The 1,072,832-nt window shown below is 45.9% G+C and overlaps 8 protein-coding genes, 3 long non-coding RNA genes and 1 pseudogene across 33 annotated transcripts; 6 read left to right on the top strand and 6 right to left on the bottom strand.

Annotated features, from left to right (window-relative positions):
- Window positions 1–57,725: 57,725 nt before the first annotated feature.
- LOC144319013 (uncharacterized) lies at window positions 57,726–64,196 on the bottom strand. The gene is made up of 4 exons (XR_013384934.1): window positions 63,674–64,196; window positions 62,823–62,900; window positions 59,042–59,136; window positions 57,726–58,389 (listed from the first exon to the last, which is right to left on the bottom strand). It is a non-coding gene; the product is annotated as an uncharacterized LOC144319013 (long non-coding RNA).
- On the top strand, window positions 63,921–162,158 carry CPPED1 (calcineurin like phosphoesterase domain containing 1). Of its 2 annotated transcripts, none has more exons than XM_077906672.1 (4): window positions 63,921–64,126; window positions 81,716–81,934; window positions 130,311–130,733; window positions 161,668–162,158. In XM_077906672.1, exons 1-4 carry the CDS (start codon window positions 64,057–64,059, stop codon window positions 161,895–161,897), a joined length of 942 nt encoding a protein of 313 aa, XP_077762798.1. In that variant the 5' UTR covers window positions 63,921–64,056; the 3' UTR covers window positions 161,898–162,158. The 2 variants fall into 2 exon arrangements, with proteins under 2 accessions (XP_077762798.1, XP_077762797.1); XM_077906671.1 differs by lacking the exon at window positions 63,921–64,126 and adding an exon at window positions 64,774–64,878 and having other exon boundaries at window positions 81,721–81,934.
- Window positions 162,159–185,061: 22,903 nt separating this feature from the next.
- LOC144319011 (histone H3.3A-like) lies at window positions 185,062–185,572 on the bottom strand (annotated as a pseudogene).
- Window positions 185,573–227,854: 42,282 nt separating this feature from the next.
- On the bottom strand, window positions 227,855–759,435 carry SNX29 (sorting nexin 29). 7 transcript variants are annotated; one of them, XM_077906677.1, is made up of 21 exons: window positions 759,354–759,435; window positions 741,099–741,163; window positions 738,997–739,049; window positions 710,664–710,788; window positions 693,196–693,376; window positions 690,315–690,385; window positions 688,923–689,171; window positions 686,586–686,961; window positions 679,880–679,998; window positions 673,735–673,810; window positions 671,314–671,396; window positions 633,583–633,646; window positions 631,317–631,445; window positions 555,570–555,652; window positions 490,850–490,956; window positions 421,713–421,829; window positions 391,741–391,796; window positions 387,585–387,666; window positions 330,948–331,088; window positions 285,461–285,600; window positions 227,855–232,633 (listed from the first exon to the last, which is right to left on the bottom strand). In XM_077906677.1, exons 1-21 carry the CDS (start codon window positions 759,358–759,360, stop codon window positions 232,504–232,506), a joined length of 2,454 nt encoding a protein of 817 aa, XP_077762803.1. In that variant the 5' UTR covers window positions 759,361–759,435; the 3' UTR covers window positions 227,855–232,503. The 7 variants fall into 7 exon arrangements, with proteins under 7 accessions (XP_077762803.1, XP_077762801.1, XP_077762800.1 ...); XM_077906675.1 differs by lacking the exon at window positions 227,855–232,633 and adding an exon at window positions 283,377–284,228 and having other exon boundaries at window positions 555,585–555,652; XM_077906674.1 differs by lacking the exon at window positions 227,855–232,633 and adding an exon at window positions 283,381–284,228.
- LOC144319016 (uncharacterized) lies at window positions 608,196–609,982 on the top strand. The gene is made up of 2 exons (XR_013384935.1): window positions 608,196–608,368; window positions 608,789–609,982. It is a non-coding gene; the product is annotated as an uncharacterized LOC144319016 (long non-coding RNA).
- A 4,783-nt stretch (window positions 759,436–764,218) lies between the features above and the next one.
- On the bottom strand, window positions 764,219–768,066 carry TNFRSF17 (TNF receptor superfamily member 17). Its single transcript, XM_077904927.1, has 3 exons — window positions 767,716–768,066; window positions 767,225–767,356; window positions 764,219–764,711 (listed from the first exon to the last, which is right to left on the bottom strand). Exons 1-3 carry the CDS (start codon window positions 767,831–767,833, stop codon window positions 764,434–764,436), a joined length of 528 nt encoding a protein of 175 aa, XP_077761053.1. The 5' UTR covers window positions 767,834–768,066; the 3' UTR covers window positions 764,219–764,433.
- An 82,138-nt stretch (window positions 768,067–850,204) lies between these two features.
- On the bottom strand, window positions 850,205–853,618 carry LOC144319010 (uncharacterized). The gene is made up of 2 exons (XR_013384933.1): window positions 853,143–853,618; window positions 850,205–850,444 (listed from the first exon to the last, which is right to left on the bottom strand). It is a non-coding gene; the product is annotated as an uncharacterized LOC144319010 (long non-coding RNA).
- On the top strand, window positions 853,445–893,496 carry GSPT1 (G1 to S phase transition 1). 6 transcript variants are annotated; one of them, XM_077906670.1, is made up of 15 exons: window positions 853,445–853,542; window positions 868,444–868,488; window positions 868,600–868,641; window positions 869,354–869,581; window positions 870,611–870,644; window positions 873,336–873,413; window positions 875,842–876,022; window positions 876,635–876,789; window positions 876,988–877,128; window positions 878,685–878,778; window positions 879,613–879,693; window positions 885,316–885,489; window positions 886,611–886,700; window positions 886,884–887,052; window positions 888,784–893,496. In XM_077906670.1, the coding sequence occupies exons 3-15, from the start codon at window positions 868,620–868,622 to the stop codon at window positions 888,834–888,836; spliced, it is 1,500 nt and encodes a 499-aa protein (XP_077762796.1). In that variant the 5' UTR covers window positions 853,445–853,542; window positions 868,444–868,488; window positions 868,600–868,619; the 3' UTR covers window positions 888,837–893,496. The 6 variants fall into 6 exon arrangements, with proteins under 6 accessions (XP_077762796.1, XP_077762794.1, XP_077762791.1 ...); XM_077906668.1 differs by lacking the exon at window positions 853,445–853,542 and adding an exon at window positions 853,899–853,965; XM_077906665.1 differs by lacking the exon at window positions 853,445–853,542 and adding an exon at window positions 854,145–854,645 and having other exon boundaries at window positions 869,357–869,581.
- Window positions 893,497–904,078: 10,582 nt separating this feature from the next.
- Window positions 904,079–917,657, top strand: RSL1D1 (ribosomal L1 domain containing 1). 2 transcript variants are annotated; one of them, XM_077906662.1, is made up of 9 exons: window positions 904,079–904,241; window positions 905,156–905,295; window positions 907,496–907,634; window positions 908,792–908,940; window positions 909,030–909,131; window positions 911,675–911,768; window positions 912,071–912,196; window positions 914,664–914,960; window positions 916,216–917,657. In XM_077906662.1, the coding sequence occupies exons 1-9, from the start codon at window positions 904,143–904,145 to the stop codon at window positions 916,540–916,542; spliced, it is 1,473 nt and encodes a 490-aa protein (XP_077762788.1). In that variant the 5' UTR covers window positions 904,079–904,142; the 3' UTR covers window positions 916,543–917,657. The 2 variants fall into 2 exon arrangements, with proteins under 2 accessions (XP_077762788.1, XP_077762789.1); XM_077906663.1 differs by lacking the exons at window positions 904,079–904,241; window positions 905,156–905,295 and adding an exon at window positions 905,296–905,407.
- A 35,408-nt stretch (window positions 917,658–953,065) lies between these two features.
- Window positions 953,066–992,208, top strand: ZC3H7A (zinc finger CCCH-type containing 7A). The gene is made up of 23 exons (XM_077906661.1): window positions 953,066–953,124; window positions 965,083–965,184; window positions 966,932–966,971; window positions 968,757–968,954; window positions 970,747–970,905; window positions 971,160–971,240; window positions 971,349–971,387; window positions 972,076–972,109; window positions 972,598–972,881; window positions 975,294–975,498; window positions 976,623–976,687; window positions 977,242–977,428; window positions 978,796–978,957; window positions 979,684–979,880; window positions 980,153–980,253; window positions 980,692–980,873; window positions 981,509–981,585; window positions 982,652–982,785; window positions 983,225–983,330; window positions 985,800–985,908; window positions 987,663–987,796; window positions 989,526–989,689; window positions 991,292–992,208. The coding sequence occupies exons 2-23, from the start codon at window positions 965,117–965,119 to the stop codon at window positions 991,479–991,481; spliced, it is 2,916 nt and encodes a 971-aa protein (XP_077762787.1). The 5' UTR covers window positions 953,066–953,124; window positions 965,083–965,116; the 3' UTR covers window positions 991,482–992,208.
- A 3,959-nt stretch (window positions 992,209–996,167) lies between these two features.
- On the top strand, window positions 996,168–1,060,322 carry TXNDC11 (thioredoxin domain containing 11). 8 transcript variants are annotated; one of them, XM_077906650.1, is made up of 12 exons: window positions 996,169–996,540; window positions 1,003,215–1,003,431; window positions 1,007,854–1,007,951; window positions 1,011,627–1,011,756; window positions 1,024,237–1,024,330; window positions 1,040,378–1,040,490; window positions 1,042,614–1,042,814; window positions 1,048,038–1,048,830; window positions 1,051,581–1,051,723; window positions 1,052,050–1,052,159; window positions 1,055,387–1,055,467; window positions 1,059,564–1,060,322. In XM_077906650.1, exons 1-12 carry the CDS (start codon window positions 996,278–996,280, stop codon window positions 1,060,204–1,060,206), a joined length of 2,886 nt encoding a protein of 961 aa, XP_077762776.1. In that variant the 5' UTR covers window positions 996,169–996,277; the 3' UTR covers window positions 1,060,207–1,060,322. The 8 variants fall into 8 exon arrangements, with proteins under 8 accessions (XP_077762779.1, XP_077762776.1, XP_077762778.1 ...); XM_077906652.1 differs by lacking the exon at window positions 996,169–996,540 and adding an exon at window positions 996,743–996,952; XM_077906651.1 differs by lacking the exon at window positions 996,169–996,540 and adding an exon at window positions 998,142–998,248.
- A 2,164-nt stretch (window positions 1,060,323–1,062,486) lies between these two features.
- On the bottom strand, window positions 1,062,487–1,070,128 carry SNN (stannin). 3 transcript variants are annotated; one of them, XM_077906658.1, is made up of 2 exons: window positions 1,070,036–1,070,128; window positions 1,062,487–1,063,258 (listed from the first exon to the last, which is right to left on the bottom strand). In XM_077906658.1, exon 2 carries the CDS (start codon window positions 1,063,169–1,063,171, stop codon window positions 1,062,908–1,062,910), a length of 264 nt encoding a protein of 87 aa, XP_077762784.1. In that variant the 5' UTR covers window positions 1,063,172–1,063,258; window positions 1,070,036–1,070,128; the 3' UTR covers window positions 1,062,487–1,062,907. The 3 variants fall into 3 exon arrangements, with proteins under 3 accessions (XP_077762784.1, XP_077762786.1, XP_077762785.1); XM_077906660.1 differs by lacking the exon at window positions 1,070,036–1,070,128 and adding an exon at window positions 1,069,561–1,069,580; XM_077906659.1 differs by lacking the exon at window positions 1,070,036–1,070,128 and adding an exon at window positions 1,069,347–1,069,457.
- Window positions 1,070,129–1,072,832: the final 2,704 nt, after the last annotated feature.

Below are 1,072,832 nucleotides of genomic sequence, written 5' to 3'. Positions count from 1 at the left end.
TAAATTTGATTTAAAAACAAAAACAAACGTTAGCAAAAAGAGACAAAATCGAGACAGAAAAGCCCATTTTAGAATCTGCCTCCAATCTCTGTAAAATATTGCCTGTCACCAGGACATTTGAGTCCCGTCCTCAGAGGAGACTCACTCTGGCTGCTGTTCCCCGCTTTAATTAACAGAGACTGCCCCCTGTTTGTGACAAGGAGAGTGCAGGGATCCTGCCTGGGAAAGAAGCAATCTATGGGGCATGGCTTGTTCGCCAGACCCCAAACCTGAAGCCTGCTATCCCTGTGCGCTTCACCCAAACCAAATTCCCTCGCTGCTCCTGCCTGCCAAGGCTGCCGCTGGCCCTCTGGAATATTCCCCACACCTGTTTCCCAAGCCTCTGAGACACATTTACAAGAGGGAGGAACCACCTAGGTACATCTTTCTCTTTAAAGGAAGAAAGTCCCCTCCTTCTGGGTATGTCAACTCAGTCAATAGATTCACTACCTCCTAATAGATGTGTGATTACTGAGGACGTGTCCCCATTTAGAACGTGCGATTGAGAAAGTCTCTCTTTCAGGGCTCCTAGGGGGAGGGGGACGGTTTATAAACTTCCTAATTGAAACACCTGGCAAGTTCATGGAAGATGAAATATCATCAAATACCACCCCCCACCACCAGCCAAATGAATTCATGCAAATGCGTTGAAATTAAAATGCAGCTCTTAATGAAAGCACTTTCTATGAAAGAGATGATGACATTATTATTTACAACACAGGCACTTTTAATATCTAAAGAAGAATCTCGTTTGCTCTGGGCTTAATTATGTCAGACTGCAGTACAGCTTGCCACAAGACTGCAAAGGTACTCCCCAACAATTAGGGGAAGGCACAGACTTACAAACAACTTTCGCTTACCAGGACTTGCAGCCAGTGTCCATAAGCAACTCAGCAAATTAGATTATGTGTGCTGCGGGCCCTCACTTGAAGGCGTTGTTTGTTAATAAGTCCTCATCAGGTGGCTTTTAGGGTTTCAAAAAGGTTTCTTAGCAACTGTTAGCCTTGAGACCAAAAAAAGAGTGAGAGAGAGAGAGAGAGAGAGACAGAGATAACACAGAAGCTGTTGGTTTGAAACCTTAGGAGTCCCCCCCACCCCGGGGTGAAAATCAAAACTGGATGCCCATATGCAGAGGACAAGAAGAGACCAAAGAAAGGGAGCAGAACTCTCCAGATGGACAGGTGGCAGGGGTGATAAGCAAGGGAATTTACACAGCTTGTCCTGCGCCCTGCAAGACAAGTGGTTCTCTGCACCTGTCTACCAGAATCTTACAAGTTTATATTATAGGGAGGCTTCGACGAGGGTCAGTAGCATATGGTCCAGATGGTCTTATCAGCACTTTGCTCTCTCAAGGCTGCATCCTTGAAACAGACTCCTAGTGCCAGAACAGTGGGGGGAATACACATTTCAAGGACAGGGGAGAGGTGAGGAGCCTCCGATTGCCCATGTCCAGCTCAAGGGTCAGCCAGAGGTCGTGTCCCCTCCATGCCTTCCTCCCACAGAAGCCAAAATGGGGCGAACACCTTGCCATGCTCAAGCAACACACTGATTTGATAATATCTTATTCTCTTGTCTGAAAAGATCAAGGATACTTTACCGAAGAAATGAAGTGGATCTGAAGTATGGTTTCCCCAGACTACAAGAAGTACATGAGATGATTTTGGTGGTACCCCAACAAAGAGTTTTTTTAAATAGTTTTATATTTATTTCAATGTGTAACAGAAAAAAAAAATAGTGGCACATCAGACACATGACTTCGTGGGCATAGATATTTAAGGTGTACGTCAATTTAAAGGCAATGGAAGTAAAATAATACATTTTAGTATTTATTAATAAAATACAAAAAAGGAAAATATGAAGTGTCTGATGTTTAGGAAACATGAGTTTTGGTATTAGGGCAGGATGTCTCAGCTTCGGTGCTACTGAGATTTTAGAGCGGGTCATTCTGTGTTGGGGAGGGGGCGTCCTGTGCATTGTAGAAGGCTTAGCAGCATCCCTGGACTCTACCCACTAAATGCCAGTAGCACCTCCCAGACATAGCAAAATTGATTGAGAGCCAGTGATTCTTGCCTATGTTTAAATCCTGGTTCTTTCTCATCTGAGGTTTATGACTTTAAATGAGTCACATCACTTCTCTAAGCCCCAGTTTTCACATCTATAAGATGGGGATAAGGATCGTTCCTTTCTCCAGGAATATTACAGACACTCCATATCTTGTGCAGTGTGCTTAGCACAGTGAATGGAACCTTGGCAGTGCTTAGTAAAGGATCACGCTTATCACCCCGAAGGGGCCTCCTAGGTGTCAGGCACTACACTGAGTGCTGGGGAGACAGAGGGCTAAGCCAAGATCCTTAGGATCTCGAAATCTCCAGGGCAAGATAGAACACAGAGGCAGGGCCAGCTTCCTGGGCAGCCTTATAGCATCTCTCCCATTGGCCCCAGAGGGCTCCAGACTCACCAACTGCTCTGCAGTTGCCTTGAGATTCTCAATGATTTCTGAACATGGGGCCCAACAAGTTATGCAGAAGGTCCTTTCTGGAGGGAATGCAACTCAAGCAGAAAGAGAGGTCAAGCTTATGGGAACTTGGAGAGGATATGTAGCTCCACCTTCCCTCACAAAGACTTTTCAGAGTAGCGACATTCAGGCAGTCCTAAATCAAATGTATGCAACCATTCTCAGCAACAGAGCAGAAAGAAATTTGGTAGATTCTCCTGAAAAATTGCTCTCAAATGTCAGTCCAGAGAACCATACTAAAGCTGTCAGCAGTTAAGTTTCCACTGGCCCATAGAAAGTGGAGAAAAATTCTGGCTGATGAAATAGGCATTTAATAAACACCCTCTTTTAATGGTTGCGGACTCTATTTGTATAAAAAAATGACTTCCTGAAATTATGTTAGCCTTATATGTATTATCTCTTATTGATATTAGTCATATTTATCATCATGTGTATGTATATGTGTGTGTGGTATTTTTAAAATATGTCTTAACCAGGGAAAAATTGGTAAGTTTATCCTCCCCAATTTTTGGTCATTTTACTATAGATGAAATCCCAGAGTCTGGGTTGACCAATTTAAGAACCTCCCTTTTGTTCACAAGTAAAGTGGTGGTTTGAAGCAATTATCTGAATAATTTAAGTCCCTCCAACTGAGGTTCCTCAAAGAGTTAAAAATAAAGCTACGCTACGACCCAGCAATTGCACTACTTGGGATTTACCCCAAAGATACAGATGTAGGGAAAAACCGAGACACCTGCACCCCAATGTTCATAGCAGCAACGTCCACAATAGCCAAACTGTGGAAGGAGCCTCGGTGTCCATGGAAAGATGAATGGATAGAGAAGCTGTGGTCTATATATAAATGGAATATTACTCAGCCATTAGAAACGACAAATACCCACCATTTGCTTCGACATGGATGGAACTGGAGGGTATTATGCTGAGTCAATCGGAGTAAGTTGATCGGAGAAGGACAAACATTATATGGTTTCATTCATTTGGGGAATATAAAAAATAGTGAAAGGGATTAAAGGGGGAAAGGAGAGAAAATGAGTGGGGAATATCAGAGAGGGTGACAAAACATGAGAGACTCCTAACTCTGGGAAATTAACAAGAGGTAGTAGAAGGCGAGGTGGGCAGGGGGACAGGGGGACTGGGTGACGGGCACTGAGGGGGGCACTTGACAGGATGAGCACTGGGTGTTATACTATATGTTGGCAAATGGAACTCCAATTTAAAAATATACAAAAAAAATAAAAAGCAAAAAGAAGAAATGATGAAAAAAAAAAGTCCCTCAAACTGTACTGGGAAACCAAAATAGGTTTTAGGGTCATGAATTTTCCAGCTAGCTGCTTTGGGTAAAATTGCAAGGTGTATCCCCAGGAATCAACTAAAGCTAGACAGAAACCATCCAGTTCCCCAGACCTGTGTCTCTGTGCTCCTACTAAGCCTACAAATTCAGATTGTATCAGTTCGTTTTTGCCATGTAACAGATCATTCCAAAACTTAGTGGCTTAAAATAATAACTATTTTATTTAGGTAACAGTTCTGTGGATTGGCAACTTAGGTTGGCATCAACTGCATGGTTCTTCTGGTCTTAGTTGGACTCACTCATCCATGCTGCTAACTGCCAGGTCACCAGGGTACTGGTTGGTCTGGGACAGCCTTCAGTTGGGACAGCTCCTGTTTGCTCCATGAGATTTCTTGTAAGCCATCAGGCTAGCTTTTTCACATGGTGCCTCAGCAGGGGTTCTTAAATACTAAAATAAAGCATGCAAGACTTATGGAGACCCCAGGTCAGAACAGCCACACCACATTCTGTTGGCACAAAGCAAGCCACAAAGCCAGTTCATATTCAAGTCGGAGGGAAAAAGACTTAATTGGCAGAGTGGCAAAATTGTGTTGAAAAGGGACATGCATACAGGGGTATGTGAACGATGCCATATCAATTGTCATTAGTCCATTTGGGCTGCAATAACAAAACACCAAACATTGGGTAAGGTTTGTGAGTAGTAGAAATTTATTTCTCACAGTTCTGGAAGCTGGCAGGTTTTAAGATCAAGACACAAGTATGGTGGGGCACCTGGATAGCTCAGTCAGTTAAGCATCCTACTCTTGATTTTGGCTCGGGTCATGATCTCATGGTCGTGAGATCAAGCCCCATGTCGGGCTCCACACTGGGCATGAAACCTGCTTAAGATTCTCTCTCTCCCTCTCCATCTGCCTCTCCCCCATTCATGTCCTCATGCTCCCTTTCTTTCTCTTTCTTTCTCTCTTAAAAAAAAGACATGGTCACATGGTCACATTCTGGTGACAACTCTCTTCCTAATTCAGAGCTACCACCTTTTGCTGTGTTCTCACATGGTGGAAGGGGTGATGGCTCTCTATGGGGTCTCTTTTAAGAGAGTGATTCCATTCATGAGAAGGCTACCATTTCCCACAGGTGCCACCTTCTAATACCATCACTCTGGGCATTAGGATATTAAGATACGAATTTTGAGGGGACACAAACAGATGCACAAATATCCGTCGACTAACCACACAGTTCAAATCCCATTACTACCAACCCCAGCAGAATGAAAACCTCCAGATCACCAAGACTGCCGAACCAACAGTATTCCAGGAGAAACTTCTACACATGAATCGTACTGCAGCCAGAGAAGCAACAGTCACATAGACCTATAGAAGCTGTGTTTTCACCTACATTTTCAGAACAACACCCCCAGGTTTGAAAATTCAGTGCACCAATAGCCAGCCATGTATCCAAATCAGTAAACTCAGAGGTCCTTGGCACCATCCTTTGTCTCCACTTCCCTATTCTATTGGTCATCAGGTTGTCAATTCTCCCTCCTGAATAAGCATCAGATCCTTCCTTTCTGTCATCCCCATTGTTCCTGCTTCAGATCAGCCCTCATCATCTTGCACAGTGACAATGACACGGCTCCCTAGTTTCACCTACCCACACCATGCCCTCATCCTGAATCCTGCATGCCCTTCATTCACTTAGCAAGCCTTTACAGAATATTTGCTTTGTGCCAAGCACTGGGCTAGTGGCAAGGGATACAATAGGAAATCAGATAGAGCCTATAGTTTGGTAAAGCAAAGAAACAAAAAAGACATATTTATCAGTCAGGATAGGTCATCTGCTATACTATAGAACCACACAATCTCCATGGCTTAACACAGTAAACGGTAACTTAGGAATCCAAGTCCCTCCCGTCATGTAGCTCCACCATCATGAAATCATTTACTTTTAGCCATGTAGAGGGCACATGGAGGCCTATACGGAGCCAGAGAGGAAAGAGCAGAAGGATGGGGTGAGGCAGTTTATGGCCATGCCAAGAAAGGGCATACATCATTCCCACCATATTCTATTAGCTGAACTCGGTCACATGGTCTCAACTCAAGCACAGAGGAGCCTGGGAAATGTAGTGTTCCTATGTGCCAGAGGAGGAAAGAACTGGTGAATATATAACCAGCCCTTTCTTTAATAGATGATTGTAATGCATATAATAGATGCTCTGGTTGGAAAAATATGGCATCTTGTGGGAACTAGCCTGGGGGAGGGGGAGGGGGGTAGCGGGGTTAATGTATCTAATATATCCTGGGATGAACTCAGGAAGGTAGGGTGGTGGGCTGAAAGAATGGCCCCCAAAGATATCCAAGTCCCAATCCCTGAAACCTCAAATCTAGTTCCCAGCTAAAAGGACTTTGCAGGTGTGATTAAGGATCTTGAGATAACTTATCCTGGGTTATTCAAGGGGGCCTTCACTATAACCATGAGTGTTCCTAGAAGAGGGAGCTTGAGGGAGATTTGGCCCGGGAAGAGGACAAGGAGATGGGGTGGCAGAAGCAGAGGCTGGAATGATGCTCTCAGAAGATGGAGGAAGGGTTCCACAAGCCCAAGAGGCTGAAGAAGGCAAAAAAGAGGTTCTCTCCTGGAGCCACCAGAAGGAATCAACCAGCTGATGCCTTGATTTTAGCCAGTTAAGACTCAATTTGGACTTCTGGTCTCCACAAGTATAAGAGAATACATTTTCATTGCTTTAAAACAGTGAATTTGTGGTAATTTTGACAACAGCAAGAGAAAACTGATACAAGCAATAATGCCCATGCCTGGTTCCAGATTAAGGATCACAGTCATCAGTGAGCTAGGCAAAAAGACAGGAGGATGGGGCTGGAGGTGGGGGTTGAGGCTGAGGGGTAGCAAGGTTCAGATTAAACAGGTTTTTTTTTTTTTTTTTGGAGGGGGGGTGGCAGTAGAGAGGGACTAAATTTAAACCTGAGAGCACCCGGAAGGCATTGAAGCAGGAGTCACTTGACCAAGATTTGCATTTTTGCAGGATAACTGTGCCTGCTCTGTGCAGAACAGACCAGGGGAACCAATGCTGGAGGTAGAGGGCAGTCATTGGCTTTATTCCAGGTGAAAAGTAGAAAGGTAGAATTCGGGATCATGGCAAATGGGAGGGGACTCAACAGGACTTGGGGATGACCTGCCTCTGACAAGACACATCCACTCCATTCCCAACATAGCTGCCATGGTCAATGGTACCTTCAGATGACATAACCTGCTTAAGCCACCTCTCCTGATTAGAGACAAAACAGGGAGGTCTAAAAGAACAGGGCAGGTGCCTGTGAAGCCCAGGTGCTATCCATTGGATGTCTTCTTCCAAATCCTATAGTTGCCAAGCCCGTCATGTCCTTTGCAAATTGAGTAAAATCATGAAAACACCATCCCCATGTAAAGGGAAATCCAGCATGAACTTTCATCGCCACCCATGCCATGATCAAGGGATTTGTATTTCTCCTAATCTCTTCTGACTCTGACTTCTTGCTTCTGCTGGTACAGCCATGGTGATGTGCGCTCCACATCAGGTGGAGGTGCCCAGCCAATGGGTGAGCTGGGGTTAAAACCCAATCTGCGCTGTCCTGGCCAAGTCATGCATTCTTGGTATAAACAGAAAATGATTTGATATCTGGCATGGCCAGAACTTGGAGCTTTTGAGCAGAAAAGACTGGAAATGAAGGTCAAGTAGGGGGTCAGCTTTCAAGTGTTTCAATGGCTCGCTCACAAAGGCGCTCAGGACTATCTCCTACAGTGATGGTACCTCGTCTAACAATGTAAAGGAAAGAGAGCTGCATGTGTTCAGATTTGCATCTTATATAGATCATTTTGCCAGCTAGTCTGGTCTTCATCACCCATCTGGGACCGAGAAAAAAACAATCAGTCTGGGCTGAAAACCTCTGTACTGAGTCCTGTGCGGAATCCCCATGGCCTCCATGCACAGACCGGAGCAAACAGGGTGGGCAAACAGAAGGGGAAACGGGCCTGATTCCAGAGAGCAGCAGAAACAAGACAAAAGGAGATGTAACTACCTTGTTGATGGTTTTCTGGATCCTGAGATTTGGGGGATCTGTGTGATACTCCTGAATCTTCCAATAAAATCCTCCTACCTTCCTCCTGTTTTTGCCTAAATTAACTCAAGTTGGTTCCTGTTATAATTCTGACCGAGATACTCTGTCTCCAGTTTCTCTCTTCAGGCCTTCATCACATCACCACCAAGTGTTACATTCTGTGTCTCTCCTCCCTGATGCCATGAGCTGGCCAGATGGAGAGGAGGAGGAGAGATCAGGAGAGGGCAGGGGCAGGGAGAGGAGGCAAGAAGAGGACAGGAGGTGAGGGCAGGAGAGAGAAAGGAGTCATTGCACACAAACACAAAGATATAGAAGAGTGTTCTTTATGACATTGTTTGTAAGAGCAAAGCGTGGAGAACAACCTCCATTTGTGAGACGACTGATGACCACCAGGAGAGATCTCTCCATCATTGAGAGATCGGCTAAATAATTCTCCATACTTACGTATCAGAATACTATATAGCAGTTAAAAAGAATGAGCAGTTAAGGGGCGCCTGAGTGGCTCATTCAGTTAAGTGTCCTGCTCTTGATTTTGGCACAAGTCGTGATCTCATGGGTCGTGATCTCAGGGTCATTAAATGAAGCCACACGGCCTCCAGGCTGAGCGGGAGCCTACTTAAGATTCTCTCCCTCTGCCCCACTCCAAGATCAAGTTCTCTCTTTCTCTCTCAAAAAAATAGAATGAGCAATTCAAATTTTCAAAAAAATTTGAAACTCAGTTTAGGTGTTACTACCTTACTTATATATTTAATATACAAATAAATGTATTTATATTCTAAACATATTATAAATTATAGCAAATCATAATTTATACTATTACATTTATAAATGTTTTTATAAAAATAAGTAATATAGGGATGCTTGGATGGCTCAGTGGTTGAGCGCCTGCCTTTGGCTCCCAGCATCTCGGGATCGAGTCCCCACATCAGGGTCCCTGCATGGAGCCTGCTTCTCCCTCTGTCTATGTCTCTGCCTCTCTCTCTCTGTGTCTCTCATGAATAAATAAATAAAATCTTTTAAAAATATAGATAATATACTATCATTTATTTATAAAAATATATACCAAATATAAATATATTTAATATATGAATATATTTATATAAACACAAATATTAAACCTAGAAATAAATTTATACTTCTAAAAGCTATAATGCACATATAATATATAAAATCCTCTGTATGTGTATGTACATATATATATACCTATATACATATATCAAATGATCTTCAGTCAAAATATAACTTTTTTTAAAATCAAAGCAGAAATAAAAAGCACACTTATGCTTAGAATGTACAGACTTTTTCTGAGAAGTTGTACTGGAAGCAGTTGTGGCCCTCAAGGACAGGAAGTGGAGGAGGGGGCATTAGTCTTCCCTGTAGGCTTTTGCATGCTGTTTTTTTTTTTTTTAAATCTTCTGTATACTTTACCTATTCAAGGACAGTACTTGATTAAAAGGTTTATAAAAACAGAAAAAAGAAAAAAGAAAGAGGAACGGATGAAGGGCAGATGAAACAGAAAACAAGAGCCGCCACAGCCACTCCCTGAGTTCCATCCCCAGTGCTTCCATGATGGATCTTTGACTTTGACTAAATCGCTTCCCTTCTTTGGGCCTCGGTTTTTTCATCTGGAAAACAGGTCAGCAGAATTCGATGCTCTCAAAGGTCCCAGCTCCAAAAACCGTCTGCAATATTCGCTGACAGAGCTAATTGCTTGGGCAGAACTTTCTTTCAAATTAAAGCAGTAATTGTCCTGGCTTCCCACAGCAGCATAGGGTGTTACCATCATAATATGAAATGGCTTTTTCTTTATTAGAGTTATCTTTGGAATCTGGCGCCTTAAAGGATATAAAATGAATCATAAATAACATATTTGCAAATCACATAAAATAGGATGATTTCTTTTTTGCAAGAGGCACATTTGGGTGCCTGACAGGCCTGCATGCTCTTTAGAGAAAAGTCCTTCAATGCCTGGCCAGAGATGGATCCAGAGGGCTGACCCAGGAGGGTGCAGTTGATTATAATATTCCCCAAAGCAGTTAGATTTCTCCTTAAGAACTTGAGCTAAGAGGGCAGCCTGGGTGGCTCAGCGGTTTAGGGCCACCTTCAGCCCAGGGCCTGATTCTGGAGAACTGGGATCGAATCCTGGAGACCTGGGATCGAGTCCCACATCAGGCTCCCTGCATGGAGCCTGCTTCTCCCTGTGCCCGTGTCTCTGCCTCTCTCTCTCTCTCTCTCTGTCTCTCTCATGAATAAATAAATAAAAACTTAAAAAAAAAAAAAAAGAACTTGAGCTAAGAAACACAGATGAGTATGGGGGGAGAAGTATCCCCATTACATTAATGCTTAGGAACCAGACTGCAAATTGCATGAGGGTAGGAATTGTGGCAATACTCTTCATACTGTATGCCCAGTGCTCACCACCATTCTGGCACATAGGAAGTGCTCAATAAAGATTAGTTGAAAGAAAAACATCACCAGAGGGATGGTCTGTAAACACTGACAGCTGTAGATCCTTGGTACCACCCAGCTCCTTTCCTTTGAGAGAACCAGATTTCTAGCTTTTCTTGGGATTTTTGTAAGTTGTTAATCTTTCATTAAAATCCCACTTACAAAAAAATTAAAAATTAAAAAAATAAAAACCCACTTACGCCTAAGCTAATTTGAACAGATTTTGGTTTCTTTATCCATAGAAAACCTAAAACAGGTATTCTTGGTTTTTTTTTTTTTTTTGAATACAAATCATTTTTTCCCTGAGATTACCTTCTTTTAATTAAATACTATAAAAACTCATAGTAACGTGTTCCGTGGTCCAATTCACTTCAGCAGACACGTATTGAGCTAGAAACTATGTGACAGCTGAAAAATGAATAGAGCAATGTCCCTGCCATGGGGCCATCACCTTCAGATGGAGAGAGATAGGCATACAGTTAAGTCATTCAAATAGCAGATCATCTGAAAGAGAAGGTTTAAACAATGCACCATGGGTATAAATGGAAGAAAGAAATCAATATTGGGGAAGACCTCACAGAGGAGATGACCCTAAAGATGGACTTTGAAGAATGAGCAGGAAGTCCCAGGGAAAGGGTATTTGAGGCAGGGAGAACACTGAATAAAGGCACAGAACCTGGGAACTCTGGTACTTAGTGTGGCTGAGGAATGAGCTACATGGTAGAAAGAAGTGGAAGACCGGCACAATGAGAATAGAAGAGCGAGCCACATTGTTTTTTTTAAACCAAGATCCCAGCTCAGTGTCTTGAATTATTCAGGACAATAGAGTTTTGCCTTTTTTTTTTTAAGAGTACCACATTTGGCAAGTCTCCGAGCCCTGAAATGAACCTTTGATGTTCTAGAGACTCTACAACACAAAAAAGATGATCAGAACTCTAATCTCAGTGATGAGTACCTTTTCTACTTGAAATGTGTGTTGTTCCTCTTCCAAACATTCCGTAACAGTGCTCACTTGATACAAAGATCATTAAAAATGATTATCTTTTTTAGGTGATGGGAATGTTCTGGAACCAGATAGGGGTGATGGTTGCACAACACCGTGAATGTACTTCAAGCCGTGAATTATTCGCTTTAAAGTGGCTGGGGTAAAAATGACCCAAGCCTTAGCTTGAGCAAGGTCATATTCTAATACAGATTGTATCTACAGGGATAAGTCTTGGTGATTGAGTACCATTTTATATACAGGTGCCAAGCCAAGAAATATCATTTTATTTATATATATAAATATATTTATATTACATATAAATAATAAATTTACACATATTTGATATTATTTATAATTATATATTTATACATACATATGTATATATGTGTATATAATATGTATAAACATATAACAGGTATATATAACATGTATTTGCATATGATATATAATATACATACATATATTCTTCTATATATGAAGAGAGAGAGGGATACAACCTTTTTTTTTTAAGATGAAAATAACCGAGGAAATGGGCTTTAATCACTGTTGATGAGAGTATATATTAGTATAACCATTTGTGGGGCTGGAGTGTGGGGTGAACATTTGACTCCATCTTTCAAAATTTTCAATGCATGAAACTTGGTATCAGCAATTCTCCTTCAAGGGGTCTACATGCCTGTGCACAAAATGCTCATAACCTACACAAGACTGTAGACCAAAACAAAACAAAAAATGTGTTGCAACATTGTATTAGTGAAAAATTGGAAGCAACCTAGATGTCCATAGAATACTAGCTAAATAATAGGAAGAGGAACTAAACAGGATAAACCACTAGAATGTGGTCACCTCTAGTCAGTGTTATTGAAAAGAGAGATTTTTTTTCACTTTATTTTTTTGTGCCTTATTTGATTTCTGCTGGCATGCCCTATTTTTATAATTTTAATAAATCCGCAAGTTTTCTTTAATCAAACATGGCTTTATTGAGTCCCAGGGAAAATATTTGTATTCTTCAACTAGAAGACTACTCACTTTTATTGAATAGAACAATACTAAAAAAAAAAAGTCTATGCCTAGTTTATGGACATTTGGGGCACAAAAAATGTTATAAGCTGAGCACGTTTGAGAGATGGCAACCTGAAGGATACTGCCTAATCTTGCATTCTGAAATTAGATTGGAACTGTGCTAAAAAAAAAAAAAAAAAAAAAAAAAAACCAACGTCTGTCACCCACTAGCTGTCCATTGGTGAATTCATCAAATACATGCAAATTATTAGATTTGTCTAGTCGGCAACAAATCAGTGTTGGCCCCGTATCCAGGTTCCCTTGGATTCCTTTGGCCATCTCTTGTGTGCCTTGCCTGATTTGATGCACTTTCACTTCTATGAGCATTCACAAGCAAGTCTTTGAAGGGAGGAACTGTCTTGGGCCAGTGGAGCAAATTTGCTTGGATGCTCTGAGCCAGAAGTGCTCAGGGGTTTTATGTCCCTCCAAGGAGACTTTGGTCAATGACATATGGGTGCAAGAGTATGAAATTCCAGCTCTCTTGCTCGAGTTGGAACAAAGTCAGAGGCATACCTTACCCTCCAGAGTCCCCGGCTGAAGTTACCGGCTGTGGAGCATTGACTAAATCACACTTGCTTGGCTTCTTATCCTTCTCCTACGGGTTTCTCCTGCAAGAGCTTCCTTAATAAATTAATTACACATGAAGCCTCATCTCAGCATCTCCTGAAGAACTCAGTCTCGGTCAATCTTTTTTTGCAAGTTTAAACTCAAAACCAGAGACAGAAAGCACAAACATCATTGACCCCAGACTGGCTTCAGAAAAGCCCAGGGTCAGGTTTCTACAAAACAGGATGATTCAAATCATGGCTGATGTAATGACAGTTTCTCAAAGCTTCAGCTCTAGTATTTACTACTCAGACTCTGTAACAGGCTAATGATTCTGCCTATTGTAAGATGCTCTATCTTCTTGTGTACAAGACCAGAAGGTTTTATTTAAGAGATTGATTAACTTTCCCTAATTATATATATCCTTGGACTTGGTAACTTCTGGAAAATCAATGAAAACTTCATAGGTTCTTTTATTTTTTGCATCTCTCTCTCTCTGTCTCTCTCTCTGCCTGGATTAAAAGAGTAGAATTGCTGTTGTGCTTCTGCGCAAAGTCATTTTGCCAATCTAATGGGAGATATTTTATTTCTCTTTTTTTGGGACCTCAGGAGGTTGTTCTGGAGATGAAATAAGTATAGAACCTAGCCCAGGGGTATGGCTCATGGCAGGCATCCAATCAGTCACTTTGTTCATTCTGAAGCTGTGGCCCATGAGGATATTCTAATTTTGTAATTCTCAAAGTGTGATCCTATGTCAGAAGCACCTGGAGTGTTCACCAAATGCAGATTTCTGGGCTGCATCCTTCTGAACCAGAACTTTTGGGGAAGACCCATATGAAAGCCCTCTGTTTGAATTTTATGGCATTCTAAAGTTTAAATATCAGTATCTCGGGGATCCCTGGGTGGCGCAGCAGTTTGGCGCCTGCCTTTGGCCCAGGGCACGATCCTGGAGACCCGGGATCGAATCCCACGTCGGGCTCCCAGTGCATGGAGCCTGCTTCTCCCTCTGCCTGTGTCTCTGCCTCTCTCTCTCTCTGTGTGACTATCATAAATAAATAAAAATAAATAAATAAATAAATAAATAAATAAATAAATATCAGTATCTTTGACTCCGTGGTTTCCAACTAGAGAGATCATGAGAATATGAGTGTGTTCACAGGTATAGTCTTATCTGAAAACGATAGAAACTCAAGTGAAATAAACATAAGCTAAGGTAAAAAGAAGTGGACAGATTTATGAGTTCACAAAACTAAAAACAGTCCAGGATTAGATTTAGGATTCCCTAGATCTAGGGACTCAAGTGCTGCCTTCTAAGTTCTCTCTTTCCTCTATCTCCTGGCTCTCATCATCTCAGTGGCTTTCCTTCATGAGCTCCTCGATGATAAAACGAGAGCCACCAACAGCTCTATGCTGACAATCTTTCTGCTAGTGATCCCCAAAGACATGAATGCATCTCTTTCTCGGTAGTTTCAGCAAAAGTCCCTGGGAGACCTCCGATTGGTCTAGCTTAGGTCATATGCCCATCTTTGAACCAATCAGTAGCCCGAAGAATATAGGCTCTGATAGGTGAGGCCTGAGTCATATGTCTGTTCCTGGAGCAGAGCTAACAGTGTCAACTCCACCTAAATCATGTAAATTAGTTTCCTACCCCCAAAGTACGTACCCTATTGTCAGAAGTCTTGCCAGAGGACTGATATTATGTTCACTAAAACCAGAATCTGTATTTTTAAAAAAATCTTCTAAATGATTGCACTAAGCACACACATTTGGTGGTGATGAACCTCGGGGATGCATTTACCTTAAAAGGACTTGGAAAGTCTCAAAACCACTGATCTGTCCTCACTGGGGAGTTCAAGTCTTGCCTCTCCTGCCTAGGGAGATTCAAATGTGAGGGATGAGGATGGCGAGCTGGTCCCTCTGCTTCTGTAATCTTCTGGGGGTTAATCTTCTGTAAACCATGTTAGCCAGAGAATGTGAGCCCAAACTGTCACCACTTAGCGGAGAGCAAAAAGGTTGGCATTAGAAGGAGCTTTTGGAAAGACATCTCTGCTTATCCTCCAGGGAGACAACAGGTTAGTGTAACATCTACCAAGCAGATGTGCTGACAGGAACAGGGACCAAATGGCAGACTTGTTGAAAAGCGAAAAATCCATTGTAATATAGATGATTTCTTGATGAGAAAGTAGTGTACTTCAATTGTTACAGTCAGACTTCTCCCTTGATATCTGTCAACAGGGGAATATCTTTTTCTTGAACTGAAATAAAGAAAATCTAGTCCATCTGTATGAGCTTGTTTATATCAATCCCAGGGAGGGGTGGGAGGAAGATGAGTCCAGGAAATATCCTCGGTGTCATCTTGGGCAACTAGCTTGCCCAGAATCGTGATGCTCCTATTGCTGGAGAAAAAAAAAAAATGAGGCAAGACCCAAAAGGACCTGGAGTCTAATTTGAAAAGTACATCAAGACATTGGGAGAAGATGGGGGGAAAATTGCTGAGAAAGGTCCTGGCTGTGTCTTTTGTGTCTTTTGCTCGCATCAGCATGTCATATGTAAAGAGCAAAACACCATCCTGTTTTAATAACACACTTAACTGCCTGCATATACACGGGAGATCATGGTGTACACCAATTAAAAAAAAAAAACTCAATCTCAAGTGCAGGTAGAGCAAGCCAATATTTTTTAGGCCAGACGGCTAGAAGAAATCTGTAGTTCTTAACACAGCATGTGAACTGTTAAAATAGTGTTGCAACAAAGATGACAATGATTTGGATATGGAAGCCATGTTTCTGGGAGGGGTGTGAGGGTTGGGTGCTTAAAAGGGGACAACTCAGCATCCTATTGGGAAGTGCAGGAGACAGCAGGAAATCAGTGACTGTGTGTGTGTGTGTGTGTGTGTGTGTGTGTGTGAGCTCCACCCACACACTTCCTCCACCTAACAGCTAACTGGCCTCTTTACTGGTGGTTTTATGAATTTCATCTTGTGCAAGATTTAAATTCTCACCAGATGGGAGTTTATTATTCTGACTTGCTTTGATCTACCCTTACTACTCTTAAAGTGTCCCACTCCATATAAGAATGCCCTTCCATGATGGATGTTAAATCAACTTATTGTGGTTATCATTTCACATAGTATATATATATATACATATATATGTATATACACACACACACACACACATATATTTATGTCAAGTCATTCATTATTCATTATGCTGTCCACCTCAAACTTAGAGAATGTTTTATGTCAATTATATTTCAATAGACCTAGGGGAAAAAAATGAGTGTCCTTCCTCTCTCCTACAAATAGATTTTGTCATTCATTAAATGATTTATCTAAAAATGTTTGTTAAGGGTAACAATGTGCTATGCGTGGTATTAGGCACTGAAGATGCAGCAATGTAAAAAAACAGACAAGAATTCCTACTGTCTTGGAGCTTATGTTCTAGAAATATACTGTCCAATATGGCATCCATGGGCCACATGAGCTGTTAAGAACTTGAAAGGTAGCTAATCTATATATTTTTTAAAGTAATCCTTGTCCCCAGTGTGGGGCTTGAACTCATGATCTGAGATCAAGAGTTGCATTCTCTACCAACTGAGCCAGCTAGGTGCCCTGAAAAGTGGTTAGTCTAAGTTGAGTTGTGCCATAAGTATAAAATGTGGGATTTCAAAGATTTAGTGTTGAAAATAGAGTGGAAAGTGCATCAGTTTTTTTATATTGATTACATATTGACATAATATTTTTGGATATTGAGACAAGCAAAATATATTTCACCTGTTTCTCTTAATTTTTTTAGTGTAGCTACAAGAAAATTTTAAATGATTTATGTGGCTTTAAGTATCATTTAATTGAATAGCACTGTTCTAAAGCAGTGGTTCTGAAGTGGGGGGTGATTTTGCACCTGCTCCCAAGACATGGAGCAAACAAAAAATGAGTCTTCCTTTTATAGCTCTGAATCTATTATCATTTCAGAAGCTCAAACTTTCTAGACCAACCTTTGAGAGGTTCACCTTGGAATTTATGGAGCTGCCCCCAGGTGGTGTCCATATTTCTCTGCATAGTGGAAACAGCTGAGATCCTGTTGGAGGCGGTTGCGGAGAAGACATGACCTCCAGCTGACCCACGAGCTGGACCCAGGCAATCAGAGGTTCCCTACCTGCCCCGCTGAACTTGCCGTGTACATTCTGGCCACCATTCCCACACTAGCAGCTGGTCCAAGGACAGAGCCTTGAGTGAGCAATGAGTTGTGGAGACCTTCTAGGTAATATACACAAATGAACCTCATTAAAGCCTCTATTTAAACTTTTAAGATTCTCATAGGCAGATGCCGAGATCTACTGTCTTGGCTGTCCCTAAGTTCCCTTGCTTATTAACCCTGCCACCTACCCATCTGGAGCTGTCTGCCCCTTCGACTCTCCTTGTCCTCTATGTGCGGGGCCAGTTTGCCAACCAACACTCCCCCAGGATTTTGAGGTAAGCATTTCTTGCCTTCCTTTGTATTTTACAAAGTATAGATAGATACGTCCCTTAACAATATAGTTTCATTCTGCCTAATTTCAAACCTTATAGAAATGGAATCATATGTATGCATTCTTTGTGTCTTCTTTTGCTCAGTATTATGTTCTTTAGATTCATCCTTATAGTTTCATTAGCTCTTACGTTTATTTGCATCACTATATTCATGTATAACACCATATGCATGTAACATAGTACCTACTATATTATTACATGGACATACAATCAAATCCAGTCTCCTGATGAGGCACATTTAGGCTGTTTCCATTTTGGATCTGTCTTGAGCAATGTGCTTATGAACATCCTAAAACATGAACATCGAGCTCATGTGCATAGGTTTTTCTATGGTCGGCTCTCACCAAATTTTAATTCAAAAATCTCTGCAGAATCTAACTCTGGTTCTATGCCTGAAGTTGAGTAAAAACAACTCTTCTGAATCTCTTACCAGAATGTTAAGGAACAAAATTCAGATGAGTAAATTTGAAGATCTAATTGGCTTTATTAAGCAACTCATGAATTGGGCAACATCCCATCTAGCAAGCAGAGAGGAGCTCCAAGGAGTTGTACAAAATGGAAGGTTTTTTATAGGAAAGAGCATGGGGCAAGGAAGTTATTAGCAGGGGGAAAAAAAGAGGATTTTTCCAGTCAAGGTCACCGTTCCCTAGGGAGATGGCAGGGGATCTTATTAGATGGATTATCTCATCTTCCTATTGGGAAGCAGATAGAGAGGGTCCTGGTGACAGATTAACCTCATTGGTGCTGACCAGGAAGTTCCTGACGCTTCCCAAGGAGGTTGGACCTGCAATAAAGTTAGGTATTAAGCCCAGGTTTGGTCACGTAGCCTAAGTGGCTCCATTTTGGTCCTGTGGTTTTCATAAAGACTCTCAAAGTTACCTAAACTTTGTTCTAGCTCCAAGTTTTAGCATTCTGTGCTAGTTGAGATCAAAGCTCTAGGGACTCTCTCCTGAACTTTTCCATTCTTCCCCTTCTCTTTGCACAAGGGAGGAAAGAGGCCTTTTGTTTCATGTCTATTCTTGCACTTCCTTCACACTGTTCACCAGAGTGACTTTGCTAAAGGAAAATCTGACCCCTGTTTGAAGCTTTTCATTGAGTCCCTGGTACCCTCAGTAAAAAGTCCCAAAAGCTTAGTATAGCATCAGTGTCCTCTCTGAGCTCCTTGTCCGAGTGCCAGCCACACATAATCCTACACCCACCTTTGGGAGCAATACCAAATGGTTTAGTGTTCACACCATGTGACTGTTCACATGTCCATGCCTTTGGCCACACTTTTTTTTTTTCCTGCCTGGAGCAACGTTCCCAAATCCTGTTTTCCGTGGAAGCTCCTACTCATACTTTAAGATTCAACTCAAACATCATCTCTTCTAGAAAGCCCTACTCCTTGTTGCTCCCTTATCCTTGGCCAGGCTGAGTGCCCTTTGCCTGTACCCCCATATCACCAGGCACTTCTCTTTGTACTAATGATCATTGAGCTGTCTTATCATTATCAGTCTTCCTCTCCACTGTGCTGAAAGCTCCTCCAGATGAGAGACCCTTCCTTATCTACCTCTGTATTCTCAGTGTTAAACGTAATGGTGTGATGGTTAATACTATGTATCAACTTGACCAGGGATGCTCAGATATTTGGCTAAACATTATTTCTGGATGTGTCTGTGAGAGTGTTTCTGGATGAGATTAACATCTGAGATAAAAAAGATAGAAGAAGAGAGAATTTGCTTCCGGGGCCTGACTCCTAGACCTGAGGTTGATCATCCCCTGAGCTTGGACTGTAGGTATTCCTGGTTCGCAGGCCTTCAGATTAGAACTATATCAATGGCCCTTGGGTTTCTCCACGGCTCAGCCTCCAAAATCAAGTCAGTCAGTTTTTTTTTTAATTTTATTTATCTATTCACGAGAGGTACAGAGAAAGAGGCAGAGACACAGGCAGAGGGAGAAGTAGGCTCCCTATAGGGAGCCTGATTCGAGATTTGATCCCAGGACCCCGGGATTACAACCTGAGCTGAAAGCAGATGTTCAACCACTGAGCCACCCAGGTGCCTCAGTCAGTTCTTTTTAATCAACCCATCATATATATATATCCTATTGTTTTTTTAAATATACTTGGTAAATGCTGAATAAATATTTGTTGGGCTAAACTGAAATTGGCGTTTAAACTTGAACGTGGCTTATATGGAATGCCAGAAAATCCCATTGGCTGTGTTGCAAATAACTGTTACAAATGGCGTCTCCCAGAGTTGTGCAGTATGGAGTGCTACTAACCTCCACCCCATTCTTCTTGCTATTGTTGTTGTCTAATCAAGAAGAAATTGCCTCCTTGTGACCCACTTCTCTTCTTGATTTCTATCCTCAAAACACAGAGTTGCTATCCAACATTAATTAGAACCAAACACTTTCAGAATCACCTAATACCACTGCAGCAAGTAACTACATCCTTAAATGAGTGTTTCTTAATGCAAACAGGCTTTCATCTAAGAACACATGTTTTTAACAGAACACAGCTTGGTGTTTATACAAATAGTTTATCCTTAATAATCCAGGACTTTTTTTATACCTCACCGTCATCTTTCAGCATATAATACTCTAAATAATACCCTAAATGAAGAACAAGATATCAGTTTAAAATTTAACTAGCTGAACAGAAAGGAAGCTTTGAAGATTCTTTTCAAATATTTGATATGTTTGATTTTTCTTATGTGCCTCTCTGTCCGAAAAGTCAAAGGCAAGGTATGAAGTCCAGTTAGTTAAAGATTTCAGGTAGTTGAGCCTTTGAAAACAGTTATGTTTTAGTCTAATCCCCAGAGAAAAGTGTGGGAGCGTGTGGGAGAGAGAAGTCGTATATGTAGAACATTCCCCCTGGCTCCTTCCACACCTGGGGCAGACATCACCAATTGATTCCAGCACTCATTCCTCTGCAGCTGGCAAGAGACTCAAAATCCTTTAAAAGATGGCACTCCAAGCAGAACCAATCCAAGAGGTGACACACATTCACTACTTGAGATCGGAAAAGTGCCAAGAAACTTTTAAAAAGGCAAAGGGTTACCTCTTGTTTATCTAAATCGGGTAAGAGTAGCTTCTAGTTGATTCTAAGGATGGCCCTGACATACTAAATATTGTACTGAACTTTCCTTCCACATCAGTACTGGCTTCTCCCGGAAGGTCTTCCTGGTTTCTCCAACCTACACTGATTTTTCTCTGCTCTCACCGGAAATAATCCTTAGAATCTGCGCCAAACAGTGTCCTGTCCAGTTAGATTGCTCAATTTCTTGGGAACAGGGGCAGCATCTTCACATGACAGAATGCTGATCACAATAGTAGATGCTCACTTAAATATTCCCTCTTTTGATATGTCGATATGTAAACGCAGGAAAGCAGAAGGAGAGTGGTCTTACTCTCTCAATAAGTTTCTGGGTTGGGGGGAACCTATATAAAGCAATGTGGGCAAGAGATCACACTAAAGCAAGGATAAAAATTTGTTCCTACCCTTTCAAGTCCAACACCTTTCCACCATGTAGAGTCAAACGGTGGAGGGAAACCAATTCAGAGACTGCGCTACCCAGAATTCAGAAGGCATCCAGTCAATGCCGAGTTCAATAATTTAATATTTCAAATAACCTTTCCACACCTCGTGTCCAACAAGATTATTAATGCTGGATCTTTGTAAGTCTCTGAATTGCTCATTCTGCTGCAGTCCCTCCCTGGAACACTCCCTCCTGCCAACGAAATGACTGTGTCTTCCTAAGGCTTGCCTGTTCCCTCACCTTTGCCCAAGCTGCTCCCCCATCTGAAATTCTTCTTCTCTTCGGTCTGGCCTTTGAGGTCAACCCAGGCACTCCCTCTGCCATAAATCCCCTCTTGACTCCACTGTGGAATGGCAAGGCTCTCCCTCTGGATGTTCACAGCATGATTGCTGCAGTGTATGTGGGTCTGGATCCTACAACACCCAGGAGCATGGCCTCCAGAATCTGGCACATACCTAGATGGAATCTCTTTCTGCCATTGGCTGGTTCAGTGACTTCAGGCGTAGCTCTTATCTTCTCTAGGCCTCAGTCTCTTCATTGATAAAATGGACATAAGCATAGCACCAACCTCAAAGAGTTCCTATGAGGGATTAGTAAAATAATGAATGCAAAGCGCTTCACAGCCAGGCACCTAGTAAGCCTTCACATAAATACTAGTTCTCGGGGGCAACTGGCTGGTTTAGTCGGTGGAGCATGCAACTCTTGATATCAGGGTTGTGAGTTCGAACCCCACATTGGGTGTAGAGATTGCTTAAAAATAAAAAATAAAAAAAAACTTTAAATAAATATGAGTGCTCATTGTCATCATGCAATCTAATATTGGTTTATGATTTTATTTATTTTTATTTTTTAAAAGATTTTATTTATTTATTTATTTATTTATTTATTTATTTATTTATTTATTTATTTATGAGAGACACAGAGAGAGAGGCAGAGACTTGGGCAGAGGGAGAAGCAGGCTCCCTGTGGGAATCCTGATGTGAGACTGGATCCCAGGACCCTGGGATCATGCCCTGAGCCGAAGGCAGTAGCTCATCCATTGAGCCACCCAGGCGTCCCAAGATATTGGTTTATAATTTTAACATCGGGCCCCCTACACTGCACACATTTTATGTTTAAAAATGTGTTATCTCCCCTAATGAAATTTAAGCATCTGAAGAGCATGGGTGAGTTTCTCTTTTACATCTCTATCAGTTAACCTCTTTAGGTTAGTGGCTTAAAATAACACATAACATACTTAGTATAGTGTGTCTTCAAATTTTAGCTTGTTCCACAATCACCCGGGGGGGGGGGTGCTTTTTTTTAACAAGGAGGTCACTCGGCTCTACTCCCAGAGAGCATGATCCACCAGTTCTAAGGTGAGTCTGAACATCTGCACCTCTAACAGGTGCCCCAAAGATGCTGAAGTGGCTGGGCTGGAGACTTCACTTTGAGAGATGCTGAGTGTACTCACGATCACGATCACGTGGTTGGCATTTGGGGCTGGGTTCAGGTGGGTAGTTCTCTGCTCTCACCTGTGCTCCCCTCACACATCCACAGTCAGCTGCTGGGCAGCCACACTGCTGTTTCTGGGAGGTGGTTGGCTGCCAGCTGAGGTCACCTCTCTCTCCTAGATGCAAGGGGCAGGGCTTTGGCCTCTACCCCCTAATGGGGGAAGGGCAATCACACTGCAAAGGGCCCTAGCTAAAGAGAAAGCAGTGTGAGGTCATATTTGCTATCTACTGCACCACCACTGAGTCTGATAGCCACCTACTGTGCAGGAAATCCTCACTGCATAAGTAAATGTTTCTCCTAGCAACTGAATTTTAAAATTTCACAAATGGTATTAGTTTATTTGTGCACAACATCCTAGCCTAGCATACACTGGGGACTGCTGCCCAGCCCTGGGTTTCCTACTTCTCTGCTGTGGGGTCTTTACCCTGAGCCTCAGGATTTTCTTGAATAAAATGGAGATTAGAATCTTCACCTCACAGAGTTGTCATTTGAGAAGCTGTACAACTTGACCCCTCTACACTTCAGTTTTCTCCTCTAAAAAATGGGCACAAATCATACCCATCTCACAAGAGCTTCGGGGAGCATCCCCATGAGACGGTGTGTGCAAAGTGCTTGCCTGATGAAGTGATCATGATTACTCCTACCTGGATCACATTGCTTACTTGGCACAGTGGTGGTAGCTCTCAGTAAATATGGGGTGCCACGTAGCACTCTGGCTATAGAAATCCCAGCTTCTGTTCAACTTGCTGCCAAAGAGGTGCCCTAAAATGCTCCAGATGCGTGAATGCTGCACAGAGGAGCCAGGCTTCGAAAATGTGCACCTGCAAGCAGCCTCCACCAGCCCCACCAGACAACTGGTAGGGCCCACAATTCCCACCTGCTGGACACCTCTGCCGTTCATCTAGCCACAGCTCCATGGCCTCTACCTACAAAGTGAAAGTAGGTCATCTTGATATTTCAGATTTTCCAGGCAGGCCAGATGCAGGAGAAAGGGGTGCAGTGGGTGGAGCCAATTGCCAGGGATCAGAGGTAGAAAGGGGGGAATTCAGAGAACCTTTGTAACAACCTTAGGGCAGGGGAGAGGGAAGGAAAGTTGGAAGGAGAGGGAGAAGGAGGAAAGGAGGGAAGAGAAGGGGGTAGAAGAGGAAAGAAAGAGAGGAAGGAGGAGGGATGGGAGGAAGAAAGAAAAGAAGGAAGGGAGGGAGGAGGGAGAGGAAGAGGGAGAAGGAAGGAGGGAGAAGAGGTAGAGGAGGAAGAAGGGAGGAAAGAGAGATGGAGGGAGGGTGGAAAGGAGCCTGGGAGGCAGATGGTTGATTTGCAGGCAGCGGGGCAGACGGTCCCTAGCGGCCTCTGAGACCAGAGGCTGGAGATGCTAAATGAGCAATCCTGTCCGCTGCCCATTTGATTGCCTGGGGAAGCCACTGTGACAGAGGAGGCCCCACCTCTGCCAAAGCTATCAGAGTGGTCCCTGGGGCTTCAGTCCCTCTAGGTGACTCCCTCTTAGGTCAGTGTTAATGGGTCCCCTGCCAAGAAGCCCTTGGACTGTGCAGTTAAAAATGCCTCATTCAAATAATCACCATCAGAACCAAAAAGGCCTCTGGGCTGGAAAGGTGAGCTCAGGCTGCTGTTCTGGGCAAGCCCCGAGCAAGGCAGCTTCTCACCCTCCCTTCTCCAGGCAGAAGGCAGGGCTGTGCACGCTCCCAGCTCTGGCACAGCCAGGAATGCTCACAGAGGGGCAGGGCCCCTGGTACAAACCCAGGATCAGATTTCAGATCAGGCCCTGAGAGCAGAAGCGGGGAGGCAATGCGAGGCATCTGGAATTTCGCCCCAGGAAGGCTTGAGGCAAGTGGGTAGGGTTCCCTTACTGGGTACCAGCCACCCTGGTGGGCTCTGGGGCTGCTGCAGTGGGCGGTGAGCCCAAGGGACAAGGGACCAGGCGTTGCTCCCAGGGAGTGCAGGTTCTCAGGAAGGGACCAATGAGCAGTGACATAAACCAGTGAGTAATTAAAATGACTTTAGGGGCACCTGGGTGGCTCAGTGGTTGAGCATTTGCCTTTGGCTCAGTGCCTGATCCTGGGGTCCTGGGATCAAGTCCCAATCGGGCTCCCCGCAGGGAGCCTCTTTTTCCCTCTGCCTGTGTCTCTGTCTCTCTCTCTGTGTCTCTCATGAATAAATAAAATCTTTAAAAAATAATAAAAATAAAATTACTTTAGAAAATGGCCCCCAGGAATAAGAAGGTTGAGGTGCTAATGCTTGGCCTGGGGTGGGGACCACGGAGAAGGGTGACATTAGACAAAATGACTGGGGAAGGCCTCTCTAAGAATAGGACCCTCCAGCCAAACCCTGAATGTTGTAACCTAACTCTGCTGCGTGGATATCAAATGGAATACAACCCATGTAAGAGTCGGAAGCAAAAACACTTTTCATTACTTGTTATAAATCAGGAAGGAGACAGGGAACTAACTCTATCGAGGCACTGTCTCCCCCTGGGGTTAGCTTTTATCCAGTGCATGGGGGTGGGGCGAGGCAGGGGGCTTGCAGAGGCAATTGTGGTTCAATAGCAAATGCCTAGGGTGTCAGCCTGCAAGCGCATACATCATATGTTCAAAAAATTGGCAGAAAATTCTGCCCATAGGAGGAGATCTTAGTATTGTAACGAGCTAACGGTAACTTCAGGTCAGCTGGGGGTGCCAGGGGCGTGCTCTGCACTAGCCCTCAGCTCCAGGCTGGCCCAAACCCACTCAGGTAAGGAGCAATCTGGTGAGACATCTAGCTGGGCGTCTTCTTGGCTGGATCCAAGGGTGTGTTGGTTCTGCAAAACAACACATTCCATTTCTTTTCTGCTTTTGTCCCTTGCCTTTCTCCCTTCTGCCAATAGCATTCAGCCCCTTATTTGAGTGATTTCCCCTGGCATCCTAGCTAACACAATGAATGATGCAGCTAAGAGATGGGGATAGGACATCCCAGAGGGAGGGAAGAGCAGGCAAAAGGCCTGAGTTCGGAACCAGCTTGGCACATTACCAGAACAAGACAGAAGGCCAGTGTGATGAGACCAGGTTTCTCAAGCTTGAAAGTAGCCATACTGTGTAAATCACCACACTGTTCCTGAAATTTTTAAAAAATATTTTATTTATTCATGAGAGACACAGAGAGAGGCAGAGACACAGGCAGAGGGAGAAGCAGGCTCCCTGCTTGGAGCCCCATGCGGGACTCGATCCTGGGTCTCCAGGATCACGCCCTGGGCCGAAGGCAGATGCTCAACTGCTGAGCCACCCAGGCGCCCCAATGCATTTCACTTTCTAAGTAAGGTGAAGGGAATAAAATGATGCATTAAATTAATTAATGCATCTCGGAATATCAGCCACAGTACGTCAGGACTATGGCTCTGGAGCCTGAGCACCTGGTTCACATCCTGGGTCTTGTCTTTGCTTGTCTTGACCCTTTGCAAACAACGTGACTACTCTGTGTCTCAGTTTTCTCATCTGTGTCCTGGAGGTATTGACAGCAGCTACCTCATTAGATTGTTCTCAGAATCCAGTGGGGGGAGGGGGGTAGAAGAAAGCACTTAGAACAGTGTTTGGAATACATTCAATAGATGCTAGCTCTTGTTATTTAAATGTGCTACAGTACCTGAGACACAATAACTAGCACTAGATAAACAGTAGCCAGCATGGTAGAAACACCCAGCCAACAAACAGGAAGCTTCAAGCTTAACAGTTTCTGGTGAGTTCTCTAGTGTTGCCTCCACACTGAGCCCTGAGGCATGGATTGAATGCAGTGAATATCCTGAAACTTGCACAAAAGCATTACCCTCACCTGGAGGCTTGTGACAGCACAGATTGCTCGGCCTCAACCCCAGGCTTTTCTGATTCAGTTGGTCTGGGGTGGGGGCCTGATAGCTCACATCTGTAATGAGTCCCAGGCAAAGCTGGTTCTGAGAAGGGGGATGTCCTGGTCTAATCCTTAAGGAGCTGTCTTGTTTCCAAGCTGGTTCCCTGAGCCATCCATTAACCACGGCCCCACCTCATGGCTCCACACAGACTTCTCAATATGGCAGTCTACCTGAAAGGGGCGACCAAAATCCCTTCTCACACGCTCTCTTTTGGTGCTTACTCTTGTCCTGTCCCGGCAGGCAATCACCTGAGAGCCGGGGAATTAATCTAAAAAGACTCAACCCCCCCCAAAAATAAATAAATAAATAAATAAATAAATAAATAAATAAATAAATAAATAAACAAACTCAACCCTCCCCCCTCTTCCCATAAGCCTAGACATAGGCTTTTCCAGTAATACTTTATTTTTTTAAGATCTTATTTATTTATTAATGAAAGACACAGAGAGAGGCAGAGACACAGGCAGAGGGAGAAGCTGGCTCCCTGCAGGGAGCCTGATGTGGGACTCAATCCTGAGACTCCAGGATCACAGCCTGAGCTAAAGTCAAACTCTTAACCGCTGGGCCACCAAGGCATCCAGTAATACTTTAGCAGCCATTCAGCCTCTGGCCAGTTCTGGTTCAGAAAGTGTTAAGATTTTTTTTGGTTTTGATGGACCCCAAATGTAAAGGGGTAGCAGTTCCTCTGGTTCCTACCCTACAATTAAATCAGTCTTTCTAGGGAACAGGACTAAAAGATTAAGAGCTATGTTTTGTTATTCATTTTTTTAAAAATCCCCCTCCATTCTGAATTTCATTAGCTTTGTGTTAATATTGTGACCAAAATTAATTTTAGACCAAAGTCAAAACCATTATTTTCCATTTTCCTTAAAATATATTTTACCTTCTGGAACTTGGCAAGTGGGAAAATGCAATTCACTATTAAAATGGTCCTTGCTAATTTGCAGTATTATCTTCAGAGAATTGTTGGAGGAAAACAAGAAATAACATGCAGAGTGATAGGAAGAATTTGGAAAAGAAAACGTGAGACTAGCACAGAAGAAAAAATAGTACCTCAGACCTGAAGGAATGGTGGGATTCCATATCTTGGTTATAAGGGGAGTGCATATCTTTTCGAATTAGTGCTTTCCTTTTCTTTGGGTAAATTTTACCCAGTAGTGCAATTGCTGGATCATAGGGTAGCTCTGTTTTTAACTTCTTGCGGAACCTCCCTACTGTTTCCCCAGGGTGGCTGCACCAGTTTTTGTTCCCACCAGCAGTGTGAGAGGGTTCCCCTTTTCTCTGCATCTTCTCCATTACCTCTTGTTTCTTGTGTTTTTGATTTTAGCTATTCTGATAGGAGTGAGTGGTATCTCATTGTGGTTTGATTTGCATTTCCCTGATAATGAGCGATGTTGAGCATCTTTTCATATGTCTGTTGGCCATCTGTCTGTCTTCTTTGGTAAAATGTTTATTCAGATGCTCTAACCATTTTTTTAAAGATCTTATTTATTTATTTTAGAAAAATACAGAGAGAGTGTGCTTGAGCAGGGGGAGGGGCAGAGAGAGGGAGAGAGAGAATCCCAAGCAGACTCCAAGAAGGGCTCAATCCCAGGACCCTGAGATCATGACCTGAGCAGAAAGCAAGAGTCAGATGATCAACTTGACTGAGCTACCCAGGTGCTCCTGACCATTTTTAATTAAGAGAGGATTGAGTATCCATCCATAGATGAATGGATAAAGAATATGTGAGATACACACAAACACATATACACAAAATGGAATATTACTCAGCCATAAAAAAGGAAATATTGTCATTCCCAATGATATGGATAGATTCAGCTGGTGTAATGTTAAGTGAAATGAGTCAGAGAAAGATAAATTCTGGATGATTTTACTCATATGTGGAATTTAAGGAACAAAACAAATGAACAAAGTAAAAAAGTGACAAACGAGAAATAAACACAACAATAGAGAATACACTATATCATGATGAGCACTGAGAAATGTACAGAATTGTTGAGTCATATTGTACATCTGGAACTAATATAGCAGTATATTCATTATACTTTAATAAAAAGTAAATGAAGAAACAGTGAAAAAAATATTTTCTGCAAAAAGCCTGATGGTAAATAGGTTCCACTTTTTGGGCCATACAGTTTCCGTGGCAGCCACTCCACTCCACTCTTATTTTATAAAGAGGAGCCACTGACAACATGTGAATGATGAGTGTGGCTGGGTTCTGGCAAAACTCTACTTTACCGGCATCAATTTTGAATTTCATATCATTTTTCTGCATCACTGAAATTCCTTGTCTTTCCCCCCCACCCAACTACTTAAAATCATTAAGAACCATTCTTAGCTCAAGGATGGTACAGAAAGGGATGGTAGCGGGGGTTTGGCCCACAGGTTGTAGCTTGCTCACCACTGACCTAAAGAAAATAGTCTGCTTGAAGCATCATCTCTGCTTTCAGAAATGCTATCAGTATAGCAGGGAGATAGTAGTCAGGCTTGTTTTTCTCTCACCTACATGAGAGTGGTCATTCAGTGGTAATAAAACAACCTGCTGAGCTGCTGGGGGAAAGAAGTATATGGGGATGTGGACACTGAAAATGGGAAGGACTCTATATCTCTGCCCCATCTTTTTAGTCCAGACACCAATAAGGGAATAGTGAACAAAAGATGTCTAAATGGCTTCTTTTGGCATTTTGTCAGTTGGTGTTCCACTGCCAAGTGAGCAGATCCTTGGACCAGATGACCTAATTTCTAGGACATTCCCCCACAGATGTAAGCAAAAATATTTGCACACAGACATTCCTGGCAACATTATTGGTCATAGAGAAAAAACAGACACAGAAGGAACATCCACATTCAGGTACTACTCAAGAAATGTATGGAACAGCCTCACTGCGGAGTACTATACAGCAGTCAAAAGAATGAGGTCAGCTTTTATAAACTGGTGTGGATCAATGTCCAAGATGTACTGTTAAGGAAAAAAAAAAAGTTGCAGAATCATGTGTTTAGTCTTATCCCTGTGTTTGTTTGAATATAGATAGCAAGAAAAAAAAAAGGGAAGGAAAAATCCTATACTACACACCAGTTATCTTGGGGGATGAAGACAATGATGGGCTTTAATATTTTATTTTAACTCTTTCTGTACTCTGGATTGTTTGCAACCAAAATTTTGTTGTTGTTGCTCCTTTGTATGATGGTTAACTTCAGGTGTCAGTTTGACTGGGATGTGGAAGGGGTCCAGGTATCTGGTTAAACATTATTTCTGGATGTGTCTGCAAGAGTGTTTCCAGAGGAGGTTAGCATTTGAACCAGTGAACTGAGCGAAGCGGGTAGCCCACTTAATATGGGTGGTGTCATCCAATCCATTCCTGGACCAAATAGAACAAAAAAACAAAAAACAAAAACAAAAACAAACAAACAAACAAACAAACAAACAAACACAGGGGAAAGGGGAATTTACTCCCTGCCTGACTGTTCTCAAGTCAAAGGTCCCTGGGGACCTTTGGTTCTCAGTTCTTCAGACTCAGAATGGATTCTACATCATTGACTCTCCTGACCTCGGGTCTTTGAACTATTCTACTAGCTTTCCTGAGTCTGTAGCTTGCAGATGGCAAATTGTGGGATTTCTCAATCTTCATAGTCTCATGAGCCAATTCCTTATCATAAATTTAATTTTATATATAGATGTAGATGTAAATATAAAGATTTCTGTATCTATATAAAGAGACATGTTTTTAATCTCTATCTATCTCATATTGATTCTCTCCTGGAGAACCCTAACAAATATACTTTCATAATAAAAAATTAATTTTTAAATGGTTTTATTTATTTATTCATGACACACAGAGAGAGGCAGAGACATAGGCAGAGGGAGAAGCAGGCTCCCTGTGGAAAGCCTGATGGGAACTCGATCCCAGGACCTTGGATCATGACCTGAGCTGAAGGCAGACACAACCACTGAGCCACCCAGGTGGCCCTAAAAAATTAATTTTAAAAAAAGTCCCTCTCTTCACAATAGGAGTGGAATCAGGGAAGGGCTACCCCCAAAGCCTGCATAATTTCACTTAAAATTATTGTTGAAGTAAATAACCTGAGTAGTTCATTTTTTCTTTCACTTTCCATCTAGTCAATATTTATTATACAGTTGTATAATGGGGTTCATGGGAATAGTCTTCAAATGTATTTATTCTTTCAGTCCACATTTGCTGTACAAACACGCTGTGTTAAGCAGTGCATTCTAATTTAATGAGATTTATGTGACTTTGAAGGAAGGTTTTCAAAGAGTTGTTTCCAAAGATGATTGAATGTGTTGGAAGATACAGTATAAGGTGCACATATCAAGAGTCAGAGTTTTACTATTTTGGAGATATACGTCATGGAAATTAGGAAGGCAGGCCATAATAACCATAAGAACAGGTGATATCATCCTTGTCTTAGGATTTAAAATGGAAACTTACTTGTGTCACTTTCACAAGGCCACATAATTAATAAGTGCTAGATTGACAATCTAGATATGACTGCCTTCAAAGACCATGCTCTTTCTTCCAGTGTCTTTCAGGATCTTCCAGAAGATCCCTTTTCCTCTTTTGCCACTGTAATAAAATCTCAAAAAAATTTTTTTCATTTTTTAAGGATTTATTTATTTATTTTAGAGAGAGAGAGAGAGAATACATGAATAGGAGGGGCAGAGGGAGAGGGAGAGAGAATCTCAAGGAGCTCTGAGCCTGACATGGGGCTCAGTCCCATGACCCTATAATCAGGGCCTGAGCCAAACCAGAGTTATATGCTTAACTGACTGCACTGCCCAGGCATCCCAAAATCTCAAATTTTTAACTAGATATAGAGCCACCCAGACTCCCCTTTAATTAGGTAGGGACATAGAACTAAATTCCAGGTGGGAGAGGAAGTAATGTTTTGCTTTCTAGGAAACCTTCCTAAGAGGTTGCTACCATGTACCTTTGGCCTCTTCTTCCTTCCTTTGTTCTTCCTGCTGGCTGAACCACCAGCAACTGTCTTGGACAATGAAGTAAAAATCATGTATTAAATATGGAAAGAGCATGAATCCCAAGAACTATGGAGCTTCCATATAGTCTCAGACTGCCTGCCTCTAGATGCTATTTATATGAAAAAGAAATACATTTCTATTAAGTCAATGTCATTAGGATTTTATTGCAGTTGAACTTAATCCTATTCAACTGTTAGAACATAATGCCTTCCAAACTTGTCATCACTTTCGGGGGAAAATGTCCTAAAATTACTATCAAAAACCATTTCATCTCAAAAAATCTTGAGGGAATCAGGTGGCATAAGGCAATACCCATAAATATATATAGCTTAAAGGGAATGCATGATGGGGGTGCCTGGGTGGCTCAGCCAGTTAGGTGTCTCTTAATTTTGGCTCTCTCTCTCAGAAAGAGAGAGAGAGATATATATATATAGATCTGTATCTAGATAGATAGATAGATAGATAGATAGATAGATAGATGATAGATAGATAGATAGATAGATAGATAGATAGATAGATAGATAGATTCAATGGTCCCCAAATTGTCTGATGACTTCTCCTTCAGTCTTCTCCATATTCAGACTCAAAGTAATAAACTAAGATAGAATGTGGGGAAGAGGAACTGCTCTACCTACGTCTCCCTAAGTACAGTGTGAGGGCTAGTTTTTAATAAACCTATTTAAAAATATTAGGATTGAAGCAAGGGTAAATAGTTTCGGATTATAAATGTATTGAGGACACATGAAACATCCTCTATAAGCACTAGTTCAAGTGTATTTTATTTATATAATATTCACTTAAAACTGTATTTTTTCCTCTTGAACTGTCAAGGGACTTTACCAAAAATATTCTTTTGTCCACTTTCAGTAAAGATAAACTTATTCTCAGGAATTTTTCAAGTAAGACTAACTTGGAGAAATAACAAGAGAAAAGCTGAGGCTTACAGCCTTTCTGCCTCATTCAGAATCCCCAAAAAAGTACCCTACATGGCATTTAGGAAACAGAAATATAATACTGTAACATAAATGGACAGTTCCTACTAAAACGTTTTAAAGCAAGATACAGAATTTCATTATTTTTGCTTTTGTGCTGATTTTTTAAAATTATATTTTCATTATCATTTTTTGTGCTATAGGGATTAGTACCCTGAAATATGGAATTAACATTTAACTTGAAAATTTCCTTTTTAAAAAATTAAATAAAAAGATTTACAAAAAAACAAAACAAAAAAGAGATTTACAAAAGCCAATAACTATCTACTGTCAGCTCTACATTCATTTATTAAGTATGTTTCATCCAACAATTCCTAATTAGTGGTAACCTCAAAATGAGTCATTTTGGCTTAAATATAATCTCAATTATTTTCCCTTTATGAACCTTGACTTGTTAATTTTCAATATAACTATGGGGAAAAGAGAGTGATTTTTCAACAGCAGATAATAAATATAAACTAACTCTGACCCTATTTCAGAGGGTCCTTAAACCATGTACCCTTGGATGAGATCTAAATACTAGATCACATGAAAGCTGTTCAGTCCATTTCTGCCCTAATGGCTCTTGAAAAGTATGCTACTGTTTGGACAACTACTTATATATACATACATATATTCCTTTGCGTGGAGCGTGGAGCGTGGAGTCTCCAGTGTTTTTTCCCCAAAACGCATTGAATACTCATGCTATGAGAAGTGATAGTTTGACATGGTTTCGGGCAAAGACACACTCTCCAATTTACCCAACACAACAGTTGCAAGTCAGAAAATATCAAGTGGAACAAATTTGAATTGCAAGCCCTATTTGGATGAACCCAAAAGATTACCCCGTATGTACACACCAAGATAAAGGAATAAGGAGGCAGTGTCTTCTACAGGGTTCGGTATGTTCTGCACATGCACTATTTCCATGAGTGTTCTCATATTTAGGTTTGTTTTGTCCTAAAGGTGTTTATATGAGCTCTACCTTTTTTTCTCAAGTAGTTTGAGTGTGAGATAACCTACTCACCAGCCCCCAAAATGGTTCAGAAATTACTAAGGAAAATGGCATAGAAAGAAAAATGCACCTTTCAAAGAAAGGATTACCTTACACACCTCCATAATTAAGTCTTATCTTCCTCTTTTGCCAAGTACATTAAGCCTTCTTTGCATTATATCTTATGTGCACACTTTATTGGCTTTCTATTTTTTACTTAGTACTTAAGTAAACTTGCTTTCATTGTTCATTTAATGTATTTTTCTATCTTTGAAAAGTGTAAGGATGTTTTGGTTGAGATGGAAGGCATCATAATTTTCCCTTTAAAAATAATGGAATTTTTTTCCCCATTCAATGGCTTTTTATTTAGTAGAATAGTCGTTATATAACTTTAACGAGTTGAAGTTGTTAGATAAGACCTAGGTGTATAGATTCTTCCCCATGCAAAAATAGACCAACAAAGAGTCTTACTCATTGATTGTATGTTAGATAGAATCTTAATATAGACAACAGGAGGGGTGCCTGGGTGGTGCAGTCAGTAAATTATTGGACTCTTTGTTTCAGCTCAGGTTGTGATCTCAGAGTAGTGCGATCAAGCCCCATGTTGGGGCTCCATGCTCAGTGTGGAGTCTGTTTGAGATTCTCTCTCCCTCTCCTTCTGCCCCTCCTGCTTGTGCTCTCTCTCTCAATCTTTCTCTCTCTAAGATAAATAAATAAATCTTTAAAAAAATATATGGACCCCAAGATTTTCAGCCCCTTTGGTGTAAATTGTCCTGCATAATCTCCAGGACTATAAAGATGACGGATTTTATTCTCATGATTAGGTTGTGTTATGTGCCATAGTTGACCTTAAGATAATATTATCCCAGTGAGGATGATCTAATCACCTGAGACTTTAAAAAGCAGAGAGTTTTCTCTAACTGGTCATAGAAAGGGGCATTGGAGAGACTTAAGCATGAGAGGGATTGTTTCAGGGAGATTCTTTGCTGGTGAAGGAGAGGCCACAGGGCAAGAACCTGAGATCAGCCTCTAGAAGCCGAGAATGGTCCCAGACCAACGAGTAGTAAGACAATGAGATCCTCAGTCTACAACCCCAAGGATATGAATAAGGCCAACAACTCAAGGTTTTCTCAGAAATAGAACTTTCCAAAATTGAACCTCTAGATTAGGATACAGATCAATGTATACCCTGATTTCAGCCTTGAGGCATCCAGACTCTGGACCTGTAGAAATGTGGACAAATAGAAGAGTGTTATTTTAAGCTGCTAAATTCATGATAATTTGTTGCACAGCAATAGAAAATGAATATACCCCCATATTATGATAAACCAAAATATACTACAGTTAAAACATTCTTTTAAAAACCACCAACTCTCAGAATCATACAATAACCAACATTTATTTCTCACTCTCACTAGTATCTGAGACATGTCCCTTCAGCACACAACCCATTGACCTTGACTAGTTGCATGGTTTGCCCAATGCCAAGGAAGCTAAGAAGTATGATCCCCTTATATAGGCAAACAATATTCATCTCAGCCATGACCATCTGAGTCTGCTGTCCTCCTTTATCCCTGTACTTCCAGACCTTGGCAGATTCTACTGACACCATCCACATGGGGTTTGTTTGAAGAGCACATCCATTCATACGTCTCAGACTAGCCATTCATGGGATGAATCAAACCCACAGGTGTATTCAGTTAAGGCTTCACACTATTCTTTACATTTTAAAATTAGTTTTGGATGTTTAAAAAATTGGAACTCCTCCCATAAAAATCTCAATCTCTGGCTTCTCTCAAAACATTCGGAAGATGTTACAGTGATCTACTTCAAAGTAAGGGTGGAATTATATGGCCTGACCTACAGTGTTTTCTTTTTCTTTTAAAGATGTATTTATTTTAGAGAGAGAAAGATGGAGAGTGTGAGTAGGGGGAGAGGCAGAAGGAGAGGGAGAGAGAATCCTTAAGCAAACTCCCCGCTGAGCAGAGAGCCCACCTCTGGCCTCCATCCCAGGACCCTGAGATTATGACCTGAGTTGAAATCATGAGTCAGATGCTTGACCAACTGAGCCACCCTGGAACCCCTGGCCTGACCTACAGTATTATCTAAAGAGCATTGTTCCTTGAGAAAAAAATCAAGTGAAACTTTTGTAGAGTTTGTTTCTAAATAGAATGTATACAAAAAGAGGTAGAAGAATATAGACACTAAACTATAAATCATAGTTCCCTATTAGAAATAGAGTGAGATGGGGGTATTCCACAGCAATACAGAATTTAAATGAAGCATTTTATCTAACCACGAAAATTCACCAAGTTAGGTTTCCATCTTAATAGGGATGAGAATAAGTGTCTGCCTTAAATGGAGAATAAGTCTTACTAACCATTTATTTTTAAGATGCTTTATTTTCTTTAATACAGCAGAACAAGATTTCAATGCACTGGTGCCCTCACATAATCATTTTTATGAATTCCACATTTCACTTTTATAAGAAAAGGACAAACAACAAAACAACGTAGGCAGGAATTTTATAACAAGAAAGCAAAACTTCAGAATACTTTCCAAACCAGTACAAATCCACCTTCACTTGTATTTCCTATGTAGGTCTGTGTCCAACTGGTGGTAGTCATAAGACTGATCTTGAGACATTGAGAAAGCATGAATCATCAAAGAGGGATTTACTTGCAATATTGGTTTATAGTAGATAACTATGGTTGTTCCCACTCAGCAGCCCCTCGATTCTCTGAAATGACTGACCTCTCTCCATCAGTTGAGGACTTTTGTCACTCTGGGTCACTCACAAATTATCCCTCCCCACCTTCCGACATTCCAATTTCCCTTTGAAAATTCATCTCTCACCCATGGTATTCAGAATTGTTGGTTAGTAAATCCAGGTGTATGCCCTTTTATGGCAGGCAGGGTAATAATGATGGTCCTCCAAAGATGTTCATGCCCTAATCCTCAGAAACCTTGGATATATTACAGAATATGACAAAGGAGAATCAAGATTTTTTATAAAGATTGTATTTATTTATTTGAGAGAGAGAGCACAAGCAAGGGGTTGGAGGGGCATAGGGAGGAGGAGGCTCAGTCCCAGGGTCCTGAGATCACAACCTGAGCCAAAGGCAGATGCTTAACTGAGATTCTCCCAGGCACCCCAAGAATCAAGGTTTTAGATGGAATTAAGGTTGCTCATTATACAACCTTAAAATATGGAGATTATCCTGGATTGTGGGGCAGGAGACAATATAATTATAAGGATTCCTAAGAATGGAAGAAGGCAGGCAGGACAGGAGAGGTAGAGGAAGGTGTGAGAAACAGAAGAACATTCTGCGAGAGGTACAGCATTGCAGACTTTGAAGATGGATGGAGGGTCCATAAGCCAAGGAAAGCAGGCAGCCTCTAGACACTGGGAAATACAAGGAAATGGATTTTCCCTCAGACCTTCCAGAAACGACTGCAGCCTTGTTAACATCTTGATTTCAGCCCAGTGAGGCCAGACTTCTGACCTCCAGAACTGTAAGACAATAGATCTGTGTGGTCTTAAGCCCCTAAGTCTGGGGTCGCGTGCTACAGCAGCTCTAGAACACGAATATTGTCCCCTGCGGCTGGAGAAGCCAGTTTTTCTGGCAGATTCTGCTTCTTGTCATCCTCACATGGAAGCTCTGCTTTCTTCCAGTTTGATTCCATCTTTTTCTTCTTTGCATGACTCTCAAGTGTCCTTTTAATAAATGCATCCTTTTGTTTAAGCTGGTTGGAATGAGGCTCCTGTTATTTGCAATGAAGAGTCCTGATCATATTTGCTCAATCAGGCAGAGGACCATTTTTTTAAACAGGCTTTTCATCCCAGGGCTTATAATGAAAAGAATTGAAGTATTCATTAATCCATAGTTAACCCATGAGTGACAGTAGTTGGAATCCCGTACAGGTAACCAAGATTTGAGTGGATGAAACTTGTTTTTGTAGGATGTCCCTGTTATCCCATTATTTCTCTAAAAAAAGAGGAAGACCATGGACAGGACAGTGTGGTGGAGTCGATTCTGCTTTGGAGCCACACAGAATAGGGTTCAAATCCCACCTCCTCTGCTTTCAAGCTGTGTGAACTTGGACATCTGACACTTGGGGGAGGGATCTTCATTCCCTTGGCCTCTGGTCTTCCACACAGTGTTTTGATCTTCATGTTTCTGACTCCTGTCTCTCATTTCTCAACTTGTTCCAAGGAACCTTATCAATGTATCAATGGCTCCCCTAAGACTATAAAAGTTTGAACAGATTCTAGTCTCAGTTTCTTTCTCTGAGAAAGATGGTTGATGCCACACCGATTTTGAAGATTAAGTGAAATAATACACATAAACAAATTCTCCAGGTCCTGGCATATGATGAGCAATCAGTCAGTGCTAGTTGACGATGTAAAACCAAGGACAAATGAGCCTCATTTATAAATGGGATTGGCATCTTTCCCACATACATTTAGGATTTAAAAAGATGAAAGATTTCAAGTGTTTGTTTAGCACAAAAATTTTAGTTTCCTTTGGTTTTCCTCAGAGAAAGATATATGAAGTAGCATCAACATGAACTGGTTCTTTTCTTCCTTGTGGCCTGGCATCATCATATTGTATTTCTGAGAACATGGCAAGACCTGAGTGAGGGCTGTGTTCATTTCTGAAGCTATTTGTCAAGTACATGATCTACTAATGGTTAATCCTATCTGTCTACAATTCAGGAAGCTGAGCCAATGATCACTTTTGGATCTTTCCAGAAAAGTACCTCCTCAGACCTGCATCTCTTAATGTAGCCTTCAAAAAATAGGTCATATGCCTGTATATCTAGATTGACTCCTCATCTGAGTGGGAGGGGTGATGATGGGATAAGTAACATGTTTACCAGTCAGCTTTTTCCTGAAATTCATGTAAATAAACACTGACTCGGAATTAAAGGGCAAGATGATTTAAAAGAAAAAACAGAAGATTCCCCATTGAGACATAAATATAAAACCCCCAGTTTTTCCGTGTTTCTACCATTTTTGCTGGCACATAACCTGTGGAGATATATAAAATATACCCCAACTCTATATTACATTTTTGGGGGGACAAAGTATAATTTTTTTCCTCATACATGTATTGAAGGTGATTTTAAAGTACTTTTTGTTTGAGGGAACACATTACTTTTGGTTGCTTTAAGGACATTTTATTATGCATTAAAATTCAGCAGAAAATTATTAGCTCTAGACATGCAATAATATTGTACTAACCTAGAAAACAAAGATATAAAATCATCTAAGAGAAATATTTTGGTATCAATGATTAATGTTCCATGGCAGTCAGTGTAATCATAAATTTCAATCTAGGGGCTCCTAGGTGACTCCGTTGGTTAATCATCTGCCTTCAGCTCAGGTCATGATCTCAGGGTCCTGGGATCAAGCCCCAGCTCAGGCTCCCTGCTCCGTGGGGATTCTGATTCTCCCTCTGCCTCCACCTCCCCCCTACTCATGCTCTCTTTCTCTCTCTCAAATAAATAAAGAAAATCTTTTAAAAACCCTTAAATCTAATATGTTAAGGAATTTACTTTGCCTCTGATAAGCTGTATGGTCTGTGGTTTATTATCTTTATTAAGAAATTTACTTTAAAAAATATCTGTGTGGCGATAGCTTTCATCACAAAGTTCTGCCAGTAGTGGCAGCATCATTTATTATTTTAGGTTGATTGCTGGGTAACTTAGGGTGCACATTTTCTGCATGGAGAAAAACACTGTAGTGTGCTTTGTGACTTTGGGAAATCACTGCCTGTTGGGCCTCCTTTTCCTCAACGAGGCTTTGGACTAGATGAGCTCTAAGACCCTGACAGAATTCTGGAGCTCAATGGTGAGTATTTTGGTTGTGATTAGGATGGAGAGGAGGGAGGAGGACTGAGTTATAATTCCACTGCTTTCACTCTGTGACTTAGAGCAAGTCAACTCCTCTCACTGGTTCTTAGTCTTCCTAATTGTGAGATGAGATGAAGTTAGTAGTTCCCGAGTGCTCATTCCTCTTTCTACGTGCACATGCTAGTTTCTGGTCAAACAGTTTGGAAATACAAGACAAAGAGAGTTGATTTGGCTTCCTTTTATGGAACTTCATGGAGTCTTTTAAATGATAATATGATAGATACTGAGATACTAGGCATAAAACGGTTGACCCATGATGATGATGATTGTTTTAGTTTCCTAGGGCCACCATGACAAATTATCATAAATCGGGTGGCTTTAAAACACAGGGTTTGTCATCTTAGAGTCCTAGACACAAGAACCCTGAAATCAAGATGCTGAGGGAGGCGGGGGGCCATGCTTCCTCTGAAGGCCCTAGGGAAGAATCCTACCTTACCTCTACTACTCTTCATGATTGCTGGCAGCCCTCGGTATTCCTTAGTTTGTGTCAACATAATTCCCAATTTGTCTCCATATTCAGATGGCCTTCTTCCCCATGTGACTCCAGGGTCTCTGTTTCCAGATCTCCTTCCTCTTTCTCTCATAAAGACACAAGTCACTGGGTCAGGGCCCATCTCTATCCAGCATGACCTCATCTTAACTCGGTTATATCTACAAAGACCCCATCTCCAAATAAGGTCACATTCATAGGTACCAGAGGTTAGGACTTGAATACATCATTTGGGGGGAGGTATACAATTCAACTCATGATGATGAGGATGAGGATGAGGATGATGATGATAGGAAGAAGAGCAAGAATAAGGGAAAGAAGATGATAAGACAGAAATAAATACTAAGTGCCATGCAGTATGCTAAGGGCTTTCCCTAAGTTATTTTATATAAGCCTTTCAGAAATCCTATGATAAAGGTGCCATACACTTGTCCTTATTTTTCAGCTAAAAAAACACAGGCTCTGAGAGGTTGACAATTGTCCAAAGTCTCTCTACCGGTAGGGTGAACATGAGATTCATTCCAGTTCTGACAGGAACCCCAAGCCTAAGCTCCTACCTCAATGCTAGCTTTCTTCTTTCATTACTACATGCCTAAATCTCTCAAGGGCTTCAAAGTCTGAAATATGCATCTTCTTCTTAGATTTCACCTCCACAACATGATAAACCAATTCTTGCTCAGAGCAGGACATGTGACAGCAAGTGGTGCACATGTTTTCTTAAGTGACACACACATGCAAGCCATGTAAGGGAAGAGGTGGTCCTTTTTTTTTTTTTTAAAAATATTTTGAAATAATTGTGGGCTCACAGGAGGTGGCTGCAAAAATAGAACATAGAATCCCATGGACTCTTCCCTTGGCTTCCCCCAGTGGTGACATGTCAGATAGTCAGAGTGCCATGTCAAAGCCTAGAAACTGACACTGATACAGTATTGCCAATCAGACTATAGATTCTATTCAGATTTCACCAGTTTTGGCGTGTGTGTGTGTGTGTGTGTGTGCATGCAGTTAAAACCCCTGTAAGCTTCATGCAACCACCGCACAATCCTGGTACAGAAGAGATCCCCACAAAGCAGCTCCCCCATCTGAGTCACTTCAGGGAGAACAGTCCCCACCTGCAGTCTCTGCTCCTCCAACACCAACATCAATCCTTTCTACTCTCCCTTTTCTTTCTTTCTTTCTTTCTTTCTTTCTTTCTTTCTTTCTTTCTTTCTTTCTTTCTTTCTTTCTGATAGTCACAGAGAGAGAGAAAGAGAGAGGCAGAGACACAGGCAGAGGGAGAAGCAGGCTCCATGCACCGGGAGCCCGATGTGGGATTCGATCCTGAGTCTCCAGGATCGCGCCCTAGGCCAAAGGCAGGCGCCAAACCGCTGCGCCACCTAGGGATCCCTACTCTCCCTTTTCATCTGAGACCTCACACATTGCAGCCTCAGAGTCCTTTGCCGGCAGATGGAGTTGTCTTATGTGTATTAATGTTATTTTATTTTCCCCTCCAATTTTATACGCATCTATTGTGCTAGGAGATGCTGGCTTAACCAGAATCATGAGGTGTGAGATTAGGAAAAAAAATTTTTATTTCTTCTGAGCAAAGATATTTGAGCAGCAAAGATGAGTTACAGTAAAGAAAACCAGGAGGTGGTCCACAGACACAGCAAAGAAAGTGAGAGAAATGGTGTGGGAATGCTTGACATTTACAGAATGCTGCGTTAAGAAAGAACTTTGAACCTAACTAAGATTCAGAGGAGTTTTATGATATCCAACGGGAGGAAGAAAACACAGGTGTTGTCCCTGGCCATGCATAATATGCCCATTAAAAGTGGAAATTAAAAGAATGTGTTTTATTCCTGCATTTCAAGTCCTTTTTGTTAAAGGAGATTTCAATTTGGCTGGTCACTCACAACAGTGACTCATCCAGCTGGGCTTGTGTTATCAAATACTGCTCCCGCAGGGGTGGGTGGCACACCAGGGCCAGGACGGAGGCAGTGGCTTTCTGGAGGGTCTGGCAAGGCCCCTGACAAAGCCTCCCAACCTGAGAGGAGATGATATCACCCAAGGGCACATCTGCAGTTTTCTCCAACGAGCTGGAAGGGAAAACTCACTGAATCTGTCCCCAGAAGAACCAAATACTGCAACCAGCAGGACAGAGGTGATAGTGAGACCAGTGAAGGCAAGAAGCTAATAAAGATAGCTCAGTTAAGTGTTTAACTCATTAGTTCAGCTTTTGTGTCTCTTATGGTTAGACTAATTCAAAGAATATATTGCGGCACTTTCAGATAAATGCTTTAAACTCACACTAAGTGAGTCAGAAAAATCAATTAATTTGTAAAACCGTACTGCTGGAAGTAATGTCAGGTCTGCCCTTTACCGGGCAGCAGATTTTTCAAGGTGATTTGGCTTATGGTCCTTGAAGTTTCACCTTGTATATGAAATAGTAGAGTTGGTTTGTCTGCTGACATCATACATTCACCTACTAATGTACTCTGCAAGTATTTATTGGGCCCCTACAGCATTCCAGACACAGTTCTAGGCACTAGAGATAGAGAGATTGAATGAATGCAGGCTCTTACCTTCTTGGAGCTTACGTTTCCTGGGAAAGGTGGAAAGTGAATAGGTAAACACATCACCACTTGCACATAGTGATTGATACGTGACCGTGACGCAAACAAACAAATGTATTTTGGAAGAGCTGGGGGAGAAATGAGGATAGCCTAAGTGGTGAACCAGTCAGTGTTTACTGAACACCTACTACGTGCTAGGCATTTGGTGGGTACTTGGGGGAGCAGTAGAGGGAATAGAAAGGTTCCTGGGCGCCCACCTTGTGGACAATGTATAAATCACAAAAATCAGGGACGCCTGGGTGGCTCAGTGTTGAGCATCTGCCTTTGGCTTGGGGCGTGATCCTGTGGTCCCAGGATTGAGTTCCGCATCGGGCTCCCTGCGTGGAGCCTGCTTCTCCCTCGGCCTATGTCTCTGCCTCTTTCTCTCTGTGTCTCTCATGAATGAATGGATAAAATCTTTAAAAAAGAAATAAATCACAAAAATCATGATTATCAGGAATCAGGCATGGCATTTCCCCCGACCGCCCTCCAAAATGGGTGTTAACCTCACCTCATAGGGAAGATTCAGGGATACTGAAAATTTTAATTACTCTTCACAGCAGAAAAGTTCTAGCACTAAAATATAATTCAGATATTTGGTTCTGAAGGTGTTTCACTCATGCCCTCTTCCCTTCTCTGTACAGACAATTGGAGAAGGAGACTCAAAAACAAATAGTCCTGGTGGTATGCAACCACACATGCTGCAAGAGGTATCAAGCTGTCAAGTATAAACTAACTCAAAAGGTCCTCTCAACTTGATTTTATTATTCCACTGATGAATCAGAAGGTTATTTGAGGGTCTTATGGGTCTTGGGTTCAGCATTCAGAACATCAAATATTATTGACGATAGATACGTGGAAGTACTGACAAACCCAAACAAACAACAAAAAAGTGGTTAATAGTGATTTTTGCATCAATAGAATTTTGACACATAAAAAATAGACCAAAAAAAATTTAAGCACTTGGGGCACCTCAGTGGCTCAGTTGGTTGAGCATCCAACTCTTGATCTTGGCTCAGTTCTTGATGTCAGGGTTTTGAGTCTGAGCCCTGTGTTGGGCTCCATGCTGGGTGTGGAGCAGACTTAAAACAAAAGAAAAGTTTAGTACTTGCCAGTATCAAACCTAGACTCTCTCCTGTATTCTAGATGCGTCTATCCAATTGCCTACTAACAACTATACCTGCATGTCTAGCAGGCATCTCAAACTCGACATGCCCCAAAATAAACTCCTGGTTCCCTCACCTTCTGAAATCTGTTTCTCCCACCAATGCTCCCAGACTCTGTCTGTACAAATCCACCCTTCCAGTAGTTTGGGATGAAGTCTCTGAAGTATTCGTGGCCTTCTCTTCTCTTCCAAGCCCTCAGAAAATCAGGCTGACTTCATTATCAATGCATTCAGAGTCCAACCATTGCTCTCTGTCTTGTCCTCTGGTATCTGGTCCTGATGTCGAGTCTGGCTTGGGTAGGACCCCTAGCTTCCCTCTGGTCAATTCTCAACATAGCAGACAGAGTGATCCTTTAAAACCGTAAGTTGAATCATGTCACACCTCTGCTCAAAATCTTGCAGTGGCTTCCATTCTGCTCAAAGTAAAGCCAAAGCTCTTACTGTGGTATAAAAGGACTTCACGTGCTGCGCTCCCATCACCTCCCAGACCGCTTCCCCTACTGCAGTCCTCTTGTTCATCTACTCCTGGCACAGTGGGCATCTTTGCTGCTCCTTGATATTCCAGGCACCACTTCCCATCTCCTTGGGAACTTGCTCTCACTTGTTTCTCCACTGGGACACTCTTCCCCGGATACCCACTTGGCTAACTCCCTTGCCTCCTTCAGATCTTTGCTGACATTTTACCTTCTCTATGAAGGCCACCCTGACCACTCTACATGATGATGCAAACTGTCCTCTCTCCTACTCTGGCAAGCTCAGACTTCTTTGCTTGGTTTTTGTTTTGTTTTGATTTGTTTGTTTTTATGTAATGTGAATATCAACTTCTATCACATTCTATCATCTGTCTATTATATGTATCATCTTAACTCCCCTCCTGGAATGTAAGCTTCATGAATATTGATATCTTTGTTTTATTTACTCATGTATCCCAAGCCCCAAAATTGGTGCCTGGCACAGAGAAGACATGTAATACATATTTGTAGAACAAATGAATGGAAGTCCCAAAGAAGAGACACTCCCCCTGCCCATCAACCTAACTTGGAGTTCTGCATATTTCTTTGTTTAACTGGGAAAAACTGTAACTGTACTGGATAAAGAGCTCAAGAATTTCATTTTTTCCAGTTAGTCTGCTCGGCTCATGGCATGCATGCTATGATCCTGAATGTCATTCCACCAACAGCTCTGGGGGGTGGTAATACAGTAGCCCTGAGCAGTTAAAAATTCACAGCTTGTCTGGGCCAATCTGCAGTGTGGGCAGCAGCTGGTTTGTCCCACAGGCAAATCCTTCAGGACAGGACAGTTGCAGTCCACATCATTTTCAGAGGACTTCTGATTTGGTGAGAAAACCTGACAAGATATTGCCCTTTGCAGCTTGTTTGTATTCCCTTTCAAGAGAGGAAAAGCAGGCACTTTTGTGGCTAAACTTGTGCTGTAACAAAAATCTACATGCCATTCTGAGCTAAAATGAATGATAAAGTAGCAAAAGGGAGCATTTCTATCTCCTGGGCAGGTAAGGGGATAGGACACTATGCACAAGACAACAGGGTGTCTTTTGTGGGTATCATAGTGTGTCCCTTTGTGATCATTGGAAGGAGGGAGGTGCGAAAGTGATACAGCCACAGGGAGGGGGTAGGTGTGTCAGTGGGAAGATAAGGCGAAAAGATATGAGTCATTGTCTTGGAGAGTAGAAAAGGGAGTTCACAGTGAAGCCCAGGAGGTGTGCCCTACTGGGTTCAAGGTTGATGCTGGTGTGAAGTCCTCTGTGTAAAGTGTCTATTACAGCAACTTTGTTTAAAAACAAAGAAATACAGTAATGCCTAGAAAAGAAAATAAAGATGCTAATGGCTTAAAACATAGTCTTAATAAAAATAGTCCACCAATATTAATTATTTTTCATTCCTGGCTTGATTTTTCTTAGTGTCTCAGATGTCCTTGAGAAGGAATGGTTGATGATGGGCAGTTCACATCTCTTACTTCCTATGTGTGAAATAATCCCAGAGGCCAGGACAATTCCCGCTGAACTAGGAAGTCTATACAAGAGAATCATGCCGTGTGTGCTGACATGTATCAGCAGCCTAAGAAGTGCCCAAAGTCTAATCCATTCATACTTCCCCCAAATCTCCAAATGGACAGATGTTAACCCTAAAACCACACTGCATGGCCAATAATAACCCCAAATTGAAAATGGTTCCCGAGTCCAGTTGTGAAAGAATGGTTAAGTGAACTAAGGTGCACTCACAATTGTGGGTGTCATACCCAGGGATGTGTGTGACACATGTGTATGTGGGTATTTACAGTAACCTTGTTTTCCAAGAATAGACAAATTGGGAATAACCTAAATATTTGCAAGTAGGAGTTTGCTTAATGAATTTGGTACAGCCTTACAGTAGAATGATAGGCAACTGTTAAGAATAATAAGGTCAAAAAAAAAAAGAATAATAAGGTCAGTATATATGTACAAACATGGAAAGATACCCATGTACTTACATTCCATTGAGGGTATAAGCTTTTTTATTTTTCTTGTTTTGTTCACTGATATAAGATCTAGAATAGCATCAAGACATAGTAGATATTCAGTGAACAGCTTTTGAATAATTAATATATTTCTTAGCATAAAAACCCAAACCAGGCTGCAAAAGAATGCATACATTATAGCCAATTTGTGGTGTGTGTGTGTGCATGTGTGTGTGCACATATATAAATACAACCACTCTACTAGTGAGGATAGGGTAGCTACACTGCTCTATGCTGTTATCCTGCTGTAACAGATAACCTCTGTGTTGTTTCTCACTTACTGTTCCTGCCCACTCTGAGTTGTCTGGGAGCTCTGCTCTGGGTTACCTCTCTCCACTACTTGGTTGATACAGCAGCTACTAACTGGAACATTGGCAGTTGATAAGAGGAAACAAAGGCCCTGGGGGATCTTACCAGAAATTATTATTAAATACTCACAACCCATTGGCCAGAACTAGTCATAGGATCTAATTAGAACATAAACTAGCTGGCAGGTGGGATCAGACTCTGTGCCTGAGAAAATGGCTGGAACTCTTGGGCAGCAGACAGCCCTACTGACTGCCACAAGCAGTGTCTTGGAAATATACATGGAATTGTTTAAAATAGCTCCAAATGAAAAAAAGAGAATTTGAGGAGGATGAAGGGGTTGATTTTTTTAAGATTTTATTTATTTATTTATTTATTTATTTATTTATTTATTTATTTGACAGAGAGAGAGAGAGCAAGAGAGAGAGCACGAGAGCACAAGCAGAGCAGAGGGAGAAGGAGAGGAAGAAGCAGACGCCCCACTGAGCAGGGAGTCCCAAGCAGGGCTCAATCCTAGGACCCTGGGATCATGACCTGAGCTGAAGGCAGAGGCCTAACTGGCTCAGCCACCTAGGTGCCCCTAGGAGTGGTTAATTTTTCATTTTCATTTTGTATACTGTACTTTTTTTGTGTGACATTTTGCAACTAATTCGTTCCATAATGAAATATTTTTATAAGTGGGTAATACATTTTTAAAGTGTACATTATTATGATAAAATATGCTATAGCCCTAGAAATGTTTAGGACATATTTTTATAACATGCAGAAATTTTTATGCTGTGATGTTAAGTGGGGAAGGTAAGATAAAACTTCTTAATGCGGTTTCATTTCAATTGTCTAAAGAAATGCTCAGAAAAAGAATGCTAGGAAGAAATATGCCAAAATACTAGTAGTACTTCCTTTGGGTGTGTCTGGGTATATTTGGGTAATAAGATTATGTCTGTTTTCTTCTCCTTCTTCTCTATAATACTTCTTAAGACTGTGCAAGTTTGCCACAATGATTAAGTGTTGCTACTATTAAAAAAAAAAAAGCATACCCTAAAAAAAGGCTGATCTCTAGGGAATGGATGACCTGATATGTCAACTTTAACTCCTAAAACATAAATGGACAAATATACCCATAACCATAACGTTTCAGAAAAAAAATAGTAATAAGTGGACAGTGCCTGTCCCAGAAAAACCTTGAGTTCTTATAAAAGCCCCGCAAATAGGCATGAGATTATGTAGCACAAATACTTTCTCTCTGAGGCTGTTCTTTTAATATAAGATGGGGAGGAAAACTTATAATGCCTGCATTCAACTTGTGTTCTAAAGTAAGATTTCTACAAAACGTCAAATAACAAAGATAAATTTTTTATTTTGCCAGCATAGATGGTTGTTTTCGATGGGTCTTGATGAGAACAGTCAGAAACAAGTTTTGTGTCCTACTTGTGTATATAGTTATTTCACAAATGTTAGAATCAGAGAATTTTAGAACTGACAGGGCTCCCAGAAGCAATGTGTTAATTGAAATGGAAGCTCAAAGAGATAGGAAATCAGACTAGCTAGCATGTATTGGGTCCTTGCTCTTTGCGACATGCCCATACAACAGGATGCATCACCCTCAGAACTATTGATATTGGAGGCCAGATATTTCTTTGTTGTGGAGGCTGTGCTCTGCACAGTAGGTATTTAGTAGCATCCTTGGCCTCTACCCACTAGATGCCAGTGGTATCCCCACTCTGTCATGACAACCAAAATGTCTCCAGACATTGCCAAATGTCTGCTTGATGACATTTGAGAACCACTGCCATACAGCCTTTCAAAAAATCCCTGATGACAAAGGAGATGTCATGATGCCCATTTTACAGAGAGGGTAATTACGTGCTTCTAGATGTCGAGGAAATAAGTAGCAGAACCAGGGTTTAAATCCAGATTCCCACAACTCCATGTGGTAGTAACCGCCCACAAGTAAACATGCGCCCATGTCAGGCCTGGTGCTAAACTCTTTACGTGTACAAATAGTCCCTGACTTAGGATGGTTTGACTTAACAGTTTTTTTTTTTTTTTGACTTTGCAATGGTGTGAAAGTGAGATGCATTCAGTAGAAAGTGTACTTGGAGTTTTGAATTTGGATCTTTTCCCAGGGTAGGGCCATACTGTAGCATCCTCTCTTGTGATCCTGGGCAATGGCAGCAGTCACAGCTCCCAGGCTCTCACGTGATCAGGAGGGTAAACACTGACAAGCTGACAACCATTTGTCTGTACCCCTATGACCACTCTGTTTCTCACTTTAGGTTCTGTATACAATAAATTGCATGTCATATTTAACACTTTATTATAAAATAGGCTTTGTGTTAGATGATTTTGCCCAACTGTAGGTAGGTAAGTGTTCCGAGCATGTGTTTATGGAGGGTGGAGAGGCGAAGCTACGATGTTCAGTGGGTTACATGTATTAAATGCATTTTTGACTTAATATTTTCAAATTATGATGCATCTATCCAGATGTCACCCCATCATAAGTTGACAAAGATCTATATACATATATCCCTGTAGATATGGATATTTACTGGAAGAAGTAGATGCACATAGGACTCTCATTTTGTTGTGGAGCAAAGCAGACTCAGCAAGGTTATACAATTTGGCCAAGATCACTTAGCTAAAAAGCTGCAAGTCTGAATTGGAATAAAGCATTGCTTGACATCATAGGGCACACTCTTTACCTTCTGCGAGAGGTTTAGAACACGTGTTCCAAGGGAGGGTGGGAAGTTGAAAAAATATGATTTTTATTTGTTTTTTTAAGATTTATTTATTTATTTTAGGGGAGAGAAGGGGCAGAGCGAGAGGGAGAGAATCACCAGCAGATTCCCTGCTGAGCATGGAGCCCCAGGCAGGGCTCGATCTTGTGCTTATGACCTGAGCCAAAACTAACAGTTGGATACCTAACTGATGGAGCCACCTACATGCCCTGAGAAAATATGATTTTTAAAGTAAGGCTTGATGTAATTAAGCTCACTGGTCATTTATTCTTTCACTTATTCATCCATTGTATATGCCAAACCCTGGGGTGCCAGCATCACATAATTCCAAAGAGCACAGTCTCAAATCCTGCTCCACCAATTCCTAACTGTGTGGCCTTGGGCATTTTGCTAAAATTTTCTGAGTCCTCTGAGTTGCAAACCTCATATTCCTCTTTTGTAAAATTAGGATAAGTGCTTACTTTTTAAGGATTATTATGAAGAGAGAATGAAGCATGCATGGAAAATGCAGAGCCTGGTATGAAACACTACGGATGGGTATAATTTTTTAATAAACAGTATTACTGTTGTTGTTACTTCCCAGAAGGGATTGAGCTGGCTAAGTTCTAAATGCGTGCAGGGTTGAATAATATGAAAACAGCCAAAGAAAAATCATCATGCAAGGGAAAGGCATTTGAAATACCAAAGCAGTCCTGAAGCGGTCTAATATAATAGCATTTACCTGCTGTTGTATAAGTTAGCTTTTGAAAAAAAAAAAAATCCACAGTAAGCCAAGTTTGACATTAAAATGAAAAAAAAAAGGGATCCCTGGGTGGCGCAGCGGTTTGGCGCCTGCCTTTGCCCCAGGGCGTGATCCTGGAGACCCGGGATCAAATCCCACATCGGGCTCCCGGTGCATGGAGCCTGCTTCTCCCTCTGCCTGTGTCTCTGCCTCTCTCTCTCTCTGTATCTGTCATAAATAAATAAATTATTTAAAAAATAATAATAAAATGAAAAAAAAGATTCTGACTTTATGTTAGCCAATGCAATGAGATATCCTTATAACACAATTACACTCTAAAGAAATTAAAATAAATCTATAATTTTCTAGATTTCTTATCATCATTTTGCCTGTTTCTAGTTTGAGAATTTGGAGGCGAAAAAGAAAACAAACTTCTGTTGCTAGGAACATTTCAATAAATGAAGATATTTCTCTGCCCACATAGATGCCCCCATGAACCAGTTCTCCTGTTCTCCCCCAAACCAAATTACACACAGATGTATGGCTATGTCTGAGGATGTTTATTAAAGCTAGTCATTTCAATTCTGAATTTAGTTACAGATTCAAGACACAAATGGGAGGTAAAAAAGGATTGGACAAGGAATGTAAGTTATTTCTCCCAAGGAAACATCATTTTATCTGCTTTGAATCTAATCATCTGCCCTACTTGTATTTATCCTCATGTAAATTGGTTGGATGTTCTAAAAGTTATATGAGAAGGCTAGGTCTAATATTTAGGAGTCAAGGATTTAACATTAGAAGTCTTGTGGTCATTAGTTTTTCTTTCTAAAGTTAATCCTAACTAAAATCCATGGAACTAGTTAATTTACCCACCCTAGATGGAACTTTCTGCTTCCCACTTAGGAGGTTAAATTTTAAAAGATAATACATTAAAAAAAAACATTTTAAAAAACCCTGTTAGAATCCATGTTAGAATAATCAGATTAATCTTTCTGAGATGTAATGGGGTTAATTTGTCTGGGAAGGCAATAACCATAGTGGTTAACTATGGAGATCTTTGCAGTTTGAAACGACCAACTTCAGATCCTACTTCTGCTATTTAATTGCTTTGGCAGGCAGGGTCTATAATGTCCTACAGGGAGTCTTACCACTTGGTATTCGTGTCCCTGTATAACCTCTTCTTGTAGGTATGGGCTGTTCTGGTGACTTGCTTCTAGCCAATAGAATATAGCAAAATGACAGGATGCCACTTCTGTAATGAGGCTATGAACAATGAGTTATGTCTCACTAGAAGATTTTCTCTTTTACTGGTTTTGATGGAGCAAGCTTCCATGTTGTGAGCTGCTATGCTGGAAGGGATATGTGCCAAAGAACTGAGGGTAGGCTCCAGCCAGGTGCCAGAAGGGAACTGAGGCCCTTGGGCCAACAAACAACCACATAAGAGGTTGGCAACAGACCTTCCCCAGTCAAGTCTTCAGATGAGACCCCAGTCCTGGCTGGCACCTGGTGGCAGTCTGGGATAGTCTATGTGCAGAATTCCTAACTAAGCTATGCCCAGACTTCTGACCCACAGCAACTGTAAAATAATAAATAGTTGTTGTTTTAAGCTGCTAAGCATGTAGTAATTTGTTATGTAGCAATAGGTAACTAATACAGGGGCTATGTCACCTTGGAGGAGCTACTAAACCTCTCTGAGCCCAAGTCCTTTAACTGTAGACTGGGGATACCAATACCAATTTCCCAGGTTGGCTGTGAAGATTCCATAAGCTGAACATTAATATTATAACTGGTACCTTGCAGAGTGAGAGTGAGGGGAGAGCCAGAAGGAGAGCAAGAGACAGAATCTAAAGCTACCCTGTGCTCAGTGTGGGGCCCGACAGGGAGCTTGATCTCATGCCCCCGAGATCATGACCTGAGCTGAGATCAAGAGTTGGACACTAAACCAACTGAGCCACCCAGGCGCCCCTATTGACAACATTTTATATTCACCATTTGCACCAATCTCAGAAGTTAAGTAATACAACATACAGGACATTAAAATAGATAAGTGCATTTTTTTCATAGAAATCACACTTCAAGAAATTCTGTTACAGTTGACGTGGAAGAAAGCACAGTTCAGATTTCTTCTTCCTGATTCTTGGGCAGTGAGGGGTGGAGGAAGCAGTTGGATACCTCTATGCCAAAGGAAAAAAAGACCCCAAAGGAAGGCAACTGGAAACAAAAGTTCCACAGAAAAATCTAACAAAAAGGAGTGCATACGTACTTGGTAACAAGTGAATTGATCTACCCATGGCTTCATTTGCAATTGCTGGGGGAGCTGGGGAGTCTCATGCACATTGGTGGAACAGAAGGCACTCTGAGAAACCACATCAACATTTCACATATGTATACTCTTTAGCCTAATGGCTCCATTTCTAGGAATTTATCCTGAAGAGATTACTGGAAAAGTGCACCAATATGTTGAAACTGTTCATTGCGGCATTGCTCATAAATATTAGATTGAAACATAAAGTTGCTGACATTTGACCATTTTGATTATGAAAACAACAATTTCTCATAGTTCTATTGAGAAGAAGAGAATTTGAAGCAACCCCAGAATAGAACCCAAATCAAATTGTGGATCAAATTGTGAGTTTTACACACATGCATACATACACAGAGTGTATGAATAACGTCAACACGTTAAGAAAGCAGTTTGCAAAACAGCAGATTCCCCTTCTATCCTCCTGAGCATTTTTGTGGAGCTCTGAGGGTAGTGAAAAAGGCTTGAAAATAAACATAGGAATTCTAATATTTTGTGCCCTCACTCCCCACTCCATTGTGCTTCCCTGTGGAAGGACCTCCCGACTCTTCTCCATCCCATCCCTCACAACACACCAGGGGAGGAGGGAGGGCTTCTCTCACTGGTCACTTGTCTAGGATGAACTGGGCATGCGCACTTCCTCTTACTGGGTCAGCATGGTTCCAGAACTGGCCTCCTGTTATCTGCTCCCCCCTAGACTGGATAAGTTTAGAGGAGCTGGTTCTACCCCTGCTGGGAGATGCGGATCGTTGTCCAGCTGAGCAATGTTTGGGCGAGTAAATACAACTAATTCAGAGGCAGAAAGCATTAAAAAGCCCACTTGGTTACCTACATCAGCCATGTCCTTCAAATTTGCCTTTTCTTTAAATTGGAGTTCAATTTGCCAACATATAGCATAACACCCAGTGCTCATCCCGTCAAGCCAAATTTGCTTTTATCAGTGACCAGAGACACATTGATCTCCTTATATATCCAATAAAATATCCTTACATAGCTAATAAAGAAGATATTTCTTGGAACCCCTCCCCCAAATCTCTAATACACACAGACATGCACACACTTGTGTGCACATAGACACTTGTATGGGCATCATGAAGTTGAGCTATATCTATATTGATAAAAATATCTGAATCTCTAACGCTCTTTGCTGTAGAGATGGCTGGGAAGGTAGGATTACAGAAACTCTCATCTTCTCTTCATTGCTTTGGCATTTTGTAAAGACTCTAGTTGAATCAGGTAGTTGGACTTTTGCTGGGAAAATAAAGAGGTGCCTTCAATCTCGCAGCTTACCACCTCCGTCTTCCATGATACTGGACTACCCGGGTGGCAGACAAAACATATGAATAGAACACCAGAAAAAAAAAAAAAAAAAGGAGGGGGGTCATAAAAGGAGAAAAACTTTCCTCAAATTCCGCTTATTCCAAAACTAACTCATTATCTCCCTGACTGCCCCCCAAATCGGCTCTTGCTCCCAACTAATCTGTTTCTAAGAGCAGAATCATTTTTTCTCCCATTATCTCAGGCTAGAAACCCAAACCTTTGATTCCTACCTTAGAGTCCCTGTATTCATTCTGTCACCAGGCCCTGTTTCATAGCATCTCTGTCCTACTTTTCTTTTTTCTTTTCCATTCTGACTGCCAGAACTTTCCGCCTAGCCATTGCAGATTTCTATTGCTCACTTCACATCGAGTTCCTTCCAACTCAAACCAAAGTCTGTCTTTTTTTTCTTTTTCTTTATTTATTTGGGAGAAAGTGAGCAAAAGAGAGAGCACACATACGTAGTGGAGGGGCAAGGGAGAGAGGGTGGAGAGAGAGAAACAGACTCTCCACTGAGCAGGGATCCCAATGTGGGGCTGGATCCCAGTGTTCTGGTATCATGACCTTAACGGAAGGCAGATGCTTAACCAACTGAGCCACCCAGGCGCCCCCCACCATCTGTCTGCCTTAAAGCTACTCCTCTGCCTAGTGTTCAAGGTTTTCCCCAATTTGTCCACCTAACCAGTCTTTCTCCTTTTACTTCCAACAGATCTATCTCTGTCCTTCCCTTCCTCTCCTCACTTGGTGTTTGTAACCCATGCTCACCTCTAGGGGGAGCTCAAGACCCTCCTCCCTCATCTCGGGTTGATTTTGTTGACCAAAGCCAATTATATAAGGCCACATTAAAGGGTGAAGATTTAGCATAAAATCAGAAGTAAATTCTGATTCCTCCTTCTTTTGGAAGCATCCTGGCCAGCTTCATCTGTTATTAATGTTGACCATATGGACAATAGCGACAGGTACCATTTTTTGGAGAGCCCATCATGTACCAGTCGAGGTGTCTTTCCCACAGTTTCTCACCTCATCTTCTCCAAAATTCTATGAAATATTCCACTGTGAAAGTGAGGACACCATGGCTCGGTGGACACTAGGGGGCTTGCCTGAGGTCAGATGGCAAGTAAGTGATGGAGCTGAGATGCTTCCCAGGTCTGTCTCCTCCAGAGCCCAAGCTCTCCGTATGCACATGGTGCTTCCCTACAGTCCCCGGGAGAGATTTCAGGGATAGAGCCCACGTCTAACTTCTCTGCATCATTCACACTGCCTCTGTTTCCTCATCTGCCAAATGGCAATTATACAAATCTGTATTTGTTTTCTAGAGCTACCATAACAAATTACCACCAACTGGGTGGCTTAAAATAACAGAAATAGAAGGGTGCTTGGGTGGCTCAGTTGTTTGAGCATCTGGCTCTTGATTTCAGCTCAGGTCACGAACTCAGGATCCTGCGATGGAGACTCACCTCTGGCTCAGCACTCAGCACGGAGTCTGCTTGTCCCTCTCCCTTTGCTCCTCCCCCTGCTCATGCTCTATCTCACAAGTAAATAAATAAAATCTTAAATCTTAAAAAAAAAATAATAGAAATAGAGTCTGTCTCAACTCTGGAGCCAGGAAGTCAAAACTCAAAGTGTCAGCAGGATTGTGCTTCCTCAGAAGGTTCTAGAGGAGAATCCTTCCTTGTTCTCCAAGCTGCAGGTACTGGTTGTAATCCTTGGTGTTCCTTGGCTTGTAGATGTGTCACTCCAATGTCTGCATCTCTCATCACATGGCTTTCTTCTCTGGGTGTCTCCAGGTGTCCTCTTCCCTTCTTATAAGGACACCAGTCATCAGATCAGGCTCATCCTACTCCAGAATGATCTCATCTTAACTTAGTTGCATCTTCAAAGACCCTATCTCCAAATAAGGTCACAGACACAGGTTCTGGATAGATATGAATCTAGGGAGACACTTCAACATACAAGCTCTCAAGATTGTGTTGAAACTTAAATGAGATCCCATTTAAAAGGCACATATCAGGGCAGCCCGGGTGGCGCAGCAGTTTAGCACTGCCTTCAGCCCAGGGCGTGATCCTGGAGACCTGGGATTGAGTCCCATGTCAGGCTCCCTGCATGGAGCCTGCTTCTTCCTCTGCCTGTGTCTCTGTCTCTGTCTCTCTCTCCTCTCTGTGTTTCTAATGAATAAATAAATAAATAAAAAATAAAAGGCACATATCCCAGTGCCCAGTGATGCAGCAAATGTCACTGCACTTCTCTTAGCAGACCTGCTACAGCCACAGGCTATAATGTTTCCTAGCTGTTCACCTGACTCAGATAGTTGGCCTCATCTTAAGAGTATAGACAAGCAGTCTTTCACCCCAGCAGCATACCAGAATCACCTGGGATATGTTTTTTTTTTAATATTTTATTTATTTATTTGAGAGAGAGAGAGAGAGCATGGACAGGGGGAGAGACAGAGGGACAAGCAGACTCCCTGCTGAGTGCAGAGCCCCGCATGTGCTCCATCCCAGGATCCCAAGATCATGACCCAAGCTAAAATCAAGAGTCAGATATTTAATCAACTGAGCCACCCAGGCACTCCACCTGGGACATTTTTAAAACCAATTCGCAGGCCTCACTCAAGACTTATCCAATCAGACACTCCAGGGTAAAGTCTGGGAATGCGTGCTTAACCCCCCACCCCCTCAAGTGATTGATGATGACACACAATTGGGTTGAGAACCTCTTGCTGAGACTAATGTGGTCAGAGTCCCAAGAGAGAAAACTCAGACTTATGCTGTTGGAGTGCTGCTGGATACAGCCCTTACTTCTCCAGAACATTAGGTGAGCAAAGAACGAGGCCAGTGCTTTGGAAAAACAAAACCCAGTAAGACCTGTCAGATTCAGACCCATGTATATATTCCTTTTTGTGGGAAACAAAGTATTGTTATAACATTACCACACACAGGATCTGATCCACTCAAACAGTGCCCAGCAGGATGAAGGCCAACAAATGAAATGAAAACAGAAGAAGGGACAGGTGTCTACAGTGTTTTCTGACAACTTTCAATTTGGTCCTGAGCCCCCAGTGGCAGAAATGTTCTCCAGAGAGGGCCAGGAGCCAACTGCAATCACTTGGCATGGACACATGACAAATGAAAGAAAAGCACGAGTGGGAGAGACTCACTCAGTGGGGCTGAAGTAGGTAGGATTTTGTTATTGTTGTCATTCACTGTAAACCGATCCTATATGAAGGCACATGCAGAAATAACAGAATTTGAAATGTGCCTTTGGGACTGTCAACATAGGTAAGTTTAATTGAGAAGCAAATTTGATTGAATTCAACATGTATTGATTGAGGCCTTCCTATGGGTCAGGTCCTATTCTGGGCACTTGGTTTATGGCACTGGAGATACACACGTGCCTTGGGGAGTTGAGCTCTGTGTTGGTTCATAATCCTCTTGGGAGCATCCCGGGTGTAAAATGAAACTGGCCCCTGTTCTCAGAGGGCAAGGAGAGATGGGGAGAAGAATAGGGAGGCCACTCCAGGTCAGAACGTGGAGATTTTCATAAGCAAAGGGAACTTATGTTGAAAGCCTGTCTTGGGTGGCAAGATGGATGGATCCCTGCACCCACTTGCCAAATTTTGAAAGTGTTAACAGGCCCTAAGTGGGGCCATTCATGTGTACGGTGCTGGTGTTCTCAACACCACATCACTATCTCAAGTCTATGTTGCAAGGTTTAGAGCTTTCAGGAGAATGCTAATTCTTGTTCAGAATGGGGGAAAAGAGGATTTTTCATGGCACTGAGTAACTGCAAAATATTTAAACAGTTGGGGTGGCTGAGTTCACGATACAGATGAATAAAATAAAGATTGGAAAGTAAGAGTAAGGGAAGCCCAGGTGGCCCAGCGGTTTAGCACCACCTTCGGCCCAGGGTATGATCCTGGAGACCTGGGATCGAGTCTCACGTTGGGCTCCCTGCATGGAGCCTGTGTCTGTGTGTCCCCTCTGCCTGCGTCTCTTCCTGTCTCTCTCTCTCTCTGTGTCTCTCATAAATAAATAAATAAAATCTTAAAAAAAAAAAGGAAAGAATAAGCCCCTATACAATCATGCCAGAAATGATTTACAAGGGGTGCTAAGCACTGTAGGGCAGTTAAAAAAAAAAAAGAAAGAAAAAGAAAGAAAGAACAAAAAGAAAGAAAGAAAGAAAGAAAAGAAAAAGAAAGAAAGGAGGAACAAAAGCCTAAATGAGGAAATTAAAGTGTTTTGGATGAAAAAGAACTTGAGTAATTAGTATGAACTGCTTCAAAGGCCAAGAAGTTTATTATAGTAGTCCGGGACACTTCCAGCTGTTCATGCTCTGAGTGCCCATCATACAGTTGGACAGAAGGACACAAGTAACAGGGTTCATTGACTTCAAGTGGCTCACTGAGGTTCGGAAGCAGTGCTGTCCAATAAAAATTTCTATAATGATGGGAATGCTCCACATCTCTGATGTCCAGCATAGAAGCCCCAGCCAGAGAAAATATGATGCCCAGTTAAATGTGAATTCAGATAAACAACATGTGACTTTTTTTTCTTGTATGTTGGGACATACTTTATCTGGAGTTCTGATTTAACTGAGTGTCCTGGCTCTTCTTCCCCTAAACTCTGGTCATCCTAGCCACGTGTGGCTATTGCACAATTGAAATGTGCCTGGTGTACCTGGAGAACTGTCATTTAACTTTTATTTAATTTTGATTGGTGGAAGTAGTCGTGTGTGGCTGGTGGCTACCGTCATGGTCAGATCAATCTGGAGAAACAGGGACACGTGAGAGGACTTCTGACAGCGTGAGGTTTCGCTGGGAATGGTTTTCAAGCTCAAATTCTTCTGTCCAGGTTCTAAATGTCCAGAAGCCACCGTCTCTGTAAACAAGAAGTCTGAAGGCCCTGCCATGCTGGAAGGTGTTCAGGAGCTTGGCTGAGAGAGTAATGACCACAAAAAGAACAAGCCATTTACTGAGCAATTATTATGTGCTGTGAGACCTACTTTAAATATGCCACTTCACCGAATCCTGCCCCAAACTCTGCAGGTGGACATGGTCATGCTCACTCTGCGGCTGAGGAAAACATAGCCTGGAGAGGTTACGTGACTTGCCCAAGGTCACAGAGCTGGTATGTAGAATGAGCTTACATTTAGGTCATGTGACAGAACAGTGTAAGTGCTTTGCACCCAATGGGACACGTTTTCAAAGACTTAAACTCTTTTTTTTTTTTTTTTTTTAAGACTTAAACTCTTTAAGCCAAATGGTGGGCAGCAAGGAGGACTGGCGCCAAACAGACATGGAAATTGAACGTGAGAGGCAGAAACAGGGTAAAAAGAGGGCCGTAGGCTTCGCTATTTTGGCAAGTGGTGGGATGACTCCGGGCACATTACTTGGCTTCCTCTGTGGCTCCATAGTCTCATTTTTAAAATGAGGTGAGACTTTCTTTTGTTTGAGGGCTAACAGGAGAGACTGTGCACATAAAGACCTGGCAGGCACTCATAAACGATAATTACACATAGTAGCTCACCTAATGGTTATATTTTCTTTCTAACGATGAAAACACAATCTATGAGCTCTGTGGCTTACCCGAGAGAGTTGCAATGACATCTAAAAGGTCTCAGGGACAGGATTTAACTTTGAACGTAGGTACATCTCAAACATTTCAGAAATCCTCTAACACCCTGAAAAGGGGAGAAATCGTGGAAGTCCTGTTAATGCCAACACTGTGACGATATCAGTGAAGTCAATAAATTTTTAAAAAATACACAAAAAACACCAACTTTTGGGGTCTGAAGTACACACAGCATGTAAACCTGGTCCAATCTATTTATTTACAATTTAAAAAAAACAATCAAGTGTATAAAATTGACATCCTCATGGGCTGCCCTTCGCCTTGACCCCATCGCATTCCCTATTCCCTGATTTCTGAGTGTCAGCTGAAAAAGTGCAGGTCACGAGTGGGTAATGGTGAGGGGCGTCTGGTGCCCCGGGGACAAATTGGTGCCCACATTGCTGAGTCATTGTCTTGTGTCTCACATTTCCACCTAGTTCAAATGTGCTGTATCAGAATACTATCCTTCCTTCCAGAATGATACCAACCTGAATTAAAGCCTCACTCTGGGACTTTAACACTTCCAAAAAAGACCTCTGAACAATCTGTGTGAGTCAGGGTTCTTTAGAGGAGCAGAAGCAAAAATGTGTAGACATATAGAAAGAGATTTATTTTAAGGAATTGGCTCACACAGCTATGGAGGCTGGCAAGTCCAAAATCTGCAAAGTGAGCCAGGAGGCTGGAGAACCAGGAAGAGCCAATGCTGCAGTTGAAATCCAAAGGCCATCTGCTGGCTGAATACCCTCATGCTTGAGGAATCACTCTTTTGTTCTATTCAGGTCTTCAACTGATTGGACGAGGCCCACCCACATTGTGGAGGCCAACATGCTCTTCTCAAAGTCCACCAACTGAAAGGTAAATCTCATCTTAAGACCACTCTGGCAGAGACATCCAGAATAATGCTTGACCAAATATCTTGGCACTGGGGGCCAGCCAATTTGACATAAAACTTAACATCACACAGTCCACCTGGGAATGACTACATCCACTAAAGTCAAGCCTAAGCACTTTCCTTTAAATGAGGCTTTGAACTCATATGCCAGGCCTCCTGGCTCAAATCTGTAAACCAACCTGGCTCATAATCCTAACAACCTTTGTCATCTGGTTTCACAAACATGGGCAGACAAGAAACCAGAGAAAGAGGTAGAGTGAGGACTTGCTACGGGGAGATTCCAGAAATGGTGAGAAGCAGAAGTTCACAGCCTGACAGTGAGAAGGAGACGGAAGATCTCTAAGGAGTAGATGGAAGAACTAAAACACCTCAGCAACATAGGGGCCTTTGAGTATTAAGACAGATTGTTCTGTTGGCTTCATGGAGTGAAGCTATAATAGAGTCCAGTACAGCAACTAGTGTTCTTAATTATATACCTGGGTTTCTAAGTAACAACACAATTGGACCTGCTGTTACAAGGGGTGGGTGGAGAAAAAGGACAGTTTCTAAAGGGTGGCGAGGAGGCATGGTAGTCGCTGGCTGATATGCTCTCCCTCCCCTCACTCCAACCCTCACTTGTGCATGGGGAGGGAATACAGTGGATTCTCTGTCGGTTCTTTTTTTTTTTTTTTTTAAATTAGCCATTCCCCCCTTTCTCAGGGCAATCAGGGTATCCATGTGTCATTTTAAGAGAACTAGGCTCTTCATCTTCAGGCAGGTGGTTTGAGTGATATCGATACCACTCCTCCAGGGGTGGCCCTTATAGCTTAAGCCAGTCTAAACATGCTATTTATCTTCTGACCTTACTTCAGAAAGAAGCACATATTCCAAGTGGCATTGCGGTGATGAAACCGAATGTTTGCTGGGGGTTTTGAGAAAAAGAGACCTTTTTTCCTTCTCCTCCCTAGGTGGTGTCTCATGAGGGTGCGGTCTAGAACTGTGGTAGCCATTCTGCTCCTAGAAGGGGGAGCCTGGAACTTTCAAGTGGTGGGAAGGAGTTCTCTACATGGAGACTGAGGATAAAGCCAAAATGACTAAAGGCAGGGAGGATAAATGGAGAGAAGTTGGGTTCTTATAATGTCATACGAGCAACTTGATCAAACCTCACCTGAAGCTGCATGGGGTTTTTTGTTTATGTCAATGGATTCCTTTTCTTATTAAACCAATTTGAAGTGATTTTTGGTTATTTGCTGTGACACGATGCCTGACTGATATAAGAGATGACCCCTGAACACCTAATCTTGAAAAAAGGAGACTTTTGACTAGAAAAGAATGGGTTGAAGGGATAGTCTAACAATAATAGTAACAGTTTTGACTCAGAAAAAAACGTATGAGGCACCTGGTATGTTTTGGAAACTGCTCAGAGCTTCACTGATTTATCACAAAAGCAAATGAGGTTGGTGTTACAATTATCTAATTTTATTTATTTTTAAATATTTTATTTATTTATTCATGAGAGACACACAGAGAGAGGAACAGAGACACAGGCAGAGGGAGAAGCAGGCTCCATGCAGGGACCCCGATGTGGGACTTGATCCCAGGACTCCAGGATCACACCCTGGGCCAAAGGCGGACGCTCAACCACTGAGCGACCCAGGCGTCCCCCGATTATCTCATTTTAAATGAAGATGCTGAAGCTCAGAAGGATGATGTGAATTGCTCAGGGTTGCACAGCTGGGAAATGGACTGGACAGGCCCAGCTGCCCAGGAATACCCTCTTCTCATGCTGCCAGGCAGACAGCTGAACAGAAAAGGGTATGAACTGGAAGACCACGGTCAGAGGAGAGTGGGACCACCCACCTATACAGTGATGAGGCGAAGATGGGCAGGCAATGAGGCTAAGCAGCTGCTGGGACCCAGTGGCAGACAAGGTTTGGTTGCACCCATTATTAGCATTCAATGGTTCCTGTGTCGTTCTGAGGTTCCTCATCATCACTACCAATAGAGCTATGCCCAACCACTGCCCAGGTTCAAATCAGGCTATACTGTCAAGATATTCATAATCTATTTATTCATGCAGCAGCACTGGAGTGTCTATGCCTCAAGCACCCTTCCTGGTGAGCAAGGCAGTTGAGGTAACCACCCATGTGGACTTTAACAGTTGAGTTGGGAAAGACATTGGGGACAAATAATAACACCTGAAACAAATGAGTACATCTGTAAATAATTATCACGTGTGGCAATAGCGCCAACTGTGCAAAGGGCTATCTCTAAGAGACAAGAACAGAGAGTTACAAAAATAACAAGGAGGAAACCTGCTTTCGATAGGAAGGGTGTGTGCAAGTGTGTGGGGAGCTAAAGCCTCTCCTTGGAAGTGTGATTTAAGCAGAGGCCTTGAAGTTTAAATGCGCAGGTGCATTCTATATTTTTTTAAGATTTTATTTATTTATTCATGAAGATAGAGAGAGACTGAGGGGCAGAGACACAGGCAGAGGGAGAAGCAGGCCCCATGCAGGGAGCCTGACGTGGGACTCGATCCCAGGTCTCCAGGGTCACACCCTGGGCCAAAGGCGGTGCTAAAGCACTGAGCTACCCAGGCAGGTGCATTCTAAGCAGAAGGAACCGCATGTGCAAAAATAGGGAACTGGATTTGCATGTTTAAGGAACTGAAAGAGGACAGTTACCGGGTGAGAGGCGGGCCGGAGCTGGAACTTGCAGGGTCTTGAGGTCCCCATTGGGATTTTTTAGTTTTCATTTTGTCATTCCCTCTTGAATGTTTCCTGACAGTCCTCCTGGGGAGGAGGGGGGCAGACCACACGCAGGGAATAGCGATACGGTGACTAGTGATGATGAGAGTGAACGCCTAATACTTACCCAGGACTTACCATTTACTATTAGAACTCTTGTCCAAGATTGGAGGACGAGTCTCTTGGATGTAGGCAGCTAGTTGAGAAGTTCCCAACCTGATGGATCAAAAGAACCTCATAAGGAGTTAAAGCCAGACCCTTGGGGATCCTTGGGTGGCTCAGTGGTTTAGCACCTGCCTTAGGCCCAGGGCATCATCCTGGAGACCCGGGATTGAGTCCCACGTCAGGCTCCCTGCATGGGGCCTGCTTCTCCCTCTGCCTGTGTCTCTGCCTCTCTCTCTTTCTATCATGAATAAATAAATAATTTTTTTTTTTTTTAAAGCCAGACCCTTCTCCTAGAGATTCGGCTTCGGCAGGTGCCACCCCTCCCGGAATTTGTTTTTAACCACGTTGACAAACACCAGCCTACAGCAGCGTGGTGCAAGAGCTTTTTTTTCCCCCTTCTTTTTCCTAGACAGGTCCTGGTTTGGGTCGGTGGCCGCTTCACTGCTTTTGCAGGTGTGTCACCTCGTGCAAACTGCGCCACCTCTCTGGGCGTCAGTCTCCCCTTCTGACACACGCAGCTCACGACAGCCCTGGCGCTCATGTGCAGCGGAGGTGAGCTACGATTCCAAGGGAGCGATGATGACAGTAACAAGGTGATGGTGAAGATGCCTCATGATCAGGGCTCCTGGGTCACAGTGGAGGGGGGGGGGTGGAGCTTGGAGGACTGTCCTGAGACAGGGCCCAGCGCTTCGGACCTCCCCCCCTACCCCGCCTAAGGTAGGGTTGTTGGATGTAATGCAGGAGCTCCAGTTAAAGTGGAATCTCAGATCACGAAAACAATTTTAGGGTAAGTATATCCCAAATGCCGCGTGGGCTATACTTACGCTGAACCATCATTCATCGTGCGTCTCAAATTCCAACTTAACTGGGCGCCCCGTGTTTGCACCTGTGAAACCAGGGCGGCCGCCTCCGGGGGAGCTGGAGGGGGGGAGGAGGGAAACCCCGCGGTCGCCCCCCGCCGCCTGAGCCGCAGAGCATCCCCCGCACGCCTGCATCCAGGCCCAGGTCCAGGCGCCGCAGTCGATCCCAGAGGGGCCGCTCGCGCTTCCGCCTCGCCCAGGCAGCACCAGCGGCGCCCCGAGCGGCCCCGCCCCGAGCAGAGGGCGTCGCCCGGCCACACGGGCCCGGCGGTTGGGACTGTAGCGGCGTCCTGCCGTTCCCTCCCGCGCCACTGTGTCCTCAGGGGGAGCCGGGAAACTCGCTCGCCATGTCGGCTGCGGAGGCGGGGGGTGTTTTCCGCAGAGCCCGGGGCAGGACCCTGGACGCGTTTCCCTCAGGTACGGCCGGCCTTCCGCCGGGGGAGGGGAGGAGCGGGGACTTCAGGCTGCGGCACCTTCCGTCGGCGGAACCGTCGGTGCGGCCGCGCGCGCCTCCAGCCGGACGGCTTCGAGGGCTGCACCTGCCCCGCGGGCGGGAGCCGGGGACCGCAATAGCTGCCGCGCCGCCCGCGCCCGGGGCTTCGAGGGGCGCGGCCGGGGAGCAGGTGTGCGGGCGGCGCGGCCTCGCCGGCCTCCGCATCCCAGAGAGAGACCGAGACAGGAGGCGATGCACTGAGGCAGCAAAGCGTGCTTCCCGGGCGCGCGGGCAGTGCACTTCGCTTGCTGGAGGCCCTGCCTTGCACGCGTGCCCCAGCAGGGCGGCTCGGCCTCAGTTTCCCCACCTGCAAACCGGGAAGAGCATCCTCGCTGTTGTTGCGCGCGGCTGTGCCCCTGCAGGCCCCCAGCCTGTATCTTAGGCTCCCGTCGTCCCGCTGGCTTCCTGCAGCATGTGGAGGGCGGGGCAGGGTGCAGGGTGCAGGAGCTCCGGAGGGGGTCTGCATTTACTCGGGCTCCTTGTAAAATGCAAAAATGTTACGTCGTTTTGCTTTTTTTTTTTTTTTTTAGGTGCATGTATTTTCTTTTTATTTATTTTAAAGATTTAAAAAAATTTTTGTTTATTCATGAGACACAACACAGGCAGAGGGAGAAGCAGGCTCCATGCAGGGAGCCCGATCCCAGGACCCCGGGATCACGCCCAGAGCCAAAGACAGGTGCGCAACCGCTGAGCCACTCAGGTGCCTCTTTCTTTTTAGCTAAATTCAATTTATGAGCATACTTTCCGATGAAGGGTATTCTTGTAATCCAACCTCTGGACCCGCTGTGTGCTTATGCAGGTGAGGTGCTAAGTGGATGTTAGCCCTGGGGGCCCAAGGCAGGAAGCTGGCACATTGCTTGTTGCTTGGTCCTCTTAGGTTTTTTGCTGCCAGAAGTCAGGCTCCCCTCCCATGCACTCACCAGTTTTGTGAGCCGCTGCTCCCTCCCCCCCACCCCATGGTGCCCTGCATGGTCTGGTGGGTGCGCTCACCTTTCTTGCTTCATGCATGACGTCCTGACCTCTGCCCAGTTCTGCTGCCACACGGTTTTTCTCCCAAGGGCTTTCTTTTCTCCAGCTCCCATAGCTAGTAGCTGGGCTGGTGGAGCCTGGCCCTCTCTTTCTGAGCTTCCAAACTGTATATAAAGTTCAGTCACTTTCTCAGGGTCAGGTTTTCCCTTGGCTAGCCTATTTTTTTCTTCTTTTCCAAAGGCTTTATTAGAGAGAGGAGAGAGAGAGAGAGAGAGGCAGAGGGAGAAGCAGGCTCCATGCAGGGACCCCGATGGGGGACTTGCCAGGACCCCGAGGTCACACCCTGAGCCAAAGGCAGATGGTCAACTGCTGAGCCACCCAGGTGCTCTTGGCTAGCCTATTTAAAATACGTTTCTCCTCAAGATTTCCGCCCTAAAACCTTGTTCTTTTCTTCTTTGCAGCTCTTGGTGAGGAGTAGCAAGGTTCTGGAAGACTGTGTCGGGGCCAGAAATGTAGCTGTGGCAGGTTTTAGAAAACATAGTTGGCCGTAGTGCCCATCTTCAAAATAGTTTGATAGGACTTTTTTGCCCAACGTGAGGTTTGGGATTTATCCATATTGATGTCAGAAGCTCTAGTTCATGCACTTTCCTCCTGGGCAGTAGTCCATTGTACACGTATCTACTGTATACATTCCGTTGCTGAGTATCTTCCCTGAGGAAGGGGTGTGTTACCTGATTGCAGGAGGATGACTATAAAGGGAGGAAAGAGCATCGTGGACGGTGGATGGAGCAGGTGTAAAAATCTGCGGCCTGGCGGGATGCGAAAGGGAAGACTGGGGGCTGTGGTGTTCTATGAGAAGGAGGATGGTGGTGGGCAGGGTGGGGGGATAAGTAATTGAGGACTTTGGTCTTTACCTAAAGCATCAGAGTTTGAAGCTGCATGTGTGAGGAAACAAGGACACTGATCAGATTCCCTTATAACCCTCATACACTCGCTCCTCAAAGCCCCCTTCAGAATTAGCGAAAGCGCCTGGCAGGGGAACCGAAGAGTGCTGTCTTAGTCCATTCAGGCTGTCGTAACCAAGCACTGTGGACTGGGTGGCGTATAAACAACAGATGCTTCTCACAGTTCTGGAGGCTGGAAGTCCAGGATGAAGGTGCCAGCGAGATGCGAATGGGCGCAAACCTTCCTGGTTCACAGACGACCATCTTCTTGCTGTGCCCTCGGGGGAATCGGGGAATGAGCACCCTGGGGTCTCTTCCAAAAGGCATTAATCTCATCACTCAGCCCTCCTGACCTCATCACCTCCCACACACACCCTCCCCCCTGCCTCCCATGAGGCCCCGCCTCCATATATCATCATGTTGGGGTTTGGGTTTCAACATGAAACTTTGGGGGGCATACAACAGTCTGTGGTAAGCACTTTAAGACTGTTTCCCCCCTGGTAATTTATAGGAGTGGCAGTACGACGTGCACTTCTTCCGGGAGTATTGTACGTGAAGCTTGGCCTCAGGTATCCGTTCCTTGTTAACACAGTCTGCGAGGCTCCATCAACAGATGTTTATAAAAAGTAAATTGTACACCTCTCATTTGAGAAAGGTGCACATTCCTCAGGCATGTTCAAATATTCATTTTAATTAGGCAAATTGATAATTATATTTCCTCGACACATACACCCTAATCAAGGCTACACTTTATCCTAGCAAATAATTGTTTTTCTGAAAAGTTCATGACATCAGTTTTGAAGAAATTCTAAAAAGGAGAACTATCAAGGTAAAATTGGTTTTAAAAATTACCCATGTTTATTTGTTTTTAGGTCCTAAGCTGTTCTTTTTTCCAGTTTTATTTTTACCACCAGAATGTTCCCCCTGCCCCCTTAGAGGATAGGGCTCTTTGGTGGTTTTCTTAAAAAGATGATTTCCCTGGACATTTTAAATCTCTGCAGCTGTTTCAGAGGAGCTGAAACAGCTCCTCACCAGTCCTGAATATTTCTCGGTCGCCTCTGGAAACCCTCTCACGTGGCAGAATATAAGTGGAACACCCAAAAAAAATAACTTGCCCCATCTCTTCCAGGTATCACCTAAGGCCTCTTCTAGAACTACTAGACCTGAAAATGTTTATTGAGGTCTGAATGGGGTCTTGAAAATATTGTATTGGAAAAATTCTAACAGATCAGTGAAGATAATGAAATAAATGCTTTTAATTATGTCATACGTCCAGGCCAAACCAGTTATCTCTTATTTAAGAAGGGCTCCTGTGCATAAGACAAGAATTTTGATTATTTATCCCCTCATTATTATCATCATCATCATCAATCAAAATTAGTGTGTAAAAAAAAAAATTAGTGTGTAAAACATTCTCATCATAACAAGTCTAAGAGAAAAAATGAGCTCTTATTTTTGAGTGTCTTTTTTTTATTTATTTTTTTTGCTTTTCTATATTTTAGTGACTTTATTGAGATACCATAACATTGACTCATTTTAAGTTCACAGTTCAGTGATTTTTAATAAATTTACAGTGGTACAGTGTCAGGGTTTTAGAACCTTTCTGTTTCCCAAAAAAAGAAACTTTGTGCCCATTTATAGTCTGTTCCTGTTTCCACTCCTCACACAGGCAACTACTAATTTACCTCCATAGCTTTGCCTTTTCTGGACATTTCATATAAATGGAATTACAATCTGTGTTCTTTTGTGACTGGCTTCTTAGCATAATCCTCAAGATTCTCTTATGTTGGGCAGATATCAGCACTCTGTTCCTTTTTACTGAATTGACATTCCGTTATGTGGGAAATCATGTCTTGTTTATCCAAGTACGTATTGATGTACATTTGGACGTTGGCAGACGTTTCCCAAATGAACACTGGCTGTTAGGAATAAAGCTGATGTGAACATCCACATACAGATCTTTGTATGGACATATGTTTCATTTCTCTTGAGTATATGCCTAAGATTGGAATTGCTGGGTCATATAAGTATATTTGACGTTTTGAGGAACTTCCAAACTGTTTTCCAAAGGAGCTGCACTATTTTACGTTCACATCACCAAGATATATGGATCCACACCTCCTTATATCCCTGCCAACGCACTTATCACTTGTCGTATCTCTCTTTTTTTATTATAATCAACCATATGGGTGTGAATTGATATCTCATTGTGGTATTTTCTTAAAGACTAATGATGTTGAACATCTTTTCCTGTGCTGACTGGCCATTTGTATATTTTTGAAGAAATATCTTTTCAGGTCTTTTGCCCCATTTATAATTGGGTTGTGTTTTCATTGAGTTGTTACAATTCTTTATATATGTTGAATATAGATCCCTTATCAAATCAATGGTTTGCAAATATCTTCTCCAATTCTGTGGATTCTCCTTTCCCTTGCTTGATGATAACCTATGCAGCATCAGAATTTTTAATTTTGATGAAGTTCCAAATTATCACCTTTTTCTTTTATCATTTGTGCTTTTGATGTCCTAAGAGACCTTTGCCTAACCCCAAATCGTGAAGATTGACTTCTGTGTTTCTTCTAAGAGTATTCTAGTTTAAACTACTACATTTAGGTGTAGGTCCATATTGAATTAATTTTTATGAATGGTGTGGGGTAAGGGTCTAATTATTAGAAAAAAAAGATTTTTTTTTTTTTTAACTACAGTAGAAACCTAGCAGTTGGTCAAAAGAAAAAATGAGCTGAAGAGGGGAATTTAAAAAAATACACATTCTTTTAACATTTATTTTTAATGTAATCTATAAATGCACATTCATTTACCATTCTTTTGAGGTCGGGCCAAGGACTTGTCTTAGAGTATTGGGTTTACAGATGGGCCTGCCATGGAGTCTTTCTTGCATAAACAACACCCATAATGAATCTTTTCCAGTTTGGGTTTTTTCCAGTGGAGTAGTCAGTTAAAAATCACTTGGAAAGCACTCCAAGTAAAGGATTCTAGGTTTATACTTTCTTTTTCCTCTAATCTTTTACACTTGTCTCCACAACACCTAATTCAATAGTACTTTATTTTGGCCAGCCTGCCTTTTATTGAGTGTTCCCGAAACATCTGTCTTAGTTTTATTGGAAGCGGCCCTTTTTACAATTCATATTTCTCTGGTTTACATGTTTAATTAAGTGATTTAAAAGTAAGTGCTAGCTTGAACACTTTCGGGGACAACTGATGGATGTGCAGAGCTGAACCCTTGAGGGACTTTGGGCAACAGTCAGTGCCTTTGCGGAGGGCATGGAGAGTGTTGGTAAATCTGTGGGTTTGGTAAGAGAGCATCTCTTTCACAGAGAGGACTAACTGGCAGCTTTTTATATTTGTGAAGCATGTGATTTTTAACTTTGCCAAACCCTCCCAATTAGTTACTGGCGATAGCATGGGGCCCTGGCAGCTGGAGACTCCAGGAGCCCAAGAACTGCTGTCAGCCACTCTTAGGACTGAGTCCATTATGTAGCCAGACAGTCAGGAAATATTTGTTGAGTGAAAGAATGCCCAAAGTTGCCATGTACCATTGTTTAAAAGAAAAAGAAAAAAACCCTAATCATTGCTAATGCTGTAGGTCCTCATTTGTAAAACGGAGGCAGAGTGTTGGCTACAGCTGTCTTAAGATGAGCTGTGGTGATGGATGCAGTGGCTTCATTTACCCGAGGGTGCTGAGATGCTTCAGGATTTCAGGTCCTAAATCAGGAGGTGGGAGGGCCAGGAAGGGAGCACAGCTCTCCTGGCATCCAGCCCTTTGACCTGGCCACCAGCACATACTGGAATAGGACAGAACTCTTCGTTTGCTCCCCAGAATGCTCCTTCTCCTGTCTTGCCCTCCCACTCCTGTTCAGTCAGGAGCCCAGGAGTCAATCCTGATCTCTCCTCCTCCCATTCTCTCCACAGCCCCATCCCTCCAGCCTCCAGAGCTTGCCTTGGCTTTGTCCACCTGTTCCCTTCCCAGCTCCCACTATGACCCCCAGCCCTGCATCTCTCACCTGGACTGTTCCAGTAGCCTTCTGTGTCCACTCTTGCCCCGCCAGTCTACTCCCTGTACGGCATTCAGAGCCATCTCTTTGAAACAAAAATTGGGCCTGTCATCCCTTGCCATAGCTTTCCTCTGTCCCTCTCCTTCTCTCTCTAGGGTCTGTCATTCTTCTGGTATCACTTTATTTTATTTTTTATTGATTTTTATTTTTTAAAAATATTTTATTTATTCATGAGAGACAGAGGGGTAGAGACATGGGCAGAGGGAGAAGCAGACTAGCATTTTAGAAGAAACGCGTGCTCATTCTCCCACTCTCAGGGTCCTGTTATTCCCCTTTGCTCATTCTTTTCCTTTACAACACTTATTACAGTTTACATTTGTCTATTTATTCCTGTGACTTTCATGCCTTTTCATGCCCCTAGACTATAAATTCCTGGAGGGCAGGGAGCCCAGACTTAGGACAGTGTCGGGCAGTGGAGGCCACTCGGTGGCCATTTATCATATAAGTAAACGAGTAAATACAATCACATTTCTCTGTATTTGCCTGACCAATTGCTTACACCATGAGTCCTCTGGACAAAACAAAACAAAAACCAAGATATTGAGTCAATTAATGGGATTCCTTGCAAACCACCCCAGGTGGTGCTGAGGTCATGCATTCAAAGATACCTGTTTTTTTTTTGTTTTGTTTTGTTTTGTTTTGTTTTCCCAAAGGTACCTGTTAAAGCAGCTTCATGTTATCAGGTGAGCCCTCTCTGGGCCACATCTGCCCTGAGGAAGGGGTGCCTTCTCCTTATACCCAGGGCCTCTTTGCCCAGCCTTGCCCCCGCAGGGCACCTCTGCCCAGAGAGAGCGTCTTTTTCCACTTCTCCCCAAAGTACCACCCAGGGCACCAGCCACCTGCTTTCTTGGTATAGCAGCATGGGTAATGGAGGGAAATAAGTCCTAGCAAACATCTACCCCAAAAAGGCAAACCCCAAATGGAGTTCTGCTTTGGAAAAGTGAGAGAGGTTCAGGAAATGTCTTTTCCCCCCTGTAGCTGTTGTCTAGAACAGCATCAGGCAAAGCCAGTTAGGCTGAAAGCCACCTGGCCGAGGAGCCCGAGCCTGTCTACCTTTTACTTCTCTGAAGGGTTGCAGATAAAGATTTTGGCAGGTCCTTTATCCCCGAATGGCAAGTTTGGCAGCCAAGCTATGACTCAGAAGCTTTTGTGTGTCTCAAAAACCACCTTTGGTGCATTTAGGCAAAGAAAAGAGAGATTGGATAAATTTGCTTTGCTACTTAGGAAAAGTAATATGGAAACTCTGAGGATAGTGCTGTCACAGTTAATTATTTCAGGGGAAGGGGGGCCTCAGAGGGCACTATTTACTTTAAATAGCTGGCACTTAGTCCGTTCACAGAGTTGTGCGACCGTCACCGCAGTTGATTTTAGAACATTTTCATTACCCTAGAAGGAAACCCAGCACCCATCAGCCATCACCCCATCCGCCACTCCAGCCCTGGGCAGCCACTAAGGAATGGCACTATTATATGGAACATAAGTTCTGGCAGTTTTACAGTCGGGACACTTGGATCGTTAAACCAGAAAGAGTCCCAAGGTGGTGAAGATTGTTTTGCCACTGCTGTGGTTTTGTTGTTGTTGTTGTTGTTGCTTTTCACTACTAAGATAAGATTAGTCCCTGGAGAAGATGAGGGGTATTACTGCAGACATTTAGATTGTGATTCACTGTGCAGATGGCTACTGTGAGAAACTGCAAAAATTGCATCTCGTTGGCATTTGCTCTTTAGCCAGAAAGCCTCCACACAGCTGTAAAGCTACCCATCTTTGCTGTTTTATAACTGACACAATATTCCCAGTATGTGAAGGGAAGAATGTTAAGATCAAAGCACGTAATTTGTACGTGTGTGTGCTTGCATTCATATCTGTATCACCAAGTATATTCTGCGCCCCACCATGTACTATGGGGAATAAAGAAATGGGTACGGTTTGGGTGGCTTTGTCTCTGCTAAGAGAAGGGAAAGAGTTACTGTAAGTAACAGTCAGGATCACAGAAGCTCACACTTGGTGTGAGCTTTGGCTACTATGCACCAAGTGCAAATGCTTTATGTGTATTCACTCAGTCACTGTTCATGACAACCCTTCTGAGGTAGGGTTTACTTTATGGCTGAGGACACTAAGACTCAGATTAAGATCTTGTGTTATGTCGCATGGTTGGTAAAGGGTGGAACTGGGACTTGAACCTGGCATGCAAGCCTCAGAGTCTAGGCTATACTAGGGCCCGGTGAGGGCTTTGGGTGACATGCCTTGGCATGATCTACCCCCTACCTTACATTCAAATTTGCCTCCAGTGTCAGGGTCTGGTCTTTGCTGTGCCCTCTGCCTGGGGTGCGTCCCCACAGCCACCCTGTGCCTGGCTCTCATGTTGCCTCACTGCTCCATCCAGCCTCAGCTCCCACCCACCAGTCACTCTGTCCACGATCACTGTGATTCCCTCTGCAGTAATGATGAGCACAGTGTGTAGTCAGCTTAGTTGTTGATCTGTTTGTCATCCATCTCCCCACTATGGTGTAAGGTCTTAAGGAATGGGACCTGTGGTTTTGCTCACTGTTGAATGTCCAGTGACTAAAGTGTAGTGCCTGTCACATAGCAGGTACTCAGAACAAACTTGCTGAAAGAGGGAAGAAGGAAGAGCTCCATCTCCTTGCAGGGGAGGGAGGTAGGTGCTGGGCTGGACTAGGAAGGGTAGGTGGAGTCTCAGCAGGAAGAGTTAGGAGAGTGGGGAGCATCCTCTAGAGGAAGCAGTGGGAAAGGTTGCATGTGTTGAGGAGCAGATAAGGGTCCCTTTGGAGGGATCCTGTGGCATGTTTTGGGGAGAGTTTCTCAATCTCTGCATTGACATTATGGGCTAGACTGTTGGCTGTGGGGCCACCCTGTATACTCTGGGATGTTGAGCAGCATCCTTAGCCTCTATCCACTGAATGCCAGAAGCACTGTGACCCTCCCAGCGTGACATCAAAAAATGTCTCCAGACATCAAATGTCCCCTGGGGGTCACAATCATCCCTGGTCAAGAGAGCCACCAATCTAATGGGAACAGTAATCAGTATAGCTAGAAAAATTTTGCACTACATTTTAGACCCAAGTGCCAGAATGAACAAGGATCCGTCGACATCTTGGTTTATCCCTTCACCAAATGTTTACTGAATGCCTCTCCCATGCCAGTGACCCAGTGATACATGCTGACAATATACTGGAAAGGAAACGTGAACATGGGTCTTTACTTATGGAAATTAGAGTGTAATGACCCTTCAGCAAGGGAGTTTGATGATCAGGACAAGGGTTGTAGGAAGTCACAGCGGCAGTGATTGCTTGCAGTGGATCAGAGTAGGGAGCATTGCGTGGAGCTGCTCTGGTAGCCCTGGGTGGGAGTGGTGGAGCACTGACCCAAGGTGATGGGGCTGTGGAGGTGAAGGAGGTACTGTAGAGCACGTGCATCCACCTGGTAGGCTAAATGGACCCAGTGACACACAATCCTGTCATCTGTAGACTGGTGAACTGGGGACCTTGTTGGCAGACTCAGGGCCATCAGGAAAAAGAGGCCAGTATTAAAGTATTTGCTTGTGGGAGTGTTGTAAGGTGCAGATGGGATGAGCTGGGACCTTGGACATACTCAGGAAAGCAAAACCACTACTCTGCTCACTTTTTTAGTTAATTCTGCAGCTTTCTAGTCAAATGGAGAAATGTGGCCCCTGTGGTCCCAGTTCATGTATGATTTTGATTCGGAGAAGTTAACAGGAGTGCAAACATTGAACTTTTAAATATTCTCACAGTGTAGTGATACACTGTTGTAATGATTGCGGCCTTGTTCACCAGCCTGCTCATCAGACTTCTTAATAAATATCTTCCCAAAAGCAAAAGAGATTTGGGAAATGAGACTTAGCTTTATTAGAATTAAACTGAGAGCTATTTATCATTGTATTCCACCTTGAACCATTTGAAGTTGCCTGTACAGTAGCAAGTTTGGCACATCGAGAGAGCACATGCTGTTAGTGTATTAGGTGTTAATTAATGGCATGACTGATTCCTATAGGCCTTTTCCTAGCTGAGTGATGAAAATAGTAATTCATTTGCTTTTGGGGGTGCATTTATTATAATTAGTCATTGATGAGCTAGTAATAGCGAAAGGATCAATGAAATTTCTAATTCTTGGTATATGTTAAAGTCAGCTTTCAATACGAGTTGACATACATGCCTGAAAGGTATAATAAAAATGAGGGAGAGGAAATGTATTGACAGAGACAGATTTAAGAAAACATTTAGTTCCTGATATTAACGGCAAAGAGTCCTTGCAATCTGAATATTTGTCTTTCAGGCAGGATATTGGCACGTAAACAGTTGCATAGGAAGGATTAGCGGTAAGGCATTGTGTGAGTTTTTAAAGGTTTTTAAGATTCTTCTATGCGTGCAGTCGCTTTGTACCCAGTAATGCTTAAAGAAGATTCACAGGCCTTTACTGTCTATAGTTTAATACCACACAAATCCACAGTCCTGTTATTCCTCAGTTTTGAAAGATGGTGGTTTCTATGACAGTCTCTATCAGCTAAAATCTGTAAGTGGCCAAATCCTGATACTCTCTGTACAATGGATGAATCAGATTTCTCTCTAAGGCCAATATTTCCTTTATAAAAATATTTTTTAATTAATTAAAGATTTTAAGAAATTTTAAAATTAATTCGATTCAGGCTGTGGTACCTTAATAAATTATGGTAATTTATTATGGTAACACAGAGCTTGTTTTTTTCTGACATACCATTTGGACAGATTTTGGCACTCCCAGCTAGCTAGGTCTTCTCTATAATCTCACCTGTGTGACCCCTTGCCCTGAAGTCAGGGCTTTGTGGCATAATAGGCCTGGTTCGGCCTCTCAGCCCTTTGTTAGACCTTGAGCAAGTTATGTGACCTTGACCTTGCTGAGTTTCTTCTTCTGCACCTCTGAGCAGAATGGAAGAGTTATCATAGATTTGGGCTTGTCACTGCCCATGTGCACAAGGGCCAGCTGGTGAATGGGACCAAGTGTGGACCATGGTGAATTTGAGACCACACGTCCCCTTTGAGGAGCAGCCACTGCTTAGCCCAGCCAGTCAGCATATTCCAGTTGGGCCTGATTTGGCTAGATTTTCCAAGAGCATCTAGAAAATCAGGTATCTGTATGAAACTCATGAATTTAAAATGTCGGCAACAGATTCAAAATTTTATAACTACTATGTGGGCCAAACAAAACACACCTGCTAGGCAGACCGCATCCAGAGACCTGGAGTTTGTAATTCCTGGAGAAGATCACCAATTAGCATCCCGTAGAAGATAGATGTTCTGGGCTCTAGCCTATACCCTGAATCAGCCCTGTGCTATTGGCAGGGACTGTGAGCATCACAGCCTACTGGGGAAAAGCTCTGGGCCTTGCCAGCATTATCTTTGTGTACACTTTTCTTATTTACCAAGATGTTCCTTTCAAAGGAAACTTTTTGGAGATAAAAATGTTTTTATGGAGGTGGATAACTTGCAGGCAGCCCAAGGCACATTCCATCTCCTTTATGGCTCTCCCCTCTGCAGGCCAGCCCAGCAGCACTGAGATTCTGAACAGTGGAAGCCACTGCTCATTAACTGTGTGATCTTGAACTTGAGCCATAACTAAGATCCCTAGCCAGGCCTCAGTATCCCTCGTTGGTTAAATAAGGGGTTAAGTAATTCTGCAAATCCCTCCCACACTGAAAATTTCCATTGCTGTAGTGGGAAAAGGTTGGCTTCTGTGAGGTAACCTTTCAGCCGCCCTGGGATAGGGCTGCAATAAATGGGCCCACTCAGCTCTGTACAGGAGGGTCAGGTCTAAGTGGTGTGGTTAAGTATGTGAGGCTAGGCTTTAATAGTCCCCCCTGTGGCAGAGACTCTCCGTTGGTTCCAGGGGTCCCCGCCTCCGAGTATTTATAGCCTGTGTGATCCTCTGCTCTGTAGTCTGGGCTGGCCTAGCAACTTGATTATAATGAATTGAATACAGCAAAGTGATGGGATCTCACTTCCATCGCCATATTACCTAAGATTATAACTGCTCTTTGCTAGCAGACCCTCTCCCTCACCGTCTTTGATGAAGCCAGTTTCCATGTTACGAGCTGCCATGCTGGAGGGGCCCACATGGCGAGGAACTGAGGGTAGCTTCTGGACCACAGCCGGCTAGGAACCTAGTCAACCCCGTAAGTGAGCTTGGAAGCAGATTCTGTCCCATGTGAGTCTTCATTTGAGACCTCAGCACTGGCAGACACTTTCATTGTGGCTTGTGAGAGACCGTGAGCAGAGAACCCTGCTCTAAGCCGTGCCCAGATCCCCAACCCACAGAAACTGAGATAGTACATGTGTAGTGTTTCAAGCTACTACCTTTGTGTTCCTTTGTTACCGTAGCAGTAGATTGCTAATACACCATCTCTGTGAATTTGTTACAAAAATTATATTGAAAAAGTTCAATTCATGGTGGAATTCTTATTTATAGAAGACTTAGGTGTTTTAGTCAAATACCTGCATACTTCATGGTGTATTAACAGTAAGCACCCTGTAGACATTATCAGAAGTTTGTGTCAAATGTTTCAAGATTGTAGTCTTGTTTTGGTACCACCTATGTCAGAAATGAGGTCTTAATTTAATCAGCCTCACGTTATCCTCTAATGCATTTATTCTTCAAGTACTTAGTTTATCTCAAAATTTGACCTTGGCTTTATCATCGTCCCTAATTAGGGTCCCTGACTGCATTCTTTTATCAATTTTGGAAATTACCTGGGCTGGACGCAGACAGGGACCTAAAAATGAAAAGGAAAATATGCAAGAGAAAACTAAAAGCAAACCAAAAAAAAAAAAAAAAAAAAAACCCATCAGTAGGAAAATATGCAAAATAACAACCAATCCTCTAAGCCATTATTTCAATTTAGGGAAACAAAAATCACTTTGCACCTGTTTCTGATCAAACACGTTTAGGCAGTTCCTTGATTAGTTACAGGTCAGTGCTTTTCAAACTTGAATTTGCATACGGATCATGTGGGGATCTGTTAAAATGCAGACTGTGCCTCAGTAGGTCTGGGCTGGGCTTGAGATGCTGCCTTTCGAACAAGCTCACATGTGGTGATGCTGATGCTGGTTCAGGGGTCACACCGTGAGGCCCAAAGTGTAGGCCCAGCCCTGCTTTTCACGCCCAGGGCAGCATGCTTCATTGGTGCCCTCCTATCATATGCACCACCCCCCCTCCCTCAACTTTCACTTCCAGCAATTCTCCTTTTTTTTGAGGGGAGGGGGTGGTTTTCAGGCATTTACCATTTAACTAAGCAGTCCCACAGTTAAATTCTTTGACTAGGAAAATAAAAACAAAAACAAAAAGCTCCCTGGATGCCAAAGTGGTGGGTTTTTTTTTTTTTTCTTCAATAATAAACAGTGCTCTGATTCTTTATTGAGGTGCTTTAGGAGTGAACCTTGGTATATCTGAACTTCTGGGGCTCGAACTGCCAGAACAGTGTTTTTTAGGGAATCTAAAGAGAGCAGCTGGACTGTGCCGAGTTCAGACACGTGCTCTGCCTGGCAGGAGATGGCATGGCAAGCTCTCCCTGGCTCTTGTAGATGTTAACTAATACCTGTGTCCTGCCCTGGGCGTGACTTTGGACTTTGGCAAAATAGTTTAAGGCAAGCATTGTTAAGTATTCACTTTCTCAGTGTTTTGAAGGATGGGGGAGGTATAAATTTACAAAAGATTCCTCCCTCTGCAACTAAGCATCATAAGTCTCAAATTCAGCCTTAATTAAGATGAGACTGAAGACCACAAGCTTCTGTAGCAGAACTTTAAGAGGACCCAGGTGCTTTTGAGAAGGCAGAGGTTGAAGTCAAATTGTTCTTATTATATATATAAGGCAGGTGGAATAGTGATATGTGAGCTGTCATTCATTTCAGGTCAAATCTATTTATTTTGTACCTTGTCATCATAAAATTGAGATTCCATCTAAGATTTTACTAAGTAAACAAATAATAATGAAAGATTTATTTTAATACCTCCAAGGACTATTGACTTTTTGAGATGATGACTATTTGTTGTAGGAAACTATATTGGTTAAAATGTTTGCTGTAGAAAACTGTTTATAAATTCTGTTTGTTATAGAAGATTGATTTATGCGCCAACCTTGGGATGACGATCACCTCCCTGATCTGATTCTGATTAATTTGCCCAGTTTAAACAGCTCTGCAAACTGCCTCAGAAACAGGAATGTCGTTAAAAGCATTCAATGTAGAAAGGTTATTATTCAAGTAAAATAAATGAATGATGCCAACAATTAATTTTAAAACACAAATTGGAATCTCATTTTTCTTTTTTTTTTTTTTAAACGACACCAGCCTTCAACCCTTGAAGAAGTCTTGCTGACTCTGTATCTTTAATGCCTGATCCCTCAGTATCTATTATCACTTTATAGCAGAGCATCCTGAAATTTGGCAGCTCTTGAAACAACAAACCTGTGCTGTGTCACAGTTTCTTTCTGCTGCAGAGTCTCCCACAGGGTTTAGGCACCATGTCAGCTGGGGCCATGGTCTCATCTGACAGTCCAGCTAATAAGGGAGAGTCCTTTTCCGAGTTTACTCATGTCATTGTTGGCAGGATTTCACTCCTTTTGGGTTGTTGCATGGAGGGTCTCCACTCTTCACGGGCTTTTGCCTCCATTCCTTATCATGTTGGCCTCTCCAATAGGTGGGTCACAGTACGGCAACCTTTTACCTGCAGAGGGAGGGCTGTGTGTGTGTGAGAAAGAGATGAAAATCATGGTCTTTTTCTAGCTTAATCTCTCTCTTTTTCTTTCTTTTTTTTAAAATATTTTGGACACATCTGCATTTTATTTATTTATTTTTAAAGATTTTATTTATTTATTCATGAGAGAGGCAGAGACACAGGCAGAGGGAGAAGCAGGCTCCATGCAGGGAGCCGATCCCATGGGACTCGATCCCGGGTCTCCAGGATCACACCCTGGGATGAAGGCGGCGCTAAACCACTGAGCCACCCGGGCTGCCCTTTTTCTTTCTTTTTGACCATTTTTATTGAGGCATGATTAACATGTAAAAAGCTGTATATATTTAATGTGTATAACTCCATCAGGAGTTTGGGGATAAGTAAACACCTGTGAAACCATCACTACCATCAAGGTCATAAACATACCCATCTCTTTCCAGGGGTTCCTGTCACCCCTTTATCATCATCATCATCATCATTATTTATGTGTGTGGTAGGAGCACTTGACATAGATTCTATCTTCTCAGCAAATTGCAAGTATACAATACAGTATTGTTAGCTGTGGGCATTCTGCTGTATAGTAAATCTCCAGAACTTCTTGTAGAACCAAATCTTGTAGAACTAAATCTTTGTACCCTTTGACCAAGGGATCTTTGGGACCTTTTTGGTATTCTTTCTGCCACACGTAGTAAGGGCTCAATAAATACAAGTTCACGTCTGTTATTGTGCTAGACAGCTGTCCTTAACACTGAGATGCATATTTCAGAGTTTCATGCACTCCTTGTTCAGATTGAGTTCAGGGCAGCCCTGGTGATGCAGCAGTTTAGCGCTGCCTGCAGCCCAGGGTGTGATCCTGGAGACCCAGGATCGAGTCCCACGTCGGGCTCCCTGCATGGAGCCCGCTTCTCCCTCTGCCTGTGTCTCTGCCTATCTCTCTGTGTTTCTATGAATAAATAAATCTTAAAAAAAAAAAAAATATGGAGTTCAAGTTGGTTGTGATTTGATTGAGCAGCTAACAGTCTCTGAGCTGTGGGTCAAGAACTGGTGGAGTAACTTGCATATGCAATTTGTTCAGTAAAGTATGTGCAGGTAGTTCGCACACTTGCATTTGTAAATTCTGAAAAAGCACTTGAGAAGGAAGGGAGTCCTAAAGCCAGAGGTCCGCTCTAAGAAGACAGTAAGCAAGGCATGGTGGGCAGAAGGGTGGTGACCATATTTAGAAAGGTTAGCCTGGCTCCTTGCCAGTAAGCTCTCACCATAGATGATTCACCTCAGAGAGAGGCCTTCCCTGTGCATCCAGTTGAAATTAGCCATCACTTCTCACTTCACCCTCCTAGACCTGCTGCTCCAGCTCCATTCCCTGCTCATTTCCTTGTTCCAGGTCTTTCTCCGCCATGAGGACTAAGCCCCAGGAAAGCTGGGCCTTGTCTGTCTAGGTCCAGCTGTGTATGGTCAGCACCACGTATGGGGGCTGGCAGATGGTAGGCTCTCAGTGAATACTTATCAATTCAATAAATGAATTGAACACAGAGACATGAAATGACTCCAAGGAGCTTTTTGGAAATCGTAATATCTTCATGACTTCCAAAGGAAATTCCACTTACTCAGTTAACATGCAAAATATACTAATTTGTTAAAAAGAAGAAGAAAACAGTCTCAAGATTGATTGTGGGCTGGTTTTCTTCCTGCCAGTGATTGCTGGTGGCCGTTAGGCCAGTCATGTTCCTTTTTTGGGCCTCAGTTCTCATTGGGTAAATGTAGGGGCTGTAAATTGGGGGTCTTCAGACTGCCCTGTCCTCAGATCCAGCTTAGGCAGAGGAGGCTCTCTTTTTCAATGTTGGTCTACCACACAAGATTTTGTTTGAGGGGAAGATGCTGTCCCCATGAAAAAAAAGTTTGACACCCACAGGGCTTCCATGCTCACTAATGGCCATTCCAGCTCTGCAAAAGCAAGTACTGGTTGCAGTCCTTCTGGCTAATACGGGTAGAGACCTGTGGCCCACCAAGCTTAGGATTATTGGAACTGATAGGAAGGACAAGCCTAATAATCCTGGTTCAAGTGACCCTTTGGTGCTTGGCCCTTTCCAAGACCATAAAGAATCCCCTCTCCCTTCCTTCTCCCTTACTGCCCCACCCCCCAGCCTCATGCCTTGCTTAAGCCCACATTATGCTGCCTTTGAAATGTTAGCATTGATTTTTTTTTTTTCTTCTCGTTGACTAACTCCTTTCAAGATTTCATTTCTGGCACTGCATTTCCTACCAGATAGCCGGAGCTTCCAGGCTCCAAGTTTTATAATTAAAATGCTGTCACATCCCCCGAAACAGTGCAAATTGTGCCATTAAGCCTGGCATAAAAGATTTGAAAGCACTTCACCTAGTAATTTAAATATAATACTTCTGGCAGCTTTCAATTTCTGGTATTTTTAATTCTAATTAAAAAAACTATTATTGAACATTAATATCCTCTATACAGCGTGCTGTTGTGCCTCTGCGCTCCATTCTGGCCGGCTAGTTTTAAACAAACAGCTTGGCTGCGTGGCTGTTGCAGCCCACGTGGTTTTTCCTGGCCTTTGGGAACCACCAGGTCCCAGGCATAATTAGTATAAATCAAAATCCTCTAGACTATGACAGGAAAATGGTATGTTTGAACAGCAGCTTATTAAAATGACCTACTTAATTTAAGAAAAATATTGTATCCACTTGCACGATAACCTGGATGCTTTCCCTGACAGATTTTATAATATTTCTTCCCTCTCCGTTTTGTTTTGTTCTGTTTTGTTTTTATAAGAAAAGGAAAGGGAATGGAAAGGCCCATTCTACTTCATCCAAGGAGCAGACCCACAGTTTGGACTAATGAAGGCCTGGTCCACTGGGGACAGCGACAGTGGTGGTGACGAGTGGGGCCAGGAGATCCGTCTAACTGAGCAAGCTGTGCAGGCCATCAACAAGTTGAAGCCCAAACCCAGATTCTTTGTTCTTTGCGGGGACCTCATCCATGCCATGCCAGGTAAGACTTGTGCTGTTGATGTGACCTTCTCTCCTCCCAATCATGGCTGCATTTGGGCAGAAAAAAGAAGAAAAAAAAAAAAAATAGGAGACGTCTGTATTCAGTAATGGTGCATTCCTTCTCTCTATGGCTATTGGAGTATCCTTGAACATCAGAAAATGCACGCTCATTTTATATTTAGAATTTGGTGAGATTAATCACAGTAATTAGGCAGAGCTACAGTTCTGATGATCTGAACTTACTATGAAAAATGGAACAGATTCCCACATGTCACCTTTATTTCCAGGGGACAAACTTGAACTGCTTCCAGATAACCATATCTATAAGTGCTATCTTCTCTTATTTCCTCTCTTCTTGCACTTTAATTTCTCCTGTATTTTTACTTTTTCATTTGCAAGCGACAGAAATCTAACTTAAACCAATTTTTTTTTTTTTTTAATTAAAGGTGCATATTCCTTTATGGGACTATAAAGTCCAGTGGCAGATCTGGGCTTCAGATATGGCTGGATCCAGAGGCTTAGGTTGTTATCAGGACTTGGTCTCTTTCACTCAGCCCTGCTTTCCTCTGGGTTGACTTCATTCTTATGCAGGCTCTCTCTAGGTTTCTGGGTTTACATCTTTGTCACAGAAACCACAACATATAGTGCCTTATTCTAGGTGGTCCAATCAAAGTCCTTGACTGACTACTGTCTAGCTCACGTGGTCCCTTGTAGCCAGGGTGTGGGGTCATCTCTGCTGCAGCAGTGTGGTCTGAAGAGCAGGATGGTTCCCTTCAAGATAAGAGAAGTAGAATGTAAAAATAACAGACACCTTCTAGAACTCTTGTATTTTGATTTCCTCCTCTGATACCTTCTCCCCCAGGCAAGATAAACCCTGGTGAGCAAATATAAGCTGGTGGAACTGCGCCTGCCCATCAGAGAGGTGGAGCAGACACCCCATTGCAGAAAACCTGAAGACCATTGCAGAAAACACTGCAGTGGCCATGCACATTTGGCTAATACTATCTTGTAAACCTGGGCTCTGAGTCCTTAATTTCCAGTGCCTTTAGAAGCTGAGGCACTCTATGGTAAGCTGGGGTGCATTCATTCTCCCCCCTCAGGGTTCACTTGTCTGGCTGCCTACCTATCCAAAACAATCCCAAAATGAAGATGTGAGAAAGGGGCTGCCCAGAATCACTCTTTCCAGAATCCAGTGAGTATAATGAGCAGGAGGACTTCATTCTCTGTTTATACATATTTAATGCAAAGTTATGAATGTGGACATTCCCATGTCATTTGTTGGGTCCCACTGGGTAGAATCCAGAGTGGTTGTCCTTGGAGAAGCAGCCTTTCCTACTGTTGGGCTTGTACAAATGCAGCAAGGTAGGGAAGAAGAAAAATAAGGCAGTGCACAGAGACCCAAAATAGGCAGATGCCAGCTCCACACCTGCCACTGATGTGCTGGGTAAACTGGGACAGACCCCTTACCTTCTCAGAACCTCCATTTCTGAGCCAAGAGCCCATTGATGCAGGAAACATTCAAAACCCCAATAGCCTGGGGCTTCACAAGAAAGGGTCAGTGAGCTCTGTTTCTCTGGGCAAGTGGTGGATGTCTCAGCAGCTTGGTACAGAAGCACATTCGCAGGATGTTGCTAAGTTTTGTAGAGAGGTAAAACCTTAGCTGCATGTGAACTGGGCCATCCTTGGTGACCAAGGGTTTCCTGGTGCTGATATTGTACATTGCTAAAGTGACCACAGGATGCTCCAGTTTCTAATGGAGTTAGAAATCATAGCAGGACTCAGTCTTGGTTTATCAGGTAAAACCAAGGTAAGATGCTAGTTGACCAGATTAATGCTGCTTCCAGATGCTCTGATTTTGCTGTTAGCTAGGTTCTTTGGAATCATTTGGTGTAATATGCACTGTAGCATCAGCTAGATGTCTCACTCTGGACCATCCAGTGAGCAAACTTCTGCTTTTATTGGATAGTTGAAGGTTAGATTCCAGGTTTACAGTTTTTATGACCAGTGGCTTCTTTTCTTTGAAAACAGAAATGTTTTAAGACTGACTAAAATTATGTAACATGTTTTTGTAGATGTTTACTGACTTATTCTGAATTACGTTAATGTAATCAGTCATGTTTCTTTTTTTTTAATCAGTCATATTTCAAAATAAAATTTAAAATAAAAGCTCTCTATGCAATTTCAGTGCTTCTTGCATAAAATATACTGAGCTTAGTAAATTAGAAGATACGGTTTTTATGATTAACTTTTTCCATTGGTCGGAAGACCTTGTAAATGTGAACCGTCAGTCTTTTGAACACATATTTTATATTCAGTGTGACCCGAGCAGAATTCGTATCTGTTCTGAAGAGTTGGACTGTTTTGTGGGATTGTAACTGAGCCAGTGAAGGACTGTAACTATTTTGAATATTGTGGTCTGAGATTAAACAGAATGTTTTAAAGCTAGTTACCATTTTTTAATATGCAATTAGTGGCTTCCTCCTCATTTAGCTCATATGCTGGGGCAGCCACTAGAAAAGTAATTATTTGCTTTGACTGCTTAGCACATTGTTAATTATCAGATGCATGTATTAATAGGCAAATAAAATCAGAAAGCATACTTTTAATTCTACCATAAATAATATCTTGGGCCAAGTAGTTTTGAGTTCAAACTGGAGAAAAAGAACTTTATGAATAATGCTGTTTCTAATGAAAGTTGTAACACACTTTTCCATTATACATATTCATCACAATATTTGTTCATCTACACATTCTTACTGTGTACACACTGAGTGCCAGTTAAGGCACTACGTGCTCTGGATATAGTGGTTGGAAATGAACAACCAACCCTCCCATGGATCTTAAAATCTGGTAAGGGAAGTGTAAAACCAGGAATGGTGAGGGGCCTTCATGGTACCAGGCTCTGCAGAGAAAGCCCAAGAAATGTAGGACAAAGTCTAGTTAGTTTTAAAATACGTGTTTTCATTCTGCAGATGTTTTTTTGGTTACCTGGTTGTTTGTTTGGTTTTTTTTCCCTTATTTTATAAAGCTTCTCTATAGAATAAACCACATTATAAATAGCAAGTGGAGATTTGTACAAATATTGAGACCATTGATTTTCAGTCCTTCATGTTGAAGCCTAGGGTTATTACTTTGTTTGGTCACCCTGACATGGAGGCATTGACTGGTGCTGTCCCCAGGAACCTTCTGAGCTTTCCCCAGATCACGTGGAGAACTTGACAGATCGGAATGTGGTGATGCAATTAGAGTACAAGAGATCCTTTCAGCCTGTAGAACAGCTCGTTATTAATATGCGTGTCTGGCCCATCAACTAAAAATTGCCACAACCAAACAAAACGGAGAGCTGGAGAGCAAATTCTTCCCTGGTTATAAAGGCTTCTTGACCAGCTCTTTGTTCATTGACCTCCACCCAGGCAACTGTTACATGATTTCATTTCAGTTCATGATTCAGCCTCTGGAAGAACCCTCTATTACCTGAAGTGAGACAAGCCTGTGTTAGCATTTTTTTAGTAATGGTGTATGAGTATCCTATAGCTGCTATAACAAATTAGTACAAACCTAGTGGCTTAAAACAAACACAGATTTATTCTTTCACAGTCCTGGAAGTCAGAAGTCTAGAGTGAGTGTGCAGGGTTGCCTTCCTTCTAGAAGTTCCTACTTAAGAGGCAGCCAATATTTCTTGAGTCATGGTCTCTTCCTCCCATGTTCAAAGCTTCTTCTCTCTCCTTTGACCTTTGATTCATCTTCTCATGTTCTCTCTATTGAACCTACCCTCCTGCCTCTTTCTTATGAACAGCCTTGTGATTATCAGCCCACGCAGATAACCCTGGATAACCTCTCCATCTCAAGATCTTTAACTTTATCACATCTGCAAATTCCCCTTTTGCCATGTAAGATAACATAGTCACTGCCTTCTGGGGATTGGGGTGAGGACGTCTTTGCGAGCCCTTTTCAGCCTACCACAGATGGCATGGGATGCACTTCAGGGTGTGTATCTGCTAGGACTGCTGCTGCTAGCTCACCGACTCATTAGACTCATGAAAAGGGGGTGTCCTTGCTGTTTCCCTTTTAACTAATGGTAGAAACTGGCTCAGAGCAGTTACATACATTTCCCATGGTTCCTCAGCTTATAAGTGGTGGAGTCAGGATCTAACTCAGGTCCAGCTGTTTTCAGACCTCATATAGTTTACGTGGCAACCTCCCTACTCAAAGGGTGGACCCCAGAGCATCAGTGAAGAGCTTATTCAAAATGTAAAATTTTTGCAACACCCAGGTCTGATGAGATAGAATTAGCTTTTTAATGAGATTCCCAGGTGAACTTATGGACAATTAAGTTTGAGATGCACTTGCCAGATAAAAATGTACCAGGCTTTGCTTTTTTTGCACCAGGCCCTGTGTTTTCTGCATTAGGTACAATTTTGGTGTGTACACTAGTGGTTTGTGGACATTCCCTCCAACTGTTAAAGATAATGATGCCTAATTTTGGTGTGTACACTAGTGGTTTGTGGACATTCCCTCCAACTGTTAAAGATAATGATGCCTAACAAGAGAACTATTATTACTTTTGGATTTTTCATGCTGCGCTCTCACAGGGAAATGTTTTAAGTTTGTGGCCTTTGTTTTGCTTTCTAAACAGTTTGAACAATTAAAGCAGAGTGACCTCTGCCATGCAGAGTCAAAACAGAACTTTTCCAGAATATTCAGGAAAACAATCACACACGCATGCTATAAAAGGATCTTATGTGGGGGATCCCTGGGTGGCGCAGTGGTTTAGCGCCTGCCTTTGGCCCAGGGCGCGATCCTGGAGACCCGGGATCGAATCCCACGTCGGGCTCCCGGTGCATGGAGCCTGCTTCTCCCTCTGCCTATGTCTCTGCCTCTCTCTCTCTCTCTCTCTCTCTCTGTGACTATCATAAATAAATAAAAATTAAAAAAAAAAAGAATATAAAAAAAAATAAAAGGATCTTATGTGGGATGTTTGGGAGATCTAGAACTGGTTCTTTGATTTGGGTCGTGTACGTGTGCATGATCCCTTAATGTGCTATTCCAAAATCCAGAAAGCTCTGAAAGCTAAGAGTTTTTCTCAAGTTTGAAAACTAACTCAGTTGGCAGCAAAACTCACCTGAACTGACATGAGGTTGTTTATAGTCTCCCTTCATTCCTACTTAGTGAGAATATTCATATGTTTTGCTAGCAAAATGCTACTGTGTCCACAATGGGATGTCGCCCAAGACCCAGTTCCAGGTGTGAGTTCATATGTGCCCCATGCACAGTATTGCTGTTTTCGAGTCTGAAAAACTCCAACAAATTTCAAAGCAGGTGTGGCCACTTTGATTCAGGATAAGAACATATGAATTTGCAGTATTGATAATTTTGGATTTATGGATGAAGAAGCCCTTCATCACTAGAAGCAGAAGGCTTTTTCCTCCCTCTGATATAACTTTTCCCCTAAGGTAACCACACCATTGCAAGGGAACCATGATTTAGTTTCAAAGTTAAAATGGATTTTGGGTTGGGACCTTGTTCGGACCAAAGGGACAGGATATGAAAATGTACTTGAATTCCGAAAGGACTCTGACAAGTCTAAGGAGAGGATATGTGCACCAGGGTGATGTTTGCTATAGATAAGTGCAGAATAATCCACTTAGGTGGAAAAGTCTTAAGTTCCATGCAGAAAAGGGCTGGGTGTCTGCAGATGTGACTGAGAAGGGCTAAAAGTAAAGGGATCAGCAGAGTGGTGATTAGGAATTGGGAGATGCTGCGGAAATGCAAAGTAGAATTACTAATAAGCGGGATTGAGGTGGCTTTCTTTCTTTCTTTCTTTCTTTCTTTCTTTCTTTCTTTCTTTCTTTCTTTCTCTTTCTTTTCTTTTGCAATTCACTCCTTAGTTGCACTCTCAATTCTTTTTTTTTTTTTTTTTAATATTTTATTGAAAAGACTCAAGCGAAACCTGAAAAATCCTATTTCATGCAGTGTGGTAGCCTTTTGCCTTAAATTAGATGTGAACGACTGGGTTAAGGTCCAGATAGGAGTAGCCATGGCCAAATGACCATCAAGATGCCTTTCTCACTTGGAGTTTTCTAATTCTAGGATGAAGGAATAGAGTCGAGAAATGAAGCCATTGAGCAAAGATGGAGTGCTTTGGCGATCTGGGCTTTGGGCAGAGAGTAAGCCATTTGTCCTTCCAGCATACACATAATCGGGGAGGGTTGGTGTTCATTTTCCCCAGCTGGGCAGGCACCAAACATATGAACGTAATTCTGGTATAAGACAGACTATGATAAGCAAAGCCTCAGAGGCATTGAAAAACAAAGCCAGAATTAAGGTTCTAGCCAGGAAAAGGCCTTATTTCATCCCTGCAACCTCTACAAGTTCACCTTCCACCAAGCTTAATTCAAGTTCCTACGGGGCAGTGAGGGGGTGTATGTGCTTGTATTGATGTGTTTTCATCTAGCGCCCGACACAGTTGGACACGGGGAGGGTGTTCCCTGAATGCAAGTCAAATGAATCATTCTGTGTTTCCCGTGATGTGCAGCAAGTGGCCCATACACCGGGAGGCACCCAGTACGCATTTCTGGATTAAATGAACAGTCGATTCATTTATTTACGAGATCTCTGCTGAGTGCCTACTTTGTGCCAGGCAGTGTTCTGGGTGCTTGTGCTACATCAGTGAATAAAACAGACAAAAGTCCTTGCTTGACCTAGAAAAAAGGAACGTGGACACACAGAAACAGGAAGTTCTTTTTTTTTTTTTCCATTCTGATCTTTTGTAATGTTCAAACTCGGGTTGATAAGGATCAGTTTTATTATTATTTTATTAGATTTTAAATTACATAAACATGTGAATATGTTCCCTTTTTAAAAATTTAGAATCTACGTCTAGAATAAACTGTAACCTCACCCAAGTCATTCTCTTGGGGTCACCATATGTGAGCAACCTTGTCTTGTATAAATGTCATTATTCTGGGATCCCTGGGTGGCGCAGCGGTTTAGCGCCTGCCTTTGGCCCAGGGCGCGATCCTGGAGACCCGGGATCGAATCCCACGTCGGGCTTCCGGTGCATGGAGCCTGCTTTTCCCTCTGCCTGTGTCTCTGCCTCTCTCTCTCTCTCTCTCTGTGACTATCATAAATAAATTTAAAAAAAATTAAAAAAAATATCATTATTCTGTGCATATTGTTCTGTGACTTAGTTTTTCCCTTTCCATCTACCTGGGAAATCCTGTTATGTTGATACATAGAGGTTTATGTCAGGCTTTTAGTAAGTGCATTGCATTCCATGGATTGGATCTCATAATTGGTTAATCCTCTCCTCAGGCCATAACGAGGAGTGATAATCTCCTCATGTTGGAGCTAATCTAAACAATGCTGCTGTAAGACATTCTTGGGTACACCAGTTAGTTTTACTTGAAGTCAAATGGGTTGTCTGGGCTTGGGATCTGCTCTAGCATTTGCTTGACGTGAACTGTAGTCAATTTGTTGTGTGGTTCCCCAGAGGATATGTTTCAGGGATTGACCTGCTCTTCCATATTACCTCTTTTTTGCCACCAGCACCTCAGTCCCTGTCGTACGAGTGCTGAATGTCTGCACTGCCCACTACACCATAGCTACTCAAAAGTTTCCGTTGAACAGAAATCCTCTTGTCCCCATCACAGTAGGATTTGTAGCTCTTGGGTTTTGGTTTTTTTTTCTTCTAAAAGCTCAGTTAACGTATGTTCATTTCCTCACCTTGTGATTGATTAGCCTTGAGTTTTTCTAAGTGCCTACTCCAGGTTTCAAGAAATGCCAAGATTTGAAGACACTTTACCATATTGCTCAACATACTGAAACATAAAAGGGGTCTTGTGAGTGCTGGAAAGTGACGTGCCTGGGTTCAGATACCACCAGGCCCTGGAATGGGCAGGGCTGTCAGCCTCAGCTCTTCCCACAGGTTGTGTATGGCTGAATGCTGAGCAGTGGTAACCTGGAGCAATCAGCCAGCCCCATGGCTCCTTAGATCCTTCACATCCATTATAAGTCTGTTAAAACATCCAGGCAATCAGCAACAATACCTTCCTTCTGCTGAGACTGATTGAAAGTGGTTTGAACTAATTTACCTAATATTACTAATTAGGGAGCTTGGAGAATTACTTGAAAAGTTGTTTTTGATTAGGTGTGTGATCAGAAGCAGTGTTGTTGGCAGCTGTGATCATCCTTGCCTGCACCCCTCCCCCTAGCCCCCCAACACTTTCAGCGTGGCATCTTGGCAAAGGGACTATGCTCGCTGCTGGGCTGTGTCAGCTCTCTGTCCTCCATTAGGGCGTCTTAACCTGTTTTATGCCTTGGACCCCTCTGGCAGGCTGACATACCACCTCTGTACCACCTCTCAGAGTAATCTATTTAAATGCATAAAATAAAATGCACAGGATTTCAGAGGAAACCAAGCATAATGAAATACACTTATCAAAATATTTTAAAATTATTTGATAGAATAAAATACATACTTCTTTGTTGATCTATTATACAACACAGTCTAACAGCAGGACTAAATAACTACTATAATTTCAAAGTGGTGCTGAGCTTAATATGGTGAGGTGTCTACAACTCTAATAGTATATGAAAAGTCCTCGTAGTTTCTGTTGGTGGCAAAGTCCCAGGAGCCTTAATAATACCTCTGTGATTTTCCGCTTAATAGTAGGAGGAAATACTAAATACCAAACGTTAGTGAAAACATAGTTTTTCCCCATATGGGTTCACTGGTTCCTGTAGGCCCCAGATGGAGAGCCCTTCCCTGTGTGCATATACGGACGTACTCCGTCTGCCATTCAGAGCTGTCCCATCCTAGTCAATGTGTGGATTTTATGATTGACCAAAGTATAACCTCAAAGGTGGAAACTCTACCTTCAAGTAAAGGCTCAAAGTATTCTTAATTGTGGCTAGGAAAATGTGGATGTTTGATTATTCAGTGAAAAGAAATGACCGGAGCTGAATAACAGGAGGTTGTGAATAATTGCCTTTTGATTAAGGAAAAAAAGAAGAAAAAACCAGCCCTTCTGTATTCTTTTTCTTTGGTTTCTGCTGTTTGGATCAAACATAGAAAATTGAGAAAGCCTTGTCCCATTGGTTTGTTTGTTCCATGAAGTGTTTGAGAGGCTAAAAATAGAAGCGCACAATAAAAAAATATAAGTAAGGAATGACTAATCAGGACCAAAGAAAATACAAGTTTATATATGAAGTCATGACCCAAGGGAGGGAGGCAGAAACAGAGAAACCTCTCTGTGGTTGGCCAGAGAAATGGTAGATTAGCCAGAGAGAAAAAAAGACAGTCGTCAAAGAAACAAAATCAAACCCATCTCTAAGACGGGCACAGCTTTTTCTAGAATCTTAGATTTGAAAGGAAGTTTTTATGGGGGTTTCTTTCTGGGGCACTAAGTAACATAATATCCAATAAGGGGACTTCTCAAGTAGTTTTTTGCCCTGGGTGTGAAGTCCATTAATAGGCTTTGTCCAGCCGGTGAGCCCCATAAAACTGGACAAAATCCAGTGTCTTTGCATAGATGCCTTGGGGAGTGGTGAGGGGAGAGGGTCTTTAGCTTTCATCAGACCCTTCGTGGGCTCCATGACTCAAAAGATGGTTTAAGGAACCTCGATGCTGAGTGCTCCTACTTTTGAATTCCATCTGAGGACACTTTCCCTATGGTCAGCCAAGATCATAGATGCTGTTTGGCAAAGAAACTGTGGTGGTCTGCTCTGGAGCCCACTTCTACCCTCTGACCTGCCCTGAGAGTTTTCCAGAGATGGCAGATGGATGCTGCAGAAACTTGCAGCAGAATTCCCCAGCAAGTAGATAGCAAATCGACAAAACCAGTGTCTTCCTAGCTTGTGCTAAGCTGATGGGAATATTTATATCTTTCATTGTTTTTTGCTGTAAACACTCATTTCCTGGAATTGGGACATTTCACCGCTTTGATGGGCCTATTTTCTGCAACTAAATGAAATACTAAAAAGGAGCATGATCCCAAAGAAGTTCAATTATCAGGTAATTGGTCAAGTGATTAGAATGTGGAATGAAAAAAATAATGAGAGATTGGAAACGTGGCACCTTTAAGTGCCAGAACTGCTGAGGGGCACCTATTTTCTAACCCTCAGAATTTAGAAATTCACCTGCATGTTTGGAATTCTAGATTGTTGAATATTTATATCCAACTCTATTTCCTGAATAGTTTATTGTAAAACCATGTAAGTTCTTTTCAATATATATTATTTGGGTTGTATAAAAAATTTATTATTCCTTCCTTCCTTTATGTATTATTTGGGTGAAATACTGCTGCCATAATCTGTAAATATCCCTGTGAAGAAATTTTGTATTGATCTGTAAGGTAGCAATTTTAGAAATTTCATATGGATAATATACCTTCGTTCATCTTTTTTTTTCCCCAAAAGCACATTAAGGCATATTCCACATCATACCAAAACCTCCCATTATGTCCAACATTTTATTAATTGTATCCTAAGTTGGCTTATAGTACATATTCAACAGTGAGTTGCAGTAAATGTCTGGGAGCAGCCAGTGTAATAAGCTGTAGCTGTTAGATGCAAAATTAAATGAATTTTGTCTAATAACATGTATAATTTAAAAAGCGGTGGAACCTGATTAAGCTTGATCTGTTGGCAGCATGGTTCCAGATCACTACATGAGTAATTCTTAGGCTTGCAAAGTTTTAGATCAATGAATTTACATACCTCAATTAATTAGGAAAAGATAATGGAAAGGATTCGAGATGGAAAGGTTTATGGCTCTATAAATTCTCTGGCACTAGATGAAACTAAATGTTTTTAATTGAAGGAATAAATCATTTTCTTAAGTTCCACTCACGGCTGCTTGTGCTGTCGAGTCCCCAGTCCTGGTACGCCCCAGAGCAGCATCCTGCTCCACCGGTCTGCTCTGGCTTTGACCGTAGGCTGTTGAAGTCAGGTCATTGGACTGTAGGTCATTTACTCATTTGTCCCATCAGTCATAGCAGGTAAGTATGGAGGGCTTGCGTGTGTGCGTGGTCCACATTAGCAAGAAACAGGCCCCATTCCTTTCCTCAGGAGGCGCCCACGCTGGTCAAGGAGAGAGGCTGGCAGAAAGAGGCCACACAAAGGGAATAATCTGGTGGCCTTAGCAAGTGTGAAGCTGTTCTGAGAGGGAGGGTGGCATGTGGGCCCTGGTCTGGCGTGCTGGGTCAGAGCAGCTTCCTCAAAACTGGAGTGGTCTTGGGTGGCCCCACCAGTGCATGGTTTCAGCAGTCAGATCAAATTCAGCAGTGCCAAAAGGTAAACAGGAAAAAAGTCTGCATTCCTGCCCCCACTGATACACTTCTCAGAGAAAACACAGTTACTAGGTTTTCGTGAAAAAAAATAATAGAATCATCAAGCTTATATATGCTTGCACATGTTGCGTTGAAAAAGCAACATGAAAAAGCAGAATGGGAGCCAGAAGGACACAGCATTTATTTGTGACATTTCTGTTCTCTTCCCGAGCAGCACATACAGGTGCCCGTCACTGTTTTCAATGCATAGATAGCAGAGTATACATCTTCTGTCCCTGGCTGGTGGGCATTTCGTTGTGTCCCTTCTTATGTTATGATGAGTACTGTAGGGCCCCTGCTTGAACCCACACCTCTTTGTATATGTGCTGCCGTTAGAAATACAGCTGTGAAGTCAGCTTGCTTACACCCAAATCATGGACTCTTTTCTACCAGCTGGATAATGTTGGGTGAGTTCCCTCTGTGTGTGGTTGAGTTTCCTTATCTGTAAAATGCCAAAGATCATGGTACTTCATAGACTTCTCATAAAACTTAAAAAAAAAAGTGCTTAGAATGCTATCTGGAATTTAATACCATACAATAATCACAATTCTAGTTGAGTTTTTTAAATGAGATCTTTTTATTGAGATACAATTCCCATACCATATAATTCACCCACTTAAAGTGGATACTTACTGGTTTCATTATATTTACAGAGCTGTGCAGCCATCACCACCATCTATTTCAGGACATTTTTATCACCCCCAAAAGAAGCTTTTTACCCATTAGCAGTCATTTCCTATTTCCCTCCAACCCCTCCTCGCCCCCAGCCCTATGCAGCCATTAGCACACTTTGTGTCTCTGTGGACTTGCCTTTTCTGGACATTTTCTATGAATGGCTTCTTTCACTGAGCATCGTACTTTCAAGGTTCATCCATGTCCTAGCAGGTGTTGGTGCCTGTCATTCCTGTCCACGTCCAAATAATATTCCACTGTGTGGATCTACCACATTTGATTTTGTTGTTAGTCTGTGAGATAAATTCTTAGAAGTAGATCGTTGAATCACTGGTAATACTAAGAAAAGGGGAAATTGGGCCTTTGTCCTAATACATGGCATAACTAGTACATTCTATATTTTTTTATCCGATTACTAAATAATATCTCTAGTGGCCCAAAAGATCAAATTTACTATCTTCTGTGTGTGAACTCCACCCCACCCCCCAAAAAAAGTAAAAATAGAAAAGAAAGTGTTTTTAATGTGAAAGTGAAGGTCTTGGGTACTCAACACATTGGAGGGAGTGGAGTGGCCCATCTCTCTGACTCAGGTTAATCCTAGTTTGCCATCTTGAAAAGATGAGAATCTATTTATTGTAAGACTAACTATTCTCTACAGTTTTCATTAAGGATAGTTTTGTCTGAAAATGAAACCCAAACTTTTAGAAACTGAATAGCAAGTTCACTAAGTTGAGTTGCTGGTATCTGTAGCTTGCTTGTCTTTCTTTCTTTCTTTCTTTCTTTCTTTCTTTCTTTCTTTCTTTCTTTCTCTCTCTCTCTCTTCCTTCCTTCCTTTTTTCTTTCTTTCTTTCTTTCTTTCTTTCTTTCTTTCTTTCTTTCTTTCTCTCTCTCTCTCTCTCTCTCTCTTCTCTCTTTCTTTCTTTCTTTCTTTCTTTCTTTCTTTCTTTCTTTCTTTCTTTCTTTCTTCTTTCATCACTTCAAAAATAGTCTTTACGGTTTCATTCCTTATCATTAGGTAAACTGAAGTAGCCACAGAAATTGGGAAGAGCTTGTTACCATAAATAGTCTTACTCAGGGTGGTGGGGAGCCACCGAGGTAGCTGTGTTATTATCCCTTCTTCCAGATGAGCAAACTGTCAGGTCTGACAGCTTTCCCAGCATTGCCCAGCTGGCGTGGGGTACTGTGGCTGGGCCCAGCTCTGGAATTCAGAGGGCAGTCTCCTTTTACTGAACCCTCACAAGGCATCCTGAAGTGAGTCCTAGAGGGAGTCCTTCTACCTGCCACCCTCCAACAGGCCAAGGCTGCAAAAAAACTAGGGGAAAGGGTGAAGGCGGAGGTAGGTTGGGGTGGGGGACAGGTGTTCCCGACTTGAGTTTGATGATAGCCACCCCTGCAAGCTCTTTTGGATCTAAATCTGCAGAATACAAAATGATCTGTCTCTGTCCACATAAGGATGAGGCCATGCAGGTGCATGCAAGTAGAAACAGGTACAGTCTAGTTGCAATTTAGGCCATCCTGCCAGCCCTGGGCCACATCAACATTATCAGCATTAGGTTAATAGGATGATATTGTCATGGGAGTTGCTTTTCTTTGTTTAATAGACCAGGGTAGCGGTACTCAAAGATGTCACATTTTAAAATTTCACTTATCGGTAAATTAAAAATGGTCCCCAGAGCCTGTAACCCAGGGACCTCCAAACCCTGGGCACATGCTGTGGGAGATTTGCAGCAATTCTGAACAGAAGACAGCTTTCTCATTCCCAGTGAACCGGCCTCCTGACAGCCTGCCCTGGGACCACTGGGCCCCCAGCACCCCCAGCATCAGGAAAAGCCGACCAGATCATTATAGTAGCCTCTGACTCACCAAAGGTGAATGTAGCCATCTTCTTCAAAATCTTAGTACCACCACATTAAACTCTCTGTTCTGAGACATGTAAAGGTTTTTCTACCGGTGAAGGGCAAACCTAACATTCAGTTATGTAGAAGAGACAGAACCAGATGGATGTTAGAACACCAGTGGGTGTTTATGCCTGGCCTCCCTGTACCTTTGAACTTCTCTTTCCTTCCTTGAGGGAGGCAGAAACCACTTGCTGTGATCGAAGCCAGATACCCAGAAGCCCTCTTATTCTCTTCAGCTTCCCTTGCAGCTAGGACTCCGGCACGTGGCCCAGTTTCAAAGACTCAGACTCCCCTAAAGTGGATTTTGAATCTTCAGCTGTAGACACCGAAGAGACAGGATCTGTCCTGGTGAGGGGTTGGCAGCTACACCCACTTGCCAAGGGCAACAGTGGGCAGGGTCCTAATGTTACCAACATCTATCATGACCATTGGCAGTGTCACTGGGCAGGCCGGGGTGCTGGGGGCTGTGCACTTCTTCCTGGAAGCAGTTTCACGTGTGATTTGAGGTGTTGCTTCTCCCCTCTTAGCTCTGAAACCTGGTTCTCCAGCTTTCTTTGATTTGCAGCTACCTGGTATCCATTAGTAAATTGCTTCTCTGCTTAAATTAGTCGGAATCACTGGTTTTACTCACCCACCACCAGGCCAGATTCCACTCTGTGCTTCTCCCTGGGCATCTGCCTGGTCGTTCCACTCATACCTCACTTCCATCGTGGGAAAACCAAACTCGCTCTTCTTAGAGCTTCCTTTCCATTTGGTGGTGTCTCGTTCCTTCATTTATAAGGATGTGAACTTTTGAGATTCATTCTTGAGCCATCTTTCCTCCCCACCTCACCCCTACCCAGTGCAGCCCACCCTGCTTGCAGCCTTGACTCACCTCTGTTGTATTAGCCCCACTCATACCAGGGCTTTTGCAGCTGCCTGATTGAATTCTTTGCCAACAGCGTGGTCCCTCATCAAATTGTCCCTTCCACTGGTCACCTGGTCTACCTCCACCGTGTCATGTGCTCAGCCCATCACCCCTGTGGTATACTTATTACAGATGGCCTCCATTCTGCAACCCTCCATGCATCCCATCCTGCAGTGTGACTTTGCAGCTCTTCCATTGGGAGGTGGAATGGGTCTCTTGTATTTCTTTAACCTCTGGTTGCAGAGGGGCAGTGATTAAGAGCTTGGGCTGCGGCATCTGTCTTCCCTGCCTGGGTACCAGTCCCAGCTGAATCCTGTCATGGCCATGTGACCTTGGGCCTCCTTCTCTGGAAAATGAAGCTAATGTACCTACTTTCAGAGGCTTGTTGTGGAAATGAGGCAAGATAGAAAACATAGAAGGGCTGGCACAAAATATGCATCGAATAAATGGTGGCTGAGCCATCCTCCTCCTCCATCCTCTTCCATCTTGTTACTGTTGTCATTATCCTTGTCCTCTTTTGCAGTTCAGCTCCATTTCCAGTATTCTTGAGGACTTCTTCAGAAATACCAGTTTCTAATGATTCTTTCTACTTCTAAAGCTAGTAGTCGGTTTCATTAATGCAGTGCCAAGCTCAGTCTGCATTTTTCTGACACACATGGTCTAGTTAAGAGTCTGGGTTTCGGAGTCAGAGAACATGACTAATCAACCCTGTGACATTGGGCTAGTTAACATCTGTAAAACAAAACAAAACAAAACAAAAAACATCTGTAAGCCTCAGACTCTGTACAACTGTGGAAAATAATAAAAATGGGAGGCAATATCTGTACCAGGACTGGCTGATACAGTAACCAGGGAACATTTTGCATAATCTCTGGCACCTGATGAGCACTTGGTAAGTGTACCACCTGCTATGGTGCAATTGCACCCAGCTTGGGAACTTATTAAGGATAGGTTTTCTGCCAGTATTCCACTTGCATCCCAGCACCTACCCTGGTATTGGAAACATAGTAGGTGTTTAAAGTATACACACCTTGTGCAGACAGAGGAACCTGAGTCCTAAACTGAGTCATTTAGGAGCTGTTCCTAGACCTTGCTGAGCATCTGCTTTCTTATCTGGAAGTCAGGGGTGGTGACATCTCTGTTCTTGGGTTGTCTGGAGGATTAAACAAGATTATAAATTACCAGAGCCTATGACAGACCTTGGTGGTGGCCGTGATGGAGCAATGTCCTTGCTCGTTTTCCTTTATCCTCACTTGACACCATGCTGGACCTAAGTGACTGGCTCTTCCTCTGCCTTTCGTTGCCATACATTTTGCTCTGTTTTAGAGCAACCCTAACTTTCTAGCAAATTTATTTGGAAAGATGGTATTTTCAGTCAAATGCTCTGACACAATACCATTTCCTGTAAATAATTACACAGTGTTTTAATCGGGTATCATTTGAGAGCATGCTGGGAAGACCTTTTATCCTTTTTTAAAAGGTTGCCATTAGGATTGGTTTGGTAGATGATCTGGAAGGAATGAAGCCTGTCATGGATACAAACTGTTACCTACCCCTGGTACCTCTGCTTCTAAGACCCCTGTGTGGAATATCAGTGCCAAGGATCTGAGGGTCTGTCCATAAAATACCAAGTGCTCAAAGGGAAACCAGCCAGTGCATTCAGTTTTATGGGTTTTATTTGTAAACATGTTAAGGCCCTTCTGTACAGTTCAGGTAGGCGCACCCTTTAGGCTGACTGCATTGCATGGGGCTCTTCGCATCTGTGGTAATGTTTATAGCTAGACTTTGGAGTTCTGTGTTATTCCAGATTAGGGCGGCTGCCCAGCCTGCTTTGCCTGTCCTGGTTACAGCACTAACAAGTCTCATATCCTGGGAAACCCCTTAGTTCTGGCAAACCAAGATGGTTGGTCCCCCTCAGTGTGCCATCGTATAGTCCTCCTATACCCAGATTGTTGTTTTGAAGATAAACACTTTTCAGGGCATTGTAACCAAAATTATAGAAGCTAAACATGGAAAATTGTCGATACGTGCATTTCATATAAATGCTCACCGCTCTGTAGGAAGAAACAACCCATCGGGGATATATTTTGGGAGAGCATTGTAGTCAAGGTCTACAACCTTGGTCTCAAGGGTTAAAGTTGTACCCTAAATTTCACTAAGCAGCCTTTAATTGCTTACTTCTGTCTGATTTATTATTTTGCTGCTTGGCTTTCCTGGTATCACTAAGGAGAAGCACTAACTGTTGCTAAATAAACATTCCCACTGCTACTTCCCCTGCAGCAGCTCGCAGGGGGCTGCTGTGTGCAACGCCACTCTCACAAATCACCCCTCTTATTTGTGGTCTCCGCCCTTGGGACTTCCCGTTCAGGGGCTCCTGTTTAAAACCACAGCTGCATGTGTCCACAGACTGTCGGTATGGACAAGCATGCTCTTCCAGCCGCCCATCTCGTGGATGTACCATCATGCCTGTTTTAGAGGCTCTGCAGCTGAACCAACTTCTGCTTCTTTGAGGCACCCTGCAGAGCCCGCGATGCAATTTAAATATGTCACTTAACCTGGATTTTATGTCATACCGCCCCAAACATATCTCCCAAATTTGCTGAATGTGTCTAGCTATTTTCATACGACGATACAACAGAGAATGAATTATCATCATCATACGGATGTGAGCCTTCTTGAAAGTATTGATATCTATGGTAAGAATGATCTAACGTCTTCTGAGCTAGTCTTCTGAGCTTATCTATGGTAAGAATGATCTAACGTCTTCTGAGCTAGTAGATGCATAAAGCTAGTAGATGCATAAAGATGCTAGTAGACTGAAATGCTTGCAAACGGGTCACCCTGAGAGAACCTTCAGTGGTTAACCCATGAGGGTCACTGTGACAGTCATATAAACGATGCAGTTCTTTTGCCAAGAGACACCCCTCAGAGACGTTTGACCCCATTTTTTGCTGCCTCCCACCCGAGAGAGAGAGAGAGACAGAGACAGAGAGAGAGAGAGAGAGAGGACTGTTCACTTGCCCTGCAGCTTCCTGGGCATAGGACACACCCCACCCCCACTTTTCCTGCTGTATGTTAACATTTTCTCTAATTTGATCCACTGTAAGGTACAAGAAAAGCTGATATTCTCCCTGTTGGCCTCTTCCTCCCAGCAGTAGAGAAGGTCCTGTGCAAATTAGATTTTTATAAATAGACTATGTGCAGCAGAGGGTCTTAGAGGTCTCTACAGTTTGTCTTTTAGTAGGACGAGGAATCCACATGTATGTGCACTCATCCCCTCAGTTTGTTTAATCAGATGCCTGTGAATCAGATTGAGAAATTGTGTGCCCCCTCTGCCCCTGCAGCATATAGAGACCAATGGCTGTTAGTCGGGGGAGGCGGGGAGGGTGGTTCTTTCCTCGGGGGGAGGAGGAGCGGCCCCTGTGTGTGTGTGTGTGTGTGTGTTTTTGTGTGCACGTGTTTATGGACATGCACACATATCACAGGAGATCAGTTGCCTTGGCTTCCTCTGGTTTGGGTCTGGCTTGAAAACATCCCGTTGAAATGATTGAGGGACAGAGCTGGTTTTAAAACCAATATTTGTCATTTCACTTGTCCTCCTCCAGAGCCTGTGAATGCTCACATGGGTGGGTTCAGAGGCCACCACGTACCTGGCTATGGCTCTTTGTTACTGAGATGCACTTTGAAGACCAGATATCTCTCTGTCGTCTGACAGAACTGTGCCACACAAGGAAATAAAAGGCCAGAGCCGAGACTGATGGGCAGCCAGGGGGAAAGCTGTGAGGACCCCTGGGAGGTTGTGTGCATCGTAGGGAAATGAGCACGATGAAGTATTCAGTAACCCAGAGCCTCGTTTGTGGCCATCTTGGTTCATCCTTGTCCATCTTCTTCATAGCCCACATGGGAGGAATGGCTGCATTTCTTCTTTTCCTGGGTCACTGAATAGGGTTGGATTTCCAGAAGGCTAGACTCTGCAGGAGTAACCACAGATGGATGGGGGAGCTCCCACCAGGAGCATGATCCAGGTAAAAGGAAGGACCCACAGACTTCTTGTGAAAAATAGGAATTGTATTCAAATCAGCCTATACAGCAGGGGAGGGTCTTGAAGAAAGGTGTTTCTCTTGTAGGAAACGGAAATCTACTCAAAGTAGCTTAAGGAAAAAAAAAAGTGTCTCTGGGCGGTGGGACTCAGGAGGATTTCGGTGAATGGGAGGGCAGGAGTATACTGAGGCCCAAGGAGGGAGGGGACACGTGGGCACAGAAACAGGAAAGGCAAGGGCCACCGACTTCTGCCTCTCCTGGGTCCCAGGGGCCTTCCCCACTCTATTTTTCCCGTCTCTGAAGACCAACGTTCTGGATTCGGGCACAAATACAGGATGATCCCTGCCCTGCCTTCATGTCGTCTCATAGCATCTCTCCTCAGTGAGATGCATAGATATCCAAAGGTCCAGTTTTCAATGCCGAGAAGAGAGTGTGTGATTGGCTCAGGCAGGATCGGATGTCTCCTGAGACTGGCCAGCCATTGCCAGGGCTAGGGTCACACTGTACAGACGTGGCTGCAGGCGCTTGTCCCCGTCCGTGTGTACAGGGGCAGGAGGAGCAGGGATCTTCCAGATAAATCTCTCCTGGAGGGGAGGAGAGGGTCCTTTGGATGCAAGCAGCAGAAACCCTTGGCCAATTTAAGGGGGAAAATGGGTTAATTGAAAAGATTAGAGGTCGTTCAAGGATTGAAGGGAGAGGCTGAAAACAGGCATCTGGAAAGCTCTGGGGCGTTGGGAAGCAGAGCTTAACGCAAGATCTTCCCACAGCACTGCAGGCCAGGTGCACCTGCCGCTGCCATGCTCCATCCTCCTGTAGCCCCACTCGAGAATAGTGCCAGGGAAAGGGAGTCTGATGGGCCCAGTCCATGTACACACCCATGCCTCAGCCAGGAAGAGCACATTGACCTAAATGACTATCCCCGCCGAGTCACTGAACAGCTGGCAAAGGTAGTTCTTCAAGTCAGAATGTGGTACAGTTGTCAGAAAGCAGAGAAACTGAATGCGGGGCGGGTAAAACCAACAGACTCCACCGCAGAGAGGACCGTTCTGACACAAGACCCATGGGCAGGATGGCCCTGAGGTTGGGGGACATGCAAAGACCCACTTGGCTGGATCGGAAGGGAAGGGCAGGCGGAGAAGGTGCAGGAACATCGTCTGCCTTTCCCAGGCAGTGACACCCCTCTACCTCCTGGAACCGGTTTCCCCAATCCCCCAGAGGGATGTTAGGGAATCCGGCAGCCGAGGGAAGACACCTGGAAGCTGTGGCTGTGTACTGGCCGTTCTGAAGACTCATCGTCCTTTAGTTCTTCCTGCCCACACCTACCAAGGTCACCCTGTGCCAGGCGCCAGCGCCCCCATGGCTGCCAGCCCGGGGCCCTTGGACACGCATGGTTAGGGAGCAACAGTCCTCCCGCTCTGACTCAGTGGGTTGGTGGTAAGCAGAGGCATGGAGGGGAGAAAGCCCAGAACAAAACAGAAGTAAAAGCTATCCTAGAGAGATGGATTTCAGTAGATGATGCTCACCAGATCCAAATGTTTTCCTTTGTTGGTGCTTAACTCTAGTGGAATTTTTGAAAGCACTGCGTTTGTAACATGTGTATTAGTCTGCTCAGGCTGCTATAACAGATTGCCACAGGCTGGGCAGCTTTAACAATACCACATTTATTTCTCAGGGGAAGCCCAAGATTAAGGGGCCGGCAGATCTGGTGTCTGGCGAGGGCCCCTTCCTGGTTTGCAGATGGCCGGCTTCTCGCTGTGTCCTCACACGGAGGAGGGCAGAGAGAGGAAGCGGGCTCGTTCGTCAGTCCGAAGGGCGGGAGAGTTTGGAGTTGACATTGCCACACAGGCAGAATGACCTACACACAGACACAGGTTTTCATGCCATTACATACGCGCTCTCTGCTTATTCATTAGTTTACCTGCCAGGATAGCCCTCAAGTAACCGATTTTCAGAGTTTAATAAATTTGATCTACTTGGAACTGACAAAATTGATAAATTCCCACCCCTCCGAAGACAAGTTGACCGGAAGGCAGTTAGGGAGAATTAAGTGAGGGCTGTGAGGATTGAACAGAGCTGCGCCGTTTGTGTGGTAGAGCGATGGATGGCGTGTGAGTCTCTCCCACACGGCAGCCCCTCCACACCTGAGCAGCGATTCAGGTGCACACCTGAGTGTTCTAAACGAACACCAGGTCGGTCTCTTAAATTCTTTTTTTTTTTTTTTTTTTATTTATTTATTTATTTATGATAGTCACAGAGAGAGAGAGAGAGAGAGAGAGAGAGAGGCAGAGACACAGGCAGAGGGAGAAGCAGGCTCCATGCACCGGGAGCCTGACGTGGGATTCGATCCCGGGTCTCCAGGATCGCGCCCTGGGCCAAAGGCAGGCACCAAACCACTGCGCCACCCAGGGATCCCCGGTCTCTTAAGACCTACGGAGCACTGCCCACCAAAATCCAGTTCCAGCCCGTGATGTTCTTCTCACAGGGTTTTCTTAGAGAGCCTTTTCATAACAGCACTTGGCCTTTGCCCTACTCCTGTTGCACTGGATTTCATGAGCCAGAACCCCTTTATTAGGGGGAAGCCTTTATCTTCAAGGCAAAGCTGTGGGGTGGGAAGCACTCAGACCTTGGACTCTGGCGCTGCTGTCTGCAGGCTTGGTGACTCTAGGCAGCCTCCTTTTTATTTCTGATTCAGTGTTCTTTACTGAGTTGCCTCGAAAGACATTGCTCATTCTCACCGAGTCTTCAAATCTTTCTGAGGATTAGATATCGGGCTCCATATTTTTTAAAGTTTCAGATGTTTCAGCATTAAAAAAAAAAAAACTGAAAAGCATAAAGAATGCCTGAAGTAGTGTAAAGATGACTATAATGAGTACACATGTCTCTACCAGCCAGCTTCTTTTTTTCTTTTTTTTAATAATAAATTTATTTTTTATTGGTGTTCAATTTGCCAACATACAGAATAACACCCAGTGCTCATCCCATCAAGTGCCCCACTCAGTGCCCGCCATCCAGTCACCCCCACCCCCCGCCCTCCTCCCCTTCCACCACCCCTAGTTCGTCTCCCAGAGTTAGGAGTCTTTATGTTCTGTCTCCCTTTCTGATATTTCCTACCCATTTCTTCTCCCTTACCCTCTATTCCCTTTCACTATTATTTATATTCCCAAAATGAATGAGACCATATAATGTTTGTCCTTCTCCGATTGACTTATTTCACTCAGCATAATTACCCCCCAGTTCCATCCACGTCAAAGCAAATGGTGGGTATTTGTCATTGAGAAAATGCTCTGCATCACTTGCCATCAGGGAAATACAAATCAAAACCACAATGAGATCCCACCTCACACCCGTGAGAATGGGGAAAATTAACAAGACAGGCAACAACAAATGTTGGAGAGGATGTGGAGAAAGGGGAACCCTCTTGCACTGTTGGTGGGAATGTGAACTGGTGCAGCCACTCTGGAAAACTGTGTGGAGGTTCCTCAAAGAATTAAAAATAGATCTGCCCTACGACCCAGCAATTGCACTGCTGGGGATTTACCCCAAAGATACAGATGCAGTGAAACGCCAGGACACCTGCACCCCGATGTTTATAGCAGCAATGTCCACAATAGCCAAACTGTGGAAGGAGCCTCGGTGTCCATCGAAAGATGAATGGATGAAGAAGATGTGGTTTATGTATACAGTGGAATACCAGCCAGCTTCTGAAGTAAACCATGCGGTTGAAGCCACCCGTGTGCCACTTCTGTGAGGGATCAAGGGCACGTGACAGAAAGTCCCAAACGAGAAGTTTGGGGGTAGGCCTTCCTGGGACCCAGGCTTCTCTGGCTCTGTGCTCCTTCATCGCCTGGGTAGGCCCTAATTCCTGACCCCAGCAGCCCTAACGTCACCTGTCTGTGAAGGAGGTAAGGCCAGTGGTGGAAGGGCTTTTCAGGGTGGGCCCTCTTAACAGCTTCCACTCTGAGACTAGACTCAGACTGGAAAATACAGTTTTTAAGAAGGAAGGAGAGAAGGGTGATCAGGTGGGCAGCTAGCAGCTTCTCCCGTTGAGACAAATGCTGTCCTGAGGTAAGAGGGTTTTTTTTATTATTATTAAAGATTTTATTCATGAGAGACAGAGAGAGGCAGAGACACAGGCAGAGGGAGAAGCAGGCTCCATTCAGGGAGCCCGATGCTGGACTCGATCCCGGGACACCAGGATCATGTCCCGGGCTAAAGGCAGACGCCAAACCACTGAGCCACACAGGCTGCCCAATAAGAGGGTTTTAAGTTGGGATCTCCTTGTGTTTTTACTCTGTGTGTACGTCCCCCCCAGGAATACATGGGCTTATTTTACATGTTTTCAAGGATTTTCTGTAGAGGGTAGCATGACCTGGGCGTGCTCTTCCACCATGAGCGTTTTTCCTCATTCGGTCGTACGTTGGCGGCCTCTAGGTTGCCGTGAAGCGTGCTGGCTCGGCTCTCTCTGCTGTTGGAGAGTGCAGCGGCGTCTGCGTACACCACAGCTTGCTCACCCCCTTGCCCGCTGTGCTGTCGTCCAGCTGGTAAGGTGTTTGCAGTTTGTTGCTGCTGCATTTACGCTCTCCCGTTCCATTAGCCATTCAGTCCATCTTTCTCCTCGTTGTGGGTGTTATTTTCCTACTTCTTTGCATTTTTGGACATTTTGGGTTGGACAGCAGACATAGTGAATTTTACCTTGTTGGATGCTGGATATTTCTGCCTTCCTATTAATATTTTTGGGCCATTCCGGGGCACGGTTGTTTGGAACAGTTCATCCTTTCAGTCTTGCTTTTAAGTTTATGGGCAGGATGAGTTTGGTGGTGGGGGGGTGGGCTGCGTGCTAGTTTTTCCCCACTTCTGAAGCAAAGCCTTCCGAGTATTTCTCCTGACAGCCCCTGAATTATGAGGCTATTCCCCGTGGCTGGTGGGAATGGGAATCATTCCCAGCCGGGTGTGGACACTGAGGACTGCTCCCTCCGCATCTTTCAGATGTTTCCTTCCTTGGCCTGGGGCGGGCGGTTCCCTCACCTGAGTTGGCCCCACTTCTGGCCCCACTTCTGGCCCCAAGGCTTCTCTCTCCTAGCAGCTCTGTCCTTGCTCATTCTCTACCCTCAGACTCTTGGTGTCCGATGCCCGCACTGCACGCTCCTGTCTCAGCTCAGTGGCGGCTGGCTCCCGGCCTGGGGCTGCTCTCCCTGCAGCGCCGCCTGGAGACTCCGCACGCAGTTTCTGGGCAGTTGCCTGGCTCCCCTCACCTGTGTCTGCCTCTAGGTCAGAGCCCCGAGCGCCAGGGGTTCGCTAGTTTTCCAGTGTTTCCCTTGTCCTTGTCCCAGGCAGGAGCGCAAATCCCGCGTGTGATCCTTCTTGCCTGGAAGCAGAAGTCAGTCCCTGTGTGCCTGTTAATTTCCTTTTTGTAATTGCTGGATTGGTTAGGCATCTATTCAGGGTTTTGGATCACGTGGGTTTCTTCCTCTCTGAATTGTCTGGTCTTCTTTGCCTGTTTTTTTTTTTTTTTCCCCATTGACATATATGTCTTTTTCTTAGTAACTTAGAATAGCCTTTATATATTTCACAGATTAATCATTTGTCAGTATATATCGATTGTTGCTATCTTTTCTTAGATTGAATTGTCTTTTCACTTTTAAAATTATGCAATTTTTGATGAACCAAAGTTTTAAGCTTTAATATAGTTCAGTTTGCCAGTTTCCTTTATGGTCAGTGCACTTTCTGTTGTTTAAGTAAGAAGTCATTCTTTACCTTGGAGTCATGGAGATAATTCTACTACATTTTCTTCTAAAATCTTAAAAAGGTCCTTTAATTTTGGTCTTTAATTCACTTGGAATTGATTTTCGCATGTGCTGGGATAGGGATCCAATTATATTTTATTTTTTTCTAGCTGTGATTGCCAGTTGCCGCAGCCCCCTTAACGATCTGTCTGTGCAGACAAGAGTTAGCGTGGCAGGCTTGAGACTTGCCCATAGGAAGGTCTGTCCACATGGTTGGCTGGCATCTGAGAACCTTCACTTTGGGGTGGAAGTTGGTTTCCCAGAGCTGACGATGGAGGACCTCACTGCACCTCAACTGTGTAGACAAAGTGGCTTATGTGGAACACCCCCTCCTCTTCTGAGTCTGGAATGTTGTATGTGCCAGGTAGAGGTTGTCTACATGACTAGCTCTAAAAGGCCTGACACAGGCTCTCTACTGTGTTTTCTTGATAGCATGTTACATGTGTTGTCATAGCTCGCTGCCGGAAGACTTAAGCATGTCCTCTGTGCCTCCCCTGGGAGAGGACTCAGAAACTGGTGGCTGATTTCCTACGTCCTTGGCTCTTCTGCTTTGCTGTGTATCCTCTGCGATAAATCACAGCCGTAAGCGTGATGTGTGCTGACTTCTATCCTGAGAGCTCTCCTAGAGTCGTCAAACCTGGGAGCCGCCTTGGGGGTCTCACAGAAGTAGATATTGGGCAGTGTTTTTAACTCCTCTTGAACATTAGTTTCTTCATTGAATTATCTAAGGCCTCTTCCCTTTTGGGTGGTTTATACAATACCTGGCACATACCCTGTGCCACTCAATAAATGATCATTAATAACCCTAAGAAAGGAGCAGGTAAAGCGCAATGGTAGTTTGGCGGAAGGTGTTAAATATTCAGCAGTAAATCTCCCAGGCGGGTAGATTTTATGTTTTTGCAATTAGTGAAATAAATTATGACTGCCAACTTTAAATAGATATGGGTAAAAAGGTTTTTATTTTAAAATCATCTTGGGATATTTATAATGCCTCTGATATCTTCAGTTAAGAATTTTCTACTTCCCTAATTCATGTCTGAGAATTTAAAATCCCAAGGTCATTTAACACACTTGACATTCCCACCTTTGTGTCATCCTATGGCCTGAATGTTTGTGTCTCCTGCAAAACTCTTATTTTGAAGTCCTAACCCCCAGTGAGTTGTATTAGGAGGTGGGGCCTGTGGGAGGTGGTTAGATCCCATTTGGGAAGTGAGTAAGATTAGTGCTTTATAGAAGGGACCCCAAAGAGTTCCCTGGCCCTTCTTAATGCCATGTGAGGACACAGCAAGAAGTCAGTCACCTTCAACCCAGAACCTGGCCTTGCGGGCGCACTTGACCTTGGAGTTTCAGTCTCCAGAACGCGAAATAAATTCGTGCTATGTGTAAGTCACCCCGTGTGTGACACTGTGCTACAAGCAGCCCGGGCTGAGACCTGTCATTGTGTGATTTCTAACATAGCGAGACAACTTCAACCAGTTGCTTTTATCCATACTCTTTCCTTAGGTAGCAGTTTATTATTGGTTAAGCACTTCAATCACAAGTGATTACATGTTTTGTAATGTCTGAAAGACTTGTCTACAGTAATTTAAAATATGTTTTTCTACAAGTATTATTTCTATATATTTCTCTATTCATGTGTTTCTCAGAATGTCTCTATGTGTCATGTCTTAAATGCTTCTGACATTTGTTGACCATAGACACAAGGCAAGCACACACATAAACGATTGGCAGTATGTGCTAGAAGTTGTAAGCTGCAGCACAGTTAACTGTGAATCCTCCCCTAAAATTCTGACCATTGTCTGATTTGTCTATTCAGTGTCTTCTGTCCCATAGAAATTCACATATCTGACCAGCTTTTTGATAGTGAATTTTTCTAGTGGCTTGTGTGAATAGATCAATAGTGCCCGACCAACTTTTTTCCCTAATGAAAGGAAGCAGATAATCATGCCCATTTCAAAAGCTGCTCTAAACTGAGTGTAATGTCTTTAACCATACCCCCAGTGAGCGGAGATCCCTTTATCACTCGTAATGATTGTCATCTTTCTCCACTCACATATAATTCTCCACAGCTCGCCATAAACAGGTCTGTCTCGATTCACTTTGTCTACAAAAAAGGCATTTATTTTTCTGCTCATTTTTTGAAGTCTTATACAAAACTATTCAGAAAGTTGCTGGTGCCAGCCATGGTTTACCCTGCCTGCTGTCCTGCCCACTTTATTATAAGTATCATCCAGCCGCTTGGCCTGAAGTTATTGTAATGTTTTGTCATAATTGGGTCCCATTATATTCCCATATTAGGCAGTTCTCCTGGTTTGGAAGCAGGGAATGTTACCTAATACAGTGCTGCCTTCTTAGACTGATGAAGCAAATTACTTACCAAGCATGTTAAATAGATGTGGGCTCTTAGCCTTTTCTCTGTAGATATCAGGTACATCACTTAGGAAGGTGTTCGGCTACAGGGAACAGCCACCCCAGTGTCAGCAGCTTGAACAAGTAGCCCTGGAGTCCAGCAGGGTCCCAGGGTCTTTCTGACAATAAGCCCCATCATCCTTAGCATGCCGGCTTTCATTTTCCTGCTAGTTACCATGTGGTCTCACCAGAGCTGGATTGGCCCCATAGGGTTCCCCTCTTACTAGGAAAGCAGGATTATGCCCTCTGTTCACAAGTCCACCCCACCCCACCCCACCCTCACCAGCAGATGGACTGCTGCTGAGGTCCCCTCAGTCAGATTAGGGCTATATGTCCATTCCTGGACTCCAAGGAATCATAGGAAACAGGAAAGAAGAAAGTACTTATTGGCATGGACCAATCAGAGTCTGTCAGCAGGACACAGCACATGACCTGGTTTCTGTCGGCAAAGGAGAAGGGAGAATGGATCCTCATACACGGTATGCCACAGATAGGGATTTTCAGTCTCTGTCTCTCGGGTACCACACCACACCCGCAGATAGATATCAGTTAGCCACCAGAATTCAATCTGAACATGCCCCCCCCCGCCCCACCCCCTGCCAAACTCACTTACATGGCTTCTCCTTGCTCCTGGGTTGGGGGGGGACCCTATATACTTATAAGAAATACAAAGTCCAAAGAGGTGTAGCCCTCCCCATCTCCCATGGCCTGATCTTACACTGTGCTCTCTGCACTCTTTGCACTAGTCACCATCTTGTTTAGCATCCTCTTGGTTGGCCTTCCTTTCCTGCCATGGGGCTGTGCACCTGCTGTTTGCCCCGCTGGGAACTCTGTCCTCCAGTCCCCCTCACCCCTGACCTTCTCTAGTGGCTCAAAACCCTTCATATACAAAGGACAGAATTTCAAGTACCCCCTTCTTCATAACTCTAATAGTATGTTCTCATTCTACATTTATATGTGAGCCCCCTTTATTGTCCATATCATAAAGACAGTAAGCTCCATTGAGAGCAAGAACCAGATAGAATTATATTCATGATTTGTATTCCCTAAGAATGCTTTTGACTGCGGGTTTTAGGAAAAAGTGGCTTCAATAAAGTAGGGCTTATTTTTCTCACGTAATAACGAGTCTGAAAGTTGGCAGCTACTGGCATTACCTTGGCTAACACTGTCATGATCAGCATCTTGTGACTCTTCTCATGATTGCAGGGTGGCTGCTGTAGCCCAGCCATCCCCTCCGTGTTGAAGAGAAGAAGGAAGGGAGGAAGGCAGTACCGCTGACACATGACTCTGTCATCAAGAACACAAACATTTCCCTGGAATCCCCCCAGCCACTCTGTTCTTGTGTCACTTTGTCACTTTGCCACTTCTAACTAGAAGGGAGCCCAGAAACCATGTGTGTAGCTCTTTCCAGCCTGCACACTGGAGGTGAACAAGAGAGCAGAAGGGAAGAAATGGGAGTTAGGCCAGCCCACTAGTAGTGCTCTGCGCCCCCCCCCCCCCCCCCCCCCGGCATTTACCTGAACACGGACTTTGGTGTTAGTGGACAAGAAAGAAGAACTCACTTGCTTTGATTATTTGTATGTTCATTCATCCATTGTCCGATGTGAGCCAGTCTCTAGTCGTACCATACACACACACACACACACACACACACACTTTCTTTTTTGTCATGGCAATTCTGGCAAAGTAGACATCATTATCCTTACTTTGCAATTAGAAACAGAATCTCGGGAAGAATAAATGACTTGCCAAAGATTATGCAGCTCAGTAAGGGGCGGAAGCAAGACTCAAAGCCAAACCTCGCTCCCTCCAGAGCCCTCTCCTTCTACACTGACACACTACCTGCTGGAGTGATTATAGCAGATCTCCTGTACTTGACCTTTTCCAAGGGGTGGGGGGCAGTGACTACTGCCTGCCACAGTTTAGCTTCTACATTAGACATGTATTGGCAGAAACAGTTTGCTAGTAATTTTGCAACGATAATTTGGGATGATTGTATCTTTAGGGTCTATAAAATGACTCTGATTCCCTGAGCAGGGCTGTAATTTTTAGCACGGGACCTGGGATGGTAGTCTACTGAATAAGCTTTTACCCAGCAGTTAGTCTGCAGTCTTCAATTCTAAATCATTTGTATAATCTTCTGCTGTTTGAGTAGGTAAGATACTTTGCCAGGAGCTTTTACCCTTCATTATTCCCGAAAATCCCAGCATTCTTGTTTCAGAATAAATGAAACAGTGATCATCTATATTCATGCCCTCAGCTTACAGCTATGCATTTATGAACTAAAATATTCAGAGACATTTCATCCCTGCAACATGCTTTTTAATAGTGTGTTTGGTTTTTGTGTGTGATTATAAAAGTAATAGATGCTCAATTGAGAGAAATTAGGGAAGAAGAATAATGAAAAAATTACTCATAATTCTATACCACCCAGAGGCAATAACTATTAACATTTCTGGCATATTTCCTTCCTAATCTTAAAAATTTTTTTTTTTTTTGCTTAGTCAAGTTCATACATTATTTGCAGTTTTCTGTACTAAGATTTTTCATGTAACGTAAATCAGCCTCTTTGTTATTACAAGCATCATTGTGAATGACTGCATAATGTCCCCTCATTAAGAACACACCATCTTTCTTATTTTTTAAATGCGCATTAAAATAAAACAGAGCCCCTTAAGTAATAAATAATAAGTAAATAAAATAGAGCCCCTTAAGTAAAAATAATTTCAACATTCTTTACATGCCTTAAGACAAACATTTTCTTGATAGATATGCTTCAGGATTGGTCTCTTGATTTTAAGAAAATCTTGTAAATGCATTTTGTGGTGTCACATACCAAACAAAGTACATTCCCCATTTTGTTTATCTCTCCTTTACTCTGGCAGTGTTCTCTTTCTAAATGTCCAATGTCTTCCTCGTTTTATGGTTCATATGATTGGTTCCTGTTTCTCTGGCCCGTCTTATATGTCTTAATTTCCTCCTGCCCGGCAAGCATTTAGGGTGCTGACCTGAAATCCATATTGATCAAGACAACAGTGTGAAAGTGTGTTCTGTTCGCCTTCCACCCCCATTCCTTCTGTCTCCCTCCCAGCCCTCTGCTCATATGGCCTCCAAATAGAGTGACTCACACACACCTGAACCAGGGCTCTGAGAGATGCAGAGTGCCAAGCTGTCATCTGGAAGTATGAGCCACAGAGACACATGTTTGGGAGAGGGATTACTGTAATTTCTTCTGTGGCCGGGTCTAATGCTCAAGTGTATACACAGACAGTATTTTGTGTCATGTTTGTTTGGGTTTTGCATTTCAAGGACTGGAAAAAAATTATTCTACTCTCTCAAGTAACGTATGCTGCAAATATGAGAACCCATCAGAGCAGCGAATTTTTAATTTTTAGGAAAAAATATTTTGCATATTTTTTTCAGAAGACATCATCTCCTCTTAAGTCAAATGCATAATTTAAGGAGTGTTTTTTTTTTTTTTAGCACATCTGCAGGGTGTATTCCTTTTTTTTTTTTTTTTTAAGATTTTATTTATTCATGAGAGACACACAGAGAGAGGCAGACACACGGGCAGAGGGAGAAACAGGCTCCTCATGGGGAGCCCGATGTGAGACTCGATCCTGGAACCCCGGGATCATACCCTGAGCTGAAGGTAGACGCTCAACTGCTGTGCCACTCTGGGGTCCCAGTCTGAGGCTGTTCTTACTGAGAGTGAGCACAGCCTTTTACTTGCTCAGTCCTTTATCCTGCTGCTTTTGGTTCTACATCTGGCTTTTGATAGAAAATGATTTATAGGGGCGGCCCCAGTGGCCGAGCAGTTTAGCGCCGCCTTCAGTGCAAGGCGTGATCCTGGAGTCCCAGGATCGAGTCCCATGTCAGGCTCCTTGCGTGCAGCCTGCTTCTCCCTCTGTCTGTGTCTCTGCCATTCTCTCTCTCTCTCTCTCTTTCTCTCTGTGTCTCTCATGAATAAATAAATAAAATCTTTAAAAAAAAAAGATTTATAATGAAAGAGTGCCATTCCATATCCATGGCTTAAAGAACCACCTCCCACCAGCTCCATCCTTTATTGATGTATGTTTGGATTACTTATGAGTACCATGATGTGAGCCTTGGATTGTTAACATTTTCTAAAGGAAGGATCATTCAAGTCCTGACATATCTGCTCAAAGCCTTCTTTTTTTTTTTTTTTTTTTTTAGCTCACAGGCCTTCTACTTGCATCAAAGTCCATATTAACAGTTTATCATCGATGAGCATCAGTCATTCTTATTGTCATGATGATTTCTTGGTAGAACAAGATGCCAGCAATTTTTATATTTTAAAAAATGACCAAATCCTTCAGTCTTTTTTTTTTTTTTTTTTTCAAATCCTTCAGTCTTGCAGCAGGTGTGCCCTGATGCTGAGAGGATGAACACCAGGAAGACAGAGAGACCATAACGCATGTGCTCCCTTAAGCTTTCCCCTTCCTCTGGTCCATATCTGGCCACCACTCTGGTAGCTTTGAGCCCCTTTGCTGCCCAGCTCCAGTGTCCCTTTTCTTCTCATGGTTCAGCCAGCCATCTGGCCTCTGCAGCTCTATATGGTTAATAGAAATTTTGGGGGAAAGCCCTGGTGGCTTAGCGGTTTAGCGCTGCCTTTGGCCTGGGGCGTGATCCTGGAGACCTGGGATCGAGTCCCACATTGGGCTCCCTGCATGGAGCCTGCTTGTGTCTCTGCCTCTCTCTCATTCTCTCTCTCTCTCTCTGCGTGTGTCTCCATGAGTGGATAAATAAAATCTTAAAAAAAAAAATAGAAAAGAAATCTTTGGTAAGGCAGGGGGAAACTCCACAGATCCCACCTGTTTACTTCTCATTCTTCAAAAGAGTTATGGCCAATACAAACCTAGCAGCCAGCGGGGTTGGCTAAACCTCAGTTCTGACCATGCCCATCCCTGCTCAGAATCCTGCAGGGGCTGCCCATTGCTCTTAGAGTCCAGGCAGGCCCCTGGACCTATAGAGTCCATAGGCCCCTATGGTGGGCCATAGGGCTTTGCCTGGTCTGGGCCTGCCTGCCACGTCTCCTGTTACTTTCCTCCGAGTGCTCTGGTCCCTGGTCATCCTGACTGCTTTCACAGTTCCCTCATGGGCTATGCCCCCTTGACATTCTGTCCTCATACATACTATTCCTCTTCCTGGAAACTGTTCCCACTGCTTCCTCTCCTTTCTTCCCATACCTGAACTACTGCTTGTCCTCCATACTCAATATCTTTGCTTGTGTGTCACCTTGTCACTGAACTTGTCTCTGATCGTAAAATTGTAGTTCCTCCCATCCCCACCTGCTCTCCCTAATACTCCTTGCGGTATTTTTCTTCATAACACTTGGTGCCAGGTATCATCTGGCATATGGTACGTACTCACTGTACTGAGAGTCTTTCTCCACTGGTGGGTGAGCTCCACTAGGGCAGGAAGTTCCATTTTTCATCTGTGCTCTTACAGTCCAGCACAGTGCCCAGGACAGAATGGGTGTTACATAGACATTTGTTAAGCCAAAGGGAAGAATACAAAATCTAAGCTACTCCCCTATTCTCTCTGGGTTAGAATTCACTTTCTTCTAATTCAGTAGCAGGAAATTTCTAGACATCAAGAGCCAAGATCTAAAGGTATTTAAACCTTCTCCTCATAGGTGGATAGTGCAAAGCGGTATTTGGTTGTGCTGCACCCAGCTTTCAGATCATTGCTGGCATTGGGGTTGGCTTTCTGACGGTCCAAGCCACTCCAGACTTAACAGGGACCCCCCCACAGCCTATGTGCCCGGCTCACTGCAACAAAGTGAATTGCTCACTGCAACGGCAGCAAGCTCAGCTGCACTCTAAGGGCCCAGGGTTCCCTGTGTCTCACCTAGCAGGTGGTCTGATCTATTACACCTCCCCCAAGGCCAAAACCCTGGCCCATAATGATATCCAAGACCTAGGCCTCTCCCACCATTGGGGTCCAGTTTAATCTAAATAGAACTTTCTTTCCTTACTGAGACCACAAGCGGAGGCAGGCAACCTTTTAAATCTGTTGTAGGACACCTTCCTCAGCACATGAGCACAACTTCTGGATAGAGAGAGACTTGCCACTGTGCCTTTGCAAACACGACATGCCCTCTTCCCTTAGTTTATTAAGATAACTAGTATTTATATAGGACTTGCTGTGGGCCAGGCATCATTCTAAGTGCTTTGTAAAGATGAAGGTGCTTAATCTTCATAACAACCCTATAAAGCAGGCAGTATAATTGTACATATTGTTACTCTGTTTGTAATTCATCTTTGGGGAAAGGGCACCTGGATCTTGGTGCAGATTGTTTTACAGGCATGGCCTGCTCATTATGTATGAGCCCAAGGGATGGAAAGGGAAAAATGATAATTGTTTAATGGAGTGTGTCAGAGGGGCAGATTTTCAGGCCCTGAAAAGGAAGTACACCCAGGGTCCCCCGAATATCTGTATACTTGTGATGGCAGTGACCTAAGTCTTCCCAGCTGACCCTCCAGACAACATTCCCCACTTCTCTGCCTGTCACCAGGGCTTTCACCCCATTTCCTGTCCTGTATCTTCCTGCCTTGCATGGCGTCTGAAGTCTGCTGGCCAGCAGGGGAGAGCAGTTGAGTACGAGGTAGGAAAGAGGAGCCTATTAGCCCCTGGCGCTGGCCAGTCTTTGCTGTGAGGCTGTCCCTTGCTTAGTGGTCTTTGTGGGGGTGCATGCCACGGTTTGTAATCTGTGTTCAGCCCCACTACCTCCTCCTCATCTGCTCTGATGAGGGGTCTCATGAGAACCCTGTTGCCACTAAGGAGCTGAAATACATCCTAGACATTTAAATACCCTTGGGATAAGAAAGTGATTTTCTTAATTACAAAAATTATCATGTAATAGTTTACATAGCTTATGGAATTGCCATTTTACAGTAACCAAAAACAGTGTTATGATTTAAAGTCTTGCTTCTTTGATTTGGTTTTTCATCTTTGTCAACATTATCTAGGCTTGCAGATTAATGAGTCAAATCATCATACACAGGCTGTTATGAGAAGAGGCAGTTTATGACCCTTCACCTGGCTGTGGCTCCCTTCCCAGCGGCAGCCCCTGTCAGTGATTTTGGCTAACAATGTTGATAATCACTTCTGTAGTTGTAAGTAACATGCTTATGTTGCCATTTCTGGATTTGCTCATTGTTATTTATCTTATCTGCATCTTCATTGAATTTTAATTTTAGTTATATCAGAATTCAGTATTTATAGTAGTTCATTTATGTATACATTATCTTAAACATTCACAACTGAGCAATGTTTGTATGCTATGATTATATTCCCTGCAGCTTCTTTTCATGTTTTAAAATAAAATGTCTTAATTTTTGTTTTAAAGATTTTATTTTATTTTTTTAAGTAACCGCTACGCCCAACATGGGGCTCAGACTTTCAACCCTGAGATGAAGAGTTGCATGCTTTACCAACTGAGCCAGCCAGCTGCCCCAAAATGTCTTAATTTTTTAAATGTACTAATACAACCTGATTCTCTTCTTCCAAAGGCATAAGTGCACAGATTTCCTGTTGATAAATTTAAAAATATTGGGCATCTGTCAGATTCAGCTTTTTGAGCTTTGTCTAGGAGAAAGTTCTCTGTCCTGCTTGGTAACTCTAAGCCTGCTAACAACAGTAGTTGTTATTGAGATTGAGATTTCCATCCCCATTCTAGGAACTGACTACCTTTACCTCTCATGTTGAATCCTGTTTCCTTCCTTTTTAGATGGATGACATGCTCTTGTAGCTTCTGGAAAAGAATTTATATTTGAAATATCCTCATTCTAGCCTCACATTCCATTGAGATTGTGGTAGTTCAGCTGGGTATAGAATCTTAGATAAGGAGTCATTTTTGCCTTGGCATTTTGAAAGTTCAGCTTCCTTGCCTTTGTCCATCCAGTAGAGATTTTGAAGATGTTCAATTCCCCTCTGAAAATTGATGCTTTATCTGATAGTGGAAACATGTAGAATCTTCCCTTTGTATCCAAGGTACTAAAGTAACATTGTGTGTGATATACTGTGGTGTGAATCTGCTTTTTTAAAATTATTTAAAGTTGTGGCTATCAGTTCTGAAATACTGTCAGATTATTTCAGTGATGATTTCCCCCCAGTGATTTTTTTTTCTATACTTTCTGGTACTTCAGATGTTGGACTTCCAATACTGGCCCTCAAATATTGTCTCCTTCCCCCCTCCCCCCAATTTCCTTGCTTATTCTACTTTCTGAGATATTTCTTCAATTTTATCTTTTAAGCCTTCTGCTGAGATTTTCCTTCTGCTATTTCTGCTACCATAGTTTTAATTTTCAAGATTTGTTTTGCTTATTATTCCTGTAATTGTTTGATGGGTGCAATATTTTCTTTTCCTTCCCTGACAATATTGAAGATAGTTTTTTTTTCCTCCAAATTGTCTGTTTCCCCTCTTTTTTTGATTGTTTGGGTGTGTTGTTCATATTGGTTGTATATAATGATCCCTGGCTGCTCATGCCTGTATGAGTATGTCACCCGTACATAATGCAGCATTGACCATTTGGGGTTGGGCTTGTATCCTATGATATTTACCATAAAGTGGTGAAGGCTCCCCTTCTTCCCCAAAACCAGTGTCTGTAGGTCTTTTCTCTTTGTCTCTCAGATGCCCCATGGTAGTTTCTTCCTGCCTCTTGCTCAGGCTGGGGGTGGGGTGGGTAGGGGAGGTGCAAGGGGCGGGGGTGGAGGGGAGGCACCTGGCTGCTCTCATTCTCAGAGCATATACAGGGAAAAGGCTGTGCTCACAAAATTAGGGTCAAACCTTTTATCTTAATGTTCCTGCCTTCACTATGATTACCCCTACCGTAGTTGTACCTGCTGACTCTCAGAATCGTTTACTCACTACAAAAGCTGAAGTCCCCATCTACCAAAGTATGAAGGACAGTGGTCCAGCTCTGTGGGATTTCAGGGCATCTTTCCATTTTGGCTGTCTTTTACCTCATTTCCAAGAACACCTGTCACTGCACATTCTTTAGCCTTTAAAGTATATGTAATACAGATCAGATGTTTTCGCCCTTTCATTCATTTTCTTCTTTTAAGTTCAATTGAACTTAAAATTGAAGTTCAATATTAAAAAAGTAAAATGCATTTAATCTGAGGTGAAGAGCTTGAACAGGCATGTCCACCCCTGCCACTCACATCACGATAGAGAACATTTGCCACCTGCCAGAAAGCTCCCTCGCGCTTCTTCTCCATCAGTAATCTTTCTGTCTCTATCAGTTGGTTTTGCCTCTTCTTGAAATTCTTAACAATGGGATCATACAGGATGTGCTCTTCTGGCCCAGTGTGCTGTGTGTAATATCTGAGATTCCTCCACCTTACTGCATGCAACAGTAGTTCCTTCTTTGTTACTGCAACACAGTATCGGTGTGATGATTATATCATAATTTACCCACCCATCCTACTACTGATGGAGATCCAGGTCATCTGTTTGGGGACTCTTGTGAATAAGGCTGCTATGAGCATTCTTACTAGTGTCTTTTATTAGACCTGTGCACTCCCTTCTTTGGGGATAGCCCTGGAAGTGAAATTGTTGGGTCATCAGGAAGGTGGAGGTTGATCTTTGGTAAATCTCTCCAGGGGGTTTTCCAGATGAGTTACACCAAGCCAGTTGCTTCATAACTTTTCCCACTTCCAGCTGATTATTTAACTTTGAGTGAACTAGGCCCACTTGTCCACCTGCTCTCCGGTTTGCACATTTCTGTGCCTGTTCTCTCCTCTCGTCTTTGTCCTGGAGCATTTACTATCTTTGCAGGGCAGTATGTGGAAGGAATAGAGCTAAGTGTGTGTTTCCAATCTGCCATCTTTAGCTGGAAGCCTCTTAGGACTTGAAGATGGCTTTTAGCTCTCAATCTCACCAAACGTGATCACACTTGTGTTTTCTCTGAGTCCTTTCTGCTTAAAGGTTTGATAAAAACAAGGTTTTATTGCTTCAGCCTTTCTAGCTTCTCCAGATATTGTTTTCTATATTCCTCATTTCCAGCAAGATGACAAGATGATTCTGATTCCATGTCTTTATCAGACATAAAAGTCAATAAGGAACACAGACTGAAGGTTTAGTTTGTGGGGTTCATTCCCTTAATTTTTGTTTTCCTGAGCTTGCAGTGTTCGAGTCTAGGCAAATCCCAATACCCTAACATTTAGCCTTGCAGTATCCCAAGCATGTGTTCCAGGTAATTAACTTGGCCCTGGGACTTCAGCACTTTGGTTTGGGTACACGAGGACTAGGAGGCATGAAAGAACTCCTACAGCCCGAATTGGAAATCCATGTTTTTCCCCCAAAGAACTGAGTGTGCACGTTGGCTCCCACCCATCCCTTGGGCACCTTCTGGAGCTTCCTTCAAGTGCACAGATGGCAATAGGTGGGGTGGGGATGACAGTGAGGAATCCCAGATACATTCTTTGCTCACGGTTGTGGTGACCATGCCAGCAGAAAAGATGACAGGCACTAGAAGATGGTCCTGAACTCCCAGACTCTGAATGTCCCATCCATTTACCACTCAGGCCCTTCCCAGGAGAGCTGATCCTTTGTCCTCAACCTAACCCTCTTTACCCATCCTTCTTGCATCACAGAACCAGCAAGACCACGTTTCTTTTTCCCTGGCCAGTAGTTCACTTCATTTGATGTGGTTTTACTCATTAGAATGATGTTAGCATGAGAAGGGGCCCCCGGTCACCTGACCAGCCAGGTTGACCTGGTCATGTAGCATGGGATCAGTAGAGTAACAGATGCCTCAGGATGCAGTAATGCCAGTGCTTAGCACGTGGTAAGAATTCCATAAGTGATAGCTGACATCATATTTATTACTTCTTCTCATAGAATGAGCTTCTGAATATCCTAGGAGAGTTACTTGCTTCACTTGGTCAAACTCAAACTGACCTTGGCTCACCTCACTCTTTCTTTGGGCTCCCAAGAATATATTCAACCTGAAGACGCTTCATCTTTATTTCCCCTGACATATTTCATATATCGAGATATGTTACCCTAAAATCCCTAATTTTAGTACATTTTCCTTCTATTAATGTAATAAATAATATTTCTAAGTATAGATAACCACATAATTGTACCTTTACCAAACCTCTAGTCAGATGCATTTAGTGTACTCATTACTTCACATAATACATTTCTCACTTCTAGTATATTAAAACCCCTTGTAATCGTTATTATCTATGGGTATAAATAATGGTTAGGTTCTTATGCTAACTGGTAAGAGCATTTTTGAAAGAAAGGTAAGACGCAGAATCTGGCAACACAAACAGAAATCTCAAATATTTTGCTGGGAAGGTAAACAGTGCAGCTGGGAAGAGAAGCATGATTATAACTCTTATGTAGTTCAGTGAGTACATTCATCTGTGTTGTAGATTAGGTTATTGTGAGTGAGCCTGAGAGCTCATCAACAGTTATGATGTTACATCTGTGACAGATCCTAGTTGCATTCCAGGCAGCCGTTTATGAACAAACTTTTGCACACAATACATTTGCAAAGTGAAAACCATTCTAAGAGGTTTAAAGATTTTTATAATTCTAGTATCTTTCCCCTTTAAAAAGAAAATACTGCTGGATGCTACAAGGGGGATAATATACCAAGCAACAAACCTTTGATACATCTGTATTATAATGTTTTTAAGTACAGAATTATGATGAACTCAAAGTATGGAGCATCATCTATAATTATTGAAGAACTGACCATAGCTTGCTCAAATGAAAGGCTTAAATAAAAATGGCTTTGGTATCTAGAATCTCCCCCACAATTCCAGTGACTTACCTTATGATTTTGGCAGATTTGATGATTTCATCAAAGAATTTGCTTCTGTGTATTTGCTATTACCACTGGCTGGAATGCCAGTCTGCCTGATTGAACTGGATACATTTCAACGAGTCTAGAATTCCCCTATATTTGAGACACTTTTGGATGTACTGATGACCATACCTCCTAAACCCAGGGGTCAAGTTGTTGTGGAAAGGCTGTGAGAGTTATTTCCTGCTTATTGTCAGTCAGTAGTTCCCTGGCGGGTCTTGTGAGGATGGTCCTTAGCATCAAGTGAGTGTCCTCCTTTGCCCCACACCAGCAGAAGCCTGGTGTACGTATTTGAAAATCCATGAAGGAGGGACCCTGTTTGTCTCCTTCAGTGTACTGCGCCAGGTACCTGGCCCCATACATGTTACATCACAGATATAGTGAGTTTCCATTGCTACTTTATACCTGGGCAAAATAAGGCAGCACACTGTTAAATAAGAAGTGTCATGGTGACAGGACAGTGGTGGTCATGTTGCAGTTCCTTCTTTCGTGCCCTGGCAGACGGTAACTCATTCATGATAGCAAGAGGCATGTTCATAACTGTTGCCAAAAAAGAGCACAGTTGGTTGGTCACAGAGTGAGGTTTAGGATGCCTGTCTCCTCATTCCCCGAATCCTATGAACCCCACCCCCCTAGACGAGCCAGTTCTCAGGCTAGCCCACCATGGCTGAGCCCTGGGTTCCATGCAGCTTGGCTGGCTCTGGGTCCCCATCTCTGCCCCCCACCCCATTCCCTTCCCTTTGGCTGCAGTAAGCCCTGGTTTGCTCATCTGTAAACCATGGTAATAGAACAATGGATTGATGCTATGTGAATCCAAAATAGCATTATACTTTTAAAAAAAAAAAAAAAAGGAAAGAAAGAAAAGCCTCTTTATGTTTTAGCTTTGAAGTAATACAGATCCTTTCAAATTAAACATTTGTTAAGAATTGTGTCATTTTAGAGCTGGTGAAGCTGGTGATGAGTAAATGCAAAATTTTTCATGCTCTTGCAAAACGTCCGGGACACTTCATCTAGTAAGCAAATAACCCACCATTCTGTTTCAGGAGTACTTTGGAAACAAGCAAGTTTTATATTGGGCGGTGTTTTCAAAATGTGTCTCTTACATAAGATGCTACACGGAGATCCATCCATTGCACCATCACAGGGATGACGGGAGGGTCAGATGGGCCAGGGTATAAGAAGATGAGGTTAAGTATCTGAAGCTTGGAGTAGTTTGTGATTGGGTGAGGTGAGCAATTTGACAGGCTGGTGACCTGGCTGGAAAACCTCTTGACCTGGCTGTGAGGACGGGTCGCAGGTCACCCATAGGAGCCAGGGGCCGGCCTGGAGGCCATTGTAGGCAGTAAGCTATAACCAGGGGAGAAGAAACGTGGTCTTACCTTTGCTGTGATACAGGAAGGGTAGGTGAAAAGAATTCGAGAGGAAGACCAAGGGTCAGCTCTCTTGGGAAGGGTATGTATACTGTATGCAGTTATTGGGGGTTAGGGTTTCAACATATGAATTTGGGAGGAAGCATTTTAGCCCAGAGCAGGTGCAACTTCACAGAGTAAATGAAAAGCCCTGCCTTCACTTAACTCAAGTTTCGCTACAGCTCTCTTAGGAAAAGAGACTTTAGAGACAGAGGGATGGTGTGTGTATGTAAGTGTGTAGAAGTTGGATTGCACCTGGAGGGAGAAGCTGCTGAACCTTCTTTTCTTCTCAGAAAGCCTGGACTGAGGAACAAGAGTTCTGAGGTTGCCCAGCTGAGAACCCACTGCTGATATTAGGGAGAGGAGAAACAAGAGGGGGCTGTTTTGTACATGTCCCAGTGTCTTCCCTGCCATTTCTACACTAATCTGATCCCAAATTAGACCAAATCCATACATACCTACCAGGTACCTTCACCATGCAGAGAAGATGCTCCTGGAGACCGCTGCTCAGTGCACAGCCCAGCCTTGAGGCCATGTGAGATCCTAGGCCGGAGCAAGCCTCTGGGAGTCAGGGGCAGGCCAAGAAGACTGTGCAGGTGTGAAGGGATCTGAGCACCTACAGCCGCCGTCTTCCACACAGGAAGTCCTTCCTCAGCACACACCGATTCATCTGCCTCCCCTGCCCCAGCCTTGGCTGGGGAAAAAATTTGGTTTGCAAGTATCTGCTCAGCGTGTGCTTACTCAACGCTGGACTGATTGTGTTCCGTTCACTGCAGCCCATGTCCAGCCAGGAAGTACTCCCTAAATCCCCCTGAATAAACAGCCGTTACATTACTGGATAGGTTCTGTGCTTGCTAAGGTTGTCCCGCTATTTAATTTAAATTGTCCTGACAGTGGTTGAGTGTATTATCATCGGCTCTCATTTGAGTTCTTGTGCCTCCAGGGACTAGGAAAGATAGAAGTCTTCTTAAAGCAACATCCTTCCTTGTTGGTTTGCTTGTTAAAAAAAGAAGAAAATCTTACTGAAACAGTAAATAGATTCATAACACTGTTGAAGTCTATTCACAGCATCTGTTATTTGGATAGCCTCCGCGGAGAAAGAAAATGTGAAAGTCTCAGAGGTGGATGGTTTCGTCAGTAGTTTCCAGGTGGAATTCTGCTGTCACTGCATTCTGCTGGCCAGGATGGTGATGATTGAAGGGGAATAGAAACATGTGGGTTTGCTGTTTGTTTCTTGTTCTGTTTTTTTTGTTTTTTGTTTTTTTCTGTAGCTAGGTTATACTCTTGGAAGCTTGGAAGCAGCTTCTGTTCTCCTTAATCCCCAAAGGGAAAACAAAATATGTTTATCGTGGTGTTTTGTGCTTGGCAGGTATGCACTCAGGTTTTTTGGTGTCTGCCTGCACTTCTGGCTGAGACGTACTCTAAGTGAAGCACCATGTTATTTTCCCTTCAGAAGATGGAGCCCTAATCTGTTGTTGAATTTTAAGAGTTCTTTATATATTGTGGATATTAATGCCTTACCTGATATATGATTTGCAAATATTTTCTCCTATCCTGTGGTTGATACTCACATCTTACAATGTACAAAAGCTTTTAATTGTCATGAAGTCCATTTGTCTGCTTTTTCCTTTTGTTGCCTGTATCTATATCAGTAGGGCAAGTTTTATATTGAAACAGAGCTTTCGATTTTTACCTCTAACCTATTTCTTCCCCAGTCTTTTCCTGTAAGTAAATGAATGACTGATCTCCCAGCTGTTGAGACATCGAGAATTATTTTCGAGTCCTTCCTCTCCTTCTTGTAACGAATACAAGGACTCCTATTGTTTCTACCCCCTAAGTATCTTTCAAATATTTATCTTTAAAAAAAAATTATCTTTATACTTCCAATTCTTCATTGTAGTCTATAGAAATACAGTTTATTTTTATACATTGACCTTGCATCCAGCAACCAAGCCAATCCTCCCTTGTTAGTCTAGATACTGAAAAAAAAAAAAAAAAAAAAAAAGATTCTTTGGGATTTTCTACAGAGATAGTCATGTCTTCTGAGAACAGGCAGTTTTATTTTCTCTTTTCCTGTCTGTATGCTTCTTATTTCTTTTTTCTTGCCTTACTGCACTAGCCACAACTTCTAGTGTGATGCTGAATGGAAATAGTAAGAACAGACATCTTTGCTTTGTCCTCAGTCCTCTGGGGACTATTAAAAATTCAGTGTTAACGAATGATATACATAACTATTTTGTAATTATCTTTTTATAATATTTTTTTACCTCCTGGTTTTATTTTAAACTCCTCACATTTAAAAATTTTTTTTAAATGTGTATTCTGAGTACATCACAGCTTTCCACACTGCCCCATCTGTCCTTCCAGAGTTCTTCTCATCAGTCAAGTGTGTGCTGACTTCGGGATCCTTGTCCTCTCAGTACCCACTTTTTGGCAGATGCCCTTCCTCCACCTTGGAGACCTGCCCAGAGCAGTCCTCTTCTTCTCATCTTTTTGGTTTTTATTCAAGTATAGCTAACATGCAATGTTAAATTAGTTTCAGGTGTACAATATAGTGATTCAACAATTCTATACATTTCTTAGTACTCATCACAGTAAGTGTGTTCATAATCCCTTTAATCTGTTACATGCTTTTCCTATCAGCCTCCCCTTAGCAACCACCAATTCTCTGTATTTAAGAGTCTGATTTTCTGCTTGTCTCTTTTTCCTTTGTTTACTTGTTTTCTTAAATTCCACATGTGGGTGAAATCATATGGTATTTGTCTTTCATTGTTTGATTAATTTCACTTAGCCTAATACCCTCCAGGCCTATCCATGTTGTTGCAAATGCCAAGATTTCATTCTTTTTTATGGCTCAGTAATATTCGTGTATGTGTGTGTGTGTGTGTGATTATGTGTGAGTGAGGGAGTGTGTGAGTGCATGTATACCACATCTTCTTTACCCATTCATCAGTTGGTGGACACTTAGGTTGCTTTTATATCTTGGCTATTGTAAATAATGCTACAGTAAAGCTAGCGGTGCATATATCTTTTTGAATTAGTATTTCAGATTCCTTTGGATGAATTCCCAGTAGTAGAATTACTAGATCATGTAGTATTTCTATTTTTAATTTTTTGAGGAACCTCCATACTGTTTTCCAGAGTGGCTGCAACAGTTTGCATTCCTACCAACAGCGCAAGAGAGTTTCTTTTTCTCCATATCCTTGCCAATACTTGTTATCTCTTGTCTTTTTGACTTGAGCCATTCCGACAGATGTGAGGTGGTAGCTCTTTGTGGTTTTGATTTTCATTTCCCTGATAATTCGTGATACCAAGCATTTTTTTCATGTGTTTGTTGGCCATGTGGATGTGTTCTTTGGAAGAATGTCTGTTCAGGTTATCTGCTCATTTTGAATTGGATTTTTTAGTGTTTTTTGGTGTTGTATAAGTTCTTTATGTAATTTTAATCTTAACCCCTTATTAGATCTATCATTTGCAAATATCTTCTTCCCACATAGTAGGTCGCCTTTTTTTTTGTTGTTGTTGATGACTTCCTTTTTAAATTTTGCTTTCTGTTTCGCTTGCCTCAGGAGACATATCTAGAAAAATGCTTCTATGGCCAATGTCAAAACTATTACTGCTTGTGTTCTCTTCTGGGATTTTTATGGTTTCAAGTCTCACATTTAGGTCTTTAATCCATTTGGTGTTTATTTTTATGTACTGTTTAGGAAAGTGGTCCAGTTTCATTCTTTTGCATGTAGCTGTCCAGTTCTCCCAGCACCATTTGTTGAAGGGACTTTTTCCTCACTGCATATTCTTGCCTCCTTTGCCATAGATTAATTGAACATAGAAGTGTGAGTTTATTTCTGGGTTTTGTTTTCTGTTCTATTAATCTTATGTCTGTTTTTGTGCTAGTTCCATACTGTTTTGATTACTATAGCTCTGTAATAAAACTTGAAGTCTGGGATTGTGATTGATGCCTCCAGCTTTGTTCTTACTTCTCAAGATTGCTTTGGCTATGCAGGGTATTTTATGAATCCACACAAGTTTTAGGCTTATTTGTTCTAGTTCTGTGAAGTTCACACAAACAAATGGAAAGATATTCCATGCTCATGGATCAGAAGAACCAATATTGTTAAAATGTTCACTCTTCAAAGCAATCTACAGATTTAATGCAATCCATATAAAAATACCAACATTTTTCACAGAACTAGAATAAATAATCCTTAAATTTTAATGGAATTTCCTCTCTCCTGAGTCATTTCTTGCAGTTTTTCTTCCTTCACAAAAGTCTTGTTTCTTCTTTCTGTGCCTCTATTTCTATCCTTCCTGTGAAGTGGAAAGCCCCATTTGATCTATAAGGGACTCTTGGAAGTTCTATATCCTTGGCCAAGTTAACATTTTTTCTATTCCTGATGCTAGTTAAGGTTTGGCTTTGGCCTTTGCTGTAATCTTATGACTTCTTTAGGAAGCTGTGCTAGAATGTACTCTTAGCTATGCTAATAATACTAAGCATTCAATATTCTGACGCTAAAGAAATTCTGATCTGCACAAACAAAAGTGTGTTGAAAATAAATGCAATGTTTTCCTTAAACTTGGCTTTTTGTAATCAAGAAGTTACTTGCTCACTTTTAAATTCTTACCTAAAAATTATTTATATCCCTGGGGAATGTTTTCTTTCCTTCAGAAATGATTTATTGATTGCTATGTGCACACTCTGAGTCACCGGTCAAAAAAGGGAGAATTCAGTACATTCGGGTGTGGGGGTGGAAGGAAGAGACAGCTAACATTTTTACATTCCTGTTCATACTGAACTCTAGAAATCATTATTTTGGTATGAATCTTGACAGTTGCCCTCTGAGGTATGGAGCCTATCATCCTCCTCTCACACACGATGAGACCAAGGCTCAGGAACCAAGTGACTCACCGACACCACAAGGCTTGTGAGGGGCAAGAGCCAAGGACCAAACCCAGGTGTCCTAGACTCCACCTCCACGCCATGCCTCTACATGAGGGGTATAGAAAGTTCTGGAAAAGCCTCACAAGAGAGGCTCATATTTGACAAAGGGGGTGTAGAGAAGATGAGCGTCATGTCTTTTTTTAACAGGTTATTGGGGGCTAATTGTGACTTCCCCTAAAGCAGGATCCCTCTAAAGTTTGGAAACAAACATCCTATTTCCATGTGTAAGTCACAGCTCTTCCTTGTAGATTGCTTGGAGACAGGGTCTCCTTTTCAAAGTTTTGAGTAAGCCGTTCTTTGAAGGTACTTTTTTGTATATGGTCATTAGCTAATTGAACATTCTTTGTGTCTGACTCAATCAGAGCATCATGATGAATGCCCTTTGAATATAAGGAATGAGGAACACTGTGTACCCCAGTGTATTATAAACCCATGTCCTGTGGATCAGGATGGCCGAGAGAAGTCACGCAGGAAGCCAGGATCCTAGTTTGTGACCAGGACACTGTAATGAGAGGCAGCCCTCTTAGCTGGAACACTGAGTTCAATTCCTGACACCCCCACTGGCTGTCAAATCAAGTTAATATGAGTACAGCTCTTAGAACAGTGCCTGCGCGTAGTAAGTACCAGGTAAGTACTGGCTATTGTCGAGTATCACAATATCCCCCAAGTCAATATGAATGGAAAGAAGGGAACATTAGTGGCAACGTTGGGGTTTTTAGAAAACTGGTTAAGGAAAGTAGTGGTGATTTAGCCTTGGTCTGTGGAGTTCCTTTGAAATGGTTTATCATGTTCAAGGCCATAAAGGATTCATCTTCCCTATTTGTTGACATGGGAGCGGAGTCTTAGGGAGGATTATGTAAGTCAACATAGATGCCCACAGTGTCGGTTCAGCTAAAGAAGCAATATCAGTCATGGGCCCTTTAAACCAGGAACCCCAAGGTCAGCCCAGACCAGCGAGGAGGCAGACATTAGAGGTGGGCAAATGCCCAGCACCACCAAGGGAGGAGCTTCCTGGTCCCTGGTGCCAGGAGGGACCTGCTTCTCCCCTCAGGAGCTTCTGCAGAGGTCAACTGACTGACACCCTTCTCCAAGCAAATGCCACTCATCCTAGAAATTGGGGTTGCTTGGAAATGCAGCTGCCTGACTGGCCTCTCCTGAATTTTATTGAAACCTTAAGGTTATGGGGCTAAAAGCCCCTTAAAAAAAAAAAAAAAAAAAACCCAAACAAACAAAAAACAAAAACCAAGAAAACAATTTCTTTAAAAAAAAAAAACTATGTGTATAAAGGGTTAAAACCGAATTGTGGAAGTCCCTGTCCATCCCTACTGTTTGCCATGTTTAACCATAGTTAATAGTTCTCCTTGTGTCTTTGGAGAACTTTTATCCTTAATATGTGAATATGCATAAGCCTTTTAAAAATTTACATGTGCTTTTTCCTCCATGTCTTACCTTTATAACTTTAATTATTTTTCTATTGCATCAATGTAGAGCTACCTCTTCTTTTTATTTAGAATGAATTATAAAGCTATTTCAGTAAGATATGGAAATCCTGACCTCTTACGCAATAACAGAGCTAAAAGTAAAGGATACTTAGCATAATTACGAGGAGAAATGGATCAGTTCACAATTATAGTGGAGGTTTAACCAAGGCTCTCAGAATCAGACACTGCCAAAAGCAAGGAGTGATGAATGGCACAGGAGGCTTGAATCACACCATGAACAGGTTTGATTGAGGGGAGATACAAGGAGCTCTGTAGTCAACACTTAGAGAATGCATGTTCTTTATAAGCTCACATGGGATATTTAGAAAAACGGGCATATACTTGGCTATAAAAGAGATCTTGCCACTGCTAATTTCTTGTAGTCATAAATTCCGAAATGGTTATGTCTCTTGTCTCTATTTCTTTCCTGTGTTAGTTCTACTCCAGCTTCACACCCACCTATTTTATGACCATCTAGGCTGAATTCCTCTCTGCATTAGGTCTTCCTTCTTAGCTGTAATTGCTCCATAAAGACCTTTTTGCCTTTTAAATTCATGATGGACGAGGACTGTTGGGTATAATTTTCATCTGTTTCTGGCAAGGTGTTTCAGGTGAGTTGTCATCATCCCTCGGGAAGCTGGGCTGCTCTTCTCCCTCATCCTTTTCGCCATGTTGAGCATGTTCCTCTGGATCAGCATGGTACAGGAATCGTCATGTCCCCCCACCTTGCTTTTCTCAACAACGCTTCATTAGCATCTGAGACGGACCGTGTGCATCCATCATTTGCTGGCCCAGTTATCTGACTCCCCAGTTGGGAGGGAAGGATTTGTGTCTTTGGCTCACAGCTTGCCCCAGTAACTAAATCAGTGCCTTAGACATAGCCAGTACTCAATATTTTTTGAATAAATTAGCACAGAGTAGCTCAAAAAACAAAGCAAAACAAAGACAACAAAAAACAGGTCTGGAGTTGAAATGATCTAGAGTTGAAATGGTCATTTCAAATCCCATTCTTTAGTTTTAAATACATCATCTCCATACTGAATAATCTTGTGTGCCTGGGATGAGGGCTAGGACAGGGAGACACGCGAAGACTTTGAGCCCTTGCATTTTTACACACCGGTGGTGGAATATAAAGTACCTCTTCCCCTGTGTGGGCAGGGGATAGTGGGATTTGGCAAAATGCATGTGCCAGTTGACGTGGCCATTTGGATTCTAAGAATTTTTCTTATAGAGGTGCTCACGCAGTGTGCAAGACCACGGATATGGTAAGAATAACTTCAAATAGCAGTTGGTTTCAGACTAGTGTTCAGAGCTGGGTCCACACACGATAGGGGCGCACATTATGACCCATTTTTTATCTGAATAGAAGAAATGAAGCCTCATTAACATTTAATATTAAAATAACTCCGTATCATCACCCAATCTCAATGTTGGGTCAGATGGCCACTTGGGACACTGAATTTCCAGTGCATTCTAAGGGAAGAGGGGGCGGACAGAGGTTCCCACCTAACTTACTGACTTGCTTTTAACACACAGCTGCTGTTTGCAGTTTCCACATGCCAGATTTAGTGTACTTCTAGATTGTGCTCTCTTACCTGATGTTAGTAAACCCATAAATAGCCACAGCCATCTCAGACGTGACCCTTACTCTTGCAGGGATGCCTTGGCGGAAAGAGCAGACAGCAGACCTGCAGAGAGTGCTCACACAGGTGGACAGTGACATCCCACTGGTGCTGGTCAGCGGCAACCACGACGTGGGCAACACCCCCACACCTGAGACTGTGGCAGAGTTCCAGCAGACCTGGGGGGACGACTATTTCAGCTTCTGGGTTGGGGGTGTCCTGTGCCTCGTCCTCAACTCCCAGTTCTGGTACGATGCTTCCCGGTGCCCCGCTTTGAAGCAGGCACAGGACCAATGGCTGGATCAGCAGCTGAGCATCGTGGGGCAGCACAAGTGCCAGCATGCCATTGTCTTCCAGCACATCCCATTGTTCCTGCGGAGCATCGATGAGGACGATGACTACTTCAACCTCACCAAGTCCGTGCGGAAGGAGATAGCCAACAAACTCGCTGGAGCAGGTACCTCTGGGGACCCTCATGGCTGGCTAGGAGGGCCATCTAGAGAGAAAGCTTCCAGATCCTTCTGCCTCCCTGCAGCCTAGCAAGGGAGGGAAGAGGATGGGGCTCTGGAGAGAACCAGGTTTTGACCCCAACTCACCCCTCACTAGCCGTGTGGCTTCACAGCCCTTTCAGTGGCTGTATACTGCCTAGCCCTTTCACCCTCACTGTGGAGTAGCAGAAGGAGCTATCTCATAGAGGGATTGTGAGGATCAAAGGAGAGAGGATCTGTAAACCATTACAGTAGCCCTTGGCCTACCAAGTAATGAAACTGTGACAGTTGCTGGCAGCTGAGGACAGGGTCCTGTGGGTACACAGTTATTGGGGGGAAAAGGGGTCTGAGTGTGGCTGTCACAACCCTGGGAGAAGGAGTGATGCCAGGGGCATCTTTTCTCATATTCTTGGGAAGCAGGGACTTGCCCAATGGCAGATGCTTTTTAAGAGCCGGGCTTCCTACCAGGGTTAAATTAATCCTGGCAAGTCCTGGGGCTTCCTCATTAGGTTCCCCAGAAAGAGGAGTGAATTCTTCTCTAGAACCAGGGAAGAGAAATGTATTTAGTCTGATTTAACCTGCTGTAAATTATTAGCTAATCACATATTTGACACGTGTGTGCACACACACATACACATGTAACATGAAGCACTCTGATGGCATCCTGGCCTGCACACATCCGTCTCTCCTGGCAGCACCTGTAGCGTTGCTCTCATGAGAAAAGGGTAGTTCTAAGCCAATTCCCTGTGTGGCCAGAGATTTGGCAGGATTCCAGTTCTGACAACTGTTGTGTCTCTTGTTTTGATTTTAATGCCTCCTTTCAGATCTTTCCAGACTGTACTTCATCAAATGCATCTAACATTTAAATACATCCATTTGTTTGTTAGGGGGTAGAGAGAGGGAGGTGGTGTCCTGACCCAGTAGCAAGCATTTGTTTAAAAAAAAAAAAAAAAAAAAAGTCTTGACACTCTTCTTTTCATCTTTGAGCATTAAATGTGTTCGCATTTACTTGTGAAATGTACAATAGGCCCTTCTGTATTTTTGAGACATTTTACAAAAAGCTTGCATAATTGGAGACATTTTCCAACTGTTCCATGGAGATGAAGTTGGAAAACTTCTATTGAGGTCTTTGAAATTTCATGCCATGCTCGAGTTGGTGCAGAAAACCATTTTGATGACAAGGAAATGAAGTGTCAAGATGGCATCAGCACCACCATGGAGACTATTTTGTAACAGAGAATAATGCCAGAGAGAACATTTAATGCCAGGGAAATGATTCCTTTCATATCAAATGTTAAATGATGCAAATGCCGTCCCTGTGACTGCTCTTTGTTCTCCTCTCCTGTCAGCCACATTCTTGAGTGGCATGTGGTTCTGGGTTTCCCATTGTAGGAGGAATACATGTGGCCCACAGGCACCCCCAGATATTGAGACCTGTAGACACTTAACAGAGAGAGCCCACAGCTCTAATGGGGCAGCCTCGAGGGAAGCCTGCTGCCCGCCCACCAGGAACCCAGTGTTGGATTCAGGATACGCCAGCCACCTCCCCGCCATCGGGCCCACAGCCCTGCAAGGAAGGATTTATCAGCACACTCAGAGCCAGTCTGTGTCTTGGAGGTGGGCTCCCGTTGCCCCAGCTCACAGATGGATATCTCCCCCAGAATGCCAATTGATTGATGTAGAACAAGACTGAATCCCTTCCCTAAGCCCCAGCGGCACAATCTCTTCCCGTAGGCAGAGCAACATGGGAAGCCAAGTTATCAGCAGAAGCTCGCTTGCTCAGCATGAGGCAGAGCAGAGCAGCGAGTAGTCTTCTTCCACTCTCAGTGGCGTCAGGCTCCGGAACTCTGACAGAGCCATCTCCAGTAGGGCCTCCTTGCCCAGAATCCACTAGTGGTGCTAGAGCCTTTAATATCTCATCAGACTGTCCACTTCTTGAGGCTACCATTTGGATCATAGCAGCTCCACAAAACCCCTCCTTCTAGGGTCCCTCACCCCCAGGACAAGGCCAGCTCCACCTCTTCCCTATGGTCTCTGCCTCTTCCATTTCACCTGGCTGGCTACTCAACTTTGTTACCTTCTGTATGAGGTGCCCCCAGCCCCACCTGGGTTCTTCCTCAGCTTTCCTCGATCCCTGAGGACTTGTATGTGCTGACTTGTCTCTACTGTCCACTAGATTCAGTTCCTTGAGTGTGGGGATGCTGCTGCGGTCATCTCTGCATTCAGAATGCCTGGCTCGGGTCTTAGCTCATAATTAGTGCTTGATCAGTATTTGTGGAGTGAGTGAAGGACTGACATGGCCCTTTTATTTGTCCACTGGATGCTGGGTACAGAGCAGACCAGGTTCACACTCTCACGTTGCTCCTGGGCCAAGCTTTTCCCTGGGTATGTCCCAAGAGCCAAGCATACATCCCACAGCATCCAAGCCCTTCGTTCTTGGGTAAAGTAACTGTGTGCCTCCACCCTGATCCATGTGTTACCTTTCCAGGTTCACATAGCAGTCAAATTCTCTCTTCCCATATGGTCCCCCCACTATACCCATCATGCACCTTCACACATGAGAAGGATTCTCTTGGCCCTTGGCCTTAGGATCTTCACCTAAGTCTGCTTAACCAGGCAAAAGCAGAGAGATGGAGCCCTTCCTGCTGTCACCTGTCAGTTTTAGTGGCTTACCAAACCAGGACCTTTGCTTTATGGCCTGTCAGACACAGAACAAACCAAAGGCAACATTGGAAAGAGATCCAGGCCATGTATGGACCCAGCTTGTGGCAGGTGACCTGCTTGGTTGGAAGCATAGTTAGGTAGGCTTTCATGCGGAATGTATGCACTTAGGACTCAATAACGCAGAAGATTGCTCGGGTCACAGAATGTAATTCTTGGATTCATATGGGAAAGCCAGAAGTTCAAGTGACATTTTGTAAGAATTCATTAACTTAAGGACCATGATAAAATTGGGGGTGATGCTGCTGTATAACGCTGCCTCCAGCTTTTCCCCCACAGCAATATTATTCCCTAGTACTGTTCCAGTCTCATTTATCTCCTTGTGTTAAAATGCCAGTACTCAAAAATATGTCAAAAGCTCATCAGAATATCAGGGTAGCTTTTAATTATGATAATTGTGTTGTTATAAAATATCCTTTTAAAGAGCACATCCCTCCTCAAACCACCATGGAGGTAAAACCCAGCTTCCTTCCAGCAAGCTTAATGAATAATTCTGAATCATTGTGTGGGATGAATAAATGATTTAATAACGAGCATCAACAATCATCTCTCATTGTTGCATTAATTTTTCAGATGGGATGAGGTAAATGAGGAGGAGGGGTATTACTGTACAAATGGGCCACTGTGTGTATGGGGACGCATTTTGTGAACTGAAGCCTAAGAGCTTCCCCAGTCAGGTTTCCCTAGAAACGGTAGCATTCTGTATCCACTTGTGAAGCTCAGTGAAAAACCTTCTTTGTGTGCTACAAAGGCGTCAGTGGCCAGTGAACATAAATAGTTATCAGGGCAGGACAGGTGCACAGATGCGAAGCAGTACCTCTTATTATTGATCTTCCTTTGCTCTGCCCAAGGATAATCAGTGTCATCACATCCAGAGGATGTAGAAATTGGTTCTCCCCTTAATTCACCTGATACCTAGTTGAGTTGCAAAGACAGATAGTAGATAATGAAATCGTGGCTGAGCCCGGCCACTGTCTGTCCCTTGTGCCTTTTTCAGCAAAAGGTTCATATGTGACCCAGTTAATATGGATTCCAATTTAAAAACTCAGTCTGAAAAAACAAAAGTCTGGCTCTTTCACTGACCCCGTCTCCCTTGATGTCTCCATACCTTTGCCTTTTTCCATTCTCAGCATAGAGATGAGAACTGGGTAGTCAGGGGCCCAGAGAGAATTTGGCAATTACAAAAACTTCCAGAAGTTGATCTTTCCTGCAAAAGTTAATGAGTAATTTCACAGAAAGAGTTTCATCTCTATTATTTATGCTTAAAAAAAATGGGGAGAAAGAGATCTTAGCCCATGGTTACAGTTTTAGAATTTCAACATTTAAAAGAACAAAAGAGGTCAGTTTTCCAGGATCCATATTATAGGACAAATAAAACATCAGATCCTCCTCTAATGTCTTACTGAGTTACATTGAAATTTTTTGTTCATATCCTGCTTCCTCCAAGAAATGGAGTCCCAGCTTTGTTTGCCTCTGTAAGCGCAGCCCGTCACCAAGACTTGTCATGTAGTAGCCCCATCAATAAATAAATATTGGTTAAGTGGAGTGGAATTAGACTTGATTCACATACTTATCAGAATCATAAGTAATGTCCGTATCACCTCTGGATTGGTGTTTGCCAGCTGACTTTTGGATGGGATATGTATGACTTAGAGCAACTGTTGGTAAACTGTTTCTGCAAAGGGTCCCACAGCAAACATTTTGGGCTGTGCTCTCTATAGACTGCTGAGCTCTGCTTTATAGGTGGGAGCAGACATACGTAAGCAAACAGGATGGCTGTGTTCCAGCAAAACTCTATTTACGGAAGCGGGTGCGGGGTGCAGGCCATATACTTTTCCCACCCTTAGCTTAGAGAACTCTTCCCCTTAGCACATGACACCCTGCCCTCCCTCGAGGCCGTGTCCACACTGTGCATGTATCTAACCCCAGCGTGCTTCTGGTGACTGCAGTGTGGCAGCTACCTCAGGCTCCTCGGTAGGGGGCACACCTGGATGAGGCCCATTCCTTTGGAGGCCCATGATGTGATGGGGGGTGGGGTGGGAGGTGACATGAAAGCGCTTAAAATCTAATACCTGGGTGTTTATTTTTAACACGTTAGAAAAAATATAACAAGCTCTTCAAGTCAGTGAAAAATATTCAGTAAATAAGAGTACAGGTAGCACATGGTTATAAGACAGAGCTTGCAGAGGGAGTGCAGGGGTGATGTGTGTGGGTGGGAGGGGTAAGGCCACACATCACAGAGTAGCAGGCAGGCTTTGGCTTCAGACAGACCTGGATTCAAATCCTTTGGCGCCACGCCCTGAGCCAAGAGGCCTCATATAAGCTACTGAACATCTTTCCACCTTAGTTTTCTCACTTAATAAGTGGGGCCTCTCATCCCAACCTCATAGGGTTGGTGTGAGAAGTAGATAAAGTGAGGCAAGGACGTGCGGGGCTTGTGCTCCAGGGAGGGTTGTTCATTGTTAGATGACCCAGTTGTTAGATCGCGAGCTCACAGCCGGCAAATATGTTTTGCACAGGCTCTGGGTTGACCCTGACCTCAGTGCTTCTCACCCTGGGGCGCCAGCAGGAAGGGCAGGATCTTCTCACAAGGGGGGCGTAGGAGCATCTCCAAGCAAAGAGAGGCATGTTCGCTAATGTGACTTTGTAAGTTGAGAAAGAAAGGAATTAGCAAGTCTTCATAATACAAACAGGAAGGGAAGGTAGACTGTCTCCTAGCTCCTGAGAGGTGCAGGAAGACAGACTGTGTCTCAGTCTCAAGGAACCTGAGATTTTTCAAGGTGGATGAGGAATGTGTGTTATTTTTAGTTGTATCAAAAGCGAGTAATAGTTTAAAAGGGAGGGAAGCGGTCAACTAGATGGAAGATCTCTGTGGAATCTGGTGATAGATTTTGACTCCTCATTACTTGTTCTTAAGCACATACCATGCCAGTGAACGTGTTGGTAAACACACCTGTGAGTGCATAATTTCATAGGTTTTTCGGAATCTAGCTGATATGTGATCATCCTACGATGTCCTCTGTTTAAAGGTTCTTTTTTTTAAGATTTTATTTATTTATTCACGAGAGACACAGAGAAGCAGAGACAGAAGCAGGCTCCCTCTGGGGAGCCCCATGTGGGACTAGATCCCAGGACCCCGGGATCACACCCTGAGCTGAAGGCAGACACTCAGACACTGAGCCACCCAGGTGCTCCCTGTTTAAAGATTTTATTTATTTATTTATTTATTTATTGAGAGAGAGAGAGAAGTGAGCGAGCACGCATGCCTGCGGGCAGCAGGAGAGGCAAAGGCAGGAAGAGAAAGAGAGAATCCCAAGCAGACTTCTGCGCTGAGCACAGAGCCCAACACAGAACTCAGTGTAACAACTGTGAGATCATGACCTGAGCCAAAATCAAGAGTCAGATGTCTGCTCAACGACCAAGCCACCCAGGTGCCCCACAATGCCCCTCTGTTTAAAATGCATTTAAAAAAAGCTAGTGGTTGGTTTTCTTTAACCAACTTTCATGTGAGACCTCATAAGGCATCCTTTCTTAAGCATCTATAGAATCCAGAGTTTCTGGGGGCCTATCAGCTTGAGGAATTTGACCCTCCTTAATTCATATTTGGTCCTGAATTCATGTTCCCAGGTTGGATCTGTTTTCTGTTTTGATCAGTCCACCATAAAATATCCTACTCTAGTCATTTGACGTCTGTGCTTCATTCACTACAAACCCAGATAAAAGACCAACTGCCGAAGCTGCATCTGGCGGGAAGTGATGGATTACATTTCTCACTTTGGAGGTATCCTTAACAGTTGGGCTCATTAAAATCGAAATCAAGTCCTGATTGTAAATATTTATAAACCGAGAATCTGGCGCGTGTCAGTATGTGCTTTCTGGTTCCCAGAGTTAAGTCAACATTGATTCGTTCGACAAGTAGTATGGGCCCTGGGCTAGGCACTGAGCGTAGGCAGGAGCAGCAGACAGAGGTCCCTCCTCTGGTATCATAGATACCAGTCTCAAACTGAAAATTAGAAATCTTGTTGAAAAATCCCATTGCACCATTTCAGAAAGGAGGCACAAGTGCACAGGAAACCATAGTGACTACTTAAGTTTACGAAATCAAAATATTATATCTTCTCTTTGTAGGTCACAGTTTAAAAATAGCAATTAGTGTCACTTCCAAATGAGCGGTGGGATTCCTTTGTAAATTGAAATATCCCTAGCTTAGCTAAACACCCTGACTTACTTCCTATACTAGTTCAAGTATTTTTAGTTACTGGATCTGCTCGCATTTAAAAGACCTGTGCACCCACTATGGCCACCAATACAAGTGAAAATTTAGAATACTGTTATTTAAAATAAGCTAGAGATCACTTTAGTTTTGTAGTTGTTGGGTTGTGTTTTTTTTTATTTTACTTAACAGAAATGTTTGCATACTGATGATTCCTTTAGAAGTGAAAGAACGGCACCCCTTTAGATCAAGCCTTCTAGCACAGAGATAGCGCTTCATGGGCCCTCGTCATGGTGCTTCATGGGCCCTTGTCATAGCGCTGAGGAGGCCGTGCGCCTATCTGCAGTGCAGGTGAGGAGACCACACAGAGGCTCTCTGGCTTCCCAGTCCATCCTAAACTTAAGTCATAGACACATCAGAGGAAAGGAAAAAACTTCTCTCAGATGTTTCTTTTACATGAGGCGCTGTTCTGTGCACCGTGGGAGCCCAGGTGTGGAGCTCCCTGCGGTCACATTGCCCAGGTGGGAGGGGTCATGTCCAGGGCAGGTGGCCATGCCACCTTGCCCATGAGCCTCCAGCTGGGCTGCCCTTCCCCAGGTGGGGCCTCATGATCTGCACTTGTGTCTCCCTCAAGGTTGTAGCCTCACTCCCTCCCAGATGTCACTTCACAGACACCAAACAGAGCAGCTTCTCTCCTGGAAAAGGGAAGCGGTGAACAAGCTTTTTGAGAGCCGTGGCTCATGTTCAGTTTTACCATTACGTATGGCATGTCAGTGGCCATGCGCTTTGTCAGCCTGGGCTATGCAGGGAATGCTACAAGACATTGGTGTTCTGTCCATGTCACTGACAGCGGACTGGAGCCCTGGAGGCAGAGTCACTTGTTCAGGTTACGGAGCTGGGAAACTAGCATAGTAATACCTCAGGTTTTCATGAGGATCAGATAAGATAACCCAGTACCATGACACGGGGTCTGGCTCCTGGCAAGTGTTCAGTAAAAACAGTGCTATTAGTATTATCTGTCTTCCTGCCACTGTCATTAATATCCTAAAATTCTGAAAATATTATGAGTGACTTAACCTTAGGTAAATGGATGTGTAGGGAACAGATCTTCTCCTTTCTGCAAGTTCCCACCTCTGACCTGCGGCTGGGTGGTGGAGTATTGCCAGAGGTGGGACCCCAGTCTCTCTGACCATGTTGTTCTGGTCCTCTGCCCACCAGACAGAGTCCTGTGTCCCTGAAACCGCCCCATCGTGTGCCCCCCAGTGGGTGCTCGAAACCACAGGGTCACCGACTTCTCGGCATCAGTTTTACTTCCTAAACCATTTAAAATCAATGAACATTACTGTCATGTAATCACAATGACCACTTATTAAAGATTACAGTACAGTATTATTAGACTAATAAACAGTACAGGTACTATTTCTCTGATTTTACAGACAAAGGAGAGAGAGACACCCAGCTGGGAAGTGGCCAAGCTGGGCTCTCATCCTAGGGCTCTGACCTCTTAGCCAAGCTGTTGTCAGGGTAACGAGTAGAATGCACCTTGGGCACAGGTGTTGATTCAAGATGCAGGCTGCCAGGACTGGACCCCACCTGCTCACCCACACATCCACTCTGCTGCACCTTCTCCCGGGGCCACCTTGCCAAGGAGGCTTAGAGCCATCATGTCTGAGGGTGTGTAGAGTGAGGCTCCAGGGAGTGCACGTAGGGTGAGGAAGGCCCCTCTGGCCTCAGCAAGCAACTTTTTCTTTCAAAGTGAGTTCCTAGACCACCCTTTGAACTTCAGTGTGTGAATTACGCCTCCTGCAGACAGAGATAATGTTGGAAACAGGGAGGGAAGGATCTGTACCATCCTGTAGACTCTGGCTGGCTTCCTTGGGGTATGAGTCAAGGGTGGCTGTAAGTTGAGGATAATGGTGAAACTTAAAACAGGGACTGCAGCTCTTAGAGAAGAGTGATGAAATAAAAATAAAGGTTGGCTTGGGGTGTCTGGGTCTGACGGTTGGGTGTCCAACTCTGGATTTCAGCTCAGGTCATGATCCCAGGGTCATGGGATTGAGCCCCACATCGGCCCCAAGCTGGGCGTAGAACCTACTTGAGATTCTCTCTCTTTCTCCCTCTGCCCCTTTCCCCACCCCCCACCAATAAATAAATCTTTATATAAAAAAAAAAGCTGTTGTGAACTTCTTTGGGCACAAACAGGTGTGAATCATAAACTAAAAATGCTCACACATTTTTTTATTATAAAACGCATGCCTGAAGTTGGTCTTGGTAAAGCTAGCTGTAACCTCCCAGCATGTTTTGATGAGAGGTTCATTGTTCTGATTGGAAGCGTTACTGGAGCTCTTGACACTGGGGTTGGATGCTTTGCCTGATGTCACATTCATCTTTATGTGTTGAACCCTTAGTGCTCACATTCTCTGCCTGCAGGAAGTGTATATAGTAAGCATCAGTCCTACCATCAAGAAGCTCAGTTTAGGAGGAAAAGCTAGAGAATGAACCAGAGAATTATAGTCAACATAGATGTCTTAGAGGGGACTTCATGACACATTAGATGTCTGTTTCTGTTACTTAGATTCCTCTCTCCAGTAAGTCACATTTGAAACTGTGCCAGTACTTTGCTTGCTACCTGTTTGATAGGAGCGTGGTTTCCCATAAGAACGTGAGAATTGCGTCATACCTGTTGCTGTGGATAGTCTTCATGTCAGGGACATTTCCTCCCTTCTTCCTGTGTCCTTTTCTTTTTCTTCTTCCTTTTCATTCATAACCACCTTTATTTGACGGCTGCATCTTCATGAAATCACCCATCAGACATTTGCTTTGATGGGGGCACCCATTCAATTCAATAGATTGGGCTCTCGGCCAAGCCCATATATCATGACAGAGACTGCTTTCAAGGGAAAGAAGCCTCTTTTTTGTATAAATGATCCATCAATACACAGAAGCACTGTGATCAGTGTCCCCATTTCCTGTCTTCTGATCAAGGCGAAGGAACAGCTGTCTTAACCTTGTCGAGGTCGCAGACCCCCTGGCCAAAGCTCTACCTGTCCTTAAAGGTAAAAGCTGGGCGCTTCTGGTATAGCAGGTGGCAGTCAAAGGGGACTTGGGCTACAATTGCATAAAAACCATGTAACTAAAATTTTTTTATTCTTAAAACCTGTGAAAGCAGATCTTACAAGATGTTAATATCTGTTATCTATGGATGGTTGGAATGTAAATGTTAACATTTTTTGTACTCATCTGAATCTTTTAAGTTTTTCCAAAAAATGAAAAAATAACAAAAAGAATTCCCTACAATGATACCTAGATCAGGGTTGGCAGACTGTTTTTCTGTAAATGTCCAGATAGTACATATTTTAGGCTTTGTGGGCCAAGAGGCAAAATTAAAGGTACTGCATAGGTGCTTCTATAAACCTACCTATGGCTATTTAAAAAGCTAAGAAACATTCTTAACTCACACACCTTATAAGAAAACAGTGGGCTATATAGATAGCTTCCCAGCCCCTGGTCCAGATACTTAAGATCAATCACCACTGACACTTATATTTAAGGATAATAGTTATAGAGCCATCAGTTCATTTCAAAAAAATATGCCACTTACCGTTTTCCTCATTTAATATTAAATATGAAAAAGCTTAAATTCTAAGGGAGGAGATTTCCCTTTTTGTTTTTCATTGACTGTATTTTTGGGTCTTGTAATGACATACTCTGCCTCCAACGTGTGTTGTCTGTTTCTCACTTCCAAATTGCCTCCTGAGTTGTCATGGCCTGAGGTGACCGAGCCAACTTGGCCCCCTGTATGTGCTTTTACAGTGCCTTGGGTCCATGCCTCGGTCACACTGAGTGCGTGTTGCTTGGGAGAGCAATTTCACGAGCTGGAAAATGGATGTCGAGAAGGTCACCCTATCGAGGGACCATCGTGGGTCCTGTTGGAGAACAAGTGAAGTCCATTATTTCATAAGAGCTTCTAAAAGCCAATTTATGTAGTGTTTAAAAGTTTATTGGTCACCCCAAAAGGAGAGTCACTGTTCTAAAAAGCGTAAGGTAGTATTAGTTCCTCTTGGCTGTACCAGGAAACTCCAACTCGCCCAGTGCACAGAATAAGGAAGTTTATCATCCTGTGTAATAGAAGAGTAGGCATGGTTCAGGCTCTCAGCCAGGCCGACTCGGGAATCAGGATCTTGCTGTGATGCTGCTCGTTGCCCCTACCTGCCAGTCCATGTGGAGCTTCTCAGATGGCTGCCGGAGTTCTGGACTTGATGTTCAGAACGGACAGTGGGCTTTTTAAAAAGAAACGAAACCTTTCTCAGGATCCCAGCAGATATATCCTCCCGCAGCTCCATACCCAGACCTGGGCCTCGTCCTGGCCTATAATGCAGGTGGCCATAAGAGGAGAGTTGCCAATCCTGGCTCTGGGGATGGAGCCCATGACCTCCCAGAGCCAGGCATTTCCCAGAACAGAATTGGGAATTTTTTTCAGCAAAGACAAAAAGGAAGAGCATGGGATTGGAAGGCAGCCAGCATTGTCTACTGGGGCCAGGAAGAAAGAACCCACGTTCACACCTTATTTCAGAAACAGTGCCAAAAGGCATTCTGTTCCGTGGTGCTCTGAGCCTGTGCTGGGGGGTTAGATACATCATCTCTGAAACAGCAACTCCATGAGGGATCTATCATCATCTTCTTTTTGAAATCAAAGAAACAACATTCAAGGAGGTGAAGTAGTGCCTCATGTGGCATTTAATTAACAGACAAGGTTCAGAATCAGTGCTCATTTCTCTGTGTCTCCCACCCTCGTGTTAGTAATAATCAGGCTTTCCCTGACAAGGAACATGGTGATTCTTTTGTAGTGTCAGAAAATACTGGAACCCTACTTTTCCTTGGATAATATTGACAAAATGGAGAGATCGGAGTTTCTCTTCCCTGACACCTACTAACATAGAGCTTACGAGTTACCTCAAGTTTCATATACTTATTCACCATCCATCTATCCCTCTGTCTGTCCATCCGTCTGCCAGCAGTCATTTATGGAGCAGCAGCTCTATTCTCTTCATTCTGAGGATGGATATCCAGTTCAATAGATTTGCTCTCGGCCCTCACAGACCAGTAGGGGACACCAAGGTGGAAAGCAAGAAACAGCAGAACAAAAGCAGAGGAATGTGGAAGAATCAGGAGGAAGGGGCGCCTGATGGCTCAGCAGTTGAGCGCCTGCCTTTGGCTCAGGGCATGATCCCAGAGTCCTGGATTCGAGTCCCACATGGGGCTCCCTACGTGGAGCTTGCTTCTCCCTCTGCCTATGTCTCTGCCTCTCTCTCTGTCTCTCTCATGAATAAATAACTAAAATCTTTAAAAAAAAAAAAAAAAAGAATCAAGAGAAAGGATAATCAGCTTGGTTCAGCTGGGCCAGGGATGATTTCTTCAGGCGAGGAGCAGGCAGGGTCTTGAAGGATGAATAAGAGTGCACCAGGTGGATGTGGGCAGGAAGAGGGCATTCAAGACCCTAGGCAGAGTATGAGCTGAGGCCAGAGCCACAGACAGCCCAGTCTGTGTCAGAGCTGGCCTTGAACCATTCATGAGAAGAACAGGACTCGGGTCACTTTATGGCAGGGAACAGGAGCCAGATCTTAGGCATTAAAGAAGCATGAGAAGGATTTTCTGTCAATCAAAGTATGCATTTTAGAAAGAACAACCTTGCTCAGTCTGCCCAGGATGCATTTTGTCTTTCCCTACCAGATTTCGTGCAGGATGTCACGAAATGTCATGAAAACCCTACTTTCCAGACTCCCTTACCCCTGGTGTGGCCACTTGTCCCAGTCCTGGAATTCAGCAAGCGGGCCTTCCTGGAAAGCTTTCTGTTGGCCCTTTTCTCTTCTTGGAACCTGGACACAGTGCCCGGAAGCCCTGCAGCCATCTTGCAGTCTTGAGGACAAAGCCACAAGCTGAGGATGGCAGAGCAGAAAAACAGAAGGAACCAGCATTCTTAGTGAAATCCTTGAGCAAAACCGTACCCACCCTGACCACCCACCTCCTTTCTTTATATGGGGTGGATAAAGACATCGTAGATAAATACAAATGCGGCTTTTACTTATTTAAGCCACTGACAGCTGACTGTCGTCCTGACACATCTGGGGGCAGAAAGGAGAGGCATTCGGGAAGGCAGGCAGTCTCAAAGACTGTCCTGAGGGTAGAGAGCTGCGAAGGCTGTGAGCAGGCCCTAGCCAGAAACAGTAGGCGTACGGCCTGCATCCCTGGAGCAGGTGACTGTGCGTGCTGGCCCGGGGAAGCCCATAAGAGGAGGAGCAGGCAATGGGGGGTGAAAGAAGTGCGTGAGTCATGTCTGCTGGCAGGGAGATGGCTGGGAAGTGGCTGGGAGTCGTCAGCGTCAGCGAGTGGGGTGGCCGAGGTCAGAGAGGCAGTGCTCACCCCGGGGGACGACAAGGGTGTGGACAGAGCCCAGGGAAGACCACCGTCAAAGGACTCTTGGAAAAGGACACTCATTCGGCACATGCCGCGCTCCAATCTACCCTCTTGTCATCAGTCTTTCTCCAGTTATCGAAATGGAGGCTGACTTTTCTAAGGTCCTGATGTTTCAGCAGCTGCAGCTCTGCTCCGAGACCTCCCTGGCTCAAGTCCAAGCTGGAGCGCTTTCTCCCCAGCACATTTCATCCTCGACACCCTGCAAAACATCTCCCTCCCGCAGCGTCCTGCCACCTCTGTCTGCCTCCCTCGAGTATTTTTGGATGGATTTCCAGTTTGATGCATGAACATGCCGTCAGTCAAAATAATCTTTTTAATGAGCCTCTTGTCCTGACAGCTGTGTTTAAGATAGGGCATGGAAGCCGGGTAATGGAAATCTAGAAAATTGTCCGTTCTGGATTGAAACCCTAATGTGTGCCCCGCACTGCATCTCACACACAAGCCCGCCATCTTCTTTTAAAAATAAAGAGGAAATTATGAATAGTGAAAAAAGATGTAATTTGTGCAAAAGAAAAAAAAAAGATCTTCAGATACTCAGAGAAGGATGAGAGGAAGGTGTAATTATTGAACGCTCCCTGAATACCACATGCGGCTTCCTGCCGTGCAACCTTGGGCATGGCTCTGAGTGTCACTTGATCTTCCAAGTGACCCTGGGGGGTGGGGGGTGGCCGATATTAGCCCTGCCTTCCAAAAGGGGGAACTGAGGCTCAGGGAGGTTGATGGAGATGCTACACTCACACAGCTTGGTTGTAGCAGACTGAGGTTCAGGCCCTCATTCTCCTGACCCCTACCTCAAGCTGCCACTACTCTTTTGGTCTCCAAACACTAGTATGAGTAAAATGCAGCCCTCCTCTTGCATATTCCACACAGGTTTTGAATTTCTGCGTCATCAGGAAGGGGAAAAATTCAATTAAAAAGTTGAGCATAGCCTCCCCTGTAGATAAATACGAAGTGAGTTTGAATTTTGTAGAAGACTAATTAATTCTCGAGTCCAGAGTGGGAAGTGGGGCTCTGGTGCAGCCTATACTCCCCAAGCTTTGGATGTGAAGGCAGCCAGGCACTGGCAGGCCTCGGAAAGGAATGATTTCCCAGCAGTGCTGCTCTGTGCCCTGGATTGTAAAAGCTCACGTGCTCCCAAAGTCAGGGGAGGCTTGTGTCCTATTTAAGTGTAAGTAGGTCCAGTGGGTAGAAGTGGAAACATCATGTTATAAACAGGACCTGAGCCCCTCTCCACCCCTCTGGGTGTTGGTGTGAGGACTCCGACCAGCAGCTCTCTCCCTATCTGCTCTTTGGGGCTTTTGTGGCAGAACCACTTCTAACCTGATTAAGCTGGAAATGCACAGCCTTTGGTACTCTCTGGACCACTTCTGTGCCATCAAGAGTTATAGTTTCACACACACCCCCCACCACCTTCTTGTGGTTTCAATTAAGAGGAGCCTGGAACAGGGAATAATATAATTTTTGTTGATTATTATTGAGTTGAGGCAAGAAAAGTTTAATTTCTTGAGAGGAGGAAATTAAAAAAAAAAAAAAAGCTCTTGTGGTTTTAGAGTATGAATGAATTGACCTTGGGTGAAGGTCATAGGTCATTTCAGCAACTGGGCCATTAACTGCTACCCAATCAAAGAAAGAAAACGTAAGAATCCCAAGAGGAGGCTGTGTCCTTAAGACAAGCCAGATGTTTCATGTTATGTAAATCAGACATCTGGGCAAATGCCTGAGGTAACCAGATGTTTGTGAGTTCTGTGGTGCCCACAGGAGAAGGAGAGGCACGACCCCAGGCCCCAGCAATGGCCCAGCCCAGGAACGCCTGGTGACACGGTAATGAAGTTGTCACCAGCCATCTGTGGCTGCTCACCCCCCATCAGCAGGCTGGGTCCCAGCTCCTGGAGGAGATGATGCAGCCTTCCCCTGAGGTCAGATTGTGCAGAGGCAGGGCCTCTCAGCTTAGGTGGTCCATACACTGGGAGTCTTTCCTTTTGCTAATAATCCTACAGCAAACAGGTACAGATGGACTCCTCCCCTGAGACCCACCAGAATGATGGCTACAAGACTCCTCCCTCCCAGGAGTGGTTTGCTCCAGGTCCCCAGGGATCCCTGAGAAGCTGTGCTAACTCTGAGTTTCTGCATGTGCCTGAGCAGTCTGCAGAGCTGAAAGGAGCTGAACCCCACCTGGCCTCCCAGTTTAGAATGATCATCTAACAGCCTAGATGTTTATGTACTAGAAATACAGTTTTCAGGATTTTATAGAGTGGGTCTGAGATAGAGCTGTATATCCTGGGTGGTACAGTTGAAAGATAGACTATTGAGTGAATAAAGGCAAGTTGCATGTCTATAGATAGCATATCCCATTTTTGTGAAGTTGTGTCTATTTGTATAAACGTGTATTGCTGTAGATCTATATCTAATACCTGTATTACCAGTATAGACATTTAAATTATGTGGGAAGAGAAAGTTAAAGAGATTTTCCTGCCCCTCCTTTTTTTCATGCTCTATATTTTTACAACATTTGATTTTTATTTTAGCAAGTATGTATTGCTTTTTTTTCTTGTTTTTATTCAGAAATATTTTAAAGCTTACAGAAAAGTTGCAAGTAAAAAGAACACCTATATTCCTTTCACCCAGATTTATCTAGCATTTTTACCCCCAGTTGCTTTATTTTTTTTATTTGTGAGAGATATTGCAAATATATATATATATATTTTTTTCTGATCTATTTGAGGGTAAGCTGCATGCATCATATGTGTTTGTTTTATTATCCCTTCTTACACAAAAAGAAGGCTACTGTATATGCTTTTTGCACTTTATTCACATAATTTTTCTTGGTTGTCATTCCATATCAGTTCATGGAGATCTTCCTAACTCTTCCTTACAGCTGCACAGCGTGTGTACCAAAGCTTATTCAACTGCTCTCTTCTCCTAAGGCATGCATTATTTTTGAAGGCAGAAACACAATAAAGATAAATAGTGGAAGGGAAATTTTAAAACCACTGAAGAGAGCAAGCTGAAGCTCTTAATAGAAAGTCTTTGTTATTTGTAAAGTGGGTGGGGCTGTCAGAGAAATTAGGGGGCCAGGAGAGGAACCCTTGGGCAGAGAGAGTAATAGAGGCATCAGAAGGTCCAGCTGACCTCCTATACGTCAGTGTCCTAGGTCAGTGTCCAGTGTCCAGTGTCCTAGGTCAGTGTCCAAGCAGAGCCTGAGGTTGGCAGACATGTGAGGGAGGCTCCCTGAAGCAGGGAAGTGAGGACCCAGGACAGGGCAAGGAGCAAAGTCAGCAAGGGTGTGTGCTCAGGATTTCAGCCTGATCCAGCCAGAGCTCCAGAGCAGGAATCACACCACTACAGAGATGGATGCTCCCCCTCCCCCCAGCTTGAGGCAGGGGGACCATGTCCCCCAGCTCCCACATACAGTAATCCTTTATAGGGATGGAGAAAAATGTAAAATAATACAGTGAGGCTTGTTTACACTGCCTGGCCCATAGCAGGTCTTCAAAAAATGATAGCTATGACTGTTATGGTCATATTCCCTGTCTTTCTCTCCCCCACCACACCATAAGAGCTTTATTGACATGCCATACCATCAGCATACCATATAATTCACATATTAAATTGTACAATTCAGCAGTTTCAATCTATTCACAGAGTTGTTCATTCATCACTACAATGAATTGTAGAACATTTGCAGGACCCTATAAAGAAACCCTGCACCCTTCTGCAGCCACTCCCCTTTCCTCCCTCTCTGCCCTAGAAATCTACTTTCTCTCACCACAGATGTGTCCATCTATTCTGAATATTTCATATAAAAGGAGTCCCATGCCACATGGTCTGGGGGCTGGCCTTTTGTACTCTCATATCAGTCATTCATTGGCTGTGCCCCCCACCACAGCTTTGGTTCAGTCATTCAGGTCTCGGGAAGGGCCGCTGTGAGCAGTTAGCAGCCAACCCTCCCAGCACCAGCTGGACACACCAGCTTGGGAAGGGGCTTGGTAGGGACACTGACAGGATCTGCCAGAGTAAATCGTGTGAAAGGCTTAGTTAAGAGTAAGAGGACAGGAATTATCCAGCATGATAAAACCAGGGAGGATAGCAGTTACTCAAAATATCTTGATAAATGTGTGTTGGACAGTCTCCCTTTTAGTCTTTGAAAGGCTCTGCCTCATAAGATCCCCAAGGAATGAAATCTCAGTGACCAAACTCTCACATCCTTGGTGGGAATTTAAGTTGCTTTCTTTCCTTATGGATCATTTGACAGTCATGTCAAAAGTCTAAGCTATGGGAATATGGAAGACTAAATTTTCCCCCTGAGATCAGGAATAAGGAAAGCTTGCCTATTTTCATCATTCCTATGTAACAGCATATTGGAGGTTCCAGTCATTACAAAGAGCAGGGAAAAGCATAACAATCAGAAAAGAAGAAATAAAACTGTCCCTGTTTGCAGATGATATGATTATTTAGAGAATCCCTAGAATCTACAAAACAATTACTAGAATAAATGAATTTAGCAAGATCTCAGGGTATGAGGTTAATAGACACAAATGAAGTGTATTTTTACATACCACCAGCAAACACTTGTCAAATGAAATTACAAAAATAATTCAATTTGCAATAGCAGCAAAAAACATAAAATACCCAGGAATAACAAAGGACATGTAAGACCTCTGCCCTTTGTTGACATTAATTAAAGAAGACTTAAGTAAATAGAAAGATAGACCATGTTCATGGATTGGAAGACTGTTGTTAATAGGAGAGTTTCCCCAAATTGATCTCTAGATTCAACATAATACCAATAAAAATTCCTGAAGGTTAAGGTAGAATCTGCAAGCTGATTCTAAAATTCCTGTGGAAATGCAAGTTACTTATAGTAGCAAAATGATTTTGGAAAAGAAGAACAACGTTGAAAGACCTACCCTACGTGATCTCAAGACAAACCGTAAACCCATGGACCAAAGCTGGCAGTTGGCATTAAAAGATAAACAGATTAATGGAACAGAAAAGTGAGTTTAGAAATAAACCCAAACATATATATGGTTCATCACTTTTCATCAAGTGTGCTGAGGCAGTTCTGGAAATAACCACAGGGTCCGTCAGAAGTTGAATGGTAAACAAATTATAGGACATGAAATATTACAATGAAATATTACTTGGCAATAAAAAGGATGAACTCTTGCCACATACAGTAGTATGGAGGAGTCTTTCAAAATCATGCCTTCATGATTCTTTTCATGAAATATATCAAAGTTTTCAAAATCAGGCTATGTGAAAGAAGCCAGACCAAAAAAGAGTGTGTATTAAATGATCCCATTATATAAAATCCATATCAATCTATAGAAACAGAAAGCAAGTCGGACATTGCCTGGGCCAGGCTGGAGGGAAGGAGTGACTCCAGAGGAGCACAAGGCAACTTTTGGGAGTGGTGGACATGTTCATGATCTTGATCTTGGTGATGATTTCCATGAGTGTACGTGTGTTAAAACTGATCAAGTATATGAGGTTTACGGTTCTTCAATGATAACCTGACGCTGTGCCAAAAAAGTGGAGGTATTCTTTGACCTAGCGGTTCAACTTACTTGTAAACTTTGGAAACTGTTGATCCTAGGGCTACTTTTTTATTTTATTTTATTTTATTTTGGTCTCTTTCTATATGTGGTGTAGTTATTCTCGCTCTGCCGAAGGGCCTTGTGTTTGTTATATGGCATTGATAATTCAGTGCTTCTATTAAAGAAATATTCAGTCATTTAATAATTGATATTAAAATGACTCTCATTCATTAGGAGCCTACTGTGTACAAGGCACAGTGAAAGCTATTTCTCATAGCGGCAGCCTTACAGGGCAGCTGTGATTATCTCCATTTTTCAGGTAATGGAACTAAGGCCATTCAGTTAAAAAGAGCCAACACTAGAATTGGATTTCTACATCTGCCCCACCCCAAAATGGTGCTGCTTAATATAGTAGCCACATGTGGCTGGTCCAAAATGAGGTGGGCTCTAAGTGTAAAATACACACTGGATTTCCCAGACTTGGTATGAAAATAATGTAAAATTGGTAATATTTTAAATATTGATTATATGTTGAAACATTTTAAATATAGTCTTTAAAACATATCATTAAAATTAATTTTACCTGTTACTGTTTACTTTTTTAAAAGCAGCTACTAGAAAATTTAAAATTACATGAGAGGCTCACATTATGTTTCTCTTGAGCAGGGCCACCCAGAGCTCTTTCCACTTCACATTGTCCATATAAAGGACAACTATAAAGTTAATTCAGCAGCATAGATTTGTGTTTATTGAGTATAAACTGTAAGCTGGTTGAATTTTGTAATTTCTCTTATTGGTACATGCATTTCCTCTATAAGCCCATTAGACATTTAATTTCAAGCAAAGATTATCAGCACACAATTTTTTAAATGTTTTTGGATCTTAATGTTTGAGTTACTTTTTTTAGATGAAGGACATGGACACTCTTACGTTCCAAGTAAATATAGAAATCTCTTTCTGACCATTCGTACAAATGCTCTTGTTTATTATATAATTGAGTAATTGTTTATAGAATAATTTTGTGTTCATGAAAGCAGTGTTCTCTGTTGGGCAAGTACACTTGTCTCCCCTGGTCAGAATGGCATTCATAGTTTTACAAACCACAAATTACTGTTCTCTTTGTTGTTTTCTTTATTTGTGAGAAGTACAGAAAGTTCTAATTTTTTGAAGAACTGAGAAACTGTGGCTGAACCTTATCACCCAAATATATTTTTTTAAGATAGTATGCTTTTTTTTTTCTCCCATTACTGGGGGTGATCCTCCTTTTGTTTTTGTTAATAAAGTTTTATTGGATCATACCCATGCCCACATGTTTACATAACTGTGAATAGTGGCTGCTTTCAAGCTATGAAGGAAGGCAGATTGAATAGTTCCACACAGATTGCATGGCCTTAAAATATATATTTTATGATCCATTACAGAAAAAAATGTTTGTGGACCTCAGGTCAATCAAGTTACAAGCAATCCTCAAAAGAAGTTCCACGAGAATATCTTTAAGATCTCACTTTAGTTAATGGGAATTTGGGGATGGGAACATTTGAACTTATGTGATGACATGCTCTGATGCTCTCACCGCGAGGAGGAGGAGGATGCAGACTTGAGCTTGGCACCTCACTTGTCTCCATTCTAGCCAGTTGTCAGTCTGGGCCTACAGCCTCATGCCCCTGCCCTCCAGCAGAGCCGGATTCTGACCTGGAATCCTGGTACCACCACTCACTCCCCTGGAGAACGCACATAAGAATTTCTCCCATATTGCAAATCTGGTGAGGATTCAAAAGCACAGAGAAGGAACAAGGGGTTCCTGTAGGTGGTGGGTCAGCAGGAGTTGTGGGGTGACAACCTACCTAGCTCCTGCTACCTCCTCACATGCCCCATCTCTCATGTGCTTTTAGTTTCCCTCAACTTGGCAGGTGTTTGGTTAACAGCGCCAACTCTGGAGCCGGACCCCTGGGCTCTGATCCCAGCCCTGCCGGACACTGGCCAAGTGGGGCAAACTGTGGTATGTGTCCACATCTGTTTTCTTCACCTGCCAAACTGGGATAATAACTATGCCTTCTTTATAGGGAGACTGTGGGGCTCACACGATTTAAAAACATATGTAGTGCTCTTCAGAACAATGTCTGATAGCGCTCCATAAATATCACTTATTATCATTATTATTACCACCAGAATCATTATCCTAGGAGCAGATGTGAACAAAGAACTGGCCAAAGAGGAGGACATGGGCCTGCAGTGTCACAATCCTTGGTACTTCGTACCTCTAAAGTAAAGGACAGAGAGAGCATCTGCTTCTGAGTCAGCCTTGATCCAGATACAAATCCTAGCCGTGTGACCCCAGGCAAGTCCCTTAATCTCTCTGTGCTTCCTTACTTTTCTCACCTGCAAAAGAGAGTTAATATCTTCATGGGGATCCTTATGAAACTTACCTGAAATGACACATATGCAAAGTTCTCAGTTCAGGATGGGCATACAGTAAATAAGAACTACCAAACCCGGCTGTTATCACTTGCTACCTTTTATTAGGAATAGCTATTTATATTACTACCCAGCTGTAGGGCTTAAGTGCTCGGCTGCTAGGCATGATCAGTCTGGGTGCCCCCCTACACTCCAACATCAGCGGAGAGCTCCACCAGTGTTTATGCCTCACCCACAGAATGTGGAGCTAGCCTTTTCCTTTCTCCATGTTCCCAGGGGAACACTGGAGGGGAGATACCTGCCCAGGGGAACTTTGGAGGGGAGATACCTGCCCGTGGAACCTAAGGAGAGTGATTATACTGGAATCTAGAATTCCCAGATTGGCAACTCAAAACCCTAACCCAGTAGTGAAGAACCTTTTATTTATCTTATTTATTTATTTTTTAAGATTTTATTTATTCAGTCTTGAGAGAGAGAGATAGAGAGGCAGAGACACAGGCAGAGGGAGGAGCAGGCTCCACGCCAGGAGCCCGATGCAGGACCCGATCCTGGGTCTCCAGGATCATGCCCTGGGCTGAAGGCAGGCACCAAACCGCTGAGCCACCCGGGCTGCCCTAAAGAACCTTTTAATGAGGTTTAATGAGGCAGTTGGGCCAGACCCTGATTTTGGATTAACAGCTGTGTCTCCCAGCCCTGCTTAAGAAACATCTGTCTGTGCCCCTTTGCCATGTGGCCACCCCAGGCTCAAGGGCCCACCTCTCAGCTACCTGCTAATGAAATTCTTTACCTGCAGCACAGATCATCTGTACCTGTTTTCTGTCCGTTCATACCATTTTTTTTTACTTTCCTTTTTTGTTTGTTTTTTTGTTGTTGTTGTTTTTAGTGAGTCACGTTTCTTTTTCCTTACCACCAAGGCAGAATAAATTGAGTGACTAATGATTTGCAACACAGTTTTCACTGTCACAGCTGGCGATGTAAAGATACATAGCATTTTCATAAATGTGTACTCAGGATAAAAACAAAAGTGGTCCAATTCAAATTTGTTTGCACTTTCCAGGCTTAAGTAACACTAAAGCATTAAGGAAGCAAGTTTTTAATATTAAAATTGTGCTGGGGTACATCGCAATCTCCTGATTGATTTGAGGCAAGCTTCCAGTATTAGAATATTAAATTATATGGAGATTGCATTCCCATCCTCTGATTGATTTGAAATGAATTTGAATCAAGACAGCTTAAAAATAGCTTTTATAGCGTCTTTATGACTTGATACCACCGAGAAATAAATACCAGGCTCATGCCACAGAAGTTGTCCTCTGTTGATGTACAGGGGGCTGTCTTTTGCTTGGGAATTCTTCTGGCGGTAATTTGAAAAGATGCTTGTCATCTCCTTACGGCAGTTCATTATTCAGAAACAATCTATACGTAATACTCAATTAAGGAACCATAGAGGCATGTCGGCCACAGATGACTAATGAACAGCCAGGATGGAAATTCTGCACAACTCTTGAAAACACGGCTAAAATCAATCCCCCGTCAAGGAAACTGTGATTTATTAATGCATTCTTTACCTCCATTGAGTTGTGAATCAATGTGTCCCCACCAAAAGCTAATAGAAAGCAGAGACAGGTCCTCATGGCCTGTCAGCACAAAAGGGACAGGATTGTAACTCAGGCAGGAGACTGTACATTGCAGGGCCAGCACCAGGTGTCTGAGCCTCTGGCCCTGCCAGAGAGGGAGCCCCAGGAGTTTCTGAGCACCTGCTGGGTGCTTGTTGCCTGTTTCCATGCTCTCCTTCAGACCTCTGTGCCACCCACGAGACCGGTGTTCATCGTGATTCATCTCACAAGGGAGGAGGTGGAGGCCTGCGAAGGTCAGCAGCCTACCCAAGGTCCCTAAAGAACAGAGCCAGAGTCTGCAGGGCCCGTTCAGCACTTGGGCTCTGACATGAGTTTTCTAGCTGCATAACTTTGTCCTTGTTTCTTCTCCTGGCTTAGCATCCTGCTCTGTCCTCCCTTCCAAGCCATCCTCTTTCCACTCCACCTCCATACTGTCCTGACTCGAGGGAGGATTTGGAGAACCTAGTCAGGCTTCAGAACTGCGGGACTTCCCAGGACGTGGGAAATAGAAACTCCCTCTGTCAGCCACCAGGCACCTTCTGGCTCTGGTTCCATTCCGGGAGGAGGCTTGCTCATGTCCCTCCCCACGTCTCATTCCTTGTGTTTTGGTTGTCACTGGGCCCACCAGGAATAGCCCAGAGCCTTGAACTCAGCCTGAGAACTCGGCAGGATGGAGAGTTAACTCGTACCCTCCTCTGTTCGACACAGACTCCAGCTTCCTGCCTGACCATCCCTTTGCACACTTGTTCATTGGCCACTCCACGGTTTCTGATTTAGGATTCCAAGATGTGAAGTTTCTAATTGTAATGGTGGGAGTGGGGTAGATCTCTTGCCAGGGGGGAGGACGTTCTGAACAGAATGGCCCTGCTCACTGACAGTCTCTTTCATCTTTATTGCTAGTCCTCTTAGGTGTCCTTGCTAATGCCACAATCCTCATTTGGTCACATATGCTGTGACTTGGGACATTAACAACAAACGGTGAGCCTGAAGGGCTCGCAGTGGGAAGATGGATAGCACACACGTAGCAGACCAGCACAGCTGTCCCGGGTCCGCTGAGATCTGCTCTGGAAGTTCTGAGGGTCACTTGAACATCCCCGTTAATGCTCCTGTCTCTGTGGACGCCAATAAATACAGCGTGAAACTTGAACAGAAATGAGTTTTTACAGCTAATTACGGCTAATGCAAGCCACATTGAAAATTGCCAAACATTCCTTCCAGAATATTGCCGTTTGCAACTGTGAATTAGGCATAAAGACCCAAATTCCATGCACATAATCTAGTACACCACAAAATAATAATAACACTAAGTGGTTTCCGTCTGGCCGTGAGGAACTCCCCGAGGCCCGTCTAACAGCACAGGCTCCCATTGGGCCTCTGGCAGCACAAGCCATGAAGCTTTGAAACCCCAGGAAGGCCGTGGAGGAAGCAGTCACTTTCAAGGTCCTCCAGTCTGTGTGGTCAGGACTGTTCAATTCTCCAGTTGTGGCGAGGACCCTCTGGGCACCCTACCCGGGGCTTGGGCACCTCCATTCCATGCCTTCTGCCCCCCACCCCGTCCATCTGGCACGCCACTTTCACGCTGTTCACAGCACCTTGATTCTTGTGTCCATGATCCCTGATAACATCATACTACGGTACTAAAGAGTAGAAAGGGATGCCCCTTGCTAACCCCAGTCCCCCACCCTCCCTGAGAAGTCACCAGTGTGAGCAGTGGGAACGTATCCCACTTCAGCTGGGGGCTGCAAACATATGTGCACACAGCCTCTCATGCATATACTGTCTTTGTTTCACAAAACCAGGATCACACAGTACTTTTCTTTAACATCTTGTTCATACTTAATAACATATTCCATGCCTTTCAGTGCCAGCACATGTAAGTCTACTTCTGTTTAAAAATATACCTATGAGGGATTCCTGGGTGGCCCAGCAGTGGAGTGGCTGCCTTTGGTTCAGGGTGTGATCCTGGGATTCTGAGATCGAGTCCCACATGGGCTTCTTGCAGGGAGCCTGCTTCTCCCTTTGCCTATGTCTCTGCGCCTCTCTCTCTCTCTCTCTCTCTCTCTGTCATGAGTAAATAAATAAAATCTTAAAAAAAATACACCTTTGATCATTTACCCAGTCTCCCATAAATGAACTTCACAATCAGTGCCCCAGTGAACACAATACTGTGTATTTATGCTCCCAGAGACAACACACCTTCTCTGGTTATGTCTGAAGGATAAATTTCTACGAAAGTGGTGGTGGTGGGTCAATTGGAACACACGATGAAATGTGAGAGAATAGCACCTAATTACTCTCTGAAATGAGCTGTAGCTGTTTATATCCTCATAGCAGTAAATGGAAGTAGCTGTTTCCTGCCACCCTTCACTGCTCTGAGTAGAGAAACCTGGGTGCCCTTTTTTCCCATCCCTAGGTGTGGACCTCAGCCAGCAGATGGCCACACCTGCCCACAGGTGTGTCCCTGTTCCTGCTGCAGGCCCCCTGCAGGGCCCTGGCGGCTGTCGTCACAGTGCTCTGTTGAGTCTCCCAGAAGCAGCTGCTGTAAATATTTTGAACACATTTCCTTCAGACCTTTTTGAATCCTTGTCAAATGCAAACAGTTCCATCACCACGAGGATCCTTCCTGCCCCACTTCCATAGCCACTCCCGCTCCCAACTCCCTCTCCACCTCTGTGCCTAACTCCTAGCAACTATTATCTATAATTTCGTCACTTCAGGAGTACTACATAATGGGATCAAAAGGATGGAACCTTTTGGGTTTGGCTTTTTTAGATGAGTAAGATTTCCTTGAAGTATATTCCAGTTTGGTGTATCAATCATTCATTCCTTTTTTTATTGCTGGGTGGTATTCCATGGTGTTGATGTACCACAGTGCAACCTTTGAAGGACATTTATGTTGGCTATTACAAAATAAAGCTACTGTATACGTCCGTGTGCAGATATTTGAACATAAGTTTTCATTTCTCTGGGATAAATGTCCAGGAGTTCTGTTGCTGGGTCATACGGCAAATGCAAGTTTTGTAAGAAACTGCCAGACTATTTCCCAGAGTTGCTGTACCACTTTGCTTTCCCACCAGCACTGTAGGAGTGATCCAGTTTCTAGAGCCAGCATTTGGTGTTGGGAACATTTTAAAATTTGGTGTTTGATGCTTTTGGTTTTTATAGTCCTTGCAATTTTTTCCCTCTGCCTCTTTGTTGATTGAAATCTACATATTCCATTTATGTTATTTTGGAAATTATCCGTATGTTTTTTTAAATAAACTTTTTAATTTCAGTATAATTTCAAATTTACATAAAAATTACAAAGATAATAGAGACTTCCCATATACCCTGTCCCTGCCTTCCCTCATTATTAATATCTTACGCTAGTATGGTGCATTTGCTACAATTAATGAATGGATATTGCCACAGTTTTATTATTGAAAGTCCATATCAGGTTCCCTTACTCTTTACCTAATGTCCTCTTTCTGCTCCAGGATCCCATCTGGCATAGCACTCCTCACTTAGGCATCACATCTCCTTAGTCTCCTCTGGGCTGTGACAGTTTCTCAGACTTCCCTGGTTTTTGATGCCCTTGACAGTTTCGAGAAGTACTGGTCAGGTATTTTGTAGAATGTCTCTCTATGGGGATTGGTTTGATGGTTTTCTCATGCTGGGAGTCATGGATTGGGGGTAGGGAGAGAAGACCACACAGGTGTAAAGTGCCGTTTTCATCACAATCATCAAAGTGCATCAAGGGTGCGTTCTAGCAACCTGACTTTCCATCCCTGTTGATGTTTAGCCTGTGTCTCCACTGTGAAGTTACTCTTGGAAGGAAGTCGGTATGCATAGTCCACACTGATGGGAGGGTGGAGTTCTCCACCTCCTTGAGGGCAGAATATTGACGTAAATTATTTGTTCTTATGTACAGGAGATTGGTCTCTTTTTCCCTTATTTATTTATTTTATGGACTCATAGATTTATTTGTTACACTTTATGTTATAATTCAGCACCAATTTATTTTATTGCCCAAATTGTTAAGCTTTGGCTGTGGGGAGCTCTTTACTGTGTTCCTCTGACATATCCATGTGAGTTTTTGAGTACCTCCTTACTTTCCAGCCCAGAAAGATCCTCTAGGCTCATTTTGTAGATTTCCTGCCCCAGCCCTACAGGCAGCCATTTCTCCAAGGATCTGTAGCTCCTTTTGTTGGAGAATGGTACTAGAAACCAAGATCTGGACACTAGGTGTGTTCATGACCAATATGTGCCCTTGTTTCTAGGCACTGACAGCTGACAGAGCAGGGGAATATGTGTCTGTATACAATCCTGCATGTGTACACATCTATAAATGTGTCTCTGTGTCATTATGTTTTTAACATGATATTAAGGCAAACATGAGTTCATACTGATTCTCCACCTCTGATCACTACCACATGGGTCATTCTGGCCTCTGCCTCTTCCCATACATTGTTTTGCATTTTTTTTATCGAGGCATATAATTTACATCACCCTTTTAAAGTCTAAAATTTGGCGGTTTTAATATATTCACAGGGTTATGCAGCCATCACCAGTGTTTGATTTCAGACTGTGCCATTCCACAAAGAAACGCTGTGCCCATTAGCAGTCACTCCCCCTTCGCCATGTCCCCCATCCCGTGGCAAACAAAGATGTCTGTCTCTGTGGATTTACCTGTTCTGGACATTTCATATAAATGGAATCCTAGAGTGTGAGGCCTTTTGTATCCAACTTCTTTCGCTGAGCATGATGTTTTCGGGGTCAGTCTATGTTGGAGCCTATGTCAGCACTCTCCAGTCCTATAGATAGCTGAGTAATCTTCCATCATATGGATGTGCCACATTTTGTTTTTCCATCAGTTCAAATGGACATTTAAGTTGCTTCTGCTCTTTGGGCTACTATGAATAATGCCGTTAAGAACATTCATGTACAAGTTATTACATGGGTGTGTGTTTTCATTTCCACCTAGGAGTGGAACCGCTGGGTCACATGATAGCTGTAGGTTTAACATTTGAAGGAACTGCCAAAATGGTTTCCAGAATGGCTGCACCACTGTACATTTCCACCAGCACTCTACAAAGGTTCTAATGTCTCCAAATCTCTGTGAACACTTGTTATTTTCCATCTTTTTGATGATAGCCATCCTAGTGGATGTGAAGTGAAATCCCATTATGGTTTTGATTTGTGTTGCGCTAATGATTAGTGACATTGACCCTTTTTTCATATTTTTCATATTCATCTCTTCATATTTTATGGATATTAGATCTTTATCAAATAGATGATTTGCAAATATTCTCTCCCACTCCACAGGCTATCTTTTCATGTTGTTGATAATGTTCTTTAACACACAAAAGTTTAAAATTTTGATGAAGTACAGTGTGCCTGTTTTTAATTTGGTTGCTTGTGCCCAAATGTTTTTAAGAGGCATGTTAATTAGGCATTTTTTCCTAGCAGAATATAAAGTTACTCATTGTTTTCGTCTTCCTTCCAAACATGATAATAGCTTTTATGTTATTTAATTATCCATTGAACTTCCTATCATGACATTCTTGAGTTTTAGTTTTACTTTTGCATTAAAAAAGGAGTTTTTCAAAGAAAATCAGTAGTTAATTAAATTAACCAAATATTTTTGTGTTTGCTCATCACTGTTTTTTAATATTTCATCCCTTCCTTGCTAAAATGTATCTCCTAATAATTCTTCCAGTGAAGGTTTGGAAGTGGTAAACTCTTCATCTTCATATTCCCCAGCATGTATTTATTTTGCCCTTTAACTTGAACGATGGTTTAGCTGGGCATAAAATTTGAGGTTCATAGTTACTTGCCCTTAGCACTGGAAGGCATTACACTTTGATTCTCTTATGGCTGGGGTGCCTGCTATCTAATCACCATTCTTTTGTAGTATTTTTACCATGATATCTTTTTAGGGTTTTTTGTTGTTGTTGTTGGATGTTCCACAGTATCAGCATGATATATATCAGTATGAATCAACTTTTATTTTCCTACCTAGTACTTTGTATCTGAAGACCCGTATGTTTCTATTTTGGAAGATCCTCAACAATCGTTTCTTCATTTGTAGGTAGCTCTTACTGTTATTTACTCCTTTCTCTTGTTCCACTGCCTCTTAAGCATCCATTGATACCTCTTAGTCCATTCTTTGGGTTCCTTAAACTGTGTATTCTTATTGCTTGTGTCTGAGTCTCTGTGTTGTCTTTTGATTCAGTGCCTCCATTCTGTCTTTTAGTTCACTGGCTTCCTTTTTGATTAATGTCCAGTTTAGATTTATCTCATTTATTGAGAATTGTTTTGTGTTCTGTCTTTAATGGCCACTGTCTCTAAGCTTTCATTACCATTTATTCTCATTGAATTCATCCCAGTTTCATTTGATAACATCTGGTTCTTTTTTATAGATATCAGTCCTTTATTAAGGACTTTTTGATGCCCTAAATATATTCATTTTAAATATTTTTCAGGCAGTTTTATATCATTCATTTCACCTGGAGTGCATTCATATTCCTGATTAAGGAGTCTATAGACTGCCCTAGTTAGCATGAAATTTCTTCACAGGTGGTGAGATTTTTTTTTTTTTAATTTCAGATTCAATTTGAGCAAGAGGTCAGCTTTGGTTTTTCCTTCACTTTCCCTCTTGAGTAGCTTCTCCTTGTCTAGTGGTTTGGGTTACCTCCACCCCAGCCCTCACCTGGAGCCAGGTCTTACAGTCAAGCCTGAGGGCCCTTTCCCACTGTAGCACTGAGAAAACATGTCTCATTTCCTAGACTTGAGCCTGTGCCTGTCCTTCCTTCCTAGATCCACAGATTGCTACAAGCCCTAGCCCGTGCTTTTCTGGAGACAGCTCCAACCCAGCTCACGAAAACCAGTTATTAAATTTTAAGGAACTTTGTGAGCTTGTTGCTAAACAACCATTATTAAAAATTAAATTCTACAAACTCACTGTCAAATTATATTAAAAAGCAAAGGTAATAAATACTCAAAACTGATTATTTTCTAATTATCTTGCTACATGTTATTATTACCATGCAGCCAAGGTTGCTCACAGCTTTTGTGTCCATGTAGAAGAAGCACCATTAATAATGTACAACCAGGCATCTCTTCCCACGTCTGGGCAGTGACATCACATTGGTAATTTGAAATCAGCCTGATCAGGGTATTTACACCATAGAAATTAGTAAACATCACAAGTTGGTTCTCTTTTGTTTCCTGGAGTACTTGTTAAAAAACGCCTGCACACCACTGCAGCGATGGTTTTCTGCATTCTTCTTCCATAAAGAGAGGTTTTCATGCCAACCCTCTTTCAAACAGGGGTCATGGCATAGAAACTCCTTGCAGTCTCTTACACTATAGGAGCTTAACTCCCAGTAACACCATAACCCTGCTCATTACTCTGCCTTTCTGCCTTGTTTCTCATCCGCAGAGCTATATATTTTTATTTTGAGGCTACTTCTGTCCTTTGGTTTTCTTTTTTAGATTTTTATCCATCATGGCTCTTGAGTGTGGAGCGGAGGAGGTACATTAAATGTTGAGCATGCTGTGCTATCTTGATTAGAACTCCATAAACATTACTTTTTGTAGACATTTAACTTCCATCATATGGCTGTTTATACAGGCCTCAAAATATTTCCTTCCGCTTCCTGTATCTCTCCCAAAGGGATTCACTTTATCTTCTCTCTTCTTGCTCCCTAGCACTTTCTTGTACTCATTATGACAAATGTGTTCATATGTTGTATCGATGAATTATCCTGGAGAGGATTCTGGATGTCACATATGTGGTCTTCTCATTTATTATGCACTGAGTAATATTATGCATTTAATTTCATAACATACTGCGTTGCTCCCAGAAGGAAACCATGGGGTCCCCAGGTTCCCTAAATGGAAATCCTCGGCCCCCTAATGTCTTCTTCCCTCCCCCTCCCCGCAGGTGTCACCGCTGTGTTCTCAGGCCACTACCACCGGAATGCCGGGGGCACCTACCAGAACCTTGACATGGTAGTGTCATCTGCCATCGGATGCCAGCTGGGCCAGGACACCCACGGGCTCCGAGTCGTGGTGGTCACCGCCAAGAAAATTGTTCATCGGTACTACAGTTTGGATGAGCTGAGTGAGAAGGGCATAGAAGACGATCTCATGGGCCTGATGAAGGAAAAGTGACTGCCCCTGACAGTCTGTTCATAGTTCACTTTCACTGGTTTTTCACTTTGCTAGAAACCACACCTGTGTACCACCCCCTGTTGAAATAGAAAAGTACTCCAGGCAGATTTGTGGATTTATGTCCTTTTGCATAAACCAGAGGGCTGGGTTCTATCCTCCTATCCTAAATTACATACAATATAGAGCTGCCCTCCCTTAAATAAAAAAGAGAGGCATGAGGGAAGCCTGAAATTAAAGGAATAAACAATATTAGAATCTCGATGCCTGGGTGTTTGAGTGAATCCTCCTCAACGTGGCTTGTGAAATAGATTGTTTCCTGGTAGCATTTTGGTAAATGTCTACCTGTCGACCTCCATCCCACCTGGATATCCAAGTATGGTCTTTGATAATTCCACAAACAAACTGCATCTGATTGTATTAAATTGTGTTCTTGACTCCCAAAATACATAGCGAAAGAAAGGTCATCACCTTTCCTTCCTAACAAAACAAATAATTGTGTCCCATTAGCAGAGCCACGCAGGAGGCTCTTTACAAGGAACTGACTGAGCAGACATTTGCCATTGAATTTTTAGACTTCTGGTATTGTCGATGATGCAGTCGACACTAGTCAAAGTTGAATTCGCCTTTTGGGTGATGAGAAAAGCTTCATTGGCACATAAATCGGCCATCTCCAAAAACCTCATGCCAGAGACCAGAACTGAAGCCCCAAAGACCCACATCTCAGTTCACCAGCAGCACGTTTTGAGTTTGCTCCCATTCACATCCGATTGGCGCTGGAGCTCCACAGAATGGCCTTCTTGTGTGATGGGAATGGCCCTCCACATATGAGGCTCTTCACTGCATCTACTTTGACAGAACAAGTGGGACTTGCTGCGAAGTTCTCTAAAGAAACAAAGCAGAAACTCTGGCAGGGCAAGAATGGTGCTTTCATTTCAGCCTTGTTACCTAAATAGGCACCAACTTGGTTAAATGAATGGGAGTACCCCTTGACAAAAGAGCGTGGGTGGTTTAAAATCAGCATCGTTTTTATGTGCTCTCCTTCACTGCTGCTTCTCTGCAGCTGCTTGCTGACCACAGTGTGATCTCATCTGTTGCCCTGGCGGGCAGGAAACCTAGGCACTCCGTCCTGCCGGGAAGATTTCACACGCCAGGCCAGAGCAGGCAATCGTACCCCAATGACTGGTTACAAATTAACTGAAAAGTCCATTAAATCAAAAAAGATTTTCATATTAAAAAGTTTTAGTCACTGTAGCAAAACCATGAGAAATTAAATAGAAGGATAATTGGATACGTAAATTCATAAGCAACAAAAGCCAAGAAGTTAATTATACTACAGATCGGTGATGCATCGTAGCTCATTGTTATGTGGCACAAGAAAATTAAAGATTTTCAAAATTAGAACACTCTTGTTTTAATTTGCCACAGTCTTGCTTTGTGTTCATTTCTCTTGACAATAGGTGTGGATTTAAGGGGTCAGGAACAGGAGTTCAGTAAAAGGTAATAAGCCACGTGTCCGAGGCATGGGATGTGCTGACTTTCAGAATCAGATGCCAGGATTGTAAATACAGGTGTGGGGCTGCTGGGGGCCCAGGGAAGAGGAGTCCCAACAGACCAACAAAGCCTTCTGTGTTATGGGACATGTGCAAGATGCTCTCAGTAGGCTGTGGCACTTGGGTTGGGGGGGAGGATCTGGAGATCATTAAAAGTAATGGAACTGAGACTTCTAGGTCTCCTTCCGCACAAACCTAATATGTAAAAGAACTGTTTCAAAACACAGCAAAGATATGCTAAGAATAGGGAATCATAGGAAGTTCTCACCATTTTTTTAAGTACCCAGCAGTATTCCTTAAAGCTGGTTGGTTCAGAAAGAAATGATTTTGTAGATGAGCATGTATCATTCTGAGAATAGCTAATTACCAATACATTCACTTATGATTGCTTTTTCTTTTAAAAAAACACATTAAAAAATAAGTGCCTTATGCTGTTGAAAATAATAAAATACTCCATGATCATAAGTACTATGGTTTTGAATGTTTATTATGTGCTAAGTACACTGTAAGTGCTTTGGCTCAGAGAGGTGGGGCCACTAGGCCAAGATCACAGCTCATCAGTGGGAAAGGAAGGAATGAGATGCAAGCAGTCCAGCTGTCCAGCCCATGCTCCTTAACACCATCCTCTCTTTCCTAGAAGACATTTTTCATGAATGAGAGGGTTTGTACCAACTCCACCTGTGGTAATACTACAATATGAAGCACCTTTGACCACGTTTGCCGGCCAACAATGCAGTATTAGCTGGAAACCTTGAGACTTTTTTTTTTTAATTTTAAAGATTTTATTTATTTATTCATGAGAGACACACACAGAGAGAGGCAGAAACATAGGCAGAGGGTGAAGCAGGCTCCCCGCAGGGAGCCCGATGCGGGACTTGATCCCCAGACCAGGATCACGCCCTGAGCCAAAAGCAGACGCTCAACCACGAGCTACCCAGGCATCCCACTGGAACTTGATCCCAGGGTTTGCAAAGCCCAGATGCCTCTTCTCTGATTGCACTAGATCCAGGGTGGCAAAGCTTGTCCAGATTGTTCAAGGCAGAGAATTTTCGCCAGAGAAGACTGGAAGACTAAAGTGGACTTCTAGGGCATAGCTCTGCCCACACCAGTAAATGTTTCATCAGATGATGCTGGCCCCTTGCTTATACATCCCGCCCCTGGGGGTAGGAAACCCTCAATGCAAGCATTGCCACCAATGCTCCCCTTCCAATCCATCATTTTATTTTATTTTTAAAAAGCTTTCATTTTTATTTACTTATTTGGGAAACCTAGAGGGAGAGAGTATGAGCAGGGGGGAGGGGCAGAGGGAGAAGGAGGAGCAGACTCCCCACTGAGCAGGGAGCAACATGGGCCTCCATCCCAGGACCCTGAGATCACAACCCAAGCCCAAAGCAGACACTTAACCGACTGAGCCACCCAGGTGCCCTAATTCATCATTTTAATTGGGGAGGGAAATGGGGGTGGGGGTGCTGCTAAAGGGAGATTATTGAGTTGTCAAGACTCAACTGGGTTTGTGGACAGGGGTGGGGAGACACCTCACTGCATTCACCTTTTACAAGAAGTAAGTTTATCTATAGAATTCAGTCATGTTTCCCCTGAGGTTGGAGAAAGGGGTGGGGGGAGTCTAGAGTAAACTCTTTGAAGCTGAGCAAACAGAATATTTCATAATATCTTGTGATTTCCAGCATTACAAAATTGTCAGTCCGTGATAGAGACTTACAAGGCAAACCCTAGTTTTGAGCCTGAATAATAGCACCAGGACCATTTCCCTTATGTACTGCAAAAAGAACCAAGTTACATATAACTGTAGAAACTATATATGCATAATACAGCTTAATAGTCTAGTCTGTATTCTCATGGAAATCTTTTGAGGAAAGGTACCAAAAACATCATTTGCATTTACTTGAACTCTTAACACTTACTTCCCAAGTACTGCCTAAAAACAGCTCTGCACAGTCGTGAAATTAAGCAGCAATCTTGTATTGAGCTGGGGGGAAAAGGAAGATATAGGAATAAATTGTCAAGGCAAGTTCTGTTAAAAGCTTTCTGTAATAGACACCAGGGATTTCTTGATTTCTTGTTCACATAACCTTAGCAGTTTGGGCTGCACATGCAAGAGATAGTACTTGGCAGGTAATATTGATTTTTTTTATATAATTTCATAAAATACTATCTTATGTCATTGGAGAGCCCTTAGGGATATATATTTTATATGTTTTATATGTAGGTATATTTTATATATATATAAAATGGAGGATTCTTGGAATAATAATGACTTCTAACCTCTTTCTAGAAGAGATTTTACTGACTAAATTCTCTTTTTCCTTCAATGGATTTTTATTGCCATTATTATTTTTTTTTTTACCATTAGTGGACTACACACACATACACAAATATATACAGGTTGGATTTTTCCTTTAGATAAAACATAAAGGACCTATGTAGATTTTTTTAAACCCTATGTAAGTAAAGTTGAAAATGAATAATCAACAAGTCACCTGTCATTTTTCTGTTCTGATACTTGTCTTTAAAAAGTCATTTTCTACACCAAAGGAACTTTGTACCTCACGTAAAATCAAGTTCAGACTTCTCACTGTAGCTCCCCAGAGCCCCCACTTGCTCTGCTCCAAGCCTCCCAGGTGCACCCAGAGAGGGCACAGTAGCTCCACACCCCTTTCCACATATCTTGCCTATGCATCTCTTCATCCTGGCTGTTCCCGAATTATATCCTCTTATAATAAACTGGTAATCTAGTAAGTGAAATATTTCTCTGAGTTCTATGAGCAACTTGAGCAAATTAACCAAACCCAACAAGGGGGTTATGGGAAGCTCTAGTTTACAACTGACCAGTCAGAAGCACAGGGGACAACGTGGACTTGCAGCTGAAGGGGGAAGGGGGACAGTCTTGTGGAACTGAGCCCTCAGCTTGTGAGATCTAGCACCATCTTCAGGTAGATCGTGTCAGAATTGAGTTAACTTGTAGGACCCCCAGCTGGTGCTATAGAATTGCTTGGTTGCAGGTGGTGGTAAGGGGGGCGGGGGCACACATTTTGACAGAAGTGTCAGGAGTGAAGTGTTCCGTGAGTAGTAAATAAAGGAAGAGTTTCTCCTGCACCTGTATTCATATACATTCTTGTTGAGAATAGTAAATGGTACAACCATGTTAGAAAGTAGTGTGGCAGTTTCTTTAAAAATCCATTTCCACCTGTGTTGCAGCCATTCCACTCCTGGGGGTTTGCCCAAGAAAACTGTAAATATATTTCCACATAGAAACTTGAGCCTAACAGCTTACTCGTAATAAGAACCCCAAACTAGAAACAACCCAACTGCCCATCAGTAACTGAATGAACAAGCAAAACGTGGTACATTCACACAATGGGATATTGCTCCTACTCCACACAAAAAGGATGGAATTACGGATACATGCAATAACATGGGTGAATCTCAAAATTACCATGCTGAGTAAAAGAAGTCACACTTTTTCCATACATTTACGTCAGTTCCACTTAACATCAAAGTCTAGAAAATGCAGACTAACCTGTAGTGACAGAAAGCAGATCAGCAGTTGCCTGGAAACAGGGATGGAAGAAGAGATGGCCTGGAAAGGGGGCCCAAGGAAAAGTTTTGTAGGGATGCAAATATTCTGTATCCTTTTGTGTAGTTGTTTCACAGGCGTACGTATAATCTGCCAGAAGTCATTGAAGATGTTAAATGTGTGCAGCTTAGTAGTTTATTTTACAAAAACTATGTCTCAGTAGAGTTGAGGCGTTTTGGCATGCGAGGTGCTTGCTTCCAGAGCCCCTGTGCCTCTGAAGACAGACCCAGGTCTGAATCCGGGCTCTTAGGTTTTACTGTGAACATGGGTTCTCTCACAAGAGTCACGAACCTCCACGTACCTCAGCTTCCTCATCAGTAAAAGCACATACTTCATCAGTTGGAACCCTTCTAGCCACTGGTAACAGTATCAGAAGGGGCTTGATAAGTAAGGAGGGTGTTTTTTCTCACACAACGTCAGTCCTGACTCCTAATGTTGGCAGTTCCAGGATGCTCGAACACCTCAGTAGGTTAGCTCAGTGTTGACAGGTCCATGATTCCTACTGAGAAGACGGCGGCCCAGCTGCAAGCATCATGTCCACATGGAACTGTGTTCCAGGATGGGAAGAAAGGGCTGATGAGGTGGGTCTCTACCTCCAGAGTCACTTTTTCTGTCAAGAGGAATTATCACCCAGAGGCCCCCAATTGATTCTCCATTGTAAGTCCCATTGGCCAGGACCAGAAATGCCAACAATACAACCCAACAGCCATTGCAGTCACAAAAAAAGACCCTAGGATATGGGTTCAGGCTCACCAGTAATTGTGAAAGAGCAACTCGCTGTGCACGTGAAAGCCACTTTAAGTTGCTTAAAAAAAAAAAAAAAAAAAAATGAGTAGTGGGAAAGAAATGGGAATCAGCAGAGACTCATCTTTCCAGGAAAGTCGGGATGGGAGTAGTCTGAGAGCACATGGAGAAAGGTGTGGGTTGAACAATCTCGAGTGAGAATAGGGCTGAACATGGAATTGGAAAAGGACACTGGAAGGGGAAACAAAGGGCCTTGGGACCACAGCCGTGGCCATGAGATAAGAATGAAGAGGACAGAATGGGTGGTAAGCCTGAGAGCGTGGACAGAGCCATGGGGTCACTGACTGGTTGACTGACCGGCGGGCACATCCCACTTCCTGCTGATGCATTTCTCAGAGGGCCTCCTCATCTGTGCCTCACTGAGAAGCAGGTGAGAGGATGCACAGTTGGCCTTCATCTTGTCAGGCAAAAGCCACCATCTGTAGAGAACTGGTCATCCGGCGGTCACTGAAGCTCTGCCTCCAGGTGGACCCTACGGTGTGTGTTTTAGACGTGGAAGGAGAGAGCAAGTGCAGGGTGTGGCTTACTACTGTGCTGTAGAAAAGCCTCTCTTTGGGTTTTGAAACCGTTCTTTCAAGCTTTCACAAAGAAATTAAATGACTTCATCTCTTATAACATCTTTGAAAGACTCTCTGGATTTGCTTTTTTTAAAACTACCAAACTGGAACACTGTGTCCCTTAAGCACATAGTTTAGCTGTCACAGATTTTGAAAAGTCATTTAAATGAAATTGTACTGTACTTTTCATGTAGTCCTGTACTTTCCTGATCTCCAGTGTGTGTCAGACAAGATCACGAGTTCCTGAGGACAGGAACAGTGTCTTGTCGGCCACTGTGTTCTCGTCGCCTGGCCCAGGACCTGGTACTCCCGATAGATATCTGTTGACATGCACCGCTCAGCAACCCTCTGTACCATGAACCTTCCCTCCAATTATTCATCCATCCCAAAGACATTTGCCAAGTAGGCACCAAGCCCTGTGCCCAGCCCCCGTGACAGAAAGTGGCCTTCAACTTCAGCGAGACAATTTAAATATTGATGTTTCCTACAGCTTGGATAGCACCCCCCTGCTCCCTCCTGTCCTTGGGAAGCATCAGTACCACCAGCACAACCTTAATTACCACGTTTGTGATGACAATCCCCACACAGACCATTTTAAAGATGAGATGAACGTCTAAGGCCTCCAAATTATGTACTGCGAAGGCCAACTGGACAGCGAAACAGTGTCCCCAAGACGACTCAGATCCATTTCCAAAATCAAACTCATCTTCCTTCTAAAAACGCTTTCTATTGTTCCTTATCTTGGCGAGTGGCAACATTCCCCAGCCATCTGCCTGGAATCAGAAACCCAGCCTCTAGCTCTCCCTCTGCCCCATGCACCATGTCCAGTCTCTCACAACTGCTAATACCTCAGTCCCCCGGGATCCTTGGCACCCTTGGTTGACAGCAGAGGTTCCCAAGATAGACTCTGGACCCAGATCCCATCTGGGCCTCCAGTGGCATCCTGCCTTTGGGCGTTTTTAACCTCTGCAAACCTCATCCACACTCTCATCTGTCTGAGGAGGACAGTAATGGTGCTTGGGTGTGGATTAATTGAAATAGTGTGCGCTGAGCTGTCAGCCTACGGCCAGGCATGCAGTGAGCCATCAGTAAATGCCATCCCCACTGCCACAGCTGCCACTCAGGTCACCGAGTCATTGTCATGGCCTCCTGCCTGTCTCCTCACTTCTAAAACGTCCCTCCCCTTCCAGGCCCGGGAGGAAAAGTTGTGCAATAACCCTGAGGCCTTGGGCAGGTCATATCCTGTTTAGGGGACTTAGTTTCTTGATCTATAAAATGGGTACAAAACCTTCCCTGTAAGGTTTAAATGCGCTTACTGCTTCATGCATTGGCCTACTCATGGGTACAGAATATGCACACAGTAGGTAATAACGACCGTGCTGATCACCAGCAAGCACCACACATTTGATTCCCCACCCCTACCGCCTACACAGATCCCACCAGTGCATCACAAGGGACCCACTGCTCCCCCACCCCTTATGTGTTTTACTTCCCAGATTTAAATTTTCAAATTTCTAGAAGAACACGGTTGCTGATGATTACAACAGGTGGTGAGAATGGGTTGGCAGCGGGAGCAGGAAAGAGGAAGGCAGGTGTGATGTGAGTAGCAGATCAGTGGTTGGTGTTTTCATCCTCAGAAGGAAACAAGAAACTGCCCTCTGGTCAGCCATGGGGCGGAGTGGGGTGGGAGGAGGTAGCTGAGGCACAAGGGACGCCGGCTACCGGGCCAGCCACTCCACACGCACAAACTCACTGAATGCTGCCAACTGCCGCACCAGGATAAGTCCTTTTATTATCCCCATTTTACGGAGGAGGAAACTGAAGTGCAGAGACAGTGAGGAACTTGCCCAGGATCACACAACTGGAAAGTGGCAGGGCTAAGTCAAACCCAAGCCGCACGATGGGAGCCCAGGACCCCTACACTGCATCAAGCCTCAAAGTGGCCTGCGGGGCCTGCCGCGGGGGGAAGGCCGCAGCCCCCTGTGCTGGAAGGGGTGGAAACAACACACGCACCCGCTTAGCTGCACACGGTCGACCATCCAGTGTGGAGGCCCCTGCCCCTCTCGGAGTCACAGACTGGAAAGCAAATTCTTTCCGTCCCAAAATTACGTCTCCTCCGACAAATGGAATGCAGTTTATCTATTTAATTATTCAATCAAGCTTTCTCTCCCCTCCCCCCCTCCCCCTCTCTCCAAGGAATTCTGGCAATAAAGTCACACATCCCCTACAGGATCTCCAGCAGAGGGGTTTCTGGACCAATCTCCCCTACTGAGACTCTAGCTCTTGGCACAGATGAAAAGAAAGTTTCATTAGCTTTATTTACTTCTCCTGACATAATTGGCCAGTGGAGTATAAATGCTGATGTCATGTCTAATTAGCGGCAGCCTCTGCCCCCCTGGTCGCAGTACCCCGTCTGGCTTGTTTGTGTGGATGGAGGAATTTCACAGGGAGCATCTTTATGAACTAGCCCTCCCATGGAGATGTTCTAATTATCATTCAAGAAAACAAGCTTTCTGATGTTGTGTAGACAGTTCAGCAACATCTTCCCAACAGGGCTGATAATTCTAACACCCTTTTTGGTGCATGATGGGTACTTCTGAAGGTGATAACACCGGATCCCAGGGAGCTAGAAATTTGGAACTCAGCTCTGTTGCTCTCTGTCCTGGACACCTTGCCATTCTTGGCTCCAGTTGGGTTCTTGGAGGGCTCTAGGGCTAATTGTTTGCATTGGGATGAATTTTGCCATGCATCAGAAATTCCGATTAAATCGCTAGCTCAGTCATCGTGCCCCTGGGTACCATTTATTGTCATGAAATCAAACCCAGCAGAAAGGAAGATGGCTCAATACCTAAAGGATTAGAGCGGATACAAATATTAATTGATTCTGATAAATTTCACAATATGCTTTTGTTTCAAAAGGAAAAAGAGTAGGGGAATAATTTGATCTCCCCAGTGGCAGGATTCCATTGAGCTTTGGAGAAGTAAAGATTTTTAACACAACTAATTACAGTCTGAAAACGTCAGTCTGGCAACAATGCTGTCTTCCTGCTGCACATCATTCAGCTCCAGGAAATCTGTGCGGAGAAGCCATGCATCGTCAGAGGACTAAAGAGACTCATTCCAAGTTTTCTTCTTAATTGCAGTAACGTCATTGCCTTTTTGACTCTCGTCTTTGCCACCTGCTCCTCCTGCCATTCTCTGCACCTCCTCTCCCTCTCCCTCATCGTCTCCCTCTCTGTGTGTCAAAATTTTCAGACAAAGCCCCTGGAGCTCCCATTTCTCTTAAAGAAAAACGCCTATATTTTCAACCACTTGTCTGGGCTCAGACCATCCACCTCCGCTCCAGGTCTAATGGCCACAATTCCCACAAGTGAGACTGGTGTGCCCCCAGTTATCCACTTTGTATTCCAAACCTCTGCTCCTACCCTTCCTTCCCCTCATTGGTGTATTCATCCCACGAATTCTTGACCACATGCTCTGTGCCGGGGATGCACCTCATGGCTCACTGTCATTGAAATCATCTCTGGATCTTCTCTCTTTTATGGAAGGCTTTCCTTCCATAACAGGTCTTCCTGTCCACTCCAAGTCTAACCTTCATCCGGGATGATTTAGCGGCCATGTGAGCCACCCACTTGCCACTAGCATCTGTTGCTTTCCCTGTACAGCATCCACTGCCCCCTCTGATTTTACTTTGTGGGGCCTCCTCTTCCCCCATTTAGTCTATGTCATTCAGGTGGGGTTGGTCCCATTCCTGGGCTTTGCCTATGTTGGAAGCAGGAGTGCCTGTGACATATTAGTGCCATGGTTCTGGTGCCAGTGTGCCAGAGAAGGCCACATGACTCAGGTCAGATCAAGGAGATACAATCTCAGGACTGTTGCTGGAATTATTGAGAGGAGAAGCTCTCTTTCTGCTGAAGGTTTCACCCGTAACAGAACCTACCAGGAATGAAACATTATAAAGGAAACTAGGGCAGAGAAATGGGGGGAAGGGTAGAAAGAAGACCCAATAAACCAAAATGAGCTCCTGGGCCCAGCCATGCCTAAAGCCAGGCAACGCCAGGCAGCTCAGTTAAATGAGCCAGAAACCTTCCCTCTTTGCTTAAGTCAATTTTCTGTTCTTTACAAACCAAAAAAGACCTGACCAAGATACCATCCCACATGTACTGACATCAACTCCCATTGTCTTCTTCATCCTAACTCTGTAACTTATTCCCACTAACCAGAGCTGGAGGCTAAAGGATGGGATATAGGCATGGCAAAAGAGTAATGCAACCTGACTGGTCAGAAGGCAACACAGACTCATAGGACAGTTACCAGAAATTCAGGAACAACCTATTTGGGAGGATGAGTCAGCATTTCATAGCTGCACATTTGTGGTGCTCAATTAATCCTGCAAATATTTATTGATCACCCACTACTCTCCAGGCCCACTTCCAGGTCTAGGGATCTAGCAGTGGAAAAGTGAGATGGAATCCTTGCCCTGAATGTTAAGTAAAGTCCACTGGCTTGTATGTCTGATTAAAACCCTCATGTCATGTAACAGTTGTCAAGAGCCTCCCTGCCCTACTCAAGCATTTAAAAAAAGAGGAAAAATCCTATTTTTATTATGCCATGAAGTTGCTACTTGGATGGCCTTTATCCTGCCAAATACAACAGTCACTCATATTTCTCAAAATCTATGCCATTTACAGCTTATGAATTATTGCCCTGGTTCATAATAAGTTATTTGATAGCACAGCAGTATTCCTCTTTATTGACGTCTTTCATCTGAGGAGAGCTGGTTGGATTAGCTTGGCAGTTGAGTTTCAAGAGATATCTAAATATGGAAAGGAAAAACCTTGGCATTGCGCTATTGCCTTAATGTCTGTATCTCCCCCAAAATTCACATGTCGAAGCCCCAACAACCAACGTGGTGGCATTTGGAGGTGGGGCCTTTGGTAGATGATCAGGACAGGATGAGAACAGTCATCTGTGAGTCAGCAAGAAGAGAACCCTCACCAGGAACCCAACCATGCTGGCACCCTGATCTCAGACTCCCAGCCTCCAGAACTATAAGGAACTAAATTTGTTGTTTGAGTCACTCACTGCATGGTGTTTTGTATGGCAGCCCAAGCTGACCAATATGTGCTCTGATAAAGAAATTATTGATATGAATCCCAAAAGCATTGTGTCGAGTGAATGCATTAGCCTTGCACAAAGGAGTATGTGCTGTGCATATATTATTGTATTATTCCCTGTGTATGAAATTGTAGAATAGGGAAAACTAACCTAGAATGAAGAATATCAAAAAAATAGTTGCTTCCGGGGCTGGGGCCAGCAATTGTCTGGGATGAGGCATGAGAGAATTTTCTGGAGATAATAATATTCTGTGTCTTGACAGGGATTTAGATCACGCAGGTGCGTATGCATCTGTCAGAACTCAGTGAACATATAATCAAGATCTATGCATTTCAGTGTATGTAGATTGTGCATCAAAAGAGGGAAAGGCTGCAAACAAACAGTGGACTCTAGTTAATGACAGGCATGCCGAAGTATTTAAGGGTCAAATATATGAAGTAGGTAATGCCCCAAATTCACTTTAAAATATAACAAAAATCAGATGTATCACTGGGTGGATAAATGGATGGGTGGACAGAGAGGTAACAGCAAATACAGCAAAACATTAATGATAGAATGTAGGTGGCGGGTATGTTTACAACCTCTCATTATATTTTAAATTTGTCATTTATAAATATTAGGAAAAAGATCCAGAATTCAGCACTTTCACCCCAATTAAGGAGCTGACCAGCCATCAGTAGACACATGTGGAGCCGCAGGCTCTGTTCTCTGAGCTTTACATCCACATCTTATTTCATTTTCCCTAGAACGCAATGAACTCATTGTTTTATACTCAGGGCCCAGGGGCAGAAACAGGTTGTGGATGACAGTGGGTCCGGAGTCTACAGAGGGCGTGTGTCAGAGCGAGTATTTAAACCCCAAAGTCCAGTTTTCTTCCCACACTGTCCTCCCGCTGTGGACAGCACTGAGAACTGGCCAAACTGGAGGAGGACCAGCCGTCTCACTGTCAGAGGCTGGGGCTTAAACAACAAACGATTTGTTTCCTGCGTCTCTGGAGGCCAAGACGTCCAAAGTCAAGGTGCTCTCAGATCTGGTGTCTGCTGAAGGTCCCCTTCCTGGTCCACAGTTGGCGCCTCTCATGGAAAGAACACAGGGAGGAAGCAAGCTTTCTCCCATCTCTTCATAGGGTGCTAACCCCATTCATGAGGGCGCCACCCTGGTGACCTAACCACCTCCCAGTTTACATGTTGGAAAGATCACTCCAGCTCAGGTGGGAGAACAGATTGCAGGGGAGCCCAGTGCCTGTGGGGATGGCCCTTCAGTGTGTTAGGACCATGGTCCTAAGTTTGAAAGAGCACAAGGGCTCAGACTGAGGCAGTGATAACGGGAAGTGATAGAAACATGGTGAGCTGGGTCAAGAGTTGTGCGTCACCAGTTCTTCCGATGCCATGGAAATATTTCCCAAACAGGAAACTGAGGTCAGGAAGTGACGGAGCTTGTTCAAGGTAATACAATCACAGCAAAAAGCAGAAGGAAGGAGAACCAAGTTGGCCCTAACAGCGCAGTCTTGTGGTCCAAATAATAAAGAAGGCCAGAGAGGGGGCATCTGGGTTGCTTGGTTGGTTTAGTGTCCGACTCTTGATATTGGCTCAGATCATGATCTCAGGGTCATGAGATCAAGACACCCATTGGGCTCTGCTTGAGATCCTCTCTCTTTTTCTCTTCCCCCACCCCCGCCCTCCCCTTATTCATGCTCACTCACACTCTCTTTATCTCTCTTTCTCTCAAATAGATAAAATCTTAAAAAAAAAAAAAAGCCAGAGAGGAAAGGAAAAGAAAATGATTAGAATATCAGGCTAAGATAAAAGACACATCTAAAACACACATGCATTCAAACAAGATCAGAAGGTCCCTGGTAAGCTGAAGAATAGATAGGGTAATTATAAAGCTGTCTGAAATGCCAGCTGGGGTCAGTCTGGTGACCCATCCCTCCAGGCCTGCCAGGGATGCTGGGGATGGCTCTAGAAGAACTGCCAGTCTCCCCGACTCTCAGCGTCTGCTCCACACCCCTGCCTCCCTTCTCTGCAGCAGAACCTGTGGATTCCTCTCCAAGACAACCAAAGCCTGTTGACAGCCTGTCCCACCTCTGCGGTCACATGGTGAAAGGTTATTTCCAGCGTCCCACTTTTAGCCACACATTAAGCAGAAGGGGTCCTTCCCTTTTCCGTTGGTAATGACCCCTTGCCTCCAAAGAGGTGGCTTTTCAATGTCTTTCTTGAGAAAAAGAGAAGGTGACTCACATCTCACAAGCCTGAAATCATTAGTTTCAGGGCAAATGCATGTAGATATGGGTAAGTACTTTCAAGTTAATCCCTCTAATCAATAGTCTCTACATTTATCGAGAAAGGAGCAGATGGTAGGAGGTTTTAAAAGGAACACGGAGACCAGAGAGAAATACTTCCACTACATCGTGGGTTAGACAGATCATTAAGGGGGTACTAAATGCTACGGGAGGTTTAGGGAAGGATATATAATTCTGGAATGTTAGAGCTAGAAAGACCCTCTAAGAAAATTAAGTATAGCAAAGACCAGTAAGTGGCACACTCACCTTCACATGCCTCTCACACCCATCCCAGCCATCAGTAACAATCATAGCACTCTTGCCTTCTGAATTCCCCTTGAGACACGTTGCCAGCATTCATTGTCAATCTTGGCTGTCACCCTAGCTCTGCATTGTCTTATGTTGTAAAATTTAAAATTAAATTTAAAATACAGTTCTTAATCACCCTAGGCACCTTTCAAGTGCTCAGTAGCTACACATGGCTAGTGGCTACCATATTGGACCACACAGGATACATTTCAATAGTTGCAGAAAGTTCCACTGGACAACACGGCCCTAGATCAGTTTCCCAAATGTCAAGTGTTCACATATCTTTACACTTTTTGCCTCAATGACTCATTTTTTAGAAAGGTACTTATTTAGGGGCGCCTGGGTGGTGCAGTCAGTTAAGTGAGCTACTCTTGCTTTCAGCTCAGGTCATGATCTCGAGATCATGAGATAGAGCCCTGCATTGGGCTTTCTGCTCAGCAGGGAGTCTGCTTCCCCTCTCCCTCTGCCCTTCCACCCTGCACTCTCTCTTTCTCTCAAACCTTTAAGATAAATAAATAAATTCATTCATTCATTCATTCATTCATTCATTCATTAAAAAGGTATTTATTTAATATGGAAACTTCATATTACCAACTGAAATGGAAAGCCAGCATTGCTCACCGCAAAGAGAAGGTAACAGTAGACAGAGCCACCCTGAAAGCCCCAAACAGTGTAACTTCATAGTACTGAGATCCTGTTGCTTCCAGAATGCTCGGGCCCTGAGGACTAGCAAGCATGCCAGTGACTTGCTAATGATCCACCAGTATCTGCGTTCTCTCTCTTTGGTTCACTGTTAGGCCCTCCTTCCCAGTCCCCTTGCTTCTAGGTGAGATCCCATGGCAGTTTTGGCCAAGAAAATATGGGAATATTCTTTTTCTATGTTAAGGTGTTTTTCTTTTAAGATAGATTTATTTGTTTGTTTATTTATTTATTTATTTATGATAGACACAGAGAGAGAGAGAGGCAGAGACACAGGCAGAGGGAAAAGCAGGCTCCACGCCGGGAGCCCAACGCCGGACTTGATCCCAGGACCCCACAATCATGCCCCGGGCCAACGGCAGGTGCCAAACCGCCGAGCCACCCAGGGATCCCCCTTATTTTAAGTTTTAATTTAATTTCCAGTATAGTCGGGGGGTGGGAGTGAATGGGTGACGGGCACTGGGTGTTATTCTGTATGTTAGTAAATTGAACACCAATAAAAAATAAATTAAAAAAATAAATAAATAAAAATTAAAAAAATAAAAAAAATAAAAAAAAATTTCCAGTATAGTTAACATACAGGGTAATATTAGTTTCAGGTGTACAACATAATGATTCAACCCTTGCATACGATACCCCGTGCTCATCACAAGTGCGCTCCTTCATCCCCATCGCCCGTTTCCCCATCCCCCACTCACCTCTCCTGTGGTGACCATCAGTGTGTTCTCTACAGTTTGGAGTCCGTTTCTTGCCTTGTCTCGGTCTTTTCCTTTGCTCATTTGTTTTGTTTCTTAAATTCCACATATGAGTGAGATCATATGGTATTTGTCTTTCTCTGATTTACTTAGCTTAGCAAAGTACTCTCTAGCTCCATCCACGTGGTTGCAAATGGCAAGATTTCATTTTTCATGGCTAATATTCCAACTGTAGATCTCCACCACACCTTCTTTATCCATTCATCTAGCCAGGACACTTGGGCTGCTTCCATACTTGGCTCTTGTAAATAATGCTGCTGTAAACATAGGGGGTGTATGTATCCCTTTGAATTAATGTTTTTGTATTTGGGGGATAAATACCAGTAGTCTGGTTGCTGGATCCTAAGGTGATTCTATTTTTAACCTTTTGAGGAACCTCCATACTGTTCTCCAGAGTGGCCGCACCAGTTTGTGTTCCCACCAACAGTGCAAGAAGGTTCCTCTTTCTCCACATCCTCGCCAACACCTGTTGTTTCCTGAGTTGTTGATGTTAGCCATTCTGACAGGTGTGTGAGGATAGCTCACTGTGGTTTTGATTTGCATTTCCCTAATGATGAGTGATGTTGAGCATCTATCCATGTCTGTTGGCCATCTGGATGTAGGACAGTAAGATTCTGGAGTTGTTGGGGGAGCACCTGCTTGGCTCAGTGTCTGCCTTTGGCTCAGGTTGTGATCCTGGGGTCAAGTTCCGCATCAAGCTCCCTTTGGGGAACCTGCTTCTCCCTCTGCCTATGTCTCTACCTCTCTGTGTCTCCCATGAATTAATATTTTTTTAAATATTTAAAAAAAAGATCCTGGAGTTGTTACAGCAGCTCATCTTACTTATCCTGATTACTCCACCGTGCCTTAGAGGTTGATGACATGCCATACCTTGGTGTGAGCAGAAGGACTGAAAAAGAATTTGTGACCAAGTAACTATCTCAGTAAGTAAGGATATTGTTCCATGCCCTGTGGGTGTGCCACCTAAAGTCATGAGATATGTGCCAAGAGATTATTTTCTGCCCCTCTGTTGGGCAGGCTTATTGTGGGAAAAGCTGCCATAAAGGAAACCTATTTCCATCCTTTATGTAGTTCTATCCTTCTCATTTTCCTAGAGGAACAGCTTGTGCCCAGACAGGGGAAGAGATTTCCCAAAGCCTAGGCTACTTACTTGCCAAATTGGTATTATAATCTACAGCTCCTGACTTGTGTTCCAGTGCTCTTTCCCTATCATTGCTGTGTCTCGAGATCCCCTGCACCCAAAAAAAGAGACATTCTTCCCACAAAAAAGAGAGAAAAATAAGTTTTTTGAGTAAGATCTTAGATGTTGAGCCCTTGTGAAAAAGGTTATTATTTTAGCTGTCTTCCTCTACAAGGTGGGCTTTGGGGGAACAGACCATTTGTCTAGGGTTAGAGGCAATGCGACTTTAGCAGACTTATTCATTTGGCTGAGTGTGTCTTGCAATGGCAATGACTTAAAGGACTATTTTTCATCTGTTGTGGAAACTACTGGATAGGTGGCCTATTAAAATGGTATGGTATCTAGTCTTCAAAGATAACTCCCAGTGACCCATGCTTCTCAGTGTTCAGACCCTGTAGAGACCCCCTCTCCTCGAGTTTGGGGTGGTCCTTTGACTCATTTTAACCATTCTGAAATATGGAAGACATGACACCATGCTAGCTCTGAACCCAAAAACCTTCAGAAGACCTGGAACCTTCCACTGTTGTGCTTTTGGGATCTGGCCGCCATGTAAAGAAGCCCAAGTCCTGTGAGGAGACTGCATGAGCCCCCCGCTTTCAGCTGCCCCTCCAGGGCACCAGCCACATGAGTGAAGCCATCTTGGTCACAACTGCCACAGCCGCCATCTAGCAGCGGCTGCATGTCACCCCACGTGAGACCAAAGAACTGCCCAATCGAGCAATCTCATACAAATGTGAAAGATGAGTAAGTAATAGGAATGCATTTTGCTAAGGAGGAAAGTAAGGCAGAGGGGTTTAGTAAATTCTTTTTAAAACCTAACCGAGACAGATGCCTGGGTGGCTCAGCGGTTGAGCGTCTGCCTTTGGCCCAAAGTGTGATCCTGGAGTCCTAGGATTGAGTCCCGCATCAGGCTCCCTGCATGGAGCATGCCTCTTCCTCTGCCTATGTCTCTGCCTCTCTCTGTCTCTCATGAATAAATGAATAAAATCTTAAAAAAAAAAAAAAAAAAAACCCTAACCGAGATAGGAAGGGTGCATTGGCGTTAACAGGGGACACCAGGAGGGAACCATGTCATTCAGGGAACTGAAGGGAGCTCTGTGGGGACAGGGCCTCTGCTGAGGCTGGCCAGGGTGGCTGCACCCAGACCTTGTAGAACCTTCTAGATCACATTGGTGATTGGTGTAGGCATGGGACCCAGCTCTGGCCACTGAGAGGATATCTAGGGAAAGATTCCCTCCCCTCCCCCTGCCCTGGTTCTAAGCGAGACACATCCTCAGAGAAAACCCCTTCCTCCTGCTTTAGGGCATCATGAAGTTATGGTGTCTGTGCAGCCCTAGGAGGAAAGTTAAAAAAAAAATGCAGAGAAGCTGTCCCAGAGCCCATATGGACACCGTCAAGGGCTGAATTAGGCATCTTGGAGCCGCCTACCCTCAGGCCGCTTATCCAAACACATAATAAATGTCCTTGTTGTCTGGGCCACTTTTAGCCAGGCGTTTGGATACAGCCACAAGCTGCCGCAGCATTTTTCAGAAGAGAATTCGAGGATCAGCCAGGGGGAAACAAGCTGCCCAAAGGGACACAGCTGGGGTGCCCTCAGCAGCCCCCGAGCTTGGGAGGGGCCCTGCCTCTGAACCTGCTCCAGGGAGAGCGACGGTTCCGTGGGGGCCACAGGGACACCTCTCGGGCTGCCGAGGGCCCAGGCTCCTCGTGCCACTCCCCACCCATGGCTTGAGGTATGTGAACTGTTCTGGCGAAGGAAAGCGAATCCCAGGAGAGGGCTGTGGGAACCTTCCAGCCGTCGCCACGTCGGACCGCAGTGGTGAGTACCTGGCGACCTATTCCTTGTGGTTGGTACCCGCAGTAGGGGACAGTCTTGTGGGACAGAGACCTCAACCTGTGGGGCCCACAGTAGATCTGGGGAGAGCCGGACCTGAACTGATGGACGCCCACCTGCTGTGGCAGAGAGCTGTGAGAGCCACGTGAGGGCCACACACCCAACGTCAGACGGGGTCAGAAAGAAGCCCGGTGTCCTTTTGCCCCCAGCCCACTGCTCTGTCTTCCAGGAACCTTAATGTCATCATCTATAAAATCTGAGCAGTAATCGCTACCTCACAGGCTTACAATAAAAACTGAAGAAGATAATGAATGTGGTAGCATTTTGAAGAACAACTATTAAATATTGTGTAGTAGTACCCTTTTCCTGTTGGACTCTGAGTCACTTAAAAAGAAAGACTATTTCACCTTAAAAGGCATGTTTAATCCCCAGCTCTTAGCAAAGGATTTAGCATTGACTAGGAGGCATGATAAATATTTGTTAAGGAAATAAATCGCTGTGGGCACCTGGGTAGCTCAGTGGTTGAGCATCTGCCTTTGGCTCAGGGCATGATCCCAGGGTCCCGGGATCGAGTCCCGCATAGGGCTCCCCATATGGAGCCTGCTTCTCCCTCTGCATATGTCTTTGCCTCTCTCTGTGCCTCTCATGAATAAATAAAATCTTAAAAACAAGCAAACAAACAAACAGCTGACATCTGATGAGCTCTTACTACAGACTCTCCATTAACACAGCCCCATGACATACATAGATATGGTTATTAACCCCATCTTACCGATGAGGAAAGGAAGGCTCGGAGAAGTTGAGCAAGTTCCCCAAGGCCACACAGTAAGCAGGGGAAGCAGGCCTTGAACCCTGCTCTAAGCCCTCTGCATGCCACTCCCAGCCACCGTGCTCCAGTGGCCATGGGCTGGGCTTCTAGCCCGAGGAGCCACCTTGTAAACCTAGAAGGAGGAGGCCACACGGAAGCGGTGGGAAAAGAAGCCTAGAGGCCCAGGAGCAGATCTGGAAACCTGTGGATTGGACTCGAGCTTCCCAGCCGGCAGGACAGGGGCCTCGCATTGCACATGCTCAGCACGCAGAGCTCCTGCTGCAGTGGGGACGGGTGACAGATGCGTCTCAGAGCGGCCAGCCCACTGCAATTAGGAGGAGGTGTAAGGACCCATTAGCATCACCAGGAAGTACCAGGGCACGTGCCACATCCATCACACCCCAAACCACTGCTGCCACCAGCCCCCCCGCCCCCTCCCGCAGGTAACATTTCCTTAATGTTTATCTATTTTTACTAGATTTTTTTTTTTAAGATTTTATTTATTCAGGAGAGACACACAGAGAGAAGCAGGCTCCACGCAGGGAGGCTGACATGGGATTTGATTCCGGGTCTCCAGGATCAGGCCCTGGGCCGAAGGCAGTGCTAAACTGCTGAGCCACCCAGGCTGCCCTTTGTTTTTTTAACAAAGCAGATAATACATCCACGAGGTAAAATTTCCAAACAGCACAAGAAGATAATACGATAAAAAAAAAGAAAAGAAAAGAAATCCAGATCTCCTTTGTGGCCCACACCTCTGAGGCCACCTCCCCACAAGCCACGATGGTTTTAACAGTCTCTCTGTGTCTTTCCAGAAGCGTTTCCTGCATAGACACACCTGCGAGTGGACAGTTATCTCTCATACTTAAAAACGTGTACATGCACAGTTTGGGTCCGTTAATGAGGCTCTTGGGCCAGCTCCTCCTGTCACTATGTGTGGAACTGGCACATTCCCTTTATGGCCACCAGCCCTCCATGGCACAGTCTCCGTCTCCTATTGATGGAGACCTGTTTGTGTCCTGCCCCGTCCTCTGCTATTCCGGGCAATGCTGCAGTGAGCTCTGCAGATCATATGTCTGCTCTCTGTGCAGAACATCCCCGGGAACCCAATTCCTGCACGTGGAAACGCTGGGCCACTGGCTCCTCAGAGTTTTGCTTTCAGCAGATGCTGCTACCCAGCGTGATGGCACCAGCTCAGCCTTGCCCTCGGAGTGTGAGTCACGGGGCCAGACCCTGCTTCATTCCGTTGCTTGATGTGAAGGTCCCACGTGTCTCACTGAGATTCCACAGACGCTCTCTCAGCCCGTTCCGTGTGTGCCCACCTTGACTTAGACTCTCTCTTCAAATACAGGTCACAAACCCGAATTGTGAGGATGGCTGGCCTTTAGAAGATTTTTCAAAAACCACTTGGATGATATAACCAATACATGGTCATGTAAGTGATAGAAAAGGCCTCCTCATGGCGAAGGGAGGTGTTTCTGATGGAATATTAAATGTCACAGATACAGAACGCAACGATGATTGTCTTTCTTCAAAAGATTTTTTATTTACATATTTGAGGGAGAGAGAGGAGAGCCCCAGCAGTGGGGAGGAGCAGAGGGAGAGGGGGAAACAGACTCACCCCCTGAGCACGGAGCCCCATCCCAGGGCCCCAAGATCATGACCTGAGCGGAAGGCCGATGCTTACCTGACTGGGTCACCCAGGTGCCCCACAAAGATTCCTAAATTGTATCAGCATCCCTGGGAACCAGCTAAAAATGCAGATGCCAACTCAGTGGACTTGGTGTAGAACAAGGACAAAAATCTGTACTCCCGGCAAGCTCACCCAGAGATGCCATGTGCCCCTGGAATGTTATACGGTCACTCTAATCTCAAACATGGTCAAGAAAAAAAATGGAGAATTCATCCAAGAGTGAACAATGCCTGTCTGGGTGGAGTGAATCTGAAAGTAGTTTCTCTCCTGCACGCTTTGCTGTTTCCCAGATGTTCCTACTCAGAAACTTTGACGCTGGGAAACCAAAGGGTCCTCTAAAAATCTAAACCAACCCTCCCTCCAGCCCTCTCTTCCTCCTTCCCTCTGTCCTTCCTAATCCAGCCCAGACTGAAGGAGACCGGGGAGACATAAACTTGGTCACAAGGCATCATCACAGACTGGGCATTTTCTGCTAAAGACTATCATCGGGCAATCATTAAAACTTGAATATGGTCCCTGGGTAAGAAGCCTATGGGAGGTCTTTGTTGTCATTTGCAACTTCCCTGGAAATTGGAAACTTCAAGACTTCATGGAAGCATCTCCCCGTCACCGTGGGGAGATAATAAGGCTTTTCTGAGGCTCGAATCCTAAGGCATCATAATATGCCTCTTAGCACTCAACAAAAAAATCTAATATCAGGCGTCTCCGGAATACCTTACAGATAGAAGTCCACACTGCCTCCTCCTATATATATAAATATTTTTATATATAAATATATATATATATTTTTCAAAGTCAGGAAATTAACATTGATACTATCATCTGATCTATGGATCTATGGATCAATTTTCCCAATAATGCCTTTTGCATGAATTCTTCCCCCCCAAAAATTCTTTTTTTTAACAGTTCAGGATCCAAGCCAGGATTATATATATTGTATTTGGCAGTCATGTCTCGTTAATCTCCTTTCATCTAGAACATTCTTCAGCTTCCCTTTGCCTTCCATGACCTTGACATTTTTGCAGGGTACAGCCAACTATGGTGTAGACTGTTCCTCAGTTTGGGTTTGCCTGAAGTTTTCTTGTGATTACATTTAGGTAATGCGTCTCTGGCAGGAATGTAACAGATGGATCTTGTGGTTTTCTTTGCATGGCAGATGACGCTCGGGTATTGGCCTGTGTCATTCTGACGTCTTTGACTCCCACCTCTCAAATAAGATGGTGCCTGCCGGGTTTCTCCACTTCGAGTGGCTACTCTTTCCTTTGTAATCAAGGAGTAATATGTAGGGAGTTATTTCAAGACCATGTGAATTTCCCGTTTCTCATCAAACCTTCACGCTATAATTTTAGCTTCCACTAATGATTCTGGGCTGAAATGAAGTATCATCACAATTGCCAAATCCTACTGCCTTCTCGAGAAGACTAGGAGCAAGTATATATTAGGGGACTTTGACCTACTGGTTATATCTCAAGGAAAATAATCTTATGTGTCGATTACATCTCAATAGACCAGGAGGAGGGGGAGAAAAAAAATCCCAAGGAAACAATACAAGATGCGAACAAAGATTTAGCTGCAGAGAATTTCTTTCTTTCTTTCTTTCTTTCTTTCTTTCTTTCTTTCTTTCTTTCTTTCTTCTTTCTTTTTTTTTTTTTTGACATCAATAAGAAATTTCCTTGTTTTAAAAAAATCCAAATGCTGGCATTGTCCAGAAAAATTTAACAGGTTTATTTATAATTGTTATAAAGTTGAACTGCTGAAACGTGTTCACTGAAACATTTTGACTTGCATTAATGCTTTATGTCCCCATATTTATATTAAAAATTCACACACAAATGAAAATGGAAAAACTGCCAATACCTGATTTCTGTCCCCTATTTTTCCACTTGCAGTCATATACTTAAGTACCTTTTGACCCCATGGAAAAAAAAAAAACATCTAACGTTCAGAGAACTACCAACAGGAAGAAGAGAAAAAAAAATTTTTTTTTTTTTAAAAATGAAATGTTTTCCATCATAGTGGATTCTTAAGCACGTTCTCCACGTATGCGGCATGCTAGCTGGATGTCTTTTGGCATAATTGTGACACGTTTGGCATGGATAGCACACAGGTTGGTGTCTACAAAGAGGCCTGCCTCTTTGCCTCCTGCAAAGCACCAATAGCTGCACTCTGGAAGCGCAGATCTGTTTTGAAGTCCTGAGCAATTTCTCGCACCAGACGCTGGAAAGGAAGTTTGCGGATCAGAAGGTCAGTGGACTTCTGATAACGTCTAATTTCACGGAGTGCCACAGTACCAGGCCTGTAACGATGAGGTTTCTTCACCCCTCCAGTAGAGGACGCACTCTTGCGAGCGGCTTTTGTAGCCAGTTGCTTCCCCGGTGCTTTACCACCGGTCGATTTGCGGCCAGTCTGCTTTGTACGAGGCATGGTACAGAGACCTCCTTACTTACCCCCCTTCTCCTTCGGCTGGAGCTCGGCGAGCGACGGCGGCGCAGCGGTGGCTGCGAACACCAGCTGCAGAGAGTTTCATGGCAACATCACTTACAAGAGCAAACCTTAGAAATCACTGAAGTCGAGCAATATGATAAATTGGTATAAAAAAATATGAAGCATCTAAAGCAGTGTTTTTGAAGGGTTTATGGTTTCTAGAGGGATAATGTTAAGTAACAAAAGATAAGCTATAAAACTACATTTGGCCAAACGCAGCTCAGCATCCTGGATTGGATCCTAGAACAGAAAAGAGGGCACCATGAAAAAATCCGTGGTGAAGTTCAAGTGAAGTCTGTAGTTGAATTAATAGTGACGTACCAACATTTAAGTCTTGGTTTTAATGAACGTACATGGTATGTGAGGGTAAACTGGGTAAACTGGGATTTACACCCAGGATTGTGCCAGAACTCTCTTTGCAACTTCTCTGTAAATCCAGAATTACTCCAAAATAAAAACTCCACTTAAAAAAATTGGACTTGGGGGGACACCTGGGTGGCTCAGTCAGTTAAGCATCTGCCTTCAGCTCAGGTCACGATCCTGGGGTCTTGGGATGGAGCCCCAGTCGGGCTCTGGCTCAGCAGAGTCTGCTTCTCCCTCTGCCCCTCACCCCGCTCGTGCTCTCCCTCTCACTATGTCAAATAAATAAAACCTTTTTAAACAATTGACTTGGGAGTGATAGATATGTTCATCATCCTGGCTGTGGTGATGTTTCACGAGTGTGTATGTGTCAAAACATATTAAATTAATATGTACAGCTTCTTGTATGTCAATTATACCTTAATTGAGCTGCTTTAAAAAAAAAAAAGAAAGAAAAAGTAGGGGCATCTGGGTGGCTCAATCAGTTAAGCGTCCAACTCTTAATTTCGATCAGATCAGGGATCTCAGGGTCCTGGGATCGAGCCCCATGTTGGGCTCTGCACTCGGCGGGGAGTCTGCTTGCCATTCTCCTCTCCCTCTGCCCCTCCTCCCGTTCATGCTCTCTCTCTCTCTCTCAAATAAATAAATCTTTTTAAAAAACTATTTGATCCACTCCCAATTATCTTAAATATACATATAGAAAAAGTACTGGATGGAAATGTACCACAGTGTCAATGGGTGTTGGTATCTGTCGCTGGTGGGATAACAGGTGATTATCATTTTTATGTTTATAATTCATCATATATTTTTGTAGTTTCTCAATGTCCTAAAATGGCCATGTAAGACTTGAATAAGCAGTGGGGGCACTGGCATTTTTTAATGGGGTGATTTGTTATCATAAAATCTAAAGTGTCTGGTTCATAGTGAGAGCCGAGGGCTGTGAGCGCCTTGGCTCATTAAGAGAAGCAAGTAAACAAAACCTGAAGAGAGAAGCAGACCCCTCACAGCTGAGGCCCCTCAGATGCCCTGATCATAAGGAAACCTTGAAAATACAAGGTCTGCAAACTTTCCTCCCTGCATGTGTATGCGTGCCTGTGTGCATACGTGCGTGCACCTGCTGGAGGTTACTCATGAAAAGCAGATCCCAGGCTTCAGCTGTGACTCATGGGTCTCGGGTAGGGTGGCTTTGGGTGATCTGAGCAGGTGCTGGGGATCAAGCCTCCCCCGGGGGCCTAAGGGGCAAGTCTGCACGAGGCTCCTCCCAGGGTCATCAGCTGTGGCCCCTGTTAATCCACCCACAGCATTAAAGCCCAGCTGCACCCCCTTCGCTCTTCCCGGCTCTCCTGTGGGTGTGGGAGGATGTCCCTGGAAGCCACAGAGGTGGGTGGCGTTTTACTTTTCTCTTCTGTTAACCTCAGGCCAGGCATCTGAGGCTTGCCTCAACTCTGGGGGGGTCCCCTGGTTGCTGGGGCTCAGGGCAGGAGGGAGGGGCTTGGCTGGGAGAGGCTGAGCGTTGTGGGGCAGGGGTGGGGGCAGAAGGGCCGCGGGGACCGGGCAGTGTGAGCGGCAGCCCCGGCTCCATGACGGCTGCAGGGACGGGCAGCACCCCTGGGTGACGGGGGAGGGACCGAAGGCCAAGCGCTGGATGAGGCCTTCCTGAAGTCGCCAGCTGCCCGTCCCGCGCGCATCCATGGGGAGGACAGAGGCTTGTGCCAGGAGCAGCCGCAGGGCCCCGTCCTAACCCGGCCCAGGAGACTCAGGCCCGTGCCCTGGCTCTGGTGGCACCCGGGTTAGCCCCGGGCTCCTCTCGTGGAGGGGTGCTCTTCTCCCCAGGGGGTCTTATCTGCCTGCCGGACGTCCTCCTGGGGGGACCCGAGGACGGACGGGGCCTCAACCCCCGTGGAGGAGCCCAGCCCGGGAAGGGAGCTGGGCAGGACACAACCTCGTGGCTTGACATGGAGCAGGGGCTTCCTAGGCGCCTGCCGATGTGGGGAAGTGTGGGAAACCTTGGGTGGAGGTGGTTTTCTGTGACCTGGCGGGGCAGCCATGAGGTGACTGGCCGTTACCCTCCAGCTGGGCCACAAAGGAAGGCTTAGGGCCGCCCGCGGAGGTTGGCCCCAGCCTGGGAGGCCAGGGAGGGCTTCCTGGAGGGGGTGGACAAGCAGACCTCAGCCCTGTGGAGGGCCTTCCGGGGCCGAGGGAATTCGTGCAGCTGGTGAAGTCAGGGAATACGGGGCAGGTGGAGGTGGGCAGGTGGAGGGGGCGCGCGCAGAGCAGCGGTTCTCGGATAGTGATGCTGCAGCAGTGGCATCCGCATCACCTGGGAGCCTTGGGGAACAGTCATCCTCCGGCCCCACCCGGGCCTGCCTCCAACCCCAGCTGGTGGATTTCCATCAACCAGGTTTCTAGTAAACCCTCCTGGGGATGCTGGGGCACCGGGGAGTCTGAGCAGTCCCGGTGTGGCTCTGCAGTGACAGAAATGTCAGTGCTCAGGTAAGGTCACCTGCCCATCATAGACCACGGCAGGTGGAGGCGCTTCTGGGCCTGAGTGGACCCAACTGGCTGGGTCTCCTAAAGAAATCATTGGGACTTAAATACGCTGGAAAACCACCACCTCAGTTACCGGGCCTTGGGAGAGGCCCTTGCAGGTGAGAGGTGACCTCGGCTCCGGCCAGCCCTCCGTGGTGTTGGCAGGTGCTGGAAGCAGCAGGTGCAGGGCTGTCTGTCCCACACCTGCCCTCGGGGTGGCCCGTGGCTGTGCCCAAATAGGGGACCTTCTAGTGCCATATGTAGGTTGCTGGGAAGCTGTCACCTGCCCCATGGGCAGGTGTCACCCCGGGCAGCCTACATCCGGCCTTTTAAACCCAGCTGGCCGTACCCCACCCCCCCCCCCCCCCCCGCCCGTCTTGGCTTCAGTCCGACACTAAAGCTTCTATGTCCCTGTCGAGCAGACCCTGAACCCAGGGAGTAGTTGCTGTGTTGCACCTTGTAGAGGAGAGCAGAGAGTCAGCCAAACCCAAGGAGCTGTTTGAGCCTGCAGGGAGGCCCGGCCTGGAGGTCCTGGCTCTAGCGACACAGGTGTACTGATCGCTTCCCTCCAAACGCCTTCTGGCCTCAAATTTATTAATTGAAAGTGGCTGGGCGGGGCACACACCTGCTGCTGGAACCTCCACCCCACAGGTGATCCTGCTAACTTCCTGGGCACCTGCTATGGGCCTGGCACGCTGCACGCTTCCAACTAAGTGGCGGCTGCTATTAGCTTTCCTCTTTTTACATCAGAGCTGGGGGATGGGCTGGTAGGGTCAAGATTCTAAGGGGAGTCCCCCTGGTGTAACTCCTGGGGTGTCCCACGAAAGCCCCGTGGCTGTTGGAATTCAGGATTGACAGGTGTCTGGTGGCCAGGACCCAACACCCAGGCCACTGGCCGCCTTCTGAGCCACGTCCAGCAGGGTGCTTTGCAGCTGGGGATAGTCGCTAAACGGTACCATGTGATCCCAGCAAGGGTGCTGAGGAGGTCCGGGTTCCCCTGGTGGCTCAGGGCCCCGGCCCAGCTGTCAGGATCTTATTAGGTTCTGCAAGCTCCTCTGATTCCCAGGTTCGGGGGCCGATGCAGCATCCCCTCTCCTGACATCTGTGCAGCTCCCCAGGTGTCTCCTCTCTTCCTGGACGCCCCCTTGGTCCCTTCTTCCGTGGCAGCTTTGGCACCCTGAAGAGGGAAGCCCTCAAATGGCAGCCGGCTGCACCGAAAATGAAATCGGAACTCCTGTGGCCGCAGGATCTTGGTTTCTGCACCTCTTCCTTCCCATCCAGTGGCAGCTTCCTCTCGTTCCGTTACTCCAGCCACACTGCTCTTCCTGCAGCTCTGCGAACACGTGCACATTCCTGCCTCGGGGCCTTTGCATCCATGGTCTCCCCGGCCTGGCAGGTCTTTACCCCAGATCTGGCCGAGTGGAGTTCAGATGTCTGTTCCCTGAAGAAATTCCCCAGCTACGCTTGATCGAGTTAAATTGCAATAAGAGGGCTTATTGCTACCAAAAAGGACTTCTTGTTGGCTTCTCTACCAGTTTTCTTCCCACTCCATAGTAGGCCTCAGTGGGGGCAGGGATATTTTTTTTTAAGATTTTATTCATGAGAGAGAAGTAGAGACACAGGCAGAGGGAGAAGCAGGCTCCCTGCAGGGAGCCCGACGGTGGGACTCGATCCCGGGACCCTGGAATCACACCCTGAGCCGAAGGCAGACGCTCAACCGCGGAGCCACCCAGGCACCTCAGGGCACATACTAGGTGCTCAAGGAACACTTCTATGTAGAAATGCCTCTTTGATTGCTCGGGCTCTCGACCCTGGTGTTGACCTTAGCTTCTCCAGAAATGCTGTCAGCGGTTCCTTCTAAGAGCATCGAAGTCTTGCCATCCCGACCCAGGCCTCCTGGGAGCTCCTGCTCCGGCTCCGCGGCCACCTCCCTCGGGAGCCCTGACCCGCTGGGGACCGGATTGTCCCCTGCTGCGGGGCTGCCCTGTGCACCGTGGGACGTGGAGTGGGACCCCCGGAGTCCAGAGCCCCCAGCCGCTGCCTGATGTCCTGGGGCCTTGCCGGGAAGCCCTGCCACCAGAGCCACCCGAAGCCTGAGATGCATGACGCCCCTCCGCTGCACGGGACTCTCTGCCCCCCCTCACCCCCCCACCCCGTGGCCTCCCGAGCCTGCCTCGGACTGGACTCCCTCTGCTCACTCCCCCCTGCCCGTCCGGGGTCATGCAGCTCCCCCTGAATGTTCTCTGCTGGCTGTCCCTGTGCCCAGAGATGCCCCACGGCCCTTCAGGGCTCCCCCAGCTCCGTATGTGCCCCCCTGGGTGCCTCCACCTGGACCTGGTGCTTCCAGGCCACGACCAGGGACCCCGTCCCGGCCACCTAACTCTGGAGGGGCCGGGGAACAGCAGGTGAGGGAGGTGGCCCGAGGGAAGACCATCCCCCGCTGGGGGCTGCGCCTAGGACCCTGCACAAGGCCTGTCCTGTCCGGTAGCTGCTTGCCCGAAGGCTGCCCCTCCGAGGGAGCCCCCAGGGGTGGGGAGGAGGAAGCTTCATACCCCGACTCTGCTGTTCGCTTGCTTGGTCCTCCTAGGTGCAGCTTCCCGTGGGCGGGTGATGGCACCTTGCCTGTAGGTGCAAGAGGCGGCGATGCCCGGGCAGCGAGGTAGGTGCACGAGGGCCCAGGCCCAGGCGCTGGCCTTGGAGATGTGCCACTGAGGTAGGATGCCCAGAACCCCCCAGAACGCTCCTGTCTGCCGTGCTCTGGGGCTTAGGTGGCCCTGTGGCCTACCGAGGCCGGCATTAGATCAGCCCGGAGACGGGGACAGAGGTATGGGGAGCCCCTGTCCCTGGTCGTCCTCCCCACACAGCACCTTCCATCCGGGGAGCGTGTGGGGTGTGTGCCCCGGTGAAATCCTGACACCCCCACCCAACCCCCCTGCTTGCGTGACCATTGCCCTGTCATGAGTGGCCATGGGCGTTCTCTGCGAGGGCCTGTCCCAGGGCCCAGCGCAGGGGGCTTCTCATGCTGCCCTTGCCTTCATGTGGGCCCGGTGCTCGGGGGGAAGAGGCTGTGCCCTGGGGATCCCAACACCAGGTCCTATGGAAAGAGTCAGGAGCCCCTGCCAGGGATGGGGCGGGGGGGCACGTGGGGAAGAGCCTGGAAGGGTTTAGGGGCCGTTAGCTCTGGCTCCAACAAGGAGCAGCTCTGCTAAGGGTCTTGGACAGTGTGACCCGAGCCCGGTCCTTCCAGGCTGGGAAACTGGAGGCGCCCAGAAAGCCTTTGGTCCCTGGGGGGCCCCGTGGGTGGAGCCTGCTGCTGTGTAGCATTGGCTTGCTCGTTCGTTCTCCCCGCTGGTCCTCTGCAGCCTGGGAGCTTAAGATGTGCCACCACTTAGGGACCCAGGGCGGGGGGCCTCCCAGGAAACCCGGGAAAAGGGGATGGATGCATCCTGTCCGGGGGGGGGGGGGGGGGGGGGAAGGTCCCCGTGTAGCAGGGCAGGACGGGGAGTGCCCAAATACGGGTGGTGATTGGAGCCCTTGTGCCAGGTTTCAGGAGGCTGAGGGACGGGATGCTAGCCGGGCTTATTCTAGAACCAGGCCGCCCAGGATGGCAGCCACCAGCTGTGCCAGGCCCTCGAGGTGTGCCAAGCGAGGCGAGGGGACAGTTGGAATTTCGATTCCTCTAGAATGAACTTTAAAGCCTGGTACTGGATTCAGTTATGGGAAGACTGAAATACGTTCGGGACAAAATGGGTACGTGAGTCTCCTTGAACGGAAAATCCTGGGAAACCGAAGGCCCTTCCAACCAAAGCTTAGCATCTGGATTGAGACGCTGGAAGTCGAAAATATCAAACTTCAAAGGAGGACTACTTTTCCAAGGATAGGTACTTACGTATCTTAGTGTTCCAGCGAGTTAAAAATAACACTTCGGATATATTGGGTTAAAGGTATTAAAATTTCACTTGGTTATTTTTGCTTTTAACGCAGATCCTGGAAAGTGTTAAATCTCCTGGCTGGCAGGGGATCTCCTCCAATGGCATTGCTCTAGGGGCTCCGTCCTCCTGGATTTTTGGCAGCAGTGAGTAGAGCTGGTATTTTGATTTTTGGCCAATATGGTAGCCAAGAAAGAAACCCACCCTCATTTGTGGGGTTTTTTTTCCCTCCTTGACTTTTTTTTTTTTTCATTTTCTTGGGGTTTATTGGCTTAGAATTCTGGCAACTATTTCCCTGTTAAAGAATTTGTTTTTCACCCTGGTTTGTGGAAGATCTTTCTGTACTAAATGTGTCCTCCCTTGCTTTCGAGGTTTGTTGTCAGCCTTCTTTTTCCTTCTATTACTTGATGTAAAGAAGTTAAAAATTCTTGTGTGATCAAATATTGTGTGATCAAGCCCTTCTCTGGGTATGATATGGTTTGGATTTGGGTCTCTTTATGGTTTCATTTTGATTTCATCTGGGCTTTATTGTAGAATGTGGTGCGAGGTATTGAACGGAGGAGAAATTCGGAGGGGAAAACTATTTTAACTGTGTCTCCACTCAGTGGATACGTACATTATCCTGATTGTGCCCTTAGAGCACTTCTGCTTCTGGTCTTTTTTGCTTCTGTTATCTTGTGTCTGACTCAGTCACTGGGAGGGAGACTAGGAGCACAGCATGTCCTTCCGTGTACAGGAATCAGACTCGGTGGTAGCAAGCGGCTCACCCAAAAGTCGCCAGTTTACCAAGTAGGGATGGGGCTTGAATATGGAAATGCTGTTTTTTCTTTTTTTAACTGAACATATGCGGTGTCACTGGGGACCAGAAGAAATGCCACTTCCTTAGATCATAAATTTGAACAAGCAGAACCTTCTACTTCTGACATCCCTTAACTGGAGTTAGACCCAACCTCATCCATCTCCGTCATATTCCCTGCTCCCTCCCCTTGCCCATTCTCTTAGGATGTGAGTAGAGATTTGAGGATCCTTGTCAAGGTCTCCAATTTACTGACCAAGTGGGAGTTCTCCATCCTCCTGGGCAACTATGTTCTTCACAACCTGGATGTTACAAAGTTCTGACCACTAGCCCATCCAGACCTCCCTCCTCTGTCCCCGGTGAAATGTGTGCCTTTCCAGACCGTTTTCTGTGCTTGAATATCTACCCCCTTTAGGACTGTTTCTGGTTTTGGTGTCAATACTATCGTGAATGTACTGTTCAAATCTTTTTTTTTTTCCTTACCACTTGTATCAGAGGTATACTAGTACACTTCCTCTTTCCAAATGCTACACATCAGATTATGGTACAGATACCCCACGGCTTATCCAGCCACTCACCCGGCACTGGGAAGTTGGGGTTGTCTTCTGATTTTTTTTTTTTTTTTTTCCTCTTACAAGGCTATGAACACCGTGTTCAGGCTGTCTTGCCAACACGGGCAAATGCTTTTCCCGGGGGAAGGACGGTGAAAAGTAGAACTGCTCCATCCTAGGTAGGCTCATACCTTACTGCCAAGCCTCCAGAATGGTTTGGCAATTGGTGACCAGCCATGCATGAAAGTACTGTTATTTCAGGTTTTGGCAATTGACTAGGTAGAAATATTTAATTCAATTGGCATTTCTCTGGCTAAGTAGGTTGGAGACTTTTTCATATGATCATTGGGTACTTGTATTTCCTCTCCGGATTGCACACTGATCACTAATACCCACTTTCCTTCTGGCTAATTTTTTAACATAAAGGCTTTTGGCCTCTCAAGTGAATATATTTACGATAATTTTAGATAACTTGTCACGTGTGTTAATATCTTCTGGAAAGTCGCTTGCCTTTGAACTTTGCCTTTTTTTCTTTAAGATTAGAAGATTTTATTAGAGCAAATATGAGTTAGGGGCAAGGGAGGTAAGGAGGGGAGAGGGAGAAACAGACTCTGCTGAGCAGAGAGCCTGATGTGGGCTCGATCCTAGGACCCCAGGGATCATGAGCTGAAGGCAGATGCTTAACTGACTGAGCCCCCTGCCCAGGTGCCTTTTAAGTAAAGTCTATACCCAATGTGGGGCTTAAACTCCCAACCCCAAGATCCAGAGTTATATGCTCTGACTGAGCCACCCAGGCACCCCTGAACTTCCCTTTTTTTAGGAAGGGGGAGAAGTGGGGAAGGGGCAGGACCGACACAGGTGGGGGAGGAGGGACTGTATCCCGGTCATGAGATCATGACCTCAGCTGAAATCGAGAGTGGCACTCTCTGGACTGAGCCACCCAGGTGCCCTGAACTTTGTTTTTCTTATGTGGAACCCTAATGCCTTACTATACCCCTATTGACCAGTCATCTTTCATGGCTTTTAAAACCGTATCTGTAAAGGTCTTTAAAGCCCTTAAGCCAAACATTTGCTCATGTTTTATTGTAATATTTTAATAGTTTTGGTTTTTACTAAAACTTACTTTTGCAGGTCATGAGGTAGGGTTCCAACCTCTAGGGTTTGTTTTCGTTTCTTGTAGATGTGCAGCCAGTTGTCTCGATACCAACTGTGGAGGAGTCTGTTTATGGGAAGTCTCCCATAGAACACCATAAACCCCTCTCTATCTGGGTCTGTATTGTCCTTCATAGGTGTGCACATCTCTGTTCTGGTGTCCCATGGCTTCCTCCTCTATTTTTGGTATCTGGTGAGACAGGTCTCCCTTTGTTTTCCCAAAATGGTCCCAGCTCTTGTTCTGAACTTCAAAATCTTGTCATACTATGGGAAAAAATCTTACTGGAGCTTACATGGGGAGTATATTACCTTCATAAAGTATTTAACTTGGGAAGAGGTGACTTAGACTTTTATCCTAGTCCTCTCCTTCACCCATTGAGTCTCTTGTTAATCAGGCAAGATTTATCCTTGCTCTCCAACCTCCTTTTTGTCTTATAAAGTTTTGTTACTATCCAATTTTTAAATTTCCTATTACATTTTTTTATGTAGGTCTCTGTCCACCCACTTTGCTCACTTATAAATGGTATTTTCTTAGAACACAAAGGATTTCCTAGAAAGCCTCTATGATCTATACTTTCGTATCTGTTTAGTTCTTGTTAATATGCTACAACCTCTAGGGCAAGTCTGAAGAATAGCGATACCAGAAATCTGTGCATTGGTCCTAACTTCTACTGGAGCCCATTTTAAAGCTATTAATTCATTGATTAGAGGGTTATTCTTAGGTTGATCTCACACTGCTCTAAATACATTGCAGCTTTATAGTGTGTCTTAGGATGGCTTAGACCTCATCCATCACTAATGGCTTTGGGCATAAATTTTTCAGTCATGACTTTTCCTCACAAAATCTTAGACTTTCTAATTTTCAAGAAAATCCTGTGGCCTACTGTGGTTAACCTTTATTGTATCTTTCAGGAGGTCTTGGATTTAGCCTTCTAACCATAGAAACTTTAAGAATAAGTTATTTGACTTTCAATGCCAAATAACTGCCTCAACTAGGATTCCATTTTTTAGTTTGTTGATAAAAACATCTTAGACCCTCCTTTTTTTTCCCCCCCTCTTGTTAATCTCCTTTGCTTTCTGGCCTTTGGCCCCTTGTTCTTTGTGCGACAAATGAACTGTCCAACCCCGCTGGTAATCACCATGTGGTGAATTCAGAAACTCCTCAATTCCCCTCTGCTGAAATGAGGGATTCTCCAGGCCTGGCTCTCTTGAGGCAAGAAAGCTTTTAAGGTCCTCTTCAGTGTCAAGAACTTCTAAAAACTAAGATGAAGGATTGGATGTGGAATCCATTTGCATGTCTCTTAGGATTTGAGAGCTCAGCTCTGCATCCCCCGATTTGCCAGGCCGCTGGAGACATACCCTCCCTGTGTACGGATGAGGCGAACTGAGGATGCTCTGTTATAGCTACCCAAGATGTGACCCCTCTAAGGTGAAGGCATAGCCTGTGTGTCTAAACGCCTGGTTCTCCTCTCAGCAGATGACTTAGGAAGGTGCCTGGACAACTCAAAGTATTCTTGGGATGACATTCCTCCAGTGCACTTACAGGAAGCATGCTGGTATTGGGGGAAGCAGGAATCCTCCTCGTGCCCCTGCCCCCATAGTCAAGTACAGGCTCTGGACCCCAAGTGCCTACCCCAGGCCTCAAGTTCCACACCTGCAAAATGTAAAATACTAGTCCCTCCCTGTAAGATAGTTCGGTCCATAGCACAGGGATTAATCTTCTATCTCCTTACCCCCCAAACACCCCAACACAAACTCCTGTGTGGAAGCCCTAACCCCCAATGTGACTGTATTTGGAGATAAGCCTGTAAGGAGATCATTCTGGTTACATGAAGTCATGTGGGGGTGGCCCCAATCAGGACAACTGGTGTCCTAAGAGCAACCAGGAGAGTGGCTTCACCAGTAAGTCCTTGACCTTGGACTTCCCATCCTCCAGGACAAGGAGAGATTTCTGATGTTAAGCCACATGGCCTGTGGCATTTTCTGGCAGCCCTAGTGGACATCCCTCTGGTCCCAACACCTAGCATACTGTATGTGCTCAACACATTTGGGCTTCATTTAGTTATTTTAGCTATTGCCCTTACCCATCGTCCTGCAGGCCAGAAACATACCCATCACATTTGGACCACTTGGCACTTTTTGCCAGTTCCACCCTGTTGAGTATCTCCCATTGAATAACCTCTCATGTTGGTTGTCAAGCTATTTATGTGCTTTGCGTGACTTACCCATATTGCTGGAGACTAAGACCATGGTCACTGGTCATTGTCTACATGAAGGAAGTGAAGTTGGCCACGAAACGTGAGCTACGCCCCTGGGCATCCGGAGCTCACACAGCTGGAGGTACTAGTCCCTACAGTGACATAGGCACAAGCTGTTGGAATCCGGCTTTTCGCTGATCTCAAGCTGCAAACGGGTATTTGACCACCCAGCTACCACCCACGTGTGTGCCCTGGAAGAAAACCAGTAAGCGTGCTCGCAGTTTGCTCCTGAGGCACCACACAGCTTTGAGGTCTCCTTGGACAGTTGGCACTGAACACAGTGGCCGTAGGAAGGTTCCTGGGGCAGCAAGTGGTGGTGCAGGTTGAGAACGTAGCTCCTGTCTGTCCTCGAGGGCATGGGTGCAGGCACCCAAGTACCTGTTGGGTTACGGAGCTAAGCTCTCCTCACCTACACTGGTCCCCTCAGGAGCTTGATCTTCAGGTTTCCTGCCTCTCTTGGCTTCACCAGATCTTAGAACACTAAGAAGTGATCCTGCCTCTGCCTTGAGGGTGACTTTCATCTAAGGTGTAACTTGTATTCTAATGGTCCTATCTCAAGGTTAAAAGATGTGAACCCCAACCACCATCTGGCCACTGAGTTATAGGGGAGCTTCCCAGGTCTGTCCCCTCCCATTTCCATCACAGCAGCCCCCTTAGCATCTTCAAATATTCTGGTGTAGACCCGGAAGTCAGCTGGAAGGCTCTGCCCCTTAAGATCAAGGTAAGCGTGCTTTTCAACCCCTAGTCCGTGTTTGGAAGTTCAGAGTACCTTACAACCCTACAAAACGTCCCTTAATCTCCAGACCCTTCATAGCAGCTCATCATGATGTCTTCTGACTTTTGATTCCTCCGTCCCTTTCTTCCCGGGATGATGTGGTCGACAGGCACCCTGGAGCCACCTCGAGTCTCCTGCCCTGCGGGGTCTGTGCTCGGAGTGGCCAGCAGGGACCTCACAGGGTTGTCTCATTGCTGCAGGATCATGGGCACCTTCCTTCCGAGCCTTTTTTTTTAATCTGGAAAATGGGGCTAAAACCTTCTTGAGTGACACATTTGTCAGCAGCCATATATAAGGTACCAGACAAGCAGGAGACCCCAAATTAAAGGTGTAGATATCCTTATTCTCTTCAGACTTTAATCCTGATCTTACAGGAAGGAGAAAGCATGTGAACCTCCTCCTCTGGGCTCTAAGGTCCACCCCCAAGCCTCCATGGTGATCTTCTAGTGAACTTAGTATGTGGCCCTCAGCGAACTTGAACCCGTGGCCTAAATCCGGCCTGCCTCCAGTTCTGTACGCTGATTTGAATGCAGCCAGGCCCGGGCACCTGAAGTGAGTTGTTGACATGAAGATCTGTGCCGTGACACTAGAATGTTCATTCACTGTCTCGTCCAGAAAAAGCTTGCCAACCCCTGGCTTGAGACGATTTCTTCCTGAGCTGGGATTTCTGCTACTGGCTCCTTCAATCAGAGCTGGGACCATTTCAGTGGACAGATATCGGCCGAGGCTGAAGTGCAGTGGCCTTGGTGTTTGGGGAGAGGATGCACAGGTGGGGGATCATAGCACCGTCACCCCAGGGCCTGCTCCCAGGAAGGTGGGGGACAAGGCATGATGGGCCAGGGACCAGAATTTGAATTTAGGCTTCACACAGACTAGCCTTGACCTCTTGATCAAGCCTCAGCTTCCCTACGTACCAAATGGTTGTAATAGAACTTCTCCCTTCATGGGATTATTACAAAGACTAAATGAGTTAGAAAAGTTACCCGGTAACTGAGATACATGAGCCCCTTCCTCCTCTCTGCTCCCAGCTGTGCCTGGATAGAGGGTCCATCTTTCTTAGACGGTGAAGGCTCCCCACCCCAGTCCGCGTGTCCTGGAGCCAGCTCGTTCACCTCCGCTCTTCCCCAGGGGTAGCCCCTCAGCTGGCAGCCCCCTCCTCGCACCCCGACAGCCCTGCTGCCCAGGTCCCAGGGCCCTCCCCACAGCCGCCCTACTCGGGGAGAAGGCCCAGGGCCACTCCCTAGGTGGGGACCAGACGGTCCACCCAGGGCATCGCCAAGGACACCTGGGTCCCTTAGTCCCCAAGCCCGGGACTGCTATCCTTGGAACTAAATTGGGATTGCCACCTCGTGTCCGTGTCCATGTCCTCGTCCCTCTGCTCCCCCAGGCACCAGAGCAGATGGTGCCCATTTTGTCCCTGTCCCGGGTCCCTCCCGAGTACTGGGCTGCCTCTTCTGCGGGTGCCTCTCTGGGCAGATGGTGACTGACCACCCTGGTCCCCGTTCAACAGCCCCCCTGGGGATAGGGGCGGGCAGCCGCTATAAGAGTGGAGCAGCTCTTGGAGCTCGGGGTGGGACAGGGTGAAGGAGGGATGCCCGGGACGTGCTGGGGTCTCAGACTGCCCCCCCCCAGGTGTGCGGTCCTTCCTGCTCGAATGCTGCAGCTGCCTGCCCCGGGGCCCCTCTGTGCGCTCCCACGCGTGGCCTACCCCAGAGCCACCCTCCCCTACCCCCCTGCCTGGGAACCCAGCCCCTTCCTGGGCGCTGCTGCACCAGGCCTGCTGCCTGTTGGGCTGCTCTCCTGGGGTCCCCCACAGCCCCTGTGCCCCTTGAGCCTCAGACTTCAGCCGGGCTGAGCTTCTTCCCCAGGGGTAGCCCCTCAGCCAGCCCCCTCCCCCACCAGTTCCCTAGTGTGGGCACCCCCCTGGGTCACCCTAGCAGCTTAGCACCTTACAGCTGGTACAGAAACTTGAACTGCGGTTCCCCTGGGCTAAGGCTCGAGGTGCTGGAGAGCTGCCGCCTTAAGGGGGCCGGAGGGGTTCCCTTTCCCTGCCTCTAGAAGCCACCTGTGTTCCTCAGCTGGTGGCTCCCTCTCCCAAAGCTCCGCAGTCCTCAGGGGGCTCCTCTGTCCCCTTTTGGCACCCCCAGCGCCGAAGGCCCAGCTCCTGTCAGCTTTAATTCCATCTGCAAGTTCCCTCCCTTGCAGGGGTGGCAGGGCCTACCCCCACGTTCAGGGGTTACCACGTGGAGATCTTTAGGGCTCCATTTCTGCCTATCACGATCTATTAGGCTTCTTATTTTTTTTCCAGGCTGGCGTGAATAAAGTGGGTAATTATTTTAACTTGAATTCACTGGAGGCATGTTTTGGTCTTGGAGGCAGCAATACCATGCTCTTAAGTGGTGTCGACATTCAGGGCCCTTGCTGGCTTGGATCCCATGCGTGGTGAGCCCGTGGGAAGGGCACCAGATGTGCAGGGGACAACCCTGAGTTTGAATTCAGAGCTATTAGCCGTGTGACCCCGGACACCTACTTCTGGAGTCTCGCTCGTCTTCCTGTAGAGTGTGGCTTTAAAAAACACGCACAGCCCTGTGTGTTTTGAAATGAGTCAGTTGAACCGGGGTAGATGAGCAGGATTGAGCTAGAATCTTGTGGGTAACAATGAGGGCCGAGGGTCCCTATCTCAGCCACCGCACCACAGAGGCCAGCTCCTCCATCTGGGCTTGGTGGTACCTTGATTCTTCACACAAAGGGATGAAGTGCTGGGTCAGCTGGAGGCAGACAGGTTCCGTGTCACTGTCATCCCCACAGCCACCCCTTAGCCAAAGAGGGGATTCTTCGTCTAAACAGGGCTCCTATTTGAAATGCGGTTCCAAAGAGGCTTGCTCGCCATGGCCAAGCTCTGGATGGAACACCGAGTTCTGACCTCTTGTGTTAGCTCCCCTTGGGTGGGAATCCAGGGCCGCCCTGTGTGGCTGGGGAGAGGTCACAGCCCCAGGGTGCCTTGTTGGTGTGGCAGGGGGGACAAGGAACCCAACCTGTGCCTGCTGGCCAAGCTTGTGCATGTGTGGGGGCTGCCACCTCCCAAGGGAAAGAAATCTTCCTCCTCGTTGGTACAAAGGCATGTTATGGAACCTGAAGCTCTCTGTGCGTGTGGGGTAGTGAGATGGGTTTTTTCCCCCAATCTGATAGAAACGCGGATTTGCCCTGCATCTACACAGTGACCCTAAATCCCTGTGGTTCATGCTTTTGTCCACGTGTAGCACTGGACACGGACACTGATGTAACGTGCCTAAAAACGTCTCTGTTCATAATCTTTTTTCTGAGAGAGCTGGAAAAGTTACATATCGATGTCCTTAGACTTGAGGGTTCTCCTAACTGCCTTCTGGCTAGAGTTTGTCCTTCATGGGCAGGGAGGGTTGTGGAAAGACTCCGCAGGCCCCCCCAGCATGGCCCCTGAGGGCCCCAAGCAGGAAGGATGCTTCCTTACCGAGCAGGGAGCCCTGAGCTGTCCCTCTCCCCCAGGGTGCGCATAGCCTGGGCTCCAGAAGACCTGTATCTCCCTAGACCTGATCAGCTGTCAGTCTGTGGCCTTCACAAGTGAACTTGATCCGAAACATGACATCACCTTGCCGGCAGCAAAGCCGTGTCACCAGGAAGCCGTATCCCCATCACTAACTGAAACGCCTTCGTTAAGGGCCTCCTCGGGGAGGCCGGGAGTGTGAACGTGCGGGTCAGCCTTCTCCATAAGAGGAGAGTGAATATCATAAAGACCACTCGAGAACACTGGGTAGTTAGTCTCCCTAAAAGGGCTTAGAGTAGTGCCTGGTGCACAGCGAGTGCTCGGGACGGGCACGGCCAGTGTGGCCTGCTGTGATGAGGACGAGCAGCCCAGCATCTGGCACACTCCGCCCAGGAAGCTGTGCTCACGATGACCTGGAACCTTAGGAGTGGCAATAACATTTTAACTGAAAAGTCTTTAAAATCGAGATACTTTCAAGGAGATAGACGCACAGATCTCTAGGCGTCTGGCCCAGGGATGCACGCATGCTTCTGCAGGAGCCACACTGGCCGAGCTCCAGAACGTCTTCATCCCTCAAAACTGGCTCGTGTCCTTTGTCCACTCGCTTCCCACTCCTGCCCAAGTGGCTGCCACCATCACGATGCCTTCCTCCCTGGGTTGGTTTTGCCTGCCCTGGAATTGCACGTGGTGCATCACCCAGCAGTTCTCTGAGATCTTATCGTGTCAGACTCAGGCCAGCCCAATGCTCTCAGTGCTGAGCAGTATGCAGTGTGCGAGCGCGACGTACTTACCGGCCATGGCACGCTCTGGTGGTTCTTGGGTGTGGGCGGTTACCAGGGAAGTTGCTGCGACCGTTCTCGTAAAAGACTGGCTTTGGAGACCCACTTGCATTTCTGGAGCGGCTCTCTGGTCCCAGGAAAGGCTTCTGCTTGGATCATTCCCCGCCCCCCCCCGCCCCCCCCCCCCCCCCCCGCCTTAGGAGCGCTCCCTGCCAGTGCGGGATGTTGCCCACCTAGAGTTTAGCTGTCAGGGGGGGTGCACGGTGGTAGCTCGTGGACAAAATTACACGTCCCTGGTAGGTAATTACACTGAGCGCTGCTCCATGCGTTGCTTGGATAGCAGTGGGTCTTCCTTTGTAAAGGGGCCTTCGGGTCTGTTGTCCATTCCTTTTTTGGCTTTTTATTCAGAGGTAACATTTGCTTAGAAAGCACAGATGTAAGTCTTCCGTCAGGTCCATGTATTAGGACTTGCTATTCCAGGTAGTGGCTTACCCTATCCTTCCTGATGTCCTTTGACATATGGATGTTTTTTACTTTGATTTAGGATATTTTAACATCTTAAAACTCTAGTGATTATTTCTACCCTTTGTCTAAAACTTTGCCTATTTCAATTAAGATCCTGAAGGCATGTCCCTACGTTTCCTAGAATCCCTATAGTCTTTTTTTTTTTTTTTTTTTTTGTCTTTGATTCATCTTACTCTAACTTCTGTGTGTGAAATGATGAATCAAAGTTCAGTTTTGGAAAAAAAAAAAAGTTCATTTTTGTTCTATAGAAATATCTACTCTTCCAGCGAGCATTGTTTGTTAATTTTCCTTTTTATTTTTTAATTTTCCTTTCCACATTAAATTGGTAACTTTTTTTTTTTTTTTGGAAACTTTATTTTGTAAGTGTTGTTCTACTTTGCGACTGGCTATCCTATTCCATTGATCTGTTGGTCCTTCTGTCAAAAATCACACTTTCCAAAACTGTTTGGGCTGGATGTCCTCTGCCTGTAAAAAAGCTTATATTCATCTTCCCGGTTTCCACAATAGAGTCTTGCTGAGGTTTTTGAGATTGTTTTAAGTCTGCAGGTGAATTTGAGAAGGAACTGGCATCTTAACATTGAATCCTCTAGTCCACCAGTATAACAGATCTCTTCATTTAGATTTTCTCTGGTCCTGTACCTTAAGAAACCAGTGACGTTTCTTATACTTACAGAAATTCACCTGAGCATTTTGGCTTTTGATGCTGTTGTAAATGGTATTCAGTTTCATTTTTCACCTTTTTGCTGCTGAGATAATGGAAGTTAAATGGATTTTTGTATGTTGACCTCCTCTCCTGAAACAATCCTAAATTTGCTTATTAGATCTAGTCAGGCTTTGTTTTTAGTAGATTGCTTGGCATTTTTTCCACGTACAGTGTTGTAACCGACAGAGTTTTGGCTCTTGCTAATTTTTGTGACTTTGCTGTATTTCTCACTTAATTGCATTGGCCAGGGTCTCCAGTAAAATTTTAAATTCAAGTGGCCAGAGCAGACCTCTCCTCCTTGTTCCACATTTTAGGGGGAACTGTCTTTCACTGTTAAGATAGTAGCTGTAGGGTTTTTGTGGGAAGGCTCCATGAGGTTTTCTGAGAGTTGTCATAAGTATGTATTGACTATTTTAAAAGCTTGTTCTGTCTACTGACATTATGTGGTTTTACTGCTTTATCTCAATGTAGTGAATTGTGTTACTTTTCAGATATTAAACAATATTGGATTCCAGAGTCAAACTTCACCTGGTTGCTCGATTTGATTTTCTGAACATTTTGTTGAGAATGTTTGTGTCTGTGTTTATGAGCAGTAGTGGTCTGTAGTTTGTTTCTTATGATGTCTTCTCTCTCTTTTTTTTTTAAGATTTTATTTATTCATGAGAGACACAGAGAGGCAGAGATACAGGCAGAGGGAGAAGCAGGCTCCATGCAGGGAGCCCAATGCAGGACTCAATTCCAGGACCCCGGAATCATGCCCTGAGCCACCCAGGCATCCCTCTTCTCTTGGTTTTGTGTTGGAATGATGCCTCTTAAAAAGAGTTGGAAATATTCTTTTTTGAAAGAGCTGGTGTAGAGTTCCTTCGGTGTGATAAAACTTCTTTATATAACACAATTTTCCAGTGAAGGCCTCTCTGAATGGATTTTTCTTTGTGGGGTGCTTTTAACTTAAGAATTCAATCATATAGGGATCCCTGGGTGGCGCAGCGGTTTGGCGCCTGCCTTTGACCCAGGGCACTATCCTGGAGACCTGGGATCAAATCCCACATCGGGCTCCCGGTGCATGGAGCCTGCTTGTCCCTCTGCCTGTATCTCTGCCTCTCTCTCCCTCTCTGTGTGTGTGACTATCATAAATAAATAAAAATTAAAAAAAATAATTCAATCATGTAATAGATTCAAAACTCTTCAGAGTTCACATTTCCTCCTGGTCAGTTATGGTAATTCGTTTCATCCCAGGGATTTATTGACTTTTAAAAACTTGTCAAACGTAGTGAAATAACGGTTCATAAAGTTCTTTTTAATGTCGGTAAGACCGTAGTGATGTCTTTTCATTTGTAATGTTAGTCCCTATAGACTTTCAATCCTAAGCTAGTGACATATCAACGTGAACTTTTCAAAAAATCAACTTCAAAACTTGTTTCCATTACTAGGTTTCCTGTTTCATGGATTTCCATTCTTGTTTCCTTCTTTCTGCTGGCTTTGGGTTTACCTTCCTCGTCGAAACTTAAGACACTCATCTCACAGATTTCCTCGAGTATGTCTGCATTTCAGTCTGAGCACTGCCTTAGAGCGGAAGCCCTGCCTGCGTCTGTGTTGTCCTGACACTCCCACTGCACGCATTAGACTGGATGGATCACCATGGATCACCATGGTGGCTTTTGTTTTGGATCATTTCTTTTATTCAAGTGTAATTCATGTACAGTGGTAGATTAATTTCAGGTGTACAATGTGATTCAACAATTCTATACATTTCTCAGTGCTCATCACAAGTGTATTCTTCATCCCATTCGCCCTTGTGCCTGCCGCCCACCCACCTCCCCTCTGGTAACCTCCAGTTGTCTGTATTTAAGAGTCTGTTTTTTGTTTCTCTTCTTCCCTGTGTTCATTTGTTTTGTTAAATTCCACATAGGAGTGAAGCCCTTAGAGTTATTTCTTTCTGACTTATTTCACTTAACATTACACCCTATAGGGCCATCCGTATCGCAAATGGCAAGATTTCATTTTCTTATGGCTGAGAAATACTCTTCGTTCATCCGTGGATGGATATTGGGTTGCTTCCATATCTTGGCTATTATAATAATGCTGCAATAAACATAAGGGTGCAGATATCTTTTTGAATTCATGATTTTGTTTTCTTCGGATACCCTATAGTGGGATTACTGGATCATATGGTGATTCTATTTTAACTTTTTGTGGAGCCTCCATCCTGTTGGCCACAGTGGCTGTACCAGCTTGCATTCCTACCAACAGTGCAACAGTGTTTTTTTTTTTCTTTTTCTCCACGTCCTTCCTGACAATTAGTTGTCTTTTTGATTCCAGCCATTCTGACAGGTGTGAGGTAGCAGCTCATTGTGGTTTTGATTTGCATTTCCCTGAAAATTAGTCATGTTGAGCATCTTTTCATGTGTCTGTTGGCCATCTGGATGTGTTTTTTGGAAAAATGTCTACTCGGGTCCTCTGCCCATTTTTTTTTTTTTTAACTTCTTGGTGTTGAGTTGTGTAATTTCTTTGCGTACTTTGGCAATTAACCCCTTACTGGATAGATCACTTAAAATGTCTCCTGCCATTCAGTAGGTTGCCTTGTTCTGTTGAAGGCTTCCTTCACTAAGCAAAACCTTTTCATTTTGGTCCCAACAGTTTAATTTTCCTTTGTTTCCTTTGCCTGAAAAGATCTAGCTAGAAAATTGCATCTGTGACTAATGTCAAATTATTGCCGATGTTTTCTTCCGTGGGTTTTATGGTTTCATCTCTCCCATTTAGGTTCATAACCCATTTTGGGTTCATTTCTGTGCCTGGTGGGAGAAAGTGGTCCAGCTTCATTTTTCTGCATGTAGCTGTCTAGTTTTCCCAGCACCATTTGCTGAAGAACTTTCCTATTGTATGTTCTTACCTCTTTTGTCATAGATTGTCCATATAACCTCAGATTTATTTCTGAGCTCTCTGTTATGTTCTACCGATCTGTGTGTCTATTCTCATGCAAGTACCATACTGTTTTTTTGTTTTTTTACCATACTGTTTCAATTACTGTAGCTTTGTAATATAACTTTAAGTCTGAAATTGGGATATCTCCAGATTTGTTTTTAAGATTCCTTTGGCTTCTCAGGGTCTTCTGTGGTTCCACAGGAATTTTAGGATGGTTTGTTCCAGTTCTGTGAAAAATATTGGTGATATTTCAATAGAGATTGCATTAAATCCATAGTTTGCTTTGGGAGTATGGATGTTTTAACAATAGTCTCCTAATCCATGAGCATGGTATGTCTTTCCGTTTGTTTGGGTTTTCATCAATTTCTTTCATTAATGTTACTTTTCAGAGTACAAGTCTTTCACCTCAGTTTATTCCTGGGTATTGAATCTTTTTGGTACATTTTTCTTTCTCTGTTACTTCATTAATGGTGCATAGAAGTGTAACAGATTTCCGTATATTGGCTTTGTATCCTTCAACTTCACTGAATTCATTTGTCAGTTGTAATTTTTTGGTGGAGTCTTTATGGTTCTCTATGATGTTTGCATATAGTGAAAGATTTACTTCTTTACTAACTTGGATGCCTTTTTCTTGTCTGATGTGGCTAGGACCTCTAGTACTATATTTAATAAAAGTGGTGAGAGGTGAGAGACATCTGAGTGGCTCAGTGGTTGAGCATCTTCGGCTCAGGGAGTGATCCTGGGAGTCTCACATCAGGCGCCCCATGAGGAGCCTGCTTCTCCCTCTGCCTGTGTCTCTGCCTCTCTGTCTCATGAATAAATAAATAAAAAAAGTGGTGAGAGTGGACATCCTTGTCTTGTTCCAGATGTTAAGGGATAAGCTCTGTTTTTACTACTGAGTATGTTAGCTGTAGGTTTTTCATAAAAGGACTGTATCATGTTGAGGTATATTCCCTCTACATCTGCTTTGTTGAGAGTTTTGCATGAATGGATGTTGTCAAAAGCTTTTTCTGCATCTATTGAAATAAGGTTATTTATCCTTTCTCTTATTGATGTGATATATCACATTGATTTGTAAATAATGAACCCCCTTGCAGGTCTGGAAGAAACCCCACATGATCAGGGTGAATGATTTTTTAAAATGTATTGTTGGTCGGGACACCTTGGTGGCTCAGTGGTTGAGCGTCTGTCTTTGGCTCAGGGCATGATCTCAGGGTTCTGGGATTGAGTCCCGCATCAGGCTCCCTTCAGGGAGCCTGCTTCTCCCTCTGCCTCTCCGTGTCTCGTGAATAAATTAAAAAAAAAAAAAAGAGTATTGTTGGATTTGATTTGCTAATATTTTGTGGGTTTTCCCATATATATTCATCAGATACTGGTTTATAGTTTTGTGTGTAGTGTCTTTATCTGATTTTGTTATAAGGGCAATGCTGGCCTCCTACAATGAATTTGGAAAACAGTAGCTTTCATTTTGCGTCTGTTTGCATGATGGATGTGTTTCTGTCCCTTTATTTTCAATCTGCATGTGTCTTTAGGCCTGAGGGGAGTCTCCTGTAGGCAGCACATAGGTGGGTCATGCTTTTTTATCCATTCAGTCACCCTGTGGCTTTTGGTTAGAGCATTCAGCCCCCTTACCTTTAAAGTCATTATGGATAGGAATGTACTTATTTCTATCTTGTTACTTGTTTTACAGTTGTTTTGGTATTTCTTCTGTTCTTTTCCTCTCTTGCCTCCTTCCCTCTTGGTTCAGTGGCTTGCTTTAGCACAATACTCGGACCCTTTTCTATTTTCTGTGTCACTATTAGAGGTTTTTGACTTGTGGTTACCATTAGGTTGACATGCAACATCTTGTGCATGTAGCAATCTATGCTAAGTTGATGGTTGCCTAAGTTTGAACCCATTCTACAAGCACTAAATTTTTACCACCACCCCCACTGCACCTTTAATGTATACAGGGTCCTACTTCATTTGCATCCTTTATTTAGTAAATCCTGTGATTTTTATAGATTGAATTGCTTTTGTGCTTTAACCTCCCTTACTGGTTTGATGAGCGATTAGGCTCATGTTTGTGTTTACCTGTGAGACTTTTCCCTCTAGTTTTCTTACTCCTTCATTAGGCCTTCTCTTTCCACACAAAGAATTCCTTTGGACATTTCTTGTAGGGCTGGTTTAATGATGAACTCCTTTAACTATTGTCTGGGAAACTGTTTCTCTCTCCCCCTGTCCCCTGCGGGGTAGGCTTCCTGCGGAGAGCATTCTTGGTTACAGGTGCTTCCCATTCAGCACTCTCCATCCTGCTGCTCCCTTCTCAGCCACAGTCCTCTGACAGCCCTATGGGATTTCCATTATATGTAACTGTTTTTGCTGCTTTTAAAATTCTCTTTATCACTACTTATTTACCATTTTAATGTTTCTTGCTATGAGTGTTCTTGGGTTGATTTTGTTGGGGGCTCCTGTGCCTCCTGGATCTTCATGTTGGTTTCCTTCCCCAGGTTAGAGAAGATTTCAGCTATTTCTTCACGTTTTCTTCCCACTTTTCCTCTCCTCTGGGACCTCTATGTTGTGAGTGGGATTCCCTTTGAGGTGTTCACAGAGTTCTCGTCATCTCTTTATTACTGTTTTTGCTGTTCAGCTTGGTTACTTTCATTCTGTCTACCTTGCTGATCCATTGTTCTGCTTTTTCTAGTCTGTTGATTGCCTTTACCATATTTTTAATTTCATTTACTGAGTTCTTCATTTCTGGTTCTTTTTCATATTTTGTTTTTGTTGAAGGTCTCACTGAGATCCTCCCTGCTCTCAAGTCTGTTATATTTAGGACCAGAAGCTTGAATTCTTCATCCAGTGTATTGATCCATTTCACTTAGTCCTCTTGATGTGTGTTTGCCATCTTCTGTCATTTGGGACACATTCCTCTGTCTCCTCAATTTGTAGAGCTGCTTCTCTGTGGTAGGAAAGTCAACTGCCAACTACATCTCCTTGAGGGTAGAGGCCTTGGGAAGAAGAACTGCTGTAGTGTCCTTTAGCACAATGGCCCCTGTTCACCAGAAGCAGGTGCTTCAGATGCTGCGTGTGCCCTCTGCCTTCAGGCCAGTCATCTGCAGTGGCCCACTTGGCTGATACATCAGACAGATGTTGGTCCCTGTGCTGTTAAGGAGCCAGTCCGGGCAGCTGTGGGCTTGTAGGTGGGTGGTGCCAGCCATCAGACCAGATGCCTGCCCACCCCTGTCGGTCTGCTGGGGCCCTAGTCCCTAATCACCAACTTTCTGTGCTGCTGGCTCTCAGGTGCGGCTGCCAGGACTGTGGGTGCACTGGTGCCCGTGGCTATCTTCCCCTTTCCCTGGGGCAGGAGTCTCTCTAGAGTGGTGATGTTCCCTGCCAAGGCTGCTTGCAGGACAGGATGTGATGCAGAAGGGGCCACGTGAGAGGGACTCCTGCTGAGTGGCATGGGTTGGATGGGGCAGATCTGTAGGGAAGGTAGGGATGGGGTGCATGTGGTCTGTTAGCAAGGTTGGTAGAGAGTGTTCATGCTGGTTCCTGCAAGTGTCAGGCGATCTAGGTTGGGGCGGGGGAGTAGAAATGGGCCTGTCAGCTCTCTTGTTCTTGGAGAAATCTAAAGATACCTGTCCCTCCACACATTCTGAGATCAATAAGTAAATCTCCTTCCCATATACCCCGGCACAAATTCCTGCTTCTATGCTATATCCCAGCCCAGTTATTTGTTATGCTGTTTTTTTATGGATGGGGACTCAAAAAAAAAAAAAAAGGCACCTGGATGGCCCAGTCGGTTGAGCATCTGACTCTTGATTTTGGCTCATGTCATGATCTCAGGGTCATGGGATCAAGCTCCACATCTGGCTCCATGCTCAGCATGGAATCAGCTTGAGATCCTTTCTCCCCCTCTGCCCCTCTCCTCACTCAAGCACATTCTCTCCAAATAAATAATAGAAGATGGCATCCCTTTCCTTTTTTTTCTATTATTTTCCAGCTCACGCAGAGATGAGCCCACTGATTTTTAAAGTACCCAGAGGTAAGCCCCCTTGATTGTAAAAACTCAGTTAAGTCCCACTGGTTTTCAAAGCCGAGTGTAACGGGGACTGGCCTTCCCAGTGTAGCTCCCGCTATGTCTGGGATGCCTGGTGTTGAGTCTGTTCCTCTCCCTTCTCTGTGCTGGTGGTGTCCCTCCCATTTATGGTTAGTCTCACTGGGATTTGGTTCCCATTTGTGTCATCTGCCCCTTCTATCCGGTCCTCACGTCGTTTTCTGGATTAGTTGCACTGACGTGAGTGTTGTCTCAGTGTGTGGGCCGAAGTGAGCTTAAGACCCTCTATTTTTCTGTCTTTCCAGAAGTCTATAAAAATTTCCTTCAAGTGGCTTTAAAGGAACATATTAAGTCAATAATAGTGCACACGGATATAGCATTAGGCAACAGGGCTGCTAAAGGATTTTTTTTAAAAAGCTTTATTGAGATAAGCATTTAATCTATAGATCACCTCTTTAAATATTTCAATAGCTGGCCACCTTATCTTTGTGAATACTATCATCACGATCTAATTTTAAAATGTTTTCATTAGTCACAGAAGACACCTGATGCTCACCAGTGGCCATTCCGCATTCCCCTCCTCCGCCCCTTCCCCTGGCACCCAGCCATCAGTTTTGTTTTTAAAGTGCTGCTTGTGGATGTTCCCAATAGATGGAATTCTGCCATATTCATCCTTTTTGCATCTGGCTGCTTCCATATAGCTTGTTTTCAAGGCTCACCCACATCGTACCATGTGTCCGTGCTTCCCTCCTCCTCATGGCTGAATATTGTGCTCTGTTGTAGGGATAAACCACATTTTGTTGACATGTTCGTCAGTTTATGGACATGTAGGTTGTTTCTACTTTTTGTTTTGGCTTGTATGAGTAACGCTATGTGTGTTTGTGTGCAAAGTTTGTATGAGCATATATTTTCGGTTCTCCTAGGCGTATTCCTAGGTGGTAATAGTTGGGTTATACACAAACTGTTTAACCTTGTGAGGAATAGGCAGACTGTTTTCTAAGCAGCGCTCTTCGCAGTCCCACTGGTAATGCATGAGCATTTTTTTAAAATAAATTTATTTTTTATTGATGTTCAATTTGCCAACATACAGAATAACACCCAGTGCTCATCCCGTCAAGTGCCCGCCACCCGGTCACCCCCACCCCCCGTGCATGAGCATTTCTATTTCTCCAAATCCTTGTCGACATGTGCTGTTGTCTCCTGTACTTTAGCCATCCTCGTAAGTATGGAGTGGTATTTCATTATGGCTTCAATTTGCATTTTGCTAATGATGAATGATGTTGAGAATTTTCTCATGTGCTTATTGACCATTTGTCTACTCTGTCTACTTTAGAGAAGTGGAGAAGGATTTTAAGTTGTACATGGTGAATGCATTTTGTACTTGGGAATTCACACTGGATGGGATGGCCTGGCAAGCAGGATGCTGAGCACTCAATTCTGTGCCTGACATACAGTAGCTCCTCAACTAAACATTACTTTCTTCTCATTCATCCCTATTAACCCCAATTGTTCAAAAGGATCTTTACTTTTAGAACCAAAATATGCCTTCCTGAAGCTTCCACACATCAAGTCTTAGCTATTCATTAACCAACCCAACAAATACTCTGGGGCAACTAGAGTCAGACCACCCTTTTCCTGGGGACAGGCTTTTGGGTGTCTGAAGCTCGTTGCCATGTTTTGCCTTCATCTTCTCTTCCCTGGGTGGTTAAACGTCTGTTAGACCTTCTAGCATTGTTTTGAAGACACAAGCCCATTATCTGGTGGGCCTTTCTAGGATTTTCTTTTATGTGTTACCTTGTTACATAATTCCAGCAGTAAACAAGAGACTGAATAACAGCCTGAACGAGACCAGACCTCTGCTCTGCAAAGTTGTCAAGCCCCTCCCTTTGTATCTTGTTGCTCGGCTGTCCCTAGGGTTGCTCTTGCCCGTGTGGCCCAAGATGGCACCCCCTCATGGCCACACTTTGGCCAGCAGGAAGGGGGAAAGGGGAGGGCAAGCATCTTCCCTTTAAAGAAACTGAACTTGACTGATGCTTACATCCTATTGGCTAGAACTTTAGAAAGCTCCAGAAGGGGGTGGAAGAAAAGGCCAAGGAGGTTCAGATGAAAATAAAAGATGGACACAGTCCCAGATGCCCTCTGCCACGTTCTCTTCATTCCAAAGTCCCTGTCAAGATTGAGTGTGGCTGGTGACGACTGTGAGGTCAACAACCCTCTCAGGACAACACACTCCTCAAGCCCCACATCGTCCCCTCTGATTGCTCTGACGGAGCCCGTGGAGGAGAATTTCCTCTACGCAGTAGCTGCCAACATGGAGTCCACGTCCCCAGATGGCAATTAAGACCATTCGTTGGTAAGAACAACGATCAGAAATAAAAGTCCCGCTTCCAAAAATCTCATTCTCGTGAAAACCCTTCTGGTGGGCTGTGTATTAGAAATAGCATAGTATGTTAGGACACGTTGCATCATTTCCAAATTTAAGAAACTTGCAAGCTCATGCTCGGAGACACTCAGACAAGTCATGTAACGAAGAACATTTGAGAGGCCTACACTGGAGAAGCGGACATCCTAGCTGTGTCCCCGAGCCCGAGGCCCCTCAGAGCCAGCCTCAGCTTTCACAGAGCCCCCCTACAGCTCTCCGGGCCCCAGGATCACGGGGCAGGGGTGTTTATCTTTCATCTGAATGCCAACGTGGCTGCTATAGGTGTTCAGGATGAAGAGCCTCAGGAAGAGAAGCACTGGTGTGGTCAGGGCACGCCATCCTGCATGCGGTTGCCCTCTTGGGCCATCGTAGGTTTTCTGTCCAGTGTCATGATCTGCTTCCAGAACACGTGTGGCCTTTGCCTCTGCTTTTCCCTTTCCTCCCGACCCTGCCCCGAGTTTGTTGATGGACAAGAAGAACCAGCTGCCTGGAACAAAAGGTACAGCCTGATTTTAGCAGGGAAGCACTAGACCTTGAGAGCAACCTTCGCAACTCAAGTAGACCATAGGCAGAGGAGAAGCCTTTCTTCCAGAGACTTCTGTGTGGTCCCTGGGGTCTTCACAGTTGCCTGCATACCTTCCCATGTAACATCCCCCGTTGGTGTAGGAGAGCAGATGGAATTGCTGCGCACGTGGTAAAGTTTGGGGCTTCTCCCTCCTTTCCTCTGCTCTCCGGCCACCCGGCAAATGTTGATGGTGGCTTGGAACGTAGGGAACCAACCAGCTGGGACCTCTGTCTTGTGGAAGTGGACATTCTCCCAGGTGGCGAGAGACTGGAACAAGTAAAAGAGAACAGTGACAACCCCTAGTGAAGTGTCATTCAAGACATTAAATGTGGTGGCTTGGGAAGGCCTCCTGGGGAGGCGGAGTGGCGTTCCAGCAGACTTCAGGGAGATTGGGGGCTGGGCCGTAGTGACACATAGGGTGGCCTCCCTCAGCACTGTGGACCTTCTGTGGACGCTGGACGGTTCTGCTATGGGGTGGGGGGACCCTGTGTATCACAGGATGTGCAGTAGCATCTGTGGTCCCTCTTCATGAGATGATCGTGGCAGCCCCCCAGGTGTGGGGCTCCAAGCTAGTTCCAGACCATTTCCAAATGTCCCCCTTAGGGCTCAAGCCACACCAGCATTGGGAACTGCTCTAGGACAGAAGATGCTCCCATAGAGGGGAGCTGGGGGGGACTAGGTAAGGTCAGCGCTTGGAGAGCCAGGCCGTCGTGAGCCACTACAGATGGCACAAGGGAGTGCGCTTGTGCCAACTACTTATTTCCGTGAAGCAGGTCCATCCAGTTACGTAGGTTCAAGGTCAGTGGATAGGTGCGTCTTCAAAGGGTGTGTTTGCCAATTTGCTCTTTACCAGCATCTAGTTCTACTGCCTTCGGGCCAATACTTGGTATTTCTTGTCTCTTTCAATTTTGGAATTTTGGTGGATACAGAGTACTGGCTCATTTTGGTTTTGTCTTTTCCTGATGACTAATATTTTTTCATGTTTATTAGCCACTTGGGTATCCCCTTTTATTAAGAATCTACTCAGGTATTTTGCTCACTTTTCTATTGAGTTGCCCGTATTTTTCTTTTCTCTGCAAGGTTTCTTTATATTCTTGATCTGAGCTTTGGGGATATGTGAATGGAAAATCCCTTTTCTCACTCTAGGAGTCTGAAGGTGGTTACCTGTACTTTGTTTCTCTGGCTACGTAGAAAATGATCACAAACACGGTCACTTAGAACAATGCGCATGTATCCGCCCAGTTTGGTGGACTGGAAGTCTAGCACAGTCTGGCCAAGTTGTCTGCTCAAGGCACCTCAAAGCTAAGTCAAGGGGTCCCCTCGGTTCTCGTCTGGAAGATGCGGGTTGGGGGGGCATCTCTTTCCAAGCTCATCCTTGTCATCGGCAGAATGCAGTGCCTCGTGGGCGGCAGGACTGACTCGGAAGCTGCTCTGTTCCTTCCCACGTGGCACGTCACATCCTGCTTAGGCTGGGTTTTGGTCTTCCTCCGTCCTTTACCGGTAGAGCCAGATTTGAAAGGTTTACCTGATGAGGCCAGGCCCACCAGATCTGCTCCTTTTTAATTAACTCAAAGTCAACTAATCAGTAACCTTAATTATACCTAAAAATCCCTTTCTGGCTTCATGTAAGGTAATATGGGAATGATGGCCCTTCATATCTTGTCCCTCCCCTGTAGGAGGTCCCTGGGGTCTTCGAGTCCTCCCCAACCATGTTACTTAGATTGGCCAGAATGGGACTTCCGGAGGTGACATCTGCGTAAAGACGTGGGGCCAGAGTGACCTGAGCCAAAGACAGAACAACTGCAAAGGCTCTAAGGCAAGAGTGTCCCCCACTCCTCTTCCCCGAGAGTGACAGTCACTGGAGGAACCAGGGGGAGAGTCTTGGGAGATGAGCCTGGGGACTGTTGGGCTGGATGCTTCCTGCCTGATGGGTTAAGGATTTTGGATTTTACTCAGAGAAACGGGTAACAGTAGAAGAGATTTAAAAGTGACATTTTCTGATAGACTTTTTTTTTTTTAGGCTGCTGGGTTGAGAACGGTCATTATGGGGCAAGGGTGGAAGCAGGGCCGGCCCTGAGGCTAAGGCACGAATCCAGGGGGCTTGGCTCAAGCAGGTAAGGAGACGGTGAGAAATGATGGGTATACAGCTTGACAGGATCGCTGGTAAATGGGATGTGGAGGCAGGAAAGGAAGGAATGGAAGAGCACTCCAGAGCCTCTGACCTCTGCTCTCCTAGTCCCTCGGGGACACAGGACAGATCGGGATGGCGGGGGCTCAAGGGGAATGTCAGGAGCCCTGTTTGGGTGTGTCACCAGCACGTGGCTGCTACCAAACACCCGGAGCCTGAGGAAGCCACTAAGCAGCGGGGAGGAGTGGTGTGGGACCAAGCCCCGGGGGGCTCTGCATTAGGTCGGGGCGGGGGGAGGAACCAGCAGGAGAGTCCGGACCCAGAGTGTGCAGAGCAGGAGGGAGGAAGCCGGGAGGACACGGGGTCCCATAACCCAAGTGACGGAAGGGGCGCGAGGAGACAGGGTGAGATGCCCTCCCAGATACACCGACGCTCAGGTCACATGGGGATCAAGACTTGGACATTGGGTTTCACCCTGTGACCTTCACAAAGCACATTTTGGGGCCGGCAGCCGGGCAGGCGCCAGATCAGGGGTTCCAGAACCAGTGGGAGGAGGGAAACGTGGAGATGCTGACGAAGAGAACGTGACATAGTCAGGATCGGACAGGCGGTGCCATGGTGACAAGCAGCCCCTGGGTGTCCCTGTCTCCCACAGTGTTTGTCGTTCATGGTACGTGTTTGGTAGAGGTCAGCTGGAGGCTCTGGTTACTGGAGTCATGCTGGGACCCCGGGCTGGTAGGGGGGCTCCGTAACCTGCGTGGTCACCCCTTTGGGGGGAAAGGGAGGTGAATGGGACTCGACTCAGCTCACGGGCGATGCAGGATACTTGGCTGTGCCTGACGTCAGAGTGGCCAAGGACCCAGGGACGTGGCGGGATGGGACTGACGGGGGACCCAAAAGCATAAACTGGCCGAACTGTCTTGCAGATCACTTCATTTGTGCAAATATGGCCGAGGATGTTCTACCCGGTGGGCCGGGCCGGAACCCCTCGCCGAGCTCTTGGGGTGCTGTGCGCGTGCACAGCGGGATAACAGAACAACAAGGCAGGGTGGGTGTGAGGCTGTGGTAGGCGGCCTGGGCTGGGGCCTGAGAACAGAGGCGGTGGCAGGAGCAGGAGGCCATGTGGGTCACCGGGGGCGGGGTGGTCACGGGAATCAGGGGCCGCGCTGGGTTGCATTCGTCCCCTTGGTGATTGAGTGACCGGCTTCATAGGCTCCTGTGTGTGTCCCAGGGACAAGGATGCAGCGTGCAGAGTCCCAGCCCGCTCTTAGGCACCTGTACGCGTGGTTCAGTGTGCAAGCTGCCCAGGAAATCCCCCAGGCTGTTGTGGGGAGAAGGGCTCGGGGGGGATGGCACGGAGACCAGCGCCAGGCTGGTGTGGGTCATTCCGGGTGAGGGCTGACGGGAGTCCCGAGGACAATGCTGGCAGGAGTAGATGGGTTTGGACGGCACGCTCCTCTCTCCGGAGGGCTGCTGGTAACCCATTGCCACAAACCCGATGGCTCCAAACGAGTTGCTGCTCCAACTGTCCTGGAGGCTGGATGTCCCAAATGGAACCATCTGCAAGCCCTATGCTCCCTCTGAGGGCTCTGGGGAAGACTCCCTCCCAGGCTCTCTAGCTTCCACTGGTTGCTGGCGATCCTCGGTGCTCCTTGGCACGTGGCTGCATCCTCCTGACCTCCGCCTCTGTTCCCCATGCCTTCTTGGCCTGTCCTCTTCTAAGGCCACCACCCACTGGATTTAGACCACCCTAATCCAGTGTGGATCCATCTTAATAATCATACCTGCAAAAACCCTATTTCCAAATGAGCCTGTTTTCTCAGCTTTGGATGGACCCGAACTTTAGATTGCTAATCAACCCAGTATGGCTAGATTTTAGGAGCTAGAGCAGAAGGGACTTCTTGCTGATGTGTTGAATATAGTGGAAGAGAAGTCGAGCCAGGACTCGGTGTAGCTTGGACAACTGGGGGAAGATGCCCTTGTCCATATGAGGCAAGTGAAGGAGGAGTGAGTCTGGGGTGGGGGGCGTCCTCCAGGGTTCTGTTTGGGGCACGTTGACTTTGAGATGCCTCTCAGACATTCCCATGGGAGACTCCAAACAAGCCAATGGGGCAGTCAGAGCAGTGTAGACAGCATCCCAAGCACTGGATGAGCTCCCCTGGGCAAGGGGCGGCCACCCATCTGTGGGTTCCTAACACCGGGAGCTGCGGGAGAAGTACGAGCAGCATTTGTGAACCTTCAGAGCCAGAAGCAGACATGCGAGCTAGAGTAACAACATCAAGTGAATGTGAAGCCTTTGCATTTGCGCGGAGGAGATAAATCAGAATTATGTTCTACGCGTTCATGTAATTTGACAAATCAATCCACTTAAATTCATCTAATTCATTTCAAGTGGGACCAAGAAACACTTCTGTTTTCCCGAGAATGAAAAAGCTGTTCTGTTAGCATCAGAAAATTTCCAGCCTCGGTTTATGAAGGTTTTGTGTTCCTCATCCAGGATCAATAACCACCCGAGAACTTTCCTGGTGACCCCCTCTGCCGGGGACACAGAATGCTCCCGGGACGGAGCACAGGGAGCCCGCCGGAGGGCTCTGGGCGCGAAGGTGAAGGAGGGCTCACGGTCCCCGTGATGCTGTTCGGGGGCCCAGATGCACCTCGGCCGTGGATCGGGGGTGGTGACCACCCAGACAAGGGACTGAAAGCTGACAAGGGAGCCTGTGAAAATCACAGGACTCCCCCCACCCCTTTCACAGAGTGCCAGCTGGGAGCTGCACGGAGCAGTGGCAAGATCTAGGAGCCTTCACTTGCCTGTTTGCAACTTGGGATGGGGGCGGGGTGGGGTGGGGGGCATCTTGTTGGCCAGGTTTTCGGAGAAATCTCCTGGAAGGAGGTAAGTAATTGTGCCTCCTCCTGGGAGAGGTGGAGTCGGGAGGGGAGAGGAGTGTCACTCACCTAACGAGCAGCACCTCAGTGCTATGGTCTAGCAGTGCGGATGCAAACTGGTGTATAACCCCAGCGTGGTCCCCTTCCTCAGAGCAGTGGCAGCTGCCACCATAAGCAAACTTCGAGATCTCAAAGTATCCAAAACAGGCTTACGGGGCTTGTGAGCGTGATGGAGAGGGACTGGGAGGTGGGGGACAGCTTCTTCGGGAAAGCAGTGTTAAAGGTGGACTCAAAGCGCTGAGTCGGCCACAGCAGGCAGGAAGAGAAATTCAGGCGGTGGGGCTGGCAGGTGCAAAGGGACTGGGGTAGCTGAGGGCTTGAGGTGTCTGGGTAAGGAGGAGGAGGAAGTCCGTCTGGAAAACTCGTCTTGGGCCAGAGTATGAACACAGCAGACCGAGGTTGTGGCACGTGCCAGGGAGATTCAGGCCGCCGGTCTACCTAGGGACCCCCTGCACTTGCATCCAGGGTTCCCAGGATGCGAACACAGCTCTGGAGCCTCCAAGCCCAGGCTTCAGTCCTGGCCTCAGCCCTTGCCTCAGCCCTTGTGGGCGGGGTGACCGTGAGCAAGCCCCCTACCCTGTGTGATCGCAGGAAACCTGCCCGTGGGGGTGTGGAGGGATTTGGGGGTCGCGAACATGAAGTCCACAGCCTGGGCCCAGGACTGGCAGGGGAGTGACTGCTCTATCCTCCTGTCACCTGGGGCACGGCCGGGTTCCCCCCCGCCCCACCTCTCTGAAAGGGAGGGGCAAGGGCAGAGGGTGCTACTCACCCAGGCCCTGAAGCCCCAGCTTCAGTGGCTTCGGATCCTGGCTCCCCGGCCACAGGCTTACGCGCCCTCCAATCCAGGTGACGGACGTTTCCCCGACAGCCTCCGGGCTCCCTGGGCTCTGATGTGGGGCTTCTGCTCCGCCCTGGTCCCAAGCGGCCCCTGACCCGGATCCAGCCGCCCTCCCACAGTCCACCGGAGGAGTAGCTACCAGCTGCCTTGTCGACCGAGCTCGCTGGTCTCCAGCGGCCTCCCCTGCAGGCTCACCTGCGGCCTCCTCGGCCTGGCTGCCTCCGTTCAGGGCTCTCCGCTCCCTGCAGGTGGGTGGAGGGTTGAGGAGCCCCTGTGACCGCATAAGGAAAATTCTTTAATCCAGAACCTTGGGATAATACAAGGACCCCTAAGCCTGCACCCTTAAGCCTGCACCCCTGTGGTGTCATCTTCCTGGGCGTGATTTGGCTTTTGTTGAGCAGTATGATCCCCACCTTGCATTACGCGGGATGATGAGGAGGAAGCGGGGCAGGGGGCTGGGATGGAGACAGAGCCCCTGCCCGCTGGTAAGGGGGGGGGTCACAGCGGGGCTACGGTGCTCCTAGGATCAAGAGTCCCAGATCCCTCCCTTGCCAGCTGTGCGAAGAGTGGGGTTGGCACGTAGCACTGAATCTAATATGACTGGAGCGAGCTAGACAGAGGCCGACATCTTCGGAAACCCTGGTGACCTCAAAGCTGGGAGGAAAAACTCGCAGACGTGGCTCTTGATGAATTCTCTGCCTCCGATTGTGCACGTGCGTTCTCTCGGCCTGATGCTGTTCCCTTCATTTTTACTGGGCCAACTCCTTCCCCCTTGGGTCTTAGGTCTTGCCATCACAGAGCCTTTCCGCGGCCTGGCTCAGGTCCTCTCTGTCACGAGGATGCAGGGCAAGTGTGCGCCCGCCATGCACTAATCCTCATCCTACTGTGTGGCTCCATTCCTGGGGGCCTCCCCGCCGAAGCACTTGGCCTTGGGGTGTTTCTCACACCCGCCCCCACTTCCCCAGAGCTGAGCTCAGATGAATGGGGCTTGGAAGGAGGAGCTCAGGTTCAAGACCAAATAGACCCTCCGTCCCCTAACCCCCAACCCGGGCCCCAGCTGTCTTGCAACTGACAGGCCCCTGAGCCAGAAGGGCCTGTGAACAGGGAGGAGAAACACGCAAGGACTTAAAGACCCTACTCTGGGGAAGGCCTTGGAACAGGTGTCTACGGAGAAGGAATCATGTGTTCCCCCCTGCCCCCCTCCAAGTCCCTCTCCCTGCTGGTTGGGAAAGTCTGAAGTCCCTGATGCAAATATTCTTAGACTCTGCAGCAATGCCACTTGTGTGGCCTTAATCTCCCCGTGCCTCGGTTTGCTCATCTGTGAGCTGGGAATCGTGATGGCACCTGCCTTTCAGGGGTGTGGTCTACGCAAGAGCTCAGGACATGCGGGGTGAATGCTGGCACCGAAAGTGGCTGCTGCTTCCGTAACCTCTGCTGCCCGGGTTGTCCAGCATGTGCCCAGGTCTGGAGAAGGGGCCTGGTGGGAGCTGGCCGGGGGCGACAGCCCTATTCCCTGAGACATGGAGGGGCCGTGGTGATCTGAGCTTGTCCTCGTTTACCCCGCTGCTGGGAGGACACCAGGGCCACCCTCTGAGGGGCTGGTCTCCTCTGGGCAGTCGTGGTGGCATTGGCTCAGCCTCGAGGGGCAGCTACCAGAAGGATGGGTGACCCGGAGCAGGAGGGCAGCGATGTGGTCCCCACAGGCCCGGGTGCCTCATTTACCTGTCACAGCCTGGAGCAGATCCGAGCCCGGGTGTCCCTTTCACAGATGAGGAAACCGAGGCTGGGGGCGCCCTGATCAAAGGGTCCATGGCAAATCTGCAAATTCAAGACTCTGACTTTAAAGCTCTTCTCTATCTTCAGTGTATCTATTTTTCACTGTGGTGAAGCACATAATGAAACAGTATTTTTGAGTACACTCGGGTATTAAGTAAATCCATCACCTGCAAGCAGCACCACCGCCCATTCTCAGAACTGTCCTCATCCTGCAAAGCCCTGCGCCCACTGAATGTCCTCTCCTGTGCTCTCTGCCCACCCCTGCCCTTGGCAACCCCTGTGCTTTGTGATTCTACGTCTCTCTTGTAGGTGCAATTGTATTTGTCCTTCTGTGTTTGTCTTACTGCCCTTGACGTAACTGTAGCGTGATTAGACCTTCCTTTCTAAAGCTCTGTAATACTCCCTTGTGTGGACAGACCACGTTGTGCTTATCTGTTCATCCATCAGTGGACACCTAGGTTGCTTCTGTATTTTTTAACTATTGTAAATGATGCTGTTTTGAACATGGGCGTATGAATATCTTTTCCAGACCCTGCTTTTAATTCTTTGGGGTATATGCCCAGGGGGAGAATTGCTGGGTTATACGGTAATGCTGTGTTTAATTTTCTGAGGCACCACCATACTGTTTTCCCTAGTGGCTGCACTAATTTCCATTCTCATCAACCACGTATGAGGGTTCTGATTGCTCCACATACTCACCACCACTTAAGTTCTTTTTGTTTTCAGTTTTGTTTTAACTTTTTAAAAAGTAGGCTCCAGGCCCAGCATGGAGCCCAACACAGAGCTTGAACCCATAACTGCAAGATCAAGACCTGAGCTGAGACCAAGAGTCAGATGCGCACCTGAATTAGACACCCAGGCAACCGTGTTTTTAATAGTGAGCATCCTAAAGGAAATGAGGTGGTGTTTCATTGTAGGTTTGATTTCCTTAATGATTAGCGATGTTAAGGATCTTTTCATGTGTGTTTTGGCTGCTTGTGTATCTTCTTGGGAGAACTGTCTATTTGAGTCCTTTGCCCCTTTTTCAATCAGATGACTTGGTTTCTGGCTGAGTTTTAAGAGTTTTGTGTATTTTCTGGATACTAATCTGTTATTAGATACAAGATCTACAAATATGCTATTTTGTGTGTCAGTTTTATTCTGGAAATACCATCTTTTGGTGCTTAACTTCTTATTTTCGTGAATCCAATAGGTCTATTTTTGCTTTTGTTATTTGTGACTTTGGAGTCATAGCCAAGAAACCATTGTCAAGTCCAATGTCTTGAAAGTTTCACCTGTTTTTCTTCTAAAAGTTCTATGGTTTTAGGTCTTACAGTTAAGTCTTTGGTAAACTTTGAGTTTATTTTTTGTACATGGTGTGGGGGTAAGGGTTGAACGTCTCTTTCGCAGGTGGATATCCAGTTTCCCCAGCACCATTTGTTGAAAAAACTATCCTTTCCCCATGGAAGGGCTTGGCACCCTTGTCAAAAATTAGTTGGCCATATACACGTGAGCGTTTTTCTAGGTTCTACCTTCTATTCTTTTTGTGTGCCTGTCTTTATCCCAGGGCATAAAGGCTTGATGAGTGTAGCTTTATAGTAAGTGTTGAAATCAGGAACTTTGTTCTTTCCGAACGTGGCTGTAGCTACTCGGGTTCTCTTGAGGATCCATATGAACTTTAGGATGGGTTTTTTTTCTATTTCTGCAAAAAGAGATCACTGGGATTTGAATAGGGATTGCATTGAATTGGTGGATTGCTCTGGGTAGTGCTAAATAATAAACTTCAAGTACATCTGAAGATCTAACTGGATGTACTAAATGATGAGTCAGGAGGCACCCCATGCAGCAAGCAGAGAGGTGCTCCAGGGAGTTGTACAAAAGGGAAGGTTTCTGTAGGAGGAGGAGGAGGGGCAAGAAAGTCACTGGCAAAAGAAAACGATTATTCCAGATAAGGCCACTTTTTAGGGCAAAGAGCAAGATGTCTTAGGCAGATTACTTCCTTTTTCTCTGGGGGATGGAGAGGGCTCCAGTGGCAGACTCACTGGTATGGACTGAAAAATCCCTAGCTGACCGGCCAAGGCGACATTTCTGGGAGGTGTTGAATCTGCAATTAGAGGATATATTCACCAGTTTAGGAATTCTATGTCACACCATTTGGGGCCTGGGCTTTCTTTTTTCTTAATTGTACTATTGATGTAACTACATTGTCTTCTAACCTATGAACATGGTATTTCCATTTATCTTCAAGTCTTTCACTTCTTTGGTTAGGTTAATTCTAAGTATTTTATTCTTTTTTGATGCTTTTGTACAGGGGATTGCTTTCATAATTTCTCTTTCAGGTTGTTCATGGTTGGTGTGTAGAAATGCAACTGCCTTATGGGTTGACTTCGTATCCTGCCCTTTGCCAAAGTTGTTCATCAGTTCTAATAGGTGTGTGTGTGCATGCGCACGTGCCTGCACGTGTGAAATCCTTAGGGTTTTCTACATATGATATTCTATTATCTGTGAACAGGTTTAATTTTACTTTCTTTCCAGTTTGGATGCTCTTCTTTTTCTTGCCTAGTTGCTCTGGCAAGCACTTCTGGTACCATGTCAAATAGAAGCGTAAAGGTGGGCACCCTTGTCTGGTTTCTGATCTTAGAGGAAAAGCTTTCAGTCTTTCATCATTCAGTAAATAGGAGGTTTGCTGTGGACTTTTCACATATGGCCTTTATTTTGTGGAGGCAGTTTCCTTTATTCTTTACGGAGTGTTTTTATCATAAGAGGGAGGTTGAATTTTGTCAAATGCTATTTCTGCACCTATTGAGATGATCCAGTGGTTTTTCCCTTTGTTCTGCTGATGTGCACATTATACTGATCAGTTTTCATGTCGAACCATTCTTGCATTCCAGAAATAATTCCCTCTTGGTTGTGGTGTATAGTTCTCTTTTACTATGCATCCGAATGTTTGCTAGAATTTTGTTGAGGAATTTTACATCAACACTTATCCAGGGATATTCGTCTGTAGGTCTCTTGTTTTCAGGGAAGTGCTGTTCTCATAGAATGAGTTAGAAAGTGCCCCCCCCCTTTCAATTTTTGGGAAAAGGTCATGGTTTGGCATTAGTTCCTTAAATGTCTGGGAGAATTCACCAGTGAAGCCATTGAGTCTAAGCCTTTCATCGATTCAGTTATAGGTTGCTCCAAATTTTCTATTTTTGGATTCAGTTTTGGTAGGCTTTGTGCACATTTTCTTTTTCTTCTGTTTATTTAAATTCCATGTAGCATACAGTGTAATATTAGTTTCAGGTGCAGAATTTAGTGATTCAAGGTTTTGTGTTTCTAGGTATTTTTCATGTAGGTTATTCAACTATGGCATGCAGGTCACGGTGTGTTCATAATCCTTTTTATTACTGAGGAATAGTAATAACATCTCCATTTTTCATTTCTGATTTTAATAATTTGAGTCTTTTTCTTTAACTAGAAGTTGGTCAATTTTCTTGATCTTTTCAAAGAACCAACTTTTGTTTTCATTAGTTTTCTCTTTTCTCTATTTCTGTTCTAACCTGTATTTTCCTCCTCCTCACTCTGGGTTCAATTTGTCTTTCTAGTTCCTCAAGGTGTAAAGTTAGGTGGTTGATTTTAGATCTTATTTTTTTTAATATGAGCATTTATAGTTATACACATCTCCCTTGGCACTGGTTTCACTGGATCTTATAAGTTTCAGTATTTTATATTTTCATTTTCATTCATCTTGAAGTATTTTCTCATGTCCTCTGTGACTTCTTTGATCCACTGTTTGGTTATGAGTGTGTTCATTTCCAGAAAAAGGTGAATTTTCCAGTTTTCCTTCCGCTAATGATCTCCAACTTCATCCTATTGTGGTTGGAGAAGGTGTTTTATATGCTATCAGTATTTTTAAATACGAGACTAGTTTTGTGTCCTAACATATGGCGTCCTGGAGAATGTCCCTTGTGCGCTTGAGAATTGTGCGTGTGGTGTCCCTGGGTAGAGTTTCTATGCATGTGTTACATCTGCTTGGTTTATTGTGTTTACGTCCTCTTTCCTTCTGGTTGTGGCTCTATACATTATCAAGAAGAGGTATGGAAGTTTCCATCTATAATTGTAGAACTGACTTTCTCCCTTAAATTCTTAGTTTTTACTCCCTAGAACTTGATGGTCCATCATGAAGTGTGCATTTAGATATTAATATAAAGATACTGAGTCTTATATTGCTGTACTATTGCTATACTGAGTCTCGTATTATATAATTGTCTCATGCAACCTTTATTTAAAGTCTATTTTGATATCAGCATAGCTGCTCCTCCCTTTTGGTTACTCTTGGCATAGAATATCGTCCCATGTTTTCACTGTCTTGTTTTGGGTCCAAATGAGTCATTGTAGACAGCATATAGTTGGATCATGTGTTCTTATCCATTCTGCCAATCTCTGTCCTGATTGGAGAGTTTAATCCATTTACACTTAAGAAATGACTGATAAGGAGGGAATTTTGTCATTTTGCCTTTTGTTTTCAATATGGCTTACAGCCTTCTATTTCTCATTTCTTGCTTTCCTGTCTTCTGTTAATTTCTTTTCCTTTAGTGAAATGTTTAAATTCCTTTGTCATTTCTTTTTGTGTGTATGTAGTGATCTGCTGTTCCTGTGGAGGTTACACTGAACATCTTCAACTTCTAGCACTCCAACTGGTTTTTATTTATCCAGCTCACCTTCAGTAACCTACAAAATGCTATAGCTCTGTCCCCACCCCTTTCAGTTGCTGATGTTACAAAATTCTCTCTTTATGCATTGTGTGCCCCCAACACAAACTAAGAATTCTTCCAAATGCATTTGTCTCAAACTACATGGAAAACAAAGTGTGGAGTCCCAAAGCAAAGTTGCAGTAATACTGGCTTGTTGGTTGGGCTTGACCAAGGCTGTGTTTCTGCTGGCCAAGTAGAAAGATGGGCAAGAGAACCGATGCCTGGAAGGGAGCGCTGATCGTCATGCCTGTAGAACCAATGCCGGGAAGGAGGGGGCTTAGCAAGAAAGTGAGGACAGGCTTTACAGAATGACAGGTTGCAGGTCTTAGAGTATTTGAAGAGTTGTTGTCTTGGGGACATTGGAGTAACATACTGGGAGGACAGACCAGTCAGAGCAGAGAACCTAAAGTCAAGCTCTAGAAGTGGCAGGGTTATGGCTGCTGTGTGGATCTGGAGGAGGTGCAAGTGGCCAAGAGGAAAAGCCTTCAGGGAGGGAGAAGCTGGGGAGTGAGATATGGGGCATCAGCTGGGGTGCTAATGACCAGGGAATGAGAAGAAGTTGCAGGGAGTCAGGTAGAGGCTGTGACCAGTAGCTGGCCTGAGCTCCACAGGGACTAATGCTTTTGAGGAGGCAAAGTAGTCTGGAATAGGGAAACTGAGAATGAGCCTCTAGTTGGGAGGGCTCAGGGGAATACTGTTGGGGGTGGGTGGGGGGGTGGGTGGGTGGTGAGCTGTGCTTGGAGGCAGCCAGGCAGCTGAGACCTCCCTGATGAGAGGTTGCACATGTCAGGGTTGGTTCAGGACACACATGGATGTGAGGCAGAGGTGACTGGGACACGCTGGAGTGTGGCCAAGGCTGATTGGAGCTGGGACCAACACACAGCCTGAGCTTAGTTTTCTTATCTGTTCAAATACATGGGAAGGCACATGCTTCACGGGCCTAGGGATGGGGGTGGGGGGCACAGGGTTGAGAAAGCTGGAGGCCACAGTGGGTGTGCTGAGTGCCGTACACACACGTCCTTAATGGCCAGCATTTGTGTCCCCCCCCCCCAACCCCCAGCCCACCCTGCGTGGCCTTCCCACAGCACTGGGCTCTGGAGCTGTGGCGCCACCCTCCTTGGAGCCCTGGTCAGATCCCCCCCAGGTTTGATGGTAGGAGTTGCACAGAATGACCCCATGCCTGGGCACTTCTTAGAGAACCTTTCTCTTCTCCGTTCCCATAACTAGGTTAGGAAGGCCAAGTCCCTGGCTCTGGGCATGGGTTTTCAAGCCAATGTAACTTGGGGGCTTGGAGGGGTGGTGGGAGGAAGGGAAGGACAGTGTTCCATTTCTTTCTCATCTTCCAGTTAAATCTTAAATGTCACTTCTGCCAAAAGAAGCCCTTGGCCTCGCCCCACAGTTCTCAACCGGGGGCCGTCTGCACTTGGGAGATAGGTGGCCAGGTCTGGAGACATTTCTGGTTGTCACAGCTGCACAGTGCTACAGGTCTAGTGGGTCGAGACCAGGGATGCTGTAAACATCCTATATGTGGTCACCCTGCTCAGCCTTACTCCCCAGGGTCAGTGCCACAGTGCGACACCCTGGCCTACATGGGTCAGAGTCAGTCCTGGCCCTGTTCTTGGCTTCCCGAGCCCAGCTGATTTCTTGGTGGCACCTAATGCAGTCAGTAACTGCAGGGATGGCTGACTTAAATCATCCACCTGGCTCACCTGGAACTCAAGTACAAGATGGCAGGGGTGCTTCTGTCCTGTTTCCTGCTCTATGCCCATGCCTGGTATACGGTAGGTGCCAAATAACAATCTGGATGACTAGGAAACTGTAATGAGGGCTTTTTCTGTATGGCATTTTGATGGTCTCTAAGCTCTGCAGGGCTAACAGCTCACAGTGGGATTTCTGCTCCACTTAAGCTCAAATAAAAACAGGTTGGTCTAAGTGAATGCTGTTTCCTAGGTTCTCCTATGAAATGGTGGATGAGCTTTCTGGAAATCTTTAAAATGTGTATATTGAAAGTTTAGCGAATCCCCCCATTGCTGAAAGAGAACTCAAAGAAACAGACCTTCAATGGACGGTCTAATTTATAAAATGTGACCGTTTTTATTTTCATTGTAAAGAGGTGTATCTGAACCAGATTGTAACAAAATTACCACAGCTTATTCCAAAAGAAAAGTTTAATACAAGAGATTTTAGAAAATTAAACACATTTGTTTAAAAATCCTATTGTGTAAACCTTAACATAAGAGGGTAGTTAACATAATACTACACGTTTCGGAGCAAATCTGCAGACTGTTAGGCCCCACGTGCATCCAGACAGTGGACTCGACTCCCAATATGTGGCCATATTCCTCCCAGCAGAGGGCTCACAGGGACCCGGTCAGCGGTGGGAGACCCTTCGGGATAGACGGCCTCCCCGCTGGGCCCCCTGCTCCTGCATTCACAAGTCTCCCTCCTCCAGGAAGTCCGTACCTGCTAAGGTGAGCAAAGTGATCTCTACCAAACGATGCCAGCGATGGTGAAGCTGAGGCTGCAGACGTAGACATTCTTTCTAGGCTGAATCCTAGATAAGAAAACATCCTAACGAGCTCCACTCCCCGCTCCCTCGGAAATGCATGTTGTCCAGGTTCCTCTCAGCGATCCTGGGTGCAAATATCCTTCCGTGGCCTCCGTCCCAATTTTTTGCAAGCGCCTTTCCCCTCCATGGTTGTCTATTGATGGTGGGAAGAACCTCTAAAGGTGAACGGGTGGCCTCTCTGCCTGCAGTTTGGGAAGGCAGGAAGCTAGACCTGATCAGGCTCTGAGGGGGGCAGGTCAGCTAGTGGTTTTCCGGTCGTGATGGAGAAGCATTCATGTGCCCATAAGAACAGAACCCCTGGACCTCCAAACACTAGTGAACTCGGCATTTTCTACCAATGAGGTACTCATCCGTGCCATAGGCTCAGCCATCCTTTAGAGAAATCAGATTTTTGTTTTCTCCTAAAGAAACTCATTAGGTACATAAAGAAGCCCATGCGACGTGTTGTGAAGATTTTGCTGCAAGAGTAGAGGCTCCTTGCCCAAGAGTGTCACAAGCAGGCCCGTACACCACAGTGCTTCCTGGCTGGGGGGCAGGTGCATCTGGGCAGCGGCAGGAGGAGCCCAGAGCTGGTGGGGTCTGAGCGCACCTCTACCCTCATCCCTGCTGATCCAGTAGCTGAAATTTTATTTTAGAAACCTAATCAAAACCACGTATTACAGAAACATGAAGACGAACTTTTTGGCACATAAACGTTAGATAAAATATACAGTGCTACAATTGTGCAAAATTAGCACAGAAGCCAAACCCAACAGCAAATATTTAATGTTAGCTTTAATGAAACAATGCAAAATATTTTGAAAAATGATCGTTGTCCAAGACCCTGCTCACGAGCAGATGCCTGCCTGCCGGAAGCACCCTCTGTCTACCGCGTCCCCAGCTGGGGGCAGAGCCCAATGTGTGGCGTGGTCCTGAGTCAAGCACTGGGGAAAGGTCAAGACGATTATTGCCTTTGGGGTTGAAACTGAGGTGGAGGTGCTCCCCTTCCGGGGCTGCCTGCTGGCCGGTCTGCTGTTTCTGGGCAGGCAGGGCCTTGCCGGGTCTTCCACTGGCAGCTGCAGGCTGTAAGAGGGCCCCTCGGGAGTGGAGTGCCCCACGGGGGATGGGTTCTGGTGCCGATACGAGGGAGCTGGGCTGAGGCATGAGGAGATTGATGGGGAGGGAGCCTGCTGGGACCCCGGAGGACCAGGCCTGGCCGGTACCCTGGCTGAAAGCGGGCAGCTGGGGGGCGGTTGGGGCCCAGAGCCTTGTGCCTGGGGCCTCAGGTGAGTGAATGGTCCCCTGTGGAGCTGAGAAAAAGAGGAAACTAGTGTGTTCCAGCCAGAGACCCGGTTCTGGGGGCTGGGAAGTAAGCAGGGCAGCTTCTGATCCGCGGGGCTGGCTGGGACCTCTCTGTTCCTGGTCCTGACCCTGAGGCCTCCCCTGACGGTGGCCGCTGGGCAGGAGCTGCAGCTGTGCTTGGCTGCGAATGTCAACAGCTGTGATTGCCTCTGGTTTTCAAAGGCATGACCCACACCCTGCTACTGCTGACAACGGAGCGGTCAGCCGGGAGCTCAGGGGCGTCGCTGTGGAGCAGAGCGTGTGCCCGCAGACCTCATCCGCGTCCCTCCCTCTCTTGCTAGGGATGACTCAGAAGATGGTTTTGTCTTGACAACCAGGTGATCCCTTTGTAGCCAGAAAGCCCTGGAGGTGGTGGCTCTTGGTGCTACAGGTGACTGCCAGGTGCCTGCCGGGGGATGTGATGCGCTATCCCGGGTGGGCCCCGCAGGTGCTAACTTTGGAGGCACCAATGGGTCCTCTTCCTGGATCCAGGAGACAGGAGGAACGTCTGCGGGTTCTCTCCGTAGCACTGTCTTTCCCTCTGACGGGTCATGGGGCTGAGTGGGTGGTGTGCAGGGCAGGGGCCAGCCAGCCCTCTGAACTGGGTCAGATGGAAGGGCAGCAGACGACACGGCGTGGGGGGGCTGGGGGAGGGCATTTTGTGCATCAGATCGTAGTCTGCACCCGGCTGGACCTGGGTCTGGTTCTTCCCCTGCTGTGTCCATCCCACCACACTAGGGAGCGGTGGTATCTGAGCAGCTGGATGGATGTACCACCGCAGAACATTCTATGACTCCAGAGTTAAGGCTTTAAGGAGTTAGTGTCATGTGTGTGTCACATGCATATCTGAGCTGAAATTGGGGAGGTGGCCCGTGTGCTGAACGTGGTTCTAAGATTCCCACCACATCACGAGAAGGGGGTGCACAGAGCAAGCAGCCCGGATGGTTCACGTGTGGTCCCAGGAACATGCTCTTCCGTCTGATTTCAGGAGAGCAGGGCAAGTTTTCCATGAACAATTAAGCTTTAAAAAATAGGCAGTTTCTCCTTTTGTAAATACAGGCTGAGTGTGTCATTATTTCTCAAGGCTTAGCATCTGTCCCTTACTCTGGGCACTTTTTTTTTTTTTTTTTTTTTTTTTTAACCTCCGTAGAATGTCGAAGGTTCCTGGTGGGGATTTTGGAGAAGGTGAAGCTAGATTCACACTCAGGGTGTTGTGGGTCCAGTGCTCAAACAGGCTGGTTGAGCAGAACCCTCAGCCCCAGGGGACGTGAGCCACAGAGGCTCCCCTCTGTCTCCAAGGGGAACACAGGGGACAGGCAGTGCAGGGGCAGTCTCCCAGCTGGCGTCGCGGGGAGCAGTAAACCACCCTCGGGAAGCAGGACTCGGGGCAGCTCGAGCCTTCAGGGTTGGCTCTGTCCAGGACAACTGTGCTCCCGCAGCCTGGGAGGGGACCAACCGGCCCCATGGGACCCGGAGCTCAGAGGAAACGCAGGTGCAGTGGGGACCTTGGCGAGTGAGGAAGCGACCCTGTATTGCCTTTCAGGGACACGGTGTCTCAGGTCCCCTCGACCCACCGGCTGACGACAGTCCCCTCCTGCCTCGGCCCACAGAGGACAGCGGGTTCATCCTGCTCACGTGGCCTCTGGTCCCAACGTCACCTCAGCTTCCTGTGACTGCCCTGAATCCTTTCTGGTTCCTTCTGGCCGCTGGGGATGCACAGCAGAAACCTTTCAGGTGAGGCTTTCCAGAGGTTTCCTCGGTCCCGGGTGGGAGCTGAAACTGTTCTGGGGAGTGTCCATGCATGCCTCGCCCTCTCCACCTGCCTCAGGCTGCTGTTGCACCCACGGGGCTGCTCGGTCCTTCCCTGGAACCCGAGTTCCCGGTTGCACTCTGCGGCTGAGCACATGCTCCGGGATGCTGCCATCTACGGAGCCAGCTGCCGGGCAGCACCGGGGCAGGGGCTGGGCAGGGCTGTGTGGGTTGGGGTGGCGGCACGGAGTGCAGGGACACATCTGTCAGCAAGGACCGTGATCTGTTCCAAGCTCACGGGGGGCTGCACCGAGGGCCCCAAGCCTCTCCCACGACCTCGAGACCTCGTGGCTTGTGAGGTCAGGCCCCAGAGTTCTGGACAACCCAGGGCTCTCCAACCTGGGGTCACCAGGCTGCCACTGCGGGCTGGCCCCTCCAGAGCCCACCTGGGGAGGTCGGGGGCAGTGCTCTAAGCACCCCAGTTCAGCGTCACTCGTGGCTCCTTCACGAGAAGGTCACGGGGCTGTCTCCCTCGAGGAGGCCACGTGAGCTGCCGCCGGCCACGATTTCTACAACCAGGGCATCTTCGGGCCACTGGTAGAGAGTAAAACGGGGAGGCACAGGACCTCCCCGCTCTAACCGCACGCGTCCATAGGTTAAGTAGGCAGTTACATGAAAAGAAGAAGAAGGGTAACAGTCATCCTGATTCCCACGGGGGAAGGAGTCAAGAGGCGGCTGCTGACCAACCTCAGTTGTGCATCTCCACCCAGGGGCTCCGAGCTCCACGGGGCGCCCACCCTCCTGCTGGCCCCTGAGCTGGAGGGAGGGAACGGGCCGACCCCGGGAGGGTGCCCGTGCGTCCGAGTCTGTCCGGCGAGGAGCCTCCTTGCCCTCTGAGACTGACCAGTTTAATCAGCGTCAAGGACTGCTGGGGAAGGTGTGCTCTCCGGGGGATCGCCAGGTGGACGTGGTGGTCACTCCAGGGCGGAGGGGCCAGCTGCGGTGGCCAGGTCAGACGCGGAGGGGCTAGGCAGAGGCAGCTGGCGCAGCACAGAGGGCCCAAGTCTGGGGTTCGGCTGAGGTCAGAGGTCGCCGCTCTGGGGCTCCACGTTGCGTGTCTCTCTGGGGTGACCTCGGGACAGCTTGGGGAAGCGGGAAGCCACTTTGGGGCGGCTGTTCTTGGTCAGTGGTTCTCCAGGAGGGGTAATGTCACTGTAAGACAGAGCAGGGGAGAATCTGATTAAGTCAGGGTGTCCCGCGGGCTGTGGGAATGGCAGCAGTGGTCTCGGGGGGCATCTGTGACCCAGGTCTGACTGGCGAGGACAAGGGGGGAACCCAGTTAGGCAACTCATCTGTCTTCCGACGTGCCCAAGCACAGCTGCGCGTCCCAGCTAGCTTTGGGGCTGTTCGTCCTGGACTCGATTTTCAGGCTGTAAGGTAAGGTGCTGGTCATGGCTTCCTTCCCTTCCTTCCCCCGGTGCCACTGAAATGTGCCCTTGCTGGAAGATCAAAGTGCCTTGGAGAACATGGCATTTGAAGTCAAAAGAGGTGTAGCAAAAACGGGGGAACTTCTTGTGGAATTCGTCCTACGAGAATAACCAGGACGTAGGCCAACGTCTAATTATAAGGACGTTCCTCGTATAAAAGAGCCAAGAACAGCAAAACCACTCCCCGGTCCGACCGAGGGGCTTCCCCATCTCGGTTTTAAACGGTCTACACGATGGGACCGTGGGAGCGCTCCAGCCGTGGTGGAGGTGGCACTGACCCACGGGGAGGCCGAACGGGGGAACCCGAGATAAAACGGCGTGTGACCCTGCAGGATGGAGCGGCGGGTCCCTTCGTGCTAGGACTTTCTGGAGCACCATGTGGGCTGAGCCTCGTTGGAGCCACTGGAGCCAGAGCAGTGATCAAGACGGGTTCTCCCAGGCCTGGGGGAGACTCTGGGCCTCCGGGGATGTCGTTAGTCACAGGCTACAAGGGCAGCCGGCGCATCCCTGGGCAGAAGCCTGAGGCCGCCACCTCCAGGAGGGCAGGAGCGAGGCCATGGCCCGGCCACCCTGTGAAGTGACCCCTGCCTGCGTGTGGAGAGAGGCTGCTGGGGTCCGGGCTGTGGCCGTGCATGCAGAGGTGGTGAGCTCTTAACTCTCTGTGGTTCTCGTAACAAATGACCCCAGACCTCATGGCTTTAATGCAAAATGTACTGTCTTATGGTTGCAGAGGCCGTAAGTCCAAAATGGGTCCAAGGAGCCTATTGGCGGGGCTCCTAGTTCCTTCTGGAGGCTCCCGTGGAGAATGTTTCCCTGCCTTCCTCATCACGGTCCCCGTGTCCCTCTTGCAAGGCCGTCTGTGGTCACACTGGGCCCACCTGCGCCATCTGCCTTTTCGAGTCTCTAACCACAGCTGCAGAGCCGCTGCCCCATGTCGGGGACACGGGCGTGGACATTCTTGGGGCCCCTGTGTGTGGTAAGACTCGGACCTTAGTGGAACCAACAAGACTTGGTATTGGAATAACGGTGGGCTCTACGGCTGGCAGGAGAGGTGAGAAATAAGTACCTTCTCCAGTAGATACCTCGTGGTACAAAACGCTTTTGGAAACCCAAGCGGAGACCGAACTCCTCAGCAGGTCTCGAGTGTGCCTGTCCTGCTGCCTTGCTGATGTGGGGCCCCCAGACCCTGCGAGGGAGGACAGTCCACCTACCGACGAGCACTGGGGCTCCGTAGGGAGTAGTGGCAGATCAGAATCCTCCAAGCCCCCTCCGGAGGAGCCTGGCTCCAGGGGTCCTCGGGGGTGCTGTGAAATGCCCCCCATCCTTCCCGTGGCTCCGCAGAGGCTCTGCTTACAAGGATCCGATCTCATGCCGCTTCTGAGGCGTGGCCGTGGGGCACGGTGAGATGCCCCTTGTTTGGGGTTCGGGATGGCAGTTCAATGACAAAATGCCGAATTCCTCTAGGGACTGCTTTCTGCCTCCGCAGTTGGGGGGGGGGGGGGGGGCTTTGCTTCATGTGCCTGGAGCCCGGCCAGCTGCTCCCACACGGGCCTCCCTCGGGATGACAGCTGGCCGTAGGCCAGCCTGTTGTCCTCTTCTCTGGAAACTAGCCAAGTTACCAGAAGCCTCCGGACCCTGAAGGCCCGTGACAGGATGGGCGGAAGATACTGGAAGGCCTCTTAGCTCATGCTGTGCAGGAGGGCTTGAGTATAAATGTCACTTGAAACCCACTGCCCCCCTTCCCTGTTGAGGACCCAGAGGTACCTGCAAGGTGGGTGTGAGTCCTGCCACAGCCTGGTGGCCCCAAGGGAACTGGCTGCTGGGAGGCAGAGTCCAAGTCAGTCGGGACCTTGTGTTTCTCCCAAAGGGCCCCTACTGCGGAGGAGGCAGCAGAGCTGTGGTAGTAGGGCAGGGGCTCTGAATCAGGGCACAGTCCTGCCACCCTGAGCCTTGTCACACGGAGGTGACAAGCATGTGGCCCTCACGATGCCGCGGTGAGGAATGGGGAGTTACCCCCACGTGAAGTCACCCACCAGCTGCATTCCAGGCAAGTGCCTTGTTCTCCTTGAGCCTTGGCTTCCAGGCCAGAGGAAAAGCGGGGCTGTTTTGAGAGTTCTGGGGACAGATGGCCACTTGGACCATGTGAGCTATGTTGGCAGAGAGGGGCCCACAGTCTCAGTGGGGATGGGCGGTAGAGGCCTTGACAGGTAAACCCAGGGTGTTCTGAGCAGGGCACCAGACTGGGCCAACACAGTGGTTAGAGGGCTTCCCAGAGGAAGAGCTGGGGAAGAGGAAGAGGAGAGTATCAAGTGGTTTCCCGTGTGAAGGGCTCTGTGCTGGGAAGTGTCGGCTTGGAGCCTGGCAGGCCCTGACGGCGGCTTCACCTCCTGGAAGGCAGGACTTGCCGCATGGATGGAGAAGTCACAGACATGAGGCTTGGGGACTCGGAGCGTCACTGCTGGGGCTGAGGGCCTGATGGTAAAAGCAGCTGGTGCATGGGGTGGGACAGCTCTGTCCTCAAGGCCCCAGCCCCCAGCGACCGTGAAGCTGGCTGCAGTGCCGGGTAAGAGGAGCAGAACCTGTTGCAGTAACTCCCTGGGTCCCATCACTGGACACAGGAGAGTGGGGGTGTCAGGGAGCCAAAGGAGGAAGTTAGCTGGTGGCCTATGGCGTGTGTGACGTCTGTAGAAGGTTCGGGGGGAGCAGGAAGCCGTAATAATGACTGGGTAGATGCTGAGGCAGCTGGATAAAGAGCTGCCAGTCCCAGGCATGTGTAAGGCCACACACCCCAAGGAAGTACTGTTTACCCAGCACTGGCCATCTGCATATTGTCTTTGGAGAAATGTCTGCTGCAGTCCTTAGACCACTCTTCAATTGGGAAAACACAAATCCAAACCACAGTGAGTCTCCCCTCAAACTGGCCGGGATGGTGATTCTCAAAAGACACCTTTTGGGGAGGAAGTTTGAGCTTGGAAGCCTTGTACGCTGTTGGTGGGAGTGCAAAATGCTACAGCTGCAGTGGGACACAGTACGGAGCTTCCTCAACCAACCACAGAGAACTGTACGATGCAGCCGTCCCACCTCTGGGTGTTTACCCGAAAGAACTGAAACGAGGATCCTGAAAAGGTACCTGCAGCCACATGTTCACTGCAGCATGATTTACAACAGCCAGGCCACGGCCACAAGCCACGAGTCCGGGGATGGGCGAATGGAGAGAGGAAACGTGGTGTGTACACGCAATGGAATCTTAGCCTTCAAGGAAATTCTGGCCTATGTGACCCCGTGGATGAACCTGGAGCAGATTATGCTAAGACAGCGAGTCCACAGAAGCTAAAATTCCATGAGATTCCACCTACAGGCCACGTCTAACATCATCAAAACCCCAGAATCCAGAGTGGAACTCTGGTTATTAAAGCGAGGAGTTACGAGTCAGCAGGCACGAAGCTGCAGTTACACATGAATCGCTTTGAGAGCCCTGCCTTACGACAGTCTCCCTGTCGTCTCCAAGAAGGTCACATATGCCTAAGACGTAACCGCGTAGATCTCACGTTCTCACCGCCGTGTAATTTTTGTCTGTGTCTAATACAAATGAACAGTAGCGGAAGGTGTGAGACACTGGGTACGTGTCACCTGGGAGCAGAGAAGGGGTAGCGTGTTGGAACAGGAGCGCTGCCCCCTCCCTGGGTCCTTCCCCTGAGAGCACTGGGGTCAAGGTCACTGGTGCCCCAAGGCTGTGCACAGGCCATTCCAGGGTAGAGGATTTTGCAAATGACAGAACTGTAGTGACTTCACCACCTCCCATCCTCCACTCCCTCTCTGTCCAACCTGGAGGGAAGGGGCTGGGAAGCAGGGGAGGGAACCTTCTCTCATGTGACCATCCTTGCGTTTCTGGAAAGATCAGCCTCTTGGATGGCAGACCATAAGCTGGCTGGTCTCAACACAGCGGAGGGCAGTCAGTCTTGTGTCTCAGGCGCCCTGAGGACAAGGACGTGGCAGGGCCCTGTAGACTCTACTTGAGGTGGTGGTTCAGCCTCCCAATATCAGGGAACCAGGGCCAAAGGCCTAGCCACTGTAGACCAAGGGCCCAGCCTCTGGGAGATCATCACTGTCTCTCTCTCTCGGAAGGGCCGCAACCTTGCGGGCTTCTGGGGAAATGAAGGTAAGACTTGGTTTCTACCTTGAGGTTGCTCAGACCAGGGGGGTGGGAGTGTGGTAACCGACTGAACCGATGCCATATACCATGCTGGGTGGGGGTGGGGGGTGAGCTGGGGAGGGTCCTGGGGGAGGAGTGAGGCCCAGGGACATACGAGGAAGAGAAGAACAGCGAGAGAGTCTCCAAGAAGGGGACAAACTCCGTGCCCCAAGCTGCCCAGAGAGGCAGGGTGTCACGGGGAGAGGGGGGCCTGGCAGGCTGCGAGGTGGCAGAGATCTTGCTGTCCTGGAGCTGCACTAACCTGGCTGTCTGCGGATCTCCAGCCAGTGGTGAGTGAAGGCTTGGCTTTTCAAAAAGACAAGCCTCTTCTGGATCTGGGCAGTGCTTTCCCCATCACGGACCACGGACGGCTAACATCACCAGCCCTAGCACGTTGCTGACCTCAACTAAGGATGTAATGCTCTCTGGGCACTGGCCTCGACATGAACAATCATGCAGATAAAGGTGCTGAGGCAAGGGGAGGTCTTCCCTCTTTCTCACGTGGAGAATGTGCTCGGGGCCTGGCTGCAGACCGCACACAGACTTGGCCACGGGTCTATATGACCGTGCAGCGTCTCTGGTCCCCAGGCTCAGTGGTGAAGGGGGAGGATCCTTGAAGTCACAGCATCTTTATCAGAGGTGGTTACAGTCACAGAGGCCCGGGGTTGCCCTGCCCAGAGCTGTGATTAGAATATGCAGCAATGTTTCCCAGATTCCATCTTCCTCCCCATTTATACCTTCCCCATTTCCCTCCTTGCTGCATAGCTCCGCTATGAAACAAGATTTTTCTTTACCTCTATTTTTAGGTTACTTTAACCTATAAGACAATACCTGTAAAATAGATTCAAGGCATATTAAAACTTTTTTTTTTAAGTTTTCCCCTATGTTGCCAGAGGTTTTTGTTTGCACCCCCAAATCCTAGGTGAATGTTCTTTTCTTCAAAATGCATGTTCTTGGCATGTCAGATAATCTCCTAGGCCTTACACTACAAGAAAGAAGCCGGTCTCAAAGGCTATACCCAGATGCCTTTCATAGGACATTCTGGAAAAGGACAACTCTAGGGACAGGTCCTGGGGTTCCAGGGGATGCTGGGGAGGGGGGGGAGATTGCTCTTCTGTGTCTTGGTGGTGGTTGCTCTAGGACTCCATGCTTTTTTTGTCAGAGCTCCTAGAACAATGCAATAAAAAGGGCAAGTTTCAATAAACTTGGCTGAGAAAGACTGTCTTTCTAGATCTACTTCAGCATGAATGGGCATCTCTACTCTGAGTCTCCAAGGAGACTATGACCTTGTCCCCTTCTCTGGGTAGAAAGGGCAGGGGCCCTGGGAACAGAAATCTTCAATTCTATCGTTTACCAGCCGGGCTACCTGTACAGGTCACTGAGGCGCCCAGTCCGCCCAGTACCTCCCCTGTAAGATGGATCACAGTAAAAAGACAACCGAATTTAAAAGGTCAAGAATCTGAACGGACGTTTCTCAGAGAACATACAAATGACCAGCAACCATGTGGAAAGATGCTCAGCATCATTAGCGAGGGGGAAATGCACCTCGAAGCCATAAAGATCACCCTCCCCAGATGGCTAATCTAGAGTATAACAAATATTGGGGGTACGTGGAGAAACCAGAACCCGACCACCCTGCTGGGGGGAAATGCTGAATTGTTGAGGCTGCTTTGAAAGACAGTCGGACAGTTCCTCAAATGACAAAACGTAGGGACCGTAGGACCCGACAGTTCCAGACACACACCTAAGGAAAATGAAAACGCCTCCAGCACAGAAACTTGGATGTCAAAAGAAAGCTGCGTTAGTTGTAATGGGCAGAAAGCATCGGCACCCCAGATGTCTACGAGCTGAATGGGTAACGTGGTCTGTCTATACAACTGAGGCGGGGCAGTCACTGTGGAAGTGCTGAAGCCCGGGTTCCAGTCCCGGAGGCGGAACCCGCCCCCCTGAGACACCGCTGTGCCTACTGGCCACACGGGGTGAGAGGCAGCTGGAAAGCGGCAAACCCCAGGAAAGGACTGTGACCTTCCCTCTCCTTAAAAGCAGAAAATTTAAAACCCCCGTGAGAAAGACACCCTTCCTGTACCAGAAGCAAAGTAACTGTCTCACCAGGGAGGGGAACCTGAGGCCATGTGCCTTCTATACAAGCAGATCTCTGAAAATAATCCTTTCCCACGGGCCACCCCCTACAACACGGTTTACTCTTCCACGCTGGCTTTGGTTCTCCCTGACCTGAAAGCAGGTAGGTTTGGCCAGTTTTGGGGTCTTTGTAACTCCCACATCACAGAACACCGAGGAATCTGTCCTTGGCCCTGTCTGGCACAGGCTACTTAACGGTCAGGCCAGCGGAAACCCCTGGGAGAGGGGACGCCACGTGCCACAGAGGGGGTAAACCTTGCAAACACCGAGCTGGCGGAAAGATTCCAGGCTCCAAAGTCCCCATGTTCTGTAACTTTGTTCATGCGAAGGTCTGAAACCAGGTAATCTGGAGAAATAGCAAGTGTGGGGTCGCTGGGGTCAGGGGGGATGCGGGGTTCTTGCCTGCTGTGGTGAACATACACTAACGTGAGGACGCGTGCACACGCTTTACAGGGTGAGCCCTGGCTTAGGGCTACTTAAAAGGCACGAGCTTAAAGAACCGAGAAAGGACGTTGCAGGGTCTTCTCTGGCAGGTCCGTGTGGCGGAGCGTGGCACCATCCTGGGTGCTCGGTAAGCATCCTTGCCCTGCTGCCCACCTTGGCTTTGGTTACTTCCAGTGTGGCTCACACGTCCTCTGAGAACACGGTTCCCAAGTCGTAAGAGTCTTATCCTGGTCCTGGTGGTGCCATCGCGGAGTCCACATGGGGCTGGCCTTGGAGTTTTAACGAGGCAGCAGGAAGCAAGGGCTGGAGGGAAGCAGAGGCCTCCCTCCCACCGTGCGTGAGATGTGGACTTCCTGGGCTCCAGGGACTCACGGCTTGGGGGCATCAGCCCTGTGACCGACGCCTCGTACCTGGCTCTCTGCTCAGCGGGAGCCTGGGCTCCCAGCCAGCAGGCAGGGGGGCAGCAGCACCCTGAGCACGGCTGCTCACCCAGGACACAGCCCGGCATCCCCTGCGTACCTTATCCTCGGGTCTTCAGTCCCTGTCAGTTTGGCAGCCCCTTCAGAAACCCCTCCTCCCTCCTGCTGGCGCTCGTCGGGGCCAGAGGAATCCAGGTCTGTGTAAGCATCACCTGCCAGAAGCCCCAGGGGTGGCTGTTCTTTTTAATAAGCCTCTGGGGTGCACTCTTGCGGCATCCCAGTCCCCAGCAGGTGGGTGACATCAATTTGATGGTGTCAGTCACTCATCAGTGAAAAATGGCCACGGGGAGAGATGTACTCTTCATTTTGCTTATAAACTAGGTGTAGAGAGCCGGTCAATATTCCATTTGCTGGGAGCTGCCTTCCGTAGCTTGGAGGGTGGCTTCGCATGGGTGGTGCCTGAGGCCGGGGTGGCCCCTGGCGCAAGGATAGGACTCAGCTGTTGTCTACCGAGGCTGGGGCCGCTGTCCTCCAGGACCCGGCTCCTGGGGGAGGTCTGTGCATGCGGGGGGGGGGGGGGGTGCGTTCCACCTCCATGGTGTGCAAACCACGGGAAAGGGCTGTGCTCCTAGCATGTGGTGTCCTCCAGGGTGTGGGTTGGGGGAGGCCTCCTACCCCAACAGTGAGGGCCTCATGGGCTGCCAGCGGCTGTCAGTCCAGGCGCACTGGGCTACACCGCCTGTGAACTGGCTTGGGGGCACGCTGGCAGGCTCAGGACCCCACGAAGGGGGACCCAAAGGACCCGGCCCCAATGTGCAGCCCCCTCCGCTACCATCGTGATGGTTTCTCTTGGGGAGTGCCCGCTCTGAGGATTTGTGGGAGGTGACCTCCTGGCTCTTCCTCGGCTTCCTGCCCCCCCCTCCCCGGTTAGATCTGGGGCCTAGGACTTCTGCCCTCACACGTGACCAATGGATGGTTCTTGCAGTTCTTGAGAACCCCACAGTTCCTGACCCTTAAGACTCAAACAGGCCACTGCTTAAATCTTGGGGCTGAAAGTCCCACCGTTTGCTATATGCTCACCGCCTCGGCTTCAAACGCGGGCCCGAGGCCTGAGACGAGGAGCTGTGGGCACTGGGGGCTGCGAGGGAGGAGCAGGGCCTGGTCCTGAGCACGCAGTCTGACCACAACCCCCGACCAGACAACACAGCGGGGCCCTGCAGTCAGGAGGGGCCGTGGGATGCAGGAGCCAGACCGCTGGCACCCAGGGCTGAGCGGGACAGACGGACACCCCCCCGCCCCGACCTCTGGGACTTACAGAGAGGCAGTGGGTGCGCCCCTGAGCAGGGCTTCAATCAAGGGAACTCCGTGACAAGAGCCGGGGGCAGGGTCAGGGGGAGCCGGAGCAGGGGTGAGTATGGAAGACCCTAAGGACGGGGCAGGGAACAGGGTGCCTTCCCAGACGCCCAGCCGTTCAAGCCGCAGAGGGTGCATGCTGCCCGGCTGGATGCAGATCCCATCTCAGGACTCAGGAGAGCCACTGGTATTTTCTCAGGATCCTTCGAGAGGGCCTCCAGCTGTGCTCAGGTGAAATTCCTGTTAGTTGTGGAGTCCTAGTACTGCGGCGTTGGCTCTCGCGATCCACACTCCGGCCAGGTGTTTGTTTTGTACGCCTGAGTCGAAGGGTGGCACACGGGGAGAGTGGCAGGAATGTGGAGAATCCTCTCATCGTTTAAAATAAGGGGGGGGCGACCCAGGGTGGTGGCAAACAAAAGTCCACGGAGGAAGGGGGCCCGTGTGGCCGTCAGCCTGCCCCACGCACAGGACCGCAGCTTGTCCGGCTGGCTTTTCCCCATTTACTGTGTTTCATAGTGAACCTCGCAAAGAGAATGGTTCCTTCCTAGATAAAGATGCTTCGAGATCGGACATCCTCTCGGATCCAGGCATTCTGTGCTTGGGATGCCAAGTCATGGGGGATGTGGCCGGGAAAGCTGCGGTGCCGCTGTCGATGAGCAGAGGTTATAGGTGACAGTCACGGGGTGCCTGCCAGAGGGCAGGAGGCCTGAGCACTGTTCTTCATTGGTTTCCCCCTCCCACCCACCTGGGAGGTGGGGGCTCTGCTGCATGCACGAAGTCTAGAGCATCGAGTGTGGCACGCAGAGGTGCGATGTCATGTGTTTCCTAAGTGACAGCAGGAAAGCCTGGACCTGCCTGACTAGAACCAGTTCTTCTCATCCTCTGGGCTAAGGAGCAGATGACAGGGAGATATGTGCAGAGAAAAGCCCTCAAGGGTTCTGGGAAGACAGTATGGTGTGGGCTCTGAGGCTGGAAGGGGGGCTGGACCATGGACTGCCATGGGAGCCCCCTGAGGATCATGAGGAGCCCCATTAGCATAACCCGCTTCAGCTGTATAGCCTCTAAGTCTTACTAGAGGGCCGGGAGTGACAAGGACAGAGATGAGCCCCAGAGCCAGGGTGCCCTGTGGGGCTGTAGGGCCCCCAGGAGGAGGATCCTGACGTCAGAACCCAGATGGGGGCAGTAGGAACAGAGCCGGAGAGGGGGCGCCAGTATGAGGGTGCTGGAGAGTGAGCCCCCACGGGCACAGTGACTGATCAGAGGGGGAGTGAACACAGGTCTCATTTCTGTTTGGAGGCTGGACTGGGGGCGGGTGCAGCTGAGCTGAAGGGGAAGGCACACAAGGTGACGGCGGAGAGGGCCCCCAAAGCGAAGGCATGTGTGTGGGTCCCCGGGATAAATTCTGCTATTGGAAAAAGTAATGCATTTGGCCTCATTTGCCTAGAAGGATGGCGGGAGCCCATAAAAGCACCATCCCGCCTACTGTGGCACCCGGAGGTGTCGGATTAAGTATCTGATGGCCGGGAGCTGTGCTGGAGGGGCTTCTGATGGTTACAGATGTCCTGATGCCGAGGAGGCCGCACTGGGCACCTGGCCAGGAGCCTCTTCAATTAGAACTCGTTACCCAAGTGGGCGTCTCACAAGTTCCTGAGCAGACTGAGGCTGACCTTGCAGGAGCTCTGCACCCCTGCCACGCTGAGACCTCCCCCCGAAAAGCTGTTTTGGAAAGGGGCTGGGTGGTCCTCCTCACTGCCTTAGTCCTAACTTTCCTCCTTCCTGGCGGAGGAGGTGGTAACCACTGCCCGTGTCCCTATCTTGAACTTGACCCGCAAAGAAATTCTCAGTGCTCCCTCTGGTCCTCTCAGCTTTGCTAAATGGTACAACGATCTACCTCCTGGCTGCATCCCTGCCTTACGACCTTGGTCTGTCTGCCCTTCATACTCCATGCCTAATTCACTCCATGCCTAATACCCCTTGGTGTCTCCCTCTGGATCTGCGTGCCACATGTGCACTTCTCTCCATGCCCCCTGATGGCCATTGGAGGGCCAAGCACTACGGCCTCTGGCCCGGACTCTCTACAGATTTCCAAATGGTCTCCCTGTGTTCACAGATTCCTCTGCACCCCGTCCAGAGTTATCCTGCCACCTCCCTCCTCTGTAGCTTCTGGCTGCCCTTGGGTCCAGCCCTCCCCAATTGTCCTTGAGCAGCAGGTCTTACTCAAAGTCCCCTCCAATCATGTGCTACCAAGTCATGGTTTCCTAGTTTCCTTATGCACCTGCCACACCGTCGTCTTCACCATTGTATGGCCAGGGCCTAGAATCACATCTGATACACTTGGAACAGCAAGTCTCTGCGTACTGAACCTTGTCCTCCTGTCTGGACGGAACCCAGGACATGCGCCTTGGAATCGGAAAGCCATGAACGCCTTTGAGCATCGCCCAGATTTGTTCCAACAGGTAAGAGCTCAGAGATTATAACAGTGCGGGAGCAGAGAACAAAAAGCAACGAGAGGAGATGTCCCTCCTCTTGCAGGAGGCAGGTCATGGAAGGCCCAGAGCGTATAGGGGCTCCTACGAACCACCGAGACTGGGCAGCCCAAGAAACGCACAGGGAAGGATACAGTGAGCACTTCGGGGCAGGGGTGGGGGATAAGCGGGTTTGTGGGTAGCTCTGCTACTATCTGTTGAAGCCTGGGGAGGTGAGTTGGCTGCAGCCATCCAGCTGAAACAAGCCAGCTCATGACGCTCCGTGGCTCCTAACACTGTGATCTCCCCGCCTTCTCCAAGCAAATCCCTCCCTTACTCAGCAACAGCCCTCCCGGATGTGATCCTGCGCCTCTCCTCCTATCCTCCCTGTCCGCCAGCCCTCAGGCCCCCAGTGGGCACAGGGCACAGTCCTGCCCTGGCGCCTCTGCAGTCCCTGGTCCCCATCTCGTCTGGCGTGCCTCGTCCCCGTCTGTCCTCTTGTTCAGGCCTCCGCCCCCTCCCCTGCACCAGCCTCCGGCGTGTGCTCCCGCGGTCAGTATGGTTCACAGATACAAACCGGGCACAAAGAGGGTGGGTGACACAGGACAGGCCCTGCGCAAAGGTGCATGGAATGAGTAGGCCTGGGGGGAGGGGGCCCACGGCACAGCCACACACCGTTCTCACGTAGCAGAGACGCAAGCTGGCGGAAGGTGCTGTTGGCAAGCACTGGGCCGCTGGTCCTACATAGCTGCTGGACGTGCGAACAGGTGACACCTCTTAGGAAAAGGGAGGGAGCTGTGTGTGAAGGTGCACACCGCCCCCCCCCCCCCCATACAAATCCTGACTCGGGAGCTCCACATCCAGGTGTCCCTTTGACACAATACACACTGCACAATATACACAAACACGGGAGTGTTTTCACAAAGGCGGGTGTGAGGATGTTCAACCCAGCATGGCTTCTGATCTGGAAGCTGGGAAACAAGCTACCTACCTGTAGGTCAGGATATTATTAATCACACAATGACATACTTGTAATAAGCGCTGCCACCTGCCATCACAGAGGGTGATACACCAACATGCAGTGACACATCTGGCAAATGCAATTACATGAAGACAACAGGGTTGAGAAGACCGTGCAGGATCCTAACTTTATTAAAGACAAAACTGCAAATGAGAAAAGGTGCACATGCACCCAAATGGAGAGACAAGGAGGAAACGCAGGGCAGTGTGTTTGTTCTATATATTCACGCGGATTAAATTTTTATAACTAGACCTTACACGTTACTCATTTCATAAAGAAAATGTTGCAGGAAGGAGCCCCCTATGCTGCTGCTAGAGGTCCTTGTGCAGTTTCCCTCCATCCCTCTCCGCTGTCCTGTGAGAGGTACACACCAGCGTGTCCTGCAGGACGCCTCCTAGGCTGGGTCTGAGCACGCCTGGTGCAGGCTCTGGGTCCAGCTGTCACACCTGCTCAGAGCCATTGCCCTGGGGAAAGGGCCACGTTTATGTACAGACTATGGATTTAGAAAGTGCCAGAAAGATTGTGGAGCTGAAAGCCCGGTGTCCTAGGCTCCCCAACCTTCAGCCACCACCTCCTCCACCAAGCCTGAGCTACTCATCAGTGGTTCTAAGTACTATGGTGTTAGGTTATTTTAAAATATAAAGCTGACCCTACCACGGCGCCCTGATCAGAGCCCCCCAGAGGCTGCTGCCACACAATGAATAAATTTTGTGCTCCCTATGACCTGTGGACAAGGCTATGCTCCTTCCACTAAGAAGACGCTCTCCATGTGGCCAAAATCTGTCCCTCATGAGTTCACCTCTCTGGAGAGACTGTCCCTTATACCTAGCGAGCTCTCTTACTTGCAAATGTGCTTCGTGGCGTGTATCTCCCATTGCAGTAATTCCAGCTGTTTGAGGTTTGGTTGGTTGTTCCCTGGCCTCCCCCACGAGACTGCATGCTCCCTGAGCCTGGTGCACAGGAACACCTGGTAAGTGGCTGAAAAACGAGCAGCTGCTCAACTGGTCATTCTGAGCAAGATCCCTGGGCCACTGTCGGGTGTGATCAGATGGACAGAGGTGTATCATTTCTCCACTTGAACTGTACCAGCTGACCTTTATGTTGTGCTTGCTGTGTGCCCGGCCCTGCCCTCGCTGCCCTGCACGTATTCAACAAAGCACAGCCAGAAGCCAGTGAGGGGGAGCCCATTCGTACTCCCTTTTCAGGGAGCTGAGGCACAGACAGGTTCAGTGGCCCAGGGTTAAGAGCATGTAGATGACAGGTTCCCAGCTGCCAAATCCCGGGGCCCCCTCCCTCCCTCCTGACGCACTGTACTTTCCCCAACTTGGAGTTCTTTCCCTTTCCATAAAATCTGGCAAGAACATTCTGGCCCTAGCTTGTGAGGCTGAAGCTAAAGAGAGAAGTTCGTGGATCACACACAGCAGGGGCCTGCCCGTCATGTATGGGGCTCCTGCGCCAGGAGGGCAGAGCTGAGTACCTGCAGGGATGAGCGGCCCGAGTTCAAAGCTGAAAGCATTCCACTCTTCAGTCCGTGACCCCGGCCTTCACTGGAGCAACAGACCTGGGGCGGGAGCTTAGGGCGCCAGGAGCTGCCGGCCCTGGCCACTTCGTCTGCTGTGGGGGCAGCCGTCCGTGCACTGACTCCTCAGCGTCCTCTGCACGCCTGGGTAGGAAGGTCCCAGCGGCTCAGGAAGGGCGAATGGTTTCTCCTGTAGGGCCCAAGCGGGGATGAGGACCCGCTGTTGTGACTCCGAAGTGTGCGCTATCCCACAGCAGACCCAGAACTCAGGGTCCCTGGCTGTGTGTGAGAAGTGGCGAGGAAGCTTCTGGAGCCAGCTTCTCCCCCCCACCCCCAGGCGGTCGCTGACTCAGCCTCTGTAAAGCAAGGGCTGGCAGGTGGCAGACCCTCCTGTCACACCAGAGTGGAGACGGAGGCTCAGAGACAGCAACTGGACCCACGTGGCACTGTAGGTGGCGGAGGAGGTGATCAGACCCAGGTCTGAGTCCCCGACATTGGTTTTAAAATTTTACGTCCAGTGTAGTTAACATACGGTGTGTTCTCAGTTTCGAGTCTTCCCGAACAAGGCTTCCATCCATCACCTGGTGCTCGTCACACGTGCGCTCCTTCATCCCCACCACCTGTTCCTCCCATCCCCCCGCCCTCCCTCTGGAAACCATCAGTGTGTTCTCTGTAGTTAAGCTGTTTTTTGGTTTGCCTTCACCCCCCCCCCCACACACACATCTGTTTTGTTTAAATTCCACATGAGTGAAATGACCTGGTATTTTTCTCTAATTTAGCTTGCTTGCTTAGCATTATACTCTCCAGATCCAGAGGCATTGCAAGTGGCCAGATTTTGCTTGCTCCTATGGCTCAGTAATATTCTATTGTGTGTGTACACCCCCCCCCCCATTTTTCCATCTGTCTACGGCTGCTTCCATACTTACTAATGCTGCTATAGACACGGGGGGGGGGGGAGGCTGTATCCTTTCGCACTCGTTTTTGTATTTGGGGGATAAATACCTGGTAGTGTGACTACTGGATCATAGGGTAATTCTATTTTTAATTTTTCAAGGACCCTCTACTGTTTTCCAGGGTGGCTGAACCAGTTTGCATTCCCACCAACAGTGCACGAGGGTTCCTTCCTTTTCTCCACATCCTTGCCAACATCTTTCTTGTGTCGATGGTTTTAGCCATTCTGATAGGCGTGAGGGTGTGGTTTTGATTTGCATTTCCCTGATGAGTCACGTTGAACATCTTTTTCACGTGTCTCTTGGCCAATTGGAGGTTGTCTTTGAACAAATGTCTGTTCATGTCTTCTGCCCTTTTTAAAGTTGGATTATGTGTGTTTTTGGTGTTGAGTTTACTAAGGTCTTCTGGATTTTGGATACTAACCCTTTATCAGATATGTCATTTGCAAGTATCTTCTACTCAATAGGCTGTCCTCTAGTTTTGTTGATTTTTTTCCTTTGCTCTGCAGCAGCTTTTTAGTTTGATGTAGTTCCAACAGTTTGTTTCCCTTGCCTCAGGAGACTTATCTAGAAAGAAGTGGCTATGACTGATGTCAAAGAAATCACTGCCTGTGTTCTAGGATTTTTATGGTTTCAGGTCTCACATGTAGGTCTTCAATCTGTTTTGAATTTATTTTTGTGTGTGGTATGAGAAAGTGGTCCAGTTTCATTTTTCTGCATGTAGCTGTCCAGTTTTCTCAACACCATTTGGAGGGACTTTTTCCTGTTGCATCTTCTTTTCTCCTTTGTCAAAGATTGACTATGTAGTTGTAGGTCTGTCTGTGGGCTTTCTGTTGATTGACCTGTGTGTCTACTTTTTGTGCCAGTATCCTACTGTTTTGATTACCACAGCTTTGTAATATAACTTGAAAGCTGGAATTGTGATACTTCCAGTTTTTGCTTTTTCAAAACTGTTTTGGCTATGCAGGGTCTTCTGTGGCTCCATTAAAATTTTAGGATTGTTTGTTCTACTTCTGTGAAAAATGCTATTGGTATTTTGACAGAGATTGCATTAAATCTGTAGATTGCTTTGGGTTTTTAACAATATTTGTTCTAATCCATGAGTGCGGAATGTCTTTTCAGTTCTTCATGTCATCTTCAATTTCTTTCATCAGTGCTTCATAGTTTTCAGAGTACAGGTCTTGTACCTCCTCAGTTAAGTGTATTCCTAGGTAATTTATTCTTTTTTGGTGCCATCGGAAATGGGATTGTTTTCTTAATTTCTCTTTCTGCTGCTTCATTATTAGCATGAGGAATGCAAGAGATTTCTGTATATTGTGTATCCTACAACCTTACTGAATTAACATATCAGTTCTAGCAGGTTTTTTGGCGGTCTTTCAGGTTTTCTATATATAGTATCATGTCATCTGCACATAGAGCTTGATTTCTTCCTTACCAATGTGGATGCCTTTTATTTCTGTGTTTGATTGCCGTGGCTAGGACTCACAGTACTATGTTGAATAAAAGCGTTGAGTGGACATCCTTGTCTTATTCCTGACCTTAGGGGAAAAGCTCTCAGTTCTGTCCCACTGTGCATTTTTCATATATGGTCTTCAGACCTACTTTGTTGAGGGTTTTTATCACGAATAGATGTTATACTTTGTCAAATGCTTTTTCTCAATTTACTGAGATGATCATATGGTTCTTAGCCTTTCTCTTATTGACGTGATGTTTTGTGTTGATTAGTTTGTGAATACTGAACCACCTTTGCATTCTAGGAATAAATTCCACTTGATTGTGGTTAATGATTTATTGTATTGTGGGATTTGGTTTGCTAATATTTTGTTGAGGAATTTTGCATCTATGTTTATCAGAGATATTGGCCTGTAGTTCTTTTCTATGTGTGGTATCTTTAGGTATTAATTTTTCTTTAGAAGTGTGGTAGAATTCACCTGTGAAGCCATCTGGTCCTGGACTTTTTTTTTGTTGTTGGGAGTTTTTTTGGGGGGTTTAATTTTTTTTTATTTATTTATGAGAGACAGAGAGAGGCAGAGACATAGGCATAGAGAGAAGCAGGCTCCCTGTGTGGACCCCGATGTGGAACTCGATCCCAGGTCACCGGGATCACCACCTAACCCAAAGGCAGACACTCAACTACTGAGCCACTGAGGTGCCCCTTGTTGGCAGTTTTTGATTGCTGATCTAATTTCACTGCTGATTATTGGTCTGATCCAATTTTCTATTTCTTCCTCCTTCAGTTTTCGTCGGTTATGTTTCTAGAAATTCATTTCATCTGGATTGTCCAATTTGTTGGCATATAATTTTTGTTTGAGTGAGAGAGTATGAGCAGTTTTCGTCGGTTATGTTTCTAGAAATTCATCCATTTCATCTGGATTGTCCAATTTGTTGGCATATAATTTTTGTTTGAGTGAGAGAGTATGAGGAGGGGTGGGGGGGTAGAGAGAGAGAATCTTAAGCAGACTCCATGCCCAGCATGGAGCCCCATTTGGGACTTGATCTCATGATCTGAGATCATGACCTAAACTGAAATCAAGAATCGGACACTTAACTGACTAAGCCACCCAGGTGTGCCTGGCATATAATTTTTATTACACTGATTGGATTTGTGGTGTTATTTCTCCTTTTGCATTTGTGATTTTGAGTTCTCTTTTTTATTTAATGAAACTGAAAAGATCAACAAAATTGATAAACCTCTAGCCAAAGAACCATCTCCTGGTTTCAATGATGTACACTAATCTTTATTATTTCCTTCCTTCTGCTGGTTTTGGGTTTTCTATTTTCTAGCTCCTTGAGGTGTAAGGTTAGGTTGAGATTTTTCTTGCTTCTTGAGGTAGGTATGTATTGCTATTAACTTCCCTCTTAAAATTGCTTTTGCTGCATCCCAAAGATTTGGGAATGTTCATATAATTTTTTATTTCTTCCTTGATTTTCTGGTTGACCCAGTCATTGTTTAGTAGTATGTTATTTAACTTTCATGTATTTGTGGTCAGAAAGATTCATGGTAGGACTTCAATCTTTTTTAGTTTGATACTTGTTTTGTGGCCTACTATGTGATCTATTCTGGAGAATGTTCCATGTGCACTTGAAAAAAAATGTGCATTGTTTTAGGATGGAATGTATCTGTTAAATCCATCTGGTTCAGTGTGTTCATTCAAAGCCAGCGTTTCCTTATTGTTACTCTGTACTCTGTTTGGATGATCTGTCTGTGGATGTAACTAGAGGGTTCAAGATCCTAATGTTACTGTATCACTATCAATCATATTCCTTTATGTTTGTTATTAACTATTTTATGTGTTCAGGTGTCCCATGTTGGACGCATAAATATTTCGTTTTATCTTCCGTTGTCTCTTAGGTATAGTCTTTGTTTTAAAGTCTGTTCTGTCCAATGTAAGTATTGCCACCCCAGCTTTCTTTTGACATCTATGTGCATGATAAATATTTCTCCACATCCCCTCAATCTGCAGGTGTCTTAAGGTCTGATATGAGTCTCTTGTGGGCAGCATATAGAAAGATCTTTTTGTAATCCATTCTGTTGGCTATATCTTCTGATTAGGATGCTTAATCCATTGACAAAGTACTTATGGTAAGTATTTATTGCCATTTCATTACTTTTTTTTGTGGTTGTTTTACAGTTTTTCTCTGATCCTTCTCTTGTATGGTTTGCTGGCTTTCTTTAGTGATGTACTTGGATTCCTTTCTCTTTGTTGTTTGCCTGTTACCATGAGGTTTATCTACATATCTTCTGCATATATTAAGTTAATGGTTGCTTAAGTTTGAACCTACTCTTCATTCCTCTCCCCACCACGTTTTAGGTATATGGCATCATATTCTACATCCTTTTATTTTGTGAGTCCCTGAACAGATTTTTACAGATATATTTATTTTTACTATTTTTGAGTTTCTTTTCATGTTTATGGTCTTCTCCACTGAGGGAGTCCCCCTTTAACATTCCTTGTAGGATTGGGTTAGTAGTTATGAACTCCTTCAGCTTTTGGTTGAGATACCCTTTCACTTTCCTATTTTGAATGGCAGTCTTGCTGGATAGAGTATTCTTGACTGCACATTTTTTTTTCCTTTTAGCATTTTGAATATATTGTGCCACCTTTTTCTGGCCTGCGAAGTTTCTGCTAAAAAATCTGATAGCCTATGGGGTTTCCCCCTTGAATATAACTGTCTTTACTCCTGTTGATTTTTAAAATTCCCTAAAGACAGCTGATTATCACTACTTTTCCCCCATTTTAATTACTATATGTCTTTGTGTGGACCTCCTTCGGTTGGTTTTGTTGAGATCTCTGTGCCTCCTGTAACTGGGTAGTTTTCAGCATTTTTTTTTTTTCAAATTTTCTGCCCCCTTTTCTCGCTTTTCTTCTTCTGGGATCCCTACATGCTATTGTAATACAATGAATGTTATTACATCTGATGAAGTCACAGAGTCCTGTAACTATTTTCCCTCACTCTGTCCTCTGGTTGCTAATTCGTTCCTCTGCTTCCTCTAGCCTGCTATTCTTTCCACCTAGTGTGTTTTTAATTTCATTTTATTATGTTATCTGTGATAAATTCTTTTTTATCTCCTTGTTAAGGTCTCACTGATGTCCTCCACTGTTTTTTGCAAGTCTAGTGAGTACCTTTGTGATCGTTAAATTCTCTACAGACATATTACTTGTATCCACTTTGCCTAGGTCTCTTGCTGTGATTTTGTCTTGTGCTTTCATTTAGGACATATTCTTCTGTCTCATTTTGTCTGAAAGTCAGCTACATCTCCTGCTCTTGACAGTAATGGCCTGATGAAGAGGTACTGTAGTGCCCTGCAGGGCAGTGTCCTTGGTTTCCCAGAACCTGGCACTGCAGGGGGTGTCTCCTATGTGTGTTGCACACACCCTGCTGCTTTGTCCTGGCTGCTTTTTCCTTCAGTCACCCACAGAGGCTCTCTTTGCCTGTTGTGGGCAGTGTTTGGTCCCTAGGTGGAGCGTGCAATTTTAACTAAGTGTGCCTCTGGTTTCCACAGGGCCTGCCACCACTGCTGCCAGGATGAGGCCCCGCTAAAGGTATGGGGGAAGATGTGTTGGCAAGGTTTTCACTGGTCTTCTGGGGGAGGGGACCTGTAGCACAGGGAGTGAGGCCAATGTGACTGCTGGGGGTGGGGGTTGGCGCAAGCGAGGAAGGCAGTGAATGCTGGCATCGTACTGGTTCCAGCAGGAGGCCCTGAGTTAGGGAGATGGCACCTGCCAACTGCTTTATTCCTAGAGGAGTCCCCTGGGACGCGCTTTGAGATGAGTAAATAACTCTCCCTCCAGTATGCCCCAGGCATTTTTCAAACTGCTGCTTTTACACTGTATCTCCATGGATTGTGTGTCCTGCTGTCTCTTCTGGATGGGGATTCAGCTTCTTATTTCCTGGAGCTGAGTTTGAGAGTTTTCAAATTCTGGGCTGTTAAGTCCCTCTGGTTTTAAGAATTCATGAAATTTGGCCCCTCTCATTTTTAAGGCCAAATGTTTTGGGAATTTGTCTTGCTCCTGCAGCCTTCCCAGAGTAAATGTCTATTTTTTGCCCTTCTCTGCAGCCGCCACTCCCTTCTGACTACAGATGGCCATGATGGTCCCTTTCATTCCCCACCACATCTCCGCCCTTCCCAACTTCTTTCATGTAACCTCTTCTCTGCCAGTCTTCAGGTCGTTTTCTGGATTATTTATGCTGATGCGAGTGTTCCCTAGTTCTATCCAGGATCTGAGCTTAGGGTCCCCTTACTCTGCCATCTTCCCAGACTCTCCTCCAACAACTTTTTAAAGCTGGAGTTCTCAACCCTGGGTATACTTTAGAATCACCACTGGGACTTAGACTCATGCCAGGTGCTCCAATGTGCAGACCAGGGCTGAGGGCCAAAAACTTAAAGCAACCGTATCACTTGGGAGCAGTTCTGCAAATTTGAAGACCAGTTAAAAGGAGAATGGTTCCATTTATCTTTGAGCTCAAAGGCAGGTATTTTGGTGGAGTGGTGAACTGGGTGAACATTGGATTGCATCAGGCCTTCTGCAGAAAGAATTTTATTATGTTTTTAGAGAAGGAGAGAGGGGTGGGAGCGGCAGAGGGAGAGGAGAGTGAGAATCTTAAGCAGACTCCATGCTCAATGCAGAGACTGACCTGGGGCTTGATCTCATGACCATGACATCATGACCTGAGCCAAAACCAAGTCAGACACTAAACAGACCAAGCCACCCAGGTGCCCCTAGAGAAGTAATTTTAAACCCTCCTTGGAAGAGGGCAGATCTGAGCAGTCTGTGAAGGTCAGCAGCTGTGAGATCTGCATGGATGACAGTGAAGATTTTTCTCATATTTTCCTGGCAGATGTGTGCCCTGGTTTGACCATTCCAGACTAGATCAGGCCTCATCCAAGAAAAAGACGATGATCAGAAGATTTAAAGGCACTGCTCCCCTCGCTAGGATAGCACCTTGCTTAGAAGCATGGCTCACTCCACTCAGATGAAGACAGGCTAACTAATTCTCCACAGGGCCCCAAGCCTCTCTACCTCTAGGGTTCCACTGAAAATTTATTTCCATTTCAAGATCATTGGCAATTCTGAGTTCTTGCAGCTTTCCCCCAAGTAATTCTTATGAAGATACCATTCAAATAAGAAAAGTCCCAGGTATAAAAAGACAGTAGTTCCATCTTCCTGAAAAAGCTAAATAAGGCAAAAGCTATTCCCTTCTCTGTCTTCCTTTTCTCTACTCTTCAGCCTTAATATACTTTTTGAACTAAATTATTTCCTTCAATAAGAAACAAAGTGGTGCAAAATAAAAAACATGCAGAGAAAAATGTATGAAGGGAGTCTCCCTACCTCCACTCTCCAGGCAACCATGGTGATTTTTTTATGTTTCTTTCTAGAGCTATCCATTGCACACAAAGCATATCCATAAACACAGGTGTGCTCATGTCCACATCTATACTATTCGCTATTTCTAAAAGTGGAAATTTAGGCACTGTGCTGCATATTGCTTTTTCCTCTTAAAGATGTGTCATGGAGAGTCGTCTATCCCACTACAGGCAGGTCGGCTCCAGTATTCTATATACTAGTCTAGGGACCAAACTTCTGAAGGGGTCAAGAGTATACAGAGGCCCTTGCAACATGAAGACACCACAGACAGAACGTGAATGTGTGTGGCTGTGTCCCAACACAATTTATAAAATGCAAAAAAAAAAAAAAACAATTTATAAAATGCAATGGGTGGGATCTGGCCTGTGGACCACAGTTTGCTAATAATCTCTGTTCTAGCCTAATCTCTCTGGCACTTTATCAGTTGTATCTGTCAGTGGCTGTGTGATACCAAGACAGCATGGCCTGCTGGCCCCAAGCACAGGGACCAGGAATGGGCTGTCCCCTTTACAAGTGTTTGCACATAAAAATCATCCATCTGTTTATTACCCAACACATCTCAAGCTAAATGCTGGAACGGATTTTGCCTGGTGACTCTCCTGGCCCCCTGAGCAGCATCCAGGACACCAGGACACCAAAATGCCAGGCCCTGGGACCATTTCAAACTGATTTAAGCAGCATTGTTTACGTTTTAGGGATGTGTGTGGAGGTCAAGAGCTCTGCAGCTGCAGGAGGCGGGGGACAGTAGAGGCACAGGCCTTATGGCTGGGGTCCTGCAGCAAAGAGTGAAGCCCTGTTCCAACCCCTCACCAGCTGTGTGGGGCTCAGAAGACACAAATGTAAAGTAGCTTGAGGGCGCTGGGCCCGTAGACACTCAAATGGTAAATATGATGACAAAAATCATTAAAAAACAAGGTCCAAATTCTACTCCAGGATTTTCCATCTGATATATCCTCAAGAAACCATCATTTAACATAAAGCCAAATGCTATGATTAATACCCAGCTACAAGCATGGCTGTCAGTTCCAAGACTGTTCTGTGACCTGTCCATGCTCGCTCCTCTGGGCCCACCTCTCCTTGCCCTATCCACTCTCAGCTCCAGGTTGGGATGCCTGCCTAGGCGCCCTTACATGGCCTACTTCCTTCTTCAGAGAACTCTGCCCTGGCCCCTGCCTACAGTTAGATTCACATGCTCAAACATAAACCACCAGGGGAACAGGGCTTCCCCTGTCCTAGAGCCTGCTGAGCCTAAGCACATGCTTGCAGAACAGCGCTGCTAGAACGAGTGCTGGCACCACCAGGATACACCTCGAGGGCCATGGCTGGAGAACTTGAGGAACAGAGAAAGAGCTGGACACACCCAAGCCCAATTCGGGCAGAGATGATACAGGTCCATCCCCTACCCAGAGTCCCCAGGGGTTGAGCTGAGAGCAAGTCTTATCACAGTGCAGTGGAGTCCAGGAATGCCCCCTCCACCCCAGAGGGTCCCTGTGGTGCTTGGACCAGATTGCCCTGGGCCAAGCCCACTGTCCTGGCAAAGTCATGGGGCGTGGGGAGGTGGGTGGGGAAGATTCAATTCAAGCCACCTTACAGCAGGTACCAGACAGAGGTATTCCCAGAGGGCTCAACCTGAAGGCACACAGGTCAGAGGGGAGAAAAGCTGCAACCAACTGCCTCTATACTCCCGTAGGGCCCAGACGTGAGTCTGATGACAGCCTCATCAATGGAAGTGCCTCACCTGCCACACAGATGCAGCACGATGAGGAGGCAGGCGGATGCTGGCCAGGCCCAGGCCATGGGGCAAGACCGCAAGGGACAGAAGTGTCATGGGGACAAGACCACTCCTGGAGACAGACCTGGGCCATGGACGGGCCACCCCGCTCTCCCACCCTGGCCTGGAGGCACTTCCTCAGAGCACTCACTGAAGAGAAGCCAACTTACAATGGAGTCCCTACTGTGTGGCTGGCAATACGCCTGGTCCTTAGATCTTGCTTAACTGAGAAAGTGGATAGACAGCAACTGGCCTGCTCTGAGCAGGCTCTGACCCTTTGAGGTAGGACAGTAATAAGCCCATTTTACAGATGAGGATAGTGAGGGTGAGAGAGGGCTCCCAACGAGGAGGAGCAGAGCTGAAATTCACGCCAGGTCCACCCGCGTGCAGCGTCTGCACTCCCCACCTGGTCTCCCCTGTTTAGACAGTTCTGGATGCGCCAAGTCTATGGAGCCAGGCAGTCACAGCTCAAGGAAGAGGGGCCACGGCCCTGGGTTCAAATCCTGGACTGGACACCTGCTGAGGGACCCTGAGGGAGTCCCTCCTGCAACCTGAGTGTCAGGTTCCTCATTTCCTAGATGGGGATTTAAGAGCCTAACTCCATCCATGAGAGCCAGCACTGAGTGGCCCCAGCAGGTGCACACCAGCCATCTTCCCTGTAGAGCAGCAGCCCCAGGCCCAGCTTCCGCCCTTTCCACGCTGGCACCCTGAGAACAGTGCACTTTCTAGATCAGGCATAAAAGAAGACTTCTCTGTGCTAGGACAGCTCTGCCACCCTCCTCCTCCAGAGGCGGATCCCGCTGCTGCCACGATGCTACTCTGAGCCCTGATGCAGCATGCCAGCCCTCGCCTCCCCTCGGTGTACCCTGTGAGGAGGGGCGGCAGGGAACGGGAAGGCCTCCACAGCCGGGGGTCTGGCTGGGCATCTCAGGTGAGTCACTTCATCTCTGGATCCACAACCTGCTCACCTGTCCAACAGCAACGACAGTGCTGCCTTACAGGGGCGAGGACCGGAGCTGAAAGGCCTGCAATGTGTTTCCCATGGTTTCAGATCGAGCCCCACCCCTGCTCAACAGCAGGGGCTGCCCTGAGCCTGGGCCTGAAGAGTGGGCCACGGTTCCCCCCAGCTGGCCGGGAAGGGGCAGCCAGACAGCATAGGGGGCGTGCAGCTGGCCCCTGATGGATGAGCACTTGGGTGCTCCATCAACATGGCCAAGGGGAAGCCGCCTCCCCCAGGGAGCCCGCCAAACCGGTCAATCACCCCATGTGTGGCCATTTCCTCCCACCTACCACAAGGCCTACACCTGCTCCAGGTGGGGGTGTGGGGAGGGTCCTGGAGCTCCTGAGTACAGCACACCCATTCTGGAGGTGAGGAACTGAGGCTCAGGGTGGGGACATGGGGCTCAGTCTCCTTCCTGCTAAGGGCCAGCCCTCTCTTCACCTAGCGAGCCGTCTGCCTGCTGCTGCCTGGACTCCACCAAGCCCAGAGCTCCCCCTCCCCCCCCAGACATCAGACGGCCTTTGGAAGCACAATGACCTTGGCAGATGTGCCAGTGGCCCGGTGTGGGGAGGGACATTTAATGTCTTAGAGGTTGGAGACACGCCGCGTGGCCTCGGAGAGCCAGTGCTGGTGACAATATCTAACGTCACCGATACCTCTGCCGGGTACCATTCTGAAAAGAACGAGGGGCAGACCCCAGGCCAAGGCAGAGAAAGCTGCTGGCAGGGGTGACAAAACGAGGAAGCAGCTGTGTGGAAGGAGCCCCGCCGGGCCTGGGGCTTTGCCAGCCGTGCACAGCCCTCATGCCACACTTCAAACACTTGGGGAAGGGCCTGCTGGAGGCTGCCAGCTACGCAAGAGGGTCAGAGAGGGTGCTGCCGGGGGTCCTGGCGAGCAACAGCTGTGGGCATGGTCGCAGAGGTCCTGGGAAGTAAGGATGGTTGCCAGAGTCCCTGAGAAGGCTGTGGGCATCCTGGTCCAGAAGAGGCTCTCAGAGGGGGAGGAAGTGCCCCGGGACTCCCCACAGCTGGCAGGGGCTGCCCGACTCGCAGATGCAGCCCTCCCATGCTTGGCTGCCTCCTGGACAAAGTCCAGAGGATGGTCCCCCGATGTCCTGCCTGGCACACGTTCTCCTGGGCCTTCCACACTGGGCTTCATGGTGCTGGAATCCCCGCTCTCTTCCTCCATTCTCTCCGCTGCTCCCTCTCAGGGGCCAACTTCTCCAAGGTGGGTGGGCCGGGCCCTGTCTCCTCCTCTGCCCTCACGTCCCAGGCACCTGACCTGGGCTCACAGCACTCGGTGCCACCAACATGCGGTGACTCCTCCAAGCCCGCTCCAGCCTGAAGGCCGGACTCTAAGGCTCAGTGCCCTTCACGCTTTCTACCTGGATGTCAGACCAGCAGCTCGATGCAACATGTCCAAGGCCACCTCTTCCTTCCACCACTGCCCCTGGCCATCCCCACTTTAAAAACGGCAACTGTCTCCTTCCTGGGCCTCACACCATCCTGACTGCTCTCATGTCCATGCCAAACGTGTGGCAAATCCTGTCTGTCCCTATTTCCAGAGTACATCCAGACTCAGAGTGCTGTTCACCATCTCCTCCCACCCGGGGAAAATCATCCTCCACCTGGCCTCTCTGCTTCCTTCCCGGTCCCATATCCTCATTCACAACAGAGCTCTATCCCTCTGGTGGCTCCCATGTCACTCCAAGTGGCAGCCCGAATCTTCCCTTGGCTACACTGCCCTCTGTGATGGGGCCATTCTCCTTGCTGCCTCTGCTCCTGCTATCCTGGCTTTCTGCTCTTTCTCAAGTGGGCTGAGCAAGCTCTACCTCAGGACCTTTGCACGTGCTGCTTCTACTATCTGACACATCTCTCCATCTCCACACACTGTATCTGACACCCCTGGTGGCCTTTCCTAGCTGTAAACAGCACATCCCCATAGGGTGTCATTTGCTATTCTAGTTTTCTTTATGGCAACTACCATCTGCCACACACACATTTACTTGTTCATTTAATGTCTATTCACTCCCCTAGAAGGTCCAGAGGGCAGGGACTGGACTCACTGCTGAATAAAATACGATCAGTAGCTGAAATGGTGTGTAGCACATAGTAGGTGCACAGTTAAGTACCTGCTGAGGGGTGGGAGGATGGACTGAGGAAGTTCCTCCATCCCTGCCCACGTCCTCCTAGGACTTCGGTGGGCGCTCCTGGCCCGTCCCTGGCACAGCCTGAGCCTGATCAGACCTTTGTGTGTTTAGACTAATTTTAATCTCTGTATTTTTATGTATTTTGAAAGCATTCCTAATCGTTTATGTGTAAAATGTCCTTTAAAAAATGTACATGCGTAGAAGGTAGGTGCTCAGATGTCTCTAATTTTCTCATCATGTTTTCTTAGTTCTCCAGTCAAAACAACATCTTTAATTGCAGGGGTTCTATATGGATTAGGAAATAAAGATTCTCCCTTCTTTGTTCTAATTGTTTATAATGATCCATCTATATTCATACTCTTCTCAGGTTATGCTGCCTGAGGATGGAAAGGGGAAATTCGTTTCTGCTCCATGGAGCGAAGCACCTACTATGTGCCTGCTGGCTTTCTGTTCCCCGGATCCCTTCCTCTGCCCTGTTGTGGGCTCAGGCTGATTAGCTCCTGTCTGTGGCTGAAAAAAATCAGAGGTGCAGAGAGGAGAACATACTGTCCAAGGTCACGGAGCTAAGAGATGGCCAGGGAACCAGATCCCAGGGCGTCCTGCTTGCCATTGTGCACGCTGGGACGGAAATATTGGGAGGTCAAAACTAAACCATAGTCCCCACCAAAGCTCAGGTCCTGCCCCTAGATGTCAAACTCCTCCAAACACCCGGGTTGCTCAGGCTGTCCTGAGACTCACGCCTTCCTCATACCCTAGGGTGACCACACGCCTCCAGGCACCCCGAGCCTGGAGAGCCAGACCCGAGGACCCCCGGATCCTGCCGAGGCTGAAAGAGCAGAAAGTGGCGACTCAGGAAGCAGGATGGGGCAGCCAGGTCAAGGGAGATGACCCGCCCTGGTGTCTGCAGGACCTTGCTGCCTCAGTGGATGGTGGTGTCCCTTGCCAGCTGCCACCGGCACAGGGTGGTAGCCCCGTCTGATGGGAAAATCAGCCAAACAGGCTCTATGTGCTGAATACAAAAGACAGCCTGCCCTTCCCTGGGGAGGGGGCTAGTGGTTTGCACTCTGTGATACTGGCTGTGCCAGGGGTTGGTGGCACCCCCAAAACACCCAGGCCCAGTGGTGTAACAGCATTAGGCAGGGAGACCCCTGACACAGGCCTCCAGGCTGACCTGGAAGCTCCCGGAGGCCAGAGACCGCAGGTTTTGTCTTCCCAACGCCTAGCACGGTGCCTGGGGCCTGAAAGGGGAGAGGAGATGCAACCAGTGCTTTTTAGATGAAGAATAGAGAATCCAGAAATGGGCCCTCAACTCTATGGTCAACTAATATTTGACAAAGCAGGAAAGACTACCCACCAGAAAAAAGAGTCTCTTCAACAAATGGTGCTGGGAAAACTGGACATCCACATGCAGAAGAATGAAACTGGACCATTCTCTTTCACCATACACAAAGATAAGCTCAAATGGATGAAAGATCTAAATGTGAGACAAGATTCCATCAAAATCCTAGAGGAGGACACAGGCAACACCCTTTTTGAACTTGGTCACAGCAACTTCTTGCAAGATACATCCACGAAGGCAAGAAAAACAAAAGCAAAATTGAATTATTGGGACCTCATCAAGATAAGAAGCTTCTGCACAGCAAAAGAAACAGTCAACAAAACTAAAAGACAACCTACAGAATGGGAGAAGATATTTACATATCAGATAAAGGACTAGTATCCAAGATGCATAAAGAACTTATTAAACTCAGCAGCAATGAAACAATCCAATCGTGAAATGGCAAAAAACATGAACAGAAATCTCATGGAGGAAGACACAGACACGGCCAACATGCACATGAGAAAATGCTCCGTATCACTGGCCATCAGGGAAATACAAATCAAAACCACAATGAGATACCACCTCACACCAGTGAGAATGGGGCAAATTAACAAGGCAGGAAACCACAAATGTTGGAGAGGATGTGGAGAAAGGGGAACCCTCTTGCCCTGTTGGTGGGAATGTGAACTGGTGCAGCCACTCTGGAAAACTGTGTGGAGGTTCCTCAAAGAGTTAAAAATAGACCTGCCCTACGACCCAGCAATTGCACTGCTGGGATTTACCCCAAAGATTCAGATGCAATGAAATGCCGGGACACCTGCACCCCGATGTTTATAGCAGCAATGTCCACAATAGCCAAACTGTGGAAGGAGCCTCGGTGTCCATCAAAAGATGAATAGATAAAGGAGATGTGGTTTATGTACACAATGGGATATTACTCAGCCATTAGAAATGACCAATACCTACCATTTGCTTCAACGTGGATGGAACTGGAGGGTATTATGCTGAGCGAAGTAAGTCAATAGGAGAAGGACAAACATTATATGGGTTCACTCTTAATAGGGAATATAAAAAATAGTGGAAGGGACTATAGGGGAAAGGAGAGAAAATGAGTGGGAAAAATCAGAGAGGGTGACACAACATGAGAGACTCCTAAGTCTGGGAAACAAACAAGGGGTGGTGGAAGGGGAAGTGGGAGGGGGGATGGGGTGACTGGGTGATGGGCACTGAGAGGGGCACTTAATGGCATGAGCACTGGGTGATATGCTATATGTTGGCAAATCAAACTCCAATTTAAAAATTTACAAAAAACATAAATAAAAGAATGAATCCCAAAGCAGGGGGAGTAACAAGTCTCATTTTCACCCTGGTCCCCCTGGCATGGCTCTACTAACATACGGTAAGAAAGACTTCAAATCAAAAGAAGTTACAAGAGATAAAAAAAATGTCATATATTAATAAAAGGTTCAATATAGCAAAAAGATAGAACAATTATAAACATTTATCCACCCCTAACCACCCATCAAAATACAGGACGCAAACATGGACAGAATCAGAAGGACAACAGCTGTAGGATCATAGCTGAAGACCTCGATACCTCCTCCTAGCAACACACAGAACCAGCAGACAGAAGGGAATAGGGGACGTAACACACCAGACACACACACCACTCGACCCGACGACAGAGTGCACGTGACTGTCAAGTGCCCGAGGGACACTTTCCAGGAGCAGCCGTGTGTCAGGACACCAAACAGGTCTCAACAGATTTCAAAAGTATCCTTTCTGACTGCAACAGGATGAAGTTAGAAACCGTGAGCAGAAGGAAGACTGGAAAATTCACCCCTTTGTGGAAATTAACACACTCTTCAACTACCAGTGGGTCAAATAAGAAACCACAGGGGAAATTAGAAAATACTTTGAGCCAAAAGAAGATGAACACACACCCTACCATAGCAAATGGGATCCAGTGAAACCAGTGCTAAGGGGGAAATTTCCAGCTGTAACTGCTTACCTTACACAAACACACACACACACACACACACACACCTGAAACTGACAACCTAACTTCACAACCTAAGGAACTAGAAAAAGAACAAACTTCACCTAAAGTGAGGAGGAAGGCAATGATAAAGATGAGAGCAGAGATAAACAAAATAGAGAACAGAAAAGCGAAAGAGAAAATGAATGGAACCAAAACACTGGCTCTTTGAAAAGATCAGCAAAGTTGGCAAACTCTTAGCTAGATGGACTAAGGAACGCAAGACCCAAATCACTCAGATCAGAAGTGAAAATGGAGACGTTATTTCTGATTCTACAGAAATAAAAAGGGTCAGGAGAGTGCTGTGAACCGCCCATGCCACAAGTCGGATAACGCCACAGGACCTACTGAGGCCGAATCCGAGAAAGAGAAAATCTGAAGAGACCCGTAACGAGTCAGGGGAATGAACGGTGACCAACTTTCCTCCTGACGAAGGAAAGGCCTGGGCCCGATGGCCTCGCCCATAAATGCTGCCAGACTTTTAAAGAACAATCCTTCTCAAACTTTTCTCAAAAACCAAAGTGGAGGGAATACTCCCTAACTCCTGTGGGGCCAGCACTGCCCAGGTACCAAGCCAGAGACGCTACAAGGAAACCACAAGCCCATCTCCCTGATGGCCACTGATGCCCAACCCCTCACCACAGTACTGGCCAGCCAGATCCTGGGGCACGTGAAGAGGATCCTGCCCCAAGGCCACGTGGGATTTATCCCTGGACTGCAAGGACAGTTTCGCATACAGAGATCACTCAATGTGACGTACCACACATTACCAGAATGAAGGAGGAAACAAGTGATCATCTCACTAGATGCTGAAAAAGGACTTGACAGTAAAAACACCCTTGGCACCCCTGATTTCTGGAGCACAACCCCGTGCCTGGCCATGAGGGAAGCACCTTACAGCATCTGTCCCACATAATCCTCCAGACAACCCCAACAGGGAGGAATGAGAGTTATGCCCATTATAGAGGAGGAGGCAGCTGAGACCCCAAGTAAGGTCCCCATGTTCGCACCCTTGTCAAGCAACAGACCCAAGGCTTGGACACCATGCTCATGCAGCAGATAATAATAACCAGAGAAGCAGCCACAGAGATGGCACACGTGTGGATCACGTTTAGTGGGCAGGCACTGGTCTTGGGGCAACCCTCACGACCACCCCACAAGGCATGTGCTACTGTTAGATTCCTTGTGTATAAGATGCAGTAGGGATGAGAAAAGTGAAGTAACTGGTTCAAGGTCTGACGGCCAGTGAGGGGCAGGGTCCGCAAGCCCTCGTGTTAGAGGTTAACTGGACACTTAGGTGGTCAGGGCCAGGGTCCCCAGCAAGACAGCAAAAAAAGCCGGGACAGCTAAGATGAAAACACACTAGCATCCCGTTTTACAGCTGAGACAGGACCACAGTAGCATCCTGTCTAGCAGCCTCTGCAGAAGTGACTTTTGCAGAACACCTGAAACAATGCAGTCATGGAACATGGGTCACCACCACAAGCTGAGCCAGTTCGTCTCTAGCTGTCAGCCCTAAAGACAGCCTGTGCACAAGAACCTGATAGGGAGAGCGGCGCAGGGACAAAGCCCTGACTGGCACACCTCGGCGGCCAACCCACAGGGGCCCACCTTCAGGATGCTCAAGGTAGTTCCACGGAAGAGCTTATATAAAAACCTCTAGACTTAAATGCCAAAAGGGCACCCCTCTTGGGTCCCCTCACTCTCCAGAAGCTTTATCCTGTCACTCCATAAACTTTGCTTTGCTGCCCACCACTCTCCGTCTGGTCTACCTCTCCATTCTTCACAGTGGCGTGACCGAGAACTGTGGGCGCTCAGGCGACAAGAATCCTGGGATGCTTAGTCACTGTCCTATACTGTCAGCCGAGGTGGGATCCAACCTCCCTCTAACTTACAGCCCGAATCATGGCATGGTCCTTCCCTACACTGACCACACCGGAGGGCATGTTGCAAACTGCTTCGCGCAGAGGTGGTCGGCAAGGTGCTTCTGTAAAGGGCCAGACGGTAAAGAGTTGAGGCCCTAAGAATCCTCCAGGCTCTGCAGCTACTCCCCTCTGCCACTGCAAAGGCAAAGCAGGTACAGACTGCAGGTAATGGATGGGCATGGCTGGGTTCCAATCAAGCTTCATTTAAATAAGGAGCGAGCCGGCTCTCCCCTGCTCCCCTGCCATAATCTGTGGATCCCTTGTTTAGACCATAATGGGGCCACTTTCGAACCATCCAGGTCTCCTTTATTTGGAGACTACAAGCTGGGTAAGGGCCAGTCTGGCTCAGAGAACAGAAGAAAAGAAGAGCCCGATCTTTGCTTTCTGTATGTATGGATTCTAGAGGAGAGGGGCACTTCAGTCTGTTTCAAACTAGCTTCTCCAAAAATCCCCTGCTGGCCAAGGCCCTCATCAGCTGCTCTCTCAAAACCCAGTCTACAGGAGGGCGAGGTCTCGCTCAAGGTTGGGGATCAGTCCACCAGCCCCAGCAGGAAAAATCCCAGCGGGAAGAAGCCAGGCGGGGCGGGAGGGTGACTGCACACCTGCCGCCACCTGCATGCAGTGGGAGTCCACGTCGCCCCGCCTCAGGGGGCTGCAGGTCCTCCGTGTTTAAAGGGACCTGCATGGCAAGCCGGTTACTCAACAGAACTCCGTGAAGCTACCTGAGAGCAGGGCCTACCTCCTTGTCATCCCTCCCTTTTCTATTTTTTATTTCTCGGGAAGGCTACCAGAGTGTCTGCACTTGGTGACTTTTGAGGGAGGTGGAGTGTGTGTGTGTCTGGGCCCTGGAGTCTCGCAGAGCTGGCTACTAAAACCCAGTTCTGATGCTTCCTAGCTGTGTGAGCCTGGCACATGGCTCGACTTCTCTGAGCCTGCCTCACCTGTAATAACATCCCCAGAGGATGGATGGCAGTGGTGATAGCGAACAGCTGTTGACTGATGGGACAGGGACTATCTGTACAAGTTGTCACCAGGATTATTCCCTGAGGAATGACCTGTTGTGACGTTCCTCAGTATCTGGATTTCTGAGCCTGATCGATACCCCTTGCTACAGCTAATCCTTGGGATGTGCGTAGCCCTGAAATTCTTCACAAGGAGTGAAAATGGGTTAATTACCACCTTTCCCCCAGAAGCTGTGGGCATCTCATCGAGGAGGCCCTGCTCAATTCCCTGGCATGAGGCCCCCGGCGTGGTGAAGAGCCTGAGCTCTGGACTCCTGGCTCTGCCACTCATCAGCTGTGCGACCCAGAGCAAGTCATTACACTTCCCTGGGCTTAATTTTCCTGGCACCATTGAAAGGGTATTAAGTGAAGATCATTATAGCCGGAGCTCTCTTAAGAGCTGTAGTGACAAATAAGTGGACTCTCTCGTGAGCCACTGACCCCAGGGTCTGACACGGAATGAGGAATGGGAACAGATTAACAAAAGCCCGCTGAACCAAGGAATCCCTTAACGGAATTTCCTGGGATGATGTTTCTGTGCCATATAACTCTGCACATTAAAACTCCATCAAGTGCCCCAGATGGGAATCAGCCTCTGCAGAGTGAGGTAGAGAGATGGAAGTTTACAGCCTCCACAGCTGACAGATCCTTCAAGCTTTACCAGACAAGCCCCGTGACCGCTTCCCACCCTGACATTCAGCTCTCTGTTCCAGCAGTCTGGACACTGGCCACCTCATGTTGATGGGTCCCCCTTTCCTGACCCTGCCTGAACCAGCAGAGGCTGCTGGTTCCCTGCTGGCGCGCCCTGCATGTGTGAAGGAATGGGGAGGTGATGGCTCCTGGCCTCTGATCCACACACATCCTTCCCCCGACTCTTATAAACGACAGAACCTTAGAACGTAGGACTGTGAACTTCTTTCCCAGGATCCCCCTTGGCTGTTGAGTGCAAACCTGCTTAAAGAACTTTGCCTCTGCTGAGGTGAGCAACAGTCACTGCTGTGGTGTTGGAACATGACGAGTCAGTTGAGCCCAGAGGTCGGGCCTCTGCTGTGAACTCTGGTGTGACGGGGCTCAGCCCCTTCCCTCCTGTCCCGGCTCCCACCACTGGATCTGTTCCTCCTCTGCAATGAGAGCACACCGGTTCTACCTCGGGCCCAGGACGAAGGGATGGGAGAGCCCTGATGGGTGGCAAGAGGACCTTCATCCTGGACTTCTGCATACGGAGTCCCTCCAGCCCCCAGCCTGGGAGAAAACTCTACAGCAGCAGACACACCTGGGAACCTACTCTACAAGCCCTGAGTTCATGAATTCATTCTGGTGAATATGACAAGATTGCTTTGCCAGGCAGAGGCTGGAGCACAACTGGAGATAGAGACGCCTGCTAGAGAGCGTTCAGGTATGCTTCCTGCTCCATTTGGAGTGACAAGCTGGGGATGTGCCCAGACACAGGATCCCATGGCTCAGGGGGGCGTGCAAGGCTGGCACCAAGCTGTCACAAGCTTCTTACACAAACACTTGACACAGTAGTTGGCTGTGGTTCCACCCACAGCTGGGTGACAGACCCACAGGATGGACGTGTCTGTCCACTCACCTTCCTCCTTCAGGGGACTGCCCCCTAACCATCAGGTTTGGTCCCTAAGTGGAGGTGGCTGACTGCCCCCCCTCCTTCAGCCCAGATCTGGCACATTCGGCTAATGGGATTCTATCCTCGAGGCCAGTCACTGGCTCAGAGACGAGACGACGATGCAAAGGTTGGCCCATCAGGATCGGCCCTAGAATTTCTGCTGGGCAGGATGTGCTAAGTGGCTGGAGCCAGTGAGAGGATGCGTATTCTCAGGACCTGTACCTGTAGGATCCATACGGGTCTGCAGCTTTTAGGGGCCATCGCTCCACCAGACAGAGAAAACCTGCTTGAAAACGAAGCCAACGCACAGGGCTGCTGCCAGCATTTGAACCCCTGGATCCAGCCACTGGAGCTATAGTCTCCCTGGGCTTTAGAGTTCCATGAACAAATGCTTCTTTTCAGCTTACGTGGATTCAAGGTGGGTTTCTGAAATTTTGCTAACCAGAGTCCCTTGTGACATATACCATGCTTCTGACACCTTCAGAGACTCAGTTAGCTCTGAGTGCCGATCGGGTGTTCGGACAGCTTACTAGACGCCTTTACTGCATCTTACCATTCGGCTGCTAACTTATTTTTTAAAGGAGCAGGGGATAGTACAGTGCTTACAAACACTGGCTTTAGTCAGAGCAACCTGGACCAGCGCGAGGGCTGTCCTCCCAACACTGTGCCTTCAGACAGCTCAAGCATATGCCTCAGGCCTGCATCCCAGTGCCAGCCGTGAAACCCACCGGCTGTGCCATTCTGGGCAAATCCTTCACTTGGTCTAGGTTCAAAGTCTTCCTCTAGGAAGTGGGAACAAGGACAGATCCCACGTCTCTTAGAGGTGCCGACTCAACGAGCTCTGTGTGCAAAATGCTAGCAAAGAGGCTAGTGAAAGACACACAGAAGGAGCACCAGGTAACACAGCTGAACCTAAAATGGTGGCTTAGGTTAGGAAGCGTCTGGGAGGAGATAGTACTGCAGGATTTGAGCTAACTGGTGATTAGGTCTATCTGTGCTTTGTTAATTAAAGAAAAAAGGTAAAGAAAACCAAAGTGGAAGTGCACACAGGAGCCCTTTCGGATTTATCAGACAAGCCAAGTCTCCGTAAATGGATCAAAAGGCATCCTGTTGGGGGAGCTCCCTACTGTGGGGAATCTGTGGAAAACAGCTTTGGTTCATTACAGTAAATATTCACCGGGCAACCATCATTTCCCAGCGCTGTGCTTCACGTAGGGACAAAGGAAAAGAGACAGAGCTCCTGCCCCCTGGACATTCACGTTAGAGGGGGCAAGAAATACTCATCACAAGTCAAGTCAGCACAAGGCCCTGGGTTCCATCATGGAGGGAAGCACGTATGGTGACCAGATTCAAGACAGGGACCCACACTCCCACCTGATGGCAGTGGTAATGGGTGTCAGGACAGCCAAAGGAGACTCCATGAATCCAGAGACGTGGTCAGACTTGGTCTGCACTCAGGAGGGTGGTTAAAAACAGCCTGACCGAGTAGTTGTGGCCTGGGGCCCTCCCGAGTCATACCAATCTAGGTCTGAGATGCAGGCACCAACACTCACTCACTAAGTATGAATCCCTGGCCAAGTTCATTAGCCTCTCTGAGCCTCAGTTTCTTAATCTGTTAAAATGTGCCTAAAAATGGTAATTACCCTCATAGGGAGTATTATAAAAATTAATGAGGTAATTCTGGCAAACAGAAAGGGGCTCAATAAATGCTGACCCTTATAGTGACTAGCAACATCCCTGTTATTGAGTGTTCACTCCCTGACATAGTATGAGTTCACACAGCATATCCCTCCTTTGCATGCACAACTCTTCCATAATACTTTGGAGTAGAAAACACTAAAGAAGGGATTACAGATCTGAGTAAGAAAGCATAAGTGCCACCAAATCAGCTATGCAACATGTGGAGAATCATGAGGCAGCTATGGGCAAGGGGGGAGGGGTCTGTCTGGAAAGGAAATAATTGGGGGGTTGGGGAAGAAAATCAGAACTTGATGCACCATCAAAGCTGCAGTGAGTTCACCACCGTCCCCTCCAGGACCCTCCAAGCCTGGAGTCAAGGCAGCCTGACACTCAGAAATGGGTGTCATGGCATGGACAGGGCTCCAGTCCATTCAAAGAGCAGGACAGTGGCACTGAATCCTGGGCGCAGTGGTGGGGAAGGGGAGCCCAGGTCTCTCTCTTTTTCTTCTCGGGTCTCTCGTGCCTCAGTCTGCAGCCATCCTCAAGCACCCAGCACTCTGAGAGGGTGTGGTGGGAGGAACAATCGCTCCCCAAAGATGCCCGTGTCCTAATCCCAGTTATTCTTAAGAGGAACTTTGTAGATGTAATTAATTTAAAGATTCGAGATGAGGAGATGGTTCCAGATTTTCTGGATGGGTCCGCGGTGGTCACAAGGTCTCCGTGAGAGGGAGGCAGGAGGGTGGTCACAGGACAGATAGAAGTGGGCGTCACCGTGACACGAGGGGCCCCAATGTGACAGCTCTAGAAGCTGGAAGGGGTGATGAAAGAGATTCTGGCCTGGAGCCCTGGGGAGGAGCCAGCCCTGCCGACACCTTGACTTCAGTCTCATGAGACTGACCTTGGACTCCTGACCTCCAGGACGGTAAGAGAAACAACTCCAGAGTTTGTGTTGATTGGTTTCAGTGGACACAGGAAACGGGCACAGGGGGAAATCTTCCTCTCGCATCAGAAGAGCTGTGGTCCCGAGACAGCAGGCCAGACCCTCAGTGCTTCTTTCCTCTCTGTGTCCCCTCCCCTTGGCTCTGAACACGGGAGTCTGTTACCTTTGACACCTTTACTCCTTACACAAAAGTTTACTCAAAATGAACCACAGATCTAACCGTAAGATTGTAAAATGTTTAGAAGGAAACCTGAGAGAAATATCTTTGTGACCCTGGTTTAGACAAAGAGTTCTTAGGGCACCAAGAGCATAATGGAAAAAAACCAAGAAACTGGATTTCATCAAAATCAAAACGTTTTGTTGCCCACCAGATACTGTTAAGAAATATGAAAAGACAAGCTACAGGCTGGGAGGAATTATGTGCAAATTACCTATGTGACAAAGGGTTTACACACAGAATATATAAAGAACCGTCAAAACTCAACAGAAAAAAAAAACCCACAACTAATTTTTAAAAAATGGGCACAAAACTTGAAGAGACCTTCCCCAGAGAAAAGATATGGAAGCCAAATTAGCACATGAAAAGGTGCTCACTATCAGCAGGCGGTAGGGAAATGGCATCTAGGGCCACGGGAGACCTACCACACGTCCTTCAGGACCAGGACGGCCAAGCTAGAACACCGGGATGGGAGGGGTGCCCCCACATGCGCAGCACCTGAAGCCCTCAGCCGCCCGGGGACCGGCTGCCACTTTCTTACACTTACATAGGAGCTCGCCATCCCACTCTTGGGTATTTGCCCTAAAGAAATGGAAACTGTAGTCCATGTAAAAAGCACACTAATGTTTGTATTAGCTGGAAACTGTCAACACCTGGAAGCAACACGAGTCTAGTGAATGCATACAGTGTGGCATTTCCACGTAACGGAATACTCCTCAGCACAAAAGGACCAGGCCCCTGGCACGCCTAACCTGCGTGCATCTCAAAGGGAGGGCGATGAGTGAAAGCAGCCAGTCTCCAGAGGTTACTGTGTGAGTCCATGGAGGTGATGTTCTTGAAAAGACAAAGCCATAGTGACAGAGGAGAGATGATGGGTGGTTGGCAGGGCTTAGGGCCAGGGAGAGTGCGACCACAGAGGCACAACACGAGGGAGAGTTTTGGGGTGACGCAACTGTCTGTATCCTGAATGGGATGCTGCCGGTCGCTCAAACCTATACATGCATTAAGATGCACAGACCTCCACTCCAGACAAAAAAAAAAAAAAAAAGCTACTTTTACTGTATGCCGATTTAAAAAAAGAGATATTTTGCAAAGGCAAGGCAAACAGGACTCAGGGCAGTACATCAAAGGTGCTAATGCGGCCCTCCCTGGAGCACAGTGTGGAGTAAGTCCCACTCTTGATTCGTGGGCGGCCAGGGAGGTAATCACTGGCCTCCTTCCGCCTTCTTGAAATCTCATTCACCCTATAAATCTCACAATTGTGCACCCTCTACCCACTCTTCCAACCCTCGCTCGCACACTTCCACCTCCTACTTAGAACAAGTTACTCATCTGTGCTAGTTGCAGAAATGGTCCCTATCGCCCACCGCTCTGCGCCTTGTCCCTTGCGCTGTGACTTTGCGGGGCCCTCCCTCTCTGGCCCGGGCCTCTGCCTGGAGATTGCTGCAGCTGATGGCATGTCAGCAAACACGATGTAGTCGAGGTCAGAAAGTGCCACCGGGGCTGGGCTTTCCCTGCTCTCGCTCTGCCGCATGTACCCTGGCAACCTCCCCGGCTCCCGCAGGCCCACTATTCCCAGGCAAGGCCATCCTGGAGCAGCAGCCAGCAAGCCGATCCCCAAGCGTGGAAGCTGGCCTCCCAGCCCATCGCCCAGTACGCCGCGGCCACTGAGTGCCACAGGTAAACCCCCACAGTCCTGACGTGGCAGGTAGGTGCCGATACCTAACCCAATGGTCACCATTCCCAGTTATCACGGGTCTTGCCTAATGGGTGCGTGGAAGTGCCATGTGGGTGCCCTGGCCCACTGAGAACGAAGCGATGGCATATGGATCACACTATGTGGGACAAGACAACTTGGCCGGCAGAGTGCCAACTTCCTGTGTGCTGCAGTCTCACCTCCTCAGTATCAGAGAACTTTTATTACCATTATTTCTTTACTAACCCCAAAATAGGATGGAGGTTATTGTGCCCAAAATAACCTAATCTGCTTCCCGGGCTCCACACTGAATTTTCAGATGCTCCGATGTTTAAAAATAAAAGACAGGAAGTAGGACAAGCAACTGTAATACTATTTAAGCTGCCAACTCAAATCATTTTGGGACTAAGTGAGAGTCTGAACAAAGGATTAAGTGAAATGCAACCAGAGCTAAAATAAGACCCCTTGGAGAAGCTCCTACTGGGTGACGCTGCCTTTAATCTTCTCGCCAAACCAAAGAGGTCTGTGCTACTGGCCCTGTTTTATAGACAGGGAAACTGAGGCACAGAGCGGTCAAGGTCACATGCCTGCTAGGTAGTACAGCTGACATGTGAACTGATCCAAGGTCTTGCTCTTTCAGTTCGGTACCAAACTGCCATTGTTCATCCTATGAGAAACTCAAAATAGAGCTTGGGTTTATCTATTAAAAGGAAATCTGACCATCTGTCAGATAGAATAGTCTACTGATAGTCTACTGGGGTGCAGAGAAGGTCTGCTGTTCTGGGGAATCTGGCACTTGGCAGCCTGGTCTCAGCAATTCTGGGCTTGGCCACTGGGATGCCCTCTTCGAGGTGCTAAGATCACAGAGCCTCAGCTCCCCGGATCAACTTTACTGATAATTTGGAAATAAGAGAGTAACTGTGGTGGGGAGACTCAGGAAGATTCATGTCTCCCCAAATTCCTCAGTGAGTGGGCTTGCTGGGTGTTGCTCTGAAAGCCCCGGAGCTCCAAGGTCTGTGCTGGTTCTAGGGAACGCAGGCGTGAGCGGTCTAGACTCTGCCAACAGCTGAATCAGTGATGATTTTTCCTGCAGCCACAGCCAAGTGCCTACCATGCACTCAGCATTCAGTGCTTCGGCACCGTTTTGTTAAATCTCTGAACCAGCCTTCCGAGGGAGGGGCTATTATCAGTCCCGTTTTACAGATGGGGAAATCAAGGCACAGAGTCCTTAAAACGTCTAATGTAAGATCACCAAACTGGGAGATGGCCTGGCCTTGGAACCCAGGCCTGTGGGACTGCAGCCCTTTCTCTTAATGACAATGCCACTCTGTTCATACCTTTCATGTGAAAGTCCTAAAATGAGCTGCATCCCAAACTCTGACAGAATGGCTTGTTTGCTGTTGCATTAATAATTTCTCAACCTGCCTTCCCATAACGAGCTAGTGAGAAAAACATCCAGAAGTCCGTCACACCAAGTTCTCATGTGTAAAAAAGAGAAATCAAAATGAGGAATTCACTTGATGGGATGAGCACTGGGTATTATACTATATGTTGGCAAATCGAACTCCAATAAAAAAATATACAAAAAAAAAGCAAAAAAACAAAATGAGGAATTCTTTTTTCTCAGTCCACGACCTGCTTTACCTTCTGAGCGATGCTTGCTAAGCCAGCTGATGGTGTGCTCAAAGGACAGTGTTCCCAGGGCCGACGCAGGTTCTCCTTCCCACTTAAACATCCTGGGTATATTAGATTTGTGCAGGAAAAAAAGGGGCCGCTGCCCATGAGCAGACCAGGGAGGAAGGAGATGGCTAGGAAGTGTGTGGTGGGCAGGTAGCTAAGACCGCTTTCGTCACCTGGGTTGAAGCCCCCGTTCGTGCTTTAACCTCTGGGCCCCATCTCTAGGTCTTTCTGCAATATTTACTTGGGGAGTTAACCCCAAAGAGGGGGAAATGGATAGGACCTTGGGCAGCACCAACCAGTGGCCCCATCACCAACACTTGCAATGAGACCACAGCGGGGGCAGGTTTAAAGCCAAGGACCGGAGGGGGACCCCCTCCGGAGGGGAGGCAAGGTGACCGAGCCCAGGCTTCCTTTCCTAGGGACACTAGCACCCATAACTGGCAACTTGGAAACCCCTTGTCATGAAGATGGTTATGAACACTCTTAGCATGTGCTCCATTCTGACATAATGGTGACCAAGAAGAGAGGCTGCAGAGCCCATGACTCTGTTCACGTCCCAGTTGCGAGACTACAGCCAGGTCCCATCACTGGTGGAAGCTCCGATTCCTTGTCTGACGGCAGGGACAGGAACGCTACCCTCAAAGGGGAGATGTCAGAAGAGCTCCTGGCCTCACGTCTGCTTTCTTCCTGGCCGTGGAGCCACAGAGATTTACAGCTAGTCTCGTAAGAGTCGATGACAGACCAGCTTCTTGAACAGGATCAGGGGCTCACCATGTGGGCACTACGGCCACCATGGGTCAGAAAACTCTGTTTTGAGCGGCTGTCCTGGGCACGGGAGCAGGTTTAGCAACACCCCTGACCTGCACCCGGCTAGATTTTAGTAGCATGCCCCCCACCTTGTGACACCCAAAGCTGTCTTCATTCACTGTCAGCAGTCCCTGGGGTTGGGAGGCAACAGAGCCCCCATCTGAGAACCTTAGGGGCACAAGGAAACCCAGCAGGGCTCAGCAGGGCAGGGTACTGAGTAGGAAAATCTGGCGATACCAATAGAAACATAAGAGAAGGGACGACTATGGCTGCTCTGCATGAAACCCCTTGAGGCAAATTTTACTTGTGAACAAGAGCTGTTTCTTGGACTTAATAAGGGAAAGTACCAGACTTCCTTTTCAACCCTAATAACCTGTGACCAATTCCCCAGAATAGACACAACTGCCCTCCAACGTCCCACAGTTCTTGGTGAGCATCTAGAAAGCAAGCCCCAGCATGACTGTGCTCCTTTTCTGTAGGTAAACAAGTGCTGCCTCCAGGCACACAAAGAACTGCCATAGAGAAGGTGGGGAGGACTCGGGCAGGCGGCTGGCCCGCAAGAGCCAACAGACGGCTGGTTGCAGAGCCCTCTCTGGGGATCCAGGGCCTGCCACACAGGCTGAGGGCAGGTGGACGGGCTGCACTGGGATCCCCAGCAGGCATCTCCCACCTCTGGACTGACCCGATGACCCATCACCGGTCGGGGCCCGTGCTCAGGCAAGCTCCGTCAGGACTCCCGGGGCTGCTCGGTCTTGAGGGCTGGTTGGTGGTCAGAGCTGCCCTGGCCAGTATCTGGTGGTCAGTGTCCCCTGGGATCAAAGGGGTTACTACCCCCTGCCCCCTGCATTTCTTCATGTGCTGAACAGGTGCATCTAATGCAGGTCCTGTCTGCCCTGGAAGCCTTCTGATACATATAGTGGCCTGCACGCACACCCCACCCCGCCCCCCACACAAGTGAGTTGACAGCTAATTTTAAAATCAGAGTTTATAAGGAGATAAGGGTTTCTACCATCTGGAGAATTCGAAGATCTGGCCACCTGCAGATCGGCATACTAATAACCTACTGGGGAGAGTAGCTGCCCACCTCTCAGCTAGGATCCACACCCCTCCCTGAGGTCACACCTTACTCACACAGGGTTGAAAAGGAAGTCTGGTACTTTCCCTTATTAAGTCCAAGAAACAGCTCTTGTTCACAAGTAAAATTTGCCTCAAGGGGTTTCATGCAGAGCAGCCACAGTCGTCCCTTCTCTTAGGTTTCTATTGGTATCGCCACTCACACTTACACACATTACTCACTTAAATGACCTGCCTGGGCCTACGGGCATCTGGGTTTGCCACCATCCCCCAGTTGAGGTAAACTTGAGGGGTAAACTTCCTTCTGCTCTGTGATGGAGGGGAAGGTGCCATCAACAAGCAAGATGCTGAGAGATCACAGGAGGGGACCCCCCCCCCCCCGCCCTGGCATTTACTTCCCAAGGTGGCACACTGCCCCTTCCCCCAATAATAATAACGGGGTCAGGTGTGGAGGTGAAGAACAGTGACAAAGGCTGCAGTGGGAGAGGTTCTCCTCCATACAAGCCTGGTTGTGGTCCCTGTGAACTTGGGGTGACACGTTAGCGCTTCACCCCCACTGCGCTGGGGCTTTGTTTGGACACATCAGAAAGGGGCCAAAGGCTCCGCGAGCCCAAATGGCCTGTGTCTAGGTTATTCTAGAAGCAAAGGGCATGGTTCCAGAAGAGGGGCTGCAGCACTGAATTTCCAGGCGGAGGCTGTGAACTATGTCAAGTGCTTTGCAAATGTAAAGCGCTTCTCCCTCGGGCAGGACAGCTGCCAAGGGTCCTCCTCAGCCTCAGGCAGCCGCTGGTTCCAGGTTCCAGGTTCCAGCTCCCAGCTCCCAGAGAGAGGCCACCTGTCGGAGGTGCCACACGTCTAAGCAGGGCTGTGGAACTGAGTCCCATCCCCACCCGGAGGCGTGACAGGCGGGCTGGGGCTGGCGAGGGCGCTGGTTCCCTGTCGCTGCCCTGGATGACTTGTTCACAGCGCTCTTCCCGATGAGGGTGACGGGGATGCCACCACAGTTGTACCGCACCACCTGCTCCGTGGGTCCTTCGCCAACTTGGCAGCCGACGAAGAGGACGGCTTGCTATTCTTACTGCTCTGGGCCGGGGTGCTAATTTTGCAGCTCCCGCGTGCAGAGGGAGGCTTCTTTGGGAAACACCCCATCCTCACGACCCTGACCCCACCTTTGTCCGAGTTTCCTGCCTCCCCCTCTTGCTGCTTCGCTGGCTCCGCAGGGCCTGCCCCTGTCCCCCACGTTCGTTCATCCTTCGTGGTCCCCTCCTCTGCTCTCCTGTTTTGCTGTGCATCCTTCCCCACATCCGTGGGCACCAGTGCCAAGTGTGTGTCAGCAGACTGCATCCCAAGGAGCGTTCCCTGATTCCTGCAAGAGAGGACTTGCTGGGGTTGGAGAGCCAGAAAAGCAGGATTCCCGGGGCATTCTTGGCAATTTCCCAAATCACAACTTGTTCTTCCCATACTCCTAACGTGCTTTGTACTATTTATTACTGTGGAAATCTAAAAAGATTTGTTTCCCTAAATAAGAAACGGTGAGTTTGGGGATATTTACGGAGAACTGCAGCCTCGAGTGAGCACCCCAACACTGGCCAACACCGGCGCGCACTCCTGGGGCTGCTCCTGTGATAATGCAGCGGGTCCCTACCAAGGTCAGCAGCACCACACAGAGGTGTGGGTCGAAATCACTTACTGTGCTTCCAAAACTTACTTCTGGGAATACCATTCACATCAAGTACTATGCACACAAGCTTATTAGTATTTATTTTATTTGCAGAAATGACTCATTGTTTGCAGCAGACGGAGCCAGGAACACACACTTAAAGTGTGGCGGCAGCTAAAAGCAAGCCGACTAATTAGACCGTGACCACTTCTCTCCTACCAGTTCCCGCCTTGGTTCCTAGAAATGTCGACCTTAACCACCTCCTCGTGTCAGCTCTCCCTGCTTTTCCTTTTGCCTCCTCAGCCGGCATGGATTCCTTCAAACCACGAATGCTGATTGCCGCACTTTAATTTCCAGAAGAGAACTGCAATACTTTCTCCCGATTTCCTGACGGATTTTTCTTGAGATTGGAATATATATGTTTCCTGAGAAATGCCAGGAAGGAATTTCTAGCTGATGTGAAGCTCAGAAAGTGCAATCCTTGGAGACGCTCATCCCTTTCTCTTCCTGGCTCCCAACTCCCCTTCAGGACCAAACGGAGACCAGTTTCTAAACCTAATGCTTTGTTTTCACCTTGTCTGCTCCCAAACCAGCTTCTCTTCTGTCCCCTTGGCCATCAGTTGCCCAGACATTCATCCTGAAACACTTGGCATCATCCAGTTCAGGCTGGCTGCACTGTTTCTCTGGGTTACCGTGAAAGCACCCTGCCATTCCTCACCGATCCACTCTTCCCCTGCTTCCAGTGCCCCCCACTACCCGCAGGCTGCCAGCATGATCCTCCTAAAGCTGACCTGAGCCCAAAGGGGCCAAAGGCTCCGCGAGCCCAAATGGCCTGTGTCTAGGTTATTCTAGAAGCACAGGCATCCCTTTTGGAGACCAGGACAGAAGCTCCCTCAAGACCTTCTACCTCAGGTCCCAGCCTTGCTTTCTAGGGCATCCTGACCACAGGGGCCAACCCCCTGTTCTTTGGCTACAGTAAAAAGAACATCTTTTCTGCCTATCAAAACTCTGCATATCGAATTGCCATAAGAGGGTGGGGTTTAGTGACATCTATCAACATTTTTAAATGCACCTGCCCTCTGAGCCAGAAGGGCTTCTAAAAATCAATCCTACGGACCTAGGTGTCAAAATGTATACCTACTGCAACATTCCTGGCAACACTGTTTGACGGAGAAAAATCTGGAAGCCTCTTAAATGTTCCAAGAGAGCAAGGGTAGATAGAATACGTTATGAAACAGACATTGCAGTGGATACTGTGTGGCTTTCACCAGGAACTAGCCAGCTTTAGTCAATGAAAAAGGCAAACTACAGAACACGGTCGAGTCTGGCTTTGACTTACATAAGTATTAATGATTTCTACAGGATTACATAAGCAGCTTGACAGTGATCACGGGGGTCGGGGGGTGGTGAGGGCACAATACTCAGTAGAGTGACATTTCCTTCTTAATCTCCTATCTTTCTGTGGGGTTTCATTTTTTTTTTTAATACCTTAAGTTTATCACTTCCTCCAAAACGTCTGCTCCCCAGACTCTCCTTCCCCCGTGCTTCCTTTCTGCTGGTAAAAATAGTTACGCCCGTACATGCTTACTATGGGCGAGGCGCTATTCTAAGGGCCTAACATATAGGCCCTCACAGAACCCTCAGGCCCCCCCCCCACGAGGTAGATGCCACTAACACCTCCACTGTATAGGTGAAGACACTGAGGCCTGGGAGAGCTTGTGACTTGCTCAAGCCCATGCAGACCATCAGTTGCAGAGCTGGGATACAAACTCAGCAGGGTGACACATAATGAGGCACTCTGCAAGCTCTTATTGAATGAATGAATGAATGAATGAATGAATGAATGACATGTGGCCTTATAATATCATGTCCCACACATATGCTGGCCCCCAAGACCAGGTCCAAGTCTCAGTCATCTGGGTAATACTCCTGCCAACCTCTCTACCAGCCCAGGGGCCTGCACAGAGTCGGTGCTCAATAAATGTGTACTGACTTGGGGCATCTCCACCTCCGCCTGGCCTGGCAGGATGCTGGGCATATTATAAAGTACCCTCATGCCCCACAGCCAGCCCTCAAACACATCGGGGGCCAGTCATTCCTCTCCTGCCCTTCTCATCACCTTGGCCAAGATGCCAACTCCTACCTGGAGCCTCTGAAAGCCTCCCTACCCGCTCCTCTCCAATTTCACTCTCTATCTCACATCCGGAGTGAAGTTTTAAAAATGCAAACTAGGTCATTATCACCCTCCTGCTCCAAACCATTCAATGTCTTCCCAACTCTTTTAGAATAAAGCCCAAAGTCCCTGTTATGCCCCTCCCTCCCTGCCCCCTTCCACTCCCAGGCCTCATAAGATCTGGCTCTAGGTGAGCTCTCCAGCCTCACTCCCTTGCACTCTCTGTTTGGCCACTCTGGCCTTAATCTGACACACCAGATTTCCTCCTGCCCCAGGACCTTTGCACTTACTCTTCCCTCTAACTGCACACCCTTCCCCCAGAAGTTTGCAAGATCATCCCTCAGAGAAGCTGATGAGGTCCTGATCATCTGATGGAAAACACCGCCATGTGACTCCAGCCTCTGACTCTGCATTAACTTTCTTCAAAGATCTTATTTGGCAGCATGTATATTTATCTTTTTTTTTTTTAACCTACTCCATAAAGGCAGAGGTTTCTTTCTTTTTATTTTCTTAATCTGTCTTCTGTTTTGCTCTCTACTATAACCCCAGTGCTTACTGAGTGAGTACTTAGTAGGTACTCTGTTTCAGTGACTGGATGAAAATGTTTGCTGACTGCAAGCATTCATTGAGGGGGATGTTCTATGCATCCACTCAAGCAGAGTGTCTGTCCTAGAAGTATCCCAGCATCTCCCACTTCTTCTGGAACCTGTTAATGCCATACCATCCTCTCCCCGCTCCCTCTTCTCCTTCTCCTGTGAAAGTGACCTCTCCCCACTCCCCACCAAACAGAAAGAGGTGGCAAGTGGAACACGATTACTGAGTGGTGGGATGTCTGCAGGACAGAGAGGCCATCTCAGTAGTAGAGAAGAGTAGCTGGTGCCCCTGTCACTTTCAAACAGAGGGACCCATTCCCATCTCTTTGGGCCGGAGCTTTGGAGGATCTGGAGGGCCAGCACCTCCTCCACATCTCTTAACAGCAGCCCCGGAAGTCACTTGGCTGGGCTGGAGGTGATTAGATGGCATTTAACGATCATCTCTCCCCAGGTGAGCGACACATCAGCAGGTTCCCCAGGGCAGGCCCGGAGTCACTGTCCGGAGCTCGAGTCCCCAGCAGGAGAAGGAGGGATGGAGATGCTGGCTTTAGGAATAATTCAGAACAACTCTGGGCAAATCACTTAAATTTTCTGGGCCTCTAGTTTTACACTCGTAGGGACAGATGGATGTTTGGCTGAATGAAGAGACAAAAAGAGAAGTGTCCATGGGGTTTTCATAAGGATTCTCTCTCACTCTTTCTCACGAGTCTCATGATTAACAGCAGCCATCACAGAGAAGACACTGTGCTGGGCTCTCTCACCTGCCCTCACTTAATACCCTAACTGATCAGTGGCCCTGGTGCTGCTACTCTTCCCCTTTTACACTTTATAACATGAGACACAGAGGCCAAATCCTTGCCCAGGGTCACCTTCCTCCTCAGTGGTAGAGCTGGGGAGTATCGCGGATTCCAAATTCCCCATCCTTTCTATTTGGCTACCAGGGATCTCAAACTCACCTGCCTTTGAGGGCCTGGTAGCTGATGTACATCAGTGAAGCAAGCCGAAGGGAGATGCAAGACAGGGTGGTCAGAAAGGCACCAAGCTGGGGCATGCTCATCTCATCATTGGTCACTCACATTTATATTTTACTTTTTAAAGTGCTGTCCACACCTAGCCAGTCTGCTGAGTTTGGCCACACGTTAGAGATTTCTCGAATAGGGTCTGTACTCCTTTCTGGCACCCGGACCATGCTGAGGACTGTTGAGCTTGGAAGGTTGGGGTTAGTCCGCGAATGCAGTGTGAGTTAAAAGTCCCCGGGAAGGAGCTAAGTGATTTCTGTTAGCGGCAACTTGCAAAGTGAAAGTTCTCAACTTAGGATGCGGGTTCTCCCTGGTGCACAGGCTGGGGGCAAATCATCCCTGAGCTAAACCTCTGCCCACAGGGAGAACACGGCACCTCCAATATCAGCAAAAAATATATCCAGCAGCTTTAAGAGTAAATGCAGCAGCAGATGGGGGTGAAGGGGTGGTGCAAATATCGACCACATCTTTTTTTTGTTTGTTTTGTATCTTATCTTTCCATTTTATTTATTTTTAAAATTTTTTTTATTGGAATTCAATTTGCCAACATATAGCATAACACCCAGTGCTCATCCTGCCAAGTGCCCCATCTTCTGCTGCAAATTCAATGGGGAATTTGTGCTGTGACCTACATTACCCCAGCCCCTGCCCCCGTAACTTCCTCTCCCCTTCAAGAACAGCAGAACACGATGTATTTCCCAAGGATGAATTACGGTGTAGAAAACATTTTAATAATATGCTAAATGACAGCACAACAAATCATTGAAGCCTTCACCGACTTGTGGTCCAGTTCCGCGGAATGAATTCTTAGATGCCAAGCCTCTCTCATTAACGCACTTTCAAAAGAGCACCTGACACCCCCACCCCCCAGGGTCTGCTAACATCTGTCCCGCGCTACGTCTTCGCGCCCACCTTTCCCTGAAATGCTGGGAGGATGCGAACATTGAGCTCCCAAGGAGGAGGCTGTTGGGGAGCACTCGTCATCAGCTCCCAATTTTGGGGACATACTAAGGTCCCCACCTGACGCGCAGAGTTCAAAATGGAGAAGAAATGGCCTGCGTCCTACTGTCCTGCTGTCAAACTCGGACGGCTGCGGGCATTACCAAGGAAGGCAATGGGAGGCGGGGAGATTGGGAGAATGAATTCAATCAGCTGATTCTTCGACTCTCAGGTTGTGCAGGTGTGCAGAATGCCTGGAAGTCATGGTGCCCCTTGCAAAACAGGTGAAATACTGACACACTGAAGAGAAAAAAGCCAGAAATGTGCATGCAAAAGCAGGTCCTGTTGGATATGGATTCCAGGCTGCAGAAGCCCCAAGGTTTTAAGGAAGATGGATGAAGGAAAATGAGCAAATTCTACCCACTTGCTTTGATTCCCCTGCCCACATTCCCTCTCCTGCCCCAGGCTGGCAGGTACCACCTTTAGGAAGTTCAACAGTGGGTCAGCTCATAGAAGAGTCTGGTGTCCCATCCCCCCTATATGGAGAAGCTGTCTGAGCAGTGGGTGAGACGCAGCAAACTCAAGCACCTAGTGGGGGCCACACAGGTAATGCAGGGGAGTGTGTGAGAAAAGAGCCAGATGCCAACTGCAAATGGCTGGGAAGGCTCGCTCAGAGTCCAGAAGACGACAGGAGTGGGGGGTCCCAGTGAGGGCAGGGCAGCGCTGTCCGATGGCAGCCAAGTGTGGCTGAGTGGGAGGGGATGGGCCTCCACTGCTGTCACAGAACACCAGTGACTGGGTGGCTTAGGCAACAGACATTTATTTCCCACTCTGGCTCTGGAGGCTAAAAGTCCAAGATCACAGTGCTGGCAGATTTGGTTCCAGGTGAAGGCTCCCTTCTTGGCTTGCAGATGGCTGAGTTTCACTGTGTCCTCATGTGGCAGAGAGAGAGACAGAGAGACAGAGACAGGGAGAACTCTGGTGCCTCTTCCCCTCTACTTATAAGGGCACTAATCCCATTACATCACCCTTGTAACTTCCTCTAGACCTAATGACTTCCCCAAAGCCCTATTTCCAAATACCATCAGATCAGGGTCAGGGCTTCCACACATAAATTTTGGGAGGACACAGTGTTCAGTCTATAACAGGACATGACCCATTCTGATACTTGATTTTTTTTTTTTGGACACTAATATTTTGATGTTGCCATCACTTCAATTAAGATAAATAAATAACAAGACCCCATCGGACTGGTCAAATAAAACAGGGCAGAGAGGCAGGCTCAATCCATAGGCCGCAGGTTTGTCCTGAAACACGGGATATGGCACCAAACAGCCTGGGCTCACCACGTGCTGGCTGGGTAAACCTGGGGTCAGCAGGTAACCTCTCTGGGCCTCACCCTCCTCGGCAGCTTTGAGGAGAACCTTATGAAATTGCCATTTTACTGGCAACTTTCTAAGGTTCCACCTAATAGGTTCTCAGGAAGGAGAAACACTCAGCCAGTGCCTGTAGCAAGTACTCAACAAATGGAAGGGGACAGGCAGTGCCATCCTTAGTGAACACATCCACTCCTGGCCAGTAGCTAAAGGGGGTTTTTAGAATCCTGAATCAGCATTTGAAAGAACTGAGGGGGAAAAAAAAAAAAGAGGAAAAAATATGAAAGAACTGAGGAAATCTGTCAAGGTTTATAGGAATAATTATGCTTTGTGAAGTTTATTTCCTTAGCCGAGAAAGATTTTTTTTTTTTTAACTAGAAATTTCTCAGGGTGAGCTTCTGAGCTGAAGGCCAGGCACGCTGTTTCCTGTGGGCACATGCAACTAGGAAATTACCACGTGGAGATTCACCAGCAGCGACACACTGGGCCCCAGAATGAACCATCTGCAAACTCCAACCTGGAGTCCCACCTCACTCAAAGACAGAAGAGGACAGGGCAGCAGCATAATTTGGACTGGGGGGAAAGCCAAGGGGGAGAGTGGTTAAATCCCAACCGGGGTCTAGACTAGTGCTTACTCAGAAGTCTGGTGTCAATAGTCTGTCATCTGCCACAGACTCTTATTGAAATTCTTTGTATTTTTTTTTTAAGCCTGTGGCATCAAACCCTACGTTCTCCATGCTAATCAGGCACAAAAGGTTTCTCCCTCAGCTCTGATGAATGGCAACCAGCCTGGCCGAGCTCACCGCACACACTGAGATGCTCAGTGGATGCACCATTTCCACCAACCACCCTGCAGGCCGATGTTTACTCAGCCAGAGACCCCTGGGCTGCCCGGACCCAGCGGGAACGACACCAGCCTGCCTGTGAGCAGTCCTTCCTCCTCAGACTCAGAGGCAGGCAGCCTTGCTTAGCCTCATGGTCTTAGGACTGACTCTCTAACTTGGTTTTGATCAGAAAATTTAGCTCAAACTCACAGGACTCAGTGACAGGTTAATTTCCAACACGCATGACAGCCAGAGGTCTGCCTTTCAGGGAACGGGAAGTCCCCCGCCCCGTGAACTCTTACAGCACTTGTGGAACAGTGGAGCCGAGGCCCTGGCATCACAAGGGAATGAAAGAAAAGTGCAGTTTTCCATCTGGAGCATTTGGGAAAAAAGGTGCCTTTTACCCGAGGCCAAATACAGAGTTTGTCTTCTCACAAAAGCCCTGAAACAATCAGAAAAACAGACGCAAGCTGGCAGCAGTTAGAGGGGCAGTCCAGCCAGTGGCTGGCTGGTTGGAAGTTCAACCCAGAAATCCCGGGAAGTGTGACCCAAAGGCACCCTCCCCAACCAGACACAAGCAGAGTAAGCTCCGTGTCTGAAGCTAGAGCACCGCTGTTAACGAGGACAGTCCCCCAAACCCTCAGGGTACCGTCTTCAAGAACTAGACTGAAAAGAAACTCCTATTTTGCCCCAACACATCACGCAGACCCAGACCAATGCTTCTCAATTAACGAGTCCCAATCCCATTTTTTGGGATCCACAGGTTTGCCATATGAGAGTTTACATCTTGTGTTTTCACATGATGGTAATGTTCTAGAAGTGATATAATTATGTTCTATAGCATCTGAAAGCTCTACAAAAAACCAACTGCTGCTCCATCACCTCGGTCCCGATTTCAGGCTATAAATGGGTCAGGCTAATAACAGACTATATAGAACAGAGCAGACTCATCAGTGATCGAGTAGTGACACCAAGTGACGACCACCTGCCCCAAGGTGCTGCACAAATGTTCCCCGGCAATGTGACCGGGAAAGGGGCGGCAGGGAGTCAGCATGGAGACACACAGGCGCCGCCCGCACATGGCAAACAGAAAGAACGTGCTGCATGCCAATGTGAGCAAAGCTCCAGTTTCAGAAAAACAGCCACATCCATTGTGTTGACAGTTTTGAATTGTAATGATTTTGTAAGTGCTTGACATGTCAACAAACGCCTTTCATTTTCTTTTCACTTTTATGACATTCAAGAGTAAGAAATTGATACCTAATTTTAAGTTAGCTCACACTTAAAGTATTTTCATATTTATGTTACTTCAGTCAGGAGCAGCGGGAGTCAGAGGATTTTTCCTTGCGTCCATTACCCGCTGAAGCAACAGTGATGGACCCATTTGGTTCTGGAACATTCTGCGAGCTGCAGGGAATATTAAGCTCTCCTGTGATCAGAAGGTATGAAGTAGAAAACCTCATGGGCCTGCGCTTATTTGCAAATCTCAGCTCAACGCTCATCTGCAGACTTGCGGTCTCGAAGCCCTTTTCAGAAGTCAGCAGTGCCGCGGCTCCAGCTCCGGAACACCTGGGCCCCAGCGTGTCGGGGACACACACACACATGTTGCGGGCCAACCTCGGAGGAGGGGACGGAGGAAGTGCGGGGCAGATGGCCCTTGTGAGCAGTACTTACACAAAGAAGGGCATCAGCTGCACAAGGGTCTCCTTCTTGGGGCTGGCTGCAAACTCAGGAGCCACCTGGATGACCTTGTTCATGACGCTGCGCAGGTAGTTCTGGAGCTGCTTCCTCCGCTCCTCCACAAACTTGGCATCCTGGGGAAACAGACACACGGGGGCTGCTCAGGTGTGCACTCCTCGCCTGACCCAAAACCACCCACAGAAGACACAGCAATCAATCATCGCCAGGCAGAAAGCTAAAGGGTACTGAGTGATCACCACATGCAAATGGTGCCTGAGGCTTTCCGTTGCAGTCATGCTGAGTAGCAGGGAGGATGCTCATGATGTTCTTACTAAGAGGGGCACAGCGGGTCCCTAAAACCACCCACAGTGCTTTCCCACGAATGAACGAAGTCTCAGCCACTGTGGCCATTCTGCATGGAGCACCTACAATGTGCCAAGTGCAGCGACGGGGTCTGGGGATTGAACAGCGAACACACATGCTCGCTGCTGGGTCACTGGTGGAGGTTGCAGGCGGCGTGGGACACACCAATAAACCCAGTGACCACACAGCTCAGTGTCTAATTATGAATCACACTAAACGCTACCTTCCAGAGGTGGTGCTTAATCTGCTAACATAGGAATTTTCCAAGATATGAGTCAGTCCTCACTATTTAAGAAAGGTTTTATTGATAAACAAATAACACCTTCTCTTAAATAACTAGGATATGTGGCAGCAGGCGGCCGCGGCAGGGGCAGCACGGTTCCCACGGAGGGCACAGCACCTCGGGTCCATGCGGTCTCCACCCTCTCTGGGCTCCGGTGCTTCTGGCCCTCTGCACTCACACTTACCCCCGCCCTCGCTCACTGCTCCACCCCTGTGTCTGCTTGGCCCTCGGCAGCAGTGCAGGCCTCCCAAGGGTGCCTGGCGGGCACAGAATGTGGACCTGTGTGGTGGCCTGCTGTCTCCGTGTCGACACCCTTAATCATGTTGAAATAAGGGGCCCCCACAGATCCTGCAGCCGATTGTGCTCACACACATCTGCATGGGGGGCCCTGGCCAGCATGGGCGGGGATGGGGGGCATGGGAAACTCTGAGAACCACGTTGGGTGAGGGAAGAGTAGAGAGAGGGCAGGCGGAGGAATGGAGTCATCCATCCTCACAAGAACACGAGAGGAGATGGACTCTGACTAATAGCACATGACAGATGAGCAAGTGGCGGCATGGAGGGGGTCTGGGGAGCCTGAGCAGGCACGAGGTCCCATAGGGGGAGTGGGGCACTCCTCCCTGCCCCCCTGCCCCGGGCCAGCACAGAGCCGACCCCAGGAGGGGCTCAGCGACAGTCCGCTGAACACCGCTGCACCCAGAGCCCACCCTGCGCTCAGGACAAGAGTCCCCACAAAGCCCAGCAGCCAAGGACTGGAATATAGCAGGGAGGTTCTTTCAGTGTCGCCCGATTTAGCAAATAAAAATACAGGATGCTGGGTGATATGTGAATTTCAGATAAACAATGTGTAATTTCTCAGTATTCATAGCTCAATATTCAATAATTCATGAGTCAATAATGTCTCCGTATTCGACTACGCACTACACAATGAAACCTTCCCATGCGGTATTTGGGATACACTTGGACTAGGAAATTATTCATTTATCTGAAATTCAAATTTCACCCTTTATTGCATCTGGCAGCCCTCCCGGAGCACCAGGTGGGAGGAAGGGTCACTGAGCTGGGGGGGGGGGGGGGCGGCAAGCCCCCACCCCCGGGCCCTCTCTGGGTCACAGCAAGGTCTTCTTGTCCAGAGCCACCCCTGCGGGAGCCACCCCATCACAACCCTCCCTCCAGAGGGTGGGAGCACTGCACGCTGATGGGCCGCTCCAGCTCCAGGCGGGGCCTTGGGTCTCCCACAGCCCGGGATGGGGGCGCTGGGTGGGGAGAGCATCAGGTCCTCGGCACGAGTGGGAGCCGCTTGCACTGCATCCCTGGTCTGAACACCAGCTGCTGCCCTGTGGCCCCAAGCAGTGAGACGTTCGTCCTTCGGAAGGTGGTTAAGGTGCCAGGTCAGTGCCAAATGGAGCTCGTGAGGCCTGAGTTTGGATCGGCACACAAGCCTGCGAGGCCCGCCTGGGGCTGCAGACAGACCACGAAGGAGCCCATGGGCCCCAGAGGGGCGCATGCAGGTCTCCCCGTCTGTGCAGCAGGGATACTGGGCACACTCTGCAGCAACAAGCAGGGGCGGGAGATGGCTCCTCAGGCCACCTGCAGGAGGGCACCAGGATCCCAGGGAGTGGTGGGAGCATGCCACCCAGGGGTCAAAAACACTTTCCACTGGTCTCAGAGCCTGCTCTCACCCCAGTCCCGGGGGCGGCCGTGACGGGGCAGAGGGGTCATCACCCTAGAAGAATCCCCTGTCCTTCCAAGGACTCATCCCTCCAGAGACTGGTGCCTGGAAGGCCGGCCCGCCCCTGAGAAAACCCAGCGCGGAGGCAATCTGAAGCTGACACGGGGGGGCAAGTTTTGGCGGAGCTTGTTCGGAATAAGCCAAGGTATTTGTGGAATCTTTACTCATGCTCTGCACTCTGCGCTCTCCTCGCCTGACCTGCTTACCACCCATTGGAAGCTCAGGAACGGGAAGGACCAGGCCTGCAGGCTCAGCATCCGGAGGCAGGCGGAGGCGGGCAGCAGGGTCCCAGGACTTCAGCCGGGGCAGAGTCAGACCTGCCCTCCATCCAGGAGTCGCTCTCCAACTTACAGGTGAGAGAGCTACGATCCTCCACACCACAGGCTGCCCCAAACCAGAAATTCCACTTGGGGGTCAGCTCCAGCAGCCGCTGACCATGGGAAGAGACCCCTGCCCGGGACATCGCTCCCAGGTCTCAGTCAGGTTTGGAGGCACCGACACCCCGAGTCCCCGCACAGATCGCAGCGGGGCAGGCAAGATCTCGGAACTGTGGAAGACTGCATGGCTCCCTACGTCTGTCATTTCATCCTGACTTTGTTACGGAAACTTCAAAGTACGGCAAACAGCAGAGCAAAGCCTATCACAAACCCCCATAACCCTTTATCTAATAAGCCTTAACCCTTTTCTGTATTTGCTTCATCGCTGCTACCATTTGCTGAGGTGTTTTAGAGGAAATTATAGTCATCACGACGTTTCACCGCGGGGTGCTTCGGCATGCTTCCTAAAACATGAAGAACATTCTCCTGTTTAACTGCAATACCATTAGTACCTCTAAGACGTGAATCAGGAATTGCTGGTGTTATACACAGTCCGTGTTTAAACATTTCAGTTTTCAAATGTGCCTGCTGCTTCTGGAATTTTTTGAAAAGGGGGCTGTTGCACGTTCCGGGAGGAAGCTGGTGGCTTCAGTGGACTGAACGCAATGCTGTCCGGAACAGACTCCCCTGTCGGGGATCAGCTGGGTTCCCATCTACTGATGAAGATGGTCCTACCTTTTCCGCCATGAGGTGCTAGTGGCTTGTATGGCCTAACACTAAAACCAGGATATTTGTGTATAAAATGCAGATTCCTGGCCTCCCTTGAAAACCGTGCAGCCCCGCCCTCATTAGCTACAAGCACAGTGCCACCACCCTCCCAGGCTGTCCCCTTGGTCCTATCCTTGCCTGGCCTCCTTGGGCCCCTTAAAACCATCCGAGATCACACTGTGGGATGATTGCACCTGACGACATTCCCTCAGGCAGGCGGAGCGACCTGCGTTGCCATTTACCAGCTCTACTGTCAGGTGGCTAGACCACGGGGAGCCTCAGGCTTCTCGTCCGTAAAACGGGGATGAGGAGGGAGCCTACCTCATTCATGATAACCCAGGCTAAGCCCTTGGTGACCAACGCCGTCTGCCAGGCTGCGATAGAGGATGATTCGTGGACGCTCCACCAGAATGTTTCCCTCAAGGTGTTTCTATGTGGACGGCGTGGGGGCGGGGGTTGGGGTGTTGGGGGGAGTGTCGAGGCCGGGGAAGGGGGCAAGTGCTACGGGGCTGTGATCCACAGGTGCTCAGGGAGGCTCGGAGGAAGTTCACGTGAGGAACGGAGAGAGGGTTTCAATCAGAGGAAGTTGCTCCTGAAAGTACTGCTTCAGCATCTCGGGGAGGAAACACAGGGGCCGTGGGCAGGGAACAGACGTGCCGAGGTGAGGGAAGAGCAGACGCAAAGGACAGAGGCAGAGGGCAGGCCCCGAGAGCTGGGCTCGGCCGCCTGAGCGAGACAAGACGAGTGGCAGCCGGAGTCTGTCCTGCCCAGCCTCCCAGACCACGGGAGGAAGCCGGCAGCGGGGGCTGCAGGAGATGTGTGGTCCCACTGCCCGGGGAAGCGGGCTGCAGGCAGCCTCGGACACAGAGACCTCTCAAAATTCTGTCACGACACCATCCGAGCTCAGAATTCTTCAGTGGCTCCCTGGGAACTCTATCCACCCCCGACACGCACGTCTAAACCCTTAGCACGGCTCACGGGGACCTGCACACTGTGGCCACAGCGCACCCTGCCAATGTCTGCCTCCCTGCCCTCCGCTCAGCACCCACCCAACACTGTCAGCATGTCTGCCCTCTCTGCCCATGTCACACGCACACTCTCCTGGGGCCTTCTGGCCTTTCCCAAACCATTCCCTTGGCCTGGAGGTCTCTGCTCTTGTGCCTCCACCTCCGAGAGGCCCTCCAGGATGTACCAGCTAACATCGCCCTGTTCTCTCTTCTTCATGGTCCTCACTGCTGCCTGGAATGGTCTTGCTGGCTCATCATGTGCCTCTTGCTTCCCCACCTCCACTAATCAATTCCAAGTCCCAGAGAGGCTGGGACATTATCTGTCTTGTTCTCCCCTGTACCACCAGAGCCTAGAGATGATGAGAAGCCCCATAAACACTTACTGCAAAAACGCATAATTGTGGGGCGTGAATTCAGGGGAGGAAAGGCAGGCCACCAGGCAGAAGGGTTGGAAGGCTGTGGCAAAGTCCAACGGGAGAGGACAAAGACCTGTGAGGGGAGTGGGATGGAGGAAAGAAGGTTGGCCTCCAAATGGCCTCGGGCAGCAAGCAGAAGGCAGGTAGTAAGTGCACGAAGACGGGGTCCTTCAGAGACCTTACTTGTCACACAGGGTGCCTGGAAGGGGACGGATGTCCTGTCGGAGCCTGCCCACAGGGTCAGGTCCAGCACTGACAGGGCCAGGAGGTATTTCTGAGTTCACTGGTGGGGCCCCCTAGGCCGCAGCCTAATCGTGGCACAAGAAGTGGTGGCAGTGGATGAGAGCCCAGCTCACAGAACCTGCCAGACCCATCTGGGGGCCGCTCCCGAGCCCTCACAGCCATGGCCCTGCCGTCATTCCCATGGCATTCCCATCACAATGCTATGTCACTTAAGAGTCCAGAGCCATCAGTAGGGCTGGGGGTCAGTCCTTGCTTCAGAAAAAGAAACGAGGGCTGTATGGATGCAAGTATTTTCTTCCCTCCAGAAGAGGGTAATTTTGTTTTGAGCCTCAAGAAAATAAAGATGCCATCACATTAAGAACAGCAATTCTGAGGGGGTACCTGGGTGGGTCAGCTGGCTGAGCAGCCAACTCTTGATTTTGGCTCAGGTCATGATACGGAGCCAGGCTCCATGCTCAGTGAGGAGTCTGCTTGTCCCTCTGCCTCTACTCTTTTCCTTGCTCATGTTTGCTCCTTAAAATAAGAATCTTAAAACAAAAACAAAAAGAGTAATTCTGAAAACGACGGAATGCTGTAAACCAGACCATGAGCGGCGCTTCCTAGAACAGACACTCGGCCCCATGGCAACCTGCCACGTCTGACACTGTCTCCCCGGGGCCACCTTTCCGGCAGTGGCTGAGGGGACTATAACCCACAGTTCCTTTCTGCCTAAGAACATCGTGGTGCTGTATAAAGTGCATTAGGGGCCTGGCTTCATCAGGAGCAGTGAGCAGCTCAGGCCCCATTGAGAGACGGCTTCTCCAGAGTCAGCTGATCTGACACATGGTCCACTGGCTGGAGAATTCTGGACCATTGATTGGACGCCCAGGGAGCCCAGCTCGAGGATTCTGCGGCCACGGGATCCCCTTCTATGTCCAATTCTGAGGATCCCGTCCCACCTGCCCCATTTCTTCTCCCTGGGAACATAGGAGACAAGCTTCCCAGCATCCCTGTGGTGAGGCGAGAGCCACAGGCCAGGCTGGTGGATGCCAGAGGAGGCAACCAGGTCCAGGCCTTGCCAGAAAAAGGCCAAGAGCCTGCAACCCTCTCCTCTGGGAGTGTGGAGGCCACGTGGGATGGGGTAGAGCCACTTGCAAGGAAGCCACCCTGTCTGCACGGGGCGTGACCTGAGCAGGAAGTTAACCTCTCTGCGGTGTGACTTCAATGGATGTACGCGGGGTAACAGGGTGGCCCCTGTCCTCGAGGAGCTCCGAGGCCTTAGGAGAAGGAGACAGAAAGTGGAGACGTGAATATGTCGCGGGAAGCACTATGGGAGGGAGTGGCGTGGGCTGGACAGGACAAAGGGAGCCGGGCTGGCCGGGGTGGTAGCGGAAGGAAGGCCCCTCGGGAGGGGTACCCTCAGGAGGGGTGCCCTCGGAGGCGAGACTGGAGGAGGGAGGGGGGCAGGCATAGAGGCAGGGAGACCCGGCACAGCCCGCTGCAGTCACCCAGCCAAGAGGTGCTAGTGGCACGGCCCAGGCTGCCAACCTCGAGGGGAAGCAAGGGCACTCGAGTTCTCGGCCAGACTTCAGGGGTTGGACTCATTCGCTTGCTCATTCACTGATCTGGTCACTTACTGGTTCATTCAACAGATGAGCCTTGGGGCCCCCTGGGAGCCACGCGGCCTGGGTCCTGACTTCCTGGAGCTTCCGGTTGGGCTGGAGTCACCGTGAACGTCACGGTCAGGCCACGGAGCCTGGTGACAAAGGTGCGTGCGCGGCCCGCCAGGCGCCGGGGCTCCCCCGAAGCTGGCGGCCCCCACCGCCCTTCGCAGCAGCCGCACAGGGGCTGGTCCCTTAGCTGTGTGGCCCGGGCTGAGTGCTCCTCGCACTGCCTCACTGGGTTCTCAGCAAGCAGCGCTTCGGCCGAGGCACCAGCGCCCCCGCGCTCCCCGCGCCGCGCCTGCCTCCTGGGCCTGTGCCCGCATCCCCTGCTCGGAGCGTTGGAGGGGAAGGTGCTGGTCCGGGAACAGCCAGGATGTGGGGACCCGACGCGGGGACGGAGCTGGTGGGGGGCAGCGGCGGGCCTGCGGGGTCCCCAGCCAGAAGGCAGGCTCCCCTTCAGGGCTAAGGGTATTTTCTCTTTTTCTTTAATTTTTTTTTTACATATATATTTTTTTAATTGGAGTTCAATTTGCCAACATATGGCATAACACCCAGTGCTCATCCCACCAAGTGTCCCCCTTAGTGGCTATTTTCAAGCCAGAGAGCGACAGTCCGCGATTCCTTCCGTGACAGGGAGAAGTCCCGACTCTTGAGTTCTGGAGGGCTCACTGTCCCTCTGTTTAGTCTTGGGGTACCGAACACCTGCCCGCCCCCCTCCAGGGTGGGTCAGCTGGGAGGTGCTGGCGCTGGCCCGGCCGCCCTCCTGGCCGCGCTGCAGACTGTGAGCTCCAGAGCTCGCAGCTCGGGTGAGAAGCCTGAGCAGAGTCTCCAGGGAGATGTTATGTAACCGAATTGCAAGGCCAGGAGAGAAAATCCTCGCGACTGCGCTGCCAACACTCTCCACGCTCTCCACGGAGGCATCTGGGAGCAGTGAATTGTAGGGCAGGCGAGAGGGACCTTTGTGCGCTTCCCAAACGCGGCTAAGCCCCTTGTACAAGCTTCTGATGGGGTAATTCTGGCAAAGCTGCACAAAGCATCTTCATTTGATTAACTCAGGGAAATAATAAAGGTGTGCACTTAGAAAGGAAACTAGTCCTAATCTTCAGGCTGAGAACGGGCTCCAAGTGGCCGTGAGCAGGGGGGTCCCGGGGCTCACACCAGAGCCGGACCGCAGGATGAGTGACCTGGCTGGTCTAAACAAGTCTCATTTAACAAGCCTTTCTCCGGAGTGCTCACCAGCTGGAATGCACCAGATGTGAAGGGAAGAGGGAAGGAGAAGGCTGTATCTGGAGAGTTTGGGGAGGGGAGGGAGAGGAAGGCCGGGGTGTGTCTCAAAGGCCCCCTCGGTGAGAATTTCACACCCTGTCTCTACAGACACCCCCGAGTTCAGGAGCCAGAGTCACTGTCCTTCTGAAGGGACAAGAGAAGTCCTGCTAATTACTTCACTCCAGCAGCTCAACCCTTCACCAAGCAAGTAGTCAGTAATCACCTGGGAAGGACAGAGCCAGCCAAGAAACAGGTGTAACCCCATGGAGGTCATGGTCTTCCTCTCTGACATTCACGGAGCCCACAAGATAATATAGGTTACATGTGTCATTCATGCAGCCAAGTAGCCAGTAGGCACCAGGGTACAGCTTCCCTTCACCATCCTCACTCCCCGGACGCCAGGCTGCACCGGGACCCGTGGTGAGCAGGTGCCAGAGCAGGGCACCATGACGGCTGCCCTAGAGGTGGCCATCTAGAAGCTCTCCATTCTTCTAACAATGTTTATGGAATGCTGAGGACCCAGGTGACAAGTCACAGCGCCAGTCACTCTCGGGCCAGGGGTAGACAATGGGCAGACGCATCATTAACAAAACTCTGCAGCAGAACATGAGAAGAGCTTCTCGTGGAAGTGGCGTTCCCTTCCAGCCAGGCTGGTGTAGGAGAGTTTGGGAAGCAGGAGGCACTACGGGCCTTGGTCCAAGGAGAAGGCACGGCGAGTAGGACTGCCAGGAAATTGTGGGGGCACTGGGATGGAGTGCACGGGCGGGTGGCAAGCAGGGCTGAGGGAGCCGGACGGAGGGATGGATAGACTGAAGCAGGGGCTGAGCCAGGCTGTGGGGAGAGTCCCAGGTTAAGGCCAGAAGTCACCAGGAGCTGCTGAGGAGAGGGCAGGTGCACACACACGGGTCAGACACCTGGTCAGAGAAGATGTGGGAGGGACAATGTGATGCTCACCACCTCACATGGACCACTCCGACAGCTTCAGGTCAATTTATCACTCCTTGCGGCCTCTGGTGGGGCTAGAATTACCACCCTACCTCACAGCTGGACAAACAGGCCCAGAAGGATGAAGCCACTTGCTTGGCTCAGAAAGAGCAAGTGGCAGAGCGAGGATCTGAACCTGGATGGTTGGCTGTGGAGCTCTCATCTCCCTGGCCAGGCCATGCTGCCCCCAAGAGTGTTAACTTCTTAGTCCCATGGGGTGAGAAGGGGCCAGATCCGAAATAGACCCATTGTAAAAACGCTCTCGGCCTTCCAGGACAAACGTCACAGTGACTGGACAGGGATCTTCAGGACTCCTGTGCAAGGGGTCACCTTCAAGCTCTGCTCCCATCCACTTCCCAGGCAGAAACCCCCTGGGGCTTCGGGATCAATTTCAAGTTTCTTCTCATGGCAGCAAAGGCCGTTGTCACCCGGCTGCCTCGGGCCTGTGGGCTTCACCCTCTCACCTGGGCAGGGCTCCAGGCCCACATCCCCAGGGAGATGCTCTCAGCTCCGTCCTCAGCCTTTGGTGTTGAACATAAGGGCTCCTGGAAGCCTCCCAGGACAGTTGGCTCCCTTTCCAGCCAGGAGCCCAGACCCAAGCGCCCAGTGGCCTCACTTCATGACACACATGAAACTCTCCCCTGGGCTACAAGTCTCTCCAGGCAGGGACCAGTTTGGCTCACTCTCGTCTCCATCTGCAGGTTCCTGGCAGATGCTCCCAAGTGAGTGCTCACAGCCAGCATTTACCAAGCTGCTTCCAAGGGGCCCGAAGCATTTCCTGCCCCACCCAACACCCTCCATCTAGACCATCTCCACGTCCTCAGTGTGGCACCAAGGCCACCTTGCCCTGACTCCTCCCATCCTCTTCCATCCCATGTCCTCCACTGTCCTCCTCGTTATTTGAGAGCCATGTGCACCTCCTGGGACGTGCCAAGCCTGCTTCTGTCTCTGAGCCTTTGCACTTGCTGCTTCGGTCTGGAATACCCTCCTTCCAGATACCTGCTTGACTCACGTCACTCACTATGTTCCCCATCTCTGCCGGAAGTCCCTTCTGTTCAAAAAACAAACACTCTGGGTCCCCTCTGCCTATCTGCCCCATCCCTTTATTTTTCTATGGTGATGACCATCCATGTCCCTGGTGCCTGGTGACAGTATCTGGCATCTAGCAGGTGCTTGCTAAGTGTTTACTGGCTAAATAGAGTCCGCTGAACATTTTATCTGCCTATGCTGTTCCCTCCATGGTCCTTTCTGCTCCTCTCCTATTTCACAGTTAGGGAAACTGAGGCACGGAGACACTAAGGACTTTGCCTGAGCTCACAGAGCTAGTAAGTGAGCAGTCTGGAAGTGGAATCTAGGCCTATCTCACGGCTCAATCTAGAGGCCACACCCCAATCACTCGGCTGGGGTTTCTGAGTTCTTGTTAAAATGCAAATCTACTCCTGGAAGAGTAACCTGTTATCAACTCCCAGGCAGCGGCCATTAATGAAAGCTCCAACCCTAGGTTACCTGGAAGAACAGGTTCCTGGGGCCCTGGTGGGGATGTCGCCAGATGCAACTGTATCCATGCGTAGAGGTGTCCCTGGCTCTACTCTCCTAGGTTTCTGGATTCCCTTTTGGGTAAGCTCTGGTCTACCTCTTCTCCAGCCTGCATTTCTGAATGGATTTGTCCTGCAGATCCAGTTGGTTCTCAGAGAAGATCCCTCCGATCTACCTCCCATCCCCATCCTATCCCTGTCCTCCCATGGCACGTAGTTGGAATGAGCTCTAGGGGAAGGTGCTTGGCAAACCCTCCAAGACAACGGGCATAAGAAACAAGTGTCTAGACCTCTCCGATTATGAGGGGACACCAGACAGATCAATTTCCCCACCTCAAGCCTAGGGCCACCCAACACCACCTGTGCTCTGCTATAGGGGAGGGGTCCCAGGCTGGGAGGCTGGGAAAGCCAGGTCCCTCCTGAGTCTCTGTTCTCTCCTTGCAAAGGGAATGGGCAGGTCCAAGGACTCCTCAGCTACCTTCCTGTGTGGACGTGTTAGAGCCCTTGCTCTAGTTAGGCTGTAGCTCCTCCTGTCATTCCAAGAATCAAGACTAATTAAAGAAGAAAGAGACTTCCCCAGGTAATCTCATCCCACATAGTCTCACCAGTTGACAGGGCTTCTCCACAGCATGGCAGACAATGTACACCCAGCCACAAATGGAAGCGACTCAGCTCGTGTGTTAAGGGAAAATGCACCCCAAAATCAGTAAGGCAAAGACCTGAAGAATCCTCTATTACTGCAGATCTTTCAATAATTCGGACAGCTATAGCGGCGGCCACCCTTAGAGATGAGAAAGCACAAACTCGAGTCCACCAGTCCATTACCTTCTTTGACCCTTAAATCTACCAGTGCCTTCTCATTATTTGGGTTATTGTGGTATTGGGGCCCAGGAGCCCCTTCTGTACTTAGTATCCATCCCACGTTATTATCGCCAGCTTACAGAGCAATCGGTCACCGCTGCTGTTGCCTGGGGAAGGGAGGACATGGAAGGCTGAGCGAGAATAAGGAGCCTGGGTCATCAGACTGTGGCTGATGCCGCAGAGCTTGTGGGGAGCACCGGGCCCAGGACGAGGTGGGGTTATCACCATCATCATCACCTCTTACAAAGACAATGAAACTGAGGCCAGAGACGTCATTCATCATGTTCCAAGACAACTGGAAAGTAGTGGTACTGAGATTTGGACCCGGGTGTCCAACACCAGAGCCCTGCTCCTAATCACTTGGCAGTATTTTCAACCAGGTTTACATAAAGGAGAAAGAAGAGCATCAGGTGTCAGAGGCAGGAAGCTGGGAGCATTTGCAGCTGGGAGCTGGCAGAGTTTATCAGGCCTCGCGGCAGCGGTGCTCACACAAGACCTACAGGGTTCCCTCCTTTCCAAAGCCATGCAAAACGTGGAAGGCTGGAATCTAACACCTGGACCTTCAGACCCAAACCATACCCCTGTCTCTGCACTAAATTGCTGACCTACCCTAAAGTGCCTCCTCTCTATTCAGTGTATGCAGAACTTGCGTGTGGAGAAGGCAAAGGAAACCATGATCCCTGCCTAACGGGTGACAGGAGCTCCCAAGAAACTACAAACATGCACACCGCAGATGCACACAGACCAGCCTCAAGGATAATCATCCCAGCTAACACCTCAGGGCTTACTACATGCTGCACTGGGTTAAGTCCTTTGTACCTATTATCTGGTTCACCCTCAAAATGAGCTTCCGAGGTAGGCTCTATTATGCACCCATCTCACAAATAAGGAATCAGAGGTGCAGGGGGAGGAGGCGCCGTGCCCACGCTCCTGGATCCAGTCGATTACATGGCCAGGCTTCAAACCAGTTCCTCTGACCCCATCAATAGTGTATCCTGCCACCACCACCCCCGCCACGGATAGGCCAAGGGGTTACGACATCCCCACTGCCTCCCCCATGCCATGTGAATTAGGAGTTTCTGCATGATGGGCAGGCGGATTCAGGGCTCTGTCAACAGCCCAAGACTGGGTGGAAGAAAAGGGCAGACTCCAAAAGGACCTTTCAGACCCGATCCTGTCCATGCTTCGTTTATGGAAAAGGCCATGGGCTTGGTGCCCACATCAAATACGAGCTTGCTCTTCCCCTTGTTCCCACCCACCTCGCCTGCTCACACTGCTAAGGGGGTGCTGTGGTGAGCCCCACTGCTGGTGAGATCTTACTGTAAATGGGAGGGGCAGATGAGACCCGCCAGGGCTGGGCAGCTTGAGGGGAGTACAGGAGGTGCAGTTCGGAGGCTGTCAATCAGCACTCACATGCTACAGGGCCTGACACCAAGCGTCAGAACAGAGAGCAAACCCTGACCCCACCTGCAGTGAGGCGTACCTGCACCAGACCCTGACTGCAAATTCAGGAAAGAAAGCAATTCTCTCTTTCAGATAAAGAACAGAAAACCCACACAGGCTCAAGCTACATCGATGCCCTCCTCCCAGAAGCTTCTCATAGCAACAGTAACAACGATAACTATGACACCTTTACTGTGGGCTTACTGTATGCCAAGCCTCAGCTGAAGCATCTACTTGCGTTATCTAACTAGGCCCCTGCAAGGACTTTATGAACTGGACCCTCAAACCCCCACTGGGCAGATCTGAAAACTGAGGCTCCAAGAGACGAAGTGCCTTCTCTCTGTGACCCGCTGGTGAGGGACGGAGCTGGGATTCACAGCCACCTGTGCCTGAGTTCAGCTCATAGCCAGGATGCTGTCCCTGCCTGTCAGGATCAATGTATCCACAACCACAGGAGACCTACAGCTTTGCTAAAAACGGAAATCCAAAACAAACTCATCCTACGGTTCGTACAGAGTGAACCAAACACCATCATTCTCAACACTCTCCCCCTGGCACAGTATCTGAGGTTGATAAATTCTCACCTTTCTATCAACGGAACCCCTGTCTGTGGGAGGGTGAACTAGTACAGCGGCGTCACTGTCACTGTACGGTGGCCTGTCTCCTGCCCCCTACGATGCCAGGCGTGGGCTGGGCCCTTGGTAGGACACAGCAAATGAGCTCATGGTGGGCAAGCAGCAGGCTCTTCCGCAGCTAAAGCCTATAAGGGAGACTGCAGGCCCAACCGCTGGGGGCAGGGGGCAAGGCCAGTTCATGCATCGAATGGAAGAACTCAGAGGGGAAAGAAGGGCACTGCCCACACACAAAAATGCCTCTTCCAGGAATCACGAGCTTTGGCGCCATCGGGGCCACAGGAACAGTAGCCACTGGAGGCTAGTGTGCACGGGGCCAGCCCGCCTAGATTTTCAAGTGAAATCTCACATTTTAAAATGCTGAAGGGTAATCATGAAGATACTTAAAGAGCAAGAGGATTACACAAAACATGAAGCGCAGGCCATGCAAAGCCACCAGCATGAGACACATGATCTCATTGGCTGTTCCTCGGCTCAGGGCACTCTCCTCAGATGCACAGCAGCCAGCTTGTGGACCTGGGATTCTGTAGGCAAGGGCATGACGTATCCATGAGAGTCACTGAGAACCACTCGGCTCCAACCACTGCTCAGCGGAAGGGTCGTGAGGGAGTCCTGAGCTAGCTCTGGACCACAGCTTCCTCAGCTGCACGCTAGAGGTATCAAGAGTGGCAGAGTCAGGGGATCATCGTGTGACCCAACGACATAATGCCTGGAAAGCAAAAACTGGGGCTGCTTTCAGGACACAGTGGACGGACGGACGCTCAACACACAATGGATTTCCTTTTTAGGACGGAGCTCAATTCAGCTTCCTTCTGCCTGTGAAATGGCTGTATGTTTGAGCAACGTGGCAGTATTTGGTCAAATTATAGAGAGTGGACTACATGAGCAAGCAATTCCATCCTGAGCACCTATCCCAGAGAAATGCTTACGTAGGACCACAAGGGTCACAGAGAGGCAGAGTCAGCACCGCACGGTCCTGGAGTCAGGAGCCACTTGGTGGCCCCTCTGGGAGATGGGATGAGCGAGATGTGGCGGATGCACACCTGAAATTACAATCACCGGTTACAGAAGATTAGGAAGAGATGGCCCCATGAATGGAGCTGCAACAGGACGTCAAGGACGCAAAGTAAAGGAACAGAGATTAGAGCCCAGCATCATGTAAGTATATATACAAGACACACACACAGCAACGCCACACAGTCTAGAAAAAAACAAACATATCTGCAACTCCAGCCAAGCCCTCTGGAGCAGCTGTCCGCAGCAGGCGAACAGGGAACAGGAGGCGGACAGGATGAGAGATGAGAAACGGCTGGAGGCTTCAGAGCAACCAACAGGATCAGGTTATCGGAGCTGAAGAACAGCACTAACTTGCTTTTTTTGCACCTGAGGTCCAGGGAGAGAAGAGAGACAGGAGCGTGGCAATATTTTCTCATGCACCTGTCTACCACCAGGACCTCCCTCCATCAGACCCGAAGACCCAAGCAGGACCTTGGGTGCATACGTGTTCTGCCCTGAAGAACGGAGCTGTCACATTCCAACTGGAAATTCAGAGTGCTCGCCTGTATTTTGTCCCAGGCTTCCCACGGGAAGGGCAGACTGGAACATAAAATACATAAAATACAGGAAAGCACCCCCATGGGGCCCCTCTCTCTTTCCGTCCCTGCTCGTCCATGCACCCTTTGGCTGTGCTGGCCCCGGACTGGCACGGTGACAGTCCGGCTGACAGATGGCGCGCACACAGCCATTCCCTGGTGACCGGCAAGCGAGTTCCCTCACAACGCCCTGGATCATGTCACAGTCTGTTGCAAGTGTGATGGTCACAAGGGGCTTGGTTTAGAGATTCTCAGAGGTTTTAACAGCAGTGGTGGCTGCATTGTGCAGGACCATCTCTGTCTTCATTGTAGCCTCCATGAGGAGTATCAATCCTTAACTGCTAGTGCCATGGGCTGAAATGGCTGGATGGGCCAAGAAAGGCATAATGAAGGCAAAATCTCTCAATGATCTCAAATCAGCTGGTGGCTAATTCAAATGCTTGAATATCAGGAAGCAGACCAAAGAAAATATATCTGCAAGCCCTCCAGAAACAAGAGAAAAAATCGATAGGTCATCAAAAACAGATCTCTGCAAGACTGGACCCCCACTTCCCCCCATCAGAGCCCATCAAGCTAGGCTGGTGCGAGGGGCCACATCCAGGCTTCTGCAGACCCAGTGCCTTCCTGCAGAAACACTCCAGACACCATGGGAGGGGATGGGGCCCAGCTGGACCACCAGAGCATGACTGGGGCTCTAACCAGGCACCCCTTTCAGGGACTCCTGCCCTTGACTGTAACTGTTAAAGACTCAACAGTAAGCACACCCCTGAGGTCAGGTGTTCAGAACATGGCACATCACTTAACCCTCACAAACCCACTTCTCAGCCAGGGGATGGATCTCCCTTTTACAGATAAGCCTGTAAAATGGGAAATGGTCCATCCAATTTCCAGGCCCAGCTACTCTGCTGTCCCACATTGTCCCCCTGTTTACAAAGGACACATTTACAAAAATTCCATTCCATTCCATTCAGAAAGCTTCTGCAATGTGCCTGGTGCCATACTGGGCATCGGAGGGATGAGACAAGTAGAGGACAGGAGACCTACATTACAGGACATCTGAGTTTAATGCAAGCCTGAATTGTGTTTATCTACAATACTTCCAATACCAAGTGTGAAGGGTTTTCTTTTTTTTGTTTCCATACCGAAAACTAATCCTCCAACTTTCCAGACACTACTTAGTTGCCTAAAAATTCGGCTTAATTCCGACACTAACTGCCTGACGTCAGCATCAGACCATATAAGTTAAGGGCTCTGTCCCATGTGTCTGCCCCCACATCTAAAGCCAATCAGAAGTATAGACTGCTGACCAACTGGCTATACGTAAGGGGGAGTCCCATGATCCGTTCCTTGGGTTCCATAATTTGCTAAAATGGCTCAAAGAATTCAGAAAACCAGTTTACTTAATATTTCCTGGTTTATTATGAAGCATACAACTCAAAAAAAGCCAAATGGAAGACACACATAAGGCAAGGTATGAGGGGGAGGGGTGCAGAGCATCCCTGCACTTCCCCCTACTCCCCCCTCCACTCTCCCAGGACCTCATCATGTTCATCCACCTAGAAGCCCTATGAACCTTACAGTTTAGGATTTTTAGGGAGATTCTATTACACAGGCACAGCTGATTAAATCACGGGCTGTTGGTGACCAAACTTAACCTCCAGCCCTTCTCCCTCCTCACAGGTCAGGGGTTAGGGCTGAATGTTCCAACCCTCTAATCATGTCTTGGACCTTCTGGAGGACAGCTCCCTCCTGAAGCCATCTCGGGGCCCCAGCCACCACTCAGCTCATTAGCCTCAGGAGATTTCAAGGGTCTTAGAAGCTCTTGGGTCAGGACCCAAAACTAAGTCCAATAGTCTATCAAAAGATGCCCCCCTCACCCCATCAGGAAACCCCAAGGGCTTTAGGGGCTCTGTGCCAGGATCCAGGGATAAAGGCTAAGCCTATATTTGTTATTATATCACAGTATCAAGAAACCAAATAGATAAAATAAAGCAAGAAGGATAAAGGGATTATTTTCAAGTTTTACTTGGAAGCTTTATTTACCCTAGATGAGGACCCTGGAGTTTTTCTGTAAGACGTAAAAATAAAATCAGAGCCCAATAAGGATCCAATCTAGCTAGAGTCAAGACATGTGCCAACTGGGGGTCTTGGCTTCTTTATCTGTAAGAGAGTGGCAGCCATCATCATGCATTTATCCAACCAATATGATATGCCAAGCGTGTGCTAGGAGCTGGGATACAATGGTTCATGAGACTACAGCACAGAAGATGGTGCTCAAAAAACATCTATAAACTCCACTCCCAGTTCCCAGTAAACTGCAGAGAGGCTGGAGTCAGAGAGCTAGCTCTGGCCAATGGCCAGCATTTGGAAGTGGTATGTATATATGGAAGTGGTATATATGGTTGGCTGGTTGGGGCACAGTTCGGGGCCAGTATCTCTCTCTCCTCTCTCTCTCTGCAAAGCGTGCTGCAGAGACCTGGGAGCATTACTGTCCCTTCTCCCTGCTGCTCTCAAAGCTCCTCCAAAAGGGGACCTCCCACCTCCCAGCCTTAAATGACCTGCTGGCAGCAAGATAGCTACTGCCAACCCTACTGCACACATGTGGCCCCTGAAGCACAGACCTGTCTGGCAGGCAAGTTTGAACACAGGTTCCTTGACCTCGTTTCTCAGAACCAGAGACTTCTGACCTTATGTTGTTCAGGAGTTTTCAAAGAAGGTTCCTGCAAGGGTGCCTGGCTAGGTTTGTCGGTTGATCATGGGATTCTCAATCTCAGGGTTGGGAGTTCAAGCCTCATGTTGGGTTTAAGATTACTTAAAGAATCATTTCAAAGGAGGCTCCTGCAGAATTTCCTGGAAGTGTCTTGGGTGGGGGCTCTATCTGGGAGATAAAAGGAAGGGCTAATTCAACAAAGTAGCCCCCCTTTCTCTGTTCAAGTACTGCAGATGGTGACTGATGACAGCAATGGTGGTCATTTATGGAGATCTTACTTGGTGCTAGGCTTGGTGTTAAACAGTTATTCCATTTGTTTAATCCTCGTATCTTGGGTGGTGGGTGCTACTACTAAACCCATTTTACAGATGGGGAAATAGAATGTTGAGGTGAGGGCAGCCCGTGTGGCTCAGTGGTTTAGCGCCACCTTCAGCCCAGGGTGTGATCCTGAAGTCTGGGATCGAGTCCCATGTCAGGCTCCCTGCATGGAGCCTGCTTCTTCCTCTGCCTGTGTCTCTACATCTCTCTCTCTTCTCTTTGTCTCTTATGAATAAATAAATAAAATCTTAAAAAAAAAAAAAAGAAAGAAAGAAACGTCAAGGTGAAAAACTTGCCCAAGGTCAAACATCCTTTGGATGATGGAGCCAGAAGTCAAACTTTGGCCCCTCTGACTTCAGAATCCACCTATCCAACCATGCTCTCCAGTCCCATAGGGGTACTACTGTCAAAATTAAGTAAGTTAAAATAAATAAAACTATGATGCCCACCCCTGGTCTTACAGAGGAGGAACCCAGCATGGTTACTCCTTCCCATCCCCAACCTGGAATTTCTTCCACAAGATCACACTGAACACACCTCAGTTGCTGAGTCAGCTTAAGTCCAAGGAGCCATTCTACGAAAAGAGCTTTTACTTCCAGTCAGCAAGTGAGTAGGTGATGAAAATAAACTTAAAAGAATTCAAGCTATTTGATGAAAATAGGCAAACCTCAAACCTGGGGCCAGAGTCTACTCACTGCACCACAGAAGGCTACCTCCTGGGCTTGCGGCAGAGACACCAGCAGGCTGACACCCAAACACATGCTCTCCTCCCAGAGGGCAGGCATGTTTCTGGAAAGCAGTGGTCCAGCCAAAGGCTCGGTTCCCCAGACTCTCCTGCATACAGGTAAGGCTGCAGGACTAGTTCTTGTGAAATTTAAGAGGTGATGCTCCATTTCCAGTCTGAGGCATTTAAGAAGTGGATATGTCTTTTCCACACTCTCTCATTCCCTCTCGTCCCTTGGTGAGCAGTATGTTCCAATTCCTAGGGGACAAATCTGACCCAACATCTGTTTTTGTGGATAAAGTTTTATTGAAACTCGTCACACCCATTTGTTTCTGGGTCATCTGGCTGCTTTCATACTGCAACAAACAGAATGGAGTAGTTGCCACTGAGACCATATGGTCTCAAGCCAAAAATATTTACTACCAGGTACTTTACGTAAAAATTTGCTGACCCCTGCCCTAAAGGATTGTGAAAGCTCAGGACATAACGAGCTTGGGCCATGCTTAAGCCACTTACTAATCACAAACATCAACAGGGAACAAACTGAAAGTCTGAGGTTTCAATTTGTTGCAGCAGCTAGCTCCACCCCAACTAACATGTGGGGGAACAGAGGGGGTAACAGACTCCATTCTGCACTGGTCAGTGGTTATCCAGATTGGGATGATGGGGCTACATATCAGTTACTCTGCATAGTAAAGATTCTTCTTCTCTGACTGCAAAGAGCAGCTAACCTTTATTGAGGGCTTGCTGTGTACAGACACTGCTCAACACTTTGATATGCTGGCAAAGAGACTGAGCTGGAGACTCAGACCGTGTGGGTTTGAATCCCAGGTCTGCCACTTACTAGAGCTATGGCCTTGAAAAATACAGTCTCTACAAGAGGGAGCACAACAGTAGCTGTGGCGCCGGCATAGAGTAATCACTCAGTACATGTTACTAGTCCTATCATTGTCATCACTTTGCCAGGTAATTTCTTTCTCAAAATAACCTGTATGCTTCGGATAGTCATCATCTCCATGAGCTGATAATGATAAGCACACAAGGCCAAGTCTTTGCTGTTCCAAAGCTTTGTCAGACAAAAGAATGCAAAGCTGAAGATGAGAAGGAACGACATGTGTTGGGCTAAGGATAAGCCCCAGGAAAGGCATCTGAGGAATGAGGTTACAGTGAATATGATGGGTTGGTTGGGAGGGGGCATGGTCAGTCCAGGCAGGGAGATCCCACCTCCCCAGCTAAGTCTTCACTACCTCCTTTTACTGACCAGACTTGCTGTTCCCAAACCTGCCTTGCCTTAAATCCCTCGTGTACAGCCTTTGGTAAACGTAAGATTCCAAAATCTCACTTCTGTATCCTGAGATGCTATAGACTACAAGGATTTCCTTTTATCTTTTCTTTAATGAGACACCAAGTGGACAATAGCCTTTTAAACCCTGGCTCCAGGGCCTCTATATCCCTTTAGATGCCTTTACTGAAGCCTTGATTTTAAGATACAATGACAATTTCTTCTTTCTTATTTTTGCCTGTCCAGTAGCCATCTCCTCTATACCACTGTTAAGAGCACTATAATAATCCCTTCAAAGATCTCCTGTTCCCCGTTTTAAGTCCATATAGTTAGGTAGAGGATAAGCCCTGTAGGTGTAGAAGCAGAAACATGAGTCAAGTCCAGCTACTGGCATGTTTCATCCCCCTGGTCACAGAGATTGGCTCAAGAATGGGCATATAAACAAAGAAAGCACAAAACTCATACTCTAAAAACTACTAAATGTTGTTGAAAAATTAAAGATGATCTACATAAATGGAAAAATATCCCATGTTCCCAAGTGGGAAGGTATTATAAAAATAACAATATTCCTCAAATTGATCTACAGATGCAATGTAATACCTTACCAAAATCTCAGTTGCTGGTACGGTTTTGTTTGTTTTTTAACAGAATTTCCAAGCTTACCCCAAAACATATAGAAATTTAAGGGATCCAGAGTAGCCAAACTAACCTTGAAAAAAGAACCAATATGGAAGACTCACTTCCCATTTCCAAAACCTACCACAAAAGCTACAGTAACTAAGACAGAATGGCACTGGCATACGAATAGATCTTTAGATCAGTGGGAAAGAACTTCAAGTCCAGAAATAGGCTCTCACGTTGATCGTCAATTGATTTTCCACCAGGATGCCAGGACAATTCTAACAGGGCAAGAGCAGTCTTTTCGACAATGTTGGGACAACTGGATATTCACACGTAAAAAGTGAAGTTGGACCTCTTCCTTCATAACATACAGAAAAACTATCTCTAAATGAGTCCCAGAACTAAATCTAAGCACTGAAACTGTGTAACTGTTAGAAGAAAACAGGAATAAATCTTAGTAACCCTGTATTAGGTAAAGCTTTCTCACATTCAACATCAGAAAGCTTAAGGACCAAAAGGAAAAAAAAAAACATACACTGGACTTTATCAATATTTAAAATACAGGTTCTACAAAGGACACCATCATGTAAGTGAAAAGGAAACTCAAGGAATGAGAAAAAATATTTGTTAATCATATATTTGATAAGGGACTTGTGTTATATCCAGAATATATGGAAAAGATTACAATTCAACAATAAGACAACCCAGTCTTAAAATAGGGAAAGGAGCTGAACAGACATTTCTCCAAAGACATATAGGTGGCCAATCAACACATGAAAAGATGTTCAATCAGCATCATTCGTCATTAGGGAAACAAAAATGAAAACCACCATGTGACATAACTTCACACCCACTATGATGGTGCATGTGTGCGCACTCTCTCTCTCTCATACACACACACACACACACACACACACACACACACACACAAACACACACAGAAACAAGCATTGATAAGAATGTGGTGAAATTCGAATCCTCATACCCAGCTGCTGGAAATATAAAATGGCCCAGCTACTGTGGAAAACCGACGGTACTTCAAAATGCTAAACACAGAGTGACCACATGACCCAGCACTCCACTCCTACATGGAATGAAATCAAATGCAAGAATGAAATCAGAGAAAAAGAGATGGGTGCAACCACATGGAAGACTGCACACAAATGTCCATGGCGAATGACGTGAAAGGGTGGCAAAAACCCAAAGGCTCATCAACAGACCAATGGGTAAACAACATGTGGTCTACCTATATAATGGAATAGTATTTGGCAATAAAAAGGAACACAGTTCGGATATACGCTATAACAATGGATGAACCTTGGAAATAGCCTGCTTTTGTGAGATCACAAAAGACTACATCGTGTACAAAGCTATTTACATGAGATTTTTCAGAAAAGGCCAATCTGGAGGTACAAAAAGTAAATTACGGCTGTTTAAAGCAGCAACAAAAGGGCACATGACCCAGACAGAACAGTGAAATCCACGCCCAGACTTTGGCTGGAACTACTGGGAAAGGCAGTGCTTTCTTCTGGAGCTGCCATCAGGGTGATCGAAGCCTGGAACTGCCAGAGGCTCCATCTTGTTAGAGAAAGCCTGTCTGAGAAAGCAGCCAGCAGGACTAAAGCAAAGGAGAAAGAGATCAAGTCCTGACGAGATTGTGAGCCCTGGAGCCAGCTCTGCCTGAAGCTGCAATCCATTCCTGCTCTTTTCAATCACATAAATCAAATTCCTCTCATAATTTTGCCCGTGTGAGAGGATTTTATTCAGGTCTTCATTGAAATTTTGATTCTTCCTTGGCATCCTTCACTCACTGTTCAGGTCACAGACCCTCCCTCACCACTTCCCTGGGCTTCCCACCCAGGAGACCCCTACCCCAAAACCCACCTTTCCCAATGCACGAACTTTTCTGAAAATCCTCTCCCTCCTGCTGGCAGTGGCCTCCCATCAACCTCCCAGCATCTCCTTTTAGCCAGAGACACTTTCCCCACCTGGAACACACCTGGAGCAGGGCTCTATAACTCAGCTGCTTAAAAATAAACATGCGCTGTGTTATTTCCAACAAGTTTTCCCACCCTATTAATTATTTATCTAGCACCTGCCTCACAAAAACAGAACTCGTCAGAATAGGAACAGGGAGAAAAGTCTGGAAAGAGCAAGGCAGCCAGAAAGAGTGGTGGCACACGGTGGCTCCCAGCCGGGGCAGGGAGCCATGTGATGTGGGGAGGGAGGGGCCTCTGGGGAGGGGCTCTGGCAGGGTTCTCTGCGTGGCCTTGCTAAAGCCTACCATCCCCTAATCGAAGCTGTGTTTTTTTTTTTAATTTTATTAAAGATTTATTCATTCATTCATTCATTTATTTATGATAGACTCAGAGAGAGAGAGAGAGAGAGGCAGAGACACAGGCAGAGGGAGAAGCAGGCTCCATGCCGGGAGCCCAGTGCAGGACTCGATCCCGGGACTCCAGGATTGGGCCCTGGGCCAAAGGCAGGCGCCAAACCGCTGAGCCACCCAGGGATCCCCCAGAGCTGTGTTTTTTAAATGCATGAAACCAGCTACACAGGATCAGAAAGAAAAGCACTTACATTTAAACAGTTATCAAAACGATGATAAAGCAATACAAGCGTTTCTTTGCTGAGGCTTTAGATAACAAATCTAGTGACAGGTCTTATAACTACTGTAATTTCAAGGTAGGGATGAGCTTGGAGGATATTTATAGCCATTGGTGGCAACTGTCATGTGATACGAAAACAGGGAGACTCATTCCTACTGTAGACAAAGTTACAGATACTAGGACTACTGTGAATAGCTTGTGGCCTAAGTTCATGTGTGAAGTTCATGTTTTAATTGGATGTTAGTGATATGAAAAGCGCATTTCTTGCTCATCAATCATCTGGACAATCAGACCCTAGAGTAAGACCCTGTGGGCTGAATCAGGCTAAGCCCTCAAGCAGGCCCCTCTGGGTTGTAAAATGGGACCGAGAATGGCATAAGGCCCACTGTGGGAAGGGGAGGACAGTGGAGGGGGAGGAGGATGGCATCGACAGGGCAGTGTGGCGAGGAGACCCAGGGAACGGCCTCATCACCACCACCAGTGGCTTTTGAGCACTCACTATAGATCAGGCTGTGTTGTCAGCCTGTCCTCTGAATTTCTTCACTAGATCCTTACAGCAACCTCAAGCAGGAGATGCCAGGATATTCACGTAGGAGGGCACCGAGGTGCAAACATGACAGGCTGCTATACACTGGTGTCAGGATTCACCAGGACCCCAGGACCCATGCCCTCCTCCACTGACTCTCACTCCCTGCCCCCCCCCAGAGTCCCAAGGGAGGTAAATGCCCAGAGGAGGCAAAGAAAAACTGAGTCAGACTGGATTTTGAGCTAGAGGCCTCCATTCTGAACCTTGTACATCTGCATGGAACACATGTTCTGCCTGGGTCAGAGGCAGTCCTGAGCCCAGAGACAAAGCAGACTCTGAGTTTGCAACAAGAATTAGCATCTTTCCATTTGAACAAGATGAAAGGCCCTCTTAGCCAGGGAGAGGGGGGAGGGGGAGGGGGGACGGGGAGGGGGAGAGAGAGCGCGCAAGTGAGCAAGCATGTGTCTGGCCCAATATCCATTGTGGAGCTGCCCGAAGGCTGCTTTTGCCTGGAACACGCCTCTAGGTTGTTTGCTAGCCAGTTACTGCACAGCTTCCATATTTCAGTTTAAATGTCCCTACTTAGGGATGCCTGGGTGGCTTAGCGGTTGGGCACCTGCCTTTGGCTCAGGGCATGATCCCCCGGTCCTGGGATTGAGTCCCGCGTCAGGCTCCCCGCAGCGGGCCTGCTTCTCCCTCTGCCTGTGTCTCTGCTTCTCTCTCTGTCTCTCTCACGAATAAATAAATAAAATCTTTAAAAATAAATAAATAAATGTCCCTACTTGGATTCCTTTCACTACAGCAGGTCCTCTGTGTTACAGCTTCTTGTACTGTCATAGAAACCTGGCCCCATTTGAAGGTGATATATGATTTATTTGTATAATGTCTGCCTCTGCTAAACCAAAGTTCCATGAGGGCAGGACCCACATCTGTTTTTCCTCACCATCTTAAACATAACTGTGTGAACTGAATAAATATAAATAAAATCACTTAGGAAGAAAAGAAAGCAACAAGGGTCTGAGCCAGCTGGCTGCTGGCGGGGCTTCCTCCTGTTTCAGCCTGGGAGGCAGAGACTGGACACAGGCACATCCTCATGTAACAATTTAACACACAGTGACTCTGTCCATCAACAGGTATAGCTCGAAGTCTGACTACCTGACAAACTGAGCATCAATCTTCACCCCTGGAGAGGATCAGGGTGAGCAAGACAAGGAGATGAGGAAGTGTGTTGTTTCAAGGGTCCAGTCGGATACGAACACAAAAATAACACAGAGCAGTGCTTCTTGAAATTTCAGGCATCTACAACTCACCTGCATGGTTAAACATGCAGATTCTTATTCAGAAGAACTAGGGTGAAGCCTGAGATTCTGCATTTTCAACAAGGTCTCAGGTGAGGGTCATGTTGCCCATCCAAACCACACTTTAAAGGGCAAGGCCTTTGGAAAGAATAGGTATGAGACAGAAATCTAAGAGCTTTCTATGAGGTCCTATTTTATATTGTTAATCTCAAACCAGATTTGGGCTGGAAAGCCTAGCACCAACTCATAAAACCATCCACCCCTGTGTTCTTTGCTTTTCTGCCTAACAGCACAAAACTGAGAGCAAATGTGCCTATGGAGATCATGAAGAAGTGGTCTCATCAGATTTCCAGTTCTGGCTCTCGGAATACCTCACCATGTAATCCTAGGCAAGTCATTTCCTTCTCTTGGGCCTCTGGTCAGTGCCACCAATCACTGGTCTGCAGACCAGCTGTGTCAGCATTATCCAAGAATTTTTCAAAAATACAGATTCTGGGGATTCACCCACAGAGATCTTAGCTTGCCAGGTGGTCTGGAGTGTGGTCTGAGCATCTCAATTTGTTTAAACCCAACTATTCCCAACTGCATCCACGGTGGGAAGACAGCAGACAAATGGCCGCCATGGTGGAACTGTCCGTGGTGCTGGCCGGTGACTTGTAATGTGGCCTAAATACACACTTAGGGGATCCCTGGGTGGCAATAATTCACCACATTGTTTGAGAATCTGGAAAAGATGCAGACACTTTTGTTCTGCTTAAGTGCCGGCATTATTGGCATACCCATCAGTCACCTGCAGCATACCAGTGAAGCTTAACACACTGGCAAAGGGAAAACAGTTATGTCCAATTATTTCCAAAATCAATGCATCTGAGGCATCTGCAAGAGTCCCTGAAGCGGATGGTGAAAGGCCTGATTTACAGCTCTCCAGACCTGCTTGAACACTAATGGTATTACTGAGGGGAAGGCCCCAGATAGCAACACCACTTCTTATTTGTTGCTCTAGTTTGAAGAATGCCTATGCCAAACTCTGGTTTGTGCTTTCTGTGGGGATTTCCCACTGTAGGAGGGAGGAAGGGTGTAGGAGAGGGCAAGGGTGGGGGAGGAGATAAAAGGTGGAAATGAAGATGAAGCAGAATGCCAGGTCTGCCTGGCCGGCTCATTTTTCTAGCTTCCCAAAAAGATTTATGCACCTGTCCAAAACAAACTACAGATCCATTACCCAGCACACAGAGCCACTTTGAACATCAAGTGGCAGGAGGTCAAGCACAAATGATGGTTCGTTACTAGCTGAAAACACACCACCTCTCTATCTTTACCCTTGTCTTTCAAATGGAGCTGAATAATTTTACTTTGGTTGGCAGCAATGAGAAAAAAAAACTTTTAATTTGGACATCAAAGAAAGTCCATACTGTTCACTTCATAACTTGAAACCTCCTGTGGCTTGGGTAACCCTTCAAGGACAGGTCTAGAGTCAAATCTCTTACCTAGTTCATACACCTAGACATTGTTAGAAATTGGGTGTATGCACCAGTGAGAATGGGGAAAATTGACAAGACAGGAAACAACAAATGTTGGAGAGGATGCGGAGAAAAGGGAACCCTCTTGCCCTGTTGGTGGGAATGTGAACTGGTGCAGCCACTCTGGAAAACTGTGTGGAGGTTCCTCAAAGAGTTAAAAATAGATCTGCCCTATGACCCATCAATTGCACTGTTGGGGATTTACCCCAAAGATACAGATGCAATAAAACTCCGGGACACCTGCACCCTGATGTTTCTAGTAATGTCCACAATAGCCAAACTGTGGAAGGAGCCTCGGTGTCCATCGAAAGATGAATGGATAAAGAAGATGTGGTTTATGTATACAATGGAATATTCCTCAGCCATTAGAAATGACAAATACCCACCATTTGCTTCGACGTGGGTGGAACTGAAGGGTATTATGCTGAGTGAAATAAGTCAATCGGAGAAGGACAAACATTATATGGTCTCATTCATTTGGGGAATATAAATAATAGTGAAAGGGAATATAAGGGAAGGGAGAAGAAATGTGTGGGAAATATCAGAAAGGGCGACAGAACATGGAAGACTCCTAACTCTGGGAAACGAACTAGGTGGAAGGGGAGGAGGGCGAGGGGTGGGGGTGACTGGGTGGCGGGCACTGAGGGGGGCACTTGACAGGGTGAGCACTGGGTGTTATTCTGTATGTTGGCAAATTGAACACCAATAAAAAATAAATTTATTATTTAAAAAATGAAAAAAAAAAAGAAATTGGGTGTATGCTTGCAGGACCATATCTGCTCAGCTCCCTGCTGTTTTCTCAGTGGCTGGCACATGGTAGGTGTTCAAGGAAGACTTGAGGAATGAGCAGATGAGAGAATGAATGATGCCCCTCTTGGTATGCATGTAGCCCTCTGGGCCAGTCTCTCCTGATACTTATCCTCCATACTGCTTCCCAAGTAAGTTTTAAAAAAGAATATGCAAAACTATTTTTGAAAACCAAGTAATTTGCTTTTGGGATGAAAATCCAAACTGCTCAGCTAAACATGTGAGCTAACTGTCCCTCCCTGGCTCTTCTGCGTGATCTCCTCCCATGCCACACACCCCATGTCACGTGCACCCAGGGCATGCAGGACCTGCCATCTGCTCAGGAAGCATCATGGGCCTGAGGTGGTAGAGCTGTTCCATCGATTCTGGCCCCCAAAGTACTATTTCCTTTGCCTGCATTTCCCCATCTCCCTCAAGACCTAGATCCTGCTCCGCCTTCAATTTAGGTATTACTTCCATCCTGAAGTTTCTCTGGAGTCTCTCCTTCCTTTCTCCTCCTTGCCCCACCCCAGGCTGGCTGCCCTTGTTTCTCCTACTCAGCACCCATGCCCCGTTCTCCTGCTGGCAGCACTAGCATTTTCCCCTGGGCAATCAGCCTTTCTCACTCTCAGACCATGTGGCTGAGATAGGACCAATTCCATCCCCTGATCAAGGGCTCAGCACATGACCCGGCCAATCACAGTCACTATTAGTGGTCCTAAGATAGGCACAGGCCTCAAGCTGGGCCAGTGAGTGTCAGCACAGAGAACGGAACTACGGGGAAGAGATGAACCCTTTCCTCCAGAGCTGCTAAGGTGATAGGGAAAGTCTGCAAGTATGTGGCCATCTTTGCCATGCCTGCCTGAGAACGTAGCCAGCTCAGGAAAAAAGCTAAGAGGAGAAACAGACAGAGGCAGATAAAAAGCAAGAGAGTAAGTGATCAATGGAGAAAAAGAGACTGGCTGAGATGACATATGATGTCACTGAACTCCTAGATCCAGCCATACTCCAGCTTAGGTCTCCCGATCTCAACTTCTCAGTCACACAAGCCAACTAATTCTCTTTTTAGAGTAAAAATAATTTGATTCCGGTTTTTGTCATCTGTAGTGGAAAGCATCCTAGATGATACACTCTTCCCTGTGCTCCCACAGAACCCTGATTTAACTCCTTGCAAGCACCTAATAGGGGGTGATCTGCCAACTGCCCTTCTAGATTGTGCACTTCCTGAGGGCAAGAAACACATCTCACTTGCCTCAGTAGCCCCAAGACTTCTTGTACCGTAAATACCCAAAAGGATTTGTGAAATAAAAAAATAAATAAAGGTATGTCTATCTGGAAAAGAATGTTTACCTGGGAATTAATGAAGCTTTCCATTTTTATCTCAGTATACTTTAAGGGCCTCTTTCTCCTAAGAACTCTCACTCCTCAGGTTCTTGGCCATTGCTCTATTCCTCTGAATACTGGTTTTTCAGTTCTCCAAAGCTGGAAATCCTAAAGGTAACAAGGAAGGGGCAGGTCCAAGGTGTTGAGAACGCACAGGACCCTGGGTCCAACTACGGCTGTACCCTGCTCACCTGGACCTCAACTGAGGCCAAAGTCATTGCTGGAACCTGATGCTGCCCAGGTGAGGGGGGGGGGAAGCACTGGGACATAAAGAATCCAACACACGCCTGAACCTGTTAACTTGTCATGCTTCTGTACCTCTGTTGGTGCTTGCTGCCTAACTGGAATGACCTTCCCTTTATTCTCTACTTAATTCTTCAAAGCTCAAATGAAAAATCACCCCCTCTGGGGAGTCTACCCTCAACTCTAGGGGTGACAAATTAGAAAGGCATCAGGGACTAGGAAATGAGAAAAGGAGGGCAGGCTGGTGACCTGGAGCGCACATGTCCCATGTAAGGGCCAGCCTCCATTCGGCTCCTGCCAGCTGTTGCCACAAGGAAATCTGAGAGAAAGATAAAGACCAGCCTCCCCTTGCTGGGGAGTTGTGTGGATTCCAAGCTGCAGACATGGGTTTTATTATTATTATTATTGTCACTGTGATTGTCATCATCACCAAACACCTATCTCAGGTGGAATGTGGTCTCTGGACTGGACTGCCTGCTGACCACCTCTGGGCTGGGGCTTTGCCCATGGCAAGATTACAGGACCATCACACCACAGAGTACAGTCACCTATGTACTGTCTGTCTCTCATGGAAGACCCTGTCTCTGGTCAGAACCCACGTCTCCAGGTCCACTATGGACTGTCTCACAGTCCTCAATAGTGCTGCCCTAATCTGAACTTGTTGGCACCAGCTACAGACAATGTCCTGGCAAGGCAAGGGTCTTCCTGCTCATCCCCTTATCAATCCATCCTCTGCATGACAGCAATGTCTCTGGAACACAAATCAAAGCTTGGCATTGCTTGCTTAAAATCCTTCAATGGCTCCCCCTCCTCCTGTCAGGTTTCAACAAGTAACTAGAGCTGATGCCGCAAAATGAAAAGCCCAAAATGGGGGTAGGGGGGTTGTCATTTATGCTGAGCAGTTGGGAAAGGGTTCTTTCAGGAGGTATGATTTAAGGTGAGGTTGGACAGATGAGAAAGACCCCACCACAAGACAGATGGAGGATGCAGTATTCTAGGAGGAACTGTGTGAGCAAAGCCCCAAGGCAAGAAAGAGCCTGAGGGTTCAAGATCTAAGAGGGTGGGACAGGCACAGTGGCAGGGAGTGAGACAGGGATAATAATTCCCTGGCCACCAGGATGCTGGGGATGAAATGAGCGCACAGGCAAAGTCCTTGGCACCTCGCCTGGCATGTAGTTAGCACTCACTAAACAGCAACTATTCTTAGTAAGATGGCAGTACTGATGTGAAGAAGGGCTTGTTTACTTCCTGCTGCTAGGAAGAAGGCTGCCCAGCTCACGAGGGAGAGCTAAAAGCCAGTATCAAGGGCTCCTTTATAATACAAAACAGTTCCATTTTCATGAGCTTATGAGGATCAGGCACTTAACTGAAAAAAAAAAAAAACTTCCAAACTCATTACAAAAAAGAACTTCGCTTTCCCTCCGAAGGCAGAAGAGCTGAGAAATTAAACAGTGACAAAGTTCCAAGGGGGCAGCTAAGCTTAATGTGGTGGGTAAGTGGCAGGGAAGAGCAGCTCTCCAAGGCAGGGCTCAACGCTCTTGGGACCCCCGCTCAGAGAGAGGAGCCCCGGGATGGGTGTACTCTGGGGCCTTCTGTTCTCTCCTGCAAACAATCACTGATTGGGCCTTTGCTGACACATACCACCATGCCATCCTCTTGCTGTGTATAGCACGATGAGTGGTTTTGCTCCTCTGGAAAATCGGTCCAGCAAGGAAAGCTGGCATTTAGTGTATGCACTGAAGCCTTGTGGGGGCTGTGAAGGGAATTGGAAGCACATGGAAGGAGACAGGGCAGGAAGAGGGGTTCTTTGGAGCGGGAGGCAAAAGTTATGCCCTTTTAAAAGGAATGCACGAAGGTGAGCATCAGGAGAAGATGACGAGATCCTCAAACCAGTAAGATAAAAACTGGTGTAATAAAGCCCACAAAATACAAACAGGCAAGAAAGGGAAGGGGAAATCTGAATGGCCAAAAACCACGAGCAGATCATCGACCTCGCCTGTAATTAGGCAAACAGGAATTAAAACTGTGATGAGTTGACACTTGGTACACATCGTGCTAGCAAAACATAAAGAAGTTGTAAGTCTAATGATGCTGCGTGTTGCTGAAGACGTACGATAACAGGAATCCCGCATCCACGGGGCTGGGAGGGAACAAGTAGTGCCCTCTGCTTAGAGTGTGATTGGCAAAAGGCAGGAGAGGTGAAGGCAAGCAGACCCCAGGAGTCGGGAGCCGCCTTCACCTGTTCTCAGCCTGGAGAAATGGAGCCCAAACAGGCAAGGCCAGCAGCCAGGTACAGGGTATTCACTGCAACACCGTCTGCAGAAGAACTGTGAGCGGTCTGACTGCCCACCAGGGGAGAATAAATAAATACAACCTGAATTTATATAGTAAGAAAGTATAGTCAGTAAGTATAGCAGTTAATGAATTAGAATGCGATGCACCCAAATGTATCAATCTCAGAAAGGTAATATTGGTAAATACAAGGCATGTATTTTTTAGACAGGAAGGATCCCCAACTCCACAGAATGGTTCCCTCTTGGGGGGAGGGAAGAAGATTCAGCTCGATCTGTCATGTTTCATTTCTAAACACTATATTAGATGAGGATGATGTGCGTTCACTGTACTTTTCTATGTATTCTGGGACACACTTGAAATGTTTTAAGATATACTTTTAAGAACTTAAAGGTATATATGAACAGCTGTTAATTCTAGGTGGTAGGGATATGGGTGCCTGTTACCTTACTCTTTCTACTTTTCCCCTACCCTTTAAGAAATCATCACCTGTGACCTCTTTGGGAAACTCTTTAGCACTCTCTGAAGTGGAACATATGCACACCCTGTGATCCGGCAATGCCGTTCCCACATAGGGACCCACAGGAACCAGCGAATACAGCCACAAGAAGACATATACAAACATGTTAATTATGCAATGTATGTAATGGAGCCAACCTGGAAGCCACCCAACATCCATCAATGGAAAAGATAAACTGTGATATAGCCCTACGATGGAATACTACATGGTGATGAAAAAGACCAGAATGATTTGCTACTTGGGACAACATGGTTGACTCTCACAGATGTAATGTTGAGGGAAACAAGCCACACACAGGAGGCCATACTCTATGATCCTATTTTCATAAAGTCCTATAATGGGCAAAAGTAATGCATGGATTAGATAGGAAGAAGGTGGCCACCTGCCCGCAAAAGGAGGATTGGAGGCCGGCCAAGAACGTATTTCCTACTGTCTGTGCTGTTGGCATAGGTGCACTCTTTTAGTGCAATCCATCATGTTATACATGTATGATTAGAGGCATTTATTTTTTTTTAATTTATTTTTTATTGGTGTTCAATTTACTAACATACAGAATAACACCCAGTGCCCGTCACCCATTCGCTCCCACCCCCCGCCCTCCTCCCCTTCTACCACCCCTAGTTCGTTTCCCAGAGTTAGCAGTCTTTACGTTCTGTCTCCCTTTCTGATATTTCCCACACATTTCTTCTCCCTTCCCTTATATTCCCTTTCACTATTATTTATATTCCCCAAATGAATGAGAACATATAATGTTTGTCCTTCTCCGACTGGCTTACTTCACTCAGCATAATACCCTCCAGTTCCATCCACGTTGAAGCAAATGGTGGGTATTTGTCATATCTAATAGCTGAGTAATATTCCATTGTATACATAAACCACATCTTCTTTATCCATTCATCTTTCGTTGGACACCAAGGCTCCTTCCACAGTTTGGCTATCGTGGCCATTGCTGCTAGAAACATCGGGGTGCAGGTGTCCCGGCGTTTCATTGCATTTGTATCTTTGGGGTAAATCCCCAACAGTGCAATTGCTGGGTCATAGGGCAGGTCTATTTTTAACTGTTTGAGGAACCTCCACACAGTTTTCCAGAGTGGCTGCACCAGTTCACATTCCCACCAACAGTGTAAGAGGGTTCCCTTTTCTCCGCATCCTCTCCAACATTTGTTGTTTCCTGCCTTGTTAATTTTCCCCATTCTCACTGGTGTGAGGTGGTATCTCATTGTAGTTTTGATTTGTATTTCCCTGATGGCAAGTGATGCAGAACATTTTCTCATGTGCATGTTGGCCATGTCTATGTCTTCCTCTGTGAGATTTCTGTTCATGTCTTTTGCCCATTTCATGATTGGATTGTTTGTTTCTTTGGTGTTGAGTTTAATAAGTTCTTTATAGATCTTGGAAACTAGCCCTTTATCTGATAGGTCATTTGCAAATATCTTCTCCCATTCTGTAGGTTGTCTTTGAGTTTTGTTGACTGTATCCTTTGCTGTGCAAAAGCTTCTTATCTTGATGAAGTCCCAATAGTTCATTTTTGCTTTTGTTTCTTTTGCCTTCGTGGATGTATCTTGCAAGAAGTTACTATGGCCGAGTTCAAAAAGGGTGTTGCCTGTGTTCTCCTCTAGGATTTTGATGGAATCTTGTCTCACATTTAGATCTTTCATCCATTTTGAGTTTATCTTTGTGTATGGTGAAAGAGAGTGGTCTAGTTTCATTCTTCTGCATGTGGATGTCCAATTTTTCCAGCACCATTTATTGAAGAGACTGTCTTTCTTCCAATGGATAGTCTTTCCTCCTTTATCGAATATTAGTTGCCCATAAAGTTCAGGGTCCACTTCTGGATTCTCTATTCTGTTCCACTGATCTATGTGTCTGTTTTTGTGCCAGTACCACACTGTCTTGATGACCACAGCTTTGTAGTACAACCTGAAATCTGGCATTGTGATGCCCCCAGCTATCGTTTTCTTTTTTAAAATTCCCCTGGCTATTCAGGGTCTTTTCTGATTCCACACAAATCTTAAAATAATTTGTTCTAACTCTCTGAAGAAAGTCCATGGTATTTTGATAGGGATTGCATTAAACGTGTATATTGCCCTGGGTAATATTGACATTTTCACAATATTAATTCTGCCAATCCATGAGCATGGAATATTTTTCCATCTCTTTGTGTCTTCCTCAATTTCTTTCAGAAGTGTTCTATAGTTTTGAGGGTAAAGATCCTTTACATCTTTGGTTAGGTTTATTCCTAGGTATCTTATGCTTTTGGGTGCAATTGTAAATGGGATTGACTCCTTAATTTCTCTTTCTTCAGTCTCATTGTTAGTGTATAGAAATGCCACTGACTTCTGGGCATTGATTTTGTATCCTGCCATGCTACCGAATTGCTGTATGAGTTCTAGCAATCTTGGGGTGGAGACTTTTGGGTTTTCTATGTAGAGTATCATGTCATCGGCGAAGAGGGAGAGTTTGACTTCTTCTTTGCCAATTTGAATGCCTTTAATGTCTTTTTGTTGTCTGATTGCTGAGGCTAGGACTTCCAGTACTATGTTGAACAGCAGTGGTGAGAGTGGACATCCCTGTCTTGTTCCTGATCTTAGGGGAAAGGCTCCCAGTGCTTCCCCATTGAGAATGATATTTGCTGTGGGCTTTTCATAGATGGCTTTTAAGATGTCGAGGAATGTTCCCTCTATCCCTACACTCTGAAGAGTTTTGATCAGGAATGGATGCTGTATTTTGTCAAATGCTTTCTCTGCATCCAATGAGAGGATCATATGGTTCTTTGTTTTTCTCTTGCTGATATGATGAATCACATTGATTGTTTTACGGGTGTTGAACCAGCCTTGTGTCCCAGGGATAAATCCTACTTGGTCATGGTGAATAATTTTCTTAATGTACTGTTGGATCCTATTGGCCAGTATCTTGTTGAGAATTTTTGCATCCATGTTCATCAGGGATATTGGTCTGTAATTCTCCTTTTTGGTGGGGTCTTTGTCTGGCTTTGGAATTAAGGTGATGCTGGCTTCATAGAACGAATTTGGAAGTACTCCATCTCTTTCTATCTTTCCAAACAGCTTTAGGAGAATAGGTATGATTTCTTCTTTAAACGTTTGATAAAATTCCCCTGGGAAGCCATCTGGCCCTGGACTCTTGTGTCTTGGGAGGTTTTTGATGACTGCTTCAATTTCCTCCCTGGTTATTGGCCTGTTCAGGTTTTCTATTTCTTCCTGTTCCAGTTTTGGTAGTTTGTGGCTTTCCAGGAATGCGTCCATTTCTTCTAGATTGCCTAATTTATTGGCGTATAGCTGTTCATAATATGTTTTTAAAATCGTTTGTATTTCCTTGGTGTTGGTAGTGATCTCTCCTTTCTCATTCATGATTTTATTAATTTGAGTCTTCTCTCTCTTCTTTTTAATAAGGCTGGCTAATGGTTTATCTATCTTATTAATTCTTTCAAAGAACCAACTCCTGGTTCTGTTGATCTGTTCCACAGTTCTTCTGGTCTCGATTTCGTTGAGTTCTGCTCGAATCTTTATTAACTCCCTTCTTCTCTTGGGTGTAGGATCTATTTGCTGTTTTTTCTCTAGCTCCTTTATGTGTAAGGTTAGCTTTTGTATTTGATTTCTTTCCAGTTTTTGAATGGATGCTTGTATTGCGATGTATTTCCCCCTTAGGACTGCTTTTGCTGCATCCCAAAGATTTTGAACGGTTGTATCTTCATTCTCATTAGTTTCCATGAATCTTTTTAATTCTTCCTTAATTTCCTGGTTGACCCTTTTATCTTTTAGCAGGATGGTCCTTAACCTCCACGTGTTTGAGGTCCTTCCAAACTTCTTGTTGTGATTTAGTTCTAATTTCAAGGCATTATGGTCCGAGAATATGCAGGGGACAATCCCAATCCTTTGGTTATGATTAGAGGCATTTAGAATCCAATTTAAAAAGATTTAAAAAGGGGGAGAACACAAACACACACACCATACCGTATCAAGGAGGATGAAGAGGGGAGGAAGGAGAAGGGAAGAAAAGAGCCAAGCATGCTTATGTCTGAGTTATCACAAATTATAGAAGAATGGAAACCAAATTGATGAGCCTCCTCTGAAGACCTATTTCTTTTTTTTAAAGCTACCAATTGAGGGTTCAGGATATGTCGGGTGGATTATCATGAGACCTCACGATGCAAGCACCCTCAACCCACATGACTGCTGCAACAGCTGAGCATCATGAGGACCAGTTGACACACGGAGGTCACGCAGCCAGTGTGTACCAGAGACAGGGTCTGAAGTGAGGCCAGTGCGATGCTGAAGTCCAAAGTCTTAACCTTCTAAAAATCCAAATGGCCTGTGAGGACGTCAAGGGGAAGGGGACAGCTTCCTTCATACACAAAGGATTCTGGAACCCTAAGGTGGCAACTTAGGGAACTAAAAATGTTTTTCTCTAGTGTGCTTAAGATGAACCAAGACTGCAATATGCAGTTCTCACATATTAATGGCAGTACTGAAGGGGGAGGTAGCAATTATTCTCAATCATTCAAGAAGAGAGTAAGAGCTGACAAGTACTCTTCTGGGTTGTGATTTTAATCAGTTGTCCAAAAATGTGAGGGGGAAAAAACAGATATAACATGAGTTAAGTATAATCAGAAGGCCCTCAGAGCTAGAAGGAGGGATGAAATAATGACATACAAATAATTTAACAGCCCCAGAAATATTTTGGATGACATTTCATGCCCAGCAGAGTCAAGTGTAGTGTAATTTGTGCCAGTTTCCAAACCAATGGATTCACCATTGCTGCATCAGAGGCCTTGAGACGGGTGAAGGACAGGAGCCGGCCCAGTCTGGCTGGTGAACCGGGAAGGCCAGATCCCGACGGGTCAAATAACTCCTCTTTATCACCAGGCATGGCAAATGGGAAGTCTCTGCAGAGCCTCATGCAAATATTCACCGTGCTGTGTCAATCTTCCTCTGAACAATTACCAAAGCCTTGCAGGCTAAAGGGAGGAAGGGAACGGACAAGAAAGGGAACCCAGGAACTGCACAACTCTGCTGTCACACACCAGCTTTTAGGTGGCTTGAGTTCTCGGGTTCATCAAACATGTTTCACTCAGCACCCACCATGTGCCAGGCACGTGTGAGATGCTGAGAAGACAGAGACTCTATAAGCCAGGTGCTGCTCTAATTCCACAGGGTGGGTGGGTTGAGAGAGAGAAGGCTGCATTAGGCTAACTCCGAGTTTGGGGACAGTGGGGGCACCTGCAAGGTCCGTAGCCTGAGATCACCAAGATGATTGTCTTAGATTCAACCTCTCCACGTGCTACTTGCAGAGAACACGCAGGATGCGAACAGTGAACTGATAACACTTCTCATTGCTGGCTCTGGATTATTTGTTCATAAAATGACCTTGACTTTTTTTTATTGGATTTTAATTTGATATTACAAAGAAGTACTCCCAAGGAACCCCTCCCTTATTAAATACATGCACTCATTTGCATATGTATGCATATACACGGTCCAAGTCTGAGGCTCCTCAAAGTCTCTCTCCTGAGACCATTTCTCTGGCAAGATGGCTTTAGCAACTGCTCTCCTGGAAAATATCTTAAGAGGCTTTTACTGTATTAAAGAGAAACACAAATGTGTGATGTATAATGAGCCCAATTTCACTCTTCTTCTCGCTTAATACATTAAGTATCAGGACTATTTACACAGTGGTTGGCAGAGTGTCAAACGAGAAACAAGCATGAGTTTACGGCTTCATTCAGTTGGAGCTTCTTTTTTTTCTCCCAAATTTGCATTGTCTTCTGGATTCTCTTTCACATGATGGAATTTTTGGTAGAATCTCCAGAGACTTTGCATCTCCCCTGAGAGAGCTATCGTCGCAGGTTCCTTTGTGCATTACCACCTCCCAGATTTGGGTGTGTCTTTCTGGGGCTGGGTGACCAGGGTGCAGGGGGCACAGGGGCATCAGCAGCCATGTGACTCCGTCCCTGATGGGAGCTACAGGACCTTGGGCAGGATGTTTACAGCCTCTGCGCCCGGCTTCCCCATCTCGAAGATATTTTATATGGGACCCGACAAGAATACCACGGTGCAAGAATGAATACAAAGCCCCCACTGTGCACACGCCTGGCACATGGTTGGTATTCCTGTGCACAGAAACGCAGACGTGGAGGGTTCTGGAAGGGCCACCTGTGTCAGGCTCGTCTGCTGCATCCTCTGTGAGGAGGACGTGCTCCTGCTGGCTTGCTCTGCCTCACTGCCAGCCTAGGCACCCCCTTAACAAACACGTCCGCAGCACTGATCCAATGCGGATGCTGTTGTGAGTACTTTACAGATGCTACCACTGTAAGTCCTTCTATAACAACACTAGAGGGAAGTGGTATCTGGAGGAGAAACTGAGGCAGAGAACTATCAAATAACTTGCCCGAGGCCATACAGTTAGTGAAGCAAGAGGAACCTTTTTCTTTCTAGGTTTGATTCTCAGAGTTGGCAAAGTCTTGTTGAATAAATAAATGGGCAGGAGTGACTACCCCTCCATCCATGTAGGTTTACAAGGAAAGTTCCTATAAGCCTCCCGGTTGACCATGAGGGCATCATCCCCTAGCTGTGTAAGTGGTACCTCAGTCAGCATGGGGTGGGTGGGGATGGTGGGTCAGCAGTGGAGAGGCAGAGTTCTACACCACCGAGGTCGAGGAAGGGCCTTACGGCAGTCAAAGTCCACCATAGGGCAAGGGTTAAGTCATCTACATTCATCCGCCCTCCGTGGTACTCCACAGCAGATCCCCGTGTGCTGGGGGAAGGTGAGGGCTTTGGCACTGTCTGCCTGGGCCCACATATCACCTTGACACTGCCTAGCAAGATGGCCTTGGTCAAGTCACTTGGCCTCCCTGTGCCTCCCTCCCCCCATTTACAAAGTCACAGTAATAGTTCCCTTATTGCAGGCAAGGAAAGAGAGGTGTGAGGCAGGCAGAAACAGCCCCCTCTCTCGTTTTCCACCCCCCAATCCCTGTGAATACGCTGTCTCACAGGGCAAAGGAGACTCTGCAGAGCTGATTCAGTTAAGGGTCCTCAGATGGGAAGGTCACCCTGGGTTACCTGAGTACGCCCCATCCAATCCCATTCCTTCAGACAAGATTGGACGGGTCAGGGTGGTATGGCTGTAGACTAATCCCACCCCTTCAAAGCGGAGAATCTTTCCCCACTGGTCAGAGATGTGACCAGGCAAGGACGGTCACAGAGTTACAACACTGAAGAGGAAGGAAGAGCCAAGGGATGTGGGAAGCCTCCAGAAGCTGGAAAAGGCAAGGAAAGGAATTCTCCCTGAGAGCCTCAAGAAAGAAATGCAGCCCTTGCTGACACCTTGACTTCAACCCCGTGATGATGATGTTGACTTCTGGCCTCCTCAACTGTAACTTAATAAATGTGTATTGCTTAAAGTCACTAGGTTTGTGGTTATTTCCTAAGGCAACCACACAAAGCTAACACAGGGCACACTGAAGGAAAGGCCGGCCCCTGAATTGACCTGCCGGCCTGCTGAGCACTTCGCCCCCTGCCCAAGGCGGCGGCGCTCACGGCCCCCTCCAGAGCGCACTAGGAACCCTCGGTTCCCCAAGATCACAGGACTCTTCCATGAGAACTGACACAATGGGCTTTGCCCCACGAGGCCGTGAACTTCGTGAGGGTAGAGACCTTCCGTTAAGCCCCCTAACATCTAACATGACATCCTGGCGTTCCAGAAGTGTTTCTAAATGGAAAAAATTAAGCGGCTCCTACACTCTTCCAAATCGCTGCTTGTTCCCAACATTGCAAGTACCTTCTGCTGGGGGCCTGGTGCCCCCACGGCTGCATCTAAATCTGTGCCTCTCCAGCCGCAAAGGTGCTTTCCATGGCTCAGTGAGCACCGGTGGGCTCCTCTGGCACTGGTGTATGTGTTTTTAATGAGGATTTTAATGCATAATTTCCCCAACAAGTTGAATTATCTGCGGCTCCAGGGAAAGTGATTTGCCTTGCCTTAATGCCAAATGAACTTTCAGAGACTGACTCCATTATCCTAAGAAGAAATGACAGCCTCTCAAATCTCTCACTGAGCAATAATGCAGACTTGGGAGTAGCGTCATCAAAAACAAGTTTTTCTCCTAACCCCTCATGCTGGCGAAGTCCATTTGGACGGGGAGCTTGCCAGGTGACTCCCCCCAGATTGCTAGAGGGCCACCTTTCCCATCTGTAAAGGTTTGCCAGCCTCTGGCCCATTCTACAAAAAACACATTCATTCCAAGTGGAGTGAGAGCAACCTCCCAAGTCACCCTCAAAATTATTCCACCCACTTTGGGAATTCAGATTTTTTGAATTTGTGCCGAGACCCAGTGATGTGAAGAAGAAAGTAACAGGGAAATTTTCCCAGTTAATGCTTGTTCACTTATTCCTTAATTCAGGCCATGAGTCTCTCTGGGGTGCCAGGTGCTATTCTAGGAGCTGGGGAGAGAGCAGGGAACAGGCCAAGACCCTGCTATCATGAGCTTCCATTCCAGGGCAGAGACAACACTACTCAAGGTCACAACCCAATCACTTGAATTAATGGTACATGGCGGGAGAGAATTCATGCAGACAAAGGATCAGAGGTTGGAAGGTGACCAAAGGGGCAGCACTGACGAGGGTGGTCGGGAAAGGCTGCCCTAGGGGTGGAATTCGAGCTGAGGTCTGATGAACCAGAGGAGCCGTCCACACAGAGATGAGGGGGAAGCCAATCCAGACAGAGGGAACAGCAGGAGCAAAGTCCACAAGGTAAGAACAGCATGGAAGCCTTAGGTCGTCAGTGTACTAGGTGTAAGGGGGAAGAGGGTGGGGCAGGAGATAAGGTAGGAGAGGAAGCGGGGGACAGATCAGGGGACATCTGGAAGGCCATAAAGAGTCTCGAATTTAACTGCCATGGGCACCACTGGCGTGGGGGGGCGGGCTTCATCAACAATGACGCCATGTAATCTATGTTGTATAAACCTCATTGTGGCTATACCATAGGGAATGGAGGAGTGGGCAAGCAAGAGTGGAAAAGGTGCAGATGCCCACACCAGGAAGGACCAGGCGTGGGCTGGGAAAACTGAAACAGGATGAAGGGAAGCACCTGAACTGGGACTCATGGAGGGAAACCACAGGACTCAGTGTGCCAGTCTTGAACTGGTAGAGCTGTGCTCTCCTGTTATCCACACCCTGCTCAGAAATGTGGCTCAAGAGAAGTGCCACCCCTGGGGGGGTCAAGGGAGCAGACTGAAAAAATTCTAGTTCTCCAGGGCACATGGTAGCAGTGGACTCCTTTGCTCCCCTGGCATTAAGCACAGCTCAGTAACTGGCTTTGGCCAATGAAAGAGGAGTGGAATTAACATGTTTCACATCTGGGCAGAAGATTTAAGAGCCAGTGTGTCTGATTTGCCCCTATCCTTGGTCTCCTGAGGAGAGCCAAAAATACACCTTGGTTGGCTAAGACTGTCAAGATCATGGATTTGTTACTCCAGCTTAACCAAGACTATCTTGATAGATACAAGCGCCATGGCTGTGCTATTTCAAATTTAATAAGTAACTTTAATATACAACTATTGTGGCTTGCTTGACTCAGCTACCAAGGAATACACTTCATCAAGTGGTAGACTGATAATCAGGAAACTACCTTAACATGATTTAGGCCTGATGTGGCACCTGAAGGCATGTGGAGCTCTAGTGAGTGCTCTGGGTATGAACAGCTGCACATACGCATGGCATACTAAGACCAAAGAAATTCCTTGCTAAAGACAAATGCTGTATCCACGACTATTCAACATGCTATTTATCAATTAAAGTTCAAACTTGGAGGTGCCTGAGTATATCAGTCAGTTAAGCATCTCACTCTTGGTTGTGGCTCAGGTCATGATTTCACGGGTTGTGAAAATTAACCCTGTGTCGGGCTCAGTGGGGAGACTGCCTGAGATTCTCTCCCTCAGCCCCTCTCACGTACTTACTTGCTCACTCTCTTCTCTCTCAAATATATAAATAAAATGTTTAAGTCAGAACTATCATCATAAAGATGATATTTTAATTCTACAACTGGCAGATAACCAACAACGGTGGCAGTGTTAGGCAAATACCTAGAAATTCAGGCTAGAAAGATACTCATATGACAAATTTGAAAAAAATAAACTGTGGCTAGTATTTTCTTGAATAGTGTCCAGGTCTGTGGATTCTGGATTGAATCATTTAATGGATCCAAGGCTTACAGGAGTAAGGGACATGTAACTCAATCCACAAAGAAGTCATGTCTTCGTACTTTAATGGTGTTAAGTGGTAAGTGAGACATTCTCGAAGTGATCCAATCAAGGAAAAGATGCTGACACAGTTGATTTTTCTGGACCAATTTAGAATGAAAATGAACTAGAAAACTTGCCCTCGGGGTATGAAGGCAGGTATCTTGAGCCTGTAGGCCCATTTGGGACCAGTGCAGACTTTGTCTCTTGACAGACATCATCAGTAGCCTTTGCTGGATGCTGCAATCCTGCATGCTGATTTAATCTGCCCTTGAAAATCCGATAAACCCTCCAACCTGTTCTGGGCAGCAGCCAAAGTATACTTAAGGGAAGGGAGTATGTCTTAGCCAAACGCACAGGGAGAGAGGGAATCAAAGTAAAGTCATGGCCAACCAGCCAATTCGAAGGCCAAGACAAGAGATGGAGGCCCCATGACTGCTCAGGAGCTGTCAGGTTCCTGAGCAACAGAGGAAACTATCAGGCCTGCCCTGACCATGGGGAAAAGGACCCACAATCTAGTGAAGAACCAGCCATCCAGGGCATCTGTACAACTCCATCACTGGGCCAGGCCCACCAAGATGTTACCTTTAATTCCCAAGCCCTTTTATTCCCAACAGGATTGCACTGGGTATGGGGGCAGGGGGGTCGGGGACAGTGCCCTATTGACACATATTTCACAGGGCAAAAGCCCACTGCTGCTCAGAGTCAGTCCCAAGATTGACAAGGATAGGAGAATGTGACGCAGGACTGGGGATGACCCACCTCAGAGGGGGAAGTCAGGGCAGTCCCTGCTCCTGGGAAGTGGTGTCAGTAGGTTTGTCTTGTCTTAAATAAGTTTGGAATAACTTCAAGGCTTGCCCTGAGATCCAAGGTGGGGAGGGTGTCGGTTTGGTCTGCAGAGAAAGAATGTGGCAACATGAGGCCCCCAACGATGCCTAATCCCAGAACCTGAGAATATTTTACCTTACATGGCAAAAGTGACTTTGCAGATGTGTTAAGAATCCTGAGACAGAATATTGTTGTGGATTATCGGGGTGAGCCCACTGTCATCGTGAGGGTCCTTATAAGAGGGAGAGAAGTCACAGAAGGAGATGGGACCATGTGACAGAAGGTGAGGTCACAGTCACGTGATTCCTGGCTCTGGAGACACAGGAGGCCACATGCTAAGGAAAGGATTCTCCTCTGGAGCCTCCATAAAGAACTAACCTTGCTGACACCTTGATTTCAGCCCAGCCAGACGGATGGATTCTGGATTTCCAACCTCCAGAACTCTAAGATAATCAATTTGTGTGTTTAGACCATTAAATGGGTGCCAGTGTGGTAGGGCAGCTGCAGGAAGCAAACACACAACAGATTTCACCACGTGAATACCCCTGATTCAGCTTTGTGCTCACTTCCCGTAGTGACATACAGACAAGCCGAGCTCCCAGAAGGTGTCATGGAAAGGCTGCTTCTGTATAATGCTTGCTGCAAATGAGAGTATCTTATAATGGTAATACGTTAGTTAGGCAGAATTTTGCTTTATGACATTTTAAGACATTCTGGATGGGTCCCAAGATTTGTATGAGCTTGCAAGTCATTAGATTAAATCAGTATATAATTTTTCCCCTCTTTTCATAAGAATTATTGTCCTTCTTGCTATGAGCAAGTGTAGAATTTCTCAGTCTTCCATTTTTATGGGTTCAACTCCACTTATCTTCAGAAAAAAATGGAATGACACATTTATTTGAGGCCTCAGATAAACCTGCTTTGTAACTGTTTAAATTAAGATCTAACAGACCCTGACGTGATCAGGTTTCTAATCTGGTTGAAGCACAAAAATCCATGAACATGTAAACAGAACAGTCAGTAATAGTTTTCCCTGCGGAACTCCCAAGGGTTGGGAATGGTTATGGAAACCCTTGCACCAGTTTTCTGCGAGGAAGATCCAAGAAGACCCTAACTAGGGGCCTCTTTCAAGGGAGAGACTAGGACTCACCATATATGGAATCTGCCACACAACCCTGTCAATGTGATAGCACTGTGGTCATCACGCTTCCTCGTGCATCAGCACCACACAAACTGAAACCCAGGTTTCTGGGCCCCAGCCCCAGAGCAGATACTTCCGTAGGTCTGAGGTGGGGCCTGGGAATTGGGATTTCTAACGAGTTCCAGGTGATGCTGCTACTGCTGTCAGGGACCACACTCTGAGAACCACGGGAGTAGAGGGATCCTCCTTCTAACAAGGCCCAGCTTCTGACCTGTCCTCAATAGGGTCATGACCTTACCTCCTCCAGCTGAACTGTCCCTGCCAAGCTAGTTGATATACTGTAATCATGCACCTGTCACCGTTTCCTACCAGAGTGGAAGCCAGGGGTTCTCCAGCTTGGCTGCATGCCGGAGCCACCTGGAGACGTCTGAAATTCCTCAGGACCCCTGACTCACTCCAGACCTTAAACCCTAAGGGGAGTGGGGACTACAGGTCTCAGAAGCTTTTAAAGCTCCCCATGTGATTCTAAGTGTAGCCAAGACAGAGAACTGCTGCTCTAAGCTAATGTGAGGGATGACAAAATGAGGCCAATGGGCTGAGGCAGATGATGCGAAGCCCCACACGAGGCCCAGGCCTGTCCTCCTGGCCCTGGGCTCCAATCCCCCGCCCCACGATACATAATGGTGTTCAGTAAACACCTGCTGGATGAACACCAGCAACCTCATGGAGGGTTAGCACCTCCTTTCTCCAACGTGCCTGGATGAATACCTGGAAACAAATTATGTCATTATCAGTTCTTAGCCTTCAAAAGGGAAGTAACCCTATACCAAAAGAAGCTCCTCCGAGAAAGCTTTATTGGGAATATGCCCCACATTCATGAGTCCAAATAAGCATCATGACAACTATGGATAAAAACCAGAAATCATTTTTTTGGGTCCAGAACAGGGGTCAGCAAACTATGACGCATCAGCCAAATTGAGCTGCCATCTATTCTTATGAATAAAGTTTTATTGGCACACGGCCATGCCCATCTGTGCTCACACCGTCTGTGGCTGCTTTCACACGACAATGACACAGTTGAGTATTTTCAGCTAAGGTCATATGCTCCACAAAGTCAAAAATAGTTCCTCTCTGGCCCTTTAATGGAACGCGTTTGCCGACCTCTGCCCTAGAGAATGAAGAGGACGTACACAAAACAGAACATGTTTGTCTTTAAGGGATGGAATTATGAGTGTTTTCTTGGTTCCTCTTTTTCCTTACATAAGCCAACTTCTGAGTCCTACATCTACAGAAGCGTGTGTGCATCAGGCACTCCTGTGTGAGCTGCCTGGTCCCCGCGGTGACAGTACCTTGTTTCCAATGGCCTTTTTGGGTGGGAAGCTGTAGCCCCTCACTTGAGGGTATTTGTTCTGCAACTTGTGGTGCAAACTCCTAAACTCTGTGTACCGCCGATAGACATTCCATTCATCGTCTTTTATCCGGATGTAGACCTGACAAGGAAGGGGAAAGAGAAAGAAAATGTAAATCTCTCTTCAAGCTCTTGTTACAGGGGCACCTGGGTGGCTCAGCTGGTTAGGAGTCTTGATTTCAGCTCAGGTCGTGATCTCGGGGTCATGGGATCCAGCCCCATGTCGGGCTCTGCACTCAGCATGGAGTCTGCTGGGGATTTACTCTCCTTCTGCCTCTGCCCCTTTCTAGAATCAATCAATCTTAAAAAACAAACAAACAAACAAACATCTCTGATTACAAAGGGGTGGGACTGTGGTTATGCTCCACCCACAAGAGCCAGCCTTGTAAGAGCAGGGGCCACATCTATCTCCCAAGCCACCGGATGCCCAGGGCTCAACAGAGAAGGGCTTCTATGGTACTGAGTCAACAAAGAGGCACATGAAAGAATAAATCAGGCAGGTTATGGGAACACCACACTACATATCATTTCCCAGTATCAGCAGAGATAAACAGGCCAACTGATCGCAAAGACGGTCATCAGACTTCCGTCACATGCATACTGTAGCAGTGACAGATTGCTGGCTATGCATTTCCTCATCTGTAAGATGGAGCTGATTAATGGCACCTCCTACCAAGGAACATTTGGGCACGTGAGCAGCGCAGCTATGCCTGGGATCACACGGACCACCACACAGAGGAAGTGGAAATCAATCTGGGGAAGGAGGGACAGGCTGGAGTGAACATCAACCTAACTGGATGGAAGGTCATGTCCAGATGGGATAAGGACCAGCATAAAACTTATTTACTTTGAATCAAGATGGGACTTCTAGAGACCATTCTGGGGGAACACAAGGTAAGAACCATTTCTTTAGGTTTTTAAAGGCCCCCAACACCCTCCACAGCAATTACATCTCAGGGGAAAACAGAAGTGGGAGAGAGATCGATGCGTTTTAAAAAATTATACAAGAACAGCCCAGAGAGTAAAGTTCTCAATGATAAATAGCTACTATAATCTGCAATCAGTAAATGCCAATACGTATCTTAAAAACCTCTGACATAATAAAAATAGGCATCTATGAAATGAGTGATAATTCTGCCTCTATGTGAAAACCACCCAGTATTCCCAAATGCAGACGTCATATACCTGAACTTTGGTAAAACAGCCATCAAAGTCTCTTGTAATATTCTTGTGAACAAGATCAAGGACAGATGATTTAAACAATAGAGCTGCAATTAACGGCCAGAACTTTCCAAGGGAATAGGATAGAGAAACAGAGACCTGTCTAGTTTGAAGCCTCCAAGCTAGAAGAGATGGTAAATATACTGGATGACACATATCAAGTGATCTCAACTGGCATGAGGAATGAATCTAATCCAATATGATGAAATTCAAAAAGATCAGTGTCAGGTTTTACAATAAAATCCAGAAAACCAACACCAAAAGTTAAGAGATGGGGAGATACGGCACAGGGGTGGCCTGTGGGACAAAGACTTATAGACTTTAGTAAATATGAGCTAAGGAAATAACATGGGAGAGCCACCAAAAAAAAAAAAAAAAAAAAAAAAAGCCCTATGTCGTCTTCAGACCTCATGAAAATGTGTATGTTAACTTCTGGGATAAATGAGTTGAAAACTTGCTCTTGCTCTATTCTAAATTGACCATCCCAACACAGTTGGGTTTTGGTTGCCATCTACTAAAAGGATGACCTGCAATATGTTCAGAAAGGCCCAGATCACTTGCTACTCAAAGGGCTTTCCATGGACCAGCACCAGGTGGAAAGATGTTAGAAAGGCATCGTCTCAGGCTCCACCCTCAATGATCTGCTCAGAACAAGAACCCGAGTGGTTCCACACGCTGTAAATCTGAGAACCACGGGCCCCATGAGAGGATCTGCAGCCAAATTATCACAAAGAAGGCAGGCAATGAAGGGGTGACCATGTGAGCCTCAGGTAGAGAGGGAAGAGACCTTGGAGAAAAGACCAAGGTGATGTGTTCTGAATAACCTCAGGAAGCAGACTTCCAGCAGATACACAGTAGAGGAAGACAAAAGAGGAAAAAAACTGCCGAGAGGGAAAGGTTTATCTCAAAAGGCTGCTTGGCACTGGGTGTCCAAGCAGTGGCATGATGATTGATAGGACTATTATCCTGATGATATAAGTATTTGATTTGTAAGAGTGACACATACATTAGACCCCAGAAGATCTGGAAGAGCCTGGCTAGTTGTAGAGAAAAGGGACTTCAGGCTTTCTTAATCTCTATAAATTGAGACATGATCAATCAACAAATAAACCCAGTGGGGCTCAGGGGCACTTTAATGCAGTGCATTTGGGGCATTCATTGGGTCCTCCTGGGTCACAATAAGTGCTCATTGCCCACCCAGTCTCCATTTCCTCCTAGTATTTCTGGGGACAGCAATATGTTCAGGAAAAAACAACAGCAACAAAAAACAACTACATTTTCCTGTCTGCCTTGCAGGAAAGAGTAGCTAATGGGATGTAAGCAAAAACTTCACTGGGGCTTCTAAGGAAGCCCTTAGGAGAGATCTGACTCTACCAACAGTACCTTTTTACCCTTCTCCCTCCCTCCCTCCTTCCTTCCTTTCTCAAAGACATAACTGGAGCTCCAGCAGTCATTTTGTGATCCTGAGATAACCTTGATTATGAAGAAGATAGACGGGACTAAGGGTCTCTGATGTCATTATGAAGCCACCACACCAATTACTAGACTTTCTATTGTAAAAAAAAATTTTTTTTCACAAAAGAGAAATATTTGTCTTGAATTTATTCAAGCTTACTGTTTTAGAGGTCTTTGTCCTGGTGGCTGAATGCAGCTTCAACCTGCCACATCCCAAATGGACTGTCTGCCTGTAGTGTATTGTTTCACAAATCCAAGTACCCCCTGGAGAACGGCAAGTTCAACTGCTTGTCTGATCATCATGCATGAGGTTAATTACCTAGCTCAGGAGAGGTACACTACACCCCATGAGCCAAATCCAACCACATCTATTTGTTTACCTATTGTTTATAGCTGCTTTTGAAATATAATGGCAGAACTGAGCAGTTCCAACAAAGACCATATGGCCTGCAAAGCTGAAAATATTTATTTTCTGGCCCTTTACAAAAAACACTTTGCCAACCCCTGATCTAGATACTCAATACTCATTACTGTTACTTTCCCACAGACATATCCAAGATCTGGTGTGGAAAGGAGCAGTGCTTTCCAAATATTACCAGCCTCTGGCTAGGATGCATTAACCATCTGGGACCCAGGAATCTGTAGTGTTTCAAAGCTTCCCTACCTAGTGATTCTTTTTTTTTTTTTTTTAAATGATTCTGATAGGTAGATGTTGTGGTCTGAATATTTATGTTCCCCTAGATTTTGTATGTTGAAATCCTAACCCCTGACATGACGGTGTGAGGAGATGGGCCTTTTGGAGGTCATTAGGTCATGGGAGTGGAGCCCTCATGAATGGGATTAGCGCCCTTAGAAAAGAGACCCCCCCCCCCCAGAGCTCCTTGGCCCCTTCTGACATGTGAGGACACAGTGAGAAGATGATGTTTACGGGCACCTGGGTGGCTCAGCCAGTTAGGCGTCTACCTTTGGCTAAGGTCATAATCCCTGGGTCCTGGGATGAAGTCCCACATGAGGCTCCCTGCTCAGTGGTGAGCTTGCTTCTCCTTCTCCTCCCTTCTTGTGCTCTCTTATTTCTTTCTCTCAAATAAATAAATAAAACCTTTAAACAAACAAACAAACAAGATCTGTCTGTGGATCGGAGAGTGGGTTCTCACCACTGCTGATGCTTTCATCCTGATACCCAGGCTCCAGACTGTGAGGCATAAACCCCTCAGTCTACAGTGGCTTGTTACAGCAGAATGAACGGACTAAGAGTGGGCCATTTGGGAACCCCTGAGGTAAAGCCCAGACTGAGGGTGTCAGACAAACGATGCCTCCTCTCTGACTATAGGTTTCCTCACCTATAATATGGAACTGATTGATAGCACCTCCTCCTAAGGTGGTGCCGGGGCACTTGGACACACAAGCAGTGTGCCCGGGATGACACAGGCCACCACAGAGAGGAAGTGGAAATCAATCTGGGGAAGGAGGGAGGAGTCAGAGTTGGCATCAAGCCAACTGGATGGAAGGTCACATCCAGATGGGATAAGCACAACTGGAGCACAAAACTTTAGTTTCATCAAGATGGGACTGGAGAGACCATTCTGGAGGTACACAATCTAAGGGTTGTTTTGTCAGCTTTTTACAGGCCCCAACACCTTCCAGAAATACACAGCAACTACACAGCAAGGGAGAACAGGAAGAGATCAGTGCATTTTTAAAAATCGCATGAGTCAAGAAGAGCCTAAAAGAGTAAAATCTCCAATGACTGACAGCTAGTATGATCTGCAAGCAGTGAGTGTCAATGCACATCTTAAAAGCCTCTAACATAATGACAAAACAGGCATCTCTAACGTGAGAGAGAAACTGTGACTGTGTTCTTCCTAACATAGTCAAGAGCCAATGGCTTCATTCCACGAAAGTGCAGAGTCCCTGTTTCTCTGACAACTCCTTCTTGGTCTTCCACGTGGGCATCTCCTCTTCCCCCCATGCCAGAGATGGAGGTTCTCACTCGCTGTCCTCTTCTTCCCTACATGAGCAACCAACTTTGGTCTGTGCACTTCATTTTTAGGTCAAATCTGTATCTCTAGTTTGGACCGCTCCTATGAACTCCAGACCCAGACTTGATAAGGCTCATCATGTCTGCATCTGAACCCATGATCTGCACTACAAATCTGTTCCTCTCTCTTCCTGGGACCTTGCTCCCTTGGTGAATGGACCAGAGTTGTTTGAGCCAGAAACCTGGGTCTCACCCTTGACCAGTCCTGTTCTTTCATCCACAGGGCCAAGTACTGAACAACAGGCCTGCCAACCCATCCCCAGAGTTAACCCTGCCTCTGCTTGGGCCACAGCAACAGGACTCTAGTTGCTCCTCTGGCCACCCATTTTCCCCTATGCAATTTATTTCCATCTTCCTATTCAAATTCCTTCAGTGGCTGTCCATGCAGGATGCGCATACACCAAAGATAGTTTTAGAGTAGGTACGGCGGGCAGCCTGCGTGGGCTTGGACAACTCTTACACCGTTGCACTATCTTACTGTAGACTCCACCACATGCTCTGGCAAAGCAGGATGGTGCCAATTTGCCTGCATTTCTTTTAAAGATTTCATTTATTTCAGAGAGAGAGAGAGCCAGAGAGAGAGTGAGTGTGCACCATGAGCAGAGGGGAGGGGCAGAGGAAGAGGGAGAACCAGACTCCTCCCTGAGCAGGAAGCTCAATGTGGGGCTTGATCCCAGGATCCTGAGATCATGACCTGAGCCAAAGGCAGATGTTTAATTGGACTGAGCCACCCAGGCACTCCTTGCCTCCATTCTTTAAAATATTCTAAGAAATATGTGATTAGACCAAACATCCTATGTTAAAGCCTCTCCTGACCTTCCAACCTTCTCCTTCTCCTTGTTGTATCTCCTGCTCAGGAGGAACAGTAGGCATTCAACAACTCAGGAGGAAGGGTCTCAGAAATCATTAGTTCAACCCTTCTTTGTACAAGTCATAGGATTTATCTGACAAATACCCCCATGCCATCCAGTGGCTTGTGGGGAACCACATGCACTGAAGAAAAGAGTAGACCCCTGACAACAGGCAAAACCCCAGGCATGAGGACTGGGCCGGGCACAGGATCTGACATCATTGTCATCGTCCTCCTCCTCATCATCATCATTTGATCACTGAGGATGTGCAGTGCCTGAGGGTGGTGAAGAGCAGACTGCAACCAAGCTCCCTGAACCACATCCTGGCTCTGCCACATACTTGCTGTGTGTCTTTGAGAAAGTCACCAAATGCCTCTGTGCCCTGCTTCCTCCTTTGAGAAATGAGGACAGTAACATTATGGCCCTCAGTGGGTCTCAGCAGAATTGAGTTCACACATGTCACAGGCCTGATACACAGAAGACGCCAAGTGCATATTCATAAATAAACGAAAATATAAACCTATTGGCGAGGTTTCCAGTAGGAAAGTGACAAAGGTTTGGATGTTGGAAGTCTCTGCTCTTCCAATCAGCTGTAACATTCACCCTCTCCAGTGGTCTGCCTGGTGGAGACTGGGCTGTGCTGAGACGTCAGCACATCCACACCCAGCCCGGAAACTGCAGTGGCATCCCGGAAGTCCCATACCTCCTCCACCCACCAGCTAACTGCTTCTTTCCAGGTCTCAGTTTATTCAACTGAGAAGTGGGTATCAAATAGTAATAAAAAGACGCCGAAAAGCATGCATAAAAAATGCCTGGCATCCCTAGTCAACTGCTGCTCCTGTCATTATCATCATCACCAAAACCATGACATTCTGCAAGCTTTAAGCAGCACTGGCATCAAAGTCTCGTCTGTCTTGGCTTTATAATCTTTAAGGTTCTTGCTTGGTAAAGAATAGTTATGTGAATTACCACTCAGTCTTAGACCTAGAGCTTAGAACAAATTATGGTATAGGTCGCTGAAAATTTTAAACAGAAATACAGAATTTAGTGCTTCTCCCCTAAAGAGCTCCACAAATACGTATTTCCTGGGAGCACAACAGAGACTGGATGACATGGCCCCTCCTGGCCATTGTGTGTGCTCCCTGCTTCTTCTGGGCCTCATTTCCTTGTGTGTAAAATGCAGGGGTAGGACAAGATGGCCTCTTCACAGTCCTCAAGTTTCTTTCCTCTGAGTTGTCAGGTGATTTATAAACTCTTCCCAGCCACGTCCCACTACCATCTCACTCTGGAGACCAAGGGCTTCATGGAACCAGGCAGGAGGCCTGACCTGAACTCAACCTTGGATGGTCTCATATTCAAGGGGAAAACCAACAGCAGAACCATCCTTGTGGCCTCTTTCTTCAAAGCTCAGTTGTCTGAGAGTCACCTCATTAGGCTGAGAGTGTGCCTCCCATGAACACTGGGGTGTGAGAACAGACACTGGGGAGCTACCTGTGGAGAGGATTCTAGATGCTTCCATCAAGATTGGTGACTGTACTCACCCCTGCCTCTGCCAGCATCATTAGACAAAGGTGGAAAGTGGCCAATGGGTACTTCTGGCACCACCTTTACTATCTGGAGGCCACTGGATCATGAAGGGGGAGGAGACAGCCATGGAGCCTGTAGGTCATGCACCCATTCTCCATTTCTGCTGTTGTCTGGACATTGGTCAAATCCTACTGTCCTCGGTTGGCAGTCAAAGTTATGAGGCTCTAGGAGAAATTCAGCAAGAGTGGAAGACCAGACCCAAGGGAGTAAAATTTTTTTTCAGAACTCCAATAAAATATAATTAACTCCAAGGCTACCACTCGCCATCTCTGAAGCACCTACTATGCAGTGGGTCCTGTGCCAGGCGCTCCACAGGACTCACCCTCCATCCTCATCTGGATCCTCAAGGCAGATGGTGAACATGCCCCTTGTACAGACGTGGACATGGGCTCAGTGAAGGTGTGTCACTTGCCTGGGAGAATGCCACTAAGGCCTGGCACTCTCTACCACAGCACAAGGCCCCCCAGGATCCCAGGAACTCTGAGCAGCAGTGCTGGCAGCTGGGAATAGTAGCTGTAAGGAAGGCCCCTGCTTAATACCTCTGTGGCCTAAACGCCCCTTTCCTGGAAAGATCATATGTCCTCAGACAGTCCCTTTGGTACCACATGCTCTAATCACGTGTCTTCTCACATCCCCTCCTTTGGGAATCTAGTGCCATCCGAATTGCCAGAACTACCTCAACGGTCCATCATCAATAGCAGTGCTTTTAGCATCCACAATCGGAAAACTTTCTCTGTAAATTAAGTTGTCCTTGAATTACACTTAACCAAATTGTGCATTTATTTCTCTGAAGAATTAAAAGCGCTTATGTCCAAAATTGTTAGGATTTTCATTTTTATTTTAAGGGCTCCCCCCTCCCAAATTAAGTTTGATAGGCTTCAATTCCTTCTGCTCGAGCCATAAAGATAATAATTCCTTGGAGAAATAACAAGAATTGACCTCTTCCAGCAAAAGCAAGCTCCCTTCTAAAACAAGCAATAAAAAGCCACTTCAAGCGCAATCTCCTCGACTCAGCAAAAGAAAAATAAAATAGGAAGGTAATATCTGCAGTTGGGAATCAGGACAAACCCTCTCTTCTCTGTTTTGAGAGGAAGTTTGAATCTGGAGATTTCTTTTCCACTGGGAAGAATTACCCTCGCAGTGCCTGTAACGACACGGAGTAAGGAGGGGGTAGGGGGACCTTAGGCCCTCAGTGAAGTAAATCTACAACAAACTCTTGTGTAGACAGGGCCTCCAGAAACACTTCCATCTGAAAGATTAGCAACATCTGCTGGAGCATGCGCATGCCTACCTGCCCCCTCGTGCCCCCTGCCTCCTCTGCTGAGCACTCTCCTTACCAGCTCCCCCACCCCGTTTCTTAACCAGTTTTTGAACTTTATCTAACTGGACTCATACAGAGTGTGCTCCTTTGTGTCTGGTTTCTCTCCCTCTATGCAGCGTGTGTGGTAGCACCCATGTGTTGTTCAGGGTCACACAGTACATTCCCCTGTAGGAACACACACCCCATTTGTTAACCTGTTCTGCTGGGGTGGGCATTCGGGTTGTTTGCAGTTGGGGCTGCTATGGCAGAGGGGGCTACAGACCTTCATGTGCTTGGCTTCTGCACTCATGTCTTTTGGGATCAGAGATCTCTATGTGAAAGGTAAAATTATAAAGCTACGAGGAGAGAACATAGAAGAGGATCTTCATGACCTTACGGGTGAAGGCAAGGATTCTTACACAGAGCCCAAAAAAGGCACAAAGAACCTTCTGGGTGTTGGAAATGCCTTGTATCTCTGGGCAGTAGCTACACAGGTATATACAAAAGTAAAGATTCATTGAACTATAAACTCTAAATTTATGCACCTGATATTTATGTTAAGCCTGGAATTAAAAGCAGAAGCTCTCCCACCCAAAGCCATGGAGACTGAACTTTCACCCGCACTTCTGTCCCAGGATGTCTCAATGAGAATGTAGTGGGTGAGCATCCGTGAGGACCTGACATGCAATCAGACCTGAGTGCTGAGGGAAGGGGGTCCAGAGACTAGACTCCGGCCTTAGGCAGATAAGGGTTTGGGTTCTAGCTCCACCTCTTGAAAGCCTAGTGATCCTGAGTAAGTTAATTCACCTCTTCAAGTCTCAATTATACAGAAAGAGTCTTAAACACATACACACAACATATGTACCCACTGATGTGTGAATAAATACACACACATACACATATGTAAAGGAAAACTGGGGGGGAGATGAAGAATGAAGATTTAAAAGCTGCTTTTAAGTGGCCTGAATTCCGAATCTACTTTGCAGCTCTGCCAGCAAAGGCACACGCTGACCTTAGGGATACCCGGGGCCTCCCCTGCAGAGGCAGAATGGCACAGTGAAAGGGCCCAGGCTCTGCAGGGAGAGGGGCCTGCACTCAAATCCACCTCCTCTCCTTGCTAGCTGTGCCCCTGGGCAGGATCCTCCACCTGGGGACTCGGCTTCTCAATCTGTAAAATGGGGACAAGAGCGATTTTGCTGGGTGGCTGTGAGATGCTGTGCCTGGCCTGGGCCTGGCAGGCAGTGAGCAGTGGCAGCTGTTCATACTGTGACAACCATCACCTTCATCGTTGTCTGCCTTTGTGTACATGAACCTCCCTATTACAGAATTAGGGGTAATTATAGGATGTGCAATCACAAAATTACAGCAGGTAATTACCATGCCTAATTAATTGTCAAATGCTAGGCAGGCGAGGAAACGCAAACATAATGCAGAGTCTGTGGGTTGGGCAGTTAAGCCGCTCCTTTGCTTCCAAAAAACTGTCAACAGAAACAGCAGAGTTTGGTGCGTGACCTCCTTGGGTGGGTTTTCAAGCACTGCAACACAACCTGGAAGTGTTCTTGGGGCTGCTCATGCAAGAGGGGCTCGCTACACAGTCTCTCTGTGGGCTGCAGACAGGCCTGGCATTTACCCAGCCCCTGTTACACCAGCACTGAGGGTCCTGGACAAGAGTCCTATTTTAGGAGGAGGACCTCACAGGAGATACTTGATGGTTACCGTGAAAATCAGACCCTCCAGAGAAACTGCTGATGGGAATGCAGCAAGAGCTCAGAGATGAATGCTCATTTACACACAGCTGGTTTACAAACAAAACGCCAGGCTGCCCTTTCTTCAGCATAAGCTAAATGCATGCCTCTCCATTTCAAACTTCAGGCCACTTTTTAATGATCCAAACTCCTCCCCAGGGCAGCAAAAACTTCTTTATGTGTGATATTCAAGACTGAAGGCTGGCATTAAGGGAGAGAAGTTCCTTGGACTTACAGGGGATGATGTAATATTTAGTGGCACCTGGCCGGTGCCAGATACTTTACCTACAATTTTTACCAAAGCCCTGCAACTTTAAATGACCTAAAACAGAGACTCGGAATAACCAAGAAACATGCCCAATATGACCCAAGAGGGGAAGAGAAGAACAGGTCCTGGCGTTGATGCTACACCCAAGAGCCACATCATCTGTCACCGAGAGGAAGAACATGCTATGAACTTTGAGCCACAATGTCCTTTCTGCACATGGTTAAATGCAAAGACAGAGGATATTAGGATAACAAAGCTTATTCTAAAAATGGCTTTAGGTTCCTAATTCATTTGGCTTCCTTAATATCCAAGGAATGGAATGATTTGTGTTTTGGTTGGTGGCCTGTGTTAATGTGTCCTAATAAAATTCCGCTTTTAATGAAATGGCTTCATGTGTTATTAACTGTAAGTGTCCTCACTGCTAGAACCAAATGCCTGAATTACCATACGACCATGCTGATGGAGTGATATTACGGCAGCCCAATGCCAAGAACAAGATAAATAACATAGCTGGAGAAAAATGACTTTTTAGCTCATAGGGTTATGTAAACACGGCAGGCTAGTAAAGCGGGAAATGCAGTATTTACTTAGGATTGGCAGCACAATTCCCCGGCCGCCGCCCCACCCCAACACACACATACCTTTCAAAGAAGGAAAGAGAAAGGGCACTTTTGATATGCAACAGACCCAGGCCAGACTCTGCAGTACCCGGAGCAGAAACACCACAGTCGTGGACACTGGCTGACCAGCAGACGGCTTCTCTCAGGGACAGAAGATCATGCCACACAGACCGCGGTCAGTATGCTCCAGCCCAAGCTCTGTTGTCTCGGACACTGCAGAGCAGCCTCGACACTTCCACGGGCGGCACTGGCCAGGGGTACCCAAAGATCAGCCTTCTCCCCAGACTGCAGATGAGCGCTTTCTGCGCTAATGAGAATTGGACCCAGGGTTCTGGGCATCTTACTCTGCCTTTGAGAACCTGCCTCACCCTCAAGACCAAGGGACGCTAGTGGAAAAGGTGGGGGCTCTGGTCCCCTTGACTCTAAGTTCCTGACCCCGCCAACTCACAACTTTGTCTCAAAATAAAGCCTGGCACTAGATAAAATAGTGGGCAGGACCACTTCCAGTGAAGGGCAGAGGCAGACGGGCTCTCCCAGAGGACTCAGGGGCCTGGTGTCCACTTCACGGCACATCCACTAAGTTAACAGACCTTCCAATCTCCTCAGAGCCCACCAAGGACCCTCTGCTCAGCAAGACGGCCCCTGCAGCTCCCTGCAGCTCCCACTACTGCTAAACGCAGCCTCTGCCAGAGAGTTAAGGAGGAGATTGGTGTGAGGCTGTGAGCTCAAGGTTGCAGGCCTCGGGCTCCCACAGTGGGGCGGTAAGCCAACCCTCTAAAGGAAGCTGGACACCAGAAGCAAGGCAGGAAGACAGGCTTCCAACACCCCCAAAGATGGGCCTGGAATTGAGACCTACGTCCAGGAGTGGTAACAGAGTTCTCCTCGTGTCAGATTTCTTGGCCATGATCCCTACACTGCTGGCATGGTTTTATTAAAATTTCTAGCCTGGTCTTGGTTCTGCTGAAGGAACATAAGGAATAGCCCCACTGTCATATTTGGGTTTGAATAGCAGGGCAGAGAAAGCACTGAACTACCCCCCACCCCACCCTACGCCGGAGCGGCCGTGACCATTGGTGGGCAGCTGGGAGTGGGAGCATGGCTGCCTAAGGATGGTCATCTTCAGCATGGACAGCGACACCACGGGCCACAGAGAAAATCACAGGGGCAAGTCCCCAAGTGCACATGAGACAGTCCCTGGGGAACTCAGAAATAGCTGGAGCCATTTTGATGGGAGCTAATTTCCGGCAATCAAGCTGCTGGGGGCCCCAGTGATCATATTCAGGGAATTTAAAAAGGAACTATGACTTCATCTGCTGGTCACATGTTCCAGTCTAGATATTTGAGTCATGCACATTATACCCCCTTAGCCATGTGCCCTGTGAGACACCTTCTCTTGCTGAAGGCTGGTTGCTCTGGAGCAATGAAATTATCAAATAGCATTTTAGATCCATTCAGAAAATAGAAAAGTCTTCTGCTTCTTTCTTCCCAGATACTAATACTAATCAAGTCTTCCTGGGGTAGGAGAAAGGGAGAAACAGAAGCTGGATATCTGTTTATTCTGAAATAAGTTAATTTAGGGCCTACTTATGATATGTTGAAAAATAAGATTTCAATCACATGTATGAATGTGTGCAATTATACCCCTGAAAATAAGACCAGAAGGATTCAAATCAAAACATTTGCCGTGGTTATTTCTTAACATTGATGGATTTTTATTATCTTTACGGTTTCTTTAGCATTTTCTGTTTTCCAAATTTCTTTCCTCTACTGAACACTGACTTTGGTAATAGGAAAATTAAGTCACATTTTTCAAGTAAGCGGGACTTCTGGTGGATGCCGAAGACAATGCAGAGCTGACCCTCCTTTTCTCCAAATACAGAGACATCCTGAAATGCATGGCCACATCCAGAATTGAAAGGACTATCTCTGTCATTTAGGAAGAAAAGAGGAAACCTCCCTGAGGGCACAGGCTGGGGAAGGGGCCCAGAGCTGGGCTACAGAGCCAGGCCGGGAGAGTTCAGAGAAGACTGGGGAGTGGGCACCGGCTCTGGGGCAGGAGACCAAGCAGCGCAGCCTGCGTGAAGCCAGAGCCTACGGGAGGCTTGCCAGTGCTCATCTCCATCCACGCCTGAATTCAATACAGGGCAACTGAAGGTAAAACCCCCTTGTAAGAGCTGAGGCTCCCAACTTTGTTTTGGCCCTAACAGCTGTGAGATATTGCTGGGATAGATAGGAAGTTGTTTCTCACTCTGTGCGCCTTTAGAGAAAGCTGCTGGTGTGGGGAAGAAGTTTTAAAAACATTAAAAAAAATAAAATAAAAAATAAAAACATTGAGTCCCTTTTGCCTTGAGGAGGGGAAGGGCTGTGGTGAGAACGTGCTCTCCGTCTGCGTGCCTCTACTTAAGTGGGCACCCAACCTGCCTCTCTCAGTAATAAAAGCAGCAAAACCCCCTCAGGCAGTGTCCTTCCATCCTGAGCAGTGCATTCGTTGCACATCCAGCTCCATGCACTCCCATCTCCTCAGGGTCACTCACTCACCCTTTGTTTACTGAGCACCTACTACATGCCAGGACCTGTGCCAGCTGCAAACACAGAGACAGAGGCAGACCAACAGTTGGAGCAATGAATATGAGCACAGTCTGGGGACAAGGACTGCCTTGGATTCAAACACTGCCTCCACCTTCTCTACTTAGCTGTGTGACTGTAAGTAATTTAGTAAGGCTCTCTGTACCCTACTTTCTTAATGCAAAGTGAGGACAATTCTAGCACCCTCCTTCTAGGATTGCGTCCAAGATCAACCACTCTGCTTGGCATATAAATATTTAATGGAAGTTAGCGCTTATTAGCAAAAGCTAGGTGCCTGCTCTCAAGGAGATCACATGTTTGTGAGGCAGACAGAGAAACGGACAAAAACTATAGGCCAGGGACACCTGGGTGGCTCAGCGGCTGAGCACCTACATTCGGCTCAGGTCATGATCTCGGAATCCAGGATCGAGTCCCACATTGGGCTCTCTGTGAGGAGCCTGCTTCTCCCTCTGCCTATGTCTCGTCCCCCCACCCCCCGTGTCTCTCATGAATAAATAAATAAATCTTAAAAAAAACTATAGGCCAGTAGAATAAGTGTTGTAACAGAGGGAAGCACATGAGGCCAGGAAACAAGAAGTGGTATATAATTGTGGCAGGCATCAAGGAAGTGGTATATAAGTGTGGCAGGCATTAAGGAAGGCTTCCTGGAGGAGGCGGTAATGTCTAAACAAAGCCTTGAAGGAGGAGGAAGAGCTGGCCCAAGAGAGAGGGAGGTGGGAGGAGCTGTCCATGACAAAGCTGCAGGAGGAGTTTCCTACTTGACTTGACCACACCAAGACCTTTCCCCATTACGCATTCTTGAGAAGAGGCTAGTAAGAATGAAAGTGTCATGGAAGAATCTGGCATGTGAACAAGCACATACTCAACTCTGAAGGAAGCAAAGAAATGACAACTCCTCAAAGATGATTCCAGGGCTTCTGAATGAAGAGCTTCAGCTACACTGGGACTATCCTACCTCATCTGGCCTCCATGATGTGGGCTGAGTGACCAAGTATCACACGGGCAAGCAGCTCTTATATAAACGAATGGGATACGGAGGCCATAAATCAGCAAGGAAATGATTCAGCAAGGAAAGTATGTCCCTTTCTAATGTGATTAAGGATCACCCTCCTTCTCCTACTGCTGCTAATTGTCCTTTAAGGAACTGATAGCTTCCTTCAGTACATACTCATCCTAGTCCCTGCCTCATCGTGCTCTGCTCTGGGCGCTTCAACCCCCACCTACACCAGGAGTCGGGTACCCCCTCTCTCCTGCAGACAAAAATCCGTGAGCTGGTCTGATGTCTCTGGCCCTTGTCTTCCTAGTCATGGACCCCTTCATCATCAGGAAGAGAAACTGATTCATGATGCCTTTGAGGAAATGCAGACCTACTAGAAGGACACGAGGTGTCTCAGAGGGCCAAACGCTAGACATGCTCCTGGGCCCTCTGCAGAGCTGGACCAGGAGCCGCAAAGCCATGTGGACGAGGGCAGGTGGTTGTACAGCCCATGCTCTGCTACTGTGTGTGCACACTAAATGCTGCTTGGTCGCCCCACCACTTGCTTTCTCTTCTTCTGAGCTTAGGTCCAAATAGGACACCTCTCAAACCCAGCCCCACAACATTCAGACCAGCCCGGTCAAGCCTGTTCAATCCCAAATGTTCCAGGAGAACACGCCCACGGCAAACATGGCTGTTCCTCTCTGCCTAGCATTAACAACTCAGTTCCCCTCCAGAGACCCACTTCTCCATCCAAGCTCGGTCTCTGTGCTTCCTTTGAATCTCAAGCCAGCTCTGACCCTACAGGCAGGCGTGACATCAAGGTCTGGCTGGTCAAGACCCTGCATGCACCACAGTATAGGCACTTGGCCCAAGCCAGGCCAATCTGGAGTTTGTGTGACTGGGGAAGAGCTGAGAGGTTTTTTTTTTGTTTTTTTTTTTAGTTATTCTCAGCCTGAGAGGACATAAGCTCAGAACTGCTGATGACCACAAGAAGGGGAACGTACCAGAGAATAAAGCCATTAAGAGGGAAGTAGAATTGGGGGAAAGGGGAGGAGAGGCACACAGCCCCTGGATGAAGCCGTACCTAAACTCTTCGGCTACAGAAGCCCATAAACTGTTGTGTTTAAGCCACTTTAAGATGAAGTTTTTGCCACCTATACTCCAAAGAACTCAGACCAAAAGAGAATGTGATTAGGCCACTATGCAGATAGCTTTCCCCTAGTTTGGTGTCCCCCATGGACCAATGAGTTGATGAGTATCTGTCTCTGTACATCTGCTCAATGCAAGTGAAGTGCAAGGAAGGGGTGATTCTCAGAGGAACAGAAAGGATACCTCCTCCTTTTCCCCCAAAGTATTCCCCTTTCTCAGTTTAATGAACTCCTTAGCTCATTTGCACAACAATGCAAAACCTTCCCTGTACCCTTTCCAGTGATCCTGGGACAACCTTGCAGCCAACACCAGGAGTACAAATACTTCCCTCCTCACTCAAGAATCAAGATGGGTAGGGGCTTTCTAACCACCACCAACATACGTGGATAATGAGTACTAGACTCTCTAATTAGAATGGATCCTCTCAGGCAGTTGCTGAAGCAAAAGTGCAACTTGGTACCCTGAGGACCCGTCCCCCACTGAAATGTGTTTGGGAGGCTTAGGTACATAATGCCAAAAGGATGGCTGGTGAAGAAATGCCATCAAATACCAACTTAGCTCCATTCAGGGCTGTGGAAGGAGCAGGACAGAGGCACCCTGGGTCCCCACTGAGAGCCCAAGGTAAAGCTGCCAAACTCCACCCTAAGTGTCCCTGGGCAACACAGATGCATGCTCCGTTTTACACAGCTGCAAGCCTCCGCTTATGGTCTTTAATCTTCTTCTTTGAAAAGCATCCAATTTAAGAATTTTTGCAGTAATCGTTTCGGAGTAATGAAAAACAAACAAAACAATAGAATATTTCTGACATCATGCAAGAACTCTGTGCACCTCTCTCTAAAGTCGTATAAGAAGACATAGTAGTCATTAGGAGGAACCCTCTTTTATCTCTCCACACAACCAAATTTTGCCCGCATGCCGACCACAAACATTGCAGCACAGTTCATTTGCTCCATGTACTCATTTCTGCCTCATAATGACACCCAGTAGACAGCATTTAAAAAAGAAAAAAGCTCCTGCTGTCCAAGATGGGGCTGGGATGTACATTTCTTCACATCTCAGGAGAGAACAACACTGGGTAAGCACTGCCTGGCCACCCCGAGTGGGGAGGGAACAAAGGTTAAGCCCCCAGGGGCTCCATCCAGCTCTAGCTGGGTGGCATGGGCCAAGCTGCTTAACCCTTCTGAGCCTTAGTTTCAGCACCTGTACAAGGGGGATACACTAGCACCTCCTCACTGGTTGTTGTCACTGTACATGACACATCTATCATATTATTAACATCCCAAGGAGGAGCTGAATTCTTGTTGAATGTGAGACGGACACAGGCAAGACCTGACTCTCCATGGCTGCACTGCTACCTAGGGAGGCATGAAGAGGGGAAGAGCATTTTCTAGAGGCCCTTGTCAGGTTTGATGAAGAAGGTGCCCTGCCTTGAGAGGTCTGCATGTAGAGGAGCTCCTGAGCAGCTCTCCTATCCTGCCACGAGTTCCAGCAGCTAGCATTCCAAATCCTCCCACATTTCCCGGGGACAGATCACCCCCCAAAACACTCATTACGGCCTATGGATTCTCTTCTGAAAAAGACAATTACACACATATCTCCACTAGGTGTGCACGTGCACACATTCGCCCCCACCAGGCACACACACACACGTACAAATCGTTTCAGAGGGCAGCCCGGGTGGCTCAGCAGTTTAAGCGCCGCCTTCGCCCCAGGGCATGATCCTGGAGACCCGAGATCGAGATCGAGTCCCACATCTGGCTCCCTGCATGGAGCCTGCTTCTCCCTCTGTGTCTCTGCATCTCTCTCTCTCTCTCTCTCTCTCTCTCTCTCTCTCTCTCTCTCTCGGTTTCTCTCATGAATAAATGAATAAAATCTTTAAAAAAAATCAGAACCTGAGCTCTCGGCCACAGTGCTCTACTGACTTTCCTTCGGCCTCCATCATGTGCACTGTGAAAGAGGAATGGAAGGATGGTCTCTCTGGTCACCATGGGACCCTGGGAGGGAAGCATGAGCAATGACAACAGGAATATTCTGAGAACTTCGAGAAGCCCTGGAGAGGCAGTTGGAGAGAGCACACGGGAGAATCACCAATTCTGACAATGACGAGTGAGCACTTCCTGAGCAGTGACCGTGCCACAGGACTAGGGCCAAGCACCTTCCTGTATACCACACTCACTCCTCCTGAGAACTCCAGGAGGCAGCACTACTGTTAGCCCTCTTCCCCAGACGAACTGAGGCTTAGCAAGCAGATGTGGGAGCAGAAGCCCGGATGGCTAACAACTACACTTGCTTTAGAAACCTTCCAATGTTCCTCCCCGCTCCCACGGCTGGTTTGCAAGTATCCCTAAATCTGAAAAAGGGATTTGGTAGCGGGGCCACCACCCTCCTAAGCTGTCCCTGGAGGCCCCCGAACACTCTCCCCCATGCAGGCTTTTCTACGGCAGGCCCTTGCCTGCAATGCCTTTCCCTCTCCAGTCGGCCCAGCAAACCCCACACATCTCCCAAGACTCCGTTCACCCAACTCAACCCTCCACTGGACTCTGCAGGAGGACTCCACGCCCCTAACTGATTGTCTACTGTATTACTTTTTCTTCCTAGCACGTGGCTTAATTAGCAGTCATTTCACGTATGTATTTATTGACCGCTCTCTGTCTCCTCTCAATGACAAAGGAAGCTCCCAAGACTCCTCACTATGCCCCAGTACCCAGACCAGTGCCCGGAGAACAGACATCCAGTAAACTCTGTACAGTGATGGAAAGAACAAATGAACACCACCTGAACGTTTACCGGCACTTGGACCTTTTAAGTCTTTTATCTCTAGCAGGTGATATGCTTTTTAAGGGCAGCAATCCATGACTGAGACGCTCCCAGGAACCCTCAGGGCCCCTGAGGTGCTCAAAGGGTGTAGGAGTGAATGGACAGAGGACTGGATGATTGGATGGATGGATGGACGGACGGACGGATGAACAGAAGGAAAAGGAGACAATGAGAAAAGGAGAAAGAGGGTGGGCAGCCAGACGCATTGTTCACCCTGTGTATCCAGTCGCCTACCTACACATCATCATGCCCATCCTCGTTGGCCTGACAGCGAGGAACTGACCAAGGTCTTCTACGGGCAGGACCAAAGTCTATGCAAAGTGATGCCCCATCCAGCTCTCCTGATGAATAAAGACTTTGTGAAGACGATACATGGCATTAACTGTGAAGTCAAAAGGACAGCATGAAGACAGAGAGAAATAGGTGTCTGGATTCAAAATTCAGGGAGGAAAGAGACAAGAAACACTGGCTAAAGGGGAGGAAAGAGGACTTCCGGTGACCATGGCCCCGAGAGCCAGAGCAGCAGCAGGCAGCCACCGCCACCTAGAGGTCACTTACAGACAAAGCGGATGCGACAGCGGCTGACCAGGAACCGATGAGGGTCTCAATTAAAAGGCCTTTGACAGGGCCAGACCCAGGATCAAGAAGGCCCAGCCCACAATATCCAGAGCTGTGGGTGTTTTAGAGAATGCCAGAAATAAACCAAGGTCTGACTGAGCAGTCAAGTAAGACTCGGGGCTCTGGTACGGAAAACGGGGGGTGGGGGCGATCCTCATAGATGGCTGACAGGTTCAGGCCTTCTGGGAGGGAGAAGCAACCCTCGTTGCACACATCAAGTCAGCTCTCTCCCTCCCTGCCCCTTCTCCACACCACGGCTAGAAAGGTGGTTCCAAAGCCACACCTAAGTCCTCCCACGGCACTCAAGAGTGAGTCTAAATTCCTGTACGTGTCTTCAAGGGCACAGCATGATCTTCCCTTGCTCAGCTCTCTTCTTAGATTCTTCTGTTTTCCCTCTTAAACCCAGCAGTGAGCCATGCTGCCCAGCAACACCTTGTACACATGGGAAATCATAAGTAGCTGTCAAATTAATTAAACTCCAATGTCCCAAAATATCACATGTCTAGCAGCTCTAGGGTTCTGGGCATGCAATTCTCTCAACCTCTTTTGAAGAAATCTTGGTAGCTGTTAGGAACTGCATTTGGTTTCAAAACAGCAGGGGCATATCATTTGGGGCTTATTTTCTCATGCCCAGAAGGAGGTAGTCTAGGATTGGTATGGCCAATCCACAAAGTCCCTGACCAAGTACGTCTTCCATCCTGCTGCCCTGCCCCCTGCGAGGACATCTCATGGGCCAATATGGCTGCTGCAGCTCCAGCTATCATGCCTGAGTTCTAATCAGCAGGAAGGAGGAAGAGGATAGGGGCAAGGCATGTACCACCCAGATGAGGTTCCTCCCTTTGAGCAAGTCTCCTGGGAAGCCAAACCCAACATGTCTGTCTGTATCTGGTTGGCCAGATTTCAATCACATGGCCAGCTATAGCTGCAAGAGAAGCAGAGAAATGTAGTTTTTTCCACTTGGGCACATTGCCCAGGGCTCTCTTACTAAGAGATAAGTGAGGAACGAATATTTTGGATAAACAAATAGCAGTCTCTGCCATATTCTTAGACATTTCAATTACCACATCTTGATGGAAGGCCAGAAGACAAGAAGAATCCTAAGACACAGATATCTGGGTGGCTCAGCAGTTGAGCATCTGCCATTGGCTCAGGGCGTGATCCTGGGGTCCTGGGATCGAGTTCCACATCGGGCTCCTTGCAGGGAGTCTGCTTCTCCTTCTGCCTGCCTCTGTCTATCCCTCATGAATAAATAAAATATATATATAAAGAATCCTAAGACACCAGCCCTGCTCTGTAAATGCCCACAGTCTGACCAAAGACTAAAAAAAATACAGCTGAAAAGATAAATGGCAATTATCAGGTGAGAATAAAATGGACCCCAAGTTCTGTTGCCATCTGTGAAGGGCAAGTTTGATGCACAGAGGAAGGCAGTTAACAATTATTGAGCACCTACTGTATACTAGAGGGGCTATGCGAGGCACTTTCATCTATCTTTACCTCTCTAGGGTTCATAACAACCACGCAAATTAGGTAATACCATCAACATTTTGGAGGGGTCCTATGATGTACCCAGGGCTGCACGGCCAGTAAGGACCTAGAATGAGAATGGCAGACCTGCCAGGTCTAGACCTGTTGCCCACTCTAATCCATTAGCGTGGCTGCCCGAGGAAGGGAGTGACTACGTGGAGGAGGATTCTGAGAAGAGGACTGAGTGAGTCACTGAAGAAGGTGGTGATTGATTAGCTATGTCTGCCATGGACACAGTCATGGAGTACTGTGTGTGTGTGTGTGTGTGTGTGTGTGTGTGTGTGTGGCGTGGGGTGCTGTGGGCTTAAGGCTCCAGCTAGAGGGGCTACTGGTGCTGGGTTTGTCCGTGGAAACACTGCAGTTGAACTCTGGTGTCTCCATCTGCAGAGGGTGGGAGGGGAGGCACATGCTGCCATTAGGTGAGATGACCCTGGGTCTTGCTAAGAGCTTTGTGCATCTAGGGCCCCTGCACCTCGAGAAAGCAGGTGCTCAGTGACTTGTCAAAATGAAGGCCACTTCCAAGCCCTAAATTACATCTCTTACTAACGAATAGCCTCAAAATTAACAAAAGTGACAGCTACAGTCTGAACAAGAGATTATTTTAAAACCCAACTTTAAAAGTACAGAGCCACGATCTTAGACTAGAAGTGAGGTGACACTTCCTATCCTGGAGTGACATGCCAACACCCTTGTCACCTGGCCTCTATTTTCACTCCCATAGGTCCATGGGACAGACACTAGGAGGGATCCAAGAGTTACACGGCCAGGCCACCTGTCCCTACACCCCAGTGCCTAGGGCTGGTGCCCCTCCTCTGACATCAGCTAGGCCAAATGGAGGAGAAAAGAGAAAAGGACTAATGCCAAGTTCAAGACTCGGCTCAAGTGCCTTTCCTCCAAGAAGTAGTCCCCGAGCCCCTTCTCTGCCCCAGTTGGTTTAGATGAGTCTCCTCTGAGCTCTGGTACTTTTATCACCACCATCCAATGGACGTCCATCTTTGATCTCTGGCTGTCTAAATTTAGCAGGCACTTAGCACCCACCACTGGTTAGTTACCCACTATTGAAATACTTGGAGCCATGTACTATACTAAATATTCTGTTTTTTACATCAGAGCTTCTCAACCCCAGCCTTGTTGACACTTGAGGCCAGATGACTCTTTGCTGTGGGAAGAGCACTGTGCACTGCAGGATATGCACCATCTCAGGCCGCCACCCACTGGGGGCCAGCAGTAGCCCTCAAGCTGTGACACCCAAAGGTGCCTCCAGGCATTGCCAGATGTTGCCTTAAGATTTCATTTCCTCTTAAGGGAAGATCATTCCTGGCTGGGAATCATTGAAGGACGTCTCAGACAAGTCCACCAACTTGCCCAGAGTCATACAACTGGTGCCTGTGCTAAGCTCCTGACAACTGTTCTTAGAGCTCATTTATGCCTCCCAATAATTTGATGCAGTAGGTATGGGTATCCTTAAAAGACAGATGACAAAAGCGAGGTTCAGAGAGGCTCAAGAGCTTGCCCACATAGCCGGGAACTGCCCTTTCCCAGAATTGGATCCATAAGACCTGGATGGCTGAAGCTGATAGGACAGGGTGGGGGCGGGAGGGTTGGTGCTCAGCAACATCATTTTGGTTGGAAACCATCTGTTCCTTGATGCGAGGCCATCGCTGCAGGGTGGCCTTTGCTAGGTCTCCTAGTACCAAAAGGCTGCTGCATGGGATAGCTTTTGTGGGTACAAAGATACAGAGGGTCGTGGGCTGTCCTGCTCACTGGACCATCGCCACATAGTTAAATGATGGATTACAGGAGGCAGCTACCACTCGGTGATTAGTTTACTAATACTTCTAACCCAAGGGTGCCTTTCTGCCCCCCACCAAGAATACTGTCATCAGAGGAAATGAAATCTAAGCCCACAGAGCTGGCAGGGAAGCCAATTTTCTGTTACAGTGCATCCCCTTCTTCTCACAGAGCCCTGAAATTGTGTTTATGAACCTAATGTGTACTTTAGAGCAATGTGGTGAGGAGTAATGAGAACATAAATCTCAAGAGTTTGGGGGCCACTGGGTAGAGGATTGTTGAATAAATAAAAATAGCATGAAGTATCTCAGGAGATCTTTGATGCAAGGAGAAAGCGGCCACTGTTGCCGCAGCGCATGGACTCTCGCCGTCGCCTGCGTAAGATAAGCATTCAGTTTAAATTCACCATCAAGAGCCTTCCTTCCCAGGGTAGGTGTGCGTGTGACCGCTCAGGGCAGCTCACCCCGTATTCTCCCTGGACAAAAAGTGCCCCAAGTGTAGCCCATTTTACCTCCTGGTGTGTTTTGGATTTACTACCTACCTCATCTCCACTCCTCCATCTGTCATCATCCCCTGCCAGGACCCCCAAATGGCAATCAACCCCACTTCTCTGCCGCCACAGTGACCAGCTCTGATCACCCATCATGTGGGTCACTCCCCTCCTAAAATACTTCCCAGGGGGACACCTGGGTGGCTCAGAGATGAGTGTTTGCCTTCGGCTCAGGGCGTGATCCTGGGGGCCTGGCATCGAGTCCTGCATCGGGCTCCTCATGGGGAGCCCGCTTCTCCCACTGCTGTGTCTGTGTCTCTCATGAATAAATAAACTCTTTTAAAATACTTCCCAGGGCCCTCATTGCATGCTGGGTAATGCCCAAACTGCCCGCCCACCTGTACTGGACGTGGGCTGCGTTAGGCCACCTGGTTCATATGGCTCCCCCTGCCTGGTGTCAGCCTGCCGGCTCTTTGCGAAGCTGCCATCCTCCCTTCTCATGCTGCACGCTCTGGATGGCATCTGTGACCCTGGCATAAGCCCATCAGCTCCGACCGTCAGTCCCCCAGCCACAGCAACTGGTTCAAGCATGGGCATAGGACCACCTAGGATCTGCTGAAGCTTTTGCTGAGAATGATGGGGGAGAGCTTCGTTTTCTGTTCTCACTGACATGAAGTAGAGTGTATTTAGAGTTGCCACAGTTGACTTTTCCTGTGAGAAGAAAGCCTATTTGAGAACCACGCAAAACAAAACAAAACAAAACAAAACAAAACAAAAACAAAAACAAAACAAAACAAAAACAAAAAAACAAAAACAAACAAACAAAAAAGAGAACCACGCCACGGAGAACATGGGAGACACTGAGAGCAAACAGACCTTGTCCGAGCCCTAGATCAACCTGTGCCTGAAGCCAGCCCTACACCAAGGCTATTCACTTATAGGGATTAATAAATTCCCTTTTTGCTTAAGCCAATTTGGGTTGAGCTTTCTGTCATTTTCAAGTGAAACTGCAGATATAAACCTTGTTACCCACTCTGCACTGCATAATCTAGCTGAACCAACTGATTCCAAGCTCCCCATGTGGGTGGGCCATGTTCCCTTTCTTTTTTTTTTTTTTTTTTTCATGTTCCCTTTCCTCACCCTGTGCTCTCTACCTGTCCCCACCCTGCCTTCATTGCCTGATAAGGTCCTACTCATCTTGTAAGGTTTGCCCACAAGCATCTTCTCCTTGGAGCAACCTGCCCTGCTCTCTCCTCCTGCTCTCAAGGGTATCCTATTCTCATTTCCCATGGTGCTCTAAGCTACACTATATCACTGTCCCTCTCCACTCCCCACCTGCTACTGGGCCTGTGTCCTGTCTTCCCGGCTGGACTGGAATGGTCTTTTCTCATCTCTCTCTCTACCCCTTGTTTTGAGCATCACACTCAGCAGTAAGTAGGTCACTCAGACAATGTCTTTTGAACTGGAACAGGGTTTTGCTCCACTGGAAACCTCCAGGCAGCCAGTGGGCATTTCAATACCTTGGGTTACTGATCACAGGGAGTCAAACTCTAGGTAGTGTCCAGTGAAAACCAAGCAAATCACTACTGTCTGAAAGGGAAAGGAAGATAGTTAATTAGAAGTGAGGTGATGGACAGGGTTGGATACAAGAGGCTAAATTCAAAGCACCTCATCAGAATGGCCTACCATGTTGAAGACAGACAGACACACATGACTCCGAACCAGATACTTGATGAGTCTCAGCTATGTCTCTGGGCACGAGGCAGCCACTGCTATAATTAGCACCATGTACCAATGTCTGAATGAATGGGATGAGGTCCTATGATGGAAGTCAGGCTTTTTGAGGCAGCAACATGGGCCAGAGGATTATCTGGAAAAATCATCTGCTTTCTCATCATTGACTTACTTAAGTATGTTGCAGATGTCAAGCTGCAACACAAACAGGAGATGTCACAGTAAAAGATGATCGTAAGCCAAGTGGGATCACTGACTGCTGGTTTAAGAAAAAAGTGCCCAATCACCTTGAACAATTCTAATTTTAATAATCTGTGCTTGAAGAAAGATATTCTGCAGCAATTAAAGAATCACATAAAAACATGGTCAAATGCTCAGCTGGTGTCTGCCACAGTCACTGTCACCTTGACCATGACAGGATCTCACCAACAGGAACTGGGGTGGCTCGTTGGATTTGGGGTGGGAGGGTGGTTTGCAGGAAATGCTCCAGCTTTGAAGTACGACAGACTGGATTCAAGCCTTGTTTGTCTGTGTGGCTTTTGCTCAGCTCACTTAACCTCTCTAAAGTTGTCTTCTCTGAAACAGAGATAATGATGTTCTTACTGCCGGGGCCCTACAGGGCTATTGCAAAGCAAATGGAACATATATGCACGATGACCAGCACATTCTCAGGAATAACATCTTGTCGTCCTTGTGTCTCCCAAGCTTCAATCTTTGGGCTTCCCTGGGATACCTGAGAGCAGCCTCAGCAATTATCACAGAATTTGAGGGGTTTTCAATCTTAGGTAACCATGTGAGGCACAGTCTCTGGAAGCCCTCCCCTACCTAGTCTCTTCCTGACAACTGTGACACCGATGGAGACTCTGAAGTCTGTCGAGTGGGGCAGGGAAGGCAGGGCTCTGTGAGTGGCAGGGCTATTTTAGCTTTTGTTCAGTAAAATGAAGCATTGTAATTAGTCACATCACAAAAACAATCTCCGGAGTGAACTCTGAAAAACAATGCATGAGGGATCCCTGGGTGGTGCAGCGGTTTATCGCCTGCCTTTGGCCCAGGGCGCGATCCTGGAGACCCGGGATCGGGTCCCACGTCGGGCTCCCGGTGCATGGAGCCTGCTTCTCCCTCTGCCTGTGTCTCTGCCTCTCTCTCTCTCTCTCTGTGTGACTATCATAAATAAATAAAAATTAAAAAAAAAAAAACAATGCATGAGTTGACAGCCTTGTCTACTAACCTGCATTTCAACTGAGAATGGAGAATTTCCAAAACACATCCAATTAGGCCTCCTGACCAACTGGTTTCCACGAATCTGCTATAACACTACCGGAAAATAGATTTTCCTTTAAAAGTGAGGAGAGTGGGCTGCTGGTTTAAACCATCTCTTCCCCATTTATGAAATCTCTGTCTTGTCCAAGTGGCTTCTCTAGACTTTTGTTTTTATATGTTAAAAATGAAGTTTGATAGGAGATAAAAAACTGATCCATAAGGTATCGATTGAGAGCCTTCAGGGTATCCAGGACCAGGCTGGGCACCAGGAATGTTTTAATTTTTGTATTTTTAGAATTCTCTAGCAACGAATAGCCAATAATGTATACTTCTGTCTATTTATAGAAAAAGGCCCCATAGAAAGGTACCTGAGGTTCATGCTGATGCCCCTAATGGGCCTTCTTCACCTACCTACTTTAAGAATCACAGTTGTTATTTGAAGGAACAGTTCTAGTCTGTGGTACTTAAAATGTTTATATCCTGCCCTATTAAAATAAACAATGTAAGACAAGTAGAAAGCAAGATATGAGAAAAAGCCATTTCATGCTGAAAGCTTAGGACATACCAGCGCTGATTGGAAGTGCCTTCCATAGGTTAATCATCACGGCACATACAGGTGAAATCACTTGTCCAAGGTTATACAGCTAGTGGACCCAGGCAGTCAGGCCCCAAAGCCTGAACTCTTGGCCCAGCATACATACCCAAATCAGTGCCATTTAGTACTGATTCTGGGTAATGCTATGAGATAAGTCCAAACAAGGCCCATGGAGATGAAGGGGGCAAGGTGACATCTAGCCAGGCAAGAAGATTCCAGTTGAGTCTTAGAGGGCAGGGGGAAGACAGAGAACGAGGAGGAGGAAGAAAATGCAGGCAAAGTGAACATCTGAATTCTAAAGAGACCAAAGAGGTGAGAGGAACTGTATGAAGAACAGTTTGGCTAAAATGCAGAGGAATGAAGCACTGACCCTTCAGATATAATTTGGGGAGAACGAGTCCCGTGTTCTGGTTCACAACAAGTACATGAGATCACTGTGAATACCTGGCCTATCAAATGTCAATGAAGTTGTCATTGGTTGGTGGGTGATGGTAACATGAGATATTTCTCCCCAGGAATCTGGAGAGTTGGAGGAGGTGGCTGTCCTCAGAAGCCCAAGGGCACAAGCCTCACGTAATGGATCTGAGCATGGGACACCTCCAAGGAAGGGAGGTGCCAAACAGCTTGTAAGATCAGCCTGGAGCCTGAACAGAGGCCTATACTAAGGTTGGGCCACATTTTGTAAGTGTGACACAAAAAGAGAATTTTCATGTAATTCAACCTAATACTTTCCTAAGAAGTACTATGTGGAGCATCAGGAAGCAGGTAATGGCACTGCCCACCTCACCAGGGTCCCAGACAGACAGAATTTCGGCCAATAGATTCCCTACTTCCTTCCCTACTAGGAAATGGACACATCCAGCCATCCTAGCTTAGCCTCACCACTGCATAAGTCATCTAATGGTACCTGTGGCCTGGAATATGTAGCAGCCTTCTAACTAGCATCCAACTTCCTGGGTTACCGCTAGGTTTCCCATATGAGTCAAGGATGGGGGTCTTTTGCTCATTATTGTATACTCAACACCAACATGGCGCTCAGCCGATTTACTGAATGAGTGAAAGAATGAATTAACAAAAGAGTAAGGCTGCCAGCATGTGTGCGCACACGCACACCCACCCACCCTCCCTCGTGTGTACACACACCCTACGGTAGTTCAGTTCCTATTCCAGTAACAAAAAACAGGAACCAGTTTTCTTATTTGTTTGGCTTTCCTTTTTCCTCCCAGTGTGTCCACGTTCTTATGGTCACAGCATCCTGATCTTGTATTAAGGGTCGCTTCCCTTAACCGTCCTTTCAGCCAAACTACTACTACACCTCCAGAAAGGGAAAATCGGAGCTCTTCAAGAAGTCATAGGAGCTCCACCACCATGAAACCCTTCAAGGAACCTCCTCCACAGAGCCAGCTCCTTCAGATGAAAGCATTTAACTGCTAGCTCCTCTTTGGAGAAATGTTCTTGACAAGCTCTTTCAACTCTCTTTTCTGTTCATCGAGCACACAATGGGTGCCTTTTGGAGTGCTAGATCAATCCTGAATTACTCATTCAATTAAAGAAGGTTAATGCATTAAATATGCCACCAGATGATGAAGAACAATTACCAACTGTGTTATGCTTTTAAGATCTGAAGGGGAGAAGCTGAAAGGAGCTCCCTGTTTTAAAACAAATGGAACAAGAAGCTACTGTTTCAACTGCATATCCCGGCACAGTAGAGGCAGGATGTGTACTGCACAGAGCGTGTACTCGAGCCCCACCACGTGGGTTGGAACGCAGCCTCCTCCCGTCACACACGCATTTACTAGCTGGCTACCCTGGAGAAGCTGCTCTGCCTCCCCCGTGTGCGATTTCCTCGTCGTGGAACAGAAGTAGTAACAGTACCTCCTTCCTAGGACTGTCCTGAGTTAGTATCCATGAGGCTCTCAGGATAGGGCCAGGCATACAGCAGGTACCATGTTGAGTGTCAGCCACTTTGATCAGTGACGCCTACTCGTTGTGTGAGTTGGGAAAGGAGCTGATGGACAGCAGATGGAGAATTCCTGGGCCAAGCCTACACGGAGGCCACGTTTCCACAGATGAGGATCCTGAGCTTCGGTTCACCCAGGATGAACTTCATCTTAGTCACCTGTTTACTTAGCGTGTTTCATTCACTCATCCTTCAGCCAGGCCTCTGTCCATCTCAGAGTCACAGAGCACCTGCTGTGTGTCTGTGATGAGAGACAGGGTCTGGAAAGAAAGAGCCGCTGCTCTCAAGGAGCTCCCCCGTGAACGGGGCACAGACACAGAATTGTACCATCAGCGCGCAGTGTGGACAGTGCAGAATGGAGAAAGCTCTGGTGTATGAGTGCCCTGAGGGAGGGAAAGGCAGGTATTTTCCCTAGAGCAGGGAAAGGCAGGTATTTTCTGTAAGGGGCCAAATAGTAAATATTTTAAGGCTTTTTTACAAATATGGACTCCATCACAAAGACTTGATTCTGCCATTGTAGCAGAAAAGTATCTGCAATGTATGAAATAAGTAGGAATTTCACCATCACATGCCTCCCTCTCCTGCATCCTGCTCCTCTGGACGAACTTCAGAGAGTCCCCATTGGTGGCACAGGTCTCAGGAAGGGACTGCATGAAGGTTTCTAGAAAACATGCTTCGAATGGTTAACTAAGATAAACACCACAGACTAGCGCCATTCCCTCAAATCTCAGATTCTCAAAGCATTTTCAGGTAGTTCAAGGAGGCCCACAGGGCATCAGCATGAGCTTCAGGTACCTTTCTACCTGGCTTTTTGTAAATGGACAGAAGTATGCATTACTGGGTACTTGCTGTTAGTGGAATTCTAAAAATCCAGAACAAAAGCTTTCCTGGTGCCTAGCCTCATCCTAGATACCCTGAAGACTCAATCAATACTTTATGGATTAATTCTTACCTACATGAACAACAAAAGAAAAAAACAGATAAATTGGACATTGTCAAAATTAAGAAATTTTGGACTTCAAAGGACACCATCAGCAAGGTGAAAAGACAACCACAGAATGGAGAAAACGTTTGCAAAATGTGTATCTGATAAGGGCCTTGCATGCAGAATACAGAAGAGATCTCTTACAACTCAAAAATAAAATTAGAAAAATAACCCAATTTAAAAATGAGCAAAGGACTGAAACAGGCATTCCTCTAAAGGAGTTACACAAATTGCCAATATGCACATGAAAAGATGCTCAACACCGTCAGCCATTAGGGAAACGAAAATCGAAAGTGCAATGAGAGGCTCCTTTATACCACTAGGCTACAACCAATGAGAGTGACCCGGGGCCCAGTGACTCCAGCCCTAGGTAGAGACCCAAGAGAAATGAAACCCAGCACCCACAGAAAACTTGTACACAAACACAGTTCCATTATTCATAGCAGCCAAAAAGGAGAAACCCAGAACTCCATCAGTGGATGAATGGATAAATAAAACATGTTACTATCTACACAGTGTTTTCAGCTATAAAAAGAAATGAAGCACTGACAGGCTACGATGTTGGTGAACCCTGGAAGTTTTGTGCTGAAAGAGGCACGTGCCACGAAAGGCACGTGATGTAGGATTTACATGATTCTATGTATGTGAAATGTCACAAAAAAAGAGAAACCTAAAAGGAAAAGTATGGGGCGCCTGGGTAGCCTCAGTCGGTTAAGCATCCAACTCTTCATTTGGGCTCAGGTCGTGATCTCAGGGTTGTGATGTCAAGCCCCACGTTGGGCTCTGCACTCAGACTGGAGCCTGCTTGGGATTCTCTCCCTCTGTCCTCCCCCTGCTTTCTCATGCACTTCTCTCTCTAAAAAGAAATAAAATCTTTTAAAAAAAGTAAGGTAGGAAGGCAAACAGGCTGACTTGTGGCTTCCAAGGGTTTCCAAACCTTCCAAGGGTTTGGGGAAGGGGTTGTCAGTGATGGGGAGTGACTGCTAACGTGCCCGAGGTTTCTTTTGAGGCTGATGAAAATGTTCTGAGATCAGATATTGGGACAGTTTTGCACAGTCTTGTGAATCTACTACAAAGTGATCGTACACTTCAAAAAGGTGACTGATACCTTCCTTTTACATATTCTTAGAGGTCACCCTGGGCCAATTCTCAAGTTCACAGACAAGAAAAGCAAAGTAAGGCCCAGAGAAGTGAAAGGGCCAGGCCAAGATCACCCAGGCAGAAAGCAGCCTGGGCCAATAGCCACACCACAGCAGCCAGGGGCCAAGGACCCACTAGAGTCCCTCCAGCCCAACAGGAGCTCAGAGAAGCCCCCTCAGCCTCGCCGAATCCTCAGCCGGGTCAGCGTCTGAGCAGTCGGGGGTGTGAACGCCTGTCTGAGCAACACAGGCGCTTTCCCGAAATGGCATCTGGCAGGGAGGCAAGCAGCCAGGTGCTCGCTCCCCACTTCACCAGGCAGCAGCGCACCTCATACACGGAGATGTCACGCATCGTGCTGATGCCAAGCTGTCACGTCTCCTTGTACTAAAAATGGTGCCATGTTCCTGTCTTCATTCCTTTCCCGCTCTCTGAATAGAAACGTTCGTCTGTGAGCTCCTTAACTCACTGCCTCTGGTACCGAGCCTGACGCTTGGGCCTAGGCAGGAGATGGGCCCTCAACTGTGCCAAGGCTACTCACGGAGAGCTTGAGCTGAGAATGGTGGTGCTCTCAGCCACCTCCCAGCAAATAGCCTTGACACCTCTGGAAAGCCTATACAGAGGGAGGGCTGCATCTCAATATAAAACTCTTGGGGTGATGTGTGAACCCTGGTTGAGCACCATGGACCCCTTTTTCATCTGATCCTAGTAGCTGCCCAATGAATGAGGCTGATGTGAAACCCCAAGACCAGCCCAGGGGCCTTGATTGCCATGTCCTCACCACAAGGTAGCTGGTTCCATGCAGGGAGCCCCAGGAGCAGGTGACAGCAGCCACCAAGGGTCGGTCCTCTGCCCTTTCATCCAGAGCCTCCGTGGAACAAAGCAAGAGAGAAACTCACGGCAGAGGACCCATGGCGAGGTGGTAAGTAGAAAACTAAATTTCTCAGCTTCCTTGGCTCCTTGATGCAGCCACTATAAAGAACTGTGTTTATTAAAGGGGGTGGGGGAACTGTACCTCAACCAGTGTCTTCTCAACAGTGCCCTGAGTCAGCTGTGTCACAGATGTTGACAGGTACTCACAAAAATGGAAGGGATGCAAGTCATGCTCAGGGTCTCTGGTCTCTAGAGTCTCCTCAAGGGTCATCTAGGAAAGGGCAGTTCCCAAATTTACTAGATTGAGTAAACTCCCTATCATCTTGCCAGTCCATCAGTTTAGTAAATGGGATCTTTCTCAAAACTAGAGAGAAAACAGTTCAGAATTTTAAGAATCAGATAATAAGGCAGGCTACCTCATGCAAAGTCCCTTTATTCTAGGCACCAGCTAACACAAGGTGAGTCTCATCAGGTGTTACCTGAGCTGATCTCAAGGCAGAGAGGCTGGCATGGTGACCGAGGAGTTGCCTAGGGCAAGGTGAGCTGGTGCTCAAATTGCACCCAGTTACACACAGCCTGTCTCCCTTGAAAGGATCTCCCCTATCCCCTTTTTACAGCCAATAGGACTGATAGCAAACATGCCCAGGAATATCTTCTCTGGGGGACCACCAGGGCCTGACCTAATTCTCCAACAAAGATGTCACAAAGTAGCAGCAGGGACAAACGTCCCTAGTACAATAGAAAAGTCAAGCCTGGAGAACATCGTGTTCTAGCCCTTCCTTACAGCTTAATATAAATGTTCTCGTTGGTTTGGGTGGGGTCAGGTCAGCAGGTCCCCTAGTGCCAGATAGAGAGAGCACAGTCACAGAAAGCCCCCAGCATGTTGTGGAGCTGTTCAAGGGCACGCAATTGGGGGGGGGGGGAGCAGCTTTGTGGGGGTCATCCAAAGACCTGAGGTAGGGGACACATCAGGGCACGCTGCTCTAGCTCAGACACAGGACACGAAAGAATAAGCAAATAAGAGCAGTAACCCCCCCCCCCCCCGCCCTGGTCCAACCCCCTCCTACCACCAAACACCCTGCTCTGCAGTTCAGGGTACAGGGCAGTCCCCAGGGCCTAGGTCTCTGGTCTTGGGGCTCACCAATTCTTAGTTTGGACAAAAAAATAAAGGCAGTCCCTGAGAGCTGCTACACATTGTAGCAGCCATGTTACACGTTATCTTAAGGAACACTTTATACTATCTTGCAAAGTTGTCCTTATCACAAAAATGGAAGGAACCAAAGCCATGTCTCATTTTACAGAGAAGGAAACTGAGGCCCAGGGCAGTCAAGTAAGCTGCCCAAGGCCACTCAGGGCTGGAAAGCAGATGTTTGCTTCTAGGGCTTGCAGTCTTGCTGCCCCAGCATCTGAAAGCACACTAAGGGAATGGTGCCTAGAAGACCTGCCCAGCACCCCTGACCTGGGGAATGAATATAAGGACACCCAACAAGAAAACCTCAAAATAGAGGGTTGCGGACACACCCAGGCAGGCGAGCCAAGCAGAGGAGACAAGCCTCAGCAACGAAGCAGCTGTGCTTGGAATTAAAGTCTCGGAGAGGGTAGTAGGGGTTGCTAAACGTTGGTTTCTGTTCCAGGATCCGAGAATGTTTCCATGCAAACGCCAGCAAGTTGGATGAGGCCTGTGAGCTCTACACTCATTACTTTCCTGCTAGAAGACCCCACTAAGGGATGTACTCCAACTAGTGGTCACGACAGCAGAGGGAGGAGGCTCATTTTGTAGACTGCCATTTCCCCTCAAGACATCCCATCCCACACCATTTATTTTTCCTTTTTCTTTAAACTGACAAGAGCCGCCCAGAAGCGTGGCTAACGGGGATGGGACACCTGCCGTCCTCCATGGCGGGAGCAGATCTCTGCAACAGTCCAAAAGGAACGGGGCGAACGTGCTTTTCCAAAGAGTACGGTGGGCTCTGTCCACTTGGCGCCCCTTGCTCCAAGAAGCCCCTCGGCACCATCCCATGTCATCCTGTGGCCCTGCCAGAGTCTGCTCCACTCACACCTTGGCCTCCAGGACAGGGCCCCAGGCCCAGCCTACACCCCATGCCCTGTGTCCAAGGCCGGCCGAGTTCATCCGAGAGGAGCCCCTCTAAGTCCTTCCCTAAAGTGATACACAGTCACAACGTAGTACAAAGTTCTCTGCCCGCTGGCCTTGCTAACCTAGACGAAGGAATACAAACAACAACACACGAGAAGCTGTTCCTAACAATATTTCTGCTGAATTTCTAAGTGGGGAGGAACAAGTCACTCTGTTGCCAATAAGCTTAAGGACGTACTCTCTGCCAACCAATGAAGGAGGCCTTCTGGGCAGACCCCATGGGCAGCAGCCTCTACCTGTATACACCCCAGTCCCCTCCCTAAAGCACCCCTTTTATCTGCTTCCTAGCACTAACTACTGAATAGAACTACAGTGCTTGCTTATTGGCTAATTGAGCCTCTTCCTAGAATGTGTGCCCTGAGGCCACAGGTATCTTACCTGGTTGGGCTTGTTAGTACATCCCCAGGGCATAGGAAACAGTCTAGCCGGGAAGGTGCTCAATAAATACTGTTGATGGATTCCTTGGTTAATTCAAGGCATGAATGAACAAACAGATGAACAAATGAACAGAAAAACTTCCAGAAAGGAGTTTATGATGAGCCTCGGCTATGCCTCTGGCCTCTAGAATCTCCTCAAGGGTCATCTAGGAATGGGCAGTTGCCAAATTTACTTGATTAGAGGACAGTGGCCACAGAATTCTCAACACTCTGAAGCAGAAAATGTTTATACTGTTATTTTGTGACTTGGTTCAACTGAGGTTTCGAGAAAGTAAGAGGGTGCTTTACATAACACAGATGAGATTTGTTTTCTGAAACTTTGCAAACCATCAGATTTCTTTTTAAGGAGGGCAGGAGTATTTCACTTTCCAAATGTGTTGCATCGAAGCTGAGTTTTTTTCATTATAGCACAGAGCTGGAGAGCATCACTCATATACTGCAGATCAATAACAGCAATGTAAGAACCAGAGAAAGGCTCCAGCCCTTAAAAATAAAATCTTAAGAATACTCTCCTCTTCCTCCCAGGCCCTCTTGGACCTCAGGGTCTGCACAGATCTGACACTTGTATGGGGGTCCTGGCCATCTGCCTGTGGACCCCTTCTCCCAGCCATCCCCCTGCCTGTCCTCATCTGGGAGCTGGGAGCCTCTCTCACACACGTAGCTTGTCCCAGCTCAGCAGGACTGGTTTGGAAGCTTCTATGACCTCCCACCACCCTTTGCAAAGAGTGAGGGGTATCCTTACTCTTCCACGGCAGTTTCTGTAGATCTCACTCCCAACACTGAAAGGAACGAGGATGAGGGAAGAGTCATAATGGCCGTCGTGCACCGAGCATGAGCCAAGCACTGTACACGATGTACACATCATCTCCTTTTGTCAGTTCCGTGTAATCTTCATAAGCCCTCTGTGAGCTGTGTACCACTATTCCCACTTTACAAATAAACCAACTGAGCGGGGGCGCCTGGTGGCTCGACTGGTGAAGCATCCAACTCTTGATCAGGTCATGATCTCAGGGTTGTGAGACTGACTCCCACAATGGGCTCTGTGCTCAGCAGGGAGTCTGCTGGAGATGCTCTCTCCCCCTGTTCCCCCATCTCTCTCTCAAATTAAAAAATAAAATCTTTAAAAAAACAAACTGAGCCTTGGGAACGTTCCATAACTCGTCCAAGGTTACAGCTCCCTCAGGGCAGAACTGAGATGTAAACTTAGGAATGACCTGACTCCAAAGCCAATGTGTCTGATTTCAAGGTTATGGCCAATCAGGTCTCCCGTTCCTTGTGGCCGATAGCACATCAAGTTACCTAAGGGTCCCTCAGGTGCCGGGGGCCTCACAGTCATTATTCTCAACTTCATGATGACCCTGCAAGTTGCTTGGTGATACTGCCTACACTGAGCAGTTGACAGAGTTACTGTGGTCCCAGAGCAAGAAAACAGTAGGGTCAGATTGCAATCTGTACCCACCTAACTACTCCCGAAGTGCTGTACCCCTCTTCCGACTACAGACCTATTTAGAAAAAAGAATCTAAAACATCTAACAGGACTGAAGGGTAACTGCTTCTCTGCAATTGTTTAGGACAGTGAGAAACTCGAAAAATCCTGAATGTTGAACAAGAGGGATTGTTAAATTAACGAAACAAGGAGACCAGGAGACTGAAGTGGCCATAAGGCCTTGGTAGCCTGTGTAAGGAAACCCAAACCTAGGCCAGAGTCAAACCCTGAAAATGCTTCGAGGTTAAGAACAACTGATCTCAAACAGCCAACGAGGCTTTCCCAAATAATGCAACCACCTAAGTTACAGCCAATCAAGTCATTTCCCTGCATCTTTTGAAGATGCCTCTGCATCTTCTCCCATAGAAACTCTGCCCCAAATCCTGTCTGTGGAATGCTCCTAACCTCTCTTGGTGCTGCTCAACTGGCACCCACGTTTGCTCCAATAAACTCTTGAAACTTTTTACAGGACACAGTTTCTCCTTTGATGGAGAGATCCAAGGAAATGTATTACATCACTGTGTTGGAATCTTACACAGCTGTCAGAGAGGATTTTGACATCCAGTGTGGAGTAACATGGACAAAACTTACGTCAAATTAAAAAACAGGACGCAGAACTTCACACATGGGACATTTCCATTTAGAGAGAAAATACAGAGCACAAAGAGTTGAAAGAAGTATTAATTGTAATCTTATCTACATATTAGCACTGAGTCATTTGTTTTTCTTCCTTTTATTTTCCAATTTTTCTATAATCAGCATGTACTACTTTAAGCATTTTTTTAAAGTTCTTTTTTTCTTTTTAAAAAACTGGCTATTATCAAGTAAGGGCTGAGTCTTAGCTTATTTTAATTCTTGGAATAGATGCCATTCTGAGTTCTGATTAAGGGTAATTCAATCCTTTCAAATGTCCAAATTGTCTCTGTTGATTTTTTTTTTTGGAGGCGAATAATCGCATTTTATACTAAACTTATTTGCAGCTCGAATACAGCTCAAAACGTTGTTTTGATTACTTGTTTAGGGAAAGAGTAACAGAAAATGCACAAGAATCACATTTGCATGATGGGTGGTGAGGCAGGGAATTACAGTTGGGGGAAGAGAGAAATGAAAACCACTCCTGAATATTCAGCAGCCTGAACCTCCAGCCTATTCCCGCAGTCACATCCACACCCAGCCAATCTCCTTTGTGGGGGCAGTGGGGGCAGCAGGAGACACTGTACTTGAAACCCCTGCCAAGCAAGAGTTCAAGAGTTTCACCAACTTTCTTCAACAACTGCTCTGGGAGCTGGCCCTCACAGCAGCTCTTCTTCCTCCCACTGAGACAGCTGGCATCTTCCTGGGTCTCCCCAAAGTCGGTGTTACTTTCAGCGGGACCCGCAGGATGGCGTCACTAGAAGCCAGCACAGAGAATCCTGACACTAGATGGACCCCAAGCTTTCTTCCCTGTGACCTCGTCCCGGGGTTTGGCTTTTCCTGATCATACACACAGGTCCTCAGCAGTTTTAAGTAAAATTGAGCCCCAAGGATGGTCCATGCTTTATGTCGTTTTTGTTTTTGTTTTTTGATTAACCACCAACTTTCAGCTGAATAGAGAGATACAAAGTCAAGAGCAATTCCTGCAGCTAAATCGTATTTTTCCTTCTATTAATTATTTTGTTTTCCCATGATTTGTCACAAAGAAATGCCCAGGTTTGGGGTAAAGTTAGAAAACAGATAAGGAAAAAGGGGAAAAAAATATGCAAAGCCCCACCAGGGTGCCTGGGTTGGTCAGTGGTTAAGTGCCTTCTTTTGGCTCAGGGTGTGATCCTGGAGTCCCAGGATCAAATCCCACATCGGGCTCCCTGCATGCAGACTGCCTCTCTCTCTCTGTGTCTCTCATGAATAAATAAATAAAATCTTGAGGGAGGGGGGGGAACCACCACCCAGAGAAAATTATTTTTGGTTCATATTGGGAACTGCAAAACTGGTAAGCCATATAGGATAAAAACTTTCATTACTATCATTACTTGCCAACATTTAAAAATGAGAGTTTTTTTTAACATTTAACTCTAGGTTTCTATTTAAAATAAAAAGCCTGGAAGATGGGGGAGAAACAAAGCCCTAATTCCTGTGTAGTGACAATGAGCTGGCACGGAGAAGCAGCTGACACGATTCACTTCCTGCTTGGGCTCTGCAAACGCCTAGGTTTGCTACAGTTGGTCTAGATCTTTCCACTTTATATTCCTAAGCACACGTTTTCCAAGTTTTTATGCTTTTAGTGGCACTATACGTTCTATTTACTTATTTTTGCCCGTTTTATCATATGAGAAATAACCTTCCAAGCTGAGATATAAAATCTACAGTATCATTTTTAATGGCTGTATCACAATGATCTACCTTTCCAGATCTTTCCATAATGAGGGAGCATGACTTCTTGAGCTATATCATATTACTCCTCCACCAGAAAGTCCAGTTGTCCTATCTTCAAGGCCCACTGTTCTATGTTTAATGTGGAGGATTATTCTCCCCGTCCTGTCCTGTGTCTTGTGGAAGTGATGCCTGCCACTTCTGAGCACAAGCTTTCAGAAGCAAGTATGGTCTGCTATTCTCACTTCTCCTCTGCCATGAGAATAGGATGCCCCAGCTCAGGGCTGCTTCTTTGGTTTGGATCCACAACATGGAGCATAACCATGGCTGACCTACAGACACGCAACACAAATGAGAAATGCAGATCCTCCTCGACTTATGAGAGTTATGCCCCAATAAACCCATTTCTAAGTTGAAAATATTTCAAGTGGAAAATGTATATAATGTACCTCACCTACTGGACATCAGTTTAGGTTAGCCTACACTAAACATAGAACAGTTATATTAGGAGCACCTGGGTGGCTCAGTGGTTGAGCGTCTGCCTTCAGCTCAGGGTGTGATCCTGGGGTACTGGGATCGAGTCCTGCATCGAGCTCCCCACAGGGAGCCTGCTTCTCCCTCTGCCTGTGTCTCTCCCTCTCTCTCTGTGTGTCTCTCGTGAATAAATAAATAAAATCTTAAAAAAAAAAAAAAAAGAACGGATATATCATCCCACGGTTGGGCAAAATCATCTAACACAAAGCCTGTTTTACAATCAAGTGCTGTGTAATTTATTGAATACCACACTGGAAGTGACAAACAGGACAGTTATATGGCTACAGAATGATTTTTAGTGTATTGATAGCTTACCCTCATGATTGTATGGCTGACTGGGAGCTGTAGCTAGGCTCTGCTCCCTGCATCCTGAGAGAAGATCACACTACCTATCACCAGCCCAAGAAAAGATCCAAGTACAAAATGCAAAGTATGGTTTCTACCGAATGCCTATCATTTTCACGTCATCACAAAGTTGAAAAATCCTAAGTCAAACTATCATAAATCAGGCACCCTCCATAAACATGTAATAAACTTAGTACTCTAAACTGCTGAGATTTGGGGATCGTTTGTTACAACAGCATAAGTTAGCCTCAGCAGACTGATATGCTTAAGTATTAAAATATTCTTTAAAATAACTTCAGATAAACCATTTACAAAGGTCTCTGGCCAGTTGCCCAAGCCTTGCCCTGAGAGTCTTGGCAGGATGTGGCCGGGAGCAGTGGCTGTGTGTGCCTGCTGGCTGCATACAGGAGGCTCCAACTGGCCCCACAAAGAACATGCCCAGTTTCATGGCTAAGACAGAGACGGCTATTTGTGTCAATGGAAATTGGTTATTGTGTCCAAGGGTCCAAGAAAGCAATACCAAAAACAAGTGCCTTTAAACAGGTGCTTAAGATGTGAAAAGAACTTAGAAAGGAGGACTGACCAAGGAAAGGGCAGGTGCCTGCCCCCCGTGTGGTTCTCATTCCAGGACAAATGCTCTTAGAGGAGAGGAATAGCCCTCTCTTGGATTCAAAGTAGGCCAGGCATCTGTCTCTCCCTCCACTGTATACCAGCTTACATTTTCCATCCCCAACCTCTTTTTTTTCTAAACAGTTTTGGTCAGTGAAGTAGAATTAACTTCATCTAACTGAAACTGTGCATCAGGGTGCACTAAGGCTCCTGGTTCTCCTCCTCCTTCATGGGCCCTGTGGTCTCAGAGCCAAAATGATTTGCTGCTCCCTTGACTAAACAATAAATATATACGGTGATAATCTAGAGGCTGGAGTCCTGAAGGAGACTCCATAACCTTACGACATCTGTTGAGCTAATGATGCTGCTTATCCTCTCTAAAATCTGACACATCCAGGTTTTGGTCCTGGTCTCTGGGAATGTGCTTGGTGATCCAGCTTTTTCCTCTCTCCTAGGACCTCCCGTCCCTTGCCACACTTTCACCCTGAGCCCTACTAACCTAAGTGGCCCACATCAGCCACACTAGGACCCCAAAGGCCCTGCTCTATTTTGTGTTTAATGGTTAAAGACGTTGTATTTAAAATTAGCCAGCTGGACTCAGTTTAGATGATCCTAATTTTGTTGGCAACATCCAAAGCATCACAGTCAGGAACAAGTGGAACATAGGCCTTCTTCTCTCCATCAGGCCTGATCAGAGCGCTGACCTCAGCCAGGTCAGTGTCACAGAGCTTCCTCACAGCCTGTTTGATCTGGTGTTTGCTGGTCTCGACATCCACAGCAAACGTAAGCATGGTGTTGTCTTCTATCCTCTGCAGAGCTGACTGCAGCACAGGATGGATAGCACAGTGGTCAAGCTTGTTCTCCTGTTACCCACTGCACCTCCAACACCATGGATTAATCTTGCCTGAGTTTGTATTCATATAAATGCAATCACCTGATATACACTTCTTTTATTCTTTGGCATCTAGCATCTTTCATTCAACAGTGTTGGAGGGAGTCCTCTGTACTACTGCACGCAGAGATCTTCTTTCTTCCTCTCCAGTGTTTTACTGTGTGAATATGCCACAGCTTATTTATCCATTCTTCTGTGGATGGACAGGCCATGCTTGTTATTTTGCACTTACTCACGGGGTTAATATTTGTTTTCCGCTCACTAGACTATAATTCCATGATGACAAGAAGCCATTCTACACCTTCTCATTACTGTAATTCAGTCCTTAACACAGTCAGTCCTGATCCATACTAGGAGAGGAAGGAAGGTAGGAAAGAAGGGATAGAGGGAGGGAGAGAAGTCGATGGAGGGGAATACAAATTACAAGTGTGCCCAGAGATAGGATGCCAATCCCAAACACAAGGTCGGCTTCAACCATCAAATAATTTCCCAGTTCCTGCTTGCTGTAAAAGTCTTCTCTCCCTACATATTTCACATTAAATTAAGCCCCTAGGCTCTCACATGATCCCTGCCTCTTACTGCCAATGAAGATCTTTAGTTGTTATTAGTAATAATTTACAGATACCAGAAGAGTCTGGCTCTTAAAATAGGGTGCTTATCAAGATTCTACTTGCCTGAGGTTGGGCCCTAAGAGAGAACATTATCTTCATGTTATCAGCATGTTCAAGAGATAAAACCATTCACTATTCAATTATCTCTTCAGTTTTCTTTGTAAAATAGACACTGGTAGGAAAATAAAAACACAAAACTCCTTTATCAGGTAGAGAACAGAAAGCACTAGGTGGGCCTCCTGGCCAGGGACTCAAGCCTCGGGCAGTGACCATACCCTGAATGGACTCCACACTCCAGGCTTCAAGGGCTCTGGCTTTTACCTCTGATTGAGGTTGACAGGAGGAAGTCACTGCTCTGCCAAATGGGAACAGAAATTGGCTTCCAGGATCCAAAAAGTGCATGTCCTTTCCTTTAAAATCAAACTCAGAGGGCTCTAGCTCAGATACAGGCAAGACTGGGGCAGCCTGTGTGGTCCTTCTCCCTGACCAACTGGTCTAGCAAAACATCTAATAACTTCACTTTGTGGAGCTCACACTCTATCGTGAAAATTATGAACAGCCTGGACACAAGCCTGTGTCCACCTCACTAGCTTCATCTTTCAACTCCTTGCCTTGACTCTTCATGTGAATACTTGTTTCCCCAATGCATATGCACGTACGTTTGCCTCTTCACTCGTGTTATAAATACTTCTCGACAGGCATTGGTCTAGGCACCAGGATAGAGCAGAAAATAAAGATAGCACTCGTGCAGAAAGCGGGAGAGACAACAAGCAAGTGCATAAATGAAGATGAGCACCGTCCTTGGACAGCAAGATGGGGAAAGAGACACGGATCTCTCAAGCATCCACTGGATGCCAAGTACGGTGCTTATCACTTTTCCTATATAATCTCACTTACTTCTCATGTCAATCCTACACATGAGGGGCTCACTAGCTACATTTTATAGATGAGGAACAGAGCTGTAAATGCACACAGCTGCTGAATAACAGAGGGGGGCAAATCACATTCTGATCCTCAGGGCTCCAGAGGCCAAGGTGTTTGAAAAACAAACTGATGGAAGCCAAGCCAGCCACAACTTTGTTGTTGTGGGAAGAGCCAAAAGTCTGAAGTATTAGGTGCCAGTCCTAAAAGCCCAGGGGATGAAGATCAGGAGTAGCTTACTTGATGCTTTCAGCAAGTCCAGGCAAAAATCTGGTCAGGGAGGTGTGGAGACTAACCGGGGCTTTCAGTCCCCCAGGCGCAGCTAGGTCCTGAATGAAGAATAATTGAAACCCAGCTATAATGTGTAGAAAAACTTCTCTCAGTGGTGAAAAGATTCCAGAATCTTTCTTAACATGCTTTTCCTTAACACGAATGGGGTATTCAAGCAAAACATGGCCCTCTTCTTATTTCTACAGCTATAATTAGAACTTTCCCATCAGAGTGTTGTGAGAGTTTAAGGAGACAAAACATGGAGAGACTTGGCACAATGTCTAGTGCATGGGAAACACAGCTGCTGCCATCACCAACCATCCTCCTCTTCCTCCTCACCAACCATCTTCCTCCTCACCAATCATCCAACTTCCTCCACCTCACCCGTCACCTTCCTCCTTACCAACCATCCATCCTCCTCCTCACCAACCACTATCTTCCTCCTCACCAACTATCATCCTCCAACTCACCATCATCCCCCATAACCATCTTCCTCCTAACCAACATCCTTTGCAGCCACCATTCTTCTCCTCGCCAACCAATATCCTCACAACCATCTTCCTCCTCACAATCACCACCCTTCTCCTCCCCAATACCATCCTCACCAAGTACCATCATCCTCCTTACCAACCTTCCTCATCAACCATCATCATCATTCACCTCACGACCACCCTTCTCACCATCCTCATCCTCATCAACCACCAACTATCCTAACACCATTACCACTATCTTCATTGTCATCATCTTTATTTCACATTCTCCCTCTTTGTTTGGGAAACCCAGTTAACAAGAATAAAGCAGCGCTGTTCTCTGAAAGAACACAGAGCGGGAAGGTCATTTAGACCTGGGTTTGCAGGGCACCCCTGATACCCCCCAGCTGTGCTACCATGGGCAGTTTACTTCACTTCTCTGATCTTGATGTAGCCGTCTCTCAACAGAGGTGAAAATACTTCCTCTCAGATCAGAACTGAATCTGGGAAAGGCTTAATAAGTACCAGTGCTCACTAGTCACAGTGGCCTTACATCGGTTTCCCGTATTTGGTGTCTCATAAATAGACTCAAGTAAAAGCAGGCAGGGGAGGGGCAGGCTTGGCGACATGACTCACTGACTTCCACAGTCTAGCATGTGGCTTCTTCTCTATCACATGCTGCCAAGTGCAGCTTGTTTTCCCTTCTGCGACTCTGGCAACTGAGGCGTCAGAATCTCGTGAACCTGTAAATCTTCTAGGGGCCTCCGCCTCCAGCCCGGCCTCCTATCATCTGGGCCATGGTCACCCAGTGGCAATGTATCCTGTAACCCAAGGGAAGCTTCCTCCTCACCATCACCCCCATGATGTGCTCACCGTCCTAACACAGCCCTTTGGGACCTCCTGAGACCCCAACCAGCGCCCTACCGCTTTCCTCGTACTCCTCTCTCCACTGGCCCTGAAAAGCCGCCTCCACGCGGCCGCCAACTTGCGCTGCTTCTCGCAACTGCAGACAGCCAGGGCAGTCTGGCAGAAATTCGCTCTGCTGGCAAGTCTGGCGGAGCTGGAATTCACAGTCTCTCGGGATGAGTCTGCCAGCGGCACAAGGAGATAACCTTTAAAGGTTGGATTCAAAATGCTTTTCAGTATCTGCAAGGGGTAGGAAAAAAAATCCAAGCTTAAAGAAACAGCCCCACCCTTCCTACTTCATTATGAGCCCCAGGCTTCTGAAGGCCCAACTCTGGGCAAAAACCAACAGCCCCAGCGGGGTCAGGTGCATCCCCTTGGATGAACGCTTAAGGGGATGTGAAAGCCCTCCCACACCAACCCAATTCAAGTCCTAGAGATCTTAAGAGGGCTCACCAGCACCAGGAAAGGCATATACTTGCCAATGCACAGAGTTGGGCTCCCGCCTGCCCCAAGTTATTTTTTTAAACACAGAAGTAAAAGAGTTATTATTCCCATGCCCTAGGTCCTGGGAAAACATTCATCACATAAACATAAGTCATGAGAGCTGACCCTTGAGCAGCTGCCTAATTGTCATAGTGTTTCCACGTCCTACTTCCCCTTCAACCCCAGTGTGTGCGTGGAGGGCAGGGGCAAGGGCAGCACTGACACGTCATTTCCCAGTGAGGAGCCCGCAGCACCGCATCACCCAGTGTAGAAGCTCCAGGCTGCAGTTTGGGTCTTCTAGTCTCAGCAAAGTAGGGACCAGCAGACCCTGTGTCCAAATACTCGATCGGGTGGAATGAAGAAGAGGGTGATATGGATTCTGGATTCCACTGCAGAGGAACAGAGTTCTAAGGCTATGGGCCACTGTGTGCCTAGGAGCACCTCTTTGTGGGTGTAGAGACTCACACCACATGCATGTATTTCAAATCACAGGCACACTCGGGTGCCCGAGGTGCACACCTGTTTGGCTGAGCAAACGGTAATAAGAGTGGTCCTTCCCATTCACCGAGTAGGCCAGGCACCACCTTAAGTATTTAGGAGACATGCCTTCATGTAGAGCTCTCAACCTTATGAAGGAAGCAACATCGCTAAAGGTGAGAATATTGGGACTTCAAAGGAATGATAAAGACTCCACCATAAAAGGCCATCCAACTAGGAACCCAGGGGCAGATGGGGGATTTAAACCTGGACCGACTCAAGAGTCCACACGGGAAGTGCTAGCTATTCCGAGTACCTGAAATCCTGATGAACTCATACCTCAGACACATCACCTGTTCTGCTCTCCTGGGCTTTCTGCATATCTCAACTATCATTTCCTATCACCTAGTCTCCTCCAACAGTGACTCAGTAGGCAGGGGGGTAGGTGGATGAGTGGGTGGAAGGATGGATGGACGGACAGATGGGTCAGTGGATGGATAGGCAAACTAGCAGGCACGTAGGCATCACTAGAAAGCCTTGGAAGATCCAGCTGGCTCTAGACCCTGAGCCTCTCTGCCTTCTCTCTTTCTCTCTCACTCCACCCCAGCCATAGCAGCTATACCAGCCTTCTAGCTCCTCTAATGCACCATGCTCTTTCCTATCTCAAGGAAATTCCCTCAACCTGGACTGTTCCTCTTGTTTTACTTTAGTAACTCTAAATTGTCCTTCAGTCAACATCGTTTGGTCCAAAAAGATAGGTGAAGTTATAGTCAACCACTTTTCCCCCTGAAATTTCAAGATAATGCTGGATGTTAATTTTTGTAGCTCTGGCTTATCATACACTGTTCTAAAATTATTTGAATTTACTGAGAAGATAATCTCTATCATTAATGAAAATAAACTACTGAAATAAAAAAAAATAAATTGTCCTTCAGGAATGAGCAGATGTTCTCGAAGAATGCCATTCTTAGCCCCAGTTTAACTGGGGCCCCTTCTTATAATCTCTGGAACCCTGTGTAGTATTCATTCATAGCACATCCACAGTTTGTAACTACATATTTATCTGTGTGTTATACATACATTAACATGGTTAATGTCTCTTTTCTGGTAGAATTGTAAACTCCAATGGAGGGGCACAAGGTCCACAGTGTTCACTGATCTATCTCCAGGGCATAGTACAGTGCCTGATTCACAAGAATTCAATTAAACCTTATTTTCTGACCTTCATAAAGCCCCCTCTTGCCAATCCTGAACTCTAACTCCCAGTACCTAAAATGTTGGGGCAGGTGCTGGGACTGGGCCCTGAGTGTGTACAGGTGATTATGCAAAAATCTAGAGATTATAAGTGAAGGTACAGGTTGTCCTTGAACACTGAACACCAGAGAAACTGAACCACTACACCATAAAACAGCATGTTACCTGGGGCAGGTATAACTTCCTGAACCAGGGCTGGGCCTGAGGACAGTTGTTTCAATCAGTGAGAAAACTGAAGCAGGATCAAAATGAATGACAAGAGAAATCATCCAGGAGGACCAGGGAGTTTAGGGAAGAGTCTGATAAAATCGTTCTCCACAGTGAGAACTGTGCGAAGAGGAGCCTATCAGAATATACTATGGGTAGAGATCTAGAGTCAGGATGGTCCAATGGTCTGTCCGTCCATCCATCCACCCATCTATCTATCCATCCATCCATCGTGGAATGAGCCTGCTTCTCTATTCTAAGCACTGGAAATACAGCAGCAAGCCAAAATGGCATGCAGCTGTGGCTTTGTGGAGCTGACCTTTCACCGGGTGAACAGCAGGTTTAGGGTGAGCAGGGCCTCACAGAGCTGCAGGTCACAGCCTGCACAGAGTGGGACACTATGGGCCTGGGTCTAAACCTCAGGAGCTCGGTCCAGACTACAAACAACATAGCCATGGCCATGATGACCACATGAAAACCCTGGCAAGAACCAAAGCCTCTGGCTTCTGCTGAGCCACCATGGAGGAATGTGGCTATGGCACACCCATGCTCTGCAGCACCCTGCTCCAGGAAGGAGTCTTAGTCTATCATCCTAACTCTGCTGGCTGTGAGGGGCCCATATGGAACTTCCTTCAAGAAATACACGGCTCAAAAAAAAAAAAAAAAAAAGAAATACACGGCTGGGGGCAGTTAGTATGTTGGCTGCTTCTTGCACTTGGGTTGGTCTCAAGATGGATGAGTAACAGTGTATCCACTTTTCATACTGTGACAGTAAAATAAGAAAAAAATTCCCTTTTGCCCACGTGGACCAGTAAAGTTCAGTATCTGTCAGTAAAGTTCTTATAACCTTGGCAAGAGGCCCAGAGATCTGGTCCCTCCTTCGTAGAACAAGGTCAAATGTGGCAGGGGGTGGGGGTATGTCAAGATCAGTATTGGTAAGACCACTCTGCCTAGTTAAAAAAAAAAAAAAAAAAAAAAAAAAAAAAAAAAAAAAGATCACTCTGCCTTTGAATAGTTCTCCACATTCAATCTTCCTTATATCAAGTAGCCAATGACCAAGACTGTGTGTCTATCATTCACAATATCCCCAGCACCCAGCCAACTGCAGGATGGCTAGATAGGGAGATGAATTGACAGTTGGAGAGATCAACAGATGAGCCAAAACCTATTTCTCTCCAACTTCCACTACTCATTGGTCTCTATTCTATCTTCTGGAGGCAACTGGGAATTCAGGTAAAAACTATAGACTTGGAGTAGAGAGACCAGTAGTGAACCTAGCTCTGATGCTTTTATGCTGAGACCTTAGATGAGTTATTTACTCACCATTCTAAACAGGTCTTTACCCACCTCTAAAATGGAAAGAACATCTGGGGATCCCTGGGTGGCTCAGCGGTTTAGCGCCTGCCTTTGGCCCAGGGCGTGATCCTGGAGTCTCAGGATCAAGTCCCATGTTGGGCTCCCTGCATGGAGCCTGCTTCTCCCTATGCCTGTATCTCTGCCTCTCTATCATGAATAAATAAAAAGTCTTTTTTAAAAAACTGGAAAGAACATCTATAAGACCTCAGGGCTACTGTAACAACAAAGAGAATAAGGTATAGTACCTCAGCAAGTCAAGCAAGAAACTCCTCGCTTCCCAAGATTTGAAGACCAGAAAATAGAAGAACACTCAGTAATTCTCATAAATCAAGCTAAATGCCAGGCCACAGACTGAAACACACAGTACAAAGGATTACTAACCAAAGCACTCTTACACGTGGGTAATAAAGTGATGAACGGTGTCATAAAACAATAGGGAAAGACACCAACAAACAATTCACACACACACAATACAAAGGGCAAATTAAAGCACATACATATGATCACCCTCCCAAGGAATAAGGAAAATGCAAATTTAAACCTCAGTGAAATGTAATTTTTCCCCCTCTATCAGAATGGTGAAATTTTAAAGATTGATAATACCCAATGATTGCTAGGACATGAGGACAAAATATTCTTTCACCTTGTTGGTATGACTGAAAATTGGTTCAGCCTCTGGACGAGCAATTCGGCGAGGCCTATTAAAATAAAATATGTATACAGTCTTCCCTTCAGCAAATACACTTCTAGCTATTTATCCTCAAGACATACCTACATTATGTACAAAGAGGTCTGTACGAGAACAATCTGGCAGTTTTGTTTGCAAGGCCCAGGAAATGAAAACAATCTAAATGTCCATCATCAGAATAGTAAGTAATGGTTCTCTCATTCTAGGAAATAATGCACAGAAGTTTAAAAAGAGGAAGGAAGAGAGAGGTCTGTATACTCAGGAGGAAGGTATAGATTATGGGATCCCATTTACATTCAACAAAATCAAACCTTAACAGCTTTCAACGGATCCGTGTAGAGCAGTAGTTGTCAACCGAGAGCAATTATGGCCCCAGGGCATGTTTGGCAATGTCTGGAGATATCCTGGGTTGTCATAACAGGAAAGACCATATGAGTAGTGAGGAGGTAGTGTCCAGGGATGCTGCTCTACATCCTTCAATACACAGGTGAACCCCCCGCCCCCACAAAAAATTATCCCATCCACAATGTCAATTGTGCTTTCGTGGAGAAACTCTGTGTACAGGTGTCTTCCACCAAACTGCTCCTAAGGCAAGTGTGGGCTGTGCACAGCCTGAAGGCTTCAGAGGACATGTGTTGGCACCAGTCCCGCTTCTGCTGGTGAGAGCACCCTCATTTTCCTTGGATGAAACACCCCTAATTCTACCAACAGAAGATACAGGAATAGGCATATAACCTGAAAGCATGCCATCCACTGGGACGTAGCAATCAGCTGACAGGGATACGGCCCACACCATGAGAGTGAACATCAGTTCCAGGACTGTTGCCAGCCTTGGGAGAAACAGAGATCTCTCCTGCTGGGGTCAGCTGAGCTGAGGAGCTATCAGCCCATAGGTGCCTACAGACATCCTGCCACTGCAGCCTGGCCGTAACAGAGCCAACACAGGGGAAAAGCTACTTTCTCAAAAGATGGGGGACTGAGTCCTCATGACATTGAGTCTCTGAAATCCAAGTTGTGTCTGCCCTTGGTGTTTTCCATTAGGCAAGCCAATGAATATCCTTTGTTAAGTTTTGTTAGTTAGGACTCAATACAGAGTTACCTGGAAGACTGAAAGCTATCAGGAGGGAGGAACGGACGAAAGCGTAAAAAGAACGTGGCTGTTTTTGCAGAAACAGCAGCTCCGCCTGAGGAGGCAGACCAAGCGTTCTGCTGAAAACCCCCTTGTGAGAGACTATCTGAGCTGGAATGGAGCTGAGGGCCTGCAAAGAAGCCCTCCAAGCTGCCCCCCCGCCCCAGTTACCTTTAGCCACGATACTAAGATCTCCTTCTATGGGTGGGGTTGGCCACCACTGTCTTGAACATATGATGTATGCACTAGCCTGCTGACATGCTAAGCGTGTATGTAAGCAAAGTGCCTAAGTAACAGAAAACGTATAGATGGCTCATGTATCAAGCTCTCTGCCCCCACCCTCTGCTGTGCCAGATAAAAGCTTCTAGCACTAACCCCAAGGAGATGCAGTGCTTTGAGAGGTATCTCCCTGCCTCCTTACTTGTGACAAGTAATATAAGTTCTTTGCTTTCAATACCTCCTTAGGTTGTGTTCCATTTAAGGTACCCCAGGTAGTGAACCCCTCAAGTTCTGGTACAGTTTGGGCTGATTTCCCTCTCATACAACCAGAAGAGGGCAGGTGTATCATGGGAATTAGTATCCTAGTCAGAAGAAGGGTGGTCAGCTTGTCTCCCAACGGTCCCAAATTGAGGAGCCTTGGCCTGGATGTGACCAGGATCACATGAGAGGATCAGGCTGGGTCCGGCTGAGGCGATGGCTGCATCCTGAGGACAGTGGCACCATCCAGGTCTCTGGGACTGCTCAGATTCAACTTCCACCGCCCTTGACCAAGACACGGTTCCCCATGTAAACATGCCCATGAGGGAACAAGCCTAGGGACCAGCAAACAGAAGGCTCTGAAAGGAGGGGCGGGGCCCACCCAGAGTCTAGCCCCAACTTAATTCCAGCAGCAACAGAAACCGAGAACATAGGTATGTTTAGGTCATCCAGACTGCACACTAGCCATGCTCATGGCTCCTGACAGAGAGGTAGTGTCAAACTGTAATGCTACCCCAGGAAACCTCCCCAAGGAGGGCAGAGGTGGTGGCGATGCTGGGGAATCACGAACAGGCACCGTGGAGACACCGGTGAATAATATACTGGTCCAACTCAGTAAGTTATTTAAATTCAAAATAAGACCAAACCCAGCACCCAACTGGGCAGTTCCCACTTGGCCAAATTCTCATGTACTGGGGCCTGTGAATTAGATACTTCAGGCCTTTGTGGAGTCCCCCTCAAACATTTCCTGTATTAGATTGTTATCTTCTGAGCTCTGCCCACCTGTACCTCCCCCACCCCCAGGTGGAAGAGTTCACCCTCTGCAAAGCCTCAAGGAGTCTTGCACAGAACCCGCCTTCCATTTCCGGGTCCTGAGTAGTGGTCCCACCTCCTCGGTAGACCCAGAAACATTGAGGACAAAGGTACCTTGCTGCGTGTGACCCCTGAGGCAGCTGACATGGAGCCCGACCAAGGAGAGGACAAAGAAAGGCTGTTTTGAACATATGAGCATGTCTAGAGACATTCAGTTAAACAGGGGTTCTTTTTACGTTTGCTTCCAGGTGTAATAGCCAGCTTATCACAAGTGCTTACACGTCACTAAAGGTAGCACGCTCAGGCACTGCGCCAACACTTTATCTCATCTGTTGTTCTGCAAGGTGAGTGGCCTTCCATCCCTCCCGCCCGCACCTCTCTCTCCAGCCCTTCCCATGAGAGGATGCTACGTTCACTCGACAGCATCTGTGTCCCCACCAGACTGTAGGCAGGAGGTAACCTCAGTGTACTATTCTGCCCACAAGCCTGGCATATAGTAGGCCCTCAATAAACACCTTTGGGGTGAATAAAGGAATTACACTGTGAAAGAAAGAATTAGTTCCTCCTGCATGGGAAGACAGATGTAGTAACAGAATAATAGTGACATGTTCGTCCAAAGGGAGGAAAATAGCCTGTTTGGTTTTTTTGTTTTGTTTTCACTCATGTTGGGCTCTCACAAGCCCTGAACACCCCAGAAACAGCTGTAGGTTAATGTCCTGTGAGCCTCAGGAGGTGCTCAGGTGCTGGACTTGGCGGGATGCTAAGTTCTCAAAGATAGAGATGGCAAGAACCAAGGCCAGCGTCCCAGGGTTTCACCCGTCGGGCAGCACAGATGCCACCGGTGGCTTGGAGGACACCAGGCACCACAGGGCCACGGGGCCCAGCTGCCGTTCCTGCCTGCCCCGGCACAACGGCTGTGGCAGGAGGGATGGGGGGGGGGGGGGGGGCGGAGACAGTCCCGTCCGCCTTCGAACCCGTCCCCGTTTCCCCAGTCCTAGCTGCCAGGGCGGGGGCTCTCCGAACCCACGACTCTGCGGCTGTGGGTCCGGCTTCCGCTTCAGCCTCCTCTCCCCACCGACTCTCTCGCGCTCTGCAGAGCTCCACGCCGAGCGGCCAAAGGACGGAGCTGCACGGACCGAGAAGCGGAGGCCCCGCGGGCTAAGCCCCCAGGACCGGGGGTGAGAGCCAAGGCTGGGAAGCCCTCAGCCTCGGTACAAACCCGTCGCCATCCTCCTCACCCCTGCTGCCCCACGCAGCCCACCCAGATCCCGTGATCTATTACTGACGGGGCAAGCAGTGGGCTCCCTGCGCCACGTGTGAAAATAGGCTCCGCTGGAGAAAACCTTCAGAGTGGCTGTGCAGGTGACACGGCTTCCCCCTGGGGGGGGACCGTCTCCTGGGGCACTGCCCTTTCTTTAAGCCAAGAGGACACGCTGTGGCCTCTAGGAAAGGGGACTTACTCGAGAAGGGAAGAGCTTTGCTGAAACAAAGCAATGTTTTTTTGTTTTGTTTTGTTTTTTAATACAAAGGAGACCTAATTAATTGGGCTGGGCAGATGGACTACTGTACGGAGCCAGTATTTCCGGTGGCGAAGTTCAAAGGCTGAAATTAATCCCCCACAGAAGACTGATTTCAGCTGTACTTACACTAACAGAACTTTTCAAAGGCAAGGACTTGAGGGCTCAGAAAATAACTGTATTGACAGATTATTTCATACCAGTGTAGGGGCTGGAATAGCTGCTTAAGAAAAAAATAGGTTTTGGGGGGTTTGTTTGTTTATTTGAAGGTCTAACGTCCCTTTATAAATACTACAGCAGGATATTAAAGACAGTGGACCTCACTCATGCTTGGAAGTGGGGGCGTATGGGGAATAAGATCAAACCACTGCAAAGGTATAAACCAGAAACTAAATGATCAACAACAAACGTAACTATCATGCACAAGTGACAGACCACAGAGTTCTCAAGCACAACGGTGTATTAACACACAGAAAAAGGGAGAAACATTCAGCAAGACCAGTTAGTAAAATAGTGTTTCCCATTTTATCTGTTGCTGTTCAGTCGTCTTGTCCCTAGTCAGTGTCTGCTGGCAGCCAAGCACGCGCAGAGGCCCGGAGCGTCAGAAATATCCATGGATGAAAACCTTAAGTTGGGAAAGGTCTGGACACCAATTTTACTTGTGTTCTCAGAACTGTCCAAATGTTGCCATGTCCCGTAAGCGCCAGAGCACCTGGTCCCCATCTCAGATGTGAGGGCTGAGTGTGGAAAACACAGCATTCGAAGGCACAAACTGTTTTTTTTTTTTTTTTTAAAGACCCGCACTCAATCCTGTCTGGGGATGGCATCTCTTGCCAGGATCCCTTGAGTGACACAGAATCCTGGACCTCTTCCCACAGTACAGAGAGCGAGAGCCCAAGCACTGCATGCAGCAGGTGAGCTATCCGAGTTCCTCCGGCATCTAGGAGCACAGTTTTCCAAACCTTGGGGCAGGCTCTCCAGACCCTGACACCACTGCTCCAGGGAGACGCTCTCAAGGAGCACCCCTGAAACCCATCTCCAGCCAGAGTAGCCACCACGAGCCAGCACCTGCTCTGACAATTACCCAAAGCAAGACCACCTCAGCCTGACTTTTGGATTTGGAGGGCTTGGTGGGTCACGAGTCTGTGCCATGCCCTTTGGCCCATTAACCCTGGGTTGCAGGTGGCCGCCTGTGCAGGCTGGGCCCTTCCCTTCAGAAGGAAGGCACCTGTCCCACTCTTGGATTTGGGAAGAGCTCCACACTCACTCTCAGAACTGCTGCAAACTGGTACCCTGGAAGAAAATATGACCTGGGCTTAAAAAAAAAAAAAATTCACTGAATGTTTCTGTCTCTGTTCTCTCTGTGGTAAAATGGGGCTAAGCAGAGTGTGTTCCCAGAGTGGCCATGTGGACCAAATGGGCTACAGAAGGCACACAGACCAGTGAGAGGCTACTGCCGCTGTGGCTTCTTGTAGGATCACTGTTCCTTGCGGTATCATGCACTGTCCATTCCCTCAGCTCAGCATTTCCCAGATTATTACTTCTCACATTGTGCTGTCCCAAATTACTGTTGCTTGCGCGATCATTTATTTCATGTTTTTTTTTTTTTAAAGCAGGCTCACTTTCTTTCTTAACTTTATTTTAAAAGGAAAATGCATCACCATGGTGGGTGGAAAACAGGATCCTGTGCCATAACTAGAAGGCAAATGTATAAATAAACACAATGAAACCAAAACAACGTGTGTGATCAAGCTCAAGTCTGCTCCTGCCAAAGATGCTTGTCCTGAGCCTTCCTGTCTCTGCTGAACAGAAAGATTTGAGGGTGAAGGTGACGCAGGGGTAACACGCAGGGACTAGCTCCCCGCCGGTAATCCCAAGCCAGGGGAGAGCTGAAGAGTGAGTGGCTTTCTCCCTGCAGGATTTGTTGGTTCATGACCAGCCGTGGTCTTTCTAAAACCTGACTCGGCACACATAAAATTAGCCTGCTTTCCCATACTCCTGGCATGCTGCTCTAGCTCACCACCACCAAGAGAACTTTGGGCAGTGACATCTCCCACACGATGGTCACTAGCTGCCTGTGGCTGTTAAGCACTTGAAACGTGGCTAGTGGGCTGAGGAACTGAATTTTAAATTTTCTTCTATTTTAGTTAATGTACATACAAATGGCTACACATGGCTTGTAGGTGTTTTATTGGAAAGCCCATACATCTATGGAGGGAACTACATGTGTAGGACCTCTCCTCTTGGCTCTTCAAATGAACTACTTCCATTTGGAGATTATTCCCTTGACTTCCTTTGAGGGAGATTGGATGAAGTCTGACAGCAATGCGTCTCCGGGATGTAATGGGGATTTTCTACTATATCCCTCAATACTGTTTAATCTAAAGCCCAAGGTGGAAACTTCTCTTAGAGCTCCCTTTGAGGAACTGATGTACTTTCTTCTCATTAGCCATGATACTATCCAGAAGAGCCACATTTCCATTTTCACCCTGGCTGCTAGGAAGCCCAGAAGAAATTCACAAACCGATGAGAACAGTTGTACAGGAACTCATGACAGGTAGGTGTGATTTCCACGGTTCCCTTAATGTCAGTTCTCCTCGTTTATGTTTTCCCAGATCCCAATATTTCACTTTTCACTTCTCCTTTATCATTCCTTTATAGGAGTTTCCTAGAAATTATTTCATACCTTTTGGGGGAAACATATAGAATGTATTTTTTCAATTAGGAAAAATAATGTCCAATGGTACCAGCATTTTAAATGAGTCACCTTCTATCCGATGTCATTCATGATAAGAACACTGTAAAACAAAAGCTTTCTCCAACATTTCCAAACACATGCTTAGATTTCGTTCTTGAGGGACCGACCAGAAGCACTATTAGCTAAAAGGAGAAAGAGTTGCATTCCAGAGGTGCAACACCAGGAAAGGTTTTGGAGAACCCACAGGATGAGACGAAGCTGCTCTAGTTGATGTGGTGACTCCAGGCCCCCTCCTCCGGGCGCTGACTGGACCGCACCAAGGAAAGCTCCAAAGACATGAAGGACAGGGACCGAGGGGCACAGATGCCACCATGACCACTGTGGAAACAATCTCCTAGGCAACAGCACATGGGCTGTGTCTGTCTCATTCCATAACTGATTTCTAGACGCTACAACCTGCCATATCGCATCCTGGGCTGGGGGAGGGGGTGGCAGGGGAGAGAGTCAGAAACGAAAGGTCAAGGAAACCTCTCAAGTGATAGCACATTTCAATTTCACTCTAAAATAAAGCTGTCTGCTTCACTTTTTTCATCCGCCAGGCAACACCTCCCAGCCTTCTGATGACCACAAAGCAGAACTCGAAGGACAGTCAAGTAAGAGGGATTTTGTTGGTTTGGCCTAAGAAGAGAAAGAGAACAAAGGGGAGATACAGAAAGCCATCATGTCTGATTCTCTTTTTAAGCCCAAGCAGGGAGCATCATGGATACTCAGACTCTCCAATGCTTACTAAATGAGACCAGGCTCCTATTTTCAAGTCCACTGTACTTTTTTCACCACCCCAGTCTCTGGGAAAATATCTTAAGAGCTGAGGTGTCTTCAATGGCCCATTTCCTACCCAAAAGGCGGGGGGGGGGGGGGGGGGGGCGGTGGCCAGCAAAACTCAAGGCTTTTCACAGAGCCGACAGGGAGTAGGAACAAAACCTAATGAAAGTTGTCGTGATGTAAGATGACCGACCCACGGAGCAGCTAAGAGTCAGACTTGAAAACAAAGCGGTCCAGGACAGGGGAACACCAACGGCTGGAGATCAGGATCCAAGGTAAGCAAAGCCAAGAAAAAGATGACAAGATGGTAAGAAGGCCAGGCTCAAAGAAGCATCAGAAAATCAAAGAAAATATGGAAAAATGGAGTCCCCGGTGTGGGAGACAAACCACCTCCAAAGAAGACAAAGGCCCCATGGCCCTCAGCACCCCACCCCCAGCCAGGGAATGACCCTTCCCAAGGAGGAAGAAGAGACATCCACAGTTTTGGTTTTGTCAAGTAACTGCTATCCCTTCTCTTGAGAAGAGTAGCCTGGTTTCCGTTTGGAGAACTCCTCTCCCCTCTCCCGGACACACCCCAGCACCAGCAGTGGTCACATCCAAACCTGGCCAATCAGAGAAATGCATCACCCAGAGGGCCAGGAATGGGCTCCTGATCTAAGACAAGCTGGGGAGACACACTGAAACAACCCAGACAGGCTGAGAGCCTCCCATCAACCCACAGAGAGCACCAGCCTGAAAAGGACACCTGAGCTGTAGATCTGGGCCATGCCTGAGGCCACACCAACACCTGGACTTGGTGGCTGCAACACAAGCCAACAAATCCCATTTTGGCTCCAGCTGTCCAAGCTGAGACCTGCAGTAGCCACACCAAGAGGCATGACTGGCATGAAGCAGCTCCACCCTGGTCTCTCCTGCCTGAACGAGGGAGGAGCACCTCCTCAGGGAGGTGGGGCAGCTGGAACCTCAGTGCTGGGAGGCTGTGGCCCCCAGTACAGTGCTCCATCACCAAGAGGCAGCAGGACCAGAAGGCAACAAACAGCTGTCGGTCCCACCTGAGCAGGGACATCCAACTGAAAACCAGGGACTCACCTGATAGACGTGAAAGGCATTCGCTGCTTTGCCCCGGAGAAACACTGACGGGATCCACACGTTGATCAGTGCCCGGTTTGATCTGAGCAAGAGGATTGATCAACATTAGTCATTTCAATTTACCAAGAGAAAGAGAGGAAACCATCCTCTCTAAGAGGCATTACACACAAGCACTTTATGACAACATCCAGCAGGCACAGGAGTAAGCCAGAGGACCAGTGCAAGCCTGTCACCCAGCCTCTGGGATTATCCTTACGGGACTTGGTCTCATAGATGTGTATTTGTTATTTACATACACATTCTGTACTTTGCTGTGAGAAAGGGCTGCCCTTCAGTTCTTATAAGGAGTCACCGTGACTCATAATTTATCTCGACCTGTTTCCTCATCTGAAAAACAGGATAATAATTTGAAGCCCCCCCATGCCATGGAGGATTACATGTGCTGACGACCATGGGGTACCTGGAGCACCTAGAGTCGCCATGCTGCCTCCTTGCCGTGCCCACTCTAGACCACGGCCCCCGCTGTAAGATCAGACTCCACAGAAAGGGTCAGAAGGCTTTCTGAGGCTCAGGACATCCATGGCTACGCAGGCAACATCTGCTTGGGGTGGGGAAGGGGAAACCAGGAAGTCAGACACAAACACCTCTCTTGCAACTTTCCAGAAGCACTATGTTTGGCTCCAATAAACCAAGACTTAAATTCAAGTGCAAATCATTTACTGAGTGCTAAAAGCATGGGACTCCATGCTTTCACCTACAGTGTCCCAGTTAATCCTCACAGGGTATTTAAGGGGTCTTCAAGGGTCACCTTGGTTCTGTGAGTTTTGTCTTACGGGATGACTTTCACCTAACTGTGAGTCGCTGGGTACACGCACCTACCACCACACCCTCCACCAGGCTGAATTCAAGACACGTTGGACAGATACGCTGACTGTCGCTGTCACCTAAAGATCAATCCTGGTGGTTATCAAAACAGCACTGCACAACTCTGGAAGGACTGGGACGTTCCAGCCCTGGCCTCTACTTAGAGTTGTTCCAGAGCTAAACGCTTTCTCTTGAACTCTCCTTTTCTCTCAAGAGCAGCTCATAACCATGTGCCAGCCTCCTGTGCTTAGAACACAGCTTGAGACAATGGTGGAAGATTCCATGACTCAGTGGCCTCCTCATCTCCGGGTGGAGAGCAGTTTAGTTTCACAAAGAAATGGCTCTCTCCTGAAACAGCATTTCTTCTAAGCTCTGAGATGAGGTGCTGACCTCTTTCATGGGGCAAAATAATTCATCACTTCCTCAGAGCTCCAAGTAAAAATTGCAATTCTGAGCCATCAAGTTGGTTTGTACAGCTAATGGCGTTTCTCCTATAAAGGTCCCCCAAATCGTACTAGCACCTAAAGTGCTCCCCTTTCATTTCTATCAAGGGAGTGGGTGCAGTGCAGAAATGTACCTGACACTCTGCTTTTCATTAACCTTCCTGATTGGTAAGGACCAGGCACCCCTGACTGGCTTAGGCACTTCTCCCTTTCAGAGCATTTTCCATACAGTGTTAAAATTGTTAGCATGACTGGGGCGCTGGGTAGCACAGTTGATTAAGCATCTGACTCTCAGTTTCAGCTCAAGTCCTGATCTCAGGGTCATGGGATCGAGCCTTACATCTGGCTCTGGGCTCAGTGCAGAGTCTGCTTGAGGTTTTCTCTCCTTCTCCCTCTGCCTCAACTGCTGTGCTCTCTCTAAAATAAATAAGTAAATCTTTAAAAAAAAAAACGATTATGTGTCAGTCACTACTTTAAGGTCCTGGAGACAGAGCAAGGAGGCAAGCAGAGACTCCTGGCCTCAGTGAGTAAGAGAGAGACAAATCCCTTAACGGTTATTCCACTGTGGTCTAAGAAGATACTGTGTGTAATTTCCATCTTTTTAAGTTTACTGAGACTTGTGGCCTGATGTATGGTCTGTCCTGGAGAATGTGCCCCTACACTTCAAAGAAAGTGTACTCTGCTGAGAGATCTCTGCATGCCTGTTGGATCGAACTGGTTTACAGTGTTGTTCGCGTCTCTGCTTCCCTGCTGGTCTTCTCCCTAGGTGTTCTACCCAATATGGAAAGAGCGGTATTAAAGTTTCCAACTACTACTGCAGAGCTACTTATTCCTCCTTCATTTCTGCCAATTCTCACATCCTAAGTTTTGGGGCTCGGTTGTTAGGGACATACACATTCACAATTGTGAATAGAAACTATTTAGTTACCGTTGTTGTTTGTGCCACCAAGGAATACTGGATCTAAGGACAGTGAAAGCTGCTCGTGGGGGGTCAGGGAGGGGGGTGAGGTGCTGCTTCAGTCTGAGGCATCACAGGGGCTGGAGGAAACAGTGTTTGGAGTTGGCCAAGTTGGGGAGGGTAGGCTGTGACTGGGAAAGATGCTTCAGGCTGGGGTACTAATGTCTGTGAAGGACACAGAGCCCAGATGAAGACTGCCTAGGTCTGAATCCTGCCTTCACTGTGTCATATGGAGGATGACACCCATGTCACAGCGTTGTCAAAGGGACTCTGTGAGGGAGAACTGTGCCTGGCACAGAGGAAATGGTCTGGAAGGAATGATCCCGAGCAGGGAAGACCAGGTGACTTAGAGGAGTCGAGGTGGCTAGGGTGGCTGTGTGCAGGGAAGAGACAGGGGAGGGCTGAGGACAAATTCAGAGGTCAGCAAACCTTCTGTGCAAACTACATGAGGGCTTTGGGGTTCCATCTGCAGAGAGGAAAATGGTGCTTCCCTCTGACTTTAGTGGAGATGCACAAACCTGTGGGAGGGGCTGCACGTCTGCGGGAGAGAGATGATGGAGCTGGACCAGGCAGTGGCTCCTTGAGGACAGGGGCTGTGCCTTACTCATGCCCTCCATCAAGGACCTGGCATGCCACCCCCCCCCCCCCCACAGAAGGTGCCTGGTAAGTCTGTGCTGTGGCAGTCAGCCTTCTGCCTCACGAATGTCTCTGAGACACCCCCCCACCTCTATGCTCTCACCTCTCTGCCAGGTTGTCCTGACCGTTGCCCCCAACTAGGCTGCCATCCCATAATCCTCCTCAGCCTGTACCCCGCCCCCTGCCACTGGCCCATGGGAGGCAAGCTCACCCCTGAATTCCATCCTTCATGACTTCACCTCACACTGACCCCCCTCAGCCTACCAGCCTGACAGCCACTCAAGCACCGAGCGGCCTCCTGAACCCTCTGCCTTTTTCATAACCTGTCATTGCCACGGCTGCCCTGTGACGTTGGCATCACAACCTCACTGTGTGAGTGAGGAACTCGGGCCAGCAAGGTCTAGAGGCTTGCCCGAGGTCATAGCAGGGGGAGTCCTGTAGACAGGACTCAGGATGGGTCAGCCTGGCCCTGCTAAGTGCTCTTTCTGATGTCCCGCCCTATCTCTCCAGAGGCGAGCTTTGCCCAGCTGACACCTTCCCTCAGGGAGGCTGGGCCTTCTTGCTCCGAAGAGCTGAATGAGAGCAGGGAGGCTCTGCTGGGTCCTAACTTGGCACTCGCTCTGCTGCCTTCACCAACCCAAGGGGGTTACCCATCCAAACCCCAAAGCAACATGATCTCAAGAAGTCTGAAGACCATCTCAGGTCTTCCGGGGTTTACCATCAGAGGCACCAGAGAGAACCACAGCCAGTAACCAATGAGACCCAGCCTCAGAAACTCTAACTCAGGAGTTACAAGCTCAAATTCCTCCAGGAGACACACAGATAATGAAAGCAGAGAAGCAGGCCAGAGCCAGGAGCCAGGGACAAGTGGGGACCGTGGTCAGCAGAAGAGCACACACCCCGTGTGAGGGAGGCGGCTGGTACTCAAGCTCTGTGGCCTGGTAGGGAATTTGAGTCTTTTTTTTTTTTTTTTTTTTTAAAGCAAAATTTACTTTCTTTATGTGATAGCTTCCAAGTCTTAAATGTCAACCAAAAAAAAATTAATTGTTTTCCAGTACCCAACAAGAGAAATAAAATATGTATGAAGGCCAGACTCGGGCTGCAGGAGAACAACTTCTCACCTCTAGGATAACCAAATCAGCCCATGCAGATTTCCACCTAATTTTTGTTTTCCCCTGTGCTCCTCTGGGACACAAACCTCACAACAGAGTCCTATTTCTAAAGGGCCCCTCGTGAGCAGATGCTGTGGACTTACATTTCAAAATCCGACAAACTCTGGTCTTCGGATGTTTGACTCAAATCTCCAGGCACCTGCCATCAGGAGAGGGGGAAGGGAGAGAGAAAATGCATCTTGGTTACTGTAGTTTGCATAACCACGCAAGAATTTTGCCACTCAATGATCCCTGAACATTTCCTGTTCAGAATGAGGTGAAAAAGCAGTTACTGGGAAACAATAAGAGATTTTGTGGAAGGATGGTTAGAGACAGTGTTATGGTAATAAAAACATGCCACCATGAGGGATCTCCATTATCTTCACGGAGAAAGGACTGTTAATCCTATTGAGATAATAGCAGGCCTGTAAAATCATGTAATTTTGGATCTATAAAGGCCTAATTAGGATATGAGATGTGACATATCAAATGAGCAGTGGAAAAAATATTCACTGTCATCGGGATGAACATCACACACACAGACACACCTAGTACGTAAACCCAAAAGGCCAACGTTTGCCCCCAAACGGCTCTATCCTTCCCCCCTCGTGATGCATGAGCAATTTAAGGCAGAACACAGCTGCTGCTTCTGACTCACAAGGGCCCCATGGGAACACAACTGGGTGAAAGAAACTGTGCTGCCTGGCACGATGGCACGTACTACGTAAAGTGGATCCCAAAATGGTCAGCAGTAGTAGATGCTCCGTAAGTGGTGACATTACGGTCACACTCAGAGAATGTCAAGTGGCCAGAATTTCAGAATGTTGATGGAAACCGGGAGGAACAAGGGCAACGGGGGAGGGTGTGGGCCAGTCAGGGGAAGAGCATTTACTTCATGCTCTGCACCTGTCAGAGCTCTGGTGTTACCGGCAGTGGTCATCAATCTTCCTAACCATTGCTGTCCGCCCCAGGCCCCCTCAGCCTTCATGGATAAGGGAACAGGCTCAGGGAGGCTGGGACCTTGCCCAAGGCCACACTTGCAGGAACTGGATCTAAATTCCGGGCTGCCCAACTTCAAAGGCGCTTCTGCCACAAACCCTCAGCAAACACACGGAAAACCAGCTATGAGGTGGAAGAAAGCAAGACTTGAAGTCTTTCCAGGGAGCCGGAGATGCCAGAAGGTAATTCCATGGTTCTGGAGACAGTGCTCTGGGGCCACATGGCTCAGGGTCAACTCTGGCTCCATCTGCTCCTGACCCTGCAGCTATGAGCAAATCATGTGCCTCTGCTGTGCCACACTGTCCTCACAGGTAAAACAGGTGTGGCAGTCTTGTAACTCCCAAGGTGGTTCTGAAGACCCACAGAGTATGCCCAATCGTGCCTGGCAGGTAGGAAGGTCACAATACCTGTGAACTGTGCTAATAATATGGCAAGTGTTGAGGAAAGCAGTATGTTAGCCTTAATACCAATACAGAATCTGTCCTGCCACCCCAAGGGGTAAGCTCTCACCCCACATATGGCAGCCCAGAGGGAGAACCACCCAACCTGAGCACTTGACAGATGTGTGGAGCTAAGCAATTATAATGGGCTCCAGGATCAGGTTTTGCTAAGAAGCTGCTATTGAGAGATTCCTTCAAACCCAACAAGGAGAAACCTGCCTACCCCCAAGTTGAGAAATCCTCAGTTTCAAAAAACCAGGGTGGGAGGGACGGGGGTGTCATTGTGGCCCTGCTATTGAGTGAGCATCATTTTTCCTATGGATGGCTGGGAGGAGAGAGGATAGAATCTATTAGGGAAGCCATGAGGCTGGCCCACAATCCCTGAGAACATCCACATCCTTTGATCCAGATAGCTCACTCTCAGGACTTATCCAGACGAAATCATCAAAGACCTGGACCAGAATTCACATCAAAGATCATTCCTCTTTCAATTGCTTAGACAAGTTGAAAAACATTTTTCAAACAATCTAAAGGTCCAACTATAGAGAAAATGATTCAGGAGATTATGGCATGTCTGTATGAGATGACCAGATTTTTTTTAATGAGTTACATATGCACAGTCATGAGGGTACAAACACAATGATAATTGTGGAGAAATATATGAGGAAATTAACAGGGGCTTTCATTGATTATACAGAAGTGGGAATGGAGAGAAGGGCTGAATTTTCATTTGCTCTATTAAGATGAAAAAAAGTATTTATCTTTTGAATAAACTGTTTTAGAAAAAAAAATTAAATGCACTTTTGAAGAACAAAATAGCTTTCCATGTGCTATAATGAAAAGATCTCCAGGACAGATTAAGTGAGAGCATAAGCAGGGTGCAGGTGGTAGGTCTAATACACTACACCTGGGGTGCAAAAGTAGAGAATTAGGACTATCAAGTTGGTTTTGCTTTTGCTTCAAGAAGCATCAGCGGTGAACTTTAAGACATCTAGAAAAGAGGCACCTTTTCCTGTGGGCACTGGGGGCGGGGGGGGGGGTGGGGGGGTGGTGAGGGCTTGGACAATTGGCAGAGAATATGGAAAAGGGTTTTTTTTTTTATTAAACACTTTTTTTTTACATTGTTTGAGCTCTGAAATAATGCACTACCAATTAAACATTTAAATAAAAACGTATTATCCCACCAAAAGAGTGCTTCTGATAAAATGTTAATGGCACAGCAAACAGCTCTGGGTTTAATAAAAAAGCTACTGGGAGCTGCAAATGCTCAGTCTGGCTCCTCAGCGTGACTTAGGACATCCACATATCAGTGAGGTCAGAACGAAGCAGATCGGAGATGACCCTGGCACAGCTCGGGAGTGACAGAGGGCAGGTGGATTTGCAGTATGCATGTGAACTTCCTTGTACTGCCTCCAATGAAGGTGCATTACTTATGCAACCAGAAACAGACACATAATACATATTAAGTGTCTCTCTTATTACTGTGTAAAGTAAGAAAGATGCTCTTTTCAATCTACCCCACCATAAAAATGCACTTGGCTAATATACAGAAAGCCAGAAATGAGAGATTTTGTCTTCAAATGCTCTCATGTGTATGGGAAGGAAAAGGACAAGGCAGAAGGCACACCACCGTGCAGACACCTCTCCCCTTCACTCTTCCACACAGAGCCCTGTGGCCACAGCCAGGAGTCTAGCACCGTCTCTGGTGGGCCTGTGGGGTGGCTCTCAGCTTCTCTTCTCTGAGCCTGATCTGGGGAAGGTTCTTCTGGCAATATGGGAGAAGCAGGCAAGGAAACTGCGGGAGGGGCTCCCAGGCTGTGAAGACACCTGCCGCACATTACATGCATCAGGATGCCGCCTTTAAATCAACCTCATTTCAGAAGGAAGTGAACAGATCTTGGACCCAGGGAACCAGGTGAAGGAACAGGAAAGGTTCTGACTGGGTCAACCCCACAGAGCTAAAGGGAAAGGTGGCCAGAAGGACTTATGTAAAAGAAAAGGTAAGGGTTTTAAGGACAGACATCACTTTACAATTTTAAAAACAAAAAAGCTTCTTCTAAAACAATTCTCAGAAGAAGGCATTTTCTTCACAGATCAGTTAACCCTTGGGGGTCTGACTTGTAGGGAACATTTTGGACAATGGATCTAGGTAGCTGGGAGGTGTTAAGCCCTTTTGAATTGGGAGCTTTTCTTCTAATTATGTGGCATTATTGGTACCAGCAAGCCAGGAGACATTTTCGTGTCTGTGAGTTCCGGAGAGACTGACTGGAAAAGAATCTGTCAACTTTCCGACCTCTGTGGAATGTATCTTGCAAATCAGGCCCAGTTCGACAGTACCTGCATACTGATAACTGATGCCCAAAACCTACCCAATCCTTTAACATTTTGTCTTTTCATGCTGTCTATCCAGACTGGTACCAGATATCATCTAGGGTTTACAGTCATCATCCAGAAAGATGATTTTACTCCAGTCTGGAAAAGGTTGGGGGTGGGGGGCAGACAGTATTTTCTAAGAAAAATCAACTTTCTAATGTCACTGGCCACAAGCATCCCTTGTAATACCTCCTGAAGCTGCAGGGAATCCTGGAGGACAGATCTCTGGAACATAGCCTGTGTTTGGTTCACCCTCAACAGCGGGCATAAAAAAGTCATCAGCAGCATGGAGCCCTCATGGACTTCTCCCTGGCCCTGCGGAGAAGGGAAGTCCCCATCCCTCCTGTCGTCTGGGAACTCGCACAGCAATACGCAGGTACGGGAAAGGCCGGACCCATTACCGTAGAAACACAGCACCCAGGATTCCCGGTTCCTCCTGGACAAACACCCCAGGGGCTGCACGCGCATGGGTAGGGACAGAGTGTGCACAGAGAATCTGCTTCTGGGGCACGTCAGCAAAGATGCTTCCCCCGTCTCTCCTGACTCAGGATTTCCTGGATTGCTGGCAGGCTGGAATGCCCACATGGAATTCAGACACTGGTTCACCCTGGTGCTCTGCCTGGGAATTCCTCAAACCTAGGACTGGGGCTCAGATAACAGAGATTCTGCCAAAAAGAGAAACAAATGTGCTGAGTAGATGCTTATTTAAATAGAAAGGGAAGGACAGAAGAAAAGAGGAAAGAGCTAATCAGGCAACCGCCAGAGCCACAGGAAAAACTCTACCTCCTTCTACTTCCAGGATCAGGATCCTGGCAGGAGCAAGCAAAGATGGACAAAGAGCCCTCCCCGTCCTTGGAGCTGCCCTTACTTGCAGTCCTGAGGTGCTGCAAACATAGACACACCACCACCAGGTATCGTCAAAGGCTTTCTGCTCTTCAAAGTGCTTTCACATCACAACTCGTCCCATATACCCTCCTCCTCACAGCCCTGTGGGCACACACAGACGTCACCCCCATTTCACAGGCAAGGACAAGAGGACTTGGTTTAAAATAAACAAAAGAAACAGAGATGCCACGAGGCCAGCACCAACTGCCAGAAGAATGAATGCACCATCTTGGATGTCCAGCTCAGCTGAGTCTCAGATGACTGGAGCCCCAAGCAACAGCATAAGATGGAGCAAAATCACTCAGTCAAACCACAGAATCATGAAACAAAGAAAAAGGTTGTGTTTTTAAGTCATTAGGTTTTGGGGTGGTTTGATACACAGCAAGAGGTAGCTCAAAAAGTAACTTTCTCAGGGTCGTTCAGCTAGTAAGTGACAGAGGTAGGAGTCAAATGCAGGTCATTTGGCTCCAGAAACTACATTTTTTACCACCAAGCTATGCAGCCTCCTACTAAGTCCCCAAGCTTTGCATTTTGCTTCTGCACATTGACAAGCCCAGAAGATAAAGTAACCTAGGTCCACAATGAAGAAGCTCCACTGGTATAAAGAGCTCTGATTGGAGAGACGAACACTCAACCCCTTAAGAGTAGGTGTGCACAGGTATACGTATGGGTCTAAAACCCTAAGCCTTTCTTCAAGCCTGTTTTCTCTGATGCCACAGGGTGCTTTCTGGGCAGGCACCTGGCCTGGAGGAACAAGGCACAGGCCCAACCCAGTCCATGGTGACTGCCTTTCTCCCCAGGAAATCCCAGGACCTTTCCCATCTTTGGATACACACATTAGCCTACAGACTCCGAGCAGAACACATCAAGTCCCAATGGACTGGCGGAAAATTGTCCACTCTGATCATTAGAGAAGGCTCCCGCTGATTGTTAGAGAAGTCACCCGGTTTCAACAAACCTGGTTTCTTCCTCACCTACCCTGTGACACCTGTCTCTGAGTGCTCTATTAGAAAGAATCAACAAAGACAAGGGGACCCCCACCCAACAATGTGTTCAATACCTACTATGTGCCCATGTATTAGCACATTTGATCCCCCAAATAATGTGTGACACAAGAATTATCTCAAGTCATGTTCATTTCCTCTCTTCCTCCAACTTGTTAATACAGCTGGCCCTTTTCTCACCTTTCAAAACTCAGCTAAAATATGCATTCCTAGAGACCTCTGCCCTGACTGCCAAAACTCAGTGGCACTCCATTGCTCTCTCTAGGGTTCGCGGGCAGCTGGCCATTACTCCATTCTGATCAGTCTGCGCACCAGTCCCTCCCTGTGAGCTGGACGACACATGCAACTGTGACACATGACAGCCCCGCCCTGCGTCGACACTGAATTAGTATTTGTGACTGATGAAATAAATGATAATATAAGCTGTATTTCCACACTGAAATGTCAATCTATTTTGAAACTGCTTTGTAGCAAATTCGCAATCTTCACACATGATAAGGATGACTTGGTCTGGAGATAAGAAAAACCAAAGGAAGAGAATTGTATTCTCTCTCTTCTAATTACACAGCTTTCAGATTTACCGCTCAGAAGAAAAGGCAAAAGGCAGATATGACGGAGCAGCAAATCTTTGTCCCAATCACGAAATGACACCCATGATTTATGTTTTCCAGAGTCACTTTCTCCTTCATCGATCTTTTCAAATAGCCTTCCCTTAAGCAATTAGCTCTCACTTTGCAGTGCCAAAAACGACAACTATTTCCTGGCCCCCCTACAGCCTTGCTTTCTCATCTCATTTCTTTAATAAGGAACAAAATGTGCAATGGCACAGCTGTCTTCCAGCGTGGTTAGACAAGCCAGAGGATAGGCAGGCCCAGGCCTGCCCTTTGAGTATGAAGTCAGCCTTAGCCTCTGGGCCTACCAGGGGCAGCCAGCCCGGGTCTGAACCACTTTCAGGCTTCTGGGCTTTATTTTTTTTTAAGTTTTTATTTATTTATTCATGAGACACAGAGAGAGAGAGAGAGAGAGAGGCAGAGACATAGACAGAGGGAGAAGCAGGCTCCTTGTGGGGAGCCCAATGTGAAACTCTCGAAACTCTCTATCCCTGGGCCCTGGGATCATGCCCTGAGCCAAAGGCAGACAGACAGACACTCAACTACTGAGCCACCCAGGCATCCCTGGGTTTATCTTTTCATCTGTTCTTTTGTTTTACAAACAATTAGAGGCATTCCTGTGGTTTAAAAATCAGCTGAGGACAAAGACTCCATTGGGAATAAAGAACTGGCAACAAAGAGCTTTCAAGAGTTCCTTACATTACCCTCCAGGAAGTTCCAGAAGCTTGAAGAAATGAGACTACTACACTTCTGTGAATTACATTTTGATGTGTCTGCTTCCCAGAAAAGACTAGGAGGGTCTCAATGACAATATTCCCAGAGGCCTCAGTGGTATAAGGCGCGTGCTAATTGCTCAATGAATGTCCCCACTGGATGGAAAGATGAATACACAGAGAAAGGAAGAAAAGGAATTTCAGGGAAGAGGCATGAGGAAAGTATCCAGTCAACTCAGAGTAAATATCAAGTTTCTTTCTAAGGAATGAAGATGCACAGACAACATAGGTATACCCAGCTCTACAAGGACATACACTGCAATGCCATTTCTGACAGTTAGAGCTGGGTAACTAGTAATGAAATGGCTCCATAAAATAATGGTTCAGTCAGAGCCCACCTGCACCAGTGAGGACTAGAATAGCATGGGCCTCCTCTGCTAACAATAAAAATGGCCTCCAGGATATAATGTCAAGTGACAAACACAAGACACAAAACAACAGGTCAGGTCAAGTACTATTTGATCGAGAAGCTGGAAGATAGATATGCGTGTGTGCTTGCATCTCCATTAACTGTTTCTAGAAAGACACAGGAAACTGCCAACTGTGGATGTCTTCACAGGGAGGGCAATGAAAAGGAAGGGTGGGAGGAAGATACAGTTTTTTTTGTTTTTTTAAGAAATGTTTCTCTTTTTTAAGATTTTATTTATTTACTCATGAGCGACACAGCAAGAGAGAGAGAGAGAGAGAGAGAGAGGCAGAGACACAGGAAGAGGGAGAAGCAGGCCCCATGCAGGGAGCCCGACGTGGGACTGGATCCCGGGTCCCCTGGATCATGCCCTGGGCTGCAGGCGGTGCTAAACCACTGCGCCACCCAGGGTACCCACAGAGTTATTTTTTACTATACAACTTTATACCTTATCAAGTTTTACGAAAATAAATAAATAAAATAAATAAATAAATAAATAAAAGTTTTTACGACACGAGAGAGTAGTCAGTCACCCTTTCAAAAAATAAATATAATGACTTGTAATTTTAAATTAAAGGGGAAAAGTAAAAAAATTAAAGATTAAAAAAATAAAGGGAAAAAGTATTATGTCTATGATGGGGAGAAGCAGGAAAGTGCTCTAAAAGGAAGGGAGTGGGGACTGACAGGGAAGGGGCATCAAGGAACATTCTGGGGTGACAGCAAAGTTCTGGGTCTTGTGCTACACAGGTGCATGCACTTATCAGAACTCCCCGAGCATACAGTGAAGATGTCATCATATCTGCAATTTGCTTTGAAATGCATTTTTAAAAAAGATGAATTGATGGAGTATAAAGGAAGGGAGAGAGAGGGATGGATGGAGGGATGGAAGATAAAGCAAGCACAATAAACTGTTAATAGCAGGATCTATGTGGTGGCTATACGGTGTTCACGGTGAAATTCTTTAACACAGTTTTTTAAAATTTTTCAGATAGAATGTTGGAAAAAATAAGTTTTGATCAACCATGAAGAATAACCAAATTACCTTTCTATTCTCTGCACAGAAAATGACATAATATCACTGTCTTATAAAGAGGCCATCAGAGTAGACAGCTTAAAAATGTAGGAGAGAAAGTGTTATAGAATTGTGTCAGATGGTTAATATAACTACTTTGTTTTTCTGGATTCTGAGATATTAGTGGCATTTATCAGCTTTTTGAAAATGAAAACATGGGGCTCCTGGGTGGCATCAGCTCAGGTCATGGTCTTGGGGTCCTGGGATAGAACATGCATTGGGCTCCCTGCTCAGCAGAGAGTCTGCTTCTCTTCTCCCTCTTCCTCTGTTCATGCTCTCTCTCTCTCTTGCTCACTCTCTAAAATAAAATCTTTAAAAATAAAAATAAAATAAAAGTGAAAACATGTTATTTCTTCATCAATAAATAATATTTTAAGAAGGACCAGACTCGGACTTTGGTCAGCTGGGACTGAATTCTGACTTTGCTGTGTGGTCTAAAATAAGCCACCACCCTTTTCTGTGACTCCTTCCCTCCAGTACAATGGGGCAACAGAAGCTGCCTTGTGGGACAGGCCAGTGCCTGGCTGAGAACAGGTGCCTGCTAGGTGGCAGCCAGGCCCACCTTCCTGGGTAGAGTTCAAGGGTACTGCACAGACTGAAGACTGGGGCTGGGCAGCCCTCACCCACCAGTGAGGGGCCAACTGCTCCACTCCACAGATGCAAACACCTGCCAGCCATTCAGACACTGCGTCCACAAATTCATACTAAACTCCTCTTAAGGTCCAGGCACCCTGGTGCCAGGGAGGTGGCAACAAACTGAGATACAAAGCCCTGGGGCTCACGTAGCATATAATCCAGCAGGAGAGACCATCTTCAGCCAAGCTATAAACACCATTACAGTGGGCAAGTCTGCAGAAAAGAAAAGGGACAGCAGAGGCGTCTGGGAGGGGGACAGGGCAGAGTGGTGTGGAGGGAGGGCGGCTGGAGAGGAGGCTGAGGGATGAAGGTAAAACAGCAAGACTCTGGTCCTTGATTAGACAGTGAGAGGCCCCCAAGGGAGTAAGCAAGGGAGAGCCTGGGCTCGCTGGCATTTTGCTAATCTCTCTGGCTGTAGAGTAGTTCCCAGGAGGCAGGCAAAAGGGCAGCCAGGAGGTGCATGGTTCTAATGCACACACCCCACCTCAACTGTGAGCACGAGAGGATTTGCCAAGCTCTCTGCCCATCGCCCTCCCACCCATGGATTTAAGGCTCACCTGTAAGAAAGTGCACATTAACAACCGTCTCCAGTTTCTCTAGGCTTAACTTAACTAAGGCATGAAGCAATTCTCAAATATCCTCAGCCCATCTCCAGTGAAAAGACCTAGGCTCATCATAACAAGCTGGAAGTGCCAACTAGTCCAAGCTCACTCCTGCGACACATGAGGACCATGAGGCCCAAGAAGGGAGGACATGGCCTCACAGGGGCTGCACCACCTACCGCCTCACACCATACAGGGCATTCCTACCTGCTCCTGGCAAGTGCCCTGGATTTTAGTAGCTGCCCCCAGAGCTCCGTGGCCACAGCTCCTCCTCCCCCCACACTCTTCAGCAGAAACAGGATACACTTGGATCTGATGCCCATTTTGAGTTTCCAAGGAAGGGCTCTGCTCAAAGGGTTACACGGGCCAGATTTATTTGAAAAGAAATAGTTTAGAATAAAACACTGAACAAACTGCTTCATTCATTCTCATTTCACCCTTAATTCCCACTCAACAGCCAGAAAAAAAGAGGCACAGAGCAACCAATAGACACCAAAGGAAAGTACAGGGTTTGTGCAAAGCCTAGCGCCCAAAGCCAGCCACTCTCGCTAGGACTCCACACAGTGGAGCGCATGTGTAGGATTTCCCAAAGTGCCTGCCAGTACATCTGAAACGGCCACTTAGAACCTAGCCAGGGGCCACCAAGCAGCATTCAATAACCATAGAAGATATAACAGATGTTTAAGCAACGGGTCTCAGCAGTTCATTATTGCCGACAGGAGTAGGTGTGGGTGCATTTGGGCTGACCTGCTGGAGATGTCAAACTGCAAAGAAAACCAGAAGGTACTTACCAGGTCTGTCTCCTTGCCAACAGCACACTCTGTGAGCGTGCAAGGGTAGGTGCGTCACTGAGAAACCCTCCGCACTGGTACTTCCAGCCCTGAACCCAGCACCTCCCCATACTCCAGGATAAGGGGCGGGCAAACCATGGCCCATGGACCAAATCCAGGCTGCTTTTGTAAATAAGTTTTCACTGGAACACAGGGACGCGTGTACAACATTCATCACCTGTGGCTGTTTTCCCATTACATCAACAAAGCTGAGTAAATGTGACAGCGACAGTATGGACCCCTTCTTAAAACACGTACTAAAACACGTTCTGTAATCTGGGCATTTACAGAAGAATTTTGCTACCTCCTGCTCCAATTGATGGCAGAGCAGCTACAGGAAAATGGTTGGTAATTTCAGAGCAACACTTAATTTTTCTTGGTGGGTGGGGAGGAAGAAATGTTTGAGTTCCACAGCTTCATGATAGGAATCTGAGAGGCTGAAGAATAAAAGGAGGCCCGGATTGTGATGGAGAAGGAATGATAAGGAACAGCACTGGAAGATCCAGGCCTTTATTTACATTTATCCATGAGACGCAGAGCAACTGTTTAGTAGGAGCCTGTGTCCCGTACTCTGCAAGAGGCTCAGGGAGGCTAAGTGATGTGCCCACCGACACAGCAAGATTCAAAGCCAGGCCTGGCTGAATCACCGGCTGCCTCTCCACCAAGAAAAGTGGGTCCCAAAACAAGAATCCAGGCTCCTCTCTGAAGCTTCCTCTCTGAGCCCACAAAACTGAGCGCCTCTGGAAGGCTGCTTCCTGTAATGAGGGATGAAGACACGCGGGTCAGAGAGCACGGGTATGCCCGGGCTGGCTGCTGCTAACATCACGCAAGGGCTGTATTTTTACCATTACAAGTGCAATGATTACATCTGCAGATGAGCAGGCACTGCTCATTTTTGAACCAAAGCGAAATGGCTCTGGAATGTTTCCTCCCAGGATTCTTCCCAGGGGTTTAATTTCTACTGCTCACCAATAAGACAGCCATGTCCTGGATGATGCTTAAGGCACCCGGGGTAGGCGGGGAGGGGTTTGCTTCTCAAGAAGCTCCACATTAATTAGTTTTGGCTGTGGAGGTCCTCAAGAAAAGACACAGGGTCTGATATCTTAAGATCAGGAGGACTTGGGTCTCGCCACTTACTTACGGTGACTTCTTAGGCCTCGGTTTTCCTCATCTTTAAGATGGGGCCAGCGCCCGAGACTTCATCATGTTTGCAAGCTGCCCAGCATACTGCCCACTCTGCCTTAGTAGGCGCTCGGGCACTGCCGTTCCTCACCCTCCTGCCCCATGCTGCCCTCCTCAGCCCCTCCCTGCACAACAGGAAGGCAAATCCGGCAGCTTCAAACTTTATAGTCCTCCCTCAGCTCATGTTTGATCAGACCCATTTCCCACTTGCAGGAATCCAGCCTGTCCCCTCCTCTCCCGGGCATCCTGATGCCTGCGGCCCCTGTGGGGGGTCAGGATGCTACAGCAAGCGCCAGCTTTCTCCCAGGTTCCTGCAAGTTCTAGAGCCCCTCAGCCCTGCCGTGAGGAGCGGAGAACCGACACAGCCTGGCTTGCCCCCTGGTGCCAGGGCACCGAGGACTGTGTTCTGTCTCTGTGTGTCAGAATGAAGACCTGCTGCTCCCTTCCTTTTCTTTGACCTGTCCTCACTTCTGGAACAAAGGCTTTTTATTTTCTTTCTCACCCTTTATCTCTGTTCTTATTTACACTGAGCTGCCATCTGCATTTGCCACATGTTTGGGAATGATTTATCCTAGGCTACAAATGCACCCGTGCATTTTCCATTCCTTGTAGTTTCAAGGTTTCCATCTGTTTTAAAGCAGACCCCACTTCCTGAATGGTGTTTTTTTTTTTTTTAAAGATTTAGAGATTTAAAGATTGAAGAGAGAGAGAAAGAAAGAAAGCGAGCAGGAAGAGAGGTAGAGGGAGAAATAAAATCCCAAGCAGATTCCATGCTGAGCACAGAGCCTGACACAAGGCTCCACCTCACCACCTTGAGATCACAACCTGAGCCGAAACCAAGAGCCGAAGGTTTAACTGATTGTGCCCCCAGGTGCCCCCTGAACAGCATCTTACCAAGAACCCCAACATTAGTGGCAGTGCCACAGCTGCTTGACCAGACAGCAATCGGGTGACTATGGGCTAAGGGGCTCAGTGCTATGGAATGAAGAGCGGGATGGGGAGCCAGTTGCCCACCAGACAAATCAGGGAAGCATCCTCCCCTAGCTCCTCCAGATAGAGCAAGGCCCTGTCGGTGCCAGCACCTTGCTTTCAGTGTGTCATTTTAAGCCACCAGATTTGTGCTCATCTGTTACACGTACTGACCTCTTGCTCCATGCCAGGCCCTGTTAGCCACTCCATGTACAGATGGGGAAGCAGATTCCCAGAGTTGACCTGACTTAAGGGCACAGGGTTGTAAGTGGCAGAGCTGGGAGTGGAACCAGGTGGTGGGGTCCAGAGTCCACAGCAGGATAGGACACCATCTTGAAAGAGCATGGCTTTGGGGTTAGACAGGTCCAAGCTTGCACTGAGACCCTGCTATCCTGGCCAAAGCCCCGGGCTCTCCAGCCTTGCATTTCTCCGTGATGAAACAGGCAGATACTACTTCCCAGGCCGGCCTCACTACAGATTAAGTGAAAGAAACTGAGTACTGCTGTGTTGTATCCCAGGGCCCAACAGAGAGGAAGCATTCCAGAAGTATTTCCTAAAGGAATAAGCAGGGGACGGCCATGGTGTCATCTGCTGGTAGGGACAGTCGTTTCAAATTCTGAGGATAGGGGCTGGCCAGAAGACACGTTCCTCTGTGAAGAACACGATGACTATAGGGGCAAATCATTTCCTAAACTCACTCACCCAACCTGTCCCACTGTGCTAACAGCTCTTGGAAATGCCAGATGGGTGGGGGGATGGGGGTGGGGGTGGTTAATGAAGCCCACAGAATGGTTTAAGCATTTGATAGGAGTTAGGATAGCCTTAGGAGTTCCAGGCTGCAGGACTCCAGGACTAGGGCACTGAGAGCAGCTAGTGAGAAAGAATGCCTAAAACTGAGCTGTCTTCAAACACCAAAATGGCACATTCCAGAACCTGCCTCCTGGACAACTTGTGTGATGTTTAACACTGGAGACTAGCAAGAACTCCAAAACAGCACCTTCCAGAAATACCCATAAGAGTAACTGCCCCCCTCCCCCCCAGCACACACACCAGTGCCTCTCATGACCAACTACACAATGGCCTCATCACCACTGGGCAGCACCCACTTGCTGGCATTGATGACTGAGGAAGCCAATCAGCAAAACCCTCAATTAGAGCCCCAAACTGTCACCACAGAGATTGGACATAAGAAACAGTCCTGCCAGGGAGAAATCTGCCTGATTTCCAATCTGTCTTCTATCAATAAGCAGTAAATAATGAAGTTTTGCTAATGAACAAGACACCAGGCACAGGGCCATTTAAAATCCATTTCATGATCACAGCTCCCAACGTGCGATGTTTCCCCAACACCCTTTGAAATGGACCTGGAGATGTGTTTGGAACAAAGTCAAAGCAGCAAGAGTGCACAGTCCTGGACCCTGCTCCCCTCTCTGTTTCTCACAGGCTGAGCAGCAGCAGGCAAGTCATCTCCCTGCTCTGAGCTTTGTTTCTTCCCCAAGGAAAGAAAGGGACAAGATAAAGGGGTAGACTGGAGCTGTTTGCTGCCTAGAATCGGCTCACCTTCTGGAAAATCCGCTACCGAGAGATCTGTGTGGACTACACCGTGCGCCTCGACCCTGGATGAGCACAGAGTCACCTGTGGTTATCCTGTCCTTGTGGTCCCAGGGACAGGTTCAACATCAGCCCATGAACAAAGCCAGTTTGATCCGAGAGAATGTGGGGGATCTGGGGGGCCGTGTTGGATGGAGTTGCATTCTTTCTCTTGATGACGACTGGGAGGATAAGCAGCCTGGCACCACTACTCACCAAGCTCTACACTTTTCAGTTACTCAACAAAACAAACTCTTTGCTTTGCTGACCTTGGTTTGGCTCCAGTTCTGTGCTTCTGCCACTGAAAGCATCCTGATACGGAATCAATGGGTCCTTCCAGCTCCAGCATTTACTTGTTTCTATGGGACTTTCTAGGAAGGTCAAAGTCCTAAAAACAACAACCCAAAGGAAATCCCTCCATCCCTGCTGCCAAGGAACGACCGGGAGTATTTGGGGACACATACCATGTCGGGCCTACCTCTGATCCCCAGTTCAAAGCACAGTACCCGGAACTCAGGAACCCCAGATCCTCCCAACACATGCACTGAAGGAACAGATCACTAAGACAGAGACTTGCCAACCGTGGGCCCCTGGATAAGCCGGACTTCTCTGATCGGCATCATTACCGTGGCCCAAACCACTTCCAGCATCACTGCTCATGAGTGGTTACTAGATGCCAGGCTTTAGAGCTCCACACAGATCATTTGACGGAATCCTCATGACCACCCTGAGAAGTAAGGTGCCACCTCTGGGGGTCAGCAAGGCTATCCACAAATAACCCTCTTTCCAGGTGCCTGGCAAGAACACATTTCCCCTCCCAGCTGCACTGAGATGCATCTGTGGGACTCGATTTGCCAATGAAATAAGAGAGAAGTGATGTGTGTCCTATCTGGGCAGCAGCTTTGGGAAAGAGTGTGCGTGGCCAGGATCTCCTGTCCCTCTCCCACGGCCCGGATCTGGGTGTGAAGATGGTGAGGAGATGGTGCAGAAGCCCAGCCACTCTGTGCTGTGATGACCCTGCAAACCAGCTGGCTCGGGGCTTTCCATGCCAGCCTTGCCCACATGTCCCTGGCTGGAAACCCCAGGCACCAGGAGAACGGAGGTGCTGGTCACCTCTGCGTCTCAGAAGCTAAGAGTCCACCCCAAAGCAGGGCACAATCACAGATACCTAACGCCCCCAACCTCAAGACACGTGAAGTTACAGACTTGTGAGAATACTTCCTATGGGGTAGAATAAAGCAAGCAATGAGGATGGAGGGAAGAGATGATGACAGCAATAGGACTTAAGGACCGGGCCTGGGAGCCCCGCCCCCCCCCCCCCCCCGCCACAGAAGCTCTGTATTAGACATTTCTATATAATCAATTGCTTTTTTCTATACAATCAACTAAAGAGAAGCAGTAATTTTAGCTCAGACGCCTTCTGACCAAAGAGTGAAATAAAACTAGTTACAAGATCCTCTTTGTCCATAAAATAGCCCATGATTGCTCAGAAGCAGCACAGCTTCTCCTGGCGTTAGGACCTGAGAACTCTCACCCACAGGTGCCCCTAAAGGGGACAGGGGTGTGAAGGAGCACGTGTGTTCAGTCAGTTGCCTGTGCTAAGCAGCCTTCTCACACACATCCTCGTGGTCCCCATCTCCTGGCATTCTTACCCTGGCACGGCCCCCTTTCCTGGAATGTGGGTGGCACCAGTGACTTGCTTGTAGGGCCTAAGTGCTGAGGTGCCACTCCTGAGACTCGACGGGAGCCAAAATACTGGGGCCTCACACACTGATACTGCAGTCAATTCAAGGGGTACTCCCCACCATCAGCCCATCTCCAGGCACCAGCATGACTGGGCTCCATTCGAATACCACTTATACTGGGGCTTACTAATGTTATCTCTTAAATAAACTTACCCTTTTTACTTATAAAATTTACTTAAAAATGGGGGTACCTGGGTGGCTCAGTCAGTTAAGCGTCCACTTCAGCTCAGGTCATGATCTCAGGGTCCTGGGATCGAGCCCCAGGTTGGGCTTCCTGCTCAGCAGAGAGCCCGCTTCTCCCTCTCCTCCCCCACTTGTGCAATCTCAATTGCTATCTCTGTTTCTCTCTCAAATAAATAAGATTTTTTAAAAAGTACTTAAAAATGGAATCACTCTAGCAAATAGCAAACCAACTTTACTTGCTATACATACAAAGCAAAACAGATTCGATGAATGCAAAACTTGAACTCGAAGTGTTAGTGGTTCTGAACCCTGCCTATGTTAGAATCACCCGGGGCAACTGGGGATGTCCTGGCCCCACTCCAGAGACTCCCCTTCAGCTGACCTGGGGGTTCAGCCCCAGCATCTAGACTTCTAGATACCATGGTTGACCAGCACCCTGACGCCTACCCCCACTTTGTCAGGGAATCAGAAGCGATACAGTGAAGCTACACCAGCACTGCTGAACTGTCCCCCCAGCAAAAGAAAACACCTTCCCCTCCCTTGTGGGGTCCATGTTGCTTAACACCTGACACCTGAACAACCTGAAATTATCCTGCCAAAGAGCAGGACCAGAGGCCTCAGGCCATGGGAAGCATGGACCTGAGGAGCAAGCAGGGGCACCTCCCTGCGCATTCCTCCACAGTGTGCTCTCTCACAACACAGAGATTCTAGGTCATGGGGGGGGCGGGGGGTTGGTGGTCTCATGTGGCTGTCCCCTCTACAATGCAGACTAAGGATCCAGGGGACACTCCAGGGCCTGTTGTTGCCGGTGCTCAGGTCAGTACCTGACACACAGAGGACATGAATACACATCCGGTGAATAAATCAACAAGGTGTCATCCACACTGGATTGAGGGGTGATGGGTGGACAATATTATCATCCAGGAGAGAGGTGATGTTCTACATGGGGGCACAGAACAGAAGGAGCATGACTTCTCTAGCCAGCCCTTATTCTTCCAACAACCATTCCTCCAATTAAGCTCTGGCTTGTTCTAACAGCCACAAAGGAAAGCAGGCGTTCTCTCTGTGACTGATGGGTAATTTCATACTCAAATTGGAAACTGTTTAAATCGAGACATCAGGAAAAACAGAGGCGGGAGACATATGATAGCTCCTTACACATGACAGCAAATAAAAAAGGAAAACAGCCAATGTTGATCGTCTTGTGACACATACACTTGTGGTCCCTCACTGGTGTGTGGAATGGGTACAGAATGTTTAGCAACGGTCACGTTCACCCAGTATTTTCTGGGCACCCACAATCAGGACGCTCCGGTGAGAAGTACAAACTAATAGTCGTTCATTCAGCAAATATTTCATAGTCTCCACCTGGCCCTGGGGACACAGCCATGTATAAAAGGATGAAGGGGAGAGACGGTAAATAAACAACGCTATGCCAACTAGCCGTCAGTGCTGTGAAGAAAAATAAAGCACGGGGTGCTATTTTACTAAGGGTTAGGATAAAGTAATATGTGACCCACTACTTTGAATCATTTAGAAGCAGTATTTTATTTAATTCAAACCTTGTACAACTCTCTCTGGTGGGCAGTGCCAGTCCTATTTAAAGATGAACATATGAAGACTGAAAGAGTAGGATACTTACCGGCTCCATCACTTACTGGCTACAAGGACTTGGGGACAGTCCCTACTGTGCCTCTGCCTTAGTTCCCTAGTCCCTGAAGTGGAAACCAGGGTACTTACTCCATGCACTTGCTGCTGCACATAAAACACTTGGGAAAGAATCTGGTATACAGTGAGTGCTCAAATAAATGTAATCTGTTGCTATAAGTTGAAGTATAAATGCCACTCCCATGGTTTTTTTTTTTTTTTTTTTTTTAAGGATTTCATTATCTGATGCCAAAGCAAAACGATACTTGCCAAACCAGTGGATAATGTCGGTAAAGGAACCATGCTGACTGACACCACCATTCCCTCAGTCTTGCAGGCCCGTCCTCCTGACTGATCTCTACTCATCCTCAAAACCCAACTCCAGCATTTCCTCTCTGAAGCCCTCCCTGCCAATCCCATCATTCACTCAACCCACCACTGTGCTACCATTACACCCATCCCACACAATTCCATCTCTTGTTTGTTAATGCATTTACTCAACAAATGTGTCTCGAGAACCAACCATCACACATAATCCTCCTCCATCACAATTATGTGTGAACATATCTCTGCGTCCCCTCCACTGCAGAATGAATGGGTGTCCAGCAGAAAGACTTAACTAGGTAGAGCTCAACAGAACAAATTCATAAACAAAGGATGGCATAAGAAAAGCAGACAAAATGGGTAGCCCAGTGAGGAAAGGAGGATTATAGGAATGCAGAGGAAGTCACAAATAAAAATAACTCAGTACTGACAGGGCCACAAGGGGCTGGGAAACAAGCTGGACTTCGAGGGCTAGGAAAGATGCGGAAGAGCAGGAGGGAAGGAGATGCCAACTCATGCTTATGAATGGAGAAAGCCAAGACTCAACCAGCTGTTAAAAATCATAAAGTAGGGATGCCTGGGTGGCTCAGTGGTTAAGCATCTGCCTTTGGCTCAGGTTGTGATCCCAGGGTCCTGGGATCAAGTCCCGTGTTGAGTTCCCCATGGGGAGCCTGCCTCTCCCTCCACCTGTGTATCTGCTCTGAATGTCTCTCATGAATACATAAATAAATCTCTCTAAAAAAAAAAAAAAGTGAAGTTTATGGGAACACAAGAGTGTATGGGAAGGATAGATACCAAACCTCTTCGTAGGAGCAATCTCTAGGGGAGGGACGTGTATTTTTTTACTCTGTTCAATATACAGTTTATATATAATTAATTCCAAAAATGTATTTTTGTTTACACAACTTAGAAAAAAGCTTGAAACATGTCTCCTGAAAGACAAAAGGCAGAGAAGCAAGGCACTGCCCACAGTATGAAGAGCAACAGCAAATGGAAGGGGCAGCAGAACCTTGTGACCCCAGAGCCAGCAGTAAGAGGTTAGCAAGACGGTGTGAGTCAGGTGCTGCTCCAGCATCTGCCCGATTCTCTTTCCAACAAGCCTAGAAGAAACACCGGCACTGTATCAAGGCACTGGGGGCAACAGATGGCTGTGGGCCTTGCAGTAGTGGGAGGGAGTGATTTCCTACAGAGGTGACACACTCATCCTGCCAAAGGCCGTGATGCTCCAGGAAAGCAAAAGGAGAGCCTCTTTCCCAGGAGAAAGGGGACCTAGGTTTTTCCAATTTTATTATCAGAAACCTTGGTCAAGTCAGATCCCAACTGCCCAGCTGACACCACTAGGCATACCTCAAAGCACAATCACCCATCTTGGTATGGACAAACTCCCCAGTTTTTGAGTATCTGGTAGATAACAATCTGAATCTTAGTCAATAAAATAATTTTCCTCAAAAATAGGAGCAGCCACTCTGCAGTTACCATGGGCAAAAGGGCCAAGAACCTGATGGGCAATTCCAAGATGGCACCCATCCTTCAGGAAGAGGTCATTTCCAAAAGAACAGATCAAGGGAACCAATAGTTTGGTTTTATCAAATTAATCAGGGATCCCTTTACCAAGATGCATCTGTTCCAATCTAACCACAACATATCTAGGCATAATCTACTCTGGATCCCATAAACCAACCGGCCAGGGACTCAACATCCATGAAACACAGAACAAAAACAGCATTTTTCCTTTTTACTGGAAAAAACATAAATGCACTTAAAGAGGATGGGGAAAGCTTCCAGAGCAAACTGCTAGGTTATTTTGAGGTCTACATGCCATTCTGCTAAAACTGCTCACTGCCCAACACAGCAGCCCTCAGTTTATGACAGGCCAGAAGAGGAGAAGTAGAGATAGGCCTTAAAAAAAAAAAAAGATTATAAATACTAGGAAGAAACCTAACAAACATGAAGAAAGTTATATGCAATTAGTAGGAAAGATAGAACTAATCAGAAGGGAGCTCTATTATCACAGAGAAAAATTTATTAAATTAAGGAATAAGTACATATAATGTATCTAGTTATAGAGTTTGTATAAGTACTACCATGTGGTCATGTATACTTAGAAATACTGGGTTAATTTAGCAGAAACAGAATAAGTTGGCATTTAATGGATGTGTCTTGGTCAGAAAGGCTTAGAAGACATGGTGGTGACAGAATGGAGCAGGTTGGGACTATCCACATTTTGAAGATGACAAAAATGAGTCCAGACAGCACTGCAGTCTGACCATGTGGGGCACAGGTCCTAGCCCAGAGCAACCTTTACAGTATCCTAATCACAGGAACCCCTCTACCAAGCTAATGACATCCCTATGTAGGGAAACCTACATGCCAATAAAACACACAATGGTCAGGAGCAAAGCAACCCAGGGTCTTGAGGTTGCTACCCTTGGGGGAGGCAGGGGTGTAGTGTGGGAGCAGCTTCCACAGAAGGCAGAGTGAGATCATAGCTACCTTATTGCATAAATAACAGTGGGCCTTGCTGGCACCAATAATGTGTGTGTGTTGAGCATGGGATTTTGGTTCATGCGAATGTGAGCATCTGGGTCAGATGAAAACAAACAAACAATAGGCTCATTTCAGGAAGGACTTGGTGGCACATAAAAGGGGGCACAGGGGCTCTGAGCACAAGAGCATCTTGGCTGCCACTGCTTGCCAATTTGGCTGGTGGGGCTGGTGGCACTGTGGGCAGCCAACTCAAAGGAGCCGTTCACGAAGCTATGCTGGGGAAGAGAGAATCGGTAAGATGGGTGGTCAAAAGCCGCCTCGTGATCTTGGCTTCTATTTCTTCAGAATCAGTGGCAGGACAGGTGTCAGAGTTACCCCCATGTAGACCTTTATATCTCCAACCAAATTACAAAGCAGCCAAACCAGAGAGATGCAAGCCACATCAAGCCACATAAAACAGATTCTAGTCTTTGACCTCTGCAAGGGCAGAGCCCACACCTTCCACATCCACCACATCCCCACAATGTGCCCAAGCGCTGCATGAGACAGTCACACAAAACATGAGAGACCGATAGGCAGTCGCAGCCAGTGCAGCAAATTCCTTGCTCAATGCACAGCTGAAATCATTACGGAGCACCAGGTGTATAAATCTGGACTATTCCGTACCTTGCCAGTGTTTCCTATTTGCATCAATATGAGACTCGCTTTGGGGCAAAGCTTGCACATGCTGCATTTGCCAGCAGACACAAAGCTCTCATCCTCATGAAAATGTATTTTCAAAGTTCTGCACCCATAATAAGCCCTGGGTAGCCAGGCGCTGCCCACTCGAGCCGTAAACTGTAGCCCCTCGGGGCTCTCCCATGAAACCCACCTACCCATGGTAAGGAGCAAGCCAGGCATAAACCAGGGACAAGAGTTTAACCCAGGCACAGTGGGGAGGCAGACTGGCAATTTGGAGAACGCTCTGCTTTACCAGCAAAGTGCATGTGATCACTCAGGGTATTTGCCTCTGGACAGAATAAGATGCTGGACTCCAGAGGGGCTTTTATTCTGGGACACAGAGAGGTCTAAAGCGGGTTCTGCAAGCATCTTTCTGGATGATTTTGTGTCAAAAACTAACATTTCTAAGCTAAGCCTCTATGTGAGACATATTTTTAGTAGCCTCTCTTAAATGGCACTTTTAAAAATAATCTCCTTCAAGACGGTAGACGATTAAAACACTGATGGTCCAAGTACTGAATTTAAAAGCCTCTTATAATTTGGAACACGATGTTTAGAGCTGCTGTGGGGCCGCAGACAATTTGGTACTTGATCATTAGATATTCTGCAAGTGTCACCCAGCTGAAAAATATATTTCTTATTAAGCTTCTCTACTTAAATAGCATCAGCCCCCAAATGAGATCACTCCCTCTGAAGGCTTTAACGATACCAAGAAAGTCCCAGGAAGCATTTCATTTCAAAGTGAGCCATATTAAAAAAAACTTGGGATGAGGTTCTTTTTCCTCCTTCCACCTCACCCCTGAATTTTAAATTACTTGTCTTCCTCTCCCACCACTAGCTCAGTCATTTCAACAGTAGAAGAAGGTATCCCGTGGAAACACCAAGCAGCTTAGAGCAAGGATTAACAGCAAATCTGTTATCTGGTAGAAACCAGGAAGGCACCTTAATGGATAATCAAGTATCCTGGTTAACAGAGTGTTACCATGGATACCGCATCAGAGGCTCCATGAGGGACACTGTGGGCCCGGCCCAAGAAGAGGGACATGAACATGGAGCCCCGTCTCAGGGAAGTGATCAGTCTGCAAGGGAAACAAAGTTCAACACAAAAGTGTTAAGACAGTGAGACAAAGGCCGCAGCACCAAGTGCTGTGGAAAGCCAGACTAGGGCGCAGGGCTCAGGAGGGGAGTGGCCAAGAGGGGAGAGTCCACAAAGGCATTCAGGGAACTGGATCCTAAGCCACTTCATGGGGGCCTGGTGCAAAACACACCAGTCAGACGAGGAAGAGGAAATAGAAGGGATGTGAGTTTGTCGAACAGTGAGCATCTTCACGCCACATAGCAACGCAAATGCTCACGGAAGGAGAGAAGGTGGGAAGGAGCGGGGAGGAGAGAGACAGGGCCAGCTGCAGAGAAAGGCTCAGGCACGGGCAAGAGACAGGCAGGCAGCTGGAGACCAAGGCACACGCAGGAAGTGGCAGAGAAAGAGAGCCACAGATGAAGACGGGTAGAGGCCGAGGGACAAAGGAAGGAGCAGAGAAGGAGCTAGAGGAGCAGGAAGGGAGGTAGATACAGGGGAGAGGACAAGCGAGAAGCACAAGGGACAGGAGGAGAAACAGAGACTGAAGAACAAACCAAACAGAGCAGGAGAGAAGCGAACACATGAGAGGAGGACCACCTGCTCTCTGGCAGCCACTGGGTAAGAGGCCCGAGTGCCCGGGGCACAGTGCTGCCCAGATGACCGAGGCCCCAGCGAGCTGGGGCCAAGCAGAAGGCCAGTCGGAGCCAGCCCGCTGCACCCCGCAGCCACACGGCCTCACCCCCTGCCCCCTCCAGCTCCCGCGGATGGTGTGCCAGGGCAGGCCCAGGAGACAAATGAGGCTTCCGTGAGCTCCCTGCCAGCCAGTGCGTGGGTAACTTGGCCCTAAGTTTCCCAAATGCGTTCCTCCAAAAACATCTTAGAAAAGATGCTCCTTGGGGAATTAATTTTAGGAAATAATGCGTATATTGCATGGTTCTCTCTACCTCGTTTGGAGAGCTACGAGGCAAAAGTGAGAAGTGCTACAGCAAAGGAGAGCTTGTCGAACACACTCTGGTCTAATGATTTTCCAGATTATTCCATCACCATGCTTCCCCTTTTCTAGAGACACCACCTTTACACACCCTTTGAATCACTGTTCTGCTTTTTGGGAAACTGCCTTCTCCAGATTTGGAGTTTCCAAAAGAGCCCTTTTGCTATCAGGAAGAACTGATTAGTATGCTTAAAAAAAGAAACCACTCTGATGTACAAAGTGAGATGGGGAGACAAGAAAGGGAGAGATTCATTTTGCAGGTAGGGAGTGGGAAGGTGTGAGAGCTTCACCACAGAGGAATGGGAGTCTTTGAAACCACCCAGTGTGTTGGCCTAGAGCACAATAGACACTACATTTGGCTTGAAATGAAAAAAAGAAAAAAAGTTAAAAAAAAAATGAAAGCATAAGCGGCATGGTATTTAAAAAATGAGAAAGGACTCGGTCCACATTTGTTGCTACCGTGAAGCTGCATGCCCTGGGCTGAGTCACAAAATCTCTCTGCACCTCCGTTAGCTCAGCCGAAACCTGGATCTAATCAATCCATCACATAGGGCTGTGCTCAGAGGGGGGAAGATAGGAACGGACACCAACATCAAGCACCAACTGACCATGGCTAATGGGGCGGGAAGGTTGGGGGGCAAGTAAGAGTGCAGTGATGCTGTGGGCAAGCAAGCCACAGGGGCAAATGCTGAGTCAGGGCAGGGCAGTGATTTTACAGGCCTCGAGTCAGACCCTCCTCAGGAGAGGGGATCTAATTAAAGGGTGCTTGGGACAGAAACAGAGACCCACCACAGGGGCAGAAAAAAAGAGGAATCCAGATTCAATTATGTAAAGTGAGACCAAGTTTGCTTCCCGAGAGCGGAACAAACTCGCAGGTAATGAGTCGCTTAGCCTTCAGCTCTCCCCACTGGGGACTTTAATTGACCTCCACGCCTTACAGTCTTACAAGGTTCTATTTCTCTGTCTCCATTTATTATTCAAAACAGGAGCTGTTCTCCCAGAGAATTCTCAGGGCTGTAATCAAATCCCCGCTAAAGGAAAAAAAAGAAAGAAAGAAAAAACTCCGGCATTCATTCACATCTTATACCAGAGGGGGACAAAGAATAATGAGCAGAGTCCTAAAAATACTTACATTCAAAAAAAAGAAAATGAAAAAACTTCAACCCCTAATCCCAAACTCATTCTTAAAATAAGTGACTTGGCTTAAAAGTCTGTCACCGAGAGCAAACAATGTCCCTGCTCTTATCTTAAAAAAAAAAAAAAAAAAAAAAAAAAAATTATTTGGTCCATGCACTCCTCCCAGGCTCTGTGCAAATGAAGTTGTCGCACAGCGAACCTTTACAGAGTACCTACTATGTGCGCTGTGGTGCCAGGCACTGGGAATTCAGAGATGAAAATGCTCAGGCCCCTGCCACATTCCCACCACTGAGTGGTTTTACTGGCAAGTCTCTCGCTAAGCGGCCCAGAGATGCCATGTTACTCCCCACTTGGAAGAGCAAATTGGGATGGTTTCCAGATAAAGCAAAAACCGGTGCCCTTGAGGCCCTAGAACACTGCAGTGGTGTGGGAGGCAGTCTAATCCAGGGGCAGCAGGGAGCCAGGCCCACTGGAAACGAAGAGAGAAGAGGCAGAGATTCCATAAACAGATGCTTCTCACAAAGGAAGAGAAGCCTCCAGAACTGAAACTGAGCTTCAGATTTCCTCCTTCCTTTGGCCCTTGCTGTCTGACTCTGGAGCAGGCCTGAGGCAATGATAACAAGGCCAAAGTGTCCTCTGGGGGGTCACTGCCCAAATGGCCAGCCGTTCCCACAGCCTGCAGGCCCCTTAACACCCACTTTCCTCTCCCCCATCTCTGGCCATCACAACCTGCACACACACACACCCCAGGAAAGCACCCCCTGACAGTCAGGGTCTCCTCTGTGAGAACGGATGTCACTGCCCCATGGGGCATTCAGATTTGAAACAAAAAGGAGCATGTCCTGGCACAGAGAAGGGGGGCGTGCATGTCAAAGGGGCCCGAAGACAGTCTGGACTCCACCATCTCCTACCTGTGATTTTCACTCATTTGCCCATTTCTTCACTCAGTAAGCCACCCCACATTAACTTGACACCTACCACAGGAATCACTACGCCTCAAAGACAGCAGCAACAATACTCAATAAATAAATATTATCTTATTAAAATCAGAATTGACTTAGACCAGCTGGCTCATTGTTTTCATCATCCATAAAGAGAATAATACACTGAAGGCACTCTCGGAAAATGTACCTGCAGTGACAGGAGTGACTTATCTTTCCTTCAGCATTGAGGACACACAGGCATTCCTCTGGGATCCAAAATGAACCCATTCTAAGGAATGGGACCACTCCTTGGTCCTCATCTGCTATCAAGTCCTGTTCTAGTAAGGTGGGCCTTGAAGTATGCCAGGATGCAGGGACATGGGAGCCACTTGTCTGCTCCCCACACCAGTTCTGCTCACACTCTGAAATACAAGTCAGCACAGGGAGTTCCCCATTCCTGCAACCCCACTGTCCTTTCTCAGCTATGGGGCCACAGATAGCAATAAAATGAGAAGCTATGCTGCCCAAGTCTTTAATGTGGGACACAACCAGGAAGTACACACAAAGGGACCCATGGAACTTTGCTTGGAAGGGCAATGGGTAACACAAGGGAACCCATCCACATCTGTTCTTCCTAACTCCCCAAAGTTGGAGCATGAGAAAGAAAACAGACTTTGTGGATTAAGTCAGAGTTTGAATCTAGGTCCATGATATAGAAAGATTTGGGGACCTCGCTGAGCCTCAGTCAACCTATAAAACAAAGATGAAATCACCTCCCACAAAGGGCTCTTTAATACACAATAGGTACCTACTAAATGTGTTTCTCGCTTAGGAAAACATGTATCTCCCTAATGAAAGAAATCCACAAAGACCTTGTACACATCTTGGACATGCAAGGAGTGAGGAAAACCAACCCAATCAAGGACTGCTCTACGGGGCTTTAAGCACAGGAGGTAACATTCACATGCTGGCATCATATAAATAAACAGGGTCTGGTGTCCAGTGGCACCTCCAGCAGCACCTTTCCAGATCAATGCTCAAGTGCCCTCAGATGGAAGTACTATACCACCACCTGTAAGGGCAAGGTGTCAAAAAAAAAAAAAAAAAAAAAGCTGAAATTCATTCAGACTTTACAACTAAGGACCAATTCAAAGGAAAGGCAGGGGACAGAGGAACATGGTAAGGATCACCATGGGGCTGCAATCAACAAAATCATAAATAGGAGACGGTTAAAAATGCCAGGCTTTTCAATAATAACAACAAAAGGCAGGGGTGGAGTAGGGGAGGGGAGAGAAATACTGAACTAAAAATATCTATCCCCCAACTGCAATGTTTGTACCACACTGGGATTCGGTTAAAGCAAATAAATTTTAAAAATATATCTAAGGTTAACTGGAGAACACTGAACACTGACTGGACATTTGAGGAATTATCATTAATTTTTTTAGGTATGATGATGGTATTGTAAATATCTTTTAGTGATAAATACTGAATTATTTGTGACTGAAGTAATATCATGACTTGGATATGCATCCAAATAATCTGAGTTGGGAAGGGGCTGAATTGAGTAAGAATGAGTTGAGAACAACCCTGAGTTGATTATTGCCAGAGCTGAGTGATGGAGTCTCATTAAATGATTCTCCCTTTTCCAGAGACTTAAAATTTTCCACTTTTATTAAAAGCTCATGAGTAAACCATAGGCCAGGAGGGAATATTCACAACATGTGTAACTGAAAAGACACAAGAACTGCTAGAAATTAGCAAGAAAACACACACAACCCAACAGGAAATGGGCACGGGCTCCAAGTCACAGAAATGGAAACAATATATGAGCTAGTCAATAGCAAGATGGTCCACTTCACTCACGATCAGAAAAACACCAGTTGGGGATCCCTGGGTGGCTCAGCAGTTTAGCGCCTGCCTTCGGCCCAGGGCCTGATCCTGGAGTCTCAGGATCGAGTCCCACATCAGGCTCCCTGCATGGAGCCTGCTTCTCCCTCTGCCTGTGTCTTTGTCTCTCTCTTTCTGTATGTCTCTCATGAATAAATAAATTTTAAAAAGAAAAACACCAGTTAAAACCCACCTCAGGCCCGGGAGTGTTGGTAGAGATGTCAAAGTGTCAGCACACTCCTGCACACTCACAGAGGGATTGTAAACAGGTATTTAAAAAAAAAAAAAAAAAAAAGTAAAACTCATTGGTGTTTAAAGTACCACCCAACTCAGCAAGTTTGCCCTGAGGCACGGGTCTCAGGGAAACACTGCTATGTATAGTGGACGTAGGAAGTGCTAATAAAGGTCCACCAGGATCGAAGAGAGACAGGCAGACTATGTGTGTCTCCTGACCAAACACATGGCCCCAGTGACAGCAATGTTTGCAGAAAAATTACACCTACATCCCAGCCCCCAGACCCAAGTGCCAATTCAAGAAAATATAAGCAACAGAGAGGCACAGAGAAGATCATGGCAGAGGTGCCATCAGCCAGTTTCAAGTGGTGACACGACTCAGGGTCTTCCACAAATACAGGTTAAGGAAGAGAAAGGAAAGAGAGGTGAAGGAAGATTCATCAGCAAGAAGTTCAATTTAAGGACAAAGAGAGTGGGATGGTGGTAGGCGGGGGCTGGAGGAGGGAGCAATGGGGCACCAAGGTTTAACGGGACAGAGCTTCAGCTGGGGAAGAGGACAAGTCTCAGGAGATGGGTGGCAGTGAGGGTTACACAACAATGTCCACATACCTACACCACACCAGCCATGCTGAAAACTAGCTAAGATGGTACATTTCAGCTTATATTTCACTAAAGTCAAAACAACTACATTAAAAGAATAATAAATAAACACACAGATGTAACCAATGACAACACAGAGATCTCATGTGGATCCTAGTGTCTATACAGAAATCAAGGGTTATGGAGGGATGACAATATTATATTTATGGTTTCCTTTTTTTTTTTTTAAAAGATCTATACAAAGAGGTCTAGAGATGAAGTAACACCTAGTATCTGATTCAAAATAATAGAGAAGGGAGATGGGTGCGGCTAACTTTAAACAAGACCGAGTACCACTGAGGACAGTTCTACTTGATGAGGATACAAGAGATTCTTTAATCTGTGAGCATCTAACATTGGACACGATAAAGCTTTGAAATGAAGATGCTATTACAAACATGTACTAAAGGAAGAAATGCTCTCAGCATCGCAGTTTATGATAGCAAAATAATGCAAACAACCTAACTATGCATTAAAGTGAAACTGGATTAAAATTATCATGGTACTTCGTGCAAGAGAGAACTCAAGAGTCAAGGAAGTGAATGAACCCGACCAGGGCCCCTCAACCAAGGTGGTTTGGCCCCCACCCCTCAGGGAATGTCTGGCAATGTCTGGAGGCATTCTTGGATATTGTGATGGGGTGGGGTGCTACTGGCCCCTAGTGGGTAGAAATCAGGGGTGCTGCTAAACATCCTATGATGCACAGGACGGTCCCCAGAACAAGTAATTATAATCATCCCCCTTATCTGTGGGGGATATATTCCAAGATGCTCACACTGGATGTCTGAGCTGTGGACAGTACTAAACCCTACATATACTCTGCTTTTCCCTGTGACACCTATGACAAAGTTTAATTTACAAATTCTGCATCTAAGAGATTAGCAACAACAGCATGTAACAGAACAATTTTAACAATACCCTATAATAGAAGATTTGAGTGCAGCCTCTCTCTCAAAATATCTTATTGGCCTCTATTCTCCCTTCTTCCTCATGATGACGTGAAGATGAAACAATGCCTACGTGATGAGATGAAGGAGGTGAGTGATGGAGGTGTTGTATGTAGCATCCAGCTACCAATGACCTTCTGACAACTCATCAGAAAGAGGGTCATCTGCTTCCAGATCCTGGCAGGTGGAACCACAGCTATGTGGGGACCACCCTAAGTGGCCCAAAGTATCAAGAGGGTCACAGTTTTAAATTCCTATACTAGATCTGTGTGAGATACGCCCCAAACCACAATATTGAATTAAAGACAAACAAAAAACAAGGGGCAAAGAGATACATACAGGTAACATCACGTAGGTAAAAGTTACACAAAACCCACGACTGTTTGTTGCTCATGTAAATTTACGTGGCAAAGTGTAAAAACAGGAAAGACAGGGCTATACACCAATTGCAGAATATTGATTATGGGGTGTGGGGGCAGAAAATGTTGCAAAGGGGAGACTTCAAATAGACTCGGTATCGTGTGTTTATTCCACCCCTTCCCACCCGAAGCAAACCCAAGTGTAGGAAAGGTCAATGCACATGAAAGCTGGACGGTGGGTACACGAGCACTCGCTCTCTCAGTCCCTGTACTCTTCTATACCCTCGCCATTGCCAAGGATGAACAAACTGAACAAGGTGGCTGTGGGCAGCAGAGGCTGCGAGACAGACAAGGCAAGCAGAAGAGCGAGGCTGAGACCTTCCCAGGTGGGAGCACTCACCGGTCCCCGCAGGTCAATGAGTTCCTGCCTCATCTGGGACACGAGGGCATCCTTGGCCACCAGAGCCCTGTGCAGGCGTTCGTTGAATTCAATCAGCTCACCGTGCATCTCCGCCACCTGGAACACACAAGCACCCAAGGGTGAGGCTCAGAGGGCAGACCCATGCTCCACCCCCAGTCCCTGGTCCCACCTTTTCTGGGGCTGCCACTTGCTGGCAAGGCAACCGGGAGGTTGTGGGGGTGGGAGACAGAACACCACTTACCTATGAACTGTGCAAATGCACCTGTAAGTCAAACGCACCTGTGACCTAGTTGATGTCAATGCTACAGAAGCAATAGTCCACAGTTTACAGGCACGAAAGTGCTCTATCAGGGCCTTAGGTTTTTATCCTTCATGGACACTTTCTTCCTCATCTAGAGCTGTGCCTGCCAAGAATGACCCCGCTTAGGGCACAGTTGAAATAACTGACCACTTCTGTTCATCAGGGTCTTGGTTCTGAAAACCAAGAAAACAGAACCAAAGTCTTATGGCGATGGTGACAGTGACAGTGACTGACACCACAGCAGAGACACCACTACCTCTCAGTCACCACTTGACTTATGCTAGGGAAATCCTTTCCGTGAGCTCCTTGCATCTTCGTGATGCTGGCTCTGTGAGGCAGGTATTATTTCTGCCTCTCAGAAGGGCAACGATGTCACAGAGGAGCAGCAGCTCAAGGTCATACCGCTAACAAAGGACTGACTCTGGGGCCCTGGCTCTTGACCACTGGGCCACGTGCCACCATTCCACCATGTACACTGTGCCCACATGCAGCCCATTCAGGCCTGCCATGAGCCCCTGAACTTGTGCATGTTTATTCAATACCCTTGGCTCATTCCCAAAAAATAAAAAGAGGTTCCCCTAAAGTAGTCTATGACTGATGTACAGAATGAACCACGTGTCTTTCCAGCTATTAACTTACAAAAAGCACAATGATATCCTGTGGTCAAAACAGAGAGTAATTTTTCTGATTACTGAGCGATCATATTGGGGCTTAAAATCAAATTCAACTACAATTATTTGAGCAGTTCAGGGAAATGTGAGATGTCATGCTCTTTAGGAACCTTCAGAGAAGAATCTTACAACCATCTTAAAGAGAATCCCTCGAGAATTCAGAGGTCAATAGACCCTCCCCCATCCCCATCCCCCTGATTTTCCCAAGATCACCCGTCCTGTACACCACAGATTTCAGCCAGGCACAAAGCATGTTCTATTTAAGACAAAAAATATCAGACCGTTGATACTATACGTAATATAGTATACGTAAATACTATACGTAAAATGTAAAACATACTGTCAGAATCAAGAAGGGATATAGGGAGACGTTTTGTGGGAAAAGAAAAGATCATTTACCTAAGTCTCAATGTCTCAGGAGAACTAAAAAGAGGGGCCATCCTCTTTTCTTTCATTCTTTTTTTTTGGGGGGGGGGGGATATGTTGTTATATAAAAGGTAAAAGGCTAAAAAGCATAAAAGGAAATAAACAAGACATTAACATTAGTCAAGGGGCATATTTTCTTCCCATTATTTCTATTTTCCCTTACTTTTTAGTTTGCTGATAATGAACACTCTTCCATTAATCAGTGGGTATAACCACTTGGGCTCTGTAAAAGAATTAAAATTCTTCACCTGAAACTAAAGGCAGTCAACATAAAATGCACCGGGCTCCCAATCAAATCCTGATGCTTCCTTCAACTTGCTCCGTGAATCCCCAACCCTGTTCGTGGCAACTCCCTGTCACTTAAGTGCCCACCTTCTTTCAAACCAGGGTGAGATGCGAAGTGAGAATGACACAAAAGACATTGCAAGTACCATGCAATTAACACCGGGAGATAAGTCAGGGAGCCTTTAACCAGCTTCTTTTTGTACAGACCTAAAATGAATATTTCCCAGTTGCGTTATTCCTTTTGTATAGAAAAAGCTTAAGACGATCTTCTTTTGGCCTTTCACAAACAAATAACCAATTGCTAATAATGCCTGTGCGGATCCTCCACACAAGAAATCACATAAATCCTCCATGAGCTTCCTCAGGGCGGAGGATCCATTTACCACACAGTAAGCAGGAAACACACAGCTTGCCAATATTACTGCTAAATACCTGCTAACATGCCCCCACAAAACAGAGCTTTAAATAAATGCCACCGGCATTTCCAGAGCAAAACGGGGTTTTACTTTGTCTTTGTTTTGCTTTGTTTTACAGGGGGAGCCAGAGTGTTAAAAACAATTTTCCATAAATGCATAAAACATCGAAACATCCCAGCTCGCAACAGTATTTATCACGAGCTGTCAAAACCCCGGTTCTCTCTTGCAGCCAGAAGAGTGACTTGACCACGTCAGACAAAGCTTTCATTTCACGAGGGAAGGGGGGTGAGGGTGTAGGGGTGGAGGAGATCCAGTAGAACTGAGGAGACAAACCGATAAAATAATTTTGACCAATCATTAAAACTGCAATGTTCATTGTTACTAAGCTAAGCTCTGAAACTCCGAATTTCTAGATTAGATATCCCCACATGCAGCCACTGAGACCAACAGCTTTGATCTTACATAAACCATGCTGAGCTTACTGTTCCTTGAATAACTCTTTCCAAGTCTAGTGCGACTAGAAATGGATTCAAGACTCCGAGAGCCTCAGAAAAGCAGCGGAGATCATAGAAACAAAAGACAGCAGCACAGCCACCGCCTGCTGGAGTTTCTATGAGGCTCTGAGGGCACTTCTGGTCTTGCCTGCCCAGTCTTTATTTTCAGCAGCCATGGACTTGCAGGGGATGGGACAGACACTAGCTGCCCTTCAGTCCCTTCTTGGCTAAGCAGACCAGAATGCTCTTCCCAAAGCAACATCGGATTTTCTCACCTGATGATGTTTAAAACCTTCCTGGCTTCCCACTGCCCAAAGGATGAATAAAACCCTCAGGCTCAGGATCAGCCTTTCTCTAACCCCATCACCTGCTCACCCCCTAGCATCTAAAATTACGCAGACTTGTAGGTCTTCTATGTCCCATAGATGTGCTGAGCTCTAGGAGGTCACCCGGAGACAGGGAGGAGAAAAGCATATCCAGCAGAGGAAACTGCAGGTGCAAAGGCCCAGAGGTTACTGGAGCTGGGGCCGGGGGTTGGGGACCAGCTGAGACAGGCAGTTAAGGGCTCAGATTCTGGTGCCAGACAGGCTTGCACCTGATCACTTAGAGTGTGCTCTGGTGCCAGGCTCAACTGTGAGGAGCCTAAAGCCGCTCACCTACAAAACGGGGATTCAATGCCCTCTCTACTGCCTGGGGCCACTGTGCCACCGACAGGAGCAGCCCCACCTAACAAGCTCTGCGCTGCTCAGGAGGAGAGCTCGTTGTACAGGATGGCTGATCACATAACAGTGGAATGGAGGACAGGGCTGTCTGCAGAAGCCAGGTGCAAAGGGGCCACACGTGCTTTACCAAGGAACTCAGCTGTGGAGAGAGGCTCGCCACCCCCCAGTGAGGAAATGTCACCAACACAACTGCTGACCATGTGCCGGGCCTTATTATGGGGGAAGGGGCAGGAAGGTCCTGGGGTTCACACCCCAGAGATCAGATAAACAGAGCTCGCCAAGAGAGGACGGCTGGGAAAGAGGACGGGGCATGAGGGAAGGGCTCCCCCAGAGAGAACATGCAGGACTCGCTCACTTCTCCCACCAGCCTTGGCACATGCCGGGCAGCCTCCCACCCCCCACCGCTCACTATGCCCAGGGCCATTTTGAGAGGTACCTCATGGATTAACAAGGTGCATGGGCTCATCAGTTACCCTTTGGGTTTTGCCCTTCAGGTTGGAGAGAAGATGGTAGAAAGATTCAAGAAGTCTAAGTCACAGGCTGTTTGGCGACATCTATCAAACCTTTAAAACCACACCCTGGTGACTTGGCAAATCTGTTGCAGAGTTATCCAGCCCCTATACTTGCACCTGTGCCCAGAGCACCAGTTTAGCTCCAAATGGCTGGAACCTAAATGCCCAAGCACATGGGCTCACCTCCTCTTCCCCACCTCTGGCCCCTTGGCAGACATCACTAGTCGCCTGCTGCACTCCTTCCCCACGGGAGCACCCAGGCAGCCCCTACCGATCAGACACTTGGCCTGTGGATGACACCTACTTGGTATCTCTGGCATAAGGGATGGGGGAAAGCGTCATCAGGAAGGTGACATTTGAGTTGGGCTTTGGAAGACGATAGCTTTGGAACTTCGGGAGACTGAGCAATCCACTCCAGCTGGAGCATCAGAGAAGACGATTTCCAAAAATAAGGTGGCTGTGAAAAAGCTTTTAAGTCTGTGAAAATCCCAGGAATTATCATAATTACCTGCCAAATCACGAAAGAATTATAAATTAAAAAAAAAATACCTCTGGCATTTCCTTTGATATCGGAATGTTTTATCTAATCACATTCAAGCCAATCCTGCTTCTCCCTCCCCTCGGCTACCTAATTAGACACTTCCCTGATTAACCGGGCCAAGACAGGCCCCCAGTTTTAACAGCAATGGAGGCTCTTCTGGTCACATACCCCAAATTATGTGAGAACATTCACTTAGAGGTCTCCGCACCGTAAGTCTTATAAGATGCACATGCTGTTCTTTGGTCCCCCCAACACAGACTGCGGGGAGGGATCCAGGCCCTCTCTCTGTGATGAGGACACTGCACCTGCATCTAGGTAGAGAGGAGCACCTTGCCAGTGCCCATCTGTCTTAACCTGCTTTTGAGCCTTTTCCAGGCAATTCCATCGATCCGCTCACGTGACCCTCGCTCACATCCCTCCTGCAGGCTGGGCCTGTCTTCCTCAAGGCTCAGAGATGCCAGGCTGTGAGACTAAGGTGTGGGAATCAGGAGATGACAGGGTGGGATGGCCACCGTCCTCTGTGCTCTCCGCACTCCACCTTGGGCTACAGGACACAGCCAAGCCCTCCGGGGGTTAAGGAGAAGAGTGTGCCCCACAGGGTGAAGGGAAGTAGTGCAGTGTAGCCCAGCGGCTCCCAGAGCAAGTCGATCATCAGCCAATTCAAGGGCTTTTGAAAAATAGAGATTTGTGGCCCTCACCCTCAGGAACTGACGGGGGTGGGGGGTGAGGGGAAACCCAAGGAACTACTTTTTAAAGATTCCACTGGAAAAAAAAAAAAAAAAAAAAAAGATTCCACTGGCCATCCAGATTTGGGAGCCACCAGCAAAGACAAAAGGGAAGCATTTTACACCCTGAGCTATGAATTGCAGTTGGGCTAGTCCCTCATTGTAGAAAAACTAGTGTTTCAACCTGTATTTGCAAAAACAGCGATGTCACAGAAGCTTTTCCACGTGTCAGCTGTTTACTTCCAACTTCTCACTAAGGTGAGCAAAGCCCCAAGCCCGAGAAAAACTAGTTCAAGCCACATGCAGTATAGTGCATGCAGTAGTGTGCTCGGTCTGTAGCCCTGCTGCCCAGAGGGGCCCAGGAACTGGGGCTGAGACGTGGACTGTGGGATCTGGCTACCAGTCTGGAACAAGGGAAGAACAGGAGTTGACAGTACAGGTCTACAAATATTTAACACAATTTCATATGGCTATGAAATCCAGGAGTTCCATGGTTTTTCTAGGTTTTATTGTATTGTACACAGGTGTCAGTCCGCAATGAATTGGCAATTTTCTTAAAAAAAATAAAAATAAAAAACCCAGATCTTCACTCCAAATAGGCTGAAAGGCACCTATCTACATACAACACATATGCTAAATTTAACAATGTCTTCTACTAATTATCAGAAATAATTATGAATAATGATGAAAAAAGTCAAAATATAATCCCTTTTAGATAAGAGTCGTTATATATATACATATAAAACAGAACCAATGCCATCAATACCTGTCCTTCTTTCAGATGGATATACGTTATGTTCTTGTCCAGTGTCCATCTGGGCTTGAAAACTAAGAAAATTACCAACGTTAACTAAAATAATGAGTATCCACAGCCAGCCCAGAAACAGGTCTGGAAAAGTTATAGCTGCCATCAACCTCTCTGACCCTTTCCTATAGATGCCTGAGTGGGTTCACTTCCCAGGGGAGGAAGGTGAGGCTCAGGGGCTGAGGAAGTCTCAGGCCACAGAGTCCACGAGTGACAGCTGAGATCTGAACCCAATTATCATGGCTCCAAAGCCTGTATTCTTTCCATCACTCAACCCTTCAGGTGATGGTAAATCACCCAGCAAGGGAAATGCTGTGATTGTTTGGGGTGAGAGGAAGCCCAGGCTGACAGAGGCCAAGAGCACTGTGTAAGGCCGACAGCTAATGCCCTGCCAGGGCCACGACTCTAGACCGGATCTCCAACTTCTAAACCCAGGCTGCTCCTTTGCTGGGGGCAGGAGACTCCCAAGGATGAGAAATAGTGGGGGTAGGGGGGTTGCACAGTGATTGTGGGGAGGAAGAGTCAGGGTCACAGTTCACTTACCCTGCACTAGGGCTGCTCCAGCATCTCTTCGGGAAGTACCTCATGGGATGCTAGGGCTCCTTAGGAGGAGAATGCTCTTACTTTTCCTCATCTTAGAGCTGAGGGAACAGTCACAGAAAGGGTGAGCGTCTTGCCCACTGCCACGTAGGGAGCCAGCAGCACCGGAACCGAGATTCAGTTCTGAGCCTATGTTTTAGACGCTCTACCCTGCCCTCTCCACCCACCATCACCAGGATGCTGAGCCGCTGTCTCAACAGCATGGGGCCTGCCCAGGGGTGACGAGGCTGGGCTTGTGGACTCAGAGCACTGCCCCCAGGCAAGCAACACCGGCACACTTACCCTCCCACCCCAGACAATGCACTGTCACATGCACACAGGTGTACACATTACTGTACACACGTGTCAGGAAAGGTACTGACACACACACGGGGGCACACAGCCTAGGAAAGGGCACCATCGAACATACATGGGTGCGCACGCGAGCACACATGCACACACTCCGAAGGAAAGGCACCATCGGACACACATGGTGGGTGCACGCACATGCACACACACACCCAAGAAAAGGCAGCATCCACTCTACAGAGCACAGCTGTCATCGGCAGGCGGCAGAAGACAGCCATGTGGGCTCTGGCTGCTTCCACTGCCCTCTGGGCCTCCAGAGGCCCAGCCTCAGGCCGTTCCACAGACATCCACCCCCAGGAGGCGCTGGCGGTCCAGGAGGGAGCACCCAGGGTAGGCAAGAACCTCTGCTAGGGCAGGCCCTAACTGTGGAATGCAGAGTCCCCAGGAGAACCGCAGAGGACATTCTGGGAGCATGCAGGCCGCCCCAGGATGAGGCTTCTGCAAGGTGGTTTTTGCTTCATGTGAAGACATCTTGGAAACCAGGTTCCAACATGAAGACAGTCCAAGGGCCTATTAGGTATTACTTGAAGATGTTCAAAATCAGGATGGGGCACAAAAAACAAGAGAGCATGGAGGTCAAATCCAGGCCGTGTCCACCCACTGCTGTGTGACCGTAATTTCACATCTCTGATTCATACTACCTTCTTTGCCAAAAGAGGACACTATCCCTTATCGTTCAGGTATGTCATGAGGAGCCAAGAGAGAGAGTCCGGTAGCTACCCGGTGCTCATCCTGGTGAATGAGCAGTAATCATGATGAGCACTTTCTAGAGGCGGGCAGCGGTCCAGGCACTTTACACATTAGCACATACAACAAGCCTGGGAAGTACAGCTCTCTGCCCATTTTACAGAAGATGAAACCAAGGTTCAGAAAAGGCAAGCAATTGTCCAAAGTCACAGTCTGCGGGGCGGGGGGGGGGGGGGGCAGTAACCCCAAAGCTCACAGCCCTACATCTCCTGTCTTCCAAGTCTCTCTGGTTTCCTCCTTCCTCCCGGGCTACCTTTCGCTGTGATCCTGCTGAGCTGGTGGGGGGCTCGGGTGGGGTGAGTGCCTACTGTTGCTGAGCCCAGGAGCTGTTCAGGCTCCCTCCAATGAGGCAGCAGCTCTGCAATCTCAGGATTGGTCCTCCTCGACATCACATCATAAAGCTGTCAAGTGACACACTCAACCGAAGCCTGAGACGGACCCATCCTCAAGTGCCACCGAGATAGGGCTGTGTGGGCTCTGCACGGTCACCCAGGTAAGTAGAAGCTTGTAAGGAAACCCTAGCGATAAGAAGTTCAATCTGAAAAAGCCTCCCTTAATCGCCTCTGTAGCGAGCCCCTCCGTGTTCAGAACCGCCAGGCTCGAGAGAAGTAACACTTGATAACATTTGGCTGGGATTACGACTTAATGGGGGAAAAGAAACACCCAGAACTAACAACAGCTCAATTAATAATGGGATGCCTCTGAGAAACAGATGTTTCAGTAACTATGACAGCCCCGGCGCAGCGCTGCTGGGGCCTGGGCCCCAGTGTTGGTCCTCATGTCTCCTGATGCGTGACCTTTCGGAGAATACACAAGGCGAGCCGTAGAGAAAGGTCACACGGAGCAGCAGCTGCGAACAGCACAGATAACACCTTTTCTTTGCTGCCTTTGCTAATGGCCCTTAAAGAGCAAAGGAAGCATATATAGAAACCGTGATAATAAAGTAGCAGCCAACACCTTCCCAGCAGTTGAGACAAATGAGCAACGGGGGGGGGAGGACAAAACCGTGAGTTCCAGCCCTCTGCTGAAAGATGCATTCACACAAGAACAACACAGAGACACTATGCAGCTGCAAAGCTCTCCAACAGGTCCCCTCGTCTATCACCCTCCTGTTGGAGCATCAGCAGAGAGGCTGCCTGGAGTGGTGGCCAAGGTGTGCGCCTGGAGTCACCAGACCACCCTCCCACCCCCATCCCCGTCCTAGCAGAGGCTTCGGCCAAATTGCTTTTACCTCTCTGGGCCTCAGTTTCTCCTCCGTAAAATGACGTTGGTAACCGTGTAAAGGTCACAGGGCTTTTTAGAGATTTAAATGAGTTAACACATAAGAAGTGTTTAGCTTAGAGCTTGGCACGCACTAAGCACTCCGTACTAATAGCCATTATTTGCTATTAACCAGGTGCCAACAAAAGCAGCCGGTGCCACAGGCCCTGTACAATCGAGAGCTTTAACCTCTCTCGGATCCACTCCCTCTCCTCCCGCCAGTCACCTGAGCCTTGGGTCAGAAGCACCCCCATCTCCCACCTGGACAAACACGACAGCCCTGCTCCCTGTTCTTGCTCTTCACCGCAATCCCAAACTAATGCTCAAACAGCCCCCCCCCCCCAAAACCCAAACCAGATCGCACCCTTCTCAGCCTAACACCTGTCAAATAGTGACATGATATCTGCAACTAACCTCTAGATGATACGGAGGAGGGGGCCAAGGAGAGCTAGCACGCGTTAGGCCTGGTCTTGGAGGGGAACAGCGTGGGGCCTGTAATGGGCACGGGGAGATACGGGACACCATTTTGTCTACACTGAAATTTGTCCAGAACCCAAAACTTAAGAACAGCATTCAGTGGCATCCCGTTATTTTCCTTGGCATGGCATTCAAGCAGTGGAAGGAGGGGTGAGGGTGATGGACGGGTGAGGTAGGAAGGGGAGGGGAGGAAACATTTCAAGAGAGACTGACGCTCACCAAATGAGACTAGCAGCTCTTCCTCCAACCCTCTCCCACACACACCTCCTAAAAACTCTATCTACCCTTCAAAGCTTAACTCAAATCTCACTTTACGTCTTTCCCCAACTACTCTGATCCATTCGTGCATCGTCTCCATGAAGGATACATCAGCAGCTGCTGTTTTCTGAACACTTGATACAGATCAAGCATGTGCAGGGCCATTGATAGAGGATCTGTTGGACAAAAAAAGGTGCACATTCTAGGTAGCCACAGCCTAAGCTCAGTGAGTGGGGCATGGGCTGGATACAGCTCCTGCTGGACTCTGAGCACATGCTCTTGTGCAGTGTACAACCTACACAACTGTACACAGTAGCCGTCAACATTCTACCAGCTGCTATTGTTGCTCCCATTTCATAGGGGAGGAGAATGAGGTCCAAAGAGTTTCAAACACTTGCCCACGATCATCAAGACGTTATCGCAATAGCTAACATCTAAATCCACATTCTTTTTGCTACACAAAACTCCTGCATGAGGTATGGCAATGCCGTGGCCAGCCTCTACGCACCCAGCAGACACTGCTGTCTCCCACACAGTTCACAGTCCTGAATGGAGCACAGGATCTCATCCTCTCCACACACCGCAGCTGGGATCCCTACCACAGCCAGCAACAAAACCAGACACTTCCGGGGCTTATTTCTGCTGGATCAATTATGGGAGGGTCAGTGGTGGAGAAGAGGACAAAGACTCCTTTCTGTTAACACAGGAGATGATGCAGTTTACCTGGCATCATACAATGGCTGTAATTATAACCTATTACAAGTACAAAATACTGTGTTTGGCTGAGCTTGTGAAAATGGGTCAGGAATTACTTTAAAAAGCTCTGCTGGCCTCTCCTTTCAAAAGCATTGCTTACAGGCTGGCTCACGGAGGACGACTATTGATTCCCAAGGATCCTGGAGTTAGGAGGCATCTCCACAGGGGCCTCATCCACCTCCCAGCCCGGGAAGCCTTCTCCTGCCTGCAGAGCAGGGACTAAAGGCAGTGGAGGAGAGGAGGAGGAGGGGGGGGCTAAGAGCATCACTAAGAGCAAACATTTACTGAGCACGTACTCTGTGCCAGACCCGGGTCTCAGCAGGACCCACACGTGAGCTCAGGCTCAGCTAACCTGTGAGGTCCGGCCACAACATATTCCCTTCTTTGGAGGCATCTCTGCAAGAGCTGAGAATGTTCAGACTCATCCATTCAACAAGTTTCTGTGGAGCACCCACCATCCACCAAGCCCTGTACTTCAGCACTGTAAATACAGCAGCCAAGAAAAGAGATAAAACCCCTGCCCTGGTGGTTTCTGCATGCTAGCTACCATCTCCATGGAACAGGTGAGCACACGGAAGCTTACAGAGGTTAAGTCCTAATCAAGACTTACCAACAGAGAGCTTGGGATCTGAACTCAGAGCCCATGCTCCTAACTACCATGGGGTATGATCTCTTGCAGTTCCGGAGTCATTATTTTATAAAGTTCTTCCTGCGGCCAAAGGTGCCTCCCTGCACACGTCCAGAACTACTACCTCATTTGCTTATTTGGCCCTTCGCTGGTGTGCCAGGCACTGTCCTGGGTGCTGGGCATCCATGGTGACCCTCAGGGAGCTTCCTGTCTCCTTGGGATTCAGACTCTGATGGTCCCCACATAGTGTGGCCAGTGGTACAGGAGGAACATAGAGAGGCCCCGACTCAGCCTAGGTCAGGGGAGGGTTCCAGAAGTTATACCAAGTTGAAGTTTGCAGGGCAGGAGGAGGTTAGGCAGCATCAGGCAGGGGAACAAGTTAAAACCCAGGCCCCCACCTCCAAGCCTGCATTCTGAGCTCTGTCTCCTTGGCTGTCAAGTAGGGATCCGTCACACAGAACAGGCTGCTGTTCCCAGGGCTGCTGGGAGAACCAAGCAGGACAGGAACAGACTTCAGAGCACCCAGGGTGGCACCCAGGAGGGGCTCACAAGGGGACAGCTTCTTCTTACCCCCCAGAACTGGTTGCCAGACCAAGGAAGTTATATAATGTCACGTATCCAACACTCACTCCCCATTCCAGAGGTTTCTTCAAAAAATATTTCACCCTGGAGTGTTGTTTTTACATTTATTGTGCAGGGTGCTAGAAAGCACAGAATTTCATATAAAGATGTAAATTCTGAAATTATATGGCTCTTTGTCATATTCCAATGTCTTCTAGAAATGAGGGGAGGCCAGCATGCATTCTTAATCACCTTCCACCAGAAGGAATACAGAGACCTCCTGAATATTTCAAACACAGCTCAATCTATTACACCCAAGTTTCAAAGAGAAGAAAGTAAATGAAAAACATTAAATTTTATGAGCATCAAAAAAAATGTTTTCCTCCCTGGAGAGTCCCCCTTCCTGTACCGCACAGCACCCGCCTCAAGCTGAGAGGGCCCCTTCTGGGATGGGGTACACCATCGTTGCCAAGTGGTGAGCTGGGGACACAGACGCCCGCCCGTACAGAGGGAAGGTCATGCTCAAGTCGAAGCGGACAGTGTGGGGCAGTGATTTGGAAGATGAACTTGGGAGAGCTGGACAGCCAGGATGAGGAATCCCACCGGCCAGTGACTTGCTTGGTGACCTTGGACAAGCTGTTCAGCCTCTCTGGGCCTCAGCTTCTCCATCTATAAAGCAGTGGCCACAGAAGCACTTATATCACAGGGTCACTACTGGGATTAACTGAGTCCATACCCAGGGAGGGCTCAATCAACGGTGCCGCAACTATGACTCTGATTCTCACAGCTCCTGGTGACACAAGAAAACGTGTACCCTTGTAACATTTCTTGAAGCCCCAGGGTCGTCAGGATGAAAAGACAGGATAGAATGGTTTAGAAAACAAAAATTGAGAGGTAGACAGACTGGGTCTGATCCTGGGGCCACGCTTGGTGGGTTGCATCCCATGACCAGGAGTAATTATCATTTCTCCCCAGATCTGACCATTTCCAAGTCCCGACATTGAGACCATACCCTCTTCCCTGCAGGGACACTGTGCCATTTAACTAAGATCCTATATGTACATCAGCACTGAGAATACAGCCTGGCCTGCAGCAAGCACTCCACAAACATCACTCACGTCTCTTCCTTCCATGGAGGGCCATGGAAATAACTTTTTCCCTGGGCCACTGGAGAGCCAAGACATGTAATGAAGATAAATATAACAGTATCACAGTGGTTCCCCATGACCGACCCCTACAGAGGGGCTCATCAAATGGGACTTTCCACTGTCTTCTAGCACTTGAGCAATCAATTGCCCAGTGAGACCATGCCCACACCCCCCAAATCTGGTAGAAGTAAAAGGGAGTTCACTTGTTCAGCAGCATGTATCAAGCTGGGGGCAGAGGGTGGATAAGGCTAAATTTCTCTCCCTACTGGCAGAAAGCACCGGTCTAGAGGTGGACTGAAATCACAAGCCCAGGGCCGCTCTAGCCCTAAAGTGGGAAGGACACAGGCACAAAGGAGTCCGTGTGGCCGAGAGACCAGCGCTTGCCTTTCTACTCCCTCATGTCTCCCAGGCCCCTACTCAGCAGGGCACAGGCACCTGGCTACTCTGGCCCATGGGCTCCAGGTAAAAACATGTCACTTCCAAGTCTCAGCAAAGGGCTGCTGCTCGGGGACTCTGCAGCTGTCCCCGCCCCTGCCAAGTGAGAAGGCCATGTCCTCCAGACAGTGTGGCTGCGAAACAGGGGAGCCTCTGTCGGCCCCAATTCTTGAGTGACTGCATGGAGCAGGCCACCTCCACCCTTGGCCCTGGACAGCTCAGGCTGGACAGTGTGCACAGGAAATCAACTTTTATTCTTGTAAACCACTGCAACTAGGGAGTGCTTGTTACTGCAGTACAGCCAAGCCTATCCTGAATAACAGAATCCTTCAATGAAACAACTTTCTATCTCCTGGACTCCCTGACGATGGGCCTGGAAATCTGCAGAATGGCACTGAGCCCAAAGAAGGTTGTGAGAGCTGCTCTGAGCTCAAGCAGCTTTGGGGGGCTGACCATACACCCTTGGTCCCAGTCAGCATGTGCCCTGACCTCACCAATCAGTACATACCACCCCCTTGGCCACAGGGATTGGTTCAGGGATGGCAGGAGGCTCAATTCCTCAATTCCAAGAATCTTGATGGAGAAAAAAGCCCTCTCTCATCACCAAAATTGCTCAGCTCATAGGATGTAAGCTGGACCTGCTAAAAACCAACAGAGAGCGAGCAAGTGAGCCTGCCTAAGAATGAAGACCATAAAGAAAACAGAAACAAGCAAAAGAAGAGCACACCCCCATTTTATCATTTGACCCCTGCATACTGGCTGGCCCAAGGTCAGTGTAATGAACCCTGGGTGGGTACCCAAGGTTCAAGGAACCACAAGACTTCATTTTGTGCTGAAACCCACGTTGCACTGGGTCTTCTGTCCTTTAGCTTAGAGTCCTGAATACCAGAGCCACCAGGTAATGTCTAGTCTCTGCTTGAACACCCTTAATTACAAGCAATTCACTACCATTCATCTTTATATTGTGATGACAGCAGGTTCCTCCTTTTGTGACTAGAGTCTGAGGACTGACCCATGACCATCGGGTTTGAAACAAATGCCCTCCCCTCCCCCAACATCCTTTTATATTTAAGGGGACTCACTAAGCTGCAGCGCAGCATCACGAACTCTCTCCTGGGAAATGCTCTATGGTCTTGGGCCACATATATGGGCCCCCCATCTGTAAGGTGAAGGATCTGGGGAAACAGAGAATTAGATGCAGTCCCATCTCCCAGACCCTTGCCACTGGGTAAATCAAGAGGTTTAGGACGATGTCCCTTGTTCAGACAGACAGCCATGAGGGTAGTGCGGGCTGGGGGTTCAGGCAGACCTCATACTATGAGACCCCACACAAATTACATGGCCTCTCTGAGCCCTGGTTTTTCCATCTGTCAAATGGGAAGTCAAGGATACTGATGTTCCAGAGCTGTTAAGAGAATGCGGAACCCAATGCACAGCACCAGATACATAACAACTGTGTAAAAACAGAGTGAGTGTCGTCATTATCCGGAACATGTCACAGTGGGAAGGCTGGCAAGACGGGATGGCTCCTCTGCTGCCCTGGTTCTGGGAATGACAAAACAGCTCAGGACTTACGAGCAAGCTGCTAAAGAGGGCTCACCTCCTCCTCTGTAACCCAGGACCCCAAGTGCCCCTCTGCCCTGGTTAAGGACGCTGACTGCACACCGACACTCTCCTTTTCAAAGAGAACAGACACTTCACCATCAGCATGTCAAAAAGGCAACGTCTGGCCCGAACAACTCATCACCCTCCGACCCTCGCAATGACTCAGCCCCTGAAAACACTTCTCAGACATTTAGGTGGAACTCTGCCTCTGCCAAGAAGGAAAACCCATCTCGCAACACACGGGAGGTTCTCCAGGGGGCAGGTGCCTCACAGGCCGCCCGCGAAGCACTGCAGAGAGCACGGGACTTTGGCTCAAGGACGCAACACATCCCAGCTGACGCAGCCAGCCGAGGGCAGCCCAGAGAGCATGACTCAGCACGCACTCAGCCCCTGAAACGTCCCCTGTGTACCGGCTTCGGGGCAAGCTCTGTGTGCTCACTCGGTGCTCTCCTTCCCAGGATGGGAGGGCAGCGGGCCAGACCCAGGGTGGTGGGGGAAGGTGCTGAACACCGCAGCTAGTGAGGAGCTCAACCCCTCCATTCAACATCTGGCCAATGGGTGAGAGGATGCTTGCGAGCTTTCTTCTCAGACTGACATCTTTAAATCCTCTTTAGGGGCCCTCGGCCAGTCCTGGGGTATTCAACACCACGTGTGCGTGGAGCACCAATAGATTTATACCTCCTTCTGGGAACCCCAGACACACTTATTCAACTGCTCACTCATTTACTTCAAAGTAAATGGCCTGAAAAGCAAACTTGATTTTCCTCCCCTTGCAGCTGTCCCCATTACACCAGATGACAACTCACTGCCTTCCATTTGCTCAGGCCAGAAATTCTGGAATCCTCCCAGACTCTTCCTTCTCTCGTAGCCCGCATGCAACCCGCAGTAAAATCCAATGGCTCTCCTTCCACAGCAAGTCTAGAACCCAGCCACCCTCTCACTGCTTCCCATCAGCACGCTGGTCCAAGCCACCATGTTGTTTCACCTGGATTCCTACAAGAGTACCTAGGTAGTCTTGCCACGCCCTGCCCTCCCACTTTCAACCGAGTGGCCAGTGCACCTGCCATCACTGCTCAAAATCTGCCAGTGGCTCCCCTATCACTCACAGTCAAAGTCATGTCCCTAAGAAGGGCCTACGAGGCCCGATCTGACCAGGCCCTTATGTCTCTGCCATTGTCTCTTACCATGGCCCTTGACCCCATATCCAGCCTTACCAGCCTCATTTCTGTTCTTTAAACAAAAGGGCCTATGCACTTGCTATGTCCTTTGCATAGGACTTTCCTCCCCCAGATAACTAATCACCAGGCCCATTCCCTCTTCCACCAGTGGGCCTCTATTCCTGGCTGCGTAAGTATGAACTTGCAGGTCCACACTATACAAACCCTTTCTCCCTACTCCCGTTGCTCCCCATCCTTGTGCTGATTTCAGTATAACCTTTCCTGACTACAGACTACTTTTCTTCATATTCATTTCATCCCCACAAGAAGCAAGCAACAGGATGGCAGCGATCTTTGTCTTGTGTCCACTGCCATACCCCCATTGACCCTAACAGTGGCTCACATAAAGTACAGAGAGTGTGGGGGAAGAAGAATATATATCATCTCTAAGCATTTTTTAAATGCTATGTTAAATGCTTAAATGTTGGAAAAGCAAGCATTAGAACCCCAGGACATATTTCCACAGTGAGTGACCTACACCTGCAACCTCTGGCTGCGATGTAAATTAGTGCAGTCTACCCGTAACGTGATGAGATTAGGAGAATGGGCCTTCAGGAGGTTATTAGAACACAAGGGTGAAGCCCCCATGAATGGGATTACAGCCTACCTTGGTCTCTTCACTGTGCACTGGGGTCTCATGCTCTAACAAATTATGAAAAATAAATGTATTTCTCAACTGTTCGGGAGGCTAGAAGTCCCAGATCAGGGTGACAGCATGGTTGGGCTCTGGTGATGGCCCTCCTCCAGAGGCAGACCATCTGCTTCTCGCTGCATGCTTGCATGGTGGAAGGAGCCAGGGGCTGCTTCCAGCTCCTATGACTAGGGCACTAATCCCACACCTGAGGACTCTTCCTTATGACCCAACCATCCCCATAAGCCCCACTTCCTAACACTATCACCTTGAGTACTGGGTTTTCAACACAAAAATTTGGTGGGGACACAAATATCCAGACCACAGCAGGGCCCTTAGAAGAGGAGACCAGAATGCTTCCTCTCTCTCACCACCATGTGAGGGTACAGGAAGAAGACAGCCATCTGCAAATCAGGAGGTGGGCCCTCACCAAGACATGGATCTGCTGGAGTCTGGATCTGGGGCTTTCCAGCCCCTGGTGTCTGCTGCCCACCTTTCAGCAGCCTGCAGAGACCAAGACAGACCTCTCACTCAGAGGTAGAGGACAACAATCTTACCATGGGGGATGGGTACCATGAGCCTCAGGCCATGGTCCATGCCATGGTGCTGGGACTCCTGGGTCCTGTCCTGAGGGCAAAATGTCAGCTCGGCTCACTGCATCCCCAGCGGGAATGCAGAGGGTGGCCCTGTTCCACTGTCCTGGATCGCAGCCCTAAGCCTACGACCTTACCTCTTCTTGTGCACTGGGGTCTCATGCTCAACCAGAGATGGTGCAGTTTGGGTAGACTGTGGTCATGTTCAACTGTTGGATCTCTAGGACAAATCATGTGCCTGACACAGTTCATGCTCACAAATCACCAATAAAGTGACTGCTGAGACACTGAAACAACCCAGAGGATAGAATCATCCAGAAGAGGTGAGGGAAAAGCCTGCCCTCATTCCTTTCTGCTTACAGGGTGTGCTTCCACATAAACTTTAAGCCCCCATCTATGCCTGCTTCATAGATTCCAGCGTTTTCTTTGGGGATGTTTAACACGAACACCATCACCATGTTAAGTGATGCTTTCTCGCCCAAGACTTTTGAAAAGGGAAAAGTGTGTGGCCAGAAGAAAGGAGGCAGGCTTGGAGGCAGGGGGCCTCAGCGGACCCACCTCTATGATCATAACTGTGAGTTGGGGCAGGCAGCCCGAGCTTCTGGGCCTTGGGTCCCACACTAAGAAAGGGCTCTCGTACCTGCTCACTGGCAGTGTAAAGAGCCAAACTGCGTACAGAAAGCTCCAGGGACAGTGCTTAGGATACAGCAAGCATACATCTGATAGGAGTGAAGAAGGAAGAAGGAAACACCACAGAGACCACTAGCCCCTGACCGCTGGCTTCCCCAAGGGCACACATGCTAAGAAAGGCTAGTTCAGAAGCTAAAGGAAAGCTCTGGGGCCTTTTCAACAGAGGCAACCATTCTGAATGTGATATCATCTCAGAAGCATCCCCCACAGCTGAGAAATCTCCATCACACTCGAGATCACTGACTGGAGCCTACAGACATGAACTACACCCAACTCCATCCCCCTCTGTACCAACGGTCAGTGCACCGCTTTTCTGAGGTCACGGTTCACTCCTTTCACAGACAGGACCTCCCTGCAGCACCCTGGGTGCCAGACGCCTTCAGAGCACTTTCCTCCAGAAGCCTCTCCCCCATACCCCCTATCCCCACCCACAGGCCTGATCAGTCTGCCTTCAACCCTCAGCAGGTCCTGTGTCTCCTACAGAACTGCTTCAAGCCCAGGCCATTCTCTCCAGCTCAGGGATGCTGTGACGCTGACCCCAGTCTAAACCCCAGGATCCCCAGCCCCCTGCACCACACACAGGAGGCCCACTGAGTTCAGGAAGTATCACGGCTCAAGTACGAGAACTAGGACCAGGACCTGCAGCCAGTGTAAGAGGACCAGTCCAGGCTCAACATATGAGCAGAACTCCTGATGCTGACATTTGACCCTCAACAGGACAGGATGAGCCTCTGTAAGGTGGTGAACTCCTCATAAGCACAGATCTCAACAGGCAAAGGCTGGTCCCAGCCAACCCTTCCAGCTTAATTTCACTTTTTTTTTTTTTAACTCCCTATGTCCTGATACAGTGGTCTCCTGGTTCCTCTGATGAGCCCTGCCCCATTTCAGAGTCTCCATAGACCTTCCCTTTCTCTTCTTTCTCACCACTCAGAACTCAGCTCAAACATTACCTCCTCCAGGGGGTGATCCCTGGCCACCCTGACCACAGAGGCTCTTCCTAGCACCCGCTTTTGTTCGCCTCGTGCCTGTCTGTGGGCCAGACCCCATGACTACTTCCGAACAAAGTGGCAGAAGTACGGAAACGCCATTGCTAAAATGAGATGACGGGAGACTGAACCCTCACTCCTGCTCTCGCCCTCTCTGTTTCTCCCTGGTTCCCTCAGAGGGGCCACTGCCATGTGTGAGCTGTCCTTAGGAGAGGCCCCGGCCAGTGGGGGCCTGAGGCCCAGAGGGGATGTGGCCTGTGATACGGTGTTGACAGACCAGCACATCCACTTGTTGGATGGCAATTTTTGCCACAAATCCTCAAAATGTTGTTTCAAACCCCTATGTCGGGGAGTCTTTTTTTTTTTTTTTTTTAATGCAGAAACCACAACCAATACACCTAGACTAACTCTTCACTGACAGCTTGTTTTTAGTCTGTTCCCTTTGCTAGAACTTAAGCTCCACAAAGGCAATGCCAAGTGCATCTCGCATGCTCGTGGGCACATCGGCACACACGCCCGTGTCTGGCAATGACACTGTGTCTGTGAAATAAAAAACACAGCATCAACAAATTTCCATAAATCTCCATCCAGAGCAGGATGTCTCTGGATCCCACTCCCTCCAGCGTTAGGGTTCTGTGACATCAGCTACACTGGAAATGGTCCCTTGGGACAGTCACCCTGGGAGGGGCTCCACACACTGAAGAGGACACTCAGAGGTTATGAGCCAGAGGGACCAGTTGACACTGGTAGAAATATGCCTACCTTCCAGGAGCTGTCTCACCTCAACCTGTCACCATCAGGTTGGCCTCACTTCCCCTCATTTTACGGATGAGAAGACAAGAACCACGCTGCTGAAGTAACTGGCCAAAGCCACTCGGCTGCTCAGATTCAAAGCCAGGTCCATTGGATTCCCAAAGCGGGGTGCTTCCCTCCACACTACCGTGAATGTCAAACTAGTGCTTTGGCAAAATGAGTCTGAAAAGTCAGAGCAACTCTGCAGATGTGCCCTCGCTTTCAGCAGTTTATTCTGGAGAAGGAACTGGCATGTGATCTCAGTAGTGACAGACTAATATCATGCATATGTTGCTTTGTAAATTTAGTCACAAATCAATAATAAAACATGTCTTTAAAAATAACTTGTTGCTCCACCAGGGGCATTAACACACAAACTTTCACTGCCTTTAGTACAGAAAAAAGAAATCATCACAAGAAGAGACTGGGGATGGGCTGGGTGTGAGGATGTGGCTGCAGAAGCCCTCGCCTGGATCCCCACATCCTGGGGGCTGGGGCAGGCTGAGCAGGTGATGGAGGAGGTATGGGACACACTGTTCCTCACTTTCTATTGGGGGCCTGTCTGAAGGGAAGGAATTTTAAGAGACCAGGAACGTTCTGGGATGTGCTGAGCCAGGCTAGCTATCTACTTTCTCAGTTGCATAGGAGGTAGGAGCTTCTCTCCACTAAAAGGATGAAGAGTCTCAACTAAAAAGAACAGACTGCAGTCAAAGAAAATACTTACTGGCCAAGGACCAAGCCTTCGGGTGGTGGGATGATATTCAACTGAAATAGGCACATCTGAGCTAATATGGTGGCAGGAGCCAACATCCCTGGGTCTCACCCATTCTTTGACAACACCTTACACCTCCACATACACCATCTCCAACCTTCCAAAGGAATCTCCTTGCTATGGACTCTGCTACTTATTACCTAGCACAGACTCCTCCCTCCTTACAAGAGAACCTGGAGCCGCCTTTGCAAAACCCAGAAATTAAAATAAAAGGTGACCATGTTTAACTTTACATGGAAATGACCATGTAACAAGGTCAAGAATCTAGGCTAGCCTCATGAGTAACATGACCAGTGTGGTCACACAGACCGGTGCTCAGAAGGGGCGGGCCATCTTGAAATCCTTAATAATTTTACCTTCGAACTGGTGCTTTGCAAGTGAAGTTGGATGGGCAATAGTGAGTGTGCATGAGCAGAGGACACACAGGTCCTTGGCTGCCTGCTTCCCTGCCTGCCTGCACCTAGGAAGCACTGCCACGCTCCACTCCTGACAAGGGCCCGGGTATGGCGCATGCCTGCATAGGTCAGGTCATAGCACAGGGCCTGTGGGGGTATGCAAGTATCCCCATGCCCAAGGGATCACGGTGTTAAAGAGCGAATAAAAAGTTTTTAAAACACCCTGACAGGATAAGAGAGAGACTGTGGAAGGGAGGAAGACACTGTCATCCTATTTTTTCAACAAAGCCCAGCACTTTCATTTTGCATTAGGCCCTGCAAATTATGTAGCCAGCCATGCGACAGGCAAATGACAGGTCTAAGGGAAATATTTCTATAACACACATGACGACAAGCTCTTAGAAATTATCAGATGAAAGGGTCCCCTCTCCCATTTCTCACCACAGGCATTTGGCAGGATTGATGCCACCCGCATTCCAAGTGATTGGTTCAGGGACAGCCACATCGGAGTGTACAAGAAGGGAAGAGATGCCTGCAGAGGCTTCTGGAAAGAGAGGTTGGCTCTGCCTCCTTGTGGGTGGTATGAACAGAGGCTGGGAGCTCTGGAGCTGCTGAGGGGGTGCCTAACAGAGATGGAGGTGCACACAGCTTCGATGGACAGGAAGGAGGGATGTGGTCCTTCATGACCACTTCTGAGCTGCTGGGCCATGCCTCATCTGCAGCTGCCTTTTCCAGGACTGTGACAAAAGCAGAGAGTCAAACTGGTGCCTTGGGAAAGGTGACCTTCAGTGGGTACCTTAAAAGATCTCCATTTAGCAGCTTTGGGAACACCGTGGCACTGTGACATGAACAGGGCTTTTAGGGACAAATCTAGATCTGTATCCCAGCTGGATCACCTACTAGCTGACCCTGAAAAGGTTACATAACTTAGGATCAATATCACATACTCAGTGTCCTCGTCTGTAAAACAGTCCACTGCTACCTGCTGCTTAGGATGATTATGAAGGCAAAACTGGGGGGTGGGGGTAGGGGGCCTGGGTGGCTCAGTTGGTTAAGTGTCTATCTCTTGATTTTGATTCAGGTCATGATCTCAGGGTGGTGAGATCAAGCCCCACATCATTCTCCATGCTGGCTACAGAACCTGCTTAGGATTCTCTCTCTCCTCTTCTTCCCCATTTGCATCTCCCCCTAAATGTTCACATGGTCTCCTTTTTTTTAAAAAAAAAAAAAAAAGGAGGAGGAGGAGGTAAAATTGAGAAAAAAAAATTTCTCAAGAGCCTGGCCAATGCTGGAATTCAATTAATGTTCAGCCCCTTTGCCTCCTATGGCTTCCTCTAGTGCCAGATTCAGGGGACAGCTATGGGGAACCAGACTTGCTCGTCCCTTGGTCTTTCATCTTTAAAATGGAGAATCAAGATCTGTCTCTTGCCACCTCTCCAAAATAACCAAAGAAGTACAAAGGTCACCAGTTTTCATGCAAACTCTAGACAAAGAGAAACCACCGTATCCCTATCACTTTCCCATAAGAGAACTCTTAAGGTGTTAAAGTCACCACAACACAATGAGCAGCCAGTGAGATGAGCCAACCTACCAGACCCATCCGAACAGTGCCACAACAGATATAGGGCAGTGCGAACAGAGCCTTATGTCACCCACCAGAAGCTGGTTTGGGTTTTTTTGTGGCCTTTTTTTTTTTTTTCTTTTAAATCTCTGCCAAGAACGACTCTGCAGTCAAATTTATTTATGGCTCCCATGCCGTCGTGGGATGCTAAGCAGAGGCTCTGTTCTGAATATCTCATCTCTACCTGTGTTATGGTGAGCTCTAAATCAAAATCTTCTCCCTAAAAGCTGCAAGACTGCAACATTAAGTAATCTCAACCTTCTGCTACCTATTCTAGGAACACTCAATGCCTCTGGGTCTCATTGAACTTGATCTGAAATGTACATATTATGTTTTTCTACCTTCCTAAATGCCAACTGGTTCCTCTTTGAATATAATGGTTCAACAAAGAACCTTGACCACTATTACCCAGGCAGACCCAGAGCTAAGGTGTTCACAGATATACCCTGACCCTTGGGCGGCAGGAGAGGGTGGAGGTGGCAGGTCTGACTATGGGGCTAAAATCCTGATCCTGCCAGTTGCAAGCTATATGAGCTTGAGCACCACCCATCCTTGCTAGGCCCTGACATCCTCACTAGTAAAACCTAGATAATCATGGTACCCATTGTATGGGGTTGTAAATAGTAACAGATACAATCTGGGTAAGGCACTTAACATGCTGCCTGGCACACAGGGCAAATGCAAGCAGCATTAGCTACTACTGAACACCACTGCATGGAGCCTTTTTCAACTGATGAAGTGAATTCTATTCCACACAGCAACAGTTTCAAGTAAAATTAGAGATTCTTCTCCACCTCTGGAAGCACCTTCCTGCCACATCCCAGCCCTGCCTGGAGTCCAAGGCTCTCAGAGGTCTAGGACCTATGGCCCATCCATGTAAGACAACAGACAAACATGACTGCACACGGAGACACCCACAGACGCACTTTTCACAAGACATCACCACAGGAAGTGCTGCTGAGGGTCCCATTGGCCTCTCCCCTCCCCATTGCAATTTAAGTCATTTCCCCCACAGAAAAAGTCAGGTAGCAACAGTCCATCTCCTCCTATATGCATCTTGACAGATTATGTTTTCTGGCACATAGTTGGCTGAATGAATGTTGAATGAACAACACACCTCAAAGTCTGTATATGAAATCAAATCTGAGAAACTGTTGCTTTAAAAGGACTTGGAAAGCAGATCATTTAAAGCAGAGGGGCCAACACAAATGCCCATAGGGCCCAGGAAGGTAGAAAGTGAAAGAGACAAGATAGGCAGGGACACATCTGGAAAAGGGGCACTGCCACCCAGCCCCCGACAAGCACAGACCTACTGTTGATAGATCTTTCTTTTTTTTTTTTTTTCCCCAAGACAAACCGGAAATAAAAATTTTATGGGAGATAGGTCTTGGTGGTTGAACATGGTCAATAAAATCAATTTTAAAAATTTATCAGTCAAATGAAACCAATCTGTGGGCCAAATGCAGACGACTTTGCCAGATTTGAATCTCTAATCAAAGGGAGTCCCGCAAATGAGTTCCTCTTGAAGGGGAAGAACCCTTTGTCATCACAGTTATGGCTCCTTTAGCCGTCTGCTTTACCAATCAAGGTGCAATAGATAATCCACACACAGGGGGCTACATGGTGCCCAGCACACAGTGACAATCCACTCCAGGCTAGTCCTGTCTGTCCCTGAAATGGGACTCTCAACGGAAGACAACAGAGCCTCCTGGAAGAAAGCCCCAGACCTCGGTCTGCAACATCTCTCGAGACATCAAAAGGCCCATCAATAGGCACTTACAACTGAAGATGCCCTAAGGGAAGAGGGTTCATCCGGGTTGTACTTCATTTTAAAACATCCCATCCATGTTCCGTCTCCCTTTCTGATACGGAACATGGTTGGGATGTTTTAAAATGAAGTACAACTCGGATGAACCCTCTTCCCTTAAAGACTCCTAACTCTGGGAAACGAACTAGGGGTGGAAGGGGAGGTGGGTGGGGGGTGGGGGTGACTGGGTGATGGGCACTGAGGTGGGCACTTGACGGGATGAGCACTGGGTGTTATTCTATACGTTGGCAAATTGAACACCAATAAAACTATTCCTTTAAATTAAAAAAAAATCCCATCCAAAATAGCTCCAGACTGAGGGTTGTAAATCAACATTTATCATCTCATCACACTGGTTTCCAGCCATAACTCAAAAATCTGCAAAGAATGGTTTCAGAATAGACACTGCCTTTGAAGTGTGATTTTTGTCCTTATTTCCTTTTATCTAAAAGGGACAATCTTTTGTTCTCCAAAAAAATGAACCTCCCAAATGTTTACAAATGGACCCACTGGCTCCAGGAGGAAACGAGCATTCCCATGAGGGCACATGAAGTGCAGTGAAATGACAAAGCAAATGATGGGACACAGGACGGCTGGACACAGCCAGGAGAGCGGCTGCTGTCAAGATGCTCAGCCAGGTCTCTGAGGACCAGACTGGACTTGGCTAACCATGCTCTTTCCCCAGACTGTCAAGCAACAATATGAAAGCTCCCCAAATGTAGGCTCCATGGGGGATGTAGACAGTGGTCCAAGTAGGACCTTACCACTTGCTTGGGAGGAAATCCTCATCAGATGACATGGTGAGAGAAACATACAGACATGGCATCAGACCGACCTGGGTCTGGATCTGGACTGTGAGCCACAAGCCCAGCACCTGCAGCATGATCAGACCCACAGCAGGGGCGTGATGAAAAGCTGCACATTAATGAGTGAACAAAGCTTGAATTCAACACTTCATCCTCTCCCATCACTGGCCTCATAACATCATCTCCCTGAGCTTCAGGTGTCTTATCTCTCCAAAGGGGAAAACACTGCCACTGTACTGAGAGTCATTGTAAAGTTTGGTGACTATGAACCATGGCACCGAGTCCTTCACGGGGGTTACAGATTCCCATGCCTCCTTCCTTCCATTCCCTCCCGGCAGCCACCGGCAGCACAAGTAGCATAAGCACCCACTAACAACAGGAGCAAGGCTGCCAGGAGGGTCTCAGAGCTGGCCCGGAGAGGAGCTCCGCTGGGTGGAGCTGAAGCTTGAAGGACCAGAGCAGACATGGTGAGGAGGGAAGGAGGATAATCGAGGCCAATGGAAAAATCACGGAGAAGCAGACAGGACTGGGAGGGCTGAGGACGAGTCTGCAGAAAAAAGCGTGGCAAGAAGGAAGTGACACAGGTCTGGCCAGGCAAGTGCAGATGAACCCCGAAGGTGAACCTCATGACGGGTTCTCGTGAGCCAGAAGCATCTGCTGAAGGATCCTGGGGGAGCCCACAGACATCCCACCAAGCACCAGGTCTTTCTCAAGCTTTTTGACCATGGCCTTAAACATGATCAGGATGGGAGAGGATTTGAAGGCATCATTCCAACAGGCAAAAGGGATACATGAAGATTTACATGCATATTTAAAGTATCACACCAATAAAGCTGCTTTAATCAGACATTCCTAACAGGCATGACTACTAATGAGCTCCCTCGGCTACAGGCAAAAGTTAAATGTTACTCAGAATCCATGGAAAATGATGGCACTTCATGCAAGGAAAAAACAGAAGCAACCATTTGGCAATGAGGTTGGGACACACACACATGCGCACACAGGTACACAAGCACATACATGCACACACACACCCCTTGTTCTGAGCCAGACTAAAAGTTCATCTTCCTGGACTATCATCTTTTTCCCCTGAGGTGAACAGTAATAATGACGGCAACAACAATAGAAATAACGTTTATGCTATAAATTATGTAATTCTCAGAACATCCTGCAATAGGTGTTGTGTTGTTCCCATTTCACAGATGGGACTGGGGTCTAGGAGGCTGGGTGACACAGCTGCAAGACAGTAAAAGACAGCCCCAACGTTTACCTGCATGTCTTCAAAACAGAATCTACCTTCTTCTAACTATAGCACGCACTGACAATAAGAAAGGCCACATACCACCCCTTAGAACAGGATCAGCAAACTACACCTCCCAGGCCAAATCCGGCCCATGGCCTGTTTCTCTACACCAAGGTTTACTGGAACATGGCCACGGCCACTTGTCTACACAGTTTGTGGCTGCTTCTACATCACAATGACAGCGACCAGAGGGCCTCAAATACTTCCTATCTGGCTCCTCACAGGAAGAAGTTTATCAAGCTCTGGCTTAGAATAACGGGGAGGTGGTGGCTGTAGGCTTCACTACTGCACCCAGGCCAGCTCAGTGAGAGAGAGCAGTTCGGCCACCAGGCAAACCCCGAGCCCAGGCTGGGTTCCGCCACTCCGCTGCTTGACCTGAGGTAAATGACTCACCATCTCACCGTCCTGTGCTGTTTCTTCGCATGTGCAACAGGGTAAGCCCAGCCAAGGGTGTCCCAGCCTCAGTACCACTGACATTTGGGACTTGGCACTTCCTTGCTGCGGGGTGTCTTACATATTGCGGGATGTCAGGAGCATCTCTGGCTTCCACTCATGTAGCCAAGAGCATCCCCTCCTAGTTGTGACAACCAAAAGTGTGTCCCAACAATGCCCAATGTCCCCTGGGAGTACAAGAACCACTTCCACCCCACCCTACCCCACCCCACCCCATGGAGATTCCCCAGACTGCCCTGTCGCAGGTATGGAGATTAGCTACATCATGCACACACAGCGCTCAGCACAGGCCCTGACCCCGGAGCCCCTCTGCTGCAGTAGCGGGCGACAAGGAAGGTTTAGCAAGGTGGCATCTGAGGACAAGAACCCAGTGCCACTGGATGCATTCACTGGCGGTGTTTTTGTCCCTATAATTAAGAGACAGAGTAGATATACATTCCCCAAGTTTTGTTAGTGCTTCTCAGTGAAATCTCCTTGGGTCAAAAGGGTGACAAGGGCCAGCCTGGGACCCAGACCACACATTCAGATCTGTCTGTGGGAAAAGGCACCGCCTCCACACTAGCCCACAAACCCACCTCAGGACAACACCTGACTCACAATCCATCCTCCACCTGCAGTCCCTCTGTCCACACAGACATACACACAATTGCAAACACTGCAATCCCTTTGGGAGGACAGTCCTTCATCAAAGCATAAGAAGGACAAAGGAATTTGTCTGAAAAACCCCAGCTAAGTCATCTATTGTTGGCTGAACAGAGAAGGGCCACTTCACATGTGTACAAAACATCCCTATTCCGCCCTCTCAAGGGACATAAAGCAGGACTCGGCACCAATGAACCGTGAACTTGAGAAGGCCAACACGTGGCCGGGAAATGTGCTCCACATTTGGCAAGTGAAGACACTAAAATAATACACATTCTCATTTACTGCACAGGCCCATACATGGTACAAATCACTCTCGGGTCATTTATGTTACCAAAACACAAAATCATAAGAGCCATTGGGAGAGGGAGGTCCAATTGAGAATCCAAATTATCTTCATGTGACAGATCTGTTCACTGCCTTAGATTCACTTGTCAGGCACTCTGCAAGGGGCTCAGACAGCAAAATCCAGGAGCCAGAGTTCCCTGCTCCTGAGGTTGGAGAGGACACCCACTGCTGTGGCAGCCCAGCATCTTCTTCCCATCCATGGTAACAGAACAATGGCTTTGTTCAGGTAAACAATTATTTGTACACCTCTGAGGAGTAGGACGCCAGGGGCTGACACCCGTGTCAGGCCCTCACCAGTCAACTCAGCCCCCACCCCCACTGCGGCCGCCACCACCAAGTGGCCACCGAGACTCCACCCCAGGCCTTCAGCTGGAGTTGCTGAGCTTCCAGGATGGAGGCCCACAGAGAATGAAGCCAGCAGGAGAAGCAAGGAGGTGGAGTCCTCATCCATCACCTCAGCGCCTATATCCAGCCATCACCCTTCCACAAGTCTGTTACATCGGCCAATCAATGTGGCTTAAATGATGCCCAAATCATGTTACGATGGGTCTCTGGCAATCTTAACAGAAGGAAGCCTAACAAGTGAGATGAGTCTGTAAAGAGTAAGATACAAGCACAGTCAGCTGAGCTGTGATACAAAGGGATTCTGATTCAGAGGATGCCCAAGGAAAAGGATCAACAATCCTTCTCAAGAGGGGCTTGAACGCGGCAAGACAAAGGAGGGTGACTGATGCGTCAGAGAGCTGGGTCCTCTGGGGACAGAGAACCACAAATCCTGGGCACAAGAGCATCAGTCACGCTCCACAAAGCCATGCTGTCTGCCATCTCCCCTTGGCCAAGAGTGAAGAGCTTTGGGGCCAAGCCCGTGCTCTGTTTCCTGAGAGCTGTTGCTAGCACAGAAGATACAGTCACTGGGGATGTGAGGCAGTCGAGAGCCTGCCATTTCCCTTCTAGAAGGGCTTTCTTTACGTTTGCTAAAATACTTGGAATCATCACTGAGTCCATTTTAGGATTAGCTGCTTTAATAAACACTTTATCTGAAAGACCAAGGTTATGCCAACAGGCTGGAAATGTCTTTGGTTGAGAGAAATAATAATAGGAGTGAAACAGCAAAAGCAGTACTTACAACAGAATAGCTAACGTTCATGGAGGAGTTCTCTATGGGAGGCATGGAGGTACACGGTTCCTATGGAGATTTTCGCTCCATCTCCCAAGTAGTGTAAGGTCGGGGCAGGGGGAAGGGGAGGAGTTGGAGGCTCCGCCAAGTGGTGGCCTGCCCCAGAACACGCAGCAAGCTACAGCCCAGCTGACCTACTATGTGACAGGGTCTGAATATGGACCCTGGGTGGTGCTGCGCTCCACAGGGAGGTCCTGAGGAAACCAGGAGGATGAGGCCGTGATCCAGGCTGGGGACCAGAAGGGCACGGTCTTGCTGGCATTCTGTGAGGGTTGCTCAGACCTAATCCCAAATGGTCACCTCACTGGAGTGAGCCTAGCAGGTGGCCCAGCGGAGGAGCCTTCCTCCTCATCCCTCCCCGCACGCATGAACGGGCCTGCATTCTCAGATTCCTGGGCGCTTTCTCTCCTATGCTCCGTTTTCGTGCACTCAGAGATTCCACCTGCTGCGGGCTGGATTGTGTGCTCTCAGCTCAAATCATATGTTGAAATTCTAGCCCCATAACTGCAGAATGTGTGTGTGTTTGCAGACACTATATTTTAAAGAGGTGGATTAAGGTGAAAAAAAAAATCACTGGGATAGGCCCTAATCTGCTATGACTGGTGTCCTCATGTGAGATCATAACACACACAACATGCACAAAGGGACGACCATGAGGAGAAGGTGGCCGTCTACGAGCCAAGGGAAGAGGCCCTGGAGGAAAGCAGCTTGGCTGGCACCCTGATCTTGGACTTCCTAGCCTCCAGAACTGGTGGAAAATAAATGTCTGTCGTTTAAACCACCCGGTCTGTGGTACTTTGTCATGGCAGCCTGGGCAAACAAATCCATCATCCTACCTCCTCAGCTGGAGGAACGTCTATTCAGCTTTGAAGACCCCAGGTCTATAAAGTTGTTCTGTCATCAACACCAAGGGAAATCGCAACCGACACAGGAGCCTTGAACTCCTGCCCCCAGGAGCTGCTGTGCCAACCTGCCTGGGACAGGCCTACAGGATCAGCCCTCCCGCTCTCTAACGCAGCGGCCCAGTGCCCCGTCAGCTAAGCAGGGGGCTGCAAGGCTTTCCTCCCCAGTCTCAGCGGCCATCGCCACCCCCAGTCCAGCATCTCCCCAACATCCCTGACAACGGCTCACAGCGACAAACACACTGGGCTCCACCTACATGGGGCTGCCCCGCGGACCCCTGCCACCCGGCACAATCACCCACACATGCACACCCCTGCCCCCCGACTGCATCATTCAGACCTCTGGGCCTCCTTCTCTGCCCCCTCCCCACGACACTAGGTACTACTATTATCCCCATTTCCCCCAAGAAACCTACAGCACTGCTCAAGGGGCGCAGACTGGGAAGTGATCTAGGTTCTAACCCAGGCCGCCAGAGTCCAGACTCTCTGGCTGGGGTCGGTGAACCAAATCTGGCCCCGCTGCCTATTGCTGCATATCAAGTTTTACTGGAACACAGCCCTGCCCGTTTGTTTCTGTGTTTAGTTAGGAGACTGCGACAGAGACCCTTTGTCCATGAAGCTGAACTTATTTATTATCTGCCCCTTTTCAGAAAGTCTGCTGACCTCGTTCTAGACAACTGACCCCACAGCACACCCACCTGATTCAATGTTTCCGGGACTCTCCCAAATCTGACTGCCCCTCACACCCAGACAGATGGGAGCGGGGGGGGACAAAAATTCTATTTAAATCTAATCCTACGGATGAAACAAAGAGCAAACCAATTTCTCTGCGGATTCTTTTGTTCTCAGAAATTGCCAAGATGTCAACCTCACACAAGATAATAAATAAGAAGAACCAGCAAAGTGCCTCCCAAATATTTAATTAAAGCATTTTATCTGCTTCACCACCTGGGAACAATGGGCCACAGGTTGGAAGATCAAGTCTAAACCTTAATGTTGAATTCTTGGTTTTATAAAATGCTTGTCACAACCTTAATATTACTTAAATGTAGTTTTTTTCCTGTTATTATTAATTAGGTTTTCCCTAACAGTCAGTATCACAATTACCCTTCAGAGAAGACCTGCCAGGATGCATGTAACTAATTTTTGCAAAGCAAACCTTTTCTGAATCACCCCGAGCTGGCTTTCCAATCCCTCCTGGCAGCCACAGCCTCCTTGCCAGATTGAAATCTGCTACGAAACTGCAAATACATGCCCTGCGGCCTTCCAATAGTGCAGCTCCTTCTTGCGAACCCCTTTCAGAGGGGGCAGACGGGAATGGCTACAGTCAAAATGTAGACATCTCGGATTTTCACTCCCTTCTTCCCATCAGAGGGGCCCACAGAGACGTAGAAATGGGACAAGCCGCCCGTGCAAGCCAAGATCCAGCAAGGGAGATGCAGTCACGACTTTGGAGTCGTTGCATGTTTTTAGTACCTCTTGCAAGGTTACTGCAATGGTGCTGTAACCTGCCTACCATTATGGGGGATCATTTTTTTTTAAAGATTTATTTTTTTTATTTATTCATGACAGACATAGAGAGAGAGAGGCAGAGACATAGGCAGAGGGAGAAGCAGGCTCCATGCAGGGAGCCTGACGCGGGACTCGATCCCGGGACTCGAGGATCACGCCCTGGGCCAAAGGCAGGCGCTAAACCGCCGAGCCACCCAGGGATCCCCTGGGGGATTATATAAAGGGCCAGGAGTAGGTGAGGAAAAGAGCGTTCTGGGTGAAGTCGCTAAGAGCTTGTGTCCTGGATGAGGCTCTGCTGTTTCTGCTGCTCGAATTCCCTTCATTATCTTTCATTACCTGACAGTTACTGGAGCTTTAGTAAAGGCTGTCTAGTTGGCTGCAGGGAGTGGGAGTGGGGGTGGGGGTGGGGGTGGGTCAGTCATTTCCAGATAAGTCCCTAAATCAAGAGGACCATCTGCCAGCTGAGCTGTGCTCATGGCAGAGGTTACCATCAAAGAGGCTCTGAGATGGGCAAGGAGCCAGATGTGAACTTCAAGGTCAACATGTGGGGAGCAAGAAGGAGGACAGAGCCCAGACCAGTAGAGGGACCCAGGCCAGAGACTGCCAATAGCTTTTGCTTCGCCACTCTAGCTTAAAGAAAGAGAACATGAGCCAGGTGCCAGAGTGAAATGCCAAAGGTATCCCCACAGAACAAAAGTCAGATGTTGCTGAGGGAGGGCCACCCTCTTGAAACATTCCTAACTCCCTCTCCTCTATCCCTCCTGAATGCTGCCAACCTGGACCCCCTGCACCACTGGGGTCTGCTTTCCCAGCACCCCTCGAATGGCTGGTGAGGGGCTGCTTTGTTTCCCAAGGTTCCAAGGATATCTCTCTCAGGTCAACCAAGGACACCCCCAAGAGCCCATGGAATGCCAGTTTAATCATGAGAAAGTTCTTCTCACATGGGAAAAAAAACAAAAACAAAAACAAAGACATTGGTGATAGGTTGACTCGGGTCACTGAAGACCAATGTGATCTCAAGCCCCACGGGGAAACTGAGGAAGTTTGACGTATTCTTCGCAGGGTCAGTTTGCTCACAAAGCACTCAAAATTGATCTCTATTTTAATATTTTTTAAAGATTTATTTATTTATTTATTCATGATAGAGAGAGAGAGAGGCAGAGATACAGAAGGAGGGAGAAGCAGGCTCCATGCCGGGAGTGGGACTCATCGAAGTGGGACTCGATCCCAGAACTCCAGGATCATACCCTAGGCCAAAGGCAGGCGCTAAACCACTGAGCCACCCAGGGATCCCATTTTAATATTTTTAACTTAAAAGTCACTCTTTAAAAAAACACAGGACAGGGGCACTTGGGTGGCTCAGTGATTGAGCATCTGCCTTTGGCTCAGGGAGTGATCCTGGGATCAAGTCCTGCATCAGGCTTCTCCCTCTGCCTATGTCTCTGCCTCTCTGTCTCTCTCATGAATAAACAAAATCTTAAAAAAAAAAAAAAAAAAAAAAAAGGAAAAAGAAAAAAGCAGGGGACAACTCAAATAATTCAAACCAATAATAATAAGCTTACATTTATCAGCTGCATACCAATGAAAGAGATTTCAAAATAAGATTCCATTCAATCCAATCACTCTGTGAAAGATACTATTACAGATGTAGAAACTGAGGCACAGCAGTGAAGTGATACTGTACTCAAACTCATGCCCATCCCTCCTCTTCAGAGCCCCAGCTCTTCACCACCCCACAGGTGTTTACCAGCCCCCAGCATGGATCTCAGCAAGGAGGACCGCTGGCTGTGGTCCTGGACACCACAGAGGCCCAGGCTAACAGCCCTTCTCTTCTTTATACATCCCCAGTCTCTCTGAGAACTCAGGACCACCTCTGGCCTGGTGCTTTGCTCCTTTTTTCACCCTGGGGCAGCCGGTGGCTTTAGGTTGGAAACTATACATTGTTGTGTATTCACCACGGTGCGTCTGCTGGTATTTTCTTCCAGTGGCAAACAAAACTGCTTTTTCTTTACAAATAAATTGGCTTTAGGTAAGTAAAAAAAAAAAAAAAAGAAAAGAAAGAAAGCCAACTTAGGGTAAATATTCCATCAGCACTGGTGGGCAGACACCATGAAAGTTCTGACATGGGAAGGTCTCAAGGGAAAGGCTCAGCTCTAATAACTGCATCACGACGGGGTCCCACAGAACAGCATGGTTCTCCGGGGCACTGAAAAGTGGGAGAGCTCTAATTTAGAGTTGTTTACTCATCATGTTTTTCTGCTTTTTGCTTTGAGGGTTATACATAATCAACAAGATATACACTGCAAACAAATACATATACTATGGATTCTTGTTCTCAAGTGGGATCTGTGATCAAGGAAACCTGTCCACCCCAGGACAAGACTCCCTGTATTTTCCCATGGGCCAGAACCCCAGCAGACCTATAGTGATCACTTGATGGCCTCTACAGTATCCATGCCTTGCCCTTCCTTGGGATGGTCTCTGATTTCCAGCAGGGACCCTGTGGAATTCTGGGCTAGTAACCTCACCCAGGTCTGGGGTGGAATGTAGGATTAGATGGGTTACTGGTGAGGGTTTTGTAATAGAACCAAAAGAGATACCAAGAGAAGCGATGAGGGGATGGTAGAGAGGGTGCTCCATGAGCTCAGGGGGCAGGACCCCAAGATGGGAAAGTAGGGGGAGCCCCACATACCAAGGGCCTGTGGTAATGTCCCTGTGGCCCAGTGGCCTGGAGAAAGTAGCAGTGCCCAGCAGAGGCTCCTGCCTGCAAATGGCCTGTGCATGGAGTGCTGGAGCAACCATCTCCATGCTGCAGATGGGAAGACTGTCTGCCCATGCCCTCTCTAGAGTGGCCCTGGGTTCCTGCAAAATGCTAAGGTGGAAAGACAAACTTCCAGGCAGTAGGGAGGATCCCACAAAAATGACTGATTAGATTTCCTCTAACATGGCAGGTAGGAAGTAAGCTGAACAAGAGGAGTATAAGTCAAATTTCTTCAATTAAAAAAAAAATCAAATCAGGTGTCATTTCTAACCGCAGGGACATGGGGCTTCAGGCCCTAGCCACCACTCCATGGTCAGTTTTCAATCCAACAGCCAAAATGAGCCTCTTAAAACCTGCCTCTGCTGAAAAACTCCAATGAGTTCCCACATGACCTCAAAGACCTCACTTTCTGCCATCTTCCCAGCTTACTGGGCACAAGGCCCGCCCTTACTGTTCTATCCCACGAGGGCTGTAGGAAAGAGCCAGGAGGGAAAGGCACGCAGAGCAACAGGGAGAAGGAAGGAGTGAAAGGCAGAGGAGGTGCACCCATTCTGAGCCCACGGGGGAACAGGACAGACCTTGAGGTGGGAACTGGGGCTGCAGCAGTGAGGCACCTCGGGGTACAGAGAGTAACGAGTAAACTCAGGTAGGCAGGGATGGCCCAAGGTGACCAAGAATACCACCTGGATTCTGGTAAAAGGGGTCACCTTTCACATGTGACACTAGCCTAGGTGCAGGTCAGCCCCATCGCTACGGGAGCTCCCCCAAGTCCTTCCACCTGTGAGGCTACTGCCAGGCCCTCCAACTTACCAAGCTTGTTCCTGCCTCTGGCCTTTGACCTTTGCTGCTTCTCTGCCTAGGACACTCTACTACTAGGACTTTGCACTTCAAGCATCACCTCCTCAGAGACCAGGGACCATCCTCCCTCCACCCTCATCTCCTAGCAGTCACCTATCACATCACCCACTTTCTTCGGAGTTGCTGGCTCCATCTGAAATTGGCTTGGCTTTATTTTTGTGCTTTTGTTGGGCTGTCGGTCTCCCCCATGAGAACATCCACTCCATTCCAGCAGAGTACTTGTCGTTAATTCATTACCCCCTTAGGCCCCCAGCACCTTGCTCAGAACATGTGCTCAAAATCTTCTTTAGTGTTGACAGTCCTCTAGACCAAGGTCAACCAACTACAGATGGTAAGCCAAATCCAGCCCACCGTCTGTTTTTGTAAAGTTTTCCCAGAAGTGCTACAGATTGGGTGACTTAAAACCACAAATATACTGCTCCTGGCTCCGGGGGCTAGAAGCCCAAGATGGAAATGTTAGCAGGGTTGGTTTCTCTTTGGATTACAGATGGCTACCATCTTGCTGGATCCTCGTGTAGCCTTTCCTCTGCGAGCACATAGCCCTGATGTGCTCTGTATGCAAATGTCCCCTACACTCACCAGTCTTACCGACTTAGGACCCCACTCTCATGACCTCATGTAATCTAAATTCCTGTCTTCAAGGCCCGAACTCCACATTCCACATACAGTCACACTGGGGGTTAGGGATCCAATATAAGAAATGGGGGGGGGGGGGGGGGGCAGATACACAACTGAGTCCATAAAGACCGCAGCCACACACATTTGTTTACATACGGTCTCTGGCTGCCGTCATGCTATAGCAACAGACCTGAGTGTCACACAGAGCATCAAATATGCAAAGCATGAAAAATTTACTACCCAGTCTTTCACAGAAGCTTGTGGATTTCTGGTCTAGAACAATGCCCTGTTACATTTAACATGTAACAACGATCCTCATTTTTCCCCAGGATTCCTGATCAGAGGATACAATCTAAAGCCCCGTCTGCAGCACCTGGGTACTGTCACTTTGCTTCACCATCACCGGTAGTTTTGTCCCTCCCAAGTCAGCCACCAAGGCTCCCGAGATTCGGGAATATGAAGCCAGAGATTATAAATTCAAGCCCACAAACTCAGAATGGAGGTACACCCGGGGAATTAAACTGAATCACCTACCAGATGTCAGCCCCAGAGCAATTTGGCAGGACGCAGGTTTGCTGACACTACTTCCATAATTTAGGAACCACTCAAGGGCTGTTCTCATGACAAGGGACTTTGGTGTTCAAGGCCTTCTGGTATGAGACAGAGTGATGTCGTATGTGTCACTTTTTATCTACCAAGATCTATTAAGGGCCAGAGATATGACTGTCTTCCAGTCCTCTTGTGGCTTTTTTTTTCTTTCTACTGAAACACAATTTCAATTAGAGTCAAAGAGCCTTGGTTTCAAAAGCTCACAGGGAAGTTGCTGAATACCTGATTTCAGGTTGTTTAAAAAAAAAAAAAACACTTAAAAAGTACTTCCCAGGCACCAGGCACTGCTCTAAATCTCTTCATGTCCATTAACTCATCCAGTGCTAGCTGAGACAGGCACTATTATGATCCTCATTTTACAGGTGAGCAAAGGGAGACTCAGACAAGCTAAGTAGCTCAGCAAAGGTCACATAGCTACGATTTCAGGGAGCAAAGATACCAACCCAGGCTGTCTGAATCTAGCATCTGTTCCCCACCATTACTCCCTTCTTCCCTGTCAGGGGCAACTGATAGGGACAGGTCACATGAGTGGTCCATTCATCTAAGACCTATTTCTAGAATTACTACAGCGAGGAGATGTAAAAGAACAGGGTTGACTTAGACACCAAAGAGGTGGCTTGAGTCCAGGCTCTGCCATTAATGGCCTGTGAGCCTCAGCTGTCATAAAGTAAGATCATAAACACTCTAGTTATTCGAGTGGCTCCAATTTACTGAGCACCTATTATATATGGACTCATTCTCTCAACCAATAGTAATGGGGTGCTCAGTGAGGTGGGGCTTGCAGCCAAGCGGTAAAACACCAAAAAACCAAATGCTCAAGCAAACAATCAGAGATTAAGGCCTGAGATAATGCCCCAGGGGAAAGGACATGGCACAAGAGGTATGCCAGGCACTGTCCCAGTGTACACCCTGGGTCACGGGAGGCCATCAGGAGACACCCCCTGAGCCTTCGACTCCTGTCCCCCTCATAACAGAACTTGTGGACGACACCATGACATGTGTCCAGCAACCTCTGGGAGGACACCCACTGAGGAGCGGGAAGGAAGGGGCTTCACCCAGAAGGATTTTGAAAAAACAACTCCTCCAAGTCCCCAACAGCATTTCTGAGGAACAGCCTGATGGTGTAGCCGTGGGCCTCAGCTCCAAAGTGGTGATTATTAACGGGCAGCCCGGACAACTTTCTAAAGGAAGCCTTCTTTACTTTCTTTTTACTGCAGCGCGTAACTAGGTTACAGTCCTCCCAGGGATGCCTCATCCCATTATCTACCTCCTTCTTCCCTCCTTGCACAGTGATTATTTAATAACGGGCTTTCCTCTGGGGAAATGTGCTGCTGGCTCGCTGTGACATCTCACTGAACGGGGGCCTTTTAGGAAGGCACTCCTGCAGTGGGCCACCACTCCTCCACATGCTAGGACAGCCTTGCTTGTTCTAACCTCACCCTTTTTTCCCCCTACAACAGCTTCTCTGAGGTCTATGGACATACAATAAACTCAGAATCCAAGCGTGTAGTAGGGGAATTCTGACATGGGTTTACATCCATGAAATCATCGTCACAGTCCAGGTAGTGAACGTACCCATCATCCCCAAAAGTCCCCTTTGGTAATCCATCCCTTCTACTCCTTGCCATCTCCTAACCTCAAGCAACCACACTCATTTGCCTTCTCTATATACATAGATTAGTTGGCCTTTTCTTGAGTTTTCCATAAATGAAATCATAAAGTAAACTCGTTTTGGTCTGATTTTTTTCCCTCCTCAGTGTAACTGAGATTCATCCATACTATTGTGTATCCACTAGTTCTTTCCCCTTTACTGTATAGGCATACCACGTTGCGTATCTACCTATGAGTGATGGCTACTTGGGGGTTTGTAGCTTTGGGCTATCACAAATGAAGGTGCTCTGAGCATTTGTGCACCATCTCTGTAGGGACATGTATTTCCTTTTCTCATGGATGAAAACCTCAGAGTGGTAGGACAATCTTGTCCTCGAAGGTGGAACATTATCCTTTTGGTGCATCTTTCTTTTCAGGCTCAAATACTGGGATCAGCATTTAGCTGAGTCTCTCCAAATGCAGCACAACTATGATCTTGGACAGAAGAGGGAACCTGGATCTGAAAGAGCGTGAAGGTAAATGTTTTCATTCTGTTCTTACTATTAACATCTTGAGCACTTAATGTGTATCTCAGGCTGTGATAAGCACTTTCCAGTTTTTCCGTGAATTGATCCTCTCAAAGTCCTATGAAGAGGTGTTATTCTCATCACCACATTGAGGACAAGGGGCCAGACCGAAGGGACCTGCCCTGGTGACAGATACCGCAGGTGCGTGGGAGAGGCAGGATCCTAACCCACCACCTGGCTTGTGGCGCCACATTCCCCATCAGTTTGCTCAACTGCCTCTCACGGCTTCATTTTATTTTAATATTATGCATTTTGTGTACATACCCCGCAAGCACTCCACCTTCAATCTACTCCTATGTTTACCTCCTTGAGGAAGAAGGGGCTGGCTGTTTCAGGATGCCCACAGCAGCAAGGGGAAGGCAAGGAGAACTGGCCTGGGCTTTGGCTACTGGGTGGCTCCCCAGCTGCTCTCGCGTCCCTGCCCTCCATCCCTCTCCCCTCCCTGACAACCTGCCCTGAGGACTTCACACTCCAGCATCAGATGGAAAGACAATGGCCCCACAGGGTCTGCTTCACTGGCTCCCACAGCGTGTGAGGCCAAGTTCCTCTATCAAATTCCTTAATATATAACGTGGACCGATCTCTTGGTGGTTCTGCTTCTCCGATTAAACCCTGACTCTTGCACATTTAGCTCAAGCAGGATGAAGACAAAGCGCCCACCAGCACTGAGCTGTGACTTAAGCCATATAGTTGAAGGGGATGCACATCAATTTCAGGCAGATGGCAGAGACGGTCAGAGGTACTGGGTGACACCTACAGGGCGCCTTCAACTCCCCTGCCCTTTCTAAGGGCAATCTTCCAGCCTTCTCCAAACCACACAACACCTCCAACCCCATAAAGACTGGCAAGAGAGAGTGGAGTCACAAATTCATTCTCCCAGGGGTCCTGGGTGTTGCTGAAGCCAGTGGAACCCACCCCTGGGAGTCTCTGTGAGCATTCATTCAGTACACGTCTACCAGGTACCTACTATGTGCCGGGAACTGCAGTGGGCTTGGGGATCATGCAGGGAACAAAGCGGGCACCACACACACCAAGCAGACAGGTGAGCTGATGAGGACAGATAGGGCACAAGTCAATGTAAATGTCAGGCGTGGAGAAGAAGGAAGAGTGTGTGGCAGGGGTAGGGGGACAAGAGGACAATGGGAGGAGGCAGGTTATTTTACAGAGGAGGACCCAGAAGGATGTCCTGAGAGGCAGGTTTCTGAGCAGAGATCACACAATGCCTGTCAACACCATGAACACTCACGACCTGTAGGCTACTGTTATTTCACCAGCTAGAAATGTGTGTAGGGGTATGTGGATGGCTGGACTTTAGTTAGTAGCTGTGCATCTCCCCCATCTGAGCATCTTGGGGTCCAGAGGAGTCTCTCTGCTCAGGGGCTAATACACCCTTTGTTCAAACTGAAGGGCCTGCAAACTGAATCCGACTCCAGTGGCCTCTCAACTCTTGGGGGAAGTACTCATCTTCAAACCCCATCTCAGGATACATAGAATTCCAGCAGAGCCTCCAAAAACAAGATCACTTGGTGGATAATCTTAGAACAGTTTCTGTCCATGTTAAGGCCCCAGAGATGGACTACCTTTCCATCACAATAAGGCTTCCTTTTAAATAGTCTGCCATAAGCATTTATGTTCCCATTATCCCCAGCCAACCATGACCTGCATTTCCCAGATTGTCCTCTCCTCTCTACATGCAACAGGTTTCCTAGGTTCCTAATGTATCCTGACATCATTGACAGCTTACATAATCAGGCTTAGGATTGCTATACCTTGTAGGCATTTTTATTGCTTTTGCTCATTAGGGTAAATAAATCCTTATGCATTGTCAAGATTCTCCAGCTGAGAAATTGATGGAATGGTCTATAATTTGTACCCATCCAGAACATCATTTATGTGTAAATAGCAATAGGGAGTATTATACATGCATTGCCACAATCTGCCTTCGACCTATTTGCTCAGTTTATCCCTGACACCCAGAGCTGGCTGGCACACCATAAACATTAAGTATTTGTACAGTAAGTCAGCAAATACAAAGTAGACTCGATGATGGTACCCAACCCAGGGGAGTTTGAGATTAAGAATATCCTCTATACAGGGCCCAGGTATAGTGCCAGGCCATAGCAATTACCTAGCACCTGGATAATACATAACCTGAAGCCTGTAGTAAACCTGGAACCTTCCCAGGCCTTGTGGGGAACAATCAGTATGAGACAGAGCAGAGGCTGCAGGTCCAAAAGCCACTGTGAAAGGAAACAGGGTAGAATGCCAGCTGGTGGGACAGATGAACCCCGGGCATTTGCCTGTCAGAGGCCAGCATAGCCAGTGACGGGTCACCTCTGCTGCTGAGTGTAAAAAGCCCTGAGAGCAGAGGCAGCTGGTAGGCCAAGAGTCCAGACAGTCAAGGTCACTGTGGAAGTGAAGGATGACACGGGGAGCTCATGGCAGCACTTTGCCAACAGGTGGAGGACATATTTCACCATTTTAAAGAGTAGCACGGCCACATCAGTGCTAAACTGGAGCCCTGCCAAAATGCAGCCGGGCACAGACTAGCGTGCAGACAGACCTCCAGGATTCCCAGACCTCCTCCAGGGTCAAGACCACTCAGGAGAGCCCAAGCAGCCTCCACAGATCCCACCACTGATGGCTTCTTGTCTCCTCTTGGCCTAGATGTGCATCTGGCAAAGGTACATACCTATTAAGCTGCCCCACTCTGTGCCAGACACATGTGATAAAACAGAGTGGATAAAAACAGACCCAAATCAGCACTTCACAAGGCAGGAGCTTCATGCATCCATGACCACATCCAACATTCATGCAACGTGTGTGTGGTGGTAACTCCATGTGCCTGGCACTGCTCTTCACACTGCTCGTGACATCACCCCACGTAGTGACAGGAAATGCAGTCTTGTTGCCTCCAAGAGCAAACAGTTCCCTAAGTCCCAAGTCCCAACAACAGACCACAACTGTCCACACCACATCCTGCCTGCCCGGCACGTGACACATATGCACTTGGCATCACTACTCCACTTGATGGAGGAGAAGATTCAGACTCCTGGTAGTTAAGAATACCCAGAATTTGAATCTCTAGCTTTTGGTTACCGCTTAGAGAGCGCCCTTCTGCAATCTATTTTTAGAAGAGCCTATTCATCAACCACTTAAGGATGATGAAACCGGTGTAGAGAAGAGAGGGAGCCTGATTCCGGTCACCTGTACACCCACCCCTGAAAGGGCCAGGGCTGAGAAGCCAGCCTGGGTTCCTCCAAACGTCACACTATCTCTAGGACACCACTCTGCTTCCCCCACACCACTCCCCGGTGGGCAAAGGTGGCCCATAGGGCATTTTCCCCATGATGCTGTCTCAAAGTTTTGAAGAGCAGTGATTCCAGCTACCTGCAACCAAGACAAAGATTCATGCCTTGACCAGGGGCTTCCACTCCGGTGAGTTCAACAGGACAGCTCACCTGACAAGTCTGTCCTTTGCTGTCAGACTCGAAGAATTTTCCAAGAATTTCCAAAATGCTAGGGAAGCAAAATCGAACATTCTGCCGTCGTCCCCAAAGGCCAGGCCACTGCAGCAGGAGCTCTACCATTAGCAGTGCGCTAACTCGTAGCAATCATCATTAAAACACAGAGGTTGCCTTCAATTTCAGCTGGAGGGAACATGGTCGTAAAGGCAGCAAAATATGTGTTCAAAGACATTCACACTCAGCCTCTGCCAGGACAAAGATTTCAAATGCTCCGTAATAATCTAATTCTCCAAAGATTTTGCTATTCCAACGAATCACAAGATGTATTTAAAGGCCTACTGTAAATCTGGACAGGTCATAGAGCCTGTTGGTACTCCACCTTGCCACATCAAAAGACAAGCAAGTTGACAAAATTCTAGGTAGAAATGCTGTCTCTTCCTCTTCAAAGCCCAGAGAGCCATAATTAGAAAACTCTAATTGTACTATGTCAGAGGTTTTGGAGCCCAGATGGGCCCTAACGTCAAAAGCAATCTGCTTTTGCTTTTTGGGGTAGGGCTGGGGTGATGAGGGGCCAGGTGCAAAATTTAAGGGGTGCCAAAAAATTCACTCATCATGATAAATAATGTTTTCATGCAAAATTCTGAAAAGCCAAAATTAATGCCAAAAAAATCTCTAACGAACAAAATAGCAAAATTATAAATACAGACAGGATCAGTATTACTGTTTTCCCCTCTGGCCTCAGGCTCTGATGCCGCTGGGCTCTGCATGGCTACTCTTTCCCAAAAGAAGGAAGTGACTTGCTATAGTCACAGTGTCACTGGTCCCTAAAATGCCCAGGTCTTGAGGCCCTCCACACTATGCTGTCGGGAGCCCTGTGACCCGGGGTGGGGTTACTGCACCAGCCTCTCGGTCCCTACTTGAGTCCTGACATCACAATGCTGCCAGCTTCTAGTCAGCAGGTGCTTCTCCCAGACTCACAGAAGGGGCAAGTGTGCAGCCAGCAAGGAAAATTCAGCTAGCGACTGGATTTTGTGGGACTCCCTGGCTGTTTCCAATTAAAATCACCTGCCAACATTTTGAAATTAAGATTTCAGGAGAACCCAGATGTGTTTGAGTCCTCTCAAAGAAGTGTTTTTTGTGACCCTGGGCCCACCTTCCCTGAGGAAGTGGGGGAAAGCCAGAGCTCTCAGCAAGTGTCAGGCCTACCACCCGTGCACACTCTTTAAGGCAGTGGGCACACAGCAGTGAACAAAAGGAACCATGCATCATATCCTAGCTCATGTTCCAGTGGGAAAACGCAGGGAACAGAGTAGGGGAGACCTAGAGTAGACCAGAAGATAGCGGATACGGAAGAAAGCAAAGCAGGGGTAAGAGATAGGAATAGTTGTCTGTGGGGGAGAGGAAAGCAGTTTTAAATAGGGTGGTCAGAAAAAGAAGGAAATCCTGCCATGTGTGACGACATGGATATACCTTGCGAGCTTTATGCTAAGTGAAATGACTCAGCGAAGACAGATACCACATGGTCTCACTTATATGTGGAATCTCCAAGAGCTGAACTCGTAGAAACAAGAAGTAAAGGTTGCCAGGGGCTCGGGGAAATGGGGACAAGCTGATCAAAGCATACAAACTTCTAGCTGTAAGACGAGTTTCTCAAGATTGATGGATAAAATGGTGACTATAATTAACGATACTGTATTACAAATGTGAGAGTTGCTACCAGAGTAGATCTTAAAAGTTCACACACACACACACACACACTACACACAGCAATTATGTGAGGGGATGGAGGTGTTAACTAAACTTATTGTACTGATGATTTCACAATACACACGTGTATCGAATGATCACTTTGTATGTCCTCTTAAGCACATCTAAGGTATATGTCAGTAGGACCTCAATGAAGCCAGAACAGCAGGGTGTTGCAAGAGGAACTCTGTAAATAGTGGATGCCTGAGTGAAAATCCAAAGGAGAGGAGGAAATGAGGCCCTATCCACCCCCTGGCTTACTCCCATCTCCTGAGGAATGGCCTTAGCTTCTTCACCTCCAAAGTGGAGAATACAAAAATACCTACCATCGCAGGGTTGCCATGCGGGCTGAATGAGACAGTAGGTGTAGAGCACACAGCACAGTGCCCGGCACAGCAGTGCTCAATCAGCGCTGAAAAGCACCCTCTTGTGTCCCTCACCATCCCCTCCATCAGTAACCCCTCTACCACTTTCTTCTCACCATAGGATAAGTATGAAAAAAGAAATAAGCCCCTTGAACAACTAGGTTGCTTTAGGCTTTCTGAGAGCCTTCCACACCCCAATCTACCCACACTCTGCCTCCCAGTGGACATGCTACTTCCTGGGGTAGGGACTCCTTTCACTACTTCCTCCATGCTCAGATAAGAGACCAATCTATGCCACCAAGGCAGTCACCACTTCTGGCAAATATATCTATTTACATTCTTATATATTATATCGAACCAAAAGGCAAAGATTTTCCCAGCTCTCAGGCAGGCACTACCTAGTAGGTGTTTGGAGAACTGAACCCCTTCCACTGTGACCCACGTGCCTCCCCTTTTCTAATAATCATCATGAAATCACGTAGGAACTATTCCCAGGTGGGTGCTCGAAAGACCTATATATACACTGCACACAGGATTCTCAACTCTAGTTCCTACAGATTTCAAATAATCTGAAAGCTCAAAGAACCAGATTTTTTTTATAGTGTCACACTATGATAACTGATGTTTGTAATTATGGCCTTGAGGCAAGGCAAGTTCCTTAACTGCCTTCTAAATTATCGAAGATCAAATTATGTTCAGTTGCATTTTAGCGTTAAGTGTATTTTAATTATATTCTCATTCTTAGAAAATTAGTAACCCACACGGCTGAAATACATCATCAAGGCAGCTTTGTGAATAAAACATTCTGGATAAAGCTCAGATTTCCAGAATGTTCTCACAAACCCATATTTTGCCATCATTCTAAGGGAGACTTTATAATTTTTTTTAAGATTTTATTTATTTATTCATGAGAGACACAGAGACAGAGAGGCAGAGACACAGGCAGACGGAGAAGCAGGCCCCATGCAGGGAGCCCGACGTGGGACTTGATCCCCGGGTCTCCAGTATCACACCCCAGGCTGAAGGCAGGGCTAAACCACTGAGCCACCCAGGGCTGCCTGACTTTATAATTTATATTACCTTTTTTTCCCAAAAAGAATATGGCCACTTATGAACAGGTATACCTGGAATAGTATTTTTATATTAAGTGAGAAGATAAAGGAAGCAGGAAAACAGGCAAAGCCAATAAGGTTAGAATCAAAAACGTGCCTCAGTGCTTTCATTTCAACTACGGATGAACCCACATTTGCCTGTGAGCTTCCTAGAAGCCAAGGCAAAGAAGGAAACATCAGTGACAATATTCACAGGGCCCAAAAGAACCACTTAGTCAAGAAAATCATTCCTGGTACCTTCTACCTAAGAGCAATTTATCTCACAAATTACATATAATGTGAGCAACCCATGACATCCTTACCTACATGTCACAGAAGAAAAAAAAAAAAAAAAGGATTTTCAGCTGGCTATTTTCTCCCAAGCAAGCCCAGAGATCAAAATTCAAGTGCCACAGAAAATGGGTGGGGTGTGCTGGGCCAGAGGAATACTAAGGACTATGTGCTGGAAGTCTGTGTAGCATCTGAAAAAGGAAGCTCTAACTTGGCTCCAGCTGACTGCTGCTGTATAAGAATAAAGGCCCAGAGCTTCCAGATAATCCAATTTTTTAATTACCGAAACTTTCAGGCACACATGAAACTTTATTGCCTAGGTCCAGGAAATAGAAGCTTTAAAAAAGCAAACACCTAAAAAATAGAAGAAAAAAAAAAAAAAAAGCAAACATCTATGTACCTATTCCCTGCTTTTATCATTTAGGATACAAAACCTTCTGGTACTTTTGAAACCTAATCTTCTGTTATCACTGCCCTGGTTTTTAAATGTGTCCTCCCTTTGGCTTTCTGTATAGTTTACCACAAGTGTGAATTCCTAACCGATCTACTGTTCCATTCCACACTTTTCTGATCTTTAGTGTAACATGTCCTGCAGCAACTTGCCTCCTTCAAGCCACAAAATATTCATGAGACCCACCTTGATGATGTACACAACTGAGGATCATCCATTTTCATTGCTACCTTGATTTTTAAAAGGGAGGCTACATCACCTTTTTAAATCTGTTCTCTTATTGATGGATATTTAAGTTGTTTTGAATGTCTTACCATTATAAAAGCACAACAATGGACAGGTCTGTGTGTGTCTTTCCTGGTGCACTGGGCTAAGTGCTTCTTTAGGGTGGAGCTGAAATCTAGATTTTAATGATGGCCAAACTAATCTCAATCAAAAAAGAACGTTATGTAGACTGACTCTCTACAGGCTGGACACTGTCTTCAGTTGCTCGCCTGTAGCATTCAACTCAGGCCAACAGTTCCATGGTGAACTGTGAGATAATTCTCTAAGCAGTAAAGCAATTCAGACCACATTTGCTCCTGCCCATGATCTAGCTTAACTCAAGGACAAAACGGTCTCACATGGATAGACCCTATAACCTTCGGGCAGGTGTTCGTGAATACCACTCCTTAAAAATGCACATTTGAAGACTTTTAGACAGCAGAAAGTTTGACCTCATACTCCTTCCCACAAACCCAGAGGGAAGACATATGTGCTACTGACCAAGGACAGATCCCTATACCCTTTCAAAGCCAAATGAGAGTTGGAGGGAATTCTGACAGTGTGTTAGGAGGTCACATTATGCCTCAGAAATGGCACTATTAAACCACCAACTACTGACAACGCCTCCAGAGAGGGGATTTGATTTCCATGATAAAAGTTATATAACTCTGCAGAGAGTAGGACTCCAAGTTCGAAAAATTCAATACATTCCAGTCAAAAGTAAGTATATTATGTGACAGAGAATACCTCTATTTATAGGTCTATATAAACAGATACAGACAACTGGATCTATACATGGAAATAAAATGTTGTCGTAACAAGCTCCCAAGTGTCTACAGGGACTATCTCTGGGATGAACTGCAAGTGAATTTTGTCTTTTAAAGTTTTACTCATAGGATGCCTGAGTGGCTCAGCAGCTAAGCATCTGCTCAGGGCATGAACCCGGGTCCTGGGATTGAGTTCCGCATCGGGAACCTGCTTCTCCCTCTGCCTATGTCTCTATCTCTCTCTGTGTGTCTCTTATGAATAAATAAATAAATAAAATCTTTTAAAAAAATAAAGTTTTACTCATCTGTTTTTGCAATGATGATGTTAATTCTCTTCCTAGTGGCATGAGAATGTGATTAATCATATTACCCTTCATTTGCAATGGCTCTTCTCAAGATGGATCCTTTCCAACTAGAAATGCTTTTCAGAAAATATGGTGAGACACCTTTCAAAATGTATTCACACCCTGAATATGCATCTCCAAGATAGTCCACTGTGCTTGGCAAAAGGTATTACACTGAACAAAGTTCCCAGGATGACAGCAAACAACACAATCAACACCAACAGAAAATTATAGTGTCTGTGCACAATATACACAAAAGAGTAGGTCTCTGAACTGCAGAGGTAGATTTTTATTTTTTTGTTGTTCTAATAAAGTTTTATTAGAGCAAAGCTGAGCCTCAATGTATTACTCTATAAAGTGGCAATAATCACACCCTTCCTTCAAGCATTTATGAGCATTAAATATGCCTACTGCCTGGCCCATGACAGCAGCCCATTCTAACGCATGATGCTCCGCATCACCACTGCCACCGCTGCCATCAAGAAAGAGAACTATCTAGATCAGGGACTGGCACACTGCCACGTGACTTGGTAAATAAAATCTCACTGGTACAGCCACACCCACTCGCTTATATACTGTGTAGGGCTGCTCTGGTGCCACAATGCAGGGCTGAGAAGCTTCAAGAGAGATTATGTGGTCCACAATGCCTAAAACACTTATTATTATCCAGCCCTTTATAGAAAAAGCATATAGACTCAGGATCCAGAAGTTGTCAAGTGCTACACACACACAGTTATAATTCTAATGTGGAAAAAAAAAAAAAAAACTGTGGGAAACTTACATTTCTTTCCATACCTACATAAAGGCTATTGGTACAAAGTTTCAGGCGCAAAATGGCATTTTAATGGTTGACAGCCAATTTAATCCAATCAATTTTTATCATTTTTCATCCAAATTGACCACCACCTTGCTTTAAAATATATGCCGTCAAAGCAATTCAAACCTCAAATGCCAGGAAAGCAGTTCTTATGTTATTTACAGAGAAGCCAGTATCTTGCTCTCCTCATGCGCTGCAGGAAAGGGAGGGAAGAATTTTCCATTAATTCTAAAAGCATTTCCAACTGAAGGCAGAAAAGATCTTCCAAGAAAACAAAAAGGTAATGTTTTAGCATTTAAATCTAGTTTCCTCGCAAAGAGAAAATAATTTCTACATATTATATAGTAGAAACTGGGCCATTCCCACCAAACACATTCCATTTAGAGGAGAACTGAATTTTAAAGGTGCCTTTTCAGAAGCATTAATCTCAGGCACCGGGAAATCAAAGAGCTGGTGCATAGAAGCTATTCTTTGTAGAAAACATGTTTAAGTTTCCAGAAGACTAATCTCCACTCACTTCACTGTTAAAAGTGCATTTTTTTAAAAAAAAAACACCTGAGAAAGGGAGGGGGAGGGGAAATCAACAGAACCCAATTTCAATCTCCTTTGCTCAAGTATTGTTTGCCCAAAGTGGGCAAGAGTTGCATGCATGGCCCAGGGAAGTAAGTGAACTGGGGCCGTGTGAAGGCTCTGAAGGGTGAGAAGACTTTCAAGAAGGACTTGTGGCTGTGCAAAAGCGGCTGTCAGTCCGCCCCAGCAAAGTAGAGTTCACGGCCCTGTAAGCAGGGCTGTGGCTCACAGGGAGGAAGACAGGAGGCAAAGCACACTCTGCTCCTCGCTGCACCCTTGGCAGAGGTAACTGGTGCCTTCATCATCGGGAGCTGCAGAGAAAGCGGGGTGCCGGCAGAAACCATCAGCCACCAGAGAAGCCGTGAGACAGAGTTGGGTGAAAAGCAGAACTCAGAGCAGCAGGCAACTTGGCAAGTGAAGGCACTTAGGTTGGTAGGAAGAGAAGGAACAGTCGGCCACTGGGGCAGCCAGCCCTGGAACAAGCCTGGTGATGGGTCTGAAAAATGCAGGCTCTGGGAAAGCTCACCAGTGGACAGTGTAGGAAGAGAAGCAGGAGGCTCTGCTGCCTGTGGCAGGCGAGTGTTTCCCTGCAGGGAACCGATGACACCACCGCTCTTCATCCTGGTCAAGTCCATCCCCAGACAGGCAGAGGCAAAGAACCGAGGAGGTGGGAACAGAGGGACATCTTCTCCCTGGGGCTCCACCTGCTCTGGGCCTGGATTCGAGGGCCCAGAGAGGCTCAGAGCAGGTCCAGTGATGGAACAAGTGGCCCTCAGCCAAGTGACAGCAAGCCAGGAGGGAGGTAGGAGCCAGCCTGGAGGCCAGCCATGAAAGGGTTGCACTCCCAGAAGAGGATGGGGCAGGATCCAGGACCAGAGACGGTGGGTGGCTGCAGCAGGAGCCCAAAGCCATCCGGATTCCCGCACAGACTGCAGAGAGGTGAAACCTGTGGATGCCCCTGGCCCCAGGTGGAAGGATGCATTCTCAGAAACCAGCAATGGCTCACTGTCCCTGAGTAAGCACATCGGGCGAGTCTCAACTACTCGGCAGAGACAGGCCCAAGAGAAGACTAGACTCACAGCTACTCCCTGACTGGTGGGGCTCAAGACTGTTCAACTCAGAAAGGTCAGGGAGCTGAGTCCTTCGTGCCACCCATGGAGAAGAGGAATAGCAGGAAGCGATGCCGACCATTCCTAGTTCAATGTAGAAACATGACATATCAAACAGGATTATTCCCAGGCCATAGAGGAGGACCGCCAAGGCTCACAGAGGCCAGGTGAGAGGGCCAGGGCATACAGCTAAGGCCATGCTGGAGCCCTCACACTCTGGCCGACCTGGGGACAGACCCCCTCCACCATCACCTGCAGTTTAGATTCAAGAATGATTCGTTCCAGCAGGGATTGGTTACGAGCTTCAGGTCTCGTATTTAACTCCCAACCCTGCCACCAAGTATCCATGTAACCTTAAACATAGGTTATTTCACTATGCCTCAGTTTCCGGCTCTGTAAAACAGGGGTAAGAGTAATACTGTCACAAAGAGTGACTTTAAGGGTCAAATGAGATAAGGTGCTCAGAAAAACACCTGCACGGTATAAACACTGGACACACGTAAGCTAGCCAACCCGACAAAGATCATAACAATTATGAAGACAGACACCCGCTCAAAAGAACAAAAAGGCTCAAAATTAATGGATAAAAAGGATTCTTTGTGCTTTTAATTTTTTAATCCATTCAACTAATGCCCCCAAAGTGAATTAAATAAAAATGTTCAACTCATTGTTTCTCAGAGGTATTGGATCAAAGCAAGTTATTAGCTGAGCTACATAACTCATTTGATTAATTTGCATTGTAATGAGCAAGGATTGGCCAGCAAACCTAAGAACCGCTCCCAGTCCAATTTGGGGTGTATTTCAAGTTTTAGAAATGCATTCCAATAGAAGACTGTCATAAGAAGGGGAGGGGCAAGATGGCGGAAGAGTAGGGTCCCCAAATCACCTGTGCCCACCAAATTACCTAGATAACCTTCAAATTATCCTGAAAATCTACGAATTAGGCCTGAGATTTAAAGAGAGAACAGCTGGAATGCTACAGTGAGAAGAGTTCGCACTTCTATCAACGTAGGAAGAGGGGGGCGGGGGGAGGGAGGAAGAAATAAAGAAACAAAAGGCCTCCAAGGGGGAGGGGCCCCGCGAGGAGCCGGGCTGAGGCCGGGCCGAGTGTCCCCAGGACAGGAAAGCCCCGTCCCGGAGAAGCAGGAGCTACACCAATCTTCCCAGGTGGAAAGGAGCCCGCAGGGAGTTGGAGCAGGACCCCAGGAGGGCGGGGATGCCCTCGGGCTCCCAGGGACACTAACAGACACCTGCGCCCCGGGGAGAGTAAGCCGAGCTCCCTAAGGGCTGCAGCGCAGGACCCGGAGCAGCTCGGAGGGGCTCGGACAAAGGAAGGGGCTCCTTGCGGAGGGGGCTGCATGGCTCCGGGAGCAACTCAGTGGGGCTCGGGTGGCGGCTCCGCGGAGGGGGCTGCGGGGCGGGAGCGCGAATCCAACAGCGCAGACCGGGAGCACAGGGCGCCGGGACACAGCCCAGGATCCGGCCTCCCCGGGGGACAGGCAGAGGCCGGAGGGCCCAGGACCGCAAGGATGCTCCTGCCCCGAGCTGAGCAGATCAGCGGCCCCGCCCGGAGCCTCCAGGCCCCGCAGACGGAGAGCTCCGGAGTTCCTGCGGGGGCTGACTCCAGGGCTGCAGAGCTGGCCCAGCCACTGCGGTTGTTCCTCCTGGGGCCTCACGGGGTAAACAACCCCCACTGAGCCCTGCTCCAGGCTGGGGCACAGCAGCTCCCCCAAGTGCTAACACCTGAAAATCAGCACAGCGGGCCCCTCCCCCAGAACACCAGCTAGACGGACAAGTTCCAGGGGAAGTCAAGGGACTTAAAGTATACAGAATCAGAAGATACTCCTCCGTAGTTTTTTTTTTGTTGTTTTTTGTTTTGTTTTGTTTTGTTTTTCCTTTTTGATTTGTTTGCTTCCCACACCCCTTTTTTTCCTTTCTTTCTTTTTCTTTCTCTTTTTCTTTTCTTTTTTCCTTCCTTTTTTCTTTTTTCTTTTTCTCTTTTCTTTCCTTCTTTCTCTCCTCTCTTTTTCTCCTTTTCCCAATACAACTTGCTTTTGGCCACTCTGCACTGAGCAAAATGACTAGAAGGAAAACCTCACCTCAAAAGAAAGAATCAGAAACAGTCCTCTCTCCCACAGAGTTACAAAATCTGGATTACAATTCAATGTCAGAAAGCCAGTTCAGAAGCACTATTATACAGCTACTGGTGGCTCTAGAAAAAAGCATAAAGGACTCAAGAGACTTCATGACTGCAGAATTTAGATCCAATCAGGCAGAAATTAAAAATCAATTGAATGAGATGCAATCCAAACTAGAAGTCCTAACGACGAGGGTTAACGAGGTGGAAGAACGAGTGAGTGACATAGAAGACCTGTTGATGGCAAAGAGGGAAACTGAGGAAAAAAGAGACAAACAATTAAAAAACCATGAAGACAGATTAGGGGAAATAAACGACAGCCTGAGGAAGAAAAACCTACGTTTAACTGGGGTGGAAAGGGCGCCGAAAGGGACAGAGGGCCAGAATATGTATTTGAACAAATCCTAGCTGAAAACTTTCCTAATCTGGGAAGGGAAACAGGCATTCAGATCCAGGAAATAGAGAGATCCCACCCCCCAAAGTCAATAAAAACCGTTCAACACCTCGACATTTAATAGTGAAGCTTGCAAATTCCAAAGATAAAGAGAAGATCCTTAAAGCAGCAAGAGACAAGAAATCCCTGACTTTTATGGGGAGGAGTATTAGGGTAACAGCAGACCTCTCCACAGAGACCTGGCAGGCCAGATAGGGCTGGCAGGATATATTCAGGGTCCTAAATGAGAAGAACATGCAACCAAGAATACTTTATCCAGCAAGGCTCTCATTCAAAATGGAAGGAGAGATAAAGAGCTTCCAAGAGAGGCAGGAACTGAAAGAATATGTGACCTCCAAACCAGCTCTGCAAGAAATTTTAAGGGGGACTCTTCAAATTCCCCTTTAAGAAGAAGTTCAGTGGAACAATCCACAAAAACAAGGACTGAATAGATATGATGACACTAAACTCATACCTTTCAATAGTAACTCTGAACGTGAACCAGCTTAATGACCCCATCAAAAGTCACAGGGTTTCAGACTGGATAAAAAAGCAGGACCCATCTATCTGCTGTCTACAAGAGACTCATTTTAGACAGAAGTACACCTAAAGCCTGAAAATAAAAGGCTGGAGAACCATTTACCATTCGAATGGTCCTCAAAAGAAAGCAGGGGTAGCCATCCTTATATCAGATAAACTAAAGTGAGAGATGAAGAGGGACACTATCTCATACTTAAAGGATCTATCCAACAAGAGGACTTAACAATCCTCAATATATATGCCCCAAATGTGGGAGCTGCCAAATATATCAATCAATTAATAACCAAAATGAAGAAATACTTAGATAATAATACACTTATACTTGGTGACTTCAATCTGGCTCTTTTTGTACTCGATAGGTCTTCTAAGCACAACATCTCCAAAGAAACGAGAGCTTTAAATGATACACTGGACCAGATGGATTCCACTGATATCTACAGAACTTTACATCCAAACTCAACTGAATACACATTCTTCTCAAGTGCACATGGAACTTTCTCCAGAATAGACCACATACTGGGTCACAAATCGGGTCTGAACTGAAACCAAAAGATTGGGATCGTCCCCTGCATATTCTCAGACCATAATGCCCTGAAATTAGAACTAAATCACAACAAGAAGTTTGGAAGGACCTCAAACACGTGGAGGTTAAGGACCATCCTGCTAAAAGATGAAAGGGTCAACCAGGAAGAATTAAAAATAATTAAAAAGATTCATGGAAACTAATGAGAATGAAGATACAACCGTTCAAAATCTTTGGGATGCAGCAAAAGCAGTCCTGAGGGGGAAATACATCACAATACAAGCATCCATTCAAAAACTGGAAAGAACTCAAATACAAAAGCTCACCTTACACATAAAGGAGCTAGAGAAAAAACAGCAAATAGATCCTACACCCAGCAGAAGAAGAGAGTTAATAAAGATTCGAGCAAAACTCAACGAAATTGAGACCAGAAGGACTGTGGAACAGATCAACAGAACCAGGAGTTGGTTCTTTGAAAGAATTAATAAGATAGATAAACCATTAGCCAGCCTTATTAAAAAGAAGAGAGAGAAGACTCAAATTAATAAAATCATTAATGAGAAAGGAGAGATCACTACCAACACCAAGGAAATACAAACGATTTTAAAAACATATTATGAACAGCTATACACCAATAAATTAGGCAATCTAGAAGAAATGGACGCATTCCTGGAAAGCCACAAACTACCAAAACTGGAACAGGAAGAAATAGAAAACCTGAACAGGCCAATAACCAGGGGGGAAATTGAAGCAGTCATCAAAAACCTCCCAAGACACAGAAGTCCAGGGCCAGATGGCTTCCCAGGGGAATTCTATCAAATGTTTAAAGAAGAAACCATACCTATTCTACTAAAGCTGTTTGGAAAGATAGAAAGAGATGGAGTACTTCCAAATTCGTTCTATGGGGCCAGCATCACCTTAATTCCAAAACCAGACAAAGACCCCACCAAAAAGGAGAGTTACAGACCAATATCCCTGATGAACATGGATGCAAAAATTCTCAACAAGATACTAGCCAATAGGATCCAACAGTACATTAAGAAAATTATTCACCATGAATCAAGTAGGATTTATCCCCAGGACACAAGGCTGGTTCAACACTCATAAAACAATCAATGTGATTCATCATATCAGCAAGAGAAAAACCAAGAACCATATGATCCTCTCATTAGATGCAGAGAAAGCATTTGACAAAATACAGCATCCATTCCTGATCAAAACTCTTCAGAGTGTAGGGATAGAGGGAACATTCCTGAACATCTTAAAAGCCATCTACGAAAAGCCCACAGCAAATATCATTCTCAATGGGGAAGCACTGGGAGGCTTTCCCCTAAGATCAGGAACAAGACAGGGATGTCCACTCTCACCACTGCTGTTCAACATAGTACTGGAAGTCCTAGCCTCAGCAATCAGACAACAAAACGACATTAAAGGCATTCAAATTGGCAAAGAAGAAGTCAAACTCTCCCTCTTCACAGATGACATGATACTCTACATAGAAAACCCAAAAGCCTCCACCCCAAGATTGCTAGAACTCATACATCAATTTGGTAGCGTGGCAGGATACAAAATCAATGCCCAGAAATCAGTGGCATTTCTATACACTGAGACTGAAGAAAGAGAAATTAAGGAGTCAATCCCATTTACAACTGCACCCAAAAGCATAAGATACATAGGAATAAACCTAACCAAAGAGGTAAAGGATCTATACCCTAAAAACTATAAAACACTGCTGAAAGAAATTGAGGAAGACACAAAGAGATGGAAAAATATTCCATGCTCTTGGATTGGCAGAACTAATATTGTGAAAATGTCAATGTTACCCAGGGCAATTTACACGTTTAATGCAATCCCTATCAAAATACCATGGACTTTCTTCAGAGAGTTAGAACAAATTATTTTAAGATTTGTATGGAATCAGAAAAGACCCCGAATAGCCAGAGGAATTTTAAAAAAGAAAACCATAGCTGGGGGCATCACAATGCCAGATTTCAGGTTGTACTACAAAGCTGTGGTCATCAAGACAGTGTGGTGCTGGCACAAAAACAGACACATAGATCAATGGAACAGAATAGAGAATCCAGAAGTGGACCCTCAACTTTATGGTCAACTAATATTCGATAAAGGAGGAAAGACTATCCATTGGAAGAAAGACAGTCTCTTCAATAAATGGTGCTGGGAAAATTGGACATCGACATGCAGAAGAATGAAACTAGACCACTCTCTTTCACCATACACAAAGATAAACTCAAAATGGATGAAAGATCTAAATGTGAGACAAGATTCCATCAAAATCCTAGAGGAGAACACAGGCAACACCCTTTTTGAACTCAGCCACAGTAACTTCTTGCAAGATACATCCATGAAGGCAAAAGAAACAAAAGCAAAAATGAACTATTGGGACTTCATCAAGATAAGAAGCTTTTGCACAGCAAAGGATACAGTCAACAAAACTAAAAGACAACCTACAGAATGGGAGAAGATATTTGCAAATGACGTATCAGATAAAGGGCTAGTTTCCAAGATCTATAAAGAACTTCTTAAACTCAACACCAAAGAAACAAACAATCCAATCATGAAATGGGCAAAAGACATGAACAGAAATCTCACAGAGGAAGACATAGACATGGCCAACATGCACATGAGAAAATGCTCCGCATCACTTGCCATCAGGGAAATACAAATCAAAACCACAATGAGATACCACCTCACACCAGTGAGAATGGGGCAAATTAACAAGGCAGGAAACCACAAATGTTGGAGAGGATGTGGAGAAAAGGGAACCCTCTTGCACTATTGGTGGGAATGTGAACTAGTGCAGCCACTCTGGAAAACTGTGTGGAGGTTCCTCAAAGAGTTAAAAATAGACCTGCCCTACGACCCAGCCAATTCCACTGTTGGGGTTTTTACCCCAAAGATTCAGATGCAGTGAAACGCCAGGACACCTGCACCCCGGTGTTTCTAGCAGCAATGGTCACAATAGCCAAGCTGTGGAAGGAGCCTCGGTGTCCATCGAAAGATGAATGGATAAAGAAGATGTGGTTTATGTATACAATGGAATATTCCTCAGCTATTAGAAATGACAAATACCCACCATTTGCTTCAACGTGGATGGAACTGGGGGGTATTATGCTGAGTGAAGTAAGTCAATCGGAGAAGGACAAACATTATATGTTCTCATTCATTTGGGGAATATAAATAATAGTGAAAGGGAAAATAAGGGAAGGGAGAAGAAATGGGTAGGAAATATCAGGAAGGGAGACAGAACATAAAGACTCCTAACTCTGGGAAACAAACTAGGGGTGGTGGAAGGGGAGGGGGGTGGGGGTGAATGGGTGACGGGCACTGAGGGGGGCACTTGACGGGATGAGCACTGGGTGTCATTCTGTATGTTGATAAGTTGAACACCAATAAAAAATAAATTTATTTTTTAAAAAAAGAAGACTGTCATAAAATGTGTCAGGAAACAAATGGCAAGCTAAACCTCCAACAAGGGGACACCTTCACACACAAAGGCACCTGTGTCTCAGCAGCAAGGCAGGGGGTTCCAGTCCCTCCTGGTTGTGGACTGGAGTGTCATTTCAGCCACTTCCCAAGAGGTGTGACTCAGGACACTCTGCTCAACCTTTCTGAGCCTCAGTTTCCTGAGCTGTTGTTGTACTAATTAAAGAGAGGATGCATGTAATGTCCCAGTCCAGTTTTTGACACATAATAGGTGTTCATTAAGTGGCATCAATTGTATTATTTTGTATTTAACCATCCATTCATTTACTCCTCCGTTTCTAGGTGAGGGAGTCCCTCTGGGGAAAACTTCTACTTCTTCCACATGGAAAAGTTGCTCATATGGACATTAGCAGCACTTTTTACATACAAGCCAAGAGGGCTGAACCTCCACCTTTTACAAACCTATCACCAGAGCCACCGTGCTGTGTCAGCCTCTTGGTGCAAGAGAACAGGCAGGTGATAGGAGGCTTTAGTTCCTTTAAATAAAACAAACAAGAACATCAAGCCATTAGAAGCTGAGTCCCACTTCTAAAATGACAGGGCACCCTCAGGCAATGCTTTTCACAAAATATTTCACAATTACACCTGAGCCAGACTGCTCCAAACTGTTCAAGCTAGAAGCTTTCAGGGGTGGTCCCTTAGGACCAAATTACAGGGCGTTTTTAAGACACAGAAGTCTCTCGACACCTGACTTGAGCCATAAAACTGTTATGTATGTTCCTGAACAGGTCAGAAAGGCTAGCTAGGCTTCACAAGGGGCTTTCTATCAAAGGGCCAAGAGCAGCAAGAGGCTGGGAGGCGTGGCAGCCCATGGACGCCTGTGTCGGGGGAAGCAGATCGAAGACGACCAAGGAAAGAGAATGTTTTCCAATTTTACCACTTTTGGAAAAATAGACATTAATCGTAGCAACTAAGCTAAAAGACTCAGAGAGATAGTACTAATAAATTCTGACAATGTTCTGCCTCTGCCCCCATCACCTGTTACTCAGTGTCATCCTGACAACCTGGTCAGACCTCTGTACCTGCTGTTCAGATTGCCCCGGACTGCCTTTCCTCTGTCTCAGTATCTCTGGCAAATTCCTGTTCTGCCTTCAAAGCCCAGCTTAGAAATGAAGAGTTCTGGAGTCTCTTCTCTAGGATAAGCCAAACCACATCCCCTCCACTATCAGATCTCACAGCCAACCGCCCCCCACACACACACCTCATTTCTGTACTGCTTCCTTGCTGCTAGAAAGTTCTGGTTCACTAACCCCTTGCTGCTAGAAAGTACTGTTTTACTCCTCAGTAAGCTGTGAACCCCCTAGGGCAAGGACGAAGGTTTAGTCATCAATGTGCTGACTCGTCTGGCACTCAGTCATTCATTCTTTCATTTATTCATTCAAACATTCAGTGAGCACTGACGTGGGTGCTGGCACCGCCTCTCTGGCACCCATTTCCTGTCTAGCAATGGTCTCAGTTTTCATTCCTCCCCACCCCCACCCCACCTTCCTTTCGCATGTGTGAATGGGGCCCCTCCCCTCAGCCTAGTGCATGAGCAAGAGCTACAGTTGGCTGAAAAGGGAGATTGGGATCTAAGACATCTCTATCAGAGTCAGCTCAAGGCTCTTGCCAGGAATGGAAAAGACTCTTGCTTTGTCCTCTGAACTCAAACCTAGAAGAACATTCATCCAGGCATTATCACAGCCACATGTGACCATCACGAGTGGTCACGGGGCAGCACTAAAGAGAGGTCAACCCAAAAATGGTAGAGGCAGGGGCCAGAGAGAGTGCAACAGGGGCCTGATAACACAGTGCATGTCACACGATTCAGTCAACCGAAAGCCAGACTATCCCTTGGATTAAGGAATTCTCTTCCTGGGGACAGTCAGGGTGGGCTGCTGCATGATGCAGTAACAACCAAACCCAGACAGCTCAGGGTCTGAACACATCTCAGCCTGCTCCTGCTCTCACCGGGTCTGTAGTGGGCTAGTGTTGTCTTATAGCAAGGCCACATGGAATATACTGCTTCCAAGGTCACTATGGCAGGAGAAACGAGAAGAAAATTCACAACACCTCTTCTGTGCTTCAATCTTGGATGACACGCACACCTTCTGCTGACAGCCTGAGAGCCAGCAGCAGTCACAAGGTCCTGACCAGACCACAAGGGAGATGGGAAAACACCCCCATCCTCTTGGTCCCGGCAGAGAGCAGTGAGAAAGACCCGATAAGCACACAGCAATGTCCCCACCACCCACAACCGACAGACTCCTGCATGACCTAAGCACCAGCCAGGTGCAGGGATCAGGGCACACAACAGAACAGGGGAAAGGAAGGAAACGAAGACACAGGCAGGCCAGGAAGTACACAGCATAGTACTGATGGGACAAAGAGGGCAGACACTGGCTCCAACAAGACGCCTCAGGAACTGAATCTGGCCTTCAGTGGGGCAGTGAGGTGACTCGGGAGAGCTTGTGTGAGGCAATCTGAAGGATCAAAGGCAGCAGCCAGGGAAAACAGGGAGTGAACATAGATCCAGGTCAAAACCAGCCCGTGGGCAGGCCTGGAGAGAATACACACATCTCGGAATGAAAACCAGCTCGGAGGGAAGGTAGACCTAGGTCTCAAGAGAAAGGCAAGAGAGCTAGAACATGTAGCGTCTTATGGTAATATATAAAAAAACTTATCACATTTCGGTGTACCTGAGTGCAAAAGGGAGCCATTTGAGTTTTATGCAGGACAAAGGCCTGGACCAATTAGGCCTGGAGCGGTTTTTCACTATGTGGTCCTCGAGCAATCGAGTCAAGGCCTCCTTCCTCCTGGTCTTGGCCTTCGGCCCCCACTGCCATAGCACCTGCTAGTGGCATTGCCTACATGTTACTGGTGGGCTGGGACACCCCTGTGCCTTCACCTGGCATAGTCACAACACTGAGCCCAGCCCCAAGAAGACCTCATGCTATAGAGACCAGACAATTCCTTCTGATGACCCAGAAGTAGCTTCAAGAAGCCAATTAAAAAAAAAAAAAAAGATAAAACTGATTAGGAAAATTACAGTATCATGGTTAAGAAAATAATAATTATGGGAAGCTATATGTTTGTAAATTACAGAAAACATTAAAAATTAAGTATCTAACAAAAAAAAAAAAAAAAAAAAAGGAAGAAGAAGAAGCAACAGCAGCACCAGCAGCAGCCACTTTCCACTCAAGGAGGAAAGCAAGTATCAAACAGGCCCAGAACAGTGTGGGTCTGAAAAGCTAAAAACCAGATACCCTAATTACAGCTGTTTTTATCTACTGCCCAGAAAGGACTAGGGGATCATTTTTTGTGGCGTTTAAGGAAGTTCATGTGTTCATTGTCAAGTCTTCCAGGCTCCCAGATCAGAGAGACACAACCGGAAATGAGACTTTAACAGAACTGGGAGCCTAATGGCACACATGGCATGGAGACACTGAGCCAGCAGCAGGGTCTGTAGCACCATCAACAGAGGGTGGCAACTCCACCATGGAATGGGAAAGGAGAGGCCCAAAGGTCTACAAAAGAGATCGGAAGACGGGCCAAGACACTCGCCAAGAGGCCTGGAGCACACACATGCCACACAGGGGTAAGGGCGTCACCTATACTGGGCATGCCCCACCTGGAGCAATGTGTAACCGAAAGACCAGGGAGATAGAGGGAAGAAAGAAGACCTGCCAGGTGGGAAGGGATGCAGACAAGAGTGGAATTTCTCCTTTGTTGCACCGGGTAGATAACCTACGCATCTAGGAGCAGACTCAAGACATCTGATGAGCACAACACATACCCGAACAGGCCTGCCACGTGAGCAAGCACTCCAGTTTGTTTATGTTGCTAAGGCTTGTATCAGGTACTGTGTGTGTCAGAATTAATTTCTATTATCCCTCCTTATCCCTTCCATAACTCCCCCAGGATCTGACAAGCTAATGGCTGGTGTGCTTGTCACTGCCTTCATCACCTCAGCTCCTGCTTGGAGCTAAGTGAGAGCCAAGCAGCCAGGAAGGCCTGGTCCCAGTTTCTAGCCAGGCAGCAGGAGGCATCACGGCGAGCGTGCTGGTACAGGAGTCAGACGCCAGGGCCGCATGCCAACTCTACACACACAAGCCATGTGACCTCAGAGAGGGGTCTTCGCTCCAAGCCCCCAGTTTCCTCACCTGTGAGGATGTACCAAACATGAGATGACCCAATGTACTGCCATTGGTACACAGCCTAGAAACAAGAGTAAGCCCTTCATTTATGCTAACTGCAGTCACCATCGTGATCACTGTTTGCTGGTTGCGTTTCTGTACATAAATGTCACCAAAAGCCCAGATCACAGAGTGCTTTTACCAGCTTCATGCTTGAGCTTACTTCCCATTAATAGTAACCTGCCATCATAATGAGAATAAATGTTGCTAAGATGCCATTTATTTCACCCATGAGCAAAAATTCAGGGAGTTACTATACTCATACAGTAAATGATAAATATCCTATAATTTGAAAAATCAGGGTACATTATAATCCTCAAAAAACAGTGGTGGGAGAAATTTTCCAGTTTCTTCAACTAATAAATTACAAGTAAAGAAGGAAGAGGGCTGGGGAAGATACAGGTGGGAAACCTGTAAATTGAGAGAGACTATGAACCAATCACAGTGTGAGGATGGACCCCACTTGGGCCTTACTCAAACATCTGTCTGGACTGGAAATCTGAACACTGAGCAGACATTTGATGGCATTAAGGAGTTATTTCTGACTTGCAGGTATAATAGTGATATTATAGGGTGCTTTCCTTTAAAAAAAATAAGGAACCCCTCTATTAGAAATATGTCCCAAAATACTTTGAGATGAAATCCAGTTCATCCTTTGGACTGGCTTCCAATACCATGAGAAGCTGGGAAAGTAGAAAGAGGTATGGATGAAGCAAGATTGGCCAGTGAGTTCACGGTGGTTGGGGGATGGGTTCATGAAAGCTCATACCTTCTGTCCACTCTTACATAGGTTTGAAGTATCCAGAGTAAAAATATCCTTTGGGGGGTATAAAAGAAACACTGATGGAGCTGCCTGTGGGAGACAGCCTGTCTCTTCTGAGACCATCATCAGGGAATGAGTTCACTCATAAACAAAGACACACTGGAGGCCTGGAAACCCATGGCACCAGTGAAAACTTGTGATCCGTGGTCACTCCTCCACATCTCCAAATTCCTCAACCCTCAAGGGCCAGCAACAGCTGTGCTGGTGACATGTGTATGGTTAAGGCGAACTGGAATCCGTGTAGGAGTCAAGCAAAGGGCAGGAAAGAGGAAGAGATAACCTGGGTAGGGCCACCTGGCATGACCCAGAGGCTAAGGTTTCTTTCTCAGGTTCCCTATCCCCTGGGGAGGGCGATCTGTAAGCAAGAGGCCTTTAGTGAGAACTGCACCTAACCCACTTGCTTACCAATTTTCGCTCCTACCTAACAAGCACTTCAACGGTTTTGCTTCATGAGAAAAACTTTTTTTTCCCTTCTCCCAAGAAGTGAGAGCCTGATCTCCATCACTCAGCATCTTGTGACTACAATAATAAAAGCAAAGTCACACCACGCTTTTCATTTTGAGCATCAGTTTAATGTGGATCTCAGCTCAGAGTTCTTTATCCTGAGTCCTTACATGGGATCTAATCCTTTATTTAAAAACTCATCCTTCTTTTGTATAAAAATGACTCTCAGATACATCAAGAGCGCTGGATACCACTGGTGCCAATTTATGAAGCAAGCACTGGTGGTACTACTGCTCCCAAGGTCCCGGCTGTCTCAGGAACTTTTGTGTTTTATTGAAATGATGATCACATTCACAGTTATCTACAGCATGTGATTATGAATGTGTTTTTTACCGGCTTCAGCTTACTTTTCCATTAATAGTAACCTGCCATTATAATGAGAATAAATGTTGCTAATATACCATTTATTTCACCCATGAGCAAAAATTCACGGACTAACTACACTCATACAGTAAATGATAAGTATCCTATAATTTGAAAAATCAATCAACAGCTAGCTGAGTCCTGACACAGGAGAGGAAATAAAGATCTGTTTGCAGAGGATGGACTGGTAGTATTGAAGCATGAGACCCATAGACAACTGACAGGGATGTGGGGCTTTAAGTTAAAACTTAGGTACAAAAAAGACAGGTATAAAGGAGCTCTGGTAAGCAGAGGGTGGAAGGGGAAATGACATTGTTTACTGATCATATTCATACACACAGTTGTCCCTGCTGAACCCTGAGGTTAGGGGTGCTACCTCTACACAAAAATCTGCATGTAATTTTTGACTCCCCCAAGACTCAACTAATAGCCTACTGTTGACCAGAAGCCTCATCAAGAACACATTCAAGGGATCCCTGGGTGGCGCAGCGGTTTGGCGCCTGCCTTTGGCCCGGGGCACAATCCTGGAGACCCGGGATCGAATCCCACATCGGTTCCCGGTGCACAGAGCCTGCTTCTCCCTCTGCCTATGTCTCTGCCTCTCTCTCTCTCTCTGTGACTGTCATAAGTAAATAAAAAAATTAAAAAAAAAAGAACACATTCAACTAACACCAATTGTGTATGTTGTACATACCATATACTTCAAGTAAGGTAAAGAAAATGTTAAGAGAAAAATACCTTTACAGTATTATACTGCATTTGTCAGAAAAATTCCCAAGTAAGTGGACCCACACAGCTCAAACCCATGTTGTTCAAGCTCCAACTGTATATATAAAAGTTTCCTATGAGCTAGGCTACTTTAGAGGTAACAGAAACAGATTCTAACCTAATGAAAAACTAATTACTGTAAAGAGGAAAGTGGGAGAAACTGGCTCACAGAAGGGACAGAACAGAGCTCCAGAACAGCTCTGGCAAGTTCAACGGGAGCCACAAGAGTAAGCAGGACACTGCTACTGAATCAACAGCCTCCCATATACTGTTGTTGTTGCTTTGGCTCCGGCACACTCCTGCCCCTGGGTCAAATAAAGGCAGAGGACTTGGATTTACTCCCCACAGAGAGCAAGTTGTGGTGAGGGATCATTAAAAAATAATAATAATCTGAAGGGAGAAAAGAAAGCACAAAGATACCTCCTGTCTACTACAGGCACTGAACTGGATTCTTTATATTCAATCCTCAAAGTGACCGAGCTAGCATGTACATTGGCTGCATTCTACTGATGGGGGAACGAACGCTTAGAGAGGATAGGAGCGCCCCCAGGAACACATGGCAGGGAGTGACAAATCTGTACACAGTCCATCTTGACGGGGACAGGTGTGCTCTGCAAGCCACAAGGCTGTAGAAGGTAGGGCTGAAAAGATGCAGGATCCAAGTCCAAATGCCATTGCCATCTTACATTTTTTTCTTGACAACTGCTGGAGAAGAATGGGAAAATCTCTACAGAAGAGTCTAAACCAAAGCTATTGTACTTAAAAGAGATAAAGAAGAATCTTAGAACACATCCTTCTTGGACATGTCCATTATCTTTTACCTCCAAAGCCCTTGGTGACAACACATACATTTCCCCTGGTGTCCACATCTTCAAGATAGATGGGAAGTTTACAGAAGAAATTCCAAGCTTCATTATTAACAGTCCCAATGAAAAGGGGAGGAACAGATTCCAGAAGCTCCTATAAAGTACCTGAGCTCTGCAGAACTGTTGGTAAGGACATGGCTCTAGGACCCCATGAGGCATAACTCTACATCTGCATTTCAACTCTGCTCCCTGATGATCCTAACAGAGGCATCTGCCTCACCTCCTGGGCTGAGAGCTCCTCAAACACAGGCACTGCATCTTACCCATCTTGGTGACCTCGGACCAGCCTGGGGGTAATGAATAGCTAGTATTACCTATCGAGGAAACAGCAATGACATTGCCATTAAAACAGAAGAAAAAGTCAATCTAGGTAAGCAAATGCCATTTCAGAACCTGCTTCAACCCATATCTTCCATGAATCACCTGTTGGAACCATCAGTGCTACTGCTCCTAGGGGTGGCAAAGCCATGAAAGGAGGAGGAAGGAAGGTAAAGCCTGGCCACTTAGAAAGTCCTCAATGAATACATGATAAAGCAGTTCAAACTGTCCATCTGTCCCTCCATGTCCTCTCTAGACTCCCCAGGCTACAACTCCTCCTGAAATTGAGTGTGAGAAGAGTCTGCCCCCCACCCCCCAAAGAACTCATGTTAACTCTCCTTAGATATCTATCCTGAGCTACAGTGGTGCCTCGAACTACGCCCTCTCAATCCGTGACTTGCAAAGTCACATCTACCACTTTTCATAAACCTTACACTGAACAGCTGAATCCATTCAACAGATTTGTCATTCTGTTCAATATTTATGCAGCTCCTACTGTATGCTGGAACCGTGCTAGGCAATTAATATACAATTAAAAAGGTATCATCTACAGTTCCCTCGAGGAGCTCCCAGCCTGGTGTTCCATTCCATTTGCTTCAGAAGCAGGTTATTTATTCCTGCACAGACAAGCTCACTCCCTCCTGCTGTACGCCAGAGTGTGGGGTGTCCCCTCCTAGCACTGCTGCAAACTGCTGGTGCTGCACTATCCCTCTTCTCTGCTGCCTGTCTTCCTCCTTCCACTTCCACTCCTTCTCTCCAACATGGCCAGTGACCGTCCCTTCCCTTCTGGCAGGTCTCCCTTTTGTTTCTTTCTGTGAGCGTGGCCTTCCAGAACAGGCAGACAGAAGACAGGTTTGTGCTCTGGTGCTAGACAGCCTGGGTGATTTGAATCCAGCCCTGCTTTCTACCAAGCAGAGAAATCTTGGGCATGTTACTCAATTTCTCAAAGCTCCATCTGTGAACAGCATCCTCCTTGAGAAAGTCTGCTGAGGATCACAGGAGTTTATAGACATAAAAGCCTTAGCACAGTGCACGGAAATAAGTGTGCAGCCAACAGCTAGCTGCCAGTATCACAGTGGCTGTTGGGTAATTCATGCTTTCATATTCGTATTTCTCCCCTGCCAGATGAACCTACACCTGCATTTTGCTCTTCTCTTGTTTTCAGAAGTTAACCATCATAGGATGTCAAGGACAATCTCTCCATCTCCAATCCTTGGTCCCTGATGCTCTCCCAGCCATTAAAAGATGCCTTACAATGCTGAATTTGGGTACTGAGCTATCGGGGGTGCAGGTGTCAGGCCACCAAGCACTGATGTGTAGTGTGCAGTGTATGTGTGTGCAGGTGGACAAGGTGGTGTTAGTGCTCTCAGAGACATCTAAAGAAAGAATATTCAAGAATCTTTTTCCATTGGGATGAATCACAAAAGAGTCATTCAACCACTGGGGTTCTTTGAACAGTCCTATAACATAAAATGTCTCTTCTTCTGCCCTTCTGCAATGGAAGAAGTGCATCAACTCTTCCTCCCCATGCTCATTACTGGACATGTGTTTAGAACCCCTTGGTAAAAACTAACCATTGGTAATATGACAAATGAGCATCACAAAGAATGTTGTAAAGAGCTTGATTACTGCTAACCTAAGTTTAGCCAAAGTCTTGGTATAATGAGATACTAATAATATTCACAGAGGAAAGATCACTGGCCACTCACTCTGCCATCAGAAAATAATGAAAAAAATCAGCCTGGGGGAGTAAATGCCAACGGAGAACATCTCTGCTTCAAGCTCCATCTCTCTCAGCTCCTTGACTATAGCCACTAATCCTACTACTAGGTAAGGAGGTCACAGGGAACTAGACGAGAAGTTAAGGCTGACCAGAGAAGCCCTTACACTCCAATCACCACTCCCTCTGATGTAGCAGCTAACAAGCACAACACCACACACAGATCAGACAGTAACTTTGCATCACACTGTCACCTTCTCTGCACATCACTCAAGTCTGTGCAGTGAGATGGTGAGACTCCATCACCATCAAAGCAGGTGGCAGCATGGCCATGACACGGCCTCCAAGGCACCATCATCTGGCCCGCCAACTTCAGCAGCCACAATGCCACCACTGTCCCTGTCTGCTCCATTCCAGACCTGAGGGTCTCCTTTCTGGTCCTCAAACCTAAACTCTTTCCCCATGCAGGACCTTTGTCCTTGCCATTCCCTATATAGAAAGCAGGAACTCAAAAAATACCAGATCAACCTCCCAACTTCCCATCCAACCAATGAACAGTGCTTTGCTCAGTGGATCAAATGGCCAGTCACTGTCTTTGCAAGTCCTTCAGAGCAAGAGTTACTGATGAGTAGGTCAGCTTTCTGGCCGAAGGAACCCACATGTGGATCACTGCCTTCCTGCCCCCCACCCAGAGCTCAGCACACTCAAAGGAGCCCTGGGACATGAGCACCAGTCTCTAAAATATGTGGCTGGTCTGACAAAGTCCTTACAACTGAACACCTTGCCCGGATTTTCCTGAAAGAACACAAGCTACCAACCTACTTTCACTCTGATAAGAACCCTGCCACCTTTCCTAGCTCATCAGCTCTTCATTAATTCAATAAACTGGAGATACCCCTGTCCTAGGACAACTTAAAAATATTTGCAATTCAAGGATTATTTAGCATTTACCATTTGCCAAGAAATGGTATCTGAGTATATTTCAGAGGGAAAAGACAGTCTCTGCCTTCCAGGGACTTGAGGTCCTAGAGGAGACAAACACACAGGCTAACACAATCCTGAGGGTACAAGGCCCATTCCCTTACCCATCCAGGCTTTCTGAGAATGGAATGATGCACCAGAACCTGGCACCATCACCAGCCAACTCTGGTCAATGACCCCACTGAATGAGGCTGCAAAGATGGGCACTGGGGTGAGGACATGCCTTAAGGGGACAGTTGTCCCCCTCAATCCCCAGGCCCTTCCATCCTGGTTTGTAATTCTTCCCCTGTTAGCCCATTATGCTAAGACCCCAGCTCATCCCCTCTTTTAGCTCCCTTGAGTTAGAATTCAAATTGTTTCTCACCTCCCTTCTTTGGAGGTCATTAGGAACCAGGTCAAACAGACCTATAATAAGACTGTCAGCCTGAACCAAGAAGGAGCACTGGGGGCTCCTCCTCAAAGGGCCTGCCTCTAAAACTTACCCCTAAGTCAGGCATGTCTCCATGGCAATGGCAGGCCTTTTTCTGATTCCAAAAATAAAATTTACTGTAGAATGGTCACAAAGCACCACAAGTATAGTTATACACTTACATGCATGTATCTAGACAAACATACATGACTTGTAATGGATATCACCAGTATGTGACCACAACATATACACACACCTATACATATATTTTTCACCTATTAGTTGCCTAACTGAAAACTTAGCCTTCCGGCCTACCACTAAATATGGTGATAAAAAACACTTTATCCTATCAAATAAGTACCCTTCTCCTTTATCAAGAATATTTTTATCATAGAGTTGTCAAATTACTATGTTGTCTACTAAAAGCTAACATAACACTGTGTATCAACTCTATTTCAATAAAAAAAAAAGCATTTTGCTAGACATGGATGATGAATGCTATGAAAGGACTCTTTGATATCAGGCAAAATCTGTATCTGGTGTTTAGCCTTTAATCTATTAATAAGCTGACTTGATGAATTTCCTAATATTAAGCTATCCTTGAAATTCTAAATAAATCCTACTTTCACATGGACTGGTCCTTTCATATAGAACTGGGTTTGACTGGGTAATACCTTTCCAGAATTTTTATGCATTTATGCAGAAATAAGACTAGTCTATAGTTTCTTTTTTAGGCTATCTTTGTCAGTTTTTGTTATATTAGAGTGATGCGCACTGGAACCAAGATTCAGAAATACAGACGTACATAGAGACAATGCTTTAAGGAAGTACAAAGAGCAACGGGCTGTTTGTACATACCTCGAAAGGTTGCCTAGAAACCTCTATGAAACCATCTAGGTTTGCTACCTCCAAGGGCACTCCTTTATTTTTAGAACTTTCTGTCAGGTTTTTGGTGCCCTCTAGGTAAGTAGGCTGCATCATCAATTAATTTTGATAATCAACAATAAATAATTATCTTGGGAAAGAGTCCACATTTGCACATTTATCAGCACAAAGTTGTGTATGATAATCTGTCCTGCTTTTAATCTCCTCCAAATCCAAGAATACATTTGTTTTCATATTTTTAACATGACATATTTGTGTTTTCTCCATTTCCTTGTCATAGGCACCAAAAGTGCCTCATTAGTATTTCTGAAGAACCAGCTCTTCTTAGTTTTCTTCATCAAGTACGATGCTTTTACTATTTTGTGTTTTGTTGATAGTGCAAGGGGAGCAGTGTCTGATTATGCTAACATCAGCACAACAGGCTGGACCTGTTTCTGCAAAGTCCCCAAAGCAGCCTACACTGGGAGTGAATGCACAGAGGCCACCAGCCTTACCTCAATGAGTTTTCTTTCATAGGAACTCGCCAGCTCCTCGGCCACTTCGCCCGGCTTCTGCTCAGTGACTGTAACTTCTCCATCAACGTTCCAAAGATTTGGTACAACTTTAGGGAAAGAAAGAAAGCCCATAAATAGCAGTAATCAGAGTTATTCTCCCATTTAAAAAAAAAAATCTTTTCTTCTTTGCCAAATATCTTCTCCATAAAGAAAGCTGTTTTTTAAGGTGGGGCGGGGGTGGGAATCATAATTACTAATTACTTCAACACTGTAACATTTTCACATGAGTACAATGATGTGAACAATAAGCTACGTTTAAAAATGTAAGAATGGTCACAGAGACAGAGGCGTGCGACCCTGGGGAATAATCTTATCACTACTCCCCATTCCAATGAAATACAGGCAACATACTGGCAAGACTAAAGAACCTCCATCTTTATAGTGGTCAAATTTCTCTTTCTCCAACAAAGAAGTTCCCCCAATGCAGCACTCACCTGCCTATAGCTCGACATCAATGGCAGAGGGGGGATCAGAGTCCACATAGAGCCACTAAGAATTGCCATTTATAAAACGTACTTAGAGCAGAAGCCAGGCAGCTTCAGGAAAAACTCTAAAATCAATGCCTAATGACAATTCAAGGACATCCTAACAAGAGACTGGCCCCCAGATCAATGCAAGAATTATTAGCACAGCAGACACCAGTGGGTGGTGTTGTTCCTCCTTTCAGGGACACATCCATAAATGCTCACTTTGTGGAGAAGAGCAGCAAGTTAAGACCGGAACAAGCAGGCTAATTCCAAGAACACCAGGGGAGCATGGGCAGGAAGGAAGTCCCTCAAGAATATGGATTCACCCCAAGTCCAAAAACAAACATCCACTAAGCAGATCCCATTCCCTGTGTGTTCCAGAAGAGCTAAGTCCTAGATGCCCTACAGAGTGGGAAGAGATGGTCATGAAGGCCAGTCCTCTGGCAACTGGGATTTGGAAGCTTGGGGAGAATGGCCAAGTGGGCAAAGGCTGAGCAAAAATGGGGGTCCTGCACCTGCTCTGCCTACAGCTCTGCTATCAGCCCCCTCCCTAAGCCTCCATCGGCCACAGTGACCTAGGGCCCCAGAGGCAACATGGCCCTGAGTGATGGCACCCAACATGCTGGAATGAACCCAAAGATGCTCCCGTCCCAGCAGTGACCATGGCTCCAGCCACTGTTGCGAACAGTGACCCAAGTAACCCTATTCAATCTAAAATAGGTTTTAAGAGAAAATTTCAAGGGCTTCCAGTTATAGGTGATAGGCTGAACACATTCATTTACATTCACATCCTCTCAGAGTCCCATTAAAACATCCATTTCTGAAATTCCAGTGCAGATCACTGGTAAGGTGCATTGCAGGCCTGGGAACGCTTCCTTCTCAGCTGCAAGGTGGCAACACTGACATTCAACCCGATGACCATGGGACAACTTGTGAACGGCTAATAGACTGCTAATATGAGACACTTTTAGAAGTGGGGGGTAAACATGGGGCTGAAAGTGAAAAGAAGAAACACAAGATCTGTTTAGGAAGCAATTTGCAGAAAACTAGGGTTTTATTCTCTGGAATAATCAGAGAATTATTATTTCCAGAGAATCTGGAAAATCACAGCTCTGGGTCAAGCTGAAGGTCAGGGTACCCTATGGAAAAGAGAGAACATAATACTGCTGGGCTTCTTCCATTCTTCTTCACCCATTCCCAGAGCATCCTGCAGCCAACATATACCTACCTCTAGGCAAGGAATAGAAAGTTTGGTCTTGGGAATCTAACATGCTGAAGACCCTGATGTGAGGGGCTCTCTAGTGAAATGGCACAGCCTGCTTGCATGCCAGGAGATGAGCCCAGCTTTTTAGCACCCCACTCCTACCTCAGAGGGGCTGACTAGAACACACCTCACACCTGACACAAGCACCTATGATGGAAGATGAGGACCAGAATCAACAGAGAAAAACAACTTATAAGCAAGAGACCCAAATTAGGGGAAAAGAACACCCAAGAAGCAAATGCTCAGTAATATTCCCGGAGAGAGAAGAAGATGGTATGGTTGAAAACAGGAGCAAGGAGGTATTTAAAAAGAAGAAAAGGCAGCACAGAGAGATTAAAAAAAAAAAAAAACTCTTTTGCAAAAACAAAACTGTGATAGAAGAAATGAACAGCAGATACAAAGAAAAGAAGGTAAGAAAATCTCCAGAAAACAAAGGCCAAAGGATAACAAGAGGGAAAACAAAAAGTGAAATGGAGACTTGCCATTTAAGAATCCAAGAAAGGGGGAAGGAAGTGGGGAGGGGAACAGAGACAAGGAAGTCGAAGACTTAATGCAAGAAAATGCCCCAGAACCGAGAGGCAGGCCTATGGAGACAGAAGAGCTCACGGAGCACACAGCACAATGGGGAAGCCATGCTCGGGCACCTCTCAGGGGAGTTTCAGAATGTGAGCGACCAGGAGAGGACACTAACTCACAGAGTGGAGGCAGAACTTGTCCAAAGGACAGAAAATTAGAAACAGCATAGCATTTCTGAACAGCAACACTGTAAGCCAGAAAGCAATGAAGTGATACTGTCAGCATCCTGAGGGGAATTATTTCCAACCGAGAATTATGGACCAAGCCAAGCCCCGTGACAAGAATTATGGACCAAGCCAAGCCCCATGACAAGAAGGTGAAAACATCCTCAGACACACAACCATTCAAAAATTTTAACCAAAACAGGAGAAGAAATCTAAGAACAAACAGGCTTCCTAGGAAAGAGGATACAACACAAAAGTGGGAAGATTATTAACAATTACAAGTGGCCACAACTCACATGGCCATCACAGATAACTGATGGATAACCATGCTATGGTCTATCCCTACAATGGAACACCATTCAGCCATAAAAAGGAAGGAAAAATGACATCTGCCACAACACAGATGAGCCCCTGAAAGGAGCCTGCAAAGGGAAAGACGCCAGAACTGACACCAAAGGGCCACATACAGCAGGATCCCATTTATAGGAAATGTCAAGTATTGGTTTCGGGGACTGGAAGGAAGGAGGGATGGGGGTCACTGCTAATGGGTTTAGGACACCTTTTTGGAGGTGATAAAACAGTCTAGATCTGGAGAGAGGTGATGAAGGTACTAGAAAGAATTGGATTGTACACTTCATAAGTATGGCATGTGAATTTTCTCTAAATAAAGGAGCACCAAGCGGGAGCAGTGAACTGGACAGAACAGGCCCACTTGAGCAGCCAGGCTTCCTCTGGCCACAGTGGGTCCCAGAACTGCAGGATAGATGGTCCCAGGATGAAACTAATAGATGCCCTGTTTTTAACATATAGAGATTTCCAGAAGTAAGAGAGTACTAGCATTTGGGTTAGTTATGAGTTCACGCAACACCCGCCAAATTTTTTTTGCAAGTATTAACTCAAAAGAAATTCAAAACTTGCATGAAGATAATGATCAAGTACCTCACAGCTCAGCTGCAGAGCATTTTTAGAGTCCTAATAATGTATTCACAGCCCAGGGACCAAACCAAAAAGATGGTGTGTCTGTGCTGGAGGATGGGGGAAGGGAGACCATGGGGGGGTGGGGATGGAAGAGCTACCCTTCACCCTCTGAGGTGAGGTATCAATGGAGAAATCAACAAGTAGCAGTGGACATGCACTGCTCAGAAACATCAAGGTAACACCCAGAACAATCAGTTCAAGGTTTGAAGCAGTTGCTTGTGGGGAGTAGGAAATGGGGGAGGGTGTGGAGGCCAGAAGTGCCAGGTCTTCTATGGCCAGGCTACATGCAAATGCTGGATTTAAACAACAAAACACCGAATTTGATTTTAAACAAGGAAACAGAATCCAAGAGAAGTCTGCACTTAAAAAAGTTAGACCAGATAGTAGCAGCGCCCGCCACAGCAGGGCAGCCACCCCCAGCAGGAAGCTGCCCGTGCCCCATTAGTGAAGGCTGGTGCTAGTACACATCTGAGGTGTGACAGGTATGTGAACAGCACGGCCTGCTGGTGCCCTCCTAACGACCCAATCTTTGCCTAAGCGAGGTTGCTTTTCCTCCACAAGGAGATCCTGCTGATCAGAAAGACACGGCCATCCAACCTGCTTGATGTCTGCACATCTCTTTAGAAATCCAGCCACTGGCCTTCCCCTCCTCAGATACTAGGTCCTCTGTTGGAACATCTAAGAGGAAGCCACAATCTTCTGCACTGAAGGAGGCAGATGCATGAATAAGCTTTTTAACCTTCAAGACGAGGGAACAGACCTTGGGCACTCATGAATTTATAAAAGGTCTCTTAGAAACTAACCAGCCAACCTTCCCCTGCAACGACCTGACCTCCTGTTGCCCTGGTTCCATTCCTACAGCTTTAACAAGCATATCAGAAACTTCTATCCCAGGTATAAAATAATAAATGACGAATCCCAGCTATACCATGCTTTTCTCACTGGCAGGAAGCCTCTAAGATGGCTCCTGGTGATCCCTCCCTCCCTGGGGATTCCCACTGTTCAATCGTCTCCTCCCCTGAGGATGGGCTGACTTACTGACTCCCCTCGAATAAGCACAAAGTGGCAGAACTGATGGCATGTCACTCCTGAGGTTGACTTTTAAAAGACTGTGGCTTCTGCCTTGGGTGCCCACATCCACTCACTGAGGAAAGCCAGTTGCCATCTTGTGAGCTGCCTTCTGGAGAAACCCATGATGTATCCACCCACAGCCAGGGGTCTGCCAGCAGCCAGGTGAATGGACATGGATCCTCCTCCCGTCAAGCTCTAAGACGACAACCGCAGCTGTGTCACAGAGCCTGAGCACATAGCTGAGCCACACCTGGATTCCTCCTCTACACAAACTAAAGTCATCAATGTTTGTTGTTTTAAGCTGCTGAATTTTGGGGTCATTTGTTACACAGCAATAGATTAACAATACAGTACCTCTAGTCATTCAACAGGTACTTCCTCAGAGAGCACTGTGGGTAAAACTGAGTTAGGCCCTGGAGACATAAGGACAATGGTATGGTTCCACATGGGTGACATATATAAAAGGACAACATAGCAGTGGAGTTGGCCCGTCTATCTCTATGGCTTATTAGGAAAGTGAAGGGAGCCATTTAATTGGTCACTTTCCATCTCTCCACTTGCAAAGTGAACACATGGTGAGGCATGAAAGTCCAGTCATTCCATTAGTTTAAATTTTACAAGCACCACATCTCATTTGTTTATTTTCAAGCCAGAAAGACTTCATCTGCCTTAGGAGCAGGGTAACATTTGGGTGTTCAAGGAAGGCAGCATAATCAAAGCTGGAGTAACATCAAGTCATTTGAGAGCCAAAAACAGCACATTGCACCCTCAACTCCTTACTTTCTGTACATCCCCCAATAAACCAATCAACGTGGCAAGGATCAACTGTGATTGACCTCCACAAGTCAAATCTACACCACAAACACAAACATTTGTGATGGATCCAACTAAAGATTGGTGATGGGTTTTTTTTTTTAAAGATGCACATCTCCTCAGAGCGATTTTTGAGTCTGAAATGGAAAGAAAGCCCAAGAGGAACACATGGTTCTCTATTTCTATCAACTACAGCTCCTTCTGAATTCAACAACACAAGGCTCGATAACTGATTAAACTGATAGTCTTCAGTCTATAGTTTCATTGTTAACGCTCCCAGCCCATAATCTGAGTTACGGGACAGTGTTCGGACCCTAACAGCCTGCCCTCATCAAGGACTATGAGCCAAGTGTCGCTGCTGGGACCTAACAAGACTAGTTAGTTAGGACTAACATTTCCTAACAAGAAATGCCCACCTACAGGGTTGGATATTTCCTTCTTGGATAAGGAACTTAAGTTGTACTGAAAAAGCCAAAGCACAGAGATAGGCCCAAAGGCAAAAGGAAGAACCGTATTTAACATGCTAAGAAAAATTTGAGAGCTGTATCCACATGCAGTGGATCCACATGCAGTGGATACTCATAAAAATGCAACGGTAATAGTGCTTCATGTGATGTGGTGCTTTAGAATTTACAATGCATCTTCAGATGCACCCTCTCACTGCAGCCTCCTTTGCAACTCCATCTGACCACCTCAAGCCTGGGCCAAAGGGGAAGAGGTCTAGGTCTTTTGTGTAGCACCTGATAACCTACCAGCCCAGTCAACCTGCTTAACATCCACAGTATTCAGAGGAAATCCTACACTTTGTTTACTTGCATGTACTCTGAGTGGTCAGCAATTTTCTCTTATATTTCCATAACGGCCTGATTATAGAAGTTGGACTCCAAATAGAAAACTTTGGCCCCAAAGAGTGAGCCTTCTCCTTTTAAATGCAAACAATCAGACACTGCAACTACGTTTGGTAGGAGCACAGAAACACTTTCAATCAGAACTATTTTTCTTGTTTCAGAGAAGGTGTGGGTTTGTTAGTACTGTTAGCAGGTCATTTAAACTTAGCAAACATGACACAGTTTTTTTACCTCCTCACAGCCTGCCATTACTGTTTGGAGGTGTCTGTGGTAAGTCATCTAAAAGCAGCAGACACTATGCTGGTCTCGTTAGCAGGCACCAGAGAATGCATGGGGTTTTCTGCCTAAATTAGTTTAAGCAAAACTTCAAAGACCATGGAGAGCAACATGGCAAACAGTATGATAAGGTTACTGTTTTGCTTTCAATTTCAACAAGCTTAGCACGATCCCAGATGCAAACAGTGTCAGACGCTGGTGGCAAAAGAGGATAAAGAACCACTTTAAATTCAGAGATGGCTCCCTTGAACATCCTGATGGACACAAGGAAGTGTGCCAGTCCCGGAATAGCAAGCCTGGTTTGGTGTGATGGGAAATCTGGGACATCCGAAGGTTCTAAAGAAGAAAGGTCCCTCCTGGGTGAGTGACAATGATCCCTACAAAGCAGCAGAAGAAACAGTCTTCATAATAATAGCATCCATCGCTTTCCATGTGCTGGCTGTGGCAAGCAGAAAGCATACTGAAGACAGTGTGGTCTCTGCAATCAGACCAACGGCCAAGTCTGGTTCCACCACTTCCCAGTGAGAGACCTTGAGCACGTCTTTTATTTATTCATGCAACAACTAGCTACTGAAGATTCGTTCTGTGTCAGGCACTAGGCACCAGGCATAGAGGGATGTGCTAAGGAGGGAGACTGTGAATGCCAATGCAAAGCTTAAACTTGAGTGGAGGGACTCAGAAAATAAAGAAGTAACTCTTTAATATATCAGGTTGTCAGAAGTGCTGAGGTGGTGAAACATGAGCACTGATGGTGGTGAATGTTAATTAAGTCAAGTGCAAGGAAAGGTTCACTTAGGAGATGCCAGCTGAGCAGAGACTGCACTACAGTGGAGAACATGAGCCATGCAAGCCCTGTGGGACAGCATTCTTGGCAAGAGCAAGTACAAAGGCCCTGGGGGTGCTCCAGGAACAGCCAGGGTACCAGCATGGTACCCTGGATAATGGACGGGAGAGAGAACAGGATGTGAGGTCATAGAGAAGGTGGCGGGGCAGGGGGGAGGGGTGTATAGGCTACGATATTTTATTCTGAGCAAAACAGGAAGACCCTAAAAGGTTCAGAACAAAGGGGGGATGGCCAGACCTTTTTTTAAAGATCATTCTTCCAGCCATGTGAAGAGGTTAGAGGGGAAGCTCAGGATACAGGTGTAGTGGCTGGGACCAGGAGGCACAGTTCAGATCTCCCTTCAAGGAAGAACTTACCATTCTTTGCAAGCAGTGCAGTTAGTGGACACTTTCCAGCTACAGCACTCCCCAGATGTATAAGTAAGATACCGATAGATCCGACGTGGGGTCAGGGTGAAGATAAAAGTCACGCTAATGCCAACATTTTTGGTCTCAGAAAAATCAAAGAATGGAGCTATCATTTTACTGAGCTAGGGAAGGGTGAGTGTGACAGGGAAGAGTGAGTGACCACCAGGAGTCCAGTTTTCAGACAAGTCAGGTTGGACACAGCCCACCTGAGAAAAGCAGTGTGAACACAGTAGCGTGTGAATCTGGAGTTCCAGGGAGAGGAGAGGTTGGAGATGTCAAGTTAGAAGTCAATGGCATAGAGATGATAAAACTGGATGGATGAGATTACCTATCCTTTGGAAGCTGAGGCTCCTCCTGCTGTAAAATAGTAATAGGCCAACCCCAAGGAGCCACAGGATGGGCCACCCATCCCAGCACAGGTTGGCTGGGAGGAAAGACACTCTTAGTGTTGGCACTCATCAGTAAACCATGATGCTTAAGAGCCAGGCACACTACTGAACGCTTTCCTGTTCTCACAGTCAACATGCAAGATAGAGAGTAACAGCTGCCAAAAATCAGTTTCCAGGGGAATCTCAGGACTCACTCAAGGTCAGATATCTTTCAAGTGACAGAGACAGAAAAACCCCAACCTGTGTTCCTACCCCATCAGCAGCTGAGTAACAGAGAATCTCTCTCTCTCATTCAGACTTTGGTCCAATAGGTGTTCATGAGGCCCAAAAGCTAAGGAGAACTCGAGAAAGGGGGTGGCAGGGGGCCCAATGGTTCTCTCTCTGCCCCGGGACTGTGACACAGGTGGAGGACACTGCCACTGCCACCAGCCCCTGCATGGCTGCAGCTTTGCCACAGCCGGTGCCGCTTGGGCAGTGAGTCCCTGGAATCTCTCAGGAGAGCTTCTGTGGAGGGCTTGCTCCATTCAGCACTCGACATCTTATGATTTTCCAGCGATGGGGCAACAGATGAACTGTGGCTGCTATTCAGCTACTTTTGATCTTCGGGAAGAAAGTCCCCCAACACCAAGAAATCCTCATCCAAGCTAGAATCTCTTGTGAGAAACCAGACCACAGTACTCGGGGAAGGTGTATCAGACAGGAGACGTCGCGGTGAAAGGGGACGGTTGCTCCCTACTGATGCAGGAGCGTGTCTACCACGTGGACGTGGGCACAGGCTCCAGCATAGAGCACCTACAGGCAGCAATAAAGAGCCCATCAGGCTCTCCTGAGCCCTGACACATCCCACCTCCCAGATGAGGGGTTATCTTCTCACTTAAGGCTCACAATACCATTGCACAAAATTTCCATTTCAGAGATGAGAAAATAGAGGTTTGGGTGTGTTGTGGTGTTTTTGTTTTTGCGCTATTTCTTTTTGAACACTGTAAATGATGGCCCCAGTTATACAAACTGCAGTCTGCCTGGTTTCAAAGTCCCACACTTGTTCCTCACTCACCACACTGTCTCCTAGCCATCCAGAGCCTACCCACAAGGGTGGTACCAATTTCCTACAATGTCAGATTTCCAAGGCCATCTTCCAAAACTCCAAAGGAGACCTACTTTCCTATATGCAAACACACACACCCTGACATTTTTGGTTGCTTCATGGTGTAAGAATACCATAGATTCCCAGCTCTCCAGAAAGTTGAAATCAAATTCTTCAAAAACATGATATAAACCCATTCACCTCACAGATCATTCTCCAGGTTGGTTTTTTTGTTGTTGGTTTTTTTTTAAGGCAAGGGGCTTATATGATAGTCAAGCCAAGAGAATGTTATCCAAAGAATGCCCTAGTAGGGGATATCCATGCCAATGAGACCTATCCCAAGACTACAGACTCATCTGTATCCCTCAAGATCAGGACCAGGAACCAAGGGATTGACAGGGATATTGTTTCTAGTACCAGACGAGGAATTATGTGTGATCAGAAGTGTCAATAGACACACACAAGGCATTCCGAGGTTCACATCTTGGCTCTGCCACCAAGTAGAATGAGACCTCATCACCTCATTTCCTCCTCTGTAAAATGGGGAGGGTACTTCTTACGAGGATTCCATAAGGCAAGATTCTCAAGCATTTTATATCCTCACTCCAAGTGTTAAAGACAGGATAACTTTTTAAGAAGAATGTAAAGCAAGAGCCTGCCTTCTTTTTCAAAACAGAAAGCCTCTTCATCAGAAGCTCCATCTCACATAGGTCTTTCTAGAGAAAGATGCTCACCTGTTCAGATGCCACATCCCTCTTCTGAGAGATCACCTAAATATAAAACATACGTACTGGGACAGCTGGGAATGATGGTGGCATAAACCAGAACTGTCTTCACACCCTCTGCTGAGCACATTTTCACCTGCTCGTGTGATGTAGCCTAGCAGAGCCTCTGATAGACACCTGAGAGTTGTGTTTTTTCCCCCTTAAGTGAAAAACAGTTTGACAGTGAAAACCACTTCTTTTGCTGGAAAGAAACAGGCAGCTAGGCATGCCAGACACAGGGATCTTTTGCCCTGAACAGAACAGATCTTTGCCCTAAACAGAACTTTTGGGCCAGACCGTACTCTGTAGAAGTTCATAAAGGGTTACCTTGTCAACAATGGGAAAAGGGGACATGGATGGCTGCAAATGTTTTTTAAACTTCATTTCAAAATGCAAATGTATTGACGTTCAAGAATTAAATTAGTAACAGAAATGTGTGTGGTTCTATTTTGGTAGAAGGGAGGATGGAAGCAACGGTGAGGAAGGACCCACCTAAGTGTGCACCTGGTCGTCCGAGCAAGGACAAAGGGCACACGAAGCTGTCAACCTTGGAAACCTGGGGTGCAGGAGCAGGAGAGAGCAATCAGTATTTTCATTCGAAGCCTTTAAATCATTTTATATCAAACCACCACGTGTGACTTCTGCAATTTGTTCTTAAAACAGCACAGCTATGTATATGAGAGGCAGAACTGGGTTATCTATAAAGCCCAAGTTTTGAGAACTAAAACCTTACTTGGGTAATCACTGTACAATCTGCTCTTCAGAGGAGACCCCTTGAATTTCAAACACCCATGTGGACAATTTCTCTGAACTGCCTCCCTCCTAGGACTTGCTGCCACACCATAAGCCAGTCCATGTCATCCAGTTAAAAAAGGAAACACATCAATACAGTAAGAGAGATGTAACTGCACCAAAGGCACAGGAGCTGGAGTCAGATGCACCTGGCTTCCAACCCCAGCTTGGCCACTTTCTGCAAAGTGCTTCCTGACCCAAACCCAGCCTTCTGGTTGGCAAAGAGAGGATCATCACACCCATCTTGCAGGACCCCCCGCTAGAGGACCCAAGGAAGCAGGTGAAGCAACAAGCAGGGTCCTGTTGCAGAAGGCAAGCTCTCCATGTGGCAAGGGTGTGTGAGCTTATCTGTCTGCCTGGACTATAAGCTCCCTAAAGGTTCCATCTTGTTTCTCTCAACTCACATGGTGTTCACAATTAGATGGGGCACAAGTAAGATTCTCAGTACTTCCTTCCTGGCTGACCAACACTTCTTTGAATCTGAATGTACCAACCTATCAAGACTTTTGATCAACAGACACTAGCCACTCTTAACTGAAGATGCCATCTAACTGACAGGCTAATGTTTATCATGGCTCTAAGGTCTTGTTCTGTGTTTTCTCTGCATTTCTTCAATAAGTTTATTTTCTCAAATTATCAAAGCAACACATGTTCGCTACAGGAAAAAAAAATCCATTTTTGTATTTTCACGCCCCTCTTGTACATACATGAGACCTCAGCCAATTAAGGAACAGGAACATGGTAGAAATTCCAACCCAGCCAAGAGGTCAAAGGATAAGCCACTGTACTTCTAAACAGTTTATATTCTCTCCAAGGAGTGCACATACCCACTCCCACTTGACCCATACAACTACTCAAGGGCTGGCAACTATCCCAGAAGAGAAGCCACAATAGTAACTTGGTGGCAGTTAATCATCTGTGGATTCTTACTGAGTACCCAGCATGATTGTAAGCACTAACATACTTCCTCCTCCTCCCCAATCTGCAAGTGATGGGGGCACAGTCCTAACCCCAGTGTTATACCATTCCACAGGAACTCCCATCATTCTGGCCTGGCAGAGACGGACAGGATTCTTGATTCCAGAGGGAAGGCCTCAGCGAGCTTCAGACAAATTGACGATGCTCCTCCCCTGGATGGTTTTCTCCCCTTGTGCCAGCACCCCAAACCAGAAAAAAACATTCAGAATCCAGAAACCTTTCAATTCTAGATGTGACCACTTACCTTCTATTTCCCATTTCATCCTAAGTTCAAAAGTAATACATGAGCACAAGCATGTTATTTAAAAAAGTTTAATCCTAAGAGACTTCGCATGTTTTATTGTAGCATTATTCACCATCACCAAAACGTGAAAGCAACCCCAGTGTCTATCAGTAGATGAATGGATAAGCAAAACACAGTCTACACATCCAACAGAATATTCTTTAGTCTTTAAAAAGGAAGTGAGTCATAACATCCCACAGCATGGATGAACCCAGGGGACATTAGGCTCATTGAAGTCAACCAGTCAAAAAAGATCAATACTGTGTGAGTCTACTTATAGGAGGTACTTAGAGTAGTCAGACTCCTTGAGACAGCAAGTAGAAAGGTGGTCTCCAGGGACTAGGGGAGGAAGAGCAGGGAGCTATGCTCAAAGCGTACAGAGTTAACTCTGCAGGACAGAAACAGTCTGTGGAGATGTCTGGTGGGAAGAGGTGGCACCACAGTGAAATGTACTTATTAATACCCCTCAGCTATGCATTTCAAAATGCTTAAGATAAATTTTGTTCTATATACTTTACCACAGTTAAAAATAATTTTTAAAGGAATTAAGTACTGGTACACACAACAGGGATAAACCTTGAAAATATTCAACTCAACAGCAAAGAAACAAACAATCCAATCATGAAATGGGCAAAAGACATGAACAGAAATCTCACAGAGGAAGACATAGACATGGCCAACACGTACATGAGAAAATGCTCCGCATCACTTGCCATCAGGGAAATACAAATCAAAACCACAATGAGATCCCACCTCACGCCAGTGAAAATGGGGAAAATTAACAAGGCAGGAAACCACAAATGTTGGAGAGGATGCGGAGAAAAGGGAACCCTCTTACACTGTTGGTGGGAATGTGAACTGGTGCAGCCACTCTGGAAAACTGTGTGGAGGTTCCTCAAAGAGTTAAAAATAGACCTGCCCTATGACCCAGCAATTGCACTGCTGGGGATTTACCCCAAAGATACAGATGCAATGAAACACCAGGACACCTGCACCCCAATGTTTATAGCAGCAATGTCCACAATAGCCAAACTGTGGAAGGAGCCTCGGTGTCCATCGAAAGATGAATGGATAAAGAAGATGTGGTCTATGTATACAATGGAATATTCCTCAGCCATTAGAAATGACAAATACCCACCATTTGCTTCGACATGGATGGAACTGGAGGGTATTATGCTGAGTGAAATAAGTCAATCGGAGAAGGACAAACATGATATGGTCTCATTCATTTGGGGAATATAAATAATAGTGAAAGGGAATATAAGGGAAGGAGGAAGAAATGTGTGGGAAATATCAGAAAGGGAGACAGAACATAAAGACTCCTAACTCTGGGAAACGAACTAGGGGTGGTGGAAGGGGAGGAGGGCAGGGGGTGGGGGTGAATGGGTGACGGGCACTGAGGGGGGCACTTGACGGGATGAGCACTGGGTGTTATTCTGTATGTTGATAAGTTGAACACCAATAAAAAATAAATTTATTATAAAAAATATTACACCAGGAGAAGAAAACCAGATGCCTGAGGACACATACAGTATGGTTCTGTTTACAGGTTATCTCCCACTTGCCACAAGTTTGCATTACACCACTTCACTTCTACAGAAGACCTCCATTACTACCCGTTTTTGCTAACCAAAAGAAATCAAAAGGTCTTCCCTTTTCAAAAAAGGGGAGGGAAGGGCAGCCCTGGTGGCGCAGTGGTTTAGCACCGCCTACAGCCCGGGGTGTGATCCTGGAGACACCACCTCCCACATGGAGCCTGCTTCTCCCTCTGCCTGTGTCTCTGCCTCTGTCTCTCTCTGAATCAATCAATCTATCTATCTATCTATCTATCTATCTATCTATCTATCTATCTATCTTTAAAAAGTGGGGAAGGGAATGCTCTTCACCTGACACCACGTCAGCTCACGAAGGTTTCAAAGGAACATCCTGCTTTCAGACAGCAGGGGATGTATGAAATGTCCAGAAGTGGCAAATCCACAGAACCAGAAAGTAGTTTCATAGATGCCAAAGGCTGGGGGGTGGGGGCACATGGGTGGGAAACGACTGGCTGCTAATAGGTTCAGGATTTGTTTTCAGAGTAATGAGAATGTTGTGGAGTTACAGTGTAGTGATGGTCACACATCTTGGTGAATATACTGAAAAACACTGAATTCTGCACTTAAAAATAGGTGAAAGGCATGTGATGTGAATTTTATCTGAATAAAAAAACTCAGATGCTTAAGTATACAGCATAGCAAGTGTCCTGCACCCCTCCCCAAAGCCTCACCCTCCCACCCCACGCCCACTCCCCTCACTGTTGTTACTGGACTGTATGCACAGCTACATAAGTACTTATGTACTCTTACAGGTTTGGGTTTTTACGACCTAAATGGCATACACAGCATAGCCACCTGTCACTCTACAACCAGCCTGGGTGACTGACTATACCTCGCCAGCACAGGCAGACTGGCTTCCTTCCTCATCACAGCACCACCACAGGACACAACCACCATCTCTCCCACCAGTCTCTGGAACTGATCCCAACTCAAGCAAGGCCACAATCCACAGCCTGGTGCCTGTCTTTGTGCATGTGCATAATTCTTTCTTTGAACGACTGGAAACAGAGCGGCTGGGTCAAAGGGTATGCACAGTTTAAACTGTTAATGCTAACAAAGGCTTCCTGCCCCACCACCACCACCACCCCCAGATTCCCAGTGTTCTGTGATCTTGAACTGCCATCTAACCACTATGGGCCTCAATGTTCTCATGGATGAAACCAAGCAGAAGACCGAGTCAGTTTTAGCACTAACATTGATCTTGTAAGCCCACAAGACCCAGAGGATGAAGGATGGAAAAGGAGAGGCTCTGGAGCAAATGGCAAACCTGAGCTCACAGTACACTCACAGCCACTACAGCCGGACACCTGACCGAGAAAGGCCAAGGCAGGCAAGCAGAAGGACAAAGATGCTAGAGAGCTGAAAAGTATGTACTCTGTGAAACAGGACCTCAAGCTGCCAGGCTGGCAAGCTGCAGGGCAGGGCGGGGCCCTATACCCCCAAGGTGAGGGGCCTACAGCTAGGCTCTGAGGAGTGACTCATCCAGACCACAGGTGATGCCAGCAGGTACCTTGAGCAGTAATCAACAAGGATGCTCACCACACCTGAAGCTGGAAGAACAAAATTGGTCAATAAAAGCCAGTAATAGCAAAAGATTTAAGGAAGAGAATTTTGGAAAGGGGAGGTTTATTTTTTTTGTTTGTTTGTTTTTTTAAGGCTCACACAATTAATGTTGAAAACTCAGTATCTGTCTCTGCTCCAGGCACCTACAGCAGAGTAAAGTCAAAGCTGAAACAGGGACGCCCGGAACACTGGCATGAAATGAAAATCCTCATCCCCGAGTCTCAAGGTCATGGCTGAGGTTTCAAACTGGGGCGTGAGAAGTGGAGAGACTGATTGGTTTAGAAAAGAAATCACATTGAAAGCTCACATCCCTTATGAATTCTAAAGAATGCCATAAGGTCAAGTCACCATGGAAAGAAAAAAGAGGTCACAGAGAAACATAGGAAAAGCCTCGATGTGGCAGCTGCCTCCCAAGGGGACAGAAGAACATGGAAAGTGGATGTTTGTGGGGAAGAGCAAAGGCCCAAGCAGGACACGGGCAAATGCAGCAGGGACAGGAGAGGGAGGAGGGAGGGGAAACTCATGGACATTGCAGTGACCCCACAGGGAGGGCTACCAGGACAGCAAGACTCTAAGGGTGGACCATGGCCCACCCTCAACAGCATCACCTGCACAGGAATGTGATGGGAATAGAAAGTGTTAAAATGGAGGTTCTACGGAGGTTCTATGGCCCCATTCCCAGAATTAATTCAACTAGGGTCTGAAGGGAAGGTCAGAAAGCTGCATTTTAGTAAATACTTAGGTGATTTCAACACACACACTAAGTGTGAGAACCACTGCATCAAGCAAGGAGAAGACATCCTACAGAGGGTAAGTAGGAAAGGGGGAGAAGGAGCACATTCAAGTGCTCACCCCCCAGGAGCCACACGTGACCCCCAGGGTTAGCCCTGATCCTCCCGCTCCCCAGGGCTCCACAGAGCTCAGCAGGCAGGGGGCCTTCGGTCATGGCTCTTAGCAAGGCTGCTGGGTGAGGGAAGCTAGAGACCCACCTGGCACGGCCCACACACAGCCATAACTGGAGCTTGTGCAAGCTGAAGGCAGGCAGAAAGAGGGCGGGCGTCATGTCCACCAGTAACCCCCCTGCAACCCAGCCCATGCTAGGAGGGAGAGTCCACACTGCCTCCCCTCAGACGGGGCAGAAGGACCTGGTGGCCTGGCCATGATCTCTCTGGGCTCTGGACAATTCCCTGGATACCTAGAAGTGATGTAGGCTTCCTATGCACGTGAGAAACAGACTCTGACATATTTGGAGCAACATGATAATATATGACAAACCAGGAGGCTATTTCAAAAGGCCCACAGAGATGTTCTGCGATCCTGACAACTTCCCAGAAAATCTTAATTATATCTAAGAACCCAAAGCAAGGAAGATTTGGAGGAAGCAGAGGACAGAAGGGAGAGGAGAAGGAAGCTGGGTAAGGGTTTGGAACATTCCAGGCCAGAAGGCTGAATCCATCTCTCTCTGTACCAATGGGATGTTTCTGGTCTGTTTATGGTCGTCTCTTTGTACTTGATTGACTACTACAATCAGATCATGACATAAGAATGAAGTCCTCCTCTTACCAAGAGTCAAGGAAATTCCCCAAGGGAGCCTAGAAGTCCTCTAGGGTGTTTGTGTATTAAATGAAAAAATAACCACTCTCTCCACACATGGCACCCCTGAGATGCTGGATGCGTGAACTAACTCCCAAACCATTACAAGTGCCATGCAACATCAGCAGATAAAAAGTATTTCTTCCTCTTAACTAGTAAGGTGGAAAGGCAGATAAACTGCATAATAAGGAATGCAATGAAACGCCGGGACACCTGCACCCCGATGTTTATAGCAGCAATGGCCACGATAGCCAAACTGTGGAAGGAGCCTCGGTGTCCAACGAAAGATGAATGGATAAAGAAGATGTGGTTTATGTATACAATGGAATATTACTCAGCTATTAGAAATGACAAATACCCACCATTTGCTTCAACGTGGATGGAACTGGAGGGTATTATGCTGAGTGAAGTAAGTCAGTCGGAGAAGGACAAACATTATATGTTCTCATTCATTTGGGGAATATAAATAATAGTGAAAGGGAATAGAGGGGAAGGGAGAAGAAATGTGTGGGAAATATCAGAAAGGGAGACAGAACGTAAAGACTGCTAACTCTGGGAAACGAACTAGGGGTGGTAGAAGGGGAGGAGGGTGGGGGGTGGGGGTGAATGGGTGACGGGCACTGGGGGTTATTCTGTATGTTAGTAAATTGAACACCAATAAAAAATAAATTAAAAAAAAAAAACAAAAAAAAAATAAGGAATGCAGGGCGCCTGGGCTCAGTCAGTGTCTGCCTTTGGCTCAGGTCGTGATCCTGGGGTCCTGGGATGGAGCCTTGCACATCAGGCTCCCTGCTCAGTAGGGAGTCCACTTCTCCCTCTCCCTAAGCCCCTTCTCTGACTCAGGCTCTCAAAAATAACATCTTTAGAAATATATGGGTATGTATATTTATATATATATTTAAACACATATATTACATAACACTATATTATATGTAAATATAAAATAACTTAAATACATACCTATACTTAAATATTTATATATATAAATATAAAATACGCACACACCTATACACACAGAGGTCTTGGACCCTAGTTCCTGACACATGGCTCCCAAGTTCTTTGGAATTTCCGGATGGAAATATCTTTTGTTTTCATGAGGTGACTCTTGGTGGGCTGTGGGATGGGGACTGGCCACCAAAGAGACCAAGCTGTGATTAGAAGCTTGAAACCTTCAGTCCCACTCCCTAATCTTGACGGAGGGGAGAGGGGTTAGAGACTAAGTTTATGATCCATCTTGCCTAGGTGGTCTAACCATCCATAAAAATCCCTGACCTATAGGGTTCGGAGAGCTCCAGGGTTGGTGAGCATACTCACATACCAGCAGGGGCAAGCACCCCAACTCCACAAGGCAGAAGCTCCTGTGCTCGGGACTCCAGCAGACCACACTTTGTGTACCCTCTTCATCTGACTCTTCACTGTAGCCTTTGTAATATTTTTTATAATGAAACCAGTAAATGTGAAGAAGTATTTCCCTGAGTCCTATGAGCCATTCTAGCAAATTGCCGAACCTGAAGAAGGGGTGGTGGGAACTCCAATCTATAGTCGGTTTGCTCAGAAGCACAGGTGGAAACCCAGGGCTTGAGACTGACGTCGGAAAAGGAGGCCATCTTCTGGGACTGTGCCCTGAGACTGTGTTGTCTGCACTAACTCCAGTTTATCAGAAATGAATTGCACTGTAGGACACCCAGTTGGTGTCCCTAAATTTGAGGATTGGCTGGTACAGAAAAAAGCCCCACACATTTGGCATTAGTGTTGTGAGTAGAAGAAAGCATTTTTTTCTTTTAGAGATACACTCATCCCACAAAAGCATTTTAGAATTCTAATGCTGCACCCTCATGTTTTCACCCAGTACATGCATGCTGAGTGGTGGCCATGGGTCAGATGCTCTGGATCCCATGGGGAGCAGAACATGCTAGGCTACTGCCGTCCAAGAACTTACATCTGGTTTGTGGCAAATGAACAAATAAAGGAGATAATTCCTGATGGTAACAAATGCCATGCAAATATAATAAGCAGGAGGCAGTGCAGGAGTGGGGATAGCTCTTTAGACAAGGGGAGATTAGGCTCTTTGAGAAGAGCAGTTAGGAACTACGACGACGGGAGAACATTCTGGCAAAGGAGTGGTGAATGCTATGGCACGGGATAGAGAGGCTTCTCTGAGGACAGAAGGCAGGCCGGTGTGGCTGACGCATGATAAACAAGGAGCACAGTGACTGAGTAGCAGAGAAAGCAGGTGTCGGTTGAATCCCACAGGGCCCTCTGGGGCCATGGGAAGAATTTTCAGGCAAAGCCAATGAAGGGTTCCGAGCAGGGAAGTCATACAATGGCATTTGTTTGATTATTTTTAAGTCATTCTACCATGTGAATTATGGATGGCAAAAGAATACAATGGAAGAGACCAGTTAGGAACTACTGCAACATTGCAGGCAGCAGATGGTGGCGGCCTGAGCCAGGCTCACGGCCGTGAGACCAGAAACAACGGCTATCTTTGGTGTATTTTGGAGCAGACAAGACCTCTGGATGGAAATGGGAGGTAAAGTATGCAGAGAAACTAAGGCTGACTCCTGAGATCGCTGGTCTGAGCAACCATTGATAGCACTTATTGAGACAAGCGTGGCAGGCAGACCCTGAAGTGGGGACACTACCTTGGATTACCTAGGAGGGCTCCCTTTAATCACAGAGATTCTTACAAAAAGAGAACTTTCTCTGGCTGAAAGACAGAGGAGATGCAGTAGAAGGAGAAGTCAGGTTCCAAGTATGACATGCAGTCAGTGACCCGCTGCTGGTTCAGAGATGTAAGAACCATATGTAGGGCCTGGAAGAGGGCTGCAGAGCTAGGGGGTACCCCAATTGTCAGCCAGCAAAGCAACAGGGACCTCAGTTCTATAATCACTTGGAAATTATTTCTGCAACATCAAAGGAACAAGGAAATGGGTTCACCCCTATTTGTCCACACCTTTCAAGTCTGTACTTCCAGCCCACAAAAGACATGCCTCCTTCCTGTCTCCTCTAATATGTCCTGCGATCTCTAACTCAGCACCTCTGCACCAGAACTCCCTAGAGTTTCTGGAAAAGAACACAATCCTGCCAAAATCTCAAATTCAGTCCAGAAAGACCACATCAAATTTCTGATCTCCAGAACTGTAATATAACACACGTGCATGGTTTTAAACCACTAAGGTCCTAACCATTTGTTACCACAGTAAGAGGAAACTAATACACGTAAGAAGACAGAGGAGGAATCGAAGGCCAGGTGGAAAGAGCAAGTACTCTGGCTCAGACCTTAGAAATCCAGCGGAGCAGGCCAGAAGGCAGGTGGTCACACACACACACACAGAACTAATGGAGAGGCCAAGAGTCACACCTGCCTCCTCCATCCTCAACTCCAGCAGGTGGAAAGCCCACGTACTCAGGAACTGGGTCCTGCTCCCCACTCTAAGTCAGACAGCAGCACAGCATGTGGAGCTTAACAACAGTGGGGTAAATGTTGGTTGTCCTATTAAAAAAAAAAAAATCTCAAGGTGCCTGAGTGACTCTGTCCATTGAGCATCTGACTCTTGATCTCAGCTCAGGCCTTGATCTTAGGGTCATGAGTTTAAGGTCATGAGTCTAAGCCCTGCCCAGCGTGGAGCTTACTAAAAAAATTCTCATTCCACATCCCCACCCTCATTGTCACAACCCCTTGCTCTCAACCGTGGCCAACCTCCTCCAGAGAGCTGCCTACACTAGCTGTTCCCAGTTCTCGTCCACGCTCTCCCAGCACACTCTCCTGACCTGGCCTACTGACCTGCTCTTATCAATGTCACCACTGGCTGCTGCTAGATTATTCCAAATGCCATTAGATTATTCCAATCCACTAGATTATTCCCAACTTGTTTGACCATCAGCAGCACATGACACTGTTGTTCAGTCTCCAACTTCAAGCATGTTCTTCACTGGGCTTCCAGGACACCCCATTCTCTCAGTATCCCCCTTCCTCCGCAGACACTCCCTCAAAATCACCTGTGCTGGTCCCTCCTCCTCCTGTCGACAAGCTCCTAATGTGGGAGGCCCCAAGGTCCTGACCCATCTACACTTACTGTTTCAGGGATCTCATCCAGTCTTGGGGCTTTAAGTATGTTTATTTGTCCACACCTTTCAAGTCTGTACTTCCAGCCCACAAAAGACATGCCTCCTTCCTGTCTCCTCTAATATGTCCTGCGATCTCTAACTCAGCACCTCTGCACCAGAACTCCTGCTGGACCCTCACATTCCTCCTCTGCCCAAAGCTGGCCGCATCCTGGTTAGTGGCAATGGCATCCTTCTGGTTGCTCAGGCCTTCCCTGTTCCCACTCATACATCACAGCCAAAGTCGCACCGTAAATGCCCAGCCAGTTCTCACCACTGTGACCACCCACCCTGCTTTCAGCCATCACTTCCCATCTAGATTCTTGTGATAATCCCTTTGGCTCTCCCCCCTGCTTCCACCCTTGCTCCCCTATACTCTCATCTCTAGGCAGCAGCCAAAGTGGTCCTCAAAAACCTAGGTCAGATGATACTCCTTTCTCAAAATCCTCCAAGTGACTCCCCATTCCACACAGGGGAAAAAAAATTAAAAACCTAACCTTCTCACTGCAACTCATAAGGCCCTGCAGGATCTAACCCACCAGAAGCTTCTATGACGTCACCTCCTCCTAGTCACCCCTCGCTGCCCCTGGCATGTGCCAGGCACACCCTCACCCTATGCTTACCAGGCTACCCCCTCTGCCTCAAGCGTTCTCCTACCAGATGACCACTCCTCCCCCCTTCAAGCCGGTGCTCCAAAACTACCTTCTCAATGACGCTCATCCTCACCTGTTTAACATCAGACTCTCCCACACCCCTGGTCTCCGTTAGCCTGCTCTATTTTTACTTTGCTTCCAGCAATTATCACGTTCTGACATACCTATTTTATCCTATCTGGGGATGACTGTGTGTCTCCCCCAGACTAAAATGTAACTCTGCAAGAGCAGGGTCTGGATCTGTTTGGTTCAATGTTAGCCAAAATTCCAAGAAGCCTATGATAGCCAGCTAATGAATGTTTATTTTTAAAAGGAATACATGAACAAAAGAATAAATGAGTACTTCTAGGTGAATGCCTGGTCACCAAAGGCTCATGACCCAAATGACTGTCCCGCCATCTCTGTATCTCAGCTCATGACTTGCCCAGCACGTGGCAAGGTTAACAGGCACCAGCTGAATGAACACATGACCATTTCCTTGGGATCACTGGACCCAGAGACCCCAATACCACCAGCTTCTCCATCTGGGCCTCAAGAATTCCTCAAACCCAACACACAAACCCTCCTCCCACCCTCATCCCCAGCTGGCAGTCCAGATCCTGAGAAAGATGGCTGGGAATGAAGGAGTAAGATTTGTTATGCTGGTGCTCAAGTGGATCTGATGAGCAATTAGACAGCTGGAAGAGGCAGCTGCGCCCCTGCTGCGGGCACCATGCCACTTGGAGAAGCAGCTGGTGGTCCAAAGTCTCTGTGTGGCTGGGCGCCCAGAGCCCCTCAAGTGGCTGCTGCCTCTCAGAGGTGGGAGCCAGGGAAGCAAAGAGCCTTTCCCAAAGATGTGGAAGGACTGAGGCATGGCTGCCAGCACCCGAGGGCGGGTGTGAGGCAGGTATGGGAAGTCGCCCTCTGGGACAGGTATGACAAACAAACAGTACCGGTGGAACAAGAGTCGAGCCCATGTTCACAGTCGATAAGGACAAATCATAATGTGATTATATCACCTGACTGAATTCTCTCATCACTCCTAGAAAGTACACATATACCCTTGGAGTTGGGAAGACCGAATTCCTGAGAAGTCAAGAAGCCAGTGGGTAGGGAAGCGGGCCAGGTATGGCTCAGACTTCCAGAGGACACCAGAGGATGCTGCCAAGTAGGAACCCCACTCCAGACATTCTTGGCAGTTCCCAGTTTTCCAGCTTACAGCCCAGTAGTTCAAATGCTTTGGGACCTGGTGCGAGTGGGAGTGCAGAAGTTTCCTTCACATCATTACCATGAGGTTTGAGGATGGGGCTTGTGGACAGTTTTCTGTGTCATTAAACTCTGTTTCTAGAAATCCTTATTGATCATTTGTAAGGACAAGTGGGACCTGGGAGAGTGCTACAATCTTCTTTCCAAATATTTGCTCAATGGCTTCTGCATCATCAAGTTTAGGCATGAAAAAAGCTAAAAAGCAATCTCCTGAGGATCTGTAATCTCAACGGCCATAATAACAACTATATTAAGTTCTTACTGCTGTTCCAAGTCCTTGCCATACGTTATTCCATTTAAACCTGAGCAAAGCTCCTTGAGCCAGGAACTATTACTGCTGCCACTTTATAGATGAGCAAGGTCGTGGAGGTCAGGTGAGGGACGTGGGAGCTCTGAGGAGCAGCAGGCGAACCCTCCACTATGCCATCTTCCCAGCACCCTGTGGTCTCTCTGCATACCTGCAGTTCCCCAGGTCAGCTGTCTATGCCCCAAGCCAAGCACAACCCTGATTTCTTGTGGAAGAGAACCTCCCACCCCCTCACTGGATGCAGACTGGACCTCCCAGATGTCAGCTCTTCCAGGAAGCCTGCCTTGAACCACCCAAAACAGCCCATCACTCTACCCTCTCCACCTCTCATGCGCTACAACTGGGTCAACTGCAACCCAATGGTTCCACCATCTGTACACAGATCTGCTTTTATCCCTAGTGAGGATTTACAGAATGGAAACAAATAACCTGTTGCCAAAATATAGCCCCAGGACATGTGGCAGGCCCTGTGCTGCTCCTTTAAGAGCCTGTACACAGTAGAGCAAGGAAGCAGGTGGTGCATTTAAGGCACAAGCCAGCAGGCACAGGGAGCTGCAGAATGAGCTCTCCCCAACCACCTGATCTGATCCTTCAGGCTAGCTCTTGGTTGGCTGACATCTACTTCCACCCATTCTAGAAACCCTCTTTGCTGCCAGGCTTGAGGCCCAACTGACTACAGCAGCTTCTCTCCTGGGGCTCTCACCAACACGTCGTCTTCTGATACCTCACCTCTATGGACTGAGAAGAAGTAACGAACCACAGGTGTATGTCGGGGATGGGGGGATGTTGACCCCTCCTGCCCCAATTCCTTCAGTTCCTGTCTACCCCACTTCCTCCTCCTGTCTCTGGGCCTTTGCATATGCCCTTCCACCAACCTGAACCTTCTGCCCACAATGTCCATCTTATCTTTCAAGGACTGTTTGATGTGATTTCCCACAGGAAGCCTACCCTGCCCATCCCCACCACAACCCAGGTGAGTGTCTCCCACTCTGGCCTCCCCCAGCTCTGGAGCTCTCCCATCTGGCTTACCTCACTCTTGTAGAAGGCTTCTTGACCTCTTCTTCTGCCCTCCCCACCCTCCTACAAGCTCCACGAGGGATCTCCTGCATCCCAGAGCCCAAGCACTGAGCTGCTACCCAGCAGGCACTTAACAAACATTTGATACATACAATGAAGAGTGAGCCAAGAAATGAACAGGGAAATGGAGCATGGAATAGTCCAGCACACAGATGCTGGGCACCCAATGGCTAATCTAGTGTTTACTACGGGCCAGGAGACATTCTCAGAACTTTAACGCAGATTATTCACCAAACTCAGTAACAGCCCTGTGAAGTAGCCTTGCCCTGTTTTAAATTTTTTTTTTTTTATTTTACTTATTAATGATAGGCACACAGTGAGAGAGAGAGAGGCAGAGACACAGGCAGAGGGAGAAGCAGGCTCCATGCACTGGGAGCCCGATGTGGGATTCGATCCCGGGTCTCCAGGATCGCGCCCTGGGCCAAAGGCAGGCGCTAAACTGCTGCGCCACCCAGGGATCCCTGCCCTGTTTTATAGAGGAGAAAAACAGGCACGGAAAAATCAGGTGACTTACCTAAAGTCCTGCCATTGGAGAGAAGATAAATACAGACACAAACCCAGCAGGCTGGTTCTAAATCTGTCCGCTCAGCTACACACGATGCTGCCAGTGGCAGACTTTGTACGGAGACCCCACACGAACCACACCTCCCAATATCCCTGTGCTCGTGCGGTCACTTTCCACGCTGACTCGGACGGGCTCCAGCCAATGGGGCATTAGCAGGCGTGAGACAAGTAGAGGCCTGACAGCCTTGCACACGGGGCTGTCCCCTGGGACGGCTCCCCGAGAACTTGGAGACGACCAGGTGTGCCTAAGCCCAAGCGAGGCATGTGGAGCCTTCACTTGAAGGAGGACCAAGGGACGCAGCCACCAGCCAGAACACAGCGCCAATGCAGCAGCCCTAGCTGGACTGGCCCAGACGCCCCCACCCACCCACTCTCCATCCCCCAGGCCCCTGAGGAACTTCAGCCGTGGCCTCGCAACAGGCAGCACAGAGGAGCCATCCTGGCCGCGCCCCACCTCAATCTCTGCCTCGCAGCCATGTGAGCAAATAAAATGGTGGTTGTTTTAAGCCACTAACTTTTGGGGTGGTTCGTTAAGCAAAAATAACTAACAGAGACACTGCCTTCCTTTCACCGACAGGATCATGCAGTGATCACGCAGCACCCAGTGGGGTACTTCTCAAGTGCTTACTCATTCGGCAGTATTCACAGGGCATACTGTGCGCCAGGCACTGTCTGGGCCTGGGATCCGGCACAGAAGAAAAGAGAGAAAGCCTCAGTTCCCAGAGAGTCTATATTCCAGTGGGGGAGCCAGACAAGCCAACAAATAAATTAATTTTTACATCAAGCAGTGCCAAGAGCTACAGAGAAAAATGCAGCCGTGTCAGGGGTGCCCAGGACAGATAGAAGGGCCTCCTGGTAAAGTGATATTTAAGTGAAAACCTTAAGAAGGGGAGACGGGTGCACACAGATCTCAGGGTAGGACATTCCAGGCCAAAGGGCATGAACAAGGGTCTTAAGAGTGAAATATGGCAGATGGGAAGGAGGGAAGGTGTCCGGGGCAGGATGGTGGAAGGCAAGAGAGGAAGAGGAGGGCAGGGCCAGATCATGTCCAAGTATGAAGGGAAGCCCAAGAGGGCAGAGGGGACAGGACCCAACCTCTATTCTCAAAGGCTCCTCCTCGAGGCAACAAAGGTGCAACAGTAGGGAAGGGGCGGCCCATGTAGAAGCAGAAGCCGAGGCCTCTGACTGCTCTGACCAGGGAGGCAGGCAGGCTCAGAGCTGCCGGTCTCACCCCCATCTACCTTCCTTAGAGATGAAAATTAGATTGTCACTCTTACACAACCACAAGGTGGGAACAGGAAACGCATGTGGCTGCCGTCACAGGTGGTTTTCTTTTTTAAGACACACTCTAATGGCACCTCCTGAGCCTGCCACCTAAGGAACCCCATCTAAAGAAAAGCAAACCTAGTCCGGAGACCGTTTGGAAGGGGGACTTTTTCAGCCTTAATTGAGTCTTCAAATAAACTAAACAATATTGTAATGCTCTGCTGGGTAAAGCCACTACAGAACACAGGCCCTGCTGTGCGTCTGGTAAATGGGACGTGGGACCGGCGGCTCTCCGGGAGGAAATGCTGCACCTGCGTCAATCACGGACCACTGGTTCCTTTCTCATCACAAATCACTGCGCATTTCAGTCTCTCATTTATTCGCTTCATCTGGAAGAGGAGCTGCTCAAAGTTGGAAGATATTTATTTTTACCCACAGAATCATTTTCAGGGAAAAGCAGAAGGAAATGGACTGCACAGGCCACAGGAAAACGAAGCAAAGGCAGAAAGACTAAAGAAAGAATATAATCTGATAGGAGAGAGCTCTACCTAAAACTGCAGTATGAAAAAAAAATTAAAAAATAAAATAAAAAACTGCAGCATGGACTCCTGGTCCTGTCCATTTCATCTCCCAAATCCTTTGATGTTCCTTTAATTCCCATCATCCCCAACCCCAGTGCCAACTCCAGTAGCTGGTGTGGCTGAGGCTGGCTGCGGGGGCCAACAGCTCACCCCACACAGCCCTTTGCCCTGGTCAATTCTCTCTCCACAGTGGGAGGGTGTGACAAATTTAAAATGCAGATCTGATCTCTATTTGGGACTCTTCAAAGACATTCCATTTTTCTTAAAGATTAAACCCTTTCCTGAGATGTAGGTGGCCCTGGGGACTCTGAGGCAGCCCACCCCCATTCCCCTCTCTGGGGTCCAGCATCGGCCTCTCCTTAGTTCTTCTGACACCTGTTCTTCCTCCTGCCTCAGGCTTTCTCCACCTATGAGGCAACTAGATAAACCTGGTGTGGGAAGGGGACAGCCTTCCTCTCCTTCAGTCCTGAGCTCCCACATCTCTTCCTCATAGGAGTCAGGTCTGTGGTTTACTATTTAGGGGACACCTGGGTGGCTCAGTGGTTGAGTATCTGCCTTTGGCTCAAGTCGTGATCCTGGGGTTCTAGGATCGAGTCCCACATCAGGCTCCCCATGAAGGAGAGACAGGCTCCCTCTGCCTATATCTCTGCTTCTCTCTCGGTCTCTCATGAATAAATAAATAAATGACATCTTTGAAGAAAAAAAAAAGTTTACGATTTAGGAGCAATTTTTATTGGGGGAAAAAAAATCAATGTTCTATATCATTATAAGAAAAACCTGCTCTCTTTCAGGCTTATTTTTAAATCAGTGCTATTACCACTTAGGTGGGTCCTCACCTGAGGCCTCACCAAACAAACATAATTAGATCCACTAATAAATTGCCACAACAAATCTGGAAGGAGAAACGTGACTGCTCTTTCGAGAACACAAAACTGTCATTTCAAATTAAGTAACAGTAACAAATGGTGAGACATGGGGCTCCGGGAGCTAGGCACATCTGTGTTTGAACATTAACCAGCCACCCTCCGTGTTAACCCATCCGCTTCACTCCCGCCAGCCACAGCCACTTCTCAGAGACGGGAAATGGTTTCTCAAAAATGGTAAACCATCTTCCATTTACATCAGACTAGGCCTATCAGTACTGAGAAGATGATTTTGCTTCTAGGAAGCCTAAGAAATTGTTTAGCATGTGTGATTTATATGATTATATGAAGGAAAAAACAGAATCTTCTTCCATTCTCAGAATTCTAGACCGACTTTATCCCCCTGACGGGGCAGGAGTAACCGCCAGGATCTCGTTCAAGCTTCCCCAACCCCTCGTACCCTATGAAACCCTCAGCCCGATATGCTCTCCTTTACCCATTAATAAACTCGTCACAAGGCATCAGAATATATTACCAACTGCAAAAGGAGATGCCAGGCAGGTGAGAAAGAAACAGCCAGGTGGCAGAGCAGGAGAAGCAGGGTGCTCAGAGGTCAGCCGGGGCCAGACAGGAAACCTGCCCCCAGTATTCACTTCACAGAGCTGCATGACCACGTGGGTGAGGGGACCAGGCTTTCGTTCTAGGATACACAGCACATGTCCTAGAGTGGCATCAAATGGACATTTAGTCCATCCAGGTTCAGCTAGGTGCCTAGACCAGGACTGGACATGAGACACCAGGCCTGCACTGAAAGAGGAGAAAACAAGCCCCGTACTGGATGCCACCCCCCACGATCCCGCTCACCGAGTCTATGCACCAGGACACATGCCCAGCAGACATGCAGACTGCAGCTCCCCAGGAGTGTCAGCAACCACGTGCTTCTCCCAGTCCGAGGCTCCTACCAAACTCAGAGGATGTAGGGCTTAACAAAGAGTTTGAGAGAGTGTGGGTGTTTATAAACAACCTCACTCTTAAACACCCACCAGCCTCTTCGTGCGAGGTTTTATTTCACAAGCAACAATCTGTTCCACTTCTGAAAGCAGGAGCATCCACGATGTGATACCTTCCCCAAAGGATTTTCCAAAATAATTCTAACTATTGGGGATTCTCACCATCCATCCTGGTTGGAACCCAGCCTCTCCAAGAGCCACAAAGGAATCTGTGACATTAGGTAACAGACACAGATGTGCTGGACTTCTACAGAGATACAAAGTCCTAACATTAGCCTACTTCACCCACATGACTCACACATGCATCTGTAACCAGTGGCTCTTCTGTTTGAGCAGAGCAACAAGTAGTACTTATGGATACTTGAAAGCCCAACCAGATTCCATGAGGACATAACCAACCCTGCAATCAAGGCCTTTGGTGTCTTCCAAATGGACAGACCCCAAAACCCAACACAACTATTTAACTCAATTAAATGTCCAGCAGGTGTCCAAGCCAGGATGAAGGCCCAAATAGGGTTATCAGCATTCTTGAACAGACAAGAGGTATCTCTTGAGCCTACCAACTCAGTTACAGAGCCACTTACTGAGAAGGTTGGTAGGACCTCTCATAGGAACACAAAGGCCATGGAATGATGTATTAGAGAAACATGAATGACAAGAAAAGAACCATAAAAATTGACTTTGCTTTTTGACAATGTGACACATTTCTCTTAAACTTCTTGCCTTAGCTTATGCTGCCTGCCTTCTTCAAAGCACCTGTTTTTTGTCCTCTTGCATACACCCATAAGGTCCTCATGGGATTTCATGCTGACCAACCAGCAGCACCTTGCTTTGCAGCAACACCACCGTTCATGTATGCTCTGCTTCACCCCTACATGAAATAGGCTGTTGGAGAATGACAGAATTGCCAAGAGTGTCTTCACTTTCTGGTGGGCTACCTGTGATTTGAATTATCTGATGATAATAGAAGGCAGCCAAAGCAGACCTAAGTGAACTCCTGGGATCAATGCTCTTCTCCATGAAAGTCAGCAGCCTAATACTCTCCTCCAACCAGGGACAGGACAAGAGATGGCAGCTTTCCAGAGAGAAGATGAGAGGGCTGCAAACATCACTGCTCACAGGATTTGGGGTCAGGACTGAAAAGTGACCTCCTCTCTTAAAGTCAGGGCGCTGCTAGCTTCCTCCAACTGGCCCTTTCCAGCCATTAGCTCTCTCAAGGTGTGCTGGTTGGTTTCTGCCCCACCACTCACAAGAAATTACTGTAGACACGCACTACCTATTGGAAGCCTGGACTCCACTTCCCTCAACTTCTGGGAAAGAGCATCCAACTTTTGTTTGGGAAGCCAGTCCTCCCCAAATTTCATCCACCACTGACTCCACCCAAGGGCTGACCCCAGGGCTGGTATGTGATTAGGGCTGGGCCAACCAGAGCCTTGCAATCTTCCTCACCAGCTACTGGTTCTGAGCTGGGCATGCTGGAGTCAGTGCAACCCCAGGAAGTATGTGCACAGTTCCACTACACAGAAGCAGAGGCTCTCCCCCATCTTCCACACTGGACTCAAACTAGAAAGGATCCAGGTCCCGAAGCTGCTGTAATCATCCTACAATCATGTGGGAAGCCTGATCTGTCTGATGATGGAACCAACATGAGCAGGGAAAGGCTGAGACAGAGAGAGACTGGGAAGTAAGGACAAACAAAGCAAGAAACAGACACAAGAGCACAGACAGATTAGGCCCTAATAATATCAAGTCCTTGACCAAGCATTGCCTAAAGCCACTATAAGTCTTTACATAAATCAATAAACTCCCTCTTAATATAAAAAAGGGATTTGTTATTTTCAGGATTCCTTGAGTCAATACCGAGTCAATCATTCTTTCCTCTTCCCCCTACCTTTTGTTTACAACAGTGACTTCTACAGAAAGACCAGGCCAAGCCCAGATGAGAATTTTAGTCAATTTTCATTAATCCTCTTAAAAGCCACCTAATACATAAATGTTACTAAACAATGCAGAAGTAACTGCTTAACTAGTGAGTGGGGGGAGATACTGGGGGCAAAGTCAGAACCTCTCTCTGCATGTTATGCTAAAATAAACTCCAAAATGTATTTAAAAGACTTAAAAATTTAAAGTAAGTCAAAGAGGTAAAAACTAGTTCTCAGGAGCTATAAGAACTTTCCAAATCAATGGACAAAACCACAAAGAAATTTCAACCAATTTTATTAGGTAAAAAAAATTTTAAATGCTACAAGTCAAAAAACATTACACAGAAAAATGGAAGAAAAACAAGTATTTGCCACAAAAATGGCCAAGAATAAGCAGCAAATACAGATCAAAAATGGAAAGCCTAAAAATCTAATAGGAAAAAAATAAAATCAAGATTGACAACAAATAGACTCTTCATAGCAACAAGCAAACTACAAATGGTTATTAACACCTGGGAAAAATCCCACCACTACAGACACTTAACACTTGTCATCAAATTAGCAGAGAGCAAAGATGCTCAACAGGCACACCCACAAAGCCAGTGTGGATGCGTTCCTGCTGGAAAGTGTGTTGGCTGCCTTTGTCAAGGGCCTCCAATGGCCTAGTGATTCCCTTTGCAGGAATCACTGACCTAGAGAAATCATAGAATCACATACGTACATGCATGTAAAGATGGTCATCACAGCAGTGGTAACAATGAAACACAACTCTTGTGCCCAGCCATAGCAAGGAGGGGGATGTGATGTGGCCACAAAGACAGAGGGGGAAGAGTGTTTAATGACATGCAAAAATGCTCATGATGTAATCCCAAGTGAAATGGGAGAATGCAAAATGATATTCATAGAATGATCCAAATTTGTTTTACATAGACACACAAAGATAAAAGGCTGCAAATAAGTACTTTGAAAATTTTAACAGTGGCTCCATCTGAATGAGGACATTGTCGTTTTTTCCTTTCTCCATCCTAGTGCCTGCTTTTATAATTCATCTCTAATAAACGTAAAGCTCTTTATAATCAGAAAATGTACATGCACACTTCAGTGGAAATATACACACACACCAAGTACCTTGGTTCAGTATGTCGACATTTGGGGGACATTTCCTAGGTACATAGCACTGAGCTAGGTGTGCTTTGGGAAACAAATGCAAGTATTCCTGTCCTCAAGGCGTTTTAGTCCAGTGAGCTACCTACAACCCAGGAAATGGTGCTAAACAATTAAAAAGTCTACTAGCCAACCAAACGCTAAATGCAGAGGCAGATGTAGGCTCCATCTGGTTACCCACATGCCCCACATTTAATGTGCCTGGTGTACTTCTTGGCATATAGCATGGCTCAATGAACATGAACTACTGCCAACATGACCTTTACAGCCAGGGCAGGGTAGCCTGCCTGGCATCCACTGCCTACCTCCTCTCTCATAGCAGAAGCCCAGTCTTATTCTGAAAAGCCATGCTCCAGGCTAAAAGACCACATCACACCTCCTTTACCTAAGACCAGCCAGTAATCTGTAAACCCAAGTTGTTAGATGGGGCCTCCAGGAAAGCTTCTTAACCAAAGGACAGACAGTAGGCCATCAGCCCTGTTCGTGCAGACATGCATTCAAATGAAGACTTTTAAAATAAATACCCACAGACTGAAACAGACTGCCTTTCTTTCTTCAATCTAGTCTTTTGGTTAAACCAACAGCACATAGTAATTGCTGGAACACAGCTGATGGACATTTATTTAATGAGATTTGTGTTGGATTGATGTGAAGAAGCTAAAGATATAAAATCAAAACCTACAGTACTGGGAAATATATATGTAAAGCAGTTCTGGGTTATCTATGCAACCAGAGGTAGCATATATTAAAAAGAGGAATCAAGTTTTAAGTCACACATATCCTCTCTCAACTTACCCCCCAGAGCAGAAACAAGTCCTACAGTAATAGAAAACTGTACTTTTCCAATAACCCCTAAATTGTTATTTATTTTCAAATCCTTCCCTGCTTCTCTTCAGTTCCCTAAGGCCTCTATGCACTGCCAAAAAGAACTGTGATTATAAATCAGAATTTATACTCCGAACATATACGTATACACCCAGATCAAATTTACAACTTAGGTCTTAATCCACCTTTTATTGTGTTTACATTTTTCTGTTCCAAACACTGATTAATTTTCCTTTCAATAAGAGAAGCATGGAGTGCAAATCTGATTTACCCAGAGGTTTTTCCATTTCTTTCCCCTGTGTTATTTTGAGGCTTGCCACTCAATCAGAAAGTAAGAAAACCCTGAAGACTATCCCAACATTGAGCAGGTGAAAATACACCAACAGAGGAGAGGAACTTGGGAGAATGAAAAGGCAGAAATAGTGATTTCCATAATAAAGCTCCCAACGCTGGCAATGGTGCACAGGGAAATATTTGACTGTACTGCTCCCATCCGACATGCCTAAGATGTCCCAATGTGCAAGTGCTTCACTGCGGCTTCCTAATCAAACTCCAAATGAAGTACTGTAGGCCTAGGGGACAGGATTGTACATGGCATGCTGCAAACCTGAGCACTGTGCCAGCTGGTTCCGCAGCAGCTCCTGCCAACCCAGGGTATAGGCATGACAAGGGGTTTAACAGTTTGTGGCTACGTTCCCCCCCAAACTTATTAAACACTAGAGACAAAGAAAGGGAGAGAGGTCTGCTTCTGATCACCTGCCAAGACCGTAGGATGGGGTCAACTGGAAGAAAAAGCAAAGAAGAGAGGAGAGAAAGAGAGAGACTGGAGGAAAATAAAGACACCAAACCAGAGGGACTTAAAGAGAGTGGAAGACAAGCTAAGGGAAGAAAGAGGGGAGAAATGAGAGACAGAGACATCCATCCACACACTCATACAGAGAGAGAGGAGAAAAGAAAAACACAACCTGAGGAAGAGAGAAGGGAGACACACAGGCCGGGCGGGTGGAGGGGGGGGACCCAGAACCAGAGTAAGCAGATCATCAAGTCACACATTCAGCAGGCTTTTTCTGGGCACCCGCTACACTGTTGAGGAGAGACACAGCTGTGCCCAAAAGAGTTTCAGTCCCAAGCGCAAGTATGTCAATATAGCACAGTGGGGAGTTCAGAGAGGAATTCAGAATAACCCCAAGACCTTTGGGCCAGAGCCAAACAATATTTAATCCTAAATAATACATCATTTTGAGGGATGAAATGGACAGAAAACACAAATCATCAAAATAAACTCAATTAGGTAGGACACCCAAAATGCATGTGCTCCAACAACAAAAATAACAACTTTAGCAAAATTAACAACAGCTGTGCTTCAGTGACACCAGCAAGAAAGTGAAAGGCCACCCAGAGAGTGGGAAAAAGTATTTGCATATCACATAATAAGGGCCTCGTGTCCAGAACATACAAATGACACACACATAATAAAAAAGGACAATCAATTCAATACAGGGAAAGGGTCGGAAGAGAGAGCTCTCTGAAGAGGATACACAAATGGCCAGGGGACCCATGAAAAATCATCAACGTCACCAGTCAGCAGGAAAATGCAAATCAAAATTATGAAAGTTATTATTTCACTTCCACGAGGACCCCTATAATAAGGGGGACAGGCGATCGATTCTGGCCAAGATGGGGAGTAACTGGAATCCTAGTTCGCTGCTAGTGGGAGGTGCCCTTTGGAAAACATCCTGGCAGTTCCTCAAAAAGTTAGTTACCATTTGACCCAGCAATGCCACTCCTAAGAACATACCCAAGCAAAATGGCATGTCCACAAAACAACTGGCACCTGAACATTCAAAGCAGCATTATTCACAACAGCCAAAGACAGCACCAGTAATCTATCCACAGAAGACTGGATAAGCAGAATGTGGTCCATGCATACAATGGAAAATTATTCAGCCCTAAAAGGAATGAAGTACTGATACATGCTACAATTTCAATTAATCTTGGAAACATGATGATGCTAAATGAAAGAAGCCAGACACCCATCACACCATTCACTTCATAGGGCATAGCCAGAACAGGCAAATCTAGAGAGGCAGACAATACAGAGAGGCAGACAATACATCAGGGATTGCTGGGGGCCGGGGAAAGGGGAAGGAGTGGCCACTTCAGGTGATCTGGTGAGGAAGACGGAACTGGAGCACAGAATTACATCAATAGCATAACTGCAATCCAGCTAAGGGTAATCACCAACCAGCCCGCATGCTGGAGAAATAATCTGTCCCCATGCCTTCTGACTGCCCAGCCCTGCACCCTTTAGGCCTATACCCAGCCCTGCACCCTTGGCCTATACCCTATGCCCTTTAGGCCTATACCCTATACCTAAAGGCCAATCAAAAAGGTGAAGTAGTTGACAGTTTTTTATTTTGGGGGGGTGGGAGGGATTCAAGCAAAGAAAATATCAGTGCTGAGGCCCTAGGAGGAAAAGAGATACCCTCCTGGAACAGACAAGCCCAGGTGGCCAGAGCACAGAGAGAAGGTGCAGAAGTGCATGGATGGGGAGAAGCGGCTGCGGTGACCACAGGCTGGCCTATGCTGAAGAGAGGCAACATCATCCTGACATGATGGTCTACTTCTATCTGCATGTGAAAAAGACCAGAACCCATGAAGTTATTTGAACGATCTGAATAGGTCATAGATGTGAAAGCACCTGATAAGCTCTAGGCACATCAGTACGAGATGGAGAACCAAGGAAGGAAACTTAAGGGCAGAGTCCCTCCAGGGGCACAGGGCTGGATCTTCATAAGGATAGTTCTCAGGGAACCATTACCATGCCCACTCTGCAGATGAGGAATATAAAGCTCAGAACTGTGACTTGCCTAAGGCATGCAGCTCAAAAAAGGGTTATTGGCTGGGGTACCTGGGTGGCTCCATCAGTTGGGCATCCAACTATTTTTTTCTAATATTCTATTTATTCCTTTGAGAGAGAGAGAGAAAACACACACACACACACACAAGTGGCAGGGAGGAGCAGAGGAAGAGGGAGAAGCAGACACCCTGCTGAGCTGGAGCCCAATGTGGGGCTCGATCCCAAGACCAGGAGATTACAACCTGAGCTGAAGGCAGATGCTTAACCAACTGAGCCACCTAGGCGACCTGAGTGTCCAACTGTTGATTTCAGTTCAGGTGGTTATCTTGAGGTCATGAGATGGAGCCCTACATTGGGCTCTGCGCTAGGTATGGAGCCTGCTTGGGATTCTGTGTCTCACTCTCCCCCCTCCCCGCTCTATCCCACCGCCCTCTCCAGTTCACACATTCATTCTCTTGCTCTCTTTAACGAAAGAAAGAAAGGAAAAGAAAGGAAAAGGAAAAGGAAAAGGAAAAGGAAAAGGAAAAGGAAAAGGAAAAGGAAGGAAGGAAGGAAGGAAGGAAGGAAGGAAGAAAGAAAGAAAGAAAGAAAGAAAGAAAGAAAGAAAGAAAAGAAAGAAGAGAAAAGAAAGAAAAGAAAAGAAAAGAAAAGAAAAGAAAAGAAAAGAAAAGAAAAGAAAAGAAAAGAAAAGAAAAGAAAAGAAAGGAGAAGGTGGTATGGCCAGGACCCACTGGGCAGTCAGCCTGATCCCAGAGCCTCTTCCCCAGCACTTCCAGGGCTCACACGGCAAGTGCTCACCAAAGGGTGTCAGGCACCTGCACTCCTCCTGCACAGGCTGCTCAAAGCCCTGCTTTGTTCCTAGGGTAATGGGTTCCACACAGTAATGGAGTATCAGAATCCTCATAGCTTAGGGAGAAGGACATCCTTGTTAACAGCCAAGTTTCCTGAAGTTTCAGCTACCCACTGTGAGGCTCATTGGGAGACTAAGAACCAGAGCTGTTCTTTCTTTTACCAAAGGAAAAGCAAGCCCAGGATTGTTTTTAAACCACATCTACTACCAAAGCAATTATACCATGGGAAAGACGGCAGGGGGGATTTCAACATGGCTTTACAGATGTTTCCCCCCCTTAATGACCATAAGGTTTCATAAGTACCTTCAAACAAAGGCTTGAAGGTTTCATTCTCAAACTATGGACTGTCAGATTGCCTACACTAGGCCAACTGCTGAACACCCAAACTGGGGACACTTGTGAAGGGGAGGAGAATTTAGAACTATGCCCAGACGTTTGAACTGGAAACCCGCTACAACAAAGCCAGCTACTATTGTGCTGTAGGCTTAAATTAACAAAAGAGGCACAGCTCGTTAAAAAAAACAGAGCCAGCGTCTTTATTGATGCCAAGCCCTCAGATAACCCTAGGAAAATTCTTATACATGCCAAAAAAATGAGCTGATAATTCGCCGAAAGGAAATTCAATTTATAAATATAGAAAAAAAGTATTCCATCTCCATAGCAACTCAGGAAATACAAATCAGATACAATCAGCTAGATTTTGTGCCTAGTGGTGTTTAAATGGTAACCATTCATTCATGCTGGAGAGTGGCCAATCAGCCCTATTTGGTGCAGACACCATCAAATGGACACAACCCTGAGCAGTAACATGGTAATCTATCACAGAAGTCAGAAAAAAACATAGCATTTCATCCCACAACAGTACTGATGGCACTACATTCTCTGAAGTAACTAGAAACATGGAAAATTGTATATACGAAAGACATTACTCGCAGCAGTTTTCAGTAAAACATTAAAAAAAAAAAAAAGGTCTAATACAACAGGAAATTGACTAAATAAACTCTGGTCTATGTCCTAAATGCAGTATGGCACAGTTGTTGCAAATTGGAGTTATCAGTCTTTTTTAGATTTTAAAAAGTCTTGAGGTGGATGATGACAGGGAAAAGCCAGGTACAAAAATGCATACACAGCATGAGTTCAACTTTTTTTTTTTTTTTTAAATGCCAGCAGGGGGAAATAATCTTTTGAAGGGAGCCCTGTTTTATTTTCTCTAGTCAACTGGCATTTGGAGCCCAAGAGTCAACTTTGTACCCTATTTAATGAACCTGGCTAAATAGTGTCCTCCTTGGACAGTTTGACCTTTAAATGACTTGTTACAAGGCACAGTAAACCCTTATTCTAAAAAACACAAACAAGACCTCACTGTTACTTCCAGCCCAAATCATCTCTAGGGGAAGGAGTAATATTAATTTTCACTTTGGGTTTGATGATGTAGCTTTCTCCAGTCTCACTCAAAGATAAGCATTTGGGGCAGTCAAGGGTTATCGCCTGCTCATTAGTCAAAAACAAATGCTGACATTTGTCCGCATGCAGCTTTTTTGAATCTATCTCAAAGGAGACTGGCATTTCCATCGTGTTGAATGGGCTCTCCCAGCATTTGGGCAAGGATGATGGGCCCATGTGCAAAGCAGTCCAGCTCCCAAAACAGGACTGTCACTCAAGAATGAGGTTTAGATGTATTATGCGATCCCGCTCCCTACCGTGTTGATGAAGCAATCTTTCTCTACGCTGCTGATGGCCCAGCAGATGGGTTACTAATGAGGAGAATGAGATTGTTTATTTGAAAAATAAAAACTATTTTTGCAACTGATAAATCACTGCTTGACTCTTTGCCCAAACAGAAAGCCAAAAACAACGGTTTCTCAAGTTTCAGAACCTGTTCCTGATCCAAAGAACAGCAGCCTCAAAGCCATCTCTCAAGGTACTTCACAAACTTGAAAAAAATGAAAGCTAACTTTCAAAGTTCTTTGGTTTTAATATGTAATTTGGACATCCTAGGACAGAGGTCTGCAAACTATGGCCCTCACACCAGATCTGGGCTCACACTATTTTTGCAAATAAAGTTTTATTGATCTACAACTATGACCACACATTTGTAGAATGTCTAGGGCTGCTTCAGTGCTACAACAGCAGGGGTGAGAAGTTTCCACAGAGGTTCACGCAGCCAACAAAGTTGAAAATATGTACTAACTGGCCCTTTACAGAAAAAGTTTGCTGAACCTTATCCTACAAAGAAGGCAGGCAATTCATGTGACTGACTTTTTGAGTCCAAAGAGATTTCGTATGACACACAACTTAGCTACCTGTCAAGATCTCAGCATGACACAGGCATGGCTACAGAAGTCAGAGGCAGCACAGTTCTTCCCTTCTGATTTGCCTCAGGGCACCACCCCATGGAGACTGTCTGTTCATCCAAGAAAAGCAAACCGCCTACTTCAAATACCACGTAGTTTGCTCTGATGGAACATCAACATCTCTGCACAACATAGAAAGTATCTTACTTGATTAGGAAAAAGGTCATGTAAGAGTCAAAAAGACACCGTTCTTCAAAGGAAATAAGGTAAAAAGGGTACAGGGGTGCCTGGGTGGCACAGTTCATTGAGCGTCCCACTCTCGGTTTGGGCTCAGGTCGTAATCTCGGGGTAGTGGGATCAAGCCCTGTTTCAGGCTCTGTGCTCAGCGTGGTGTCTACTTGAATTTCTCTCTCCCTTGCCCTCTGCCTCTGCCTGTGCCTCTCCTGCTCATGTGCTCACTCTCGAGCTCTCACTCTCTTCCTCTCAAATAAATAAATATTTTTTTAAAGGGTATGAAGAATAAGATACTTTTATTTAGGGCTGTTATGGTCTGCTGGGAGTATGTAACTTTAAAAAGAATCCTTGTATTTAAATAAAATCATGCTGGATCTGATTAGCTCAGATCCACTTGACTTCAGGAAGGTCACATCTGTTTCTCAGCTTTATCATCTGCATAATGTAGACAGTGGGCAAGACATACTCTTGGGTCCAAACCAAGACTAAAATTTTAGGACTATCCTCCCACTTCTGTAATTCATTCAAGGCTAAGCCCAAATTATATTTACTGAATATTGACTATGTGCCAGACACTGTGCTTCAGGTGTGGGGTCAATAATGCTAACAGGATTCCTGCCACCATGAAGCTTAGACTCAAGAAGAGAGACTAAAAACAAGCCAATCCACAGATAAATAAAACTACTCATGAATTTTAACAAGTGCTCTGGAGAACATGACTGGGATGCTGAGACTTAACAGTGGCAGCTGTTTGACTAGCAAAGCCAAAGAAGGCATCTCTGGGAAGGTGACAGACCCAAGACCAGCCTTAACAGACAAGGAGCAGCCAGGCGTTGAGGAGGGAGAGAGGAGCATTCTTGACACTGTAGACACAAGAAGCACTGAACACTCAGAGGACTTGCTGACAGCTCCCCGGTGTGGACCACTGAGGGTGGTTCACTTCCACAAGCAGCTCAGGCCTTGAAATGAGCCTTCTAGGGCTCTGACTGGCTATGTGGCCTCACGCAGATCAAAGAACTTTGCTCCTTAGCTTTCTCACATGGACAATGTGGACAGTCAAGGGAGACAGTGACTTCCCAATATCCCAGCCCGGCCGTGCAAAGAGTGGGGCATGCTACAAAAACAGATACGAGGGCAGAGAGGCAGTGAACAAACAGCAGGCAATGGGGGAGAAGAGACACAGGACAGGGCCAGAGGGCCTAGTCAGGCAGGGTTTTATTTTAACTGCACCAGGAAGTCACTAAGGAGTTTTAAGCAAGACAGTTTTGTATTTTTAAAAAGCCACTCTGGAAAACTGTGTGGAAGCTCCTCAAAGAGTTAAAAATAGACCTGCCCTACGACCCAGCAATTGCACTGCTGGGGATTTACCCCAAAGATACAGATGCAATGAAATGCCGGGACACCTGCACCCCGATGTTTCTAGCAGCAATGTCCACAATAGCCAAACTGTGGAAGGAGCCTCGGTGTCCATCGAAAGATGATGGATAAAGAAAATGTGGTTTATGTATACAATGGAATATTCCTCAGCCATTAGAAACGATGAATACCCACCATTTGCTTCAACGTGGATGGAACTGGAAGGTATTATGCTGAGTGAAGTAAGTCAATCGGAGAAGGACAAACATTGTATGTTCTCATTCATTTGGGGAATATAGATAATAGTGAAAGGGAATATAAGGGAAGGGAGAAGAAGTATGTGGGAAATATCAGAAAGGGAGACAGAACATAAAGACTCCTAACTCTGGGAAATGAACTAGGGGTGATGGAAGGGGAGGAGGGCGGGGGGTGGGGGTGACTGGGTGGCGGGCACTGAGGGGGGCACTTGATGGGATGAGCACTGGGTGTTATTCTGTATGCTGGCAAATTGAACACCAATAAAATATAAATTTATTATTAAAAAAAAAAACGACTCTGTGATGTGAAAAGGAGGGAAAGAGGGCAAGAGCAGAAGCAGGGGGAACAGCATGTTACTGTTGTCCTTGAGCAAGAGATCACCATGGACTGGGTGGAGGTGGCATAAAGCAGCACAGCTTGATCTCCATGCCTGCTCTGAGCAGCTGAAGTGGCTGCCGGGACCACCGTGTTGAGAAAGAACATGGAGTGTAGACAGGTTTCACCAGGAAGAAGCATCCAGTTTGATTAGTGATGCCTGCCCCAGGCATAGAGTAAGCAGTAACACCAACACTTGTCAGGGTCTGTCCTCCATTTACAGAAACAGGAGCAGTGCTTCTCCCATTCGGACATGTGGGCAGCTCACCTAGAGATCTCTAGGTGCAAGTGCAAGTGCAGATTCTGAAAGAATGAGGCTGGGGGAGGGACTGTGCATCTGCATTTCTAACATGCTCCCAGAGGATGCCAGTACTGCTGGTCCAGAGGCCTCACTCTGAATAGTAAGGATCTGGAGAATTTACCGTCTTTTGTCCCCAGAGATTTATAGAGTGAGCACTGGTTCCCAAGACTTGACACACAAAGATACTCGAGAAATGTTGGTTGAATTGAGTTGGATTTTGTGTATATGTGTGTGGGGTGTGTGTGTGACTGTGTGTGTGTGTTTCAGCCCTCAGCTGCTACAAAAAGAATTCCCAAGATAACAGGGATACCTCAGCAAAAAAAAAAAAAAAGAAAAAGAAAATAGAAAAAAGAGAAAAAAAAGATCCCCCTAGAATATGGCAAACATTGCATGTATATAGCATCCATCTTCTGTGAGGCCAATGCGTCCTGACCAAGTTAAAGATCATTTGGTTGGGGTGGGGGGGAGAAGGGCCCAAAAAAAGCAGCAATGAAAATGCAAGGCTAGAAAACTGCCTCACAGGAATGATTCTAACCACAGGGTTATTCTTGGAACTCTAAGCACCGTGAATGACTGGAAATACAGTGAGGCAAGAAAGAGGAACAGCACCGCGCCCCCTGCTGGACCGCCAGCTACACTGCATGGTGAGAGCAATGCTGGCTCCTACAGAAGCCCCAAAAGGGTAGCTTGCATCCTGTTTCTGGATCCCACCACACTCCTGGTCCATAATCCTAACTGTTATGAACCTCAGCAGAGTCCAAATTTCCCTCCCCAAAACAGATCTAAATCAGCTCAGAACCAGGGGCTGTAGCCAGACCCCGCTGCCTGCAGATGGAATCAGCTGGCCAGTTGACTTGGTGTTAAATAAATACTCCCAAAACCTAGAGTCCAAGGCATTCAGCTTCCCTGGAAACCAAAGCCCCTTTTAAAAATAAACAGAGCCCCCTACAGCTCCATGTGGTCCCAGGCAGCCCCAAGAGCTGTCTCTCATGCATCATACAGTCAACAGACTCAGATTTTCTCTATGTTTTAAACTCACAGAATTACAAAAGCCTTAATTTTTAAAGAGTTTACCTTAATAGTGCACATTCATTTTCGGAAGATCATTAAAAAATCATGAGAACATTCTCCTGTTGCGGAGAAGTGATTCATGCTTTCTACCCGTACACACCTCACTTCTGGGCCTCTGCTGGGTACAGCAGCCCAAACTCCCAGACAATATCAATCCCATTTATTCTGCACCTTTCTGAGTGGCTGCATATTAACATTAAACCCAAAATCCATAGAGCACTCTTCAGGTCTCCAGAACGCCGAACAAGACTACTTGTTAGATAACATGACAGTGAAAAGAATTAATCACTACCAGAATTATAGTAAGGGGTGACACAACCAAGAAGTCATTTGTATGCAAGGGATTTCATACCATGGATGAAGTTGCCTCTTGCCAGGATGCTGGAGGAGGAGGGCTGGACGCTGGCTAGCTTCCAAGAGTAAAACACAGGGCTCGATTGCTTCATCTGTCTAACTAGTGTTAGTTAAAAGGCAGGTGGGGCCTCTTCATTAGCGCCTGTGTATTCCTGTAGGCTTAACTAAAATGAGGACGGCAAAGTAGATGTGGGGCTAGATGCTAGGGAGTCATCGTTTTTAATAGATCAAAGAAAGCTTGCTGAGCTCAGACCTAAGAACAAGACTTGTTTAGGTTTTGCTGAGATCTGGGCAGAACCTATATCAGCTCCTCAAATCCTCAAATAACTTGAGGGAAGGAACATAAGCTTTCCATGCTGCCTCTGCTTGGCATCCAGGGCCAGGCCCTAGGTAGACCCAGACGCCTACTGCAATTTTACAATCCTCCACAACCAAGTATGAAAGATCCCTTTTAAAGATAGGCATATTAAGATTTAGGCCATCTTTATCTCTGACCACCACCAAAGGCTTTGTGAATTAGATTAACAGGTGTCTGTAAAGATTTTTCAATGAAGGAAGTGGACGATCAAGGTCTACAGATTAGCTAGAAATGTACATACGATTCTGTCCTTACTTGATTAGAGAAGAACATCCAGGAAACCCGACAGCATTCACCCATCGGGATTCTAAACTGGCCTGGTGTACAGCCCCCGATCTGAATCCCTAGTTAACGTTAACAGATCCTGCCCCTAGAATACAGTCTCTTGCCCTGGACTCTTTCATAAAGTGCCATGGAAGCATCTAGGGGGACACAGAGCTAGGATGCCATCCAGCTGGTCTGGTTGTCTGCTGGTTGGCCATATTAAAAATATATACAGATCTATCTCTTGGCTAAAGATCATTTGGGAAGTTCCAATAATCCTCCCACTTTTGCACACACAGTTTCTTCAAAATTCCTCATCCATCCTTTTTCCACGTGGACAATTCCTATTCAAACTTCAACCCTCAAAATAGCATTTTCTCCATGAACCCTTCTGGTTACACTTGGCCTTTCTTCAGGGCCAGCTGAGGGGATGTGGCCTCCCGTACTGTGACCTTCCCACTCGTCTGTCTGCCCTTCTTATCTGTCAGCTCTGAGGACAGCGAACATGGCTCATGTCCTCATCCCAGCACCTGCACCAGGCCTGGTCTGTGGCAGGCCCTCCCTACACATGTCAGAGAGCTCGATGATGTGAGGAAAGGGGCCCAGAAAGGACGGCAGCGAGGGAGGAGATAGGGAAAGGCACTACTCGCCACCTACTCCACCCACTCCAGTCTTCAAGTCTGACGCATGTGCCCTGATCACCTGCAACTCAATCGGACTGGTATTTCATGTGCTGAGGAAAAAATCTCCCCACAGCTCTCCAGTAACAACAGATTGGACAGGGATGAGAAGCCACCCAAAGCAAAGCCACTCCCCTGGGTGAGGGTGAGGAGCTCTGGCTCTGCAGTCGTCCCAGGCTTCCCTGTCAGCCACAGGACCAGAAAAAAACTGCCCGGGCCCTTTGAAAGGCCGTTTCTTCAGAAGCAAAGACATGCTGGAAAGTGCTGTGCGAGGACTTGTGCCAGACACTGGACCATGAAGGGCTTAGCCCACAGCCTGGTGAAGAGCAGGCCCTCAATAAATGGAAGCACCATGACAGCTGGGGAGGAAGAGGCCACTGCCTCACCCCAAAGCACAACCACTGTGCACAGATATCAGTGCTGTTTTCATTTCCATCAAGGGCATGCGATTCTCACTGTTAGTTTTTTGGGGTTTTTTTTAAGCACAGAAAGAAAAATAAAAATAAGAAAATAAGCAGAGCAAGGACCTGGGTGAAGAAGGGAATGGGGAGTTGTTTAATGGGTATCCCGAGATGGGATACAGGATGAAGTCAAAGAGGTAACAGAGAAAAGAGAAATCCTGAAGACACATCTCTGTGAATAAACCTAAGCCTGACTATAAATCTCTCGGGTGGGCACATCAGGTGTTTCTCCCAGTGCCTCCAGCCCCAATCAATGGAGGTTCATCAGCCTTGCTTCACCTTCCCGATTTGCTGTGTGATCTTGAGCTAGTGACTTAAGCTCTCTGTTTATTTTCCTTATTTACAGAATGAGGATGGTCATAGCATCTACCATCTAAGATATGCGGATTAAGCAAGCAGACTGTTCTTTAAACAGTGGCTAAGAGACTGAGCATTACTTAATTGTGTGTGTTTTAAGATTTTATTTATTTATTCTCAAGGGACAGAGAGAGAGAGAGAGAGAGAGAGAGGCAGAGACATAGGCAGAGGGAGAAGCAGGCTCCTCACAAGCAGCCCGATGCAGGACTCAATCCCAGGACCTCAGGATCACGACCTGAGCCAAATGCAGACATTCAACCTCTGAGCCACCCAGGCGTCCCTAAATGTGTTTAAATCCACTCTCTCTCCCTGATGTTTTGCTGAATGGTCCAATTCAAAGATGAGGAATTAAGAGTTCACCCCAACAGCTTTCCTTGTGAGTTGGACAGGGATCATACAGTGTGATGGTGCCCTGCAAACCATCCCCTCTCCCAGCGGCTCTTCCATAAAACCCTCAACAAGGGTTGGGCCCACCCACGTAAGAGGTAGAAAGGTAGCATTACCAACAGAGTCCTCAGAGAGGCAGGCTGGGCCAGGTCACGCGGGGCGCTGGGCACTGTGGTTTTAACACACACAACGGGCCACTCAGTGCTCTCCCCTTCTGGCCTTTCCCTACAAAGTTGCCATGGTCAGTTCCAAGAAGCAGGTGGGCCCCTATAAAAGCCACGCACATCCCACCGGGCCATGCTCACGACCTGAAGTAGAGGAGGTCCTGACTTCCCAGGCTCAGTCAGCCAGAGGGCCATCCTGGGATCAAGACTTGCTGCCCTGCCTGCCCATCTCTCCCCTCCCTGTTCCGCTCTCAGTCTCAGCGACAAGCTTCTCCTCAGAGCCGTCAGACTACTACAGCATGCCTTCAGAAAATGCTGAGTGGAAGGAAGGGGGGAAAAAAATTCTGCTTCATGCGATTCATATATGGGCAGGAGCTACAAACAATTCAGGACGCTAAAATTAATTTGCTCCCTCGCCGATGAGGAAAGGGTAAGCATGGAGGCAGACTGTAATAAAAACGTACTTTATGTGTACAGCACATATTTATTCCTTTTTAGAAAATTTGCAAAGCTGCCACCCCCACCCCAACCGGCTCCCATAAAATCTGACCATCCTACTCAGCTTCTATTCTTAGCTCTTGCTCATTTGCGTAATTTTAACACTGCAGAATATAGCTAGCCTAAGAATATTTTTTTATAATTACACCCATCACAGGACCTGTCAGTATCTAATGAAGGATAATTTCAGCTATTATAAGAAGCTTAAAAGATCATTTTCATGAATAATTCGTAATATGAATCATTAAATTCAAACAATGTCAGAAATTTCAAAAAAAAAAAAAAAAAGAAAAGAAAAATATTTTAGGTGTCTAAAAGTAACCAGCCCTCTAAAGGCAGAATCATTTCTGTCATGCACAGAAACAACACAACACATGGGGCAGATCTTCGTCTGAGGGGAGGAAACAGGCAAATGTCACTTCCTACTTCTAAGTTTTCACCAGCCACCACCCCCCAACCTGAGGATAAAATCAACACCTTCTCAGCAAGCCACATGGGTGTTCCTTACTCTAACCCCTGTTTATCTCTTACCTCTTCCTCCCTCCAGGAAAGAACACCTGTCTGAACCTGAAACAACCCTACACTGGAAGCAGAACCAAGGGGCAGAGAGACACATGCCCCTGGTAAACTGTTTGCATACCTGGGTCCAGCCATACCTGCACCCCAGGCCTACTTCTATGTGATAATACACTTTCTTGCTGGCTTCAGTTGGTTTCTATTGTTTGCCAAAGGCTCTAGCCTAATAATATCAGGCTAGAGGCCTCCACAGACCCTGAGGGAAAAACAGAATCATGGGGCTCAAGGCCAGTCCTGGTCAAACTCAGAGTACTGGGCAGGCAGCACAGAGGGAGCTGAGGTGGGGGATGGGGTGGGGGTAGAACCAGCAGGTGGTAAATCTATGTGTGTGAATGCTGGGGTCAGAGGGTGCTCGGGATCTATGTAGGAAGGACTGGGTGAAATCCAAGAAAGGAGGTGGCCTGATTCACAGGTAATGACAGCAAACACATGGCAGCAAAGCCCTGAAGTCCACTCTCTTCAGGGAACCATCAACATCAAAGGACAATTCCCATTTCCAAAGGAAACTTGTATGTGCCTGCCTTGAAACTAAAGACGTTATGCACTAAAGTATGTAGGGGTTTTCAGTAAGATAAATGATGTTTATGCCTTAAATAAGGGAAGGAGGGAGGAATGGCCTTAATACAGAAAACACTGAACATATTAACTCAATTTCTAGATTCTGGAGTATTACCCTCTTCTGTAAAATAATGTTTCTCAAACTACAGATTGCATCCCCTCAGTGGGGTGGGGAAGGTAACTCAGTGAGTCACAACTATTTATTAAGATGGAATAGAACAGGATATAAAACATAAGAAAGGTTTGCACATAGTAAAGGTAAGTACTACTCTAGGAAGGTAATGTCTCAATTCCTTAATACACGAATGTGTGAGCCTTTAAGCATCTCTCTTATCGTGTGCTGTAGTCAAAAAGGACTGAAAAACCACTTTTGTTATTGGTTTTAACCAAAAGGCAACTGACAAGCATAGAACTCATGCTTATACTGAGTGACTGTACTTCTATAAATCTTTCCCATCAACATGAAGCCCCTGGATTATAAGGACACCTATGTGGAGTTCATTTCAACACTGTTTATGGTGGCAAAAATCTGGAAATAAGCTAAATGCTACCTATAGGAAAATGATCTTCAAAATTCTACCACAGCTGGGGCATCTGGGTGGCAGAGTCTGTTGAGCATCTGACTCTTGGTGTCAGCTCAGGTCATGATCTCAGGGTCCTGGCATCAAGCCCTGCATTCGGCTCCATGCTCAGGGTGGAGCCTGCTTCAGAGACTCTCTCTCTCTCTCTCTCTCCTCCTCCTCCCAGCTCGTGTGCTCTCTCAAATCTTTAAAAAAATAAAAATTACAGCTGCATGATGGACGCTAATAAAAAAGATTAAGAAGACTAATCTAGATCTGCATCTATTGATCTGGAGCAAGATTTGTAACTGTTGAGTGATATACTATTATCTGAGAAAGGCTAAATATTTCAAGGGTCAGCAATTTTTTCTTTAGAAGGCCAGATAGTTATAGTTCTGTTGCACTACCAATGTTCTGTTGTACTGAGAAAGCATACACAGACAATACTCAAATACTGGGTGTGGCTGTGTTTCAATAAAACTTTATTTACACAAACATATATAGCAGGCTCACAGACCATGGTTTGCCAACTACTGATGGAGACTGTAATCCCACTCCTGCCAGGTGGGGGGATACACGTTTGTCAAGATCTATGGTAAGGTGATACATATCAACATTAATTCCGGTTGTCTAAAACGGGTAGCATTAGGTGAGATTAACTTTTTCATACATCTGTATATTGTTGAGTCTGTTACAAAAAGTATATATAACTCAATGTTAAGATTTCAACAAAATATTCAATTATTAAAAAACAAGGTATGAAAATACAAGCTGTGTAGTGACTGACTTCACTAAAAATCAATTCTCTAATACATTTAACCCTTTTTTATTATTGCAAATAACAGAAAGTACCTTCTATAATTCCTATTTAATTGGATGCCAAGTGTCATACAAAGAACTCTCCAGCTAGAAGTTGCAAAAAAAAAAAAAAAAAAGTGGGAAGAGTAATACCAAGTCATGAGAAGCCAAGCAGATTAATTTTATCCTCTCTCAATGAGACACAAAATGATATTGAAGGAGTTTAAAACTTAAGTTTGTGAAACTGCTCATTGTACCAGGTAGTTACTATCCTCATCTTACAGATGGAGTGGCTGAGCACATGCCCTCCCAAAATGACACCAGCTGAGCATGAGGTCAGGATTCATACATGGGTCTCAATTCTAGTTTAGTACAATTTTCATGGCACTGACAACAGCTGATCAACAGGCCATTTGTCCATGGTAAATGCAATCTTGCATGCTAAAGGACACCCTAGATTCACAGTAGAAGCAAGCACAGGATGCAAAGAAATTGACAACTTACTGCTTAAACAGAAAGAGAAGGTCTATTGTTTCTTGTTTCACTCAAATGGGGACAGTTTCAAAAGGATTCAGCAGAAATCATGTTTCACATTTTACGCCACTGAAACTGCCCCCATTACTGCTGCTGCTAGCAAAGCCAGCACCACCAACTCCCTTGTGCAAACACAGAGTAGCTGCTGGTTCAGAAGTGTGGCAGAAATGGCTCCCGTACCCTAATACCCCTTCTTTCTTTTTTAGCAAGAAAAACACCTTTTGGGCCTGGCACCTGACCATCAGGACAGAAAACCAAGACTATTATTTCCAAGCATCCCCAGCAGCTCAGTGTGGCCCCATGAATGTGTCATGGGCAAACTGCAGAAGAAAAGGTTCCTGAACTTGAAGACTTAGGAAAAGAAACTTCCCAAAATGAAACCCAATGACAGAAAAATAAAGGGCAGGTAATCTGCCCAAGGTCATGTTGCTAGAAAAGGGCAAAGCTAGGGCTTTCTGGGCCAAATCCATGACCTCACCCTCACTTTCCAGGCCAGCCTGCTGTCATGAATGCTGCCCCACTCTACTCTGGAAAAGAGGTGAAAAAGGAGGAACAAGAGCAAGTAGCACCCAGCCTGCATCCCACCAAACCGTGTTCCCTGGCACTCGGCACACAAGTGATTGGTCGGTGACAAGACATTGGATGTAATTCACAGTCGTATTGTACTCCTGCCTGACTTTACTATTAAATTCTTTATTGTGTGTGTTTATGCCACCAGCTCTTCTCTCAGCCCATAAAGTCCATGTGTAATGTAAATGGGGTAAGAAATCACTAACCTCTTCAGGCGGGGGTGCTTCTCCTGTAAAAGGTCATTTCTACCTATAAGGATACGTTCCAGATTATCAGTGACACCTGAGCTTTGTGCTTTTCTTTTCCCCCCTTTCTGCTTATCTTTGTTTAACAAGAAAACACGAACTGCTGTTCGACCTTAAAGTTGTTGAAAAACCACTTTTAGGCAAGCTACCAGTTCAGCAGACTGCTTCTGGCCCATCGGTATATGTTTGCTTACTGTCTACTCCTCAGAAGGAAGCCAAGCCCACAGAAGCAAGGCCCCAAACTGTGCAGGCACTGTTCCTGGTTGCCCAGCAGTGGGACCCCTGCACTCTGCTAACGGCAAGATAATGAGACAAACCAGAGGCAAACCAAGGACCAGTAATTAAAGACAGCTGAGTTTGGCCTAATTGGCTCCACCAGGGGGGAAGGAGGGTGTACTTTTGGAGGGATTGGGTCCCAGGGGAAGGGAGATTACAAGTCAGAGAGAAATGAAAAAGTAATAAGGAGTGTGGCAAGGTAAGAAATTTCAGGTACAGCACATACCCAGAATTCCTACCAATCACTCTGGTTGAGGGCACCCAGGAAGCCCAACTCATGGCTCCGTGTCCAAGTCCTGTCCTGTTCCGCCCTCTGGCATGGCTGGCTGGGAGATCCTTAGGTGCTCCCTCTCTGGGAACCCACCCAGTGTACCCTCCCAGTCACCCCAGTCTGTGGGCTCCAGAGGGGTGCACACTGCAGGTCATTCACTTCTGTGTCAGGACACCCATGATCCGGTCCCACCATCTACCTGCTGTGTACCCAGGACAAAGCACCTGACCATGCTGATGACAGGAGCAACCAAATCAAATACACAGAGAATGGCAGGGGTTTTCACCAAGTTCGGCCCCAGTGTATGCCCTGACCTTTTAAAGTTTTGGTCTCCTCCACCTGTGCTGCGGGGAGGTAACAGTACTGGCCTCACAGGAGGGTTGCCTATCAAGCCGTTAGAGCAGGGCCAGTCAGACGATGCCGGATCCTCACTATTATTGTAAGGTGCTTAACTACATTCATGACTTCACTCATTCATCAACCAGCTGCCTGCCACCTACCAGGGGTCAGGCATTGGCTCCAGAAGGTGGCTGCCCAACAGTATCAAAACCAAGTCCACCCCTATTCTCAGGGAGTATGCATCCTGGCATCAATGTTTATTAGTTAGGTCACTAAAGAAAGAAAAAGAAAAACTGTAAAGTACAAAATAGGCAACAATACTACAGAGCTGGGGGCATTGACGGTGGGGCAGGGATGTCTCTGCATGGGGCTGTGTTGGGCAGCAGGGAGGTTCTAGACACTGAATAGAAGGCATTCCTCGGAGGCCTGGGGGAAGGAGTATTTCTACTGAAACGCAGAGTGAAACTGAGGCCGTTAACAGTGAAATAACCCCAGATCGAGAGAACAGCTTTATCTTTTTACAGGATGTCTATTTTTCTATTTGGTCCAAGAAAAAACATTTAGACAAGTCACGCTCATCTGAGGTACAAGGCATCATTACCCACTCAACCAAAGCACAGTGACCAGATGCCTGATGAAAGCTATAATTAGAAACTTAGAGCATCTTTCAGAACCAAAGTGGCATTTAACAAAACCAGCCACCTGTCAGCTTCCTGGAAGGAGAGGACGCGGACACCAAACAAGACACTGACTGACAAACTGCACAACAATCACAACACCAAGGCAGCCCTAAAACGGGGCAGTGGCAATGACAAATATATGTCTGCCCTGGGTCTCCGCCTCTGAGTGCTCCTGCTTTCTTTCTGGGCCTTCATTTCTCACGGAAAAATGAACAAAAATCATGAATCGATACTTGGTATTTCCAGGCAATTGCTCTTGCAATGATTTAGGAGGGGAAAGCATCCTGCAGAGGATGCAATCAGGTTGAACAAATAAAGCATTATCTTTTATGGCAGGCCCCAGAGAGACACGGGCACTTCTAGAACCAGGGACCAGACCCTCTTGCTTGCTGTGATGACCCCTGTACCTTTGATGAAGCTATTCTCAATAGTGAAGGCACAAAGGGCTGGTCTGAGGAGTGGGAGGAGCTTTGGCAGCCCCCCTCCCCCCCACAGTTTCCACCCTCCCCAAAGCCACTTGAGGACAGCCAGCTGTCTACCCAATATCAATTACCCCTTCTTTTATGCCAATTAAACAATCACATTTCCCAATCTTCCTTTCAATTAGGGAGCCGAAGAGCTGTAAGTCGAAGTCATGTTGGGGGGCCTGAAAAGCTCCTTAAAGATAGATTATTCTTAAAGCTTTAAATCCTCATAGAATTCAGGTGTGAAGTGCCTGCTCTGTCCTTCCCCACTTCCTGCTTCTACCTGCCTGAAATACAGATGTAATGGCCGGAACACCACCACCATCTGGGTACCATGAGGCAATCAAGAAGATAAAAAGCCATGCACTGAAGATGGTTGAGCAAAATCAAAAAAGCAGCCCGAATTCCTGATGATCTTTTATAAGCATCACACTAGCCCGAAACAAGGCAATTTCCAGATTCATGTTAGATAAGAGAAAAATCTTGTGGAAGTCACTGTTGTTTGAGGTTTTTTTTTTTTTTATGCACCCAAACCTAGTTTACCTGATAGACTAGCCCAAATGAACATACCAATTCAGCGAAAACAGAGTGCATGTTATGTAGATACAGCATCAAAACAACATCTCCAAACCCCTACCCAATAAAACCACCAAACCCCTCCTAAGTAAAACTTTTGGAGATGCTACATTTTCCATGTCACTCCAGCTGCATGGCTATCTGTTTTTTTCCTCCCCAACGTCCTCTCTTTATCAGGACCCACCCTTATTTTCAAGGGTATTGCCCCTTCCTGTTCTCAATCCAGTGTATTTGGTGGAGCTGCTCACACCTTACCCCCTTCTAGGTATGGGCACGTGAGGAGCCTGGCTTGGGCCATCCAAGTTCTAACCTAACCCTCCCCTTAAAGCCTCTGGAATAGCTTAAGAGGGGCATTCCACCCATGCTGAGCCACCAGCGTACATCTGGAAACACATGGATGTCATCAGTGAGGACATTCTAGATGACACTTAAAGCTTAATTCTTTTTACTGATCCAAAATAAGTCTGGAAAACTATATGTTAAATCTGAATGGTGAATACATTGAGTATTAGGTACCTTACTCCCCAGACTTTTCAAGTAAGTTCCCATTAAAAAAAAAAAAAATGTGTGTGTGTGTGTGTGTGTGTGGTGTGTGTGTGTGTCAGAGTTTGGGCCACTGTCCCAGGAATGGCTCCCTGGGTGCTGCTGTACTGAGCACTGTATAGGGGGCCAGGTACTGAGCTACCAGTTCAGAAATTTAAAGGTCAGTAAACTAGCCAATCACACAAATGTTTTACCAGGAATGCAAAGCTTTCAAGGAGATTCACTCTATGATTACCACAATTACCCACTTTCAGAAATTAGTGTACAGGTGTTCTGCTAATGTGCCTTGACCTTCTATAGCCTAGACGCCCTCCAAAATGCATCTCCAATCCAAAATACCATCAAGAGTTGCCTGGTACTTTACATATGTCATCTCCCTGAAACTTCAAATGCTTTATCAAATCAAATTATCATCTCTGCTCCTCAAATGAACACACCAAAGCTCTGAGTTAAGAACTCATTCCAAGAATATGGAACTAGTCAAAGAGCACAGAGATTCAACCCAGATCCTACCAGCTACAGAACCTGAGCCAGCCTTCACCTCCATGTACTACGGTGCCTCCCTCCCTGCACCTGCACCTCCTCCTCTCCTTTCACTGTGGAAGAAGGAGCCTTCGTGAAATGCCAGTAGCCTGCCTGGTCTCCACCACTCCCGAGAAGTGGTTTCTCCCCGAGTCTAACTGCCAGTTCTCCACGTGGCTGACGGCACACCATCAGGTTTCAGTCATCCAGGGAGAAGAGGGGAAGGGAGTGGATCTTTCCCTGGATACAGGTAAGGGGTGGATGCTACCAGCTGAGCCATCGTGCCCTGGGCAGCCCCACACAGGCAGGCAGCTCCTGATCAGCAGCTACACACCATCATTGGGGCCCAGGGCGATGCAACAGATCTTACCAGCTAGGACACTGCTGGGAGAATAGAGGTAGAGGAGCACCGGGGAAAGCACGCACTCAGCCTAGACCGGGCCAGAACCTTGGCTTGGCTCTTTCTAGACAGAGGACTGTCCGGATTCATTTCACATGTCCACGTGCCCAGGCCATGGCACCCAAGTACTTGGCCAAACACTCATCTAAATACTACTATGAAGGGTTTGTTTTTTTTTTTTTAAGAGGAGATTTTAACCAACTTTGAGTGAAGCAAATTCCTCTCCATAATGTAGGTGCACCTCATTCAATCAATGGAAGGGGAGTAGACCTTAAGCTGAAGACCTTAAGAAAAAAGGCTGAGCTCCCCAGAAGGAATCCTGCTTCCAGATAGCCTGAGACTCGTCAACTCCTCCCTGGATCTCCAGCCGGCCAGCCTACTCTGCAGATTTTTGTGTTTCCAGCCTCTACAATAGCATGAGCCAATTCCTTAAAATCAGTCAATCCAATCTAGACAGATAAAGATGGACATATAGGCAAGTACGTGTACAAAGGTGTATATATATACACACACATGTACATCTCTACACGTTTGTATACAACATATATATACACACACACACACACACACACACACACACACACATGTGCTTACATAAGTGGGTGTGTATGATCAGTTTCTCTGGAGACTCCTAATATGGTGACCTGGAGCACATCCATCTCTCAGAGCCTTGGTGCTCCACATCTATAGAATGGCAATGACAACACCACCAACCTCACAGAGACACTGTAGTTAAGAACCTGGCAAAGGGTCTAGCACCAATGGACAGGACCTTTTCTCCCCACTGTCAACCAAAGATTGCTCTAGGCAATTCCTAGAGAATCACTTATAATGATCTATTTGTCTACCTTCTTACTGTCCATCTCCCCTAAAATAAACTATCAGCTCAAGGGTAGCGCTTGTACCTATCATTCACTCAAGTACTCCCAGAACTATGCCTGGCACATGGGCAGTGTTCAATTAACAACTTCTGAGTGAATCCAAGGGCACCCTTTCTTACCGTCCACAAGTCAAGATGTGCAGGGGATCCCAGAAACATCTTTCAACAAAGGGTAGTACAACATGGTCTCTTCATCCCAATTAATAACTAATAAAGGAATCAGTACTTCTTACAGACACATCTTTCCCACATTATTGGACACTCTAAGATTTGAGAGAGAGCATGCATACACAAGTGAGAAAGCACAAGCAGGGGGAGGGAGAAGGAGGCTCCCCGCTGAGCAGAACCCTGGGATCATGACCTGAGTCGAAGGCAGGGGCTTCACCGACTGAGCCACCCAGGCGCCCCTGGACACTTTTTCTACTGCAGACCCTTACAAATTACCAAGCATTCCTTCTAAGATTCTAAAGAGTGCAAGCCCCAAAATAAGCATATTGGGTGTGAGGTCTCTTCCTAAGGAGCCATGTAACTGGTTTCAAAGACAGACACCACATGCATCAAAGTGAGTACCTAGCATGACTGGTACAGTCCTTATTCCCCCCATTCCTTTGTACAGAACTCCTACTGGGAAGGAGCCACCCAGCCAGAAAGGACACTTCCCAGACCCCTCTCTGCATCTAGGTGGGACCACCCATGGGCTATGGGCAGAGCAGTGTGGGTCACTCCTGGAAGTAGTGAGAACAATTCTTCTCTTCCTCTTTATTAAGTACCATCGCTTCCCCAAACTTTCTTCTTTCTCAGATAAGCTGTTCTCATCTATACCAACTTGCCTAGTACTCTAAAGTCACTGCTAAGATTACTTGGATGCAATCTGGCAAGTTTTATCACATATCTATCATCCACTTGGTCAACACACAGAAAAACAAAATTAAGTCTCTAAGTCTCAGATGATCCTCCGTGTAGTCAGAGAGACTACATACCCGAAAGATAGGATTACACTCACCAGAGTGAGCAATCGCATGCCAGACCTTGGCTGCTGCTCCTAAGTGAAACAGGAGTTTAGCAAACTCAAAGATCAGTGGGATTACATTTCTTTATGATGACAGGAGAAGAGCTGGCTCTTACAATAAATGTAACGTCTGGCCTGAACAAGGAGAAGGGAAATGACACCTCCAGAAGAGGAAACTGGATGAGCAAAGAGAAGGGATCAGGAACTGGTCAGGATGGGGACACATGGCAAAACTGCACTGAAGCCTCGTGAGCAGTGCCCAGAGAGAGAACATACTAGACACAATGGAGAAGAGCCAAGCTTGCAGAGGAAGGGAAAAGCTAGAGAAAGATGTGCTTGAAACCCACCATGGATCCCTGAAGGGGGGGCAAGGGTGGGTACAAGTACAGATTTAACTTGACAGTGGTGAACACCTTCCACTGCACCCCCCCCCCCACTGTCTTCTTAATTGGTGGAACTTATGTGGAGACAGGTTCTGAGACCAAACCTGGATGGAAGATGAAAGACATAACCTCGATTGATCTCAGACATCTCCTGCTGGCCAGGAATCAGACTGTTGGCACATTTGTAGCATACCGGCTGGCCTTGAACTTCATTAATTTGAAAGAAGTATCCTCCAAGGCAGTGGTTCCCAGTGGCCAAGCATGGGAGGTTTTCCGACTCCCCGGGTAATCCAATGCAGAGCCAGGACTAAGAACCCCAGCTCTGCTCTAAGTGGGGGAAGAGGGTAGAGCTATTCATAAGGAAGCTGGTGGGAAAGAGAAGTGTGCTCTTCTGGTTTGCTGAGTTGTTTTTGTTTTGTTTTGTTTTGAGAGAGCGAGCATGGGGAAGGAGATGTGCAGAGAGAGCAATGGACTCCCCCATGAGCAGGGAGCCCACTACAGGGCTCAATCCTGGGACTTTGAGATCATGACCTGAGCCAAAGGCAGATACTCAAGCGACTGAGCCACCCAGGTGCCCCTGCTGAGAAGATTCAACCTAGAATTTCAGACAGCCTCTTGCCAGCATGAGAACGCCTGCCTGAGAAGAGAGCAGGCACCCAGTGGGGCACAGTGGCTGGGGTACAACAGTTCACAGGAGTCCAGTGTGTGTATCCCTCCCAACACAGCCCTCAGGAACACAGGGCTGGCAGCCAGGAATCAGCCAGTGGGAGCATTTACACTATGAAAATCAATGAGCACCCGAAATCATGCCCTTCCCCCTCAGAGGCCTGGTGGTTAAACCAATACCAGTATACACTGCCAACTCTGTGGAGAGAAAAGAAAGGGGGTGGGGAGCACCACAGACTTAAGAAACACGGGGGTTGGGGAGGGACTCCTGTTATTGTTTAAATCCCTGGATCAAGACATCCTTGAAGACAGGCACTGTTAAACTTTTTTTTTTTTTTTTAGGCCAGATAAAATTGGATTTTATGACTCTTGTAATCAAGAGCTCTGAATGATGAAACCATAGGAGAGTCGAAGTCATATGCAAACTGTGGTTACAAAATACAAAACTATGCATGATGAGAAAGAAGACTCTGATTCAAGGCACGAGCCTAAGAAGGGTTATATGGGGTCCAGCACATTGCTGGTGTGGTCCTAGAACGAAGACCCATCAACTCGCCCACGGCTGCACTGTCTGGAGCTACCTTAGGTCTTCCATCACCTACATGCCAGAAGGCTGGGTTCCCAACAGCTCTGAAATTTTTATTCTTCACATTCTGAACATTTGTGGGTCAAGCTCTGCTCAAGGCACTTTGACCACAGCCGAGAAAAAAAAAAAAAAAACAGGCAAGGTCCCTGCTCTTGTAGATAGTACAGACAGCAAACAGAGAAGGGGATGAACCACCAAGATGGTCCAAGGTACCAGTAAGCCCTGTGATGAAGATTAAGTAACACAATAAAAGGCAAGTGGGAAGATACAACGTGGCAGAGGAGCTGACTGCTGAAACAGAGACCTGCCTGCCACCGTGGGATCAGTCGTGGAGACACAGGGAAAGAACATTCCAGCAGAGGGACACCTGCAGAGGCACTGAGGCAGGAACAAGGCTGGTGCATCTGAGGAAGAGCCTGATGGCCAGGGTGGCTGCAGGAGAGCGCAAGGGGGGAGCAGGGCAGGAGGAGGCAGGGCTGGAACATGAAAAGAGCCAGACCACAGCCAACACTGGAGGCCATCATCAGAAGGTCTGGAGCAGAGTGATGGGATCTGACATATGTTTCCATGAGGCTTCACGTTTATCCAACTGCAACCAGACAGGAGGACATGCACAGAGTCAGGAACTAGCTTTACTCGAAACCCAAGAAGCCTGCCTCAGACCAAGACATCTTTACCTCTGTGCACACCCAGGGCAGGAACGCAAGGCCACCCAAGTGGAGATGGCCCAAACCCGCGACAGTTTAGACTGCAAGATACAAAGTTATGCCCCACATGCGTGCAGGCTCCAGGAATCCCCTCGCCCGTGGCCATCCACCTCCACAGAATCAAAGGGTCTCAACTGCCCTGCCCTATCTCCTGCGAGCCCAGGGAAACAGAAGCCTGGTGAGAACATGAAGCACAAGCACTGAATAGGGAATCTGTGAGCAGGCCACCTGCAGGCAGAGACACAACATATCAGGGAGGTTGAGGACTTCCTTTTTTTTTTTTTTTTTTTTTTAAACTTCTGTTTCTTAGAGTAAACTTTTTAAATTGCTACCATGCCTCCCTCATCTGTCAAGTTCCTCCCACTGTACCTCCTGCCTCGCCGCCGATTACTCTGATTGCCACCAGCAATAGGCCATTTCTTCTCTGTCCCTGAACTCATGACAGATTAATTAAACTGAGCTACCGACAAGAACATGCAGCCTTAAATCCATCACTAGGGAATAAGATACGGTGGCCAAGGCAAAAGGACAGCGGAAAGTACCTAATGAGGGGAAGGCGGGAGCAAGAGCCTCATGATGCCCCAGACACTATCATCTAGAAAGACAGACTCCAAGAAATAAGAGCCCCTCACAAGCACATGATGGACTCCATTTCCAGTAAAGAGCTGATAGTTTGCCACGAGCCTATGAACTACAGAAACTGAACTCAAGCTTGAGGACAGGCAGGGGAGATAGGTGGAATTATTGCTCTTATTAACACAAAGCTCAGGGCTAAACTGTCCTGTCAAGCACGGCTGGATTCAGGGGCTCAAAGGATACGATCACAGCTCAGCTATGATCCCAGCTCCTCTCAGCCAACCTGGCTCAGCCCCTCCATCTGTGTGACAGCCTCACATGGACACAAGAGAGCTACAATGGCCCCAGCCTTCCCAGTCCAACAGGAAAGAACCATGCTTCTGGCAGGCAGACCATCTGTCTTCCACAGTCTGGAAAGCCAGTTCCAATTCACAAGCAAATGCTCCTCGGACAAACCCAAAAGAAAGCTAACACCAAGCAAGGTTCTGCTGAGCAGCAGGCATGGTGAGAACATCCTCCTGTGGGACACTGAGAAACTGGCCTCATCAGCTGCACATACAACCACTGACCACACCCAAAGGGTAAAACCAAGGGTCCATGGGACAAGCAAGGTCCCGAATGTACGGTGTAGAGGCTTCACCTCCAGTGTCTGGAGCAGGCAGGGACAGCAATCACCCACAAGAGCTGACACAGCAACCCCAGAGTGGGGCAAGTGTGTACCTGGGGCAAGGGCTTCCCTTGCTTGGCTAGACAAGCATGCCATGCATAGGCACAGGCCAGGGACAGTGGGCTTTCCTGCCCCATGTGTGCTGCCAGTCAAAGGCCACAGATCCCCTCTCAGGTCCCATTTTGTCCACCAGGGGAGCGCTGACCAAAAACCCAACTTTCAAAACCTCAACTTCCCACTACAAGCTGAGTAAGACATTGATGACGATGGTCCCTATGCCCACGGGGGGTCAAGTTAATACCTCAGTACACCTCACAACCAGTGTTCATTTCCTATGGCTGCTCTAACAACCACAAACTTGGCGGCTTACAGCAACTGAAGTTTACTACCTTAGAGCTTGGGAGGCCTGAAGTCTCAAATGTCTCACAGGCTATACTCAGGCCATCAGTAGGGCTGTGCTCCTTCTAGGGGAGAAGCCAGTTCCCAGTCTTTTCCAGTTTCTGGAGGATGCCCACACTCCTTGACTTGGGGCCCTGTATTCCAGCTACTGCTGTTTCTGTTGTCACATCTTCTCCCTCCCTGGCCCTCCTCCTCCCTTCTCTAAGGACCCTCATGATTACACTGGGGGCATCCGGATAAAGCAGGATCATCTCCCCTTATCACAATCCTTAACTCCCATCTGGATAGTCCCTTTTGCCACGTAAGGCAGTATATTCACAGGTCCTAGGCATCAGGACATGGACATTCTTGAGGGCCATCCTCCTGTCTACCACAGTACCTTCTACGTCCCAGACTTGGACACGAGCATGTTCTCCCAACTACCTCATTTAATTACTATTTATCCTCACAAAAGTCCATGAAGTACATACTATTTTCATTCTAATTTTAGGACCATACAAAAGGGCTGAGAGAGGTAGAGGTACTGACTATAGGATCAGTGGCCAGTATGTACTGACTGGCTCATGTCAGCAGGATGCTAAGTGCTTTACACATACTAACCCACCTCCATCTTACCCAAAACCCCATGAGGAAGTCATTACTGCAATTCCCATTTTAAAGAGGAAGAAACAGAGTCACAGAATGGTCATATGGCCCCATCAGTTGTGCATGGGAGTCCTCAGTGTCCTTACACAGAAGTTATCCATCCACCCAAGGCCATGGTGAGATGCTAGGACCATGTGGCATGCTGGGTTTCCCCAATGTTGAGACCGTGAGCATCTTGTTCATGGGCCATGCCCAGGGCCCCATGTGCAGGATGAAGTGACACCTTGGACAAAGACACAGGGGCCCTGATAGAATAAGCCATCCTTCTTTCTCCATGTGGTCGATGCAAGGGAGGAGGAGTCTTAAATCCATACCACAGCCATGCTCCTGGACCAGTCCTGACGGATCTCCCTCAGGACACCTCTCCCCAGTGGCATTCCTCACAGCTCTCGGCAGAGGGCCTCCATCTGGGAGCTGTGCTTCCCCATGGAGACTTCTACCAGCCAAATGCTCTCACCCTCGCTCCCCATACCTCAAGGGCTGGTTGGGGAGATTCTCAAATTGTGTGGAGTTGATTAAAAAGTCACCTACTAACCCCCACGGACATTCTTCCCTCTTGGTCCCTGTTGGGTGAGAAATAAGTCTGCAGACTCGACACTCAACTCACCAGGAGAGTCCCTGGGTCTACACCTGGGTGGCAGTGTGTGACCACAGCTACTCAAGCTGGAGTTTCCTAGAGAGTCCTGTGTCTAGGTCTTACAGGGAACTAGAGAGGAAAGAGGAAGAGCCAGGATTAATTATCATCTCTAGTGGAAAGAAAATTATCTGTTGACCACCGGTTGTGAGGCAAGTACAAAATATCTCTCTTACAGAAGAGCTGCACATGCACATTCTCTCTCTCACCATCAACTACCATCTGACAGAATCAGCACAGGATCCTGTTAAACCAAAAGCCCCACCCCCCAACCAAAAAGGACCATGTAAAGAGCCAGTAGGTGACAGCATCTCTACAAGTAAGGGCTTGTCTGGGTCCCATCAAGACACTAAAGAAGCACCCAACTAGTTACCCCCTTTCTGACTCCACAAGCCACCATCAGAGGAGACTCAAAAGGAACAATGTGCCTGAGCAACAGATTTGGGCTTCTGGTTTACTCACTACGAATGGATGAACTCCTCTTCTGACTACACATCATCCTCTGCATGCTTGGCTAATGTGAGTCCATTCTTGAGAAAATGAGCCATCTTGTCGACAAAACCCAGCAGGTATCTGAGGGGGTTCGCCGCTCCTCAGGTCCCTCAGTGAGCTGCCAGAAGGCCTTCTCCAGGCAAGAAGCCAACTTGACATACTAGGTTTCATACTTCAGTGAATTCATAGATGAAAACAGGAGTCTGGAGAGCCATCTCCTGCTCTCCCTCTCTAAGTGAAACTCCCCTGCACTGGAGAAATGTCTGAATTCCTTAACAGAACTGATTAAGCATCCAATAGGAGTCACACTGCAAGCTTAACTGTCAGGCCAGTTCACTGTGGACACAGCTCTAAAGCTGGAAGGAGAGCAGACAATCCACGTCAGGATGAAAGAGATCCAAAAATTCAAGTGAAGGCATAAGCTTTTGGGAAATCAGGTCTCAGGAAGGAAAACTAGCACTCGAGTGGTGAATAACCCAACCTCACACTCCTGGACCATATTAAGGAGAAAAAATTGCTTCAGTTAATATTGAGGTCACCCAAAATCCTAAATCCATATTTACTGATGAAATCTTCATTTATTTTAGAGGGAACCGTTCTTTTAGAAAAGGGAGACAATAGGAATCTGAAATCTACAAAATTAAAGGTTGTCAACAATCTATTCTAAGGCCCCGTTTTAAATGTTTTTTGTTGTTGTTGTTTTAAATCTTAGGAGGCATTTTTCCACAACAATGAAGCTGGGGGTCCCAACACAGCCCTAAGCAATCTATTCAACCCTGAGTATTTGGGGCTTAGAATGATTTCTCAACTCTTTTCCCCTACTGATGAGGGGAATAACAACTTCATAAATAAGTTGTTGCCAAAAGATAAAGAGAATCTTTAGGTCCTCAAACTAAAAGGCTTATAACTGTAGAAAATGCATTCCGAATTCCCACCTAGAATATGGGAAGCTGGTATACATCTCTACGTCCACCCATAACCCCAAGGGAATCAGAGATCAGGAAGGACTCTCTCCCCCTCCCACCTCTCCCTGCCCCTACTCTTTCAACTCCCCAGACACCCCAAGCCATCCTAGCCTGGCTGAGACACCCCGAGCTACTATAGCCTGACAAGGGCACACACTGTATTTGAACATGAGTCAGCAACTAGCTGGGGTTGAGGACTGAGCCTCGATTCACTTGACCAATAGAGGGCATCACTTGAAAATTAGGTCAAAGCTCTTTGAAAGCACACCTTTTAATAAGGCTGCTTCCTGGTGCCTGGCACATTACAGGTGCTCACTAGGATTTCTGAGTGAGAGGCATAAACTACATGGCCTAAGGCACCACAACAGAGCACTGACCTGTGCACGCCCACACTAGAGGACTTTCATAAAAACCTTTCACTGACCAATGACCTGCAGAGAAGGCAGATGGTCTTACATTTCACAATAATGAACAGCAGTAAGGACTGCTGCCACACAGAGTACAAGACACGCCACACGGTCTCTACTGATCCACTCAAGGGCCATCTCAACATCCTGAAGGCACATACTCAACTTTGGCTCAGGGCATCCAGGCTGTGCCTAAGGACCGGCAATGGTAAAGGAAACAATTCTGTACACTGTGGGTTCTGTGTACTTGAGTGCCAGAGGAAGGACTCCAATGATGCTCACATTCCACCATGTGTTTTATAAAGTTGAGGTTTTAAATCACAAGCCCAGAAATGCTTCTTTCTTCCTAGGTTTAATTTTCTTACTGCACCGATTCCTAGTTCTGAGCAGGCAGGGCACAGATTTCTCAAAAGGCAGTCAGGTATAGTCCATGAGTCATGTGCATTAGAGTCACATTATCTAGACATGCCAATGTGGGGCCCATCCTAGATGAAACCACCCATGACAAAAACAGCATTCTCCCCCCCCGCCCGGAAAGAGGCATATTTAATAAGTTCCCCAGGTAATGCCCTCTGCACACTATAGTTCAAGAACTTTGGAAGGCAAAGAACCCAGGATTTGGAAGAAAATGACCTGACTTTGTTTCCACCCTCGATACACATACAAAACCCTTAAACTCCCATAAGCCTCTAATAATGAACTTTCTAAAATACAAGAAAGAAAAACCAAAAAAATTAAAAATTACAACAGAACAGAGGAAAAATATCCTCTCTTCACAGGGTGACAAAGTCCAAAGGAAACAGAGGTGAAGCTGCCTGGAAAGGGGAAGATAAATACCACTCACTCAAAATGCATCATGGATGGAACGAGCAACTACAAAAGCAAGGTGCTGGGGAAACGAAGATGGGGAGTGAAAGTCAAAAGACCAACATCCACAGAACACATGGTCAAATAAATTCAGAGCCATAATAGCAACGTCTGTTTGAAAAAGTGAAGAGCCCACAGGAAAATATGATTAATTCTGCAATGATAACCCCTAGACTAATGATGAACAAAGCAAAGCATGTGATAAAAATCATAAGAGTAATCATCAACATGTTGAAGCCAAACAGAGACCATAATCAACACAAAAGCTTCAAACAAAATTCAAGACTTTTTGTTATTCTGTTATTCTGTTATTCCTATGCAAACCATATCCAGATTCCAAGTCAGTCTCCTTCTAGCACACAGAAAAATAACAACCACTTACTGAACACCAATTACAGACCAGGTGCCATACCGGAAACTTCGTGTTCATTGTTTCAGTAAATCCCCACAACTATCTCCATGATGTTGGAGGGATGTTTCCACTTACAGGTGGCAAAATAACTCCAAGACATCAAGTTATACCTGGTGAGTCTAGATTCAAATGCAGGTCAAGCTGACTCCCAGGACCTGTAAGCCTGGAGGGTCCACCCCTTTGTTAAAATGTCTACACTAAAAAAATAAATAAATAAATAAATAAAATGTCTACACTCCAAGAGTTCATTTGTGTTTAAGGAAACCTTTTAATGGTAAACTGGCTGAAGGCTGCAAGACATTTCAGCCAAAGTTAAATATCCTTTCTTCCAGCTGACCGGAGAAATATTTGAGTTGATTCAGGACAGTTAAAGTGTAGCCAAAATGCAGAGAGAAGCAGCATATGGTATCACCTCCTTTGGTGCAATCTTGGTCAAGAGATCTTTTTTTTTTTTTAACCTGCATTTCTGACTAATATTAACAACTAAAATTTATTCAGTACTTACGCTAGAATAGGCATTATACTGAGATATCTAGAGGATTTACCTCATAAGGTAGGGACCCCATTTTACAGATGAGGAAACTAAGGTACATAGAGATGAAGAAGCTTAGCCAGAACTGGGGTTGAAACCAGGTCAGCCTAATTCCAGCTCTGGTTCTTCACCACTGGCCTGATGGAACTTTATCATGTTGCAAGGTTCTCTACCTAGCAAGTACCTCAAGATCCCAGACATAAAACTGCCTAAGTACACAAATTAATACAACTGTTGCTAGTGATCCAGCAATTAAGTCTTACAATATTAGTTATGCATTTAGCAAGAATACACAATGGGATGTTCCATCTAATTTGTTTTCCAAATTCCTGATCAGCACTGTTTCTCTAATTCATCTGCATAAGCAGTCATCACACTTTGAGGGTCTCCTACACTACAGGTACAAGGACTGTTGAGATTTAAAAGTTTGGACCCCTTCCCAACCAGGCTCAGTCTCCCCCTCACCTTCAGCTGTCTGACCTTCTCTTTTCAGCATCTGGACAGCTCCAACGTATTTCTTCAGTTGGACTTTGAGCACCTCGTTTTCTCTGCAGGTACAAGAACGTTAAAAAAAATACATTTTTAAAAACTGGAGATTTAGATATAAATGGGGGGGGCAATCTGTATAAAAAAATAACATAGGGCTCATGATATAAATATTAATACATTTTCTGTATAAGAGATTGTTGTTGGAGGAGACATTAGCAAGGGCACATTCGCAAAAAGCCTGCAAAAACTGTAAATTAAGTGCTAACTGGTTCCAGTCCCCACAAAGTCAGGATACAGACATAAGTTGTGCTTGGATTATCTGAGTCTGTCAAGCTGTTAGGTGCCTGTTCGGAATCAGGCACTCGGTGATATTCTGTTAACAGTAGCACGTCCTAAATACCATGTATTCGACCTGGGGAAAAATCACTTTTTATTAACTGCTACAATGCACTGAACATGTATTATTTGCCAGGCATCACGTGAAATCTTTGTCATCTCATTAATCTTTCCAATATCTCATCACACCTATTTTACAGGTGAGTAAATGGAGTCATAAAGAGAAGCAGCAGCTTAGTCCACACCCATCTCCATACAAGACTCTATATTATGCAACACAGAACTCAGGCTCCATCGAGACCCTACTCTACCAAATTCATTCCCCAGGTACATGGCTAAGGAAAAGAACATGAGGATCAGAAGGCGAAAACTACCATTTACTGAGTATCACACAGCTCACACTTTACCTACATGACTTCATTCATTCTTCATTCATTAGGAAAATGTTTAAATGCCTATCGTGTATTAGGCACAATGACCCAATAGTATTCTCCTCAATTTACAGAGGAGGAATTGAGGCACAGATAAGGTCTGTGACTAAGGTCACATGGCCAAGGTCAAGGTCATAAGCAAGGCTCACTGCCAAGACATAAACCCAGGTCGCTCTGTCCCAAGGCCCAGAAGAGCTTTTCTCAGTCTCCTTTTGGGATTTGGACTTGGTATCTCATCAGTGCCCCCAGAGAGAGTTGCTTTTTCCACACTTTCTGATTCTACTCCTCCCACCCAAAGGTCTTGAGCCTGAGTGCCTTTAAGCATCAGAGAACATTTCCTCAATATGAAAACAGCTTTAAGACTAGGTTTCTTTTTATAAATATAAAAATGTAAATGCACATCACAAAATACTCAATCAGAGCACATTTCAGCAGGAATGTAAAAGTCAGTTGAAAGCCGAACACCTTGAAATCAACCCAGTGACATTTTTATAGCTATGCTATCATACTTCTCTCTAGGTATGCATGCACGTGCTCATACACGCAGTTAATCTATTTCTCTTGGATGAAACATTTTTCACACTCTTTTCTTTTTTTTGCTTAAAGTCTTTTTTTCCTTTGTTCACCACTCAAGTCACCCCCCTTCCTCCTGGTATCCAGAACTGAAAATCCAGCATATACATTTCAGGCCTTCCTCAACACTCAACAACACCCATACACTCAACTATGGCTTACTTCGTAAAACCAGGTATTTTAAGTTTTTCTGCAACTAGGTTGTCTCCTTTAACAATTCACCACATAGGCCATTTCTAACTCCATCCATTTATGGATGCAAATGCCATTCCTTGGCATGGGCGTGCGCCACACACTTATTCAGGGTAAAAGCTTCAGACTTCCCATCATCAGTACTATCTTCCAAGTATCTGACTACACCTCAGCCCTGTGTTTGCTATTTTGCTTTTCTGCACTTTTGACAGAAAAAAAAAAAAATCACCAACTGCAGATTCTACCATATACTTAGGTGTCACCTGAGAACACTACGTTCATCTCAGAAGCTCTAGAGAGTAAACCACAGAGGAGTCCGTTATATCCCCCTCCCTCCTCCTAGACAGCCTCTAACGGATGTTCATAAAGATGTCTGCAACTTTCTCCATCTGTGATGTGAATAGCAAATGTCTGAGGCTAAGCAACTACAAGTCCTGGAAAGGTTTTGGGGAGGGAAATGTTCCCCGATACACGTGGATTGTCCAGCCTGTTTTCTTGGACTGCCTCGGCAGAGTCTTGTCACTCATTCCAACCTCCTCCTCATCACCACATGTGAATTCAAGTCACGTAGGACCTGAAGACCAGGGAAAGCAATTGATCTGCATTTCTATATGGCATCATTTAACAAGGGTTCGAGGCACAGCATCTTCCATGTGGCGGAATCTGCAGGCTCATTTAGGCGGACAGACAGGTGAACCGTGTCAACGTCTGCTGCTTGGGCTCTCATTTGCTCACGGCACACAGGCCAATCCTTAGCTTCCCTGTTCCTCTGCTGTGCTGCAGCCAGCACAGAAAGGTTTCAAGTGGCTGCTTCTTTTCTGGGTTGGATCTTTTAATAGTGTCTTACAATCCTATTTAAAAATTAGATGCAACAGATTAAAACTGAAGTTTTTAATATAAACTGATATGCATCAAATTGGTGGGAAACTGCAGAGTACATCAAACCACTGGGTGAGCACCTCTGGGAGCCAGAAATTCATCCCAGACTATTTTGTACCAATGAACTTTTTGCCTTTTGTGGGAAGTTAACACTTTCAGGTCACTGGAACTGTTTATGGAGGAAATTCAAACACCTGTATGAGGCCCTTTTTGGTTTTTTTTTGTTTTTTTTGTTTGTTTGTTTTTTCAAGTAATTAGATTCACATGTAGTTGCAAAGATAGTATCAAGAGATCCTATGCCCTTGGCCCAGTCTCCCCAATGGTTACAGCCTACCTAACTATGGAACAAGAGCAAAACCAGAGTTTCCTATGAGCATAATGTGTGTGTGCACGTGTACGCATGCATGCATGCACGCAGTTCCATATAGCCCACTGTTTTCACTGATGCTTCTAAGCATCCTCCCCCACAGTGTGTCTCTTGAGATGGAATACAAACTTAAATGGCCACTGGAGTCACACAGACTAGGCCAAGGAGCAGAGCAAACCAGGACAAAGAGGGAGTAGGTGGCAGGTGATTATGAAAACCAGAGAGCTCCTGCTCCACCAAAAAAATTTTCTTAAAACCTAACACATTACTAGAGTGCCTGGCTGGCTCAATCAGAAGAGTATGTGACTCTTGATCTCAGGGTCATGAGTTCAAGCTCCACACTGGGTACAGAGATCGCCAACAAAAATAAATTAAAAAAAAAAAAAAAAAGCGCACATTACCAGGCCAAGAAAATAATTCCCAGGCTCTGAACAACTAATTTGCAACCAGCCAACAGAACTTTAATTTGTAGCTAGAAGAGCCATAGAGAGTCCATCATTCTTATTACACAGGTCTATTATGATTAGCAAATTAAAAATGCCTTTTTGTTTGGCACCTCATGAGACAATAGAATGGATTAGTTAACTAAATGAATACTAACTATGAAAAGGCTCTGAGTGAGTGAAAGACGTGGGGAGGATGGTGTAGGCTCACTCATTCCTCCAAAGGCCTACAAACCACCACAGGTCCCACCACCACAAGCTGGTCAGCCTCAATAGGTAAAGGCCAAGGTGAGCAAGGAAGACCAAAGCCTGAGCGGGGCTCTGGGCACATCAGTTCATAGGCAGGGTGTCTCCTGCCAGGGGGCCTCACCTCTTTGCTACACCCCACCCCACATGTGCATGCACAAGAGGGAGCATGAGTGCCACACAGCCCTGACGGCTAGACATGCAGGCAGTATCCCAACAGACTCCTTTGAGCGATGAGCTCATAGGGCTATTACTTTTAGCCTTTTTCTCTTTTGGTTGCTCAGCTGTATTCCCTAATCTTCTATAGGGAAGTTATGTTTGCAGACAAAAACATTAAAGAAAATCCTCAAGAGGAAAGATGGTAGTACTATGGATCAGGCCACCCCTTCACCTATATGGGGGGAAGCACCTCCACCCTGTCTACACTGACAACACATGCATGGTGAGCCTGTGAGGCAGAGAGCTCAGATCAAGGAGGCATAGGTATTTGTCACCGTGTCCATTAATACCTTAGAGCAACTCCCTCTTCTCCACTTCATAGGATTTTCCCCTTCTTTGGTTCTAGGATGTATACTGCTCAGCTGAAGATTGCCCTACCACATCTAGTTGTTTTTATAACCAACAGAGTTGATTTAATATCAAACCCTGACATGCCATCTAAAAAAACATCTGTTGTTTTTGCTGGGATGTTGTTGTTACTAAGAACCACCTGCGCTCAGACCTTCCAGTGACACGAGACACTAGGAAGTCCTAAGGGTCCAACCACTTCCCTGTCCACCCAAGTGTAGTCACTGCTGCTCCAGGTGCAGCTGAGGGCTTCTCATCCCATTTAGGACCAGTCAGTGATCCACCTGTCAATGCTAGGCCCTCTCCAAGGATCTGGTCTTTCAACTCTAACTCACCCATCTGCCTCAAATGAGGAGGTGTGGTTGGGGGAGATTGGGGGAAGACGGGTATCATCAGTCATCACAATGTCCACAATGAGCAAACCACAGAACAAGGAGGAGTAGGGGTAAAGCTTCTGTCAGGCAGACCCAGCCCTGTCATGGCCCAAGCAACTGCAGTGGGAAACCAACCTCACAAAGATAAACTTGCAGAGAAATCCCCCATTCCCTGACTGCCCTCGAGTACTTACCCAGTTCTCTCCACTCCCAATGGCAGTGGGACCTAACTCCCTCAAGTTCCACCAAAGAGGAGAAACAGCATGAACTAAAACAGAATCTTCCAAATGCGGTACATTGCCAAGATCATTTTAGAGGTATACCAATCTTTTATATATATATATATAAAAAAAACAGAGATATTCCTCTAGTAGATTTTTTAAAAACTGATTTTCCAAATATTGCTCTGATATAAAGAATCCTTTCAAAAGAAGTTCAAAGGTTTTCAAAGGTGGACTGAAAGAACACTAAAGAGAGAATAATGCAGGTAGGACACAGGCGTGGCCCAAACCACAAAGCTGGTGCACCATGACCACAATCTGGGGCAGAGAACCTTTGCCTTAAAATAAAATAAAGGTATACAGAGAAGGTATTTTAAAGTGCTTCCTGAACTGCATTAGAGGGGGTGACAAAAGATCGTGGAAAGAGGAGGAAGGGGATCACAGGTAAGCACAATCAGGGAGAGATGCACTGAACAACTTCATTCTCTCCCCCCACCCCTATTGCCCCAGAGCTTCTCAGAGCCTTCAAAGTGAAGTATTCGTGCACACTGGCTACCCTACAGTTTGCCAAATGCTGTTTTAGATTGGACATAGTCCCCTAAAACTGGGAGACCAATTTTAGTGGCAAAGAACTGAGTTTCTGCTAGAAAAATGTGGCCCACATGGACTGTGGCAGAGGTAGGCACTTGAAAGCTTTAGATTTTCCTTGAAATTCCTCCATGGTAGCTAAGAAGGGAAAAGCAGCTCAAGGCCAAGACATCCTATAGGTAAAAGCTGCATTTCACTCAAAGGATCTGTATAACATCTATGATGAATCACAGTTTGCCCCCGCGTGGGGCACTCTATGTCAGAGACGATGCACACAGGCTCTTGTGTAGTCTGTACCACACCCCTGCAAGAAGGGTTGGGATTATCCCCAAATTTTATTACCTTCACTTTACAGATGAAGAAACAGTCTGGAAAAAAAAAAAAAAAAAGAAACAGTCTGCAAGAGGTTAAACAGGCCATAAAATAAAAACAAATTTTAAAAAATCAGAGTTCAATGTGTGGCCACAATTCACATGTCAACATCTCCAACTCCTGGTTCTTTCACTCTGCACCCACATGATCTCATTAGAGCACCAGTACATCAGGAGGTTGGTTTCACTGTGCCTGTTTTGCAGAATGGAAAGCAGTGGCACAGGGAGTCAAACCTGAGATTCAAACCCATGTCCCTTAGGCTCTAAAGTTTTGTGTTGTTCAACATATATTTAGAGAAGTATATGTAAAAAAATCAAAAATTCAAAGCCCTAAAAGATTCCACTGAACAAGGAGGGCTGATGATGAGCATGGGTCTGCAGATTCCCTTGGCTGGTTAGGCTCCTGGGCAAATGTGAATACAACTCTCCCGACTGGCTAGCTTTGTTCAGGGGGAAATGACTTTCCAGAAGTTGCACAGTATGAGCCTCTGCCACCCATTATCACCCATCTCATGAGTGGAAGTGGCTGGTCAGAGGTGAGCTTAGCAAACAGGAATCAAGAGCCTCAGTAACAGTACACCCTCTGACCCATCAACTCCACTTCCAGGAAGCCACAGTCCATAAACGAGAAGTCTCAGAACACATACATGAGGGTGTTGTGAATATATCCAAAAGAAACTGGTTACAGGGATCCCTGGGTAGCGCAGCGGTTTGGCGCCTGCCTTTGGCCCAGGGCGCGATCCTGGAGACCCAGGATCGAATCCCACATCGGGCTCCCGGTGCATGGAGCCTGCTTCTCCCTCTGCTTGTGTCTCTGCCTCTCTCTCTCTCTGTGACTATCATGAATAAATAAATAAAATCTTTAAAAAAAAATAAAGTGTAAAGTCATTACTGTTAAACAATCTGATATTAACATAGACTTTAAAAAAAAAAAAAAAGAAACTGGTTACAAATTAAATGTCAGATGACAGGGGAGTGGATAGATTATGGTGTATCTCCCTACAACAAGATACTATGGAGCTGTCACAGTTGTGAGGAATCTATGTTTAACACGAAGGAACATCTGTAACATACCATCACATTAACATAGCAGAGGACAAAAGTAGCAGACCTCCTACAGCCCCTTATGTATGGTTTGCTATGTATTTATGGTAGAAATATATAAACCATGATGCTAACAGCATTCATTTCTACACGATGGAATTAGGAGATATTTGTAAGTTATCCATCAATATACTTCGGTAGTGAACTAGGAAAAAAAAACTTTAAAAGTTAGGTTAGATCTAACCTGAGATGGGGGAAAAGGGGTGGGGGAAGAACACCTCCATCTAGCATCACACATAGTAATAAAATGAATGGTTTCTCAGAAGTTGGAGAACTCAAAGAAGTCACTCTCACCACTCCTACTGAGCACAGCACTGGAGGGTCTAACCAGTAAACTAAGGTGAAAAAAGAAGGCATCCAGATTGGAAAGGAGGAACTAAAATGGCCCCTACTGGAGTAGGTGACATGATCCTCTACACGGAAAATCGTGAGTACCTACAAAAATCTCCAAGAATGAGTTTTTCAAGGTCAGATGTAAAAATTGTATCTCTACACATTAGAAATGAATAGTTAGAATGCAAAATTTTAAGAGTCATCATAGCTCCAGAATGTGAAATGCATAGGTGTAAATCCAATAAAAAATGTGCAGGATAGGTATGCTGGAAACTATAAAACCCTGACAAGAGAAATCAAAACATAACTACATAGACAAGAATTATCAGGCTCATGGGTTGACAGACTCAAAACACCTAGGGTGTCAATTAAACTGATCCACAGATTTCATACAAGCCCAATCAAAATCCCAGATTTTTTTATAGATATGCACTAGCTGACTCTAAAATGTATATGGAAAGCCAAAGAAACTGTAATAATCAAAATCATTAGGAAATAGAAGCACAGTTTTGGAGAACTCATACTACCCAATTTTAAGACTTTTTATAAAGGTACAGCAGTTAAGGAATGGGGCATAGCAAAATGCCACAGAACCAGGAGTCAGAAATAAACTCACAAATCTGGCCAAGTAATTTTTTAAGATTTTTAATAATCTCTACACCCCAACATGGGGCTCAAATTTATAACCCCGAGACCAAGACTCTTATGCTCCATCAACTGAGCCAGCCAGGCACCCCTGGCCAGGTAATTTCTGACTACAGTACAAAGGCAACTCAGGACAAAGTACAGTCTTTTCAATACTTGGTTTTGGAACAGCTGCACACCCATAAGCAGATAAGTCAACTTCAACTAATACCTCACATCTTATACAAATATTAACCAAACTGTACCACAGATAAATCCAGAACATACAACTCTAAAACGTTTGAGAAAATCTGCATGCCTAAGCTGGGTTAGGCACACAGTTCTTAGATTTAACACCAAAAGCATGATTTGTGATAGGAAAAAAAAAAAAGTCAAAGCAGATTTACTCTGCATGGAACATTGTTAAGAGCATGAAAAGACAAGCTGCAGATTGGGAGAAAATACTTATAAATCATATAAACAACAGAAGACTCTTATCTAAAATACATAGAGAATATCCAAACTCAAGAAAACACCACCACTTGATAAGAGGGGAGAGGGAAAGCTGGCTGAACAGACATTTCACCAAAGATGATATATAGACAGTAAACAAGCACAAGGAAAATGCTAAACATCATTCATCATTAAGGAAATACAAATCAAACCCACTGAGATAGCACTAGAGACTTCTTAAAATGATGATATTAAGTGCTGGGGATAATGTGGAGCAACTGAATCTCTCTGGTATTGCTGGTGGGATGCAGAAACACTCAGGGACTCTGGGGAATAGCACAGCAGCCTTTCATCAGGTTTAACATATTTGTCAAATGACCCAGCAACTTATTTTCATTTTCCTATAAAAATGAAAATGTATTGTTCATACAAAATGTCTACATGAATATTTATCAGTACTATTCATGATCCTCCAAAACTGAGAACAAGTGTCCTTCAGTGGGTAAAGGGTTGAACACATCCAGACGAAGGAATGCTATTTACCAATACAAAGGTGATGCCCTATGGATATGTAACAAGTTGGATGAAGCTCAGAAACACTTGCTAAATGGAAGAAACCATCTTCAAAAAGCTACATACCCCAGGATTATCATGTATATGACATCCTAGGAAAGTCCCAACTATGATGAATAGATTATCAGTAGGGAAACATTAGATGTTGGGGGAAAGTCTGACTGCAAAGGGGAAGCAGGTGACCATTTCCAGAGATGACGAAACTATTTTACATCCTAACTGTAGGGTTACATTCGTGTATGCAGGTCTTAAAACTCGTAAGTATACGTCCTTAAAAAAGTGAGTTTTACTGTATGTACACCAAAACCAAAAGACAATTTAAAAAGTATAAGTTAAAGAGGAGAAGAAGATAAGGCCACATTTCCCACTGCACCCACCTAGAAGGCATCTCCCACTAACGGGAGTCCACAATATGGGCACCTAAGAAAGATACCATAAAACCAAAGACTGCCAACTGCAGGCAGGAGGCCGGAAAAAAACCCTCAGAGTAACAAAGTCACCTCTTGCCACTGCATCTCTGTACTTTTCTTCATCTTTTTCTCAATTTTTTAAATAAAATACATGTGAGATTTACTGCCTTCATCATTTCTAAGTATACAGGTCAGCAGCATTAAGTACATTTACATTGTCGGGATGCCTGGGTGGCTCAGTGGTTGACTGTCTGCCTTTGGCTCAGCGCATGATCCCAGGCTCCCCTGCAGGGAGCCTGCCTCTCCCTCTACCTAGATCTCCGCCTCTGTGTGTCTCTCATGAATAAATTTTTTTTTTTAAAAGTACATTTACATTGTTGTGTAGCCATTTCCAGAACTTTCTTCATCTTGAATGGTGGAAACTGTACCCATTAAACAACTCCCCTTTCCCACCCCTACTGCACACCCTGTCAGCCCCTGACAACTACATTCCACTTTGTCTCTGTGATTAATACCCTCTTAACTTTTAAGAAAAAGGATGAGGCAAATGTATCAAGAGTGGTACATCATTGAACAGATCTTTGGGGAATAAAGTGGCCTGTTGCCAATTCAAAACTTGGGTTTGTAATGTGGCTCCAAAGACTCAGTGACCCATGAACAAGAGTCATTTAGGACCTCTCAGTAAGAGAAGCCCAGCCGAGACTGGCTTGCTCAGGCTTCCATCACACCGAGGTCCACATTCTCACCCAAGTGCAGTACCATCAGAATTGCTGGGTGGGGTAGAAAGCTAGGTCTCCTTCTGAGATCCTGACTTTAGAATCCAAGAAAAAGTTCAATTCTAGATTCGACTATTTTATTGTCACCTTTCAGTTCTTTGAAAATTGCTCACATTCAGAGCACCATATGCCTTAAATTCCATACAGCACAAAGCAGGGCATGAATATAACAAGACAATTGGATTTAACCTCTACTGAACACTGCACTGGGTTAACCACAACACTGGCCAATCCCTTCAGGTGGGGGCTAGAGTGTTTGCCACAAAAAGCTGTCATTTTGTTCTCATTCATTCATCAGGAATTCACGGACTGCCAGGTATGAGGTAAGGGAAGGGAATCCATCAGAAAAAAAAAAAAAAAAAAAAGACTATTCTCTTGACCTCTTGGAGCTTCCTTCATTTCTCAACTTTATTTTTCCATTTGATTAGGTAAAGGGTGCAACACTGGTTCTATTAACAAGGTTATCATAAAGCATCTATTCACCAAGGGCTGGGTGCAGAAGGCAGGAGGTTGCACAAAATAGACAAGGACTCTATACCCTCCTAGAGTCCACATTCCAGTGAGACAAAGAAGATTAGCCTCAGCAACCATGCTGCAAAGCAGAAAAGTCAGTAGGCAGTATAGGAAACTGGAAATATCTAGATTCAGACCAACTCTCAGCTCCAGTTCTTACCAGCTCTTTGACAACACCTGAAGAGGGATGGGGGTAGCAGTGGTAGGTGACAGTGGCGGCAGCAGTTAGTGGTGGTAGCAACAGTGGTGGTAGTAATAGTAGTAGGTGGTAGTGGCAGGGGTGGTAGCAAGCATCACCACCTAAACTCCTATAGTGCTCACTGGGTATCAAGTTATTTCTGACAACTCCTGGGATAGGCAATCTCTATAACAGCAGTGTGGAGAGGCCCACCTGGTGAGGGATGAGGTCTGCCAGCAACCAAGTGAGAGAGCTTGGAAGGCCAAGCTTGAAATGACAGCTTTCCGAGCCTTGAAATGACAGCAGCACCACCCAACACGTGACCACAACCTCCTGACAGCCTGAGCCAGAGGCACCCAGCTAAGTCGTGTCCAGACTCCTGACCCATAGAAACTATGAGACAAGAATGTGTTGTTTTCATCTACTATATTTTGGGATCATTTATTAACAATTGAGAACTAACGCAGCTTTACATACATTAATTCATTTAATCCTAATAATTCTATGAGATACTTTTATCCTCAATTTCAGGTCTAGAAACAGACTTAAGAATAACAGAGAGGGCAAATAACATGTCCAAAGTGACAAATTCCTCTGACCCATCACTCATCTGTAAAGGGAGAGTCTCACAGTAATTTCTAACCAAATGTGTGCAGCGTGAACATCCCTGTCTGCACTTCACTCACCTCAATAATGGAAGAATCCCGAGGACTTAAGCAGAACATTGTAGAAAGTACATCATTTACTCAACACGTTCCCACAGACCTGCTTGTGTACTGAGTATCATTTTGGCAACAGAAATGGAGTAGTAACAGGACTAGGTCTCTCCCCTCTTGAAAGCAACTTTCAAGGTGCACAAACCAGTCACCAAACAGACTTCAGATACAATGAGACCTATAAAAGCTCAAGCAAGCCACACCCGTTGGAATGGCAGAAATCCAGAACCCTGACAACACCAAATGCTTGCGAGGACACAGAGCAACAGGAATGCTCATGCGTTGCTGATGGGAACACAAAATGGGACAGCCACTCCCGAACAGTCTGGCAGTTTCTCACAACACTAAACGTACTCCTACCATATGATCCTGCCATCACACGCCTTGGTATTTACACAAAGGAGTTGAAATTTATGTCTACACAAAACCTTGCATATAATATTTATAGCAGTTTTGTTCCTTACTGTCACAACATGGAAGGAATCAAGACAACTTTCCATAAATGAATGAATCAACAAACCGGTAAATCCAGACAAGGAGTATTATTCAGTGATGAAAAGAAATGAGCTACAAAAGCCATGTAAAGATAGAGGCAACTGAAATGCATATTGCTAAGTGAAGGAAGTCAATCTGAAAAGGCTACAGACTATGATTCCAATGGTAAGATAATTAGGAAAAGTCACAATGATGAAGACAAAGCAATCTGAGGCTAGGAGGAAGGAGGTCAACAGGCAGAGCACAGGGGTTTTTTAGGGCAGTGAGATCACTCTGTAGGATGCTACAGTGGTGGACATATGTCCCTCTACCTTTGTTCAAACCCATAGAATGTACATAATGTACATTACATACTAATGTAAACTATGTACCTGATTTAATAACATATCAACATTGGTTCATCAACTATAACCAATGTCACAGGAACGCCAGATGTTAACCGGGGAAGTTGGGGAGGAAGGCTGTGAAGGGATATGTGGAAACTCAGTATTTCTGATCACAGTTCTATAAATCTGAAACTGTTCCCAAAGGTCTATCGATTAATAAAGCAAGGAAGGAAGGGAAAAGGATATAGGATAAGTAAGTGGGTATTTCACATGGGGTAGTCTAAGAAAGCCTTTCTGAAAGGTGACAAAGAGGCAACACCAATAGGAAGCAAGGAAGGGCATGGTATGAACATGCAGGACAGGTCAAGTAGAGGTCTTGGTAACATGCAGGTTCTGATTCAGTGTCTCGATGGAACCTGAGATTCGGCCTATCTATCAAGCCCCCAGGGGATGCCCACATTGCCAGACTTTGGAGCACACTCATAGGAGGTTCCAGGCAGAGGAACCAGCCAGGGGAGGCAGGGAGCCCCCAGGCCAGACTTGGGGCAGACAAGGAGGCTAGAGCAGCTAAGGAATCATAAGGGACCCCAAATTATGGACTTCATTCAGCCAATCCAATGTGTTACACAGGGGAGTGACAAGCTATGTGAAAAAAAAAACAAGGGACAAAAACAAATACACAGACCAGAAGGAAGCTAGGCTGACAACTCACCCAGGTGAGAAAGGATAATGGCTGGGACAAGGAAGACTGGGTGGTGACAGAGGAGACCGACGTAATCAGGTATTCTTCAAGAGTCCAAAAAGCCTTGCCAACTCCCACCCCAGCCCCAATTACTCCCGCCCCAGCCCCAATTACACCAGGCCACCCTGTCATCTTTAAAAACATCAGTAAAGGAAGCCAATGGTGGAGGAGGTGGTAAGTACCTCTCAAACAGCTTCCAATGACTGCGATAATTAATGTTTGTAAGTGAAAGCAATTATGCCCGCCCCAATGTCAGAATCAATAACCAGCAACCCCAGACAGCACTACTCAAAGGATAATTACTCACAACAAAACCAATGAACTTGGTAAGTGCATTTGGTAATTCACAGGCATCAAAACATCACTGTACAACACACCTACAGGAACTGCGCTTTCCCCAGCCCGAGGCTGGAGCAAGGCCACCTCAGAGTGATGGTCTAGTGGGTGTCAAGTAGGCACTAACCACAGCCACACCTCAATACCAGAAAAACGTAGCTCAGTGATCAGGCTATCCAAAATGGTGATCACAGTCCCAAGCAGCCACCAACAAAAGGCAGGAAGGGAAGCATCAATTGCTGGACTCTGTAGTGTTCATAGTCAGTTCTAGCATTCAAGGTCAAGTTCACTGAAAAAACAAAGTGGAAAAAATCACTTTTCCTCAACTGTGTGTGCTCCCCCGTAAGTCTCCTCTGCAACTCCAGCCGCATCACCTTACGGGGGTATTATAATCTCTCAGGCCTGTTGCTAGTGAAGGGGTAAGGAAAATTTCTGCTCCCCACCTCCCCCACCCCACCACACACACACACACACACAATGTACCACTTTCACATGTAGACTGTCTTGAGTTGAAGGTAATCGAGACCTTGTAACCGCAAGAGATGTGTTCACACCTCCCTTCACTACCTGGAAGGGTCTAAATTGGAGGGTCTTTGCAGAGTAAGGGGTTACTGGCCCTTTTATCTCATGACCCACATCTGTATGGCAGGGCAAACATCTAATTACCAATCATCCACTCTTCTCATCACCCTGTGCATTACATTCCTTTCCTCTTAAGCCCTAGATCCCTACACCCCCGTTCTCCTTAGTTCAGCATGATATATATACCTGACTTTGCCATCTTTGACCTTTCCAGTCTGTGTGGACACCTTGTATGTGCACTATTAAATTTGATTTTCTCCTGTTAATCTGTCTCATGCCAATTTTATTAGTCTTTAATTAAATTATCCCTTAATTCTGGGAAGGAATTCTTGCTCCCCGGCACTAGGATAAGCACATGTATTTCTGCACTGTTTTCACAGACACCCTCTTCAATCTTCACCATGACTTTGACATCAGAAGCTAATACTTGTCCAGCACTGACTAGGGCAGCAGACAAGGGGACTAGGGTCAGCTAGGGATTTCAGATCTACAGGGAGACTCAGTAATTCTACTTGTAGGTAACAAGCTGGCAAGCAGCAGAACCAGGACCCAGAACTGGGCAGTGTGGCTCCATGCTACCTTTCTAAGGCCTCTATGCTCCTCTATGCTACCTTTCTAAGGCCATCAACAAGCCAAAGAGGTCCATGGGATTAGACCCAGCCAGCCAGCCAGCCAGCATCTCAGCAATGAGGGGGTTAGAGAGGAAAGGAGGTCTTTCAGAGAATTCTTCCTTGAGGCCACCATGGGGGGCCTACTCTAGGATTCCATGCGGGCTTTTGACCCCCTGCAACACATAGTGCTCTTCAGGACGGATCTGTCCCCCTCCTCTCTTCTTGCAGCTGCCCAGGGCTCCCTGAGTAGCTCAGATGAGCAGCCACACAGAACTCACTCCGACTCTGGGATTTGGCAATCCGCTCATCACTGTCACTCCCACCTGCCAGGCTCCTCCTAACACCTGTGCCTTCCCAAGGCTGGTCTCACGCTGTCTACAACTCTCCCAACTGTCCCAGTTCCCTGGTGAACACTCCAGGTTTTCTAAGAGTCTCTTCCAAGGCATGCTCTTTCTGAAGCCACTCCTCCACCACCAGGACTTTGTGACCAACCACCTCTTCTGTCCCTACCATACCCGAGAAGCTTACCTCTCAACTAGTAAAACATGTTAATGTGGCCTGTGCTCATCACCACCATTTCACCTGTAAGACCCTAAGGAAAGTGGTCAGATCCGATTTCTCTTATTTTAGTCCTTGTAAAACATTGAGTATTACTACCGTCCAAACTTGACCAAATGCGTTAAAGGGAAGCTCAGCAGGTTGGAGACTAGCCAAGATCACCCATGAATGTAGAGGATTGATATCTAGTCAACTCCAAAGTCCACACCCTGCAACAGGCCAGGTTCTTCCAAGGTGGTCAGAGGATGGAGGATCCCCTCTAAGAGATTCAGCTGGAGGAGCTTAGTCAGAAAGTAGATATCTCCTAGCCCTTCTCTTCCTGAGCCAATCCCGCCAAAGCCACTGGGAACCAGTTACATTCAGGGGAAATGATATAGTAACCAAAAATAGCCTGATATCCTAAGATGGTAGAGTAGGAGGACCCTGAGCTCACCCCGTCCCACGTTTTCAATTAGGTATCCTCCACATCCAAGTCAATAAGCTGGAGAATGATCAGGAGACTGGCAGGATGAACTCCATAAGTCAATATAGACAACAAGCTGCATCTGAAAGGTCAGAACATGGAGGGAGGGTGCCTGCAGGAAGGAGGGAGCTGCATGTGCAGAGTGAGCAGAGAAATGGGCCCCCACAGGGGGAAGACTAATCCCCTGCAACGTTTGGCTTTAAAAACCAGAGAGGCTGAATTCCTTGAGTTTATAAAACCAGTGGGGCTTGGAACCTGGAGCTTTGGAGGTCAGCTGATTCAGCACTGGGTGAGCCTGGAGGGGAGGGATAGCCAGGACACTGCCCTTAAAGAGACAGAAGCTTGGGCAGAGAAGCAACAGAAAAACAGCAGTTTATCCAACACCAGGGCAAAGAGGAGACATTAGTTCATACTGATTTCTGAACCTGTCGGGGGACTACTCTGAAAATGAGGGAGCTAGCAGGTGCCATTTTCTCCCCTTACCTGCCAACAAAGGCACAGAGACACCTGCAGGAGATGGGGCTGCACATATACCTGCTGTCTAACCCCTAGCCATGCACCACACCCACAGGTTCTCCAAAGACTCATCCACCTCAAGCCTGTTGGACTTACCTGGGCTCAGGGAAAGTTTTGTTAAAACCACCCAGGTGTTCCACCAAGCCAGCCAGGTGCACAGCTGCCACCATGCACACCTGCTGCATTACACCCAGTTGTGTGCCTCTAGCCACACACCCCAGGCAGAGGAACAAATTAATAACCTAGAAGACCAAGTCATGGAAAGTAATCAAGTCGAACAAAAGGGAAAAAAAAGAATTATGCAAAACAAGAATAGACTTAGAGAACTCAGTGATTCCATCAAATGTAATAACATTTGTATTAGCAGAGCCCCGAGAAGAAAAGAGTGAAAGGGGGGACAGAAGATTTATTTGAAGAAACAATAGCTGAAAACTTCTCTCATCTGGGGAAGGAAATGGATATGCAGATTGGGGTGGCACAGATAATGCCCAACAGAGGTGACCAAAACCACAACAAGCCTATTATAAGCCTACTGAATAAGCCTATTGAATTATATTTCAAAATAGTGATAAAAAAATCTTAAAACCAGTAAGACAAGTTACTAACAAGGGGAAAACCCATAAAGCTAGCAGGAGATCCCTCAACAGAAACTTGGCAGGTCAGAAGACAGCAGCATGTTATATGCAAGGTGCTGAATGGGAAAAATCTGCAGCCAAGAATACTCTGTCTAGCAAGGCTATCATTTAGAATAGGAGGAGAGATGAAGAGCTTCCCAGATGAAAACTAAAGGAGTTCGTGACCACTAAACCAGCCCTGCAAGAAGTATTATAAGGGACCCTTTGGAAAGAAGAGACGAAAAGTGACAGTAGAGGTAGGAAACACAAAAGCAGTAAAAATGAATATTTCACTCAAAAAAAAAAAAAAACCACAATTAGTCAAGGAACTCAAAGATAGAAAATAAAACATACCTAAAATGTGGGGAAGAGAGGAGAAAAGAATGGATTCAAATACAAACAACCATCAACTTAATACAGACTGCTTAAAGCAGAACACTATATACAAACCTAATGGTAACCACACATCAAAAACCACTAATAAATATGCAAAGAATGAAGAGAAAGAAATCCAAATATATCACTAAAGAAAATCAGCAAACCATGAAAGAGAGACAAGAAAGGATCAAAGAAAATCTTCAGGAACAAACACAAAACAAGTAATAAAATAGCAATATATACCTAGCTATCAATACTACCTTTGAATGTAAATGGACTAAATGCTCCAATCAAAAGAAGGAGAGGGACAGAATGTGCCACCTAAAAGAGACCCATTTTAGACTTTAACACGCCTGCAGGTTGAAAGGGAGAGGACAGAAAAATATCTATCATGCAAATGAATGTCAAAAGAAAGCCAGAGTAGCAATGCTCCTATCAGAGGAAATAGACTTTAAAACAAAGACAAGAATGAGACAAAGAAGGACACTGTATAAAAGGGACAATCCAACAAGAAGATAACAGCTATAAATATTTATGCACCCAACACAGGAGCTCCTAAATACTTAAAATAGTTAAACATAATGGAATTGATAATAACACAATAATAGTAGGGGACTTTAACACCGTACTCCGTAATGGACAGATCCTATAACCAGAACATCAACAAGGAAACAGTGGCTTTGAATGATATGCTGGAACAGATGGATATAGCAAACATCTTCTAAACATTCCATCCTAAAATAGCAAAATACACATTTTTTCCAAGTATACATGGAATATTCTCCAGAAGAGATCACATATTAGCCCACAAAATAAACCTCAACAAATTCAAGAAGGCTGTAATCACTATGCCTATTTCCTGACCACAATGCTATGAAACTAGAAGACAACCACAAGAAAAAAATAAGATCAGAAATACATGGAGTTTAAAAAAACATGCTAATTAAACAATGAATGGATCAACCAGGAAATTAGAAAATAAAAAACAGATAAACACGTGAAAATTAAAATAAAAATCCAAAATCTATGGGATGCAGCAAAAGTGATTATGAGAAATATAGAGCAATACAAGCCTACCTCAGGGACGCCTGGGTGGCTCAGCAGTTGAGCGTCTGCCCTCGGCCCAAGGCATCGTGATCCCAGAGTTTCAGGATCGAGTCCCACATTGGGTTCCCTGCGAGGAGCCTACTTCTCCCTCTGCCTATGTCTCTGCCTTCTCTCTGTGTCTCTCATGAATAAATAAATGAAATCTTTAAAAAATCTTAAAAAAAAAAAAGCCTACCTCAAGCAAGAAAAATCTAACAACTTAACCTTATACCTTAGAGGAACTTGAAAAGAACAAAACATAAAACCAGCAGAAGGAAGGAGTAATAATAAAGACTAGAGCAGAAATAAACAATTAAAAAAAAAAAAAAACCACCAATAGAACAGATCAATGAAACCAAGAGCTGGCTCATGCAGGGGGTGGGGGGGACAGAATTGATAAACATTTAGCCAGACTAATCAAGAGGAAAACAAGACTCAAAATCACCAGAGAGAAGAAACAACCCCACAGGAATACAATCATAAGAGAATATTATAAATAACCATACGCCAACAAATCGAATAAGCTGGAAGAAATGGATAAATTCCTAGAAACAAACTATCCAAACTGAAACTGGAAGAAATAGAAATTTTGAACAGGCCAATAACCAGCAAAGTAACGAGTCAGTAATATAAACTCACAAAAAAACAAAAGTTCAGGACCAGGTGGCTTCACAGGTGAATTCTACCAATCTTTTAAAGAATACCTATTCTTTTTATATTATTCCAAAATATAAAAAAGGTAAACTTCCAAATTCATTCTATGAATAGAACCAGATAAAGACACCACTAAAACAACACCACAGACCAATATCCCTGGTGAACATAGATGCAAAAGTTCAATAAAATACCAGCAAACCAAAGTCAACAATACATTAAAAAAATCATTCACCACCATCAAGTGGGATCTATGCAAAGGTGGTTCAATATTTGCAAATCAACGGGATACATGCCATCAATAGGAAAAAGGCTAAGAACCATAGGATCTTTTCAATAGATGCAAAAAAAAAAAAAAAAAAGCATTTGACAAAATATAATACCCATTCATGTTAAAAATCCTCAATAAAGGGCCGCCTGGGTGACTCAGTGGTTGAGCATCTGCCTTTGGCTCAGGTCAGGATCCCAGAGTTCCACATTAGGCTCCCCACAGGGAGCCTGCTTCTTCCTCTGCCTAGGTCTCTGCCTCTCTCTGTGTGTCTCTCATGAATAAATGTAAAAAAAAAAAAAAAAACCCTCAATAAAATAGGTTTAGAGGGAACATACCTCAACATAATAACCATCTGTTAAAAAAAAAAACAAAAAACTGAAGCTAACATCATCCTTAATAGGGAAAAACAGAGCTTTTCCTCTAAGGTGAGGAATAAGAAAGGAATATCTGCTGTTAGCACTTTTATTCAACATGGTACTATAAGTCCTAGCCACAGCAATCAGACAACAAAAAGAAATGAAAGGAATCCAAATCAGTAAGAAAGAAGTAAAACTTTCACTACTTGCAGATGACATGATATTAAATACAGAAAATGCTGAAGACTCCACTAAAAACTGCTAGAACCAATAAACAAATTCGGTAAAGTCACAGGATACAGAATCAATCGACAGAAATCTATTATATGTTTTATATACCAATAATGAAGCAGCAGAAAGAGAAATTAATAATCCCATTTACAACTACATCCAAAATTAATTATCTAGCAATAACCTGACCAAAGAGGTCAAAGATCTTACTCTGAAAAACTGTAAAACATTGATGAAAGAAACTGAAGAAACGGGAAGACATTCCATTTCATGGATTACAGGAATATTATTAAATTGTCCATGCTACCCAAATCAATCTACACATTTAATGGAATTCCTATAGAAATACCAACAGTATTTTTCAAAGAACTTGAACAAATAATCCTAAATTCATATGAACCACACAAGACCCCAAATAGCCAAAGCAACCTTGAAAAAGAAAAGCAATAGCTGGAGGCATCACAATTCTGGACTTCATCTTACAAAGCTGTAATCATCAAGACAGTATAGTACTGGCACAAAAATAGATACACATCAATGGAACAGAAGCGAGAACCTAGAAGTCCACAATTGTATGATCAATTAATCTTCAACAAAGCAGGAAAGAATACCCAATGGGAAAAAGACAGCCTCTGCAACAAATAGTGCTGGGAACACTGGACAGCAACATGCAGAAGAGTAACCACTTTCTTCCACCACACACAAAAACGAACTGAAAATGGATGAAACACCTCAATGTGAGACCTGAAACAATAAAAATCCTAGAAGGGAACACAGGCAGTAACTTCTTTGACATTGGCCTTAGGAACTTCTTACTAGATAGGTCTCTGAAGAGAAACCAAGGCAAAACTACACTACTGGGACTACGTCAAAATAAAAGCTTCTATGCAGCAAAGGAAATAATCAACAAAACTAAAAGGCAACCTATGAAATGGGAAATCCCTGTAAATGACTTATGTGATAAAGGGTTAGTACCCAAAAAACAGAAAGAACTTATTCAACACCCAAAAACATAATCCAATTTAAAAATAAGCAGCTCCCAAAGAAGTACCCAGATGACCAACAGACACATGAAAAGATAATCATCACTTATCAAGGAAATGCAAATCAAAACCACAATGGGAAAGCCCCTCACACCTGCTGAATGGCTAAATCAATGACACAAGAAACAAGGGGTGTTAGCAAGGATACAGAGAAAAAGGAATCCTCATGCACTGTTGGTGGGAATGCAAACTGGTGCAGCCACTGTGGAAAACACTATGGAGGTTTCTCAAAAAGTTAAAAATAGAACAATCTTAAGATCCATCAATCACCCTATGAGATATTTACCCCAAGAATATAAAAGCACTAATTCAAAGGGATACGTCCACCCCTATAGCAGCATTATTTACAATAGCCAAGATATGGAAGCAGCCCAAGTGTCCAACAATTGATGGATAATGATGATGTGGTATAGAATATTATTCAACCATAATAAAGAATGAAATCTTGCCATTTGCAATGAAGGCAATGGAGCCAGAGAGTATAATACTAAGCAAAAGAAGTCAGAGAAAGACAAATACCATATTATTTCACTCATATGTGGAATTTAAGAAACAAAGGGTAACAAATGAGACTCAAAAGAAACTTTTTTTTATTTTGGAGAGAGTGCACAAGCATGAGCTGGGGGGAGGGGCAGAGGGAGAGGCAAAGTCAGAATCACCAAGGAGCAGAGAGCCAGACATAGGGCTCAATCCCAGGACCCTGGATCATGATCTGAACAGAAGGCAGATGCTTAACCAACTGGCCCCCCACAAACAGTCTTAATTATAGAAAAATGATAGGTACCAGAGGGAAAGTGGGGGTGGGGTGGGGAATGGCTAAAACAGGTGATGGGCATTAAGGGTTGCACTTATGAGCACAGGGTGATGTATGGAACTGCTGAATCTCTATATTGGACACCTGCAAGTAATTATTACACTGACAGTCTGATCCAGGGCTCTTGCTTCAAAGAAGGGAGCAAAAAATATATAAAGTGAGAAGTTTGAAGGTCAACAGTGTGGCGTTGAATTGGAATTCAGAGTGTCCATCTAAACTTACAGAGTCATTTCAAAAGGACACCGAAGCCCACTCATCAGGGTTGCCACAGGACAAATCCAAGACAGTCTGACCATCAAAATAATGATAGTAATGGATGAGCTACTGAAGAGAAATCCATGAACCCATAAGTGAATGAGGAGAAAATTTAATGTATAATAGGATATTCACATAGACTCCAACTACCTCTCCAAAAAATACTGAACCACAAAGGAGGGAAAATGTTCCCAGCAGAGAAGAGTGGCAGATACTATCATGATCAAGGGATCAGAATTACTGTGATCAGTAATGGGACAAATTGAAGCCGGGCACCACCTGCTAGGATGTTCAGAGAAGAGCACGCATCACTTCAGTGATTCAAGTAACCAAGACGCATAAATGAAAGCTAATATTCCAAACGACAACCAACTGAGCAGCATTCTGCAAAATAAGCTGGCTGGTAATCTTCAAAAATGTCAAAGTTATGGAAATCCAGGGGAAAAAAACTGTTCCAGATCGAAGGAATCACATCCAACAAGCCATCCTGGACTCAAATTATTTTGCAAGAAAGGCCATTAGTGAGACAACAGGTGAAGGCTGAACATGAAGAAAGGACTAGATGGTAAAAATGTAATGTTAATTGTCTGATTGGGATGATTGTACACATTATGAAGAAGAATGCTCTGTTCATAGCAAATACTAATAATATTCAGGAATTCAAAAATTAAGTCAAAACAGATTCCCAGGCCCTGCTGCAGAATTCAACATTCACAATCTGGAGTAGGCCTGGAATCTGCATTTTAACCAGCCTCCGGGTCACTTCCGGGCCACACCTGAGCCCAAGAACTACTCACTGCCCTGCGCCGTCCCAGCACACCCCAATCAGAGCAAGAGTCCACAGAGATACAACGATGCTCCCCCTACTGCAGGTCAGGAAGCAATGGTCCCTCAGTGTGCATAAGAAATCTGACTACTTCTGTCTTTTCTAGCCATTTTCTCTAAAAAGACAGGGCAAGGGCTGCTAGGGGGCCCAAATTCCAAGAAGTCTGCATTTCTCCTTGACTGTTCTGACTTGAGCTGTGTAGTGTCTCATCTGCCAGCTGGAGGGGGGAGGGGAGTCGTAAAAAGCTTGTTTGATTTTTAGTACTCACTCCCTGTTGCCACCATTTCACTATTTCTTTTATAAACCCCATCTCATTAGCCACCTGGTAAATTCCACTCAGAATGGCACGCTGGCCCCACATTTCATACCCAGAGCCAGGGAAACAGCCCAGACAACTCGAGCAACTCATGAAGGTAATTAATTGCAGATGATACACACCCGAAATATCCTGAGCACAACAGGAAAATCACTGGGTTCCAAACTTAATAGCCGGAATCATACTTGACTGTCATTTACACTCATTCAAAACTCTTTCGAGTTACTTCTTTAGGGCACTGACTAATGACATAAAGGATAGAAGTGAGCAGTAAGCTGCCTTAAAAGTGTTTTGAGGTCCAACAGGCCTAATATGAATGCTGACTCTACCTGTGTGTGACCTTAGGCAAGTCACTTGACCTCTCTGGGCCCTGGTTTTACCACCTATAAAATGGGAGAATAGAAGTGCCTACTTCAGAAACTACAGAAATAATTAAAGTGTGTGTGTGTGTGTGTGTGTGTGTGTGTGAGAGAGAGAGAGAGAGAGAGAGAGAGAGAGAGACAGAGAGAGAAAATTTAAGTATCTATCGAGTGTCTGGAAAATAATAAATACTAAGTATATGTTTGCTATTTCCTATTCTCATTATTCATAAATTATTAACAGGAGCTCCATCATCATCTGGTAACCCAAAAAAGGTTTTCTCCACAAAAGTAAAAAGCTAGGGAAGACAACCCAGCAATTGCACTGCTGGGGATTTACCCCAAAGATCCAGATGCAGTGAAACGCTGGGACACCTGCACCCCGATGTTTCTAGCAGCAATGTCCACAATAGCCAAACTGTGGGAGGAGCCTCGGTGTCCATCGAAAGATGAATGGATAAAGAAGATGTGGTTTATGTATACAATGGAATATTACTCAGCCATTAGAAATGACAAATACCCACCTTTTGCTTCGACGTGGATGGAACTGGAGGGTATTATGCTGAGTGAAATAAGTCAATCGGAGAAGGACAAACATTATATGGTCTCATTCATTTGGGGAATATAAAAAATAGTGAAATGGAATATAGGGGAAAGGAGAAAAAATGAGTGGGAAATATCAGAGAGGGTGACACAACATGAGAGACTCCTAACCTGGGAAACGAACAAGGGGTGGTGGAAGGGGAGGTGGGAGGGGTTGGGGTGACTAGGTGACGGGCACTGAGGGGGGCACTTGATGGGATGAGCACTGGGTGTTATGCTATATGTTGGTAAATGGAACTCCAATAAAAAGAAATTAAAAAAAAAAAAAAAGCTAGGGAACCTGCAATAATGCTCAAGTCATCCTCTGGGTATGTTGAGGTCAGGCATCCATATAGAGTCCTCTTCCCTCAAGCTAACTGGATGAGTCACTGATTCAACCTCACCTCCTCCAAAAATACTTGCCTGATCTCCCCAGGCTGGTGTAGGCCCCTTCAGGGATGGAACCTTTCTCACAGTAACTGGAGCTGAAGGAGGCGCACATGGAGTTGGGCTTCCCCGGGAGCCAGTTTGGGACACCCTAAGGTCCTCCATGTGAGAATCTACCTTTAGGAAGAGTAAATGCAAACAGCATCCCACAGGAGGATAACAACATAGCCAAATAAACCAACCGCCCAAAAGAGGAAGAACAAGCAAATGGAGCAGCTATAAAATGGCCAACTGTTCCCTAAAGAAGGTCCCAAGAAGAATGCATGACTGTACAAGAACAGAATACAGAGAGCTCAACTGCAAGCCTATTCTGGAGGTCTTCGAGTCACAGACCCACAGGAACAAGACCAGTAGCATGAGAGAGAGTGAAGCAGGCAGGGGTGACACGCATCACGCCTCGTGTGAGGGCAGGGCTCACAGGAGAGCACACGTGCCCATCTGCAGGGGTCATCCATAACTCTACAACAGGCACCTGGAACTGGAGCCCCAGTGTCACCAGACCTTCAAGCCCTCCAACCAGCAGCTGGCAGTCTGGATTTCTCTGCGAAGTTTTAAGGTCTTAAAACACTGAATCATAATTTAAAAAAAAAAAAAAAAGTTCCCCTGCCAAAGAAGACCCACCTGTGAGCCAAGTTCTGGCTGGGGCCCTAGTGCTCCCTTTGCTCTTCACACTCACCTCTCAGTATCAAGCTCTGCCCTCCATCAGACCACAAGTCTAAGCGCCACTTAGTGTCCCCATCTTAGACCAAGAGGAAATGGATTTAAAACCCTTCAGTTCCTGTCAAAAATGCATAACCTGATTCTAATCGTGAGCAAACAGCTAACAAATCCAGAGTGAGGGATGGTCTACAAAGCAACTGGCCAGAAAATAGATACACAAATCAAGGTCACGAAAAACAAAGACAGTATGGAAGGGCTCCAGATTAAGAGAGATTTAACAAATACAAGAGTTCAATGCAATGCCAGATTCTGGACTGGGCAAAGAAAATGGCCATAAAAGGCTTAGTTGGCCTCACTAGTAAAATAAAAATACGAGTTTCACATACTATCACATCAGTATTACATTTCCTAAATTTTATCATCACACAATGGGTATCAAAGACAATGCCCTTGTTCTTAGAAAACATAAGTACTTAAAGGTTAAAGGTCATGATGTTTACAACTCAAATGATCAGAAAAAAAAGTTTTTGTTTTTGTTTTTTAATTTTTATTTATTTATGATAGTCACACAGAGAGAGACAGAGGCAGAGACACAGGCAGAGGGAGAAGCAGGCTCCATGCACCGGGAGCCCAACGTGGGACTTGATCCAGGGTCTCCAGGATCGCGCCCTGGGCCAAAGGCAGGCGCCAAACTGCTGCGCCACCCAGGGATCCCAGAAAAGAGTTTTTATAGGTAAAGAGAAAACTACCTCAAACGTGGTAAAATGCTAATGACTAGATAATATAGCTGAAAGGTACATGAGAGTCCTTTCACTATTGTAATTCTTCAGCCATTTTTAAATTTTTCAAAGTAAGAAGACAAAAAAAAACAGGCTTGCAACCAACAAAAACATGGGTTTATAGTAAAAACCCACACAGTTGGGTTCAAAGGGTTGAACAGCTCCTAAATGACACTGAAAAGCCAAGAAGTTTTGCCTCGTAAATATAAATACAGCACACTAAATAGGATTTGAGAACATGGCCCAGCCAGTGCTGTCACTCTGATAAACATCACCATTCAGAGAGGTGCAGAGTTCCGGAAACCTGTTCACCTCCTTTGTGCCGATGCCAACAGGACCACTGAGCCAGAACCTAGCCAACACTTCCAAATGCATTTGGGCATCAGGGGACATGCTCACCATTACTGTGCAGCCTGCCTATGAGGAAGGGGCCAGGGTAAGGGGAGGCCTAGAACGATACCCTTTCCTCCAGAGAAGTGGTATGGCGTCTGGGATTTTGATGGGCTGTGGAGAAGCTGTTGTCACTGCCAGAGCCTTGGGAGGCACACATGTCTTGCATCTGAATACAAAGGTGGAAAACTCAAGTTTGGCTCTTGAATAAGTCACAATAGTCTCATCAAATCCTAGTCTCTTGAGACCACAGGAGGGAAATGTAGACTATGAATAAAGCAAAATTTTAAAGGTAACAACAAAATACAACAATGGAGGCTAAGAAGCAGAGAAAGAGAGAGAAAGATAAAAGTCTAGCTGGTAGACCTGCTCTGTTGACCCTCAGGGGATTAGGGGTAGGGATGGATGGGGTCTCTGTGTATGTGCAAACATGTTCAATGCAGTTTTATTAGATACAAGTCATTTAAAAAAACAAATCAAAGTATCTTCCTGTAAGATCCAGGAGTTTTTTTTATAAATTTATTTTCTATTGGTGTTCAATTTGCCAACATATAGAATAACACCCAGTGCTCATCCCATCATGTTCCCCCCCTCAGTGCCCAGCACCCAGTCACCCCCTCCCACCTCCCCTTCCACCACCCTAGTTCGTTTCCTAGAGTTAGGAGTCTCTCATGTTGTGTCACCCTCTCTGATATTTCCCACTCATTTTTTCTCCTTTCCCCTATATTCCATTTCACTATTTTTTATATTCCCCAAATGAATGAGACCATATAATGTTTGTCCTTCTCCGATTGACTTATTTCACTCAGCATAATACCCTCCAGTTCCATCCATGTCGAAGCAAAAGGTGGGTATTTGTCATTTCTAATAGCTGAGTAATATTCCATTGTGTACATAAACCACATCTTCTTTATCCATTCATCTTTCGATGGACACCGAGGCTCCTCCCACAGTTTGGCTATTGTGGACATTGCTGCTAGAAACATCGGGGTGCAGGTGTCCCAGCGTTTCACTGCATCTGGATCTTTGGGGTAAATCCCCAGCAGTGCAATTGCTGGGTCGTAGGGCAGGTCTATTTTTAACTCTTTGAGGAACCTCCACACAGTTTTCCAGAGTGGCTGCACCAGTTCACATTCCTACCAACAGTGCAGGAGGGTTCCCCTTTCTCCACATCCTCTCCAACATTTGTGGTTTCCTGCCTTGTTAATTTTCCCCATTCTCACTGGTGTGAGGTGGTATCTCATTGTGGTTTTGATTTGTATTTCCCTGATGGCAAATGATGCGGAGCATTTTCTCATGTGCTTGTTGGCCATGTCTATGAAGATCCAGGTTTTTAACTTCTCTTGAAAAAGCCAGTGTGTGATCATAGAAGGCCTGCAAGCCCTCATGGCCATTCGTGGGTGGCAATGTGTAGTTGGCAACTCCTTCAGGCAGGACAAATGCTTCCAGTATCCCAAAGGCTCCCCTACTCCCTATTCTCTCCTGTGGCCAGCCTTACTCATTCCATAATCCACCTGGCCCAGGCAGGAAGTCCAATTTGAGACAACCTCCCCCCCAGCCCCACTGCACATAAACACTGGCACTCTGATCAATTTCAGAGACAGCTGCGGGATGGAAATTTCCAGGTCAACGCAAAGATGGGATATAAAACTTAAGAGACCACAGAGTTTTAAGTCCAGGCAGTTCATACCAACAGCCCTCCCTCCAGGATGGCTTATGGTTCAGGGACTACAGCAGAACTTTCACTGGCCTGCTCAAAAAGGCTCATTCACTTTGAAGCAAAATCAGTCCTGCAGGAGGTACCAATGAAAACACATCTCTGAGGAAATCATTACTTTCCCCCAAACAGCTAATACTGCAAGTTGACAGAGCAAAAAAGAAACGATAGATAGATGATAGATGATAGATAGATAGATAGATAGATAGCCCAGCTCGTTCAAGCTGCCTGTCACTACTGCTTCACTTATCTTCACTTAATGAAGATATGTTTCTACTCTATTCAATTCCACCCCACACCTTGAGGATGAAAGACTGAGAAACTACAGAAGACACTACTACTATTTATAAGAAGTGTCTGTTCTCTGGCCTCCGGGTTCCAGGGGAATTCCAGAGGGCCAGACCACTGAATGAAATCTCACACATCCCAGCCAGCTGATGAGACACCGTGATCTCAAAGTCCAGGAGGGAACTGGATGCCTTTTGTTATAAGGGGGTTGAGCTCGGGAATACAGTGACCAGCAGGAAGCTCTAGGATGTCCAACACTTCACTGCTTTTATTTGTAACATGGGGCTGCTGCTAGGCAGGCATGCCGCAGAAGCAGGAACTTGGCCTTGCAGCACATGCCGCATGCACCACAGAATTCAGCCTCAAAGACGTCCTGACAACATGACAACCCAAAGTAATAAATGCATAAACTTCATTTAAGTCCTGAATCTAGGGGGGGGGGGGGTAATTACTTTTAAAAAATTAGGAACAATACGAGAATTATAACTATGGGCTGTGATGTTGTTTTGGAGTGCTATTGGAGAGTCCAGAGCTGATGGCCAAGAAAAAATCTTGAGAGATCTTTGGTGGGGGGGAAAAAAAAAACGATTTTATTAATAAACCACAAGGACAGGACCCATGGGCAGAAAGAGCTGCCTGGGGGTCATGAGGTGTGGCCAATTACATCCTTTCAATTTGGGAGGGTTAGGGAAAGCCTAACTCTCTAAGGAATTTTGGAAGTAACATTTCCAGGACCTTGAGGGGGCTAGCTGTTATTCACAAAAGGTCATTTATTACTGTCTAATAAAACCTTAGTCATGAGACCCTTCAGATGTATATCAGTGGGTCATACGCTTGGAGGATGACAACCAACATTTATCTTGGGGATTAGAGATAAAAAGAATTTTTTTATGTTAAAGCAGACTCACAGATCCTGGGGGTTGAGCTAAGATTGCCTCTTGGCCTTAGCAAAGTATTAACATTGAGGCAGCAGAGTTCCTAAATAAATAAATAAACAAACAAATAAAAAATCACTCCTCCTGTTTCAAGGACTTGTTGATAGGTTCTAGGAAATAAGAAAATTTAATTTTTTGTCTTTTTCCCACATCAGGCTGGATGTTAAATACGGTGGAATTACCTTCTCAGGCATCATAATATTATGATAATATAAAAGATTGTCTTTATTCTTGGGGAGTAAACCTAGAAAGAGGGGTAAAAAAAATCATGTCTGAAACCATTTTTTCCAATAGCTCAGAAAAACTATATATGCACAACATATGTGTGTGTTCATTCATTTATTACAAAGAATGGATAGGGCAATTCCACCTGAGAATCAGAGCAGCAGGCCCCACCCCTAGAAGAACAGCACAAACCCCACACCCATATTAAGTCCACTGATCATACAGTGATGCAAAGCTTCAGCTATAGGCAAAGCAGGATCTAATATCTTTTGGGATTTTGGGGGAGGTTGTTTTTATTGAATACAGAAAGAGCAATTTCATTTTATAGTTTTTTTCTTTTCCTTTTTATTTCTACTTTTTTATCAAGCTTCTTCTAACAAGCAGACCAAACCACAACTAGGATCTAGCTTCCTTTATGTATTTTTTCATTTTTTATTTTTTTAATTTTGCCTTTCCCACTCCCCTCCAAAATGACAAGACAGAGGGATACACCCTAAAGAAAGAAAAGGAAGAAATGACAACCAGAGATTTAATCTGGTTTAATCTCTGCAGATTTAAGATGCCTGAACTAGAATTTAGAATAACAATTATAAGGATACTAGCTGGGCTTGAAGAAAGCATAGTAGACACTAGAGAAGCCCTTACTGCAGAGATAAGAGAACTAAAATCTAGTCACATCAAAATTAAAAATGCTATAACTGAGATGCAGATCCAAATGGATGTCATAGAAACAAGATTACAAAACAGAGGAATGAACCAATGATAAAGAAGATAAAACCATGAAAAATAATGAAGGTGAAAAGAGGAGGGAAACAAAGGTATGGATCACAAAGGCAGACTTAGGGGACTTAGCAACTTATTAAAACAGAGTAACATTCATATCATAGCAGTCCCAAAAGATGAAGAAAGAAGGGCAAAAGGTTTATTTGAGCAGATTGCAGCTAAAACTTGTCTCATCTTGGTAAGCATACAGGTAGCAAAATCCAAGAAGCACAGAGAACTTCCATTAATTCAACAAAAGCCAACCATCACCAAGGCTTATCACAGTCAAATTTACAAAATACATAGACAAGGAAAAAATCCTGAAAGCACCCAAGTGGAAAAAAAAATCCTTAACCTACAAGGGAAGACAGATCAGGTTTGCAGCCAACCTGTCCACAGAAACTTGGCAGGCTGGTAAAAAGTGAAAGAAGATATCCAACATGCTCAATAGGAAAAATATGCAGCCAAGAATTTTTTATCCAGCTGTCATTCAGAATAGAAGGAGAGTTTCCCAAACAAACAAAAACACAACGAAAGGAGTTTGTGATCACTAAACCAGCCCCGCAATAAATATTAAGGGGGACTCTAAATGGGGGGGGGGGGGGACCCAAAGCAACAAAGACTAGAGAGGACCAGAGAACATCACCAGAAACACCAACTCTATAGGCAACACAGTAACACTAAATTCATATCTTTCAATAACACTCTGAATGTAAATGTACTAAATGCTCCAATCTAAGACACAGGGTATCAGAATGAATTTTGTTTGAAAAAAATAAGTAACACAAACACACACAGACACACACACACACACACACACAAAAGCAACCAAGATTGGGACACCTGGGTGACTCAGTGGTTGAACATCTACCTTCGGCTCAAGGTATGCTTCTCCCTCTGTCTAGCTCTCTGCCTCTCTGTGCATCTCTCATGAATAAATAAAAATCTTAAAAATATATAAAATTAAAAATTAAAAAAAAACAAGTTCTATGTGCAGACAGACTACAAGACACCGATTTGAGACCTAAAGACACCTGAAGATTGAAAGTGAGGGGATGGAGATCTATCATGCTAATGGATGACAAAAGAAAGTTGGAGTAGACCTATTTATAACAGACAGACTAGATCTTAAACCAAAGACTGTATGTAACAAGAGATGAAGAAGGGCATTATCTCATGATTAAGGGGTCTCCCCATCAAGAAGATCTAAAAAACTGTAAATATTTATGCCTCCAACTTGAAAACACAAATATATAAATTTAAAAAAGAAGCTCATAGATAATAATAGTAGGGGATTTTAACATCCCACTTACAGCAATGGACAGATAATCAAAGCAGAAAATCAACAAAGAAACTAGCTGTGAATGACACACTGGGCCAGATGTATTTAACAGATACATTCAGAACATTTCATCCTAAAGCAAAACACATGTTCTTTTTGAGTGAACGCTGTCCATACTGGGTCACAAATCAGCCCTTAACAAGTACAAAAAGATTCAGATCACACCATGCATATTTTCAGACCACAGCACTGTGAAACTTGAAGTCAACCACAAGAAAAAGCTTGGAAAGACCTCAAATATATAGAAGCTAAAGAACATCCTACTAAACAATGAACAGTGTAGCACCTAGGTGGCTCAGTCAGTTGAGCATCTGCCTCTTGATATCAGTTCAGGTCATGATCTCTGGGTTATGTGACTGAGCCCCATGTCCAGCCCTAAACTCAGTATGGAGCCTGCTTAAGATAATCTCTCTCCTTCTCCCTCTGTCCCTCCTTTACCACTTGGCACACAAGCTCTCCCTCTCTCACTCTAAAAAACAAAACAAAAAAAGAATGAATAGATTAACCAGGTTATCAGTTTAAAAGAAAATACATGAATGAAAATGAAAACACCAGTCCAAAACTTTTGGGATGCAGCAAAGACAGCCCTATGAGGGAAGTATATTATAAACCCTACCTAAAGAAGCAAGAAAGGTCTTAAAAACAAAACCTAACTCTACATCTAAAGGAGCTAGAAAAGGAACAGCTAAAAAGCACAAAGCCAACAGATGAAAGAAAATAAAGATTATAGCAGAAATAAATTATATAGAAACAAAAAAATAAACACAGTAGAACAGATCAATAAAACTAAGAGCTAGTTCTTTGGAAGAATTAATAAAATTGATAAAACCCCTAGCGAGACTTATCAAAAAGAAAAATGACCCAAATAGATAAAAATCACAAATGAAAGATAGATCACAACCAACACCATAGAAATGCAAACAATTTTAAGAGAATACTATGAAAAATTACATGCCAACAAGTTGGGCAATCAGGAAGAAATGGACAAATTCCTAGAAACTAAGAAACAGCCAAACCTGAAAAAAGAAGAAATAGAAAATGTGAACAGACTCATAACCAACAAAGAAATTAAATAGGTAATCAAAAAAACCTCCCAACAGAGGCACCTAGGTGGCTCAGTCTATGAAGCATCCAACTCCTGGTTTCAGCTCAGGTCATGGTCTCAAAGGTCAGGATATCAAGCTCCACACTGGACTTTGTGCTCAGCATGGAGTCTGCTTCAGATTCTCTCTCCCTCTCCGCTCCCTCAGCCCTGCTTGCTCATGCTCCCTCTCTCAAACCTCTCTCAAAATCTTGAAATAGAGAGAGAGAGAGAGAGAGAGAGATCTATAGATCTCCCAACATACAAAAGTCTTGGGCCAGATAGCATTCCAGGGTAATTCTACCAGACATTTCAAGAAGAGTTAATACCTACACTCTTCCCAAGGTGTTCCAAGAAACAGAAACGGAAGGAAAACCTCCAAACTCATCTTATGAAACCAGCACTACCTTGATTCCAAAACCAAAAACCCCACCAAAAAGGTGAATTACAGACCAATATCCCTGATGAAGATGTATGCCAAAATTCTCAATAAAATACTAGCAAATTGAATTCAATAGTATATTTAAAAAATTATTCACCATGATCAAGTGGGATTTTTTCCTGGGTTGCAGGGGTGGTTCATTATCTGCAAATCAATCAATGGGATACACCACATTAACAAAAGAAAAGGTAAGAACTGTATGATCTTGTCAAAAGATGCAGAAAATTCATTTGACAAAATACAGCATCCTTTCTTGATAAGGACACTCAACAAAGTAGTGATAGATATCTCAAAAATCATATAGGTCATAAACAAAGACCTGTAGCTAATATCATCCTCCAGGGGGAAAAATGGAAAGTTTTCTTCTATAGTCAGGAACAAGACAAGGAAGTCCACTCTCACCATTACTATTTAACATAGTACTGAAAGTCTTAGCCTCAGCAATTAGACAACAACAACAAAAAAAAGTAAAAGGCATCTGACTCAGCAAGAAAGAAGTCAAACTTTCAACTATTTGCAAATGAAATATTCTATGTAAAAAACCTGAAAGACTCCACCAAAAAACTGGTAGAACTCATACATGAATTCAGCAAAGTTGCAAGATATAAAATCAAGGAGCTGAAATCTGTTTCATTTCTATACCCCAAGAACAAAGCAGAAGACGAAGGAGGCAAGGAACCAATCTAATTTGCAACTGCACCAAAACCAGTAAGATCCCTAGGAATAAACCTAACTAAAGAGGTAAAAAATCTGTACTCTGAAAACCACAGAATACTTCTGAAAGAAATTGAAATATGACATAAATGGAAAAACAACCCATGCTCATGGATTGAAAGAATACTGTTAAAATGCTTATGCTACCTAAATCAAACTATGCAATCCCTATCAGAATACCATCAGCATTTTTCACAGAGCTAGAACAAACAATTCTAAAATTGTAGGGAACCACAGAAGATCCTGAACAGCCAAAACAATCCTGAAAGAGAAAAAACTAGAGGCATCATGATTCCAGATTTCAGGCTATATTACAAAACTGTAGTCATAAGACAGTATGGTACTGGCACAAAAACAGACACATAGACCAATGAAACAGAAAAGAGAAGCCAGAACTGGACCCACAACTATATGGTCAACTAATCTTCAACAAAGCAGGAAAGAATATCCAATGGGAAAGACAGTCTCTTCAACAAATGGAGTTGGGAAAACTCGACAGCCACATGAGGAATGCAACCATGCCACTTTCTTACACTATACACAAAAATAAATGCAAAATGAATCAAGACCTCAATGTGAGACAGGAAACTATCAAAATCCTAGAGGAGAACAGAACACAGGCAGAAACCTCTAACCTTGGCCATAGAAACTTCTTACTAGACACGTCACCTGAGGCAAGGAAAACAAAAGCAAAAATATGCTATTGGGATTTTATCAAGATAAAAAGCTTCTACACAGTGAAGGAAATAACCAGCAAAACCAAAATGCAGCCTACAAAATATTTTTTGTAGAAGATATTTGCAAACAATAAATCTGATAAAGGGTTAGATTCCAAAATACATTAAGAACCTATCAAACTCAACCCCCAAAAAATAAATAATCCAGTTAAGAAATGGGAAGAAGACATGAAGATATTTTTTTCCGAAAAAGACATCCAGATGGCTAACAGACACAGGAAAAGATGCTCAACATCACTCATCATCAGGGAACTACAAATCAAAACCCCAGTGAAATACCACCTCACACCAATCAGAATGGCTAAAATGAACAAGTCAAGAAGCAGATGTTGGTGAGGATGTTGAGAAACCTTCTTGCACTGTTAGTGGGAATGCAAACTGGTGCAGCTACTCTGGACAACACACTGGTGCAGCCACTCTGGACAACTTTTTAAACAGAAAGTTAAAAATAGAACTACCCTATGATCCAGCAATTGCACTACTAGGTATTTACCCAAAGGATACAAAAATACAGATTCAAAGGGATATGTGCACCCTGATATTTAGAGCAGCATTATTTACAATAATAGCCAAACTATGGAGAGAGCCCAAGTGTCCATCAATTGATAGAGATGTGGTGTATATATACAATGGAATATTACCTGGCCATCAAAACAATGATGAATGGAGCCAGAGCATACTATGCTAAGTGAATTAAGTCTGAGAAAGATAAATGCCATATAATCTCTCCCGTATGTGGAATTTAAGAAAGGAAACAGATGAACATATGGGAATGGGGAAAAGAAAAAAAAGGGAAACAAGTCATAAGAGACTCTTAACTACAGAGAAATGAGGGTTAAGGGAGGGATATGGGTGGGGGACAGGCTACCTGGGAGCCAGGCAATAAAGAATGCACTTGTTACAATGAGCACTAGGTATTGTATATAAGTGATGAATCACTGAAATCTATCCCAGAAACCAATACTGCACTGTATTTTAACTAACCAGAATTTAAATTAAAAAAAAAAAAAAAAAAGAGTGGAAACAAAGACAAACGTGCCAAGTGTTGACCACTAGTCAATCTAGGAGCAGGGTATGTGTACTCAAATTCATTGTACCATTTTTTTTTAAGATTTTATTTATTTATTCATGAGAGACACAGAGAGAGAGAGGCACACACACACAGGCAGAGGGAAAAGCAGGCTCCATGCAGGGAGCCCGACATGGGACTCTATCCCAGGACTCCAGGATCATGTCCTAGGCCGAAGGCAATGGCGCTAAACCACTGAGCCACCCAGGCTGCCCTCATTGTACTATTCTTGCACATTTTGGGGTTTTTGGAAATTTTTTGAAATTTTGAAAATTATTTTGGGTTTTTAGAAAAATTTTGAAATTTTGAGAAATATTTTGAAAAATTTCAAACCAAAAACTTAGGTAATGTTTTGTTTTGTTTTAAATAAGGAGTGCTTGATGGAAAAAAAAAAACATAAGCAGGACTCAAAATGACATTTCTATACCCCACTGAAGGTGAACAGATGAAGCCGCCCAGGCTGAAAGTGACTGGCCAGGAGCTCCTGGCACCTTGGTCCCTCTGGCAACATCATGGGCTGAAGGATCCACAGTCTCAGCCACTTGGAGCCCCGTGCAGCAGGGGGAATGGGAAGCACTGCTAGGAATGAATGAAGGTGTGCAGGAGACAACAGAATCATTAGTTTTGTGAAGGAAATGAACTCTGGTCCACTGTGATCAATCAGCCTGTTACAATTCATTCACCTTCAATCTTACATTCATTGGTAACTTCCCTCTTTTGTGCTTTGTCTGGTAGAATCATTAAAGAGGAGGAGATGTATTTGTAGTATTTTTAAAAGGTCTACTCAGGAAGGGATTCTGGAAAACAGTGACAGAAGCAAAAATTTTTTGTCTCTATAAATATATAAATAACAACTAAATACCAAAACCACCAGCCTGTGGATAAAGTAAAGCTGGAGGACTAATAAGCATGAAAGGACAAACCATCAGCCACAGTGGCATCAGCTTCTGTGCAGAGGGAAGCAATGAGGACATCTGGTAAGATATCCTGCAGAAAGAACCCTCTCAACCACCAATGGTTACTCCCCTGGAAAGGAAACATGCTGAGCCATCAAGTACAGAAACACTTCAGGAGTTTCCCTCCTCCCCACAGCAGGTGACTACAAGGAACCTACAGGGTGGCTGAAGGTGCTCACACAGGCTGGCCTCCACTCAGCCTGGAAACTGGCCCACTAGGACTCCCTTCCAGGGCAGGGCACCAGATGAAGACACCAACCACTAGAACACAATCATAATGGAGGAGACAGACACCAGAGGTGAGAGAAGATGACCAAAGTAAAGGCTGGGAAGCAGGACAAAGCAGAAAGCTTCAGGGAAAAGGCTGCCACACACCTGACCCTGCCATCGAAACAGAAGAGGGAGCTCTTGCCAAGCTGGAAAAAGCAGCCTCCCCTCCCCTTACTGCCCTCCAGAAGTTTCCTTTCCTAACTACACATGAAGAGCAACAGAGAAGGATCCAGATAAAGTCCCAAAGTTTTAAGGAATGAGTAACAACTGGAACATATCTACAGGTAATGAAGGCATGCCAGAAATACCCATGTAACTGCAACCTTCTATTTCAAACTATGCTCAAAGACCCATGGAAATGATGGAACACAGGAAAAAACAACATGAAGCAGAATTTGACTCAGTCATGAGGTGACAAAACTCAGGCTATTAAAGCGAACATTGCAGAAAAAGACCAACCTAGAAGGTATAAAAAAACAAAACCACAAACCTAAAAGGAAAGAAAGGGATAAAAAAGATTTGAGAGAAAGTGACAAATACTCAAGACAAGTTAAGATCAAACATAGAGAAAACAGAAGCCCCTAGAAAGGGGGGGAAAAAACAACCTTGTTCAAAGAAATTTGGTATTATATATTGTAAGAGCACACCACGTATCTAGGAATACGAATTCTGAGTGACTAACCCCAAGATGCAATCTAGCAGAATTACTGACTGCAGGAGAAACAGAAGACATCCCCCACCACCACCACTGCCGCCCCAGGGCAAGTGCCTTCTAAGGGAAAGAAAATCAGGTTATCACCCATCTGCCAAAAGCAATGCTTCCCAAATAGATAGTAACCAATTTAAGATAATCAAGAAAACGAGATCTAAGACTTTTCCGATCCACCAAGTACGAAGAACACCAACTATTAACAACGTGCAAGAAGTTCAAGCATGTTGTTCCTGAAAACACCACCGCACCCCACCTGACCCCGAGCAAAACAGAACAAGCTTACAAAAACCCAAATGACTAGCCACCCAGCCCAAGACCTGGAGGGGAAACTTGCAGAATTTACATCAACTGACAGAACTAAGATTAAGCAAGTATTAAAGTGAAATAATAGGTTATTGGCTACAGATTCAGGTAATGTAGATGCAGAAGGATTTTTTCCCCCAAGAAGGGGAAAGCATATGTAAAAAATTTTATGTGTTCTCAATTCTTACACCAAAGCATTGGTACTGGTGTTATTCTGAGCTTTCACAAATTATCTACACGTGGGAATGTATACCTAGATATACACATAAACATTTTTAAGATAAAACACCTCATGATTCATATTGCTAGTTCCAATTCAATACAAATTTTATTTGTGAAGAACTTATTTAACTTCTAGATTTGTACATCCTTTTCTCTTCATACCAAGTACGGCAAGGATCCACAGGATGATGGAATCAGGAGAGACCATATTAGTTCATGCACTTCATACCACACCAGTCTCAGAGTAACACCACCACCACCAGAGTAAGGACTAAAGCAGCCCCTGTGTCCATTTAGCCAAATACAGTCCTTCTAGGTCACACATAGCTCATACAATTGTACAAAGAAAACAAACACCATTCAAGCTCCTCTGAACTTTTTGAATTCTGAGGTCTTGGATATTATTTCATGAGCCATAAAGACAAGTGTCCGTGGACACAAAGCAGAGGGTAAAAAAGAGAAGTGCCCGTGGTCTGTAATGGAAAGCTCGGTTTTGACCCATGTCTGATGAATCTGATTACCTACCATTCCCCTCTCCAAAATCAAACAACAAAACAGCCTATTAAACGAGTTTCCTGATTGTTGAGGGTTCCATATAGCTTCCAGGACAAGGGCTTTTTCTGCAGGAGTTTGGCCCTTTGCAGTCCTGGGTTGACTTGAAAGAGGAGAAGAGCCAGGATGGTTTGTGGAATCTCAGACCAGTGGATGTCCCGATTGAGCTCTATGTTCCATAGCACCAAGGGCAATGACTATCTCTAGCTTTGCTCTCAAATGAGCAAACTCAAGCCCTCCACCACCTCCCACTGTAGTAACAGCTTACTGCAGCCCCCTTCCAAAACAACCACAGATCATGGCAAAACAGATCATGGAAGAGAACATTATAAGATACCAGAGCAGTCAATGCACCACCAAAGCCATGCCCTGTAATCAGGTGTTCATCCTGGGAGGTCCCTTCAGGTCTCATCCTCTGAAGCTCCCAGCAGCATGGAACCTGGTATTTCCTGATCTCGGTCCCTTCCCCCACATCCAGTGAATACTGATGAGATGAAAACTACAATGACATACAGGCCACATTAGCAACTTCTGGAATGGAAGACAGATGAAGCCCAAGGCCAAGTAGATGGGAGTTATCGTTGGCAGGTTCGTTCACAGTAGCTAGCCCGCAGCTACATGAGAGAGGGAAGGCCAACCACTACCAAATCCTGGAGTTCACAAGACTGTGAACTCCACGAAGGCACACAATTTTATCTGCCTAGAATACTGCTGGATCCCCAGGGCTGAAACTAGGTGAAAATAGCACCTTACCTTGTAAATAGCAGGCACCCAGCAAATACTGACTGAATGAATGAATACTACCAATGAAGCACCTGATCATTCATTCATTCTGTTCAGAAATTGAGAAAATAATTCAACACTGCCTGTAATACACTAGCCACCACTACACTGCATTCTTGGGGTAGATGAATTCTATGATATGTGCATTATCTATCAGTAAAACTTAAAAATAACTGAGCCTCTGCTTTATACCAGGCACTGAGGATGTGTGAGAATGTAACCAACAAGGTCTGCCTCTAAGATCAATAAGACTTTTATTAAGACTCTCCACAGGGGCACCTGGGTAGCTCAGAAGGTTAAGTGTCTGCCTTCAGCTCAGGTCATGATCCTAGGGTCATGGGATTGAGCCCTGCGTTGGGCTTCCTGCTCAGTGGGGAGTCTTCTTTCTCCCTCTGCTCCTCTTCCCACTTATGTTCTCACTTTCTCTTTCAAATAAATAAAATCTTTAAAAAAAAAAAAAAAAAAAGACCCTCCACAGACTAGTTTCCCCCCACCCCCACCCCACCTGACACCCTGGAAGAAAAACCACAAAGACAGCCATGAGGGATATAGTCCCAAGTGGATTAAAATGGTGTCACAGTATCCTAGCGAGAATGCCAGTCCAAGTCCATGCTGTCCCCATTATACAGCTGAGCCGACTGCGGCATTAAGTAGGAAAGCAGCCAGCCAGTGGCCCCACCCAAAACAGGCAACACAGACGTGAAAAATCCATGCAGCCTGACCCTAGGACCAGTTCATTTTCCCTGTATACCACACCACTTTAGACATAAATCCTAGGGAAAGGTATGTCTCCATCACTGACAACCAGTAAAAACCCCCAGGAACACTGAACACCAGCATGCAAGTTACCACCAGGTAGCAAGGCTCAGATGGAGTCAAACCCTTCTACCAGTCACACTATAGCACACAAGCACAGAATACACCATTTCTGGGACATACACTATCCCTAGTTTACAGAAAAAGAGATACAGGAAGGTTCAGCAGTCTGGCCCAAGTACTCACAGCTAATAAGCATGGACCCCGGATTTGAACTGCCCCCTGTCAGAAGCTGGGACCAGACACACCAGTGGAGTGTATCTTAGTCTGCTAGAGTTGCCACTGCCCAGTACCGCAGACTGGGTGGCTTACACAACCCACATCTATTTCATAGCATTACAGAGGCTGGAAGCCCAAGACCAAGGTGTAGGAGGTTAGGTTTACTCCCAAGGCCTCTCTCCTCGACTTCCAGATGGCTGCCAGATGGGATACTTGTCCTAGTGTCCTCACACGGTCCTTCCTCTGTGTGCCTGCTTTTCTGCTAGCTCTTCCTCTTCCCCAAAGAGCCTAAGACCTCCCCTATCACTTTGGATCAGGGCCCCACCCTGACAACCTCATTTATTCTTTATTACTTCTTGAAGACCCTGTCTCCAAATACAGTCCCATTAAGGGTGAGGGCTTTGAACATATGAATTTTGGGAGGACATAACTCAGCCTGTAACAAATAATGACCCACTTCTGATGGAGCCAATGCCATGGCAAGTTTGTAAGTGAGTATAAGCAGTGAGTAACATGCAGCCGAGTAAGATTAGTAACAATTCAGATAATCCCCAAACAGCCCTAAAAATAGAATAATCCCCAAGTAATTATTCCCAAATCCAGTCTCCCTTTGGAAGTTACCTAAGCAGTAAACGAAATATAATTAATGTTTTTTGTTAGGCTTCTCAGGAGAGGACACTAAGCTAGGTCCCTCCTAGCTCAGGGACAAAAGAATTAAGATTTCCAACAGATTAATGATATTTGCAATTTATAGAACCATTTTCCTCCTCCAAAAATCCAAAGAGCAAAACCGCCAAGCACACAATCTCCTTCAGCTTGCTGTTTATTACTAAGAGGGAAAACTTAGCCACTTTCCAACAAGCCACCCAGCACAGATTCCATTTTCATCTTGTTGTGTCACCTCCTAAACTTTGTATAATTTGTTATTAATAAAGCACCAACAGTGTTATCACGTGGAAAATACACATATTCCTTCGGTTTTTAAAGGAGCTTTGAGGCTTCTTTTGTGCTGGTTCCCAGACTGCCTCGATGGTGGTGAACACCACATGAGGTGGTATGTAGTCACCACTCCATCCTGCACCCACCTGGCCCAGGTCACCTGGCACGAACCTGGCAGGAGTCCGACGACAGGAGTCCAACGACAAACCCCTCCGCTGCCTGTCTGCCCACAACAGACACTGGCAGCAGCAACTGGATTCTTTCAGCCTTTGCTCTGAGCAGAGGTCAAGGCTGAACAACTTCAATAACTTTTTCTTGCTCTTTGAGCAGAGCGGTCACAGGATTGCTCTCCCGAGGGGTCTCACTCTGCCACCCCTCCCCACCTGGCTCTTCCAGCAGCTCAGGAGCACAAAGCCGATGACTTAGTTCCATCCCAGGAGAGGCCACTGGTGGCTGCTATGCAGCAGTGATGAGACACTAGGGAGGTGCTGACCTGTCGTCTGAGGCCCTTGTAGTCTCAGGGACAAACTAGCAGGAGCCTGCCATTCCAGACAAAACCTTCCAATCAATCACATTCACTTTTGCTGAATCATCAACAAACAGCAGCAGGGTGGCAAAACCGAAGCAAACACTAAAGGAATTAAAATACATTAAGCCCTAAAGAGAGAAAACATCTTTGCCATCACCTCACAAAGTGGGAGATGAAGTCCTTCCCCTCCCAAAGCAGGTGTTTGGCTCCTGGTTGGCAGACAAGCTCCTCCTGATGTGCACGTAGAGGAAGCTGCATATCACAGTGGGACAGGGCTAGATTTTGAAGCCTGAAGCCCCAGATGCAAGTAGCTAACTCAGCAGTTGGCAACTTACCATGATGGGGTAGGGGCAGGGTGGGCAAAATGATGGCCTCAGGCCAAAAGCAGCCACAACCATTGTAAATAAAGTTTTGTTGGTAACAGCACACAGTCACAACTAATTGTTGACGTGTCATACGTGGCAGTTTTTACACTACAGTGGCAGAGTTCAGTAGTTCCAACAGAGACTGTGTAGCTAACAGATCCAAAAGTATTTACTATCTGGTCCTTTACAAATGCAGTTTGCCGCCTCAAAAGCCACGGGAGGGAATCCTTGGGTGCCTCAGCACTTTAGTGCCTGCCTTGGGCCTGGGGCGTGATCCTGGGGTCCCGGTATCAAGTCCCGTGTCGGGCTCCCTGCGTAGAGCCTGCTTCTCCCTCTGCCTAGGTCTTTGCCTCTCTCACTGTCTCTCATGAATAAATAAATAAAAATAAAATAAAAATAAAAAAATAAAAGGCCATGGGATACCTCACATAAATTACTTTCTTTGAATCTCAGGGTCCATTATCCCTGAAGTGAGAATTACAGGGCCAGGGCCAATTGTCCTTCCTATTTAAAGATTACATTCATTCGTTATAACATTATACTCTTTTTTTTTAAATTTATTAATGATAGTCACACAGAGAGAGTTTTAAAAAGTAAAATTTTAAAACACACAGACACATAAGTTCTCAGAGTGTAATACTTCCAGAATAAAAATTCAAAGTTTTTGGTGTTAAGTTAGGTAGGGAGGAAAAAGAAAACAACAACAACACGTGTGCACCAAAACATCAGCAAGCATCAGCAGTGGGAAAGTCTGCAACTTCCCAGTTCACCAAGTCAAGGTTCTCATCCGGTTCTCACAAAAGCACAAAAGATCAGGTAGGTAGACTTGGCATTCACTGGAAACGAGGCACAGAGAGAGCAAGAGACTTGCCTGCAGGTACAAAGCCTATAAGGAGCAGAGCTGAGAATTAAAATGAACCTCAACCAGATTTAATAATTGGCCACCCATGATGCCACAAGCAGCAGACATAGGAGACAGCAGAGGCTGAGGTCAACATTGAGCATCTGTAACAAATATTAGACAATGTGAATCTGACCTAAATGCTGTATTAAGCCTCAAAGTAGGGCTCGCTACCCTCTAACCAAGAGAAGTTCCTCTACACTTCAAAGACCTGAAATCCAGGATCCTGGATTTGCCAAGCTTTCCAGGTGGAAGAAACTCTTCTGATTTTGGGGGTCATCCCATTCCCTTCCTTCTGGGGACACTCAATTCCATAGCTCTACCTTCCCTACCTACCAGGAATGGGCATCTGGCCCTAGCTAGTCAGACCCTCTGAAACTGAGGACCAAGCCAGGGGAGGCCCTAGTGACCCATGCAGACCAAGCCAGGGTTCTTTTGTGTGTGGTGGGGGGGTGGGGAGGAGACGGTGTTCCTCACTCTACAGAGATCCTTCAAGAAGAATAAAAGCCTAATGCTGCTCAAGGTCATGTTAACCACCTCTCAGAATCCCCACCTGAATAAGATGTCAACCCATAAAGAAAGCTCAGAGGTAAGATTCACAGGTCAGGAACTTCATTACTATTCTGGATCCAGATCAGAAGCAGACACCATCCTATTGGGCTTCCCTTTTACATTAACCAATAAATAAGTTCCTCGTTTTTTTGGCTTTATGTAAACTTATTAGAGTTCAATGGTTTTTTTTTTTTGAACTGCAACCCCCAAAATCCTCACAAACAGGGCTTCCTCTCCATTTGCCATTCCTAGAGAGTGCACCCATAGTTTACCACCTATAAGCTCATCTTTGGCAAAGACAATGACGTGGACTTTGGAACATGGCCACAGCCAGAACTGGGGGACTCCTGCCTTTTCTCCCTCAGCAGACAGTTTTAAACAGCACAGGCTCAAAATAAGAGACTCTACCAAAAGCACTTAAAAAATAAAAACAAAAACCCATATTCCAGCAAAGAGCTATCAAAAGTATACATTTACTGCTGACTCAAAATGATCACAAGGTGGAAGTAACTGAGTGCTTTTTAATCCTCCATTTTTTGTTTTGTTAAATAAATTTCAGCCTTTCAGTGAGGCTTTAGCAAAACAACAGCAGACTCCAGTCCAGGATCAATTTGGTGCTCTTAGTTATAACGTGATGATGGTGTGGGCAGCTTTGTGAAACCCCCAATTTCCTACTACAAGGTCTATCAGGAGTTAGAGAAGAAATCACAGACCACCAGCATACACCCTGGCCCTAGTGAAAGGTCTTCCCAGCTCTCCTCCAAACCACCAGAGACATCTCAGATACAAAAATCACATTTCCCCAAGACTCTGAAAGCACCTACAAGTCATGATTTTTTCTCCTGAGCCCCAGAGCTGTAAGTAAACCCTACCACCACCATCTCCCTGGAAATCAAGGTTTCCCAGGAAAGTCCTGGGCTGGCATCACACACACACACCCCATAGGGACGTGTGCATGCACTCACACATGTTCAGGCACATACACCTCCTACAGAGCCCCATCATCCTCTACCACCCCTTTGATGTAATCGATCCATCTCACGGAGCCTACCCCCCCCTCCCAAGCTCCTCTCCCAGTACCCTTCTGTACTCCACCAGTGCCTGTTAAGGGCAACTCATCAGACCCCCCTGGATCACCAGCACCGTCTCCTCACTGGACTCCCTCCCTCCACTCTGCTGCCACGTCAGCCCTCACTCCCCGCCTCACAGAGTAGGCCCACCTCACTCACACGGGGCCAGAAGCGCTTGCTCCAAGCCACTGTCGTCCCTCTGGGCTCAGGCACTCCTCATGTGATCCACGTACCTGAGAGGCCTCCCCCCCACACCCCGTTCTACCCAGCAGGCAGGGGCGTACATACACATATACACACACCCCTGCACAGAAGTATATACCACTCGTTCATGATCCCTCAAGACTGTCATCCATCAAAGGTCACGTCCTCCTAAGACACCCCCAGCCCCTGGGCCTGCTCTGAGCTCCCCCAACACCGCATATGCCCTGTCATTCCAGGTGCCACCATCACGACAGGACACAGGCAGGCATCCTGAGTGCCACATGCTCCCAGCCCTTTTCCTTCCCACGGCAGCACAGCAGAAGCCTCACCTCCACGTCACAGCAGAGACTGGCTCCCAGGGCACCAGAGAGCAGGGGGAGTCAGGCTTTGCCCGAGTACCCCCAGCCCCTCACACCCCATGCCCACTTTCCCAGTGGCCACCTTGAGTGCTGGGTGCCAGAGCTCACCGAGCCCCTACTGCTCTTCACCCATGGGCTCTCCTCCCTCCCTGGCTGCCTCCCTCCCCCACATGCTGCTGTGCTTCCTCCAGCGCAGAGACTTGGCACAAGCTGTCTCCCACCTCCCACCCCGTCCACAGAGCTATTCCTCAATGGGGGCCAACTTCAATCCCCGGGACAGCAGACCATGTCCGAAGAGATTCTTGGTTGTTATGATTGAGGAGAGAATGCTACTGGCATCTGGTGGATAGAGCCCAAAGATGCTAAATATCCTACAGGGCAGGAGACAGCCCCCAACAAAGAATGACCGTCCCTAATGTCAGCAGGGCTGAGGGTGAGAAACCCCACTCTGGACTCCGCTCCACTGGGGGGAGAGTCTTTCTACCTCCCTGGAGCACAGGAGTACTTGCATACTGAAAGTGAATCCCTCAATGTTTGCTGGGCCTTCCCACTCAGGGCATGTCCTACCCAAGGGGAAAGGACTGCACCACAATCCATCAGGTAGGAGTCAGGAAAAGCCTGACCCCAGCCCAGGGCCACCACGCCTGTGCGCCCCCTGACAAGCCCCACAAGGTATCCGAGACTCCTTCCTGGGAAGAAATCCCCCAAGTGTTCCACACGTGGCAGGTGCCTTCTAGTGTATCTGATGTCTGAGTAGGGCCTCGCAAGGGCTGTGTACACAGCAGTCGGCCTTGTGCTGAGCCCACCCTAGGTGCCTGTTGAGCCCTCTCTGCAACGGGGGCTCCATCACAACCACAGACAAGATTAGTGTTCTCAAACTAGAAATCTCTTAAAGCTTCTAATAGATCACCTTGCATGCCCCTCACTCATTTTTTTGAGCCTGAATGAGCTGAAGGGGGTTTTCACCGACCCTTCCAGTCCCTTTTTTTTAAGATTTTATTTATTTATTCATGAGAGACACACAGAGAGAGAGAGAGAGAGAGAGAGAGAGAGAGAGAGGCAGAGACACAGGCAGAGGGAGAAGCGGGCTCCATGCAGGGAGCCTGACATGGGACTCAATCCCAGGACTCCGGAATCACGCCCTGAGCCGAAGGCAGACGCTCAACTGCTGAGCCACCCAGGCATCCCACCCCTCCAGTCCCTTTTTTTAAACTAACAGGTTAAGATATAATTCACCAACCGCACAATCCGCCTATTGCACACATACAATAAATGATTTTTAGTGCAACCAACACCACAGTCCATCTTCGGACATTTCATCACCCCCCAAACCCACCCCCCAGCAGCAGGCTGAAGTGCTGCGGTCACCTCTAAGGGCCTGCTCCAGTTAGGGCACGGTCCCACCAGATGCACACCCTGGTGTGAATGCTTCATGAATGCCTGCCCCCACTGGTGCTGGTCAGGAGTGGAACGGCACCTCCCGCCCAGCCCCCAGCTGCCATGCTCAGCCTCTTCCAGCACGGATTTGGCGCAAGAGGAAACCAGCATTCAGGTAACTGGAATTCATTCACATCCGTTTTCTATGAATTGCTGTTATCTTCCTAAAAGATCTCCTCAGAGGGTAACCTACCAGAATGCACTGATAAGAATTTATGTAACACTCTAATAATAACTCAAGATGGATCATTAAAAAAATTCTAGCAACAAAGATGAACTTGGCAATGTGTTCCAATTGCCTCACTATGATAAGGGATTAAAAGAAGCCCCAAGAAGTCGCTCCTAACGAGGCCAGGAACATATAATGGATCAGGCTCTAAATGGCACACCAGGGTCTTAAGGCCCCAGTTCACCTGTGTGGCTGCCCACTAAGTGTCCAGGCTTCTTCCCAGAATTACTGGAACATACCCCTTGGCTTACCCCATTCTGAGAAGAAGATGCCAGCCAGGATAAGGCACGTAAGGTAATGGACTCTTCGTGTGGAAAAACACAGAAGGAACTACATGGGGTTAAGAAAGTAGGTTCAGTTGCCTGCATGACCTTGCTGTGTGACCTTGGACAAGGGTTACTTCTCCTGCTGAGCTTCGGTTTCTTATCTCAAAGATGAGTTATTCTCCATCCCCCCCCCCCCCCAATCTCCTGTTGTTCACCTCCAGGCCTTTGCACATCCTGCTGCCTCCTCCTGAGGACTCCTCTGACCTCTGACTTCATGTGCTCAAGCATCCCTGCCCCAAGAACACCTCTGATCCACACCCTCCATCGTCTCTGTACTAGTACTAAGCATTTCTTTACTGCCTTCCCACGGCCTGCCCTTTTCCTTCAGAGCACGACTCTGCTTGCAAACATACCCTAGGGTAAGTGCCTGTTACCATAACCCACCGCCCACCAGGACAAGAGACATGTGTGCCAGCCTCTCATGGTGTCCCAGTGCTCTTGGCACAGCACCTGGCACTCCGTAGGAACTCAGGGATTTTATTTTTCAAATTAAGAGGCAATACTGCATGGTGGCTCAGAGCCTGGACTCTAGAACAGGGGTCAGCACATTTTTTCCGTCAAGGATAAGACCATAAGTACCTCAGCTTCGCAAGCCAGGCAGTCTGTGTTGTCACCACTGAACCGTGCTGCGGTGACACCAATGCTGCCTTGGACAATCCACCAACGGAGGGGTGTGGCTGCTACAGGAGGACTGTACGTAAAACTGCAGGCCACAGTTTGCCGACCCCTGCTCCACAGTCACGATCTGAATTCCAATCCTGGCTTGGCACCTCCCCAGCAAGGACACCCCAGGCAGGTCACTTCATCTCTCTGTGCCTCAGTCTCCTGTCAAATGGCACAGACACTGGTACTAACCTCTCTGAGCTCTGGGGGGATTCAAGGAGTGTCCGGAATACAGTAAGCACTCAGTAAATGTGAGCTACCATAATCATAAAAGCCATCATTAATGGTGGTATTGATGACACAATCAATGATAGCACCTCCCACCCTAGGCAGCTACTAAAGGGTGGCTGCCATGATGCTGGCCCTATTAACGATGAGGGTCATGAAGCCAACCCTGGCAAGGAACGAGGCAACCAGGTGAGCTCAGGGAAGAAAAGGGATTCCAAGACTTCTACTTGGAGACACAGAGGCTCCATGACAGCCTGGCCAGACAGGTGACTCACCACAGTCACCTCGGTGCAACTGATCCACCGGCTTTCCTGGCAGAGCTCAGACAAGCTCCTGGGGGGCCTCCAGCTCTGGGCCAGGCAATCAGCTGGTACAGTCCTAGGCCACTGCAATCTGATTTCTCAAGAGGCAGGGACACAAGGAAAACGGACACGGTGTTTCATTTCCAAATGAGAACAATGATGTCATGAACTGAGAGCTGGCCAGGAAGTCCCGTTTTCCTAGTCCAGGCTACAAAGCTAAGACTTTACCACAGGGTCCCCACAAAGTCAAAAAATCCTTGGGATGCAAAGGAGACCAGCACAGTGCTAAGGAGCCATGTGGGAAGTGGTACCCAAATGTCCCTGCTTTACCACCATTGCACAGACTCCTGGTGGACCCCACATACAGGGGGAGACCCAAAATCCAAAGCAAGGATGGAAACATTTTCATTGTTCAAAGCAGGGCCTTTGGGGCACCTAAGTCGTATAGTTGGTTAAGCGCCCAACACTGGATTTCAGCTCAGGTCATGATTTCAGTGTTGTCAGATCCAGCACCACATTGGGCTCCACACTCAGCTGGAGAGTCTGCTTGACATTCTCTCACACAATGCTCCCAACCCCCCACACTCACACACAAGCACTCACTCTCTCTAAACAAAATCTTTAAAACAAAAAGTAGGGCTTCAGTTCTGTTTTGCAAAATAAATATATATGTAGCCCAAACAGACCAATCACTACAGTTAATAAACTCACAACACAAAGCTGGACCAGGGATTCCCTGTATTTGTTCAATAAAGCTGTATCCTGTCCTCCTGATTTTGAATGCATGACATATTTTCATATGTACATATACACCACATTCTGTATGTTTGAAGCCATTGGTGGCAATTCTTAAAGAAAGAGAGGGTATCCAAGGGAGGAAGGGCACACAGAATCTTGTGAGTTTCTGTGAGTTGTGGCTATGCAACAATTTGCCACCTTTCTAGGCCCCCAACAGAGAGCAGTCACCCAGGAAGTAGGTGGGAAAGAATGTGATGAAGAAATCACCCAAAATGTCATAGCTCCAAATACACTGAGTGCCACACTGCTCTGCTCCCCAACCCCCGGCACTTCGAGTCTTGCCCGCACACCATGAGATCTAGCTGTCGATGCCCCATGCCTTGGCACACACCAGCCCCCTGGGGTAGAGTGTCCTCCCTCCACCATCTTTCCCTGGCTGACTCCTCTCATTTCAAGGCAGAGATTGGAGGCCTTCTCCAGCCCTTGCACTCTGGGCAGACATCGTCCTCTGTGCTAGCACAGCATCTTCCCCTTACTGCCCTCTGAGCACTCCCAGCAGGCTTCTCTGTTGGTCTCTCCCACTAAGCTGGATGCCTTCAAAAGCAAGGGCCCTGCCTATTCACTTTGCATCCCAAGCACTCTGCTCAGGGCCTGGCACACAGTAGGTGCCCAATGAACATTTATTAATGTTTGTACTTCACTGAACCCCCAAAAACACATTTTTAACCTTGAGCCATGCCTATCCTACCACCACTAACAATAGCTGCTATAAACTCAACATTGACCCTGTGCTAAACACTGTGATAAGCACTTTATGGGATTCTCCTCCACTTCTTCCACCAACCCTCCAGGGCAGCCCCAATTCACAGGGGGAAAGGGGCCCCAGGGAGGTGAGGCAATGGAACCCAAGGTCACAGGGCCAGTGTGTGGCACAGCTCGCTGACTCTGGATCCCAGCTCTTAACCCTTACTGTGCCAGGCTTGCACACCCATGAGTCATCCATGGGCAAATAACTTTTTACCATGTCCTATGGCAACTATACTAATGTCTCCTTAATATTTTTAAGTTAATCCACATTTTAACAGAACCCTGTCCTAAGCAATAGAATCTGAAATATCACACATTTGATGGGTTATACTTCCTAAACATAATTTTAGGGGGGGGGGGAGCATTTATTTGTACAGCAAGAAAATCTACCCTAGTTTGCCAACTGGAGAACATGGCCAAGTGCCACAGCGCCCCCTCTGGCCAGCCTGAGCTCCATCTAACTTGCAGTCTCTCAGGTGTAGAATTGGATTCTGAGGACATTCACTGAATGTTGGGGCACTATGCTGGGCACTTAGGGGCTGTGGAGGAGGGATACACATATGAACAGGATACCTCTTGCAGGGAAGCTCTTGTTTTTGCTCACAGCAAGAGCGTTACTTCCCCAGCTCTTCCCCCTACCCCTGTGCTCACGTGGAAGCTGAGCCTAACTCACCTTCACAGGTAGATAATTCAGAGCTAGCTCATCAGGACTTCACTTCACTCTTCCCAGTCACAGGGGCTGACTCAAGAATGAGCACACATTTAGCCTCAGTAGGAGCCAACCAGCGTCCAACCAAAGACTTCTGTTTGACCACTAAGACCTAAGCAGCACTATCCTGCCCATCGGACATGAAACTAAGAACGCAGGAGGTCTGGAGCTGCTACAACCATCCCATGCCTGTCAGTGAAAGCAGTGTTTAGGAAGAAGGCCCACAAAGAGAGGGGACAGAGGTGGACCCTGAATCCAGCCATGCCTGAAGACAAAAATCTAACTGGGTGATAGGAGCCCATGAATCCCCTTTCTGCTTTGGTCAATTTGCATTAGAGTTCCTGACATTCCCCATCAAGAGCCCTAAATGATGCATGACCCCTCAGAAGTGCTCAGGGAATCAAAGTTCCTTCTTATTTGAATGATAAAAATAGGTCTATAAAGTAGGCTTACAAAAAACATTTAGCTGAGTAAGCCTTCAGAAACTGAAGGATCGACAATTTTTACTACACACATCACTTCTCCCCTCTGCTTAGGTGTAAGGGAGCTGACCCAAGACAGAAGAGGACGGGCAAATTATCTTTTCATGCCACTCAATTGCTGAATGGCTTGACAAGCCACGTATTTGCCACCAAACAGCTAGCAAGCACTGGGCAGTAAGGGAAAAGATGTTTGCAGATGGGGTGCCACTCAAGCTTCTCTATCCTTCAGGATGATTACCTAGAGAACCATGTTTGCAAGGCAGACTCCCAGACCATGACCCTCAAGCCAAAAATGGAGGCCTGCTCAGTTATATTCATTTCCCTGCCACACTGTGTACTTTGACTTAGTAAAAAGTTCCCAAAAGTTCTGGTAAATGTTCCTCATTTTTTCCCCTCAAAAGCCTGAACATGACAAATTCTTGATTTATTCCTACGGTGGCAATGCAAATTCACCAAGAGCCGTGGGAGAAGTCAGTCAAGAAAGCATGAATAAACACATTCCATACGAATCTCACTGCCCAAATAAGAAAATCCCAGGATTAAAAACAAGCCAAATGCTCAGACTGCTCGTACAGCTTTCCAATGCCAGCCCATTTTCAAGTGAGAAGTTTAAAAAAGTATTATCAACCAGAAAGGAACACAGTCGTAAACAGTACTAAATCTTCTCAAAGTTGTCACACTGGGCCAGAAGGGAAAATATAGTGGCTAAACTCTTCAAAGCCTCCAACCTACATAGCTAAGGATTCCCAAGCACATCTTATAAATCTGTTACACAACAATTCACTACTGCATGGGTTTCCTGAAACTGGCCTAAAATCACAAGTCTCAATTGACTATAAATTCTATTTCCCAAACTGCTCACAGTGGCCTCTGTGATGGGACTCCTGGTGGCGTCTCCAGCCTCATTCCGTAGCTCACGCCCCTCTGCTCCAGTCACACACACCTTCTCTACATTCCCTGTACATGTCCTGTGCATTATCACCTCAGGACCTTTGCATATGCTCTTTGTCTAACTGGAACAGTCTGCCCCCAGATCTGGGCAAACTGGCTCCTCCTCATCCTTCCAAACTCAGCTCCTGTGTGCCCTGCCCTCCAATCACCAAGAGGCTTTCCTTAACCAGGAAAGTGGTAGCTTCTCCCCTAGACATTCCCAGCAGCTTTATCTCAACCATCTCTTATTGGTCTTCTTGATACTTACACTACCCAAGATCTTATATTTTATGTCTTTCTTGTCGCTCACCTCCCCATCCCAACCACTGTCCAAACTCTGAATACATCCTGGCTTCATCCACACCTGCTCCCCCTCCTCGATCAGGGAGCAGCACCAACATCCATTGAGCCAAGAACAGAGTCTGCATTAGCCTTCCATCCGTTCCCTCCCACACCATGTCGAAAGGCAGAGACCAGTCACCAGACCAGGCAAGCATCAGCTTCAGCTTTAAGAAATCCACATCCTCCTGAAACCCTACCCCAGACAATACCCACTCTCAGGGAAGAAATTTCTCCACAATCCCCTTGCTACCAGCCCCTGACACCCAGCATCCATGCCACTCTCAATGGATGACTATTCTAATCACAGTAATTCTTCAGTCCAGCCTCATCCAGGGGCCCTCCAAGGCTATAGAACAATGACCAAATGACAGCACAATGGACCTGGGCTCTGCCCGGTTGCTAAGCACACCACACCCTGTCTACCTGCCAACCCTTCCATCATCCTTCCAGGTACACTTGGAGGGCTCCTCCACACAGAGGCCAGTCCCTGACCTCTCCAGCAGAGTGAGCAGATTCACCAGCAGGCCCCAGGGGACATTTCCATCTATCAGCACCAACAGGTACATTGCACAACACACACGTCTGTCTCCCAGGGTCCCCAAGGTCAAGGACCATCTTCCTTCACCATCGGTCCCACTGTCCAGAACAATGACATACCCAGAGCAGGCCACTCAGTGAACATTTGCTACTCAGGTTCCAGTGTTCATGGAGACTTCAGTCTACTTGATGGTTTTCAAACTATGGGCCATGGGCCAAACCCATCATGCTGCTTATTATGCTGTTGCTCTGTTATAGCTGTATTAAGATGTCCTTTACCTACTGCAAGTTTCTAGTCTGTTTTTAGTAAGTTTTCCAAGAACATAGACATGCTTGTTCATTTCATCTTTGTGGCTGCTTTCCTGCTAGGACAGCAGACTCTAGCGGTTGCAGCAGAGACCATCTAGGCTGCTAAACCAAAAATACTTTCTGGTCCTTTATAGGAAAAGTTTGCTTATCCCTCATCTACCTGGGAAAGCCGGGGATACTCAGGACAAGACCAACCAGCCAACCAAGTAAAAGAGGATTTAAGGGCTCCAAGTGCCAAAAAATATATAACCATAGCTCTTGAATAGAATGGGTAAGAGGTAGACAGAGGAAGCTCCCCCTGAGGTGGTAACATGTGCACCGAGCCTGGGGATCTGCCACGATCCAGGAAAAAGCATATTCCAGGAGAGGAACCATCAAGCACAAAGCCATGAAGCAAGATCAAGCCCGGCATTTCAGTCACAGCCCAGAAGAAAAAAGCACCGTCAGAAGGGGGAGAAATGGGGTTTAATGAAAGAACTCTTTACCAGCAAGGGATGGTGACTGATGAGGACCTGGCACTACTGGGAAGCCCCCATGCCACACTCCTATGGGACCAACAATCAAAGGGAGGCAATAGTATCTGGAACTGAGACTGACATGGTCAGGCAACTAAGGACCTGTGGTCTCCAGGACAGGAATACAGCCACCACCAAGCTGAGGCCTGGTAAGGGGGGAGCCAGAGAAATAAATGCCCCCACTTTGCCTTCCTCATGCCCCCACCTCCCATCCACCAAGCACCCCAACCCCCCACTGGAAGGGGAGGGGCAGAGGAGCCCAGGTGCCCTTCCTGAAGTACAGAACAAGGTAGAAAAGAATGGACATTAAATCTAGAGGGGAAGACGATATCTATATGGCAACCTCTATACATCTGATGGTAAAAATGTAGCTCCACAGGCCATCAGTGGAGAGAATTTGAACCACGTGGGATGATTAGAGGTACCAGGTAGATGTACTCTTAGAGAGAAAAAAAGGTTATGGGAATGGAAGGTGAAGTTCTTACTGCTGCTCTATCAAAAAAGCAATCAGGATGTACCTCGATCAGCTGTAATGTGTCAACATTCCTGAGAAGAACCAGGAAAGGAAAATTTGGGTATCTCAAAATCACACACACATTAACTGCTCCCTCTGCATGGTCAGAAATAAAAGCATTCAGGAGCACCTGGGTGGCTCAGGGTGTTAATCGTCTGTCTTCTGCTCAGGTCCTGATCCCAGGGGGTCCAGAGATCGAGCCCCACATCATGTTGCCTGCTCAGCTAGGAGCTGCTCCCCCCTCTGCCTCTGCTCCACACTCGTGCTTGCTCCACTAATAAATATTTTTTTTAAAAGCATCCAAGTTTCTTTTTTTTTTTTTTTTTTATGATAGTCACACAGAGAGAGAGAGAAAGGCAGAGACATAGGCAGAGGGAGAAGGAGGCTCCATGCACCGGGAGCCTGACGTGGGATTCGATCCCGGGTCTCCAGGATCGAGCCCTGGGCCAAAGGCAGGTGCTAAACCACTGTGCCACCCAGGGATCCCAGCATCCAAGTTTCTACTACCTGTGACCCCAAAGAGAAAGCCTACCATCTTCCTTTCCCCAGTGATGTTGTAGAAAGAACTAAGGAATAGCACAGCACTTTTATCACTAAGTTATTATTTTAAGTGCTCAATAAATAGTAGCTGTTAGTAAAATTTGACTGTTTTGCTTAAAACCCCCATGTACTTTTCCCAGTTTTTCATTAAGATACAATTCACAATTCATTCTTTGAAAGCATTTAGTGCCAAAGTTCATAAATACGCCCAAGTATAATGAGCCATCAGCACTCATTCCAGAACATTTTCATCCCCTCAAAAAGAAACCGCATATCCATGAGCAATCATTCCCAACTGCTCCCCCCACCCACCAGCCATCTACTATCTGTCTCCACAAATTTGCCTGTTCTGGATACAACCTGTACATGGAATCATAATAGCTCAGAGTTCCTATTACATATTTTGTTTGCAACATTTTTCTGACTAGGACTTCAAAGTTGGTGGGCTGGGCTGGTCAGCAGGACACCTAAGCTGTGTAACTGCTATGTAACTCAGGAGGCAGAAGCAGAGGCTGAAATGGGTTGTGAATCCAAACCAGGTGAAGGTCAAGTATTCTCCTACCAAGCAAGTTTCTTCATGTTAAGACTTGACACTCACTCCTGGGATGGCCACCTACAGCATGAACACGGTGAAGAAGGGACATGAGGTGATCTTTAGGGGGTGGCAGGACGGTCAACTCAACCAATGCCTCACGAGCAGGCCTGCCCATCAGGACAAGTTCGGTGCTCCTCCTGGTTCTCACCAGGCTCGTAATCCCCACATGGCCTTAGAACCATTTGTTAGGATGTTTGGCTGCTCTACCTTTTCTGGAAAGGGCCTTCCTTAGGGTTCAAATAGGCAGGAAAGGTAAAGAACAGATCTTTCCTGAAGAACCAACTCTGATTAGAAGTGGAAGCCTAGACATGGGATTGAGAAGATTCTGTATCTATGTCAAAGTGTGCAGGGACTGAAGACTCCCGTCTGCCACGAGCGAGGGATGCCAGAGCAGCAACAAGCTACTTGTTCCTTCATCCCTCCTAAGACGTGCGTCCAGGGCAATGAGGCTAGTACCTTTGAGGTGTGAGCACCCTGGTCAGTAGGGTCTCTTATCCTCCTACTGGTGAAGTTACTTACCTTCTTGAATTAACATTTCACTGTGGTTCTGAGGAGATGCAGTTTCCAGTTGGGGAAAATTCATCATCTTTATAAGGATACAAGTTTAGTCAGAAACATCTGAAGCCAAAGCCTAGCACATGAAGTGGCTGGGGTTCTCGAAATCCTCTTATATCTGCTCCATGCTGGGCCCTCGGATCACTAGGAATTAATTAGCTCTCACCTCTGTTCAGAAAAGTGGTCAAACCCACAGTGAGCTGAGCCACTGTCTCTGGACAGGTGGGGAATGCCATCAGCTCCCTTTAATACTCTACAGGCTCTGCCAGGACCTGGGAATTAGGCACAATTGGGGATTAACTTGGCATGGAGTCATCAGCGCACTTATAGAGATGCCAACCACACTTGGAAGCCAAAGCAGCCCTGTTGGACCTGGCAGAGGTCATCTGGCCACTTTGTTCTAACTGCTAAGATAACGAACAAGAGGTGCTCTCTACTGACACCCCCAAGAGTCTCCCTGCCAGGAGGGCTACTCTGAACAAGCAGCACGTGTGGCCAATCCCATCCTCTACCCATTCAACTGAACTCTACAAACGAAGATTTTTGTTTGGAGTTGGGGGTCAATGTCAAAGACAACTTCCTGGGCATTCACTGGTGGAGATCACAATATCATGGCCAAAAGCCATGCATGGAGCATGAGGCTAAGGGCTCAGTTCATTTCATCCTCACACCCCCACGTTACAGATGAAGGAACAGGCTCAAAGGTACCCCAGGTCACACAGCACAAAGTAAAGGACCAGGACTCCACCAGGTCAGTCAGACTTGAGCACACATGACATCATGCCTATGGGCACAGGTCCCTTCCTTGCATCACTGTCACCAGCACAACAGGGAAGGCCACAGGGCTTGTGACCCCTTACTCTCTCTCTCCATGCCGGTGTGGCCTCTCCAGCAGGGCAACCCAGGTTCTGGGTCTTCTCCCCGCCAGGGATCTTAGCACCCAACCAGTCCAGTCGACCCTTTTCTTTTCCACCAAAGCATAGCACCAATCTCCAGGCAAAGGCCACTGGAGGGGTCTGGTGTCCCACACCAGATCTTCCACTGTACCTGTTAGGGACGTACCTGGGCTCACCTCGTTCTTGGGCTCTCAGAAAGATGAACATTCAGGAGCTCTTAGCTGTTCCTCCCAAAGGCTTAGCTAAATTGTGTGTTCTGCTGAATTCACCAACTTAACATAATATTTTTCCGTCAACATGATGTACAGAATATTTCCAAGCAGTCACAGGCACATAATTACACTGTCACCAGCTTCCCACCAAATCTACTTCCTCCTGGGATAGTTTTCTCTTCTGATCGGCACAGGTGTAATAGGCACCAGAGTGGCCTTGCAGTGGGAAGGGGTTGTCAGGTGGCACCAGCAGGATGGGGACATCCAGCAGAGTGTGTCACAGGTGCAAGGAGAGGGGTGGAGGGGAGTGCAGGGAGAAAGAGACCAAGTTTTACTCAAGATACACTTACTCCTCAAATACTCCAGATTCCTAACATCTATTGTGTTAGGTGCAGGGTTCAGGCCTGAACAGCCAGACAATACAAACACCATGTCCCCCCTCTCTCATGGAAGTCCAAGTCCAGTAGGAGACAGACTATCATCAGAGAGGCCCCCAAATATGTAATTATAAACCAGAGTCAGGGCTATGAAGAAAACCCTGCTAGAATCTACAAAAGAATACCCTGACCCATCTCAAGGATCTCCGAGGATGGGAGAGCATAGCTCCCCCCATCAAAGCCCTCAGGCCTAGAGGATCAGATTCCACTTCTAAAAGTAAACGTTTTCTCTCCTTCTGAAGGACTACAGTAAGCCTGCTGCCAAATCCCCCCCACCCTAAAATCTATATCATTCCAGTGTTCTCTAAATTTTAAAGAAGAGCAAAAGAGAGAGCCAAGCTCCCAATAACTTAGATGTCAAAATCTGCAAAAAATAAAAAAGGACTCCACGTCTAATTGTTCTTAATGCTTTAATAGAACATTCCCCGATAAAACAGCTCCCAGCAGTTTAACCTTCAAAGCGAGAGGAAACTGTCTCCATAACTCAGACTGGAAGAAGGTAAAAGAACAGAACTAGAACACATCAGACAAATTGCCTCCTGTTTTTCTTCAATTTAAAGCTCCACAATTTGTCTTCCTGTCACAATGTCTTGCTACATAAAACTTTCTGAGAAAGCTGCATTCTCAAGTTCCCCGTGAAGATTCGGGGAAAAACGGTACAGGGAGATAGGCAACAGAGGCTCTTGGCCTGCGTCGTACATCCCAGGAGACTGGCCGAGAGACTTAGACGGGCAACAAGATGAAGGTTCAGGACCAGAGGCTATTATGGAACTGAGACAATGTGGGAGGCAGCCCGTTTTAAACCACCGTTAGTGTGGACCATGAGCAGCCAGGGCCGGGACAAAAACACAGCACCTAAGAGACCCACTGCGACCATGACACAGGGGTAACGCCATCCTGATGGCCGTGAAAAGGGAAATCAAGGGGACTCGACAACAGAGTCAGGTGGCAGACAGAGGTTCAAACCCCAGCCCCACCCACTGCATAGATGTGGGACCTTGGGCAACCTGCCTCCCCCAGCACATCCCCCTTTAAACTGGGAGCTGCAGGACCCAACTCACTGACCGCTGTGAGGAATAACTGAGCTGGTAGGAGACCAAACAATCCATGGTGCAGAGAGAACACTTCTAAAATGGGTAAAAGTTATTCAGCCACGTTCCACCCCTAATTAACAGGCAGCACGTGTTCAGGGACCTATGGGTGCACACCACACTCATTCACCTCCCAGGCAGACACAGTCCTCAGTAATGCTGCTGCAAACAGACCTCAGCCTGTGTGCAAGCGACTAAAGAGCCCAAAGAAGGCCTTGCTGCCTGCTGCTTTGGAGAAGCCGGTTCACCCTATTTGATGCATGAGTAACTTGAGGCTCAGGGAAGGGATGCACTCAGGGTTGCACAGCACAGACAAGAAAGGATTTCCAGATAGCTCTACTCAGAACCCTAGGGCCCAACCCATCAGGCTACAGTCTCCTCTCCAGATACTATGAGGCAAAACCTTGAGATGACCGCCTGCAGGGGTCCTGACCTGCCATCTATAAACCAGTTTCCTGCACTGTATGTGGGGGCTGAGGACTCAAATATGCATTTGGGACCTCCTCTTAACAGGAAAGAGTTACAGAAACCAAAGAGTCTACATGGGTTATCTACAAAGTATTATTATGTAAGCAGTAACCATCACAAGGCATAGCTGCTTCTGAGAGCCTTAACCACCTGTGCCAGTATTATGATTACAAAAGGAGGGGGGTGTCCTGGGTGGCTCAGTGGTTCAGCATCTGCCTTTGGCTAAGGTCATGATCTCGGGATCCTGGGATGACTCCTGCATCGGGCTCCCTGCCAGGGGCCTGCGTTTCCCTCTGCCTGTGTCTCTGCCTCTCTGGAAAATAGATAAAGCCTTTAAAAGAGGGGGAAAGGCTTCTCCCTACAAGAGGGGTGTGCTCCAGGCACCCCGGCCACACAGTGCAGACAAGCTGTACTGTATAACCATCCACTCACATAACAAGAACTAGAAGGGATTAATAGAATAGGTCTGGAGGAGAGGGTGGGGGAAGCATGCTGAGACAAGGCTGCCCTCTCTTCAGAGATCAGGAGGGGGAGCAGCCGTGCCAAGTCCCAAGGGTATGATGCCCCAGGCAGAAGAAACAAAGATCCCCACAGGGAAGCAAGGAGGCACAGGTCAGATCGTGCAGGGCCTGCAGGCCATGGTCAAGAGTGAAGATCCCCTCCCAATGCAGAGCATCTTAATCATGAGGAGGACATGAGCAGATTTCTACTTCTAAAAGTAAAATCCAAACAGATTCAACTGAAGCCACTGTAAGAACTTGAAACAAAGATCTGTGATAATAGATGATACCAAGAGATCACTGCTAATTGTATTAAAGGGGATAACAGCATTGCATACTGTTCGGTTTTTCACGAGTCCTTACCTGTAAGAGATTCATATAAAACCAATTTCACAGGTGATCTAATACCTAGCATTTGAAGCATTCCAGTGAAACACCAAGCAGTTAGTGTGAAGGGACAGGCAAAACAAGACTGACAAAATGTTAGGAACTGCTAAGGCTGGGTGGTGGGTTAGATTATTTCTATATATTTGGAAAATACCATAATAAAACAATTAAATAAGAAACATGGGCAAACAGATATTAAGTTTCACTCTGTAGCCAGGTGGCAGAGAAGGACAGAGCCATCTTGGTCTCATTAGGTCCTTGGAAAGCCAAGGTCACAACCTAATTAGCAACCAACCTGGGCAGAAAACCCAGGTCACACCCCCCTGATGCCCACCATCCCTGTGCATCTGTCTGCTAGAAGACCACATCTCTTGCCCAGTTGAGCAATTTTCAAGTCAGATAAAGGAGTCAAAAGATTAGCCTCAATCTGTACAGATGAACCCAAATCACATGCTGTGATCACCCCAGTGACCCAGGGACAACCTCCTCCCTAGTGGACTGGGGGCCTACTCATGTTCTGACACAGCAATTACAAAGAGATACAGGTTCATACACCCAACATGGAGATGTGATCACTGGGCAGTAGCAAGCTCGTTAGCTGAGGTTTCAGGCTATCATCGCCACAGGGCTTCATGGTTTCCATGCTGCTTCACTTGCCAAAAGCCCTGCCACTAGGAAGGATGCTCAGGCCTGAAGAAAACCTCACAGTGAAAACACTGGTGGCAGCAAGGACCCAGGTGGGGTATGGTCTTCTGCTCTAGGAGCTATTCAAGTACCTCCACTTACAGCCTGTTTATCCTCCCCTCACCCCAGGGAACCAAGGCTGCTGGGCAGACAGAGCCTAATCCAAGTGTGGAGCAACCAGCATCACACCCCTCAGTGTTGATCCCACCATGGTCTCACGGCACCATCTTCTCTCTGGAATCACCACCCTACTTAGATGCAGCAGCCACCACCTCTTACCTGAATGGCTCCGGCTTACACTCAGTCCTCCGGTCTGGGAGAGGGAATGGTCCACAGAACAGACCTGATTAAGTACTCTCCTGCCTAAGGGGCTTTGCTAGCTCTCCACCATTTACAGAACCAGGGCCAAACTCATTGGAGCCTTTGGAATTATCCTCAGGCCTTTCTTCCGGACCCTTCCTCAGTCATGCCCCAAATACACCCTGGACTCCAGGGCTCTGGATTGCAGCCATGTCGAGCTACCTGAATCTTCCTCAACATACCATCCAAATGGTCCTCTCTCGCCCTTGCACAGACTCTTCTCTCTGCCTACCATACCCTTCTGTGAGCTTCTGGAACTCAGAAACCACATTTTTGTCAGCCTTGGATCCCTGGGCATCTGGAAACCATAACTGATTAAGATGGTGATCAAGACATGGGAAGATATAAAACACCCTCCAGCCATCAACTTGCTATTCCACACCCTGCCACGTTTCTTTACCTGCATTACGTCCTTCAATCCTCACCATCACCAATGAAAAAGCTCTTTATTACCCCCTTTTATGGATTATTTTTAATTAAAGTTCACAGAAGTAAAGTTAAAGTGTGATGCCCAACATCACACAGCTAGCGTAGCAAGCAAATGCTTAGGACAGGGATTTGAACCAAGATCTTCCTGACTCAAAAGCCATTCTGGGGCACCTGAGTGGCTCAGTCAGATGAACGTCTAACTCCTGGTGTCAGCTCAGCTCATGATCTCAGGGTCCTGAGATCAAACCCCACATTAGGCTCCCAGCTCAGCAGGGGATCTGCTTCCCCTCTCTCTCCCTCTGCCCCTTCCCACCACCTGCATGCACAGCACTCTCTCAATCTCTAAAATAAATCTTTAAGAAGAAAGAAAAAAAAGGGCACCTGAGTGCTCAGTCCATTAAGCAACTGCCTTTTTGTCAAATAAATAAAAATCTTAAAAAAAAAAAAAAAAAGCCACTCTGCTCATCACCATGGGGGTAAGTGAATCTACCAATGACCACAAAATACAACCTCATCTTTCTCATAACAAAAGTGACTTTTCCCTCTGAGAGTGGACTATGCTCAAGGCATCGAACACAGACCACTTTGTGCCTTTCAAAATACCAAAATACCAATTCTTCCCTTCTGCTGTCCTGTTTGGGATGATGAGATACCCAACTAAAAACAAAAAAAATCTCAGCATTCCTAACAGAGTAAATTCAGGCCACATAAGTGAAAAACTGTTTTGAGAGAGTGGGGATAATCTCCTTAAAAGAGGTCAGCACAGGGGCACCTGGGTGGCTTGGTCAGTTAAGTAACTGACTCTCGATTTCAGCTCAGGTAATGATCTCAGGGTCATGGTACAGAGCCCCACATCAAACTCTGCACACAGCAAAGAGTCTACTTGGGACTCTGTCTCTCCCTCTGCCCCTCCCCACCCCATGCTCTCTATATAAAATCTTTTAAAACTTAAAAAAAGTCAGCACAAACTGTTTTTTACTCCTCCTCTGCTTCATCCTTCCTGCTGCTTAGAATGCAGATGTGATAGCTGGGTAGCTTTCTTAGACCACAAAAGGACATTAGAAAGATAAGCTCAATGCAGCAGAGCAACAACGTAGACGTGACTGACCAATACACATTTGTTCCTTCAAGACCCCTCCAGGCTTTGATACATGTCAGGCATTGCACAGGTCCCTGAAACAGACCTGAGAGCAATGCAGCCCTGTAAGGTTTGTGATCTAAGAAAAAAAAGTCAGCAACAGCTAACATAGTAACATGCTAGAAGCAGCCAAATGTCATGGGGTGGGAGGGCGGTGAGGGAGGAGAAAAAGAGCAAATAAGGGAGACCGAGAACACAGGGAAGAGAGATGGCACTAGGAAACCGCACAGACAGGGGAGTCAATGAAGAGAAAAACAAGACCTAAAGACGCCATTAACTTGACTCCTGGTGAACACCCCCTGGGCAACAGCCCCAGAGAGTGGGGAAGAGATGCAGAGGCCTGGTGTGGATTCAGATCCATGGAACAGAAACAAGGCACAACTGGACTCAAAAGCAAACCTCTTACCCCCCCCACCCCCCCCACCCCCCCCACCCCCCCACCCCCACCCCGTGAACATTTTCAAATGGCCTCTTTGGATGGCGTGGTTCACAAGGGGTTTTACTACAGCTCAGTAGGTGGCGTTCCAGGATCCCCACCCCACACAGCTCCACTCTCAGGAAGGCTGCATTTGAAGAAAGGGTTCTTGGGCTTAAAAGGTTTTCATGATACTGGTTAGGCCATAGGAACCATGTGATGGCAAGTAAGCATCTCATGCATCTGTGCAGTGTGTTTGGCACCCAGTATAAACTCTGAACTTTCATTTGTTCATCGAGCAAATAAACTTCGCAAACTTCCCAAATCCCTCAGTTTGACAGTTGTCTCTCCTGAAACTGCATTTCTGCTGCTGCCAAGAATATCTCCCCTCCACTGAGCTTCCTGTTGCTCCCCCCCTCCCCGGCTCCAGAATAACAAGAAGTTGCTTGGTGGTGATGTCACTGCCACTGTCACCGCCTGCAGGGCATTCACATGCTGGCTATATTTAAGACCCAGGCTTCATGTTCAGTGACATGGAAATTGCCACCTTGCAAACCATACCGGAAAGGCAAGGTTCGAAAATTTTTCTACGAATAACCAGCTTACAAAATCTGCCTCTCCCAGGGCCAAGGGGAAAAGCCAAGGTGTTAAACTGAGCAATGGGTTCCAGCTTCTGGGATCAGCCAGGTCCAAATGGTTCATCTCAACCACTTCTCTCAAGTAGCACAAATGCTCACTCCAGATAGCGTGCTCTCTCTTCCAAATGTTCTTTCCCCAGCTCTCCAGTCTTTAGTTTGCCCTCAAAACTGTTATTTACTCCTCCAGACTGCTCTACCCACTTCTCATTAGGAAGGAAGAAAAAAAAAAAAAAACAGCAAATGGAGCATTAATGAATGGTACACACACCATAACCCTCCCCCTACCGGGGATAATTATCATAACCTTTTAATCAGAGTTGTATCGTATTTATTGGTTTGGGTAATTTTTTTTGGGGGGGGGGTAATTTTTTTTATCTCCTGCTCCTGTGCTCTGATGGGGAAAGTGATGAGCTGCAACAATATTTCAGATACAACCTTCTCCCTGTTCCCTCAGCAGCTGCAGATTTTTCGCATCTTGATGAACCACCCAAATCCATGTTTGGTGCACATTTTGCAGGGAACATCTGGCAGTGACTACTAATGGCTCTAACGCTTAACCATTCAACGTGGGCACGTGTTTCAAAACGCAGATGTTCGCGCAAATATACCTTGCTGCTTACTCCCCCTAAAAATTTTAGTCCATCAACAAAACCTGAGTCTTTGATTGGATTCTGGAAACAGAGAAAACAAACAAGCACACGGCTTTCTCCCTTGTATGTGACTGCTGTAACAGATGCCATGATGCTCCTGATCTTCTCTTCCTGTTCATGGTATTCATACAAAAAAATATCTAGGAAACTCACATGGATCACATAATTCTAGAAGGGGCAGGAAGGAACTTATATGGCTCTCCACTTTTCATGGTGTCTGAGAAGGTACTTCCATAATTTGAGGTTCAAATGTTAACACATTTGGCTTTTCCATTTTTCTGTCTGAGGGAGAGAGGATCCCCAGGTCTCTACTCCCTAAAGTAAAAATCATCCAGGAAATCATCCATATTAAGGACACCTTCACTTTCCACACTCGCAAAAGCAGGAGTCAAGGGGTGATGAAGGGTGGAGAAACCTGCTCCAATGCTGTTGGGTGGGTCCTTCTGCCTCACCCTGGAGCCAGAGCAACCCCTAAGTTGGGCCGTTAAAAGATTCATATCCTTTGCCCTGTGATCCTGCTCTAGCCAGGATGTACAGAGGAAAGAAGTTCACAGAGGGGAAAATGAGTGACAGACACAAGGATAACATCTCAGCCTGCATCCACCATGTCAGAAAACTAGCCCAAAACCAAACCCATGTGGAAACCACGAAGTCACCCGTGAGGTCCTTCTCCTCCTTCAGAACGGACAGAGGAAGGCCCTCCACATACCACCATGGGGCTATCAGGTGACACCTCTTTCTTGGAAAGAATTTTGGCAATATGGATCAAGAGCTTTTACAGATCTAGAATTTTTTTAAGTCCTTAATCTAAAGAGCTTTACCAAAAAATGTTCATGGAAATCCTGCCCCCAAAGGGGGGTGGGGAGTGGAGAGAAAAGGTTAAGGAAAGGATGTGAGAAACAAGGACACAGCCCAACACAAAATCCCACATGACCTTTGAAAAGGATATCCACAGATGGGAATAACGAGAGGAAATGTTCATGGTGGGATGCTAATTGCTTTTCAAAGCAGATAAACTTACAGATTCAGAGTGATCTGAATTATGTAAAATGAATGTATACATAAAATGAACTGGAATAAAATACCTCATAAATAATAAATATAACACATCAATGGTAATTGTGTCCAGGGGATTTTCTTCTTTAAACTACTCTTATTCTCAGACTTAAGGACTGCAATTTGTACATTTTATATTCCCGGGGGAAGGCTCTCTAAACATAATTTGAAAACTACATAGAAACACAAGAAAACATCATTAAAAAATTGCATGCACACACTGATATAAAAACTGTACTTAAATGGACTAAGGGGAAATAATCATACTAGGGTTGGGAGATTGGGATGCTCTGTTCCATTGCAGGTTACTTTTACAACATAAAGGTCTTTAAAAAAAAAAAAAAAAAGAAAAGAAAAGAAAAGAAAAAGCACAGAAAGACGAGCTTTCTCCAAAACTCTCCAGCTGACTGCCCTGGAATTCCACATGCATACATCTGAACATGAGAGCATCCAATTCAATGTCAGGTGAGCAAATCAACCTGCAAGATGGGCACGTGCTAATACCTCATATGCAGACCATTCAAGACCCATCAAAAATAAGTCTGCATGGTTTTCCTTGTTAGCTTAAAAGTATCATCAAAAGGGGCGCCTGTGTGGTGCAATCAGACAGGTGTCAGACTCTTGATTTTGGCTCAGATGGGGATCTCAGGGTCATGAGATCAAGCCCTATGTTGGGTTCCATGCTCAATGTGGAGTCTGCTTAAGACATGTTCTCTTCCTCTGCCCCTCCCCCACCCCATCTCTCTAAAATAAAATCAGTCTTTGAAAAAAATATATTGGGGTGCCTGGATGTGTACCATCAGTTAATAAGCACCTGACTCCTGATTTCAGTTCAGATCTGATCTCAGGGTCATGGGATGGAGCCCCATATCAGACTCCATGCTCAGCACTGAGTCTGCTTGAGTTTCTCCCTGTCCTTCTTCCCCTTGTGCTATATCTCAAGTAAATAAATAAATCTTTAAAAAAAATAAATAAAGCAAAAGCAAAAATGACAAATGTTAATGGTGCTAGTTCTCATAGTGGATCATAGTATTCGTTTTTTCAAACTAGCAAACAAAACTAATTCCCAACTTGACTAAGAAAAAAAAAAATAAGTGCCTTCAAACTTTCTATAAGCTCAGGGGGTCTCAGAGAACTTCACCTTTTCAGATCCTTGCTACTCAGTGTGGGTCAGGAAGCCGACGCATCAGCATCACCAGAGCTAGCAAGAAACACCTGCTATTGGCCCTGCCCAGCCCTGCTGAAACAGTTTGAGGTCCCCATGACCACCAGGTGCACTTGGTGGAGACATTCAAGTTTGAGGAGTGCTGCTCTAAACCACCGAATCTCAGCCTTGGCTGCACACTCGAATTACTGGAGCAGTTGGGGTTTCACTTCCAGGGATTCTGATTTAATTGGTCTAGAGGGGCAGCCTGCACAGTTGGTGTGCGGTTGGGTTTTTTTGGTGGGGGGGGGGGGGGCGGAGGAGTTGGACACAGTTTCAAAAGCTCCCCTGGTAAATGTAATATATATCGAAGTCTAAGTGAGGCATTTAGCTCTTCAACCCAAAGAATTCTTTATTAGAAAGTTAGTTACATCTGAGCAACAGCAGGCTAGATTAACTCCAGAAAATGACTCTTTGCAAGCTTGGATGGAAGAATAATTTACTTCCACGAAACCAGTAACAAGCACGGCTGGCTTTTACTAAGTACTTACTCAGGGCACTCACTGTGCTTAGCACTTTTCATGCATTATCTCTTCGACAGCATCTATAAGGGAGAGATGATTATCCCAGTTTTCTAGATGAAAGGCATTAGGGGTACAATTACCACCAGAATCTCTCATCTCAAAGTGGCAGAAGCACTTGGATGGCCCTCAGAGTGACCTTCTCCTTCACCTCACCCTAGTCCTGACCTTAAGAGGCAGAGCTCAAATCCAAGGCTTACCCCATATAGCATTACATAATACTTTCTTCCAAGAAGGGCCAACTAGAGCATAAGGAATGGCCAGCCAAAAGGTTAAAATCTTTGTTTATATATAGCTCACCCCTCTCGATTTTCATACCTATGGGTCAGAGTCAGCTCTGTCTTGACTCTGTCTCTGATTGACTAAGCTTAACACAGAGTAGATGTTTGATGAGTGACTCAACAAATGAGCCCATGAGTACTAACCATCCTTCACTGACTGTGGGTAGCATTCAACTTCAGGAACTGGGCTCCCTCTAAGCCATCCTGTCTCCCGCCCTGACACATATGTTTTCTACTCCTCCTTGTCCCACAACATGCACTCCCCTCTCCGTGGCTGCTCTGGTATAAGTCATAAAGGACCTGTCAGCTGCTGACAAAGACCCACTGAAGAATGACGAAGAACATAACTCATTCGGCTAATGAGACTCAGTCCAAGAGCCAATGACCTTGGGGAAAGCAAGTGTCGTGTCCAAGGGGAAGTGAGGGGCCAGGAGTACCAGAGTAGGCTGGGACACACAGTGGGAGCTCTCAACAGAGAAATCTTTGTGGTCAGGGTTTAGTCCTTAGCCAAACCCTCTCAGAGACCAAAGCAACTGAAAATGGGCCAGAAGGCTCCTGAATACCCAATTCTGATGGCCTAGTTCTCAAATCTTGTTGAAAATGAGAATTAGTGGGGAAGAGCAAAGGCAAGGACTCTCACTGGGAAACATCACTGCCTCCTAGAGGTGTGAACATAGGCATTTCAAAAGCTCCCAGGGGACTCATGTTTGGCAAAGTCTAAGCAATGCAAAAGTATGGAGATGCTTTTGGCCATCATCGGGATGACAGGGTGCTGCTAGCATTTATCCAGTCGGGCCAAGGCAGGCCTGGATCCCCCATCATACTTTCAATCGTCATAGGACCCTTCGTGTAGGTGCCAAGTTTGTTTCTAGTCTGACTACAATCTAGTTCATTTAAAATACACACAACATACTGGTTTTTTACCCTAGAATTCACCCACGCTCTACTTTCATTTTCTGTTCTTATAATCAAGGCCTTTAAGATCTTCTTACTGCCTTTAATCCAAACTCATGCATTATAAGTAGGTGCAAGCACTTAACCGCATCATGTTTTCCAGCAAAGCCATACCTGGCCAATATATATTGAAATCTACTTTTTATTATAAATTACTTTCCTTTTTTTTCTCCTTCATAGCAGTTAGGGTGTTACACTCATTATTTTGCTTTTTTTTTTTTTCATTATTTTAATAATTAGTTCTATAGGTAAGTTATAGCAGCTACGCATTTCATTTCAGTATAGTAAAGGGGACCTTATCCAAATTCCACCCCCAAATATTTTTATTATCCTAAAAAAGGAATACAGACTCCTTTAGAGCCTGAGAACTACACATCCACATGATTCAGTGCTTATCAATGAGGTCCAATTATTATTGGACATTAAGACCCAAACAAGGCAAGACAGAAACGAGGACATACAGCCCATGTTTGACCTTCTCACCTCTGACCATTGGACTCAGGATGAAAACCATCATCAATGCCTTTAGATGGAAACTTAAGAGATTTACTGTCCTTTTTCACTAGAAGCATACTCCTCCTTTTTCTCTAATTTAAAAATAGGGATCCCTGGGTGGCGCAGCGGTTTGGCGCCTGCCTTTGGCCCAGGGCGCGATCCTGGAGACCCGGGATCGAATCCCACATCGGGCTCCCGGTGCATGGAGCCTGCTTCTCCCTCTGCCTGTGTCTCTGCCTCTCTCTCTCTCTCTCTGTGACTATCATAAAAAAAAAAAATTAAAAAAAAATAAAATAAAAGGCAGACACTGAGATTTAAAGCTTTCATGGAAAGTCAGTAAAGGTCTCCAGGGGTCCAGATGGAATGATGGGAGTGGGGCACCTAGCACCTTACCCAACCTTCCCTTACTGATTGTGCAGTACAGTTCTGTCTCACATGCAGGACAGAAAGAACACTGGGAGGAACTGAAGGTCAAGTGAAGGCCAGTGACCAAAGGCTCTAAGATGCTCACTGCAAGAGAAAGCTAGGACAACGGAGAGACCTACATGCTCTTGTCTGGCCTCAGCATCAGGCACCCACAGCCAATGTACCAGCTAAGAAATCAGGGGACAGCCACTGAACATTTATGATGAGCCTGGAGATCTCCTGAAGGCTTTAGGAGCATTAGCTCCTATAATCTTCCCCACAAACCTAAGAGAAGTATAACAGACATGATTTATCTGCCTGCCTCGGAGACCTGGCGAGATAGCCAATCATGGCCTTCTGCTCACTCCCGGCCACAATATGCCCAGTGAAGAGTCTAAGAGACTATATATGGACAACATCAGGAGAAAGTCTCCTCTCTTTGGATCTTACACAAGGCTCGGTGCCATCAGAGGTCACTTTGCTGCTAGGTGCAGAGGCCCTACCCAAGAAGGACACAAAGAGCCAAGAGCAGAGGAGAGGGAGCACTGACCTCACTGGAGAGCCCAGGTCCAGGAACACCTGAATAGAGTGACCAGTCCCACCAACACCAAATTGCCCTGTTGACCACAGCTAATTTGGATTGGGTTTCTACAGCCAAAAGCTTATTAACATTAGTTCAGATTATTATGCACCAGTGCACAACCAGGGAAAGGAAGATGTAAGAAATTGCTAGGTGACCCAGCCAGGACCAGAGTCACTGTGCTGCTTCCTTAGCCAAGGGTTAGACACAGCCCTTGCAAGCCAGCACTCAGGACACACCACACAACATCCTTTTTGTCCTCTCACAGGAAGTATGGGGAGGAGTCCATGCTACCCACTGTCTTTTAAATTTTCAACAGAGGAGAAACCAGAGGCTCAGAAGGACGAAAGAAATGGCACCATCATACAACCAACATATTCTTGTTTGCACACTAAAGTGCCTCAACAGGAGATAAAATTGTGACCAAGAGTATTAGTAAGGCCAGTCCCAACAGGCGACAGGAAACAAAGCCCTTTAGCTGGGCTCTGTGGAACCACCCACTGGGTGCTCTTCAGGACAGGCTCTTCACTCTTCATGAATCACGGCCAGCCACACGTCTATTTGTGAACCTAACAGGTTGATGGTTGAGGGAGCAATGTTGCCTAGGCACAAAGGAAACAACTTGCTCCAACCCCCTATTATCCAAACAAAGAAGTCTGGTTAGTTAGGACTCAGGATTGTAACAGAGAACATCAGTCACAAACTGATTCAAATAACTGAAGGAAGTAATTAGTTCATACAACTGGTAAGTCTAGATAAATAACAGCTTCAGGAAAAACTAGATCCAAGAGCTTAAGGTGTATCATTAGAACCTGCCTGTTTCTCTCTCCCTCCATCTCTCCATGGTGTTACCATTTGGGGTCAGGATCTTCCCACATAGCAGCAAAGACTGATGCCAACAATGCCTGTCTTACATCCTATCCTCTCAAGAATGCCATAACTGGCTCTTAACAAATCAACTTGGCCACATGACCTTCTGTGATCCAATCACAGTGACCAAGAAATAGAACAAGCTGACTATCCAGACCTGATTACCTGCCCTACTCTGGAGACCAGTTAGGCAGTGGTAGGGTCAGTCCCACCAAATCACACAGAACAGGAAGGAAGAACCACTCACCAAGAAAGACTGGGATAGTGTCTGCCCCAGGAAGAAAGAATCCTGGTGGTGATGGTGGGCAGGCTCCAAACTGACCCCCAATGATCCCTGCCACTTGGTAAGCACATCCATGTGTAGATCCCTCCTACACTAAATCAGGGTTGATCTGTGGGACAACAGGAAACAGGGAAAGTAATAGGTTTTCATTCCCAAGATTAGGTTGTAAAAGAATGACACCATGTCTTGCATGTTGAGTGTGTTCTCTTGCTCTTAAATTACTCACACTCCAGGAAACCTGCTACTGTGCTGTGAGCCACCCTACTGGTAGAGGCCCATATGGCAGGGAATGGAGACCTCTTACAAGAGCCTTAGGAGTAAGCTTGTAAGTAGACCCTCCACAGGGGCACATGGTGACTCAAGTCAGTTAAGCATCGTACTCTTGATTTCAGCTGGGGTTGTGGAATTGTACCCCACATCACGCTACACACTCAGCAGGGAGTCTGCTTGGGATTCTCTCATTCTTCCTCTGCTCCTCTTGTGCACACAGGTGTGCTCTCTCAAATACATTAAAAAAAAAGATCGTCCAGGCCTAATCAAGCCTTCAAATGACTACACCCTCATGGTCAACTCTGAGAAACACCCAGCTGAGCCACTCCCTGATTTCTAAGCCCCAGAATTGTGGAGGATCATGAACATGTATTTTCAACTACCAGACTTTGAAATAAATTTGTTACAAAGCAAAAGCTAAGTAATAAAATCAACAAAAAACAGGGGAACCCTGGGTGGCGCAGCAGTTTGGCACCTGCCTTTGGCCCAGGGCACGATCCTGGAGACCCAGGATCGAATCCCATATCGGGCTCCCGGTGCATGGAGCCTGCTTCTCCCTCTGCCTATGTCTCTGCCTCTCTCTCTCTCTCTCTATCATAAATAAATAAAAATTAAAAAAAAGAAAAAAACAAAAACAAACAAAAAAAAAAACAGAAAACATCCTAGCAATAATCCAATTACCCTGCTCACTTGCTTCTCTCAAAGGTAGTTCGCATGTAAAGGCCTTCTTTCTGTGAACACCTGACTCCTAGCTTCAGTTTTCTTAATTCAGTAGGAAATAATCCTTTAGGGAGGGAGACTCACAGGCCTAGAATTGCTATGGACACTAATGCCTCCACCCTGGGACTGAGCAGCCAGTTAGGGCCATGAAAGCACTGAGCTGGTTACACAATTTTGTTCTTGCCTGAGCCAAGACAGCACCAAAAGAAAGCCATCAATTTTGAGCAAAAAGGAAGGTGATAAAAAGCTGATTTTTTCCTACAGTGTTTCAGTTTTACAACATTCAGAGCCAGTATAGCACACACGTACAAACACACACAGCATATTCCCATACTCACTGCAAAAAATAATTTCACTTTTTAGGGTCTGAAATAGCCTAGCATTTAATTGTTTCTGCACCATTGCCAAATTAAAATTCAGGTTTTGATTAGATAAGGTTTCTTAGTAATATAATTATTGTACTCAGGAAAAAAAAGATTATGATAATTAACATTTATTGAGCACTTATGAAGCACATTGACTGAGCCAACACACAGTCTCTCACTTTATCCTGCAACAACTGTGAGGTCCAGGATTTTTTTTAACCTCCTCTTACAGTTAAGGAAACAAGGAAGTCACTTGCTCAAGCTCATACAATAATGCAGCAGCAAAGCCATGATTCAACTCCCACAGGCCAACGCTGGAATCCGTGCCACCAACTACTAGACTAAACCACCTCCATTGTGACACCTGCCACCTGAACACAAGAGGACATGAGAACAGAACAGCCCCAGTGCAGGCACGTAGTCAACCGCACCCCAGGCTCACAAGCAACAACTGACCACACACCTCTACCATCCGGCAACACTGATAGCTCTCCTTCTGGGGCAAGGAGCAGTAAGAGAGTTCCAACAACTAACAGAGGAACTCTCTGGAACAGGTCAGCAGTTGGGCTGTATCAAAACACACATCCTGGGGATCCCTGGGTGGCTCAGCAGTTTAGTGCCTGCCTTCAGCCCAGGACATGATCCTGGAGCCTCAGGATCGAGTCCTGAATCGGGCTCCCTGCATGGAGCCTGCTTCTCCCTCTGCCTCTCTCTCTCTCTCTCTGTCTCTCATGAAAAAATAAAATCTTTAAAAAAAAAAAAAAAAAAAAAAAAACCTCACACATCCAGCTGTTCCATTTGCGTCCTTGTTGTCTCCTGCTTAACTGTGTGCAATTTCATAGGTGTTCCTTCTGCAAACTTTCAGGCACCTTCAACTCTTAGCTACCCACTGTTCAAATGGGGTTAAACCACCCGGGTTGCCCAGCGGTTTAGCACTGCCTTCGGCCCAGGGTGTGATCCTGGAGACCCGGGATCGAGTATAGAGCCTGCTTCTCCTCTGCCTGTGACTCTGCCCCCCCCCACCCTCCCCCCCCCCCTCTCTCTCTCTGTGTGTGTGTGTGTGTCTCATGAATAAATAAATAAAATCTTTAAAATAAAGACTGCTTAGGAAATTAGGTTCATCTATTCCATTCATGATCTACAATTCCCCCAGAATTATCCTATATTAAACACACTAACTATAAAATACACTCAACTGCTCATGTCCAGAGCCTCACGCCCTTTTGAATTTTGTCCTTTCTGGTGCAGATCATCATCCTATTTCCTCAACAAGGAAATGAACACTTGCTGATGTTCAATCACCCAGAGATGCATAATCTGCCAGCAACAGAGTGGAGACTCAAAGCTAAGCAGACCCCTAATACAACCCCCAGATGACCATGAATAGCAGAACCAGAGTGTTTACAGACTTCAGCCTTTATCATAAACACAATTATATGACAGAACCCTGGCATGGCCAAGGCAAAATGGTGGTCCAGTGGAGAAAATGCCAAGTACTGTGCCTGTCATTGTCCTTCAACTGCCTGATGCATTGAGATGCATCATGAGGTCTTGAGAGGTTATTTTCAAGTATGAAGAAAGCAGAGTTCTAATTAAAAATAGATCATTGTGCCAACTTTCGAGAACATATACGTAACAATTCCATTAGTGCCACACACATCACAGGGCAGAACCAGGGCAGTAATGCTGCTATGAATGACAGGACTCTGGACTCCCTGCACATCCACAGGACATCATCTCCTGGCCTTTCCCCAAGATTTATTCTTTCCAGAGGGTGAGCAGAGGCACAAGCAGGAGGAGGGGCAGAAGGAGTGAGCATCTCAAGCAGGCTGTCTCCTGAGCGCAGAGACCAACACAGGCTGAGATCAAGAGTTGGCTGCGTAACTGACTGAGACCCAGGAGCCCCATCCTGGTCTCATTTTAAAGTAGCTTTAGGGGAGGCTGGGTGGCTCAGTGGTTGAGCATCTGCCTTTGGCTCAGGGCATGATCCAGTCCCACATCAGGCCCCCTACAGGTAGCCTGCTTCTCCCTCTGCCTAGGTCTTTGCCTCTGTCTCTCACGAATGAATAAATAAATAAAACCTTTAAAAATAAGTAAATATGGGACGCCTGGGTGGCTCAGGGATTGAGCGTCTGCTTTCAGCTCAGGGAGTGATCCTGGAGTTCCAGGATGGAGTCCCACATTGGGCTCCCTACCTGAAGCCTGCTTCTTGCTCTCCCTGTGTCTCTGCTTCTCTCTGGGTGTCTCTCATGAATTAATAAGTATAATCTTAAAAAATAAATAAATAAATAAATAAATAAATAATAAAGCAGCTTTAAAGAACCACTGATAAACTGTTTATCCTACCTAACAGGAAAGAACTCAAATGTCCAACAAATGGGAATTATTTTAATGTGGTACATTAGCTCAATGCAATGCCATATCTGGGCATATAAAAGCCACTAACATAAAATGTAAGTGCTTCAGAGAAGCAGACTAAGAAATGACAGTTATAGATTTTAAGTGCAGTACATAAAAATGTTTGCATGTGAACAAATTCAGGAAAATCCACATTTTTATGGGACTTGAGATTGTGAGCTTTCCTTAATAAGATATAAACTAAATCACAGGAAAGGAAATAAAATGGCTTTTCACTAAGAACACACTCAACTGTACTCTTCATTAGGAAGTTGCAGATGCAAACCATTATGCCAATGCCACTTTTCACCTTACCAGGTTACATTACCAGGGACCCAGAAATGGGGCCTGACCTCTGTAGGCACAGCTGAGTAGAAGCAGGCCTTCCCACCTGCTCCTGCTGGGACAGTTAGCTCAGCCTCAGAGGTTGGGGATGTGGGGCAGAGGAGGTGTTGACCTCTATCTACCTTAGAAAACTACTGCACTTTGACCCAGCAATTCTACCTCAAGGAATTTTTCTAACAAATATAGAACAGAGTGACAAACACAAAGGTTATGCACTGTGGCATCATTACAAACAGTATTAGGAAATGATCACAAGCCACTTCCAATGCCTGGCTGTCAGCATCCTGGTCAGATCAACTCTAGTGTAGATGAGAGATCAGAAACTATTGGAAAGGCAGTGGCCCCAGTACAGCAGTACAGAAGCATCTGTATGATGTCCAGTGAGTGGGGGTGGAATAAAGGACCATGTTTCACAGAGGTCAAAGGAAGGCAGGAGAGGTAAGTGAAAAGACAAAACAAAGGACATGCGTGGAACATCTCTGCACTGACCACTGCCCGCTCGAGGGGGACTGCATCATTTAATGCTGTGTACTTTTTATAGTTTGAACCATATGTATGTATATCATTCAGTAATTGTAAGTTAAAATTTCAAATGAATAGTTTTCCTTTGGTCTTTTTTGCTGATTAAAGTGCCAGGGAAGGGACACCTGGGTGGCTCAGCAGTTGAGCATCTGCCTTCAATTCAGGTCATGATCCCAGAGTTCCAGAATTGAGTTCCACATGGGGCTCCCTGCATGGAGCCTGCTTCTCCCTCTGCCTGTGTCTCTGCCTCTGTCTCTCAGAAATAAATAAATCTTAAAAAAAAAAAAAATAGTGCCAGGGAAGGGTGTGCTTGAGGTTTGCACAAACTTCTGCTGCCACACCCACTTGTCAGGCCCTCTGCACCCCCTACCTTGCCAGCGCCTGGATCTTCAGGACGTGCCTCTCTTCCTGCTCAGCCACCTTCTTTTTCAAGGTGTCCACTTCCTGCCGCAGGGCCGCAGAGTGCTCCATCTCACCGTCAAGCAGGTTCCGCAAAGACCTGGGCAGAGGGGCCATCTGTTCAGACATGGCCAGTGGAGACGGCCGCACCAAAACACACCCCTTCATTTTCCACAAAGGGTCTGTTTGAACCTGTGTTCCAGTCTATCTCATGTGAAGTGATTTACAGATATACCCAAGTCTGCTCATGTGCCTCTGAGGAAGAACCAGGATGTGGCCCAGGCTCTGTGGCGCACGCCCCCCCGCCGCCCCCCCCCCCCACACCATAGCAGTGGCCAGCAAAATTAAAGGCAAAGAGTGGAGAGACCCCCAGGCAAGCTCCTTTCAAGGCATGCCACCCAGAAAGGCCACACATGAAATGAAGACCATTTTGTCACAGCTGAATCAGAGAAGAGATTTAACCAGGGAAGAGATTCCAGGACAGGCCCCAAGTGTCCCGTGAGCTGAAAGAGTAGAATACGGACAGAGGCCTCTTCTCACTTCCCCTTCTACCCACAAAGCACACTGGCATCCTGTCTACCATCTCCAGGTGACACGGGCAGACCTAGTGTTTTATAGTGTTACCTGGGTTCACACTGCAGGGATCCTGCTCTGTACTATGCTTGAGAGTTAATACTCCAAATAACATTCACTTCTCGGTCATCCTTGGTCTTGTAAAGCAGACAAGACAAAAGCTGTTCCAGAAAGAGCCATGATTAGCCACCGAGAAGTGAGCCAAACAAGGTTCTGACTATACTTCACTGGACCTCGAATGGATCTTTTCAGAGAGCACTTACTGACTTTGGGGCCCCTACATCCCAAACCTAGTGTACAGGTGACATCAGGATATAAGCAGAAGTGGGACTGGGAGTTTTGCGCGCGCGCGCGCACACACACACACACACACACACACACCCCATTCCATCACTCACTCAACTCTGAAGTCTGCAGTTCCTTTAGGGCTTTGAAAATATTCCCTTCTTGGGGCCTGCAACCCCCCGACACAAACATGGTGTGACTGTTTTTCCCCCACTGGAAGGAGAAATTGACTATAACTATTGTTCTTCACAAGGTAAGACAAAACCTACAGTTTCTTCCAAGAGAACAGCTCCAGCTAGAGCAAAGAAAAAGAATCCTGTAGTATCTACAAGCCCTTCATTTAACGTTTCTTAGTTGGAAAATTGTGCTGTCTCGAGATTCCTTTTTTTAAAAATTATCTTTTGTTTTAGAAATCATGCTTGTTTTTCTTTTATGTGTTTTTGTAGAGGAGGAGGAAGAAGCTTGTCGAGCAGGGCCCACAGTAAGGTTTACGAAGGACAATCATGATTGCCTGTCACCGTGGACACTTAATTCCTGCTTGCTGCTCGGAGTAGGAGAACAAGGAAGCAACAGGAATGCACACACGCAGGCCCAAGGGCGCATGTCCCCTGACCCCCGGGGAGACAAACAATGGCTCGGGAAGCCTAACCTACAACTGCAGGCAAATCCCTCCACCAACTGCCCTGAGGCCAAGACAAGGTCACAGTTGAGAAGCTCATAGTCAAGGCCACCAGATGGGAGCAGCAGAGCTCACACAGGGCAAGCAGCTACCATTGTTTTCAACAGGGAACCCAAAACAATTAAAGTCTTTACCTTCTCACTATCTGCAATTGGGCTTGTTTGTTCTGAACAAGCCAAAAAGAAGTCAAATACCATCTTGCCCTAGGTATCCCTGATTTGAGAAAACTAAGTATCTGAGTGCTCAGGACATGGGAAGACAGGCCTTCAAATAAAAGGTTACTCAAAAGCCTGCTTTGTGTTGGGGGGCGAGGGGCAGAGGAAGACAGCCAACAGGTATGGGGTGCTTTTGAGGTGAACACATTCTAGAAGTGGACCTTGGAGACGGCTGCACATGCGTGCAAACACTGAACTGTACCCTTTAAATAGGCTGATTACATAATATGTGAATTGTATCTCAGAGTCTCCTTTAAAAAAAAAAGTTCAGGAAGATTGCTTTACCAAATCCTTAGTTTGTTCTAAGGTAGAGCCATGATTGGAAGGCTTTCATCCCCTCCCAATGCTAAAGTGGTACATCCTACACAAAAGGAGATCGCTGGTCACAATATTGTCAAAGCAAGATTTCCTTCATCTGTAATATTCTTCGTCCCGGAGGTTTAATGTCAAAGAGACTATTCCTCAAGCCTGAAAAATCAGGATACCTGTTCTCCTCTTCCAGCTCGTCTTTCCTGTTCATCATGGCCACGATGGCTTGTCGAAGTTCACCTAAGGGAAGAAAGCACAGTCGAGATTACTCAGCAGACCCCGCCCATTTCACCATTCCTTCATCGAGCTGGATTATGTGCTATTTAGGGCAAGCTGTCTAGACAAGTTCCATTTTCCCTTTCAAAATTAATTCCTGTTCAGTCTGAAAGACCCAATGAGCACAGCTGATCACTTATTAGCCACACAAAACGGGAGGGGAGGGCACAGTGAGGTGTGAGGAGGGCTCTCTTCAGGGAGCATACTCTGCACTGCTACGGGAAAAAGACAGTCTTGCAGCTTCTACACACTTTTCTGAACCCCTACTACTGGACCATATCTGCTTTGAACAACAATCTATTCCAGGTACAGCTGTTTATCAACAGAAGAGAGAGCTGATCAAGTGCCATTTGGCTCCACATGGACATAGAAACACTTAGTAAACCTTAGAAACACTTAGTAAAACCTAAGAGCTCTGGTTTTCCTACATGGACTTCTCTCATTAGTACAGGTGACACTAGAAAGGGGTGGGGCCTCCCCAATACACAGTCTTGACCTACAGGTGCTACTCCTGTGGGGATCTTCAACTTAGGAAAGCATTCACTGATAGGAAACCATGCTTTTAAATAAGCATGCAACTTTCCTACCTCCAAACTTAACTGTTGTCACAATCCATCCACGTATTAAAGATGCTGTTTAGCGTTATCACTCAGATCTCAAGACATAGAACTTCTGGATTTCTCCAAGAGACCCAGTTTTATTTTTTCCCTCCCTAACAAATCCTGTGACATTTTGTTTCCCTCTTGGGATTGGCTGCTGGAAAGCTCACAGCCAAAATTACACATCCAGTGAATACACAGAGCCATGTGGCAACCACGATAGGCCGTTTTATAGGTGTGCTAATGAGCTCAAACAGATTAAATACTGACAGCACTAAAATTTGAATCCAAATCTCCCCAATCCTAAACTCTGCGCTGGACCCCAGGAGACAGTAACTGCTACCAGTCACATGTGCAGATGGAAGAACTTGGATTTTACAGAGGCCTCACAGGGACATTAGTCCATAACCGGATCAAAACCGAGTTCTCAGACTCCAGGGGGACACTGCCATGAAGACACCAGCACTGGCAGAAGGTGGGAGGGCCAGGGAGGAGACCCAGGTCACACGTGTGCAAGGTCCAGAAACAAGGCGTGTCCAGAAATGAGGCCACAGCCAGGACCAGAGGGGCACAGCTCCTGCCACACGTAAGATCCAAGTCACACATGATCCTTCCAACCTTTCAACATTTGAAAAATTAGAAAAATAAATAAGCAGAAAAAGCAGTTACCTTAAAAGGGTAAGAGTAAGGGTGGTGGCAAGATCAAGAAGGAGGGAAGTAAGGTTAGGAAGAGTTTGAGGCCTAATGAGACCAAAGGGGCTGAGCTGCCCCACAGCCCCCCGAGAGACAGGAACCAGCTCACGAAGCAGATAAAGCTGCAGAGTGCGTGCTCCTTAAACACCCACTGAGCACCTACAAGGTACCTTCCCAAGTTAAGGTGAGGTACCTTAACTCACTTAAGGAAGGTCTTTAAAGGAACAATACCCATTCCCATATGCCTATCATGAAACAGGGTCTATAGGACTTTGCCTTCCAAACTTGACCAGGTAACTGGGTCCTGGCTCTCAGGCTCATCCCAGTCTCTCATTCTCCCTCAGGTATGAGAAGCAAAATCAGCACCCACCTTCCCAACTCCCTGGGGTGCCAGAAGGTTCCGAGGACAGAGGGGATGGGATGGCGCTATGGTAAAGCACTGCCTCTTACACACTGCAGCAGGGAGCATTATCACCTTAGAAGAACATCAACGTATGCAGTTTAAACTGAAAAATGGGTGGGGCAGTTGGGAGCCACACACAAACCACCCAGTAATCTGTTCTATGACACCATGGCCATGAAAGGGGAAAAATAAAGACCAAGGACAGGCTAAGATCTATTTGGTTTTTCTCTTCAAGAAACCCAGCACCAGAGGCCAGCGACCTGAAATCGCTCCTGTACTCCAAGGACTGCTTGAATCCAGAGTTTTCCTACCAAGCCACCTCCCCACTGGGGTTCTCTATCAGTCCAAACTTCACATAAGGATGGAAGAAGAGGATATGCACTTACAGTAAGAGTTGCTCCATGAGGCTGGAAGAGGTGAAATTTTTTTTTCTTCAATAGACTTATTTTTTTAAAGCCATTTTTGGTCCATGGCTGATCTGAACGTATGGAGCTTTTCCATGCACCCTCCCTGTACATTGGTTATGAATGATGAGCCTGCACAGACACACTGTAACCAGCCCCAGGTTAACATCACAGCTTGCCCTTGGCACAGAGTACTCTCGGAGTTTGGACAATGGTACTGATGTGTGTCTGCCATTATAGTAGCACATAAAATAGTCTTGCTGTCCCTAAAACCCCCTGTGCTCCACTTGTCTATCCTCCCTCCCCCAACCCCAGAGAAATCCTCTGGAGAAACTACACTATCTGTAAGCCTTCTGTTCTGTGGCAACACGTGACACGCATGTCTGATTTATACTAATGAGCCATGTGCACTGGATCCAAGCAGCAGGAGCACCCTGCAGAGCACATGTGCACAGCAGGGCACCTCCGCCGCCACAGCACAGCATGGGGTGCCCCGGACTGCTCAGTCCCCCTGTGCCTCTGACAAGCCTCTGCTGGAGGGAGCACTTCACCACCCACACACTGGAGCCTTATGCTGAGATGTCTGCGTCATGCCCCCTCCTGGTGTCACCAGGTATCGCCAGCCTCTTTACTGGGGGCTGCAGCCTCTGACCAGAGGCCTTCCTGAGAGGCTCTCTGGGATGATTTTAACTGCACCATTTTGACCCTATCCACAAGTTGCTGGGATTCATGGTCAGAATTGGTTTTTTCTAATGTTCATGTCCAACTTGCAGTCTTATAAAACCCAGCCCCCTTCTTCAGGCCCAGATGAAAAGGCATGTCATCCAGGAAGCCCTCCAGGATTTGCCCACCCCTCAATAAGTTGCAGAATGTGTACAATTAACCACCTATCTCTCGCAATTGGCTTACAAATCCTTAAAGATGCACAACACATCACACACCTTGGGTCCCCAGAGGTCCAACCCATTAGATGCTTAGTCAAGGTTCATGGACAATGAATGGTCTAGACACACTATTCATACCCAACTACAATACCATGGAAACTAACAAGAGTAACAGCTGCCACGTGATAACCACTTTCTGCGTGTAAAGTATCCGCATCTGGCAAGTCTGGTCTCAATTTTCACAACCACCTAAAGAGGGCACTCAGTAAAGAGAAGAAACCCACACTGGGACAAGGCTAGGGGGTCTGAAAGTCACCTTCCACACCCGAAGGCCAAGAATTGGTCCTGCCAAAGGCATTTTCCACTATAGGTAGAGAGAATTTGCTTTAGTGGGGATCTGGGAAGGGCAAGGTGGTCCGGTATGGGTTCAAGAACCTTCCACGCCAATGACAGGAGCACAACCCATGAAGCACTGCCATCAACAGGCTCCTGGGCTGGGCAGATCCTACTTCAAACCCCAGCTCAGCCACTTAACGCCTGGTGGCACTATAGCAATGGTTACCTATCACCATACTTAGTACGTTTTCCTTCAACAGCAGGGGAAAGACAGGGATAAGGTACAAGTGACTGCCAAAGTAGGAGTTGGTTCAACTGAGCACATTTTCAGGAGTTATGAGATTTTACAGAGTTCCTATGCACCTCAACCTTGGGAAATAAGATTTTTTTTTTAAGTGGTCTAAGCCCTAGAGCAGCAGACTAGATACTAGAATTTTCTGATGTGTCAAACAAGATCACCATGGGAAACGTGGGAAATCAGACCTACAGAATGAGGTGTCACTTAGAGGAGACAGAGTGTCTAGGTTCTGGGGGCATGGCACACAGGGATCCCAGATACTGCCTCTCAGACTTTGCAGCTAAAACCTGCATATTCCACAGGTGAAAGACAGCCTGGAGGAAGCAACAGTCCCCAGCAAGTCCCAGAAAGTTCCAGAAAACATGAATGCTCTTCTAGCAAAGAAGAGCCATGTAGCTGGAATGAGAGAGCCTGGCCACAGGCTCACCTTGAAGGGGCCCCAACCACACCACGCAGGAGTCACCTGTGAGAAACAGTGGGATGACCAAGGCCGAGCTCATCATCCTCAGATACCAGCATCAGAAGTAAAAACAAGGCTGTCAGACAATCCCTCCCACCCTCCCCATGCCACCATCACAGCACATTCATTCATGGTCCCCACAAAGAAGGAAATGTCCCAAGTTAGCGGCTCTCTGCTAACAAATGCTGGGGACAGACTTTACTTTCATACACCTCCACCCTGCTGACTTTTCTGAAACAGCAAAGCCAGTGAGTAACGCTGGGGTTGGTTTTCACAGACCATGTAAATATGGTATTTGCCCGAGCACTAGTGACACACGCCAGCAGAGGTGCTCCCTACCTTATAATTTTCTCTCTTCTCCCCCAGCAACGCACATCCCATTACTGGTTTAGTCTCTAGTATTGCGGTTTTCTTCCTTTTTATTACCTGCCACAACACACGTTTCAAGTGCCCACGGACCAGCCTCTCTGCTCTGCAGCCTCCACAGAGTCTGAGGGTCTCCCTCACCCGAGGCTGAGGGCAGAGGACCAACCACCTCAAAAATTGATTCCTTGCCTGGCTTCAGAGAACTGACTAGCAAATCCGGCCCAGTACACAGGAGAAGGTTCGCTTTAACCCCAAGAAACTGATCTGAGATAAAGAGCAGCATTTCAAATCACTGTGGAAAGATGGATTCGTCCATAAATGTTACCAGGGCAAGGAACCATTTTAGGAGCAAGAAACAAGACTTACATCTCTGCTTCTGTTATGTATCCACATTTCAAATGGAATCATTTAAATGTGAAGTGTGGCCATAAAACACTTAGAAATATGTGAACAAACATTTATGCCATCTTGCAACAACAGAGGCCTTAACACGAAAGCAAACAAATCCATGAAAAAAATTACATTTTTTTTTTTTAAAAACTCTTCCCATCAAAAAAAAGGCGGGGGGGGGGGGTGGAGTGGGGCGGGGAATCCCTGGGTGGCTCAGTGGTTTAGCACCTGCCTTCGGCCCAGGGTGTGATCCTGGAAATCCAGGATCCAGTCCCACGTCAGGCTCCCTGCATGGGGCCTGCTTCTCCCTCTGCCTCTGTGTGTGTGTGTGTGTCATTAATAAATAAATAAAATCTTAAAAAAAAAAAAACCTCTGCCCATCAAGGGCCCGTCTAACAAAAAACTGATCCATTATGGAAACTTGACACTGTTAGAAGGCAGCCAACAGGCAAAGCAGGGGAAAAACAAACAGGTTTTCTCATGAAATCCCAGATCCCTCAAGTCCTCATTCTGGGACCCCAGGCAACCCCCCTTGGCTGAACACTGCTGCTCATACTGCCAGCCTCACAGGATAGAGCAGGGGACGGCAGAAGTTTTAGTAGAATTTAGCCACACTCACCCGTTCTCAAATAGTCTCTGGCTGCCTTTGTGCAACAAAAGCAAAGCTGAATTGTTGGGACAGGAAGGGAGGGTCCTGTGTGCCTGAAATAGGTACCATCTGGCCCTTTATAGGAAAAGTTTATTTTTTTTTATTTTATTTTTTTTTAGGAAAAGTTTATTGGTCTTAGGAGAACTGTCCAGAAACTCTAGTCTCTACTCCTCCATGGCCAACCATCTGATTCAGGCCTGGAGGTAGTGGGGCCTGCCAGACATTCATGCCCGGCAGTGGAGCTGACAGGCTGGACCCCACTAAGCCTGTCGACCAAGCTGAAATAGATGTGAGCCGGCTGGGTAACTGCTGCCTCAGACCCTATGGACCCCTCCCCCCAAGCCCTTCAGAGGTCTCCTCAGCTATGCTGCTGGTCCCTCCAGCTGTCCATTCAGCCTCCTGCCCTGGATCGTCTTTGTTGGGCTTCATGGTCTTTGTTGGTTCCCCAGAGGCAGCTGTGCCTACACCTAGGGCTCAACCATTGCCTGCATCCCATACATGTCCGAAGCCCCAGCAAGCATGGACCATAGTCCCCAAGGTGGTTCGCACCTTGCCCATCTCCTGTACTCCTCCCTGCTCAGTCTCACAGAACAGACCCATTCCCCTTCTCTCATGCTTCTGGGTCTTGGCGCAGGCTGTCCTAAAGGACTTGGAACCTCCTTTGGGTTTCAGGCAGGGATCACCTCTTCTGTGAGGTCCTCGCCCACAGGCAGTAGCAGTCAAGGAGCCAGGATAGGTACCTGGCAGTCAAGGAGCCAGTCTTATTCACACCCCTCCTCAAGACTCTGACCTCACAGGCCTCCAGCTACAGGCAGGGAGATATAGGACAGCTGGTTACTTCAAACAGAGCCAATCAGAGGGGGTCCTCTAGGAGTTTAGGATGGGCCAGTCTCTGACTAGAGATAAAGGAATGGTGGAAGAAGATACATCTGGCCAAGAACAAATGGTTCGAAGGTGTTCTACCAAGATTCATGTGCTGAAAGCTGAGCTGAGGACAGCTGGCCAAGCCAGGGACCAAGGAGCTGACAAATACAGGAGCTCAAGTATGCCAAAGAGGAGCCAGTAAAACCCCTCCAGGCAAACCCAGCACAGAGAAAATACAGAGTTTCCCAAAGGGGCTGGCGTCTGAAGTGTCAAACATAAGCCATAAAGCCCTGCTGCCTGACACTGGGGCAAAGACAGAGAGAAACCCAAATTGTGAGAAGAATCCCTATGGATCTGGTAAACTCACCGTTGGCTGACTTGGTCTGTAAGTGCACAAATGTAGCAGCCAACATAGCTCTCTGAGGGTGACTTGCAGAGACCGGAACCACAGGAGTAACACAGGCACAAGGAATTGCCACCCCAGCTCCTGCCTGACTCCTCCCAACACCCAGGCCCCTGGGAGCTCCTACTATCATGCTCTTGTGTTCCAAACCTCAACCATTCCAAGTCCTCACAGCCAACGGAGTCAACAAGACCCCTTTCCCTAAGGCCCTGTCACACCTTGTCTATACTAGCATGAAAGAATCTATACAAGCCTTCCACCCCCATAGAACTGGGGGCCCCCCACCTGCTCCAGCCCCTGTCCACAGTACACCCAAGACCTGAAGAATGCATGAAGGGCGAGATGAATTAATGAGCGATTGGTGCCCACTGCTGAAGTCTGCTCATCTCCAGGAACAGAGAAGCATGGGATGGGCCAGACAGAAACATCAACTGTGCTTAATAGTACGTTCAAGGCCTATCCGGAAAACACTAACCACCGCATGCACAGCTGTAATTTCCTGCCCCAGGGACAGAGACTCAGGCTCAAACCCAGCTTTTTCCAATGGGTCTTGGGAATGGAAGGGAAGGCAAATTCTTCTATCATCACCAGGCCATAAAACTGGACCATTCCCCTCCTCCTCGGCACATGAATCCACCCACGCGGATCTCAAATTTCCAACAGATCATCAGAGCAGGAACCAGCACAGATGCAGACACACACTACAGATAACACCCTTCGTCAAGGGATGACGGGTGTCGGAGGCGGCTATGTGAAGTACTGGGCCAGTGACAGCGGCCGGAGAAGGAGTGCCTGCCCATATATTCAGCCACTGAAGGCCCTCTAGGCAGGGGAAATGATCTGGAGATTAATTTTTAAAAAGGAGTTCAAAGATCACTTTAAGAGGGAGAAAAACGTAAGGACTAAGATAACTGGATGTAGTCTATCGGGACGTATGGGTGCACGCGCATGCACACTCTCACATATACATAGATCTGTATAATAATTCTTTGCCTTTATATAGCATCTCTTCCCAAAGACCTCAAAGAGCCTTTACAAATGCTCCCCTGGGGCCCATACTCCGTTATATTTAAAGAGAGAGCTCACGAGGGCACAGGCACAGAAATAAATAATATGCTTCTACGGCTATATACTTAACCTACACCGTCATTTTTCAAACTTAACTTACTGCTTTTTATATCTTTTCCTGCCTACCCACTCCCGCTCATCTCCAGGAGAAAGGATAAACTATATCGAGCTCCACTTTAACTTCAAAAATCCATCAGGCCCTTGCTGCCTTTTGTTCTGTTTCCGGCCTCCTCCTGACAACTCAGGGTTTCTACTTTGTGATTTGTTAAGATTGTGGGGGGGAGGTGCCCCCCCATACGTGTTGCCAATGCTCCAAGGGCCAGCGGCAACCCTGCTGCATTTCCTGTGTGCCCAGCCAGGAAAGAGCACGCTCTGGCCACAGTCTCCTTGGATTCCTACTACCTCCAGAGAAGCAAGGCCTACTACACCAATTCTATGAATGGGGAAGCAAAGACCCAAAAAAAGGTACCTGCTGCAGGCCATGGAGCCGGGAGTTGGTAGGACAAGGCCCTACCCTGGTCAGCCTCCCTGGGAAGCTTGCCCCTGACCTGCACTGGCAGGGTCAGCTGGAACCAGACCCCGGGATGGGGCACACTCAAGACTCAAATCCCCAGCATAGAGCCTCCACTCCCCCAACCTCTGCCTACTATGGGGGAAAAAAGAAAAAAATCAGGAATCTAATTAAAATCTCCACCTCACCTCACCCTTAAAACTGTTTCTACATAATCCAGAAGAAAAGGTTTGAGGAGCCCATGGGGACAAAATGAGGTGGGGGGGGGGGGGGGAAAAATCACAAGGTAAAGAAAAATACAAGAATGATCAAGTTCTAAATCTTTATCACCTTCTGCACATGTGAAATTTTGGGGTTCGCGCTCATTTGTATACATACTCATGTACTTACAGCAGTGTATTTACAGCAACTTTAATACAAACTTTAAGGCAAGTGTCCCAAAAGCAAAAGCAGATAAGTCCCACAAGTTATGGCAGTGAACATAGTGAAGTCCTCAAAGGGATGTGGGGCCAGCTGGAAGAAGGGAGAAGGTGGCCCCACCACAGCAGCAGCCCCTGTCTCCAGTCCACTGTCCCAGGCTACCACCAGTTCTGATTGGTCAAGAGAAGCCAGCAACCACGTTTTTTATGCAAATCTGATGTTAAATACAGTTGACAAGGCTCTCATCAGGCAGGCTCAGCACATCATGGCTATGGGCCACCATTCTGAGATCTGCTCTGAAGCTGGAGTTCTTGATCACCATGCCATCAGCTTGCAAATGGCAGGGTAAGTAGGGCACATAGGTATAGCCATTTAAAAAAAAAAAAAAAAAAAAAAAGGTCTCACAGAGAATGTCACAAGTATGGAATTGGAAGGGGCTGGAAGCAGAGACTGGAAACCCCAGGAAACTCCCCAGGAACCTCAAAGTAATGGACTTGGGAATCAACAAAAATCCCAGTGCCCCACTCCACTGAGAAATACCTAGAAAAGCGGTGCCTGGGGGGGCTCAGTCAGTGAAGTGTCTGCCTTCAGCTCAGGTCATGATCCCAGGGTCCTGGGATTAAACCACACATTGGGCTCCCTGCTCAGTGGGGAGCCTGCTTCTCCCTCTGCCCCTCCCCCCACTCCTGCTCTCAAAAATCTTTTAAAAAATGAAAGACCTAGAAAAGACAACAGCAGAATACATACCAACTGTCAGGTTAGGAGTGACTCGGGGGCTAGGGTCTCAAGTTCATACCCCCTTACACTTTTTCAGATGTCAAGAACAATCTGTACATTTATTCTCCAAAGTTAAAAAGAAAAATCCATCAGCACATCATTCAGTTTTAAAGAAGTATCTGCCTTAAGAACTAAAAACAGTTGTAAAGGTTGCTTCAAGGAGAAGAAATAGAATGGAGGAACTTATGAGAATGAAGATAGAGGGAGTATAGTCATGGCTTTTGTTAATAAAGTATGGAGATGAACGTCCCATAATGTGAAACCAACCTTAAAGTGACCAACTGAGCCATGCTCAGCACACTCAGCATCACACAGCCAGCACCTTGTTCTAGTTGTGAAACTAGACCCCTCCAAAGTAAAACCCTTCACCCAAGAAGCAATTTCTCCCACACTACCTGCCACCCTGGTGTCCCCAGCACCTGCTCATCTGCATTCTGGTTCTGTGCAATTTCCTCTCCCAGAATGTCCACACTTCCAGTCCTACAACAGGTAACCTTCTGTTCCTGGTCTAGTCCACTTAGGTTTCCGAGGTCCACCCACATCGGAGCACGTACCGGGGCTCATTCCTTTTTATGGCCTCACACCCTTCCATGGTAGGGATAAGCACATTTGGTCCATCTTTCATCCTTTGATGGACATGTGAGCCACTTCTACCCTTGGTGACTGTCACTAGTGCCGCATGAACATTTGTGTACACATACTTGTTAGAGTCTTCATGATCAACTCTTCACATTAGGCACCTGGGAGAACTGCGGGGTCACAGGGTAATTCTGCACTTTCTGGAGAACTGCAGAGCCTTTTCCCCCCTGCAGGGAGGCAGTAGAGTTGTTTACGCTCACTGCATCTCACAGGAGATTCAGATGTGTGTAGTAGAGAGCCAGGCCCTCAGCACCCAGCACAGTCAACTCTTATTCTTACTTTCATCGTTATTCACTGCAAGTATACTTTAAAGCAAGAAATCACTACAGATACAGTTAAAATTGATTCTGGAGAAGGAGTCGGGCAGTGGAGATGGAAGGAGCAGAAGACAGCTGCTCACCTAAGAGGTAATCATTGCAGGAGGCAGCAGGTGGTTTACTTCACCGGCCTACAGACCTCGCCCTCTCTCCTTCCATTTGTAGGAAGCACTAGTTATGGGCTGGAGCATTTTATTAAAAAGGCCCAGTGAGAGTAGAAACCAGTCCAGTGTCTGGTTTTAAGGCAACAAGTGGAATTCAGGTGTTAATTAGATGGTGTCAGACAAATGCAAAGCTGTACAAAGCAGGGCCTACCTGCTTTTCACTGCAAAACAGCTAGATCAGCAGGTCCCATAAGGAGGTGGACATTCTACCAAGGTACTCCTGCTAGCACCACTGAGAACTTGGGCCATCTTACTGCTGTGCCTGTGAGATTCCACATACCCACCTGCCCTGTGGGTATGTGGAATCCCTGTGTTGTGCAGTACAGCCCAGCAAAAACTACATCAGAAGCTCTTGGGACAGATACATCTTACCTGCTGGGCCCCATACCTGCCTGAGGTTTTATTGGCCTGACTCCTAAGCCACACGGGTCCATAAGCCCTGGGTAAATGGAGAAACCAGGCTCCTCCTCTGCGGTGGTGGTAAGCACAATCCTTACTATAGAAAGATTTCTGACCATAAGGAACACAAAGATGGTAGCACCATGCCCTCCCCACTACTCCAGAGATACCACTGCCAGAATTCTCAGCTCCCACAATGTCACAAACGTGACACCATGAGGAGGTCCTTCCTGGAGATGGTCTCTTGGGACTGACCAAGAGCCTGTCAGCATCCATGACATTCACATACCACCGTAAATCAAGGGGCAAGAGGACCCCCCCACCCTGTTCTGTCCAGCACAGCTTTTTTAGGAGTCCAATAAAGGCTGAGAGAGACTAAGTCACTCACTCAGAATCACACAACTGGGAAACCGGGAAGTCTGCTGTGCAGGGAGCCTGTGTTCCCCATCACTACACTGCAGAACCGGATGGGGGAGACACAGTCCTTTGTCCTGAAGGATCGCCACGGTTTCTCTGGGGAACTTGTGGAGCTTTCCCCCTTCAGGGAAAGGGGACAAAGCAGGTATCCTAACACTCAAAGAAGTCTGATTAACCACTCCAGCCTGCTCTCAGGTGTTTACGTTGGGGCTAGAACATTAAAGGGGACACAGCACCCCCAGAGGCGGCTCGGGGTCAGTGTGACTGGGAGCAAGCCAAAAGGGAACAGCTGATGCCGAGGAGACTGCCCCAGGTCTAGCAGTCTCCTGCATGCAACAACTTTGCATCTACTGCTAACTTTGGAGCAACGGTCAGGGCTTGGCTGCATTAAAGGAACCAAAGAGTTCCTTACTTCATGGGGCTGATGCGGTCATGCCCCATTTTACAGATGGAAAAACCACAAAGGGCTCTGCCAGTAACAGTAGTTAGCAGGATACAGGCCTCCTCATACCAGACATCAGGTGAAACATTCCAAAAGTGATCTCATTAAGCCCTCTCAGCAGTCTCATGAAACAGGTTCTATAATCAAACCCATTTCATCAATAAGGAAACAGACCAGAACCCAGACCACCTACATTGAGACCCACAACTACCATGTGATACCTACAGTCTCCCCAACCCCACAGTGGCATCTCAGAAAGAGGCCAGGGCTCCATACCAGCTGTATTCTGCATTCCCCCCCACTCACACTCCCCCCAAAAGATTAACATTCTCGATTTTCATCAGACTCAAAGCCTCAGCAGGTTCTAGGCAGAGTCAGCTGGGCCAGAGGTCAAGGACGTGCTTTCCCTAGCTCATTACTCCTCTACTAACAGAGGAGGAGGGAGGCCGGACTGCCTGACCCAAGGCTGCCAGTGCCATCTAAATGCAATGATGTGGGATCCCTGGGTGGCGCAGCAGTTTAGCACCTGCCTTTGGCCCAGGGCGCGATCCTGGAGACCTGGGATCGAATCCCACGTCGGGCTCCCGGTGCATGGAGCCTGCTTCTCCCTCTGCCTGTGTCTCTGCCTCTCTCTCTCTCTCTCTCTCTCTCTCTCTCTCTGTGTGTGTGTGTGACTATCATAAATAAATTAAAAAATTAAAATAAATAAATAAATAAATAAATAAATGCATGCATGCAATGATGTTCCCACGTGCTAGAGGCAGGAGAAGGAATACTCCCTTACTTGACTAGAGCTCGTTCCTATCACCTGCAACCAACAGAGTCCTACCCCAGAAGCCACATCCTGGAACCTACAGTGAGCTGGCACTGGAGTCAGTAGCCAGCAGGCTGGGAGACTCATGGGACGAGAAGAGGATGGAAGCAAAGATGAGAGATGAGACCGGTAACAAGTAAGGATTCCAGGTCCTTGGCTGGTTCAGCTGCTAAGCAGCCAGGTCCTTGAGGTATTTCATGGCCACTCGGCATCTCAGGTTTCCCATCTATCAAATGAGCTGTTTAGACAAGCTGGTCCTCTAGACTCCTAGCTCTGCAATGCCAAGCTTCTTCGGAAACAGCAGAGGGACCTTTCCAGTTTCTGACTCCTGCAAGCTAATCTAGAGCATCAGACATCCCCATCATCTGCTCCTTCCCTGCCGGCTAGCTGCATTTGGCTGGACGGCCCCAGGCAACCAGCATAAATGTGACCCGGACCTGTCTAAAGCACCAGGCCTGCTACGGCCCCGAGGGTGGCCACACCGACATCTGCTGCAATTGGCCTCACGCACAGTGGAGTGGTGGGGTTAAGTGACGCAAGGAAGATTAATTGCACGTGAAATACCCATAAATAATTAAGACATCAGCTGCACAGCTTCCTTCCGCCCTCAGGCTGTGATATCCTATGTGTGGCCAATTCTCAGACAGATTCACACACATAATCTGCAATTAATTAGAAGCACACAGCTACGGAGGACATAGGCCAATCTCACACCAGACGGAGTCAAGCGGTTATCTGCTGTCCTGCTCTACACTTTGACACGTGGAGGTCGGGTCTGTGTCACCAGTCCCAGCTCCACTACTTCCCTCCCATGCAGCCGTGGGTATGTCACATGCCCAGACTGTTTCCCTACCTCCAAAGTAAAGCGATTTGATGGGAGAGAGGACAGGGAAGTGCTCTGTAAACAAAAAAAAAAAAAGGGGGGAGGCTAATGGCTAAATAGCCACCCACAAGCTGCCACCTCAGTCATGGATGGCAGGGAGGACAGGCACAATGATGCTCCCAAGTCTTACTGTTAAGGCAGGGGAGGCCCAAACAGGTAGAGTGACAAGAGTCACTCAGAACACAAGAGGCCAACAAGCAATGGCAAGCATTGGATTCTCCGGACACCCAGCATACCACGTTGTCCCCGAGTACGGTTTTTCCACTGCTGCTGCTGTGTGCAGTGAAGCAGTCCTCCAGCACCCTGGGGACTCAGAGAGGGGGCCATCTCGAACATGAGGCAGAAAATCTGGGTGGGAGGAAGAAGAAAGCAGGTACAGACCTAGGAAGGAGGTGGGAGGTACAGACCAAGCTGCCCCTGGGGCCGGTGACAGAGACTCCTGAGCTAAGAGCAGAAGGACTTTCAGGACTAGCCAGATTGAAGGAAGAGAGCAACTGGATACTGAACAGTCAGTGGCCTCGAACATTCATGAAGGGAGGGCTCTTTCACCCCTAGTTCACCTTTACACCCTCTTCTGCAGGAAGCCTTCGGGACTCTAGAAGATGAAGCCAATACTTCACCTTGGGGCAGCCTGAGGACCACCACCCCCCTCCACTGGCTCAAGGGGGAGAACTGTAGGAGCAGGAGCAAGCCTATCCTCCCTGAATGTCCAGACTAGCACAGCGCCTGACAGCTTTCCTTAAGGCTGGAGGGGACTATATGGCTCAGTCCTGGCCAGCAAGATAGAAAACCAAGCCTACTAAGTGGACTAGGGCGGAGGACCTTTTATTTTCCTAGTAAGAAATAGCAGGAGCTACCCTTTCTCCCTTGTTTCCTGCTTGAAAATGGGTATGGTATCTAGAACAGCAGCAACCAGCTTGCAAACACGAGGCGGCAAACAGTAGGATGGAAACACACAACTGAAGAAGTTTAGGGAAGCTTCCATGTCTCAGTGGTTATAAATAATCCTGCAGTCAACACAGGGGTGCATGTGTCTTTTCCAATTAAGGTCTTTATTTTCTGTGTAAACACTTAGTAGCATAGAGGATCAAGTGGTATTTAAGTTTTTTGAAGAACCCCCTCCCCAAACTGTTTTCCATGGTGCTGTACCAATTTGCAGGTAGAATTTAAGAAACAAGAAAGACAGAAACAGACTCTCACGGAAAGCTGGTGGTTGCCAAAGAGGTGGGGGGTAAACAGAGGATTAGGATAACAATTATCTCAAGATGGTTGAATGTTATACACCTGAAACTAACAGAATATTCTAGTGCAGTTCAAAAGTAAGGAAGTTGGGGAAGAAAGAACCCAAATCAGAGGCACGGAGCACCTGAACCATGCCAGCAACTACCCACCTCCCAACCGGTTCTAGAAAGGAAAGAGGTTTACTTAAACCACAGTGAAAAGGGCTCTCAAGTGCTTGCAGCTGAGAACGCTCCTCCCTGCATGCCCCCCCCCTCGCACCCAGCACCCCAGCTGAACACAGGCCCTCTCGGCTGCTGAAGCCATCTCTGGAAGCAGCCCCACACAGAGCCCACAAATCCCGCTCAGAACCAAGTTAGTGGTGCTCCCTCTGGGCCTTCCAGGTGCCCTGTTAAGAAGGGGATCGCATGACCCAGGCCACAGGCTGGCCTCGGGGATTAAGTGAGACAAAATACTCAGTAGGATGGGACGGAGGACATTGTCATTGAGACAGTGGGAGAAAACTTGATGGTCCAATGAGTTTAGGTCAGTTACTGGCTGTTTTACCTCAGGCGATCGATTTAACCTCTCAACCCATTTCCTCACCTGTAAAACAGCAAGACCCATATTCCCCTCCTGCAGCCATTATGGGAATTAAAGGAGATTATTGGAGAACACCAGGTGGTAGTAAGAGCTGAAAGAGGCCAATCCTAACACCTATTCATGCTCCCCCCCCACCCCCCCAAGGGCAAAATCACCCCACATTAAATCTTCTAAAGGAGAAGAGACCACCACCTTCCTTAGATGCGGCCAAATATGGGCAGCTAAGTGTCTTTTGGCTCCCTTCCCAGACAGGAGCAGAAAGAAGGAAAAAAAGCAACTGGAAGAAACAAACAGGCGGGGAAAACCTCCTCCTGGCAGAAACAATCCCCCCAAACTGGGCAGAGGATTTTGTACATAAGATAAAAGGCAACCCCAGAGAATGCTCTCCCTTCTTTCATGCTGAATCCCCATTCCCAAGACCTAAGAACCCAAAGAGGAAGGCCTTCCCACTCTCAGATGGTGCAGCCGGCCCTGGGATCCCGGCCCCCGAGGCCTAGCAGAAAGAGAGCATGAGGACCACGGCCCCCATCACCTATTTCCTCCAAAGGCTGAAGGACTCCTCCTGGCCGCAGTTCCCTTCCATCTGAACCCGCAGTCTGGGCGTTCTTCCCATCAGGTGCTACAAATGCTAACCCCATCCCTTACTCACAGTGATTCCTGCAGGGGAATGCCACACCACCAAGAAAACCCGCAGAAGAGACCAGGGTGCACCATAACAGCCAACGGAGCACTCAGGCTGCAGACCAGAAGAGCCACGATCTCCCGGCTTAAGAATGCATGAGGACGGGACCAGATGTTGTGGGTGACCCACAAGCATGAGGCGGCTCGCTCACTAACCCCAGCTGCACCACACCCAGGGGCAGGGGATGCTGCCCCAACGCACATACCCAGGCCCTGCAGCTGGCCCAAGGTCATATGGTGAGCACAACACAGAACTGAGCTGCACCCGGAGCCCCAATCCAGGCTTCTTCCAAGCACCCCTCGAAATTTGGATAAAACCCCCTGTTAAAAGAAAGGTGTTGGGAGGTAGGGGGGCATCCATGGAAAAGGAAGGCACCAGGCAAGCACATACTCTGTGTGACTAAGGAACTGCCTGAAGGTCAGTGTGGCTGCTAAGTGACAGGCACAGGACAGGGGACAAAAGGGCCGGGTTTTACAGGCCTCGGTAGGAATCTGACTTTTGCCCCAAGTACATAAAAGGCCCCTGCAGGATTCAGAGGGGAAGCGAGCCAACGCATGAGGGTCTGGATGCACACGTCCTACCTGCCCAGAGAAACCACCACCTTGTAAAGAGGATAAGGGTGCAGTGGTCTGTCTTTCTAGGAGTCCTCGTGCTCAGCCCATTTTACTAAAACCCTGGGCCTCTAGAGAAAACGCCACCTCGTGTTAATCGTTAATCGTCTGCTTCCTAGGCCACCAGCCTGTCTTAAAGGGGCTGGAACCACAGGCTCTAGAGAGGTGGCTGACGGGTCTGCCAGGCAGCACAGTAGTGGCCTCCAGACACCTTGGCCTCCTCAGAAGCAACAGCGGTCAGCTCGGGCTGCATGTTTTTTAAAGTCTGGGCCATAGGCGTGCTGGGAGCTCCTAAGCCTTCTGGAAACCAGGGGTGTGTCAAGCAGCCCAACCTCTCACATGAAATGCCCTCCTGTCCCAGTCGCTGGGCCTGGCAGGCAGGTGCTAATACTGAACGCTGCCTTTGTATTAATCCTGGCCCACAGTCTGGAGCACCTGTGCAAAGCCCACTCATCTAGAGAAATCTGTGCCAAGTTTCACCTGAGCAGCTGAAAAATTAGTCCTTAATGAAATTAATGCTCGACACTAAGATGGGCAACAAGAGACATGAGATGGGGCGCTGGCTGCTGGACCCTATAAGGGCTGAGACTGGCTGAGCACAAGTGACCAGTAGCACTGCCACCTCTATCCTGCCACAGGACCTGCTGGGGGGGACAGGCCTCCAAGCAGGGAGGTGGGAAGAGGGTCACCTGACACCTACTGTGTTGCAGACACTTGAGCCTGAGGCTCTGACAACCTCCCACCCAGCTCAGCACTTGAGGCAGATTCTGGCTTTTAGGGCGGCGGCAGTCCGTCATCCTCAAAGCGCCTGAAACTTTACACTGACGGTGAAGAAACCAAACAGCTGGGATTGCTCCCATTTCAGAAATGAAGAAACAAGGCTGAAGAGGTTAAAGCCTGGGCCCTGTAAGAATGTTTGTGTCACTCCCAGGAACCTCCTAGCGTCTGTAGTGCTGGGCTTCTCCGCTAGAAAACAGGACAGCTTCCTAACTGCTGTGTCCTCGCTGTGCTCTGGCTGACGGCAGCTCCTGGGTATGGGCATGCGCACCTGCACATAGACGGTTAAGGCCGGTGTAGCAGTGAGGCCACCAAGAGACTGTGAGGACACCTTGGCACGGTGGATGGAGCAGAGGCTTCGGGTTGAGCCTGGGTTCATGTCCTCATGCCAGTAATCACCAGCTGGGTCACTGAATAGCAAACTGAACCTCCCTGGGCATAGGAATAATACCACCCACCTCACAGGGTTGCTGGGGGGAATTGAAGTAAAGCTAAACTCGCATGCTCCTGCCAGCATAGTGACATAGTAGGTCCCCAACAAGCTTGGACACCTCTTATTCCTCTCCTGAAAGAAGGGACAACATGATACTTCCAAGACCCCCAAAGGGTTGAGGGGTTGGAGCCAGAACTAACAGCCAAGTGCTTCTAGCACACCTGCCGCCTTAATCTCCCATGGTCAAGTCCAGCCCAGTCATCTTTACTGATGGAAGCCACTAACCAAGCGTCCCTGTGGTTTGGCATGGCATCTCCCTTGAAAAGGGCATCAGCACTGGCATCCCAGCCCCAAGAGCCAAGTGGTATTCTCCTCAAGCCTCAGCCTGACCCCTTCCTCATTTTCATCAGTGCTTCAAAGAGTGTCAGATACGGTCAGTAAAAGTCAACTTTCCCTGCCACCAAGATCCTAAGGATGGTCCAGGAAGATCCTGGTCTTCCAATGCCAAGCCCATCTGCCACCTGGGCCAGAGTGCCACAATTATCCTCTTTGGGACAACAAATAGCCAATGATTAATTAATAGGAAAAATCTCTATGGTTCAACATTTCCCTTTTTCCTGTCATTTTCTAACAATTTCTAATACATTTCTACATCTCCTCCAGGGGCCATCAATCAATCCTTGGTCTTAAAAAATATCCATGGCAGAAGTCCTCCCATACCTTCTCGGTACCAAGTGCTATCACTGCACCCAAGCTCTTTCATCTTTCTGCGCCTCCGTTCCTTCATTACTAAGATGGATGAAAGAACAGCTTCCTATGGAGTCACAGTGAGGACGCATGAGGGTGACAGTCAAGGCCCAGCAGAGGCCTGGCACACAGTAAGCGGTGAGCACATCAGCACCTGATGGTGGCCTTGATTCTGCTGTGCTCACTCGACCAACACTACTAATCACTCATGAGGTGCCAGACACAGTACGAGGTGTTGGGGACACGCAGATGAATGACAGCAGAGACACGATCCCTGATCCTGGCCCCTCGCCCTCAAAGAGTGTGCAGACTTGGCCCAGAGGCTGACAGGCAAGCAGTGAAGTGGGGAGCGGCATGATGGAGAGAACAGAGAGGAGACGTTACCAATCCTGTAGGGTGGGAGGGCCATTAAGTGCTTCCTTAGAGGGAAATGCTTGCACAAAGGCTGGAAGGATGAGTAGCTGGCCCCCCAAATTTGGATAAGGCCCCCTGTTGAGAGAGAAAACTGCTTCTGTTAAGGAATCGGACTTGCACCTGCCAGGGGGCCAGGCAGGAAGCACACGTGAGCAGAGTTGGCAGGTGGGACTAGGAGGGACTGCTATTAGGCAGCCAGTAGCCACCACTGGCTACAGCTGAACGCTATGCAAAAATACCTAGTGGTCACAAGATGTTCTGATTTTTCCACTGAGGTTAAGTGGTTTGGTTTGTTGTTGGTTTTTTTTTTTTTTTTTAACATGAAAATCACCCAATGCTTAAATGTTGGCAACTAATTAAAAAGCTATTTTCAACACTGTGCAGCCCCAAATGAAACCCCTCTGTGGATGGCCAGTTTGAAACCCATAGGCATAAGCAGGGGCAGGAAGTTAAGGAACCTCACAGTAAACAAGCAAACCACCAGCTGTTTATATTTCAAGATCAAGGAATGGCAGGATGAAGCTCAATCTTGGGCAGGGACCCATGGCTCGTGCAGTCCTGGACTGGATCCTAGGGGGTGGGCAACTAGTAAACACCATTTGCATGGTAGCTACGCAAATCCACATGGGTGATAGCTTTTCTCAGTGCTACACACACACACACCAATGCATATAAAAACGGGTGAAATCACGTAAGGCCTGTAGAGCATCGCTTCTCTGGTTTTTACAACATACTCTGGTTCTGTAAGATGGTACCACTAGGGGAAAGAGGGAGGAAGGGTACATGGAAATCTATTTTTTTCACCATTTCTTGTGTAAATTCTTTCAAAACAAAAAGTTTAATGCTAAAAAAAACAAAAGCTCCACGGTCAGATTGACCATGTGATCTTCCACCAGGAGTGGGCACCAACTGTCCCAAATCCCATTTTCTTCTTCTGTAACTGGCCACATGACCACTCAGAATGACCACATCCCTCACCTTCTCTTTCAGTTAGATATGGCCACAGGATGCATGTGAGCCGAAGTGAGGGGAGTAGGAAGCCACTCTGGGAGTGTGAGGCCATGTCTCCTTTCTGGCAGAAAGGTCAATGTCATGGGCATGTGGAACAAGGGCAACATCTGAGAGATGATGGCGTAGCCACACAAGGGAAAAACCAGGTCCCAAGCTATTATGGGGGAAGAGAAAATTCCACCTTGTTTAAACCAGCGTCACCACAGGTCTTTGTTAGCCAGAGTGACTTCCTGCCTAATACGCTACCATATGCATTTCTTGATGAAGCAACCAGTGCATTAGCAAGGTGGCTCCTCAGTGCCATCCCATAGCCCCCACGAGCTGGGGATGAGCAAAGGAAATTTACAGAAACCAAACTTCTCAGGTCCCTGGTGAAAGCATTGCGTATTAAGCTGTGACAAGCTTGCTTCACTGTCTCTCCCTCCTCCGCAATGTGATTTAGATGGAGACGTACTCCCTGCCCCTCTAGAGGAGCCATCTTAGTGAAGATGGATGGTGGAGGGCCGCCTCTGGAAAGCAATCACTCCTTATCTCCTCCCACGCTAGACCAAGCAGCACACCCACTGAGGAGCTCTCTATTAAATATGGTTGGGGTCCCTTGGTTCCAGCTTCTCAACTCAATCACCTGAACTTAATATCCACACAGAACTCTGCAAAACTCTCCTCTCCAGAGTGATCTCTCCACTTCAGGGACAGTGACTCATCTGTGTGACAGGACCATATTGATGAATCTGAAGGCTTCTGGGAGGAGAGAGAAGGGACAGGAATCCCCAGACAGACAACCCTTGTCATCAGTTTTTGAGTTTTCCATGGCTCACGTGTTACCTGGAAAAAAAAGAAATCTGCCGCTCTAAGTTATCAGTGTGACTCAGAAGAGAAAAAATTCTACTGTAGACTAAAGGGTCAAACTTCATTAAAGATAAGCTGGTGGATAATTTCCCCCAAAATAGTCTTTTTAAATCAAATTCTTAGAGCAGTCTGGCTTCGTATGTGAGTTAACTGTGGCCCTGACTGTGGAAAATCCTGCACATTGTGTTGTTCCTAACACTCTTGGGGAGTGAGGCTGACTTCCCCGAACCCTCAACCTCCCCCCCTGCAGTGATCAGCCAGGAAACTGGCAAAAAGAAGCACTGTTCGGACGCGAGTGGGTCTGAGTTCAGAGCCAACGCATCCCACCTGCAGGAGCTGGGCCTCACCACATCACCGGCAGATACCCAGATGCAGCTGAAGGCGAGTCTCTGGCACTCTTCCCGGTTTCTTTTCCTCACATACTTTGCTGTTTGGACCGATCTCTAGAAGGCAGAGAACGCTCTGAATACAGTATCCAGCAATACAGACAAGGGTCAGCAACTATTTTTAACAAAGACTGGCACAGAAAAATGCAGATTTCCAGGACTCGCGGTGATCAGTGAGGCAATCTTATTTTGACTACAGCACATGACAGTGACGGCCTCCACCCAAAGCTAATCCTGGAGCCATCCTGAGAGAAGCCATGCCACCAGGTAAACGTGGTGGTGAGAACTTTTTAGAAAGAACTTGCCCCAGAGAATTCTAGCCAGGGCGATGTCTGCGTCTGGTTTCCCTTGAAAAGATTCTCCTGGCGTCCAAGTGCCCACACGCCCCAAACCACACCTAGATTTTCCAAACAGGGCACCTAACGGTCAGATGGTCCGAGACCACATCGTAGGCACAGTTCAAGGAAACACATTCTGCTTTTTTGCAGCCTCATCCTGAACAACTGTCTTAGATGTGGGTTTCCGATTCCGGGAAAGGAAAGGAAAGGAAAGGAAAGAGGCTGCTGGTTTTTTCAAATATAGTTCATCTTTTTTATCAGTGAATTTCGGAAGGGCCCCAATCACACAGGCCTCTGGGGATAAACCAATAAAGTAATGATCACGAGAACACCATGGAGAGATGATAAATGGAATCAAGGACACGTTAAGAAGACACTTTCCTTTCTCGTTATTATGAAGGAGCAGCTGTGACTAACCAAAGTTGCCAATACAGAATGATTAAAATTAATCAGGGGGTCAATAAACTGTGGTGGTTGGAGGAACACAACAGGAGGGAAATGAAGGCTCGGAAGGCAACATGAACCAGAAAGCTACCTTAGGGCAACTGGATTTAGAGGAGGAAAAAAAACAACAACAACAAAAAAAAGAGCCTTGAGGATGAAGAGCAGAAAAGGCTGCTGCTTCCTCAGCCCAGTAAGGTGTTCCCCTTTCTCCAGGAAGCTAATTGATCTTTCCTAAAAATGCTGAATCAAGAAATGAGGTCAAAGAAGAGGCCTGAGCTGCAGAAGGCACAGCTCAAAGATTAAGAGGCACATGATCAGTCCTGAGAGAGACGGGACTCCAGGTGAGCAGAGGTGGGCCAGGGTTTTCAATCTAGAGCGAAAACGGCATTGATCATATGAATTTCAAAAGAGACCATAGGTCATCCTCTTAAACGGAGAGCCCAGAGCCTCCTCCAGTGGCTGGCTCTGCTGCCAGGACGCTGATCAGTTGTTCTCCTTTGCCCCCCAGCCCGCGCACTGCCAACTCTCCACCCAGTGGCCAGCATGGCCCTCCACTGCTCCAGAGTCCCCAGTGGTTCCCATCCCACACAGAGTGACAGCTAAAGCCACCCCCACCCTCCCTACCCACTCTCCTGCTGCCCCAGCCACACTCAGCACCCTCCCACCCCAAGGCCTGTGCACGGCTGTCCCCTCTGCTGGGAACTCTTCCTCCACAAAGCTCACAGCTCCCTTCCTCATGGCATCAGGCCTCTCCTCAAGAGGCCCCTCGTCAGAAGGGCCTTCGCAGACAGCAGGCCACAGCAGCCCCTCCAGAGTAGCTGACTCTCCATCTGTGCTCGTGTTCTGCTTCATTTTCCTTCAGAAGACGAAGCATCCCCTGATACATTTATTTGTGTGTGTGGTCTCTGAAATTCTCCAACAAAACGTAAGCTCTTGGTTTCCTGCTATCCCCCTAGAGCAGTGGTTTTTACCTGAGGGGGGGTTGCCCACCCCACAGAACATCTGGCACCGTCTGGAGACATTTCTGACTGTCAGAACTGGAGAGGAGGTGCTTCTGGCATCGAGTGGGAGAGGCCAGGGATGTGGATAAATGCCCGACGGTGCACAGGACGGCCCCCACGGCAGAGAATGGGCCAACCCAAATGCTAATAGTGCAGAGGTTGAGGGAACCTGCCCCAGAGCCCAGGGCAGTGCCTGACATATAGTAGGGCCCCTGTATTTGTTGAATGAATGCCCAGCCAGAGGGACCCCTGTCAAGCACTCACTACCTGTGTGAGGGTCATCGAGCAGTTTCATCACCAGGACCCAGCTCTTGCTCACCAATAAGACAGGATGATAACACACAGGGCTGGCAGAGCTGCTGGGAAGACGGGCGGGGGGGGGGGGGGACATGGAACACACTTAGAGCAGAGCCTGGCGCCTAGAATACACTGAGTGCGCACTTCCTCTTGCTGCATCCCTGCGGCCCAGCCTTCATGTCCCTAAAGCACTCCGGAGTAACGGCTTTGCATCCAGGAGCGTCCGCTCGGAACCCCTAGCAGAACCAGCCACGTACGAGGGTCTTCGGTCACAGGGAGGCACGGACACATCTGGGCATTCTGCTTTCTCCCTCGGTAGGCATTCCCCGAATCGGAAGGGCACAGAACGTTGGCGCCATTCTCCCAAACCCCCATGGAAGTGGGGGAACAAGAGGGCAGTCGGTGGCTGGCAGAACCCAGCTCCCTTCCCCAAGCCAGCAGGGCTCCACCTGTGCTGGACGCAGCTGAGGGAACCCAGAGGCAAGGGGAGACCCACGCAAGACAGGCTACAACTGTTCCTGTGCCCTGAGGCCTCCTCATTTCCCCTAAGCTCTGGATTCTTGGCTAACTGAATTGGAAAACTCAGCAGGAGAGTGTGTCCATACCGGGAGGGAGAGAGCTCAAAACCCACCTGGGCCACAGCACTCCCCCCCACCCCACGACCATGCCCCCCACAAACACCCAGCCTGTGTGCAGCAGCAGAGGGGAGGTACCGACTCAGGGGTCACCACTGCTGAGCTACAGCCTGCCACCTGATGCCCCCGGGGCTGCACCTGACCTCCCTGCTAGATTTGTGGCCCACTTCTGTAGCTGCTTCCCGTTTCCCTGCTTCAGGGAGAACAGGAGATGTGCGTTTGGAGATGGATCAGGGAAAATGAAGGCCGGCTACCAGTGAAAGGAGTCATGGATTCCACACTCAGCCAGTCAGCTGACTCAGGCACCATTCCTTACGTGCTCTATTTTATCAGAGGTTGCTGGCAAATCTGTCAGGGAGAGATCATTGATCCCATTTTGCAGGAGAGAAAACAGAGCCTCAGGAGAGTCACCTACCCACAACCATATACCTAAAAACAGCCTGAATTCTAAGTCTCTTCTCAAGTGAGGTGCTCTGGGTGGGAGAGACGCCACCAGGTCTCTCACTGTCCATCTCTACGGGGAAGAAGTGCCCCCAACTTCCCACTCCGAGTTCTCTGCCCTCATGACTGCTCCCCGGAGGAACAGGTGACATCCCACTCTGGAGCCCAGGAGGAGGAACTGTGCATGCCCAGCCCAACCCCTGTGGGTTCCCTCTCTTGGGGCCCACGGGCTGCTCACCCACCCATGGGGTACACTCAGGACCTGCCCCTGGGGGGACCTCGCCTGACTAATGAACTCAGGGCTGACATTTTTTCATCTTTGCCAGCTCACAGCTTTAAAGCGATTTTCCAGGCAGCATTATTGATTACAAGACTGCTACTGTTTTAGAGGCACCACCTAAACTAAGCCCTAAAGATGAATAAGCGCTCTGCAGGCCACAAGGAGGGCGGAGGGGGGCACAGCTGGGGGCGGGGGAGGTGGTTCAAGCAGAAGGACCAGAAGGGACAATAAGCTGACGGTGCAGGGGCCGAGGCAGCCTAGAGCTGCTGAAAAGCAACCTGACAGCCTGTCAGAGGACGAGCGCAGATCTCGTGCCAGCCCTGTCAGTCTGGCAGCTGTTGTCCTTCCGGAGGCTGAACTCCACAAAGGTTCGGGTCCCGAGGCTGGGGGGCAGCTAAAGTGGCTGGGACGAGGGGGATAGGCAAACTCTTTACTGAGATCCATGAGTATCTTCTGGGCTTTTTCCATGCAGACGTATTCACACAGAGAATACAGATTTTAATAGTAACCTTGAGAGTTAGTACTTAAGATCCAGGAGAGGAGGGGGAAGAGGTGCAGGTAAAGGAAGAAACGCCAGAACCAAAACACAAGCACCCCTCCTCTTCACTGATCAGGCCCTCTCACAGGTGGGTGCTGCTCACCCCTTTTTAGGATGGGAGCCCCTGGGGCATCCTCTGGACCTCACTGCTCCAGTGACCTACCACCTCCACGGGATGTCCGGCCCAGCCAGCTACCTCCACCCCGAATTCAAACCTGGTAATTGCCCCCTTGACACAACTCTACAAACTGAGCTGCCCCAGCTCTTCTGATGGCACATTTCGAACAGAGCTGATATTTCAAGCAAGTCTGACGGGTGCTTCCCCCTGAGCAAGAAGTCTGCTCTGGATCAGCTCTGAATTACAACAAACTGTTACATAAGCCGCTGCAAGGCCTAGCCAAGAGCCCACTAAAGAGCTCAAGACCAAAAATTATTCCTGGCTGGGGGATCAATGAGCACCCACCCCAGAATGTCTGTCAACAAATATGGAGACTGCATTGTTAAGGGGGCCGGCAAGAACTCAACTGACCTGAGACTAGACGGATGAAATCCCCAAAGGCGGGGGGGGGGGGGAGTCATATTTGGCTCAGAAGCACCAGGAATCCAGACAGGATCCTGAAACCCGGAGAGTTCACGGTAGTTCATCCATAGTAGCCCATGGTTACAAAGGTCAAGGGAAAGCTTCCCAGGGGAGTGACCCCAGACTAAAGCAGGAGGTCGCCCTGAGACACTCCTGGCAATGCCCTGGGGGACAGGCCAGCTAAAACACAGCCTTCCTGGGCTATGCACACACAGTGAGTCCCACAGGCTGGACCATCACTTCCTCTGGAAGAGCCCCTCCAGGCCCGCAGCATGTCTGGCAGCGTTCAGCAGGGCTCAGAGGTGGGGCTCCTGGGCTCCTCATTCAGGAACCTTTGCACACAGCTGCCCCCTCCGTGGAGTGCCCCCCCCCCTCATCAAGGCTGCCCCAACCCCCCCACACACACCGGCCCCCTCAGCCATTTCCCCTCCTCTGTCCTCCTGGACAGCAGCCCCCAACCCTCAGCAGCAGCAAGGAAACAGCCATCTCTGTCAGGCAGCTGGAGGCCTCTCTGGTTCCATGTCGGGGGAAGCTGGACAGCCTGATCTCAAACTCCAGTTACAATTTCCTGCTCCGGGGCACCTGGGTGGCTCAGTGGTTGAGCGTCTGCCTTTGGCTTAGAGCGTGATCCCAGGGTCCTGGGGTCGAGTCCTGCAGCAGGCTCCCCACAAAGAGCCTGCTTCTCCCTCTGCCTGTGTCTCTGCCTCTCTCTGTGTCTCTCATGAATAAACAAATAAAATCTAAAAAAAAAAAAAAAAAAAAAAGGATCTCCTGCTCGGCGGGGGACTCCTTCCAGGTCAGGGTAAGGAAAGAACATGACGGCGGTCACTCAGTGCCCATAAGCAACAAAGAATACATCCGCCCTGCATGACCCAACTGCCTTCCTTTGCCCCATGCAACCATTCTTCTCTTATTTCTGGGTCTTCTCATCATGGTTACTTCCAAGAGATTCTGAACTTCAGGTGGGCAGGGACCATGTAACAAGAACTCACACATGCCAGATGTATTGGCATAAGCACTTTATGTTAAGTTCTTCAGTCCTCACAACAACACAGGGTGCTGCTACTCTTATAACCTGCATTTTCAGGATGGGGAAACTGAGGCACAGAGTTCCTGAGTAGAACTGGATCTCCTTCACCTTTGACTCCCCGGCACCTAGAATAGCACCCAGCATGTGAGAGATGCTCAGTAAATGTCTGTGGACTGAATAAACAAATCAGTAAAGAACTGAAGCATGTCTGAATTCCATCTGGAACATTCTAACTACCAAGACAATGACTGAAAGTCTAGTAGATAACACTCAGTGGGACATTTCCCCTTTATTTTTTTTTAAAGATTGTATTTATTTATTTGAGGGAGAGGGAGAGAGAGCACGAGCGCAAGAGCAGGGGGAGGGAAAAGCAAACTCCTCACTGAGCAAGGAGCCCAATGCGGGGCTCCATCCCTGGACGCTGGGATCATGACCTGAGCAGAAAGCAGATGCCTAAACAACTAAGCCACCCAGGCACCCCGAGAAGTTTCGCCTTTAAAGAAACTTGCCCAACTAGAGGACCTGTGTTGGCCATTATCAACTAGAGTCACTCCCTGGACTCAAGGGGGCAGGGGGCTCAGAGTAGAGGCAGTGCAGCGGCCTGCTGGCCCACCCTGCCCGCCAAGCAACCAGCCGGCCGTGGGACCTCGCCTCCTCCTCTAAACCATTACTAGAGCATCTTCAAGCTGCAGAACGTTTGGAACCGTGTTGCCAGGCAATGAGCCAGACCTCCTCACTAGTACTGAGACTCCCTTCCAATAATAGCTAGGACAAAAAAGGACCCGGTCAACAAGGCCTATTGACAACCAAGGATGTTTCTCTTGCCCTCTGCCCTGGCTCAATATCAAAAGTGAGGAGAAATCAAAAGGAAACAGTCATGGTGATTATCCGGGCTTACCTCTATTATCTATCACTCCTCACCCAACCCCCAACCCCGCAAGAAAGGAAAAAGGTGGCAATGACTAGGACTGCAATGATGAACAAACCTCCACGGATAATTAATTCCATCTTGTGGAAAGCGATGACAAAGCAGAAATATTTTCTAATTAGCTTTTATTCCACCTTTACCTCCTCAGAAAGCCATCAGCAACAATACAACCACAGTTACACTCGTGGCAAATACGATGTTCTGTGCATGCTCAATGTTCCTCAACTAGAAAAGACCGTCGCTGCCACTGCCATCACCACCCCACCTCACAGTTAAAATAGGGCACAAGCGCTGGACATCAAAATTGAGTCCGCAACACCCCCCAGCTGCAGGAGGAAAGCTTGGGCGAGCAAGACAGAGAAAGGGCCGGAGCGCCACCTGGTGGCCGCAGGGCTGCCCTCCGCAGCCCGCAGGAAGAAAGGCTGAGCCGCCTGCCTGCAACTTCCCGCTCCCAAATGACCATATAGTCAAACAAAGATTTCAGTTCAGGAGTAGAAACTCTTTTTTTTTTTTTTTTTTTTTTTTTTTACTGAGGGAGTGAAGGAATGTACAGCCGACGTGAATACCAATAAGTATCAACTGAAGGAATTCTCAATGAGTTGAGCCCCAAGGAGCTACACATGCTGAATGCGAAAGTCTCTACAGCTATCAGATCCAGCTGTGATTTATGCTGGTACATGCCACAGGTGTTTATGCTTATGCATCTACAGCCCCCCTAAATTATCTTCACTGCAATGATGGGACGAAGCAGCTCCCAAAGACAGGCCCAAGAACAAAGGCTCTATGGGATGTATCATTTTGTTTGGGTCCATTTGAGGTTCCTGTTTCTCTGGAGTCTCATTCCCTGAGCACGCAAGTGATTATAAAACAAGAAAAAGGTCTAAAACAAAACACGGTTCCTGGAGAATAGTCCCAGTGCCTCCCCCTCCTACTGTGGACTTTCTCATCCTCTGCACTACTGACAACTGCTGGATCATCCTCTGCTGTGGGGCGGTCCTGTGCACCGAAGGGTGTTAGCAGTGTCCCAGGCCACTACCCCACAAATGCCACAGCATCCCCATCCCGCTGTGCCACCCAAAATGTCTCCAGGTGTCACCCACTGACCTCTGGGGGCTGGAAGCACCCCTAATTGAGAACCACTGTCCTGACTATCGCTTCCATTACAACCACATGGAGTACACAAGGCACCTGGGTGGCTCAGTCGGTTAAGTATCTGCCTTCAGCTCAGGTCATGATCCTGAGCTCCAAATCGGGCTCTTTGCTCAGCAGAGAGCCTGCTTCTCCCACTCCTTCTGTCCCCATCCCATCCCTCTACTCATGCTCACTTGTGCATTCTCTCTCTCAAATGAATAAATAAAATCTTAAAAAAAAAAAGTATACATGTTAATCTCCTTTTAACTAGGAGGAAAAATTAAGAAGTAAAAGCCAGGTAAAGGGAACCACAGTGACCTGTGCAGCAGGGATGGTGTCAGTAAAACAGGAATTGGGTCTATTTGCAGCTCAATAAATATCATCCTGAAGGATGATTAGCCGGCAGTGTACCCTTCGAGGATCTTAATAATAGCACGTATAATATGCCAGGCACTCTCCAGAGTATGTTTTTCCAATCTTTCTTACCGAGGTATGATTTGCATGAAGTATCTTCAGTATTTCTCACATATTAATTCATTACAAAAAGTACTAGGCTATATGCAACTCCTCACAACCCTATTAGGTGAATACTACTATTCATCCCATTTTACAGGTGAGAATATTGAAGCACAGACAGGCTAAATAACTTGCCTGGGCTCCCACTGCTCATCTGTGGAAGAACACGGTTAGGAACATAGCAAGTCTACCTGGTAGTGACTTCAGAGCAAAATGTACTGGTTCATCCTTCAGAGCAAGGATGAACAGCACCTGACCTACTGGGGGGCTACACACACTATGTGCAATTATCGCAAACTGAGCAGCTACGTGGTCCTTTTTTCCAAGGTCTGGAAACCTCTGAGGGAGAATGGTGAAAGCAAAGGAATTCCCCCCAGGGAAAATCCACATATGAGCACAAACACACCAAAAGAATTTTGCACACAATCACGAGGGCTTCCACAGTCTCTGAAACCGTCCCTGCACTTCCAGCTAAGCACCAGACACAAGACACTCTAGGCTCCATGCTAGACACTGCATATACCTCGTGAAGAATCCTGGAAGCCGGTAATATTTCACTTCCTTTCGGGGGGAAGGCAAAAGCATTTGCCCAGAGTCACAGAGCTCTTGAACAGTGGTACTTTGGCCGGCCTGACCCCCAGTGTTCTTTCCACTCCAAAAGGCTGCCTTCTCAACTCAATTCATCTGCAACCACTTGGGCCAGAATGCTATAGAAATATAAAGGATGCATAAAGGCTTTATACATCTAATCCTCCAGCAGCCCTGGTGAGGAAACTCGGCAGGGACAGTGTAAAGGAGGGCTGCTTGCCACTCAGAATTAAAACCTGAAGGTGACATTTGTCTTTCCCAAAGGTTAATTCGCCTTTCCCAACTCTGTAAGACAGCGTCTCCTGCGAGCAGTCCACAGGCGTCTGGGCACTCACACAAACACCACCCTGCCTCTCTCCAAACGGCCGTGCCTCCTACATCGGCCAACACTTGGCCTGGAAAACAAGTTACGGGCCAAATGTCAACGCCAGCAGGTTTGCATTTACCAGCTTCCCTAGCAACCAAAGGTCATTCAAGGTCAGCCCAACAGTCAAGACATATGCAAAGGAGACAGCACAGGGAGAATGAAGAGGCCTGTGATGGCAGAGCAACAAGCCAGAGCCAGCAAGACACCAGAAACACCCAGACTTCCACGACTTGGCTCCTTCATGGTCATAAAGGAGAATGCAGGGATCATAAGTCCTCTCCCAGAACAGATGGTTAGAAGTGCAAGGAATCCTGGAGTGCAGGCTCCTCCACTTTAAAGCTGGGGAAACTGAGGCACAGAGTGGCTGAGGGACCCACTGCTATCAGAGCCAGTTTGAGCACCAACTTTTTCTGATCCTCAAGCTAGTGCTCCTTCTGCGAGCACCAGCGGCCTCCTGTCCCATGCGGGACGGGTGGAAAATCACTCATTCCCCCCAACCCCGTGTAACCCACACTCCTGGGCTTGTGCTGCAGACCAAGCTGGAGACCCACCAGTGACCCGGGAACTGACCCTCGGGTCATTCCTGCAGAGCACTTGGATGTTTTCAGGCTTGTTAGAACTTGCATCAACATCAGTTCATTCCTTCACCCCCTAAACTAAGGTTTCTTGAGTCACAACGCCATGGCAGGAGGCCTTGAGGTGCTGGGGTGCAGGCAGTGAAGGAGCAGGCAAAGCACCTGTGTTCAGGGAGCTCACAGACCGGGGAGGACACAGCAACAGTATGCCCAGGTCAGGAGGGCTTCGAAAACCTGGGATCAGCAGCCGTGGAGGGAGAGAGTGGGCGGTGCAGGCGAGCTCTCTGGACGAGTGGTCAGGGGAGGGAAGAACTCGCCGGCAGATCTGCTATCAGAAGTGACTGGCCAAGAGCACCTGGAAAGACCAGGATGGAAATGTCAGGGGCCAGGCTCCGCAGTCCTAGGGGTTTGGGCTCTAACTAGGGTTTGGAGCTTGAACCCCTGGGGCTACTGAATGAGCTCCAAACTGACCCCCCAGGGGATTTCGAGAAGTCATTTCAGAAAGAACCGACATCCCTAAGACAATGCCGCCACCTGACACCTAAATACCAGGAGAGGACACAACAGTGACTCGTCCTCAGTCTCCGCCTGGTCCCCCCGAGCATTGCTGGGCAAGGACCGAACTCTGAGGAACTCAGAACAGCAGCGCTCAGCGCTCAGCACATGTGGAAGCTTACAGGCACTCGCCAGGGCTCCCATCCCGCGTGAGGCCCACTTCAGCACTCAGGCCTCCCGAGAATGCGTTCATCTCTCAGAACGGCCCTGAGAAGCCAGCGTCAGTCTCTTCACTTCACATATGAGGAAAGAGAGTTTGGGGGTGGGGGGAAGAGAAGGAAGAGAAGAAAGAGAAAGGGAAATCTCCCCAGGAAGCACTGGGGCTGGGCCGGACCCCAGGATGGTGGCTCCAGGTCGCCGGCATCCCCCTAGCCCCCCGCGCTCTTGCAGCACTTAGCGTGCTCCAGCATTAAGGGTGTCAGTGCCCAATACTCAGGACATTGACTGGGGGCCGCTGGAAGCTTCAAACAGTGAGGACACCCTCGTCAACGCAGGAGGTCCCACCCAGGGAAGGCCTTCAAGGACCCTGAGCAAGCAAGGGCAATCAGGGACCCCCAGCTCCTGACGTTGCTTCAGGTAGCAGACACGCTGCACAACTGCCATTTGCAAGAGCAAGTGAGAAGGGTCGCATGATTCCGGCTTGAGACCCCCCCTACCGGCTTCCCACTGCCCTAGGGATGAAATCCGACTGAGAGGGATGCCTGGGTGGCTCAGAGGTTAAGTGTCTGCCTTTGGCCCAGGGCCTGATCCTGGAGTCCTGAGATCGAGTCCCACATCGGGCTCCCTGCATGGAGCCTGCTTCTCTCTCTGCCTATGTCTCTGCCTCTCTCTCTGTGTGTCTCTCATGAATAAATAAATAAAATATTTAAACAAATAATAAAATAAAATAAATAAAATAAAATAAAATAAAATAAAATAAAATAAAATAAAATAAAATAAAATAAAATAAAATAAAATAAAATAAAATAAAATAAAAATAAAAATAAAATCCGACTGAGAGCACCCTCGGCTCAGCTCGCCCCTCTGCCCAGCCCCACTGCCACCGTCACCACCCACCACCAAAACTACACAGTCCCTCTCACCCCGAAGGCCTCAGCTCCGCAGCTACCTGAGCCCGACTGCGCTCAATAGCACCACCTAAAACAGCCCCCCTGTGCTCACCCTCCTAGCACTTGAGACACATGGGAAGTTCATGAGTCTGTTCATGTCATGGCCGTCTGTCCTCCCCTCTGTCCTGGCAAGTCCTCAGGGCGGCCTTTGCCTTCTGGCTCCCTGATATACAGGCTAATAAGCAGGAGCACAGGGAGGTGGGGGTCCTGCCGGCCTGTCCCCTTGGCCTCCTCCCCAAGCCACGTGGCCAGTGCCAGGAACGGCAAATAGCACTCTGGGCCCCCATCCCCATTTCAGCTCCACATCAGGCAGAAGGGCCAATGGGAGGACCAGAGACCCCAAAATAAAGAAAGGATCACACAAACAACGCGTGCAGTGGGGCAGGGGTCACAAATGTCAGACAAAGGCCTGGAGGGGGACTGCCCCTCCAGGGAACGCATGGCCACCCAGCCTCTAAGGGCCAGTTCTCCAGCTCTGAAAATGGCAGATGCATTAAAACGTCAGCAATTACGGTCGGTGGAGGGGGAAAGAAACTAGCAGCTGTCCCCACTGGCAACATGTTCACTCCAAACACAAAATGGCTACTGATAACAAGCCCACAAACACGGGACTCACCTTTGGCCCACCCGCCCCATAGTCCAAGAATTTACCACAAAGAAACACACAGCAGACAAAAATAATTTACTCCAAGCCTGGCACTTCTCGGTTTGTTTTTTTTACAATGAGTGAAGAGACTCAGTGCAAAAGCAAAAATCACAAACAAACAAACAAACCTGGCTGGTGTGCCCTCCTCCCCTGGCTCAAATAATCTAAATTGGAATATTACACAGTCATTCAGCAGCATGACCTGGAAGATGTAAAGAGGAAAATGCTAGAAAATAATGCTAAGAAAGCAGAATGCAAATAAGCAGATTGGTCATAGCTGCTATTTACTGACACTCAGCTCTGACCCACATACTCTTCTAGGCAAATGATGGGTGTTTGTGGCATCCCTATGTTTGGACATGGAAACAGGCCTTGAGAGGTTCAAGACCACCCAGGGCAGGGGGACCTGGGGAACAAGGCAGCCTGGCCTCAGGGCGAGCCCTCCTGGGTGGGACAACACATCACCCACCAAAACAACAGGTGGACTGCTGTCATCCGGCCCTGCACACCCCAAACACACTCACCTGCCGGAAAGGGAAGTGCCTGGAGGCAGAAGTAGGAGTGTTCTGATGTGCTCCAACCGTCTTTACCACTTCGCTAAATAATTAATTTTTGCTAACAGGCTCTGTGGGTTCTTAAGTACCAAATGGCCTCGTAGGAAAAGCAGGAATGTGGGCCTGGCCACACGGTCCTCTCTTGGGCACCTCATAACAAGAAATATACACCCAAAAAGTCCAGGATAAAAACCCTTTGCCACTTCAGAGGCATCCAGAAGGGGAAGGCTGCTTGGCAGGGACTTGTCAGTCATCCCCAATCACTGAGGATGAAGTGCACCACTGTGCCGAGGCAGCCACCGATATCCATGATTACATGAAGCCAGGGAAGCCACTTGGCAGGATGTGAGAGAATGTTCCCTGCATCACAGAGAAGAGTTGGGGCTCCTCTGCCAGGCTCCTCAGGGTCTTTGAGAGTCAAGCATCTCCTGAGTAGAATCCCCTGTGCTTCACGTGCTGGGATGGAATTCTTAATCTGGACAGCTCTCAGGACACTATTCTTGGGACTCCCTGGGACTGAATGAGTCCTCTCCACCCCAGCCAAAATTCCTATGTGAAACCCTAACCTCCAGTGGGACCGTATTTGGAGGTAGGACCTTTAAGAAGGTAATTAAGGTTAAATGAGGTCCTACGGGTGGGGCCCTAAGTCAGTAGGGCTGGGGTCCTTATAAGCAGAGGAAGAGACACCAGGAATGCAGAGGCAGCCAGAAAAGGCCATCTGCAAGCCAAGGGCAGCGGCCTCACCAGGGACCAACACTGTGGTCACCTGGACCCCCAGCCTCCTAAACTGCAAAAAAGATCTGCTGTTTGGGCCACTCAGCCTGTGGTACTTTGTCAAGGCCACCCCAGCTGATGCCCCAGGCACCCAAGCAGGCTCGCTCTTCTTATTTTTCTCGGATGTCACAGTGGCACAGGCAGGATGAGGGGGACACATATCAAAACCACCTTCTACCCAAAATTTCTAAAGAATCCTGAGCTCTCATCCAGAACATATACAAGTGTGTGTGTCCAGAAGGCTCACTAAAATTTGCAGCCACTTCAGCAAACAGGGAGCCACCACCCTCTGCCCCAAAAGCACAGCATCACGCCCCAACACACAAAGGACATCGATATAAAGTATCAAGAGTCAGGATCCCTGAGTGGCTCAGCTGCTGAGCATCCGCCTTCAACTCAGGGTGTGATCATGGAGTCCCGGGATGGGGTCCCACATCGGGCTCCTTCCACGGAGAGCCTGCTTCTCCCTCTGACTGTCTCTGCCTCTCTCTCTTTCTCTCTCTGTGCCTCTCATGGATAAATTAAAAAAATCTTTTAAAAAAATTAAAAAATAAAGTATCAAGAGTCAAGCTGTGGGTGTGATGACACATCTGCTCAGAGATTCAAGTTATACCGTGCATAGGTCCCTACTTGCCAAAGATACCAAATAAGAAAACTAGATTGACATTTTTGGAAGATCGTATAAGACAAGAAAAAGAACCAAAATCTCAGCCATCGGCATGATAACAGATGACCGTGGTGTCAACGCACAAGTAGGGCCGGCTGCTTCCTCTGGCAGAAAGTGGCCCGGGGAGACCCACAGAGGTGCCGACAAAGCAGACTGTGGTCACCTGTCAGGAAGGGACCTCACCCCAGGAAGCAGGGAACTGCCTGGAAGCATAATGCCGGGTACCCGCTGGGGCGCACGAAGATGCCTATGCTCTGACAAGTGGCAAGGCCTGGTGTTCATGCCCACAATCTCGAGGTTGCTGTTCTTTCCAAGACAAACGTAAGGCAGGCACCAGTGTTCTCTGAGACACACCTCAGAGCCGGAATAAAGCCTCAGCCCTCTATACAAGATGTAACCCACGTGGAGAGAGAGCTTTGCAGATGCAGAAAGACAAGGAGTAAAGGAGCAGAGACTCAGACAAGAGGCCGTCTGTCCCTTCTCACCCCCTCTGGTTTCTTCCAGGACAAAGACATCCCCACCACCCTCCTGCTGCTGCTCACTCACTGGCCTCTCCTCACAACAATGGGAAGGGGTCCCAGACAGAAGCTGGGCCAGGCAGTGACATCCAGGCCGACTTAACATCGGTTCCTTTCCAGTGTCTTTATTTTCAGTTACCTGCTATTTCAGGCAACTAACAGCGGTTCTGCACTCACTGTACTCATGCAAAGCTCCCTTCTTAAGTAAAGGCATTTAGGTTTTCTTAAGTGCACCAATTTAAAAAGAAAAAAATTACAGGGTTAAGTACTGGTATGGCAGTAAATAAATAACTGAGCTTTGAGAGCCAGCGACTTCAGGGTTCTCCTGCCCCGTGTACAGACCTACAGGTATCCACTTGGCTGACTCCACCTAAGGAGCACCATAATGAACTGCACACTTTCATTACACAGAGTAAGACTGGTCCTTCCCACGGTGCCTCCCTTACAGAGTCTGCCCATTTCCTCCTTCATCCCCAACTCAGGAGAATGCCAGCTGTCTCCCAAACTCTGTTTTTCCTCCCCTATCAATGAACACCCTAATAGGGCAGTGGGGTCACTGCCTCCCTAGCAGCCAGCAGAGACTGTGGGACTAATGTTGGCAGGGCCAATGGGATAATGAGTGTGCCTTCTAGGAGAGGGCCTTAGAGCTGTGGCAGGGGGTCACCTGTTTAGTACCACGGACCCACTCTACAGCCTGGTGAAGCCCCTGGGCCTCTTCTCAGAAACATAGTTTAAGATACATAAGACACACAAGACTACAAAGGAAACTGAATATATTGAAAGTGAATTATCAAAATGTAAAAAAAAAAAAAAGTGACCTAATGCATAAAATTATTTAATATTACATTAAAAGCTGTTTTCCAGCAGAAACAACATTCTGAGATTTTTCTCATGTTGGGGTTCTCGAGGGTGCCTGTGGACTTCCATCAGTGACAAAGTCACCCATTTTGCTGACACTGCTGTGGTTTCTAGGGTTTGCTGCTACTTTCATAATTGAGGGAAATGTAAATTTCAGGCAGAGAAACCAGTTGCAGAGAAAAAAGTTGTAATTTCTTACCCTCTGCAAGTTCAGACTCTGAATCCTACCTATGGAAATGGAAAACATCTCTCCTTTACTCCCTCCCCCTTCTGCTGCCTGGGAGGAGAATGGGATGGCTTGAGCTAAAACAGCCGTTTTGGGCGATGAGGCAAAATGGAAGGAGTCCCAGTCTCTGAAGAACATGGAGCCACATACCAGCCTCAGCCTGTCTGCTCTGGAAAAAGAGATGAACTTCTACCTCTGAAGGTACAGTTAGTTTATTCTTTATTATATAAAGCCACATGAACCTAATCTCTAATACTTTTTCTCAGTAGAAAGGTCAGAAACTATCTGAACCTAATCTTCAACAACCTTCATTCTTCGAGAGAGACACTCTTCCTTGCTTCCAAAAATGATTCCTCCAGGGCTAAAGGAAATCCAACTAGCACAGTTCCTCTGTAGCTGACGACCTTACAGGAGGCAAGTCCCTAAACCTTGAACAACAGAAGTTTCCCTCTAACTCAGTGCTGTTCCATCTCGGCAGCGTGTCCTTTACAGCGTGCACACGTCCAAGCACCACGTTATTCACCACAGCTCAGGAAGCTTAGAACCGCACACACACTTCAATTCCATGACCAGGTACACACATGCCTGGTTTTACCCCACATTTCGTGAAGTCCACAGTGCAACAGCAAGCACAAAGCCACTCCACTGATATGCAGCCCCAAAAGCCACCCAGTATGGGTGGAGGACATGCAGAAAGTACTTACTAATTGTCATCGACTCTGGCACGGAGGCAGAAGGTAACAGGCTGCTCAGAGGGCTTCCCTGGCTGGGAGGACTGGCTTCCACACTGGGAGAAGGCAGACAGAAGGAAGTTAGACTCGGCCACTGGAAATACACAACCTCATCATTCAAAAAACTAGCAGGTGCTGAGTGTACTCAGGTGTACCCACCAGAAGCCGGGGAGGCAGCCCTTCAAAATCACAGGCAACCCTCATCATATGCAGATTGCAGATTCCCTATTCACAAATTTGCCTTCTCACTGAGGTTATTTGTGTCCTCGAAATCAATACCTAGTATTTTTCTAACACAATCAGCAAACATGGCACCCAGGGTGGCTCAGTGGTTGAGCGTCTGCCTTTGGCTCAGGTCGTGATCCCGGAGTCCTGGGATCAAGTCCCTGCATCGGGCTCCCCGAAGGGAGCCTGCTTCTCCTTCTGCCTGTGTCTCTGCCTCTCTCTGTGTGTTTCTCATGAACAAATAAAACCCTTAAAAAAATAAATAAATAAATAAAATAATAAAAAATCAATGAAACAAAATAAAATAAAATAAATAATAAAATAAAATAAAGCATAAAGGGCTCTGCATCCTGGATGGAGCTGGTGACACCAATCCTCCCTGACAGTGTACTCCCTGTACAGAGACCTACAGGTGGTGTCACCATCGGACAGCAAGGTCCTATAGACTCAGGGAGAGAGCATAACATCAAGCATACTTTGAGGTAAAAAGTGACTCCCATCCTGGAGCTAAGGCTGAAAATGCAGATGGGATCTATCCCCACTCACTGAAGTTTGCACCAAATTTAAAACATGAAGACAGAAGAAAACAACTGGAAAAGCACCGAAGATCCTGGCAGTACCCGAGAGACTTCAGTGTCCATCCTAGCTCTGTCACCCAACATGCGATGACTTTGAGCAACTCAGTTTCCCTTTGAGATACTTTCACTTGAAAATCAGAAAACAATACGGGGCTTACTGCCATATGCCAGACTAAGCACATCTCAAATAGAGGAGAACTAAGTGGCTCCAACAGTATCTAATATTAAAATCGTGCGTTAAATGTCCACAATAGCCAAACTGTGGAAGGAGCCTCGGTGTCCATCGAAAGATGAATGGATAAAGAAGATGTGGTCTATGTATACAATGGAATATTACTCAGCCATTAGAAACGACAAATACCCACCTTTTGCTTCAACGTAGATGAAACTGGAGGGTATTATGCTGAGCGAAGAAAGTCAATCGGAGAAGGACAAACATTATATGTTCTCATTCATTTGGGGAATATAAATAATAGTGAAAGGGAATATAAGGGAAGGGAGAAGAAGTATGTGGGAAATATCAGAAAGGGAGACAGAACATAAAGACTCCTAACTCTGGGAAACGAACTAGGGGTGGTGGAAGGGGAGGAGGCGGGGGGTGGGGGTAAATGGGTGACGGGCACTGAGGGGGGCACTTGACGAGATGAGCACTGGGTGTTATTCTGTATGTTGACAAATTGAACACCAATAAAAAATAAATTTATTATAAAAAAAAATAAAAATAAATAAATAAATAAAATAAAATAAAATAATAAAATAATAAAATAAAATAATAAAATAAAATAAATAAAATAAAAAAATAAAATAAAATAAATAAAATAATAATAAAATAAAATAAAATAAAATAAAATAAAATAAAATAAAATAAAATAAAATAAAATAAAATAAAATAAATCATGCGTTAGGGCAGCCCGGGGGGCTCAGCGGTTTAGCACCGCCTTCAGCCCAGGGCGTGATCCCGGGGTCCCAGGATCAAGTCCCATGTTGGGCTCCCTGCATGGAGCCTGCTTCTCCCTCTGCCTGTGTCTCTGCCTCTCTCTGCCTCTCTGCCTCTCTCTCTCTCATGAATAAATAAAATATTTTTTAAAAATTGTGCATTACTGTGACTGAATGCTAAAATCAGGCATAACACTAGAGGCAGCACCCAGGCATGACCCTCACCCCATAAAAGTAAAGGTGGTATGCAAATGAAGTTTGATAAACACTGTCTCTCATGCTCTGACACCCTTGGCAACTTCACATTATATGATGCAAGCTACACCTGAACATTAGTGTGAACTAAGGCCTTGACCTTGAATCCCAAAAGGTGTGCTCCTACCTTTAAAAGAGAACAAGGGATCCCTGGGTGGCGCAGCGGTTTGGCGCCTGCCTTTGGCCCAGGGCGCAATCCTGGAGATCCGGGATCGAATCCCACATCAGGCTCCCGGTGCATGGAGCCTGCTTCTCCCTCTGCCTATGTCTCTGCCCCTCTCTCTCTCTCTCTCTGTGACTATCATAAATGAATAAAAAATAAAAAAAAAAAAAGAATAAAAAGCACAGTTGTGAACAGGACAACTCAATCTCAAAAACAATTTGGCTTCCGAATACTAACCTGTACCGGGGGCTGGGCTCCGGGAGAATGTGATCCTCTGGTCCTGTCCCATTCTCCAGGCTTCCGAGGGGGGCATCTGTGCACAGAGAGCAATTGCAGAGAGAAAGTCAGCTGTCTGTTTTCATTTCATTTTCTCCATGAGGCAAGGACACAGTGCAGACACTGGCTCTGCTAAATCAGTCCACTTACAGATGTTTCCTCACCTGCTCACCAGATTTTAATCTGCTGCTTGTTTCATTCTTTGGGCCATAATCTCAGATTTGGGACCAATCACTGATGGGAGGCCCCATCCTCCCACTTAACCTTTTTGACCTTGAGCCACCTGGAATTATGCATGAAGTCCACATTCAGAGCCAGCCTCAGGATCAGGGAATACTAATCAGCTGTTAGATAAAAACGCTCTCGCTGCAGGGGCTTCTGACAGACACAAGGGGGCAGCACAGCCTAATCACTGACAGCACCTGCCTGCATCAAAACCAAGTGCCCTGCTGCTTTCTAGAAAGCCACCTCCCTGCTCAGAGAAGGGTGGTGTGGGAAAGGCATTCGGAAGAAGTGAGGCCACAGATAATCTCCAGAGGCACTGAAGATTTTCATAAATGTATTAGCTGCTGTTTGAGTCGCTTTCCAGAAAAAAGTGCCAATGCATGGCCCTCAGGCTGGCCGGGGACACAAAGACTGGGACCAGCCATGGTGGCACGTGCCCCTTGGAGAAACTCCTGGCTTCGCTCACTGCAGAGCCAGGCCCAGATGGAGGATGGGACACACAGGTGGAAGGGACCACCCCTCACTGCCCTCAGCCCCACGGCCGCCTCCCTGTCATTCCATTTCTGCCTGACTCTCTTCCTGCTTGAGGCTCCCCAGCTCTTACGGCGTTGTACTCAGGGGATCCTAATGAGAAAATTATTCTTCACTGTTTCTTCCACCCTGCTGTCCCCATTAAGCTATTCCACTCACTCCTGGAATTTTTTAAGAAGTTTGAAGGGGAAACAGCGAATGTCTACCCCTCAGCTTCCCTCCCTACCATTGTGGTTCATTTAAGGTTGCAGGCTTGGCCTCCAATTTTACATCAGCAAGTCACCTAGCATCTTTGCGACATGGTATCCTCAACTATGAAAGGGGTAACACCGGTGACTACCATATGGGCATTTTAATAACACCAACCGTATGTATGATCAAACTCCTATTTTAATACACGTCTGCTTTGGTGAGAATAGTCACTGAGTGGCTGCTAGTGCAGCTCGCTCTAGAACCCAGCCCGCCTACCACAGCTCCCACCATCACCTTCATCATTGCCCCCACCCCCTCTGTCCCCCTCGGCAAACCCAACAAGGTGCCAGCTACAGCTCCCCCTTCATGAAGAGGACAGCTCCAGAGTACGCACCTCTGGCTGGGACCTCAAGCCTGAATCCTCATCCCACAGGGCTCACTGTCTGCCTGAAAGCTCTACTGGAATACCCTGCAGGGCCCACCACCTGACCATGACCATGCAAACCAGCCTCTTCTGCCACCCTCTCCACTGGACCACGGCCTCTCAGAGTGTAGCACCCCTGCCCCCATCATGGCACTTAAGGGTACCCCAGACCTGCCGGTTCCACTTCATTCCACTCCTCATCCACTGCCACCATAGTGCTAAGGCTCCATGCCTTCTACGAGTCTCCTGCAGGGGGTCCCCACAGTTCTGTTTCACCCCTGCTAATCCAACTCATGGCTGTTGGATTCCTCTCCCTGAAGCGAAAACAGAGACTCTGACATGCACCACGGAAATCCACGGCAGGAGCAATGGCCAGCACAGCCTACCAGCATTCCAGATACCATGCCTCCTCAGCCCAGGTGATCTGTGATCTCCCCCAGTAACCTACCACCTTGAGCAGTGATGCTGCAGGGGGTCTGACACTCCGGGGTGCAGAGCTACCTCTCAGTATGTGCCACTCATCCACAAGGTACCCTGTGAGGTTCACTACTATTAGTTTAATTTTATAAATGTGGAGACGGCCAGGGAAGATTTCAGGGACCTGTCCCAGACCGCCAGCACATGAGAGTCTGAACCTCACTCTGCCCAGGGGCAGAGCTGAGCCCTTACCCACTTCATGATCTCTCTGCACAGCTGATCTGAGCTGCATACCCCTCCCTCTACAGGTCCTTGGACGCCCTGCCCCATTCCTTTGTCTACACTGTGTCCCCACCTGGATATCATTTTTCCAACTGCCAGGTGTCCACTCCCTTTGGCATGCCCCATCCCCACATGCCTGGTCCACCCACTCACTCTTCACCCACTCTGCAAAGGATTCCTGAGCCCCCCACTGTGGGCCTGACTCTAGCCAGGGCCAGAGTCATACTGGAACCAGACAGACATGAGTCTGTCCTCAGAGACCTCAAAGACCAGCAGGGGGAGAGGAATTACCAGGTGATTATACAAACACACGGTTACAAGCTGAGGTCAGGGTGCTGGGGACGTAAGAGGTGTATGGCAGTGTGAACATGAGGCCTGGCCCGCCTAGAGAGTGGGCAGAGGAGCCCTTTATAAGCCAGCACCACGTGGGCTGCCCCCCGCCCCCCCCAAGGATGCACACAGGGTGCAGGAGGCAGGAGGAGAAAACCTGGAAGTGGAAGCAGGCTGGTGTGCCCAGGGGCGTGGAGCTAAGGAGAAATGGGAGAAGATCAGGCTGTGCAGCGAGCTGGGGCCTGGGGGGTACAGGGCGGCCACAGTGAGGATTCTGGATTTTATCCTCAGTGCGCACTGAAAGGGTTTGGAGAATGATGCAACCTGACTTATGTTCTAAGAAATCACTCCGGTTGCTAAAAGAAGAATGGCCAGGGTAGGGGTAGGGGTAGCAGAGAGAGCTGTTGGTGTCCCTTGTCCCCTCCTTACATGCAAAACTGCAGGGGGGAGGGGTCACCTCTGGATCTCCCCGGAGCCTAGCATGGTGCTGGCACAGAGCAGGACCACCCAGTAGTTGCATAAAGAAAACCATGAGCCCTGAGTGGCACATGACCCCCATGAGTGGGGGTGGAGACCACACACAATACAGGCTTGGGGGGTGGGGCACCACAGTATCCTGACTCTCCAAAAGTAACATTACCCCCTGGGAGTCCAGCTCCCAGGCCAACCGTCTCAGATCGGAGCAGCGCTGCAAAAGAGCCTCTTCAACCTCAACCAGCAACCCCAAAGACCCACTGGTAGGACAACACGTTGAATATTCTACCCAATGGGGAAATGAAAGTTCGAGGACCCAAGGTCTGAAATGAACAAACAAGCCCTCAGAAACTGACTGAATTTACTACAACGCAACACTAAACCCAGGACCCTCGGTGAGGAGGCGAGCAGTAATGTTCCAGGTGTGCAGTGGGTAGAAAAATGGGTTTTTGTTCACCTCCATTGAGTATTCGTAGTTGAAACAAACTTCGGGGGTTCTCTCTCCCTTGCAGCTTCAAAGAGATGTTGGTAAACGCGCTTTGCTCAGTTGCAGGTAATAGATGTGCCCAGAGGAATGACTGTATCTAATCCTCCTTCCGGGCCTTGTGGGACCCTGGCTGGTATCTTCCTTCTCTGAGCCTCTAATCCCAGAAATGCAGCTCCAAAGCACAGCTCCCTAATCCACAAGGCCTCCTTGTCCAAGAATCAGAGGATAATACTTCTGTGTTCAGAGTCCCCTTCTCTGCCATCCTCTCCCTCCTCAGATTTAGCTACCGAAAACATTCATCTTTCTTCACCATGTGCCTCCCCACCTCTTCCTCTAAATGCCCTCAAGGGCACTAGAGGCACTAGAGGCAGTAACACTTTCAAAGATGATGAGAAGGTCTCTTAAGGGTAGAGTCCTCTGTGTGCAAAGCTGTCATTAAGGACACAAAACAGCTCCCAGTCACGATGAGAAGGAATAATTTAACTTTCCTTTGTAGGAAGATGTCAATTTGAAGGGACACCGGTCAGAAATGAGCAAAAGAAAAGGAGCTGGGAGAGACATGCTGACATCGTGCACCCAGAGCCACCCAAGGAAAGGCCTCTCTGGCAGGCAGGCCAGACCCAGCACCTCTGGACCAAGTGCCACCCAAGGGAATGGGCATCGGGCCAGGAGGGACTTGAAGCAGCCTGGCATTCCCATCAGGTAGCAGATTCCTCCAGTTCTGATTCTAGTATCTTCTGCAGCCCGAGCATAATTTGTCTTCCTATGCAACTCCTACCCAGTGACTTTGCCCCTGAGGCTGTCACAAGCTTCCAGGACGCCTGGCAGCTTCGTTACTAGAGTAAATTAAAAAGTTGGCAGCCCAGCTCATACACAGCATTTCTGATGAGGATAATCACGATAAGCTGGACCTCGGGGTCCACTAAAGGGACCAGATGAAGCCTCTGGGTCAGGAAGGCTGGAAGGTAAGCAGTGGGACCCTGGGAAAGCTGAAAGGGGGATGCCTTCACACCAGGATGCTGGAGGCCAGCCAGAAGCCTCTCCCTGGAGACACTGCAGGAAAGCCCAGAGGGAGGAAGAGCAGGGAGTTCTCTAAGACTAAACCCCAACACAAACGGCAGGCAGCAGTGCCCCAGCCCTCAGCCCTCAGTCCCCAGGCCCAGATGGGTGAGAGGAACCCAGCTAAAAAAGGAAGGAGCCACTGAAACAAAACAGAGCACCAAGGGCACCTGACAGCCCAGCGACCATTACAACCCAACACAAAGGCCCCCTTGGTAGGGAGGGAGACAAGGTGAGTGGGAGGGACACTGGCTCATCAGGCGGACGCCATATGGTCCCAGATAGGTGTCAGGACCACCTGCTCTCTGCAAGCTAAAAGCTTCTGGCTGAGGACAAAAGGGGAGGGAGTGAGAGAGGGCAAAGACTCTCAAAGGAAAGAGGAGAAGGGCAGACCCCATAGGGAAGTGTGGGGCACAGAATGGGGGAGACACAGGAGCACCCTCCATTCCAACCATCAGCTCCCGGCCCACACACATCCTACACGAGGTGCCCCGCCACGCCACTGCTGCGGTGCCACAGCAAGCTTTCACGAGGCCTTAGCTGGGGCCTGGCACCTTGCCCCACGTTCACATGGGGAGCCTTCACTACAAATCTGAGAGAAAGGAAGGGTAACAGTGACCAGCCTTTCCTCACAGGCTGTGGTGGAGAGGGATGTACTCATCGGATGGGCCACCTTATGGTCCTGGGCTCACTCCAGGACAAGGGCTGGCTGCTGTTACCACCGTCGGTTGCACCTTCCAGAGAGGAGACCCGCTGGTGGACTGAGTCACCCACCACACACACTCAGCAGCCCCAGTTCCCTGCTGCTCAGAGGGGAACCCACCCTGCCGGTGTGGCTCCTGGGGCTGGGCCATCTGATCCCCACCCCAGACGGCTGCCAGCTGGCGTCCCACCCGCCCCTGCGTGCCAGCTACTTTGGGTGGGTTTCTGTGCCCGCCAGTGACAAGGAACAACAGTCTATCATCTGGTTCAGACTGTAGGCAGCTTCCTGAGCAGTTGGTGGGCCTCCGTTATGATTTCTTAAAGCTGGCCTTGGAAGGGTGAGAAGGTGCCTGTGGGGAGGTCAGGGGGGCACTAGGGCCTTACTCACCCAGTGGTGCTGTGGGCAGTGACGGCCACCTGGCACTGCACTGAGCTGCTCCCTGCACAAGGGGCCCCTCCTCCCCCTCCCACCATTCCCCCAGGACCTGCTTTAGCTCAAGAAAACAGTAACAAACCACAGGAGAGCACACTCAACCAAATGAAAGGAGTCAGGATCACTTATCTTCTCCCTGTACAGGCAGGTCTGAAGCAAGCTGCTCTCTGACCCCCACGTGCTTTGCTGCAAAGGGTGCTGGAGACTTTAGAGCTAAGTGTTCTCTAACTTTCTCCCTCAAAGGCAAAATTAAGGGTCACCATTTGTGGTCAGTTTGTACATGACCAAGTTCCCAAAAAATCACTAGTAAGGAAAAAAAAACAGGCTTCGGGGCTCCTTCTTGACTTGTCAGCTGCTCTGGCCCAACACACCCGCTCTGGTTAGGAACAACTCAAACACTCCGGTTCAGCAAGAAGAGAAGCCAAACCCTTATTCCCTTCCAGTCTCCCGCTCTGAGCCCCATGCCTCTTTGCTCCCTCATGCCTACAGAGAACTGGTTCTCCAGCCAAAGCACAGGAGTGGAGGGAAGGAGGAGTCAGGAAACACCCACCTGCAGGGCTGTAGGAGCCCACTCCGCTGACCGGAAAGAGGACTTCGGCATCACCGTGCAGCACCTGCAGAGGAGCCCAGCTGTGCATCTGGGAGAGGTGGGTGTTCCCATCCAGCGGCCTAAGGTGAGAGAATACAGCTGCGTGACAGACCGAAGAGCCTCTGAGGGCTCAGACCACCACAAGCATCGGTGGGCCTCCCTCAAGTTCCCTCTTGGGAACCAACCAGACCGTGACAGGGCTAAAGATAGGAGGCCCATGCAGTCCAGATCCAGACCTCATGCATCCATTCTTCCAACCAGTATTTACTGAGCACCTACTGTATTCCAGGCTCTGTGCTCACACAGATTTTGTGCTGGCCAAAGAGCCAGCCAACAGTGTTCATCTTGCCCTCGAGGAGCCTACAGTCTGGTAGGGCACCAGGACATGAATCCCACAATCCCACAAGAAGATGTAAGACAGCAGCTCAGATTTGCAGAGCTGGTCAGGAAGGCCATGGAAAGTTTCCCTGAAGAAGGGAGGTTAGAGGTGAGAGCCAAAGGCGAGAGCCACAGTAAACGGAGCAAAGAGGACAGAGGGGAGAATGCAGGAGAGGGAATGGCACGTGCAAAGTTCTGAAGCAAGAGGAAGCACGGAGTCCCAAGCTCTGAAATGATGTCAGCCAGGTGACCTGGGGCTAGCGTCCCTTCGCTTCACTGGTTCTCAAACACTCATTAGTAAAAGTGCAGAATCAGACCTAATTGCATCTGGGTCCCTCCCAAGAAAAGGGGTCAGCTTAAAGATTAACCGGGCTCATATGACCAGTTATGTCGTCACCTTATCCACAAAGTACAAAAGCAACTTGGACCATCTTTGTCACACCAGCTGGTTCAGTTGAATTTGTTTGGGGAAGGATTTGCCCACAGGAGCATTTGCCTCTGGGCAATTAGGAAACAGTAATAAATGCCAGGCTGTATTTGCAGGGGACTTTAAAGTTTATAAAATCACTCTGTAACTCAGTTGTAAAGGAGCCTAAAACTTCTTTAGAGGAAGGATGGGAGGAGGGAAGGAAGGGGAGAAAAAGGGGACACAAGGTCCAGGAGATGCCATGACTCATTCAAGTTCAGCATCCTGGACAGAACAGAGGCTTCAGGGGTCTGAGCCCCCATCTTTCAAACCCCAGTACAATGGGCCTTGTGGCTGCTGCCGACATGATATAGGTAGGTTTTTTTCTTTTGATTTAGAGCAGAGATCAACACAATTTTTTTTGTAAAGGACCAGACTGGAAATATAGGGTTTGTGCCCATAAGTATCCTTCTCTTTTAAAAAGTAACCACCAGGGATCCCTGGGTGGCGCAGCGGTTTGGCGCCTGCCTTTGGCCCAGGGCGCGATCCTGGAGACCCGGGATCGAATCCCACGTCGGGCTCTTGGTGCATGGAGCCTGCTTCTCCCTCTGCCTATGTCCCTGCCTCTCTCTCTCTGTGTGACTGTCATAAATAAAAATGTTCAAAAATAAAAAAATAAATAAATAAAAAGTAACCACCATTCTCAGTTTGGGGGAGAATCTTGGCCTATAGGCTACTTTGTCCCTGCTTTCAGAGGCCTGCCACTTAGAGATTTTCCTTTCAGCCCTCTCTAGCTTTTAGTCAGACATTTGGCTATGAGCAAGAAATGGGAAACAATCCTAACAGAACTGTGCAGAATCCATTATTTTATCCTGCAGGTCACACCCACAATGAGCCCCTCAGGAGCCAAAGCCATACTGGGATGGGGCTGTGGGGTGAACTGGGCTGTACCTCTAGAATCAGCAGAGAACTGCCCTCCCGGGGCTCTGATCCAGCAGCTGGTGACAAGGGGGCTCCCAGACACCCAGGGGCGCTCCAGGGCGCCCCTCAGGAGAAAGCAGCAAAACCACCAGCCCTTTCTGGGCCACTGCACTGGCTCCAGGCGGGTGGGATTTTCCGCTGTTTATTCTAAGGGGAAATTTTGCAGCTTCACTTCCCAGCAACATACCCAGAGTGCAGGTGAGGACAGGCTCCATCAGGTGAGGTTTTAGAACCCAAGCAAAAGTGCCCAAGGGCCACCACCCCCAATGTGATTTACACTGAAGTGAGTGCTAAGGCGGAGACCAATTCAGAGTATGTGCCATCATTGGCTTACTAACTCAATAACAGGTGCTGCTTTTCATTAGAAAAACCAAACGCTTATTTTAAAACCTAGAAAGTGCCAAAAAGAGGAGGGGGGCGGGGAATACACCAAAAGCCACACTCCCAAAAACAAAACTGACTTAGACACTCTTCCCTTGGTGTTTCTTTCTACACATACTTTTCTTTAGGACGTTGTAATGAAACTAATGCAGGACTCATAGTTTGCTTTTTTCATTCAATATTCATTCCAAAGTTGGTCTCCACACTATTGGCACCCTCTTAAATGTCATTTAAGAAGTTCAAGATCCTACCAGGTCATGGACAGAACAGCTGAATCACTATAGCCAACACCTGGAATTAATAAAATACTATATTAACTGTATTGGAATTAAAATGAAAAACTTAATTAAAAAAAAAAAAAGATGTTTGAGCCCTGAGACGCTAGGATGTTAAAGTGTAAGCTACAGAATAGTCAGCTGTTAACGGAGGTCAGCTCATGTTCTGCTTCTCTAAGTGCGGACTTTGGTATATATCTCTCCTCGGGGTAGAGTCCCAGCGAAGGAATGCTTAATCGAGTGGGATAAACATTTCTAAGGCTCCTGACATCGCGTCAGACTGTCTTCCCAGGGGGCTGTCAACACAGGGGGTGGCCATCTGTGAGGACGCCCAAGTGCACCAGTCATCCATCCCTCGGTTGGTGCCTTCTGTGTGCCTCGAACACACCAAGCGCTGAGGACATGCTGAGCAAGCCCTCCCCCAGGGCGCTAACCCAGAGCTCGCCCTTTATCCAGTTATAAATCATGGCAAAATAGGGTGTCTACCGGCATTCTGTATTTGCTTAATTGCTAGTGAGGTATAACATTTGTCCCTATGTTTGAAATTCTTTTTGAATTATGTTTTCACCCCACGTCCCTACTGGTATCAGAGGTCACATACGAAATGGCAGAAAAATCCCTTCCTGTAATAAACATACGATCCTCTTTTAAGAAAAAAAACAAAAAGCAAACTGAATACATACAAATTTTGAGGTGGGAGGGACAAGATTTTTCCTCTGTCATCAAAGCAGTGGTTTAATTGCTAAGCAAACAGAAATGTAAACCCAACTTTTGGCCAACAGGGCATTTTGGAGGCAATCACAGCCCTTCTCCGGGATGGGCCACCTTTCCCTCACAAACTTGGCTGTGCTGTTCAACTGCTCAGGCCCCTCTAGGCTCCTAGACCTTTCATGTGAACATTAGTTTAAGATCAAAATGCAAGTATTACTCAGTAGGCCATGTCATCATTCCTCTGCTCTTCCCCAAGATGCTCTGCAGAACGTTCGATCAAGATCCCCCCCTTACGCCAGGGAGAGGCTGTCCATAACCTGTAGGAGGCCCAGTGGCCTCAAAGGGCCTGGACCCCTGGAAAGGTCACCCTGCACTGTTTTGTGTTTTACACATCACAATGCTGGAGGCACCTACCTTGGCTCACAAGCTGGCCTCCCCCCTCAGGCTTCCCTCAATGGCACAGTCTGGGGTAGGAAGAGAGATCACTGTGCCTGAGGCCAAAAACACAGAGTGAATCAACTCAGGGATGCACTCACCATGGACACACAGAAGGACACGGCACTTCCTGAAAGGCCCAGGTGAAGAACAAAAAGGGGAGGCTGCGGTAGCCTACTGTCAACTCAGCTAGGCCATGGTACCAGGGTATCTGATCAAACATTATCCCAGTTGTCTCTGTGAAGGTATTTTTAGGTGAGATTCACACTTCAGTCACTAGACTCTGAGTAGATCAGATCACCCTCCCCACTTTGGCTGGGCCTCATGCAATCAGTGTAAGGTCTTAACAGGAAAAGGCTAAGGTCCCCCAGAGAAGAAGAAATTCTACCAACAGCCTGCCTCTGGACTCAAACTGCAACTCTTCCCAGGGCCTCCAGCGTGCTGACCCACCCTACAGATTTGGGACCTGTCAAGCTTCCACAGTCACATGAGCCAATTCCTTAAAATAGATCTAGACAGACAGACATAGATGGACAGGCAGTAGTTCCCCCTCATCATCCATGGGATATGTTCCAAGATCCCCAGGGGAGTCCTAAAACTGCACATGGTACTGAACCCTATATATACACTATGTTTTTCCTATCCATACACACCTGGAATAACGTTTAATTTATAAATAAGGCACATTAAGAGAGTAACAACACTAATAATAAAATAGAACAATTATAATAATAATCCGCGATAAAAGTTATGTAAACGTGGTCTTTCTCACTCTCTCTCAAAATATCATACTGTATTACAGTCACCCTTCTTGTGATGACAGGAACTGACAAACTGCCTGCGTGATGATGAGATAGGGAAACTGAAGGACTCCATAAAAATCTGCTTTCTGCTCCTTTTCTTGCTTCTTTTCTTGATTAGACCCATACTTCCACTTTACACCTACCTCCTGATGCATAAAGCGTCTGTCCTCCTTGTAAGGGACAAGGAGTTAATGACTTCATTAGAACAGGTAACGTCTGAGGAGGGACCAGGTAAGAATGACTGGAGGAAGTCACCATCTACATATTCTCATCGATGTGTTCTCCACTACAGGCACTAGACATCTCAACACCAAGATCTCCTGGCTCCAAGGAATAACACCTGGATCCTCATGTTTGTTCTAACCAGTTCCTGGAAGCCTGAGAGGTTCCAGGAACCCCCAGACCCAGAACAAGGATGAGACTCCCTCCTTTCCTTCCTGGGTCTCCCAGACACTCTGTACCTGCCCTCTCTCTATGCCTTCCATAAACTTTGCTTTCACCTCTTGCTGGCTCACATTGGATTTCTAACCTGCATGCACTCAGGGACTCCCTTGGCTGGTCCTGTGGGACCCCCCTCTAGGTCCTTAGACCTGGCCAGCCAGCGTCAATGAGATGAAGTGGGATGAAGGCGCTGTGTAGTGTAGGCATAAGCCAGTTCACTACCAACCTTGTAATGATCCATGAGGAGGAGGAGTATTTGCTTCAGGACCATGATTGGCTACAGGAAACTGAAACCACAGAAAGGTAACTGTGGCAAGTGAACTCACAGGTAAGGGGGGATCCCCTCCCCTTGGTTCTGCTTCTCTGGAGATCGACTCACACAGCAGGTCGCAACATGCAGTTCCCAGGTAGAAAGCACTCACCCCATGACCAAGAGCAACAAACGCTTCAGGGAGGTGACCCTGACCAACCCGTCAGGAGTAGAAAAAAGGCTTGTACATGAAAACATTCATTTCAGAATGGCTGATAACAAAAAAGCAAAAACAAGAACAACAGCAAAAGCCAAAGACCTAAATACTGAACATCCAGGGGCAACATCAGCAAATCGTGATGTGTTGATCTGTCAACCAACTGATAGTCCTAATTATGTAGAAATGTGGGAAATATCTGACAGTAGAAGCTTGTGAGCACAGCACAACTGACCCTTCATCCCTGCTCTACCCACTGCTCTGACAAATCTCCACTCTCTGAGGAATCCCATCCTTCCATCCGTGAAGATGGTGACGCGCATTAGCCTCCCACGGGAGCTCCTGGTGTTGTAGCAGGGATGCTTGGGGCCTGCCCGGGCCCGGCCCACCGCAGAAGAACAACAAAGTGATGCTGCTAATACAGGTACCCATGTGAATGAAGATGAGAGCAGAGATCAGAAATAGGTATCATCTCATGAGTAAGAAAAAGACTCCTATTAGAATAGACGGGACTTGAGAAGCCTAGGGCCAGAGCGGCCATGCCCCACATCTCACACCTCAGGGTCTTGGCATCTCCATGTTCCTCACTCACCAGCTGGGTTTGAAGCCGGGGGTGGTGGATGGCACCAGGCACTGCCATGCCCAAGCGAAAAGGCAAGCTAGTTCACTTGGCATTTGGAGTAAGACCAAGCACAGGAATTCTCACAGAGCAGCCAGAGAGGCAGCAGTTGACCAAAGGCCTCCGTGCAATATCCCATTAACTCAGCAATCACTCTGAAAAGCAGGTGCTGTTTTTCTCCCAGGTTTCAGATGAGGTTCTGGGAGGTAAACTCATCCAACCTAAGCCATGCAGCTAGTAAGTGAGAACCCAGGCTGTCTCGATTCCAAGATCCACACTCTTAACTAGGCTCTTCTGCTTGATGCCTTCTCGTGCATCAAGGCTCTTCCATAAACACTCATCTACTGCAACACCACCGTTAAAGCAGCAAGCTCAGGCAAAGTCCTGTTCACACCCCTGTAGATAAACACAGAAACTGCCAGCGGGTGACTCTTGTCTAGAACAACGCTGCCTCTCTCCTGAGCTTCCTGTGCTAGGAGCAAGTTAGAGATACAAGGAATATCCAAGCAACAAAAACAAAAAACACATACATAAGGCAGGAATTTCAGAGCACCCATCTTGACATCAACTTTATAGTAAATACCTTCAAATATACTCCCTTCTGTTCATTCTCAGAAGGACAGTAAGCGCATGCTCCTTCTTCTTCAATCAAGATGAGAAAAGTGAATGATGCTCTTTACACACATAGTGTGCTTGGATTTCACCCAATACTGCCAAAAGAGAAAGCCATTAATGCACCACCCTTCATTAAAAGCTCAAGTGGCACTTACTTCTCAGGTGACCCTGAATGGCCCAGGCACTTCCTTCCTGACATGTTCCCATACACATCATCCTCGTTGTCATCCACATCTTCATCATCAATGCTTTTCACATCGAGCTTCTGGTACCCAAACTCCCCATTCAGAGATAGAGAATCGATTTTCCATGAGCTGCTGCTCTGACTTCCGTTGGAATTTGGCCCAAAGGGGCTTTCAAAGGCAGACATGATATTGATGGAGGAGCGGTCTGAGTTCTCTTCTGAGCTCTCCCCTGCCCCGGGTATCTTTTTAAAAACATCACCAGAGTTCTGCTCCTCTTCCTCATCATCAAATGAGATAATGTTGGTCACCTTCTTTTTCTTCTTCCGCTCCTTTTTACATTTGGCATCTGGCAAAAGAAGATATGGTATGAGGAAGCAGCAGGCAAGATTAAGCCATGATTGAGCCATTTTACCTCTATATTGTAGAAAATCCTCTACTATTCTCCTGAAAAATAAGATAAATTCAGATTTTCTTTTTTAAATCCTTGAGAAAAAAAAAAGTCTGTCTACAGGAGACTGAGCAAAATAGATGTGGGGCTCTACTTGTGATTTAAACAAACACTCCATAGAGCATACATAACAATCGTCCCTTGTAAGTACTTCAAGTCAGAGAGATGAAAGGACTATCATTGTTTCACTTTGGAAAATACTCCTAGCTGATTAATGAGACCAAGAATATCAGTTTTGGGTGGTGGTCAACTGTTCAGCAGCCACCATTCATCCATCTCTGTAATGAGACTTCGCTGCTGCATGCATTGAGGGTGGCAACTACTTCTCCACCCCCTTGGGTGTGGGCTGGCTCAGTGCTGATTTTACCAATAGCATGCAGCAGAGATAACGGTGAGTTCTACAGCCCAGGAACCAGGATGTGCTGCACCCTCCTGGAACGCTGCCCTGAAACTCCCAGGGAAGGAAGCCAGTCTAGTTCATTAGAGCATGAGAGGCCACCTGTAGAAAACCAGATGCCCCAGCTAACAGTGAGCACTACTTCTAGGCACATAAGTGGGACCATCTTAGATCTTCCAGCTCAGCCACCAGTTCAGTGCAGCCCTATGAGGGAGCCCAGGTGAAATCAGTGGAACCATCTTGCCAACCCACAGATTCATTAAAAAATAATAAATCGTGGCTCTTTCAAGCCACTGCATTTTGGAGCTGTTTGTTACACAGCAAAGACTAAGTGAAACTGAAATCAAGGCTGCCTTTGTAACCAGTACTTACAGAAGTCAGTCTCTTCACCCATCTGAATCATCAAACTTGGCTGTGAGACACTTTGAACTGACTCTAGAAATTCCATCCCATCTAAACCAAGGTGTGACATGGTGATGCTTCACCAGTGTATCAAACACTGAGACAATGTCAAAAGCAGTGAAAATGACACTCTTTGGGGTATACAAATTCCAGCGTCTTTGTCACACAAAGCCCTCAACAGTCCTCTTTCCTATGTCATTCACCTAGGGTCTCTACTGGATAAGGAGCAGACAAGACAGATAAATCCAGCATATATACCAAAACCCCAGAAGATTCTGAGTTTTCACCATCATTAATAATTCCAAAAAGATGACCATGATTACTGCCTTGTTTAAAGGAATTTGAGAATATTAGGACTACATCCTTAAACCCAAAATTCCCTGTTTTGCTATAGCAACACTTTGAATGTCCCAGAAGGCTCAAGGCATATTACAAAGTTCTCACAAAATGGATCTTAATTCAATCAATTTTCTTTCCCCCCCACCCCACAGCCTAGAGTCAAAGCTGACTAACTCTCCCTTTCTCCTTGGCATCCACTTAAACATCACCCTCCCCAATAGTGCACATTCTCCGTAGCACCCATGCATTGCTTCCATCCCATTTATCAGAAGGATCATTACTTACTTGTAGAATTCGTCATTAAGTATCTATCCTTACCCAACCCAAGAGCCTGCAGATAAAATGCTAGAGATCTTCCTGGTTCACTGCCAAGCACACAGAATGCAGTGAATGAACCCATGAATGAAGGGAATGAAGGAATAAATGAGTGAAGATCAAGCTCATCTGGCTTCATGAGACCAACACACCCTCACAGTCTTTTTGCTGTCATTGAGCCGAATGCTCTCCCACCCTATGGTCTTCACATCTCAACAAGGGTCTCAGTCCCTTCCAGAGGAAACAGGGGGAAGAAAAATATACATGAGTATGAACTGAAAATGCAAGTGCGTGAGACTTCATTCCCCTTGGCACTCTCAGACCACAAGTTGTGTCCCCCTCGGCCATGGTCAGCCATCCTCTGACCCGACCCCGCTGTTCAAGGTCCCACCCCCTTCTCACTCACCAGCACTGACGTGCTTGGACACGACAGGCAGGGGGTCTGTGTCCTGTTCAGGTTTGATGAGGATGGAGACAGCAGAGGATGCTGTGATCTCCCTGAAAAGGCTGCTCACTCCTTGTGTGGATTCCTTCAGCAAGGAGGTCACATTCTGTGTTGACTCCTTTAAGAGGTCTGAGACGGTGGGAGCAAACTTACTCTGCCCATTCAAATCCTTGTTGTCGATGTTAATTGCAAAGAGGATAGAGTTCAGACCTGCCCAAAAAAGGGAAAAGTCTGGAGTGTCTACCACAGGTAAGTCACACCTCCAACACAATAAATGAGTGGCAAACAATATAGTACACAAGAGGGGACACCCTGATTTTAAGCACGAATTTAAAAACCTCCCACAATATGGGGTCAGTAGAGATCAGCTATCACAGGAGCTAAGTCTTTCCAAATAGTCTCCCTGTTAGTCAAAAATAAATAAGAGATCAACCCCAGGCTGATAAGACATAAGTTCTGAGGTCAGACAGCCTGGGTTAGATCCCACCACTGCCACTTTCTAGAGACCTTGGTCAAGCCACATACAACCTGAGCTTCAGTTTCCTTAGCTGGAAAATGGGGATGAGAATATCTCTTTCACAGGGTATTAAAGACAATCACCCACTAAAAACAGTTCAGCAAACAATCAAAAATGTGCACCAATAGCATTACTAGTATCACTTCAGGCAAAAGCTTGCACTGGCCTACACAGGAAATCACAGTCAAAGCCTGACTTTTCCTCATCAATGGGACAAGACGAATGTAACTCTCTCTCAGTACTTGGGACTTAGCATAAACCTTCAAGAAAGAAAAAAAAATAGAGGTAAGGAAAGATTTGAAAGAAGCAAGTTACCCATTTCTGTTGGGCTCACCCTTTGAATGAGAGTCAAAAGATAAACAATCTAACAATTTGCCAACTAACATCAATCCAGCCTTTCCATATTGACAAATCATGTACATGACTCTTCACCACAATTGATTTTCTCACTGTCCTATGAAAGCAATTCCCATGCTAACAGGATCCCCACCTCACAGAGGAGGGAAGTAAAGTTAACAGAGCTCACAGGACCTGTCCCAGGTCAGGAGCCAGGAAAGGGTAGAGCCAGGTGTCAAAGCCAGGTCTTCTGCCTCCAATTCCCCAGGCCGTTCAAGGCCACAGCCAAAACCCCCAACCCTATGCTTTCCCTGCCAGGATATCCAACTCAAGATAAATGGACTCAATGACCAATGCCACTAAATAAAGGACAGTGACAAGTAACTCATTAAGTAGGGGAGGAGTAAGGAAAATCACAGCCTCCTTTGGAGTTATAAATTCCCAGCCGACTGCTCACCAAGCTTCAAGGACCCATCACTCCTGGCCTGAGCCAGGCTTACCTGCTGCCATGGTAGGAAGCATGCTAGATCTTTCTTCATCCATCACAAAAGACCAGTCTTCATAAAAAGTGCTGCAAGTTGAAAGAGAAAGGGAAAAAGTTCTGAACAGTGGTTCTCTGCATCCATCAGCCCAACAACTCCCTTACATGGTTCCCTAAAAATCTGTGCCTGGTCATCCAAGGTCTCTGCCAGGCTGAAGCTTCTGGTTATAAACAAAGGATTGAACGTATGATGAATTCCTCATTCATCCCCTGAGCTTGAGTATACTGAAATAGGCATGAGATGGAAACTTGGTTATTTATGAAGCAGCAAAGAAGGGCACAAATGGAGGGGTGACATCCAGTCAAGCAATCTCTCTAAGACATAGGCAGGAAATCCAAGCTGGCTCCCTAGGTGCCATGACCGGGCTACCACAAGAGACAAATTCAGAACTAGAGTTCCATGGCTCCATCAACCAGAGGGTTTGTATGTAATAACTGCTTGGGCTGCAGACCCGAAAGTCCAAGTTAGCCCTGGAAAGGGCTGGGAAGACCAACGGGCCCCACAACCTCAACCGGCAGAAGGAGAGAGGTCAGCAAGGCATCCAGGGCTTGTCCAAGCTCATCTGGCAATAATGGGACAGTCAGGGCTCTGAAGCAGGTGCCCCAGTCCAGCTCCCTAGCTCTTTACCTGACCCCTGCTAAGCAGTTACAAGCGAATGCCCTCAATCCCTGACTTCCCTACGAGGTCAGAGAACTTTCAATTAGTGGAGACAAAGCTCACAGGCTAAAGCAGGGTCAGCGGCGAGGGACCTACAGTGCAGCATGAGATGGGACGTATTCACCGCCGAAGGGACTGAGTACAACAGACAGAACAAAGGAACGCCCCACTTCTGATACACTTACCCAGCAGTGTCGGTGCAAGCGCAAACTACATGTTCAACCTGGCACTGCCACTCTACCTCCAATTCCCAACACTGTGATTCTTTAATAATCTGGGCCAGTTTCCGTGCATGTAAAAGAATTTGGTTTTCCCACATCTAGTTAGATAAGTGGCTAGAGATTCAGCTACGTTCAACTGTGATTCTAACAGCTGGATTCACTCTAATTGCTCATCATTACAGTCGACCTTGATAATGAGTTGTACAACTCTGAACTACTTGCAAATGATTTGCTGGAAAAAGCTTCGTGGAAATTCGTTTTAAGAAAGAGGAGTATGTTCTCCTCAACTAAAACTGCTTAATGCTCAGGGTAGGGTGGCACCCAGACATTCATAGCTTCTGGGCTCATACCTAAGCGTCACACAGGTGCAGTCAGCACAGTGGCCCCACAGCCCGAGCATACAGCCAGACAAGGCACTACAGGCAATGTCAGTGGGAGAACTTCAGGAGTATTTGTCAGAATCTTTGTGCACAATCCAGAACACCAAATGAATTGCTGGTAGACAGGTGACCACGAGCAGCGCACACACACAAACAGATGAGGAGACAAGCCAGGGAACACAGGGCAGCATATAAAACCATGGGAATGCATCACGGCATGAATGAAATACCAGCTTATTGAATTAAATGAAATTAATTCACTCAAATTAAATCCTCACTGTTGAGGATCCAGACACTGCTAATGTGGAAGCTATTCAAGGAACCAGCGCAGGACTGATCACTGTCCCTCTGCACCAGCAGGTGACAAAACACATGTCTAGTCCACCATTCTCAGACAGTAAATAACAGCCACTGACATAGAGTCATTGTTAACATCATGAGTACAGGAAAATGTCAGCACTGTCACATGTTTCTAAGAGGAACATGGCTGACAGTACTACAGTTGATGCATATTCAGTACCCTCCCCCCAGTGCTATGAGACAGCACATGCCTCACCTTGCTGAGCCAGGCTATGGCCATGTGATTTGTTGGCCAATGAAGTGTGAGTGGAAGTGAAGTATCTCTCTGGGCAGAAGCTTCAAAAGCCAGTGTTCAGTTCAACCACAGCCCCTTTTCCTACCTTGACAATCACAAAAGCATTTGTCAAGATGGAGCCTATGTCAGCCTGGGACCCTGGGATGGGAAACCCCGACTCATCCATGACAGACATGCAGCAGGGGGAAGAAGTAAACCTGGCTGTCTCAAGCCACTGAGGGTTTTGTGATGTTTGTTAGAGCAACATAAACTGACCTATACTGATAGAGTGAACTGTAGGTTTACGATCAAGGGGGGAAAAAAAGAAAACATCATAAAATAGTTTTTTGGGTTTTTTCCTTTTATTTTTTAAGATTTTATTTATTTATTCATGACAGAGAGAGAGAGAGAGAGAGAGAAGCAGGCTCCGTGCAAGGGATCCCGGGTCTCCAGGATCACACCCCACCCCAAGGCAGCGCTAAACCGCTGGGCCACGGGGGCTGCCCTGTTTTTTTGTTTTTTAAATAACAATTGACTTTTCTGCCCAGCACAAAACTTCCTTATTTCTTTCAGTCAGTTTGGGATTAACCTCAAAAACAAATAAACAAACAAACCAGAAGGAATTGCAAAGAACCCAGCACAAAGGAAAAGCAAACACAAAACAGCACTAAATCCCCAATTTAGTCTGAAAGCAGCCCAAATTAAAATTTCACCAAGTGAAGAGCAGGCTGTGCCCTGGGACAACAACTCTCTCCACATCCCACACCTAAATAACAATAAGCCTTTATGGAGTACTTGCTGGATGCAGGTGTCATGCAAGTCCTTTATGAGCATTCATTCTCTTGCTTATTCTCAGATCATCTGTGCACAGCGAATAAACTGGGACCATAAAAGGGGAACCTGGGTGCCCCCAACGGGGAGACCAGGATGCAAACCCAGGAGGTCAGTTTCTGCAATTCCAACCTGTCAGTTATGGTTATGCCTCCCCCGAAGCCCATCCCACGTACCTGAGCCTGCTACGGTCGGCCAGGAGCATGTGCAGGTAGCGCTCCAGAGAGTGTTCATTGAGGGCACAGCGCAGCCAGGCCCGGCCGCGGCCCACATCCGAGGCAATGTGGTGCAGGGAGTAGAAGCGAGGCAGCTCGTGCTTGCTGAGGACCTCCTTCACATAGAACCAGAACACCGGCTCTGCAGAGACAGGGATGAGTATGGTAGCACTTGGCCTGGGACGCACATCGTTCTAGAGTGACGTTCCCTAGGCATTTTTCAGGACTTTGAGTTCTTTCCTTAGCACAGAAAAGGAAGATACCATAGAGTATTTTGCACCTGGGTTTGTTTCTTTACTTGTCTAGATCATGAACGTTTTCCTGTCACATTCAAAGATCTTTGAAAACATGATTTTTGATGACTTCCCAGCCAAACATATTTAAGTATTTCTATACTTCTGGGAACATGATATATTGCCCATTTTCCCTACATACTGCTTTGAACATCGTTGTCCATAACTGTCCTCATTTCAAGTTCCTTAGAAAAGATTTCCATATGTCTGAGAATAGGAACAGATTTAAGGCTTTAATGGAAAGCTAGGAAAGTTTGTTTTTATCCACAATGTAGTTACTGGATCTCCTTACATCCCACCTTTTTCATCCACATGCACACAGATTTATTCATAATTTTCACTCTAGTATATACCTCATGTTGTGATCAACTTTCATCACATAAGCTCATCAAGCCTTTTCCATGCTGTCAATAATAACCAGTAACATCAGCAAGGGCTGCTCCTGTGTGCAGAGCACCAGCAAAGTACCAGCCACTGCACTGAGGCCTTGACAGCCGTCCGCACTCCTCATAAGCAGTTATGTCATCTCTATGTCAAAGACAAGGTCCAAGGCCTGGCCAAAGGGTCAGTAAGCGGTGTGGCAGAAGGAGGCCTCGGAGCTACATGACTGCAAAGCACTAACTCTGACAGCCTTGTGTGGGGACGGAGGGCTCTACCCTCTTCAAGATAATCGTGTTCACACCTGCTCAGTATCCCACGGGAGAAAATGCTGAGTCTTTGCGGGCAGATGGGAATTCTCATCCAGAAGCTAAATAAGCTAAAAGACCCCTCTGAGAATGAAACAAGATCTTTCAACATTCCTTCTAAAAGAATGTAAATACACATATCTCCATTAAATGGACACTGGCTTAAGTTCACTCAAATGATTCAGTTCAGCTCAGGTAGCATGGACTACATTCGTAATGGGAGCCACGGACCGGCCACAGCTGTTGGATGAACAGGCCACAACAAGGGTTCATCCTTAACAAAGCTTCCAGTCTAGCAGGCTGGGCGACTGGGAAGAGATCCATCAACAGAATGACCTTGGCAGCTCACTCAGCCATGCCACCCTTCGGATTCCTCTCCCATAAAGTAAGCCCCAAAGTATAGAATCATCCAGAGATACTAGGGTGACTGGAGAAAAGGGAAGTAGAGGCTGAGCACGCTGGTCAGACCATGATGACCAACCACCATCTGCTTAGTGACTACTTTCTCAAATGAGAGCGACTGCATCGTTTCCTCTTCTCCTTTTCCTGATAATGGCAAATAAATGCACATGTATGCATATCTGTGGATGAAGCCAACCTCTGAATCAGTTTGAATAAATATCTCAGGAATGACTGGGGAAACCAACAGTGCGGCTCATTTAGGACTACGTTCTGTTTCAACCCCTAAATGCCACTCACAAATCCCCTTCCCGAACCCATGAGATCAGTCATGTGTAACAGCCTTTTTTCCACTCAAGGCTTCTCTCAGAAACCAGGACGGGGGAATGGTGAGAGCAATACCGTGGGCCAGCAGGCCAAGAACTTGTTTTGAAACATGCCAAACAACCATCTGGATCTCTATCATGATTCAAATCAGGTGACTCTCACCTGCATCTGGTCTTTCTGGAGAACTGCCGTGACCTCCCTCTGACCTTGAATGCACACGAGACACTTAACGTGTGTTTTCACCTTTCAATTTTGCAAATTGCTTAGTGCTACAGAATCCGTCTAAAGCCTGCCAAAGCGATGCCAACGATGATAAGAATTATCCCAGCAGGGCTCCACTTCCACTGCCAGCATTAATACGGTCTATTTCAAGTGCAGCTCACCTGCCACTTAACGCTTGCAGTGTCCGTAATTTAATTTGGGGCTATATACTGATCTCTTATTGCTCTGAAACCAGGGGGTAACTCCAGAAGTGGGTGAGGGTTTCTGGTTCTCCGAACACCTGAACACCATTTGCCCACAAGAACAAGAGCCTCGGAGAGGCAGTTGAGGCAAGCCACCTCCAGGGACACTTGTCAACAGAGGGGGACTCTAACATTACAGGTCTGCTGGTAAATTTTCTTGCAGGCCTAGACTGTAAGAGATGCTGAGATATTCTGGAGGACAAAAACCCGGACACAAATTCTAATTCAGGCACTGTATGACCTTGGGCAACTTTTTTTGTCCTTCATCTGTAAAATGGGGATCGCAGTACCTACCTTTAATTTATGATGAGGGGGGAAAAATGAGAAAATAAAGCATATGTGTAAAGTGCTTCATGCCAAGGCAGCACAGAAAGCAAAAAGCACCCCTTCCCTTTACCCCCAGTAGTTGCATCCCCCTTTCCTAGGAGAACAGCACCCCACCTGGTTCCCTGTGAAGTTGCCTTCAGCACTATGCACCTCTCCTCCCACAGTGCTGGACAAATAACCCAGACTGGACAATCACTCGGCCAAGCAGAATGTGTGCTGCAACTGGCCTCATTCAACCCACCCTTCTCCTGCCCTGGTTTGTTATTTTGAGCACCGTGATTTTTTTTTTGTATTAATTTTGACTTTTTAAAAATATTGCATGAAAATGTTATGCCTCTCAATTGCTGAGTTTTTTGGTGCTGGGACCTGGACCACAGTGTTCTCCTCACAACTTCTACCTGAACCACCAGAGGAGAGACCTTGTCTCCTTAGAGAACTGAAGACAGGAAACAATGGTCTAACGGCCAAACCTGGCCTACTACTTGTCTTTGTAAGTGAAGTTTTATTGGAACAGTCATGCCCATTTGTAGACATAGTGTCTGTGGCTGCTTTCCAGCTACACAGTCATAGCTGGGAAGTTGCTACAGACACCTAAGGCCCACAGAGTCCAAAATACCTACTATCTCATCCCTTAAGGAAGAAGTTTGCCATCCACTATTTTAGAAGTAGGTGCTCTAATAATCATGTAAACCTGGAACCACCTTCCCTCCCTTTCATGTAGAGTATGCCCACCTGGGAAAGACACCTACCCAGACAGAAGCAGGGCTGAGAGGCAGAGACCAGATGTGGGGGATGCTGAGCCCCTAAACCCAGTTCTCCCTCCAGTCTTCTTAGTTCCTTGAGGTAGTAATGCCCTTTTTTGCTGAAGTTGTCTAAGTGGCTTGCTGTCACCTACAACCAAAAGCCTGATGCAATGAGAGAGGGTATTCTTCAGTCATCTGATAATCATTTACAGAGGAGGGGCAACCCTCCAGGCACTAAGCAGGGCCTACGTGCATACAAGTGACAAATGCATCCCTCAAAAATAAAAAATAAAAAATTTTAAAAAATACCATGGCTCAATGAGAAACAGAAAACCAACTACAAGGAACTAGGCTCTTAATAAACAAAGGCTTAATTTTCTCACAGATTTAGTCTGGAGGTAGACAGCTGATTCAAAGGCTCTGTCATGGGCAGAATTTCCGACCTCTTGACCTTCACCTCACTGTCACAGAGAACTGCCACCACCCTGGGTATCCCATCGACAATCGGAGCAGAAAGAAAGAGGACAAGATAAAGCCAGCTCTATCACCCCTTTTTTATGAAAAGGATAAGTAATCTGAGAAAACCAAAAGGAACAGAGATCTAGAATGTCAAGACTGGCTGAATCACTCATGATCCATCACCCAGGGGATATCCCATGGCCCCGAGCAAAATCAAGGTTCTGTTAAGCCAAAGAAGAAATGGGGAAAACTAACAGAATCACCCATATGTGCCATCAAGGATTCCAGGAACATAAGGCAACCAAGTGCTCCCTTCTAAACCAGCCTCAGGCTTAGGTAACCCCAAGGGCCCCTCAAACCCCAGTCACATCCAAATCTGGAGGAGCCTGACTACAAGACACAAAAAGATCAGCAAAGCAGAGTTCCTGACTAGAGGCCGCAGCTTTGTCACTCAGCCATCTCCTAACCAGCCACAGGACTGCCTTCTGAAACTAGAACTCAGGAAGTGTGGTTTAAACATCACATAGTAAAGACTTCTTAAAAGTCTGTAAACGTGATACTTTTTTTTTTTTTTTTTTGCTTTCTAAAAATTGTGGTAAAATATACATAATAAAATTTAGCACTTTAACCATTTTTAAGTGCATAATCCAGGGGAATTAAGTACATTCGTGGTGTTGTGCGACCATCACACTATCCATTTCCAGAACTCTTCCATCATCCCAAACAGAAACTCCATACCCAGGAAATGATAACTCCCTCATTCTCCCCTCCTCCCAGCCCCTAAGGCTCTCTATTCTCCTTTCTGTCTCTATGATTCTGACAATTCTAGATAGTTTGTATCAGTAGAATCATACACTATGGGACCTTTCACGTCTGGCTACTTTCACCTATCAGAATGTTTTCAAGGCACATCCACGTTCTAGTATTTCTCAGTATTTAATTTCTTTCTATGACTGAATAATACCCTACTATGCATATATACCACCTTTTTATTCATCCATTCATCTGCCAAAAGACATTTGGGTTTTTCTATCATTTGGTTCTTAGAATAATGCTTCTAGGTACATTCATGTATAAGTATGTTTGAGTCCTTGCTTTCAATTCTTTTAAGTCTGTATTTAGGAGTAGAATTGCTGGATCATACAGTAATTCTAGGTTTACCTTTTTGAGGAACCACCAAACTATTGTCAATGGTGGTTACACCATTTTACATTGATGTATCTTTTGTTTGTTTTTGAGATGAGATTGTCTTTATTTCTCTGCCACTGAAATTAAGTCCACTATTAATTCCCTTTCAGTTAGAAAAAAACTGGGATCCCTGGGTGGCACAGCGGTTTGGCGTCTGCCTTTGGCCCAGGGCGCGATCCCGGAGACCCAGGATCGAATCCCACATCAGGCTCCCGGCGCATGGAGCCTGCTTCTCCCTCTGCCTCTCTCTCTCTCTGTGACTATCATAAATAAATAAAAATTAAAAAAAAAATTTAAAAAAAACTAAACTTCCCAATTAAAGGTTAACATAGCCACTTCCAGGTTTATTTTTTAATTGTGGTAAAATTCACTGAATATAAAATTTACCATTTTTAAAGTTTATAATTCAGAACTTGATACATTTTTTAAAGAACAAATAAATGCACAATAATCTGAGATATTGAATTAATTTTGAAGACTCCAGTCTATTTAAATCTAAAAACTAAACATCGGGCAGCCCAGGTGGCTCAGTGGTTTAGCACCGCCTTCAGTCCAGGGTGTGATCCTGGAGTCCGGGATCGAATCCCACATCGGGCTCCCTGCATGGAGCCTGTTTCTCCCTCTGCCTATGTTCCCTCCTTCCCTTCTTTTCTCTCTCTCTCTCTGTTTCTCTGTCTCTCATGAATAAATAAAATCTTTTTAAAAATAAAAACTAAACATCCCTACTGACTCCACAGAACAAGGGCCAATTAGCTTGGTGGAGGTAGGTGGAGATCAGAAGAACAGACAAGACAAGGAGGATGATGAACTGCCACTCACTGCCCATCCATGGCTTGGCTCCTCTCCCGCCTCTGGGCTTCCATCCTGTTCCACTCTCCACCTTACTCACCCTGCTACAGCCTCACCCATCCCCTTGATGCTCCTCTGACACGCCAAGCATGCTCCATCTGACACCTGCTCAGTCATGAACAGAAACCACACCAGGTAGTCCACTGAAGGAATTTAACACAGGGCATCTGTTACAAAGACTCTGGCAGGGCTACAAAGCCAAATAGGAGATAATGAGGCCACCTAAAGACTACTGATGCCAGAAAGCCAATCCATCCCTGAAGCCAGAGGAACAGAAGGAAGAGGTAGTATAAAGAGTATAAGAACTACATGAAAGGGGATTTAATAGCAGAGTTAATTTCAGTTGCAGAGAAATAAAGGCAATTCCATCTCTACTCAAAAAAAAAAAAAATTACCAATGTAAAATGGTACAGTCACTGTTGACAACAGTTTGGTGGTTCCTCAAAAAGGTCAACACAGAGTTACTGTACAATCCAGCAATTCCAGGCATACATACAGACCCATCAGGCAACAGCTGGACTGTGGCAGAGGCACCAGGAGGGCAGGGAAACAAGAACACCATGGCCTGACCCAGGGGGCCACATGGGACATCCATGGACCACAGAGGAAGCACAGCACTGCTAGACATGCCTCCTGAAGCTGGGAAGAAATGCTCTAGCCTCCCTCTTCCTCTCACCTTCTAAACCCATCACCATCTCCCTCTGGCCGAACAGGAAGACAGTGAGCAAGGGGGCCTGGGAAACAGACTCTGCAGGGAAAGGCAAAGAATAAATGTGAGAGCAGAGGCAAGTGACTGTAAGCTTTCAACTTGTTGAACTGCAAAGGATTCCTTCCCCAGGTAACAGCAGAGCTACTCCCCTTATTCCCTGATGTCTCTACTGAAAAGTCCCATAAAGAAGGCTGCTGACCACTCCATGCAAAGGAGTGAACGCCCACACCCTCGCAAGCTACTAGTTGCTCATCAAAATCTCTCTTCCTGAACCCCTAGACACTTCCCAGCCTGCCTGTGGCGGCCAGGTGACTCACAGTCTCCACCAACCCAGGTGCTTTTCGCAGGCTTGACTCATTCATTCCTGTCCTCTGCCTGGCCCCCGAAGTTGGCAGTCCTGAGCTCTAACAACTCAGCAGAGCACACCTGGCATTCACCCACGGTATACAAGAGTCTACAGCACCTCCTTTATTACAAAGTGGGAACCTTCTCTAGTGCCAAACGAAGGACTTCTAAAGCTTGTGTCTTGTCTCTTTTTAGGGATGTTCCCCATCCTTTGCTGAAGGTCATTTTCATGCCGACAGAAACAAAGCAAAGGATCCACAGATCCAACAAGCCAGATAATTATGGACTAAAAATTGACAACTCTGAGGCCAAATTTACCAGAGTTTTAATTTACTAGACCTTAGGATCAAACATCTTTAAAACAGCCAGAGGTCACTCTTGGCCAAAAGGCATCAGTCTGCCTATATGAGATCCTAAACTGCTGGGACAGTTTCATGCCTCTGGGTAAGTAGCCCAAGCCCTCGGCCACCCCAGCTGTCACAGACCCTCCCCAGGACTCTACGGACAACCCCATAATCTAGGAACTCGCTGATTAATACCTAGCCGGGAGGCGGGTAGCGCCCTGGCTATGGCTCTCTCCCTAAGCCAGTGGTTCCCAACCAGCTGTTAAACATTCTCATCAGCACCCCTGGACAGAGCACAGTATTTTCTTTCTACCTTCCACTGACATCCTTCCCAAGTCTCTTGCACCAGAGCTAGCTGATTTGCAAGTTCATGAATACAGCAGAGAGACAAAGAGAGGGAACTGAAAGCTGTGCAGGGATGGAAGGGCGGTGGAGTGGACTTCCCCTCACAATCAAAAGGATGGGCCCAGGCTTCTCCTGGCCCATGAAGCTTCTCCAAAAATACTTTTCTACAGAAATGAAATTGTTACCCAAGGTGACCCAATGAAGCAAAATATAAATTCTGCTCTGAGTTAAAATGCAATCAACCATTTTCAAAAATCCCCACTGAGGATTAAGGAAGTCCAGTTCTCTAATTTTACAGTTGGGTATGTATTAATACCACCTGCTTTCAGCTGATTATAAAAGAAGATGTGCACACAGCAGAGGGTGGGGTCTGGCTTCCAGGGACAAGAAAGCAGCAGGACCAGTCCTCAAGTCTGGGTCCTGGAGTCATTATTTTGAACATCCGTTTTGGTGGCCAGGGACCTTGCAATACATTGGAGCTATGAGGAAGAGTGATAACAGATCTGGTCCTTGACCGTCAAGAGAGACAGTCACAAAAACAGATAGTGCCATAAATAGGTTTGATAAGAGGAGGACTCAAGACTAATGAGGGCTGGGGAGGGGGGAGGCAGAAAGGAGACATGCAGAGGAGGGGCACAGGCCAGCTGAACTGGGTAAGGAGCTCATGAATGACTTCTTGGGAGGAAATCTGAGATTTCAAGAAAGAAGAGATCAAAATCACATTCACCTCCATTTGAATGGCTAGTATCAAGAAATAAATACATGAAAACAACAAATGTTGGCAAGGATGTGGAGAACTTGGAACCCTCGCACACTGCTGGTGGGGACGTACAACGGCATAGTCACTACAGAAAACAGTATAGCAGGTCTTCAGAAAGTGAAACACAGAATTACTATCTGATCCAGCAATTCCACTTCTGGGTACTTATTCAAAAGAACTGAAAGCAAGGATTTGAATAGTTATTTGTACAACCTGTATTCATGGTAGCATTATTTAGCAGCCAATAAATGGATGTCCATTCACAGATAAGGAAATAAAGTGGTGTGTGGGTGTGCATACACACAATAGAATATTATTCAGCCTTAAAAAGGAAGGAGGGGATCCCTGGGTGGCTCAGCGGTTTGGCACCTGCCTTCGGCCCAGGGCGTGGTCCCAGAGCCCCAGGATCGAGTCCCGTGCCAGGCTCCCTCCCAGCCTGCTTCTCCCTCTGCCTGTGTCTCTGTCTCTCTCTCTCACTCTGTATCTCTCATGAATAAATAAATACTTTTTTAAAAAAGGAAAGAAATTCTGCCATACTACATGAACCTTGAAGACATTATGCTAAACAACATCAGCCTTAGGTACATGGAGTATAAGTGAGCCTCACTCACATGAAGCACTTAAGATAAATCATAGAGTACGAAAGCCAGGGGCTTGGGGCAGAGAGAATGAGGAGTCAGTGTTTAATGGGGATGGACTTTCAACATGGGAAGATGAAACGGTTTGAGAGATGGAAGGTGGGGATGGTCATACAATGTGTACACTTAGAATGATTTAAATGGTCACTTTCATATCATGTACACTTTGCCACAATTTAAAAGAGAAAACAGAAGTTTGAGTTGGTAATATGTGAACAAGAATTGGGGAGGGAGGAGGGAGTGGAAGAGTAAAAGCAATGAACACGTCCAGATTTGATAGCTTCAAATGTAGAAACCAAGCATGCTGTTCAAAATGTAGGATTTAAACACCTAAACTGGTCCCTGACAATGAAGAGACAGTGGTACTGAACACCTTCTCCCCTAGACTGTCTAGTATTAACACTTTAATTGCTCAATTATGAAGAGGTCCCAGGGGTTCCCCGGGCAAGGGCTCTGGCAGTAGGGCAACATGGAGGACTCAGGTCACGGTTTCTTTACCACCTGGTTGGAAGTGTTGCAATGCCCTACCTGCAAGCTGCATGTTAGTCCTGGGTGTGGGGTAGAGTTTAGAGAAAGAGCAGAAACAGACAAAGCTGGTAGAGGACAGATCTTGGGAGCCAGGTCAAGGAGTGTGTCCCCTGCCCCATCTCTGAAGAGAAACATGACAGAGCTTTAAGTAGAGGGCGGGGAACAGGTTGGTCACTGAAGAATCCCCAACCCTCAGCCTGGCACAATGTGCAGAGTGGATCAGGGAGGATGGAGATGGAAGGCAGAAAGACAAAATATGGCAGAGGGAAAGGACAAAGAGGCTGTAAGGAAAACCAAGGGCTGTCCAGGAAAGCCGAGGAAAGGGTAGAGCCATAGGTTAAGCCATAGGTTAACACAGGAACCAATGGAGCTGAAGATGAGGATTCAGTTGTGAAACCTGCAATAAGCCTATGGTGCATCCAAATAGACATGGAAGAGAAAGGGCCCCAGGAAATGATGTGGACTGCAGGTAGAACTTCGAGTCATCTGCACATGGAGAGCAATTTTCACCAAGGAATTCAGACAGGATGTGTATGCACAGAAATGAGAGGCAACAAAAGAATCCGCAGATGAATGATATTTACTATTTGAGGGTGTAGAAATGATATATAAGAAGGATGAACAAAGAAGCAGCAAGTATCCCAGGAGGTCGTGGCACTGCAGAAGAGAGGGGGGATCGGTGGGTCAACATCGGAGGGTCCTTGGTGCCAAGGGCTGCTGAACAGGCAAGGAATATTAGACTTAAATTTTACAGGACAGACAGCTAGCTCAATGATAGCAGGTGTGTCTCTGGTATGTTCTGAACCAGGCCTACGACCTTGTAACGGACTGCCACCACATAACCTCATGATGATCCATCAGTCATTAACAAGAACATCAAATTACAAGGTTTTGCCATGAAATGGCAGTACTCTGGTCTGAATGTGTCCCTCCAAAATTCCTATGTCAAAATCCTAAAGATGATGGTGTTAGGATGTGGGGCCTTTTAGAGGACCCTGACATCATGAAGATGGTCTTCATGGAATGGGATTAGTGCTCTTATAGAAGAGGCTCCAGAGGGATCCCTTGTCCCCTTCCATCATGTGAGGACACAGTGAGGAGGCAGGGGCTGTGGACCAGGAAGAGGGTCCTCACTCAACCGTGCTGACACCTTGATCTTAGACTTCCCAGCCCCCAGAAATATGAGAGGTAAACTGCTGTTGTTGATAAGCTCCTAACTCTGTGGTATTTTGTTATGGCAGCCCAAACAGACTACAACAGGCACTAACTGCAATGTTTCGTTCTCCTTTCTCCAATAGAAGGAAAAATACTTTGCTTTTCCATACTGCATTCTGCATTGGTGACTCTAGGCATCCAACATCTGCAAAACCCTCCAATTCCAAGTCACGCCTATGTAAGTCTCAGTCACTTTTAATTCATTTTCATCAAATCTAAAAATCAATCTTTGTTCTTTTCCTTCAAATTTAATCACTTCCTTTGTAGACCTCTGCTGGTATAAGGTATCTTGGCAATCATGAAATACAGTACTGTGCAAACTAAAATAATAAAATATGAATATATTTTGATTGAAATACTGATATATTTCCAGATGCTATGCTAGGAGATAGGAAGTCAGAGGAAGTAAAACAGACATGATGCCCTGGGGTCCCAAAGTTTACCATCTAGTCATCTAGGTAAAGAGACAACAGACAAGTGAATATAGTGTGATAAAGTGGAATCCCCTGTCCTTGTTCCATAAGACAGGGATTACCAAACTTCTCTAGAGGGCTGAATATTAGGTACTTCATACCTTATGGGACAGATGATCAGTTACAACTGCCTAAAAGCTGCCATGTAGAGTAAGTAGATGAATATGTGTTGCTGTGTTCCAATAAAACTTTATTTATAAAAATCCATGGCAGAAAAAAAAAAATCCATGGCAGGACACAGTTTATCCACCTCTGCTCTAAGTGATTATAACTTACAATACTTGCTGCTTCATTTACTCATGAATTCAAACTGGGGAAGAACATGATCTTTCAGAGAGTCCCCTCCTGGAAACAATATGCCATTATGAATAAAATAGTAGGAGCTTCAGAATCACAATCACTAAGACCTAAGGCCAAACCCTGGCTCTGCCATACTTATTACATCTGGAGTATTAAGAAAATTCTTAGAGCCTCATTTTCTTCATCTATCATTCACTATGCATAGTCATTTCAGAAATAAAATGGAACAATAACAAATCCCCTGGCTCACAGGAGCTGCTCAGTATGTCAAGAAATGTTTGCTTGACATTGTCTATGTTTGCTGCTCAGCAAACAAGAAAGCCAGGCCTATGGTCAGCCAATTCATCAAAACAGAGAAACACCCAGGTTTCATTTCCAAGATTAACTTAAGTCTAAAGACATAGGTATAGAGGTGGTTAATTCAGAAGACCCTACCAAGGTACATCTTTCTGAGCTGCCGTACTGGCTTTTGTCCTCAGATTTGTCCCCCTTCAAAATCTCAAGACCATTGCTATAGCTTCAAATGTCACAGTCTCATGCAACAACCCAACACCATAAAATAAGTCTTAGGCCTCCATTCAAAAAGCAAAAATAGGGAAGCCTGGATGGCTCAGCAGTTAAGACTCTGCCTTTGGCTCAGGGCGTGATCCTGGAGTCCTGGGATCGAGTCCCACATCGGGCTTCCTGCATGGAGCCTGCTTCTCCCTCTGCCTGTGTCTCTGCCTCTCTCTTCACTCTCTCTGAATGAATAAATAAATAAATCTTTAAATAAATCTTTAAATAAATAAATAAAAATAAATAAAAATAAATAAAAATAAAAAAATAAAAGCAAAAATATTTCCCAGATGGCCCTCAGCAGACTCCTTCCTTCCCCTTGGTCAGAATTATGTCCCATGTCTATTCCAAAAGCAACTACTGGCAAGCTGATAATTATTAAGGTTGGCCTGATCTGATCTAGATTCACTCCCCCTGGAGCTAGCTTCAGGCTTGAAGCTCTTGAAAACCCAACATGTGAACAAAATCAGAATTCTATTAGCAAGAAAGAAGGGGGAGAGCAGTTTCTGCTATAATTATTCACACTAACCTGCGTAACTGAAGAGAGAGTTACACAAACTGCAGGACCAGACTCTAAAATGCAGATTCCCGTTGTATCACCACCAAATCAATGATTTGTGTTGATAAATCCAGCCACTTGTCAAAGCAAGAGAAAACAGCTCCCCCGGACACAGCAGACTTTCACTTCTGGGGTTTGAATCCCAAAGGAGACACACTGGGTAACCCCACCCCCCAAGCCTCTCTGGGTCCTGCATAACCCACCTGCCAGAACCATTCAAGGGGATCTCAGCTAGGGATGGACACTGCTTCCCACACCTGCCAACAGTGCTTGACAAGACAAAACTGAGTTGATGGCATAACACTTAGTAATCATGTCCACCCTACCAACATTTCATAACTCAGGAACGTTTGGGTAAAACTCTCTAAGTCAAAAAACACATACACAAAAAAAAAAAAAAAACAACACATACACAAACAAAACCTGAATGCTAAGCCAAAAACAAAGACAAAACAAAAGCGCCAAACAAGCAAACTAGGGAATGGGGAATGGATGCAGGCACTAGCTAAAAACTTCACAGAACCGGAGGAAATTCACCTGCAAACTCCTTTTCCCAGGCTACAGTTTATCACAGAAGGAATGCCTGGCACCTGACTTCTAGACAGGCCACTGACATGGCCATTCACGAAGATGGCAAGCCAGCAAGAGGAAAAGGCCTCGCAGTGTGGCCGCAAGGGGCCACGTCCAGCTTTGGAAGAGGAGTCCAGATCAGACCACTTCTCCCAGAAACACAACTGAGAAAGCGAGGCGGCTATTTAAAGTTATTAAAACAAAACAGAGGACCCCAGAGCACTACAAAGGCAAGGAACAAAGAACCCAGATCCCCCAGAGAAGGGAAGTCCACAGACCAGAGGCCTACACTCAGGCCTTTACTTGGCCCTTGAGGCTTCTGCCAGCAACAGAGTTTCTCTGATGAGAAGCTATGAGGGGCTTTCAGAATTCCCACAAGGTCTGATAGGGAAAGAATCCGAGCTCAGAACCAGTGGAGGAGGACAGAAACTGGTAAACAGCTCAGGGTAACAGAAGAGCATCCCTCGAACATTCATGCCTGCCTGAAACCACACAATGTGACTTTATTTGAGAAAAGGCTCTCTGCAGATGTAATTAGTTAAGTTGAGGTAATAGTGGAGGAGGGTGGGCCAAAATCCAATAGGGCTACTGTTCTTTAATGAGAGGACACGGAAACAGAGGCCCAGAAGGAACGGGCCATGGGAAGAGAGTGGCCCAGGCTGGAGCAAAGCAGGCATAAGCAAGGGGTGCCAAGGATGGCGGGCGCCAGGGACGGCTGACAACCACCAGAGGCTGGGAATGCGATCTCCCTCAGAGCATCCAGATGGAATAGGCTCTGCCAACACCTAGGTTTTGGACTCTGGGCCTCTAGAAATGTGAGAGAATAAATTTCTTGCTGCTGTTTTAAGCCACTTGGGGTGTGCACATTTGTTATGGCAGGTCTAGGAAACAAATACATGCTGGAAACCCCAAATAAGTACGTCCTAGCAATAGGCAAAAGCAGAAATATATCTTCACCAAATGCTGAAGCCCAGGCATGAAATGCTCAACCCCTGACGGAAGTAAACTGATCTTCGTCTACCCTACTTGCTTAAGCAGCAAGAATGAGTCCTCCTGAAGAAAGATAACATCCCAAGCTTCACACAATTCTTCATACACAACACTCAGTTGAAACTACCAGGCACATGACAAAGACAAGGATGGATTCAAAAATCAAAACTAAAAAAAACAAAATAAAATAAGGGACTTCGGGCTATAGCCAAATGAGAAGTTAACAAATCCTCTCCCCAAAAAGCGACTACAAAACTGGACAAAAGTGACAACCATATTGGCACTCTGGAAACTGACTTCAAAGGCTTATCATCTGAGAGGTGTTTATGCTTGAAAACTGCTAAATTTCAGATAAGGACATTGGCAATAACAACAGTGGGACAGTATATGACAACAACACTCATCTCAGTATATAACAACAACACTCATCTCAGGGGCAAGAAGAAGAGGGGGAGAGTGTGGGGAACCAGAGTACTCGGGCCCCTCTACAGATGGCAGGGGTGGTGAGCAGAATGTGGGCCCAGAGCCACAGATCCTCCAGCTGAACAAAAGCTAGAAATCTGTATTTCAACATGAAATCTCATAATCTGTAAATGTGGACAACTTTTTTAAAGCATTTTTTTAAGTACACCATAAAGGGCACCTGTTCCCAAACTCAGCCTTGTAGGTACCCTAACCCCAGATGACCAAATGCCGTCCTGCCGCAGCAGACTCTCAGTATTATCTACTGTATGGTGATTTTCAACAATATCATTTTGTTTGGTCATTACTTTGGATTCAGTTCTTCTCTCTTCAAAAGGTAATGTTTCCCATCTGTAAACAGAGCTACTACAACAGCCTTATGGATTAATTCACCATTACTTATTGTCTCCTGTCACTTCCAATTCAGTTAATTGAGCTAGAGTGGTCTACAGAGGAGCAGTAATGGGCATCCAGCCACTGCCAGAGGAGGGGGAAGCTGAGAAGAGCCAGGAATTTGACATCAGTCTCCCTGGGTTGGAATCCTCAGCATTGCTGTTTACTACTATGGGAACTTGAACAACTTCTGAACTTATTTGAGCCTCAGTGGCATCATCCAAAAAATAAGCACATCACCTTGGAAATATGGAAAGTTGTGGCCATGTTATCAAGCACCAGCTCCGACAGCTCTGCACTGAGGCCTGGCGTGGCAGGCACTGTCTCATTGAGCCCCCACCACAGAACTGTGAAGCCAGTCCTGTGAGTGACCTTATTTTACACAAGAGGAAACAGAAGTTCAGAGAGGGGATGTCCCAAAGAGTTCGTGTGTGACGAGCCACAAAGCCAGGATTTCAACCCCGTCACCTGACTCTAGGGTCTAGCAATAACTGCCATGCTACAGAAAGGGCCCAGGCCAGCAGCCAGCAGGGACTAGGGAGCACAGGGATTCTCATTTCCATCCAACCCTCCTCTTCAGATTTCATTTTCTCCATTTTGGCTGCCAGTGGATGAGAAGATGGCCCTTGCAGGTAAAAACCACCAAGGCTCAGTGCAGCATTTCCCCGGGGTCATCTCATGGTCCAACTCCAAAGCCAAGGTTGCCTCTCCCATGCTATCAGCTGCCCTTGTCGCATGGAAGCTGACCCAGAGCCTAGTGGTCTACTCCACCCTCATTTCTCTACGGTAGCTGCTGCACACACAGAAACGATGGAAATGGGAAGAAGACAAGGGACATGATGATGTTGAGGACAACTCTGGGCAAAGTTATGTCCTTGAGCAGTTCATCACGCAGCCCGCAGCATTGAGCCACCCCCATGCAGAGGCCACGAGAGGCCACCGAGACAAGAGAGGCTAACAGCCCAGGTGACCAAGGCAGGAGGCAGTGGTTTCCACAGGGAGTGACTGAAAGGTGGCTCCACTCTGACTCAGCCCCTGGGTCCCTGACTTTTAGAGAAGGGACCCAAGAGCACAGAAGAAAAATCAATAGTGGGCAGCCCGGGTGGCTCAGCAGTTTAGTGCTGCCTTCAGCCCAGGGCCTGATCCTGGAGACCCAGGATCAAGTCCCACATCAGGCTCCTAGCATGGAGTCTGCTTCTCCCTCTGCCTGTGGCTCTACCTGTCTCTCTCTCTGTCTCTCATGAATAAATAAATAAAATCTTAAAAAAAAAAAAATAAAGAAAAACTGATAGTGACAGGAATCCCTCTGGCAGCTGTCCCCTACCCCAAAGGGGACTATATTCTTCTGAGAACGAGCGCCTGGTGAAATGAACGACAGCAATCAAAAATCTGTTGAAGGACTGAGAGCAAAAGGAAGAGAAATGCACCAACACAAGGGAGCAGGAAAGGCACAGGGCTCATTTGGCAGACACCTCTGCCAGACACGGCGAGAGATGACGGTCTGCTGTGAACGAGGGGCAGCAGCAGTGACACAGATGTCGTTACACTAATGAGATTCAGTAATTTGGGGCAGCAGCCACAAGTTGAGGGTCTGAAAGAATCTGCTCTTTAAAATGTTGGGTAAGAGGGCACCTGGAGGCTCAGTAGGTTAAGCGCCGACTCTTGGTTTCTGCTCGGGTCATGATCTCAGGGTCCTGGGATTGAGCCCTGTGCCCAGCTCTGCACTGGGTGTGGAGCCTGCTTGAAATTCTTTCTCTTTCTCCTCTGCCCCTCCTCCCACCCTCACCCCCCTGCTCATGATCTCTCTCTCAAAAAAAAAAAAAAAAAAAAGTTGGGGAAGAAGGACATAGGATGTTTCTCATTTGACATGACATACTTTTAGGTCCAGATCCAAAACAAATCATTTTAAAGTTTCCTCATCTGTACAATGGAGAAAATAAAGGTCCCTACTATTCATTAGACTGTCATAAGAACTGAGTGAGTTAGTGTATATAAAGGACTAACGAAGTTCCAGGCTTGTACAAAATGCTCCCTACCTGTTGGTAGTGATTATTAGCATTATCCCTGTCATTCAGACACACAGGAGCATGGCATGCAAGAAGTGCTTTGACAGTACTAAAATGGATGGTAACAGGGCTGTAAGCTCAGAGACCTATTGTTTCTGTTGCTGGTGTCGAAAGCAGATTTAATTACAAAATGTCATGCTATTCCCATGCACAAAATTAAAACATATCTTCGATTTCCCAACAACTGCCACACCACACTGGTGACAAAAGCACCTGGGCTGCAGGACCCTTAGCCCCCAGAGATTGCAACATGTGGTTCTGAGGATTCAACAAAGTACAACACCATTACTGACTAGAGGTAAGACGTTCTCACACGTGGATTTCTGCACCAACATGCTGCCCCCATTCCAGCCCCACACAATGCCTGCCTTAACCACCAATAAAAAATAAAAACTTTTTAGAAAAGACTACATCCTCTGTGCTCCATTAGAGTGAGCAGTACCTGTTTCAGTCTTGCTGGCAAAGCCTGCTGCCTGTTTGATCGCAGCCGCCGTTAGTGCTAATCCCCGGCTCCTCTTCAGGCCATGCTGCAGGACGGCCTCAAACTGGGCACACAGACAGGTTACCCTGCAAGAGAACCAGTTATTCATCAGTCCACCTGTGTAAGAAGAGAGACACCCAAAATAGCCCCAGTACCTCCAAGAAGCGGGTGAGTTATCAGTTATAAACCTCAGGGAAGGTACACACTTGACACCTGGATTTATGGGCAGGTAATTGATATGGAATTGACTTGGGTCCCTCAGCACACCTCTCCCCATTTATGTTCCTTTCACATACCTCCAGGAAGCCCCACACAGTCTAGCCATATTCATCAGGCTCTTGAAAGCAGAGTAACAATTCACAAGAAAGGTGGGAAAATGGAATTGGTGCCAGCCAGCAGAGGAGAAAAAATTAAAGCCAATTTAAAAACAAATCAGTCTGGTGTGGGAGGGGTGGACAGCTAATTGTATCCAATTCACAAGTTCCAACTCTAATTCATATCACATATAGTTTAAGGAATTACATTATCTTTGAAGGGATTGAATGTGCCAGCCTCCCAAATTGGAAACATTGTATAATTTCATGGCCTGTTACATACACTAAAAAAATAATAATATGAATTCTGATACTTATCCTTTATGTTGCTGTAAGAGATTACATTATGAAGTCAGATCCAGAGTTGATGGGATGAATTTTCAATTAAGTTACTATTGTGGATTCCATTAAATTCATTTCTCAATAACCAAAAAAAGAGGACCTTCAAGAACATGTTGGCAAAGAGATGAGGTCACAGCTACTACCTTCTATTCTTTACCAACCTCATAGGGCTCCTGGGCACCCAGGCCCGCTGAGTCTGTGGACTTTAAGGCCCTTCCATTCACTCATGCAACCTATGTCAAGAAATCCTTGGGATGCCTGGGTGGCTCAGTCGGTTAAGTGTCCAACTCTTGATTTTGGCTCGGGTCATGGTCTCAGAGTCCTAGGATCAAGCCCAACATCAGGCTCCACACACTGAGTGTGGAATCTGCTTAAGATTCTCTCTCTTCCTCTCCCTCTGGCCCTCCTACCCCACTCGTGCTCGTGTTCTCCCATGCCCCCTCACCTCAAAAAAACAATAATAAATCCCGAACTCCCCCTATGTGCCAGGCACTACTATTCTAGGCTCTGAGGATACAAAGAGATAGCAAGGTCTCTGCCTCACCACATTTGCACAGTTCTAGCAAAGGGAGATACACAAAACTAACCAGACCATTTCAGTTAATGAAAACTCTGAAGAAAATCAAACCAAACAAGGTGGTAGATGAAGACCCAGCAGGAACAGGCTTAGATTCTAGGGCCTAAATGGAGGTAACCTTGGAGTTATGACCTGGATGTGACAAACACAGCAGACTGGGCAGAGGGACCCAGTGCAAAGGTCCTGAGACCATCACTATCCTGTTCAATCTTGCCTAACTTCAGGCATTTCCTGTTCTACTCACCTTCACACCTGTAGTAATAATACTCTAAGAGTTTATTGCTCTGTGGGTGGTAAACTATTTTCATACCTATTATTTCATTAGCTCCTCCCATCAACATTATTATATAGGTGAGGCAGGTATTATCTCCGTCTTATACCTAAAGAAACAGGCTAAAGACATTTAAGAGACAGTACATGAGTACATAATAAATAGCATTATAAGACTACATAAATAACAACATCCATACTCCAGCCCTACCAAACCCCAAACTGATCCAAAGTAGATTCCATATACACCCCATGCTTATTCTGAGACAAATGTCTCAAGGCAAGCATGCTTATTCTGAGACAAATGTCCTCTCTTTTCCATACCCCACCTTTATTCAAGCCATCCATCTACACCAGAAAACCCTAACATGGTGTCAGCAAATACATAGCAATTGTACATTTACTCTCTGTCTGTGCTCATGACAGACATCAGTAATCCATCCCAGGATTCTGGGCAACCACTGCTAAAGATTAAAGTTGGCCCTCCACTGGAAGGAACCCCAACTGGCATCCCAAATGTAACATCTGTCCTCAATGACACTATTTAGAAACCTACCTTGACTACCCTGCATCTAACTGAATGTCTAGTACATAGTGTGTGCTCCATAAACACTTTTTCAACAGGTAAGTAAATAAGTAATTAATCTTGAGCCATAAGTCCCAGAATATTCCCCCACATTGAAACAACCCTCTTTGCTAGGCAGATGTCACTCTTAAACATGAGATATGTATATGCTAGTCCTCTACAATTTCATGCAGGTACACATTTAAGGGCTTCCTGAAAGCTGGGACACCTAACAAAACCATCTAAATTCCACAGGAATCAAAACAAGCATGGCAAAAATGGAGCCCAATGAAAGTCCTACCTCAGGGGAAAAAAACAAAAACGCTGGGCTATGTTTAGAGTACTCCATACTAAACCACAGCTTGGGGGCGCCTGGGTGGCTCAATAGGTTAGGCATCTGCCTTCAGCTCAGGTTGTGGTCCCAGGATCTAAGCCCCACATCTGGCTCCCTGCTAAGCAGGGCATCTGCTTCTATCTCTCCCTCTGTCTGCCACTCCCCCTGCTTGCACACTCGCTTACTCGCATGCGCTCTCTCTCTCTAATAAATAAAATCTTTTAAAAAATAAAAATACTTAAAAAAATAAACCACAGCCTGCACCTTTAAACAAATCATCTGCAAATATAATAATTAAATCAACAATCCCTGTTAGTTTACTTGGCTCTAACATACAAGTCAGTAACTACCTCGCCAACTCTAGATAATATCTGGCCCCTAAAGGGAATGGAATGCAGGTGAACAGCACAAACCCAGTCACCAAGGTTTGGGTTACATCATCAGTATTACCTTCCAGATGAAGACAGGTCACAATCAACTTGATACAGCAGAAAACCCAGAGGGAGTACTAAAGGGAGTATTAACCCTAAAATTAATTCACTATGATGACTACGTTGCCAAAGGCCATGCTATTTATTACCCTCCCTATGTCCCCTTTGCATTTCCACACTGGGCCTGAGTTTATACCTACTAATCACTCAAGACTTAGCTTCTTCTTACTTAACTTCTACTGTAAGTCAATGAACTGGGCATGTTTGTAATTAAGTAGGAGAACTTAATAGCAAATGAGGTGTTTTGTTTTGTTTTTTTAAGCACCAGTCAAGAAAATCACTTCAGGCTTTTATGCATACAACTACTGACCAGATGAATGGATAAATAAAATGTGGTGTCTTGATACAATGAAATACTATTCAGCAATACTAAGGAATAAAGTACTGAGATATGCTACAACAAAGATGAGCCTTGAAAATATTATGCTAAAGAAGTCAGACCCAAAAAACCACAAAGTGTAGGATTCCATGAAATTTTGAGAAAAGGTAAATATATAGAAACCAAAATTAGTAGTCAATTAGTGGTTGCCTAAGGCTGGAATCAGGGATTAACTATAAACTGACACAACAGAAATTTGGCATAATGAAAATGTTCTAAACTTGGTTGAGTTAATGGTTGTACCACTCTATACATTTACTTCTAAAAATCACTGCAAGGGGCGCCTGGGTGGCGGCAGCTGGTTAAGCAAATGACTCTTGGTTTCCATTCAGGTAGTGATCTCAGGGTCATGAGATCAAACTCCACACTGGGAGTCTGCTTAAGATTCCCTCCCTCTTGATCTGCCCCTCCCCAAACCCCACATGAACCCTTGCTCGCTCGCTCTAAAATAATTAATTAATTAACTTTAAAAATTACTGCACTGTACGCTTACAAGAGGTCAGTTTTTATGGTATGCAAATTAGATATCAATAATGCTGTTAAAAATCAAAAAAAAATTGGGGGTGCCTCAGTGGCAGAGTTGGTTAAGCATCCAACTCTTGGTTTCCAATCAGGTGGTAATCTCAGGGTCCTGAGATCAAGCTGCATGTTGGGCTCCACACTCAGCAAGGAATCTGCTTAGGATTCTTTCTCCCTCTCTCTCTCCCCTTCCCCATCGTGCTCCATCATGCACATGCGCTCTCTCTCTCTCTCTCTCTCTCAAATAAATAATCTTTTTTAAAAATGGCCCTCAAGATGTTTAGTAAAGCCTGATAAAGGAATGAAAGAATGGAAAATTAATGGCCTTGCTCCTGCTGAATTTAAAACTACCTACCAATACCAGCACAGCTGGACACCACATGAGCTTGACAAGTTTACTGCTGAAATTCTGCAAGTGGTTTTCCTGAGCTTTGACCTATATTTCAAGACTCCTTATCCTGCCACATGAATCTATAATAAGATTCTTAAGAATCCTGTACTTTTTAATGGCAAATGCTAGAAAAAATGACAGGATCAGCAATAAAAGCCACATTTTTACAAATGACATCAAATTAACTTTATGAAAGAGGGCATATTTCAAAGTGCTCTTTCACTGTGTTATAGGAACCTCTGGAAGAAAACCCAAGTACAATCATGAAAACAGACTGGATTATCCTCCTGTGGATGTCACCTGGAATGGAGTCAACTGTATCCATAAAAATCAGTCAATCAACAGCATTAGCCATATCTCAGACTTAGGACAGTAGAATCACCACTAGCCTTGCTACCATATGGCATTCATGTGCAATGGGCCATGCTCTACATTTATGTATAAAGAATAGTTTTCCAAAGGTTCACACCCTTTAGCCTGTGAATTTTCCTGGCAGATATCAATCCTTGGCTGAAATCTACAAGTCACATAAAGATTTAAGAATGAAGATACTCAAAACAACATCATCTATACCTGGGGAAAATTAAAAACCACCTAAAGATCTCACATTTGGGCAATTGGTTAAACATAATTGAATGCTATTTACTCCTTAAAACTCATACCAAGAGTTGATAATGAAAACCCACAGGTTTGTAATATAAAATGAAAAATCAGCACAATGTGAAATTATATATTGTCTGCTCTCAACTATGCTAAAAAAGAATCCTAAAAGGAATTATGTGAAAACATTAATAGCCACTTGATAAAAGAATTACTGGTGATGTCTTTCCTGCCTTTACGCTTTTCTGAACTTAGCTTCTTTCCAAAACAAGCATTAAAGAAGTATTGACATCTCAAGAGCCAGAAATATTGCTACATTGAGCTATAACAAATGAAGAAATACAACTTGAAAGTTATGGTGAGGAAAGGAGTATAACTATTTTAAATGCTTATAGAGAACTTCAAATGGCATTTTTAAAAAGCTTAGATTACAAAATAAATAAACTTTTCAAAACAAATAAAGAGCTTAGATTATAATGTTTAAGCCAAAAAAAGCAGATCTACAAAGATATAAAAGTGTTTCTAACCCACAAATAAAAAATGCTGGAATAAATGAAACTATAACATTAAAATTTGATTTTTTTTTTTTTAGGTAAGCAAAATGGGACAAGGGAATTCCATTTACAATAGTAACAAAAGTAAAATAAATCATATTTTTAAACAAGAAGGATAAAAATCCTATATGAAGAAAAGAATAATATTTTCTTAAAAGGTATAAAAATCAATATAAATAGAAATACCATTTTCTTGAATAAGATTTATTAAAATTAAAATGTCATTAATGTCTAAATTAATTATGTATATATCAATTGATGTATAAATTGAATACAATTTCAGTAATAATCCCAGGAAGGACTTGGCACAGTATGGTTCTGAGTGTAGGAATAAACAAATTGATGGAGTGTAAAGAAACCCCTCATAGAAAATCCAAATAAGGGGTGCCTGGTGGCTCAATTGGTTAAACATCTGCCTTTGGCTCAGGTCATGATCTTGGGGTCTTGGGATCAAGCCCCACATCGGGCTCCCTGCTCAGTGGGGAGTTTGCTTCTCCCTCTGCCTCTGCCCCTCCTCCTGCTCGTGCTCTGTCCCTTGCTTTCTCTCTCTAATAAATAAATAAAATTATTTTTAAAAAACCATCCAAATAAATATGGAAACATGTGAGATATAATAACGGCAGTGCTTCAATTCAGATGCACAAGAATGGACTATTTAAACCAGGGGCACTGACAAAAAGCACCCAGCTACAGGGCTAGAAGGAAAGAATAAACTTCTGCCTCCAATTCCAGATAGAACAAAATTCCAGATGGATCAAAATAAATAAAACTATAAATGGGAAAAAATAAAACTGTAAGAACAATAGAGAAAAATACAGAAGAACCTCAGGACAGGATACTCTAAAAGCAAAATTTTAAAGGTTCATTCAGAGGAATGCCTGGGTGGCTCAGCAGTTGAGTGTCTGCCTTCGGCTCAGGGCGTGATCCTGGGATCTGGGATCGAGTCCAGCAACAGGCTCCTTGCGGGGAGCCTGCTTCTTCCTCTGCCTATCTCTACCTCTCTCTGTGTGTCTCTCATGAATAAATGAAGAAAATCTTTAAAAAATAAATATAAATAAATAAAGGTTCATTTGGGGTGCCAGGGTGGCTCAGTTGGTTAAGTGTCTGACTCTTGGTCTCAACTCAGGTCTTGATCTCAGGGTCAAGGATTCAAGCCCCACATTGGGTTCCATAGTAAGCATGGAGACTACTTTAAAAAAAAAGCCTCATATAATTAATTTCATAAAATTTTTAAATTTCTATATGGCAAAAGATACCATAAACATGGTAAAACAATAATGAGATACTGGAGAAAATACTTACAAAATACATATGGTTGAAAAAGGATCAAAAGCCATATTATATGGAGAGCTTCTATAAATGGATAAGAGAAAGACAAGCAACTCAAATAATAATAAACTTTTCAACAAGGTCAATAAACACATCATGAAAGGAGGAAATGTTGACCAGTAAATGGATGAAAATACATTCAGTCTCACCAGTGGCCAGGAAAGTGTCATAATACTAAGACACCAATTCAGGAGTATCAACTTTAAAACCAATCACAGACCGACTAATTTAGTTTCTTATAAAACTAAATATGCAAATATCATCCACCCAACAATTACACTCTTGGTGACTATCTCAGAAAAAGGAAAAGCATTATGTTCCCATGAAAAACCTGCACGTAAATGTTTACAGCAACATTATTTGCAATAGCCAAAAACTGAAACAACCCAGATGTCCCTCAGCGAGTTAATTAAAAAACAGAGTTTGGTCCCTACATACCATGGAATACAAGTCAGCAACAAAAAGGCACACACACTACTGATACATGCAAAGACATGGGTCAATCTCCTGGGAATCACACTGAGTGGGGGGAAAAAAACCCAATTCCAAAAGATTATATACTGTATTATTCCACTAATATAATGTTCGTGAAGTAACAAAATTATACAACCAGAGGACAGATTGGTGGTTGCCAGGAGTTAGGGATGGAGAGGGAGGGAACAGGAGGGAGGTACATGTGGTATAAAAGGTCAAGGAGAGGGATCCTGTGACAATGAAACTACTCCATTATCTTGACTGTGGTGATGAGCAGGTGTCCCTATGCAGTGATAAAACTGCACAGAACTAAACACACACACAAACACACACAAGCACATACACACAAATAAGTGTAAGCAAAACTAGGGAAATCTGAAATGCTGTCCTAAAGTGTTTTTTTTTTAAATTTTTATTTATTTATGATAGTCACACAGAGAGAGAGAGAGAGAGGCAGAGACACAGGCAGAGAAAGAAGCAGGCTCCATGCACCGGGAGCCCGACGTGGGATTCGATCCTGGGTCTCCAGGATCGTGCCCTGGGCCAAAGGCAGGCGCTAAACCGCTGCGCCACCCAGGGATCCCTGTCCTAAAGTTTTATAAGTTGTTACTACTAAGAAAAACTGGGGAAAGGGAAAGCTGGATCTTTCTATATTACTTCTTAACAAATGCATGTGAATCTAAAACAAAAAAACAAAAACAAATGCATGTGAGTCTACAATTATCTCAAAATTAAAAATTTAAATAAACAAATACAAAAAATTGGAGGCAAAGATATATAAATAAATATATACACAAATATTTTTATTGTAGCACTGTTTACAATAGCAAAAGCAGAAACAAAATTAGAAACAACTTGCACATCCATTAACAGGAAAATAGTAAATAAGTTATACCACCTTCAGACTGTAAAATATTACACAGAAACTAAAAAATAATGAGATGCCATATCTAATCAACCCGAAGAAGCACCAACTTTTTTTCACACATCTTTGAAATCCAGTTGTGCCTCATAATTGATAAAATTAGACAAATTGGCATTAGTCATAAAGATGCCATTGACAGTAAGCTGCACCATTATGTTACCTACTGACCTGGAAAAATTTCCATAATACACAGCCAGGTCTAAAAACAAAACAAAAAATAGGGAAAGAGGCAAGATGGTAGAAGAGTAGGGAACGTTGTTGTTTCAACTAGTCCCTTGAATTTAGCTAGATATCTATCAAATCATTCTGAACACCTGTGAATACAACCTGAGATGTAAGAAAATAATTGCCAGAATTCTACAAATAGAAAAGCAACCACTTTTTGCAAGGTAGGAGGTTCAGAGAAGTGAATCTCAGGGGATATATGGGAGGATAAATGGTGGGCCAAGGGAGCCTCTGTAAGTCCGCTACCCGAACGTGATATAGTCCTGCAGTGCAAAATGGGCTTTTAGAAGTCTGTTCCAGTGAGGGACACCCCTACCTGCAAGGTGCTCAGGTGGCGAAGGGGGGCAGAATCATAGTGGGACAGTCTGGTCTCAGGATCCCCGGGGTCACAGAAAGAACGGGGATGCCTGAGCCAACATAGTTCTCAAGCACTGGAGCCAGGAAACTGGCTACAGTCAGCGAGCCCCGGAGTGGGCTCTCAGCTCAGTTTGCCATAAATGTGAACCATGGCACCATCTGGTGACCCCTCTCTGTGCGGGGGCCCTGCAACAGGCAAAAATGTAGTAACTCTCCTCTTTCCCCAGGAAGATTGGAGAAGATCAGCAATGCCATAAAGCAAAACAATATTAAATTGATTGGAGTCCCAGAGGAAGAAGAGCAAGAAAGAGGGACAGAAGGTATATTTGAACAAATCATAGCTGAGAACTTCCCTAATCTCAAAGGAAACAGGCATTCAAATATAAGAGGCATACAGAACCCCCCTCAAAATCAACAAAAACAGATCAACACCCTGACATAATGGTGAAGTTTGTAAATTTCAGAAATAAAGAGAAAATCCTGAAAGCAGCTCAAGACAAGAAGTCCTTAACCTACAAAGGTAGAAACATTAGACTGGCAGCAGACCTATCTACAGAGACCTGGCAGGCCAGAAAGGGCTGGCATGATATAGTCAGGGTACTAAACAAGAAAAATATGCAGCCAATAATACCTTATCCAGCAAGGCTGTCATTCAAAATGGAAGGTGAGATAAAGAGCTTCCAGGATAAACAGAAACTAAAGAATTTATGATCATTAAACCAGCCCTGCAAGAAATATTAAAGGGGATCCTGTATGCAAAGAGATACTCCCAAAGTAACATAGATGAGAAAGGAATAAAGACAATATACAGAAGCAGTGACTTCACAGGTAATACAATGGCACTAAATTCATATCTTTCAATAGTTACTCTGAATGTAAATGGACTAAATGCTAAAATCAAAAGACACAGGGTATTGGATTGGATAAAAAAAGCAAGACCTATCCATATGCTATCTATAAGACACTCATTTTAGACCAAAAGACACCTCCAAATTGAAAGTAAGAGGGTGGAGAACCATGTAACATGCTAATGGACATCAAAAGAAAGCTGGGATAGCAATCCTTGTATCAGACAAATTGGATTTTAAGCCAAAGATTGTAGTAAAAGATGAAGAGGAACACTATATCACACTTAAAGAGTCTAGCCAATAAGAAGGTCTAACAATTGTCAACATTTATGCTCCTAACTTGGGAGCAGCCAATTATACAAACCAAGTAATAATAAAAATTAAAGAAACACACTGATAATAATACAATAACAGTAGAGGATTTTAACACCCCACTCACAGCAACTGACGTATCACCTAAGCAGAAGATCAACAAGGAAACAAGGACTTTGAATGACACACTGGACAAGATGGACTTCACAGATACATAACAGACCATTCTATCCTAAAGCAACAGAATACACACTCTTTTTAACTGCACATGGAACTTTCTCCAGAAGAGATCACATACCAGGTTGTAACTCACATATCAACCTGTACCAAAAGAAAGGGATTATTCCCTGCATATTTTCAGACCACAATGCTTTGAAACTGGAACTCAATCACAAGAGGAAATTTGGAAGGAACTCAAACACTTGGAGGCTAAAGAGCATCCTACTAAAGAATGAATGGATCAACCAGGAAATTAAAAAAGAATTGAAAAAATTCATGGAAACAAATGAAAATGAAAACACAACTGTTCAAAACCTTTGAGATGCAGCAAAGGTGATCCTAACAGGGAAGTACATAGGAATATAAGCCTTTCTCAAGAAACCAGAAAAGTCTCAAATACACAAGCTAATCTTACACCTAAGGAAGCTAGAGAAAGAACAGCAAATAGAGAGTAATCCAAGCAGGAGACAAGAAATAAAGATTAGAGCAGAAATCAATGAAACTGAAACCAAAAGAATAGTGGAAGAGATCAACGAAACTAGAAGCTGGTCCTTTGAAAGAATTAGTAAAATCAATAAACCCCTAGCCAGACTTCTCAAAAAGAAAAGAGAAAGGACCCAAGTTAATAAAAGCATGAATGAAAAAGGAGAGATTACAACCAACACCAAGGAAATACAATTTTAAGAACATACTATAAGCAACTACATGAGAACAAATTAAGCAATCTGGAAGAAATGGATGCATTCGTAGAAACTTATAAACTACCAAAGTTAAAACAGGAAGAAATAGAAAACCTGAACCAGCAAGGAAACTGAAGCAGTAATAAAAAATCTCCCAAATAACAAGACCAAGGCCCGATGGCTTCCCAGGGGAATGCTACCAAGCACTTAAAGAACAAGTAACAGAACACCTCGGTGGCTCAGTCAGTTGAGCCACTGCCTTCAGCTCAGGTCATGATCCCGGGGTCCTGGTATCAAGCCCCATATCCAGGCCCCTGCTCAGCTGGGAGCCTGCCTCCTCTTCCCCCTCTGCTACTGCCCCCTACTCATGCACTTGCTCCAATAAATAAAATCTTCTTTAAAATAAAGAAGAACTAATACCTATTCTTCTGAAGTTGTTTCAAAAAATAGAAAAGGAAGGAAACCTTCCAAATTCTTTCTATGAAGCCAGGATCACCTTGATCCCAAACCAGACAAAGATCCCACCAAAATGGATAATTACAGGGGCAGCCCGGGTGGCTCAGCCATTTAGCGCTGCCTTCAGCCCAGGGCCTGGTCCTGGTCCTGGAAACCCAGGATCGAGTCCTACGTCGGGCTCCCTGCATGAAGCCTGCTTCTCCCTCTGCCTGTGTCTCTGCATCTGTGTGTGTGTGTGTGTGTGTGTGTCTCATGAATAAATGAACAAAATCTTAAAAAAAAAAAAAATTGGGCAGCCCTGGTGGCTCAGCGGTTTAGCGCCTGCCTTTGGCCCAGGGCGAGATCCTGGAGTCCCGGGATCGAGTCCCACATCAGGCTCCCTGCATGGAGCCTGCTTCTCCCTCTGCCTGTGTCTCTGCCTCTCTCTCTCTCTCTCTCTGTCTATCATAAATAAATAAATAAATAAATAAATAAATAAATAAATAAATAAATAAATCTTTAAAAATATAAATAAATAAATAAATAAATAAATAAATAAATAAATAAATAAATAACCAACCCACAGCAAGTATCATTCTCAATGGGGAGAGACTGAAAGCTTTTTCCTTAGGTCAGGAACACATCAGGGATGTCCACTCTTACCACTACTGTTCGACATAGTACTGAAGTCCTAGCCTCAGCAATCAGAAAGAAAGAAAAGGCATTCAAGTTGGCAAAGAAGTGAAACTCTCACTCTTCACAAATGACTTGATATTTTAAGTGGAAAAGCCAAAAGACTCCACCTCAAAATTGCTAGAACTCATACAGGACAATTCAGCAACATGGCAGGTTATAAAACCAATGCAAAGAAATCAGTTGTATTTCTATACACTAACAATGAGAGAGAAGAAAGAGAAATTAAGGAATTGATCTCATTTACAACTGCACCAAAAACCATAAGATATCTAGGAACAAACCTAACCAAAAAGGTAGAGGATCTCTGCTCTAAAAACTACAGAATACTTAGGAAAGAAATTGAGCCAGACACAAAGAAATGAAAAAACATTCCATGATCATGGCTTAGAAGAATAAATATTGTGAAAATGTCCATGCTACCCAAAGCATCTACATATTCAATCCAATCCCTATTAAAATACCATCAACATTTTTCACAGAGCTGGAATAATTCTAAAATTTGCATGGAACCAGAAAAAAAACCCAAATAGCCAAAGGAATTTTGAAAAAGACAACCAAAGCTGGGGGCATCACAATGCCAGATTTCAGGCTGTACTACAAAGCTGTGATCATCAAGACAGTATGGTACTGGCACAAAAACAGACACATAGATCAAGGGAACAGATTAGGGAACCCAGAAATGGACCCTCAACTCTATAGTAAACTAATCTTTAACAAAGCAGGGGAGAAGATCCAATAGAAAAAAGACAGTCTCTTCAACACATGCTGTTAGGAAAATTGGACAGCCACATGCAGAAGAATAAAACTGGACAATTCTCTTAGACCATACACAAAGATAAACTCAAAATGGTGAAAGACCTAAACATGAGACAGGAATCCATAAAAATCCTAGAGAAGAACACAAACAGCAACCTCTTTGACCTTGACTGCAGCAACTTCTTGCTAGACACATCTCTAAAGGCAAAGGAAACAAAAGCAAAAATAAACTACTGGGACTTCATCAACATAAAAAGCTTCTGCACAGCAAAGGAAAAACAGTCAACCAAATGAAAAGGCAACCTATAGGATGAGAGAAGATAATATTTGCAAATGACATATCAGATAAAGGGCTAGTATCCAAGATCTTTAACGAAGATTATCAAACTCAACACCCAAAAACAAATAATCCAGTCAAGAAATGGGCAGAAGACATGAACAGACATTCTTCCAAAGAAGACCAACAGAACACATGATAAAATGCTTAACATCACTTGGCATCAGAGAAATACAAATCAAATTCATAATGAGATACCACCTCATTGATACCAGTCAGAATGGCTAAAATTAACAAGTCAGGAAACAAGTGTTGGTGAGGGCATGGAGAAAGGGGAACCTTCTTACACTGCTAGTGGGAATGCAAACTGGTACAGCCACTCTGGAAAATGGTATGGAGGTTCCTCAAGAAGTTAAAGATAGAACTACCCTATGATCCAGCAATTCCACTACTAGGGTCTTTACCCCAAAGATATAAATGTAGTGATATGAAGGGACATGTGTACCCTAATGTTTATAGCAACAATGTCCACAATAACCAAAGTATGGAAAGAGCCAAGATGTCCATTGACAAATGAATGGATAAAGAAGATATATATATAGATACACACACACACACACACACACACACACACTGTTATTACTCAGCCATCAGAAAGGATGGGTACTTACACTATTTACCTAGACGTGGATAGAACTGGAGGGTATTATGCTGAACTAAATAAGTCAATCAGAGAAAGACAAATTATCATGTGGTCTCACTCCTATGTGGAAAATAAGAAATAGCAAAAAGGATCATAGGGAAAGGGAGGGAAACCTGAATGGGAAGAAATCAGAAAGAGAGATAACACCATAAGAGACTTTTATCTATGGGAAATAAACTGATGATTGCTGGAGGGCATGTAGGTGAGAAGAGGGGGTAACTGGATGATGGGCATTAAGGAGGGTAGATGATGTGATGAGCTTACTGGGTGTTATATGCAACTGATGACTTACTAAACTCTGTATCTGAAACTAAATTTGAATTTGAATTGAATTTGAATTTGAATGAATGAATGAATGAATACATACATACATACATACATACATACCAAAACAATGGGGTGCCTGGATGGCTCAGTCAGTTGACTATTGATTTTGGCTCAGTCATGATCTCAGGGTCATGAAATTAAGCTCCATATCAGGCTCTGTGCAGGGTGTGGAGCCTGCTTAAGATTCTCTCTCTCTCTTTCTCGCTCTCGCTCTGTCTCTCTCTCTCTCTGCCCTGCCCCCCCTGCAAGCCCCCTCTCTTTCTCTCTCTCTTGCTTGCGCAGTTTCTCTAAAAAAAAAAAAAAAAAAAAAGCAAGTTGTAGAGTAATATAAATTGTATGGTTCTTATTTGTGAGGGAGTAGGAGAAAGTGGAGTGGGTTTCAATGATGTTCTCTCAATTATTTGCACCTTCTACCATCATTTGAGCAGATTTCAGTATCTCTGAAAATTCATGCAAACTCTTCTTAAGCAAGAATCATGAGGGGTGAGGCCCCTCATCCCAGTGTGGCAGTACAAGCATGTGAGGGCCCTCCTCCCACGCTGACTCCTTGCTGTGCCAGGCGTCCCAGGACCTGAGAGTCAAGCCAGCCTCGTACTCTCAATTAGTCCTCATGCTGTGAATCAGAGCATGCTCACTCTGTGCTAAATAAATGAAATGAATGTAAACTGTAGCCCAGAAATAAAGGGCCAAAAAGATCTGTGAAAAAAATAGCAATCATCTAGAAGAAACTAAAATTGGCTTTAGTTTTATCCCACAGGCCATAAAAAAAAATAAATTATAGGTGGATTAAAAGTTTAACTGCAAACAATAAAAATCTTACAAGAAAATTTTAAAACACTGCATGCACAATCTACGGTTGGGAAGATGTTTTTAAAACACTGAAAACCTTAAAACTGGTAGGTAGGCATATGGGTCCATAAATAGATATTTAATTGTGTAAAAAAATTTTAATGTGGTAGTATAATAGATACTGTTATCTGTGTTTCCAACAATAATGGACAGATTTGAAAAAAAATGTTGCAAAGCAGAAAGGCTTTAGATGAAAGGCTAACTAATTACAATAATGTATAAAAAGCTCTCACAAACTGATAAGGGGACAAATAATCCAATAATAAAATGGGCAAATAATATCAAGGAGCTTCACACAAAACAGTGCAGCCAAATAGCCAAAACATATTTAAGAAAAAAAAAAAAAAAAACAAGAAAGATACTGATATTCACTAGCAATCAAGGAAATGCAAATTAAAATGATGGTGAGCCACCACCTTTTCTTTATGTTGTGTTTTTTTAAGGTTTATTTATTTATTTGAGAGAATATGTGTACAAGAAAGGGGTTGGGGCAGAGGGAGAGACAAAATCTCAAGCAGACTCCACACAGAGCCTGACCCGAGGCTAAATCTCACAATTCTGAGATCAGGATCTGAGCTGAAAGCAAGAGGTAAATGCTTAACTGACTGCCACCCAGGCCCCAAGGGACCACCTTTCACCCATCAGACCTATAAAACTTCAAAACAACATTCACAACTACTGTTACCTGGAAAGAGAAGGGTAGTCTCATGCACAGCCAGTAGAAATTTTTAGAAAGATACCTGATCATAATTATTAAAAATAAACACATATTGGGGAACCTGGGTGGCTCAGTGGGTTAAGCATCTGATTTTGGCTCAGGCTATGATCTCAGAGTCCTGGGATCAAGCCCCATGTCAGGCTCTGCACTTAGCAAGGAGTCTGCTTGTCCCTCTCTCTTTCCCTCTGCCTCTCCCTGGGCTCATGCTCTGTCTCTCTGTCTCTCAAATAAAATCTTTTTTTTAAAATCAAATAAAAAATAAACACATTTTGAGGCCCCTGGGTGGGTCAGTCAGGTAAGCATCTGACTCTTGATCTCCACTTAGGGATGTCTTAATTTCAGAGTTGTGAGTTCAAGCCTCACACTGGGCTTCACACTGGATGTGGAGCTTACTTAAAAAAAATAAATAAAATAAAATCACGTATTCTCTTTGACCCAGCAACCCAACTACTGAAAAATCTATGCCAAGGAAATAAAATCCTCAGTACAAAAGTAAAGATGTTCAAGGGTATCTGTTGTTTCACTGTCCACAGTAGTGAATACTAGACATGAAGTCATTATTACCTCATAGGCAACTATTTGCACATATGCATCATGCGATATAATGCAACATCTTAAAAACAATGATTAGATTTACAAAATTAAAAATAATTAAAACTATTAAAACCTTAACTTAGAAAGGTTTTGACAGGATAGTGCCAAGAGAGAAAACAGATACAGAACATTACATATAATTCAATTTTTGAAAAACAAGGGCAATAAAACCTGTGTGTGTGTACATGTACACACATGTGTGTTTTACTTATAAAAATTATATGAACTTGGAGAAAACCACAGAACAAATAATTTTTTGTCATAAACAAGAAGAGGATGTAATAGAGAAAAAAAAAAGAGACCAAAAAAAAAAGTTGACAAAGAACCAGAAAAAATGCAAGCCTGGTAGCAGTGAAAACTCACAAGGCAGTAGTTTTCAAGACGCTTTAAGTGTGAAGGTTTGAGGGTGGCAGACAGGCATGCAAGAAGAAATCAAATAAGTGTCCTACCAGAGGAGCCAGAAACTAAAAAGAATAACCAATTCTTCAATGAGTTAAATCGCACAGTTTCTGACCATTTTCAAATTACTAATATCAACAGAGTAACTGCCTTCTTGTGGGAAGACTGACCTCCAGCTCTTCGACTAGCCACAAATACTGCCTAGGATTCTCCTGGCAGATGAGGAGCTTCAAAGTCAGGAACAGGAGCTGGCAGTCGGGAAGGAAGCAGCTGAAGGAGCTGGTTCCCAGGGGAAAAGAGAATGGAGGAAACAAGAGTCCCTAGACGCTGAAGGAGTGAATAAATGGGAAACAAGGAAACACAGAAGTGACACTAAGCCAGAGGACCCAGGGCTCTTCAAGCATAGTTGGTGCCCACAGCATGGAAGAAAGGAAACTCCACACCAAAGCTTGCCTTAAAACAAAATTAAAGACAACACACAACTGCTCTGATTTCTGGCCACACCTTACACCAAAGAACTGGTGTCTCATTTCCCAAGTCCCGGCAGCCCCTTGGGCTTCTCAAGGCTCAGTCACAAGGCTTTTCCAATCCTCTGGCTCTCCTTTCAAGAGCCACGTCTCCACTCAGCCCTCTGGCCCGGTGCACAGACTCACCCCTCCCTGCCTCCCAGACCCCATCTCATCCCACCCCCCTGCACTTCTTCCAGAAATGCAACTCTATGTTGTTGTCTTTCTTTGTTTTTTCCCACCCATACCACACTTTGCCATGGCATACAGGACAAGATGTGATTTTAGGAGGAACACAGATGAACATTTTTATGTTAATTATTTCAATGCATCAAGAAAGACTATAACCAGCATCAGTCTTGGATTTCACTGATGGTATTACTTATGATAAGACCAGAGTATATACGGCCTTCAAATTCCACCACAAGCGAATATCTGACTCAGACAGTATACAGAAATGGCAAAAATTATGAAAATGGCACTCAAGTAGCCATAATCTAAGAAATGATACCCTAGTGGATCAAGTTCAAACACCTCCCCAAGACAGTAAGAGAGGAACCTCCTGACTTTGCAGACCATCTCCCAACACATCCAACACATCCACGATCTCATCATTTTCTCACGCCTCCCTAGACCACCCCACTTGCTACTCCTACTGCCTGGAATTCCCATCCTACCCATCTGGACCACTAAAGATCCTGCACTCACCTCTTATATCTGTACCTTATAACTACAGGCCACCATGACTATCCACAAATTACATGCTCATCTCCTGGACTCAGTTCTAAGTTCCCTGAGGACAGCAAACAACTCATCCGGTTTATATCCCCAATGCTAACATAGCAATCTACAAACAGAGATCTGTTGAATAGAGGAATTAATGAGCAATAGTCTAGCCTTTAGTTTCCAATTCCGCCAAAATACTGATATGTCTATAGTCAAAGAATGACAACATATTGAGTTTTAGTAAGTTCCTACTGGTTATGCCAAGCAAACAGTTCTACAGCTAAGGAAGTAGGGACTGTGATCATCTTCTGACTTTCCAGAGATACCACAGAGGCCTAGAAAAGCTAAGTTAAGTCTGAAATTAACAGCTGGTAACTGGTGATCTGTGGCTGGGGTGGGCACCTGACATCAAAGTTCACAGGTCAGGACACCTGGGTGGCTCAGTGGTTGAGCATCTGCCTTTGGCTCAGGGCATGATCCCGAAATCCGAGGATCGAGTCCTACATTGGGCTCCCTGCATGAAGCCCGCTTCTCTTCCCTCTGCCTATGTCTCTGCCTCTCTCTCTCTCTCTCTCTCTCCCATCTCTTGTGAATAAATAAATAAAATCTTAAAAAAAAAAAAGCTCATAAGTCATGCTCATGGTCTCTCTCCACCATCAGGGCGGTGATGACAAGGATGATGGCGATGATAGTTTTTACACATTGCTTCCTATGGGCCAATGTGATAGCTATTTTCAATAGCTATCAATATAAATATGTATTAGAATTCAGAATGGAAATGTGCTCAAATTAGCTAAATGCCCTAGGGCTCTGCATTAGCTAAAAATAATTTTTTTTCCAAAAAGAAATCAAGTCATTTGATTGATAGAGTAAAATAAAAGAAAATGCAATGTGAAACTATCTACTACAGATCCTGAAAGTGGAAATGAAGTGTTCAGGATAGGGAGGACAGAGAATCCAATTACCGAACCCCAAGATCCTCTGCAAGATGAGAAGCATTGTCCTCAGGGAACTTAGAACTGAGTCCAGGAGATGAGCATGTAACTTGTGGATAGTCATGGTGGCCTGTAGTTATAAGGTACAGATATAAGAGGTGAGTGCGGGATCTTTAGTGGTCCAGATGGGTAGAATGGGAATTCCAGGCAGTAGGAGTAGCAAGTGGGGTGGTCTAGGGAGGCGTGAGAAAATGATGAGATCGTGGATGTGTTGGATGTGTTGGCAGATGGTCTGCAAAGTCAGGAGGTTCCTCTCTTACTGTCTTGGGGAGGTGTTTGAACTTGATCCACTAGGGTATCATTTCTTAGATTATGGCTACTTGAGTGCCATATCATATCTAGTCAACGTCTCAGACTAATGGGCTGGTAGGAAACCAGTGAAAAACTAAAGACAAAAATCACATGATGAACATCCAAAGACATGTAAAAGAGGAAAAGGAATGCCTGAAAAAGCCATTTGGTTTCATAAGTGTCCAGAGGAAATACATATGACAGTTTTCAACTATGCTAAGAATAACACTAGGGAACAGCAAAGTGCAGCTGGTTTAATTTTGAAGCTCTCTGAAAAGTTCAGAAATGTTTCTAATTCCTCATAGGTAAAGAAAAGTCATCAAAACAAATCACTCTTCCCTGGTAAGCTTGGAAAGGAGAAGAAAGCTCCTCTCTGGCTTCTTCTGACATAGTCACTAAAGGGTCACAAAAATGTACAATTCCTAAATGTTCTGAGACACAACCCGAAGCCAATTCATTGTCCCCCGCTCCCCGCCATAATGGCAAAGAGACCCATTGTGCAGAGAATATTTACCAAGTGTCAGGACACTTTACATAAAATTATAGTGACAATAACAATAGCTAACAATTTCTGGAAACTTACTAGCTGCTAAGGCCCTATTCAAAAGGCTACACATAAACTAACTCACAGCTCTACCAAGTGATTACAACTGTACCCACTTACAGATGAAGATATCAGGGCACAAGAAAGTCAAAACCTGTCCACAGACCAACATGATTCGGGACTGACAACACCATGATTCAAACTCTGAGCTCCAAGTCCCATGCACATCCTGCCACCCCGAAGTTTGGGCTGCTGTTTATAATTCCAAGGGAAAGCTTCCAGATTGTGTGCTGTAATTTCACGTGGAAGAAGATGCTTTTGTGGAAGAATAACGTATCTACTCCTTGAGGTAACCTCCAGTGCCTGCTGAGTTCTTGAGCCACTATTTCTAGTAGGCAAATTATTCAAAAATATGTTATGGTCTCTCCATAGGCCAGCGTGACTGACAGTACGCAGAATAATTTTAATGAAGCACAAGAAACGGTCATTGTTCTTAGGGAAACACAGAGCAGAGGATTCCAACAGAGAGGGGTGAGGAGAAACACATGCATTTCAGAGCCCAGTGGCTGCCCCCACTTCCTCCTGGGGAGGTTTCTAAGGACAGAATCTGTTGAAACAAGCTCTGCCTCTAATTTCCCGGTGTGTGACACTTCACACAAGGACTGTTGCATCTTGCTGTGTAATCTCAAAATATCAAACAAATCTCCCTCCCACACTCTCACATTTTGCATTCATTTCTGGTATTAGTTGAACAGTGTTATGTATCATATAGACCCAAACGCCACACACCAGCTTCACACTGGACCAGCCAGAGCTCCTTCCCAGACTTCATCTGCCATAAAGAGCTGGGCAACTTTTGTTACATCTGAGGATGGGTACCCTTCCTGACCTGTCCTGAGTTTGGCTCACATTTTCCACGTAAAGAAGTCTGTTTTTGCAAAAGCTTCTTATCTCGATGAAGTCCCAATAGTTCATTTTTGTTTTTGTTTCTCTTGCCTTCATGGATGTATCTTGCAAGAAGTTGCTGTGGCCAAGTTCAAAAAGGGTGTTGCCTGTGTTCTCCTCTAGGATTTTGATGGACTCTTGTCTCACATTTAGATCTTTCATCCATTTTGAGTTCATCTTTGTGTATGGTGTAAGAGAATGGTCCAGTTTCATTCTTCTGCATGTGGATGTCCAATTTTCCCAGCACCATTTATTGAAGAGACTGTCTTTTTTTCCAATGGGTAGTCTTTCCTCCTTTGTCAAATATTAGTTGACCATAAAGTTGAGGGTCCACTTCCGGATTCTCTATTCTGTTCCATTGATCTATGTGTCTGTTTTTGTGCCAGCACCACACTGTCTTGATGACCAAAGCTTTGTAGTACAACCTGAAATCTGGCATTGTGATGCCCCCAGCTATGGTTTTCTTTTTTAATATTCCCCTGGCTATTCGGGGTCTTTTCTGATTCCACACAAATTTTAAGATGATTTGTTCCAACTCTCTGAAGAAAGTCCATGGTATTTTGATAGGGATTGCCTTAAATGTGTAAATTGCCCTGGGTACCATGGACATTTTCACAATATTAATTCTTCCAATCCATAAGCATGGAATATTTTTCCATCTCTTTGTGTCTTCCTCAATTTCTTTCGGAAGTGTTCTATAGTTTTTAGGGTATAGATCCTTTACCTCTTTGGTTAGGTTTATTCCTAGGTATCTTATGCTTTTGGGTGCAATTGTAAATGGGATTGACTCCTTAATTTCTCTTTCTTCAGCCTCATTGTTAGTGTATAGAAATGCCACTGACTTCTGGGCATTGATTTTGTATCCTGCCACACTGCCAAATTGCTATATGAGTTCTAGCAATCTTGGGGTGGAATCTTTTGGGTTTTCTATGCACAGTATCATGTCATCTGCAAAGAGGAAGAGTTTGACTTCTTCTTTGCCAATTTTAATGCCTTTTCTTTTTGTTGCCTGATTGCTGAGGCTAGGACTTCTAGTACTATGTTGAATAACAGTGGTGAGAGTGGACATCCCTGTCTTGTTCCTGATCTTAGGGGAAAGGCTCCCAGTGTTTCCCCATTGAGAATGATATTTGCACAGCAAAAGAAACAGTCAACAAAACTAAAAGGCAGCCTACAAAATGGGAGAAGACATTTGCAAATGACATATCAGAGAAAGGGCTAGTATCCAAGATCTATAAAGAACTTATTAAACTCAACAGCAAAGAAACAATCCAATCATGAAATGGGCAAAAGACACGAACAGAAATCTCACAGAGGAAGACATAGACATGGCCAACATGCACATGAGGAAATGCTCCGCATCACTTGCCATCAGAGAAATACAAATCAAAACCACAATGAGATACCACCTCACACCAGTGAGAATGGGGAAAATTAACAAGGCAGGAAACAACAAATGTTAGAAAGGATGTGGAGAAAGGGGAACCCTCTTGCACTGTTGGTGGGAATTTGAACTGGTGCAGCCCCTCTGGAAAACTGTGTGGAGGTTCCTCAAAGAGTTAAAAATAGATCTGCCCTATGACCCAGCAATTGCACTGCTGGGGATTTACCCCCCAGATACAGATGCAATGAAACGCCGGGACACCTGCACCCCAATGTTTCTGGCAGCAATGTCCACAATAGCCAAACTGTGGAAGGAGCCTCGGTGTCCATCAAAAGATGAGTGGATAAAGAAGATGTGGTTTATGTACACAATGGAATATTACTCAGCCATTAGAAATGACAAATACCTACCATTTGCTTCGACGTGGATGGAACTGGAGGGTATTATGCTGAATGAAATAAGTCAATCGGAGAAGGACAAACATTATATGGTCTCATTCATTTGGGGAATATAAAAAATAGTGAAACGGAATAACGGGGAAAGGAGAAAAAATGAGTGGGAAATATCAGAGAAGGAGACAGAACATGAGAGACTCCTAACTCTGGGAAATGAACAAGGGGTGGTGGAAGGGGAGGTGGGCGGGGGGTGGGGATGACTGGGTGATGGGCACTGAGGGGGGCACTTGATGGGATGAGCACTGGGTGTTATGCTATATGTTGGCAAATTGAACTCCAATAAAATAAATTTTAAAAATTAAATTAAATTAATAAAATAAAATAATAAAATGAAGTCTTTTTTATTTATTTAAGATTTTATTTATTTATTCCTGAGAGAGAGAGAGAGAGAAAGGTAGAGACATAGGCAGAGGGAGGAGCAGGCTCCATGCAGGGAGCCCAATACGGGACTTGATCCCGGGACTCGAGGATCATACCCCGGGCCGAAGGCAGGCACTAAGCCACTGAGCCACCCAGGCTGCCCAAAGAAGTCTGTTTTAAAAGGGAAAACTATTGCTATTGCAAATGGAAAGCCAGCATCATGGGCCCTACAGAGTAAATGAAAATGTAATTAAAATAAAGTATTAAATCCTGGCTCAGCCCCTCAGCCAGAGGGAGACAGAGACTAAAGCCTCTGTTTCAAGAGGAGGAGGTGGTTGGAGACAGACCACTTTGAACCATAGGATGTTATTGTTTTTGTAGGTCAAAAGGATCAAATATCAGCAATTTCATTTAATTCAACCTCACATTAAGGCTAAACCAAGTCTCACCACCAGTATCATTGAGATTGAAAAAGGAAGGGTGAACCACTGAGCCACTGGGCAACTGAAAGGAATCTAATGCCATGACATTTAATATTAAAAATAATGTCAAGCACTTGCAGTGATAGAAATTTCTCATTTGGGGAAATTGTGTTAGAAAAACAAGAGGAGTTATAATGTCAGATAATGAGGACCACTCCAGGAATATGAAGTCTGACTCCAGTCCTGCTCCACTACCCATAAACCACGTGACCCACCCAACCAAAATCTGTGCCCCTAGCACCAATGTGTACTAGATACTAAATTAATGCTGCATAAATGGCCAGCCTCCAAGTTTCTACACCAGTAAAAGTGAAAAATCATTCCCCTTTCTGCTGGTCTACACCTCAGGGTCATTACAAGGATCAAATGAGGCTGTTGACATAGACCCGAACATTTTTAGACCACATAGTACTGTCCCAAGAAAGATGGTCACTACAGTACAGCAGCAACAAGTGGCAAATGTTGGGCACTGTGGCCAGCCTGTGTTCGTAATAGCCACCTTCATCACAGCACTCAGATTTCATCTGAAGGTTTATTTCTTCCTCATTGGATCTTGTCTTGGGATGGTGAACCCAAGTAGACTTCTTGCACTACACAAGCCAGTGTGGTCCCAGGAAGCTCCTTCTGCTGGTGGCCAGGAAATGGCCATGTGACCTGAGATTGGCCAATCCGGTGTTTCTCCCTGGAATGTCAATCTTGAACAGAATGAGAGAGTCACTCCCGCTGCAGAACCTTAACTAGACCTCCATTCTTGCTAGAAGACCATTTCTGAGCCCCCATTTCCAGCTTAGATTTCTAAAGTTGTCTTGACCCCTTCCTGTTTCCAAACCTGGCCTGCCATCAACTCTATAAGATCACAACATCCTAAACTGGAGTAGATTTCTATTGCTTGTTACCAAACAGCCTTGGCAGAAACACCTGTGGACTACCCTTTCAAAGGCTCCTACTAATGTTCATCCAACCATCTAGAATCTAGTTGTGACCATAGGCCAACACTTCCAGTCATGACTAGAAGTTTGCCTAAGGCAGTAAATTTAAAATGGCATTCAGGGCAGCCTGGGTGGCTCAGCGGTTTAGCGCCACCTTCAGTCCAGGGTGTAATCCTGGAGACCCAAGATCAAGTACCACATCCGGCTCCCTGCATGGAGCCTGCTTCTCCCTCTGCCTGTGTCTCTGCCTCTCTCTCTCTCTCTCTCTCTCTCTCTCTCTGTGACTATCATAAATAAATAAAAATTTTTTAAAAACCCTTCCAAATATTCATTGTGTCTTAGTAGACACTGGTTCTTAACTTCCTGCAGGAGAATGATGGGGGAAGAGACACATCTAAAGAGCTCCATTTTCCAAATGGGACCGAGAACTATACCCGGAGTTACATGGAAAGAAATCTTCCATCTTCAGTTCCTCCGAGAGCAAAAGAGAACATTGACAAGGCTCACTAATTCACTTTTGCCCTTCTATTTGCAGACTACTACCTCCATCAGTAGGCAGCATGGGCAGGAGTCACAGCTGAGTGATGACTGTCCCCGCCAGATATCGGTCCCTGTGGAGTGAAATTAACACCTACATGTCTGGCACTTTCACACACAGTATCTGATTTAATTCTCCCAACTGGCAAGGTAGATCTCATTCTGATCACCTATTCAGATGTGTGGGTTTTCCCCACACCACCAAGCAATTTTCTCTGACACCAACTGGGTGTCCTGGGTGTCTTACAACTCAACTCAATTCTGACACTACCTACCTGGAGACAGCATTAGACCCCACAGGTTAAGATCTCAGTTCTACACGACTACACACATCCCACACCGCTTCAGATGCTGGTGGCAAGCTCAGGTTATCACCTGTACTTCTGATTGACTGGCTACATATCTCAAAGATTCCTACAACCTCCTCTGTGGGTTAATTTGCCAGAGTGGCTCACAGAACTCAAAGAAGTATTTTACATACTAGATTACAGGTTTCTTATAAAAGGATGTAACTCAGGAACAGCCAGATGGAAGAAATGCATAGGGCTAGGTAAGGTAAAAGAACATGGAGCTTCCATGCCCTTCCCAGGAACACCTCTCTCCCTGTGCCTCCACAGGTACACCAACCTGGAAGCTTTCGGAACCCCATCGTTTTAGGTTTTTACGGAGGCTTCATTACATAGGCAGAATTGATTAAATCATTGGCCTTTAGCAATTGAACTCCATCTCCATCCCTCTCCTTGGAGTGGGGGGTGCTGGGAAGGAAAGTTCCAACCCTCTAATCACAGGGCTGGTTCTCCTGGTAACCGGCCCCCAACCTTTGGGACTTTCTAAAAGTCACTGCATTAGCATAACAGAATACACCTTTATGGCTTTTATGACTTTGGGAATTTCAGGGGCTTTAGAGCTCAGTGCCAAGAATGACAAGGAACAAATATAAATATTTGCTGATCCATGGTATAGAGCAAGGAAAACAGTCCCAGAGGTCTTGGGGGTAGGGGAATAATTGGTGTCAGGGGTCTTAAGATTTCCCTGAAAATTATTAAAAGACTTTAAAAACTAGAAAAGAAAAACAGAAAAGGCCAGACCACGGTAGCTGGAGCAAAGAGAGAGAGAGGCTGTTAGGGATGTGAGTCTTTTTCCACAGAGCAAAGGGAAGAAAGGGAAGGCTCTCCGTGGGAGAGAGACAGGAAGGCATCCACATTCTGCAGAAGTCTCTGTGTGCAGAGGAAGCAGGACCAGAAGGAAAACAGCCTATGGTAGCCGTCCTGAGAGAGATGTGGTGACTGGGACAAGGTGATAGCAGAAGAGCTGGAGAGAAGAGAATACATTTGAGATCACTTCTGGTGCGGGGCCATTTGTCAGGGGTGGAGGAGACCCACTATGTGTTCAGACCCCACAACAAAACATTCACAGACATTCCCTCTTGAGGTTAAGCTTTCTCAAGGAATAAGGACAATGATGTGGCCTTTGCTATATATATGAAGGTGGTGCCACATTTACCCAAACATATTTCAAAGATAAGACCAAGACTCTGTTACTGAGAAGGAACCCTCAAAGTTAGGGAAAAGCTATGTTTCTTAAACCTAGCTTCAAAACCAACAAAATCACTAAATGTAGTATAACATGGGAAGAATAGACATTGAAGCCCTAGAAACTAGGGTCCCACTTGCAAGTCTAACTTTCTCACATGTCTAACCTACGCTGAGTTATCCAACTTCTCTGAGTCTGTTTTCTCATCTGTAAAGACGGAATAATACCACCACTTCTCTCGGAGCTATCCTGAAGTGTCAACATGAATAATGAGGGACAGAAGCCTTAAGAAGCAGTAACTATGATTATTAATATGAAGCAGCACACTCCTTTTAGCCATAAACTACATTTCTCATTGAAGGAATTACCTTTTTAACTTCTACAATAAAACATAATATTACACCTAATAAAAATCTTAGTAGTAAATTCTATTATATAAGAACACATTAATCTAACATTTAGAGATGGATTCCCTCTCTCAGGAAAAGAACCAGACAATTATGAAAAAAAAAAAAAAAGTGAGGAAGAAGTCCTGAATCCACATACTCATACACATGCACACACACACACACCTGCACATGCTCATGTGCACCCACGCAGGAAGTCAGAAGGGGATGGAGAACTGCATTATTGATTAGTAAGCCTCTCAGATGATTCTGATGCAGGTGGACCTTGCATCCCCAAATCAGGACCCCTGTGCTGACCAGGGCCAGGTCCCATAGTAGAGCCTCATGAAAAACTAATGCAGTAAATCAGTCTAATGATCTGATGCCACAAGCATATGTTCAGAAGCAAATGTGTGACAGGAAGGAAATGTTTGTGCAAAACCCTAAGAAATACAAACTAGAGGAGTGACCCCTCTGCCCTCAAGGCTCACAAGCCTCATGGTGACACAGATATTTAAACACCTGACTATAGCACAGTGCAATGCACATGCTCACCCAGACACCTTCTCCATGCTTTCAGACACGGGGGTACATCAGTGAATAAGACAGCAAACACCCCTGCCTGCACATTATGACACATGGAGACAGAAATCAACAAAATAAAAAAGCTTAACGTATAGTCTGTTAGTTGGTGCTAAGTGTTAGGGAGAAAAACCAGGTAAAAAAGAGATAGAATAAGGGAAGAGTAATGTTTTAAATCTGCACCAGTTTCAAACAGTCCCTGAAGCTCTATTAAAACGTAGCACTACATGCTTTGCTGATAGCTGGTAAAGAATCGCAGACATGGGTCTGAAAGGACAGACAAGGGACTGGCTCTACTGGGAGGGGTGGGGTGAGAGGGTGGGGGCCGCAGCCAGTCTCCAGGATGAGATGAATGCTGAGCAAGTGAGTTCCCTTTCCTTCCCTTCCTTTGCTGGAACGTTCCTCCTGCCACCATGAATCAGCCCTGAATGACTTCACAAAGTAAATGCCTGTGTGTCTCTTACCTTTGCCAAAACATTTTCGTCTCCTCCCAGTCAATGTGAGAAGCTTATGCAATTACATCAGCCCTTCCTGGGTCATGGAGGTCAATGGCAATTTTTAGACTTTTTTTTAATTATAAAAGAAACACACAATCACAGTATAAAATATGAAAAATATCAGAAAGTGTAAGGATTCCCAATATTCTCAACCCCAGGATTACATCTGTTCACATTCTGGTACATTTTCCACCAGAGTGGTGGTTTAACATAGCTAGCATCATTCTGCATCCACATACTTTTGTATCTTGCTCTTTTTATTTTAACTAAAAATGTAATTTATAAATTACTACATGCGCATTTCTCTGCTTAAAACAAATGCTGTATGGACATCAATTTTAATGGCTACATAACATTCCATTCTACTAAGGCACTGAACTTTTTTAAGCATTTCCCACCTGTTGAGCATTTCAATTTCTGAGTTGCCATCATTATCAATTACCCTGAAAATAACTTATGCAGAAACATATTTCAGGTAATTCCTTCAGAATGGACTACTAGAAGGAGGGAGTATTACAGGAAGCTGCAAATACTCTAAACATGTAGTCACTGCATAGGTGGTCTACAATCACCCAAACTGAATCACCGCACCACTTGGCTGCAGAGACAGAATGCAGAAGCTAGTCATCTCTGGCCACCTTTTCCACCTTGACAGTAAATGGTTTTAGAAGCAATGTCTTTACCTGCTGTCAGAATCTGAGGCGATCTCCTTTCTCCCTCCAAAGCGGATCTGGCACTGCATGGAAAAAGAAGCCACTGAGATCATCAGGATGGGACACTCAAACATCACAAACAGCCCACACAGGATTTCAGGATCATGAGACACACAGGGCCAAGAACTCCAGGTGCCGAGTCAGGGTGTCCCCGTACCATGGTGTCAAGCCAAGACATGAGATAGTAGACACCCTGGCCTTCCAGCCACCACTTACAGGAAGCCCTTATCTCCCCCTTGTACAGTGGAGCTAGTGGGAAAACAACACCAAGAGGAAAACAAAAGCACACAGCCTTGTGTACATCGTCTAGGAAGCTGCTTCTGTATGTCAGCAGCTGACTGTCTGAACAAGAGCTCCACAAGGCACAATTAAAACTTCCACAAATCTGATGATGGGTGCCTCTGGAAAGGGCCCCAAAGTTGTTATGACTGGCGATAAAATTATGGCAGCATGACTCAGGCTTCAACCATGTCATCTGGTTGTGCCAAATGACGTTTCATCCAGGGTGGATACAAATAAAAGCAAACCATCATTTTTTCTTTAATTGTGGAAAAAAAATAGAATATGAGAAGTTTACCATTTTCACCATTTTTAGTTATATATCATTCAATTCAGAATACCGTGCTGCCATCAGCAGTAGCCACTACTCTCTTTTAAAGGTGTGGAATCTCCACTGTGGGTAGCAGGCTTGCAAGATTCCAGAGCGTATTCTCCAATGAATGAATGAATGAATGATTATAAATGATATATTTGTCAAAACTCATAGAACTGCACACTTAAAATTAGTGTATTTTATTGCATGCCTCCATTATACCTCAATAAAATTGACCTTAAAAAGGTCTACGTACAACGCTTTCATCCCCCCAAGTCATAACAACAACAACAATAGTAATAGCAGCTCTGGGCATAGGCTCCAATTTATTTCTGTTCAACAGCTATGCTGAAAGTGGCTCCACATCTACTTTATGTTCCCACTGTATTTCCCCACTTCCAGGACAAAGAAACAAATAACGTGGGCTCTGTATTTACTGCTGAGCCCTTTACCTACTTTAACAAATGCAACCCTCTCAACAGCCCTCTAGAGGCAGTGACCCAATGACAGAGAAGAGGGAGGCTCAGAGAGGCTAGGTGGAGTTGCCTCAACACACACAGCCTTGAAGAGGTGAAGCTGGTATTGGACTCCAGCTTCGCCTGAGTCTATGTCTTCTCCACCACATACCCTACCAGGATGCCTAGAGGCTTGGGAGATACCAAGTTCTCTGGGTTCACTTTAACACTTGACACATATCCCTATGAAAGTATTTATCTCCCCATATTGGGACTGCATGCATATGATTGGCAGTTACACCTTCCAAAATGTGAGCTACCTAGAATTCCCAGCATTGGGTCCTAGCTTTGCTACTCATGACTTATAGCTCCTTAAGTGAATTACTGGACCTTTCTGAGCTTCTGTTTCTTTGTCGATAAAATGGAAACCATCACAGGAACCATCTCATTGGGGGGTCAGAAGGATAAAATGAGAAGTTTCGCAGGGAGCTGAGCTCGTGGCTGACACATGCATACTACACGATGCACATCTGGTAGGCACGGGCAAGCGCACCCAAGCCGGGCTCACGCCAAAGCCTGCATTCACACCTGCTAAAAACTGGATATCAAGAACAGCATGAAGCAACCGGAGCAGAGCCCACCTGGAGGACCCACGCGACCCTGGGCATGGCTTCATTCGTCCCGTCTCTGTTCTAGTGCCCACAGGGTGCCAACTCCAGCCACCACCTCAGCACCCGGAAGACTTGCCCTAAAACACAACTGCTTGGAAGTGAGACTTTGAAACCAACAGCAATGCCTTTCTCAAAGGGACATCATGAAGGATGGGGTCCTCCAAAGGCATTAGAAAGTCACTACTTCCAACTGCCCTCCCTGCTCTGTCACTCTCTGGGGAACACCGTGAGCCTCACTGCTCCCAGATGGAAAGAGGGAGTAAGTCATGCACATGAAAGGGCAGAGATGACTTGGACATGGATGGCCTGACACTGTTTCCTGACCTCAAAGTCAAATGAGAGCTTTCTTCTTACCTGTTTCACTGCATCCAGCAGACGCTCCAGCAGAAACTGTCTTTTCAGGTCATTGTTCTGTGGTCCTAAAATGCAATGAGGCTTCATTAGTTCTTTGTGGCAAGAGCCCTCTACCAAGACTCTGCCACATAATATGTGGCTGTCCCCAACTGGCATCAGCCTCCTCTGTAATGAAATCAACAAGAACAGACACCAGTAATCTACATCATTACAGTGAAGTTTGGCCAGTTGCCTGTTGCTACATCACAGGAAAGCAGCTAAATTCATGTTCCCCACACCTGAAGAATGTGTCTGGAATGGTCTAATTCAGGTTTCTCAATCTTGGCGCTATTGACATTTGGGCCAGATAATTCTCTGTGGTGGGGCTGCCCTGTGAACTGCAGGACGTTTAGTCGCATCCCTGGGCTCTACACACCAGATACCATTAGCACATACACACACCCAAGATGTGGCAACAAAAAATGTCTCCAGATACTACCAAATGTCCTATGGGGGACAAAACACCCCCCAGTTGAGAACCAACAGTCTAACTTACAATACAGGTTCCCCTAGTATGGCAGGCAATACCCATTGGCTGACCTCACCATCAGCTCCAACATCTTTTCCCCATGCCACCTCCTGTGCTACAAGCTGAAAAGTTTAATTACTCCTTTTCTCAGCCTCTTTTGGAAGGGTGACCTTAAGAAGTTCTAGCTAACAAGATGTAAGCAGAAGGACACTGGGAGGGCTCTGGGGAAACCATGCCTTCCTGATAAAAGAATACATGTTAATGGTTTCATTCTTTCTTCCATCCTTCACGCCTTCATTATAAACACACTGGGGTTAGCCAGAGTAGCACCATGCAGCCACAAAGCAACAAGCCAGGAGGGAAGGCCAAGAGACTCAAAGAGACACCAGCCCTGATGTCATTTCACTGCTGAACCAATACTAGAAATCTCCCACCTCTCATACAGCAAATAACCCCCTTTGCTTCAACCACTATACACCAGGCTGTTACTTGCAACCAAAAGCATTCCTAACTGATACACATGGTATATGCTTAACTTCCATTTAAAAATGTCCAAGGGAGGGGATCCCTGGGTGGCTCAGCAGTTTAGCACCTGCCTCTGGCCCAGAGCATGTTCCTGGAGTCCCAGGATCATGTCCCGCATAAGGTTCCCAGCATGGAGCATGCTTCTCCCTCTGCCTGTGTCTCTGCCTCTCTCTCTCTGTGTCTCTCATGAGTAAATAAATAAATAATCTTTTTTAAAAATGTCTGAGGGGGATGCCTGGGTGGCTCAGTGGTTGAGCATCTGCCTTTGGCTCAGGGTGTGATTCTGGGGCCCTAGGATCGAGTCCCACATTAGGCTCCCTGCATGGAGCCTGCTTCTCCCTCTGCCTGTGTCTCTGCCTCTTTCTCTGTGTCTCTCATGAATTAATAAATAAATAAAATCTTTAAAATAAATAAATAAAATGAAAATGTCTGAGGCAGGGACACTTCAAAGCACCAAGCAGACTGCTAGAGAGCTACATCTGATGCCCCAGAGGAGACCTGGGGATTCCAATCAACAGAGACACAGCTATGTATTATGATGCTCCAGACAGAGAACATAGTTATTTCAAGGGAGAATCAAATTAAAAAAAAAAAAAGAATCAAATTCAGAGGTACAAGAACAGATGCCCCACACCACAGGCCTTAAAGTGCCACCAAGCTGCTTTTCTCTTGGGCAATTTACCATGGGCTTTGCCAGGGAGTCCCAGCAAGGCATCACATCAGAGATGGTCAGTGATTCATCCAAATTATGTCAGGGCCACTCAGTTGATAACAACTGTGACCACGTGTTGAGCACTTCCTGCACACCAGACACAAAATAGTACTCTGCATGTGTTACATCCTGTAATTCCTACAACCACCCTATAAGTATTAGGATCTTCACACTGCAGATGGGGAAAATGAAGTCCACAGAGCACAGCAAGCATGTGCACTGACCCACTCGGTACTTATTTAACTTCAACTGTGTCCTAGGCAATGTGCTAAGTGCTCAGGACACAGGAGTGAAGTCATATAGAAGAAACATTCTCTCATGGAGAAAAGATCCTCTTAGGGAAGAAAGAAATTGCACTTAAGTAAACCTAAACCGAGATGATGTCAGAGTCATACTGAGAAGAAAAACCAAATGGGGTGATGAGACAGGGAGGAAGCAAGAGGGTCCTGTTCACCAGAGCAGTGATAGAAGGCCTCTCTGCAGGTGACGTGTGGGCTGGGCCCTTTATAAAGAGAAGGAGGAACCCCGGAAAGACATGGGATCCCAGCGTTCCAGGCAGGGTATATAGCCAGGGTGGATGCCCAGAGGCAGGAACAAGCTTGGCTTCTAGTCTTCCAGGACCAGAAGGAAGAAGTCTGCTACAACTTGAGCAAAGAGCAAAAAAGAGGAAGGAAAGATCAGACAGGCAGGCAGAGGCCAGTCACAAAGGGCCTTGTGAACCAAAACAACAGGTTTTGTTCTAATTTGAATACTAATTGGTAGAATCGTGATCCTTACTCAAGACCATGTCCCTCAAAAGTCTGTGTTGGGGTCACCACACAAGGCTCCTGCTTCACCCCAGGCCCACAGAAAAAAAAAAAAACACAGAATAGACACTCCACGGACACACGGTGATAAGCGTCTTCCTAAATGGTGTCATGGTTATTTTTCTCTGGAGGGGTTTTGAGTAAGGATGTACTACACATCATTCCCACCACACAAGTATGCCAAAGTGTCATTCAGGATGGTTGAAAACACCCCCCCTCCCGCACCCAAAGCCCCCAAACATCTCTCTTGATACTTATGTCTAGCTGTCAATCCTACTTTTTTGTTTAGCAGAAGGTATGGCTTCTGCTCTTCTCTAACACCGGGATGGACAAGTGAGGCTTTCTCTCTTCCTTCTTCCAAGTCCTGCATCCAACAACCCTACCTGCCCTTGGGCAATGCTAGCTGGAAACCTGACAAAGTTTTCCACTCTGAAATGCCTTTGTTATCTTTTTTATCGTGAAAGTAATTTATGTGATCAAATGACCATATGACCCAGCAATTCCACATCTAGGTAGACACCTAAAAGAATTTAAAGCAGGATCTTGAAGAGACATTGTACACCCATGTTCGCAGCATCAGCATCAGTGGTAGCTAAGATGTGAAAGCAACCCAAGTGTAATGGACAGACAGCTAAGCAAAACGGGGTCTAGCCACACAATGCACTATTATTCAGCTTAAAAAGGAAGGAAATTCTGAACTATGCTACATGGAATGAAACTTAAGGACAATAGGCTAACTGAAATAAGTCAGTCCCCCAAAAGATAAATACTGCATGATTCTACTTATAAGAAGTAATCAAAATTACAGAAAGGGAAAGTATGGTGGTGGTTTCCAGGAACTGGGAAGAGAGGAAGATGGGGAATTAGTGTTAATGGGGACAGAATTTCAGTTTTACAAAATGGAAAGAGTCAAGAGGATGGATGGTGCTGATGGCTGCACAAAAGTTGAATATATTTAATACCACTGCACTGTACACCTAAAAGTGGTTAAGATGGTGAATTTTCTTACCTGTATTTTACCATGATAAAAAAATTCATGTAAAAAAATAATTATAAATCAGGAAAACCTGCACAAAGAAAATAAAAATCTCCATCATCTCATTACTGATCATTTTTAGTGCAGTGATTCTCAAGCTTCCATGTTCACACAAAATCTCCCAGGCTCTTGTTATAGACAGGTTCTGATTCCGCAGGTCTGGGTGGAGCCTGAGATTCAGTGTTTCTCACTAGCTCCCGGATGCTGCTGATGCTGCTGGTTCAGGGAGGATGTGGCACCCTACCCTTCCTGATATGCATGATGATCCTGGATCTTCCCTATATTATCTTGACCCACTGCTCAGAGAAGGTACTGGCAGCCTCCTCTGCTTTACCTCGCAAAGCCTCTCTTTGTGGTGGGAAGAAAAGCCCATTCATCACAGAGAAACAATCTGAGGTTGCGCAGGCCTCACGCGGGCCTCAGCCCTCCACTCACCCTCCCTGGCTGCAATTGCTCTGCAGGCGAGAAGGACACTTGAGTGAGACCATCCTGGCCCTAACTGGGGATTCAGAGAAGCGGGGTGGGGGGAAGCAGGGGTGGAGGGAGTACAGGCAGCCTTGGGAGCACGTATGCACTGCAGGAGGTGCCCAGGGGGCCATGGCCATAAAGAGCAGTGGAAGGAGAACCAGTTGGAAGTCACAAGACATCATGAGTTCTCATCCCGGCAGAGCTGCTTGCTGGCCATGTGACAGGGACAGTCACTTCCCTTCTCTAGGCACCAGTTTCTGCATGAGATGGTGCTGTCCTAGCTCTGCAGTCTGGAACATGGGGCCCCCATGAAGACAGGCAAACAGAGCAATCTACGCTACCAGTGTCTTTCCTGCCTTCTTCCTGCCTTCTTCCAGTGACCAAGAGGAGAATAAGCACCCCTGCCCTGGTCAAGAAGATTCTCTGTCCCCTCTGTCTCAAATGCTGTAACCACCGGAGGGGAGCAAGGAGGCAATGCCCACCTACTGGTCTTCAACTGTGGGGAAAGCCATTAAGTGACTGACAATCCTTAGTGTCATGGGAAAGGTAGCTCCATTCACCAGAGCACTGAGGCTCAGCGTGGAGCACGCAAGGCTACTCCCATGGAAAGTACTCAAGGAAGGATTCCATTTCAAGTCCACTAGCTCCAGCGTTGGCCGTTTGCTAAATCTTGCTGGCTCTCCAGCTTTGCAACAAATCTGCAATCACAGCCCCACTGATTTTTCTGTGATTTTCTGTGAAGGAAGCCCCAGTCTTCCTGCCCTCTTCCTTTTCCAAGGGCAGCCCTGAGTCCACACTACTAACCAGATGAGCCTGAAGAGGCTTCTTTTGCATTCCTTGTTAGGGCACCATCAAAATGAAAATAGAAAATAGAAAGCTAAAAACAAAAGAAAATATAAAGCTACCCCAGGGAGTACCCCCAGGGGGCTACAAACCCATCAAAGAAATGCAGTGATCCCCTGCGGCTCTAACTCAGAAGACACAAGTGCGTGTGAAAAATCAATCATGAGCATCCCTGTTGTCTTTAATGTTTAGAATCCTTAGGATCCTACATTACTTTTCAGCACAAACCTCCAGCCTTCCGTCACCTCCTAGGGAGACAGACAAGACTTAAGAATGGGATAGTCCAGATTCAAATCCTCACCCTGGGCTATGTGACCATGGGCAAGTAAGTTACTCACCCCCTTTGCACCTCCTAAGTGTCTTAAATGTCGATTGTGCACCTAGAATAGTGCCTAGCTTATATGAGGCACGTCTTGTTGTTGTTGTTGTTGTTGTTGTTGTTGGCAACCCTATATCCCAGAGGGTAAGACCTCTGGCTCTAAGACATGCTTTCAATTGGCTTTCTCTCTAAAGCACAAGGAAGCTACCCAGTCCAGGACTCTGTGCTTGCTGCACTGGGCGGAATAAAAGTAAAAAAGGGTCCATGGCATCTGGGGTGGGGGTAAGGTGGGGGAAACAAGCAAGAGGCATTAGGAACTCCATGTTTATTCCTCCTCTAATCCTTGCAACCCTGGAGGTCAAGGTAAATGTGGTTGCCACCCACAGAGGACGTTAGGTCATCTGATTAAGGTCACATACACACTTCAACAGTGGTATTTCCCTACCTCTCTATGCAGTGGCAGGAGTAAAGTCATGCCAGGTATTTCTCTGGTTGATGGCTAATCCTTGCAATGTACGAAGCAGGTTCAAGGAAGGAAAGAAAAAGGCAATATTCTTTGGGTGCCACTGCATGCCAGGAATTCTGCTCAAGGTCATACAGCTAAGCAAGCAGTACATCAAAGGTTAAGACCATGGTCTGCCTGACTCTTAGGCCAGTGCTCCCTCTACCATGCTCCACACTGCCATTCTGCTGGGGCCAGGGAGGCTCACTGAAAAAGCAGGAACTTGAGCTGTGCTTTAAAAAAAATGGGAAAGACCAGAAGAGGTAAATCCACACAGATACAACACAATGACTTAATGGGAACAGGGTCTCCCTTTGGGGGGATGAAATCTTTTGGAACTAGACAGAGATGGTGGTCACAGGACATCATGAATGTACTAAATGCCACTGAAATGTTCACCTTAAGACGGTTGTTATAATAACTGTTAGTCCTACAATTGAGCAATGATCCGTGGTTTTTAACGGCATTAAAAACATAAATGCTTTTATGTTATATTAATTTCAGTGCAATAAAAAATGTTTTTATGGGAAGGGCTGACACAGACAGATATTGGCCCAGAGCACATTCCAAACCAAAAAGAGACAGGATTTGCCCTGGGGAGGGAGCAGAGTGGAGACAAGAGGACTCCAGATAGTACCCAGCCCCCAGGCTCACTTCTCTTCCATATTTCTGTTTACACTGAGGGGGGTCCCTAACTTCTGCATCATGGGGCTACTAACAGGGAACAACAGGCACATTCAAATAACGGGAGTTCAGGAAGATGTAGTTATGAGAAGCCCTACGAGGGGTGGGTATAGATAAGTGATCTCAACCAGGGTGATTTTGCCCCCACCAATGGGACATTTGGCAACGTCTGCAGGTATTTCTGGCATGGAGTGGGTGGAGGCCAGGGATGCTGCTACACCTTCTCCAGTGCACAAGACAGTCCCGGCAACAGAGGATTATCTGGTCCAAAACGTCAAGTAGTGCTGCAATTAGGAAATTCTGCCCTAAAGTACATGTGATTGTCTCATTTCAGAGACGATGAACTAAGGCTTTTAGAAGCTAAATAACTTGAACCTCCACTCATGCTCTGAATCCCGTCTCCTCTCTTCTGCTCAAGGACACACTCCAGCAACTGTCCCTCAGTTAGTTTGTTCTTCTCATGTAAGCAATCCTTACAGCACACGAGGATGTCGTAATACCTCCCCCAAGTTTACTAAAAGCCATGCCTGTACCCACATGCCCTTCCAGCTGCAACCCCATTTCTCTGCTGCCCTGGCCAGCTCTGCCTTCACTGGGGCCGCCAGGCTATCCGGGAGAGCCACCCCTGCCATGACTACCTTTCTGGGCTCTGGCCTGGCGCCCTTCTGCCCGCATCACCTTCACCCTGCATTGATTATCTACACAGCAGCCATAACATCTGGAAGCACAGGTGGCAGCAAATGACTTACTGATATTATGTAACAAATATATGATACACTCAATGATATTCTGTGATTTGTTCCCTCAAAACATCCTGCAGAACTGTAGTTAACACTGTGTTTCTATCAAGTCCTAAGCATGCAGTGGGTTGTATCAGATGATCTATATTTCTGGTTTTCCCTGACTAAACCTGTACCTTTAACATGCCCTAGGCCAGGGGTCAGCAAATGTTTTCTGTAAAGAGCCAGATAATAAATATTTTAGGCCTTGCGGGTCATATGGCCCCAACTAATCAAGTCTGCTCTTATATCTCAAAAGCAGCCACAGACAACACATTAATGAATGAGCATAGCTGTTTACAAAAACAGGCCTTGGGCTGGATTTACTCTATGGGCCCCAGTTTGCCAACCACTGCCCTAGCAGAATTAATCAGACAGAGGTTTTGAACATTAAAACAATAGTATCTCTGTTTGCAGACTTTATGGCCACCCAGTAAGCAGTAAGATGGTTACCTGTTAGGGGTCCCCAGGAGACTGTAGCCCAGACCCACACCTCAATCATGTTCCTACCTTCCCTCACCCTATACCAAGAGCCCACACCTTGCAAGAGCCTTGCATGAGACAGGTACACCATAACTTGTGCTCACTGCTAGAATTCATGCTCTGTCACATCTGCAGGCATACAAGATGCTTGGAGCTCTCGGCCCAATGGTGAGTTTAGTGCTGTTGTTTTGTTGTTTAATTTCTACCATCCCCAAAACCCCACCACCAGTCCAAAACAGAAACGAAGGGAGTAGGCAGGAAAGGTGGCCTTGTATAGGCCAGAGGCATGTACACAACCAAGATCCGATCTCCTCCTGCCCCTACACATGCACACACACCCTCACTCCCACTCTAGCAGGGTCAGGAAGAGAATGGAAATGAGTGCTGTGGGCAGAAGTAGGGACTGAGGGAGCTGAGGGGGATGTCTCTGTAGAAACAGAAGCTGCTACTAGGCTCAAGCAGATCACACCTCATAGCAACCCCAGCTAGCGGTTGTCCCATCTTCTGGTTTTTCAAGAAAAGACAGAAACTTAGATTTTCATATTAACTGGCACCTAATTATACTTTTTGGAGCACTGCTTCATCCAACTCTGCGTGAATCAAACACAATACACTAGAGGCCATATCGGCTACCAATTTTCTGAGACACACATAAAACCTTTATATCTAACTGTAAGATGGGTGATGGCAGCAGCATCATAACAGATAAAGGAACTGAGGTTTGGAGACACAGATCACTTGCCCCAGGAACAGTGCCCCAACACTTTACCACAATGCCTAGGCCTGCCAATGCCCGAAAGGCTAGTAGGCTAACCTCAGGCAGCTCAACTTCCATGCAGGGATCCCTTTGCAAAGGGCCCAGGAAGACAAACCAACTTCTCAGTGGCTGGCCCAAGCGTCACTTTCCATGAGAAACCTTCCTGTCACAGGCAAAATAAACTGTTCTCTATGGAGTGCTCCTGTGACCCTCCAACCATACCACACCCCTAGTATAATCCGTACAGAAAGGATTATGGGGAATCATAAACCTGCTCCTCATTCCTATCCAAGATTGAGTGGAACCAGCGATAATACACCCCTGCTTACAGAAGGAACTCAACAATTGCTGAATCAAGGCTCTGGAGTTAGATTCTGTGGCTCCCCAAAGTGTCCGCTTTAAATGGAGAGGACCAGAATGAGCCAGGACACAGAAGCAGCCTCAGCCTTGTGGGTATGTGTAATGGGCTGAGGGAAGCAGCAGCTTTGTCTGCTCAGCATTTGTACATAAACAAATAATACAGACTTTATTCTTCCCCAAAGTCAAGGCACTAGTTCTCTGTACTGTGGGGTCAAGTGGCACAGCTGGGCCAGGACAAAAAGACAGACTGTCCACCACCACACAATGGAAAGAAGCAGGCTCTGCTTTAAAGGAGATAGATAGCCTCATTGGCCTTGTGAGGTCTAAGATCAAAGACCAAGTCAACAGCATATTCATCAATGGGCAAAGCATTTACTCTGGAGCAGGGCTCAGCAAACATTTGCTGTACATAACAAATGGTAAATACTTTAGGCTTTGCAAACCATAAGATCTCTGTCACGGCCACTCAATTCTGCCACTGTAGAGTGTATGCAGCCATAAACAACAGTCAATGAATGGATGTGCCTGTATTCCAATAAAACTTTATTCACAAAACAGGTGGCCAGCACAGTTCGCCAATCTCTGCTTAGAAAAACACTAAAATGGCACTGTGCAAGCATTTTGAAGGAAAAGTGTATCTTCCCTCATGGCTGGAGAAATGCAAATTATAAACCCACTAAATTAGCTGCCACATGTTACCATTATATAACTACTCAATTCACCAAGAAACATTTAATGCTGGTAAACCTGTAGGGAAATAGGCACACACTGCTGCTAACAACATACCAGTGCAGTGGATTCTGAAAGGCAACATGGCAACACATACAAAAAGTTACCAAAATATCAAAATACCTTCCTGACACCTTGGCCACTAAACTGAAGGGGAGGAAGGGGAGGATGAAAAAAGGAATAAGGGACTATTTCACCAGGCCCTCCAACCTCCAGGTTCTCTGTAAGGCACTATATGTTCATCATTTGCTTTTATTTCCATTTTCTGATGAGGGAATCCAGAGCCAAAGAAGCTCAATAACATGCTCAGGCTCTTCCATGGGGAGTTAAATCCAGGGTTGTCTGAGTCTAAACTTTTTTCCACTACACCCCAATGACTGCCGAAACACAGTATCACGGGCACACAGATTTTTCCGGTAGTGTTCTGGAACGGGGGGCAGCACACAAACCAAATCCAGCTGCTGCCTCTTCTTCTAAATAAAGTTTTATTGGAACACAGCCACATCTTTTCTTTATTGATTGCATGTGCTACTTTATGCTACAACAATGGGGATGAGTGGTTGGGACAGAGACCAGATGGCCCACGAAGGAGAAATTATTTACTATCTGGGTCTTTACAGAAAACGTATGCCAATTCCAACCTAGAACATTGTAAATGGAATTTACTTTCTTTTCCTACAACGGTATATCCATTTGGTGGAACGTTATGCAGGCTTTTTAAATAATTTTGACAGGAAGGCAAATGGATAAATGCTGTAACTAAGTGAAAACACTAATTGAGATGTAGACTCAAGGCAATTATGTAAAATGCATATGCGCTGAGCAAAGACAGAAGTGGAATACCTAAAAATCTAAATATTTAATGTTCTAGGGAGGTATATTGATAGGGATATTCCATGTTTTCACAATAATCTTTAATGTCGTTTTGGGATTTGGGGTTTGTGTGCTTTTTTTTTTTTTTTTTTTAAGATGGAGGAAGAAAGGGCGGATCCCAAAACATGCAGATGCAAGCAAGGAAAAATAAGATTTGGTGGGCAAGGTTCCCTCCAAGTAGGAAGCCTGGGAGCATGGGCCCAGCAGAGTGGGGCAGTGAGAACAGAGAAGGCACCACCGCCAGGCCTCTAAAGAGCTCCAGGATGGGCATGCAGAAGTTAGGGCCTGGGAAAGAGTCCTCACTCCCCTGAGGGCCTCAAACTGCTACACCCCACACCCAACACTGATGTTCCACAGACTTTCCCACCTCAGTGAGGGGCAATTCTTACCCTTTTCAGCTGCTCAGTTGAAAGACCCAAGAGTCACCCTTCCTTCCCTCAGGTCTCTGCTCACACCTCACCTTCCCTGTGAGGCCTTCCCTGACTGTTCCATTCAAAATTATAACAGCCCTCCCCATTCAGTTCATCCTCTATCCAGACAACAAGTCAGACACCACCCTTGGGCTCTGGACTGGGCATGCGATCCAGACTTGGCTGACCAGAGCCACATTGACGGGTTCCAGGATGACCACACAGCCGGCCAGACTGCTGTGAGTCAGCCTCAGGACTTTTGCTGGAGCAACTGGGAAAGAGGCCCACTCTTGGCTCAGGTGTTGCTACATTGTAGGATGAGACCCAAAGCTGCTGGTAGCCATCTTGCCTCCATGGAGCACAGGCTGCTGGAGGACGGAGCTAACAGAAAGGAAAGCAGAGTTTCAAATTGACCAAAAAGGTAGTCCTTATGACTCACTAAGCACCTGGATGCAACTGAGCCTGAAGACAGCACTATCCCTAGACATTCGATTACAAGATGCTTTAAACTCCAATTTTTCGAAATCAGCTTCTACTCTGCCACATGCAACTGAAGAGTCCTGGCTAACTCATTCATTACTCCAACTAAACATTTTTTGGTACGTTCATTCAATGTGCTTTGACAGACGCCAACACTACAGCCCTCTGCTAAGTGATAGAAGAAACACCAAACCATCATTCAGTAAATGTCTGAATGTTGAATCCTGAATTTATAGCCAGGCTCTGTTGCCACTAGAGTCCTCTCTCCTACCAGCAGCACTGTAACTACTACAACCACTTCGAAAGCCAGAACAATCAAGAACTATCAACACTTTCATGTTACAGCTACTTTAGAAAAATCATCCTAAAGACATATCAATCTAAAGGAAGGAAACCTACCTTAAACAAAAACATTCACTAAAAAGGAAAGGGGTAAAATAAGCTCAGTTTCCACAAATAGAATCAAACAATTTAAAAATTATACTACATGTAAAACAATGGATTAATGATGGATTATGAAGTCTATAAAAGCGATCAATACGAAGACCACATAGCAATGTGGCATTACCCTAAAATGCTAAGGATGAAAGCAAAATGCAAGTTTATATGGTAATGGCAAAATTACTTCAGCTCATACCACTGTTTCTCAACCTTTTCCTCATTACCTTCCCCTTAGGATCCTTTTCAGACTTTTTTTTTTTTAATCATCCTCTCCGTGAAATTTTAACATCACAAGTATATTGCCTGTTTACATACTGCATGTGTATCTGTGCTTTACACACAAGATTAAAATTTCTTTCTCCCTCAAGAACCAATTTTCACTCCCATTGAGAATTCATGGCCTACATATAGACAAGATGGTGGCAGGATGGAAGGTGCTTTATCTGGAATTATGTTCACATTGCCAGAATTCAGAGAAGTCCATAAAATGTCAGATTTGGGTTTCACATTTTAAGAGCTCTAAAAACCATACTCCTTACTGGTTATAACAAGAAAGTAGGAGAAGTGATGTCAATGAGATTCAGTCCACTGCCACTTAACTAGCATTGGACATGGTCAAATATTTGCTGACGGTAGAACACTTTCTTCTTACAATCTGCCACAACAGATCAACACAGTGCCTTCATTAGGAGGAAAAAAAAAAGTTGATATCATCACTTTTTCTGCTTTGAATGAAAACCACAAACATCCTTTTTTCCATTTACTCGCTTCAGCTGATTCTTTATCCCAAACACAAGCTACTGCTGGAAAGGACCCAGTCAATGCCAAAGAGAAAACCATGACCCTCAACATTCCAGAAAAATAAGATAAAGCTGCTAAAATACACACAAACATCAGGCAAGAAACAGCAGTAAATTACCCACTAAGCCCCAAACTCTGGTCTATAAGGCCGCTAGAGCTTGACTGTTCTTAAAAATTATTTGACCTCTCTGGGTCAAGCTTTCCCCACTCCTGAAACAGGGTTTTTAACTTAAAGGTTCCTGACAGACTAGTTACTGATGGAAATGAGCATCAAGGACCTTCAAATATAAAGTCTTAGGAAAGACAGTGCCTGAGAATGCTAATGACTTTCCAACCCTTCAAGTTCTACCTTCTAAGTAAGAGCAAAAGCATTAACTGAAATTCATAATTCCTTAGCTTGTAGAGGCTGGTAGTCAAGTATTCCTACCTACTGGATTCTTTAAAAAGAAACAAATCGTGACTGCTATCATCCTAAGACGACTGCTCACCTTCAGCAAGTATCCTTCCTCCAATTTGTTTGCTTCTACACACATATGTGAATCTGCAAACATTGTTTCACATGCATGTTTTAATGTGCATCAAGGTATGTATTTTAGCATAATTCTGTGCACTGCTTTTTAGAGGTTAATGTTGAGATACAGCCACTGTGATGTGCAGAAATCCATTTTATTCCTTTTAACATTTGAGGTTTTCCATCATGTGACCATACCACATATGCGCATCATCTCCCCTGTTAATGGTCATCTGAGTTGTTTCTGGCCTCAGGATACTCATTTATCTTGTGTATGCATTACCTAGGCATTCCACTTCCTGGTTATTTGCACTTAATGTGCTTGGCCTTGAAACCATCTGACCTCTGACTCTACTCAAACATTTTCAACTACAAAATACAGCAGACTCTAATTGACACTTTATAGGAAATACAAGAGACTGAGAAACATGTCAAACCACACCAGAAGGTTGCAGTCAGCAAAATCCCACAAATTGTCTATCCTGTAACAGGATGAACTATTTCCTTCAACAAAAACTGTAAGTGGTAAAAAGAGAGAGATAAAAGGGGAACTCATTCCTTTAAAAAAAAAAAAATGTTTTGTCTTCAAAGAATACAATTGAGAAAGTAAAAAAAAAAAAAAATGGAAAATTTTTGTCAACGATATATCTAAGAGATTTGTATCCAGAAATTTTTTTTATCCAGAAATTATACAGAATTCTTACAGCTCAACAAAACCCAATTTAAAAATGGACAAAGGATCTGAACAAACATTTCTCCAAAGATATACACAAATAGCCAATAAGCACATGGAAAGATGCTGAACATCACAGACCATTAAGGAAATGCAAGTCAAAACCACATAAAGATACCACTTCACACCCACTACAATGGCCATAATCAAAAAGACTGTTGGCAAGGATGTGAAGAAACCAGAACCTTCATACAGAGATGGTGGGAATGGAAATTGGTGCAGCCACTTTGGAAAACAGTCTGACAGCTCCTCAAATGAAGCCAGCAATTCTACTCTTAGATATCAACCCCAGAGAAATGAAAACACATGCCCACACAGAAATTTGTAGGTGAATGTTCACAGCAGCAATATGCAGAGGAGCCAGAAAGTGGAAACAAGTCAAATGTCCATCAACTGACAAATGGTTAAATAAAATGTAGAATATCTATACAATGAAATATTATTCAAATACAAAATGTAATAAGTATAGTTACATGCTACAATATGATGAAGCTTAGAAGCAAGATACTTAGTGAAAAGAGCCAGATGCAAAAAAGCTACATATTATATGATTCAATCTATATGAAATATCCCAAATAAATAAATCCAAGATAGGGTAGATTGATGGTTGCCTGGGGCTAAGGGGAGGGAGAATGAGAAACCACTGCTAACAGGTACAGGGTTTCTTTTTGGACTAAAGAAAATGTTCTAAAACTGATTATGATGATGTGTGCACAGCTTTGTGAATATACAAAGCACTAAAAGAATAACAATTAAGGTTAAAAAAAGAACTAAAAGACCAAAAAAATTGCACTGTTTAAACCTTATTTAGATCCTGAGTCTAAAAAATACACTATAAAATTATAAGGCAATTATGGGAACTTGAATGTTGAATATCTGATGATATAAATTACTGCTAATTTCGTATAGCTATGATAATGAAATTGAGCTATGTTTTTTAAAAAAAGAGTCCCTATATTTTTAGAGATACATATTAAAATATTTATGGATGAAAGGATACAGTGTCTGGGATTTGCTTCAAAATAAACTGGGGACATGGGACGCCTGGGTGGCTCAGCGGTTGAGCAGCCGCCTTCAGCTCCAGGCGTGATCCCGGAGTCCTGGGATGGGGTCCTATATTGGGCTCCTTGCATGGAGCCTACTTCTCCTCTCTCTGCCTCTTTCTGTGTCTCTCATGAATAAGTAAATAAAATCTTTAAATAAATAAATAAACAAACAAACTGGGGACAGAGGTAAGAAAGAAATAAGTATATAGGGGATGGTCATGAGATGATGAATGCTCACTACACTGAGATGTTTGAGATTTTCTATTTAAAAGGACAGAGGAAAGAGAGGAAATATTTCCAAGCAACACTATTTTATTGTATGCTGATCATCAATCCCAAGGGTGGGAAGACTATTTCAATTGTTTTCTCAAGAAATGTGAAGGCGGCAATAGGAGGAAAGGGTTCAAAAGGTACAAATTTCCAAGTTATAAGATAAATAAGGACTCGAGATGTCATGTACAACATGATGACTAATACTGCTGTGCAACATATAGGAAGACATCAAGAGAGTATAGCCTAAGAGGTCTCATAAGGAAAAAAAATTATTCTTTTCTTCTTTCTTTTCATCATATCCATAGAGGATGGATGTTAGCTGAGCCTATTATGGTAATCACTTCACAATATATGTCAATCATGCTGTTTGCCTTAAACTTATACAGTGATGTATTTCAATTAGTTCTATGGGGGGAAAGAAGAAATTGAAAACACCTTGCAATTTCCTTCTGTCCCCAGCAACCACTTTTTCTGCCTCAGTTACAATCTTTCCAAAAGAAGGCTTTCATCCTGAACTTTTTCCTTAAAAAAGCCATCTGTTGGTTTCCTTTTGTAATGATTTTTTAAATTAAATTTTAAAGCCTCCTTATCTTTGATATTAAGTGGCTTCTTGAAGGACACATTGATCAATTTCCCTTGGCTTGTCAATTTCACTTGCTCTTGTGATCGAAGGAAGAGAATGGTCCAGAACCCTAAGCTTGAGACAGAGTCTCTTTAGTCATATGAAAAGCAAGAGGTTTTCTGTAAAAGATTCTTAACTATAGGAAACAAACTGAGGGTTGCTGGAGGAGATGTGGGTGGGGGGATGCAGTAACTGGGTGATGGACATTAAGGAAGGCATGCGATGGAATGAGCACTGGGTGTTATATGCAATCTCTAAACTCTACATCTGAAACTAATAATACACTATATATTAATTAATTGAACTTAAATAAAATTTTAAAAATGTTTTAAAAAATCAAAGCAAGAGATTTTTCAAGGCGTACTTAGCCCCAGCCCCTTGTCTCAGAGCTGGGTCAGAAAACAACCCCACCTGAACCTCAGAGGGTCCTTATGAAAACCACGACGGGTCCAAGTTCCTGCACACATACCATGTGAGAAGCACAGTACCAAGCTGTATAAAGTTACTTAGCCACTGCAACAAGCCTTGATGACAGGTGATATGACTTATCCCCGTTTGGCTGGGACTTCCAGAATGGTCAAGTAACTTACTCTACATCACACAGCTTTATGTGGCAGAGTCAGGATTTGAACTCAGGCCGCTGGGCTCCAGGGCCTACGCTTAAACCAGGCTTTACTATCTCCTGGGTGGAAACCAGCTCACCACCTCTTTGTTGCAGTTATCACTAATGTTCAAGGACCCAGAAATCCAATTAGGCCAAAAAATCATTTGCTTTGACAACATAAGCTGGACGGACTATCTTCCAGGAAGCCCCCTTCCCAGCTCCCTCATCAGGACCAACAATTTCACAAATCTTGCTCTTGAACACCAGCAAAACAGAAGGTGCGTGGCTTGTTTAAAAATCATCATCATCATCATCCTCGGGGGGATCCCTGGGTGGCCCAGCGGTTTAGCACCTGCTTTAGGCCCAGGGCGTGACCCTAGAGACCCGGGATGGAGTCCCGCATCGGGCTCCCTGTAGGAGCCTGCTTCTCCCTCTGCCTGTGTCTCTGCCTCTCTCTCTCTCTCTCTGTTTCTAATGAATAAATAAAATCTTAAAAAATAAAATCCATGGAGATAACTCAAAAGTTAAAACTTCAGAGAGACACAGCCCCTTCGCCCTGGCTCCCCCCCCCCCCGCCCCCTCCAGACAGCCGGGGTGGAAGGCTAGGGCCAAGGGAGCCGGAGCTGGATGCGGGGACTCCCGAGGCCGGTCCACGTTACGGGGCCGGCGGGCGGCCTGAGGGGAGGCGGGTCCTCCCGAGCAAACCCAGATCCCGGGCGGGGCGGGCTGCGCGGCTTCCCGGAGCCGCTCTCCGCGCTCAAACACCCAGGAATGACTTAGCACCAAAACGCCAATAGATCGCTTCGGAGGACGGCTGGGAATCCACGGCCAAGTCTAGGGACTAAACTTCAGCAACACGGAGCACAAGCTGTCCACACCCACCTGCCTCCCGCTCCCGGCCTCCGCACCGTAACCACGCCCCTCCCCTGCGGGCGGGGTGGGGAGGGGGCGGCTGGGGGGGCGGGGAGGGGGGCTGCTGGGGGGCTGCTGGGGGGCGGGGAGGGGGGGCGCTGCTGCTGGGGGGCGGGGAGGGGGCTGCTGGGGGACTGCTGGGGGGCGGGGAGGGGGGCTGCTGGGGGGCGGGGAGGGGGCTGCTGGGGGGCTGCTGGGGGACTGCTGGGGGGCTGCTGGAGGGCGGGGAGGGGGCTGCTGGGGGGCGGGGAGGGGGGCTGCTGGGGGGGCTGGGGGGCTGCTGGAGGGCGGGGAGGGGGGCTGCTGGGGGGGCTGGGGGGCTGCTGGGGGGCGGGGAGGGGGGCGCTGCTGGGAAAGTGCCACCGGGGAAGGGGCCACCCGGATGGGTTCAGTAGGGGACAAGGACGGCAGGGGTGCAGGGCAGGGCGGAGAGACCTCAAAGAACTGCAAAGGAGCGGGAGTATGGAGAGAAAAAGAAAAAAAAAAAAAAAAAAGGCGAAAATGTAAGGAGCCCGGACCAGAGAGGGACAGCCGGGGGCTGACCAGCAAAGCGGCGGGGGACAGGGCGCGAGGGGACGGGAGGGGCGAGGAAGACAAAGGGGCTGGAGAAGTCGGTCCTCCGGGGGCGGGGGCCCGGGGCCCCGGGGGGCGCAAACGAAGAGTCCGGGGCCGGCACCCTGCCCCGGGGGCACCGGGGCGAAGGCAGGGGGGCCCGGGGAACGGGAATGGCTGGCGGGCAGGGGCCCCGGGGCTGGGCTGGGCTGGGCTGGGCTGGGGGTCGGGGCAGCCCGAGGTCGGAGGGCGCGGGCCGGGGGGCTGCAGGGCCGGGGTCTGCGCACCGGCGCCCCGGCGCTGGCCGCGAGCGGCGGACCGCAGGCGGGGACCGGAGCCCGGGCTCGGGACGCCGGGGCAGCGCAGGTGCCCGGGGCGGGGGGTCTGCGAGCCGGCGGGACGCGGGGCTCGGCGCCGGAGCGTGCAGCTGCAGCGGCGGGAGCCGGGGCGGCCCGGCCGGGTGACAGCCGCCAAGCCGCCACTCACCGCTCATGGTGCCGCTCCCGGTGCCTGCGCCGCCGCCGCTGCCGCCGCCGCCGCCGCCGCCGCCGCCGCCGGGCTCCAGACAGGCCGGGAGACAGCGCGCCGCCCCGCCCGCCGGCCCCGCCCCGCCCCGCCCCGGAAGTGGAGCGCCGCCGCCGCCGCGGGCCCGCCCCCGACCCGGAAGGTAAACACGGCCGGCCGGGGGGCGTCGGGGGAGCCCGCAGGTGGGAGACCCGCCGCGCTGCGACCGTCGCGGGGCGCGCCTGGACCGAGCCGCCGGGGAGGCCGCGCACCCGCCACGAGGAGACCGAGCCCGCACTGTCCCGGGGAGCGGGAGGGGCTAGGAGGGAAGTGAAATCGGGTAACGGGCCAAGCCGTGGGAACCGGGCATCTCCGGGGGCGGGGCGGGGGGGGGCGCCTCAGGAGCCGACCTTTGAGCGGAGACCTGACCGATGGCTGCGAGGCGGCCGTGGAAGATGCACAGGACAGGTGTCCCAGGAAGGAGCAGCGGGTGCAAAGGTCCCGCCTCGAGGGGTTGGCTGGAGCCAGGGGGTGGGTGAGAGACAGGTCGGAGAGCTGGATGGAGGGCCTTGTGGGTCTCGGATTTTTCCGCTTTAAGTAGGTAAGGGAATGGGGAGCCGTTGGAAGAATGTAAGCAGAGGAGTGACGCGATCTGAAATCGTTTTTAAGATTTTATTTATTTATTTATTTGTTTATTTATTTATTCATGAGAGACACACACAGAGAGAGAGAGAGAGAGGCAGAGACACAGGCAGAGGGAGAAGCAGGCTCCATGCGGGGAGCCCGATATGGGACTCGATCCCAGGATCCCGGGATCACAACCTGAACCAAAGGCAGACACTCAACCGCTGAGCCACCCAAAAGAAAACAAAAAGAATGAATTGTAGTGGGGCAGGGTGGAGAAGGGGCACCTGGTTAGAAAGCCACTGCAGTCGGTTGCCCAACAAGAAATAGTATGCCTGGGGTACGGTGGCGTTGGAGATGAAGGTGGATGGATGCTGCTGGGCCAACATGTGTTCATAACATGAAGCTCAGGTTACTGCCCCGTTTTGAACATGGAGGAGATAGGTTAAAAGGGCATTTTTCCAACTGGTTTTGCCCAAAACCTGGAGTAAACAAATACATTTTACATTCCAACCCAGTGTACACATGCATACATTTAAGGAGATGTTTAACAAAATAATTACATGGGTAATGTATTTTCTTCTATTTTTCTTTCTTTTTTATGCTAATGGAGACAGTTGAATGATCCACTAATAAATACTGATCCACGTTGAATACACTGAATTGAGGACTAGGCCCTGCAGGTAAGTGGAGGCAGAATTCCAGCCAAGTTCTGTGTGACCTACAACTCCACGGTCTTCCTACTACACTGTCTCAACACAAAACCTCTGGCCGCTGGCAGTTTATCTTTTGGATTCAGGAGAAGTCAAGAGCTCTTTGGAGAAGGCTGTCACGCAGCATTATTTATGACAGTGAAAGAGTGGAAAGTACCAAACCCCAACTGTGGAAGAATAACTAAGCAAATCATAGCCCACTTCATGAGGAATCTCTTGCAGTAGTTGAAAATGCGAATTCTAAGATGGAAGTATGGGGAAAAGCTCACGATAATGCATTAAGTAAAAAAAAAAAAAAAAAAAGTCCCATGCAAAGTGTTCTGTATGCCATGATTAACAATTATGTCGAAATAGCACATGTAGCAGGTACTGAGAGAATGGAGAGATGAAAATTTTTGTGTGTTTGATTGGTGGGGTTGTCTTTGCCATTTTCAAAATTATACTTTACAGTTGTTAATTTGTAATCCTCAAGAATCTACGTGCCTATATCCACCCTCCAACTTCCCCACCCCCAAAAGCTTAGTTTAGGTCCTCCAGCCTCAGTAACCCCCAGGAAGGCATCACATACCTGCTTCATGGAGTTGTGGGGAGGATAACGTGATTTACCTTCTCAGAGCGCCCCCTACCTTACCTTCATGGCACTTGAGGCTGGATAAGTTAGTGACCTCATAGCTTGTGCTGTAATGTTTTCTACCTCCAACCACTCCCTTTAAACGTTGTAACTCCTAATGGCTGAGTAACATTCCATTGTATATATAGGCCACATCCTCTTTATCCATTCATCTGTCAGAGGACATAGTGGCACCTTCCACAGCTTGACTGTTGTGGACATTGCTGCTGTAAACATTGGGGTGCAGGTGCCCTGGCGTTTCACTACATCTGTATCTTTGGGGTAAATTACTCAGCTATCAGAAAAGATGAATAACCACCATTTGCTTCGACGTGGATGGATCTGGAGGGTATTATGCTGAGTGAAATAAGTCAGTTGGAGAAGGACAATCATCTATGGTTTCACTCATACATGGAATATAAGAAATAGTGAAAGGGATTATAAGGGAAAGGAGGGGAACTGAGTGGGAAAAATTAGAGAGAGACAAACCATGAGAGACTCCTAACTCTGGGAAACAGAGGAAGGGGGTGAGTGGGAGATGGGATAACTGGGTGACAGGCACTAAGGAGGGCACTTGATGGGATGAGCACTGGGTGTTTATACCATATGTTGGCAAATTGAATTTAAATTTTTTTAAAAAATCATTCCAGCAATGTAACTCAAAGTATTTATTATGAACCAAATACTTTCATGGAAAAAAAGTAAATATATATACACACATGTATATGTGCAAATGAATGTGTCTATGTGTTTTTATTTAATCCTTAAAACAACTTTATAAGTAGATTCTATTATTATTCCCATTGTATAGGTAGGGAAACTGAGGCACAAGTGGTTGAGTAACTCTCACAGTCACCTAAAGTCTATAACTTCTAGTAACAGAGCCAACATTCAAGCCCAGGCAATCTGGCTCTAAGAGCCAGTGCCTGGGATCCCTGGGTGGCGCAGAGGTTTAGCTCCTGCCTTTGGCCCAGGGCGCGATCCTGGAGACCCGGGATCAAATCCCACGTCGGGCTCCCGGTGCATGGAACCTGCTTCTCCCTCTGCCTATGTCTCTGCCCCTCTGTGTGTGTGTGTGTGTGTGTGTGTGTGTGTGTGTGACTATCATAAATAAATGAAAATTTAAAAAAAAAGAAAAAGAGCCAGTGCCAAACCATTGTACTATATTGTCTCCTGTAGCCCTCAAGGGCCTGGAATGGAACCATTATGGGCCCCCAATGGGCAAAAAGGGCTCACCAAGTTTCCCCATATCCTAAACCCAACACAGAACCCACACAGCCCCAGGACACCTGGATGGCTCAGCGGTTGAGCACCTTCCTTCGCCCCAGGGTGTGATCCTAGAGTCCGGGGATCAAGTCCCATATCAGTCTCCCTGCATGGAGCCTGCTTCTCTCTCTGCCTGTGTCTCTGCCTCTCTCTCTGTGTCTCTCATGAATAAATAAATAAAAATATTTTTAAAAAAGAAGAAGAAGCCACACAGCCCCAAGACTTTGAAGTCTATGCTATGGTGCCAGCGGACATCTTAACAACAATCAAATTCAACATATTATCAGAGGCCATCATCACCTGTTGCATAACCTTTCCATAACACCTCAGGATCTATGCACAACCCCAGAAAGGGAATCCCTCCTTCCCACTTATGACTAAGATTATAGCCCAAAGAGATGAGGAACTCAAATGGACTTCAACTGATGTGAAAAGAAAAAAAAAATCATGATGTTTGGGTTTAAATCTTGGCTGTGCCATTTACTGGTTATGTTACCTTGCTCTGACTCAGTTTCTGCCATTGTCTGAAATGGAGGTAATAATTGTCCACCTATCTTGTGGTTTATTGTATGCATTAAATTAGTTAGTACAGATGAAGCATGAACAATCCTGGCACATAAGTAAGGCTAAGTTTTTTGTTGGGTTTTTTTTTTTAAGATTTATTTATTAGAGAAAGAACGTGAGAGGTGGGGGGAGAGGGGACAGAGGGAGAGAGAGGTAGAGAATCTCAGGTAGACTCCCTCCTGAACACAGAGCCTGAGTCACAGGGCTTGATCCCACGACCCATGAGATCATGACCTGAGCTGAAATCAAGAGTCCAACGCTTAACCAACTGAGCCACCCAGGGGGCCCTAGGAAGGCTAGGTTTTAGCTATCATTATTACTACCTGCATTGGGGTCTTAAAATGATACCTGCTATACCCTTATCACAGTTTGCAGTTACACATTTATTTATGGGATTGTAATAATGCCTGATGTCTCCATTAAGCTGAAAGCTCACAAGTGATTGAGCCTTGCACTCATGCACTGCACACTAAATTAGTGTGGCTGACTCTAGGCTTCTTCTGTCTCCAGGAATACATAGATAACCTTGCTTTTCTTTTTTTTTTTTTTTTTTAAAGGGGACTTGGGTTTATTTATTTATTTTAAGGATTTTTTTTATTTATTTATTCATAGAGATACAGAGAGAGAGAGAGAGGCAGAGGGCGAAGCAGGCTCCATGCAGGGAGCCCGACGCGGGACGCGGGACTCGATCCCGGGCTGCCAGGATCACACCCCAGGCTGCAGGCGGCGCTAAACCGCTGCGCCACAGGGGCTGCCCTGCTTTTCTTTAATAATAAAAATCAGGGATGCCTGGGTGGCTCAGCGGTTGAGCGTCTGCCTTTGGCCCAGGGCATGATCCTGGGGTCCTGGGATGGAGTCCCACATCGGGCTTCCTAAAGGGAGCCTGCTTCTCCCTCTGCCTATGTCTCTGTCTTTCTCGCTGTGTCTCTCATGGATAAATAAATAAAATCTTTAAAAACAATAATAATAATAATCAAATCTGGCCTGAAACGTATGCATGTATGTGTGTATAGGAGAGAAAGGGGCTAGCCACAGAAATGTGGGACTATGGGATCTACACACTGCAGTGCTTTGTTTCAGTAAGTCAAGAATTTAATCATGAAACCAAGGAAATTTCCACAGGTAAGCTCCCAACAATAAGGTAGGGAAGTACATCTAACATAAAGATTTTCTAGAATTAGGACAAAAAGCTCTATCCGCAACTGATAAGTACAATCATCCTAAAGAGATTACTCCTTCTGACGTTAAGATTCTCAAAGCAGCTCTGACCAGTTGAAATGGTTAATCATCTGGTAAAAATGGATTTCTCCATCTCTGTGACACTGGCCAGCAGGCTATTACAGTAGTCACTTGTTTTCGTGGTGACAAGAATGGTTGCACCTTCCTCCATAGCTGGGAGTGGAAAGAAATGGTCAGAATCCACCTTTGATTTGCTCTTGACACAGTCTTCACAGGTACATTCTTCTACTGTGTACTCCAGGCCCCTCGAGAGAACTTCCTCGCTGGTCCTGCTATCACGGCCCTTCTCCTGGTCAGCATCCGCCTCGTTCTGGTGAGCCGATCCTGATTGTGTAGAAACAGAACGATCAACCTCAACTTCCCAGATGGTGCCGTCCTGGCAGTCTTAGCAGGACACCTTAGGGCCCAAAGCAATGGAGACAGATCTCCTACAAAACAAATGTCCTGCACTGGGAGTCAGGAACTGACCATAGGCCACATTGGACTTTGTTTAGGCCCATACAGTGTTTTTAAGTGTTTGCTTATATGCTGTGTTGGCCTCCGTTTGTTTGTTTATTTATTTATTTATTTATTTATTTATTTATTTATTTATTTATTATTTATTTATTTTAAAGATTTTATTTATTTATTCATGAGAGACACAGAGAGAGAGAGAAGCAGAGACAGAGGCAGACAGAGGAGCACGCTTCATGCCGGGAGCCCGACGTAGGACTCGATCCCGGAACTCTAGGATCACGCCCTGGACCGAAGGCAGGCACTAAACCTCTGAGCCACCCAGGGATCCCTTATTATTTATTTATTAAGATTTTATTTATTTATTCATGAGAGACACAAGGAGGGAGGCAGAGATACAGGCAGAGGAAGAAGCAGGCTCCCTCCCTACAGGGAGCCCAATGCGGGACTGGATCCCAGGACCCAGAGATCACAACCTGAGCCAAAGGCAGATCCTCAAACACTGAGCCACCCAGGTGCCCCCTGTTGGTCCACGTTTAAAAATCAAGAGATTTAGGGATCCCTGGGTGGTTCAGCGGTTTAGCGCCTGCCTTTGGCCTGGGGCACGATCCTGGAGTCCAAGGATCGAGTCCCGCATCGGTTCCCCGCATGGAGCCTGCTTCTCCCTCTGCCTCTCTCTCTCTCTCTCTCTCTCTCTCTCTGTCTATCATGAATGAATGGATGAATAAATAAATAAATAAATAAATAAATAAATCTTTAAAAAAAATAAAAATCAAGAGATTAAAAAAAAAAGCCTTCAAGGGATTTGATGTGCAAATCTAGGTAATTGGTCTCTTTCAAAAAAACAACAAATAGCTAACCTTCCTCCATGGAAACAATTGCCTGAAGTCAATAGCCGCTGTCTCCTTGAGGAAGGGCCCTGGCTATTCAACTGTTGAAACCTCCACCTGGCCCGCTACATTCACTGGTTACCCACTTGGCCCTTGAAGGCATTAAGTTATGGGCTCTATTTTATACTTGTGGAAATGACAGATTACCGTATGTTACACACAAAATGAGCCTTTGGGGGACACTTTAGAATTCAAAGTAAGGATACTTCTCTTACAGACCATTTGGTATCATATCAAAAATTTTTTATATTGGGCAGCCCCCACGGCTCAGCGGTTTAGCGCTGCCTTCAGCCCAGGGTGTGATCCTGGGGACCTGGGATCAAGTCCAGCATGGGGTTCCCTGCATGGGGCCTGCTTCTCCCTCTGCCTGTGTGTGTGTGTGTGTGTGTGTGTGTGTGTGTGTGTGTGTCTATGTCTCTAATAAATAAGTAAAATCTTTTTTAAAGAAATTTTAGAATGAATTTTTTTGTGATCATGTATGGAAGGAGTCTCTGTTATGTCCCCATTTATATGTCAGTGAAGGTAAGTTTTACTACTTCCCCAACCTGCCACAGAATAACTCCATCTTCCAAAATGTCACACTTAAAGTCATTCCCCACCTGTTTCTCAGACCCCAGGCAAAAATAAAGAGAAGAAAAAAAAGAAGAAAGAAAGAAAAAGAAAGAAAGAAAGAAAGAAAGAAAGAAAGAAAGAAAGAAAGAAAGGAAGGAAGGAAGGAAGAAAGAAAGAAAATGAGAAAAGAAAAATGAGTAAATTATGTGGAACAGCCATCTACCTCCCTTTTCTGCAAATGAGAAGACAAATGAGGGGGGTGCTTTACAGATTATACATGGAAAATAAATGCATCAGAAATAGGCCAAAGGCTGCAAAGCATTTGGGAAATCAGATCATGGGCAAAGGTGCTGCTGAAATATTTTTATCTTAAAAAGCCCTTAAGTAGAACATTCACTTCTCTCAGACTGGTTCTCTGCTGCTTAATAAAGATAATGATCTTTAAAATGACTGCTCAAATAATCCAGGAACAACTGATTCTATTCATTTCTAGCATTTTGGGGGCAGTAAAATATTCACCAAGCAAAAAATGTTTACATTTGTATTAAAAATAAGGCCATGGATCTTGCCAAATACATTTTTCCTGATAGTAGCAGACCGAGCTTGCAGTTTCTTGAGAGTAAGTAAACGTTTAATCAATGTGCTAACTTTGGTCAAAGAGATGGATGTTTGCCAAGGAAGCCCAGTACCTCAGAAGAGTAATTACTGAGGGAAAACTATAGGGGAAGGCTAACTCTGTGGGGCACCTATAAAGAAGAGACAAACACCAAAAAGAAGACAGCTCGCTCCTGCCCCAAAGTTCATTTAATACAACTGTCCTCTAACATGCTCGAAAGGGCTCTAACCAAAGAAATAACTCAACAGGAAAAAAGAAGAGAAGGAACTCAAATCACAATAGCCACCTCTTGGAAATAGATTCCAAAGTCTGACCATTCAACCAACCTGTGTTTTTACATTCGTCCTTTGATGGTTCAGAATTCATCTTCCTTAGCAAGAACATAAACACGAAAATGGTCAAAGAAACTATCAAGCTCAGGCCCAAACAGGTCCAGAGAATTGCATTTGTTCCTTTCACTGAATTAAAAGAATATCAGAGAGATAATGAACTGACAACATAATATCCACATCAAGTAAAGATTATTTGCCATCCAATTCCCCTAATTCATCAGCACTGACTCGTAAATCCTAAATAACACTTAATTAGAAGAGTTGATAAAAATCCATGTTGCTAACAGCACTGCATCAAATTGAGCTCAATTCTGAGTAATTACTTTGGTCCCATTGGCATTCAAATACTTGCCTTGTTTCCTTTCTCTTTTTGATACAGAAGACCTCACCATCTTCCCCGCAATGTTTTTACTCTTTGAATAAGTAGTCAAAGTAGAGAAAATAGGTTACACCAACAAATGAGTTGTTCAAGCAGGATTACTTACTTGCATTACAATAATGCTGACATGGTACCGGAGGGGTATTAGAGCATCGAAGGTGACATGGTTTGCAAGCATTAAGCAATCTGTCAAAATATTCATTTTGGAAGCACTGCTGAGCCATCTGGAACTTGATCACAAAGAAAAACAAGAAAGCCCCAGAAAGAACAGCATGGAAGGACAAGTAAAATCTCGTCAGGAATTCCCCAGCAAATGTAGTGACAGCAGTTAGAATGTCGATGCGAAAAAAAAAAAAAGAAAAAGAACTTCACAACTATGATTTAGTTCTTCTGGGCGCTCTTTGTACTTCGACTAAGGATTTGAATACCAGCTCCAATTCCGGTTTCTAAGTTTGAGGCCCGGGGAGGGTAAGAGATCAAAGCGTAAATATCAAGAGCAAACCATACCTGAAACAGAAACTGTCTATTTATAGAGGAAATTTCTATAAATAATCCAGGTGACAGTTGCAAGGTGTAGACTAGCCCGAAGCCTCAGGCAGGAAGGTTCGATAACCGCTTTGGGACCATCTGTTCACGAGCTGTGCAGTGTGATAGGCCCCCAGGGAGACACATAAGGTCTGAACCCCCTTAAGAACTTAAAATCTAACGGGGGCAATAGAAATCCACTCAACCACTGAAGGAATGAGAAAGAGAGAAAGGGGCATCAAGCATGCCTGCCAGGTTTCACACCTATGAAGAACTATGGAATTCCAACAGAAATAAGGACTTCTGGGGTTAAAGCTCAGTTGGTAAGAGGGTTTCAGGGAAGATAGGTTTGGGGCATTCATAGTCAAGTCATCCATGCTCCACTGTTGAAAATTTAGAAACAAGGGCGGGCACCTGGGTGGCTCAGTAGATGAGCGTCTGCATTTGGCTCAGGGCATGATTCCGGGGTCCTAGGTTTGAGTCCTACATCAGGCTTCCCACAGGGAGCCTGCTTCTCCCTCTGCCTGTGTCTCTGCCTCTGTGTGTGTCTCTCATGAATAAATAAATAAATAAAATCTTTTTTAAAATTTAGAAAACACAAATGAGCAGATAGGTAAACTATATTTGGATGTATCACAGAAGTGTGAAAAAAGGCCTGCTGCCATGTTCTGTTTGGTCAACCCCAATATAGATATTTCTGGAAGGATTTCTAAGGATAGATGATAGGTAGATGTATAGAGCACATTTTCCTTTTTATATAAATGGAATCACTTGCATTTGCTTTTCACCATACTGAATGGGATCCCCATAGAGAGATATCCAGAGAGGTCAGCCAGAAATTCAGGACTCAGTTAAAATGTGAGAGAATGACAAACACCGCATTCAGTACAGTGATTATCTCTGAGGTGCAGGGAGGGTACAAAAGAGCCTCCAGTTGTGTTGGTCATATTTTATGAAACCAAATGGTGGATACATTGGTATTTGTTGTGTTATTCTTTTGTTGTATTCTTTGTTATTATTGACACTTTTTTAAAAGATTTTATTTAAAAAATAAAGGGAGAGGCAGAGACACTGGCAGAGGGAGAAGCAGGCTTCCTGAGGGGAGCATGGTGCGGACTTGAACCCAGGACCCCGGGATCACACGACCTGAGCCAAAGGTAGATGCTCAACCAGTAAGCCACCCAGGCACCCAACACCTTTTTTTTAGTAGGCCCTGCACCCAGCCTGGAGCCCAACAGAGAGCTTAAACTCACAACCCTGAGATAGAGACCTGAACCAATATCAAGAGTCAGATGTTAAATCGACTGAGCCACCCAGGTGTCCCTACACTTTTTCATATTTTTTAAATGGTATATAATAAATATTAAAATAGTGATGATAATAACATAAAATGCGGGAGTTAAATACAACACTTTTTTGGTTTGTTTTTAAGTGAAGGGTTTGAGCCTAAGAGAGAGTGTGGATTCAGATATTGATCAAAACCTCCCATTCCTCTGGGGTCCAGGCACTGAGGTCAGTGGGTACAGCCCAAGGGCTGCCCCAGCAGCTTCCACTCCCACGAGCTCTTGCCAGACATTGAGGCTGCCAAAGGTCATAGGAAAAGCGTGCTTAGAGAAATGGGAAGACAAAGATAACCAAGCGAGGAGAGTTTCAGGATGGGATGGGCAGTGAGGTCAAATTCTACAGAAAAGTCAGAGGCGATGCCCTAAGGAAGGAGGTCACCAGTGCCCTTTAGGTATGTTTGTGGGAAGAAGCCATACTGTAAGTACTTATGGAGTCGAGAGAAAGAGAAGCAGGCAATGTGGGCCATGCTTGGGAAGACGGGTAGAAACTAGAACAGAGCTTTGACAACTCTTAGGAAAGGAAGCACAATTGCTTCTGACAGATGAGCTTGCTCAGGTGCCTGATGTCAGGTGCCCAAGGATGTTTGCTGCTACATCATTTGTATTCACAAAAGCCTGTCCATCAATGGGGCCTCGCGGTGGAATACTACACCGCCATCAAAAAGAATGTGCCAGATGTGTTCTGATATGAACCATACATAACTGAGTGGAAAATGCAAGTTACTGAGCAAGTATGTAATCTGTTCTGCTGTGTTGATAAATAAAATAGTAAGTAAGGACACCTGGGTGGCTCAGTGGGTTAAGCATCCAACTCTTGGTCTCAACTCAGGTCTTGATCTCATCTTCTACTCTTGGGTCCTCCCCTTCCTGGTCACAAGAGAGCTGCAGCACCTCCGGACTTCACGCACCTCTTCCTTCCAAACCGTCTCCCAAATAATCTCTTCTCTGTCTCTGGTTTTGTTTTTTGGTTTTTGGGGGTTTTTTATTTTATTTATTTATTGATGAGAGACACAGAGAGAGAGAGAGAGAGGCAGAGACACAGGCAGAGAGAGAGAAGCAGGCTCCATGCAGGGAGCCCAACATGGGACTCGATTCTGGGACTTGATCAAGCCCCAGGCCGAAGGCAGGCACCAAACCGCTGAGCCACCCAGGCGTCCCTCTGTTTGTGGTTTTAAATGTGTTAACTTCCAAACCTATGTGTGCAACTCCAACCTTGTCCCTGAAATCCACACCCAACTACCAATTGTCTACTTGATGTCTCTACTTCCAAGTCAGGAGGCCCCTCAAACCTCATCGAACTACATTTGGATTCTCCAAAAAGGAGAGAGTGTATGCTGTCTCCACCAAACCTACGTTGTCATGGAATCCCATTTTCTTCAGGGACCACCGATGAACATTTAGGAATGTATGTTTCATAGACACAATTTGAGAAGGATGAAGCCAGATTAGCTCCATGATTCCCCCCAGGACTGTGATTTGGGGACTTAGCAGAGCAACATTTAAAATAAGAATATTTTAAAGTTTCATGACAGAGTTTGTTGATGTAATAACATCACCAAAACATTGCTAGGTCTGACTTCACTCTACACAGGAAAACAAACCAAAACAAAACAAAAACAAAAACCCCAAACAGGAGGAAAAACCATGCCTGAGTCAGCCCCAAGCTTCTGCACCCACTTAAAGCTCTGAAGAAGCCGAGACATTGCCTGAGACTTCCAAAGCCATTAGCCTGCTCTGCAAGGAAGATTCCATCTCCCCACATTATTAAACTACGATCAAGTCTTCACAGCAGAACACTTTGACCATTGGCTCTTAACTTCAAATCAAAAGTACACAGTTTCTTCCAAGGGCTTTAATAGATTTTTCACTTGGGAAGAGAAATCTAGGTCTGTATTAGTTCATGGGGAGCCTGCTTCTCTCTCTCCCTCTGCCTCTCCCTCCTGCAAGTGCTCTCTCTCTCTCTCTCTCTCTCTGTCAAGTTAATAAATAAAATATTTTTTAAAAAATGAGGGCAGCCCGGGTGGCTCAGTGGTTTAGCGCCACCTTCAGCTCAGGGCGTGATCCTGGAGTCCTGGAATCGAGTCCCACGTCGGGCTCCCTGCATGGGGCCTGCTTCTCCCTCTGCCTGTGTCTCTTCTTCTCTCTCTCTCATAAATAAATAAATAAATAAATAAATAAATAAATAAATAAATAAATAAAATATTTTTTAAAAATGAAAGAAAGAAAGAAACTGACTCACACAATGATGAAGCTGAGAAGCCCTAAAGTCTACCATTGTCAAGCTGGAGATGCAGGAGAATCAATAGTGTTGGTGTAAATCCCAGTCAAAGAACTGGCAGGCTTGAGACCCAAAAAGAGCTAAGAGAGGTAGATATTTTAAAGAATTGGCTCACACAGTTATAGGGGCTAGCAAGTCTGAAATCTACAGGACAGGCCAGCAGACTGAAAATCCAGGAAAAGCTTGGTGTTGTTACAGCCTTGAGTCCAAAATCCAGAGGGAAAGCCAAGCAGTCTGGAAACCTAAGCAGGGTTCCTATGTCACAGTTTTGAAGGCAAATTCTTTCTTTCAGAAACCTTGGTCTTAAGACCTTCGACTGATTAGATGAGGCCCACCCACATTATGGAGGATGATCTGCTCCATTAAAGTGCGCTAATTTAAATGTCAGTCACATATAAAAAAACACATTCACAGCAACACCTAGACTGTGTCACTCTAGTGATCATTAGAGCTGTTGCCGATAGTACAGTTTTTCCTTCTGAGTACAAGGCCGGACGGTACTCTCCATATCCCTCTAGAAGTTACACATGTAACTTGCTTTTGATCAAGGAAGTGTGAGCAGAAGAAACGTGCCACTTGAAGGCAGAGGCTGTACTTAATTCATCACATTCCCTTCCCTCTGCACCACCAAATGGCAAAACCTCAGTGAGCCCAAATTTATTTGTAGAAGCCTTAGCTCCCAATGTGATGGTATTTGGAGGTGGGGTCTTTGGGAGGTGGTTAATTTTAGATGAGGTCACGAGGAGGAGGCCCTCATGGTGGAATTAATGCCCCTAAAAGAAGAGACAGCAGAGAACTCACTCTCTCAAGCAATCTCATGCCATAGGAGCACACAGCTGCAAGACAGAAGGAGAACTATCATCAGACATCAAGTCTGTCGGCCCCTTGATCTCGGACTCCCCAGCCTCCAGAACCATTTCCGTTGCTTAAGCCACCTAGCCTATGATATTTTGGTACAGCAGCCGGAGCTAAGCCAGACCCATGGCATGAATGAGACCTGGGTGCTATTTGTTACTGCAACATGGCTTCATCTCTCCTGACTGATACACAGTCGAAAGCCATGATATTAACCACTGTGCAATTCGCTGCCACTATAAATTTCTTCGGGAGACCTACTATTCCCCACAACCCCTTCCTAGTATAGTGCAGCCCAAACTGAATGAAACCCCAAAGAGCACAAAACTATCAAGAACACAAAGGAACGGCAAACCCTAAGCCAGAATCATTGGCTCCTTACAGCACCCATAAGCTCCTGATGGTTTCAGGTCTTCTTCAAGTTGAAACAGAGGGATCCCTGGGTGGCGCAGCGGTTTGGCGCCTGCCTTTGGCCCAGGGCGCGATCCTGGAGACCTGAGATCGAATCCCACATCGGGCTCCCGGTGCATGGAGCCTCTTCTCCCTCTGCCTGTGTCTCTGCCTCTCTCTCTCTCTGTGACTCTCATAAATAAATAAAAATTAAAAAAAAAAAAGTTGAAACAGAGCCTGGGGGAAGCTGGCCTTCGTGGAAGGGAGTGGGAGGAGGTACAAGTGCTCAGAGCCAAGATCTAACGAAGCAGAGCCCGGAAGCCCCACTGAACGAGCCCTGCACCAGAAAGATTCCCATGCAAAGATGCTCCTCCCTCCTTCTCTTCTTCTCACTTAGATCTCTGCACATCACTCAGAAGCCTTGTTTGCTTGTGGACATGAAAAGGCTAATTTGATTTGGGGCCAAGGCTGGAGGCCTGCTGCTCCTTCTCAGTGAAGATTCCCTTTGAAGACGAGAGCCTCTGAACTCCTGCTCCCCCACACACACTAGCAGAAGTGCCACCTCCTATAAGCTCTTTAGAACTCTTCAAAGTGGCTTCACTCTGATTTCCAGAGCCTCCTGACTGCTTGCAATTCTAAGGCACACGGGGTCAGGGAACGGTGGTTTCTTGTTTTTCAAATCCCTAACTTCTCCCTGTGAGGCTTTTTTGTCCCTACTTCACATCCCAACGACCACAAGACCCTGAGCAGGCTGACAGTGGCGTCGCATCATTAAGAATGGAGAAGCAGAGGAAGTCCTCTCATCAGATGGACCATGTGCCCACCGCATGCGAGGCTCTGTGCCAGGCACCCGGTGCAAGGGTGAGATCCATTTAGATGGGGTTCCTGACCTAACAGAGGTTGTAGTCTGGTGGGGAAAACAGAGCAAAAATTAATAATGGAGCGGCACCTGGGGGGCTCAGTCAGTTAAGCATCCGACTCTTGATTTCAGCTCAGGAAGTGGCCTCAGGGTCATGGGATCGAGCCACATTGGGATCTGCCCTGGGTGTGGAGCTTGCCTGGGATTCTCTCTCTCCTGCTGCCCTTATTCAGCTCACTTTCTCTCTCTCTCAAAAAAAAAAAAAAAAAAAAAGTATATATATACACCCTTGCCAGGCTCAGGCCTGAGCATGAGGTCCTTGCATGAGGCCTCCCGTACCTCTTCCTGCAGACCAGGCCAATTACCTCCACTAGTGTGGTGATACTCCTTCTCTCCTGCCATTCTGGGCACAGGTGTCCGAAGTGTCCTAGCACAGCTTGTGCTTGCACAGGACCTTTGCTGTGTTCCCAGGTAACAGTGCATCTCCTGTGGGGACAGGGACCTATAATGTTGCAGAGGCAAGAGGCAGAAAATCCTCCAGTGGCTCATGTTGAGTAACGCAGGTAGAAGTACTCTGGCTTCCCTCCCTTTGGTTTCTGGACCAGCTTAAGCTTCCCGTCAGAGACATAGCACCCTCGAAGGGTCTCGGATTTAATGCCTTCTGAGAGATGAAAGCCCATCTTTCAGAGCCCTGCACATAAGCTGGCATTTCAGCTATGCCTGTAGGTGAGCCTTCCAACTGTGTAATGACCAACTGCTCTGGATGGTACAGAATTTAATATGACCGGTGGTCATGAGCCCCCTCCTGGGCCTTCTTCACTGTGAAACAGGTCCCCTGGTTGAATGCCATGTTGTGTGGGAATCCATGGCTGCGGACTGGGCATTCCACGGGCCTCCAGGTAGCAGTACTGACTGAGCACCTGCCAGTAAGAAAGGCAAACCATAGCTAGGCTCACCCAGGACAGATATGGATCCCTGTGAAAATAAACCACTGGCGGCAGCTGGGGCCATTCAACCATGCTCCCCATAGTGGGGGAGATCTGAGAAGCACATGGCTTACACAGCCCCTTAGAGTTGAAGGAACAAGGTTTTGTAGGACTTACGTTCAGAGGAACTGTGCTAAGGGGGTGTTCTGGGCTGAACTGCGTCCCCTAAAAAGACACATGGAAATCCTAACCTCTGGGAACTGTCAATGTGACCTTACTTGCAAATAAAGTCTTTGCAGATAGAATCAAGTTGAGATAAGGTCATATCAGGGATGCCTGAGTGGCTCAGCAGTGGAGTGTTTGCCTTTGGCTCAGGGTGTGATCCCGGGGTCCCAGGATCAAGTCCCACATCAGGCTCCCTGCATGGAGCCTGCTTCTCCCTCTGCCTGTGTCTCTGCCTCTCTCTCTCTCTCTCTCTCTCTCTCTCTCTGTCTCTCATGAGTAAATAAATAAAATCTTTTTTTAAAAAGATAAGATCATATCAGATTAGGGTGAGCACTAAATCCAATAACCTGTGTCCTTATAAGGTGAGAGAGCTATAGACACAAAGGAATGAGGCCAGATTGGACAACTGTGTCTACAAACCAAGGAATGCCGAGCATCGCTGACAGAGGCAAGGGAGCAGCTGCCCCTAGAGCCTCCAGAGGGAGCCTGGCCCTGCCAGCACCTCGATTTTGGACTTCTGGCCCCCAGAACTATGAGAAAACCAACTTCTGCTGTATTGAGCAATCAAGTTTGTGGCACTTTGTTACAGCAACCCTAAGAAACAAATATAAAAGGTAATATTTAGTTTGAGACCCACCAGTCAAGAGAAGGCAGCTCTGTGAGCCATCTGGGGAGTCACAGCATTCCTGGGAAAGGAAAGCAATGCCTCTTAGGCCAGGAAGGATGCAGGTAAGCTGGAGCACCTGCAAAAGGGCACAGGTTGGAGTTGAGAATGGGGAGGTGAGCAGAGCATAGACCAGGCAAGGCTCTGCAGGAGTGAAAGTGGAGGTTTTAGACCAAGTGCATTGGAAAGCCACTGGTGCATTTTACCCAGGGTGGGGGTTATGATACAGTTTGGCATAGAAACCACTTCACTGGGGCACCTGGGTGGCTCAGTGGCTGAGCATCTACCTTTGGCTCAGGACATGATCCAGGGTCCTGAGATGGAGTCCCACATCGGGCTCCCCGCAGGGAGCCTGCTTCTCCCTCTGCCTATGTCCCTGCCTCTCTCTCCATATCTCTCATGAATAAATAAACAAAATCTTAAGTGAAGTAGTTTGTTTTTTTTAATTCCACTGTGACAAGGAACATAGATTTGGTGCAAAACTGCAGGACTTCATCTTCTTCCCTAGAGATGCTGTATTAGCCTAAGTTCCGTGGAAAACAGAACTTGAGGCAAGGATAAACAGTGCTACTGCTGAACTAGGGATGTGCAAACGAGGCCAGTGAGGGTGAGAAGAAAGGGGAGCAAAGCAAAGGAGGTGTGAAGCAATGTGAGTCATCAGTGTCATGGGCTGAAGGGAGTCCCTCCGGATCCATCCATATGTTCAAGCCCTAACCCCTCCACCCTGGTACCTCAGATTGCAACTGTATTTGGAGACGGGGTCTTTAAAGAGGTGATTCTGTTCAAATGAGGCCATTGGGGTAGGGCCCTCATCCCATCTGAATGGTGTCCATATAAAAAGAGCCTCAAAGGGCAGCGAGTGCACACACAGAGGAAAGGCCCCATAAGAACACATAGGAAGGTCATTGTCTGCCAGCCAAGGAGAGAGGCCTCCAGAGAAACCAAACCTGTGGTGCTTTGGGCTTGGGCTTGCCATCTCCAAAACTGTGAGAAGGTTAGTTTCTGTTGTTTGAGCCCCTGGTCTATAATATGTATTACAGCACCCCGCACAGACCAATACACACGTCACCTCAACAGCTGCTGATTCAGAGTGAGCCGTGGAGAGACAGAGCAGATGCAGGACATCTCCAGGTAGGCTATATAATTAGTTGAGTTGTGTCCCCTCAAATCCATGTCCCCCTGGAACTCCAGAAGTGACCTCATTTGGAAATAGGATCTTTGCAGGTGTGATTAGTTCAGGACCTCCCAAATCCAATGACCAGTGTCTAAGAGAAAGGAGGAGATGATTTGGACACATGCACAGAGAAGAGGCCACAGAAAGACGACAGAGGCGCATAGGAGGGACACAGTCACAAGCCAAGGAATGCCTGGGGCTGCCAGAAGCTGGAAGAGGCAAGGCAGGATTTTCCCCATCAGCCTTCAGAGGGAGTGCAGCCCTGTCAACACCTCGATTTAAGACATCAGGCCTCCAAGAGTGTGAGAGAATGAACTTCCCACTGTTTTAGGCCACTTCGCTTGTGGTAAGTTGTCACAGCAGCCACGGGAAACTAATACAGTCTACAAGGAGAATAGTCCATGAGGTCACAAGGGAGAAAAGAGACCGAAAATGTCAAACTTCCTCCCATCTCCCATTTCTCAGAAGGCAAAGTGTTCTCCACTGGGCACTAACTAGCCTGAGCTGGTTTGCATCCTGTACCTGCTTTGGCAGCTGCATGGGATGGTGGTACTTCATCCGGGTCTGAAAATTACAGGAAGAGCCAGAAACTCCATACCTCTAGCTCACTGACCTGGCTGCAGGGCAGATCCAGGACTCCTAGGGCAAGTGACTAGTCAGATTCAAGTTGGGGAAGCTACTGAGGGTTCAAGAGAAGGATGTGGAGGTCCCCTGACCAGGACATAAGATGAGTCTGGGGGATCCCTGGGTGGCTCAGCGGTTTAGTGCCTGCCTTTGGCCCAGGGCTCGATCCTGGAGTCCCGGGATCGAGTCCCACATCAGACTCCCTGCATGGAGCCTGCTTCTCCCTCCTCCTGTGTCTCTGCCTCTCTCTCTCTCTCTCTCTCTCTATGTCTATCATAAATAAATAAATAAATCTTAAAAAAAAAAAGATGAGTCTGTTATAGATATGTGTCTCTTGGGAGGCCTGTTGCAAGAATTAAATAAAAGTATGACAGCAATGGATGAACACAATGTGGTCTATCCATGCACTGAAATATCAGTCAGCCTGAAGAAAGGAAGGAAAGTTTGACACATGCTGCAACATGGATGAAACTGGAGAATGTCGTGCCAAGTGAAAGAAGTCAGCCACAAAGAGATAAATTTATGGGGCACCCAGATGGCTCAGTGGTTGAGCATCTGCCTTCAGCTCAGGTCACGATCCCAGGGTCCTGGGATCGAGTCCCACATTGGGCTCACTGAACAGAGCCTGCTTCTTTCTCTGGCTCTCTCTCTGTGTCTCATGAATAAATTAATAAAATCTTTTTAAAAATAAAAATTTTAAAAAGATATAAATTTACTGTATGAATCCTCCTAGGTAAGGTACTTACAGTCATCAAATTCACATAGTCAGAAAGTAGAGGATGGTTGCCAAGGGCTGGGGGAAGGGGCAATGGGGAGTTAGTGTTCAATGTCACTGTTTGTACACTTAAAAACCATCAGGATGGTACATTTTACATTAGGTTCGTTTTACCACAATTTTTAAAAATTAAAAAGCTTTTTAACAACTGCAAAGCATTTGACACAATCTGGCATATGGTAATCACTGGGAAAAAATAGTAGCTTTCATTGTTCTCATTCTTATGAAAGTAACTCACACAGTATCTGACATATGATAGGCAGGCAATATATATTTGTTGAATTGAATTAAAGAATATTAGGTATTAAAAAGTAGAATCTGGTATTCTTCTTGTATTGAGAACACAGCATCCCTTTGTTTAGAAGGGAAATTTCTTTCTGAAAGAAAAGAAATTGATCATTATTCATCTTTGTATCACCCTCTTCTCCATCACCTAGCAAATGCTTTGAACATGGTGAGCATCTGACAGATGCTTATTAAGTAAGTATATATCCTGTTGTAGGGTATTAGTCTGAAACACTACTATAGAGTGGACATTATAGCTGGTCATATCCTGCCCTCTTCCTTCTCCAGCAACCACACATACTTCTTTTTACAGTAACTGTGTGGAATCCATTCCTACCTCATTCCATTTAAATCATCCAATCCTTTAGACATCATATTTCTGTTGAGTGCTAGCTATTTGCTAAATACTGTGCAAAGCTCTAGAGATAGAGCAGTGAACAAAATGGTCATAGTCCTTGCCCTCATGGAGCTCAGTATTGCAGAAAAGGAAAGCACTAAACAAATCATTAACTGCAAATAGTTCTTCATAGGTGATGGGGTAATCTATGTAGGTGTTGTAAAAGGTTCTTTTCAATCTACTGTCCATCCAGCAGTGGAAAGATGTGTCAATATTCTCTTTATATTGGAAACAGTAATGTTTGTTTGTTTGTGTGTTTTATTGGAGTTCAATTTGCCCATCAAGTGCCCGCCCCCCCAGTGCCCGTCAGCCAGTCACCAGTAATGTTTTTACACCAGAATTGTTAGGTACCTTTAACCATCTCAGACCTGTGACTATTCTCATTTAGTCCACATTACATTGAGCAAGACCTCATTAAAATGTGATTTAGAGACATAAAGTTCATTAGGAAGATGATTATACATCAGAATGCCAAGAGGAATGATTTAATTTCTTCTCTAGATCATCCCACTTAGGATTTTTTTTTAATCCAGTAAAACCAGTATTTGACACAACATTTTTAAAAACAAGGAATGGAAATGTCTCTGAATAATAACCAAAGCTCTGATTTAAGTTCCTCAAAATGTTTTCTAAAATTACATGAGGGGTTCCAGTGTCTAAATGAGATGAAGTAAGCATACTCCTCTTTGTCTCTCCTAATGATTATTGCTATAAAAATAGGTAGAATGGAGCTACTTGAGGACTCTGAAAAGTATATAATGACATTAAATGGAGATGAAGGAGAGAATATTAGGTATTAGCAAATCAGAGATGAGTCCTCCAATTCTCTAACTGCTTAGCCCAAATGTGAGTGCATCCACAGAAATGCATAGCAGTATGGGATAACTCAAACCTTATATCTGGGCTGTAATATCAAAAAGGGGATCTCCAGAGTACTAAAAGGATACCCAGGATATTGTAGAAAGGGAAAAGCCTAGGAAAGTGACCCCATAAAGTCATTTATGACCTCCTGAGCTTCTCTACACAGGAAAGACTTGGAGGACCTTGAAACAGACTACTGCCTAGTCCAGATCCCACACTGGCCATTTGGTGGCACACACAGAAGACATATCTGACTGGCGCTGCAAAGCTTTAAAGAGTGAACAGATACTGGAACCACAATCTGCAGAAAATGGATAAGGATGTTTAATCTAAGCCTAACTAGCTTGATTGCCTGCTAAAGTAATATCATCTTGCAGTCCATTTACATTTTATTGAGATACTAAGAAAATGTTTAACGTAAGCTGGAAAGGGAAAACAGAGGAGTTAAAAACAAAGTCACAAATAGAAAACAAATAATAAGGGGTGCCCAGGTAGCTCAATAAGGGGCACCCAGGTAGCTCAGTCGATTAAACGTCCAACTGGATCTCCACATAGGTCTTGACCTCAGGGTGGTCAGTTCTTGAGAAAAAAGAAAGAAAGCAAATAGTAAATGGTAGACCTACATCTAAACATATTAATAATTACATTAAATGTAAATGGTCTAAACAAATCAGTTAAAGACAGATTGTGGAAATGGGGGATATAGTGGTGGAGCATGGCCCAATTATGCACTATCTACAAGAAAGTTACTTCAAATATAATAATATAAGTACCTTAGGAAAGATTGGCAAGACAAATAAATAACAGGCATAATATACATTGGACAGGAAGAAATGAAGCTCTCTCTATTCACACATATCATGATTGCCTACAGAAAAAAAAATCCCAAGAAAATTACAAAAAAAAAAACCTTCTAGAACTAATAATAAGTCAGTTTAGCATGAGACACAAGGTCAACATACAAAAATCCATTATACTTCTATGTACTGAAACTATGTAATTAGAAACTGAAATTCAAAAAATGATACATTAACAATAGCTTCCCACCATGAAAATGAAATCATTATATATAAAACTAACAGAGCATATACAGATATGAATGCTGAAAACCACAAAACACTAATGAGAGAAACCAAAGAAGACCTAAATAAATGAAGAGATAAACTATGTAGTGATTGATTCACATAGCAAATATGTCAATCCTCTCCAAATTAATCTATCCATTTAATGCAATTCCAATCAAAATCTCAGTAGAATTTCTGGTAGGTACAAACAAGCTGATTCTAAAATTTATATGGAAATGCAAAGGAAATAGAATAGCTAAAATAATCTTGAAAAAGAAAAAGTTGATATCAAGCCATCCCATTTTTTTCTTTTTTCTTTTTTTTGCCATCCCATTTTAAGACCTACAATAACACTACAATAATTAAGACAGTGGAAAGATAGACATATGTGTTAAGAAAACAGAATAGACAATCCAGAAATAAATTCATACAAATGTAACCCATTGTTGTTGTTTTTTTAATTTTTAAAAAGATTTTATTTATCCATTTGAGAGAGAGAGAGTGAGAGAGAGAGAGCACAAGGGGAGAGGCAGGGCAAGGGAGAATCAGGCTGCCCTCAGAGCAGGGAGCCCGAAGTGGGGGCTGGACCCCAAGATCCCAGGGTCATGACCTGAAATGAAAGCAGACACTCAACTGACTGAGCCCGAAATGGATCATAGATTTAGATGTAAAACGTGGGACACCTGGGTGGCTCAGTAGTTGAGCATCTGCCTTTGGCTCAGGGCTTGATCCCTGGGGTCCTGGGATCGAGTTCCGCATTGGCTCCCCGCAGGGAGCCTGCTTCTCCCTCTGCCTGTGTCTCAGCCTCTCTCTCTATATCTCTCATAAATAAATACAATTTTTATTTTAAACGTGTAAAACATAAATCTACAGAAGTTGTGCAGGAAAAAATGGGAGAAAATCTTTGTGATCTAAGGCTACATAAGGAATTCTTAGGCTGGATACTAAAAGAATAATCCATAAAAATAAATATTGATAAACTGGACCTCATTCCAATTAAAACTTTTGCTGTGCAAGAGACACATTTAGAGAATAAATACACATTGGAATTTTGCTATCATATATCTGACAAAGAACTTGTATTTAAAATATGTAAGTAATTTTCAAAACTCATTAGTAACAAATGGAATGGATAATAAAACATGCAACCCAATTTAAAAATGGACAGACTTAGAGCGCCCAGGTGGCCCAGTCAGTTCAGGGGCCAACTCTTGATCAAGCCCTGCTCCCTGGATGTGGAGCCTGCTTAAGATTCTCTCTCTCTCCCTCTCCTTCAGCCCCTCTCCCCGCTCTCTAAAATGGGCAAAGACTTGAAAAGACACTTCATCTAAGTGAAAAGGCAAATAAGCACATGGAGAATTACTTGAGATCATCAGCCATCAGGGCAATGCAAATGAAAACCACAGCAAGCTATCATTACGAACATATTAGAATGGAGATATATATATATAATCTCAGCAATACCAAGTACTGGTGAGCTAGTTAAATAAACAAAATTCTTATATATTGCTAGTGGGAATGCAAAATTGTACAGCCACTCTGGAAAACAGTTTGGTAGTTTCTTTTTTTTTTTTTTTGGTAGTTTCTTATAAAATTAAACACAGAGGCGCCTGGCTGGCTCAGTCAGTGGAGTACATGACTCTTGATCTTATGGGCGTGAGTTCAAGCCCCACATTGGTTGTAGAGATTACCAAAAAAATAAATAAATAAAATTCTAAAAATAAGCTTTCCTCAGATATGAATAACTTTAAAACATCCACATTTGTGATCTGATGAATTGATTTGAAGAATGAGACTATTTTCCTCAATTCCTTTTTTTTAAATTATCTTCTTCAATTCTCGTTGTAAAACCATTCAAAGATCTGAAGCAAGAGCATTTTTCACACTTGTTTCACTTTGCTTTCTTCATGATGGAGCTTTACGTGAACAAAACAATTCATTTAGGCAATTGATTTAGAGAGGGTGCCAAGCCCTGAGCAGTGACTGTGTACTGTGATACGATACACACTGCTGTTTTATTACGACCTTCTTCCATGAAGCCTCCTCTTGGAGGCACAGAAAGCCACAGAATCGATGCCTCTGATGAAGTGTGACATCCTGGAATGATTCAAGGTGTCATGAGATACAGAATGCAAAGGTGTCATGGGACACACAATGCAAAGTTGCATGTCATGCTTCTTTTGCTTCACCTTCCAATGCATTTCTTTTCCTGGCCATTGCCCTCAGTGAGACACAAGAGCAATTTCAACCATAGAAACATTCCTGCATGGAGTCATCCCATCCTGGAACCAGACTATGTGATTTGAGATCCTGGCAAATTGCCTGTGACTGGTCATGTGGCTTAGGTCAAATTTCTTTAACTGGTCAGAGCTTAGACTACTTCCTCTGTAAAAGAGAGATGATAAGGATAATACCTATCACCTGAGTTGCAGTGAAGATCAAATAAGATAATACTGAAGACCCCACTACTGGGGACTGGGAGGTGGGCGTGGTGCACCCGGAGGGCAAGTTTCACCCACTGTAGAATTGGCTTGGAACACTACTGCAGCTCAATACCTGGCATTCAGTAAGGACTCAATAAATGGTCTTGTATAATAATTAGATTTTTAAAATGTGAGCATGTATAACTTAGAATCTTTAAAAATGCAAATTAGAAATCACACATTATATTTTTCCATATGTACACGTGTGTTTGCAAATGCAGAGAAAATATCTAGAACGAGAAAACATCAAAATAATAACATGCCCGTTGACCTTGGAATGAGAGGAGGTAGGTCCCTGGTGGAGAGGGGGAGAGGGAGGAGTCGAGGAACACTAACACTTCATCTGTATTATTTCCATTGTATACTACATGAAGGTATGATGGTATAAAGAACATTTTAGAAGATTTGACTTTTAATAGAATGAAACAGGGGAGAGAGAGCTCTTCTCCTACTGGGTATGGGCCAGGTAGTTATTCAATTCTCATGGTCTGGAATGTTCCCCAGAGTTTGTAGAATCTCTGAAGATTCCTCCTGTCAAACAGTCTATATCTCCTTTAAACTCTCACACACCCATACTTTGGCCAAAAGGCTCCCTGTTTCTCCTACCTTTAGGAGAATTTCTAATATTAACAAATAATAAATAACAACACACTTATTTTGCTGGGAGTTCCCTGGGGCTAACTATACTATCAAGGCAGGTTAGTATTTCTTTTTTTTTTTAAGATTTTATTTATTTATCCATGAGAGACACACAGAGAGAGAGAGAGGCGAGACACAGGCAGGCCCCATGCAGGGAGCCCGACATGGGACTCACTCAATCCGGGGTCTCCAGGATCACGCCCTGGGCTGCAGGCGGCGCTAAACCGCTGAGCCACCCCGGCTGCCAGTATTTCTATTTTCAATCATTCATTCCCTATGTTTAAAGCTGAGCACCTGAGTGGCTCAGTCAGTTAAGTGTCTGACTCTTGATTTCAGCTTGGGTCATGATCTCAGAGACCTGGGATTGTCCGCTCCACACAATCTCTCTCTCTCAAATAAATAAATAAAAACCCAGGGGTACTTGGGTGTTACAGTTGGTTGAGCATCAGACTTCTGGTTTAGGCTTAGGTCATGATCTCAGGGTCATGAGATCGAGCCCCCTGTCAGGATCCCTGACGCTGACCAAAGCGGCTGACCACATCAGCTTGGTTCAATTCTACAGAAAGCCTGACTTCTTGATAAGAAAGATTCTCACCAATTTAGCCTTTCAAATCAATGAGAAGTTCCAGCCTTATTAAATGGCTAGTGCTTTGGGGCGAGCTCTGAGCCAATAGGAAAGTAGTTTCAATATTTAAATTCATTTCACTTTAAGGGTCTTTTTTTTTTTTTTTAGCAACTAATGGATATTCTCTTTACCCTGCACTTGATTCCCCAAATCTGATGTGCTATAATAAAATTATGAATATATGAATAATTTGCACACATTGAATTTTGGAATTGCTCTGAAATGTGTTTCCATGCATTTTAAACATTTTTTTTTTGAAATTTCCTGATTAAGAGGTTTTTCAGAAATGAAGAACATCAATTCTGAGCCATGATTAAAATGAATCCCTTTATTTCTATATTTAAGATGATGTCTATGGTGCAAATTATAGGATTTTAATATAAACGTGAGCCTATTTTAAGTTTTTCACTTTTTGTATTTGTATTGTGTGTGTAATGATATGCAGACTCACGCTTTCAAACTTCTCCAAACTTCAACAGGCCAAAATGCTAGGCAAACTGCTTCTTCATCATTTTTAACAGTTAGTTGTTGGACCAGCCAGCTTTGAACATGTGATTTTTCTCATCTCAACAAAGGACTCATTTTACATAGCCTTGGGCCTCTAGCCTCAATCCAAAACACATGCTGACATTAATCCTGAAAGCTAGCATTTGGAGGGGTTCTCTGTGCTGGGCACTGTGCTCCAAGCTTTGCACTGATTTTCAGCTAATCTTCATATCCACCTGCTCAGGTAGGCACAATTATTACCCCCATTCCACAGATGGGAAGACTAAGACTGAGGCTGAGAGTTTATGGAGCAGGCCCAAGGTCCAAGAGCTGGCATAGAGTAATAGCGAAAGAACAAAAGGTTTAAGTAGAAAGGTTAGATCAGGGGCAGCTGGGTGGCTTAGTTAGCTGGGCATATGGCTTTGGCTCAGGTCAGGATCCCAGGGTTCTGGAATAGAGCCCCGTGTCGGGCTCCCCGCTCAGCAAGGAGCGTGCTTCTGCCCTTCCCCCTGCTCGTGCTTTCTATCTCTCAAATAAATTTTTTAAATGTTTTTTTAATTGTTTTTTAAAAGGAAAAGTAAGATCAGATTTGTGTTAAAAAGAAGGTAAAAAGGGACAGCTGGGTGGCTCAGGGATTGAGCATCTGCTTTTGGCTCAGGGCATGATCCTGCGGTCCCAAGATCGAGTTTCCCACATTGGGGCTCCCTGCAGGGAGCCTGCTTCTCCCTCTGCCTGTGTCTCTGCCTCTCTCTGTGTCTCTCATGAATAAATAAATAAAATATTTTTTAAAAAAAGAAAAAGAAGGTAAAAAGTTAAGTAGCAAGGAGAACTGATAGAAGATTCTTGCAATAACGGAGAGGGAGAGGATGAGCCAGAGCCGGAACAATAGACATGGTACAGAGCAGTAAACACAAGATGAGCTGAAGTTGGTAAGATGTTGCGGCTGATTGTGTGGGGGAATCATCTCATCTGAAACTGCATGGTGGGTGTTTGTGTTGGACACACAGCTGGACACTAGAGACACCAGAGAGAATAAAGAAATACAAGTCTTCTCAAGTGGCAGAAAAATCATAAACAAATAAGCCAACAAAAGAATTACCGACAATTCATACCTAGGGAACAGGTTGCCACCACAACTTGGTGGCTTAAAACAACAGAAAGTGGGGTTTTCACAGTTCCAGAGGTAGAAGTCTGCAGTCGAGGTGTCGGTAGGGCCACGCTCCTTCTACAGGCTCCAGGGGAGAATCCTTAATCCCTTCCAGCTTCTGGTGGCTCCCAGCAAAGCTTGGCGTTCTTTGGTTCGTACACACATCACTCCAGTCTCTGCCTCTGTCTTCAATATGGTGTTCTCCATGTGTCTGCATGCAAATTTCCCTCTTCTAAGGACACCAGTCAATGGATCAGGGCCCACCTTAATCCAGGATGACTCATCTCATCAGGAATGCTATCATTTAAAAGGCGGGGTGTAAAAAAATTTAAAAAAAAATAAAAAAATAAAAAAATAAAAAATAAATTAAAAAAAATAAAAGGCAGGGTGTGCGTGTGTGTGTGTGTGTGTGTGATCTGCTCAGATGATACGGAAGGCTCTCCGAGGGACTGTCACTTCAGCAGAGTCCTTAAGGATGAGAAGGACGGGGTTCATAGTACTCCAAGGAGAGGAAGCCACAAGTGCAAATGGCCTGGGGCTGGATAGACGGTGCTAATGATGGGAGATGAAAGAAAGCAAGAGTGCCTGCAACAAAGTGTAGCTGAGGGGCACCCGGGTGGCTCAGTCAGTTAAGCATCTGCCTTCAACTCAGGCCATGATCTCAGGGTCCTGGGATCTAGCCCCAAGTCAGGCTCCCTGTTTAGAAGCAGGTGAGTCTGCTTCTCCCTCCACCCCCCTGCTGCTCTTCCTGCTTGTGCTTTCTCACGCATTCTCTCTCTCTCTGTCAAATACATAAAATCTTTTAAAAAAAAATTAAAGGGCAGCCCAGGTGGCTCAGCAGTTTAGTGCCGCCTTCAGCCCAGGGCATGGTCCTGGAGACCCAGGATGGAATCCCACATCGTGCTCTCTGCACGGAGCCTGCTTCTCCCTCTGCCTGTGTCTCTGCCTCTCTCTCTCTCTCTCTCTCATGAATACATAAATAAAATCTTAAAAAAAAAAAAAAGTGCAGCTGAGACAGGTGGGCAGGCAGGGACCAGTCCCTGGGGTCTTGGAGGCCAAGGGGAGGAGTTTGCATTATTGGGTTTTAAACTCTCATTCTTCCTTGTGTTGTGAGAACAGGCTGCAGTGGAGAAAGAGGAGAACCCACAGACTATTAAGAGGGGATTTTCACACCCACCCCACATTCAAGTAAAAGAGGCTGGTGTGGTATAAACAGACATGCAGAAGAGCTGAAAAATGTGAAATGTGTTTGGAGGGCTCATGCAAGGTTTGAAATGTTCAAAAGAGAGAATAAGTGAGCGAGGACAGTGATGAATGCTCGGCTGTGGGAAGAGTGGGAGAGTAAAGATGAGCCTGTTTTTCATTTGAGAGCCTGGATGAAGGGCGATGTCACAAATTCACTGAAGGGACTGGGGTGGGGAGGATTCATGCAAAATGATGACTGGGCCCCAACTATGTCAAAGCTCTCATTTGGAAATCTCCGCAACATGCACCTTCATTGAATGGGGCTGAGCAGTGTAGGGGAGGAAAAATAATTTTCCCTCTGCTCTTCTAGGTTCTTGGCTGGGACTTCCTGTCATCAAAGACAGATGAACAGGAGACAAACTAATTTAATTACGTACATACATATGGAAGCCCCACAAGGATACGAGACTCCAAGAAGTGACCAGAGCAGGAAGCTTTTATACCTTTTAGACAAAGAAACCATACATTTGTGAAAGATTGACAAGGCAGAGAGCTAGAGGTAGTAAATGGTGAAGAATTAGCAAGGCTTGTTTATACAGTCTTCTTGGCTCTGAGCTCCCTGGGTCTGGTATTAAGGATGCCTTCTACTTTCACATGGGAGATCCTTCTTCTGTTTTCAGGGGGACAGAGGAGGGTCAGCGTGTCCTTTTTGCATTGGCTGTTACTCAAGTAGCTCTTATTCAAAATAATCAATATGCCAAAGTGGCATATTTTGGGGTGACATTCTGAACCCCTACAGTGGGAACAATGAAATCCTGTCCCTGGTTGTTATGTCCCATTTAAGATTTGGCAGAAGAAATTCCTTTCTACCACATTGGCATCCCATAGCTCCCTGGTGGCCGGAAGTCCTGGTGATGCAGCCAGAGTAGATGCCAGCCCCAGGACCCTCACTTGGGCTAAGTACTCAACTTTGCACGATTGCACAAGGCTCTCTGTTAATTGTGAGGTGAAAAAATTCCAGAGGCCCCAACACTGCCCGTCACTGGGATAGAAAGTCCCACAGTGGAGATCCAGCTCTCTCATTGCTAGATAAGACCCCAAAGAAGCCAGAAGTCATAGCTCACAGACTTCCCACCAGAAAGCTCCACTACCTGAACCCCAACTATACCTGGAGGAGTGTCATTGGCCAACATTCATGTTACCTTCTACATAACATTATTTCTCTTGAATTCCCCGGGTTGGGCCTCAGAGGTGGGTTTTATCAGGTGGCCTCTCTACTATGGCCTCTTATTCTGACTTATTGGTTCTGAAAAAAAAAAAAAAATGAATCAAGAGGAAAGAACAAGAGCTTTGAGATAAGAATTCCAGCTTGAGGACCTGGATTCAAAATCCCAGTTCATAGGTTGATCATCATGTAACTTTCAAGGAGTTGCTTACTCTCTGAGAGCTTCCTATCCCTCTTGAGTAAAAAGAGAATAATTAAATGCCCACATGTAGGGTACAGAGGCTTCAGTGGGCCAGTGTGGATGAGGGCCCACCCCACGGTGCCTTGCTCAGAGTTCAGAATTCAGGTTCGTATCCTTTGTGCAGAGAGAGTTGGGCTGTGGCTCATGTTTCCAGACAGACAGCCACAACAATCTCCAGGCTGAGAAACACCCTTGGATATGCCTGTGGGCTCCCTGCTTCTCAAATCCTGAGGACTAGCAGCCCCCTTGGCAATAATTGGTGCTGCATGGAAGAGGACGCAGGCTGGTGAAGCCCTCCTAGGGACCTGGCTGGCCAGGTGTCTGCCCTGCCTCCCTCAGTGCCTGGTACCCTTGGAGTGAAGCCAACCACGAATGGAGACTAGGAATGTGGCAGGAGCAAGTTTTCAGAAACCGGCCTGGAGAGTCCTGGGAAGCAGTTCCCTGGGCAACACCAACGGAAGATGCAGTCCCTCAGCCCTTTACCCTCTTGAAGACTGTATTGGACATCATTTCCCATCCAGGTGGCTCCTGGGAGCCACTCCCCAGAGGAGCTGTTTTTGGGATGCCACGTGCATGAGTGGAAAGAGCCCACAAAGCCAGGCGCAGCCCCTGGCTCTCCTGCTTGTAGGGCCGGGTGACTATTCCCTTCCCGAGCCTCAGTGGCTCGGCAGGGACATAGCCCCCTGCCAGCCAGACGTCAGTGCCCACCCAGATGAGATGGCATGGGGGCGTGCCCATCAACAGGGTCGGGGTGTTGTTCAAAGAAGCAACATAGAAATGAGAGGAGGCAGAGGAAAGACTCCGTGATTCATGCTCCGCCAGCAATTTCCTGCCCGTCTGGGATGGGATGAATCAAAAGTAAGTGAAAACTTCTGGTGGAAGCAAAGCCTTTGGGTGTGTGGGGATCCTGCAGGGCACCCAGGTGGCCTGGGGCTGGCTGAGTCATCACGTGGGCGATTGTTTTTTCCCCTCATCTGCAAAAGCAGAGTGGGGCTCCAGGGAACGGGAGCAGGGGGTGGGATTACACGGTCACCCCTTGAACAGCCCCCCTGTGGAAGGCTTCCAAACAGCAGCGCTGGGTTAACTCCATTGCCACTATCTGGAGGAACTCGGAGGAGAGCTGAGGAGCCTCTCATCCAACGATAGATTCTCCCTAAATCCTTCACTCTTTGTAGATGATTTGCTCTACTACCACTGGAAGGAAGCGGAAGTGGGTGGGAGTATAGATTAGACCAGCCAGTCTAGGTGAATGGGTGATTGATAGGTGGGTTGTTTTTTGTTTTTTTTTTAAACCAATGAACATTTGTTGTTTTTTTTGTTTTTTTGTTTTTTTTTTAATTTTTATTTATTTATGATAGCCACAGAGAGAGAGAGAGACATAGGCAGAGGGAGAAGCAGGCTCCATGCACCGGGAGCCCGATGTGGGATTCGATCCTGGGTCTCCAGGATCGCGCCCTGGGCCAAAGGCAGGTGCCAAACCGCTGCGCCACCCAGGGATCCCCCACATTTGTTGTTTTTACATAATAATACAGGGGCATCTGGGTGGCTCAATCAGTTAAGCATCTGCTTGGACTCTGGTCATGATCCCAGGGTCCTGGGGTGGAGCCCCCCCTTCTGGCTCCCTGCTCAGCGGGGAGCCTGCTTCTCCTTCTCCCTCTGTTGCTGCCCCTGCTTGTGCTCTCTCTCTCTCTCTCTCTCTCTCTCTCTGTGTCAAATAAATAAAATCTTTTTAAAAAATAATAAAATTTGGGATCCCTGGGTGGCGCAGCGGTTTGGCGCCTGCCTTTGGCCCAGGGCGCGATCCTGGAGACCTGGGATCGAACCCCACGTCGGGCTCCCGGTGCATGGAGCCTGCTTCTCCCTCTGCCTATGTCTCTGCCTCTCTCTCTCTCTCTCTCTGTGACTATCATAAATAAATAAAAATTTAAAAAAATAAAAAATAAAAAAAATAAAAAATAAAAAATAATAAAATTTAAGAATTAAAAAAGTAATAATACAAAAAAATTTTAACGTGATATCCAAAACCCAATACATATCAAAAAGCTTTTTTAAGTTAATAGTCTTCAACTAAGCAATTGCACTTTTAGAAATTTAGCCTAGGGATGCCTATGGCTCAGCAGTTGAGCGTCTGCCTTTCAGCTCAGGACATGATCCCAGGATCCAGAATCGAGTCCTACATCAGGCTCCTTGCAGGAAGTCTGCTTCTTTCTCTGCCTTTGTCTCTGCCTCTCTGTGTGTGTGTCTCTCATGAATAAATAAACAAAATCTTTATTAAAAAAAAAAGGAATTTACTCTAGATTTAGAGACCCAATGCAGATTGGTGGAGAAAGATGTGTAGTTTATGATAGCAAGCAGTTGGGGGGGCACCCGGCTGGCTCAGTCTGCCATGTGACTCTTGATTATGGGGTTGGAGTCCCACATTGGGTGGAGTGTTTACTCAAAGAAAGAAAGAAAATCTTTATAATAGGAAAAAGTTGGAAACAACCAAATAGAAAGGCCCATTTAATAGAACCCTAGCCAGCTGTTAAAAAGAAAATGACGTGAAAACAAATAATAAACTAAGAAAAAATATCTTTATTTCAAATTACAAAGGGATAATTTCCCTAACATGTGTAATGTTCCTTCCCATCAACAATTCACAGGGAAAAAAATGGCAAAGAATATGAAAAACACTGTGTGTGTGTGTGTGTGTGTTTGCACAGATAAGCGAAGATCACGATTTGCTAACACATCCTATCATGAATGAAAATCAGTACCATCACTGTAAAGAGAATTTAGCCATAGGAGTACATACTGCTGTATCTGCATCTACAGCAGTATCTATTGCTAAATTGACCCAGCAATACTTGTAGCAATTTATTCCATATGCATAAAACAAAGGATGAACAAATTTATTCAGCAGCATTTATAAGAGCAAAAGATTGGAAACAACCTAAATGTCCATCAGTTGGAAACTAGTTAAGGACATCGGATGGAATAAACTTAGCAGAAGCATGGACAAGGGACCAGGGGGGACCAGGAGAACGAACATAAGCCATCCTAACCTGACCCTGAGAATCTCCAGGGAACAGACTTGAGGTTCAAGCCAGTCTTTTCTAGATTCCAAGGGGCAAAAAGACCCCAAATAGCATTTGGGAACATGTAAACACTGAAGTAGATTTTTAAAAAGCTTTTATTTATGTATTTTTGTATTTATTTATTTGAGAGAGAGAGAGCATGAGCAGCGGGGAGGAGGCAGAGGGGGAGGGAGAAGGAGAAAAAGACACCCCACTGAGCAGAAAGCCCAGCATGGGGCTGGATCCCAGGACCCTGGGATCGTGACCTGAGCTGCAGGCAGACACTTAATTGACTGCACCACCCAGGCATCCAACAGAAGTCGATTTTTATGTTCTAAAATAGAAAGATAGCCAAAATATACTATTAAGTAGGGAAAAAAAGTCACAGAGTAGCATTAAGAAGTAATCTCTTGGGCAGCCCTGGTGGCTCAGCGGTTTAGCGCCGCCTGCAGCTCAGGGCGTGATCCTGTCGACCCTGGATCGAGTCCCACATCCGGCTCCCTGCATGGAGCCTGCTCCTCCCTCTGCCTGTGTCTCTGCCTCTCTCTCTAGCTGTGTCTCTATGAATAAATAAATAAAATCTTTAAAAAAAAAAAAGAAGTAATCTCTTTTCCATCTAAAATTTAAATATCACGTATATGTGTTAGTATATGGATAGGAGGGGCACCTGGCTGGCTCAGTCGGTTAAGCGTCTAACTTCGGCTCAGGTCATGGTCCCAGCGTCCTGAGACCAAGCCCCTTGTTGGGCTCCCTCCTCAGCGGGGAATCTGTTTCTCCTTCTCCCCCTCCCTCTGCTTCTCCTTCCATTCGTGCTCTCTCTCTCTCTCTCTCTCTCTCCAATAAGTAAATAAAATCTTAAAAAAGAAAAGCATATGCATAGGAAAAAACTGGCAGAGAAGTGTATATGCCAAGCCAGTAAAGCAATTATTAAGTACCTACTGTGTGCTAGGTGCTGGGAACATGCAGATAATGAAGAAATTAGAATGTCAGTTCCATGAAGAAAAAGAACTTGGCTGCTTTGCCCCAGTGCCTGGCACATAATATATACTCAGTGAACGGGTGGAATGGAAGGAACAAAGGAAAGGAGGCACAGAGGCAAAGAGAGAGGGAGGGATAGAGTTGCCCCGCGATGCTCATAGTTACAGCCTAGCACAGACACAGGTGTGTGAGCAGATGAGTTGTTCTGGGAAGGGGCAGTGGAGAGAACTCTGGGAGCAAAGGCCTGAGCTACTGGGCTTCCATAAACGGTCCCTCACCATCCCCCCATGAACGGAAGAGAAGCCAGCTGCAAAGTCATGACCATGGGGCCCATTTTCATGCTCAAAGCTTATCCAGCCGCAGTGAGACTTCTTTCAGGACAACACTTGGCCCCACAAAGGAAAACCGGATTACCCAGGATGATTTGGGGGCAGGAGTACTGGTGATGAACACCTCCTCACTGGGTCCTCCAGAGCCAGAAACTCTTGAAAAAGAACGCATTTTGTCAATTTCCAAGGATGACTGGCCTCAGACAACTCAAAGGTGACACCCAATGTCGCCAAGGGGAACTACACATCAGTCGTAAATGGTGGTTGGGGAGGTGAGGAGAGGGGCCGGTGCAGCAATGCTGGACTCTTGTCTTTCACAGTTTTCCTATTAGCTCCTTTGCCAAACAAGGAAAGCTTGCCAGGACTTTGTAGAAAAAATTCCTTGACTCAGAAGCCAGCCTAGGGCGAGATGAGCACATTCTTCTCGGGGTTGCTGCAGCTTTTCTCTGCCTGAATAAGCTGGTGACGATTTCATTACATTACGGGGTTCTTCTCTGATTCCTTTCTGATGGCATTTGCTTAATTACAGTTGCATTTGAACACCAGAAGCCCCAAGAGGATACACCGGCAGCCAGCCGATTGCAGGCTAAAAACTTTCCCAGGACTAACACTTGGAGGGCCCTGGGGTCAGCCGAATCTGGGTCAGAATCTCTGTCCTGCCTCTTACCGAGGGTGTAGCCCTGCACACATTCCCTTCATCTCCTTGAGCTCCCATTTTCTCACTTATTAAATGGAGGCGATGATACCTATTTTGCAAAATTGCCATGTAAATTAAATAAGATCACCTATGTGTATGTAATAAAATAGAAAAAAACTTAGTTAAGTGTTGATGTCGTTTCTATGACGGATAACATTCAAGTCCTTGCTAAACCTTTGACCCATACTGCCTCTTTTGATCCACACAACAACCCTGTGAATGAGCTAATTCTTCTATCTCCGTTGTGTCCACAGGAAACAGAAAGAATGGTCAATGTCATGTACTAGTAGGTGGCCAAGCTGGGATTCAAATCCAGGCTATCATCTTCAGAGTGTCCACTATGGCTCGTGTTTCTATAGTGTGTAATTGTTATGGAGACTGTTTAGGATCCATGCACTCGATGACAAAACGAGCAAAAGATCTGAATAGATGCTTCCCCAAGGAAAATACACAAATGGCCAATAAACACATGATAAGATGCTCAGCATCATTAACTATCAGGGAACTACAAATCAAAACCATAATGAGGTAGCACTTCAGATCCACCCGGCACAGCCATACCAACAATCAAATAACCACCACCACAACCACAAAATGGAAAATGATGGGTGCTGGGGAGGATGTGGAGAAATTAGAGTGCTCATACATTGCTGGTGAGAATGTTAAACGGTGCAGCTGCTTTGGAAGACAACTGGCTGTTCCTCACAGTTAGACATAGAGTAACCATATGACCTAGCATTCCTACTCATAGGTGTAGACCCAAGAGAACTGAAAACATTTGCTCATACAAGAAGTTGTCCACAAATGCTCATAGCTGCTTTACCCTCTATATCCACATTACTGTCTGCCCACAGCCAAAAAAATGGAAATAACCCGAATGTCCATCAACCAATGAGTGGATGAACAGAATGTGGTGTATCCATGCCATGGAATACTATTCAGCCATGTAAAGGAATGAAGTGCTCATGGGCTGCTACATGAGGGGGGGCCATGAAAACATAATGCTGAGTGAAAAAGCCAGTAATAGAGGACATGCTGTGTATGATTCCATTTATGTGAAATGTCCAGAACAGGTGAACCCATGGAAACAGAACGTGAATTAGGTATTGCCTGGGGCTGGGGAGTAGGTATGGAAGGGAATGGGGCTGCCAATGAGTATGGGGTTCATTGAGGGGAAGAAGAAAATGTTCTAAATTTGATCAAGGTAATGGTTGCCCAACTCCGAATATACCCCCAAAATTGAGTTATTTATTTTTAACTTTTATTTTAATTAATTAATTGATTTTATTTTTTCATTTATTTTATTTTATTATTTTTTAAAGATTTATTTATTTATTTTAGAGAGAGCAAGAGTGAGAGGACAGAGGGAGAGTGAGAGAGAGAGAATCTCAAGCCGACTTCATGCTGAGCACAGAGCCCAACACCGGCCCGAACCCACGACCGGAAGCTCATGATCTGAGCCAAAACCAAGAATCAGACACCTAACCAACTGCACCACGCAGATGCCCCTTAATTACTAACTTTAAATGGGTGAATTATATGCTGTGCGAATTATATCTCAATGAAGCTATTTTTATATTTTTTAATATTTTATTTATTTATCTGAGAGAGATTGCACAGAGGGAGAGGGGGAAGCAGACTCCCTGATGAGCAGAGAGCCTGACCCAGGGCTGGATCCCAAGATCTGAGATCATGACCTGAGCCGGCAACAGACATTTAACCAACGGAGCTATCCAGGTGCCCCCCACCCCCCCCCCCCCGCTTTCTTTAAGTTTTTCTTCCTAGATAATCTCTCCATCCAGTATAGAGCTCAAACTCACAATCCTGGGATCAAGAGTCTCATTCTCCACTGACTGACTCAGTCAGGTGCCCCTCAATAAAGCTATTTTTTTTTTAACATTTTATCTATTTATTCATGAGAGACACAAGACGCAGAGGGAGAAGCAGGCTCCCTGCAGTGAACCTGATGCAGGACTCAATCCCAAGACCCTGAGATCACAATGTGAGCCAGAGACGGACGCTCAACCACTGAGTCACCCAGGTGTCCCGATAAAGCTATTTTTAAAGAAACAAATCAACGTATAAGTAAATTTTAAGACTTTTGTTTTTGTCACATAGCTCACACACATCAAATCATCCTTCCTAAGGCACACATCACAATTTTTAGTCTGAGAAAGTAGAGTTTCAGAGACCAGGTCCCGGGACAGTATCCAGGACAGGATACCAGTTGAAAAAGTATACCCACCGATGAATGATCCAGCTCATTCTAGATACAAGCCAAACCAGAATCAGTTACCTGGAGACCGGACACATGTTGGTAGGTCTCCCTTCCAGGTAACTCAGTTAAATTGCTCACAGCCTGTCTTTATTGCTGTCGGCAGTGATGTTTTACTATCTTGATGAAAGATCTGCAAGGTGGGGATCCCTGGGTGGCTCAGCGGTTGAGCATCTGCCTTTGGCTCAGAGTGTAATCCTAGAATCCCAGGATTGAATCCCACATCAGGCTCTCTGCAGGGACCCTGCTTCTCCCTCTGCCTGTGTCTCTGTGTGTCTTGAATGAATGAATAAAATCTAAAATATATATATATATATATATATATATATATATATATATATATATATATCTGCAAGGTTCATGCTTCCTGGGACAGCTCGCACAGTGTATAATGTGGTAACTGATTTCCTGTTCTTTGGACCATCCTGCTGTGCTTCTCTCTCTCTCTCTCTCTTTTTTATCCTGCCATGCTTCTAACTGATACAATTTCTCCAGAGCTCTGGAAAGTTAGAGGAGGGAGACATGCCCTCGCCCTTACCACAGCCCGGGTTACCATCAATTTACCTTCCGGACCCTAAACCAGCTTAACACTGAGAACCTTCTCCGGAGACTCCAAATGAACAAAGCATCCGTGTGTTAGTCTGTGTGGGCTACTCTAACAAGATACCACAGACCCGGCAGCTTGTACACAACAGGAATCTGTCACTCCGCAGTTCTGGAAGCTGGAAGCCTGAGATCAGGATGCAGAGGTGTCCAGGTGAGGGTCCCTTCCTGGATTGCAGATTTCTCATTGCATCCTCAGTGGCAGAGGAAGGGAGGCTCTGAAGCCTCTTTTGCGAAGCACTAATCCCATTCACAGGGACTCAGCCTCATGACTTAAGGACCTCCCAGTTACCCCCAACCTCCTATTATCATCCCCTTTGGGGATTAGGATTTCCACGAAGAAATTTTGGGAAGGGGGTGGACATAAGTATTCAGATCATAGCAATCAATAAAAGGATAAAGCAAAGGCCTCTGCTCACTTCGTATGAGAAGGCAGGGATGCTGCGTCACACACCTCTAAGGGACAGCTCCCCCTCTAAGGAACTATGGCTTTTGGAGGAGATGGACCCTGGATTAGGGAGGGGGGCACAAGTCGCAGCTCGCAGCTCAGAGAAGGGGAGATATGGAAAGAAAGAAGGGGATCCAGGCATTTGTCTTCATCTTGTCAACGTATCATACAGCTGCCACCACAGCACTGGCCACTCTGCCTGGGGCTCTGAGGACTGTCTTCGTAAATCAAAAATATTCTCTCTCCCCAGCAGGATTTGAAGCAATTGGAAAGCAGGAAAGATCATTTCTCTATCTTGGAATCTTCTACATAAATGGTTATAAACCGAAATCTGGGCACAGAGCGTGGTAGGTTATATAACAACCCTCCAAAGGTGTCCACATCCTCACCCCCAGAACCCGCAAGTATGTCACCTTACACAGCAAAAGGGACTTCACAGGTGATTTTGCAGATTGGGCAAAGAATCTTGAGACTGGGAGGTGGTCATGAGTTATCCAGATGGGCCCAACACAATCACAAGGGTCCTTATCAGCAGGAGGCAGGAGGGTGAGAATGGGAGGTGACAACCATAGCAGAGGTTGGAATGAGGCGTGGCCAAGGAATGCGGGCAGCCTTTTGAAGCTAAAAGAGCCCCCTAAAAATGTATTTTTCCCTGGACCCTCTGGAAATGATGTAGCCCTGCTGATGCATTTTGGACTCTGACATCCAGAGTATTAAGAGAATAAATGTGGTTGTTTAAAGCTATTAAATTTGTGATGTTTTGTTATAGCAGCAACAGAAAATATACACGATCCCAACGTCCCCTTCTTTCCTCTCCTCTTCCTTGTCCTCATTGTAGTGAAAGGTAACTCAGTTCACTGATGTAATCCTTAGGAAAATGAATAAATGGAAGGTGCTATTATACCCTCCCTTTACTGATGAGGAAGCTGAGGCTCAGAGAGGTTACATCATGGAAGGGTTTTTTGATTGCAAACAGCAGAAACTGGCTCTGGATAACGCAAGCCAGAAAGGGAGAGTGACCCCCAGCAGGATAAATCATCAAGGAAGTACCATCTGGGCAATATGGTGGGGGCTGACCATGAGGCCCCCACACACACACTTTAATCTGCCAGTAGGTCTGTCTTATGAACTTCAAGTTCATATCTGTTGAAAGCCTACTATGTGCCAGGTCCCAGGCTATGCGCTGGGGATATAACGTTGAACCAAAAACCAGGCACAATCTTTGCTCACAGGATGCCGTGATGCTCACAGAACACACATGAATCAGATCATCACCCCGAAGGATGACACAACTCCCCCGAGCACCGTGAAGGAGACGGAGAGGGCAAGGGAGAGGGAGCCACGAGGTGGAGGCGTGAGGCCCTAGCACGAGTTGCCATGTATTGCAAGTTGGAAGGGAAGCATCACGCACCCTCTCCCTGGGGTCTTCAGTGACTATGGAACTTTTTAAACATTTTGATAACATTTTTCTATTATTTCTTTTACTGTGCCAAAGCATCTAAAGTGTGCCATTTTTACCCTTTAAAAAAAAAAAGATTTTATTTATTTGAGAGCGAGAGAAAGAGAGAACATGAGGGGAGGAGCAGAGGGAGAGAGATAAGCAGGCTCTGAGCAGAGCATGGAGCCTGATGTGGAGCTGGATCTCAGGACCCAGAGACCATGACCTGAGTCAAAACCAAGAGTTACTCAACCGACAGAGCCACCCGGGGGGCCCCCATGTAAATCCTTTTTAATTGAACAGTTCAGTGACATTAGTTACATTCAGGGTATTATGCAAGGATCATCACTACTTCCAAAATTTTTCATCACCCCCGACAGAAGCCCTGTACTGGGAGGAGGGGCAAGATGGCAGAAGAGTAGGGTCCCCAAATCACCTGTCCCCACCAAATTACCTAGAAAACCTTCAAACCATCCCGAAAATCTACGAATTCCGCCTGAGATTTAGAGAGACCAGCTGAAATGCTACAGTGAGAAGAGTTCGCGCATCTATCAAGGTAGAAGACGGGGGAAAAAGAAATAAAGAAACAAAGGCCTCCAAGGGGGAGGGGCCCCGCGAGGAGCCGGGCTGAGGCCGGGGCGAGTGTCCCCAGGACAGGAGAGCCCCGTCCCGGAGACGCAGGAGCTGCACCGACCTTCCCGGGCGGAAAGGGGCTCGCAGGGGGGTGGAGCAGGACCCAGGAGGGCGGGGATGCCCTCGGGCTCCCCGGGACAGTAACAGACACCTGCGCCCCGGGGAGAGCCCCACACCCCGCGGCCAAGCTCCCTAAGGGCTGCAGCGCGCACGGCGGGGCCCGGAGCAGCTCGGAGGGGCTCGGGCGGAGGAAGAGGCTCCGTGCGGAGGGGGCTGCGCGGTTCCAGGAGCAGCTCGGGGGAGGGGGGCTCGGGTGGCGGCTCCGCGGAGGGGGCTGCGGGCCGGGAGCGCGAATCCAACAGCGCAGCCCGGAGCACAGGGCGCCGGGACACAGCCCGGGATCCGGCCTCCCCCGGGACAGGCAGAGGCCGGGAGGGCCCAGGACAGCAAGGACGCTCCTGCCCCAGCTGAGCAGATCAGCGGCCCCGCCCGGAGCCTCCAGGCCTTGCAGACGGAGAGCTCCGGAGCTACTGCGGGGGCTGAATCCAGGGCTCTAGAGCTGGCCTCCGCCACTGTGGATGTTCCTCCTGGGGCCTCGCGGGGTAAACAACCCCCACTGAGCCCTGCACCAGGCAGGGGCAGAGCAGCTCCCCCAAGTGCTAACACCTGAAAATCAGCACAGCGGGCCCCTCCCCCAGAAGACCAGCTAGACGGACAAGTTCCAGGGGAAGTCAAGGGACTTCAAGTATACAGAATCAGAAGATACTCCCCCGGGGTTTGTTGTTGTTGTTGTTGTTGTTGTTGTTGTTGTTGTTTTTGCTTTTTGATTTGTTTCCTTCCCCCACCCTTTTTTCCTTTCTTTCTTTTTTCTTCTCTTCCTTTTTTCCTTTTTCTTTTTCTCTTTTCTTTCCTTCTTTCTCTCCTCTCTTTTTCTCCTTTTCCCAATACAACTTGCTTTTGGCCACTCTGCACTGAGCAAAATGACTAGAAGGAAAACCTCACCTCAAAAGAAAGAATCAGAAACAGTCCTCTCTCCCACAGAGTTACAAAATCTGGATTACAATTCAATGTCAGAAAGCCAGTTCAGAAGCACTATTATACAGCTACTGGTGGCTCTAGAAAAAAGCATAAAGGACTCAAGAGACTTCATGACTGCAGAATTTAGAGCTAATCAGGCAGAAATTAAAAATCAATTGAATGAGATGCAATCCAAACTAGAAGTCCTAACGACGAGGGTAACGAGGTGGAAGAACGAGTGAGTGAAATAGAAGACAACTTGATGGCAAAGAGGGAAACTGAGGAAAAAAGAGACAAACAATTAAAAGACCATGAAGATAGATTAAGGGAAATAAACGACGGCCTGAGGAAGAAAAACCTACATTTAATTGGGGTTCCCAAGGGCGCCGAAAGGGACAGAGGGCCAGAATATGTATTTGAACAAATCCTAGCTGAAAACTTTCCTAATCTGGGAAGGGAAACAGGCATTCAGATCCAGGAAATAGAGAGATCCCACCCCCCAAAGTCAATAAAAACCGTTCAACACCTCGACATTTAATAGTGAAGCTTGCAAATTCCAAAGATAAAGAGAAGATCCTTAAAGCAGCAAGAGACAAGAAATCCCTGGCTTTTATGGGGAGGAGTATTAGGGTAACAGCAGACCTCTCCACAGAGACCTGGCAGGCCAGAAAGGGCTGGCAGGATATATTCAGGGTCCTAAATGAGAAGAACATGCAACCAAGAATACTTTATCCAGCAAGGCTCTCATTCAAAATGGAAGGAGAGATAAAGAGCTTCCAAGAGAGGCAGGAACTGAAAGAATATGTGACCTCCAAACCAGCTCTGCAAGAAATTTTAAGGGGGACTCTTCAAATTCCCCTTTAAGAAGAAGTTCAGTGGAATAATCCACAAAAACAAGGACTGAACAGATATCATGTTGACACTAAACTCATATCTCTCAATAGTAACTCTGAACGTGAACGGGCTTAATGACCCCATCAAAAGGTGTAGGGTTTCAGACTGGATAAAAAAGCAGAACCCATCTATTTGCTGTCTACAAGAGACTCATTTTAGACAGAAGGACACCTAAAGCCTGAAAATAAAAGGTTGGAGAGCCATTTACCATTCGAATGGTCCTCAAAAGAAAGCAGGGGTAGCCATCCTTATATCAGATAAACTAAAATTAACCCCGAAGACTGTAGTGAGAGATGAAGAGGGACACTATCTCATACTTAAAGGATCTATCCAACAAGAGGACTTAACAATCCTCAATATATATGCCCCAAATGTGGGAGCTGCCAAATATTTCAATCAACAACCAAAGTGAAGAAATACTTAGATAATAATACACTTATACTTGGTGACTTCAATCTAGCTCTTTCTGTACTCGATAGGTCTTCTAAGCACAACATCTCCAAAGAAACGAGAGCTTTAAATGATACACTGGACCAGATGGATTTCACTGATATCTACAGAACTTTACATCCAAACTCAACTGAATACACATTCTTCTAAAGTGCACATGGAACTTTCTCCAGAATAGACCACATACTGGGTCACAAATCGGGTCTGAACTGAAACCAAAAGATTGGGATCGTCCCCTGCATATTCTCAGACCATAATGCCCTGAAATTAGAACTAAATCACAACAAGAAGTTTGGAAGGACCTCAAACACGTGGAGGTTAAGGACCATCCTGCTAAAAGATGAAAGGGTCAACCAGGAAGAATTAAAAAGAATTAAAAGATTCATGGAAACTAATGAGAATGAAGATACAACCGTTCAAAATCTTTGGGATGAAGCAAAAGCAGTCCTAAGGGGGAAATACATCGTAATACAAGCATCCATTCAAAAACTGGAAAGAACTCAAATACAAAAGCTAACCTTACACATAAAGGAGCTAGAGAAAAAACAGCAAATAGATCCTACACCCAGCAGAAAAGAGTTAATAAAGATTCGAGCAGAACTCAACGAAATCGAGACCAGAAGAACTGTGGAACAGATCAACAGAACCAGGAGTTGGTTCTTTGAAAGAATTAATAAGATAGATAAACCATTAGCCAGCCTTATTAAAAAGAAGAGAGAGGGGCAGCCCCGGTAGTGCAGCGGTTTAGCGCCGCCTGCAGCCCGGGGCGTGATCTGGAGACCCTGGATCGAGTCCCACGTCAGGCTCTCTGCATGGAGCCTGCTTCTCCCTCTGCCTGTGTCTCTGCTCTCTCTCTCTCTCTGCATCTCTATGAATAAATAAATAAAATCTTTTAAAAAAAAAAAAAGAAGAGAGAGAAGACTCAAATTAATAAAATCATGAATGAGAAAGGAGAGATCACTACCAACACCAAGGAAATACAAACGATTTTAAAAACGTATTATGAGCAGCTATACCCCAATAAATTAGGCAATCTAGAAGAAATGGACGCATTCCTGGAAAGCCACAAACTACCAAAACTGGAACAGGAAGAAATAGAAAACCTGAACAGGCCCATAACCAGGGAGAAAATTGAAGCAGTCATCAAAAACCTCCCAAGACACAAAACCAGGGCCAGATGGCTTCCCTGGGGAATTCTATCAAACGTTTAAAGAAGAAACCATACCTATTCTCCTAAAGCTGTTTGGAAAGATAGAAAGAGATGGAGTACTTCCAAATTCGTTCTATGAGGCCAGCATCACCTTAATTCCAAAACCAGACAAAGACCCCACCAAAAAGGAGAATTACAGACCAATATCCCTGATGAACATGGATGCAAAAATTCTCAACAAGATACTAGCCAATAGGATCCAACAGTACATTAAGAAAATTATTCACCATGACCAAGTAGGATTTATCCCTGGGACACAAGGCTGGTTCAACACCCATAAAACAATCAATGTGATTCATCATATCAGCGAGAGAAAAACCAAGAACCATATGATCCTCTCATTAGATGCAGAGAAAGCATTTGACAAAATACAGCATCCATTCCTGATCAAAACTCTTCAGAGTGTAGGGATAGAGGGAACATTTCTCAACATCTTAAAGCCATCTATGAAAAGCCCACAGCAAATATCATTCTCAATGGGGAAGCACTGGGAGCCTTTCCCCTAAGATCAGGAACAAGACTGGGATGTCCACTCTTACCACTGCTATTCAACATAGCACTGGAAGTCCTAGCCTCAGCAATCAGGCAACAAAAAGACATTAAAGGCATTCAAATTGGCAAAGAAGAAGTCAGACTCTCCCTCTTTGCCGATGACATGATACTCTACATAGAAAACCCAAAAGCCTCCACCCCAAGATTGCTAGAACTCATATAGCAATTCGGTAGCGTGGCAGGATACAAAATCAATGCCCAGAAATCAGTGGCATTTCTATACACTAACAATGAGACTGAAGAAAGAGAAATTAAGGAGTCAATCCCATTTACAATTGCACCCAAAAGCATAAGATACCTAGGAATAAACCTAACCAAAGAGGTAAAGGATCTATACCCTAAAAACTATAGAACACTTCCGAAAGAAATTGAGGAAGACACAAAGAGATGGAAAAATATTCCATGCTCATGGATTGGCAGAATTAATATTGTGAAAATGTCAATGTTACCCAGGGCAATGTACACGTTTAATGCAATCCCTATCAAAATACCATGGACTTTCTTCAGAGAGTTAGAACAAATTATTTTAAGATTTGTGTGGAATCAGAAAAGACCCCGAATAGCCAGGGGAATTTTAAAAAAGAAAACCATATCTGGGGGCATCACAATGCCAGATTTCAGGTTGTACTACAAAGCTGTGGTCATCAAGACAGTGTGGTACTGGCACAAAAACAGACACATAGATCAATGGAACAGAACAGAGAACCCAGAAGTGGACCCTCAACTTTATGGTCAACTAATATTCGATAAAGGAGGAAAGACTATCCATTGGAAGAAAGACAGTCTCTTCAATAAATGGTGCTGGGAAAATTGGACATCCACATGCAGAAGAATGAAACTAGACCGCTCCCTTTCACCATACACAAAGATAAACTCAAAATGGATGAAAGATCTAAATGTGAGACAAGAGTCCATCAAAATCCTAGAGAAGAACACAGGCAACACCCTTTTTGAACTCAGCCACAGTAACTTCTTGCAAGATACATCCACGAAGGCAAAAGACACAAAAGCAAAAATGAACTATTGGGACTTAATCAAGATAAGAAGCTTTTGCACAGCAAAGGATACAGTCAACAAAACTCAAAGACAACCTACAGAATGGGAGAAGATATTTGCAAATGACATATCAGATAAAGGGCTAGTTTCCAAGATCTATAAAGAACTTCTTAAACTCAACACCAAAGAAACAAACAATCCAATCATGAAATGGGCAAAAGACATGAAGAGAAATCTCACAGAGGAAGACATAGACATGGCCAACAAGCACATGAGGAAATGCTCCGCATCACTTGCCATCAGGGAAATACAAATCAAAACCACAATGAGATACCACCTCACACCAGTGAGAATGGGGAAAATTAACAAGGCAGGAAACCACAAATGTTGGAGAGGATGCGGAGAAAAGGGAACCCTCCTGCACTGTTGGTGGGAATGTGAACTGGTGCAGCCACTCTGGAAAACTGTGTGGAGGTTCCTCAAAGAGTTAAAAATAGATCTGCCCCACGACCCAGCAATTGCACTGCTGGGGATTTACCCCAAAGATACAGATGCAATGAAATGCTGGGACACCTGCACCCCGATGTTTATAGCAGCAATGTCCACAATAGACAAACTGTGGAAGGAGCCTCGGTGTCCATCGAAAGATGAGTGGATAAAGAAGATGTGGTTTATGTATACAATGGAATATTCCTCAGCCATTAGAAATGACCAATACCCACCATTTGCTTCAACGTGGATGGAACTGGAGGGTATTATGCTGAGTGAAGTAAGTCAATCAGAGAAGGACAAATAAATAAAAATAAATTTATTAAAAAAAAAAAAAAAGAAGCCCTGTACTCCTACAACGTGAACTCCCCACGCCCCACTCCTCCAGGCCCTCCTCTTTTTATTTTTATTTTATTTTATTTTATTTTTATTTTTTTATTGGAGCTCAATTTGCCAACATATAGCATAACACCCAGGGCTCATCCTGTCAAGTGCCCCCCTCAGTGCCCTTCACCCAGTCACCCCCACCCCCTGCCCACCTCCCTTCCCACCACCCCTTGTTCATTTCCCAGAGTTAGGAGTCTCTCATGTTCTGTCTCCCTTTCTGATATTTCCCACTCATTTTCTCTCCTTTCCCCTTTATTCATTTTCTCTCCTTTCCCCTTTATTCTCTCCAGGCCCCCCTAACCTCAATTTTACCTCCTGTCTCTGAATTTGCCTCTCCCAGGCACTTCGCATGAGTCATACATGATGTGCCCTTTTGTGACCGATTGCTCTCACTTAGCAAAATGTTTCAAGGTCCATCCACATTGTGGCATGTATCAGAGCTTTATTCCTTTTTACCGCTGAATATATTCCATTGCATGGAGACGCCCCCGTACCCCCGCATCCTCTTGGACACACTGCTAGGTTCCAAGCAAGCTTCCTCTTTGTATGCATCCCTATGCTTGGTTCCCCTGTAGCTTCTCCAGCTGTAAAATGGGGAAAGTTCTTAAAGGCAAGGATCGCAGAGAAGCAGATCCTAGAGCCAGAGCCAGCCCACGCTATCTCGGGGCCACAGTGTAGGTGGAGCAGAAAAGGCTCAGACACACACCAGCTCCAGGTGCATGTACCCCACTCTGCCACTGAAATGCCACCCAGGAAAAATGTGCAGTGACCTCCGTTTTCCAGCCCAGGGCCAAAGCAGGGTGTCAATCCTTAGGAAGCAGGCAATTGAAATGAATAAAGCAGGGGAGCATTAGAAAAACAACTCAGGGGGATCCCTGGGTGGCTCAGTGGTTTGGCGCCTGCCTTCAGCCCAGGGCGTGGTCCTGGAGTCCTGGGATAGAGTCCCACATTGGGCTCCCTGCATGGAGCCTGCTTCTCCCTCTGCCTGTGTCTCTGCCTCTCTCTGTCTCTCATGAATAAATAAATAAAATCTTTAAAAAAAGAAAAAGTAAAACAACTCAGGGACACCTGGGTGGCTCAGCGGTTGAGCATCTGCCTTTGGCTCAGGGTGTGATCCTGGGGTCCTGGGATTGAGTCCCACGTCAGGCTTCCTGCATGGGGCCTGCTTCTCCCTCTGCCTGTGTCTCTGCCTCTCTCTGTGTGTCTCTCAGGAATAAATAAATACAATAAGAAAGAAAGAAAGAAAGAAAGAAAGAAAGAAAGAAAGAAAGAAAGAAAGAAAGAAAGAAAGAAAGAAAGAAAAGAAAGAAAGAAAGAAAGAAAGAAGGAAGGAAGGAAGGAAGGAAGGAAGGAAGGAAGGAAGGAAGGAAGGAAGGAAGGAAGAAAAGAAAAGAAAAGAAAAGAAAAGAAAAGAAAAGAAAAGAAAAGAAAAGAAAGAAAAGAAAAGAAAAAAAGAAAAGAAAAAAAGAAAAGAAAAGAAAAGAAAAGAAAAGAAAAGAAAAGAAAAGAAAAGAAAAGAAAAGAAGGGATCCCTGGGTGGCGCAGCAGTTTGGCGCCTGCCTTTGGCCCAGGGCGTGATCCTGGAAACCCGGGATCAAATCCCACGTTGGGCTCCCGGTGCATGGAGCCTGCTTCTCCCTCTGCCTGTGTCTCTGCCTCTGTGTGTGTGTGTGTGTGTGTGTGTGTGTGTGTGACTATCATAAATAAATTTAAAAAATAAAAAAATAAAAAGAAAGTTAATGAGACATAAAAAATTAAAAAAGGAAGAAAGAAAGAAAGAAAGAAAGAAAGAAAGAAAAGAAAGAAGAAAGAAAGAAAGAAAGAAAGAAAGAAAAGAAAGAAAGAAAGAAAGAAAGAAAGAAAGAAAGAAAGAAAGAAAGAAAGAAAGAAAAGAAAGAAAGAAAGAAGGAAAGAAAGAAAGAAGGAAGGAAGGAAGGAAAGAAAGAAAGAAAGAAAGAAAGAAAGAAAGAAAGAAAGAAAGAAAGAAAGAAAGAAAGACAACACAGGCCTGAGGATAAGTGGGAGCCAGAGGGGAGTAGTGGGGAGTGTGGAGAACTGGAGCAAACACGTCCTATCAGCTCCCACCATGGCCATATGGGAATGTGGGTTCAATGCTGCCATTTATTCTGCTTGTTAAAAGATACCAGAAATCTGCATTTTTATGTAAATTTGCCCAATTTTAAGCACTGGCAATTAATCTGAGAATACTAAACACAGTGAGGGCAAACGAAACATGTCTGGTACCTGCTTGTGAACTGAGGGGGGCCAGGCCCATTGGCAAGAATCCATTACTATGAAAGGAGACAAGGCTCATGCCACTCCCTCATCAGGACCAAAAGTTCATGGCAGGGGGTGAAATTCAACACGTGGAGTCCTGCCCCACCTCTGCCTAATATGAGGTGTATCCTTGAGCACACTCCCTCCCCATGTGGACCTCAGGACGCTCACCTATGAAATGAGAGGTGAACCATATTCGACCTCCTTTAGGACTTTGCCCCAAGGAGAACCTAGGGAACAGTCTGTTTATTTTTTTAATTTTGCTAAGATACACATGACATAATTTACTACTAGTGGCATTTACTATATTCATAACATTGCGCAATCTAGTTCCTATCTGGTTCCAGAACATTTTCATCACCTCGCATGATCTCTCTCTCGTGTCCCTGAGTTGCCAGGCTCATATCTGATCCTGAAATACGTGACCTTAAGAGAAACATCGAAAGGGGCACCTGGGTGGCTCAGTGGTTGAGCGTCTGCCTTTGGCTCAGGGCATGATCCCAGGGTTCTGGGATCGAGTCCTGCATCAGGCTCCCTGCTTAGGGCCTGCTTCTCTCTCTGCCGTGTCTCTGCCTCTCTCTGTGTCTCTCATGAATAAATAAATAAAATCTTAAAAAAAAAAAAACTTAGGAGTAGATAAAAGAGAGCCTCAGAAAGGGAGACTGGGCCCACAACGAGTACTGGGGGACCCTGTGGGGGGGGACACTGACCTGCACCCCATGAGCAGCTCTGGGTTTGAGGCCTTGTAGCATCCAAGTCCTTCCCTCACTAGAAAAGGGAAGTGAGAGCAGCCAGGCCCGTGATCTTCCTTCCTCTCCCCCAGGCTGTTTGTGCAGCCAGTTTCGGGGTGAGCTGAGAAAATAGGGTCACCAAAGCCAGCTTGCCTGTGACGCTGACCGTGCCCAGTTGAAAAGCTGGCTGGCTCTTTTCTGACATGTTATTGGAACTCATATGCTCTTGATTTTAGGAAGCAGTGCTGAGTGAGGATGGCAGTGGGGTTTTTGTTTTGTTTTGTTTTTTTAAAGATTTTGTTTATTTATTCATGAGAGACACAGAGAGAGAGAGAGAGAGAGAGGCAGAGACGCAGGCAGAGAGAGAAGCAGGCTCCATGCAGGGAGCCCAACGTGGGACTCGATCCCAGGACCCTGGGATCACGCCCCGGGCTGAAGGCGGCGCTAAACTGCTGAGCCACCCAGGCTGCCCGGCAGTGTTTTGTTTTTTAAGAATTTATTTATTTATTTGAAAGCGAGCACAAGCTGGGGGAGAGGCAAGGGAGAGGGAGAAGCAGGCTCCCTGCTAGGCAGGGAGCCTGATGCGGGGCTCCATCCCAGGACCTGAGATCATGACCTGAGCTGAAGGCAGACACTTCACCAACTGAGCCACCCAGGTGCCCAGGCAGTGTTTTGTTTTAATTTGACAAAACGAAAAGTCAACTTCACGCTTCACCAAAAATTTTGGAAAATTTACAGATGTGTGACATTCTAAATTCTGTTGAGACACTGGCCTACTTGTGACTAAGGACAGCCCCCCCTCCCCATCCTGATCAGGGAAGGTTGGGACACAAGAAAGAGGAGAACACCATGCGTCTTCTTTTCATTGTCCTGATTAGGGAACATGTCAAGTTTCAAACAGTAAGGAGAATAGTATAATAAACCCTGTATACCATCACTTGTCTTCAAAAATTATCACCAAAGGGGGCAGCCCGGGTAGCTCAGTGGTTTAGCACCGCCTTCAGCCCAGGCCCTGATCCTGGAGACCCAGGATCAAGTCCCACATCGGGCTCCTGCAGGGAGCCTGCTTCTCCCTCTGCCCCTGTCCATGCCTCTCTCTCTCTGTGTCTCTCATGAATAAATAAATAAAATCTTTAAAAAAAAATTATCACCAAAGACCAAGATTGCTTTATCTTTACCCTCACTTCTTTCCCTTTGGATTATTTTGAAGCAAACCTAGACATCATATCATTTCAACTGCAGATATTTCAGTATGTGTGTCTAAAAAGTAAGAACTCTTCCTGAGAAAACATAACTACAATATGTTATTATACCAACAACTTTTTTTTTAATATTTATTTATTTATTTATTTGAGAGAGAGAGAGTGCATGAGCAGAAGGGGCAAAGGAAAGGGAGAGAGAGAGAGAGAATTTCAGGCAGACTCCCTGCTGAGTGTGGAGCCTGACTTGGGGCTCGATCTCAGGATCCTGAGATCATGACTCAAACTGAAACCAAGAGTCAGACACCCAACCAACTATGCCACCTAGTAGACGCCTCTATGCCAGCAACTTCTTATCATCACCGAATATCCTATTAGAGTTCAAATTTCTCTAATTTGTCCAATTCAGGATCCAAATAAGATCTGCACATTGCAATCTGTTGATATGTTTAAGTGTCTTGTCATCTATAGGTTCCCTTACATCTCTGTGTTTACCCATTTCTAATTTTTTGTTGTTGTTGAAGAACTAGGTCATTTGTCAGGGAGCATGGCTGGCTCAGTCAGTAGAGCATGCAACTCTTGATCTAGGGTTCATGAGTTCAAGCCCCACGTTCGGTGCAGAGATTACTAAAATGAATAAATAAAATATTTTTTTTCAAAAGTGGTGTTGAGGGCAGCCCCGGTGGCACAGTGGTTTAGCGCCGCCTGCAGCCCGAGGTGTGATCCTGGAGACCCAGGATCAAGTCCTGCGTCCGGCCCCCTGTGTGGAGCCTGCTTCTCCCTCTGCCTCTCTCTCTCTCTCTCTCTCTCTCTCTCTCTATGAATACATTTAAAAAAAAATTTTTTTTTAAGTGGTGTTGAGTGTGCTTTCATGGAGAGGCACACAATGACTGGTTGTCTTTCTATGGTGGTAACAGCCAATGACATCAGAATTCACCAATTAGCTAGGAGTGCTTCTATATTTCTATTCGGTGGGTCATTGGGTGACCAGCCCCTGCCATTTTGCCTGGGACTTCCCCAATGTTAGCACTTTCATTCCTACATCCCAGGAAACCACTCCAGCCCAGGCATCTGAAAAACACTTGTTCATCCTTTTTTTTTCTTTAACATAACATTAACCATCTCAAGCACACAATTCAGTGATTTTTTTTAATTTACTCAGTTGTGAAACCATCATCACAATATAGTTTTTTTTTTGGGGGGGGGGTGTTTTTATCTAAGATTTTATTTATTTATTCATGAGAGACACAGAGAGAGAGGCAGAGACACAGGCAGAGGGAGAAACAGGCTCCATGTAGGGAGCCCGATGTGGGACTCAACCCCAGGACCCTGGGATCACGACCTGAGCCGAAGGCAGATGCTCAACCACTGAGCCACCCAGGAAGCCCAACACTACAGTTTTAGATTATTTTCATCATCTTGGTAGGATCCCTCATGCCCATTTACTGTCATCTCCATTCCCACTCCAAGCCCCAAGCAACTACTAACCTACTTTCCACCTCAAAGGATTTGCCTTTTCAGAACATTTAGTATGGATGGAATCATATAATACATGGTCTTTTGTGACTAGCTTCTTTTCTTAGCATGTTTTTAAGCTTTACCATGTTGTAGTATGTGTCAGTACTTTATTCCTTTTTATTGTTCAACATTGCTTATCTGTTCATCAGTCTTAGATATTTGTGCTGTTTCTACCTTTGGCTACTATGAATAATATGGCTATGAACATTCCTGTACAAGTCTTTATATGGACACATGTCTTCATTTCTCTCAGTTATAAATAACTAGGAAGTTGATGGATCATATGGTAAATTTCTGTTTACACTTCTAATAAACTGCCAAACTATTTTTTCAAAGTGGCTGCACTACCAGAAATGTGTGAGGGTTCCTGTTTATCCACATCCTTACCATTTGTTATTTGTCTTTTTTTGAAAAAAAGAAAGATATTTATTTTACTTGAGAGAGAACACAAGTGGGGGTCAGGGAGAGGCAGAGGGAGAGGCAGACACCTCACTGAGCAGGGACCCCGATGTGGGGCTCGGTCCTAAGACCCTGGGATCATGACCTGAGCTGAAGTCAGATGCTTAACTGACTGAGCCACCCAGGCACCCCTTATTATTCTGTCTTTTTGATTATGGGCATCTGGGTGGATATGAAGTGGTTTCTCATTGTGATTTTAATTTGCATTTATGTAATGATGAATGTTGTTTAGCATCTTTTCATGAACATTTCCTCACTCTTAAGAGCAAGGCATGAAGAAACAGCAGTCTTGCTTCTTCAGATAAGTGGTCTGGGACCTTTTCACCATCCCAGGATGAGTGACCCAGAGGAGGGGGGAACTTAGAAAGCTGCAAAGGAACAGCATCAGAGCACCAACAAAACAGAACCCAAAGTCTTGGAATCACCAGACTTCTTCAGTCACAGGAGCCAATAAATCCTTTGTATGATTGAAGCCAGATTGAATTGGATTTTCTGTTACTTGCACTTTGTTGAGTATAATGGAGAGAGGCAGTTTCCTTCCCAATTCTGGTGCAGAAGCTTAGCATTTGGAATGAGCTTGCATTTGCTAAGATGAAGACTAAGAACTCAGGTCAAGGGGCGACTGGGTGGCTCAGTCAGTTAAGGGTCTGACTCAGGTCATGGTTTTGGGGTCCTGGTTTTAGGGACTCCACATTGGGCTCCCCACTCAGCTGGAAGTCTGCTTGTCCCTCTACCCCTTCCCTTGTTTGTGCACTCTCTTTCTCTCTCTCTCCAAAAAAAATAAATAAAATCCTAAAAAAAAAAAAAAAAAAAAAAAGCTCAGTACAGCAAAGGAGTTGACACAGAGAGGCAACTGTTCCAACCTAGACATCCAGGAAAAAGAATGGAGGAAGGTAGACAGAAGAGAATCAGCTGGGGATCCCTGGATGGCTCAGCGGTTTAGTGCCTGCCTTTGGCCCAGGGTGCGATCCTGGAGTCCCGAGATTGAGTCCCATGTCAGGCCCCCTGCGTGGAGCCTGCTTCTCTCTCCTCCTGTCTCTCTCTCTCTCTCTCTCTCTCTCTGTCTCTCTCTATCATAAATAAATAAATCTTAAAAAAAAAAAAGAAGAGAATCAGCTAAAAGTGCCAGAGGACACCAAACTGAATGGCAGCACAGAGTATTATTTTAGTTCAAACTAAGAAATTTGTAATGGCTCCTTTGTGAGAAAGTACAAGAAATTAGTATCAGACTGCATCCTGTTGTATAGGATATGTAATCCATTATATGCCTTTCTCTTCAAGTTATTAACATTACAGAGTCTTTGTGGGTTCAATCATTCACTCTTCACTTCTCTTTTTCTCATCTCGATAAAGCCCCAAGAGCACAGATACTGGATAGATACTGGATAGATGATATCCAATAGTTGGATAGATAGAATATGATGGGGAAAATTATGTGGCTTTACCAGGAGCATAAGAGTTTCTTCTGGGGTGGGAATCGTCTTTGTCAGTCAAGATCACTCAATAAGTGCTTGAGTTGGAAAGTAAGCCTCCTCTTCTTCCGCGGGCTTTTAGGGTCCTACAGTACCCAGGCTTCAGAAAAGGGGAAGCCACCCAGATAAGGAGAAGGAGAAGCAGCTGAGCTCCCAGAGAGAATTCCTAGTAGGAGAAGACAAGGAGCAGATATAGGAGGAGGAGAGGAGATGAGAAACCAGTGGGACAGTGGAAAGCCATGCACTATTTCCTAAAATCTCCACTTGACCTGCTGTTGTAGAAACTGAAGAAGCTGAATTCACACTGGGCTTGGCGTGCTGTGAGAAACAGACAGCGTACAAACAAAGCAGAACCCAAGTGGCAAGGAAGGCCAGGAAAACACAAACCAACCAGGAAGAGGCAGAGGTCAAGGGTGGGACTTTGGATTTCTGTGGGTTCTGGGGCATAGGATGGAAGGTTTTTTTTTTTAAGATTTTACTTATTTATTCATGAGACACACACACACACACACACACAGAGGCAGAGACACAGGAGAGGCAGAAGCAAGCTCCATGCTGGGAGCCCAATGTGGGACTAGATCCCAGGTCTCCAGGATCATGCCCTGGACTGAAGGCAGGCGCTAAAACACTGAGCCACCTAGGCTGCCCCATGGAAGGTGATTCTAAGCCAGTTTCAGCTTTTGCCTTTAGTGGCAGGAAAGCCTCCAGCTGGTATCTGAGTTACACACATGTATCTGAACTAGATGCATTCTTATTCAACCATTAAAATCAATGGCTAGGGAAATAGATGAATTCACACAGATAGACATGAAGAAAAAGAGTGCTAAAATAAACTAATGAGTATTAAAAAACTGAAGTTACCAAGATCTCCATTGCCCCAAAATTCCATGTCCACACATTTTTAAGTTTTTATTTAAATTCCAGTTAGTTGGGACACCTGGGTGGCTCAGTGGGTTAAGCATCTGCCTTCAGCTCAGGTCATGAGCCTCAAGTTCCCCTCTCCCTCTGCCTGCCACTCCCCCTGCCTGTGTCCTTATGTTCACTTTCATGCTCTCTCTCTCGCTCTCTCTCTGTCAAATAAAAAAAATTTTCAAAAAAAAATTCGAGTTAGTTAATATATAGTGTAATACTAGTTTCAGGTGTTCAATATAGTGATTCAACACTTTCATACAACACCCAGTGCTCACCACAGTGCTATTTCACCCATCCTGCCACCCCTTCCCCTCAGGTACCATCAATGTGTTCTGTGTAGTTAGGAGTCTGTTTCTTGGCTTTATAAGTGGGTTCTACCAAACTTTCAAGAAATAATTTGAAACAGACAGAAAGAGAAAATTTCCCAGATAACATGAGACTGGTGTGATCTTGATTCTAAATCCAAAGATCAGGGATGTCTGGGTGGCTCAGCAGTTGAGCGTCTGCCTTTGGTTCAGGGCGTGATCCCAGTCCAGAGATTGAGTCCTGCATCAGGCTCCCTGCAGGGAACCTGCTTCTCCATCTGCCTATGTCTCTGTCTCTCATGAATAAATAAATAAAATCTTTAAAAAGAAAAATAAAACCAAAGATCAACACAGGAAAATTAAAGGCCCATTTCACTTATGAATGTAGATGCCAAAATCCTACCTAATGTGTTGAACTATCCTTGCATTCCAGGGATAAATCCTGCTTGGCCATGGTATGTGATCCTCTTAATGTGCCGGTAAATGTGGCTTGCTAGTATTTTATTGAGGATTTTTGCGCCTATGATCATCAGGAATAGTGACCTACAATTTTATTTTCTTGCAGTGTCTTTGGTTTTGGTATCAGGTGATGGTGGTTTCCTAAAATGAGATTAGAGGGTTTGGAGGTGTTCCCTCTTCTACTTTTGGAAGAGTTTAAGAAGGATTTGTATTAATTCTTGGAATGTTTGGTAGAATTCAGCCATGAAACCATCTGGTTCTGAGCTTTTCTTTATTGAAAGGTTTTATTTTTTTTAAGATTTTATTTATTTATTCATGAGAAACAGAGAGAGAGAGAGGCAGAGACACAGGCAGAGGGAGAAGCAGGCTCCATGCAGGGAGCCAGACCTGGGACCCGGCCCCGGGACTCCAGGATCACTCCCTGGGCTGAAGGCAGGCGTCAAACCACTGAGCCACCTGGGCTTCCCCTTGAAAGGTTTTTGATTACTGATCAATCTCCCTATTTGTTACTGATCTAGTAAGGCTTTCTATTTCTTCTTAATTCAGAAAACGGCATAGGGGTGCCTAGCTAGCTCAGCCAGTAGAGCATACAAGTCCTGATCTCGAGGTTGTGAGCTCAAGCCCACATTGGGTGTAGAGATGACTCAGAAATAAAATCTTTAAACAAAAATGTGGTATATATCTATACAATGGAATACTTTTCAGCCTTAGAAAAGAAGTATTGCCATCTGCAACGATATGAATAAACCTGGAGCAATTTATAATAAGTGAAATAAGCCAGTTATAGAAAGACACATACTGCATAATCTCACTTATGTGTGGAATCTAAAATGGTCAAATTCATAGAAGCAGACAGTAGAATGGTGCTTGGCAGGGGCTCAGGGGAGGGAGAAGTGGGGAGATCCTGGTCAAGGAGTACAAGCTTTCAATTATGCAACGTGAATAAGTTCTGGAGATCTAACTAATGTATGACACTGATCACACTTAACAAAATATGTATTGAATACTTGAAGTATGCTAAGAGAGTAGATCTTAAGTGTCCTTACCCTCCTACACACACACACATACAAGAAGATAATAAATATATTAATTAGCTTAGCTGTGGTGATTTACAATGTATACCTATATCCAATCATCAAGTTGTACAACTTAAGTATATACAATTTCTAATTGTCAATTATACCTCAATAAAGCTAGACAGAAAAAAGGGAAAAGCTTACCTAGGAAATTAGCCAACCAAACCCAACAATATATTAAGAAAACAGCATACTGTGACCAAATAGGGTTTATCTCAGGAATGCAAGGATAGCTCAAAATAAGAAAACCTATCATTGTGGAACACTACTCAGTCATTAAAAAAAAAAAAAAAAAGAAAAAAATGCCATTTGCAATGATGTGGATGGAACTGGAAAATATTATGCTAAGTGAAACAAGTCAATCAGAGTAAGATAATTATCATATGATCTCACTCAGATGTGGAATTTAAAAAACAAAACAGAGGATGACAAGGGAAGAGAGGAAAAAATAAAACAAGATGAAATCAGAGAGGGAGACAAACCATAAGAGACACTTATTCATAAGAAACAAACTGAGGGTTGCTGGAGGAGACGGGGGTGGGAGGATGGGATAACTGGGTGATGGGCATTAAGAAGGGCATGTGATGCGGGACGGCTGGGTGGCTCAATGGTTGAGCATCTGCCTTTGGCTCAGGGCATGATCCCAGGATCCAGGATCGAGTCCCACATAAGGCTCCCTACATGGAGCCTGCTTCTCCCTCTGCCTGTGTCTCTGCCTCTCTGTGTCTTTCATGAATAAATAAATAAAATCTTTAAAAAAAAAAAAAAAGAAGAAGAAGGGCATGTGATGTAATGAGCACTGGGTGTTATATAAGACTGATGAGGGATCCCTGGGTGGCGCAGCGGTTTGGTGCCTGCCTTTGGCCCAGGGCATGATCCTGGAGACCCGGGATCGAATCCCACGTCAGGCTCCCAGTGCATGGAGCCTGCTTCTCCCTCTGCCTGTGTCTCTGCCTCTCTCTCTCTCTCTGTATCTGTCATAAATAAATAAAATATTAAAAAAAAGACTGATGAGTCAATGAACTCTACCTCTGAAATCAATAATACATTATATGAAATTAATTTAATTTAAATTTTTAAAAAAGGAATAAAACCTATCACTGTAATTCATCCCATTGTTAGGCTAAAGGGAGTAAATCATATGATTATCACACTTCATTTTTTTTTAAGATTTTATTTATTTATTCATGAGAGACACACAGAGAGAGGCAGAGACACAGGCAGAGGGAGAAGCAGGCTCTATGCAGGGAGCCCGATGTGGGACTCGATTCCGGGACTCCAGGATCACGCCCTGGGCCAAAGGCAGGTGCTAAACCACTGAGCCACCCAGAGATCCCCTGATTATCATACTTCACATAGAGAAAGCATCTAATATCATTCAATCAAAAATGCTATACAGATAAGTCAAATAATGAAGTAGTGCCCCTTCTAGAACTATAAGAGGAGGCATATTCATTCAATGCTTACCAAGTGAGTACCATGTACCAACCACGGTGCTAGATGAGCTTCTTATGTGGCATCTTTAGCCCTTATTACCCCCATATGCAGAGGGTCCTATTATGATCCCCATTTTATGGATGTGTACCATATGATATGCTTCTCCGCTGTGAGTCATTTGGCCCTGGAGCCAGTGTCCCTCCTCTCAGAGAAGCAAGAGCCCCAGCTCTGCCAGGGGCCACAGGCAGTTTGCTGATCTTTGTTGGAGGCCCCCTGAAGGCCATCACTCCTATTCACTGTGCCAAGATACACGGATCAGCAGAAACCAAGCCTGGAAGTCAGCAAAGAGGAAGAGTAACAGACGTTGGCCATCACCAGCGTCCTCCTCCCATGAGACTCTGGTTCCAGGCGGAACCCCAAGTTTACTATTTATAGCTCTCCTTTCCCCCACTGGAGGGGGAGCTGTGTCTGTGTATTTAGCTGCCGGATGATTCGTCCAGAGACTGAAAAGCCAACTGAGCCCCGTGAACTGTCAGGAAGAACTGAAACTGGTGACCTCAACTGTTCTAGAAACCAGTGAAGCCCATGAATCTATATGCTGGGAGAGACCCCAGCAAACTGGGTCCTGCTCTTGGAAATGCTTATTCCTGGGAGGTTCTATTCTTTTCAGAGACACTGTACATTCCTCCCAACTCTTCACGGCAAGACTCTACTACTTCTTGGCTTCCAGGCTATGCCAATGATTGCAGAGGCCTGGGTTCAAATCTCAGCTCTGAAAGTTCCTAGTTATGTGACCTCCAGAAAGTTACTAAACCCCTTTCTAAGCTTCATTTCCTCATCTACAAAATGGAATCCATAAAAGTAGCTACCTCATAGGGTTGTTATGAGGAAGAATTAAGATGAAACATGTAAGTGGCCTAGTAATGTGTCTCACCTACCAGGCACCATCACATGTTAATTGCATGTCAGCAGCTACGGTGGCAGCGGTGGTGATTGTTAATACTATTATTAGTACATGGGGGGAGCCCGGATGGCTCAGAGGTTTAGCATCGCCTTCAGCTCAGGACATGATCCTGGAGATCTGGGATCGAGTTCCACATCGGGCTCCCTGCATGAAGCCTGCTTCTCCCTCTGCCTGTGTGAGTCTCTGCCTCTCTCTCTCTCTCTCTCTGTGTCTCTCATGAATAAATAAAATCTTTTAAAAATATATTATTGTTATTATCATTACTACTACTACCATTATTATGACTGTTGTCCCATCTAAGGATAAAGCAGAAGGGCAGTAGGTGGCAGTAGCTTTCACAGGATCACTTACTCTTTTGATGTCCTTGGTAAAGGACTTGAATGGTTGTCACAGTCTCCCAGGTGACGCCTGACCCCCACTCGGGTGTCTATAACACCATGCGCTTCCATCCAGTGGCTCATTCCATCTTTGATAAATATGAATATGAACCACATCAACACTAGTTCATCATTGTCCTCTTGCTCATAGTTGGGGTCAGCCAAGTGGGAGATGCCAGCAGGACAGTAGCACCAGAGGAAAGAGGCTGGGGTATTAATACCCCCAGCTCCCTCTTATCCAGACACAGCATGTTGGTGCCACTCCTCCAACCAAAGGCCACAGACTTTGCCAGGAAGTCTTCTCCTAAAACTAGAGTTACTCTGGGTTCTGGTAACTGGTCTCTCTGCTTGCAGATTCAAGCAGGAAGATAAGTGCTGTGATCAGGGAAGTAGACAGTGCAGATGGAGCAAGGAGAAAGGCATCCAACCCAGACTGGGTAGGGGGATAAGACAGTCAGCAAAATGTTTCCCTATAGGCTCCCAAATCTGCAAGCTTCAGTTTGTGATCAAGACTGTCAATTGTCCTTATGTTCGGGCTAGACGCATCTGGGGCTGGTAAACTGGTCTGGCTTCCAGCACTTTGCAACAGGCCAACATGAGCCCCTGAGGGCAGGAGGTGGTCACATTTGTTCAGTGTTGTGTCCCCAGAATCCAGCACACAGCTATGACCTAACATAGAGGCACAAGGTTGCCAAGCCATACAACCCCAGGGGCCCCTGTGTCCTGTGCATTCTCTGTACATCACACCTCACCCCCAAGAAGTGCACAACAGAAGGCACTGTATCTGTCTACACACATCTGCTAATTAAAGGAATGAATGAATTGGCTCTACTCCCCAAATTAAGCCAGCCACAGACTCATTTCATTTGGAAGATTTCTCTGTGGATTGTGACAGGTGTAAAGGGGGGAAATTTTCAATTATGGGAAACTGGTTGCATTAGTCAGGGTTCCCCAGAGAAACAAAAAACAACAGGAGACACACAAACCGGAAACTGTAACACACAAACTAAGGAATTGGCTCACTTGCTTATGGGAGCTGAGAAGTCCCAATGTCTGCAGTTGGCGAACTGGAAACCCAAGAGAGATGATGGCATAAATTCCTCCATGAGTCCAAGTCAAAAAGCAGGAAAAGACAGATGACCTAACTCAAAAAACGTCTCCCTTACGTCTTTCGTTCTACTCGGTTTTCCAATGGATTGGAAGAGCCTACCCACCCTGGGGAGGACAATCCAATGGACTCAGGTTCATATGTTTATCTCCTCTAGAAACATTCTCACAGACACATTCAGAGTAATGTTTAACCAACTATCTGGGTGCCCTGTGCCCTCTCAAGTTGACAAATGCAGTTGACCCTGTCAGTGATAAAGTTTTCAAAGGTGTTAGAGCCCAGAGTACCTAATGCCTGAAAAGCACTTAAGTCCAAATTCCTGTCACTTTTGTGGTTGGGTCTCTGTGTTCCTCTTCTCACACCCCGGAGTCCCACTTAGCAACAGAACACACACACACACACACACACACACACACACACACACACCACCTGGCTGGCTCAGTTGAGCATCTGCCTTTGGCTCAGGTCATGATCCTCGAGTCTTGGGATCAAGCCCCACATCAGGCTCCTGGCTCAGCAGGGAGTCTGCTTCTGCCCCTCCTCCTGCTTCTTCTCTGTCTCAATCACTCTCTCTTTCAAATAAATAAATAAAATCTTAAAAAAAAAAAAAAAGAACACACACACACACACACATACCTATACTTGCAGGAGGCCTGGAGTCATCCAGATAGGAGAGCAGGAGAGACTGGCACCCATCCTGTGATCTCCCACCCTCCCCACCCAGGAATGGTAGGTTTTCACCTGCCTGCTAGGTAGACCTGCTGGGACCACTGCCAGTTCTCGAGGAAACAAGGTGAGCGCCTGGGAACTGCTGAGAATCCCCCCAGCAGCCTCTGCCCAGAGTGCCAGGCCCCCTTGGTGGTACCTCTGTGCCCTTGTGAGGGCCCGGAATGCTGAGGAGTCCCCCACGGTTGGGCTGGGTGGGATTGTGTGCAGAGGAGAGGGCCGAGGATCATAAGAACTGGCTTTTATTTAACCACTTATGATGAGCCAGACACTGGATCTTCCTTAATCCTCACAACGGCTGCCCTGCCCCCTGCCACACTCATTCATTCTTGAGAGCAGAACCTGAAGCCCAAGGAAGTTGAGGGACTTGCCCTCCCCTCCCAGGAGGAAACAGAGGTACAGAGAAGCTGGATTGCTTAACCCTAGAGCACAGGGTTGGTGAGCGGGGATGCTGGAAAAGATGCCAGACTTGCAAAGAGAAAAAGAGAGCAAAGGAGACCCCTGGGGGGGAGGGGCACCTCGGGCCATATTTTTGACTTGTCCTTTATTTTTTATTCTATTTAGCATCCAAAACCTTCTTTGAGATGCCTTCCCCAACTCCCCTCCCTCCTCCCACTCCATCCTGCAAACAGCCTCCAGTGAATTTTATTTCAACGTGAATTTATCATTAACATTTAGAACTTGGGAGATTTGGGGTCCCTGGGTGGCTTCAGTTGGTGAGGCGTCTGCTTTTGGCTCAGGTCATGATCTTGGGGTCCTGGGATGGAGCCTCGTGTCTGGGCTCCCTGCTCAGGAGGAAGCCGGCTTCTCTCTCTCCCTCTGTTCCTCCTCCCAGCTTGTGCATGCTCTCTCGCTCTCGCTCTCGCTCTGCACTGTCTCTCGAATAAAAAAATAATAAAATCTTTTTAAAAAATTAAATAGTGGCACCTGAGTGGCTCAGCAGTTGAGCCTCTGCCTTCGGCTCAGGTTGTGATCCTGGGGTCCCTGGATGAGTCCCACATAGGGCTCCCCGTGGGAAGCCTGCTTCTCCCTCTGCCTATGTCTCTGCCTCTCTGTGTGTATCTCTCATGAATACATAAATAAAATATAAATTAATTAATAATTTAATTAATTTTAAAAAATAAAAATTGGGAGATTTCGCATTTCAAAATTCTAGATATCGGGATCCCTGGGTGGCGCAGCGGTTTGGCGCCTGCCTTTGGCCCAGGGCGCGATCCTGGAGACCCGGGATCGAATCCCACGTCGGGCTCCCGGTGCATGGAGCCTGCTTCTCCCTCTGCCTGTGTCTCTGCCTCTCTCTCTCTCTGACTATGATAAATAAATAAAAATGTTTAAAAAAAAAAAAAAAGATCAAAATTCTAGATATCTAGCCTCCGTTTAAAAAAATTGGGCACCTGGGCCAGTGCTGCCCCATGGCATGAAGATGAGGACGTAAGGGGAAGAGTCTACACTATCAGGGAGGCCTGAGCCCCTCCACCAGGGTCCCTCGCCCCACAGCCTATTTGAATTCTGTTCCTTCTCAAAGTCAGCTCCAGCCACACTGTCTCTCGGCTGTTTCTCAGACACACCCAGCTCCCTCCTACTGAAGACACCAGCCCCGTCTTACACTCAATATGCTCTTCTTCAGAATCAGCTCAGGACTGGAGCCCTCCTTTCCTGGTCTCAACCAATTGTCCCCCACAGAGCAGCTGACCCCAAAGAGCAGCACACACAACCCCTCACTAGGGATTGAATTGTGCCCCCCTGGAATAAAAGAAGTTGAAGCCCTAACCCCCCACCTCAGTACCTGTAATATGACTTCAATTTGGAATTAGGGTCTTTGCAGATGTAATAGGGCTAATCCAATCTTCTGTGGCAAGGAGTGGAATAAACTAGTGCAAATATGACCACCTAGAGCCACCACTTCAGAAACATAGTGGGGTACATCTGAAGAAGGGGGAAGTTACCCAAAACAGAGAGGAAGAAGGGAAGACATGAAATGGTAATGGTGCAACCCGCAAAGCCCGGATGGCTAAGTCCCTGGGCAGCAGTTAACAGGTGTTTACTGAACACCCACTCCATGAACACACCAGAGTGTAAACTCAGTGCCAACTACTCAGATGTTCTTCTACTTTAATCCACAGAAAGACTATGAGGGGTAAGGGGCACCCCTTGCAAGAATTGAGAGCCCTAGGGGTGCCTGGGTGGCTCAGTGGTTGAGCATCTGCCTTTGGTTCAGGCCGTGATCCTGGGCTCCCTGCGGGGAGCCTGCTTCTCCCCCTGCCTGTGTCTCTGCCTCTTGCTCTCTCTCCTTTATGAATAAATAAATAAAATATTTTTTAAAAAGTAAAAAAGTAAAAAGAAAAAGAATTGAGAGTCCTGATTTTGCTGAAAACAAATTCAGTGGTCCCTCACCTAGGAAAGCTAGAACCCAAAATAGCACTAACAAGACTGAAATGAAAGTTATCACTATGAATATAGTTCTTGTTAAAAAGCTTCATTCTCAGATGTTCCACTGCAAATTTCCACACGAAATCCTGAAGGTGGCAAAACCTACAGTGGCGATAATGATATTGCATGTTTACTGAGGGGCTAGTCTTATATTTTTGGTACATGCTAAGCATTTTTACATTCATTTTCCCATTTAGAGGGGGCTGTTATTATTTTTATGCCTCTTTAGAGAAGAGCCTGATGCACAGAGAGATTCAATTATTTTCTGAAGTCACACAGCTGGTACATGATGGAGCCAAATGTCACTGAGTCTCAGGCTTTAGATTACTGTTTTGTTTTGGGGGCTTGGGGTGTTATTTATTTATTTATTCATTTATTCATGAGAGACATAGAGAAGCAGAGACACAGGCAGAGGGAGAAGCAGGCTCCATGCGGGGAACCTGATGCGGGACTCGATCCCAGGAACCCTAGGATCACGACCTGAGCCAAAGGCAGACACTCAACCACTGAGCCATCCAGGTGTTCCTAGATCTCTGTTTTTCATGCTATTTTCCTAGAACTGGACCATCCATTCACAACAGGTGATGCGATAGAATAATATAAATGTCATGTAGATATAAGAAAAGTGAGAGCTGAGGCGCCTGGGTGGCTCAGTTGGTTAAGTGTGCAACTCTTGATTTCGGCTCAGGTCATGACCTTAGGGTCATGAGATCGAGCCCCACAGCAGGCTCTGTGATGGGTGTGGAGCCTGCTTAAAATTCTCTCTCTTGGGGCACGTGGGTGGCTCAGCAGTTGAACATCTGCCTTCAGCTCAGGTTGTGACCCCGGGGTCTTGGGATCAAGTCCCACATCGGGCTTCCCACAGGGAGCCAGCTTCTCCCTTTGCCTGTGTCTCTGCGTCTCTCTCTCTATATATATATGTATATATCATAAATAAATAAATAAAAACCTTTAAAAAATAAATAATTTTTTTTAATTTTTTTTTATTTATTTTATGATAGTCACAGAGAGAGAGAGAGAGGCAGAGACACAGGTAGAGGGAGAAGCAGGCTCCATGCACCGGTAGCCCGATGTGGGATTCGATCCCGGGTCTCCAGGATCGCGCCCTGGGCCAAAGGCAGACGCTAAACCGCTGCACCACCCAGGGATACCCAAAAAATAAATAAAATTTTAAAAAAGATTCTCTTTTTCCCTTTCCCTCTGCCTCGCCCCTCAAAATGAAAAAAGAAAAGTGAAAGCCAGTGCACTGTAACAAATCCATTTTCATTTGAACATCATTTTCTAGATCAGAGTTTTGTGTCCCCGCTATATCTAACACTTCAAGCCTGAAAAACTATGGGCAAGTGAGGACAAAAATCAAATGCATTTTGAGGAACAATCATTAAATAACAAGGGTGCAAATATTTATCCAGGAAGTATCAGAAAATAGCAAGCACATTATCATACTCTGACTTTATATTAAATTAGAAAGTCAATTATGGACACACTACATTTGTACACAAAGAAAAATTTCAAATGAATATTATTTGTCTGGTTTGCTAACTGGAAATCAGCCAGTCTCTCCACCAAGCAATTATAAACAGACTCTAATCGCCTGGCTGGAAATGAAAAGCAAACCTGTTCTAAGTCTAAGGCTTGCCGCTCTTACTAGTTTAGTAATAGCCATGAGGATTAGTACCCACCAGCCGGGCTAATCTGACAAAGGCAATTTAAACCCCCAAAGAAACAGGACCTAATTGTAATTTATAACGGATAAGGGCTTAAAATGTGTTTCTGAATACCAAACAAATGCAATATGTATCTCTCTCTTACAATGTGGGTGACAGTATAGACACTCCTCTTGCTCCAAGGGACTTTGGGCAATGTGGATTAAAAGGCTCTAAAATATAAATATAAATATAAATATAAATATAAATATAAATATAAATATATATTCTTTGATCCAGAAGCTCATTTCTAGGAATTTATTTTTATGAAATTAAGGAAGCCTTCAAAGACTTGGTTATAAGAATGCTATCATCTTGGTATCTAAAATAATGAGGGGGCATCTATCTGGGTGGTGCAGTTGGTTAAGCATCTCACTCTTGGTTTTGGCTCAGGTCGTGATCTTGGGGTCTTGGGATCCAGCCTTGCATCCGGCTCTGCACTCAACATGGAGTCTACTGGAGATTCTCTCTCTCTCTCTCTCTCTCTTTCTCTCCTTCTGCTCCTTCCTCTGCAGGCTCTAGCTCTCAAAATAAATGAATAAAATATTTAAAAATAAATAAATAAATGGGGCACCCTGAGTGGCTCAGTGGTTTAGCACCACCTTCAGTCCAGGGTATGATCCTGGAGACCCAGGATCAAGTCCCACATCAGGCTCCCTCATGGAGCCTGCTCCTCCCTCTGCCTGTGTCTCTGCCTCTCTCTCTTTCTCTCTCTCTCTGTGTCTCTCATGAATAAATAAATAAAATCTTTTAAAAAAATTTTAAAAATGTAGAACATCTATACAATGGAGACTATATAGCGAAAGCTAGATACCCTAACACATAAAGAAGGTAGGGAGAGTAGGCACTTAGAATCAGGACTTGAATAGACCTTTTACCTGAGAAGATATACAAATGAGCAACAAGCATATGAAAAGATGCTCAACATCAGTAATCAGACTAGAACTACAAATCAAAACCACAATGAGATACCACTTCACACCCACTAGGATGGCAATTATAAAAACAAAAACACAAGAAAGCAACGCATGTTAGTGAGGACTTGGAGATACTGAAACCCTTGTCCACTGTTGTTGGGAACATAAAATGCAGTGCAGTCACTGTGGAAAACAGGGTGGAGGTTCTTCCAAAAAATTAAACTTAGAATTACTACATTGTTCAGCAATTCTACTTCTGGTTATACACAGAAGAAGATTGAAAGCAGGGACTCGGGGATCCCTGGGTGGCTCAGCAGTTGAGTGCCTGCCTTCGGCCCAGGGCATGATCCTGAAGTCCCAGGATCGAGTCCCACATCAGGCTCCCTGCAAGGAGCCTGCTTCTCCCTCAGCTTATGACCCTGCCTCTCATTCTCTCTCATGAATAAATAAATAAAATCTCAAAAAAAAAAAAAAAAAAAGAAAGAAAGAAAGCAGGGACTCTAACAGATATTTGTACACTAATAATCATAGCAATAGCTCCATATTCATTCACAATAGCCAAAATATGGAAACCATCCAAATGTCCATTGATGGCTGATTGGATAAGCAGAACGTGGTCTATCCATACAATGGATTGTAATTTAGCCTTAAAAAGGAAAGACACTCTGACATGCTACAACATGGATGAACTCAAGGACATTATGCGCAGTGAAATAAGCCAGACACAAAAGACAAGCACTGTATAATTCCACTGATACGCAGTACTTAGAATAGTCAAAATCATAGAAACAGAAAGTAGAATAGTGGTTGCCAGGGGCTGGAGGGAAATATTGTTTGATGGGGATAGGGTTTCAGTCTGGGATAGTAAAAAAGTTCTGGAGATGGATGGTGGTGATGGTTGCACAATAATGTGAATTTAGCTAATACCACTGAACTTACACTTAAAAATGGTTAAAATGGTAAATTTTATGTGTGTGTGTATATATACATATTTTTAAGATTTTATTTTTAAGAATCTCTACACCCAACAAAGGTTTTGAACTTACAATCCCTAGATCAAGAGTTGCATGCTCCATCCACTGAGCTCACCAGGAGCCCCTTATGTATATTTTACCAGTTTATTATTTTTAACTCAAGACTTTTGCGTTTATTTTTTTAACTCAAGACTTTTGCGTCTATTTTTTCTATAATGAATACATATTTGTGCAACTGTCAACATCTTAAAAGTACAGATATAACATGAAATTAGCCAGATATAAAATAAAGTCTCAAAATGAAGTAAATACTAATACTAATAAAGACTTAAGGAGGGATCCCTGGGTGGCTCAGCGGTTGATGCCTGTCTTCGGCTCAGGGTGTGATCCTGGAGTCCCAGAATCGAGTCCCAAATCAGGCTCCCTGCATGGAGCCTGCTTCTCCTCTCTGCCTCTCTCTCTCTCTCTCTCTCTCTGTGTCTCTCATGAATAAATAAATAAAATACTTAAAAAAACATACGGAATACCACGCTCGTGCAGAGTGATTAGGGAATACCATCTCCCTGAGAATAAAGAAACCTAATTATTTATTCATCCAATATTTGTGGAGTGTCAACTGTGTGCTCGGCACAATTTAAAGCTTGGGAACACTGCGTAAATATGATAGAAACAGTGCCTGTTCTTAGGGATTATGGAAGTGCTATCCCAGGAAATAAAGCAGTGATCACTTCAGACAGTGAAAATGCTGTGAAAAATTAGAAAGTAATTAGGGAGACAGTATCTTACAAGTCCTCTTCAGATAGTGTGTTCGGCAAAGGTCTCTCTGAGGAAGTGATATTTGAGTTGAGGCCAAAGCTACCAAAGAGGATTCTGGATGTTGAAAAGAACAAGTGTGAAACCAAGCCTGTTCTCAACCCTGGCTCCACTCCAGTATCCTCTGCTTTAAAATCATATCATTGCCAGCTTCCACCTAGAACAAGAGAATCAGAATCTCTGGGAGTGGGCCTGGAGACCAAAAGACACTGTTTGTTTTCAAAAGCCTTTTCTACAGACTATCAATGAACTAACAGATACCAAAAATTTAAATACAATACCATTATAATAGCTTTAGGAGGGGCGCCTGGGTGGCTCAGTGATTGAGATTTGCCTTTGGCTCAGGGCGTGATCCCAGGGTCCTAGGATCAAGTACCTCATTGGGCTGGGAGGGGGGCCTGCTTCTCCCTCTGCCTGTGTCACTGCCTCTTTCTCTGTGTCTCTCATGCATAAATAAATAAATAAAATCCTATAATATATTATAAAATATATTATATATAATGTATATTATATATTTTATGTTCTAAAATATATATAAAATATCTATTAATTTATAAAATATATTATAAAATATTATATATAATGGCTTAGGAAAAAATGAAATATTTAGTGGAAATCTAACAACACATGTACAAGACTTCCATACTGAAAACTCATAAACAATGTTAGGAGAAATCAAGGAAAATCTAAATATTTTAGTATACGTTATGCCGAAGCAAGCACATGGAAAATCTAAATAAACCGTGAGACAGACCATGTTCATGAATTGGAAGACTCAACATAATAAATGTCTCGGTTCTCCCAACTTGATAAGCAAATGATGCCATTCCTGTCAAAATTTAAGTAAGATTTTTTTATAGTTCTAGATAATTCTGAAGTCCATATGGGACTAAAAATAGCTCAAACACATTTCTAAAGAAAGACTAAAGAGGAAGGAATAAGTCTACCCACCATCTGGACTTATTATATAGCTACGGTAATCAGGACTGCGTGGTATCAGAAAAGGGATAGAAACGTAAAACCTGTGGAACAGAACAGAGGACACAGAAATAGGCCCACACAAGTGTGGCTGACTGACTTTTTTTATAAAGCTGCAAAAGCAATTCAGTGGAGGAAGCCTTGATGCTAGAGCAATTGGATGTTCAAAGACAAAGATGGAGATAAAGAAGAAGAAATTGTTTAACATGGAAGATAAGACAAGGGAGGGCCACCTGGGTGGCTCAGTGGCTGAGCCACTGCCTTTGGCTCAGGTCGTGATCTGCAGGTCCTGGGATTAAGTCCCCCATCAAGCTCCCCACAGGGACCCTGCTTCTCCCTCTGCCTATGTCTCTGCCTTTCTGTGTGTGTTTCATGAATAAATGGATAAAATCTTAAAAAAAAAAAAAAAAAAGACAAGAGATCCTTGTGATGATGGCATGTTCTTCACTGTATTAATGTCAGTGTCCTGGTTGTGCTATTGTACCACAGTCTAGACTGTATTCTTCAAAAAAGTCAATGATATGAACCAGATTTTTTTTTTTTTTTTTGGCTATATAGGACATTGTAGGACAATTAGTGAAATTGAATGACAAAAAAAAAGAGAGAGAGAGAGAGAGAAAGAAACTGAATGATATCTGCATATTAGATTAACATATATTATCTGTATATTATATTAACGTTAATTTCCTGATCTTGCTATGTCCTTACTCTCAGGAAACACACATGTTGAAGTGTTTACTGGTAAGGTGGTGTTCTCTAAAACAGTCCAGAAAAAAATTTGTAGCAATAAACAGAGAATGATAAGCAGATGTAGTAAAATGTTAACATTTAAGAAATCTGGGTAAAGAGTTTCCAGGAATTTTTTGCAGTACTCTTACGACTTTTCTAAAGTCTAAAAAGAAAAAAGAAAAAAGAATATGGGTTGGAATCAATGGTGAATCCTGTCTCTGCCACTTCAGAGCTGAGATACTGTGCAAGTTGTTTACTATTTCTGTGGCCAGTTGCCTCATCTACAAGAAGAATAATATGTCATATCTCATACAAACCGTGAGTAGATTATTCTAAAAAGATTAGAATAGTCATAGGCAGATAGTAAGTGCTCAATAAATGTTAGTCAATATTATCTTAGTCTGTTTGACATGGATGCGTGGATGGGTAGATGCATGCCTAAAATCAAACATCTGACACTGGGGCACCTGGGTGGTTCAGTGGTTGAGCATCTGCCTTCGACTCAGATGGTAATTCCGGGGTCCTGGGATCAAGTCCCACAAACAAGGAGCCTGCTTCTCCCTCTGCCTGTGTCTCTGCCTCTCTCTCTCTCTCTCTCTCTGTGTCTCTCATGAATAAATTAATAAAATCTTTTTTAAAAAATATCTGACACTGTGTCCTGAGCTGGATATCAAGGCAATTTCTCTGTGTCAAAGTGACTTAGATGATAACATTGGGATGTTGTTAGTGGTATAATTTCAAACAACAAAGTTTCTGGTTGTCAATAATTCTACAGAACAGATTTTCTCAAGCAGTAAAAAGGCAGTACTTACTCAAAGAAGGAAGATTGTTACAAAACTTAATATGGTTTTCTCTATTTCTGTTTTTCTAGCCTGTAGCATGGTCAGATTTTCACTTCCTTAGTCCAAGCTAAATTTTTGTTTTTCCTTTTTAATAAAATATTTATTTATTTATTTAGTTAGTTATTTAGTTATTTATTTAAGAGAGAGAGCAGGAGTGGGGAGGGGGAGAAGGAGAGAGAGACCTCAAGCAGACTCCCTGCTAAGCTCAGAGCCCCACATGGGGATCGGTATCACAACCCTGGGATGATGACCTGAGCAAAAACTGAGTCAGATGTTCAACTGACTGAGCCACCTAGTCCCAAGAGGTTTTTTACATTTTTTTATAAGCCACGGAAAGGCAACTGGGTGGCTCAGCGGTTGAGCATCTGCCTTTGGCTCAGGTCGTGATCCCGGGGTCCTGGGATCTAGTCCTGCATCAGGCTCCCTGCAGGGAGCCTGCTTCTCCCTCTGCCTATGTCTCTGCCTCTCTCTGTGTGTCTCTCAAAATAAATAAATAAAATCTTAACAAAAGAAAAAGAATTGGGGCAGCCCCGGTGGCACAGCGGTTTAGCACCGCCTGCAGCCCAGGGTGTGATCCTGGAGACTCCAGATCGAGTCCCATATCCAGTTCCCAGCATGGAGCCTGCTTCTCCCTCTGCCTGTGTCTCTGCCTCTGTGTGTGTGTGTGTGTGTGTGTGTCTCATGAATAAATAAAATCTTAAAAAAAAAAAAGAAAAAGAATTATACCTGACATATAGATCCTCAAAGGGATGGCTCTCAGTAGACAATCAAAGCCAACTTTGATTATATACCATTTTTCTCCTCACTCATGGGCTTGGCTGGAATCTCTAACTGCATTATAGATCTAGGTGAGTGTTTTTCAGATTGACAGCTGAAACCTTAGGATAGAGTTTCTCAAAGTGGGGGGGGGGGGGGGGCGGGTGGGCGTAGACCACTGGCAACAGAATGATTTAGCGTGCTTATTTGAAAAGCAGAGTCCTGGACCTCACACCTGAGGTCTGCTGAGCCATAATCTCCGAGATGGGAGCCCCAGGCCTCTGCATAATCCACTAATTCCTGGAGCAATTCTCTCGTAGACTAACATTTGAGAACACCGCTTAGAAAACAGGAGCGGGCTGGAGGGGCTGGCTCCTGACTGTCTAAGTTGGTGCAACGTGTGACTCCTGATCTTGGGGTCGTGAGTTCGAGCCCCATGTTGGGTGTAAAGATTACTTAAAAATAAAATATTTAAAAAAAGAAAGAAAATAAATAAAAAAAGAAAGAAAGACAGCAGCCCAGATGGCCCAGCGGTTTAGTGCCGCCTGCAGCCCGGGGTGTGATCCTAGAGACCCTGGATGGAGTCCCACGTCGGGCTCCCTGCATGGAGCCTGCTTCTCCCTCTGCCTGTGTCTCTGCCTCTCTCTCTCTCTGTCATGAATAAATTAATAAAATATTTTAAATTTTTTTTTAATTTAAAAAAATAAAAAAGAAAGACAGAAAATGAAAAAAAATGGGAGCCAGGAAGTTGAAGAATTTATACGCTTCCACACACTAATTATGAAACACAGTAGGGCACCTGGGTGGCTCGGTCAGTTAAAGCATCTGCCTTCAGCTCAGGTCATGATCTCAGGGTCCTGGGATCAAGTCCCACATCAGGCTCCCTGCTCAGTGTAAGGTCTGTTTTTCCCTTCCCCTGCTTTTATGTGCTCTCTCTCTCTCTCTCTCTAGCTCTCTAATAAATAAATAAAATCTTTAAAAACCAAAAACCCACACACAGTAGGTTATGCAGGCCAATTTAAACAACCTATTTCCTGTCCCTGGTTCACCACTTTTTGTGTCCTTACGGGCTTCTAATAAGGGAGTATGCATTTGTGTGCAAGCTGTGCAATCAGCCTGGGATGCCCTGCACCCCTCAGAAACCCTGCAGGACTCTATTTTTTACAGCTCAGCTTAGAAACCTTCACCTCTTCCAGGAAGACTCCCCAGCTGCCCATCTAGCTATTCCCTCCTCTGTGCTACTGCACCTTTTATTTTTCTGTTGATTAAAATATCAGGAATGGGGGATCCCTGGGTGGCTCAGCAGTTTAGCACCTGCCTTCTGTCCAGGGTGTGATCCTGGAGTCCTGGGATCGAGTCCCACATCAGGCTTCTGCATGGAGCCTGCTTCTCCCTCTGCCTGTGTCTCTGCCTCGCTCTCTCTCTGTGTCTCTCATGAATAAATAAATAAAATCTTTTAAAAATATATCAGGAATAATAGTTTTGACTTATGGAGCTCTTTTGGTATCCCAGACTCTGTGCCAAGTGCTACCTGCATTAATTCATTTAAGCCTCATAAGTAACCCGTGAAATAAGTACTACTGATTTCCCCATTTTACAGGTGAAGAAACTGAGATGCACAGAAATAAAGTAATTTGCACGACCGCAAACTAGTAGAGCAAGAACCAAACTCAGGCGGGGCTATTGAAGCCAAAGCCCATTGGTCTTAACTACTGTATTGTACGGTCAACTACTTGTCACTACTTGCATCTCTCCACCAAGACCATAAAGCCCTTGAGGGCATGGACTCTCCCATTCATGGATGGCTGCCCAGTGCCAGCACAGAGACTGGCAGATAGTGACAAGTGACACCTGCTGAATAATTGAGTATTAATGGGTGTGGAGGGAAACCCCTGGATCTCCTGATCCCATCTTTTCTTTCTTTTTAAAATGTATTGATTTGAAAGAGAGAGAGAAGGTGAGAACATGAGCAGGGGGTGGGTCAGAAGGAAAGGAAGAAGCAGATTCCCCACTGAGCAGGGAGCCCGACAGGGGGCTCGATCCCAGGACCCCGGGATCATGACGTGAGCTGAAGGCGGACGCTCAACCCACTGAGCCACCCAGGTGCCCATCCCCACTTTTTTTCTTGTCCCGTCTTTTAACTGAGGGCACATTCATTCTAAAATGTCTAAAGATGGGGCACCTGGGTGGCTCAGTTAAGTGTCCAACTGTTGATTTCAGCTCAGGTCATGATCTCTGGATGATGAGATCGAGCCCCGCAGGGGGCTCCACACTGGGCATGGAGCCTGTTTAAGATTCTCTCTCTCTCTCTCAAGATAAAAATAAAAAGTTTAAAATGTGTTAGGATGAAGAGCATGGGAGATGGGAGAGAGAGAAGAAGGAAGGCAGAAAGCCCTTCTAGCAACCTCTTCCTCAACCACCCAAGCTACCCGCCAGTTCTTTTTTTTTTTTTTTTTTTTAAGATTTTTATTTATTAGGCAGCCTGGGTGGCTCAGCGTTTAGTGCCGCCTTCAGCCCGGGGCGTGATCCTGGAGACCCGGGATCGAGTCCCGCGTTAGGCTCCCTGCATGGGGCCTGCTTCTCCCTCTGCCTGTGTTGGTGCCTCTCTCTCTCTCTCTCTCTGTGTGTGTGTCTCTCATGAATAAATAAATAAAATCTTTTTTAAAAAATATTTTTAAAAAGGCAGAGACACAGGCAGAGGGAGAAGCAGGCTCCCTACGGGGAGCCCGATGCAGGACTCAAACCCAGGGCCCCGGGGTCATGCCCTGAGCCAAAGGCACATGCTCAACCGCTGAGCCCCCAGGTGTCCCGCACCTGCCAGTTCTGAGACCCTCAAGGTCTCGCCTGCCCTAAGCTCCGGGTGGTGCAGGTACACTGCAGCAGAGGCATCCTACCCGATATCACTCCTGACAACCAGGCCCCGTCACCTGTCTTCATAAGGAGCTCCATAGCTTCTCCAGCGGGACTCCCCTTCCTCCCCTCTGCTTTTGTTCCTTTGGGTGTCTCTTCACTTCCTCTTTGCACAGCCAATAATGGCTCTGTTTCCTGCAAGGCTGCAGAGGAAGACTCGGAGTGGAAGACAGAGACCTTGGGGCACCTGGGTGGCTTGGTCAGTTGAGCGTCTGACTCTTGGTTTCAGCTCATGAGCTCAGGGTTACGAGATCGAGCCTGGTGACAGACCCAAGACCCTGCTTGGGACTCTCTCTCCCTCTGCCCCCACCCCCTGTTCATGCGAGCTCTCTCTCCCTCTCTCAAAACAAAACAAACAAAAAACCCACAAGAAGACAGAGACCTTACGTCAATCTAAATTAGTCCTCCACCTACCGTGCGCCAGTCCTCAATTACCAGCAGTACCACTCTGCCCTTATTATGAATTTTTATTTCCTCCCATGATCCTTACGGCCATTCTCAAAGCCAGGCATTGTGACTTTGATGCATCCTAGAAAGCCACTACAGCATAATACTCATCCTCTGGGGCGACTGACCCCTTGGCCTCTCCTCTGGGACTGGAGCAGGTGTCAGCCCAAGGCCTTCCATTTCCGGCCCCTTAAGTCCCCTCTGCGAACTTTCCATAACATCAGCTTTGCCTCCTTACACTGTTCAGAGGCCACGCACATCAGGGCATAAGGCCACAAAGGTGTGCTGCCCTTTCCGGTTTCACAGAGCCTGGGGGGCCCAGGAATTGGTTTTAGGACAAGGGGGAGATCATGTGGGGTGGAGAAGCGTGGCATTAAATAGCAGTGAGTCGGACAGCCAGACAAAAATTCTCTTTTCAGATACCCCTTAATTAGTTCTAAAAGACGGCCTCAGGTGAATTCTCCTCCTCTAACACCCCTCCAAGGCTTGCTAACCTGTACTGTAAACAAAGAAAAAGCCTCAAGCAGGTAACGGTGTGTGGCCAAAACACAGCAACAATATTTTGTTTCCTTTAATATATACTGTCAAAAGGATCTGGTCTCTGTAAGAAGGGGCACTTGTTTTCCATTGATTGGAATTACAAAGTTTCCTTTTAAAATAAATTTGACCAGAGACGCCTGGGTGGCTCAGTCCATTAAGTATCTGCCTTCAGCTCAGGTCAGGATCTCAGGATCCTGGGATCGAGCCCCGCATCGGGCTCCTTGCTCAGCGGGGACTCTGCTTCTCCCTCTGCCCCTACTCCTGCTCTCTCTCTTTCTCAAAGAAATAGATAAAATAAATCTTTATTAAAAAATAATAAAAGAAATTTGATTTAAAAAGGGTGTCGTCTTAAAATATATATATAAAGCAAATAATAGTACAGATGGCAAACAGGTGAAGGCTGAAGTTTGAGAAACAGATCAGGCTCAAGGCCTCCCAGTCTGGGATGGGGCTGGCCTGGGTTTGGCTTTCAGCTCTGCCCCTGGTGGCTCGCTGATCCTCGGCCAATGATTCCACCTGTTTGAGGGGTTAATCCCTCCCCCCCAGAGTCCTGGTGTGGTTTAAAGAGAAACGGGAGCAAGACACCAGCACACCGTCTGACTCCTAAAAGCAGCCCACTCCATGGATGTTAGTGATATGACAAGTGTCTGGCCTGCCTCCGGGCCACGGCCTGTGTGTCATGGTGAACGATCAGAAGCCCACCCATGCAGGGGTCCATTCCAGTCCATGTACGCAGAACCACAGGGACAAGGATATTTCTGGATTAGTCCCTCACTGCCCACACCTGCTCCTTCCCATCTACACGTCATCGCTCCGGCTCCCTTCTACTCACACCGCCCAGTGTGGCCACCTGTCAGTGGACCTGCCTGGCTCCTAACCCTCCCTCCTGACCGCAGACAGCCCGATCTTTTCTTTCGTTTCACTCACTCATGTGACAAGTAGTTATTAAGCTCTTGCTATAGGCAAGGGATGGGGGAAGGACAGCAAGGAAAGTGGGAGGGGAGGGTGCTGCTCTCAGAGCACTTACACTTCCAAAGCCCAGAGGTTAATAATAATAATAATAATAATAATAATAATAATAATAATAACAATAATAATAACTTCCAAAGCCCAGAGAATAATAAAAAATAATAATAATAACTTCCAAAGCCCAGAGAATAATAAGAATAATAAAAACAAGAAGATCCATAGACATGAATCAGTTTCAGAGTCTGTGCCCATTTTTCACCAGAAAAGCACACTTGCTTACAACATGACAGCAGAAACAAAAAGGCAGAACACGGCCTTGCTCCAATCCAGCAGGGAACATGCACATCAGGTGACTGAAATTTTTTTTTGCCACTCTGTGCGTGTTCGTGGATGAACGTGAAAACACTGTGAGTGTTGACTGGGGGATGACAAATAAATTCCAGTGAATAGGTGCATTCACAGATACCGAATCTCCATGCAAATGATAATGGGACTGACTATAAATCAGTGGGATGTGATAGTGAATTGGGTGGGGGACAGTTTTTTTTTTGTTTGTTTGTTTGTTTTGTTTTGTTTGTTTGTTTGTTTGTTTGTTTTAAAGACTTTATTTAGGGGATCCCTGGGTGGTGCAGTGGTTTGGCGCCTGCCTTTGGCCCAGGGCGCGATCCTGGAGACCCGGGATCGAGTCCCACGTCGGGCTCCTGGTGCATGGAGCCTGCTTCTCCCTCTGCCCGTGTCTCTGCTTCTCTCTCTCTCTCTCTGTGTGACTCTCACAAATAAATAAAAATTTAAAAAAAAAATAAAGACTTTATTTATTTATTCATGAGAGACACACAGAGAGAAGCAGAGACACGGGCAGAGGGAGAAGCAGGCTCCATGCAGGGAGCCCGACATGGGGCTGGATCCCGGGTCTCCAGGATCAGGCCCTGGGCTGCAGGCGGCGCTAAACCGTTGAGCCACTGGGGCTGCCCAAGGGTGGGGGGACAGTTTTCAATTGGAAATCTCTCTGAGGAGGGCGTGGGGAACATCTCACCTGAGACCTGAGGGATGAGAAGTAGACTGCTGTGTGAGGTTTAGGCCTCACAGCCTGCCGGGCAGAGGGAGCCCCAAGAACATGGGACTTGAGGGAGAAGCCAGCCTGGAGAATTTGTGAATCAGAAAGGAGGTCTGAGCTGCTCAAATGTCGGAGAGCAGGAGGTGAAGCTGAGAAGTAGCATGGAGGGTAGGTTGGCCCTGGGGACCCACGGAGATCCTGACCCATCACCAAATAAAACCTGGATCCGCCTTCAGGCCTCACCCATGGTCCCAACCTCAGCCCCTACCTCTGATCGCCCTACCTGGTTCCCCTAGCAGCTCCTTTGGGGGCCTGCCCTCTCACTTGGGCCCCAGCACTTAAATCCCACACATTTACATGTTAACAAGTAGAAAGTTCTCTCTCATGCGTGACCCAAATCAGTCTTGCAACAATCCAAGTCCATTTTCTGTTGTCTTGATTTCAGTAATAATATAGAGGAGTCACCATCACCATCGTGGTGATGTCACCATTGTGCTTACCATTCTGAGGACAAGCCATATGCTTTAAGGAAAAGGACTAAGAGAGGTTAAGTCACTTGTCAAAAGTCACACAAGCTTGATGCTGCGAGAAGATTCAGACTCGGGACTATTTGACTCTAAGCTGGGCTCTTTCTATTATTGTTCTATTGCTCCCCTGGCTCTTCTTAAACCTATAGACTCTCGGCACTTCTCTTTATGGATGGTCACAGTATCCTGTGGTTTATCTTATTCACCATACCTTGCCTACAGGGTGAATCAAAAGTCAGTCTCAATGGCTTCTTGCCCTTTGCAAGGTTTGTAATCAGCAGGAGTGAATTCAGAGTATGACCGAAGGTACACTGATACTGTTTCAATCTTGAATACGGGAGATTTGAATTCAACATCTGTTAAATGAAGAGCCACGCAGGAAGGATCACATTTGGCCAGTTTGGCTGAGAGGGCAAATGTCCTGGCATGTGTCATGCTGTGCCCGTGTCGTTGAGTGTCTATCATACAGTGTTTGTCCTGGCACTTGTTGTTTTTGGTTATTCCACATCCATTCCCTCTTTCTAGTAATTCAGGCTGAGGAAATAAATACCTTTGTGGGGAACCTTTCTCTTGCTGGGAAGCAGTCCCACATGAGTGCCTTCCACAGTTCCAGCTCAGTGGGGGGGAAGAATGCAGCAAGAGCTTGGCCAATGGGCAGCTCTGTCCCTGGACTGTGAGTTGAGTAGAGGTGAGAGGGACACTGGCGTGCTGACCGGATCTTGCTCGTGGCTAGTGGTTGTACTTGGCTTTTCCAAGTAGGTCTCGGCCCTCTGGCATTTCCATTCCCAAACTAGGTCTCCAGGCTCCTCTCAACTCTACAGCCACCACAGAGCCTTCCAGTCAATGTCCTTATGCATTAGGTAGCTAGAGGTAGATATTATAGCTCTCAGACTACAAGAACCCCAAAGCCTGGACCTGTCCTGGAAGAAAGGATTTGGTCCTATCTCAAGAGACTGACAAACAAAAGCACATTTATAGATTTTAGGCATGCAGGTGTTGTTGTTTCTAGGACACCTGCTGGCATCATGCAACTCTTGATCTCAGGGTCATGAGTTCGAGCCTCATGTTGGGCATGGAGATTACTTAAAATATTTTTTGGATATTATTAAATATTATATATAAAAATAAAAAATAATTCCTAGGGACGCCTTGGTGGTGCAGTTGGTTAGGTGTCCAACAATTGGTTTCGGCTCAGGTCATGATCTCAGGGTCCTGAGATTAAGCCTTGGTGTACGGGCTCTGAGTTTAGCTTGGAGTTGGATTGAGATTCTCTCTTCCTCTTCCTCTGCTCCTCCCCTTGTGCTCTCTGTTTCTGTCTCTAAAATAAGTAAATAAATCTTTAAAAAATAAAAAAAGAAATCCTAAACAAATATATAAACAAAACACAACTCCTTGTTTTAATTTGCTTTTTTAGGGAAGCTCTCTATTACTTCATGCAACTGGGACATGATATTAAATCTTCACCTTCACAGAGTAGATGATGAAGAAATTAAATCTGTAAATGAGTTGTATGTTAGTTAGTAATAAATACTGTGGAGAAGGCCTTTTTGCTAAGTCATCATTTAAGGACCTGTAGGTAGTGAGGGTGCAAGCAGAGAAAACAGCAAGTGCAAAGGCCTTGCGGTGAATGTAGTCTTGGCATGGCTAAGGTCGAACAAGGTCAGTGTGGCTGAGCAAAGTGATCAGAGAGGTAGCACAGAGCCAAGTGATGCAGAGGCTTGCAGGCCATGATGAAGACTTTGACCTTCATTTCTGGAAAATCATCTCATATAGCATTTTGAGTACAAGAAGAATTGAGGATGACAACAGCTTCTGTGCAGAGAACAGATGGAGCAAGCCAAAGACGCATGAGGAGCTCTGCTAGACAGCCATTGCTACTATTAAGGCTCAGCAGGATTTGATTTAGCCTCTTCCTCTCATTTTATCCCATGCCCCACCCTTCTCCTGCCCTGCTCCCTTCCTGACATTCTTTCTGTGCCTAGAAAGAGCTACTTTTTTTTTTTTTTTTTTTTTTTTAAGATTTTATTTAGGGGCAGCCTGGGTGGCTCAGCGGTTCAGTGCTGCCTTCAGCCCAGGGCGTGATCCTGGAGACCCAGGATTGAGTCCTGCATCAGGCTCCCTCCCTCTCATATTTATTCATAAGAGACACAGAGCAAGCAGAGGGAAAAGTAGGCTCGCCACAGGGACTTGACTCCAGGACCCCAGGATCAGGACCTGAGCCTCACCACTGAGCAACCCAGGTGTCCTTAGAATGAGCTACCTTATTCCAGGTCTTTGGGAGCCTGAGTCTGCATTCCAAGCATGCCTGCAGGTAAATCTGATAGGTTAAATTCTGAGAACCACCGCCCTCAGGTATGTTGAGAACGCAATCCTTGAGCACCAGAGAGGGGAACTCTGTTCGAGTCCCAAGAGTGAGGAATTACATATCTAGGAGGATCAAAGTGGTTCTGGGAAATTCACAGAACTAATCCAGCATTTGTTCCAATACCCCGCTTCACCCGCTATCACCTTTGAACTGGCCTCCGCTTGATAGTGTAGGGGAGAAAAGAAATCTTTTTCCTCCACCCACCTTGTGTTCTCTGACTGTGACCTGTTCCCTATAAATTGAACGAACAAATGACAGATTGACAAGAAGAAAACAAACAGAAGTTTATCAGCATATGCATTTAGTGTGAGTTTGGAAGCACTCACACAAGTACGGGGTGGTTAGAACATGGGCTTATAAAGCATCTTAACAAAAGAGCAACGCAGTTTTGGAGAAGTGACAAATCCAAGGAAAAGAATTTTGAGCTTCTAGAGGCAGCAAATTATTTTTTAAAAGATGTTATTTATTTATTCATGAGAGACACAGGGAGAGAGAGACACACACACAGGCAGAGGGAGAAGCAGGCTCCATGCAGGGAGCCCGATGTGGGACTCCATCCCAGGACCCCAGGATCATGCCCTGGACCAAAGGCAAGCACTCAACCGCTGAGCCACCCAGGCATCCCGAGGCAGCAAATTATGGGAGGGTAAATATATGGGGAAACTGATGATGGTGAGGGTTAGCCTTTAGCAGGGTTTGTTATGCGCATGTCTCATGATGATAAGGATCTAGGATTATCTCCAGTGATTAACTTCTGTCCTCCCTGGTGTCAGGGGAGGGGAGACACTTTTACAAATTTTTGTCCTACTTGTAGGCAAATAAGGAAAGGGCAGAGAATTTTTCTTAAATCTGTTTCTTCTCAATTGTTCCCAGCTCAAGCTAATCCTTAGGCCAAAGTGGCATATTTGGGGATGGCATAAACTGCTACCCTTCAATAACCATTTTAAGTAAGTAAAATCTTATTCTGCTATAAGAATTATGGCCATACATTTCCTCAGAGTAATTGAGTAAGCATATTCTGTATTAACATCGAGCATCGTTTCCTCTGAGGAACTCCTATCCATCTTTCAGAACCCAGCTAAGGGGTCATCTCCTAAGAGAAGACTTCCTGAATATTCTTCTAAAGAAATTAAGTATAAGGGCACCTGGGTGGTTCAGTCGGTTAAGCATCCAATTCTTGACTTCAGCTCAGGTCAAGAGCTCAGGGTTGTGTGCTTGAGATTCTCTTTTTCTCTCCCTCTGCTTCCCCCCCCCCAAATAAGTAAGTAAGTAAGTAAGTAAATAAATAAATCTTAAAAAAAAGTTAAGTCTTCCCTGCCTTTAAACTTTGCATAGAGCATTTTCAGCAAAACAAAGAAACCAAGTAACTATGCGAGGTGTTAACCTGATTATGGTAACATTTCACAATATATATGGGTATCAAATCATCACATCGTATACTGTGTGTATATATATATTTAATGTATATATATATTTTTATTATATATATATATTTTAATGAAGTATAGGGGTCCCTGGGTGGTTCAGTTAAGTGTTGGACTCGGTTTCAGCTCAGATCATAATCTCAGATAGTGAGATCGAGCCCCACATGGGGTTTCCTGCTCAGCACGGAGTTCCTTCGCTGAGATTCTTTCCCCTTCTTTCCCCCTCCCCCTCTGTTCTTCCCACCCCTCCCCACTCTCTCTCAAATAAATAATTAGATATTTTTAAGAAATAAAATAAATAAAAAATAAATAAAAAGAAAATGAAGTATAGTTGGTACACAATGTTACAATGGTTTCAGGTGTACAACACAGTGATTTGACAAGTCTATATGTTATGCTGTGCTCATCACAAGTGGAGGCACCATGTGTCACCATACAGTACTATTGCCATACCCTCGACGGCGCTCCCTATGTGGTACCTTCCATCCCTGTGACTTGTACGTTTCATAACTAGAAGCCTGTACCCCCCACTCCCTTCATCCATACTGCCTATCTCCCTAGGTCCCAAACATATTACAGTTTCGTCAGTTATACTTCAATAAAGCTAAAAAATAAAACAACCAGAAGCAGCTATAAAAATGTCTTGTGTAGGGACATCTAGGGGGCTCAGTGGTTGAGCATTTGCCTTGGGCTCAGGGCATGATCCCAGGGCCCTGGGATCGAGTCCCCCATCGGGCTCCCCTCAGGGAGCCTGCTTCTCCCTCTGCCTGTGTCTCTGCCCCTCTCTCTGTGTCTCTCGTGAATAAATAAATAAAACCTTAAAAAAAAAAAGTCTTGCGTAGATTTCTATTGTTATACAAATTGGACTTTTAGAAATTATAAAGTATCTCAAACACAAGCTGCAGAGAAATAGCTTAGCAGACCTCTGCCTACCTATCACTTAGAGTTCACAAATGAAAACAGCCTGTAACATTTGCATCAGGCCTCTTGTAAAAAATAACTAGCCAACTTACCAAATAAAATGTTACGTATACAACTAAAAACCTGCCCTCATTCTGTTTCTTTCCCCCTCTCTTTTGGATTAAAGAATAAAGAAAAGAACAGGCAGGCTGGAATGAAACTCAGAAAGGCAACCAGCACCTTTTGGTGCAAGCTTCCCTGACATCTTTTGATACTTCTCTGGAGGATATCCAGAGGAGGAAATCCCACTAGTGAAGGTGCAGGAGGGACACCTGGGTGGCTCAGCGGTTGAACATCTTTCTGCCTTTGGTTCAGAGCGTGATCCCGGGTCTGGGAATCAAGTCCCACAATGGGCCCCCTGCGAGGAGCCTGCTTCTCTCTCGGCCTAGGTCTCTGTCTCTGTCTCTGTCTCTGTCTCTCTCATTAATAAATAAATCTTGAGAGAGAGAGAGAGAGAAGGTACAGGAGAACCAGGAAGCTGTCGATGAATCAGTGAGGCAAGAATAAGCAGTGAAATGAATTGAGGACAGGGACAATCTTTGTTGTCACTCATGTCCTGAAAACTGTGTATTCAGCTTATGTGGCATCATATGCTGGTAAATGTATTCTGTGTTTCTGAATGTGCTCCAGTGCTCATCAGGACCCCAGCAAAGCTCTTATCAATAACGGAGGCCAGTCACATTTGGGGAGGTCAGAAGTCCGGGTGGGAAGATGGGACCCCAACATCATAGGTTGTGTTGTATTGGTTGTGCTAACATCAACTTCCAGGAAGTGACTTCAGGATCAGTAAAAAGTTCATTGGTCCTCAGACTCACAGTGAATGAAAATAAAATGAATGAATGAACAAATGAATGAATGAACGAATGGATGAACCAGTATATACTCTACTACCAAAGAGAGGTACACAATCCGCCCATCTTTCTTTAGTCCATGTACCCTTCCTCACTCAACAAATCTTGATGTCCTTTCCCTCTTCTTCCCTTTGTATATCTTGGTTTCTGACCTTTCTCTCATTTTATGCTTTTTAGCATTATTTTTCCTAGATGTGTTATTAAATACTTCTAATCTTAAAAAATAATAATAAATAAATAAATAAATAAATAATAAATAAACAAATAAATACTTCTAATCTTCTCTGGAAGTTAATAGGCATTTGAATCAGTGACATTTTTAGAATGTTCAGCCATTCTGATGGAATCAGTGACATTTTAAAACCAGAGGTTCATTTTCAATCCAAATGATCAGAAAACAGCTTATTTGTTAGAGCAAAGCATTAAAATGCATTCTTTACAGAAACTGACTTGTGCAATTTTCTGATTGAGTCCCTAATCAAGACACACCAGTGATATTAGGATTATGTGTGAGGATGTAGAGAAGGAGCCAAAGCTTTGCAATCCGACAGATCTGGGTTCAGGTAATTCAATGCCTCTGAACTCTGTTTCTTCCCTTGGCAATGGACAGAAGGGATGCAGACCTGGAGGTTATTATTAAATATAATAGCGAGGGACGCGTGGGTGGCTTAGTCTGTCGAGCGCCTGCCTTTGGCTTGGGTCATGATCTCGAGGTCCTGGATTCAAGCCCCATGCTGGGCTCCCTGTTCAGCTGAGAGTCTGCTTCTCCCTCATCCTTTGCCGCTTCCCCCCCCCGCCCCCCGCTCATGCCCATGTGACTCTCTCTCTCAAATAAATAAGATTTTTTTAAATAAAGTGTCATGAATAATTAAAAAAATAAGGATAATGGCTATATGATCCAGCAATTCCCACTTCTGGGTATACACCCAAAATATTTGAAAGCAAAGACCCAGATAAATAAATACATTGTACACCAATGTTCCTAGCAGCATTGTTCCCAGTAGCCAGAAGGTGGAAAGCACCAAGTGTCCATCCACAGATGCATGCATACACAAAATGTGGTATATTCACACATTGGAATGTGATTCAGCCTTACAAAAGAAGGAGATTTTGACACAGGCTACAACATGGATGAATCTTGAAAACATGTTAAGTGAAATAAGCCAGGCACAAAAGGAATGTATGATTCCACTTACATGAGATACCTAGAGTGGGCAAATTAATAGAGACAGAAAATAAAATAGGGCTTACCAGAGGGACTGGGGAAAGAGAGAATGAGAAGTTACTCACAAAGTTTCTGTTGGCAACAGGGAAAAAGTTCTGGACATGGATGGTGGTGATGGTTGCAGAACAACAGGGATGTATTTAGCGCCACTAACTTGTACAATGAAAATATTAAATAACAATCGCTATTATGTATTCACAAAACATATACATTACTTAATAGGTTAAGTTGTGCAGCTTAAAGCAACTGAATTTAGTTGTTTTCCTGATCCCACTTATAAATCACCTCCTCCCCGACAACAGGGTCTGGGAAAACAGGCCGTGGGGGGTGGAGGGGTTGGGGGTGGTGAGGGGGGTCCTGCAATGAAGTTAGCCAGGCCAGGCTCCCTGATATAAAACATAATAAGCAATATGTTAATACCTCGGGAATAATGAGCCCTGATTTCTGCAGAATGAATCAACTTTTCATCTGAGTTAACTGATCATTATCAGACTTTCTCTGTGCTCTCCATTATGGGTCTTTTACACTCACAAAAGGGATGTAATGAGATAATCATTAGCAATGAGACAGCTATTTCAAATGTAAATCAATAGGCCAGTGGAACCTGGGGACAGCTGCCACTTAGATACCCTTTCCGAGCCAAGCCCTGCTAACACGGGGAGCAGAGCTGGGCCAGGCTGGCTGAGGAAGCAGGCTGCTCTCAGGGGTGTCCTAGAAGCTTCCTTCTGCCTCAGGGGGACAAACCATTACAGTGAAAGCCAGCAGAGGTCAGCAATCATCAAACCTCCTGGATTTTAGTCGCCGGGTGGAGGAGAAGGGCACCGGGATTACATTGGCTAAGATCTCTGAATACAATCCTTTCCTCTGGGTGGATGGTCTTGGAAAATGAAGCCTACAAAGTGACATAGAAGATTGACTCACGGAATTGTCTCCGAGTCCTGGAGAAACCAGAACAACTGGTTTTCCCAGCAGTTTCATTGAACAGGGGTTAACCCACAGGAGCTGGTTGAGGAAGCCAATTTCCACACCAGAACTGGTTGATTGACTCAAGGTCATTGCGCACGTGCTGGCATCACCAAATTTAGCATCACTGCCATCTGCTATCAATTCAATGTTTCATTACCTTTCTTACCTCGCCTGCTGTGGTCTTCTTTGTACTTAGACCCTCTGTTTCTGCTTCTTTGCTGCTTGATGCCAGTCTCTTGGGTCATTTCGGTCCAAACTGCATTTCCATTCAGACTTCAAAAATAAACACCGTGATATTTGGGGGCAGTTGCGCAACAGTGACTGTGCTACAAAACCATTGAGCGGTACACTCCAAATGGGTGAACTGTATGGCATGTGAATGGAATCTCAACAAGCTGTTAAAAACAAAACCCACCCACTTGAAAGGACAGAGTCTAGCCCAAGTGCAGAACCAGTCAATTTACCTTAGTGTTTGTTGCCAATTCTACCAAAATACTTGCTGGGTGAAGAAATTAAGCAGCAAGTCATATTTTCTGTCCATTATGGTCACCTGGGCTACCATGCTGCCCTGCTTCTAATGTCTAGGAATAGGGCACCTGGGTGGCTCAGTGGTTGAGCGTCTACCTTTAAGTTCAGGTCGTGGTCCCGGGGTCCTGGGATTAAGTCCTGCACTGGGCTCCCCGTGGAGAGCCTGCTTCTCCCTCTCCCTGTCTCTGTTTTTCATGAATAAATGAATAAAATCTTTAAAATAAATAAATAAATTCTATGAATAATTTAGAGCTAGCTATACCTACCAAGTACAGAACCCCCCTTGAGGACTCTGTAGTTTCAATTCTGAGTAGTATTGAACACTGTAATCGATTCCCCCAACATACATTTTTTTTCTGCTAGATGATGTGTCTTTATTCATTTGACAGACCGAACACAAGTGGAGGAGTGACAGGCAGAGGGAGAGGGAGAAACAGGCTCCCCACTGAGCAAGGACCTGATACAGGGCTCCATCCCAGAACCCTGGATCCTGATTTGAACCAAAGGCAGATGCTCAACCTGCTGAGCCACCCAGGCATCCCGGTGATTTGTCTTTAGACCAGTGATTCTTAAGCTTGGCCTCACATAGAGACCTCATACCTAAAATTTGTCAATGCCCAGGTCCTACTCAAGACCAATTAAATCGGAGTCTGGAGATGGGTTAAGTTTAAAGTCCCCCCAGGTGATTTTAATGTGTAATCAGCAGTCTAAATCATTGGTTTAAAGGATCCCCTTTCTACAGTGAGATATAATTTCATACTCATTAGGATGACTTATTTATGCATTTATGTATTTATGTATTTATTTTTTTTTAAGAGAGGCAGGGGGAGGGGAAGAGAGAGAATCTTAACCCCATAGGGCTTGATCTCATGACCCTGAGATCATGACCGGAGCTGAAATCAAGAGTTGGATGCTTAACTGAGCCACCCAGACACCCCTAGGATGGCTATTATTAAAACAAAACAGAAAGTAATACGTTCTGGTGCGAATGTGGAGAAATCGGAACACTTGTGCATTGCTGGTAAGAATGTAAAATGATTTAGCCTGGGGGTACCTCGGTTGGCTCAGGTCATGGTCTGGGGTCCTGGGATTGGGCCCCATGTGGTGCTCTGCACTCAGCAGGGAGCCTGTTTCTTTCTCCCTCTCCCTCTGCTCCTTCCTCCACTGATGCTCTCTCTCTCTCTCTCTCATATAAATAAATAAATTCTTAAAAAAAAAAAAGATAATGTCTGCTTTAAAAAAAAATGGTTTAGCCTTGTGGAAAACAGTATGGAGGTTGTTCAGAAAATGAAACATGGAATTGCCATATGATTCAGCAATTCTACTTCTGGTACATACCTAAAAATAATGAAAGCAGAAAAAAAAAAAGAAATGAAAGCAGAGACGTGAGCAGGTATTTGTGCACTCATATTTATAACAGCATTATTTGCAATAGCCAAAAGGTAGAAGCAGTCCAAGTGTCCTCTGACAGATGAATGGATAAACAAAATACACAAACACACAGAGCTGAATGGAAAATTACTCAACTCTAAAAAGCTCATCCGTGCTGCCACATGGATGAACCTTGAGGATATTATGCTAAGTGATACAATATTTGTATAGAATCACTGTTGGAGGGCGCCTGGGTGGCTCAGTAGTTGAGCATCTGCCTTTGGCTCAAGGTGTGACCCTGGGTCCTGGAATCGAGTCCCACGTCGGGCTCCCTGCAGGGAGCCTGCTTCTCCCTCTGCCTGTGTCTCTGCCTCTCTCTGTGTCTCTCATGAATAAATTTTTAAAAATCTTTAAAAAAAAGAAAAATGAAAAAGTTCTGGAAATGGATGGTGGTGATGGTTGCACAACAGTGTGAAATGTACTTAATGCCACTGTATTGTATATTTACAATTGGTTAATGTGGTGAACCAATTAAAAATTATTAAACCAAAAAAAAATTATTAAACCAATTAAAAATTTATTCATTTTTTTTGTGAATCTTATTTTGTGTATATTTTACCACAATAAAAAGAGATGTCCTTTCCAAGGATAGGTATCTGATCCAATTCATGCCAATGACACAGGGGGAGATACTTCCTGGAGGGCTTCTGGGAAAAACTTCCTCATTCTTAGAAGAAAGCAGCAGGATGAGATGTTCTTTATTGTTTCTCTGGACTTGGCATCTGAGGATCTGCAGCTTTCTTGGGACCAGCCTGAGGATGAAGCCAACATCCAGGGCAACAGATAGATGGAAAGGTACAGGCCCTCGATGATGTCATTAAGCTCCAGACCCAATGGACTAAGAACTCAGTCTTAGGGTTTATTGTTAGAAATAAGACAACAGGCCTAGAATAGGGTCACTTAGCTAAGCACACGTCAACACACAGGGACTTTTTTTTAAAAGATGTTTCTTTCTTTTTTTTTTTAAGATTTTACTTATTTATTCATGAGAGACAAAGAGCGAGCGAGAGAGAAAGGGGGGGGGGGCAGAGACACAGGTAGAGGGAGTAGTAGGCACCATGCAGGAAGCCTGATGTGGGACTCGATCCCAGAACTCCGGGATTATGGCCTGGACTGAAGGCTGAGCCACCTGGGCTGCCCATCTTTCTTCCTTTATTTAAAGGATTTTATTTATTTATTTATTCATAAGAGACAAAGAGAGAGAGGCAGAGAGACAGGTAGAGGAAGAAGCAGCCTCCCTGTGCGGAGCCTGATGCAGGACTCAATCCCGGGGATTCCAGGGCTCAGGATCACATCCCCAGCCGAAGGCAGATGCTCAACCACTGAGCCATCCAGGTGTCCCAACACATTAAGACTTAATTTCGGTTCTGGCCTCTCCCAGAATTGGCATCTTAATTCAATCAGAAATCACCTGGTCAGCACTAATGAGGTCATCTGCCTAACAGACCCCTGCTGTCCGCCAAAGGAAAGTGACCTTGCCACAACCAATCTTCCTTTTTGCTAGCATAATTTCCTTGTCCGGCTCCCTGCTGCCTGTAGAAGTCTTTCATTTTGTTCAGCTCTTCAGAGCTCCTTTCTGCCTGCTAGAGGGAATGCTGTTTAATTCATGAATCATTAAATAAAGCCAATAAGATCTTTAAAATTCAACCAGTTGAATTTTTAACGTAATCATGTAAAATAATACATTTCTTGTGGCTAAATCTAGTTTGAATTGAAATTTCTGTAACTTGTTTTCTGAAAGGATCTTGACACTTATACAAGTACTGTTGGTACAAAAAAATTTTGGAAATAACCTAAAAGCCTATGAGTGGGAAAATGGACAAATAAAAAAGAAGTATAAACATAGATGGAGTTACTCTATAGCAGTTAAAAGACAAACACAGGAAGTGAAACGCAGGCTTTATATATGTAAATCGTGCAACAGTACAGTGGTCTTTCATTGTGTTGTATGTGTAAACGTTTTTTAAAAATTAGGTGGATCATATTTTTAAAAATATTTTATTATTTATTCTTGAGAGGCAGAGATATAGGCAGAGGGAGAAGCAGGCTCCCCCCAGGGAGCCTGATGTGGGACTCAGGACCCCAGGATCACAACCTGAGCCAAAGGCAGATGCTCAACCACTGAGCCACCCAGGCACACCAGCCCTGATAAGTTTTCTGAGGCTAATTATGGGGGGAGGGGCAGGACGCATCATCAGAAATGGAACCACTGGGGATCCCTGGGTGGCTCAGTTGTTTAGCGCCTGCCTTCGGCCCAAGACGTGATCCTGGAGTCCCAGGATCAAATCCTACATTGGGCTCCCTGCATGGAGCCTGCTTCTCCCTCTGCCTGTGTCTCTGCCTCTCTCTCTCTCTCTCTCTCTCTCTCTCTCTCTCTCTGTGTCTCTCATGAATAAATAAAATCTTAAAAAAAAAAAAATGGAACCACTGCCCAAATTGCCAATGTTCTATTTTATGAATATCCTAGAATTTTAAGGGAGTTTGTTTATTTATTTATTTATTTATTTATTTGACACACAGAAAGAGAGGCAGAGACATAGGCAGAGGGAGAAGGAGGCTTCTTGTAAGGAGCCTGATGTGGGACAGGATCCCAGGACCCTAGGATCATGCCCTGAGCCAAAGGCAGATGCTGAACCACTGAGCCACCCAGTGGTTCCTCTTAATAATTTTTTAAAATTTTATTTTAGAGAGAGAGAGGACAGGTAGGAGGGTCAGAAGGACAGAGAATTTCAAGCAGACAGCATGCTGAGCATGGATTGGGATCTCACCTGAGATCCTGAAATGAACCAAAACCAAGAGCAGGATGCTCAACCAACTGCACCACCCAGGCACCCCTGAATTGTTCCCTTTAAAATGGTACATTTTATATCATGTGAGTTTCATCTCAATAAAATAATTTTTTTTTAAAGATTTTAATTTATTCATGAGAGACGCAGAGGGAGAGAGAGGGGCAGAGACACAGGCAGAGGGAGTCCTCTGATTTGGGACTCGATCCCGGGACTCCATCCCAGGGCTCCAGGATCAGGCCCTGGGCTGAAGGTGGCGCTAAACCGCTGAGCCACCTGGGCTGCCCTCAATAAAATAATTTTTAAAAAAGTTTTAAGTAGGGGATCCCTGGACGGCTCGGCGTTTTGGCGCCTGCCTTTGGCCCAGGGCGTGATCCTGGAGTCCGGGTATTGAGTCCTGCATCAGGCTCCTGGCAGGGAGCCTGTTTCTCCCTCCTCTTGTGCCTCTCTCTCTCTCTCTCTCTCTCTCTCTAGGTCTATCATAAATAAATAAATCTTAAAAAAAAAAAAAGTTTTAAGTAATCCCTATACCCAATGTGGGGCTTGAACTCATGACCCTGAGATCAAGAGTCATATGTTCTTCCAACTGAGTCAGGCGACAGATAAAAGAATTTTTTAAAACAATTTGCTTCTTGTAGGAAAATCCAAACATAAAAGTAAAAAATTGCAATTTCTTCTTTTAGCTACTTTCCATTCACATCCAATCCCATCCCACACGCTTTCCATTAACTGTTTAATATGTAACTGTCCACACTTTAAAGTTTTATAACATACAAAATGATACATATGTCTCATTCTCTCTCAAATGTTTACTGAGCACTTTATCCATGCCAGGCAACAGTTGTAGGCGATGAGAACACAATAGCAAGTCAGACAGAGTCAGGGAATTAATTTTCCAGTAGGAGGAGATGGGCAGTAGGCACGGAGACCAGTAAGAACTTCAGATTGTGATAAGGCATCTGAAAAAAATAAAAAATAAAACTGGGTAACAGGGTAGAGAGTGATGTGGGTTGGTGGAGGGTCAGGATGGTTAGGAGAGGACACATCGGAGCTGAATGACAATGAGCTGGAGGGGTGAAGATCTAGGGGAAGAGTACCCAGAGAGTAGAAAAAAACTAGATGCTTTTAAAGAAATAGGATCGTACTAGATATACTGATCCACTCTATATTCTACACATATAAGACATATTGCTCTTCCTTACTTCACCACATATTATTATTTTTTAAGATTTTATTTATTTATTCATGAGAGACACACACAGAGAGGCAGGGACATAGGCAGAGGGAGAAGCAGACTCCCTGCAGGGAGCCCAGTGCGGGACTTGATCTCAGGACCCAGGATCACGACCTGATCCAAAGGCAGATGCTCAGCCACTGAGCCACCCAGCTGCCCCACTTCACCATATGTTATGGATTTTCCCTTCAGCACAAAGTCTGTGTGACTTTCCGAAAGCTGCATATTACTGCATACTGTTGCTATCCATCACATATTGAGTCATAATATCCCTGTTGATGGACGTTTAGGTTGTTTCTGGTTTCTGTTGCAAAAATGCTGAAAGGACAGCTTTTTACACTCGTGTTTGTTCCTATGGAAAACATTTCCAGGAGTGGCCCTGCTACCTGAGTCCATCTGTAGGTACACGTTTTCATCCCCTAAAACCTCTGGGATGGCCCTGAGTTTTCACATCAGCTTCATGTTTAGAAGCATAAAAGACACACTATTATTTATTTATTGAGGCAGGGAGCCAAATGCAGGCTTGCAGTAAAGTGGTTGTCCAGCTAACCCTGTGTGTTCATGGAGCATAGAGCAAGACGTCCTTGGGAAAACTCGCTCTTTATGTTGACAGTCCTGTGTCCCAATAGCTCTAAATGAGTATAAAAGGGCAGTATGGTCCAAAACTCCCGATTGATGCACTAATTCATTCATGAAACATTTGTTAAGCATGTTTTCTATGCCAGGCATCACTCTGGGCATTGGAGACATAAAGAAGATGAAAAGATGCTGACCTCAAGTCATTCAATCTTAGCACAACAGCAATTATCAAGAAGAGCCTCTCACTTCCCTGCTGGAGCAGTGCCTCAACCCTGGCAGGTCACAGCTTTTGAAAACCAATGGAGTGGATTCTTTTCTGAATTTCCATAATTATCCTATTCAGGGACATGGAAGTTAATGACATCAACTGCTTTTCTAAGCTGTGGGGCTCAGCAGTTTTTGTCTTTGTCTCTTGAAAAAGCTTGTGGGCACAAAGACACTGCTAATTTAATTAGATGTGAAGAACTAACCTAAGAGGGATCCGTCATCCGGTGCCCTATGGGTGATGTATGTTGAAGTATGGCATCCAGGGACAAAGCAGCTGAAGGACAGTACGGGTCACTCTTCGAGTCAGTTGCTTTTTTTGACATTTGTGTGTGTGTTGACATGATTTTTTTTTTCCCTTAGGAATAGGGTAGGGAGTGCCAATCTTGAGTGAGGAGGCACTTTATTTTGGACACACTGTATTTTCTTCCGTGTTGCAAATATAATATAAAAATATCTCAATAGCAATGCAGGTCTCCCTTATATAACGGAAGATCTGATTTTTATTTATTTATTTTACATCAATTGTTACTAAGGTTTGGGTAGATTCGAGGGCAATCACTTAATACCAACTTTAAAGTGGGATGGTCTTAAGAAAGATTTAAAATGGGTCTTCAGAGAACTATATTAATAGGCTGTAACCTGAACTTTGTATGAATCAGGGGGATACATCATCTGTCGTGGAAAAAAAAAAAGAAAAATCAATACCCAGAAGATTAAAAAAAAAAAAATATATATATATATATACCCAGAAGATTTCAGGGAGCCTTGACCACAGAGTTGAAGAAAAAGTTAAAGCCAGGTTTGTTTTAAGGAGGGTCTCTCGTTTCTTCACATTTACAGCACTTGATACTCTCAAGTGTGGAGTTCAAGGGAAAAAAATTCATAAAAATTGCTAAATATTAAACACAATTTTAAACCACTTTAGCATAAGGATTTGTTTTGAAAGGTACCAGACAGCTGTTTTTGAGCTGTCTCATTAATGGGCTGAGTCCTGTTTTATCGTTAAGATACAGATGTTTAGGGATCCCCCGGGTGGCTCAACGGTTAGTGCCTGCCTTGGGCCCAGGGCGTGATCCCGGGGTCCTGGGATCGAATCCCGCGTCGGGCTCCCTGCGTGGAGCCTGCTTCTCCCTCTGTGTCTCTCATGAATAAATAAATAAAACCTAAAAAAAAAAAAAGAAAGAAAAGAAAAAAGAAAGAGAAAGAGATACAGCTATTTAAAATTCAAATTCACATCTCGATCTAGATTCTGGACCCTAACGTAAGGTTGCTAAGAAACATGCATTCTCTGAGCGTCTACGCCTTCCCTCTGTAATTTTTAGCAAGTTAGTTTCACTCTGTCTAGACTCCTTGGAGAAAAAGATCAGCAGTAGGTTCCCCGCCCCCGCCCCCCCAACCCCCCCCTCCACCCCCCAGCCTGGGGCTCCACAGGCCACAATTACAGGAAAAAACCTCACAGGTACTCGGAACAAGGTTGCTTTCCCACTGCATCTAATCGGGTCTGGGTAGTCATCTTCTGCTTTGCTCCCCCGTCCCCCTCCCCTCCCGCATCCCCCCGCCCCCCACGTTTACCTAACCTCGGTCCGCTCGAGCCAACGCCACCACCACTCGGAAGAAAAATCCACTTGGCCTAATGGTGCGTCGTACGGAAGCTGGGCGCACCGGGATGACCTTATTAGTTGGGTACGTCTGGACACACCGTGGAAGAGGCCCCGGTCCTCTGTTTAGCCTGCGAGGCCCCGGGCCGGGAGGAGGGGGGAGGGATGGAAAAGTTCGGGCGGGGGGGGGGAGGCTTTCAGTGACTAGTCAAACAGGCGGTGAGTCATCCAAAGTTTCCAGCTTAATAACCGCCCCCCCCCGCCCCGGGGCAGAGCCTGGGCCCCGAGCGCTTTACGAGCCACGCCGCGGCCCAAGTCACTGCCGTCTCGCACCCAGTGAAGGCAGAAGATGCGAGACGCGCGGCGCCGGCTTTGAAAAGTAGGGCGAAATCCGGCTGCGGGGCGGGGCGGGGCGGGGCGCGGGAAGGCGGGGAGGCCCGGGGAGCCCGGGGGCCGAGGACGCACCGGCTGGCGCCGCGGGAGCGCAGGACCGCGGCGAGGACCACCCCGGCGGCCGCAGAGTCGCGCGAGGACGCGCCGCCGCCCCGCCCCCACCGGGTGACAGGTGGGGCCGCCGAGCGACGCCGAGACCTCCGCCTCCTCCCGCTGCCTGCCGGGAGCCCGAGCCGCTTCCGGTTGCTCCGGGCTTCCGAACTCCGACTCCCGTCGGCCCCCGGGAAAACCGCAGCGGGGATGGGGGTGGGGTATCGCGCGGGCGCTGCCGGGACTCGTAGTTCGGCCCGCCGCCGCGCTTCGTAGCCGGCAACGCGGACGGGCAGGGTCGGGAACTACCGAGGCGAAGGTACGGGTGGCGGAGAGGGGTCAATCCGCGCCGGCGTGGGGTTGGCGCTGAGGCGGTGCGAGGTGGTTGGGGTTGGGGTTGGGGTTGGGGTGGGAGGAGATCCGCTCGCACACACGAGGAGGGCTGAGCCGCCGCCGTTCGTCGTCGCCGGTGCGGAGTTGGGACCGGAGCCCTCGCCGCGACGACGCCGGGGATTGTGTCGCGAGCCCCCCGTCTGCCTCGCTGCTTGGCCGGGTCAGCGCGGCCTGCTCCCGCCCGGCCCGTCGCCCCCGCCTCCATTTCCCGCCCTCTCTTCGCCACACACACGGCCCCCCCGATCATGGATCCGGGCAGCGGCGGCGGCGGCGGCGGCGGCGGCGGCGGGAGCAGCAGCGGCAGCAGCAGCAGCGACTCGGCGCCCGACTGCTGGGACCAGGCGGACATGGAGGCGCCCGGGCCGGGACCGTGCGGCGGCGGCGGCGGCGGCGGCCCCTCGGCGGCGGCGGCGGCGGCGGCGGCCGAGGCCCAGCGGGAGCCCCTCAGCGCGGCCTTCAGCCGGCAGCTCAACGTCAACGCCAAGCCCTTCGTGCCCAACGTCCACGCCGCCGAGTTCGTGCCGTCCTTCCTGCGGGGCCCGGCCCAGCCGCCGCCGCCCGCCGCCGCGAGCCACGGAGCCGGCAGCGGCGCGGGAGGCGCTCCGGGTAAAGGGCCGGGAGCCCCCGGGGGTGCGGGTGGGCGCGCCCCGCGGGGCCGGGCGGCACGTGGGGCGCTGACAGCCCCGGCCGGCCCCCCCCCCCGGAGCGGAGCCCGTACAGGGCGCGGGCGGGGCCGCGGCGGGTCAGCGCCACGAGGCCGGGGAGCGGGGCCGGCCGGCGCCGGCGCCGCGGGGGGGCGGGGGGGGCGCGCTCGCGTGTGTCCCCGCCACCCCAGGCCGCGGCGCGGAGCGTCCCGGAGGAATCCCGAGATGCATTGCAGCGGGGCGCCCCGGCCGCGGCCGCGCGGATGCCCAGGCCGCCCGCCGACGCCCGCCGACGCCCGCCTTGCCGTAAGGGGGGCTCGCGCTTCGCCCCCGCTCCCTGGCGACACCGTCGCGTTGCCCCAGCCGTCGGCCCGGCCCAGGTTGGCCTCGGCGCAGCCCGCGCCCGCCGCGTGTCCGCCCGTCCGCCCGCCCCACGCGCCCGCAGCGTCTGTTGAGGACTTTTGCAGCCGCCGCGGGCGGGCCGTTCCCCGGCCGAGCTTTTGCGAGGTTCCCAGCCGAACCCCCGCTTCTTTACGAGAATCCTCGGTTCTCAGCACGCTCCCGAGGACTCGTTTACAGGAACGTCGGACGAGCGGACTTTATAACTTGGCAGATAAAGGCGCTTATTTTAGGAGCTGTCAGCGTGGGTTTAAAGAGGAAAAGGTTGAAAAGGGACTTTGCTCCCGGTGTTTAAGGCAGAGGATTGGGGGCCTGGGTCGTGCACGTTCCCACGCAGCTCGTGAGTGAGACCGGATTGCTGATCTTTCCCTGAAGCTCTAAGTTGCGCTGTTTCTTAGTCTAGGTGGGCATCATAAGAGTGCTCTAGGAGGCTGGTTTCTTAAGTTGTCGTAACAGTCTTCTCCCCGGAGGCAAAGGAGGTTTGGAGAAGTACTTTGGCCAAGTGTGTATGTGAGGACGTAGCTCGGGTTTGGTTGCTTTGTTGATTGGTATTTTTTTTTTTCTTTTTAAGATTTTATTTATTCATGATAGACCTAGAGACAGAGAGAGAGGGGCAGAGACACAGGCGGAAGCAAAAGCAGGCTCCATGCCTGGAGCCCAACGTGGGACTCGATCCCGGGACTCCAGGATCACGCCCTGGGCCAAAGGCAGGCGCCAAACCGCCGAGCCACCCAGGGATCCCCTGTTGATTGGTATTTTATTTGCATAGGCAGTTGATGTTTTCCTTTCCAATAAGGAAATTAAGCTCTTTTTTTTTTTCCCCCTAGATCAAGCCATTTCTGCTGCCCAAACTAGTTCCTTGCCAGCTCCTTAAAGTGTTGGTTTCCCTGTACTTTATCACGTAGATTCCTTTTATCCAGCCATTTTCTCTGTGGGCCTCCCTGCTTCCTTTGGAGCGGCCCGCACCACTTGGGCCACCCGTAGAACTCCGTTTCCAGCCTAAGTAGCCATCAGAGCCATCAGCCATCCAAGGGCAGTCATCCTGAGAGCAGTGGTTAGGAACGATGGTTATTGTTGAGTGGCTAGGCGGTACATCTTACACCAGGGGGACTGCTTTTCTCTTCCTGGTATTTGCCAATTCCAGCTTTATTCTTAACAATTTTCCCTGTGACATTGCTAGGAGTTGGCGATGTAAAAGTGTGTGGGGAAGTGGTTGTTAGTAAGGAAATTCCCTACATTGCGATCGGTTTTTTCTTTTTGTTATCAGAAACCTATTTTGGTGTAACTTTATCAGATGCTTCTACAAAATGTCTCTGAATCTTAAAAAATAATCCTCTGTAGGGTGTTTATTTATTTTAAGAATTTTGGCTTTTTTTTTTTTTTTTAGTTTTTTTTTTTTTCAAAGATTTTTATTTATTCATGAGAGACAGAGAGGCAGAGACACAGGCAGAGGGAGAAGCAGGCTCCCTGCAGGAGGAGCCCAATGTGGGACTCAATCCTGGACCCCGAGATCACGTCCTGAGCCAAAGGCAGACGCTCAACTGCTGAGCTACCCAGGCGCCCCTATAGGATGTTTATTTAGAAAAGAATGGGTTTTCTCATCTCATGTCCAGAGTTTTATGTTAGATCGCATGTTCCAGCCCATTCAGGTCCATAAAATACCACCCTTAGAACAGGGAACTGTGCTTGGAAGAAGCAGGGGAAAAGTTGGAAATAGTACTTAGATTGAAATTCACCGTGGGACGGGGGACCATAAAATTTGCAACTTTTTTTTATAGTGAGGAAATAGTCAGTAGGGCAAGCATGTTTTCTTTTGTTGTTAAGCCATAGCTGAAATTTGTGGTGGGTGTGTTTTGAAACTAAATACCAGGAGAGCTCTTGAAGGATTCTAGAGATAGAGCATGAGAATGGATGACTTGTAAAATGTGTCTATCTAGAATGAATATCTGTCATTTCTGGAGGAAATGGTCTCCTTCTTTCCTCCCTCCTTCCCTCCCTCCCTTCCTCTCTTTTTTTGGAAATTCAGTGGGCCTTGAGCAGGAGGAGGAAGATGTTTTTGCCCAAAGTGTCATTCACCTTTCTGGAGGGCTGCTTGTTATGCCTGTTTCTTAGCCGTCCCAAGTCAGAACTTGGGATTCAGTGTTGACCTTGAATCTTTTTGAAAATTTAATATAGGTTTCCAAAGGAATGATTAAGTAGAACACATTTAAGTGTAATTAAGTATAATTCGTTTAAATATAATTCTCTGCAGATCCAAGTAAATTGGCTAAGTGATGCTCCTTAAAGTAGAGGTCCTGAAATGAATGAAAATGTGTAAGATGGGTTACTTGTTTTTTTTTTTTTTTTTTTTTTTTTAATTTTTATTTATTTATGATAGTCACAGAGAGAGAGAGAGAGAGGCAGAGACACAGGCAGAGGGAGAAGCAGGCTCCATGCACCGGGAGCCTGACGTGGGATTCGATCCCGGGTCTCCAGGATCGCGCCCTGGGCCAAAGGCAGGCGCTAAACCACTGCGCCACCCAGGGATCCCAAGATGGGTTACTTGTACTAGAACTAACATTTTCTATGATAGACTGTACTTGAAGTTCCACTTTGCACCCAGTTCAGTCTTTGTTGTTGTTGTTAAATGAGAAACAGATTTAATGGTGGTGATCAGGGTTGCTTGGTGTCTTGGTTTATTTGGGCTGCTGTAACAAAATACTCCAGACTAGGTGGCTTTTAAACAACGGAAATTTATTGCTTACAGCTCTGGAGGCTGGAAGCCTGAGACATCAGGGAATCCAGCCTGTTCTGGTGAGAGTCCTCTTCTAGGTTGTCAGCTGCTGACTTCTTGTGGCTCAAAGGGGCTCTATGAGACCTTTTTTTCTTTTTCTTTTTCTTTTTTTTTTTTAATGAAGGCAGTAATCCTATTCCCGAAGGGTCCACCTTCATGACCTAGGACCTCCGAAAGGCCCCACTTAATTTTATCACATTAGGCATTAGGATTTCAATATAGGAATATGAGAGACACACATTTTTCAGAGCATACATAGCACTTGGACTTTTAGAACAGCCAGAGCTTCTAAAATAGTAGTTTAGTGTTCTTTCTACCACCCCACCCTCAACACCTCTCAAAACTCTGCCACTAAAAGCAGTACAGAGGGATGCCTGGGTGGCTCAGCAGTTGAGTGTCTGCCTTTGACTCAGGGCGTGATCCTGGAGTCCCGGGATCAAGTCTCGCATCAGGCTCCCTGCATGGAGCCTGCTTCTCCCCCTGCCTGTATCTCTGCCTCTTACTCTCTCTCTGTGTCTCTCATGCATAAATAAAATCCTTAAGAAAAATAATAATAAAAGCAGTACAATAAAACTAGCAGTCCTAAGTAGGCCCTCAGAGGAGGAATTGTCTTCAAAATGTTGCACATTGTATTGTGAAACTTGAATTTTAGAAATGTTCTTTTCTTTCTTTTTTTTTTTTTTTTTAAGATTTTATTTATTTATCATGAAAGACAGAGAGAGAGGCAGAGACGCAGGCAGAGGGAGAAGCAGGCTCCATGCAGGGAGCCCGATGTGGGACTCCATCCGGGTCTCCGGGATCACATGCTGGGCCAAAGGCAGGCACTAAACCGCTGAGCCACCCAGGGATCCCAAGAAATGTTCTATTTTGTAGTGTTTGAGTTCCGCTGAATGCCTTTTTGTAGGGGAGAGGTGGTTTTTTTTTTTTTTTCCCCAAAATGAGTAAGCTATAATGCACCATTAAAAATTTACCTTTTAGAAATATACAGTAGTGGGACGCCTGGGTGGCTCAGCGGTTGGGTGTCTGCTTTCCAGCTTTGGGTGTGATCCCAGGGTCCCAGGATCAAGTCCCACATTGGGCTCCCTGAATGGAGCTTGCTTCTCCCTCCGCCTGCCTCTCTCTCTCTGTCATGAATAAATAAACACAATCTTTTAAAAAAAAGAAATATACAGTAGTTTTTAGTACATTCACAAAGTTTGAGACCATTACCACTTGGTGAATGCTTGTTAGTCACTAGTCTCTCAAAGGTGACCTCAGCAGAGCCATAAGATCCAGAATCAAAGTAATAATTGTTTTGTCCAGAAGGGCTCTTAGACATTATTTACATTACACAATACCTGTGGAAATTGATAGATAAATTTAGATAGATAAGATTCTTTTTTTTTTTTAAGATTTTATTTATTCATGAGAGACAGACATAGGCAGAAGGAGAAGCAGGCTCCCTGTGGGGAGCCTGATATGGGACTTGATCCCAGGACCCAGGGATTATGACCTGAGCTGAAGGCAGATGCTCAATCACTGAGCCACCCAGATGCCCCAGTAGATAAGATTCTTGAGATTTGTTTCTCTTTCTGTAAGACCAGAAGGCCTGCAACAACAATTCTACTGTCAAGGATTTTTCAGGATTCCATGGAACAGACAGTGGAGTGCAGTAAGAGAGAAGCAGGGAAAAGGATTGTTCCTGGAATTTCTTTTCCTACCTTGATTTACTGATTTATTAGACTCTTAGATTTGGGTTCTTTCTTTCTTTCTTTCTTCTCTTTCTTCTCTTTCTTCTCTTCTCTTCTCTTCTCTTTCTCTCTCTCTCCCCCTTTCGTTCTTTCTTTCTTTCTTTTTTCTTTTCTTTTCTTTTCTTTTTTCTTTTCTTTCTTGCTTTCTTTTCTTTCTTGCTTTCTTGCTTTCTTAGATTTTTATTTATTCATGAGAGACACACAGAGGAATAGAGACATAGGCAGAGGGAAAGGCAGCCTCCTCACAGGGAGCCCCATGTGGAACTCAGTCCCAGGACCCCAGGATCACTACCTGAGCCAAAATTGGACGCTCAACCCCTGAGCCACCTAGGCGTCCCATTAGATTTGGGTTCTTATTTCATGATTTTACAAGCTTGAATGGCCAGAGTATGGAGAACTATGTAACAAGCGAACGCATTGACTGGTGCTGTGCCACATCAAGCAGTTTTTTATTTAAACTGTTAGAATTTTTGATTGGTAATAAACTCACTTTGGGGCAGGTTTTATTTAGGGTAGTTAGTACATAGCTTTGTGCCTTCTTTTGGCCTTTGCTTATTTTTCACCTTTTCTGGAATGAAAAGACAGCAATTAAAATTTATCATGCCAGTTAGAGAAATGTACAGGACAGATTTTAAGCCTTGTCTTGCTTGCATTTATTCACTGGAGAGTAGATACCTTTTTTGAAAACAAAAAGTTTTTTTTTTTTTTTTTTTAAGAGAGAGTGCACACACAGGGAGGGGCGGAGGGAGAGAGAATCCCAAGCAGACTCCTTGCACATTGAGCTTGGAACCCATGGAGGGGCTCGATCTCAGGATCCTGAGATGACCACTGGAGCCTAAACCAAGAGTTGGACACTTAACTGGCTGAGCCACCCAGGTGTCCCAAAGAGGAAATGTTTTAAAGTGTTAAAGTAGTATGGTCTTTATGTTGAAAAGAAAGGAATGAAAGAGATTTGATAACCTTTTGGGGTGAATTAGCAGAAATAGAATGGATTGTTTTGAGATGTGAATCTCTGGCTTTGCTTATATATATATAGCAATTAACCAACAAACGTTTGAAGGCCTTTAGAACACAGGAGAATGCTGTGCCAGGTACTTGAAGGGATGCTACCAAGATGATTAAGTTGTGACCCTCAAGGAGCCTGGAAAGGAATGGATCAAATACCTATTTTACTCTAATGAGGGCCCCAACATGGTAAGAGGGCCATACAGAGTGGGGAGAGAGCTTTCAAAGCTGAGAGGAGGAATCGTTCACACTTCTTACATAAGTGGTTTCAGTCCTGTCACCCTAATCATAAAACTGGAGATCTATTTTCTGCTAAGTGTTCTTTGTGAATACCTGGGGTCTTTTTAAATTGAGATCTAATTTACATATACAACTTACCCTTGTGTTTCTCTGTTTTATTAAGTTTCCTAGGAACTTGCTGGAGTAGAGCATTGGTTATCTTTTTACATTAATTGAAGTATAGTTGACACACAATGTTACATTAGTTTCAGGTGTACAATATAGTGGTTCCTCCCACAACAAGTATAGCTCCCGTCTGTCACCAGGCAGCTGCTATTACAGTCCCACTGACTATTCCTTGTGCTAGAGCTTGCATTCCTATTAGCATCGCTTGCTCTTCTTTTTAGACTATTTGTTGTCTCTTTCATATGAACAGCCCTGAGCTACCGCAGTTCTGGTAGTGTATCTGTTGGGCATGTTAATTTAGGATTGCATCCTTCTATTTGCAGTTCTTAAAAATCTTTGGGAAGCAAGAATTGGCCGCTAGTTGAAGATTCTTGATTGTTCTGAGACCCTTAGACTCCTTTTTTAACTGTCATCGTTGATTCATATCAAAGCTGCTTAAAAGTTTTGTCCTTGCTTTCAGTAGATCTTAACAAAGCATGGCTGGGCTGTAGATGTATTTGTTTTTTTTTTTTCATAAATGGCTTTGTTCTGAGGAAACCCAACTGTTACCGTACTCCAAGTTGAACCAGATCCCCAGCATAATTCTACTTTCCAGGTGAGAGAAACTGTAAGGGTTTTCTGAGCATCTTTTATTAGCCTGGCCTGAGAGTGGTGACACCAAATTCCAGACCACATTCCGACTAGGTAATGATAGTCACTTGAAACAAACAAAAAGTGCATACCTGTCAGTGTCATTGAGGCAATTTCCTGGTTGACCATTGCTGCAGAACTCCAGTGGGTTAACCATACTACTAAGTGGCCTGTGTCCATCTCCTTTGGGTTGTTGATTTTGGTTGCATATAGATGTTTTTCTCTTACTTTGTACCTTATTAGGGCTGTCTGAAATAGTTTCAGGTTTATGTATTTCAAGTATACCTCCTTGTTTTTAATGCAGGTGGGATATAAATCGTAGATGGATATTTTAGGGTTGTTTGAAGAATACAGTGGGACTTTACAGAAAGCCTAATCAAGTTGGTATGTGGCATTGTTAGTGATTAAATAGATAAGATTTTGGAATGTGGGGGCTAGAAATGACTCCAGCAGTAATACAATTGCCTCATTTTTGGATAAAGAAACTGAAGCCTAGAGATGCTAAGTGAAGGCATAAGGTCACTCACTGCTTTAATGACATGGTTGATTCTAGAATCTACCTTTGCCAACTGCTAGTTCAGTGCTCTCTGCACACATCACTTTTTAATAATGGGGAAAAGGGTATGCTTAGAGCTGATACTACAATCAGCGTGGGTCTTCTCACTGTGGAATTTGCCTTACATTTTATTCTTAAGTTTTTGTAATTATTAATGGGGCTTTGACCTGCTTGTTGTAATCATAAATTTACTTGGCAGTTACCACTTAATGTGGAATCTTCACAACAATCTCCTCATGTATAGGTGCTGTTAACACATTTTACAGATAAGAAAATTAAGGCTCAGAGAAGCTAAGTAAATTAGCAAGGTGATATCCATGACTACACGGAGAAGCTAGATTAGAATCTAGGTCTGACTTCAAAGCTTATTCTAGTAATGGTTATTTGCTAGCCCTTTCCTTGTGATTTGATATTAAAAGATCTTTTTGGCCGAGATACTTTCTTCAGAAAAGGAGCCCATGACTGTGTGGGCTATGGCACTCTCTGTGTTCTGTCTCCGTGTGAGCGGAGTAACATTCTTATAAGGAGGCAGTGCTCTAAAGTAATACCTTGAAATTGCTGCTTTATACATTTTTGGAAACGATGATGTAAAATAATTTAAACAGCTCTGGCCATGACTGTCTGTGACATCATGCCTTTTATTTTTAGAGTGTTAGGTAATTAAGGCAAAAACATGGACCTTTGTATATGTTCTGTGAGCTCTTCTTTCTGATGTCTGCCTTTACTGTTTCCCGTTTTGTCTCTGGGAGAAAAATAGCTCAGCATGCAGTTTTGGTGAGACTTCCTAGTCACCTGGGTGCTAGAGAAGTTTTAGTTCCTTACTCAGACTGTACTTGAACATCTTTTTTTTTTTTAAGGTTTTTATTTATTCATTCATGAGAGAAACAGAGAAAGAGGCAGAGACACAGGCAGAGGGACAAGCAGGCTCCATGCCTGGAGCCCGATGTGGGACTTGATCCTGGGACTCCCAAGATCTCGCCCTGGGCCAAAGGCAGGCACCAAACCGCTGAGCCACCCAGGGATCCCCCCAGAACATCTTTTGAATATTGTTTCTCTAACCTCTTGTTAAAAAATCGGCACACAGGAGGTTGGTTTTACTCTTTTGAGCCCTAATGGGAATGTGGTAAACATAAGACGACACCAGTACTGCTGAGAAAACTGAGCCAATAAGATCACAAGGAGCTAGCTCTGAAAACCAAGAGAAAGCTGAAGGGATTCAGTAAAATCAGGTGTGTGTTCTGTATGGTCCATGCGCTGTGCCAGCTTGTGGGGACTACAAGGGTAGGAAAAAAGTCTCCATATTTCAGAAAACCACTGTTCTGGAAGTCTGTAATGGCCTTGGGAACCAGAAGGAAGATGAGTTTGCACCTGTAATTGAAGGCAGGGTACTATCCTAGAGGAGTTCTGAGGAGGGATCATTAGCCTTCAGGTGGGGGGCCGGGTAGGGACTGTGATGAGAGTGGAAGATCAGGTGTGGCTGGTTTGTACCGCAGTGGAGGAGAATGTGTGAGCAGCCAGAGCTGTGCACTTGGGGCTCTTTAATTAATTGAAATTAAAATATAAAATTCAGTTCCTCAGTTGAGGTAAAACTTTTCAAGGGCTTAATAGCCACATGTGACTTGAGACTATCCTGTCATAACACAGAGAACATATCCATCACTGCAGAAACTTGTATTGGGACAGGATTTTGTCACACTATTCTCACTTCTTTTTTTGGGGTGCAAAATGGTGGTTTTATTAAAGCATAGCATAGGGATCCCTGGGTGGCTCAGCGGTTTAGCGCCTGCCTTCGGCCCAGGGTGTGATCCTGGAGACCCGGGATCGAGTCCCATGTCAGGCTCCCTGCATGAAGCCTGCTTCTCCCTCTACCTGTGTCTCTGCCTCTCTCTCTGTGTGTCTCATGAATGAATAAATAAAATAAAATAAAAAAAAACCAAAAACATAGGACAGAAGGAGCAGTTGCCTATTTTTTTCTTTAATGAGCATACAATGTACAGGACTAAGGAATTTTAGTTAGGATAGCCCTTTTATAGATTGCTGTTTAGTGTGTAGAGGGTTAAAGATCAGTTTCATTTCTAAAGCAGTACAAATATAAATTGGTTATTTATGAAATATACAGATTAAGCACTTTTCAAGAATTGGCCAGACGTTTGTGTTGAAAACATGTGGCTTGAATTGAAACATAACTTTCATTATGACCTTGATTAACTTAACTTGAGCTTTATCAATGAGCTGGCTGAGGAATCTCCATGTTGAAGGCTTGATTTCATGATGAGATCTTTCATTTCATGTGGGGCTTGAACTCCCCAGACCTGAGAAGAGTCTCATGCTCTATTGACTGAGCCAGCCAGTCCCTCCATGATCAGATCTTTTAAAAATATTTATATTCTTTTAAAAAATTACAGTGAAATCACGGGGCCCCTGGGTGGCTCTGTTGGTTAAGCATCTGACTCTTGATTTCTGCTAAGCTCACGATCTCAGGGTCATGAGATCTAGCCCCGCAGTGGGCTCCATGCTCAGCTGGGAGTCTGCTGCTCTCTTTCCCTCAAGAGCTGCACATGCGCGCATGTGTGCTCTCTTGCTCTCAAATAAATAAATCTTTAAAAACAAAAATTAGAGAGACGCCTGGGTGTCTCAGCGGTTGAGCACCTGCCTTCAGCCCAGGGCATGAACCTGGGGTCCTAGGATTGAGTCCCACAATCAGGCTTCCTGCATGGAGCTTGCTTCTCCCTCTGCCTATGTCTGCCTCTCTCTCTCTTTCTCTGTGTCTCTCATGAATAAATAAAATCTATTAAAAAAATTACAGTGCAATCCACATAACAAAATTAACCATTTTAAGGTGAATAATTTAGCCAATGTTGTGCAACCACACCTCTGTCTAGTTCCAAAACATTTTCATCACCCCAAGAGGAGACCCATTCCCATTAAGCACTTACTTCCTATTCCCCCCTCTTCCTCCCAGCTTCTGGCAACCACCAGCCTGCTTGCGGGCTCTATGATGGATTTTCCTATTCTGAACATTTTATATGAGTGACCCTTTGTGTCTGGCTTATTTCAGCAGGTTCAAATTTTCTCTAACAGTTTTAAGATTCAGATTATCTGTGCTTTAGCACAGGCAATAATATTGGTAACATCCTTCTTGTTTTAAAATTTGTGGTGGTATACCCAGTATCACATCCAGTTCATTAATCTTCCTTGATCACGAACCAGAGTATTAGTTTCCCTTTTAATTTGGGGTATTGCAGGTTACTCATTGATGCACTCTGATAGCTTTCCCACTTAAGTAGAATTGTTCCTTTTTTTGAATGCTTGATAAGAGTTTATCTCTGAACATGGAAATACCATTGGAAAATAGGAAACCATAATGTCACTCCTCACTCCTCGGGAGATTTACTAACTTTTCCTTCGCTAGCGGATATGAACTGTGCAGGACTTGAAATCATGGTCATCTGTTTGCTGACTATGAACAAATGACTTTGGGCCTTAGAATTCTCAGCCCGGGCTCCTTAGTAGCTAGTAAAGTCAGAATGAATGTACATTATGAGTAAGATCTGAGTAGAATGAACTGGAAAGGGTTGCCTAGGTGTATGTGTGTGTATGAGAAGACGGGTGCAGTTATATTGAGAAGTTTAAATTTAAAAGAACAGCTTGCTATATCTGATTTTTCTGGTTCATTATTGCAAAAATATGAGTTCACAAATGTCGCTGGCATTGCCATTAAGTTTATAATGTGATCTGTCTGAATGGGTGGAAAGCTTTTTTCCACCTTGGGGAAAGTACGGTCAACTTCTTATTTGGGGGCCTTTTAATATGCCTAGGTATTTATTAAGCACTTAGTTGTTTTTAGTACTTGACTCTGTCCCTGTGAGCTTTACAAACATAAGGCAAACATAAATAGAATGTTTTGAAAAATAAAGCCACGAACAGATTATTATTATTTTACAGCCACGGAGGTGGTCTGGTGATTGATGTCATTATCCTGGAAGTGCCTCACAGTCTTCTGCATGTATTGTGTATTTGTAAGCCTAAGAGTTGGTTCTAGAACTAGGTGGTCAGGTGTGGTATTGTTTGGTTTTGTAAAGCTCCTCTGCAGTTTGGGGTGTCTTACTACGTGATCTTTTCCCTCGCCTTAAAACACTGCATCACCTCTGACTCAGTTTACTTTTACTGAGTAGTTTTTCAGCAACGGCCGTTTGAAGAAGGGCGAGATGGCACTTGTCTAACTTGGAAAAAGCCCAGTTGGGTTGGGTTTGTCTGCGTGTTAGATGGGAGTGATTTATGTATTTCAGGGTGTTTGGTGGGGGGGGGGGGTGTTGAATGAGTCAGCACATCAGGGCTCATTAAAAATCAATTGGAGTTAATTTCCCCCACCGCCAGTGCTGTGTGGATTTTTGAGTACCTCCGTCTGATCGACACATCTGATAGTCATGCTGGTTTGATAGAGTTGAGTGTACCTCAGTGCGTGTTAGGGGGAGAGACTCACATGTTGATTATCTGCTTGGTGCCAGTAATTATTTAATAGACTTGAAACAAATGTATTCTCTCATTTAATTTTCTCAGCAGTCCTGTCAGGTGGATGGCATGTCATTTCCAGAATTCCAGTGAAGTAGCTGCATCTCATAACTTGAGGGGACAAGCCAGCATTTAAAGTAGGAGTCAGCTCAGTGCCAGCCCCTTACCACTACCCTGTGCTGCTCTCCTCCATCCCGAGGAGGCACAAAAACTTGGTTCACTTAGCATGCCTGGTTTTCTCTGAAAATGGGGCAATTTTCCTTTCTCTACCCATAAAGTTTTCTTTGAAATAGGAAAACAAAAAGTTAATCTCTATTACACCTGAAGTATAATTCCTGTTCCCTCCCAAACCTTGTTCAAATGATTTTTTTGGGGGGTGGGGGGGTGGGAGGACGCCCGGGTGGCTCAGAGGTTGAGCGCTTGCCTGCCTGTGGCCCAGGGTGTGGTCCTGGAGTCCTGGGATCGAGTCCCACATCGGGCTCCCTGAAGGGAGCCTGCTTCTCTCTCTCTGTCTCTCATGAATAAATAAATAAAATTTTAAAAAATCAAATGATTTTTTTTTCTTATTTTCTGTTAATATCCTGCTAATCATGTAGGCTGGGATCATCTTAGACCTTTCACTCTTCCTCCTCTTGCCAGATGATGCCTCTGTTAGCTTTGCCCTCAACCCCTCCTCTCTATTTGTACTGCTCATTTGTTCAGAGCAGGCTTTCCTATATGGTGATGTTGGTCTATCTGCCACCATAGAGGGATCTTCCTGAGTAACACTCAGCATGTTACTTTTCGGAAAAACTTGGTTGCCCTTTACCTTTCTGGAACAGGAAATTACTTTCTTCCTACACTTCACATTGTTGAAGACTGGACCCAAAACTTTGTCTTGATTTACAGGTGTAAATCACTGTGCAGTGATTTTTAAATATGAGCTTTGCAGTTTATGAATTCACTATTCTTTATTATTTGGTGTGTAGGATTCAGGTGACTTGGAATTCTTTGATACATTCTGCATCTTAGAGATTTTTTGAAGCAAGGGCACTTTCATATTGGGAGTGTCACATATAAAATAAACTCACGTATATTTGGGTATCAGGATATATTTCTCATACCTCTCTTCCAGTGATGTCATAAGTAGATTTGCAGTGTGACAGCTGTGGAAACTGGATTGTTGCTTGATCTTAGAATTCTAATATAGGACAAAACTGGCATCATTGTAATCACCTTTTCTGACATGTTGTAAGGGATCATTTGCATTTCAAGGACTTCATGTAAATGTCCTTTTTATTTTATTGGTATCAAACAGAATTTATTCAAGGATCTTGGTAATAAAATGTGATTATGGAATCTTAAAAATAGCTAATCATAGCCTTCTTGGGCTGGAGCTGCCAAGAGAGAATCTAGAGAAGTAACGTGTATTTGTTGAACAAAATCTCACTAATTTGATCTGCACTGTGCTGCAGATTACTTTTACAATATCTTTGAAGGAGAATTTTATGAAGCAAATTAAGAGAATTAGCATGCCTTTATGAGTATATTTCAATTACAGAAAATGTAAAACTGGCTGTAATCAGTACGTGTTTAAAAAGATTTTTTAAACAGAGACTTCTAATTTGAACACCTGAGTTAGTTGCTCTTGGTCTAAATTATTGAGGCTTTTGTTGTGTTATTGAAGTTCGGTTTTTACCGTAACTTAAAAGATATATAAAGATGGATGTAAAGGACTTCATTTTTAATAGAACTTATTTCTATTTAACAGCACCTGTGGAACCTTCTCAAGAGGAACAGTCATTGTTATGTGAAGGTAATTTTCTGTGATACGACCCTCTGTCTAATTGAGAAAACATTAAGTTGTCTATGGTATGTGAAACCTGGATATTGTTTTGTAAATACAATATCTCAATTTCTTGTCTAGGTTCAAATTCAGCTGTTAGCATGGAACTTTCAGAACCTGTTGGTAAGAAAATTTCTGACCATATTAATACAGTATTTTGAAACCCTATCAGGATATAAGGTGCAAATGTAAGTGTCATGGTTATTGTAATGCCTACGTTTAAAACTTTGAGTCTTTGCTGTTGGAATTTAGAAAGCAGTAGTTGGGCATCAGCGCTGCCATGATATGCTGAATGATTGCAGATGTTAAAGCTGAGTGGAAGACTGCTAAAGTTGGGTTAAGGACTTGAGCTTGTTCTGTTTTGTTTGTGAAAAATTTCCTTCCTTTTTGCAACTTTCTTATTCTTAAAGGTGTCAGATTCCCAATGTGGTTGATAAAGTTGACACCAGATTATTTGCAGAAGAAAAAGCAAAGATCTTGTAAACCCTGTGTTCTGATTTTAAACTTTCCCATTTTCCTGACACTGGAATAACTGGGCTGTTAGGAGTGGTACATCTCCTGTTTACATTTTGTTTGTCCTTATGGAAATGAAGCTTTGTTAAAATAGCAATCTCTCATCAATCTCTGAGTCATCTCTGATGTCAGCAGTGGGGCTGGCTTGAAAGCTGTAATCCATTTCTGTTGTGAAAGAGACTTCCTTGCTTATGTTTCACTAGACTTTAAGAACTAGAACTAAATATGCAAGGTTCTATTTGTTGTTGGAAGGCATCTGTGTTTTACAGTACAGATTGTTGTAAGTCTTTTTCAGAATTCTACATTAAATGTCTTATTTCAGTAGAAAATGGGGAGACAGAAATGTCCCCAGAAGAATCATGGGAGCACAAAGAAGAAATAAGTGAAGCAGAGTTAGGGGGTTGTTCCATGGGAGATGGAAGAGCTGCTGAGGAGAGTGCCCAAGAAATGATGGAGGAGGAAGAGGAAATACCAAAACCCAAATCTGTGGTCGCGCCCCCGGGGGCTCCGAAAAAAGAACATGTAAATGTGGTATTCATTGGGCATGTAGGTAAGTTGCCCTCCTGGCTATGAAATACCACCAGTCACTGGTACATCAAACAGCTCCACAGAGATTTTGAGTGAAACTGACGTGAATTAATCTGAAATGTTTGGATTTTTAACTCGATAAATTTTTTTTTTTTTTTTTTTTTTTTTTTTTTTTTTACCTGGCAAAACTGCCAACACTTTGTGGGACAAATAAATAATTTTGTAATGGCATGGGAGCTGAAAAAAATAAGATTTAGTATATTTATATGTGATGCGCCATTGGTCTATAGATCCACCCTCCCAGCGCAATGGTGGCTAAACATATGATATATTTTTTTTTTATGATGACATATGTTAATTAATATCCCAATCTGGTTTTCTTGTGTGTAAACTCCAGTTAATTTGTTAATTTTTTGGGCTTCATCTAACTAATTTTGAGTGATATAGGAAATTAATTTGGAGTGACTTCTGGATGCTGGGTTAGCACAAAATGAAACCCATTTAATTTACTCAGATATTCCCTGGCCATCTGACTTAGCCCCAAAATCGAAAGAAGAAAATACAGAATTATGTGTCCTTTTTTCCTTCCCTTTATCTCTGCTTTCTCCTGAATATAACGTTATATACCATACTCCTTTTTTAGTAGCAAGGACTCCTTTGAAATGTGTAAAGGAACACCTATATTTGCTAAAATTAGTGAAAGGCAGACTACCTAAATGTAGTTCACAGCTCTTTGGCTACTTTTGCTCTCCCCTGAGGTTCCTCTTGGGTAATTTATATTCTGTTGCTGCTGTGCTCTCCGCTGAAGGTCAGAGAGCAATCTGTTCAAAAGTTCTTCCTTATAGGTAAAGTAGTTCTAAGTTCTTGTTTTCCACTAGTAAGTCATTGTTGAGCTGCAAGGGGTCTTGGCAGCTTCATTTGCAACTGAATTTATGTAATTACATATGCTAGTCAGCAATGCTGTTAGTGCACTTAGCGGGTTTTGTTTTGTTTTGTTCTGTTCCATTTACATCTGTGGTTTATTTATCTTTGATGGTGATGTTACTTTTAGATGCTGGCAAGTCAACCATTGGAGGACAAATAATGTAAGTCTGTATTTTTTGTTAAATAATAGAGTTAACTTGATTGAATGAATTTTGGGCATTGTACACATATAATAATTCAAAGACAATAAAATAGGTCACCTGAAGAAATTATAGATAGACATTACCTGTAAGGAAAGCTGATGTTAAGAAGGAATTTTTGCAATGTGATCATTGTTAGTAGTTTCTGATTAGATTTAGGCATTCCTTAGAATTCTTGTGTCATCACTGTCAGACTGTCCTGGAACATTAACTAAATGTATTTCTAAAAGCTGTCTGTTAGATTTTTTTTTTTTTAATAAAAACTAATATAAAACCTAGATTGTAAGAAATATTAGTTTGCAGACCTTAAAATAAGCTGTTAAGGGCAGCCCCAGTGGCGCAGTGGTTTAGCGCTGCCTTCAGCCCAGGGCCGGATTCTGGAGACCCGGGATCCAGTCCCATGTCGGGCTCTCTGCATGGAGCCTGCTTCTCCTTCTGCCTATGTCTCTGCTTCTCTCTCTCTCTCTCTGTCTCTCTCTGTGTCTCTATGAATGAATGAATGAATGAATGAATGAATAAATAAATATCTAAAAAAAAAAACCTGTTAAATTGGAATCGTTAACTAAAGCTCTGTGGATGGAAGTGTTGGGCCCATTTGATTTTTTGTGTTTTAGGAGAACGTATATTTTTTGCTTATGGGCTGTAATTTTCATGGACATTTCACTAGGATTCTGTGCTCAGCTGGCTAGGAACATGCACTGTAGATGATTGCAGAGAACACACAGAGATGAATGAAAGCTCCAACAGGAAGCTTTGATTTGGATGAGTCAAGGAAAGCAGTTCAGCATTCCTAAGGAATTGTTTTAAAATTTTAATTGTTGATAATTTTTTCAAATATTAAATATTGAAGTGTATTAATAAGACTTAATTGCCTGGACAAGACTGTTGGACAACACTTCTTTTATATAGTATTTGTATTTGCCCTTTAAAAAAATTTAATTCTGGGAGCACCTGTGTGGCTCAGTCAGTTGAGTGTCTGACTCTTGGTTCTGGCTCAGGTCATGATCTCAGTTCCTGGGATAGGGCCTTGCATGGGGCTCTGTGCTCATTAAGAAGTCTATGTCTCTCTCCCCTTGTCCCTCTGCCCCTCCCCCCGCTTGTACTCACACTCTCTCTCTAAAATAAATTAATTTGGGCAGCCTGGGTAGCTCAGCAGTTTAGTGCTGCCTTCCGCCCAGGGCATGATCCTGGAGACCCAGGATCGAGTCCCACGTTGGGGTCCCTGCATGGAGCCTGCTTCTCCCTCTGCCTGTGTCTCTACCTTTTTGTCTCCTGTTTCTCATGAGTAACTAAACATTTTTTTTTTTTTTTTTAATTTATGATAGTCACACAGAGAGAGAGAGAGAGGCAGAGACATAGGCAGAGGGAGAAGCAGGCTCCATGCACCGGGAACCCGACGTGGGATTCGATCCCGGGTCTCCAGGATCGCGCCCTGGGCCAAAGGCAGGCGCTAAACCGCTACGCCACCCAGGGATCCAATAAACATTTTTTAAAAAATAAAATTAATTAAAAATATTTTTATTCTGAAATAATTTTAGAATTACAGAAAGGTTACAAGAATAGTAACAAAGTTCCCATATACCTTTCATTCAGCCTTTCCTAGTGTTAACATATTAAATAACTGTAGTACACTCCTCAAAACTAGATGGTTAATATTGGTACAGTACTACTAAGCTGTGGCTCTTGAATTTCACCAATTTCTCCTCGAATGTGGTTTTTTGGGTTCTAGAATTCCACCTGGCATTTAGTAGTTCCATCCTCTGGTTCCCTCTTCTCAGTTTTCTCAGCTTGTGACATTGCCGCAGTCTCGTCTTCCACAACTGTCATGACTTTAAAGAGTGCCATTTAGTAGGTTCCTTATTGAGGTGTTTCACAGTTACATTGACGTTGTACATTTGGGCAAGAATGTCACACAGGAGATATGTTGTACTCTCCTCAGACCATCCTATCAGGAGTACCTCATGTCAGTTCTCCATGTGAGAACTTTTTTTTTTTTTTTTTTAAGGATTTTATTTATTCGTGAGAGACACACAGAGGCAGAGACATCAGCAGAGGGAGAAGCAGGCTCCCTCAGGGAGCCTGGTGTGGGACTCAATCCCAGGACCCCGGGATCACGCCCTGAGCCAAAGGCAGACACTCAACCCTGAGCCACCCTGGTGCCCCTCCATATGAGAACTTTACCGCTGATGGTCTTAGCCAGGATTATTTGGTTGATGTGTTGTCTGCCAGGATTCTCCACAGTAAAGTTATTACTTTTCCCCTTTATCTGGAGGGGAGAGAATTTGAGACTATGTAAATATCTTTTCCTCTTAGACTTTCTATGATATCAGCATCCATCAGTGATTCCTGTATTTTATTTATTTTTTAAAGATTTTATTTATTCATGAGAGACACAGAAAGGTGGGGGTGGGTGGCGGCAGACGGAGAAGCAGGCTCTATGCAAGGGGCCTGACCTGGGACTCCATCCCAGGTCTCCAGGATCAGGCCCTGGGCTGAAGGCAGCACTAAACCACTGAGCCACCCGGCTGTCCAGTTCCTGTATTTTAAAATAGCTGTTTTCTAGAGTTGAATTTCCACTATAAAGAGCTTTAGAGTTGAAATGACTTCACTGAATAATTTGTAATTGTTTACTTCTTTTCCCTTTGTTTCCAGGTATTTGACCGGAATGGTTGACAAAAGGACACTCGAGAAATACGAAAGAGAAGCTAAAGAGAAAAACAGAGAAACTTGGTATAATAAACTTTTATGGCACTATAAATTACTTTTAAGGAAACACTGCCTACTTAATACTATTGTAGTCTACTAAGGTGTAGGTGCATGAGGTCTAAAGTGGTGTCATAACGAAGGAGAAGTTTCCTTTCCCCTTATTCTACAAAGTGGATCAGCTCCTGATGACTTCAAAACTTGTACGGGAGCATTTGAGAACATTCATATGTCTAGTAATACACTTGTTGGATAAATTCTAAACCATCCATTTAATAGGGTCATTACATAACCACTAAAAAATTGCATTTTTGGAATTTATAATACCCAGAAGTGGAGCTTAAGTTACAGTGGAATTTGGAGAGAAAGGAGGTGACATGATAGTACTTAGAATATGATCATTAGGGATCCCTGGGTGGCGCAGTGGTTTGGCGCCTGCCTTTGGCCCAGGGCGCGATCCTGGAGACCCAGGATCGATTCCCACGTCGGGCTCCCGGTGCATGGAGCCTGCTTCTCCCTCTGCCTATGTCTCTGCCTCTCTCTCTCTCTCTGTATGACTATCATAAATAAATTAAAAAAAAATTAAAAAAAAAGAATATTATCATTAATGATGTAAATAAACACTGGAAAGAAAAAAGAATGGACAGAATTATTGATAGGGGTTGCCTTTGGTGAGAAAAAGGGTCAGTTTTTTGTTGCTAATCTCACTTTTTTTTTTTTAAGTTAGATTTATTTGGGACATTCATGGCTTTTGTTGTTTTTTAAATTGTATTCCTCTGTATTAAGGGAAAAGATCATCATTATACTAAAAAAAATGGATTACATACAATGAAATACAGATGATGAGGTAATCTAAAATAACACTTATTCTGAATGGTTTGAACTTACATGAATCATCTTCACATGGCAAAGAAACACTGAAATGATTTTTACCAAGTAACCCATTGCTCCCAAATGGTGGTTACTGGCTTTCACTTTTTTTTTTTTTTTTTTTGGCTTTCACTTTTGAAAACATCCTTAGATAGCTATTATTTGTATTATACTTTGTGCCAGATGATCATAAAAGCTCCCAGTCATATTGACCTTGGTACAAAGTAGTCTTCCTGTGTATGTTGTCAGCTTGTTTTCATAAATACTGTTTGCTTATAGAATATATATAGGTTTGAGGCACCTGGGTGGTTCAGTCATTTGAGCATCTGATTCTCGATCTCAGTTTAGGTCTTGATCTCTCAGGGTCATGAGTTCAAGTCTTGCACTGGGCTCCATGCTGGGCATGGAGCCTCCTTTAAAAAATAAAAGTAAAAAATATATACAGAATTTCTCTGCTATGTAAGAGTAGAGCATTTCTTTGAAACATTGTGTAAACCAAAGTGGCATAAAGCAAAGAAGTGATTGTCATTAGTTTTTATGGAAAAAATTTTTGAGCATTACCAGACCCAGAGAATATTAGGCTTTTCTGATATCTAAGGACTCATCTTACTAAGGGATGTACAGAATAAATGGACATAAAGCACAGATGTTCCCAGACATGGTTCAGAGCAATGGCATTTTGATGCAGAGGTGCTTTGTGTAGTTCCTGGGGAGAGCTGGAAGGGCTTGAGGACGCCACTCTTCACTGCTCAGGGTGCACACTGCTTCTATGATAGCTCGCTGCAGAGCAAACACTGGACGCTATCTGACTCTTAGTTTTGTCTCAGGTCATGATCTCAGTCCTGGGATTGAGCCCTGCATTAAAAAAAAAAATCATCTTCAGATGTCTCTGTTAGCAAAAGCAGTTACAATGTAGGTCTTTTGTTTTTTGTTTTTTTTTAATTTGTTTTTCTAATGTAGGTCTTCTGTAAAAGCCAAGTGGTATAATGTGAACTTTAAAAAATCAGGATACCTGTAAATAACTAGATATTTCTAAGAGCTCCAAGTGTTTGAATCATAATAATTCAAATTTTATTCACTCGATTTTAATTTCTACTCAGTCCTATTTGTGATTTTTTTTTTTTTTTTTTTTAAGATTTAATTTATTTATTCATGAGAAACAGAGAGAGGCAGAGACGTAGGCTGTGGGAAGCCGGCTCCATCCTGGGACTCCAGGATCATGCCCTGGGCTGAAGGCAGGCATTAAACTGCTGAGCCACCCAGGTATCCCTTGTGATTTTTTTTTTTTTTTTTTAAAGATTAAAAAAAATTTTAAGTAATCTCTACACCCAACTTTGGGCTCAAACTCACAACCCCGAGATCAAGAGTTGCGTACTCCACCGACTAAAACAACCAAGTGTCCCTGTCCTGTTCCTGATTTAAATGTATGCTGCACATAAAGCTGGATGTCATCAATGTCATCATTATACCTTGGTATAATGTGGTATAAGAATATATACCATTATACCTTGGTATAAAGTGGTAGAAGAATATCATAAAAACATACATTCTTAGCAATCTTAATCTTATTTTAAAATTATTTCAGGTATTTGTCTTGGGCCTTAGACACAAATCAGGAAGAACGAGACAAGGGTAAAACAGTAGAAGTGGGCCGTGCCTATTTTGAAACAGAAAAGAAGCATTTCACAATTCTGGATGCCCCTGGCCATAAGAGTTTTGTCCCAAATATGATTGGTGGTGCTTCTCAAGCAGATTTGGCTGTACTGGTAAGAAAGACCTTTCCAATTCACTTGTGTGGTTGTGAGCAGCCGCATTTCAGTGTTAAGTATTTGAGTTTATCCTCAGAGTTAAAATTGAGGTTGCAATGAGTTATATACAGTCACAAATTTTACTTTTGTCTCACTCATCTGCTCAAATCTTTATAATGGGATTCACTTAATGTTTTCTCTACCTCGTCATTATCTATCTATGACTGTCAGATCTCCGTGTCCACTAAATGCCAAGCTGGGTTTGCTTTGTACATACCACATGTGCTGTGGATACACAGCTGAGGGAGAAATTATCTGTTTTCTTAAGGCCTCAGTCATTTTGCAGAGTTTTTGTTTGTTTTGTCACTGTACCAACACTGTCACATACATGTTTGAATCGCAAAATATAAAGGCATACTAGATTTTTTTTTTAAATTGGGGGATCGGAAGAAACATTTACCAAAATCTTAAGCCATTTAGACATTGTGACATTCAAAAGCCTGCAGGGTATAATTAACGTACTTTTATTTTCTTGCAAAAACCTGATAAAACTGAAAGGAAAGCTGTTTCACTGCTCAAGGGCTATATACCTGAGTGTTTAAAAATAAACTGTCGGATTTCTTGGAATAGGTCATCTCTGCTAGAAAAGGAGAGTTTGAAACTGGATTTGAAAAAGGCGGACAGACAAGAGAACATGCAATGTTGGCAAAGACGGCAGGTGTCAAACACTTAATTGTGCTCATCAATAAGATGGATGATCCGACGGTAAATTGGAGCAATGAGAGGTAAGTTTTGCCAGTCTTACTAGATTTTACAGACACGTAAGTGGAATAAAGGATGGTTTTGCTACTGTATCCTTTTTCCCCCTGGGGTTTTTCTTCCCCCCCCCCCCTCGGGTTTTTCTTAAACCTTAATTTGTTTAATAATAAAACCAGAGTTCCCTTGCTTTCTATTACAATTGAGTTATTTATAAATATTCATAGATACGAAGAATGTAAAGAGAAACTAGTGCCATTTTTGAAAAAGGTTGGCTTCAATCCCAAAAAGGACATTCACTTTATGCCCTGCTCAGGACTCACTGGAGCGAATCTAAAAGAGCAATCAGATTTCTGTCCTTGGTACACGTAAGTAACCTTTGCTTCTTTTTAGAAAAACTTTACGTCGTTATAAGTAATATCAGAAAACGATAACTGTAAGTAACTGTGGTTTTTAAAAATACCATGACTTTTGCCCATTTTTTAATTGGATTGTCTTTTTGTTACGTCTTTTCACTTTCTTGATGATATCCTTTGAGGCATAACAGGTTTTAGGATCAACTTGTCAATATGTGTTGATAGGCAGCTGGGATTATTAATCTTTTTTTTTTTTTTTTAATTTTTATTTATTTATGATAGTCACAGAGAGAGAGAGAGAGAGAGAGGCAGAGACACAGGCAGAGGGAGAAGCAGGCTCCACGCACCGGGAGCCCGATGTGGGATTCGATCCCGGGTCTCCAGGATCGCGCCCTGGGCCAAAGGCAGGCGCCAAACCGCTGCGCCACCCAGGGATCCCGGCAGCTGGGATTATTAATAGGGATTATACTCAATCTGTAGATGAATTTGGGGGAGCATTGCTATCTTGGCAGTAAAGCTTCCCAATTCCTATACTGTAGTTTTAAAGGGGAAATTAGGGATCCCTGGGTGGCACAGCGGTTTAGCGCCTGCCTTTCGCCCAGGGTGCGATCCTGGAGATCCGGGATCAAGTCCCACGTCGGGCTCCCGGTGCATGGATTCTGCTTCTCCCTCTGCCTGTGTCTCTGCCCCCCCCCCGTGTGTGTGTGTGTGTGTGTGTGTGTGTGTGACTATCATAAATAAATAAAATTCTTTAAAAAAAATAAGGGGAAATTATTTTATAGAATCCTGATTTGAGAGCTGGAAAAGTCCTTAGGAATTAAGTAATAGAATGTAGTCATTTTATGGGCTCCTGAGTGGCTCAGTTGGTTAAGCATCTGGCTCTTGATTTCAGCTTGGGTCATGATCTCAGACAATGTTGGGCTCTGCTTGGAGTGCTCAGCTTGGAGTTGGTTTGAGATACTCTATCTCTCTGTCCCTCCCCCTACTCTCTAAACAAATACTATCTAAAAAAAAAAATTCTCTTCCCTCTGCCCCTCCCCCAGTGCTCATGCTCTCTCTCCCTAAAGAAAAAAAAAAGAATGTAGTTCTTTTATTACAAAATGTAAGCCATTTACTAGAAAATGTTTCTAATTTTAATAAAGTAAGTTGTTGGGGAAGCTTTTTCATTATATTTATAGGCTATTTTGTTATATTTTTGGTTTTCTGAGGAAAGAAGGGCATGAACCGAATAATAAATCAGTTGTATGGGGGGGGCACCTGGGTGGCTCAGTGATTGTTTGCCTTTGACTCAGGTCATGATCCTGGGGTCCTGGGATAAGTCTCACATTGGGCTCCTCACAGGGAGCCTGTTTCTCTGCCTGTGTCTCTGCCTGTGTCTCTGCCTCTCTCTGTGCCTCTCATGAATACATAAATAAATAAAATCTTTTAAAAAATCAGTTGAATGAGAAGAGTATGTGGGTAGAATGAAAGTATTATAACTGTTTTTCATATAAAGTTACGGTCATGTAACTTCTTAAAATTTTGACATTTATGTTGATTCTCTTTAATGGATATTGTTATGTTCTCAGTGGATTACCGTTTATTCCATATCTGGATAATTTGCCAAACTTCAATAGATCAGTTGATGGACCAATCAGGCTGCCAATTGTGGATAAGTACAAGGTACCCAGAATGTTCAAGAGATTGGGATTTATGGGAGGTGAAATCATTGTTTTGTGTATTAAGTTACAAAACAATCCGAATAACAACATAGCATAGATGTCTCTTAATGTTATTTAGTGGTGTAGATGGATCCTAATTTAGTTTAAGCTGTTTTCTCAGGGAGCCAATGATCATTTTTTAGAGAGAAAGTCCTACAAGTAAAACTGCTGGAGTCAAAGAATTTGCACATTAAAGTTGCTGAATATTGACCAGCAGCCTTCCCAAGTACTGCCCGCAGCATATGAGTGCTGGTTTTATCATAGCCTCACCAATATTAGATGTTAGTCTTTAAAAAATAAGCTTTATTATGTTTAATTTGATTTTCAAAGTGAGTTTTCTTTTTTAAAGGTTTGTCAGTATGTAATATTTGACCTCCTCAAATAATTCTTTCATTAGCTCCATGCTAAATTTCTTAAACAAGTGTTTTTCCAATTTTACACATGAGGAAGCAGGCTTAGATTTTTGAACGAACCAGAATTTAAACAAATAATTGAGATCTTCAGATGTAAAAATTTGTGCTGTTTCTGGTACCATGTTTTTTTTTTGGGGGGGGGTCTTAAAAGATCTTAGACCTACATACTTACTAGTATTACTAGTATTATAATTGCACATATGCTAATGACACAGATAATATATTTTTTACTTAGCTTGTATTTAAGATTAATCCTAACCATTCTACCACTTGAACTAAAGATTTTCTGAGTAAGCCCCATAAGATTTCACTTTGGGTTGTTGAACTATTGTAGAATAGTAACAAAAGTCTGTAACTTAGTTTTTTATTTCAAATTTAAACAGGATATGGGCACTGTGGTCCTGGGAAAGCTGGAATCAGGATCTATTTGTAAAGGCCAGCAGCTTGTGATGATGCCAAACAAGGTAAGAGTTAGTAATGCTCTTTCTCATTTAGACTTTCTTTTGAAAGTATTCTCAAAGAGAACTTTTCAAAAAGTTAAGGGTTTCCATGAAAAGAAACTTTAGGGGGCATCTGGGTGGCTTAGTGGTTGAGCATCTGCCTTTGGCTCAGGTCATGATCCTGGGGTCCTGGCATCTAGTCTTCTTCTGCTTATGTCTCTGCCCCTCTCTCTCTCTCTGTCTCTCATGAGATTTTATTTATTCATGAGAGACAGAGATTGAGAGGCAGAGGGAGAAGCAGTCTCCCCATAAGGAGCCCGATGCAGGACTTGATCCCTGACCCCGGGATCATGCCTTGAGCTGAAGGGAGATAGATGCTCAACTGCTGAGCCACCTAGGATCCCAATAAAATCTTAAAAAAGAAAAGAAAGAAAGAAAGGGAAAGGAGAGGAGAGGAGACTGTAAGATTCAGGATTATGTTTTATTAATGTCAAGTACAAAATTTAGTACAGAAGATATGGTGTGGGGCAGCCCAAGTGGCACAACGGTTTAGCGCTGCCTGCAGCCCAGGGTGTGATCCTGGAGGCCCAGGATTGAGTCCCACGTCGGGCTCCTTGCATGGAGCCTGCTTCTCCCTCTGCCTGTGTCTCTGCCTATCTGTGTGTGTGTGTGTGTTTCTCATGAATAAATGAATAAATAAAAATAAAAATAAAACCCACCTTTTTATTTTTTTTATTTTTTTATTTTTAGAACACCTTTAAAAAAGAAGAAGATAGAGTGTTAGAGTTATCCAATGACAGATGGGGAAGGGCCAGTATTAGTACCATGTTAGAGCTAAAAGATGTATCCTCAAGAGAACGTTACCTCCATACTTTTACTGAGATCCTGAGTGGTTCAGTGACTTGTTTCTGTTAACACACTGAATTAGCAAGTGAGGGCAGCCCAGGTGGCTCAGCGGTTTAGCACCTGCCTTCTGCCTGGGGAGTGATCCTGCAGTCCCAGGATCGAGTCCCACGTCAGGCTCCCAGCATGGAGCCTGCTTCTCCCTCTGCCTGTGTGTGTCTTTCACTCTCTTCTCTCTCTCTCTTCCTCTCTCTCTCTCTAAGAATAAATAAAATCTTAAAAAAAAAAAAAAAAAAGAATTAGCAAGTGAGTCCAGGATGAAAACTCAGGCTTAATCATGATATAATTCATTTTCTTTTTTTCCCTTAAAATTAAAATTTTTATTTTTATTTTTTAAAATATTTTTATTTATTTTCTCATTAGAGACACAGAGAGGCAGAGACACAGGCAGACTCCATGCAGGGAGCCTGACGTGGGACTCGATCCTGGGTCTCCAGAATCAGGCCCTGGGCTGAAGGCGGCGCTAAACCGCTGAGCCACCCGGGCTGCCCAAAATTTTTATTTTTTTTTAAGATTTATATATTTGAGAGAAAGAAAGCATGAGCGGGGGAGGAGCAGAGAAAGCGGGACAAGCAGACTCCCCACTGAGCAGGGAGCCTGATATGGGGCTTGATTCCAGGACCCTGAGATCATGACCTGACCTAAAGTCAGATGCCCCTGCTTTCTTTTTTTTTTCTTGTATTATTATATTGGCTACTATAAAATGTGCCCAATTTATAGTCCTAATCTGTTTTGAGAGAAGAGAATTTGCCTTTATCATAAATGGGTCCCTAATCTTCCTATCTTTTTGTAATTTATTATTGGAGAGGGTTTTATTAAAACCTGTAAAGTCTCCATTGAACTTACCTTTGTGTTATTTTTGGCTGCTCAGTTGCTGATAATTACAGACATATTACTTGAGAAACCGTTACCTGTTTTCCAAAAGGGCCTTCTCACAGCTTCTGAGAGGTTTTTTTTTTTTTTTTTAAGATTTTACTTATTTATTCATGAGAAACACAGAGAGAAAGAGAAGCAGAGACACAGACAGAGGGAAGAACAGGCTCCATGCAGGGAGCCCGACGTGGGACTCGATCCCAGGTCTCTAGGATCTGGCCCTGGGCCAAAGGTGGTGCCAACCGCTGAGTCACCCGGGCTTCCCTCTTCTGAGATATTTATGTAGGAAAGCAGACCTCTGCCATCAGAACCTCCAAATAGTGGGGCATCTGGTGACTCAGTCATTTTGAGTGTCAGGGTCGTGGGATACAGCCCTGCATGGGGCTCTGCCCTCAGCATGGAGTCTGCATCTTTCCTTCTCTCTGCCCTTCCCCCACTTGTGCATATTCTTTCTCTCCATAATAAATAAGTAAACCTTTTTAGACCAAAACCAAACAAAAAACCTCCATATAGAGATTTTGTTAGATTTCAGTGAGAATGTCTTCACCAGTCCTCAATCCAGGCACAGTAAATAAGAAAAGGTATCCATCGTCAGTGTAAGGTTTAAGTATAATTGGCATCTTACAAATTATACTTTGAGGTTTTTTGATGCCTTATTCACTGGAGATTAGAGTAGCCTATCATAGGATCTTTTTACTAAGGTATTTATAGCTGCAACTGGAAGGTCATTGGCAATTGAATGAAAATGCTTATCATGAATCCTAGTTCATAGGGCAGTCACAGAAGTAGTTTGGTCATGGTGATGGAAGGAAGGCAGATTGGGGGTTGCAAGAGGCTAGGGGATGAAGAATAAGGAGTGACCTGAATGAAGGCACAGTTTCCTTTGGGATGATGAGGATGTTTTGAAACGAGATACTGGTATTGGTTGTATAATATTGTGAATGCCAACCAGATGCCATGGAGTTGTAATATGTAAAATATTTGTAAAAGGTAAATTTTATATGAGTGTTCTACCACAATAGAAAGAAAAGTACAATTCACTAAGAGCAAGTGGACTGAGTGCCAGGCTAGACTAGTTACAGCTTTTCTGCGGGAGCTGGGACTTAATACTGATGACCAGGCAGGTCAGTGTAGCCTTGCCTGCAGCTGGTAGGCAAGCCTTGATGACTCAGTTCTTGTTAGTCCTGCTGAGTCTCAGTGGAATGGAATTAAATATTTTAAGAGACTCAGATGCCAAACTATCTTAGGATAAAAAATTAATGGGTAGGTAACCTACGAAATAGGAGAAAGTAATTGTATATCATAAATCTGATAAGGGGTTAAATCCAGAATATATCAAGAACTATAACTCAACAACAAAATTAACAACCTGACTAAAAAATAAGCAAGGGACTGAAACATTTCTCCGAAGATGTGCAAACAGCCAACAAGCATATGAAAAGATCTCATCTCTAATCATTAGGGGAATGCAAATGAAAGCCACAACGAGATAACACCTCGTACCCATCAAAAAAACAAAATAACAGATGTTGGTGAGGATGTGGAGAAATTGGAACTGTGGGTGAGAATGTAAAACTGCACACCGCTGTGGAAAACATAATGATGTTTCCTCAGAAAAATTTAAAAATGGAATAATTATATGATCCAGCAGTATCACTTCAGGATATGTGCCCAAAAGAATGGAAAGCAGACCTCAGAACCCATGTTCATAATAGCATTATTCACACAAGCTAAATGGGGAAGCAACCTATCATGTCAATTGATGGATAAGTAGATAAACAGAATGTGATATATCCATACAGTGGAATATTATTAAGCCTAAAAAGGAAGGAAATTCTGACCCATGGTACAACATGAACGTCAAGGGCATTGTGCTAAGTGAATTAATAAGCCAGTCACAAAAAGATAAATAATGTATGATTCCACAATTTTTTTTTTTTTTTTTTTAAGATTTATCTTGAAGGGGAAGAGGGAGACAGAGCCTTAAGTGGACTCTGTGCTGAGTGCAGAGTCCCAACGCCGGGCTTGATCTCATGACCCTGAGATCACGACCTGAGCCAAAACCAAGAGTCAGTCATTTAACCAACTGAGCCACCCAGGCGCCCCTATGATTCCACTTTTGTGAGGTACTTAGAACAGGCAAAATCCTCATTACCTTTCATAAACCAAGAGAATTTGTTCTGTCTTAATTTTTGAAACTATGGATTAATTAAAAGATTAGAGTAACTATTGTACTTAGCCAGAGAAGACCGCGTTTGGAGAGAGGGATTGTTATACTAGATTGGGCAAAAAGTAGTTTACAGTACTTGCTTAGTTTGTCTATGGGGGAACTCCTGGTTTCTGCCCTTTTGTCCTGTTACTGGAAAGAATTTAGCTAACAAATATGGCTCTGTTTCACTTCTTGGAATGAACTTCAGTAGGTATCAATAAGGTATAAGCTGCCTTTTGGGAAAGGAGACCATTATTGGTGAAGAGGGGAGAGACTACTAGAGGTTAACAAGTGACAGACTGTAGAATTCTGGAGGATAACGATTCTGGATTCTCCACTGTTTATCTACCAGCGTGAAATAGTTTATTTTGTCATGAGGGCTGTTTATTTGTGGTATGTGTTTTTAACAATATGAATTTCCAAGGGAAGAAATGGAGTAAAATAAGGGAGCACTTGTGGGTATTGCTTTTAACATGTTCTACCATCTCTATGCTTTTTTTTTTAATAATTGGTAAAATAATGTAAATTTTACCATTAGTGGGATCTCTGGGTAGCACAGCAGTTTGGCGCCTGCCCTTGGCCCAGGGCGCGATCCTGGAGACCCAGGATCGAATCCCACATTGGGCTCCCGGTGCATGGAGCCTGCTTCTCCCTCTGCCTGTGTCTCTGCGTCTCTCTCTCTCTCTGTGACTATCATAAATAAATAAAAATTTTAAAAAAAATTAAAAAAAAAATTTTACCATTAGTGACATTTATTAAGCTTCACAGTCATCACCACTATGAGGTTCTAGAACATATTCATCACTCCAAAGGAAACCCTGTACCCATTAAATAGTCTGTGTTTGTTTGTTTGTTTGTTTGTTTATTTTTAAATTTTTATTTACTTATGATAGTCACAGAGAGAGAGAGAGAGGCAGAGACACAGGCAGAGGGAGAAGCAGGCTCCATGCACCGGGAGCCCAATGTGGGATTCGATCCCGGGTCTCCAGGATCGTGCCCTGGGCCAAAGGCGGGTGCCAAACCGCTGTGCCACCCAGGGATCCCGTCTGTGTTCTTTTAAAGCTTAATTGTTCACGTATCTTTTGAGAAGCACATTCTTCAGATATTTGGAATTGATGGGTAATAGAAGCTGTGCTATTAAATCCTAGAATCTAATCATAATAACGACATTCGTAAAATTAAAATCTAGATGTTAGACTTAATGTTTTAATTTTGAAAAGATAAGGCAAATGCTAGTTTATACTGTGTTCAATTTGGAAATTATTAGGATATGATATTAAGCCAAATTAATATTTTATTTTTTATTTTTTAAAATAAATTTATTTTTTATTGGTGTTCAATTTGTCAACATATAGAATAACACCCAGTGCTCATCCCGTCAAGTGCCCACCTCAGTGCCCGCTACCCAGTCACCCCCACCCCCCCAAATTAATATTTTAATTGGCAGTTCATATTTCTAGGATATGATTTTCATTAAGTTCATGTCATACAAATGTAATGAAGTTTCATATTCAAGTAAGTGTTTTGGCTAATACATGACCTCAGAAAAATGTGACCTGCAAGTCTTTAAATGAACATTCAGATCACTTCATGTTCTGCTGAGCAGTGAATGTCAGAAATCCTCCAGGCTTGCATTTATTGTTTTGTTTTGTTTTTTTAAGCACAATGTGGAAGTTCTCGGAATCCTTTCTGATGATGTAGAAACTGATTCTGTAGCCCCAGGTGAAAACCTCAAAATCAGACTGAAAGGAATTGAAGAGGAGGAGATTCTTCCGGGATTCATACTTTGTGATCCTAATAATCTTTGTCATTCTGGACGCACATTTGATGCCCAGGTAAACTAGTTATTGTAATTGAGTGATCTCTACTGTCTAAATGAAATTAGAATTTAAATCCCTTTTGTCCTGATTGGTGACATACCACTGTGTAGGGGGGGAATTGAAATCCTACCATATTACGACAACCATGATGTAGATCTCACACATGAGGTCTTTAAGAGGTGGTATTTTTTATAAGTTCCTTTTTATTTTATTTGTTTATCTACTTCATTGGTTTTGAAGTAGGCTCCACATCCAATGTGGGGCTTGAACTCACAACCCCGAGATTGAGACACATGCTCTACTGACTGAGCCAGCTAGGCACACCACGTTCCTTTTGAATTTTGCTCAAGGTGTCTTTCCCCTGAAATAGAACACAGTTGCCTTGGAAATCAGGGTGTGTCTGCTCATTCAGGGTAAGTACCTTTCCAGACAGGAAAACACAATTTCTCTGTTATTAGCAACCTGACTTCCACAGAAGAATAACAGAGTTGATGATTGGTGTAGCTCAGAATTTTTGAGTTCTGTAACCAGCTATGATGGATGACAAGTTAGATTTTGATGCTTGGATACAAGGTTGTCTACTTTTTTTTTTTAAGATTTTATTTATTTTTTCATGAGAGACACAGAGAGAGAGGCAGAGACACAGGCAGAGGGAGAAGCAGGCTCCATGCAGGGAGCCCCATGCGGGACTGGATCCCGGGACCCCAGGGTCACACCCCGGGCCGAAGGCAGGTGCTAAACTGCTGAGCCACCCAGGGATCCCCAAGGTTGTTTACTTTTACTGGATCTTAGATATTGAAAACTGGATAAAATTATGAGAAGTTCACATCTGGAACAAAACAAAAGTAGCTGTAGTGGCAGTGATTACCTTAAATTCTTAGGAAGAAAGAGGCTTCTCAGAGAAGAATGAGTCTGCCTGCTAGGTTTCTAAAGTTTGGGTCTGGCCAAGAAGATAAGTAGGGTAAGGATATCAGAGTTCATGCTTGGATATCAGGCGACCTGACCCAGCACTTCTAATTCAAAAATAACTTAAGTTGAGACTGAGTTCCATATTCTTGTGGTACTATATGGCACTAGAGAACATCAAGTTCTTTTTTTACCCCACAGATAAAGATGTGAATTTTTTTGTTTGACAGATAGTGATTATAGAGCACAAATCCATCATCTGCCCAGGTTATAATGCGGTGCTGCATATTCACACCTGTATTGAGGAAGTCGAAATAACAGTGAGTCTTAATTAATTAACAGTGAGTCTTTAATTAAGTTAATTGGGGTTTTTTGTTTATGTATGTGTTTAAAGACTATCTTGATAATTTCTGATCGGCAACAGTAATGTACTCTTATTTGTACTCCTTGTCCTAAAGATTCTCTTATTTGGCATTCTGATCTCCTCCCTTTTTCTTGGCTAGGCCTTAATCTGCTTGGTAGACAAAAAATCAGGAGAAAAAAGTAAGACTCGACCCCGTTTTGTGAAACAAGATCAAGTATGCATCGCCCGCTTAAGGACAGCAGGAACCATCTGCCTTGAGACCTTTAAAGACTTCCCTCAGATGGGGCGCTTTACCTTAAGAGACGAGGGTAAGCATTTACACTGCTGCCTAGTAGCATCTCTAGGATGCGAGTTTGTTCCATCCAAGTACGGTGCACGTCACAAGTTCATAGAAAACTTGGATGCGTGTTCTGTATTATGTTCCTGTAATAAATGTTTCATGAGTTGAGTGGTTTGAACAGACAGAACCGACCATGCATTGTAACAGTATGCTGTAGATTAAGAATCTTAATTTTGATAATTTGCAAGTAGTGGGCTTTGAGAGTTATTTTATTTACTAAATGAGACATTTCTATGGTGAAATCCTTTGTACTATGTGTGCTTAAAGCCCATCTTGAAGGGCTTAAGCCTGTAAGGCAAGTTTTCGCCATGCAAGCCTCCGAAGTAGAAACCTTGGCATTTTTGTGGTCAGGAGACACTTTAAAATCAAATATAATAAACATTCACTACACTGATGTCGGGGGCATGAAACACATACATTAATGGTCTGTTAGCACCTGATTTTTTTTTTTTTTTCAGAAGCACCTGATTTTTATACAGGTTTATTTAATGTTACGTTTTTTTTGTGTGGGTGTCCATTTCTCCCTAGTTCTGAGTGAATCTGAACAGCTCTGCTTTTTCCTATGTTGTGGCCATGAAACTTTTGGTAGCAGGAAAACAAAGTGGCTCTTATTAAATGTTTCTCTGTGGATCATTAATATTTCTAACTTAGATAACTATTTTAGGAGTGTGGAAAGTGTTACATTAAAACATTGTGGTTCAGTTGAAATATAGAATCAGCACCTCACGTGTTCATTCCATTTCTGTTCTACAGAAAACTTACTCTGGGTCTCCTGCACGTCAGGAGCTGTGACAAGCACTACACCTCCTCCACCTTATTTCAGAGGAATCTGTACAGAGACAGTATTTACTTTATTTTGAAGTCCTTATCTTAAAAATCTTCTTGGTAATGGCAAACCTGGTTACTTGGGTTTGTCCTGTTAACTTAACAAAATGAGAAACTTAGTTACCAATTAGAACCTGACAAAATCCGGTGGATAGAAAGTAGCAAGAATGTTTAATCCCAGAGTTGTTTTTTTCCTAAAAGGTAGCTTGGCCTTTTAGGTTTTTCACATGACCTTGTGGTATTTCTACCCTTTATAATAAATAGAACTGAGAACTCCTCCTTCACATCTTTATTGAGTTCATGTATATACCTTGAAATGGATTTGTTTTAAGTGTACAGTTTAATGAATTTAATCTATTTACAGGGTTGTACAACCATCACCACATTTTATATTTAGAACACATAGAACATCTAAAAAAACTCCTATACCTGTTTACAGTCACTTGGTGTTCCTATCCCTAGCCAACCACAGATCTTTCTCTGTTTGCCTTTTTTGGGCATGCCATATAAATAGAATCATACAATTTGTGGTCTTTAGTGTCTAGTTTTTTAAACTTGGCATGTAATTAGTTCTTTTTTATTGCCAAATACTATTCCGTGGTTCGGACATTCCACATTTTACTTGTCCAGGCTTAGGTTTGTGATATAGGAAAGGATAAGCTTCTTTTCAGCTCCCCCTACCCTCTAGAGACCCATTTATTAAAAGACACCTACTAAGAAATCATGACTTTGGTGGAAGAGCCAGTTAATTAGTATTTACATTGTGGACAATAATTTTATGATTTAAAAAATAATAAGCTTGAATACCTTATGTAGCCTTGCTGTTAACTACTGAAAAGGGTTTTTGTTTCTGTTTTTTAAATTTCATTTCTAGGTAAAACCATTGCAATTGGGAAAGTTCTGAAACTGGTTCCAGAGAAAGACTAAGCATTTTCTTGATGACCCTGCACAATACTGTGAGGAAAATTGACTGCAAAAGCCTACTTCACACCGCCTTCTCTTATTTTCTGCCCATTGACAAACTTCTCCCCATATTTTGCAAAGACAAAATCCACAGCAAAAGTCCACATTATGTCAGCTTTCTCATATTGAGAGCTCTGCTATGCCACTGTTGAATTTTCCCCCAGATTTTTTTCCTTCCCCTCCCAAACTCTGCTTCCTTGGACAGATTTGGCAATAGCTTTGTAAGTGATGTGGACACAATTGCCTACAATAATGAAAACTTACAGGAATTTTTTTATTTTTCATTTTCCCCTTAGGCATACTTAGTCTTTTTTTCCCCCCAGGCAGATCATTCTGAGTGTGCGAGTGTGTGCACATGTTATAGAGACAACTACCATGTTAATAAAATATTCAATTTGAAATCCTTTTCGGTATTTGAATTGCTTTTGAATAACGTTTTTTATCTGGATGTAACATTGTTGCATTAGCTTTTTAACTTACCAAGTAATTGAGTACATTTTATGACTTGGACTTTTCTAAACTCTTCCCTCCCCACTACTTTAAATGAGGCATTTCCAAACGCTGTGCAAGTTTGTATAAAGGAAAGCGTTAGTTTGGCCCCTTACTTTGGTGGTTAGTGCATATGTCCAATCAAACACCTGTATGGCGCTGGGACGCTGCTGTAGTAGTAGGTCTGCCAGCTATTTCCTGCCAATTTATATTCAACACGGTTTCTTCAACACAGTAGGCTGTTTTAAAAAAGAACAGCGTACTGTCATTTTTATTAGTAAAATGTAACAAAAGTACCCCTACAGAAAATTCCATTACCGTGTTAAATTAGTGGGATTTGCAATAAAGCAAGCATGTTGAGACCTGGCAGAAATGCCTCCTTTAGCATTTATAAGAGCTGCATGCATCTAGTATGAAAACTATCCATTGCAAGTGCCAGTTCTGCAAATTACTCCTTTACTATTTGTATCAGTAATTTTAAAGGCTGGATGATTCTTGCTGGTTTAAAGCTAAATCTCATCCGGCCACTAAAGGAACACCTATTTAGAACCATCCAAATCTGCACAGACTAAAGTTAACAGTGATGTGTAGAATCAAGCACAGTATCGAAGTTTTTCTCAGTTACTTGAAATTGACTGTTTTCTTAAAGCTGAAATTTGCTAAACTGTTATTTGGACGAACCACAATGGAGCATGGCTGTGGTTTTTAGACTGAAGGCTGACTTTCTACTATAACTGACAGGACTTTGAAATTTTTAATGAGAATGAGTGGGAAATGGAAGAGCCACTTTTTGGGTTTATTGGACGGCCCCCCTTGATTTTGAGGGATATCATGTATCAAAGACGGCCTCTTTTAGACTGTGGTTTATCTCTAAATAAGATACTTTTGTAATTGTACATTTAATGACAAGTCCCTTCCCTCAGAAAAGAAAAGCCTAGTCAGACTGTTTCCAGTCACAAAGCATAAAACAATCTAATCCTGTTCTCTTAACTATAGAATTACCATTCATTTCATGAATGGTGCTATATCTTATGGACAGAGCAAAGTTATTGTCCTACAGCTTCCTATAACTATACTCACGGCTATTAAATTGCATGAAATTTAGCTAAATTTTATTATGTCAGCAAAATCTCTGGGCTTTTATTTTTCTGGGAAATACGGGAGCTTTAATCAGTACATAATGACTCTTTTTGTACTTCCAAGTTAATAGGAACAAAATAGCAATTGCTTGGATTTTAATGAATCTTTAAAAGCTCAAGAGTTGTTGAAATTATTTCCAAAAATAGATTTCCATTTTTAAATCGAGCATATTTTTAAAAACCAGTTCTGTTTGCTATTAAAACATTTACAATTTTAGAATATTATGTGCATGTTGCCAAGACTCCAGCAAAACGACATGGATACCAACTGTAAAGGGTCTAGCTCTAAAATAGAAAAGATTATGAAATATAAATTTCATTGGATTCTTTTACACATTTGTGCAAATGATTACTTAATCATGAAAAAAAAAAACGCACTGTTAAATATGGGCTTGGAAGTTCTTTAGGAAGTATTCTCAGAATTGATGCATTTTAACTCCTAGTTCACCCTGGCTGGTGATCTGGATGAGGAAATTCAGTGTCTGGCGTGAACTGGCAGCATGTGATGCTGGGCCTCTGCAGAGAGCAGTGCAAGGTCCTGTGCCGATGGACTGTGGGTGTGGCTGACAGTGCAAACGTAGGCTGACTGGCTGCAGATGAGGGTAATATGGACCCAAACGTTTCTTCCTCCAGCTTTAGCATAGATCTTAGAATCTAGACTTAGAATCACAACTTTCTTTGCATCTTTTTACTTTAATGTTCTGTATACAACTGTCATGCTAGATTATTTATAGTTTTTTAAATTAATGAATTGAGAATAAAGGTATCATTAATGAACATCTGAAGTAATTGCCACTTTAAACCTTTACTGCTGTGGGAGAGGGGAAAATACAGCATCTATTTCTTGTTTTTAATTTGCAAAATGGACTTATATCCAGCGAAAACCAATGTAAAATCAAACCAGAAGAGTTGGACTGAGTATGTATTGCCATGAAATTAAGTGACAAATAGTAAAGTGTTCTTGAATACTTAAGCCCTTGTATATTTCTTTGTTTGGAACTGAAAGTCTTGAAATATGTGATAACTGAATGTAAAAACTCTGTAAATTGTTAAAGTACAGGTGGTTCACTGTAACAAGAGGGAACTCGTACTTGCCTGCTAGTTCCCTAAGCGACAAGAACTGCGTTCTCAGTGTGGGATGGACTTTCAAGGGGGTGCAGTCGGACAGTCCCTGGCACCCTCTCAGCTCAAGTGCTGCAGAGATGTGGGGTCATGCTTTCAATCAGATGCAGTTTTGCAACCCAAGAAAAAGGCGGACCTATGGTCAAAAACTGCTTCCATGACGAACTCTTGAAAAAAAGTCAGCTAAACTCCCTGGCATCTTCAGGAAGACTTAGTCACAGCTGTCACTACCCCAAGGTCTGTGATGACTGTCCCATGGGGCAGCACTTCAGCTTCTCTCCTCGTTGGCACGGACTTCCTCACAGGCCGCCACCACGTGAAAGGTGGCTTCGTGGCTCTGGGGACAGATGTAAGGTAGTTGAAGGGCAAATAGTTTTTACGACAACTCTAAACATCAGGCGACTCTGAACCCTTGGAAACTTTTGAAAATTGTGGTCATTGCACTCCAGCGGCCTGGAGAACGACGCGACGTTCTGTACAGTGTTGGCCTACCTTATCAGAGTAAACGTGCCATTAATCCTCTCACAGACACACGCGAGGTAGACAGCAATCAGCAGGATTCAGGGGACGATTTTCTGTCTCCAGATAACGTGGCTTCTATTTCCTCCCGCTAACTTTTCAGTGATTCTAGCAAAATGCCATCTGATATATTCATGCTTTGTTTCTTTAGAGATCTTGCCATGGCAGCAGCTTGTGAAATAAATGTAATTATACATGCACAACTCAAAAGACTTATTACTAGGTTTAAATTTAGCAGTCAGTTGGTTATATTAGATTTCCTAGTAAGTGGAATAGGGACTGTTTGTTTTTTTTTTCCCGTGATAGTTCAGTGGATTCCATTTGAACCAATTTACTGCCAGAATTCAGGTCGGATAGATTGGTTCAACTTGTGATGGTTTTGGTTCTAGGATAGTCTTGATTTTCAGGATCCTGGAACATACTGAGTCTTCCCTTCAATAAATACACTTTTCACATACCTCTAATCTTATGCTTCCTTGAAACAGTAATCTGCTAGCTGAGTTGTTTACTAGGGAATGTTCTAAGGGCCCGGAGGTGTGGGAGTGGAGATTAGAACCTTGACGTTCTCCAACATAAGGGAAAAGCAGGTAGGCACCATGTCTGATTAGGCAGAAAATTGGGATTTCTCGAGCAGCCCCTAGAATGGGAACCGTCTTTTCTGCCTCACCACACATGCCACTGTGCCCTTTAAAACTTAACACGGAAACCTCAGATTTGTGGACGGCAAAGGTGGAATGATGTTTTGTGCTTCCTGAGGCTTCCCTCTGCCAGGCACATTCGCTTAGCGCTCCAGATGTCAGCCCGAGTCCCTGCTACCTCCTTTCCTGCCGCCCGGGAAGAGTGTGCTGGAGCTGAGCTCCTGCGCTCCTCCGGTGACCATCCTCGTGCTTCAGGTGACCGAGGTCAGCCCCGAGGGCCTGTCTACTTTAGGGACTCCCCAGGGAGCCGCTCTCGGAAGTCAACTCACCTTAGTTACCTAGTTTGTTCTGCTCTAAAGGAAATGTGGATCTCTCTCAGGCCAGGACTTAGTGACTAGTTTTTACTAGAACAGCGTAGGTCAATACCTAGGCTCTTTTTTTTTTTTTTTTTAAACAAAAAAACCCAGAGAATTCAAGGGAAGGGAGTAGCTCTGCTGAGGTTCTGAACCTAATTCCAAAGTATGGCAGACTAGGTAGGAACTGTGGGGATCCAAGGTCAAGAAACCTTTTTCTTATGATTTGTAGCTACCTACTGTGCCTGACTTGGTGCCTGTGTGAGGATGAAGCCCTTAGCCGCTCTTGCAATTATTCACATGACTGAAGTTAAAAGAACTTGCTTTTGTAATAACAATAAAAATTGTCATCTTCCCTTTTGAAGGACTTGTCTGTCTGTTTACAATCGCCTGTACTGTATCATGCCCGAGGGCCTCAGTGGTCCTCTGTTCAGTTCCTGATTGGGAACAGGTACCAGCACCATCTCCCAGTGGATCTGGAGGGATCTAATGAGCCGGATCACGTGAGGGACTGACAAATGCGTGGTCTCCCTGCACATGGTATGCAAAGCTTTGTACAGTCTTATGTAAGCTTGCTTGCTTGTTTTTTTTTTTTAAGATTTATTTGATGCAGGGGAGAGGGAGGCAGAAGAGTAAACTCACTGAACTTGTCGCCCCATGCGGGGCTCCATCTCAAGACCCTGAGATCACAACTTGAGCCAAAACCAACGGTCAGAGGCTTAACTGACAACTTCCAGGGGCCCTGTAGGTGACTGAGTCTTAACAACCACCACACAGGGCAGCCCCGGTGGCTCTAGCAGTTTAGCGCCGCCTTCAGCCCGGGGCCTGATCCTGGAGTCCCGGGATCGAGTCCCAAGTCAGGGGACTCCCTCTGCCTGTGTCTCTGCCTCTCTCTCTCTGTGTGTGTGTGTCTCTCATGAATAAGTAGATAAAAAATTTTAAAATCTTTAAAAAAAGTTTAAAAAAAAAAAAAAACACCAAACAGGTGAGAGGTGCTTAATAGCTGTATCACAGGGGTGCCCTAATAGAAGTAAAATCTTAAAAAAAAAAAAATAGCTGTATCACAGTATGTGGCTTTATGTGAACAGAGTTGGGGAGACCTTGGTGATTCTGTCTCAAGTACTACTCTCTCTATTCAGGGTTTTCCTTTTAAAGATTTATTTGTTTATTCACGAGACACAGGCAGAGGGAGAAGCAGGCTGCCTGCGGGAGCCTGATGAGGGACTCGATCCTAGGATCCCGCCCTGAGCCACCCAGGTGCCCCTATATTCAGGATTTTTAATAGTGATCAAGAAGCCAAATACTTAAGGACAAGAAATGAATAGTAGGGAGGGGCAGCCCGGGTGGCTCAGCATTTTGGTGCCTGCCTTCGGCCCAGGGCATGATCCTGAAGACCGGGATCGAGTCCCACGTCGGGCTCCCTGCATGGAGCCTGCTTCTCCCTCTGCCTCTCTCTCTGTTTCTCATGAATAAATAAACAAAATCTTCAAAAAAAACCAAACAAACCAGAAATGGTAAACAGGCCGTATACACTGTAGGTGGGCTGACAGCAGTATAATCCTGCGTCCTTTTATTGCATGAGTTCGTATGAGTTCTTGCATAAACCATCCTAGGTGAAAGGAATCACTTCAAGGTTTTGATCGTGTCTGTGGTAGAGGTGTTTGACATTCACTGGAGTCTTGGCTCACAACTTGTCAGCTAGTTAACAGAAGGGAGGGAGTCCATTTTTTTAAGATTCTATTTATTCATCAGAGACACAGAGAGGCAGAGACACAGGCAAAGGGAGAAGCAGGCTCCATGCAGGGAGCCCAATGCGGAACTCGATCCCGGGCCTCCAGGATCACGCCCCGAGCTTAAGGCTGCCCTAAACCGCTGAGCCACCGGGGCTGCCCAGAGGGAGTCCGTTTTACAAGAGTTCACAAGTGGTTCTGATTAACCACAGTAGTTAACCACACTCTTCTACTCTTCAGTGACTAGGTCTCCAGCCCTGCCCATCAACCCTGTGCTCTAAGCGTGCCGGGACATGAGCCACATGTAGGCACTGCACTGCGGTGGGTAGACGGACCAGGGGATCTCACGCATCACGGCCCTTGGAAGCAGTTTCAGAGACTCGCATTCTTCCAATCAATGCATAATAAAGCAGAAAACCAGCATCAGTACCTCGGACACGGTAGCTCTGTAGTGAAGAACTACAGACCCTATCTAGTAGAATAAATGATGACCAAGTTACAGTATTTTCATTTAAAAAGACTTTCAGGAAAAAAACACTAGTCTTTTTGACCATGGGGAAAAAACAGGTCCCAGAAAATATATATTTAGCTTCTTTAGTGATGAGGTTATCTATTTTAAGTCTCTGGCCATTTAAGGCCATTTAGATATATGAAGAATTTTCAGTAATGTACTGCAGTGGCAAACATTTTTGTTTCCTTATATTCACCTTCCAAATTCAGTCTTAAAAGTGGAATTTTTGTTACTGTGATTATGTATCTGCTTTAAATTCTGAAGGCTGTGTGCCCAAATTCCTTGCATGAAATATTTTCCTGTTTTCTGCTAGAAATATATTAGTTAAAACAAGGAGACAAAAATCTTGTAGCTGACAAGTGTGCTTTTTGTTATTCAATTACTATTTTTTCTTAGAAGCCCATTTTTTAAGTGGGCTCCATGCCCAGCGTGGGGTTGAACTCATGATCCTGAGATTGAGGTGCATGCTCTACCGACTGAGCCAGCCAGGCGCCCCATCAAGATTTTTTTATATGATCCTTCTATTAAAAACTAGTTAGGGGCACCTGGGTGGCTCAGTCAGTTATGTGTCTGCCTTCAGCTCACGTCCCCGAGTCAGGCTCCCTGTTCAGTGGGGCGTCTGCTTTTTTTCACTCTCCCTCTCCCTCCTCATGTTCTGTCTCAAATACATAAAATAATTTTTAAATAAGCAAAACCTCTTCCCTCTCCATGTGTACTGGGTCACATTTAATGTTAGCTGCACATTTTCTTAACCTATCCCACTTTGAGTTCTTTAACATTTTGTTTCAGGGAAATGATCGTGCCCAAATATAAAAACAAGCAGTAAAAATAGTTTAAAAATTTAAGGATTTATAGGAATTTTAATTTTAAGGCTTTTTTTACCAAAAAAAGTTCTACTCTGTGGTTTAAGAGTCTATTGGTCATCTAAGTCTACTGGTAAAACAGCTAGAGAGGAAATCACAGGAAAATTACCTATTTAACTTGTTCTGCATTCTTTATCGTGTGATTATATTTGGACTGAGATTTACTCTGGTGATTTCACCCCTTTTAATGGGATGAGGACACAGTACTCAAGCACTTTGTGACTGCTTATAGACTTCACAGGTTACTTAGAACAAAAGCAATCTCCATCACCAGTTATGTTATTTCCCTGGCAAATACACTACATTTTTAGGATCAAGAGATTTTGAAAGAATTAGATTCTTAAAAATAATTACTATTTGTAAAGAAGTTCCAGCAGACAGAACTTGTGTACAAAAGGAGGGTTTTTATTAAGGCAAAGTTTACATACAGTGAAATGCACACAACTTGAGCTTCCAATAAATGTCGAATGTGTGCAATTATGTAAACACCCACGTCAAAACAGAGTATTCCCACCACCCCAAAAACTTCCACTCTTTCCAACCCATTCCTTCCTCCTGCCAAGGTGATCACAGTTTTGCCACACGTTCATTTTGCCTGGGTTCAAGCTCCACATAAATGGAATCACTATATGCACCCAGCTGTCTTCTTTCTAGCAACATGTTTTCGAGATTAATCCTGCTGGGTCTATCAATTTATTCTCTTGCCAAGTACACCATTCTATTTTATGAATATCCCAAGATTTTTTTTATCCCTCCTTAAAGGGAGATTTAATTTTGTTTCCCAGTTAGGATTCCATCATGTTGGCTGCAAATACAGCCTTCTCGGAGTTATCATTACAAATGCAAATAAACCAGACAGAAAAGTTTCATCTTTTCTGTTTAAATGCTTTTATTACTAAACAGACCATTCAGTCCTCCTAAAAGGTGATGAAACTACACAAGCTCCCCTCTGATCTCCCAGGCAATCCTGAATGCCTTCTCCACTGTGCGCCCTCTGACGTGTCATGCCTGTTCCCAAGTGGCACTGTCCCCAGCTGGCTTCTGTGTTGCCAGGGTGAATTAACTGGACATGCACCTCTACTGATCCAACTCTTTCAAACCTCAGGACCAACTCCTATTCTTTTTCTTGTTCAGTTGACTTATTATGTTTATGTAGAACTTTTCAAAGTTCTTTTACTGACCCTTCATCATTGATGACCTAGCATGATATTTTATAGTGGCTACTGAAAACCTTACTAATTTGAGTAAAGAGGCATGGAGTTGTCTCGACATCTAGCAGTTATATATGGGTGTTGCTTAAGAGAGCACAGCCCTCCAAGCACTTGTCAGCTGCCTGTCTTCCACGGTAAGAGATAATAGCTGGTCTCCGTAATCTATGTTGTGTAAGTCTAGAAATCACTTTTTAGATTGGCCTTAATAGGACATTCCTCAAGGAGTGCAATTCCCCTAAGCTGAGGTGGACTGGATTCGTTTTCTTCCTAAGTCATGTCCAAGGAGGGGCTGATGCACGCCCAAGACTGCGAGACATGGTGTCCCTCTGGGGCCCAACTGGCCATACAGCTGCCGGGGATCCCCTTAACTGCCCCTGGTGACTTCCCGCTCTCCTCCTTTCTCTTCCTGGCGCCCTCCAGAGGTTCCTTAAAACAGTTCTCCCTGCCTGAACACAGGCGCACCACCTCCTTTCATCTTTCAGCAGCTGAGATGCACGTTTCCTCTCCAGTCCATTTAATTATATTTTCAACTATAGGCTAGTCTCGTGCTGTTATGTATGTGCTGGGTGCTATGTAGATAGAAGCCATCTCATTTAATCCTCTGAACGATTCCGGAGAACCAGCACGCACCTACAAAAAGGACAAGAGGGAGGGAGGGGGAAAGAGAGGAAGCATGGCACTGTCTTAGGAACACATGTGCAGTACAAGGACAGCTCCCAGACAAGGGAAAGAAGACAGTGGACCAGGAAGAGCCAAGCCTGGAGCAAGCATCTGTGCCCCGTGTGCCAGGCCAGCGCTGTGTGTACCTCCGGTTCTGGTGGAATGAGCAGGTCTTACCACACGGCACAGCAAGGTACTGACTCTAGAGAAGAACCATTACTACTGTTGTCCTCGCAGTTTATAAGCCACCCGTGTCCATGGGTCTATCACATCCGGCCTCCCCCACCACACAGCGCCCTGTGCACTCGTGTGGGTGAGCCCTGGGGACCCAAAGCCACATGAGGCCATGGATGTTCAATCTGTGGGGAAACCAAAATGCTACTGGAGAGCTGAGGCAGTGCCATTACACACGTTATTATCCTTGGTGGTGAAAGAACTGGGACTCTAACATATTCCCTGGGACACAAAAATCTTGTCATCTATTTCAGTTGCCCTCCTAGTAAAAGGTGGCAATATGCCCAGGTTTCATCTCTCCTCTACCTCTGACATCCCTCATCATCCTTCACTGAAGGGGCCTCTGTAAGCTCACCGTGACCCACCTGCCCACCAGCATGACTTTTTGTCAGGATGTCTTGTCACCTTCAGTACTGACATGCTGTCACCACATCCTCGCCTCCCCACTGCCCCAGAGTGAACAGAACACCCTCTTGGTTTCCTTATACATCCTTGACTATTTCTCAGGCTCTTACAGTGGCTTTCTCTCCTGTTCCTGGACTGTGGGGCTCTGCACAGCCCTGCTTTTCCTGTCCTATTCTGTGTACTCTCATCCATCCACAGCTGTAACCGTCCCCTCTGTGACGTCCCAAATTCCTTTCCTTCAAGAAACTTCTCTTCCATGTTCCAGATCCTGGATGTGCCTCCAGGAATTTCAACCTCAAAATACTGAAAAATAATCTATTTTTCTTTCCAAATCTGCTCCTCCTGTCTTCCCAAATTGTATTAACACCACCACCCATGTGCCCAGGTGTTCAGAATTTGGGAGTAATCTGAATTTACCTCCTTGTATATTTAATTTTTGATCAAATCTTTTTCTTTCTTTTTTTCTTTAAGTATGCTCCATGCCCAGCAGCATGCAGCCCAATGTGGGGCTTGAACTCACGCCCTGAGATGATGACCTGAGCTGAAATCAGTAATTGGACGCTCAAACAATTGAGCTACCCAGGAGCCCTTCTGATAAAAACTTACACATCTTCCTACTGCTATCACCCTATTAGACCTCAGTACCTAGAAAACCACAGTAGTTTTCGGTGCTCATCAACCCAAGCCCTGTCCCAGGCGATTCCAATGCATTATTCGTTCTTTAAAGAAACATCAAGTATGTCATATATGGGATAGGAGCTAGGATACAGTGGTGAGCATAGCATTTCTCATTTTCCTACCATTAACTGGCCCTCTCCTGCCCTCTTAGAGCGTCTCCTCAAACAGAAAATAGCCAATTACAGGAGAACAACTGTGGAGGTGGCAGCATTCTGGAAGAAGTTAGGGCACGTGGGAAGGTGTGAAGACAGAGTGGAAGGTGCCTGGGTGGCTCAGTTGTTAAGTGTCTGCCTTTGGCTCAGATCATGATCCCAGGGCTCTGGGACTGAGCTCCACATGGGTTCCCTGCTCAGTGGGGAGTCTGCTTCTCCTTCTATCTCACTGTGCTCTAGCTCTCAAATAAATAAATAAATATAAATATATATATATAATCTTAAAAACAAGAGTAGAAGGTGCAGAGCTGAAAGCAGGATCTAAAACAAAGAGTGAGGGGAAGTGTTCGAAGTCGGGAACATGGAAGGTAGCCTGCCTAATGTGGATGACCATTTAATTTATTTTTCAAACTAGGACACTTTTTTTCAGGACAAATACTAAACCAGATAGGACCCCAGATAACAGATGAAAACTCAGATATATGTAAGGCACTTGGAAGAATCTATACCTTATCCTCATGACAAGGATAACTAAATGAAGGAGGTTAAGCATGATTGGCTTTGATAGGATGAGATCTGCAGATTATATAGATCATTGAAGGGGATGGAGAACAGACTACAAGATGTACAACTGGAGGCAGGAAGATGAGTTAGGATAGTCTGGGAAAATAAGATGCGGGCCTGCACTACAGGATAGAAGGGGCAGAAAGAATCAGATAAATGCAAGAGACTTTTAAAAGGAATAAACAAGGGACCCCTGGGTGGCTCAGGTTAAGCATCTGCCTTGGCCTCAGGTCATGATCTCAGCGTCCTGGGACTGAGCCCCTTGTTGGGCTCCCTGCTCAGCGGGGAGTCTGCTCCTCCTCTTGCCCCTCCCCTTGCTCATGCTTGTGTGTTCTCTCTCTCTGAAATTAAAATAAATAAAATAAAATAAAATAAATAAAATAAAATAAAATAAGAACAAAGGAATAAACAAGCCTTTGGTATTGACCGTGTATGGAAAATGAGGAAGAGAGTTAAGGATGACTCCCATATTCTGGTTGGAGGAATTAGGTGGCTGGTGGTGCCATAAATCGAGACAGAAAATACAGGACGAGCAGGCCTATGGGAAAGATAATGAGTTGCTGCGGGGCCTACTAGATGTGAGCTCTTCCTAGGACTTCTGTGTCAACACAGTTGATGGGTCTGAAGACAGAAGGTTTACAAATTCCCATTACTTATCTATGATGGATAACAAATTATCCCAAATTTAATGGTTTAAAATAACAAACACTGGGCAGCCCAGGTGGCGCAGCGGTTTAGCGCGGCCTTCAATCCAGGGCCTGATCCTGGGGACCTGGCATCGAGTCCCATGTCGGGCTCCCTGCATAGAGCCTGCTTCTCCCTCTGCCTGTGTCTCTGCCTCTCTTCTCTCTCTGTCGCTGTGTCTCTCATGAATAAATAAATGAAATATTTTTTAAAAAGCATTAAAAAAATAACAAACACTTATTATCTCACAGTTTCTGTGGGTCAGGAGACAGCACAGCTAGATGGTCCTGGCTGAGAGCCTGTCAAGAGTTTGTGGTCATCTCAAGGTCTGACTCCTTGAGGATCCACTTCCATGCTCACTCCCATGGTTGCAGCAGGCTGAGTAGCCTCAGGACGTGGTAGATGTCTACACCAAAGCAAGTAATCTGAACAGAAGGAAATAAGGGGGGGGGGCGGCGGGGGGTAGACACAGCGGGTGAAAAATACTCAAAGTGCAAACTATAAAAAAAAAAAAAGTGCAAACTATAGTCTGCTGTGTCATATCTGATAGAAGCAAGTGACACTCAAGGGGAAGGGAATGGAGCACCATCACTTGATTATCAGAGAATCTGTGGGTGTGTGTCCTATTTTTCATATCACCACAATACCACAGCCAGATTATGAACTTTCCCACAGCCTAGTGATGAATTCGGCTACCTCCTCTTCTCCCCTGCCAGTTAAAAAGCCACATACCTATAGATTTCTCTGAGGTACATACCACCCCTCAGCCTGGTCATGAATTAATTATTCCCTAACCTACCATTCTAGCCTCACCTCCCATCCTCCCTTCTGCATGTCCCTGCTCCAGCCACTTACTACTTGCAAACATGCAAACACCACCATGCTTGTCAACCTCAAGTCATGCCTTTCCTTCTGGTCTAAAAGCCTTGTTCTCAGCCGGTGCCTTCTTAGTGCAGCAGGCAGCGCGTCAGTCTCATAAAAGCCTCGTTCTCAGACTTGAATTCAAGTGACACACGTGACAGCCCTGATGCTCTTCTCAGAACACCAGAAAACGTTGATACGCAGGGCCTCCACTGTGCTAAAATGAATTCTTTTTTTTAAAGATTTTATTTATTTATTCATAGAGACACACACAAAGAGGCAGAGACACAGACAGAGAGAGAAGCAGGCTCCATGCAGGGAGCCTGATGCAGGACTCCATTCCAGGTCTCCAGGATCACGCCCTGGGCTGAAGGCAGCGCCAAACCAGAGCCACCCGGGCTGCCAAAAATGAATTCTCTCTTGCACAAAATTCTAGAATAGATGAGAGAAAGAGAGCAGGTGCTGAAGATTCAAGAACATTTCTTCCAGGGCAGCCCGGGTGGCTTACCGGTTTAGCGCCGCCTGCAGCCCAGGGCCATCAGGGAAATACAAATCAAAACCACAATGAGATACCACCTCACACCAGTGAGAATGGGGAAAATTAACAAGGCAGGAAGCCACAAATGTTGGCGAGGATGTGGAGAAAAGGGAACCCTCCTGCACTGTTGGTGGGAATGTGAACTGGTGCAGCCACTCTGGAAAACTGTGTGGAAGCTCCTCAAAGAGTTAAAAATAGACCTGCCCTACGACCCAGCAATTGCACTGCTGGGGATTTACCCCAAAGATTCAGATGCAGTGAAACGCCGGGACACCTGCACCCCGATGTTTATAGCAGCAATGTCCACGATAGCCAAACTGTGGAAGGAGCCTCGGTGTCCATCGAAAGATGAATGGATAAAGATGTGGTTTATGTATACAATGGAATATTCCTCAGCCATTAGAAACAACAAATACCCACCATTTGCTTCAACGTGGATGGAACTGGAGGGTATTATGCTGAGTGAAGTAAGTCAGTTGGAGAAGGACAGACATTATATGTTCTCATTCATTTGGGGAATATAAATAATAGTGAAAGGGAATAGAAGGGAAGGGAGAAGAAATGGGTAGGAAATATCAGAAAGGGAGACAGAACATAAAGACTCCTAACTCTGGGAAATGAACTAGGGGTGGTAGAAAGGGGAGGGGGGGGGTGACTGGGTAGTGAGCACTGAGGGGGGCACTTGACAGGATGAGCACTGGGTGTTACTCTGTATGTTGGCAAATTGAACACCAGTAAAAGATAAATTTATTATAAAAAAAAAAAAACCCTGGAGACCCGGGATCGAGTCCCACGACCGGCTCCCTGCATGGAGCCTGCTTCTCCCCTTGCCTGTGTCTCTGCCTTTCTCTGTGTCTCTATGAATAAATAAACAAAATCTTAAAAACAAAACAAAACATTTCTTCCACACTTTGATTACAAGGTCGCTGCCGGAGTCGAGCAATGTCCTCCAGCTCTGGCTAGAGGGAAGGCGCGTTTTTTTTCGGGGAAAACAACAGACACGGAAGGCCTCCTGCTCTCGTCCTTTCATCTCTCAAAGAGGTCCACAACTGGCTGCAAAAAAAGGCCAGGACGAGCATGTCCACCAAAAAGCTCCTAAACAAACTCCTGTTTCCTGCCTGATGGTGAAGGCCGCTGGGCAGGTTTTAACGATGAGGCAGGAAGAGGACGAGGTACCTACCGACTTGAGTCAACCTCCAAGATACGTGCATTGGGGAGGAAGAGCCAACGAACAGAGCGACGGGCATACCAGAGTACTAGCTGTGTTTAAAAAAAAAAAAAGAAAAAAAAAAGATTACGTTTAAACCCAGGCACCGAGGGCAGCCCGGGTGGCGCAGCGGTTAGCGCCGCCTGTAGCCCAGGGCGTGACCCTGGAGTCCCCGGATCGAGTCCCAAGTCGAACTCCCTGCACGGAGCTTGCTTCTCCCTCTGCCTGTGTCTCTGCCTCTCTCTCTTCTGCGTCTCTCATGAATAAATAAAATCTTACATTAAAAAAATAAAAATAAATAAGCCGAGTTATCCTTAAAGAGACAGAACGAGTATTTCCTGAACGTGCGGGGGCCGACCCCGGAAGGCTCCGGGACCCGGGTGGCAGCGGGGGGACGGGGCGCGGGCACTGTACTTCTCCGGCCGCACGCTTCCCCGCCTCCAGGCGCCCCCCCGCGTCCCCCGGGGCAGAGGGCGAGCCCGGAGTGGCCAGGCTGCTCCCGCGCCTCACGGGAGATCGGACACCGGGCGCCGCACCCGATTCGGCGAAACCCCGCGGGTGGGACTTCCTGTGCTTCCGACCCCGAGTTTCCGGATGTGACGGAACAGCCCGTCCCGCCCCGCCCCTTCCGGCGGCGGGCCAGGGCTCGCGCGTGCGCACGGGGAGCCAGCCCCGGGTCCCCGCGCGCACGCTTGCACGAGGTGAGAGCGACATGGAGGGTTCAGCTCCGCCGTCACCGTCGTCCTCAACCGCAGCCTCGGCCTCCGCTCCAGAGACCCCGGCCTGCTTGGAGCAGCTGGACAAAGGGCAGGTGAGCAAGGGGGCGGCGGGGAGTGGGGCTTTGAAGCGGGGGTGGCGGTGGGCTTGGGAGGCGCGGGGTGCCGGGTGCAGGCTCCGTGCCCCCGCGGGCGCCCCCGGAGTTGCGGGGAGGGTCGCTGGGTGGCGCTGAGCTCAGCCTGCCCGCGGGGAGGCGCCTGCCGCCCCCGAGCCCTGCGGCCTGGGCCCCAGGTGCATTGCAAAGTGCAGCCGGGGGTCCCGGAGTGAGACCATCCCCCCCCCCACCCCCCGGCTCTGCTTCCCTACCAGTTGACCTGGGCAGGTCGCTTAATTTTGCAAGCCTCAGTGACCCCGGGTTTGAAAGGGGCCTCCGCTGGCTTCGGCTCCTCCCCCGGATCAGAGGAGGCGAGGCCCGTGACGCGCTGTAGCCGGGGCCTGGCACATAGTAAGTGCTCACTAAATGCTGGTCGTGGTGTGTTCGGCTTTTCCCGGCATCTCTGCCTTCATCCTCGAGGGCCCGGGAAACATGTTCCCACCTGGCCCGATGCCTTCACGTGGGAGAGGCCCTTTTCTGTGGGCGGGTGCTGAGCGCAATCTTGGGGTGGTTTCTTTTTTTTTTTTTTTTTTTTTTTATGATAGTCACAGAGAGAGAGAGAGGCAGAGACACAGGCAGAGGGAGAAGCAGGCTCCATGCACCGGGAGCCCGACGTGGGATTCGATCCCGGGTCTCCAGGATCGCGCCCTGGGCCAAAGGCAGGCGCCAAACCGCTGCGCCACCCAGGGATCCCTTGGGGTGGTTTCTGATGGAGTCTGATCCCAAGTTGTAGGATCCTGATGGAGATGCTATTCACATAGAACTTCAAGAGGAAAAAGGGCGGGAGGACGGGGCAAATGCTAAATTAAATTAGATTGAGATTTAATTTATTTGTGTGTCTCTCCACTTTGCAGATTCGAAAAGCGGTGGAAGCACTGTTGGCACACTCCAGGTCCAGGAAGAACGCGAATGGCTTGCTTTTGAATGAGAATGAGAATTTCTTTTTAATGGTGATATTATGGAAGATTCCAAGTAAAGAACTGAGGGTCAGACTGTAAGTTCTGATTTTCTGCCTTTGACCTTGTTATCTGCTTGGTCATTCTGTCTAGCGGTTAACAATCGCCCTTTTGTTTCTGGTGGAAACTTTGGAAACTCAAGATAAAAATGTGAGTTGAAATATGTAATTGTGCCTTAAAAAACAAAACAAAACAAATTCAGGCATGCTTAACTTTCCTAAACATTTCACTAGTTTTCTGGGGCTGGGTGGACAGTTCACCTTAGCAGTTCTACTGGATGCGGAACCTGGTTTTTAGAAGAAATGAGACAGCTTTTGTATTTGTATAGATTCTGTTATCTTTCCATATCATGCTGGTTCCAAGCTAAACTCCTGAGGTCCCAGACTCCTTCATGCAGATGATTAAAAACTTGGCAGTGAGCGCTTTCTGGAAAACAAACCCATGGTGATCACACATTCTTACTGCTATGGGTAGAACTCTTAGGTCAGAGATGCCTTCTCTGCAGAATTGCCAGCAAATAAAACTTGTATTATTTTGTTTTAAGGTTTATTTATTTGAGAGAGAGAGAGAGAGAGAGAGCATGTGCACGTGAGCATGAGCGGGATGGGCAGAGAGGGAGAGAGAAATTTAAGCAGACTCTGCCCTGAGCAGCAGAGCTTGGATGTGGGGGCTCAGTCCCACAACTGGGAGATCATGATCTGGGCCGAAACCAAGAGTCAATGCTTAACCGACTGTGCCACCCAGGTGCCCCAAAATACAAGTTATTTTTTTAGTATAAATAGGTCCCCTGTAATATTTGGGACATAAATACTAAAAGAAAACTCACAGAAAGATTAAAGTTTAACTTGTGCTGTATTTTATCTGGCACCCCTGCTTCTGTGAAGTCTTTCATTTCTTTCTTTCTTTCTTTTTTTTTTTTTAAGTCTTTCATTTCTTGAAGTCTCCAAAAAAGCCAGTTGTGCTGAAGAAAGTATATCAGAGAGGTGGTTTCTTTTTCTTTTTTTTTTTCCCCCATGAGTGGGGTCATGGGGCTGGTAAGGATGGTTAGAAATTGGGATCCTCAGATTCTCTATTAACTGCTGACCACAAACCTGCCCCAGCAAGTTACCTTAGTCAGTTATGTATACCTCATGCATTCTTTATTCCACACCTCTGCTCAGGCAGTTTCTCTTTTCTGGAAAGCCCTGTCACCTCTAAGATATCTTCCCAGCTACTCTATTCATGATGATTGCTACCACTTCCTGGCTCCATATCACTCCCCGTCTTGTTCAGCTAGTCATGCGCCTTCGCCTCTTAGACTAAGGAAATGTTTCCTCAGGACGTGTAGGCCTAAGAAATGGGTTACACCTTTTTCTCGTTTTAAAGACTCAACTGGGGGCTCTCGGGTGACTCAGGTAAGCATCTGCCTTCGGCTTATCATGATCCCAGGCTCCTGGAATCCACCCCACATTGGGCTCCCTGCTCAGCAGAGAGCCTGCTTCTCCCTCTACCTCTGCCTGCCGCTCCCTCTGCTTTTTTTTTTTTTTCCTTTTTTTTTCCCCTCTGCTTTTGTGCACTCTCTCTCAAATAAATATAAAATCTTTAAAAAAAAATTTTAAAGGCTCAACTGTAATAACATACGTTTGTTGGTCCCTGTTGGTTTGCTCCATGTTTTCTGTATTATTTTGTGTACAGAGTTTTCTGCAAGGTGAAGTTCTGAACCAGAACTATCCTGATATTACAGATAGTTCTAGCACACTATAGTACACGTCGACGTATAACAACTTATAAAATAATAACCTCACGTGCGCTACTTTGCATAGTCTTTGATTATATTTTAACTCTGGTTGTATCCCACATATTAATTGATATTCTGTTTTATTTTGTTTATATGGAGGGGAGGAGCAGAGGGAGAGAGCGAGAGAGAATCTTAAGCAGACTCCACACCCAGGATGGAGCCCAATGTGGGGCTGATCTCAGAACCATGAGATCACAACCTGGACCAAAATCAAGAGTCAGATGCTTAACTGACTGAGCCACCCTAATTGATATTTTATTGATGATTTACTTGAATCTTAAATCTCTTTTCTGTACCATTGAAAATTAGATGTATTTTTAAATATTCCTGGTAGAGTATTTGCTTAAATAAAATGAAATTTGTTGAAATAACTGAATTTATTGTGTATTCCATGGACTAGAAATATACATTTTTGTCTCTTCTAATACTTTCTTCTTCTGTTCCATCTCTGTATTTTGCAGGGCCTTGCCTCATGGTATTCGATCAGATTTAACAGATATTTGTTTACTTACCAAGGATGAACCCAATTTAACTCCTGAAAACACAGAACGGTTTTACAAGAAGCTTTTGAACAAGCATGGAATTAAAACCATTTCTCAGGTCAGGCGTGGTTAATGTTTTCAGGACAATGAAAAGATCTGATTCAGTCTTTTTTATTTTTATTTTTTAAAGATTTAGCATTTTAAGGTATTTTTTTTTGTTTGTTTTGTTTTGTTTTTTTAAGATTTACTTATTTATTCATTCAGAGAGAGTGAAGAGAGAGGCAGAGACACAGGCAGAGGGAAAAGCAGGCTCCATGCAGGAAGCCCGATGTGGGACTCGATCCCGGGTCTCCAGGATCACACCCCGGGCTGCAGGCGGCGCTAAACCACTGCGCCACCGGGGCTGCCCCTGTTTCAGTCTTTTAATTGAAGTGATAAATAATAGGTTCCTGTACTACCTAGTAACCCAGTATTTCTTTCCTAGAGATTTTATTTTTATTCATCCATCCATTCCTTTTTAAAAATTTTTATTTTTAAGTAATCTCTCCACCCAACGTGGGGCTTGAACTCCATGACCCTGAGGTCAAGAGTCACGTGCTTCACTGATGGAGCCAACCAGACGCCCCCTAGGAATTTAATTTTTTACTTAATTATTTCAAATTTTGGGGGTGCATGGGTAGCTCAGTGGTTGAGCATCTGCCTTTGGCTCAGGGCATGATCCCGGAGTCCTGGGATCAAGTTCTGCATCAGGTTCTCTGCAGGGAGCCTGCTTCTCCCTCTGGCTATGTTTCTGCCTCTCTCTGTGTCTCTCATGAATAAATAAATAAAATCACTTAAAACAATTTTTCCAGTTTTCCTTGGCTTTAGTAGGGCATATTCCATCTTCTCTATGATAGATGAACTGTTAAGATTCCCTCACCTAAAAGCTAATGTGTATATCAGTAACTTTTAAGTCTTGAAGGCTTTACAGAAGCTTGCTCTGTTAGATCATAGTCTGCACTTCCAGAAAATCCCAGGTTTGCCTCTGACTTGGTGCTTCCCTGTTGTGGTTTGTAGTTGTTGGTGTCCTTTCTTTATCTGGCGTCCCAGCTCATTTGTCTCTATGTCCCCAGCGGTTAGTACAGTGCTTGGCATGTGTTGGCGATCTCCACGTGTTTACTAAACTGTGGCTCTAGGACATTCTAAGATCTGGGCACAAATTATTAGCCTGAGTGTTTCTCCTTTCTGTTCAAGTTCTTAACATTTCATGTTTTTACTCTTTCTTGTGTTTTCTAGATTATCCCCCTCCGAACTCTAAAAAAGGAGTATAAAGCCTATGAAGCCAAGCTCCGCCTCTTGGGCAGTTTTGATTTCTTCCTTACTGATGCGAGAATCAGGCGGCTCTTACCGTCACACCTCGGGAGACATTTCTACCACAGAAAGAAGTAAGTTTCTTGGTGGTAACTGAATCTGAGCAGAGTGAATGTCATAGATGTGTATACATTCTGTTCCAAGTACCTGTGTGTTGTTACAGAGTTCCTGTACCTGTGAACCTTCTGGCCAAGAATTTATCCAGGGAGATTAATGAATGCATAGGTGGCACTGTCTTAAACATCTCTAAAAGTGGTTCTTGCAGGTAGGCAAAAAGTATCCATGTGTGCCTCGTTCAATCTTAGATTCATTTGATGATAATTGCATAAACTTTTTTGTATTTATTTATTTATTTATTTATTTATTTATGGTTTTATTTATGGTTTTATTTATTTATTCATGAGAGACACACAGAGAGAGAGAGAGAGAGGGGCAGAGACACAGGAAGAGAGAGAAGCAGGCTCCACACTGGGAGCCTGACGTGGGACTTGATCCCGGGTCTCCAGGATCAGGCCCTGGGCCGAATGCAGTGCTAAACCGCTGAGCCACCTGGGCTGCCCATAAACTTTTTTTTAAAAGATACTATTTATTCATGAGAGACACAGGGAGAGAGGCAGAGACACAGGCAGAGGGAGAAGCAGGCTCCATGCAGGGAGCCTGATGTGGAACTCGATCCCGGGACTTCAGGGTAGTGGTGGTTACCCTAGCAGACAGAGAATGTGGCTAAACCTTTTTTATTAGGGCTGAGGGGCCAGTTAAGTTTGAGTGCTTGGCAGTTTAGCAGGAGGAGGGGCCTTCTAATCATATTCAGAATCATTTTGAAATGATGATTTCAAATGATTTCCCACAGGGAGCCTGCTTCTCCCTCTGCCTATGTCTCTGCCTCTCACTCTGTGTCTCTCATGAGTAAATAAATAAAATCTTTAAAAAAGAAAAAAAATAAAAATAATCTGACTGGGAAATCTGTGGTCTGGGGATGGGCAGCTGCCCGTAGGGCAGAGCTGTAGGGTACTGCCCCTCCTAAAGATACCCCAGGAGCCTCTGAGTATCCAGTGGTGGCACACACCGTAAAACAGTACTGCCAAGATATCTTGACTCTGCTCACCAGGGTGGGCAGATCAGAGTATGGTGGGCCAGATAGGGTTTTCTGGGGTTGTCTTATCTGCAGGTGGTGGTCCCTTAACTGGCTATAATGAAGCAGCTAAGAAGAATTGGTTGTCAGACCTGGGCCCTGGCTCTGGTTATAGGCAGACACCAAAGTAGTGGCTCATGGGAAGTGATTAACTAGCAGGTCATAGGCCTGAGGTCTTGGGATGGATGAGCAGCTGGTGGGGGGAGGCAGCAGCGGTCTCCTCTTTTCCTTAGGGAGTGTTGTGGACAGTGAACAAACAGCACAAACACCCAGACCATTCTTTGCTCTCCTTTCATACCCCCTCCTCCTGCAGCCCCTCATTCATTCTCTTTCTCTCTCTCCTCATGCCCTTCCCCCTCTCCCCTCTCTCCTTCCCTCCTTGTCATCTTTCCATCTGGGAACTCAAGGGTGTGCTTGCAGGTGGCAGTGAGCACACAGTGGGCAGAGTCTTGTCTGTGGCTGGAGGGAGGTGAGAGCACCAGCTCTGCCTCTTCATGCTGTGACGCCCAGCAGACCATGAGCCTGCCTTCCACCTGGAAAGGTGGGGACTGGCAGGAACAGGGTACACAGTGGCTGAGCGATAGAGGATCTTCCCACTTGGCGTCTACCTGCACCCTGTTTCAGGTGAAGTGATGGTCTTGCCCTTGGCCAGAGGACGCTATTACAGGAGGGATGAGAACTGTTTATCTTAGGGGATGACAGCTGGGCCATGGTAGGGGACCATAATGATGCAAGCATCCCTTCTAGGGGGTCTTTCCTTCCAGAACAGTCCCTCCTCAGGAAAGTTCAAGGGCTGACTCTGACTTGTGTTTTCTAGAATGAAGGTAGAACTTCCTCCAGCCCTGCCCACAAACCCATAGGCCTCACTTCGTTAAGCACAGCTCTTCCATCACCGCTTAACAGTATGACATGATTTCAGGAGCAAGGCATTTCTAGAATATGAAAGATAATCTCCCTTTAAAATACATTGAAACTAAGCAAAATATTCAATCAGAGAAAGACAATTATATGCTCTCATTCAATGTGGAAGGTCATAGGAGATGGGAGGAAAAATAAAACAAGATGAAATCTGAGAGAGATAAACCGTAAGAGACTTTTTTATTTAAGATTTTATTTATTTTATTTTATTTTATTATTTTATTTTATTTTTTTAAAGATTGTTTTTATTTATTCATGAGAGACACACAGAGAGGGAGGCAGAGACACAGGTAGAGGGATGCGGGACTCAATCCCAGGACCCCAGGATCACAACCTGAGCCAAAGGCAGATGCTCAACAGCTGAGCCACCCAGGCGTCCCCCATAAGAGACTGTTAATCATAGTAAACAAACAGTCACTGGAGGGGAGGTGGATGGGGGATGGGGTAACTGGGTGATGGGCATTAAGGAGGGCACTAATGTAATGAGCACTGGGTGTTATATACAACTGATGGATCACTGAATTCTACCTCTGAAACTAATACTACACTATGTAAATTAGTTGAATTTCAGTATTAAAAAATACCAGTTCTGTAAAATAACTGCAAAAACAAAAATAGTGAAACCCTGAAGATTTTAATGTTTCTGCCTTAAATTTTTTTTAAGGGTCATGTTTTCACGTTTCTCACATGAATGTGCTTTACTTTGAAAAACAAATCATTTTTTAAAATCACTTGTCTAATAGTGTATTAAATTTCAGTACCATCCGCGTTGGCCACACTGGAATGGAGGTTGAACACATCGTTGATAACATCATCGCTGTTGCGAAGAGGCTTTCACAAAAGTTGCCAGAGGTGCGGTCTTACAGATGCGCCCATTGATTGTTCGTTTAAAAGAAGCAGGAGGGGATCCCTGGGTGGCGCAGCGGTTTGGCTCCTGCCTTTGGCCCAGGGTGCGATCCTGGAGACCCGGGATCGAATCCCACGTCGGGCTCCCGGTGCATGGAGCCTGCTTCTCCCTCTGCCTGTGTCTCTGCCTCTCTCTCTCTCTGTGACTATCATAAATAAATAAAAATTAAAAAAAATAAAAATAAAAATAAATAAATAAATAAAAGAAGCAGGACATGGACTGATGATACGGTTTTTGTCTATTGCAGAAGTGGGAGAGCGTGAAACTCTTGTATGTGAAGACAGAGAGGTCAGCTTCCCTGCCCATCTTTTCCTCATTTGTCAGCTGTCAGGATGAAGCCAAGGGAATATGCACTCGTATTCAGAGGAAAAAGGTGAGTAGAATTTTTAAATACCAGGTAGACTTAATCACAGATATAAACATGGCCCATGAAGAGGAGCAGATTCCATTCCTGCCTGACCTTCACTGGTTTTCCAGTGGTTGGGCTCTTGTGTGCATTGTTCCCACTTTTCATGTGAGACCCTTTAGTAGTGGTGTGAATAAAGTATATTGAGGTAGACGGATCTTGTGTTTATTGATAAGTCAGTGATAAGGGCTGAGTAGGCTCAGCAGGAGCCTGTGTAGTGGCAAGAGGAGCTAAAAGAAAACCTAAATCTAGTTTATTAAGAACTTTTTTATGGGGGATCCCTGGGTGGCTCAGCGGTTTAGCATCTGCCTTTGGCCCAAGGCGCGATCCTCCGAGGCCCAGGATCGGGCTCCCGGCATGGAGCCTGCTTCTCCCTCTGCCTCTGTCTCTGTTCCCCTCTCTCTCTCTCTCTCTCTCTCTCTCTCTTTCTCTCTCTATGTCTATGATGATAAATAAAATCTTAAAAAAAAAAAAAAAGAAAAACTTTTTTATGGACAGAATTTAAGATTGTATTAGGCTAGCAGGTAACCTTTCAGTTTGGGTTTGCAGGTTTTTAGCACTATTTGTACTGTTGCCCCTCTGCCCCCCAAAAAAGCCAGAACAAGAGAAAATTCAGATTTTTTTTCTATGTGTTAGACCAGTCACCTCTCTTAGTTTGCTAGCACTTTTCTTTAGCCATGTTTGTGTGTGTGTGTGTGTTTAATTTTATTTATTTATTCACAAGAGACAGAGAGAGAGGCAGAGACATAGGCAGAGAGAGAAGCAGGCTCCCCACAAGAAGCCTGGACCTCTGGATCATGCCCTGAGCAGAAGGCAGGCGGCTCATCTTCTGAGCCACCCAGACGTCTGTTCTTTAGCCATGTTGTTAATCGTGTTCAGTGGGTTTTTAATTTGGGTTGGTTAGTTATTTCTTCTAAAGGTCACTTTTTTTTTTTTAAGATTTTATTTATTTATTCATGAGAGACAGAGAAAGAGAGAGGCAGAGACACAGGCAGAGGGAAAAGCAGGCTCCATGCAGGGAGCCGGATGCAGGACTTGATCCCGGGTCTCCAGGATCACACCCTGGGCTGAAGGCAGCGCTAAACCGCTGAGCCACCCAGGCTGCCCGTTTTGTTCTTTTTCAGATTGACTTTACTTCTTTTACTTTCTTTTTACCTACCTGTAAATAGCCCTCCAGTTCACCTTCATTCCTGGAACATGTTAAACATTATTATTTGTTGTCTGATCCGTCGAGAAGTACCAGTGTTGGTGTCACAGCTGGTCTGTGCATCTGCTGGTTCCTTGTGGGCTCAGTTGTCTTTGTGTTGTGGTCATCACATTTGGGAAATTTTTGTAGAAATAATTGGAGGTGGAGGATGAAGATCTTAATCTAGAGGATTTCCATTTCCATCTCTTGGGTACCTTGGGGTCCAGGGCTCCCTGAAAGCACATTTAAAGCTTGAGATTCCCTGAACGTTTCAGAGCAAACCATGCTGAGAGTCTGCACAGCTCCGCCTCCTGTTCATCTTTACCCTGAGAGTATCTCACTAGCCTCCCAGCTTATCATGGGGAGTTCCTCTTAGAATCCCTGCCTGGTGTAGACACTGGCGTTTGATTTTTCTCCATCCGCTTGGACTCCCTGTTAAAAATTAGAGATCAGCAAATACTCTTGGCAAAATTTGCTTCTGGGCTCACTTACCCATTGGGTTTTTGTTTTAAAAATGTCTTGCAGGTAGTTGGTTCCCTGATGACTTCAAGAAAAAAAAAATTTTTTTAAATATATTTTAACCCTAATTTTTTATTTATTTTCATTGGGAAGATGATCCAAAAAAAAAACAGATTGCTGTTCTCAGAAGCAAGGAATCTGAGTTTTTTGCCAATTGTCAGCAGATTCATTTGAGGACTTTGTGAAAGTGTTGGAATTGCTGGTTAAAATGGAATTGGACACGATTATGGATGTTACCTAACGTGACTATGTAGTTAGGATAATGGACCTCTAGCTGTGTAAAGTTGCTGTTTTAACTTCTCAGCCACAACCCTGAAGTAGGGGGAAAAAAATCAGTTGTGAGTTTTTTTGAAACAATTTTATTGAGATAAATCACATCAGAATACTCTACATTTAGGATAATTCCTTAGTCCCCCATAAACAAGATCAGCTTTTACAGAAGCTCTGATTGCATACTTCAGTTACCCGGGTTCTGAGTCCCAACGTGTAATTCACAGAGCACGCATCTTGCACTATGAGCCAAAACCAAAGTGGACTTGATGTGCAAATGCTGATAACAGGGTTTGTTTGCTCAGAGTTGGTACAGATTGAGGCACTTTCCAGGAGCTTACAGTTCATAAGAACTGGAAGTGCTAAATCTGTGCCATTTATTTGCCAACAAGCGTATCCCTTACTAAAATTATGCTGGGGTCTTGTGTGGGTTTGTTTGTTTGTTTATTTATTTTGTAGGAAGCAAAGAAAAAACAGAAACAAAAAGAGAATCGTGAAAAACAAAAAGAGAAGAGAAAAAACAAAAGGCTTGAGAAACAGGGTAAAAAGGCTGCATCGGCCCCAAAGGAAGAGGATGCGGACCCCAAAATTAGTGATGCTGTTGCGAAGGACCCTGCCCCACAGAAGGAGAAGATGCAAGCTCGTGAGAAGAAAGAGGCCGGTAAAGGAAAAACCCAGCAGAAGGTGCAAGACGAGTCCGAAGACGAGATCCCACTCCTCATACCAATAGGGACTCCAGCAAAAGAAAACATAGAGGTATTTTTTATTGATATTCATTATAATTCTAGGAAACACTGCCCATGGCTTTAAAATGCAGGTCGGGAGAAATTTGGGCAGTGGTTCCGTTTCTAATGGTGCGTCCTGCCCTGCCCCGTAGTTAGGAAACAGGATCCGGGGAATGACATACAGAAGTTTTATTATCGTTCACTGTAGAGGCACAGATGAGGACACATCATGTACCCTTGGCAATAGTTTTTATATGTAATTCAAAATAATGTTCAGTAAGGAAGTCTTCATAGTGTCCTTGGAGATGCTAATGAAGTTATTGGGGAAAGGGCATAATGTTTGGCTTTTGTTTATTTATTTTAAAGATTGGTTTATTTGAGAGAGAGAGAGAGAGAAAGCATGAGTGGGGGGCAGGGGCAGACTCCCCACTGAGCAGGGAGCCCAATGTGGGGCTCCATCCCAAATTACAGATTTAAGGTCTGTTTGACATAGACCCCAGGACCATGACATGAGCCAAAGGCAGATGCTCAACTGCAGTGAGCCACCCAGGCGCCTCAACATTTGGCTTTTAAATGTATGCACACTTGTGGGGGGAAGGTAGTGAATAATAGGTAGTTAATACTGTGTGCTATAGTTATTAGAGAATTTTGTTTCTTTTACATTTCTTATGTTTTCCAAATTTCCCATAATAATCCTGTTGTTTTACATTTACTAAAAAAGCGAAGTTTTGCTTTGCTGGTTGTTGTCGTCTCTCTAACGTCCTCCCATATTGGACGTGCCCATCGCTGGAGTCCTGTCCAGCAGCAGTCACCTGAGGTCCTGGCAAGTGCAGGCCTCCTGTTGTGCAACACACTTGCCTAAGAGACTCCCAGTCTGCCTTTGGGAAGCAGGGTTTCCCGACAGGCCACCCAGGTGGTTTTGACACACACAGGCTGGGAACCTTCTGTCCTAACCCACAGGCAAGGCGTTTATTACTGAAGGTGGAGAAGAGTCAGGTTTGGGGCACAGGCTCCCTGTGATGCCCCCACTGGGCACTTCAGGGGTCCCTACCAAGGGCAAAGGTGGTTCTCTTTTGACTGGACCTGATGGAGATCACCAGGGTCCTTGCTATAGTTTTTAATGGAAAACAGGTGCCCTTCAAAATGCCTGTGAGGCAAAAGGCAAAGCCACCTCCATCTCATTGTATTGAGGTATACCTTTTAGGGGTGACATGAAAAAGATACTAGCTCTTGGAGTTACAATATCAGGATTTGTTTTCCCTTGGACTTACTCTGCTTTTTCTTAGGTGCAAAACCACGCTGCAGGAAAGAAGTCTCAAAAAAAGAGTCCTGGTCCCAACAGACCCCGTGGAAAAAAGAGAAAGGCCTGTCCAGGTTTGGAGACCCCGAAGGCTGCAGAGGCCAAGACTCCAGGTAACGGCCCAGAGAAGAAGCCAAGAATCAAAGAAGAGGCAGAGAAAGAAAGAAACTCTTCACTGGGGAAAAAAGACCCAAGACAGAAGACCAAAAAGCCAGGAGCCAGGTTCTTTACTACTGCTAATAAATCTGCAAAAAAAGCTCCCCACACCCCCAAACAGTGGCCCAAAAAGCGCAAAGTACCCCAGTCAACCTAACAATCAAGAGACTCAAGCAGAAGGAAACCTCCGAACTCCCCAAAGAGCTTTTTGAAAATGCCGGAGTCCCAAGCCCCCACTCCTTGCAGCCTTCTCCGGGCGTGAGGTCAAGACTTAAATATTTTTTAGAACCTTTGCAGGTAATTCTGACGTATGTTCGTGCACAAGAGAACCAGTAGTTGTGAAATAAATCCGTTTTTTAAGTTGCCCTTCTGTGTATTTGCTAATATGACAGGGAAAATACAGCGCTTGTCTCTGCTTCTCTGTGGCTGTCCATTTACTTACTAGAGCCTGCCGTTTACTGCCGAGCGATGCGGGCCTTCCCGACACTGTTGCTTTGACTTGAATCCCTAACATGTGGTCCTTACCCCGTCTGCTTTCCACCTTCTGTTCACTGAGGCTCCGTTACCCTGGTTTGTGCAAACCCTCCCAGTGCTTCTCCTCAGGCCTAGAGTGGGCTCACTGTGGAACTTACGAGAAACCCTTGCTGGGTTTTGGAAAGGACCCTTGAGATCAAAATAATTGGTTTTGGTGGTCGTCGGCCAAGTCTGTGGGTCACTGAGTTAGCGTGCATTCAGTGAGGTTAGTCAACAGGGAGCCATGGGTAGAGGCACCGGGTTGAATCCAGACCCCTCAGCCTGCGTGGATTTACTCCCATGTACACTGGGAACACTTTGGATGACCATCAAATATATTCTGGAGCAGGAAAGGACTCTTGAAGTACTCAGCCTCTCCCTGGATTTGAATTGAGGCCCATGTCCCTGGCAGTAAGTGTTGGAGGCACTGTCCTACAGCAGAGGCCCAATGAAGCCTGCTTTCCAAGATAACGTGCTCCAGAAACAAGTCCAGCTTCAGGTGGTCCTCCAGCAAGTCAGAGGAGTGAGAGCTTTTGGTTTTTAGTACTCACAAATTAGATTGTGACATCAACTCCTTACGTCACAAAAGCTCCTAAAATAAAAAAAAATGGGACGCCTGGGTGGCTCAGCGGTTGAGCATCTTCCTTCAGCTTAGGACGTGATCCCAGGATCCGGGATTGAGTCAGGCATCCCTGCGGGGAGCCTGCCTCTCTATGTGTGTGTCTCGTGAATAAATAATAAATATTTTTTAAAAATTGTCATTGGGCTGTTCTTGTAGCTTTCGCGTATACACTTAATGTAGCGCATTAGCATAATCCAATTGTTCTTGCACAGAAACAAGATGACCTGGGAACACAGCCAGACTTGCTTCACGTGTTCAGAGATGGAGATTAAAGTACTGTTTGGCAGAGACAAACTCATGTACATAATCATGCTAGTCTGCCTCTTCGGGACAGAGTTTGGGAGTGGGAGAGAGACAGCTGTATGGTTTTTAATCCAACCTTTAACCAAATAAGGACTTTGCAACACCAAGTGATTCTTTGGCCTGTGACTTTGTCCTGATTGAACATGAGCACCCGTTTTACCTTGTCCCTTTGTTTCATTTGAAAATTCTCTCATAAATGGCAGATTTAAACGTTTTAAGCAAGATGCTCATTTTTTGATGAGGGAAAGCCACGGTGGGGGAATTGGTGAAAATTCTGAATTGCAATGAAAAGGCACAGGTCATGCTGCTGGGTTTCTAAGGCTTAGGCATCGTCCCAGCTGGCTGATGGGCAGTGAGCCGTCAGTGGTCTGTCTATGCAGGGGCCAGGAAGAGTATGGGAAGTCTGTGCAACGGTGAATCATACTCTCAGGGTTACGAGAGTGAGTGTGTGGCTGATTTTTTGTTAAATATTGCTTGCATGTGACCCGGGGATGAGGGGAGAGGGAAAGAGAATCTTAAGCAGACCCTTCACCCAACATGGGGCTGGATCTCAACCCTGAGGTCATGACCTGAGCAGAAAACACGAGTCAGATGTGTTTTAACCTGCTACACCCCACCCAGATGCCCTGTCAGCTGTGTAAGGATTTAAATAGCAAAGAAATCTTTCCATTTTATTAAATATTTGAAGGCTCTACGCTACCTATATTTCTTTATCCTTAAACTGCTACTGTTTGGGGGGCACCAGAATGGCTTAGTCGGTTGAATGTCCGACTCGATCTTAGCTCAGGTCTTGATCTCAGGGTTGTGAGTTCCAGCTCCACACTGGCGTGGAGTCTACTTTAAAAAAAAAATGCTACTATTTTCCCTGTGTTAATGTGCCCAGCACCAAGATTCCAAGTAGAACTTTATGAGCCATAAGAGGCCCTCATCAATCCTTGGGTCTTAAAAGAAATAATGAGTGTGGTGATGGACCACAGATAAAATTTGGATTGTGATTATTTCAGGGTGATGGGCTTGGAGAGAAAAGTGGAAACTGTAGATTTTTTTTTTTTTTTTTTTTAAGATTTTATTTAGAGGCATCTGGGTGGCTCAGTTGATTGAGCATCTGCCTTCAGATGATAAATGATCCTGGGGTCCTGTAGTTGAGCCCCACATCAGACTTCCTGTTTAGTGGGGACCCTGTTTCTCCTCCTCCCCTCTTGTGCTCTCTGTGTCATTATCTCTGTGTGTTTGTCTCTCTCAAAATATTTTAAATTTTTTAAAAATTTATTCATAACAGACACAAAGAGCAGAGACACAGGCTGAGGGAGAAGCAGGCTCCCTGCAAGGAGCCCCATGCAGGACTCAATCTCAGGACCCCGGATCACGCCCTGAGCTGAAGGCAAATGCTCAACCACTGAGCCACCAGGAGTCCCTAAATGGTTGGTTTGTTTGCTTTGAGATCTTATTTATTTATTAGCGAGAGCACAAGTGGTGGGGAGGGGCAGAAGGGACGAGCAGACTCCCAGCTGAGCAAAATGCCCAACGCGAGGCTCGGCCCCAGGATTCCAAGATCATGACCTGAGCCAAAGTCAGACGCTTAGCTGACGGAGCCACTCAGGCAACCCCAAGATGATCCAATTTTTTAAATAAGCAAAGGATCTGAATGGACATTTGCCCAAAGAAGATCTACAAATGGCCAACAATAAGCACAGGAAAAATTGATGTAGGGCATTCCCCGTGGCCCAGCGGTTTAGCGCCGCCTTCAGCCCAGGGTGTGATCCACTCCCACATCGGGCTCCCTGCACAGAGCCTGCCTCTCCCTCTGCCTGTCTCTCTCTCTCTCTCTGTCATGAATAAATAAAATCTTTAAAAAAAATTGATGTACATCATTAGTCACCAGGGAAATGCAAATCAAACCTACCGGATACTGCTTCACGCTACTAGGATTTCTCTAATCTGAAAGACAGAAGATGCATATGGAAAAATTGGGAGGGTGGGCAAAATAGGTGAAGGGGATTAAGACGTACAAACTTCCAGCTGAAAAATATATCCAGGATCTCACGGATCCTGGGATTGAGCCCTGTGTCAGGCTCAGGTGTGTCGACGGTGACATTAAAGCTAGTTCTGCTAGAAAAGGAGGTATATGGGGATACCCAGGGGTGCAGTCAGTTGAGAATGTGACTCTTGGTTTCCGCTCAGGGTGAGACCTCAGAGTCCTGGGATTGAGCCACGCATAGGGCTCCATGCTCAGCAGGGTGCCCACTTGAGACTCTCTCTCTCTCCTTCCTCTGCCCCTCCCCCTGCATACTCTCTAGAATAAATAAATACATCTTAAAGAAAGAAGGGACGCCTGGGTGGCTCAGTCGGTTAAGTGTCTGCCTTGGGCTCAGGTCATGATCCCAGGGTTCTGGGATCGAGTCCCACATTGAACTCCCTGCTCAGTGGAGAGCCTGCTTCTCCCTCTGCCTCTTATCCCTGCTCATGCTTTCTCTCTCTCAAAGGAATAAATAAAATCTTTTAAGAAGAAAAGAAAAGGAGGTATATGAAAATGGCTAGAAAAACTCCCCAGGCCTGTTCAGGGGGAAATGTTTCCAACAAGATTCCAAAAAGTGCCACAGAGGTCTACTCTGTGGTTCAGGAAAACAGACACACACACTCATGTGTAAAGAAGTAGAGCTGGGATCTCTGGGTGGCTCAGCGCCACCATTGGCTCAGCCCAATGCGGGACTCGATCTCATGACCCTGAGATCATGACCTGAGCTGAAACCAAGAGTCAGATGCTCAACCAGATGCCCTTTTAACCTTTCATGTCAAATTTAATCAGTTGTATTTAAGATGTAAAAATCTAAATGTATCCCTCAAGTAGTAACAGAGCTTCAGGAAGATGTCAGGTCAAGCCTACTCAAGTACCCCTGGCACAGGACTTGATTTTCAGAAGCAGTCTCGGGATGTCATGAGATAGCTTTGTGAAATGCATGGAAAGATTATTAAGAACTTCCCATGACCAACGCTGTGGAAAGTCTACTCACCTGGTCCCGCTGCCAGAGGCCCCGTGAAGCAGCAGGTGACTTGTGCTTTTGACAAGGGACGTGGGAATTCTCAAGCTCAGGGACGATGGGAAACATGGGGATGAAGTGGGCGGGAGCCAAGGAGGCCTCCCTCCTCTTGACCAAACCATCATCAGCTGAAGCCAAATGAAACCACCTCCATCGAGAGACAGGGGGCCACAAATCAGGATTTCCCGGTTTCCCACCCAGATGGATAACTACTACAAAACAGCGTCCCACCAGCCTCTCCTGGAAAGAGTTTTCTTTCTCAGGCCCTGGGCTTTGGATAAATTGGGGGAAAGCTAAGCCGATGGGTAAGATGCCAATTAGCCAAGAGACACACCAAGAGCTGCGTTTGGCGTTTCGATGGGACAGGAGTTGGCTGTTGTTAAGGAGACACATTTAATCAGGTAAAGCAAACTGCAATTTAACAAAATATAAGTTGTGCTGTGTTCAGAAGTCATTAAATTTTTTGTTGTTGTTGCTACCAGGTGAGGTCAGGTATGTTTTTCCTAGAAACAGAAACAATCCTGTTCACATCAAAATATGGGAATAGAAAGAGCCTTGTGAGAGCTGTGTCACTGAGTTCTGTGAACTTTCAAGGTTACGTGCAAAAATCACATAATGATTTTTTTTATCCAGTTATTCTTACTGAGCTGGCGATCTATCAAGTCCTCAGTTTTTTTGTTAAGAATAAGAGACATCTACAAAAAAAAAATAGAATAAGAGACATCTACTTGCAAAACTACTTGTTAGGGTGACTTACTTTCTTAGAAAGTCATTTCTTAGTATTTGGACCTCTTGGTTTGAGGAAAAATAGAGATTCCCAGAGGAACAATGTAAAAAAAAACCTTATGGATTAAAATAAATAGAGTAGGTATCGAAATATAAGTTCCCATAATTGTGAAGTGCTGCTTTAACACTTTTTTGAATATTTTATTTGAGAGAGAAAGCACAAGCAGGGGAAGGGACAAAGGGAGAGAGAGAATCTTAAGCCGACTCCCCCTTCCCCCCACCACCAACCCAGAGCTGCAGAGCCTGATGCAGGGCTTGATCCAACTACCCTGAGATCATGACTCAAGCTGAAACCAAGAGTCAGGCACTTAACTGACTGAGTCACCCAGGCACCCCATTGCTTCCTAAAAATGTCTTCAAATGTCACAAGGCATAGCAGCACCAGGATTTGCTGGTGGGTTATATGCCAGAGAAATGAAAAGATGAAAATAAGAGGAGTTACTCCCTATTTACCCCATTGATGAGAAACCATGTCCGTCTTTGCGTGGGTCCTGCGTGGTCCTGAGGCAGCAGGCAGCCCGTGTGTCTGCTAAATTAGCCCACTGAGGCAGGGTTTCCTCACGGCTCTGTCCTTAACTCTGCCCCTCACAAGTGGTCCCTTGGAAGTCTGGTGACCTTAAGAAGCTCTTCAGGTCCCTCAGGCCAGGACAAGAGCATCAGTAGGAAGTACCTGCAAGCTTTCTTCCCTCTTGCGCATCAACCCCGCTTCCAGGTCGTCCCAGTGACAGAGGAAGGGAGAAGGGGACCCTGCGCTGGGGTTCAGTGTCCCCTTTCTGCCTCGTCTAAGCCAGCCTGTCGCTTTTAGCATGGATTCTGTTCCATCTGTGTCTCAGTGAAACAACAGAGCTCGTGCTTTATGTTCCATTTCATGTGTATCTGAGTTAGTTCAAAAATCTTAAATATGCCACCGAATAATATTGCTTTTCCCTTAAATGCAATTTTTTTTTTTTAAATGCAATTATGTTCTGGTTCTTTAAGTGTCTGCTAGCGAACCTCAGACTACCCGGTGTAACCAATTTAGTCGTGGTCTTTCTGGGAATGATGCAGAAGTTTGTGATACATGGCCTCATAAAAAAAATAATTAAAAGAAATTAAAAATATATACTTAGGCATCTGGGTGGTGCAGTCAGTAGGGCGTCTGACTCTTGGTTTCAGCCCAGGTTGTGACCTCAGGGTCATGAGATGGAGCCCCGTGTCGGGCTCTGGGCTCGGTGAGGAGTCTGCTTGAGATTCTCGCCCTCTCACTCTCAAAATACACACACATCCTCCTGGATTTTCTGCCAATCTTTTTTTTTTATTTTAAAGATTTTATTTATTTATTCATGAGAGACACAGAGAGAGAGAGAGAGGCAGAGACACAGGCAGAGGGAGAAGCAGGCTCCATGCAGGGAGCCCGATGTGGGACTCGATCCTGAGACTCTGGGATCATGCCCTGAGCTGAAGGCAGGCACCAAACCCCTGAGCCACCCAGGGATCCCATCAGGGCAGCCCCGATGGCCCAGCGGTTTGGCACCACCTTCAGCCTGGAGTGTGATCCTGGAGACCGGGATCCAGTCCCACGACGGGCTCCCTGCAGGGAGCCTGCTTCTCCCTCTGCCTGTGTCTCTGCCTCTCTCTGTCTCTCATGAATAAATAAATAAAATCTTAAAAAAAATAAAAAGTTTGCTCTCAGATTTGTCCAGAAAGTAAGTTCTCTGCTAGCATGAGGACGCTTGATAACGCATACGAACATACTTAAAACTTTATCAGAAGCTCTGTCACGCCTAATGCGGAGATAGGCTTCTGGTCAACCCTTAAAAAAAAAATCTTGAACACCAACAAAAAATAAATTTATATAAAAAATAAAAATAAAAAAATGAATAAATGAAAAATAAAATGTTGGCACAGGGGGGAAAAAAGAAAAAAGAAATCTAACCTTTACCTTTTCCTGTCCATCATCCTGCAGATAAGCTCACCATGATCCCGGCGACTCAAGCTCATAGGCCGAGGGCCTGGTTTTCAAGAATAACCCAGGAAGCATGGTCACGGAGATTCTGCAAACGCTTCTGTTTGTTCTACGCTGGACTGATCATTTTGCTGCTTGAAATTGCCGTGGTGGCTTCCTCTGATCAGTTACCTTTCTTCCTCTCGGTGACAATGATGGCTTCTGGCGTTCTTTTTGTCCTCGTTACTGGAGGGATGGCCCTGTATGAATTACGCCAAAACTCCAAGGAATACACCACTCTGGGACAGGAGGAAGGAGAGGGCTGTCACCCCGCCCGGGGTCAGTCAGAGGGTTTCGAAGTAGAAGCAGCCATGGCTAGCACCCGGCTCTAACATTAGACACCCGGATGCCCCGGGGCCTCTTAGCCTCTGAACCTTCCAGGAGTACTGCTTACCTAGAAATAAACTCTGGCCTCAGAAAGCTTTGTTGCCTGAATGTGAGATGTTTCTGTCCCAGCTCACCTATATGAACCCTCCTAAGAAGTCCTCTCTCTCTGGGCAGCCGGGGTGGCTCAGCGGTTTAGCATCTGCCTTCAGCCCAGGGCCTGATCCTGGAGACCTGGGATCGAGTCCCATGTCGGGCTCCCTGCATGGAGCCTGCTCCTCCCTCTGCCTGTGTCTCTGCCTCTGTGTGTGTGTCTCTTATGAATAAATAAATAAAATCTTTAAAATGAAAAAAAAAAAAAAAAGAAGTCCTCTCGGGCAGCCCTGGTGGCGCAGCAGTTTGGTGCCGCCTACAGCCTGGGGTGTGATCCTGGGGATCTGGGATCGAGTCCCACATCGGGCTTCCTGCATGGAGCCTGCTTCTCCCTCTCCCTCTGCCTGTGTCTCTGCCTATGAATAAATAAATAAAATCTTAAAAAAAAAAAAAGAAGTCCTCTCTCTCAGATTCATGTCTGGTGAGGGAAATGCTTTCCTCCTGCTTGTTTCACCCAGACTTCTGTCTTCCTCCCACCATTGAAGATCCAGCTGCTGCCCCTTATTCTGGTTCTTTCTGTCAACTCCTGCAGATTTTATTTAAAAAAAAAAAGATTTTATTTATTTATTCATGAGAAGCACAGAGAGAGAGAGAGGCAGAGACACAGGCAGAGGGAGATGCAGGCTCCCTGCAGGGAGCCCGACGTGGGACTCTGGGACCCGATCCCGGGATCAAGCCCTGAGCCTAAGGCGCATTCTCAACTGCTGAGCCCCCCGGACTGCCCCTCCTGTACATTTTAATGTCTATGGAGGGGAGCCTCCCAAGAGGGCAGGTGGCCGGCCTTCTTCACCTGCACTGTCTTGTTCTTTTCCCCATCAGATGCCCACCTCTGTGCTCCTGTTTTGCACCTTATCATAAACACTATCTGTGAGACTCCCCAAAACATCATTTTTGGCCCCTCATCCCCTCGCCATGCATTCTTCCCCACTACACACACCTCGTCTATCACTCCTGATGACTTGGTGTCATGCCCTGCACTTGACAGCTCTCTGTTGTGAAGAGTCATCGAACACTTTGATGTCTGGCTCCTCAGTCTCCAACAGGGCCTTCACTTGCTTCTTGTCCCATTGGGCTCCTTGGAGTCCAAGAAAACCAGAGCCACACAGTGGGTAAGGTGGTAAAAACAGGGGCACCTGGGTGGCTCAGTGGTTGAGCACCTGCCTTGGGCTCAGGGCATGATCCTGGGGTCCTGGGATCGAGTCCCACATCAAGCTCCCCACAGGGAGCCTGCTTCTCCCTCTGCCTGTGTCTCTGCCTCTCTCTGTGTCTCTCATGAATAAATAAAATATTTTTTTAAGGTGGTAAAAACAGATTTCACTCAGGAACTATGGCTAGAGTGGAAAAGAGACCACTGTGTAGAGCCGGGCTCAACTTCAAATACAGTAAGGACAATTGGGGATGGATAGCCCGGGAGCAGGATGGGTGGGTGGGACATCATGCAGAGGAAACCACACAGGTGAAGGAGGATTCCCGCTGGAGGTGAGCCAGGTGGTCAGACATGGCCTGAAGGATGGTGGGTGCGGGGGCTCCTCACTAGACCAGCCCAGCAAGACTCTTGCTAAAATTGGACAAATACAGAGACAGATTTCTGAAGTGCAACTGCTGAGTCCTACCTGGGAAGAGGATTCAGAGGAAGCTGTCTAAACTTTGGTCAAGGAGAGACTGTTGGGATGCCTGAGTGGCTCAGTGGTTGAGCATCTGCCTTTGGCTCAGGGTGTGATCCCAGCATCCTGGGATCGAGTCCCACATCAGGCTCCCTGCGTGGAGCCTGCTTCTCCCTCTGCCTGTGTCTCTGCCTCTCTCTATCTCTCTGTGTCTCTCATGAATAAATAAAATCTTTTTTTTTAAAGGAGAGACTGTCATTGGAAATACCCCCAATTTTTCACCCCTTCTAACTCTACAGGCCTGGGGACATAGGAACTTGACTTAAACTATCCACTGTGTCTCTGAATCTACAGCCCCAAACAACTGGGAGCAAATCATGCCAAAAGGTTGGCTGGTTTGTTTTGAACTCATGACCACTCTGTCAAAGGACACTTCTTGTTTCTCTCCTTCCTTTTCGATGTGTCCCCCATACCTTCAGCCCTACTGGAGATTGAAGATTGTTACTTAATATAAGTGACTGAAGAAAATATCTTCCTGCTCCCTCCTCTGACATGTGGGATTGCACAATGAAAATGATCCCTGAGTAGCCTGGATGGCTCAGCGGTTTAGTGCCACCTTCAGCCCAGGGCATGATCCCAGAGTCCCGGGATCGAGTCCCACCTCGGGCTCCCTGCATGGAGCCTGCTTCTCCCTCTGTGTCTCTGCCTCTCTCTCTCTCTCTCTCTCTCTCTGTGTGTGTGTGTCTCATGAATAAATAAAATCTTTAAAAAAAAAGAAAATGATCCCTAACTATGTCACCTCCTCTCCCTGGGAGTCCCAGCCCACAAAGCCCTACCCAGCAGCCCCCCAGTGCCTCACCCTGAAATATGAACAGAGAGCCCAGAAACTAGAACTTTTGGGAATGTTTCTGCCATGATCAGCAAACTCAGAAGGCTTTAGAGGACTCGGGGACCACGCAGGGAGCAGCAAGAGAATGAAATGTTCTTTCAAGTTGTATTTAACATTTTCAGACATATGGGAAACCTAGTGTAGAAATGAAATAAGTATAGGGTGTTATGAAGGATCAGTGACAAAAAGCAAGAGCTCTTGGAGCTTAAGAAAAATGAAGGCAGATGGCTTTTCTAGCTGTTGGTTGAGTGTCTGACTCTTGATTTTGGCTCAGGTCATGATCTCAGGGTCATGAGATCAAGCCCCTAGTCTGGCTCTGTGCTGGGAGTGGAGTCTGCTTGAGATTCTCTCCCTCTGTCCCTTCCCTTGCTCATGTGCACACACACTCCCTCTCAGTAAATAAATAAAATATATTTTTAAATGGCATATATTAAAACTCCAAAAATTTCTGAATGATAGAAACTTGAGAAGAACCATCTATAATGGGGAAAACTCAATATTCAACAGTATGTAATTAAAAAAAAGATACAGTAGAATAAGAATAAAACATTTTACTGTCCCTAAAACTGATATTGTAAAGAAGTAATCATAACAGGAAATCACATTAATGGTAATTGTTTCCAAGTAATGAGGTAAGTAGATCTTTGTTTCTTTTTTTTTTTAAGATTTTATTTATTTATTCATGATAGTCACACACAGAGAGAGAGAGAGAGAGAGAGAGAGGCAGAGACACAGGCAGAGGGAGAAGCAGGCTCCATGCAGGAGCCTGACATGGGACTCGATCCCGGGACTCCAGGATCACTCCCTGGGCCAAAGGCAGGGGTTAAACCGCTGAGCCACCCAAGCGCCCCTGTCAATTAATTTTTTTAAGTAGGTTCCGTACCCAATATGGGGCTTGAACTCACAACCCTAAGATCAAGAGTCACATGCTGTATGACTGAGCCAGCCAGATGTCCCTGGAATTTTTCAATGAAAAAAAAGTAAACTGTCATTTATCTTATCTCTTTAATTACTTAAATTACTTTAATGGCCCCAAACTAACCTAATATTTATAAAAGAGGGAGCAGTAAGGGGGCACCTGGCTGGCTCAGTCAGTGGAGTGTATGACTCTTAATTGTGGGGTTGTGAGTTCAAGTCCCACATTGGGTATAGAGATTACTTAAAAATAAAATATTTGGGGATGCCTGGGTGGCTCAGCAGTTGAGTGCCTGCCTTCGGCCCAGGGCATGGTCCTGAGTCTTGGGATCGAGTCCCACATCAGGCTCCCTGCATGGAGCCTGCTTCTCCCTCTGCCTGTGTCTCTGCCTCTCTCTCTCTCTGTCTCTTATGAATAAATAAATAAAATCTTTAAAAAAAATAAAGTAAAATCTTTGGGGCACCTTCGTGGCTCATTAAACATCTCCCTTTGGCCTGGGTCATGATCCCAGGGTCCTGGAATCCAGCCGTGTGTCCAGCTCTCTGCTCAGTGGGGCATCTGTTTCTCCCTCACCCACCACTTGCGTGCTCTCTCTCTCCCTTAAATAAAAAAAAATATTTACATATTTGAGAGACAGGAGTGCGTGAGTGAGGGGAGGGTCAGAGGGTGAGGGAGAGAATCTCAAGCAGACTTCCTGCTGCACACAGATGGCACCCTCCCAGCCCACCCAATGCTGATGCTCAGTCTCAATGAACCCAAGATCATGACCCAATCCAAAACCAAGAGTTGGATGCTTAACCAACTGAGCCACTCAGGAGGGCCCCCAAAATAAAATCTTTATTTTTTTTGAAGATTTTATTTATTTATTTATTCATGAGAGACACAGAGAGAGAGAGAGAGAGAGAGGCAGAGACACAGGCAGAGGGAGAAGCAGGCTCCATGCAGGACCCCAGTGTGGGACTTGATCCTGGAACCCCCAGATCCTGTCCTGAGCTGAAGGCAGACACTAACCACTGAGCCACCCAGGCATCCCAATAAAATCTTTAAAATTAAAAAAATAATAATAAAAGAGGGAACAGATAAACAATGATATGCACATGCTGTGCAAAAACTACTCAGCGTAAAGAACAGGCTGCTGATACTCAAAACAACAGGGGTGAATTTCAAAATAATCATCCACAATGAAAGAAGCAAAACAGAGAAGATTACACACTTAATGCTGTGTAACCAGCATTGCCCGGTTTCCCACCCAGATCAATAACTACCACAAACAGTGTCCCACCAGCCTCTCCTGGAAAGAGTTTTCTCATGTAAAATGCAAAGCAACCTACAGATCCGTGGTAACGGGATATAGGAGAGAGGCAGGTATGGATGATCCAGGGGTACAAGGAAACTTCTAGGAGCAACGGATGGGTTTCTCATCTTATTCATGCTGATGCTTTCACAAATATATACCCATATATACCAAAAGTCATCAATTGCACACTTTGAATTTGTGCAGCTTTGTCCCTCATTTTAATCTCCACGCAGCTGGGAATAAAGAAGCATAGAGGGAATGATCCTAAGCAGCGTTTCCCACCCTTGCTGATATGTTAGGAAGCCCCAGCTGCTGTGGAAAGTCTACTCACCTGGTCCCGCTGCCAGAGGCCCCGTGAAGCAGCAGGTGACTTGTGCTTTCGACAAGGGATGTGGGAATTCTCAAGCTCAGGGACGATGGGAAACATGGGGATGAAGTGGGCGGGAGCCAAGGAGGCCTCCCTCCTCTTGACCAAACCATCATCAGCTGAAGCCAAATGAAACCACCTCCATCGAGAGACAGGGGGCCACAAATCAGGATTTCCTGGTTTCCCACCCAGATGGATAACTACTGCAAAACAGCGTCCCACCAGCCTCTCCTGGAAAGAGTTTTCTTTCTCAGGCCCTGGGCTTTGGATAAATTGGGGGAAAGCTAAGCTGATGGGTAAGATGCCAATTAGCCAAGGGACACACCAAGAGCTGCTTTTGGCGTCTCACTGGGAAGGTGTTGGGCTTTTCTGGTTGATCAAGAGCTGTTTTTTTTTTTTTTTTAATGAACTAGAATTTATTTATTTATTTATTTATTTATTTATTTATTTATTTATTGGGGGAAAGCTAAGCTGATGGGTAAGATGCCAATTAGCCAAGGGACACACCAAGAGCTGCTTTTGGCGTCTCACTGGGAAGGTGTTGGGCTTTTCTGGTTGATCAAGAGCTGTTTTTTTTTTTTTTTTAATGAACTAGAATTTATTTATTTATTTATTTATTTATTTATTTATTTATTTATTGGGGGAAAGCTAAGCTGATGGGTAAGATGCCAATTAGCCAAGGGACACACCAAGAGCTGCTTTTGGCGTCTCACTGGGAAGGTGTTGGGCTTTTCTGGTTGATCAAGAGCTGTTTTTTTTTTTTTTTAATGAACTAGAATTTATTTATTTATTTATTTATTTATTTATTTATTTATTTATTTATTATAGACAGAGAGAGAGAGAGAGAGAGAGGCAGGAGACACAGGAGACACAGGCAGAGGGAGAAGCAGGCTCCATGCAGGGAGCCTGATGCGGGACTTGATCCCAGGACTCCAGGATCGCACCTGGACATGAGTTTCCTGGTAGGCCCTTTGTGTGCTTTTCTTTTTTCGCCTTCTTAATTTGTGGATGTTCTTTGTTTAGGAGGGACAGTAACTTTTTATCTTCTCTCTGTGTTAAATATGTTCTCTTCATTGGTCACTGGCCATAACTTTGTCTATGATGTCTTATGCCATTCAAAAGTGGTTTTTTTTTTATCCTTTAAGGCATTTTTATTTTATGTAAATAAAATGTAGAATTTTCTATGTAGAATTTCTATGCTTTCCCTACTTTGGAAGGCTGAAAATATGCATTCAACCTAAGGAACTATGAATAAATAAAACCAATGAGAATAAAGAAGGAATTTAATGAGAAAAGCCTAATCAAATACAGGACCGTGGGTCCTGATGGGTAAAACTAAAAGCTTGCTCTTGGGAAAGGCAGCACATAGACCAACCTTATCAAACCAATACAAAATGATCATTTTGAAAAAAAACAACAACAACAACAACAAAAATGATCATTTTGTGAATAATATGAGAAACAGTTAAAAAAAAAGAATTATGAAAAAGTTAAGGTACAACCTCATGTCAAAATACTTGATGATTTGGGTTAAAGGGGTGGTTTTCTTGAAAAGTTACCAAAATTGAATCAAGAAGTAACAGAAACTTGCGGCAGACAAATGACTCTAGAAGCTACGAGAAATGTATTCACACCTCCACCTAAGGGTGGAGTGACTGGCCATCGCTGTGACCTCTGGAATGTTTCCAAGGTAATGTTGGGGCTCCTAGGTGGCTCAGATGGTTAAACGTCTGCTTTTGGCTCCAGTCATGATCTTTGGGTCCTGGAATAGAGAGCCCTACTGGTTGGGAATCCCTGCTCAGCAGGGAGTCTGCTGCTCCCTCTCCCTCTGCTTCACTAGTACTTCACACTAGTACATGTGCATGTGCGCTCTCTCTCTCTCTCTCTAAATAAAAATAACCAAACCAAAGGTAATGTTACCCTAGCACCAGCATCCATAAAATTCCCCCCAGCAAAACTGGGGCATAGTCTAACTTAAAAATATACATGTTTAAGGGATCCCTGGGTGGCGCAGCGGTTTGGCGCCTGCCTTTGGCCCGGGGCGCGATCCTGGAGACCCGGGATCGAATCCCACATCAGGCTCCCGGTGCATGGAGCCTGCTTCTCCCTCTGCCTGTGTCTCTGCCTCTCTCTCTCTCTCTCTGTGACTATCATAAATAAATTAAATATATATATATATATACATGTTTAAGTTCCTAACATGACAAGAAAATAAAATCTTACCTTTTCCAAAATCTTTTTTTAAAATATTTTATTTATTAGAGAGCACAAGTGTGTGTCGGGGGGTGGGCGAGAGGGAGAGAGAGAAGCAGGCAGGGAGCCCAATGCAGGGCTCTAACCCAGGACCCTGGGATCATGATCTGAGCAGGAGGCAGACCGTCAACGGACTGAGCTAACCAAGTGCCCCTAAAAATCTTTAATCAAAAATTTCAAATGTGTGAAATGTTAAACCCTTCACCTACCCCCTCAGACAACACAAATTAACATTTTGTATAACTCTAGTATAGCTTCATGTAGTTTATTATGCTATTGCTATTGTTTGTGGAATCATTAGGGAGTAAGGGGCAGACTTCATACATTTCATGATTAAATCCTTGAACCTGTAACTCCTGCAGAACCTGTAACTCCTGTAGAAACCAGTTACTCTTGCTTAAGAAAATTACTGTACAGTTTAATTTAATGAAGGTCTCATTCAGGATTTATTTCAGGACATAAGGACTTCTTCCTATTTTTAAAAAAGATTTAATTAAATTAATTAATGAGAGACAGAAAGAGAGAGAGGTAGAGATACAGGCAGAGGGAGAACCAGGCTCCATGCAGGAGCCCGATGTGGGACTCGATCCCGGATCTCCAGGATCACGCCCTGGGCCAAAGGCAGGCGCTAAACTGCTGAGCCAACCAGGGATCCCCCCAACTTCTTCCTATTAAAATGGGAAATCAGAAAGTCATATTTACCAACAAATGCTGAGCATGCATTTGACAATATTTCCTACCAATTTATGATGATGATTTCTCCAAGAATTAAAAATGCTGATTCGAAGAACAAGAATGAGCCAATAGCAAAGAACATTGAAAAAAAAAAAAAAAAACCCACAGTGATATAACCAAAGCATTTCCACTGAAGACAATACAAAACCGGGAAAAACAAACAAACAAAACAACAACAGCAACAAAAAACAGCTTTGCTGTTTTATTCTCCCTGTGTTTGAGCTCTTTGATTTTTTTTTTTTTTTAATCTGCATCAGAATAGTTTTGGAGATAACTATACTTCCTTGTATGTCAAGTTGACTTGCAAAGGTCTCCGTCATATTAAAACAGTCACAATGCATGCATTCTCTGACATGTTGTAAATGTTAACCCTTCAAAATAACCGCTATATCACCTTTCAATGTATCCTCGACTCTAAATCCTTGCCACCATGATCCATTTGAAAATACGTGTACATGCTCCTTCCACAGCCTGAAACGGATTCAGTTAGGTTTCCTCTTTCATTTGTCCTTCCATTCCATTCTGTCTCTTCTGAAATGAATCTTAATATAATGTGTCATGCTTAGTCTTCCTTTTTAAAAAAATTATTTATTTATTCATGAGAGACACAAAGAGAGAGGCAGAGACACAGGCAGAGGGAGAAGCAAGTTTGATCCCAGGGATCACGACCTGAGCCCAAGGCAGACCCTCAACCACTGAGCCACCCAGGTGCCCCTTTAGTCTTCTTTGATGACCCCATCCTTGTTCTATACAACAAAAATATGTGTGTGTGTGTAGATATAAAAAATCTTGGATTTATTGATCATTGATCGGACCATAAAGTTGTAACTGTAAAATTTCTTCTGAATTGGCTTACAAGTACAACTAATATACATGTGATCAAAGCTAGGGTCTGAATGAGGTGGTCTGAATGTTTGTGGCCCCCCAAATTCATCTGTGGAAAGCCTTCTCCCTCCAGGTGATGGTATTTAGGAGATAGTGACTTTGAGGAGTGTTTTTTGTCCCAAGGACTGAGTTCTCATGAATGGGATTAGGTGCTTATAAAAGAGACCCCACAGACCTCCCTTGCCCCTTTTCAAGAAGTCTGGGACCCCAAAACAGGCTGACCCTGACCCCACCGGCTCCCTGATCTCAGACTGGTGGCTGCCAGACCTGTAAGCAGTGACTTTCTGCTGTTTCTAACCTAGGCTGAGATATTTTGTATAGCGGCCCAAAGATACAGAGACCAGCACCTTACAAATTTGTTATTAAATGTTCAAAGGAAACTTTGTTAAGATCTGTATCTCGAGGCAACCCTGGTGGTGCAGCGGTTTAGCACCTGCCTGCAGCCCAGGGAGTGTTCCTGGAGCCCCGGGATCGAGTCCCACATCGGGGTCCCTGCATGGAGCCTGCTTCTCCCTCTGCCTGTGTCTCTGCCTCTCTCTCTCTCTGTCTCTCCCTGTCTCTCTCTCTCTGTGTCTCTCATGAATAAATAAATAAAATCTTTAAAAAAAAGATCTGTAGGGATCCCTGGGTGGCGCAGCGGTTTGGCGCCTGCCTTTGGCCCGGGGCGCGATCCTGGAGACCCAGGATCGAGTCCCACGTCGGGCTCCCGGTGCATAGAGCCTGCTTCTCCCTCTGCCTGTGTCTCCGCCTCTCTCTCTCTCTCTCTATCTGTGAGTGACTATCATAAATAAATAAAAATTTAAAAAAAAATCTGTATCTCTAGGGGTGCCCTGTGGCTCAGTTGGTTGAGTATCTGCCTTCAGGTCAGGTCATGATCCCAGCGTCCTGGGTTCGAGCCCCACGTCAGGCTCCCTGCTCAGTGGAGAGTTTGCTTCTTCTTCTCCCTCTGCTCCTCCTCCTGCTTATGCTCTCTCTCTTTAAAGTAAACAAATTAAATCTTTAAAAAAAAATCAGGGGGATCCCTGGGTGGCGCAGCGGTTTGGCGCATGCCTTTGGCCCAGGGCGCGATCCTGGAGACCCGGGATCGAATCCCACGTCGGGCTCCCGGTGCATGGAGCCTGCTTCTCCCTCTGCCTGTGTCTCTGCCTCTCTCTCTCTCTCTGTATGACTATCATAAATAAATAAAAATAAAAAAAAATCAGTCTACCATGCAACCCACTATGGATGATAATGTATGGACCATACTTTTTTAAAATCCTATTTATTCATAAGTAACATAAAATATTGCCATTGAAATTGCCTTAATTATCTTTTTTAAGATTTCATTTTTAAGCAATGTCCATACCCAATGTGTGGGGCCCAAACTTACATCCCTGAGATCAAGAGTCACATGCTCCACCAACCGAGCCAGCCAGCTGCCCCCAATTGCCTTTACATCGGACTCTTGGCTCCTCTTCCTCCCATGTGCCTCTGCTACTCTGTCAACACAACAAAGAGCATGCTTCCTTTAGGACATAGTGAAGACATGCCAATTCTTTGCTTAAGACCCTCAAGGCCTAAAAAGAATAAAAATAAAAATAATAAATAATAAAAAAATAAAAAATAAAATTAAAAATTTAAAAATTTAAAAAATTTAAAAATTAAAAAAAAAAAAGACCCTCAAGGCCACCCATATTACCCACTCAGGCTCCCAGCATAAAAACCCGGTGTATGTGTGCGTCTGCAGTGCTATAAGACCTGCTGCTTCCCTGCACTTGGCCTTCCCTAACCTCCCCTTGTTGTATTCTCGTCCTGTGCAATCTGCTCACCCTTGTGCAATCTGTTTCCTCTTTCTGAGCCTGTGTAGCTGGTTCCCACCTTTTCATTAGCTGATCCTTCTGGCTAAAATGCTTTCCCCTAAGACATTTGCAAGGTTTGCACATTCCCTCCTTAAGATTTTGCTCAAATGTCACCTTTTTTGATGAGGGTTATGGTTGCCAGCAGTTCCTATCCCCCTTATTTTTCTCCAAAATGTTCACCACTCTTTAATGCAGCGTCTAGTTTACTTATTAATTTCCTATATCATATGTATCATCCCAACTGGATTGGGAAGGTCCAGGAAGGCAGGGATTTTTGACAATTTTGTTCACTGCTATGTCCCCAGAAATAAAACACACCTGGAACACATGAGGTTCTCAGTAAGTATTGGTAGAATTAAAAAAAAAATGAATACAATTAACTTGATACGTTGTCTTGTGACAGTAACTTGGGAAAGTTTACAGGAAATGAAAATACATTTCCCAGGAGAGACTTCCTGTGTCCATTAGGAACAAAGAGCTGGAAGTGTTCTGTGGGAGCCTGGCCGTTATTTTACCCGTCTCTCATACAGGCGATGAAAAACTATCTGCCTTGGCATCCCCATTGAAATGGAGACAAATCTCTAAGATGGTTTTGACATGTCTTGCATTTCTGAGAAGATCTGTTAAGAAAATCTAAAATCCAACCTTTCAAACACAAGGAGGGTGTATTTTCTGACAATTTTGTTCTGCACATATAGGGTGGTTTTTCCTTTTTAAAATTTTACTACTATATATATGATATATATATATCATATATGTATTTTAAAGATTTATTTTAGAAAGAGAACACGTGCACATGCACACATATGCAGGAATGTGAGTGTGCAGAGGGAGAGAATCCTTCAAGCAGACTCTCTGCTAAATCTGTTTCAGGGCGTGATCCCAAGACCCACAAGATCACAACATTAGCCAAAATCAAGAGTTGGACGCTTAACCAACTGAGCAACCCAGGCTCCCCACTGACCTATATTTTTTCAATGAAATTTCTTTTCCAAAGGAGAAAAGAAATCTCTCATTTATCATATCTCTTTAATTATCTATAATTATTTGTAATGGCCCTAAACCAACCATAACCTAAGTATCTATCATTGAGTGAATGGGTAAATAATTACGATATACTTAATAGTGAAATACTATACTCAGCATAAAAAAGAACCAATGATTTCATTACATGTTAAAAATAGGACTACCATATGGTCCAAGCAATCCCACTTTTGGGTATATATCTAAAGGAAATAAAATCTGGATTTCAAAGAGATACCACACTGTCATGTTCATTGCAGCACTGTTCACAGTAGCCAAGATCTGGAGGCAACCTAAATATCCATCAACAGATAATGGATAAAGAACAATTTTGTAGGGACATGTGGGTGGCTCAGTGGCTGGGTGTCTGCCTTCAGCCCAGGGTGTGATCCTGGAGACCCGGGATCGAGTCCCACGTCGGGCTCCCTGCGTGGAGCCTGCTTCTCCCTCTGCCTGTGTCTCTGCCTCTCTCTGTGTCTCACATGAATAAATAAATAAAATCTTAAAAAAAAAAAAGAACATTTATGTGATACGTATAAGTCATACTAAATGAAATAAGCCATTCACTGAAAGATAAGGACCACATGGTGTCACTTATATGAGGAATCTAAAACAGACTCATAGAGGGAGACAGTAAGATGGTAGTTGCCAGGGGCTGGGGAGGAAAGGCAAATGGGAGGATATTGGTCAAGGGTACAGAGTTTCAGTTATGCAAGATGAGTGAAATCCAGGATTGTAAAGTACAGCATGGTGACTATTAACAATACTTAAAAATAACAGTAATATATATATATATATGTTCATTACAGATTAAAAAACAATACTGTATTGTACACATGAAATTTGCTAAGAAGTTATGTTTTTTTAAAGAATTTATTTATTGGGATCCCTGGGTGGCGCAGCGGTTTGGCGCCTGCCTTTGGCCCAGGACGCGATCCTGGAGACCCGGAATCGAATCCCACGTCGGGCTCCCGGTGCATGGAGCCTGCTTCTCCCTCCTCCTGTGTCTCTGCCTCTCTCTCTCTCTCTCTCTCTCTCTGTGTGACTATCATAAATAAAAAAAATAAATAAAAAAATTTAAAAAAGAATTTATTTATTCATCCATCCTATTTATTGATTCTAGGACCCCGAGGTTACGACTTGAGCCAAAGGCAGATGCTTGAGCGGCCTGGGTGCCTCAGTGGTTTAGCGCCACCTTAGGCCCAGGGCCTGATCCTGGAGTCCCAGGATCGAGTCCCACATCAGCTCCCTGCATGGAGCCTGCTTCTCCCTCTGCCTGGGTCTCTGCCTCTCTGTCTCTCTCTGTATCTCATGAATATATAAATAAGTATCTTAAAAAAAAAAAAAAGGCAGATGCTTAACTGACTGAGCCACCCAGGCGCCCTATGCAGGGTTTTCACCTCGCACATGATAGTTTTCATCCCTGACAGGTTGATTTGGGTCTCTTCTTAAAACACATAGTCCATGTTTCTGGGGAGCTTCCTCCAGTTTTCCTCCACGTCCTTGAACACGTGGAATGCAGTTGTAATAACTACCTGCTGTATCATTTCTAGGTTACTTAGAACTGGGTCACTTTCCCCTACTTCCCTACATGACTTGTAAGGATTTTTTTTGGTTCTGTTTTGTTTTCTGAGGTTTTTTCTGGCCTTGTAAGGTTTGGATTGGCTGCCACACATTGCCATTTTCACTTGGTTGGGTGTTAGATATTTTGGAATTCTTGTAACTATTCTTGAGCTCTGCATGGAATGCAATTAAGTTACTTGAAATAGTTCGCTCTCAGGTCTTCCTTGCTTTTTAGGTTTCTTAAGTAGAACCAGAGCCCTGTTTAGGATAAGGCTGATTTTTCCCATCATGGAAGTAAAGACCCTCCCGAATCTTCTGCCCAGGACCCCACACACCCCTGAATCATGAGGTCTCCTCTGATTCGTGGAGCTGGCATGATGATGCACTTGAGGCCTGAGTGTTGTCAGCTTGCCCCCCTCGAGTGTTTCTTCGTTGGCCTCTGGTAGTTTCCTCAAACACAGTGCCCCCCTGAATATTTGCAGGACCCCCTCTCTTCTCCGGTCCCCTGCCCCAAGAAGTCTATTCATTCTGGCCTCCCCATGCTCTCGGCTGGGTCTCTTCAACTCAGGAGGCCTTCGGGGCTGTGTCTCTGTCCCCCCTCTGCGCTGCGGCCTGGAAACCCTCCCCAGGCAGTAAGCTAGGGACATCTGTAGGGCTCTGTCTTAGTCCATCTGGGCTGTTAGAACAAAATACCACAGTCTTATAAACTACGGAAACTCATTTCTCACCTCTCTGGAGGCTGGAATCTGAGATGCTGGCAGGGGTGCTGGCAAGGCCGGGTTCTGGTGAGGGCCTGCGGGGCCTGCCCACATCAAGTTGCCTCCTCAATGGCAGAAGGAAGGGGAGGCTGCTCCACGGGGTCTCTTTCCTGAGGGCACTAATCCAAATCACGATGGATCCACCATCATGACCTCCTCGCCTTCCTTACCTCTTACTGCTATCACATTAGGGCTCCAACATACCCATCTGAGGGGACATTAATATTCCATTCATAGCAGGCTTATATTTATTTTTTAAATATTTTATTTATTTATTCCTGAGACACACAAAGATAGGCAGAAGGAGAAGCAGGCTCCCCATGGGGACCGCAACGTGGGACTCGATCCCAGGACCCCAGGATCACGACCTGAGCCAAAGGCAGATGCTCAACCACTGAGCTACCTAGGCGTTCCTACATTCTATCTGTTCTTTTAAACACTCCATGTAGGGGGGTTATTTGACCCCTGTCGCTCCATTCTGACCAAAGCAGAAGTCTTCATTTTAGGTAATTTTCACTAATTTATTTATTTTTTATTTTATTTTTTTAAATTTTCACTAATTTAAATTTAAATCATCACATGTGACGAGGGGCTTCTGTACTGGATAGCATGGGTCCAGACCCATTGACACACTGGATATCTTCATTTACAGATCTCTCTCTCCATACTACGCTGCAAGCTCCTTGAAGAAGAATACTATTCATTGATGTATCTCAGCACCAAGATATTCAAATAATTGTTGAATGAAAGACCGAGGGGGAAAAAAAAAAAAGAAAGAAAGACCGAGGAATATATCATTGGCTTTCAATTAATCTTAGAAACAGCTAGTCCAATGCTCCCATTTTACAGATGAGGAAAATAAAGCCCAGTGAGATTATACAATTTGCCCAAAATCATTCAGCCATGTGGAATCAAGGACAGGAACCCAAACTTTCTGGCTTTCAGTCTAGTACTTATTTTATTATATCATACTTTTTACATTTGACTCAATAGAATTGTGGGTTGTAGAATATGAAATTCATTTTACTTTGTTACAACTCTTAAGAATTTCCTGTTCAGGGGCACCTGGGTGGCTCAGATGGTTAGGCGTCTGCCTTTAGCTCAGGTCATGATCTCAGGGTCCTGGGATCAAGGCCGGTGTTGGGTTCCCTCCACAGCAGGGAGTCTGGTTATCCTTCTCTCTCTGTCCCTGTCCTGCTTGTGCTCTCTCTCTCTCACACTCTCAAATAAATAAATCTTTAAAAAAAAAAAAATAGGGGCAGGGGGAAAGGGCACCTGGGTGGCTCAGTTGGTTAGGTGTCTGCCTTTGACTCAGGTCATGATCCCAGAGTCCTGGGATCGAGCCCTGCATCGGGCTTGCTGCTCAGCAGAGAGCTTGCTTCTCCTCTCCCTCTGCTATTCCCCCTGCCTGTGCTTTCTCAAATAAATAAGCAAATCAATAAATATAATTAATTAATTAATTTAAAAAATTTCCAGTTGGTATTTAATTTAATATTACTTAACCACCAAAATAAAAGAATTTTATAGGTCTGCTGTGGCTCTCTTGACATGTCAAAATGCTCTTGTCACCAATGAGCCCACGTATAACTGGTGAAATCTGAACAATGTCAACTTCTTGCTGTTGAGGGTATGATACTTAGACATTGGGAGAAGCTGGGAGGATAGATGGGACTTCTGTATACATTTATTAGAAACCTCTTGTGAATCTATGATTATTTCAAGATGAAAAGTTAAGCATTTAAGTAGGATTAGGGATCCCTGGGTGGCGCAGCGGTTTGGCGCCTGCCTTTGGCCCGGGGCGCAATCCTGGAGACCCGGGATCGAGTCCCACGTCGGGCTCCCGGTGCATGGAGCCTGCTTCTCTCTCTGCCTCTCTCTCTCTCTCTCTCTCTCTGTGTGTGTGTGTGTGTGTGTGTGTGAGACTATCATAAATAAATAAAAATTAAAAAATAAAAAAATTAAAAAAAATAAGTAGGATTAAAACACAGACTATTGAAATGAAAAAAATGTCAGTTTTTCTAATTTTACATTTGAAAGGGTCCCAGAAATGCTATTGTAATTATAAGAACAGGCCACAAGGTGTCACCAGTGGCCCGCCACAGCCCTCTGCAAAATTATTTCCCCCCTCCCTAAATGAGTTATCATTCATGAAGAAAGGACTTAAGAATATCAAACTATTATATATATAATATATATATTAAATATATATATAAATATAGGGATCCCTGGGTGGCGCAGCGGTTTGGCGCCTGCCTTTGGCCCGGGGCGCGATCCTGGAGACCCAGGATCGAGTCCCACATCAGGCTCCCGGTGCATGGAGCCTGCTTCTCCCTCTGCCTGTGTCTCTGCCTCTCTCTCTCTCTCTCTGTGACTATCATAAATAAATAAAAATTAAAAATATATATATATATAAATATATATATTTAACTTATTTGGTAATCTCTATCTAAGGTGGGGCTCGAATGCATGACCCCAAGATCGAGTTGTGTGCTTGGGGTGCCTGGATGGCTCAGTGCCTGGATGGGACTCTTGGTTTCAGCTCAGGCCATGATCTCAGGGTAGCAAAATCTGGAGCCAGGTAGGGGTCTTCTTGAGATTCTTTCCCCTGACCTCCCCCACTGCTCCCTGCTGCCCCCCCTTCAAATAAATAAATAAAATCTTAAGAAAAAAGAGTTCCATGCTCTACTGACTGAGCCAAATCTGCTATATTCAAACATTTTTTTTTCCTGCTTGGGAGCATTGTGAAATCCCAGTTCCCCGCTCTTTTAGGTAAAAACACAGAACCCTCCCCCCAAAAGAAATGGGGTTTTAAAGAGGCCAATGGGACATTGTCTAGAGGACTCTCCCTTCTTAAAGCGTGGTTCACAGACTGGCAGCACTGGCACGGATGGCCTGAGAATTTCTAAGAAGCTCCAAACCTCAGGCCCTACCCCAGATTTCCTGAATCAGATCCCCAACAAGTTCAAAGGGCTGACCTGTGGGTACACAGATCATACTATGAGCAGGACAAGAATCTAGAAGAGACCCCAGAACATGGAGAGAGCCATGGGAAATATCAGCTGCTCCCGGTACAATAACACTTTCCTGATTTGGAGCTCTTGAAATCAGGATTATCATTTTAACCTGGATTGGGTTAAGTATCACAAGCTGATAGTTTATGGCACCTGCCTAATTATACCCACAAAATAATGTCTGCACAGACATGTGTAGACATAGAAAACATAGAAATTGTATTAAATATGTATTATACATACATCAAACTTTGGTTCTGATCTTGCAACAACGATAAGAAAAGTTTAGTGATAACTCATTTTAGAAACTCAGACCAAAGCTTTAATAATGTTCTTTTTCTTTTTTTTTTTTTTTTAAGATTTTATTTATTTATTCATGAGAGACACAGAGAGAGGCAGAGACATAGGCAGAGGGAAAAGCAGGCCCCATGCCGGAACCTGATGTGGGACTCGACCCCAGGACCCCAGGATCATGACCTGAGCCAAAGGCAGATGCTCAACCACTGAGCCACCCAGGGATCCCCATTAATAATGTTCTTTCGTTTTTTTTTTTTTTTTTAAAGATTTATTTATTTATTCAGAGAGAGAGAGGCAGAGACACAGACAGAGGAAGAAGCAGGCTCCATGCAGGGAAGCCCGACGTGGGACTCGATCCCAGGTCTCCAGGATCACACCCTGGGCTGCAGGTGGCAGTAAACCGCTGCGCCACTGGGGCTGCCCATAATAATGTTCTTAATAATGATTTAGTGGTAATGGTTTATACTGATCCTTTGACTTATGAAATAATATATTCTGTTATCATTTGGTTATTACTGAATTCCAAGAATGTGTCAGATGGCCCCTCCTTTCTTTATTATTATTATTATTATTATTATTATTATTATTATTATTATTTTATAGGGTAGGGGGCAGTGGGAGAGGGAGGGGGAAAATCTCAAGCTGACTCCCGGCTGAGTATCTGATGCAGGGCTCAATCTCATGACCCTGAGATCACGACCTGAGCTGAAATCAAGAGTCAGACGCCCCCAGCACCCCTACACCTCCTTTCTTCATACTGGCATTGTTAAGACATAGAAATGTTACCCGGATTCTCTCAGAAAGTTCTGTAATAAAGCTTTCAGAGTTTAATGGGGAAACATTTGACTTTTGCCCCATTAGCACTTTCAGGTTTTGATCTTCTGAGTTTGTCTAGACCTGCTTCAGTCTCTTCCAGCACTTGATGAGTGCAGTTCACTTTTCCATAGCCTTCCTCTTAACTTCTGTGTTTGTTCTAGAACTTTGTAGCGTTCCTCTTGGGTCTTTTGACTTCAAAACTGGATTCTTCAGGGATTCCGGGGTGGCTCAGAAGTTTAGCACCTGCCTTTGGCCCAGGGCATGATCCTGGAGTCCTGGGATCAAGACCCACGTGGGGCTCCTTGCATGGGGCCTGCTTCTCCTTCTGCCTGTCTGCCTCTCTGTGTGTGTGTGTCTTTCATGAATAAATAAATAAAATCTTAAAAAAAAAACAAAACTGGATTCTTCAGATGGATGGCTTTTGCCTGTAGTATCAACAGTTCCTCACCGTGTTGGGGCTATTTTACCTCATGGCCTTCTCAGAATTTTTACTTAATGGCCCTCATGAGGCAAATAACCGCCAGAGCTGCTACTTTTATTTTTAAATCCTGCTAAAAAGCACATGGTTCAAAATTGGCCACCAGCACAGTGGGTGTTGTTTGTAAACATGCTGAACTTTGTCCAGTTTTGGCTTTCTTGAAGGACAGCTTGCTCCCTGGCTCATCACCTCCTATTGTTTACTTTTCCTTTCTTGTTTCTCCATTTTGTTCCTGGCCTTTCCTGATCTTATCACTCTCTGCTTTATTCCCCCAGGGCCCATCTCTTCTCTCACACTGACACCTCCATCAGTTCTCATACAGTTATCTGACTATTGTTTGGTTTTTGCAACTACGTATAAAATGCGCACTGCATTCTTTTGACTTGCATATCTTCCAAGAGCCTCAGGCTACATAAGAATCTTTTCAGATGGCCTTTTGCTTATTTATTTAATTTCTTAACACTGGAAGCATAGTTGACATCAGGATGGTCTTTTTTTAAGGTTCTATTTATTTATTTATTTGAGAGAGAGAGAGAGAGGGAGAGGGAGCCCGGGGTTGGGAAAGGGGCAGAGGGAGAAGCAGGCTCCCCACTGAGCAGGGAGCCCTACATGGGGCTCGATCCCAGAGCTCTGAGATCATGACCTGAGCCGAAGGCTTAACCGACTGAGCCACCCAGGCACCTTGGGATAGCCTTTTATTTATTTTTTTAAAAAGATTTTATTTATTTATTTATGAGAGACACAGAGAGAGGCAGAGACACAGGCAGAGGGAGAAGCAGGCTCCCTGCAGGGAGCCCAAGGTGGGACTCGATCCCCCACTCTGGGATCACGCCCTGGGCTGCAGGCAGGTGCTCAACCACTGAGCCACCCAGGCATCCCACCTTAGGATGGCCTTTTAAATTCTAAAGATTTAGAATCTCTTGCAGACGAGTGGTCATCAAGGTGTATGCGTTCACAACCAACTTCTTTTCATCCATCAGCAGTCATCTCCTTGGCTCTACTTTGAATTAATTTCTTACTGGCAAATGGTTTTTTTTTTTTTTTTCAAAAGATCTTTTTAAGAAAGTATTTATTTTCTATTTTTTATTGGGAGGGAGAAGGGCAGAAGGAGAAGGAGAGAGGGGCTCTTACGCAGGCTCCATGCCCACCATGGAGCCCAATGTGGGGCTCAGTCTCCTCACCCTGAGATCACAACCTGAGCTGAAATCAAAAATCAAAAGCTTAAATCGCCTGAGCCACCCAGGCGCCCCTAGAGAATATTTATATAGTAGTGGAAAACGTTTCTCCATGAATAGATAATAGATCAATATGTACTAATGTAGTCAACAAAATACTTATGGAACATCTGTGTTCCTGTCACTATGAGGTGCAATGTTGAAGAAGAAAAAAAGGGAAAACCCTTGCCTTCATCCGCTTACAGCCTAGCGAGGGAGACAAACAGGAATCAAATAATATATGAACAAATGGAACCTGGCCCTTGTGTGCAGTGCCAAGAGGGAGGTGCACTGAACGTCTTTGTGGGCAGACTTAACCCTACTCAGTAAAGTTAGGGAAGGCTTCCCTGGGAGAGTGTCACATGGGGGAACCCATGAGTTCAGTATGTTGGAAATGCTCCTGAGGAAGCCAAGAAGAGATGCTATGAAGGCAGGTGAATGTAGGGGCCTCATCTGGGCCAGAGAGACACACATGCGAGAGGCATAGGAGTGTAGATGGTGGAAGAAGACAGATCTGTAAGATTGTCTGCAAGGACAGAGAATTGGAACAGGAGAGGACCTACAATAATGAATTTCTTTCTTTCTTTCTTCTTTTTTTTTAAAAAAAATGTTTTATTTACTTGCCACAGAGAGAGAGAGAGCACAAGTAGACAAAGCAGCAGACAGAGGCAGAGGCAGAAGCAGACTCCCCTCTGAGCAGGGAGCCCAATGCAGGACTTGATCCCAGGACCCCAGGATCATGACCTGAGCAGAAGGCAGGTGCCTAACCGACTGAGCCACCCAGGCTCCCCAAAAGTGAAAAAAAAATTTTTTAACAGCAAATAGAGCCACTCTCTTGGACATACAAGTGTTCGATACATAACCTTCAGGTACCAGCACTTTTCTCTGGAGGAGCCACCCTTTCATTTCTTGCAGAGGTTGATGCTCCTCCTGGGCTCCGGGGGGCAAGGACCTAATTTAGGCCCCAGTCATATAACATGATTGTATACAACCCATTGCAGAGCATGTTCCTGGCCTCCGTGATTGATTCTGGACAGTTGTACAACCCAGATCTGGCCAATGAGAGTCAGGCTGGGATACTTGTGTGAATTTTTCCAAGAGCCAACATTCACGGGCTTGCTGAACAGGCGCCCCTGTAAGCCTGGACCTGCTGGCAGCTCTCTGGCCTCCACAGGGTGATGGCCTGTTTAAGAATGGAAAGCAGAGTCGACAGATGGATAAAGCCTGGGTTCTGATGACATCGGGGCCAACTTCATGAGGATTTGGTTACACAGCTCATACATTTCCTTTCTGCTTTCACCTAGTTTAAGTAGGGTTCATTACTCACAGGTCACTTGCAACCAAAAAAATTCTTCTTTCTAAAAAAGATTGATTGATTGATTGATTGATTGATTCATGAGAGACACAGAGAGAGGCAGAGACACAGGCAGAGGGAGAAGCAGGCTCCCTGCAGGGAGCCCAATGGGGGACTGGATCCCAGGACCCCGGGATCATGCCCTGAGCAAAAGGCAGATGTCAGCTGCTGAGCCTCCCAGGTGTCCCGCAACTAAAAATTTCTTGACGTTAAACCAGTTGAGTGCTTCAGAAGGAACTGGTTCCCAAAAGGGTATCTTAACCACTAGGATGTTGTTTGCCCCTGGCTCCAGGGACTTCATTGCTAGATTTTGATGTCCTTCTATTAAAAAAAAAAAAAAAAAAAAAAAGTGCCAAACTACTGTACTGTGGATAAACTGGTGGACCAAAAACCAATTCCCCTGATCAAAAGTGACATAAAGCAAGGTAGATCTTGCCAATATTGCAGACCAGGTGGAGAGAAATTAGCATTTGAAGTGAACGCCCTTCAAAGCCATGCTGAACCCAAGAATGTCTAAAATCTAGGTAGACAGGTTTATTCTAGAAAAGAAGCAGCCGCAGCAGACTTAAGTCCATTTTGTGACATATTTGTGTGAAATATATAAAATTTTTGGTCGAATTTTTTTCCTTCCAAAAGGCAAGGTATACATACATATGCATGGACGTTTTGGTTTCCAGCACTTACTATCAACCTGCGGCAGCACATGTTCCCAAACCTCTCTTTTATTTTATTATTATTTTTTTAAAGATTTTATTTATTTACTCATAAGGGACAGAGAGAGAGAGAAGCAGAGGCACAGGCAGAGGGAAAAGCAGGCTCCATGCAAGGAGCCCGACGTGGGACTCGACCCGGGGTCTCCAGAATCAGGCCCTGGGCTGAAAGCTGGCACTAAACAGCTGAGCCACCCGGGTTGCTCCCCAAAACCTCTCTTTTAATGTGCTTTCAATATCATGTCGATGGATGTTGAATGTTAGGGAACAGAGCTGGCTTAAGAGTTTGTTTGTTTTTTTTAATTAGTATTTAAAATTTACAGCACACCCAGATTACCGTGATTTAGATTTAGAATGTGTTTACATGTATCCCTTTTGGCAAATGTCTTTTAAATACGTTGATTTAAATTTTGCTATAAATCAGTCTAGGGCAGCAGACGGAAGTTTGTGCTAAGTACATTTTATAACAACCTCACTGAAGGGGAAAAAATGGCTTTGGACATATTTTTGGAAACATTCGTGTGTTTACTCAAGGGAGGACTTCTGCACTCTTTATATTTATGGTTTCTGTGAATTTCTTAATAAGCCTTGGCAGCCTGCCGAAGGATATAAATGACTGAGTAAAATGTATGATCCTTGAGTATGATTAAAAAAAAAAAAAAAAAAAAAGCACTCTCTTGTAGATTAGTTGGATTAAAGGAGCCTGACAGCAGCTTCCTTTAGTTGAGACGGGAAGTATCTTTTCAAATGCAATGTTGGTGGTGAGTTACTTTCTGATGTCACCTTAATTCTCCTCATTTATATGCATCCCATCCCACAATCTCACATCTTAAAAGACAAAGATCTTGGCCCCAACATTCCAACAGATCAAATCCCTTTAATCTGTGTTCTTGCTTCATCACAGGGGTCCTGGGGCTCCTTCCTGTTCTCTAGTCCGTTTCCCAAACCCACATCTTGGAGGATCTTCAAACAGCTTTTTAAATTCTGAGGACCTTGAGTGTAGAACCGTGACTGGTAGATTTGGCAATCCAGCAAACTGCTCTGAACATAGTTGGCACTTGTATTTTGTTGAAAGGATGTGGGAAGCTCCCTGGATTCTATCCATGGTCCCCAAAAGGACCAGATTCCAAGTGGCCTGGGTTCTAGAGGCTGGAGGCAGTAGACAGTATGGGCAGGATTAACTCCATAATCAGAGAGTTGGGGGAGGAAAAAGCAGCTGAGAATAGGTATTGAAGGAAGACAGAACACATGGACAAAGGGATCCTGTATTCCCAGCTCTGGAGAAAAAATAAAAGAAAAAAAGAAAAAAAGAAAAAGCAAAGAAAAAATGCAAGGGACCCTTCCTGGATCCAGGAAGGGAGCACTCCTGATTTCTTGTGCTCCTCCATTCTTAGAAGCTACCAGGAATTGGGTTCTCTTTTCCTGGTAATGTGTTTTCTCTCCAAATACAAGCAGGGAACTGTGATACACTGTGACATTAGCCTCAGTATCAAATCCAGAAGGGGGGCGCCTGGATGGCTGAGCATCTGCCTTTGGCTCCAGGAGTGATCCCAGGGTCCTGGGATCAAGTCCCATGTCGGGCTCCTCCCGCAGGGAGCCTGCTTCTCCCTCTGCCTGTGTCTTTGCCTCTCTTTCTGTGTCTCTCGTGAATAAATAAATAAAATATTTTTTAAAAATCCAGAAGGAAAAGAAGTCCAGAAGCAAAGATGTTTTCCTACCAGTGTGCAGAGTATCCTTCAGGAGAGCTCCTAAAAATTACTGGAAAAAATGTCAACAAGTAAAATGCAAAGTCTGTCTTATTATCCCCCATATTATTTATGTATCTGCTTTTTTCCCTTGAATATTTGGTTGAAATTTCCTTGAATATTTGCCTTGTTTAGTGGCTAGTATTTAGTGGCTAGCTTGCAGTTAGTTACACATTAAACTTTTTTTTTTTTTTAGTTACACATTAACTTGATGTCCTGGCAACCAGCATAGGGAGATAAAGGAATCCAGTTGATACTTTTTTGTATCTTTTTTACACTTCAGCATTTCATCTAAGCTTCATTTGGAAGAAGCATAGCCCAGGTGATTCACGGGGATCGTTCAATTCACTTGATTATTCATGAAGGAAAGTAATATTAACTGTGTTATGGTGCACATTTAGGTTCCAGTACAGAGCTCCCTATGATTCACTGACACATGTTGATGCATGTGGCTTGTGCAATGATCACAGTGTCGCTTGGCAAACATTTAGCATGTCTTTCACGTCTGAGTGCTATAAAATTTCCTTTTCTGAAATTTGGTATGTAGTATTAGCAAACAGATTATTTTCATTATTCTTTATTTGATGTTGTCCCTCCAGTCAGTCCATCTCTGCATATAGTGATAATGTTCCAAGATTGAGGCTCCATTTTTAAAAAAGATTTTATTATTTACTTATTTTCAAGATTTTTTTTTTTTTTTTTTTTTTTTTTAATGATAGTCACAGAGAGAGAGAGAGAGAGAGGCAGAGACACAGGCAGAGGGAGAAGCAGGCTCCATGCACCGGGAGCCCGACGTGGGATTCGATCCCGGGTCTCCAGGATTGCGCCCTGGGCCAAAGGCAGGCGCCAAACCGCTGCGCCACCCAGGGATCCCTATTTATTTATTTTTAAATACTTTATTTATTTATTCATGAGAGACCCAGAGAGAGAGAGAGAGAGAGAGAGAGAGAGAGGCAGAGACATAGGCACAGAGAGAAGCAGGCTCCACGGAAGGAGGCCAACGTGGGACTTGATCCCCAGACCCCAGGATCATGCCCTGAGCCACCAAAGGCAGACACTCAACCACCTAGCCGCTCAGTAGTCCCTGAGGCTCCAATTTTAAGCCAGTGACCCTCAAGCATGCTTCTGCTTCAGTGCACCTAAGAGATAGCCCACCCCTCTATTGCGCCCCATGGGAACAGTTTCTGCAAAGGTGCTAACTCCCAGGTGGGCCAGGGAATATGCCTCAATGTCTGGGGTGGAGTGGCATGCAAGTGCCCCTTCCTACTCCAAAGATTATGCTGGAAAGCTTACCCCATTCAGTAGTCGCTCCTCTAAGGAGAGGTAACTGCTACAGCTACTGAACACACTCAGGGTGCCAGGTGCCTTCTATACATTTGTGTTACTCAATCCTTACCATGCAGAGGGCACTGTCAAGCCTCTGAAATGTTAAGATACTGGCCTAGGGCTCACCCAGATGGGTAGGGAGCAAGTTGGGAATTAGCCCAAGTTTTCCAGACTCCAAAGTCCTTCTCCTTTCACCTCCTAACAGCAACTTAGAGCTCAGGGGTTCACAGCCATAGTCCATCTGGCTGCTCTAAAAGAGTATTCTAGAGAGAGGAGCTTCAACAACATTTATTTCTCAAAGCTCTGGAGGTTGGAAGTCCAAGATCCAAGTGCCAGCAGCTCTGGTGTCTGGTGAGACCTGCTTCTTGGCTTGCAGACGGCCGCCGTCTTGTCTTGTGTCTTCACATGGTGGAGCGAGAAATCATATCTCCGGGACCTCTTTTGGGGAAGGCACTAATCCCATTCAGAAGGGCTCTACTCTCAAAACCTAATCACCTCCCAAAGGCCACACCTCCTAATACTATCACATTGGGGATTAGGATTTCAACAGAAAAATTCAGGGGGACGCGAATACTCATTCTGTAACATTCACCTTATATTTATTTGGAGGAGCTTGGGTGAGAGAGTGTGGTATTTATCATTATATAGAACTTTTTCTTTTTTCCTTTGGAGGGAACTTAGAATGTGAATATATAAAACAACCAAACAAAAAATACTCTTGTTATGTGTGCAGGCCAGCTTTAGCTGAGAATCTTGAAGAATTTATAAATTAAATAGGACAAACACCATCATCATTCTGTAGGTGTGGGAGCTGCTGTCCAGAGACACTGAGGCCCACAGAGCAATCATTTGAGTGTCTCCTTATGAGCATTGGGAGATAAGAATCCTTCACTAGGTTATCTAATTTAGTGCCCCACTGAAAGGAAAACCAAGGTGACCAGAAACAGTCCTAAATACTGACTCCTCATACAGTAGAGAAATAACAGGTGGGACAACATGCAGAGTACAGTATCCAAGGTAAGAAGGAAGATTGAAATCCCTATAGAACACACCTTAGGAAACACTCCTACATAAAAAAGAATGGCTTCTCTTCAGAGTACAAATTGTCGGTCACAGGACGAAGTCTGATGGGGAGAGCATTTTGGATGATCTGGGTGGGCCCCATGTAATCACAAGAAAAAGGAGAGCTGGGGAAGATGTAACAGAAGCAGAGTCAGAGCCATGCCCTGAGTTAGAGGAAGGTACCCTGAGCCAAGGAATTAGGATGGCCTCTAGAAGCTGGGGATAGGGGCAGCCCCGGTGGCCCAGCGGTTTAGAGCCGCCTTCAGCCCAGGGCGTGATCCTGGAGACCTGGGATCCAGTCCCATGTTGGGCTCCCTGCGTGGAGCCTGCTTCTCTCTCTGTGTCTCTGCCTCTCTCTCTCTCTGATGAATAAATAAAATCTAAAAAAAAAAAAAAAAAAAAAAAACAACTTAGAAGCTGGGGATAGCAAGAGGAGAGATTCTCTCTTGGCACCTTCAGAAGGAACCGGCTCTGCCAACACCTCGACTTTAGCTCGGTGAAACCCATTTCAGACTCTAGACCTCCAGAACTGTCAGATAATATGTGTTGTTTTAAGTCACTGTGTTTGTGATGATCTGTAACAGCAGCAACAAGAAACTAATACAATCTTGATTTTTTCCTTTTATTGGCCGAAGAGCCTGCACCTTCCTGTGGCTTTATGATGACCTCCAGGGCCTGGCCCTTGCTCATTTCATCTCCCTGGTACCCCACCCAGTACTCTGTGGTTTGGCCACTCTGGCCTCTTGGGATCTTCTGACTTAAAATTTTCCCTCTTCTCTCCATGCATCCCTCCCGTTACCTCTCGTACCTCCTACGGATCTCAGCTCTGGGGTTCCTGTGGACATCCATTCGAGAAGCATTTACGAAGTGCTAGTCACTATTCTGGGGGGCTGGGTATGTACCACAGAACATGAAGGCTCTCTGCTGTCCTAATGGGGTGGAAATAGGCTGTAAGTAAGTACCCAGATGATTAAACAGGATCATTCCAGATAGTGAGGACTGCTGTAAGGACCAAGCTGCATGCTGTGCTCATGGGCACTGTTAGATGGGCTGCGGGCAGGCCTCTTCAAGAGAAGCCATTTGAGCTGAGCCCTGAATGACAAGCAGCCTCTGGCCCTAAGAACCTCTTCCTTAGAGGAGCCTTCCCTGAAGCCATGGCCCCTGTCAGCTCTCTCTGGATGTTTCTGCCACAGTGCTTACCTGGTGTTAATAGACCAAATTGTGTCCCCTCCAAATCCATATCCTAATGTGCATGTGACTGTATCTGGCTATAAGGCTTTTATTGAGGTTATTCAGGTTAAAAGACGTCATAAGAGTGAACCCTAAGCCAATAAGACGAGAAAAAGACACTAGGGATGTGTGTGCAGGGAAAGGCTATATGAGGACACTGTGAGGAGGTGGACACCTGAATGCCAAGGAGAGAGTTTTCACCAGAAACCAACTGTCGCCTTTATCTTGGACTTCCAGCCTCCAGAGCTATGAGAAAATTCTTGTTTTTAGGCCACCAGGTCTGTGGCATTTTGTTATGATAGCCTCTGTCGACTAATACAGCTGATTTGCATTTTATTTTATTTTATTTTATTTTATTTTATTTTATTTTATTTTATTTTATTTTATTTTATTTATTTTTTCATGAGAGACACACAGAGAGAGGCAAAGACCCAGGCAGAGGGAGAAGCAGGCTCCCTGCGGGGAGCCCCATGGGGGACTGGATCCCAGGACCCCGGGGTCATGCCTTGAGCCACCGAGTCACCCAGGCTCCCAGCACAGCTGATGTGTAAGTCCACATCCCCGTAGCCACTGTGAGAGCCACTCGGCTAGCCTCTTTGTTCCCGGTCCTGTCCCTCCTATGACCCTAGTCTCTGCACAGTAGCCCAAGAGGACTGTCTAGAATGCAAATCAAGATTATGGCAATCCGAATTCAGATTCCTGGAGGGACTCTCAGGCCACATAGAACAAACTCCTCATTCCCATCATGGCCCTGCTCTTCTTCGCACCTTTCTCCCCTTACACACACGAAGGTAGAGGCCTTTGCTGCTCCCTAAACACGGAGCTCCAGCCTCAGGGCCTTTGCACTTGTCCTTCCCTCCGCCCGGGGGAGGCGTCTTATCTGTGCATGCCTGTGGCCTGACAGCTGTCACCTTCGGAGGCCCCCCTGCCCCCCTGCGGGTCCTGCCCCCTGGCTTCAGGGTCTGTGTCCCTGCTCTCCGCCCCGCTCCTCCGGGGGCATCTGGCGGCCCAGGGCACAGAGCTGACGTGGCGCTGGGCTGGCGCTTGCAGGACGGGGAGCGGGACGGGGAGCGGGACGGGGAGCGGGACGGGGGCCGGACGGGGGCCGGACGGGGAGCGGGACGGGGAGCCGGGCCCTGCACCCGGGGCTGCCGGAGCGCCGCGCGCCCCCGTCTGGGAGATCGGGGTGGGGGTGGGGGGCGCACGCCGGTGGCTCCGGGCTCCCGGTCCTCGGGGAGGCGCCCGAGACGCCAAGGGGTCAGCTCCGGGCCGGGCCGTCCCGCTGCCGCCCCCGGAGCGCGCACGCGGCGCCCCCAGCACGCGGGGTCACGCCGCCCGCCCGGGCCCCGGCCCCGGCCCCGGCCCCGGCCCCGGCCCCGGCCCGGCCCGACGTGGCGCCGCCGCCCCGGCAACCACGCTCGCGGGCGCAGCCAATGGCCGCGTCTCCCGGGCGCCGGGCGCGGCCTCCCGCCGCCAGAGGGCGCCGCACGGGCGCCGCCGACCCGCCGCCGCCGCCGGTCGCCGAGGGAAGCTGCGAGCGAGCGCCCGGGCCCCGCCGCCCGCTGCCCGCCGCCGCCCGCGCCCCGCCGCCGCCCGCGCCCCGCGCCCCGCGCCCCGCTCCCCGCCGGCGCGGCCGTCCCCGCAGGTAGGTGGGCGCCCCGGCCCCGCGCCCCTCCCCCGCCCGCGCGCCCCCGCCGCCGCCGCCGCCGCCGCCGCCGCCGCCTTCGCCGCCTCGTGCTCGCGCGCGCCCGGTAACGGACGGCGGGCGGGGCAGGGCGGCGGCGGCCCGCGGGGCCCCCGGGGGGGAGATCGGGAGCTCGGGGGATCGGGGGATCGGGCGCCGCTGCTGGGGCGGACGCGGGCAGGCGGGGTCCCCGGGCCCCCCGCTGCCCCCCTCCCCCGGGCCCCCCGCTGCCCCCCCTCCCCCGGGCCCCCCGCTGCCCCCCTCCCCTCCCCTCCCCTCCCCCCGCTCTCGGGCGGCGCGGCGACCCCTGCCATCCAGCCCGCACGGTGCCCGCTGGCACCTCCTCCCAGCCCCCCGCCCCCCGCCCCATCGCGTGCCCGTCTGTCTGGTGACCCCGGGCCCCCTCCCTCCCTCCGTGACCCCGGGGCCCTCCCCCTCCCTTCCCCCCGACCACCCTCCCCCCCAGCTCTCGGGCGGCGCGGCGACCCCGGGGCGCGGGCCCACAGCCCGCTGCCATCCAGCCGCCCGCGTGCCCGCTGGCACCTCCTCCCCCCGCCCCCCGCCCCCCCGTGCGTGTCCGTCTGGTGACCCCGGGGCCCCCAAATCCGTGTCTTGGGTTTGCGGGCGGGAGGGATGCGCGCAGCGCGGGGCCCCTGTGTTTCGGGGTGACCATCCCCCCCGCCCTTTCTTTTGCGCGGGGCGCGCAGCTTCCTGTCTTTATCGGGGACGCGGAGACCGCCGGGTTTGGGGTTTCTTCCCCCACCCTTGAGGAACGGAGAGCTGTCAGTTCTCGTTAGCGCGGAGGCTCGGCCGGGGACGGTCCTGGCAGGGGTGTGGTCCACCGCGGGGAGCGCCCGCCGGGCCCGAGACTGCGCCTGCGCCTGCGCCCGGGGCGGGGGGGGGGGGGGCTCGGCGGCGCCCGGCTGCCCTCGCGGCCCCCCGGCCCCCCGGCGCCTGCACCTCGCGGACGGGACCCCTGCTGGGACCGAGCGAGCCGGACCTCCCGGGGAGGGGGCGCCCGCTGGCCGCACGGTGTGTGCTGGGGACCCAGCTGAGTGTGCGCCGGCTGAAAGGCTGGAAAAGACACATCTGATTTCAAACACTGGGTAGGGAAAGGGAGGGAAAACCCAACAGTGAAAGACCTCATTTATGATTTTTTTTTTTTTTGTCTTTAGTGCATGTGAAGATGATAGTATTTTGAAACTAATTAGGTCGACTAAAATAAATCGTTAAGATGACTCACACCGGTTATCTTTTTACTTTTGTTGAACGTGGCAACTCGGAAATTTGAAATCACATATGTGGCTCGCCTTCTATTTCTATTGGACAGTGCTCCGCTTGAGCATCTGAGGGGGGGCAGGGCGGCTGGGAGCCTGGGCCATCTGCTTACCTTTTCCTGCTTCCCCGGTGGCATGTGGCCTCCCGTCCCCCAGGCTCTCAGGGAGCCTCTGCCTCTCTGGGTCACTCTGAGCCGAGCTGAACTGCTGAGCTGATTGCAAATGAGATCTTGTCCTCGTTTTTTTTTTTTTTGCAGAGTAATTCGAGCTAATGGACAAAATTGTCTTTGTTGAAAAATTTTCTCTCTCTGCTGTGTATCGGAATCTGGAAGTAGTTGTGTTAGGTGAGAGTCACAATCGGATCGCGGTTACCGAGGATGAATATTTGCCAGTATCTGTGTGGGCTCTGTAGAGAGCGTGTAGATTTTCAGGTGCTCTTGCCGCGAAAAGGACCTGGAAAGGCCTTCCTCTGAGTTACTGTGACTTTTGCTTGGGGGGTGCTGGTTGTCTGTCTCATAACAAAGTATCCATTAGAGGAGCCATTGTTTCGAGAAAGTGGAAGACTAGCTGTGATGTTTCACCGCCTGGGTTTGCAGTCTCTGAGGGTTGCGATGTAGCCACTTTTTTTTTTTTTTTTTTTTTTGTAGCCACTTTTGTAAGTGTTACAGAGTGAGCTAACTGTTGAAAGAAGGGGTTGACAGTAAAGTTGCTTTCACTACTTTTTGTTTGTTTGTTTACACCATTGCACAGACAGGCGGGAGTCTGATAATAGAATTTAATCCAGGCTGGTAACTATAATTTTTCACTTGAAATTTAGGGATCCCTGGTTGGCGCAGCGGTTTGGCGCCTGCCTTTGGCCCAGGGCGCGATCCTGAAGACCCGGGATCGAATCCCACATTGGGCTCCCAGTGCATGGAGCCTGCTTCTCCCTCTATGTCTCTGCCTCTCTCTCTCTCTGTGACTATCATAAATAAATAAAAATTAAAAAAAAAAAAGAAATTTAGAGGTACCTTTTTAGGCAAAGTACAAACACTGCGCCGTATACCCCGCCCACTTTCTCGTTTCCTGTGTGTGTCTTGTAAGACTGTTTAGTATTCATCCCTCGTGTTTTTATTTTTTTTTATTTTATTTTTTTAAATTTTTATTTATTTATGATAGTCACAGAGAGAGAGAGAGAGAGGCAGAGACACAGGCAGAGGGAGAAGCAGGCTCCATGCACCAGGAGCCCGATGTGGGATTCGATCCCAGGTCTCCAGGATCGTGCCCTGGGCCAAAGGCAGGCGCCAAACCGCTGTGCCACCCAGGGATCCCCATCCCTCGTGTTTTTAAACATATTACGAGTGGAGCATATTTCCAGATGCAGATTTTCCCCGGACTGGTATCCTAACTCCCTTGCATCTGCTGCATTCCCGTGTGAAACCCCTTGAGCCTGTCATTGTGTGTGCGTGTGCAGGGGTGTGTTTATTCTGTTCCCCTCGGGTGGCTTGAAAATGCCCACCTGCCTGTCGGGGCTGTATTTGCCTTTCGGAGCACAGTCCAGGGCCGACTTAGACTGCTCAGCCTCCTCCTGGCATCGCTGCCACTTACAGTGTGGCATAGCGTGGTGTAATGAGAATTCGGGCCTGGAGCCAGACTGTCTGGCTCTGAAATCTAGCCCTGCCACTTCATAGCTCCGATCCTGGACTGCTTGCGTCACTTCTCTGTGCAAAAGTGTCCTCATGGTACATATCTCTTGAGACTATTATGAGGATTAAATGATTCAATACACACACCACGCTTAGACCAGCGCTTGGCATCCAGGATGGGCGCTGAGGGTTAGCTGTTGTTTCTGCCTAACACTGTGGCCATCACGGATCACTTACGGTGGTGTCTTCTCTTAAGGGCAGCTAGTTTCTAAAGTTATCTTGTGAGGCCCAAATGTCATGGATATGAATACAGTGTCTAGCTAACAACATTGTGCATCGTCCCAGACTTTAGTATAATCGGTTTCACTCTACAGGCACTGAGTAATTAAGGAATTTTATTTGTAATTTTTTAAAAGATCTTATTTATTCATGAGAGACACACATAGAGAGAGAGAGGCAGAGACATAGGCAGAGGGAGAAGCAGAAGCAGAAGCAGGCCCCATGCAGGGAGCCTTATGTGGGACTCCATCCTGGGACTCCAGGATCATGCCCTGGGCCAAAGGCAGGCACTTAAATGCTGAGCCACCCAGGGATCCCCAAGGAATTAAAAAAAAAAAAGATTTTATTTATTCATTTATGAGAGACACACACAGAGAGAGGCAGAGACACAGGCCGAGGGAGAAGCAGGCCTCATGCAGGGAGCCCGACATAGGACTCGATCCCCGGTCTCCAGGATCACACCCTAGACTGAAGGCAGCGCTCAACTGCTGAGCCACCCAGGCTGCCCAAGGAATTTTTTTAAAAGATTTTATTTATTTATCCATGAGAGACATGAGAGAGAGAGAGAGAGAGAGAGAGAGAGAGGCAGAGACACAGGCAGAGGGAGAAGCAGGCTCCAGGCAGGGAACCCGACATGGGACTCGATCCTGGGTCTCCGGGATCATGCCCTGGACTGAAGGCAGTGCTAAACTGCTGAGTCACCCGGGCTGCCCTAATTAAGGAATTATAATGAAGATCCGGGCTATCTTTTCTCCCTACATAAAACTTCAGAATGATTAACAGATTTAAAATCAGCTGATGAGAGAAAGTTGATGATGCGGATCTCCAGCTTGCAAAACATGAGATAATTTAACGAAGCTTCTGTTTAGTTGAATTTCTTGCTTTACAGTATACTGTTCAAAGCTCTCCTGCTCCGCTCCCCTTTCCTTTAGGGGGAGGTGTGTCTGCCATGGTCTCCCCTGTTGGTAGTGAAGGAAACCCCGTCCTTGTGCTCCTGCAGGGTTGGCTTCTGGTCTTTCTCTCTGTCGCGGTCCTTAATGGACCACCATCCTGTTGATTTACACTCCCCCCCCCCCCCCCCAAAGGGTTGGAGGCAGAGTCCACCACAGCCAGCTCTGCCTGCCTCATCATTTCCTCCCTGGGCCCTCCTTTGTCCCACCTGTCCTTTAGTGAACATTTGTGCAAGGTGTTAAACTCTCAGGCCTCTTGAACTTGGTAGGAAGCATTCTCTTTACACTTGGCCATTTCATTCGTTCTTCCATTCAAATGTGTGTTGTCCTGGATCCCGATATTGGCTTACAGTCAGGACTAAGAAAGACGAGGCACCCCTAGAAGTGAGTGGCGCAGTGAGCTCGGGATGTGGCAGCAATTTAGGGGGTAAGGGAAGGCCTCTAAAGGGGATATGTAAGCCAGGACTCAAGGAGGAAAAGGAACCAGCTCTATGTAGTTCTGGGAAGTGTGTTTTTGGGCGAAGGGATGAGCAAGCACAATGCCCCAGAGACACGGAGCCCTTGACTCATTCCACAGGCCCACAGAAGGCCAGCGTGGTGGGAGCTGAATGAGTGGGTGCGTGAGAGTAGTGTGAGAAGAGGTCGGAAAGACCTTCCCGGACCTGAAAAATCACGGGAAGGACTCCGGATTTTATTCTCAGTCCTAGGAAAGCCACTGAAGGAATTAAAGCCGGGCTGTCATAACTGATTCTTGTTTTTAAAAGAGCTTTCCTGGGCAGCCCCGGTGGCTCAGTGGTTGAGCGCCTGCCTTCGGCCCAGGGTGTGATCCTGGAGTCCCAGGATCGAGTCCCACACCGGGCTCCCTGCATGGGGCCTGCTTCTCCCTCCGCCTGTGCCTCTGTCTCTCTCTCTCTGTCTCTCTCATGAATAAATAAATAAAATCTTAAAAAAAAATAAAAGAGCATTCCTTTTAGTTTAGGGTGGAAGTGCATGGGGGAGGGGACAGTGGAGAGGACCCAGGCCTAGAGCAGAGGCCGGGGAAGGAGGATATTGCGACATCTAGGCGGGATGGTATGATCTGTGATCCAGGCCAGGGGTGGCGGAGCAAGTCGTGGGAAGTGGTCAGATTTGGGGCGCCCTGTACGTATTCTACAGTGTCACTTGTGAGCTTGGTCAGTGGGTTGATGGAAGTGGGATGTGAGAGAAGAGGATGGTGCCAGGTTTTTGGTTTGAGCAAGTGGCGAGAAAATGGTTTCATTACTGAAAGGGTAGGTCTTTTGGGCGCAAGGTTGGGGTCGGCAGGACGGCCTAGCGTTAGGACCATTCAAGTCAGAAATGCTGAGTAAAAACCACAGAATTTCGCATATGGTATGTGGCCTTCCACGGATCAGCGTAGAATAGATGGCCTTCCTATAAATGAGGCTTGGACATCTGGGTAGCTCTTTGGGAGGGGAATATATATATCTCTACATCAGTTCTCACTGTCAGCTGCTGGGTCACATTAAAAAAATTTGGGGAGGGGGAGCGCCTGGGTGGCTCAGTCGGTTAGGGGTCTGCCTTTGGCTCAAGTCGTGTTCCCCGGATCTTGGGATCATGTCCCACTTCAGGCTCCTTGCTCAGCGGGGAGTCTGCTTCTCCCTCTGCCCCACCCCTTCCCCATGCTCTAGCTCTCTTTCTCTCACTCAAAATCTTTAAAAAGTTTTTTCTTTTTTTTTTTTTTTTTTTTTAAAAAGTTTTTTCTTAAATGAAACAATAAGAATATGAAGAGAAAACATGGAGAGTTATTTTATAACTTCAAAGTGGTGAAGGTATATGTAAGTGTGTCAGGATCCTGGTACCATGGAAGAGAATATTGATAAATTCAGCTACTTAGGGATAAAAACTGCTGTCAAAAAGTATAAAAACCAGACCTAAGGAGAAGGATTGTCATCAAGTGGGGAAAAACAATACAGCACCAGAAAAGACTACTTTCCTCTCTATATAAAGAACTTTCCTGAATGAGGAGGGTGCAGCCTGGAAGGACAATGGGCAAAAGACCCGAGCAGACAGTTTATGGTGAAGGAAGTACAAATGACTCTTAAATTTCACAAGCTGAGCAGCTACATGCTTCTGTCACTAATGATAGAAGGGCTGAGACAAAATCTGGTCACATCATCACACTGTTGTCACACTTTTCTCACCTCCCTGGTTGGCAGGAGTGAAACCTTGGATGACTGGCTGGTGAAGTGGCGAAATCGGGGCCCTTGTGCGTTGTTGGGCAGGGTCGTGTTATACCTTGGTGGTAGCTGGTAAAGTGAACAAACACATGCACCCTTTCCCCGACAGAACTCTTTTTAAAAGATATTTTATTTATTCATGAGAGACACAGAGAGGCGAAGACATAGGCAGCAGGAGAAGCAGGCTCCCTATCGGGAGCCCAAAGTGGGACTCGATCCCAGGACCCCGGGATCACACCCTGAGCCAAAGGCAGATAGATGCTCAATCACTGAGCCACCCAGGTGCCCCCAGCCGATGGAACTTCTTTGAAGAAAGACCTAAATGAAATGTCTGGAGTACTTGATGAAGTTTAGAGATTGGAAACAACCCAAATGTGCATCAGAAATTAGGGTACGACTGTATCACACAGAACATGACAGTTAAAGCAGCTTCTCGTGCTCTGAGAGGGAGTGACCTTTGAGGTCAGGCACTAGGAGATGAAAGCAAGGTGCAGAGCATGCTGGAACCCCAGTTTGTTTGTTTGTTTTTAAAGATTTTTATTTTTTCGGGATCCCTGGGTGGCGCAGCGGTTTAGCGCCTCCCTTTGGCCCAGGGCATGATCCTGGAGACCCGGGATCGAATCCCACGTCCATCCTGGTGCATGGAGCCTGCTTCTCCCTCTGCCTATGTCTCTGTCTCTCTCTCTCATAAAAAAATAAAAATTTTAAAAAAATAAATATTTTTATTTTTTCATGAGAGACACAGAGAGAGGCAGAGACACAGGCAGAGGGAGAAGCAGGCTCCGTGCGGGGATCCTTATGTGGGACTAAATCCTGGGACTCCGGGATCATGACCCGAGCCAAAGGCAGACGCTCATCCCCTGAGCCACCCAGGTGTCCCAGGGAACCCCAGTTTGTATACAGAATAACAGACACGGGATATTTTTATTAACTTTTATTTAACTTTAAATTTTGAGAGAAATTGTAAGCTCACAGGAAGTTGCTAAAGTGGTATTTGGAGGCCCATGAGCCCTTCATCCACTTCCTCCCGTGGTGCCATCTTACAGAACTGTAGTGAGGCATCAAAGCCAGGAAACTGAGATTCGTTGAATGCTGCTAACCAAACTACAGGCTCTTACTCTTACCAGTTTTTTTTTTTTTAATTTTAATTTTTATTTATGATAGTCACACAGAGAGAGAGTGAGAGAGGCAGAGACACAGGCAGAGGGAGAGGGAGAAGCAGGCTCCATACACCGGGAGCCCAATGTGGGATTCGATCCCGGGTCTCCAGGATCGCGCCCTGGGCCAAAGGCGGGTGCCAAACCGCTGCGCCCCCCAGGGATCCCAACTCTTACCAGTTTTACATACACTTGTGTGTGTGTATGTGTGTGTGTGTCTGTCTGTCTCTGCAGTTTTTCATGTAAGAAAAATCCCATGCAGAGATTTCATGTAACCACTGCACTGTCAAGGTACTCTGTTGTTTCACAGAATTTCTTTGTCAGGACATAGAAGAGACCAGTGGCAATGGGTGATTGCCCTCAGGAAGGGCAGATGGGTGGCCAAGTGGCTGGAGAGGAGACTCTCCTGTTGACCACCTAATATGAAAATCTTACTCCTTAAACAGTTTGCAATTCTTATGAGACATCTAGTAGAGCTCTCAGACGGGCAGAGGATCTCGAGCACTGGGCGGTGCAGAAGGTCCTGGAGGGGGGAGAGTGGCTGGGGGAGAAAGAAGGAGCTCTCCTGTTGAAGGCCAGCTGGGGGCTGAAGCCCCTTTCTTGAGGAGGGAGTGTGCACCTGTCATGTGCTGCCGATTTTGAATGAGAAAAGTGGCTTTTGGATTGACTTTATCAAATCCTTCCTCACCTGAAAATTGAAGCCAGATTTTAGCTGGATCCAAAAATAAGATGATGTGTAAAAAAAGTGTTCGTCTTGGGGATCCCTGGGTGGCTCAGCGGTTTGGCGCCTGCCTTTGGCCCAGGGTGCGATCCTGGAGACCTGGGATCGAATCCCACATCGGGCTCCTGGTGCATGGAGCCTGCTTCTGCCTCTGCCTATGTCTCTGCCTCTCTTTCTGTGTGTGTGTGTGTGTGTGTGTGTGTGTGTGTGTGTGACTATCATAAATAAATAAAAATTTAAAAAAAAAGTGTTCGTCTTTTCTCTTTCAAAATGGGAAAGAGGTTATATTTCTCAGGTGAAACTTATCTACGATGAAGAAAATCAGAACGGATTGCCAAGGGCAGGAGTGGGGTAGGGACTAGCTGGGGAAGGGGTCTGTGGGAACTTCTAGCCTGCCAGTAATGGTATTATGTCAAGATTGGGGTCTGGGTCTGTGTCACAGGAACATATTCTTTGTCAAAACCTGCCTTAAAACTATGCATTTTATAAGGGAAAAAAGTTTCTGCATTTTACCTTAAAAAAAAACCCAAACTGTAAACAAATCCTGAAATCTAGGATGATAATATGTTGGCTGAGGCGCTTACTGATGAATTATGATTGATTTGTGCCGCTTTGCAGTTTATCAAAATAATAAGGTGGATTGATGGATGGACCGAGGGATGGGCGGGTGGATAAAGATGGGCAGATGGGATAAACAATGAATAGTCATTGTAGAACATAGTATGTGGTGTTCATTGAGAAAGATTTTTAACTTTACGGTTTGTACAGTTTTTCATAATGCCGTTTTGGGAGAAGAAGACTATAAGAACATGAAATTCCCTATCCTACTACTTTTGCGTATCTATCCCCTGATACTATGTTCCTAAATATTTAAAGGAGGCAAGTGTTTTGTGCTATTAAAAGAGCTTGCGACTTATTTCCTCTTAATCACCTGCTTGAGTTGTCAGCTCTTTGCCACATGCCCTTTGTCCTTAAGAGGTCGAGGTTCAAGGTTTTCTGGCACTTTCTGGAGAAATAGCCCTAAGGCTATTAACTCAGTGGATTATCATGATCCTGGAGTCCCTTCTTAGCCAACAGAGACCTCAAACTAATTCCCCACCTTCCCTGTACAGAGGTTGGGAGGAAGGTGTCTTGTTCACCGAAGACCGGGAAGAGTTCTTGCTTTGGGTCACCTTTTCTTTTGTCACTGACTTTCAGGCCCGACTGCTGTGACACCCCTGAGTGCTAATCCGAGTGCCTTTGAGCCAGTAAACTCTGGTTCTAAATTGGCCCCACTTTATTTATTTTTTAATTATTATTTTTTATAGATTTTATTTATTTATTTATGAGAGACAGAGAGGCAGAGACATAGGCAGAGAGAGAAGCAGGCTCCCTGCAAGGAGCCCTATATGGGACTTCCCGGGACCCCAGGATCACGCTCTGAGCCGAAGGCAGATGCTCAACCTCTGAGCCACCCAGGCGTCCCCAGGAAGCAAGTTTTAAAGGTACGCAGTGACAAGGCCTTTCCCTCAGTTTTCTGCCACTGCTGTGGTTCCATCTGGAGCTGTTTTGTGGATGTATAAGCAAATGTGAATATATAGTGTCTCCTCACCCTTTTATTTTTTATTGTATTTATTTATTCATGAGAGACACAGGAGAGAGGCAGAGACACAGGCAGATAGAGAAGCAGGCTCCACGCAGGGAGCCTGACGCGGGTCTTCAGGATCACGCCCTGGGCCGAAGGCAGATGCCAAACCACTGAGCCACCCCGGGATCCCCTCCTCACCCTTTTATTAAGAATCAGAACAGGGTCATTTTGTGGACACTCACACCTTACCTGTGTTTTTCCAGTGCAGTTTTCTTGGCACAATCCGTTTCCTTCTTGACAGCCATTGAGTACATTTTTGATCCTTTTCTCTTACAAATACTCCTTAAATAACTTTGTACATGCAAGTAGGGATTAAATTGTTTTTTGCTAAGGGAATGGTCAGACATGTCAAGTGGAAGTGTAGGAGGAACCCCATACACCTCCCATTGCTGCTTGGGACAGGTGTCCATATTTTTCGTGGTCTTGTTTTATTCATTTCCACCTGTTCATCCTCCTTTAAGCTAGATTACCTGCAAAACAAACTCGAGAAATAATGCCATTTTACTTCTGTGTCCTGGGGTTTGTAAACATTTATTTTGGAAAATTTAGAATGTTGACTAAGTAGAAAGAATCCCTGTGTTTGTCATTGGTTGGCCACATTCTACTGTTTCGTCCCCACCCCCTCCTTTTTTTTTTTGGTTGCTGGAATTTTTTTAATTATTTTTTTTATCATTCATTCATTCAGCTCCACACCCAATGCAGAGCCCAGCTCGGGGCTTGAACTCACAACCCTGAGATCAGGACCTGAGCTGAGATGGAGTTAGACACAACCACCTGGGCCACCCAGGTGCCCTGCTGAAATATTTTAAAGCAAATCCCAGATAGATCATTTCACATACAAATACTTCAGTAAAGTGACAACTTAGGCAGAATATCAAAATGTTTAGAACTGACAGTATTTAAAAAAATTATCAGTTACACACCCTTGGGGCATTCCAACACTTGTCCCCACCCCTACCTACAGTTTTTTTTTTTTCCTACCTACAGTTTGTAACAGATTTAAAAGTAAAACTACAAATGTCAAGCAATAGTGAAACTAAAACATCTCAGCTATTTACTTGAAGCTTGGGTACGAGTTCCCCATCCATCACATGAGTTCAAATGTACAGTTTGTGTGAGAAGATGTCCTCTTAGGCTTCAACCCCAGTACTCATCTCAGGGTGACCATGCCCCCTCCTCACCCCTGCTAGGGGACATTAACAAGGCCTGGAGGGATTTTTGGTTGTCACTACTGGCATCTGGTGGATGGAGGCCGGGGTGCTGTTAACATCCTATCGTGCACAGGGTGGCCCCCAATGATAAAGGGCTGTCTGGCTCAAGCTTCTGGGTGGAGAAGCCCTAGTTTAGGACACTGGGCGATGGTGCTTTATCACAGATCTCTTCCCTGTGGTTCTCCTTTAACTTTGTTGGGAATTGCTTCCTGAACAGTGATTAGGTGGGGGGCAGACACCAACAGCATTGACTTGTGTTGACATTTGCCTGCGTCAAGTTGAAAGTAAACCCTTACTTTCTAGAAAATTCCAACCGAATGACTTTATTCAGATTTTTTATTCTATCAGTTGTATGAACAAGGACTATTTCAGAAGTTGGCGTGACAAAATATGTATAAGGTTTCCACTCTGCTCACCAGGAAGTCAGGCCCCTATGAGGCAGACGGATGTGAAAACTTTTCACGTCTGGAGAGCTTCCAGAAGCAAAACAAGGCCAGGACTGTTTTAGTGGCAGCTTATGCGTGCGTGCGTATAGAAAGGAAAGAAAGAAAACCTGGAGCTGAAGGGCTGGGGAGAGAAGAGGCGTGGAAGAAAATGACTTTTTTCTCGGAGATTCTTTAGGAGGAACATACAAAATCAGTGTGGCTGCTCGGCCTTAAAGGAGGGTGAAAAGCTGATGCTTCCATGTGGTGGGCCACAGGGACCTTCTGGATCAGCCAGAGTGCTTGGCATCAAGGACCCCGGGGTCAAGTCAGCAGAGAGGGACGAGGCCACAAGTAGTTGTGCAGCAGGACTGCAAATTATGCATGGTACCATCACGGGGCCTTCTGTAACTCTGTGCCTTGTTTCTTTCCAGATTGATCATTTAGAAAGTGGATGTGTGGGGTAACATGTCCAGTGTGTCCGAGGAGAGAAGAAAAAGGCAGCAGAACATTAAGGAAGGACTGCAGTTTATACAGTAAGGTTGCACCTGCGTTCCCGTCCCGTGATGCAGTTGACCCTTGGGCAATGTAGGCTCAGGGGTGCAGGACCGCACCCCCCCTCCCCCTGCACGGTTGAAAGTCCACGTATGATTTTCGGCTCCCAAAACGTAACTACAATAGCCTACTGTTGACCGGAAGCCTGATCGATAGCATCAACAGTTGTTGAACACATTTTATACATTATATGTGTTATTTACCATATTAAAATAAAGTAAGCTGGAGGAAAAAACCATTTGGAAAGTCACAAGGAAAAAAAATATGTTTCTAGGCTTTTATCATACTTACAGAAAAAAGATAGAGTTCTAAGTGGACCCACACAGCTCAAGCCTGGGTTGCTCAAGGGGTCAGCTCTGTTTTTCTGTATTAGACTAAGAAACCTTAAGTCCTGTTTATGAGTCTTCTTATTCAGGTTTGAAATTAGATATTTTTATTGAGCAATAGTTTTTGCTTTTGTACATTTGATTACTTGGGTGTTCTGAAATGTACTTTACCATCACTGATTTTTTTTTAATTAATTTTTTTTACCGTTGCTGATTTTTATTTATTTTTTAAAAAAGATTTATTTATTTATTTATTCAGAGAGATTGAGAGAGGCAGAGACACAGGCAGAGGGAGAAGCAGGCTCCTTGCAGGAAGCCCGACATGGAACCCGATCCCGGGTCTCCAGGATTACACCCCAGGCTGCAGGCGGCGCTAAACCGCTGCCCCACTGGGGCTGCCCCCATTGCTGATTTTTAGAGTGAAAATCCTTTAGCATCTCTGAACATGTTAGACTAAGAGCAATTGGAACCTGATCCCATCAGAGCACTCCTGATGGCTGAAAAGTGACTTGAGAATGAACTTGCACACAGGGCTTTTGTAATCAAACTTAAGAAGCTTGGGCTTTAACTAGCCTTCTTGAGCCTGGCAGTGATGATACAGCCCAGGGCTTGGGTGGATTTGTCCCTGTAGAAGGGCCTCTCTGTCTTTCCTGGGAAGGAGACCACCTTCTCTGTACTACAGTGACCTGAATCAAAAAGTATTTGTCATTCCATGCTATTTGGAAACCTTTTTGGTATCTGAAGAATTAAGCCTTCTTTTAGTAGAAATAGTTTTGAAAAGAAAAGTATAATATTTACTCAAGAGAATAGAAGGGAAGAGTTACAGATTCTTTATTTCCCCTGTGACTACAGTTATGTGTGAATAATGGTAGTAAAGAGAGGTAGGTCTTTAAAATGTGCTTTGAGGGGATCCCTGGGGGGCTCAGTGATTTAGCGCCTGCCTTTGGCTTGGAGCGTGATCCTGGAGTCCTGCCTGCACGGAGCCTGCTTTTTTTTTTTTTTTTTTTTTTTTAAATTTTTATTTATTTGTGATAGTCACAGAGAGAGAGAGAGAGAGAGAGGCAGAGACATAGGCAGAGGGAGAAGCAGGCTCCATGCCGGGAGCCTGACGTGGGATTCGATCCCGGGTCTCCAGGATCGCGCCCTGGGCCAAAGGCAGGCGCCAAACTGCTGCGCCACCCAGGGATCCCCGGAGCCTGCTTTTCCCTCTGCCTCTCTCTCTGTCTTTCTCTGTGTCTCTCATGAATAAATAAATAAAATATTTTAAAAAAATAAATAAAAAAAATAAAATGTGCTTTGAACTTGTGGCAAACTAATAGAACCTCAGTTTTATGATGACCCCTGGATGAAAAAATCCTGATAAGAGTGTGATAATTAAAATTAATTGTTTTCTTCTTCTTAGGTCACCACTGTCATATCCAGGAACACAGGAACAATATGCGGTAATGATGGGGAATATCTGCTTAACAGCCCTGCAAATAGCTTGGGAACTATAATGTGTAGTGGGGGTTGGTGGACTGCTGCTTTGTGGGCCCAATGTGGCCTGTTGCCTGTTTCTATAAATAAAGTTTTATTGGAACACAGCCATACCTATTTGTTGACGTATTTATCTGTGGCTGCTTACATGACATATGGTAGCTGAGACAGAGACCATATGGCCCACAAAGCCTGAAATATTTACTCTCTGGGCACTTACAGAAAGAGTTTGCCAATCTCAAACATGTATAGGATGTCATTTGTTGGCACGCGTGGGCAATTGTCCTGTATCGTCCTTTCTCCATGAGTGTAGGTTGTGCTAATTTTCTTCTGGGACCCTTGAAAATTACCCTTAGTCCACCTCTCATTTCACTGAAAACAAATGGGACAGACTGTGTTGTGAAGGAGAGTGCACAGCAGCTTCCATTTTTATTAAAGAGAAGGGAGGTTCTAACAATACTAAATGGTGCCAGGATCCTAGGAGGGAACAGCTAGAGATGAAACTAGTTCAAAACACAGCGAAAGCCCGGTTCTCTGGGTCTTAGATTAAAGGCCCTCATCTGTACACACTGTTAGTGTTAGTTCACCCGTGGCTTTTGTCTCTCTGAGTTTTGATCCTTCTAGATGTCACTTCTTTCTGCCTGCTTCTCTCTCTCCCTCTTCTCTGTTTCCTTCCCTGTTTTCTTGCTTCTCCCCTCCCTCCCTCCAAACAGATGTAGAATCAGAGAGTATTATGGCTAGAAAGTACCTGGAACAATCTATTAATTTTACAATATGTTTTATAGTCTTGACATTTACATTTGGAACTGGGTTCCCGAGAGGTTAACTGGCATGCATGTCACAAGTCACCTCCCTTGTTAAACGTTGATCGTTTCAGTTTTCTTGACTACTTTTGTCAGCTTACACGAATTTCATAAAATGAGACTGAAAGCTTGAATATTTATCTGTTCTTGTACTATTTATCTGATCCTGACTCTTAAAACATTAAAGCAGCAATGGAAATCACGAAGGAAACTTCAGAACTTTTATATGTATCAAAAGAATGAATGTGCTCTACTTCTTCGGTGACAAAGAAGTTTAATAACCCCACTCCCAAATCAGTAATTGACCTCAGCAAACAGTTACAAAAGAGGAAATACAATGGTCCACGAAAATGTGGGACATTATTTGCACCTGATGAGTCACTAAATTCTACCTCTGAAACTAAAAAAAAAAAAAAAAAGACCTAGCAACAATAAATTTGGGAAATCATTGGTAATCAGACATGCAAATAAAAAAGAGTACAGTTTTTCACCTAGAAATTAGTAGGGGTTTTATGTGTACACAAACACACAGGTGCACTCATATTGCACACATACTACCTACCCAGTGTTGATGGGGGTGCCATGAAGGAAACTGCTAGGTGTGTTTATTGTTATTGCCCCTTTGGAAGGCAGTTTAGAAATACTGGTCAGAAGCCTTAAGATGCTCATTCTTTCTGACCCAGAGTTTCCACTTGGAGGAATTTCTCATGGGCACAGAGTTGGGGATGTGAAAAAATATTTTGCTGCATTTTTCTTCATAATGAGAAATTGAATTTTCTCTTAAAAAACAAGCAAGATGAGATGGTGGTGGCATGGTCTGGGTTCCCATTTTCTTAGAACTGTGCTTATCATATAAGGCTCTGAAGTTTTCAGTACAAAAATGAAAATTTCCTAGTACCCTGACTTGTTCCGTGAAGGGCTTCAAGTGGTAACTTTCTTTTTTTAAAGGTATATTTACGTGCTCTTGTGAGAAATCTTTTTAATGAAGGCAATGATGTTTATCGGGAACATGATTGGAACAACTCAATAAGCCAGTACACAGAAGCTTTGAATATAGCTGGTTATGCAAAGTCTGAAGAAATTGTCATCCCTAAAGAAATAATTGAAAAACTGCATATAAATCGTATTGCTTGCTATTCTAATATGGTGAGTTGTGATTTTTCTAAAATAATGTTTCTAGAGAGAAAAAATGTTTTCAGTAACATAGTACAATAAAAGTCAATTTTCTAATTTCCATTCTTAAGAAAGACATATTGACTCCTTTTAGAATGGCCCGAGGCTTTGAAAGATCAACTTGGGCTGAATGTTTAGGGATTTTAGAAATCATTTGTTTCTTGGACTAGTCCTTGGAGTTGCCATGTCAGTCTGGCTTCTGGGCTGTCTGCTCATAAAAGAAATCAGCACAGGAAGATGCAGGTGTTCACAGATTTTTGTTTTCTGTAATGGATTCTTCTTTGGTTAGCTGTTTGGAAATTATATTTCCAGTTGATTTTTTTTTTTAAAGATTTGATTATTGGGGCACCTGGGTGGCTCAGCAGTTGAGCGTGTCTGCCTTCTGCTCAGGTCATGATCCCGGGGTCCTGGAATCGAGTCCCGCATCGGGCTCCCTGCATGGAGCCTACTTCTCCCTCTGCCTGTGTCTCTGCCTCTCTCTGTGTGTCTCTCATGAATAAATTAATAAAATCTTTAAAACATTTTTGATTATTTTTTTGAGAGAGAGAGAAAGAGCACATGGATGTGCTTGCATTGTTATGGGCAGGGAGAAGGGGAGAGAGAGAATGTCCCTCAGAATACCTGCTGAGCTTGGAGCCCAATGTGTGGGTCGATCTCACGACCTCGAGATAATGACTTGGGCTGAAATCAAGAGCCAGCAGCCTAACCAGCTGAGCCACCCAGGTGCCCTTCCAGTTGACATTTTAAGGAGCTCCAACAAAGGGTGACTAGTGAAGAGAGTAGGACGACAGGGTGAGGCCTGGGGCACCACCTGTGTCTGGAAAGTTTTATTTCTTGAGGACCTGGGGATGTTTATGGCCAGATGTTAATGTTTATCTGATCTGGGTGATGGGTACATGGGATTCATGCTATTCTTTGTGCTTTTGCATATTTGAAATTTTCTAATGAAGATAATTTTTTAAGGGTTTTTAAAATTTATTTATTCATGAGAGAAAGAGAGAGAGAGGGATCCCTGGGTGGTGCAGCGGTTTGGCGCCTGCCTTTGGCCCAGGGCGCGATCCTGGAGACCCAGGATCGAATCCCACATCAGGCTCCCGGTGCATGGAGCCTGCTTCTCCCTCTGCCTGTGTCTCTGCCTCTCTCTCTCTCTCTGTGACTATCATAAATAAATACAAACTTAAAAAAAATAAAAATAAAAAAACAAAAAAGAGAGAGAGAGAGAGAGGCAGAAACACAGGCAGAGGGAGAAGCAGGCTCCATGCAGGGAGCCCGACGTGGGACCCCATATGGGATCTCCAGGATCAGGCCCTGGGCTGAAGGCTGCGCTAAATCGCTGAGCCACCGGGGCTGCCTTCTAATGAAGATAATTTTTTAAAAAAAATTTTATTTAAAAAATTTTATTTATTAATGAGAGATACAGAGAGAGAGAGAGAGGCAGAGACACAGGCAGAGGGAGAAGCAGGCTCCACGCAGGGAGCCCGACGTGGGACTCGATTCCGGGTCTCCAGGATCACGCCCTGGGCTGCAGGCGGCACTAAACCACTGAGCCACCTGGGCTGCCCTGAGATAATTTTTATTTTTTTTTATTTTGTTTTTTTCTGAAGATAATTTTTAGAAAGAAAAATAAAACTTTGAACTTAAGAGATTAAAAGGTATGGGGGTGGTGGTGGTGGTAATAGTCCGGGCCTTCATTTGTTTGCCTTTGTAGGAAGACCTCCGCACAAGAAATGAATTGTTGCTAACTCTGTTTGGTCTTACATCCTAGGGTTTCCATGATCAAGTTTTAGAAGAGTGTGATGCAGTCCTCAGTTTAAATGCCAGTAACTGCAAAGCTCTGTATCGGAAATCTAAGGCTCTCAATGACTTAGGAAGATACAGAGAGGCTTATGATTCTGTAGCAAAGTGCTCCTTGGCAGTGCCTCAGGTATGGAACTCCTATTTCAGTTCCTTGGTTCACATCATAACTATATCCTTGCTCCCAAGTGGGGAGATGGCTTTGAAAGAGTTCCCGTTCTCCAGCCAGCTGCCCACGTGCTTCAGCTGGGAACAAGGCTCATAAAGCAAGTGTCTCAACAGAATAGGAGTTCCGGCTGTTTTGCCTGTTTGTCTTCACAGTTAGTAAATATAACCCTCCATTAATCATATTTTCTTTCTTTCTTTCTTTTTCTTTTTTTCCAGGATGAACATGTAATAAAACTAACTCAAGAACTAGCTCAGAAATTGGGATTTAAGATAAGAAAAGCATATGTTAGGGCCGAGGTAAGCTGAGGTTCTCTCCATGAGGTATTTTCATTCTGTTTTGTAACTTTAGAGTCAGTTCTATTTTTAACTTAATTTTTTAAAATTAGTGTCTTTATTTTCTTGCAGCTCTCATTAAAATCAGTTCCTGGGGATGGGGCTACCAAGGTAAAGTTATGACTTCTGTAAGACTCATAGCTTTTTGTAAAACAAAACAACCCCCCCCCCAAAAAAAAAAAAAAAAAAAAACAGAACCAAGCAGAAGCATTTACAGTTCTGCTTTTAATATTTTTGGTTTGTTCTATTTTTGAGAGCTTTTTGTTCCTCAGACACATAATTGGCCAGAGCTTCCTGTCCTATAAAAAGAAACAAACAACCAAGTAATATCTTTTAACCAGCATTTCCTGAAGCCTGATGGAGCATTTTACAGGATGTTCATAGATGTTAGGTTTTATTAGAAAAAATGGCTCAGGGACACATGCAAATTTCGGATGTCTTTGGGTTAAAACACAATTAACGAGTTGTGTTTTAAAAAGGTAAGTGTTGGAGCTGTTAGGATGCCATTGTGAGTGGGGAGTGAGTGGTGGCTAGACTAGTCCTTCTGGAACTGGTATATGCTCCTGAACATCCTTTGAGAAATACTGTGCACAAGAAACAGGCGGTGGTGCCGATAGACCAGCCCTGCTTAACCACGTGTCACCGACATTTATATATTCCATCTGTTTCTTGGATCTTAACTGGAAGGAAGTCAAATTGCTGGGAGAACTTACAATGCTGTCTTCGAGTAAGATTTACAGATTGCTTGTAGTGGAGAATCCTGAAAATACTATGACCCGTTATTTGGTTTAATTTCTAGGCTTTGAACTGTTCTGTGGAAGATATCGAGCCAGGTATGTTTCCACATGTCATCTTAATCTAGAAAGTGCCAGCTTTAGATGTTGTATGTATTGTAGTGTTGTCAAATACGGTTGCTGTGTGGTTATTAGTATTAAAGCAAGAATAATTTCGAAAACTACCTGGTGCTTCTGGATGTGCCGGCCAGTGGTCGATAATACTGGATGTCAGTAAGCGGTCATTGAACACCTCCTGTGGCCCTCCCAGCATCTCATAGCTCTGCCCAGAAGGGGCCCAGGCATTTTGAGAAAGACGGATACGTTTTCACAAGTGACTATGTCTTTTCCTGGGTAAAACAAATGACTTTTAGAATTATTTTTACCCTTTTATTTGAATCGCTTTTATACTGTTGTCTCCCTATTGATTTTTACGATTGCTTTCGTATTTTCACCTAGCTCTTCATTTTCTCTGTTATTGGCTCTTGACACTAGTCTTAATGTGAGTACACTGAAAACGAATGAGTACGTTTCAATCCATGTTACAGATTTATTAACTCCGAGGCAGGAAGCAGTTCCCGCTGTCTCTGTACCTGCATCCAGTTTCTCTCACCAAGTTGGAAGTGAGCTGGCCTCAGTTCCTATCATGCCCTTAACTTCTATTTTGCCACTGCAAGTGGAAGAGAGCCCTCTGCCATCAACAGTGTTGGCAAACGGAGGAAAGACTCCCTTTGCTATGCCAGAAGCTTTTGTGGATGATGGAGATATGGTCCTTGGGGATGAAATAGATGACCTTCTTGATTCGGCCCCTGAAGCCAATGAAACCGTTATGGTAAATTTCAGCATTACTCCTCTCTTCTGAAGCCAGGCTTAATTTTTATTTATTTATTTTTTATTATTATTTTTTAGAGAGTGTAAGTGGGGGTATGGGGAAGAAGGGCAGAAGGAGAGGGAGAGAGAATGTTAAGCAGGCTCCAGGCTCAGTGCCTAAGTGGGGTTCGATCTCGTGACCCTGAGATCAGGACCTGAGCGGAAACCAGGAGTTGGATGCTTAACTAACCGAGCCACCCAGGCACCCCAAGCTTAATTTTTTTTTAAATAAATTAATTTTTTATTGGTGTTCAATTTTTTTAAATAAATTACCAAGCTTAATTTTTAAAAAATTGCCACGTAACTATTTTCAGCAATACCTGTCGGCTGAACTTTGCGTCTCTTAATTTGAAAATCACTTTGACCTTTTCTGGTGGTAGCAGGCTCATGTGGTTATTTTTTAAGTAAAATAGGATTGCTAATCAAGTAATGAACTGGTTTTCCTCAACACCTTTGGGAATTACATAGTATGGAAAGGGAACATTTAAAACTCTGAAAAAGGGTGAGCCTGGGTGGCTCAGTCGGTTAAGTGTCTGCCTTGGGCTCAGGGCATAATCTCTGGGTTCTGGGATTGAGCCCACATCAGGCTCCCTGCTCAGCAGGGAGTCTGCTTCTCCCCCTGCCTCTTCACCTCCTACCCCCACTTGTGGGCTCACAATGTGTGCGCGCATGCACATGCACATACACACACACACACACTCTCTCAAATAAATAAATAAGATCCTTAAAAAATAAATAAAATTCTGAAAAAGATTAGGCATTTGATATTTAAAGTAAAATGGGTCTTTTGGATTAAGGGCTTAAAGGATAACACCTCAAGGTAAGTGTAAAGCCAAGGTCAGGCTAGATCTGGACGGCTCTTGTTTTTGTATGGCCTGCAGAATAGGAATGGGGGGGTCTTATATTTTCAAGTGGCTGGAAGAAAAAATAAAAGAATGGTATCTAGTGACACATGAAAATGAGATGAAATTCATATTTCAGGGTCATCAGTAATGTTTTATTGGAACACAGCCACTGCTATTCACTTACGTGTTGTCTGTGGCTGCATTTACACTGCAGCAACACAGTCTAATAGTTGAAACAGAGGTTGTGGTTGGCAAAGCCTAAAATGTTTAAGAACTAGCCCTTTGCAGAAAAAGTTTACTGACCCCTGCCATAAGTTATATTGAAATAGCAGCAGGAGCAGCAGCAACAGCAGCAGCAATAGCAGGAAGAGGAGGAGGAGGAGGAGAAGGAGGAGGAGGAAGAGGAAGAGGAAGAGGAAAGGAATTCAGGGCGTTTCCAGTGTGGCTGAAATAGATGATGTCCATGTGGAATTGACTGAGAGGAAGTACAGGGTTAAAGGCAGGCACCCTGGGGTTTGGTTTTCACCACATATCTGGGCTTTAGCAACTTTCCTCACCTCCAATTTCCTGGTCTGTACCGTGGCCACACAGTAGGATGTGTCCTGCAAAGTATGAAAATTAAATAGATGGTATGTGGGGATCCCTGGGTGGCGCAGCGGTTTCGCGCCTGCCTTTGGCCCAGGGTGCGATCCTGGAGACCCGGGATCGAATCCCACGTCGGGCTCCCGGTGCATGGATGGAGCCTGTTTCTCCCTCTGCCTGTGTCTCTGCCTCTCTCTCTCTCTCTCTCTCTCTGTGTGACTATCGTAAATAAATAAAAATTAAAAAAAAAATAGATGGTATGTAACTTTCATCAGTACTTAACAAGACACATGGAGGCTCAGTCAATTGTCACACTGATGAGGATGGAGAGAGGCTGCATTCCATTTGTCCTTGTGAGATTATAAATTCACATCCCAGAAGGACGGTCCAGGGTTTCTGGCTTCTGCTATCCCCTTGTCTTGAGTACCCTCCTTCTCCCCCAGCCCCCACTCTATTCCTCTGGATCTTATGAGTCTCATGGAAGGATGAGTGGAAGGTATCAGAAGGAAATGAAAACATGAATGTAACATTTGGCTTGATACAGTACTGGACATCATCCCTGCATCCTTTTTGAAAAAGTGGGCTTGCAAAGAAATGAACTCTTTAGCCTTGATTATTCTAAGTCTTGCTTTTTTTTTTTTTTTTTTAAGATTTTTATTTGAGAGAGAGAACATGAGTGGAGGGAGGGGCAGAGGGAGAGGGAGAAGCAGGCCCCCTGCTGAGTAGAGAACCTGATGTGAGACTCGATCCCAGGATCCTGGGATCATGACCTGAGCCAAGACAGATGCTCAACCGACTAAGCCTCCCAGAAGCCCCTTGGTTTTGATTTCACCTTCGTTATATAATTACCCAGTGTAAGAATTCGTGTCTGTATGCTGATGTTTGAAGCAGTTCGGCCTACTGGTAACTGTCTCCTGGATTTTAATAGAACCTTTTTTCTTTTCTAGCCATCAGCGTTAGTCAGAGGAGCCCTCCCGGCAGCCAGCGTCCCCCCTAGCATACCCTTCTCCGCATCTCTGTTAGGCACCCTGCCCATTGGTGCGAGGTATGCTCCTCCACCCTCCTTCTCAGAGCTGTATCCACCTTTGACTACATCCTTAGAAGATTTCTGCTCTTCTTTAAATTCATTTTCAATGAGTGATTCCAAGCGAGGTAAGAATCAAGCCATTTATGTAAATAATCGCAGTTAATTTTTTAAAAAAGACAGTCTGTGTTTCGTCGTTATTTAACTGACTCTGGCTAGTTGGTACTTGGATTATTTTCAGGGTAGCTGAAAATATAAAAAGTCCGTCTCCAGTTTTAATTTGCCTGGGCTAAATGGTGCCATTCTGGAGATTGCGAAGCATAGGGTTATGTAGCAATGTATGTGGCACCTTTTTTTTTTTTTTTTTTAACAAGAGTGTTTGTTAAGCTGGGTGTCTATTGTTCTGGGAGAGCGGAGGCAAAATGACTTGGAATGTTTTTTCCAGGAAAGGTGTACCCCATCTGAGAGAGTCTTAAAGACAGGCTATCTTTTCAAATTCTGAACGAGGCAGACACTTAGTCAAGACCAATTTCTGGTCAGAATTGTTCAGAATTAGACCTATAGAACTAGGTTTGGATTAGGCTCCATCCCTGGAGGTCAGGGCCCTGTGCCTGGTTCCCTGAGTTTTATAAGGGATTGCTGAGTTTTTGGTCTGACTCCTGTCTCTGTAGCTCCAGGCTTAACATCTACCTTCAACAAGAACGATAACCATCATCATACTGTTCCAAGGCATTGTTACATGGTTAAAGGCAGAAAAATCAAAATGAGATTGATGTAAAGAGATGGATACCCGAAAAACCTGAGATTTGTGGGGAACGGGAGGGCAGAGAGCGAATAACCGAGTGGTAGACTGACAAATAAGAAGGTGCATTGCGCCTTCCTCATTTTCTTAATGTTGTTATGAGTTCCCGCTTCAGGGTTTGCAAAGGAGAGGCTCAGTTCCCACTTGGAGTATGAATTATTGTCTTAGTCTTTTTTAACTTTAGGTCCTGTCCCAGAGGCCCTGCTTTATTAGCTTATGTCTCCAAAACCAGCTCTCTATTTAAGTCGGCTGAAGGGTTATGTACGCCCTTGGTTTCCAGAGTTAAGGAGAAAGTCCACTGCCCTCTCTGGGGGTCAGTAGTGTGCAGGAAAGCTCCTTGGACCCGGGGCGGGGAGTAACGCGGGGAAGCCGTAGTCAGCCCCTGAGCCCTGATGTTCTTATTACGTGATTAGAATGAGAAGGTCTGTTGAAGTGTTTTTATTATTTTAGATCTGTCCACCTCAACTTCTAGAGAGGGAACAGCGCTTAGCGGCAGTAATTCTTCCCTTTTACTTGTAAGTGTCACTTCCTCTTTTGTAAATTCGTCGTCGCTTAAACTTGAACTTGAACGTAGGCCTTTTTGCTTTAAGTAACTGACTTATTTGAATGGACGTGCCGGTGTCCCTTAAACGTTGTGTGTGCTGGGGGAAATCGTGGTGGAATAAGACTCTCCCGGGACATCCAGTAGGAGATGCTCCGTGTTGGACACTGGGGCTGTCCCAGACCAAGGAAGAGGCTCTAGTGCAGCGGAAACGAAACAGGGAAGAGGAGATCAGGGCAGATAAAAAGCCCGCGCTGTCAAGGCAGGACAATTACCTGTTACTTTTAACAACTCGCGGAGGATCAAAGAGAGTTGGGGGGGGGGGCTTAGACACCCCAAGAGAGGAAAACAGAAAGAGACTGGTTTTAAACAGAGATGCACAGCAAGGACAGACTAGTAGCCATTTCAGCAGATGAAGAATGTCCTATTTTTCACAGATTTGTTTCCTTCTTTAGTGATAGTGCAATATTTGTTGGCTGTTTTTTTTTTTCCGTTTTTTGTTTTTTGTTTTTCTTATTCTTCTTGCAGATGAATGGACCAGGCAACTTATTTGCTTCTGAGAGTTTCCTGGGAATTTCAAGCCACCCCAGAAATGACTTTGGAAACTTTTTTGGAAGTGCAGTTACTAAACCACCTTCATCAGTGACCCCAAGACATCCCCTCGAAGGAACCCATGAACTGAGACAAGCTTGTCAGATCTGTTTTGTAAAATCAGGTCAGGACCAACCAATGATAGTATTAATAAGCTCCAGCCCCTAATCTGAGAGTTCTTAGGAATTTGTAAACATGCATAGATAACACCAGCTACTGTGGTTCTTCATCCCCATTTGACTTCTTTCTTATCAAGCAGCGATTATTGATTTGGGCCCCTTGGGAGTCTAATAGGATAAGTCCACTCTTACTTGATATGATTTCATTTATAGAATTACATAGAATAGAATATCTACCTGGCTTTGTTGTTGTTTTTTTTATTTTTTTATTTTTTAATTTTTATTTATTTATGAGAGACAGAGAGAGGCAGAGACACAGGCAGAGGGAGAAGCAGGCTCCATGCAGGGAGCCCGATGTGGGACTTGATCCCGGGTCTCCAGGATCAGGCCCTGGGCTGAAGGTGGTGCTAAACCGCTGAGCCACCCGGGCTGCCCTCTACCTGACTTTGAAATCTAATTGACGTTTTTATGAAATTCTTTGCACCACACATACACGTTTAAAAAATGTTCTTTTTTTTTTTTTAAAGATTTTATTTATCTATTCATGAGAGGCAGAGACACAGGCAGAGGGAGAAGCAGGCCCCATGCAGGGAGCCCGACCTGGGACTCCATCCTGGGTCTCCAGGATTACACCCTGGGCCGAAGGTGGCGCTAAACCACTGAGCCACCCGGGCTGCCCCATTCTTTCTTTTTCAAAAAAAATTTATTCATCTGAAAAAAGAATTTATTCATCTGAGAGAGAGAGAGAGAGAGAATGAGTAGGGAGGTAGAGGGAGAAGCAGACTCCCCCCTGAGCAGGGAGCCCAGTGTGGGGGTCCATCCAAAGACCCTGAGATCATGACCTGAGCTGAAAAGGCAGACGCTTAACTGACTGAGCCACCAGGGCGCCCCGAGAATGTGATCATTTTCAAATAAAGCAACTACTAGAAAAAAAGTGTTCTAAGATCAGTGTTTGATGTACTGTTTATAAAATTAAAGTATTTTCTGGTTGGTTTGTTTCATACCTTTACCCTCAGTCAGGTGATAGAAACAGTTTATCCTAAACCAGACCTAAATTCATTTTCTTTCTTAGTTGTATATTTAACGGTATTTTTTACCTTCAGAAGCCATCAGAATTCTTATCCTCACAGTTAAATAAGGTTATGTTTTGGGGCCACTAGTGTCGAATAAGACTTTGTATTCTCTGACAAGTAGCATATAAGAGGCACAAATTATTTCAGTAGCTTATTTACATTTGGGAATTATAAAAATAGGATTTTTATGGGAATTTAATAATCAGTATCTATCTGCTCCTATCTGCTTGTAAATGTGCCTGTAAAATAAAACATTGCTTCTTGTACCTACAAGCAATCCTTTTTTACATCTTTTCCAGGCCCTAAGTTAATGGATTTTACTTACCATGCTAATATTGATCATAAATGTAAGAAGGATATTTTAATTGGTAGAATAAAGAATGTTGACGATAAATCATGGAAAAAAATACGTCCAAGACCAACAAAAACAAATTATGAGGGACCTTATTATATATGTAAAGGTATGTACTGTAATTACTTAATTGGTATACATGACACAAATAATAAGTGATTTGCTACATTTATTCTAATGGTGCCTGTATTGCTGTTACTAAAAGTGTGTGGGTAGAGTTAATAGTTCCTTGAGTTGAGACATTTGTATTTTTTCTGTTATTTTTACCTTCGTTTTTAACTTCTTTTTTTTTTTTTTTAATATTTATTTTAGAGAGAGAGAGCAAGAGTGAGCGAGCAAGCATGAATGAGGGGAGAGTCAGAGAAAGAGAGAAGGAGAGAATCTTGAGTAGATAGACTCTGCGCTGAGTGTATAACCCAACATGGGGCTTGATCCCATGACCCTGAGATCATGACCTGAGCTGAAGGCAGGTGCTTAACTGACTGAGCCAGCCAGGCGTCTCTTAAATTGCTCTTGAGAGAACCTCGTGGGTTCATTTTTGTCACTTCACCTGAATGTGCTTTGAATGACCTTCAATGATTTTTTAAACTTAGGTGGAGTACATGAGAGAATCAAAGCCTTTTCCCCACCAGAAATAGAAATAATTCAGGCCGTGGTGCTGATGTTTTAGAGTTAGTACCATCCCTGTGCGATAAGATGCGTATCCTTGCTTGACGCTCTCCGTGAGTTGTTACAGACATTCAGACGGTGCCCTAAACATATTAAATATTCACTGGCTTTGAAAAAAAAAACAACAGCCACATTTTAACCATTTTTTAATTGTCTGTCTTTCTAGATGTTGCTGCTGAGGAGGAATGTAGATACTCAGGCCACTGCACGTTCGCTTATTGCCAAGAAGAGATAGACATATGGACGCTGGAGCGGAAAGGGGCTTTCAGCAGAGAGGCTTTCTTTGGTGGCAATGGAAAGATCAACCTCACCGTATTCAAACTTCTCCAAGAGCACCTTGGAGAGTTTATATTCCTTTGTGAGGTACTATCTCCGAACCTTCTTTTCTACTGTCAAATCGGTGAGAGTTTCTAACTTGCAAGCCCAGAAGTAGAAAATACTAAGCACCAGTCAGGCCATATGGGGAGTGTTCACTCACTCAGTGGTAGCCAGTACTAGTATCCAAGAGAATACAAAAAGCTCATTTTAAATATTAATCGGTAGAAGTATGGCATGTATACGTATGTGTATAAGTATGGTACAAAAGTTCTATTTTTTATTATGTTGTTGTAATTTTTCTTCTCTGTCTGTTCCAGAAATGTTTTGATCATAAGCCTAGAATGATAAGTAAAAGAAATAAAGATAATTCTACTTCTTGTTCTCACCCGGTTACAAAGCATGAGTTTGAAGACAATAAGTATGTTGGTAGTTTCTAATTTTTATAGTGACACAATAGATTCTGTTTTTAGCTCCAAATAAAACCAGAGTAGTATCTCCCCAGGCATTTTACCTCTGTGTTCTGTTGTTGCTGAAAGTTGATGAGTATTTAAAAATGTCTATTAGTGTATTTTGGTGGGAATTTTTAAGTGAATTCTTAAATCGATGTTTAATATAGAAAAGCATTACTAATTTGTATCTTCTTATGACATGGATTTAAGTATTTTATGGCTTAATATGTAATTATCTCCCCCACCCATGCAATCCAACAATTGCATAAAGTGATTTATTTTTTTCCGATAGATTTAAGATATATTTTCAGCCTAGAACTTGACATGATGTATGTATATATTTTTATTTGTTTTTCTTTGAAAAAGCTAACGCGGAACAATAATATGCCACTCCGTTTTTGTCTCAGGTGCCTTGTCCACATTTTGCGAGAGACAACAGTAAAATACTCCAAAATACGTTCTCTTCGTGGTCAGTGTCAGCTGGATTTATGTCGACATGAGGTTCGATATGGCTGTTTAAGGGAAGATGAGTGCTTTTATGCGCACAGTCTTGTAGAACTTAAAGTCTGGATATTGCAAAATGAAACAGGTAGGCTTGTGCATGATAAAGAAATGTCTCCTCACAAACCAAGAAACAGACTCCTCAGTGTAGAGAACACACTGATGGTCACCAGCGGGGAGGTGGATGGGGGGATGGATGAAATAGGTGATGGGAATGAAGAGCTTGCTTGTTATGATGAGCACCAGGTGCCGAGTGGAGTGTTGAATCACTCACTATATTGTACCCCTGAAACTGATAGGACAGTGTATGTTAACTACACTGGAATTAAAATAAAAAACTTCGGTGGGAAACAGTCAGGGTTTGGCAAAGCAGTATCAGAGGCTTTTCTCCATCATTGTGCTATGGCAACATAGCTATTGATTTTGTCCTTAGCTTTAAACTGTCACTTTTCATTTTTAGAGTGGCTTGAGTACCGCCTCATGCAGTGACTTGCTGGTACCAATTCAAGCATGTAATATGCTTTTGTGAGGAAGAGAGATTCTTCCGATGGCCCCAAGAGCTATATTTGTACATACTCTGTTGTGAAAAAGAGTGACGTGCATTCAATCCTTGGTGGCAGATTATGCTGCATGGGGGGATGATGAGGGAATCCAGTCTGTGGTCAGGTTGGGGACCGTTCATGCACAGAGGGAGAACTAAAGGAAGGCTTGTACATTTGCCAGGTATCTCACATGATGCTATTGCTCAAGAATCGAAGCGATATTGGCAAAATTTGGAAGCGAACGTACCTGGAGCTCAGGTATTTTCTCTTGTATGCTTTCTGCATTTGGTATCCTTTCTGGGACAGTGTAGTAGATGCCAGTTGTTGGCAGATACGGTTTATACTTTTTTTCTTTTAAATATTATTTACTCATTTGAGAGAGAGCACAAACTGGGGGAGGGGAGTACAGAAGGGGAGGAAGAAGCAAGACTCCCCCCTGAGCAGGGAACCAGAAGCCTTGGGGCTGGATCCCAGGATCTGGAGCCATGACCTGAGCCAAAGGCAGACACTTAATAGAATGAGCCACCAGGTGCCCTAGCTGCAGTTTATACTTATAGTCCCATTTACTTTTTTTTTGCTGTTCATAAGACTTATTCTTAATGTGAAAAAAATCCCAAATTTTAGTTGATCATCATAAAAAAAAAAGTAGGCATCCCATAATACCTGCCAAGTAGGGTACAATTCTCTTATTCAATTTAATTGACAGAACAGTTTGGTTCTTGGGCTGTGAGGGTCCTGGGGATAAGGGAGTTAGACCGTGGCTCTGCTTCCCACCTGGCAGAACTGCTTTATTCATCACCTCCTCGCCTCCACCCCATAAAATTCTGGTTATCATCCTCCAGAGCTGGCTTTCATAAATTGAGGTTTGGTGTCTGTCATCTGCTCCTATCATATTCCCTTGCATTGGGTGGAGAATTGAGGATTTAGTTATCTAATAGTATATATAATAGTATATATAATATATAATAATATATATAATAGTATATATAATCAACTCATCAAAACAGATGGTATCAGGGATCCCTGGGTGGCGCAGCGGTTTGGCGCCTGCCTTTGGCCCAGGGCGCGATCCTGGAGACCCGGGATCGAATCCCACATCGGGCTCCCGGTGCATGGAGCCTGCTTCTCCCTCTGCCTGTGTCTCTGCCTCTCTCTCTCTCTGTGACTATCATAAATAAATAAAAAAAATTAAAAAAAAAAATACAAAACAGATGGTATCAGAAAGTGTATGCTATCATGAAAAGAAATACATGGCAATTCAGCATTTTGTTCTTAGAAAACTGGTGTTCTATTAAAAGTAAAACCTATGTTTTAATTGTTTAAGGTACTTGGCAATCAAATAATGCCTGGATCTCTTAATATGAAGATAAAATTTGTGTGTGCTCAATGTCTGAGAAATGGTCAAGTCATTGAACCAGACAAAAACAGAAAATATTGTAGTGCAAAAGCAAGGCACTCGTAAGTAGCGTGTGAGTGTTACGTGTGTGTGTGTGTGTGTGTGTGTGTGTGTGTAAACAATGCCTGTTTCATAATTCTCTCTACATGGGTATAAAATCATACATATAAGAATGGAAGATTGAAGAGAGCCCAGCAAAGTAGAAAACATAGGAGTAACTGCAAAGTGAAAGAGAAGAGAGTTTTACTATTTCATTGATACGAATTCAACGAAATGGGATAGTGCCTTTCCTGAATTTGATCAGTTCTTAGCTCAGGATTTGTAGGGAATGTCTGTTAACAATTATCAACAGGAAATGAAATGACAGGATCCTAAGGCATTTCTTTTAGGAGGGTTGAGAAAAAAATCTCTGGTCCTTCAGGTACGAACGTTGTACCTGTCCCTTTATATTATGCCTTGTGCCAGTGTGTCTTTGTTTTTTCTGAACTCCATGTTTCTTAGGTGGACCAGAGATCGGCGTGCGATGAGAGTGATGTCCATCGAACGTAAGAAGTGGATGAACATCCGTCCTCTCCCCACAAAGAAACAAATGCCTTTACAGTTTGATGTACATACGTAATTTTTAAGCCACTTTTTTTTTAATTAGGCATTTCAAATCATTAGAAAGTAGTAGTGATTCAGATTGAAACTTGGAGCCCTTTCAATGCTCATCGTAATAACACAATTTTTAAATGGTCCTCTTTTGTTTTCCTTCCCCTTTTGTATGTGTGGTTCTGTGACAGTTTTCAGGTTGACTGGGATTGTGTAAGTTACTTGGAAAAAGGAAATAGACAGTGGACTCAAGAGATAGTCATGGGCATGACCTACCTGTCCTTATTTTTCCGATGAATTACTTTGGGAGTGAGTGGGAGAGAATTTCACTTAAATTTGATTCCTGGGCTTTGCTCTCAAACCCAAGGTCTTCTGCTATTATAATTGCTATTGATAAGTTCTTTTGACTCAAGCAATGGATACCAGCTAAAAAGATACCCTACTTTGTAGAATTTTTCTAAAAGTAACCCAAAGGAAGCATGTTCAGTGTTAGAGGCACATGTTCTTCAAAACCCTCAGAATGAAAGTACCAGACCAACTTAAAGTTAGGGTAGTGTTTCATTCACCGGGTGGCACGTTTCAGATCAGTACCCTCTGATGCCTTACATCGTCTTGACAGTGACTGTCCGAGTGAACCCCTTGAGCTGGCTGGCTCTGGACTTTACTCTTCACGAGAGAGAGTCTGGAGGGATTTCACTGTGTGAGATAACAGAGACACTTGGAGCATTGACAGGCAGTAAACTTTCTGCCCCAATGGCAGACAAAAGGAGAAGCAGTGCATTTGCCCAGAGAAGCAGTGCAGATGGATTGCAGAGTCCCCTCGCACATGCAGAGATCCCTCTCTGAATGGCCCGAGAGAGTTGAGGAAGAGGCAGGATAATTTCCCATCACCCAGAGTACCTTGCATTTTGTAAACTTACATACGTTACAAGGGTTGGTCTCAGAAGGAGGCGGGATGTTTGTGTTTTGTCCACAGTGGTTTTAGACTTGGGGACCTGAGTGATTTAATCAGTGGGCCTTGTAGGAGGGGAAGAAGGTTTACTGGAACCAGGACATCTTAGGCTTTCCAAGAGGAGATTACGGGAGCTCTTGTCATTCTTTGGTAAAACAGAGGTGACTGAGAACGATTCTACTTCAGCTGCCAGGACTACTGATTATTCTTCAAAGTCGGACGTGCTCTACTGCCGTGCAACGTGCCAGTAGCTCATTTTCTTTTTTTTCTACCATACTAGGTATTGCTAAGGGATCTGTTTTCTAAAAGAGGAAATAATACTCTGTGTGTGTATGTGTGTAGACAGTATGGTGAGGTGCAAAGAGAATGGGCTTCAGAGTCTGCCAGAAGGGGCCCTGGTCAAGTTACCCAGCCTCAGTTTACTCATCTGTAAATGGGAATAATTATGCCCTAGGGAAGATTACATGGGATGGTGTTATGTAAAAACCCAGCACAGTGGTGGCCTTTTCCTTTATCTCCTCTTCTCCCCTGCTCCTTATCGTTGAACTTTGAGACACTATGGTAAATGTTTCCCTAGTAACACCTGCCTAAGTACTCGCCGGGGTTTCACTTTATGCAGAGGATTGGAAGTGGGGGGGCATTGACGTTGTTCCAAGGGAGGAAACCTGCAGAATTAAGGGCTGACTGCTTTCAGGTTTTTAGCAAAAACTGAGGTTAAGCGGCCAGCCTCTGTTGAAACAGTGAGCAGATGACTAATTGTACTAGAATGCTCTATGAAGACAAGTATACTGATATTTAAGAACAAGCTGTCTTGGTGGTGGAGGTTTTCTTAGTTCTTGAGAGTTGTGGTTTTTAGAGAGACATCTGCATTCTGCTGATCGCCGTCACTTTATTTTCCTACCAGTTTCGTTGTACTTACTTAGTAAAAACACCATGCAAATAGCCAGCAGAGGTATTATTTGAATGCTGTGTAACTGGATGGCCCGGCTTGTGTAATCGTTGTCTCCAGATAGTGCATATGGAATGAATGATGGCTGAGGTGAGCTGCCAGTATAGGTTATAAGTAAACGCAATGTCAGATTTCTCCTGACACTCCTTAGGACCTTTGGAATAGTCTGCAGTTTCTTTACTGCAGGAGCTGACAAGGAGGCTTTGTGGGCAGGGAGAGTGGGAGCTGTCAGAGGAGGGGCCAGAGATTTGCATCGTGGAGATCAAACGCTCTGCTGTGTTAAAAGCAGATACTCTGAATAAGGGAGTTTGTAGACCTTTTCTTGTAAGAAAATATTCCATGTCCTAGTTCCATGCTTTCTTTCTTGTGGAGATTTTCTTTTGAAAAGCATTGAGATAGAAAGCTTAATGTCATCTCATGCGTGTTGGGCTTAGAGTCAATTTGAATTCAAAATACTCTTATGTAATCATTGTGTTACTCAGCATTAGCACAGATAATGATGCTTATTTTGCTTAAATGTAAAAATTAGGCAGTTTTACAAACTGTACTTTTGTCTTAAAGCATATTCATTTTTTTTAATACAGCTGTGCAATCATATTGCTTCTGGGAAAAAATGTCAATATGTTGGGAACTGTTCCTTTGCTCATAGTCCTGAGGAACGGGAAGTGTGGACTTACATGAAGGAGAATGGGAGTAAGTTGCTGTCTTAACTGTGGCTTGACATCCGTGAAGTCTAGCTTGCCAGGGAGTTTCCCTCCTCTCTGTAAATATGCCAGCTCACCACGAACCCAGAAAGCAGTTTGCGTTCTAAACAATTGTGCCATTTTGTCAGTGGAGCAGAGCCTGACATCTGATCTGTGTTTGCTTGGGTCAGAGCTAGATACAAATATGTAGGTCTGCGTGTGACACAGACGTGTTCCCAAAAGATGGTCTGGGAAGTGAACTCCTTGATTGCCTGAATCAGACCATCTGCTCCTATTGTGAATAGTCATCCCTGAAAAATGAGATTAGAATCGAAGGTTTCCATAAGGAGGCCCTACCGGTAGAACAGGCCCAGATGCAGAGGCCCGAGGAGAGAATGTTTGTTTATCTTGGTCAAACTGCAAGATTATCATGAGAGGCTTTGAGAGGAGCCTCAGACAACCTTTCACTTTTGGCCGGAAAGGTTTTAATACAAGGACAAGGATCGTTGTACTTAATCTCTAGTAAACGGATGGAAATTTACCAACTGTTTAAGATCTGCAATCTCTGAATTACAAGAACAAATCAGATTCAAGCATGTCACCTGCTGTGTTTATTAACCAGTGTTCACATTCGGTGACATGTATGGACAGGACTCCTTGCTATCTTGCTTGGAGGAGGGATGTCCTATTGGACCTTTTGAAGATGTCCTTGCATACCAGGACTGTTGCAATGATTCCTGCTCCCACTGGTCTGAATGGAGAAGGATTTCTAGGTTTATCTCTCATCTTAGTCTGATGGCAAATCATTAGAAACACTTGGGCAGGCAACAAAGCCGATTTTTTACCTTAACCTCATTACCAGATTTTTTTTTAGCCCAGTGGTTCTCAACTGGGGGTGAATTTTGCCACACATACCAGTCTCCCTTGGGGACATTTGGCAATGCCTGGAGATGTTTTTGTTGTTATGACTTGGGCAGACTGTCTTACCGGCATCTGGTGTGTAGAATCCAGGAATGCTGTTAAACATCCTACCATGCACAGGACAGCCCCCCACAGCAAAGAATTATCTGGCCCAGAATGTCAGCAGTGGTGAGGTTGAGAAACCTGGCTTAGCCCTTGATGGTGATGCCAAACGCACTCGTTCTTACTGTAGAAAGCAGCTTGTAGCCACTGCCCAGCACCTGGTGGTTGTAAATTGCGCCCCAACATGTGGGTCTTTGGGGAGAGTGGTTTGAGTGATGGGTTCCCATCAGGGTCAGAACCCAGGCCCCGGTAGTAGTGAGTTTCCCATCTTTCTCTCAGTAGATAGGAGCATATCCACTGCAGGCCCTCAAGCCGTGTAAGGAGCCCGTGTGGTTGTGGTGGTGATAGTGAGTGTCTTACTGGGAGCAACATGAAGCAGTATGAGCCCCCCCCCCCCTTTTTAAAGCAATACCCTTTTAATGGTTCCTGACTTTTCAACACTCCCAGTGTCTTGCAAATGCAGGGAGTTAATTCATCTTGAAAGCCAACGTTTTCAGTCTAACAGTTCAGAACTAGGCTCAACAGCCGTGAGAGTTTACCTCCCTCTTGGACGGGTGGGGGGTGGGGGGGTTGTTGGGGGGTGTCCCCCTCTACTCACCGAATGCAGTCTGTCTCTGTTCCGCCCTCTTGTCTTGCTCTCCAAAATGTATGCCAGCTGATACAAAAGGTGCGCATGATCTTGTGTGCATTTCGGTGGCGTATGTAAATCTCTGCTGCTGAAAGTGATTTGTTTTTCTTTAGTACAAGATATGGAGCAGTTTTATGAACTCTGGCTAAAGAGTCAAAAAAACGAAAAAAGTGATGATGTAGCAAGTCAGTCAAACAAGGAAAACGGAAAACAAATTCACATGCCGACAGATTACGCCGAAGTGACCGTGAGTGCCCCCCCGAGTGCCTGTGGTCACTCCGCCTCCCCTTCCTTGGCTTCCCTTCTGATGGGGCCTTTCCTTTCTTTGCCTTTTCCTCAAGCAGGGCTCCCTGGCTGCCTGCCTCCTCCCATCTCTCCACTCCCCTCTAGTGATCTGGGGCCCTTAGCTTAAGTCCCCTCCCTCATTCTAGCAAATCCTTCCCTTGATCCTTTTGCTGACTTTGGAATCTCAGTGCTGGTGCCTCTCCTTACTAGCCTGTGGCCCTGGCCAGGTCACTGAGTCACTGAGCGTCCCTGAGCGTGGTGGTGACTGGTAAGTGGAAATAGCATGGGTCCCAGACACTTAGGCCAATGCTGGGCCCCAGAAGATGCTCCCGACATGGGGGTGCTGTCCCCCTCACTCCCCATTCCTTCCATACCCGCCAGTGTCCAGCCTCCGCTTCGGGGTTCTGTGGAGACCAAGTCATCTGTGGTGTTTTACTGTTTTGGTTTTCTTTGAAATTTTTCATGAGCGTAAAGAAGATAACATAATATCTTGAGTCGACCATGCTTGCAGTTCACTGTGTTTGCTTCTGTAGAATAAAATGTTACAGGTAGAGTTGGGACTCTCTTTGCCCCCCATCCCTGAGGGACCAGAGCCAGCATGTATTTTCCAGGCTATGTTTACATATCTTTGACATATATATTTCTAAGCTAGAGTTTTGCCTGGCTTTTTTTTTTTTTTTTAAAGATGACACAGGTGCTTGCGTTATTCTGCTTCTTGTTTTATGTTGTTGTTTTGTTTTTGGCACCTCCCCATAATTGATTCAGCTGGATCCAGGTCACGTCTGTGGCCCGGCCTTGCCCCCACATGTGTGTTTGGGATCTGTGCCCTGTGAACGCCACCTCCTCTGCCAAGGCACAGCGCTGATTCCCCTGCACCCTTGAGGTGTGTCTGCATTCCCAGGGCAGGGTCACCTGGACTTGCTGGATTGTGAGACTTACCTGGGCTGTTTATTCAGGTAGCTCTTCCATCTGTCCCCCAGCCAGAGTGAGTCACAGTCTCATGGGAAGTCTTTCCAGGAACCCGTTCTTATCCACTTGCCAAACGATTCTTACCCAGGGCATTTGGGGAACATTTGCCTAGCTCAGAGGCTTGCAGCTTGCATCTGTGGTAGCACTTACACTGACCAGAACACAGTTCCTTCTGTGTAGGCCTGTGCCCCGGAGGCAGGGTCTTCTCAGCATCTGCACCTCCCTGGTCCCTGGCACGAGTCTTGGCCCATAGTGGGAGCTCATTTCACGTGCCCTGAATGGAATGGCTGCTCGTCCCTCTGCAGCTGTAGAGCTCTGGGCTTTCATGTCCTCTTTGCCGGTCCTGATGGTGTTCATCCTTCCCAGAGTCCTCGGGTGAACCTGGCCTCTTGTCCTCCCTCCAGACATCCTTGTCTACACACCAGCCCCCGTCACCCTGCTGCCAGAGACTTCCTGGAACCCAGCCGAATCCATCACCACTGCTCTCTGCTGCCTGTATTCTGGCCCATCTCCCAGCACCAGGATCCTTTTCTTGGTCCTGTTTCTGACTTTGAGCTTTATGTTCTTGCCTGGCTCCCCCCACCAGATGGGCTCCCTGAGAATAGAGTCTGGGTCTTAGGTCAAGTGGTTTCTAGCCCTGGTGCCCTCCCAGAACAGTGTTTGACCCATCGAGGGACCGGACAACACCCTCTGATGGGACGTGTGTCTTTTGTGCACTTTAGGCAGACTTTCACTGCTGGATGTGTGGGAAGAACTGTAACAGTGAGAAGCAGTGGCAAGGCCACATCTCTTCAGAGAAGCACAAAGAGAAGGTTTTTCACACCGAGGATGATCAGTACTGCTGGCAGCACCGCTTTCCAACAGGGTATTTTAGTATTTGTGATAGGTACGTAGGTTTCGTAAACTCCTGCATGAAAACTCATGTCATGTGACTCTTACGGTCATTCATTTGGTGGGCAGAGGTTATCTGGGTGGTGAAGCCTTCTGAGAGTGGATGCTTGGTTTTGGTCTCAAAGTTTTAGGGCAGCCCGGGTGGCTCAGCAGTTTAGCGCCACTTTCAGCCCAGGGCCTGGGATCGAGTCCCACATCAGGCTCCCTGCAGGGAGCCTGCTTTTCCCTCTGCCTGTGTCTCTGCCTCTCTCTCTCTCTCTGTGTCTCTCATTAATAAATAAAAAATATAAAATCTTAAAAAAAAAAAAGTTTTAGCTGCTCCTTGAATGTTTCTTCACTCTCCTGTGGTTACTTGAAAAGATTAGCGCTAGTCTACCTGAATGGGTTTGAGATGTCCTGAGATAACCAAAGAGAGATACAGGTTTATTCCAATTTGCCCATATTGTCTCTGAGTTGTCAAGGGTGAGTGGCTAACCACAACCTGCCCTGCAGTGGATGTTCCGTCAGTTCTGAAACTGCCTTTGAATACTTACTGTTCAAGTGCATATATGGAACTGACTCAGGTCAAAGGAAAATGTTAGTATCACTCCTTTGCTTAAGTTGAGTTTGAAAATTTTTTAGCAAAAAATTTTGCCAGATGGTTTTGAATTGCTTCTCATTTTGTCACATCAGTTTTATATTTAATTTCTCAATTTAGAGCCACATGACACCCAAAACTATTGAAGACGTCTTTTACTTAATGCCACTTCTGATTTCTTTCCACTGCATCAGGAAGGACTATGGTCTCTTTTCCCCCCATCAATCAGTATTTCTTGTTAAATATATTTAAAAGTGGGCAGCCCTGGTGGCGCAGCGGTTTAGTGCCGCCTGCAGCCTGGGGTGTGATCCTGGAGACCCGGGATCAAGTCCCGCATCGGGCTTCCTGCATGGGGCCTGCTTCTCCCTCTGTCTGTGTCTCTGCCTCTCTCTCGCTCTCTCTGAATGAATAAATAAATCTTAAAAAAAAAAATATATATATATATATATATTTTTTAAAGTGCTGATTTTTCCTTTGTAGATGTCAAGGCTGTATAAACTCATTTTTCTAGGCTTAAGATGTTGAATTAAAAGTTTTTTTTTAAATGGTCTTTTTTTTATTATTTATGATAATCACACAGAGAGAGAGAGGCAGAGACACAGGCAGAGGGAGAAGCAGGCTCCATGCACCTGGGAGCCCGACGTGGGATTCGATCCCGGGTCTCCAGGATCGTGCCCTGGGCCAAAGGCAGGCGCTAAACTGCTGCGCCACCCAGGGATCCCCTGAATTAAAAGTTTTATGCAAATCATCAAGCTAGTGAAGTGGGCACTTTTTGGGTTTATTTATTTATTTAAATTTATTTATGATAGTCACAGAGAGAGAGAGAGAGAGGCAGAGACACAGGCAGAGGGAGAAGCAGGCTCCATGCACCGGGAGCCCGATGTGGGATTCGATCCCGGGTCTCCAGGATCGCGCCCTGGGCCAAAGGCAGGCGCCAAACCGCTGCGCCACCCAGGGATCCCACTTTTTGGGTTTATATAGATAACTCATGGGCACTCACCACGCTGACTTGCCCCACAGGTATACAAATGGCACCTGCACAGAAGGAAACGGCTGTAAATTTGCACATGGGAATGCTGAGCTCCATGAGTGGGAAGAAAGAAGGGATGCCCTAAAGATGAAGCTCAACAAAGCAAGAAAAGATCACTTAATCGCCCCAAATGATAATGACTTTGGAAAATATAGTTTTTTGTTTAAAGATTTAAACTAATATGCTGGCTTTTATGTATGTAACCTAATCAAAGCATTGACCAGAAAAATTGAAAGTGTTGTAAGGCACGTAGCAGAGGAGCTGCAGATTTTCTGCTTGTATTGGCGTCTTTCGTACCTCCTGAGCAGCAACCCACAGTAGGTAGGAAAACGGGCTGTTTAACAGGTCTGGCCATGCTCTCATGGCACCATTGGCATCATATGGCGAAGTGACCGCTACCCAGTTGCCATCTGTTGAACAGACTTTTGGATGAAGTGTGTTGGGGAAGAGGATGAGGTTATGTCTAAGACGACTCCTTGAGTTGGTCCTTCAGATAAGAACCATCATGGTGAGAGAATAGACACTTGCACTAGGGGTCAGAATACACTATGGATGAAATTCTTCACATGTTTTAAATGGAACGAATTTGTTTAATATAATAAAGTTTGCTACTTATCTGTACGTAGGTTGCTAAAAAGGATTTTCTTAACTCAGATTTTAAGCCAAATAACCATTTAACACTAGTACATGTTAAATGGGGTATTTTTCTGTATTTGTATGTTTCACTATCATAAGGGAACTAAGGATAATGTGCATTGAGAATATTTTGAAAAATAATCAGTTGACTCAAATTTTATTTCTTGGTCTTTTGCTGTTTAAATGATGATTTTGAAAGATTACACTTGTACTGTTGGTATTGTGTAGTGTATGGACCAATATTGCCTGTAATAAAGATTTTATATATAGATGTCTTTCATTTTTTGGTGTGGTCCTTTCCCCCCAAAGAATTATTGAAACTGGGCCCTAAAATCGCAAGGTTTGATTTTTTTTAAAACACTTTAATTCGAGCAATTAATGATAGTATGCAAATTAGACATGAGAGCGACTTTTCACTCTGTCCTGCTCTCCCCCAGATTTGGGATGATAAGCAGTTTCTCTTGTTCGGTGCCATAATAACTCTTTTGGGGCTCTTCTGTGTTTCATTCAGATGCATGACTAGCAAGGAGACCGCCAACTAGGATGGGGGTTATGGGTTTCCACAGATGACCGGCACAATACTCAAAATAGGGCCATTTTGGTTGTTCAAAGACCACTGAAGACATGGTCAGGATGGCTGGCAGACTCAAAGACAGAGCTAAGCTGTCCTCTGGGCCCCTGATCTGCTTCAGAGGCTGGGATGCAGTGAGCTAGAATCCTGTGAGTGGTAGAGAACTCAAAACACTCTTTAGATTGCCTGAAGAGATTACAATATAGACTTCTTTCTTGTGAGTATTTGTTGCCAGGGAAGAATAGCAATTTCTGGAAAGCCAGCTGCGGTGCTGATACAAAGTTTCCAAGAAGCATAGCCACCATTGTCCAGACTACCCAGGCTCCAGGCAAGGCTTCCTGTAACACCTGCCAACCTGCACCTTGTCAGGCATATCCTGTTTGCTAAGTAAATGCTTAGAAGCTTTAAAAGTTAATGAGTAGATTTCCCTCTGGTTCTAAGAAAGGATTTGCATATAAAATATATACTCTGTCCCCTTCTCAAACTTGACCAACTCAATTATGGTATAAAGAGTGGCTCTGAAAGCTCAGATATGGTGTGATATGGACAAATTAGGGCCGACTTACCCTTGAAGAGCACTGCAGCCTGATCCTGGCTGCCTGCTGCATTCAGAAATGAATTTATCCATTTCAAAAGTACATTGTTGTGTGAGAGCAGCAGTCAGAATGTCTAGAGAGAAGAGGAAATGAACTGCCTTTTTAAATCCAGGGTGGTTTCCTGGTCTACGAGACCTCACCTTACATTGCCACAAGGTACTGTGGGGCCTTATGAGAGAACCCACAGGCAGCAAAAGTTCTTTGAACCTTATGCAGGTCTGCAAATGACAGGTGTCTTACAGAAGTATAGGGTGGATTCTGTCCTAGTAACCTACAGTGGATGAGGACTGGTGATGACTTTTGGCCATACTTGTTTCCGTAATACACCACTGAACTCAGATCTACACAGATGAATCAAGAGGACAAGAAATGGTAAATAAGGTTAATATTAAAAAAAAAAAAAAAAACAGAAATTGGGCAACAAGCACATGAGGGAAATGCTCTGCATCACTGGCCATCAGGGAAATACAAATCAAAACCACAATGAGATCCCACCTCACGCCAGTGAGAATGGGGAAAATTGACAAGGCAGGAAACAACAAATGTTGGAGAGGATGTGGAGAAAGGGGAACCCTCTTGCACTGTTGGTGGGAATGTGAACTGGTACAGCCGCTCTGGAGAACTGTGTGGAGGTTCCTCAAAGAGTTAAAAATAGATCTGCCCTACGACCCAGCAATTGCACTGCTGGGGATTTGCCCCAAAGATACAGACGCAGTGAAAAGCTGAGACACCTGCACCCCAATGTTTCTAGCAGCAATGTCCACAGTAGCCAAACTGTGGAAGGAGCCTCGGTGTCCATCGAAAGATGAATGGATGAAGAAGCTGTGGTCTATGTATACAATGGAATATTACTCAGCCGTTAGAAATGATAAATACCCACCATTTGCTTCAACGTGGATGGAACTGGAGGGTATTATGCCGAGTGATGTAAGTTAATCAGGAGAAGGACAAACATTATATGGTCTCATTCATTTGGGGAATATAAAAAATAGTGAAAGGGAATAAAGGGGAAAGGAGAGAAAATGAGTGAAAATATCAGTAAGGATGACACAACATGAGCGACTCCTAACTGGGAAACGAACAAGGGGTGGTGGAAAGGGAGGTGGGCGGGGGGTTGGGGTGACTGGGTGATGGGCACTGAGGGGGGCACTTGATGGGATGAGCGCTGCGGGATATGCTATATGTTGGCAAATTGAACTCCAATGAAAAAAAACCCAAATACATTTTTTCTCAGCATTTATCTATAAAAACAAGATAATACAAAACAGTACTAAAACACTGTAATACGAAGTTTGTAACATAATAGATGAAAACGTAAAATAACACAGGAATGGGAAGAGGAAACGGAGCTCTACGGGAGAAGTTTCTGTATCTTACTGGAATTAAGGTAGTATAAATCCGAGGCAGAAAACCTGAAAAAAGGGCAGCCTGGATGGATCTAGTGGTGCTGGAGCCACGTTCTGCCCAGGGCCTGATCCTGGAGACCCAAGATCGAGTCGCACCAGGTTGGGTTCCCTGCATGGAGCCTGCTTCTCCCTCTGCCTGTGTCTCTGCCTCTCTCTCTCTTTCTCGGTGTCTCTCGTGAATAAATATATAAAATCTAAAAAAAAAAAAAAAAAAATTCTGAAAAAAAACATAGTGATCCCCAGAAAGACGGCTAAGCACATAACCAAAGAAAGGTTTAAAATCATCATTGAAGTAATTAACGGGATCCTGGCAAATATCCACTTAATACAAACCAAGGAAGTAAAGAAGGAAGAAGGACCCGAGAGCTACGAAGCAATCAGCGAGCGGCGGGCGCCAACAAGGCCCGAGTCCTGGCCTCGGCGGGGGACACAGGCGAGGCCATCGGGGCGCACGCCGCATCCCGGGGAGCGGGCACCTGGCTCCCCCCGCCGCCCTGGGGCTCAGCTCCCGGTTCTCGCCCGGGCGGTCGCACGCCCTGGCCCTGTTTCGTTCGCAGCGAGGTGCGGCCACAGAGCGGTGCCCCCGCCCTCGCGACTTCCCTGGCCCGCGCAACAGGTCACGGGGCGCCCTGCCTCCGAGGCTGCACCCGCTCGCTCGCCCACTAGCTGCGCGGCCTCGGCGTCTCCCGCGGCCTGAGGGTGCGTCCGGGAGGGCCGGGGCCGTGCGGGAGCCGGAGGGGGCTGGGGCGCACAGCCACGCTGGTCCAGGCCTAGTGAGACCGCACCGTGCGCCTGGCACTCTCCGTGGTCCCTTCATTTACTCTCGAAACGACCCTGACGGAGGTGCTGCTATTACGCACCCCCATTTCACAGACGTGCACGCCGAGGCGGTGACCTCTCCCGCCCCCCCCGCTGCCGGGACCTGGACACCTCTGGCCCCTGCATGGATTGTCCCCTCGGCTCCGCGGGGATGGGTAGCGGCGCCTGTGCCCCCCGTGGCCTGTACGGACTCGCGGGCACGACTGCGCTCCCGAGCACAGCGCTGAGGCCTCACAGGCCAAGCAAGCGCCGATTCCCGGCGGCGCGAAGATGCCCGCAACCGCGTGGGCAGGACTCCCGTCGGGGACGGGCCGGAGGCTTCGACCCGCGCCTGCGCAGACTCCGCGGGCGGGGGGCGGGGCCTGTGGGGCGACGGCGGGGGGGCCCCCCGCGCAGACTCCACGCGCGAGGGGCGGGACTCGCTTGAGGGCGGGGCTGTCAGGCGGTGTCGGCGTCCGCGCAGACTCGGTGGGCGAGAGGCGGGGCCGCCTGAGGGGGGCGGGGCTTCCGGGCGCGGCCGGCGTCTGCGCAGACTCAGTGGCCGAGAGGCGGGGCCGTCGGCTGTGGGGCGGGGCCGCCTGCGCGGGGCCGGGGCTTCCGGGCGGGGCCGGCGTCCGCGCAGACTCGGCGGGCGGGAGGCGGGGCCGCCTGCGCGGGGGCGGGGCTTCCGGGCGGGGCCGGCGTCCGCGCAGACTCGGCGGGCGGGAGGCGGGGCCGCCTGCGCGGGGGCGGGGCTTCCGGGCGGGGCCGGCGCCCGCGCAGACTCCGTGGACGGGAGGCGGGGCCGCCTGCGCGGGGGCGGGCGCCGCGGCGGCGGCGGGGCTGACGTGGAGGGTCCGGGTTAGCGGGCGCGGCGGGCTGCGGGATTGGGGAGCGACGGGCCGTGCCGGGCCCTCGGGCCCGAAGCGGCGGCGGCGGCGGTATAAAGCCGGCGACGGGGAGCATGTAATGTCGGAATGCGGAGGCCGCGGCGGCGGCGGCAGCAGCAGCAGCAGCAGCAGCGACGACGCCGAGGACGAGGGTGGCGGCGGCGGCGGCGGCCCCGCGGGCTCCGGCTCCTTCAGCCCGGCCCCGGCCGCAGCGTCCTCGGCGGGCCGGCTCCGCCGCGGGCTGCGCGGCGCCTCCCTCATGGCGCGCCGGCGGCCCGAGCTGCTCTGCGGGGCGGTGGCGCTCGGCTGCGCGCTGCTCGTCGCCCTCAAGTTCACCTGCAGGTAGGCGGCCCGCAGCCCCGGGGCCCGGCCGACGGCGCGGGGCCAGCTCGGGGCGCGCAGGGTCCGGGCTTGGAGCGGGCTGGGCGGGGGGCGGGGGGCGGCTTCACCTGGAGCGGCGGACCTGACCCCGAGCCGACCCCGACCCCGACCCCGACCCCGGCCCCGACCCCGGCCGGTGCTGCTCGGGGAGCACCCAGCTTAAGTGGGCCAGGTTCTGGGCTGCTCCTCACCTGCTGGGGCCTCTCGGGGGGGGGCGGCGCACCTGTCACTTCAGCCCAGGCCGTGGGACCCTCCTTTAACACCCGTCTGATGACTTACAACTGTTAGAGGCCCGGAGCCCTTGGAGAATGCGTGCATTCTTGGGTCTAACGATTATCTGTCCACACGTGCTGTGTGCGGAGCACTCGTCCAGGTGAGCGCTGAGGATGAAAACCGCACTCCCCCTTCCACTGGGCCCTAAAAGAGCTTACTGCAGTTTCCCGGGGCTTCTGTAAGTGCTGTGCGGGGAATCAGGAGGAATGAGGGTGGGCCAGAGGGGGAAGCGTCCAAGGTGGAAGGAGCAACAAGTGTCCTTACACTAGACGAGGCTGGTGCTTCTGGAACCGAAAAAGCCTGGGCAGGCTGGACCACAGTGAACAGGACGAAATGAAGGGTACTGGGCCTGTTTTTTTGGGGGTGGGGGTGGGGGTGAGGGAGGTACACAATTTATTTTTCTTTTTTAAGATTTTATTAATTTGAGAGAGGCAGAGACACAGGCAGAGGGAGAAGCAGGCTCCACGCAGGGAGCCCGACGTGGGACTCGATCCAGGGTCTCCGGGATCACGCCCTGGGCTGAAGGCAGGTGCTAAACCGCTGGGCCCCCCCGGGCTGCCCCAAAATTTACTTTAAATTTCAGGAGTACTTTTGATCTCCCAAGTCCTCTATCTCCTGGGTCTCCAGTGTGTAAGTGTCTCCATTGCAGCCGACTGGCACATTAGCCAGGAGGAAGATTTCAACTTGGAACGTTTTTATCGACTGTGTTAAGCATAGTAGGTGGCCCTGTTGTCAGAGAGGTGTCAGAGATTGGGGAATTTTAGTAGAAAGGGAAGAAATGATGGAGCTTTTGCCAAGTGCCGGGTGCGATCCTACCAGCAGGGGAGAGAGGCTGTTCTAGCCATTGCAGAGTGTTGCAAAGTACCTGCTAAATGCCGGTAGGATACAGCCCTACCTATGACAACCAGAAATGTCTCCGTACAGTGCCAAGTGCCGCCCGAGGGACAAAACTGTTTGCTTGAGAACTGTAGCTTACATCAGTGCATTTATTCATTATCTGAGAGCCTGGTATGGACCATTTAAATATCAGTCCTCTTGGGGCACCTGGGTAGCTTGGTTGGCTTCCTTCAGCTCAAGTCATGATCCTGGGGTTCTGGGATCGGGCCCCACATGCATAGGGCTCCCTGCATAGCAGGAAATCTGCATCTCCCTCTCCACCACCCCCACTTGTGCTCTCTCTCTCTCTGTCAAATAAATAAATAAAATCTTTTTTTTTTTAAATAAATAAAATCTTAAAAAAACAAAACAAAACAAAACTCTGTCCCCAGTAAAGTCTGGATATACTCTGTCCTTCCAGTTTATAGATGGAGTTGAGCTTTGGTCATGTTACAAAATTTGCCCCAATTACACCCACCTATCAAGTGGCTGAGCTGGAATTTGGATCCTTTACCGTCAGGTACTAGGCTCTTAACCTTGCTCTGTATCATGTGCTGCACAAAGGAAAATATATGAAGTCTTTTACAACATGGGATTGCAAAGTGTCTTTGGGTTCAAATTAGGAAGGGAGGTTTCCTCACCTCCGGGGGTGGCGAGTTTACAGACTTCTGCTTGTTCATCTATAGAAATAGTGCTTTAGTGTTTGTTCTGAAAGAACATGACTTGAAAAAGCTAAGAAAGTCCTTTGAGATTTGGGGAAGAAGGGAGAGTGTAAATCCAGTTATTGGAGCAGATAGAGCAAGATCCCTACCTGCTTCAGAATAGGTGTGAGTCAGTGAAGGGCTGCTTGCCTGTCCAACTTCTTTCTATGCCATTGGCAAATCTGGACCATCTTTCAATAGACTAAGATTGATTTTTTAGAGTCTTGTTTGATTGAATGGTGTCATGATACTGTTATATACTCAAACATTTCTGGTCCCTGTTCTAAGATTTTTTGCATTAACGAGGACAGAAGCTTATAAGAAAGTTGGATTTAATTTTTTTTTAAATTAATAGTTCCAGGCCTAAATAAGTAAAGCCCTCTTCAGTGTTGGTTGCTTAGCTGAGTTCAAACTAGATAATATTAAAAAAAAAAAAAAAAAAAAAAAAAAAAAAAGGTTGATTTGGGTTGGAAACATAATGGTCTATTCTTGGGCACCATTTTCATCTTTATTTTACCTGCCTTTCTCTGCATTGAGTCTCCTTGACTTCATCCTACTCACTTTCCTTTCACCCTGATTTTGGAGGGAAATAGTTGTGTGTGTCTATATATGTGTGTGTGCATATATTCATTTTGCTTTATTGCATTTTGTGGTTTCAAAGTTGCTTCAGATCCTCTTCAGAAGGAGTTATGTAGGGTGCGCATTTCCCTAAAAAAATCGGGAGTTGCAGCTGCTCCTTTCTACTTGCAGCCAGCTCTTGAGTTTTATTTTTATTTTTTTGTACCTGACACTGAGCCTTCAAAGCTGCAGAAAACCTTTGATCTAGGTATAGTTTCTCAAAAACATGTAGCAAGCGTAAGAGTTAAATGGAAACTTGTGAATGTTTCTGGTGGAGCAGAGGCAGATGTTTCTCTTCCCTGGTTAATGTTTGCTTTTCCATGGGCCACGTATTTTATCTGGCTGGTGACTTTAGGAACTGCTCTGAACATGCTGAACAGAAACACTAAATGGATTATTATCCTTTGTTTGGCTGTCACAGACCTACATTTTCCCTCATATTATGTTATTTAACACTTAACATGCAGTTTGACTAGTATAAGAAGAATCTCAAAGGGGATTTTGGAGCTTTTGATAATGTGTCATGCAGGGCATTCCTCATCTCTTTGCACGGCTTCCTGTCATTCAGGTCTTGGCTTAAAAGATCCCATCACATCCCCCTGTTAAATTCTCTATATAGCAGTGATCCTTTTGTGGGTTTTTGTTTGTTGAATACACGTTTGGTGGTTTGCCTTTTGTCTTCCTTGAGAACACTATCCTGCTTGCTGCTGTAGCCTTGATGCCTGTGGTACAGTTTCTGAAGCATAGTAACATTTGCTCAGTGAACATTTTTTGAATTATTTTGCAACTGACTGAGTTTTTCAGGTTATGGAGATATTTTACATAGAAAGGGTTAAAGCGCTAGTTTGAGTGAATAAGTAGGAGATTCGCTCTTTTAATACTGCTACTTTATGATGTTAATGTTTTGGTTAAAATAGGGAAGTAATATATTTAAACCTGCCTTAATGCAAGAAGCTAACACCTTCTAGATGCAGAGGAGGGTGTGGGATTCTTTCCCTTATCTTAGAGGAGGTTGGGTCTCAGGTGTTTACATTTTCCTTTTTGGTTCTAAATACCCATTTGTCTGCTTGGGCATCTTAGAGCTGACAGCACTTTCCTTCTTGTTCTTCTTTCCTGCTACTTTGCTGTTTTCTGAGAAGCCAGATTATTATTATTATTTTTAAGATTTTATTTATTATTTATTCATGAGAGACATAGAGAGAGGGAGAGGCAGAGACACAGGCAGAGGGAGAAGCAGGCTCCATGCACCGGGAGCCCGACGTGGGACTCGATCCCGGGTCTCCAGGATCGTGCCCTAGGCCAAAGGCAGGCACCAAACCGCTGCGCCACCCAGGGATCCCTGAGAAGCCAGATTATTAAGTTTGTTTGAACATGTATGTGTACTTAGAACATATGATGTGGTCCTTACGATCATCCCTAGTAAAGCAAATGGGCCTCTGACACTTTGATTCTGAGTCTTTTTAATAATGTATATCTGTGTGGGTTTCTATTTGTCTTTGCATATGTTCAGATGAGGTAGGAAGGTAGATTTGTTCATTTCACAAATTACCGAACTTCAGAGGACCAGGAACCATAAACAGCGAAGAAGATAGGGTCCTTGCCCTCAGGGAGTTAATGCTGTGGTAGAGTAAATAGATAATCGGCAAGATAAGTAAGTTACTGATTGTGGTGAGGGGTAGAAAGGCAACCCACAGGGAGGTGATAGAAAAAAATGAAGCCTCTCTCCTACTTCAGGTAGAGTTGTCAGAGGAGGAGACACACCAGCCGAGATGTTTTTCTCATCAGCTTCATGGTGGTATATTTTACAGGCGGTAAAATCACACATTTTCCATGTATAGGTTGATGACTTTAATTTTTTTTTTTTTTTTTAAATTTATGATAGTCACACAGAGAGAGAGAGAGAGAGAGAGAGAGAGAGAGAGAGAGGCAGAGACATAGGCAGAGGGAGAAGCAGGCTCCATGCACCGGGAGCCCGACGTGGGATTTGATCCCGAGTGTCCAGGATCGTGCCCTGGGCCAAAGGCAGGCGCTAAACCGCTGCGCCACCCAGGGATCCCAGGTTGATGACTTTAGATAAATTTAACCACCTTCATGCTTTCAGTTAAGATAGAGAATATTGTCTTCTCCCCAGAAAGTTTCCTCGGTGGCCCCTGCAGACAGTGTCGCTGCCCCACTCCTCACTCTAGACAACCACTCACTGACTATTTTGTTACAGATTGGTTTTGTTTGTTTTGGAATTTTATATAAATGCGTTCATGTTATACCTATTCTTTAGTTTCTGACTTCTTCAGTATGAGTATTTTGAGACTCATGCAGTTATAGTATGTGTCCATTCATGTATTGTTGAGTAACGTTTAATTGTAAGAATATACCCCCTGCTTATTTTTTTCACTTAATGAGCTACTCCAGCTTCCTTATGCATACTGGTTTATATTTTCCCATCCTTGTGCTTCCATCTCGTGTCTTTATGTTTAAAATGTCTCCTTGGGGTGCGTGGGTGGCTCAGATGGTTAAGTGTTTGCCTTTTCTCAGGTCATGATCTCCTGGTCCTGGGATCAAACCCTGCATCAGGCTCCCTGCTCAGTGGGGAGTCTGCTTCTCCCTCTGCCTCTCCCCTCCACTCCTATGCTTTCTCTCTTTCAAATGAATAAATCTTTTTTAAAATGTCTCTTTTAGACAGCATATGATAGGTCTTGCTTTGTTATCCAGTCTAGCATTCTCTTCCTCTTAATTTGGTGGCTTAGTCCTTTTATATTTACTGTAATGATTGATATTGTTGGGTGTAATTATATCTTCTGGCTATTTTCCATTTGTACCTTCAGAGTTTGTTCTTTGGCCCTTTTCTGCTTTTTGGGTTAATTGAATATTTTCCAGGGTCTCTTTTTATTCTATTGTTTCTCGGCCAAACCACCAAAATGGTTTTATGCCATGTTAGTGCAGATGTGTGAACAGCTCAGGGTGTTCATTAAGCTCCTTTCACCTGGTGGGATGCAGCCTCAGCCAAGATATTTTTTCTTGATGGGAAAAATAGTGGCAGCTGTATGACTTCAGACCACTTGTTCACTCTTTTTCTGTCTTCTCTTGATCTCTCCCTTTTGGGAACTTAAGGTATTCAAGAAGCCTGTTTTCCAGTTAAAAAAACTGTTTTTTCCTGTTTTCCTGTTATTTTGTTGTTCATCTTTACTAACCTTTGGATCATGATATTGTTAACTCAAAAATAAAAGTTATTTTTACCAGAAGAATGGGTTCACTCAGGAATAGTAACATTGCAATCCAGGATGTGTAAACTATGGCAAACTGTAGGCAAGCCCCATAGACAAAGGAGAACAACATTGTAGAACATTATTTTATAGAGAAGGAGGAAAATGGGAGGGATTGTTATAAAGAAAGTCCATTGAAGAGAAGCAAGAGTTTAGGGGGATGACAGTTTTTCACTGGCTGATTGCTGGAGTAGTCCTTCATTTTGTAGGAGTTACATCTTTTCCTGTTGGGGGTGGTAATTCTTTTCCTGTTGGAGTCTGTAATTAATCATTTTTCCTATAATTGACAGAGAGTGGTGCTGGTGCCCCCTTCTGGCCTCCAACTCCATTTTGGTGGCTTCCCCATACATACCTGGAGAAATAAATCTACCTTATTTATTACTTTTGCCTGAATGCCTTGGATAAGGATTGGCCAACTCCAGCTAATAAACTTAATGATTTCTCAGAGTTGAGTCAATAGTAAGAATTTCCTGTAGAAATCTTACTAGTGGTGGTTGTGAGAGCTCCCTTCCCCTTAGGTCTGAGCAAGCTCCCTGGTTGTTCTGAAGCCCTGGAAATCAGTGGCTCCTTGGAGAGCCAGGCAGCAGAGAGATGAGGGTGGAGTGTTTTCGGTGTGGGAGGCAAGAATATGGATTATTGAAAGACATCCTTCTCTTCTGCTCTCTGCTGCCTTCCCACCCCACACCCGGGGAGATAGAGAGTCTTTTTCAATGTATTATTCATGTCTTGCATTTTCTCATCTAAATATTGCCTTAGCACAGCATATTTTTTACTCCAGAGCAATGTTTTGGGAACTCCATTTTCTTATTCAAGAGATTTCTCTTTCAAGCTTCATTCTCCCTCCACATAAAGCTGTTGTTAAAAGAAGATAAACTTAGTAGTCTTCTTTGTGTTTGCTCTTTTTTAGTCGAGCAAAAGATGTGATAATACCAGCAAAGCCACCTGTCAGCTTTTTCTCCTCGAGGTCTCCGGTTCTTGACCTCTTCCAGGGCCAGCTGGACTACGCAGAGCACGTTCGCCGGGACTCAGAGGTAGTACTGCTGTTCTTCTACGCTCCATGGTGTGGACAGTCCATCGCCGCCAGGTCAGAGATTGAGCAAGCAGCGAGTCAGCTTTCAGACCAGGTAATGCTGACATTCGGCCTGCACATCGATGACTGTCAGCCCTATGTGCAGGGCTGTTTGTTTCCAGAGAGACACCTTACCCCAGCTGGCTGACTGAACCAGGGTGAAGGCCAGGAGTCTTAGTTTATAAATTGTAAAGCCTTCTATAAAGAAACAGGTTTCTGATGGTGAAGGTCATCATTGGTTAGAGGCAGGAGAGGAAACAGATTCTGTGTTTCCTCGTGAAGCAGGTCAGTGCTCATCTCAGGGTGCTATGCTGTTTTCAGTGCTGAAAAGCCTAGTTGAATATCCATTTGATATTTGTTGATGAGTTATTTTCTTTTTCTTTTTTTTTTAATAGTCACATTATTTAAGAGAGAGAACACGTGCAGGAGCATCAGGTTGAGGTGGGTAGGGAAGGTTAGATAAAGAATGTTAAGTAGGCTCCATGCCTGGCGCAGTGCCCAGTACAGGGCTGGATGTTACCACTGTGAGATTGTGGCCTGATTTGAAATCAAGAGTCAGACTAAGCCAACCAGGCACTCTGCTCATTAGTTATTTTCTGTAAGATAGATTTACACGTAATGACTGCAGTGTAACAGGTTGACCTTTTAAAAATATTTGGACCAGAGCTATATGCAACAAATACTTAATGAAGACTACCTTTGTGCTAGACCAGAGGGATGAATATGTGGGCAAATGAGTCATCTGGATGGCTGTGGTTTTTAACCCAGTAGATCTTAGTTGCCTTTTATAAACAAATATTTTATGGTGTGCTTTTTACTGTCCTGAAAAGGGATTCATAGATGATAAAACTCCTCTACACATGTAATTGCAAGCATCAATCCAGTACACTAATTATATCATAAAGGTAGCTGAGCCAAAGGTGGTGTCTAATCAGGTCATGTATGTTTCAGTATGTAAATGCTCAGGCACAATAAATCCTGGTCCCTTTATGTAGAACTACTGGGGGTGGACAGTTAGAAATGCAGACTGGTAAAGGTATATTGTGTTAGAGACTCAGGTACCATGAGAACACTGCTCTCGGTAAGAGCCAGGCCCCGTGCTATTTGAATTTTCTTTTTTCTTTTTTTTATTTATTCATGATAGGCACACAGTGAGAGAGAGAGAGAGAGAGAGGCAGAGACATAGGCAGAGGGAGAAGCAGGCTCCATGCACCGGGAGCCCGACGTGGGATTCGATCTCGGGTCTCCAGGATTGCGCCCTGGGCCAAAAGCAGGCGCTAAACCGCTGCGCCACCCAGGGATCCCCTGAATTTTCTTAAATGGTGAACAGCTCTTGGTAAAGGCTGGAGCCAAACAAAATATTTTCTGCCTTGGATTTACATAGGAATTTCCTTCTCAAGAAATTTGGTGAATACAAAAACCATGCTTTGGATTCACATATAAAATAGAATTAGGTCCTGGGATTGAATGATAACAGACAGGTTTCCCCCTAGTTTCCTTTTCGACAGGACATTTCATACTGCTCTGGGGTGCTGCTGATAACTCTTCCCTGTGCAAAACAGTTTCGAGCATTGTGGGCTATCTCCCGCAGCCCTGGCCCACCACATGCCCTGTAGCTTCCCAGTTACCACAACAAGCAAAAAGAGTGTTCCGCAGATTTCTAAGAGGCTGCTGCCGAGAATCACTGATGTGAGGTAACTTATGCAGACAGCCTAGTTCCAGAAGTTTCTTTGGAACTCTGGGTTGTTTTTTTTCTTAGAAACAATGTTATAAATGCTGATGAAGCTTTCTGCCCAACCTAGTAAAGCCTTTTGAACCATTATATATCCCTGAGTGTGGTGCAAAGTACTGTTTAAATCTAGCTCTTCGGGATCCCTGGGTGGCGCAGCGGTTTGGCGCCTGCCTTTGGCCCAGGGCGCGGTCCTGGAGACCCGGGATCGAATCCCACGTCGGGCTCCCGGTGCATGGAGCCTGCTTCTCCCTCTGCCTGTGTCTCTGCCTCTCTCTCTCTCTCTCTCACTGTGTGCCTATCATAAATAAATAAAAGTTTAAAAAAAAAAAAAAAAATCTAGCTCTTCATTAGAACTCTTTGCTGCCTATGATATTGGTTCTAAGGGGGTTGTGATTTTGTGTTCTGACTTTGGACCCATAGAATCGATCAATTCCTTGTGCTGTCTTTACCCCCCACCCCCTTTAAAAATGGCTGAGAATAGGGGCACCAGGTTGGCTCAGTTGGTAAAGCATGTGACTCTTGATCTCACGGTCGTGGGTTCATGCTCCACATTGGGCAGTAGAGCTAACTTAAAAAAATAAAAAGGCCAATAATAACCAAACTGGCAGACACTTACAGGGAGGAAGCAGGATTTCTTTTTCTTTTCTTTTTGTTTTTTTTTGTTTTTTTAAAGATTTTATTTATTTATTCATGAGAGACAGAGAGAAAGAGAGAGGTAAGACACAGGCAGAGGAAGAAGCAGGCTCCATGCAGGGAGCCCGATGTGGGACTTGATCCCGGGACTCCAGGATCATGCCCTGGGCCAAAGACAGGCGCTAAACCACTGAGCCACCCGGGGATCCCCCGGAAGCAGGATTTCTAATGGAGCACTGGGAGGCAAGCGATATGTTAGCATAAAAGAAGTCACCACTTCATTCCCTGGGCATTCCCCAAATTGTCTGACTTAAGAGAACGTGTGGGGATCAAGGGGAGGGAGTCTGCTGTGTTTTAGAGCAGGTGCCAGTTAACAACTGAAGCAGCTGTGTCCTTCCAAGTGATTATAAGAGTGGCCTTCTGGTATGCCAGGCCCTGTGCTGTGTCTCATGACAGCTCTGTATGCTTGTGCCAACATCCCTGTTCTTGGAAGCAGGATCTCAGACTGGAGTGGTTGGCTAAAGATCACATAAGTGGTGTAGGTTATAATGCCATCCACACCTAATGGGTGCTGCTTTTTTCAAATTTTTTTTCCAGCTCCTTCCAAATTGAGAGCTTATAATTCTGTGTTCTTATTAGGGAGAAGGAGGTTGCTTATTTTTAGAAACAGGCAAAAATCTTTTGAGCCACATTGCTTTAGTAAAATTAGCAAACATGGTAGAATGTGCCCTATTTTTGAGTAAAAAAATGAGATGTCACCTGAAGTAAAAATACTGTTGTTTTCCTTTCTTATAAGTGGACTCTAAAAAGAGCTCTAGGGATCCCTGGGTGGCGCAGTGGTTTGGCGCCTGCCTTTGGCCCAGGGCGCGATCCTGGAGACCCGGGATCGAATCCCACATCGGGCTCCTGGTGCATGGAGCCTGCTTCTCCCTCTGCCTGTGTCTCTGCCTCCCTCTCTCTCTCTCTGGAACTATCATAAATAAATAAAAAAATTAAAAAAAAAAAAAAAAAAGAGCTCTAAAGAGCTCCCACTAAGTTTTGAGCAATATTGCTGTTTATAAAGTATAAGGAAGGCCTCAGAAAGTGACTTTTCATTTGTAGTCTTCATATTTTTGTAATATTATTATGAAAATTTCTTCACATAGCAAAAGGTGATGGGATTTTATATATGCCTGCCACTTAAGTTTTGTTACTAATATTTTATTTTGCTTTCTTTATCATGTATTTATTCCTCTTATTATTCTTGTAGTCAGTGGTTTTTTTTTTTTTTTTTTTTTTTTTTACCTAGAGGAAGTTTCTCCCCAGGGGACCTTTGGCAGCGTTTGGAACTCTTTCTGGTGATCACTGCTTGAGAGGGGAAGCTGCTGGCATGTAGTGTGTAGAGGCCAGGAATACTGCTAAACACTACATCCAGTGTGTAGGACTGTTCCTCACAACACAAACATATAGTAAGCCTCAATAACAGTGAAAGGCCAAAATAGGAGTAGTACCAAAGTTGGGAAACTCTGCTCTAATCTGTTAACCCGTCGTCCTGTTTTTGGTACATTTCAAAGTAGATTGGAGATATAGGGACACTTCTCCTTATGTTCACATCTACCTATAAATCTATATTTAATTTGTATTTTTTCTGCTTAATACTACATTTTAGAGTGTAGCTTTAACCGTCTTACTCTTATGAGTTTTTAATATAGTTGTTAAAAATGGTCCTTTGACATTTGCGATGTTTTATTTGCAGATAACATTTTCTTTTCCCTTCTCCCGTTGTCAGTTTGACTATCAAAAGACCTATCCTTCCATTGAGTTTTATTGTAGTCATGCTTAGTAAAAGCTCAGTGGTACTCATTCGCTTTAGAAATCAAAGTAAATCATTTCCCTCTTGAACTAGACTGTAAAATAATAATAAAATACTAGAATCCTAGCTAGACACTACAGATGAGAATCATTTTTTAATTGCAGTGGTAGATGATGACCCTCTTTGAATACTGGAAATAACTTTTTTCTCACTTTCTGTTTCGGAGAGGAATAGTTTCATTTCTATAATTTTATCTTTAAAATCTTGGTAATTTTTCAGTTGTTATTCATTGTCATTTGAAACCTTTTTTGGCTCTGCAGGTGTTGTTTGTGGCAATTAACTGTTGGTGGAACCAGGGGAAATGCAGAAAACAGAAACACTTCTTTTATTTCCCTGTGATATATCTGTATCATCGGAGGTAAGAACTTTGAACTAGTTTTCTAATTCCAGTTAAGTACTAAAGTGAATTATTTTTCTTTTTAAAAGTATTAGATATTCATTGTAAGAAATTGAGAAAATACAGTTAAGCAAAAGTAAATAAATGAATCTGGATGTTTTATCAGCCATACATAATCATTATGTGGGTTTTGTTGTTGTTGTTGTTTTAAAGGATTCTATTTATTTATTTATGAGAGACAGAGAGAAGCAGAGACACAGGCAGAGGGAGAAGCAGGCTCCCTGTGGGGAGCTGGATGCGGGACTTGATCCTAGGACCCTGGAATCATGACCTGAGCCCAAGGCAGATGCTCAACCACTGGGCCACCTGGGTGTCCCTCATTATATGTTTTTTGTTTCTTTTCTTAAAGATTTTATTTATTCACAAGAGAGACAGAGAGAGAAGCAGGCTCCATACAGGGAGCCCGATTGGGACTTGATCTTGCAACTCCAGGATTACACCCTGGGCTGAAGGCAGGCGCTCAACTGCTGAGCCACCCAGGCGCGTTCCTCATTATGTATTTTGATTTATATCCTCTGACTATACATAGCCAGTATCTCTTTATTTTTTTAATTAAAAAAGGGATCATGTGGTAGTAGTATTTCCTAAAGTGCTGCTTCTTGCTTGTGTGAACATGTTTTCATACCATCACATTGTCTATGGCATTGTTTTGATCATGCCAGCTGTTCATTGTGTAGGTGTACATTTCAGGAATTCTAGAGTATTTTATTGTATAAAAATACACAAAGATCCTTATTCTGTTACCTGGCAACATACATAGGAGGAAATCTTAGCACCTTTTCATCTGAGAAGAAAGTTACTTCTAGTCCACAGTCCTGTTCCCATATCCTGAAATTCAAAGAACTTTGAAAACCTTGAGAGGTTTTCATAAATTTTGTTCCCAAATCCATTGTCCCCAAATGTCTAGCCTGAAGTAACAAGAGGCTGCCTTTAGTCTTTATCCCATGTAAGGAGCCAGTTTATTTATTTATTTGGAGCCAGTTTATTATGCTGCAGAAATATTGGTGTTTGATTTGGAATACTGCCCAAACCTTGTCGTGAGTGTTAAGTAATACCTAAAATCGGACTTGAAGAATTTTGAAGACTTTGGATTCTTACTTTGTCTAATGTAATTGGGTTGAAGTTTATTAATGAAGGTAAAGTGGGAAAAGGATGTTTCATTAGTAAGAGCTTAACTTTTTATGCTTTCTTTTTCCCCCTCCCTCTAAAACTCCTAAGCTTTAGTCAATGGGGATTTATAAGAAACATCAAACCGTCATTTGTGGATTATTTGTCACGTTCCATCACACCTCATGTTTCTAACATAAAATATTTTGTGGCATGTAGTATTGTTTCTCAGGACCTGTTAAATAATATTTGAGCAAAAATGTATGTTCTTTCCCTATGCCCACCTTCAGAATTTCTTGCAGATACAAGAATACTTCCCAGTGTAAAGTGTTACATTTGAAGATGCTAAAGCATCTGTGCGCTGTAATAGGATAAATAAGCTTGCCCTGTGAAGGTCCCTGCATTTCTCTTTTTTTTTTTTTTTTTAAATAGACAATATTTGGAGTTAGGAAATAGGGCACAGGTACCTAGTGAGGCATATAGGCCTTGTAACTACAATTATACGTCACCAGGCCAGCTACCTACCCAGAGGTCGGCTTAACTTTGACATGATATTAAAATCAGGAAAGTTCCCTTGAATTGAGTGCAGAATATCTTTTTGGGTTATATGGCTGTGCAGTATATTGTCTTATACTGCTTGTTTTCTTAGATTTTAGAAAGATTGGAAGGGCAGGCAAGGAACTTTAGCAACCTCTAGTCTAACCTTCTCATTTTACCAATAAAGAATTTGAGGTTAGTTCTCTCCCTGAAGTGCTTGCCCCTCATATTTACCTGTTAAGGGCTAAGATAGCCTTTTCATATCCTATTTAAGAATCTTCAGGTCCTCTCTGTTGTACATAACACATGTGAATGAATGTGTTTCTTCAACTAAGCTCTCTTGGGACCATTCAGTAGTGTTGAGGTTCTCTTGGTTAATAGTGCTTGCAAAGGTGGTCCCCTCAGCTTCATCGCCAGGCAGACAGACCATTGCTGTTGTGTGTTTTTGTTGTTGCTGTGTTTGTAATGGCTTATCTACTAGTGGCTCCTTAGAGAAATTAATAGACTTCTGTTTTGCTTTTAAGTAGATTCCTTTTTTTTTTTTGCATGTATTGATACCACTCACTAAGAAAGTTTATAAAAAATTCTGAAGCAGGGAGTAGTTTCTTATAACTTTCTGTACAAGACTCAGAGGCCCTGGATCAGCGTGTCCTGTCTCATGACTGTGGTGTGTTGGTAAAATGTGTTCTACACCCTGCATTCTGAGATCTTTTCAGCTTTTACAAGTCACTGGGATCCTTATAATGACACTCCAGGAGCCTGTTTGCCTGAGCAGATGACATTTCCAGATTCGTTGGTTCCTTTTTGTTGAACAAAATATGTTATCAAATGATTTTTTGATTTCTTCCTTTGAATTAAAAGTTGTTTAATGGCTGATGGAGTTGGTGGTGGTGGTTATTTTTAAACTTAGAGAAGTCTTGAATTGATAGAATTGTTGACTCTTTGAGCTGTGCATGTAGAATGCTATTTTTACTTTTTTCATTACTAACATTCTTTTGTCTGACATCATGGTTTCAGTACACCCTGAAGAATTGTGTTTATCTCATCCCATTATATGTGTGTGTGTTCATTTATATAACACATAGTGTTGGGATCACAGCATTTATGTAACTCTTTACTGTGCTCTTTTTATTGTTGCTATTAACAGCAAGCTTAATGTCAATTTCTATTTAGACAAAAGAATGATTTTGGAGTTACTGAATTTCACCTTGCTCCCCTACCCTGCCACATACCATTCAGTTATATTTAAGCAATGTTTGCATTGTGCAAGATTGTAGAAAGCCATGTGAGGATTCTGATTAGCTTAGGAGGATAAGTGAATGTTGGTATTATTTCTTACCAATACTAAATCAATTTCCTCTGCATCCCTAAGTGCAACTGGCAGGGAAAATAAGATCATTTTTACAGGTTCCTAACTTTGTCCCTTTACATAATCTTTTTTTTTTGTTTTGTTTTTTTGTTTTTTTGTTGCAGTAAAGCTTTGAATAGGTTTCAGATTATTTAGTGATACTTTGTGTGAGTGCCTATGGGAATACATAATAAGTACATTTTAGTAGGCCAAGCATCAGTTGGTCAGCTTGTTTTTTATTTCAGAGTGATGTGTAAAAGGAAAGTCTGTCCTTCCTACGTTAAATTATGTATAGTTAAGATCCTGAAATCCTCTAGCATTTAGTCAGTTTCCAGGATCACCTTTCTGTTTGATTTTGCTTTTTAAAGAAATATGAGAATTTTTTTTCCCCAGAGGCTAGCATGAATGTTCTTTGGTGGAAATTCAGTTTGTAGTTGAATTAAGCTCATAGAAAAGTAGTGGCTGCTTGTACACGAAATGCTTATTCTAAATTGGCCCTCTATTCACCTCCCAGGACACAGAAGGCTACTTACCTATGAAGCAGTCAGGATCATTTTGTGGTGTTGATGATTTCAGTTATACGTTACAGGTTTAATGCATGGTGTATTATTTTTATTTTTTTATTTTTATTTTTTTGGTACTAGTTTTGGACCAATCGAATACAAAGGCCCCATGAGTGCTGTTTACATTGAGAAGTTTGTCCGCCGGGTGATGAAACCACTTCTCTACATCCCATCTCAATCAGAATTACTAGATTTTCTCTCAAACTACGAGGTACCTGTCTTTCATATCTCCTCCCATCCCCAAGGTTTCACCGGGTTGTGTTGGATTGTTTATATTAGAAGGGTTTTTATACCTCCTGATTTGCAGCAATGAAAAGACCACATTATAGATAAGCCCCAATTAAATGCTTTTTGAGATACACAATTGTAGGGATGGTTTGGCCAAGTGAGTTTTAAGAGAATAGAATACTTGTAAAACTTAGTGAATTTTTTGTTTGGGAATTTCCAGCAGACTTTTAGTTTCTCTTACAATGAACTCAGCATGTAAAAATTAACTTAAGATTTCTGTGCATCTGCAAATCTCTAAACATTTTATTTGATACTTTATGGCATGTTACTATGGAATACCTGGTTTTACTTATCAGCTGTAGTTTAGCTTTTAAAGAAACTGGGAATACGTGCCTTTCTATTTTATAAAGTGCATAACGCTTTCAAGGTCTTAACAAAGTTTCCTAACATGGCTTCTCTGCTGCTTTCACATCGCCAGCTTCATCCCCTGATAAATTATATTTATAGGATCTTCAGTTTGTGTTCAGGACTGCTTATTTTTGAAAAGCCAGTATAAAGCTGAAAGTAATCTAAATGAATTATAAGAATAGTTCCACAAAAAAGTTGATTGGAGCAAGTATAAATCCTACTTGGGTACAGCAAGTAAAAATGCTACTTAGATACAGGACAGTAGGTATCTGAAGAGAAGCCCTGTGAATCCAGACTTAGTAATTATGACTGGGTTAGATTTTACCTTTTGCGTTGGAGAGATTTTATGCACATTGGACATGAATTTCTTTCACTGGGATATCATTTACAGCTTTTCAGTCATGTTAGAAGCACTGTTTATGTATTAACTATGTGTAGATTCTCTAAGTAGAAGTGTTAATATCTATAGTTATTCTGCTTCTGAGTTCTCGGATGTGCATTAGAGTGAATGTGTTCTTACTCTTAGGTGGAGACAGTATAGACTTCTGTGCCCTTCGTGGACGTGTCTCTTGTTCTGCTGGGACAAGTTGGTGGGTGGGAACCACCCTGGGTGCCTGGGCTTGGTCCTTTTGGCAGCACTAACTAGTTCTGTGACTTGGGGTGGGTCACTCACCTGCCAGGCATCAGAGGTCTGAAACTGGGTATTTAACTCTTAGGTGCAGTAATTGTGTGATAAGTGGGTTTTCATGTAGATTTGTAATAGATGATAGAGTCATGGAGGCAGTACAGCGAAATGGTAAAGAAGCAGGACTTAGGCACTGAGCTCTGACCACTTTGTGGCCTACGGGCTACTTAAGCTCTTTAAGTCTCCATGCCTGTAAACAGAGATTAAATAATTGAGACATGAAATGCCTACTTGGATCCCAGTAAATGAAAACTTACCCATAGAAATAACATCATGGGAATATCTTGGATATTTAGCGCTATAGAGGGAACTCGACATGCATAAAGCTTGCTGGAACTCCCTACTTACATAAGAAATGTTTTGTTTGTTTTGTAATGAAGATGATAAAAAATGACCTGCAGGGACAAAGAGGTCTTCTTTCAGGTATGCTCTGTAGAGACTTCTGTGGAACACTGTGCCTAATTTTGCTTGAAACTTTGTTTTTTCTTTACATTTTCACTCAGTTTCTTCTAAAAGTAAAGGAAGAAATGGCAGAGAAGCCATTGATACATGATACATCAATAAATACATGTATGATACATCAATAAATAGTATATGATATTTGTTTACCCTTTCAAAGGAAAGTATAGAAAAAATTGAGATCATTTAGCTTTGTAACAAGAGCACCAAGAGGCAACTTAATTATTATTTTCAGCCCTGTTGGAGATTTGTATCCCAAGAGCTTTGAACTACGTCTTAGCAGGGGTTACGTGATCAGGTGTAGACCTCAGGTAGGGTTCTAGAGGCCTGAGTTTTAGCTCTGACATTAGCAAATCTCTGACTTCTGAGTTTGACAGAGATTTCTCATCTCTGAAGTAAGGGGATTGACTCACACAATCCCTCCTGACTGTTTTGGCTTTGGTGAAATTTAAAGGTTAGAAAGAGGCAGGCAGAAAAAGGTTCATCAGTTATTGGTTGGGAAAGATTTTTTGAGACAATGCCTTTGAACATCTGTATCAGAGCTCTTTTCTGATTTTGTGTTGTTCATTGCCTCTGTAGCATCTCTGTGATTGGACCTGTAGGAGAGAGGCAAGTTCCCCTGTATGATGGGGCAGCAAGGCAGGTTCCTTACCTTAGCCTCCGTGTTCTCTGACTCTGCTTGTCAGCAGTGCTTTCAGAGATGATGTTCTAAGTTTCACACTGAGTTCACATCAGACTCTCTGATGTGCTGGAGACATTACTCAAGGTTGTGGTTTGGTGGCGCACTGGGTTAGAATGATGTACAACAGTGATTAGACTGCCTTTAAAATAGGACCAAGAAGGTGTTGCGAAGATGGGACCTTATATGGCCTCTGTTGGCCTTTAGAATGCTTCCTTCTGAAGTGGTAGATAGCTTTTATCATGTTAGTATCATCTTTCACTAGGCTTCTTTTCACTAAGATGAAATTGGTTGGCAAGAGACATATTTGATTAATGGTGAAAGAACTCAGGAGTCAAGCCCAGCATGGCACTTGTGAAACCATTTATCTTGTGAGACATACTAACTCTGCCTAGAAGTGGTCTCAGTTTCATGCACACCCTTTGTGAGATAACATAACGGCAAAATTCTAGATCTAGAAATGAAAAAATGAAACCACCGCCTTGGCTTCCAGAGTTGAATAAAGATGAGAAGTAAAGGAATTTTAGGAGGCTCCACTCTAGAGCACAGTATGCTTCTGGACATTTCCTCTGAATTAAGGTTTCCCAATCTCAGCATTATTGACATTTGGAATCAGGTAGTTCTGTGGGGGGTGGGAGCTGTCCCATGCTTTGCAGAGCAGTATTCTTGGCTTTCACCTGCTGGATACTGATAGTGCTCCCTTCCCCCCTTAGCTGTGACGACCAAAAATAGCCAGGCATTGCCTAATGTCCCCTAGGGGGACATAATTGCCTCAGTTGAGAACCTCTGTTGTAAATTACTGTTTTCCCAACTAAGGCCTTAGGATGATGCTTTGCAGGTACTAGTCCAAGCATCTTTTTTTCATGTAGCATGCAGAATGCCAAAGTCTAATTGTTGCAAGCTTATCTGCTTACCACAGAGGCAGAGACAATATGAAAATTCAGCTGTGCCTTGACTGGAAAATTCTGGAGCGTTATCTGTGGGGTAGAGACAGGAATGCTTAGTATTGTCATGAGTAGAGCTGTCCCTGATGTTCAGCCTTATACTCAAACTGTTACTGCCCCTTCCCCCAAAATGTGCTTCCTAAATATGTTAAGGATCTTGCTCATTTAAAGAACTTTTACTATGAAAAATACTTTTTTTAAAAAAAGATTTTATTTATTTATTCATGAGAGACACAGAGGCAGAGCCACAGATAGAGGGAGGAGAAGCAGGCTCCATACAGGAGCCTGATGCGGGACTCAATCCCTGAACCTGGGATTACGTCCTGATCTGAAGGCAGACGCTCGACCACTGAGCCACCCAGGCGTCTCTGAAAAATACTACTTTTAATCAAGAGCCTTATCTTCTAATTTATATTTTTTATAAGGAGGCATTTCAGTATCAAGTGTGTTTAGCTATACCAGAATTAGGATAAGATAATTATTTAATGTTTTTGTGGCACTTCTGAGGTCTGTTAGAATAGCAGTGCTTTTTGCTTATGTCTCTAGGTGTGTTTGTGACATCTTGTAGGAATGCATTTGATAATTGTCCTCTCATTAAAAAAAAAATTATATTGATTAATTAGAAGTTCATTTGTTTCTAATCCAGATATTTGTGAGCAGTTTGGACCATCATAAAATTGTGCCATTAGTGTTTATTACTTGGGAAGTGATGGTATTCTGAAATTAACAACTTTTAACATCCACTATTATTTCATTATGTATATCCTGACCATATATGTATATGCTTATGTTGCTGTTAGAAAGGGAAATGCTCTAATTGTATCTTGGTTTGAATTTTTCTAAGCCCTACATATGAATCCTTCCAAAAGCCTCTTTCAGATGATTTGATATTAAATTACCTAAAACAGTAGAAGTTTTTTTTTTTTTTTTTAAAGATTTTATTTATTTATTCATGAGAGACACAGAGAAAGAGAGAGAGGCAGAGACACAGGCAGAGGGAGAAGCAGGCTCCATGCAGGGAGCCCGATGTGGGACTCGATCCTGGGACTCCAGGATCACACCCAGGCTGCAGGCATCGCTAAACTGCTGCACCACTGGGGCTGCCCAACAGTAGAAGTTTTTAACCAGTGGAGAGCATTGCCTTTGACTTTGATGTCTCAAACCTGCCAAAATCCGTTTGCTTGTCATTAACCCTAGTTATCTGTGTGTAGAATATGACACTGAGTCCGGGTGCAATTTTTAGGAAAATAAATTTGCCTTTGATTTATTGAACATCACAGAAAGATATTGAAGGGTGAATATTATGAACATTTGTTTCTGTAAATTTCAAAATACTTTACTCATTATTAGCCAACAAAGAATGTGCAAACTATGCCCTGGTATAGTGTCCTCTGGTTTTCACGTGCTTTTGCTTCCCATCTTCCTAATAGCCATGTGAGATAGAAATGATAGGTCCTTCTGAACAGATTCAGAAGGTGGTAAAATTGGGGGACCAGGGCTTCTGGCTCCCACATTCTTCCTTGATCCAAAGCAATGTTTCAAGGTCTTGGAGTTGAAATGTCACTGTGGATCTAGGAGTTAAAACTTTGGATATTTAACTATTTTATGTCATTTTTCAGCCTTTCTCCTTCAGGATAGACAAATTTTGAAGGTTTGGCTTCTTAATTTGACTGTGATTTTTTTCCCCTTCATTTTTAGGAATGGTTTTTAAGAATAAATAGTGATTGAGGATGGGGCCATGGGTGTTGACCTGCTGTTAAAGCAGCAGAGTTTCATCATTTCCTGTGTTTTTTTTTTTTCCTTATAGAAGAATTATAATTGATAAATGAGAATAGAAAATCACCATTGGAACAGCAGAATAATAATTGATGCAGGCAGGATTCACCTGTGGATACTAAAAGTATTGATACAAATTTAAACAGACACAAGATATTTTCAGATTCTCAAAGTATCTTCCTCCAAATATTTATTAATCACACAGACTTTATTAAGTCTACAGTGGAAACACTGGCATACACCTCTTTAACCAAATGATCAAAATTAGCATCATAAGTCACGAGTATCAATATCCTATACCTCCTGACTCCGTGCATTGAGAAGAGTACATCACTTTTGTAGCATCCTTCCCAATAATGCATAATACTGATCTAATCATGAGAACACATCTGACAAACACAAATAAAAGGATATTCTACATACGTATCCACCAGTACCTTCTAAATATGTGAAAGTCATGAAAGATAAAATGATCAGGTAGAGGAGACCAAGGAGACATGACAACTAAGCATACTGTGGGATCCTGGATTTGATCCTGAAACAAGATCAGTTGAAGAACTAGAGAAATCTGAGTAAATGTAGTCTAATTACTAGTATTATGCCAAGGTTCATTTCTTAGCTTTGATAAGCATATGATGATTCTGTATGTTGTTACCCAGTCAATAAAAAAAAAAAAAGCTTAGGGGATGCCTGGGTGGCTCAGTGGTTGAGCATCTATCTGCCTTTGGCTCAGGGCGTGATCCCGGAATCCTGAGATCGAGTCCCACCTCGGGTTCTTGAATGGAGCCTGCTTCTCCCTCTGCCTGTGTCTCTGCCTCTCTCTCTCTCTCTCTCTCTCTCATGAATAAATAAAATCTTAAAAAAAATAGCTTAGAAAAGTGAGCCAATGAGAAAATACAAAATAAGATAGTAGAAACAAATCCAAATATCAGCAGACATAACTGATTGAACTGACTTCCTTTCAAAAAAAAGAGAAGGATATTCAGCTTGGGGAATAAATCTAGCCTTATGCTGTTTCCAAAGAGACACACACCTAACATATAAGCTGTTAAAAGGTTGAAAGTAAAAGAATACAAAAGAGATATTAAGCAAATATCCCCAAATAAAGCTAAAATATCTATACTAATTTTATGCCAAAAAAAGAGTTAGTAGAGATTAAAAAGGGAGTGTTACAACTTAATAAAAGATTCAACATAAGAAGACCAGTTATTCAAAACTTGTGGTAACTTATAAAATAGCTTAAAAATTATATACATACACACATTCACATGCACATAAAACATACCAGAACCACAGAGAGAAATAGATGCCTCACCACCATTATGGGAGATCACCATTTCCTGTTATTGATTGGGTGTTCTGTGTATGATAATTACAATATTGAGGCAGGGTAGGGTCTCAGTTTTTCTTCTCAGATATGCACTAAAATCATACCCGGGATTTAGGGCACCTGGTTGGCTCAGTCAGTAAAACATGCAACTCTTTTTTTTTTTAAGATATGTATGTATGTATGTATTTATTTATTTATTTATTCATTCATTCATTCATTCAAGAGACACACACACACACACACACAGAGAGAGAGAGAGAGAGAGAGAGAGAAGCAGAGACACAGGCAGAGGAAGAAGCAGGCTCCACGGAGGGAACCCGATGTAGGACTCGATTCTGGGTCTCCAGGATCACACCCTGGGCTGAAGGCGGCACTAAACCGCTGAGCCACCCAGGCTGCCCAAAACATGCAACTCTTGATCTCAGGAGTATGATCATGTAAACCCCATGTTGGGTGTAGAGATTCCGTCAGAATGTATAAATAGATACAATCATACCTGCCTTATAAATAATGAATGCAGCTAAAAGCTGTAAACCTGCCAGTGGATACTGCAGATGGAGAAGATGACCGTGAAGTCCTCTCGTTGCAAATCATGTTAAGAAATTCTATGTCCTTCATTCCCTCCAGCTGTAGAATCCCTCTTCCTTGAGGGTTCTCCCTGCCTACTTAAGATACAGACAGGAAAGTGTAGTTTATTAGTTGTCAACATAGACAAACATATGCCAGGGTCATTTTTATTTTGGAATGTCGAGTGGACAGGGACTAGGATTCAGTAATGGTAATGTCACTGGCAAAGTCACTGTTTCTATGTATGGCTCTTCTAATTTTAGTAGTTTTTAGACATTATTTGATTTAGGTATCAGTAGCTTCTACATCAATGTTTTTTATTTTTTAAAGCACTTGACAGAATCATCTGATTTGTGCTTTGTAATCTACCCACGAAACGCCAACAGTGTTCTTTAGAATGCTTAGTTTGTATTTGCAGCTAAAATAGTTTCTAATTCTTTTCATGAATTTTCTATAATTTATCCAGTTAAGATCAGTGATTTAGCATACATCCATTCATTTATCCTTAGCAGTTTTGGCAAACCACATTTTAAATTTCAGTGGGATTGGGAAGAATCTTAGGAATCTTTTGGAGGGGAAAGCAGGGTGTTATGAAAATTGCCAGGTGATAGAAAACCTGAGTCTTTTGGAGAAAAACCTAGCAGAATGCCTGTACCTGCTGTTATCCTTCTGCTTGTTAGTAAAAATCTACTCTGACGTTGAGCGCATAAGTAGATACTGCCTCTGTCAATTCAAAGTTTAGTAGCACTGTGAATTAAAGTTTAAAATTTTCTAAGTTAGCGTTAGTACAGAAAGATTTCAATTGCCATGGAGTAGAAACACAGAGGTTACTATTCATATGGCCACTAGAGGGTGTGGACACCATCTGCTGAAATTTATGCTGCACTGCAAATGGTATTCACTTAGCAAAGAAATTTTTTAAGCTGCCGTGGATTTGCTGGCCTCCTATAAATAGCCTATTTCCAACTTCCTCATTATAGCAGGTGCTGAATACACTGCGCTCCATGGAATGGAATTAAAAGCATGCAAACTGGGTCAAGTTGTAATCTGGTACTCATATTTTATTCTTGCTAAATTGTAAACTTAATGGAGGAGTCTCGTCTCCTTTATCTTTTTAACTCTATTCTTTCTCTCGTTAACAAATGTTTATTTTGTGCCCGCTCCTTGCCAGGTACTGTCTGAGGTGGATATGTAGTGATGAACAAGAGAGACCCTCTGTTTCATGGAGGTAAACACAGAGATAAACAATAAACAGGGACACAAACAAGGTACAGGGACTTGAATAGTGTCCTCCCCAAATTCATATTTACCCAGAACCTCAGAATTTGCCTTATTTGGAAATGGGGTCTTTATAGGTGTCGTTCGTTAAGGATCTTGACATGATAATCATCCTGGACTTAGGCTGGGTCCTAAACCCAGCAGGCTCCCCACTGAGTAGAGAAGCCCCACCTGGGACTGGATCTTCAGGATCTTGGGATCGTGACCTGAGCTTCTGAAAGTGGCCACTTGACTGAGCCACCCTGGCACCCTGGTGTCTTTGTAAGAGAAGGAGAGGACACAGAGACACAGGCGAGAAGGCCACATGAAGACAAAGGCAGACACATACAGCCACAAGGCAGGGAATGTCTGGGGCCATCCAAAGCTAGGAAAGAGGCAAGAAGGATTTCTCGGAGCCCCCAGAGAGCACAGTCCTGCTGCCACCCTGATCTTGGACTTCTAGCCTCTAGAACTGTCACCAAGTTTGTGTAATTGGTTTTGGCAGCTCTAGGAAATGCACGTACAAGGTCATTTCAGACAAGTGCCCAAAGGAAAATGAAGGGTGATGTGGCAGACATGAGGGCAGGGGGGTAGAAGACAGGGAGGACCTCTCGGAGGCAAGGACGTGGGAGCAGAAATTTCCCACGAAGCCTGGGTGTGACCCAACCCTGAGGAAATTTGAAGGAAGGGCTCTGGGAGGTAGGAACAGTAAGTCAGGGGACGTAAGGCAGCATCAGGACTGGTGGAGCCAGAGCAGAGGGGAGAGTGATCACAGAGAAGAGGAGAGGGGGTCACAGAGGTGTCTTCCTCCTATATGTGTCCTGATGCAACTTCTTACTTAGTCGCACGCCTGAAGGAGGAGCCCCACGGGCAGTTGAGCTCCTGACCCCTCTCCTGATGGCCAGTTAAGCATCCGGGCCTGAAAAAAAAAAAAAAAAAAAAAAAAAAAGCATACGGGCCTGGATCAGTGGTCCTTGGGGTTGGAACCTAGGATTGGAAGATTTTCACACGTTGGTAAGCATCCAAGTGAGGAGGGACTGCCTGTGTCCCGGCAGGGCTTGCACCCCCGTCTTCGGCCTTACATGCTCGGCTGGCTCATCTGAAAGAGCCTTACAAGTGTGCGAGGGCTGGACAGAGTTTCTGCCTTGTGTTGGCCCCTGCCTTTATTTGCAACTGACCAAACTAGGGGCCCGGGCCTCCTAAGGTCCTTTTGTGTGAATATGCAAGTGTTTTGTTCCCCAAACCCCCTTTTTCCAGATTTAAGAACGGATTGTGGAGGAAACTCTGAAATATGTAACCATTTCTCGTACACAGCTCTTGGGGAGACACTGAAACTCCAGGGGCGTGGTTGTGATATTTGTTACTTAAGGCGTCATGAGAGCCAGTTTAATTACCTTTTTTTTTTTTTAATTTTTTTTTATTTATGATAGTCACAGAGAGAGAGAGAGAGAGAGAGAAGCAGGCTCCATGCACTGGGAGCCTGATGTGGGATTCGATCCCGGGTCTCCAGGATCACGCCCTGGGCCAAAGGCAGGCGCCAAACCGCTGCGCCACCCAGGGATCCCCATAATTACTTTTAAGTGATAATTTGCAGTAGAAATAAACTGATAACTATCACCTTTATTTCCTTTTTTTGGAAAGTTTCAGTCTCAAACATGCCAATTTTCAAAATTTAATACAGACTGTTAACGATAGCATGAATATTTGAAAAATAACACTTGAAGTAGACTTTGCCTGTTCCTTGTGTTCTCGATGGCTGGTCTTTTTTTTACTGTTTCTGTAGCCTTGTATCATCCCCATAGTTTTTGAGTCTTCTTATGATCTTCATTGCTTTGGCAATGAAAAGTTAAAATCATTTTGCTTATGGGATTGTTTGCTTTGTATTGTTTATGGAATTGCTTTGGTCAAACTGCTTGAAAATTTCAGTGCCAGTTCTTTTGGAGATAAGGCTCCTTCATCCAAACTACATAACCCCGGGATGCCTGGGTGGCTCAGCAGTTTGGCGCCTGCCTTCAGCCCAAGGCATAATCCTGGAAACCTGGGATTGAGTCCCATGTCAGGCTCCCTGCATGGAGCCTGCTTCTCTCTCTCTGCCTCTCTCTCTGTATCTCTCATTAATAAATAAATAAAATCTTTAAAAAAAACCACAAAAAACAAAAACAAACTACATAACCCCTTGGAAAACTGCAGCCATGATACCATCAGCAAGAATAAACCCTTACTCTGTAGAGGTGTCCACAGAGGACCTTTGCAAATGGTCCAACCATTACTTATTTTATTTTATTTTATTTTATTTTATTTTATTTTATTTTATTTTATTTTATTTTATTTTTTTATTTATTTTTATTTATTTTTATTTTTTATTTATTTTTATTTTTTATTTTTTTAAAGATTTTATTTATTTATTCCTGAGAGACACACAGAGAGAGGCAGAGACACAGGCAGAGGGAGAAGCAGGCTCCATTCCATGTAGGGAGCCTGACGTGAGACTCCATCCCCGGTCTCCAGGACCACACCCTGGGCTGAAGGCGGCACTAAACTGCTGAGCCACCGGGGCTGCCCCGTTACTCATTTTTAAAGGTTGAATTTGGGTTTTCCTTGAAGACTCAGAATTCAGATTTTCCTTCCATTACTGCGTGTACATGCATGTATGTGTATACATGAACACAAGTATTTGTACCACATGTGATACATGCATGCTTGTGGGCTGTATGCTACTCCTGTGAACATGAATGAGAAGAGGGCTGAAATTTATCTCATTTAATTTTCAGCTGCACAAAGTATTTTAGCCACAAAACATTTATTAATAGGTAGGATGAACTTATTCCATTTGATTTTGGTTTGGAAGATTGATCAGAATTTAAAGAAATTTAAAGGGGTCTGTTTTCTTTCTGTTAGTTTCCATTTTTGTTATCTTTTGTGCCCAGTGTTAACTAAGTGACTAGAATTTCTAAAGATTTTGTCTTCCTTTGTTTTCGGTAGAAAGGCATATCATACTATCACAGCCTTGTTAAGAACTCAAACACTGTAATTCTGTTTGAAGTCAGTTCTGGGTTGGCTTGTTAAAAAACATCTTGAAGGAGTTTAGCAAAAGAAAATCCTGTTTTCAATAATGCTGCTTTCTGATTTCTTCAGTTGTTTGAGAAATTGTTTGCTGGTTTTTTTTTTTTAAGATGTTAGGATTAAACATTCTGACTCTCGGTTTCTAAAAGCCAGTTGATTTATTTAAAATTGAATCTTAAGCAAGTGATTTAGATTTCAAGGAGTGTGTTCCACTACAGATCAGAAATTTCCTTTTTTTTTACAACGTACTGATTTAAAATTTTACTAACATTAAATTTCTACTGTATCTTTGGGATCTGATTTTGTTCAGTGATCAGCTCCAGTTACTTATTAAGAGCATGCTTTAGGGCCAGAAAGGAGACTTTACATTTGCCTAGTGCTTTATCAAGCTCATTTTTCTCAAGAACCTTGTGAGGAGTTGTCCCCAACTTGCCAGAGTTGTCTGAGGCTTCCCATTGAATGGTCCACCTGAGATCTCACAGTTTGTCTTTTAGGACAGATACGATTATCACAGGGCATCACCAGACAGAATTTTTGCCACAGGGCCTTCAGAGTAGGAAACAATTATTCCCCTGGTAGGGGCAGTTAATTGGTTTGGCATAATTGAGAGGTGTTCTGTGTTAAAGGTTAGAGAAATGGAATGAGCAGGTGGAAATAAATTTGTGGGAGTAGAGGAGCAAGAAGGTAAGAGATGGGCCCTCCGCAGACTGGCCTGAGCAGAGAGGAGGGTTATCCTTGTACAGGGCCAGGTTCTCGTGGGGCTGGCAGGTGAAGAAAGAGTCCTTGGAAGAATGACCTTGCACACAAGCGGAGTCAATTGCATTTAACATGATTTCCCTAAGCATGAAGGCATGTTTGGAGGAAATGAGAGGAAGTGATTGAGGAAGAAATCTGAGAAAGATTACAAAGAAATCATTGATACAGCTTACTTGGGAGATGCTAAACAAAAGGCGTGAGTACTTGATGAACTTGATGTTGAGGTTTCTAGCCAGAGACCTAGGAGAACTGTCAGCAGAGTGTGGAGAGACCTACTTAGGGAGAGGGAAGGGAAGTTCATCGCTGAATGCCCCAGTAAACGCTGCTGCGTCTCCATCCCTTATTACTCTGTTGATTTTCTAGATGGAGGGAAAGCTTGGTCCCATCCTGCAACTGTGTTCATGTGGTTAGGCTTTTTAAAAAACAAAACGCAATGAATTGTGGTTGCCAAATGATGATGGCATGTCCTGTTTAAAATATTTCCGTTACGCAGTGACTGCTGGTCCCTCAGTCACCTCATTCTGCTCTTGTTCCCGCAGCCTGGAGTCCTTGGCTACTTTGAGTTCAGTGGCTCACCCCAGCCTCCTGGTTATCTGACCTTCTTCACTTCAGCGCTGCACTCACTAAAGAAAGGTAAAAATGCTTCTTATCCAGACATTAGTACTTTCAGCAAATGTGTGTATATTAATATCTTTTTCGTGTGTTACCCTTATGATTATGTATTTTAATTTTCCCAATTCCTTTCTTCTGTATTTGTATTAAATACACTGTTGTGGATTCCGTTGGCAAACAAAATACTATGCTATTTCAAATACAGTCTCTTAGATATTTAGCTTTTTAAGATGTGGCTTGATCATATTGTGTCTGCAATTATGTATTTTGCACTTAAAAAACATACCATAATCTATTTTTTGAGTTTGTAGTTAACAAGTTTGGTCAGAGTTTTTAGTGGTTATATTACCAGTTGGATATACCATAATTTAGGAATATATTTCCTTTGGGAAGTATTTTTACATGTATAAAAGTCATATCATATTACAGCATAAGCACAAATATATTTTTAATTAATTTATTTACACTTAGCTGAAACATGTATTATTTGTAGTCCCTCCTTTTTAGATGAAACATTGTATCCTGCCCATCTTTTCATGTTGCTCCATGTTCCTCCTCTGTATCAGTCATGACCTCCTGTCAGTTTTCTGTTGGATACACTTTGATCTGCTCGCTTGTCTCTGTCCTCTGATACAGTTTCATCTGCTCACGAGTCTGTCTCCTCTGATACCCCCTGGTCTAGGCCCCTTCCCCAGCCCCTGGACTAGACCAATGGACCCTTAGCTGATACCCACTCTTGCCCCTTTGTCACATTAGGATCTGTTCTCCCCAGCCTCTAGGGCCCAGTTCTTTACTTGTCAAACCCCGATTCGTCCTTCAGGGTCCAGTTAAATACTACTCTCACAGTTTCCGCTGATCTCAGTTGGATATCCTATCAGTTCTCTTTTCTAACACTTAACATAGTTTGTGTTTATGTATGAAGTTATGAGATTTGTTTATTGTCTGTCTGCTTCCCAGACTGTGAGATTTCTGAGTTTAGGTAGGGTCCATGGATCTTCAGTTCAATGCTCTTTCTCCAGTATCTGGCACATAACAATCACTATTTGCCAAGTGAGCAATCAGACTGATGGCTGTGTCATTTATCCCCTAGTAGATCAACCAAAAATACATAACTGTCCTTCTACTACTGGGTATTAGATTGGTTCCATATTTTGGGAGGAGGAGGATCAAACAATTCTGTGACCGGCCATTTTAAGATGTACACTGTCTTAAGGTTGTATGCATAGAGAATCTACTGCATTCATATTTTTCACCTTGGGGACATTGCGAGAGGAAATCAAGCTGTCACATAAGTATGTGCCTGCTTGAAAGACTTAGCTGCACAGATTCAAGTGAATAAAAAGACTTAGCAAGTGAAAGTTTGAATTCTGAAAGCAGCATACTGCCAACATAAAAAACTTAAGAAGCCAATACTCAGAAATGTTCTTAGAGGGCAGCCTGGGTGGCTCAGCAGTTTAGTGCTGCCTTCATCCCAGGGCGTGATCCTGGAGACCCAGGATCGAGTCTCACGTCGGCTCCCTGCATGGAGCCTACTTCTCCCTCTTCCTGTGTCTCTGCCTCTCTCTCTGTTGCTCATGAATAAATAAATAAAATATTTAAAAAAATGTTCTTAGAAAATGAAAGCCCCTCAGAGATCTCAAGTGAAAACTGTACATGAGAGTCCAGTCTGCAGTTACTCACTGACATGATGGTAGTGTTCAAGTTTTTTTTTTTTTTTTTTTTTTTTAAGATTTTATTTATTTATTCATGAGAGACACACAGAGAGAGACACAGGGAGAAGCAGGCTCCATGCAGGGAGCCCAATGTGGTACTTGATTTCAGGACTCCCAAAATCATGCCCTGGGCCAAAGGCAGGTGCTAAACCACTGAGCCACCCAGGGATCCCCATCGTTCAAGTTCTTGAGTTGAAGAGGACATTTCAAGAATGTGGAAGGATGTTTTTATTACCCAGTTAGCTTGTATTGTGTGCTAAAGATTCATCTTAAGTTACTTTTTCATTCAGAGGTTTCCAAAATATTACTTCCTTTTGGAGGAACCTTTCCAAGCGTGAGAGAGTAACCTTTTCCCCCATTTTTTCTTTTTCTTTTCTTTTTTTTTTTTTGTTAAGCAAAGGAAGGTGACGGTATAAATTACTTGAACAAAGTGAACCTCTTTAGTCAATCCCTGTTATTGACAAATGATCACATGCAGTTTCTTAGAATAATCTAGTCTATGATTACCTTTACTACATTTCTTTCCTAGCATGTGACTTTAGTGGGGTCTGGTAAAATCCTATTGCATATCAACTTTGCAAGAGCTGAGATTCATTCTGATTCATCATTTTTCACCTTGTTTTTGTGAGTAAGCTCTCACTTAAGTTCAATGAACCATTTTTAGAAGAAAAAGACAAGTTTGGAAGGATGATCCATAATAACTGCACCAAAATCTTGCCTTGATATCTAAGATTTTTTTCCCCCACTTTTCTTTCTCATACCCAGAAGGGAGATGATATTTTATTTACTAATGGTAGATGTTCGGTAAGAAACATATACACTTTTTTTTAATGTTATAGTTTGAAATGTAAATTATAGGTCAGTGTTGTATTTAGATTCTGTACAACAAATTGAGGCCTAAGACACATTTGCCACACTTAACACTTGGTTATAGAGCTTAACCAAAGAAGTGTTTAGAATGTGTTAGAAAGCAGATGTCCTGGTTCGACACTCTACCAAGTGTTTACAAAATGCACATATCTTTCCATTGCCTTAATGTTTTTTTAAGTGTCTTAGAAAGAGGACATTCTGACATTTGTCTTGAAGCTGTCTGGCCATCAGTGTACAAGTATTTTGAGAATGTACCATATGTGAAGCCTCATGTCTAGGTGTGAGGAGTGTGCTAAGAGAGAGAAGAGTGCATGTTTGCCTCAAGAATTCTTGAGTTTAGTTGTAAGATCTGGTTCCATGGTCCTTTGTTCCTCTCTTCCGACTATTTGTATAACATTTGATACTTTGCATGTTATCATAAGGCAATAGGGAAATTTGGCTTTCTACCTGAGCACTTAATACTGACTGCTTTCTCTTTGTTTTAACTGCTTCCTTTCATCTTAGTTATCTGGGTCCTTAATGAGTTGATCTCAGCCTTGGTGCTGATGTGTCAGTTGATGTAGGCCCGCCTGTTAGGTGATGTGGGCGGTGCCCCTTTGTTATATTTCTGTCCATTATTTTCTTGGCTGTGTTACTGTGACCATTTTTTATATAGCAGTTCTGTATTTTCATGTAGTTTAATCTGTGGTTCTTTTTCTTGATTTCTTTGATTTTTTTCCCTAAAAATCTGATCACTAACTAGTTCATTTTCTTCTTTTTAAATATAAAATTTGTTTAGCACTTTATGCTACCTGGATTTCCTCTGGCTTCACATACAGAGTATAGTAGTTGTTTTCTCCCCTTCTTACTGGCTAATCAGCACCATTTACAATATAGTACTTCCATTTTCCTTCATCTTTTTTTTTTTTTTTTTTAAGATTTTATATATTTATTTACGAGGGACCCAGAGAGAGAGGTAGAAACTCAAGCAGAGTAAGAAGCGGGCTCCCTGCTGGGAGCCCAATGTGGGACTTAATCCTGTCACTCCAGGATCATTCCCTGAGCCAAAGGTAGATGACGCTCAGCCACTAAGCCACCCAGGTGTCCGCATTTTCCTTCATCTTAATGATGTCTGGTTTTATTGCAAAATATTTTACTTGTAAATGGGTCTTTTTCTGTGTTTTTTCTTGGTCTAGATGCCTACTCTTTTTGTATAAGTAAATATAATTTCATTTCTTGCTTTGTAAGTCTGGACTTTGCTTCCTCTAGTTCTTGTGTCCTATGGAATCTTCTTTTATATCCATCTGTGCATTTGGCTGGATTTTGGTTGTAATTGTACTAAGTTTACAAATTGACTTAGAGGTGTTGGACATCTTCACATTTAGCCTCTCTTTCTAGGATTGCAACATGATTATTCATTTATTCAAACCTTTTAATTTTTTATGATAGGTCTTACACATTTCTCATTCATGTGTAATCATTTCAAAGTGCTGAATGATTAATTGTGGGCTAGCAGTCTGTGTCTTTTTCAGGATTCGGAGGGAACCAGTGTCTTGGATTTCTGTGCTCTCCCCAGACCACAGAGCCTCTATGAACCTATTTACTTTTAATTTTTTTTTTAATTTTTTTTTTTCAATTTTTATTTATTTATGATAGTCACAGAGAGAGAGAGAGAGAGAGGCAGAGACACAGGCCGAGGGAGAAGCAGGCTCCATGCACCGGGAGCCCGATGTGGGATTCGATCCCGGGTCTCCAGGATCGCGCCCTGGGCCAAAGGCAGGCGCCAAACCGCTGCGCCACCCAGGGATCCCTGAACCTATTTACTTTTGATCTTGGCAGGCAGGCTTTCTTTTTTGGCCTATAGAAAATTTGGTGGAGCGTTCAATGTTTTTAAGTTGCTTACTTGATTCTTTTCCCCCCTTCTTATGATTATATCATTGCTGTAAAAATATGTTCTGGTAAAATGTTGTTATATTATGCTATGATTCAGCAACTTTTTGAAAAGAGAAAATTTGCAACCAGTTTCGATCTTTTTTTCATTTGGAAGGATGCAGTGCTGCCTAGGGAGGGAAGTGGTGGTCTGGGAGATGGCACTGTTTGATCCGTACCCTTTGTTTGCCAAGGACAGGATCTATAAATTTGAGCAAAATATAACTTGTTTTTGTTTGAGTTTGTGTGTCTGTAAAACTGGAGAGGGTGGAGAGAAGAATAGATGCTTTATAAGGATATGTCATGTGTACAGTACTTTGAATAAAGTAATAGTCGTCATGTCTGCAGTAGCTTAATTAGAAAGCCACCTGGTGGAAAGCACTTCAAATAAGTATCGTGTCTGTTTTCTTAAAAGTGTCTCCACCAGGTATTGTGTAACTTGACTGACCAGTGGACACAGGCCTTCCTTTGCTTGTACCTTCTTCTTGTATGGTGTGGTGTTCTCACTGTGGAAATGACCACGTCTCTCTCCCACTAGGATATGAGCTGCTTTGTTTGGATAGTATTTGGCCAAGGTTCTGTCCTCCTGCTCCTCCAGCTTCAGCACCCTGCTTGACCAGTGTTGTAGCTAAAAGGTTGAATGAATGACTATAATAAAGGGCACTTGACTTAGAAATTGCTCAAGTGAGTGTGATTGGAGCAATGAGATGTTAAATCACTTTGGATCTCTTCCCACCACCGTCCCCTCTCCTCATCCCTGGCCTTTTGGTTCCTTAAATCAGTGTGTGGGCTCGCTCGCAGCAGGACTGCGTGGGCCCCTGCCTGTTGCATTCTTCTTCGTCTTTCCATTGGCGTTTCACTGTCCCCTGACACTGGAGCCCTGACGAACTGAACTGAACTTCATATGGTACTTAAATGTTACCTTGAAAATATACTAAACCATTAACTAAGGATGTCGTGTCTACTTTCTTCTGCTACCTCTAGGAATTCCTAAACTTAGTTGACTGGGGAATCTTGTGGCATTAGTTTTCTAAGGAACACCCTTTGGGAAATAGGTTGTAATGAGTTTTTTAAAGAGGGGTTTATTAGAGGACAAACTGCTGATTCCAGTGTAGGGTCCCTCTACTCCACCAGGTGGCGTCAGATTGACCTGTGCTTTGCTGGTAGACTGGAGTCAGGATGTGTAAAGAGCGCTCTCCTCCATATCCTTATTCACGAATAAAGCAATTTTTTGGAGCACTTTTCTGTTAGATTGTGAAATTTTATGCAAGAAGTCAGAAGGGGAGGATTTTCTTATTCTGTAAGTAACATTCTTAAAGGTATTGAAAAAAACAACGGACTGATTTCTTTCTTTTTTTTTTTTTTTTAAACGAACTGATTTCTTAGGCAAGATTGACTCTGGGATTGCTTTTTTTCTTGAATTCCTGGATCTAACTTTTGGGAGTTTGAGGCAGGCAGGCATTGGGTTTAACAATTCTCTGTAAATGAAACAGGTTCTAGGGTTACTTGGTTTTCTTGGATAATCTCATTCATTGTCACTATACTCATAGAGGGAAATCTTTTCCTAATTGTCTCCTTGTTCTGAGGGCCACTGGGTACTGATTAATACACATTAGAATAAGTATGTTAGAAATTATATACTTTTTGTTCCTGTACCTGAAACTGACTTTTTGGTGATGTTGCTGTCATTTTAGCAAGCATGTCCTCATGTTTCACAGGAGATGCTTTTATTCCCATTATGACTTATCTCTTAAGCCTTGTAAATGCTGGTAGGGAAGAATTAAGCCTAAAGCAGACCTCTTCCACACTTTAAGTTAGGTTTGGAAGCATGACTTATTAATTCAACAAACATTTGAGGATCTGTGTGCTCCGACTATAAAGATGAATAAAACTAGTTCCCCACTGTGTAGTGCCACCAGATAGTGTGGCAGACAGGTAGGCTTTTTGATGTTTTTGAAGCTAAAATAAGACTCCAGACAAAGAACCAAAAACATTAAAATCTTGGGAAAAAAACCTTCTAAAATAAAGTCAAGCTTAGAGGTGAAACAACTCAGTGCAGACAAACCCAGTTCTGGTCTCTACTTGGCCACTTTTCATGTAAAATTGGATATGGTAAGCTGATACTAGGCTGAGCCCTTCCGTGAGTCAAGCCTTTTACCTGGATGATCCAGAATTCCCTGCCACTCTCTGAAATAGGAACTGTGAATATGTCATCGTGACTGTCTCTGTTGAGAAAATAGGCTCTGAGGAGGCTGTTAACTGACTCAAGGTCACTGTGATTGGTAGAATGGTGGCTCCCCAAAGATGCCCACTAGAACCTATGAATATGGCACATCACATGGTGAGGGAGGACTGAGGTTGCACGTGGAATTGGGTTGCTAATCAGCTGACCTAAAGAATGGGAGATTATCCTGGATTATGAGTGGGCCCAATATCTTCAGAAAGATCCTTAAAATTGGAATTGAGGCAAAGAATAGTGTCAAAATGATGCAATTTGAAAGGACCTGTCCAGCCGTTGCTGTTATTGGAGGTGAGAGGGGCCCCAGGCCACAGAGCGTAGGGAGCCTCTGGAGGCTGGCAATAGCAAAGAGATGGATTCTTCCCTAGAGCCTCTAGAAGGAACATGCCCTATTGACACCTTGATTTTAGTCTATTGAGGCCCGTTTTGGACTTCTGACCTCCAGAACTGTGAGATAAATTGATGTCCTTTTAACCTACTACATTTATGGTGATTTGTTACAGCAGAGGCAGCAAACGAGTACTGTGGCATAGCAGTAAAGGAGGACCTGAGAGGAACCCAGGACCACGTTACTCCCATTTACTGTCGTGCTGTACTGGGATGAGGCAGGGGGCACAGTATGGTGATTCCCGCCTCCTGGTCTTCGCCCCAACACTGCTTCAACTATAGCGCCTTTCCCTAGTTAATATCCACCTTCCTAAGTTTTCAAGGCCTAGCTGAAGTCCTGGTGGTGTTTATAAATATTGCCTAGCTAGCATAATGTCTGGCACATTACGGACATCAAATGGAGTCTTACTTAGCATGGTTTTCTGATTTTCCCCTGAACTTTATATTAGCATCTTCCTAACAGGAAACTCCTTTTTAAATTGTTTTTTTAAATTTTTTTTTAATTTATTTGTGATAGTCACAGAGAGAGAGAGAGAATGAGGCAGAGACACAGGCAGAGGGAGAAGCAGGCTCCATGCACCGGGAGCCCGACGTGGGATTCGATCCCGGGTCTCCAGGATCGCGCCCTGGGCCAAAGGCAGGCGCCAAACCGTTGCGCCACCCAGGGATCCCCTAACAGGAAACTCCTATAGGCCCAGTCCAAGTCTCTTAATAAGTCATTTTAGAAGCTAGTGTCCTGGGTGACCATGGCCCACCCAGTCATCCCTTCCAACTGGTCTTGAGGTTGTCTGTAAGATAAGAGAGCTGTGCACTGGTTGCCTCTAAAAGACACTTCAGTCTGAAAATACATTGGCCCTTGGCCTGTTTCTGTAGGCCTAGGAAGTAAGAACTCTATATTTTTAAAGGTTTGTTTGCAAGAAAAAATAAAGAATGTGTGACCCTTGTGCTAGACCCTTAGAGCAGCCTAAGTGTGGTGAAGGAGGGATTTCTTTTGTGAAGTCTTTCCTTCCCTGAACATGTAAAAACAACAGGGAATTTAATTGAAATATGTACAAGAGAAGTACTTGAACTGATCATTTTAATATTGTGCTTTGGTAAAATAATAGATGGTGTGAGGGTGCTCACTGGCGTGTTAGTATATGTGACAGTGCATATTTAGCTCTGCAGTTTGTGTTCCTCTAAAACAACGTATTTGGAACACGTTTCTCTCTTCCCTAAGTCACAAGAAATTAAAAGTCACAGTGAAGAAGTTCCATGTTTACTTAGCATTTAACAGCATGGTGGCAAGCACCACAATGGCATGTTGTATCTGTGGTGTCCAAATGCCAGCTCATTTTCTGGATAATTGCTTTGTGCTTTATATTAAGAATTTTGAGGGATCCCTCGGTGGCGCAGCGGTTTGGCGCCTGCCTTTGGCCCAGGGCGCGATCCTGGAGACCCGGGATCGAATCCCACGTCGGGCTCCCGGTGCATGGAGCCTGATTCTCCCTCTGCCTATGTCTCTGCCTCTCCCTCTCTCTCTGTGTGTGACTATCATAAATAAATAAAAAATTAAAAAAAAAAGAATTTTGAAAATATGCAAACCTGAGAGTCACATGTCTAGTGACAAAATGCAAGTAATTGCTCTAGTGCATATGTTGGAAACAAACATTTCGGTAGTCTTACATTTCTATGAAGGTGTTCTTTCATTTGGATGAATGTATTTATTACTGGAAATGTGAGAAGTCATCCATTGAATATTTATGGATCACTGTGTAAATGCTAAGTGACACAGGAGGGGGGTGGTTTTTCCTCTATAGAATCTTATTGTTTCCCTTTCTCTGCCTGGTCTAAAACCTTGGAAAGAGGAGTGGGAAAGCAGAAGTTAATAAAAATGGCAAAGTAAAATGAGGGTTATTTCTAGGGTGGAAGGTACAATAATGCAGGTTTGCTCTGTGGAATGTCACTATTTCTCAGAATAAAGAAGTGAAAGAAATTTTCTCAGGGAGTCAGTGACTTCTTAGCCATTGCCGATTAAAAGCCACATGACTTAATCCAGTGATATTTAGTTTGGAAGTATCCTGCTTTATTAGCAGTTCTCCTCATGAGTGTTTTTCTGGACCTGAAACTCCATTTTGTTCCATGATCCCTGAGAAATTAGCTCACACAGATGTCTCCTTTTTCTACCATTCCTGATAGAAAAATTGCCGCACAGCTCAGCTCCAGCCTTTCTGTTCATTCTTTCACTGCATCCTTGAGTGCCTTACTTTGCAGTGCACCAAGTGCATGCAGCTCTAGGCTTCTGAGAGAGAATTCATTTCAGAAGCTCAGCAGTTTACACCTACAGTCACAAGGTCTAGAGACTCAGCTTTTCCTTTCTGAAGGAGAGAAGGGGACACACTTTTAAAAATAAAAATAACTATTCTCTGCTGTTGGAGGGGTTTTCATGGAAAAAAATGAAATATTCCCTTAAGTATCCTTCCCAGACCATTATTATTGGATTCATTATCTCAGCTTCTTCCTAAGTTTATGTGAATCTTGCTTTTTCATGATTATCACCTTGGCATAGTCCAATAGAAATGAACCACATAGGTATTTTTAAATTCTCTGGTGGCAGCATTAAAAGATAAGAAATTGATGAAAATAACTTACATATATAAAATAATTCATTTAACCCAGTATATCCAAATTATTACCATTTTAACACACAATCAGTATAAAAAGTATTGAGATATTTTGGATCAAGTCTTTTATACTTTTGCACTTAACAGCACATCTCCATTCAGATGATGAAATCAACCAACCAACCTCCCTCCCTCCCTCCCTCCCTCCCTTCCTTCCTTCCTTCCTTGTTTTATTTATTGAGAGAGAAAGCAAGCACGAGTCAGGGGCAGAGGGAGAGAAGTAGACTCCCCGCTGAGCAGGGAGCCTGATGATGGAGCTTGATCCTAGAACCCTGGGATTATGACCTGAGCTGAAGGCAAGCACTTAACCAACTGACCTACCCAGGCACCCCTAAATGTTGAAATTTTGTAGGAAATCCTTTTTTTATTTTTTTATTTATTTATTTATTTTTATTTATTTATTTTTTTGGAAATCCTTTTTTAAAAAAAATTATTTATTCATGAGAGACACAGAGAGGCAGAGACATAGGCAGAGGGAGAAGCAGGCTCCCTGGAAGGAGCCTGATGTGGGACTTAATCCCAGGACTCCTGGATCACAACCTGAGTAGAAGGCGGATGCTCAACTGCTAAGCCACCCAGGCATCCCTTGTTGTAAATACTTAATCTATATTTAGATTACATAAAAATTACGTGGAAAAGGATTTACGTATTCAAGTTGTTTTAAACATACCTCAAAAGTTTTCCAGTGAGTGAGCTGAGTATCACTTTAAAATTAAATCAATTGAAATAAAGATGAAAATCGAGTCCTTTACTCACATTTAAAGTGCTCATTAGCCACATGTTGCTAGGACCTTGTAGCTCTGGACATAGGCTTCATTATTCAAGTGTCCCAGGGTAAAACAGTTTTTTCTTGAGCTACTGAGTCTCTTGCAAGCATATCCCTGAGTTAAATGTTTCAGATTTCTGTTCTTGGTTATCTGTTAGTTGGTGAGTGTGAGTTGTATATCTTTGCTTTAGGCAAATTTATTTTTTTGAAAGCAAGAGCACGAGAGAGCTCATGCACATGTCTGTGAGTGGTAGGGGTGGGGGTCAGAGGAAGAGGGAGAGGGATTCTTAAGCAGACTCTGCTGAGTGTGGATCCTGAAGTGGGGGCTGAAATCAAGAATCAGACGCTCAACCAGCTTGGCCACCAAGGCCACCCCTATTACTAATTTTAAAACCATTGAAAATCTATTCTCTTTCCCAACAAAAGAAATGATCGTTACTCTTTTCTGGAATGTTTGAGAATTTTAACGCTTTGCCTCCTTGAGGTGGTAGTTTTTGTTGCCTCAGTTTGTATGTGTTTTATACCAATACTAAACTGAAGTTTTAATATTAAAAATTGAATTTAAGGAAGTGGCTTTAAGCAAAATAAAATAGTCTGATGTTAAAATGTTATGCAAAAGCCTCAAAACAAAAATCTTGATGCAAACCAGAGAGATGGCAAGTGAGCCAGATGCATCTGAGTAGAAACCAGATGGGATTTCGGATTCTTCCATCCTGGATGTGCCCTTGGAGGTTGCCATGAGGTACATGGTGACAGTGGTGTATGGAAGGCACAGGAAGGTCAACAGAAGCTATCTACCTAGGGGGAATGTGGGAAGCAGTGGTGGAGCTTTCTGTTAGAGGCAGAGAAGAACCCAACCTCAAAAGACAGCAAGGGGTAAACTTGCATAAGTACTGAAAGTAGGCAAGATTAATGGATCAAAACAAGGTCATTTATAATTCAGAGCACACAGTGATGTGATGCTGTGGGCCTAGATGGTGGCTGTGTATGTGGTGGGCTGCCTTGTAGCTGAGGGACCCAAAGCCAGGGGCTTAGCACCTTTTTGTACCAAGTGTCTGATAAGCCAGTCTTCATACTGTGGTCAAATGACCTCCGTAGTTGCCTATATGATCAGCTACAGAGACTGATTAGTAACTGCTGCTCCTACCTCAGTGTTCTTTCTTGGTCTTGTTACATCTTTGGCAGTGGTCTTTGTGACACCTTTCACTACATGGTTGTGAATGGACTTGAAACTGGCCACTTAACCTGGCTAAGAAGAGTTTATTAAGATTTTTTATTTTTTATTATTTTTAATTAATTAATTATTTTTAAAAGATTGTATTTATTTATTCATGAGAGAGAGAGAGGCAGAGACACAGGTAGAGAGAGAAGCGGGCTCCATACAGGGAACCCGATGTGGGACTCGATCCTGGGTTTTCAGGATCATGCCCTGGGCTAAAGGCAGACACTCAAACGCTTAGCCACCCAGGTATCCCTATTGAGATTTTTTTAAAAAGTAATTTTTTTTTAAATTTTTTTATTTTTTATTTATTTATGACAGTCACAGAGAGAGAGAGAGGCAGAGACACAGGCAGAGGGAGAAGCAGGCTCCATGCACCGGGAGCCCGATGTGGGATTCGATCCCGGGCCTCCAGGATCGCGCCCTGGGCCAAAGGCAGGCGCCAAACCGCTGCGCCACCCAGGGATCCCTTAAAAAGTAATTTAACAGGATCATGCGTATCATTGTTGGGCCTTATTTTCATGGGGAAGGGGAAAGCATTATTCCAAGTTTATTTTTAATTCTTTAATTAAGATTGAGTCCTTAATTAAAATACTGAAGCTTCATTACTTTTAGGAGAAAATTATTTGTTTTGGAAATGACAGAGACCCCTACTATAGAAAGCCTTGGAGCTCTGCTTAACAGAGAATGTTCTGGATGTGGAGGTGTGAAGTGTTATTTTTTTGTGTCTTTCTTACACTGTAAACTTCCTCTGCTAATTCAGGTACTCCTTGTGCACATGAGAGTGCAAATTTAAGCACCTTCTTCTAGCAAGATTTCCGCTATATGCAGGAACTTAAAATAGATGTGTGAATTTCATAGATATGTCTATATGTGAAAAGTAAAGTTTTGAAATTGTGATATGTTCAGGCATGGCATGTTCGAATCAGCTGTGTGCAGGCAGACTGTCCATTCTTAAAGCCATTAAACAGCAATTTGAATAGGCCATTTCAACTTCTGGGTCAGGCTGTCACTTTTTCTTCCTCTGCTCCAATAAGTCATGTCGGTGACATTGGCTATCAAATGCATTTCCTCGTTGGCTGCTTTCTCCCTTTTTTTTTTTTTTTTTTTTTTTTTAAAGCCATGGCTGTCCCTAAGATTAAGCCTTCTCCTGGAGATCTGTCTCCTAACCCTCTCTAACATCCTGTGTTCTCTTTTGACGGCTTTGGGATCTGAACTTACGTATTATGCCATTTTTTGAAATTCAAATTCTGAGCTAATTTTATACTTGTAGAAAAGTTGCAGAAATAGGACGGGGAGTTCCTCCGTTTTCTTCCTTCGCCTTGCTTCCCCCATGTTAGCATGTTATATAACAAACCATTTGTTATGATGCTTTGGTCAAAGCTAAGAAATTACCATTGATACAGTATCATTAACTGAACCACAGACCTTATTTGAATTATGCCAATGTTGTCTTCACTAATGTTTCCTTTCTGTTCTGTTATCCATTCTGGGATCCCATATCACATTTAGTTCTTTTTTCTCCTTAGTCTCCTCCAACTCCTTTGTCTTCCCATGTCTTGCATGATCTTGACAACTTAGAGAACACTGGTCATTGTTCATTTTGTTGCTCAAAGAGCTCCAGCTTTCACCATTAGGAGTGTCTTGGGTTGGCTCCTGTGTCCTTTGAGTGCACTCCATCCTTCATTATGACACAAGATGTGTCCGTTTTCTTTTGTATTTCCTTGCCCTAGCTCTGGAATCACCCTCTTCTCCAGGGAGCCCGGGTTTCTGTTATGGGAGAAAGGCATTTAGAAACCAGGATCGGGGTGCTGGCTGTGCTGTTTGTTATCAGGTATCTTGACTTGTAAGCCCTTTCAGCAGATAGAGCGAGGACATGTATGTGTTCACACCCACACATATTCATACATTTGTAGTTCTGTTTGTTATCTGTGTCTGTGTGTGTGTGTATGTGAAAAGCCATAAGTTTATACTAATTCCCTCTGATTCCAGTCTAATATCAGCATAGCTTTCCTCTATTACAAGTAACTTTTCCCACCCACCCTGAGAATCCTGGCCCTCATTGTCTTCAGTTTTATAATATTTAGTCAAGATACTGTTCTCATTACTCCATTCTTTCTCCCCACTCCTCTACCCCTCCACTGTGGTGTTATAGTTTATCTGTTAGTGCTTGTTTTCCTCTTCAGTCTGCCCCACATCTTGGTTGGTGTAATGATTTTTTTTTTTTTTTTGTAAATATGTGAAGTGTGTGAAACCTTGCTGAGGCTCTGAGAGTTCGATACAAAGGTCTTCCCGGAGGAGGAGGGTCAGGCTGTCTCGCCCCTGCTCTCCCGACCCCATTTTCTTTCCTTTCCCATCCTCGTCCCTCTGCCCCCCTCACATAACCAGTCTCTGTCGTTTCTGGCTTATCCTTCCTGTATTTCTTTGGTTTTGTGCCATTTTAATCATATTTGTATGAAAGGTGGTTTAACACAACATTAGGGATTGCCATTCCCCTTGGCCGCTCCTCTGAGAGGAGGGGGACACCACTACTGCAGAGTGGGACTCCTGTGATGAAGCCGGAAGCTTGGTGTGTTTACTACCTACATATTTTTATATTTTGGCTACTTGGATATAACTTGGTAACATTTGAAGTTTAACTAGTATCTTATTTAACATCTACTGATAACACAGAAGGGGGGGTTAGGAAAGAGTGTACCTTTTCCTACACCATCTTATCCACTCACCTTAACACAAGATATTTTAGTCCATTTTCAGCCATACAAATACATCTATTCCTTAGGGGTAAGAAAAGATAGCTTACACTTAAGGATAAAGTCCTCTTTGATCTCTGCCCCCCCCAAAAAATTATTTTTATTATCCTTTCAGAGTCTTTACACTGTTTAAAAACATAGGTGCCTGTAGGAAAAAAAATGGATGCTATTTTATAAGGTGGGAGGTTTTTATTTTTATTTTTTAAAGATTTTATTTATTTATTCATGATAGACATAGAGAGAGAGAGAGGTAGAGACACAGGCAGAGGGAGAAGCAGGCTCCATGCCGGGAGCCCGACGAGGGACTTGATCCTGGGTCTCTAGGACCGCGCCCTGGGCTAAAGGCAGACGCTAAATTGCTGAGCCACCCAGGGACCCCCCACCCCGTTTTTTTAAACATAAAAATGTATACTTTATCTTTTTTTCAGCTTGCTTTTTCACTCACACGTGTCAAAAAAATGTTCATGTTGTATAGATAGCCTTGCTCCATTGTTTTTAACATCTGCAGAGTATTTCTTGGTGACTGTCTTTATGTGTGACTCTCAGTGCACATATGCAGATAAGCAGCAAGGTTTGAGGCTGCAGCCTGACGCCTGTGTCTCCTTGTGATCAGCATAGCCACTTGCTCTCTCAGGTGGCTACCACTTGATGTTTCCCACCAGCATTGTATAAGCGTCATTTCTCTACTGGTCACCAATACTTGGTATTTCCTGTGTCTCAGATTTGGGGCAGTTAGACCGTAAAGAGGGGTATTTTGTTTTAATATGCTGTCCTCTGAAGTAGGGAGGTTCAGTGTATTTTCGTGTAATTTTAGCCTTTACATTTTTTATGTGGTTTGCCCATTTTTTAACTTTCTTTTTCTTATTAATTTGTGTGAGTTCTTTGTACATCTTAGACTCATTCATTTAACCGATATTTATTGATCTCTGAGATGCCTAGGTACTGCTATAGGTACTGGGGTAATAGCAATAAACAAGATTTCTTAATATCACAGAAGGTAAGGGGAAGGTGGACCAGAGAAAATCAAACTAAATCAACAAGATTATGTAGATATTAATAAGTGCTATAAAACAATAGAGTAATGGTAGAGAGCATGCTAGAGTGGCGAGGAAGTCCCAATTTGCCCTTGCATATTTCATCCTCAGAGTATTTGCATTGAGGCGGGGTGGTCAGGGAAGGCTTCTTGGAGAAGGTTGGGTTGGAGCTGACGTCTGAATGATGAGGAGCCAGGCACGGAAATGTCCAGACAGAGGGAACAACATATGCCTGGGCTTTATGGTGGGGTTAAGGAGTGAAGGAGCCCGGGGTCACAGGAGATGAGGTCACATCATTGCAGCAGACACAGTGCAGGTGATGATCAGGGAGGTTATTCAGGAGGAGACATGAGGTGTTTCAGGAGGAGGTTTCTCCAGCAACTCCTTTCCTGTCTAGGCTAGGTGACCAAAAAGAGCTTTACTCTGGGGATTTGTGCATCAAGACTTGATCAATGGGTTTTATGGTTGTTTCAAGGCATAGGCTTTTTCTTTAATAAAGGAAAATTTTCTGTTTCAGATTACCTAGGAACAGTACGATTTGGGGTTATCACAAATAAACATCTTGCGAAACTGGTATCCTTAGTACACTCTGGAAGTGTGTATTTACATAGACATTTCAACACATCACTTGTAAGTATTTTGAAATCACATTTATATTAGTGCAGTGGTTCTTAACCTTGTTTAGGTCATGGACTTCTTTGAGAATTGAATAAAATCTCTGGGCACTCTCTCTAGGAAAGTGTACATGATTTTATATGCAAATTGAGAGTTTCTACAATCCCATGCTAGAGCCCGTGTCCCTGTTTATGAACCCATGCATTAGAGAGGGTTCTCAAATGTAACATCTAGAAATTCTTTGTTTATATTCTTTGATTTTGGTATAGCCTCGTTTTCCTCATTGGATGAAATTGCAGGATTATTCTGTTGGAGCTTTGTTACTCTGGGCCAATGTTCTCAGAGATTAAGCTTCCATCGGACGATGTTCTTTGTTCATTTGTCCCATTTATCAGGAGTGATCATGTGACGTTCTTCTCAGCCGATGAAATGGATTTTGAAGTTCTTGTTACATCAGTGAGAAGTTGATGGCTTCTCACCCTAGAGATCCTTGGTTTTCCATTGTCGTCTTTGTTCACTGATTTCATTTGCTTTTGGTGGACCAACCCCACCTCAGCTATTTCTGAGCTTTTGACCTATATCTTGCTTAGTCCTGTGCCTCTGCTCTATTTATTGCTGCTTCTTCAGTCCCATCACCGAGAGTTTATTTTTCTCAAGTATCTTCTGTCTCTAACTTCATTGACAGTGTAACATACAGGTTGAGTGAAGACCAGTATCTCTGTACCCTGTGTACCCAAATCGTTGAACCTGTTCCCCTTGATTCAGTGTGCAAGTCTTGTGCCTGCCAGGGGACCATTAGGCCCTCTCTGGGGGTGCCCCTAGTTGGTTCCCAGTTGGTTTGCCAGTGCCCTTGGCTTCTGCAAACCCCTAGGAGCCCAGATGCTGTGCTTTATTTCTTGTAGTTTGTACTCCAAAAGTCAAATATATTTTTGTGTTTTCCTAATAGAAATGCATATATGATGTTAGAGTGTGGTTTGCAAACTCCTGCTGTCCCACGTGGAGAATCACTGACGTCCTGGTTTCTCTGCTGCCCACCTGCCCTCCTTGTGCCTCTGAGCTTCTTCTCCCTCTGTTTTCACTGTCATTTCCTTCATCCTCTTTTTGTTGCATTCTGGACGACCAACACATATTTGTTGGGTTTAGAAGGGAGGGCACTGAGGAAGAATCATAAAGCAGAGAGAAGCTAGGCCTGTGGGAATGGCCCTGGCATGTACATGGGGCTTATTGCATCTGCTTGGTGGTTTTTAAAGGTCGACTGGTTGGTTTAGCAGCAGAATTCTTTTTGTCAAATGAAATACTACTGGGAAACCAGTATTTCAACAAAACCAGTGGACATCTTTGTCATGAGACAATTTAATTCTGTTTTGGGGAGTATAAAATATCTCATTTTGGGGACCTCCAAAGCACTTCTTTTGGGAGTTTGATTTGAAACCCAGTGATCCATATTGTTAGAATTTCAAACATAATTTTGTGTTGACTTTGGTTGTAACAGAAAAAGTACAAAATCTAAAAGTTCTTTTCCTTCATTCTGTACACTTGAGTGTGATCTGTGGCCTTATGTAAGTTCTAGGTCATTCGTGGATTCATTCAAGTATTTGTTGAGTTCCTGGTGTGTGCCAGGTGTTCTTCTGGTCACTGGGGGTACAGGTGACCAAAATGGATACAAAGCTCTGCCCTAATGGAGGGTCTTCTCCCACCATTATCAGCCAAGTTTTGAGGAACCAATGTAAAAATCTAAATGATCCTTGACTTTATAACTTCCATTTCCGTAGGTATTCATTAATCCTTTTATAATCTTTTATAAGAACTCAGTAAAATGTAATAGCCCCCTTCAGGTAGGGTGGAAGAGGTCACTGTTGCCAGCAGCAGATAGGGAGAGTTCTTCCTTGATAGAGGAGTCTGCTAAAGGGAACAAGAGGAATCTGTGATATGAAAGTCACTGACTTTCTGCAGCCACTTTTGCTCTTTCCACCCACTTGTGAGGAAACACACTGTCTGGAGGAACAGGGGCAGGTCACGTCCCTGAGTCATCTAGTCTGCTCCTGGGCAGTGGTGGGGTGGTCAGGGCCTCTTGAGGCCGGGGCTGATGTGCTTTGAGCCTGCCCTGCTTTCTACCCTCCGTGTGTTGTCCTTCACAGGTCTTTCCCAGGGAGGCTGTCAACTACACAGCAGAGAACATCCATAAGTGGGCCTTAGAAAATCGAGAGGCGCTCCTCCGATGGCTGCGGCCACACGGCGGCAAGAGCCTCCTGCTGAACAATGAACTGAAGAAGGGGCCAGCGCTTCTTGTATTTTTACCTTTTAATCCTTTAGCCGAAAGCCACCCCTTAATAGATGAGGTAAGAGTCAGAATGTTAAAAGGTATCTCACGAGGAGCAGGAAAACCTCATGAACTTGGACATCTCACTCCACGTTGAGAGTGAGTTCCACCAGGAGCCGAGAGTCTGCCAGGAGGGGCAGCTGCATTTCTGAGGTGTTTACTCCTTCGTCCCATAAATGGGAGGGTGTGTGCCGGACATGGGGTCCGCTGTAGCATCTCTGGGCCACATTGGCTGATAGCTGTGCTTGGGTCTGGGGGAGTTGGTGAGAGCAGCTGCGCGTCCCTCGGGTAGGGCCAGATGTCCCCCTTCCCACCATGACCAAAGGGGGCATAGTGGGATGGGAGGGACGGCCAGCAGCACAGGAGCCCAGATGCTCGGTGTGGCCCTGGCGATGCCGTTGTCGGGGGCTGGGCCTGAACACCAGCCCAGTGGTTGGCAGCAGCATGGTGGAGCTGGGCTCCCTTGTTTCCCTAAGCCTTTTCTGTTGCACAGAGAAGCAGAGCGGTTTCCAGAGACACACGCTGCTAGGAGTCTGCCCCTCCCTCTTTTCCTGTTTCATCTGGTGCAGTCTCTCTGGGTGTGAGTTTATTTCATACATGGATCATTGGGAGACACTTAGAGAGAGTAATAACAATTACCAGAGAGCGCCTGGGATTGCTAAATTGGATTTACTGGGGGGTTTATTTTTTCCTTCCCTCCAGGATCCCTTAATTGGCCAAAACCAATTTCAGACAGCCAGTGTGCCACTGGCCAGGCTAACCAGACACTGCCTGTCCGGTAGCCCCACCGCGCGAGCCTGACGGGCTGCCTGGAGGCGACAGGGAGATGGGGTTTTTGCCCAGCAGACCCCTGACTTTGCTACTCTGGAGCCTCACTGTGAAACTTGTTAGCCCTGCTGCCGCCCTGGCTTAGAGGAGGAAAGGAGAGCAACCGACTAGCTTTGTTTCTTCTCCCATTAAGGAAGATGTGGAGTAATAAGACTAATTTTCTTTAGAAAATCTTCACTACACAGATATTTTATGAATGGAGAACTCTCCCAAATTACTAGGCCTTTACTGCATTTACTGTTAAGAGCCGTAAGCTCTTTGTAGGAAAGGTAGGGTGTTCACCGAGGTGTTAGCTATGGTTTGGATTTTTACTTTAACTTTTAAATTTTCTTTGTGGAGAATTCGGTCTTGTCTGATTTGGGCAAGTCAGGGTCCTGGGTGGGGTTGTGTTTTGTGACTGGAGCCCAGTTCCTCTGTTTAGGGCCTTGTGGTTGGAATTTGGCCCCTGGTGGAAGGACGCTAGCTTCCCCCATTTCCCCTGGCTCGATATCTCCCTTCTCTCTCCTAACTCCTCCCTATGGCCCAGCCCCCCCTCCTTTTTTTTAAATCACTTTTTTCCAGTGGCTCCTTTCCTCAGAGCAGAGTGTCCCTGCAAGGTAAGTGGATTCCCCTAACCTATGGTTGAGGTTGTTAAAAACCAGATGGCATCTTAGCAGTATTATGGATTACTTAGTCAAATTAAGTGTTCTGTGCAGTACATTTCCCTCTTCATTTTAGGTCAGTTAAGCAAATGTTTATTGAGCATTGTGTCATGGAGCCGTAGAGGAGAAAGATAGAGAAGATGCAGACTTGCTTTCATGGTCTCAGAGGCTTGTCCAGTGGGGCAGCAGGAGCTTGCTTATAATACAAGGCACAGGAAGGTCAGCCCCAGGCCCGGGTCAGGAGGAATTAGAGGAGAGAGGGCTCTGTCCCAGGATGCTGAGGGCCAGGCAGGGGTGAGGTTAGGAGAGGCTGTGCACAGGGCAGATATGGGGGACAGACTTTCGGGGTGGCCAAGATGTTGATGCATTGAGAGAAACGTAAGGGAAGGCACAGCCTGAGCTGAGGCACAGTGATGGGGAAGTTGCTGCAGGTTCAGGATTAGAAGTACTGTAGGTTGTGGGGCCCCCCATAGGGGCTGCCTGGTGAAGAACCAGATTGAAAGCCTGAAGAGGGTAGGCCGTTGGGTACATCTTTGAGGACTTCTGGATTAGTTGTTGCCGTCACAATCTCACTGACAAAGGAGAGATGTCAGCAGAGCTGTGTGTTCCTTAGTAAAGTTTTCCAGGTAGCAGTGTTCCAGGAGTGTGGGAAGTAGTAAAATCCAGAGCTTGGTGGGGGAGGGAAGTGGGGTGTGTGAGCAGAGGTAAGGAAGCCATCAGGGTGAGGGTGGCTGGGGTGGGGGAATGAACACCACACTCGACACTCCCAGAGTGAGTTCTAAACTCATCAGCTCCCCAACCCCAGAAGAGGTTAAGCCATAATAAGCCTTTTTCCCCGTGACTACCTCTGGGCCCAACTTGGGCAGACTGTAGAGGAAGTTTCTATTGTTGAGGTCAGTGTCCCGTGAGGGTAGTAGTGTTGGGGCTTGACAAGCCAGGGGTTTTGAGGCAGCTGTGGTCGGGAGTAAACAAGAAGATGGCCGTGTGCTGGCTCCACTGTGAGGCCCGGTCTGGCACTGGCAGCTGCTTATACACATGCACTCCCCCTCGACCCCCACCACAGAATACAGCCTGCACTGCATATAGCGTCAGGCTCCCTGCATCTCTACAGAGGGTCCTAGAGAGGTCACAGGACATCTCAGTGGGCTTCCCCAGAGAGATGCTCACTGCAGCCAGCAGAGGGTCTGTGTGACTCTTTCCCCCTTTACCAGCACTGCTCAGAGGTATTCGCGATGTTTAAGCCTCATGAGCAGAGTCATGGTTGTTTTTGTAAAAGACTATAGTAAATACTTGAATTTTTGTGGGGTTTTTTTGGGAGACTGCAGGGGGCGCAGGTGAAAATGGTAATCCAGTGTGTCTTTGGGTATCAAGCAGTGCCCAGATGTGGTCAGAGGGTAGCTGGGTTCCTATGGATCATATGGGCTTGACCTTATTAGTGTGATGTGCTGTCAGAGCCTTATCCAGAAAGGGCTGAGATGTTTTTGTGTGGGGGGAAAAATGAAACACTGGTTTATCATCTAAAATGATCTTTTCAAGAACTGTTTGTTTTTCTGTACAAATGCATGTGTCTTGAATCAACTCTCTATAAATACTATATATATAAAATTGGGGGATGTTTTTAAAATTGGAAAAGCACTCATTAACTGGCTTTACACACACATTTTATTTATTTTTATTTTTTTTTTGAGATTGTATTTTATTTATTCATGATAGACACAGGGAGTGAGAGAGAGGCAAAAACTTAGGCGGAGGGAGAAGCAGGCCCCATGCACGGAACCCAACGTGAGACTTGATCCCGGGTCCCCAGGATCACATACTGGGCTGCAGGCAGCACTAAACCGCTGCGCCACCAGGGCTGCCCTTTTTTTATTTTTTAAAGATTTTATTTATTTATCCATGAGAGACAAAGAGAGGCAGAGACACAGGCAGAGGGAGAAGCGGGCTCCATGCAGGGAGCCCAACATGGGACTTGATACCGGGACTCCAGGATTGCACTCTGGGCCGAAGGCAGGCGCTAAACCGCTGAGCCACCCGGGCTGCCCTACACACACATTTTAATGAAACAAAATCCTGAGTGACTTAACACCTTTTAACTAAATGGCAAGATTTGATCCAAGTTAGTACATGATTCTGTTATATTTTTTTATTTTATTTTTTTATATTTTTATTTATTTATTCATGAAAGATATACAGAGAGAGAGGCAGAGACACAGGCAGAGGGAGAAGCAAGCTCCATGCAGGGAGCCCGATGTGGGATTGATCCCGGGACTCCAGGATCATGCCCTGAGCCAAAGGGAGGTGCTAAACCGCTGAGCCACCCAGGCTTCCCCATGATTCTGTTTTAGAGAGTAAATGGAGTAGCTGCTTTTGGATTATAATGACTTGCTAGTTTTCCTTATGAACCTGAGGTGGGTAGTAAAAGGTATTCAGTTTGGAAATAATTGTAGAATGAAATGTAAATCTAATCAGGCTAATACTGATCTCTGAGAGTAAAACGGTTAGTCTCCCCAGGAAGTGGAAATGTGTATGTTACCCTAAGATGCCATTCATGCACCAGAGCTTCTTGGGCATTTGTTCTGTGCCTGGCTCTGTGCTAGGCTCTGGGGAAGACAGGAGAAATCAAACAGGGTCCCTACCCATGAGGGTCCATAAGCTTGTGAGGACGTCTCAGCAGATACTTGTGAGACTGTGGGAAGGGCTTTGGGACTCTGAAGATGCAGAACTGAACTCTTCCCAGCTGAGGTAGGGTGAGGTGGTGTTAGCCTTACTGAAGTAGCCATCCTGCTGATGCTGGGCCTTGGGTACAGTATTGAGGTTTGTCAGATGGAGGAGGTCCTGGCCAGGCCTGGTCTAAAGAGGGAGGAGCGACACTGAAAAAGCAGACACAGGCCAGACTTCGCTGGATTTTATCCTCCAGGTAGTAGGGAGCCATCGAATATCATTTGTCTGCAGAGTGCTGTGCTTAGGGTGGTAGTTTTAGAATTAACAGTGGCAATGTGGAGGCTGAGTGAGGCAGGGGAGAGCACATGGTCGTGGTCTGTGACGACTGAAGGCTTGGATTGAGGCTGTGGCCTTGGGGACACAGAACGGCTGGCTTTATGTTGCTCAAGTCAGAGGCAGCTGGGCTTGAGGTTTGCGCTGACATGAAGGGGAGGTTGGAGCTCAAAGGATCACCATTCCCACTTGATGATGCTATTTTCCCAGAGAGGGCGGTATGCGGGAAGGAGAGGGTTATGGGGGAAAGTGGGATGGACAAATGTGGTTTGGAACAGGTTGAACTTGCGGTCTCCTGTGAGGTGTGAATTTACTTGGAAACATGCATGCTGTGAAGTATTGTGATCCATTTGTGAGATGTTTGGGAAATATATAGACTTAAGGTAAAAAAAGAAGACATTGCACGTATGTAAGAGTTGCAATGCTTGAAGGGGAAATACCCTCCTCTGGGAGTTGAGATTAAAAATCTCTCCCTGGCCCCTTGGCCAGGAAGCATGTCATGGGTGAGCTGGGCTCTTGTGCAGTGACAAAGACGTCCACCTCTAAGGCCTTCTCCCTCTCTGCAAGGTTGGCTCCCTGTTGATAGAGGGACATGTTCTGAGAGAATCTGAGCCCCTTTGTTAATAGCTTTCAGTGCACAGGTTTCCTCTTCCTTTTTGGCACCAGGAGAGGACATGGCTCTTCGTGAAGCTCAGCAGGATGCTTCCCCCGCCTGCGGGCCTTGGGGCTCTTTCCCTACACTGTCACCGCGCCTCTCACCAGCTCTGCCTGTCTTTCAGATCACCGAAGTGGCCTTGGAGTATAACAACTGTCACGGGGACCAGGTGGTGGAGCAGCTCCTGCAGCACCTGCGGCGGGCAGACGCCCCGCTATTGAGGCCTCTAGCACCTGAACCCCCTGAGCAGCTGCCGGAGCCGCCGCTGATCACGGCATCCCCCTGCTGTAACACCGTGGTGCTGCCCCAGTGGCACTCCGTCTCCAGGACCCACAACGTCTGCGAGCTGTGTGTCAACCAGAGCACGGGGGGCGTCAGGCCGAGCTCGGTGGGCATGCCTCAGTGCAGCTTTTTTGAGATGGCGGCAGCTCTGGATTCTTTCTACCTCAAGGAGCAGACATTTTATCATGTGGCATCGGACAGCATAGAATGCAGCAATTTTCTGAGTTCCTATAGTCCCTTCAGCTACTACACTGCATGTTGCAGGACCATAAACAGGGCCGTGACGGGCTTCATTGATTCTGGACAAAGTGTCTTTGAAACCCCGACCATCACGTTTTCTTCCCTTGAGAAGAAATGTGAGGTCGATCCCCCAGGCTCCGTTCCTCACATTGAGGAGAACAGGTATCTCTTTCCTGAGGTGGACGTGAGTAGCACAAACTTCACAGGCCTGAGCTGCAGAACCAACAAGACCCTGAACATCTACCTTTTGGATTCAAATTTATTTTGGTTATATGCAGAGAGGCTGGGGGCTCCGAGTGCCACTCGGGTGAAGGAATTCGCCACGATTGTTGATGTGAAAGAAGAGTCTCACTATATCTTGGATCCAAAACAAGCTCTTATGAAGTTCACCCTAGGTACTGTGGGCAGTTTCCTTCCCCAAACATAAAAAGTTTTGCTTAACTTAATACCGGTCACTTTCATCTAGGATCTCAGTACATTTGGTCACGGGGTGGGGGGGGGGGGCGGGGGGGACATCAGCTCTTTAGCTCATTTAAAATATATAGGCTGCAGTTGGTCATAATTTTAAAAGAAGCTAATTTTGTTTATTCATTGGAACAAACTTCCTAACTCCAAATTTTGGATAAGTTTGTCATGTAGCCCCTTGGGGGTGGGGTGGGGAGGTAGGTGGTCAAGGTTCCAGATTGATAGTGCTTGTCCCATTTCTAAATTGGAGTGGGCTGCATGGGGTGGGAACCTGGCCCCAGGGAAAGCAGTGTGGTGGAGAGTCATTCTGATGGGAGCATCCCAGGGGACTGATGAATATGAGCCCCCACAGCAGTGCCACTGTAAAGGAGCTTAGGAAGCAGTGAAACAGTAGAACCACCTGTCCTCCCTTTTGTCTCACAGGTTTGGATGTATGAATATCAAGGCCACAAAACCTAATTTGTTCTGTTGCTGTTTATACCTCCTTGAGAAACGCTGCTCTGACCTTTTGTGCCTTGATTGTAACAAACAAGCATCCAGTGCAATAAGTGTCCCCTTGCAAACCAGCAAAAACCACTTTGGGGGTGGGGGGCCCATTATGGGAAAGCATGTGTGAGCTTGCCCCTGGGGCTTGGCAGCCGCAGTAAACTAACCCATGCTGTCCTGTTCCCAGGACTTTGCTGACATACTTGATGTCCACACAAGGAAGTGAGAATTCAAAAGCCGTGTTAGTTCAGCCTCATTGGTAACACGGGGAAAGTCAGTGTTTGCCAAATGCAGACAGGAGGAATTTGGTAGGGAGGGAAACCTGTTATTTCCAAGTTTTAGAGGGTATGAAAGCAAGAGTAAACTCAGAGCCCCCTAAATAATAGTCTTTTTATCGGTCTTCTTTAAAGCCCAGGTGAAGCTTGTTTCTGATAATCGACACTTTTGGAAAGGCTTATGTAAATGTTGGTTTTTTCCCCTGTCAAATTATATATTAAGATTTTATTTATTTATTCATGATAGACACACACAGAGAGAGAGAGAGAGGCAGAGACACAGGCAGGGAGAAACAGGCTCCATGCCGGGAGCCCAATGCGGGACTCGATCCCAGGGACTCCAGGATCAGCTCTGGGCCAAAGGCAGGCGCCAAACCGCCGAGCCATCCAGGGATCCCCCCAAATTATGTATTATAAACATGAAGCTCCTAAGTGTTGAAAGGAACCCTGTGAACCAATCACTTTATGAATTGCATTCTCCATTGATACTACAAATTGCATCTCATCTGTGTTTTCTAAAGTTACATTTTGGTGTACTGAATTTTCTTAAAGTGAAACAAGCCTGTGTTTTTGGAGTGTTCATTGGACTTCTGTGAATTCTGCTCAGTAATACTCAAGCATTCATTGAGCTCATAATGGTATTCAATTTGAATTTAAGGGTCATCTGAAAGAAGCCTTCTTCAGAGTATCTACTCTGAAACACACACATCTAGCTCAGTTGTATTCCTGTAGTTGACGACCACATTTGTAAGGGTCCTTGTGAAAAAATACTTGTGTGTCGTTGATTTGCAGAGTTGACTTTTATGTTGGCTTCTCTTGGCCAGTTTAGGGATTTAGGTTTCATTTAGATGAGGAGAAAATTTTTGGTTTTATGTCTCAGAAACATAGCCAAGTAAGTTACTCAGATGTAGACAATGACCTCTGTTTAGTATGCACATGACACCCTTCACTTCCTCTCCCCTCTGCAGAACACGTCACTGTTCATCAAGACCTCAAAATAGAGAGGGTTAGAAGAAGGAGAAAGAAGGGAGAGCGCAGACCAGCCCTGCTTCAGACAGACAACCAAGCAATCTGAGGACAGTGGAGTTTATGAGGAGAGGTGTCAGGTCAAGTTAGGCTTTAGTATTGCTTCTGGGTTATATATATAGGTTTTCCCACTAAATATAATTGAGTTTATTTTTCCTAAACTTTCAAGAAGGAAACTTGAAAAACTTGAATAAACAAAAACCATAGCTCCTTGTTCTTGAATTTATGAGCATGAGACATCCACTTGCAACAGCTTGTGTAGTAGCTGTCCTTGTAGTGATGTTGAAAGGTCTTAGAATTGGGGGGATCCCTGGGTGGCTCAGTGGTTTAGTGCCTGCCTTTGGCCCAGGGCATGATCCTGGAGTCCCGGGATCGAGTCCCAAGTCGGGCTCCCAGCATGGAGCCTGCTTCTCCCTCCTCCTGTGTCTCTGCCTCTCTCTCTGTCTCTGTCTCTCTCTCTCTCTCTCTCATGAATAAATAAATAAATCTTTAAAAAAATAAAAAAAATAAAGGTCCTAGAATTGTAGGTTGAAATCTCTTAAAGATTGTGGTGTGTTGATCTGTGCAGTCTCGGGTGTCTATTTGTGGACCAGTCCTGTTAGAAAAAAGAGAATTCCTAGTCTGTAAATACTAGAGCATCTGATCCCGCACAGCATTTTGTTACCTAAATCACCGTCTGGGGAGTTGTCTCAAAGCTACACCTGGTGCCATGCTGGGCAGTTGTAGTCAGGGTTTTACCTGGGCAGTTGCAGTCAGGGTTTTACCTGTAGAGGAAGTGTTAAAAATGTAAGCCTGTGAAGCCAGCCCAGGTTTTTAAATGTAGAGTTTAAAGTAGGCCAGCTATTCTCCCTGTACTTAGCAAAGAGCTGATCTCATTTTCTCTTTATTTTTAGAGTCTTTTATTCAAAACTTCAGCGTTCTCTACAGTCCCTTGAAAAGACATCTTATAGGAAGTGACTCTGCCCAGTTCCCTTCTCAGCATCTAATCACTGAAGTGACAACTGATACCTTTTGGGAAGTGGTCCTTCAAAAACAGGTATGGAATAATGAGAGAGACAAAAGTTAAGCCATCTCTCCCTATTAAAACAATTCCCAGAGCTGCAGTTCCTGGGGTGAGCGTTCAGGTTTGATGAGTAGATTAATCTTGTGGCAGTCTTCTTGCACAATGCACATGAGTTGCACGGTGGTTTTCTAACTGCCAAAAGTCCTTAGAGAAGGCCCGTAATTGGAAAGCTCTAAAAATGAAATTTTTCATAATTGGTGCATAAGCAGCATTTCTTGAATGCCTGCTGGGTTCTAAGCACAATGAGGACATGAGCCCATTTCCGAGGCGCCAGTAACAGCCATCTTCCCTTCCCCCAGGACGTTTTGCTGCTTTATTATGCACAGTGGTGCGGCTTCTGTCCATCCCTCAATCACGTCTTTATCCAGCTAGCTCGCCTCCTGCCGTCGGACACATTCACTGTGGCAAGGTAAGGGAGCCTGCGGCACTTTGGGCTTGTGCCTGTCTCTCCTCCTTATGGCTTAGCCACTTGGTTTGCAGGGGTCTGCCCATTTTCCCTTAACCCTGGGCAGGGTGCAATTTCATTGTCAGCTGAAAGCCATGAGCAAAACCTCATTGAAACCAAAGTTTTCCTGATGAGTTCTGAGTGTTCCTTCTATAGTGTCGAGTATGTTTAGCCCTGATTGAATTCATGGGAGGATGAGTGTGGTGGGAGCAGTGCTGACCTGGTTGCTAAGACAACTCCTGGAGTGGCCAACTCCCCGGAATAGCATGGGAAGGGTGCCCATGGACTTGCATGGCGCTAGAGCCTCAGCCCAGAGAAAGGGGGCCGCTCCCTGATGTGCTGCCAACCGGCCCCGGAGCAGATCTCTCCACCAGGTCCGGGTTTCCCTTCTCGCTCCTAAAATTAGGAGGAAGGATTGGTTGATATATGTGTGTTTTAGTTTCGTGATTCCGTGGGTACTGGATGTGGCCTCTGTAGTAATCAAAACAGTTTTTAAATCGTTGTTTTATAGAAACAAGCCTTAAAGTGTTTTTGGAAAAGGTACTAAGCTGTTCAGGGGGCGGGGGGGCTGTTTAGACTTCAGCCTTCCAGACAGAATTAAATATAAAAGATTAAATCATAGGAAAAAATAGCAGAACATAGAATATTGGGTTTGCTAGTTCCTTTGAGAGATGGAAACTTTCCAAAGTGAAGCAGTTACAAAAAAATAATTAAAGATGAACGGATTCCACTAGATGAATGGATTCTACTCCGTGCAGTGAGAAAAATAAGGAAAGTAGGCTTTTAGAAAGGACACTAGCTATGTTTTACAGCCTCTGTATTTCACCCACTGGATCTACTATAAGTAATGATTAGAACCAAATTTGAGGGGTTACTGTGCAATGAGGTTTTTCTATATACATGTTATCTGACCTTGTCAGAACATGCAGTGAAGCAGGTATAATTGTTGCTCTCTTTTTACTGAGGAGGAAACTGAGCCACAGAGGGAAGGTAACTTGCCCAGAGTCACATAGCCTGTCAGTGAAGGACAGGACTCCCAACTCCAGACCCTGAGAAAGAATAGGGGTTTAAGGAACTGCCGAGAGGGGAATGTGGTCTGTCCACACAGGGAAGTGTTCTTTAGCCTTAAAAAGGAGGGACATTCTGACACCTGACAACATGTATAACCTTTGAGGACTCAGTGTTAAATGCAGTACAAAGGGATGCGTACTGTGTGATGTGAGGCACCCAAGCGTGTCAGATTCACAGAATCAAAGTAGATGGTGGGTGCGGGGGGAGTGGAGAGTGGGGAGCTGTTGAATGGAGAGAGAGTCTGTGTTTTGTAGGATGAAGAAACCGTTGTGGAGGCGGGTGGGGTGATGGCCACACAGCATCATGGGTGCACTTCATGCTGCTGAGCAGTGCGCTCAGAAATGGTCAGGCTGGGACATTTTGTGTGTATATTACCACAGTGAAAAACCACCTGGGGCGCAGGGGGAGACACAGCTGGGAGGGACTCCTGGGTGAAGAAGAGAGGTGAGGAGTAGGATTCTCCTGGAGGAGGAGAGTGTAAATACATAAGTAGGGAGAGTACAGTCTAGTCAGTGTAAATTAAAACAATAACAGTATCATTTACACTTATAGGTGCTGTTAAGTGACGGGAGTCTTGTGTTGATAGAGTCAAATGAAATTGGCACAGTCAGAAGTAGCTCATAGGATAAGTGAATTGGGTGGAACCTTTTTGGAAAGCATGTTAGCAACATTTGTAAGAAAGCACAAAAACAGTTATGCATTTTTGCCCCAGTTAATTTCACTTTGGGGAATTAAGGAACTGGGACTTGGAGAGAAGCGTGAGCTGTCACTGTAGCGTGATTTATGTCCACCAGGAGAGCAGTGCCTAAGTAAATTGTGACTGGAGTTTGAAGGGATTTTTACCCATTTATTAGAACAATGCTTTTCATATAATTAGTTGAATCACATGTGAGATGTACGGATGCCGCTCTCCACAATATGTAGGCGTCTACACCACGCTCGAATAAGAATCCCAGAAAGAAAGTCCTGATTAGCCCAGTGGAATTCTGAGTGGAGGTTTATGATCATGTTTTTCTTCTGATTGTACATTTTTTCTGAAGTAAAACTCAGGAGAAAAAAAGTATTTGATGATAGACTAAAGCGTTCAATAACCACTTATTTAGAAAACAGAACCCTGATGTTTTAAGTAGGCTGTCCCAGGCAGAGGCAGGAGTCCTGTTTTGTTAAATTGTGTAAAACCATTATAATTTGGTCATCCTTCTGGACAAATGCATCGCACTGATTCACTCCCATCCCCCATTATACTTTCTGAAAGCTTGTTTCAAGTTAGTGATTCAAAAAATTGCCATCTTTTGTGTGCATTGTTTTTGATGATTGACATCGGAACCTCCTGGCCAAGTGGTCCTCCACTTGGTCTGCTCCCCTCTTCTAGGATGTGTTTTGTTTTTGAACCATTTGAGCAAGACTTGCGGGCTGGGGTGGGGGGCTCAGGGTCATAACTTTATTTACTCCAATCCTACTAATTCTTGCAAATGGGACATCTCGATGGACTAATGACTACACGCTTAGCTGAGTGCCGGCTGCAGGAGGGGCCGCTACTTCAATAGTAAAAAAGCACAGGTTGGGTAATTTAGCACAGATGTCATTTTCTGTATTAGAAAATTAATCTAAGATCTGCTAAGAAAGTCCATGTTTTGTAGCCTCCATCCAGATATACAAAACAGTCCATGTTTTGTAGCCTCCATCCAGATATACAAAACATAAATATAAAATAGAGTATAAGCTTTATTTTCTAACTTTCTTATGTCTTCAGAGGCTTGATGTATTTTGGACAATGATTCCCTTTTTCCAGAGCGAATTTGGGGATTAAAGTACTTGGCCCGACTCCATCAGGCGGGTAGACAGCCCCCGGAGATGTCAGTGAGCTTTTTGGGAAAGTTCATACTTACTCACAGGATATGTCACTTCTGCTCCGTAAATTGAGTGGAAAGTGGCATGTTCTGGAAGAATCGGTTCTTCTTGCCTGAGTTGCAGCCAGCTTGCGTTGGTAGTGCTCTAAGAGGAGCTGATCAGTGGGGCCACAGAAAATGCTCCAGGCTCTTCGTTATCAGGGAAGGTTCTTTCACGTTGGGAGTGTCCTGGACTGATCTTTAACTTTTTCTCATCTTTCCCTTTGCCAGGATTGATGTATCTCAGAATGACCTTCCATGGGAATTTATGGTCGACCGTCTTCCTACTGTTTTATTTTTTCCCTGCAACAGGTAATGCTGAGTTTTTTCAATATTTGGGCAGATGGGATCCTTTTGCCGAAAATGAAATGAGTTTAAGGTACTTTACAGAAGTGAAATGCAGATCATTAGCTATTACTAAATTATTTTAAATAAAATACATTGCTCAAAATGTGCCATTAGGGACTAAGGGTAAAAGAGCTTTGGTATCACAAGGTCACATGAGGTTTTGGTGAAAACTTTGCCCCTCCCAGAGTGTGGGGCACTCACGAACATGAATGTGGCAATCAGAGCTGGTGTGCCTTCTTGGCCTTGTGAGCGTACAGTGGCTGGAAAGCAAAGAGCTGCATTCACGTGGGCCAGGTGACGGTAGCTCATCCGTTGGGCCTCCCGGATATCAGGCCCTGCCTGCCTCAGGCTCGCATGTTTGTCATTTTCCATGGAGTCCTGCTGGTGACTGCCTTGTCCCTCTTGTGCAAGTTGGAAATGGAGTCTCTCCTCCCCACTGCACCCCATCCTGGGATTCTAGGCGCCTTCTCCCCACTTACGCAAACATCTGTGAACATCCGCCCTGGGGAGTTCACCTTGATGTCTCCACATTTGTCTAAGTGGACTCTAAGTTCCGTGATGACAGCACCTACCCTGAAAGCCCAGCAGACGGGGATGGGACATCAGCAAAGGGACAGCCTAACTTGGCAATTAGTAAGTGTTGGATGCGGATGTTTTGCTAAAAGGGAAATTAACTCTTGGCCTTTGAAAGCTTGATAAACCAAATGTTCTGTCCCCTTTTTAAAAAGATTCCCTTTGTTTGTAGAAGGACGGGTCCTCAGGGACCAGTCACGCAGCTCTGACAGTATCTTTCCAGGGAGAAGCGTTTGCAGGATTATTTTAGTGAGGTTCCTAAGTCATACATAGGATGTCTCCGGTTCTCATTTCCTGCACTCACTTCTATTGTTCACTGCAGCCACTGCCATACTTTCTTTTTCTCTAAGAGAGTGCTTCCTTCATGGGGACTGAATCATTTCCTTGTTTTTTCCTCTTTATCTCAAGGAATTTTTGCTGGAATACTTCCTGGGGTAGTAGGGTCCTGTCACATCACATACTAAAAACAGAGTGTGACTCATCCTGTTCTGCTAACTGTCCTGATGAACCTTTTTCCTTCTAAGCATTTAAAGTGCCACACAGCCAAGGAATCCTGGATAGTAACACTAGCAATTTCATCTCTGTGGGATGGAGGTTGGACATGAAGTTGAATGAAGCATGGTTTTGGAATTTCAGACATGGTTTAGGAAAGTGATAAAGTTCTAACACCCAGCACAAGACACACAGAATTGTGTGCTTGGGAGACTGAGTTGGGCTGTGTGGGGAAGACTGAGCTTTAATTAGAGAGTTGCTTGATGTTGTCACCTTGGGCATGTGCAACGGTGCTCCCTGCAGCCCCCTCACCATTGGAAAGTCAAGAATGTAAATACTAGATATAAGAAGAGTGTCCAGCTCCTTGTTAATACAGAGAGCTTGGGAAACCAAAGCCTTGCCACTCAGGAATAGAATTTTTCTTATTTCCTAAAAATAAAGAGTGGTCAGAAATGAAGTGAGCTCCTTGTCAGCTGGTCCAAGTTGAACGTTTGGTATACTCGGAAGGTGTAAATGGGCCAAGAGCAGGCGCAAGAGAGAAAATGAAAAGGATTTTTTCATGATGCATATGTTTATATTATTTTTGGTGAAGAGACTATAAATATATATTTTAATGAGACATAAGTTCACAAATGTGCTAGGTTAAAGTGTGTGCAGTAAGTAGCAAGATGTAGACAGTTATTTTGGAGGAGGATTACAGGTGATGTGAGGGATGCCTCTTGTTTGTCTTGCAATTGGTCTCCAGTGAGCACATATTTTATAGTCATTGAAGAGAGAAACTACATGAAAGAGCTTGTCCTCCCCCATCGTGTGACCCTCCTCTCCCTGGCAGAGGCGGCATTCCTGCGCAGGGGCGTCTGAGAGCCACTCTTCCTTGCGTGACATTTCCAAATTCAGGTGCTCTGGCACGGGCCTGGGTGAGGACCCAGCTGGCTTACTGTAGTGTGTGCCCTGGGGAGGGCCTCACTTCTGTAGAGGAGCAGCCTGCCCTTAGTATCCTCAGTATCCTACCTCCTCTTTCAGAGTAGAGACCTTATACCCTGTCATGTTTTTGTTTTTTTTTTTTTTTTTAATTTTTTTTAAAGATTTTATTTATTCATGAGAGAGGCAGAGAGAGGGTGGGGGCAGAGACACAGGCAGAGGGAGAAGCGGGCTCCATGCAGGGAGCCTGATGTGGGACTCGATCCCGGGATGCCAGGATCACGCCCTGGGCTGAAGGCAGACGCTCAACTGCTGAGCCACCCAGGGATCCCGTGTCATGTTTTTATTTAGCTGTTTAGGTGCTAGAAGTGTGTGAACACACTTCTAATGAATTTAGAGTGGAGTCAAACTTTGGGACCTTTTACTACAACGCTTTCAAAATAATTCCTTTTTGGAAGTTTGTTCACAGCTTGTGTCCTTGTTACTTCCAAAAAGTTGGAAAGCCGTTTAGCACACCCGTTTGGTAGATTCACAGAGATTGCTCCAGGGATCTGTCTCTAAAATAGCATCCTTACAGGTGTCATTCTCTGTAATGTAAACGTTTCCCCCACATACTTCGGTACCTAGGCAGCTCTCTCCTGGGGTCTTTCACAGTTACTCTATCCTGCAAGACCAGGTTGGCATTGCATATCTTAGTGGCAGAGCCAGCCTCCTCTTGTCCTTTGTTGCCCACGCTTCATGGGGGCCAGGAGGTTTTTTAGTCATCTGTTGAATGACTGGGAGGCCCCACTTAAAGCACACTTCTCTATGTTAAGAAAACCATGCTTTAAAGGGTGGGGTGTGTGGTTATAAACTTACTGCAAATACCTGACTATTCCATTCATTTGAAAGTCTCTGTAAATGTATAAAATGGGGCATATGTGATTTTTTTTTTCCTGTGATTTTTATTTCATTGGGAAAGAGCTACCCGCCCACAAAAGAATACCTTTTGTCTTTTCTTAGATATTTGACCACTGGTTTTGTGTGTGGAAAGTGTGTGTAAGCTTTTAATGAGTGGTTTCTGAGAATACCACAGAATAATATGATTGTTTTTAGGCTAACACTCAGCAGTCAGGTAGCTCATGCCATCCATACAGCAGTCCCCTGAGAGCAGTGATGCTCTTATTACTCCTTTTATAGATGAGGCAGTGCAGGGGCTCAAGGGGGTCACTCGTCTGGGCGCTTGTGACAGCGAGTGGAGCCTTGTGAGTCTGCACGGCAGGTGCCTCTGGGGCCCTTAGATGTGATACAAATTTTGGTCATCATACAGTTGACAATTTCTAAAAAGGAATTTTGTACATCAGGGCTTGCATCAAAGCTTTGGGGGAACCCCCTTCATATGTCACTTTCCTTCCTTATTCTGTGTTCTCAGAGCAGGGCAGCCTTAACTTCTCAGAGTCCTGTGGTTGGTGTTCTTGTCAGGGGTCAGGGCTTGAGTGGTACCTTCCCCATTGTGGTAATAAAAATGTCTCCAGATGTTGCCAGATGCCCTGGGTGGGGGGGGTATAGTTACCCTCTCTTAAGAACTTGTGCCTTGCATAATGTGTAATAAATGCCAGCTGAAGAAATCCGGCTGAGTGTTCCGTCTTTCTTATTGCACCAAGCATTGTGGATGGCCACGGAGTGACACAGGTGACGTCCTGCCCCAGCATGTCCTTCCTTACACACCACTGGGCCTCTCAGAGCTCACAGAGTCCCCTCTGTCCACGTGCTGCCAGTGCCCTCCAGCCCTGCCATAAGGCCTGGGAGCTGCTTGTCTTTCTTGGAAGGTTGTTCTCAGAAACTGAGCTCTTTGTCCTTAGAAGCAGACACACATTTGGGAGAAGTCACCTTAATTACAAAATGAGCATATGGGACATCCTCAGCTTTGTAGAAGAGTTTTTGCCCAGAAACCTTTTCCTGGCTGACTCGTATTAAGCAAAATCCTCAATGTCTTTTGCTGGGAAGCAAGCAGCCCGGCCTTTGGTAGCAGTGTGGTTTGGACTAAGAATGTTGATGGGATTCTCACCTTTGACTCCTTTCCCTTTCTCTCCAGAAAGGACCGTAGTGTGAAATACCCTGAAGACCTTCCTGTCACCCTTCCCAACCTGCTGAGGTTCATTTTGCATCACTCAGACCCTGCTTCTACCCCCCAGAACTTAGCTAACCCTCCTACCAAAGAGTGTCTTCAGAGCGAGGCAGTCTTCCAGCAGGGGCACATCTCCCATTTGGAGAGAGAGATCCAGAAACTGAGGGCGGAGATCAGCACCCTTCAGAGAGCACAAGTGCAGGTGGAGGCCCAGCTGTCCAGTGCGCGCAGGGACGAGCACCGGCTGCTCCGGCAGAAGCAGACCCTGGAGAAGCAGCACAGCCTGCTTCAGCTACACAGCGAGCAGCTGCAGACCCTGTATGAGCAGAAAACCCACGAGCTTGAGGAGGTGGCCCAGAAGCTCCAGGAGCTGGCCGATGCCTCGGAAAACCTCCTCACTGAGAACACGTGGCTCAAGATCTTGGTGGCGACCATGGAACGGAAGCTGGAGGGCAAGGATGGAGCCGAAAACCTCACTCCCCACAAAGAGGCAGGCTCTGGCCACCCCAACCCTTCGGGTGTCCCCCGGCTACCTGGCGGCAGCCCCCCGCCTTCCAACAGCAGCTCCACGCTGGCGTCTGAAAGGAGCAATGAGAACAGGACAGACTAACTTTTACAATGACATGAAGAAATCAGAGATGGAAACTGTACTTTGGGAATATATTTATGCAAATTTTATTGAAATTTATTGTAAATAAAGATTTTCTCAGTGGTCTAGAAAATCAACTTGAATGTCATTCAGCTTTTATTGAACAGGGATGACATCCCTTCCACTTATTGCACAAACTTGGTAGCTTGAGACAAACAGTAGCACAGTCCATTTGAACATTTGTCTGAAAAGTTAGTCCGTGTTTTAGTGGCTCAGTGTCAGAGTTCCCTCCCATCCCCCTCCTGTTGCTTCTGTGATGCCATGCAGGATGAAAGGCTGATTTCCTGACTGACCCGTCAGAGGACCAGAACACAACAGTTGGTCTATTCAGAAAGAATTCAACGACAGGTCAGAACTAAGCCATGTGAGTGTGCGGCCCTGGCATCTATGCTAAAAAAAGTAGCTATTGATAAATAGGAACAGTGAGAGCTATTATGTGGTTTTCTCGGCCTCCCCAGGCACACCCAGTTGCCTCGCAGACACCCCCAGCAGTGCCCCCTGCGCCCACGACCCTGACCCGGCACTGGGCACTGCGACTGTAAAGATGTTGCTCCTGGCCACCGGGGCATAGGTGGGACGAGGAACCTCCAGGAGCGAAACCCAGGAGAAAGTGAGGGTTCATCATTTCAAAACCAGAACTTCATCAGCCCCGTGAAAACCTCAGGGCAAGTCTGACAGGCAAGCGGTCGTGTTCAGGGTGAGCCCTGCAGGGTCCCCCGGTTCCCCGGGTGAAGACCGCCTGAGTGTATGCTGCTGGCTGCGGAAAAGTAGAGGTAGAAAGCCTGGAAGTTCTGAGATGCAAGCGGAATGGGTCAGACACCCCTTACACCTTGTACACTGGTCTCCAGAGCCCGTCATCAGAAACCCAGCCTTCTCTTCAATCTTCCACAGGGCACCCTTGAAAGCGGTGGCCCCCTCCAGCCTGCGGGGCCTCGGAGGATCTCCAGGAGAGATCATTTAGGGGCCAAGGGCAGCTCTCCGGTACTAAATAAAGCCCAGTTGCCTTGCAGAGGCTCCTCAGTACCCCCTGGGGCATCTCCTATGGGCTACCCAGCTACCACCCAGTTACAGAGCTGTGCTTCTCCCAACCCCCAAGCTAATACTTCGTGTTTCACCCCCAATTTAAGGGTGTGCTGCTAAAAGGAAGTGTTCCCTAAGCTCGCTCCTCCAGGTTCCAGGAAGCAGATCATTAGTTCAACATGCTTGTTAGAGACTTGAGTGGGGCCCGAGGAGCCGCCGGCACCCTGACCAGCGCTCCGTGGTTCAGCCTGGGGTTGGTCCCCAGTTTATTACCACGGATGCCAACACAAGTCACGTTTGAATCACAGTAGTGGGGAACGTGCTCATGGTGGTGGGATCAATAATCTCAGCGAGCTCGCTGAAGTGATACACAAGGGAGACCTTGGAGATGCAGATTGTGGGGGTGCTGGCCCGACAGCCACCAGCTCCTCTCGGTCTTCGTGAAAACCTCATCCTGAACCGGAAATTCCCTCTCCCCGTCGCACCCTCCCCCGGAGGGGGGGCCCACTCAGGGTGCTCATGCACTTGGGGGCTCTTAGAGCAGGGTCACAGGGGAAAGTGAAGTCCCCTCCCCAGCAGGTGGGTGGTGCTCAGAGAAGAGAGAAAACGTGTGTGTGTGTGTGTGTGTGTGTGTGTGTGTGTGTGTGAAAAGGAGGAGGGGGGGACCCTCAAAGTCCCCTCCCCCACCCCTCCAGTGCAGAAAGTATTAAATACAACAAACAAAACCCACAATTTCCTCTTTCCTGGGCCAGCTGGGTTTCAGATAAAAGGTAGCCGCCACAGGCTGTGGTGTTTGTAGCAAAAGCCTATGCCAAGTAATGCTGGGTGAGGACAGCAGCAGGGGAGTGCTCAGCATGCTCATGAAACTGCTCTGCCACCAGGCCGCCTGGCAGCCCTCGGGACGCGCGTCAGCGCGCCCTGACGCGTCCTTCACCGGCTCTCAGGCAGTGGCGGTGGCTTCCTTGCAATAACTCCACTCTCAACAGGAACTGGCATTTAGCGACCCAAAGAGAAGGGGGCATGGTTCTTCCATCCACCGCTAACCAAGCAGAAATCACCAAAGCACCCCAGCTGGTGAGCCATGAGCCTTAAGACAGGTCACGTCCTCTGCCTACACACACAGGTATATTAGAGGTCCCTGCCAAGGGCAGCGTGGGCCTTCCATGTCTAAGACACGCCCCCGTAGCCTTGAGTCAGCTTATTACTACAGCCAGTCCCATGTGCTCTACACGGTATTTTTAAAAAATCAGCAAAAAAGGCTTAAGCACATGCTTCCGGGGCCTATTTACAGTTCACAGGTTTGTGAGTTCACGCGTTACAGTAGTAGCTCCATCAAAAACAGGCTCAGCTAAACATTCAAGTAACAAAAGCACTACGGGGTTGTGAGCCCCAGCAAGGTCAGGCCTGCCCACTGCCTGCAATGGGCAGTCCCACCAGGAGGCCAGGGGGAGGCCCAGGGCCACCGTGTTCTGGCTAAGGACAGCCAAGATCTCAGGAGTCCGTGCAGGCGGTGATGAAGCCCAGCGAGGCCATGCTGGCAAGTGTCAAGCCTTCCTTAGCAAGCGCATCTGTGGTTTTGCCCCTCCCCTGCCTCTCGGGGGGCTGCACACAGGCCTCGGGGTCGGGGCCCCGGCATCCCAGCTCAGCCGTGGACTTCTGGACCATTCGGGGTCAGCTTGGCCTTCCGCTCCACGCACGGTCCCTTGGCGGAGTACTGCACCAGCAGGAAGGGCTCCTTGGTCTCGCCATCCCCCACGATGCTCTCCTCGTCTTCCGACTGGCTGATGCGCTGCAGCCGCAGGTAGCACCAGCAGCCCAGGATCAAGGCCCCCAGGGCCGCAATGGCGATGAGGATGACGATGACCGTGACCACACCCGTGGTGGGGCTGTGGTCCATTATAGACATGGTCAGCGCCTGAGGGGGCTTCCGCAGGAGGAAGCTCGTGGGGCAGTCTGCTCAGCGAGGCTGGAACTCAGGCTGGACACGAGAGCCCTGAAAGACAAAGCAGCGTGAGGCGCCCCTGGGGACCCCACAGGGCCCTGACAGCTCACCGCCTCGGGGGTGGCCGGGGGCAGGCGATGGCCTCGCCCGAAGGGTCTGTTTTTAATCAGGTCTTAAGCCTGACCATCCCGCCCTCATCCTGGTGGAAAGCACACTGGTGGGCTCTCGCTGTTCGTAGCTTGTGACGTCACGAGCGTTGTCTTCGCTCACACTACCCCCTTCCACGTCCTACCCTGGACACCATCAGTGCTCCTGCTGCCAGACGGGAGCCCCTCTCCCCACTCAACCAAGAAGCAGGGAAGGGGGCCCATGCCCTGCACCCCACTGGAAGCTGGAAGAGGGTCTGTTTAAGGTGAATGTTCTGAAGGCCCTGTGTTGGTAGGTGTTCGGTAACCACTCAGGGACCGAGAGGAGCCAGTACTTTGTGACGGCCAGACACAAAGGGACAGGAAGCAGGGAAATGACTGAGTCCCTTTCTCAACCACGCGACAGATGCAACTCAGCTGGGTCCTCCGGAACACCTGGGAGAGGGTGCAGCAGAAGACAGCCTTTGTCCACAAGGGAACGGTGACCAGCCTGGAAAGAGTGCTCAGCAGCCCGGTCCTGGAACGTGGAGGTGCTCAGGACAGCCTCAGGGAGGACAAGCATGAGGGGACAGACCTACCCTCCCGCAGCGAGCTCAGCCCCCAGGTCCAGGACCCAGACTGCAGACAGCTCCCCGCACCAGCGCCTCTCACTACAAATGCATGAGGGCCGTGCCAGGAACACAGGACTGGGTGCCAGGATGCTACGTCGGGCAGGGCAGGCAATGCCCAGGGAGGTAAGGCCGACGCTGAGCCAGCAGGAAGAGCCAGGCCCCAGGGAGAAGCATTCTGGCTGGGGAATGGCAGGAGAGGGCCTGCTGGCAAGTGCAGGGGCGGATGGCGGTGGGTGGCCGGAGCATCAGCTGGTGGGTGGGGGCCAGGAGGGCACGCTGGACCACCACCTCCTGGCCGCTGCCAACCTCACACAAGCCCCTGCAGCTCGCTGAGCCTCAGAGCCCTCCTCTGTTGCTGCTGAGGGGTGAAGGCGAGCCAGCCAGCGGTGGGAAGCGCAGCAGGGAGAAGAAACCCCGACTCTCTAGGTGACCACTCGCTGAGGCTGGAGGTGCCCAAGCTAGCAGGCTCCCCGGGTCCCAAGACCCTGCCCCTTGCAACGTCTCCTCTCCAAAAATGAAGCAAATAACAGTAACGAGCCCCCGCGTGTTGGAGAAGCCGAGGCCCCCGCGTGTTGGAGAATCCGGTGCCACCCTCGGCGCTCAGTAAGGGCTGGCCGCTGAATTCAGCTCCCCGGAAAGGTGGACGTTAACACAGGGAGGCAGCGTTGGAAGGGAAGGTTTTCCCTCCCGACAGGATGGAACCTGCCGTCCTTGAGCAATAACGGCCTTAATTAGAAGTGATTCTTACCCACACCGAGGAGACTCGAGGAGACTCCCGGCCCATCCAAGTCCAGGCGTGCCTGAAGGTCAAAGGCAGCTACGTCCACGCCCTGGAGTCTGTCCAGGGACCAGCGCCACTCCCCCCAGGATGGCCCTGCCACCCGTGCCCACATCCGCAGAGGTGCCCTGGGCAGGAGGGGGGGCGATCCCCCTTCTTTCCAACTGCAGGGTCAGGCTGCCGCTGCCACTCTCGGCAGGCTCCCTGGCCCCCGTGTGGGTCCACTGCAGCCAATGCCCCCGTCACCCAGAGGAGAAGCCCAAGTCCTCCCGGGGACCTACAGGGCCTGACCGAGGCGTCCCCAGGCCCGGCTTCTCCCCAGCCACACTGACCCTGCCGCCTCTGACCTCCAGGCCTTTCGCCAGGCAGGTCTCTCTGCCCTGCCGCTCTGCTCCCCTCACCCTGCTCAAGGGTTCCCAGCCAGGGTGACTAAGCCTCCCAGGGGACATCTGGTAATGTATGGAGACATTTTTGTTGTCACGGCTGACAGTGAGAGGTTCTGCTGGTATGGAGTGGACAGAGACCAAGGATGTGCTAAACATCCCGTGGTGCAGGGGACAGCCCCCACTAACAGGGATCCGGCCCCAAATATCAACAGTGTGGAGGGTGGTCAGTCCAGCTCAGGGAGGGATGCCTTCCAGGCCCCGCAGCCCAGGAAGGTCTCATCCTGCAATTGCACCTGCGCCCTCAGGGCCCTTGCCTCAGTGCAACCCTGGCTTCCACAGCACGGCCATCTGGTTGGCACCTGCCTCCCCCATCAGGCTCCAGGAAGGGCCCTGCACACTTGCGTGCTGCCAAGTGCACAGCCTATCCTGGCCTCTTCCCTGGCACCTCCAGGGCTGCCATCAACTCCCCCCACCCCTCTTGGCCTGTCCCCTCGGGCCTCCAGACAGGACAGGTCTCCTCTCTACCCCTCGATGGCCCACAAGCTGTGTGGGGTGAACCTGTCCCCAACCCCCTGCTCTCCGCACGAGGGAGAACACTCGCCTGCCTTGTCCCTCCCCCTGGACCTCTTGGGTCCAGTGCCTGCTGGGGTGCCTGCCCTCCTACCAGGCCCCTGGATAGGAAGGAAACGCAGTATCAATTCAGAACGGGAAGTATGTGTGTGTTTGGGGGCAGGAAGTAGGAAATCAAACAATGCAAGCAAGCCCTGAGGGGGGGGTGTCCCCGGGGGACAAACCTGCCTGGGAGCCTCACCAGTCCGGGAGGGAGCCGCATGGTCCTGATGGGGAAACTCAGGCAGGGGCCGCTCTAGCTCAAAGGGACCCTTTGAGAGAACTGGTGACCTCAAAACCCTGTCTGCTGTCCCGGGGCCAGGCCAGGAGGACTCCCCCCCAACTGCACAGAGCCAGGTGACCAAGCCATGGGCGTGCCTGGCTGTGCTCGCTGGCGACCTCCCCCCCCCCCCCCCCCCCGCCCCCAGTGCATTTGTTTGTCCCTGCATTCACGCAGCAGGTATTTCCTGAGAAATGACAGTCTAAAAACTCTGCTCACATCATCCACTGCTCAGAACCCTTCCTGGCATCAGCAGAGAATCAAAACTCCCAGCCTCCCCAGGCTTCTTCGCACCCTCCCCGCCTTCCCACCTCAAGGCCTCTGAACTTTCTGTTCCTTCTACCTGGAATGTTCTTCTCTGTCTCATGACCGGCTGGCTCCTTTCTGTTATTTGGGACTTTCTCTGTGGGTGCCTCTGGGAGGACACCTTCCCAGACCACCCCGGCTCCAGATGCGCCACCACCCCACACTTGCCACTGCCTTGCATTGCACGGCTTCATTTTATTCCCTAGTGCTCTCTGCTACCTGAAGTTCTCTCAGGTCGAGAACATGCTTCCTTGGCTGCTGTTGCCTTGGTGGACTCTGAATCTGTAAGAGGAGGGCACTGTCCCTCTGGCCCACCATGGATCCCCAGCCCTTTATCAGCACACAGCAGGTGCTCAATAAATGTGTTCCAAGCCCAGAGACCCTGCCCTCATGGGGATCATGGTCTGCAGCCCCCACCCCTGAGCCAGCTCTCCAACCCAAAGCCACTCCCGGGACCCTCCACGTGGGTCCCCCCACCTGCCCCAACAGACCCCAGGAAGCTGGCATCCTGAGTGTGTGAGGGCAGGCGGATTCCCAGCAGGCCTGAGACCTGAAGGGGCAACTGTCTCCACATGCTGGGGGGCAGGGAGGGGAGGAAGCCACAGAGAATCAGAGCCCAGAGGGAATGTGAAGCGTGATGGCAACTGGCTGGTTTTCCCTGAGCCCCGGTGTCCTGGGCTGGACGCTACCTGCTTGCTTTGCCTTCCCTGGCTTCCCTCCTGCCCTTCTGAGCCAAGGTATCTCCTGCAGGTCAGCTGACCCTTCACCCTGATCCAGGAAGGGCCACACCTGGGCTGGGTTGACGCCCAGGATGGCACCTGGGAAACCTGCACCCTCACCCCCACCCCAGTACAATTACCTAAGTAGTTTAACACTCATTCCATACAATTGTTTCATCCTCCCAACAACCCTGCGGCTCACACTGCTCACAGCTCTGGGTTCCATATTAGCAACTGAGGCACGAGTTTGAGTGGACTGCCCGAGTGAGGAGCCAGCATGCAGGACCTGACCCTACCTGGGGCCCAGAGATCAAAAGAAGGGGTCTTCCAAGTGCAGAGGGCAGGCCCACCTGGTGGTCAGAGCCCAGCCAGGCGCCTGCAGGCTCTGGGTGCTCTGGGAGTGGGCGACAGGGCATCCTTCCCCAGCCCAACCTCTGTAGCATCACCTTGCCAGCTCCCTCAGTCAGGACAAGGGCTGGCATTGGGATCCCCCAAAACATATAGGACCAATCCTCCACCCTCCCGCTCCGTGGCCCTGGCCCTCAGATCTCACCCACAGCTCCTGGAAAAAACAAGCTCTAAAGCCTAGCTTCGCCAGTCCGTGGGCGCCCTCGGAGCTCCCCACTCCCTGCCCCCTTGCCCCCTGGTGGGTTCAAAAGGACAGTTGCGGGTAGACGCCTTCCACTGTCCTGCTGTCCCTCAGAGTTCATGGTTTAGGTCTTCCCCAGTGTAACGCTGGGTTCCAGTTACCTGCCTCTTTGTGAGGCCCCCAAAGTGAGCCCTAGTTAGCCCCAGGCCACGGGTGACTTTACGCACTTGGGCCCAGGCGGACCACAGCTAGTGGCAGAGCAGATTCAAATCCCCGCCATCCTCCCGCCCCTACTGGGAGCTGTTCTGACCTAGCCAACCAAGCAAACTGCTCCTAAACGGCAGAGTCGCAGTGTGCAAAACTGGAATGAGGTCCTGACCTCAGCAGCCAGACCGTGGGGAGGATGAGCAGTGATAAGAAATGTGGAAACGGAAAGGCCAAGGGGCCACTGGGTTTGCACCATCACCAGGCACTACACCTTTCTTGGTGCCCGAGGGAGGACAGTGAGCCCTCAGGATCACCTCCGCCTTCCACCAAGGACCCACCTCCCAGGAGGGTAGGCAGCCTGGTCCGGGCTGACACCACAAATAGCCTCTCCCTCAAGGACACCTGCCACCTTCTTCTCGCTTAACTGAGCATATCATGGGTGTCACCACGCCCAGCAGGACACCAGCTTGCCACCCCCACCCTCCTGCTTATCGGGGGCCAACCCCTCCACCTGGGGTGGGATGGGGCAGGGGGCTTGCAGGAGCGCGGCTAGGGGTTAAGCCATGCCCTTGGGCAACAAAGCCACCTGCAAGGTGTGCCAACAAGCCGGACTCAGCCTCTTCAGGGGACTGCAGTTCACAAACCAGAAACGTCTGCTGCCTAGTTTCTGATTAGGAATGTAGGATGGTATATGGAGGACAGGGCACTGGTGGCCACAGTCGGGACACAGGTGAAACATCTACTCTGCGCCAGGCCCAAGCAGGCACTGGGACCCAGGGACGCATGTCACAAGGCTCCTGCCCTCCAAAAACCAGGACCAAGAACAGCAGGGCAGGGATGCCAATGGGAAACTAAGCGTTCCACGTAGCTGGTGCCATCTCAGCCTCCCATCGCCCACCCAATCACACCCCATCCTCTAGAAGAGGAAGCTTGCACCAGAACTCCCTGGGTTCCCTGGGGGCAGAAGAGGAAGCTGGTGCACTTAGCCCAGGGACTGCCCCAAGCTCAGGCTGGGTCTCTTGGGGCCCCAGCCTGAGGCTCATGACCCACCCTGTGAATCAGCCACTGGTCACTCTCACAGGGTCAGCCCCACTTGGCCAAACAACTTTGGTAATAACAGTAGATGCCTGACGAAAGTTGCGGAGGATTCCAGACACCCGGCAGCTCAACACTTCCCACAGACCCTCTCTCCTTTCGCCTCAAAGCAACCCTAGTGTCATTACTACGCCCACTCTGCAGATAAGGGATCTGCGGCTCAGAGAAGTCGAGCCAACTGCCCAAGGTCGCACAGCTCAAAAGTAGCCGCAGCAGGAATCCAACCCAAAGCAGCCCGGATCCCGCATCCCAGATGTCAACCCTGGCACAGAAGTGTCACATTCTCGGCCCCGCAGGGACAAGGGCTCATGCTGGGGACACACGGATGACAGGCGCCGGGCAGCTACCGCGTGCCGAGCGCGGGCGACGAGCAGGCGCGGCGCCAGGCGAGCTCCAGCGCCCTCTCCTCTCACCCTCTGCCAGGCGACGCCGTCTCCCCCACGCTGACGCTGGAGGGCGGGAGGAAGGGGCCCGGCCCCCCGGGGCGGCAGCTGGAAGAGCAACTCCAGTCGGCCCGACTGGGGCGGGCGGGCGGGCGGGGGGGACGGGGAGCCGCGACACCCAGTCGTGCCCACGCCGCGCAGTCACCGCCGACGGAACTCGGCGGCCCGTCCTCAGTCTCCGCACCTGCGAGATGGGCGCAGGCCCCGCACTCCCACCCGGAGCCCGCGGAGCCCTCGGCGGCGGGGCGGGGGGCGGACCGCCCCGGAGGAAGCTAGGACGCCCGCCTCCTCCGTTAATTTAAACATCCCGAGGCGCCCCGAGGAACCCGGCGGCCGGCCGGGGGCGCGGAACTGCGGGCTGCGGCGTGCGGAGGCCCGGGGAGGGGGGACGCCCGCCCCCCGCCAAGCGGCCGCCGCCCGCCGCCGCCCGCCGCCGCCCGCCGCCGCCTCCTTTGTCCCGATCTCGCCGCAGCGCAGCGGACAAAGAACCCCCGCCCGCGGGCGCGGCCCCCGCGCGACCTGCCCCCGCCGCGCCCCCGCCCGGGCCGCCCCTCCCCCGCCGCGGGGAGCACCCCCTCCGCGCCGCCCCCAGCCCGGCCGCGCCGCCCCGCGCCGCCCCGCGCGCCCCCCGCCCCTCCCGCCGGCCCGGCCCCGCTCACCATGGCGCCGCCCGCAGCCCGGCCGATCGCCCCGCAGCAGCCCCGGGCCCGGCTCCGCCCGCCCGCCCGCCCGCCCGGTCCGGCCGCCGCGCACCGTCGGGACGCAGCAGCCCCGCTCTGCGGCGGGCGGGGCACCCAGGCTCCGCCCCTCGGGGGCGTGGCCCGCGCGGGGAGCCAATGGGAGCCCGCGCTGGGACGGCGGGGCGGGGCCGGCCGAGGCGGGTCACGTGCGCGCGGGGCCGGGGCGGCTCCGGCGGGGCGGGGGCTGCGCGCAGCTGGCGGCCCCGGGGGCGGGGGGCGGGCGGGTGCGGGGCGCCCCTGCAGCCCTCCCTCCCACGCCCCGAGGCACAGGGGAAACTGAGGCAGGCATAGAGCGCCGTGCACCCTGGGGCCAGGAGGGAGGCGAGACCTTGGCGTTGAACCTCCTGGTTTGGGGAAGGAGCAGGTCATTCACTCACTCTCTCATTCATTCATGCATCATCCGTGCGTCGGTTCCCTTCACCCTGCGGAGCACCCCCCCACCCCCCACGGGTGCCGGGTTCGCGGGGGGCTGTGCAAACAGCCCCGAGCAAGACCCACACGGCCCCTGCCCCGCGGAGCTCTCCTTCGGGGGCCAGCGGAGGCTGCAGGCACTTCGCACGCCTTGGCCCATCGCAGTCAGGGTGCTCACTCCTTGATTCGGCTCCCACCCAGGCCGCGCCGCGTGTTAATGGCTCAACACATTGTACAGACTGGACCCCGCGGAGGAGGGACTCACCCATTTTACGGATGGGGAACCCGAGGCCCCGAAGTGCTGAAGCACCGCAGTCCCCTCGTGATGGAGGCCGAATTCGGGGCCAGGCCTGTCTGCCTGCCTGCACACACGGAGGTGCCTGCTAGTGCGCTCATCTGCACTGGTCCACCCAAGAAGGCACTGCAGCCAGAGGACAGTCCCTTGGTGGCCAGCTGGGGGCAACAGGAGGGGTGACAGAGGGTCCTTCAAGTCCTCAGGGCGCTCATGGCTTGGAAGGCAGGAGGGGTGCAGGTAGGGAGCCTGGAGTGTGTGTCTGCTTGTAAATGTTTTTCTCAGGCCCAAGCAAAGGCTCTGGGAGAAGATGGAGGAGGGCCCAGCTCACAGGCCCGGGGCCAGGCCCTGCTCACAGTCCCCACTCCAGCGTGGCTGGTGGCTGGCCTCTCCCTGCAGGCACCCCCTGCCCTGAGGCCTTGGCCAGTGCCATTTCGTCCTGCTGCAACATTCTTGCCTTCATCTTTCAGGTATCCACCCAAGAGCAGGCCCCTCATTATTCTCCCTCCCCGTGCATTGTGAAATGGTACGTTTTTGAGGGTGTGTGATTCACTTTTGGTCGGTCTCTCCCACCAGGCCTGGGTCTGTGCTGTTCACTGCCATGTCTGCTGAACAGAACACACAGTAGGTCCTGAATACATGGCTGATGAGTGAGTGAGTGAACTCCAGGCCTGGCACAGCTACACCCTAGCCAAGGGAGTCAGGTGCAAACGGTGAACCAGAGGTGAAGCAGGAATGGGGGACAGAGAAGCAGAGAGAAGCCCAGCTCCAGGTTAGCTATCCTCGAGGCCAGATCAAGCATCTCAGAACAGCTCCCGTTCCTGGCTCTGCCTCGCGCGCTGCCTTCAAAGGCTCCTGCCGGGTCACACACCTAGGAGCTCAGAGCAGGAGGAAGCAGGTTCTTCCCACAAAGCCAGTTCCAGAAGACTCTGAAGTCCCAGCCTTGAGTTGGCAGAGAGCTCATTAGCAGGCTCAGAACCCCAGAGCCAGGACTGGCAGATGACGGGAGAGGTAGGGACACTTTGGGGGGAAAGACTGGGTTGGGAATTAGTGAGGGGAATGGCACAGGACATAGAAGTTGAAAGACGAGCCTTTCCTGCTGGGCAGCTTTGAAAAAGCACCCTACCCCTCTCTATCCTTCAATATCTGAAAATCATCTGAAAATGGGTGTGGAAGTAAGGTCTCCATCACAGCGTGGGTGTGAGCCCATCAAGGGTTTAGCGCAGAGGAAGCAATCCTATGCATTCACTATTAACATTAGTAACAGGGTCAGACAGGTGTGGGGTGAACTTGGGCTTCCCTGTGGGAAATCAGACCTCTCTGGGCCACAGGCTTCTTGTCCCATCAAACCCACCTGTGGGATGCTGAGAGGTGGGGAGCTGGGAGCCAGTGACCTGGGACCAGCTTTTATCTTGCCCCGAGTGAGCGGTTTCAGTAACAACAGAGTGATAAGTCATAATAATAGCAGGAAACAGCAAGCACCACATATGCATAAGCACATTTTAATCCTATTTTACAGATGGGGAAACTGAGGCACAGAACTCGTCTGGAGATCTTGTTGAAATGCAGGTTATGGCTCTGTAACTCTGGGCCTGAGGTTCTGCATTCCTCACAAGCTCCCAGGTGATGCTGAAGGTTTGTGAACCACACTCGGAGCAATGAGGGGCCACTCTCTAGACACTCACTAGGGTTCACACAAAGCCGTGAGCACTGAGCCTCATGTCACCCCACTGGGTAGGCTGCAGAGTCCAGCACTTAACCTCGGCTCCCACAGCCTGCCTGGCCCCAGCTCTATCCCCTGCAGAGCAGAAGCAGGAAGTATAGCTCCCCTCCCCAAGCCCGTTTCCTCTCTCAGGGCCCCTACCATCTCCCTGGGAGGTGACATCTGGCCCTTAGAACCTCCCAGCCCCCAGCATCCCAGGGGTCCTCCCTGTTGATGGCAGGAGCTTCTCAGTTGCTCATTAGCCAGGAAGATAATTACAGGCGGGGGATGAGTTCACCCGGGCTCCCTGG

Source organism: Canis aureus, chromosome 8, assembly GCF_053574225.1.
Source record: "Canis aureus isolate CA01 chromosome 8, VMU_Caureus_v.1.0, whole genome shotgun sequence".
NCBI classification, from domain to species: domain Eukaryota; kingdom Metazoa; phylum Chordata; class Mammalia; order Carnivora; family Canidae; genus Canis; species Canis aureus.
The sequence above is the reverse complement of the archived record's forward strand: the minus strand, read 5'-3'. Positions and strand labels throughout refer to the sequence as shown.

Excerpts from the sequence above, each read along its gene's own strand:
- CPPED1 (XM_077906671.1), top strand. The coding sequence starts at position 64,789 with ATGAGACACAACACAGGCAGAGGGAGAAGCAGGCTCCATGCAGGGAGC. Across the intron at positions 64,879-81,720 it reads ACGCCCAGAGCCAAAGACAG|GAAAGGGAATGGAAAGGCCC; the intron begins GTGCGCAACCGC and ends TTATAAGAAAAG. Across the intron at positions 130,734-161,667 it reads CAACAAACTCGCTGGAGCAG|GTGTCACCGCTGTGTTCTCA; the intron begins GTACCTCTGGGG and ends CCCTCCCCGCAG.
- SNX29 (XM_077906674.1), bottom strand. Across the intron at positions 710,789-738,996 it reads GCCTCAGATTCTGACAGCAG|GGTAACCTGTCTGTGTGCCC; the intron begins GTAAAGACATTG and ends GTTCTCTTGCAG. Across the intron at positions 387,667-391,740 it reads AGTTTGTCGGATTTTGAAAT|ATCAAACCGGGCACTGATCA; the intron begins GTAAGTCCACAG and ends CCTCTTGCTCAG.
- TNFRSF17 (XM_077904927.1), bottom strand. The coding sequence starts at position 767,833 with ATGGCTCAGCAGTGCTTCCAAAATGAATATTTTGACAGATTGCTTAAT. Across the intron at positions 767,357-767,715 it reads TCAGCATTATTGTAATGCAA|TGAAAGGAACAAATGCAATT; the intron begins GTAAGTAATCCT and ends CTTTTAATTCAG. Across the intron at positions 764,712-767,224 it reads GGACGAATGTAAAAACACAG|GATCGGCTCACCAGAACGAG; the intron begins GTTGGTTGAATG and ends CTACACAATCAG.
- GSPT1 (XM_077906664.1), top strand. The coding sequence starts at position 854,285 with ATGGATCCGGGCAGCGGCGGCGGCGGCGGCGGCGGCGGCGGCGGGAGC. Across the intron at positions 878,779-879,612 it reads CAATTGTGGATAAGTACAAG|GATATGGGCACTGTGGTCCT; the intron begins GTACCCAGAATG and ends AAATTTAAACAG. Across the intron at positions 885,490-886,610 it reads GACGCACATTTGATGCCCAG|ATAGTGATTATAGAGCACAA; the intron begins GTAAACTAGTTA and ends TTTGTTTGACAG.
- RSL1D1 (XM_077906662.1), top strand. The coding sequence starts at position 904,143 with ATGGAGGGTTCAGCTCCGCCGTCACCGTCGTCCTCAACCGCAGCCTCG. Across the intron at positions 904,242-905,155 it reads AGCAGCTGGACAAAGGGCAG|ATTCGAAAAGCGGTGGAAGC; the intron begins GTGAGCAAGGGG and ends TCCACTTTGCAG. Across the intron at positions 914,961-916,215 it reads CAGCAAAAGAAAACATAGAG|GTGCAAAACCACGCTGCAGG; the intron begins GTATTTTTTATT and ends GCTTTTTCTTAG.
- ZC3H7A (XM_077906661.1), top strand. The coding sequence starts at position 965,117 with ATGTCCAGTGTGTCCGAGGAGAGAAGAAAAAGGCAGCAGAACATTAAG. Across the intron at positions 966,972-968,756 it reads GAACACAGGAACAATATGCG|GTATATTTACGTGCTCTTGT; the intron begins GTAATGATGGGG and ends CTTTTTTTAAAG. Across the intron at positions 983,331-985,799 it reads AAATGCCTTTACAGTTTGAT|CTGTGCAATCATATTGCTTC; the intron begins GTACATACGTAA and ends TTTTTAATACAG.
- TXNDC11 (XM_077906650.1), top strand. The coding sequence starts at position 996,278 with ATGTCGGAATGCGGAGGCCGCGGCGGCGGCGGCAGCAGCAGCAGCAGC. Across the intron at positions 1,052,160-1,055,386 it reads GACACATTCACTGTGGCAAG|GATTGATGTATCTCAGAATG; the intron begins GTAAGGGAGCCT and ends TCCCTTTGCCAG. Across the intron at positions 1,055,468-1,059,563 it reads TTATTTTTTCCCTGCAACAG|AAAGGACCGTAGTGTGAAAT; the intron begins GTAATGCTGAGT and ends CTTTCTCTCCAG.
- SNN (XM_077906658.1), bottom strand. The coding sequence starts at position 1,063,171 with ATGTCTATAATGGACCACAGCCCCACCACGGGTGTGGTCACGGTCATC.